At 40.6% G+C, this 1127908-nt stretch overlaps 1 protein-coding gene and 1 pseudogene across 4 annotated transcripts; both read right to left on the reverse strand.

Moving 5' to 3' along the window:
- Nucleotides 1-111194: 111194 nt before the first annotated feature.
- On the reverse strand, nucleotides 111195-111312 carry LOC136883619 (5S ribosomal RNA; annotated as a pseudogene).
- Nucleotides 111313-161876: 50564 nt separating this feature from the next.
- mnb (minibrain) lies at nucleotides 161877-819415 on the reverse strand. Of its 4 annotated transcripts, none has more exons than XM_067155253.2 (9): nucleotides 818668-819415; nucleotides 686067-686273; nucleotides 291186-291400; nucleotides 221881-222069; nucleotides 219034-219181; nucleotides 216455-216741; nucleotides 214009-214155; nucleotides 205946-206408; nucleotides 161877-162620 (listed from the first exon to the last, which is right to left on the reverse strand). In XM_067155253.2, exons 1-9 carry the CDS (start codon nucleotides 818801-818803, stop codon nucleotides 162160-162162), a joined length of 2253 nt encoding a protein of 750 aa, XP_067011354.2. In that variant the 5' UTR covers nucleotides 818804-819415; the 3' UTR covers nucleotides 161877-162159. The 4 variants fall into 4 exon arrangements, with proteins under 4 accessions (XP_067011354.2, XP_067011352.2, XP_067011355.2 ...); XM_067155251.2 differs by having other exon boundaries at nucleotides 161877-162635; XM_067155256.2 differs by lacking the exon at nucleotides 161877-162620 and adding an exon at nucleotides 192673-192720.
- Nucleotides 819416-1127908: the final 308493 nt, after the last annotated feature.

Here is a 1127908-nt window from a genome sequence, read left to right on the forward strand (position 1 = left end):
ACGTTTCAAGTTGGGAGCGATTGACGCTAGTGACGATTGACAAGACGTCATCCAGAATCCTCGACACCATCGGTTCAACTAGTCAGGAACACTCATGGTCAATGAGTATGTCTGCAGGCTGTCGCAATAGTCGATAATAAGGTGAATCGTCACCATCTCATTCTCAATGGAGTAAGAATTGTAAAAATATTGACATTAAATTATAGTCGAACTAAAACAGTCTTACGCATCTTGCTTGTAATGGTAATTACTCGCGTCTTAATAAATGCCATTATAGGCTTGTTGCATAATATGCTATTAGTTTATCTATTTAAAAATAATTAGACAAAGCCCCCCTCTCCCTAAACAGCGGTATCGTTTGCCATCACCACAAAACGGCCTTGGCTGTGAATGACTTCAGCTGCCTGACCATATTACGTGGCTGGTTTATTCCTCAACTGCAAGCTGGAGGAATTCTCAGGCAAGTCTGGTTCCAACAGGATAAAGCATCAGCTCATTATGCAATTGCCGTCAGGGAATATGTTGATGAGTTGCCGCATTTCGAGATAAATAGATTTGCACGATGGGACAGCGGATAATGGTAAGATGGGAAATGGGATGAAGAGTCAGGTTGTATGTTTCACCAAGAGAACAAGTCCTCTCTGTTTTAATTACCGTGTTGATGTTGTACCGCATGGGGAACACTGCAAGTACCTAGGTGTTAATACAAGGAATGATCATCAGATCAACGAGGTTGTTAAGAAAGGTTACAGGTCTCTTCACATGGTTATGAGAGTATTTAGGGTTTGTAGTAAGGATGTGAAGGAGAGGGCGTATAACTCTCTGGTAAGACCCCGCCCAATTAGAGTATGGTTCCAGTGTATAGCACCCACATCAGGACTTCGTCATACGAGATCTGGAAATGATACAAAGGACACCAGCACGATTTGTTCTGGACGATTTACGACAAACGAGTAGTGTTACGAAATTTTGGCTGGGGAGATTTGGGAATAAGGAGACGAGATGCTCAACTATGTGGAATGTTTCGAGCTTTCAGTGGAGAGATGGCGTAGAATGGCGTTAGTAGACGAAAAAGCTTGAGCGGAGCTTTTTAAAAATAGGAAAGATCATAATATGAAGATAGAGTTGGAATTCAAGAGGACACATTGGGGTGAATATTAATTTATAGGACAAGGAGTAAAGGATTGGAATGCATTATCGAGGGGAGTGTTGGATAAATTTTCAAGTTTTTGGAAACGTTTTTAAGGAAAAACTAGGTAAACAATTCATGGGGAATCGACCACCACGGCGATAGCCCTAAATGCAGACCATTGATGAATGACTGATTGATTCTGTATAGTTACCCGCACCTGTGATGGCATATCCAACAGACGATCGCTAGCCATCGCTGTTTGTACACACACGCAACATTTGACGAAACTTTTGCAAAAAAAAAAAAAAAAAAAAAAAAAGTTAAATTTATTTTTGCGAAAATGTGAAACTGGTCTTGCTTGCTACGGTACGACTCTCTGAAGTAAAATTACCCCATTCCTTATCTTTTTGTCCGTCTACATAGCTCAACTGTGAGCGTACTGACATTTGGTCTAAGAGGTCCCGGGTTCGATTCCCAGCTGGGTAAGGATTTTAACATTCATTGGTTAATTCCTATGGTTTCGGAACTGAGTGTATATTTCGTCTTCAGTATCATAGGTAGAGCCCCATTCTCACCGATGCGCAGGTCACCCACCAGGTGTCTACTCGAAAGACTTGCACCATGCCCCTTCTGAAGCCACACGACATTTTTTTTTCTACTTGCTTAACGTGGCACTAACACATCGAATCTTTTCGGCGACGGAAGGTTAGAAAAGGGCTAGGAATGGGAAGGAAGCGGCCGATGCCGTAATCAAGGTACAGCCCCAGTATTTGCATGGTATGAAAATGGGAAACCACTGAAAAACATCTTCAGGGCTGCGCAACCCTAACTGCACGGTCATATTCTTTTCACAGTTTCCGAGGTCAGATAAAAAACAAATACTGCCCACTTTTGTGTTTGTGCTGCCATTTGGTTACTTTGTTTCACATATATTTTAAAACGTGAAAATCCTACTTTTACTTAGGATTTTCTCAAGCTCTTAGTTATAGGAAGAAAGCGCACAGTGAGAAGATGGCGCTACTGACCTAGTATGCATAGACCAACACTGGTTGCCATGGTTACAATGGTGTGGGGGAAATCGATGACAATTCCAGATAGACCTCCAGTCCAAAAACATTATTGTTGTTTGAGTCATCAGTCCATAGACTGGTTTGATGCAGCTCTCCGTGCCACCCTATCCGGTACCAACCTTTTAATTTATACGTAACTACTACATCATACATCTGCTCTAATCTGTCATATTCATACCTTGGTCTGCACCTTCCATCCCGACCTCACTTGGTCAACTCTTGTTCTTTTCTGACCCTGCCGATTTTAGAGCATTCCAGGTCTAAGGAGTCTTTCGTTTTCACGCCCTCCGTAGCACTTGTATTTCTTCACACGATACCCTCATTTTCTGAAGTATGGGATCTCTTCCGTTTACCCTCTGATTAGTGCCAATAGACGATGTTAGCCAATATGTACTTCCTCTTAAAACTTCGATAGAAACATTCTACCTGCGAATCATATTCCTGAACACACGTTCACAAATACCCGGTAGATAAACATCCGCTGCCATAATCCGAGCAAGCAGATCCTCCGACTCGCAAGTCTGACAATTAATGTGGTCCGACAGGCGTCATATCTGGTGAACGTGTGGGCCAGTCAATTGGGCTACCACCTTTCCTATCCCATCGTCGCCATAAGACCTATCTGTGTCGGTGCGACGTAAAGCAAATTGTAAAAAAATTAGGCCATCACGGTCTATCCACGTTGCTTGTTTTGCTTGTAACGGAGAAACTGTACGTTTCCGGACATGGATCAATGCTCAAACTATTATCAACTCGGTCGCTTTGTCAAGCCCTTGGAGTATGTAATAGGAACGTAGGTATATCCTGTATATTATCGTCGATCCAAATATGTCTGGTCAACCTGTTAGGGCCGGTTTCATCAACGTGGGTTAAACCTTAACCCCGAGTTACACAGTTTTAACTCTGAGTTTGACTGTTCATTCCGTTTCATCAAGGAGGGTTATTTTAAATTCTAGGTTAAGAACGGAGTTAAGTTAACCCCTCCTTTCACCTGGGTTAAACTGTTTATTCGAGGTTAAAAACAACATGGCCGCAGTAAATCATGCATTTGATGCAGAGTTGCTTTATTTAGATTTGTTAAACGGTGTTCCTAACAGAAATAGGCCTATAATAAGAAGGAAAGACTTTGAAAATCTATCTGAGGAACAATTTCTGAAGGGATAGACTTCAAAAACCGTCGTCAGTAAATTCGTCGATGAAGTTCGCCAGAGGTTAGAATACACAGCTGATCGAAACAAACTTGGGCTTGCGAACTAAACTAGAAACTACATTGACCGTAATATAGCAACAGCGGTATTACACAATATTGCTGTGGAGACTCGAGATTAACTTCCCCCACAGGACTTGACTCTGCATCAGTATCTCACAGGAAGGAGAAGGAACAGGAATGTTGGAATTGAGAATGACATCATTCTTCACACTGATAACGACAGCACTGCAGTGGCATATAGGAATGCAACTGCACACCACCACTTCAATAGTACAACACTTATGAACATTATACTGTGTATTGTAGTGGTTATACAGAAATGCGTTACTTTCGTGTGTGTTATTGCTGTGAAGGTGTGCCAACTTTCAAAACAACTCTTGGCACAGAGAAGCTAAAATTTTTATAGAACTGTTTTAGTTGTTTCGTAGATCTCACTGTAACGTGGGCAATATTATTAAATGCCCCTGTTATTCTTTCCCATGTATCCTCCTTTTCTTTTAATTGTATACCGTCAATCTTCTTGCATTCTATAATACTTCGGTACTCGGTGGCTAATTCAATAAGTAATGATTTTTCTAAAGCAGAAAAATTCGTGCCACTATTTCTCTTCTGCACTTCTTCCATTTTTCGTTAAAGATCACGAAAGAATAATATCTACCACGGACCTGAGGAAGAAACCGAAATACAGCGCAAGAAATAAACAAAAGAACCACGCAAGAAGTGTGTTCATGATCTCTGATTTTTAGTCACTGCCTCCTTGATTATTAGGACAGCTGTTTCCTGCGAGGGTTAGCGCGGTGTTAGTTAACCCTCTGCCGAAATAGCTTGGTGAAACGCGTGACTTGTAAGAATGAGTTAAAATATTAACCCTAAGTTAACAAACCCAGGTTAGAGAATATTTAACCCACGTTGATGAAACCGGGCCCTAATAAGATATGCAAACTTAAATATAATTCTATATGCCACGTTACAGAAGAGGAAGTGATTGTATTACGTCTGAATGAAGCCATGTCATGATACTATGTTCGATGACGATGATATGGTGCTAACATATCCTAAAACCAAGGTATAGGAAACGGAAGTATCAGATGACAAGCCGCTGTAATGTTGATATCGAGACAATTCACATACCTGATCGATGTGTCTCTACCACGTAAGAATGTGTAGTACCAGTACATCAACCATTAAGCGATCTTCATCATAACCCAAATATCCGTTTCATACGCGATTGTTTAAAAGACGCATTAATGTAACTAGCTTAATATCAGTGTTGCCCACCAGTAAGCATCATTTCCCACTAAATGCGATTCCTAATATTAAGTACCCCATTCGCACTAAAATATCACTAGATGTTTAATGAAAGGATGTCCAAATTCTGGATACAAATGTTGATATTCCAGTATTTTTAACCAGGGTCAAAACTGTTCGGTTGGCAGGTTCGATCCTGGTTCAGTCCGGTGGTATTTGAAGGTGCTCAAATACGTCAGCCTCGTGTCGGTAGATTTACTGGCACGTAAAAGAACTCCCGCGGGACTAAATTCCGGCACCTCGGTGTCTCCGAAAACCGTAAAAGAGTAGTTAGTGGGACGTAAAGCAAATGACATTATTATCATTATTATTAAAACCTTCGGTTACCTTTTTAAATTTTATTTTATTCGGGAAACCAAAACAGCTAGATGCCGAATTACAGAGTTCCGAAATGAAAAATATGTTTACATTGGAGTAGCGGAATGCAAACTTTAAAAAAATAAGTGAAAGAGAAACGAAGAAAAATCATCTAATAACAAAAGTAAGGGAAGAAAATGAAAAAAACTAACAAGATAACTGCAAGCAGCTGTGAGCTTGCATTCATGAGATAGTAGGTTCGAAACCCACTGTCGACAGCCCTGAAGATGGTTGTCCGTGGTTTACCATTTTTCACACCTGGTAAATACTGGGGCTGTACCTGAATTAAGGCAATGGCCGCTTCCTTCCCACTCCTGGCCCTTTCCTATCACATCGTCGCCATAAGACCTATCTGTGTCAGCGCGACGTAAAGCAAAATGTAAACAAAAAGATAACTGTAGGGAAACAACAATTTACAATAAAACATAAAGGAAAATGAAAAGAACGAGGAAAATTAAAGACTGAAAGTAAAACGAAGAGAAGAACTTATAGGTAGGCACAGGAAGATAAGTACAGACATGACACATATGTAACGGTATAGTAAGTACACATTAAAAAATAAATATTGCATTACGTACAATAGAGGGGACAGCAATGAGAAGAGAAAAAAGGAATATGTAGGAAAGGAGCTAGATTAAGAGGAAGAATCTATTAAAGGAGGCATACGAAGAAAAATCGTCCAAGTTCCTATCAGAAGATAAAGAGTTAAAGCGGGTTGGAATATGGATTAATGAATTTCTTTAAACAAGAAAGAGGCGGGAATATGAAATATGAAGGGGTGAATTTAGCCTGGCTTTGCGAGTTGGGATATGTAGGGAAAACAAATATGTAGTGTAGTTTACTGCCATCCTGCTTTCTTCATCCGGCTGACCATTGGTAGAGATTCGTGTTCGGTTCTTCAGTGGGTTAAATATAAACTTAATAACTATACTACTGAAATCAAAGCAGGACAGAATTAACATTATTAAATGTTAAACATTAATTTCATGAAACCACCTATTCAATACTGGTTGAGTCTTTGTGACTATAACAATGTCATTACATTAAGTTTGATTATGGTACATGTTTCGCCTGGCATTGCAGGCATCATCAGTCATTAATTCTATCTCCAAGTCAGAGCTCTGAGTGGATGCTATTTTAGGATTAATCATCATAGTCAATATTATTTATATAACAGTGCAAAGGAGTGATCAAGCCGTCCATGTTTTAAAGTTCTAATGCGACATTCTAATCTTGTTCACATTTAATGGAAATATATTGACTGTTAACTTTCATAATGTCGGTAATGAGAGCGGCTTGATGCAATTGGGATTAATCATCTGTACATTTTTACAACTTATTGGAGATTAACATGTGCTATAACTATTCTTAAAAACTATTTTTACGCAATTTGCATAATATATTCAAACTTATGGTACATTTTGGAACTGAACTGGTTGAACTTGTCTTGAAGTTTCAATGGGATGACTTACTCATATCCTGTTAAATGGAGAAAATGCTGATACTGGGATGGCATTGTAGTCTATTGAAGTCATAGCATTTAAATATTCTTTTTATATTTGTAGGACATTGAAAGATGTTCAGCTTATATGGTTTTATGGGGAGGTCTAAATATTCTATAGATCAGCATCACTTCTTAGAAAAACGAATATATTATGTAAATTGTGTAAAAATAGTTTTTAAGAATAGTTATAGCACAGGTTAATCTCCAATAAGTTGTAAAAATGTACAGATGATTAATCCCAATTGCATCAAGCCGTTCTCATTACCGACATTATGAAAGTTAACAGTCAATATATTTCCAATAAATGTGAACAAGAGTAGAATGTCACATTAGAACTTTAAAACATGGACGGCTTGATCACTCCTTTGCACTGTTATATAAATAATATTGACTATGATGATTAATCCTAAAATAGCATCCACTCAGAGCTCTGACTTGGAGATAGAATTAATGACTGATGATGCCTGCAATGCCAGGCGAAACATGTACCATAACCAAACTTAATGTAAAGACATCGTTATAGTTATAAAGACTCAACCAGTATTGAATAGGTGGTTTCATTAAATTAATGTTTAGCATTTAATAATTGAACTTCAATACGGTCAATTATGAAAATAATCACTTGTAACGGAATTAACATAACAACTTGTGAATAATAAATCTACATGTTACAGTCGGACAGAAATGTATTACAAAAAACATACAATCTCCTCTTTTTAAGATTCATAAACACGATATCGAAATAATCACCGCAAAAATTTATTAAATGATTGGTCTGTTACTCGCACAAAGATGGTTCAATACCAGTTTTCGGTGACGCGACGTGAGATACCTTATTTCTCTTGTGGAATTGTGAACTTCTTAGTATGAACAGATATGAAAACGTTCGTTCCCAAACGTTCATTAAACATGGGCAAAGATAAGCAAGGTTCGCGCTACAAAACTCCCTTAGGATTAAAGATACATATTTATAAACACTCGCGAAACTAGCGTGTGAAACGTTGAATAGTAGATTTGAAGGTTGTAAAACGAATATAATGTCTAGAGCAAAGTATCATTTTCGTACGTTTATTCCGTACGTTTATTTTCTATATTTGTTGTTTCTCAAAGTTAAGACATTAATTTATCATAAAATTCTGTTCAGTGTTAAGATGAAATTCCTACAAGTGTAATCCGTGGTTTACCATTTAGAGCGAGTTTGCGATAATGATGGAATGTCAGCTGTTGCGGAAGGCACACCGTCGTGTGTTCGGCGCTGTAAATTTTGTCAAGGGAAGTTACGAGACGAGACCGATGTGATTTGTGAAAGGGGATCGCTATTCCAAAAGTCTGTTAAAATCTATGTAGAATTGATGAGAGGAAAATAACGGTAAACATTTTGTAAGTCAAGTTGTGAGTTTCGGTTTTGGAAATAATGTGTTGTCAATCTCAGATATGCGAGGAGAGATGGTTAGTTTGTCACAGAGTGTTTTATGTAACAAGAGATATACTTCATATTATTATTATTGTGTAGAGAATTTGTGATAGCAAGTGAGAATCGCGTTGTTGAAATCCTGTAATGTTGAAGAAACATTATGCCGGAATTTTCATTGTAGGGAACCCGAGAATTTATTTTGTGTAATTTAATAATAAGGGAATAGGGTCATTCCATAGTTAGAATTCCACGTGAAACCGTAGGACCGTGATGGATAAGAATATTTCAAGTGACGTTTTAAATTAAATCTCTTCGCATAATCTTTGTGGGTCAAGAATTATATTTCATGCGAATTGTCAGCGAGGCGAGGTTTTCATTTGATACAGTTCAAGATAACGTGTGCTTTGTTTTTTTAGAGATAGCGGGGAGGGGTCTTCTTTCCAGGTAAAAAGCCACATATGTTTGTCGGCGGTCGAGTCAGTTCATTGTCAGAACGGGATTGTAACTGAGATTTTGTCATTTATAATAAATATTTGGAATTAGATTTCATTATTTTAGAAAAGAGTTGTTAGTAGAGACTTGAGATTCATTATCGAAGCGACAGAAATGACACGATGGTATGTTATGTTGGAAATAACCATTTTCAGGGATGTCAAAATTTGAGAATCTGTAGTGATGTTGTTTGTGTTGTTAAGGGTTGTCCAAAGTTTTGCGATTATTTTATTTGAGCGTCACGATAGCTGTCAATCCATAGAGTTCATGATGGATGATTATGTTGTGTTGTTGTTGGTTTCTACGCCACAAATGTAGGTTCATGTAATATGAGGTCATGCTTGTGGAGCACATGGGGTGCAGTAGTCCGTCCACCCTAGAGTTGGGTGAGGTGCTTTACGACACTTGAGTCTCATCGACCTGAAATCATATCGAAGGAGGTGCCGGAATAAGTCCGAGGGATAACTGTGGGCGTTATAAGCGATTTGAAATAGATTGTTTTATTTTGCGTTGTGTATAAATGTATGCAGATTTTATGATGTAAGGTTAGAGTTATCCAAGCTAGTTTCTTAATAATTATTAGTGTTATAATGTAAACTTGTTATGTGACGTTATGAAATAAATAAATGGTACCGGTAGTTATGACAATGTATTTTGCTTTCCAGCTGAAGAAAACGTTGAGCATAAACAATACCAGATCAATAACAAAAATGTAATTAAACAGTTAGGGAGTTTAAAGAAACAATTTCGTCCGAGATAGATAAAATTTGTTGTTAATTAGGATTATGAGATTACTTCATTTATTAATTTATTAAATTCAGTGGAACCGTATTTTGAGAATTAGCTTAAAACCAAGTGACTAACTTGAAAATGTATTCTGGAAATCTTAGTTTTATTTGCTGGGAAATTTCAACTTATTAACTTAACAATTAAGGGGACATGTCCGATGGCAAGGAACTTTACTGCCACAAGTGTTGCGAGCGTTTGTTGTTGTTTTTATTATTTTGATTTGTTGAGCATCAGATGTGCTGGGGATTTATTAATGTGGAAATTTTGGTCATCAACTACTGTAACTTAATTGTCTTCAGCCTTTAGCTTAGAAGTCTGGATGGTCATGGGGTCATCAACCTCAGGGCCGTCTGCCAGTATAGCATCATTTTTCTTGCGGTCATCACCCACAATGACTTTAACGTAAATCACCAAGTTAGATGTCGGTCCATGACATAGTCGCAGGTCACGTCGATTCAAATAAGGGTCCATGCCGTACAACCACTGTGTGGTAGTCCGACTCTTTGGCTGAATGGTCAGCGTACTGGCCTTCGGTTCAGAGGGTCCCGGGTTCGATTCCCGGCCGGGTAGGGGGTTTTTACCTTCATTGGTTAATTCCAGTGACCCTGGGGCTGGGTGTTTGTGCTGTCCCCAACATCCCTGCAACGCACACACCACACATAACAATATCCTCCACCACAATAACACGCAGTTGCCTACACATGGCAGATGCTGCCCACCCTCATCGGAGGGTCTGCCTTACAAGGGCTGCACTCGGTTAGTAATAGCCACACGAAATAATTATATTGTATTACTGTGTGGCACATACCGATTGGACTGCCTTAATTATACCAAGAGTCCAGAGCTCGTGTTACGGGGGCTGGATCATCACGAATCATTATGGTGGTACATGCAGTCACATGGAAACCGATCTTAGGGATATCCAGATTTTCTTTATTTCATTCTTAAATTAAAACGGTGGTTTCTAGTAAGGATGCCCCTCAGGCAATTGGATTAATGTCTCCAAAGCCAGCGTCTCTCATCATCGTAATGTTATTATATAATTATTTCTTTTAAATGGACAAGACTCAGTTCGTGTAGTTGAGGTAGTGTAATATCACAACTTTCTTCAACTTTATCGCATATAATCAATAAACATCCTTTACTTTTGACTCTCATTGTAGACATTAGTTTAAATTACTGAAACCCGCCTTTTACCTAAGCAAGTGATGAAAAACCCGTCAACGACCCAAGAGAAAGGTCTCATGCTTATTTGCTGATAGTTAAAGAAGGTAGGTATCCTTCGAAGGACCTTAAAGCGTTCAGTATATTACAGAAACAAATTACTCCTTAATGGAAATTAGTCATTAGATCAGTCACATGTCAGTTCGTAATATTCACAAGAGTGCCGGGCTGAATGGCTCAGACGGTTAAGGTGCTGGCTCTCTGAGCACAAGTTGGCAGGGTCGATCCTGGCTCAGTCCGGTGGTATTCGAAGGTGCTCAGATATGTCAGCCGTCGACTTACTAACATGTAAAAGAACTCATGTGGCACAAAATTTCGGCACCTCGGCATCTGCGAAAATCGTAAAAAGTGGTTATTGGGACGTAAAACCAACAACATTGGTTATTGTCCGGCCCCGCGGTATAGGGGGCAACGCGTTCGCCTGTCACATCACTGAATGAGGTGGGTGAATCAGTGGACCTTTTTTTCACTCACCACCGGGCGAGTTGGCCGTGCGCGTAGAGGCGCGCGGCTGTGAGCTTGCATCCGGGAGATAGTAGGTTCGAATCCCACTATCGGCAGCCCTGAAGATGGTTTTCCGAGGTTTCCCATTTTCACACCAGGCAAATGCTGGGGCTGTACCTTAATTAAGGCCACGGCCACTTCCTTCCAACTCCTGGGCCTTTCCTATCCCATCGTCGCCATAAGACCTATCTGTGTCGGTGCGACGTCAATCCCCTAGCAAAAAAAAAAAATCACTCACCCCCGTCTAAAATCAGACATGCCCTAATGACCTCATGAATGTAAGGCCCTATATGTAAGGTATGTAAATATGTAAATGTTACTAGATGTAGTTTAATAATGTCAGTTATTTAAGGAGATTGAGTTTTATTTATTTATTTATTTATTTATTTATTTATTTATTTATTTATTTATTTATTTATTTATTTATTTATTTATTTATTTATTTATTTATTTATTTATTTATTTATTTATTTATTTATTTATTTATTTATTTATTTATTTATTTATTTATTTATTTATTTATTTATTTATTTATTTAAGGTTTTGTAAATATGCATATAAAAAGGTCTCTAGATTTAGTTTGAACTTGGTTATTATTTTAGGAAATTAGTGTTATTTACTTAAGGTATATATTGTGTTTTATTGAATCATCTTTAATTGGGAAAATAACCTGTTGATGATAAATAAATCTATTCTATTCTATTCTATTCTACCCGACGGCCCCGGGTTCGATTCCCGGCCGGGCCCGGGGTTTTTAATTGTAAATGGCTGATATCCCTGGCCTGGGTGTTTGTGCCGTCTTTAACTTTCCTTTCCTCACATTCAACACTTTACACTTCCGCCATTTACAAAATACACGCAGGTTCCTCAAATAAGGTGCAAGTAGGGGCAAAAGATCTTTCTAGGTCGACGCCCCGAACAAATAGCATTTTAAAAAATACAGAACTTTCTGACAGACGTAATACGAATGCAAGAATAAAGTACCGTACGCACACCTTTTAGCGATACATGGACACCCTACTGCTGAATAGGTCGACCTCGGGCGTCTTCGAGATTCGTATTAGCAACCTTTGAAACACAAACTATGAATCGCTTATGCATCGCTGTGTGACATCTGGCGTACACTTTACGTACTAGCACTGTTGTTGTTTACACAGCAAACTATAGAATTCATGCTGGGAACAAGATTCGCATCGAGAAATGTATAACAAGGGCACCCATACCCGGGGCAAGGTGGGGTCGCGGCCCCCCTCTAGCTCTCAGGGAAAGGCAAAAGTCTAGTGTAGTCACGTGTCTTCCTTTCAAGAAAATGATTTAAAAGTCAGTATTACGTAAAAGTTGTAGTACCGTCCACCACCAACAGGCAGGGAATACCGTGGGTTACTCTACCGCAGAATAAAAATCGCCATTTATCTTCCAATATATTAAAATTACTACGTACCCCCAGGTCTGGGCCCCCGTCTAGAAACTGTCATATGGGCGCCCATGTTGTATAATGTTATATAAAGTGTGTATCACATAGTTGTTGGCTTAAGATAATTAAGGTTTAGAAAATTCATATCGATTGATCATATTAGCGATTCAATTCAGATTTCATTTTCATTCAGTTGGCAGTATTACCGTGAGAGGTCCCTCCTTACTCCACCACCCCGTACAAAGAAATATCGCTAAAAGGTGCGCGGACTATACAATAAGTCTTCTCTCTAACATTTGAGTTAGCTGAAGTTTGTAACAGCCCTTATTACCCAGCTTTCTTCCTCGACTCATAATTTTTGAAGACTCATTTATCAGTAACTGCAAATGGAGAACGTTTCGCACGCGACTTAAGTCAAATACTAACGCCTGAAGTTTTCCTCTCGACTTGAACGTAATACCAACGCCTAGAGGCGGAAAACTATCGATAGTGCTATCGATAGTTATCGATAGCGACCACTATCGTCTGACATCGATAGTCAGTTGCCTACTATCGATAGTCAACGATGGTTTTCTTTTTTCGTTATTGGCTTATTTTTCGCACTAACAGAAATTGTACAGATGTTTCACTGTTTGGTAGTAACTTTAATATCCCGGTTTAAAATTTTGAACTTCATATATATATGCCCAAAAGGAATATACCTGACGTTTGGAAGTGGTTTAGGTGTAGTGAGAATGAAAAGTTGGCTAAGTGCAATGAGTGTGGAATACTGTAATAGAACCCCTACACCAGAATATCCGCAAATGGAATTATATTAGATCGTTCAGTATTTACAGGATTACATTTTTTCCACACGAATGTATGTGCTACATCTACTATCACCATTGTTTCCGACGAAATATCTTCCTCACGTTCATTAGAAATACCAGTTCTTCATGCGAAAAATCATTATTACTACTATCAGAACTACCAATATCATTTAGAGATTCATCTTTGATGTAGGCGAGTTCCTTATTTTGTCATCAGACAAACATTTCATCCTTTTCGCGCTCGCCATTTCTGTTTACCTTGTCAGCTTGTGAGTCAGAGATTGTATAACTTACAGGCGAGAGAAGATAAGGCAAATTTTAGGCCAAAGGCTTCACAAAAGCAACTGTAAACTCTCCTGCCATCCGTTCAGAACGCTGTAAAACATTTTTCCAAAGATATTACTATAGCCGAGAAGATGTCGGGCGATCGCAAATGAACACTGCAGCTGAACGAAAATTTCTCGGGCGGTCAAGTTATGGGCAAGCGCGTGCAGCTCGAGAATGTCTCGAGCGGTCAAGTTATGGGCAAGCGCGTGCAGCTCGAGAATGTCTCGGACGTGCCTCTGAAGAGATTTATGAGTGATTCCGATTTGAATTTCAGAAATTACATGGCATGAAATAGTTGTAATTTCTACTGAATTTTTGTGTGGATTGTGTTCAGTGAAGGGCCTATTTTCATGCATAATGGTATGATTCGTTCTACTTTTTGAAAACTATTGATTACTATCGATAGTAGAGCTCATAATATCGGAAAATATCGATGGCGATTACTATCGATAGTTTGCCGCCTCTACCAACGCCACTGGCCGCCATCTCTCACACAGGGCGCACGAACTCATACGAATCTTTGTTCCGACCAGGGGGGTGACACTTCATAGGGAGCGTCCGAAGCAGTTCTGAGATGGGCCAATCGATCTCCGCCAACTAATGAAAACTAAAATTCTCTAAAACTAAAATTCAAAACACAACACCGTTATCGTTGCGCGCGAAGGGACCTTGGTCGTACGGTATGTAATAGTACTTGTTAGACAAAAATTTGTTGAGATTCTTTCGCGTTGAACGAGATTTTTGATCCAGTGTTTTGAGAGTATGGTGTGAAATTATAATTATGCGCGTTCTTAGTGTGAAGAAATAGTATTATGATCATGAACGTACTTCACATTGAACTACCTAGCTACTGCGCGTAAACGTCTGTGTGATTGTGCTTCTTACCTGCTGTTTGGAATAAATAAATTCAAAATATAAACTGTGTGCATTATGCTGTGTTTTACTTTCATCCTTTCCTTCTCGTGTTTTCCATTCCCATATATAAAAGTCGTGGGAAGCGTTCAACGAACGAATGAAAGAATGAGGTTATGTTAGATCGTGATTTAGGCAAGTATGGGCGTTTTGGGGTTTCATATGAATTGCATTAACATTTTCAGTAATCAATGTTGCATTTATCACTTAATAGATGTAAATTTACATTAAAATGCGAACGGTGAAACAACGATACAAGGTAGCGTTATAACAGTATTGCCAACATACAAATACGGTAATTACAATTTACTTTTCAAGTAAAAGATACGAGAGAAGCTTTAGATACAACTCTCCTACCGAAATACAATCATTATCTCTATCACAATTAAAATTTTAACAAAGTAACAACTATTATCATCGTGTTTACTACGAGGTACTATCGTGGGATTTATTTCCTTATGTTGGCAGAGAGAAAGTGGCCAGTGTAGCTTCCATGACCTGTTTTCTCAGCCAACTTTATTATACAGGAGTGACGGATCTATTTCTCTTATATGATCCTTTGTTCCGACTAGGAGAGGGGCCAGTCACCTCCCTTGCATTACTGAGAAGTAAACTCACAATACAAAATAATGTGAGAGATAATCTCATATAGCGACCACTCGGGGGTTAAGATGTGTTCTATAATTCTGTCTCTTCTTCTCGTCAAATTTAGCTAAATCGCCCTCCTCTCACCAATTCGATTCAGTATCTCTTCATTCGTGATTCGATCTACCTTTCTTACCTTCAGCATTCTTCCGTAACACCACATTTCAAAAGCTTCTAATCTCTTTCTTTCTAATTCCTATATCAATGTTCGAAGTAAGCAAGTTTCTTTTCTTTAAGGAAGGCCTTCTTTGCTTGTGGCAGTCTGCATTTGATGTCCGCCTTACTTCTGCCATCGTTAGTTATTTTGCTTCCCAAGTAACAATATCCGTCTACTTCCTTTACGACTTCATTTCCTAACCTAATATTTCGTGCATCACCTGACTTCTTTCGACTGCACTCCATTACTTTTGTTTTGTGTTGGATTTATTTTCACCAAGCGAGTTGGCCGTGCGTGCGGTTAGGGAAGCGCACCGGAGAGCTTACATTCGGGAGATAGTGGGTTCGAACCCCACTCAATCAATCAATCAATCAATCAATCAATCAATCAATCAATCAATCAATCAATCAATCAATCAATCAATCAATCAATCAATCAATCAATCAATCAATCAATACTGATCTGCATTTAGGGCAGTCGCCCAGGTGGCAGATTCCCTATCTGTTGTTTTCCTAGCCTTTTCCTAAATAATTTCAAAGAAATTGGAAATTTATTGAACATCTCCCTTGGTAAGTTATTCCAATCCCTAACTCCCCTTCCTATAAATGAATATTTGCCCCAATTTGTCCTCTTGAATTCCAACTTTATCTTCATATTGTGATCTTTCCTACTTTTATAAACGCCACTCAGACATTCGTCTACTAATGTTATCCCACGCCATCTCTCCGCTGACAGCTCGGAACATACCATATAGTCGAGCAGCTCTCCTTCTTTCTCTCAATTCTACCCAGCCCAAACTTTGCAACATTTTTGTAACGCTACTCTTTTGTCGGAAATCACTCAGAACAAATCGAGCTTATTTTCTTTGAATTTTTTCCAGTTCTTGAATCAGGTAATCCTGGTGAGGGTCCCATTAACTGGAACCATACTCTAGTTGGGGTCTTACCAGAGACTTATATGCCCTCTCCTTTACATCCTTACTACAACCCCTAAACACCCTCATAACCAATGTGCAGAGATCTGTACCCTTTATTTACAATCCCACTTATGTGATTACCCCAATGAAGATCTTTCCTTATGTTAACACCTAGATACCCAAAAGGAACTTTCACCCCATCAACGCAGTAATTAAAACTGAGAGGTCTTTTACTATTTGTGAAACTCACAACCTGACTTTTAACCCCATTTATCAACATACCATTGCCTGCTGTCCATCTCACAACATTTTCGAGGTCATGTTGCAGTTGCTTAGAATCTTGTAACTTATTTATTACTCTATACAGAATAACATCATCCGCAAAAAGCCTTACCTCTGATTCCATTCCTTTACTCATATCATTTATATATATATATATATATATAAGAAAACATAAAGGTCCGATAATACTGCCTTGAGGAATTCCCCTCTTAATGATTACAGGGTCAGATAAAGCTTCACCTACTCTAATTCTCTGAGATCTATTTTCTAGAAATATAGCAACCCATTCAGTCACTCTTTTGTCTAGTCCAATTGCACTCATTTTTGCCAGTAGTCTCCCGTGATCCACCCTATCAAATGCTTTAGACAGGTCAATCGCGATACAGTCCATTTGACCTCCTGAATCCTTCTATTGAACCAGTTATTAGTTTCACAAACATGTCTAATGTAATCAGAAAGAATCAGAAAGAATACTCTCGGCAACCCTGAAGATTATTTTTCGTGGTTTCTCATTTTCACTGTCTTATCGTCACCATAACCCTATGTGTGTTAGTGCGACGTAAAGCAACTTGTAGAAGAAAAAAAAACACTTGTTTGCATATTGTATTCCGTCTCCAATTGATCATACGAAATTAAAATCCTCATCCCGCTCAGGAATAGAACGCAGGGTCCAGGACGGTGAGCATTCAGCCGAACGAAGATCAGTTGTAGAAAAACTAAGCCGTTAACATCGGGCACAAGAATTAGTTGACAGGCAATAAGCACCACACCCCAAGTGCTGTCTATTTCGGAGTTGAATGGACCCTGCAGTATTTCATCATTTATTTCGTAACGAACTAAACCACTAAATCCGGTGGTCAGTTAATGATCCGGTTTCCTTTAGTTTAAAGATTCTCATTTCTCCACTCACAAAAATGTGCTTGTACTGTAAATGTTTAGACAATCTGTGTCGGTACACAACTCCCTATCTACATCAGCGCAAAGGGAACAGGAAAACCCAAACTAATGATTCACTTGAATCGCTAAGGAAGTGCACTCAACCATTTCCGCGGCATTTTTTTATACAGCATTTCTACCTGGCCAAAGGATTTACTACCCACAACAGGAGAATGATGTTCCGTTAGACTTAATAATGTGCGCCGTGTACAAAGCTGCTGCACCAAGCCTGGGTACAGAACTCTTCTTATTTAGAAGAAAAACCGAGCTCGATAGCTGCAGTCGCTTAAGTGCGGCCAGTATCCAGTAATCGGGAGATAGTGAGTTCGAATCCCACTGTCGGCAGCCCTGAAGATGGTTTTTCGTGGTTTCCCCATTTTCACACCAGGCAAATGCTGGGGCCGTACCTTGATTAAGGCCACGGCCGCATCCTTCCCATTCCTAGGCATTCTCTATCCCATCGTCGCCATAAGACCTATCTGTGTCGGTGCGACGTAAAGCAAATAAGAAAAAAAAAATTAGAAGAAAAAGAACTAAACAGCTTTCACGAAAACATAATGTGTAAAATATGGTTTTTGTTACCATGAAACGACACAAAATGTAAAACATTTGCGTTTAAATATTTTATTATCTGACTAAACTCACTCCTTTTTAGACCCGTTTAAAACTAGGAAAACGGATATAACAGTTAAATGAGAACTCACCAACAAACTTGTCTCGAATAATGGGTTTAAAATTTTACTGGAGAAAGGTTGGCCCATAAAATAGGAAATTTAAGATCTTGCCTATCAAGATGGCAGCTCGTAGATGACTACAATATTTAACTGAAAGAGAAAATCACAGTGACGAGGAATATGATCAGAATTATGCAATAAAATGTCTTACGTGGATAGAAAGAAAGCGCTACATACTTTGAGGACTATGCTGACGCACGTTTTAGGTTATCTAAAGTAAAGTTTCGACACAGCCATTGTTATCCATGATCGAACATAACCTGAAATTCCCAACAGCGAGGTAGGGCTAAGAAGAATTCTCGATTATAGCTTATATCTTGTATGGTACACAACTAGGTGTGATTTTTTAATAAACAACTAAGGAATATTATGTTTTTTAAATGAAATATGCTATAATTTGACTTTCTGTCATGAAATTCAATAGCAATTTCCTAGGTTCTGTATGTTCCATCTTTCTTTCTCGTAGAGATAGGTGGTATATTACGTACCGATACCGGTGCTCCCATCGGAGCTCCTCTGCCGGTCTGTAGTGAGTGTAGTCAGTTGAGTGATTCATCATTCTGAATAAGATATTGTATGTGAGTTTTTAAAACAGTTTCGGTAGTGATTCATTAGTTATTTGTGAAGAGTATGTGTGCGGAAGCTTGGCCACCCACCCAGTAGGTGACCACTCCCGATGTTGCTTAACTTCGTATGTGTATTTATGTGGCTGTGTGTGTGTACTTTGAGTGTTTGTGTGTGTTGTGCTTTAGCATGTGTGTGCCCGAGGAAACTATTGACATTCAGTGAAGATCACTGGCACAGCTGTTTTCATGTGTCGGTAAGTTGTAGTACTGGGTATGAAAAAAATTAAGGTTAACATTCAGATTGAAATGAAAATTTTGGTAAACCGAGATAATGAATTCTGTGGTGAATACGGAAATGAGCTTCATTCGAGATAATGACGTTATTCGAGTGTTGAAAATTTAAGATAACAGCAGAAGTAACTGATGTTCGTGGATACATCCCAAGTACCAATTGCCAAGGAATTAAGCTCGGATGTTATACAAACAAACAAACCTCATGGTGTTACAGCCCTGATGGGCCTTGGCTTACTAAGCGACCACTGCTCAGCCCGAATGCCTGCACATGACGCGTAGTTAGAGCGACGAATCCGTTATTATTTGCTTTCTAGAACGGGGCCACTATATTACCGTACCGACTCGTTGGCTGAATGGTCAGCGTACTGGCCTTCGGTTCAGAGGGTCCCGGGTTCGATTCCCGGCCGGGTCGGGGATTTTAACCTTGATTGGTTAATTCCAATGTCTCCAACATTCCTACAACTCACACACCACACATAACACTATCCCCCACCACAAGAACACGCAGTTACCTACAGTACATATGGCAGATGCCGCCCACCCTCATCGGAGGGTCTGCCTCACAAGGGCTGCACTCGGCTAGAAATAGCCACACGGAAATATTATTATTATTATTATTATTATTATTATTATTATTATTATTATTATTATTATTATTATTATTATTATTATTATTATACTATCTCACCGTCAGATAGCTCCTCAGTTACTCTCAATTAGGCTGAACCAGTGCCTCAGGGGATCCAAACTTGGGAGCGAGGTTTGCTTCCACTTACTTGTGCCAGGCTCCTCACTTTCATCTATCCTATCCGACCTCCCTTCGACAACTCTTGTTATTTTCCGACCCCAACAATATTATAGCATTCGAGGACTAGAGAGTCTTTCACTTTCACGCCCTTCGCGGCCCTTGTCTTTCTTTGGCTGATACCTTCATTTTTCGAAATGTCGGAACTTCTATTGTTTTCCCTCTGATGAGTGTTAATAGAGGATAGTTGCCCAGTTCTGCTTCCTATAACATAATAATAACAGCCACCACCACCATCTCGAACGGCTAGACAGCGGGCTCGGCGATGTAAAGCAACGTACAGTGCATATTATGTATTTACGACATACATACACTGTAGAAGAAGAAATCTCGAATAAACAATATTCATTTGAGAAGACTGAAATATAACTTTCAACTTCAACAACAACAACAACAACAACAACAACAATAATAATAGGGGAAAGTCGGGAGGTATCGGACAGTTTAACTTTTCAGCCATAATTTGTTTATGGGATAGGAAAAAATTCATGTAATGCATTTTATAAGCATCTATATTCTTGTATCAACGTACTCACTAGAATATATTTAATCACAATTAAAAATACGGACAGTATTAACAAATTAAGGAGGTCATTAGACTTTCGTAGGTTTAAAAAATGGAGGGTGGTATCGGACGGTCAATCTTTTTTAACAAAAATTAATTTTTTTCACATTCAAAATAAAACAAATTAACGTTTAGCCATTCTGCAAATATCACACTCATTAGCGTTGAAGATTCTTGATGGACTAAACAAATATTTAGTCACATGCTCATTTAATTTATCAAAAATTTATAATAATAATAATAATAATAATAATAATAATAATAATAATAATAATAATAATAATAATAATAATAATAATAATAATAATAATAATAATAATAATAATAATAATAATAATATGATACTGAAGAACAGATTCCCAAAGCGGGAAGATAAGAAGTTGTTTAGCGATATCATCTGTGAATGTTTATTGTATAAATGTATATGTTGTAATTATTTATGTTGGAAATATTTGTAGATATATGTACCTATAGTTTCATAAAGGGACTCCTTGCTTAGGCCGAGTCAGGCCAGTGTGTTACCGGCACAAGCCGAGCCTTCCTAAATTGATGTAATAATAATAATAATAATAATAATAATAATAATAATAATAATAATAATAATAATAATAATAATAATAATAATGTCGGCCCCGTGGTGTAGGCTTAGCATGCCTGCCTATTACCCGGATTTTTACTTGCAACTGAGGGCTGGTTCGTCGTTTACTAAACCTACCTGATTACAACTGATGAGTTATCTGACGGTGAGATGGGGATGGTTTTGAATGCCAAAAATAACAGCCGAGAGCGTTCGTCCTGACGACCACACGACACCTCGTAATCTACAGGCTTTCGAGCTCAGCAGCGATCGCTTGGTAGGCCATAGAACTTCGGGACCGATACCGCTAGGAGATTGTAATAATAATAATAATAATAATAATAATAATAATAATAATAATAATAATAATAATAATAATAATAATAATAATAATAATAATAATAATAATACCGTGCCCAGCCAGCTTTCGTGGGGGTCTGGCACCGAATTGAGTAAGCGCTAGACATAACTCCTCGGAAGACACTGGGGTGGGGGGCCTCAACCCCGACACGGCGCGTCCCATATGGCTGATAGGGGATGCTCCTGTAGATATGCAGGACAGGTGTGAATAAGGCCAAGCCAAATAAGCACCCGCGGATCAACTGAGGCAAAAAGGACTGCAGTCAACGGTCTCGACGGCGGAAGAGGATATTTCCCAACGGCTGAGAGAGCGGAAGAACTGGCTCTTCGGCTTACAACCGAAGTTCTAACTACGGACTCCTAAGTAATCGTAAATGATAATTTAGCCGGAAGACACCAAGAGGCACCTCTCGGTCTTAACCATCGAGTTGTAACCTTGTGATCATACCAGTATGATCACCCCCTGCATGTATCTTCAACTTGCAACATTGGCATGATGGATAACACGTTATCACAGCAACTACCCCAGGCTCTGGACACACCTAGTCCGGTTTCTCCCGATCATCGGATTCTGGGGGATCGGGAGCATCATGCAGAGAAGAGTCGGAGCTTCTCAAAATCTCTTCGTCCCAAGAAAAAGACCTTCTTAGGTACAATTAATGTCAACACCCTACTGAAAACAGGCAAGCTTAAACAGCTAACGGACACCCTGGATAAGTTCAATATTCAAATCATAGCACTCCAGGAAACGCGCTACCAGGATGAAAACCATTTTGACTCTGAAGAGTACAGGATATTTAAGGGTAAACCTGCCATAAGAATCCATGGGAACTTAACACAACTTGGAACAGCTTTTGCGGTACGAAAAACTATCATCAGTTCTGTACTTGACTTTACATCCCCATCTGAAAGAATCTCAGTACTTACTGTGAAATCTGGCAATAAAGCTTACTCCTTGGTCAATGCCCACGCTCCCACAAACACTGACAATAAGAAAAATCCAGAGAAAGTGGAAGCCTTCTGGGAACTCTTAGAAGAAACCACTAGCAAGATTCCAAAGCACCACGTGAAAATCTTAGTAGGTGATTTTAATGCACAGGTTGGCAGAGAGAGGAAACACAAATGGATTGTTGGTCATCACTCGGCACATTGGAGAACGAACAAGAATGGAGAACGTCTTATAGACTTCTGTAAAACATTTGTCTTAAAACTAATGTCTACGCATTTTGCGAGACCCCCACATAAGAAGAAAACGTGGAAATCACCAAACCCGTTATTGGGCGAATTCCAGATCAATCACGTCGCAATCTCCAGAAAGAATATGTGTGAGATCCAAAATGTTAGAGTACGGAAGGGATTTGTCGACTCGGACCACTACCTAACACAAATCAAAGTGAGATTCCAACCCAACAGATGCAGACCTAAACACAAAAGATCTCTAAGAGTTGATCCAGAATGTCTTCGACAGAACGCCACGACCTTTCTACAAGACATACGAGAGCAGGACCCCAAGGACTGGCCAGGCCTTCGTAAAACACTTCAGACATCAGCCATGAAATTAGGGCAGCCTCCAAGGAAACGCAAACATAGGTGGTGGAACACGACCTGTGATAAAGCCATTGATGAACGGATGAAAGCATGGAATCAGTGGAATGGACATCAAACAACTAAGAGATGGGAGACCTTCCTAAAAGTTCAGAAAATCTCCTCAAAAATAATCCGCAGGGAGAAACGAGCCTATGACAAAAATAGACTCATGGAAATCGAACAAGATTTCCTTAGAAACAACTCCAGGAATTTCTACAAGACCTTCCGTGAGAATTTATCTAGCTATCAACCACCATCTTTATGTTTCCGTCGAGCAAATGGAACATTAGAAACGAACACCAAAGAGAACTGCACTATTCTAGCTGACTACTTCCGAGACCTCCTCAATTGTGATCCTCCAAAGGAAAGACTGAACTTTGAAAAGCCCATGCCCAACCCCGATTCACAGCCACCGACAATACAGGAAACAGCAGAGATTATACGATCGCTTAAAAATAATAAAGCTCCTGGAGAGGACGGCATCACTGCGGAGATGTGTAAACTTGGAGATGATCTTGTAAGCAAAATTCATGCAATCCTAGTAGAAATATGGGAAACGGAAATGATTCCACAGGATTGGAAGTGTGCATTAATACACCCATTGCACAAGAAAGGTGACAAGGCAGATCCAAACAACTATAGAGGCATATCTCTACTGCCAATCGCATACAAAATCCTTTCCAAAGCTCTCTTGAACCGGTTAGAAAAACAGACAGATCATCTGATTGGCGAGTACCAAGCGGGTTTTAGGAAAGGTCGATCATGTGCAGAACAAATATGGAACTTGAAGACGATATTAAGGATTCGCCGAAGTGCCAGCACGATCGTCACCTTTGTGGATTTTAAGAAGGCGTATGACTCTGTGGACAGACAGACAGTATTTGATACCCTAGAAGAACTCAGAGTGGACAAGAAGACCAGAGCACTTATCCAGCAGACCCTCACAAGTACGACCTCTAAAGTGAAATTCCTTGGAGAAATCTCTGAGCCTTTTGAAATATGTACGGGCGTTCGTCAAGGTGACAGCATCTCCCCTATTCTGTTTAACTTAGTTCTAGACAAAGTTATTAGAGAGTGGGAAAAGGATATCAAGGGTGTGAACATCGGAAATTTGGGAAGCAAGGTCAATGTGAAATGTTTAGCATTTGCTGATGATCTCGCAATCATTACTAAGACCAAGGATGAAACAAGGTATGCCATACAGAGACTACACAATATAGCATCAAAGGCAGGCCTCCAGATATCCTACGAGAAAACCAAGTACATGGAAAATCTACGTCAAAATAGCAAAAGAACTCCGCTAGAGATGGAAAACGGCACAATTTCACAGGTGCCCTCCTTCAAATACCTTGGAGAAATTATACTACCATCAGGATTAGACAGTAGTGTCAATGTAGAAAGAAACACCAAACTACATAAGGCATACAGACTGACGTGGAATTACTACAACAAAAGAGTCATATCGCGTAATGCAAAATTACGACACTACAAGACAGTTGTATTGCCCGAAGCTTTATATGCCTCAGAAACCATATGCTTAGGTGGTCACTCTAAAATTACAGAAATTGAAAAGCAGGAGCGGAAAATTCTCAGGAAAATTTATGGTCCTACGAGAGAAAATGGAATGTGGATTAAGAGGAAAACAGCGGACCTCTACTCCTTCACCGACAGGTTTACTGATGCTGTACGGAAAAGGCGCCTTAATTTCTATGGCCATATCTACAGAATGAACAGCGACAGACTAACTAAAAGATTATTCAAAGTAATCAACTCAAAGAAGGTCAAAATAAAATGGCTAGAAGAAACTAAGGCGGACCTCCAAGAAATAAATATTACAGATGACATCATGGAAAATCGTGGAGCTTTTAGAACCAAAGTAGCTAATCATAAATTTAGGGAAAAACCAAAAAAGACAACTGGTAGGAAGTGGTCGACAGAACGCAAGATGCAACACAGTGCATTCATGAAGAGATTTTGGGAGGATAAGAAGGCACAAACCATCAAACCAACTATCAAGTTCAAACGCGCTCTATGAATGGGCATAACGAAGGAATAATAATAATAATAATAATAATAATAATAATAATAATAATAATAATAATAATAATAATAATACCGAGGAGTTGGCCGTGTGGTTAGGGAAGCGCAGCTGTGAGCTTGCATCCGGGAGATAGTGGGTTCGAGCCCCACTGTCGGCAGCCCTGAAGATGGTTTTCCGTGGTTTCCCATTTTCACACCAGGCAAATGGCCTTATTTAAGGCCACGGCCGCTTCTTTCACTCTTCTAAGCCTTTCCTATCCCATCGTCGCCATAAGAGCTATCTTTGTCGGTGCGACGTAAAACAAACTGTAAAAAGAAATCATAATAATAACTTTGTTGGTTTTACATCCTACTAACAAATTTTACGATTTTTGAATTCGCTAAAGTGCCGGAATTTTGTACCACAGCAGATTCTCTATGATTCACTAAATCCACGAACTCGAGGCTGGCTATTTTGACAAGAAAGAATTGTTTTTATTGCCCAAGTTATTAATTTAGTTCTACGAGTGCAATGAAATGAAATGGCGTATGGCTTTTAGTGCCGGGAGTGTCCGAGGACAAGTGCGGCTCGCCAAGTGCAGGTCTTTCGATTCGACACCCGTAGGCGACCTGCGAGTCGTGATGAGGATGAAATGATGATGAAGACGACACATACACCCAGCCCCCGTGCCAGAGAAATTAACCAATGATGGTTAAAATTCCAGACCCTGCCGGGAATCGAACCCGGGACCGCTGTGACCAAATGCCAGCACGCTAACCATTTAGCCATGGAGCCGGACGTTACGAGTGCAAATACAACGTGTTTGGAGTTTCGTGTTCAGGCAAAGGATTTGTGGCTGTTTTTCCGGAACCACATCCCTGTGGTGGGGATGAGTTCAATGTACTGAATTACCACACTTCCTGTTGTCTGTCAGGAGACTGTTCTCTAAAGAATTCAGCAAGGATGTAAATTTCCTTAACAGGTATATCAACAGATATCTTCTTAAGATTGGATGTAGCTTGAGGAATTAATTTACTGGATGCGAGGCCTTTTCGGACTGGCTTATTTTTGGATTATCAGAAAATATTTTTTTCCGTTGCACCACAAGGACGAAGTTTGGCGTGTAATAACCAAACAAAAATAACTGACTTTGTATAAAGTAATAAATAGAGACTGATATTTTTGGAGCGTAGTGTTTTATTAATTTCTGTGTAACCAAACACTATGAAAACCAATGTTGTATACCAATATTTTTACTTGGATTCCAGCCTCATAATACTAAGCCAACACAGACAGAGTGCAGTATTATTTTATATCGATTTCATACATGAATGACCGGGCTAGTTGGCCGTGCGGTTAGGGCTGCGCAGCTGTGAGCTTGCTTCGGGGAGATACTGGGTTTGAACCCCACTGTCGACAGCCCTTAAGATGGTTTCCCGTGGTTTCCCATTTTCACACCAGGCAAATGCTGGAGCTGTATGTGTTAGTACAACGGTAAATCGTTAGCAAAATAATAAGCCTTCAGAAGATGAGGAAGAAATCATCATATAATATCTTAGCAGAGAAACAAATGTAAAAATGGATGACATACACCGCTTATTTTTGCAATCTACTGGCATGAAACTGATTCGAGGCCTACGAAACTACTACAAATGAAATAACAATACCTCTAGAGTATGATGGGATGAGGCCTCTATGATATATGTCTCTCAACCATGGCCATCCACCAGTATTTCACATCACAGTTGGACTGGTGCACGGTAATCTCGCATCACAGATTTTGCATCGCTAATTTCGTGCCCATGAGAACCAAGATGACTCTGTATAAGTCGTACTTTGTGTCCATTCTCACATACAGTCTAGACACATGCACACTGAAAGAGAGAGAAAAGTTGATAAATTGCAAGCAAGTGAAATTAAGTTTCTACGAACTACCCTCCAAAAATCACGGAAGGAACATGTTAGGAACGATGACATCAGAATGGAGCTGGAAGTGGACTCAATAAAAAAGAAGCCAGGGACTTCGAGACGGTATGGATATGTAAAGCGATTGCTTGACACAAGAACAGCACGCCTAGAAAGAACGTTTGAGAGAAAGAAGGCCAATGATAAGACATAGGAAGAGATGGACACCAGCTGAGAGAAGAGGAGGGAATTGGGAGTCAGTGGTGAGAGAAGAGGCATTTCTGGACAAACAACGATGGTGAAGACTCGTTCAACACCACGCTACCCGGCACGCTGAAGGGGTTCTATGATGATGATGATGATGATGATGATGAAATGGCGTATGGCTTTTAGTGCCGGGATGTGTTCGAGGATTTCGGCTCGCCAGGTGCAGGTCTTTTGATTCGACACCCGTAGGCGACCTGAACGTCGTTATGAGGATGAATTGATGATGAAGACGACACATACACCCAGCCCCCTTGTCAGGGGAATTAACCAATTATGGTTATAAGTCCAGGCCCTGTCGGGAATCGAACCCGGGACCCCTGCGACCAAAGGCCAGCACGCTAGCCATTTAGCCATGGAGCCGGACATGATGATGATTTTCTTGACGCAAATTTTCAGATGGTTCCCAGCCATCAGACATATCTATGTCAAACTCAATGCTCCACTGAAATATGTGTTGTTTTTTGACATAAATAGGCTACTCGTATGTCTTGTGCCTAGGGATCACCGAAAATTTGTGTAACCTGACGCGACAAAATGTGTGACGGAAGTGTAACCATAGCAACCGTGCAGGAGGTGATGTAAGGTATGGATAGATGGTCAGACAATGTTACCTAGCAACCGTGCAGGCGGTGATGTAAGGTATGGATAGATGGTCAGACAATGTTACCTAGCAACCGTGCAGGCTGTGATGTAAGGTATGGATAGATGGTCAGACAATGTTACCTAACAACCGTGCAGGCGGTGATGTAAGGTATGGATGGATGGTTAGACAATTTTTCCTAGCAACCGTCCAGGCTATGACTTATGGCTGCTTGCCATTGAAATTAGCAGGTAATGATGGATGGCCAAGACCAGGAGACATATTTGTGATAATTTGATTTTCGGAAAGGGAAAAGTGGACCCCTTTTTCATGTAATTTTTACGTAATTTAAAAGACGCGGGCTAAGCTTTGAGGAGAAAGCGCGCGTTTTATGAGTCGCATTATGATACAACACTGCCATTCATTCTGTCTGTAATAGAGCTACATTTTTTACTTTGTTGCGATGTTTTCTATTGTAGAGATGAACTGATTAGCTAATATTGGTAATATTCTTGTCAACATTCAGAAATTATTACGTTTCACTGTTCGCAGAAGATCGCGGCTGACCGCAATAACAGTAGTAGTCTAGACTGTATGACAAGACGAACAGCTTACGTTAGTAGTAGTGACTCTGGTCTAAAAGTGAAAAACAACAAGATCATCAGTTCTATAGCCTACTTCGCGTCGGTCAACAAAGGAAAACGTAAATATTTCAATTTTTATACAGTATTTAATCTGTTGTTAAGATCGGCAGTTTCATGTGTGGTATGTTTGAAATAATGCAATATGGAATAGTGTACGTCAAAAATAGGTCTATTTTGTTGCAAATCTGTTCTTCCTTGATTTTTCTAAGTTATTTGGTGGCAAAGAAATGTCCTATAGATTAATGAGTCAAACACTAGTCATCGTGTATTTTCCAAGGATGGTAGTACAGTAAGTGCATAGGCGAAGACTTCGCGGCTGCTTTGCATTTTGAACACTCCCAAAATAATGGCTGGTGGTGGTCAGGTTCTGTGTGCTGTGTATCTTAAAGTGTCAATCCTCTTCCCACAGCTACGCAAAGTTGTTAAGTTCTTACAATACCAGTGTCTACCTCCACTGCTGAGCGTTCATTCTCCTCTCTCCGCAGACTTAAATCCTACACTAAGTCTATCATTATTGTTATTATTATTAATATTTCTTCCTTAATCCGTTTACCCTCCAGGGTTGGTTCTTCCCTCGGACTCAGCGAGGGATCCCACCTCTACCGCCTCAAGGACAGTGTCCTAGAGCGTGGGACTTTGGGTCGGTAGGATACAACTAGGCAGGAGAACCAGTATCTCGCCGCGGCGTCCTCACCTGCTATGCTGATCAGGGGCCTTGTAGGGGGATGGGAAGATTGGAAGACATAGACAAGGAAGAGAGAAGAAAGCGGCCGTGGCCTTTTAGGTACCATCCCGGCATTTGGCTGAAGAAGTGGGAAACCACGGAAAACTACTTCGAGGATGGCTGAGGTGGGGATCGAACCTCCCTCTACTCAGTTCACCTCGTACCACTTTTCAAATTTCGTGGCAGAGACGGGAATCGAACCCGGGCCTCCGGGGGAGACAGCTAATCACACTAACCACTACATAACAGAGGCGGGCCTATTATTATTATTATTATTATTATTATTATTATTATTATTATTATTATTATTATTATTATTTCAGTCATCAATCCATAGACTGACTTGATGCAGCTCTCCATGCCACCCTATCCGGTGCTAACCTTTTCATTTCTATGTAACTACTACATCTGCTATAATCTACACTTCCTTCAAAACCGAACTGAACTAGTCCTGGGTGGCTTAATATGTGTCTTTTCTTCTCATCAAATTTAGCCAAATCGATCTCCTCTCACCAATTTGATTCAGTATCTCTTCATTCGTGGTTCGATCTATCCAACTCACCTTTAGCACTTTTCCATAACACCACATTTCAAAAGCTTCTGTCTTTCTTTCTGAGATAGTATCGTCCATGGTTCAATTTCACTCAATGCCACGCTCCACACGGAAGTCTTCAAAAACATCTTTCTAATTCCTATATCATTGTTCGAAGTGAGCAAATTTCTTTTCTTAAGAAAGGCTTTCCTTGATTGTGCTAGTCTGCATGTTATATCCTCCCTTACTTATGGCATCCTTAGTTATTTTACTACCCAAATAACAATATCATCTACTTCCTTTAAGACTTCATTCCCTGATCTAATATTTCCTTCATTACCTGACTTATTTCGACTGCACTCCATTACTTTTATTCTGGCCTTATTTATTTTCATCTCGTACTCTTTCTCCAAGACTCTGCCCATACCATTCATCAATTTCTCTATATCTTCTCCAGACTCAGATAAAATAACAATATCATCGGCAGTTCTTAGGGTTTTGATTTCCTCTCCTGGGTTTGTGATTCCTTTTCCAAATTTATCTTTGATATCCTAACCACCTGTTCTATATAAACATTGTTAAGGAGGGGGTCAAACTGCAGCCTTGCATCACTCCTTTCTGGACTGCTACTTGTGATGATTCCGATGATGATGATGATGATGATGCTTGTTGTTTAAAGGGGCCTAACATCTAAGGTCATCGACCCCATTATTATTATTATTATTATTATTATTATTATTATTATTATTATTATTATTATTATTATTATTATTCATTTTCATTGTACATGTTAGCTGAGGCCATGCGATTATTTAGATTATTATTATTATTATTATTATTATTATTATTATTATTATTATTATTATTATTATTATTATTATTATTATTATTATTATTATATATAAATCGTTGGGGCCATCAAGGACCACGTTAAGTCTTGTTGCATTTGACACTGAACTTGGCCTTCTTTAGAGCCCAAATTTCCCTCATTCTTTGTGAGTGGGCCTGCTTACGCTCCTCTGTCCAAGGGGCACCGATCGTCAATATTTTCTTGCGGAAGAGATCTCTGTTAAGGGCGTCTTCAGCTGAGATATGTAGCATTTGCAGGTCTTCTTTGGTATTTCTAAACCAGGGAATTGTGGTTTTGGAGTTTGAATAAAAAAAGTGAAAGATTTCTTTAATTAACTTTCTTCCGTCCATTCTTCTCAGATGACCGTAAAATCGTGCTCGTCTTTTTCTGATTGTGTCTGTAATTTTCTCTATTTTGGTGTAGACTTCCTTGTTGGATCTCTTTTGATGGATTCCATTTCTGTACTTTGATCTCAAGATTCCTCTCACAATTTTGCGTTCTCTTTTCTCCAGTTCTTCAAGGAGTCCTTTGTTGGCATTTAGAGACAGGGTTTCGGCTGCATATAGAACTACTGGCTTTAGAACTGTTTCATAGTGACGTAGCTTGGTGTTTTGGGAAAGGCATTTTTTGTTGTAGATTGTGCGGGATGTTTGGTAGGCTATTTCCAGTTTGCGTACTCGCTCCTGAAGTGCTTCTTTGTCCAGTCCATTTTTCATGATGATCTCGCCCAGGTATTTGAATTTGTCTACTCGGGTGATGTCCCCGTATTTTGGAGCCTCTTTGATGTTAGTCATTACTTCTGTTTTCTCAAACGATATCTGCAAACCAGTTTGTTCGGCAATTTCCTTTAAAATTTCAACTTGAGCTCTAGCGGTTTCTATGTCGTTTGAGAGAACAGCAATATCATCGGCAAATGCTAAGCAGTCTGTTGCGATCCCCTTGGGTTTGGTTCCTATTCTCAATGGACTGTAGTTGGTTTCCTGTAATTTCACCCGCCAGGTTCTGATGATCTTTTCAAGAACACAGTTGAAGAGTATAGGGGATAGCCCATCACCTTGTCGGACTCCTGTTTTGATGTCAAAGGAATGCGACAGACATCTGTGGAACTTCACCTTGGATTTTGTATCGGTCAGGGTGGCTCTAATTAATGCCAGCAGTTTCAAATCAACTCCAAATTCATTTAAGATGTTTAGCAGGACTTCCCGGTCAATGGAGTCGTGCGCTTTCTTAAAGTCCACAAAGACAGACACATACTGCTTGGACCTTAGTGTACAATATCTGATGATCGTTTTGAGATTTTGGATCTGTTCAGCTGTTGAGCGACCTTTTCTGAACCCTCCTTTGTATTTACCTATTTGATGTTCGACTTGTGCTTCCAAGCGCTCCAGGATGGCAAGTGATAGAATTTTGTAAGTCACGGGTAGCAAAGATATTCCTCTGTAGTTGGTGATGTTCTTCATGCTGCCTTTTTTGTGTAATGGATGGATCAAAGCTATTTTCCAATCTTCGGGTAGGGTCTCCTTGTTCCAAATTTCTTCTATTTGCTTTTGCAAGATATCAAGTGATATTTCCATAATTCTGCTACTACTGAGTCTTCCCCCGGCGCTTTGTTATTTTTGAGACGGGCAATGTGGCGCTTGATTTCATCTCTGTCGGGTGGTCTGGAATCTGGGTACCTGAGTAAGGGTTCCTTGGTCTCAATGGCGCTTTGCGGTTCAGAGCAATTAAGTAAATCCTTGAAGTAATCTGCCAGAATGCTGCAATTTTCTTCATTTGACGTCGCCAGTGTGCCGTCCTTTCGCTCAAAGCATAGAGATGGTGGTTTATAGCCAGTGAGTTTGCGTTTGAAGGCTCTGTAGTACTCTCTGCTTTCATCCTTCCTAATGTTTTGTTCTATCTTTTCAATGAGAGATTTTTCGTATTTACGTTTCTCAGTTCTGAACACCCTAGCTGCTTGGGCACGTTGGGTTTTGTAGGTTTCCCAATCATTTTCTGATTTCGTAGAGTAGTACTGTTTCCACGCATTGAGTCTTTCTTGGAGGACTGATTCGCAGGTACCATTCCACCAGGCATGCTTTTTGCTTCTCTTGATTTCTGCAACGTCTTTGGCGGCCTCAACAAGGAGACTTTTGGCGTTGTTAAAGTCACAGTCATTTGGTCTAGCCTTCTCCTGGAACTCCTCGACCCTTTGCCGAAGTTTATCATTGTCGAAGCGTGTGATCTGTTTGGTTGTCTTCCTTGTGTTTGCGGGAATTGGTTTGAATTTGATAAGAGACATATAATGATCTGAGGCCACATTGATGCCTTTCTTTACCTTGACATTCATAATCTCAGGGCTGTTTCTCCTGGAGATTGCAACATGATCAATTTGGAACTCTCCGAGAGCTTGGACGGGAGAACGCCAAGTCATTTGCTTTCTGGGTAGATGGCGAAAATGGGTCGACTTGACCTGCAGGTTGTGATTTTCGCAAATGGACACCAGTCTTTTGCCGTTGGGATTGGTTCTTTTGTGAGCAGGATATTATTATTATTATTATTATTATTATTATTGTACATCATGCACAGTACAATGCAGTGGTTGTAGATGGAGAAAGGTCCAGCTACAGATACACGGAACTGCCTCCATCCCCACATATGTATAAGTATTAAAAAAACTAACCCCATGGCACTACAGCCCTTGAATGGCCTTGGGCTACCAAACGACCGCTGCTCAGCCCGAAGGCCTCCAGATTACGAGGTGTCGTGCGGTCAGCACGACGAATCCTCTCGACCGTTATTCTTGGTTTTCTAGACCGGGTATATATTATCGGCACACTTTATCTTGGTGCATTTACACCCTAGTGCTGAATCGGTCGACTTCGGCAATCTTCGATATTCGTACTGGCAACCTTTGAAACACAAACTATGAATCGCTTAAGCGTCGTTGTTGTTTACACAGCAAAGCCAAACTATAGAATTCATGCTAGGAACAAGATTCGCATCGAGAAATGTTATAGAATGTGTATGTGACATAGTTGTTGGCTTAAGATAATAACGGTTTAGAAACTTCATATCGATCGATCATATTCTCGATTCAATTCAGATTTAATTTTCATTCAGTTGGCAGCACTATCGGAATCGGACAGCTCCCTCCTTACTCCTCACCCCCGTACACAAATGCACCAAGATAAAGTGTGCCGATAATATATGTTTACATAAACTCTACTGAATAGTTACAGATTTATAGAATATTTTAAATTTACATATTTATACTCCAAACACTGTTGGCTTAGAATAATAATTTTGGATAACTATAGATCAATAACGAGAAAATCAATCACCAAACACCGTTGAACTGTATTTAGGGCAGTCGTCCAGGTGGCAGATTCCTCATCAGATCGTTACTTAGTCTGTTCTAAAATTATTTCAAAGAAGTTGTACATGTATCAAACACTCCCTTGATAAATTATTCCAATCCCCAATAAACTAATATTTGCCGCAATTTGTCCTCTTGATTTGCAACTTTTTTTTAAAGTGATATTTTTTCGTGGCGACGACCTCTAGAGATCCTTTGCCACCAGCGTGTAATTGGAATTGCGGAAGTGTAGAGTGTTGAATGTGTGGAAAGGAACGTTAAGGGCGACACAAACACCCAGTCTCCAGGCCACGGATATTAATCATTTACAATTAAAACCCCCTGATCCGACCGGGAATAGAACCCGGGGCTGCCGGGTGTCAGGCGGACGCGGACTGATTTGGAACTTTATCTTCATTGCATGATCTTCTACTTTAAAAAGAAAATTCCACTCAAATTTATTTGTCTTCTAATGTACAGTAATTCCTACCAAGTTATTCGACCGGGTCAGGAATGGAATGAATGAAGCCCCACCTAGCGGCAAAGATAGGAACTGTGCCGCCTGTCACACTCCTCTGGGGCAATGATCAACGACTGATGGAATAAATGAAAACAAATATTGGAGAGTGTTGCTGGAATGAAAGATGACATGGAAAACCGGAGTACCCAGAGAAAAACCTGTCTTGCCTCCGCTTTGTCCAGCAAAAGTCTGGCATGAAGTGACCGGGCTTGAACCACAGAACTCAGCGGTGAGAGGCCGGCACGCTACCGCCTGAGCCACTCGTGCCGAAATAAGGAATGGAAATATGTTTCTCTACCTAGCGGCTCAAGTTGCTAAATTTGCATTTGCAATAGAGCCATTGGAAGTCCGCCTCTGTGGTGTAGTGGTTAGCGTGATTAGCTGCAACCCCCGGAGGCCCGGGTTCGATTCCCGGGTCTGCCACGACATTTGAAAAATGGTACGAGGGCTGGAACGGGGTCCACTCAGCCTCGGGAGGTGAACTGAGTAGAGGTGGGTTCGATTCCCACCTCAGCCGTTCTCGAAGTGTTTTTCCATCGTTTCCCTACTTCTCCAGGCAAATGCTGGGATGGTACCTAACGTAAGGCCGCGGCCGCTTTCTTCCCTCTTCCTTGCCTGTCCCTTCCAATCTCCCATCCCTCCACAAGGCCCCTGTTCAGCATAGCAGGTGAGGCCGCCTGGGCGAGGTACTGGTCCTCTGACCAACTGACACTGCCCTTGAGGCAGTGGACGTGGGGTCCCTCGCTGAGCCCGAGGGAAAAACCGACCCTGGAGGATAAACAGATTAAGAAAGGGAGAATAGAGTCATTGATCCGTGGTGTAATAATTATGATTGTATGAATCTGCATTGAACATAATAACTTGTGCAATCTCCTCCTCCTTAATCTGTTTACCCTCCAGGGTCGGCTTTTCCCTCGGACTCAGAGAGGGATCCCACCTCTACCGCCTCAAGGGCAGTGTCCTGGAGCTTCAGACTCTGGGTCGGGGGTTACAACTGGGGAGGATGACCAGTACCTATGCTGAACAGGGGCCTTGTGGAGGGAAGATTGGATGGGACAGACAAGGAAGAGGGAAGGAAGCGGCCGTGGCCTTAACGTAGGTACCATCCCGGCATTTGCCTGGAGGAGAAGTGGGAAACCACGTAAGAACCACTTCCAGGATGGCTGAGGTGGGAATCGAACCCACCTCTACTCATTTGACCTCCCGAGGCTGACTGGACCCCGTTCCAGCCCTCGTGCCACTTTTCAAATTTCGTGGGAGAGCCGGGAATCGAACCCGGACCTCCGGTGGTGGCAGCTAATCACGCTAACCACTACACCACAGAGCTTGTGCAATCTCTGCTCATTAAATTGATTTAACAGCTTTTATATTCATCACTGTCAGCAGTATTCTTTGCCATAATAAGAAGTGAGTTCTCGGACGAAATTAGACGGACTTCCCTACACGCGACTGGAAGTTGGGTGGACTCAGAATATGATATTCATAGCTTGGAAGTATCAGATATGAAAGTAGCGAGAATGAATGCTGGCACAAGCATAGCGAACAATGGCAGGAGGGTACTCGGAATGAGGAGATGAAGGTAGAATCTGTGTATTTAAACAGGCTTCGGTGATGGGGATGGTGTGAGGCGAATAGAGGAGAGTTCATTTCATAGAAGAATAATGGATTCAGTCATGGAGGGTAAGAGAACCAGAGGGAAACCAAGACGAGTCAGCGATAGTTTTAGAAATAATTAGTCTAAACTTAAAAGAACTAAACGAGACAACAGAAACCGAGTAAGTTAGCTTAGCAGATAATGTACGAAAAGAAAAAAACAGGTAAAAATTATGCAAAATCCTCAATTGTGCCGAAGTTGAAGGGCTAAAGGTCCCGGAAAGGTTTTAAACTGTGAGCTTGCATTCGGGAGAAAGGGGTTCAAACCTCACTGTCAGCAGCCCTGAAGATGGGCTTCCGTGGTTTCCTATTTTCACATCATGCAAATGCTGCGGCTGTACCTACATTAAGACCATGGCCGCTTCCTTCACACTCCTACCCCTTTTATATCACATCGTCGCCATAAGACCCATCTGTGTCGGTGCGACATAAAACCAATTGTATTATTCTTTCTCTTCTTAATCGGTTTACCCTCCAGGGTTGGCTTTTCCCTCGGACTCAGAGAGGGATCCCACCCCTACCGCCTCAAGGGCAGTGTCCTGGAGCTTCAGACTATGGGTCGAGATACAATGGGGAGGATGACCAGTACCTCGCCCAGACGGCCTCACCTGCTATGTTGAATAGGAGCCTTGTGGGGGGGATGGGAAGATTGGAAGGGATAGACAAGGAAGAGGGAAGGAAGCGGCCGTGGCCTTAAGTTAGGTACCATTCCGGCATTTGCCTGGAGGAGAAGTGGGAAACCACGGAAAACCACTTCGATAATGGCTGAGGTGGGAATCGAATCCACCTCTACTCATTTGACCTCCCGAGGCTGAGTGGACTCCGTTCCAGCCCTTGTGCCACTTTTCAAATTTCGTGGCAGAGCCGGGAATCGAACCCGGACCTCCGGGGGTGGCAGTTAATCACACTAACCACTAAACCACAGAGACGGACCTACGCTTTTCTTATTTTTTTAAATGTTGAAAACATTTCTTAGCGGATAACGTAGGAGTCCCCGTACTAAGAAAAAAAAAAAAGGGTAAAAATTAACACAAATTTCGGAAATCACTTCCGGGCTAAATGCAGTTCTGAGAAAACAGCATAAAATCGCTTGTTTCTTTACTCGTTTTCTTTTTTATTCGAATCCTAGCCAAATTAACTTATTCACATAATTATTTCTGCAATGTGTTCCTTGGTTCGATACCCTCAGGCGGTTTTGTTTTTGAAAAATGTCCACACTAAATGTAGTTATAAGGACTTAAATTAAACTCTGCATTGACTCACATTAGCGCTCGTAGTAGTAGGAAAAGGCAAACTGCTAATCTAATGGACCGGATTACGATGATTAAGAAAGGGGTTGTAATATTTAGGAATATATTCTTATACTTTATTATATTTTATTTACCTAAAATTCGTAGCTCATATCCCTAGGATGTTTTCAACATTGAGTTGCTTACTTGAAGGCTTGAGCTGTGTATTTTTTTTGGGGGGGGGGGGGGGGTGGAGGGAGTATTTTGCAACGTTCATTGCTTGAATAATCTACTTTCCAGTCACGGCAGAAACAATAGATTAACTTGACCGCATGGACAATTGGTTTAGGAAGTGAAATAACGTTTTTCTGGTGGCTATTGTGGTTGCAGGTGATGAAGCTGAGTCAGCGTGATCAAAGAATGACATGATCTTGGTGGCATACTCGGAAGTGAGAAATGAGTTTCGTTCCATGTGTTGCTTAGTGAATGAAAACCTGCCACTCTGAAAATATTTTTACACTCTTTCTGCCCATAACGCAAATGCTGAGTGGGTTTTTTCAATGACTTCTTTTCAGTGGACAAGTAGCAAGAAACAGACTATCGGTAGACTCTGTGAAGTGTACAAATCTTTTGGCCTACAAAGCGACCGCTGCTCAGCTTGAAGACCTGGAGATTAGAGGTAACGTATGGTCATCGCGACAAATCTTCTCGGCCTTTATTCTTGGCTTTCTAGACCGGGGCTGCCATCTCACCCTCAGATTCCCAATTGCTCTCACGAAGGCTGAGTTGACCTCGAAGAAGCCGTCAAATCCAGGTAAATGTCCCTGACCTAGCTGGGAATCGAACCCGAGGCCTTCTGTGAAGGTGTACATTTAGTTAAATGCAATTTCAAATACTTTAAAGTGCTGAAAGTGTTATGACTTCTTTAAACAGGCCAGATATTTTGCAATAAATCGGCATGTCTCTTAAATAAGGATGTTTTACAACAAAAATAGGAATGATTTCTTTTTTATATATTTCATGTGTCCGCCTCTGTGGTGTAGTGGTTAGAGTGATTAGCTGCTACCCCCGCAGGCCGGGGTTCGATTCCCTGCTCTGTCACGAAATTTGAAAAGTGGTGCGAGGGCTGGAACGGCGTACACTCATCCTCGGGAGGTCAACTGAGTAGAGGTGGGTTCGATTCCCACCTCATCCATCCTCGAAATGGTTTTCTGTGGTCTCCCACATCTCCAGGCAAATGCCGGGATGGTACCTAACCTAAGGCCACGGCCGCTTCTTTCCCTCTTCCTTGTCTATCCCTTCCAATCTTCCCAACCCCAACAAGATCCCTGTTCAGAATAGCAGGTGATGTCGCCTGGGCGAGTTCTGGTCCTCCTTCCCACTTGCATCACCCGACCATGTGTCTCACGCTCCAGGACACAGCCCTTGAGGCGGTAGAGGTGGGATCCCTCGAAGAGTCCGCGGGAACAACCAACCCTGGAGAGCAAACGGGTTTAATAATAATAATAATAATAATAATAATAATAATAATAATAATAATAATGAAATGTCGAATGGCTTTTAGTGCCGGGATATCCCAGCGCGGGTTCGGCTCGCCAGGTGCAGGTCTTTCTATTTGACTCCCGTAGGCGACCTGTGCGTCATCATGAGGATGAAATGATGATGAAGACAACACATACACCCAGCCCCATGCCTTAGGAATTAACCAATTAAGGTTAAAATCCCCAGGCCAGCCGGGAATCCAACCCGGGACCCTCTGAACCGAAGGCCAGTACGCTGACCGTTCAGCCAACGAGTCGGACAATAATAATAATAATAATAATAATAATAATAATAATAATAATAATAATATATTTCATATGAGAATAAAATACATTACATGTTGCTTATTGATTTTTTGCTACGTACATGCATACATACATTTTCATTATAGACTATTATGCCTTTCAGCGTTCAGTCTGCAAGCCTCTGTCAATTTACTATTTGTGACTAGCCCTGTGACCTCGTTTAGTTCCATACCTCTTATCTTTAAATCATTAGCAGGGCTCGGATATTGATGACGTCATATTTTAACTGGTGCACCTTCATACACATTGCTAACTTACATATTATAAACTCTGATCATGACTCCATGATTATAGAAATGCATAGTTATTCGGTCATATTTCGTCATTCTTGCCGTTTTTATTTTTACGTAATTATTATTTATTTAGTCATTTTATGCATTTAATATTGGGTTATCAACGTATCCGTATATCATCCGAGCTTTCAATAAATGAATGGTCACCCCGAATAAAGATCTAACCCGTAAATAGAAAATTATTAGGAAATGAAGTATCACTTTTATTTTAGTTTTGAGTTAAACTCAAAAGTAAATCATTCGTATTTTCAATCTTCTATTCAACATAAAACATATGTACGTCACATTTGAGGAGAAATAATATATTTTTCATAGATACATAGACATAAATGCAAAATTTAGTAAAAATAGTGGTCTATCTGGAAAAAAATGAAATGGCGTATGGCTTTTAGTGCCGGGAGTGTCCGAGGACAAGTTCGGCTCGCCAGGTGCAGGTCTTTTGATTCGAACCCCGTGGGCGACCTGCGCTTCGTGATGAAGATGCAATGATGATGAAGACGACACATACACCCAGCCCCCGTACCAGCGATGATGGTTAAAATTCCCAACTCTGCCGGGAATCGAACTCAGGACCCCTGTGACCAAAGGCGAGCACAGTAGCCATTTAGCCATGGAGCCGGACGGTCTATCTGGAAACAGTGGAAAAATAACCTAACCTATAATATTACATGTAAATGTTGCAGCAAAATGAAAAATGCATATTCAGCATCAAACAGTGCTTGCTTACACTCATTGTGTGTTTTACCATTCACACAAAGTTTGTATTTATAGGTTTCCTGTCTCCTTGATGTGTCTTCCTCAACTTGTCTACGTTTTACTTCCTCCAAGTTATACACTAGAGTTAAGCTATGGCTTTTCTGTGACCGCATGTGCCTGTGCCATAGATGGATAATTCTTCTTCTTCTTATGACGCCGTCTCCCTCCGAAGTTTGGCGATCCAATTGATTATGATTACACGCGAAACGGCAGCACGGAAGATTTCTATCGACTTATGTCCATACCACCACCGAAAGTCTTTCAGCCAGGAATTTCTCCGTCTTCCCACAGATCTTTTCCCATCAATCTTCCCTTGAATGATCAGTCGGAGAAGTTCGTATCGTTCACCTCTCATGATGTGCCCGAGGTAGCTGAGCTTACGCTCCTTGATGGTTATGAGAAGCTCTTTCTTCTTGTTCAAGATGTTGAGAACTTCTTTATTTGTCTTCTTTTCTACCCAAGATATTCGGAGTATTCTTCTGTATAAGCACATTTCAAAAGATTCAATCCGCTTCTCCAATAAAGGGCTAAGCGTCCACCCTTCGAAACCATACAGAAGGACAGGAAAGACATAACAACGTAGCATTCGAACTCTGAGCTGGAGGTTGAGTTCTCGGCTGGTGAATAAGGTCCTCATGGTATTGAACATATTTTTTGCTCGTGCAATCCTGGATAAGATTTCACATTTTGAATCACAATGCTGGTTCACTAGAGTTCCAAGATATTTGATGGAAGATACTTGTTGAATGATGTTGTTGTTGATGTAAAAGGAGGCCTGTTTTGGTGTTTTCGAGAATACAATCAGCTTGGTCTTGTTAATATTCAAGGATAAACCGTAGGTTTCACTGGTCCTCACGATGTTGTTTATAATGATTTGAAGATCACTAGGGTTGCTGGCTAACACAATCGTGTCATCAGCAAACCGGATGTTATTAATGACATAGCCATTGATCTTGATACCTAGATTAAAATCTTCCATAGCCTCTCTGAACACAGCTTCAGAGTAGATGTTGAAAAGGAGTGGGGACAGGACACATCCCTGGCGGACACCTCTTCGTATAGCTATGTCCTCAATAGTAGTTCCTTCTATTTTGACCTCTGCCGTTTGATTCCAGTACAGATGGGTAATGATACGAAGATCACCAACTTCTACACCAGTAGATTTTAAAATATCAACAAGTTTTGCTTGAGATACGCAAGCAAAAGCTTTTCGGTAGTCGATGGAACAAGCGTGCACATCTACATTCATATCTAGGCATCTCTGGGTCAAAACATTCGAGGAGAAAAGAGCCTCACGAGTACCCAGTCCATTCCTAGAGCCAAACTGAGTATGTCCAACTTGGCGTTCGCATTTGAGGTAGATTTGAGTGTGGATGATACGCAGAAATACCTTTAGCACATGGGATATTAGGCTGATCATACGATAATCATCACAATGTGATGCACTAGCCTTTTTAGGTATGGTGACAAAAGTAGATCTTCGCCGGTCAGATGGAATTCTACCAGATTTATATATTGCGTTGAATAATGTAGTTAGCAGCTCTACTCCTCTGCCATGGCCTTCAGCAATGAGTTTGAGAGTTTCTGCATGAATCTTGTCCGGACCTACAGCTTTTCCATTCTTCTGGAGTTTGATTGCATGCAGTACTTCCTCTTGGGTTACATTTGGACTTGTTTCGCTGCCTTCGCCAATAAAAGGTGGTTTGTCTGGCCTTACATCGCTAAATAGTTTTTCAACATATTCTTTCCAACACTTCAACTTGTCTTCGACTCCTACCAAAAAGGTGCCATTGGCATCCCTCAGTATAGCTTTACATGGCCTGTGATATTTCCCTACAAGTTCCTTGATCTTCTTGTGGAGATTAAACAAGTCATGTTTCTAGATGGATAATTGTTTGCTCAGAAGTAAACAAACATACATTATTTCTAATTAATTTCTGAAAAAAGTCAACCCCCAAATACAGATACACGTATACGGTAAGACAATCATATTAATTTATTTAGCATTGATATATTTAAACTGAAATGAAATGGCGTATGGCTTTAGTGCTGGGAGTGTCCGAGGACAGGTTCGGCTCGCCAGATGCAGGCCTTTTGATTTGACACCCTTAGGCGACCTGTGCTTCGTGATGAGGATGAAATGATGATGAAGACGACACATACACTCAGCCCCCGTGCCAGCGAAATTAACCAATGATGGTTAAAATCCCCGACCCTACTGGGAATCGAACCCGGAACCCCTATAACCAAAGACCATTTATCCATGGAGCCGGACATATTTAAATTATAATGATATAATGATATAACATGTAGTTTTGAAGCAATTGACAATTTATTGCTATAGAATAACAATAATTAGAAAGAATCACAAAACCACAAACTTACATATCGATTCTACAAGTATCAATAGTTGTATTGAGCTGTAATAGCTGAAAGTGAGTATTTAGCAAAATAATAGGATACTGTGAAATCATTATTATTATTATTATTATTATTATTATTATTATTATTATTATTATTATTATTATTATTATTATTATTATTATTATTATTATTATTATTATTATTTAACAGATGTTATAAAGATTTTGAAGGCTCTTGACTGCCCGTTCTGCACACTGATTTAATCTACGAATTTCCAATTTTGAAGGTTATTGATTCCAGTACCTTTTCACACTATTTAATGCTTCTTCATGACCCTGCAGGGAGCTGCATAGCTTTTGATAAGCATCTGCATTGTACATTTGGTCAGTAAACCAATGATTTACCCAACTGCAAGAGATAAATTACACATTTTGAGTAGTGAGGTTCTTCTTTCTGGTAAAAGAATAAACAACAGAAGAACTAGTATTGCTCGGGAGTTCCATCTGGCATTACGTAAGTTAGGTAATAAAATGACTTTTTCAGTTATTCAAGTGATTTACTACATTATACACAATTATTCAAAAACGCACAAGGGTATATAGTTATATACTTTTAAAATAGTGACTGTTCTAGAAATTTCTGGACACTTCTATCAAATTATAGAAAGTTTTCAATACTGTCCTAGATGGCTCCAGAGAGTTTTACAAACATCCAGAATACTCTATAAAGTTCCAAAACGTTTAAGGTGTTTGAAGAACGTTTGATGAGACACAAAAAAGTAACAGGGATGTAGGTATCTTGTATATACTATGACTGAAATACCATTTTAGAAATTTCATATTGGGGGTGACTTATTTGAAAAGTTAAAGAGAATGACGACCTTCTTCATTACTTCTGAGCAAAAATTCATCATTTTACAACTCAAGAAATCAATTTTATTACAAAAAGTCAAAAAGACATAACCCTATTTTACACCTTACTAAAATTATGGCCTGTACATCTTATGTTAGTTGATAAACGTTCCGAAACAACAGTTTCTTCATATCTGGCGAAATCTGTCCACATTGATATTAGCAGTGGCATAGCCTACATTAAGATAAAAAAAATATATATAAATTACATCGATTTTACAAATCGTCATTACTGTACACTGAGCATAACTTGAATTTACTGAAACATGTCAGTGAGCATTGCTAATGATTCTGAACATAGATATAAATAGTTAAACAACTTACAGTATACCGGTATCTTAAGGTTAAGGTCACTATTCCACTCCCCTATTGCGATGCATATTTTCCTGGCACGAAAAGTCCCTTTCTGCTCTTATAGGGCTCCCCAGCATTCCCCGGTGCTTTATTTCTAATATCCTTCCATTAAAATATGTTAATTCTACGTTTTCTACTCCTGCTGAATTGTTTTTCAGCACTGTTGCTAAGAACTTGCTTGTGTTGATCCACCATTTTCCTGAAGATAGATCAGTATTTGCCGGAATGTTAACATTAAAAAATTAAATAACTCTTACTTTGAAAGGCATTTATGTTATTTTCTAATTATGAAGTCGTGAGTGGGTTCAGATAGATCATGATTCCACAGAAAACTCAATTTTCGATTTCTTGTGACTTAGATATGCCTTTGCTGGCGAGATATAGTGTTTACAGTGCACTATGTCTTCTGGTATAGGCTATAATAAATTTCGGTCTCATCCTTGGCCTTGACAATATGAAGGTGACCGAGGTATGAGCTATGCTGGTAATACCATTCCTTATGCAGCCAGTCCCTATTATGGATGGTGTGAAAATATAACTCACAGGGTCGGTTGGAGCATGCATTTCAGTGGGCTTGGCAGAATAATATGTAATAGCAACTTCTGGCTCAGTGAGGAGGAAAACTACCTCACTCCTCATTTCCCCTAGTATGCCTCTTCAGTGACGCCTAGGGTATCTATGACAGCTGTTGGCGGAACTGTGGAGGATCAAACCAGCCTTCGGGCTGAATACCCAACATACAATAATATACGTGAGTGGTGGTGGTGGTGATTATTGTTTTAAGAGGAAGTACAACTAGGCAACCATCCTCTATATAACACTAATCAGAGAGGAAAGATGGAAGGGGTCCGACACTTCGAAAAATAAAGGTATCGGCCAAAGGAAGACAAGGGCCACGAAAGGCATGAAAATGAAAGACTCCCTAGCCCTCGCAAACCTAAGAGCGTCGGGGTCGGAAAAGAACAAGAGTTGACCAAGAATGGTCGGACAGGATAGATGAAAGTGAGGAGCCTGGCACAAGTAAGTGGAAGCAATGCCAGGACTCAGCTAAGGGCCCCGTGGTCGCCAACCCACGCTCCTAATTTCAGAGCCCCTGAGGCCCCTTTTAGTCGCCTCTTACGACAGGCAGGGGATACCGTGAGTGTTATTCTACCCGCCCCCACCCACGGGGGGATAATATACGTGACTTAGATATTTATGTAGGGTAACCATTCAAATGAGAATACTCGAACTTCAACATGTTCGGTACTCATTTCGAATTCTGTGAAATAAAGTAACCTCCTAGAACCTGTTCGAACTCTTTGGAAACCCACATCCTTAAAGAGCGACGATATAGTGCTTCTATGTGCTTGCGATGAGGTTGGGAGGTACAAATTCACATTTCTGACAGGTTGTTGAAGCGCCGTGCTTGTTAGTTTCCATTTTCACTGAGCGGCTTTTATTTATTCGTGTGTGATTCAGTTCAAGGGTTAGAATGCCAAGATAAAGCTTTAGCTGTTCTTTGAAGGAACATTATTTCACAATTCGGCAAGTTCTACAGATGGTTAGATACCTTTCCAAGAAATATGTGAGCTGAAAGGGGCACAGATACAATATTTACCATTCAGCAACATGCCTGTCGCGACATACACGCTGTATCCAGAATATAAGCCGATCGCAGGGGTTGTATAATCTAATATCTTAATAACGACGACATATAATCGCTCAGTTATTTTGTTTGTAAGAAATGCTTTTGAAGAAAGAACTGAAATATTATTCTTTGTGGTGTTTCTGTATTTATTATTATTACTATTAATGTTCTTTCTTTCTTTCTTTCTTTCTTTCTTTCTTTCTTTCTTTCTTTCTTTCTTAATCCGTTTACCCTACAGGATTGGTTTTTCCCTCGAACTCAGCGAGAGATCCCACCTCTACCTCAAGGGCAGTGCCATAAAGCGTGAGACCTCGGGTCGGGGGATACAACTGGGAAGGTGTCCGGCTCCATGGCTAAATGGTTAGCGTGCTGGCATTTGGTTACAGGGGTCCCGGGTTCAATTCCCGGCAGAATTGATTAATATCGCTGACACGAAGGCTGGGTGTATGTGTCGTCTTCATCATCATATCATCCTCATCACGACGCACAGGTCACCGGGCGTCAAATCAAAAGACCTGCATCTGGCGAGCCGAACTTGTCCTCGGACACTCCCGGCACTAAACCCATACGCCATTTCATTTACTGGGAAGGAGGACCAGTACCTCGCCCAGGTGGCCTCACCTGCTATGCTGAACAGGGGCCTTGTGGGGTATTGGAAAGATTGGAAGGGATAGACAAGGAAGAGAGAAGGAAGAGGCCTTGGCCTAAAGTTAGGTACCATCCCGGCATTTGTCTGGAGGAGAATTGGGAAACCACGGAAAACCACTTCGAGGATGACTGAGGTGGGAAACGAATCTACCGCTACTCAGTTGACCTCCCGTACAACTTTTCAAATTTTGTGGCAGAGCCGGGAATCAAATCCAGGCCTCCGGGGGTGGCAGCCAATCACGCTAACCACTACACCACAGCGGCGGCCTATTATTATTATTATTATTATTATTATTATTATTATTATTTGATGACACTCATTAAGTTAATTCTATTCACTCCTTTACGAGTTAAAGGTAATGTGGACAATGCATATCTTTATTAATTTGGGTAAATATATTCATTCTTTCACATTTTCTGGTCATTTTACGCTCATTTTAAGTCATTTTTGAGGAGTTGTAGATCATTTTATAGGCATTTTTTCTAATTTATTAGGTCATCAAAATCCGGGCTCTGATTATTAGAAACTCGGCCTATCGTCGTTTTATTATCCCTCTACTTCTCTACGAACCTACCGCTACTCAGTTGACTTCCCGAGGCCGAGTGGACCCCGTGCCAGCCCTCATACCACGGGAATCGAACCCGGGTCTCCGGGGTTTGCAGGCCATTATTCTTCTGGGTAACCTATCCTCCTCCATTCGCCTCCACCGAAGCCGATTTATATGTACAGGTACATCAATCGAGTTCATTCCTAACTTACAGTATTCGGCACGATAGGCTGTACACTAAAATGCAAATATCGCCACCCTATTCCCTTTTTTTAATAGCTCATCACTGTGCCATCTTAACCACTGCAGTTACATATTTAGTACGTTTACATGCAGGATTCAGATCGATCTGAGTACGCTTTCCGTATTGAAAACGCCATGTAAACGGGGACTCAGTTCGGATTGAGTCTCAAGGTCGAAACGGTAAAATCTGGGATTGTATCGTAGTCGGTTCGAATTGAGTTCCATGTAAACGCGGATCGCACTGAGATCGTATTGAAAACGACTGCGCACACACACTCCATTTCTGGTACACACGATTGGAATACTGGGTAATACAAAAAAAAGTGAAAAGCATGTAAGAAAAAAAAAACACTTGTTTCCAAATAAACTATTTCACTTCTTATGTATTATTTTGAATAATAATAATAATAATAATAATAATAATAATAATAATAATAATAATAATAATCAATATTCTAAAGGCCAATGCCTTGTCGATGCAATCACTCACTTCTTTCATTGGCATAATAATAATAATAATAATAATAATAATAATAATAATAATAATAATAATAATAATAATAATAATAATAATAATACCGGGCGAGTTGGCCGTGCGGTTAGGGGCGCGCGGCTGTGAGCTTGCATCCGGGAGATAGTGGGTTCGAATCCCACTGTCGGCAGCCCTGAAGATGGTTTTCCGTGGTTTTCCATTTTCATACCAGGCAAATGCTGGGGCTGTACCTTCATTAAGGACACGGCTGCTTCCTTCCAACTCCTAGGCCTTTCCTATCCCATTATCGCCATAACTAAATGGCGTATGGCTTTCAGTGCCGGGAGTGTCCGAGGACATGTTCGGCTCGCCAGGTGCAGTCTTTTGATTTGACTGCCGTAGGCGACCTGCGCGTCGTGATGAGGATGCAATGATGATGAAGACGACACATAAACCCAGCCCTCGAGCCAGCGAAATTAACCAATGATGGTTAAAATTCCCGACCCTACCGGAAATCGAACCTGGGACCCCTCTGACCAAAGGCCAGCACGCTAACCATATAGCCGGACATCGTCGCCATGAGACCTATCTGTGTCGGTTGCAACGTAAAGCCACTAGCAAAAAAAGAAATAATAATAATAATAACCTAATAATAATACAACTCTCCCTAATCCACCATAAACAACTACTCCTCTAGTTATGTTATACAATAAAAAGATAATCTTCTAAATGGTAAGATTACCTCAAACTAAATTATTAAACATTTTCAATAAGAAAGCTATTTTTAAAAATATGATCGGGTTATCTAAAACATCCCAGTGTACCAGTTAATGTTAATACTACTAGAACAACAATTACATATGAGACTGTTTTGAAAATTGTATCTGTTTTATGAATCTCACGTCAACACTAATCTCTGTTCGCAATCTGGACAGGGTATATTTAGTAGTTCGGAATCTGGACGGTTTTTGCCTCGTTCGCAATCAAGACACAACCGAATTACTGAACTACCATCCTGGGAGAACACACATCCTGATTACTTGAAATGATCTACCAGTTCCACTCGTATATATTTGCTTTCTGAGTATAACTCCCCGAAGTTATATTTTTTTCTAATTTTAGAGCATATCCAGGGGCGTTAGCGCAAAAACTTCTGTTACATATATTGTCTTTTATTAGGTTTGTGGTTACGAGAAGGCAGGCAGCATGGAGGGAACTTACGCAAATGGTTGTGTTGTTTTCTAGATAGAGACGTAATCGAGGAAGAAATGCTCACGAAATGCGTCATCGTCTCAGAGCGTACATGTTTCTTGCGTGGTCTGTATAGGGAGTGGGATGGACATGACCACGTGCCTTGCCTTGGGGTTGGTCATGGTGATACTAGGGGAGGGGGTGGGTGGTGCCTGGTGGGGGGAGTGAAGTGCTGGAAGGGTTGCGTAGTGGCCAACGGTCTGCCTGGTAGACCAGTCTAGTCGCGTGTGTCACTCAAGGAGCAGAGGGCTTTGGAACCTATTGTACCTGTCAGCGCTCGGGTTGGTGACATAGAGCCAACAGGTAAGATTACATAGAACCTGATCATGCATAATATTACGTAGCAATAAGGTATAATTCTTTTAAAGTGATTATTGTGAAAGTTCTGACTGATTTCTTATTAATATCCTTGACCAAACGTGAATTGTTGAGTGACTGCTAACGTGCTATAACGTGTGTTTGATTTAGTTTTAAAACTCATTTTCTCACCTGAGTCTTCTCTCACTACCGTACACTTCGTACCTCGAAAAATCATTCTTATTCTTAGAGAGATGTTACTAAATTATATTTTGTTCTGAACCGTGGTGATAATGATTTCTACACTGCATTTCTCTGTTTAAAAAATAATAATATTGCGATTAACTGATATTTACACACGTTATTATTATTGTAAAACTTCCTAACCTATAAGTCATTTGAGGGATTCTTTTTCGAAAGCCTTGAAATTTCTTTTATACGCTAATATTACGATAATTATTTTAGAGGTTGGAGGTTGTTGGAGACATGCTAGCACTATCCAGAATTTGTCTGGTGTTTTAAGGCTGGAACTTGATACTTTCTGAGATTCTGGGAATTTTTTTTTCTTTTTTCAGGTTTCCTCAGGTTTTCCCGGTATTCAGTTATATTCGGCGGGATTAGTCATTCAAGTCTGGTGAAACATTATCGATCTTCTGTTTTCCTTTTTCTTCATTTATATGTCCTTCAAATCCCTATTCGGCTCTTCCCTCATAATACGGCAGGTTTCTAAAACCACGATCATTTGCACCTGATGTGATATTTTTATTGAGGTTTACCTGTCGAAGTGAATCATATAGCTGATGGGGAATTTGTCCTAGTGTTCCCACCACTATAGGAATAATCTCTCTCAGAGGCAAGTACTTCTGGACATTACTCCTAATCTCCTACGTTATTATTATTATTATTATTATTATTATTATTATTATTATTATTATTATTATTATTATTATAGCTGCCTCTGCTCAATGATAGAGTGTCGGCCTCCAAATCCCAAGACAGCGGGTTCAAACCCGGCAGAGGTAGTCGGATTTTTAAAGACCAGAAAAATGTTCATTCGACACTCCATGTCGTAGAATGTCGGCATATAAAATGTCTTTGGTGGCACATTTGGTGTTTTCACGTCACAATTAATTAAAACTAAGGCATAGACGCCCCAGAGAGATTCCGTTTACTCTGCTATCTAGTAGGCCTAAAGTAAAACGGTACGTCGAAATTGACGAGCAGACAACCAGATGGCGTCAAATTATAATGTATGCATGTGGTAGCTGAGGCCATACTGTTATTATTATTATTATTATTATTATTATTATTATTATTATTATTATTATTATTATTATTATTATTGCAATTTGCTTTCGTCGCACCAACAGATAGGTCTTATGGTGACAATGGGATAGGAAAGGGCTAGGAGTGGGAAGGAAACGGCCTTGGCCTTAATTAAAGCACAGCCCCAGCTCACAGTTGTGCGGCCCTAACCGCCAGGTATTATTATTATTCTGCCCTACAGTCTAAGGCTAGCGAGCGTGCCTCCTACCAGGAGAAACCGGGTTCGATTTCCGGCCAGGTCAGGGAGTTCTATCTTGATATGGGGGCTGGATTGAGGTCCACTCACCCTACGAAAGAAAAAAATAAGGAGCTGTCTAACGATCACATAACATTCCCGTTCTAGAAAGCCAAGAATAACGGTCGAGAGAATTCGTCATGCTGACCAAGCGTTAACTCTTAATCTGCAGGGCTTCGGGCTGAGTAGGGATCGCTTGGAAGACCAAAGCCCATTGGGGCTCTAGGGCTATGGGGATTCTTCTTCTTATTGTTATTATTCTTAATTTCTTAATACGTTTACCCTCCAGGGTTGGTCTTTCCCTATGATTCAGCTATGACCCTACCGCCTCAAGGACAGTGTCCTGGAAAGTGAGAGTTTCGATCGGGGGATACAACTGGGGAAGAGGACCAGTACCTCGCTCAGGCGTCCTCACCTGCTATGCTGAACAGGGGCCTTGTGGGAGGATGTGAAAGGATATCGGAAGGGATAGGCAAGGAAGAGGGAAGGAAGCGTCCGTGGCCTCAAGTTAGGTACCATCCCGACATTTGCTTGAAGGAGAAGTGGGAAACCACGGAAAACCACTTAGAGGATGGGTGAGGTGGGAATCTTCCCCCCCCCCCCCCTACTCAGTTGACCTCCCGAGGCTGAATGGCCCCGTTCCAGTCGTCGTACCACTTTCAAATTTTGTGGCAGAGCACCCGGGCCTCCGGAGGTGGCAGCTAATCACACTAACCACTACACTTCTTCTGATTATTAAGCGTTTGTTTTTATTTACTGATTGAAACCTGTGGAAAGACGATATTGTTGGGTTTCCCACCATAGATTTTATTAGATTGCTAGTTTGAAGAGAGAGGAAAGCAGAAGAATTCTGTAGTGTTCCAAGAATTCCCAGTGAGTGGAGTATTTGCGCAATCTAGTGAGAAAATATTGGAGAACTTAAGTGCATTGAACACTCAAGTTTACGTCGTTCCTCCTCCTGGAGGATCTCTGTACATTGGGCATTTACTGTAGGGGGACGGGGATCCGTAATTATTTAATGTTTCCAAATCTTTGTTCTCATGTGATCCGACTGGCCTTTACGAAGGCTTGGATGCGTAGACCATTGCCCCTAAATTTACTTCTTGTTATATTATATTTACATGCAGGATTCAGATCGATCTGAGTACACTTCCCGTATTGAAAACGCCATGTAAACGGGGACTCAGTTCGGATTGAGTCTCAGGGTCGATACGGTAAAATCTGGGATCGTATCGTACTCGGTTCGAATTGAGTTCCATGTTTGTTCTGACAAAATCATCATCATCATTAAAGTTCTGTCGAAATGACAAATATAATAAGCCAGTAAGCCTGTATAAATGATCAGTAACTGCAATCATATTATAAGACGGCCAGCCCTGGCGATTAAGTAAATCACGATAACCTTCTGTTGGGGGTAAAATTGGAATGTGTGTTCTATCTATTGCACCAATTACATTTGGAATACCATACATACTTTCAAAACTGAAAGTTATCTCCTGGGCTTCTACTTCATTTCGCGTTTTTAAATTCTCAGAGGTGATATCGATTTTACTACAATTCTGCATCGTCTGTATACGTCGATGTTGCCTGGCGGATTCAATACGATACTCAAGTACTACATGTAAACGGGGATCGTATTCAATACGGTAGGTGTACTCAAAATCGATCTCAATCCCCATGTAAACGTACTAAATGTTTATTGGAAGGCGTGGTTGAACAGCTGCGTTTTCGTCCAGAATCGAATCCTGGCGATGCTGGGTTGAAATTTTCAACTTCAACGATTGACGTAAGGAAGGGCACCCGACTCCAGCGACTCCAGAAATAATGCGGATATGCTGAAGAACGTTTATTATTATTATTATTATTATTATTATTATTATTATTATTATTATTATTTTCTTGGACGTCCAAATTCGCTTCTCCCTTTTGGCTTGTACTCTAACACAATTCTGAGTAATTTTGAAGAATCCGTCCGCAGAAGTCCTCCCAGTTTCTCTCTATCTCTTTCAATGTATTCAAAGATGGGTGATTCCTAGATCGTGTCTGATATCATTGCAAGATTATTATTGTTGTGTTTGATTCATCAGTTCATAGTCCGACTCGTTGGCTGAATGGTCAGCGTACTGGCCTTCGGTTCAGAGTGTCCCGGGTTCGATTCCCAGCCGGGTCGGGGATTTTAACCTTAATTGGTTAATTCCAATGGCTCGGGGGCTGGGTCTTTGTGCTGTCCCCAACATCCCTGCAACTCACACACCACACATAACACTATCCTCCACTACAATAACACGCAGTTACCTACAAATGGCAGATGCCGCCCACCCTCAACGGAGGGTCTGCCGTACAAGGGCTGCACCCGGCTAGAGATAGCCACACGAGATTATTGTTATTATTATGAAATGAAATGTCGTATGGCTTTTAGTGCCGGGATATCCCAGGACGGGTTCGGCTCGCCAGGTGCAGGTCTTTCTATTATTATTATTATTATTATTATTATTATTATTATTATTATTATTATTATTATTATTATTATTATTATAAGTCCATAGACTGGTTTGATGCAGTTCTTCCTGGCACCCTATCCTGTACTAACCTTTTCATCTCCACGTAACTACTGCGTCCTACATCAGCTCTGATCTGCTTGTCATATTCATACCTTTGTCTACCCCTACCGTTCTTACACGTCCTTCAAAACCCTACTGAAGATGTCCGGGCGTCTTAAGACGTGTTCTATCATGTTTTCTCTTCTTCTCGTCAAATTTAGCCAAATCGTCCTCTCACGAATTCGAGCCAATATCTCTTCATTCGTGATTCGACCTATCCTCTCACCTTCAACATTTTTCTATAACACCGCATTTCTCTCCTTCTTCCTAGTTATCGTCCATTTTCACTTCCATACAATGCCATTTTCACACATAAGTCTTTTATTCATGTTCGAAGTGAGCAAATTTCTTTTCTTAAGAAAGGCCTACCTTGCTTGCGCTAGTCTGCATTTTATGTCCTTCTGCCATCGTTAATCTACTTTCTTTAAGACTTCATTTTTAAATCGACTATTTCCTGCACCATCTGGCTTTGTTCGAGTGAATTCTTTTTCTGGACTTATTTATTTTCATCTTTGACTCCTACACCAAGACTCTGTCCATACCATTGAGCAATTCCTCTAGATCTTCTGCGGACCCAGATAAAATAACAATAGCATCGGCAAATCTCAGGGTTTTGATTTCCTCTCCTTGGATTGTAAGATTTATTTTCACTATTTTCATTTGCCGGACTGAGCGACCCATACGGTAGACCGCTAACCTTCAGAGTCCAGGTTAGCGAGTTCGGCCCCGTAAATTTACAGGCACAGAAAATAACTCTTATGGAACAAAGTACCGGCATAATGGGACGTAAAACCATGTTTTTCACAATGTTGTGCCCAACTAAGGAGCACGCTTGTCCGGTCCCGCGGTGTAGGGGGCAACGCGTCCGCCTGTCGCCCGGCGGCCCCGGGTTCGATTCCCGGCCGGGTCAGGGGTTTTTAATTGTAAATGATTAATATCCCTGGCCTGGGGACTGGGTGTTTGTGTCGTCCTTAATGTTCTTTCCTCACATTCAACACTTTACACTTCCGCCATTTCCAAATACACGCAAATTCATAACATATGGTGCGACTGAACTTATTTAGCAGATGAATTTGCTTTCTTCTATTCCCACAATTTCTTCATCCTCTCGTTGTGTGTTTTTTTTTTTTTTTTCCTTTCGTTCTTCCTTCCGTGTAGTGTTGGTTTTCATCTTGGGTTTTTTCAGCAAAATGATGTTTGTTCACCAGCGTTCTAAAGCTAGGCCTGTCACGTGTTAATTTCACTTGTTATGCTGATTTCATGAAGTTCTTTTTCAATTATCGAGTTATTCTTGACTTTTAGTGAGGAGACATAATTAAATAAAATATGTATTTTACTAAGTCTTTCATGGTCCATTTTCTGAATGTGGCCATAAAATTTCAATTGTCTATTTTCTAATAGTGTCTGATATTTTCTCAGAACTGTGCTATAAATCAGAAGACCTCCTTTTCATCCATACTCTTTGTATAGACTACATACTGGGCAAAAGTTATTATTTTTTTTTTTTTTTTTGCTAGTTGCTTTAGGCCGCTTCCTTCCCATTCCTAGGCCTTTCTTTTCCCATCGTCGCCATGAAACCTATCTGTGTTGTTGCGACATAAAGCAAATTCTTAAATCTTAATTAAGGTACAGCCATGGCATTTGCCTGGTGTGAAAATGGGAAAGCACGGAAACCCATCTTCAGAGCTGCCGGCAGTGGGGTTCGAACCCACTATCTCCCGAAGGCAAGTTGATAACTACGCCAATCCTCGCAGCCACTTGCTCAGGTTTTGGGATTATAGCAAGGATATAAACAATAGGGCTTATAAATATACCACTGAGTACAGTGCCAGTGTATGGACCCACATCAGGACTCTACTTCACTCGAGAATGTGAAAAGGACAGTACGATTTGTTCTGGGCGATTTCCGACAAAAGAGTAGTGTTGCGAAAACGTTGAAAACGGAATAAGGAGACGAGCTGCTCGACTAAGTGGTATGTTCCGAGCTGTTAATGAAGAGATAGCAAGGAATGACTTTAGCAGACGAATAAGTATGAATTGAGTTTTCAGAAGTACAGTAGGAGGAATCATAATATGGAGGTAAAGATGGCATTGAAGAGGACAAATTGGGTCAAATATTCGTTTCTAGGAAGAGTAATTAGGGATGAGAATAATTTACCAAGGAAGATTTCTGATAAATTTCCAAACCAATCCCCAATGGCGCAAGAGTCCCGAAGAGCCATGACCTACAAGACGACCGCTGCTCAGCCCAAAGGACTGCAGATTATCAGTAGGGCCGAGATTCATATGCATTAAACACTCCAAAAGTATGCACTAAAATGTTGAAAATATGCACTAAAATACGCTTACCAAACGCATTATTTAATTTTAACTCAGTGTTAAATTGATAAACATGTTTCATTCCTTGCAAAATTATGCATGACAGCAGGTTATTAACAGCTTTTCAATGTTTTCAGGGGTCAGCCACTTTCTATTGTCAGACAGAATTAGTTTATACGTTGAAAATGATCGTTCTACGTCAATAGACGTAACTGGCACAGACTGCCTGATTCCACTTATGTAGTTGCTTATGGATTGAATGTCAGAAAGAAGGAAATACCTGTTGTGAAAAGGGTCATTATCCTCCTGTTGATCAGGGAAGGCTTCTCTTGTTGCCAAGGGATGCACAACATATTATGGAGTTCATTCGATTTTTTTCATTTCGTTCAGAAATCTTAGATAATCGATCACACATAAGAGAAAAATATATCTATATATGCACTAACATTCGAAATATGCAGTTGCATATGCGCATATGCATTTTTAAAAATCCGGGTCTTAAGAATCAGGTGTTGTGTGGTCGGTACGACGAATCCTCTTGGTCTTTATTCTTGGCTTTATAGACCAGGACCACTTTCTCAGCGTCATATAGCTCCTCAATTGTAATCACGTAGGCTGAGTCGACCTCGAACCAGCCCTAAGATCCAGGTAAAAATGCCTGGCCTGGAATCGAATTCGGGACCTCGGGATACGAGGCAGGCACGCTGCCCCTACACTGTGGGGCCGGCCTCGATAAATAATTTACCGAGCTCGATAGCTGCAGTCGCTTAAGTGCGGCCAGTATCCAGTATTCGGGAGATAGTAGGTTCGAACCCCACTGTCCGCAGCCCTGGAAATGGTTTTCCGTGGTTTCCCATTTTCACACCAGGCAAATGCTGAGGCTGTACCTTAATTAAGGCCACGGCCGCTTCCTTCCCACTCATAGTCCTTCCCTGTCCCATCGTCGCCATAAGACCTATCTGTGTCGGTGCGACATAAAGCAACTAGAAAAAAAAGATAAATAATTTCCAAGTTCTTTGGAATTATTTACGAAAATACTAGGTAAACAACTGATACGGAATCTGCCATCTGAACGTGATTGGTTGAGTTGATTAATGAAATGACAACTGTTGTTCCTGTCCCCGGAAAGAAGCAACGACAGTAAAAGTAATACATACTTAAGAAACGCCTTAATCATCATCATCATCTTCTTCTTCTTCTTCTTCTTTGCATTTCATCATCATCTGTTTACCCTCCAGGGTCGGCTTTTCCCTCGGACTCAGCGAGGGATCCCACCTCTAACGCCTCAAGGGCAGTGTCCTGGAGCTTCAGACTCTTGGTCGGGGATACAACTGGGGAGAATTACCAGTACCTCGCCCAGGCGGCCTCACCTGCTATGCTGAACAGGGGCCTTGTGGAGGGATGGGAAGATAGGAAGGGATAGGCAAGGAAGAGGGAAGGAAGCGGCCGTGGCCTTATGTAAGGTACCATCTCGGCATTCGTCTGGAGGAGAAGTGGGAAACCACGGAAAACCACTTCGAGGATGGCTGAGGTGGGAATCGAACCCACCTCTACTCAGTTGACCTCCCGAGGCTGAGTGGACCCCGTTCCAGCCCTCATACCACTTTTCAAATTTCGTGGAAGAGCCGGGAATCGAACCCGGGCCTCCGGGGGTGGCAGCTAATCACGCTAACCACTACACCACAGAGGCGGACTTCTTTGCAATTTCTCATTAATATGGAGCCTGCCTTTTCGCAGTATTTCCTCCACTTCATTCGATCCATAGCGCCCCGAGGGCTGAGTTTGGAGAGCCTTAATGATTGAGGATATAGATTATGATGAATCACAGGTTACTACGAGATATTATTTTAAGAAAATTATTACTTATATACCTTTTTCTAGCAGCTGCTGACATTCCGACACAACGGTACATTTCTGAGAAATGTCGTGTATTCTTGTTGGAATATAGTTTCATCGATTACGTCTCTCCATATGTTACTCAGTTGTCGGTTTAACAGTACACCTGTCATCGGGAATGATTTATTCATTCTCAGAAACCTGCGACATTTGAGAAGTTCCTCAACACTGATGACGACAACAGGTGTGTAAGGAACTTCTGTAACACTGGACATATCAGCTGTTAATAATCGAATTGTGAAATCTATGCCACTAAATATGAATACGAAACCTGCACAATCTGTATAAATGAAATAAGAGTTTTGTTTGTACATTGCTCAGAATTTAAAAAGAATGGTATCCATGCATCGGTCGTGTCCACAGTAACAAGGATATGCACTTTTAAAATTTCCTTTATCTCTGTCTGCATGTATGTGTGTATGTACGGGCATCGCGAGAAAATGGCTGAAGAGAATTTAATGAACATCGGTATGTAAAGCCACCTATACCAAACTACGCATCTTCAATACAAATGTCAAGTCAGTACTGCTCTATGGGTGTGAAACATGGAAGACTAACAAGCAACTGATTAGCAGACTTCAAACATTTGTGAACAGAAGTTTGAGGAATATCTTGAGAATATGGAGGCCACAAGTAATCTTCAATGAAGTGCTGTGGAGAAGAACCCATCAAACACCCATTGATATTGAGATGCGTCGTAGGAAATGGAAGTGGATCGGGCATACATTACGCCTAGATAAATACAACATAGCAAGACAAGCCCTGGAATGGAATCCACAAGGCAGCAGGAGAAGAGGAACACATGGAGGAGGAGTGTAATGGCAGAAGGGGTGGAGAAAGGAGGGAAGACCTGGATCGAGATCAGGACGATGGCGCAGAGCTGAGTCCGGTGGCGGAAGTTCATTGATGCCCTATGCCAGGGCCTCTCAAACGCCCAAAATCTCACGCGTGCAGATAGAGGCGCAAGAGCTCCGTGCACTGTGCATCGCTGCCGCTCGGCATGGCTCGGATCAACGCTTCGTCTCTGGGCTACTCGGCTAAGCTCGGCTCAACTCGCCTATACTCGGCTCAAGTCAGCCCGGATTTGGAGCGCTACGGCGCAAGTGGGGCAGAGGGAGACAGGCGGAGCGAGCGAGACAGGCGTGAGGAAAGAGAGAGTAAGCGCTATTGCTCCAAATCGAGGAGTGGGGGGTCTGCACTCTGGTCAACCAAGCCAAGTCGTCTTTTGCACCGTGCACAGTGCATGCACCACGCGCATGCACCCTGAGAGGCCCTGCCCTATGCTCTACTTAGGAGATACAGGAAATAAGTCAAGTAAGTCAATGTATGTAAAGCCGGGGAATGAGGCACTATAATCTAGGCTATAAATAATTTTATTCACGCTGTGTGAAGTGGTAGTTTAGGGGAAGGCCTAAAAGGTACTGCTCAAATATTTATGTTATTAATAGTCGTAGCGGTAACTACGGCTATGATAACAGGGATATTCCTGAATTTCGATTTTTGTTTTTAAGTCCATATCACAGCCAAACCATGAGAAAATGGAGTCAACAGAATTTAATGAAAATCGGTATGTAACGTCTGGGAATAAGCTGCAACAGCGCAAGTTATAGATAATTTTTATTCACACTGGATGAAATGGTAGTTTCGAGGAACGTGCGTAATTGTTGTTTGTAAATTACGCATGTTATTGGTCCTGTCGAAGTCCGACTCGTTGGCTGAATGGTCAGCGTACTGGCCGTCGGTTCAGAGGGTCCTGGGTTCGATTCCCGGCCGGGTAAGGGATTTTAATCGCTTCTGATTAATTCTTCTGGCTCGGGGACTGGGTGTATGTGTCCGTCCCAACACTCTCCTCATCACATTCAGATAACATACCACACTACAAACCACCACAGAAACACGCAATAGTGATTACATCCCTCCATATGGGGTTGCGGTCAGGAAGGGCATCCGCATCCGTAAAACAGGGTCAAATCCACATGTGCGACGCAGTTCGCAACCGCGACCCCACAGGTGTGAGAAAAAGCGGTAGCAAAAGAAGAAGAAGATTGGTCCTGTCAAAAAGTATTACATTACCGTAACAAAAGTTCCAATCGTTTATGTCCTATACAGTTTTATCATACCGACTATGATAAGAGAATTAATGAATTTAAACTTTTGTTGCTTATTCCATAACAATCGCGTTAACTGTCGATGATTTTGTCCGATTGTCTCAAGTTGTAAAACCGCGTGGTCATCGGTCCATGTCGACGAAGAAAATTGTGAAGATGAATATTTAAAAAATGAGGAAAATCGTAAAGAAACGATCGCCTGAAGAATAAGACACGAGGGATTCATGAAAGAAGGAAGGATTGCCTTTATATTAGATGCTCTAATATCCCAGCCTCGGAAGAATACTACATATGAAGGCCTACGATATCGAAAGCTCATAAAACTGATGAATAAGAACATTACATTGACCATTGTTGTGATGAGATTTGTCTGTTCTGCTGCCACTCATCTCCGATAGATGAGATTACTGCTGCGTCCCGAGTGAAACAGTCCGCCTGAAATGAAATGTAGTATGGCTTTTAGTGCCGGGATATCCCCCAGGACGGGTTCGGCTCGCCAGGTGCAGGTCTTTCTACTTGACTCCCGTAGGCGACCTGCGCGTCGTGATGAGGATGAAATGATGATGAAGACAACACATACACCCAGCCCCCGTGCCATTGGAATTAACCAATTAAGGTTAACATCCTGACCCGACCGGGAATCGATCCTGGGACCCTCTGAACCGAAGGCCAGTACGCTGACCGTTCAGCCAACGAGTCGGACAGTCCTCCTGAATATTGGCGGAAAGTAACCGGGGAGTTAGATTACTTGGCACATTTTATGTGACTGTCCCATCAACGTCGGATACTGCAGATAGAAACATGGAATGCAGTCGAACATCGATATCTCGAAATGACTGCGGAGGCTGAAAATATTTCGAGTTATCGAAAATTCGAAGTGCAGAAAAGCGTACATACTTCCAAATATTGTATTTGATGATACTACTACGGTTTCATAAGAAATTTAGCTCTACTGTTATTTACTTCATAAATTTTGACACTGTTCTTGTTTTCAGTCGTGGTGTAGGGGTAGCGTGCCTGCCTCTCGCCCGGAGGCCCCGGGTTCGATTCCCGGCCAGGTCAGGGATTTTTCTCCCGACCTGAGGGCTGGCTTGAGGTCAACTCAACCTACGTGATTAGAATTGAGGAGCTGAAATGAAATGTCGTATGGCTTTTAGTGCCGGGATATCCCCCAGGACGGGTTCGGCTCGCCAGGTGCAGGTCTTTCTACTTGACTCCCGTAGGCGACCTGCGCGTCGTGATGAGGATGAAATGATGATGAAGACAACACATACACCCAGCCCCAATGCCATTGGAATTAACCAATTAAGGTTAAAATCCCCGACCCGGCCGGGAATCGAACCCGGGACCCTCTGAATCGAAGGCCAGTACGCTGACCGTTCAGCCAACGAGTCGGGCATTGAGGAGCTATCTGACGGTGAGATGGCGGCCTCGGTTTCGAAAGCCCAGAATAACGGCCGAGAGGATGCGTCGTGCTGACCACACGGCTCATCGTAATCTGCAGGCCTTCGGGCTGAGCAGCGGTCACTGGGCAGGCCAAGGCCCTTTCAAGGGCGTTAAGTGCCCAGGGGTTTTCTTGTTTTCAACTTTTAGAATGTTCGATATCGTATATCGTATTAACAGTTTTATTTTGTCATAAAAAGCAACATTCTCATTTTAGAATACTACTAATTCATATTTTTGAAACTAAACATGTAATTTTCCTCCGTTGTTTTCTCTGTAACCGTGTGCTTTCTTAACGACGGATTAACAGCACCACATTCTTCCAAGCCAACGCAGAACTGTCACCAACTGCTCGCTGGGGGTTGTGAAATGGCCTAAGAAAGTGCTTTAATCTATTGTGGTTCCTCAACCTCTCAAAGTTCATGCGGCATGTCAAACAATACGCTCTCATTAAAATTTAGAGAGTATGTAATTTTGTATAAGGAGAGGGTTTAAGTTTAGGTTTTTCCGACAGGAACTACTTTTATCTGTGATAATCAAGTATACACAAGCATAATCGTCTGCATATATTTCGGGTTACAGACACAAATTTCACACCTGGCCTTGAAGTATCCTTCGATATATCGAAATGAAATGGCGTATGGCTTTTAGTGCCGGGAGTGTCCGAGGACATGTTCGGCTCACCAGGTCTTTTGATTTGACTCCCGTAGGCGACCTGCGCGTCGTGATGAAAAAGAAATTATGAAGACGACACATACACCCAGTCCCCGTGCCAGCGAAATTAACCAGTGATGGTTAAAATTCCCCCACCCTGCCGAGAATCGAACCCTGGACCCCTGTGACCAAAGGCCAGCACGCTAACCATTTATCGATGGAGCCGGACGATATACCGAAGAATTCGAGTAATGTAAAACATTAATTATATAGGATTTCGTCGGCGACCGAAAATTCCTTCGGGTAATTATGGGCGGGGGTGGTGGTGTTTATTAAGAGGAATTACAGCTAGGCAACCATCCTCTATATAACACTAAACACAGAGAGAAAATGGAAGGGATCTGACACTTCGAAAATGAAGGTATCGGCCAAAAGAAGACAAGGGCCACGTAGGGCGTGAAAATGAGAGACTCCCTAGGCCCCGAGTACTCTAATACCGTCGGGGTCGGAAAAGAAGAAGAGTTGCCCAAGGGAGGCCGGGCAGGATAGATGAAAGTGAGGAGCGTGGCACAAGTAAGTGGAAGCAATGCCAGGACTCAACTAAGGACCCCGTGGTTGCCAACCCACGCTCCCAAGTCGAGAGCCCCTGGAACCCTTTTTGTCGCCTCTTACGACAGGCAGGGGATACGGTGGGTGTTATTCTACCGCCTCCACCCACAGGGGGGCGGGCGACATGATTAACATGAACACAGGCATGTGAAATGGGGAACAACTATTAACGTAAGTACACCTGCTGGCGGCATCTAGTGTTTACAGTGGCTGGAGCAATTTTGACCTGTCTCAGTCTCTTTCTTGGCTTTGACAATATGAAAGTGACTTGAGGTATGAGCGATGCTAGTAATGTCATTCCTTATGCAGCCAGTCCCTACTATGAATGGTGTGAACATGTTGCTCATACGGTCGGTTGATGCATGCATTTCAGTGGACTTGGCAGACTGATATGTAGTAGCAACTTCTGGCTCAGTGAGAAAAGCAACGGGAACTACCTCACTCTTTTCCCTAGTACACCTCTTCAGTGATGCCTGGACCATCTACGACAGCTGACGGCGGAGCTGTTGAGGATCCAACCAGCCTTAGGGCTGAAGACTGAACATACATACGCCTATATAATAACAATATTCACAAACAAACAGAACAATAATAGAGCTTGTTTCTCAAATACATTCTTGAACGAATCTTATGTACAGAGTTTTCACAAGTAAACAGAAAAATAGTACTTGATTCATAAATACAGTAAATATTTTGAAGGAATGATTTAGGTACGAAGCTATCAACAACTGATTACAAGTAGAACAATTAGATTCCGCCTCTGTGGTGTAGTGGTTAGCGTGATTAGCTGCCACCCTCGGGAGGCCCGATTTCGATTTCAGGCTCCACCACGTAATTTAAAAAGTGGTACGAGGGCTGGAACGGGGTCCACTCAGCCTCGGGAGGTCAACTGAGATAAGGTGGGTTCGATTCCCACCTCAGCCATCCTGGAAGAGGTTTTCCGTGGTTTCCCACTTCTCCAGGCAAATACCGGGATGGTACCTAACTTAAGGCCAAGGCCGCTTCCTTCCCTTTTCCTTGTCTATCCCATCCAATCTTCCCATCCCCCCGCAAGGCCCTGTTCAGCATAGCAGGTGTGGCCGCCTGGGCGAGGTACTGGTCATCCTCCCCAGTTGTATCCCCCGACCCAGAGTCTGAAGCACCAGGACACTGCCCTTGAGGCGGTAGAGGTGTGATCCCTCGCTGAGTACGAGGGAAAAACCGACCCTTGTCGGACTTGTAGAATTCCAGCAATTTATAGCAGATATCCTGGATTCAGGAGGTCAATTGGACTGTATCGCGATTGACCTCTCTAAGGCTTTTGATAGGGTAGATCATGGGAGACTACTGGCAAAAATGAGTGCAATTGGACTTGACAAAAGAGTGACTGAATGGGTTGCTCTGTTTCTAGAAAATATAACTCAGAGAATTAGAGTAGGTGAAGCTTTATCTGTCCCTGTAAAAATTAAGAGGGGAATTCCTCAAGGCAGTATTATTGGACCTTTATGTTTTCTTGTATGTATCAATGATATGTGTAAAGTTGAATCAGAGATAAGGCTTTTCGCAGATGATGTTATTCTGTACAGAGTAATAAATAAGTTACAAGTTTGTGTGAGCAACTGCAAAATGACCTCGATAATGTGAGATGGACAGCAGGCAATGGTATGATGATAAACGGGGATAAAAGTCAGGTGGTGAGTTTCACAAATAGGAAAAGTCCTCTCAGTTTTAATTACTGCGTTGATGGGGTGAAAGTTCCCTTTGGGGATCATTGTAAATACCTAGGCATTAATATAAGGAAAGATCTTCATTGGGATAAACACATAAATGGAATTGAAAAAGGGTACAGATCTCCGCACATGGTTATGAGGGTATTTAGGGGTTGTAGTAAGGATGTAAAGGAGAGAGCATATTTGTCTCTGGTGAGACCGCAACTAGAGTATGGTTCCAGTGTATGGGACACTTACCAGGATTACTTGATTCAGGAACTGGAAAAAATCCAAAGAAAAGCAGCTCGATTTGTTCTGGGTGATGTCCGACAAAAGAGTAGCGTATCAAAAATGTTGCAAAGTTTGGGCTGGGGAGACTTGGGAGAAAGGAGACGAACTGCTCGATTAAGTGCTATGTTCCGAGCTGTCAGTGGAGAGATGGCGTGGGAGGACATCAGTAGACAAATAAGTTTGGATGGTGTCTTTAAAAGTAAGAAAGATCACAATATGAAGATAAAGTTGGAATTCAAGAGGACAAATTGTGGCAAATATTCGTTTATAGGAAGGGGAGTTAGGGATTAGAATAACTTGCCAAGGAAGAAGTTCAATGAATTTCCAATTTATTTGCAATCATTTAAGAAAAGGATAGGAAAACAACAGAGAGGGAATCTGCCACCTGGGCGACTGCCCTAAATGCAGATCAGTAGTGATTGATAGACTGATTGATTAAACAATTAGGGTTATAGATGAACAAATCAAAATATACACTATTTACACACACAGAATATTGTGATGAAAGCTTACTGATGATGTGATGATTGAATGTGTGAAAATGAGAATAACAACACTGTCTTTTAAATATAGCGTACAGAGGTTGAGCCAGTTCATTATTGCACGAGTTTAAATGGCATTCTAGATTGAATCCTGCTCTTCCAAAAACAGGAGAGTCAAATAGAAAATGATGTACAGTTTGAGGTGATCCACCATTTGCAATCTTAATCTTAATGACTTAAATTTGCCGTTTGGTTGTGTATTTTTAAGCTGGCTCATATTATAAGGGTTTATAACACGTCGAACTTGATAAAATAGACCCGCTGGTATGTCACCTCAGCATGTGTTTCAAAGAAGAATATTTGGAGAGCTTGATAAACAATGTTACATTCCTGTGGGAAAGCTGTGCCATTGTCATATGGTAAATGTGATCTCAAATCTGCTATATTGGTCGTAATAGTTGGAGATTTATCAGGGAAATAAACTTGTGGTTTTAGTAAAGAACTTTGTCATAACACTTATCAGAACAGCTGGGCTGCCCAGTCATGAGTTACGTATCTCCAGGTGGTATCAAATTCTGACTACAAGACTGTGGTCTGGCTCTGTTCTGAAATTCAGCAAATCATTGTTCGTATGGTCGTGGTGATGGTGGGCTGACGTCAGAAAGTGCCCTGTTTCCGTGAGTTGAAAGTCTGGAAGAAGAGAGCTTGACGTGAGTATTTGTAGGAAGTCGGGCTGAGTAGCTCAGACGGTAGAGCTGTAGCCTTCTGTGCTCAACTTTGTAGGTTCGATCCTGGCTCAGTCCGCTAGATTGACTGGCACGTTAGAAAACTGTGGAAAAAATGTTCCGGCAGCTTAGCGTCTCCGAAAACCGTAAAAGTAGATAGTTGGACATAAAGTCAGGAACATTACTTTGATCAAACGTGCCAACTCCCCCCGATTTAAACGAGAGAGTCCCTATTTTTGGTCCTTACTCCATCTCTCCTGTTCGCAGAGACACATCTCCCGATTTTGAGAACAGATTTAGCATTCCTGTATTTTTTGGAAATCCACGTTTTTCCTTGTTCTTTAAGTAGCTGGAGAGAATTGACGTTCAGTGGGCACTGGTAAAACAGATGCAATCAGCTGGTGGTGTTCTTAAATATGACAAAATGCCTAACGTAATGCTTTTTATTTGACCATTTCCACATAGCAATGCCGACTGTGAGACTATTTGTTAGCATATTTACAAGGACAAAAACTCAATTCAGATCATAGCTTCCCGAAAAGGAATTGGAGGGGAAAAAACCTTAAAACCCGTTCAACAAGGCAAGTGCTTTGAGCATAAATATAGTTCAGAAATTTATGAAGAGACCTAAGGCAGTTACAATGAAGAGTCATGTGTTCTAAAGCTCAAATACGTGCAAATTTCAGTATTTATGTAGTATTTCAGTATTTATAAATAAGTATTTGTACATTAATTGATGAATAAGAGAAATTAAATAAAAGAGTAGCACAATGTGTTATATATTCTTCAAAGTTACGTCATCAGGGATGTGTCGTAACATCTCGGGATGTATGTGTATGTTCAGTTCAGTCTTCAGCCCTAAGGCTGGTTGGATCCTCAATAGCTCTGCCATCAGCTGTCACAGATGGCCTAGGCATCACTGAAGAGGCGTACTAGGGAAATGAGGTGTGAGGTAGTTTCCCGTTGCTTTCCTCACCGAGCCAGAAGTTGCTATTACATATCAGTCTGCCAAGCCCACTGAAATGCATGCACCAACCGACCCTATGAGCAACGTTTTCACACCATTCATAGCAGGGACTGGCTGCACAAGGAATGGCATTACTAGCATTGCTCATACCTCAGTCACTTTCATATTGTCAAAGCCAAGGATAAGACAGAGACAGATCAATGAAAGTAACAAAATTGCTCTAGCCCATACCAGAAGACATAGTGCACTGTAAACACTAGGTCCCGCCAGCCAAGGCAGACATCTCGGGATATGCCGCAAAAAGTATCCTGATTTTTGACTTTTAAAAGTTGGCACAGCTGCTTTTAGAAAACCGAGCTTAAGTATTGGTCACACTGACGGTTGGATATCTGTAACGTTAAGTCTTTCGTGTATGTGACTCCTGTTCCTGATGAAGCAGCTTTACGTGAGCGCATTGTGACGCATTGTGACGCATTGATCGCGTGTATAACTCCATGCGACGACGAGTGGAGGCTTGTATTCGATCTAAAGGTCGTCACTTTGAAAATTTCCTCTGATACATGCTCAGAGTGTTCCATCTGCCGTTACAGACGTACGGTCTAAATGTACACAAGTTTGAATAAATCTGTAAGTATACGTTTTCGGACCCATATTGTCATAAACTTTTTTTTCTTCTGTCTATGTGAGGAATCCATTCCTAAATTATTGTCGTCGAGTTTTGGTACGAAAGATCTTTGACAAATTTCTTTGATCGTATAATACCAGCCTTAGAATCATTCCCGGTCGGTCCTTAATCGGTACTCGGTGCAGACTTGGCTGCCGGGATACTGAAACCCTGGCTCACTTCTTGTGGCAGTGTGACCGTGGAATGCTCATTCGGAACTCACGTCACCACATTGTAAGATCGAAGATAGCTGACGCCTTGAGGAAGAAAGGATGGACAGTAGGTGAGGAAATTTCCTGTCTTGCTGTGAATGGATCAGTTCGGACGATTGACACCATAAACACAAAGCGAGGTGTAATTATTGTGGAACCCACAATAAGAAATGAACAGGATATAGAGGTACATCAAGATGAAAATGAAATGGCGTATGTCTTTTAGTGCCGGGAGTGTCCGAAGACAAGTTCGGCTCGCCAGATGCAGGTCTTTTGATTTGACTCCCGTAGGCGACCTGCGCGTCGTGGTGAGGATGAAAAATGATGATGGAGACGTCACATACACCCAGCCCCCATGCCAGAGAAATTAACCAATTATGATTAAAATTCCCGACCCTGCCGGGAATCGAACTTGGGACCCCTGTGACCAAAGGCCAGCACGCTAACCATTTAGCCATGGAGCCGTACACATCAAGATAAGAAGGGTACTTATAAACCCACAGTAAATTTATTCAAAGATAAATCATCATCATCATCTGTTTACCCTCCAGGTTCGGTTTTTCCCTCGGACTTAGCGAGGGATCCCACCTCTACCGCCTCAAGGGCAGTGTCCTGGAGCTTCAGACTCTTGGTCGGGGGATACAACTGGGGAGTATGACCAGTACCTCGCCCAGGCGGCCTCGCCTGCTATGCTGAACAGGGGCCTTGTGGAGGGATGGGAAGATTGGAAGGGATAGGCAAGGAAGCGGCCGTGGCCTTAAGTTAGGTACCATCCCGGCATTCGCCTGGAGGAGAAGTGGGAAACCACGGAAAACCACTTCCAGGATGGCTGAGGTGGGAATCGAACCCACCTCTACTCAGTTGACCTCCCGAGGCTGAGTGTACCCCGTTCCAGCCCTCGTACCACTTTTCAAATTTCGTGGCAGAGCCGGGAATCGAACCCGCGCCCCCGGGGGTGGCAGCTAATCACGCTAACCTCGACACCACAGAGGCGGACTTCAAAGATAAATATCACTTGAAATCAGTCGAGGTTTACGGTCTCGTAACGGGAGCTCGAGATGCCATACCAAGTGTTTTTGAAGATTATAGGAAGCGATTCGGATTACCATCCTGTCCTAGACATGCGATATTAGTAACGGTGCTGAACAAATCGTGCCAAATACTAAATCGCCATCTCACTTCAAATATTTGAGTTCGATTTGCTATAGTTGTTAAATAAAAATTTCTGTTATTGAGTATACTGAGTCCTATGCGGCTACCTTCTTTGGGAGGCAGTTTTGTAAAGTAAAAATGTAAAATATGAAGTAAATGGAATAAGTAGGGTTAACTTTATAATTATTCTTTCACTGACTGGTAAATAGCCACACGTCTCTGCAGTAATGCTTGCAAACTTGAATAATATTCCCCGTTGCTAGAAAACGTAGTATAACCAAAAGGTGATAAGATGATCTTAAACATTATACAATTCTAGTTTTGTTTAGCGATAAATGGCTTTTCATTCTACAAACTTCATCATTTTCAAATCATTTAGTTGTACGTGACATTTTATGTCAGTACGGTATGTTTTGAAGAACACCTTTCTTGTTATGTACTGGAATCCATGTAAAAACCATAGGCATTCTCTTTCCTCTTCTTGTTTTTTTTTAATAGTACATATATTAAAACTATTGAACTCATAGTAGCCAAACAAGTAAGTTTATAGAACCGCCCTTCATCTATTTTTGCTGAACTGTGATAGCATTTTATATAGCGTAGTGGTGCAATGAGTGTGCATGGTATAATTATGATAGTCCTATGGATAATCTGCTGCAGAAAAAAGGTTACATAACATCGAACGAACGTATGGCATCACTAAAATGTTTCACAAGAAATGCTTATCTAAAAATCTTAAAGTAAGACACTACAATAGAGTGGTGAAACCAGAAGGTATTTACGCAAGTTAATGTCTAGTTTTCAACTATAGTTTAGATAAGCTTGAAGTGGGTCTTACTAGAAAGGAGAGTCATGGGAACAATCTTGGGTCCAATCAATGAAAACAACAGAACAGTGGAAATTAAGAAGTAATAAGGAAATTTGTCCGCCTCTGTGGTGTAGTGGTTAGCGTGATTAGCTGCCACCCCCGGAGGCCCGGATTCGATTCCCGGCTCTGCCACGAAATTTGAAAAGTGGTATGAGGGCTGGAATGGGGTCCACTCAGCCTCGGGAGGTCAACTGAGTAGAGGTGAGTTCGACTCCCACCTCAGCCATCTTCGAAGCGTTTTTCCGTGATTTCCCACTTCCCCAGGCAAATACCGGGATGGTACCTAACTTAAGACCACGGCTACTTTCTTCCCTCTTCCTTGCCTGTCCTTTCCAATCTTCTCAATGCCTCCACAAGACCACTGTTCAGCATATCAGGTGAGGCCGCCTGGGCGAGGTAGTGGTCCTCCTCCCCTGTTGTATCCCCCGACCCAAAGTCTGGCGCTCTAGGACACTGCCCTTGAGGCGGTAGAGGTGGGATCTCTCGCTGAGTCAGAGGGGAAAACCGAATCTGCAGTCCGCCTCATATTCACTTCTACCTCGTTTTATTGAAGGAAAATCTTTGGTGTATTCATCTTTAAATTTCGTTTTCCGTTTCGATGCTGTGCTTAAAAATGTTAAATATTCACTCACTCAGAATATCACACTTCATTTAATCGATTCCTACAGATTCTTCTTCTTCGAACATAGAATAGAACAAGATTCTTTCCAGTATTCTAATTGAAAACAATCTGTAACACCGGAAATACGTACAAAGAAGCGATAATTCGATAGTTTACTTTGACTATTTCACATGGATAAGATCGATAAGGTAAAATTTAATGGATACATCTTGGGTCTCGACCATTCAATTTACTCGAAGTTTTAAGAGATTGGACGGGCGTTTAAATTGTATTTCCTTTAGGAGTAAAGGGATTACTTTTTAAAAATCCGGAACTTTTAGTCAGCCGGACGGGACATTATTTATACCACTCTAATCCGGGACAATCCCGGTTTTCCGGGACGTATGGCAACCCTACTTAAGAATCACTACTGATCTGCATTTAGGGCTTTCGCCTACCTGGCAGATTCCGTATCGTTTGTTTACCAGGTCTTTTTTTTTAAACTGTATAAAATAATTTGGAAATTTACCAAACTTCCCCTTGGTAAATATTATTCCATTCCCTAACTCCTCCTCCTATAAACGGGTATTTTCTCCTATTTGTTCTCTTGAATTCCAACTTGATCTTCATATTATGATCTTTCCTACTTTCAAAAATTCCGCTCAAGCTTATTCCTCTACTAATGTCATTCCACGACACCTTGGAACATTCCGCTTAGTCGAACTGTTCGTCTTCTTACTCCCAAGTCTTCCCAGCTCAAAGTTTGCAGCATTTTCGTAGCAGTACTCGTTTGTCGGAAATCACCCAGATTAAATCGTGCTGTTTTCCTTTGGATACTTTCCAGTTCTCGAATCAAATAATCCTCGTGAGGGTCCCATGCACCTCTTTATGACGTCTTACCTCTCCTTTAGATCGTTACCCTAAGTACCCTCCTAACCATATGAAGAACCAACCAAACCCCATGGCGCAACAGCCCCCAAGGGCCTTGGCCTACCAAGCGACCGCTGCTCACCCCGAAGGCCTGCAGATTACGAGGTGTCGTGTGGTCAGCACGACGAATCCTCTCGGCCATTATTCTTGGCTTTCTAGACCAGGGCCGATATCTCACCGCCAGATAGCTCCTCAATTGTAATCACGTATGCTGAGTGGACCTCGAACCAGCCCTCAGATCAAGGTAATAACCCCTGACCTGACAGGGAATCGAACCCGAGGTCTCCAGGTAAGAGGCACGTACGCCACCCCTACACTACGGGACCAGCAGCCATATGCACAGATGTGTCTTTATTGAACATCCCGTTTATATGATTACGCAATTCAAATCTTTTCTTGTATTAACACCTAATTACAGTGATCCGCGTCAAGTAATTTCACCCCATCAACACATTAATAATTAAAAATGAGAGGACTTTTCCGCTTGGTGAAACGTACAGCCTCACTTTTCACCCTCGTTTACCATCCTACTATTGTTTGCTGTCCATCTCGGAATTGTGTCAAGGTCTTTTTGCAGTCACTCACATTCCTATAAGGTATTTATTCCTCTATACAGCATACCATCATCCACAAAAAAAGTCTTATCTGTGATTCCAGTTCATTTATATATAAGACAGCCATTATTGGATCAGATTCATAATTTGATCAGATTCAGGATGCTTAAAATAACAATTCTTTGACAGGACCAAGTTCGCATGGTAAAAGTATGGGTGTCTTGGCGTCTCTTAAGGACATTTTCAGTTTAGGGGACGGTAGACGTTTTTATTTATTTAAAACTGTAATGATCTCAAGGGTTGAATGTTTCGTGTCTGCTTATCTCATTCTGGAAGCATTTGATACGACAGAGCTTGGATAAACTAACTACAGTAGATGCGTCATCAGCAAACATATCTGTGCAATATCGTCCTCGTTTGAAGGGTTATGCAAACAAAGTACGGGGTACTGTACAAGGAACCATTCTATTCTGGATTCACTATCGTCGTTGGAGGAGAAATTTGTGATGAAATGTCATATCCGCAGGTCAGCTTTCTCCAACTAGTCCCATGTTTCCTCTTTAAATTCATGGCACTCTTCGTCTGTTGTGAAGTTACAAATTTCGTACTTTCTATCGTCCAGTGCTGTTTCGTGGCGGATGAGGTATTTTTGCATCTTTCTTTTGAACTACAGTTCATAGCAGTTTCAGTCTCATTTGTGGCTATGAAGAGGCCTGGTGCAGGTCTTTCGAGTTGACGCCGTATAGGCGACCTGCACGTCTGTCAGGATGAATTCTAATGATAAAGACGGAACACACATCCAGCCCCCAAGTCATTGGAATTAATTAATGAAGGATAAAATCCCCGTTTCGGCTGGAAACCGAACCCGGGATCCAAAGGCCGGCATGCTAACCATTTAGTCATGGACGTTAGTGATGTATGGTTGACGCTGAGTAATGCCATTCAGTCATCATGTCCTGTACTCTTCTTAGCACCGCCATCGGCATAATCTACACTGATGTTATTTCACGGGCCAACCAGCCTCCAGACTAAAAAAACATACATACATACATACATACATACATACATACATACATACATACATACATACATACATACATACGTACATTGTAGGATCGACTGTCATTTAAGATTCCTCCTTTCAGGGCGAAATCCTGGCTCTGCGGTGTCTCGTAAGACCAATAATATCCCTAGGGACTTACGGGCCTATATTATTATTTTCACATCGTTATGCGCAACTGACGAGCACGCTTGAACTTATTTAGCTGATGATTTTGCCTTTTTCTCCTCCCAAGATCTCTTCATCCTCTCACTGAAATTCTTCTTACGTTCTTCTGTCCAGGTTTTATTAGTTCTAGCTTTTGGCTCCACGAAACAATGGTTATTAATCAGTTTTCTGAAAGCAGATCGGTTCTTCACAGTTTCCTGGTTGATGTTGATTTCATGAAGACCTGATTCTATTTCCTTTAGTCAGTTGTTCTTGACTTTCCGTGTGAGGGCAAGATTTAGAATTCTTTTGGTCAGTCTATCGTTGTTCATTCTGAGAGTGTGACCATAGAATTTCAACCTCCTTTTCCTGATAGTGTCAGAGATTTTTTCAGTATGACTATACATTTCATGAGATTTCCTTGTCATCCATACTTCCGAAAATTTTCCGTAAAATTGTTCTTTCTTGCTTTTCTATATCTTTTATGAGTGATCTACCACCAATGATTAAGGTTTCCAATGCGTATGATGCTTCAGGTTTTATTACTGTATTATAATGAGTTTTGCTTACCGAGTTAATAATTTTTTGTTATATGTGTTCCAAGTGATTCGATATGCTTTCTGTAATTTAGTAAATCTCTCCTAATTTGCTTCACGATTTAATCCAGAAGGTATTTGAATTTATTTACTTTGGAAATTTGTCCAAATTTAGTCATCATAGCTTGCCCGTCTAGAAACCGAGAGGCTCCTTCCATGTACTGGTTATTTTTCATATGACATCTTAAGTCCTGTTTTGGCTGCAATTTCACGTAGGTTTTCGAGGGAGTGGATTGCTTCTTGCCTATTATTAAAAAGAATTGCCAGGTCGTCGGCAAAAGCTAGACACCGCACGTGAATTGTGTTTTTTTTAGTTGTCTACCAAGAGTTATTCCTTTAACTTATTTTTTCCAAGTTCTGATTACTTTTTCTAGAACAAGATTGAACAAGAGATGCGACAGTCCATCTCCTTGTCGAACCCCTGTGTATTGCATCGGGGAGGTGTAATACAAAGAGTATAAACGTGCCAACAGCTGGGTAAAACATCACGAAGGCCCTTTCCTGTAGTGAAAGGCCGGAAGCTATCAAAATGACAACCAACGTTATTGCAGTCAGAACTGTTCCAGAAGGCGATCTCTGCCGGCGATTATATAGCTCATGTCCTTGGATCTTGCCACTCCTGCCACCATAAAATCAGGTCCTTCAGTGCTGAAAAACTTCGTGGGAAATATTTCAACGTGCACATCATATAATAGCAGTTGCAGACGAATAGACATGATTGCCTTCAAGAACAAGCAAGGCTACATAACAGACCCGACTATCAGGTATGAACATCATTCAGGCCAGCCTGAAGAAGTAAACACCGAGAAAGGGGACATACACAACCCAATGATACTTACTTCAAAGGAAAATACCACCTTGATGAGTTCGAGGTAATAGGACTAATGCTTGGAGTTCGTGGTACTCTGCCAGCCTTCTTCAACAAGTTCCGAAAACGGCTCAGTTTATCAAACGACAGAATTTTGGACCTCGTCAGTCTATCTGTACACTTTGTCTTTTGTTGGCAGCCTGCACTTACAGGAAGTTGATAGTTTAATAAGTACAGTAATATGTCTTTCTTTTATTATTATTATTATTATTATTATTATTATTATTATTATTATTATTGAAAGAACTTTGTTTTTGATATTGAAACATCTTTCATGTAGCCGTGACCTGACAAGGGCCCGAATGTTTATGACCTAAAAATGTTAGAAATATGTAAGCATTTATGATCTAAAAAAGTATTAAAGTATGACAATAAATATGACTTAAATTTTTGTAACAATTTCGAAATCTTCAAAATCTTGCCGCTTTTCTTATTAACATCATATTGAAAATTTACTTGTAAAATCTAGCACTTTCAATAATAATAAATAGGCCTAAATAATAATATTAATTTTTATTATTGTACGGTATTTTAAATTTATTTAATTACTCAGTTCAGAGGTAACTCTCGACTCTGCACAGTATGAAATAAATGTCACGTTTTGATGGAAGATCAGAAAGAATTGCAATAGCAAATTGCATACATTTTAAAGTTTTCAAATAGGAACGATCTTATATTTTCACGCCACATTGACTTGTAACGGGAAAAAGACCGCTGAACATCGCAGGATGTTATTGGGGCATATTTGAAGTATGTCAAATCATTAGACTTCAATGAGTCTCATCTTTATGTCGCTTTCAACGCATCTGTCTCTTAATTCATATACATTTATATATTTCTAAGAAAGATAATTGTAAGAAATTACAGACAACAATTAGGGGATGTGAAAAATCCGTCTCAACTGAAAGTAGGTATGCGGAAATGGAATACAAAATATGGCAAAAATACGAAAATTCACGGGGGAAAATCTGACCGTAATTTGAAAAATTACCGGGGAATGACAAAAAACCAAAATATGACTTTATATCTTCTTCTTTTTCTACCGCTCTTCGCACATTTGTGGGGTCGCAGGCGCGAACTGCGTTGAACATGTGGATTTGGCCCTGTTTTACGTCCGGATGCCCTTCATGACGCCAATCCTATATGGAGGGATGTAATCAAATCACTATTGTGTGTTTCTGCGGTGGTTGGTAATGTGGTGTGTTGTCTGAATATGAAGGGGAGGGTGTTGGGACATACACAAATACCCAGTCCCCGAGTCAGAAGAATTAATCAGAAGCTATTAAAATCCCCAATCCGTCCGGAAATCGAACCCGGGACCATCTGAACCGAAGGCCAGTACGCTGAACATTCAGCCAACGACTCGGACCAAAATATGACTTTATATGGCCCATAAAAATTGCATAGTTTCAGTCACCGTGGATAAAATCATAATAATGGAGACGCGGATGTGTCGGAATTTTGTCCCGCGGGAGTCATTTAACGTGCCAGTAAATATACCGACACGAGGCTGGCGTATTTGAGCACCTTCAAATACCACCGGACTGAGCTGCCAATTTGAGCTCAGAAGGCCTCGGCTCTACCGTGTGAGCGACCATCGCATACACACGTAATAGTAACTACATCCCTTATAATAGAATTAGCGTAAGATAACTAGGAAAAAAAGACCTGCAAGTTAAAGAACATAATGAAATGAAATGGCGTATGGCTTTTAGTGCCGGGAGTGTCCAAGGACATTTTCGGCTCGCCCGGTGCAATGATGATGAAGACGACACATACACCCAGCCGCTATGACAGCGGAATTGACCAATGATGGTTAAAATTCCCGAATTTGCCGGAAATCGAACCCGGGACCCCCGTGACCAAAGGCCAGCACGCTAACCATTTAGCCAAGGGGCCGGACAAGGATACAGTTACATACAATATCAAAGAATAGTGCTGGTTTATCTACATATTTTGTGCATAAATTTTTGTAAAGAAGATGCCAGCTGAACGAAACATCTAAATCGCTAGATTTTTACCAGCTTCAAAAAGAAAAGAGAACGAAAGAATTAGCTATTAGATATACAGCTCCAGAATTGGGAAACTCTACAATGGCAACCATGGGGGACTCCGCTGGGCCTTTGAGACAGAGGTGTTATATTGTAAGCAGGTTATGCAAGAGTATTGAAAATGGTTACGTGACAAGGAAATACGCCAGATCGTCAGAAATATGACTTGGTTCTTGCATAAGAAGTGACGCATTTGTGCGGACAATCGACGCCTCTATACCTGAAGACAAGGCAATGGCTGCGTCAGCTGTGATAAGACTGATTGGGAAATTAGGTAGAGTACAACTGCTACTGGCAGATGGGTCATGAATCATCCAGGCGGGGCTTTACAACTCCCTGTAAATCAAAGGAGAAGGAAGACAGCAAGGCTGGCTATTATCCACATTTCTGATATAGTCCATGAATGTCAAAATCTATTCTATAAGATAGAATTACCAGTGTGCTATACAGCACGTAAGAAGCGCTCGCCACTGACTAATAATAATAATAGTTATTATATAGAACAGGCAGGAAAGGAAAGCAAAGAGGAATTTGGAAAAGGATTCACAATCCAAGGAGAGGAAATCAAAACCCTGAGATTTGCCGATGATATTGTTATTTTATCTGATACTGCAGAAGATCGCGAGAAATTACAGAGTGGCGTGGATGGAGTCTTGAGTAAGGAGTGCAAGGTGAAAATAAATAAGTCCAAAACACAAGTAATGGAGTGCAGTCGTACGAAGTCATGTGATGCAAGTAATATCAGATTAACCGGGCGCGTAGCTGTGAGCGTGCATCCGGGAGATAGTGAGTTCGAGCCCCACTGTCGGCACCCCTGAAAATGGTTTTCCGTGGTTTCCCATTGTCACACCAGGCAAATGCCGGGGCTGTACCTTAAGGCCACGGCCGCTTCCTTCCCACTCCTAGGCCTTTCCTATTCCATCGTCGCCATAAGACCTATCTGTGTCGGTGCGGCGTTATGCCAATTGTAAATATATATATCAGCTTAGGAAGTCAAGTCTTACAGGAAGTAGATGGATAATGTTACTTGGGTAGTAAAATAACTAACGATGGCAGAAGTAAGGAGGTTGGCACATGCAAGGAAGGCCTTTTGTAAGAAGAGAAATCTGCTCACTTCGAACATTGATATAGGGATTAGAAAGATGCATTTGAAGACTTTCGTCTGGAGCGTGGCATTGTATGAAAGTGAAACATGGACGATAACTAGATCAGGAAGAAAGGGAGTAGAAGCTTTTGAAATGTGGTGTTGCAGAAGAATGCTGAAGGTGAGGTGGATAGATCAAATCACGAATAACGAGATGCTGAATGGAATTAGTGAGAGGAGATCGATTTGGCTGAATTTGTTTGACAAGAAGAAGAGATAGAATGATAGAACACATCTTAAGACACCCAGGACTTGTTCAGTTGGTTTTTGAGGGAAGTGTAGGGGGTAAGAACGGTAGGGGTAGACTAAGGTATGAATATTATGTCAGGTAAATTAGAGCAGATGTAGGAATACAGCAGTTACGTAGAAATGAAAAGGTTAGCACAGGATAGGGTGGTGTGCACAGCTGCACCAAGCCAATCTATGGACTGATGACTCAATAATAATAGTCCGGCTCCATGGCTAAATGGTTAGCGTGCTGGCCTTTGGTCACAGCGGTCCCGGGTTCGATTCCCGGCAGGGTCGGGAATTTTAACCATCATTGGTTAATTTCTCTGGCTCGGGGGCTGGGTGTATGTGTCATCTTTATCATCAATCATCCCCCCATTACGACGCGCAGGTCGCCTACGGGTGTCAACTTAAAAGACCTGCATCTGGTGAGCCGAACATGTGCTCGGACACTCCCAGCACGAAAGCCATACGCCCTTTTCTTTTCATAATACTAATATAATAATAACAACAATAATAATCGTCGTTGTCGCATGACGTCAGCTACTGTGTGCAGATATTTTGATTTGACACCAGCTAGGCTGCTTGCGTGTCAATTTCGACGTTCCGTTTTACCGAACCAGATAGCAGAGATATAGATCTCTCTTCAGCGATCTATTGGTTTAGTTTTAATTCATTTTGGTACCAAAATTTGTAGGTACCCAGATACCTTTACTTGTCTACATTGTACGACATCGCGTGCCGAATGGGCTTTCTTTCGCCCTTCAAAAATCCGCCTACCTCTGCCGGGTTTGAACCCACAATGCTGGGATCCGGAGGCCGACACTCTACAACTGATCCACAGAGGGAACTTTAAGTGAACGATAGCATTCGCCAAAATTAATTAAAACTCAAGCAGTATGTATGTATGTATGTATGTATGTATGTATGCATGTATGTATGTATGTATGTATGTATGTATGTATGTATGTATGTATGTATGTATGTATGTATGTATGTATGTACACTGAGTGACAGAGCAAATGCAACACCAAGAAGGAGTGGTCAGAACTTTATGCCAATTGCAGGGTAGACTGACGTCACTGAGGTATGCTCATGATGTGAAATGCGCCGCTGTGCTGCGCACGTAGCGAACGATAAATGGGACACAGCGTTGGCGAATGGCCCACTTCGTACCGTGATTTCTCAGCCGACAATCATTGTAGAACGTGTTGTCGTGTGCCACAGGACACGTGTATAGCTAAGAATGCCAGGCCGCCGTCAACTGAGGCATTTCCAGCAGACAGACGACTTTACGAGGGGTATGGTGATCGGGCTGAGAAGGGCAGGTTGGTCGCTTCGTCAAATCGCAGCCGATACCCATAGGGATGTGTCCACGGTGCAGCGCCTGTGGCGAAGATGGTTGGCGCAGGGACATGTGGCACGTGCGAGGGGTCCAGGCGCAGCCCGAGTGACGTCAGCACGCGAGGATCGGCGCATCCGCCGCCAAGCGGTGGCAGCCCCGCACGCCACGTCAACCGCCATTCTTCAGCATGTGCAAGACACCCTGGCTGTTCCAATATCGACCAGAACAATTTCCCGTTGATTGGTTGAAGGAGGCCTGCACTCCCGGCGTCCGCTCAGAAGACTACCATTGACTCCACAGCATAGACGTGCACGCCTGGCATGGTGCCGGGCTAGAGCGACTTGGATGAGGGAATGGCGGAACGTCGTGTTCTCCGATGAGTCACGCTTCTGTTCTGTCAGTGATAGTCACCGCAGACGAGTGTGGCGTCGGCGTGGAGAAAGGTCAAATCCGGCAGTAACTGTGGAGCGCCCTACCGCTAGACAACGCGGCATCATGGTTTGGGGCGCTATTGCGTATGATTCCACGTCACCTCTAGTGCGTATTCAAGGCACGTTAAATGCCCACCGCTACGTGCAGCATGTGCTGCGGCCGGTGGCACTCCCGTACCTTCAGGGGCTGCCCAATGCTCTGTTTCAGCAGGATAATGCCCGCCCACACACTGCTCGCATCTCCCAACAGGCTCTACGAGGTGTACAGATGCTTCCGTGGCCAGCGTACTCTCCAGATCTCTCACCAATCGAACACGTGTGGGATCTCATTAGACGCCGTTTGCAAACTCTGCCCCAGCCTCGTACGGACGACCAACTGTGGCAAATGGTTGACAGAGAATGGAGAACCATCCCTCAGGACACCATCCGCACTCTTATTGACTCTGTACCTCGACGTGTTTCTGCGTGCATCGCCGCTCGCGGTGGTCCTACATCCTACTGAGTCGATGCCGTGCGCATTGTGTAACCTGCATATCGGTTTGAAATAAACATCAATTATTCTTCCGTGCCGACTCTGTTTTTTCCCCAACTTTCATCCCTTTCGAACCACTCCTTCTTGGTGTTGCATTTGCTCTGTCAGTCAGTGTATGTATGTATGTATGTATGTATGTATGTATGTATGTATGTATGTATGTATGTATGTATGTATGTATGTATGTCCTCCTCTGCGAACCATGTGACCTTGCCGCGGTGGGGAGGCTTGCGTGTCCCAATGATGCAGATAGCCGAGCCGCAGGTGCAACCATATCGGATGGGTATCTGTTGAGAGACCAGACTAGCGAATGGTTCATCGAAAGGGGGGTAGCAGCCTTTCGGTAGTTGCAATGGCGGCAGTCTAGATGATTGACTGATACGGCCTTGTAATAATACTCAACATGGCTTAGCTGTGTTGATATTGCTACACGGCTGAAAGCAACGGGAAACTACAGCCGTAACCACCTCCCGAGGACATGCAGCTCTCTCTGTATGAATGATGTACTGATGATGGCTTCCTCCCGGGTAAAATATTCCGGAGGTAAACTAGTCCCCCATTCGGATCTCCGGGTGGGGACTACACGAGAGGGGGCGATCATCAGGAAGATGGATACTGACATTCTGCGAGTCGGAGCGTGGAATGTTAGAAGTTTGAATCGTTGTGGTAGGTTAGAGAATCTGAAAAGGGAGATGGATAGGCTAAAGTTAGATGTAGTTGGTATAAGTGAAGTACGTTGGCAGGAAGAACAGGATTTTTGGTCAGGCGACTACCGAATTATCAACACGAAATCAAACAGGGGTAATGCAGGAGTTGGTTTAATAATGAATAAGAAAATAGGGCAGCAGATAAGCTACTACGACCAGCATAGTGAAAGAATTATTGTCGCCAAGATAGACACCAAACCAATGCCCACCACAATAGTGCAGGTCTATATGCCTACTAGTTCAGCGGATGATGAAGAAATTGAAAGAATATATGAGGAGATAGAAGATTTAATACAATATGTCAAAGGTGACGAGAATCTAATTGTGATGGGAGACTGGAACGCAGTGGTAGGCCAAGGAAGAGAAGGTAGCACAGTAGGAGAATTTGGATTGGGACAAAGGAACGAAAGAGGAAGTCGGCTGGTTGAATTCTGCACTGACCATAATTTAGTCCTCGCCAATACTTGGTTCAAACACCACAAACGACGGCTGTATACGTGGACGAGACCTGGAGACACTGGAAGGTATCAAATAGACTTCATTATGATTAGGCAGAGATTCAGAAACCAGGTGTTGGATTGCAAAACTTTCCCAGGAGCAGACGTGGACTCTGACCACAACTTGTTGGTCATGGAATGCCATCTGAAATTGAAGAAATTGAAGAAAGGAAAGAATGCAAAAAGATGGGATCTAGACAAGTTGAAAGAAAAGAGTGTGATGGATTGTTTCAAGGAACATGTTGCACAAGGACTAAATGAAAAGGCCGAAGGAAACACAGTAGAGGAAGAGTGGAGAGTCATGAAAAATGAAGTCAGTAGGGCTGCTGAAGAAATGTTAGGAAGGAAGAAAAGATAACTAAGAATCAGTGGATAACTCAGGAGATACTAGACCTGATTGATGAACGACGAAAATACAAGAATGCTAGAAATGAAGAGGGCAGAAAAGAATACAGGCGATTAAAGAATGAAGTGGATAGAAAGTGCAAGGTAGCACAGGATAGGGTGGCATGGAGGGCTGCATCAAAACAGTCTATGGACTGATGACTCAAACAACAACAACATGTATGTATGTATGTATGTATGTATGTATGTATGTATGTATGTATGTATGTATGTACAGTCCGTCAGCGATGCCGCTGGTGGGATCCTCAACATCTCTGCCATCAGCTGTCATAGATGGCCTAGGCATCACTGAAGAGGCGTACTAGGGAAATGAGGGGTGGGGTAGTTTCCCGTTGCTTTCCTCACCGAGCCAGAGTTGCTATTACATATCAGACTGCCAAGCCCACTGAAATGCATACACCAACTGACTCTATGAGCAACACTTTCACACCATTCATAGCAGGGACTGGCTGCATAAGGATTGGCATTACTAGCATCGCTCATACCTCAGTCAGTTTCATATTGTCACAGCCAAGGATAAGACAGAGACAGATCTATGAAAGTAACAAAATTGCTCTAGCCTATACCAGAAGACATAGTGCACTGTAAACACTAGGTCCTGCCAGTAAAGGCAATAGGTAGCTCAGTTGAATTCCTTGTCTGGCTCGTTGGCTGAATGGTCGGTTCAGAGGGTCCCAGGTTCGATTCCCGGCTGGTTTGGGGATTTTAACTTTCATTGGTTAATTCCAGTGGCTCGGGGAATGGGTGTTTGTGCTGCCCCAACATCCCTGCATCTCACACACCACACATAACACTATCATACACCACATTAACACGCAGTTACCTACACATGGCAGATGCCGCCCACCCTCATGGGAGGGTCTGCCTTACAAGGGCTGCACTCGGCTAGAAATGCCACACGAAATTAAAATTTAAGTTGAATTCCGTGTGCTAGATTGAAATGGAATGTCGATATTGACAAGCAGACAGTCTAAATGTCGTTAAATCAAAGACGCCAACCTCATGTCATGGCGAGTAAAAGAACTCCTACGGGGAAAATTCTGGCACTTTGGCGTGAACGAATGGAGCGTAACACGAATAACATTAATATCTTATTAATCCGGGCTAGCACACAATCATTGAAGGTAGTTTAATCATCCAGTCAATTCCTTTAACTCCTCATCATTCGTTTTCGGATTATCCGGTTTGCGGGTTATTGGTGCAAGTTAAAAACATTTACTGTAGTGTACATTATTCTCTTCTTTCGAACTAGGCTGTCTGTAAGCTGAGTTGCTTTTATGACAGCAGAAATCCTTTCACTGTGTGACTAGAGCATCGCATCCATTGTAAAACCTTCCCTAAAGTTATTCCATTGTTATCGGTTTAGCCGTCTTTGTAAACATTTGGCATTCTTGTTGCTAATCAGTACGGTCTTCATATTTTTATCTGGTTGTGGCAGGAAAACATAGCAAAACTATTTTAACAATAAAATAAACATTGGCAACAATAAAATAAACATTGGAAGTTATAGAAACATTCGAGAAGAGGGCAACAGTGACCGCGTTGTGACTGAGCAAATAGCATCGCGATGGAGTGTTGTGACGTGTTGCTAGAGTATATCAGTCAATGTGATTTTGATTTCACTGACATTTTTGCGACAAGGCTACCGTACTGTCGTGAAGAAATGTTAAACTCCCTTCGGACACAAACATCGCCCAGCATTTTTCAGTATACATGTTTTCTTGCTATGTTTTAAAATATCCTACTATGCTGCCAGTACATTTTTCATTGGATTGGATTATCCATGTTTTTCGATTTCTCCTGCATGTTCTCTCTTTCAGTAGCCTTAGTAAGGAGAGTTTACTGTAGTTCTGTATTGTGTGTGTTTTTCTTCAGGAATGATGATGTCTTCACTGCAGACAGAGGCTGCGATTTATCCGCTGGACTTCTCAGCTAGCAGCGAGGACGAATGCGGAGGAGCCATATTGGACCTGTGTGTCCGCAAGAATGCTGACAATGTGGAGCACAGTAAGGGGAATCCCTCTCCGCCAACTGGAGGAATTACCATTCTGCAGCAGCAGCTGTTGAGGCCTGTGCAGACAGAAGATCTCACATTACCTCTAGCCTCACAGGTTAGCTCAGTTGTATTTCTTTATTAGCTGAGCGTAGTGACTCACTTCTCACGTAAAGCTGCAACTTTCGCAGATCCATTCCTGTCAATGAGAGCGACTGCCATGAGAGTGGTTTTCCCAAATTATTTTTGTTTCTCTGTCCAGCAAATGCTAGTTGAATGCTTACTAAACTTTCTAGCAAATCCATTGACACAGGTTTCTTGGCATTTTAGCCGTCTTAAAAAGCCAATTGGTTAGTTATCTCGGTTTTGATCTTGAGCACTCGAGTCGAGTTCGAAATCACTTCCATACTACACCTGGCCCCTTAAAATTGTGGATTGTTTGGCTATGTTATGGAAAATCTAATGAACTTGAGACATTGGCACAATGTTACTATTTTCTTTTTTTTTTTTTCGTACGTTCGAGTGTAATCTTCTTCCGACATAGTTAAAAGAAGGGTTCATAGAGACAGCGGGAAGGAGGCATTCTTCCATGTTTCGTCTCGTAACCCTGCATTAACTGGCAATAGGAATGTCTTTCTGCATTATATCAGGTGTCTTTTCCTCCTATCGACAATTATGTTAAAAACATTGGAGTAAGTTTGGTATTTACTTACACAGGCTTAAAGAAATTCAATAGGCTGAGAATTGGCAAAGTAGGCATTTGTACGCCGGGATGAGTAGCTCAGACAGTAAAGCGCTGGTCCTTTCGAACTCAAGTTGGTGGGATCGATTCCGGGTCAGTACGGTAGTATCTGAAGGCGCCTCGTTAGCCTCGTTTCGGTAGATTTACCGACATGTAGAACTCCCGCCGAACAATTCTGGCACCTCCACGCCTCCAAAAACCAGTTAAGAAGTTAGTGGAACATAAAACCAATATTCTTCTTCCTTTTGATTTTGGCCATCCAAGGACCACGGAAAGTAATCTTGAGCATTTATCTTGACCCTTCTTCTCTTGACGTACAATATATAGTTCTTCATCCTTTCAGTTTACTGTTTCCTACTGTCTTCTGTCCAGATGGCATTGCCTTTCCTCTTCTACTTCTCTTGAAGTTCTTTCCTTTTAACTAATCTGAATAGGATATTTAACTCAGTCATTATGCACAAGTGGGTACTGATAAGGAGAGACTGAACAAGTGGCTGTGCGGTTTGGATCACGCAGCTATCAGCTTGCATTCGGGAGATAGTGAGTTCGAACTCCACTGTCGGCAGCCCTGAAGATGGTTTTCCGTGGTTTCCCATTTTACACCAGGCAAATGCTGGGGCTGTACCTTAAGGCCACGGTCGCTTCCTTCCCATTCCTAGCCCTGTCCTATCCCATCGTCGCCGTAGGACCTATATTATTATTATTATTATTATTATTATTATTATTATTATTATTATATTTGCCTTTATTTGTAGTGGCGGAGTTAGGACTCATGGTCCTCTCTTTCACTTAACCACACTTCTTTAACCGTGTACATCTGAGAAAAATAGTCTCTCTGCTGATGGCAAGACAGTTTAAAGGAATTTAAGCTTTTTATGTCTCTAAATGTTTTGGGGGGTGTGTTCCATATTTTAGCTCCATTTGCAACAAAGGAACGGCTATATGCTGCTGATCTGCTGGGAGGGATAGCAAGTCGGTGCGACGTTAAGTAAATGGAAACAAAAAGAATAAACAAATAAGTCCACACCAAACCAAACCCAATGGCGCAACCGCCCCGAAGAGCCATGGACAACCAAGCAATCGGTACTCAGCCCGAAGGCCTCCAGCTTATGAGGTGTCGTCTGGTCAGCACGACGAATCCTCTCGGACGTTGTTCTTGACTTCCTAGACCGGGGCCGCCATCTCATCGTCAGATAGCACCTCAACTGTAAATAGGTAGGCTAAGTAAACGTCGAACCAGCCCACAGATTCAGGTAAAAATTCCTGACTTGGCCGGGAATCGACCCCGGGGCCTCCGGGTAAGAGGCAGGCACGCTATCGCTACACCGCGGGACCGGGAAATAAATAAATACAAAGGAGAGACCGTTTTTACTGCATATGTTTCTTCCAAGTGTCAAAGTTCTTTCTTTGTTAGGGGCTTTACGTCGCACCGACACAGATAGGCCTTATGGCGACGATGGGATAGAATAGGCCTGGGAGTTGGAAGGAAGCGGCCGTGGCCTTAATTAAGGTACAGCCCCAGCATTTGCCTGGCGTGAAAATGGGAAACCACGGAAAACCATCTTCAGGGCTGCCGACAGCGGGATTCCGTGTTCTTTTCACGCAGCCCACACTTGGGATGAGTACCCGGTTAGCTCCTGAAGTCAAATACGGCTTAGTGCTTCCCATTCTCTTTCATTTAGTGTTGAGGTTACGGATAATGGAAGCCTTTAGCTTCCACTCCTCCAGCTTCCAGAGGCCTCCATTGTCTGATTTTCTTCTTACTTTCTTTTTGTCCAGTTGTAAGGGAAATAAATAGCAATACTGAGTATGTATTTTTCTTCTGTTGCAGGTGTTCAGCACCAATGCAAGAGGAAGCAAGCCAACCCGTCCATTCAAGGCATATCCAAAGGATCCACTCAGTTTGGCTGCAAATGTCGCTACTGCCGAAGCACTTCTAGGCCAGACTTCCGCCGAAGCTTACGCGGAATTTCGTCGCCGTATGTTGGAACAAGTACAAGCCGCTGGAGGTAAGATCCGAACCACGACCTCTACGACAAAGCGTCCCATAAGTCCGCAACAACCCAGCAGCACAGACAGTAACCAAAGCGACGGGAGTCGAGATGCTGCGTATTGGGAGCGACGCCGAAGAAATAACGAGGCAGCTAAACGGTCGCGTGACGCTAGGAGAGCCAAGGAGGATGAAATTGCGATAAGAGCTGCGTTCCTCGAACAGGAGAACCTCAAGTTAAAGTACGAAGTCGCCGCACTTCGAAACGAACTCACCAAACTGCGCTGCTTGATCTACAACAGCTGAACCTAACGTTCGTCCGCCATGTTCGCGAAACTCATGGCCAGTATTTTTGTGTATAACATCCGCGGAAAGATGTTATTCACTCGATTCTTAATGTCAGTTTCCAAAATACGACCAACTTTTAATCATACAAGCCAGTATGGATGATCTATATGGCTTCAAATTTAAGTACAAACAATATAATGCTGCCATTTGAAGTGAAGCAAGCTCTCATTTGGGAACTTTTTGTACCTCTGCAATCGCAGATTGCAGACATATTCTATATGAAATATTATATTTTACTTCACATTCTATGACATTGTGGACACTTCCGGACACAAAAAATAATCGATAGGAAAGTGGGGACATATTCATTACCTAAAATATACAGTACTTGAAAGTATTAAACTGATTTATTTCAGGATATAATATTGAAACCAGAGACGTGCACTGAATGGTGGCAGAGGTGGTACTAGACTAAGGCCTAAATGGATCTAAAACTTTTAGTGATTAGGAGTCTCTAATGTATAAAAGTGGATGTTGGAACTCCCGTTACAAATATTTGCACTCTCATTCTCATAATTAACTGTTACATAATTATTTTATATTTATGTAAACGATGTTATAATTAAAGATCACAAATTCAAAAATTCTGTGGTATCATCTGGAGTTTTGCGGAGCACATTTTAAGGACCACTTTCCAAGGGATACCTTTTACTCTCGAATATATTTTTTTAATTTACTGAACTTTGTTTTCAGTTTCCCAAATTGATGGTACAGTACCATGAAATTGACAACCTTTGTGTACATTTGGAGACCAATACTTTTTTGTGTCCGAAGGTGTTCGTTTCACAAGTATGGAGGTGAATTTCCTCCTCCATTATTTTTTAAAGTGTATTTTCTCATACTTTCAGAGCTATGGTACATCATTCTGGTTGTTCATAATCCACAAGTTGGTTGCATTTTCAAAACGCGAAGAGAGGGAGGATAGACTGGTTTTATCGTTATCGGTTATTAGAGAAAATGAACTGAATAGTAAATTTGTTGCGCTTTACATTGTAAGAAGTTCTAGACAATTATTTTGTGGATATTTCTACATGGATTGCATTTTTACATTGAAGAATAAGTGTTTCATAACAATCTACAAGATCAAGTTTCTAGGTCAATGGAATAAATAGCCTGCCACTATTAGCAACATTTGAACAACTTCTCACTCAGAAAATGAGCTTGAAATCTTTACATACTTCATAAATCTCTAAAAGCAGATTTTCCTGTAAAGAAAAATTGTTTGTACAGTTTATTAATCTATAAAGTATGTTCTAATACAGAAAAAATTAAACATTAAAATTACCTGGTCAATTATAATAATGTAAAAACATATTCCAGTAAAGAAATGGTAAAAAAATTAGCATTAAAATGTCTTAAAAGGCATCACTTTGTTTCAAAATCAGAGAGCCAATGTTATTTTAAACATGTATAATTTTTTTCCCTTCAAAATTAAGTAAAAGTCGCTTACACATTCAATAACATCTCTAAGGCCCCATTCACAATGCAAACGTAACGTAACGTAAACTTAAAATTAACGTTAACTTAGAAGTTAGCGGCCATCTTATCTAATGGATCCATTCACAATGCGCCGACGTAAACTTAACTGCGAGTCCGTAAAATTAAGGGATTGCAAACTCCAAGCTCTTGCGGTTAATTTTACGTTAACTTTAAGAACCAGCCAATCAGAGCAGAGGTAAACACTGTGTGTTGTGCACGGTATAGTGACTTCTTTCAACGAAACACTTGTAATTCTCTTTCAAAATAATCTTTGTGTATAGGCTATGTATGATAGAAGGAAAAAGAATTACAAATACGCTGTACCTAAAAATAATTGGTGGAAATTAATATCCTGTAGTAATGAAATCTGACAATAAATGGCGGGAGACAAGCTCGCAGCGCTGGCAAACGGACGAGAGAGAATCCCTGTAATAAATAAAACAGTGTCCCTGTATATTTCTTAACATTATGACGGACTACTATTTTACGAAAACGATATCATCCAAACAAATAGATCCAAACATCTCATCGGGGTGTGGTAGATAGGGTCATAGATGTCGGTAAAGGAGACCTTACATTTCTTTTTATTAGAAAAGGGGAAGCAAATCGTAAGAAAGGCAAACAGTTCAGGTTTCATCTGCATGTCCAAAACGAACTGATGAGGGTCATTTCTTACAGTAGATTACCGAAATCGCCCTGAGATAACCTTCTTTGATTCAAGGGATGAACCCATTTTCTGCACCGTTGTTTACATTGCCTTTTTCAGGTACCGTAGGCCTACACAGCTCCCAGGAGCAAAGCAATAGATGTTTGAAGTAATATGAATTCCGCTACCACGTTGTTTGATTCCATCTAAGTTAGGTATTGAAATATAAAACTGCGAGATAGCCCAAAACCTGACTTCCGTACTAAATAACATGGCAGTGTTTTGATTGGCTGCTGTGTACTCTTTACGTTAATGTTACGTTCCTCCATTGTGAACACCACAAATTTTACGTTAATTTTACGATTACGTTACGTCGTTAAGTTTACGGTTACGTTTGCATTGTGAATGGGGCCTAAGTCTATTAACATGAACCTGTACAGCAAAAAAACTATTATTTTTCTTTGGAATGGTCTATAAACAGGAAATACTTTTGATTGGACAGTTTTGTTGGTTAAGTAGATATCTCTTTATTATTACCATTGAGTTTATTTATTTGCTCAGTTTGTGTTACCAGAACATTTTGAGCATAAGGTAAGCCCACTCTTTTCCCCAGTTTCATTCTTCTCTTTCTTTCAGCTTTTATGTAATTTCCAACACATTTGTGGATGATTGGTTGGTTAATGTACATATTACTCTACATCCATTACTTCTTTATAAGGCTAGATTCTTTCTTTCATTCTTCAGTCTGAAGATATCTACCTGATCGAACAAAATGCTGTTCCCATTTTTATGATAACATTCTGTGAAAATTGTGCATCTTTATTATTTGCTGTCCAGCTGAATATCAATTCATCTAGACTGTGGCATATCAGAACCAGTATTCATTCAGTCAGTCATACCATTTCTTCTGTTCATTTACTATTTAAATTTCACTTTAATACTTAATGCATACATTTTATGTTTCCATTTCTTGGAACATATGGACAGTTCAGAGGTTGAATCCAAGCAAGTTATCAAAAGATGAAACTGAGAAACTGAAGATGTTATTAAAATTGTCAAAGAATTTTCCAATGGCACAGTAAAAAAATATAAAAGTACATTTCATGTATAAATTTGACTGTAGGATGAGATGCGAATTCACTCATTACCCTAATTTTTTTAACAAATTAAAATGTAAGTGTAAACCAGTTTTACTGTTTGATTCTGAATCTTTAAATCACAGTCCTTGGTCAATTTCTTCTACACTTTTATATTGGATTTTATGGGCTACAGGTACATTTTGTTGTTGGTAGCGAGTCCGGTTATTTATCAGTAACAGGAAGAGAACGATAGTATCTGTGTCTGGGTTTTTTTTTCTGAGTTTTTCCTGGGCCTTTTTCTTAATTGTAGCATGTTTGCTTCCCTCTGAGACAAGGGCTAAGTAAATACGTGTTTGGTTGAAGATTTAAGTATAATAATCATGGAGGAGGCAATATCATTAAACTTTATAACTTACCGGTACCTGAATTATTATTGTCACTTTTTTCATCTGAGTCAGCAGCACTATCCATTCCATCACCACAAAATCAGTCACCAATCATTAATTTGGACATTATTAAACAAAAATTAATTAGTGAACATGAAATCAAACTCTTATATATGAAAAATAAGTACAAACAGTTCAGAGTCATTTGTTTCATTGTGTACCTTCCTTTATTTTTTATTTAACACAGATTTACAGAATTTAATAATATACGATGACCCAAAACTCCATTAAAATTTGACGAGGCAATACTTCACAGAATATTGGAGGTAGAGAGGTAATAATTGACACACATGATTGACATGACATGGGGTTTTATTGATACCAACAACAATTGCACAAACAGGCCAACAGATGGTGCTGGATAGCAACAGGTCAGGTACAAATGGCAACTGCCTCTGTGGATCCGTGGTAGAGTGTCGGCCTCCGGATCCCAAGATAGCGGGTTCAAACCCGGCAGAGGTAGTCGGATTTTTGAAGGGCAGAAAAAAGTCCATTCGACACTCCATGTCGTACGATGTCGGCATGTAAAAGATCTCTGGTGATACATTTGGTCAGCCATAGACGCCCAAGAGAGATCCGGTTTACTCTAGGTCCGCTAGATGGCAGACAGAGTAAACCGGAACATCGAAATTGACGAGCAGACAGCCAGATGGCGTCAATTCGAAATGTCTGCAAACAGTAGCCGAGGCCATACGATTATTATTATTATTATTATTATTATTGGGTACAAATGGCCACACATGCTTGACACGACATGTGGTTTTATTGACAGCAACAATGAGTGCATAAACAGGCCGACAGATGGCACTGGACAACAAGATATTAGTGATGCCGCATGAGACTTGTGTATGGTATAAAACGAGCTGGACATTATAAATTTTCCAGCTAACTCATTCCTGGTTGCCAGTGTTTCGCCCCCGTGTGCTAGGTTGGGCTCGTCAGTTGGTACCTAGCACACCTACCAAGACACATGGCTATTTCAGTTTCCCTATGGGAATCAACATCTATATCATAAAAGGAGCTCCAATTAATTAATTGAAGGAACAAGAATCCACCTGATCAATACTTTCACTGAAGATTTAAGTATAATAATCATGGAGGAGGCAATATCATTAAACTTTATAACTTACTGGTACCTGAATTATTATTGTCGCTTTTTTCATCTGAGGCAGCAGAAAAGAAAATTGTGAGACTGTTCTTAACTAATTTAACTTTTGCCAAATGTAAGCAGCTGATAATGAATGCAATGCATTCGAAACATGTTCTGAACTTTTAATTTAATGTCTATTGAAATAGCCTAAGGCTAAATAAAAGTGAAAGTATCGATCAGGTGGAAAAAAATATAGTGAAAGTATCGATCAGGTGGATTCTTGTTCCTTCAATTAATTAATTGGATCACATAGTCGATACGGATATGAAGTGGATAGTATGTAACATAAAAGGAGCTGTCGGGAGAGAGGGCATCAGATGTGCCTGCAGTCGCGGCATGTTGACATTACCAGAAAAGGCACTGTTAGTGAAGGTTTCTTTATTTTTGTGTCAATAAAACCCCATGTCATGTTAATAATGTGTGACAATTATTACATCTCTTCCTCCAATATTCCATGAAGTATTGCCTCGTCAAATTTAAATGGACTTTTGGGTCACCCTGTGTAACATGACAATCCCTCTTAGTTGAATTTGTCTCTGAATATTCTGAATGCTTTATTAGTGCTTGTCTGTTGTGGGCACTGGAGTAAATTCTAACTTGTATGATTATACCTATGAAAAAATAACATTATGGTGACCCCTCAAGCATCGTGTAAGTCAAAAGTAACTTATATGGGTTGACCGCTGAAGCATCTGTATATCTATGAACACAACATCCATTGACAATTTGCTTCTGACCCTCTTCTTTCATAAACTGATATGGAAAGTTACATAATTATCCTACATTGAATGTTTAAGAAAAGCTAATTTACGGATAATCTGCCTTCAAACCAAAGAACATGACTATTGAAAGAAGTACAGCAACAACACATTTCCATTTATATGTTGAGACTAAACACTTGTAGTCTCACTGGACTAACCACAAATTTTACTTACCATTCTCTTGGTGAAATATTTCTTACATGGTACCAGCCTACTCAGTGATTTGTGGCAGTGGAGGTAAACTCTTGCAACAGGTGACCAGACTTCCACATCCTTTAGAATGGCTGTCATGTAATGCTGTGCTGATTGCAACTGCTAATATAGGATTCAGGTTATCAGTCTTCTTGGATTAACTGTCTGCCGTGTCCTGTCCATTAATACATTCAAGCTGCACAGTAACACTAATGCAACAGATGTACAATATTGCGTAGAAATCTTAGTACTTTTTTTGTTTACTTAATGTATTTACAGAGACTTTCAGAGACTTTTTCTGCTGTAAATTGTTATCTTATTTACACATGCTGGCTCAGACTCTTGTGAGAATCAAAATAATGTATGTAAAAGAAAAATATAACTCAAATTTTCTTCTTATTCAGAACTATCTATAAATGAAATTTTTTTAAAAACTCCAGAGTGCTTTTGAGAAGTTACCAATACTAGAACAATTTTACAAATGTATATATTTTGTGTAATTATATGTGTATGTAATATTTGTACAAATAATATAAAAAAATTATTACTGTTATTAATATTATTATGTAATGTAATACAGAGAAAGAGTTGGGTGAGAGAGATATGGGCAGAGGCAAAGTTCTCTACAGAATGTGATAATTTTCCTTTTCTTTTATTGTACCATTATATTTCTTATATAGAGTTCATTCAAACAGAAGTCTGATAGTTATTGCCATGTTAAAATTGTTTTTCAGAGTTGTTTCCTTTTTTATATTTAGAATTTGCTTTACATTGCACCGACACAGAGAGTTCTTATGGCAATGATGGGATAGGAAAGGGCTAGGAGTGGGAAGGAAGCGGCTCTGGCCTTAATTAAGGTACAGCCCCAGTCTGGTGTGAAAATGGAAGTTGTTTCCTTGCATAATATTAGGGATGGTCTATATATACAGTAACTTGCATTAAAATATTTCTCTACATGTTTGAGACACTAAACAAGGACGTTAGGATAGAAATATTGTCAAGTTTTCAATGTAAATGATTCCTTACGTCGTAACATACTCTTTATGTCCGCCTCCATAGCATAACAGTTAGTGCTAATAGCTGCCGTCCTTGGAGGCCCAGGTTTGATTCCCAGTACTGCCAGAGACTGCATAAATGGTATATGCAGCTCACATCCCTTGGGGGGGATGCACCACCTCGGGACGAGGATATAAATTTTTGGTTATCTTAGTAAATGAGACCTTTCTCCTTCCTGTTAACTTATTAATTACATGTTATAATTCTCATATTTTGGTCCGTATTAAAGTGTACAATGAAGTCAAATAAATAACAAAGTTTAATTAAATTTTGTTATTTATTTAACTTATTAATTGCCGTACATTGTTTTCCACTTAATATCTAAATTTTTCCTCTTTTATTTTGTTTTGTTCAGTTTCTTCATCCATCATTTTCTCTGATTCTCTCATAACTCTCCTGAATTCAATTTTCATCATTCTAAAACAGGGTGACCAGATGTCCTGTTTTTAACAGGATTGTCTCTTCTTTTAGTGCCTGTCCCATTGTTCCAATAAAAAATTAACAGGACGTATAACTGTCTCGTTTATTGTCTTCTGTCTGCATTGGCTGGAGATAAAAATAATTTAAAACATGTAAAATCCAGAAAGCAGTGGTACATTGCTCTGTTGGCAGTTTACCATAACTATTAAAATTTATTCTTTTAGTGATCAGGCAAATATTTTGTCAAGATTAACTCATTTTCAACATATTCCTTATAATGAATTCCATGAAGTTCTGTTGTCAAACGGTGAGAACATCTGGCAGTACTTCGGCTACATAAGCATGAAAAATCGGTCCAAGAGCAGTTTTTGTAACTGAGGTGTCACTGCTGCAAAGGACATACCCATACCACTGAATTTTCTATGCAATAGGGGCAACCTTTATTGTCTTATGGAAACAAAATTTAATAAGCAATCGCACCATGAAAAAAATATCTTTTCAACCCTTTACAAAACACTCAGGAATAATGTACAAATGGGCCAAATTGAAATAAAATCCCTCAAATATTGAGTATTTTTTGAAAATTATGTTTCCTAGTGTATCCTCCTAAATCAACAATGCAAAAAAATGTAAGACCTTCTTATAGTCAACATTCTGTAAATATTTTCTGACTTTTCTTTGAATGAACTATGCAGTAGAAATTACTTACTAAAAGCAGGCTTGCCAAAACCAACCGGTACAACCTACGAGAAGGTTCCTGACAACATAACATTGTGAAACTCTGCTCAAGGTGTCTCTTTCAAGTTAATGTTTTAGTACAACAAAGAATACGGGTATTTTACCAACTTCAGCAGTAAAAAGACTGAAACACAGGGTCTATTATGTAGATATATAAGTGTTGATGTTTTGAACATGAGAAAAGGCTGTATGCTGCTCAGGGAATATCAGATCTCTAAAATCTTGTACAGTGAGTGTGCTGTTTTATTTATGAGTAATAATAATAAAGAGTATGTAATATATAACTATGCTTGCTTGTTTTCTTTCTTTTGTTCCTATAGAAGCAAACCTGTAATTTAACTGATAAACTTATACATGATTGCATAGGTTTCTTTTATTTATCATAAGATATTTAAAACAATCAACAAAATAATATATATCTAAATGTTCAGTTGCCAAAAAAAAAAAATATTTGACAGATGAAGTTTTTCTCTAAACAAGGTTTTTTTTTCTTTTTCTTGCCTCCTTACTTCCATTCGTAGTGGGTGTGGAGAATGGGATGGCATTTACAAGGGCTGATTTTAAACCTGGATGCCCTTTCCCCAACTTTGATGAGATTTTGAGATTTATGTATGCAGTTCAACAAAAAGATGTTGATCTGTCTCTATTCCAACAAAAGGTCATTTTGGATATAATAATAGTCTATAGAGTTTTACTGCACCTTTTGTTTGTCATAGTTTTTAATGTCATACAGTATATCATTAGCAAAAAGGGGATGTATTGAATACATAAACTGAAGTCTGAGAAGTCGTTATTGCAGTGTTAAAATTGTTTTTCAAAGTTGTTTCCTTTTTTATTTTTAGAATTTGCTTTACATCGCACTGACACAGAGAGATCTTATGGCGATGATGGGATAAGAAAGGGCTAGGAGTGGGAAGGAAGCGGCCATGGCCTTAATTAAGGTACAGCCCCAGCCTGGTATGAAAATGGAAGTTGTTTCCTTGCATAGTATTGTGTGTTACTTATATATATTTATACATGACTTGAAAGGAATTTTTTTTTTTTTTGTAAGAAGTGTTGATAATTTCACGAAGAATATTATTAGGCAGATCTTGAAGGTACTCAAGGTTTCAAAAATAGTTTTTTTTTTTTCCTTATAAATAATTTTCCACGATCATAATTAAACTTTAACATATTTGTCACAACGTATAAATAGATACGAAAATTAGTTCCCTAATAAACCCTATTCTCATCACAAAGTAGGTGATACTGCCATAAATTTGAGTTCCTTATTAGCAAAATTACCTAAAGTCTGTGTTCAGTTAAGTTTTTCAATACAAACTCTGTCATTAGTTAATACAGTAAGATATTTTACAACCACAATTATGTCAATTCATGTGATAGCATTGTCAGTCATGAACTTTGGATGTTTTGTGAGACTATGTTTTCAGGAAGGGAGATATTGATAGGTTGCTACCAAACAGGCAGATACCATGTACCTTGTGAGCACATTCCTTAGTCTGGCAAACAAGTCAGCTACGGACAGTAAGCATCATTTTGCTCTTCTTTATAGTAAAATTCACACTATATCCTTGTACTATTTCATCCCTCATATCCAACTGCTTGTGAATTTCCTCCTCCCTATTTCCCTACACCATCAAATCTTCTGCAAACACCATTGCTTTCACCTTTTCTTTCCCAATTTCCTCTGCCACTCTCGCCACTGTATCATCCATTACCGCAATGAATAGTAATGGTGAGAGCGCACTTCCTTGTTTCAAACCAGTCTTCTATTCTAGCCAATCTGTTCCCTCTCATCCTACTTTCACAAAATTCACTCTTACTTCATATATCTCCTTTACCCTCCATATGTCCGACTCGTTTGCTGAACGGTCAGTGTACTGGCCTTCGGTTCAGAGGGTCCCGGGTTCAATTCCCGGCCGGGTCGGGGATTTTAACCTTAATTGGTTAATTCCAATGGCATGGGGGCTGGGTGTATGTGTCGTCTTCATCATTTCATCCTCATCACGACGCGCAGGTCGCCTACGGGAGTCAACTCGAAAGACCTGCACCTGGCGAGCCGAACATGTCTTCGGACATTCCCGGCACTAAAAGCCATACACCATTTCATTTACCCTCCATATAGTCTTGTTTTCCAACTTTTTTTTCCCCCAGAGCTTCCATATCTTGCTTCGGCAATTCAAGGTCTTTTCAATATCCAAGAAGGCCATGAGAAGATCTATTCCATATTCATAATATTGTACATGTAGCCGTCTTACAGCAAAGATGAGATTTACCGTGGACCTTCCTGGTCTGAAACCTCCTCCTACTTTAGTTCAAATCTGTCTTACCAGAAAATTTTCAAAAATCTTAACACAAAGACACATTATATTGACTACCTGACAGTTTTTACATTTCCCTCTACTTCCTTTCTTGAAGACAGGTAAAATTATTTCCTTCTTCCAGTCTTCTAGTGTCTTCTTTCGTATCGTAAATCGGGGTTACTTTGTGACTGCATGGGTTACTTTGTGACAGGTGTGTACCAAATAATACTTTCACATTTCGCAGGATACGCATCGATCGTCCGACAATGAACAGTATTTTTCACTCGTCAATAATGCTGCTACCTGTGTGTACAATGATAATGATTTACGTGTTGGATTATTGGCTACAGAGAGCCTTTTGGTGTATTGTACTGAGCACGTGATTTTGTGAAAAGCGGGAAACTTTTGTCGGCAACAGAAAACGTTAATGAGATATACACATCAAAGTTATTGGAAATCTTAATTTAATGTTTCCTGATAAACATGCACATGTTGCTTTGAGCTTTCTTTCAGTTGTTTATGTTAAAATAAGATAAAGAGGAGACGTTTAAGGGATAACTATGTGACAACAATGGCACTGCCACAAAGTAACCCCAGTGTTTTAAAATTGCTTTTTTTATTAGTAATCTGGATTCAGAAAATGATGTTCCACTATACTGAAGCAAGAATGTCCATCTCTTGTTAAGATCTAATTGAGAACAAGTTGAAAATGATATGAATTATGTACGTTCTTGATGCAGGAAATGTGATATTTGCCCTCTAAGCCAGGAAGAAGTGCTGAAGCACATGTACCACAGGGCAATTGATGTAGAAGGTGATGTAACAAATAATGGCTGAAGAAAGGGGAGATGTATAGATGTGCCACCCGGAAGAGGTATGGCAGCTTCAGATTTTGACACTGTAGATGAGATTTCTAGCTATAGTGGCATCAATGGGAACTGTCGCTCAAAGAACATCGAAGACAACCGAAAAGAGGATTCAACTAAAAATGACAATGATGACATATGTACTGAGTCAAAAGACAATTCATTGCATGAAGAAGAATTTAATTCCAACTCTGAAGTACTTCCTATTCGTGAAAATCGTATCTTCAAATCCGATGGTAAGATTGTTGGAACATACATAACTGTAATAGTCGAAGGCAAGTACTATCCAGGAATCATAACAAAAGTATATAAGCAAGGTGCAGTTGTCAGTGCTATGGATAGCACCGTGAAGTGGCTGGACATCAAGGAAGAAATATAGTACGCAGATGACAAAATATGGTGCAAAATTAATCCGACCATACTAAGGAGAAAACTTGAAATCTATGAAATTCCAGAACTCACAACACAGCGCAAAGTAAACAGTTCGTAAACTATTCTCTCTTCGATGGTGTTGTATTATCACGGTTGTGAAAGAAATTCTCCTTTTGTATTTAGCCGAAGTCTTAAGTAACTACTTAATGGGGGTAACTTTCTGACATACACACCAAAAATGGAAATGCAATGGTAAAAAGATAGTGTCACAACGTAACCCCACCTAACGGGTTAAAATTTTGATAAGTTCTTCTTGAAATATTAAGTGATTAAATGCAAATACACGCATAAAAATTGTTGCAAAACATGAATAAAGGATGTAAGCATAGGATAATATAGGAAAAATCATGACACATAATGATATTATTCTGATTATATTGAAGAAATCATCAAAACTGTCACAAAGTAACGCCAGTTTACGGTACAACACTCATCACCCATTATAGCCATTGTTTCTCCACCTTTCCTTCTGCTCTCACAATGTCCACACTCACCTCATCCAGACTGGGTACCTTCCCTCCCTTTATCTTCCTCGATACTACTTCCACTCTCAACCATATTAAGTTTGTTTCAGTATCCAGTCTTCTTCATCTTAGTGATTTCTCACCAGTGCAAGGTCCACTGTCCAGATTTTTGACTGCCACTTTGTCAGATCCACCACATTCTCAGGGAGAAGGACAATAACAGTCATGTCCTTACTGACCATGTCCAACCATCTCTGCTTCGGCCGTCCACATGGCAGTTTACCACTGATGTCCAGGAGATGGACAGTTTTGTCAAGCAAAGTAGGTGCTGCTCCGAGTACAAGACTATACCAGTACATCCGACACTCACATTTTCGGTGATAGTTTATACACCAGATTGATGTTGGAGGTTGTCAAATGTGATGTGGTTAAACTAAGTACCACCCATGAGCCAATGAACATGAGCATTTCCATGGTATGAAGAAGTCTTTCGGTGTCCATTGTTACTGCTCAACACTCAGTGCCATACAGTGCAACAGGGAGTATAACTGTCTTGTAGATCTTGGATTTGGGGTAGACTGCCATTTTTCTATCACAGCATATCAGTAATTTTCTGCCAGTGCTTCTAGGCTGCATTTACCTTTGCTCTCATGTTGCTAATACCACCTTGCCTTGCAGGTTGGAGCCAAGATACCATAAATAGTGCACCTTATTTAAATTCTGTCCATTGTTCTGAAGCATTCCTGGAGTGTCAACAGTCTCCCAGTACTCAGTTTTCTTGATGTTAAGGCTGATTCCAGACTGATTTAGGAAGTCATTCCATGCTTCGACCTGTTGCTGGAGTTTCTCTCTAGATGCAGCAGGAAGCATGATGTCATTGGCATAAAGCAAGGTCCAGGGTGTTTTCTGCGGCAGGTCCTGTGTAATGCTGTCCATGACTGAAATGAATATCCAATATCTTTCATTATTTGAGGTGTGTACAGATGTTATTGGTTATGAATGTTTTAATGGCAGTTTGGACTCCAAAATCACCTATAGGATTAATGCTGGATTGATGAACTGGAAAAGATGTCGCAAGTGCTTTGCAATAGAAGGACGAAAGTGATATTGAAAGGAAAGTTGTGATATCTGTAATGTTGTATGGTGCAGATGCAAGGGCAATTAAGAGAGTGCAGGAGAAGAAGAAGAAGAAGGTGGGAGCATCAGAGATGAAAATGCTGAGATGAATGTTGGTGTCACCGGGACAGACAAGATCAGAAACGAAAGGATATAGGCGATACCAGTAGTATAAATTTCCAAAAAAATCCAAGAGAGAAGACTAATGGTCTGACCATTTGTTGAAAAGGGATGTGTAGGTAAAAGGATTGGCATTATGAATCTTGAGGGCATTAGAGGATGAGAAAGACCTAGAAGAAAATGGCTTTAAGAGAGAAAGAACTAAAGGAAGATGATATGTAGGACTGAGCTAAGCTACATGGAAGTGACTCCAGAAACATTGACATTGTACGAGCAGGAAAGGACAAAGAAGAAGAATGCTCTAATTATCACATTCAGCGAGGACAACTGGAGATTCTTCTAGGAGCATCTAAGCTAAGCCTTATGGCTGTATTACTTCATAACAATCAACAACCTGCCATTCCAAGTGCATATTTTGTCCACTTTAAGAACATGAAACTGTCTTATCTGGAGTACCATAATAAACCACATGTAAATGGAACATGTGGCAATTTGGAAGTGGTTGGCATGTTAGTTGGTCTCCAGATGGGTTATACATAGCGCTGCAGTTTCACTTGTGCATGACACACTATGCAAAAGGTACAGCAGTTAATTTACCTGAATTCAGCAACAGTTGATATTGACACAATTATTTTCAGTTATTTTGGCAAAATTCCATGGTATTTGTAGGCAAGCAACATGAACACAATTTACACGGTCATCCTAGACTTTTACCTTTACACAAACACCTATTTATTTACAACATTTTATACCATAGATCTACACTATAGCATGGGCGCCCATATGACAGTTTGTAGGTGGGGGGGGACTAGACTTTTAAATCATTTTCTTGAAAGAAAAATACCTGACTACATTGGATTTGGCTTTCCCTGAGGGCTAAGGGGGAGCCACAGCGCCCCCTTCCCCCCAGGTATGGGCGCCCTTGCACTATAATAGGAGGTGATTATCTGAAATTTGTTTTTAAAAAAAGTCACTGTAATATACTGTAGTTACAAAATTCAATAGAGGTTAATATATTCTTAAGTATGGCAAACGTAACAGACATTACAGATTCTTTCTTGATAAAAGTTGTCTATAAGGAATATTTGTGTACTAAACTGTGTTTAAAAAACACAAATAGCGAAAGCAAACGATTCTTTTCCAGCCTTGGAGTGGATTCACTCGTTTTGTTGGCACTTGAATTGATCTTAAAACTGTAAGTCAATACGGAACAAAAAACGAAATTCATTTGTTGTAATTCCGATTTTAGAACTCCAGATTCTCTCCAGATAAATTCTGGAGCTCTCATTATATTACCCCTGATAATCCACTCACCATGTAATTTAATGCATCTCTTAGTTGGTCAATGACAGCTTTACAGATTTCAGTACAATGAAAATATGCCAGTGGCCTTTGGCACTTGTGAAGTGTTAATAACAAATGAGGGTTTCAGAAGTCTGGGTAACTGTGAGAAATCCACACTGTGTGTGCATCTCAATGCTGGCATCAAATGGGGTTGGAAAAAATGGCAGCAGGTAATCAAAATATACAGGGAGTATAATTTAAGACTTCATAACAGAGTACCGAGCCTTTGGCTGTAGCATGATATACAACCGTTAACCTGATTTAAGGGAGACAGGGCCACCTTCCCTGTCCTCCAGTTCAGTAATTCTTGCCTGGCGTGTCCATGTCACGGGGGTGGACATCCTACACTCCAGTGATAGGATGGCTGAGTTCAGACAGGGACCCAGTCCCATGAAGACCTCAATGGCAGCGAAGGTGGAGATGATGATTCGGTAAGGCAGAGATGGCGGAAGAGGCAACCCTTCCCCTGCGGTAGTACAGATGGAACCCACTGCCTTGTGGGATGAGGAGGGATTCTCAAAGGCTAAGGGAGTAAACCCTGAAAGAAAATCCTTCTTTCTGTTAGGCCCAGCGAGCCAGTAAAGAAGTAATTGTTTGATTGCTTTCAACGTACGGACAAGCCTAGGATCGAACATACCAGAAAAAGACTCCACTTCTGGCACTTCAGGAACTAATGATGACCCTAAGAAGGCTGATGCTTATCCTGAAAATGCAAGAAGATATACTGATCAAAGACATGACCACAACCGGAATAGACCTTACCAAGAAACCAAACAGAGTAGGAACTCTGAAGATAATTACACTGACCAACAAGTGTGAAGAGATAGTCGACCTGATGGAAAGGAGGAAGATTCATATATTAGGAATGAGCGAGACAAACTGGAAGGGGATGAAATCAAAGAAACTGAGGGAAGATTACAAGCTATACTGGCATGATAACAAGAAGGAAACAAAAAATGGAGTTGGATTTGTGCTACATAAAGATACTGATAAATGAAAGAATGATCAAAGCCAGAGTAAAACTTGGCAGTAACAGTCTCACTATAATCCAAGTATATGCTTCACAGACAGGACGTAATGATGACGAAAAGCAAGAGTTCCTTGGGAAATTGAGGACCATGTACAAGAGGATAATATTATGATAATAGGAGATCTAAATGCCCAAGTTGGAGTAGATAGAACAGGCTTTGAAGAGATAATGGGGCCCTTTGGATATGGGGGAAGGAATGCTGAAGGCGAGAATGTCCTAGATTTCTGTGCCAGAAATAAAATGATAATAACAAACACCTTCTTCAAGAAACAAGGCAACCATAAAATAACCAGATAGAAAAAGTGGAAAAGGCACAAGGTATGTAAAAGTTATTCCCAGTGAATGTTTAGACAGCGATCACAGGCTACTAATAGCTGACTTCAACTATACGGTTGTGTGAACACCAAGTACATAGAAAATACCAAGAATAAAAGATCGGAAATTGAAAGATGAGGCAAATAAAAAAGTTTTTCAAGAGTTAGTAATGAAAAAGGTACCAAAGAATGAAACACAAACTGCACAGGAGGAATGGAACCTGTTTAAAGCAACATTAGTGAGTTGTGCAGCAGAAGTATGTGGCAAAAGAAAAGGAGAAAGAAAGAAAAAAGAGACTAGTTGGTGGAGTGAAAAAGTAAGAGAAGCTATTAAAGACCAAAATATGGCAAAGAAACGTAAAGATGTTGAGAAGCAAAAACAAATGCAAGGTGTCTTACCACAAGATAACAAAAAAATAGCCGACCTCAAACAAATATATAGAGATAAGAAATTATTAGTGAAGAGAATTATGAAAGAAGAAAAGGATAAGAGTTGGGAGATGTTCGCATAAAAACTAGAGGACTCAAAAGGGAATCAAAAGAGTGAAGAGTGGGAGATCAGACAAAGAGGATATTAAAGCAATTGAAATAGAGGATGGAATCCTAATCCGTAATATAAAAAACATCAGAGAAGAAATGGGAAACTATTTTGACAAGTTGTTAAATGACAATGAAGAAGAAAAGCACAAAAACAATTAACCTATCAAAACATGGAGAAGAAGAAAGACCAATTATGTGGTCAGAAACAGAAAATGCCCTGAAGCTTATGAAAGGAGGAAAATCACCACTACATGGATTATCTGCAGATATAATCAAAGCGGCAGGCATACAAGGTCTTCAGTGGCTACATCAAACACTAGGAGTAATCTGGAGAGAAAATAAGATACCAGATGAATGGAAAAAAGCAATGATCATACCAGTATTCAAGAAAGGAAGCAGAAGAAAGTGTACAAACTACAGAGGAATTACCCTGCTACCACACTGTCTCAAGATACTGGAAAAGACCCGAGCGAAGAGATTAAGAACAAGGAAAGAACAACACGGCTTCAGAGGCAACAGAGGAACAATAGACCTAATTTTTGCCATTAGACAACTAATGGAAAAGTACTGGGAAAAAGGGAAAGATCTGATAGTAGTGTTCCTAGATATAGAAAAAGCCTATGGCAGTGTTCCAAGGAGCAAAATATGGGAATGTCTGCATAAACTATATGAAAACTGTGAAAGTACTGTACAAATAGATCTTAATGGTTTCAAACAAAGAAAGGTGTAAAACAAGGCAGTGCACTATCTCCACTACTTTTCCTTGCACTCATTGATATAATCATAAAAGAAATTAAAGCTGCAGAACCTGGAGATTTGAATGCATTAGTGTTTGCAGATGATGTTGCCATTTGGAAAGAAACAGAGCAAGAAGTCCAAAGGAAATTAGATTGCTGGGTCAACAAATTTAAGGAATATAAGTTAACTGTGAGTAAGAAGAAAACAGTAATACCAATATAAATGGTCCGTCATTGGATATTATAAATTTTCCAGCTAACTCATTCTTGGTTGCCAGCGTTTCGCCCTCGTGTGCTAGGGTGGGCTCATCAGTTGGTACCTAGCACACCTACCAATACGCTGGCTAGTGCATACCGTGGAGGCCACTGCGTAGGCTAACTGGAGCCACCGGCAGTGCCAATGCACTAAGAGACTTTGTCTCATTATCAAAAATTGATGCCTGCTTGGCCATCAGATGACATAGATGTTGATTTCCATAGGGAATCTGAAATATTTGTCCTGAATGAGTAAATTTATAATATAATATATTATATTAAAGCTGATATAGAAATAGCTTTAATATAATATATTATATTATAAATTTACTCATTCAGGACAAATATTTCAGATTCCCTATGGGAATCAACATCTATGTCATCTGATGGCCAAGCAGGCATCAATTTTTGATAATGAGACAAAGTCTCTTAGTGCATTGGCACTGCCGGTGGCTCCAGTTAGCCTACGCAGTGGCCTCCACGGTATGCACTAGCCAGCGTATTGGTAGGTGTGCTAGGTACCAACTGATGAGCCCACCCTAGCACACGAGGGCGAAACGCTGGCAACCAAGAATGAGTTAGCTGGAAAATTTATAATATATTATAAATTTACTCATTCAGGACAAATATTTCAGATTCCCTATGGGAATCAACATCTATGTCAAGAAAACAGTAGCAATGAAATTGAGTAGAACACCCAGAGAATGTGACCTTAAACTTCATGGAGAGAGAATTGAATGTGTAGAAAGCTTCAGCTATCTTGGAAGTACTGCATCGAACCAGGGGAGTGCTAAATTGGAAATCCAGAACAGAGTGATGAAAGGTTCCACATTCTCCTATCAGGTACGAAATCTAGTGTGGGACAAAGCAGTTCCCGTAAAAGCCAAACAAACAATGTTCAAATCTTACCGCCTGCCAATTATGACATATGGGTTGGAGACCTGTGTGTTATTGAAAAGAGACATCAGCAAACTGCAAGCATGTAAAATGACATTTTTACGATCTGCTATGCAAAAAACAAGAAGAGAGAGAATTAGAAATGACATGCAAGTGACCTGTACGATTGAAGAAAGACTACACATTGCTCGGTTGAAGTGGTTTGGGCATGTGAAAAGGATGGAAGAGACTAGAACCCCCAGACAATACTTGGAAATGGCAGTACCTGGAAGGAGACCTATTGGACGTCTCAGAAGAAGGTGGCTGGACCAAATAAATGCAGACCTTATCGAGAAAGGAACACCACTGCAGGATGTGAAAGGAGAGGAACTCTATAATGACAGGAACCGATGGAGGCGTGTTGTCCACTAAAGTCCTACCCGGCCAGCTGCAAGAATACCCAGATGATGATGATGATGATGATGATGATGATGATGATGAGCAGAGTACCAAGGCACAAGAGCACAGAGAAGCAGTGACAGCGAGTGCAATGCCTGCAATGGCAAGCGGACGCAATCGTCTCAAAGAAGTAGCACGATTATCCTTACAGAAACTAAATGAAACTGAACCCATCAGCTATATACGTGCTCTGGACAAATAAATAAACAAACAAACTAGTAAATGAAACTGAACTCACCACTGAACGAGTCCAGTAAGATCGTGAATAAAACATTCTGTTGCATTACGTGCTAACGAATGTGAAATATCAGTTTCCTGAGCTACCCTCCGAAGCGACTTATGTGAACTGACTTGCAGTCTAACTTCTCCTGTGTGAGAGCTGTCTCCTTCACTGATTTTTCTTATTAATTACGAAACAAGTACTACGCCAAGTTCTTGCGAGTAATGTTTTGATGGTACTGCAGAACCGGGAAACTGTCTACAGAATTTTCAAAGGCACCTTTTGACTGGTTTCTTCTTTTTGTGCAAGTAACAGTTGACCAAAAAAGTTCTTTGTGCTGTACTTTACCATCGCAATAATTACCTCCTCACAACAAACCTTTAATGTACAATGGTTACTAGCGAACTGCTGCATCAGCTGTCAAAACTTCTTATCACGCCAAGCTTGACACAAGCCGTATGGCGCTCACTTGGGGATTCCCGTGTCCTCTGAGCAGAAGTGCGAAGTCTTAAATAATACTCTCTGTACATAAACAGAGTGCAGTGTTGTAGTATTTTAGTATGCACAAATTGAACAAAAACAAGCATTACAAACAGCTAACATCCTTCAAAATAGTCCACTTGGGTATCAACTCATCACTGCTAATGACGGGGAGGGGTGTTATTGGTCGCATCAATGTGTACCACCTATTGCTGATATGCTGTCAGAATTGCTCCCCTGTCTGCAAAGTGCTTCCCATACAGTGGCTTTGTCAGTTTTCAAACAAGATCAAAGTCGGACAGGCTGACATCTGGTAAATAAGAGGGGGTGTCCTAAGACTTCCCACCCACAGTGCTGTACAAGTGCTGAGTGGGCTGTAGCAATATTACGATGGTATATGGTACTGTCCAGCAGTGCTGGAATTTCCGTTGAAGTGTACAATGCAGATGTAACTAAAGAAATGTTCACTAGTATGGGGCATTGGCGACGTGGCCCTTCCAAACAGGATAACACTCGAGAACACCTTGGAACACGACCATCGTGAGCGATGTATGTCTCATCTTACGTTGCTGTGGTGATGCTTAATATTGCAACTCAGCTGACTGACACATTGGTTCTGGTTTGTACGCTTGCACCCACATTTTGACAAATGCAATAATGCAGACAAGCATATTGTTTCCTTTGCACTGAGACCCAGTCTGAATACTTCTTGTGCACTTGCAAGTCCTGCCACAAAATGCAGAACACTGTCAACCAAGACATACCTGTAAGTGTGGATAATTCCTGCACAGCCCAATGTCGGTCTTCTGTTAAGCACTGTTTGATCTGTACAGACGGACACAAGATGTCCACTGCATACCGGTTCACAGTTGCAACCAGCACCCAACGTGCATGTTCAATATGGCATCGTCCTATCAACTGCAGCTGCACTTAGCTTTGCAGGACACTGACAGGCATTTTTGTCAAAAAGAACTCTAATTTTCATGTGTTACTGTTCTTTCTCTTTTCTTACATCCAACTTGGAGAAGGCTGTCGGTTGCTGGTACCCAGACAACCATGCCGATAAACCCGATCCGTTGGTGGCCTTCAGTAGCGATTGCCACAGGGATTCCAATTTAATACTAGCCTTATCGTGCTGTCTGATATTTAGACAACATAACACGACTTATGAAACAAACTACACAATTTAATATTTGTTAAATCTGATGATCTGTTGCTTATAGCCTGTGTCAAAATGGGAAACTATTTCCGTTGTGGTCATTTATGAGGTAAAAATATTTTGGACTGGTAGAAGTGACATTTAAAGCGGTAAAGTTTTCCATAGAGTGCAGTGCATTGAGTGGGTGTGATACCGCAACAGCATAGCAGCCACTTTGTTGGACAATTCTGAGTAGTATCTCGAGGACAAACTGCTTCCCATTTGAGAAAGACTATAGTTAAGAATATATAAGTAGAACTTGTTTACATTTTGACAGGTGGAATTTAAGGTACATCCGAGTATTATCAAGGTATAGGAGTGTAGGAAAAAGAAAGGATTATTCTATTTAAAGAAAAGATACTGATGCAACAAATTCTTGCTCATTTTATTTAACAAAAAGCCAGGAAAAGATTTTTTTTGGTGAACTGATTTTTCCACCCATTGTTGACCACTTTACAGGGCTCCAGTATCAAGGCTACAGGAAACTAAACTACAATATGAGCTACCAAGAGTATTATCTACACAACTGTTCTCTAAATTAGGTGTCACATCAGAGCAAGAATAAAGTATAAAATATGCAATTAATAAAATTGGTGAACAATATTTTATTACCACTTATATTTACATAATAAATAACTTTCATTCTTTAAAAAATTATTATTATTATTAATATTATCATTATTTATTTATTATTATTATTTATCATCATTATTTTTATTACTTAGGTCTCCTGTAGGCTTGACATGGGTCTTAAGAGCTGATTTAGATTTTTCTTCTTTCCAAAGCAAATATCCTATAAGCATTATTTCATCATTAGGGGGCTATGATCTAAGGACTACAGTTTTTCTCATATAAATAGTCTAAAATCACAAGTTTTCATTTTCTGACAAAGGGCAGAGATAGAGAAATGGCACGGCAGCAATGAACTGATGACTACACGTGACAAACTCGAGGGAAAGGTTAGGATTGGGTTTGGAAGGGAGGGAATAATGGGAGCGAAGCATTAGTGTGTATTACGTAATGTTTATAACATTATTTTCTTTGCTAGGAACTGTCTACAAATGCCTCCTGGACAACAAATACTTGAGGAAAAACATCACCGTCAGGAAAGATGAGGAAGGGAGAAGAAGGTTATCATCGCGTGATCCTTTGTTTTAAACTTGGCTAGTACATCATTTTCTCCAATACAGGGAACATTATATTTACAAACTCTTTACTGTTAACAACATCCTTTCTTTAGAACTAGAATGTAATAAGTATAATTAATCTAAAACAAAATGGCATCTGTATACAAATATTAAGAAAACTGCCAATACCCTTACGTACAGCAAATATTTCACACTCCAATCTATTCTTTTTTCTTTCTGCTCATGAAATAATGGATGCTTAAACACTTTGTGTAATGGATATATAGTAATCTATGGTCCATACTGTGAGGTATTTCTATGGGAGGAAAAGGTACGCAATAAGCTAAATATTATGGATTCAAATCAAATATATAAATAGGTTATAAACATAAATTATGGCTCTGAAAAGAATTACAATTTACTAACAAAAATTATTTTATTGAATTAATAATTTAAAGGGGATTTTATGAGAAATGACCTTATGACCTTCACTAGTTTTTCAAAAACACCTCTTGGTAAATAACAGAACTTTGGATCTCAATAACAACATATTGCTATCTTAATTCAAGTTTGAAATGCCTATCTCATTCTTTACGAAAAGAAGAAGTGTACCAATCATAATTCTATCTTATGGTGAAACATATTAAACTACATTCCTGAAACCAAAATTAGAAAACTTGTACAGTCAAAACTTGAGGATGAGTGGCATGGTTTCAAACCAAGAAGATAACCACAGACCTTAACTTTTCAACCAAAATGCTGCTTGAAGCAATCATAAAAATTAGTCATTGTGGTCTTCCTGGATATAGAAAAAGCTTATGACCAGATACCATGAAAATATATGGGGAATTATGAGAGAAAAAGAAGTGCCAAACAGGATTATTGCTCACATCAGAAAACTCTACCAAGAGACAAGGAGCTATGTTTAAATCCAGGCTGACAGGTCATAAAAAACATGCAATTGTCATTGCTGATGAAGTTATGTTATGAGGAAAGATAGAATCTGAGGAATACACCAAGTTAGATCTATGGAAGATAGACCTTGAAAAGACAGGCTTAAGAATTGGCAAATATAAGTTAGTTGGCTTACCGAAGCAGAGTAGCTGCAAGTGTCACCACGCAACAGCTATAGAGCCAAACTCTGCATTTGGGAACTCCACTGTCGACTGTCCTGAGAATAGTTTTCTGTGGTTTCCATCTTCAGTTCCAGGCAAATTCATTTCATCTCATCTCATCCCTGACCCTGTATCAGGAAATGTGACTAAGGGTGGACATACAAGACAGTTGGCTTAATGATAAGCAGGAAAACTGAAAAAGTCCACCTTAAAATTGGTCAGGATGCTAAAACTTTAGCTAGGCAGCTACAGAAGGTTTGGTTTATAGCTGACCAATTGCATAACACTACTGCCATCTGGTGACCAATTGTTGGAACTATGGGCTTGCCGTTGTGTCTGACGTAGGTGTGTAAGTGTTCTGAAATAGCACCAAAAATCAACGATTACTGGGAAGAGGTAAGTTATGGCCTTTTTCCATGTTCGTTTTTTGTACACATGTACTGTATAGTGAAAGAGCGTCGGAAGAATGGGTTAACATTCGAGGTGACAACAACAAAAGCTACTGTGGCCCATTACATACAACGGGAGCCCTTGGTGAATCATGAAAAGCACCAGGAAGAGGGCTCCAAAGAAAGTCTCACCAGTAGTGTTTCGGAGGATTCACTGACTGGCATGACAGGAAAATCCACCGACCCAATGCAGTAAGTTGATGATATACAAGGTTGAAAGCCCATGAAAGTGAATGCAAGATACATCCAAGAATCCATAAGTATGCCTATCTATTGGACAGAGATCCCACAATTGTATGGAGTGGACTCAAACCAGGCCGGATCTATTTGGGTGGCCTCTAGTCATACCATCAGAACATCTCTGCATTTTTATTAGGAAACTGAACAGGAATAGGGAATTCATATAATTCAATTTCAAGACATTCCATTAAAGAACCCTGATACCAGTTCAATGGATTTCTGCACATTTGGACTAGAAAAGACATTGCTATCCATGCACCATGGATGGTCTATGAAAAACTTGCAGTGAGGATTGGCACAGAATTCCCATACTTGTGCTCTGCGGGAGTTTGCTTCCATGGAAACTTCGATGCCAGATAATAGTCAACAGTGCTGGGGTCCAGCAGAACATTGACTCGTGGTGGTAGCAAGGTATCTTGTAAGGTATGTACCCTTGTACATTGGTCGGACATAAAAGGAATAACCCCTCCTGTGTGTTTCATTCGATAACACCATCCAACAAAAAATGAGCAATAGATTGCAAACTGCTTCACAATTCTAACCACTCTATATGTCACCTTCGCAGGGAAGGATCTTATCCCCAATAATCAAACGTAAAACAGTATCAAAATATGCTGCTAATCATGACCTACGGACTTCAACAGGACTTGTTGGCTTCAATTCTTAGAAATGAAGATCTTCCTTACTGTCTCCAGAAGACAAGGAGAGACAAAGTAAGAAATGAGGAACTTGGCTGACAGCTTTGGTTGGAAAGGAGTTTGCCAGCAACTGGCCAAGATCCAGAATGGCAACAAAAACAAATTATGGTCAGACAGATCAAATTGAAAAAGGCAAATTTATAACCATACCTGGAGTGCTGGAGTGGATAAATTATGATGACTTATCATTTAACTTTTAGATAAGCAAAAGTTATGTTTGGAATGGTTTATAAGGAAGAACAATAGTAAACTTAAAAGTTATTCAGAATAAATCTTTGTAAACACATCATGAAGGAAGAAAATAAATGGATACAGATAGAAACTATTACCTTTGTGCCTGAATAATAATAATAATAATAATAATAATAATAATAATAATAATAATAATAATAATAACAACAACAACAACAACAACAACAACAACAACAGCATGTGCCTGGTGCAGGTCTTTTGAGTTGACGCCATTTAGGCGACCTGAGTGTCTGTGAGGATGGGACCCCTACCCAACACGAATTCCAGTAATGAAAATGGTGCAAACACCCAGATCCCGAGCCACAGGAATTAACTAATGTAAGTTAAAAATCCCTGACCCAGTAGGAAATCAAACCCAGGATCCCTCAAACCAAATGTCAGCATGTTAACCACTTAGCCATGGAGTTGGGCAAAGGGAACAGAGCTAATGGGACAGGGTGGTCTCAAGCAGTCACCCATCCAAGTACTGACCATGCCCAATGTTGCTTAACTGCTGTGATTAGATGAAACCTGTGTATTCAACATGGTATGGCCATTGGCTCTGCCTGCATAAATGTAAGAATATAGAGTGGCTAAGGGTTCCTGATGAGAAGCTGTTTTACTATTCCAATAAAATTCAAGTAAAATTCTCTTCAAACTACTTGGGAAAAATGGTTTGTAACACCAACAGTATCAAAAGTTAAAATACACTTTTCAGGCTACAATGATTTATGTATAACTCAATATGGTGTCTTTAAGTAAATTCATTAAATAACAGAGAAAAAATAATGGATGAAATGTGCTGCCTTGCTAAATAAATCGAAAGCTCACAAAATAAGAATGGACCATTAGTACAAAGCTTCCATACACAAAGTATTAAAAACAAATATACTAACACCTTCAGTTGTACCTGTAACTTTAATTTTCAATGTTGATATATCATTCACCAACCACATATAATCTTGAAGTTATTTTCCTGTTGAACAACATGAAAAACTTGTCATGCAAACAAGAAGAAATCTGAAAGGATTGAATATTTGCTGTATGGTTATCAAAAAATGACCACTGTTTTAGATTTGATAATAGTAATTCACAGATTACACCACAATTTCTTTCTTAGAAAATGATAAGATATACAAATGTGTGTTCTTTTTTTAAATACATCATAGCCAATCTTATGAACTGGTGGCATTGAGATATATAAATTCTGAAAACGAACATGAAGTAGATACGGGCAGTTCCAGATGTGGGAGGCCTGTTCAGCCTACACTCAAAGATTAGTACCATAATTTCTGGCAAATGTCTTGAACATAACTGTTAATGGTGCAAATTTCACTCTCATTTTACAATGCATGTTTACAAAAATTAACATCAATGGAAATAATTAATATCTTTCATTTAATAATAGATATTCTGTATGATGCTTTGAACTATGGACATCTAATTTATGGCTCATGGTAACATTTCACTCATTCAATGTTTCTGTTTGTAGTGGTAAAATTTAAAAGGCAAGTTATGGAAAAATAGGGGATTATTGTCTAACAGCAATTTTAAATTTATGTCTGGCCAGGATACCTGCTATAGGATGGAGTAACCATATAGCCAGTGACTCAACGTTGAGTGTTGGTAAATAATCGCTTCGGGCGGAAGACCCCTTTTTGTTGGGTGCTGGTTCCCCTGTGGAGGAAATGCTACTGAATTCAGCAGGCAGTGCCTGTTCTCCAGGATAGGGGTGGCCTCACTGAAACCCAGCAGTTATATATAAAATACCTTTGGGTGTGGCGACTCCTCCGAAATAATAGCTAATGAAGCATCAAAGTGGATCAGAAGAGTACCTCAGAAGCGATGCGCACCTCATGTCTCCAGGGAGGTGTGAGAAATGGATGGAGGTCAATGATTCCAGAACCTAAACCAGGAGCTCCATGGATAAGGATGATGGAAGAAAAATTTAGAAGATTATCTTGTAGACAACCTTATAATAATGTTTTTCCTCCTAATGTATGAACATAGCTCAGAACAGCATTTTTTTTCCAGGGCCCTTCTGATCTGTTAGCTCACTTTCTCACCACGCAACCATACATGTAAGTTATATACTATGGAAGGTATTTTTATCTGATTAAGAATACTGATGTGAGTAAATGATTTATTTCGACATGGATTACTAGATTCATCTCAAAATATTATTTTTAAGGTTGATTTTTTATTGCAAACTGTAACATAAAAACGCTCTTTGAGGGCTATCTTTTACAGATAGGAATATACCATGGTGGACATTTAGTAGAACATTTATTCCCAACAATTCTCGTACATATATCGTTAATGGTTTGGGCAGTGTAAGTCAAGAAAGTGCTCAGATAGCCCATTTTTCTACAATTTCCTTCCCTAAATTTGCTACTAATCTGCTCCTTATGTCAGAAATTCATATTTTGTAAATTTTCTTGATAACTGCTCCATTCAAAGGTAAAATTCACATCAAAATCTGTTTGTGTGTGCGAGCTAATCTCAGGAACCACTAAACACCTACTGGAAAATTTTTAAATATGTATAGACATTTATAACCCATTAAACCGGTTTTTGTATAAAAGAAAATTCTCCTTTCTTTACTTTCGTCTTCATTTAAATTCATTTTGCATTTCAAGTGATCAAACAATCAATATTTCAGATAGATCATTATGTATGTACAATGGTACAGTAATATAATGAAGGGAGTCTTCTGTCCCAGAAACCTGGTAATCTTTTTATTCATCTTGACCGAAATCAAATAACTGATTGTTTAAGAGACATACCTCACCTACGTAGATATGTCTTATTCAGTTAAATAAATGGATAAATATTTTCTAAAGTGCAAATTCCATAATCATGATAGTGCTCGAGCTTGCAGGATGATCATCACTAAGATCTGTTGCGTCTCAACATCATGGGTGGAAACCAAACCTTAATCATTTGTTTTAATAAAAAAAACTCTCATTAAAAAACATATTCTAATGGAACTCTGAATATTTCTGTAGTACAGAAAGTATTAATTTCCCTAATTTTCTTTAAAATCCATTCTAGAAATGTGTTTAAACATATCCTAATGAGTGGTTTATAAATTTAGTAATGGTCTCATCCATAATGCATTTATTTTCATCCATGATTAATTTAAATAGAATTTGAGCAGCCCTCTTCTCCAAGAAGAAAGTATCAATATGAGGACTTCAATATAAAATTTTCTCCTGAAATTAAAACAAAAGGAGTATATAAAATTCCTCTAGTATACTTCTCTATCTGATCCGCAACTGTTCAAGACTGACAAACCTCCAACGAGGAGATGTTACAAGATGCCTCCCATAATCCTTCCTTTATTTTCTCTTCCTTCCAAAATCATCCCAAACCTACAGTTGAAAGGACCTGACATTTCTAAAATCTATACACACTTTCAAGTATTTTTATTTTTAACTTTAATGGAAAAATTAGCTTACAAATCTTCATGAATTTCCACTATTTTTCCATCTTAATTGAATACTTCTCTGTCCCTGGTCATCACATTTGATAACAATCGCTGATCTTCCCTTTTCTAGTGCAATATACCATCATCAATTCCATTTTTCCGCGATGAAAGTTGGCGACCTAACGTTAAACATGTTTGATCAAGTGTCCAGTACGGCTTGATTGACCTAGCATTCTGGTAGTTTTCCTGTTCACCTAGTCTATCAATTGTACTGCGCATCTTCCTCAAGCTCTTTGTCCTTCAACTTTTCCCTGACCAATGGTTTACTTCAGGTTATCTTTTTTACCAACTTGCTACATTATCAAAGAACTGCAAAATTCTCTGATAATGTATGAAGGATAACGTTTTCTTCACATTGAGTTCAATGAGAATTGATTCATTAGTTCTTTCCTCACCCCACAATAACTGTAGCATCGTTTCATATGACAACAATTTTATAGTTTTGATCTTCTGCTTTGATTATTTAAGTTTCCGCACTATGAAGAAAAATTGGAAAAACTAGGGTCTTCAGCACCCTTAGTTTGGTGCATCTGCTTATCACACAATCATTCAAGATGACTGTCAGCTTTCATTTGGCACCTCTTGCTATTGTAATTCTCTGCCATGTCCTATCTGTTGAGCTAAGTTTTCAACAACAGTGCCATAATAAATACATTCATCCACTCGCTCGTACTCACACAATAAATTTGTTTCTGGAGTTGACTTGGCTCAATCAATAATACTGATCTTTGTCTCTTCTTCTTTGTGAATGACTCACGTAAGGCCACTGAGAATCAACACTTTTTCAGCCATCTAATCTTTGCTGATCATCAAATCATGTTTTTCACCTTCACATTTGACTCTGTCTATGAGTTCTTTGATTTCTGGATCAGACTGTGCACTTAGGTTGCTGCAATGGATGGCCTGCCCAGACCTTATTACTTAGTTTTATGAAACCTAACCAACAATAAATTTCTCCTGAAGGTCGATATTGCTCTGCATCCTACCTGTGTGTCAGCAATGTAAATGAGCCATGAAACAAGCAAAGGAAAAATGACTATGCACAATTTCTCCATCCAATCTTACAGACCGTTGTACAAACATACAATTTAATGCTCCCTGAAAAAACACATGTACCCGTAATATGATCGAATGAGGTTATATCATGTGACCTGCAATGGTAGAAAGTTAGGTGAACGCCGTAAACTATAATCGTAAACTCTGACTTTTGACATAGAAGGGCCATATTTTTTACCACACTTCTAGCAAGTAGGTTGGCTTGTGGCTGAGTTGGTAATGTGCCGGTTGCCGGGGGTATCCGAGTAGGTTTCGAATCCAAACTTATGCAATTTTTTTAAAATGACAGTCATGCCCTACTGTAACGGGGACACAATGTTTATCCACACCTACCAAGTCGCATCACAGCACTTATTCATTCACTCACGATGTATTCCACAGAGACGAGTATGTTGATATGTTGCTAATTATAGAGAAACAAGGTAGAATGCATTTAATTTGCAGCACCTCTATCACGAGCAGTTTCCTGACAGTAGCTATGTGGCCATATCACATCCACTGTAAACGGCATAAAGCAAAAGTATACCAGCCTGGGAATTGAATGTTTCTTGGCAGCTTGGCTCCGCAACAGCAGCGTTGCATGATTTAGCCAACTCAGCTACGGATAGCCGTGGTGTACGACTGGCACGTAAGTAATCTGTTCGTAGTCCTAATGTAAGTTAGTGTTATTCGGAGCTGTGATCAATTTATACATTCATTATAGTTTACATCATTGAAATAACATTGGTACTAATGATTTCATCTATATTCTTGAGCATGACCTCAATGGTATAATTGTACTAAGGCAATATAGGATCAGGTACCAATGTTTATAGGTTGGCTATGATGTAAGAGTTCACATTGTGGATGAAGTCCACCTTCCTCCAAGTGCTTATTACTCCCCCTTCCAAACTCTAATAATTCATCAACAACATTTCAAAACACTGTTAGGTGCTTACCACATTACCATATAGAAATTGGAAGACTTTGATTTGTGTTCTATGGGTGTTTAATGTATTCAGTTCAATTCTATTCGGAAGATTCTGCTTTGAAGTCAAATAAATATTAAAGTTTATTTATTACACCTGTTCAATACATAAAAAAAGATAATGAATTAAATAAAATTATAGGGACATGTTTCGCCCTTTAATTATGGGCATCTTCAGCCTTAATCTCGAACTGAAAGTTGATTAATCAGGTACCTGATTGTAATCAACTTACATATGGATGTGAAGGAAAAGTTGGAAAAATGCGAAATGGTTAACAGTAGTTATGAAATTCTTAATATCAGGCCTTAATAAAGTCTAAAATACAAATATTCGTAAAATTATACACTTTCTTGAATGTAGTTAAGAAATTCTTGAAATGAGGCCTTAATGAAGTTTAAAATACAAGTAGTCGTGAGTTTATACACTAGATGAAACTTTTGGATCTTAAACAGATTGAATTCTCTCCGAATCTTCATTACGTCAACCAATTTCAACGTTAATAAAGAGACTTCAATCCAAACTTCCCTTACGACTGTACACAAGAGACTACAGCCGTTCCTTCCTGCTAACATTTAACACAACAACTTACCTTCAAGCACTCTTCTTTTCTCATGCTTCTAGAAAACTACAGTTTTATCACTTCACATTTATTATAAACCCCACTTGATGTGATTATTATAGTGACATTCAATCTGTTTAAGATCCAAAAGTTTCCTCTAGTGTACAAACTCATGACTACTTGTATTTTAAACTTCATTAAGGGCTCATTTCAAGAATTTCTTAACTACATTCAAGAAAGTGTATAATTTTACGAATATTTGTATTTTAGACTTTATTAAGACCTGATATTAAGAATTTCTTAACTACTGTCAACCATTTTGCACTTTTCCAACTTTTCCTTCACATCCATATGTAAGTTAATTACAATCAGGTACCTGATTATTTAACTTTCAGTTTGAGATTAAGGCTGAAGATGCCCATAATTAAAGGGCGAAACATGTCCCTATAATTTTATTTAATTCATTATCTTTTTTATGGATTGAACAGGTGGAATAAATAAACTTTAATATTTATTTGACTTATTGTACATTTCAATACGGACCTAAATATGAGAATTATAACATGTAATAGATTCTGCTTTCCATTATATCAGACTCAGGATTAGTGATATTTAGCGATATACACAGTCAAAGAATTCTCTGTATGTAAAACAAGATTTCAAATCAAGTTCCAAAGTAGCTTTAATCAATTACATTATCTCCCCATGTTAGTTCTGTTATAGTTGGGTGTATTGAGAAAATTTCTTGAAAATTCAATAGATATTCCATTTTTAATCAATACAGTAGATAATATCTTGATTATTTTAATTGTACTGCATCATTTATACCTATGTTACCTCCCCTCAAGCGGTCATGAGAACTAATGTACACAGAAGCAAAATTTCTTCTTTTTACATAAATTTGCCTATATTTAAATAATGTTTTATATATATTAGCCAGCCCCGTGGTGTATGGGTAGCTTGCCTGCCTCTTGCCCGGAGGCCTCGGGATTGATTCCGGGCCAGGTCAGGGATTTTTACCTGGACCTGAGGGCTGGTTCGAGGTCTACTCAGCCTATGTGATTAGAATTGAGGAGCTACCTGATGGTGAGATAGCGGCCCCGATCTAGAAAGTCAAGAATAATGGCTGAGAGGATTTGTCATGCTGACCACATGACACCTCGTAATCTGCAGACCTTTGGGCTGAGCAGCGGTCACTTGGCAGGCTAAGGCCCTTCAAGGGTTGTAGTGCCATGGGGTTTGGTTTGGTTTATATATATTAATTTACTAGTAATTTATCTCAACTTGCTGTCACCAATACACTCTGTAACTTGATTGATGGGCTATCAATTTCTTCATGCAACAACAGACATTTTTTCCCTTCGAGGCAAACTATCATTGTTAGCAAAATAGTTTTTTTTTTTTTTTTAAAATCCTGCAGTCAGTTTGACTTCAGCACAATGTATAACTGGACATGATAATACCTGCTATAGATCTAAGCAGAACGCTAGTTTTATCATAGAACAATATCCCCGAAATTTCCAAATTTCTATTCAAAATTACCAATTCAAACTTTATTATGTACCTTGAATTTTTCATATTCAATCCCCTACTTTATACACAAGCTGAAAAATACTTGTGCTCACTTTTGATCTATAAATTAACTATAGGAAATCTTTCAAAAATCATTTCCTAAATAAAACAATATTTGCATCATTAACAGTTAAAAATCAATATTATTTTGCACACTGAAGTAAGGATTTAGTATATACTGTAGTTTTCATCTATAAGAATGTTCCCTTTACACAAAACTTGTCCTTCAATAAGCTGGGACTGTCCATAACTATATACTTTCATTAATTCAGCCTAATGCACTATTGTATGCTAAATCCTTGAGAAGAAAGACATGAATTCAAACAGAATAACTGTCAAGTACATCATTTCCTATTTTCATTCTTAACGAACATTATATTAAAATACAAAACCTTTTCATTACTTTCATTAATAATAGAAAATGTACTAATCAAATTCTACAAAAAATGAATAATGATAATGGGAACATTTGGAGGAAAAGAGAGAGAAAGAGCTAAAACCTAACAGTGAAGTGAGACTGGCAAGAGCAGAGAGTCGAGTCACAAGACACAACAGGCCTACTTGGAGACAAGGACAAAGAAGCAACATGAATAACGAACACACAGGGAAGAAGGTTCATGACTCCTGCGAGCCAAGTCTCACTTCAAATATTCTCGCATACATGGGTTGAGAGAACGATGAGTGTCACTAATTTCTTGGTAGTTAATTTACAGTTCAACAAAACTGTTTAAAAATTTCCACTGAACTTCACATTATGTCTTCATCTCTTGCTGTAGGCTGACAATCAAGATCAAGATCCTCTGCAGTTAATTAAAAAACATAAAATTTCCCATATTATTTTTGTTTCAGTTGGTCAAATAAAGGCAAAATTCAGGCAGCTTCTTCAAGGTAGGAAAGAAACAACTGGAAGAAAGATCAATTTACCAAGGCAAGGAAGAGACAGAAAAATATATTGCAGAATAGTACATTCCAAGAAAACTTATTGTTTTGACAGAAATCTTCACCTGTGAAGTAGAAGAGAAAAGCCTCTTTTTTGCTAATAAAGAAACTTCTGGATATCACGATAGCAAAATGGACAAGAGGCCGGCCTATTCACCTCTGATGAACAATAAAAATAAAAATATTTGATTTCTTGTAATGTACTGTTTTACAAAATACATTTCTTTAGCAACTTTCTTGATAAGCCGCTCTTTCCATAAATTTTTCTCGTTTCCTTCTCTCCTTGAGTTTTGCTGAAGGAATTTAGGTTGGATGTATGCATAATTGACAATTATCACACTCCAATCTGTTACAAATCCTAAAAGTTTTGACAAGCACAACTCTTTGTATTGTAATGAGTTTTGTAAACTATTACAACCAGTTGCTAAATTAAGTTCAATAAATACTTTTTTTTCAGCCCTATTTCCTAACTCATTAACTAGAAGCAAAAGCATAAAATTCATCGCTTACCAAACAGATAGCGATTGCACTAAACCACGACAAACTCAAGGGAGAATAAAAACATTTTCTATGAATTTAACAATATATCCCCTGAAGTCAGGAATTCAACAAAATGACAAATCTTCATAAGTCAGTATTATGCTAAGATACACTAACTAATTTTCAATGTACAGCCAAACAGATGGGAAGTAATGACTTACCAGATAACAGCACAATTGAGAACATGCACAGAGAGAAAGCACCACTTGTCCAAAACTCTCTCTAAAATAACAAAGGATCTACTAAAAATTTTGAACCACTGATGCTTAGTTCTTGTGCAATTTCAGATGTACTCTTTCCTCATAAGTTGCTTGTTTCTTTCTCATCATACTCTAGTAAGAGCTCCACGATAGATTTCTAATCAAGTACTTGCAGACAAATTTATGAGGTGACTAGTTATCGTAGTTTCAGCCCATTTTCTTAACTATTTCCAATACTTCCATCGGTTTACCATTTTACCAATGCTAAAGAAAAAGTTTACTGCAAGGGCTTGTTCCATAATTGTTAACTTAGTCTGTTATTTTCTCAACTGCATACACATAGGTAAGGCATATTTAATCTGAAGAATATTTCTTATAGAAATTACATTTTTACTTTATCTTCTACTGAGAACAGTATACAGTGTGTTTCAAAATTATAGGTACAATCTGCAGGACTAAGCAGAGGCCAATGAAACAAAGAGAAGTCCTAACAAACATGGGTCGGAAGAGCAACCGTTTCTGAGATATGAAGTAATCACATTTGCAAATGTTAAAAGTGTCAGACCTGGCGACTCTCAGAGAAGCAAAAGAGTGATACACAGGATGTATTATGTACCTATTCTGCCGTATGCAGCAGAAACTTGGGTACTGAGGAAGAGAGCTGTGATTAGGATATAGGAAAGTGAAATGAAATTTCTGAGAAGCAGGATAGGAATGACAAGAATGGATGAGATGAGAAATGAAAAGGTTAGAGATATAGTAAAAGAAGAGCCACTAAAGAACAGGATAGACACATCTAGATTTAGATGGTATGGACACAAGGAAGGAATGTCAAAGGAAAGGATACCCAAGAGAATGCACGAAATGGAGATAACAGGAAAATGACCAAGAAGAAGACTAAGACATAGGTGGATAAAAAGAGTGGAAGAGTGTGTACAGAGAAGAAGAGAGGACTGGGCAAGAGTGAAGAGGGAGAAATGGTGGGAAGACAAGAGGAGATGGAGAGGCTTATGTTCGAAACAGCTGGAAACTGCATATGATGATGGACCCTTACCAGTCCAGCACTGAGGTACATTCGAGGCATTACTAGATTATTCATCGAGTTACTGCCATCTGTTTTTGACTGAGTGAAATTCGTACAGTTCCCAGAGCAACATTTGATTGTGCGTTGGCACATTTTTGCCACACATGTTTATATCTTGGTTTAGCATCTATAAAGGGATCTGCAAATGTTATATTTTGTTCCCGGCAGTGTGCCTTGAAATTAGCGATTCAGTATGAATGAAGACGATATAAATATGGAAATATACTGTGCTTAGCAGTAATTATGATGATTAGATGACAAATTTCATCAACTTTCAAGTGAAGGTATAGATTGTAGTATTATGAGTAAATCTTTGACTGGAATAGTAAACTGTTTGATGTTATCGCCAGACATCTCAAACTAAATAATATTTAATATCATTGTTCAGTCCATGTCCAGCATCTTGGCTAAAGGGTGAGCATACTAGGCCAGGGATTTTAAACGTGTATGGTAATTCCTCTGGCTCGAGGACTGGGTGTTTGTGTTTGTCTTAATGCATACAACACATCACACTACCAACTACCACAATGGAGATTACCTAGGGTTGGTGTTAGGGAGGACATCTGGCTGTAGGACTGGGCCAAAATGACCCGAAGTGCTGAATGCAATACATTTTAAAAAGGACCAGGAAGAAAATACATTATTCAATCCAAATATTTCTTGAAAATTTAGGTCAATTATCCCTCCTCTTAACTTTCATAATAATGCAGAATAAGTATGGACCAGACTGCAGGAACCTGTGATATAGAATGGACCAAGAAGGGTTAAAACATTGTTAGTGCTCTACGTTCCCGATACCAAGCTCCACACTGGATGTCAACAGCGTCTTGCATTTGCAGTGGAATTTGAAGCAGTTGCCATCCAATGTGAAGTCGTACCTGGAACATATAGCATGAACAATGCTTTATTAGTCGCAAATGTGAATACTACATATCTCAGAAAATGTTTATTTCCAGACGTATGTTTCATTGCCCTGCAGTTTGTACGTATAATTTTGAAAAACCCACTATTCCAACTTTGTCAGTCTGAACTTCAGAAGACAAGTTATGTTAAGCTACTTTTAATGATCTCAATAATTATAATAAGCAAGGCTATTATCAAGATACAATCTAGTTACACTATTTGAATGATATTAAATACTGAACCACTTAGAGACAAAATGCAACATGTTCCCATACTGTAAAATTTATCTTCAACATTTTCTGAATAAAAAGTAACTGACGAGATGCAAGACTCTTTCATTCCTTCTTTCTTTCTTTGATTAGTTTTCAACACTCAGCTTTCTCAGTTTCAATCCATACATGAGTAGGTTTTTAACTGGTTACAGTTCTGTCTTGGATTTACAGGTTTCTAACTTAATAAATAACAGCTTTCTCCTTGAAAGTTCCTATGCACACTCTCTTCTTTACACTGGGTGGATTCTTCCAATGCTTAGTAAACTACAAGAATAACACAAGACAGCTCTTGCCGCAGAGCAGATTTTGTTGGACTGAGTGAATAAACTCCACTTACTTTCTCAACAGTAATATACATTTGAGCATTTAAAACAGCAGTTTTGTCAACTATAAAGTTAAATACATTTTCAGTGTAATATTCCAATACTGTACAGAAATAAAACCAAAAGGATGTCACGTGCTTAGAGAAATTGATGGGTAAGGTATTACTACTATGTTCTGAAGTCAATTATTGAAGAAAAAAAAAAGACAATTTGAACAAAAATTTGCACTGTTATCTGTCCTGTTTCAAAATAGCAAACATATTAGTCATTATAGTCTTTGGGAAAATGTCTGAAAAACATCAAGAATTTAGGTAGTTTGTCATGTTCACGAAGCATTACCCCTGGCAGACTATCATTATTTATTTTGAAGGCTTTATTCAAAATACCAGAAATTAAGAAATTAGGCAGGCTTATAGCATTAGAGGAGTTTAATAAATGAATAAAGAGTAAAAATACTGTAACAAAGAACTGAATACTGATCTTTTATCTTCACACAATGCAAATTACAATTTTGTCAGTCTTTCACAGCCTCTAAGTTATCCCACTAGGAATATTTTAGGAATATTTTAGGTAAGGAAAAGGCAAAAATAAAATGTAAAATTTCAAAAAAAAAAAAAAAGAATAGTTAATAACATATTCATAATTTATTACAACAGCAAATCATAAAAATTACATATTTTCTAAATAAGAGGCATAAATATATCAAAATAAAAATAAGATATATTACATAAAAGTAGTTGTCACATTAAAACAGGGACCATGAACATAGTAATATGCATTATTAAAATTCCAACTGAGAAATGTTGGTTCAATTATTATCAGTATGTGGGAAGTATTTTATAATTTTCAGTTTGGATCATCCTATCTCCCCTTGTAGTAGCCAATCTGCAATGTCTCATTAGGAAATATTCATGCAATCCATTTACAAAGCGTAACTTTGGTATCTTAAAGTAAGAAAAAAAGGGAAGTTAAAATAAAATAAAACAATGTCCAGCATAAAAGTAGATTATAAACTAAACCAGACTGCCAACTTTTGAAAGAAAAAATGACATCAGGTGTTTACAATATATAATATCCCAGGCTAAAGAAAGTTTCGATCAAAGTATACTTACATTAATATTTGATCAAATAATACAACACCCGACACACACACAACCAAAAAAAATCAACTGAGTTCCGATTTTAACACCCACATTAAGAATATGTTCGTTACTAGGTCTGAATATGTGAAAATTTGAATAAGTTCATTATATTTTAGTGACAACTTCAAACACAGGACTTGTACATAAATAGAAACTATTTATTTGATATACATTTTTAGAATGGAAGGGAGGGAAGGATGACTAAACAATTTGTTTATAAGGAAAACAACATCATTTCAAAAACCTAGGTCGAGATATGTTCTAGAAAGCCTTCTTGTTCTTCTGCTGCTGCTGCTACTACTACTACTACTACTACAGCTACAGCTTTTCCTAAACCTGTGGGGTTACAGTTGCACTGTCACATGTGGATTTGGCCGTGTCCTTTCTAATGCCAACCATATGTGGAGGCATGTAATCACTATTGTTTCTGTGATGGTTGGTAGTGTGTGTGTTGTGTGAATATGAAGAGGAGAGTGTTGGGACAAACACAAACACCCCATTCCCGAGCCTGAGGAATTAATCAGGCTCGATTAAAATCCCCGACCCGGCCGGGAAGCAAACTTGGAACCCTCTGACCATTCAGCCAAGGAGATGTTCTAGAAAGCCTTCATTAATCTTTAGCAGGCAACACAGGTAATTACGTTTGTAGAACAGAAATTGATTCCATGAGAGCATTATGTATGCGGAGATGAGGATGTTGCAATAGTTGGACCATTTCAGAACGTGTGACCCCAATCGTAGAGAAAGCAAGAGAGGTTCAACTTCGGTGGTATGGCCTCGTCATGTGAAGAAACGATAATTCAGTAATAAAAATGGCCCTCTAGCTTGACCCTGGTGGGTGCCGGCCACGAGCGAGACCACCGAAGCGGTGGATGGGCAACATTATGAAAGAAAGAGAAAGAGAGATAGATATGAAGGTGATAGCGATACTCTGCCTGAACCAGAACATGCTGAATCAGAGGATGAATTGCTTTGATCTGGAGCAATATTTATAGTTTAGTGTTTAAAAGACTAAAATTAAAATGCTAAAGTCACAAACAGATCAAAACTCTAAGGAATGGGAAAGTAGTGACATTTAAAGAGTAATATTTGTGTTTTTTATAGTAATACTCTTTTTTGATGTTTTAAACCATTTAATGTCCTGTTCCTACACAAAAAGGTAACCAATTAAAAAATATCCTTAATGGCATGTGTACTGAAGAAAAATATAACCCCAGTGCTGTTATAAGCCAAAAATATGAACATGACAAAAACCATCTATTGTGGAGGAAACTGAGATTATTAAGTGAATTAACTTCCACAGCTATTAATTTAAATTTACTTGAAATCTTATCATTTATTTTTTTAAACTAGTAAGATGCACATTTGTAGTTCTGGCATGAGGGGAATGATGTAAAAGATGACAAAAACTTGAACCATGAGAGATTTGTAGTTATTATAAGAGAAAATTATAGCAATGAGAAAAGGTAGGAGAAAGTACAAATGGTATTTTGTCATTGAGAAACAATCAGCATGGGATACCTAATGTATTTTATATACAGTAAGACAAGTGGTAACTTAGCATACCAATGATTTTATTAATACTGGATTAGATTATTTCCCAGCCAAGAAAGCCAAGAATAACGGCCGAGGGGACTTGTCGTGCTGACCACACGACACCTCATAATCTGCAGGCCTTCAGGCTGAGCAGCGGTCACATGGTAGGCCAAGGCCCTTCGGGGCTGTTGCACTAGGGGTTTGGGTTTTGGATTAGATTATTTATACTAAGCATTCCCATTCAATGTTGAACCATGTCTTGATGCTGTTGCACTGAGATATCTTTACCATGAACGTCCGACTCGTTGGCTGAACGGTCAGCGTACTGGCCTTCGGTTCAGAGGGACCCGGGTTCAATTCCCGGCGGGGTTGGAGATTTTAACCTTAACTGGTTAATTCCAATGGCACGGGGGCTGGGTGTGTGTGTTGTCTTCATCATCATTTCATCCTCATCACGACGCGCAGGTCGCCTACGGGCGTCAAATAGAAAGACCTGCACCTGGCAAGCCGAACCAGTCCTGGGATTTCCTAGCACTAAAAGTCATACAGCATTTCATTTCATTACCATGAATAGCCTAAGCAAGTTTCTGTAAATGTACAAAGACATTTGAGGATTCAATGAATACTATTGTGCTATATTTAAAATCACAAGGTATTCAGAAAGGACGAAAAAATAAAAGTTAAATTATTTGATTAGTTCAAATATTCTGGGTTTTTTACCTAAAGTAAAATAGTTGATTGGCATGTCTGTATAAGGTATAGTAAGGTACAGTAAGCTTAGTTTTCAAACAGGAAATGGGAAAAGAACTCTTCAATAAAACAAAACTGAATGGTGGACAAATTCTATATTATAAAAAATGCTTAACTCAGAGTAAATCTGCAGACATGAGAAGTTTGTTCTGAAATATATTTAATCTTTTTGGTAGGCTTCAGGTAATAATATGTTTACAAAGTTCCCTAGTTTATGAATTGGACAATTCTCTGCTCATTCTATGATAAAAGTTATAAATGGTAATGAGAAATTACCCACTCCTTGAACTGACCCCAGTCAGAGAGATGAATATTGGATAATCAGCAGAATGAAATACATTTTGACCCACAGGGAAACCCTGCCAGCGATCTGATCCATGCTCAATATACAACCAGGCCAGGAAGAGAATTTTCCCTGGTTCCAATCGCAAGGCATAACTCTCACCCAATTCTGAGAAAATAGAAGTTGAATAGTTTGAAAGTGTTTTACAAGACCACCAAGCAACATATATTCCCACAACAAATGTGTTTAGCACAACAATTAAGCAAGCTCTCCGGTTCACAAGCTAGTGATCCACAGATCAAAGCACGCCTCCATAGTGTTTGTGGAGTAGTTTCAACATTTAGTTTGTTTGTCATTTGAATAACAACCACATTCAAGATATGTGCAGTATTATGTTTTCAACAAAATTGAATAATGTTCACATTGCCATCTCCTCCTCTGTGAGAAATCAAATGTTATGTATTAAAAATATCAGTACCTTATTGCTAAACGTTCACTGTTCCAAGAATTACATAGATACAGTTACAACTGATGGCCACAAGTTTGGGTAAAGGATTGTGACCAAAAGCATTCACAAAATCTTGTTCAAACATCTTTGTTGATAAGAGTTTTGTTGTCTGTTATTTATAGCACAGTAGACTCCCTCTAGTTAGGCTTTGGTTAGTTCGGCTGTCGGAAGATCGGGTTGGCACCTGTCCACGAGTCACGCTTCCCTCACGAAGAATTTGTGCAAGCTGTTATTTGCCAGGACAAAAGTAGAAGAAGTCGATGATGATGATGAAAGTGCAGCTTTACAATCGACAGCGACTTACATCGAGCAGCAGACAGAAGCAAAAGTTGATGTAATATTTATAAAGAAGCGGCGCTGTTTTGCTTCTTAAAAAGCAACTGACACAAAAGAAACAACAGAAAAAGATAACCAAATTCTTTTAATTTTTGCATTCTGCCAAGTACTGCTCTACTGCCAGTACTATACTGTAATGCAAGTTACGTTTATTTACAACAGTCTGTGATGTTTGTATAAAGTGTTAGTGTACCTTTACAAATTCAATTCTGAATTTCTGTAATATGTTTTTCTGCATTTAATTTACCACCTTGAGAGTTTATGTCTCATCGGGAGTGAAACTTCAATAGAGTTTGGATACACCATGAAGACAACATTAACTCATTTTGGGTGAGTACACTTTGTAAAGACACATTAATAGGCTATTGGTTCTTTATTTATGTACTGTATTCCACTTAAGCTAAATATTGGTATGTATAGCATATTGTCTGGCCTAGGGACCGGTCCCGAGGTGCCCGAACTAGGGGAGTCTACAGTATAGCATACATTGCATTGTCTCATCGGGAGTGAAACTTCAATAGAGTTTGGATACACCATGAAGACAACATTAACTCATTTTGGGTGAGTACACTTTGTAAAGACACATTAATAGGCTATTGGTTCTTTATTTATGTACTGTATTCCACTTAAGCTAAATATTGGTATGTATAGCATATTGTCTGGCCTAGGGACCGGTCCCGAGGTGCCCGAACTAGGGGAGTCTACAGTATAGCATACATTGCTGTACGAGTTGCGTTTCCAGCTACAGATTGGAACATGAACTAGGATCATAAAACAAGAGAAGCTATGATTTATACAAAAACATTATAGAGGTGAAATTCAATCCATGAATCATGAGCTTGCCAAGCAGAAAACTTGCTTGTTGTGCAAAATGTTCATTGTGTGAATGTGTCGTATGCTGGTCTTGTGAAGCATTCCCAGAAAACTCACATTTCATTTTCTCGGAATTGAACCAGTGAAAAATGTCGCTACAACCTTCATAAAGATTGAAAATGGTGCAAATCAGTGCAAACATGAAGACAAGGTCTCCTTGTCAGTATATGCATCACAAATCCTTAATTACAAAGATTAATGATCAAATGTTGTGCAGTGATTAAATCCAAAAGATTATCAAGCTTTATGCCTAATTTACATGATTCCAGTGACTGCTATTGCAGCTGGACAAGCTGGCCTTTCACTGAACCTTACCAAAATATTTAAGGAGAGAAGAGGCAGCAAAAACCTTTTACTTTGGTGTTGTCTGATAAGTTACTGGAATGGTTGGTCATGACAGAAGATGAAAAAAGATTAAGAATACAGGTATAAGACTGAAAAAATTAAAATAAACTCTGGGAGCTTCTGTAGGTATTATGTAAGAGCTGTATTATCAGCATACTCAAGAGAATAAAGCTGTGATGAGGCTTACAACAGTCGAATTTGAGCAACTATTACATTTAAAGATGCCAATTATTACAAGTTCTGACACTGTGATGCTATAATAATGTTACTGTCTTTATGTCCCACCAACTACTTTTTTGGTTCTCGGAGACGCAGAGGTGACGGAATTTTGTCTTGCAAGAGTTCTTTTACGTGTCAGTAAATCTACCGACACGAGGCTGACGTATTTGAACACCTTCAAACACCACTGGACTAAGCCAGGATCGAACCTGCCAAGATGGGCTCAGAAGGCTTTACCGTCTGAACTACTCAGTCCGGCGGTGTTGCTATGCTCTGCTAGCAAGAGTGAAGTCAGAGATTACACTAGCTTTTCTAGCTTCAGGAACCAATTTTCATACCATATCCGTGTTTTTTTTTATATCGCCAAATCCTTCCTATTGAGTGTAATTTCTTCTGTGTATGACCCCGTCTACGACATCTTGAAGGATATCATTAAAGTAAAGGAGTGTTTATATGGGGTCAGTCATTGGTGTGTGCTTTGGGGTCAGTGATAAGAGAAGGCCAGTTGCCAGTCAATTTAAATATGTTTGATTTCAGTGGCACCTGCTAGCACACTGGCTTAGACATTTGCTGAACCCAGTTATTTATATGTTACCAGTCATCACTGGCTTCCAGTGACTGCCAACGATAACTCAGTAAAAACTTGCCAAGACATTTCTGTAGTGGAAAAAGAAAGAGAAAGCATTAAACGAGAAAAGGTAGTATTGAATATGCAACTATAAAACTATCCAATATGGATATGGAAACACGTGATACTTTTTTTCAGACATGTGGGTATTTTACGAGTACATCATGCATTATATGGGTACAGTGGTTGCTGTATCTACCGTTTCTGAAGATGAGAGGAGAGTATTAAAAGGCGTGAAAACACGAGATAGCAAATATGAAAATCTTTTCCACTGTGGCTTTTAAAAAAAAGCTGTGTATTTAAAGATGTGAATAACATGAAACAACAAAATATGAAAACATTTGCACTAGGGACCATAAAAGTACCAATATTATTTCAGGCCACACTCTTTCTAAGACAAATGTAATGTGTAACTCTTCGTTGAAGCCTTATATTTTTGCGCAGGGGGTGAATAAACATTGTTTTCTGGCTACAGTCTTCGACCATGAATTACTCTGAAGTTGTACTCATCCACGTGTGAGAGTATGACTCTGGTCACCATACTGAATGCAACAACACTTCAACAGTACGCAGTACTGGTTTGGACAGGCTCAAGTTGAAGGAGAGGGATCCTGAGATTTAACATTTGTGCCCATCTCTGCCTGATTAAGATACGTTTGCTGGACCACTTCTTGAAGCATTTTAATTTTGTCTTACTACATTTTCCATGTCCATAACTAGGCTATCACAAGCCATATATGCACCACGCTACTTAATTTCTAACAATTACGTTGTTAATCTGTATCATGACTATCACATGACAAATATTCACAACCCTTCACTGTACAATTCAACAGAGAATACATTTCTGATTGGAATGTGAATTACAAGTACAAGCAGGTTCACTGGGTTATTCAGCAATCTAACTGCTAACCAGCAAACAAAACTGAACCTCTCCGAGGCTAACAGCTTGCTCTCCAAAGGTGCAATTTATCCTGTGAAGTTTAGGAATTCAAGGCCTTTCCCTGTTATCATCCAACTTTTCCTGACCTGAGGGCATACGCAGGTATATGCTGTATGCCTCTGGTTAACTCCACTCACTAGAGTATGCCTTCTGATTTCTTGTGTATACCTTCTATTTAGGCTTCTTTCATTGTTAATTTTGCCATTCTGCCAGTGGGTATTAACTCTCCAGCTATGCTTGTAATCGTGAACATCAAAGGTTCAGCTTGATGAATTATATTATCAGCCATCACTTATTTAAGGTCACCACTGTCCATTGCTTATGTCTCCAGCCTTATGTTCATAAATTCAAATACCTCACCAGTTGACCGACTGATGCCTAAGAAATATATGAAGACATGGCTGAAAAACCACTGTACTACAACATACACCAATTCAAGTGCCTGTTCCAGTGAAAAATGTGATTGCTAATGAAAAGAAGCACCTTGGATTGTTTTTTAATAAATAGCTGGAAGTAGGTCCCGTAGAAAACTACTGTGTAAGCAAATTAAGATTTTCAAACTCATCATCATCATCATCATCATCATCATCATCAAACTAATGCATTAAAATATGGATTTATTCTTATTCTTCATCATCATAAAATATCTTCTATAGGCCTGATTTATGCCAAACTGAGAGAAGTTTTCTGCAAGTAGCTGTAACCCACTTATTTTAAATGTCAGGGTGGTCTTGGATCTAGGATATGCCATGCCGTCTTGGAGAGTTTTAGACTACGGTGCTGCCGACCTGCCTCCTGTAGCGAGGACTCTCTTCTGTTGGAAATCACTTTCCATTCACAAGAGATAATATGGAACATTTTCAGGGCTGGGGAAAATGTGATCATACTACGCAGTAATAGTGAAAATTCGTGACACGATTTGCGAGGTATTTTGTATTTTTGTATAGATTTAATATGGTGGTAACTGGATCTTTGAATTTACAATGCGCTAAGTGAGAAAACTTCTTAATGAGGAATGCACTAATTAGGTTTCACTGTAGTATGCCAAATGGAATCATGTACATTAGGCTTCAGTCTCTTTACAACACTTCGACATGATGAAGGAAAGCAGATTTTCGTTGATAATTCATAAGCTAGTATGGGCAATATACAAAGAATAAACAGATTAAAATACACCACTATACTGCAATTTAACAAATACTTTCACAACATGATATAATAGTAAGGTTTGTTCCTGAAATCTCTCTTATTCTTCTCTGTGCAGACCAATTCATACTTTATGTTTCTCTCTTTCCATAAACTGGGCAACTTTCTGCAGTGGAATGGGCAAAATTAAAAGGAAATATTTTACTTCATTGATGGGATGAAATATATAAAATGATAGCCTAACTATACGGAATTGTAAAGGAATGCAACACGTCAGTAAGTTGAATTAATTCGCTAAGTCCAAACAAATCTGCCAGATAACAATTATCATTGTTGCAGCTGCCATTTCTATACCAGTGCCTCACACTTCACAACAGCACTATGTACATCCACAAGATGCATGACAGAAATTAAAAGACATTTTGAACAATGTGGTATACACAAGAAAGTTTTCATTTTATACTCAACAACACTAGCAGCACCTCCAAGAGATTAGTTTATATTAATTTTTTATCACCATCAGTTCTCTTTTTATACAAACTCAAGACTTCATAATAAACTTTCAAAACGTTTTCCCTTTTTTAATATTTATTTACTTCCCTATTTGCAAATATTTAGCAGTGTTCACAAAACAAAACAAAAACTATAAAAATTACAAATGTACATGTAAAATGAGCCTGCATTTTTTATAAAATTATTTTTATTACTGATAATTATCATAACTAATTATACTGTATCTCTCGCATTCTAACATGTCTGCCGTAATTTTGGTTAATGCTGATTTTTATTTATCATTGTTCAAAATGTCAGCAAAACTGACTGACTCACACAAAAACAAATGATAATACTTTCCTGATTTTTACTTAAATATTTTAACTTTTCAGATTTTCTGTTTTTTTTTTTTTTTTTTTTTTTACATATATATAATCAGCCATGGGGGTATGTACAAGTCTTACCAGACTAAAACGTCAAGGAAGATTAGAGTATAACTACTTTCGGTTTTTTGTTGCTTACGAACTTTAAACTTTTTTTTTTTAAAAATAATCACACTAAATCATGAGCAGTTGATGACAAGAAAAAAGAATCATTTACAGCAGACTTTTATGAGATGGTTAGGATACACGTATACAGAAATTTAAAATGTTTTAATTCACTATAGAGGAAAAAAATTGAAACTCAAGAATACTTTTAATAGAATATGTTGCAAATTTCACCAATCTAATTTGCATCATATTCAAAACAAAAGGTAACAAATATAATAAAATATTATATTACAGATAAAAGCAAATTAAAAATGCAATCCAGTTGATCATAACTTTTTCCTTTAAATAACAATATCATAAAGAATAACTATGGTTACAAATTACAATAAGAGAAGAAGAATTGAATTTCATCCAAGATGTACAGGAATTTTCCAATAAGACAAAGAGCATGAGCTTTCTTCTTGATAAAAACTGATTTAATAATAACAATGGTAGATACTTACAAGACCAGAACAATATTTATTTTCAGATAAATACAGTACATCAGATTCAAGTTTACTATTTAGCTTGGAGACGATTCCTTCATATTTCTATAAGAACGCCAAATGTTTTGCGATATTTGTGATAGAACTGCAGTAAAACCCTGGTAAAACATTCTTCAAGGGAGCATGTGTTAAACACGTATCAACCAGAAGACAACCAACTGTATGCACTGTATAACAGATATATAAAAAGTTCCAGTACAGATGAAGGCGTTCATCTAAAAACCTTCTCCAAATCTTTGTGTTTCCCACATTTTACTTTCCTCTGCCTGTATTCTCCCCAATAATGCAGTTGTAGTTATTGAATCATGATTCTTTATCATTGTTCTTAATGTGGATGATGGAATACCTAATGAATTTTAGAGATGATCATGACTGAGAACAGTGTTTTCATCATGCTCCCTACAGATTTCTAATTTATCCAACAAAGAAAATGGTTTTCTTTAACACTCATTTTAATCACACACACTTCAATACACCAAGACCAAGGTCAACATAAAACTGTACAAGGGTGTAGTCTTAAAAGAGCGCAGGTATCAGAACCAACACTTTGCAAAGCCAGCAAGTGAAGGGTGGAATACTTCAGAGATTAATGATCTTAGCAGAACAAATGATGAACATTTAACTTTTCTTCCAATTATTGCTGAAAATATTCCATGAATGAAGTGTAATAGGTAGGATTTGAGCAAAATATACAGAGTAAATTTTAAAGGCTTTATATTATATGAGATGTGCAGGCGCTGAGAAAATATTCATATTATGTGGGACACTGTATTAAGGGGGAACATATTATTGGGGTTTCACTGTATATTAGACTGGCCATATCTAGGCAAAAGAGTGTGACATTCTCCTCTAGTCAACATCCTTATCTTTGACAGAATCTTCATATGAAATTCATATACCAGAAGTAGTTTTCTTTACTTTTCCAAACAAAATGGGGTTTAAACTGAATTACGAAAACTTGTCACTGGAATATGTTCTTTATCGAACATAGAGCCAAATCACTGGTCCCCTCTAATTTACACTTGTTTGAGGGAAAAAAAATTCCACCTGCCATCATAGGCGATTAGAAGAGGAAGATCGGTTTCTATGACTGCAAAATGGAAAACCTAATATTCTTCTCTGTATTAAATACTCAGTAAATTTGGTGACTTTTGAAAGAAAGAAAAAAATAAAAAACCTGCTTTAATTCATCTTAAAGTGTTCATATTCTCTTAAAAATAAAGAGAAAAATCATCTCTGGACTTGTCCTCTCAACTGTAAAAGTAAAATTATAAAGTAATCATAAAAATATATGTTTCAATGCCATCTTCTATACCCTTACTTCAGTTCTCAAAGAAAAACATATTACACATCCAAGCCATATTTTAAATTAAATAAAGAGAAAGATCTTTTCTGTCAATAACTTTGCTAATTACAACAGACATTCTGGAAGTAAGCAATGGCTATAGAAAGGTTTATAGGTATGTACAGTTTTGAGGAAGAATTCATAACATAAAAAGTCTTGCGACGAGTAAACATAGCTCACATCTTAAATAACACTGAAAATTGCATTGGTATCCTGATGAACACTTGGTTTTTGGAGCATGTTTCCTACTCGCCAAATAATAGCTGCAGATGCTCCATTTATTTGCACTATTCACTGGGAATATATTCAGAAGTATTGTTAAAATTTAAAATTATGTTTGTTCTATGAAATAAGTACCTAACAAATGCTTCTTTTATGTTATGTACTTAATACATTCAGAATTGCAAGTTGATATTTTGTGATATTCATTCTCTATGCTACATTCTCTGGAAGAGGTATGAAGGTATTTATTCTGGAAGCACTTTCCTCTATTGTAATCAGGCTTGCAGCTAGTTCAGACTATAAAATTTATTTGAGGTACACTGTGCGGGACTGGAGAATTATTTGGCTGACAGCATTTTTTGACACCATATCCAACATGATGCTTGTATGATACGGCACTATCAAAAAACCAAGACACATTTTTTCCACTCTAGTGCTGTACATGCTCTCTATCAAGTTAAAATGATGGAGAAGACCAGGTGTGTTATGTGTCTGGGGTTTGGTGAGTGAACAGGAGTTTTCTCCAAATACTTTGTATTCAGGTCAATAACAGCTATCAATATTTTATTTATTATTTATTTATGTTTGAAGCCTCCGTGGCTCAGACGGCAGCACGTCGGCCTCTCACCGCTGGGTACCGTGATTCAAATCCCGGTCACTCCATGTGAGATTTGTGCTGGACAAAGCGGACGCGGGACAGGTTTTTCTCCGGGTACTCTGGTTTTTCCTGTCATCTTTCATTCCAGCAACACTCTCCATTCTCATTTCATAGCATTTATCAGTCATTAATAAATCACTTTGGGAGTGGCGACCCCATTGTACTAATAGCCTATATCTGCTTCATTCATCACATCCCTGACCCGGTCACTGACTGGAAAACAGGTTGTAGGTTTTCATTTTTCATTTTCATTTATTTATGTTTCCATGAAGGAAGCATGAACAGTTAGGACCAACTGGTTAGCATTGCTAGCCCTTGGTCCAAGGAGTCTCGTGTTTGATTTCTGGCCGGGTCAGGAATTTAAACCTTCATTGGTTAATTCCTCTGGCACAGGGACTGGGTATTTGTACCATTTTCAACATTAGATTTCATTCTAGGTAGGGCTCCATCCTCACAGACGCGCAGGTAACCCGTGGGTGTCAACTCGAAAGACTTACACCAGTTCTCTCAAGAGGCCACACACCATCAACAACAGCTGACTGAGGAAGGGAGAGAGATCTGACCAATGGAAGAATGAGGGTAACGAAAGAGAAAAGATGTGAAATATGAGAAAATGGACAGGTAAACCAAAATTCTCGACACTTGGGAAAAGAATACAAGACTCAGATCAATACTCTACGATCTGTGAGCTCCGGAGGTTTTGCTGAGGAAACTGTCTATATGGAGTGGTTCATGTTTGGTTTGTTCACCTGGAAGGACACGAGTTTGATTCCCCACAAGCAAGTAAATCAATTTAGAAATTTAACTTCTGCTCTAGAAATACTGGGTAGGGGTAAAGATGACAAACATACAGTTAACTACTCCATCCCACCTAGTGCTAACGTTACTTATGATGGAAGCCCTTACCTCATAGGCCTACTCTTCCAAGGGCCTCCACAGTTGTGAGTCCGCCTGAGGATTTTCACAAACTTCCTGATGAGTTAGAAAGTTCAAATTTTGCATACCTATTCCTTCTAGATTATAGTTTTGCTCAAAAATCATAAAAGAGCTGAAAGTTTGATAGATATGTTTTTTAAATAATAAGAAAATATTCCCTTATATCTCTGTCTCACGTATACGTAAGCGCTTTGGTCAGTCTTCTTACCTATTCCCCGAAACTACAGCTATATGTGAGCACTTTTCTCTATCAGGCAGCCCAAGGGTTTGAGGCTGTAATTCTTATTCTTTGCAGGTCTGGTTACATATATACAGAATTGAAAGTTGACAGTGATATTCATTCTCAAGATCTGATTACATACTTAATACGCCCGGCATTGCAAGTTGACATTTTGTGGTATTCATTCTTTAAGCTACATTTTCTTACGGAGGTATGAAGGTATTTATTCTGGAAGCACTTTCCTTTGTTGTAGACAGGCTCGTAGCTAGTTCATACTGTAACATTTCTTTGAGGTACATGGTGTTATTTAAGCAATATTTTTCACTGAAGATAATAACTTTCACCAATTTATCTAAAATCCTTCATGGGCACTCAAACTCTTAGGCATCATTTGGTACTGCATTCATAATATTCATGGTTGAATACAGAGTCCAACCTTTGCTTCAACAAATACATTCTTACATCTCTTACCGTCCACAGCCAAATTGATTTATTTTTGGTGTGATGAAATGAAATGTCGTGTGGCCTCCGGAGAGGCCTGGGGCAGGTCTTTTGATTTAACTCCCATAGGCGACCTGCGCATCGTAATGAGGATGAAATGATGATGAAGACGGCACATACACCCAGTCCCCGTGCCAGGGGAATTAACCAATTATGGTTAAAATTCCCGTCCCTGCTGGGAATCGAACCCGGGACCCCTGTGACCAACGGCCAGCATGCTAACCATTTAGCCATGGAGCCAGAATTTGGTTCGATGATCTGCCCTGATAAAGTTTGGCAGGTGGTGTGCAAAAGATGTGATCCAGCTTCATAAGGGTATACGAGAAGCTTCATAATGTAAGATGCAACACAACAGCAGCTGAGGAATCTGCTGCACTGGCTATTCACCTCTGTAATCAGTGTTGCTAGAGATGCTGAACTGCAGATCTAATTTTTAAACCATTTACTAATGCATTTAAAAAAAAAGAAAAAGATAAATCTCTTACTTTTCGATAAATATTAAAACCTGATTCCATCAAAACCTTTATGAAACTGTGAAGTAAGTTGAAATCAGCTCATATTTTGACCGAAACAATAAGTGAAAGATCATCTTCTTCAGCAAAATGAAACCTCAGAAGCCTTCTTAAACCAACCCTCAGAATCAGGTAGAAACCTCCAACCTAGCTAGGAATTGAACCCAAGGTCTTCTGGTAAGAAGCAGGCTCGCTACCCCTAGACCACAGGGCCAGCAGAAATGTTGATACCAAAACAAAACAAAAAAGAGAGAGAGAGAATTTGCAATGACATTGGAATCACCCTTACATCTGGGCTCTATTCCTGTAATGAAATGAAATGGCGTATGGCTTTTAATGCTGGGATTGTCCGAGGACAAGTTCAGATTGCCAGATGCAGGTCTTTTGATTTGATGCCCATAGGCTGCCTGCACGTCGTGATGAGGATGAAATATTGATGAAGATGAAACATACATCCAACCCCCATGCCAGGGGAATTAATCAATTATGGTTAAAATTCTTGACTCTGCCGGGAATTGAACCCAGGACCCCTGTGACCAAAGGCTAGCATGCTAACCATTTGGCCATGGAGCCGGTCTATTCCTGTAAAGCAGCTACAATTAGTCTGATGCTTTACAAGGTAAAAATGACATGTGTCTACTAAGTGTTAATAAATTAGTTTTTAATTAGATTTTGGAAAGGAAAATGGATATATTGTGTTCAGAAACATCTGGTCCTAGGTATAAACCTACATGTCAACATCAAACATGTAGTTGAATTTGCAAATGCAGTATTAACTTCAGGAAATTAAAATGTTATTTAAATCTACAACCTTCCTTTGTGCTGGCAACACTACGTAAAAGGCAAATAATTCATTCATCACTAACCAAGCATAGGGCTACATGGCACGGATCAAGTAGCTGTGAGCTTGGATGCGAGAAATAGTGGGATCAGACTCCTCAGTCGGCAGCCCTGAAGTTGGTTTTCCGTGGTTTCCCATGTCTACATCTGGAAAATGCTAGGGGTGTACCTTAATTAAGGCCAAGGTCTCTCTCTCTCTCTCTCTCTCTTTCTCTCTTTCTTTCTAGACCTGTCCTATCCTGTCATCATCATAAGACCAATCTGAATTGGTGTGACGTAAAACAATAATAGCAAATGAGTAGTAGTAGTAGTAATAATAATAATAATAATAATAATAATAACAACAACAACAACAACTCCCATGTGTTTATAAAGTAAAGTGTCCTTTCTATCCTAGCGGACAGTCATTAGTAAGGAATTTAGAAGTATGGCTCTAAACAGGGAGTGAAGTTAGTACTACAGTAAGGTCTCATCTGGGCAGCTGGATGAGCCCACCACAAGCTGCCTAGCAAGTGGCGTACATTTCCAAATTCCTACCATGACCAGGGATCAAACCTTTGGCTTTCTAGAACAAAAGTACCTTACCCACTGAGGCACTACAATTCTATTTTTTCTCTAAAATACAACTGCAATGGCCAGTGACAAATCATTACAAAATAGCACTTGGGTGTGACAGCTCAGATTTGGTCATGAGTGAGATCAATGGATTTGTGAACACAAGGAGTCCACAGCTTCTAAGTTCATCATCTCAGTATGTTAATGAATGTTGTTTCAGACACCTACTCAGCAAAATTATTTCTCAATTATTTATCCACACATAGTTCAATGTTTCACAACCACAAGTGCTGATCATAATAATGATTTGAATGTGCAGCATCAGCAGAGAGAAGGGAACATCAAAATTGATTCAACAAGTTCTTCACGTGGCATTAATTTAGAAAATAAGGTAGTGGTGGTGATTATTGTTTTCAGAAGTACAACTGGACAAACATCCTCTATTAAAAATGAGAGGAAAGTGGAAGAGGTCCACCGCTTCAAAGAAAAAAGGTATCAGCAAAGGAAAAATTAATGGCCACAAAGGGTGTAAAAATTAGACTTCCTAGCCTCGCAAACCAAATATCACCAGAGTTCAAGAGTTGACCAAACGAGGTACCAACAGCAAAGATGAAAGTGAGGAGCCTGGCACAAGTAAGTAGAAGCAATGCTAAATTCAGCTAGGGGAACCATGTTCACCAACCCATACTCCCAAGTTGGAGGAGAAATGTGAAAAATGTCAAATGTTTCAATAGGTCAAACACAATTTATAAATACAAACTAAGACAAAAGAACAAAAATTAACTCGGGGAATGAAATCAGTCATTTGGTGATTAATGATGTTTTCTTATTCAGATTTTATGTCATTACTTGCTTTCATAAATTGTGCCTGAACTTGCAAGAAATTCTAGATTTAATTAAACCTTCATTGGTTGCAATGTCATAATTGTTCAGTCTTGTACTTTTCTGTGTTATAGCAAATACACTATAGAGAATACATGTAACTTTGCGAGATATTGCAAGATGTTGATTGCCAGCGCATCTAGTGGTTCGGCCTTGAACACGGAGTGTAGCAGTGATACCGATCAGCTGATGTAGTGTGAAATTTTGTTCTTGGATTAGCGTCAAGAAAAAAATTTTAGTAAAAATTTAATTTATCCGGGGACGAAAAGGTTTTGGAATTACAATCGGACAAGCATTGAACCAATTCTGGTAAGGTTTGTACTGTTTTTGGCTGCAGTAACTTTGACTTGGTGAACCTACTGAAATATTTATTCCGCTTTCCTTGAGACAAAACAGTTGTAAGTCCAATATTTTAAAATATCAGTGTACACATTTAGTAGTCAACAAGTATTCTCGTTAGATTAATTATATAAATTGAAATTAGGCAATGGCCTACAAGTTGCACTCACAGGTTAGATTTTAATATTTTTTTTGTTTTCTTTCATTGTAGGTGTGATCAATGGGTTAAGAAATGTAGAAGTGATTTAGATGACATTTACATTTTAGCACCTAAAAATCCGAGGTCCAGTAATTACTATTACAAGTTTCTGTGGTGGTTGGGAGTGTAGTGTCTTGTCTGAATATGAAGAGAAAAGTGTTGGAACAAACACAAACACACGGTCCCCAAGCCAGAAGAATTAATTAGACACAAATGAAATCTGCAATCCACCCAGGAATAGAATCCAGGACCCTCTGAACTGAAGGTATCAACACTAATCATTCAAACAAAACAAAAATCATTACTGAGTTTCATTATTTCTATCAGCATTAACATTCAATTTTTGTAATCAAATAAAGCCAAAAAAAAAAAAAAAAAAGTTTGTAGTTTCAAATTTACCGACTGATTTATAAGGTCGGACCGCAAGGCGCGCCGCTGTCAACACGTCTCTCAGTTTAGTACAGGAGGATATGGAGGTGTCCAATATTGTCTATAGTGTATTTGGTTATAGCTTCCAATAAATTCTCCAAGTTTAACATTTAACTAAAAGGCCCATAATTTGTATTGATGGGAAGTTAACCATTTTCTTTTGGTCGTGTTGGTAAAAAGTAGTATATACAGAACTGCAGTGTGTTGTACCTGAATTTAACGATCTTAATGAACAATTACAAGGAGAGAACTTGAGCTTCTAATGCTTATCAAACATAGAAATAATTTCAGTTGAATCCACATCTTGAGCAAAGAAAATGTTATTTATGTTTCACATACATCCCCATTATATCATACAATTTTTGTGTAGATGATTTTGTAAGACATGAAAAACCTGATTTCTTGATAAGGAACTTTTTTGAAATCCAAAGATATGTCTCGGTGGTTCAGATTCTTAGGGAGAAGGACAAACATGTACTGTAAATAGAAAAGGACTCTCATATTTTCATAGAGTACATTCTTCTCGATCTACTGTAGATCCACTTTTCTCAGTCCCTCCAAGAGCTAATTTCTGTTTACTAGAGAGTGAGCATTCATTATTAGTGTGGCAAACTTTCTTGACAGAGCTTCATTCTAGGTATCATAATGAGCCACTTAATGCAAGAAGACAGCTTTAGAACATAAACAGAGACTGGAGGATGGAAAACAAAACATCGTGCAACAGGAGTGACAGTCCATCATTAGTCTGATTTAGGATTGGATCATCAACTCTCATCCAATGAAGTGAGATTTTCTCAAACTGGTACGTGTAGTTTGGATCGGTGATAGTGTATTTCCTCCAGATCCCAAGATGGGCCAAACCTGGCAGATGTAGCGAGATGTTTGAAGGATTGGAAAAAGTTCACTTGACTCTCCACGACGGTGGATGCTGGAATGCGAAAGACCTCCAGTGACACATCTGGTGTCCACCCAACAAAAACTCGGCTACAGATCGCCCAAAAGAGACCCTTTCTTTCCATCTGGTAGAATAAAATGGAACATTGAAAAGGCATCAAATCAAAATAACTGCACACAGCAGCCAAGGCTATAGTAGTAGTGCCATGCAGATAGGAGCGGATGGATGTGAGCTTGCATTTGGGAGATAGTGGGTTCGAACCCCACTATCAGCATCCCTGAAGACTGTTTTCTGTGGTTAACCATTTTCACACCAGACGAATGCTGGGGCTGTACCTTCATTAATGCCACGGTTGCTTCCTTCCCACTCCTAGCCCTTTCCTATCACATTGTTACCATAAGTAGGTGCGACATAAAGCAACTTCTAAAAAAAAAAAAAAAAAAAAATAGTAGTAGTAGTAGTAGCAGCAGCAACATCAGCAGCAGTAGTAGTAGTAGTAGTAGTAGTAGTCCTTCAAACACATCCCAACCTTTATATTTTGTACTTAATTTAGTACTAAAAATATAAATTTAATTAGTGGTAGAACTGTCCGGTGCTTTGGCGGAATGGTCAGCTTACTGGCCTTCAGTTCAGAAAGTCCAAGGAGTTCAAATACTGGCTGGACCAGGGATTTTAAAAAAAGTCTGATTAATTTCCCTGGCTCGGGCACTGGGTGTTTGTGTTCATCTTCATACACACCTTCAAATACGTACAGCACATGACACGACAAACCAGCTCAAAAACACCATCTCCTCAACCTAATACACTTGACAGGTGGCATCATCATCCTCATAAGTCAAAAGGCCGTCTCCATTCAGGCCATGAAGGCCTTGGAGGGGAGGAAGATAAAGGCTTCCACTATCAGTAACCTCGGCACTTCGTGGGGTAAAGTGGTTAGCTCTAGGCCTGGCCATCTTTGCCCCCAGGAATTAACCTGGTACTCATTTTAGGTGTAGGCTGTGTGAACCTCAGGGCCATGTGCACCTCCAGAAGTGGAAATCTTGTTTCTTATATTTTTCAACTTCCTGACGGGGAATCGAACCCAAGGCCTTCCGGGTGAACCAAGCATGTCTTTAATGGCTTGGCCAGGCAGCCCCTATCATCTTCATGATGAAAGTATTCTATCTATAGTTAAGTTCTTTACTGTTGCATATGGTCGGCCATTCTTGATGTCACTCATAAATTCCTTTTCTTGGGCTTCCTCTTCTCCTTTTAGCCTCTACCCTTCTCTCCATCAGATAGGTGTACAAGTTTGAATGTCTTAGCAGGTGACTCAAAAACATGCAATAGTGAATATCTTTCTCCCAGGATTGGCACAAAGAAGGCATCCGGCTTTAAAACTATGCTGAATCCATTCAAAATGCCAACCCCAGGTAATTGAAAAAGGGCCAGGAAGAAGAAGATTGGTAGTAGAATTGTGCGTTTGCTTCTAAGCATGAAAGCCGAATTATATAAGTCTGCATATAGGGATTCATTGTCATGCAGATGTGTGTTCTTTCTTCAGGTGAATGGTGATTGTTTTCGGACTTGAGAGATGTGCTTTCACAGCAAAATGCCTAACCTATCCCGAACATGATCCGTATTACAAGATGATATCTTTTTGGGGTTTTGCGAAGTGAAAGAGGCAATATGGGAAGAGTCGGATAATGACCAAGTCATGTGAAAATGAAAATCCACAGCCTGTTTCCAGTCATTCGACCGGGTCAGGAATGGAATGAATGAAGCCGCCATCTAGTGGCGAGGATAGGAATTATCCCAGCTGTTGAAGCCTGTTGCACTCCTCTGGAGCGATGATTAATGAATGACAGATGAAATGAAATGATATTGGAGAGTGTTGCTGGAATGAAGTATGACAGGGAAAACCGGAGTACCCGGAGAAAAACCTGTCCCGCCTCCGCTCTGTCCAGCACAAATCTCAGATGGAGTGACCGGGATTTGAACCATGGAACCCAGTGGTGAGAGGCAGCTGTGCTCCTGCCTGAGCCATGGAGGCTCTAACAACAAAGTCATGTATATATATGAAAAGGGCAGGAAAAAAAAAAAAAAAAGAAGACAAGATTTATACAGGGGTTTGAAAACAAGGAACTCGGATCAACCTAGGAGAAAAGTAACCCAACAAGTTAACATACCTCAAGAATAGCTTCCTCAAAGAGTGTGAATGTCCGGGCTCATGATAAAGCACTGAAGTAGAAACACGTCTAGAAGAACAGGGATTAACAAGGCGAGAGCCTATTTATGTGTAGGCAGTTACGTATGAAGTTGTGGAGTTGACCTTATACTTTTGTATTGTTGGTTTTTTCTTGTCTCTTATTTCTATTGCTCCCTCTTTCAACACTGATTGGGGCTGATCACCCAATAGTTTAGCCCCTTGAAATGACAATCACCAGCACTGATCATTCTCATACTAACCTGTCAATGTGTTCATCCTTTGCGTTTCTATCTTTCATTTTCATTGGACAACAATGATTTGTCTTAGGCTGCGATGCACAAGCTCAAAAGACCTGACACACACACACACACACACACACACACGCACGCACGCACGCACGCACGCACGCACGCACGCACGCACAGTGACCAAAAGTTAGCATCATTTTATCTGTATGTCTATCCTTTAGCGGGCCGATGACCTTCGATGTTAGGCCCCTTAAAACAACAAGCATCATCATCATCAGTATCCTTTAGCCTCGTTTCCTAATATGGGGTCAAGGATGATGTGAAATTAAATTATATGGCATGCGTTTTTGGCTTGATGTCCTTTCTGATGCCAACTTCAGTTGAGAAGCCAATGAAGAAGAAATGAATGATGATGAATTTAATTGGGAGATGGAAGGAAATCAGCTGGGGCTTACGAATAGGAACTGTCCCGGCATTTACCCGAAAGTGAAAAGGGGAAACAACAGAAAACTCTTCTCAGGATAGCTGACGGTGGGATTTAAACCCACTAACCTCTCAAATGTAGAGCTTGGCACCATAGCTGTAGCACATTTAACATGCAGCCACTCTGCAAAAATGCCTTTGCTGGTAGGACCTAGTGTTTATAGTGCACTATGTCTTCTATTATGGGCTAGAGCAATTTTGTTACTTTCATAGATCTGTCTCTGTCTTATCCTTGGCTTTGACAATATGAAAGTGACTCGAGGTATGAGCGATGCTAGTAATGCCAATCCTTATGCAGCCAGTCCCTGCTATGAATGGTGTGAAAATGTTGCTCATACGGTCGGTTGGTATCAGTGGGCTTGGCAGACTGATATGTAATAGTATCTCTGGCTCGGTGAGGAAAGCAACGGGAAACTACCTCACTCCTCATTTCCCTAGTACGCCTCTTCAGTAATGCCTAAGCCATCTATGACAGCTGATGGCAGAGCTGTTGAGGATCCCACCAGGGGAATCGCTGACAGACTGAACATACATACATACTCTGCAAAAATGAATTTTGCAGGAAGCTGTTAAAGTAATTAAATTATTTTAATTCCTAAAATTAGAATTGAAATGTCTAAACAGCTGTATTTAGACAGTTATACAAGTGGGAAAAAGAAGGAATTTGAAGACTGTGTAAGGGAACATCACTCCAGAGTGAGACTTTTCAGTCATTCCAGAAAATGCACGAACTGAACCAGTGTGTTACACTATCATTCTATGAGGACAGAAGGTGGGCTATCATTATAATTATTATAATAACAACAAATGTTTAACAGACCTTTATCTGGAAGTAGAATTAAGCACTGGAGTACCAGAGTCTTGCCCTGAAGGCAGTTCTTTTATATGCCACCAGCCAATCTACTGATATGGGTCTTGGATAATTAAACACTCCTGACTGCCAACTGATTTTACAAAAATTTTAACTTGCATCCTTGGGCTCAGGAAGAGAATCATACAAACCTTAAATCCAAAAGCATATATCATATATAATTCTGAAAATGTATAAATCATATTAAACAATATATATCTATTACCCAATCTTACCCAACAGAAGCTCAAATTTCATCAAATGTTGAAGAAATATCAAACTTACTGAAGTTTAAAACAGGATTCACATTGTGCTTTTCTTTCTTAAAGAATTGAAAGTCTACAAGCACTAAACAGCAAAAGCTTGTTTCTCTATTTGATGAAGTAGTTAGCATTCTGGCCTCAAGGTTATCAGTTGACATTTATGAGTGCTGAAGTATGCAGGACTCCTGTTGGCAGAATTTCTAGCTCTTTTAGTGTATTACTATTGTTATCGTAACTGAAGTGGCTGAATGGTCAGTGTTCAGGCCTTTGAATGAGAGAGTCTCAGGTTCAATTCCCGGCCGGGTAGGGGATTTTAATTGTGTATGATTAATTCTTCTGGACTGGTTGTTTGTTGATGACTTCAAGAAATGTATTCTTTATCCAAATCTTGTTTCAATAACACTTACAGTATATTCACACAACACACCGCACTACCAACCAATACAGAAACATGCGATTCCTCCAGATAAGGCTGGAGTCAGGAACGGCATGCGGCCGTAAAACAGGGCTAAATCCACATGTGCAGCGCAGGTCACATCCATGAACCCACAAGGTGTGGAAAAAGCGATAGAAGAAGGGATGTTATTATTATTATTATTATTATTATTATTATTATTATTATTATGTCCAGCTCCATGGCTAAATGGTTAGCGTGCTGGCCTTTAGTTACAGGGGTCCCGGGTATAATTGGTTAATTCACCTGGCAAGGGGACTGGGTTTATGTGTTGTCTTCATCATCATTTCATCCTCATCACGACACGCAGGTTGCCTACGGGCGTAAAATCAAAAGACCTGCACCAGGCCTCTCCGGAGGTCACACACCATTTCATTTCATTATTATTAGTGGTGAATAAGACCATTTAGGATTTCATCATGTACCTACTTGGAGAGTAATTTGCTTGCCTTCCTTTGTGCCCTATTTCTTTCATTCCCGTTATTTTCTTTGGTTTATCATCTTGGTCAAATTACCACTTGTTCGATTTAAAGATCTCCCTGTTCTGGATGAATATGAAAATCCATAGCCTGTTTCCAGTCATTCGACTGGGTCAGGAATGGAATGAATGAAGCGCTCATCCAGCGGTGAGGATAGGAATTGTGCCAGCTGCCGAAGCCAGTCACATTCTTCTGGGGCAATGATTAATGACTGACAGATGAAATTATATTGGAAAATGAAATTATATTGGAGAGTGTTGCTGGCATGGAAGATGACAGGGAAAACTGGTGTACCTGGAGAAAAACCTGTCTTGCCCCTGCTTTATCCAGCACAAATCTCACATGGAGTGATGAGGATTTGAACCATCGGACCCAGCGGCGAGAGGCTGGCATGCTGCTGCCTGAGTCACAGAGGCTCTTTCCTGTTCTGGATATCCTAGTATAATTTCTGTAATTTGAGGTACTTTTTTTTTTTCACCACTCCATTTCCTAGTGCCTGGTTTGGTTTTACGCCTGTTTTCATAGAATTTGAATAGGCCTACTTGTTTTGCGAGTCTGTCAGAGTAAATTCTTTTGATGTGCCCCTAAATTTCTAATCTGCATCTTCTAACATAACTGTGAGCAATGGTAGTGGTGATTGTTCTTTTTTTTAAGAGGAAGTACAACTAGGCTAATATAACTATGAATGAATGGGTGTTATTATTATTATTTTTGTGTGGTAGAACGATAGAAGAAAACAGAGAGGAACCTTATTTGCCCCTATCTGGCTGTAACTGAAAAATAGGAATGGGTGCTGATAATTGTGATGATGATGATGATTTATTATTAGTTCCATGGCTAAATGGTTAGCGTACTGCCCTTTCATGTTCAATTCCCAACCAGGTTGGGGATTTTAACCTTCATAGTTTATTTCCAATGGCTCGGGGACTGGATGCGTGTGCCGTCCTCATCATTAGAATTCATCATAGCTACGGCCCCGTCTTCATAGACGCGCAGGCCGCCTATAAAGCACCAACTTGAAAGACCTGTACCAGGCCTCTTTGGAGGCCACACACCATTATTATTATTATTATTATTATTATTATCATGAGTAAACAACACTGTTTACTCATATGTTATTCTCAGTTCAATACGGACCAACAACATGAAATTTATAACCCTTAATAATACAGTTATAATGAACATTCAGCAATAGAGAACCTATACCATTGGTCCCGATTCCTTTACACTAAAGTTTTACTGATAATAAACCCTCAAATTCGATTGTAGAGGACCTATTTTTATAACCATAATGCCCAAGGAACAACTTCATTGTAACTGCAAAAGAACAATGTTTCTTAGCAGACTTTCTTGTATAAACCTGATGACTTCAAGAAATGTATTCTCTATCCAAATCTTGTTTCAACAGCACTTACAGTAGCCTTTATCTCCAAGATGAGCGAACAAGATAAAGAAGAAAGTGTTCAGACAGTGAAAGGGATGTTTTCTTGGAGGATGTCAATACTGTTCTGAGTTTTCTAAGAATGTACGAAGAATGTGGAAAGGCAGAGCACAATTTCTACAGAAGGATATGTAAAAGACATTAATGAAAACAGCATGCAGCAAGTAGTAACTCATAACTAACAACTATATTTGAATATCAAATTAAGTGGTGTAAAATTGATTCTGTTTGTTGTATATTCTGTTTAAGTAATAAATACTCAATGGAACTGGTTTTGATTTGGATCTTTTCTTTTTTTTCTTTTCTGTCAGTGTTCTAAGTTTAAATCAGGACATTCCGGTTTCGCTAATGGCTGTAAGCCGTGCTGAAACACCGGATCCCACGAGATCTCTGAAGTTAAGCAACAATGGGCTTGGTCAAGATTTGGATGGGTTGCCACGTGTTGTTGGTGGGGGTAAGGGAATGGAGGAGCGGAAAGGAACTGGCCACCCTACCGCATGTAAATTCCGGCTCAGGCACACCCCTGCGGAGGTTCGGATCTGCCTTTGGTTTTCCAATTTTCAAATCAAGTAAATAATAATAATGTTATTTGCTTTATGTCCTACTAACTACTTTTTTAAGGTCTTCGGAGACACCAAAGTGCCAGAATTTAGTCCCACAGGAGTTCTTTTACGTGCCAGTAAATCTATCGACACGGGACTGTCGTATTTGAGGACCTTCAAATACCACCGGACTGAGCCAGGATCGAACCTGCCAAGTTGGGGTTAGAAGGCCAGGGCCTTAACCGTCTGAGCCACTCAGCCCGGCAAAACCAAGTAAATACTGGAGCTGTATGTTAATAAGGGCCATGGCTACTCCGGTCCCAATCCTAGCCTTTTCGTATCTGTTTTTGAAAACCTGAGTTAAACCTTAATTTCAAAAACACCCACATGCAATGGCTGGGATTCAAACTACAGTCCCCTAGGTGAGAAGCCAGTGATGTCACCCAGCTATCCCATCCTTCTGCTGCTTATAGCAAACTGAATGTCCAAGTCTGTAGAAGTTCATTATAACCAGAGAGGAAAGCTGCCTCTGTGGATCCGTGGTAGAGTGTCGGCCTCCGGATCCCAAGATAGCGGGTTCAAACCCGGCAGAGGTCGTCGGAGTTTTAAAGGGCGGAAAAAAGTCCGTTCGACACTCCATGTCGTACGATGTCGGCATGTAAAAGATCTCTGGTGATACATTTGGTATTTACCCGACAAAATTAATTAAATCTCAGCCATAGACGCCCAAGAGAGATCCGGTTTACTCTAGGTCCGCTAGATGGCAGACAGAGTAAGCCGGAACGTCGAAATTGACGAGCAGACAGCCAGATGGCGTCAAATCGAAATGTCTGCAAACGGTAGCTGAGGCCATACGATTATTATTATTATTATTATTACCAGAGAGGACAGTAAAAAACTTCATCAGTCTCTCATTAGTACATAATACCCTTTATCACATGATAAAACAATATAAAACAACATGAAAATAACAAGAGGTAGCAGTCAGAAACCTTCCTATTCCATGCTAAGTTTCAAGCATGTAGTATGTAGGGTAACACAATAGTCAGAACGTTGTGGAAAGCCACGGCTACCTGCAAAAAATGTCCATCGCACAGAGGCAACAGTATGCTATTGTGGGCAGGAAAGCTCATACTGCATTCGCGGCATCTGTATCTGTAGGAAATAAATATATTTCTGATGAGGAGGAAGTGCTTTAACAATTCACACTTATGAAACAATGTAGAAAAGAGAATGGATTCACAATATCAACAAGAAACAACATTAACTCGGCAAATATCACGGACTGTGCCGAGAACTGGAGTCTTTTGAGGATAGATTCTTTGCTTATTTTTGAATGCCTGGCGAATGTTTTGAAACCTTATATGACTTAACTGAACCGAAGGTTGTGGAATTTGCAATAAACTGGAGGAGGCCAATATCTCTTCTATAATTTTCTGTGTGTCCATATCGTTATCAAACCACAGTGGACAACAGAGTCTACATACCAACTGAAACTAGCCCACAGCAACAGGACAGCACATGTGTGACAATAGTGCAGTACTATAGATTACAGATTTGCACATTTCCCACTGCGGGCTAGGATCTCAGACCACTGTGGTAGTCCGCACTGTGTGCCCGAGCTTTAAAGAACACACACTGGTAGCTGGTTTTACTACCTAGAGTTCCATATTCTCTGTAAATTATCCTTCCTGCAGATCTATCAAGTCGGAGTCACCTTTGTTATTAATATGGATAATGTTGTTTAATGTAATTACATCAACATTATCTTACTTTACAATTCATTTATGCCAACAACCAGTTGCCATAGTTAAGTTATATAACAGCTACCCAGGTCAAGGAGACATAACACTAAGCTGCTGATGTCTAATAACACCTACTGTTCATGTCATACATATGACTGGACACTTCCTACTTCAATTAATTTTATAATGTTTTCCAAAGAACTACATGGAAAGAGGAAAAGGGTAAAAAAGAATATCATGGCAACACAAAATAAAGCAATGGGCAGGGCTACTTACTGTTGAAAGTCTGCTTCTCATAGCAACCAGTCAGACAGAAATGCAACGACATCGAAGAAGAAGAAGGAGAATAATAATAATAATAATAATAATAATAATAATGCTTCCCATGAACAGTGTTTAGTTTACTCAACAAAAACACAGTAGATGCTTCAATAAATATCTTCTTGCAGTCTGTGGTATGATACTACATACGGTTTGCTCAACAGCCTTTTTCTCCAAGGTAGGGCTGATGACCTAGATGTTAGGCCACTTTAAACAACAAGCATCATCATCTCCAAGGTAATCAAAAGTGAGAGCGAAATATTCACTACAGAACATATTAGTTCCAGTTTCATGAGGCTGGTTAGGCAGAGTTATATGGTCCCAAGTCCTGAATATCTAGCTGGTAACCGAGTCTCAGTACAGTCATCAGTATTGTGCTGGTGTCTATTTAATTTACTTTCATATTTATGTTGCTGTTTATGCAATTATCTATTCCTTGGGAGTTTTCTAGATGGATGATCATCATTCTTCCTTAATTTATATTTTAGGTACTGTGAATGTCTTTCTTATCTTCAACATCAAATATATATTTATATAAGAAATAAGTACATTTACTTGGTTAATAATTATTTGATTTACATATAGGTACTTATGATTATTTCTTGTTCACTTTCAAAGAAGGAAATTATGGTCAGGTACATGAACGAAGTGAAGGAAAATGCTTCCAATCACTATGTTCAGGGCCCAACATTTCTTACTTTTAAGATCAATGTAAAACAAGAATAAAATAGTAGACTACCATTTGAATAGCATTAGGAAACTGAACCTTCCTAAGCAGATGCATCAGAAAAGACATTGGTGACCTGTGTGATTGAAATTCTCTGCTTAAATAGTTTATATTGAATTCTGAGCTATATCAAAAGTCAAGTACTTTTCCTTATTAATGGTTCCCATTGAAAAGAAAAGTCATGAATATGTGCAACCTTCCAGTTCTTCTGTACAGAGCCGGGCTAAGTGGCTCAGACAGTTAAGGCGCTGGCCTTCTGACCCCAACTTGGCATGTTCGATCCTGTCTCTGTCCAGTGGTATTTGAAGGTGCTCAAATACGTCAGCCTCATGTACAACTCACAGGTATGGTCAGTATCCAGTATTTGGGAGATAGTGGGTTCGAACCCCACTGTCGGCAGCCCTGAAGAGGGTTTTCCGTGGTTTCACATTTTCACACCAGGCAAATGCTGGGACTGTACTTTAATTAAGGCCATGGCTGCTTCCTTCCCACTCCTAGCCCTTTCCTGTCGTATCGTCGCCATAAGACCTATATGTGTCGGTGCGACGTAAAGAACCTTACATTAAAAAAACAAAAAACAAAAACAGACATGGTCCATAATTCAAAGAGATAGGAACATAATGGAGATCTGCCAAAGGAAAATTTTAGGCGTTTCCTCTGAGGAACATGGATGTGAAAAAAAAGGACGTGGTGATTTCAGCAAGTTGTCTTAAATGAAGATAGGCCAGACAGTGAGAAGGGACTTCAATAGGTGGGCACATGACTCTTCTCCCAGGGCCGACAGATCAGGCGAAGGAAAGTAAGAAGACAGAGGACACCGTGGTCAGATGATTGAAGAAGAGTTTTGGAAAATGGTGGCAGAGATAGGTCTACTGAGAGAGGGGAGAAAAAGATCTCCTAGAGGGGAATACATTTTATTTCTGTCAGCTCGAAATTGCAGGGGGACCATGAGGATCCACAATATCAAATTATGTGCTACACAGGGTTAATATGATGAAAAATGGTGGATATTGGAAATAAGGTAATTTTGAAGTTTCAAAACCTATTACACAGTCGAAACTGATGGGCTGAGTGAGAGCTAGAGAGATGAAGAAAAAGATCTTTTATCATATCCAAGATCACACTGCTGAGCTGAGTGGCTCAGTCAGTTGAGATGCTGGCCTTCTGACCACAACTTGGGGAGGTTGGATCCTGGCTCAGTCCGGTGGAATTTGAAGGTGCTCAAATTTATCAGCCTTGTGTTGGTAATTTACGGGCATGTAAAAGAACTCTGGAGGGACAAAGTTTCGGCACCATGACGTCTCCAAAAACCAGCAAAAGTATTTAGTGCGATGTAAAACCAATAGCATTATTAATAAGAACACACTGCTGAGGATCTTGACATGTAAACCTAGTTCCATCAGTATCTTGGAGATGAACTTACTTCTGTTACCACTCATAGTACCGCACAGACACAGAGCTATTGACCAAATATGTATGTACAAACTGCTTAAATCTTGCTGTATGAAACCTTTGTTCATTTAGGATTACCTTTTATACTGATATAGAAGGCAAGAAAAAATGAACTCCTTTGCTTGCATTGTACATGCTGTATGGTGGCACATTCAGCTTATACCATTTCTTGGTCATTATGTTCCTAAAAAGTAACAAGTAAATAGGAGTCAGAGAATTATTTCTTCACTTCATGATATTAAAAATGCAATGTACTAAATGAGAGATTGAAATTCAGTATTGTAGGAACTGTAACAAGTTTAACATTATGATTGTTTATATCATTAATATCATACGCCATATCTCAAAATCAGCTAAGGGTAGTTCTTCTAAAATTGTACCAATGTTAACTTTTGAAAGAATTTATTTGCAATTTATTTTACTCCAACATTAAGAATATAATTTAATATATCTACATGTAAAACAGAAGAATCAACTTGTTGAAGAATATTCTGAAATCAGTTGTGTCAAATCTACACAGCAAAATCTGGTTGTCACTTGAAGAGACTTGATTCTATCTAGTTTCAAGACTAATTTTGAAATGTCAACCTTCATCATTTGGGTATTTCCCATTTCCTTAGTGTGTAAGTGATACCTCCTTTAAGCAATACTATATTTTCCAAGTTGTCTAAATATGAGGAAAAGATATTAATTTCTTCTTTATTTTACTTACTAGGCTTGACAGATTATTGTGTTTTAGTTGTCCACAATGAAGAAACACATTTGATACAGTTGCAAGAAAGTTAATAAAATTAGGTTAAGGCTCATAATTTTTATAGTACTTCCTGAATGAACAGCACATTATGTCATATGGTACTTAATTTGATGGTTTAATACATAGTATTTTCAACCTTCTTTTACAGATCTGGACATTTTAGCAGAATATCAGTCAAAGTTGCTGGTTATTTTAGAACAGTTATATCAGTTGTATTTTACTAATTTAATATAAATTTTTGTGGCAGGTATATTACTATTTTTCATGAAATAAATTAGTTAAATTTTGAAGGAAGTATATCTGATTGCAATAAACCTACCCAAGAGAGCTCAGAATGAGAACACTATCTCTATATGACAAAATGTCGAGTTTTATGACTTTTTAAATATTTAAATTTAAATGCATATAGAAATGTCACGTAATTAAAGAAAGATAGTTAACAAATGAAACCAAAATATATGTGAGAGAAAAGGCATAACATTTAAAAAATAATATTACTGATGTGGTGTTCTTAATCTTTTGAATGCTAAGTATTTTGAGATGTGAATTATTTTCACAACATTCTACCTCATCATGGCTTTAAGCCAATTGAACCTGTACACCCTTTAACCACTGTATTATGTACATCCATATTACACATGAAGTTACCTTGGTCACACATATTCACTTGTTTTTATTATATAACCGTTTCCTTGCTTGTTAATAATTTTGAAGTAACAGTTTCAAAACAGGTTTAGAAAATCAACAAGATGGCATAAAAGTAAATGGTGTCATAACTAATAACATTGGATATGCAGATGATACAGTCACCTTCTGTGACAATCTGGATGTAGCAATTGAGGCTTTCATGGCCGGCGCTACGAATCACGTCAGTGTATTCCGGGCTTGTACGCTGTGGTCCAGGAGCATGTGAAGCCAAGAGATTTGCTGCTATTGAAGTCAGTCGGAATCCTTGACAATTGTTACAATTTACGAACATCATCATATAGATCCATATTAATACAGTATAAATGAAGAAAGTAAGAAAGTGAAGTGTATTGAACCTAACACTAGTTCTTAATTTAACCCTCGACAATGTCGAGCACAGTCTTTGGTGTAACCTCAGGACCATCACATGCTCCTGGACCACGGCCTAAAAGCCGGGAATACAATGAGACAATCTGGATGGTTTACAATTCCTGCTCAATAATATTAGTTACAATAACTGAGGAAATGGGACTAAAAATAAATGCAAACAAGAACAAATTCATGACTTTACAACTAGTTTGACAGAGAAACAGTAACCAGCTGGGTTTGATAATCAATGCACAACTTGATCCTGAGAAAGAAGTGAAACATAGGACAGCAATGGCATGAAAAACATTTACAAAAATGAAGTCTTTCATTTGTAATGACTACCTAAACTCAAAACTTAGGCAAAGGATGGTCAAGGGCTATATAGGATCAGTCTTAGAAATAAAAAAGCTATGGATTTTGTAAGTTAATTACTAACTGATTCACTATAACCTTGATAGATTATTCATCATCATCATCATCATCATCATCATCAATTCTCCACTCCAGCAGGCCAAGTATGGGACTGAACAAGTCTCTTCCATAAACCTCTAACTTGTCACCATTCCTCTTCCAGTACCTTCTCCTACTTTGGGCTTCACCTGCTTCATCCAACACAGGTTCATCTTGTGGTCTTTATCCATTAAACTTTCTTTCAAAGTAGGCCTTGGGTGTTATTTATTCCACCTTCATAATGAGTCCAGATCTAAGAAACTTCATTTCTGTAGTTACTAGTTGATTGTTGTCCCTAATGGCCCATGTTGCAGCTTTCGATCCATAGGTCAGAATAGTTAGCAAGGTTTTATCAGGTGACAAATGCCAACCCACATGAAGTACAAGATTTATTGGACAGTGTTAAGTTCAGTTGCATTTTACGGCACCGTGTGCTAGGCCACCTCAAAAAAAAAAAAAAAAAAAAAAAAACAACCAGATAGGCATTTTCTCCTACTATGGAAAAATGAGTATGTTTTGCAGGATAATGAGAATCTCCCAATGCAATCATGTCTGCAACACAACCATCACACACCAGATCAGGGTGGCACCAATTCATGAAAAGATACACAAAGGCAGACTGTTGATATGGGACATGTCGTACAGCAGCACATGAAACAGTCATCAACACTGCATACCACCTTAATGCTGATGGACAAAGACCATGTGGACAACCACAGTACTGTGGTGGTTGGACACTGTCAACAGTGACCTGAAGTTCTTAAATATATGCCCATGAGATGCGAAAAATAGAAGAAAGTGACATTCACTGATCCGTACAGTAGACCCCGTATCAACAGTATAATGCTTAGAAGAAGAATCTTTTGTTCTTTATCTCGTTATACTATGACTGCATTTATTGAATAAACACTTTTGGCAATTCCTAGGCATCTGGAGAATGGTTCCTGTTGCATAACCACATACTGTTCTGTCAATCTTGATGGCTATTCCAAATTCTTCTTATTCTCCAAGCATATATCACTGTGCAATTCTTCCTCTTTATCAGAGTTCTGAACGGAAGGTGGCATGAGGATATTGCATGGATCCTTATGGCTGTGGTGGGTGAGTTGAAAAGCAGATTTCTCATATTACTTCCAAAACATTGGCAACTCTGATTCAGTATCAGAGGGCTCTGATCTTACAGGAACAAGGTCCATTGGTTATTAAGAAGAATACATTATTCCTTTGATGACAAAGATAATCTCTGAAAGAATTTTCAAAAAAGGGCGTAAGCAGAATTTTCACAGATTATTAAAGTCTCCCAAAATCCTAGAAAAGAATTCCATTTTAGGAGAAAAATCTACGAGGTGCATGAATGAAGGTAAAATGTAACATAACTGATAAGAAAACAAAGACATATTTATAAATTTAATTACTAAATTCACCATGCATAGAATAGCTACTGCATTTTTAAAGATGGCAAAATTAACTTTATATAAGCTATGAAGGCCTATGGAGTAGCAGAAAGCAAGCTTTTACTATGGGTATGAAGCTTGAAAAGGTAGTTTCAGTTACACAAATCCAACTGTCTGACAAAGGACAACATCCATATTATTTCACTACTTGAAATGCACGTGAGCCTGGTCAAAAACAACTAGTTCCCCTATTTCCTGCTGTAACAATCCGTTGCTTATTGCAGGCATTTGCTAGGATGGAATCTTGGGCAAAGCCTACTTTCCTCATTTCTAAATCGATGAAGATACACCCCCAGGGACAATAACTAACTCATCCAACACATTGCTGACTTAGCTCACCCTCAGAGATGAACTGTCCATAGGTTATATGGCAAAGAAAACTCTCATAGAAGACTTTTTCATTAGACACAAATACATTCTTGAATTAGTGCTGGAGACTCTATTTTATGGTGTAAATTATATTGACAGCTGAATCTCTGCAGAAAAGCTGTGACTAAATGAAAACAAGAACAATGGCAAAAGCACTAATTTAAATAAAAATCATCTGTTAATGACAATGAACCATTAAAACGTTGGATTACATCTAGATCCGTAGCCGAGCCGAAATCCTCCTATTCATTTACAGGACAGATGTTTTTAATGGTAACGATGCATTCTCTTGCTGTAGCTTTCAGGAATTCTGTTTTGAGACAACTTTAGAAGAATTTCAAAAGTTTTGATTCTACTGGAAACTTCATTAAGCACTACAATGAACTGTCTGCCAGGATTTATACTGAACTATTTAAGGTTTAGAAACAACGTTACTAGTTTTTTGTTCCACTAACTACTTTTATGATTTTCAGAGATGCTGAGAAGCCAGAATGTTGTCCTGCAGGAGTTCTTTTATGTGTCAGTAAATCTACCGACAGAAGACTGATGTATCAGAGTACCTTCAAATACCGTTGGACTGAGTCAGGATTGAACTCACCAACATGTGCTCAGATAGCCAGTGCTTCTACTGTCTGGGGCTGATGACCTATATATTAGGCCCTTTAAAAAACAAGCATCATCATCATCATCATCATCATCATCATCTACTGTCTGAGGCACTCAGCTTGTTGGTTTACAGACATGATGATAAACTTAGAAGCGATGTCCACAAATATAATATCAGGTCTCTCATCAAAGTTGATGAACCCTGGTATCGAGTACAAAAGACAAAAATTAGAATAAAACTATTTAAAATTTGCCCTCAGATCTGAAAGAATTTTTCTTTAAACCTAAAACATGGCTTTTTACTTTACATCTATTTTACTTGTTTAGTAAGTGTGTAATGAAATTCACGAGTTATTTTGTACATCGAAATTAATTTCTGTTTCGAGTACATATTAAATCTTACACTATTCATATAACCTTCGTTGATGTTAATATTGGAACTGAAGTGAAGATTCTGCATGATAGACGAAAAACAAAACTCTTTGGTTACTATTTATTTATTTGTGTGATTAGTGCAGTGGTATATGGACTTACAGCATTCCAACTTGAATCCACACTAACCATAACAAATAATAGATTTAAAGTGCTGTAGCAGACAAATGAGGTGGATGGCTTCAAACTACAGACAGATGAAGCAGAAAATATTAAGCATGAAACTGAGTTTAGATCAGTTATTAAAAAAACATAATTATGATGAATCTTTAAATTCAGAAGTTCAATTATTGCACAGTTTATTGGAACTGATGAGAAAATTCTTTCTTGAAGTGCTCCTAATGTGTTATCCTCCAATGAAATAAATTCAGATGTTAATTGAAAGAATACAGGCAACTAAAAGTAATGAGGATAATGTACCTGTTGTCAGTGGAACTAGAATTCAGTCTGGCTTGATGTCAAGCCACAATTTAATACTCAGGTAGATTTTGATGTAAATACGCAGACGAAGTGAGTTAAGGCTCCCAAAACATGTACTATAAATTATTCAAATACTAATAATATACTGACAGGGCGGACCAAACAAACACCCGTTGTACATTATTATTACTCGGGGAATATGACGAAGTCTTGAACAACCATCTTCAAAATAATAAATCTGTTAGTGTAAGTGACAATGTTACCAGTTTTCAAAATGTTTTTAATCAGTCAGAACTGCAAAGTGGAGTGCCTTTCGTGGATAACATAATCAGTTTAGATACTTTCAGTTATTATGAAAGTGTACCCATTGAAGATTTTGATCAAGACAGCATGGAGCAGCCAAGTCAAGTGAAGAGATCAAACAGGAGAGGTAAAAACTCAGGGGGGAAGTCATCCAATAAAGCTGGAATATTTAGCACAATACCTTCTACATGAAGTTCAAAATTTATGTTGAAGGTAAATGTAACTCCTACATCCTGCACTTTGTATAGTGGATTTAAAAAGAAAAATACTTGGGAATCTTATCATAAATACTTAATAACTTTACATCACTCAAAGTTGTATCTGTTAATATAAAAGTGATTTAACCGTCTACACATTTCTGCGGTACCACTATTTTTTTCTGTGCATTCATTTCATTAATCTTGTGTATATCACTGTTTGTAATTGTAACTGGCAATATACTATCAACATGACAACAAATATTGCTTTATGAAACATTCCACCCATACAAGATTCAGCAAATGGAACATCCAGCTAGGGCAATATAAATAAACAATACATTGCAGCCTTTCCTCCACAGAAAACTTTCAAATTTTATAAAACCGAGGCCCAGCAACACTTTAACAATACTTGTGACTATCGTTTACCTGACACTTGAATTTTTCTGAAAACAAAATTGACTAGAAATTGTTATCACATATCTGTTGTTTTAATCCACAAGTCACATGATCTACACTGAACTAATTATCATAATAAGAGAATGGCCCAGTGCAAAAGGTTACTACTAACTGCAAAGAATTGCAGATATAGTTTGTTAAAAATCTGGAATTCCTCTCAGATACTCCCAGAGGTAAGATGGACGCTGGTTAAGGTTGGCAATGAAAAAATTAACAAGACTGTAGGAAGACCAACAGATTTCCAAGACCCTGATTATAAGACTGGTAAACTGTTTAGCATTTCTCAGGCTTATGTATGAATGTGAGTCATGGACATGGAGAAAGAAGTAGACAAATAGGATCGATGCAATCAAAATGTTTTGCCAGTAAGGATGTTAAAATTTCCATGGACTAATCACTGCACAAGTAACTTCATCCTAAAAGAGGATAAAATTAAAAGGAGACTCAGGCCAAATTTGGCCATGAAGAGACTCAAATATTTAAAACCTTTTGTTGAAGACAAGAAAAATATTTCCAAGAAACACATTAATTTACAATAACAATTACCATGTTTCATTATTCACAGTGAGTGAAGTCAGTAATTCAATAACAACAACATACACACCATTTATTCAAAATACAAAAATCCTGTGACATTACGTTTGTATTAGGGCCTTGGCCGACTAATCAAAAGTCATCTTTTATTGGGCAAGTGACGGAAATCCTATGCAATACCTTTAATTGCCGTTCTAGTCAGTTTACATGACTAGGGATGCTATTCTTTTGTATCAGTCAGCTCTTCAAATGTTCTTTTGATGATGAATGATATTAGTTTCAGATCTCAGAAATATTCGAGAGAATGCTAGGAAAAAAAACCCCTGAACTGTAGTGGCAGTCAAACTGCTCATTTTTGCGTAACTATTTTCAGCTCATTATATTGGGACGCCTGAGCAATAACAACTTGCCAGTTATAAAAGAGAATTTCATAATATGCTAAGTTTGAAATATACATTTCAAACCGGAATAATTTTTTAAAATAACAAAGGAATGGTGTTCTAAACTAAGACTGCAGAAAAGGAAGAAAATAATCTTGTCTTTTTCCAGATAAAGTTCAAGCTCTGAATAGGATGGAATGGTAGTAAGAAGCAAGAGGCAAAGTATACATTTGCCCTTGAGCAAAAACCAGCAGTGGTAGTCCTAAACTAACAACTCCCACTACAACAAAATCAAAAGCATAAATTTGACATAAAAAACATGATAGTAGTCAATGAAGGAAATTATACAATGATAAACAGAAACCTATTACAGAGCTATCAAAAAAGAGTTTTCTGACACTAACAAGAGTTATTTTAAAAACAAGACAACGTGTCTATGTATCACACAGATATAAGTTATACTTGGAATTCATTCAATAAAATAGCAATGACTCCGTTCCAAGGTTCTCTGTTCTTTTCAAGAATTGCTGCCTATCAACGTCTCTGCCAAAAGTTAACTCAACATACATAAATCAAAAGGCTCCTGATCTTGAAGCTGGATCTCAAAACCTGCACATCAGATTAATAAATGGCATATGCATATCTTAGAACATTGAAATATTTGAAGTCATTTCACCATAAAATAGGGGTCTCTTTCGATAACCTAAGGGAGGATAAAAATTTCATTACAACAGAACATAAACTTTCGACTGCCATGCCTAGCCCCAAGCATACTTACACAATTAGTTTTGGAATCGAAAAATGTAGACCTTCATTTCCAGTAAATTTTTAAACTTTTCCAGTAAATTTTAAACTTTCATGAAATAAAACAACATATACCAAAAGGTACACATTATTTCATTAAAAAGTACAATACAAATCTAAAAACAAACCTTAGTTCAAAAGACAACTTTAAAAAAAATTCTTTCTATCACCAGTAATTTCAAACTGATAATCAGGTCTTGTGACCGAGCAGTTTCTCGTTCAATAAAAGGCAGAATTTTGAACTATAAATACAAAAGCTTTGCCCTTTGTCTTACAACAGTACATAAATGTACCAATGAATCACCAGTTTTACAATGATTTAGAAGTGCAGGCTCATTTTTGCTTATTAATGAGTGAACAGACTTACTTCCTCAAAAACATCAAGCAGTAAGATACAGTCACTGAAATGTGAATGCAGAATATAGAGTTCAAGTGACATTTCAATTTCAACAATGAAATTATAGATCAGTGTAAAGAGTTCGATTTATTATACAAGTTCATTTCCTATTGTTTAAATAACATTTTTTTGATGGCATGAGGAAGTAAGTTTCTCCAAAACATTAACACCATAAAATATAATAAAAATTAATATTTTACCCCCTCCCCCTCAATATCTATCACTGATTTTTCAAACATAAATAGAACTGTAGCCCACCTGATCTCTACATTGACTTAGGTAATACTTGACAAAATGTCAATGGAGGACTGGAGGAGAAAAGAACAAATGACAAATCAGGTTTGAATTTACTAAAAATAAAAAAATAAAAACCCTTTGATCACGTCATTCATTGTACATGAGGAGTGAGGGCAATCGTCATGAGCCACATTTTAGAATGAAACGGCAACACTTCTATTGGCAGATCCTGTAGCAATGTGTAGTAATAGGAGCAGTAGAAGTTTGGTTTCTTCCCTTATTACAAGAGGCAACATGTTTGTTTTTATACACCCCCCTAAAATAATCTTCATATAACAATTACTTTACTTAAAACCATTCTGAGCACGTAACATTTTTAAAAAGTTAGGCTACAAATAAAAGACTACAAAGAAATTCAATTCTTTTCCTCAGGGACTTACATTTCATTTCAATTAAACTTTTACTAAAACAAGTCAATAGATGTGTCAGAAATATTCAGATAAAGAGAAGTAAGAAAGGAAAGAGGGGAGAGAAACAACACAAAAAAAAAAAAAAAGTATTCGGGTAGAAAAACTGATTAAGTCAATAATTCACATGACACTCGCTTCGACACGTCACACAAACACCGTCATTTCCCTAAAAAACACTTTAGTGGCTCAGCGGCGCTCCCTAGCCGTCCAGTCACTGTTAATGACTGGCGACCGGACTCTGCTGCACGCAGACGCCCACCATGGGACTGTCCTCCCGGTCGCTTCCCCCCGCCCCTCCTCCCCCGCCACCCGCCGCCGCCGTCGGTCCACCACCGGATGAGTCCGCTGCCGATTGCTGCCCGAACGCATGGAAGAAGCGTCCCACGGCGGGCGCCAGCGGGGCTTCGCAGTCGAGGCAGGGTGCCCGCTGGAGGTAATAGTCCACCAGCTCAGGGGGCAAGGACGATGGCGGCCGTTGTTGTTGCTGCTGCTGCTGCTGGTGGTGGCGAGGGGCAGCCCGGTGGTGCGGGTGATGCCCATGGTGGAAGTGGGCCGGACGGGGGAACGGGCCCGCATCGCACTCCATGGCCGTCTGCGTGGCGGCACTCTGCGTGTAGCCCATGCTGTGGTGATGCGCAGCCGTCGTCGTCGGATCCGACCGCGCACGTCCTCCCACCACTGTGCACCACAAAACTTAAATTACAAAAGAAAAGACAACAATGGCAGACGGATAAAATACACTTCACCAAAAATATAAAGACAAATCTGCCAATACACAAGTGTTTCAAATACTTCTGAAGGTGTTATTCACCATTACAAGAGACTTGTGGGTTTCATACCAGGTAGAGGAACAGAAGATGCTCTCTCTGCTTTACAACAACTAGTAGAAATGTGTTTATAGATCTTAAGAAAGCATATGACAGGGTGCCAGGCAAGAGATATGGAGATGTATGAAGGCAAAAGAAGTTCCAGAAAAATATGTGAGGAATGTAATGGAAATCTATGAAACAGCAACAGCCCAAATTAAGAGGAGTGTAGGTATGACTGAATGATTCAAGATGGAAGTGGAGTTATATAAAGGATCAGCTCTCAGCCCATACCTATTTTACCTGGTAATGGATGATACCATGAGAGATGAGAAGAGAGAAGCACCACAAAGTATGATTTGCAAATGATGCTGTCCAGTGCAAAGAATGCTGGGATAAGGTGGAAGAATGGAGGGAAGTATTCAAAGAACACATTTTGGGATTTGGGGAAAGGTGTGCATTCCACATTCCACACAGTGCACAGATTGACACACATTGTCAAACACAGTACAAAACGTGTAGGCTCTGTAATAAAGTAGGAGGTTTTGTGATTTAATACATGATATGATGCTCTTGTTGGGCTGTGGAGGTTTCTTATCAAAATGCTGAACACTGGCGCCCTAAGGTGTCCCATTTCCAGACATGGGCTCTCTCTTGAAAAATGTGTAAGTTTTGTCATCCTGCACAACATACTAAGTGTTGTTAGTGTTGTTTTGGATTTTCCTGTATAAAGCAGTGGTTAGACTACCAATGTTGTATAGTGCAGAGACATGGGCGATTAAAAAGGGCTCAGGAAAGGAAATGACAAGTTGAAAAAATGAGGATGCTAAGATGGATGAGAGGAACCAAATGCATCTCAGAGAAACACTACTGAGCAAGAAGATCTAGGAATGGAGACTAAGAATTTTGGACCAGAAGAACGATGGAGTGACACTGGAAGAATGAAAATGAGAAGGAAAAAAAGTGAAAGAGGACAGCAGAAAAAAAAGGTTGGAAAAAAGTAGGATGCCCAAGATAGCAAGGAATGGCAAAGAAGTAAATGCCAAACCTATGTAGAAATGAAAAAAGAAGGAGAAGAAGAAGGCTGGTGGGTTTCTGTACATAAACAGGACAAACAAAGATCACATTAGAAGCTAAAGATCCAATGTGAGTAGGCTGTACCCCAAATACAATACTTGGAAATTTTCATGCCCTTTCGAGCAAAGATGTGTGCAATAATGCCCCAGCACTTGTATAGAATTCCACTAGTCGTAAGATGAGAGGTTTGTGATTTTCATTTATTTGCATGCACAGTCAATGAGTTAGTTACTCTTCGCTTCAGAAGTGAAGATCATTACGTGAATGTTCATGTTTCTGTATCCAATGTTATGTTGTGTCGTGTAGGGTGTGTGTGTGTGTGTGTGTGTGTGTGTGTGTGTGTGTGTGTGTGACGATAACGAGTTATAGTTCAGTTCTTATGAGTTTCGACTTGACATTTGAGCGCTGCCTTTTGGCGAGACTTAGTGAATTAAGAAACAGCCAATCATAGGCAGCCGATCTCTCCGACATAGCACGTTAGACTAGTGTAACAGACAAGAAAAATGTTCCACCGATCAATACTATTTATTGTGAATGAATTATTGCACTAGTACCGGTTTCGGCCTCTCTTGGCCATCATCAGCTAGCACACAATATTTACAGTCATTAGACAAAATTACAAGGTGTTACGTTAGAGCATCCGGATGTCTAATGAAAAATGGAAGTAAAATATATTGCAGTATGTTGCGTTAAAATATCTCTGATTAAAAGTGGTGATGGTTATAATAAACTAAAACCTATTAAGTGTGCAAGGACATGAGTACATAAACACATTAAAATATATAGGCCACATCATAAGACACTAAAAAATATAGCACATTAAACACATTAAAACATAGTATATTTTAAAAATGTCTATTAAAATTTGAGTTCATGTTGCGAAGTATTCATTCTTCAATCCTCTTGTAGTTCTTGTGTTGATTAAGTTGTATTAGGTGATCATCGAGAATGTTCTATGGCTGATATACTTTGTATTGGTATGTTATAAGAACTCTTGTCATTAAAATTTGAAAAATTGAGTACTGTGCAATTCAACTGTTGATGTAGTTAATGTGTTTAATGTGCTATATTTTTTTAGTGTCTTATGATGTGACCTATATATTTTAATGTGTTTATGTACTCACGTCCATGCACACTTAATAGGTTTTAGTTTATTATAACCATCACCACCTTTAATCAGAGATATTTTAACGCAACATACTGCAATATATTTTACTTCCATTTTTCATTAGACATCCAGATGCTCTAACGTAACACCTTTGTAATTTTGTTTAATGACTGTAAATATTGTGTGCTAGCTGATGATGGCCAAGAGAGGCCAAAACCTGTACTAGTGCAATAATTCATTCACAATAAATAGTATTGATCGGTGGAACATTTTTCTTGTCTATTACATCGAATCCAATCAATACGGAATATGAAACGTATAAATAATAATACGTTAGACTAGTTCCGGTTACCAGTGTTGTCGATCTGTTGTTTTCTGTAACAACATGCTATCAGCTGTGTATTGTATTGTGCTCAGTTCTTTCTGCAGTCGTCAGTTCACTTGGTTATTCTTGATAAAACACCAACAATAGTGGCTAGAAACAATGAGCTGATTGAATGGTTGAAAGAGCACAATATTTTGGTTTGTGATAACATGAGGAAGAGAGGATCTCATGCATCATATGAAACAAAACAAGCCCTTCTACCCAGTTTATGTGGTGGATGAAATAGCCAGGAGGCATGGGCATAAAGTTGTTTGCCTTCCACCATATCATTGCCATTTTAACGTCATAGAACTGATTTGTGACTCTTCACAGTTTCAGAAGTTGAAAGACTTCTTTGGGAAGCCACAGGCCATGTTAGTGCGGAAGACTGGAGCAAGGTTGTGAGACAATCCAAGATAGGTGAAATTTGGGAGAAGGAAAGTATCACAGATGATTATGTTGAAGACTTTATTATCTCGTTAGGGTCAAGCGAGAGTGAAAACTCAAAAAACGATGACAATGCCGATAGTGACTCAGAAATGAGTGGTGTATTCCCTTTGTAGGATTTTATTCTTCCTCAGGAGAAGTTGAATCTATCAGCAACGCGAGCACTTCTAGATGGAGAATAGAAATTTTATTTCATTTTCTTGCATTTTATCTGTTCGAGCATTCATCTATTTTTATCTTACAGCCTTATCCTAAATATGTTGTGTGTTATTGTTCATCTTATGCGAGTTTTGCATGTTGCTACAAAGAATAATTGATTCTGGACTTATATTTGAGTATATACATTTCCGTTCGTGTCGTGTGTCAGCTGTTTGTACTCGTAACAATCTGGCACCAATGTCTGACTTCCAGTTAACTGTCAAGTCGAAACTCATAGAAACGGAATTATAGGGAGAGGATGAGAACCTGTGCAGACACATAACCAACTTCATTCAAATGGGGTCAGCTCGAGGCTTAATAAACATCCCCATACATCAGATGAATCACCATTGACAGCGTCATATGCCTTCACTCCCTATGAGCACTGTAGTGAGGTTTGTAATGGAACCCAGGCTTTTGAAATACATTCAAATAATAAAGAATTTCATATCACCCCCCCCCCCCCCCCCCTCCTGCCCAGCCAGCCAACATTCTGAAGATGGAAAGTTTGTCTATCAATGGAAATCAAACCGGTTAGCCATGGAGTTATGATTATTCATGTTGTTATGATTATGGAAAGTTTCATCCAACAGCTGACTTCTTTTTTTACAGAATACTGTTGACTGCAACTGCAAGCTCGCTGCATTAGTTCTGCTGCACTTTGACTCAGTTTCACTTGTTGTTGTTGTTGTTGTTTGGGTCATCAGTCCATATACAGGATTGATGCAGCCCTCCATGCCATCCTATCCTGAGCTAAGCTTTTCATTTCTATGTAACTACTACATCCTGCCTACATTTCCCTCAAAAACTAAATGAACAAGTCCTGGGTGTCTTAACATGAGGGCTATCATTCTATCTCTTCTTCAGGCCGAATTCAGCCTAATTGTTCTCCTTTCACCAATTCGATTCAGTATCTCTTCATTTGTGATTCAGTCTCTCCATCTCATCTTCAGCATTCTTCTGTAATACCACATTTCAAAACCTTCTATTCTCTCCCTTTCTGAGCTAGTTATTGTCCATGTTTCACTTCTATTCAAAGCCATGCTCCAAACAAAAGTCTTCAAAAACATGTTTCTAATTCCTTTATCATTATTCAAAGTGAGCAAATTTCCTTTCTTAAGAAAGGCCTACCTTGCTTGTGCTAGTCTGCATTTTATGTCCTCCTTACTTCTGCCATTAGTTATTCTATTTACCAAGCAACAATATTAGTCTACTTCCTTTACGACTTCATTTCCTAATCTAATATTTCCTGCATCATCTGACTTCGTTCGACTGCACTTCATTACTTTTATTTTAGATTTATTTATTTTAATCTTGAACTCCTTCTCCGAGACTATGTTCATAGCATTCAGCAATTTTTTTGGCCTTTTAAATTTAATATGGCAAAAGAATACACTGTTACAATAGTTCCAATACATGAAAAATAGTAGTAAATTTAAATATTTATAAATTAGGACTGATCAATGACTAATTGCAGTACAATTAAAGTTGAATATCCAATGTTCTTAACCAGTTCATAGCTTCATCGCTGCCTTCGTGGATATCCTTCATTGTGTCATTAAATTTACGGAGTGGGCACTCCATGACAATGTGATGGGATGGTCTGAGGCATATCTGAACAGTTACAGTGAGGGTCCTAGACGATCTCCCATTTGTGTTTCCATAACTTACATCTGCCATATTGGGTTCTGATTCTGTTAAATGATGTCCAGACTTTCCTTGGTAAGTTGAAACCAGGAGGCTGCTCAACTGGATCCAAGATTAGACCTAATCTATCCAGGTTAGAAGCTTTCCACCTGTTGCATCATGCTGCATTTACATTAAATTTATCTTGAACCAGTCTCTTGCCTAGTAGCCAAGGATAGATTTTAGCCTAAGATTGTCATATGAGCAGTCTTGATGTAGTGGTAGGAGAGGATTGTTGCAACACTTAAGCCATTCTTTCTTCAATGCCTTTTGTCTTTGGAGATGTGGAGGAAAGATGTTTGAAAGAACTCGTAACATTCTAGAGGTGTGTTTTGATAGTTCCTGATATGATCCTCATTGTTTCATTTAGCTGGGTGCGTATCATTGCATGGGCACTGTTAAGCTATACTGAACTACAGTATTCAGCTACTGGATACACTAAGGCAATTGCTGTAGTTTGAAGGGTAGATGAAGTTGGACTCCAGCCTGTTTCTGATATTTAGTGCAAGATGTTATTGCGGATTTTGATCTTGGCAGATGTTTTACGTAGATATTCACTATAAGTCAAGGAATGATCCAGTAAGATACCTAAATATTTTGCGTGTGGACTGAACTTTATTATATGATCATTGAAATGAACTTGAGGAATATAGCTGGCTAGCCTATTGCTCAGATGAAAGCAAATGACCTCTGTTTTGGCTAAGTTCAGTTTTAGTTGCCAAATTTTGAAGAATTTATCGATTCTGGAGAGATCTTCAGCGAGTACACTTTCAGCTGTAACAAAATCATCAGAGTGGACTTTCAAGGCAAGGTTGTCAGCATATATAAATTTCCTAGCATTAGTGGGAGGAAGATCTGCTGTGTATATGTTGAAGAGCAACAGAGCTAGTACCGATTCCTGAGGTAGTCTATCATTCAATTTGTAAGTCCTACTTACGTTACCATGTAGGTGCACTTCAATCATTCTGTTGACTAACATGTTTTTCATCAGAGTTGTATTTCACAAATTTGAGGATCATTCCTTTCTGCCAAACTGTGTCTTATGCAGATTTCATTTGCTAGATCTGCTCCAGACTCAGATAAAATATCAATATCATCGGCAAATCTCCATGTTTTTATTTCCTCTTCCTGGACTGTGATTCCTTAGCAAATTATTCTTGATTTCCTGTACTGCCTGTTTTATATATACATTGAAAAGGAGATAGGACAAACTCCAGCCTTGCCTCAATCCTTCATGACTTGCTACTTCTTTTTCATAAGTCCTCGATTCTTATCACTGCAGACTTATTTTTGTACAGACTGTAGGTAATCCTTCTTTCTCAGTACCTGATTGTGATCACCTTCAGACTCTCAAATAACTTGGTCCTATCATATTATTGAATGAATTTTCTAGATCTATGGATGTCATCGTCAAGGGCTTGTCCTTCTTAATTCAATCCTTTAAGATCAGAAGTAAAGTATTGCTTCACGTGTTCCTATATTTCTTCTGAAGCCAACCCGGCTTCAACTTGTCTTTCCATTCTTCTGTAAATAATGTGTGTCACGATTTTGGAATCACAAGATACTAAACTAATGGCTCGGTAGTTATCACATTTGTCAGTATCTGTTTTTTTTATGAATCGTTATAACAAACCTTCTGTCTAAAACCACATGATACATCTCTGTCAGACATCTTACACTAAATGAAATAACCCTGCCATGCTGGTTTCTTTTAAGGCTGTCAGTAATTCTGAGGGTATGTCATCTATTCCAGGTGCCTTGTTCCTATTCAGGTCTCCAATTTTATCAACATCAACGGCCTCTTCTTGTTCTAGAACCATATCACATTATTATTTACTTAACTGGTCACAGTGGACCACTTGAGTCATTGCACATTCACTTTCTCTTTGAAGGTTGTACTGCTTGGTTATTGTGATCTGCCTCTAATCGTAATTTACTCAATTAGTCTGAAATTGCTATAGCCTTCTATTGTGTCATTTCTTCTGAAAATTTGTGAATCTTAAAAAGGATGTTTATTTTTCTTCTGTGCATCCATTTTGAGTCCAACTGGTTTCAGATCTCGCTGAATTTCAGGGATCCATTGGCCTCCTGTCTTCTTTCCAAGATTTCTCATCATTAGTTGTCATACAAGCTGATTTCCTGGCAGTCACAAGATGTGAAAGTAATAGGAGATTTTCTTCTTCATTGCGTTGGGGTTTGGGTCAATCTCTCGATAGTTTCATTAGAAAGTATTCTCCAGACAAGCATTTCTTATTGCATGTTGACCAGGTTAGAAATTGGAATTTTTTCATTTTGCTAGTTCTATTTATCCATGTTTCATTCTCATTTAAGCTGTGTGTGATGATTTCTCCAATATATTTAAAATTGTAAACTATGTTAGTTTTTGGACCATTTATGAAGACTTTATTTATGCTCAGGGATTTCATGGGTATGATCTCAGTTTTCTCCAAGGATATAATACTATTTTTAGGGTAATTTGTTCAACATTGGTGATCTACTTGATAGAATTGTTGAATATATTTCTGTCATTTTTCTGCCTTGTCTTCTTTCCCTGTCAAAGGAGACTAACATCCCATACTACAAAACTGTAACTCTTCCAGAAGCCATTTAAGCTTGTGAAAACCTGTTCCAAATTAAAAATGAAAGAGCTGATCAGCTCCTCAAAATTTCATCAGAACTTGCACAAATCTTGTGAAAATATTCAACAGAAAATAGCATGATTTTTTCAGAATGATTTCCGACAAATAAGCTGCGTCATGAAGATGGTTTTCTGTGGTTTCCCATTTTCATGCCAGGCAAATGCTGGGGTTGTACCTCAATTAAGGCCACGGCCGCTTCTTTCCCAATCCTAGGCCTTTCCTATCCCATCGTTGCCATAAGACTTATCTGTGTTGGTCCGACATAAAGCAAATTATTAAAAAAAAGAGACCACTATGTGGTATGTTCCAAGCTGTCAGTGGAGGGATGAATAAAACATGAATTCAAGAGGATAAATTTCTAGTTTTCATTTATAGGAGGAATTAGGGATTGGAATAGTTTACCAAGGGAGATTTTCAACTTTTTTTGGAAATTGTTTAAGAAAAAGACTATGTAAACAACTGGGCGACAGCCTTAAATGCAGATCAGTGGTAATAAGTGAATAACAACAACAACAACAACAACAACAACAATAATAATAATAATAATAATAATAATAATAATAATAATAATAATAATAATAATAATAATAATAATAATAATAATTGTACAGCCTCAGCTACAGTGTTGCAGACATTTTGATTTGGTGCCATTTAGGCTGCCAGCGTGACAACTTTAATGTTCTGCTTCACCCTATCAGACGGCAGAAAGACCAAAACAATGTTGGGTGTACTATGGCTGAATTTTAATTATTTTGTTGGGTAAACACAAATGTGTCAAAGATCTTTTACATGTTGACATTGTACTACAAGGCTGCAAGGAGTTATCCTGGTATTAAGGAGCATTTAAGTTGCTCTAAATGACCAACAATGGTATATGCAGTTACCCCACGTTATGCCATCCTAAAACATCACAAGTGTGCTTGCTATTAACAGTGTCCAAGATAAACGGTACTCCAGATTATTTCCAAACAAAAATGTTGCTGATGATTGCGGACTTTGATCTACCGTTCAAAAAACCGACTACCTAAGTTTTTGAAGGAGGAGCGTAATTTTTTTTTTCCCCCCAGCACAAGATCCTAAAAGAACAATGTAATCCCAGGGAATCTTCAGTTGTAATAACTGAATGAAGCATCAGCATAATCCAATTCCACTAAATGGTAAAGAAACCCACAAATGACAGTAACAGTGATATACTACACTTACCTCACATAAATTATTAACCAACTCTGTAAAAGACGAGAGCATATTTACAATCAGAGAAATTCTTTTTTGGTTGTTCAGGTGGGACGATCGGGGTTGTATATATTCCACAATTGCAAGAGGGAATTACCTTTGTATCACACAATAGAATCTTGCATTTCTGAAACACTGCGTGGTTAGGAAAAAAAAAAACTACTATGCAATATGGTCAGAAGAGGACACCTGAATTTTCATCCAAGTTCTAAATATTATGCACCACTATGCAACTGGCAACTATTTATGAATTTGTCTCTTTTTTTTGTGACTCATGAGTTTGTAGCCCTATGGGAAATTCAATTTACGTGAGAATTTTTGCAAGAATTTTAACAGGTTGTTTTAATAGATGACAAGAATATTTAATACTATTCCATCTGACAATCAAGGAGGCCTCTTAGATGGACATAGAAGAAGAATGAAGAATGTATGGGTTATTATCCATGAAGATGAATTCTTCTCTGACAAACTGGTAATAGTTTCACAAAAGGCTCCAAGGAGTTATCCTGGTATTAAGGAGCATTTAAGTTGCTTTAAATGACCAACTGTGGTAGATGCAGTTACCCCACGTAATGCCATCCCAAAACATCACAAGTGTGCTTGCTATTTACAGTGTCCAAGATAAGCAGTACTCCAGATTATTTCCAAACAAAAATGTTGCCAATCATTGTCCAGGAACAAGTCAAATGTAATATTTAAAGTTAAACAATAACTTGTCAAAGTCGAACAGTTCATCCTATATTGTATTGTGCCCATGTACAAGTACTCAATGATGATGATGATGATAATGATGATTATTTGCCTTGGCATGACCACCATGAGTGAAGATGCATCATGTAACCTGTTTGCGTAAACAGACATCATCATATGGACATCAATAGAACTCCTTATTCAGAATTATAGCATTGGTATTAGGGTTCCTCTTCCGAGTCAAAAGTTGCAGATAACAGTCATCAGTAGTAGTTGTAGCCCGGAGAAAATTGTACACTGTAAATCCTCAACACAACATACATTTATGCAATGATTTCATGTTTGACTTCATTAATATAAATCACTGTTTCATGTCCAGCAAAGACAGTCTTCTCTAGTATAAAACGACTAAGAAGACATAATGAAACTTAAACAAGGGCCTTCTCACCATAGCCTAATTTCCATACAGCACTCACTAGAGGAAGTAGATGCTTCCTTCTGGATGGTACAATTTCAGAAGGTGTGCACGGTTTCTCATTCTTTTGAGGTAGGGCTCTGTGGAGGTTTGATTTAATTTACAGCCAGTTTAAGAGACTACTCAACTTACATAACATACCCATAAAACATCAGATGCTACTGAGAAGACTTACTTATTCAAAGTCTGTTGCTCAATTTGAGTATCATGATCTTGTGGACTATTTTTCAATGGCACCTGTTATTTCTTACCACATAGTCCTCTTTTCTGCCATCCTCGTGCATCACAGGAAAGGAATGATGTGTTTAATCTGATCCATGTAACTTGTTAGAGCACTATCCAACTTCTTTGGCCTTCAACTATCCTCTGAATTATAATTTTGGCTAAACCATCTTCACCTTATTACATGCCTGAAGTACTTCGGCAATGTACTACTGTAGTTACGAAGTCATCAATCTTTTCGAGGGTTCAGTATTCTGATGAACAGAGGAATACGGAGAACAGTACAGGCTCTTGAACAAATGTACTAGAATTCTATTTGAAATTCAAGGAGGGGATATTCCACCTGATCAATACAATATTATTTTAAAATTCAATTATATTTTATATTGAAACACAGCCCTAGTTTCGGCCCTATGAATGGGCCATCCTCAACTGAATACATACATAGTCTTGAATATTAAAATAGCACTCTTCAATAATTCAAAGATTGTATCACTGTTGTTTTTAAAATGTTCACTTAATTATAAAACTGGGGTTTTAAAACTTGCTTTGCACTAAATATTTCTTCACAAATTGTGCACATGCTCATCTTAAGTAAGTATGTAGAATATTGCTATACCACTCAGCTGAGTATAGCCTATTCATAGGGCCAAAACTAGTCCTGTGTTTGAATATAAAATATAATAAAATTTTAAAAGAATATTGTATTGATTAGATGGAACAAATCCCCTCTTGAATTTTAAATAGAATTAAGGAATCATCAATACGGACAACATGAAGTTAATATATGATACAAATGTACTACGGTTGGAACTTTCATAGTGACAACTATTTACTTACTACTAAGACAAAAGGGATGCCTGTGTGAAACGTCTACAGTCCTTAATGTGGTCACCAACACCATCTACAACTCACTGCCAGCGAAGTGGAAGTTGTAGAATCCCTGTAGTAGTGCTGTTTTGTTCATGTGGAGCAATCTACTACCCGCAGAATATCTTGAACAGCCTGGAAGCGAATACCACTAAGTGGTTCCTTCATCTCTGGGATAAAGTCATAACCACAGGGGCTTGAATCTCGTAACTATGGCGAGTGGAAAAGCACTTCCCAACCCAAGTGACCATACAAATTAGCTACAGGATGTGCCACATGTTCTGGGATTTATTCTGTAACACGATGGGAGGGTTCCGCAGAAAGTGTTGAAGCTTTCTTCACAACACTGGTCTCAGGTTATGCTCCGAAAAATTACGTAAATACTGTGCGTTAACACATGGGTGACGGGCAGCGAGAAATCTCATAGTACGCTCGCCAGTGGTAGGTGACGGGGCCCGAGAAATCTTGGTTTTATTCACAACATTGTTTTCGGTCTTCCTGTGACATCTCTTGAACATATCTTGAACTATTTTGGACATGCACATTGAGTAGAATAAATCGTAGATGTATATCTGCCACGTTTCTTTTATTTACGGCCTCTTTTATTCTTTGATTTAGTTTCAAAATGTCGACTTTCTTTCTGCCGGTTCAGTCAATGACAAGATGGAGCGCCCGCGGAATACAGTGTTAGCTGACAACGATATTTTAGAAGAATTATATGCCGATGATCGTTCAAATGGAAATAGTCTAATGAATTAGTGGAAACCGAATGTAAGAGTGATAGTGGAAGTGATATTCAAGCCTCTACAGGCCATAATTTACCTAATGTACTTATTTATTCAAGTGATTTTGACGACGACAACGATGTAAACATTAATGATGTGTTAGGGATTGACGCTGAATATGGTTTTGTAAAGGCAGATCCACTACTACTAGGGGCATTGGAGAGTACCCATACCAACTTTTAAGATAAAATATTGAGTGGTTTAATATTTATGTACATTTTTATAATCAAGTGCACCCTAGTATGCTTAGTAGAAAAATGTCCAGTCCACAGGGTATGTGACAAGCTCAAGCATCCGGTTAACATTCGTCCTTGTGGTACATCATGAGTTAGGATGGCACCATTGCAGTCGTAGACAAGAATCTCCATAACTTCCACATCAGCAGGGTTTTGACGAAATTTTGTTTTGCACAGTGACCCATAATGATGCTACTCACTGGATTGGTGCTTAAGTTCAGGTTCATACAATCTAGCTCACGTCTCACCAAGTGCAATAATACTGCATAAGGCAGTATCTTCTTTGAAAACATTGCGCTCCAAGCAAGTTCGGGCGTTGTTGTACCATAACCATCGCTGCGCTTTCATAAACTCATGGGGAACCTGTCATGATGCAGTTTTTTGCATAATCAAGGGCTTCTTTAGAACATGCAGCTCAGTCACATGGAATAATTCTGCCTTGTGACAGAACTCATTTATCATCTGACGTTTATCAGTGTATAGTGGCATCAGCCTGTACTTCCTCTTCACCAATAACAGATCAATTATATTGGAATTTGTCACAGGTGTAAAAAAGGTATTGAAAGTGGAAAGTGTTTATTAAAGACTTTATTTGTAAACTTTCCGTAGGACTTACTGTATGATCTGAAGTGTGTCAATATGGTTTTTTTTTTTTTTTTTTTTTTTTTTTTTTTTTTTTTTTTTTTTTTTTGGTAACGACCTAACCTGTACAGTGTAATATTTCATAACATATGGTATTTGTAAATAGTAGATTTCAGTTCTGTACTTACTGGAAGTATCCAGAAATGTTACATGAATTTTTGAACAGGGTGTGTTGCATTTTGTTGGTTATGTCTTATAGAATATATTTTCTGACTGTTCTGGAACTGGAAGGTTCGCGAGCGTGTGTATTCGAGAATGTTATTTAAAGTTTGCGACTGAAAGTAGGAGTTGTGATTGGTGAGCCTGGGTGACAATAGGCGGGCTCATGCGTTCTGATTGGCTACTCCAAGGCCAGGGTTTACCTTTATAAAGAGAGCGAGGCAGCATTTCTGTCTGTCTTGGTCTGTCTGTGGTCTGTCAGCAGTCTATCTGGTTGTCTGAAGTTTTGACGTCATCTCGCTACCGAGATGGACCTCCTTGTGGGTAAGCACTCTTGATTTCCGTTCCAGCTTAAATTTCCTGTAATGTTTGCTTGCCTTTTCATATAGGAGTCTACTCTAACCTCACCTAGATTCGCCACTTAATTATTTATGATGCCTTAGCTTTTCAGCTGGGCTTGCCTGTTTGTTTTCGAGGCATTCCCCGTTCCTTGTTTCGCTAAATATGTAAATTGTAGTTTAATATATTTACCTTGGGGTTTAGCCTCTGGTAGTTCCGTGTCACTTGATGTACGCCAGAGTTTTTGAAAAATACGTTTAACTTCACTGTAAATTATAATAGCGTATTACGTTTCTTCTTACTTACTAAATTGCATTGTACAACTGGATTTGTCACTAGATGTATAGTTTGTTTGAATCTTTGAACTTGTAGGAAGCTATTGTCGAAGAACATGTATTAATAATTGGTGTGTGTCAGCCGAACATGTAGGTTGTATTTTATTATCGTTATGTGTCGGTACCTTCCGCATGGCGGAATTTGTCCGGAATTTACTTGTAAAATCCATTTGTAAATAATATTTTAAAAATTAAGGATCACGGTTGATTATTTCTGAATCTACGACCTAAGCCATATCAATGCCTTTGGTAGGTTCCCAGCCTCTTCCCACCTTCCTAGTTTATTGTCATCTAGTTGGCCCTACTGATATTTACTAAAGTTGTTATCGGTGGAGATCCGCGTAGTTTCAGCCGATGTTTCACTAAGTGTGTAGTGGTTTTTGGTACTGTGCAGTTGCTCTTACTTTCCTCCCTATATTGTGTTTAGTGTTTTGTTTCGTGTAACCACTGTAGAAGCAGTTACAGAATTCATGAATATGGTGAATACACAACAGTTTAGAGTGCCAACTCACACTAGACTGACTTCTTCTCGCCACAAGTGCATGTGCACTGCACCAGAAGCGAGTGTCCACTTACTGTGAGATATGTTAAACATAGACAAACATGTGGTAGAAGTGACAATAATTAATTCCATTTCAGTCTGCAGCCACAGTGGTGTTGCCACTTTCCTACGCAAGCTTTTTGATGTCTATGGTGATACTATAACTTTTTAAAATCTTGGTCAGCTGTGCAACTGCAGTTTTAGCTAATCCAGCTCTTCTTTTTTCTCTCTTCAGGACATCCACCCACACTTGTTTATGATCCCAGGTATACTATGTGATCAAGAGTCTGCAAGCTGTTTATGTTTCTTGTGGTTTGACTGGTGTTTTGTCTGTCAATGACCATTGTTATGGGTTTATCCTTACTTAATTTTAGTCCCACCAACATGACTTAAAACATTTCTAAAGCAGTTATGTATGATGCACTATGGAACACAGCCAAATAATTTCAGCCACCAGTAAAATTATAAAATTCCAGTGACTATGTATGTAGGTTTTCTGTAACTGATGTGTTGAATTTTATGTTATCTATCTCAGTACAGCTGACAAAACAAGTGAACATGATAAAAACTAGGATCTGAAAAAAAAAGGACAACTCCTCTGATATCCAATCATAACTTTGGCAAGTGCAAATCATGAGATTGACACACCAGATTGACGGGAAATATTTCTGATGATACCAAAGCACAACTTCCAGACAATGTGATCACAAAATAGAGACAATATTTCTATACAGCAAGAGAACAAAATCAAATGCATAAGAAAACATACATTTTCAGGTTACCAAGGTTGCTTGTGAAATGCAATTGATCATTCTTTGCATTTCCCACTCTTTTATGGTTAAAAAATGGAAAAAATAAACTACCACCTTAATAATGGTTAAATAAAAATAATTACTTCTATTTTATCTGATGATTCAACAGTTGAAAATATTTTGGTTCCAAGGATCTACGATAATTTAACCTTACAGACAGACGGCTATATTTTTACAAGGGATCACAAGTAATAACAGTTAAACAAACCAAAGCACATGCAGGAATGATAGTAGAAAAGTGGATATTTTAAACATTTTGATCATCGAGTCTTAAGAGGAAATCATTTGAACTTGACTGGAACTACAACATTTTAAAGTGAAAATTTAGCAATTCTTGCTTCATGGACTACTTCTAGGTCGATGTGTTGACCTGCAAGTCACAATATTACTAATATATTATAATGATGTAGCTACTAATAGAAATACAGCAATTTTCAAATGAAAGGATGATCTTCACTCTCCTTCAAACAAAAGTCTAAACTGTGAATATTATACAGTGACCAACAGGCAAGAGTTTATGGCACACTCCAGGGATGAACAAGGAGTTACCATGCATGCGACAAAAGTTTCTTTGTTCCATCTTCTCTCACGGTCATTAGGTGATAGTGAAACATGTGATTTACTTGATGCGTTCAGCGATTGTGAGTATAAAGCGCATAGTAACAATTATCCATCACAGTTACAGTACGAGGATGGTTTGAAAAGTTCTCAGGATCACCGCTAGATGTCAGTGCTAGAGCAACAAGGTTCCCGCGCAATAATTACACATCCTTTGTGAGTGAACACGTGGCGCGTCAGTGCTCTAGTTGCAGTAGTGTGGTAGTGACAACTCTTTGTTGTTGTTCCCGTGTAGTGATTTGTGACAATGGAAAAAACTGAGATTTGAGTAGTGATTAAATACTTTGTAAAGAAAGATATGAAAGCAAAGGAAATTCATGCCGACTTTCAGAACACACTGGGGGACTCTGCTCCTTAATTTTCAACTGTTGCCAAGTGGACCAACGAGTTTAAATTTGGTAGTGGACGGCCAAAAAGTATTACGACCCCAGAATTTATTACAAGTTGTCCAATTCATGATCGTATCGATGAGTATAATCAAGAAGTCAGTATAAATAACCACCTAATCGATAATAATAAAGTATCGATTACGTGGTTATTTATACCAACTTCATGACCCCAGAATTTATCGCAAAAGTGCATAAAATGGTCATGGAGGATCGTCGACTGAAAGTGCGGGAGATTGCTGAAGCTGTAGGGATGTCTTCTGAACGGGTATATTATATTTTAACCGAAGAATTGGGTATGAAAAAGTTATCCGCAAAATGGGTGCAGCGGCTCTTGACATTGAACGATAAACGCACCAGATTGGAAATGTCCGAACAATGTTTGGACCGTTTTCAGTGCAACCAACAAGATTTTTTGCGCCGGTTTGTGACTACAGATGAAACTTGGGTCCACTACTATACCCCAGAGACAAAACAGCCGTCAAAGCAGTGGAAACATGCTGATTCACCACCACCAAAGAAAGCAAAGGCAGTGCGTTCGGCCAGAAAGGTCATGGCCTCAGTTTTCTGGGATGCAAAAGGCATTCTGCTGATAGATTATCTTCCTACTGGCCAAACAATTACGAGGCAATACTATGCAAACCTCCTAGACCAACTACAGGAAAAGATATGCGAAACAAGGCCTGGTTTGGCAAGGTAAAAGGTCATCTTTCATCAGGACAATGCTCCGCCTCACACAAGTGTTATTGCCATGGCAAAACTTCATGAACTGGGGTACGAATTGTTGCCACATCCACCTTATTCACCTGATTTGGCACCATCAGACTTTCATAAATTCCCCAAGCTGAAAATTTTCCTTGGTGGACGGAGGTTTTCTACAAGGGAAGAACTGACAGCCGAATTGGAGAGGTATTTTGCAGGCCTGGAGGAATCTCATTTTCGAGATGGGATCAAGGCATTGGAACATCGCTGGACCAAATGCATTAGTCTACAGGGAGACTATGTTGAAAAATAAAAGCAGTTCCACCGAGGTAAGATACTTAATTCTAGTACATTCCGAGAACTTTTCAAACCACCTACGTACACCACTGAGCAACAAGTGTTTTTGGTAGAACTTCACAGATTTTTAAAATTATTATTATTAACAACTCCATAGTTCCCATTATGCTCACCACTGTAAGAAGAAGAAGGACGACATTTCATTCTTTCGTTCTTCCCTGTTTTGTACCTCTCATTCTTCCTGTTCTTTTATTATTTCCATTACTAATCATTATTATTAGTAATTATTTAATATGAATAATATTATTACTATGAAGGATATTAAAAATACAGAGTTTGATAGCTGCAGCCGCTTAAGTGTGGCCAGTATCCAGTATTCGGGAGATAGTGGGTTCGAAACCACTGTCGGCAGCCCTGAAGATGGTTTTCCATGGTTTCCCATTTTCACACCAGGCAAATGCTGGGGCTCTTAATTAAGGCCACGCCCGCTTCCTTCCCACTCCTAGTCTCATCGTCGCCATAAGACCTATCTGTGTCGGTGCGACGTAAAGCAAACTGTAAAAAAATACATTAAAAATAACAGTGGTAGACATTACCAACTTTTAGATAACTGGTGTCGGCTGCCTGCGAAAATCATATGCTAGCAAATCCATATACCAGTAATGGACTTCTTATCTCCCTACCAGCTTGGAGTGTGCGTTCCCAATGGAGCTGATCTGCTTTACATGCTGCACCTATTTATTATTTGCTTCCTCATTAGTGCCTGAATCTTTCATTAAATTAGATTTTTTGCAATGCTTTTAATGAGTTTAATCATGCTGCTATGTTGTTAGCTGTGAAGAACAAGTTTTCTTCCATCTATCCTTATGTCCATCAGTGTTATTCCCAGCCTAGTGACCCTTTTTCTGGGTGAAGAATTTATACTTTCTCAATGTGGAGTTCAGTAAAGTGATCCACTACGGATGGCTCTTTCCACAATTACTATTCAGTCAATTATTTAACTCCATTAACACTGAGTTAAACATGCGGTATTTGGATAATGGTTATTGATGAACCTGACCTCATCCTTTCATCTCTAGAAAACATTCGCATACAAGCTTCACACATTGGACTCCAACTTAAATTTTCTAGGCACGAATTGGGTTTTCTTGGTGGTCATCCGGAATGAGTTAAACCACTATACAAGAAGTTTAATGCTTCTGCCTCTGGAATTAGTCTTTTAACAACATCCAATACTTGTCTACTTGGTGCAGCGTTATCCCCTAAAGCTCTGTGCAGGATACTGTCTGAAAATATGTCGAAACTGAAGTTGTTTATTTCACAACTTTGCATGACTTCGACACATTCAGCTTTCTCCTTGCTCCATGCTTTGTTTTCAATCTCATGACTAATGTAGTCTACTTCTTGTGAGACCTCACAGGATTTTTTTAAAAGTTGCTTTACATCGTACTGACACAGATAGGCAATGATGGGATAGAAAAGAGCTAAGAGTTGGAACAAAGCAGCTGTGGCCTTATTTAAGATACAGCTCCAGCATCTACCTGGTGTGAAAATGGGAAACCACGGAAAACCATCTTCAGGGCTGCCGACAGTGGGGCTTGAACCCACTACCTCCCGGATACAAGCTCACAGCTACGCGCTCCTAACTGCATGGCCAACCCCACAGTTGGAAGAATCCAATTGTGTTTTAAAAACTGACCTCTAAATCATCTCAGTCGTTCCAAATGAAAATGTCTGGTCACAGGCTTTTCCTCCCAGTGGTTCTGGTAGCCTCGGCATTTGTCATGCTGTGATTTGACAATTTCCGTTATTTTTAGTGTCCTTCCATAATTCTCTTAGTCTCTTTGAGGCTTTCCTTCCACCTGGTGGATGCCTAGACCCTGATGGTGCCCTACAAGACAGCACATCTCAGTGGTCAAGATGCTTGGGATACTCCTCTTATCAATCTCCAATCACTTCTGCAGCAGTCAACTAGCAATCTTCAAGATAAAGTCCAACTCCTCGCTACTTCCTCTCCGATATCTGGTTCATGGATCCAAGCATTACGTTCCCCTTCTCTTGATCTTCATCTTTCCAATGAGTGTGTCTGTATTGGGGTGGGTTTACGTTTGGGAGCAGCCATCAATTCTCAGGTCGTGGAGTCTATGGTGATCAACATGGCCTCCATGGTCTTTGCTGCATAAAACGTAAAGGCAGACACATCCGCCACTCCACTATCAATATGTCATCTTGTGAGCTGTTATTTCTGCAGAAGTTCCTTCTATACGAGAGCCAACTAGCTACACAAGTATGAAGGATGAGTTGTCCACCTAATCAATACTTTATTTTACAAAGTGTCTAGAATATTTACATTTACTAGCTGTTGCCATTTGGATGGCAAAAGGCCAGATGGAATGACACTTGTGCAAAGTAACTTGTAAATAGTAAAAATCGAATGTTATGTGGATCAGCGGTAGTGGATCCTCTGGATCCCAAGACAGCAGGTTCAAACCCGATAGAGGTAGTCGGATTTTTGAAGGGAGGAAAGAAGTCCATTCGAACATTCCATGTCGTACAATGTCGGCATGTAAAAGATCTTTGGTGATACATTTGATGTCCACCCAACAAAATTCATTAAACCTTAGCCATAGATACCCAAGAGAGATTCGGTTTACTCTGCCATCTAGTAGGCCTAAAGTAAAACGGAATATTGAAATTGATGAGCAAGCAGCCAGATGGCTTGCACATGGTAGCTGAGGCCATACGTTTTTTATTATTATTATTTGTGGGAAAATTTGAAACAGAAAGTCTACTAGAACAACCCATGAACAGCTGAGGCCCAGGAAAACAAAATTAGAAGAAACAGAAGACAAATGGTGACATATCTCAGAATTTCCTTCAAACATGCCAGTTTTCCGTAAGTGAAAATGGAAATAATTTTCAACAGCTGTCATCACATTAAGATGAGAAAAGGAAAATTACTGCCTGCTTTTAATTTTCTTGCTGTTTTTTTTTTTAACGAGGCTGTTTCCTAATTCCTTCTTGCTGAAGAAAACAACAGTTGTCTCTAGGAGGAAGGACAAATAGCGTTCTGTGGGAATACAGGCTGTCCTTTCCGTCAACTAGTTATCCATACCTCGCCTGAGTTTGCTGTAAGCTCTTGTTTGGTGGTCACTGTATATAATATTGCAGTATGAAACATAATTTCTCCAGACTATTCTCTGATTCCCATGTTGAAATTACAAACCTTTTCTAGTTTTCCATTTTTCTGTGCTTACATTACCAGTGTGGAGAGAACAATAAAGACATTGGACAGGGGATAAGCAACATTAACTATCCATTTTCATTCCCACTACAATACACAAGATTTCTCATCACAAAGAATGCTAATTCTGTGGCTTAGGATAGTCATCATTGTTGTCCTAATCATCATTTCACCATTCTAATTGTCTATCTTCGTTTTTAATTAATAAGATGCTTTGGAAATGTTTTGTGTATGAATTGCACAGAGATATCAAGAAGAAATTTTGAGGTTTTAAGGGCACTATACTGACACTGATATTTATCAACGTCTACTATTTTAAATTTGGAAGTACAGTGGCTGCCCTGGTAACTGGTTAAACTGTCAATGATAAAATAAAGAACCTAACCATCAATTTACTGTATTTTAATTTAAGACATTTCACCCTGTTTTAAACAATATTTGCAAGTATACTAGGCCTATGACATTTGCGGCTTTTCTTAAGGTGTGTCCAGGACAAAGGATTTCTTTCAGACTCCACCCGATTGCAATCATCCTGCACACATTTTCCATTGTATTGCCAATCATCTACAGTACTATGCCCGACTCCTAATTAATTAAAAATCGACTGAATATATTCGACTTTATTTAAAAAGTTTTAACATAATAAATTTCTGCTGGATTGTTAATACGAAACATGACATGAACGGGGTGAAATGAGAGGCACTGCAGGCCCTCAATACCATGAGAAATAAGAAGTATCATTATTCACTGAGTTGGCCAGTTAACCGAGGCCACATAAGAGAGCGTCCACTGTATGTTGAATTATCTTTTTAACTGCTGAATGATTACCACTTCCTCGCAAAGACTTAAGAGAAGGGGGCTAAGAATACAGCAGATTATTTTGAGCTGTATGATATCTATGAAGTAAAATACATGAAAAAGTATACAATATACAAGGGTTGTATTTAACCTTTAACAATCATGAGTTGGGCACTGCCTGACATCATCCTTCCCCATACAGCCCGCATGAACTTTTACATATATCCGACATTGAGGGTTGTTGGTATTTGTGTAAACTATTTGATTTGGTATTTAAGACCATCTACAAGGAATACACATAATTACATTTCACTGCTGCAGAATCAGAGAACTTCAATTGCTTTTATAATTTCTGAGACAACTCGTCAAGTCATGTTTTTGGGGTGTATCTACAAAATGGCCGTGAGGGTGAATTGAAGTATGAAAAGTATCAATATTTTAGAGCTATTGGAATAGTGTGATGATACAGGTGATGAATATGATGTTTTAAGAGAATGAGGCTTCATCTGAATCCAGAAAGGACAAGAGACTTGACTTAAATGGTGCTGGAGACGCAAATGAAAATCTGATTGGTGTCATGCTTGATGGATGGCACAGCTTTGTGCATAATGACAATCTTCATAAAATTATATTTGCCACTGTATCTGGCTGCACAGTGCCTCACAATAAACAGGAAAGTGCATTAGATCCCCTTTTTTTTTCAAGCAGGAGTTGCCCACAGATTAGCTAAATTTTTTTTGCTATTTGATTCACGTTGCACCGACACATATAAGTCTTATGGCGACGATGGGATAGGAAAGGCCTAGGAATTGGAAGGAAGCGGCCGTGGCCTTAATCAAGGTACAGCCCCAGCATTTACATTGTGTGAAAATGGGAAACCATGGAAAAACATCTTCAGGGCTGCCGACAGTGGGGCTCGAACCCACTATCTCCCGATTACTGGATACTGGCCGCACCTAAGCGACTGCAGCTATCGAGCTCGGTGCTAAATTTTACTAATAAATAAAAAGTACCACATTGTGAAAAAGTACAAGTAAATTTTATTCAGCGATTTGAGAGAAAAGTGTGGTGTCATGTTTATACAATACAGCACCGGGCGAGTTGGCCGTGCGGTTAGGGTCGCACAGCTGTGAGCTTGCATGTAAGAGATAGTGGGTTCGAACCCCACTGTTGGCAGCCCTGAAGATGGTTTTCCATTTTCACACCAGGCAAATGCTGGGGCTGTACCTTAATTAAGGCCACAGCTGCTTCCTCCCCACTCCTAGGCTTTTCCTGTCCCATTGTCGCCATAAGACCTATCTGTGTCGGTGCAATGTAAAGCAAATAGAGAGAAAAAAAATACAGCTGCCAGGGGACACATCTAATTTCATGATATATTCACCACCACATAAATACAAACGACTTGCAATTATAAAAGCCACATAGGAGATATTTCTGCAACAGTTAAACATACAATAATAAACTATAAAATACAAATAACTAACATGTTAAAATTGTTGGAGATTTTAAGGGCACTGAGACAGCATGCCTGGCGGAGTTACGGTTTACTTACGAGGGCTAGACAGATCTGAGAGTTAGAAACCTAAGGCAAAAGCTGAGAGACAATGAAGGAAAAGAGTAGTGCTTGTTTCAGAAATTCCATTAGCCAATTTCTGGACAATAAACAAAAGAAATCCAACAACATGAATGGTAAGAGACAGATGATTAAAATGCAGGCTATGGTAGCTGCCTGGTCACTCTTCCAGCACAAACCACTGCAGAGAGTATGAAACATGTATAAAGCGATATAATATTGTCTGCTCAATAACTGCTGCCTCCCTGTGCATCAAAATTTAAAAGTCCATGAAAAGGTTCCCAGTCTGGCATTGAATGGTAGCAATAGATGCACAAACATTACCATCATCAATAAAGAAAAACAGCAGCAGAAATTATTGATCCAACCATTTGCTTTGGGAAATCACTAACTCAGCCCCAACAAGTGGACAATGAAAAGAAAACTATGTACCAACGATACCATAGTTTCTTCAATCCTATGATCTTAAACAGACAGCTGTGATTGGTTTATTTCTAGGAGCTTGTGGTACTAGTAACAAGACTCTTTAAAATCTGGTGTGGGACAGACAATAATAGAGAAGAGCATTCAATATAAAAATAACAACACTGGTAATAGAACACTCCAGTGGCTATTCAGAAGAACCGGCTATATGAAAATGATGTTACCTATTCCAGACTTACATGCAATACTTTCTTTTTTAATATCTGAGGATATTTGTTTGTAGTTTGTGCGTGCACTTTCCTTAGAAATTCTAAGTCTATGGCAAAGCCAGATGTGGATCAGATAAATCTGTGTAAATATGGACAGAACTGTTCCATTCGCATAGCGTTCAAGTAAATGGTAAGAAGAAGCCGGTTAATTCTTTTTTGAAGTATTAATAGACACAATCAGCAATAAAATGGTAACTGAACAACAGTGAACTCTCTGTTAAGTCCTAACCAGCTGTATAATGTATGATGTTGACTGAGATAATTTACCATTGCTTTCCTTAATCTTATTTCTAATGTCTTCAAAGAAGACTTTTGAATGAGAGACTGACAGCAGGGCTCTGTATACTATATGAGGGCCATTCGAAAAGAAACAAGCCGGAGGATATAAATTAAAACTTGTACCGTTATTTCAAAAGTATTGCCCAGCATGTTGAGGCACTTGTCAAACTGCGGTACAAGACGGTGAATGGCTGTCTCGTAAAATTCCTGGGGCTGCGTTATGAACCAGTTCCGAACGTACTGCTTGACATCATCATCCGAGGTGAATCGTTTGCCTCTCAGGGCCTTCTTTAGCTCAACAAAAATGGTATTATCACAGGGAGACAGGTCCGGACCGTATGGAGGGTGACTGAGGACCTCCCATTTGAATGTCTGCAAGAGCTCCTCGACTGCGTTTGCTGTACAGAGCCTTGCATCGTCGAGGAGCAGAATGATCCCGCGGGTGAGCTGTCCTGGTCGTTTAGATCTGATTGCTTTGCGAAGGGTGGTCAAGGTTTCCGAGTATCGCTGCGCAGTCACCGTTGTCCCATGTAGCAGGAAGTCCATAAGAAAGGGGCCCTATTAGTCAAAGAAGAAGCTGAGCATAACCTTTCCTGACTTGGAATCTTTGTGGGGCAAGGCAGGGAACCTGCATGCTTCCACTGGAGACTGTCATTTCGACTCAGGTTCGAAGTGATGGCATCATGTCTCGTCTCCAGCAACTACTCATGACAGGAAGTCATTCCCTTCTTTGGTATAGCACAGCAGATGTTCAAGAGAGTCCCATTCAATATGCTTCCTGTGCTGGTCAAAGACTGTGAGGCACCCATTGGTCACACTTTTCTTCGCAAAATTTCAATCTGTCCTTAATGATAGCGTGAACACTTCCGATGCTTACTCCAACCTCTGTGGCAATGGCTGCTACCGTATCTTGCTGATCTTGCATAATGAGGGCATCCATCTGCTGGACAATGGCATTGGTAATGCGGTGTGGCATTCCAAACCATGCATCATCGGCCACGCCTTGACACTTGCAACGCACTTGCAGTGCTCTCCATACACTTGTGCCATTCTTTGATGAATTTCCGTTCCCCACATTCCTTCCACTGTTTTCAGCACGAGTGTAATGGACGCCAACACATGTGCGTGCTCGCTCTGTCGTCATGTAGGTGTGTGCCTGTGTTCCTCTAGCGGAGAGTTTGGAACCTCAGCACTTTTGTAGGGGCCGCACCTTATTACGCAGGCAATGGTATTACGATCCTTTCAGCGTTTTTTTCATTTTATAGCCTCCAGCTCGTTTCATTTTGAACCAACCTCATAACATCTCCTAAATTCTGGCATATGGGCTATAGGACACTCAAATCTAATCCTGCATGATTTTCATTTTCAAATATTTGAGAAGGAATCCTGTTAACATACAAAGCAGCCATTGTTATGATCCAATTTTAAAAACATAATTAAATAGTAACTCCAAGGTAAATAAAATCTTGACAGTGTTTTATAGGAGAAACGACAGGGAAACAGGCAGGTTGTAACTCAGTTACTGCTTCATATTAAGTACAAAAGTCTACGGACATTACTGGCATCCTTCTGTCCAATTTCTTTTGGATACAAAAAATTTACAATAAGCTAGAGTGAACTCTTTGGACTGCCTTAAACAATATATAGCAGTCCATTATAAAAAGCATATCTTAATCAAATATACAGACAGAATCTAACAATAACTAAATAATTTTGCTCAGTCAAACATCAATACAATCAATTTCTCCAGTGTTTTATTTATATAAAAGTTACTGTTAAATTGAGCAGGTATGTCATTCATTACCTCTACTTATGTTTAATTAAGGAAACAGTTTCAATGAAGAATAGGGTTATCAAAGGTTGTGTACTCTTCTTTTGTCAAGTGACTGTGGGAAAACGCTGGTTTTATACAAGAACAGTAGAAGTCCGCTATAGCGAGCACGGTATATAACGATCCATATTATAACGACAATTTGGTCCGTCTCTTCAAAAATCATATATTAAACTGTGTAATGTCCTTCGGTTACAGCGAGAGCCCTATCACTGACGCATCCGTTATTACGAGCGATTAAGCGCGCACGAATGTTTCCGTTACCGATATTTATGCACCCAGTCACTATTCTGCATGTGATCGATCATCTTCGGTATAGTTTTCTCGCTATATCTACTAGCGAGCTCTCTCGTCGATATTCGAAGGCAATGTCGGAGTCGATTGTCGATTAGTAATACCCGTCGACTGCTGCTCCATAAAGAAAAATGACAATGAAAGAACAGAACATGTTTTCGTAATAAATGCGTAAATAACGTGTCCGATAACAGTTGTTAACTCGTTAAAAATAAAGGCTGAAGTAAATATTCTCCTAATTTTAATGTTATATACTGAAATGAAATAAAAATGTGATACACCTCAAGATATGGTAGAGTACATCACTGATTTCAGAGGATAGTTTATATTTTCTCGCGTCTAGTTAAATTTCGAGAAGGCTATTCTCATGTAAATTTTTAGCGAGGAGGTTATCATTACTCTACATGCATTCGAAATTTGTTTTTCATGATACATATACGGTTAGGTTAGGTGACGTCGTTTGAAGAAGAAACCTGAAATGTTTGCCACAGAAGCCTCTGGAGTGATACCGTGTTTCTCCGAATCCAAGACGTCGTTTTTCTTTTCTCAGAATCTCATGTGAAAAATCAAGGGTCGTTTTGCATTCGACAGTAATGAACACCACTGGCAAATACCGCAGTAACCACGCTGTTTTATTTTCACCCAAGCGCGCGCGCACACACAAAACTCGTTGACAATAAACGACCGCCTCTTTATCATACATCACTAATCGCGGCGACCGGTTGTACAGTGTCCATGTGTAACGTCTCTGGATCTCGAGAAATAGTGAAGAGAGAATGACATTTTATTATCCTCTACGAAAACGTTTCTCAATTCTGCAGAATGGCATCAAAACATGCCAGCCTTCGAATTCTTAAAAAAGGCCACGGTTAGTCAGCAGCAGAGTTATAACGCGTCTACAGTACCTGACGCTTAGTAAAATTAAGTTTTATAGACAGCAGGAATGTTTTTGTGATGGATCGTCGTATTGTAAAGATACATGGAACAGGTGTTGCCGACAAATTTTCAACGGGTTCCCGTCGATGTTATGATGCCAATTTTAAGTTAATGGCTATTAAACACTCTGAAATGTATAATAATTGTGCAGCCGCAAGAAAATACGGAAGAAGGCCTGACTAAAGCCAATATTCGGCGTTATCGTGAAGACAAAGGTAGGTAGCTTAAAAATGCGTATGGTACTGTACAAAAAATGCATTCAGTGGCACGTCAACAAGGATGCTTTGAAGAAGTCGAAGATGAAATTGTGAGGCATGTGCACAAAAAATGCAAGGGTGGAATTGCCATACCGCGGCGCAATAAACTTGTTCGTTGACCTTCAAAGTCCGCGATTAGGCCTAAACTGTACATCGCTAGCCGCTGAAGTTGGCCGAACCCGGCAAGCGCGACGTGCGTGTAGCGGCAGCCGGTTAGGCTATATATGACGCTGAGTGAAAATTACAGTTACATAATAAGCAAGAATATTTTCCTGATGGATCGTCGTACTGTAGAGACGCGTGAAATAGGTGTTGCCGGCAAATTTTCAACGGGTTCTCTTTGACATTATGATGCCAATTTTAAGTTAATGGTTATTAAACCCGCTGAAATAAAGCCGCAAAAAAATACGGCATAACTAAAGCAATGTTCGGCGTCAACAAATAGTCTAAAAATGCGTACTGTAGAAGAAAGGCATTCATAGAATTTTACAAAGCACTTTTTAAGCCTGATTTAAATTTTTTGGAGAAAAAAGTCAAAGTGGGGGTCGTCTTGGATTCGGAGAAATACGGTAATATAGTTTTTTTCAGGATGAAATTAAACACACACTTTCACGTAGTAACGGATTTCGAAAAATAAACAAGTAAGCCGTAGTGTAGATATTATCCATGAAAACGCAAGTTTTGAACAAACTTATTGCCATTTCTTACTGATTTTAATGTGTATGGGGGTTTTCCCAACTTTTACAAACATTCGGATATAACAACAATCCGCTACAGCAAGTAAATTTTTCGCTGTTGTGAATTCTCCCTATACCGGACTTCTACTGTAGATTAAAACAGCCACTATCATGCTCAACGTTTCTCTTCTGAGAAAGCAGAGCCAAGTCTTTGCAAATAATGGTATTTCCCTGTGGCTTGTCACTTTCACATGGCATAAACCGAAATGATATAACAAAATTCCACTTTTCAATTCTTTACTCTTCTCACTTGTGATACTGCAATCTATGTCTCATCCTTTTTTTTTTTTGTTTAATAGGTTCTGCTAGATTTGATAGCCTTTTGCTGTTTCTTGATGGATGTAATATTTTTGCATCTGTCTCTTGGCACAAGCCAGAATAAAATGTAGCTTCCACTCAAGCCTCAGTGTTATTTATGGTTGAAACAGTATAGAAACTGCACAGGTATGGATTGTGCTGAGTAATGGCATCTGGAAAACAACTAGTGCATCTAGATGTTAGGAAAGGTGCTACATAGGACACCTGTAACAGCACGTTCTGGTCCAGTGAGGAAAGCAATGGCAAATTACCTTGCCTTACGTGCAACATTATGGTGCCACCATTGGTTATTAAAAAGCCTCAATTGAGGAAAAAGCAAAAGCTATAACACCTTCCACTTACTCTTTGCAATTTAAGAATTTTGTAATTGTTCCGTATTGACTTTACAGTAAATACATTAAATATGCTGACCAAGGCGAACTACTGAAATTGTATATCTTCTACCTAGTTACTCTGCGGCTGATGTAAATGTGTTCAGCAATTTATTTATTTCTGGTTTAGTTGGGTATAGTATTTCAGTTTGTCCAATATTAATTCTCAAGTGGATTGTCAGGTGGTCAACTAAATGCCCGGTAGCTTTAGAGAGACAATATATATTTTTTAAGAGTGCTGGCAAATGATATACTGCACATAGGTTTGCTTGCTAAAAGCACCACAAGCTATGTACCACACCTCATGATGTCCTTTTCTTAGTGGCTAATAGTTCAGTTGTGGCCATTATCAGCGATTGCAGAACCACGATACTTGAATCACTTGTGGCATGTTCCACCTAAATGGCCCCAACTGCTTGTGGATCTGATGTCATACTCAGTGCATTACTTCCTCAATGTGTACCTGGTCACAATTTTGGTCTTTTTACTTGCTACATAAAAGGAGCATTCATTTGCTGACTTCTTCTTATGTGACGCTACAGTCCAGGGTGAACCTTGGCCTTTCCAACGAGCTTCTTTCATCCATCACGGTCACATGCTGCCCTCCTTCAATTTCTGCATCCCAGCTCCCTTAGATCATCTTCCAATCCATCTAACTATCTTGTTCGAGGTCTACCTCATCCTCTCTTTACCCTTCTGGGTTTCCAAAGAGAATTTTCTTTGTCACCTCACACTCATCCATTCTTGCCGCATAACCTGCCCATCTTATCCTTCCTGATCGTACGATTTTTGTTTACTGGCGCATCGGTGTATGTAGTTTACTATTCTGCTTTGTTCCTTGTTCTCCATCGTTCTTTATCATACACATGACCAATTACCCTCCTCAGAACTTCATCATTTTTACCATTCTCAACAGCTTTCCATGGATCCCCATCTCCTGTGGAGCATTGATGCTCTATTGATGCTATCATACGTAGCCTTGACAATCTGGTAAAAATGTTCCAGGAAATAGCTTAAAAATTAAGATGGTTCTACTTGCTTCTCTCCACCTCGGTATACTGGGCTGTCTTCTACAGGCGTTCTTAGAACAACAAAGGGTTATTGGCAGGCAGAAACAAAGAAGGTAATATACTAAATGCTGAAGTGACAAACTTTCAGTCAGTTTATTACTAGAGCAATACCGATTGACTGATTGAGGTTTGATTGAACATGCTAGCCACAGCAGAAAAGCAGTTTTGTAAAGAGTGAACGTTCTCCCCCTCACTTTTGCACATTCTACTATGTACATTAGGTCCTGTTAAGACCCAATAATCAGAGCAGGGCTGGTAGCCCACAAATACCGATCTTGTTTCAGTGCAGTGGGAATTGAAAATGGACTTCTTTACTTCTATCATAGAAGAAAGAAGGCAAAATATATACAAAAAAACTAAGAAGGGGAAGCTAAATTGGACACGTCTGTCTGTACACAAAGAATATGTATTACTAATAGGGTAAGGAACTGTTGGTGCATTACGCTAGATACAGGGCGATGGAACACTGAATTCAAGGAAAGCTACTTTTTTTAAGGGTGCAGCAGCAATGAATGCGAACTGTTCTACAGATGTATAAGGGCCATCAGAACCTGTCAGGGGGTCTACTACATGCTGGCCAGGGTTAGAGAGATACAGACAGAGAACTGGCAACTTACTTAACGCACTAAGATGAGTTTGGAGCTCCGGGACTGTTAGCAGGAGCCCCACTCAGAGTTAGTCATCGCGTCACAAATTGTGCTGGGTTTATATCTGCATACACGAAAAAACACCAAGACCCAGGTTAGGTTAGAGTTAGCCAAGGCGAGAGGGATGGTGGAACACAATCTAGCATCAAACAGGGACACTTAAGGACAGGGTTTAAAATAACAGTTGGTCTCACCAATTAGAGTATGTATCACAATATCAGGGGGTGAAAAACAAAATTACTAAATAACAAATAAGAACAACACAATGTATCATACATATATACGTGGATATATTTTAAAACTGAAACTTACATCAAGTCATAAAAAGTTTAGACACAGCATATAAAATCAAATATGTCATCATCATCATCATCATCATCATCATCATCATCTCACATAAAAATTGAGCAAATACAAATCATTCCATAAATTCTCAACAGTAGAAAGAAATTTCAGTAATTACAGGGCAAACACATCTGAGTAACTTCAAGATCCAGAAATATAAATGTATTTAGTATATGCCATCACATCTGTCTTATCCTTTGATTATCAAAAATATAAAGAAGTAAATCAAAAACCCCAATTGATTCTCAAAAGTTAACACTAATACATATAATATCAATACACCTGTACACTCGCACAGTTTATACTCAGTAGATATTAGTAGACCTATCAAACAAACAAACACAGTATGGCAAGGAAAAATATATGATGAGTAACTTGTATAGGCAAGGATTTGAAAGATGTACTTGAAAGATTGGAAAGTTACACAAAAATATATGTGTATATTTTGACACTATGTCTTCATACACCACAGAGTAAGGTATGCGTAATACTTCTGCTCTCTTCGAAGGATGTTAAAAGAATGGGAAGAAGTTGTCTCCTTTTTGAAAGTGGAAAGAAGTGGTCCGGATAGAGGTTACCAAGGGCTAAGCGCTTACTGAAGCGATGTGGCGAATCACATGGTGTGTAACCTGGCAAGTAGTAAGTATCGATCAAGCTAGCGGTTTTGGTCATGTAGCTGTTACCTTTTCTATCCCACAGTTGCTCTAAGACCTGTTTGTGTGATGTAGAAACAAATAAGAATAGAAATATCGAGTATGTAGCATACAATTTCAGATTACACCTTCCTCTACTTACTGTAAATGCAGCTCTTCTAGGATACTTTGTTTCTTGAGCAGGTCTTTTAAGATCTTGGTCTTCCCTTACAAGATGGCAGTTGTTCAAGGCTCAATGGACCAGATGGTTTTTATTTCTACGGACATGACCATACCATTTTATTCCGTCAGTATCCAGTTTCTCAACGATATCAGTGACACCTACTGACCCTTGTACATGTTAATTTATAACCCAAACCTACTGACCAATGCAGCATCCACATTTCAGTAACATGCATTTACTGACGATGCCTGGCTACCTTTGCCTACGTCTTGGCACTGTATGTCATTATGGGTCTGACCAGTGACTTATAAATCTTTATTTCAGTTTAGCTAGCATTTTTTTCTTTCTTTTGTCATGGACTTACACTTTATCCAATGCTGATTCAGTGTTTCACATCTGTATATGCTATCACTTTGATCTTCTTCTTCTTCTTGTGAGCTCCTGGGTCGGTCTGTGGATCCCTGATCTCCATTCACTTATCTTCCAGGAGAGACAAGAGATGCACGTCGCTTCCTTACTCCTTAGATCTTTGTTCTGATCCACTTTGACGCTTATTATAGGCTGTTGTTACGGTGAACAAAACAGACGGCTGCTTTAGAGAGTTGGGTTATTTAGTGCTGCCAAACACTTGGCGTTGAGTCGTTGGCTGTGTGGTCCACTCAATCCTGTAGCAGGAAACCCTGGCCTCATTCTATCAAATGTCAAAAACCTCTCAAGATGAGTATTCAACTTAATAAACAAGCTGAAAGCACCTAGTTTACACGCATACCACAAACAAGAAACTTACGACCCAACAGCCCATTCAGACCCCTGCCCAGTCAGATAGCCTTCAGATATTGGAGTGCACAAGCTCTATAAGAAGACACATTGCTCGGCTTTTGTAAGCATGCTAAAACTGACTTTTACTGTGCGTATCCTCTTCTTCTTTACAATTAGGCCTGCTAGGGACCATGTGTCAATTTCAATTCATCCTTTCTTGTTGTTTCATCTTTTGTTCTTTCCTCTATGCCTTCATCATTGCACTATACTTTATCCTTCTCTCCTCAGACCACTTTGGACTGGGCTTCCTTTTCATTCTTCCTTGTAATCCATTCTTAAAACCTTGTAAATATGTATGATGAATGAATTCCTTCTATTTCTCGGCCTTGTAAACAGCAAAGCAACACTTTGGTATTATTCACAAACATTATCATGGTAAGAGTATGGAAATGTGAATCCAGTTATCACAGGAGTATCTCGGCAGAATAATGCTGTCTATGAGTTTTGAAATATTTTTGGTGCTATTCACAATCATTATGCTGATAAGAGTATGGAAATGCGGTTCAAGAAGCAAGAAGTACATTGGCATATTAATGCTAGCTATGAATTCAAAAAGTTTGAACAGAATCTCTTCTTGACATTACCTACACTCATGCACGTGCCTACTTCAAACGCCAGGCCTGTATTCTACTGTGAAATCCTTGAGCTGACGTTGCCATGGTTACAGCTGGTCATTTATTCATCCGACTCCTACAGCGAGGGTAGTATGGTGCCAATGTCTTGAAAAAAATAGTTTTTGAGCCTTAAAATATGTGTTTTGGTGTCCCACAGGAACAAACCGTGTTTTGTTCTTTGAATCTTGAGGCTTAAAATGAGCTTTGAATTGTCCTTGTATGACAAATTTGATGTTTTGCCTATATTAGCCTATGCTATTAAGCCAAAGGACCTAATCTAGGGAATGGAGAGAGTTGTTTAAATTTCTTGTAGACAGGGTTACCCACAGAGTCCTAAAAGGTAAGTATACAAAATTTGGTTCAAATTAGTGGAACGGTATAGATTTATATAAGGAATGGAGAGATTTTCTGCTTAAATATAAATTATTGTCACTTAGACGAGCATGTATTGTGGAAATACTTGTAGTAATAAGGTGATAATGGCTTGGAATAAACCCAGTACGAGTGTCACAAGTGAAGGAGAGGTGAAAAAATGCGAATGTCTCCATGGACACACAAGGAAGGTTATTTTTGATGTCTACACAATCTTTAACCCATTCCATTATGTGCGACAAATCATTGTCAAGCAGAAATTGCCTTCTATATGTTATAGACATAGATTTATCGCAAATTATTTTGATCAAATATGTCTAGCATTTTACTGAATGTTTCAAAAAAAGTACTTTTCTTGAAATACTAATAAAATGTATTTGTATCTTACCTTTACACATTGAGTTTAATATGGTATACCTTGAAATGGGTTGAAACACAAGAGCACATTTACACAAGCAACACACATTGTTCTTACATCTTTCCTAACACCTACTTTCTGAGACAACACAAATCGCTGGGAGATAAAATCTCTCTTTAGCCTAAATGGAGAGGGTTTTGTTGATTTTTTACCCCATGTGGACAGGGTGTAGCACATGGTGGTGCTCTGTCAGGCCGCGCGCTCCTATTGAGACGGAAATCGAGACGTGTCAATCTCTTCCCAACATTTAAGGCTCTCCAAGTGATCAGGCTGTTGTAAATAGCTATGTCCAACATGTGAAGGAACAATTTCTTATACCACTTCACAGTTTTACTCATAGATGGATATGCACGTGTCGCTTGATCTATTAAATCTACACCTACACCCCCCATATTTTGATTGTAATCATCAACTACGCTGGGTTTGAAAATTGCATGATAGGATGGGTTTTCTACGGATCCACAATTCCCACCCTAGTCTTCTATTGCTCCATTACACACATGCGAGAGAAGGTAGTTGCCAGACTTACATTTATCCTTTCCGTAGATTTTTTGGCATTACCAATTCTTGGTAGGCTAGCCCTGTTAGTCTGGACAGTTCCAACTGCATTCGTGTTATAAACAGTTTTAGAGAACTGTACCAACTGTCCAGATATACTGTTCTGTCCAGGTTTAGTAGTGGGTCCATTAGATGCATTATAACTGAACCTGAAAGTCCTTCCTGATCTCCACTGTTGTCTGTACCTTTCACATGTAAATACTGCAATCGTAAAGATATCCAGCCCCACTCTCGTGTAAATCAAAACTTTTGATTCTAAACCTGGCCCTTTTCGTCCATTTCAACATTTCATTATTACATTATCACAGAAAAAAAAAGAAAAAGTGACAAACAGGCTAAACCGAGACTAATAACCGAAAAGAAGATACAGTGTCCCTTGGACAGAGGAATGCAAGCAAGCCCACTCAAAAAGAATGAGGGAATTCTGGGCTCAAAAGAAAGTAAAATTTGCTGCCAAATGTAACAAGACTTAACATAAGTGCCTTAACCGCCTGAGCCATTACAATACCATCAAGTAGCAAGAAATGAAAATGTCTATGGAATGAAGGGGGAAACAAGATATCGATATTGCAGCAGAGGAAAAGATAAAAGAAATTGACAAGATGTTTTCTGGGACGGAAAACATGAAAAGCGGCTGAACAGATTTCAATGAGTGATCCATCATTAACCCATTCACAGTTGCCCATTAAAATCTCCTGCTGGTGCATTTTGCCTAATAGGCGTTATGATTTCACTCTGAGTATTTAATTGGAAAACAATTCATATCTTCAGTCATTTTTAGGATATTTTTATAAAACTACTGTGATTTTGAATCTTTCCTCTACGTACTTATAAAGTTCAGAGTTATTATGTCAATATTTGAGATACAGTAGAACCTTGATTATATGTTCCCGGAAACTACGTTTTCCCGTATTATTCGTTCAAATTACGTGGTCCCATGAGCATCCTAATTAAATGACTTTGTAAAAATTCTGCATTATCCGCTCCTCGAAGAAACGATTTCCCGAATCAACTGTCCAGAAATTTCAGTCCCATCAATGCTAAATCCTCGATCACGCGTTTTTCACAAAACTGTATCTTACGAAAGGATGGCTACGGCACACTTACTGATCTTGGTGTTGACGTTCCGTCATTGTGGTAATTTGAAGAAGTACTGTACTGGAAAAACGATTAACAGTGAACTTGCATAAGGGATCATCTTAGCATCGCATTTAGGTAGTATTGTTTAGAGAATCCTCGGAAATCATAAAGCAGTGTATGCCCACGATAATAAAAGAAATAAAAGATAAAAGAAATTGACAAGATGTTTTTTTTTTCGAGTGTGTAGCCGAACAGGTTTTCGGCATTTCCCTCACTGGGCTTTCAGGCAGGAATCAAAACTGCTCCTTCTTAAGTAACACAAATTTAGTATTTTAATATTATCATATACGATTATGTTATCGAGACCAGAACAGATGTTGCACCTTACATACATACATACATACATACATACATACATACATACATACATACATACATACATACATACATACATACATACATACATACATACAGCCATGGAAGGTTTTGGGATTGCCTATTACTGTTTTCGTCCTAATATAAGACTGGGAATTTCACGTTTTTGAGTTAAAATATTATAAAAGCCGCAGTTGTTTTATTTGCGCATGTTACATTTAAAAACTTTGTATCATTTCGCACTTGTACCGACTTGTACAGCGAGAAAAAAATCAGATCAAAATTAAATGTATGGCTTTTCAGGCGTTTGCTCTATTAACCAGCATTTCTTCTTAGGTCTGACACTAGACTCGTCAGAGTGGGATGTGTCAGACCCTACCCACAGATGCTGGGGTGTATGCAGGTGAACTTATCAGAAGCCTATTTATGAGGCACAGTCTGATAACTGCATACGGGAGATAAAACTCCACAATGGAATTAATGCCCGCCTAACAATTCCAAATGGAAATTCTAAATTCCCATACACCCCAGCATCAGTGCGTAGGGTCCGACACATCCCACTCTGACGAGTCTAGTGTCAGACCTAAGACGAAATGCTGGTTAATAGAGCAAACGCCTGAAAAGCCATACATCTAATTTTGATCTGATTTTTGATATGCTCTATTGGTGGAAAAATATCTAATTCCCTCCATGGGAATTTAGAATTTCCAATTGTACAGCGAGCGCGCTTTCCAGCTGAGCTCAAGGTCGCGAATAATCGTAATTTCGGAAGTGTTAATGATATTTTTTCTTTTTCCAATTTGATTGTGATTAGTGATGGGCAGAACTAAATATAATGCATTCAAGAACTTAAGATTGAAAAACTACTTGTGATCGAGGTAGATTTTTCGAAGAGTTTGGCTGATCAAAGTTGCAGAACTGAAAGAAGTTTTCAAAGGAATATGATGAAGTTCCCCCAGTAAAACTGAATGTAAAGTTGAGATTTTTAAGTCGCGTACCGGTAATCAACGTTTGAAACCAACCCCGCGGTCTAACCTGCCTGCCTCTCACCAGGAGGGCCCGGGTTCGATTACTGGCCAGGTCAGGAATTTTTACCTGGATATGAGGGCTGGTTCCAGGTTCAGTCATTCTACTATTACCTTTAATTGAGGAGCTATTTAATGGTGATATTGTGACCCCGGTCTAGAGAACCAGGATTAACGGCTGAGAGGATTTGTCACACTGACCATGCATCACCTCGTAATCTGCAGGACTTCGGATCGAGGGCGGTCGCTTGGTAGGTGAAAGGCCCATTGGGGCTGTAGTTTGGTTTGGTTTGGTTTAGGAGCGTTTGTAAGATTATAAGTATACATATTTCATTTTTGTGATGTTTAGCCAAATTGTTGATGGTTCATTCATTCCCGGATTATCCGTTTTCCCGTGTTGTATATTTCTTTTCCGCGGTACCTCCAAAAACGGAGAATCAAGGTTCTACTGTATTATATTTATCAGAAGTTTTCTTCTGCTTTTAGATTAGTTGCAAGAAAATGCCAATAGTAATAAAAGAATTTGTGTTCGGACTGTACAATTTATAATATGCTTACAATATTGTGATTTTTTCCCCCCACCTTTTCAATACAATTGGTTTTATGTTGTTAGATCATAATGCTACAACACTGTTTTATAGGGACATGTTTTGCTTGAATTTCAAGCATCGTCAGCCTATATAATCATCTCAAGGTTAAGACCTGTCGTATTTGATTAGTTTTGACAAATTTGTGCTTAATTATAATTCTAACAATAAAGTAATAAAATATATAAACATAGGAATTTATGAACACATTAATAGTTTAACAATATGAATGACTATACTAAAATTGGAATAACCGTTAATTCTAAAGATATTGACATGATGTAGATGTAGGATGTAGGAACCTGCAAAAGTGTGCCCTTGTGCTACAACACCTGTTTTGAGGCAGACCATACTGAACTCAACATGTAAAGGTAAGATACAAATACATTTTATTAGTATTTCAAGAAAAGTATTTTTTCCAAAACATTCAGTAAGATAATGTATGTTTGATCAAAATAATTTGTGATAAATGTACGTCCATAAAGAGCCTCTGTGGCTCAGGCAGCAGAGCGCCGGCCTCTCACTGCTGGGTTCCATGGTTCAAATGCTGGTGACTCCATGTGAGATTTGTGCTGGACAAAGAGGAGGCGGGACAGGATTTTCTCTGGGTACTCTAATTTTCCATGTCACCTTTCATTACAGCAATACACTCCAATATAATAACATTTCATCTCTCAGTTATTAATTGCCCCAGAAGAATGCGACAGGCTTCGGCAGCTGGGACAATTCCTATCCTTGCTGCTAGACGGCGGCTTCATTCATTCCATTCCTGACCTGGTCAAGTGACTGGAAACAGGCTGGAGATTTTTTTCTACGTTCATAACGTGCAGCAGGCATTTTCTGCTCAATTACAATTTCAATATAGTTGGTCTGTTATTGGACACTATAAATTTTCCAGCTTTCCTGGTTGCCAGCATTTCACCCCAGTGTGCTAAATTGGGCTCATCAGTTGATAAATAGCACACCTACCAAGACGCAAGGCTAATGCATACTGAGGACTCCATTGCGTAGGCTACTTGGAGCCACCGGCAGTGTCAATGAACTATGAGAGACTGTCTCATCTTCAAAAATTGATGCCTACCTGGCCATCAATGATATAGATGTTGATTCCCATAGGGAACCTGAAATATTTGTCCTGAGTACATTTACTCATTGAGCCTAGAGAGTTTCAGCTGTAACAACCAGATCACAAAAATCAACTGGAGATTCACCCACATACCTTAGAATCACGATTTCTTTGCAGCAGTTGCTGCTTAAGCCACCAGTATATTTATCTAATAAAAGCTGAAGAAAGAAAAATTAAGATAAAGCAGCAATATTTTTTGGCAGATGTCCAACATATTACCCATTCAAGGTCATCAGACTTTATTATTTTGAATTAACTGGACCTTTCTTCAATTATCATAACTTTAGTCAAACTGGAATGTGGTTTCACTACATTCCATGTTTATAATTCTACCAAAATTACAAAATTGCAGGATTATATGAGGGCTGGAAAGAAAGTAGAACCACCATACCTCTACAGGCTTTCAATGTAATTCCCTGCAACATGCAACATACCAGTATGACCTTTGTTGATGTATGCAATGAAACGTTCTACCTCTTTAAGTATGGAATCTCCTGGATGGAAACACTTGCATCAATGTGGTACCTATAATTTGGGGAACAGACTGAGATCACAGGGACTCGTGCAGTGAATAGGGCGAATGCTCCAGGACCTCCCACCTGCACTGCACCAACAATTTCCTCGCAGAAGCAGCATAGTGACAGTGGGCCATTTCTTCCTCCCCTTTTCCAAATGTATTCACCCACTGTCCTGAGCAACTATACCCAAGGAAACAGCCACATTTCCAAATGTACTAGACCATTGTCCTGCACAACAATGTCTGCTGTCACAACGCTGATCCTCTCAGGGAACTGTTGGCACAGTGCAGGTGGGAAGTCCTGGAGCACCCACCCTATTCATCAGACACAAGTCCTTGCAACTTCAATTTGTTCCCCAAAATAAAGGAACCACTCTGAGGAAAGCATTTTCATACATGACATGCCATACTTCAAGCAGTAAGGCCCTACAGTGTAAAAAAAAAAAAAAAAAAAAAACAAAAAAAAAAAAAAAACACACACACACAAATTATTTTCTCAGCCCTCATAAATGTGAAATCTTACTGAATACATTTATACATTTCTGAATCGTACAAAATGGCAACTAAAATCCCTGAACGAACAGCACAAAAGGACATTCATTTTATAAACAGTCAATATAAGAACAACTGACTCTCAGTCACTTAATTAAAAATCATAGTACTGGACAGAGTTGTTCCTTTTCAATAAAACAAATCATATGTACTTTACATCAGATAACTTGGGAAGTGGTAGAAAAACCCGTGTCCGCATCACTCTACTTAAACTTAAAAATTGTCTTGATTTACATGCATGCTTAAGTGTAAGAAATTGTTATAATATGACAACTAATCTTATGCCTGATGCAAACACGTTGCCAGTTGCAGCCTTTGCTGTTCTGCATTAAGAATTAATGAATTAGTGGTTACTTTAAATATGAACATCACTGGCAACTGGAAGGTGGAGGATCTTCTCAAAATACACTAGGAAAGATGAAAATGATCAAGTTTCTTTCTGTTATCATTAAACACCAGCTTACACATCTCAGTATTATTCTACATATAATTTTATATACCATAATTCTAACTTTCATATTCCTAAACTATATTCAAAACAACATTTTAATTTATTTACTCTATTAAATGAGGTATTTGTAGCCCAAAGAACAAGATTAAGGTTGCAGAAATGCAGTAAGATAGGGGAAAGTAAAAAGTGGAAGGGGGAGGAGATTTGACAGACAAAAATAAGAACACCATTACCATAAGTATGAGGAAAGCAATGGCAAAATATATTATTCCTCACCTTGCCTAGTACACCTCATTTTGGTGCTGCCATCAATATTTGTGGTTTTCCTATAGCCGCATAACCTTTGTGGTGCTATCTACTATTTGCTTTATGTCGCACCGACACAGATAGGTCTTATGGCGACGATGGGACAGGAACGGCCTAGGAATGGGAAGGAAGCGGCCGAGGCCTTAATTAAGGTACAGCCCCAGCATTTGCCTGGTGTGAAAATGGGAAACCATGGAAAACCATCTTCAGGGCTGCCGACAGTGGGATTCGAACCCACTATCTCCCAGATGCAAGCTTACAGCTGTGCGCCCCTAACCGCATGGCCAACTTGCCTGGTGGTGCTATCTGAGGACCCAACCAGCCTCTGGGCTGCTGATGACCTAACCGACATACAATAAGTATTAATATGGTAAGATACACCCTGTGGCATGCTATGCCAGCTCTCAGCACAGGCCAAACTGTCTCCCAAAATCGTCCCCTTATCTTAGTAGCAACAGCTCTCTACCCTTGTTTGGTGAAAGACAGGTAGGTAATTCTTTCAGATCCTAGCATATTCCCTGGCCTAATGAACTAGATGGAATGTGAGACTGTTGAACTGGCAGAAATTTCAGCATACCAGTATAGAGTATGTGCGAGACGATAGGTATAAGATCGAGTCTAATGTGATGAAATACCATAATTTGCTTTTGAGCGCAACTTTGATTACAAGGGAGAAATGGAGAGGAGTTAAAAGTTTACAGCAAGTTTTAAAATTTGAGCGATTCAATTTGAGGAGAAACACAATAATAACAGAAAACAGTTCTTGAAAACAGCAACAAATCAAGAAAAGTTTTTTTGGAGGCTGAAAAGTGGAAAGATTTCTGAGATCGAAAATGAACTGCTACAATTTAAAACATAGGGTGTTAGCCATATAGAACTGATGGTGAGCTGTGGCTGGATAGCCCGCTCTATGAAGAGGAAGCAGAAACGGCAAGGGAGTGTTCTGAGCTATGAATGAAATTCTACAAACTTTAATACTTCTGTTAATGTTCAATAACATGTTATAACACACAATAAAATTCAGTCTATTATGCAAAATCATGAGGCTTTATTACTTTTAAAGAGTATTTTAATCCTAATGAAGTTTGATTTACTAATAACCTGAATATCCTTCACACCATGATTTTTGAGCTCAAGAAAAGTGTAAGATATACACGAGCAAATACAATAATTGAAGGACATTATCAACACAGATATGAGTTTTGCTGAAAGCATGAGGCACAGCTCCATGATGCTTCTTTGTGCTATTTATTTTACTCGAGACAGACAATGGTTACAATGATTATTATTGCTCAACTATTTAAGCATCAAATTACTGGTCATGACAGGAGAGAAGAACTAAAATAAATCAAGAGATAAGGATTATAAATATAATTTAGAAATCGAATGAAGGCAAATTTTAATTTTTAAAAAAGTTGGAGGGTATTATTTAGGATTATTTTCAAACACAAAGAGTTCTGAAGCTTCTCTGAAACAGGGATGTAAAAGCTAAGGGAATAAGGTACTAGACATGTTACATCAGAGTGAACTGATTATTTATGAAATGTGTGCATGCTGAGGAGTTCACACGGATTACCCAGTGTATTAATGTAACTTAAGCAATTTAAATTTGATACAGAGCCCGTTTGCACTACAACACTGACCAAACAATCCCCCTCATCTCAAGCTCATGAGGAGTAAACTACTTGTTAAAAGAAAGGAGGTACATGTTAAAAATTTTAACAATTTCTGAAGAATAGATCATGGCAATATTTTCAAAAGAGGTGACATTGTGACTGAAAATATGATGAGCTGCCATATATCATATCAAGAAGGATTTTTAAAATTAAGTAAAATTCTGTCAAGTAAAATCATCGTCATCATCATGAATTTCCCTTGTCCAGTTCCCGTTGGGAGTACAATATTCAATAAAAATGTACCTTATTTAAGTTAATATTCCTTTACCGAGGATGTAATATGGTGAACAATGTTCCTTTTCAGGAATGAATTTGTAACATTGAAAACATACAGTACACAGAGGACAGAAGAAGAAAAGAAGAAAAGACTTGGGAGTATAAAAATCCAATGTTCAAGGTGGTATTAAACAATGGGACAAAACAAATACTGATACAAGCAGGAGACAGAGAGGAGCCTGTCAGATGTACTGTAAGTAATATAACAGCAACTGCTTGCTTTGCATGAGGTACAATGCTCAATATTTTAATTTCACAAATGATAAGCTTCACTGAAAGGGTTCAGAAAGAAAGAAAGAAAGAAAGAAAGAAAGAAAGAAAGAAAGAAAGAAAGAAATAAAGAAAGGGGAAAAAAAGAAAAAAAAAAGGAAGAGAGTATTTTCAAAATAGGGAAATACGGACTAAATCTTTCACCTGTCATTATTCATACTTGACAGGTAGTGGATAGGGTGCTCAGCCATTTACACCAAGAATCTGTTCTGGGGCTCTGCTTTTCAGTGGGAGAACATGCAGAGCTTGTGTGGAATGAAATAGATACTGCCCTCAACGAAACAGCCAGACTAGTAACTGGATGTCTGCAACCAACTCCTGCCAGCAACCTCCACCTACTTTAGGCAGTATTAGCCTCACATTTGTAGGAGTGTGCCTCCCAATATAGAGAGAAGGAAACAATACAATGATGTATGTCAGCCACTTTATGGACACCAACCCGCTCCTTGGAGACTTTGGTCACTTAAACAGCTTTCGAAGAAGAACAACTCCATAGACTTGCTATCCAGACAGAGCAAGACTTACAAGGTGGACCAACTGAGGTAAAGGAAGAGCTGCAAACTGGAAGGAGACTTGTCATATACAATTTGGAAGCATCTCAACAGTTTACGTGTTAATGTATCCAGATGTAAGGATAATTTAATGAAGTGGATTCCTTTGTGCACTGGGTAACATCCTTTGGGAGTGTAATGACACTCAAAATCAGAAAAATCTGCCAGTCTGCCCAAGCATAAGTCAGTCATGCTCCCAAGATCATCTATGGGCTGCCAGTACCAGAGGTGACCTTGCTGCCGAGTTCTGGAAGAACTGTTTTTGATCCAGACACAGATATGAAATGAACAAATGATCTGCCAGAGCCCTATCTTGTCCTTAATACACTTGTTAAAGAAAGGATGTGGTCAACCTTGCTGAGTGGACAGTGAGACACCGATTTTACCACCGAAGATATCTGATATACAGTACATATTATGCCGAGTTCACTGATGAGAACAACTCGTTTCAGACTTGCAACAGAAACATCACAACAATTGTAACACAAATAAATATTGAGGAACTATACATCTTTTTAATTTTTAACTATGGAAGAGAAACCAGAGGCTGCTCACCTGTCTGTACCGTCGCACTCCCACCAGGACTGCCCGTATCCACGAGAGTGGCAACCGCTGGGCTAGTACTGGCGCTACCCGCCGCACCACTGCTCGTGTTGGTACCCTCGTCCGCCGTCCGCTTGAAGAAGTTGTGCTGCAGCGCGTAATAGGGAGTGACCCTTGTCTTAGGATCATAGTCCAACATTCGCAGGATAAGGTCTTTGAACTTGAGGTAGTCGGAGAACGAATGGCCGGGCTCACCCAGCCGCCGACCGCCTGGCCCACCACTCTCTACACCCAAGATGTCGTGCAGCCTCCGCGTACCCGGTAGACGATATTTCTTACCGTCCTTAGGTTTCTTCAGCACGTATGACCCGTCCCCAGGAAGCTTGTCGAAATACTTGCGCGCCTTGTGGGCCTGATCTAAAATGTGCTTAGGAGGCATTCCCAGCACCTCTACGATCTTGTTCATCTGGTCCACCTGAAAATACAACCAGCATCAACAACTCAACATCACAGGCTAATCATACATTAATAAGTTGAAAGGTAAAATTAATAACAAAAATAATCCACTATAAATACAATGCAGGAATAAATTAGTCTTATTTATGACACTGATAAATATCTGTACAAATGCCACATTGTGCCATTGCCATTAATGATAAGACACCACCTGAAGGGAAAGCAGACCGATCCCATACATCAGTCAAGCATGCTGTGAGCCAATATAAAGCTGTGAGTGCTCAGTAGAAATGTTTACAAACTACAGTGGTCAGAACAGACAAACAACCAGAGCTCAGCGAGGAAAAAAGGGGCATGATTATTGGTGCCCACCGATTCAGTACTTCCACCCGTGAATTTTCAGATAAAGAAGAACCTCATTAATCCGGAACTTCGGTTTAACCGGATCAAAAAATATAAAAATTTATTTTTACTTGTACAGTATTTCTTTTATGGGGTCGACTCTTCTTGAATGTCTTTTCCAAAAAGGATAGTTAAGGACAGGAATTGGAAGTAATTCGGCCACAGTCTATCAAAGGTACCGTCCCAGCATTCGTCTGGAATTGAGAATGAGAAATCGTGGAAAACCATTCCTAGGACAGCCGAGGTGGGATTCAAACCCACGCTCTTCCGAATGCAACACACTACTAACGTGCCTCAGCAAGCAGAACTATGCTGCTCAGTAAACAATGTTTAGTCATTTCATCGATCACTTTTTTAAAGACGATCCTGCTGAATGGAGTCCACGACACTCATCTGCTACTACAGACGTTATCTCAGATTCACATCGTTGCTCAATAATGATCCACTGTGTGATTGCTTAAGACAATGAAAAAGGAAGGGAATGAGTCATCATATCCAGTAGTCTGTGAAAGACCACATCAGTAGCTGAAGGTTAACACCATGTTGTACATTTATAGTATTTTCCTGTGCAGCATTGTATTGTTTGAGTGAGCGTGAAATGGTCTCATAACGGAAGAAAGTGGTTGTTTCCATGGACAAAAAGTTAGAAGCAGGCTGGACAAAGGAGAACTTTTGAAAAATATTGCTGTAGACTAAGGTGTACGGACTTCAACACTGTCTGATTGGAAGAAAAACTGAATAGAAATTGAAATTATGACAAAGCTCTGCGTGCTGAAGCACGTTAGTAATGTGTTCAGAAGAATGTGGGTTTGAATCCCAGCTTGGCCGTCCTGGGTATGGTTTTTCACGATTTCCCATTCTCAATTCCAGGTGAATGCCGAGATGGTACCTTTAATAGATCGTGGCCAAATTACTTCCAATTCCTGTCCTTAACCCATTAGTGCACAGTGTCTGAAAAATCGGACGTCGTAAAAAAAGAAATTGTGTGATATTTATGCAGGGTTTTAAGCCCACGATACTTTCCTGTACTTTATAACGACTGTAGCTAACAAGAACCAAGAAGAAATCATTCTTTATCCTTATCATTCATTGTTGAATCTCACTTATTACGAGCATGGCGACAAGATAGTACAGAATTTTGTGCAACAGTCGAGATTTTTATTTATGAATTAACAAATATTTCCGAAACTTTGGTGTGGACCATATTGTTGACACTCCTATGAAAAAGATGTCAATTATGCCTTATTATTGACGTGACAGAGGCTTGTAAATACAGCTGTCCTGAAAATCGGATGCTATGCACAGGGAGTTCTACTGTCTCAGACACTTCTATTCCCTTACTAGTTTGATGGTAAGTGAAATACTGGAAGTTTTGGAGGAAGAACCGACGTTTGGAGAGGAGCAGCGCATCAACCCTCCTGATGACGGGTATGAAACGGTTGATGATGATAATAGATGACTATGAGGGTAATCTAAATTACCTTGGTAGAAACCTACTTCTGAGTAAATATGAAGGGAAAATTGCTTCAACAAAATATGAAAAAGTGAAGACTAGGTCCAGTGGTAGTCAAAATGTTACTGAAAGTTTACAGATAGAACTGAAAAACCAGAAAACCATGCAAAAGGAAGCTGTCATACGAAAATAAAGAGAGTCATACGTAACACTGGGCCAGTGCTCCTGTTTCCGATATCCCTGATAGAAAAAAACATTAGTAGGTCAAATTGTAACACAAAAGAAGCAACCCCGTAGAGGACAAGATCACAATCTACATCTCAAATAGTAACTGACTGTTTTCCTGTCTCCTCCTCCTCCTACCCCCCCCCCCCCCCCCCCCCACCAGTTGATGCACCAAAATTGTGAAATTCCGCTAGACTTCTTTCTCCACCTTTTCAAGTGTATACAGCAATGTAAAATGAAAGGCTGGAAGAATTTGGACTTGGAGTAAGTGTAGTCAGACCCCTCCTTGATGCAAGTGGAACTGAAACAGGGGGCATACAATATTCGTTGACGGCTGCTTTACATTTCTGAAATTGGTAAGACATCTGGCTTCAAAGGGAATAAGTGCAACAGGGACATTTCAAAAAAACCAGGCAGAGAAGTGCCCCGTTCAAAGAAAGGTGGACAGGAAAAAGAAGGGGATCATATGACTGCAGGAGTTTTGGTGGTGCGTTGCTGGTGCACTGGAATGGCAACAGTGTTGTCACTGATGGTACGAACTACAAACAGATGGAGATAAGCAGTGCACCAAAGCGGTCCAGCTTAACAGAATATGCAAAATATCTGTACAGTGATGAAAGCTGTTCAAGTCTATAGTGGTATCCGAAGAGTGGGTCTGCTCGACCAGTTTGGACTTCACCTGGAATGCTTCCGTGGATATCATAATCAGTAAATACATAACCATAAATAGAGTGTACAGTATTGTGATAAGTCTTTAGTGGAAATTGAAGATCTACTATACAGTGTAAATTGGATAACGTAATCAAACTCTCTAACACTACCTAAAAACCAAACTCCATGGCGCAACAGCCCCGAAGGGCCATGGCCTACCAAGCGACCGCTGCTCAGCCTGAAGGCCTGCAGATTACAAGGTGTCATGTGGTCAGCACGATGCATCCTCTCGGCCAATATTCTTGGCTTTCTAGACCGGGGGCGCAATCTCACCGTCAGATAGCTTCTCAATTGTAATCACGTAGGCTGAGTGGACCTCGAACCAGCCCTCAGATGTAGGTAAATATCCCTGGCCTGGCCGGGAATCGAACTCGGGGCCTACGGGTAAGAGGCACGCACGCTACCCCTACCATACGGGGCCGGCCTAACACTACCTACGTTGCAACATTATCGTACAATATAATGCTGAGTAACTAGTGTTGTTGTACTGACCTGAGTGCATAGCGCCCGATATATCGGACAGCCTGTGTAAATAAAACTACCACTTGTATGAACTTTCTGAATGTTGGAACGTGTTTCTGCTATTATTAAGAGTAGAAATATGTAAATAAATTGAAAGAAAACACAACAAATTAATTTTATGCACTAATGGGTTAATGACGGTCCTGCTGACATGGAGTCTACGACACTCATCTGCTACTGCAGACGTTATCTCGGGTTCACATCATTGTTCAATAATGATCCACTGTGCGATTGGTTAAGACGATGAAAAAGGAAGGGAATGAGTCATCATATCCAGTAGTCTGCGAGAGACCACATTAGTAGCTGCATATGGATTATCCGGATTTTCAATAATCCGGATCAGTTTCAGTCCCACTAATAATCTGGATAAACGTAGTTCTTGCGTACCATATTCAGGACGTAGCCAGAGAGTCACGCTCAATTTGACCAGGAAAGCCAAAACAGTTAACAGATGGGGACCATCAATCTCTTTGAAGCATGGCGAAGTCAAACCAGCAAGCTTTGTTAGAAACTGTGGCCGCACATATTACATTGGCGCCTGGAAGCGATGTCAATACTCGTAACATTAACATTCGTCAGGAGGTATTTTCGCTAGGATTCCACGGTCAAGCTGTGGCACAAAACACATTGCATGTGGACTCTAATGTAGTACCAATATAAATGGTCCGCTATTGAACATTATAAATTTTCCAGCTAACTCATTCTTGGTTGCCAGCGTTTCGCCCCCGTGTGCTAAGTTGGGCTCATCAGTTGGTACTTAGCACACCCACCAAGACACATGGCTAGTGCATACCGTGGAGGCCACTGCGTAGGCTACTTGAAGCCACCGGCAGCGCTAATCCTCTGTGAGAGACTTTGTCTCTTTACCAAAAATTGATGCCTGCTTGGCCATCAGATGATACAGATGTTGATTCCCATAGGGAATCTGAAATATTTGTCTCAAATGAGTAAATTTATAATACCAATATATATGGTCCGCTATTGGACATTATACATTTTCCAGCTAACCTAAGGAAATCAACATCTATATCATCTGATGGCCAAGCAGGGATCAATTTTTGGTAAAGAGACAAAGTCTCTCACAGTGCATTGGCGCTGCTGGTGGCTTGAAGTAGCCTACGCAGTGGCCTCCACAGTATGCATTAGCCATGCGTCTTGGTGGGTGCGCTAAGTACCAACTGATAAGCCCAACTTAGCACACGGGGGCGAAACACTGGCAACCAAGAATGAGGTAGCTGGAAAATTTATAATGTTCAATAGCGGACCATTTATATTGGTATTATAAATTTACTCATTCGGGACAAATATTTCAGATTTCCTATGGGAATCAACATCTATATCATGTGGACTCTAGAACAATGGAAGAGCATCACGTGGTGTGGCGAGTCATGCTGAACACGGTGGCAATGTAATGACTGTGGTTGGACCTAACAAATGTCAGGTACGTGTTACTTTCCCGAATGCACTTTTCCCACTGTCAAATCTGGCATAGGAGCCATTATGGTGAGGGCCTGATTTTTGGTTTGGTCTTAGTCCACTGATTTTAGTTCCTCAAACTATTAATGCTAAAGCCTATTGGGCAATACTGGACCATTCTATGCCACCCACTCTGTGGCAACATTTTGGAATCAGCCCTTTTCGTTTTGAACATGACAACGAACCTGCTCATAAAGAGAAGGCCATAACCGAGAGGTTTGTCGGAATGGAAGTGAATTGAATGGCCAGCCTAAGCCCTGAACTAAACCCAAGTGAGCATCTCAGGGATAAGTTACTGCGCCAGTTGACAGCCAGACCAGATTGCCTCAAAATGGCTACAGAACTGTTTGCTATGTTTCAGGAGGAATGGAAGAAAATACGTGCAGAAACTTTGTGGAAAGACTTCCTAGAATGGCAGAGACTGTGATAGCGCTGAAGGGAGGATCTATGTCATATTGGCAACAGAGCAGCTCCAGGTAAGCCAGTACCTACGGGTGTCTGGTCATTAATGCAGGTTTCTTAAAATCTTGTACTTACTAACCTTAAAAGTGTATATACTAACAATTCTGGTATAAGCTAACAGTATATTAGTTGGCAAAAAATTAGATTTTAACAGTAGGGTACATTAAGGAAGAATTACCATATTTACTAATGGGTATCTCACACGTTTTTCCTGAAAATTTGAGCTTAACCCTTGTAGAGCAGATTACATTTTTGGTTGTGAGCGTAATTATTTTCGTGATTTTATTTCTATTGTCAACACAAGTGAACATTCCGAAAACATAAGTAGATAACAATAGCGTTATTAGCTTTACGTCCCACGAACTACTTTCACGGTTTTCAGAGATGCTGAGGTGACTGAATTTAATCCCGCAGGAGTTCCTTTATGTGCCAGTAAATCTACTGACATGAGGCTGACATATTTGAGCACCTTCAAATACCAGTGGGCTGAGGCAGGATCAAACCTGCCAAGTTGGGGTCAGAAGGCCAGCATCTCAACTGTCTGAGAGACTCAGCTCGGCAGACGCAAGTAGTTGAGCATACATAAGTCATTCATACCTAATTTCATCAGAATAGATTGTAGATTTTAATTTATTCTTGAAGAAATAAATACTCAGTTGCCTGTTTTCGTGCAAAAGTGGCACAAGGTGCACCACACGGTAGTTTTGACTAACGTTTTCATGAGTAACTTTCTGTTATGCTCAGTAGCATACATTACACTCAGTCATATTAAAATCTCGGCCCGCAGAAGGATAACCTCCGTCTCTTGACAAATTGAATCACTTGAATTTTAAAACTTTCTGTAAGACTTGAACTCTTCTCCACAACTTGCCTGTAAGCAAAGTCATGATGGAAAACAAATTACAGTATGATAATACATTGGATTCTATCTTATACCTTATGTATTACACATACTGTCATACTGTATACTGAAATTTCAGCCAGTTCAACAATGTTGCATTCCATTTAGCTCATTAAGTCAGGATCCAGAATTACCTGTCTGCCTTTCACCAAATAAGGGATGAGAGCTGCTGCAACTAAGATAAACGGAGGATTTCCAGAGACAGTTCAACCTTGAGCTAAAAACAAGCATGCATGTGTACCTCATCATACTTATACCGAGACACGGAGAAAAATCAATGCAAGATATAAGTGGGGATTATTTTACTCCCTCCATTCCATATTAAAAAATTAGGACGTGTAATATACCTGAGTAAATACATCATGCAATCCTCTTCATACCCTACGTATACATATGTGCACCTACACTTCTTAAATATTTGGTCAATGGCTACTTATGGTATGAGAATTGTGACTATAAGAACATATTTGCAAACTCCACCATTCATGAAATTTACACCAGAGCAAGACCATGTTGGGTTGAAACATTCAATATCAAGACAGCAGACCTACCAGGTGGGCTGTTTATGCCAATAACGTAAATGTGATGGCTCCACACAAAACTCATGTGCTCAGCATGAATGCCTTTATTTTCTACGGACATGATTATGGTTTTCCTCACTCTCTGTTAACCACTATTCTCATGTATGTAAAAATAATTAGCACAGAAACCATTATATGTTACAGATCAATGATGAGTGTAAGTATCGTAAGTTATGATCTTCATTTCCGTGTTGACGTTTAACAAATAATATAGAGTTTGAGGGATGTTCCACCATTCAACACATTGCAAAAATATATTAAATTATAAGAAGACCAGTTTCGACTCACTTGGAGTCCTTATCAGTTCTTGGTGAAAATGGTAACACATCAATGAGTTGCTAGACATTACCATGCAATCACCTATAGGTACATGGTTTTTCGTTATGATGATTGTTATCAGATTCCCCTTGATTTAATTTTCACCAAGAACTGATGATGACTTCAAGGGAGTTGAAACCGGTCTTCTTATAATTTAATATATTTTTGCAATGTGTTGAATGGTGGAACATCCCTCAAACTCTATATTATTTGAGTGTAAGTATGGTAATTCAATATAAATACTGGGGTAAAACGTATGTACATCTATCACTATGGTCCTGTGGAATCAATGTACCTTTCTAATACTATATCTAAATTATTTGGAACATGATGATTTGAGAAAAGCATTAATAGAATTTTTGTTTCTCTTCGTTTGGTCCCAGGTCTGAAAAGATTAAATTTAAAATTTAAAAAAGTTGCATGAAAAGCCATCTGCAAAATCTTCACAGAATGCTTATTGATCCAACAACAGACTGAATATACAGATTGATTATTTAAAACAAGATGACTGAAAAGAGAAGCAAAAGATAATTGAGAATAATAGATAGTAAAATAGAAGAAGGCTAACCTCATTAGCACCACTGAAGAGTGGCTCCCCTGTGTGCATTTCCACCAAGATGCAACCTAGGCTCCACATGTCAATGGCCAGATCATATGGGATGCCTAGGAGAACCTCAGGTGAGCGGTAGAACCGAGACTGGATGTACTGGTAGATCTGAAATATGCGAAGTAATGAGATATTTAAATAAACTAAATTTTCATCAGAAGACAACAAACAAATATCATCATCATCATCATCTAGCACAGTTTCCAGCCACTTGCTGGGTCTGTTACCTGTCATTCCATTCCATTCATTGACATTCTGTTCCAATCTTTTCCTCTCTTCTCAATACAACCTTTCATTCCCTTCAGCTATCTGTCTCTACGTCGTCCCTTCCCACTTCCTTCTCATGCATTCTTATGTGCATCCTTGAGCCCTCCATTCATTTCACATACTCATACCATCTATCTCTATTCTCTCCAGTAAAGATTCCACTTTCAGTACTTCCCTCAACTTCTGAATTTCTTGCACTGTCTCTTCTTTTCTGTTTCTCAAGAAATTCATTTCATTCACCTACACTCTAAATATAACCTCCAAGCATGAAATATAACATAAGTGTAAATGACACAATTACAGAATCGACTTGAATCATAGGCTGTCAACTATATTAGGCCAGGAAATACAAGCAGTTCTGCGCTAAAAATGATACTCCATGTAGTTCCACCAGTTACCGCTAAGATCACTTTGTACCACTGTAGCTTCACAATTTGCACCAGTTTAACTCATTAGCAACATCATATGATATAAAATTCATGTTGATCTGTGTTGACAGTTGTACACTTAATGAAGTGAAATACAAGGCTAATGCTAATGTGACTATATTCTCACAATAGTCTGTTACATTATCATTACAATATTAACATTAGTCAGTTACATCATCATTACAATATTAACATAGTTACATCATCATTACAGTATTTAACTGACTACTGTGAGAATATAGTCACATTAGCATTAGCCTTGTATTGAACGAGTGGACCCATTTTACTCTATTAAGTCATTAGTGACATAGCAAATAGTGTTTTAATGATATTTTCGTGAAAATGGTTTACTTCTGTGTTCAGTTTTGTATATCTCATGAGGGCAAGTGTAAACTCATTACGTTTCATATGTTTTCTGTTAATCAAGAAATAAGTGGATTTCAGCCGTTTCTTGACAAGGCAATAAACCAGGTACTGTGTGCACTCATTCGGAAAAGTCGATGGTTTGTTGTAGGCATTTCAGAGAAAAAATTACAGAGCAAGCACAACTAGAAGGGTTTTCTTTTTTTGCATAAATGTGTACCTTCAGTATTCACACACTTTTCTCAGCTTTTCTGGGCTGGACAGTCCATTTCCACGTCCGCAAACTACTCATAAACAGACCCTGATTTATGACGGAGAGCATGATCATGTTGATCATCTCCAAACTGATGACCTACTGCTGTAGACAATATGCAGCTAGTGAAAATATCTTCATATCCTTCTGCCTTAATGTGCTCTATATTACTATGAGAGGATCAAATCCTTTATATGAAAAGCACCTCCACATTGTCACACCACCTTCACCAAATTGCATTGTGAGTGCTGTACAAGCTGCCATGCATCATTTGCCAGTGTTCTTCATACTCAGGCCCTCCTATCTGACAGCCACAGGGTAGACAGTGATTCACCACTCCAAATCACGCGGCTCCAGTTGATGTTCTTTACACCAGCAAATGTGATGCTTAACATTCGCCAATGAAATATGCAGTTTATGGGTGGGTGACATAGTCTTGAATCCAGCTCCTCACATCTCTCAGTGCACGGTCACGGTGCTAGCTGCATTTCCACTTCACGATGATTTCCTAGACGGTTGACCAAGGCAACTTTAGCAGGATGGAAATGGCCCTCACCGACTGCTTACTGATGTGACAACCAAAAACTATTCAAATTGTCCGGCTCCATGGCTAAATGGTTAACCTGCTTGCCTTTGGTCACAGGGGTCCCGGGTTCGATTTCCGGCATCGTCGGGAATTTTAACCATAATTGGTTAATTTTGCTGGCACGGAGGCTGGGTGTATTTGTTGTCTTCATTATCATCACGACACGCAGGACAAATCAAAAGACCTGCATCTGGCGAGCCGAACTTGTCCCAGGACACTCCCAGCACTAAAAGCCATACGCCATTTCATTACTAATCAAATTGAAAGTTACTAAGCTCCTTTGCTCATAGCACTGAACAACACTGAGCTCTCAGTTGCCTTTTATTGTAAGCAATGACTTTCATTTTATAACAGAGTAGCAGTCAAAGTGATATCTGGGCTTTAGTTTACATGAACAGATGGGTGTCCAGATACTTTTGATCAGATAGTGTATATTTACACCAATAATTTTCTGCAAGTGGAAAAACCCAGAAACAGCAAATAATATGAGAATTATACGAATAAACTTACCCTCTGTCCAAGCTGACATGAACTGCCAAAGTCCACAATCTTAATGGCAGAGCGTTTAGGGTTGCACAGGAGGATATTCTCAGGCTTGAGGTCACAGTGGATGATATTGAGCTCTGGCGTGGACAGGAACAACAGTGCCGTGCACAACTGTTGGGCAAATTTGCGAGTTAAGTTGAGTGACACCCCGCGGAAGTTGGTGTTTCGCAGCAAGTCATAGAGGTTGTATGACAGCAGCTCGAAGACTAGACAGAGGTGGTTACGCCACATGAAGTGACGCTTCAATTTCACTGCAAAAGAAACAGTCATAGCTATCAATACTAATCACATTAAGAACAAGACATTTTGTACATACAAATATCAGCTTGAAATTCGACAGGGAAATAAGAAAAATTTGGTATAAAAAGAGATGATCTGAACAGATCAAAACAGAAGGCATACTTGGAGAACTGATGGTCAAATTATCCAGTATCCAGGAATGGTCTCCAATCAAACTGTTGTATAAACACATTACATCATATGTCACAGGTGCGCATAAAAGAAAAATATACAAAATTCTGCTAGACCTTTTGTTTACATCTTACAATTCATCATTTCATCATACAGTAAAAACTCGATTATCTGCCAGGGGTCAGGACCGAGGTCATGATGGATATGAGAATAACATCAACAGCTTTAGCAATTATTATTGCTACCGAAAGGGGAATCCGCTGGCTGTGAGATCGGACAAACCATAGATATATATTGCAGCGTCCAACTGATAGTATTTCACCAGTTTCATAGTTTTGTGAGCTTACACATTACCATCGGTAGTTTGCATTTTCGAAAACATGGCTCTCTATTTTGCCCACATTACACCTGATTTCACTAACAGTTGTTCAACAGATACCATAAATTGTTGTGATACTTGAAGTACTTTCACATTTCCTTAGATGTTTAACAATTAATATTTACATTTTTTTCTTTGCCTAGTGTCAAAATGGGAAACCACGGAAAATCATCTTCAGGGCTGCCAACAGTGCGGTTCGAACCAAATATAGCAATATAGCACAGTGGAAAAATAGCATTATTTTAAGCAGTAACGAGATACAAAACCAGAAGTTATACCGCAAACAATCACACTCACTGCGCTAGTCGTAAACAATGACTGAATCCAAGACTGCGCTGCACCTGCCGCATTGCTGGCTGTAGGAAGGAGGAAAGGAAGTGATGTGGTTATAACAATGTGACGGTTAACAAAAACTGATAGTTAAAAGGGCGACGGACCATCGAGGTTATACTGGGTAACTAAACAGTATGAAACAATGTGTGTATATAAAATCCAAACAATACATCATGTGAGTTCTTGAAAAGTCCAGGGATTGTGTGATATTTCATTTTCAACTAACTAGTTCATGAATTATACTTGATTTCTAACAGCAAATGCCTTTCAGCTTCATATAACAAGTATACCCAGAAGACAAAGCATTCCAAGCATACCGATGGCTGAGAACGAAAGGGTTACAACTTTAAAAAAATGCATTTTTGAGATTTTACCATCAAAGTATATTTTGACCTCTACAACCTCCAAAAATGTTACAATATAAAATCTAACGTATTCATGCTAGGAAGCACTTCTAACGGTTTTCAATGTTCTGACATTAGTCGCTTTGCTTAATTCGAAAGGGTTACTTTTTGAGTTGTAACTCTTCTAGATTTATAATAAATGATGTAAGAATTATGTACACAGCAATTTTCATAAAAATTGTGTAAGAAGTGTATTTTTGAGAGGCCATGATGTAAACTGCGAAGACTTTAAAACTCTTCTCAAAAATCATAAAACTACGAAAAATTTAAACTCTTCTCAAAAATCATGGATTTTGAATTGTACACTCTTCTATTCTTGGTGATCAATGAATGAAAATCCACAGCCTGTTTCCAGTCATTTGACCGGGTCAGGAATGAAATGAATGAGGCCCCATCTAGCGGCGAGGATAGGAATTGTGCCGGCTGCCGAAGCCTGTTGCAGTCCTCTGGGGCAATAATTTTGGCAGATGAAATGAAATTATACTGAAGAGCACTGCTGGAATGAAAGATGACAGGGAAGAACGGATTACGCGGAGAAAAACCTGTCCTGCCTCCGCTTTGTCCAGCACAAATCTCACATGGAGTGACCGGGATTTGAACCACGGAACGCAGCGGTGAGAGGCCGGAGCGCCTAAGCCATGAATTGGCCATCAATATGTATCTTTATATTCAAAATGGTGAGAATTATAGAAGAAAAAAAGGTAGCTGTTACAACTGTTACTCATATATTGTTATACAAATAGGTCCTCAAAAGTGCAACTGAACCAAGGCCACAATGTTCATACATTTGTTACTGAATTTGTACAGCTTACAGAACTCTACACATTTACTGGTTATTGTGTTTCTACTTTACAGATGTTAACTTCTATTTTTCTTTATGAATGTCTGATGATTGGGATCTTTAACTAACAAATGTTGATTTGTAAGAATGATTAGTTTTTGCGATCTGACAGCATTGTAGCTTTGATAACAGCTAATGTAAGAAACTGATATGGAAAAACAATTGCATGTCTTACCTATATAATACTTGTTGTCCGCGTCAGCTTTGTTCATCATCTCCAGGAGCTTCACCTCAATTTGCGCCTGGTTCAGGAACGGCTTCTTATTTTTGATGATTTTTATCGCCACTTGGCACTGCTCTTCGTGGTCAAAAGCTTTCACCACCTATGAACACAAGATGTACAGTTTTTAACTAATGTACTGATGATGGAAGTATGAGGGATATGGCTGAAGTTTTGGAAATCAAGGGTGTTCTCAATTGTGTTTATAGTTTATAGTACATCCTGTAATTGAACTAAGTTCAGCAAGTCACTTGAAGTCATTCTTGTCTAAAAATAATTCTAACTCTACAACAGGGCTTCTCAAACACCCAAAATCTCATGCATGCAAACCGAGGCACAGAGGTTCTGTGCACAGTTATCGGTCCGACTCGGCTTGGTTTGGACCAGAGTTTGTCTCAGGATGACTTTGATAGCTTGGCTCAGCTCTGTTCGGACGGTGGAGAGCTGCGGAGCAAGTGAGGAAGGGGGAGACAGGTGCAGGAGCGGGAGCACTATTGCTGCAAGATCAAGGAGATCTAAAAGAAGATTTTGCACCATTCAATGAGGGTAAAATGGAAAATGTTCCTTAACGTTGTAATAAACATTTTAAAGACCACACTAGGGGCAAATTTCATACACAGAAAGACAGGAATACGAAAACAACACTCAAGAGGATAAACACAATGCAGTCAGCATGTGCAACAGAAAGAGGAGACAAAGACAAACATGAAAACACGAAAGGTCAAGGATAATCTGCATCTTCATACAGTGCAGTTTCTAAAGAGATGGGGTTCTTTCCTCATCAATTCCAGAATGTGTACATCCATTTCTTCTCAGCCCTCGATAAGCCTGTTTCTATTTCCCATCTTCAACAGGGTTCGCATCAATTCTCACTGACAGGGTGGGGATCCTGAGATATCTTCAGTCTTGATGAGAAAAGAGTAGGATGAAAAGAAATCTGAATACAGAAAAGAAAAGGGAAGAGGGCAAAGGATTAAGTAGCATACAATCCTGTACTTCAATCATATCATTCAAGGAACTAAACAGCACCTGTTACAATTGATTGTAAGGGGAAAATTGTAAGTTGATGTAGGGTTGGACACACAAGGTCGTTGTCGGCAGTTACTTGTTTCTGAGTTTACAGATTTCCTGGATAATAGCTCACTTCAATTCACAGCAGGGTTACGTGAACGATGTTGATCCACGAAATATCACTGCAATAATTATCACAAACGAAAGGTAATCATTGATTTACTCAAATAAAGTCTCAAATTCCAGGTTGATTAAGAAATACGTCGTTACTAGCAAGAAATATGTATACGTATTTACTGGCTGTAAATAGGAGTCCATGGTGTTGCATTCCGCTGCTTGCGCCGTCTTTTGTTTCTTTCTTGAGGTCCAGGGCCTACACCGATGAATGACAGTGCTATGTCTGCAATTTTTATTATCTTTGGCCGTATGTCTTGCATTCCGCTGCTCGCGCCGTCTTTTTTTTTTTTCCTTGAGGTCCAGGACTGGCACCAACTAGCTCTCTTTCTAGCAAATTGGAGTGCGGGTATTTTGTTGAAAAATAGCATGATCCCTGGACCAATAAATCGTTTAATGAATCAGTTAAAGCACATGAAGTGACAGCCCATCAAATTACAATGAATGAGAAAAATCAATAAAACGACACCAAAGAACTTCAGTGAGCAAAGACATCGCAGACGACAGTTTTGGACGAACAAAAAACATACGGAAGCGCTGCGACATAACAGAAATAGTTGTTGTAAAGCAGTAAAGTATGTATTCTCTAAATTAAATATTTCGTATTATTTCTTAATCAACCTGGGATTTGAGACTTTATTTGAGTAAAAGCAATTACTATCTCCCATTTGTGACAAATATTACAGTGATATTTCGTGGATCACATTTGTTCACATAACCCACAGCAGTTTGTGTTTAAACTTCCGGTGAGGGTACAGGCCAATTCTTGCGTTGAACATACGTCCACACATTGTGCAGCTGAGGGACGGGGGAGATCATGGCTGGGGTTGGCGAAGTTCGCTTTCCTGTCGCTTAATAGGCCTATCTTCATGTCTGCAGCTTTCTTGAACTGAGGTACAGACACTTTGCCGCCAGAGTAAACGGTCCTTGGCAAGTGTTTCCCAAGTTTTTGGTTTATTTCTGTCATCGTCAAGGTTTGTTTCAGTTGGTCTTTGAGACGTCTTGGAGGGCACCCCGTGGTCTTGAACCGGAGCCAAGTTCACCATAAGAGGATCTAGTGTGGTAGTCTGGTGCCCTTCATACAGCGCACATGTCCTGCCCATCTGAGGCGATGGCCAACGACCAATGCTTCTACAATCTTAGCACATGCTTTTTCGAGAACTTCAACATTAGAGACGTAGTTTTCCCACTTGATGTTCATGATGGAGGATAGTTTTTGCTGATGAAAGCGCTCCAACTTTTTGATGTCATGGCGGTATAAGGTCCACATACAAACAAGGGTATCCAGGTTAAATGACACTAAAGAATGGGCAGAGGTTTGCAGTACCAAGCAACTGTTTTTTCAGGATAGGGAAGCTATGGTGATCAACAACTATAGGATTGGATAAGGTACATGAAGGACAATATTTATAATTTACAGGAATTGAAGACACTTACAGTATCATCAATATTTTACGAGAAAAATATAGATCTCAGTGCAATTATAATGAAGCACCCTGTTTGAAAATAATATTTAATGAAGTACAGGCCTACTTGTATGTGTTTGTAACTATTGTATCAGTCTCATTATGACCCATGGTAACATATACCAGGCACAAGTACATGAAATCTACTTACTTGTCCAAACGAACCCTTGCCGATAAGGGAGTCTATCTCATAACGGTCAAGGAACTTCTCGCCATTTTTGATAATATAATCGTGATTATCATCATCAAATCCGTCGTTGTAAAGCTTGCGTTCCTTCTTGTGCGAGCTATCCTCGCCCTGCGTCTGCTGCGCCCGTCGTTTCTTTTTTGCGTAATATACCTGTAACACACAAACACAATTTCTGTTAAAAAACTCTGCTTAAAAGGCAAGTCAAGGATAATTTGAGATACAGTATACCATGATGTGCAAAAAGGAGAAAACTGCAAATTTTACATTTATTTTCAGAGAATTCAAGGAATGAATTTCCCAATATCACTATATTTTATTCTCTATATCCAACATTATGTTGTAAAAAACAAGTACCTTACAAGTAGTGATGTGTTAATTTTTCCCATTATTATTTATCATGTTTATGTAGGATTGGTGTACCAGATAGTCTAAACCTGGACTTAGTCAAGTTTTAAGGCCAGATGCAATACAAAAACTAATGTACGATAGTATATAAATACATACTCCATAACCGAGGGAGTGTTTTCATAATTGATTAATAAGAAAGTTTATACAGTCAAACCCCCAATTAATGGAGGCTGACTTAGGTGCGGCCAGTATCCAGTATTCGGGAGATAGTAGGTTCGAACCCCACTGTCAGCAGCCCTGAAAATGGTTTTCCGTGGTTTCCCATTTTCACACCAGGCAAATGCTGGGGGCTGTACCTTAATTAAGGCCACGGCCGCTTCCTTCCCACTCCTAGCCCTTTCCTGTCCCATCGTCACCGTAAGACCTAGCTGTGTCGGTGCAACGTAAAACAACTAGCAAAAAATAAATAAATAAATAAAATAAATAAATAAAAATAAAAATGGAGGCTGATAAAACAATAAACCAGATATGGTGATAATCTGATATAGTTGCAATGTATTTAATATTACAGATATGTGAACCACCACATGTTACAAAGATAAAATAATTTGTAACACTCTGTTATAACAATAAAATGGGAAAGCAAAAACAAACTTGTAGATTTATGTGACTTTAAAATCATTGTCTTACAAGTAAAGTGCATGAAGTTCCTGCTTAGAATTTTGATGAAGCTCTCACAATTGAAAGAGATATGTACTAGAAATAGAAACTAGGATGAAGTCTTACATTTCATAATCATTTCTGAGGGTAAGCAGAAAACAAAGAAATATGTTACGAGTAGGTAGGCAACAAGGCAAATATATCTGTCTATTGCCATGAGAATGTAAATTTATGATCCTAATGCCTTCAAATCTAAGTACAAACCGTTTATTTCTAGAAGATGATGGCAGTGCATTAATTGTGTATTTCTTGTACAAGAAACAGCTGTTTCCAGCACTGCGTTGTGAAAGTACATTATCACGATCTGGAGTGAACATATAGTACAGTATTATTTTTAATTATGCCTTTGAAGTTATCTGTTTGTTTTGTTTATCATCAGATCCATGTTTAAAATATACAGAGGTCTACAAGGCAAGAGATCAATTTTGATTAAAATTAGAGGTACAGTAAGGTAATACTGTAAAAACCTGTGCCTTCTGTATTATTGTAATTTATACACACAATAACAACATCAAATATTTATTTGTTCAAATAATATAAGTAAATATTTAGTTACCTCTTTCTTTACCTATGTTATATCAAAATGATTTTACCATTTTTGAATATCTACTTCTGTGTCAAAAACCCAAAGAGGAATAGAATAAATACAGTTGTAACTCTACAATATGGCATAAAAATTAACTAAAATTGTCTAGTTAGCTACTCAAAACATAAAATTTTATCTATTATCTACATCTCATGCTAGAAGAGGAAGCGCAATCCAACATTTCTCAAATTACTCATCTTGACTATCTCTTTCATTATGTGAAAGTTTCAACAAAATCCTAAGCACGAGTTTCATGCTCCTTCCTTGTTTATCATGAGGATAATCTGATATAGTTGTAATGTAGTTCACGTGACTTGACATCATCATCATCATCATCGTCGCAGGACCTTCAGTTTTACATCTAATCTAAATGACAGGAACATGATGCTCCGTTTCAAAAGTCCCAATACAAATGGCATCATTCTTCGTATTATGAGGTTGATATTTCCAGAGTATATATCCTACCATCTTTAAAATCACTGATTAGGAAGGACAAAGCAACTGCATTGTTTAATTACAGTAATTAAATAATACATCTATAAAAAATATTTATCTTACAAATTAACCTCAGTGATTTTGCTTGGTACATTTATGTTCATTCTGTCCATCCTGAAACTACAAACATATAATTATTTATTATTTTTAGTGTATAGGTTTAAGAGCCTAAAGTTCAAGGTTCAAGAACAGGGGCTGATGGACTTACAAATAGACAGATTGTGAGACAGATCCTCAAAATTTTAAGAAAAAAACCTTTGAAGAAGAAAGGTATTCTCTGATCAGAGGAAGGGAGCTACACCAGGAGAAGATGCAACAATATTGGAGAAAGATCAAATTCCAATGGTTGAACAAGCGCAGTACCAGGTAGGCCCCATTCGCAAGTAGTAGTAGTAGTAGTAGTAGTAGTAGTAGTAGTAGTAGTAGTAGTAGAAGAAGCAGCAATGTAGCTCGTATAAAGAGAGAACAATATCAAATGTTTCAGTTCCCACATTAATTTATTCCTGAATAAAAATAGCAAACATTCATGCCTTAGTAAGAAATTTTTTGTTACAGCAAGTATGAGTTTGGTGATCAAGGACTGATTAGTTCCGGAATTTTTTTCCACCGACTTGTGTCATCTTCTGTTGGCGATTTCTCTGTTCGACTTTTCTTGTAAGATTGTGAACTGGAAATTCATATTCAAGTTGGACACGTCTCTATTCTGGAACTGTACTTTTTCATACTGACTACCATATATTCCGGAAGGTTGGGAGATGTAGTACATCGTGAACAGCAAAACTATATGCTTAGTAAAGAGAGTTCATTAAAGAAGATCAGACAGGAAAGATGCAAAGAGAGTTCATTAAAGAGGATCAGATAGGAAAAATGAAAGTGAGGAATCAGGCACAAATGGAAGCAATGCCAGATTCAGCCAGGGACCCGGGGTTGTCACCTCACGCTCCAAACCCTGGTAGCCTATGTGACGATGCACCGATGATTACACTTCGAATCACCACGGACTAAAGACTGCGAACAACCAATCACTACTTCCAAGGAAAGAATGCTATTGAGAATTAACATCAGGTTCATGTTCGACTGTGATTCTTTGAAAATGGGGATAAATTAGACTTGGATAAGCAATGCTGATAATGATTGCTGTTGTTTAAAGGGGCCTAACATCTAGGTCATCGGTCTGCCAGGGTCAGACTAGGCTTTGATTTGTAGCTTTTTTTTTTTTTTTTTTTTTTTTTTTTTTGCCATTTGCTTTACATCACACCGACACAGATAGGTCTTATGGCGACGATGGGACAGGAAAGGCCTAGGAGTGGGAAGGAAGCGGGCGTGGTCTTAAGGTACAGCCCCAGCATTGCCTGGTGTGAAAATGGGAAACCACGGAAAACCATCTTCAGGGCTGCCGACAGTGGGGTTCGAACCCACTATCTCCCGGATGCAAGCTCACAGCTGCGCGACGCTAACCGCACGGCCAACTCGCCCGGTTTGTAGTAAATTAATGTCAAGGACACGAGAAACTGCCATTTATAGAAATCTGACGCCAGAATAGCTGGCGATCTACCGAAAATGACTGCCAGGATCAGGTTAGGTTGTTACCAACTGAAGACTACAATCGGGGCAGGTAAAGTTGATATCAACCAAAAACTATGACTAGGAACAGGTTAGCTTCTTGTCCTCTGGGAACTATTGCTACGAACATATTTTACCGCTATAACTGAAAACTATTGTCACAATCTGGTTATGAGGCAATTCACTGAGAAATCTAATGTCAGGGTCAGAAACAATCGAAAACGACAATCGGGAACAGGAGACTGCAATCCTCCAAATAAATTTTCATCAGAGTCACGCCCAGTTGTGATAAATCGGTAACTACTACCGATCAGGAGTAAAAGTTGTGATCCACTGAAGGCCAGCGGCGCTGGCAATCTATACCGGGCGATTCCACAGGTTGCGCAAAAAAATGTAGTTCATAGAGGGGTTAAAGTAAAACAGCTTTCAAATACGAACGTATAGTCTAGAACGAAACCGTGCATCAGGACAACGCTGGGAATGTAAAGAATGACAATGGGCAGTTTATTTTATTTATTTTTCCTAACTCTTCATGCAGGATAAAACTGATGGACGTAGGGGTTGTGATGAAGGACTTGGTTCAGCAATTTACGGGATTGGACAGGACTAGATTCTAGCAGACTGATGAGGACAACCGAACATCGAACAGACTTCACTGTGATTGTGGTCAACCTTCAGTAATGGAGAAGGCACTATAAGAAGAACTATTCTACATTCCTAATTACTTTTTTTTTTTGCTAGGGGCTTTGCGTCGCACCGACACAGATAGGTCTTATGGCGACGATGGGATAGGAAAGGCCTAGGAGTTGGAAGGAAGCGGCCGTGGCCTTAATTAAGGTACAGCCCCAGCATTTGCCTGGTGTGAAAATGGGAAACCACGGAAAACCATTTTCAGGGCTGCCGATAGTGGGATTCGAACCTACTATCTCCCGGATGCAAGCTCACAGCCGCGCGCCTCTACGCTCCTAATTACTAACAATCAATGAAGTGATACTCGTTTGTGTACATTGCGAAGTTAGATACTGGACACTTGTTTACTACGCCGATGTGATGCCCGCATTGGATGTGGTGGGCGACAGTTTGAAATGCTTTTTGTAAACAACATGCAGTGTCCAGCGTCTAACTTCATTGTGAGCACAAAGACTACCGCTTTACTGATTGTCAGTTCTGAATAATTTATTATTATTATTATTATTATTATTATTATTATTATTATTATTATTATTATTATAACATCTCAGAAGACATACAGGACAGATGTAAATTCAGAACCAAAAATCGACAATCGCCAGTTTGAAGACAAACCCCAACACCAGAAGAACGAAGGAAGAAGCTCAGTGAGAACATGAAGAGATTTTGGGAGGAGAAGACGGCCATCACATCAGCGAAGGTGGTTCAATCGAGCTCCTAAGTAGGGCATAACCATGTAAAATAATAATATTACGGTCATCTCAAACGAATGGACGGAAACAGGCTGACTAAATAGGTCTTTCACTGTTTTGACTCCAAACCCAAAACCACAATGCCCTGGTTTATAAACACCAAGGAAGACCTCCAAATGCTTCATATAAAACCCGAAGACTCCTTCAATAGAGATCTCATCCGCAAAAAAGATACTGACGAATGGGATAAACAAACAGAGACAAGCGACCGAAAAGAAGACAGGGTAACACCTGGACAGAGGAATGAGGGAATTCTGGGCTCAAAAGAAAGTGAAGCAAACTGCCAAATGTTAATAATGTTATTTGCTTTACGTCCCCCTAACTACTTTTTCGGTCTTCGGAGACGCCGAGGTGCCGGAATTTAGTCCCGCGGGAGTTCTTTTACGTGCCAGTAAATCTACCGACACGAGGCTGACGTATTTGAGCACCTTCAAATACCACCGGACTGAGCCAGGATCGAACCTGCCACGTTGGGGTCACAAGGCCAGCGCCTTAACCGTCTGAGCCACTCAGCCCGGCAACTGCCAAATGTAGCAAGACTTAACGTGGTCCTAGATGGCCACAACGAATAACAACAACAACAACAACAACAATAATAATAATAATAATAATAATAATAATAATAGTAGTTTCACGCCCTACTAGCCTAACCACTTGATTTTCAGAGATGCCGAGGTGCTGGAATTTTGTCGCGCAGTTCTTTTACGTGCCAGAAATCAACCGATGCGAGGATGAAGTATTTGAGCATATTCTAATATCACCGCACTGAGCCGGGACTTGAGATCAGAACGCCAGCGTTCTACCGTCTGAGCTACTCGGTCCGACTGTGGACAAATAAGTAAGTAAAATAAATTGTCCATTGACATTCCCAGGCTTGCCCTAACGCAGGGTTTGTTCCTATACTATACGTTCCTACTCGAAAGGTGTTGTATTTTGATCCCTCTATACGCTACTTCCGATTTTCCCTCTATTGCAATTTATTCGTTGCTATTACTATGTCAGTATTCTTTTCTCTGGTATATAATCTCAAGGACCAAGAGTGCATTTGCCTACAAGGATCAAACAGCCGGACTTACAGACCCATGTCTCTGAAATACTCTCTAATTGAATATATTGTATAACCTTCGTCTTTATTATATGAAGTGTCGTTTCTTCTAGCATTTATTACATACAACAGGGCTTATAACATAGAGAGGTGATCTTATTGTGGAAGTATCATTTAATAATTTCTCTCCCCATTTAGAAACCGTGGGTACGTCAAATGGGTGGATTTTGTTCAGATTTTTCCTTCTTTATCGAGATCTGAATTTTGTAGCCCCTTAAGCAATGATTCAGTACAATACAAATAAAATAAGTTGGAAGTGGTTTACGAGCAGTGCACGAAGAATAGAACTCGGCATGACTCAGAGGCCTCCTCCACGTGGAGCGACCCATTCCCATGACGTCTCAACCTCCCACGCCACAAGTCTCTTCTTCGCCGTGGCTCCGGCCGGGGACATGCTCTGCCGTTTCCCTGACCACGCAAACATAGCGAATATCGTAGCGACAAACCGGCTCATTGTTGGAAATGGTATAGATCAACGTTTTCTTTAACACGGTACTCCAGAAGATGAGATCAAGTCAATGTCACGTTTGTCTTGGCAGAAAATGATAATGCAATCCACCCACCTTCTTAGTCGAACGAGTTAATTCATGCTCCGCGGTAACACTGGGAAGCTGCACCGACACGCGCAGTGCTATGACGAAATACGGGAAGTTTGCTACATCCTCGTTACTATCTCACAGTAAACTGTATAAAAATTAAAGTGTTCTGTTTCTTTGCCCCCCTGGGAGATCTACAGTATATTACAGTTCATGTATATTGTATGTACGTAGCCTTTTCCGCAGCGAAAAATTTAGATGTAAGTAGGTTGAGGATTCCCATATTCATACTGCAATCTACTGATAACTTAGCATGATACTATAAAGCAGATGCAGGAAGTGCTACCAAGCCTAAGCCTCCCAAGTATAAATGTGTGCATCTGCCCAGAGTCGAGATAAGTTCGAGTTGTGGTGGTTTTAAACATAATACCATCGGCGTCAGGAGGGAACACAGTTAACCAAGGAAGGTCGGGTGGGTAAGATGAAAGTGATAAGCATGACGTAAGTAAGTGGACCTAGGAAAGGTTTTCATTCCCCTTCTCGAAGGGGAGGGGTGGGCCAACAAGAATGTAACGCCTTCTCTCTGGCCAGGAGATTCAGCGGGTTTGGATATTTGAAGGAGTTGGGAGAGGAGGTTTGAATCGGCGGAGGAACTGGGTGGGGGGGGGGGTCGGCCTCTTGGCTAAGTGCTTTATTGATTTTATAAATTCTACAATTTGTCATTACATGGTTGTACAATTTATTTTCAGTAGCTGTGCTGTTGCGATTCATATTTACAATTTTCCAGTTTACAATTTGTTCTTCCATTTGTTTTACAATATAGTTACAATTTTGCTCCGTTACAATATGTGGTTATATTTTCCCTATACTCAGCTAGGGGTCCCGTAGTCACCAACCGAAGCTCCCGAGTCGAGACGAGTCGAGAGCCCCTGAGTTTTACTCCTTTTAGTCGCCTTTTAAGAAAGGCAAAGGATACCGAGGATGTATTGTACTCCCCACCCACTCACAGGGGCGAAATCAGAATCACTGCTGTTGGGAAGAGATTCATGAGACGTTCAACAGGATACCCACGATAGAACATAAATAGGAAAGAGGTCGTGATGAAAGAAATGAAGAGAAACAATCCCAAAGCAAATCTTACGATACCAAATCAGAGAAAGTAGCTCTATTGGACGCCCAGCAAAGAGATGGCCTTAATTAAGGTACATTCCCAGCATATGCCTGGTGTGAAAATGCGAGACCACGGAAAAACATCTTCAGGGCTGCCGGCAGTGCGGTTCGAACCCTCTATCCCCCGAATGCAAGCTGATAGCTACGTGACCCAAACCGCGCAGCCACTTGCTCGGTCTTTTGAATGTTGGCCCGCAACAGTCGGTACTTATAATCCTTACCAGACGCTGACTCAGCCCAAAAGGTCTGCAGATTCAAAAGCGACGCGTGGTCAGTGTGGTGAATCCTCTCGGCCATTATTCATGACTCTCTAGACCAGGGCCGCAATCTCACCATCAGATAACTCCTCTATTGTTGCTGAGTAGACTTAAAACCAGCAGTCAGATTCAGATTAAAATCCCAGACCTGGCCGTCAATCGAACCCGGGTCCTCCGGGTAAGATGCAGGCTCGCTACCCCTAGACTATGGGGCCGTCTCGGATTAATCACACATGTATGTGTATGTATGGGGTATTCAGCCCGATGGCTGGTTTGATCCTCCACAGCTCTGCCAGCAGCTGTCACAGATAGTCTAGGCGTCACTAAAGAGGCGTACTAGGGAAATGAGGAGTGAAATAGTTTCCCGTTGCTTTCCTTACCGGGCCAGAAATTGCTGTCACATATCAATCTGCCAAGCCCACTGAAATACATGCACCAACATACCCTATGAGCAACATTTTCACACCATTCATAACAGAGACTGGCTGCACAAGGAATGGCATTACTGGCATCGTTCATATCCTGAATCACACACGTAATTTTTCAAATCATTCGCGAATAGTTCTCACATCAGCTGCATCTTAGAAAGCGCGTCGATCTGCATTTGGAGCACAAAGTGTTCCTAACGACGAAATATTATTTCATCACGTTATCGAATTCAACGCTTGCTTCAAGCATATTGCAACATTTATTGAAACCACGGTGCCTTGTCTACTTACCACCGTTGGAGGCTCCGCAAACATGTCTACAGACACCAGATTACGTAACTGTGCTATATGGGCGGGCGGTATTTACCTTCTTTCGTTAGTCGCACATCATCTTCGCCCATAGCGAATTGGTGTTATTAAAAGTAGTGAGATTTATACACTTATTTTTTCTTCTTCTTTCTTACTGGTCTATTTTTTTTCAATTATCAGGGGTCGGCACTTGATATGGATTTAATCTTGTTTTACGGCCGGGTGCCTTTCATGACCTCGTCCCGTATGCGGAGGCATGTATTCACTATTGTGTTTCTATGGAGGTTTGTAGTGTGATGTGTTGAATGTAAATTAAGATGCATATTAAGATAAACACCCAGCCCCCGAATTAGAGGAATTAAAACCCTCGACCCAACCGGGAATCGAATCCGGGGCCCTCTTAACTGAACGCTGGCCATTCAGTAAAGGAGCTGATACGATTTTCACACTTGCGTAAATGTAATAATCTTTTCCCAAATTTTGTTACAAATATCAATACACAAGAAAAGTACGTCTTGATGACGCAAGTTGCTTTACATCGCACCGACACAAATAGTCTTATGGCGACGATGGGACAAGGAAGGGCTGGGAATAGGAAGGAAGCGGCTGTGGCCTTAATTAAGGTACAACCCCAGCATTTGCCTGGTGTGAAAATGGGAAACCACGGAAAACCATCTTCAGGGCTGCTGACAGTGGGGTTCGAACCTCCTATCTCCCGAATACTGGATACTGGCCGCACTTGAGCGACTGCAGCTATCGAGCTCGGTTCTTGATGATGATGCTTGTTGTTTAAAGGGGCCTAACATCTACGTCATCGGCCCCTAAAAACCCAGAGCATTACACCCCTTGAAGGGCCTTGGCCTACCAAGCGACCGCTGCTCAGCCCGAAGGCCTGCAGATTACGAGGTGCCGTATGGTCAGCACGACGAATCCTCTCGGCCGTTATTCTTGGTTCTCGAGACCGGGGCCGCTATCTCACCGTCAGACAGCTCCTCAATTCTAATCAGGTAGGCTGAGTGGACCTCGAACCAGCCCTCAGGTCCAGGTAAAAATCCCTGACCTGGCCGGGTATCGAACCCGGGACCTCCGGGTAAGAGGCAGGCACGCTACCCCTACACCACGGAGCCGGCCATCGGCCCCTAATGGTACGAAATGCAATGACAAATTAAAAGTTCAAAATCATCCACTGACCAAAATAAAAAATGTCATGAAGAATGAATGGATGGAAATGAATTTAAAACTATCAGTGGATCCGACCCAAAAACTATCATAAAAATAATATTACTATCCAAGGGACACATCTATAGCACAATCCTGAATCGAGGATGCTTGCTGTCTAAAGGGGTCCAAAATCCAGGTCAACGGCCCCTCATAATGGCACTGATCGCTAGTAAAGTAGAACCATGGTATTTGTCATGTTGGGGTACTGTGATAGTACATATATCACACCCCCGAATTATATGTAGAAGTTAGAGATATTATTGTCGGTATTCGATTTATTATTATTATTATTCGTTATTATTAGTATTTCATTTGTATATTTTGCCATTTATATTTGTAAGCTGAAAGATATCCACATATGTAGGTATGAGTAATTTGTTTTGCACGAGTGGGAAAACATTGCTTTAATAACTCTGGTAATTTGGATGCGTCATGTGGCTACCCGAGTGTCTTATGAGATGTATTTGTTGTTGTCGTCGGGAAGTTCTATTAGTCATGTATATATCCCAGTCTGAGGAGATGAGCTTGTTGTGGTACTAGGAAAATTTGTATGACTCATGTGATATACCCGAGCGTTTGTTATTGTCTTGAGACCACGTATGAGTTCAGGGCTTGGTCTTGACTAGAGATCACTCATGATTGGCGGGCAAGCACCAATCCAGACGTATCATCTGAGAGGAGGGGGATGTTGATGTCTATAAAGGTTGATCATACAGCGGCAACCAGGGACATTGTAAAGGAACGAGAAGGGAGACAACTACAACCAGTGACACTGTATGAGAGAACGACAACTGACACACTGTACGAGAAGGAAGTAGTGCTGGATATACGGTATTCGAGTGACACGGCTGCAATGGACTGGACTTCAAACGTTCATGGAACGTAGTCTTGTTATGTTCGTGGAAAGTGGCTGATCAACAAATTTTGGAGGGCGTACGCATTAAGTGGTGTTGTACTTGTGGAGGTCTAGCAATATATGTTGGTGAAAGCTATCTCAGACTTTGCATAAATTATGTTGAGGATCGACAAGCGTGTTACTAAAATGTATATATCTTTACAGTGTTAAAATATGTGAACGCAGTATTACAAGGTACAGTATCTGTGTGATGTGATAACCGCCGATTACGAGAATCGGTAAGTCGAATTGATATAGAGACAGTGAAGGGTATTTATCCTCATCCATGTACATTGTTCATCGGACTATCTACAAATGGTAGCTTAGTTCTCGCTTTCGTTTTCCCACGGTTTTCATTATTGTTGTTGTTGTAAATATGGAGTCTTCCAGCAATGTTTTTTGTGTGTATTATACGTATAATGTTGTATGTTGATGAGGTGCTCATGCATGGATTTTGTTAAGAATATAGTTAGGTAGCTATTTTAGAATCAGTGGAGTTATTGATGAACCTAGGTGCAGTTCCTACCTATTTAGTCGTTTTCAGGAGGTTAGGTAAGGCCTGCAGCAGATGTACCAGTACGCAGCATTATGTACACGCCCTGGGATATAAAGTTTATCATGCTCTATCAAAATTCGAGGGATCCATTCTGGTGAACTCTGGCGCCCATACTACGGACATTTCGATTAAATATTTTTATTAATTTATTTCGATACATTATATTCATGAAGTTTTTGAGTATTTTATTTATTTATTTATTTATATATTTTTATTCATGATATTTATCAGTAGTCATCAAATTGTTACAGTACTAATCAAAAGTAGCGTAGACTCACGGTATTCCACACATGATGGTACTACTCACAAGTATTGCATGTCGCACAGGTAACGCACACCTATGGTGTTTCTCACATAATGGCGCCAATCACAGGCAACGCAAATCAATGGCCTCACCTACGTGTACTAATCACGGACGCCGGTATTCCCGTGGCGTTCCTCATATAGTGGGTAATAATCACAGGCAACGCAGACCCACGGTGTCGCTCATATAGTGGTATATACTAATCACAGGTAACGCCCAGACCCGTGGTGTTTCTCACAATGGTACTAATCACGGCTTCTGGAAATCCACAGTGAACCACTCTCTGCTGCTACTAATCACAAACCTATTGTGCACCTATTACAGTGGTACTAATCGCTAGTAAAGGCGACCCATGGTGTTCCCCGCGTGATGGTACTAATCAAAAGTAGTGTCATGGTTCTAATACAAGCATCCCTTGGTCACCCCTTTTAGTCGCCTCTCGCGACAGGCAGGGGCAATACCGTGGGTGTATTTTTCGTCTGACCGGGCGAGTTGGCCGTGTGCGTAGAGTCGCGCGACTGTGAGCTTGCATCCGGGAGATAGTAGGTTCGAATCCCACTATCGGCAGCCCTGAAGATGGTTTTCCGTGGTTTCCCATTTTCACACCAGGCAAATGCTGGGGCTGTACCTTAATTAAGGCCACGGCCGCTTCCTTCAAACTCCTAGGCCTTTCCTATCCCATCGTCGCCATAAGACCAATCTGTGTCGCTGCGACGTAAAGCCCCTAGCACCGGGCGAGTTGGCCGTGCGCGTGGAGGCGCGCGGCTGTGAACTTGCATCCGGGAGATAGTAGGTTCGAATCCCACTATCGGCAGCCCTGAAGATGGTTTTCCGTAGTTTCCCATTTTCACACCAGGCAAATGCTGGGGCTGTACCTTAATAATGGCCACGGCCGCTTCCTTCCAACTCCTAGGCCTTTCCTATCCCATCGTCGCCATAAGACCTATCTGTGTCGTGTGACGTAAAGCCCCTAGCAAAAAAAAATTCGTCTGCATCCCCCCCACACAGGTGGTAGACGGAGAGAAAAAGAAGGGATCGGTCGCTTCGAAAAATGAAGTAACGGACGAAGAAAGGCAAGGGCCACGATGGGCGTGAAAACTAAAGACTCCCTAGGCCTCGAATGCTCTAATACCGTCGGAGTCGGAAAAGAACAAAAGTTGACCAAGGGAGATCGGGCAGGATAGACGAAAGTGAAGGGCCTGGCACAAATAAGTGGAAGCAATGCCAGGACTCATAAAGTACGTCTTTTTAGCTGCCAATTTATTAGGTGTTCTGCCACCGAATACGCGATTATACGAACATCACCGCCGTATCAATTGAAAGAGATATGTACTAGAAATAGAAACTAGGATGAAGTCTTACATTTCATAATCATTTCTGAGGGTAAGCAGAAAAAGAAATATGTTATGAGTAGGTAGGCAGCAAGGCAAATATATCTGTCTATTGCCATGAGAATGTAAATTTATGATCCTAATGCCTTCAAAGCTAAGTACAAACCGTTTATTTCTAGAAGATGATGGCAGTGCATTAATTGTGTATTTCTGGTACAAGAAACAGCTGTTTCCAGCACTGCGTTGTGAAAGTACATTATCACGATCTGGAGTGAACATATAGTACAGTATTATTTTTAATTATGCCTTTGAAGTTATCTGTTTGTTTTGTTTATCATCAGATCCATGTTTAAAATATACAGAGGTCTACAAGGCAAGAGATCAATTCTGATTAAAATTAGAGGTACAGTAAGGTAATACTACTCCTTGGCTCGTTTGTCTCGGTTGGTCTTTAACCACGCACTTCACCAGGAGCAGCTGGTACAAAGTGAGGGCATCGCTTATAGCGCGCCAATATTCAAAAGCTTCGTATCTATGCTAAATGAGGAGGTTAAGTCATCTTTTGAACCTAAAACGATGCCGGTCACCTTGTTTCGTCACAATCGGAGAGGTCGAGTTGGAAAGCGTGCCTTGTTAGATAAATGGGAGTCAGGTTTATCGACTTCTACAATACTGCTGGTGGAGGTTATCGTGATTATTTTACGAGGAAGCACATCAAGGCACCTCCCACTTTTAACAATATTCAAAGGAGAAAATATGAAGAGGTTCGACTCCTCGAAGAATGAGGGTATCGGAAAAAAGAAAATAAAGGGCGGCTCAGGGCGTGAAAATGCAAGATTCCCTCGGCTTTGCAAACCTAATGGCATCGGGTTCGGAAGAGAATAGGACAAGTAGCTGACCAACAGAAGCCGGAGGTAAAAGTCGAAAATGAGGAGCCTGGCACAAGTGGAAACAATGCCAGACACAGCAACGGGACCCGCGGCTGCCAAACCATGTTTCCAAGTTGCGAGCCTCCAGTGGTTACCCCTTTCAGACGCCTTTTATAACAGGCAGGATGCACCGTGGATGTATTCTTTCGCCCCACTCATAGGGGATTTCTACAACATTAATTGATACAATAATACCAGGCGGGCAAAATAAAAATGGCCCGGAAAATATGTATAAGACTGATGTGGGATTGACCCTTGTTAATCAACAGGAGAACTGCCCGTCACAGGAAATGCTGGAAACTGCCATTTCGATGCACCAATCGGTTGCTGTTGTGCGCGTGTACGCATCTCCCGTATATTCAACACACGAAGGTTCATCTGGACGCTTTAACGCATGCACAACAGTAAATTTGTACGGATACAGATGCAAGGTCCTTTTCGATAATGTTTCGACACGACGATGTTTTAATTCCCACTTGCACAGATAATGGCGCTGAGATTTCGTCGGACTTCGTCCCAGGCTTTCCTTCACTCGAGCAATGTTTTCTGGTGTTCGAACTCTTTTAGGATACTTACGGTTTTTCTTCGCTACAGAGCCCGTTTCGCGCCATTTTGCCACTACGTTTTGCATTGCAGTCTTCGCTGGAGGGTTTGCCAAAACTCTTGGGCAAACAGTTCTGCACAGGTTTTCCACAAATCGTCCTTCGCGTAACACTCGACAATGAACACGCGCTGTTTTATCGCGAGCACCATTTTGTGTTGCATTCAACTGGTCACTAAACAAGCCTGCTCCTCTCACTCTCTCTCTCTCTCTCTCACTCACTCTTATGTAATAGAACAGTGACGTACTTGGGAGATGAGCACGCGCAGACATGTGACAGCACCGATCGGTGTATCGAAATCACGGTTTCCAGCATTTCCTGTGATGGGCAGTTCGCCTGTTCATTAACAAGGGTCAATTCCGCGTCATTAATTTCCGAGCCCACCATGTATAAACAGCTGCAGTCGCTAAAGATAGGCTACCAAGACTTTTATATAACACAAAACATATTTTCAACCTCGCTGTGCAAAATGAACGGTTTTGATATTATGACGGTTTTTCCCTACCTGTTTTTGGTCGCACCGACACAGACGGGTCTTTAAGAAAGAACTAGGGCACGGAAGGAAGCGACCGTTGCCTTAATTAAGGTAAGTCCCTGGCTGGTGTGAAAATCGGAAAGCGCAGGAAACTATCTTCAGGGCTGCCGATAGTAGGGTTTGAACACACTTACTGAATCTCCCGAATGCAACTTCACAACTACGCCAACCAAACCGCGTAGCCAACTCGCTCGGTATATTATGATATTGCCAAGGAAATACCAATATGCTATTTTCCATTTTAATCAACAAGGTGAAGAATCGCAGCAGCAGCAACAACAACAACAACAACAAACCGAGTCTACAAACTTCTATGTGTGAATGGCAGACCTTATCATAAATGTGATTTACGGGGTGGCGCACGAATAGTTGACACATTTGAAAAGCAAATATAAAATGCAACTTACGTACTATGTTGTTAAAATTTCGCGCACAGCTTCCCTGTTTCATGGAAATATCTGTAGAGGTGACACTGCTGCTTTGTCTCCAAATGCATTCCACTGAGCTTTCTGCCATGGCCGAGCACGGCCGACCCTCCGTTCAGCGCGCCAAGAAAATGTTACGGCGGCACAAAAGAAATTTCGAGCTGTATTTCAGACTAGGTGGGCACCGGCAAGGAACACCACCCTTCGCTTATACAGAAACTTTGAAGGACAAGGCAGAGTGAAGGAAGAAATGTGACCACGTGCACCAGCAGTTCAATCTCCTGAAAACATCGCTGTGCTGTCCGGCTCGATGGCTAAGTGGTTAGCGTGCCGGCCTTTGGCCACAGGGGTCCTGGGTTCGATTCGCGGCAGGGTCGGGAATTTAACCTTAATTGGTTAATTTCGCTGGCACTGGGGCTGGGTGTATGTGTCGTCTTCATCATCATCATCATCATCATCATCATCATCATCATCATCATCATCATCATCATCATCATTTCACCCTCATCACGACGCGCAGGTCACCAACGGGAGTCAAATCAAAAGACCTGCACCTGGCAAGGAACTTGTCTTCGGACACTCCCGGCACTAAAAGTCATACGCCACTTCATTTCATCGCTGCGCTGAGGGTCGCCATGCAGCGCAGCCCAACAAGACAACACGGGGGGCTTCAAGAGAAAAAGGAATATCGCGCCATTCAGTTCGAAGAATGTTAAACGGTGACCTTCAATTGTACCCGTACAAAATGTCTGTGGTACAGAAGCTAACAGATCTTCATAGGCAGAAGAGTTTGGAGTAGCTACGCCTTGTGGACTCAAGATAAAGATGAAGTACTGTTTAACACTTCGTTCTCTGATGAAACCCATTTTCATCTTAAAGGGGCAGTTAATAAACAAAATGTGCGATTTTGAGATACAGAAAACCAGACATTATTCACCAAAAAAAACACGTTTGGGGAAAAAGTGAGTCTGTGGGTAGCTCTGTTAAGTCATGGGTTAATTGGACCATTTTTCTTCAGTCAGACAGCGATACAAGGACATGTTGGAGAATGAATTCATGCCTCAAATTCTCGCTGTACCTAATCATACGCAGTGGTTTATGCAAGATTGTGCAACACCTCACACAGCTAACGATGTTCTTGAGTTTTTGAGGAGAGTATTTGTTGATCGTGTAATGTCTCATCGTTACCCACAGTACAACAATTATGGCGAATTCTTCTGGCCTCCTTAAAGCCCAGATTTAAATGCTTGTGATTTCTTTTCATGGGGCTATTTGAAAGAAAAACTCTTCGCTTCAAGACCTCAAGGCCGCATGGAAATGAGTGCTCGGTTTGTGCAGCTCTCCAGTGAAATTCATGAAGACCTGTGCCGCATAAACCGTCAGAAACATGCGTACTCGTCTCGAACAGGTTATCCACCGAAGTGGAGGCCACATTGAACATGTGATATAGTGAAATGCATTTCCAGGGTCCAAGCTGCCTGTGTCTAAAATTTCATTAGTGTTCTGTGAAAAATAAAGTTGTTACTCTAAAATTAAATGTGTCAACTATTCGTGCGCCACCTTGTATCTGAAAACACTTAATCGGAAGAATATTACCTTGTTTTTTTTACAATGAAATTTAAAATAATTATACCACCAATAATGTTAGAGCAGCACATATTCCTACGATTACAACAAAAAGGCAAGAAACCGTTCTGTGAAGATAAATTTCTAAATTATGTACAATATCTTCGTACAGTTCAGATTCTCGGCTGTTGTGAATTGGGTTGCCCGTAAAAACATACACGCGAGTGTCATAGAAAAGGTTTAATTAAAATATAATTACTCTCCCGTACCTGCTTTTGTGTTGAAGTATTTGTACTCAAATTAAATGTCTTTCCAAGAAACAAATTACAACAAACATACCGCAAGAAAATCATCTGCTTTTTAACATGCATATTTACAACTGCACCAGACGAGTGTATTACTCGTTAGTTAAGAGGTGTTGTTGTTGTTGTTGTTGTTGATTATTCTGTCAGAACGTTATACTGCATACGAAAAAAGAATCGGCTCAAGTTTTCCGCATGCTCGTCGCTAGACTGAAGGAATTACCAATATAGTGTTACCAGGGCCTCCATACATTATGTGCTTTTAGTCATCTCCCACAACAAGCTAGGTACTGCACAACAACAATAACAATAACAACAACAACAATAATAATAATAATAATAATAATAATAATACATACATACATACATACTGAAAAAAGAGAATCTTCAACATCACGAAGATAAAAGCGACCATAAAATGGGTTGAGGAAACAAGAAAGGACAAGGAGGAAGTTTGGTTCGACCTGAAAGTGATTTCGAATGGTGTTTCGAATTAAAACAGACATGTTCAAAGTTTTCCAGGAAAGAGAGGAGGAATCTCAGCGAAAAAATGAAGACATTCAGGGAGGAGAAGAAAGACTAACCAGCAAACCAGCTGTTTTCCCCGGCCCACAGTAGACCAAACTCGATGATAATAATAATAATAATAATAATAATAATAATAATAATAATAATTGTTACCGTGTTTTAGCGGTAGGTAGAGGCGTAAGAAGGTGCGGGCGTGAATGGGTTTCAAAACTACGGAATCAAAGTTAATGTAAAAGTAATTTAAAATTTAACTAGGTTATATTTTCTTTTCAAAAACAAAACAGACATGGCAGGTACAATGTAGCAAAACAAGGGGAGATACAATATTTACAGGTTTTGGGCTTCACGCCCTGACTTCTGCGATCAGCTCAGTTTTACCACAAACACAAGTTTTAACAGAGGGGCAGAAAACCCCATTCATCCCTAGGAGCCCCTGGCTCCGAATTACACAGAAAAGCCTCCACGAGGCATATGACACTCCATTTTCAAAAGAGCGATCCGCTCTTAAAATTTAAGCCTCTCAAAGGCCAAACCAAACTCTACCTTCAAGCTGTCCTCTAAGGACGTATTTACAGGGGTAAAATACCCAACCTACAGAGGTCTATTACACGAAAAGAAGGTTGATTACATGACCTCTAAAATAACAATTTGAGAGGAGGCGATCTTGCACTCCTAATACACTTTGTTTTTTTTTTAAAACCTAATCTGGCTCTGGGCCGCTAACGCAAGGGCTAATCCCATACTACAGAGGTGACTTAGAGAAGAACACTTTACATTACATAAACGAAGAATAGTTTGAGAAAATAAGTTCACCTCAAAACAAATGTGAGTGGGAGCTCGAGAGGGTTAGCACTCTCTATCCCAATATGTAGCTTTACAAGAAAAAGATGAAAAGAGTAATTACATTTTAGGAAAAGGTTACATGATGGAAACGCTTCGAACCCGCCGCGAGTGTTAAACTGCCGACCTAGCAAGAAAAGAAGTTATTAATAGGCCATTACCTGGTGTTGAACGGCTGAAGAAGAAAGAGGCGCTTCCCGCCTCCTGCTATGTACTTAATACACTGAAAGATGGAACAGAAGTGGCCCGGAGACCCCAAAATCAGCAGTTTATATCCTCTCGCGGAAGATTCTAGGCGTTAGGGGAAAGAAAACACCCTCCCACAAAATCTTTATTGGTTCGGGAAAAGAAACCCCTACATAGAGGAAAAAGAAACACATTATTGGTGGAAAATTAATTAAAGAAATTCGGGATTGGCTAGATCCAAACTAAGGGGAAAAAGAGGGGTATACAGCCAACTTAAACAATGACAGAAGGAAATTTAACAAAGAACAAACTCTTGAAATAAAAATTTCTCCAACAAAATAGTTCTTTAACTCCGCACTAGGTCGCACTATTGTTGATCTTCAGTAGTGTCCTCTAGAAGAGAAAGTTCACACTTCTTACTTCAAGCGAAACAAAAACACATCAAAAGTGACACAGTTCAAAAACTCAAAATTTTTCCACGTGGTGACATCTTCTGAGAAAGTAGAGAATTAATAGAATAGATAAAGTTCAACCTTCCTCCAGAAGAGGAGTTTCAACTGGCGCAACTTTTAAATAAACAGAGTAGAGGTGTACCGCCCGGTACAATAATAATAATAATAATAATAGGTTTCACTTCCCACGAATTATTTTTACACTATTCTACACTTATTAGAACACACCTACTGTAAATGATGATGATGATGATGATTGTTGTTTTAAGGGGCCTAACATCGAAGGTTATCGGCCCACCTACTGTAAAATACAGAAGGTACAGAAGACGGTATCGTGATTTTTACCCTAAAATGATTATTTTGGTACTATAGCAGTTTTTTATTTGTACTTCCTACAATGATAGGCTGCCTAAATCTGGCAAAGTCTACTATAACATTTGAATAATGAATGCATGTGTAACCAAAGTTTTCTGGAGTTATCCTTCTCATATGCATTGCAATAGAGGTTATTTCTAATAATTTGGGCGGAGCCTTTATTGGCCACGACGGCTACATCACAGTACAGATTCTTGGGAATTTTGATATGGTTACTCTTGCTCCGATGAAAAGTCCTACAGCCCTCATACAGGAGATGATGTATGATTCTTTGAAGTAGCTGATGGTTGGTTCATAGTTGGCTCGCTTCTCCGCGTCTACCTCTGCTGGCTGACTTGATTCGACTTCACATCTAACCTATGCAGAAACTTCATAAAGTACATATGCTTAAATACAGACAGACTGAATATGGATTCGGTTCTGCATCCATTGGCAAATGAAGTGAGCGTCTAATTAACTGCGTCGCACAGGTGGTTACACAATCATAATTTATATTTACTGCTATCACAACAATCGCCGACTTTTTCGAATGTTCATTGCTTGTAAACAGGCTTTCACTGCGATTCGACCCCTCGCAGGGAAATTAACATCAAAATTAATTCTCCGTGATATACAAATATCCAACTGTGCGTGGGGGCGGTAGAATGACATCCACGGTATCCCCTGCCTGTCGTAAGGGGCGACTAAAAGGAACCCCAGGGGCTCTCAACTGGGAGAGTGGGACGGCGACCACGGGGCCCTAAGCTGAGTCCCGGCATTACTTCCACTCACTTATGCCAGGCTACTCACTTTCATCTGTGCTATCGACCTCCCTTGGTAAACTCTTTTTCTTTTCCGACCCCGACGCTATTAGAGCATTCGAGGGTTAGGGATTTTCATTCTCACGCCCTTCGTGGTCCTTGTCTTTCTTTGACAGATACCTTCAATTCTCGAAGTGTCGGACCCCTTCAATTTTTGCTCACTGATTAGTATTAAAAGAGGATGGTTATTTAGTTGTAACTCTTCTTAAAACAATATTCACTACCACCACCTTCGCTTATTGATAATAGAAGCTGATAATATCGTTATTTTCCTCCTAAAAATAAAAAACATTATCGAATAACCACCGCCGCCGCCGCCGCAAAGATACTTCGCGGTGTCAGATTATTAAAATAAGGGCACAAGTAACTTTTACAGCTGTATTAATATCAAACAAGAGTCATTTAACACAGCCACTCTGTGTCTTGCACGACTACAATGTGTATGGTCAATTTAACATTGCTTTTCAAGCAGGAAATTTGCTGTCCAACATAATACTTTTTTTATTTGCTTTACGTCACACCGACACAGATAGGTCTTATGGCGACGATGGGATAGGAAAGGCCTAGGAAGTGTAAGGAAGCGGCCGTGGCCTTAATTAAGGTACAGCACCGGCATTTGCTGGTGTGAAACTGGGAAACCACAGAAAACCATCTTCAGGGCTGCCTACAGTGGGGCTCGAACCCACTATCTCCCGATTACTGGATACTGGCCGCACTTAAGCGACTGCAGCTATCGAGCTCGGTCGTTTTTTTATTAGCTATACCGAATTCATTTCTTGAACTGCAGTAAATAAATTGTAAACAATGTCCATCTTCACTGCTGAAAGACTCAAACTTATCTATTCCAAGAACATAAAAGCCGAACAAAAAGCTGTTCCTTAACGTGCCATAAAACGCATTTGAGCAATGTGGAATTCGATCCAATAATCTCGAGCACAGGACGTGAGCGCCTTGTTAACTTCTCTATTCTATCAACCAGAACTGAAAGGGCTGATATTTGTTGAATAGATTTTGCTCCCTAAAATGAGAAGACTTCTGACTGAATGATTCAGTTAAAGTAGGGTATTTTTTCTTCTATGCATTCGATATCTCAATAACAGGCATTCATTCGCTGGCGAATATAATGATGTTTTCCAAGTGCATCCGAGTTGCCGATTATGGGTTCTTAGATGGCTGAAGAGGCCAAGTTTAGAACAACAAGCTATGAAAGCTTCTTGGTGTTTTAGAACACGGTCAGTTCTGATTTTCTCGTTCTTTTCTACGATCCCTTTTTATCAGACTTGAGCTTCCGTCGCTGTTCGAAATGTCCCTACATCGGTCGATCAGATGCAAAATCTGAACAGTTGCTGTTGTTCTTGTGAGGATGAAGATCGGTCATGATTCTCTGTTATCGACAGGTCATCCAAACCGCAATAACATGAACGGTATGGTTCGCGGGCCTGACACGAGCATGTATGATGCCAATCTTCTTACAGTAGTGAGCGTTTCCTGAGATCATTTACAGTCCTGTCGAGAGAGATATCACTAAGCAGTGTGGATGGATGACAGCGTAACACACTGTCCCACTCCCCAAGAAGAGAGGGCTGTCATTGGGCCTCTGTGCCAATGATCATATGAATGACACAATAACTACTAGTGAACACAGCAAGTTCTTCACTTGGGAGGGGGAGAAGGTGGCGCAATTACAGGGAAGAATAAATCTCACTCTTTCCTTCCCTTCTGATCAGTGATCACCCTTGATGGTTAAGTGCAATGGTGACAAGCCAGCGAGCCAGCCAGCCAGCCAAAAGGGGAACAGAGAGAAGAGGCGGAGGAGGAGGAGGAGGAGGATGAGGAGGAAGAAGAGGAGGCGGCACACAAGAGTTGTGACGAAAATCGATAGTGGCGCCACGGCTTTAGTACGAGGCGTCTACCACAAGAGGGCAGACTAATACATTGACGTTTCTATCTTCTTCATCACCATCTCCTCTATTCGTTTTCCTCACCACCTTTCTCTTTCTCCATGTATTTGTATCCGTGTTTCTCCTCGAACCTCTCACACGCACACATCTTTTGCTTTTTTTTTTTTTAATAGTTCATCTACTGCACCCTTCTTCTATCGTGCAGCATCCCCCCTTTCAGGTCTCCAACACACACATCTGTCTATAACCCTTCGGACTGTACTGCACATTACGACACGTGAATACAGTAATGATAGGAAGGAAGACAAGGGTTAAGAAACGACCCCCACAATGCCTCTCTACCCCACCCCACCACGCCCAAAACTGCCACGCCTACTTCTCACCCTGCTCTCATTCTCTCTCTTCGCCGTCCGAAGTGTGTCCTCTATTCATATTCTCTCTCTCTCTCTCTCTCTCTCTCTCTCTCTCTCTCTCTCTCTCTCTCTCTCTCTCACACACACATACCTACTCTTTTTTCCAAAAACTTATTTACAGAACAAGATCAATTGTTTTATTTTATATGCTGTTATTGATGGAGGTTTTCTTCTTGATAATAACAACACACACGCGGAGAGAGTTAGTTTTGTTGTTGGGAAGTGGTGTTTAGTAAATCACGTTACGAAATAGGCTCTCCGCACAGTGCACTCGATTAGTTCCGATAAATGTGCCCTTGTTCTAAAAAAAATAGAAAAGGTGATTACAAAAGGACCAACTGGCTTCAAAAAATACAAAAAGTGGATAAAGTACTAGTGCTATAACATTTAAGACGGAAATAATTAAGGTGAAGCATCGACCTTCGGACCCTAAACTCGCGGTTCAAACCCAGCAGAGGTAGTCGGATTTTTGAAGGGCGGAAAGAAGTTCATTCGACACTCCATATAGTATGACGCTGGTATGTAAAATATATCTGGTGATACATTTGGTGTTAATCCGACAAAATTAATTAAAATTCAGTCATAGATCTCCCAAGAGAGATGCACATAGCGAGTTAACAGTATAACGTTATTAATAATAATAATAATATTATAATATAATATATTATTATAATTATATAATTAATTGATCATATTATTATTATTATTATTATTATTATTATGATTATTATTATTATTATTATTATTATTATTATTATTATTATTGCATTGCTGTGTGGTTTTGGTGGTGGTAGCGGTGTCATCAGTCCATAGACTGGACTTTTGAAAGTCTCCACGATATAGTCACGAAGTCATCGGCAGCCTTCGAGTTATAGCGGGGCAGCCTTTGTCCCTTAATAACTTTACAAGCCACAAATGGTGCGTGCCTGGGCTTCTACTGTAGTAGCACGTTGTTGTCAAGCTGATCCTCGATGTTCACTTTCCGCGTATTTGTTTTCAAAATAATCCACAATAAGCTTAGCCAATAAGCTTAGACAGAGTTACTTAAAAACCTGACAGTATAGAAGAAAACTAAAACACGGGCGTGCCCTACTGATTTAGATACAAGCATACAATTAAGTCATTATGGAGGAGTTAAGATATTTGGCAAAACACTTGTTTCGAAGTAGCCCACCTACATCATTTCGAGAAGCCAATCAGAATTCCTTCCGAAGAATCTGCCATTGACATTTTGTCCATCGCAGGAGAAATGTTCCCGAAAACACCCTAACTGTTTACTTTAAGTTTCTGCTCCAGGTCACCTGAAATACCTTGTATTATTAAATTATGTAATAAATATCTAAAATGTCATATTTCCTAGACTCCACGCTGCTCCGGTACCATACTTAAAAAAAAATGCCACCCGGATAGCCTGTGCGGCGCCACTGAAAACAACTCCTTTAACTTATTGGAGTAAATAAGCGCAAACCATTAATGCATATTTCAAAAGTTCAGAAGTTTACGGACACAGTCATATATGATTTCAATAAGGTCTCATGCAGGCAGCTATCTGGTTATAACATTATCTGAAGTTGGCGTTGCGGAAAGAATAATCTTAGGTTTACACCATAAAATATAATCTTCTTCACAGGGGCCGAACTACTGTCGACAATGATTTTCATCTCAAGCAAAACTATATACCTGTCTAATTTATTTAAATGCCTTCTATCACAAAGATCATTCATTTAGTATCACTTGCAGGACTGTAAACAAGGCCGACTTCACTGCGACTGAAGAACGACAGTGAGCGAGTGGAGCAATCGGGGTTTGTTTATGCTGTCTAGCCATGTAGAATAGCTGGCGAAGACTTAAAAGTCATGTATCCCAACATTCCTTGTGTAGTCAAGGGTACACATTTCGGCCAGTTAGATTGGGAAACTTGTACACTGTGCGGCCGAGCGAGCAGCGGGCACATCAGTGGACCGAGTAGTCATAACACGAGTCTCACATTACCGACAGGAAAGATGGATTTCAGAGAAAAATCTGTGAGTGCTACAAATGCAAAAACAATAGCGCGAATTGAAAATGGATTGTGTGTTGATCGATCAGGAACTAGCGACGCCAGAGCGATAGGAACCACTGTATCACCAAGGACTGAACGAGTGACTAACTGAGGGCGCGCAAGTATACCTGGCGGCAAAGCCGGATGATAAGAGCACTGGACATAAACAAGCAGTAGCTTCTGGCATGGCCGAATACAATAAATTGTATTTTAAACAACACATAATATACTACGTTTAATGCTGATTCTTCCGTAAGAGAGTCCGTTCAGCGTTTTGGATCAGCGAACGATCTGAGTCCTATTAACTGCTCCTGATTATACGGACGCCTGCAAACTCACAAAGCAAGTACAGTATAGCCTTATTATAACGACGTCCAAGGGACCTGACAAATAGCGTCGTTATAAACGAGTATCGCTGTAACCGAGATGTATGCTATCAGTCGAGTAAGTTTCAAAATGGTATACAACAGATCTTAATTAGGCTTGTTTTAGATTGTACACATTTACTTTCAAGCTGACATGCAAAACTGAAGCGCGTACAACAACAAAAAATACGGTATTACATTTCAAGGAAGACTGATAAGGGGAGGGACCGGGATTTGCTTGCAACAATTTCCGTAAAGTCGACAGAAGGAGAAAGTAAGGAATATGTCTGGACGCCAGCCCCGAACCAGTTTTACTCATGTTCAAGTGACAATAGAGATCTTAAAATATTTCATTCTTAGAAATTCGTCAAACAAACGCAGGTTTAAAATGACGTTTGTTCATTCTGAGCTGTATACCAAACGCTGAAGAACTTCAGGAATGTCCGTCAGGATGAGTGCTACTTGAGTACTTCATATTATTAATCAACCCGCAGTTAATGTTTACTCCACCTTCCGCTTCTTGAAGAACAATTCGGAAAATCTCATCAGAATACAGATTGAACAGCAGGGGAGACAATACGCATCCTTGCCATACCCCTGTCTTACCTGCGTACTTCGAATCTCGGAGTTTCCAATTCTCACGGAAGATTCTTGATGATCATACAGCTTCTTGATTAATGTAAAATCTTTACTGTGTCCAAAGTCACGGGAGTTCTGAATGTTTGACAAAATCGAATGCATGTGCATAATTAATGACACACACACACACACACACACACACACACAGATATATATATATATTTCTAGACTGGTCTCTACAATTTTGTAAAAGTGTCATTAGGCAGAACAAGGTCCCGCATGTCTCAAAACCCTTACGGAAATCAAATCGTTCATTGCCTAAATTCAGTTCACATTTTTTAGAAACATCTTCAAAACTTGACTAATGAGCCGGTCCTGACTACATTTGTTGGCATTTGACTTCTTAGGAATGGGGATTGGTACATGACAAGTTCCCTATTGTGAGGCGGACGGGGTAGTAGGAAGTGTTATGGGGTACTCCATATTAGGAAACTCGCGTTGTTTTAGATATTGGTGTCATTAGAATGCTTTCTGCTTGTTCAATGCGTAAAACAACTGATAGTTAGCTGAATAATAATGCAGTAATAATAATATCCTTTACTGTTTTAATTTATATTTTAATACCGACGACGAAGGAGCAAGTTCGTCCAGAGCTGGAAAATCTTGTGAGATTACAAGCTCGCCATATAACAAATAACGCATGCCTCAGCAAACAAAGTGCCGAGCAAATTGACTGAGTGGTTCGGAACACATAGCTATCAGCTTGCATTCGAGAGATAGTAGGTTCGAACCCCGCTGTCAGCAGCCCTGAAGATGGCTTTCCGGGTTTTTCTTGCTCGCGCCGCAGTTTAACCTGAGGGATAGGTCCGAAACTTTAATATGTAACCTACTTCTCTAAAATGTAAGTTTCTGCCGGCTAATGTGAAAATTTCCTAAAATCTGCAACAGTAATTTGGGGATAGAGAGTGATTTACCCTCTCGAGCTCCCCTTCATATTGGTTTGAGGTGACTACGTTTTGTAACTGGTTTTCTTCCTTTCCGTAATGTCTTCAATTATTCTGATACGAGTCACCTCCATAGTCTGGGAATAGCCCCTGTTTCATCGGCCTAGTGCCTTTTAGGTTTTAGAATGCATATCTAGGAGTGCAAGTACACGCCTCCATTCAATTTGGTGTTTCGAGCAAATTTACTTAACCTGTTCTTTTTCTGCTAAGGCCCACTAGGTTGGGTACAAGATACCCCCGTTTCATTTCTGTAAGTTATGCCTTCATGGCAAGTAATTGTAAGGTTCTGATATTGCCTTGAATAAGCTTGAAAAACTGAGAGCGGGTCAGCTCTTTTCTAGTGTTGTAAAAGTGCCTCTGGGAGGCTCAATATTGTAATTAGGAGCAAGTGCTCCATGTTTTAGGGGATTTCTGCCCTTTGAACAAATTAATGTGTTGTAATGTCGAGCTAGGAGCTCAAAAGTGTAAAACTAGGGGTTTGTAGGCCAAGAGTGTTAAAATTCTGAAATCTTGGATCCTTCTAAGTCTTGTTTCCAAGTTGTTATTTCACTCAGTGAAACGTTGTTATAACTTTGTTGTTTCTACTGAAAATATAACCTTTGTAAAAAAATTTAAATTAACTTTGACCTTGTAGTTAGACCCATTCATTCCGGCACCTTCTTTCACCTCTGCGTTCCACATATAACCCCGGAACAGTGTCAGATCATATATACTTGACGCCACCGATTTCAACACATCAACAAACTCGAGTTATAATAAAAAAAATGTGTATTTGATGAATATATATATTACACTCTAAAATGTAGAGGAACAGTTGCAGAACCAATCTATACAATTCCCAGATACGAATCTGTTATATTCTTGAAAGTATTAGGTCTAATAAACAAAAATATACCCCATTTTGGAGTACTTTCCTCTACATGCATGATGGAAATGTAAAAAATGAATTTCATTCTTATTCTGGACATGGTCGACATTCAAATATTAAGTTTTAAACATCTGGCCGAAGTACAAGCAAAACTATTATATTTATTCTTTATAATAAATTATAAAAACATACTTCCACACATCAACATGGGACTCAAATATAAGACCACGGGGTTTCCGCTTTGACTATCTAATTCACCAAACTATATTTCAGTTAATTGTCGGAGAACTACTAATGATGGCAAACCGAATTCCTCATTCCCTTTATGCCACGTGCTAGTATGGATTACTCACAACCCCACCACCACCCTCAAAGATCACGTTAGTAGTCTGTCAACGTTTAAATTATTGGGGTGTAAGCAAAGAGGACACAACAACAAATCGTGATACACAATAAACACGCGAACAAATATGACTGTACTGTACTGCTCAATTGTTGGGTTGTGGCGAGTCCCATCTTTTTCGGGAAGGAGAGAATGAAATATTAAGAAGCAGGGTTGTTATCAGGTGATGTCAGTCAGCGACCCTGATGGCACGCGAGGGGAGGAGAGGGGTTGGTAGCCGCCGTCTGGCGCTGTATTTACGAGGCCGCCGTCGGGACGCGCGCGCGGTACACGGGTCAGGAGAGAGGGAGAGGGAGGAGGCGCTCCACTGAGACAGCACGGCGAAATCTAAAACGGAGCCGCCTGACAGGAGGGCAAGATGATGTGACACACATCTCACGGCTCGCACACATCATCCCGACTTGGCCGGAAGGGTTAGATAGACTCTTAGTTCAAAACCCTATCAAATAGGGTGGTAAAACCTACAGTAGCAAACTCTTTTCACACCCTAACAGAAAGCAGTGAAATGTTCGTACGATACATTTAGCCTTACAAAGAAAATTGTATCCAAGTCTGAGGAGAAGATTTAAATGGGTTCAATGATATTATTTGGATTAAAACAGGAAAGACCGAAGTTCAATGTTAACGCTGCTGTATAATAATAATAATAATAATAATAATAATAATTATTATTATTATTATTATTATTATTTGCGAGGGGTGTGGCAGAGACAGCAGCTCCGCAGCAATTATTATTATATAATTTCCCTAAAGCCGATAAAGAAGCTAGCAACCGAGCAAGTAGCCGCGCGGTTTGGGTTACGTAACTATCAGTTTGCGCTAGGGAGATAGTGAGTTCGAACGTCACTGCCGGCAGCCTTAAACATAGTTTTCCCGTGGTTTCCCATTTTCACACCAAGCAAATGTTGGGGCTGTAAGGTCATGATCGCTCCCTTCCCACTCCTAGCCGTTTCCTGTCCCATCGTCGCCATACAACCTATCTGTGTCGGTGCGACGTAAAGCAACTCGTAAACAAGGAATAATAATAATAATAATAATAATAATAATAATAATCATACGGCATGAGAACCGAATGGTCTTTTTACCACCCGTCAAAAATCTTATTACTTCTGCCGGGTTTGACAAGTGATCTTGGGATCCGGAGACCGACAATCGACCACGGATACACGAATGAAGCTATGAAACGCGGTGTATCGGTTGCAATGAAATTTGGTACGATAAATGAAATGGCGTATGGCTTTTAGTGCCGGGAGTGTCCGAGGACAAGTTCGGCTCACCAGATGCAGGTCTTTTGATTTGACGCTCGTAGACAACCTGCGCGTCGTGATGAGGATGAAATGATGCTGAAGACGACACATACACCCAGCTCTCGTGCCAGCGAAATTAACCAATCATGGTTAAAATTCCCGACCCTGGCGGGAATCGAATCCGGGACCCCTGTGACCAAAGGCCAGCACGCTAACCATTTAGCCATTGAGCCGGACAATTTGGTACGATGATCAATTAAGACACCCGAACGTCGCTGCAGGCCTGCCGTTGTTACAGGCTGAAAGAATAAATGATTCTGTACAGGAATCCAGCAGATTCCTCGTTGGTGCTAATACAAATGAAATATCAATAGCATGCACGTTTATACACAGATAAGTTGTCCAAGATTTCTTACTACATAACATTTTAGCTTTCATTATGAACGATAGAGAAGTATTAAAACCCTATTATTGTATATATATTCATGTAACGTTATTGTAAGTAAAATATGTTTGTAGAGTGTGATTGCAAATCGATATAAAGTGTTTGATATAACTTTAGAATACAACTATCGGAACATTTCTTATGTGCATACTCAAGGTCGTTATCATCAACTAACTGTTCCGAATCGCCCAGCAAACTTGCAGCAACGTTTCACCGTTGTTTTCGCCATTATATAGAGTGAGAAAGAAGGTAAGTGTGATAGAGAAGGGAAGTATATGAACCATGAATTTCCATGGAGATTCCAGCATTTCTTTTAAGCACGGTTTCCCTACACCCCGTAACACTTGTATCCCACCTAGGACCATTTTAGAAACTTTTGCCGATTCGTTCGCCAGAATGAACCATCCGGCTGGGTTGGCTGGAAACCACGGAAAACCATCCTCACGGTTGCGGACAGTGGGGTTCGAACCAGGAAGATAATAACTACGAAAAGTGACTTGTTAGTGACAAGGGTTCCAGTGAATCACTGAACCTAATGAGAAGCCGCACCTGGGGGATAACGATTCGTGAAAGAAATGAAGAACTCCTGAAAAAAAAAAAAAAAAATGAAAAAAAACCAGCAATTGTAATACGCGGAGGAAGCAAGGAAAGCAGAAAGTGTTCTCAGATAGCATGGCCGATATTTATGACACAGAATATCCGCTTTTACGGATGATCTACAGTCACATTAACTTCGGTACCTGCAACTAACTGCAGAGCCAAATGGTAGCTGGAAAGTTAAAACTAGCTTCTTACCAGTGGTGTCGTGTCTAGGACACACTCCTCCTTGAGGGAGGGGGGAGAGGGGACCCACCACGATATTCGTTGAACTAGGAAGGGATTAAACAACTCAATTTTGAACACTTCTGGATGTTTATTTTCTGTACTTACTGGAAGCGAATTCTTATACAATCATCATTTAAGATAATCAGACTAAAACACAGCCACGCTACACTACTCAATTTTACGAAGATATTGGCCATTTACTGTAGGACAGCGTTTTCAAGAAACGGCCATTAGCAGCTTTCACTGTGTTATTGGTTTTACATTCCACTAACTACTTTTATGGTTTTCGGAGACGCACAGGTGCCCCGATGTTGTCCGGCAGTTCTTTTACGTGCCAGTAAATCTACCGATACGGACCTGACGTATGAGGACCTTTAGATTGTTCCGGGATCGAACCCGCCAACTTGAGTTGGGAAGGCCACAGCCCTATCGTCTAGGCTACTCAGCCCGACAGGAAGATAGAAGGGTAAGGGATTCTTCCAACAACGTACAGTAGGACATATTCGTCCGGCTCCATGGCTAAATGGTTAGCGTGCTGGCGTTTGGTCAAAGGGGTCCCGGGTTCGATTCCCGGCAGGGTCGGGAATTTTAACCATTATTGGTTAATTTCACTGGCACAGGGGCTGGGTGTATGTGTTGTCTTCATCATCATTTCGTCCTCATCACGACGCGCAAGTCGAATACGGGAGTCAAATCAAAAGACCTGCACCTGGCGAGCCGAACATGTCCTCGGACACTCCCGGCACTAAAAGCCATACGTCATTTCATTTCAGGTCATATCCAAGCCCTTGTAAGTTTCCCTGACTTATAAGAGTTTGAGGATCAAAATTAGCTACAGGTTTGGCGGTCTTAGACAAACACAGGTGTTGGCGGCTCGCTCTAGACACCCGCCAGCCAAATAGGCAGGCAGGCAGCTTTAAAACTTTGCGGAAGTGAGTGAAGCTTGTTTAAATAACTTGAGTTCTAAATTTAAACTAGTTCGCTCCCCCGTCGGGAATACGTCATAGCGCCGCTGTCCTCTCTAGAAGCTACTGGTATTTGGGTGCCGTCTGGGGCACCTCACAGTTACTTGCGCTTACTTTACAACAAGGATTCCTAAACTGATGTCCATGAATAGACAAGAACGAAATTCATAACTTGGACCGTGATTCTAATGACTCTTGAATACATCATATATACATACATATCTTCGAAAGTCTGTCAACATATGGCACAAATTTTAACTAAATAAATCTTAAATTGAAAATATTTCCGGCTTTCTAACGCTCAAAATTTCTATCGTAAAAAACAATATGTTCTTTGAGCATATAAGGGTTGTCCAAATGAAACAGACTGGTGTCAAGAAATGTACACTATATGTGACAAACAACATACAGCATAGGCCAGGCATCGTCAACCCTGAGCGAAATGCCTTCGGAGCCGATCTGCTCAGTTTTTGGGAGGGGTGGGAGCAGCTGAGTTGAGGAACGGAGGGAAGTTCGTGAAGTCAAGCGTACAGAAGCTACAGCTGTTTGAACGACAGTGCGATAGTTAAGTAAGTAAAAATGGATGGAAAAAGAAAAACTTCGCCCCGGAGAGCTTCAAACACGGATCTCCGAGCTGATACGATCCATACGATGACACCGGCTAAAACCCAGTGTGTTTGTGTTTGATGCTAACTTCTTGGCACGATTCTCAAGCCAGTCTTAAGTCGCGTGCAGATTTAGCAACATTACCTCGCAAAACCCATTTGAATTCACCCGCGAAAACATCTGATTGGCTAACTTAAGCTGATAAAATGATAACGGAACGAAATATCGATTTTTTTCAAATTATTTATCAGTATGACCATCTCTCTAATGTTCATACACTGTATTTGCCACTTAAGTGGATTTCTTCATGTGCTTTCGCATTCCATCGTATTGATTGATGTCACCGGAGCGACAGTTTTGTGTGAGAATAAGCCTCAGGTAGACCCTAAGGCACCGGTATGCAGGAAAAGAACCAGTGACTGAGTACAGTAATGGGACCTAATTATAATATCTTAATATCACCAACTGCTGTATAAAGAATTTCCCTGTATTAATGTATTAAATGCAATAAAATTTCATTAATGCTCATACACTCAGCTCACATTGTTTCCATCCAACCACCCTGTATAGATTCGCGAACCACCCGAAAAACCCTGGACTTAAAAACCGAGTTTTGAGAAGTTCTGCTATACCATGCTCCCGTGATGTAATCCCCGGGTGGATGGGGGTGGGGTGGGGGTAGAATAACACCCATGCTATACCCCTTCCTGTCGTAAGAGGCGATTAAATGAGCCCTAGGAGCTCACAACATTGGGAGCGTGGGTTGGCGACCACGGGGCCCTTAGCTAAGTCCTGGCATTACTTCCACTTACTTGTAACAGGTTCCTCACTTTCATCTATCCTTTCTGACCTGCCTGGGTCAACTCTTGTTCTTTTAGACCCCGACGGAATTAGATTGCGAATCAGGGAGTCTTTCATTTTCTCGCTCTTCGTGGCCCTTGTCTTCCTTTCATCCATATCTTCATTTTTCGGAGTGTCGGACCCGTTCCACTTTTTTCCTCTGATGAGTGTTAATAGAGGACGTTTGCCCAGTTGGACTCACTCTTAAAACAATATTCACCATCACTACCACCACACCGTGATGTAATAAACAAAAAACGAAGTTGAAAATGTAATGAATCTACTTTCGACTTCTGTATACCTAGGGGAAAAAAACAGTATGAGGATAATATTTGAAGTGTAGACACAATTATGATTATATCAAAACTATTCCCTTACTTGAGTATACAATAGAACTGAAGGTTCTTACTTTATCAACTGACTAGCGGATGTACCCGTGCTTCGCTACGAAATTCTACATTGTATACAGTGTAGGTAGTGTACACGTTGTAAGATTGTATAAAATGCATAATTCTTAACGTTACCCTAGAAAAGCGACAGGAAAGTCACCATACGTCTTTTCTCATGTGGAGACTGATTTAGGGAACTTTCATGGTAATGGTAGGCCCTCTTGTCTACCATCAGTCACAATCAAGTTGGGGAGTTTACATTATAATGACAGACACTCACTCTCCACCTGCCTTTTTACATCCTCAGAAAGACTGTCTCAGTGGTTTTCCCAAGTAAAATCAACATGTCATTACAATGTCAGTAGGAATGTCGCGATTAAATCAATGCCAACACAATAAAATACCCGATCAAATGAAAAACCGCACATTTTCTCACTTTTAACGAATAGTACTACGCTGCCGATACTAAATGTTTTCATTCCTCCCTACCATTATTTCATTAAGTGTGCAAACTGCTCATTTCAATCTGTGCCTCAGAGTAAGGATCGAACAGCTGGAATATTATGATGAACCTGTGTGTTACGTACCAGCAATATCAGAAAATGTAGCAAACAGTGGAATGGCATGCTATATAATAAAGTTATATAATTCCCCAGCTACTTCCCGCCAATATTTAGGCAAGCTATTATACTCGATACGCTGCAGTAATCCTATCTATTGGAGATGAGTGTCACCATAAGAGACAAAGAATATCACAACAAACCATGGTCAATGTAATGTTATTGTTGATCAATTTTATGAGCTTTTGATATTGTAGCGAACGGCCGTAGCCGTGTTGAAACACCGGATCCCGTGACATCTCCAAAGTTAAGCAACATTGGGCGTGGTCAAGGTTTGGAAGGGTTACCACGCGTTGTTGGCGGGGGTTAAGGGAATGGAGGAGCGGAAAGGAACTGGCCACCCTACCGCACGTAAACTCCGGCTCAGGCACACCTCTGCGGAGGTTCGGACCTGCCTTTGGGCAGAATACACCCTTACCTTACCTTACCTTGTCGATAATTGATAGACCTTTACATTTAGTTTTCTTCAGACTCTGAAATACCACTCTTCTCATAGTCGGTACGGTAAAACTGAATAAAACATAAATGATCGGAAATTGTATTCAACTTTCGTTATGTAGTACTTTTCGATAGGACCAATAACATAGGTATTTAGGTATTACATTTTAGGCGCCTTCCCCTAAACTATCATTTCATCCAGGATGATACCGATTTTCATTAAATTCTGTTTACCCATTACCTCGTGGCTCAGTGTTGATATGGACTTAGCAACAAAAATACAAATTTATGAATAGGGTTCGGATGTTTAGGAAAAGTCATATTTTTTCTTTGTCTCTATTTTCTTGCTTGACTGGATTTTGATGCAAATCAGGTGACTATGGTCACAACTAAGTGATCTTTATTTGGTATATAAATGCATATGTTGGCAATTTCTTGTCCTAAGGTCATATTTTGAGCTATTTTCGTAGAAATGTCATATTTCGGCGGTTTGACGACAGCTGTAGCTGTGCAAAATCATCTTCAACTTACCGAATGCGAACGAGTGTTCATAGAACATGAATCTTGCCATACACTTCAATTCCTGCCGCGGAGAAGAATGAAAAACGTATGTGAGTTTGCATTATAGGCCCTGCCGCCCTACCGTAATGTACTGAAGTACATCAACTTAATTGGTTTCGTGGTACTCAATTTCAACTTGCATCTGAATAATATTAATGAAATCTGGGCTCAAACTGTCCAAAGTAGATTGATTTATAGTTTTCTCACATTTCAAACCATCAATGCAGGTTGCAAACATGTTCTGACTTTCAAACATATAATCTTAGCAAACATATAGGAATGTATTCACAAATGTTTGATACGTGAATCAAGGACAATTGACAATGATCAACTGCTAAACATGCATATTCAGAAAAGCAATATGAAAATAAGAATAAATACAAATGTGTATCAAAGACATTGCCGTTTCGATTAATCATTTCTTTTAAAATGGCCATATTTAGAGTGATCATTTTCGGATCATATTTTGTAATTTTTGCGTCATATTTCGTCACTTTTGAGATCATATTTCGCCACATCTGCTTGCTTATTTGGGCTAGTTTTAGGTCTTAAACACCCGAGCCCTATTTATGAATATCTCTTATCATAGTAGCCGGTACGGTAAAAATGTATAAGACATAAATGATCGGAAATTTAATTCAATATAACTTTAGTTATGTAGTATTTATCGATAGGACCACTAATAACATAAATATTTGAGAATTAACCTTTAGGCCTTTCCCTAACCTACCATTTCACTCAGCGCGAATAAAATGATTTATAGCCAAGATTGTAGAGGCTCATTCCCCGACTTTACGTACCGATTTTCATTAAATTCTCTTACGCCATTTTCTCGTAATGCACGTACGTACATACATACCGTCAGGCAGAAATGACGGAAAATTAAAAATTGGATATCCTTGTTACTGTGGACACGTCCGATACAAAAAACCATTCTTTTAAAATTCTCAACAATGTACACGCAAAACTCTTATTTTATATGTACCTTTTCATTTAACGTAAATTACGCACTGGTCATTACTGACTTGCTTCCAATTCACAATTATATTAGAGAATCGTCACCCATTACATCCTTTTAGAGCTGACACCACCGTATTACGAGTAAGAAGCCTCATGTGACGTTACGATGGGTAAAACGGGCAGCAAGGAGGTACAAAGCTGTTACGCTTTCTTCCTGTCTCCCAAGCCGGCCACTACAGGCTAATCGGAATGTTTTTATTCTAGATTAAAATCTGGCCGTGTACTATGGCAAGGGAGGGATGGAACGAGGCAAGTAGCAGTGGAGTTGATTTCCCAGAGGATCAACCAACATATAAGTAACAATGTTCTTCGAAACATTTCACATACAATGCCAGTGAATAAATAAATGATGCCTCATCAACCGGCCTTGAATAATCGAACTGAATAATAACTACTTGTCTTCGATGCGAATGCTAAAACAGAAATGTTTTAAAATTACCTTACTCGATACATCTTGGGATCAGATTAATTGTATTTAATCCATTATCAAACAATTAGGCCTTGGTTATAGGTTGTACCATATTATTGCTTCCACTTCATTTAGGGACCAAAAGCATAGCAATTATTAACCCAACAGAACTTCCCCCTGTAATAAGTAGGACGTCTGTACAGCGTCTCTCAAATAAACTAAGACCGAACGCACGGCGTTTGTACTCTGCACTCTGCACCGCCCTGCTTTAAGCGTGTATACAATATTATATTAAATCTTATCTTATAAAAGATGCTGGTAGTGTCGTCCTTCCTGGATTATACAGGCATTGTATCTGGTAACTACATTCTGACTGACTCGAATGAGTTCTGCCACTGTAATGTTTCTGATTTCATTCATAATGTTTTCTTTCAGTTCCTCCAGTGTGTGAGAATTTGTTCAATACACTTTTTCTTTCAGTTTACCCCACAAGTAAAGATTACACAAAGTTAGATCTGGAGAACGAGAGGGAAATAGACCAGCAATGATCACTCTGCCTGTAAACACTTCGGAGTTTGTAAGAAGGGAATTTTCTACTGTATGAGCAGGGGCTGAATCTTGTTGAAACCACCCACACGATTTTTCTTCTTCCATTAACTGATGGAAAAACGGCGTCAAAATGTCATCTTGGTACCTCCCTGCATTTACTGTCGTCTCCAAAAAAATTAGGCCCAATTGTTCGTCTTGCACTAACAGCACACCAAACATCAATCTTCCAATTTCTTTCACATCCTGTCACAAATTTTCACTGATTTTGACTGCGCTGCCCCAAACCCTTTTCGGTAACTCATTTCGAATACGCTGTGGTGCTATTTTCTGCTGATCTTAAAGAGTCCATGTGTAATGTCATATGGAATAATGGTTACAAGGTTCATTTAATCACAGGCTAAATGAACCTGATGTCGAAATTACAGTTTTACTATCAAAACAAACCACCTGTTTTCAGAGACTCCCGCTGAACACTAGGACATAACAACAAAATTCAATTCCCTTATGAATCTATGCAAGTAATAAACGGAAGAGCAAACGAAAGTCGAACCTTCAAAGCAATGGGTTATACAGGATGGCCGGAAACAAGGTGAACCGGGGATAGAGCGATAGAGGGTTGATAATACTGATAAATAGTTTTAAACATATCGATTTCCGTTTCATTTTATCGGTTGCTGAAGTTAGACAATCAGATCGCTTCGCGGGCGAATTCCAATGTGCTTTGACAGACGGTGTTACTAAATCTGCACGTGGCTTTACGACCGGCTTGAGAGCCATGCCGAGAAATCAGCATCAAAGATAAACACACCGTACGTTTCAGCCCGTGTCATCGTAGCGTACTTGCCATGGCGCAATCCATGTTCAAATCCTTCTCCTGGCGAAGTTTCTTCTTCGATTAGTGGAGCCAGTATAACGTTTAATAATCACTATGAATCCCAGAAATAACTGAATTTTTGTCTACGAACTTGAATCTCAGTTTCAAATAACCCGTGAGTCTAGCTTTTACGAGTCAGTGGAACTGCAAAATATGAAACTATGGTGACCTTGTCACAAAGATTACTTTATAAATAAACAAGTCATTCACAAATAATTCGAAGAAAAAATTCATTTCGTTTAAATAACGATACCTTTAGAATTGTGTGTGGCTCTTAAACATATGATCAAATGTCATGGAAACCAAGAGTTTCATGTGGAATCTGAAACAGAGAAGTGATTTTTCCAGTTTTGAAAACTCACATGCTCTGACTGGAACTCTCAACAGTAACCATCTCGGCAATAAACCAGCGAAAGTATCGCTCAGATATCACCCGCTATCACGCCGTTATCATTTTATCAGCTGCAGAAGTTAGCCAATCAGATCGAAAGGATAACGAGAAAAGGACAATAATATTTATTCCTGAACTATTACCAAAATCATAATCGTTGTGGTGCTGTTCTTTAGAAACCTTTATACTTTCCCTCGCATTTATGCAAAACTCAAGTTTGTACAGAAGCCTGCCCGACTCTAAATAACGATACTATCTGGAAACATTTGTTCAGAATCTTACTTATGGTCACCTTTAGACCAATCACCGATAGTAGAAAATGAGGCTGTAATACAGGAATACTACTGTACTCTCCAAACACTCACCACAAACAAACACTTCAGTAAAAGGTCATTCAACCCTGATTAGAGATCTCGCCAATAAATCGCTCGAAAGCCAATGAATCAAGCTCTGAATTTCACATTTTAAACGGACGCTCCAAAAAATGACCACAAAATGTAACACGACAATATCTTGCACGATCCGCTGCAGGGTGTTTCGACTAATTCCCGTGGCTGCTTCCATTTCCGTAAATGTGATGCATTTGTTTCCTTGGATGGCCTGTTCGACCCGGGCAATGTTGGCAGGTGTTGACACTGTCACATTCCTTCCCGAACTGGTTCCCTTGTATACCGATGTGCGCCCTGTTTTCCAACCTTCCACCAAGTTGTAAACTATTTTCCGTGACAGCGCATATTCTCCACGGACTGCCACCAAGCGCTGATGAATTTCTGCAGTGGTCACGCCTTCTTTCCATACGAAACAAGTCGTATAGCGCTGTCTCTGACGGTTGCTTTCCATGTTGTCTGCTCCTACGCTGACAGTGTTGTTATGAAATGGCTATGAAGAGTGCATTCGTTGGCCCCTGTGCGTGTGCTGCTACCAAACGGTGGAACAAGACACTAGTTACACGTCACCACCCTCTAAAGTGAAAAGTGAACCATACCCGGACGTACAAAAAATAAACTGTAAAACAATGTAGTACGCCCTTCGTACACAATTCTATTAAAGTTATTAGAAGCCGTCGAAAACTGGAAATTCAGATGTGATGGCTAGTATAAAAGTGAAATTTTTGGAATTTTTGAGCAAAGAAATATTTCACATCAATTTAATAGGAATGTTTCTTACACTAGTAGTATACGGCTTGCAAAATTCATTTTGGTATCAATGTATGACAATAATAATTTGCATGTTTTGCTCCATTCAATCATTAGCCTGTTTCTAATATGTTTCTCTCTCACCTACAAACGACGTCTTGTTCTTCGACAAATATCCTAATGTTGTGTTTTCTATCTTTTCATCTGATAACCACGCAATATCCCCCTTAGGATTAATTCACGACGTGTCGTTAGGACGATAGCAGCGATGACAAAAATTTGCAATCAAAATTCGAAATCAGAATCGGCACCGCAAGAGCTGTGTTTCTGAAATTAAAACATTTAGCGTACAAGCGTGGCTCCCGATTCCACACTCGTTGACATGTCGTAACTGCAGTGTAATCGGTGCTGTTTTATACTGTCCAAGAGTGGACACTAAATACTTCAATTAAACGACCACAAGCTTTTGATGTGTGGACGTATTGCAGTACGTTGAAGATCCTACGGGAAGATAGCGTCACCAATGCGGAGGTACTCCACCGAGCCAGGAAATCTTTTTACAAGCTACTTTACGTCGCATGGACACAGATAGGTCTTACGGCGACGATGGGATAGGAAAGGACTAGGAGTGGGAAGGAAGCGGCCGTTGCTTAATTAAGGTACATCCCCAATATTTGTTTGGTGTGATAATGTGAATCCGCGGTAAACCATCTTCACGGCTGCCGACAGTGGGGTTTGAACCTACTATCTTCCGAATGTAAGCTCACAGCTGCGCGTCCCTAGCCGGGAAATCATGTGCAGTCTTAACCCTCGCAAAACTCAGGAAAGCAGCCCATTACAGTCACATCTTCCTAACTGACAAAAAGGCTACAACCTGATACAACTGATTAAAGAAGGCAAGATAGAAGGAAAACGTGACCTTGGGCAGAGATGATTATCCTGGGCGCAGAACCTCCGACGATACGGCAACTGTGATACGGAAAACACAAAACAGGAAAAATTTCAACTGTGAGAAGAAGGGTTGAAAGGAATAGGACAGACTCACCACCACCTTATTATCACAGCCAATTGCATCTCGATTTATGTGAAGTGCATAGTTCCGTTTTTCTTTGTGTGTGTGTAACACCTATTTCAAAAAGTTTTAAGATATTGAACGACAAACGACAATGCCATTATATCGCAACATCATATAGTGCAAAGGAAGAAAAAAATATGTAGATTAAGCATACTTCGCCGATAGAGCCTATGTTTTCAGTTTTAAATTTAAAAAATATATACATATTTTTAAATGCAAGTAACTTTCAGTTTATCCACCATTCGTCACTAAGTGAACTTAAAAAAATTCCCAGCGGACTTTAAGAAGTTACAGTTGCAGATTCAACCCCAGTGGAAACCCCAACGGTTCACGATTTGTTTCATACTCACTCCATGGCGAAAGTGGAAGAAATATTTCAAGTCCTGGACAACTTATCCTAATCTTAGACCAAACATAAAGGCAAGTCGTCTAGCACGGTCACTAGAAATATTTTTCACATTTATAAGTAACAAACCTGTGAATCTACTTCGCTTGTCTTAACATAGGCTATTGCACAACTTTCTGATTAAATTCAGCTATGTTAAGATGTACTAATTTGTAAATATTCCTGGGCTTCCAATTTACATTATTACTTTTGTTGCTAGTGGTTTAATGTCGCACTAACACATCAAAGGTTTTCAGCGACGCTTCACCGTTAAAAACCATAAAATAGCGTCGGAAGCTACTACCTTGCCATTCAACAGACACATTCTTTCACAAGCCGTAAAACTACCGGCACCAGCCTAAACACCGTTGAATACAAGCAAAAACAACGCCGGAAGACGTAATCTCGAGTTTACGCTACACAGCTTCCGCAATTCAATTCCGTTATACAGTTATATGAAGTAATCTTCTATTGCTTTTCTTACACTCTGATAGGGTCGCGGGTGCGAACTGAGTCGCACATGTGAACTTGGCCCTGTTTCACGTGCGGATGCACTTCCTGACGCCAAACCTATGCGGAGGGATGTACTCACTATTAGGTGTTTCTGTGGTGGTTGGTAGTGTGGTGTGGGTGTATGAAGAGGCGCTTCTTGGGAAAACACGAACATCCAGACCGAGTCAGAGAAATTAACCAGACACGCTTAAAATTGAAGGAGTCAGACGTATATAGAGGTGCAATAACAGATGGAAGTGGTAATGACTACTATTTCAAGGGGCAAGACGACGATAATAATAATAATAATAATAATAATAATAATAATAATAATAATAATGATAATAATAATAATAACAATAATAATATGTGTCTGGCAGACATCGTAATTGCGGGCCCAAAATATAGATTCTTCGTCTTAGCATGGTCGATAAGTTATTGTCCTAACGGAGCATGCAATACATCTTTGAACTGTAACAGTTTCGGACAATAACAGTGACAAGAAGACATTCCTGCCGTCAATGCTGGCTTGGTCTACTTGTATCGGAATGTAGCTGGAATGCCGCAACTGTCAAGCTACCCCGCTAAATTAAAGATTCTCTCCCATCACTTAATGTCCAGATAAAAATACCACAAAGACAAGGCGAGTTTCTTATTGAAAGCTGTGTTATGGACCACTAGACCAACTGCCGACATTTACTTGGATTTCCAAAAGAAGAAAAGAAACGCACAATATATACAGCATGCTACGAATACTTTGAACGAATGGCTGAACTGGCGCCGCTAGCCGTTAGTTTTTCTTTCCATTGTAATAACGTTCCATCATTTCTTCTTTTGCAGTCTTACATAACTGGTTAGGAGTTATCCTCATGAAGAGTTCTGCGAAGTCATGCAATTTACAAGACAAGAATGTATTTCGACGCAATTTAGTCCAGGTATATACGTTGAAAAATATAGCCATCACGTTAAAGACCTGGTCCATTATAGAAGGGGAGTAATCAGCTTACAGAATGCAGCCTACCGAATCCGACTTGACATGACAGCCAAATGACACTGTCACCAGTTTCTCATCGGAGTGCTTGCTGTTCGAATGTGAGATTTTTGAAATGGAAAATCACGTCCTTGTAGTTCAGTGGAGGTCTTGTGGCTATGATCAAAATATCAACAGCCACGTAAAACTGCAAGTTTGTATGTTTGTTTTCAATTTGGGATATAGTACCTGGAAGTAATTTAACCCTTAAATGTTGGTCTGGCGTCTGCAGGGAATCTGCAACACTGAGAAATACTCAAACAGATAGCAATTACAACAGCCATTCAAACAATTTCCATACAAAAGTAACCAGTCGTTATGAATTCTGTGACCTTGGCCTCTAAAAGGGGCAAAAATTAAGAAAAATATTTTTTCGCAGGTATACCTTAAATTTTTCAGAGTAGCAGATAATAATCATGATGGATCTCGAATTATTGTTCAATGTATGGCGACTATCAAACCACTGTCTTCAAGCTGGTCTCGATGACATAATTAATAAAAAAAGTGCCCTAATTAATCTACCAGATGGATTCAGGTTCAAGTTCCGCATCATCAACGCTACGAATACGTGAAGTCAAAATCAATGAATGCCAGACTTTAATATACCCCCCCCCCCCGACTTTAGTAGAATGAAAGGAATTGCGAATGCAAATAATACTTCGATCCCTACGAAACGTGGGATGTGCAGCATGGAAGAGAAATATCGATACTGTACCGCAAAGCTGAAATGTTGTGATGGTTGCAGCCTTCAGTTAACTCACGGCGTACAGTGGTCCTCCAATATCTGCTCACCGCACAAAATACAGTATACAAATTTGGCAATCACTGGTTTAATTATTTATGATGATTTTTAGATAACTTTTATTTTCAAGATCTAATTTTACTTATTTGTACAGTCACTGCGTTGCATTCCCGAGCGGAAGCGGAGCGCATCATTTGGTTTGATAATCATGCATGAAAGAACGTGTTTTCGACACTTCGAATCGGATTCTAAAGGATATAGCAGTGTAAAGTGCTTTGCTTGTGGCATTTCAAAAGTCTTAAGGAATTTGCCATTTCTTAATGAAAATGGCTTGAAAATTAATTTTCTCCCATTTAACATTCTAGTTTTAAGTGCTTTTAGACACGCGAATTCAGAGACCACACTGACAGGTTTTACCTTTTTCTTTTTTTTTTTTTCTTTTTTTTTCCCCCAGTAGAGTGAAGCCCATATATCAAGTATTCCCCCTATGTGAAAACTAGCTGCAACATTTCGCAACCTTGCAAGTTTTTTTTCTTGTTCTAGTGCTGTGTGAAGAAATATTGCGGAACTCGATTTTTGAGGTTTGGAGCCATGCATATGTCTTGTTGAAAATAAGAGATCTAGTATTTAATTATCAAAAAACAGTGCTTTGAAAAATATTATAGAAAACCATTATCCGTATGTGAGAAATAATGTTCAACCCAGGTTGAGCGCCATTCATGTCAATAAGAATACAAGATATGTTTCATTCAAACCTAATTTTTCTAAGTTTCTATATCATTTTACATAGCAATATAATATTGCGTGGCCATATAACGTGAATAAACACTACGCGGTGGTCCAATATATCGCCTGTGCTACTAAAGCAGGCTACTCACAGTTATTAATTTATATCGTAACACCTATGGCAATCAGGCCTGTACATTTGTAAATGAAGAAAACTGTTACGTCGCACCGAGACAGATAGGTCTTATGACGACGATGGGATAGGAAAGGACTATGAGGGGGAAGGTAGCGGCCGTGGCCTTAATTGAGGTACCCCCGACATTTGCTTCGTGTGAAAATGGGAAACCACGGAAAACCATCTTCAAGACTGCAGACAGTGGGGTTCGAACCAACTATCTCCCGAATTCAAGCCCACAGCTGCGCGACCCTAACCGCAGGGCCAACTTGCTTGGTGCAAAAGCTTAGAAAACCGGGTAATTTATCACATTTTAATTTCTAATGTGACAATCTGTAATTTTACATTTTAAAATAGCATAACAGAAGTGAAAGGAGAATTAAAAATACTGAAATCACGTGTGAGTCTAAAGTAGAGGATACATATCCCCCACCCTTAGCTAATCCGAGGCAAGTGTTGGTAGCTCTTCCCACGGGTTGTATGGTGCCATTAAGACTGGCGCCGTCACTTACGACTACGACATACGTGGGCGAGTGATGCGAATCCCAATGGGCGCAGAGAATCTTCAATACACGTAGTCTATTTTATAATCATTTCGGATAAATAAATGTTTCTTACTAGCATGGAAGCCTGTCTTCGACAGTTGAAATTGCTATTTGAATAGTAATTGAGAATTTGAAAATGAACATGTTAATGCATCTTATGAAATGAAAAGCCTCTGTGAATTTACTAACTGCCTCCACAATCCTCCTCTTGCAACTAGCTCTGAAGACTCATTTAGTTCCATAATCTTTAAATCATTATAAATTGAGCCTAACTATCGTCGTCTGGTCTCCCTCCACTTCACTTACCCCACTCTATGACTAAGTATATTATTCTCCTAAGGTAGCCTGTCTTCCTCAGTTCACCTCACAGGGTCCCGTTTATGCGTACCGCTTCATACATCGAGTTCATTACTAACTTAACCTTTATATCTTCATTCCGAGTAGTCTTCTGCCGTTGTTCCCACCTGTTTGTATCAGATCGCATTCTCGCTATTTACATGTCTTACGTATACCTAGAGGCATGATTGTTTGGCATTAATTTATGTACGATTTCGCGAAAAGGAACCAATTTTCGCGTTATTTCGCGGAACAGGTCTTCCCCGTCACTTGAATCATTTTCCAAAATTCTTCACAAAATGCTTCATTCGCGATGTTTGTGAATTATTTATGTCGACGATAGGTATATAAATAGAAACAATATTGATAATCATTCATTATTCCTTATGTAATCTTGGTTACGGCTAAATTACAGTCCTAATCAAGATTGCATAATAAATTACCCTTTCTCCCTATTTCTCCCCATTAAGGGATATCCTAGGAAATGATAACGAATAGATATTTCTGTCGAGCTGAGAAATCCTTATTCTGTCTTCCGTTTCTCTTCACACACGTAATATTGGAATATAATTTCAAGTTCGTTATTTCTGACGATTTTCGCTCCAGTTTCGAACAAATCGCACAATAAAAAAAATTACTTTTAACTGGTCTTATCGATTTAAATCTCTGTAATTTGCAAAAAGGAAATGACCGTTTTCTTAACTTGAATCATATGATTCGTAAAGATATCTCAAAATCGCTTCAAAATATTTTTTGTCGCGCTTATCTGTAATGGGAAAAAATCATGCCTCTACTTCTAGCTTATGCATTAGATATGAGTCCACCCAGCTTTTACTCTCGTACAACAACTGTGTCTGAAAATACACCGGCGTATATACAGTTTCGTCCTGGAGCTGATTTCTTTCTTACAGAATACTGTTAATCACAACTGTGACCTCACTTCATTAGCTTTGCTGCACCTTGATTCAATCTCAATTATTCTACCATTCTGAGAGAATACACAGCCTAACTACCTGTTCCAGTTCTGTATTCCCAACTTGACATTCAATTCACTAACGTTTTTTCCCCCTACTGACATAAGTTTAGCCTTGGAAAGGCTAATTTTCATATAATATTCATTGCACCTATTTTCAAGTTCCCAAGATATTAGATTGCATAGGCCAAACTGCTAACTACATTTCCTCCCTGTCACTTTATAACTTTCAGTAGCTGATGCATGTAAACTATGACAATAAAGGTGAAAGATTACAGCCCTGACTAACGCCCGTAAGGACCCTGAAGTAAGAACTCAGTCTACTATTAAATCATTTAGAGTATAATCGTAGATATATTTTTCTCTGACGTCTTTCCTAAGAGTACGCAGATAGATAGAATTTCTGCATGAACAATATTTCTTGTCTAGCTTCAGCACAGACAGCCTCGCTGCACAAACCAACATTTGAATAGCAAAGAAGAATTACGACATATCCAAGTTAATTTGTGCGGAGATAGTCCTGAAGAGTGATGCAAGTTACAAAATTCAACAGGATACTGTACTACTTCATTAACTTCATCGTATTCTTTGTTACATTTGCTACCTTTCTAAATGTTCATAATTTAATTGGGCATATAATTGCTACAATCGAAACATTCGATTTTGTGGAATCTTGATAATATTTTTGCCCAAATTCTCCACTTTCGAGTTTAAAAGCCAGTCACTGTAGTTAGAATCTACAGCTCTTTCATCCTTCTTTGGTTTAATGATACTATGGCCCGATAAATAGAATATTTGGAACTTGACTTGAACAGAACTCGGGAACAGCGTCGATACAAAATTATGCTGGCTTTGATATTTAAACTCGTTTGAAGTGGTTCAAAACTCGTGCAGCTAATTTGACTTTCAGTTTCGTAAGTGCATCCCTTCGTTTGAGTTTTAACTCACTTCAACATTTCAACAAACTCAAATCGTTTTTACTTCAAACTTCACACAATTACATAGACAGCAGCCGGTCTTTTAACGTTCTAGTCCAAACAATATGGCGGCTGCGCGTGTCCGTTGGTTTCAATTCTGGCAGCACATTGGCGACTTCAACCTCAAAGCAAGCGGTTGGAGAGTTCACAAATATGTCAGTAGATGATGTTATCGTTGCCATGTGGAACAAAATTACAATTTCACCTCACTGAATGAGAGACAATTTATGGAAAATAATATCTCTAAAATGGAAATTTCTACAACGAAGTATTCACGATCAAAACTTGTTAAACGTCACTCCTGAATCTCAGCGGTAAGAGCTCCATCTCATGTTTATAGGTGGAAGAAATACTGTTGCATACGCCAGGATGGTGACGGCATTTTTCTATAAAAAGTACGAAAATCTTGGCTCTGAGAGATTCGTGAAATTTTTTATATTAAGAGATGACAAGGTATATCTGGTGCCAGTTTGAGCAATAGTAACGCTCTCATTTTCTCAATATCGCCATGAAAGACACAAAGAATACGAATTATATATCATGTAATCTTTCCTCCACCCCGTTAGGAGGCAGGTTACCGTAAAGAAAAATAGACGTCATGAATTCTATGACAAAATACACACACCAAGCAGTACTCTAATAATGCCATTTTTCTTTGTTTTTACTAGTTAAACACTCTTCAGCAGCATATTTTTGTGTGAGAGCAAAAAGTGCTGGGTAAGAGTGCAATTAATATATAATGAGTGGTCTTGAAAGCGCTCGATAAACTATCGACAAGAACTTCCAGGAAGCGGTGAATTATTTCTGCAGAAAACCACTTGCCGAAGAACTGCGACAGTCATTTGAACTTTAAGAAGGCCCAGGGAAAAAGAGAAAGGAACGGCCATTGGGTTTGCTCACTCTATAAAACAGGAACTCCGAATGTTCATTGCTAAGAAACGAGAGATTTCAGTCTATTTTTTTACTTGTCTCTCCGCCGTGTTCACATGGAGTGAGAGCATGTGACGCTGTTGATGGTGATTCGTCCGTCGGATGGAGACGTTAAGGGTGGTATTGATAAAAAGAAATCGTGTTCAGTTTTTATGGAAAAGTATTAGAATATCTTTAATTTGATGCATATTTAATTGATTTTTCGAAGACTGCAAGTATTTATAAATTTAAACAAATATGTTACTGCAGAAGCCATTACTCCAGATTTTGTGAACATTTGTTCATTATATCCAGGGAACTATGTGCTTTACAAGCGGTAATTTATGTTGATTTATTGTAAACATCCTGCTGAATAAGTTGGCTTGTTTTTGTATGGAACTACAATCACATAGATTAATCATAAATACTTTTAAAAATAAACACTATTAAACATGTAAGCACTCGATTTCTAATGAAGGTAAAACCAATAAAGTAGACCAGTGAATGTATTAGATATGAATCTATAACCTATCAATATTTCATTTTATTATCTTAGATAGTTCCAGAGAAACCGGGATTTAAATGTTAAATTTAACATTACCAGGATAGGCCTTTGATAATCCCCTCAAGCAATGAGCAGACCCCTTGGTGTTATTCGAAAGGAGTAGGCTATGTGTCCACAGCGGTTTTCACCCTCTCCCTGCTTCATCACCACCACTACAACCACACATCCGGACGTTTAGGTAGCTCATGGGAGTCAAACTGAAAGGCCTGCACTAGGTCTATTCGGAGGCCACATGGCATCATCATTATCATCATGCCATGAGTCAGTTTCTCTCACTTTTCACTTCAGGTATAGTTGTTTCAAGTTCAGCCGAGTGATACGTAGTTCGAAGGAAAAAAAAAAAAAAAAAGAATGAGAGGGAGGGAAAAGAACTCAGCGAAAAGGTTTGATAGTAACGAATTACCGCGCTTAGTAGCTCAAATGACAGCGTGCTGGTTTTCTGAACCCAAGTTTGCGAGTTCGAACCGGCTCGGTTCTGTGGTATTTGGAGGTGCTCAAATACGCCAACCTCGGGTAGGTCGATTTACTAGCACGGGGAAAATAAATTTAGCCCCACGGCGTCTCCGAAAATCGTTAACGTAGTTAGCGGGACGCAAAAAGAATAACATTATTATCAAATCACTACTAAAATTATTTCGTATTAGGTTCTTCGAGTGTACAATGTCTACACGATATCATACCGGATGTAACAAAATCCAATACTCGCACTTCTACTAGAGATGATAAAACAGACCAAAACAAAATATGTTTTGCTAAATAACCATGCGTTGGAAATTGATAACCGAGGTATTTTTTGACGTGGCTGAGAATAATACTATTACAATGTTTTACAAAAACAATGTTCAAAAGTACAAGCTCTGCAACGATGAGCCACTGCCTGTCGTACACGTTCAAAGACTCCAGGCACGTGCTGTAGAGAGTAAGCAACCGCAAGCACCCGAGCGACGAGCACTTTCTTCAATTCAATTGGAGTCTCATACACCAGTCTGTTCAAGTGCGCCTGCAGTCCAGAGGGTCGAGGATAGGTGAACGAACTTTTATTGCTGCATGATGGCACATTCGGAATAGTTTTTGTAACGGATTAAATTGAAATGTAATACTTTCATTCTTTTTTACATCCAAAAGTACCTCAAATGACCAATATTTTTGAGACATATTGTTATTTAATAAAATATAAATTTGTATATATCTGCAATAGCTACGACACGCCCACTGTTGACAACTGCAAAAAAATAATATGCAGCTGATGTGGTTAAAAAAATATCTTCGGTTTATCCATTAAAAGAAGCATCACATAGGAAAACTTATTATTATTATTATTATTATTATTATTATTATTATTTTAATGATAATTACCATCAGCCATGATCTTTATCTCAAATGTGCTTCGTTTCTCCGGCTAGCAGCCTTAAGATGGCAATGGTGGGTGCGCAATCTGCTAAATGGAGCTCTCCACTCTACTTCCAATCTACGTGATGGCCAGTTCAGTCTCCTCCCGTTTGTCGTAATACTTAAAATCAGTGGAGTGCAAACTCTGTTAATTGGTGAAGCGTACAGATAATGTCCCTCGCCCTTTTCAGACCGATCTTTGGAGTCGGCAGGTAGAATTCACACTACAGCTTCGTCACAGCTCTTGGGTTGCGATTCATAAGATTGGCCTGTGTAGTATCAGTGAGATGTTATACGTTATATGTTATGTTATGTGGACCTGCGCCGCTCAACTACTTCATCACTATAATTATGCACATCGATTCTGAAGTTTGTACCTGGTTGTAAAAATCATTTAGAGACCCCAAGACATGTTGTGCAAAAATCTGTATAGACTATCAGATGGACCAAATTTTCGAAAGATCAATGTGGAAATGGGCAAAAAACTGGTGACAAAGAGGAAAGGAAGAAGGGAAAGCTCATACTGAATTTGGGGCAAAGATCTGGAATTGATGGAGACTTTCGAGTAAGACCGGATGTTGAGATTAGTAAAATGATTCAAGCTGGAGGTGTTTCTACCACAGTGAACGAAACTTATTATGGGATAAAGAAGTGCAAAATAAACTGTACATAAGATGTATTATATGCCCAAAATAATACGTATACGGAGCAGAAATCTGGCCGATGACAAGAAGAGATGAGAGTCGAATACAGGCGGCAGAAGTGAAATTCTTGGGAAGTACTGTGTAGAAATCGAGAGAATGAGGAAATCAAAAAGTTAAGTGATAAAACAGACAAAAGCAGAACTAGCTGGTTTCGACATGTTAAAGGATAAGTGATGAAATAATGCCAAAACAAACGATGGAAAGGTAAAAGATGGGAAAGAGGCCGAGGGCAACCAAGACTAAGATGGACGGAATTAGTCCAAAGCAGCCGAAGACAGCGGAACTTGGATTAGAACACAGTGTTCGAAGGGGAGTGGTGGAATTATAGAAGAAAATGGATAGCAACTATGTTTGCGCTACAACTCGCCGTAGATGGAAATTAGGAATTGATGGTGACGACGACGACGACGACGATGATGATGATGATGATGATGATGAAGAACCGATCTAGAGCGTATAATACGAAACTACAACACGTTGAAGAAAACATGGCTGGCCATCATTCAGTTCGACGAGGTAAGGCACAAATTTTGTTTATAACATATAAAACCGTATAATTATGAATTACTACTTCTAATTGTTAATAAAAAGTTGTATCTGCTGTGTATATCTGCAATATCACATGCTATTATACACATCAACATTTGGAATTTTCAATGTAACTTTTCAGAAAACAATTCTTTTTTTAGCAATCGGTACAATTTTATGATATAAATAATATCTTCTACTTTACACAAACATTCTGGTCTAAAGAGGTTAAAAGTGTATCTTCTTTTACTAACTTCGTTTATTTCCAAGAACTTTCATCACAAGTTGTTTGTTGATCTTTACTGCTGCTACCACCTGTAGGGAACAGCACCTGACAAATGTCAGGAACATGTTTGATTTTCTTCGTAAGCTAATGCGTTAAGGCCTCTTTCACACTAGGAGCAGAGTCTATGCTCGAAGTGGCGGGTGTCGGGGAAGTCAGGTCTGGACATTCAAACGAGAGCCTCCTCGACTCCTTCGGACTAGGCTTCCCATGATTCGGGCTACATGGCCTAGAGACAACATGCGCCGCTCACAGACTCTCTCCTCTTCGTGACACGCCAAGGAGTCTGGCAAAAATAAGTTAGTAGCGTCTGGATGTTCTCACTAGTCACTTCTACCCTCGGTACAATGACAAGTAATGCATATTTTGGATGTTGATTTACTTATTTATGCTGTTCGAGATCATCCTGCATCGTGGAAAGTGTGCGAAGCAGGTTCCATCACTGTACTGAGAGAAAAGGCAATGTCCTCTCAACCTCCACTCCCACTCAAGAGTAATCAAAGAGGGAATTTCTTGTAGTTCCAAAGACATGATTCCAACAATTGTCATGTTTGAAAGGTTGGTAATCAAGGCCACGGAGTCGGTTGAGTCACCGAGAGACACGAGTCACAGACTCCGCTCCCGGTGTCTAGAGTGGAAGGGGTCAAGTCTCGCTGCGCTGTAAAATAGGGAAACTGCACCAATCACAGAATCGACTTTCAAATCCTGGCGTTGACACCGCTATGCTTTATTTGGACGTTGGGGGCGGGGAAATTCCTTTAATGTTAGAGTAGCCTAACTGACATGGTACAGTACGTATCAAAATGCGCTCTAACTTCGCTGCTACCGAGTGACCACGATAACGAAGTTAGCAAAATCATGCCACTACTTCACAACATGGGCCCAAATCGTTATGACCCACATCAAGGAATATATTTAGACGAGATCTCAAAACCGTGGAAATTTCATGTGCCCGTGTGACAGACTCGGTAACCCAGCCGACCCCTCATATTCCTAATCTCAGGCTCCACTCTCGTCTAGCTTGTCCAACTTCTGGTCGTTTAGGTATGGAAGGTCCAAATAGTCTCTCTTTTGCATGTTTCATTGCCTTTTATTTTTCCAAATTGAATACCCACATCCTCAGATGGGATGAAACTTTACATGAGGGCGTGATAGCCGAATGACGTCACTCTGGCTTCTCACAAAGGCGACCTGAGGCCCGTGGCTATGATTACGATATCTTCTGGAGAGGCACACGTCCCTGAGGTTCACTCAACCTACACCACAAATGAGTATCAGTTTAATTTCTGGGGACATAGAGCTAATCTCTCTGTTTCACTTACTGCAGAGATTACGGAAATCTTCCACTCTTCCAAGGGCCTTTGGAGGTCTGTACGAAGATGCTTGGCTTTGCTTACCGATGGTAGAGTTTCGAAATATCTAATCTACTCCAAATGGACATCCACTCGTGATTCAAAAAATATATGATTCGCTGTTAGTGGTGGAAAAACAGCAGACCCATATAATATATAGCGACAGACAATAGTGATAAATAGGGCTCGGATTTCTATGACATGCCTCTTCCTCCCGACTTCAGTTAAACACATTTCCAGCTTTTATGAACATGATGACAGGTTTTATGTTTTTATTGGCCACATAAATGCACATCCTATTATACCTTATCATCAAGTTTCACAAAAAGTTATACAAGTTCTTTGTAATATTATAATAATTTTAGCCGTTCTACAAATAGCATTCACATGTTTTGTGCCGATAATGCCAAGTGATCTTGTTTGTGGTTGATTATTTATTTATTTTTTTCCTTTCGTTATAAATATTATGTGGTTAAATGAAATTTGAAGGTAACCGGTTTCGAACGCAGTAAGTTATCAACATGGGAAGGAGAAAACAATGTTAGGAAGAATATAACCTCTTCGCTGCTGATAGATTTATTTTGAGTCACATTTCCATAATTTAAAAAAAAACATTTTTTTCCATAATTGATTTCATATTTAGCTATTTCTTAGGGCATAAGTGCATGCATACTTCCAGAGATTTTAGGTTATAAAAATACAAGCCCTTGCGATAAATGTGTACGGATCATGTAGATACCATCTTTTTCTTCTTTTTGTTTCTCTTTCTTCTGATTGTAAGGGAACATAATATCGCGTTTATGAACCAAGACTTTGCGACGGTACGACCTTATTCGAAGTTCTCTCTCCCTTCTCGACAGCATACATTCCTAGGAAACAGTGTATTGCTTATTGAATTTGGTGAGATTATTCGCGTGTAGACTGGCCTGACGCACTCGTTAAAGTAAGGGCGGGCGGCAGTAATGTGTCCACTTTATCGCACCTAGCTTACTTAAAGATGTCAACTTTATGATTTTTAATAAACGTTTACTATAAAAATGGCAACCTCTCTTCCCTCCCATAGCCCTGTGACGCAGTGCGCCACCTCTCTCGGCAGAGAGACAGGTGACTCGGAGAGCAGTAGTGTTGATGCACTGCGGACTACTGTCGGATTTTTTATTATGGACACTCGAGTTTAGGCTTTAATTACAAACGAACCAATGGGCCTATTGAAATTCGAGTTATACCAATATTTTCCTTGTTTAATTATACGTTAGCGTATATGAGACGCATTGTTTTCGACGTTCATTAAATATTTTTAATTTGTGGTTGTAATAAATATTGCCCGGGTTTTTGGCTTCTTCTCTAGGAAGCGCTCACTTAGGAATATATACAAGGAAAACGACTTGTCTGATTCTAATGAAAGTTTTATATGTTATAACCACATGTATTTGTAGTGTAATACTCAAGTTACAATTTTTTTCAACCAACCTGAAAAAAGTTCTTATCATTTTTCTAAAGCAACTCTTTCTCAGCCCAGGATAAACGTACAGCAGCAAACTCGGGCTTGTTTTGAAGCACTCAGTCATGGTTATCAGAAACTACAACAACTGTAACCGTACAGTGTGGTACCGAATTTATGAAGAGTAATATTGAAGGGAGGTTTTGTGTACGCCGGACCGTGCTATTAACAGCAGGCCGGGTGGTGAAATTGGGCGCAGTGTTGCCGCGTTCAGTAGTACTTACGCGCGCAACGAACGCAGCTTTTCGTTTACTTTCATTCGTTTACTTTCAACCTTTAAATTTATTTCCTCTTATAAATTCCACTTCCCATCACCTTTTCTCATAAGGGCTTTGGACCTTCAACGGCAGGTTTAAAAATGGTTAACTTCCTAATTTAGAAATATTACACTGTACAATTTTTACAAGAGTTATTTGTATTATTATTTACATATACTGTATTTACATACATACATACATACATTATCATTATAGACTGTTATGCCTTTCAGCGTTCAGTCTGCAAGCCTCTGAGAATTTACTAAACGTCGCCAGAATCCTCGATTTGCAACTAGTGTTGTGGCCTCATTTAGTTCTATACCTCTTATCTTTAAATCGTTAGAAACAGAGTCTAACCATCGTCGTCTTGGTCTCCCTCTACTTCTCTTACCCTCCATAACTGAGTCCATTATTCTCCTAGGTAACCTATCCTCCTCCATTCGCCTCACATGACCCCACCACCGAAGCCGGTTTATGCGTACAGCTTCATCCATCGAGTTCATTCCTAAATTAGCCTTTATCTCCTCATTCCGAGTTCCCTCCTGCCATTGTTCCCACCTGTTTGTACCAGCAATCATTCTTGCTACTTTCATGTCTGTTACTTCTAACTTATGAATAAGATATCCTGAGTCCACCCAGCTTTCGCTCCCATAAAGCAAAGTTGGTCTGAAAACAGACCGATGTAAAGATAGTTTCGTCTGGGAGCTGACTTCCTTCTTACAGAATACTGCTGATCGCAACTGCGAGCTCACTGCATTAGCTTTACTACACCTTGATTCAATCTCACTTACTATATTACCATCCTGGGAAAACACACAACCTAAATACTTGAAATTATCGACCTGTTCTAGCTTTGTATCACCAATCTGACATTCTATTCTGTTGAATTTCTTACCTACTGACATCAATTTAGTCTTCGAGAGGCTAATTTTCATACCATACTCATTGCACCTATTTTCAAGTTCCAAGATGTTAGATTGCAGGCTTTCGGCACAGTCTGCCATTAAGACCAAGTCGTCAGCATAGGCCAGGCTGCTTACTACATTTCCACCTAACTGAATCCCTCCCTGCCATTTTATACCTTTCAGCATATGATCCATGTAAACTACAAACAGCAAAGGTGAAAGATTACAGCCTTGTCTAACTCCTGTAAGTACCCTGAACCAAGAACTCATTCTGCCATCAATTCTCACTGAAGCCCAATTGTCAACATAAATGCCTTTGATTGATTTTAATAATCTACCTTTAATTCCATAGTCCCCCAGTATAGCGAACATCTTTTCCCTCGGTACCCTGTCATATGCTTTCTCTAGATCTACGAAACATAAACACAACTGCCTATTCCTCTCGTAGCATTTTTCAATTACCTGGCGCATACTGAAAATCTGATCCTGACAGCCTCTCTGTGGTCTGAAACCACACTGGTTTTCATCCAACTTCCTCTCAACGACTGATCGCACCCTCCCTTCCAAGATGCCTGTGAATACTTTGCCTGGTATACTAATCAATGAGATACCTCGATAGTTGTTGCAATCCTTCCTGTTCCCTTGCTTATAGATAGGTGCAATTACTGCTTTTGTCCAATCTGAAGGTACCTTACCAACACTCCACGCTAATTTTACTACTCTATGAAGCCATTTCATCCCTGCCTTCCCACTATACTTCACCATTTCAGGTCTAATTTCATCTATTCCTGCTGCCTTATGACAATGGAGTTTATTTACCATCCTTTCCACTTCCTCAAGCATAATTTCACCAACATCATTTTCCTCCTCCCCATGAGCTTGGCTGTTTGCAACACCACCAGGATGATTTCCTTTTACATTGAGAAGATGTTCAAAATATTCCCTCCACCTCTCCAGTGATTCCCTGGGATCTATGAGTTCACCTGAATTACTCAAAACACTGTTCATTTCCTTTTTCCCTCCCTTCCTAAGATTCTTTATTACTGTCCAGAAAGGTTTCCCTGCTGCTTGACCTAGAATTTCCAGGTTATTACCAAAATCTTCCCATGACTTCTTTTTGGATTCAACAACTATTTGTTTCGCTCTGTTTCTTTCATCTACGTACCAATCCCTGTCTGCCTCGGCCCTTGTTTGGAGCCATTTCTGATAAGCCTTCTTTTTACGTTTACAGGCTGCTCTCACTTCATCATTCCACCAAGATGTTCGCCTTTTCCCATCTTTACACACAGTTGTTCCTAGGCATTCCCTTGCTGTTTCTACTACAGCATCCCTGTATGCCACCCATTCACTTTCTATATCCTGAACCTGCTTACTGTCTACTGTTCTAAACTTCTCACTAATCATATCCATGTACTTCTGTCTAATTTCCTCGTCCTGGAGATTTTCTACCCTTATTCGTTTGCAGACAGATTTCACTTTCTCTACCCTAGGCCTAGAGATACTTAGTTCACTACAGATCAGATAATGGTCTGTATCATCGAAAAATCCCCGAAAAACTCGTACATTCCTAAAAGATTTCCTGAATTCAAAGTCTGTTAAGATATAGTCTATTATGGATCTGGTACCCCTAGCCTCCCATGTGTAGCGGTGAATAGCCTTATGCTTGAAGAATGTATTCGTAACAGCTAAACCCATACTAGCACAGAAGTCCAGCAAACGCTTCCCATTCCCATTAGCTTCCATATCTTCCCCACATTTACCAATCACCCTTTCGTATCCTTCAGTTCTATTCCCAACTCTCGCATTGAAATCGCCCATTAGCACTATTCTATCCTTGCTGTTGACCCTGACCACGATGTCACTCAATGCTTCATAAAACTTGTCAACTTCATCCCCATCTGCACCCTCACATGGTGAATACACGGACACAATTCTTGTCCTAATTCCTCCCACAGACAAATCTACCCACATCATTCGCTCACTTACGTGCCTAACAGAAACTATGTTGCGTGCAATGGTATTCCTGATAAAGAGCCCTACCCCAGACTCTGCCCTTCCCTTTCTAACACCCGTCAAGTACACTTTATAATCTCCTATCTCTTCCTCCTTATCTCCCCTTACCCGAATATCACTTACTCCTAGCACATCCAGATGCATCCTCTTTGCTGACTCAGCAAGTTCTACCTTCTTTCTTCTATAAGCCCCATTAATATTGATAGCTCCCCATCGAATTCCATTTCGTTCGCCAAGTTGTTTCCAAGGAGTCCCTCGCCTGTCAAATGGGAGTGGGACTCCATTACTCCCATAGGTCCGAGGCTTGCTTAAAGTGTTCTGAGCTCGGTAAATTCATGAAGCAGGATGCTGCCCTACTTGCACATAGTCCAAGTGAGGATCTCTCCTCTAACGGGTTATGGACCACCGGTGAATTGTGTAGTCCTAGCCGCCTGAGCACAAGGAGGGCCACGACTCAGAATATGTCCGAGATGCCCACTCCCATTCCATAGCAACTGGTATCCCGACTCTCAGGACCACTTACTAGGCCACTCAGCCGTTGCCCATGGTTCACGAACTAGGACGTGACTACAGTAACCCACAAACATTACGGTATTTTATTCTATTAATTTTCTTCGTCTGAAAAATCACTGTGTTCCGAAGAATCGGTGCTGCTGTCATTCATGTTGATTATGACTGACTCGAAATAAGGGACATTTGCAGACAGTCCATCTTTTTTCCAGTAGTGGTCTTCAATTTTCTTAGCGTGTTTAATACATTGTTTCCAGAGTTCAGGGGTCACGGTACGTAAGGCTTCTCGGCATAAAGCGTAAATTGTTTCCATACCTCTACCATTTTCTAATGTGTTAGCCATATTTGTTTTTGCTATTTTCCCTTTTACGTAAGCCCAAATGAGCTCGATTGGATTAAGCTCGCAATGGGCCACTGGTAACCAAATAATCTGTACATCTGGTCGAAGTCGTTTAGTCAGTTGTTCCAGCTTCTTTACCGGCATTTGAAACTAAGGCCTGGCAAGAACAATCAGCTCTGATTTAGTTAATTTATTATAATCGTCAACTCCAGGTGGTAGTGAAATATTCTTTGACGTTATGCAATGTATAATTTCACGTTTCAGCCATGACATGTTCGGCTTTTTAGATGAAGGATCGACCCTCATATGATATGGAGCTTGATTCTATAACGACAGCAGAACTTTGAGGCAATAAACTCAGGACTTTCATGAACCATTCCTCATAATGAGTCGAGTTCATCTCATTCTGGTAATCGCCACTACTTTTCCTGCCATTAAAACAAAGTTCTGCACCGTCAAGAAATCGTTCTTCACTTCCGATGTGTAAAAATTGACCTGGACGACTTATTTCCATCATTCTCCTTTGAAGCGGCTCCTACTCTCTTCACTGACGACAGCGATAATCCAAGACAATCTGCCACCTTCTTGTACACAGGAAACCTCTTGTCCCCTACTTTTTCCCCCTCACATTGAAAGAAAAAATAGAACTCAAAATCATTGCAAACCAGGCGAGTTGGCCATGCGATTACGAACGCGCAGCTGTGAGCTCGCATCCTGGAGATAGTGGGTTCGAACCCCACTGAGGACAGCGCTGAAGATCTTTTTCCGTGGTTCCGATTTTCACACCAGGCAAAGGCTGTACCTTAATTAAGGCTACGGCTGCTTCCTTCCCATTCCTCGGCCTTTCCTCTCCCATCCTCGCCATAAGACCTGTCTATGTCGGTGCGACGTAAAGCAAATAACAAAAAAACAAAAAAAAAAATCATTGCAAGTTCACCCTCTGATAACGGCGGTCTCGGAGGCATCTTGAAGTGTCGTGGTCAACATGCAGAACATAGGAAAACTGAAAATAGCTTCCGGACAAACCAAGGTCACGGGCATTCCGTTTCACAACTGCCCGGGGCGAGTGTACTGTGTTGGTTGCGCGCGTGAGTACTACTGAACGCGGCAACACTGCGCCCAATTTCACCACCCGGCCTGCTGTTAATAGCACGGTCCGGCGTACACAAAACCTCCCTTCAATATTACTCTTCATAAATTCGGTACCACACTGTACGGTTACAGTTGTTGTAGTTTCTGATAACTATGACTGAGTGCTTCAAAACAAGCCCGAGTTTGCTGCTGTACGTTTATCCTGGGCTGAGAAAGAGTTGCTTTAGAAAAATGATAAGAACTTTTTTCAGGTTGGTTGAAAAACATTGTAACTTGAGTATTACACTACAAATACATGTGGTTATAACATATAAAACTTTCATTAGAATCAGACAAGTCGTTTTGCTTGTATATATTCCTAAGTGAGCGCTTCCTAGAGAAGAAGCCAAAAACCCGGGCAATATTTATTACAACCACAAATTAAAAATATTTATGAACGTCGAAAACAATGCGTCTTATATACGCTAATGTAGAATTAAACAAGGAAAATATTGGTATAACTCGAATTCCCATAGGCCTATTGGTTCGTTTGTAATTAAAGCCTAAACTCGAGTGTCCATAATAAAAAATCCGACAGTAGGTCTTCTCGGAGTCTTAACCTCTTAACATAAAGAAAAAATCTAAAACTTTCCAATTATTTGATTGATTATACTTAATATCTAAACAGGGGCTATACAAAATCGTCTTTGCACTTGTTTAACATTAACCGGACACCTGAAACTGGATAGTTTAATGTTTGTCTGTATCTCGGTTTGTCTATTTGTTTCAGCTTCATGGGGAAGTAGATTGGTGGATTTTCATGAAACTAGGCATTTAGGTTTAGGATAAAGACGTTTAGGATAAAGACGAGTAGGATCTTGGCTATACGTTGTTCAAAAAATTCAACACGAGGGGGTGGGGGTCTCCTGAAAGGGCCTAAAACTTTAAAACTCGATGTATCTATTTGAAAACTGCTCATGACAGAATTTACTCAGAATATTATTTACTAACTTTTTTGGTTCAATAACTTTTCCGATAGTAAAAAGTACGGGAAACATCAGTGGCGGTAGAGTGAAAGTTCATCAAGAGCCGAAAATTAAATCTACCGAGCAAGAGGCTGCGCGGTTTGAGTCACGTAGCTATTAGCTTGCATTCGGGAAATAGTGGGTTCGAACCTCACTGTCGGCATCCCTGAAGATGGTTTTCCGTGGTTTCCCATTTTTCACACCGGGAAAATGCTGGGGCTTTGACTTAATTAAAGCCATGGCTGCTCCTTCCCGCTCATAGTCCTTTCTTATGCCATCGTCGACATGCACTTTTTGAAACATTATCCTGATACTTGGTTTTTATACCGGACGGAAGAGATCATATCAAAAGCTCGCCTATGTACTTCAGAATCTCAGGAACAACACGAGGGATCGAAAAAATGTACTCATGCACATGCCAAGTGACCGTCCCGTCAACGACGGGTACAACAGCTAGTTTATTATAAATATAGTCTATGGAAAATTATAACTTTCAAAATTATTCACAAGAATGTTTAAGATATTTTTTCAAAGAACCTACTTACAAGCTGCTAAAAATGAAGGTAAATTCTGTGAAATGCTTTCAATAGCGATTATTTTGTGAAGTAATTGCCATTAATCATTGTTAATGACTGATTTTAAAAGTCTTACATTCACGTGTATTTCCCGTCACACCCCAAGACTCAAACTAAGGGCGGAAGAGTCTGAATCGTTTTCGTCAACATTTCCACTGTCTTCAACATCTCCCTCGGATCCATTATACTCTAAATCAAATTCTTCGTCAATATCCTCCTGCAAGCAAAAAAAGAAAAATATTCGGTATCTCAAAGCAAGTGTCCCTCTTTCCTTCTTGTCAGCTGGTTTAATGTCACATAACGGCGGCTGCTGTCCTCGCATTTTACAGAAATTTGAGAATCCAGAAAGTGAAACAAGCTGTAGTAAGCCATTTTGTTGCTACTCAAGTAATTAGGTGCAACACACGTTTATATTCGGGGTTTTACGTTTATTTACCTTTAGATTGCCCGAAGGTTCTCGGAACATTTTAAAGTTATTAAATATTGATAATCCACTCGCATACCTTCCACAGGATTAAAAATGCTCTAGACTAAGGATTGCTTTTTCCAATAAAATTCTTGAACAGTTAACTCTTATAAACGAGAATTTAAACACTATTAAGATAAAGGAAAGAGGATATATAATGGGGCAATTGCAAGATAAAGAGAAAACAATTCTCCAAGTCAAGTGGACTGACAATACCGATAGTAATAAAACATTTCTTCAGTTTATCCTAGATATTTCAAGAGTCTCTGGAGCCACCAAGGTTCATTTTGGTTTTGGTCGGGGATTTAAGGCTCGATGCACTTCCTGACATCATGTAATTTTTCAGTTGAAAATTCCTACCCAAGATCAACAAGGATAAGAGCCTCGGCCGTTCGTGAGGAAAGCCAGCTGCTAAGCCACTTCGCTAATCCCCCCCCCTCAATAATAATAATAATAATAATAATAATAATAATAATAATAATAATAATATCGATATTGACTGCCTTGCTATTGTAGATGACCTCACTCTCCTTACTTCCTCTCCTGAACTAGCTACACAACAAATCAATTACCTGTATGAATGCGCAGTTAAGATTGGCCTCAAAATTTCCTACATCAAAACCCACTTCATTTCTAACATCATATGTGCTCCACCACATCTTCTGACCACCCACGGTAGAATCTTATAAGTGGAAAGATTCAAATACCTTGGTGAATGGGTTGAATCCAACAATTCTGAGAAGTTCGCCGTCTTAACACGTGTCAACAAGTTTGAAACAGTCTTCCGACTCACTCAAAACATATATAAAAGAAGTCTATCTCTCGATATGCAACAATTAGACTACTGTAATTAGACCTGAAGCATTATATACAGCAAAATGTTTTAACACTTCGAACACAGCCTGCTTGAAAAACTGGCAAATAAGGAAAGAAGGATTATCCGAAAAATTCTTGGTCCCAATATCAAAGATGTTGTTTACAGACTTCGTAGCAACTTAAAAAGTACACCCACACCAAAAAGATATTACGCGTAATACGGAAAAGAAGGATACATCTTTCCGATCACCTCTTCAAATTGCCAGCTGAAAGAATCTGTACACATTTGTTATCCTACTTTAGAATTTCAAAACGATTCCTCCTTGGTTGGTGGAGATCGATAAGGATCTTTTAAAGAATGGAATCTCACCACCAGACATTCAACTCCGAGCACCATTCAAACACAAACTTAGACACGTTCATCAAGAAGTCCCAACTCGACTGAAGCAAGTCCATTCTGATGCATGGAAGAAAGCACACTCCGAAAAGATGAAAACGTGATGGGCCCGCAAGAAGACAAACAGTTGAGATCTCGCAGTCCTTAGTGGCCCTAACGGCGACGACGGATCGAACAGATAAGTCTTATGGCGACGATAGGACAAGAAAGGGCTAAGAGTGGGAAGGAAGCGGCCTTAATTAAGGTACAGCCCCAGCATTTGCCTGGTGTGCAAATGGGGAAACCAAGGAAAACTATTTTCAGGGCTGCCGACAGTGGGATTCGAACCCACTATCTCCCGAATGCAAGCTCGCCCCTAACCGTACGGCAAACTTGCTCGATTGTTAACATTTAGTCGCTTTCAAAAGTTCATCTGAGTGAACGTGATCAGGTCAGAAGACAATCCTATTTCATATAGCAGTAATCAGCCTCGTGTGCTTATTGCGAGAGTTAAATGTACTTTATAACGTGTGTTTCTAATGTCTGGTGTATACAGGCCACGAAATTGAGAAAACACAACGGTTATGACCTCTAATACAACTCGCCCTCTCTCTTTTTCTTTTTGTTGTTGTTGTTGTTGTTGTTGTAAAAACTGTATCCTTGTGTCTGAGAGGGATGGAGAACTCCGCAGAAACTACTCCAAGGATAGCTGCCGATGAGTTTAAAAGCTACCTAACTCCCGAGTCCATGTGTACTCGTCACACTGACTCTATATTAGAACAGTCTGAACCACTTCTAGAATAAACAGTCAGTCCACGTTCCAAAAAGTCGAGTAAACATCATCCCGCTATCTTAACATTTACTTGACCCCAACATAAACTTCGATCCTGAGCTGAACAGTGTATGGTATTTCAAGTTTTGTACTTGTGTGGCGATGGAAGATCAGTCGCCCTTGACCTTTTCATGGACGCACGTTTATAATGAGTGACCTTTAGCCTTCGAGTCACAGCACAGAGAGAGTCAAAAGTCCACCCACAATGCGCTTTCGATTTAACTCAATGAAACAGCCAATCCACGTGCGTGCGGAGAGATAGGGTGGGGAGTGCTGTCATCATCACTGTCAGTTTCGGAATTCATTCACTGTAACACGTTCTACTTCGAAGTTCATCATAAGTTTGTTGTGTGCCGCTTTTCCCACACATTGGCGGGGTCGAGAGTGCGAATTAAACAATACATGTAGACTTGGCCCAATTTTACGACCGGATGGCCTTCCTGATGCCAGCCCAACATGGAGAGGTGTATTCATTACTGCGTTGTTTCTTTTTACGTCGCATCGATACAAGACAGATCTTACAACGACGACGAGATATGGCAAGACAAAGACTGAGAAGGAAGCAACTGTGGCTTTAACTGAATCATAACCCCAGAATTTGCATGGTGTGAAAATTGGAAATCACGGAAAACCTTCCTCAAGGTTTCGGCCAGTTGCGTTCGAACGCTCTCTCTCATAGCTACGTAATACAAATCGTGTAGCGAACTCGCTCGGTGCGTGTTTCTGGGGTGATTAGTAGCGTGACAAAGAGGCGTGTATTGAGACGAACACAAACGGCCTAGCCACCGAGCCAGATGACAACCAGACGGGGTTAAAATCCTCCACCCAACCAGGAATCCAACCAGTGACCCTCTGAACAGAAGGCCACTACGCTGACCCTTTAGCCAAGGAGCAGGACGAACGCTATCATAAGTTGTTTTTAAGAAATTTATGAATGACGGGGCATAGACTTTGCATACACAGTTCAAAAAATGAGGGGAACATGTTTTGTAACGTCTGGTATGTGAACGTTAATTTGGTAGATGGGGTTACAATGGTCGTATAGCATACCTTGAGACCTTAGCTACTCAGAGTGTTTCAAATCGAAGTTATACTCCATCTGTAGGCGTAGAGACCCCCCCCCCCCCCAAATAAAAGTGAATAGCGGTGCGTCCGTGTGTCATTGTGAGGTACACAGACTAATGCGGACATTTGAGCACGTTGTGCGTATACCAGCACTTCCCATGGGACATCTTAACGAAGTTTACGTCGCAAGGGCCATCACTTTGATCCAGGAAGGATGGACTTTTCGTCGTGTTGCTGTGGATCTCAATGTCACTCCGTCAGTTATTCACCGCTTGTGGGATCGCTACAATGAGACAGGCCAGTTCACAACGAGGGTTGGACAAGGTCGTGGACGCATGCCAACTCCACAGGATGACCCATATCCGACCATCTGTGCGTTGCAGCGTCGTTCAGCAACTGCCAGGGAACTGCAACAAGACCTCAAAGGGGTCACTGGAGTCACGGTGTCTGACCAGACAGTAAGGAACAAGTTAAGAAAAGTGTCCTTACGACCCAGACGTCCTGTTCGGGTGCCCGGTTTAACGCAGCAACATCGCGCAGCTTGCCCGTACCCACGTTAACTGGCACGTTAACCTGTGTTGTTCACAGACGAGTCCAGATTTCCCCTGACAGCGTGATGAACGTCAATGTATATGGAGACGCCGTGGTGAGCAGTACATGCTAAATGTTGTCCAGGAGGGCAACCGATTCGGACAAGGTTCTGTGCTGGTGTGGTGTGGCATCAGTATTGATGGCGGTAGGGATCTTGTCGTCGTCCGTGGTACCGTGATACGGCTACGGCATGTGTTGGTTGCTGCATACGGTGTTGGCCCTGAATTCGTACTCATGCACGACAACGCCAGGCCTCATGTAGCGCGCATCGCCAGCGCTGTCTTGCGAGAACTGAACATTCAAGAGATGGAATGGCCAGCAGTGAGTCCCGACCTTAATTCCATTGAGCATGTGTGGGATAGGCTTTTCAGAAGTGTTCGTGGGCATCCTGTTCCACCACAGACTTCAAGACCTCGAACAGACTCTCATTGAAGAATGGAACCTGATACCGCAACGAGACCTGCGTCGATTTATACGGAGCATGCCACGTAGGTGCCAAGCTGTGATAAATGTTCGTGGAGGACATACACCACACTGAAGTTCTTCATGTGTGATAAAAATCCACCCTGGAGGATTCCCCCTGCTCCACAGGTTCACAATGTTAGTGATACGTGTTTGGTAATGCGGAATAGTGATAACTGTTAAGAGGCAAAACAATATTACCTCTTAATGTTAAATGCAGGGGTTCCTGCATTACTTTGTTTTCGCCCCTGTTTGGACATTTTCGTTTTGTGTTCTGAAAATGAACGCGAATCAATTGATGTTCTTTTGTGTACTTCAACGGTAAAGAATAAAGGTTTAGCTGGTAATATACCTGGGTGTGAGGTATTGTTTTGTGGAGCATGGCATACGTTCAAGAACACGTTTCCCTAATTTTTTTGATCTATGTATTTGCAATTCCCCCTGACCCACAGGTTCACAATATTAGTGATGTGTGTTTGGTAATGCGGAATAGTGATAACTTATTTTAAGAGGCAAAACAATATTACCTCTTAATGTTAAATGCAGGGGTTCCTGCATTCTGAAGATCGAATATCGAAGGACAACTAAGGGTGGAATTCTTAATTAGTCCCTAGGCCTCGCAAAAGTAATACTCCCGAGGTCGCAAGAAAATAAGAGAGTAAACCAAAGAATGGCCGATATTAACAATGAAATGGAGAATTTTAGCACAAGCAGACAATTTCTCATTGATTTCAGGAGACAAGTAACGACGAATTCACGAATCTCTATACTTGCTAAGCACTTATGTGCCTGACAACTCAAGTGTGTAATCTCTTGCGGTAATTGATCCAATCGGATACATAAAATAATGCAACATTCTTACGTGCTTTTCAAGTGTTTAAGGGGAAATAATAAAAGGAAACAACATTATTGTTAAGGCGCCAAGTCTATAGGCCTATGGTCTAACAACGGGTTAGCCGGTTCGAGTCCCGTTGGTCGAAAAAAAATTTCACCAACAGTATGTTGGCCGATAGGGCAGGAGAGGTTGTGATATGCTATTTACGATCACTACACTGCGTGCTAAATGGCTGAATTCAATTCCAAACTTCTCCGCAGTGTTCCTATGGAGTGAAATGAAATGATGTACCTTTTTTTTTTAGTGCCAGGAGTGTCGAAGGACAAGTTCGACTCGCCAGGTGCAGGTCTTTCGATCTGACGTCCGTGCGAGACCTGCGCGTCGTGATGAGGATGAAATGATGATAAGGCATAAACCCAGCCCTCCGTGCCAGCGAAATTTACCAATGATGGTTAAAATTTCAGACCCTGCCAGGAATCGAACACGGGACTCCTGTGTCCAAAGGCCAGCACGCTAACCATTTAGCCACGGAGCCGGACTTCCTATGGAGTGAAGGCATATGACGCTGTTGATGGTTATTCGTCCGTGGACTGGGACGTTAAGCTTTGAGGAAACTCCTTGGTGCTATTTGACAGGAGTAGACTATGTGCCGGCACCGGGTTTCACCCTCTCCCTACCTACTATCATATCACACCATTCACTTCGCCTGATGGGGCTGTCATCAAGAAGGGCAACCGGTCGTAATAACTCGCTACGAAGATTCATCTCACTTCACACCCGATCCCGTAGGAAAAAAAGACAAGGGTTTATTTTATTCGTATCAGAAGCAATACATCATATAAATTATTAATTAAGAACGAGAGATAGACCTAACTGGTGAAAACATACTAGAGGTACATTCAAGTAACAATTATATCATATCGGACCAGAATTTGGCGAGATCTCGACCATTTGGTGTGGCCTTCACCAAATCTTGCATGGTGCAAACGGGAGGGCAGGAGTTTGCAATTAAGTAGGTGCGCCATGGTTTGCTCTTCTCCGCAGGCACAGAGGGTTGACTCTTCAGATAGACCACACTTCTTCATATTGTTTTCAGATCGACCGACCCCAGACCGCAGCCTGTTCAGCCTCTTCTATGTAGACCACGATTCTTCCTAACCGGCTGGAAGAGTTTCAGATGGATTCACCCATCCACTGAGATTGAGGTTTCTGGATCTCCAGAAAATTAGTCTTGATGATTGGGGTGACTCCGAAAGGCACTCAGTAGAATGAAGATAACTTCTCGATTTCAATCGTTGTTGAGCAGGTTGATAATGATGTAACGGATGTGTTATATCTTTCGTGTTCGGCAGCTACTTCACGTCTGATATCTGGGGGAGCAATGCCAGCCCAGCAATATACCTTGTCACAAGGTGTAGATCTTAGGCAACCAGTTATAAGCCGGCAAGTTTCATTTAAAGCAATATCTAACTGTTTGGCATGACACGATCTATACCAAACAGGGCATGCGTATTCTGCTGCTGAGTAGCTCAGTGCTAAAGCAGTAGTTCTCATTGTTTGAGCTTCCATTCCTCAGCTGGTACCGCATAACTTGCGAAGAATGGAATTTCGCGTAGATACTTTGTGTTTCGTGTTAACACAATGTTGTTCATACGCGAGTGCACGATTCAGAGTTACTCCTAGATATTTAGGTGTTGAGCAATGATCCAAAAGAGCACCTTCTTTTTCTTCTTGCCTGCATATTCTTTAAGTGAAAAAGCGCAAACTTGCGTCTTTGATGGCCACTGAAAACAGAAGCAGCATAGAATCAAATATTGGCACGAGTTGGTTTACACATATCGCTGTGGAAGCCAGTTCGTACTAAGCTTGATCATGGAACTACCAAAGGAGCAGCGAGTCATCATTACGCAAAGCTTAGTCAACGAAAACATGGAAGCGAAAAACGACGCCGTGATAGGCAAATAAAGATGGACGAGGGCAAGTAAAATGAACACTTAAAAGTGTAATACAAATGTAAAATGTCATGTCACGGTTTTGTTCGTCGGACGTACTGCTAGTAAAGCTTCAACGAATATTCCATCGGAGACAGCACCGTGCACCGAACGCCATGAAAGTACCAGTGAAACGACCGCCACACCATCTCTGACTTGCACGGAAGAACGGACGTCTAGTATTCGGTTAAACCTATTGAAATTTATCGACGAATGAGGATTCACTATAGTGATGAGTTTGTCACAGCAGCAACATGACTATGTTCAGCTCCATAATGCCTGTGCAACAGTTACGACTATCCGAGATCTGCACTTTGAGTGTCTTCCACCAGATCTCGGCTCTAGTGATTACCACATGTTTAGGGCCACTCAAGGGGATACTGATAGGAAAGATGTTCCGTTCGGATGATGAATGAACAAAGACAAGCAAAGTATTTACTCCTACAGCAATTCATGCACTTGGCAAGCACTGGAGGATGCGAAGAAGACTACGTAGAAAAATGATACAGTCGTCCACCACTTTCGCTCAATAAAACAAACTGAAAAATATATTTAATGTTTTCGTTTGACTCACCCTCGTGTTTACAGCTATCTATATACTGTACATAAGCACGTCTGAACTTACGCGAAATACGGCGAGTGTAGAGGGATAGGATTCTTCCTTAGTGCGTTAGACTGTAAGTAACCACAAATGACACCAACCAAGTTTTCCTGAACCTAGTCGGAATAAAAAGGATGGTAAAACACTACTTACCTCGTTAATGTGCTTGTAAGTCTTGATGAGGTCCACGCTGAGCTTGCGGAGGGGCGCCGTGGCCGGGTCCCGAAAGTTGTGCGGGATTCGCGCCTGCATGGCCTGGATGTCGGACGGCGTCCCGGCGGCGGTTGAGGCCATGGAGGCGGCGAGCTGTTCTTCGGCCACAAGGCGGCCGTAGAGGGGCGCGTGGCGCTGCCGCCCCGGCTCGCCGGCTGTAAACACACACAAAAAAATATTGTAACGTACAAAAAAAATAATGAAGATTATAAACAAACTCTACCCAAAATATTAACTGTTTTATATAATGCACTAAGTAACAGTTTTCCAGTTGGAGAACAACAGAATACCAGTTTAAAATGTTCTTTTATTCTGTTAACTGAAATACTGGTTGCATCCCGAATGTCTCCCATTTTCACATTCGGCTGCTGTGTATAAGGTTTTACAGGATCCTAAACGGCTCCCGTTCATTACCTACGTAAACTCTTCCCAATTTTTACAGATTTAGGTATGGTTAAACAATGCTGATGTATGGTTCATCACTTGCATGAGGAAGTCATACTTTAACTTAAAACAGGATTCTCTTACACCGTTCGTCAAGAAACTGCTAAACAGGCAGGCAAATGTATTTTACGAAGTTGAGTCACATAATGCCTGTGTTCAACTGACCGATAAGATCCTCAACGAACTTCTGTTTATTTTCTCGTTTGAACCTGAACGGTCTTCCTCTAGCTGCAAGCTTTTATTTGTTTCCATTAGTATTTCTTTTAATACATACACAACATGGAAAATATTGGCATAGGTAGCACTGAACTCTTACTGAACTTGCTATGAAACGCTTCACAGCTGTTCGTGGTAAAAGAGGGGCCACATCTGGGGAGGGAAGCAGACAACCATCAACTATATAATTTTCATCAATAACAAACAAACAAACAAACAAAAAAAGTCAAAAGTTTGATAACCGTAAAATCTTCAATGAAACAGTCACGATGCTTTCCGGCTGTAAATAGGGCAGTCCGAATAAATGCTCTACCTATTTCAGACAATCTGTTCCTGAACTCAGTAACTAAACCCACAAACTGAATTGTCCTCCATCTTCGGCCTAAACGGAACCTACATCCCTTTATTTGTTTGTTTATAATCGGCACATCAGTTGTTTGGCCTTGAGTGCGCAGGAGCCATTTGGGAGGGGAGATACGAGAACCGTCTTGCATGTGAAAATTAATGAGCGGGAGTCGAGTAAGTAACAGTGGCAATATTCTCCAGAAATCCTAGGTATAAAACTAATTCCAAGTTGTCACGTTCTATCATGAGATACGATGCTCCAAATAATTGTGAGGTCATTTGTTTCAGAGTGTGTGTGGCCAAATTACTAAATTATGCATGATTTTACACACTGAACTTCGAAAGAAATACTCATAAAAGATGGTGTTTTATACGCTCTTAATAAATTCAATGCATTTGCAACACGGATAATAAGACTGCAAAAGAAATCTAAGAAAAGATAAGTGTGTTTTGAAGGTTCCTCGGGAAGTAATCAATAACGGTTGGATGTCACAATTCCTTGAGCATAATTGTACATTTTCGAGAAGAACTACGTGCATTTAGCTAATAAGAATACCAATCATTTACAGTGTATTACGTGTTTTCATAACGTTCCTAAAACTAGTGTATTAGTCCCCTATCTGATAAACAATATGTCGAAAAGGTTAGTCAACTTTTCCTCGCCTAAACGTTTTCATAACAAATACCTTCTTTGCTGAAAAACGCTGTCAAAAAGAAAAAGAAAAAAGCTCTAGAACTGAAAGTGTTGAGGGTACCGGTCATCGACCATAAGATTGAACATCTTTTAAATATGAATTGTGATGTAAAAGCAAAGCAAAAGCAGTCATCTCATGCAGACCATGAAGGGGTGGATGCTAAAGACTTCGACCAGTATCCGTAACCTCGGCACTTGGCGGGGTAGAGTGGTTAGTTCTACGCCCGGCCGCCTTTGCCCCCAGGAATTAACCTGGTACTCATTTTTGGTGTAGGCTGATTATTATTTATTTTTCCTCAAATGATTTGAGGTTGCCAAACAGACAAAGAATACCTACAATATAAATTTAGTACCTAATATAATTACAATACAGAATAAAACAAACAATAATTCAAATGATAACGTAAAGAAAACAATTCTTAGTGACAAAGAAGCAAATGAAATACTTCAACTGATTTAATTGAGTGGATGGAGCGTAGAGGTGATGCCTCAAGATCGATATCGAGGCTTTCAATGTATGTATTCCCCAACTCACAATGGTCTCATTCGGCACACCAAAGCGTCGTACGTGTATGAGAAACCACGGTAAACCTTCTTCAGGGCTGCCGACAGTGAGGCTCGAATCCACTATCTCCCGGATGCAAGCTCACAGCTGCGCGCCCCTAACCGCACGGCCAACTCACCCGGTAACCATCGTAAGTAGGTGACCAGTTTAGGAATAGCGCCCCTTGTACCCAGCATGAACCCTATGACCTCGACGTCCACGTGCAGCTCCGAAAGTGGAAATCTCGTTTCTTAATTTTTTTTCGACTTCCTGACAGGGAATCGAACAATGCAGCAGTGTTCACTTTCTACATTTTCGAACAGTCTCTCTGACAAACAATGTCAAACATTCACTTTGAATTGTAAAACATGGCTAAATATATAGTTGCACAAACTAAATAGTATACCAATCAATCCTATGTCTAAACCTTTAATTCTACTGCATTTTAAAATTTCCTTTATCATTACTTTTTTTTTTTCTAGTTACTTTACGTCGCACCGACACAGATATGTCTTATGGCGACGATGGGACAGGGAAGGGCTAGGAGTGGGAAGGAAGCGGCCGTGGCCTTAATTAAGGCACAGCCCCAGCATTTGCCTGGTGTGAAAATGGGAAACCACGGAAAACCATTTTCAGGACTGCCGACAGTGGGGTTTGAACCTACTATCTCCCGAATACTGGATACTGGCCGCACTTAAGCGACTGCAGCTATCGAGCTCGGTCCTTTATCATTACTACAAGTTATAATAATTTCTGAACAAACTAAGAGACCACATTTTATTTTGCAATAGTCTATAACGGAATAGTAAGAGAAGAACGTGAAAGGCAGAATATAAATCATTATATTTTGGCGAAAGAGAAATTTGACCGGTAGACCAAACGTTACGCTTGCACTTCACATAGTTTTCTGTTTCTCAGCGTCAGTCTGTGAAGGCTAATTGACATGGGATCCAAATCTCCCTTTTCGATTAAGCTTACTTTAATTGCTCCGAATGTGATGATACCGGGAGTCCGTTCCAAGTCACTGATAAAATCCAAAACCAGCCCAGCTGAGGAAACCATCCAGGTCACTAATATTCCAACCAATCAAATGTGAACCAATGTGAGAACAATGATGTTAAGGAACAATGAACATGTCTTCTGGCAAAATTCAGTCAAAACTTCGAACTTTTTCTTTTTGTCATGGAGACCACGTGATCTAGGATCAAAGTAACTGAAGCTGCTACGAAAAATCAGGATGGGAAGACTTACAAAACAGAAGAATAGTAAGGCAAAGAAGTATAAGCGCGTAATAAAACCGGTCCGGAGAGGTCGTTCTCAGACCGTACCGTGACCAGAACATTTAGGCGTTCACGAGCACCGCAACTAAGACCCGAAGAGCATTTGCCACACGGTTTGGACCTCCACTGAACTCAGCTCAGAAGACTTCGCCGTTTTCTATGCATGCAAACAGAAAAGTAAATGGAGGTAGAAAATAGTAGGACCCCGGTGGAGAGAATGGGAAAATAATAACCTTTAGAACAAAACTATTTTTATTGATTGTGGAAGGATCGTTTGTTTTTCGAGGCTTTTATTTCATTTTCGCAATAACACATTGTGGCCCCAAGGAAAACAAGGTTTGATTAGTGTAGAAATCAATGTCTTTAAGGAAAACAAGGTAAATGTCCGTGGCCGTACTGCTGAAAGCGGTAGCATTTCACTCTAACTTGTCCGTTTCATTTGATTTTGGAATACAAGCCTTTACAGGAGGCTAGAGCTCGACCAAACGACCATGGTATCATTGACAAATGAAGGATTCAAGTCTAGATTTTACACTGGGAACAATAAATCCCCGCCCTGAAAAAAGACGTCAACGCTCACTTTTTGCCGGAAGTGCATGCACCGCGGATGCTAAGTGAAAGAGTTCCCTCATTGCACGTGCGTGTCTTTTCTGTAGCTATAATGTTTTCATCTGGAGGATCTCTTGATTTATCTTGATAGCTGTCTGTTAAATGTCCCACCTGTGCAGCTGCTAGGTTATTTTTGCCAGTGTGTAATAATCTCATCGAGGCTTCCGGGCCGCGTAAAAGCTTTTCTAATGATGTATCGCAAATTTCTGACTAGCAGTTGAAGATGAATAGCCATATCTGCAATTAACTGAAGTGACCTTGTTTGGGCTTGCTTGACAACTGTATTAAATGTGCTTGTCCACACTCCCTGTCCTGAGGTGTAGGCAGAAACTGATCAAGACAGAGAAGCAACGAATGCATCACACGCCAAGTTCTATTGCTCACGTTTATTTATATAGTGAATAAGGAATTTTGACATTTGAACAGTCTCCGTTCACTTGCTACCAGTTTGCACTCTCCTTGCAATGTTACTGACTTCCTGAGCCGGCCGATTCCTTATAGCATCATTAACAGCAAGCTGTAATGTATTCGCCATGCACGGCATTCCATGAAGTACACTGGTAGCAAGCTGTTGAAAGTCGTGGTTGTAAACATAAGGAGCATGTCCTGCGACAATTTCATTTCCTGTACCCGACGGATACTCTTCCTCTGTGCAAGTTACAGGAAGCTCGGCCTCATCTCTCAAAAGTGTGATGCATTTCGTCGTACTGGATGCCTTATCAACAGTTACAGAATAAATCGGTTCTGTAATGGAATATACAGAGATGTACTTCTAGGGGAAGAGAGAGAGAGAGAGAGAGAGAGAGAGAGAAAATGAGAATGAGCAGTGAACACTGTCGATCTTCAGATAAAACATTTTTCCATTCATATGTTTTCGCAATTCGGATCCTATTTTTGCTACGTGTTCATGCATGTGGGGCTTCATGTTCTCTGCGTTTAGTAAAGGGTCCAAGATTCTCTGAATACCGAATTTTCTAAAGCAGATAAGGACCTGTCGTTTTTAGCAACGATTTTCACGCAGCCCTCGATCACAAAGATTTCTGGAATATCAATTACGTGTGTGGATGGTGAAATACGTCTTTGCTTTGGGAGAAAAGAAGTAGGCCTATGAGCAGCGCCTTTCAGTCTTTTCCTCAAATCTACTTTGAGATCCTGTCAGGTGATTAATTCGGCATCATTAAATCGTCTAATATGCCTTTCCAAATTAGCTGCATGACGCCCCTGTACAATATTTAATGTAAATACCGATGTACAGATTTTTTGTTTAAGGAACTATGCAGTCGCCGACGAAAGTTTGGGTATAATTTATAATAAATTCATCCCCCGCCTTTCTAGATACTGGTAGCAAATAAAAGCACAAACAGAAATACTGTAGTCAATACCATCCACAAAGTAATACTCTGTAATGGGCGTTTCGGGACTTATCGTAAGTACTGCTTTACATGTATGCACATTGCAGTTCGATTCTCCTGTGCTTCCAACCCAGGTAAATTTTCGTAACCTCCCATATTTGGAACTTCACTAAACTCCGTACGGCTCTACTTCTAAATAGACGTTTTAGCACATTTTGGCTCTGTCTGGTGGTTATGCGCTGAAGCATAGACATCCAAGCAATCCCACGCTGCCATTCATATCGATTTATATCGGCAGAGCACGATCTCGAAACCCAGTTGCCAACTCTAATATTTACATTCGCCACGTGGTTAACCTGTCTCGCTCAGCGTGTATGGTATTCGGTACGATTCGCGTTCTTTTGCATTTTCCTTCAATATTTAGTGTGTTTTTCATATTGTTGGAGGGTTCCAGTGACTCTGAGATCAGTAGTGTGTTCCCTTTGTAGGTCATAACCTCCTTTCTGTGCCAGCCATTAGCCGTTAGTGATGTATTATTTCCTCATTCTCTTTTATTGTTAATAATATATTCTCTTTTAGTGCCAGATATTGTTAGAAAGTGTAGTTCTTGTGAATTTGTTTTCAATCCATATTCATTCGTTTTTCTGAGTACGGTATTACAATTTAAAAGGGCTGTTTACCGCGGTCATATTGCATCAGCTGTTCTCGCAGGCGTAGCGCGCTGGCAACAGAGGGAAGGCGATGCTCATTTGTTTTGCGAAACTTCAATTTAGAAGTAAGGCCGTGCGGAGTATAGTATGCGTGCACACAAGTCGCCTTCTTTTCAGACTGCCCTCGGGCTGTGTAACAGACTGTGTGTAAACACGTCGTTCTTCTGACGTCATTCCCACAACATTCAACTGCAGGTTGGGCCGAGCAGTGCTCCAAGGATTGGTCTTATCGTTTGCGGAAGGTCTCTCCAGACTGAACCGTTTGTGGATAGCGGCGGTCCTGTTTGGACCACAACTGGATGGAATCAATGCAGAGATTTGGATCCCTGAGTCTAACAAAGCATATCTCACTGAAAATAATATTTTAATATATTCCAAATCTTTACCATGCATCAAATTTCATCTAAATTCAATGAGCGAAATGTCAGCTATCAATCTGCCGAGACAAGAACTGTTTGCTCCTAGAATAGGTGAAAACGAAAATCCACAACCTGTTTCCAGTCATTCGACCGGGTCAGGAATGGAATGAATGAAGCCCCACCTAGCGGCCGGAGAAAAACCTGTCTTCCCTCCGCTTTGTCCACCACAAATCGCACATGGGGTGACCGGGATTTGAACCACGATATCCTAGAATAGGTACCATATAAAAATAAACTATGCCATTTAAACATTAAAAATGATTATAGCTAAATTTTTGAAGCTATCTGAAACATCCCTCAGTAAAGTTCTTGAGCGTAGTCTTCGGTACGAAATATATAAAGAATAAATTTTCAAACTGATATTCTAATGCACGTGGAAGTTTTTGATTATAGGGTATTTGTAATAATAATAATAATAATAATAATAATAATAATAATAATAATAATAATAATAATAATAATAATAATAATAATAATAATTTATGGGCGAAGTCTCAAATCCATTTGAGATAAAAACGGGTTTGAGGCAAGGAGACAGCCTTTCTCCACTACTCTAATTGCATTTTAGAAAAAGTTATTAGGGAATAGAGGCTGAGATTGACTGAAAATGGAATGAAGAATGGGGTAAAGATAGGTTGTGGAAAAAATGCGATGATGTTGGATTGCCTTGCCTTCGCAGACGATGTCGTTCTTATTACAGACAACCGTCAAACAGCCAAGAAACAAGTCGAAGAACTACAAAATGTTGCAGTCAAAACAGGGTTAAGAATCTCTTTCGAAAACACAGCATTCATGGATTCTATAAAAAAAAAAAAAAAAAAAAAAGGCGACACGGACAGACTTGTTACATTGTATGGGGATATCCAGCGTGTGCAAAAATTTAAATACCTGGGAGAAATATTCACCCCCAATGAAGATGAGAAGGAGGGATTAAAGGAGAGGGTGAGAAGGATGGAGTTGGCATTCAGACTATGTCATGACACCTATAAGTCCAAGTCTCTCTCAATTCAGGCCAAGTTAAAACATTACTGCACAGTGGTTAGAACAGAGTGCCTTTATGGAGCAAAAACCTTGACGAAGATGGCTGACCCAGTCCTTGAAAAAAGAGAAAGAAGATTCTTGCGAAAAATCTTAGGCCCTAGAAAGTCGACGAGTGACCCAAACACATTCTGGTTAAGATCGAATTTGGAGCTCTACAAGACAGTAGAAAGAATCACGACTGTGATGAAAAAAAGGAGACTGACGTTTTATGGACATATCAAAAGAATGAACCCTGAGAGATTGGCCAACAGGATACTTCTTCTGCAGGAAAGGTGGAGAAAACAACCGGGATGGCTTACACACGTGCACAATGACTTGGCAGAAATAGGTATCAAGAAGGATATAAAAGAAAGGACATCATTTAGGAAGAAGGTTGCGGGATTGAGGGATGCGTCTGAAGAGCAACATGCGAAGCCACGGAACATCTCGGTGGAAGAACGAGCAAGAAGAAGTCAAAGACTCAAGAATCTTTGGCGAGAGTGTAAAGAGAAGGGTATCAGTTGCGTGACAGAAGGAAGATTGTGTAAACGTGGCCCACAGGTGGCCGTATCGATTAATAATAATAATAATAATAATAATAATAATAATAATAATGCTACTTATTTTAGGTCCCACTAACTACTCTAACGATTTTCGGAGACGCCGAGGTGTCGGAATTATCCCGGCGTTTAGTTAGCAGTGAAAGATTTAGAAAATTCTGTTACGAAATGTGGAAGTTTGAAAGTTCATTTCAAACGTCTCTTAACGTTACTGTGATGAGGTACAATCCAATCACTCTTAATGTCTAGTGATCTGTTACAACGGGAGGGGGATCGTAGATGTATATTATACTGTAATCGTGCACACAGGTGGTTTGACCAAATTAGGTGGAACACGAAAGATAACAGAAACCTGCCGCAAAAAAATCTATCTTCTGAAGCTACTCAACTTAAATCGCCGGTTACTACATGAATTAAATTTCACACACAAATTCGCCTTTCTTGAAAGTTCATATCAAACGTCTCTTAACGTTACTGTGATGAGGTATAATCCAATCACTCTTCTCGTCTAGTGATATGCTTGATGTATATTATACTGTAATCTTGCACTTCTGTTACAGCGTCGCGGGCGGCCGTGGCCTTAATTAAGGTACAGCCCCAGATTTGCCTCGTGTGAAAATGGGAAACCACGGAAAACCATCTTCAGGGCTGCCGACAGTGGGATTCGAACCCTATCTCCCGAATACTGGATACTGGGCGCACTTAAGCGACTGCAGCTATCGAGCTCGGTAAAGAACGTTTAACCCAGTGGATTTTATGTCGAGAAGCTTGTTGCCGTCATCAGATGCAAAGGCATCGCGAGCTAACTAGTTCGGCTAATTATAAATAAATCATAAGTAATATAAGCTAAGTAGATAAATATTATCTATAGATTATTTTTGTTGGAATCTGATTTAACTGCGTTTTAAGCAGAATGCTTGGTCGACCAAATTGTAATGTTAAGTGAATGTTCCGTCAACGATGGGTACAAGAGCTAATTTATTATTTACTTCAGTAAATAAGCTCATAGTAAATAGCTTCATGATAACAAAAACCTCTCTTGTTCTGGACAATTCTGCACAGAGCGTTGTTTTAGACTTCATAAGAAAGAAAGAAAGAAAGAAAGAAAGAAAATCAGTCTTGAGGGGGAAGAAAGAGAACGCTCCCGAATCTAGTGGTATTTTGTGCCTTAAATCACTATATATAGTCCCGCAGTCCTTAAATCTTCACACATGCAACAATTCTTAGAGGTATAGAGAGCAAGGAGCAGAAAATACATCAACAAAATTAAAAAAGAGCTCTTCTCCTCCGGCAAAGAAGATGACATCATAAACAATATGAATTGAACCGTAAATAGTACCGAACGGGGACAGTTTTATGTACTCGTAGACACCTTTAACAAAAGTTACACTTGTCTATAATATGAATTGTGTGTGTTTTAACCCAGGAGAACTGCGTTATTACGCCACTTTCGGAGACCGTTTATCACACTTCAAATATACGTTATGGCACAAAAGATTTGGAGGTGTGTGTGTGTGTGTAAATATGCGAGTGATTCGCGATAACATGCAGTAAAATGGGGCACTCATAAGTCTTGTCACTGCGAATAAATAGCTTCATGATTACAAGAACCACTCTTGTCATTTTCACAAATTTGTGCGTAGGTCGTGAGGACATCTTGCACCACATGCAAATATTTCCTTAGCCGCGTGCGAGAGAGAAGGATGAAAGTTCTTGTAAAATGTGATTTTCGGTTTTTATACTTGAAAATGATAAATGGGCGAACATACGAGTGAACCACGACCATAGCTGCAATCCTATGTGTGGTTGGTAGCGTGTGTATCGTGAGTAAATGAACATACAAACACAGTCCCCGAACTAGAGAAATTAACCAGACACGGTTAAAATCCCGGGATACTCTGAGCCTCACTACACTGATCACATAGCTAAGGAATCGGACTTTCTCCTGTATACATTTATTATTTTACATAAATAATATGTTAGCTCGCCTGGTGACCATGATTGTTAAGGCGTTGAGGTCTAAACGGTCTGACACGTGGTTAGCCGGTTCGAGTCCCGTTGGTCTAAAAAAATTCCACCATCAGAATACTGGCCGGCAGGGTAGGGAAGGTGGTGGTGTACAATTTCTGATCACTAGATTGCGTGCCAAAAGCCTGGATTAAATTCCAAACCGCTTCGCAGTGCTCATATGGAGTGAGGGCGCACGACGCTGTTGATGCTGATTCGTCCGTCGGAAGGGGACATTAAGCCTTGTGCAGACCCCTTGGCGCAATTCGACAGGAGTAGGCAATGTGCCGCCACCTAGTATCACCCTCTCCTTTCCTACTATCATATATCACATCATTGATTTCATCTCATTAACTACTCTGATGAGATTGACGGCAGGAAGGGCATCCAGTCATAAAAACCCGCCACGACAGATTCATCTCTCCTTATACCCGATCCCGCAGAGAAACGAGACAAGTGTTGGACAAACACATACATAATAATGCTACTGGCTTTACGTCCCACTATTACTTTTAAGGTTTTCGGAGACGCCGATGTGCTGCAATTTAGTCCCACAGGAGTTCCTTAACGTGCCAATAAATCTACCGACACGAGGCTGACGTATTTAAGCACCTTCAAACCAATATCGAACTTGCCAAGTTGGAGTCAGAAGACCAGGGCCTCAATCATCTGCGCCACTCAGCCCGGCACATTATTTAACTTTATTTGTCCTGAAGATCTGTAGTCCTTTTGAAAGTGGAATTAAAAGAAAGCAACGTACAGTCATTTTGTAAACTCCTTCAAGCCCCCGAGAAATAGGGGTTCCGAGAATACACAACCGAAGGAACGAAAAGTTATAATGCATTCGAACAAAGTATTTAGTACAACTCTTGTTGCTCTTTATATATATACAGTATATATATATATTTGCTATTTGCTTTACATCGCACCGACACAGATAGGTCCTATGGCGACGAAGGGACAGAAAAGGCGTAGGAATGGGAAGGAAGCGGCCGTGGCCTTAATTAAGGCACAGCCCCAGCATTTGCCTGGTGTGAAAATGGGAAACCACGGAAAACCATCTTCAGGGCTGCCGACAGTGGGGTTCGAACCCACTATCTCCCGGATGCGAGCTCACAGCTGCGCGCTCCTAACCGCACGGCCAACTCGCCCGGTTTGGTCATATATTCATACCTTGGTCTATTCCTACATTTTCAACCCCCGTCAAAATAACTACTGAACAAGTCCTAGGTGTCTTAAGATGTGCCCTATCATTCCATCTCTTCTCGTCAAATTTCGCCAAATTGTTCGCTTCTCACCAATTCCATTTAGTAATTCGATCTATCCAACTCCCCTTCAGTATTCATCTGTAATACCACATTTCAAAAGCTTCTATTCTCTTTCTTTCTGAGCTAGTTATCGTCCATATTCCACTTCCATACAATGCCACGCTCTAGACAAAAGTCTTCAAACACATCTTTCTCATATGTTCGAAATGAGCAAATTTGTTATCTTAAGAAAGGGCTTCCTTGCTTGTGCTAGGCTGCATTTTATGTCATCCTTACTTCTGACAACATTAGTTATTCTACTATCCAAGTAACAATAGTCATCTACTTCCTTTTAGACTCCATTTCCCAATCTAATATTTCCTGTATAACCTGACATCCTTCGAATGCATTCCATTGCTTTCATTTGGATTTGTTTATTCTCATTTTTTACTCTTTCTCCAAGACTGTGCCCATACCATTCAGCAATTTCTCCAGACCTTCTGCAGACTCAGATAAAATAACAATATCATCGACAAATCCAGAGTTTTTATTTCCTCTTTTTCAACCCTTATGGTTACACAATCCCGCGATTGCGAATTTCTATACTCAACTGACTAATTTGTTTTATCTTGAATAGATGGAACTATATTTCATTCCATAGTATGGTATGTTAGAATAGGTGTCCGGCTCTTTGGCTTAATAGTCAAGGCCTTTGGTTCAGAGGGTCCCAAGTTCGATTCCCGGCCGGATCGAGAATTTTAGCGGTGATTGGTTACTTCCGCACTGGGTGTTTGCCCCAATACACACCTCACACACACACCACTAACCACCACAAAAATGACAATGGTGAATACATCCCTCCACATTTGGTTGGCATCAAGAAGGGCGAGCGGCCGTTAAACTAGATCAAATCAATATCTGGAACACACTTTGGACCTACGATTCAACCACAGTGAGGAAAAAGCTGCGGACGAAGAAATGTGTAAGCATAGTCCATTTTGCTCAGAAAATGAACTAAATTCGCTCATGCTGAGTGGGTCAACAAATGTTCCATAGAGAGAAAGACACGGGTTTGAAGCAATGGAAATGGAAAGTGGGCCTAAGAAGAGATTATGCCGCCCGTAAAAGTTTTTCTTCCATTCAGTCGCCTACGATTGAATGTGAATGTTCGCTATAGCAAATCGTATAATGAAAGTGTCAGTTTCACACTTTGCATTACATCAATAGTTAAACAATGAAACTATTATACTCACGATACTCAAACGAAGTTTTTGAATTTCCAGCAACTGTATTTCTATCATATGAAGTCTCGTCAGGACATCTTCACTTCAAGATTAGGAAAGGTCTACAACGAATAATTGTTACAATTAATAAAGGTCTTCTCGATGTAACCAGGACCAGGATGTGGCAATTACGTGAAACTGAAAAAGACAGCAAATGCCAGACGAGAGTGGCTGCATCGACAAGGCGTTGGTTGTCTTTGGGATATGAATGCAATGAAACCGACTTACTTTATTTTTTCCTGGTGTCAGCTATTCATTTTACCGGCGTTATGCCTGCGTACCGTCTTCATCATCATTTCATTCTCATCACGACGCGCAGGTCGCCTAAGGGAGTCTACTCGAAAGACCTGCACCTGGCGAGCCGAACCCGTCCTGGGATCTCCCGGCACTAAAAGCCATACGCCATTTCATTTCATTTCAGCTAGTGATATTATTATAAATGATGTCATTTCTTCTTTCTGGCCTTAATCCAAATTTATTGAGGTCGGCGGCAATGCATGTGAATTTTGTCCAGTGTTAGGGCCGAATGCCCTTCCTGACGCCAACCTTACGTGGAGGAAGTATTCGCTACTGCATATTTCTGCGATGGTTGATAGTGTGGTGTATTGTATATAGGTGAAAAAAAGGGTACTGCGATGAAGGCAAAACAACGAGTCCCGAAGCCAGTGGAATTAAGTATACGCAGTTCAAAGCCCCGATCCAGTTGGGAATGAAACCAAGGCACGTCTAATTAGCTGATATCAAGTCATTGTGATCTCTGAATATATGTGTGCAGCTAGAATTACTTGCTCCGCAATTGGCACAGAAGATGTGCCAGAATTTCAAAATGTAGTAATACACTGACATTACTGGGAGTGACCTGCAAAAATAAAAGCTTAAGTAGAAACCGAAGCAAACATTACCTTACCAAGCTTATCAATAGTATTTAAATATTTATTATTAAGGTCCACTTTTTCAATACAAACTGTACAATGTTTTATATTACATTTACGTTCAGGGACTAGTTTCGACCTAACTATAGGTCATCATCAGCCTTAAAGCAAATCAACACGAATACATGGAAGAAAATAAACAATGTATAGAAACAAAGGTCTTAAAAATGTATGCGCAACTCATAGAATTGAAGTTAAGACTGGTTACATAAAATAAAATTCCGTTGAAAGCTCAAGCAAGACACAGTGGAGTGTTAATGACATAAAAAATGAAATATACATACCATGTAAGAAATTAAGGTAAGGTACAAGAGATGCGCTGCACTACGTTAAAAAGTTGCTCTTTTGATAAAGATTCATAAAAATTCGGTGCGCAGCACTAAATAAAAAGTAGTTTACGATAGAGATCCTTAAATTGTAATCACAGTTCAATATGGACCTATCATAATGAAATGTATAAGCTTATCAAGGAACGCGTCGTAAAGTATTACTCCTAGAAGATTGCAACTTACCTGGTAATTCAAACGGTCAAAGTCACTCTTTAGCCATTTCTGCGCATTGTCGACCTTACTAACGCCACAGGGTAAACCAGGCATGGCTCCTGTAAGCCGCACAATGCGGTAAACAGAGCTCTTCTGTTAAGAAGAGGCTGTACAATTAAACTAGGTGCAAGCGTTAATGGCATGTGGAGGAGGTGTAAAAAATTCAAGAATTATCAACAAGCTTAGATTATCTGCGTGGTTTTAACAATATTCGTATGCGCTGGACTCACAAATGCACACGCCCACCTAGCTCTTTGGGCAACGCTGCACCGCGCACACAACTAGCACTGACTACTGCTCACATGCCATTAACTCTTGCACCCAGTATAATATCTACCCAGAAAACTTCACTGACAACAATTTAAGGAGTCTTAGAGGTTAGGTCTCTTTAAACAACCGTCGTCGTCATCATCATCATCATCTCCAAAACAAAATCCCTACCCGTCTTCGTTTGGTGGGTGTACTAAGATTGCGGAAGAACAAAGTGCAGTGTCATTCAGTAACACATAAATCGAACGTTTACCTGTTTGAAAATACAAAACCTCGGGAAAACTATTTCGAGGAAGGGATTCAGACACACACTTTTCTGGATACCAGACTTTGAATGAAAGTATCTCAATCTGTTTAGGAGTAACGTGCAAGGTAAAAGTAGCTTCCTTACCTTCCGTAGTGTACGAGGAATGTCGAGCTGCTACATAGTTTAAGCGTGCACGTGATATGAGCAATAAGAGAAGCGGTAGTACCATTAAATAGAGGATTGTGATTCATGGAAATACCTAAGACAAGGGAAGGAAACAGGGAGGGCCGGTAAGTCATCATGCACGCTAACCCCCCCCCCCCCCGCAGTTTAGTCAATATGCAGGATCACATCATCTAGTTATTAGTCAATATGAAAGGGAAGAAAGAATAACAGTTCAGAAGCAAATCATTATAATTATTTTGTTTCGCAGAAGACGTGCTTACGTGATGACGTTATAGAGAGAAAAAAAAACAAGAAGAATAGATAGGCAAGCTAGTTTGGGTTATTCATGACTTTTTAACGTACAAATAATGATAGGGATATGCTAATCCGACCAGAAACTACATTCAAATGGTGTAACTAGAAGCCACGGAGTTCAACATTCTGCTATCTATTTAACGTCGCACTAACTCGCATGTGTTAGCGAATGGTTGAATGGTCAGAGTATTCACAGAGCCCCGAGCTCAATTCCCGACCGAGCCGGAGATTTGAGCGGCGTCTGGTTAATTTTTCTAGCTCCGGGACTGGGTGTCTACGATTGTCTTAATTTACCGTCTCTATTTACTGTTAATACACAGAGTTGGCGTCAGGAAAGGCATCCGGCCGTAAAAATAAGCTTAATCCACATTAGTGTCTACCCCAGATAAAAAAAAGGGAAAAAAAGGCATGGAAGAACAAAATAAGAAGCGCTAAAGCACATGGGTTTTGGGCGACGATGAGATAGGAGAAAATTAGGACTAGGAAAGAAATGACAACGGTCTTATTTCAGGTACAGTCCTGGTAATCGCCAGCAGCGTAAGTAGGGAAGTGAAAACGACTTTTCACGAATGTGGCTTTAAAACCGCCATCTCTCCAATGCAAAGTTTACAGCTTACATCGTGTAACGAATCCTCCCCGTGGAATCCATATTAATAAGGAATCCGAAAATGAGATTTCTGATTGGGAGAAGCAATACACGACGATTTCACACTAAATAATCACATCTCCACGAGACAGAACACCTAGCACATACAGGATAATCATAAACAGTCTCAGACAGACAGGTGCTGACGTGTAACCAAGAACTGGATAGTGAGATCGAATATCCAAGTACGCGATTCTTAAAACTCATTTCCCCCCGTATTTACTCGATCTCTATTCCACGAAAATGCTGCGATAGTAGGCTACTTTCACTGTGGTCTACAGTGTGAAAGACTCCCGCCTAGCTGGCCCATACTCGGCTATGGTCGCTATCTTCCCAGACCTATCCAATCTTCGCCAAAAACCTGACAGTCTGTGCGATGTTACTTGTTACTTTTAAGAATATAAGACTGATTTAAAGGACTCTGAAGTGAATGCATTCTGTCTCAGGTAACATGTGTTACAATTCTGCTCTTGACCAGCCCAGAGGCTGATTCGTAGTATTTCTCCCTTCAATTACAGACGAATGTCGGAATTGTACAGAAGATGCAGCCGCTTCCTTCCTACTCCCTACTCGTGGTAAATAACATACGCAAAAAACACGCTCGCTACTATCGACAGACTCCGATGTACTTAGTACACAAGCTGATAAGAGAACGACAAAAGCTGTCGCGAAATACTTCATGAAGCAGCAGCAGCAGCAGCAACAACAACAACAACAACAACAACAACAACAAAAACACCCGTCATAGAGCAGGTTACAAAAACATTACTGCGTTCGAAGGATCTAAATGAAAATACTACACTACCACCATAGGGATTGAAGGGATATGAAAAGAGAATTTCGGAAACGTGGAAGTGTACAATACATAAGCATGCGTGTGGAAATAGAAATGTTCAATCCAAACTGAACTCCATGACGCTAAAACCATCGCGGGCCTTGGCCTTCCAAGCGACCGGTGCTCAGCCCAAATACCTGCGATTACGAGGTGAACGTGACGCACAGAGAGCACGACGAACCCTCTCGGCCGTTATTCTTGGCTTTCTAGATCAGGGTCGTTATCTTACCGTCAGAAAGCTACTCAACTGTTCTCACGCAGGTTGAATGAACCTCTAACCAGTCTTCAGATCCTTGACCTGGACGTTAATCAAACCCGAGGTTTCCAGGTAAAAGGCCGGCTCGCTAGCCCCTAGACGGCAGGACCGGTAGAAATTAGTTCCCATCCGCCAATTACCTAGTGGAATATTTAGACAAGCCAGGCTGAGTAGCTCAGACGGTAGAGCACTGGCCTTCTCAGCTCACGTTGGCGGGTTCGATCCCGGTTCCGTCCGGTGGTATTTGAAGGTGCTCAAATACGCCGTCTTACGTTGCTTGATTTACTGACACGTTAAAATAACTCCTGCGGGACAAAATTCCGACATCTCAACGTCTCCGAAAACCGTAAAAAGTAGTTAGTGGGTAATAATAATAATAATAATAATAATAATAATAATAATAATAATAATAATAATAATAATAGTAATAATAGTTTTAAGTATCAGAGCACTCATTCTGTATCCCCAAGACTCGTACATTTAGTTACAGGCTACTACTATAGTGGTGGTGGTTTTGGATACGAGGAAGAGGATTACTGCTTTATGCATCGAGGAATGAAGGTACAAGTATATGGTTAGGAAAGAGAAAGGTCGTGGAAGGCGTAAAAATGAATACCTACCTACGTCTCTAAAATCTAACAGTGAAGAGGCTGGAAGAGAACAGGAATCAACGAAGAGAGATGGGATTGGAAATTTGAAGAAGAGGAAGAAGAAGAAGAAGAAGAAGAAGAAGAAGAAGAAGAAGAAGAAGCCGCGCTTGACACAGGAGGGGACAATCCCAGAGTCTGCTAGTCCGGCCAGCTCCTTGGCTAAATGGTCAGCATAGTAGCCTTCGCTTCACATGGCCTCGGGTTCGATTTCCGGTCGGACCGGGAGTTTTAACCACGTCTGGTGAATTCCTCTAGTTCGGGGCTGGAGTTCATCTTAGTACATACACACACACACACACACACACACATCACATCACACCACACTACAAACCACCACAGAAATACGCAGTAATGAATACATCACTCCACATAACGTTTGCGCTAGGAAAGCCATCTGGCCGTAAAACTAGGCTAAATTCATTTTCAGTACCGACCCTAGGTAACTGAGAAAAGGCCGCGAAGAAGAAATCCCCGAGTCTGCAGGGGTTCCACGGACTCCACGCCACACTGATAAAGTATGAGAACCTGGGGGCTATAGAGCGCAAAACGCGTGTTGCCTAATAGAATAAACATCACACAAGTGAAACTGACAGCAGAAAAATCCTAGCCGCTAAATTACGTAACAATACGAAAACTAGTGTCCCCATTCTCATCTGCGTCGCCGAAGCAGTAAGCGAAGGACAAGATATACAAACCCGCCGTACTTCTGCATTGTGGTGGTTGCCGAGCTGTATTTCGATACGGCGTTACAGGCAGCTATAGAAGACGAGACATTAACATTAATTTCAGTAAGAAATTATAAAATAGCCTACGGAAACGAAGAGCAACACAGGGGCCAGCAGCGGCGATGTTGGGGGTCTGAGTTCACTAAGTCTCCGCTGTTATTTAACCTTACCACGAACCATCCCACACCAGACACACAGAAGCCAACACTTGCAGATGACATTTTGCTGGTGACTGAGAAACTCAAAGACCTACAAGAGACCCTGGACGAATGGTAAAACATATACGGCCTATGTATCGAAGCCACAGCAGATCCTTTGGGACGGGAGGGTTCGGCCAACGTTATAAATAAGTGAATTGGCAAAGTTTAGGGTTAGCTTGCTCCTCATCTTGCGAATGTTGTGGAATCACATAGTTTCCAATCTTCATCGACTAGACAACGTACATGATCTTCAGTGTTTCCAGGATATCAATTTCCATAGGCCACATAGGAGCAGTAGAAGCACTCGGCTGTGGTTCGCAGCGCTCAGCCGCCTCGGCTCAGCCTGGAACGTTTTGGGCTTGTTCGATTCTCTTGAACTCATTTTTTCCTGCTTGTTTTCGTATGCGGTAGGCTTGGAACTTCGCATACGTCGAGAGAAGTCAGAATATAAGCACTGCAAATTCAACTCTGATGAACCTGCATCTCATAAACCAACCACACAGCCAAAGAACGCAACTCACAGGAGCTGAAAGTTTCAAATACCTTGGCTCAATATTATCAAGCAACAGTGACAATAAAGAGGATATAAACAACGGCATAAAGGTAAGATGGACAAAGTGGAGACAATTGATAGGTGTGCTCTGTGATCGATATCTAACCGCCTGGATCAAAGGTAAAATCTGAAATCAATAATGCAGATGTGAGACTGAGATGGCAAGAGTGCTTCAGTATTTGTCGATACGCAAGAGTATTGGTTAGGTTGAGGTGAATAATGTTTTCAGAGTCATGATGGAAAACGCTTTATGGTAATTAAAAGTAACACAATATGGAATTATGAGTATTTCTAATACTGAAATTAACGAAGACAATAATATAGGCATATACTCATTATGTAATAGGCTGACTAAGTCGATTGGTTTGCATTTTTAAGACATCATAGTTTCATAAACGTCATTAGGATGTCGTGGTTATCAGCATACGCAATAAGGCGTGTTGATGTTCAACATTAGAAGTTTGTGTTTTGACGTCATCGGCTTCGATACTTATAAAAGGGTTTGAACCGTAGGACAACCAGTGTTATTGTGAGGGTTTGCGTATAGAATTGAACTTCGTATTAGATGCTCAATAACTCAAAATATGGCATGATAATCCCACTTACCAAGGTAAACATGTTTATTAAGGGGAATTGGAAAAAGTGCTCATGATAGCCTAAATCAGCGGGCTTCGACTCCAACCTCAAACGAAATAACTGGTCCATCCATTCGTGAAGAATGAGTTAATGCGCTAGGCCACGAAATGAGGTATTACTTATTCAAAATACGATTGGATTTGGGCGATGAGGCGCTAGTGTTTGTTTACTGCTGTGGATACAGGACAGTGGGGCGAGCAGCAGGCACGTCAATGGACCGAATACAGTCTTCACACGTGTCTCACATAAGCGATAGGACATTTTAGAAAATAATTTGAGTGTGTTTCAAATACAAAAACGAAGTGAATACATCATAATGGGATAAAACGAACAATGCAATAAAAATGATAAATTCAAGGGGTTCCAGGAAAAACAAAATAAAAAGTCTAAGAACATGTGGTCAGAGGAGAGGAAGAGGAACCACAGTGAAATGAAGAAGTTCTGGGAGAAGAAAAAAAGGACTAACCAGCAAGTCAATTGTTTACCTTGGTCCAAAGTAGGCCAAATTCGAAGGAAGAAGAAGAAGAAACATAAATCCATGAAGGTGTTAGAGGGGAAGGAGCCACTGTATCACCTGGATGACCGAGCATGGACGAAAACAAGCAGCAATTCCTGGCACGGCCGAAAGCAATCATATTTTAACACGTTATATAATATGTATGTGTAACAAATCTGCTCTAAAGTGAATTACGACGGCTAGGATAGGACTTAAGATAGAATCCCAAGCCAATACATTTAAAACTGGAAGTCCCACGACTATATTACTAGTTATGTGAACTATGAGCTTGCTGCTGCTGCTTTCTTTCTTTCTTTCTTTCTTTCTTTCTTTCTTTCTTTGAATCCGGAACCACACGAACAGCTGTCAAATACCAGTTTCAAGAGTGGGATAGCGGTGAAAACTTGATTATAGGTTTCACGGTAACTTAATATAATTTCAGTCGTGGTCCATGAAATATTCAAAATTGGCTTCGAACACATTCTCTTTCTGATGTGGAATGGTCTGTACCGTTCGTCTTCGCGGTTCTACCTTCCAAGTGAAAGAATACAAGTACTTTAACTTACAGGGCATGATACTCTGTCTGCCACTACTTTCTCGCCAAAGTAGGCGTGGTTGAATCTCGGCCAATGTAAGTGGGGTGTTTGAAATTAAGGCCACATTTCTGTGTTCCGGGTTCCACGTAAAATTGTACCTCTCGTGCATTATGATATTCAAAACTGAAAGCCTTCTCAATCTAACAATATTTACATAATAATAGTACTTAAGCCGAAACCTCCCAAGCGATGGCGATAGTGGCGGTGGTGGTAGTCATTCTTTTCAAGAGAAATAAAACGCTATTACAAGGCTAGCCTAACCCTCTGAAGAATGGCAACCTTCTGTAAGGAAATATTACCTATAGCCTGAAAGTATAAAATCATGGCAGTCAATAATAATAATAATAATAATAATAATAATAATAATAATAATAATAATAATAATAATAATAATAATAATTCCACAAATTCTTATAATTAAATCATCAAAAGCAAGTCAAACCACCGTTGCCTTGGTCTGCCGCTTCTCTTACCCTCCATGGTAGAGGCTATTATTCTCCCAGGTAACCTATCCCCTCCATTCGCCTCACATGACCCCAACACCGAAGCCGGTTTATGCGTACTGCTTCATTCGTCAAATCAATTACTAACTTGTCCACCCGTAGCGTAACGGTTAGCACTATTAGCTGCCGTCCTCGGAGGCGCGGGTTCGATTCCCGGTACTGCCAGAAATATAAAAATGGCAGGAGTAAAAATGGCAGGAGGGCTAGTATGTACTTAAAATGGCACACGCAGCTCACCTACACTGGGAGAGCTCCTGAAAAGAGCTGCACCACCTCGCGGGACGAGGACACAAGAGTTTATTCCTAACTTAGCCTTTATTTCCTCATTCTGCATACCTTCATGTCTATGTCCACACATGTTTGCGCTATTAATAATAATAATATCTGTAAGTAAAGTTGATACTTCTGACACGAATAAAGAAAGATGGAAAGAACGGAAAACACCACAGCGAATTCATGGAGATTTTGGGGGGACGAGGAGGAGGAGGAGGAGACGGGGAAGCTGTCAGACCAAGCTAACAAGTTCAAACGCGCTCTTTAAATTGGGCATAACGAAGAGAATAACGACCATGGATTCATCATGAATGCTTCCAAACACCAGACTAGATACAAAATCCTTGGACGACCCGAGAATCGAACCCGGAGCTTCCAAGAAATAAGTAGAAACGCAACCCCTGGCAAGCGACATTATAGTATCAAAAACTATCAAATAGAACACATGGCAATGACCACGCCATTCCTTGCCATAAAATTAAGCATGATCACCCTTAACTTCTCTTCGTAGACCATAACTATTATTGCTACATTCCAAAGGTACAGAAAGTTGTGGTTGCTTCGTGTGTACCAACAATTCTGACAACTTGCGTTATTAAGGCGTCTCTTTTAGGGGTTGTATCTAGAATTTCAACTTGACCTTGCACATCTGGTAGGCCTATTCGGAAGGAACGCCATGTTAAGCTTGAAAAATGGCTGAAAAGGGGGAAAATCAGCGAGAGAACCAAATTCAGACTTGTTCCCTATAGCCACCTATGGTTGTCAAATATAGACCCTAAAGAAGGCTAACATGAGAAGGATCAATGCATTTGAGCTTTAGTGTTGGCGATGTCTGCTGAAAACACCGCGGACAGCCACATCAGTAACGAGAAAATCTAGGACCAAGGTCAAGCCAAATATCTGCTTGGAAAGGAGTAAAATGAGGGTTTCATGCTTGGAATGGAGGAACTGCAAGACCAAGAACACGTTAGTTATACTACGTCAAAGGAGATACTGAGAGAAGCTGTCCGGAATAGAGCTGAATGGAGAAACATGATCCCTAGGATGAAGAGAAGCCGTACTCGACTGAAAGGATGAAGAGAGAGATTTATAATTACTCTCCAAACTTAATCTAAATTAAAAAGCGATATTTCCAGAACGGCAATCTAGAGATGAAATAGGCAAACTATGCAAACTATTTCAAGGGCGGGTGGCAGTGTGATATGAACTGTCTGTGTAAGCTGCCAACCCACGATCGATTTATTTGAAGAACAAGATTCATTTTGGGACAAAAAGCACATTGAAGGTTTGTGGCAGGAGCAACTACTGTAGAATATTATTTTGTTTTCTTATGAAATAATGTAGGCCTATTTCTTTGTAATATGCATTCTGAAAATTCAGTATACAATGTTACAGTAGTAGTAGTAGTATATCGTTGGGATATAGATGCTCCATTTCTCATGAGGATAGAGGGCGTGACAAACATCTGCGTACCACCGCAGGAGGAGAGCGGGTGGAATTGTTACGATCTCCATGTCGTCTCGACTCCGCTGAGTCAGACTAGCTGCCGAAACAGGTGACTGGCCTGTCTAGCATTGTTTGCATGAGGGGGAGAGAGAGACGGAGACAACAGCAAGGCCACGCCAATGAATGGATCCCCTTTGTAGTTTAAAACAGAACACAGCCCACGTGTGCCGCCACAGTTCTTTACAGTACTTTCAAATTCTTTACAGTTTATCACGAGGAAAAATATTCACCATCAGAATCAACTGCCAGGAGCGTCCATTGGTTACTATAGTATTATGTACTATCATTAACTGCGCCTTTGATATGTATGAACGGTACAACTAACACCTATTAGAGAGGGCACCGCTTGGAAGCAGATCCTGTGTATATCTAATAAGAGAGAGAGAGAGAGAGAGAGAGAGAGAGAGAGAGGAGGTACAAACGCTGATTCCGGATTCATTAATATTCAGGGTCTCATGGACGAAAGAGGACTTATCCTAAGCTAAATTCGGTTTGATAATACGTAAAGCTCGTAACAGAAGATCTGTCAATTCCCCGATATATTAAGCTGCACAGCAGAAAAAGCACAAAATAGATAACAAACAAGGATGCACATTCCTCCGTTCGATGGGATAGGAAAGGCCTAGGAGAGGGAAGGAATCGGCCGTGGTCTTAAGGTGCAGCCCTAGCATTTGTCTGGCGTGAAAATGGGAAGCCACGGAAATTATTATTATTATTATTATTATTATTATTAATAATATTATTATTAATATTGGTTTTACGTCGCATTGACTCGGATATTTTGGCGACGATCGGAAAAGACAGAGTTGGACTGGGAAGAAAACGACCGTGGCCGTAATTCAGGCACAGCTTAGTGTGAAAATGGAGAAACCGCGGAAAACCCTCTTCCGGGCTATCGACAGTGGGGTTCCAACCCACCATCTCCGGAATGCAAGCTAACAGCTACATGGCCCAAATCGCACAACCAACTCGTTCGGTACGAGTTAATTAATAACAGAAGTGTTAAGGCCACTCTAAAAGACGATGTGGAAACCAGTTGGACGGACACTGTGCATGGTGAGGGCTGCTTCCTTTGCGTTCCGTAGACTTATTTTGCTCGACTCAGTTTCGAATTTGGGCGATGACATCTGCATGCATTCTTAAGATTAAATAATGGAACGGTGGTGAAACAAAAACATGCCTTTAAATGACTAAAAACAGATAGATTGAATATCTGACGCAATATTCATCATTCATCATCAACTTAGTGTTGTCCCGCTGGAGCAGGGTTCTCTTTTTGAGTCTTTGATCGCCACTTCGCTCGCCCTCGGCATCAATTGGACGAATGCCACAGATTTTCACGTCATTGTTGATAGCGTCCTGCCATCGTTGCTTTTTATCACGAGGTCGATGGCCGCCGACGGCAAAGTAGTAAGATCGTAAGATGTACTGGCAACTCTTCCAGGTGCTGCCCGTTAAGACATGGCCAAACCATCGCAGTCGCCCTTCTTGCAATCCTTTTCAAGCTCATGTTCCGAACTCACAGAGAGCTAATCAATCCTACTATCATGAACTAAAAGAAAAGTTGTAATTGGCTAGCACCCCTGAATTACCTTACTTATTAGTCTTCTGTGTTTGAGATCAAGAGCTGAATCCTGGCTCAAAGCACTGCATGAATATTTAACACCCAGATAAAGGAGCAAGTTTCCTTCTACAGAATCAAATGAGATGAAAGGACAAGTTTGAGTATCCAATAGCATCGTTCACACAGTAACATAGGCTGGACTTGCGTACTGCTGTTGTTCCGAAAAAATGATGTATCAATCCTGGTGCCGACATTTGCCCTAAATACCTCTTATGTTTAGCAATATTCTGCACTTACTCGAACCAACTGTAGGGATGGCACTTAATTTTCACTTCATAATCAAACATCTTTCCTAAACCTATCTACAATTAAGTACAGCTAACCGCAAGAGGCATCACATCAGAGATAATGCACACGAAGCAATTTATCATAATATCTCGTCAGATTATAAATACAAAACAAAAACAAGAGAATTGACATTATTCATGTAAGTTATTTTTAATCTAAGGGATAGGGCGTAGTAGTCATCCTTAAGCTAGTATTTTCTTTATTTGATTACACTGTAAAGGACAATATTTCAAACTATTTCCAAACTACACAGTTAAAAAAAATAGAGGAACATGTTTTAGAACGTATGCCATGCTCTACAAAACAATACCTCACACAAGGTATAATATCAACTAAACTTTTATTCTTTACTGTTGAAGTATACATAAGAACATCGATGGATTCACGTTCATTTTCAGAACGCAAACGGAAACGTCCAAACAGGGGCGAAAACAAAGTGATAACAGTCCTCCAGGGTGGGTTTTTATCACAGTTGGAGAGCTTCAGTTTGGTGTATGTCCTCCACGAGCATTTATCACAGTTTGGTACCTACGTGGCAAGCTCCGTATAAATCGACGGAGGTCACGTTGCGGTATCAGGCATCATTCTAAATGAGAGCCTGTTCGAGGTCTTGGAGAGTCTGTGGTGGAACTGGACGCCCATGAACACTTCTGTCATGCCTATCCCACATAGGCTCGATGGGATTAAGGCCGGGACTCATTGGTGGCCATTCCATCTCTTGAATGTCCATTTCTCGCAAGACAGCTCTGGTGATGCGCGCTACATGAGGCCTGGCATTGTCGTGCATGAATACGAATTCAGGGCCAACACCGTATGCAACAACCAACATATGCTGTAGCAGTACCTGCTCGATGTACCCCCGCAGTGGTCTGTGTACTTCACAACGACACACAGACGCACCGCTATTCAGTTTGTTTTGAGGGGTCACCTAATAGTTCAATGCATGGCTACACCTAAAGATGTGGAGTATAACTTCGATTTGACATACCCTGAGTAGCTATGGTCTTAAGGTATGCTGTAAGACCGCTGGAACCCCACCTACCAAATTAACGTTCACATACCAGACATTACAAAACATGTTCCCTAATTTTTTGAACTGTGTATTATTCAGTACTAGCTGATGTACCCGTGCTTCGCTACGGAATTCTACATTGTATACAGAATTCTAGGCTAGGTAGTGCACACATTGTGAGCAAGATTGTATTAAATTGCATAGCTCTTAACGTTACCCTAGAAACGCGACGGGGAAGTCACCAAACGTCTTTTCTCATATGAAGGCTGTGTTAGGGAATTTTCATTGTAATGATAGGCCCGCTTGGGGAGTTTTCATTATAATGGCAGACACTCACTCTCCACCAGCCATTTTACATCCTCAGAAAGACTGTCTTGGTGGTTTTTCCAACTGCAATGACGTCAGTAGGAATGGCGCGATTAAAAGCAATACTTTCATATGAAATACTCCATCAAATGAAAGATCACACACTTTCTCACTTTTAACGAACAGTACTATGCTGGAATTCCAGAGCTGGAATGACCAAGTCGCAGACAGTTCTGATCCGTGAACACTCTTCGTCTTTTTTCTGCGGTGCGAGGGGGAGTGGGGGTAGGCGAACAGTGGAGAGCCCCAGGGCAAAAACTATGCCTTTTTACTAATCTGTTTCCGAGGAGTCGGAAAATCTCAATTCACTACAATGGCAATGGAAAAACCTATCTGATTTGGAGGCAAATTTTCCCTCCAAGCCAGAGGAGAAGCCCCCTCTTCACTGCTAATTTGGAATTAAATGAATGTGGAATTTAATAAAAGTGAAGAGGAAGAAGCTTTTCTTAAGAAACTGCTCTTTTTAGGGTTGACTTTTGAGTTATTTAGTGAATTGTGGCGCTATAATTTGAAATAGGCTTAAATAGTAATTCTAGACCAGGTCATGCTACTACTACTACTACTACTACTACTACTACTAAGTGAGCCTCTGCCGTAAGGGTGCATGCAGCTCATTCAAAACAGCGTGTCAGAGTAGGGATCGAATAACGGGAATACTATGATGAACCAGTGTGTTACGTACCTGCATTATCAGAAAATGTATGAACCAGAGGAAAATGAAAATGAAAACCTACAACCTGTTTTCCAGTCATTGGCCGGGTCAGGGATGTAATAAATGAATCATATATATAGGCTGTTAGTACGATGGGGTCGCCACTCCCAGTGATACATTAATGACTGATAGATGCTATGAAATGATATTGGAGAGTGTTGCTGGAATGAAAGATGACAGGGAAAACCGGAGTACCTGGAGAAAAACATGTCCCGCCTCCGCTTTGTCCAGCACAAATCTCACATGGAGTGACCAGGATTTGAACCACGGTTACCAGCGGTGAGAGGCCGACGCGCTGCCGTCTGAGCCAGGAGGCTACATGAACCAGAGGAATGGCATGCTAAAGAAGAAAGTTTTCTAACTCCCCAGCTATTTCCCGCCAATGTTCAGTCGGGCTGTTATACTCGGTACGCAGTAGTAATCCTATCTATCGGAGTTGAGCGGGACCATAAGAAACGAAGAACATCACAACAAACAATGGTCAATGTAAAGTTATTGTTGATCAGTAACAAACAATGGTCAATGTAAAGTTATTGTTGATCAGTGTTATGCGCTTTCGATATTGTAGGCCTTCTGAAATACCACTCTTATCATAGTCGGTACAGTAAAACTGAATGAAACATAAATGATCGGAAATTGTATTGTCTATAACTTTTGTTATGTAGTACTTTTCGATAGCACCAGTAACATAGGTACCGGTATTTAAAAATTACATTTTAGGCGCCTTCTCCTCAACTACCATTTCAACTTGGGCGAATAAAATTATTTACAGCCTAGACTGTAGCTTCTTATTCCCCGGCTCTATATAGCGGTATTCATTAAATTCTGTTGACCCATTTTCTCGTGGCTAGGCGTTGATATGGACTTAGCAACAAAACTACAAATTCATTAATATCTGTGTTATCAGAGCTGGTACGGTAAAAATGTAAAAATGTATAAGACATAATTGATTGGAAATTTAATTCTATATAACTTTAGTTATATAGTATTTATCGATAGGACCGCTAATAATATAAATATTCGAGAATTAAATTTAAGGCCTTCCCCTAAACTACCATTTTACTCAGCGTGAATAAAATTATTTATAGCCTAGATTGTAGCCGCTCGTCCCCCGACATTACATACCGATTTTCATTAAATTCTCTTCAGCCGTTTTCTCGTGATGCGTGTACATACATACATACATACATACATACATACATACATACATACAGACAGACAGACATTACGGAAAAGTAAAAAGTACATTTTCTTGATACTATGGACATGACCGATACAGAAATACCATTCTTTTCAAATTCTGAGCAATGTACAGACAAAACTCTTATTTTATATATATAGATTTTGAATTCTTCTATGATAATTCATACATGCGCGTGCAAGAAGCTGTGAAACAAGTTCGTTCCCCCATGTATACAAGGATATAATTATTTTTTTTCCCCTCTGTGGATGCATCAGAACTAACCGATTCATTAAAATGAAATTGCGATTCACCGAACAAATATGTTGAATTCGAAAGCACCAATCTAGAAAAAAAACGGATATCTTCTTATGAGGCTGACCACATGCCCTTCCCCTTAAAACAGTACTACCCTCTTGAGATATTAATATTCATTTTCTCTTTCAATTCATAATCAAGTACGCAATTAAGAAACCTAACTTGTAATGTGTTGAGCCATAAAAAACAGGTCCGCAACGAACTCTCACAGGAAGTATATTCGTCACCTCGGTGACAATATTCATTGTACATAAAGGTTATTTGATTGTATTCCTTACTTGTTGCTTTTACCGTTAATGAGAAAATCTATTAACTCTTAACACCCAAATGAAAGAGTACTACTTTCAACATCAAACGCGATAAACACAACAGAAGCCCTTCGCTAACAAAATTTGATGCCAGCTAATTTTACAACTACACCCTTGAATATAAAGTAGGAACAGCTCTAACACTATTGCTATTCTAGGATACTGCCTTAATTGGTAACCAAAGATTGCTGTTGAGGAAAATACAGTACATAAGAGGGGCAGGGCACTCTGGTGATACATGGACAAAGGTAGAGGTTAGATACAAAGGTTATTGTCGAGCTATTGCCGAAGATGGCTCCAATTAATAACGGACAGTATTAAATTTTATCATCATTATAATTGCTAGGAGATATTAGAATTTGGGAAACATGAGAGCGTTTGATAAGCTTTTCCTTGATGACTTTTCTCTCTAATTGCACGAGTATTAATCAACTTTGAACCAGAAAATACATCGACAAAGTGCCTATCACAAATTATATAGGCTACGTTGTGGGCACCATGTCGATAGAAAATCGTGACTTCGTAGCATTCAGAGTCAAATAACAAAATGATCGAAGAATAGGGAATATTTTGTCTCTGAATATGCGATCGTTTTAAAGAAATTAAACAACATGTAAGTCAACCCACAGCAACGATCCCCCACCCCATTCCTATTGATATTATTAAACTATTTATCTGTTACACGGATAATTCTTCTATGCAAATGGCTCGCAACAGATGATCTGTAAATACCCCGACATGTTAACCTACACAGTCTTGCGTATGAGAAAATGCATATAATATTCTTGAAAAAATGAGCAAAATCAAGCACGGCACGGTATCAAGACCATTGCTAGAGCCCTGCACGGATATCCGCGAAGTTAGTCTTGGCGGATGCAAAATGTACGGCAGTGCGGATAATTTTGCTGATAATTTCTGAATAATGAGGTTTATTGATTTTCACTCAGGTATAGTCTTTTTTTTTCTTGTGGTTAGGCGTCCCTTGACATTGGTATGGGAGAATAGTGATATATGAAGAGCCTTGAAACCATAAAGCCGTAAATCTGACCTAAGCCTAACTGGCCCCTGTCCGCAATTAATGGAAGGAAGGAACAAATGTAAATACGTCGGTAGTTGTCGCAAGAGAAAATCCTTCATAAACCTGCGACTGTAGGGATTCTGGTGCCAGGTGTCAGACGTATTGTATTATGTTAACAGATCTATCCATTTCAATACCTTAGGTATAATATACTGTAGTTACATATTTAAATTATCCGCGGATAACCATTTTGCGGATGAAGAAAGTGCGGATGTGGATATTAGTTTGTATATCCGCGCAGGGCTCTAACCATTGCCACGCCGCGATCGGCACATTCTTAGAACTAGTTAAAGACCGATTTGGGTAGTCTTAGATTAGCCTTCTTTCATGGACTACAAGACCGGTATCAGCCAATAAGTACTTATTTGTTATAAGCTGAGTTATACCAGACACTGCAGTAGGTTTTGTAACTGTTAAACTACAGCTATGGCAAGTCCAAGTGCCCCAGGTCTAAAGTGGATAATGACTGTCTCCTATAACTATACAGGAACCAGGAGATGTTTGATCTTGTACGGAAGTAGGAAATCAGTGTCCCACTACTGAAGATATGAGCAGTCAAATGTAAATATATTTTCCACCAGTAAATGCCAGTCAGCCTCCTTTAACTACAGACTGTCCGTAGACAAAGGATTGCAAACGTAAGTCTTATACCACAACCAAGATGGTAACAGGGAGATTCTATAACAGAGTCAGCCAGTTCCACATGCCAGTCAGTTATACAAATGATTACTCAGAATAGCAATTGGACTATTTACAGTCACCATCTTCGTAAATCTGTTGCCCAACCTGGAAAGCTTACAGAGCTGTAAAAATCTGCCTGTTATTGTGCCTCTAGCTAAAACCACAAGACCACCGAGCTCGATAGCTGCAGTCGCTTCGGTGCGGCCAGTATCCAGTAATCGGGAGATAGTGGGTTCGAGTCCCACTGTCGGCAGCCTTGAAGATGGTTTTCGGTGGTTTCCCATTTTCACACCAGGCAAATGCCGGGGCTGTACCATAATTAAGGCCACGGCCGCTTCCTTCCAACTCCTAGGCCTTTCCTATCCCATCGTCGCCATAAGACCTATCTGTGTCAGTGCGACGTAAAGAAAAAAAAAACACAAGACCCAATACTTCTATATATCTTTAAAGATGGAATTGTAGGTTCGTAGGTTTCGCACTTTTCTTTGTGGACCGGGCAAGTTGGCCGTGGGGTTAGAGTCGCGCAGCTGTGAGCTTGCATCCGGGAGACAGTGGGTTCGAATCCCACTGTCGGCAGCCCTGAAGATGGTTTTCCGTGGTTTCCCATTTTCACACCAGGCAAATACTGGGGCTGTACCTTAATTAAGACCAAGGCCGCTTCCTTACCACTCCTAGGCCTTCCCTATCCCATCGTCGCCGTAAGACCTATCTGTCGGTGCGACGTAAAGCAAGTAGCAAATATATATATTTGTGGACATCCGCTGGAATCCTTCCACCTGCAGAGTATGTTCGTCCTATTTCAAACAAAAGAATTTGAAAATAATATTCTGCGACGGCGTTCTATACTTTATACTGACGTTCTCTCAAAGGTATCAGCGATAATAATAATAATAATAATAATAATTAAATAAGTAATTAAAGTTATGTTAGTTCTACATCTAAAAAACAGTAGCTCAATGAATCGAAATTCCCAAGAGATCATAAGGGAAAAATTATAATTATCGTAAAAGACTTATAAACACTTCGTCATCATAATTCGCAGTAGTGGAGGCAACAACGGTCTCTTCCGATACGTCATGTGCTTATAATTACTCTGAATGCTCTATCGAAAAATCAAATTCATTATATTGTCATGTCACGGTTTCCTTAACTTCAGGAATACTTGTTTAATAATTTACACGAAAAATGGAGGTAAAGAAGCCCTATTAACATTCTAGACTTTTCCTGAAGGTGACCTGAAAAAACTACGCAGTCATGTTGAAGACGGCCTATAGTGGCATTCGAATACTTCAGTCTTCTATCGATAATAGCACTGTACCTAGAGCTTTTAAAAACTGAGGTATCCTAGTGAGTTGCCAGAATATTCTTGTCTTAATCATTCTTTGGAATAATATATTCTGCCAGGTAAGAAACAACCTTCAGTTAATGAGGTCATTCACACACTGAAATACTCCAGAATCTTGGCGGACTGTTCGACGCATTCCAAGGTCCTTCTGGGACTGTACCTACGAACAGTTGGCAGCCAACCACTTCTGGCACACATACTTCACTTCCTATATTTATTTAAGGTCCTTCATCGCACTCGTACAGCCACTACATTCAACATTGTCCATGGGTTATTATTGCTTACAGATGTTATCTTCAACCCATCAACACGTTAGGAATCAATTAATGATACAACTTAGTGAGTTTTAAAGTGCAATCGCATACAATTCCAAATCCATTAAAAATACGTTGGTCATGGAGCGTTTAACAAAATAATGAAAATATTTATAAAATACTGCCCCCTTATCGTTTGAAAAACTCTGACGTCCATATACTATAACTGGAGCAAAATTGATCTTGACGCTTTTCAGGAAATGCAGTGCATTAATATTTCCCCGTGTATGTTGAGAAATCAATATTTTATCGTAGTTTGCCTTATTTATATTTTGGATCGACTCTAATAGTATTTTCTACGTCATTCAGTTTAAATTATATGTACTCGGTTGTGTTTGACAGAGTCTGCAAAATTGTAATTATCTAGATGTGCACTGTTAAAATTAAGCGAGAAGCTCATCACATGCATTTGTAGTTCTTTCAGAAGTAACTGTATTTGAAGCCAACTGTCACTGGCTAGTGCTGCCACTTATTGGGGATAAATATGCTTCCATCGCAACTGATGTTTTGTCTTCAACAGAGATCGAGCACAACTGATTACTACTTAATTATTTTGAATGCAAGTGACGTACATCCAACTTCAAGTAGGAAGAATACGAGGAAGTGCATTGTCTTTCTACCAATGGATCTATCACAGTTGCTATCCAACAACAACCACCAAGAACAGCAGTGATACGCGATTCAACGATCCGCTTTGAAAGTAACATAACTCAGACCATGCAAATATATGAGTTTTGTATCATATTTGCACCTGTTGTCTTTTCTTGACGAATGCAATATTTTTGCACCTATTATTTGGCACAAGTTCGATTAAAATGTAGCTTACACAGAAGTCTCAGCAATGTCATGATTTGTACGCTTTATTAAGTCACTAACATGGGTTTTTGTGGCTTTCCTGTAACCTCACAACCTTTCGTGATGCTATTTAAGAATTCGTCCAACGTCAGGGCTGATGACTTACCAGACATTTCACATTTTATAATATCTGCCCTAAGAACCGATCCTTGCGGGGTGTGCTATTTGGAAGTAGTAGTAGTGTACCGAGCTCGGTAGCTGAAGTCGCTTAAGTGCGGCCATTATCCAGTATTCGGGAGATAGTGGGTTCGAACCCCTTAATTAAGGCCACGGGCGGTTCCTTTCCACTCCCAGCCCTTTCCTGTTCCAACGTCGCCATAAGACCTACATGTGTGGGTACAACGTAAAGCAACTTGTAAAAGGAGTAGTGTGACGAAATGCAGGATGTTCCCAAACATGAGGGTAACAATCGGGGGGTGGACAGTACATCTCAAAAACAACGCAAAGTAGTCCCCATGAACATAACCATGGCCCTACGGTCGATCGTTTACGAGCTACGCCTGTTTAAGTAATAAATGGAATAGGGGATAGTTCGCATTTAGGATTAAGTTTGGAGTCAGACATGCCGTTACGGACACTGCGTGTGGAAGTGCATGTGGAACAAGGGTGCCTTCAAATACGTGCATTGCCTGAAGTGTTCGAACGTGTCCAACTATCAATGAGGTAGCGTGTTCAGAGGTGCATTCAGGTGCACGGTGGGCATTTTGAGCACTTCTTGAATTAAAATGCAGTATCCCTGTTGGAACACCAACACGGCGACAGCTACTCGACAAGGGATGTGCGACGTAAGCACCAATACTCCTCGTACAAAGTGGGAAAGTCTGTAACTCGTAAACGATGGTCCGTAAGGCAGATGTTCATAGGGATTTTTTTGGTTTTGGGCCGTACTGTCCATCCTGATTACTTTCCATACGGCCCGGAACACCCTGTATTTGCGGGGTATCCTCAAAATATGTAAGATCCGGCATAATGATACTGGACAAAATTACAAGCATAATCAAGTCCTCACTCAGCATCTTCCACAATCACCACTACTCCCTTAGCCAGTGAAAACATAACTGAACCGATGTCTCTCAAGTGTCTTCATTTCATACTAAGTACCATATGTAAATTTAAGATTCCATATTCTTGTGGTCAGTCGCTGCTGACTGCTTTTTAACTAAACACACATACTACTGTTCATTTAGTTCAATATACCATAACAGTTAACTGGTATTTCAAATATGAATACGAAAATACATTATTTTTACCAAGAACATAACCATATACCGTATACTTAAACGTATACAATACAAACAGAAAAGTTATATTTTGCCTTCATCCAAATATCCTCACAAACTCGATGCATGCAGTTCTTGTAGGTATTTCGGATCTATATGATTTCACATATCCTTAACGAAGTTCCGAAGATGCACCTTGCTTGACGTATGACCTTCCTGGATAAGTCTCTCCACTTCATCCCAGACCATTTCAATAGGATTATAGTCAAAGCTTTGGGACGGCCAGTCCCATATCCTTCATAACCTCATATTTTTCCTTGGATACAATATATATCATGCAATACGCTGACAGATGTTTCGGGTCATCATCCCGTTGCAAGGTAAACCCCTTTTCGCTGTTAGGTTCAACCATTACTGAAGTATGCGGTGCAGGGCCGGATTAAGAGGGGGGCTAAAGAGGCTGCAGCCCCGGGCACCGCGTGCCAAGGGGCCCCGGCCCCGCACTCTTCCTTCCTTCTTATCAGTTGTTTGCTTTAGTATTTCATCACTGCTAGAATCAAGTCTACGAATCCTCGCTACTTACGCATTGTAATTATTGTAAAGGTTATTGTTGACGAAAATTTAAATCTGGCAGGTTGCAAGTACAGGCAGAGGGGGAAGATGGTGAAGAGGTCTAGGATGTGAGCGAGAGGGGACAGGGGAAGCACGGTGTAATGCGCATGCTATACTATATCTTTGCATCAGGAAGATAACTTCCAGTTCACCTTTCATTATTGAACCATTCATAAGTTACAACTGTAATGTTTTTGTAAAATGGATAGAAAATATCCTAGTGGTGCCAAAAAATGTAAGTTCTGTTTTGTATGTCGATTTGATAGTGATGATGAGACAAATGTAAAATATGTTTTACCATTATGAAATATTAACATTAAAAATAGAGAAAAATTGTAGTCTATTTCAATACTTCCCTATTCATTAATTTAAGTGCAAGTAGTTCTATAACGACTTCAGTATGCTAGTCTTACGTGATGTTACGAAGAAGGGGTCCCACATTTTTAAACAGCCCAGGGCCCCCAAACACCTTCATCCAGCACTGATGCGGTGGTATGACTTCTGGTCCATACGTCGTTCTATTTTCACAATATTTCCAACTCTATCTCCTGCAAAGCATCCCTAAATCATAATAGAACCTTCGCCAAGTTCGAATTACGATTCATCCCCGAATAGGATTTTCTTCAAATTTTAGGCGTTGAGTTACATAATTCGAGTTTCTTCGGCTTCAGAAAGGGTTTCCTTGCTGCCACACGCTCTTTCAAACCAGCTTCAGACTGTCTCCACTTCACTGTTGCAACTGATATTTTGTTCCTGTCATTTCTACTAATTCTGTGCTTATTATTGGCGCAGTTTTGAACCTATTTATTTTAATAGTAATTGTGATGAATTTATGATCATTTTTAGCAGTTTTACGAGGTTGTCCTAGCCGTAGTAAGTCTTCATTACTGCCTGTTATCTTCTGGCGGCGGAGAGTGTTATTACACTCCCCCTACAAACACACCGCATTGTTTCGCAATTTGACGAATTGATAAACCTGCTTCTCGGCGATTTCGTCTTACACTGATTTTTTCTTACTAATATATGCTTTACAGAAACTCTTATCGATATATTTAGTTTTAACACTGTTCTCTGCTACCCACATCTGCAGCCCTTTCAGGCTGATGGCGAGCAGCAGCCACTGTTGCGTACATTGACCATCACACAACAGTATGCCGTTTTCCTTCAGAGAATCCCTCCCAATTCTAACACTAAGTGGAACTAATTTCTCGGCTAAGAAGGCGTGAAAGAAGTTTAAAATTGCAACGATACAATGATGCCAAAACCTATCCCAATAGCACTTCGAAGGAGCAGAAATTCCCAACACGCTACTTCTCAAATAAGACCAATTAAATTTCCAGCATGTCATTAGAATACAAATCTTGCGGTGACGGGTATTTTCTTCTTATAACAGGTCTGTCTTTAATTACAAGGTTTGGCACCGACATGAAATTGCGGCGCCAAAACTTCTCCAAAAAGTAGTAAGAGAAGTGTAAAAAAATATAACATTATTATCAACTAGCTGATGTACCCGTGCTTCGCTACGGAATTCTACATGGTATAGAGAATTCTAGGTTAGATAGTGTACACGTTGTGAGCAAGATTTATGAAATTGCATAGCTCTTAGCGTTACCCTAGAAACGCAACGGGGAAGTCACCAAACATCTTTTCTCACATGAAGACTGAGTTACGGAATTTTCACTGTAATAGTAGACCCGCTTGCATACCATCAGTCACAATCAGGTTGTTGAGCTTTCATTATAATGGCAGACACTCACTCTCCACCTGCCTTTTTACGTCCTCAGAAAGACTGCCTTAAAGGTTTTCCTAAATGAAATATGAACATACATTTCAATGACGTCAGTAGGAATGACGCGATAAAAAACAATGCTTTCATATTAAATTCTCGATCAAATGAAAAACCACAAATTTTCTCATTTTTAACGAACAGGACTGCGCTGCCGTTCTAACAGTCTAAAATTCCAGAGCTGGAATGACCAAGGCGCAGAATGCCGTGGGCCGTGAACACTCTTCGTCCCTTTTCGGTGGGGAGAGGGTCGAATAGAGGCGACTCCCAGGGCAAAAACTATGCCGTTTTACTAAACTGTTTCCTAGGAGTACGCGATGAGTCGGAAAATCTCAATTCACTACACTGGCGGCGGAAAAATTTATCTGACTTGGAGACAAGTTTTTCCTCCAAGCCAGAGGAGAAACCGCCTCTTCACTGCTAATTTGGAGTAAAATGAATGTAGAATTTAATAAAAATGAAGAGGAAGAAGCTTTTCTTAAGAAAAGGCTCTTTTCAGGGTTGAATTTTGAGTTATTTAGTGAACTGTGCTGCTATAATTTGGAATAGCCCTAACTGTTATTCTAGACCATGCCATGCCCCAAGTCTCACACAGAAACCAAAGATTAGGTTCTGTTGAGGATTGTAGCCCTCCGACCGATTATGTCTTGGGTGCTATCTCCTTCACAGAGTGATTTTGGACTGAATGATGATATGTGGAAGGGGAGTCCTGTTTCACGAGTCTTAGCTGGTCAGAATATGACCTGCGCCCCGTAGAGGGGCGACGCACGTAGGAGGCCCTGGGTTTGAACCAGGGATTCTGAATGCATTACTGGTGGTAGTTTGCTCGTGCGTTGTGATGGGGTAGTAAGATGATGTGACGTGGGTCACCCATCCAGGTGGACGCCACGCCCAATGTTGCTTAACTATCAATGACATAGTGCTAGAAGAAGAAGGGGAGGAAGTGAGTGTATGACTAAATCAGGGGGGGGGGGTTAACTGATAGGGGCTGCTTGGCAGGGGATAACGAATGGAACTTGGTGGGAGGTGGTTGTCTTGGACTAATATACAATTAGCTGTCTACTGGGCATGGAGGGGAGTACTGGAGTGGCTTGGGGGGACAGTAGACTGATTAGTAGGCGGAGGAGGTGGTTGGTTTCTTGGTTGGGCTGGGGGATGGTACCATGGTAGGAGGCAGGGATGGTACCATGGTAGGAGGGATGTAAGTTAGAGTGAGGTGGGGGTTTGGTAGTGTGTAAGTGTCTGGAATGCTTGTAGTGTGCTTCAACTGCTTGCTTGATGTAGGGGCAGCCAGGATATGAGGCAGCGTGACTGCCTACACAGTTAGCGCACCTCGCCTGGTCCCTTGGTATTGTGCAATCGGTGTGGCGGTGAGGGCCTCCGCACCTATTGCAGCGAGTGCCTTCCGTGCATGAAGCAGCGGTGTGGTTGAGCTTTAGGCAGTTAAAGCATTGTGTGACAAGGGTTGAGGGAGGAGTGTTGGGTGTCGTGGGGAGAGTAGGAGTGTTGGTGTGTGAAGTGAGCCTGGGAGCAGGTTTTCTGCGCCTCCTCCCAGTCTGCGTGTTTTTGTTGAGTGTGGATGGGATAGGGTCACTAGGCCCTGATCCCGTGTCTGTTAGTGTAGGTGGAGGGTTGGTTTGGGCTTCAGTGGACTGGGTAGATGGGGGAGTAAGAGACTGGGCGATGGTTTCAGAGAGTGTGCAGGATTCACAGGTAAGCTGAGCTGGAGAGTGTGGTTGAGATGAGGAGTTGTCGGTTGGGTTGATGATGATAGGTGGTGGGATATTGGCGTGCTTGAGTTTGTTGAGGATGGTTTGAATGGATTTATTGTACAAGGGGGTGATGATTAGGTGGTTATTGTGGGTTTCCTCAATGACAGCAATATGGTGAGAAATGATAGGTTCTATGGATTGGATAACAGATTGGCGAGTAATGGGTACTGGTCCTGGGGCCATACTACTACTACTACTACTACTATATTAAGTGAGCCTCTGCCTTTAAGTGTGCACACTGCTCATTCAAAACAGCGCGTCAGAGTAGGTATCGAATAGCTGGAATACTATGATGAACCAGTGTGTTACGTACCAGGTGTATCAGAAAATGTATGAACCAGAGGAATGGCATGCTAAAGAATAAAGTTTTCTAACTCCCTGGCTATTTCCCGCCAATATTCAGTCAGGCTACAATGCTCGGTATGCAGCATTAATCCCATCTATCGGAGTTGAGAGGCAGCATAAGAGACAAAGAACATCACAACAAACAATGGTCAATGTAATGTTATTGTTGATCAATGTTGTGCGCTTTCGATATTGTAGGCCTTCACATTTAGTTTTCTTCCGACTCTGAAATACCACTCTTATCATAGTCGGTACGTTAAAACTGAATAAAACATAAATGACCGAAAATTGTATTCTCTATAACTTTTGTTATGTAGTACTTTTCGAAAGGACCAATGACATAGGTATTTCAAAATTACATTTTAGGCGCCTTCCCCTAAAGTACAGTTTCATCCAGAGTGAATACAATTGTTTATAGTGTATACTGTAGTTTCTTATTCCCCGACTCTATATACCGATTTTCATTAAATTCTCTTTACCTATTTTCTCGTGGCTCGGCGTTGATACGGACTTAGCAACAAAAATACATATTCAAGAATATCTGTGTTATCATAGCCAGTACGGTAAAAATGTGTAAGACATAAATGGTCGAAATTTAATTTTATATAACTTCGGTTATGTAGTATTTATCGATACGACCGCTAATAATATAAATATTTGAGAATTAAATTTTAGGCCTCCCACTAAACTGCCATTTCACTCAGCGTTAATTACATGATTTATAGCCTATATTGTAGCGACTCATTCTCCGACATCGCATATCAATTTTCAATGAGATAGGACCACTAATAATGCAAATATTTAATAATTAAGTTTTAGACCTTCCCCTAAACTACCATTTTACTCAGCGTGAATAAAATTATTTATAGCCTAGATTGTAGCGACTTATTCCCCGACTTTGCATACTGATTTTCATTAAATTCTCTTTAGCCGTTTTCTAGTGATGCGTGTACAGACAGACAGACAGACAGACAGACAGACAGACAGACAGACAGACAGACAGACAGACAGACAGAAATTACGGAAAAGTAAAAAGTGCATTTTCTTGTTACTGTGGATATGACCGATACAGAAATACCATTCTTTTCAAATTCTGAGCAATGTACAGACAAAACTCTTATTATATATATATCAACATTAATATCAACAAGTGAGAACAAATTCGAGCTAAAGTGTGAAGTTATCAAATAAAGAAAGGCAAGGACCAAACACGGCTGGAAAATTAAGAACACAGCAAAGCTTCGGGGTCGGAAGAGTACAAGAGCTGACCAAAGGATGCCAGGCAGGGAAGTGAAATAGGAGCCTGCCATGTAAATCTCAAATTAAGACGACTGGAAGTTGGAGGGGGGAAAGCAATAATAATAATAATAATAATAATAATAATAATAATAATAATAATAATAATAATAATAATAATAATAATAATAATTGTACCAGGCGATACACCTCCACGCCGCTAATTCAAACATTGCGCCAAGTGAAACTCCCCTACTGGAGGAATCCTGAACTTTAACTACCATGTTAATTCTCAAGTTTCTCAGAAGATGTCCCTACTTGTAAATTTTGAAGTTTTCTGAACTGTGTTGTTTTCGATGTATTTTTGTTTTGCCTGTAGTAAGAAGTGTGGACATTCTCGTCTAGATGGCACTAACTGAAGGACTACAATTATGCACCCTAGTGCGAAGTGAACGAACTGTGTTTTTGGAAAAATTTGGGTTCATAAGTTTGTTCTTTGTTAAATTTCTTTCAGTCATTGTTTAAGTTGGCAATATTAACCCTTTCTTTCCGCCAGTTTTGAATTTGACCAATAAGGAATTTCTGTAATTAATTTTCCACCAATAAGGTGTTTCTTCTTCGTCTAGTGTAGTAGTTTTTGCCATTATCCAATAAAAGGCTTGTGGGCGGGTGTTCTCATTCCTGAAAGGTCTCGAATGTTCCGCGAGGGTATATAAACTGCTGATTTTCGGGTCTCTGCTCCACTTCAGTAACATCTATCATTGTGTAAATTATGTAGCAGGGGGCGGGAAACGCCTCGTTCTTCGGGCAGCAGTTCAACCACCAGGTAATGGCCTTTTAATAACTTATTTTCTTGCTAGCTCAGCAGTTTAACTCTCGGGGCAGGTCCGAAGCCTTTTACCATGTAACTTTCCTCTAAAATGTAAAGACACTTGGTATCTATTCTATCTTTTTAAACTACAAATTGGGATAGAGAGTGCTTAACCCTCTCGAGCTCCCACTCATATTGCTTTGAGGTGAACTTATTTTCACAACCGTTTCTTCCCTTCTAATGTAATGTAAATCGTTTTCTTATATAAGTCACCTCTTTAGGATGGGATTAGCCCTTGCATTAACGGCCTAGTGCCAAGTAGGTTTTAAATAAAGTATATTAGGAGTGCAAGGACGCCTCCTCTCAAGTTGGTATTTTGGAGGCCATGTAATTGACCTATTTCTTTACTTAATAGGCCTCAGTAGGTTGGGTATTTTTACCCCTGTTTTCATGTACTTGGAGGACAGCTTGAAAGTAGAATTTGGTGTGGCCTTTGATAGGCTTGAACTTTGAGAGCGTGTTGCTCTTTCTTAAAATTTGGTTTCTGTGTGCCTCGAGCAGGCTTTTCTGAGTAATAAGGAGCGAGTGCTCCTGGGCATGATTGGGGTTTTCGGCCCCTTTGTTAAACCTTATGTATAAGTAAAGTTGGGCTCATTGCTCAAGAATTGTGTGTCTGGCTCTCGGAGCCCAAATCCTGTAACACTGTAATTGTACATTCTCGATTGGTTGCTTTGCTACTATGTACCTGCCATTCTCGTTATTTCTTGATTTTGCAAAGAAAATATAACCTTGTTAAATTTTATCTTAACTTTAATTTCGTAAGTTGAGACCCGTTCACCCCAGCACCTTCTTTCACCTCTGCTAATCCACCAAACCACGGTAATAATAATAATAATAATAATAATAATAATAATAATAATAATAATTTTAGGTTCCTAACCAATTTTACGGTCTTCAGAGAAGCAGAAGGTGCCGGAATTTTGCCTCGCAGCTCTTTATGTGCCCGTAAATCTACCGACAGGACGATGACGCATTGCTCTTTCAAATACCACCAGACTGACTCGGACAGAATCCGTCAACGTAAGCTTAGAAAGCCAGGACTCTACCGTCTGGGCCGCTCAGCCCTAACCGATTAATATTCACCCCAGGACAGAAAACCTGTCAACCAAGGAATGTCTAATAATATCACCTCCCCGCTAACGAAGGTTGATTCCGATCATTGAAATGAAATTAATGACCGCGCTTGTTATGAAAATGAGCACTCTTACCTGCACTTATATTCTATATATGGAATAGGAAAAATGCAGTCTAGTATTTTTTTAAAAGAAATGGCTTTACATAGCACCGACACATACAGTGCGGATCGAACCCACTATCTCCCGTCTACTACTACTACTACTACTACTACTACTACTACTACTAATAATAATAATAATAATAATCGGGACAACTGAAATGAGGATAGGAGGACTAACCCTCTCTAACTACCTATTTTCATCCAAAATAATAAACTAGTCTTGACTCGATGAGGGCACATGAATAGCATGTTATCTACAATTACATGTACCTATAGCTGAAGCCATGGCTTGGTTTAACAACAGATTTATGCAAATATCTCCGGTATATTCGCCCGTTACTCTGCTGCAAGATACTGGAGAGGGAGAAAAAAAGCATTCTGTAGGTATACGGAAATGGCGCAAACCAGCCAGGTTTTAGTGGAGAATTATACTATTTACATGTTAATGCTCATAATTTAAGGGAACAATTAGGACTAGTATTTATAATGTTCTTGTAAGAAGAGTGTGAACTCGGTAATGGTCGAGGAGGCTGGCTCTCTCCTCGCTACTTGTTGCAAAGCTTGATGCCAGCCAGACGCATACATTATAACAAGAACTAAGAAAAATAATAATAATGATGATAATCATAATCAGGGTAATAACGCAGGCGACGTTCTTATGTAGGGTTGTAATAAAACAATATAACGCCTCTTAGAAACCGAGACAGTGGAGCAGCAACTTCAACACATTACTTTGAAGAAAGAGAAAGAATTGTACTGAATAAGTGGGGAAACTCATCTTTCTACCCTCCCAGGGAGTTCGTATTTCGTAATATGTGATTTCCACAGACAAGCACAGCACGATTTTTTTTAAAAAAAAATATGAAGTACATATTTTAATGCATATATAATATTGCTCTTAGCAGTTTAGAGAAAGGTTACATCATTATTTACCAAAAAAATTATGCCTTAATATATTAAGTTTTGTTTATATTTTATAATATGATACAAAATGAAATACAATAATTGTATAGTCTTTCAGCGCCCGGAAACACACTGAGAAAGAAAAGAAATCACTGGTTACTTTAGCTGGACTGAACAGTGGCCGCAGTTCGCAACAAGTAGCTTCTCAATACTTTCTGGCAAAAGGTGGTATCTTCTGTCAGTTAATATTGCTTTGTAATGATGCAGCAGACGTCGCAGGTGCTCTGGAATGCTTGAATTGGGTAAAATCAGGTTAGTCAGTGTTACCAGTCTGCTGTTGGAGGGGCTGATTTTTTCCCACATGTACTTTCTGGACAATTTGTCTCATACAGTGTATGGAAGGCCCGGTTCCTTTTTAATGAAAATGATAACGAATGGAGCATAAACTATGCTAAATACGAAAAAGTTTTTTAAAGCGATATATTATAAATTTACAAAATATGAATATGAAGACATTCATAAAATAACGTTTTTCCGAATTACTGTGAATGCCCGAAATTATTTCTGTGGTAAAGCAGAACCGATACATCCAAAGAATTGAATTTTCGGTTGTCATACCAATATGGTAGATTTTGCGACGTTACGTTGTTCCCCAAAATAAAAATCCCGATATGTTCATTACATAAATACTGAGATAACCGAGTGATTAGTTTCCTGAACTTGCTGAATAAATATGAATAAAAATTATTTCTTTTATAACCTTCTCAAATGTATGCCACTTCAATTTAGAGGTCATTTAAAAATATGTATTTCAGTTCTTTGGCACTAACAAAGGGTCTCCGACCCGAGACCGACACCACTTGTACCAGATTTCTTCTCTTCATCCTTCCTGTTCAATCTCCAAAGGTCACGTCTTCCCTTTTCAACCTGGATGTCATCAGCTCTGCATATGTTTTTTTTTCTTTCAATTTCTGACTTTCATTTTGTTTCAGGCAAGACATATTCATTTCCTTTATCTGGCAATCAATCATTAACGATATCCAATTCTTCGAGGGATCGAACTTCTTAACATTACATTTCTTGTAATAAATGGGGACTCCGAAGGAAAATAAAGAAGACCAAGTTCATGTCAGTCGACAAACAAAAAGTAGTTCAGGCCGAGCTCAAACTGGGAAACGAAGAGACAGAACGTCTTCGACAGTATCTTACGTCCTTTTGAATGAAAACAGAGCCAAGAGATCAAGATGAGGACCAAGCATGCTAGAAACGTATTGTTTAAAATAAAGAACTTTTTCGATAATCGCAACTTAAAACGGGACATTAGGATGTAAATGGGAAGGGGATATGCATTTCCCACGCTGTTATGGAATGGAAGGGTGAACACTTTTACCCAGGTCTTGGTCAAGAAACAGGAAGCCATTGAATTGTGCTCTTACCGCCAATGCTACCTATCTCGTGGACGGAAACTATGAGCAATACTGAAGTGGCAGACAGGCTACATAAAAAGACAGAGGTATTGCTATATATATTTAAAAAACGACGGAAGCTTGAATATTTCGGATTCGTGATGCAACGAAAAGTATAGGATCGTACAACTTGTGATGCAAGAGAACATTGACGGACATTAGGGACCCGGTCGACGAAGAAATGTGTGGTACTTGAACATATAACTTTTCCGGGCGGCAATATCCAGAGTACACATCGCTATGATTGTCGTCAACCTTCGATAGAAGACGATAAGACAACAATCACAACACTGAAAAAAAAGTACAATAACAATGTACAGGAGCAACGTACTGTGAGATAAAACTCGTATTCTTTCCATCACAGTGCAATCTACGATCCACACGACATATGGCAATTGAAACATTTGTATGCTTTTTCCGCTACAATAAACAGTGCATCACTTTGATAGGGACAACACACCCCAGTGAGAGCCGTTCAAACGCAGACAGATGGTTAAAAAAAAAAAAAAAAAAAAAGGCACGTGTAGAGTGAAGGGTTACGCAACCCCATGTTACATTCTCCCCACTCCCTGTCACCACACGTGGCCGGTTCACCGGTTGGTAACACTGCAATACAATACGGACTCGTAGCTGAACTAAATGCACTTTAGGTTAAAGGTCGGCCAAGTCTCCTTGTTGCCGTGGGAAAGCACCTTGCAATTTGAAATGCACTGAGGCGCCAGAAGCACGCTGACGTCTGCAGGCCGTGACTAACAACGTAGTCCAACATCTGATTCATACTATAGATAATTCCTGCAGAGTAATTATTAAAATCGCCTTACTGCTAAGGAAGAAACCTATTTAGTCATTTATATGGAAAACTATTGCACTGTCTTAAAAAAGAGGGGGGGAGGGGGAGCCTGTATTGAGCCGCTGCTATTTCTGATCAATCACTTACAAGGGAACTTTTTGGGTTGGATAAGATAGATGTCAATTATCAACCGACACATATTAACTTTAATGTCAATACAACGACAGTGTTCTAATTCATCGTTGAAAAATAGTTGGGCGGCTCGGAGAAGGCACCTGGTGGAAGATCTTACATACTCACTGCAGAAATATACCTACAGTTCTATTTTAGCATAAAGCACCGAAAAATTGTATTTTAATAACATGAACAGAATTTCGTACAGTGTACGAACATAGTCGAAACCGTTTATTGCGACATAGCTTTTAACGGCGTATTGGATGTAATGACGAAATCTAACGGTCCCGTCTAAATCCTATATAAACAGTGTATTTAAAAAGTCGCTTATTTTCAGTACATTATAGATTTCAAAACAGTCTGTTAAATAGTCGAGGCAAACATTGCGGTGAAGAAGCCGCAAAAGAGAGATAAAGTGTTTAATACTGAAGGAAGGGTGCAAATAATATATGGATTACAAAACGGGGAAACAAACGTTAGTGTCGCCAAAGAATTGAGTGTATTACACTCAACGATTTCTACAATTCAGAAGGACAGACAGAACATCTCATTTATTAGCTAAGACCATGTGCGACATTACTGATCAATTTACATCGTTGCTACTTCTTTCATTTATTATTTTATACTAGCTGATGTACCCGTGCTTCGCTACGGAATTCTACGTTGTATACATAATTCTAGGTTACGTAGTGTACACGTTGTGAGCAAGATTATATTAAATTGCATAGCTCTTAACGTTACCCTAGAAACGCGATGGGGAAGTCACCAAACTTCTTTTCTTTTGTGAAGACTGGGTTAAGGAATCTTTATTGTAATGGTAGGCCCTCTTGCCTACCATCAATCACAATCAAGTCGGGAAGTTTTCATTATACTTACTCTCCACCGCCTTTATACATCCTCAGAAAGGCTGTCTTAGTAGTTTTCCCAACTGAAATCAACATAGATAGGTACAACGACGCCTGTAGGTATGTCGCGATTAAAAGCAACGCTAGCATATGAAATACTCGATCAAATTAAAAACCACACATTTTCTCACTTTTAACGAACAGTACTACGCTGCCGATCCAACAGTCCAAAGTTCCAGAGCTGGAATAGGAGTTCCCGAGGAGTCGAAAAATCTCAATTCACTACACCGGCGGCGGGAAAATCTATCTGACTTGGAGGCAATTTTTTCCAAGCCAGAGGAATAATTTGGAATAAAATCAATGGAGAGTTTAATACCATGAAGAGGAAGAAGCTCTTCTTAAGAAACGGCTCTTTTCAGGGTTGAATTTTGAGTTATTTAGTGAACTGTGGTGCTATAATTTAGAATAGGCCGAAATTGTAATTCTAGACCAGGTTATTCTTCTACTACTACTACTACTACTACTACTAAGTGAGCCTGTGTCTTAAGTGTGCACACGGCCAGTGACACGGCTCATTCTAACGGCGCGTCAGAGAAGGGATCGAACAGCTTGAATACTATGATGAACCAATGTGTTACGTGACAGTAGTATAAGAAAATGTATGAACCAGAGGAATGGCATGCTAAAGAAGAAAGTTACCTAACTCCCCACCAATATTCAGGCAGGCTGTTATACTCGGTACACAGCAGTAATCCCATCTATAGGAGATGATGGCACCATAAGAGGCAAAGAACTTCACAACAAACAATGGTCAATGTAATGCTATTGTTGATCAATTTTATGCGCTTTCGATATTGTAGGCCTTCACATTTAGTTTTCTTCCGACTCTGAAATAGGTCCCTACCACTCTTATCACAGACGGTGCGGCAAAACTGTATAAAACATAAATGACGGAAATTTCATTCTCTATAACTTTTGTTATGTAGTACTTTTCGATAGAACCAATAACATAAGGTATTTAAAAATTAAATTGTAGGCACCTTCCCCTAAACTACAATCTCATACAGGGTTAATAAAATTGTTTATAGCTTAGACTGTAGTTTCTTAGTCCCCGACTCTATATGCCGATTTCCATTAAATTCTGTTAACCCATTTTCTCGTGGCTCAGCACTGATATGGAATTAGCAAAAAAAAGAATATCTGTGTTATCATATCCGGTACGGTAAAAATGTATGACATAAATGATCGGAAATGCCATTCTTTTCAAATTCTGAACAATGTACAGACAAAACTCTTATATATATATTGCTTATATATATATTGCTGCCATATTATTACTGCTGTACGTACTGTGTAAACATTAGAAGAAAAAATTCCTCTGCACTCCACAAAATACTGTATTCCCAATACAGTACCGGTACTCATTTCGCTTATGTTTTTGAAGTTTTGGCTTTATTCCGTTAATTTACCATGCGCGTGTGCAGCCTAACACTTACAGACATGACACTGTTAGGAACAACAAAAAACCGATTAGTGCGACTATCGCCTACAACGACTGTTAACTGGCAGTCCCTTCGGGGTCGTTATACAGGTTTCGACTGCATATCTAAATATTAGGATTTTAATACTTCTCCATCGTTTATAAGGGAAGTTACAATATTATGTGGTATGAAATTTTAGTCGTCTCTCATTGGTTGAATTGTCAGCGTTGAGGCTTTCGATTCAGAGGGTCCCGGGTTAGATCCCCGGCCGGGTTGGGGATTTTAATCGCCTATGATTAATTCGTCTGGCCCGGGGACTGGGTGTTTGTGTTTGTCCTAACACTTTCCTTCCTCTTCATATTTACACAACGCACTACACTACCAACCACCACAGAAACACGCAATAGTGATTACATCTCTCCATAGAGGGTTGGCGTCAGGAAGGGCATTCGGCCATAAAACAGGGCCAAATCCACATGTGCTATACAGTTTGCACCCGCGACCCTACAGGTGTGGGAAGAGCGGTAGAAGAAGAAGAAATCTTAGTTGTCTGTAGGCTATATAAATGAGCACGTAATTAATATAATATTTAATTAGCATATGCGAGGAAATCGCCTGATTATTGTTCAGAATGGGAGCCTCCGTGGCTCAGGCGGCAGCGCACCGGCCTCTCACCGCTGGGTTCCGTGGTTCAAATCCCGGTCACTCTATGTGAGATTTGTGCTGGACAAAGCGGAGGCGTGACAGGTTTTCTCCTGGTACTTCGGTTTTCTGTCATATTTCATTCCAGCGACACACTCCAGTATAATTTCATTTCATCTGTCATTCATTAATCATTGCCCCAGAGGAGTGCGACAGGCTTCGGCAGCCGGCACAATTCCTATCCTCGCCGCTAAGGATAGGGGCTTCATTCATTCCATTCCTGACCCGCTCGAATGACTGGAAACAGGCTGTGGATTTTCATTGTTCAAAACACCCCATTTTGTTATACTGTGGACAGCCTATGAAACAACGACAGGCGTTGAACGATGTTCTGATGTCTTCATTCAGTAGCGGCGTTAAGAAGCTCACCCCCTCATCCCGCCAATAATTCAAAATGGGGCCCCTCTTTTCCTGATAATGAAAGTTACAAAATTATTTCGTAGTGCAAAGTTGTATATTATTACAATGAACAGCAACGACGATTACTGAACAGCAACGGCGATAATAATAATAAGAAGAAGAAGAAGAAGAAGGAGGAGAAGAAGAAGGAATTAAAATAATACACCTAATAATAGCTAGTGTCTTAAAATTTACTTATTAATTTGTTTTTTATTACTGCTCTTCGATTTGTTAGTGTTCGCATAATTAGCATTTGGTTTGGTTGGTATCTGGAAGAATTAATATATCATAAACTTAATGGTTAAGAGAAAACACACACACGCGCGCGTGCGCGCAATGCATATTCCAATTATAATAACCAAAATACGCTGACAGTCACAATTTAAAGAAATAATCTCGTTCCTAGGACCAAATAATTTACTACTATTTACAACTCAACCGTCCACCGCAGGCCTACTTAGCTACACTGACTGCCGAGAGCTATAAACCGGCTCGGAACTTCAGTATTTAGAGTTTAGAAAAGGGGGCTGCTTTTGCTGTCGCATATTCTCTGACTAGTAGGTTCTCAAAACTGTCTAATTACGTCAAAAGCCTTGTTGATTGTTGTGAGTGGCAGTAAGGGATGGTTATTATTGGAACAGGCTGGGAAAACCACATTCTTTCAGAAATAACTACCGAAGCTCTATACTATCACGGCTGAACTTTGAAATAACTCTCTGTAATACAAATGTGTTGTGTGCTGTAGCATTATAAATAAGTAAAACCATTCTTCAGCTACTGAAGTAAGAAACAGCCATGGGCCTCTCAAAAGCCCCCCCCCCCCAGACTCTGCGGGGTCCTTATCGTTGCCACTGTCTTTATTGACCATACTACCAAGTTTCATCTTCGATACATTCCGTTCCATTGAAATCTGCAGCAACAAGTTACTAATTATGCGAACACTAACAAATCGAAGAGCAGTAATAAATAAACAAATAAGTAAATATATTTTTTTTTTTTTTTTGCTATTTGCTTTACGTCGCACCGACACAGATAGGTCTTATGGCGACGATGGAATAGGAAAGGCCTAGGAATGGGAAGGAAGCGGCCGTGGCCTCAAGGTACAGCCCCAGCATTTGCCTGGTGTGAAAATGGGAAACCGCGGAAAACCATCTTCAGGGCTGCCGACAGTGAGGTTCGAACCCACATCTCCCGATTACTGGATACTGGCCGCACTTAAGCGACTGCAGCTATCGAGCTCGGTAAAATAAATTTTAAGACACTAGTTAATGAGATCCTTGAACTAGGAAGTTACTCAGATTTTAAATGATGTCCAGGGAGTAGTCACTTGCAGCTGCACGTAAACAGTCCTGCAGATGAGAAACAGCTGATCGTTTATGTACTTCGTTCTTGATGTTTCTTCAAGTGAAAAAGCTTTCTTGCACCGGTGGATCGTCCTTAACATACCGTAGACAAATATTTAAGAACAATACTCCGCAGTATTTGAAACCTTTTGATATCACCTGTTCCTCAAAAGGTTACGATTTTTGTCTTTACGAACAAATATCTCAGCGCTAAGGATGACTGAAGATCAATCAGTTCAAATTCCACCAGTTAAGGTTACTCAAAGGCGCTCGTTACTTTAAATAATCGTGTTTTTTCTTATCAAGTCCACACTGAACTGAGAGGGGTACCATGGTGAAAACCTGTTCGTTTTCTTCTAAGATATAAAAATGCCTCTCAAAGTCATTCAAAAGATTTTTAATTGCAAGAGAAAATTATTATAATGGATGGATAACAATATTATTTCGGTTCGTACAACGAAGTCTGAACAGCAGATCTCGGAGCAATTTTTTTTTTTCTCGAATGTCAAGGGCACCAAATGTAATTTAATGAGCACCACGGTGCTGCGAGCACCAGGTTGAGGACATTTTCCTTAGATACATTTCAGCGATTCTTAAACTATTGAACAGCCCATGTATGGGTCATGGATCACGAAGTTCTCATTTCGGCTGCGATAAGAAATCGAGGGTCTTAAAAAAATGTATGCTCGAACGAATACGTTTTATTAAACGAATTAGCTAATACTTCATTTCCTTTGAATACGAATGTAACTTAGCTTTATTCACAGGCAATCGTTTTCGATATATTTTGACATTAACTTTCTTTACGTGCTCACTTTGGACTATTTTATTTCCACTTCATATTTATGTCTAAACATAAAGCAAATATATTTGATGCACGTTCATATTTACAAACAATTATATTTAACTAGCATCGAGCTCAATCTATATCTTGCTGATAGCATCAGCCCACCTGGTGGCCACTATTATCAAAGCGTCAAATCTTTATGGTCTGACACCGTGGTTAGTTGCTTCGAGTCCCGTTGGTGAAAAAAAAAAAAAAAAAAAAAAAAAAACCATCCGAATGTTGGCCGGCAGATAGGAGAGATGGTGGGATACAATTTCAAATCACTACATTGAGTGCCAAAAGACTAGGTTCAATTCTAAACCTCACCGAAGTGTTCACAAGTGAAGTGAGGGCATTTATGACGCTGTTAATAGTGAATCGTGCCTCGAATGGGGATGTTAAGACTTCAGCAGACCCCTTTGTGTTATTTGACAAGAATCGGCCATGTGCTGTTACGCCCGACTCCTTGGCTGAATGGTCAGTGTTTCGGCCTTCGGTTCAAAGGGCCCCGGGTTCGATTCCCAGCCGGGTGGGGATTAATCCTTCTGGCTTGGGGACTTCGTGTTTGTCCTGATACTCTCGTCTTCATAGTCATACACTACATACACTACATCACACAACCGACCACCATAGAAACACTCAATAGTGATTACAACCCTGCACATAGGGTTGGCGTCACGAAGAGCATCCGGCCGTAAAATTGGGTCAAATCCACATGTGCGATACATTTCGCATCCGCGACCCCACAGGTGTGGGTAAAGAAGGAAAAGAAGAAGAAAGCGATGTGCTATCACCAGGTTTCAACTTCTTCCTACCTAAAAAGGCGAAATCCATGGGCGTCACCGAGAAAGAACTGCGCCAGCCCTCTCCGGAGGCCACACATCACAACACATTGATGGTTTTAGCTCTACAGTATTTTGTTTTAATGCCATTGTTTGGTATAGACTGATATTCAAAGAATATTTTTAATAACTTACAGTACGTGCAGATGGTTCAATAAGCAACCTAACAAGGTCTCAAAATCAATCTCCCTCTGTTCGCTGCGGTTTGCCTGGCCACTCAACGATCACCTTTCTGTCATTCGGTCAGCTATGAAGCTCAATTTCACCTTTTATTCGAATTCGATCCATTCAGTAATGTTAACTGATGTTCTAGAAGGAGACTATTAAGAGTTCACAACGGGTGAAATACTCTGCGTGTCTCAGATGAAAATCGTCCACTGGAACCGAGGTCCTCATTATAGGCCCCACCTGAGTACCAAACAGGTTGTTTCAAGCTGTCGGTTTTAGATCGTCCTTTAGATCACTTCCTTTCGACGCCATCTTCACGTAATTAGTGTATCGTGTTCTTAAAATTACAAGCGGAAATCCCGTACGGGATGGCCGAGTCGTCCACTAATTTATGATGATGATGATGCTTGTTGTTTTAAGGGGCCTAACATCGAGGTCATCGGCCCCACCCCACTAATTTAAGAGCACACAAAACCATTCCGTACAGACTACTACTTCTCCCGACAGCTCCATATGAAAATCTGCTCCTTGTCTGAATGCTCGGCGTACAGGCCTTCGATTCAATTCTCGGGCGAGTCGGGATTTCAACTGCGTCTGGTTAATTCCTCTGACTCTGGGACAGGATGTGTGCTAGTCTTCGCACACACTCTTCAACTACACATGGCAAAAACACGCTGTAATGAATACATCCCTCCACATGGGGTTGGCGTCAGGAAGAACGCCCGGCCGTAAAACCGTGCCATTCCATACGAAGTACCAAATCCAAGAAATTCAGAAAAAGCCACGAAGAAACAGAAAAAGAAGCTCATGAATAATGCCTGCATTAGATTCATTCTAAAAATGTCCCACTTCTTCCCCACATCAGCCCATTCGTCCATCAACTGTCTGGTTAAGATGTGATAGAAGTATCATGCTGTTTTTCTTCTGCACAAAATAATGCAAACCGGTAAACCAGATTACCTCAGAATAGATCTCAACTGCCTTTCACCCTCAGGTAGAGCACCCTCAAGGTCATCAAATACGATCCCAAATGTCCACCCCCATGCATTACAGCAGTACATGTAATAACTCATTTGTACCGGGTACCATACGTTCCTGCAATTCCATCCCGGTTGAAATTAGGGACATAAATAACCTAAAGCTATTCCGAAGAATATGCTGGAAATTTTACCTACATTGAGATTAGTTACTCTAAGAAGCACCCTGAAATGTTAGATTATTAAATAAATCACGTACATGTAAGGTTGGTAACATTCTATTTTAAATTGTTCGAGATTTAGTTTTAATAATGGTAAATACTGCACATTCATTTAATAATTTTAAAATTATTTTTTATGATAATTTAATTTCAAATAAATTACATTTTACGTTTACTTTACTTCTAAGTAGTTATAATGCTCAGTATATTTTATGTTTATGCAGGTGTATAATTATAGGGTTTGGCATAATAGCAGGCTTCGCAGCCTCAGCCCCGCCATGTACAGAAATCATTAATAAATAAATCAAAATATAAAAATTTACCTTATTAGGACTGGTCGGTGGGAGGACGACAACGGTCTGTGTGCCCCAGTGAATGAAATAAACGAAGGAACAATTTCAAAATTAAAAATTATGCTATTTCGTTACTAATCTGTAACTTATCTCACAAATACATGTACCAGGTGATTCAAAAAGTAAGTGTAGAAAGTAGCCTACTTATTTGACCGAGCGAGTTGGTCGTGCGGTTAGGGGCGCGCAGCTGTGAGCTTTCATTTGGGAGACAGTGGGTTCGAACCCCATCTTACTGGTACTGGTGGCGAAGGATTAAGTGAACTACGGTACCGACGAGTAATTATTGTTGCATTTAATAAAGCTTTATGTGATCGTGATGATAGCATCAGGAGATATCTCAAGAAAGTATATTAAAGCTCATAGTACGGCAATAATGGAGATAAAAGTTGACGGGAAATTAGAAGAGGGCAGAGACTTGAACCATCAGTTCATGGAAGTCTTAAGGACTACGTCTCCAACCATTTTCCGGTGACTGCTTCGATTCTCCGGGTATAAAGCTTAGGGTTCAACGATATGGTTGTCGATCCTTTGTGAATGACAAGCAAGGAAGGCCCAAAGGTGGATAAGACAGTGTGCTAGTGGTACCTGCGGTCTGACGTCTGCTCCGGGCTGCAGCCGCACAATGCAGGCAGGAGCCCGGAGCTTGCATGGACCCGGATCGATTGCAGCACAAAATGTCACGGGGTCGGCCGGCAGGCAGGCTACATGCATGGGCGCCGAATGCAGCGTCCGTAAAGCTAAACACATACAAACCGGACTATTTATATAGCAAACAATATCACTAACCACACTTCCCCACATTTAATAAGGAGTAGTACAAGAAGTAACGGAATTCGCAACTACCGGTAGGGAAGTCTGTAATATTTCCCTTATTTATCTCCACCCAGCGGCTTACAATACCTGACATATGACATTTCCATGTAAAAATCCACAACCTACGCATTCTATTACGCAAAGTTGCATGGTACAGATGTGAAGGGCAAACCATCATGTTTAGAGCATTCTAAGTGATAGTTTCCAATATCTGAAACAAAGTTGGAGAGGATGTAACTCAAGACACGCTCACACGTGCATAGCTTGATCCAGACCCATAACAGTCATTCCAAGAGAGAATTTCTACTGACAGTGATAAGGTTTAACCTCTTCAGTCAACATGTAAGGACGGGTACATTTTATTCGAAAATAGATTTAATTCGAATTTACAAATAATTGTATTCATGATGTGTTTTCATGCTTGTTTCACTGACCAACAACATTCTGTAGCCTTTTTGGTGGCATCTGGCGGTGGTTTAACGTCGCATTAACACATCGACGGTTTTCGGCAACGCAAGGATGGAAAAGGGCTAGGATTGGGAAGGCAGCGGCCGTGGCTTTATTTAACCCTCTGCTGCATACTGTTGCCGTTAGGCAACATATAACTTTTCACTTGTATCAATGGCTACAGATTGTGGACGAAGATAGTTTTACGGCACACCTTCAACTGTACAGTCAATGAAACACACATACTTACTAGTGATGCCTTGTGGGTTTTTTTTTTTAACATATGACAAAGCAGCCCTACAACCAAAGGTACTCCTTCCGCCGCGTCAACATCCACGCGTACCAACCACCGTTTATTTTACGTGGGTCCTTCCCGTCACATTACCACAGGTTTCAGGAGTACCTCTGGCTCAACCTCAAAGACATTACCGAAATGTCCAGGCATTTGCCTGGAAGTGAAAATGGGAACCCATTCTCAGGACAGCAGACGGTGGAGTTCGAACCCACGCGCGGCCAGTCCGCTCAATTTATGGTAATAATAATAATAATAATAATAATAATAATAATAATAATAATAATTGTACCGGCTGGTACACCTCTACGCCGCACATTTGAATTTTCCGCCGTAAAGTACTCCTCTACAGGAGAAACTCTGAACTTTAACAACTGTATCAATTTATGAGTTTTCTCAGAAGATGTCACTACCGGAAAGTTTGTGATTACGAAGTTGTCAATTCTGTGTGGAGTTCAACTTGTTTTGTTTCCCATTAATCAAGAAGTGTGGACTTTCTCTTATAGATGTCTCTACTAAAAAACTATGATCATGCACCCTGGTGCGAAGTGAAGGAACTTTTCTTGAAGATATTTTGTACTAATAAGTTTTCCTATAACTAAATTTCGTTCTTTCATTTGTGGGTTGGCAATATAAATCTTTCCTTTCCGCCAGTTTTGAACTTAGCCAATCCAGAATTTCTGTAATTAATTTTTGACCAATCGTGTCGTTCTTCTTCAATTTTGATATGTAACTTTTAGCCAGCCAATAAAGTTGAGAGGGTGTGTCTTAATTATTCATGAAAGGTCTCGAACTTTCCCCGAGGGTTTAAAAAAATGCTGATTTTCACGGTTCGTCGCCACTTCTTCAACCTCTAGCTTAGTGTATGGACGTGTAGCAGCAGGCGGGTAGCGCCGCTGCCTTCGGGCAGCAGCTCTTCAACAAGGTAATGGCCGTTTAACATATTTATTTCTTGCTAGCTCAGCAGGTTAACCCTCGGGGAAGGTCCGAAACATTTTCAATGTAACCTACCTGTCTAAAAATGTAACTTAGTGCCGGCTTATGTAAAATTTTCTTATTACTTTAACTGTAAATCGGGGATATAGAGTGCTTTACCCTCTCGAGCTTCCCTTCATTTTTGATTTGAGGTGACTACGTTTTCATAACCGATTTTCTTCTCTTCTTAATGTGTTAAATTTTTTTCTTATACGAGTCACTTCCCTAGTTTGGTAATAGCCCCTGTGTCATCGGCCTAGTGCCTCTTAGGTTTTAATATGTGTATTTAGGAGTGCAAAGTCTCGCCTCCTTTCATTTTGTTGCCGGGCCATTTATTTAACCTATTATTGTTCGGCTAAGGCCCTGTAGGCTGGGTACGAGATACCCCTGTTTAATTCTCGTAAGTTGCGCCTGGATGGCAAGTGATTGCGATGTATGGTATTGCCTTTGATAGGCTTGAAAACTGAGAGCGGGTCAGCTATTTCTTGTATTTGGATATGTGCCTCTAGGAGGCCTGACAGTGCTAGGTGTGAGCAAGTACTCCAGGTTATTAGGGGTTTTCTGCCCTTTGATAAATATGTGGTTGTGAGCTGAGAGCTCAGGAATTGTAAAAGTGGGGCATGAAGCCCAGATCTTTAAAGTGTCTCTAAATCTTGGCTTTCCTGGTCGTGTACCTGATTTGTTAACTTGTTATTTGTTGAATGTTCAAATTCTATGTCAAAATTGTTATATTTTGCTAATTTCGAAAATATAACCTTTAATGCAATTTTAATCAATATCCAGCCCGCACCTTCTTTCACCTCTGCATTCCACGGGTAACCCCGTAACATTAATAATAATAATAATAATAATAATAATAATAATAATAATAATAATAATAATCCATTACCTAAAGGCTAAGCCTTGTCGCTGCAGCCACATCTCACGGTATTCAGCAGTCCTTTTCATCGTGACATAGGAAGCAAAACCCAGCTGAGTGATTATGTTCCTACGGTATGAGAGACGTGGTCTTCCTCTCTACTTCTTCCCTAGGACCTTTCCTTCGAAGACATTCTGGAGAAAGGTGTCATGTCGTAGGACGTGTTCAAGAAATTGAATAATAATAATAATAATAATAATAATAATAATAATAATAATAATCGTAAGGCCTCACCTACCAAGTGTATGCATGCTACATGGACGCCATTTTAATAGTATGTGCGTCAATTTCGATGTTCTGTTGTATTCTACCAGATAGCTCAGTAAACAAGGTCCCGCTACTTGGCTGAGTGGTCGGTTCAGATGGCTCTGGCTTATATTCCCGGCCGAGTTAGGGATTTAAACTTCGTCTCAGTAATACCGCTTACTCGGGGAAAGGGTGTTAGTGTTCGTTTTAATACTCGTCTTCATATACATATAATACACCACACTACTAGCCACTGCAGAATCTCGTAATAGTGAATAAATCCCCCGCCACATTGAGTACGAGTCAGTAAAGACACCCGGCCGTACAACTGGGCTAAATTCATATAAAGTGCCGACCCCAGGTAAATGGGAAAAGGGCTAGAAGAAGAAGAAGAAGAAGACGACGAAGAAGAAGAAGAGTACACGAGATCACTGGTGGGCGGTCCATCGCTGAGTTTTAATTAATCTTGTCGGATAAACAACAAACGCGTCGCAAAAGATCTTCAACATACCGACATTGTACCGATATGGAGTGCCAAATTGACATCTACTGTCCTTCAAAATTCCAACTAACTCTTCCAGGTATGGATCTGAGATCTTAGGATCTAGAGGAAGACACTTATCATTGATTCACAGCTGCTCTTGTAGGTGGCCGGGCTGAGTGGCTTAGACGGTTGAGGCGCTGGCATTCTGACTCCAACTTGCCAGGTTCGATCATGCCTCAGTCAGGTGGTGTTTTTTTTTTTTTTTTTTTTTACGTCGCACCGACACATATAGGTCTTATGGCGACGATAGGATAGAAAGGCATAGGAATGGGAAGGAAGCGGCCGTGGGCTTAATTAAGACAGAGCCTCAGCAATTGCCTGGTGTGAAAATGGGAAACCACGGAAAACCATCTTGAGGGCTGCCGACATTGGGGTTCGAACCCACTATCTCCCAGATGCAAGCTCACAGCTACGCGCCCCTAACCGCACGACTAACACGCCCGGTAGTCCGGTGGTATTTGAAGGTGTTCAAATACGCCAGCCTCGTGTCAACAGATTTACTGGCACGTAAAAGGACTCCTGCGGGACAAAATTCATGCACCTCGGTGTCTCCGAAAGCCGAAAAAATAGTTAGTGGGACGTAAAGCAAATAACATTATTATTATTATTATTATTATTATTATTATTATTATTATTATTATTATTATTATTATTTCTTGTAGGTTATGTTGTATAATGTCATTAAGTATTAGTTGCGATACAGTAATGATTAGGAAGATGGGAGAGGGATGGACGTGGTAAAGGAATGCTCGGTTCATCCGAAAGGAAGTAGACTCTATTCCCCGCCAGGAAGTAGAAAAATGTCCGGCTCCATGGCTAAATGGTTAGCGTGCTGGCCTTTGGTCACAGGAGTCCCACGTTCGATTTCCGGCAGAGTCGGGAATTTTAACTATAATTGGTTAATTCCGCTGGCTCGGGGGCTGGGGGCGTCAAATCGAAAGATCTGCACCTGGTGAGCCGAACTTGTCATCGGACACTCCCGGCACTAAAAGTCATACGCCATTTCTTTTTTTTTAGTAAAAAAATGTATGAAATGAGATTTTTCACTCCTGGAGGTGCACACGGTCCTGAGATTCACTCAGTCTACATGAAAAATGAGTACCAGGATAATTCCTGGGGCAGTAGCGTAGCCAGGATCGGCCGATTGGGGGCGGTTATAGTCTGATGATAGAACACAATGAAGGTGCTTGTTCGTGTGTGGTGCGTGTATGCAAGATTTGTCATAAGGACACTGATGCATGTGCATTATGTTGATACTACAAAATCTTACATCAAAATAACAAGAACAATACGATCAAGGTCAACAGTTTTACAGCGAATGGTATGTTCAGTTTACAAACTAAAATCCAACTTTCGAGGCTTCTTAGAAAATATATTCAACAGACCTGCTGGTTCTACAATTATGTCTCTGAATGTCTATTTATTAGAGCTAACTATTCTATCCCACCAAGAGGTTATGGACAGTGGAAGCCTTTACTTTCCACCTCTCCCAGGCCCTTTATAGCCTGTACGGAGATCGCATACTTGAATCGTAAATAATAATAATAATAATAATAATAATAATAATAATAATAATAATAATAATAATAATAATAATAATAATAATAATAATAATAATAACAATAATAATAAAACTCGTGTCCTCATCCCGAGGTGGTGCAGCTCTTTTCAGGCAGACCCCCATTGGAAGTGAGTTGCGTGTACCATTTGAACCACATACCAGCCCTCCTAACATTCTTAAATTTCTGGCAATACCGGGAATCGAACCCGGGCCCTCGAGGACTGCAGCTAATAACACTTACCGTTACGCTACGGAGGCGGACCAATAATAATAATATTGTTTAGTTCACGTCCCACTAGCTACTTTTTACGGTTTTCGTTAACGCCGAGGTGCCGGAATTTAATCCCGCAGGAGTTCTTTTACGTGCCAGTAAATCTACCGACACGAGGCTAACATATCTGAGCACCTTCAAGTACGACCGGATTGCGCCAGGATCAAACCTGCCAAGTTGGGGTCAGAAGGCCAGCGCCTCAACCGTCTGAGCCAGTCAGCCCGGCAGTTGAAGCGTTTATGCCTTTGCTGGTGAGACATACTGTTTACAGTGAACTATTTCTTCTGCTATGGGCTAATTTCAATGACCTTGTTTCATCCTTAGCACTGACAATATGAAAGTGCCTGAGGTATGGGCGATACTCTTAACACCATTCCCTATGCAGCCAGTGCCCGTAATGAAAAATGTGAAAGTGACGCTCATAGGGTCGACTGGCGTGTGAATTTTTAGTGGGCTTGGCAGACCGATACGCATATGAATTTCTGCCTCCATGAAACAAAAAACCCCACATGAAACTACCTCGCTCCTCTTTTCCCTTGTACGCCTTTTCCGTGTTGTTTAGGCCATCTATGACAACTGATGGCGGAGCTTTTGAGGATCCAACCAGCCTTCGGGCTGAGTACTGAACATCTCTCTAAATCGTTTTGCTCACGACTGACCATCGGGAAGGAGAATACATGTGTCACTTTGTTCTGGACATGAACCGCTGCTTCCATTGTTGTCGATTTTCTGGCTTTCGTATGATGGTCTCAAAGGCATCGGGGTGACCTCCGTCACCTGATCAACTCATTTGGTTGGTGCTCTTCCTCTTGACCTTTTACTGCTGACTCTTCGCTCAACGACAGATTTCTCTAAGCTGTTCCCTTGTCGTCTCGTGATATTGCCGCGTGATATCGCAGCAGAACTGCAAAATATTCTGGTAGCACAGTTTTTTTTTTTTTTAAAAGGTCTTCTCATGCCCAGCTCGTTCCTGAATTACACATTCTTAGTGTATGTGGTATTCTCAGCATTCTTCGCCAGCACCACATTTCAAAGGCGACAATACGCTAATGATTTCTAGCTCTCTGATAGTCCAGGTTTTACAACCGTACAAGAAGATAGAAAACACGAAAGTCTGCACCACTTGGATTTTGGTAGCCTACTTCTAGATATTCATTTGTCACACCAGACGATTTTCAACTCTTCCATTGCACACCGTCCAATTTCCTATTCACAGCCACCCTTAACAGTCAGAACTGAGCCTAGATAAATATATGCATCTACAACTTCAAGATCCGTCAAGAGACCAGTGAACTGAATGTATTTGCCACGATCAACTTCTATCAGCTTGTCTTGTCGGGGTTTTAACTTGAAACACGTTACAACATAGCAAGCTTTTCCTCACTGACTCAACATACATACATACATACATACATACATACATACATACATACATACATACATACATACATACATACATACATACATACATACATACATACATACATATATTTTAAGCGTAGCATCAACTGGAAACTGCCTGGTGGTGATTATTATTAGAGTTCGGAGGGTTATGATCTAAAAAAGTACAAAATATGCTTAAACGTGTCAAAGTGATAACAGAGCAGACACATATAATCATACAAACCGACAGAGCTACAGAAGGTAAATTAAAACGACATACATTAATTCAGTATCATAGCCTTAAGGCGCAGTTTACATTCTGTTTTCCTAAAAAATAATGTTTTTGGTATATATCGGCTTATGTTCGTACAGCATCTCTTTATCTTCTAAACCTGCTACCTATCTCTTTCGAGAAAATAAAGGAAAATATATGACTACAGTATTTTTAAATCTTGTGTTTGAAAATCGAAGTGGATAACATGTACCTTGTTAAAAGCGACGCCTCAATTTTTAACATTCTCAAAATATAACCAAAAGCAAAATATGGCCAATATATGCAACATAAAATTGCTTTAAACGGGGTCAGGGACCCATCATTCACAGTTATTTCTCCGAGTTTGGGTAAAGTGATCTCGGAAATTAAATATGACTTTTCCTTAACATCCGAACCTTAATAATGATAACAGAGATGAGAAGCGGAAAGAACAAGGTTATCCATGACACGATAACACCGGGTCATTAACGCCAGACACAATACAGTGTTTAAAACACACATCTTTCACTAGCAGAAGGAGCTGGTAACCAAACGTGCCTCTAGATTATAAAATAAATCATCATCAACAATGGCAAACATTCCTAAACGGCAAACTTTCTTAAATCCCTGCCAACAACAGGAATGGAATGTGTGACCTCTGGACCACACTTCTACCCGGCTGGCATGCTATAATACGAACTTTCACACAGTCTATTTCGTCCAGGAGCGCCGGAATGTCTTAATGACAGAAAAACGAGACGGAGGGAACACTGAGGAAGTAGTGAAATCCTTTAGGAGTTTTTTAATTGCACTGTTTTAGCGAACTATGCTCTCTGCTGTGGTGCTTTATCGATAATATGGTGGTAAGTGCATAACATTACTTGTAAGAAGTCCGTACATAAAAACACACATTACGTCTCAAATTTATAAGTCGAGTTTAATTAAAGTAAAAATGTATTTAACGTTACTTCTACGGTTGCTTTCAAAGTGCCGAACTAACTAACTAACTAACTAACTAACTAACTAACTAACTAACTAAATAAATAAATAAATAAATAAATAAATAAATAAATAAATAAAATCTTACGACTACTGTTAGCCTGGTGCAGCCCTTGTAAGGCAGAACATCCGACGAGGGTGGGCGGCGTCTGCTGTATACAGGAAACTAAGTGCAGTTATTTGATGCCAAATAGGATGCCTGCGTACAAATATCGACGTTCCGTTTCACTCTACCAGACGGTATAGGAACGTATATCTGTTTTGCTATCTATCGCAGAGTTTTAATTACTTTTGTCGAGTTAACACGAAATGTTTCACCGGAGATCTTTTACATGTCGTCATCGTGCAACATGGACAGCCAAAGGGACTATTTTCCTCCCTTCAAACATGTGGGTACCTCTCCCGACTTCGAACCCGCGATCTTGGGATCCAGAGCGCGACACTCTACCACTGATTCGTATTTTCTGGGAGGGTAATAGGGAGATAAAAATAATCTTTTTTAAACTTTGACCTTATAGAAATACAGTTCTTTTCACTTTGATTTGTGTGCATATGTGGTGCATGAGTGCATATGATCTCTCTTTTTTTTTCTATTTGCTTTGCGTCGCACCGACACATATGTCTTACGGCGACGATGTCCGACTCGTTGGCTGAATGGTCAGCGTACTGGCCTTCGGTTCAGAGGGTCCTGGGTTCGATTCCCGGCCGGGTCGGGGATTTTAACCTTCATTGGTTAATTCCAATGGCCCGGGGGCTGGGTGTTTGTGCTGTCCCCAACATTCCTGCAACTCACACACCACACATAACACTATCCTCCACCACAATAACACGCAGTTACCTACACATGGCAGATGCCGCCCACCCTCATCGGAGGGTCTGCCTTACAAGGGCTGCACTCGGCTAGATATAGCCACACGAAATTATTATTACGGCGACGATGGGATGGGAAAGGCTCGGTATGCATATGATCAGTTTCATAAGCTACGTTACTGTTGTTTCTGTAGAAGCGGATGTATTAATAATTCGTTTCGAGCCCCCTATCCATAGTTACCGATATGTTTTTAAGGTGACAAGATTGTAGAGTCTGCTTCCAAAGAACAGGCGAGTTAAGAAACGCGTAAGTGATTAAAGATTGAACCGTTTAAGGGCTTGCGGGGCTACTTTACATTTCCCATACTTCATCACCCCAAGTATCCTGTTGTCACGTGTGCAAATATAGTTCAGAGTTGACCTGGTAGTTTCAGGAGTGCACAAATTCGATATCTAAATCGAAGATACCATGTTATTTCGTTTTATTTATTCACAATTTATGGCATGACTGGGATTATAGAAAACGCAATACAAACATGTTACCATAATTGGGAAAAGGCACATACTTACGAATGCTATGCATACGGAATTGAGAATATTTTCAAAGAATCCCATAGTAGGTTTTCAGATTGGATAAAAGAAATGAGGCTGTTTACTGGTCCTCTGTCATTCAGCGCTTTCTTGAAGCTCCCTAGAATTCCCCGTTAGAGCTAGTTAAGTTTGCGTACTAGTACTCCTATTAAAATGTCGGGTGAAATTGGCAGGGAATAGCACGAATCATCATTTAATGAACACACTCCTATGTTATGTAATTTCGCAGCAAAGATTATGGTTAATTTTGTCTCTATTTGCGTTTGCAAACTTTTTTTTTTAACTGAACCAGGTTAAAAGAATACACGTACATGAGCAACAGACGGCCATCTTACATGTGTGTGCGAGTTCTTCCTAATATACAGTCGGCCCATAAAGGATTGGCTCACCTAAATTTTAGGGGCTGCAGGGTACAAAAAAATCAGATATCGCACCTTGGGAAGAAGGCCGCAAGTGCAAATAATACTGAAATAATTGTAATGTAAAAATTGTGAGCTTGCATCCGGGAGATAGTAGGTTCGAATCCCACTATCGGCAGCCCTGAAGATGGTTTTCCGTGGTTTCCCATTTTCACACCAGGCAAATGCTGGGGCTGTACCTTAATTAAGGCCACGGCCGCTTCCTTCCAACTCCTAGGCCATTCCTATCCCATCGTCGCCATAAGACCTATCTGTGTCGGTGCGACGTAAAGCCCCTAGCAAAAAAAAAGTAAAACTTTAAAGTCTGGTAAATTCAGTTTTTAATATATTTGAATACATTTACATATTTATATAATTCTACATTCTTACATTGCACTTGTGGTCTTCTTCCCAAGGTGCGATATGTCCATAAACAACACCCGTAATTAATACATGGCAGAATATACATTACCAGGCAGTCCGAAGTCCTGCCCGTACCATCAACATACAGTGCTACAAACATAAATGTCTCTCTTCTGTAGACAAACATGTACTGGCACACGTATGACACTCATTGGAGTTTTCTCTTCTTTCGCAATAAAGCAGTCTAACGGCTAGTAAAAAATTAAATGGCGTATGGCTTTTAGTGTCGGGAGTGTCCGAGGACATGTTCGGCTCGCCAGGTGGAGGTCATTTCATTTGACGCACCGTGACGAGGATGAAATGATGATGAAGACGAGACATAAACCCAGCCCCCCTGCCAGCGGAATTAACCAATGATGGTTAAAATTCCCGATCCTGCCGGCAATCAAACCCGGGACCCCTTGTGACCAAAGGCCAGCACGGTCAAACATTTACCCATGGAGCGGGACAGTCTAATAGCTAGTGAACATCCAGTTCGTTTAGATAACAGCCCGTAAACGCCTAGGTATGCTGTTTATTAAATTTCGGGTCACGCCAGGGGTAATTTTTGACCATTCCTGCAGTAGTACTTTCTCAAAGTGCTGTTTTCCGGACGAACGCCGTTGTCTGACTTGTTTGTCGAGATGAGCCCACAGGGTCTCAATTGACTGAGATCGGGACTCTGCGGCGGGTTAATCATCCTTCGTGGAGAGTTACACAGTAACCATTCCTGGGTTTTCATGGCAGTATGTTTTAGGGTCATTGTCTTTCTGGAAATAAAACACCTCAACCAGCCCCATTTTTTGCACACCAGCGAGTAAATTACCTCGGCAACGCGTCGATGTATTTCATATGATCCATTGTACCGCGGATTACAGCTCGATTTATTTTCCAGCGCCTGACGCCGCCATACATCCCCATACCATGACACCTCAGCCATGTTTGACGCTGGGAAGCATGTTTAACTTGTAGGTCTGTATTGGGTTTGCGCCACACTTTCTTCCTTTCAACGGATCCAATCACATTGATCTTCAATTCGTCCGAAAATATAACCGTGTCCCAAAATTCGATCGGACTGCTGCCGTATTCCTTTGCAAACTTCAGGCGTTTCTTACGGTTAATTTCCAAATGTATACGATTCCCCCCACCCCCCGGGTGATCGGCCAAGATCGACCACATTCAAAACATTGCGTGCAATTTGAAGATTCACTCGCTTGTTGGACGTTGTCTGGATATCCGCAGCAACAGTTCTTGCACTTGTAAACGGTTCTATCTGAGAGGGGCTGATGATTCGTCTACGCTCCCGGGTTGTAAGCACTTTCGGACGTCCAGATCAACGCTTATTTACTGTTGTAGCCGTCTCCTCGTATCTATTAATGATGACCCTTACTGTGGTGTAGCTAACAGAAAATTCCTCACCAATCTGTCGACAGATTTTCCCTTTTGAATGGAGCAGTACTGTCTATCAGGTAACGACACTGTTTGTTCCCTCGTCCTCGGACTCATAGTGACAACTGTCGCATAATACCGCAGCAGACTAGCGAGTGGTCTGTCAACAACACACGGTGTGTATCACATTAGCAGATGTCCGCCTCCGTAGCGTAACGGTTAGTGTTGTTAGCTGCCGTCCTCGGAGGCCCAGGTTCGATTACCGGTACCGCCAGAAATTTAAGAATGGCAGGAGGGCTGGTACGTGGTTGAAATGGCACATGCAGCTCACCGGGGGTGTGCCTTAAAAGAGTTGCACCACCTCGGTATAAGGATACGAGTTTACTTTTACGTTAGTAGATAGCGTTGCGCCTGTACCTCACAAGCACCATTATTCCCAGATGCCCTTCTCTATGCCAATATTTTTTTGTCTACAGGAGATTCAAATTTACTCTTGTAGCACTGTAATTTGATGGTATGGACAAGTTATTTGGAGAGCATGGTACGTTATGTTATGTTATGGAAGGCAGCATTCACATGTGGTGTAAAGAAAATATATAGGTCGTATACCCAATAGCCACGAATTTGCCGGTGCACCAATACTTTATGGGCCGACTGTAGATAAGCTTAGCCGTAGCAAGCAATTTAAGCGATCTACATTACGTAAATAACTATAATATGCGCCTCACTGTCAAAATCCAATACTCCATTGTTGTATTATGAATAAGTGTGTATAAAGTATTCGTTATTAAAGCAAATACACACCTCATGTTTGATATTGATTACTAAAAGCAGACTAATGACATACATGTTCGGTACAATGGCATGCCAACATAAGTTTTGCACACCCCCAGACGCACGAGAAGGCAGGCATGACATCGTCCTCTTGAAATAAACAACTTCAGCTACGGCCGACATTAGTGGACTGAGGAAATCCTGTCAACTACACCTCCCCATCCAGGCCATAGATAGCTCTAGTGCACTATCTTTACGAATGAAACCAGTTTGATGACCAGTGCTGCAGCCATAGTGTATGCGAAAAACCCTAATCCAACATTTACAAGAGGCTGAAATGATAAAGAACAACAAATAATACCGGCGGTGGCGTGTCATCCAAATCCTTGAATAGCTGTCATTGTAGCCAGTAAGAAGACTTGTGTAGGTCTATATACAGTAGCTGTGCTAGTGGGCGAGTAAAAAATTGTAGGCCTTTCCTATCCCATTGTCGCTATAAGACCTATCTGTGTCGGTGCGACGTACAGCCACTAGCAAAAAAAGAAAAAATTACAAACTTAGAGTGAGCCGCACAGTAATCTTTTCGTATTTCCTGCGAGAGCAGCTGTAGGACTACAGTTGAAAGGTTATTGAATATGTTTATTTTCCATGGTTCCTAAATAGTGTTTCATGGGACTAGCAAAAGCAAGACTGACATTCACCCACTCTCTCTTTCTCCCTGCCTAGTCACCGGCTGAACTTCAACACATCATGTAGCCGACTGAGGATACAATTCCCCGCGAGACTGCATAGTGCACCGTTTCCTCAACTTTTACAAGGGGTTCGCCAAAATGTTTCCCTACTGGAATATTTTGAGGTTACTTTTTATTACGATGTTATTATTATTATTATTATTATTATTATTATTATTATTATTATTATTATTATTATAAGTTACACCTGGAATATCAAAATGCGTAACAACTATAACTCCATGTGGAGTAGAAGCGTCTGTTCAGATACATAGCTTCCCCAGTCTGTTGGAAAGAGAACACTTTCGACTGTGGGCACGGTAATGTTTTCCAAGCGACGGAAGAGAGGAACAGACGTGCGGTTAGAAATTCACACGCCGCTATGCCATAGCATTATTCGACTGAGTAGTGCCGAAGGGTTGAATCTACAGTATGTCATAAAGATCAGACTTATTTATCTAATAATGTAAAGGAAAATGTACTAATGTATAAGTATCATCTACCAAATATCGGTTTTTTATGTTTTAAAAAAAACATTTGCTTTACGTCGCACTGACACAGATACTGTAGGTCTTATCCAACGATGGGATAGGAAAGGGCTAGGACTGGGAAGGGGGCGGCCGTGGCATTAATTACGGCACAGCCACAGCATTTGCCTGGTGTGAAAATGGGAAACCGCGGAAAACCATCTTCAGGGCTGCCGACAGTGGGCCTCGAACCTACTATGTCACGGATGCAAGCTCACAGCTACGCGCCCCCAACCGCACGGCCAACTCGCCCGTGTTTTTATGTTTTAAAAGTAATATAAATATCAAATCATTTGAATACCGTTTCAAAATTTTTAGCGTTGTTGCGTCATTTTTCGGGGGAAGGGGTTGGAATCCTAAGGAAAGTCTATTTACTGTAACCACAACAAGTTTAGGTTTTTAAATATCATGTTTAGTGAGTGATAAGGTATTCGCTCAATTCAGATATTTGAGAAAGAGTCTCGCGAGCCACGTACAGTTTGGGAACCAGTGGCATAGTGCATTTTATCTCAGGGGCCTAGTCTAATCATTATTTCATGTTGACCATAAGCACACACCCCTCAACTGTAGAACCAACCCCAGAGACCCCTTTCCTTTAACAGCTTACCCTCAACAAAATACAAACAATATATATTATGATTTTTCCAAGTCAAGGTATAAAGCAACGCCAGGTCCGTGATGTGTGGTTACGTGGCTGACTCCAACGTAGAGGCTCTAGGTTCAATTCCCAACCAGCCTAGGGATGGAAAGCTCAGAACCAAGATGATAAATGAGGAGCTAAAACAACAACCGCCCACTCACTCAATAGTCAATGCAGTGTCTTTCCTTCCTATCGACATAGTCGGGTTCTCGTAATCAATAAATACACATTAACGTAATATTAACTAATCGAAATTGGAGTCGCTATGCTAGCGCAGTGACCCACTTCGAACCCGGCGAATTCGGCAGTAAATTTCTAAGATCAACGGGTGGAGATAAGAAGGACATTGGATATAATCAATCTTCCGGGCTATTCTGCCGTGGTCTACTCCTCTCATTCTACCGGACGTTTCGACTACTACTACTACTACTACTACTACTACTACTACTACTACTACTACTACTACTACTACGTTCATGTTCTGTGGCGTCGTCTGAAGTATTCTCTCCTGTATCCCACCGGCGACTACGTTGGTTGCTGGGGAGGCAGCTGTAGTATCTGAGCGTGCTACCGAAGCAGTTCAGTCGAAAGGTCTGGTAGGAATGAGAGGAGTGGACCACGGCAGAATAGCCCGGAAGATTTTGATTATATTAACTCCGGCCGTGAAAGCCTTCATACTTTGGAGGACATTCGATCTTAAACCCCAGCTCAGTTCCAAATTGAGCCAAGGAGAAGAAGAAGAAGAATTGGTAAGTGCCGATATTTCACCTACTTTCGGTAGGCATGTTCAAAACTATACGGTGGTCATTACAAGGACTGACTACAAGATTTAAACCAAGTGCCTCCCAAATCAAAGGAAAGTAGCTACGGTAGCTACCAACACTTAAAAAACACTGGGCTATCCTGGTCGAAATTAGGCAGTAAAACTATCACTACAGTTCAAGAAAAGTCTTGAAAACTGAAATGAGAAGTTTCTAATGAAGGTCGACATACATAGTATACATTCAATTCCTAAAAGCAATGTTGTATTTTATATGTAATATCAGTAGGGCTCGGATTTCTAACTCCAGAAATATGCGTGCACTAATTATGCCCTTGTTATATTTGATTTATTTATTTATGCGTTTATTTATTTAGCATATGATATCAAACATGAAATAAAGATAAAATGTTGAAAGTACAGGTTAATAAAAACTATTGGAAATTAAATGACAACAAAATTTGGAAATACGGCGCAAAAGAAATTAAACATTGTAACTGTTGCTTGGAAAGACCAGCAGCAAACCGGCCAGATTCTCAACATTCTTTTCTCCTTTCTATTTTGACAACTTAATGCTCGCGATACCCGCGTAATCTTCAAACTTCATTCAACCACAAAATATTTCTAAGCAAGGACAACCCAAAATAAGCAAACAAAAACAAAATCACTTGACATTACTAGCACAGTACATGTTAATGATTCTTAGAGTGTGGCTAAAACTATTATACGACATAAAATAAGCTTTCACATCAAATATGCATTTACAGAACCAATAAAAACTGTCTTCTCGTAATCATAAAGGCAAAGTTTATTGTAATTTAACTTCAGTTAGAAAAAAAAAAAAAGAGGCCAGGATAAAATATGTAACACACCACAGAAATCCGAGTCCGTGTACTAAGTAAATGATAAAACCGCGACGTGGGTTACCGAAGAGAAAGAAAGAAAAGAGCCAACAAACTTAATGAAGAGGATAGAGGATAGTGTTATGGATGAAACCATCTTTATGTGGTTGGTATATTTTACATTCATGGGCATACCTATTATTTATAAGCAATTTCTCTTAATCGAAATGAAGCGAACCTGATATCTAGACACGTCCATCAAAGTAATACATTTTAGAGAACAAATTCATGGAATCTAATTCAGCATGCATTGAGATTCGTTTCCACTAACAGGCATCGCTACTGATCATACGATATGTATTCGGTGTGTGAACTGAAACTGGGGAGGAAATGTGCAAATAAAAGCTTTTTCTGTCTGTTGAATATCATTTCTAAGATTTGCAAATGAAGTTTTTGTAACAACAAAAAAACAGGAGTGGGGCAAACATCCTTAAATGTCTTCTATCACGGCAGTTCGAGCAGTCCCTGGAAGGTGTAAAAGTACTACCTCTTGCCGTATTCCAGACTGTGGTGAGACAGAAACGTTTGAACACGTGCTTGGTATTTGTCCCAAAGGAGCACTGCAAAGGAATAACCGCCATCACAGGATCAGATCAGCAGAGAAATGAAGCGGCAAGATTACGAAGAAGTTCCCTCCCTCGTGTCTTCTATGGAACCTAATAGTAATTCTACAGGTGTCTTCTACTGGTCGGGCGCCAATTCATGTTAATAAATAACGATGGATTCTTGGGATCAAAACAGAATTGTATTAAGAAGGCACACGGCTTTAGTGTAAGATCGAACTATACGTTTTGAAACAGACATTGAACAGGCAATTGAAACTGACTCAGAAAAGAAAGAACTGAAATGAAAACCTACAACCTGTTTTCCAGTCCGTGCCCGGGTCAGGGATGGAATGAATAAAGCCCCCAACTTGCGGCGAGGATAGGGATTGTGCCGGCTGCCGAAGCCTGTCGCACTCTTCTGGGGCAATGATTAATGATACTGGAATGAAAGATGAAGGGAAAACCGGAGTACCCGGAGAAATACCTGTCCCGCCTCCGCTTTGTCCAACACAAATCTCACAAGGAGTGCCCGGGATTTGAACCACGGAATCCAGAGGCCGACGCGCTGCCGTCTGAGCCACGGAAGCTTCAGAAAAGAAAAACTGTGCCTCCCATATCTAGGCGAATATTAAAACATTCAGACTTTTTTAAAATGGTCATTTAAAGGACTGTTACTTGGTAGCAGAGGAGACATTACAAAACCCAACTGGTATATTTTGAAAGGATTAGCTATCCATCGTGATATATCTATGGGATCAACAATATCTTAAGAGGCATTATCAAGTACTCGTTTAAGCATTGTGCACCACCACCTATAATTTTCAGGATTGTCAATCTACTCCTTTTGTATAATAATCACCGCATGAAGCAGTTGCATTTTCCTCACATGAAGTGAGAGTTTTAATCATGACCAGCCAGATCTTTATTTGTGTATACAAATACCCTTTCCTTCCAAATTGTAACATTACGTCTACGGACATTTCTGTAAAATTCAGGATCTTTGTGGTCACACACAATACGTGTGCCGATGTTCTCATGAAAAAAAAAAAAATGTATTCCGCTCAAACAATACTTTTCATACAATCTGACTGAACACAGATGCTAAATTAACATGATGCTATACTGATCCGACATCTTCGTAATTTCATCGATAATGTTTGTTAATTTGATTGAAATATTCACAACATGCTACACCCGTCACAATAAAATGCTAGTGTATATGCCGGGAAGATAGCTTCAAGAATGAAATAAAGAGATCTCGAGCCCAATTTTAATAGTAAATAGGCTTAAAGTGGAACAGAACAGCGCCCACCCGCTGCGTGGGCATAGTCCTCTTCAGTAACGGCTGGATCCTGGAAGAGCTTCCTGAAGACTACTGAGGTGCTTACTGTCTCACCAAAGAAGGCAAGGTTGGAGCTGTGGAAGAAGAGGAACCCTCACCTTCGTGGATGGATGCCAGCTGCTGAGCAGTTACCACCTGGACATAATGAAAGCTGGCTGGTGTGGAAGTCCCTGAACAGGCTACGATCAGGTGTTGGAAGGTCCGGGGATAACTTAAAGAAATGGGGGTTCAGCACAAGTGATACAAGATGTGAATGTGAACAAGAACAAACCACGAGCCACATGCTTCAGTACCCTGTGCGACAGTATTACGGATTTAAAACTGCTTTCCCAAGGAACGGTCTTGATTTGGCCAATTAGCCGTAGAAAACAGTGTCACGTTTATATTCTCAACTTGGATTTCTCCTACTTGTAAACCATCATATTTCTTAAGTAATTAATTTATTCTCTGGGACTTGCTCTCGATACTTAACTCTCATTCTGCTGTGTGCTGCCATCTGTTATGGTGTGGTCGAAACGTGACCTCGCCTCCGACCAATCAGGGAGCTCCTCGCCATCTTGTTGAACTGCTCTCTTCCAGCGGGAGTAATCGGCCATTATGAAATGAGAAGCAGCTTGACCATGATGGAGGAAGGACATGCTACTCACTCGCTCCGGCTTTTGGCCTTAGCGCACATTATGGATCCGACATAATATATTAGTGCGATGGCTTTCTGCCATTCTTAAAGGTTTAATTTTTAAATTTTGAAGTCCGTCCTCCTTTCTTCAGTAAATGCAATATTTTGTGATATCATTACGTGAGTATGGAGCAACTGACGCTTTGATGTTACTACAAGCCTGATTCTGCAACTGTAAGTTTCTTCTTCATTTAAATTGAACTTAGTCTCCGGAGACCGGAATGATGTTTTGGAAAACATGCCCTCTTCTAGAACTTTCGTGTGTTCAAGGCCTTTGAAAAAGCCATAATGCTAATTGTTGGTTCAAAAATTTAAAAGGCAGTAACTGTTCAAGTTTTCGGGTTTCCTCTGTAAACATTTATCTATATATATAATATACATATCCTAATGATCTGGATATGTGTGGTATGAAGGTGTATTACGTTTCATCTAGTTTGGGAAATTATGAAAAGTTATGATTATTATTATTAATGTGGAGTTTTGGGAGATAAGCTGTATCTCCTCTATATGTACTTCAAAGGAACTCTACCTCTTGGAAAGGTTTTAGGACCATGTGAGTTTTCTCCAGGGTATCAGAAATTAAGTTTGGGTCTCTTTTAATTTTATTCCTGCTTTTCCTTTTATTTTTTCTTGTAAAATGTAAATGAGTTTTGGAATTTCCGGGTTCCTTATGTTTCGACCATTGTTATGCTTATGCTTTGTGATGGCGTATATTGGTTACCATGGCTACTCTGTAGTGATGGTAGTGGTTGTTTTTGGGATACTGACGCTTTAGTAAATATTTTATTTTGGTATCTGTGTGACTTTAACACTTTATCCAAACTTTCATGACTTGATATTTTCCCAGTTTGTGTTTGTTCGGCTGTCTTGTCTGTTTATTCTACTTGTGTTTATGTCACTCAAGACGTAATTAACCTGATCCCCTTGCGAAAGCTCCATGATCACACTATCCGGACGAATATAATAAGTTAAATGAAAGTAAGAGTAAATGAAGAGAAAACTTGTACTTTGAATGTCACCCTTTGAAAAGCACCCCAAAGGCACTACTCACTTAAAGTAATTATCATGTAGTCATGTACCTTTTACACTTATTTTTGGTTGGCCGACCTCAGTTTTTCAGGAGTTTTCCTCAGTTGTTAATTACCTTGTATTATTGTTTGTTTTTCTCTTCTATGGACGGTTTTATTTAATTTTATTTTTATATTAAAAAAAAAGGTTGTTCTACTTTGGGTATCAAGATTAAATTATTTTACCCTCTTAAAGGTATGTTGTTGTTCTTTCTTTCACTTTTTGGTGTTCTGATGTCCAGTACAGTGGTTAATTAAAATTATCCACGGTTTGTTGTGACACTTCTCCACTTGTTAAGGTAAGTTTTTCTTGTTCTCTTGTTGTTGTAAGGAGTATATAGTGTCTGATTGAGCTTCCACTTATTTCTTACGAACTGGTGCAGTTGTGTAACTGCTAGTTCATACCTTGGGCTGGCCGTTATGGTTGTTGTTGTGGTGTTTGGCAATGTAACAGCACACCCTGTGTGCTCGACATCTTGCACAAAGGATGATTTCCTACAAGCCACTCAAGAGTGCATTGGACATTGCAAAATACTGCGCATGTGTGATATGATCTCACATGTCATGTTTTGTGTGCTTCAAAATTACTTTAACGTTAACTGTAAATTAATATGTTTTCAACTCAAGTATAATAATAATAATAATAATAATAATAATAATAATAATAATAATAATTGTTCCTGGGTTAGACGTGGAACGCAGAGGTGAAAGAAGGTGCCGGGGTGAATGGGTCTAACTACAATGTCAAGAATTGAATTTAAAACGTAAACTGAAGGTTATATTTTTGAAAAACAACAAACTTAACAAATTTTCACTTAGTGAGAACAATGACATTTCAGGGACAAAATAGAAAAATCCAAGATTTCAGAACTTTAACACTCTTGGGATTCAAGCCCCTAGTTCTTGAGCTCCCAACTCAAATTTACAAACGAGCACAAATTAGTTCCAAGGGCAGAAATCCCCTAATTCACGGAGCACTTGCTCCCAAAATACAACATCTAGCCTTTAAGAGGCATTCATTAATCCTACAAAAACTTTGAATAAGAGCTAACAGGCTCTCAGTTTGCCAAGCCTACTCAAGGCAACATCAACTTACAAATTCTGGCCTCTGAAGGCACAACTTACAATAGAAAAATTATTATACAAGGGTATTTAATACCCAACCAACTGGGCCTTCACGTCGAAGGAAAAAACGGTTAAATAAATGGACCGAACACAAAATGGATGGAGGCGGATGCCTTGCACTCCTAGATAAGAACCCTTAAAACCTGAAGGGCACTAGGCCAAGGAAACGGGGGCTATTCCCAAACTATGGAGGTGATTCGTGTACGAATAGATTAGAACATTACGGAAAGGAAGAAAACCAGTTACCAAATGTAGTCACCTCAAACCAATATGAAGGGGAACTCGAGAGGACATCTCTCTCTATCCCCGATTTACAGTTAAAGATTTTATGTTTTTACATTAGCCAACAGAAAGTTACATTTTTAGCAAAACTAGGTTACATAGATTATGATTCGGACCTTTTCCTCAGGTTAAACTGCGAAGTTAGCAAGAAATAAAGATGTTATGTGGCCATTACCTTGTCGCTGTACTGCTGCTTGATGAAAGAGGCGCCGCCTGCCTCCTGCTTGACACACACACACTTAGTTAGATGGCGATCAAATGGTCAAGAGACGTGAAAAGCCGCAGTTTATAAACCCTCGGGGAAAGTTCGATATCATTCATAAAAGATCAAGACACACCCACAGAATTTTATTGGTTGAGTTCAAAAGTGACACTCAGAATCGGAGAAGCAGCCTGTGATAGATGGAAAATTAATTACAGAATTTGGGATTAGCTGGATTCAAAACTGGCGGAAGGAAAAGATAAATATTGCCAACCCAAAAATAAATGAACATCAATTAGTAAAAAAAAAAAAAAAACTTATGAATACAAAACTTCGTTAAATCAAAAGTTCTTTCACTTCACACCAGAGTGCATGATCTTATTTTTTTAGTGACATCTATGGAAGAAAGTCCAAACTTCTTGATGAATGGTGAACAAAACAAGTAGAAATACAGTCAGTGCCGGAAACTTCACAATAACAAAATAATATCATATTTTAGTGGTGACATCTTCTGAGTAAATGTATAAGTTGGTCTAGTTTCAATTTCACGGTTTCTCCAATAGAGGAGTTATTTGGCGCTAGATTTAAATGCGCGGCATTGGGGTGTACCTCCCGGTACAATAATAATAATAATAATAAAATATTATAATAATGTATGTTCAGTATTCAGCCCTAAGGCTGGTTGGATCCTCAACAGCTCCGCCATCAGCTGTCATAGATGGCCTAAGGCATCACTGAAGAGGCGTACTAAGGAAATGAGGAGCGAAGTATTTTTTCCATTGCTTTCCTCACCGAGCCAGAAGTTGCTATTACATATCAATCTGCCAAGCCCAATGAAATGTATGCACCAACCGACCGTATGAGCAACATTTTCACACCATTCATAGCAGGGACTAGCTGCAGAAGGAATGGCATTACTAGTATTGCTGATACCTCAGTCACGTTCATATTGTCAAAGCCAAGGATGAGACAGAGACAGATCAATGAAAGTAACAAAATTGCTCTAGCCCATAACAGAAGACATAGTGCACTGTAAACACTAGGTCCTGCCAGCAAAGGCATAGAAAGAAAGTATGGCGACTGAATGTTTATTAGAGAAAAAGTAATTATAAAATATTGAATGTGGTTCAGTTGACTGAAATCTAGACAGATCTCAAGAAAAAGGCGCGAATTGCCAATACGAGTTATGAGACTCCTCCAGCTATTTGGTTCGTTCACCAACTTTTCTGAGTGTTAATTTTCCAGTGCTCCCGATACGAAAGAAGAGCGCTGTACGCTCTCGTTTTGTTCCCTCCCCCTAGAGCGGATATAAATGGAGCCAGTTCCTCAATATGCAATAGTACGGTACGCGCACACAGACAGTTTTAATACACAATGTAGTAGTATTGATTACTACGTGCAAATAGGGCAGAGCAGAGCAGAGAACACTGAATTGGGGTAGTGCGAGGAGAGACGAGTGAGGTGTGGCCACTGCTAGCTCACAGCAGCCAGGTGTGGCAACACTCCATACCACAAGAAAATGATAAGACACACTTAATTTGTAGTTGACCTGACATCAAAAAGTGTCCGTTACATATAACATACTGGATACTATTCTTCACAGTGGAAGTTATTTCATTTCAGGCACCGATGGTAACAGATTTTGAAAACCTTGAGTGCCTTCTATTTCCTCTCATATTCAGGGCACTTCCCATTTTTTCAGGCCACACCCTCATTCTTAAAGTGAATGAATTCCTCTTTCCCATTGTGGGCTCATATTTTGCGATATGCATGCAGCAATCACGAGGCCTCGGCTGATTCTTCTATTCTTCCCATGTAGCCATGCAGCTCCACGCCTTTGCCCCCAGGAATTAACCTGTTGCTCGTTTTTGGTGCAGTTTGAGTGAACCCCTCAATCATGTGTCCCTTCAGATGTGGAAAACTCATTCCTAATTTATCTGACGAGGAATCGAACCAATTTCAGTCGCCAGCGGGATACAGGAGAGCGTATCTACACGACGCCACAGAAGATGACTACCGCAGCAGTAGTCGAAACGTCTGGGAGAAGCGAGAGGAGTGGACCACGGCATAATAGTCCGGAAGATTTTTATTATATTGACACCGGCCGTGAAAGCCTTCATACTTTAACGAACCAATTTCCTTTGGAACAAACTTCCATCTACCTATGACAGATTTCTACCTCACATTTTGCCTTTTCCTTTCCTTGTTTTTTTTTAGCCACCTTCTCTTTTTTTCCTCTGTCACTGCCATTCTTACCTCTTCTGTTTCGTTATTGTTGTGAACAGATAAAATGTACTTTTGCCATGAAACAAAAAGTGACGTCCTCCTGAGTGTTGCGGCGGTAGAATACTGTACATGCATGGTATCCTCTGCATGTCGTAAGGCAACTAAGGTAGGATCCCAAGGGCCTTCAAACTGGGAGCATGGTTTGACGACCACAGGTCCCCTAAATGAGTCGAGCACAGCTTCCACTTGTCATGCTCCTAATTTTGATCTTTCTTATCTGACCTCGCCTAGTCCACCCTCGATCTCTGCAGACCCCGACGGTGTTAGGTGTGTGTCATTTTCATGTCCTTCCTGCCGATCCTTTTCCTTTTGCCGATATCATCAATTCTTCGAAGGATCGGACTACTTCTATTATTTGTGTTCTCCCTGATTAGTGTTAAGAGAGTACGGCAAACCAATTGCCTTTCTTCTTAAATAATACTCGCCATCATTTCCTCCTTCTTGATAATAATTTACTTTCCAGAAAATGAACAACATATAGCAATGCGTACGCCAAACAACATGGTATGTAAATGAATTTGTCGGTCAAAGAGGATCCTCCAGAAACAGTCACAGTTTGTGGGCAGGTTTCTCCATTTACTTAATGCTACCAGAGTTCCATTCCAATCTCTTCCCCCCGAAGAGAATTCACAGACTTTCTCTGACACTAGAGGACTTCATAACTGCACAGGGCGCTAGATCACGTGAAAATTAAACGTAGAAAATGGGTAGCAAATATCTACCATCTGATCAATCCGAATGAGAAAGTCTTACGGCTCCAGTGAGACGAACAAACTATTTTGATAACAACGTCGTCCATTGGCATCGATGTCTCGAAATCTACATTAGCTCAACGCATCGCTCTGTAGTGTGAAATGGAAACAGGTTGTACGAAACAATACAAATGACTAGAGCAGAGTTGTACACAGCGTTTACTGAGCTGGCTCACAGCTCGCGAACGGGAAAGAGAGTGTCGGACACAGGACACATCTACTTATGCAGAATCGATTAGTTTGGTAACGCACCTGGGCTGGAAGGATGGCATAATCGAGCGGTGAAGGGGGGGTCAATCTCAGGTCTCCAATGCCGTGAACGTTCAATCTAGCGGGGTACAAACACACGCATTCTCCATGACCAATTCAGCTGGTAGGTCAATGGAGATGGGGGATACATGCGTACACAGAAGGAAACTAATTTCACTGAAACACTGTAACCGTACAACAGGGTTACAGATTCCACTCAGTATTTATTATTATTATTATTATTATTATTATTATTATTATTATTATTATTAACCAGATTAATTAGATTTTATATATTCTGTTTCTCATCATTTAGACTGTATTAATTAGGTATCACGTATATTATTGTATTTAATCATAGGTTAAGTGAAATTTGTTTGTAATTATTCTGTATTGTAGTAAGTGAGATTTGTTGGTTTCATATTGTCATGCTGTGGCTTGTAACTCTGGCTGGATGAGCTGGCATAGTATTTTGCAATCGAGGCTATGTTTAAATGTGCAAGTAGATTTCCCGGTGACGCATTCAGCCTAGTCATTCTCAATCCGCTTGGGTACGCTTAGACAACACATGACTGATGACATCAGTGCGTGGGCACGTGATTGCGACCAAGTGTCAGTATTCGCCAGCTACTATATGTTGAAGTGGAAGGGATGAACAGTGAGTAGGGAGATGAGTCGTCATCGCGAGGTTATATATAAGTTGATGCAACGGTGGGGAGAGGTATTCAGATCGAATTCTGTTCATATTCAGTTCATAATATTCAGTTCATATTATTCGAATCATATCTATCAGATAATATGTAACAGTCAGATGTATCAAATGGAAGAAGTGGTCTTCGTGTGATGGTCAGAGCTGAGAGTTGTGTTTGAAGAAGTAATAATCGAGGAGGTCTACAAGTGGTGGTTGTATCCGAGCAGAGGCGGGTACTATGCTGATAAAGAAACATCATCTTCTTGTGAGGATGGACTTCACAAGATGTTTCAATAATATTTTCCAATTACTTATAATATATTGAATGGACGTAATTACATTGGAGCTCCCTACACGCGTACATGGTATGTAGGCCAACTCCTTGTTATATAAGAAGATAACAGCAGACGGCTCCCGACTTCAGCTCAGAGGTTTTCCCAAGAATTTCAAGTTCAACAGCGGTGTATGCCGACATCAGGTAATTAAAGCATCAGACATGGTATGCATTCATAACATCAAGAAGAATGTAATCAGCGGCGATATCACATCTCACTTCAAGTTCATGCCAATAGCTTTTTTTGTTTAAATTAAATTTTCCTTTTATTAGCACCGCAAATCTCACGATATATTTCTTTTGTTAAATTAAAAGACGTCAATGATTGTTCATTGTGACGTAAATTATAGTCATAAACTCAGTTTTATTTTAATTATAATAAGTGATTCCAGTTCCATGTACAATCCTCAATTGTGGAAATGCAACAGTAATTTAATATTTTCCTGATCCATATCCCTGTATATTGCCAGATATGTGAGTTTATCACCTCACGCCTTGAGATAATTGATATAAGAGGTATGCTCTACCGGATTTTGTTGTTTTTCTTAAAAAAGCAACTGGCGCTCAAACAAATGTTATTTATATTGTGCGGAAGATATGAAGGTATAAGAGTAGTGGTTGGAGTAGCCACAACGTGTCGCCAGCAACGTGGGACTCGAAAGGTTCAGAAAAAGTGTTTCTGAATGGCAATATACATGGATCAGTTCTTTTAATGAGTACGCACATGTTAAATTCACCGAGTAATGTTAGGAAGGTCATTTTGTTGAAGTTTGTATTTAAGGGGTAATGTCAGAGGAAGTGCAAGGGGAAATAGCTTTGAGATCGCGAAAAATTAGTAGGAAACCGAAAATGGACAAGGATGGCAATATGCAGTCAGGTGATGAGGCTGAGGTTATTGTGTCCAAGGAAATCCAAGGTGGTAAAATAAATAGGAAGTTGGTGACTAAGGTGGGACCTACTGAAAGTCAGAAAATAGTAGAAACTGAGGAAAACGCTGTCACGCAAGATCAAAGTAAAGGGGTGATTGACCTGGGTTTATTTAATTTGCTGATGTCCAAAATGACTGAGCAGAATAATATCATTAGTGAGAAAATTGAATCTCAGAATAATATTATGAGTGAGAAAATTGAAACGGTCATTAGTGAGAAAATTGAATCTCAGAATAATATTATGAGTGAGAAAATTGAAGCGGTCATTAGTGAAAAAATTGAAGCTCAGAGTAATGCCATAAATAGTATTAATAAGAAGATTGATGATGTTAGTAATAAGATAGATCATAAGGTGTTAGAAATAAGTACGCAAATTAATAATTTAGAAAGTAAGGTAAATAGGGAGTGTAGTGACATCAGAGCTGAGATGGAATTGGGTCGGAGCAATCTCCATACGGAAATAGAGCAAATTAGTGAGACATGCATCAAACAGATTGATGAATTAGGCGCCAAGATCGAGTCTAATAAAGGAGAAATCCATGAGTTAGTAGAAGAAAGGTTTGAAAAGATAACCAATACAGTGGGACAAGAAACTAGGAAATGTATTAGTAGGGTAGAACATGTGGAAAGAAAACTTGGAGAAGTAGGTGATCTAGAGAGTGAACAAAAATCATTATCACAGAAGGTGAGAGAATCGGAAGAAAAATTGCAGGAGGAATTAAGAAAAATTCAAGAGAAGGCTGAGGAAACAGTGGAAGAAAAATTTCTGAGTTGCCAGAGAGTACTCCAGAAAGAAGTGCGTGACAGTAGAAATGTACGTGAAATAATTGTAAATAATGGTTTAATCACCAGAGATCATGATATACCTAAGTTTTCTGGGAAAGAATTTCACCCGATGGAATTTATGAGAGTAGTAGAGAAGAAATTTGCTGTTCAATTAAGAGACAATATTATTAGCTGGGAAACTGTATTGGAGATCTTATCTAATGCTTTCGTAGGAGAGACTAAGTCTTGGTTTCAAGTATATAAAAGCTCGATGTCTAGTCTAACTGAATTTAAGAAAAAATTCATAGCTAAATTTTGGAGTGAAGGTTTTCAGAGTAGAGAGAGAGAGAGAGAGAGAGAGAGTAATGTTTGGCAGGTATAATTCTAAAGAGGGTGTAAGAATGACAGAATATTTTTTAGCTCATGTTTTGGTGTGGAGAAATTTAGAATGTATTGGACCTGAGGCTGATATAGTTAAACTTATGGCTAAGCACTATCCCGATAGAATAAGAGAAGCTGTTTGTATGCAAAGAGTGGAGACTATTAAGGAAATGGAGATTTTGTTGGAAAGTTTTGATGCTTTAGGTAGTAGCTTGAATAATAGTAGGACACTAAATGGGAATGTAGAAGGAAGGGGTAACCAATCTAATAATCAGGACAGGCCTATGAATAATCGTAACTACAGAAGAGAATATCAGGGGAGACCTAATAATAATTTCCACAGGGAGAGAAATTATCAAAATAGTTCGGAAAATTTCAGGACTGGGAGGCGTGATTATGGTAATCAACCAGAAGCTGGGAGGCGGGAGAATACAGGCCATAATAATAATTGTACCGGGCGGTACACCTCCACTCCGCTAATTTAAAATGTGCGCCTGTTGAAACTCCTCTGCTGGAGGAAGTCTGAACTTTATCTACGCTGTTACTTCTTTACCTTCTCAGAAGATGTCACCACGTGGAAAATTTTGAGTTTTTGAACTGTGTCATTTTTGATGTGTTTTTGTTTCGCTTGAAGTAAGAAGTGTGAACTTTCTCTTCTAGAGGACACTACTGAAGATCTACAATAGTGCAACCTAGTGCGGAGTCAAAGAACTATTTTTTTGGAGAAAATTTAATTTCAAGAGTTTGTTCTTTGTTAAATTTCTTTCTGTCATTGTTTAAGTTGGCAATATTTACCCCTTTCTTCCCCTTGTTATGAATGTATCCTATCCCGAATTTCTTCAATTAATTTCTATCCAATCAGATGTATCTTCCCCCAACTTTAATCTGTTGCGGGGTCCTATCCAATAAAGAGTTTGTGGGAGGGTGTTTTCTTTCCCCTAACGCCTAGAAACTTCCGCGAGAGTATTTAAACTGCTGATTTTTGGGTCTCCAGGCCACTTCTGTTCCATCTTTCAGTGTGTTAAGTACATAGCAGGGGGCGGGAAGCGCCTCTTTCTTCTCCAGCCGTTCAACACAAGGTAATGGCCGATTAATAACTTCTTTCTTTGCTAGCTCAGCAGTTTAACTTTCGGGGCGGGTTCTAAGCGTTCAACCATGTAACCTTTTCCTAAAATGTAACTTCCCTTTTCATCTATTCTCTTGTAAAACGACATATTGGGATAGAGAGTGCTAACCCTCTCGAGCTCCCACTCACATTGTCTTGAGGTGAACTTATTTTCTCAACCTATTCTTCGTTAATGTAAAACAAATTGTTCTTTTCTTAAGTCACCTCTTTAGCATGGGATTAGCCCTTGTATTAACGGCCTAGTGCCAAGTAGGTCTTAATCAAAGTGTATTAGGAGTGCAAGTTCGCCTCCTCTCAAATTGTTATTTTAGAGGTCATTTAATTAACCTGCTTTTCTTTTAATAGACCTCAGTAGATTGGGTATTTTACCCCTGTGTTTATGTCCGTGGAGGACAACTTGAAGGTGGAGTTTGGTGTGGCCTGGGAGAGGCTTAAATTTTGAGAGCGAGTGGCTCTTTTGAAAATTCCGGGTTGTATGCCTCATGGAGGTTTTTCAGTGTAATTTGGAGCAAGGGCTCCTAGGTATAAATGGGGTTTTCTCCCCCTCTGTTAAACTTGTGTTTGAGGTAAAACTGAGCTGATTGCCCAAGCATTGTGAAGTCAGGGCGCGAAGCCCAAATTCTGTAAATATTGTAACTAACCCCTTTTGAATTGCTACTTTGTACCTGCCATGCTTGTTATTTCTTTGTTTTCGAAAAGAAAATATAACCTTGTTAACTTTTAAATTAATTTCACATTGCACTATAATTTCGTAGCTTGAAACCCATTCACACCCGCACCTTCTTTCACCTCTACCTACCACGGAAAAGTCCGTAACAATAATAATAATCATGAAGCTAGAGGAAATAGGCAACAGGGGAGGCCGACTGAGGTGTGTAACCAACAAGTCGTAACCGAACCAAGTACTTTAAACGCGCAACGGACTGTATAAACAGGTCACTGAGACAGTCCGTAAATGGTGAGTTCACGTATAAGGTAGATAAGTATGTCAATGTCGACCAGCCTATAGTTGTAAGTGAACATGATTGTGACCTAAGTAGCAATAATTCAAATGTTTTAAGTGACGACTTAATCGTAAACAATAAATTTTATAAGTGTAATTTAAATTTAGATATAAGGCAAGATTTGTTAAGTGATCTTATATTATGTAATGAGGATAATTTAAGTAGTGTTACTGTTACACCGACGATTGAACTGCTGATATGGGGCAGAAAAGTTAACATTTTATTGGACTCTGGTAGTGAGAAGTCATGTGTAAATTCCAAGCTGTATGAGGAAGTTTTGAGAGAGAAGTATGAGGTAGCGGAAATTCCAGTGAGGAATACGTTCATTGTAACAGCTGTTGGAAACAAGTCTCACAGAGTGAATAAACAAATAGCTGTCCCCATTATCATAAGTGGAGAATGTATTTTCCAACCATGCTTAGTGGTGCCTAATTTAGTTTATGCCGTTATTTTAGGTACTGACTGGTTAACGTGTCACAAGGCTAAATTAAATTTTGATCTGTGTAATGTCAATCTTATTTGGGGAAAGAATAGCAGGGAAGTCAGTTTACCATATGATGTTTTGTCAGAAATTAGTGCGAATAAAGTGTGTTCTAGTACGGAAGGGCCTTGTGAAATTCCTAATATTAGGAAAAATATTGATGTATGCCATATGTCTATACAGAGAGATTCTAGAGATGAATTGTATGAGACAGTGGAGAAATGTAATTTAGCGGAGAGTCAGGGGGACGTATTGTGTGAATTATTGATATCACAGAGTGATGTTTTTAGTGACCGGCCTGGTAGAACACATCTTTACGAACACAAATTTAATGTTCTTGATAACTCAACTTTTGTAGGACCCAAATATCCCATTCTGTTAAAATACGCTAGCGCTGTTGAAGAGCAGATTGACATTATGCTAGATTATAATATAATTGAACCATCATGTAGTCGTAATTTGAATCCACTTGTTACTATACCTAAGAAGGATAACACGGTAAGATTGTGCATGATAATTTTTGGAAGACTATATTGGATGAATTTGAGCTTGGTGACAAGGTTTTACTCAGAGTGCCACTCCCATCATCAGCAGAAGCTGGTCAATTTTCTAAGTTTTTCTTGTTATATCAGGGATACTTCACCGTAGTGAAACGGATTGGGAAATGTGCTTATTCATTAGAAGACAAGGAAGGAAATATCGTAGGCACATACAATATAAGAAATCTTCAGAAATATATCATGTGAGTTTGTTGATTAATTTTCATTATTATGTTAATTCACCATATTTTATGAAGCTGGCATTGCGAACAGGACTTCAGTGAAATTAGCGTGTGTTGTGATAATAAGTGAAGCACGGCAGTGCAATAAACTCCAGTGCTTGGAGAAAGTGTATATAATGAAATGTCTTCGAGAATTACTTTTGGACACTAAATGAACGTTTGAAACGACAGAAGTGAGAAAGAAATGTAATCTGTATGTAAATAATACTGTATAATCAAAGTGAAAATGATAATTGATCAATGTTTTATATGTGTAACAACGAACATCCAGATGGATGATACTATGTACCCAATTTGTAAAGGGCATTTTTATACATGTATCTATGGTGTACTCGATTTCAGGTGATTATATATTTCATGAATCAATCGATTCATTTAATCGATTATTTCATGAGGGAGGCGTTCTGTAACCGTACAACAGGGTTACAGATTCCACTCAGTATTTATTATTATTATTATTATTATTATTATTATTATTATTATTATTATTATTAACCAGATTAATTAGATTTTATATATTCTGTTTCTCATCATTTAGACTAATAATTAGGTATCACGTATATTATTGTATTTAATCATAGGTTAAGTGAAATTTGTTTGTAATTATTCTGTATTGTAGTAAGTGAGATTTGTTGGTTTCATATTGTCATGCTGTGGCTTGTAACTCTGGCTGGATAAGCTGGCATAGTATTTTGCAATCGAGGCTATGTTTAAATGTGCAAGTAGATTTCCCGGTGACGCATTCAGCCTAGTCATTCTCAATCCGCTTGGGTACGCTTAGACAACACATGACTGACGACATCAGTGCGTGGGCACGTGATTGCGACCAAGTGTCAGTATTCGCCAGCTACTATATGTTGAAGTGGAAGGGATGAACAGTGAGTAGGGAGATGAGTCGTCATCGCGAGGTTATATATAAGTTGATGCAACGGTGGGGAGAGGTATTCAGATCGAATTCTGTTCATATTCAGTTCATAATATTCAGTTCATATTATTCGAATCATATCTATCAGATAATATGTAACAGTCAGATGTATCAAATGGAAGAAGTGGTCTTCGTGTGATGGTCAGAGCTAAGAGTTGTGTTTGAAGAAGTAATAATCGAGGAGGTCTACAAGTGGTGGTTGTATCCGAGCAGAGGCGGGTACTATGCTGATAAAGAAACATCATCTTCTTGTGAGGATGGACTTCACAAGATGTTTCAATAATATTTTCCAATTACTTATAATATATTGAATGGACGTAATTACATTGGAGCTCCCTACACGCGTACATGGTATGTAGGCCAACTCCTTGTTATATAAGAAGATAACAGCAGACGGCTCCCGACTTCAGCTCAGAGGTTTTCCCAAGAATTTCAAGTTCAACAGCGGTGTATGCCGACATCAGGTAATTAAAGCATCAGACATGGTATGCATTCATAACATCAAGAAGAATGTAATCAGCAGCGATATCACATCTCACTTCAAGTTCATGCCAATAGCTTTTTTTGTTTAAATTAAATTTTCCTTTTATTAGCACCGCAAATCTCACGATATATTTCTTTTGTTAAATTAAAAGACGTCAATGATTGTTCATTGTGACGTAAATTATAGTCATAAACTCAGTTTCATTTTAATTATAATAAGTGATTCCAGTTCCATGTACAATCCTCAATTGTGGAAATGCAACAGTAATTTAATATTTTCCTGATCCATATCCCTGTATATTGCCAGATATGTGAGTTTATCACCTCACGCCTTGAGATAATTGATATAAGAGGTATGCTCAACCGAATTTTGTTGTTGTTCTTAAAAAAGCAACTGGCGCTCAAACAAATGTTATTTATATTGTGTGGAAGATATGAAGGTATAAGAGTAGTGGTTGGAGTAGCCACAACACATTAAACGAATTCCAGGTCTGTATTACAGAAATAACATTGGGAACAATAAATAAATAAAAGTCTAACTTGCGGCGATCCAGATCAATTGTCTCAGAGGGCAAGAGGCCAAAATAGATTCCAACGGGTTCGGACCCGGCGACTTCGGTGGCAAATTTCTAAGAGCAACGGGTGACTATAAGAAGGACATTCGATATAATCAAAATCTTCCGGGCTATTCTGCCGTGGTCCACTTTTCTCACTCCTGCCAGACGTTATGAACACAGCATTTCTCTTGAAAAAAAAATACGAATTTTCTTGCTGTGCCCGCCAGATGTATAAATGTCATTGGTTTATACCAGTGTAGTCCGGCTCCATAGCTAAATGGTCAGCACACTGGCCTTTGGTCAGTTCAGTTCCAGGGGTTCCAGATTTTAATTTTTAACTTTCAACAGTTAATTCCTCTGGTTCGGGGACTGGGTATTTGTGCCGTCTTCAGCATTAAAATTAGTCTTAGGTAGAGCCCCATCCTCACAGAGTCGCAGGTCGCCTATACGGTGTCTATTGGAAAGACCCGCACTAGGCCTCTCCGGAGACTACACGCCGTTTTTATTATTATTATTATTATTATTTGGTTTACGCCATACCGACACAGATAAGTCTCATGATGAAGATGGGACATGAAATGTCTAGGAGTGGGAAGGAAGCGACCATGGCCGTAATTAAGGAACAGCTCCGGCATTATGATTATTATTTTAACAGTGCAGGTAAATAATTTACTGATCATGTTAAAATCATTTTATTTTCCCTTAATTACAAAATCTATAGCAACCTGATAGTACTCTATAGCAGGAATGGTATGATAAAATCTCTCATAACAATGTCGCAAATTTATCGTTTATAATGAACAATAATATTTCGTGAATATAAATACTGCAACATTTCAGAGAAACAAAGCAGGAGACACAAAATTGGATCAAAAATCTAAGAGACACGAGGAGCACTATAGTGAGACTGTGTGAGAGAAACGTATATAACTCCCTGAAATACAACCAGCAGCGAGCTATAAAGCGGGTAAAATTTCGGGCTATGCCTATTTTTATGAGTCAAGCATGCTATACATACCTTGCGGGGTGTAGACGATGCGGTTTCCAATGCTGCGGTAACGACTATGGGCCCCACTGCTACACAAGGAGCATACTTGTGAAGCCCGCAAGGGGTATATTCACGTTCACTCTACAATGGATCCTTAACCTTCAAATACAAAATATTGTCAATCCGGCTCTAAATGAGAACTTATGGAAATTTTACGCCGCAAACCACTTCATTAAAACAAAACCCGCAGAGGACTTAAAGCTTCACCACAGAATGCGTTTTTCAAATATATTGTTACGTGCTGTAGGCCAGCTCGGGGAAGTTCCCAGCCCGCCCGAGGACATGTCACGGCCCTTCCTCTAGTTTCTCCATGCGACTTCTGGAAGATACGACAGGAAAGTTCGATCTCCAGCCGAACCCTGAATGTTCTAGTGGCCCAACATCGAGGTATAAAAAACAAGGCCCCTGCGAGCGAGCTGTTGTGGTGTCGGAGAGACCAGTGAGTCGGTGGGCTGGATACGATAGAACGGAAGACTGCAATGTGTGTTCGTGTATTTCTGAGCACAGAGGCTCCGCGAGGGTAGCCACTATCGCGATTAAGAAGGTAAATGAACATGTGTTAATGTTCGCTGCTGATCATCTTGCTGTTAAATACTGTTGAGCTGTTTAGCTGTTGACTGCATGTGACTGTGTGAATTGCTGGACTGTCTGTGAAATCGAACCAACGAACAGTCATCGTGTGTCGAATGGCCCGTAGCCCTACGTTCAGATCCAGCTGTCTACACACACCAGCTGTATGAGATGATGATGCTTGTTGTTTAAAGGGGCAAACATCTAAGGTCATCGGCCTGTAATGGTACGAGATGGACGACATGATATAATTAAAACTTTAAAATGTATCCACTGACTGGAGTTTAAAAGAAATGGTGATGGAAAATGATTATGAGATTAAAACAATCAGTGAATCTAATCCGCAATGCCTTATTTTCTAATAAAATTATAGAAAATACAGGGGACAATGGAATAAGGCATTGCCTGAAAGTACAGATATATATAAATCAAGTTAATAGTTAAAGTAACACAATAAAATACGCAGACATGAACTAAAATAGAGTCAATAGCATAAAAACGCAGATAACACAAATACACCAAGACAAAGGCCATTACTACACACGATAAAAAAGACCACTATCCCTCACAAAAACGGATGACGAGGTCTGCTGCCCGCTCGTCATCTCGGAGGATGAGAGAGATGGTACTCGGGAGTTTTACCCTACGACGCAGATCGACCAGGTCCACGCACTCCGTAAGGACGTGACTTGTACCACGGTGAGATAGTCGCCGCAAGTACACACCGGAGGAGGTTCTCCTTTCAGTAAACAGGAGTGCGTGACTATACCGTGGTCGATCCGAAGACATAATACCACTGCTTCCCTCCGAGAAAGCCGAAGGGAAGTCCTCCGTACTTTCGTTGTACCTTTAACCGCTCTCAGCTTATTTGGAAGTGGAGTGGCTGCCACTCCATCTTCCAATGGGACATAACCAAATGTTTCAGCTGAGAACGAATATCACTTGCTGGAACCTTGTAAGGCAACGGGTGCAGTGTAAATGCCTCCTTGGGAGCCCTAACTCGTTTCCCTCTACACCCATGTGACTTGGGAGCCATATAAACGTGATTCTGGTGCCGGCATCCGAACACCCGGCCAGCAGATCCTGGATCCGCTGCACCAGAGGGTGCCGAGGGAAAGAGATATCAATAGACTGTAGCGAGCTCTAGGAGTCAGTAGGCCTTCACAGAGTCGGCGCTCATCGGACAGTGCATACCGCAGAGCTTCACAGCATAGAGCTCTGCTGTGTACACACTGCAGGTTTTCGGGAGAGCAAAAAGAAACCTATCATTGTCGGCAACGAACGCACAGCCCACCTTCGTTTCTGTCCTCGAACCATCCATGTAAACGACGACTGAACCTGGATACCGGCCAACAACTGACACGAAGAGCCTCCGATAAATCGAAGGGTCCGTGATTTCCTTCGGGCCCGTGTGCAGATTCAGGATTGTTTCAGATCGTCATATTATCCACGGAGGTACCCCACTTGATTGTCTAACAAGGCAGGGAACCGAAGGTATATCAAATAATCTGTGACTGCTATGCAAGCGTATCTCAACCGGCCGCGTTGCTCGAGGATAAGCATCGTGCAGCTGACGGTTTCCATTGTGGAATACGCATGGATAGCTTGGGTGAAGTGGCATCTGTCGCAAATTTGCAGAATAGGACAGAAGCATTTGCTGGTGCCTAAAGGCGGCACACTAGATTCAGCGAGCTGGCTAGCAATGGGGCTTGTACGAAAAGCTCCCGTCGCCAACCTAACCCCGCTGTGGTGGATGCTATTCAGTTTCGCAAGGACGCTTTGCCTTGCTGATCCATATGCTGCACAGCACAGTCTAACCTGGATAATGTGTGTTCCCTATACAATCGTAGAAGCACCGTGCGGTCAGCCCCCTATTAGTGCTACTAAGAAACTTCAAGATATTCAACTTCTTGGTGCATTGCACTTTTAACTGCCGCACATATGGCCCCCACAACAATTTTCTATCGAAAGCGAGCCCAAGATATCAGTAAGTGTCAACTACAGGAAGAGCAACATTCCCTAACAAAAGCTCAGGATCCGCATGACGACTGCGCTTCCGGCAAAAGTGTACAACATAGGTCTTTGCGATTGAAACCGAAAGCCGAAAGTCCAGTGTTCCACGCTCCCAATAGCTTGCTGTAATTGTCGCTCTGCGACTGCCATATCAGGCGAGGTATAATGCAGAGCAAAATCGTCCGCATATAGCGACGATATTACTGGTGAACCAGCAGCAGCGACAATGCCGTTTATGGCAATCGCGAACAAAGTGACACTAAGAACCGATCCCTGTGGGACTCCATTTTCTTGAACGTGGTACTGCGAATATGCCCTCCCAACTCGGACACGGAATAGACGGAGGGACAAAAATTCGCAATAAATACCGGCAAGTTACCTCGAAATCTCCATTGGTGCAGGACTGAAAGGATACCATATCGCCGTGTGGGGTCACAGGCCTTTTCCAGGTCGAAGAAAACAGCCACCAAATGCTGTTTGCGGAGAAATGCATCCTGCATAGAACTCTCCAGCCGTACCAGATGGTCAGTGATCGAGCGAGCGGCTCGAAAACCACACTGGTACTCGGACAAAAGTCCTTGTTTCTTGAGACACCAAACAAGTCGGCAATTTACCATCCTCTCAAATAGCTTACACAAATAGTAAGACAAATAAGGTCTATAGCTTCCTGCATACTTGAGGATTTTTGTCATGCTTTAGGACAGGAATGACTATGCCCTGTCGCCACTGAGACGGAAACTCACCCTCTATCCAGATTCTGTTTAAGGGAACACTACGGTGAAATTTCTAACTTCTATATTTGTCAATTAATTTTTACCATTTTTTTTCTGAGGTGTAACTCCTCAGATATAGTAATGCAGCCAACTTTCAATATTGTACCTATACAACTTTTTGAGGAGGAATTTTTTTACTTTCCTTTTATCAACATTGTAAAAAAAGAGTCCCTTGCATCACAATATTTCTCCATTTGGCACCAAATGTTGCACAAATATGCTGTATAGTTATGCCAACAAACATCAGTATCACAATTTGTTGTTTAATAAATATATTGGCCTGTAGAATTTTTTAAAATGTAATGTTTAATTTTTTTAAATATGTGTACACACAATTGGTAGGTCAAAAAAAAGAACTTAATCACCTTAAACATCAAAATGCATAATGATATTTATACATCAACTATCTGACTACTACTAGGAAAAATTTCACCTACATCAGACAAAAATTGCATGATAAGGGATTATTATTCTTAAAGAAATCATGAAGATTTTGCTAAGCCATAAAATGAAAAAAAAATTTATGCAACTTCACTCACTTTAGGACTATCCAGCACAAAGTAAGCCCTTCAGACTTTTTTCTTCTCTCCTCCAGTGATATTTTCATCACCTTATTCTTTTTCCTTAGTTCTTTGCTTTCACCTGAGCTCCTTTTCCTGCTTTGCTGTATGCGCCTTTGGTCTCGCTGGTGACATGCCCACAACAGAAGTTGGTACTGGCTTCCTTCTGATGGACCAAAGGACTTAAAAGTGTTCTAACGCACCCAATATTGAACTCACTTACAGCACTCACAATACCAAGCTGAAGTTTATTCCTAGAAACAAATACTTCTTTTGATAATTTATTCCAAAGAACACTATGAAGGCTCTCATTTGGATTTTGTGTCTTCCCTTTTGTGCACCTTTGCATAAGTGCATCTGATGAAAGTCTCTGATATGTTGCCATAGTTATTTCTAAAACTACATCATACAAAATACCACATCTGCTACTCAATTCTTAGATTACATTTGAAATCCAAAAGAGAGAGAGAGAGACGTAAGAAAGGGAAAGCAGCAACTGGAGGGGCCTGTCCAGTAGAGCATGTGACAGTTAAATGCTAGCGCAGCGCCATTTAAAGGAGGCGCTGTGGGCTTTAAAAATGGCGGCATTTAGAAAATAAAAGCATGTTTCGAAAGAACACACATCAAGGTGTTTTTTAGAGTTCTAAACCCAATTTTGGCGTTTTCCTCGAAATTCATGAAATTCTACCATAGTGTCCCCTTAACACGAAGGAGATATAATAGACTATCGTCACTAAGGTGTTTCAACATCTGATTATGGACGTTTTCTGGCCCAGAAGACGTGTCCCTGCAAAGCGCCAAGGCGCTGCGGAGTTCTCACTCCGTAAAGGGCACGTTATAGTCCTCTGAAGCTTGAGTGCAAAACTAAGGCGATGACGTTCTGCCTCCCGCTTCAGAGCGAGAAAATCACGATAGTAATTTCCGGAGCAACACACATCCGCAAAATGACTAGCTAGATGGTTAGCAATCGAGAGTGGTTCAGTGACGATACTGCCTGCAATGGAAATTCCCGGTACAAAAGATGATTCTTGGATACCTGAAATACGTCAAGTTTAGTCCACACTTGAGATGATAGAGTATGTGACTTCAAACACGACACACATTTCTCCCACGAAGATTTCCTACTTTGGCGTATAAGTACTCGCGCCTTAGCGCGAGGTTTTTTAAATGTTACCAAGTTGGCCACAGCAGGCTGCCAACGGTAGCGTTAATAAGCGCGACTGCCTTCTTTGATTGCTGCTGCAATTTCTTCGTTCCACCAAGGAACGAGTTTTCAGCGAGGAGTCCCCGAGAAGGAGAAAATGGACTCCACAGCAGCAGCAAGAATAACTTTTGTTATGTAAGTTATTTCGCCGTCTACGGTCTGCTTTGTCTCGTCGTTAAAGACAGCTAGTGATGTGAACTTTGGACACTGAAATGAGTTGGTTCTCCTGTATTCAAAATACATAAATCCAGCTCTTTTACTATGTTTCCAACTCCCTTCCTCTTGGGCAAGGCGTTTCAGAGCCCCATGTAGGGTGATGGGCGTTGACATATCCCAATAAGAGGAAAGGAGGTGGAAGCTGATCCATAAGATCAGTGACAAACAATTACACACTGTTGCTATGGCACGGAGCGGAACGCGACCTGCTACAGCCTCCCAGTGGGGTTCTTAGTGTAATCTCTTCGCTGTAGGTACCAGAACGGACAAAAATGCCAACGCCACCGGAAGCTCGGTCAGCACAATGTCGTTCTATCGAGTATAGTCGAAACATTTCTAAAGACCGTATGATAACATGGTCTGAAATTTGTTTCCTGAATGCAGACTATACTCGCCGAATACTCGCTAATGAGCTGGCGACGCTCAGCAAGATGCCTATCATAACCGTTACAATTCTATTGTAACAGTGGCACAGAGTGGGTGTGGACTTCTGAGGTTTTGATTAGAAGCAGCGAGATGCTACCTCATCTACACTCACATCCCCATCCGAAGATGGAGATAAATGCTCCATGTGCATCACCTTCAACGTAGTCCGGGGGAGAGGTTTTTCCTACGAGAGGAGCGCGCAGGTTTTCCAGGAGGAAAACCCACTGGCGCAGATTCAGACCCTTCGGATGGAGGGCGTGAGACCACATTCGTAGGAGAGGTGGAAGAACGCCTCGTAAGGGCGTTCTTCATTCCTGCCGACGGTTCTTGTTTAGACGGACTGGGAGGTTATTTCCCAGCCCTGGTCGACGATGCCGCCTCCGCTGGCTTAGGCGCAGCTTTCGCCGACCTTGTGAGGGGAGAACGGAGATGTTGTTTTCTTCCCCTGCTGTGCCGGCGTAGGTTTCTAAGCCGGCACAGGCTTGTTTGTGGTCGATGGTTGGGATGAAACCGCCTTCGAGCTCTTTCTGTTTGCGGCGTTGCTCACAGGAGTAACTGCCGCCTTGGGCGCAGCGATCTTCTAGGAAGGTGTTCCAGTTGTAAATGACGAATCTGGGAGAGACTGTGCTATCATGCTGAAGTCTAGTGTCTTGGCCGGTGCATTCAGAGAATTAAACTAACGGTGCGCTTCCTGGTAAGAAAGTCCATCCAGGCTCTTAATCTACTGGATCATCTTCTCATTCAGGTATACCGGACAGTTCCGATCTCGAGGAGAATGAAGACCAGAGCAGTTAGCGCACCTGCATGCAGTTCTGCACTCCTCCGCGCCATGAGTTTCTCTTCCACACGTACCACACATAGATGGTTTCGAACAACGAGATATCATGTGTCCGAATCTCTGGCATTGATAGCATCGCGTAGGAGGCGGAATGTACGGCCTCACATCGCAACCTTGACTTTTTCTGGTAACACTGACAAGTTGAAGGAGTCTATGGACACACCCTTGGCAACGTCTTCACTGTTGACTTTGCACGTAATGCGCCGGACGTGTGTCACGCCACGGTGCTTCATGTCTTCCAACAATTCATCGTCAGTGTTCAGAATGAGATAACTCCACGAACCAGATTTAAGGTTTTGTGCTCTTCCACTTTGACGGGGGTTTCGCCATTTTACAGATCTGCTTGGAACGCAGTGCTCGTCTTAAGAAGCAAACCACCTTTGCGCATTTTCTTAAGAACCTCAAGTTCACCTTATACACCTTCGATGTGTCGACTGAAAAGAATCGATTTCACCACCTTGAAATCTTACCCATCGGTTCTGGTAGCAACCAGGAACCTAGCGAAGCTGGAAGCCGGACTAATACGCTGCGCTTGTTCCCAGGGGTTTGCCCCCCTTAGGGGATCAAATGTTGAAGACTTTGGTAGCGAACTACCCAAGGAGGCAGGCGGAAGTGGTTTCGACACCATGCCCAAAATCCTCCTCCCCGAACGCCACCCACCCCGATCAGGGGTCTCTGTAGCCAAACCAAGGCAATACCCACCGAGTCGTGGCCGGTATGGCCCGGGGTCCGATGTTGGACGATGCCTAATACGGGATGACTGAGGCAATGAGCACTGGGACTCCCTTCCTCCAATCACCCGCAATAGCATGTACCCAACAGCGTGTACAGAGCACTAAATATAGAGAAAAAATAAAAAACAATAATATGTCCTTCTGGCATACGGCTGTGCGGGGACCTGTGTTGTCAGGCGGATACTACTGCCAGGGTACATGACGCTTCCACCCATCGATCCCTGGGTGGTCACGGCACGGGCTTTCGAGCGTAATCAAACACGTAGAGAAGGCCCATCTCCGAGCAGCACGCACATCAAGAATTTTGAATCGGTCTACAACTAAGCCTCATAAAAAAAAAAGCTACATGACCCTTTTAGTCGCCTTCTACGACAGGCAAGGATTACCTGTGAATGTATTCAGCCCCTCTCATCCACAGGAGGTAACACACATTATACCAAACCGCAATCCATGTCCGCGCCTAGATCACCCCTCTTAGTTGCCTCTTACGACAAGCAGTAGCGGGTGTATTCTACATGTGCGTCCCCTACTGGCAGGGAGTCTGCTGTATGAGGTGGCTGGACTTGGGGGAGGTGAAAGTAAGGAATGAGCGTCCGCAGGTATAGCAACGGGCTGGACCTCCTGCTGTGCCGTAAAGAAAAGGGACTTGTGAATAGACTTGTAATTAGTAAGTGTGGCCATTCATAACTGGTTAGAATTGTGTGTGTTTATACATGTGTGTGTGTATTTATTACGTCATCCTGAAATAAATTAGAGTAATGAAACAGATAAGAATTTTATTCGTAACAATATCATAGAAGTCCGATAGTCCGGCACGCTCGGGACCGGCCCGGTGCCGGATTACCGAAAATGCCGCACTATCGGGCAGTACCTCTTACTACGATATAGGTTAAGGCGTACAGCGAAAACATCTGTAACACGGCGTTTTGCAGTAACATGTTGATCAGCAGAATCATTAGTTTAATAACTTTAGCTCATAATTAGGGGAGCACCAAATTTTCCTTCAACACATTCAGTTTACAATATTTTAGTGTTACTTAAAAAAAATCTCGAATATCTTTTTATTTTCGAGATCATTGTGGCTTGGCATAAAAGTTATTTCTGACTATATGTAAATCAACAAGTACAGTGGCATTATAATTAGTATTACACTCGGCAAAAGTGATGAATTTATTTAGGGACTCTGCGGCTAGATCGCAAACTGTAGCGAAAAGTGCTTGCAATCAAAACAAGGAACTGAGTGTGTGGTGACAGTCAACAATGCCGATTGTGTCTAACAGTAGCAGACGCGTTGTGGGCACTTCCGGGTGGTTTCGAACAACGCCGTGCGCTTTAACTGTCGTAAAAAATAAAAAGAATAAAATAAAAAAATAAAAAATCTGGAATGGTGCCGGACCATCGGGTGTTCCGGACTGTTGGATGCCGGACTAATGGAATTCTACTGTATTGACCTTTCTATCGACTCTAGAATATTCACATACCGTCTTACCTCCATTATTACAAATATCAATACTGTGATTCATTCATAAGGGAGAGGAAAAAAGAAACAAGTAGATGACTATTTACCTCGCAGAAACTTTTGTTTAAGAACCTCGTCAATGAGAACCACAATGCGCATCACTAACAGTGAGAATCCTTCCAACTCCTTTCTTCGACTGAAATCTTTAGTAAATATGAAATTGACCTAATGTTATTGTTTATGACATTTTCTGAAAAAAGAGAGCGGCAAAAATTGTTACTGTTATACATCTTAATGAGGATAATCGATGCTGATTAAGGGGAAGAGAAAATACATTACTCTTCCTATTTGTACTATTGACCCAATATGTCCCGTGCAGACCTGTTGATTCTGCGTAAGCGCTTATCAAAGACTTGGGAAATTACTTTTCTGGAAATACAATACCAGTAGAAGAAAAACAGGCTAAAAATTTACAAAGAGTAAGGTGCTGAAGAATAGTTCAAAGTTCAGTAGAATAAACCGACATGTAAAACTAAAACGCCTGCACAAGGTAGGTGAGGCGAACCGTATTATTATTATTATTATTATTATTAATTTCTCTTGTAATAATTCAACTTTGCTGTCTCAGAAATGCAATTTTTTTTACTAGTGGCTTTACGTCGCACCGACACAGATAGGTCTTATGGAGACGATGGGATAGGAAAGGCTTAGGAGTTGGAAGGAAGCGGCCGTGGCCTTAAGGTACAGCCCCAGCATTTGCCTGGTGTGAAAATGGGAAACCACGGAAAACCATCTTCAGGGCTGCCGACAGTGGGATTCGACCCACTATCTCCCGGATGTAAAATCACAGCCACGCGCCCTTAACCGCACGGCCAACTCGCCCAGTGCAGTGTAAATTTTGACTGTCAGAGTGGCAAATACGTTATCATGCGTAAATCCTCTCGCCCACGCCGCCAACCTTCTCTGATGAGTATCTTCTGACGAAAGTTCTCTGCCACATTAAATAATGTAACATCTTTCATTACAAGTCCGCCTCGCGGTGCGGGCGTAGCGTGTCTGCCTTTTACCCACAGTCCCTGGGTCCAATTCCACGCTTGTCCAAGGATTTCATGACCAGGTCCACTACCTCTCGTATGAGAAAGCTCCTCAGCTGGTCTCTTCAGACCGAGTAACAGGAGTCCCAGCGCTCAGTCCAGCAGCCTAACACTCACTACTAAGCACCCATAAAAGCCAACGAATGTGTTATGTTCCGATCTCGGCAACTTTAACAAAGGCAACGAGTGTCTGTAACTAAACGGCTCTACGCAAACGGTCGGTAATAATAAGTATTCTTGGAATATGTAGATTAGCAACATATAAAACGTATCGTGTAGTCTAGAACATATAAAATAGATGACGCGATAGGAAATACCACCACCACCACCACCATTACCTTGTTCTTGTGGTCAGTTCCGACATGATATTTTTACACGAGAGAGCGCTGAGAAGACGTCAGCGCCGCCCACCCGCGAGCGCCCACCGCCACACAGCACGAGGCATTCCTTACACCAGATGATAAGCATACATTCTGTTCCCATCCTGCTGTTACTGCCACAACACAAGAGTATTCAATATCATCTGAAATGCGTTATTTATCCCTTTACGTAATGAAACGGTTTAATGACTGTAAAGGTACAAGGGGCTGTTCAAGAAAGAATCGAATGAACAAGTATAGATTAGAGACCTGCGTGACCAAGTAAGAAGACCATAGATTAAATGAAAATAATACTCTGACACCCTGCTATATTTGCAAACACCCAGACGAAAAACTGTGAAGCAGTACTGCATACTACAAATGAGAAAAAAAGGTCCGGTAGAGTCTGCTTAGGTTCATACCTCCCTGTCTGAGACGACGTTTTGGTTGTTCATGATAATTACAGAAGCATGGCAGCAAATGAGACAACAAATTGAAGAAAGTTATTAATCAGTTGTTCTTTCTGCTTTACATTCTATTATGCACGATAAATTATTATACAATGGTAATTAATTAATATAATTGTCCGATTCATTGGCTAAATTGTCAGCGTTGAGGCCTCTGGCTCAGGGGATCCCGGGTTCGATTTCCGGCCGGGTCGGTGATTTTAAACACGTCTGATTAATTATTCTGGCTCGGGGACTGGGTGTTTGCGTTTGTCACAACACTCTCCTCTGTCCACTTTTAAGAAATGAGTCGCTGGAATACGGCCCAAAAGACTCAAATATAAGACAACCATCAAAGGAGATAGTCTTGTAAATTGCGTACTGTTTAAGCGAGTTCTTGTTTGTGACAACAAACTAGCTCTAAAGACCGCATCGGATCTTTTTCCAATACCTTTTATTGTCTTCCAATATGATATAAAAGTATAAGATAAGTCAATGCGGCTCTCTTCACTGTTGAAGGTCCGCCTGCCTCCACACGCATTACAGATTAGCGCAGCCAAGCAAGTGCCCGCGCTCGCCGATGACAGAAGGCTTCTAAATGCACCTGTGAACCGACAGTATCTGTTTGTAGCAGCTTTCTTAAGAACAGCTTAATTCTTCAACCAAGCAAAAAATTAATGTTTGTGAACTAGCACTCGACGGAACAACTTAAATCAAATAACTGTTTGAATAATCGGACAAAATCCTTGAATGCCATCGGACGCTTGCAAATGCCATTTCTCTGAGCTGGCGTATGGGGAAGAGTCTCCACTCTTAAATACTGTCACTTCTATGTAACATTATTTTCTGCGGTTAGGAAAAAATCTAATCTATAACCGACATGTTACGCAGTTACGCAAAATGTGTCCGTTTTGTTGTGTTTAAGTCACGTCACCAACGAGGAGGTACTCCTTAGTAACAAACTCGAAAAAGACAAATATGGCAATGGACCGACATCCACGACAGTGTTACCAGATCCTCCAAACTTTCTGGTGATCTTCCGATTTTTAAAAATATTCCACAAAATATCAATTAAGACGGTAAGCTTCCGATTTTTGCACAGCTGCACACCAGTACAATATTATATATTTTCTCCCCTTCAACTGCTATGATTTTAAGAGCATTTAGGGTACAATTGCCTCTTGAGATTTTTTTAACGTGCCAACGGTTTGACAGTCAACCGAGCAGGGACATCAACACACGTAATTCCCAGAGGCAATCGAAGATATTTCGAACTTGGCAAGATATTTCTAAGTCTGATGTAGAACCACATCTATGACGGCAAGGACAAAGGGGAAAGGGAACAGAGTGGTGACCTATGTTAGGTCCCTTTAAACAACAATCATCGTCATCATAAGAAAGAGGAAGATTTTCAGATGAATGACTGAAAGTTATTCAGTTCTATCACTCAAAGATAATTGTATGATCATTTAATTTCCAGTAAAATAATAAAAACTGGCATATTTCTAAACAATGACTAAATCTTCCGCATTTTTCGAGTACTATCTTCCGAAAAAAATATTTTTAGATCTGGCAACAGTGATCTACGATAGGCACCTCTATAAAGGAAACACGAAATAGGTAAATCCATCATTGTCGCCAGCCATCTGTAATCAGAGGGCACAAGAAAAAGAAGCATATTTTTTACACCAATTACTTAACATTAGTTCAATTGGGGGGCGGGGAAGGGGAGTTATTTGCAAGGTACCTGGAAGTGTCTCGTAACAAGTTGTGTCCAAATGGCAGATTATTTTGTTGTCAATGGACGTGGGCGTTGAGCAGATAAATGTTGAATCCTCTCACCACAGAAACTTTGACAGTTTTGCTTACGATGCAGTCTTAGGAAGAGCATGATTCATCATGAACTATTCTTTTAGTAAAACAAACATTAAAATTTCATTGCACTTTGTCAACCGAAAAAAAAAGCTTTTACTGACTGATTCCAAAACTTGCAGACATGCTGGTAGGCGAGCTGATTGTCCTGGAGACTACATCAAGGGCGAAAAGACTATCAGTTGTAAATTCAATAGTTTATTTCCTACAGCAAGAGTTCTAGAAGTTTCTAACATACGTTTTATTAACTTTTTAACACTTAAAGGAGCCAACTTTATACCTTGAAATTCAACGTTATCTGAAATACTATATTCAATACTCGATACTTTGGAAGAGTCAAGAGATTTCTCCAATATATAACACTCGGATGAAACAAAATACCGAGTGAACTTTTATATAACTTACTGCACAGTCACGAATTCCCTATGGTAGATCCATTATTATTTCAGCAATAATGTTTAACGTTTAAACTCCTTTAACATAATCAATTCAGGATACAATTTCGTTTTTATTCAATATGTATGGAATACGAGAAAGCATGCAAGGTAAATAAATGGATATGCACATATGTGTTCACTCCCTGCATTGTTTACACATTTACAAGACTCTTTCATATATACATATTTCCTCCAACAGCATTAATACAATAATTAATACTTCGAAGAAATTTAACCCATAAATGCCTCTTACATATATTTATATTAATATACCTAAACAGATCATACCAGTCTTAACAGAATCCAGTCGGGATATTAGTAATACTATAACAGTTAAGTTAAATCTTGCGTGTGGTAATACAGGATTTTAATTATAAAGAAAATGGCATATGCCATGCATGATGCCTGGAGTACAAGTAGGTATATGATAAGTATGATAAACAGTATATGGTGGAGCATAGACTGGAAAATAGAGATTTGATTTTCTCTTTAATTATTTCTTCAGAAACAGTCTTATTGTCCATGCTAATAATAACAATAATATCAATAGAAACCGTGTGGATGGACAGGAGGTCTCCTCAGTTATAACATGCATTCTGAGAAAATCGGAGACAAAATGATATTCAGTCATGCCTCCTCACCAAAAGTCATCTTCTGTGTTGTGTTTAACTGGTACCTCTGATACGAATAAATAAATAAATAAATAAATAAATAAATAAATAAATAAATAAATAAATAAATAAATAGGCCTAGCTTTAGAACGTTGGTGAACTAACATCATTCTGCTGAAAACCCAAGATGATAACCAACACTGCATGAACGGAAGAAAAATCATATCGGGAGGATGAAGAGATTCTGGGATAAGAAAACAAATTCATCTGTTAAGTGAGTTCCTTAGTTAGGGACAACGCCGTGGGGGGGATCTAAACCTTGTCTCCGAGACACTGGTTCAAGAAAGACGTAAATCATGACCTGGGTACATAGGGTAAAATATATTCCGGAAAGAGTGAAAAGAACAGGTGCTCAGACGCCCGAAGAATGATGAGATGGATTCTCCACCAAGATGGAGAGCAACTGAAATCCAGGAAGTCTGACAAGTGTTAACCGTGGTAGCAAGTGACCGAAACGGTATATTAATAATAATAATAATAATAATAATAATAATAATATATGGAAACCTACAACCTGTTTTCCAGTCATTGACCGGGTCAGGGATGGAATGAATGAGGATATGAATTGCGGCGAGGATATGAATTGTGCCGGCTGGAAAGAAAGATAACAGGGAAAACCGGATTACCCGGAGAAAAACCTGTCCCCCTCCGCTTTGTCCAGCACAAATCTAACATGAAATGATCGGGATTTGAAACACGGAACCCAGCGGTGAGAGGCCGACGCGCTGCCACCTGAGCCACGGAGGCTTATAATAATAATAATAATAATAATAATAATAATAATAATAATAATAATAATATGCATTAACCCATCCATTACATAAAAACGGTGATAAGTCGATCCAAATAATTACAGAGGTATTTCGCTAGTACCAGTTACGTACAAAATCTTCTCTAAGGTGCTATTAAACAGGCTAGAACCACAAGCAGATCCACAAATAGGGAATACCAGGTAGGCTTCAGAAAAGGGAGATCATGCATCGAACAGATCTGTAACTTGAGAACACTTTTGAAAGTCAAACAAACAAGAAACACTGCAGTTACCCCTGTGGATTTTACAAAAGCGTACGACTCCCCATAGACAGACAGGCGCTCTATGACGTACTGGAAGAATATGGCACTGACAGAAAAACCAGAGCACTAATACAACAGACGCTTACAGACACCACCTTCAATATAAAGTTCATTGGAGAAATTTCGGAACCCTTCCAGATACACCAATCTTGTTCAACATGGTGTTAGACAAAATTATCAAGCAGTGGGAGGAACAAGTTATAGGAATACAGCTGGGAAGAACACGTGAAACAAAAACAATCATAAAATGTCTGGCATTTACAGATGACATAGCCGTACTCAGCAATAATACACAGCAGGCAAAGGAAGCACTGGGACGCTTGCATGAAATAGCTGCCAAAACAGGTCTACAGATATCTTACGAGAAGATTCAATACCTGAAACGACAGAACAACAGTGTGCACACCATGCATACAGTATATGGATCCGTTAAAAAGAGTCGAAAAATTTAAATATTTAGGGGAATACATACAAACAGGAGGATCAAACAAGGCGTCTAACATAGAAGGAACGGAAAAACTCCAGAAAGCATACAAACTCACAGGGTCACATTATAACAAGAAAAGCATATCAAGACAGGCCAAACGTAGACACTATATAACAGTCGTATTACCAGAAGCATTGCATAGTCAGAAACGACCACAATTGGAGCATCAGGCTTCATAGAGACAGAAAAAATAGAACGTAAAAATCCTCAGAAAAATATTTAGACCAATACACAGGGAAGGCATATGGATGAAACGACCTATATCAGCACACTGCCAGACTCACAGGCATGATCAGGAAAAGCAGACAAACTTTCTATGGGCACATACAAAGAAAGGACAACAATGGACTTTAAAAAAAGTAAACAGTTCAAGCAAGAAAACAAATTGGTATCATGAAACAAAGGAAGACTTAAGGCAGGTAGGGATCAACAGGCAAATGATAGGAGACATAAAAGAATTCAGAAACAAAATTAGGAATACAAAATTTATAATAAACGAGAAGAAGAAGAAACATTGTGGATAGAACAAAGGAAACAGGAGCACAGCCACAGGATGAAGAGATTTTGGGAAGAGAAGAGGAAGAAGGGAAAGAATAGAAGTGAAAATTGTGTCCTCGTGAGATATTCGAGTTCAAACACTGTCCATAAGGGCAAAAATTATACGAATGAATGATTTTCAAAGACAACGGCGAGTTTAGGAGACGACACAACCAGGAGTTGTACTCGCATGTGGAGAAAATAACTGACGTGAAGCGGAAAAGGAGGATTACTTTTTATGGACACATGGCCCGAATGAAGTCAACACGGTTAACCAACCACATTTTCACTTTCCTCCAAGAGAAAAAGGCAAAGGGGGCATGGTTCAGTGAAGTACAGAAAGATCTTCAGGAGACTGGGATCTCATTTGAAGATATCCAGGAGCGTGTCCCACTTAAGAAAAAAACTCTAAGAACATCAGAGTTTCCAACCAGAGCCGAATATGAAAACTGGAAATGCATGGACGGAAGAGCGAAAGGAGCAACACAGTATACGAATGAAGGAATACCGGACCAACATTAAAGCTCAAGGAACACAGTTGAAATGACGTGGCCCTTAGTTGGCCGAAACGAACTAATAATAATAATAATAATAATAATAATAATAATAATAATAATAATAATAATAACAGCTATACAGAGCACGACCTTGGTCTTTTACCAATTAATTAGGGTCGGCATTACATGTGGATTCGTAAGATGAGGGTAGATGAGAATATAAAGATTAAAAATAGTCAATTTATAAGTATAAAGAAATAGGAATAAAGAAATATTAAATTTTTAATTATTTTAGTATGACATACTAATGATTAACTAATTTCTTCATCAGTAGTAGCTATTAATTACTATAAAATGGTTTAAGAGACCAGAACTTACTTTCAGTCATCTGATGATGAGTTTATCATATTATTGTTTCATTTAATAAATGAGTTGATATTAATTCTTTCGATTACAATAGGTATGAATCTATGTCCTCGCTCCAAGGTGGTGTAGCTCCTTTCGGGCACAACCTCAAGAGGTGAGCTGCACGTACCCTTTAAACCACACAAATCTCTGGCAGTACTGGGAATCGAACCCGGGCCACCGAGGACGGCAGCTAATAGTGCTAACCGTTACGCTACGGAAGATGGTAATAATAATAATAATAATAATAATAATAATAATAATAATAATAATAATGTTATTGGCTTTACGTTCCATTGACTACTTTTACGGTTTTTGGAGACGCCGAGGTGCCGCAATTTAGTCTCGCAGTTCTTTTAGGTGCCAGTAAATCTACCTACACGAGGCTGACATATTTGAGCACCTTCAAATACCACCGGACTGAGCCATGATCGAACCTGCCAAGTTGGGGTCAGAAGGTCAGCGCATCAACCGTCTGAGGCACTCAGCCCGGCTACGCTACGGAAGTGGTTACCGGTAACCACAAGTTGAAAGTAACAGACATAAAGTAGCAAGAACGAACGATGGTATTAAAAAGACGGGAAGAATGGCAGGAGATTACTCGGAATGAGGAAATAAAGTCGGAGTTAGGAATGAACTCGATGGGTGAAGCTGCACTTATACTGTAGACCGGCTTCGGTAGTGGGGTCATGTGAGGCCAATGGAGGAAGATAGGTTACCTAAGAGAAAAATACTCGTCCATAGAGTAAAAAGAGCAGAGGAAGACGATGCTTTTACTGATTTCAAGTATGTATGAAGAAGCATGTATATACAGCTTGTAATTTTTATATTACCCTAGCCCTGTTTCTGTACGGGGTCGGGTACGGAGTGAGATGAATCTTCGTAGCCCTTCTTGACGTCAACCTCAGAGGAGTTAATGAATGAAATGCATGACGTGATATAGTAGGAAGGGAGAGGGTGAAAGTCGGTGCCGGCACGTAGCCTACTCCTGACGAATAGCACCAGGGGATCTGCTCAAGGCTTAACGTCTCCATCCAACGGACGAATCACCAACCCACATGCCCTTACTCCATATGAACTCTGGGGAGAGGTTTGGAACTGAATCCAGGCTTCTGGCTCGCAATCTAGTAAATGGAAATTGTATACCACCGCCTCTCCCACCTCGCCGGCCAACATTCTGAGGGTGGAACTTTCTCGACCAACGGAACTCGAACCGGCTAACCACGGTGTCAGACCGTATAGACTTAAAGCCTTAATAATCATGGCCACCAGACGAGCTATATAGGCATGTAATTATTATTATTATTATTATTATTATTATTATTATTATTATTATTATCTCCCTTAAAACTCAGAGCTCTTGTTAGTTGCAGTGTTCGCTCGAGTTAAAATAGCACTCACTGTAAATGCAGTGTGTTTTGTAAAGTGGTCACTGAAAGAATGAATGCAGGCCACTTTTTTAAAGCTAAATGACTAAGTTGGCTGCTGATAACCCTCATTCATACAAGATGCAGGCGATTCTCAAAATCACAGCATGAGCTTTTTGTCCCGCCTTTAATGGCAGATAGTAACAGTGTGTCTGTTACGTAAGTGTGTTTATCAACACTCACTTCTATACGAGACGCAGGCCGTCTTTTATTAAATAATCCATGCAGGTTATTAATAGTCTCTTGATGATATGCGTGGGTAGTCAGTCGATAGAACGGGCGATGCTCTCTGCAGGATAGAGAAGTGTGCCGCAACACGCGACGCGAATAAATTACCACGCACACTTACTCCAGTTCAGTCCGTCACGTCGCCTAGCCTGGACACTTGGTGTTCAGGTAACCGAAAGAGTTCTCATACTATCTCCCAGCACTTGCCTCTTATTGCATCCTCCAAGCCTCAAAATAATACTCCTAGCTATCTTAATCCTTGTCTGTTTAAATCCAATATATATGCACAACGACCACCAAACAAGAGTTTACGGCAAACTCAAGCGAGGAGCGCAGAGCGACCTGACGGGAAGAACAGACTGTATTCCCCGAGAACCATACCGATCCTTCCCTCTTGAGATATCTGATAGTTTCTTCAACAAGAAAGAATTAGGTAACAGCCTCATTACCATAAAAAAGAAAGAAATGAAAACCAAGCAATGATTTTCCTTTTCTGACCTTAACGTCATTTATAACTCATAGCAGCTGCTGAAAATGATTTCAATATTCATTTATGCAGACCTGGCATCTCCGAAGGAATTCTGTAACCCGCGTCATATTTTGACCTGTTATTTCACTTATCTCTCTCTCCAAATGTCCACTTCCGTAGCGTAACGGTTAGCACTATTAGTTGCCGTCCTCGGGTCTCCGGGTTCGATTCCCGGTACTGTCAGGAATTTAATGTTATGTGCTTTACGTCCTACCAACTACTATTACGGTTTTCGGAGACGCCGACGTGCCGGAATTTAGTCCCGCATGAGTTCTTTTACGTACCAGAAAATCTACTGACACGAGGCAGACGTATTTGAGCAGCTTCAAATACCACCGGACTGAGCCAGGACCGAACCTGCAAAGTTGGGGTCAGAAGGCCAGCGCCTCAACCACTCAGCCCGGCACAGGAATTCAAGAACGGCAGCTCACCTCCATTGGGGGAGTGCCTGAAAAGAGCTGCACCACCTCAGGATGAGGAACAAGTTTACTTTTACTGTCCGAATTTCGTTCCTCAGTGTTTCAGCTGAACGTAGATTGTTCCGATATAAATTTCAGCATAAATGGTACACAACTCACCGGAAATCGTTTGCAATACTTCCGTACGTACCATCATACGATTTGTTTTAAAAGATATATTTCAACAATAAACATTCGCTGCTCAATGGTGTACTTAACCATGATGTTAATACTGTAACAATCACTTAGCGTGTTACGTAAATTACGCGTTCCACTGTTATAGTACAGAGCTCAACAAACGACCGAGCCTTACAGGCCAGACGATAGGACAAACAATCTATTGCCCTCCCCTTGAGCGTGCCGTGAACTCTTGTTAGGTGGTCACTGTATATTACTCAATCTCCGTTAAAGAAGTGGCAGCTTCTCGCAAAAAATCAAACGATATTGTGGAGGAAAGATTATTTATATGAACACTTACAGCTGTCTTCCAAGAATAAACTGTTTCATCAATAAAGTTCTGTTTAACAGTAGCCCTAACAGAGTAATATGAATAAATAGCGTAGGGGACACATTTACAGTCCAGTGAAACAAATTCTAGTTTAAAATGAAAAGGCATTCAGACATGCCAACTTTCATGTCTGAAATTTCAGGAGAAATTTCGCAGCGAATCGCGACGTATTACGACACATCACTGATGGCAAAACATGTACAAATTCATTATAATTCAATACATTAACAATTATATTTGCCCATATATTTTTTTTTCACCATTTACATGTGAATACTAAATACTGGACATACCTGAACTGTAGAAACATGTGACTTCTCATCCTTCAACATGGTGATCACTCACATTATGACTAATTGTTGTTCAACACGCCAGTAGCTGACTTAGCCCTCTTCAGAAACTCTGAACTAAATTTTTGCTCAGAGCACTTGCCTTGCTGAACTGATTTCAAGGTTAAAAGTTTCTCCAAAGTTTGTTCAGACAGCAAGGATCTGAACTGTGTTTTTGTCGTTGTGACTCTACTAAAAATCCTTTCACATTCTGCATTGCTATGTGGAATTGATAAAATAGCAAGCATCACCTTAGAGAGTCTGCCATATTTAAGTACACCATCAGCTGATTTCATCTGACCTACCAATGCCCATTGAGCATCAATTCTTCCTTTTGCCAGGTCTGTTTCTTCGAGCTGAAAGTTACAGAACTGGGAGTGCAGAATATCAGTTTCTTTATCCAAATGTTCCGTTTCACTAGTCAAAATGTTCGGACCCTTGTTAATGCAAATCTAAGGCTAGAAAATGATGCCTTACTTATAGCAGAAATATTTGCAACTTCCGCATTAATTAAAACATCTTTGAATGGAAATTTGTGTACCATGTACGGTAGTCACACGATGAAGAGAAACACTTTCTAACAGACTTAAAGAATACGCACTTTTCCTCAGACTTCAAGGTGTTCACTAAAACAAACGCAGAGTTCCCTATCATCAAATCACAATCATCCTTTTGATTTGCTGGAGTATGATAATCTACATCAAGGAGAGAGGAGGATCTTTTAATAACGTCTGGTTTCACAAACTTTGCCATCACATTCTTCAACAGTTCCTCCAAAACTGACCTCAATAAGTGGATGTGCGGCATACTTGACTGAAGAGCTACGTTTGGATTCTCAAAGATATCCATAAAACTTGAGAGAAAATGGCAAAAAGATTTATGTAAATTTGATTAAAGGAACATGAAAAGTCGTTCTTCACGTGACAATGCATGGCTCTTAGTGTGATCAGTAGTTTCATTTTTTTTTTTTTTTTAGTGAAACTGATGACTGGGTTTTCCTTTTAACTGAGGAGTGAGGTGAAATGTTATGACATTCCTTAATGTTTTCAGACAAACAAGACACATCTGCACTTAAACTGCGCTTAGGAATTTTGTAAGCCTTCAAAGTTCCCACCTGAGAATCTTTACTCACAATTTTGCTCCTGAATAATATAACCAAAGGGTCCTACTGAAGCAAAATCCTATCTAAACACCTTCTTAGTGACAATCATCGAGTAGGCACATGCTTCAGAATTTTCCTGATCTCAGTGTTGTGTAAAGTCTGAAATTCTCTGGACTTTTCTTTCCTCTTTGCACTCCTTTCCAGATAATAAAATATATCAATTATACTTTCATCTACATTTACGGGCAAGCACGCCGCACCCTTCTCGGCAGCAAGATTGATTAGGTGACAAGAGCAGCCTACGATGATTATGTAATTTTCCCGCTTCAAACATCCTGCCACACCATTCTTTAATCCTACCATTACTGGAGCATTATCAGCACCAGGACCTAGGCAGTTTTTTTAATGGAATGCAGAATTCCCGAAAAGTTGAGAGCAAAAGATTGGCAATGTTAGCTCCAGTAGCATCCCCTTCTAAATTAGGCACAGAGAGTAGACAACTCTGAATTTCATTGAGTTCAGGCCTAACAAAATGTTACAACAATGGGATATATCTTCAAGTCGCTTTTATTGCTACCATCAGTAGCAATAGAAAATGCATTCACCTGCAAATGTGATACAATTTTCTTCCTTTCTTCCATGCACATTTCTGTAATGATAGCCGCTGTTTTCGTTCTAGCACACCCATATCGTTTAGCGATTTCCGAATCAGGAAACATTTTGCGAAACAAAGGCCCGGCGTGATCGGCACAATTTACAGGCAGGTTATGTTCTACTATAAATGACGTAAATAACGCCTCGGCATTCGTCACAGGATTTACATCTTGGTTTTTACATGAAAAGTTCAGTTTCTGGTTTCTTTCTACACACTGGACACTCTCCTTATGTTTTTTCGTTTGCATATGCTTGAGTATATCGCATTTCCCGCCATGTGCAACTGAAAATTCACACCTACATATAGTACAGAATGTGAACGTTGGTCCCTTTCTGGATTCACTCAAACACGGAAACTCTTCCCTATAAGCACTTTTAAACACTGCATCATATTTCTTTTTTCACATTTTAGCCAAACCAAATATTAAGGCACAACACGAGCACTTCTACGGGTAAAACAACTATGGTGTGCTACTTCTGAGGTTAGGTTACTCCAAAGAGAATGTTACTCGCTTGACTCGCTTGCAAAGAGAATGACTGTATTATAGATCAAAGAGCAGCACATAACTAGCCACCGTGCCCCGTACTGCCATCTGGTATCATTATTAGAACTACTATCGACCAGCCATACTCAGCTATATATCGATAGAACGAGGAAATACGCGGGAGTTTAAAATAATACGAAAATTACGGATATTGCTCTGAAAATCGGGAGATCGGACCCGGCGATCGGGAGATCGGGAGGAACGATGAAAAATCGGGAGTCTACCGCTCAAATCGGGAGACTTGGCACGTCTGGGCATTGTATTACATTTTCTCGTTACTTTTAAAGAAATCTGATATAAAAGTTTGTGTTGCGGAAGAAATTTGAAGTTTATTTTGTAGGTGCATTTCTACTTCTGCAATAATGTTAAACCCCTCTGTATCTGCGCTATGGATGAAGTAATTTTTCACTTGTCTCACCTTTATAACCGTCAGAAAGTAGTGGGACGTAAAAGCATTATTAAAAAGCTATTGCCTGTCTCTGTAATAGTTGGTACTATGAAGTGTTGTGTGTATATGAAGAGCTTTGAATTAAGACGAACACGAGCATCGAGTCTGCGAGCTAGAGGAATAATCAGATGCTAGAAAAATCCCCGTAATTTCCGTTCTAACTCATTCCTCATTATGTTCTATGGGATTCAGATCAGATTCCTATCCTGATCCGAAACCTTACCACCTTAAAAAAAAAAAAAAAAAAACCATTTCCACACACCTGTGACTCTGCTGGAGATATTTTATAGCGTGTATCTCAACATTCGGAGTATGCATTGGCATTTACTGTACTCGTTTACGAATCACAAGTAGTTCCTGATATTCGCGCAACTACACCAGATTGCTGGCCTTTGGTCATAGGGGCCCCGGGTTCGATTCCCGGCAGGATCGGGAATTTTAACCATAATTGGATAATTCCGCTGGCACGGGGGCTAGGTGTATGTGCTGTCTTCATCATCATTTCACCCTCATCACGACGCGCAGGTCGCCTACGGGCGTGTAGTCGAAAGACCTGCATCTGGCGAGCCGAACTTGTCTTCGACACTCCCAGCACTAAAAGCCATACGCCATTTCATTTTTTACTGCAAATGTAAAAGACATGGAATTAGAAATAACACTTTGTAATGCATTATTTATTGTAGTGTGAGGTACTATAACCGTAATCAGTATTTGAAAGAATCAGCAACATTTAAAAAAAAATCAATTTACTTCTTTTTTGTTTTGTTTTAAATTGTTGATGTTTTCTTATTTCTTCCTCGTTTTTCCTTGTTATTTATTTCTCTTTAAGGATGACACACACACCCAGTTCCCGAGCCAGTGGAAATAACCAATTATGGTTAAAATCCCCAACCCGGCCGGGAATCGAACCCGGGATCCCTTGAACCAAAGGCTAGCATGCTAACCATTTAGCCATGGGGCCGGCCACCATTCGGGCCTTCATCTACCCATCCGTTCTGAACTACGTGATGTTTGCTGTGGTCCGGCGCTCACCCGAACATTTTTCCGCCCTTCAAAAATTCGACTACCTCTGCCGGGTTTGAACCCTCTATCTTGGGATCCGGAGGCCGACACTCTACCACTGATCCACAGAGGCAGCAAATAATAATAATAATAATAATAATAATAATAATAATAATAATAATAATAATAATAATAATAATTGTACCGGGCGGTACACCTCCGCGCCGCTAATTCAAACATTGCGCCAGTTGAAACTCCTCTACTGGAGGAAGCCTGAACTTTAACAACCATGTTAATTCTAAAGTTTCTCAGAAGATGTCGCTATTGTAAATTTTGTGGAGTTCTGAACTGTGTCTTTTTCGATTTATATTTGTTTTCTCTGTAGTGAGAAGTGTGAACATTCTCTTCTAGATGGCACTACTGAAGAATTACAATTGTGCACCCTGGTGCGAAGTGAAGGAACTTTTTTTTTGAAGAAATTTTGTAGTCATAAGTTTGTTCTTTGTTAAATTTCTTTCTGTTATTGTTTGAGTTGGCAATGTTAATCCGTTCGTTCCGCCAGTTTTGAAATTAGCCAATCCCGAATTTCTTAAATTCATTTTCGACCAATCGGGGCTTTCTTCCCCAACCTGGTCTGTAACTGTGTTCGGTAACCAATAAAATTTTGTGGGCGGGTTGTAATCATTCATGAAACGTCTCGAATCTTCCACGAGGATATATAAACTGCTGTTTTTCTGGTCTCGGTGCCACTTCAGTAACATCTTTCCTTGTGTGATTATATAGCAGCGGGCGGGAAGCGCCCCTTTCTTCAGGCGGCAGTTCATCCATCAGGTAATGGCCTTTTAATAACTTCTTTGTTTGCTAGCTCAGCAGTTTAACCCTCGGGACAGGTTCGAAACTTTTATCTTGTAACCTTTCTTTAAAATGTAATAGACTCTTGGTAAAACTTCGTCTCTTTAACTATAAATTGGGATAGAGAGTGCCTAACCCTCTCGAACTCCCACTCATATTGTTTTGAGGTGACTACATTTTTATAACAGTTTCCCTTCTCTTCGTAATGTAATAAAGTTTTATTTCGTGTCACCTCCGTAGTATGGGATTAGCCCTTGCATAAGCGGCCTAGGGCCAAATTAGGTTTTAATAAAGTGTATTAGGAGTGCTGAGTACGCCTCCACTCAAGTTGGTATTTTGGGGCCATGTCATTGTCCTGTTTCTTTACTGAATAGGCCTCAGTAGGTTGGGTATTTTTACCCCTGTTTTTGTGTGTCCGGAGGACAGCTTGAAGGTGGAGTTTGGTGTGGCCGTTGATGGGCTTGAACTTTGAGAGCGGGTTGTTCTTTCTTAAATTTAGGTTCTGTGTGCCTCGAGGAGGCTTTACTGGGTAATTGGGAGCTAGTGCTCCTTGGTATGATTGGGGTTTTCTGCCCCTTTGTTGAACCTTATACATAAGTAAAGTTGGGCTCTTTGCTCAAGGATTGTGTGTCCGGGGGCTCGAAGCCCAAAACCATTAACAAATTGTAATTGTACATTCTTAATTTGTTGATATACAACTGAGTTCCTGTTATACTTGTTATTTCTTGATCTCGAAAAGAAAATATAACCTTTGTTAAATTTTTAATTAATTTTAATTTCGTTGTTGAGACCTATTCCACCCAGCACCTTCTTTAACCTCTGCTGTTCCACAGATACCTAATAATAATAATAATAAATAACTCCGCTATGCCGATCGCAAGCCCCAGGCTTCGCCGAGCAAGAGGTAAAGGAGAAGCGGAAGGAGTAACACTACGTAAAATAAACCTGGTCCACTTAGTAGTAGTACCTAGTAAGAGCCCGTTCCTAGGGTTACAGAAGAAGACCGTCAACGGTTCTGAAGCCGGAGGAGGATCCCTTCCCCCACCGGCGGATGAAGCGGAGGAATTATCTTCTACTAGCAATGTCTGTAATACAGCGAAGCGGATGCAAAAGGAGCCTGTACTACAGAGAAGCGGTCCGTACCAAGCTCCGAGGTTTACAACCTCAGTTCTATTACCGGGAAGGAATGATCCCACCCACACTTGTATAAACAACGAATCATCATCGTAAGTCATCACAAGAAAGCACCACTCCAGGTGGTAACTGTTCACAGGAATTCAGCGTGTTTTTTTTTTTTTTTCTAGTGGCTTTACGTCGCACCGACACAGACAGGTCTTATGGTGAAGAAAAATATGCCACAGTTTGGCACGGCTTTTCCAGTAAGAAAGAACATTATCACCTCGGTAGCAGATTTTCTAGTCTTCCTGAGATAATTTTTCTTGTAACTCTTAGCTGCGGCGAGATATAAGTCTGTGCTTTAGAGATGAAAATGAAAGCTGGGACTCACCAACAAAGAAAACTGCACTATTATGGCTCGGGTGACGAACCAAACTAAAATAGTGCCAGCAGACCCATCGACCACCCAACTGAAGCCCACCCAGTAACTGGAAATAGTAGAGAGATTGCAATCACCTTGAGAAACAATAAAGAAGCCGAAGATGACTAAATTGTGGCAGAACTACTTCAACTGGCAAACGAGAAAACTCGGACAAACTAGCCATGGTCTCGGAGGACATCTGGAGAACTGGCATAATACCATCGGCATAGAATTCAGCACTAATCCTTCCTTTACTTAAGAAAGGTGAAAAGAAGGATGTCAATAACTATAGGGGCATTTCACCAGTTGTCGCTGCGTACAAGATTCTCTCCAAAGAGCTCCAGAGCAGAGTTGAAGATCAGCTGGATAGACGAAGAGTGCAGAATACCAAGCTGGCTCCAGAAAAGGTCATTCCCTCCCAGAACAGATTTTCAACCAGAAGAACGTCCACAGATAGAAGACGATACGAGGGTACAAAAACGTGGTCGTGTTGATTGATTTCAATAAGGCGTATGACTGGGGTGGATGATACGTCCAGAAACCCGATCAAAAAGACGCTCGTCAACACTGTGTCGAAAATTATATTCATGGGTGAAATCTAGGAACTGTTTAAGATCAAAATAGGCCTCAGACAAGATGATGACCAAGCTCGATAGCTGTAGTAGCTTAAGTGCGGCCAATATCCAGTATTCGGGAGATACTGGGTTCGAACCCCACTGTCGGCAGCCCTAAAGATGGTTTTACAATTTTCACACCAGGCAAATGCATCCCACGGACGCTTCTTTCCCACTCCTAGCCCTTCCCTGTCTCATCGTCGCCATAAGACCTATCTGTGTCGGTGCGACGTAAAGCTAATTGTAAAGACAAGGTGAAGGACTAACCCCACTCCTCTTCAATTGTATGCTGGAAAATGTCATTTCAGAGTGGAGGAAAATGTTCAGCCACGAAGAAACAAACTAAGATTGGTTCAGAGCAGGTCCCAAACTTAAAGGATGCATTGAATGCCTGGCCTTTATGGATGGCTCGATCATTTTTGTTAACGACATTGATCCAGCAGTCAATAACATAAACAGGCTGCCAGAAATAGCCGAGAAAGTAGGAACACAGATTTCCTTTGAGACAATTAAGTATATGACGGACATCAGTGATGGACCAGGCTGGATGATCACTAATTAGGCTATAGTAAGATTACTTGAGTCAAAATGTCCAGTTACCAGGACGAGGAGTTTGGCGGACATACGCGAAGAATATGTACAACGTAAGGACAATGACTATACGAGCCAAGTTCAGGTAATACAACAAAGTTTGTTAAAATAAAGGGATGATATGCATCAGAAACCTTGATCATGAGTAGACAGGGACAAGTCAGTCAACTGGAAAAAGGAACACAGGATATTAAAGAAGATCCTAGGTAACAGATGAGTCTATGGGCAGGTGCGATTGACATCTAATGAAGAGATGCACAGCAAGATTGAACCAATTACAGCACCGTAAATACTGCTATTCTACGGACACATTGTCAGGATGTCAGATGACCGACTAACAAAAAGAATATAGAATGTAATCAAACCGAAGTCAACAAGGCCGAGGTGGTTCCAAGAATGTGAAAAGGATGAGACAGATCGGTATTCCAGGACGCAAAATTAATGACAGGGTCAAATTTGACAGGTAGTGAAGAGCTATGGAGAATTTAAGACGGAATCGTGACCCAAAAAATCGAGATGACCTCTATGCGAAGAGCAAAAGGAGGAGCCGACTGATGGACTCAAGAAATGCTGACAGGATTTTAAAGCTTGAGAAACAATATCTAGATGCTGGAATGAAACAGGTTGTTATTACACAATCCATAGAGGCTCAACTTGAAAATAAATAAATAATGTTACGTATCAATAACTACTTTTTAAGGTTTTCGGTGAGGCTAAGGGGCCAGAATTTTATCCGGCGTAAATACTTACACGTGCCAGTAAGTCTACCGTCAAGAGACTGGCGTATTTCAGCACCTTCAATTATCACCGGATTGAGCCGAGATCGAAACCACCAACTTGAGTTCAGAAAGCCATCACTGTACCGTCTGAGCTACTCAATCCGACAGCGTGAATGAAGTACGGGCCCGCGTAGTCGACTACTCGCAACAAGCACTGCAGCTTCATCTGCTAATGTTCTCTTTTATTATCCAGCACCAAGGCTGAGTGGTCAGTGTCTTGGTCTTGGGTTCGATTCATGCGATTTTGATCATAAACAGTCAATTCCTTTGGCTCGGAGACTGGGTATATGTGTTGTCCCCAACCTTCCTGTAACTCACACACAACACTATCCTCCACCACAATAACATGCAGCTGTCCACACACAGCAAACGCCGTTCACCATCATTCGCGGGTCTACCTTACAAGCGCTGCATCTGGCTGTGATAACCACAGGAAATTAATAATTACAAAAATCTTTCGGAGCGTAAAATATGTATTATTCATTATATCATTATATTTATACGCAAGCAGAATGGGCGTCCGGTTCACTGGCTTGGGATGGAGACGAGAACTTCGGTTCAGAGAGTCGCCGGTTCGATTTCCGGCATGATCGGTGATTTTAACCGCGTCTGCTTTATTCGTTTGATTCGGAGACTGAGTATTAGTTTGTCCCTATACATTCCTCTCCATACTCAACATACCACACTGCCGACCACCACAGAAACATGCAATGGTGAAGGATTAGTGTCAGGAATGTCATTAGGCCGTAAAACAGGACCATATCCACTTATGCTACACCACCAGGGAGTGAGAAAAGCGGCAGAGGAAGTAGAAGATTTATAAGCAGAATGCGAGACTTCCCTTAGGTTACCTTACAGCACTACAAATTCACGATCAAACTTTTGCAACGTAAGGATGGACAAACGTATGTCTCGTAAAGTAAGTTGAGAGACAGTCTTCATAACCAGAGAGCTTCCGAATGTATTCCTCACAACACTGGAATACACACGGGTGCCTCATATCTTATTGAACATTCATATGGAAACACACTGTATACGGCTCTTCAATCAGGTACTGTATTATCATTACAGAGGGGAGGGGCGAGGTTGCGGGTGTTACTAACTTGTCTCCCTGAAGTTCACTGAATATTACATTGACAGTCTTCAAGGATCATCTCGTCATGATTAAGCATCGTGATGGAGTAATGAATACTTTATCACCCGCAGGTAGTAGACGACCGAGAGGGGAAGACCTAACTAAACTGTTTACGGAGATTAGTAATACGATAAGCTACGAGTTCCAGTAGTATGGTGTATGTAAAAATTATTATGACAATCTGCCAACAATGTTCCGCACTCGCACAATCAAGAACAAAGTAAGCTGTGTTTTACACCTTCAAGAAGTTTGGCAAAAGCAGTATTTCTTCTTCATCTCCGACATCACTACAATTATATAGCCCTTCAAAAAATATTTATAGGACTTTCTCCACGGTAAGATCTTCAGTTAAATTTTGCCTATTGATTTCAGTTCAATTCCGTTCAAGTAGGCCTGCCTCGCGGTCGCGGAGTAGCGAGCCTGTCTCTTACCCGGAGGCCTCAGGTTCAATTCCTGGCCAGGTCAGGGATACTTACCTAAATCTGAAGACTGGTTCGAGGTCCACTCAGCCAACGTGAGAACAACCGAGGAGCTATCTGCCGATGAGATAGCGGTCCCAGCTCATTACGCGTCACCTCGTAATCAGAAAGCATTCGAGCTGAGCAGCGGTTGCTTGATAAGCCAAGGCACATCAGGGCTGTCGTGCCACGACGTTGATTAGGATTACATTGCATGTAGGTACTTCATACTGGAAGAACGGATCCGAAGTTCAAGTTGGCGGGTTCGATCCCACCCCAATCCCGTGGTACTTGAATGCAAGCCTCGTGACAGTAGATTTCCCGGCACGCAAAAGGACTTCTGGATGACAAAAATTCGGGCGTCTCAGTCTCCGAAAACCGTAAAAATAGTGGGACATAAAACTATTAATATCGTTATTTATTTATTTATTTATTTACACTGATAAGAGTCCACTGCGGGATATGAATACTCGAGATGGATGGCATTTTTTGTTCCTTACCTTTATCTTGATGCCTTCGTTGGCGAGATGTAGTGTTTACAGTGCACTATGTCTTCTGGCATGGGTCAGAATCAATTTGTTGCGTTCACTGACCTCACTCTCATCCTTGGCTTTGACAATATGAAAGTGACCGAGCTATGAGTGATGCTAGTATTGCCATGCAATTGCCTTATGCAGCCAGTCCCTGTTATGAATGGTGTGAAAATATTGTTCATAGGCTCGGTTGGTGCATGCATTTCAGTGGGCGTGCAATGGCAACTCCTGACTCGATGAGAAAAGCAACGGGAAACTACCTCACTCGTCATTTCCCTAGTATGCCTCTTCAGTGACGCCTAGGCTATCTGTGAAAACTGTTGGCGGAACTGTGGAGGATCAAACCAGCCTTCGGGCTGACACCCACCATACACAACATATACCTTTACCTTTTTACTTTATACAAAGGGCTCTAGGAAAGTTTCGCAATGTGAGTGAACGCTTCGGACTTTTTCAAAATAATTTCCACCACACTCAATACACTTCTCCATACGTCGAAACCAGTCACTGAACCAACTCTGCCACTTTTCTTCGGTTACATTTTCACACTCTTGATTCCATGCTGCCATAAGCTCCTCGTTGGATGCAAAACGCCGCTCTTTCAGCTTCAGCTTCACTTCTGGGAAGAATGCGAAGTCACATGGGGCAAGATCAGGACTGTATGGAGGGTGATCAAGCACAGTCAACCCTGATCTGGCATGAAAATCCATTGTTACATTAGCACGTAACTTGTAGCTTGCATTTGGGAGATAGTGGGTTCGAACCCCACCGTCAGCAGCTCTGAAGATGATTTTCTATGTTTTCCCATTTTCACACCAAGCAAATGCAGTCCTCGAGCAAATTATGCCACAAAATGTATGCTTTTCACCGTCCCTTGATCATTCCAGAGAAAAAAACAGCTTCGCTAGTTTGGTGATCGTACAGTTGTCTCAGATGAAAAAAAAATTCAGATTCTAATATTGCACGGTGGGAAGTAATGTTAATGAAACTAGACCTTGTCTTAGAGAGATTCATAAAGTGCACTGAAGTGAAATTAATCAAGGCCATGGTCGATTCTTTCTCACTCCTAGCCTTTTCCTGGCCCATCGTCACCATAAGACGTATCTGTACCGGTGAGAAGTAAAAATCCTGTTATATTTATAATATGCATTACCGTCCGACTCCATGGTTAAATGGTTAGGGTGCTGGCCTCTGGTCTGAGGGGTCGCGGGTTCGATTCCCGGCAGGGTCGGGAATTTTAACCATCAGTGGTTAATTTCGCTGGCACGGGGACTGGGTGTATGTGTCGTCTTCATCATCATTTCATCCTAGTCATGACGCGCAGGTCGCCTACGGGAGTCAAATAAAAAGACCTGCACTTGGCGAGCCGAACATCTCCTAGGACACTCCCGGCACTAAACGCCATTTCATTCCATATACATTACCGCACATATAAAAAATGTAAAAAAAAAAGTCTGAAGTAGGCCTACAGCGAACTGCAGTTATTACATATTCTCTGGCAAGACCAGGTGCCTAATGTACACAATATTATCCGCATCCGCACTTCATCCGCATCCGCGAATGGTTATCCGCACCCGCAAATGGTTATCCAAGGATAATGTAAATATTTAACTGCAGTATATTACACCAAAGGTATTGAAACGGATAGATCTGTTAACATAATACCTGGCACCGGAACCCCTAGTCACAAGTTTATGAGGGATTTTCTTTGCGACAACTACCGACGTATTTACCTTTGTTCCTTCCATTAATTGCGGGCAGGAGCCAGTTAGTCACAGGTAAGATTTACGGCTTTATAGTCTCAAGGCTCTTTATATATCACTATTCTCCCATACCACTGCCAAGGGTCGCCTAACCATAAACAAAAAATAATAGTAGGCTATACCTGAGTGAAAATCAATAGACGTTATTCATTATTTATAAATTATGAGCAAAATTACCCGCACTGCCATTCAGTTTCCACCCGCCAAGACACTAACAGCGGATATCCGTGGATATCCGCATCCGTGCAGGGCTCTACCCATTGTAACTGATTAGACACTAGCCCTTTATGCTCAATTTTGGGGGATCGAATCCTGGACCAATCCGTTGGCTTCGAAGATATCTCAGATTTAATGGCGCGGTAACAAACATATTTCCAGGAGAAAATTTCGCCAATCTGGCGCCTATTAATGTTACTGGTTTTACGTTCCAGTAACTATTTTTACGGTTTTTCGTAGATGCCGGAATTTTGTCCCGCAGGTGTTTCTTTACATGCCGATAAATTTCTGCTGACCGAGCTCGATAGCTGCAGTCGCTTAAGTGCGGCCAGTATCCAGTAATCGGGAGATAGTGGGTTCGAACCCCACTGTCGGCAGCCCTGAAGATGGTTTTCCGTGATTTCCCCATTTTCACACCAGGCTAATGCTGGGGCTGTACCTTAATTAAGGCCACGGCCGCTTCCTTCCCATCCTAGGCCTCTCCTATCCCATCGTCGCCATAAGACATATCTGTGTCGGTGCGACGTAAAGCAAAATAGCAAAAAAAAATTCTGCTGAGCACCTTCAAATACCATCGGGATGAGCCAGAATCGAACCTGCCAACTTGGAGTCAAAAGGCCAGCGCTCGACCGTCTAAGCTACTCATCCTTGTTCTGGCGCCTTAAAATTTAGAGTAAATGGAGGAACATTAAGCATATATTATTTTTATTTACAACTTTATGGCGACGATGGGATAGGAAAGGCCTAGGAGTGGGAAGGAAGCGGCCGTGGCCTTAAGGTACAGAACCAAGATTTGCCTGGTGTGAAAATGGGAAACCACGGAAAACCTACTTCAGGGCTGCCGAAGTGGGGCTCGAACCCACTATCTCCCAGATGCAAGCTCACAGCTGCGCGACCCTAACCACATGGCCAACTCGCCCGGTATTATTATTATCTTGTTTTGGCTAACTAGGTACCACGTCATTTCCGTCGTCTTCAACTTTTACCTAATAATCTCGCATATGTACTCTATGTTCTCTCTCTCTCTTTCGTCCACGCCTTCTCTGTCTTTTCATTGTTTTGTTTTTCAAGAATTAATTAATTTATTTATTTACTTACTGATACTACCAACAGAATGTGACTCAAATAATAGGTGGCTTAAAAAAGATACACTCCACAAGTCCTTTATGAAAAATAGATTGGAATAATACAGTGCAGAAGAGTAAAATTGCAACCGTGGAAAGTTTCTTACTGCTATTATTTCCTGGCCGTATCTGCACCCTTCAATTAGGCACTTTCAAATTAACTTGAGACCGGGACGTCTAGTCCTGAAATTGCATTTTTCTACAGCCAAGTCTTTTTGGTAACCTTTCTTTCTTGTTGGTTGGATTCAACAGACCTTTCGCAAGTCGTCTTTGACCTGCCTCTTGCACGGCTCGGTTCGATTATTATTATACAGTGGCTATCTGTACAGCAATTACAGACCCACTTCGTCACTTAGCGTCATATTTCACACTTCTACGCTGTGGCGAAGAAATACAAAGCCCGAGAACAATTTAATATTAATACCTTATTTTCCTTGGAGAATGGTACTTACTTGAACCGTAGACCTTCCGCTTGGGACAAACTTCTGGCAGTGTGCCCAGCAAGACAGCAATAGCACCATAACAGCCAGTGAGCCAATACATGGCTTTTATCTCGCAAATTAACTTTTGAATGCGAGCAAGCGAGCGACTATATGATGTTAGCATATGTAGGGCACAGCCCTCGTTCTAAGTGGAACACTGCCACCATTAGCTTCCGGCAGAACCCCTGCAACTCACTAGAATTACAGCACACGGACAGCAGAAAATGCATATTTATCATTTACCACATACTTTGCAAGATCAACCACACAGGCACGCATGAAGGGTAAGGAATTAACTGGCGGGGCTGCAGTCTACTTCCTTTGAAATGTTCAAGAAATCTTGAGACAGATATGAAGAATTTGAAACAGTAGTTTTTCCTTTACAAATTGTTGTAATAATTCGATTACCACAGCAAATATGTATAATAGTAGATCTAAATCAATCCTTCAAACACAATTGAAGATGCCCAAATACGCCAGCCTCGTGTCTATAGATTTGCTGCCACGTAAAACCAATATTATCATGGTACGGGCACCACGTCAGAATTATGGCTTGTGTGGTTTGTACTTTCAGTCTGTTCACAGAGACACTACAATCACAGACGATGTGACAATTAATAAAATGGTTTCGCAGCTGAAAAGCCAGAAGATTAAATACAAATATTATCTAGATTTACATATTTGCATCATTCAATAAAATACCTGCGTCAGTTGAACGTAAGTATCTCACTGCCTACGTAGATTTATTTCTGGAAAAGTTAATAAAATCTCCCTTAGAGTATCAGTTTCTCAACAGTTCATAAATTGAAATAACCATTCTCAAGTAATTTTGTTCCCGGTTGAAATTAAAAACTTACACAGGTTGAAGGACACATTGACAAATTTTCAACAGTTGAGGTTTCATTCTCCGTAGCATGCATTTCCACGTTCCTTTCAAATGAAGTAAAATCATTGAATTCCAATATAAGATAATTATTTTGTGAGATTTAAACATTCACCCCAAATCAGGATTCTATAGACGTTGCGCTACGTTCCATTTGTGTATTATGTCCCCACCCCGAGTAAAATTCCTAGATATGTTCCTGAATTATATCGCACATTTGACCAGTGATGTCTGCATGTCTGATGTCGCATTTAACGACTTTTATGTCGTAAAATTGGAAGCATTAAGTTCATTTAATGGGTACAATCTAAATGAGAAACTTTTTTGTTTAAATTACACACGAATCAATCAAGAACATTAGAGATGGTTTACTTAAGACTGAGATAAACAATGTAAATTAACTGTATCACGTATTGATCGTCTGGTTCATAAGTGTGATAACTCAAAAATTGTCAATTTTGAGTTATTTATATCATTCTCCTCCTCCATTTTTCAAGCTCTCGCGTCGAATATTACAATAAGTTATATCCCTAATCAAAACCGAACTAAACCGAAAAAAAAAACAACTATAGAAATGTCTACAATTGTCGTGCTTAACTTTTCACAACTGCACCTTTTCGAAATACAGTAGTTTTGAACAGCATTCAGTCCGCAAGCCTCTTTGAGTTTATTAAATGCCTCCACAATTCTCTTATTGTAACTTCTCTGTGGCCTCGTTTAGTTTTATAACTGAAAAAAGCATAAACTAAAACATATACACGTAAATATTACCTTAATTTACATGTAAAATAAGTTAGTACTGAGAGAAAAGACACGAGACAGTAAAGCAATAACAGCATTGCTCTAGATAATCGCCCACAGCGCTGGAATAAAAGAACTCTGATCTTCGAACACTGGAGCACACTATTCTGCCACTCACTGTGCCAGTGGATTTTAAGTCAGTAACCACAAAAACAACACTGTAAATACAACAAATTATGTGTGTTTGTGGCTATGGGTCATAAGATTTCAACCGAAGAAAAGAAAAATATGGCAAGCAAATGCAGTGACAAAACTGTCGTAACCGTTCATGAACAGAAAACTCTAAAGAAAAATCTGAGTTAATCAGTCGAAAAGTTAGGAAACTTTTACGATGAAAACTGATAAAAGTTTAGTTCAATTTCATACTTCCTATGATACGTCAGAGATCTATATCTCACACCGGTAATAACTCTACAATAACCATCCATAAGGGCCAAGTATACTCTCAGCTCTCGTGTCACGTCGCATCCTGCAATATGCAACACTCCTTACACATCAGTCCAGCGGGTAGCAAACATGCGCGATTTTATTTGAAGATTCCAAAATTATTTTGACTAGCATTTTTATTAAATTTGAACCAGTTAACAGAGAGCATAAGAACTTCATAGACTTCTTTTCATCAAAATAACGTGGTAATTTAGGCGATTCAAACAGAGCGATATAAAAAATGAAAAGTCTTGAATGTGATAGCCTCCATATTACTTCGTCCGTGTGAGGGACATACAATCCTGGTATTTCTTTCTTCACAGTTATTAAAGTATGCAATTTACTTTCTGTCCCACTGAATAATAATTTAACTGATTTAACGTTTAGATTATAGAATCATTACGGCCGTTTAGAAGGTATTTCAACTGCAGTTTAAGATATTAATTAACTATCTCTTAATAAATAGAGTTTTTTGAGAAACTAAAGTAGAACAATATTCAAGTAACTCAGAGCCTTTGAACCACTCTGGTTTATGATATGCGGAAGAAGATAATTTGTTTTAGTAAAAATGCCATTGGTTTTACGTCCCACCAACTACTTTTACGGTTTTCAGAGACGCTGAGGTGCCGGAATGATGTCACGCAGGAGTTCTTTAAGGCGCCAGTAAATCTACCGAAACGAGACTGACGTATTTGAGCACCTTCAAATACGACCAGACTGAGCCCGGATCGAACTCGCTAACTTGAGCTCAGAAGGCCTGCGCTCTACCGCCTGAGCTACTCAGCCAATGTTGTTGTCAAAGGCTTTACGTACATCAAGAAATACGACTGTTACATCGGATCTGGTGTCTTTGGCATTCTTTAAAATGGATTGTAACAATGCCATGTTTAGGCGAGTGCTTGGAGTGTTGGTGAAACATTTTAGGTGTTCATGGAATGAGACTAATTCACGCAATTTACGATCAAGTACTAGTTCGATAATCCTTCTAATGACCGAACAGATGGTGACAAATCGCCCTCTCGTCTTTTGATATGTGTATGAGGATGGTCCGTGCTTTCATGAGGCATCGCGGAACGAAGGGTGTTTTCAACACACTTGTAGTAATTAAAGCTATAACGTCCGTTACTGAGTCCTCTTCCACGACTCGCATTAAAACGTGGTCATGCCCGGACATGTATCAACTGCAATCTTTTTAATAGCTGAACGTATTTATTGTTTGGTTATGAGGGCTGGATAAGTTTCATCTCGGGCATTTTTTGGAGGATCGGTGATTGGGAAAGGATAATTATCTCGAATGCAGTCATTATTCGATGGAATTAAACATTGCGGTTGGTCGTTACGTAAGACAGTGCAAATTTTTTTCTCCTTTGGTTATAGTAAAATAACTGACAAGTTCACACAAGTATTAGCTTTCCTTTGTTGACTGTCCCTCTTTGTTTGCCGTTCGAGATTTGTGGACTGTGAGAACGTTCGCTGGATATTAAAGTTCTATTAGTTTTTCTTTAGCTTGTAGAACCTCCTGGCAGGATGCTTTGGTGCGGGATAGGAAACTATTGCGTTCGCCAAATATCTTCCAAAACCGTGAACTCAGTCTGAGGAAGAGGCTAGATTTTTGTACGGATGTAGAGGGCTGTATATTGTTATACCGAAGGGAGGAACGGAAGGAGCCATACCATACGGTTCCGCTGATTGCCGTCCGTCTCCTACAGTTCCAATGTGCTTCTGTCGTGCTACGATGATTTCTCTATGAATTTGGGTACGGGCTTTACTTATGTGAATATTTATTGATCTCTGTTCATAAATGTATCTGTCACAGTGAGGGCACTGCGTCGATTCGGGTCTACGATCTGACTGGCTGGTGGAAGACATTGAGGTTGAAGTGTTGTAAGCCTACTATATTTCGTAAATGGAAAGTTTAATTCTTCGGATAATAATACCATTTATTTTGCCAAAGAGTGAATAAAAAAGGCAAACTTTTCTAAAATACAGCATAAACGGGTTCCAAATTAATAGGCTGTGAAATAAAATCATGCATTTAAAATTAATTCGTCATTGTAAAAAGTATAAACAAGAGGTTACGAATCGCACTTCTAAATAAATATAGAAAGAAACCATACATTCCCGCAACGTACGGTATATGTACAAAATCAGTCACTCACCGAAGATCAAATGAAGTTAAAATATCACTTACACAAAAATAGGCTAAAAAGTGACAGTAGGACAAGATATGTTCATATAAAAAATTAGGAAACTTCTGAACGATTGATCTGCAAGTAGTTTATTGCACCACCAATGCTGGTAGATTTTCGGGGTTCTGTATGAGTTGCGCCGAGTAAAATTTGCGCCGTGGAGATTCCCCGCCGGGAGAAGTGGTTTGACAGCTGTCTTAAGAATCTGCTACCTGCGCTACACCGCAGGGGTTATTTCCAAGTTCAAGGAATGTCTGTGAATATCTGTAGTACTGAGATTTTGAAATTAATATATAAAAAATATTATTCACTCTATCTTTTTTTTTTGCTAGTTGTTTTACGTCGCACCGACACAGATAGGTCTTACGGCGACGATGGGACAGGAAAGGGCTAGGAGAGGGAAGGAAGTGGCCGTGGCCTTAATTAAGGTACATCCCCAGCATTTGCCTGGTGTGAAAATGGGAAACCACGGAAAACCATTTTCAGGGCTGCCGACAGTAGGGTTCGAAACTACTATCTCCCGAATGCTGGATACTGGCCGCACTTAAGCGACTGCGGCTACCGAGCTCAGTATTCACTCTGTCAAGTTTGGTTTCTTGCACATTTAGAAAACCTGCATCGTATTTATATCAGTGGGTGAAATGTGTATAACTACGTAGTTTGACTTAATTTACAAACCAAGTGTGGAAATACGGAATCAGTCTTTCAGTCTTATGAAGAATAACCACAGCCTGTTTGTAGCTAACTGATAGGGTCAGGAATAGAATGAATGAAGGATGAAATACCGCTAAAGGAAGAAAATACTGCCGAATGAGAGATCTGACGTGCTTTAGCGGACGAAGATTAATGGATGGCAAATGAAATGTAGCGAATTTGTTGAATAAAGAATGACCAGTGAAAACAGAAAAACACTGTCTCATCCTACGTTTCCCCGATATGCATCCCTTATGAAGTGATAGGGCTCAAGAATGAACCACAGCTACTGCCAAAGAAAGAAAATTGTGTGCCCTGGCGAGGCCTGTCGCATTCCCCTGGGTATAAAAGATTAATAAATGACAAATGAAATTGTTTCAAACAGTGATGCGGATATACAGTAAATATGAAGAAATCAGAAATAATATTTTGAACGCCAGCTTTGTCCAGCATAAACGCTATCTAAAGTGATCGTAGATTTAACCCCCGGAGCAGTGATGGGAAGCCTACGTTCCATCAGCGTCATGAAGAAGCTTTTTTAATCTTAACAAGAACTGAAATTTACAGTTTTCCGTCGCAAATGTTCATTCTATCAGCGTTGTTTCATTCCCTGTGGAATTCCCAAACAAGACCTCTAGTTCCTAGAATGATTAATGACTACGGCGCAAGTTTTACTGATTTTAACACGGCGCAACTTTTACTCGGCGCAACTCATACGACATCGATTTTCGGTGTCCACGGGATGGGAAAGGGCTAGGATTGCGGCAGCGTTTAGTGAATTCACAGAAGCTTGCTGAATGAGTGCTGAAAAGCATAACAGTGTATAATGATGTATGTATCGATGCTTTCAGTTTCGAGAGCTGAATAAATCTGCGTTGTCAAATTTAGTTTAATAAAGAAATGATATTGAGAGAAAGTTTATATTAATTTAGTTCACTCACTCGAAAAGGTTTGGATTTTCTGGGAACAACAGTGTTTATTATATTGCAGTGTTTACTATGGTGAAATTGAACTTGCACAAGAAGAACGTAGCTACTCAACAAGCAAGCAGCAACGTAGCGTGAGTTCTACTGAAGTGCGCCGGGTTGCGGTTGCAGTTCGTGTAGGTTTGCATTAAGTCAACATTCAATATGATGAAAAGTGTGGAATAGAGGAAGCTGAACACCCCCCCCCCCCCCACCCCACGGTACTACAGCCTTTGAAGGGCCTTAGCCTACTAAGCGTCCGCTGTTCAGCCCAAAGGCCTGCAGATTACGAGGTGTTGTGTGGTCAGCATACGAATCCTTTCGACCGTTATTCTTGGCTTTCTAGACCGGGCTGCTATCACTCCGTCAGATAGCTCCTCGATTCTAATCACGTAGGCTGAGTGGACCTCGAACCAGCCCTTAGGTCCAGGCAAAAATCCCTGGACTGGCCGGGAATCGAAAATCTTTATCTCGGATTTCACACGGAACGCCCCATGTATGCTACGATGGTGGTTATAAATACTTATATTCGACAATACATAAATTATACTTGCATCCAGGTAATGGAGTTGTTTTTAACGAGTTTCAACTGAATAGCAATTACCTGTTTGCAAAACTGGTGAATGTTAGGTTCTAGTCATGCCTCACCTGAGCGTACTTCCCGGAGCGACCAGACCAGGTAGTGTGAGTGAGTCAGTGGGCTAGTTGGCTGGCGGGGTCACCCACGCATTCTCACACCCGCTGTCACGTCTAGCCTTGCTGGGTCGCTCCAGATAACCAGACGGAACAAAAACACACAAAGGGGAAAGACCCAAACGGTCCGGTATAATCGATACCTTTTCCAACAAGTCTCTACTCTAGAAAACCCATAATCTTTAGGCCGTTATTTAGTGCAGTTCCTGTGGGATTCTGATTGTACCCGTCATCTGTTGCGCTTCAAGTTATCACTTCCTGACGGAGAGCGAATTTACATGTGCTATAATAATAATAATAATAATAATAATAATAATAATAATAATAATAATAATAATAATAATAATAATAATAATAATAATAATAATAACCCGGTCAGCTCACGTGGGGGTTTACCTCTGAATTTAGTAAGAGCTAGGCATAACCCTTCGTAAGACACTGGGGTGGGGGCCCTCAACCCCGACACGGCGCGTCCCAATGGCTGATAGGGGAAGCTCCTGTAGATATGCAGGACAGGTGCGAATAAGGCTTCGCCAAATAAGCACCCGCGGATCAACTGAGGTGTCAGAAAAAATGGTCAACGGCTTCAACGGCAGAAGAGGACATATCCCAATGGCAGAGAGGGCGGAAGAACCGACCCAAATCCACTTTGCGTCTGACTTGCAGCAAGCGGCAAAGTGGTCAGCGTCTGTCTCCAATGGAGCGGCTGAACATCACATCACCTGGCTGTAGGTTATAAAAAGCAAAAATCAACTATGAAGAGTTCTAAAACTGTGCCTCGGAAAATGCCGCTGCCTGGGGTACGCCAGGGCATCTCTGGAGCCACCGCTAGAGATGACAGCATGCGAGCCGGTGGTGGTGGGAGCGTAAGCTGCTGGCCTCCCATCGGGTCACCCGAACAAGCTACAGTAGCTCAAGACGATCATGGCGGAACACAAGAACCTGATTATCATACCGCACCTGGTGCGAGTGCTTTTGTGCCAAGTACGACCTCTCGTATCAGTAAGCCCAAAAAACGCATTAAATGGAACAATGATATGAATGAATTTATCATGCGGGCATATCTTCGAATAACTCGTCTTGAAACTGAAATTGCAGGATATAGGCAACAACTACACGCAGCCTTTACAAATCAGTACCCAACAATGAAAGTTACTGAACAGCGCGTTGCAGATCAACGAAGATCAATCATCAAGAACAATTTGATCCCGGGTCCTGTTCTTAGTAGAATCAGACAAGAAGTAACACAAGAACTCTTTCCACATCTTGAAAGTACCGAGTCTGACTCAACGGTTAACAGTCCACCTGATACTGATATAACAGTACATACAAGTACTCCCGAAGTGATACTTTCAGATAACTCTGACCTCCATGACAAGACACATGTTGAATTCTACAAGGCCCTTCTAGAATATTCTGGTACCGATCCCACACAAAGACCCATACTGCCAAGGCAGCAATCATCCAAAAAGTTTGCAAAAATCATTGAAGATCTTAATTCGAAAGTCTTGCCAGAATATCTGAAAGAACATCAGACGTTCCCTGAAGTACATACTGCAATATACTGTGCAGCACTTGTCGCAGTACGACTGAACAATGGAAAGCCATTTTTGTCTAACAATAAGTCTGTCAAGAAAAAATTGAGAGAACCACCTTGGGCAAAACGCCTGAAAGAACGCATCATCCAAATCCGCCAGGACGTAAATCGCCTGCAGCAATATAAGAATGGAGTCAGAGGGAAACGCCTAAATAACAAAATTATTCGAATTCTGAAAATCAGTTCAAGGCAGAGTCTGGAGGAACCTGGAAGCACAGTACTACAAGAAACCCTCGAAACCATGAAGCAAAAGTTGGCCGCATTATCCAAGCGCCTCAAAAGATACCAAAACACCACAGAGAGAAAATCACAGAATGCAATGTTCGAAAGAAATGAGAAACAGTTCTACAACAATCTGAACGAGAGAACACAAGATGCAGCACAAGATGGAAATACGCCCAGCGAAGAAAAAATTCACAGCTACTGGTCGGGAGTATGGTCGAACCCAATAGAGCACAATGCGGAAGCCCATTGGATCAGTGAACTGAAAGATAGAAGTAATGAAGTGAAGCATATGGCAACCAAGGCTGTTGAGATCGGAGAAATACAACAGAGCATCAAGAAACTGCAGAACTGGAAGGCCCCAGGCATTGATCGTATACACAATTATTACTACAAGAAATTTACATGTACTCATTTCCTTCTGACTCAACATTTCCAGAAATTCTTAGACAACCCGGCAACATTCCCAGCTTTCCTGTGCACTGGCATCACATATCTGAAACCAAAGGATGAAAATCTGCAAAATCCAGCGAAGTATCGGCCTATAACATGTCTATCTACTCTATATAAGATATTTACATCTATAATAGCCAACAGAATTCTGAAACACTGCGAGGAAAACCACATCATTGCCGAGGAGCAAAAGGGTTGCAAGAAGAATACCAAGGGGTGCAAGGAGCAACTGATTATCGACACTGTGGTCCTGGAACAAGCACACCATAAATCCAGGAACCTATACACATGCTTCATTGACGACCAAAAGGCCTTTGATTCAGTACCACACACTTGGCTCATACATGTTCTGGAACTATATAAAGTTGACCCCTCAATCATTCACTTCCTTAAGACGGTAATGGCAGACTGGAACACCTCACTTCACGTTTCTCTAAGAAACTACAGTGTTGCAACAAGACCCATACCAATACGACGAGGGATCTTCCAAGGGGACTCACTGAGTCCATTATGGTTCTGCATGGCATTAAATCCACTATCCTACCTACTGAACACAAGTGGGTATGGATTTAGCATTAAGAATAAGCGAGAAGAGCTATTCAAAATCAGCCACCTACTCTATATGGATGACATTAAACTGTATGCCTCTACCAAACCCCATCTCCAACATCTCTTCTCAATTACCAAGACGTTTTCTTCAGATATAGGCATGCGGTTTGGATTGGACAAATGCAGAACCCAAACTGTCATCAGAGGATCCTACTCAGCACAAGGGACACCTTTGAGTCTAAGAGACGAATCCATACAACAGCTGGAGGAAGAAGAAATGTACAAATACCTTGGTTTTCATCAGAGCACTCGTATGAAACACCCTGACATCAAGAGAAATGTCACGCAGCAATATATAACGCGTCTCAACAAGGTACTATCATCAAAACTGACAGCTAAACATCTTACCAAAGCAGTCAATACGTACGCCGTACCACTGCTCACATACTCCTTTGGTATCATAAAATGGACCCAAACAGAACTTCAGCAGTTACAAACGAAAACAGCAGTTTCACTCACCCGGTACCATATGCACCATCCTAAATCTGCAACCGAACGTCTTACACTCCCGAGATCAGAAGGTGGTAGGGGCTTCTTATCCATTGTCAATTTACATAGCAATCTGATATCAAGTCTAAGAGAATATTTCCACTCGAGATCTGATACATCGTGTCTTCATCATGCTGTTTGCAGAGCCGATATAAACTATACACCTCTCAATCTGTCGTCGCCAGAAATGCCTGTTTCTACCCCACCTACAAAAGAGATGAATATGGCCATGTGGAAGCAAAAACCTCTTCACGGGAAATACCCCCATGAACTGGATCAACCTCATATCGACAAATCTGCGTCGCACGCTTGGTTGACCTACTCCGGTTTTTTCCCAGAAACAGAAGGATTTGCTCTGGCCATCCAAGATCAAGTAATTGCTACACGGAACTACCGTAGATTTATCATGAAGGATCCAACAGTTGTCTCAGACAACTGCCGCCGCTGTTCCAGAACTACAGAGAGCATACAGCACGTCATCTCTGGTTGCCCACACTTGGCCAACACCGATTATAAGCACCGACATGATCAGGTAGCAAAAATCATTCACCTGAAACTTTCTGTAAAATGTGGATTTCTTCAGTCATCAACTGCATATTGGAAATATACACCTCCACCCATTCTCGAAAACTCTTCATATAAACTACTATGGGACCGAGAAGTCATAACCGATGTCACGCTCAGCAACAATAGGCCAGATATTATTCTAATCGATAAATCAAAAAGATCCGCATCCCTTATAGAAATTGCTTGTCCAAATACCTCCAATCTGCAAACAACAATAGCCACAAAGATATCAAAATACACAGAACTGGCAATAGAAATACAACGCCTGTGGAAACTAGAATCAGTCACCACAGTTCCAATAGTAATATCATGTACCGGTGTTATTCCAAAATGCTTGCACAGCTCTCTGGCCGCATTAAACCTGCATCATCACACATACGTAGAACTACAGAAAGCCACCCTCCTGAGCACCTGCCACATTGTGAGAAAGTTCCTAGGAACGACTTTTCCTCTGACTCACGCCAAACAGCATGAAGTTCCAGGTCGCAGTTCCAGTAATACTGAAGAACAGATTCCCAAAACGGGGACATAAGAAGTCTGAAGTTGTTTGTATTTACTGTATAAATGTATATGTTGTAAATATTTGTACATATATGTACCTGTAGTTTCATAATCAAGAGGGTGACTCCTTGCTTAGGCCGAGTCAGCCCATTATGTTACCGGCACAAGCCGAGCCTTCCTAAATTGATACAAATAATAATAATAATAATAATAATAATAATAATAATAATAATAATGGCATGTGGCCTCCGGAGAGACCTGACGCCGTATAGGTAACCCGCGCGTCTGTGAGGATGAGGCCCTATCTAAGACGAAATCAAATGCCGAGAACGTCACAAACAACCAGTCCTCGAGCCATAGGAAGTAACTAATGAAGGTTAAAATCCCCGGCCCGATCGGGAATAGAGCCCGAGACCCCTTGAACCAAAGGCAAGCATGCTAACCATTTTGCCATGGAGCCGGACTACATGTGCTGAAATTAGTAGATGCATATAGGATGCTTCGAAAATGTGATTAAGCAATCGGGGCGTGGATTCTATACCCCAAAACACGAAACTTCCCTGAGAACATACGCCCTGCAGTCGATCGCTTACTAGATATGGCTGTGTTTTTGGCTGGAATAGAGGGGATACTCCGTATTAATTTTGCCGTCAGAAATTCCGTCTTGAGGCTTTGTATCGCTTCATTAACCTAAGCTCCCTCTGAATCAGTGGCAGAGTGTCTGGATGATCCAGTATGACGACCACAGGTTAAATGAAATAGCTTGACGCCCGGCTATATAGTAAAACCACCAGAAGTTTCTGTGAAGCACTATTCCATACTACAACCAAGTGTGAAAGATTCGACCGGTTCTGTTTATGCTGGGTATTTTACATCTGCCCTTCACGTAATTCCTTTGTTTGCCATATAATCGCATCACCACCATATGCTATGGTTGGTTTTTGTTTTAATTCCTACAATGAGTGAGAAAAAATAGTTTTGTTTCAATTATAATGCACTAGCAATTATTTTGTTAACACACTAAGAATACAAAAAGTGCATTCATATCTTTCCTCTGCTTTTCCCATTTATCTCTGGGGTCGCTGAAACCATCCATGCTCATTTTGGTTCTGCCCCGAATGCCCTTTCTGACGCCATGTGATTCTTGATATTAAAATCCCGACCCAGAATCGACTGGGATTCGAACCTCGGCAGCTAAGCCACTGAGCTTATCATTATCACCCCCCCCCCCCCCCAATATCATTTAGAACAAGAAAATATCCTTCCTCCCCGGTTTTACTCTTAGTGTACCGAGTTAGGATTGACAAATTTATATGGACACAATCTACGTCATCCCTTCCTAAGAACGTTATTGGTTTTTACGTCCCACTAATCCCACTAACTACTTTTACGGCTTTCGGAGACGCTGAAGTGCCGGAATTTTGTCCCGCAGGATTCCTTTGCGCGCCAGTAACTTTTCCGACAAGAGGCTGACGTATATGAACACCTTTAAATACCACCGGACTGACAATGAGCCAGGATCGAACCTGCCAAATTAGACTCAGAATGTCAGCGCTCTACCGTCCGAGCTACTCAGCCCGGGCCATCACTTACTTAAGAACCACCACCACCACGTTAAGGACAATTCTAACTTTACACCATATGGATTGAAATTGGTCAAACTGTATTCAAAAAATGAAAAGTCTTAGGAATTGTTCTCTCATAATGAAACAGCTTAACTAATTTAAAAGTAATAGAAAAAAAGAAACATTATTTTGTACATGTGTGTCCAAGTTAGTTGCGCGATATTGAAGCGTTCGCTACATTTGCCTATATTGTGTTACTTTTGCGGTGTTCTTTTTTTTACGCCATGGTATCGTCAGGGGCAAGACCGGTCCGCCAGGAAATGTTCGACCGAGTAAAACTGTCACATTGTGTTCGCTAACCGGTCAACGTCAAACAGAGTCTAAACCAGTTCATGCAGGCCTCTAATTCAAACCCAGCAGAGGCAATAGGATTTTTGAAGGTTGGAAGAAAGTCCATTCAGCACTTTTAAGTCGTTCAGTATCGGCATGTAAAAGGTCTCGGGTTGCACATTTGCCGTTTAACCGACAAAATTACTTAATTAATTAAGTAATTAAAGCTCAGTCATATTTCGCCTAGCATGCCCAGTTTACTCTGCCATCTGATAGAACATAACAGAACGTCGACTTTTTCTGTTCAATTTGCTTTACATCGCACCGAAACATGTAGGTCTTACGGCGACGATGGGATAGGCAAGGTCTAGGAGCGGGAAGAAAGCGGCCGTGGCCTGATGTGAAAATGGGAAACACGGAAAACAACCTTCAGGGCTGCCGACAGTGAGGTTCGAACCCATTATCTCCCGGATGTAAGCTCACAGATGCGCGCCCCTAATCGCCTTAATGGCGTAAAATTAAAATGCCTCCACATGGCAAACGAGGCTACACGATTTTTTTTTTATTCGTTTCGGCTTACTAGGGACCACGGGGTTCGTCTTAACTCTTAGCTATGGTCTTTGCGTTTTCTTGGCCCAGTACGCTTTTATTTTCTGGCTGTGTGTCTGATTATTATTATTATTATTATTATTATTATTATTATTATTATTATTCGAATAACCCTTCTGAGGGTACGATAAATCAACTTTGGTTACTTTTCTTTGCATTTAACTTTCTTCGTTTCCAAACTTCCTTCATTTTCTGAGAATGTTGCTCCTTTTCCTCTTGAGTCCATTTTCTTCCAGTTGTTAATTTCTTTCTCTCCTGAAATCCTGCCTTTCGTGTTGATTCTCTGAAACGTGTTCTGTTTTCTACCGCATCTATTCTAATTCCGGCGTTTTTTATATCCTTTTCAATTTCAATGAACCACGTTGGTTTGGATTTGTAACTGTTCAATAGTTGAAGATTTGTTTACTTAGTCTATTGTTATTCATTCTATATAAGTGTCCCAAAAACCTTTTCCTCATTACAGTTGTCAGTTTTTCAAGTTTTAAATGTAGCTCTCTGTTTGATCGTAGTCTAAATTCGGCATTGTTGATTCTTATAGGTCCCAGTATTTTTCTCAAAATCCTTCTCTCAACCTTTTCAAATTTTTCAAGACCCCCCAATTCTTGTAAGTTTAAGAGTTTCTGTTACATATAAAATTTCTGGTCGGGCCACTGATAATGTCTTGATTTCAAGTTCCAGGATAGAGATTTCTTATTTTTTGTCGTATGAAACATCCTTTAAATTTTGTTTACTCATATCTATAGCTACCTTTTCTTTTGCGTTGTTTGTTATCCATTCTCCCAGGTATTTAAAGTAATTTTAAAACAAGTTTAATAATGGATGTTCTTCCTCCACAGCCAAAATAACTGGTAATAAAATTCTCTCATTGATAATGTCCTGCACCATTCTCAACACCACTCAAAAATACACCGTTCAGTACGGTAACAGAAATTTTGAGCCCTCTTTGTAGATTGACGTATCACTGCTTGCACACAAACAATGCTATAGCTACTCGAAGAGAGAGATGCCAGGTAAGGCTATTACCATTATTTCCCGTACGGCTTGGGAATGTCTGTAACCAATAATATTTCCCATATTTATTTGAAACATGCAATATGTACTAAACAGAGTTGAAAATCTGCTCCAAGATTGATAAACATGAAGCAAAATACGTGGGAAAATGTAATAAGCATAGGCCTAATATTAAACAACATAGTGATTTCTGAATTTTATTACCAGTGCCTGCTCATATCTAATATATTAGGTCATTCTTGACGACTGTCTACTTTATTCTCAACTGATTTAGTTACAGTCAAGAATTGAAAATATGCTTCGATTTCATTCTAAGAGAGAGTTTTTTCCTTCAAGGTTGCCTCTTTTTCGAAAAGCATGGCATTTAAATAGGCATAAGCCTGCGTCTCTCCCTTTAGAATGAATGCGTTTTCTTAATTGATCACAGAGGAAGCACTAGACCTATACTTTAAGGATCATTATGGGAAGATTACTCACACTTCACACCAAGGCTCGGAGGTTACCGTTTTAAGAGGAAGTACAACTGGGCAACCACACCCTTTATTAGCATTAATCAGAGGGGAAAATGGAAGGGACAGTTCGAAAAAAATAATACAAATATCGACTAAAGACAAGGGCCACGAAGAGCGTGAACCTAAACGATTCCCTGGACCTAATACCGTCGGGGTCGGAAAAGAACAAGAGTCGACCAAGAGAGGTCGGATAGGATAGATGAAAGTGAGAAGCCTGACACATGTAAGTCCACGGCTGGGATGCTGGAACGTCCAGAGATGACTTTTCGAATAGCGGCGCTGTCAAGTACTAGCCTACATCATACAGTATGTCCATACTCAATCCCTGTAGATTATGATATTAGTAACGGATATCACATTTCTACGGACCTATTTCAGTTCAAATGTGTACAGCTGGCAAACAATATTCGTAGAATGACTGGTAATAACATTCAGAAATCAATACAAGTTGTTAATATTATGCCTATATAATATACATTTACATTTATTTCGGTTAATTGTAATAATTCATGGAGCAGATTTTCAACTCTTTAGTACATACTGCTTAATTAAGCTACATCCCCAATTTGCCTGATGTGAAAGCGGAAAATCTACTTTATATCTGCTGTGTTGTGCTACAAAAATAAGATTTATTATTATTATTATTATTATTATTATTATTATTATTATTATTTACATCATATGTGTAGCGTTTAGGGACATGGTCATGGATACCTTTATTTTTTGTAGATTTAACGAAGAAAAATAAGAAGTTTATAATAATTCCAGAACGGCCTGGTTGAGAGGATTTATTGTGGTCACGACTCCTCAATGGGGAGTCGACGAAAATAGAGAGATAAGCGGGGACTGATTTAGTCCGACATCCGTGAGTGGGTTACCGTGTAAGTGCAAAAGTAATAGCCAGTGGTTTATTTAGGCTACGTCCGCAGCAACAGGACACGTCGTCTCTTATCGGTCACGTACAGAAGCCAAGTCAACTGCTCGGTCGCTATCTCAATCCCAAAACTTCTAAAGAAACATAATAAAGCAAACGGTCAGTAGCGACCATTGCATGAATAAATGTGTAATAAATAACTCCTACTTGTCCGCCAATGAAATGGTACCAAGACTAACCTTTTTAACGTACAAAACTTTCCAAACAATTCTTTGGCGGAAGAGGGAGGGGGGAGAAGATTAAGACGACCCAGACATATCATAATTCACTTTCAAACTTTAAACATTAATAAGAGAGTCTAGACGGAATACAAGTCTACAGGTCATCCTTGCAACGTGAACAATATTCTGAGTTATGTTCTATATCGACGTGTTTCGTGGGGACCATGGACACTTGGAAGTATGTTACTTTCATCATGTAAGAACTAACCCCTCACTACGATGACGATCTCATGGTTAGATATTGCAGCTCGTCAACCCAGCCCAATAGAATAACAAGGGGACTATTCGGGTTGGAGCAGACCGATTGCAATGAAACTTGGCGACAGCCATTCTGCCGTACATTTGAATGGAACGTCGTGTATCGCCGGCATCGACTGTACTGAAACTTGGTATGATGAGAGATACCAGAACATCGCTGACCGCCTTCCATTGCCACGTTCGCCTTTGATAGGAAGGAAACTTCATTTTCCAAATATCTCTCGAGAGATGAGCTCCATTAAATACTAGACACCACGGCAATTTAAGTTTGTTTATCAACAAGTTTCAATTGACGTAAAACTAAACCAGGCATCACATGTCCCCTTTAATAAACATCCACATGGACTGATACTTCGACAGATGATTTAGACATGATTCCTGCGACGAGTGTGAGCCGTATCTTACACAGAGCACAGACATTTTCCCCATAACTGACAAAACAAGAATGACTTTCAATATGAATGAGAAAATATTCATTGTACGGATGACTAAAAATAGCACAGTTATCAAGTTACTGAGTAATACACTACTTTAACTTAATAATAATAATAATAATAATAATAATAATAATAATAATAATAATAATAATAATAATAATAATAATAAGCATATGTCTTCTATCAAGGCCCGTAAAAACCTGAGGGGTCACCTCGACGAATGAAGTCATCAAAAAAATTATATACTGGATTTTCTCTTATTTGAACAGAGTAAGCTTTCCTGAACCCAAATACATATATGTGTGTGTATGTTCGTGCAATAAGTGTATGTTCGTGCAATAAAGGAGTATTTTAAATAGCTATGTCAATATGGCAGCCCCTCGGCTGTCAGCTAACATTTCGTTCCCGAAAATGACATGTTCTGATTTTGTAATTAGGTACATTTATCTCAGGAACCATACGAGCTAGGGCAATCAAACTCAATACACCTCTAACTGCCCAAAAGCTATGAGAAAGACTTGCAAAAAGTATGTCTCCTCTATAGCACCAAACCCCTCCAAATGTTTTAGGGAAAAATCTGTTTAAGAGCCTATCTGAATAGGATAAAATATTATTGCATACATTTTAAAGTCTTTATTGTAGGTACCAGTGTTTATTAACTTGCACAAGAATTATGGCTCATAAATTATTATCTTCCGTGAAAATTGTAATTGAAGTCGTGGCAGAAATGTCAGCGTTTACATTAGATCTGTTGCTGTTGATAAACAAAGGAAGTTGGATAGTTGATATTATGCACGTATTTTACCTCAGTTGGTGTATAAAGGCGAGCAAAGTTTGACAGTAGGCCTTAAAACATATAGCTTTCCGCCCAGGTACCGTTAATCAAACAAGTACTTAATACATCAATGCCATTAATCTCTACTTCTTTTCGAAATAAAATAAAATGTTAAATTTCTTACTATTCGCATAACTAGTCATTCCCTCTGATTGGGGCCTTACACGGCACCACTAGACGAAGACTGCCGGAAGCACTTTTCTGACGGGGTTATGAAGATGGGTTTTCTGAAACTGTATGACGTGAAGTACTCTGGCTGGGTTACAGGATGTCATTTATGCAGACAAAAACAGGAGTAAGTTATACACCACTGCAATACACAGTTGCCATATTGGTAGCCGTACCCAGTTCTGTTAGGCGAAACGAATGATTTACGATCTGGCTAGTACAGTACAGAAATACTTACTACGTTGACTAGATCCTGTAAAATTACTGGAAAACTGTAGAGTGGCGGGGGAAGGAGTCTAACAATCACTATTGCGTCACAAAGGCCGAAAGTGAAGTTTTCTATAAGAGCTGAGATGTTGCAGCCTTGTCATGCGAAATAAATAAATAAATAAATAAATAAATAAATAAATAAATAAATAAATAAATAAATAAATAAACTATTCCATACTACGCTGAATTTATTTTTCTTTAAATAATATTAAGATGAACACATGATACTCAGTACACGGCCCACCATTCAAGCAATCGACGCCATGGAAGAGGATCAATATCAGTCACGATCCAGTCGATAGAAGTGTTGACTCGCCCAAATGACGCATTGTAGCCCATCTGGTAACCGTTTTACATAAACCGAAAAATACTTCTGATGATATGTTTCTATGATGGTACAAGTCGAATGTCGTAAGCAATTACAGTATCGTAAAGTACTGCTATCTACATTATTTTGAAGAACGTAAACAGATAAAATACGACGTTGTATGAAATGAAAGCATACATGTGGACGGCTTTGTTAGTCGATTGCGTAATACCATTCAATTCGCGCATACGGTGTTGTGCGAGAATCATCGGTAACTTGGATAGGGTCGGATTTAGGTAATGCAGGAAGTTAAAAAAACACACACACACAAACGTTTCTAGCCAGTCCAATTATAAAATGAGGAATATCGATCTCCACCATGAATTATTAATTACGATATTTCAACACAGCAATAACTTCTCCAGTCGTATACTAAGTTTAAAATGTTTCTACTGTCCATATGCTGTGTTCAAGGACGAAATGTCATTGCTCAAAATTGGTTGTTTAACACAGAGCGCTCTGTAGTATATTAAGGGGCTAATGAAAAGTAGCTTGTATTGGTGTACAACTGTGACAAGTCGACAGTAATTAAGTGTGCGTGTTCGTTATGTTCTATCAGTGGGGAAACCAATATGTGCCTGAAAGAAAGGAGAGTCGGGGAAAAGGATCAAGTAATGGGTACTTCGTGTGAGTCAGTGAATACTAGCCTCTATTAATGTTATGAGCCTGAATGCATGGAGTTTCCCCAATTTCACTGCATCCGGATGCGGTGACGAGTTAAGGTCCGTCACCAACTTGCGAAGGGCGGAGCCACGGATTTGAACAGCTTACCTAGACGGCATGAGAAGACACCCACAATTCAATTTTGAATTTGACAATCTTTATAATACGTAGAGAAGACGCTTGTAGATACGTCAACAGTAAATTTAGACAGTACAACTTCCCATCCTTCTTACTAAATCCAGACTGCGAACTGGCAGTTTAACACAGTACATAACGTCATTGCAGTAACTCCACAGCTGCCAAAAATATTGACAAGGATTTTAACATGTCTGTCGCATTAGACAAATCAACGAATTCTCTTTTTTGTTAGCGATATTAATTTAATTAAGAAATAATAAAAGTTGTTAATATAATATTATTTTCGCTGTACTCCGAAGCATTATTCGTATGCTTTGCGGCTATACTGCCAAGTGATTTGTTTATGTTAGGTTATTTTGGATTTCCTTTACTTTCCTGGGAACTAGTTACTGGTTGAATTAAGTTTGAAGGTAACGGGTTTCATGCACAGTACGCTGTCAAAATAAAAAGGAAAAAAAATGTTAGAAGTGTAGCCAATTTCCTGCTAGTCCACTGCCTGCATAAAAAATAAGTTTTCCAGGGAATTTTTGGATAATATTTAATTTCTTTTCAGTCGTATTTCAAAGTTATTCGATCACATTTTAGTATTTTTACGGCCTAAGTGCATGCATAGTTCCAGAGTTCACGTATTAGGGCATAATTTGAGCCCTATAGCCTAGTATTTAAGTTAGAAATGCACCTAAACGTACACCGAATTTCACCGGAAGATCTGTCGTTTTTAAGTTACGTCGGAACTATCCCAAAAACATCTCTCCCACTTACAGCACTGCATATACAGATAATGCAATTTTAGTTCGACGCCTTGGTTAAATAGCCTGCGCTAATGTCTTCGGTTCAGAGGGGTCCCGGGCTCGATTCCCGTCCGTACTTGGTTCACTCGGAAGGACTTGGGTTCGATTCCCCGTCAGTAAATCGAAAAATTGAGAAAAACAAGATCTTGGCCTTTTAATAAGCACATGGTCCTGAAGTGTTCACTAAGCCTACCCTAAAAATGATTACGAAGTTAATTTCTGGAGGACCCCCCCCCCACAAAAAACAACACACACACAAAAATACTTGGATAGCAGAAAGAAGAGCCTGTAACATGGGCATTCCAATAAGCAAAATGCCTTATTAGCACTCGTAACAGAACTCGTCTAATGACTTTCCTCTCGCACATGAAAGTTTCTCATTACAACGTGCCAGAAAAATCAATTGAACACGTGTGCCTTGCCGAGGCAGACGCTTCCAGGAAGAACGTGAAAGTTAAAAAAACAAGCCGAGAATGGAATTAAGGTATTGCGCCATCAATACGAACACAACTGCACACAAAGATGTGTCGATCAGGCAAGATTAGCAATTACGTATCGATCAACAGGTAGTAAGTGCAAACATATACTGTATATAGGGTTGAATGTGTGTCGAGTGTTGATGAAAATATGGTTCAAAGCAAAAACATTATTTTTATAATTGAAGCTCTCTGACGGGAAAATGTAATATTCTGATACACGATCAATTTACAATAACGATAATCGACTACTTAATCTCACCACTTTCAGCCATTAGCCACTGAGGAATTTTGTCTTGAAAGGAGAGTTCTTTAACGTGCCATAAAAATCAACTGATACGAGTCTTTTGCATTTAAACAATCTTAAGCATACAAGCCATATCCGCACACGAGCATCTAACGACGTTACTCAGTCAGTCAAGGTCTGAATCCAATACGTTGCCATACACACACATTCCTTCCGCTGTAAAATCGCGGCATGTTGAAACGGCACGGTTAGCACGCGCGAAAGGACGCGTGAAAAAAAAAAACAGTCTTCTCGTATACACAGTAAATACCTCACTAACGAATTTAGCACGTGATACCACGCGATCCGTTTCCGAGGGAAAGACCGTGAGTGTATGGACGAAAATTGTCATTTGGCATATCAACTACACCGACACGTTGTCATGTACAAATTTTCAACGTGACTAAGTCGTTCCTCTGGCGACTTTAGCTAACTAACTAAAATCGCGTACTGAATAACTAACGATATGGAAAAGAGAAAAACAAAAATATGTATCGTTGCCTGTGCCGTAATCGGAACCTTCGAGGGACTTCCCATCAGACTCAACACTGTCTGAAAGCGTTTCATGCTCTCGACTAAACAATAATAGATCGAAATACCACAGGCTTGATACATACTGGACTTCACTAGAAGAATAACTTTTCTTAAACTTTTCGCATTTTTTAAGATCTTTCTTGAAAGAACCGCTCTTGGACAGAATTTTCTTGGACAGTCACGATCAACGTTTAGTCAACTTACGGTAAAATTCAACCAAAATTATTATATGCGACATTCTTTAGATTTCTGTTCACATATTCTTCGATTTTATCTTCCACAAAGCCGGATAAGACAAATCTCAATGAATTCAGTCAGAAATCTCCTGTTAGTATGAGGAATATGCAAATTCTTCAACTTCATACCACACGTTAACATAAACACTACTCAGCAAGTGGTGTGGAATGATGTGTGGCTACTCAGCGCCTGCACTCGCATCACGCGCCATACCAGGGGATTGTTTGTTAAAATATCCCTCCGCGTGCTATCTTGGCACGAAGCGATGCCCACTAACGGGCACGTGATTCGAGACACGCCACAATTTTACAGAGGAAAGAATGTGTGTGTATGGACACTTGAACGTCAGTCATACCCGAAGGGTCTTTCGGTAGTTTCCCAATTCAACTGCAGCCAAATGCTGGAATGATAAATTTCCTCAAGGGCAGAAACGCGTCCAAATGTACTCTATTACAAATTAACAATAATTACACAAAAATACAGACCAGAGTAACGCAGGCTGAGACAAAATGAACGCAATGAATTCACAAGGTTATTAAAAAGTTCATTCTAAAGTAAATAACCATCACTAATTAATTTAGTCCTTAAGTGCTTCTACGCAACACAAGAAGGGTTAAATTAATCACTGGGACTACTTACTATATCTGAACAACATTCAGAAAAGAGTAACTAATTTTTTTTCAAAATACCCAACGAGACCTGCGACATATTACAAGTGTAACTATATGTCATCATCATGGAAACATACTCACCTTACTGGATTACAATTATAACTGATACTATGATTAGAACAAAACCATCGCGAACTGCACTTGAACCTAAAGGTTAACCGACTTACCGCACTGTATAGTGGTGGGCGAATCCAAGAGCATACTCGATGTAGTACTTACCTGAAAACAAGAAGAAACAAAATGACTAAAAATCATAGATAAAATCTACAAGGTATAATAACAATAATAATTTTAAAACTTTGAAGATATTACAGAGTCTCTCTACTAAACTTATAATTTTAAAAAGCTTAAATCGACAACGGTATAAAAAAGGTCCAAAAATAATATCGTCAGATCAGCAAAGGAATGAAATACGACAAATGGGGTTTGGATAGGCAAGATCACATAAACAGCTTGAAACAATGTCTGGTTGAGGAGGAATCCTGTATTCCACAGGCAAGTAGTAGAGTCCATGGAATTTTATTTTAAAGAATAAAGGTTATACTTCTACAAATGAAGTTTATTACATGACAAATATGCTTGGCAGCGCTGAAGGTGGTTTTCCGTAGTTTCCCATTTGACACCAGGTACATGAAATGAAATGTCGTATGGCTTTTTTAATGCCGGGATATCCCAGGAAGGGTTCGGCTCGCCAGGTGCAGATCTTTCTATTTGACACCCGTAGGTGACCTGCGCGTCGTGATGAGGATGAAATGATGATGAAGACAACACATACACCCAACCCCCGTGCCACTGGAATTAACCAATTAAGGTTAAAATCCCCGACCCGGCCGGGAATCGAACCCGGGATCCTCTGAACCGAAGGGCAGTACGCTGACCGTTCAGCCAACGAGTCGGACACCAGGTACATGCTGGGGCTGTACCTTAATCAAGGCCACGGTCGATTCCTTCCCGCTTCTTGCCCGTTCTTGTACCATCGTCGCTATAAGACCTATATTTGCCGGTGCAACGTAAGAAAACTGTTATTTTACGAACTACCAGTACATGGACTGACAAAATAAATACATACATTATCATAATAGACCGTTATGCCTTTCAGTGTTTAGTCTGCAAGCCTCTGAGAATTTACTAAACGTCGCAACAATCCTCGATTTGCAACTAGTGTTGTGGCCTCATTTAGTTCTATACCTCTTATCTTTAAATCGTTAGAAACCGAGTCTAACCATCGTCGTTTTCGTCTCCCTCTACTTCTCTTACCCTCCATAACAGAGTCCATTATTCTCCTAGGTAACCTATCCTCCTCCATTCGCCTCACATGACCTCACCATCGAAGCCGGTTTATGCGTACAGCTTCATCCATCGAGTTCATTCCTAAATTAGCCATCATCTCCTCATTCCGACTACCCTCCTGCCATTGTTCCCACCTATTTGTACCAGCACTCATTCTTGCTACTTTCATGTCTGTTACTTCTAACTTATGAATAAGATATCCTGAGTCCACCCAGCTTTCGCTCCCGTAAAGCAAAGTTGGTCTGAAAACAGACCGATGTAAAGATAGTTTCGTCTGGGAGCTGACTTCCTTCTTACAGAATACTACTGATCGCAACTGCGAGCTCACTGCATTAGCTTCCCTACACCTTGATTCAATCTCACTTACTATATTACCATACTGGGAGAACACACAACCTAAATACTTGAAATTATCGACCTGTTCTACCTTTGTATCACCAATGTGACATTCAATTCTGTTGAATTTCTCACCTACTGACATCAATTTAGTCTTCGAGAGGCTAATTTTCATACCATACTCATTGCACCTATTTTCAAGTTCCAAGATATTAGACTGCAGGCTTTCGGCATAGTCTGCCATTAAGACCAAGTCGTCAGCATAGGCCAAACTGCTTACTACATTTCCACCTAACTGAATCCCTCCCTGCCATTTTATACCTTTCAGCAGATGATCCATGTAAACTACGAACAGCAAAGGTAAAAGATTACAGCCTTGTCTAACCCCTGTAAGTACCCTGAACCAAGAACTCATTCTACCATCAATTCTCACTGAAGCCCAGTTGTCAACACAAATGCCTTTGATTGATTTTAATAATATACCTTTAATTCCGTAGTCCCCCAGTATAGCGAACATCTTTTCCCTCGGTACCCTGTCATATGCTTTCTGTAGATCTACGGAACATAAACACAACTGCCTATTCCTCTCGTAGCATTTTTCAATTACCTAACGCATACTAAAAATCTGATCCTGACAGCCTCTCTGTGGTCTGAAACCACACTGGTTTTCATCCAACTTCCTCTCAACGACTGATCGCAACCTCCCTTCCAAGATGCCAGTGAATACTTTGCCTGGTATACTAATCAACGAGATACCCCGATAGTTGTTGCAATCCTTCCCGTTCCCCTGCTTATAGATAGGTGCAATTACTGCTTTTGTCCAATCTGAAGGTACCTTACCAACACTCCACGCTAATTTTACTACTCTATGAAGCCATTTCATCCCTGCCTTCCCACTATACTTCACCATTTCAGGTCTAATTTCATCTATTCCTGCTGCCTTATGACAATGGATTTTATTTACCATCCTTTCCACTTTCTCAAGCATAATTTCACCAACATCATTTTCCTCGTTCCCATGAGCTTGGCTGTTTGCAACACCACCAGGATGATTTCCTTTTACACTGAGAAGATGTACAAAATATTCCCTCCACCTCTCCAGTGATTCCCTAGGATCTATTATTCACCTGAATTACTCAAAACACTGTTCATTTCCTTTTTCCCTCCCTTCCTAAGATTATTTATTACTGTCCAGAAAGGTTTCCCTGCTGCTTGGCCTAGCCTTTCCAGGTTATTACCAAAAATCTTCCCATGACTTCTTTTTGGATTCAACAACTATTTGTTTCGCTCAGTTTCTTTCATCTACGTACAAATCACAGTATGCATCGGCCCTTGTTTGGGGCCATTTCTGATAAGCCTTCTTTTTAAGTTTACAGGCTGCTCTCACTTCATCATTCCACCAAGATGTTCGCCTTTTCCCATCTTTACACACAGTTGTTCCTAGGCATTCCCTTGCTGTTTCTACTACAGCATCCCTGTATGCCACCCATTCACTTTCTATATCCTGAACCTGCTTACTGTCTACTGTTCGAAACTTCTCACTAATCATATCCATGTACTTCTGTCTAATTTCCTCGTCCTGGAGATCTTCTACCCTTATTCGTTTGCAGACAGATTTCACTTTCTCTACCCTAGGCCTAGAGATACTTAGTTCACTACAGATCAGATAGTGGTCTGTATCATCGAAAAATCCGCGGAAAACTCGTACATTCCTAACAGATTTCCTGAATTCGAAGTCTTAAGATATAGTCCATTATGGATCTGGCACCCCTAGCCTCCCACGTGTAGCGGTGAATAGCCTTATGCTTGAAGAATGTATTCGTAACAGCTAAACCCATACTAGCACAGAAGTCCAGCAAACGCGTCCCACTCCCATTAGCTTCCATATCTTCCCCACATTTACCAATCACCCTTTCGTATCCTTCAGTTCTATTCCCAACTCTTGCATTGAAATCGCCCATTAGCACTATTCTATCGTTGCTGTTGACCCTGACCACGATGTCACTAAATGCTTCATAAAACTTGTCAACTTCATCCTCATCTGCACCCTCACATGGTGAATACACGGACACAATTATTGCCCTAATTCCTCCAACTGACAAATCTACCCACATTATTCGCTCATGTACGTGCCTAACAGAAACTATGTTGCGTGCAAGTCTGTATGGGTTGGCACTGTGGTTAGCTGGTTCGAGTCCCATTGGTCGGAAAAAAATACCATCGGAATGTAGGAGAGGGGTTGGTATACAATTTGTAACCACTAGATTGAGTGCCAAAAGCCTGGGCTCAATTCCAAACTTCTCCGCAGTGTTCATATGGAATGAGGGCATATGCCATTGTTGATGGTGATCGGCCCGTCGGGTGGTGACGTTAAGCCTTGAGCAGACTCCTTGGTGTTATTAGACAGGAGTAGGTTACGTCCCGACCCCAGGTTTCACCCTCTCCTTACATCATCAGGTCACACCCCGACGCACAGGTCCCCGATGGAGGTCATAACGGGATCCGAACACGTCCTAGGGCATTCCCGGCCCTAAAAGCCACATACTAAATTGTTAAGGTGTGAACACATGATGCGCGGCTGTAATTTGAAGAGTTCATGAAATACAATAGATCTCTTCCTCTGAAACTCAACACCACAATGCTGGTGGAATTCCTGATCCTGTACATTGTTTTCGAAAGAAATTCCCATGAGTCTTCTAGTCTACTTCAACCATAGGAGGGGCACACCTCTGTGGTAGATCACCACCAGTAAATGGAAACTAATAATACTAGTAATGGTATGGCCTCAGCTACCGTGTGCGAAGTGTTGAGTTGACGCCAATTAAGCAGCCAGCGTGACGATTTCGACGTTACATTTTACTCTTATCAGATGGCAGAAAAGCTGGAACTATGTTGGGCAATCTATAGCTAAGTTGATTGCGCCCTGCTTACTTCGTTGGTGCTGGTCTAAAGGAACTGAAATTGAAGGCAGCTTTATCCATAGAGTTTTTTTTCTAACTCAGCCTTTATCTCCTCATTCCGCGTACCCTCGTGCCACAGTACCCACCTTCTCCGTACCAGTAACCATTCTGGCTACTTTCGTAATTGTTACGTCCAACGTACGAATACGAAATCATGCGATCATCCAGCTTTCACTCCTGAACGGCGAAGTTATTGAAAATTATTTCAGAAAAGACTAGGTAAACAATTCATACAGAATCTGCCACCTGGGTGACAGCTCTAAATGCACATCAGTGGTAAATAAATAAATAAATAAATAAATAAATAAATAAATAAATAAATAAATAAATAAATAAATAAATAAGTTAATTAATTAAAATCAGTATGAAAACAGACCAATATAGAGTCAATATCATCCAAGAAATCAATTCAATCTTACACAAAGCCGTTGATCGCAACTGCATGTTGTCGACATTAGCTGTGTTACAACTTGATTCCATTTCACTTACTATATTACAATCCTGGGAGAATACACATCATAAATATTCTTAATGACACCCCCACCCCTTTCCTCTGTTATATACAGTTTAGTATTTCCTAACGGACATTCAACCTTCCTACGTTTCTTCAAGCCTGACTTTCTAAAATATTCCAGTTTTTGTGTCCAATTCCGGTATAGAATGCGAATGAGTAAAAGCAGGCATCAGTCCTCCGTTCAATTATTAGCAGACAATGTCCAGAGGCACAGTATTTATTTTAATAAACATCGCTAGACAAGAGTTACGTATCTCTCCGGGGAACATGCCTGTGCACATGTATGTGTGTTCCACTCCATTTATCTTCTCAACAGGTGTCCGACTCATCTTGCAGGACGGAGTTCTAGCCTCAGGCAAGCCAAGTGATTTCCCTCCGGAGCTATGACCAGCCGTCGTCCTTGATACGTGCTGCGATATGGCTCACATCTTCCTGCCAGTCACAATACGGTGCACACCACACGCCAAGGGACTCCAAGCTCTTACAACCACGACAAGCATGGCCAGAATTACACACAATAATCTACCCCATCTCTCATCTCAGTTCCATTCTCATTCGTGTAATTCGTAGCAGAATTCTCTTCTAACTTCTAGGTCGTATGCAATCATTAACAGCATGAAAACGAATACAGATTGTTTTGATAACATTCGTATACAAACAAAAAAATAGGTTGATCATTAATATTGGCCAACATAATAATAATAATAATAATAAATTAAGACAGTAGGTGAACTCAAATATTTGGAATCAATATTGTGGCCGACGACATAAGCTCGTCTGAAATTAAGACAGTGTGATGGCAGAATAATTAGGTTTCTAAATTCAGTACTATGGAATAGAAATATTATTCAACTTAACACAGAAATTCATCTACAATTCCGTAGAAGAGTGTGTTGATGCATGGGGTATTAAAATAGGTCAATAAACACACAAATGAACGAATTATTAGCCACATAGGCACATTTCTACAGGAGAGCAGCTAAAAAAAGGCAAAGCTAGATAAAGTAAGGAATACTTAAATCACAGACATTAAGAAGGTATGGAAGAATGTGGTGACAGATGACAGAATTTTCACGATGATGCTAAACTGGAAAGTTCAGGGCAACAGAAAACAAAGATAACCGAGGGAACAGTGGATGGTGTTCGAAGGAGTATGGCTAGAAGAGGTTTAAGTGAGGAAGTTGTAGAAGATAGAGAGTTGTGGGCAAGCAAAGCTACAGACCTATGGATTGTAGGATAACTACCATATTGTAGAACACCCCTAATAATAGGCCTATCAAAGTCTCGACGTTGACGACCTATTCACGGCCGCAAGCTACGTCAAAGGTCACTCATCACTAGTCCTCAGCACGAGTTTCTATGCGGCAAGGTGGCCAGTCCTCTTTCTACTTCTCTAGCCTACAGCATGTGAACTGCCCATCCAAGGTGTAACCGGGATCAAGGTTGCTTAGCTTCTGAGACCTCATGGGATCCGATGTTCACCATGGCTACACTGCTTAAAACTAGGTATTTTTTAAAAATATGGTATATCCTGAATTTGTTAAGGATTCGTGTACGCTTCTAGGAAAGAATGTTTGCAATATTGCAATATTCCCCAAAAAGCAACCAAGGCCTATGCTCGTAATTCCATTGTAAAATCAGATGAAGAATTATTCTGATAACTTTAATATGGGCGGGTAAACTTTTAAACTTATAACAGTCGAAAAGAAGCAAAACTACCTGTGCATATATACACACGCACATACATACATACATACATACATACATACATACATACATACATCTTCATTATACACTGCAATGTCTTACAGAGTCGTCGAATTAGCCAAACGCCTCCACAATTTTCTTTTTGCTAATAACTCTGCGGCCTGTTTAGTTCCAAATGTGTTATCATTATGTCATTAAAATATGGGCCTAACCATCGTCGCTTTGGCGTCCCTCCATGACCAAGTCCATCTTCAAACTTAGCCTTTATCTTCTCGTTCAGCGTTCCCTCCTGCCACTGTTCCCACCCATTTGTACCACCAATCATTCTTGCTGATTTCATACCTCTTACTACAAACCTATGAATAAGATATCAGAGTGTACCCAACTTTCGCTTCTGTACAGCCAAGACAGTCTGAAAACAGGTATTTGTAATTTAGTCCAATAACTCTCTTATTTCTTACAAAATACCGTTTACTGCAACTTCTAGCTCACTAAATTCGCTTTCCTTCACCTTGATACTATTTCAATTACTATCATATCTTCCTGGGAGAGTAAATATTATTATTATTATTTCACGTCTCTCTTAACTACTTGCAGGCCTACGGTTTCTGGAGACGCCGGCGTGCCGAAATGTCCTGCTGTTCTTTTACGTGCTAATAAATCTTCCGACATGAGCCTGGTGTACTTGAACACGGTTAAACACAAACGGAGTGAGTGGGATCGAATACGCCAACTAGGGCTCAAGAGACCTTCAACAAACGTTTTGATACACAGCACTCATCATTACTGAGTTGCTAATGTTTAGGCCTATTGAAGAATCAAATGACATGCACGTGTAAGTAATGCTCTATGTTGTTATTAAATGTCAGTTAAAAAGTAATTTGTTTCAAACAACAGACCAATTAAATACCTGTGCTTTTTTCGTACGAGAAGCATTTTATTCAGCATAGGTCATACGCCCACAAACCAGTCAAAGGTCAAAAATGTGGAGATAAAAGCGATGATTCCGAGTAAGAGTACATATGTGCAAACGAGCTTTGAAAATACTGTATTCGGTTCTAGCTTCTTCCTGGGACTGCCACCGCGTGGTCATATTTTCCAACATCTAACAAGAAAAATCAAGCATCCTGGATAACAAACAAATGTATGACATTCGACGCATAGACGATGCGTGGACAGATATATTTTGTGGAAGACGTAAGAACTAGTTTGAATAGGAAGACAATATTGCGGGCATTATACACTGATGGTAGTGGTAAAGCTACTTGTAAGAGACTGAAATGTAAGAGAGAATTAGAAGAAAATAAAAATTATAACCGAGCAAGTTGTTGCGCGATTTGTCACATAGCTGGCTGTATTTTTAATAGGTCTACCCGTTTAGGCAGCGTATCAACTGTTAAGTGTCCAGGCGTACATCTTCCTCTGCCTTGGTTCACTTTTTCTTTCGTTGTGATAGTAAGTAGCCTTGTGTTATCATAGGTCATATACCCTAATAGTGTGAGAAATTAAATCCAGATGCATCAAGTTGTTCAAATGTGATAGTTTCACAAACGCCAAACACTACTTTCACATTTATTATATAAGTAGGGAAGAAGGGATTGACGGAACAATGAACCAATCGTTATGCATGGATCGAAGGAAGAATGCTCAATACCTAGAAAATGTTTTTACCTAATCCACTCTCGTAGTAAGTTGCGTTTCATGATTTTAGATGCATTTGCAGCGTAAGTGAAACATTTGTGCAAAACATATCATGGAAATTCTAATAAGACTTAGCCTACGTAAAATCTGCCGTAAAGGTTTTTTGCTATTTGCTTTACGTCGCACCGACACGGATAGGTCTTATGGCGACGATGGGACAGGAAAGGCGTAGGAATGGGAAGGAAGCGGCCATGGCGTGAATTAAGGTACAGTCCCAGCATTTGCGTGGTGTGAAAATGGCAAACCACGGAAAACCTTCAGGGCTACCGACAGTGAGATTCGAACCCACTATCTCCCGGATGCGAGCTCACAGCTGCGCGCCTACTAACCGCACGGCCAACTCGCCCAGTCTGCCGTAAAGGGACGGAGATGAGAGAGAAAATAGCCGCAATGCCTGAGCGTAAAGTGACGACGAAGCCAATATTAAGCCTAGATCGGGACAAGCAATTCCAAGCCGACAGACGGCGTCACTGTCAATGAACATGATGAAGAGGTTGAGCACCGCGATTTTAACAGCAACAACAGCAAGGAGAAATTTTAGATTGCAACCATGTAAAAGCCAGTCTACGGACTTGATCTTTATCTTTGTTGATGCACAACATCAAAAGGAAGAAACTAGAGTAGTTTGACCATATCATTCGAAATGATAAGTACATATTCTTTCAGCTTATCTTACAAGAAAGAGGGAAGGAGAATATCCTGCTACGAAATCTACGAGAATGGTATGGATTCAGTGCTCCCACATTTTTTCAACTTGCTGAGAACAAAAAACACATCGCCCTTATGACTGCCAACATCTGGTAAGAATGTGGTACACGAAGAAGAAGAAGAATTCAAGGTTAACTAATCCAAATGTGATTTAAAACTGTTTTATACAACGTATAATGGAAATGGAAGTGTTCTGTACAGTACAACTTAAAGAGGACGTAACATTGGACATTCGCGACGAAGTGTGGTAAGACTGTGGAACTTTTCTCCTGATTCTCTACCATAATATTTTAAAAGAAAGTACCTAGGCCGCATATAGTGCAGTGAAATATCATTTTCCTTCATTTTCCTTCTTTTAAATATGAAGTTCCTTTTCTAAGCGGTTAGAAAATGTTAACGTTATCCTGCTTTGGACAGGGAGCTAAAAACAATTCGATGCTGAGAAACGAGTTTTTCTACAAAATAGCACGAGCAATTCATCTGAACCTCTTCAAATCAGTTAACTAGTAATTTATCTACACATTCTTACGATATATCTTTTCCCTGGAATTTAAACTATACTAGCACGTCGAATAACAAACAACAAAAAATTAAACCTCGAGATAAAAGATGTATGTGTGTGTACAGTATATATCACACTGGTCACTCAAAAAGCTATAACAAGAAAAATTTGCTTTGCGATTTCGAATAAGTTTTACTACAGGATGAACACAATTTAAATACAGGTGGAACACATCCTCTCGAATATGAATAAAAATACATCTATCACAGTTACGCGAATGCACTCATTCAACATGTTTACAAATATTAACTGCTATTCGCACGAAGTATAGTGAGTGTGCGGCGAGGGGCGTGATTAACGCAATGGTTTACCAGTTTGTTTTCCGCCTGGTTGGCCAAGGTTTGAATCCCGAACACTCCTGGTTACAATTTTCATGTGTAAAATCGTGCGGCGTCAGGACGGGCATCCGGCTTTAAACCTCCGGTCAAACAAAAAATGAACGTAGGTAGCTCTAGCGACCCTAGAAATATCTGGGTTAAGCTGAACTACGGTTAGTACGAAATATGATGTGACAATGTTCTATTAATTATCACACACGTATGAAGATACCGAGAAATATCGTGACCATGATCGCAATACTATTGGCATTCAAATATCAATACGCAAAATAGCCCAACAAAATTCAACGCATTCCTCTATTCAACAGAGAAACCAGAGATTGGCTCTTGAAAAACTACCCTTCAAAATCGATACCACCCATTTAAATAAACTCCCAAAGTTCCTGCCGACTGAGCTGGTGAGATTGCTACGCGTGCCGGCCGGTCTGCTCTGCGAGGGCGGCAGATGTCTAGCAGGTGTTAGTTGGTGCCTTTGTTACATGTAGAAAGCCAGACAGATGGACACAGTACACCAGCTGCCTCCCTCTCGCCCCTCCGTGCATTAAGCTTAACCACCAGCTCACGACCTCAGGTGAATGAACCAAATAAACCAATCAAAGACTATCGTAATTACCCAAAATATTCTTGTAAAATGTAAATTAAATTGTTTCTTTCTTCTTTTTTTCATACGTGAAGCTCAAGAATATTTCCATGACAGAATACGTAGATTTTTATTGTTTTGAGAAGCACGATGGCCTGCTAACATTTGCCCACCACAGTTCAAATATGATTCGGGACTTAGTATAAGTAAATCCTAAAAAGAAGTATACTTATCCCTACCCTAGGCAACGGGCCCGATATACATACAAGCATCGGTCTCTCATGTAACACCAGGGTCGTATTCTTTCCCCAACCAGGATGCTCTATAAAGAAGATGAAAGTGGCTGCAAGCTTTCGAAATGTAGTGTAGGAAGCAAGCTTGGCAAAGAGGATGACTGTCATGCCGAAGCCTGTGGTCACGTGAGCTGCTTGTTTCTGATCTGACTCAGCAGGTGTCTCCTCTCTTGTACATTACCGAACGCCTGAGCTTTGGTTCACCAAAAATCCCATTAGCACCTATACAGCGACACCGATGACAAGTCGCTGGGCGGTATCTTAGGGAAAATACTATAAGCGAACTAATTCTGAAGAATGATATCGATCAGCATATTGTGCACATATCCACCGCAATCACACAAGCCACACGTCGGCAGAGCTTCCAAGAGACATTTTCCAGCAGGATAATGCTCGGCCACACACATCAAGGGTTTCACGGGAATGCCTCCGCAATATTGCCCCCCCCCCACACACACACACGTGGCCTGTTCCGCCAACTTCAGAAGCCTAGGAGTTTACATGATCTAGACTGAGAGGACCAGCTGCAGCAATTACACACAGACAGGAGAAAAGATACCATCCGAAACCTGTATGCCTCCATGCTTGTTCGTATCACATCTTGTATTCACGTTAAATGTGGACCTACATACTACTAAACTTCAAATGTTCAAGTTTTCGCAATACATTTTTCTTTTGCTTTGATATTGTAATCACTTGTTTATATCAAAATTACAAACACTTGTCGGCATTGCATGAAACTTCATACAACTCCTCCTCCTTGGTGCGTGATTTTCCTTCTTGACATCGAGTGTATTAATGCAATGTCTGCAATAAATATAATGAACTAAAGAAAACATAACAAAGAAGTAGGAGATGACATCTACTTATTAAGATTCACCGTTGAGGAGAAATACTCCGTATTCAATGTGCCATTGTTTTGCTCGTTCATTTTAAGGGCTATGAACATCTATCAGCCCCAGATAAACGACGGTGTACTGGTGGAAACTTCTCATAATCTGTAACGCGCGTCCGTAGAAGTACATAAAACTGTACGTGTTGGGCTGGGGGACTGGGATTACGAAAGGTGTCCTGGGACTATGAATAATGTACTATCCCACCATTCGTCTGAAGTGGAGAAATCTAGAGGAAAATCCCTCTCGGAACAGGCACTGATCGTCGTCTTGGATGAAAAAACGAACTAGTTGACTGACTTCCCAGTTTTCTTGCGGAGTAGGCTACGTTGAAAGTTGTGTCTGTTCTTCGTACAATTTAGTTCAGTGACAAACGAAATCAAATTCGTTTCTACGCACAAAGAATACGCTGCTGGCGGTGTCGTAGATTCATATTAGAGCCTTAAATGTTGAAAGTCATCAGCACCGTTTATTCATGTGTGATGAAAAGTTGTTTGTATCCAGGATTCGAAAGGGGCCCCGGACAATTAAACAAAAGTATTATTCTGTACGTGAGCATGTACCTTCAGTGGGATGAAAAATAAAGCATACTCAGGATAGTAATGTAATAGTACCGTGTTTTTTTTTTTTTTTTTTTTGCTAGTTGCTTTACGTCGCACCGACAAAGATAGGTCTTATGGCGACGATAGGACAGGAATGGGCTAGGAGTGGGCAGGAAGCGGCCGTGGCCTTAATTAAGGTACAGCCCCAGCATTTGCCTGGTGTGAAAATGGGAAAGCACGGAAAAACATTTTCAGGGCTGCCGACAGTGGGGTTCGAACCTACTATCTCCCGAATACTGGATACTGGCTGCACTTAAGCGACTGCAGCTATCGAGCTCGGTGTACCGTGATTCAAATACTGGGTATCCAACAGTACAACTCCCAATCCAATCGTGGATACCTATTTGAAATGTGCTCATCTGCCAAGTTAGATAATAAGAATGCAAAATAAGACATCATAAGGGTGAGATTCTTCACTTCAAGCATCTTACATGTATCCTAATAGGCAATATTTTAAGTGCAAAAGGCCATACAAAGAATGGTCATAAACAACCTGGCGATAAGGAGCTTGAGATGAACTTGTAAACAATGTTTTCGGGTGAGACCGGAAGCGTCGTCTTTCCGATGAACATATAAAACAAACAAACAAACAAAACAAACCCCAAGGTGCTACAGCCCTGATGGGCCTTGGTCCACCATGCGACCGCTGCTTAGCTGAAGGCCGGTAGATTACGAACTGACGCGTGCTCAACGCGACGAAAGCACTCGGCCGCTATCCTTGGTTTTTAAATAGAGCCTCCTGGCTCATCCTATGATCTCCCCATTTGTCCTCACGTATGCCGAGTGGAACCAGTTCTTAGATCCACGTAAAAATTATCTGACCAGGCCGGGAATCGAACCCAGGGCCTCCGGATAACAGGCAGCCTCGCTACCCCTGGGGCTGGCTGATGAACAAATAACGGTGCTAATTTAAAAAAAAATTAATAGCATGTGACCTCCGGAGAGGCCTGGTGCAGGTCTTTTATATTTGACTCTCGTAGGCGACCTGCGCGTCGTGATGAGGATGAAATGATGATGAAGACGGCACATATACCCAGTCTCCGTGCCAAGGGAATTAACCAATTATGGTAAAAATTCCAGACCATGCCAGGAATCGTACCCCGGACCCCTGGGACCAAAGGCCAGCACGCTAACCATTTAACCATGGAGGCAGACAAGGGTGCTGATATTTCGTGTTTGTTATTATTTATGCGTATCCCAGATAAACAAGTTGTCTCCTGAGCTGCTCCAAGATCACATGATGGTGAATTTGACTATTCTCATTATGATTATTATATATTTAGTCTAACTATAACGATTTACGAGAATCCATTCATGACCTCTTAAATTGTTGCCAGGTGGTTGAGCACATGGATCTTTTAGACATGCTGACCATTTTCAGATAGCGAAGCATTCTACCTTTCCCTTTGTCTCTGATTCGGAAAGGAACACCAAACATTGATGTATAAACCACGGCGGTGTTGAGGATAACGAAAGACGGCAAAAATAATGGCTGCACGTCCAAATCGCGAGGGTATGAAAAGAACCACGTATAAATCAATGGAGACGGGGCAGAAAATACAAAGGAGCTTAATGCACATACGTAGACGGTATATAAAAAACCCAACTGGGATCCCATGTTTGTCTCACACTTTGTAGTACAACTATTTGGTGTTATAATGCTGTGATTTGATCTCTGAAAAGAGTTTTCCAATGAATCATCTTCCCTGCATTATCCCACTTATGTGGAGTCTACATTCTTGCATAGTTTTCTGCACCTCAGGTAATCCACACCATCCCGAGGATCGACTTGTGCGAGACACGTGTCGTCTCACACCTTGTCAAGAAAATGTGTTTGTGATAGTCCTGGAGGCCGGGGAAATCTTATATTTCCTCCGTGCATCATCCCTTGCATATCCTAGTCGAGTCAAGCCAATGGGCCAGGACATCATCTTCATTTCCATCACATAATATGCCTGTTCCTGTTTTGATGTAGGCCAGCATTCGGCCACTGATCTGATTATTGTTTGGCAAACTTTAGATATAATGGGAGTTTCTTATCGTACATATAAAATTAAAAGTTTAACAGTTTTACCTTTTCAACACAATTTTTTGAAATGCGTGTTACATTACAAATGAAACATTTATTTGAAACCAGTTCCGACCTAAGGTCAAGGTCATCAGCCAACAACACGAATTGCACAACATATTAAATAGTCCATAAACAATGCACATATATCGCAGAAATATTGTGGAATGACGCTATAAAGTTATTTTAAAAGTGTTGTGAAATTCGTGTTGTTGGCTGATGATGACCTTGACCTTAGGTCGAAACTACTGTAGTTCCAAATGAATGTTTTAATTGTAATGCAACCCGCATTACAAAAATTTTGTATTGAAAAAGTGGAACTGTTGAACGAAACTTTTAATTTTATATGTAATCACATTTCAATACGGACCATTCAACATGAAGTTTATATCTGCTATCGCACAGCACTCCAGTGACTAGGCGCCATTTAATCTATAACCCAATGACTCGTGCCTTGACATCGGCATTGGTAGTGCAGTCAGGTGAGGTATGAACCCAGATATTTGAAAGGTATGACTATTTTTAATCCCGCACACAGCAATCGTGTTATCGGTTTGGTCGCGGCATTCCGAGTATTTCTTCTTCAAATGTAATTTCATCCCAAATACCAGACAATTATTACCGTATCCAGTTACTTGCATGAGATTATGATCCGGATATGATTACTGCTGCGGAGGAACGATAGTTCAATTCCCCACCAGGAAGTCCAAAAATTTTAAAACGAGATTTCCACTTCCGGAGAGGCACATGATCCTGAGGTTTACTGAGTCTGCTCCAAAAACGAGTAACAGGTTAATTCATCAGGGGCAAAGGCGGACCGCATAGAGCTAATCGTTCTATCCCACATAGTGTTGAGGTTACCAGAACGAACAGTGAAAGACTAACCTCCATTCCTCCACGGGCCTTCAGAGGCCTGTACGGAGATGTCCTTCTTAAAGTAATTAATTGTTAATAATCAATTCGAATTCCGGGTTTATTTACTTCCTTCTTATTCTAAGCCGAAATTTCACCCTTTCTTTTGTTTAGTTATTTATGTACCAAGTAAGGCAATAACCTGACATGGAAATCAAATAAAAGCTGAAGTAGAAGGGGGTAGGTATGAGATCAGATCAGCAACCAGTACTGCGGTGCGCTGGTGGCGCATGCGCAAGTTGGTACTACAGCAGCTGCTGCTGCTCCAGTGGTCGTCATGGTAACAAGTGCTGACGTCACTGACTGACAATATCCCCGTTACCCAATTCCTACAGCACGGCCATAAAGTGAACTACCTAATACAAATCTTGAGATTCAAAATATGATTCCATTTTCTTGTAGTTTATCAGGTAATAAATGTATTTTGGGATAATTACCATAATTTAGAATTTCAGTCTCTTTTTTCTCTCAGCTGTGAGATTAGAAGGAAAGTTTGTCAGAAAGAATGTATTTCCGAGGATACATTTTTATAATGCTATGAGCTCATCTTTTCAATTGCTATAGGTTTTAAGAGAATCTACTGTGCTGGAACATGTCAAAGTCTGGTCAAGAGTTTTTCACATTTAAGCACTCGTAAAATGACAGTCAGGATTTCAACCCCCAGCCTTGAGCACAGAATGTCCGACTCCTTGACTGAATGGTTAACGTCAAGACATTCTGATCTCCGAGTGTCCCGGAATCGATTCCCGCCCGGGTCAGGAATTTTAGCTGCGTTTAGTTAATTCCTCTGGCACGGGGATAGGATGTTTGTGCTTGTCTCAAAACATACCTTCTCATTTACACAGAATACTTATATTACGAATACAATAACACGCATACAACAGTAGTGGTTAGAGCAAACGGAGAAGGAGAAATGGAAGAGATTGGAACTACGAGAGGTGTTCGTCAAGGATGCTGCATGTCACCCTGACTCTTCAGCTAGTACCTGGAAGCAAACAGTAGTGGTAAGGTAAGGGTGTATTCTACCCGAAGGCAGATCCGAACCTCCGCAGAGGTGTGCATGAGCCGGAGTTTACGTACGGTAGGGTGGCCAGTTCCTTTCCCATCCAAATGTTGCTTAACTTCGGAGATCTCACGGGCTCCAGTGTTTCAACACGGCTACGGCCGTTGACAACAGTAGTAGGAAGACCACAAAATATACTGATGGCATAGCGATGCTGACAGAACCAGAAAAAGAGCTGCAGAGGATACTGCGGGATGTTGTGAGAGTCCGAAAGGATTTTGTAATGACAATAAATGCAGGCAGACAAAAGTGATGGAAATCGGACCATAAGAAGGACCTGTGAATATATCGGGAGAAGCGAAAGTAATGGAATAATCTGAGTTATTCAGACAAATGTGAAGTCAGGGGATGTGGAACGGCAGCTGTGGAAAAGTGAGGAGCAGGATAGTTATGGGAAGAAAAGCTTTTGGAAAAGTTAAAGGACTTCTGACCAGTCAACCTAAGAAATACGTTAGCAAAATTTTCTGACTGAAATGTAGTGATGTACGAACGTAAAACATGGACGGTTAAAACAAAATATGTGCAGTATCTTGAGGCTATATATGTTCGAAAAAGGATGGGGAAGGTGAAATGGATAGTCAAGAGTGAAAAATGAATACTGAGGAGGTGCAACAATTTTTGGTTCATTTTTGAAACTAGTTTTATAGGACAGAGAAGTTAAAATAACAAATTGATCATTTCTAGTCTCAGTGAATTACTTTCGACTAATTTTCCCTGAGAGAAGACTCCTGCATTAACATTAATTTCTGAACTAAGATTACTGAAGATAGGTGCCTCATTTAATCACTTCTCAACACCTACACAAGTAGGTCCTCTCTTTTGATTTTCTGTCCTTGGGCCTCAGCGATTATGACTAGAACGCATTTTACTTAGATATTAGACTTAATCGTACACGCACATACACACACAAAAACACGCGCGCGGACGCACGAACTCACTCACTCTTTCGTTTTCTTTCAAAGCCATGGGTGTGTTTTAATGTCTCCTCAGGACCTTTGAAAATAGCCGCACATGAAAAACAAAAATATCACCATGTCTCCCAAGTTTTGGAACAACCTATTCACTAGAATTAAAACTCCGCTTTCGGTACTTGGACCCTTACTGAGCCAATATTTCAGTACGATCCGCTCTTAACTCGTGAGAGGTGGCGTGGGGTCGTTTGTGAACCGTCACAATTTTATTCAGTTCAAGCTTCCGCATTTTTCGACAAACAGACTGCACCCATCATATACTTCCCTCACATTCCATGAGGACAGTAGTCTACTATATTAGCAGAAGGAAGAAGTTCCGAGAAAAAGGTATACAAATCAAGTGGTGATGTAATGTGTTTTGTTAAACCCTGTGCATCCAGTTCCATCTGCAGACGAACAGCTGTTCCAGTCCAACGAGTACTACTTTTAACTACCCTATTCGAATGTTTCCTCTTCTGAAGAGTGCCGATTCGTTTCCGGATTTTGGCGGTAAACGTGGTAATTTTGTATTTGTTGAATGAAGTTTAGAAAGTAGTTCTGTGGATGAAGTACTGAACCAAATCTCTGAACTTTTCAGCCAGGTCATCCGGGGTCTTCCACGCCCAAGACTGCCAGTACTAACTGAAAGAATCTAAACCTTTCAAAATATCTCATTATTTGTCCCAAATATTAAATTTTCGCTTTCTTAACAGTTTTAATAATTTCTACATTCTTCCAGAATCGCTGTAACAACTACTTCATGGTTTGTTATGGAGTCTGTCCATGAAATTCTCATATCTCTTTTTTTTTATTGTATTTGTACTTTATTTTTGCAGTCAGTGTCCATGTTTCTACTCTTAAAGCAAGACTGCGAAGACGTAGCACTTCACCAATCAAAGCTTAGTCTGGATGTTCAAAATTTGACTTTTCTGTACAAAGGTTTTTAGTATCTGTTCAATTCGGAATTACATTTCTACTGATTGGTCCCAACCTGAACACGCCCCTTTTCCGTAGGTATTTAAATTTCTTAATCTATACCATTTCGAAATAATATTCCTGGAATATTTTGTTGTTTACGAATAACCATAAACTTACCTTTTATCAAATTTATTTTCAAACCATGCAATTCGAAAGTTAATTGAACATAAGATTATGAATATAGCGAGAGTGAAGATGAACTAGAAGTAGAGAATTAAACAGCGATACACACGACAATGTAGAAAAGGGAAAAATGAATATATTAGCGACGGTGATATACCTCTTTCAAAACGAATTTGAAGTCTTGCTAGAAGAGATGCTAATACTAAGTAGAGAACAATACAGCCTTCTCAGAAATCACGTACGCGACCCTACATCATTGTATTTCATTTGCTGGGTGTATATAATCTGCAGCAAGAAGAGAATCATTTCTCACAGAAACTCGGAATCTCCCTTTTACGATTGTTATGTTGCAACATGTCTTAAAATACACAAATTTTCAGATCTAGAGTATAAGAAAAAACTGACAGTTATACAATGCTTGTTAATTTTCGTTAATAACAATGATACAATGTTATTTGACCGGCTCCATGGCTAAAAAGTGCTGGTCCTGGGTTCGATTCCCGGCAGGGTCGGGAATTTTAACCATAATCTGGCGAGCCGAACTTGTCCTCGGACACTTCCGGCACTAAAGCCATACGCCATTTCATTTCATTGCATTTCATTTCAATGTTTGTTGATTCTCTATTATTTCTGCGTCATTTATAGACAGTAAATGCGTATCTTTGATATGTGCTGTTTCAATAAATGTAAGTGCTTATTAATCGAAACGATTGTTTCACACATGCAAATGCATAAAAGAAATTACCAAGGTCAGACATGAAACTGCGTCACATCTAACGTTAATAATAAAAAAGCCACCTTTCCAGGGTTAAACCGAATCATTACCATCCGATCGTAATCCTCTAGGATCAAGCTCAAGCTGCCGAACTACTGAACTCTGATGTCTCAATCCCCTAATGCCTTGGCTCCGAAGGTTAATTTATTTCAAAACAGCGATATAGTATAAAACAACCTACACTTAGAAAATAGCGGCATATAAGAAATTCGCTTCACACGATGAAACCAAATTTAGAATGCTGCGGTCAACAGCATTTTATTTCACAGGGCAGGGTCTGAATTAAATGCTTTGGATAATAGAGTAAACAATGTTGTATAAAAACAGAAGAAACTTAATTACGCAGGAAACATAAGAAACTAGCCCGCAGGGACCAGTAGTCTTGTTTACATACGCTTCCACTTTGAATAGAGAGTGAAGGGGGCAGCCGAGAATTAGGGAGGAAGGGGGTGTAGCCAGCCTGGTGCGCACTCTCGCGGCCCGTGACCTCTGAACTTCCACCCACACCCTTTCAAGGTCGCCACATCGATCCTAACGCTACCAGAAGGTACGAGTTCCAAAATTCTTCAAACTCATCCAAACCAAATTAGAAGCACAATTACCAATTTTCATTTGTTTCTTGAGGCAAGTAAATGATTAACAACATACATTCTTTAAAAGTACTGATACCGAGAGAGTAAATCAGAACCTCCTCTACCAAACCAACTAATGCCTTCCTAAAGCGATTAATGTTACTATGTTTTATACTGAATGTAAACAATTCAATGATTCAGTTAATATGGCATCAAAATCAAATAATAATAATAATAATAATAATAATAATAATAATAATAATAATAATAATAATAATAATAATAATAATAATAATAAGTCTATATAATTATATTTTTTTCACATCGTTATGCCCAGCTGAGGAGCAGGTTTGAACTTATTTAGCTGATGATTCTGCTTCCTTATTTTCCCAAAATATCTTCATCCACTTAATGAAATTCATCCTACGTTCTTCTGTCCAGGTTTTATTAGTTCTGGCTTTTGGCTCCGCGAAACAATGATTATTAATCAGTGTTGTGAAAGCAGATCGGTTCTTCACAGTTTCCTAGTCGATAATGATTTCCTGAAGATTGATTCTATTTCATTTAGCCAGTTGTTCTTAACTTTCAGTGTGAGGGCAAGATTTAGAATGCTTTTGGTCAGTCTATCATTGTTCATTCTGAGAATGTTATCATAGAATTTCAACCTCCTTTTCCTGATAGTGTGAGTTTTTTCAATATGGCAATACATTTAATGAGATTTCCTTTTCATCCATACCCTCTCTATGCAGACTGGGCCGAAAATTTTCCGCATTTTTTCATTCTTTCTTTCTTTCTTTCTTTCTTTTCTCTCTTCTTCTTCTTCTTATTATTATTATTTCCAACCCTTGTCCCGTTCATCAACGGGGTCGGATATGAAGGTGGATTAATCTTCGTAGCGAGTTTTTACGATCAGGTGGCCTTCCTGACGTCAACCTCATCAGAGGAGTTAATGCGATTAAATGAATGGCGTGATATATGATAGTAGGACGGGCGGAGGGTGAAATGTGGTGCCAGCACATCGTTTACTCCTAGCGAATAGCACCAAGGGGTTTATTCAAGGCTTCAACGTCTCCATCCGACGGAAGAATCACCATCAACAGTGTCATATACCCTCACTTCAAATAAACACTGAAGAGAGGTTTGGATCTGAATCTTGGCTTTTGGTACGCAATCTAGTAATTATACAAGGTATAGAGGTCACGGCTGCACGATGCTGTAGCTGGCACGGGGTGTTGGAGCTTATGAGACTCAAGGACACAAGGCAGGAATGCAAAATGCGTCAGTCTGGCGGAGTACGTGATTCGTACATTTCGTGTTACAGTGCATAGTCACCGCAGGGGCCGCTAAAAGTTTTACAGGTAAGAGTGAAACACTCCTTCGCTTGTCATTCATCGTAATAAGAAATATCTTTTTTTTTCTTTACGTCGCACGGACACAGATAGGTCTTATGAAGACGATGGGATGGGAAAGGCCTAGAAGTAGGAAGGAAGCGGCCGTGGCCTTAAGGTACAGCCCCAGCATTTGCCTGGTGTGAAAATGGGAAACCACGCAAAACCTCCTTCAGGGCTGCCGACAGTGGGGTTCGAACCCACTATCTCCCGGATGCAAGCTCACAGATGCTCGACCCTAACCGCACGGCCAACTCGCCCGGTATATAAGATATCGAGGTATGTGATACGCGCTCTTAAATATCAGAGCTTTTATTTCGAGGAACACATGAGTTTATTTTTAATAACTGTAGACCACCACAATTGTCCAAAAATCACTTATGTATTGGTCTAAATGTGTGCTACCATGCGTGGTTCGGTAGCCCATATCCGGAACGTATTTCACACTAGGGAGGGAAGTGGTTTAAGGAGGCTATTTTTGTTACAGGATGCCTAGAGCAAGGTCCATGTATGTTCTTCCAAAGGACATCAGAAAGGTGTGGAATGAAGAAATCTCGACTGGTCCAAGTCAAGAGGGAAGCTGATAGCCGAACCTCAGAGCAGCAGGACGTTAGAGTTCGATCTAGGAGCAGAAGTTTTTTTTTTTTTTCACAGATAGGTCTTATGGCGACGATTGGATAGGAAAGGCCCAGGAGTCTTCAGGGCTGCCGACAGTGGGATGCGAACCCACTATCTCCCGGATGCAAGCTCACCGCCGCGTGCCCCTGACCGCACGGCCAACTCGTCCGGTGGGGGGAACAGAAGATGAAGGACGAAAATTGAGGGTCAAAACGACAACAAGAAGGAAGGTAGGGAAAAAACATACCTGGAAAAGGCGGAGATACATTCCAAGGAAAAGTAAAACAGAAACTTACGTGAACGGAGTTCAGATTCTGATTCCGAAGAGTCTGCAGGGACGTCGATGAAACTGGATAATGATGGAAATAGTGATATGGATTATTCTCTTGGAGATGCAAGGCAGCGAGATGATGATACACTATGCATGTTTTGCGAGGAAAAATTTTCCTAATTCTTCGGGTGAATTGTGGATAATGTGTTTTATGTGCTCTATGTGGGCACACAGCAACTGTGTGGGTGCAGAAAAGGAACAATACATTTGTGACTTTTGTAAATAGTGTACGCAGTATTACTCTTAGGTTTTATGCTTATTTATTTGTCTTCAGTATCACTACTGTGATTCTTTTGCTGCCTTGATTTCATGTTTTTAAATATATTTAAAGGTAGCCCATATTTGGACCACTGAATGAAAAACTAACAAAATGACACATTTTATTAAATGTTTGTATGTTCTGGCTAGTAGATCCAGTTAAAATTTGCAGTTATTTCTTCATTTCTGTCTACAATGGTTTTCCTTTAGCCCATATTTGGACCTTCTCCTTGTACGAAATCGGGAGGTTGTGGATCCCACTGGTGTCTGGTTGGCCGTTTTTGTTCTGTACTTAACATCTCTTCAATACGCACTAAATGTACGTAACACGACCTAATAGGTTGAAAGTAGGTTTCGATTACTAATAATTATACACTGTATACCTTGACGGCCAACATTCTGACGGTGAAAATTGTTTTGACCAACGGGACTCGAACCAGTTAACCATGGCGTCAGACCACATAGACTTGGCGCCTTAACGATCACGGCCTGGAGGTGGACAATAAGAAGAAGTCAAGAGGGATGCAGAAGAAGTTGGAATTACACTACAGATGATCCACAATAAGAAGAGTCGACAGTCTAAAATCATTTAAAGAGAAACCACTAAAACGGAGGCCCGAATGGATCATTTCCGAAGAGGAAAGAAAGGTTAGAAGCGAAAGAATGAAGAGGTTTCGGGAGAAAAGAAAGGCCAAGAAGCTTTAAGTTCTATGCAGTCCATAGATGCCCAAATTCGAAAAAGAAGAAGACAATATTATTTGTTGTGGAACCATCAACTTTCTGAATTTACATGTTGCCGTTGCGGACAAAGTGAAGCTATACAATATAGAACAGACCTACATTGCTGAAAATTTTCTAGACTGCAAGTACATTGTCTAGTTATATGTATTTTACAGTTCCAAATGGACTGTATTGCATTTCGTTATGCCACGGTCTGGCTGCAATCTATTTAGAACAGAAATTTCTGCACGGAAATATACTGTTTAATTTTGCCATGTAAACTCTTTGGGTCGCGGCATGCCAATCCGTCGGTTGTCGGCTTCATCACAATGACAGTCACATCCAGTTGACTGTAGGCTCTATGTTCAAATGTATTATTGAAGACAATTGTAATGTAGGACGAAGAAGCAACAGAAATGTTCTAGTGCTCTATTTTAATGAATTTACATAAAAACAAATGCACGTTGGTGCGATAAAATGAAGGTGATACAACGAATATGATAAAATTGTGGCGATGTGCAGCTGTGATTTGGTGAAATTGCTGATATTCTTATTCCGGGCTGATCACTGATTCGCGAGCTAATCAGTCATTAAATAATGTTTCCAGTATAGAAACGCCCGCCTGGTGGCCATGATCGGTAAGGCGTCAAGTCTATATGGTCTGATACCGTGGTTAGCCAGTTCGAGTCCCGTTGGTCGAAAGAAATTTCATCATTAGAACGTCAGCCGGTAGGATAGGAGAGGTGGTGTTATACACTTTCTAATCACTAGACTGGGTGCCAAAACCTGGATTCAATTCCAAATCTCTCCACAGTGTTCATATGGAGTGAGGACTTATGACGCTGTTGATGGTGATTCGTCCGTCGGATGGAGACGTAAAGCTTTGAGCAGACTCCTTGGTGTTATTCGAGAGGAGTAGGCTACGTGCCGACACAGGGTTTCACCCTCTCCCCACTTCATCATCATCCCACATCAAGACGCGTAGGTCACCCATGGGCGTCAAACAAAGATCTGTACCGGGCGAGCCGAACATGTACTCGGACACTCCCGACACTAATAGGCATACGATAAGTATGGAAATTCAGAGAAGATCCACGCCACTTGTGGTGTGATGGTTTCACCAGCAGCGCTTGTATAAGAAAGGCGCATGGGATGTTGACCTACTCGGCGAAGTGACAATACTTAAGGAAGTACCTGTCAGACAGTTTGGGGATGCCGCATCCTCCCTCCAGACACCAAAGAGAGACAGACGGGCTTTGCTTGTCCCATTCGATCGATAACAGTCTCTCTACTCTGTCTCACACCCCATCCTTCACCTTATTGGGGGCGGAATATTGAAAATTGGTAGTAGTAACAGTAACGGATCTCAGGATCGATGCCTGTCTCGGGCCTGACAACTCTGAAAGTGGTTTTTCATGTGCAGTTCGCTTCACCGAGAAGACATTTTCTTTCGTTCTATTTTATCTCATAGGTGACTTGACTTCGCCTGTGCAACCATTACTGGCGAGGTTATAGGAGCGAGTCGTGAGGTAAGGTGGTCGCTATGGTCTACCATCCTCAAAACGATAAACTGCAAGTACTGTATATCACAATAACACTGCAAGTAAAACGATGAGTACAGAACACTCATTATTTTCCAAAAAAGGGGAAGTCTGGATGGAAAAGCTACTGGACGTGTGTCACAATTCAATTACATAGGATGCCGGTTAACAAAGGAATGGGATCTAGATGCAGAAATCGAAACTAGAATCGGCACTGCAACGGGGTTGTTTCAGAAATCAAAACACCTCGTGTGCAACCGAGACCTCCATCCGATTAAAAGCTCGTAGGTGTATCGTGAAGGGTTTACGTGTTACCAGTGCTGTTTTACGGTGTTGAAAGAAGGACACTAAAGCTTGTTTAATGAACTGATAACAGGCCTTTGAAATGTGGGCGTATCGCAGAACGCTCAGAATCTCATGGGTAAAACGCGTCACCAATGAGGAGGCACTGCGTCAAGCCGGAAAATGATGCGAAGGCTTACACCTCGCAAAATGCAGGAAAACAGCCCATTTCGGTCGCATCTTCGGAAATGACAAATGCAGCCTGATATAACTGGTTAAATATGGCAAGAGAGAAAGAAAAAAAAAGTGGTGGAGCAGATTATCCTGAAGGCGGAATCTCCGACAGTGGTTCGATATTCACGATTCGATATTCAGATTATCCTGAAGGCGGAATCTCCGACAGTGGTTCGATATTCACGATACCGCAGCTTTGATACGTGCAACATAAAATAGGTAAATTTACTACATGATGATCGCCAATCTTCTGTGAAGAGAAAGCACCAGAAGAACTGACGACTAAAACCACATCGCTAACATGGAAGAGACTGATAAAAAGAACCCATATGGAGCGTAACTACATTCGCCTCGGAGACACGGGCCGTCAGAAGGCTGAGGATGGACTAAAAGAATTTAGAAATGGTGCTAGAGTAGCGATATCTAGGACAGAAAGGAAAAGGACTATAAGAAAAGTACAGCTTAGATGATGCTAATGAGAAAGGGAAAGTTCCAACTGGTGCACCACGCTTGGAACGATGTGCCGAAGGCAGAATAGCCACAATAAGACCTCGAGCAATTCAACGATAGTAGCACTTGAGGACGAACGTTATCATGAAATCAAAGAACTGACTGAAAGACGGCAGCCAGTACACTACCTACACGTTGTCCACGAACCTTAGGGCAAAGGAGAGTGGTGGTGCAAATTATTGTTTTAGGAGGAAGTACAACTCGGTAACCATCCTCTATATACTATTCAGAGGGAAAACGGGAAAAGTTCCAATCCTTCGAAGAATTAAGGTATCGGCAAAAGAAAGGGAAGGGCCATCAAGGGCGTGAAAATTAATGGCACCAAACTCTGGATGTTACAGGGACAAGTACTGTTATTTGGTCACGACAACTAAACTCATGATCAAGGACAACTTGCCAAGAGGGTTGCAGTTTTCTACAACCCCCAGATATTTTTTTGAATTCCCGATTCTGCCTTCATTCATGACTGTAGCCAATGCCAGGTTGCAATCCTACGGAAGGTAGTTCGTAGATTATTTCGGCTAGTGTGGTGAAAGTGAGGTTACAGGCGTGGCTTGTTTCTCTAAAACGAAGGTCTGTCACATTCCCTGACGTGGGTACCAACATATTTGCAGAAGAAACATCGGAAGAGTTTCTTTTTCAAGTAAGCTTTCGTTCGAAGTGGCGCGAACATTTTATTTATTCAGGTAGTGCAATGAACCGCCGCATGTTTTGCATAAAAAAACATGCACACACGGCACAGTAATTTAAAATATTGACTTCAGCATTAAAGTACTAAAGCGTTATCGTTATGAAACTCATTTTTGTAAGCTGCCAGGGGATAGCAGCACTCGTCATGCTACTAAATCTATGTCTCGTTGACAGATCAGGAACGTTGCCTTGTCATTCGAACTGTTGAACGATAACAATCCCGAACACATTTTTGTTGTAGAGTGACTGCAATATTTATTCGCTATTCCATTTGAAATTATTTGTGCACAACTTAAATAAGTATTCTTACGGTCAGTCTCATTACTTACTAAATCGTGTTTCAGTTAGCTCTATGTAGGCTAAGTCCTCAGACACAAAGCTTTTAAGTTTTAAGTATGCTGACCCCCCACCCTTAATATCCACTGTGCACCACCACATTTTCGAATTACTGCTCAAGACGTTATAGTGAAATGTACAGCTATCTGCACAGTCGAACGGCAGCGATAAGAAACAGGTGGTAGCCACTACTGTTCTCTATTAACCTTGGTAGCCACCATCGGTGGCTCTCTTCAAGATTACCAAACTTCAGTTGTTTTTACAGGGAAGCGGCGGAGAGAGAGAGTTGCAGAGAGATATGGAGAACAGGAGGTAGCCGTGGGTGTCCTCAAGATTACAACACAAAGAGTTTTTATGGTGAAGCTACTAGGTAGTGATCACAGCAGAACAGTGAAAGAAAAGATGCGTGGCATGAAAGATACACTGAAGGAGTGAGGATAAGCGATATCTAGCAAGGAATTTGTAACAAATGGCCACCATACCCACTCAATAAAAATGCTCACTGATTATAGTGTAGAATTTTTAACTAGTTTCAGACTAATTTATTTCGAGTAACGGGACGAAAAGTTTGCAGCTAGAATGTCATGCTATAAACATTTATTATACTGTATTTGGTCTTTCCTACGATGAAGTATCAGTTATACCATACGGCATCACCAAGCCAACTCAACAGAGGTCCCTATGATAATTCATCAACTGTGTGATCGGGAATGTAATTTAAATGGATTAATAGAAACAATCATCTTTCTTCTTCTTCTTCTTCTTCTTCTTCTTCTTCTTCTTCTTCTTCTTCTTCTTCTTCTTCTTCTTCTTCGTGGCCTTTACCCAGTTGCTACGTACGTACGTATGTATGTAGTCCAGTTTAAAAGCAGACAACTTTCCTGGCGCCAACTCTATGTGGAGGGAAATCTATTAATCGAAATGTCCTGTGAATAGGCTAACAGTTATTCTCGGTTATAGAAAAGAGGCAGATGGAATTGCTGAGATAAGGAATAAAACAGAACAACACGAAACCAAACAAGACAAAACACGAGATCTATTTATTTACTTATTTCTTCTTTTTGCAGATTACCACAAGACAAAAAATTAAAAGCACAGAAATGTGTGTGTGTGTATACATATAGCAAAGATATCTTAATGAAGATTAGTAATGATGAACGTAATAATAGGAACACCTATTAGACTATAGTTCTGTCTCCAAATTTATAATTAGCCAGATTATGGATATGTCCTTTATTCATAGACCATACAGATTGTTTCGCAAGATCCGTATGGACCTCTTCGAAGCAACTGCCTAGTTCCTTAGTTATGATGAAAAAAAAAAAACCTACAAAAATTTAGACATTTTGGAATTATTCCACGGCTGCCAATCGGTACAAGTAACTTTCTACAAATAGAACTTCCTCTTAAAGTATTCCAATGTACTGTACGTGGTCGACGAGCTGAGCCTGTTTTGATCGAACTTCAAAATGTATAGCCGGATCAATGATGAAACTTGACTTCTTGTTCATGTCAACTGCAAAAATGTCAACTCGCCTTGTACTCCTGTTGTCGGCGATGCAGTGAACGTCCTCGAAGACATTCTTTTCAACGAAGCTGATGAACTGCTCCTAATTATGTGATACAGGCATTCAGTAGAAGTTCTCCACATGAACAAGAGCCTAGAACGTGTGCTAATGTTTCCGTCTCACTGCAGATCCAGAGAAGGTAAGCAGAAATTGTCCTCCAGCTACTCTAAAATGATTCCTGTCCTTAGTTAAGAAAAAACAAACATAATATTTATTCTCTATGTTGACAAAAAATTTGGAATAAAAATGTCATATGGCACCACTGGGTTGAAAAGGGTTCAAAGCTCCCCAGAACCAAGCAATCTCAGCTGGAAAGATGGGTAAGAAAGCTATGGAGTTCGAATTTGTGGCCGACGAGTCTCCATTTCCGTTCGATCTTTTTCGTTTACCTCATGTTGTTTATATCGACGTTGATGCTACCAAATTCACAAATACTAAAGGCGCCTTATAGAAACCTATTTGTAATGTCACATCGTAGGCTTGTAATATCGCTTTTTCTTCCAGACATCTCTTTGCGATAGCCCTAAAGATCAAATAAATATACTCACAAAAATTTACATCCCCACTGTAAGTTGTTTCATTATCAAACGTATGGTACGTTTTGGAGAACGGAGCAATACACACAGCTACGGTGCAGTCTTCACACACATATAATAATCGATTCCCTTTTCGTTTTATTTTTCTTTGCACTGTGACGGTAATTTGTGTAAAAATCGAAAAGTGAAAATGGTGCTATATGCCAACTTGCGGCTACTTAAACTTGGTGCATGAAACATTTTTTTATACTCAGGGTTGTTAGTGTATTTACTGCATACTGTTACGTTGTCCGAATATTCGCCGTGTTTTAATTTTTGTCAAAATTTAAAAACCGAAATATCTCGGGTTGGAACTCGAGATTAGGCTAAGTTTGTTTTAATAAAATTAGTGTTTGAATGCACTGCGTTCCCTTATATTAAAACATAATAGGTCTCGATATGTGTGTGTTTGTAATGCCTTTCATGTCGTCAAAGGTACATGTGTTGAAATAAGAATTGTATGCATGTCTAGAAAATGTTTCAATTCATTTTCTACCAACATTACACTCTATTCTCTTTGCTCTCAGGCGTTCCTAGAAGTGATGTGTTTCTGCTAATTACTTATTAGATCCATTTTGGCAGCCAGCAGTATCAATGTTTTGCCAGCTCATGCTGTTTACGGGGGGAGACAGATTGGAGTAATCGGATTGTGGGAACATTTTTTCCCCTGTTCTATCACAAGTATCCAGGGAGGGGAAGGGAACAGCAAGCCCATTTTGTGCTGAAAGTACACAACAGCGACAATGTTTATCGGATACCGGGGTTTAAGGTGATATTCATAGTGCATTACTACACCGAAAGGATTTTCGTTCACTACAATCACACAAAGACCTCACAAAGACCTGCACCTAGTCGAAAGCAAGTCCCAACAAAAAGAATGGAAGTGTTCGTTTGTGTTGGCAATGCCGGTATACTGTGTTCGGTTCATAATTATACACTGCCTGACAAATAAATAAACTGAAGCACCCAGAAGTCAGACTCATTGCCTAAATAGTCAGCGCTGAGGCCTTCGGAGGGTCCCGGGTTCGAACCGGCTGGGTCGGGGATTTAAATCGCGTCTGATTAATTCTGCTGGCCCGCGGACTGGGTGTTTGTGTTTGTTCCAACACTTTCCTCTTCATATTCAGACAAAACACTACACTACCAACCATCACAGAAACACGCAATAGTAATTACATCCTTCCACATTCAGTTGGCGTCAGGAAGGACACCCGACCGAAAACAGGGCCAAATCCACATGTGCGACTCAGTTCTCACCGGCGACCCACAGATGTGGGAAAAGCTGTGGAAGGAGAAGAAGAAGAAGCACACAGAAGAAATGGTCTAATGTCAATGTAACTTCGTACACGTACACACCATTGGCGGAAATGTAAATTATTTGAGAAGCAAATCTCTGTGACAGGTAGAACGGCCACCAGAGTACATTAGTGTTGTTACCAGGCCAGGTAGGGTATATAAGGAGTGTGAACATAGTCAGATGTCGACTCTCCACCAGTCACAGTAATGAAATGGGATCAGTAATGATTGACATGGCACTCCCGACCAGTAAGGTCGATGGGCCAAAAAGTTCGGGCATTGACCTCTACGGTCATAGCAGTGAACATGGGGATGGCATGGCAGATGTCGAGTGATCACGGTGAAGGACACAGATGCCGCATACTCGTGTGAGACAGCGTTATCAGCACCTGAAAGAGTTTATGATAATGATGATGATTATTCTTATGCTTGTTGTTTAAAGGGGAATAACATTTCGGTCATCGGCCCTTACCTGACAGAGTTTCAAAGGGGCCTCATTGTGGGTCTCCATTTGGCTGGTCGAATCGTGTAATATCCAGATTTGTGGGGCATTCGGATGTGACAGTGGCCCGATGTTGGACTGCAAGGGAACGTGAGAGCAGGCATATTCGTCAAGTTTCCGGTCGACCATCTGATCACCACAATGGAAGGCCGCGCTGTATTGTGCACCAAGCACATCGTAACCCCTTCACATCTGCGCCTGCCATCCGAGAACAAGCAATGGACTCCCTGCGACATTCTGTGTCATCCCGCACCATTGGTCGGAGACTAGCAGCAGCCGGACTAGGGAATTACCGTCCCATGCGCAGGCTGACGTTAACATCACTACACAAACGGCTGCGTTTGGAGTGGTGCCGTCATCGGGAAGCATGGACTGCTAATGAATTCAGCGATGAATCGCGGTTCTGCACTTACCGCGGATGGCCATCGTCTGAGGGTATGGCGGCGACCTGGAAAGGGATCCCATTCTTCCAATGTTTTCGAGAGGCTCAGCGGTGTTACTGCTGGTGTCATGATGTGAGAGCCATCGAGTATGACTTCAGATCACAGCTGGTAGTGATTGAGGGAACTCTTGACAGCACAACGGTACGTCACGGACATCCTGCGTCCTCATGTGGTATCTCTCACGCGACAGTATCGTGGTGACATTTTTCAACAGGACAATGTTCATCTACACACGGCACGTGTCTCTATGAACTGTCTGCGTGATGTTGAGGACTCCCATGGTTAGCAAGATCCTCAGATCTGCCTTCGATACAACATGTGTGGGGCCAGCCTGGGCGTCAACTCAGTGTCAGTATCCAGGATATCAACGACCAGTTACAACAGTTGTGGGCCAGCTTGCCTCAGGAAAGGATACAACGGCTTTATGACACCCTTCCCAACCGAATCAATGCATGCATCCAGGCCAGAGCGGGTGCAACGTCAGACCGATAAAAGGGCTCGCATTGCCAAGTTGTTTATAAACTTGACTCGATTTTGTAATCACTGAAATAACATCACATACTCTCTCAACAATTACAGTTTCATTTCCTTTCTCCCTCCCCTTCTGGGTGCATCAATTTTTTTTCAGGCAGTGTAAATAGTAAATGACTCTCAGAGTTGCATGTAAAACACTACATACAGTAAAACTCGCAATAATGTATCCTTATGATGGCGTACATAGTCGTTTCCTTACGAATAGAAATGATATCGAAATTTTAGACTCCAACGTGTCGGAATTGTATGCTGCAAGAGTTCTTCAACGTGCCGGAAGCCGACAATATGGAGTCGTAATTTTATCCCCAAATGCCACTGACCTCAATCAGAATCAAGCAGAAGGGCAATGGATAACCGACCGCAACAATACTAAGCAGGAAGAGCGAAGCATGTTTACATAATAATGTAACAACAACAAAAAAGACAAATTTGGCATATCTCATAATGTCCACGAGAATACAAAATTTTCTGATACCCTAAAGGGAATAATACCTACGAACTGAATGATATGAACGAGCAGCTTTGAAAACTATCATCCAGGAAGAGTCTAAAGTCAATCCTACGAAGGAATAGAATCAACTGCAACTAGATGAACTCTGTATATTAGAAAGTAGAGGTGCAGTGAATCTCTGCGGTATGGGTGATAACTAACATAATAACTTTACAAATACTACATACAGTTTCACGATGAATTACCAGCAATGTACTGTAGTGGAGTTACTCGCAGGGGCATCAGCGTTGTCAAAAACGGCGTCTGCTGACTTTTACCCTATTTTTGCCACGAGCGTGTGTCTATAGTTCGTCGTGCCCAGAGCTCGAAGGTACGTCCTCTCGCCACGCCAGCTTAGACGGCAGTGAGTGGAAGAAGACACTATGTGAATGACGTGTTTCAGTTTCACGCACTAATGAGAATATTATTTGATTTCAATTACTTAAGCCTGATAAGAAGAAGAAATAATGTCAGTTCCGTAGGTTATAATTTCACGCACAGCAAAAGATGGGATTTACATCTGTTCTCGTTATAAAAATGCAGTTTACTGTATATCAAAATATAGGCACTAGCTTTTGTCTTTCAACTATCCTATGAAGACATTTACTGAACAAAATAATTTGGAACAGAGTAAAGTTGAACATTCGGACTGAGCTACCTACACTGTTGTGCTCTGTCTGTACTCGCCAAACCTGCTGTTGCTGCACGCTTGTACTGTATGCGTTCTGGTGGCATTTGGGCTTGCTATAACAGGAGTATATGACGAACCTGCCTCACACCTCTGATACTGCAAATATATGCAACTCACAATTTGTCGTTCGTTCACTTCTGTCAACCTACAATACACGATTCTCGATGTTCTGTTCATGGTTACCCCATGACCAGTATTCGACTGCAAAACGTAAAAACGAACAGATAATCTGGTATGCGTTTTGTCGTAGAGGTAGCCTATACTGCTCGAAGCTCACGATGTCCGGCGACGAGTATGGAACACTGTTCCGTTCATGAAGTGGAAAACATATAAGTTGTACAAGAAGAGAATGCCTTGATCTGAGTAATTTAATTAAATAATCATACTGGCGCTCAGTTCGATACTATTTTCACTCTTTCTGGTCGTGTTATCTTCCTTGCAGAGGAAACATTAAAGAGTCTGCCCCAGTTCTTTATGCCGCCCCATGTATAATCATTGTTATTAGCAGCTTTCCAGTAGCGATATAGCGATATAATAATAATATATACGGCAGTCAGTTCCGGTCTGCCCCTCTCAGATAGACGCTGTATCTCTGCCGTTACACGAACGGCGACGTAGCATGCGCTGTAGTCCCACAATAAAAATGTTTAATAAAAATTAAATTATCGATCCTTGTTAGGTTTCCAGCATAGTAAGGTAAAGTCTTATTCTATTCATGTCACCAATACAAGTAAACCACACACAACAAAATTACAAACATATTCTTGAGATCAGCAACGATACACGTATACTTCAGTAGACTGTTATGCCTTTCAGCGTTCAGTCTGCAAGCCTCTGTAAAATTAACTAAGCGTCTCCACAATCCTACATTTGCAACTACCTGTGGTATCGTTTTGTTCTACACCATTTATCCATTAAATAATAAAAAACTGAGTACAACTTTCGTCGCCTTGGTTTGCCTCTACTTCTCTTGCCCTCCGTGACCGAGTTCATTATTCTCCTAGGTAACATATTATCCTCCAATCGCCTCACATGACCCCACCACCGAAGCCGGCTTATACGTACGGTTTCATCCACCGAGTCTGTTCCTAACTTAAGTCTTTATCTCCTCATCCCGAGTACCCTCCTGCCATTGTTCTCACTCGCTTGCATCAGGAATTATTCTTGTTGTTTTCATGACTGTTACTTCTAATTTAGGTATAAGATATACTGAATCTACACAGCTTTTACTACCGTACAGTAAAGTTGATCGTAAAAAACCGGTGTAAAGATAGTTTCGTCCAGCAGCTGACTCCTTTCTTACAGAATACTGTTGATGTTAACCGTGATCTCACTGCATCAGCTTTGCTGCATCTTGATTCGATCTCACTTACTACACTGGAAAATTGCACATCGTAAATACCTGAAATTATTGCCTGTTCCAGTTTTGTATTTCTAACCTGGCATTCAATTTTCTTCGGTTTCTCCCGTACTGATGCAACTTTAGTCTCAGACAGGCTGATTTTCATAATATACTCATTGCACCTATTTTCGAGTTCCAAAATATTAGACTGCAGGCTGTCAGCATAATCTGCCATTAAGACCAACTAATCGGCATAGGTCAACCTACTCACATTTCCACCTACCTGAATCCCTCCATGCCACTTCATATCTTTCAGCAGATGACCCATGTAAGCTATGAACAACAAAGGTGAAATGACTTGTCTAATCCCTGTAAGTACCTTGAACAAAAAACTCATTCTACCACCAATTCTCACTGTAGCCCCATTGTGAACATAAATACAGTTGATTGCTTTGAATAATATACTCTTAATCCCATAATCTCTCAATAGGACTTGATATCTTAAAATGAAATGATTTGAAATAAATAAATAAATAAATAAATAAATAAATAAATAAATAAATAAATAAATAAATAAATAAATAAATAAATAAATAAATAAAAGGGCAACCTTAATGTGCCATCATCTGAAACTGTATATAGCTGAAGAGTTGTATAAATCTTGCAGCAAGTGTTCGCAAACGAGACAGACCGCCATGGTTCGTTTTCTATTCAACAACTGGCGCGCTTCTTTTATTCCAATCGAAGCAAATAACAAAATATAAGAAGTTTTTAACAAAAGAAAGCTTTGAATGAATCATAATATGCAGCAGAAGAGGGGGCGGGCTGCCATTTAAAATAGAAAAAACCAGCACAATGCCGGAGGAGGCTCGGATCGCATTACTCGGCGCCATTAATCAAAGTTCTCAACCCAGCACCACCATCATCACGATATTATGTAACAAACAAACAAAAACAAACAGTCACTAGTAGACTACTACCATGTAGCACTAGCACGTGATTAATGAGGAAGAAGAAACGGTACCACTGTATGAGACCAAGTCTGACATAATGAGACCACCACTTGGTCCATCCCAATCAGTGCAAAATATTGAGGGCACGCAGAGGTTCTTTGTAGAGAGAGTGTGCAGCTAATTTCTGTGGACCAACACCGGTAAAAGAATTCCGAGACTTCATGTATGTTACGATATTAGGATTTTCTATATAGATATGTGGAAGAACTTGAGGTAACCTGGACATACAATCTGCATATTTTAAGGTCCATTCTGTAGGTTCCTACACGCATAATATCAACTATCTCTGGATTCCCGGCACTAAACGCCATGCGTTAATAAATTATCCATAAAAACAGATACAAATCACATTTAAATTGAAATTTCTGCCAAAAATTATAGTAGGTACAATTTTGAATGAGATATATGATTTGGGATTACTTCTGTGCATCAAAAAGTAGTTCAACTTATTAAAATAGGCTCTCAAAAAGAAAATGTTTTTTTCCCATCAACATTTTGGAGGTGGATAGTGCCATACTAAGCGTACTAACATTTTTAGGAAATAGCTTTTCCTTTTTTCCTATCTTCCTTGTAGTTCTTAGGCGATTATTATTATTATTATTATATAATAATAATAATAATAATAATAATAATAATAATAATAATAATAATAACTTTACGTCCTACTAACTACTTTTACGGTTTTCTGAGAAGCCGGGGTGCCGAAATTTAGTCACACAGTAGTTCTTTTATGTGCCAGTAAATCTACCGACACGAGGCTGGCGTATTTGAGCACCTTCAAATACCACCGGACTGAGCCAGGATCGAACCTGCCAAGTTGGGGTCAGAAGGCCAGCGCCTCAAAAGTCTGAGCCACTCAGCCCGGCTCTTAGACAATTAAAGAACTATACTGAGTGCTCTAGAACCTATAATTCTTGAGAAAAGTGCAATTAAAGATTTTTAAAAGTTGCTTTCGGAAATTTAATATTAGCTGACTGCAAAGGGGGTAGCGGCAGTGCTGTCGCCGTATTTAAATAGTCATTCAGAATACACTTCTGTTGCAGCAAGACACGTATTTTATAGTGGTTTAACGTCGCACAAAAACATCGAAAGTTTTCAGCGACGCAAGGATGGGAGAGAGCTAGAAATGGAAAGAAAGCGCTCAAGGCCATAAGGCACAGTCCCAGCATTTGCCTGGTGTGAAAATCGGAAACCACGGAAAACCATCCTCAGGGCTGCCAACGGGGAAATTCGAGTACACCATCTTTCGAATGCAAGTTCACAGCTATATAGCCCGTTTCTGGAATAAGGAAATCTCACTCTATTCAGGTGAAAATCCAAAATATGTGTTATTTATTACTTTTCTGGCCCAGAAATAATAGGAGCAGAAACTCCATGCCATGGAGTTGAAGGCGTAACAGGGACCGATAATAAAAAATATGCACATATTAGAGGGAGCTGTGATGGTGGTGGTGGTGGTGGTGGTAGCGGCGGCGACGGTTATTGTTGTAAGAAATAGTACAACTGGGCAAACATCCTCTATTAACACTAATCAGAAGGAAAATGGGAGAGGGTCAACACTTCGAAGAATGAAGGAATCTGCAAAAGAAGGGCCACGAAGGGCGTGGAAAATAGAAGACTCCTCAGGACTCGCAAACCTAACACCGTCGGAATCGGAAAAGAACAAACGTTGACCAAGAAATGTCATACAGGAAAGATGGGGGCGAGGAGTCTTGACAAGTACGTGGAAGCAATACCAGAGTCAGCTAGGAGAACTGTGGTTGTCAACCCACGCTCCCAAACCCCTGGGTTCCCTTTTAAGACAGGCAGGGAATACCGTACATGTATTCTACCGCCTCCACCCACAGGGAATACGGGAGCTTTCCAGTGAAACCTATCTCTAAGGTGATCGAAGATCGCCCACGCTGGTTTGCTCATGTCATGAAAAGATCTAAAAACCATAAAACCGTTTGACACGACGAATCTACGCTATCTCTACAATAACCAGTAAATATGGAGGATGATCTACTTCGTGGTAGTCCTTATTTAACAAAGAACAAAAATAATCACGCCATACTACACAGTTGATGCCAAATTCGGGTGCAGTTTGTAAGAAGTTATTATTCCATTCGAAAAATGTGATTTTGTCGTTAAAATTGTAAACATTTCTGTACGAAGCAAGTAAGGAATTCAAAACACATTTTAGGCTTCAAAACACGAGGCGTGATGAGTTCATTTTATTTTTATTCTTCAAACTATAGGAACTAAAGACACATATGTTTTACATACAACTTTCTAATCATTGTAAATTTGTCAGTATTGAGATTATAACACAGGTTCATATGAGAAATTTTGCTTAACATATCTTCAGAAGTCAGCTGAGTAAATAGCGGTAACTCCTCATGAATCATCCTGTATAAAGTTTCTTCTGACTTGGTAATATATCTGATGCCCAGTAAAATGCATGTCAAGTCCCAATCCGTCAGAAAACATGCTAAAATCCTGAAGAGATTCAATAATGGCTGTGAACGGGCAGGACACCTTAGTCACTTCACATCCCCAGAAATGATCAGGGGAGCCGTCTGGCAACGCAAGCACATGGTAGTAGACCCTCCCGCTCGACTCCCATGTGGAGCCTCCCACACCACTACGTCTTGAACCTGGCGAGGTCAATCGCTCACTTGGGTCAACAGCCCAAGCGAGCCGCACTGACCACCGCCAATGCCACAGCTCAACGTCTTCTCTTCTATCTCCCTGCCAGCCTGCCTGCCTGCCTGCCTGCCTGCCTGTCAAGGTTCAAGGCGACAATTGCAAAACACTGCCCGGTCATACGCAGCAAGCGACAGTGTCAAACGGCCTCCTAGCTTAAAACGTGACTAGGTATCAAAACTTCCACACATTCTCGTAGTACCGGCCCATTTTCATAGCGAAGGACAGTCTAGCCTGGGATGACCTCCGATGACTAATCGAAATTGTTTTCAAAATAACTAGCTGTCCTAACCATCGTTGACGGGATACTGAACAACTTCCAAACAATGGGGGATAGAAGGGGATAGTACTCGTGCGGAATCTGACGACCAAGCGATTTTGCACGTTCTAAAAGCAACCATAGAAACCATCATCGCCAGTTAACCCGTTACCGTGACGAATGAATTATATTTCTGTCCGCGAAGTTCACCACTGATGAGCTCAAGAATTTTTTTTTTTTAACAAAATGGTAAATAAGTACCTCTCTTATATTAGTTCCAACATAACGACTGGAAAGTGCAATTTTGTACAGCATTCCTTCTATCCGAAAAAAAAAAAAGAAGAAAAAACGGGAATTCATATTTTGCATAACTCTTGCTATGAGCAGTTTCGATAACGTCAACGGAGAAATCCGACATTTCGTGTGGTGGTTCCCTTAATATTGCCACAACACTGCATGTTAATGAAATAACGTACAACTTAGAGCGTCCAGCACTTCGGCTGAAAGGTCTCAGCCGGAAAGCGTTCTGGTCTTCGGTTCAGAGGGCCCCAGGTTCGGCTCCCGGTCGAGCCGAGGATTTCCACTGTGTACGGTAAATTCCTCTGGTTCGGGGACTGGCTGTTTGTATTAGTCGCAATACACTTTTCTTCTTATGTGCACAACAATACTATCCACAACAGAAACCGCAACAGAGATACCTACATTCCTCGACATACTGTAGGGTTGGCGTCAGGAAGGGCATGTGGCCATAAAATTGGGCCAAATCAGTATCAAGTGTCGATCCCACACACCCTATTAAGATCAGGAAGAAGAAGAAGAAGAAGAATACAGCCTAATGCACAATGCAGTTATCCATGAGAGCTTACACTAAATACAGAATTTCGAGAAATTCTAAGCCAATTTCCCGTGATGTCGCAACAAACAAACAAACAAACAAACAAACAAACAAACTGACTGGCAAAAAATGAACAGAATGTATTTTGACTTTTTATACCTAATTCGATTTTAAAACGAAGAATGAGGCAACAATTCGAGGCTTCTTGTTTAAAGAGGCCTAACATCTAGGTCATCAGCCCAGCAAGAATTAAGTGAACTGGCAAAATTATAGTTTTTATAATATATATTATACAGATCCAATATGGTTTTACGTCCAACTGCCTACATACACGGTTTTCAGAGACGGCAAGGTGTCGGAATTTTGTTCCGAAGGAGCTCATTTATGTGTCGGTTATCTACAGACACGAAGCTGGCTCAATTGGGACCCATAAATATTATCAGATCGAACCCGTTAACTTTGTCTCAAACAACCAGCGCTCAATCCGTATAAGGAAGATGCAGCTCAGGACCAAAAATAATCACTGTTTGTATCTTAAGAAGGAACTTATTATTAACACTATTTCGTTGGGGTAATAATACCTTGTCCGACATTAATGGCCCTTTACAGTTGTACAGATGAGCACATCGATCTCTGTGGCCAGGTGACCTACGAAAGTAACACGAAACATCGCAGAACTAAAGAATTAAAGTTCAGTGGTCAGATCCTGAACCATGACCACTAAAATCAGATATCCTCAGGGCGACGTGCCGCTCTCCAGCTCACTCCAATCAAATGTACCGTAATTCAAGTCGTAGGGCAGCTGTTAAGCTGTAAAGAATTGTTATTATTAATACGTGCGTAATGTCCTTTCAACGTTCATCAGTCGTGTAAAAGAGGTTTCCCATTTTCACACCATGCAAATACTGGGATTGTACCTTAATTAAGGCCACGGGCGCTTCCTTCCCAGTCCTAGCCCTTTCCTGTCCCATCGTCGCCATAAGACCTATCTGTGTCGGTGCGACGTAAAGCCAATGACACAAAAAGACGCAGTGCCAGCCACAATCAAAGAATGTTACCCCGAAACTCACCTCCATTGGGCGTGTGCCTGAGGAGAGTTGCACCACCTCGGGACGAGGACACGGATTTACTGTTGTCCTGTTCAATGGCTGAATGGTCAGCGTCTTAACCTTCGGTTCTTGGAGCACCGGGTTCGATTTCCGGCCGAGTCAAAGAAAGTTTCATCTTCAACAGTTAATATCCTTGGCTCGGAAACTGGGTGTTTGTGCTGTCCCCAACATTACTCCAACTCTTATTCTAACGCGCCATTTCCCACACACGTCAGATGACCACCCCCCTCCCTCGTTGGAGGGTCTGCCTTACAATGGCTGCACCAGGCTAGCAACAGCCACATGGAATAATAATAATAATAATAATAATTATTATTATTATTATTATTATTATTATTATTATTATTATTATATCCTGAAAAACGGATTCATGTGTCAATTAACCTATTAACACAGGACTATAGCTAGCATTTACGCTATACGCAAGGATCCGATCTCCCGATCGTCGGCGCACTGGCCTTCGGTTGAGGGCTCCGAATTCGATTTCCGGCCTTTCATTTTAATTGCATTCGGTTAATCCCCCTGACTTACGAACTGGGCGGCTGTGTTGGTCTTAATACGCATCCTTTCAACTACACACAATACATCATACTAACAACCGCCATAAAAGCACGCAATGGTGAATACATTCCTCTACATACGGATGGCGTCAAGAAGGACATCCGACCGTAAAATTAGGCCAAATCATCATGAAGTGCCGATCTCAAAAACACTGGGGGGGGGGGGGACCAAAAGAAACGGTACGGTTCCTATAAGGGCCGAAGGTGGAGTTTAACGTATGCATAGAGATGTTTCGATCGAAATTCGTGCAACACTTTCGCCCTTGTAACGCACAATATTTTGTACTATGTTTAATTGATCTGTGTTTATTTCAATAATATTAAGATGAACACATGCTCAGTTCAGCGCCCACCCTTCAAACAGTCGACGAAAGAATCTATAGGCCTAGATGCATTTACTCCCCCAATAATGCAGTGTAGTGATCAGGGAAATATTTAAGTAACTCTTTTACATGTATTTTAAAAAAGTATCCGATAGTATGTTTTATGTTGGCTGTAAGTGCCGTGAGTAACTACGGCATGTACCAAGAGGGGGAAATATTTAAGTAACTCATTTACATGCATTAAGAAAAAAAGGATCGGATGATATGTTTTTATGTTGGCTGTAAGTGCCGTAAGTAACTACGGCATATACCAAGAGAAAAAGTCCACTCAGTTTCAATTACTGTGTCGATGGAGTGAATGGGTGTTAATATAACGAAGTGCCGTCAATGAGGAAACCGTAATAACGAGGTGGTAAATAAGGGTTACAGATTTTTGCATACGGTTATTACGGTATTTAGATGTTGTAGTTAAGGATGTACAGGAAAGGGCGTGTAAGTCGCTGGTAAGACCCCAATTAGAATATGGTACCAGCGTATAGGACCCTCACCAGGAGTACTTGATTTGAGAACTGGCGAAGAACCACACCAAAACAGCGCGATCTGTTCTGGGTTTATTTCCCAAAAACGAGTAGTGTTACGAAAAAGTTGCAATATTTAGGCTGAGAATACTTGCAAGTAAGGAGATGAGCCGCTCGACTAAGCGGTATGCTCCGGGCTGTCAGCGGAGGGATGGCGTGGAATGACATTAGTAGATGAATAAGCTTGAGTGGAATTAAAAAGTATGAAAGATATTAATACGAAGATAAAGCTGAAATTCAGGAGGGCAAACTGGGAGGCAAATATTTGGTTAAAAGAAGAGTAATTTAGGGATTGGAATAATTTTCCAGGGAGTTATTCGATAAATTTCCTACTTCTTTGAAACAATTGAAGAAAAGGGCGTTAGTAAACAAGTGATAGGGAATCTGCCACCCAGTAGACAGCCTCAAGTGCAGAATGGTGGCAAATGACGATGCACTGTAAAATCCCATTCTCCACATTATTTTGAAGAAGATTAACATACGAAATTCAACACTGTATGAAACAAAATATATTTCTGTAGGTCTCGATGTATCAGAACGAAGTCTGCCATCAGAATAGTAACGCGACCCCTCCTCCAGGCAAATTATTTTGTGTTGTTCGAGAAATCGCCGTAACAAAACGCAACTAGATAATATAAGCTACTATAAATGTCAATAGTGTTCAAGGAACGTTCAAAAAAAAAAAAAAAAAAAATAAAAAAAAAAAAATAAAAATGTAAAAGTAAAACATTAATAATATTAAGCGATGTATGGTATGTGTTTACAATTCGCGCGTTCGCCGTGTAAGCTGCTGTGGAGCAACCGTCCGTATGGACAGTACCTCTCGTTGGCAAGTACACAATAATATTGCCACTTTGTGTAATGAATGGACTCGTTAACACTTGCTGTGCTGCCAACGGCTTTTATATTAATTATGCAATGTGTGTTTATCCTCGATCTCATCTATCCTGAGCAACAAGAATATAGCGGAGAAACGGCTAATTAGATCAATCCTAACCAAAAGTATGGATTAGTTATAGGTGGAGGTTGACATTGCGAAAATAATGGCTGAGAATCAACTTGTGAATAATAATAATAATAATAATAATAATAATAATAATAATAATAATAATAATAATAATAATAATAATAATTTTACTGTTTCAATTTCACACAAACAGGAGGATCACATTTTATATTTCATTCTTCCTCTTGGCATTTTCCGAATTACTGTAAGCGGGGTCGGCATTTTGTATGGATTTGGCCAGTTTTTCGTCGGGATGCCCCTTCTGACACCACCCTACGTAGAGGGATTCACCGTTGTGTGTCCTGTATTGCATCGGGTGGGCAAAATTGAACTGGTGCGGAAAATATTTATAACACCGACGCGGAATTGACCCTTGTTAATGAAGAGCCCAGCATAGCCAGCATAGGAAATCCTGGAAAATGTAATTTTAATGCACCAATCGCTTGCTGCGACATGTCTGAACGTGAGCATCTCCCGCACGATCTGTCCCGAGTACGTCACATTTATGTATCAGATAATCACAATCAGTACGCCGAAAAGTCGCTGCATAATCTCAAGATTGGTGTGTGGTGCAATGCCTGGTGTCCGCATCGTAACACAATTCCTTCACCAAAATGTTAATGCTAACCGGTATGTCCAGAAACTGTCTAAACAAGACGGAGCAACAGCACGCATCGCCTTGACAACCTCGTCACGAGTGCAATCAACTGGTACGACTCGGCCGAGAATCAAACCCAGGGCCCTCTGAATCGAAGGCCACTACGCTGACTATTCAACCAATGAGCCGGACGGTTCTTTCTTTCTTTCTTTCTTTCTTTCTTTCTTTCTTTCGTTTTGGCCAAATGTGGACCACGTTAATTCGATTTCAGCTGCTTCTGGGCTTTGATCTGCGCCCAGTAACCCTCATTATTTCACTCTGCAGCCTTCTCTCTTCCGTCCATGGTGTTTGGATCCACAAACTAACTTTTTCTTGGAAACTCTCTGAGTTTTTTATTTTCGACTTGTAAGTTTCCCTGTTGCTTATTTTCGATCCTTGTATTCCCATTTCTGTCAGGTCCTTCTTCACTTCCTGATGCCAGCATACCACAGTTTTCCTGGTCTAAAAAAACCTTACCATCAGGTTGGTCAGTCTTCCAGGGTCCATTCTGTAGATGTGTCCAAAGAACATGGCTCTCCTCTTCCGGATGGTGTCCGAGATCTTTTTTACCTTGCGGTACAGTTCTTGGTGTGCTTTCTTTCTGCATGATCCATCCTCTGTTCTTTGGGCTCCCATTATCTTCCTTAGAATTTTTCGCTCCACCAGTTCTAACTTCTTGACCAATCCTACCTTTATCAGGTTCAAACATTCAGCTGCAAATAAGGCTTCTGGACGGATCACTGTCTGGTAATGTCTGAGTTTTGCACCACGGCTGTAGGCTCTGTAATTAAGTTGGAGGTCGACAATTTGAATCCCTTTTGTAATTTAATCCACGATGCGATGATCTTGTTGGAATGGTGGAGGTACCTTGACAAACTATGGAACGCACGTCCGTAACCATATCCGAAGCGTTGTCAAACGTTGACACCCCACAATGCCTGAGCATTGCCGGCCATTGGGTCCCCTTTTTAGAAATGATTAGCTTGTTGTCCTACACAGCATACTAAGTGTTGTCGGTGATTTTGGATAACTTTTTAGTGTTAATTTATTGAATGCTTCCAGAATTAATCCTGAATAAATATAATGCTTTCTAAGAATATCTCAGCCATATGATTATACTCTGACAACGTCGGTGAAATATCCCCCCCCCCCCCCACATACCTTGTAAATCCACTGAAAAAATCTACAGATATTATCGTTCAGTTATGTATAATTATTGAAAACGAAAAGTCTCCCATAATCCCTGGACAGATACCAGTAACTGAATGCGAACTACCGACTACAAAAAGAGCTGGACAATGTAGAAATCATTGAACAGGTTGCTATCAAGTGTGGGCAGATCCAGAGTGACCGTAGCAGGATGGGATTACATCGATGCTAGCAAGATCAAGTGTGAATGATGCGGGAAGACTATACTCTAAAGCACGCGCTCCAAGACGCACAGAATGCACATGATGTAGCAACGTTTTGGTCGAAATACGTAATGTGATCCCTCTAGTGTGTAATTTTAAGTGTATATTCCAGATGTTTCTTACCCAAGAATAACAATTGAAAATGATACATTGGCAAAATTCGTGCAATACCTAGTTTCTAGTAAAGTTCATGTTGGAAACTAATACGAGATGATGATTATCTAGTTATATCTGCGGGACTGAGAAATGAAAAAGTAAGAGTTCTTTACGTAGACTTGAACTATACTAGGTTTGGTAGAAACACATCCAGCCGTAAGGAAGTTTATCAGTGCAAACATCGTAATTTTCATAAACGAAGCAAAGACAGCTTGACTTCGATTTTCCTGAATAAGGCCATAACACATGATTGGTCCCTGTTACATCACGGCTGACATCCATACATGCGGGCACTTATCATTAAAGGCAGGTGGCTTCTTATCCCAGCCTACAGCGGATGTCTGTACTCACTGTGTACATCTAACGAGAATTTGAGAGGTCACCCTTAATCGTTTGTGTACAAAAGATGTAAATAATAAACTAGGCTGTTGTCAACTTTTTTAAAAATATAACAATTTGCTTTACGTCGCACAGACATAGATAGGTCTTATGGAGACGGTGGGATAGGAAAGTTCCAGGAGTGGGAAGGAAGCGGCCGTGGCTTTATGTAAAGTACAGCCCCAACATTTGTCTGGTGTGAAAATGGGAAACCACGGAAAACCATTTCCAGGGCTGCCGACAGTGAGGTTCGAACCCACTACCTCCCGAATGCAAGCTCACAGCTGCCCGCCCCTAACCGCATGACCAACTCCCTTGGTGTGTCAACTGTGTGGTGTTGAAACAAAAGCTTAAGACATTTGAAATGTATTGGTTAAAAAATGAGAGCCTCCGTCTGAAGTGGAAGGGCTGACAAAAAATATATTCAGGTAAAATTTCTCAGGAAATACACATGACACCATCTATGACTGTATTCCGAATTATTTAGTATACACAACTTCCGATTCAGCTATTAAGTTTATTATTAAACCTAATAAGAATATTAACGATATCGACACAAAACATGCGAATCATACTTGGAGAAATCTAAAACAATTTTAATGACCAAAAGTATGTTTTCATAGAACTCTTTTAGACAGATATTTCAGTAATAAAATAGAGTAAAATATTTATTTATATGACCAATAAAAACCGTGAAATCATATTCATAAAACGCTAGAAATGTAACTTAACGCAAGTTTATAAACAGAGACCTGGATAAAAATATAACAGGTCATAGTAATCCGAGCCCAAATGAAGAGCACTAATAACAAGCGATCTCGAGCGTTGAAGGCGAGAAACCGTCATTTTCTACCCTGCCGACTGAAGCGCTAATACTGTATTCTTCTTTACTTTTAACCCCGGGGGAATAAATGTGTACTGCATTAGACTAAGACCCGTAAGTAAGAGAATTTTAATTATTTGTCGAGGTCTCAGTGACGGACCTCCAGGTGAGAGAGTCGATATTGGATAAACCAAGTGGAGCAATAATTCCATACAGTTTATGAGCATTTCCCATTTCTTTTTAAAAAAATTTCATTAGCTTATATCGTAGGCAAGGCACTTTGGTGGAGACATGTATACAACATCGTTACTTTCCGAAGTGGAGTGGGATCGATCCTAGAAACTGTGTTTGGGTGTGATATCATAAACAAGGCAAGGACCGAGCGAAACTTTATTCATAAATACACCTAATGAAAATGGCCGAGCCCAGAGTTGTAAGTAAGCTGCTTAGCAGCTCCTGGCTGGCTGGCGTGTTTGTTTCCTCCCAAGGCGCACTTTTTTTAATTCTCGCTGTGGACAAACACAACTCGCACAACTGGATAGCGCACTTATATCTCTAGACCATGGACAGTAAATTTCTAGGCGTTGGATGTTGTGTGTTGTCTAGTAGAAAACATTGTTATAACTTATCTTACTCATAATTTCGTTATAGAAACTTTCATCTGATACACCTCATACAATCTTTAGAACTATCTTCTCAAGGGGGCTAGATTTTGAAAACTTCCGCTGCAGTTCATTTCTCCATATAGACCTATCGCCAATTGTTGTGATTTGCGTTGTAGGAAAGAAATGATAGCTAATGAATGATTCAAAAGGTTGCGCAGAAACTGAAATAGTCTACAGAGGGATCGAAATGCTGTACAGAACTTTCGAATATAAATGCACTGTCTCGGACGAAACCCTGCGTCAGAATATCAGGATCGACATAACGGACAGTTTATTTTATTTATTTTTCCAAAACGATAACAGGCTTCCCGTCTTCCACCGCGTGCCCCATCACAGCGCATTATCTCCGCCAGAGGTTACCATGCCGATGGGGACATGGTGGGTGACAGAAAAGCACCTTCATTCTGTACACAAATGACATCACTTTATTGCAGTTCTTCAGTGTTTTGGAAACATTAGGAAAATAAATCATCTGTTATGCCGTTCCTGACATTCCCAGGCTTATTCTGGTTCCCACGCAGAGCTGTCTTTATTTTTCTTTGTTGTTTTGTTTTGTTTTTGTTTTTTTTTTTTGCTAGGGGCTTTACGTCGCACCGACACAGATAGGTCTTATGGCGACAATGGGATAGGAAAGGCCTAGGAGTTGGAAGGAAGCGGCCGTGGCCTTAATTAAGGTACAGCCCCAGCATTTGCCTGGTGTGAAAATGGGAAACCACGGAAAACCATCTTCAGGGCTGCCGATAGTGGGATTCGAACCTACTATCTCCCGGATGCAAGCTCACAGCCGCGCGCCTCTACGCGCACGGCCAACTTGCCCGGTCTCTTTGTTGTTTACTTATTACATAATTACTTATTAAAAAGTAAAATATGTTATTATATGTACTCATTAGACACACATCAGGCGCACTAACCAGTCGACGGCAATGTGTCATGGCACAAAAATGAAGCAAAGGCAGCAGCATTCCGAGGAGTTTCAATCGGAAGTCAATGAAAATAATTTCGAGGGATGACTGCTGATGAGTCGGTCAATTGGTACTTCCTCACCCTTCACTAACAAGCGCTTTCTCGAACTCAACCTATGTAATTGGTCAGCTATGAGTGATGTATAACTTGAAAAGGAGTCAAATGTTATAATGTTATGGTGACACTTTCCCTTTCTTCGTCTCCAGAAAATCCTTCAACGTCTAATAGTTAGGTACGGTTTCTTGAACCATTCTGCAGTTATTTTCCACTCTTTACACTTTTATTCGTAGTTTTTATTCATTACAAAATTGTTTCATCATCGATGATACCAAACTTTGAAGCTTGAAAAACAAAATGAAACTGGCTTGGAATGAGGTCTGGAGTATTACTAGTATAGTAGTGGTGGTGGTAGTATTACGAGTCAGTTGAGACCGTTACAAATGTGTAAATGAAAGAAAGAAGAGAGATCTCTCCTCCCTCAACTCCCCCACCTCGTTACTCCCGCACTGGAGTGAAGTGGAGTGGAGTACAAACGAACGAAAAAGCTCGACGTGCCGTACCGTGCATTTCAAAAAGCAAAAGCCCGAGTTCCAAGTAGCAAGCTGTGTTAGCAGCTATCGAGCGGGCGGACGAGCTCTGTGCTACAGCAGCCCCCATTGCGAAATGTTAATTAATATTGTACGATGTGCTGACGTCACAAGGCTGGTGACATGACGTCACTGAGTCTCGCTCGCAGAGACAGGTAAATATGTTTGTGCAGTTCGCTATTATATGATACGAAATGACGTACGTATATGTCACCATCTGGTTGAGCAAATACGTCTAGAGATTTAATACAGCATATTTTATCTGGTAACAGTTTCTCCTCATTTATGAATTAAGCAGCAGGTGTTTCCTGTTGTACCGAGTCAAGGACGGATTTAATGCCGTGCCTTCACGTCTTAGACAATGTACTGTCCGCACTAAATGATCTGCCCAACTTCGGGCAGAGGGGTGACAGGTCAGTTACTTCGTCATTGGCTTCTCACCACCAAGGCGGCAGCAGTTCGAATACTGACCAGCGATGCTTATGATTTAATAACACGTTCGTGACGGCGTGTACCGCCAATGGTAAGCCTACACGACACGCTGTCATACCGATTCGCTTCTCTCTGCCTTCTCAGCAGATTTAACAAGGAATTCAATGGCAAAACTAATCGAGTATATGTTTTATAACCGAACGAGTGTGTGTATTTCTGTAAGTTTCCATTTGGGAGATGGTGGGTTCGATACCCCACCATCGGCACCCTTGAAAATGTTTTTCCGTGGTTTCCCATTTTCACACCAGGCTAATGCTGGGGCTGTAACTTTATTAAGGCCACGACCGTTTCCTTACAAATCCTAGCTAGCCTTTTCCTATCCATACGTCCATTTTTTTTCTTTTTTTTTTTTCCTAGGGGTTTTACGTCGCACCGACACAGATAGGTCTTACGGCGACGATGGGATAGGCAAGGCCTAGGAGTTGGAAGGAAGCGGCCGTGGCCTTAATTATGGTACAGCCCCAGCATTTGCCTGGTGTGAAAATGGTAAACCACGGAAAACAATCTTCAGGGCTGCCGATAGTGGGATTCGAACCTACTATCTCCCGGATGCAAACTCACAGCCGCGCGCCTCTACGCGCACGGCCAACTCGCCCGGTTATGTAGTATTACAACGTGTAAAGAAGGAAAACAACTTTTGGTACAACCACAGTCTATACCGGTACCATATTTTTGGACCATTAGCTCCCAAGCTTTTACAGCTGGCGCCGCTCTTTCTCTTTGTAAGCTTTCTTAATCCCTTGCCCCCACACCCATATAGTTATTACAATAATATATTTTTACTTATAATACGTCCATACTTTCAGAATCATACTTGGGCCGGTGAACGTAATAAACATGAAAGTTTTCAAATCAACATAATTGTCAAACAACACCTGCGACGACGCTATCCCGTATCTCATTGTAAAGGCGAAGGACTAAACTCGCCGTGCCGTGCGACTAACAGTCGCAACTCGTACCCCGGCGTGATAACAGGTCGTATGAGGTGTCGTTTGATTCGTCTCAGTGGATCACACTCCTGTACGGCAAAATGTAACCAAATGGAGAACATTTAATAAAACTGGGGTGCGAGGAAGTGCGGAAGATTTCCTTTCATAAAATATCGCGATAAATGGACAATAAAATTATAAAAGTAGGTTCACAATTATGTTAAAACACGCATTCGAGAGAATAGAGCGGCTTACCAGAGTTCCACAAAGTCCAAAATCACCAAGGTCGAGCGTCAGAAGGCTTATCGGCAGTGCCCCGACCGTTAAGGCAGCCGATCGTCGTGAGGAGAGTTTCTTACTGCCGGAGCTCAAGCCTAGCACGTAAACTGTCCCAGTGGTGGAAGATAATTCAAAACTCAACGTCTTGGAGATGTGCAAATTTGTTTAATGAAATTTCAAAAGTAAAAATTCAAGCCCTATTATTTTACGCAGAACTTGTGGCGTGACTACAACACACCTCTGTTCGGTCTTTTTCTTCTCAGAAACACTTGTATGCGAGAGTAGTATCGAATAAACGGTAGGATTTCAAAATTCACAATTGGCTAGTACAGTAATTTTAACAAAGGGCGAGTGTGAAACTAGAATGTAAATTGAAATATGTATACAGTGTATAATTGATCGTAAATACATTCGAAGAATAATTTTATATAAATTCCAAGTGTTGGTCTGAAGGAAATTTAAATAAACATGCAATTCAATTTTCACTCACATTAATTTACCGGACCATTTAAAAAAAAAACAATTTTCCTTTAAGAATTGAACCTGTGCTTCATCATGTAGACACACGCTTCATTATATAGACACGCAGAAACAAAAATAGAAAGGATAAGTCAAGGCAGCCGTTACCAACTTCACAACTAATATCGCAAGTATACAGCACATTTTAAAATGTATTTATCAGATCACATGTTCCTGTTTTCTTCTGAGTAAGTTGTCTCTTGTCACCCTTGTAAACCTCTGACAATTCGCGACAAGGGGGACTAAAACTAACTGGAGCATTCCACTGTTCGGCGACCCCATGTTCGTATCTCAGGACCAACAACGACTGAAGCTATTGTTACAGAGGGTTATGTATTGGACACGTGCATTAATAGATGGGACTAATAAACAGTATGTTCGTAGGTAATACTACTACTACTACTACTACTACTTAGTCGTGTCTTTTATATATATTTTGTAAATCACGACCCAGTGCTCGTGGAATAAACACAAAGTAAAAATGCAAGTTGTGAGGTCACTCGTCTACTAATTAATAGGCTATTGGTGAAAGAACTTCAGTACATTTTACTGTGCTAAGTCCCTTCACCTGCTGATGCCTGTTAACTTGAGAACACTGCTTAGTCGCCGTGTGGCGTTCTTGGTGATGGATGAGCAAATAATGGTTGTTATGCCTTTCTCAGCAGGATCCGGGTTCGATACCCGCGGCCTGTCTAGCAAGCAAGGACACTTCTCACCATCTGGCTCTCGTTTATTTGCTCATATATAACGTAAAGTAATGTGTACTCTGGGAGCCTCCGTGGCTCAGACGGCAGCGCGTCGGCCTCTCACCGCTGGATACCGTGTTTCAAATCCCGGTCACTCCATGTGAGATTTGTGCTGGACAAAGCGGAGGCGAGACAGGTTTTTCTCCGGGTACTCCGTTTTTCCCTGTCATCTTTCATTCCAGCAACACACTCCATTATCATTTCATAGCACCTATCAGTCATCAATAAATCACTTTGGGAGTGGCGACCCCATCGTAGTAATAGCCTATATATATGATTCATTCATTACATCGCTGACCCAGTCAAAGACTGGATAACAGGTTGTAGGTTTTCATTTTCAATGTGTACTCTGTTCATGTTACCCTAAGTCTGAAATGCCATGCAGTGGTTTTCTCTACTTAAACACCACTTATTCCGAGCATTGATATATCTGTTTGATCGGGGGTGTTGATAATGGACTCCCTCGGTTAGTACCTTTCACAGAATCTGTAAAACCACGCCTTATATAAGCCCATGTGAAGGAGAAATTCAAGAATAGCAATAATTTGTTTTCTCGTCTACGGTACGAATGACTACGCGGTATGCCCTGTAATTGTCAGCTTGCGTTCGGGGAGTAGTGGGTTTGAACCCCGCTGTCAGCAGCCCTGGTTTCCGTAGTGTCTCATTCATGCAAGACAAACACTGGGGCTGTACCTTAATTAAGACCACGCTTTCTTCCCATTTCTAGCTCTTTACTGTCCCATCGTTGCCATAATATATGTCTGTATTGGTGCCACGTAAAGTAGATATATACGTAGCATCTTCTCAACTGATACAGACGAGTTGGTCGGAAATAGGTCTACGCACCTCCGTCAGGCATGTGTTCATCTGTACGAAGTGATATCCGACTCCCGGCCAGTTTAGTTTTTGCATGAAATACAGAGTGATTCAAAAGTCCGGCACCACAGGACAATCCTGCCACTAGTGTAGATAGCCAAAACTGCAGTGGAAGTGGGGAGGGGATTACAGAGATATGGTTATTCATTCCATCAAAGTGCTAAAAAAATGCTCAAATAAAAATCTGACTACGTTTCCACCCCTCCTTCTACCCACCAAAAAGAAACATTCAAAAGAAAATTGGCTACATTCCTTAGCCTAACCTACTCTGTGCCACGGCGGGCGTGGATACATCTGGGATGGGTGATGCACATAAATTCACGGTGATTACACTGCTAGACGTGTGGAATTCTGCGAGTAGTTTGAAGAAGAACGTCAACACCAGCAGGAGCGTCCGTGTGATATTTTGTTAAGTGACGGGTTCTCTTTCCATTCGAAGGGGGCGGTGGATAGACATAACGCTCTGTATTGGGCAGATGAAAACCGCCATCTAACTGCAGAGCTTCTTCCTCAGACGGACCCCCCACTCTTCCATGCTCGTAGTGTCAAGTGACACTGTTACACGGTGTCCTTTGCCTTTTTCTTCAGCTTGCATTCGTGAGACAGTGGGTTCGGACCCCACTGTCGACAGCCCTGAACATGATTTTCCATGGTTCCCCCATTTTCACACATACAAATGCTGGGATTGTACCTTAATTATGGCCACGGCCGCTTCGTTCCCACTCCTAGCCGTTTCCTCTCCCATCGTGGCCATAAGACCTATCTGTGTCGGTGCGACGTAAAGCAGATTGAAAGAATAAAAGCCCTTTTCTGCGATTCAATTTCCAATCACCACTGATCTACATTTAGGGATTTCGCCCTGGTGGCTGTTTCCCTACTCCTGCGATGGATGCCAGTGATCTGGGCGGGGTCTCATTTGAGATTTTCAAGCACAATAACCACACACACTCAACAACTATCCCTTTTCCTGTATCTGCACTAATAATGGAGATGTGGCTATGGTGCTGGACTTTCGAATCAGCGTGACCTTTTTCTTTATTACTTAGGATTGACGCTACATGTGGATTAAGCCCAGTTGTACCGCCATTCCTGACAACAACACTTTGTGGATGGATGTACTCATATTATAAATTTATTTTACGTCGCACCGACACAAATAGAACTTATGACGACGATGGGCTAGGAGTGGGAAGGAAACGACCGTGGCCTTAATCAAGGTACAGCCGTACCATTTGTCTGGTGTGAAAATGGGAAATGGGAAGCCATATTTAGAACTCCCGAATTCAAGCTGATAGGTACGTAACGCGCACAGTGTGGCCACTTGCTGGGTGTGTACTATTACGGGGTTCTGTGATGGTCGGTAGTATCATGTGCTGTGCATAAAATTTTTCAGTAGGCCTCGAGCCGGGGGAACTAACCAGACACTGCGAAAATTCCCGGCACTGTCGGAAATCGAACCCAGGCTCATTTGCGCCGAAGGCCATCACGCTGACCATTCAGCCAAGGAGCCACATCTCAGTCAATGAGATATGCCAGACTCAAGAACTGTAATTGTGTCTGTCATACGCATACATTGCATATCCTCTGTATACCCATTATGTGAAAAATTGGTATAACTTATTTTTTAATGGCCTCGCTGGTATGTCCCTTAAACTGAATTATCAATCGATCAATCAGTTAACGTCGTTATCGCTGAGGTACGTGACTGGTAAATCTGTGGAAAGATGTTTGTTTGTATGCCTGAAAGCCATGGGTAGTCGAAATTCTCAGTCACGAAGGATGTGGGACGGTAGCCACAGTAGAACTTGGTCGATCTTGTTTCGTACCGTACTGCCCGCCGACCCGCCTTATCAGGTCATCTCGTCCGCATTCATCTAGCTAGGCCTTGATGCGTGTGACCTTCGGTGCCGCCGTCCCATTGAGTAACATGGGTTTGCTCCATTCATTGCTCTGTTTACTGCGCCTTGTGATAACAAGTCTTCTGTTTTCATTACCGGCAGGAAGACGTCTGGCTTTAATGAAGGATTCGGTAATTACTGTTGGCTACGATGTGTGTTACTTCCCTCGAGTTTTATGTGGATTGCAGTTCGTTTAACATCTCTGGTTTTGTAATGACGACAAAGCAAGACGCACCCAATGATCCTCTTGATTTTCTTAACGCTTTGGGGTTCCCTATCGGACTCAATCCGATATTGCTAATACGCAGTTCAGATCCTATGTCGAACCTAGTCCGACATAACTTCAAGGTTAAATTTCCCGTACATTCACGGGAAAATTGCGGACATGCTTTAACTTGGATATAGGGTGCATCAGAATAACTATTCCTTTGATGTGATGGAGGACATGAAACTAAATATAATAAATAATAATAAACAAAATAAATATAATGTCCGGAAATGCTCAGCTCACCCACATATTATGTTTGCATTATTTGTGTAATCTGTTCTTGTTACTAAGGACAAAATAAACAATTATAGGCTAATTAGTTTGTTGCTGTTTGTCACGAAGTAACTTCCGTGAGATCTGCTTACTTAATGTAAGGTATTGAAATGCATCGGTATACGAGTAATGAATTACCAGACATGCGTAAGGCATATGAAACGGCTTACGGCATTGCTAATAACTTTGGCAAAGCGAATCTATCTGGAGCAACACCTCAACACCATTATCTCTTGCCATACATTTTCAAGATGGATGAACGTTTTAGAGACGGTAGCCAATTGCAGGTAAATAAAGTAGCGAATCGAACTGTGAAAACAGTGGACTTTAAAGGCGAGGTTTCGCAGAGGCTTGAAAATAATCACAAACTCGCACTCGAGCTATTGCCCATTTGAAGGATACCAGTCACATGTCCGCATGGAGATTCTTAGTGAACACGAACAGCATCCATTTCGTATCCTTAACATGCAGACAGTAACCCCAGATTGTTATCTTAAGAAACAACAATTTGCTGAATGTTAATTACACACTGTTAACAGTAAACCTGATTTTTCAAGACGCATATTATGGACACACGATGCATGTTTTTTCAGGAGATGACTATTACAATATAAACAACAGTCACATCAATTTGGAGTGACACGAATCCTAAAGCTGTGGAGAATATCCGAAATCAGTGGATATATTATGTGAATTTTTGGATTGGATTTGTTGATAAGTATATAGTGAGGCCATATTTTATACCTGAGCGATTGAATGAACATGTTTATATTATTTTTTCTTGAGCAAGTGTAGTTACTTAAAATAATTCGAAGAAACATGATGTTTCAGCACGGCGTTGCATCTGCACATTTTGGCTTAAATTGTCGAAATGATTTAATTATTCTTTTTCTAAATTGTTGTATACGCAGAGCAAGTCCAGTTGCTTGGTCGGCACGTTCTCCAGATATGACTCCAGTTGATTAAATCGGTTGTTTATGAAACACCCATCGACACAGCGGAATAATTAGTTGCTACAGTTATTCTCGTTTTTTACGATCTTCTGAACCGACCACAAATATTTCCGAGGATTCATCATTGACTCATACGACGTTATACTTTGTGTCAACAATGATGATCGCAGTTTTGATCATTTCCTATACTTTGTCAGTATCATTTCCTTAATATCTAGTACTAGATGAAAACAGTTTGTAGGTAAACCTAGAGGGGAAAAACTTTCTCAAGCTGAGATTCATTCGTTTTTCCTTCATACCATTATAACTTGAGAACGAAGCATTTCCGGACATGTCCTTTATCACATCGTGGGGATTAGGAATAGTTATTCTGATACACCCTATATAGCAGAACTACTACTTTATACCCTGCCGACATTTGCGATTCATTTGTTTCGTTCCAGAAGTGTTATCTGTAGAAATGTATGGGATAATGTTTGCGTTCTACAGTGGTGTCTGTTAGCCGCGTGATGCATACCGACGATATGAAACAGTGATTCTGGTGTTGATGTTCGTCTCAGCGGGAAGTTATACGTCAAAGGGGACAAGAATTGAAACTATCGCGCTGTGTGTTGAGACGAGAGAGTGAAGAATGGTAGAAGCGAACGTCGAGGAACCCAGGCCCTCCGCAAGTACTACAGTGAGAAAAATGCCGTTGACTGATTGACGGTATAAAGTTGCATACAGATTTACTTTCAAAGTGTTAATCGTATAAAATGTCTGTTTATTCAACTGATTGGAACATTGGACCTACAGGGGATGCTAATGAAAATGTAACTGAACTCCAGTGGGTTAATGAAGGATCAAGCAATGTGGGTGGGATACAGTTAATCTCTTGAGTTCTTCCCCCATGCCGTAGGGGAGGATATTGGAAGCCTTCCCAAGCAGCATTTTATAGTACAGTGCGATCTCGTTATACTCTAGAAATAAGTTCTGCAAAATCATCATGTGTACCGATGGAAAACAACTTCTTGGATGACCGAGTGTGGATTATTAACCCTCTACTCTACTTCAGATTGAGCGCTCCAAATCTATCTTACTTTCTTGTCAGAGCCAGAAATGAAAGATTGGTGGGGGGGGGGGCTACTTTGCTAACCACTGCACGACACCAGTGGTTTATTTTATAATCCTAAAAATCTAATGAAACAAACTTAAGCGTTATTTAACTGATGAAGTCTCCTATTGTAATTTATTGTTAAGTGATGGCATTCACCTTTTGGCGTATGGAGTATTTTAATGAACTTTTAAGGGAGATGGGATCGTGCGGCTGAGTGGCTTGTCACTGGCTTCTCGGCAAGGTGACCGTGGTTCCTATCCCGGTGTAAGAACGTGGAAGTTTTGAAATTAAAATACACGTCCCAATGGCTTGGATTTCACATGACATTGGAGGTAGCGTGGCTATGATCACGATACCGACTCTTGCTCTAAGGAAGATAGCAGGCTAGCACCTGACAGATGTCAAGGACCCAATCATCCCCCTCTTCGGGAAAATGGCTCCAGAACACAGCTTGCCAGATGGAATGTGGAAATCGTTGAACAGGCTGAGGACTGGAGTTTCACGCAGCAAGACCAACCTGGAGAAGTGGAACAGCGATGAGAGCTCTGCGACAAGAGCCAGATCACTTGCTGGTCTGCCCCTTGGTGAGCGACAGATCTTCAAAAGAAGACGTAATGGCTTCAAATCTAAAGCCATGACTGTTGATACTCACTGGCAAAATGTTATTTGATTCGGTCACGAAGATGAATGAAAGATCTGTCTATGGCAAATTTCCCTAAAAATGGCCATGAAAGAAGTGTTGTGGACGATAAGTTTGACAGAAGATGTGAAGGAACATTGACGTTTGTAATGACTAGAGCCCTGCGCGGATATACAAAATATTATCCGCATCCACATTCCTATCGTTCGCGCCCACATCCGTGAATGGTTATCCGCGGATATATTACCTATTTAACTACATACATTACACCGAAGGCACTGAAAACAAATAGATCTGTTCATAATACAATAGGCATGATACCTGGCACCAGACCCGCTGCAGTCACAGGTTTATGAGGGATTTCCTCTCGCAACAACTACCTACATAATTGAGCGGTTGTCTTCCGGAAAGTTTGTTCCTTCCTTGCACTAATTGTGGGCAGGAGCTAGTTACGCTTAGGTCAGGTTTATGGCTTTATGGTCGCAAGGTTCTTTATATATCACCATTCTCCTCGTATCATTGTCAGGGGGCGCTTAAGCACAAGCAAAAATAAGAGCATACCGGAGTGAAAATCAATGAACTTCATTATTTAGAAATTATCAGCAAAATTATCCACACTGCCATACAGTCTGCATCCGCCAAGACACTAACTTCGCGGATCCTCATCTCTGTAGGAATCTATCAATGACCTATGGCAATTGTGGCAAGTTGTCCGGCTCCTTGGCCGAATGGTCAACATGGTGGCCTTCGGTTCAGACGGCCGGGTCGGGGAGTGGTTAATTTCCTTGGTTCTGGTACTGGGTATTTTTGCTGTCCTTAACATCGCTGCAGCTCATATACCACATACACAACACTATCCTCCACCACAATATCACGCAGTTTCCTAAACACGGAAGATGCCGCCCACCCTTATCGGAGGGTCTACCTTACAAAGGTTGCACCAGGCTAACAATAACCATACGGTGGTATTATGGCAAGCTCAAAAGCCACTATACCGTATACAGTACAAGGATGAAAATTCAGAGCACGTGACGTAATAACAGCAGGTTCGGCGAGTAGAGTCAACGCACAGCAGTACAGCAGGTACGGTTCATGGTGGCGACCACATTATGTACAATATTGTTAAATGTTACAATCTTTTAAATGCTGTCATAGGGTAGCGAGGTCGATATAATCTATTTAAGCATATTATGCTTTACTTAAATATTAATAATAACACACAGTTCAAAAAATTAGGAGAACGGGTTTTGTAACGTCTGGTATGTGAACGGTAATTTGGTAGATGGGGTTCCAATCGTCGTATAGCATACCTTGAGACCTTAGCTACTCAGGGTATTTAAAGTTAAAAACTTCATAATTGATCCATATTGAACTTAGCATCACAATGCTAAAGAGAGAGATGTTGCACCTAATCAATACAATGATAAACTGTTGCACAAATTAATGTCACAACATGTTTAATTTAGTTTGGGCCCGGTTTCGACAAATAGATGTCATCATCAGGCGACAGAAAAAAAATATGACAATAAGTATACAATTATCAACACACACAAAAAATAACATACTAAACCATAACTGTAACACACATGACACTTTCTTGAAGAAGAGAACAATCTAAGTTCATGTAGCACTTTTCCTTGAAGATACATTTTTGTAGGGATGTTCTTGAACACTCTTGTTGCAGATCTTTGTTTGGTGTGGATATCAAACGTATGACATAAGAGATTGTCAAGCGTCTCTGACCATGTGTTCCAAAGTCTGCACTACTGAAACTGGAATACTAAACCGCTGTAAATAAGATAACTGCACACCTCATACAGATCTCTCCAGTGTTCTGTATCATCTAACACTTCAAATCATTGTCATTGTCACACTGAATTATGAGGAAACAAGATTACCTACAATTTCACGAGACAAATCTCCAATTCATAAGCCATGGAACCTTTTACGTGAATACGAGCCACAATTACGTGTGTAAATAAGTTACTGCAAATAATAGGGCCAACAGTCAATGTATAGGTACATCAGTATTGTGAAAATATATACGCTGAAATTATCAAATATTGGTGAAGGTGATTATTGTTTTAAGTGGAAGGGCAACTAGGTAACCATCATCTTTTTAACAATAATCGGAGGGAATAGACAAGGTTCATTTTTTTTTTTTTTTACCATTGGCTTTACGTCGCACCGATACAGATATGTCTTATGGCGACGATGGAATAGGAAAGACCTAGGAGTGGGAAGGAAGCGACCGTGGCCTCATTTAAGGTACAGCTCCAGAATTTACCTGGTGTGAAAATGGGAAACCATGGAAAACCATCTTCAGGGCTGCCGACAGTGGGGTTCGAACCCGCTATCTCTAGGATGTAAGGTCACAGCTGCGCGCCCCTTACCGCACGGCCAACTCACCCAGTGTTCGAACCTTTGAAAAGGGTATCGGTATAATAATTACGTGGAGCTATTACAGCCGGATGTAGCCATTGTAAGGCAGACCCTCTGATGGTGTGTGGGCAACGTCTGCCGTATATGGATAACTGTATGTTAGTGTGGTGGACAGCGTTGCATGTCGTGTGTGGGGTGCAAGGAGGTTGAAGACATCACAAACATTCAGTCTCCGAACCAGGGAATTAATCGTTCACGATTAAAATCCAGCCAAGAATTGAACCCGAGGCTCCGAGGACCGAAGACAAAGAACTCACCACTCAACCATAGAGTCGGATCGGGAAATCGTTAAAAGGAACGGAAGGCCCATGAAGGGTGTGAAAATAAAAGACTTCCTAAGACTCGTAAACCTAAAGCAGTCAGGGTCGGAAGGGAATAAGAGTTGACCAAAAGAGGCCGGATAGGAAAGACGAAAGTGAGAAGCCTAGGTCAAGTAAGTGAAGCAATACCGGACTCAACCAGCGTTCTCCAAGTTTACCAACTGTCAATGTACGCTTCCAAGATCCAGAGCCCTAGGGGGTCACCAACTTTCATTCTTCCTTTATGACACGAAGGGGATACCGTGGATGTATTCCACCGCCTCCACGCGGGGGTGGGAGTGTCAAATGTAGTGAAGCCGTCTCATTCTCCTCATGATCAAATGTCAAGGAGTTCTAAAAATAAAATGCAAATAAGATTTCTTCAGTGCTGTGTACTCAGGAAGATTTATGGAAGTGCAGCATATTCTGCTTCGCCCTAAGTGACTGTCCTTGGCCAGCTGCCTAGCGACATCGTGTGCACGCCCCTATGAAGGAGAGAGTTCTCGTTGTATGGTTATACGTGTATATAATCTCGCACAATGGAAATCAATCCGTTCCGCAACGAGTAACAAAAATCTACAGACACAGAAAATAATAATAATAATAATAATAATAATAATAATAATAATAATAATAATAATAATAATAATACGAGATCAAAATGGTATAAGTAGACAAAGACCTCGCTGAATTAGGATCACCAAATCTGCAGGATAAAAAGGTAATCAGGAAGATTGTCCACACAAGGGGATTTGTGGAAGATGAGAAGAAACCAATACGACGTACTTGGTCGGAAAAACAGAATTTACAACAATAGATAAAAATTAAGAACTACTGAGCAAGGAGGAATGCTCAACAAATGTCGATTCCGCGTGGTCCTAAGTGACCCATTCGCGCATAATAATAATAATAATAATAATAATAATAATAATAATCATAATAATAATAATAATAATAATAATAATAATAATAATAATAATCATTGTCTAGAGCAGGATGCACTCAGCCTTGGGAACTCAGTTGAAAGAAATGTAACTTGAATTATATCCCTTGGTCATCCAAAACGAGGTTTTCCTGCATTTCCTTCCTTCTATTGCACGAGACACTGGAAACATGCTTTAGTAGGGGTGGTGATTCTTCGCAATAGAGATATTACGCGAAATGATTGTAAAGGCATGTACGGTATTTTTCCATTTTCCAAGCCACACAAGGCATTATTTGTTTGTTTTGAAAACTATATAAAATGCGGAATTTACTCAAAGCGCAAATTTACTAAAATGTGGTATAAATGCGAAACCAACGAATTCTTTCAAACAGATTATTTGCGGGGAGGTGGTCTTTCTGAAAACACAAAACGATGATTTTATGTACCTTCGGTGTGCCTGAAAATGGTGGGCTCTAACACCTAGAGTTAGCCCGAACAGCTCTGCAATATATTTGGGGCAATATCAAAATTGCAGATATTATAATAATTTCGTGTGGCTATTTCTAGCCTAGTGCAGCCCTTGTAAGGCAGACCCTCCGATGAGGGTGGGCGGCATCTGCCATGTGTAGGTAACTGCGTGTTATTGTGGTGGAGGATAGTGTTATGTGTGGTGTGCGAGTTGCAGGGATGTTGGGGACAGAACAAACACCCAGCCCCCAGGCCACTGGAATTAACCAATGAAGGTTAAAAGCCCCGAACCCGGGACCCTCTGAATCGAAGGCCAGTACGCTGACCATTCAGCCAACGAGTCGGACATTGCAGATACTGAAAACTATTTCAGTACATACAGGAGGACACGAATGAAAGAACAAAATATCCCTGAGTGGCTCAGGCGGTTGAGGCGTGGGCTTTTTGACCCCAACTTGGCAGGTTCGATCCTAGCTCAGACCGGTGCTATTTGAAGATGCTCAAATACGTCAGCCTCGTGTCGGTAGATTTACAAGTAAAAGGACTCTTGTGGAACTAAATTCCAGCACCTCGGCGTCTCCGAAAAAAAAGAGTAGTTAGTGGGACGTAAAGCCAATAACATATAGTACAAAATATGCCGGTATGTTCTATTATTTCCTTCAACACCATCACTGATTTATGTTCATGACGTAAGACAGTTTTGCATATTGTCTTCGTATATGAAGGATGCGAAGGATCGTTTAAATGTGCAGTGAAGTGGACTAAGAGTGTGGAGTTCACGTCTGTCCTCTAGGCGCAGCCAGTTCATCGTACGATTTAGACACGTGATCCGTCTATTTCAAGCTACAGATAAACCTAACAGGCATTTTGTGCGCACTGTATCTTTTACTTCATTTCCATACTGTTGCCTTGGTAAACAACGTCACAATAATCAACGTAAGTGTAAGCAGGAATACGCTTTTCTTCCTCAAACAACATTCAAAGAAATGGCTGCAGTATGTTTTACTTATATAACGTTTCGTGTTAACTGTACCATAAAAGAAAACAGGGCCAATTATTCTGGGTGCACTAATGTCACACCAAATGCCGAAATTCTGACCGACCAATACTATGTGTCACCATACCGATACCTAACACGAATAACATTCAACAACCACCGTAGGATTGCAAGACTAATAACCCTAATACCGTGCAATCAACAAGAACTCCACTCGTAAACTTAACAATTCCGTACACTTACTGCTAACCATGCTCACTACGCTGCTTGAACGCGCCACTCTGAAACAAAGCAGGCATTTCTTCAGTCCATCTGCGCGGCAGCCGGTGACTTTTCGCTGCCCTATAGTTGATAACTTTCAGAAATATGTTGTATGGAAGCATGGAAAAATACTATTTTTATGATAACATACCACATATTAATTAAAATGTCAAAATATAAAGACTGCACTGAATCCAGAAATAATACTAAAACGTATTTCTTCACTTTCTCTAAACTATCTATATGAGTTTCAAAATAATGAACTAGTTGGTTTTGGAACATTTTTAAAAACCACTATTTTTTTAAATACATTACTTTCAGAAATATGGGTTAGACAATTTTTTAACGTTTTCTTAATATTACAGTTATAGTGATGAATTTGAAGACGTCCACCAACTTCAATGCTTTGGAGGAGTGGAAAGGCCGCTGGAATAACTCTCCCGACGTGCCCTGCATAACATCTTCAGAGGGGAAAATATTGCAAATGGATCCCAACTACCACGTGCAACTTCGTCCAGACTGAACAGGATCAGGACAGGTCATGGAAGGTGCAGGGATTCTCTCTACAAGTGGAACTTTGTACCATCTCCAGAATGTGACTGTGGAGCCCCTCGCCAGACTATTCCCCACATTGTAAGCGGGTGTCAACTACGGACTTATCCAGGTAGTTTGGAAGACTTCCTATCTCCAACAACGGAAGCACTACAGTGGATTGAAAAGTTGGACATTCAGATATAAGAGAACACTAATGCCTGAAGTGAATCAATGTTTTTTTTGTTATTGTGTATATATTGTATATTATGTATATAATTTCCTTGCCATATGCTAATAATAATAATAATAATAATAATAATAATAATAATAATAATAATAATAATTATTATTATTATTATTGGTTTTCTATGACATGTCCTTTTTTATTCTGATCACGTTTTGCAAACAAATTAAACGCATTTTTAGCTTTTATGAACATGATAACACGCTCTTTACTGATCATATAAATGTCATTAAGTCATACGAGACAAAAAAAAATATTTTTGTCACATTATTGTTTTCACCATTCAAGTATTGTTCACATATACTGTACCTATAATGCCAAAAGATTTTGTTTATGTCAAATTATTTTGGATTTCCTTTCCTAAGAACTATTTTGCGATTAAACAAATTTTCACGAGCAGTAAGTTGTGAGAAAGAAAATAAATTAAAAGAATGTTAGGAATGTGGCCAGTTTGCTGCCGGTCTGCTGTCTGAAAAAAAGTTTTCTAAGCAATTTCTTGATAATGTTTAAATATGTTGAGTCAAGTTAGTGACATTTCGGTATTTCTAGGGCACAATCGCATGCATATTTCCAGAGTAATTAGGTCGTAGAAATCTCAGTCCTAGTACTGAGCTACTACAAGTTCGTGTAGATAGGACAAACATTACAATAAATGTAAATTTCAGCAGGGTTCCCCCTTAAGAAGATGCTGTGTTACGTAACAACTTTCTACATCTTACAGAAACTCTCAATGTCACGCGCAGTACCGACTATCTTCTCGCCAACTTAGACGAAGTTTGGTGTCATAATCCAAGACAATGGTGAGACAATGGCTTTCTGGCCTACAGTTGGTTCCCAAGGCAACGAGACTGTGTGGGAGTGGAGTCCTAAGAAGTTGGCCAGAGTTGCAGTTGCAATGCTCTTGGCTATTAATAGTGGTCTCGTGGAGGCAGAAGCATCCGCACGAAAGCACGCACATGGGAACAAGACGGCCGACCGGTTTATTATAATAGCAAGTCTATAGCAAGCGAAGTGTTACGTAACTAGTAGGGGACTCGAGAACCTAGCAGCACAGCACATCTCAAGGTAAACCCGGCCTACGTTTAGCAACACCAACTGGCAAGTAGGTATTTCCGCTTTGCAGCGCCAAACGGAACATACGAAATTAACGACGACTTCACTCCATCCCTCAATAATAAACTCCGTTTAAGAAAAGAGCAGAAAAATCTCACTTTACATGAAATGAAGGGCAAATACAAGAAAATGTAGGCGATAGGATACTGGAGGGGAAGCGGTCGTGGCCTAAAGGTATATCCCTAGAATTTGTCCGGTGTGAAAACGGGCATCCATGGAAAACTATCCTCAGAACTGGCGACGGTGGGGTTTGAATCCACTTTTCCAGAATGAAAGCTCACAGCTACACGAATTGCACCGTGCAGTCAACTCGCTCGGTAACGTAAATACGTGTCCTCGTCCTGGGCTGGTGCAGCTTTTATCAGACACATCCCCACCTGAGGTGAACTGCGGATACCCATTTAACAACAAATTTCTGGCACTACCGGGAATCGAACCCGGGCCCTGATGACTGCTACTAACAGCACTAAAGAGTGGCCAGCTCGCTCGGTCCACCAGAATTTACTAGAGTTCTGCAACCTTCATGTCTATGTGTTACAATGGACCATACAGCAATACGTCAACGGGCCTTAACGATGGCATGTAGAGAAAAGAAAATGAAAAGTAATGAGCAGGAGGTTTTATTCCTTTTCTCTCGATGGTCAAACTTTAGTCTATCAAATAATACGCACATTTTGACGGAGAAGTAAAACATAGCATTTGAATATTGCAATAACCTTTTTCTCCCGATCTCTGACCTTAGAAACTCAAAAGTACATATGTACTGCGTGTAGTGATGCGACAGAAATAGACGTGTCTAGTCAGGCTGCTGTGGCCTCTTAGGAATGTACTGAGCTATTCCGGCCAACAGTTGCTACGTACAGTACATATACCTCACTGAGTCTACACTCCGTACCATCAGATATCACAAGCTATGATTACTGGGTATGCGTTTAAAGTACCTTAAAAAATATGAAAGTTCTGTGAAAATGCGTCTTCTCCTGAATGCCAAAATATCATCTCAGTGGAGTGTTTGCTTATATTAGTAATGCTTTATTTTACTGGGTAGCAAAATGACAGAGTTGGGTGGAACTGAGATATTTAGTTTTGTGTTTGCTCTAATAATGGGAAAAACATTCCTATTAACATATAATTTATTGTTTACCATTTCAAAACATACATTTCAAACTCTTCAGGAACATTATTTACAGGGTGTAATTCCATCATTTAACCGGCTTCTTAGGCCCTTTCCACCTCCAAACAACCAAACGAAATAACCTTGCATTATTACCTATAGGTTAGCTAACAGCACCTACCCAAGAATTGCCTTCATTACCTGGTTGCTATAAAACATTTAGTCCTTTATAACAGTCCGGCTCCATGGCTAAATGGTTAGCGTGCTGGCCTTTGGTCACAGGGGTCCCAGGTTCGATTCCCGGAAGGGTCGGGAATTTTAACCATAATTGGTTAATTCCCCTGGCACGGGGATTGGGTGTATGTGTCGTCTTCATCATCATTTCATCCTCATCATGACACGCAGGGCGCCTACGGACGTCAAATCAAAAGACCTGCACCTGGCGAGCCGAAGTCTTCGGACACATCCCGGCACTAAAAGCCATACGCTATTTCATTTCATTTTCCTTTATAACAAATGTTTGGAACTTCAGTTGATTAAAAAAATTGAACTAATTCCAGAGAAAACAAAACATTTCAGTACCTTCAGATACTCGAGTCTTCCTCCACATCCTCAGCTGTGCTAGAGTCATCCGGCTGGAGTGCATGGTATATAGTATGGTGATTCTGCGGTATGTACGGCAGAAGAGACATCAAGTCCTTGTATTTAGCTTTATTAATTCTTCTTCCTACAGGATATAGACTTTCCAGTTCTGAAGGAATTAATATTCTGTTCAGTGCTTCCAGTAGTGGTTGTGTTTTCTCTCTGCGAGGCCTCCCAATATATTGTATATACTACTTGCACTTCCTCCCACGGACAAAGTTCAGAATAGCTGGTTTTGTACTGTAATATACCGGGTTTATTACAGTCTATCCTGAGAATGGCAATCTCCCGGAGTGGCATTTTAACACCTGACCTACTTCTCTTGTTTCTAACGAAGCACGATGTGGCACTGTGGAAGATTTTGAAGTCTTCACTTTTCATTTCTATCACATGAAAAGGGTTCTTCACACTTGAACGTTCCACGAGACGAAACCAATCTTCTGGTGTGAATACATAGGCCGTTTTCCTGATCATCTTTTCGATGACACCGAATAATGGTCTATGCAGTCAAACTTTCCTGTCCTCACAAGAGCATAATAAATCATATACTATATAGGACGTTATTTTTATTCTGTGCAGACCAGGAGTCAGAAAAGAATCTTAACTTCCGTTTTCCCAAAGTATTTTCAGTTTCACTTAACACTTTAAATAGATGCGATGCAATCTCTGAAGCACCTCGCGAAGCAACGTTTTCAGCCCACGTACACATGAAGGCAATTTTCTGGTTGCATATACGAATACCGAAATTGTACACCCAGAGTTGCATTAGATAAAATACCACTCCTGTTGGTATTTTTTGGGGTTGCTAAAGCTTTCTAAAGATCATACGTTATCAAGAAGTAGTCCGGCTCCATGGCTAAATGGTGCCCTTACTTGATGTAGCCGTATCCCTAGAGGTATGATATCTTCTTCTTTAGCTTGCCATTCGTAACACACTTTGCATGTATCTGTGTGAGGCATTTTGAAGCCGATATTATATTTCGTATTAAATATAGTCCTGTATGTGCCACAACTAACATTTTTCATGCCAGTATCATCTCTTTCTTCTTTGTATATCGTACATCTCTGCAACTGATTTCACAACTCGAATGAATTTTTTTTTTTGAACCTTATTACTTAGTGACTTACATACATACATACATACATACATACATACATACATTACTGATTTCTCATCTTCATCACTTAACTTATGCTTCTAATTACCGTGCTTACCTCTGAGATCCACATGAGGTGATACTATCGAGCTGGTACATGATGATCCTTCGCGTTCAGATTCGCCTCCTTCCGGCACATTAACGTGTACTCTAATCCGAAGTTTCTACACACTTTAGCCCTTTTGCACTTATCATCATTTCTAACTCGTTTTTAGGTTTTTCACAGCTACTCACTATTACTTCTCCTTCACCGTCCGCCATTTTGTACACAACTAACACGTGTTTGAGAATAAGCGCAGTGATTGGCCATCTCGCATAGCCGACAGACAGCGCACACATTGAATGCTTCTAGCTGCTTGGCATAGCTCACTCTCTCGCAGCATAAACGTGAGATCAGTAATTCACAGAAAATATGTTCTTTAAAAAAGACAGGAAGGAGCCTGCGGAAGTCTTTGATATTTTTCACACTGAAAGATGAATGTAAGCCCTACACAAGGGTGCCAATAACTCAATTTTGACAAAATCTCGGCATAGCCCACTCTCGCTCACAGCCTCAATTCTACAGGTCATTTTTATCCCGATCTCTCTCCTTACAAAATTGAAGTGAAATGAAACACATTTCTATATCATTTAAACACGATGATACATCTTTTACTGGCCATATACATGCACACATTATACCTATATTTTATCTTGATGTCATATTTGACCAAAAAAATATGAGTTATATTTTTGGTAGCATGATTGTTTTAGCCGTTCTCCAAGATCATATTTTGTGCCGATAATGCCAAGTGATTTCGTTTGTGCTTTTTTTTTAATTTTGGATTTCCTTCCCTCAGAAATAGTTTGCATTTGAATGAAGTTTGAAAGTAACGGGTTTCAAGAGCAATAAGTTGTACAAAAAGAAACGACAAAAGAATGTCAGGATTGTGGCCAGTTTGCTACATGTCGGCCACGCCTGAAAACCCCTTCACCCCTCCCAAACAGTTTCTAAAAGTACACGACTATAGTTTCTCTGACAATCGAAAGTCCTTCAAGTTTCAGAATGCGTGTCGAGTGCAATTCTGCTGAAAAGGAACACTAACGAACGATTACTATGGAGTGGTTTTATTTGAATACACATTCTTGTTTCCGTGGGGAAAAATTAGTTCAGTTTATTCTAATATTCATGATTAGAACAGTCCGCTATTTGACATTCATCAAAGAAAATTTCACAGAATGGTGACTAAAAAGTTTTATGAGCAATTTTAATTTCATTAGCGAATATTTTCTGTTTTTAATTCATGGAAACCCGAGCACGAATTATTATTATTATTATTATTATTATTATTATTATTATTATTATAACTGTACTCAGCACCATACTGGTTTTATAATAATTAATCCAATGTCGTTTCCTAGATGCCCCTGGCCTGTAAAATGGAAGTGGGATTCCGTTACTGCCATAGATCAGAGACTCGCTTAAAATATTCTGAGCTCGGTACATTCTGTGAAGCAGGATACTACCTTACTTACACATAGTCCCAGTGAGAATCTTTCCTCCAACGGGTTAGGGATCATCGGCGGATTGTAGCCCTAGCCGCCTGAGAACAATGAACTCAGAATATGTCCGAGATGCCCACTCCTATTCCATAGCAATTTGTATCCCGACTCTCTCAGGACCACTTACTAGGCCACTCAGCCGTTGCACGCGATTCATGAACTAGGACGTGACTAAAGTAACCCACATCACGAACCCTTGAATGTGGCGAGAATAATAGCTGGTACACAACAGATGGGAACAATGGCAAGAGGGTACTCAGAATGAGGAGATAAAAAGATAAGTTAGGAATGAACTCGATGGATGGCGCGGTACGCATAAATCGGCTTTGGTGGTAGGGTCAAGTGAGGAGAATGGAGGAGGACAGGGTACCTAGGAGAAAATGGACTCGGTCATGGAGGGTAAGAGAAGAGGAGGAAGACTAAGACGACGATGGTTAGACTACGTTTCTAATGACTTACGAATAAGAGGTACAGAACTAAACGGAGCCACAGAGCTAGTAAAAAACAGAATTTTAAAGGCGTTTAGTAAATTCAGAGAGGCTTGCAGACTGAACGCTGCAGTTTATAAAGACGCATGTAATTAATGTCCAGCGTAATTCACACAGAACAATAACAATGTTATTGGTTTTACGTCCCACTAACTACTTTTGGCGGATATCGGAGACGCCGAGATGCCGGAAGTTTGTCCCTCAAGGGTTTTACGCGCCAGTAAATCTACCGACACAAGACTGGCGTATTTGAGCACCTTCAAATACCATCGCACCGAGTCAGAATCGAATCTGCCACAAGCTGGGGCCATAAGGTCAGCGCCCCAACCGTCTGAGCCACTTAGTCCGGCTAATTCACACAGGGACAAGAGGATTCAGTTTCGAAGGAGACGTATGGGATAAAAAGGGCCACGGGAAACCAAGATATCAGATTAGGAAGGATGTAGGAGGCGTCAGTTATGTAGCGATGAAGAGATTAGCCCAGGATAAACTCGTGTCCTTGAATTCCTCGAGGTGGTGCAGCTCTTTCCAACACACTCTCAATGAAGGTGATGTGTATGTACCTTTCTCACCACATACTAGTACTCATGTCATTCTTTAATCTCTGGCAGTACCGGGAATCGAGCCCGGGTCTAACTAAGAACTGCATCAAACGAGGCCAACCAGGCAATACCTTAACGTTCGTGGTATCTTTCCAAAAGTCCGACAGCGACATACCCAAGTCATAGGGAGATGTGTGTGATGAGGTAGGTGAGCACGGAGAGGTGGCCTTGTTCGTTGTGAGAGACTGGCAGAGTGCAATGGGATAAAGTATTTGAGATCTGCACCAGAAGAATCCAACTGAGAGCACAAAGAAAAAAAGTATACCACGTCTTGGGAAGAAAACATGCGCAAATGAAATTAAATAGTGCCAAAAATTGCTCGGAAGACTTTCTGCTCACTATTCTGCGAAATTTTCTTTGATTAATATAAACTGCGGGCTGTTCTAATTATGAATATTAGAATAAACTGAACTATCTTTTCCCACGGAAACAAGAATTTGTATCCGAATAAAACCACTGCATAGTAATCGTACGTTAGTGTTCCTTTTTAGCAGAATCGCACTCTACATACATTCTGAAACTTGAAGGACTGTGCTAGTGCGATATTAAAACCCTAGAGCGGGGGTGGGAGTGGGGGTTGTATTGCATAAATTGTACCTAAAGTACCGAAGACATCCTTTTTTCCACTTTCTTGACTAATAATATGTGAAACTATCCAAAATCCTGGGAACATTAAAATATATACTTTTGGGTGCCCAAAATAATAATAATAATAATAATAATAATAATAAATCAGAAAAGGTGTTGATAAAGAATTGGATCCCCACCACCAGCAGGATCAAAGAATGAAATGTTGAAGTCTCACTGTTGAATAAACCAATCTCAATCTGCTGTATCAAATGTTCACGATGCAACCCGCTCGGCTGAACTGTGCAGCACATTGCATAACAGTCTTTCCCGGCGAACACAATTGAGAAATGACAGCGACGCACTGTTTCAGGAAATGGAATGGTGATTTCCCTAGAATAACCTTTAGTCAAGCTCTCCAGTATTTTGCACTACAGCAGTGGTTATTCCCACGTGTGTTAATAAAAATGGAGTTTTTTAAATATATAGGTGTGTGGCTACTTGAAACAACGCGTTGTTCCAACATACCGTATTTGGATATTTTGGCGAAGAAAACTCTCGTACGATACAGTTAAAATCACAGCTGTCACCAATGTGATTCTAGTGTTCATTGCTTCGCATGAGAGAGAACTCATGAGCAGAGCCCAGATATTCGGGGAAAATGTCTCTTTTTTGCTGAGTTGATACATCAATGAAAAAAGGTACAAAGAGATAAACATGTTTTGGCATATTTGGGAATTGGAGGGCTAATTTTTATTTTGCCTATTACTGCCCTTATTTCATTTTATTTCATTTTATAAGAATACAATACTGACTACTTGTCACTGCCGGTAATATGAGAGATCAGTAACCATAAATTGCTCAACCCTTGTAAAAACATCGCCGAGATTCCCTACTAATACCTCGTAATACAGCATGGGGCAGTCGCTTATCTTTTACCAAGCATCGCCCGTCCCTTCTGAGTCTGTTCTAGAAAAGCCTGCCTGTCATAGACTACTTTAGAGTTTGATCTTCAGAGTTTTATCTTTTACCAAGCATCGCCCGTCCCTTCTGAGTCTCTGTTCTAGAAAAGCCTGCCTATCATAGACTACTTTAGAGTTTGATTTTCTGTAGAAATGAATTGCTAATAAATGCCGAATTAGAGACTGAAGCAGTGTGTCGACCTTAAGTAGATCACTGCGCGGCGTACTGATGTATTTTAAAATAGTGAAACCCATTTTTTACAGTACCTTTTAACACAACATAAATGAGCATAAATTTATGTATGTAAGTACTGTATATACAAATAATGATATTCTTTAAAATGGCCAGTTTTTCTAATCTGATATTCCCATTTTACATGTTTTGCCCGCCTATTTTGACAACTCAGTGTCTAAACATCCGGGCTCTAATCAAGGGTCAACAAATTTCACTGCCCACTAAAATCATCGGTCAAATTTGTTAGGAATCGTCTCAAGATATTCATGGGTTACTTACCAGCAATGAAAGTGGAAGAACACTGAGGAAAAATAGTAGAGATGTATACGGACTTTTTTTTTTTTTTTTTTTTTTTTTTACAGCATATGGAACGAAACCGTATGGTGGACAGTAGCCAATGTAGACGATCAGGTGACGCTCATTGTCAATAATGAACTAAGTGTTCATTCGCGTTCCACACGCCTGTGATTCTTCACATTAAAAAATACAATGGCAATACCAAGATCTCTGTTTGAAGGAACAGTAAGTCTCATTAACACAGTAACAGGTGCTAGGTTCACTTCAACACAAGGTAAATCCAAGGCAGTTCTTTCAGAGCCTACTCTCTCCCATAAAACGATAACTTGACGATTATGTGTATTTACCCGGATTCAAATACATGAAAACCGTTACTGATATCCTATCGTCAATAATATTCACTCCCAGATGGACAAGGGTAAGTATATAAATACAATATAAATAGTAAAAAAACAAGTAGCGTGGTGCCAAGGTGCAGCGTGTTGAAAAATGTTGTATCAGAGATTAATATTTGGTACATTTACCATAGCATCAAGTGAAAATGAAAACCTACAACCTGTTTTCCAGTCATTAGCCAGGTCAGGAATGGAATGAATGAAGCAGATGTAGGTTATTAGTACGATGGGGTTGCCACTCCCCAAGTGATTTATATTAATGACTGATAGATGCTATGAAATGAGAATGGAGAGTATTGCTGGAATGAAAGACGACAGGGAAAACCGGAGTACCCGGAGATAAACCTGTCCCGCCTCCGCTTTGTCCAGCACAAATCTCACATGGAGTGACCGGGATCTGAACCAAGGTATCCAGCGGTGAGAGGCCGTCGCGCTGTCGTCTGAGCCACGGAGTACCATAGCATCAAGTATCAGTGCAAAATAAATTAAACCTTATAATATATTCACCTCATCAAACTTATGCAAGAAGAAATTATATATAACTCGTTTGTAGAGTACCGAACAAGTGGCTGCGCAGCCTGGGTCACGTTGCGATCAGCTTGCATTCGGGAGATAGTGGATTAGAACCCCACTATCGGCAGCTCTGTAGATGGTTTTCCGTGGTTTCCCATTTTCACATCAGGCATATGCTGAGTCTGTACCTTAATTAAGGCCACGGTCGCTTCCTTCCTACCGCTAGCCCTTTCCTGTCCCATCGTCGCCATAAGACCTATCTGTGTCTGTGTGACGTCGAGCAAACAGTAAAAATTTTCAAAAATGAAACAGAATGAAAGCTTACTGATTATCGCTGTTTAGAGAAAAGACATATAAAGGTTACCAAATTCTAAAATTAATCAGATCTATCGTAAGTTACATAAATCTTAATATTTTCGAAATGTGAATAAGAGGAATATTATTATAATTAAACCGGCCCCGCAGTGTAGGGGTAGCATGCTTGTCTCTTACCTGGAGATGCCGGGTTCGATTTCCGGCCGGTCGGGGATTTTTACCTAAATCTAAGGGCTGGTTCGAGGTCCACTAAGCTGACAGTGAGATAGCGGCCACGTTCTAGAACGCCAAGAACAGCCGACAGGATTCATCATGCAGACCATACGACACCGCGTAATCTGCAGGCCTTCAGGCTGAGCGGCGGTCGCTTGGTAGGCCATAGCCTTTCGGGACTGCTTCTTTTCAGTCTATTCTCTCACAAAGCGAATAATAAACTTGCATTTATAATTGGAAGTTTCGTGTCACACAAACTTCTACTACAAAGAGGACCGCGAGAAAGCAGGCTGCATTATGTACAGATTAAGAATCTTTCGAATCTTTATAAATGTTTGGACTTTAAACGACCGATCAATGATCAGCATAATCTGTCATGGTATACAAAGAAAAGGACTCATTATATGCTATCACTTTGTCTTCAGCCAGTACAATCCGGCCAGTCTGCCAGCTGATTCCCGGAGGGACATGTCGTTACTCAAACCCAAACTGATGAATAAGGTTAAAGAGGAAAATACGGAATGAATTGAACATCATAAATAGCAAGTTACTCTCGACAGCTTTTATGCTGAAAACGCAATGGTATAGCATGGCAGTACAAGTAAGTATTTGAAAACAATCTTACAAACACTGCTAAACTGCTACACGTAAGAAAGACCACCTCAGATAATACTGATCGTGTTCACAAAACTGATGTTCTAACGGTTGTATGTACTAAAATGTCACGATTCTTAACACAGATGGCGACAGATTCGTATGTGGAGCCAAACATACACACAGTCTCTCGTCATAGTGCAGAAGTTCCTAAAACAGATAATAAGGATGAGGAAATTGGACTTGATGAGGAAGTTACTTTACCGCGAGAACAACAAAAGTCCTTTTGTACCAAGTGTTCGACGGAAGAACTGACATACCGAACACTGTAGTGTTAATGACTCATGGTTACCTACAGTTGACCACCTTGTGCGAACACACTGTGTGAACATTTCAAATGTCATAACATATTTTCGAAGAAAATATTTATTATTAATTCAGCTGTCGGAGAAGAGAGATATGAATGGCTCTGGTCACATATTTAACACGGCATCTATGAGCAATATACATGAAATCAAATGCTGGTCTAATTAAGCTAGGTATACTCCAAGTATCGGAAACGAAACAATATTTCCAGTTCTGCAAGAGAAAAGAATGCGTAAATGAAGGAAACTCCTGAGTATGTATGGAAACAAAAAAGGTAGGAAATAACTGTACTGTGTACAACGTTTCATTAATTCATTTTGCGACTTAAAATATAGTTAGTTCATAAGTCTACAAGAGTAAAAAGGGATAATCGGTGTCGAGATGTCAAAAGTTATATTATTTTAATTATAGGGTCCCGTTCTGCTGTACATCTAAATTTTCAGTATATGCAGTATTTAGTTCCATACTGTAAATGCACATTATGCACAAATAAAACTAAACAGATTTTTCAAAGATAGCTCAGTAACACAGCAGCATCAAATACTCACGTAAACTAGCATAATATGACATTTCTCTCATCCTTGGCGATATTCTGGATTAGGCAGGTTTTACTGGAATTGCATCACCTTACAGATACAGTATTTAACAATAATGTTTAAAAATCGATGTCAGGTCATACACAAAATAATATCGAGGTGCGTTTTAACTATCCTCGTTCGTCCCACTTATTTGATTACGCCAATGAGAAATCCAATTAACATATAAAAAAACCTAACTGCATGATTATCGCTGACAATTTACTTCGAAACTCATGGATATATTCGATTATCATCAGGCACTGTTCGCAGCAAGAGGTCAACTAGGAAATAACGGAAATTATTTCAAGCAGACGAGGTATTTGAACCTACACGTTTCCAGAGTCCATGAAAACAAGACAGCTTGCCAGTGCCCTAAGCTAAAATGAATCGGTTCCCATGAATACGGAAACACACTCATGAGATGTTCCAAGCTTTGTTGGTGTGCTTTAAATAGTATGTCCTTGCAAGAAAAGAGACAAAGTCAATACTGATACTGGGAAATAATAATAATAATAATAATAATAATAATAATAATAATAATAATAATAATAATAATAATAATAATAATACCGGGAGGTACACCTCTAAGCCGCACATTTAAATCTTGCGCCCAAAAGAACTCCTCTTCTGGACGAACAGTGAACTTGAAAGTATATCTAGTTAAACCGTTACTCAGAAGATGTCACTATAGAGGTAAGGGTTATTCTGCCCGAAGGCAGGTCCGAACCTCCGCAGAGGTGTTCCTGAGCCGGAGTTTACGTGCGGTATGGTGGCCAGTTCCTTTCCGCTCCTCCATTACCTTACCCCCAACCAACAGCGCGTGGCAACCCACCCAACTCCTGTCCACGCCCAATGTTGCTTAACTTCGGAGATCTCACGGGATCCGGTGTTTCAACACGGCTACGGCCGTTGGCTCACTACAGAAATCTAATGAAATATTGTTATTTTGAAGTTTAATGTACTGTATGAAATTCTACGTGTTTTGTTTACCATTTATCAAGAAGTTTGGACCTTCTGCAACAGATGTCACTACAAAAACTATGATCATGCACCCTGGTGCGAAGTGGCTGAACTTTGATTTAAAGAAGTTTTGTATTTTGTAACTAAATTATGTTCATTCATTTTTGGGTTGGCAAGATTGATCCTTTCCTTCCGCCAGTTTTGAATTTAGCCAATCCCTAATTTCTGTAATTAATTTTCAGCCTATCACAGGCTGCTTCTTCGATTTTGTGTGTAACTTTAAGGTAACCAATAAAGTGAGAGGGTGGGGCTTGATTATTCATGAAAGGTCTCGAACCTTCCCCGAGGGTTTACAAACTGCGGATTTTCACGTCTCTTGGCCATTTGATCGTCATCTAAGTGTGTGTGTCAAGCAGGAAGCGGGAGGCGCCTCTTCCATCAGGCAGCAGTTCTTCAGCAAGGTAATGGCCGTGTAACATCTTTACTTCTTGCTAGCTCCGCAGTTTAACACGAGGGATAGGTCCGAAACTTTAACGATGTAACCTACTTTTGTGTAAATGTAACTTCTGCCGGCTTATGTAATAACTTCATACATCTTTAACTGTGAATGGGGGATAGAGAGTGATATACCCTCTAGAGATCCCCTTCATATTGGTTTGAGGTGACTACGTTTTGTAACTGGTTTTGTTGCTTTTCGTAATGTCTTTAATTTCTTCTTATACGAGTCACCTCCATAGTTTGGAAATAGCCCCTGTTTCATCGGCCTAGTGCCCTTTAAGTTTTAAGTGTTCATATCTAGGAGCGCAAGCATTCGCCTCCTTTCATTTGAGTTTCGGGCCATTTACTTAACCTGTTCTTTTCCGCTACGGCCCAATACGTTGGGTACTAGATACCCCTGTTTCAAATTGTAAGTTGTGCCTTGATAGCAAGTGATTGTATTTTCTGATATCGCCTTGGAGAGGCTTGGAAAACAGAGAGCACGTTAGCTCTTTTTCAAGTGTTGTAAAAGTCCCTCTAGGAGGCTTGATTTTGTAAACTACGGAGGTAGTGCTCCATTGTATTGAGGGATTTCTGCCCTTGTATAATTTTGTGTCTTCGTAAATTTTGAGCTGAGTGTTTAATAATTGTGAAGCGAGGGGCTGGAAGCCCTGATTACTAAACAGTCACTAAATTTTGGATTTTCTTGCTTTATCTAAACTTTGTCATAGTACCTGATATGTCATTGTTATCTCACTAAGTGAAAAGTTCTGTTGTTTATTTCTGAAATCCTAAAGAAATATAACCTTGTTGAAGTTTTAATCAATTCATGAATTTGTAGTTACACCCATTCACCCCGGCACTTTCTTTCACCTCTGCTGGTCCACGGGTAACCCCGTAACAATTATTATTATTATTATTATTATTATTATTATTATTATCGCATGAATATTTTCTTGGCAGGAAATGGCAACAATAATGATGCTACCGTGTCAATGGGGGCATAGATTAGGTTACAACCAAGGTACTCCTAGCAGTCGTACGAGGCAACTGAGGAGCAACCCTCGAGGATTACCAACTTGAAAAACATGGGTGAACGACCGCAGCCTGCCATGGATTCCACTTACTTGTGCCAGGCTCCTCACGGTCATCTTTCCTGCCTGGCCAACCTTGGTCAACTTTCGTTTCCTTCCGAGTCCGACGAACTGAGTTTGCAAGGCCGATAGAATCTTTCGCCGACCCAGCGGTCAGGGGGTAGCGAGCCTGCCTCTTAACCGGTAGGCCCCGGATTCGATTCCCGCTCAGGTCAGAGTTTTTTTATCTGAATCTGATGGCTGGTTCGAGGGCCACTCAGTCTGCGTGGGGAAAAAATAAGGAGCCGATGGTGAGATAGAGGCCCGGGTATAAACAGCCAAGGATAACTGCTAAGAGGATTCGTTGCACTGACCACGCGCACTTCGTAGTCTGCATGACTTCGGGCTCAAGATCCATCAGGGGTGTCGCACCGTAGGGTCTTACGCTTACGCTTTCCTATGGAGTCTTGCAATTTCACGCATTTCTTGGCTCTTCTCTTTTGACGATTTCGTTTTTACACGGGCAGAGCTTCTTCCTGTTCTGATTAGTGTTACGGGGGGATGTCTTTTTTTTTTTGCTAGGGGCTTTACGTCGCACCGACACAGATAGGTCTTATGGCGACGATGGGATAGGCAAGGCCTAGGAGCTGGAAGGAAGCGGCCGTGGCTTTAATTAAGGTACAGCCCCAGCATTTGCCTGGTGTGAAAATGGGAAACCACGAAAAACCATCTTCAGGGCTGCCGATAGTGGGGCTCGAACCCACTACAGCATTCTTGTCAATCTTAAATGTATGGTAGCACTGAGAATCAAAACCCGATCCTCCGATGATTGAAGCTACACTACCGAAGCTATAATGATAGTAAAACAAAACAAAAAACATACAATCATTAGTTTAAGCAGTTGATAGACCTAATAAGGTTAAATGTTCTCGGCATGATGAGTATTTGTACTTAGTAGAGATACATCGCCGAGGCCTTCAGTTCAAAAGGTCCCGGGTTCGATTCCCAGTTGGGTCGGGTAATTTAATTGCGTATAGTTAATTCCACTGACTTGTGGATTGGGTGCTTGTATTGTCCCAATACACATATCTTCATATAGATACAGCACGTTACACCACCATCAAGAAACACGCTGTAGTGAATACATTCCTCCAAGTAGGACTGGCGTCAGGAAGGACATCCGACGGTAAAACAGGACCACGTCCATTTGCGTTATAAAGTTCGCCCCTGTGCCCCACAAGGGCGTGGGAAAAGCGGTGGAATAATAAGAAGTAGTTCAACAGAGTTTACTGCATATTTGTGAGTCAGTTACTTGATCCTAAAAGTCCAAAGTCCGGTGATGGGATTGTGCACGGAACCAGCAGAACCAAACAAGGTGCGAGCACGGCCTGTTGTCTTATATGGACGGCGGCGGGAGCTCGTCGACCTTCGCGGCATCCCGCAACTAATCACCAATCTGATTTTATTTGCAGTTCAACATCATAACACTCGAAAAACAAACTAAACGGCTCAAAGTGATGAAGAAGAGTACTTGAGGTCTCATTTAGGGACTTTAGTAGTAGTAGTAGTAGTAGTAGTAGTAGTAGTAGTAGTAGTAGTAGTAGTAGTAGTAGTAGTAGTAGAGAAATAAAGTAATGCTAACACTGCCCTGGCCTCTTTCCCCCTGAACGAAAACGGTAGCCCAGAGCCTTCGCCAATTTTAATCTTTTGAGCAGCAAAAAGCACTGAGAGAACGATAAATTGATTAACTCTATCTAGTTCTATACAGGTTTTGATATATCCAACCTGTGGTCATTGCCAGAGGGAACGGTCTGCAAAAAACACCTATGCTTGAGAGCATTCCTTGGTGGCAACAGTGGCGGATTCTCCTATTGATAATGTCCATTCTTGCATCCGGGAGATAGTAGGTTCGAATCCCACTATCGGCAGCCCTGAAAATGGTTTTCCGTGGTTTCCCATTTTCACACCAGGCAAATGCTGAGGCTGTACCTTAATTAAGGCCATGGCCGCTTCCTTCCAACTCCTAGGCCTTTCCTATCCCATCGTCGCAATTAGACCTATCTGTGTCGGCGCGACGTAAAGCCCCTAGCAAAAATAATAATAATAATAATAATAATAATAATAATAATAATAATAATAATAATAATAATAATAATGTTGAGTCATCAGTCCATAGACTGGTTTGATGCAGCTCTCCATGCCACCCTATCCTGTGCTAACCTTTTCATTTCTACGTAACTATCGCATCTTACATCTGCTCTAATCTGTTTGTCATATTCATACCTTGGTCTACCCCTACCGTTCTTGCCACCTACACTTCCTTCAAAAACCAACTGAACAAGTCCTGGGTGTCTTAAGATGTGTCCTATCATTCTATCTCTTCTTCTCGTCAAATGTAGCCAAATCGATCTCCTCTCACCAATTCGATTCAGTATCTCTTCATTCGTGATTCGATCTATCCATCTCACCTTCAGCATTCTTCTGTAACACCACATTTCAAAAGCTTCTATTCTCTTTCTTTCTGAGCTAGTTATCGTCCATGTTTCACTTCCATACAATGCCACGCTCCACACAAAAGTCTTCAAAAACATCTTTCTAATTCCGATATCAATGTTTGAAGTGAGCAAATTTCTTTTCTTAAGAAAGCTCTTCCTTGCTTGTGCTAGTCTGCATTTAATGTCCTCCTTACTTCTGCCATCGTTGGTTATTTTACTACCCAAGTAACAATATTCATCTACTTCCTTTAAGACTTCGTTTCCTAATCTAATATTTCCTACATCACCTGCCTTCGTTCGACTGCACTCCATTACTTTTGTTTTGGACTTATTTATTTTCATCTTGTACTCCTTACCTAAGACTTCATCCATACCATTGAGCAACTTCTCGAGATCTTCTGCAGTCTCAGATAAAATAACAATATCATCGGCAAATCTCAAGGTTTTGATTTCCTCTCCTTGGACTGTGATTCCCTTTCCAAATTTCTCTTTGATTTCCTTTACTGCCTGTTCTATGTAAACAATGAAAAGCAGAGGGGACAAACTGCAGCCTTGCCTCACTCCTTTCTGGATTGCTGCTTCTTTTTCAAAGCCCTCGATTCTTATCACTGCAGACTGATTTTTATACAGGTTGTAGATAATTCTTCGTTCTCGGTATCTGATCCCTATCATGTTCAGAATCATAAATAGCTTGGTCCAATCAACATTATCGAATGCCTTTTCTAGATCTACGAATGCCATGTACGTGGGCTTGTCCTTCTTGATTCGATCCTCTAAGATCAGACGTAAAGTCAGGATTGCTTCACGTGTTCCTACATTTCTTCTGAAGCCAAATTGATCTTCCCCCAACTCAGCTTCAACTTGTTTTTCCATTCTTCTGTAAATAATACGTGTTAAAATTTTGCAGGCATGAGATACTAAACTAATAGTGCGGTAGTTTTCACACCTGTCAGCACCGGCTTTCTTCGGAATAGGTATAACAACATTCTGCCGAAAATCGGATGGGACTTCTCCTGTCTCATACATCTTGCACACTAAATGAAATAACCTTACCATGCTGGTTTCTCCTAAGGCAGTCAGTAATTCAGAGGGAATATCATCAATTCCAGATGCCTTGTTCCTATTTAGGTCACTCACAGCTCTGTCAAACTCTGACCTCAAAATTGGGTCTCCCATTTCATCAGCATCAACAGCCTCTTCATGTTCCAGAACGAAATTATCTACATCGTTACCTTGATACAACTGTTGGATATGCTCCTGCCATCTTTCTGCTTTGTCTTCTTTCCCTAGAAGTGGCTTTCCATCTGAGCTCTTAATATTCATGCACCTAGATTTCCTTTCTCCAAAGGTTTCCTTGATTTTCCTGTATGCAGCATCTACCTTTCCCAGGACCATACAGCCTTCGACATCCTTGCACTTCTCCTTCAGCCATTCTTCCTTAGCTACCTTGCACTTTCTATCCACTTCATTCTTTAATCGCCTGTATTCTTTTCTGCCCTCTTCATTTCTAGCATTCTTGTATTTTCGTCGTTCATCAATCAGGTCTAGTATCTCCTGAGTTATCCACTGATTCTTAGTTGATCTTTTCTTCCTTCCTAACATTTCTTCAGCAGCCCTACTGACTTCATTTTTCATGACTCTCCACTCTTCCTCTACTGTGTTTCCTTCGGCCTTTTCATATAGTCCTTGTGCAACATGTTCCTTGAAACAATCCATCACACTCTTTTCTTTCAACTTGTCTAGATACCATCTTTTTGCATTCTTTCCTTTGTTCAATTTCTTCAATAATAATAATAATAATAATAATAATAATAATAATAATAATAATAATAATAATAATAATAATAATAATAATAATGTCAATTCTGCGATAGTTGACTGGCCAAAGAGACTCCAAGCCTTTACGTGTGCCGTGAAGAATGATTGGTGTGCAATGTGTGAATATATAGCATATTAAAAAGAAATTTTAAAATCTCAAACCATATTTCAGTTATTTTAAAAAAATGTTGTGGCAGTATTTAATGGCTAGACAATGTATATTACGGATGCCAATGTAAAAGAAACTAGTCCTATATACACTAGAGTGCTATACTGCCACACTATCAATATAAATAGATTTAGAGAGTCCTTCAAAAAGTGCGCCGGTTTCGAATCGCGCGATATATTATTTCTCAGCTGTCGTATCGATTCGTAAACATTCCGACTGTTGCTTCAGTCTGAATTTCTCGTATGTCTTCATTATGTGTGTCTAGCCACGGAGCAGTTTACTATTGTGCAATGTGTGCTAATTGCGAACACGTTTTATCAAAACAGTTATGCAGCAACTGTCAGACGTCTTCGCGCGATTCTAGGGAGCACCGAATAAACCAACAGTACGTAGACTCGTGGTAAAGTTCAATGGAATGGTATCAACAGTAAACTTTACTCCTTGCTCCGTGAGCGGTTTCCGGATCGCCTCATCTCGCGTAATGGTGACCAACAATGGCCACCAATGCGACTTAACCCCCGAAACGAACAGCAATTTAAAGGAGTGAATTTCATGGAGAGTTCTTGCTTGGAACTAACAGAATTAGAGTAGGTGAAGCTTTATCTGTCCCTGTAATAATTAAGAGGGAAATTCCTCAAGGCAGTATTACTGGACCTTTATGTTTTCTTATATATATCAACGATATGTGTAAAGAAGTGGAATCAGAGAAGGCTTTTTGCAGATGATGTTATTCTGTACATAGTAATAAATAAGTTACATGATTGTGAGCAACTGCAAAATGACCTCAATAATGTTGTGAGATGGACAGTAGTGAATGGTATGATGATAAACGGGGATAAAAGTCAGGTTGTGAGTTTCACAAATCAGAAAAGTCCTCTCAGTTTTAATTACTGCGTTGATGGGGTGAAAGTTCCCTTTGGGGATCATTATAAATACCTAGGTATTAATATAAGGAAAGATCTTCATTGGGGTAATCACATAAATATGATTGTAAATAAAGGGTACAGATCTCTGCACATGGTTATGCGAGTATTTAGGGGTTGTAGTAAGGATGTAAAGGAGTGAGCATATTTGTCTCTGGGGAGACCCCAACTAGAGTATGGTTCCAGTGTACGAGACCCTTACCAGGATTACTTGATTCAGGAACTGGAAAAAAATCCAAAGAAAAGCAGCTCGATTTGTTCTGGGCGATTTCCGACAAAAGAGTAGCGTTACAAAAATGTTGCAAAGTTTGGGCTGGAAAGACTTGGGAGAAAGACGAGCTGCTCGACTAAGTCGTATGTTCCGAGCTGTCAGTGGAGAGATGAGATGGGAGGACATCAGTAGTCTAATAAGTTTGAGTGGTGTCTTTAAAAGTAGGAAAGATCACAATATGAAGATAATGTTGGAATTCAAGACGACAAATTGGGGCAAATATTCGTTTATAGGAAAGGGAGTTAGGGATTGGAATAACTTACCAGGGAGATGTTCAATAAATTTCCAATTTCTTTGCAATCATTTAAGAAAAGGCTAGGAAAAAACAGATAGGGAATGTGCCACCTGGGCGACTGCCCTAAATGCAGATCAGTAGTGATTGAATTGAATGTTTATGTATTTTGTTAACGTGTTTTGAAAAAATTAAGTTCAAAATGTGATATATAACGGCCGGTGCGCTTTTTGAAGGATCCTATCTAATTGCTTATGTTCTTTCCTAATTTTCGCCTCATACTTTGTTTTAATCTCGGGGTCAGTACACGAAAGTAAAAATAAATAATTTAAAAAAAAGGTCCATTTCCTACCACTCATCATTGCTGCAATAACGAAAACTAGCCTATCAACGACGAGCATACAGCGGCTAGTCCTAAATAAAACATAGCAGTCGTCAATTGTTTGTAGACACGCTGTACACCGCACCAGATTCCATGAAGTAATGTAAGACTTACCATTCGTATATTAGTGGTGATTATGAATGTTTTAAGAAGAATCACTAAGAAATTACCATTCTCCTTACATTAATTCCGTATCAGATGTAGAAATAACAATTAAATTATCACAAGTCACAAAGTGATATATCTATACACACTTCAATGTATATTTAACGCTATTTGTACCGTGAAACAGTCACGACATCGGCGGCAGCACTTTATGAAAGCAAGTCGTAAAGGAAAGGAGAGAAACAATGGCGGGAAGAACAACAGCCTATAAAGCTAGAGTGAGGAAAGAGATACAAGCATAAAGATAAGTCGAGCGTCATTTTGTCACACAGTTCACAAGAGAAAACCACTAAATGTACCCAAGAGTATTCCAGGAAACTATAAAGATCTCACGATCGATAAGGTCCAGTTGAGAGAAAAGAATCAGGTCAGTCTCCATTCCACAGCCTAACACTCTTACTCCTACCACACTCGGCTGAAGAGTTACATTCTCGTACGTTATCTGTATCGCTCATTTCAGTGTAATGTTATTGTAGAAAAGTTTTAGGAGCATACAAAATTGTAGGCAAACAAATTTTGTTTTCTTCCGTCTCGCCGATATTACATCATTCTGAGGCCTAGGCTTACCCTCACCCCACCCCTCCCAGCCAATGATTCCTCCTTTCGCTCATTGATCGAATCATTCGTTTCTCTTTCTTCACGTTTTTCCCCGCATTCCACAGTCGTCATCATCACCTCTTCCTCGTCACTAAGGGATACTGACTGCTCTGTTTTCCATGTTTCCCATTATCAGTGACTGCTTGTCAACAGACTGGGAGGGCTTAAGTTACGGTAACCGAGAATAGCGTTGAAACTAAATACATCAACAGGTGGTTCCTCAAGGCACAGATTAAAAAAACACCAATGTGCGTCTTCGGAATCGTAAACATCCACCATGCACTTTCCCCGCCCCTTTCAGACCGGCGCCGCTGTGCATCTTATAAAAACAATCACAACCACCCTCCACTATCGACAGTTGGTTCGTTACCAACAATATTCCCCTGTCGGCGATGCTCGCCGTCGACGAACTTTGCAATAAATATCTAAATTCGTAGATATATATAAGTTATCCTAAATCATGACGTGAAAATGTAATACATATCAAAGATTGCAAGTGCTGTTTCTACAAAGTCAATCACGTGCAAATTTTCGATAGAACCATTACTAGCCGAAATAGTCGGAAGTTTGTGAAGACGAAAAAATCGCCAATAACTCCGTTATTATTCCTTATACGGTAAAAACGTATGGAACATAAAATATCAGAAATTATATTTACCACATTTGTATAGTGTGCAGTTTTCGTCACGGCTAATATTAATGGAGTAAACTGACATTTCCTGTTTTAGTCCCGTTAATATTGATACGCCACAGTATATTAGCCATATAATATACAGCCTAGCACAAACCGGCTATCCTTGAATGAAATTCCAAATTTCGAAAAATGCTGTTGTTTCTGTGTGATGTAACAAAAGAAGCCAGACAACCAGACAGAAACTGAACCGAATCTATTTTAAACTTTTGCGTACCAAATCCACGATAAAAATGAAGTACAGTAGTGTACGTGTAAGACAAACATTTGCAGTGCAACCTCTATTAACCGGCTCAGAAGGGCTTCGACACGATCAGGATGACCAAAAAATCCGTTAAACTGGAAGAGTTCATTATCGGATAAAACTATATAACTTCAGATTACGTGTGACACACACTGAAACCAGAGTGTATAGGATGAAACTAAGAGCTCACAATAATAATAGAACAGAGAACAATTCAACTCTCCTGTGTCTAATGAGGTCTCCTGACATTGCTGGGAGTGGCAATATCTTAGCCCTCTAAACTGTTCATTGTCGGTACACACAATGCTTACTACCCAGACCTGTATGCCAGACTACAAAACATACTGAAATTAAGAGGCCATGTGAACGCATGATAGATGCATTTTCCACAACAAAGTGCAACAAAACGTACTTTCAAAACTCACACAATGTCTGGATAAACCGAAAATTCAGATCAACGGGAACCTGATATACGAAGTCGTAATGTTACTTGTTTTAAATCTCATCTAACCTCTAGCGATTCACTATATATTTACAACTCAATTAGTGAGGCACCCAGCCAACAAAGTTTATCATTTAAACTTTGGGTAACATTCAAATCAGGTACACATACCTACCGGCATAAGACAGAGTAAAACCAGTAACACACAGTTGGACTAAGTTGAATTTTGAACACGTTCAACTGAACAATGTGTGATTTAAGAGCGTCCATTTCATAGACCTGTTTATGGATGTCTGTGTCTGTTAGGTCATCAGCCCAGAGGCTGGTTGGATCCTCAAATAGCACTACCAAAGGTTATGCGGTTATAAGGAAATCCCTAAAACCAATGGCAGCACCAAAATGAGCCGTACTAGGCAAGATGAGGTTTATGGATAAGAAGACGAAAATGCTGCTGCAGATTATTATTATTATTATTATTATTATTATTATTATTATTATTATTATTATTATTATTATTATTATTATTCTTGTTTCGTATAGGCCAGCTAAGGACCACGACATTCAACTATTGCATTTTGGAATGGGCTTTGATGTTTGCCCAGTAGTTGCGCATCTTCAGGCTGTGTTGCTCCTTCCTCTCCTTTGTCCAAAGGGCGCCAGTCTTCTTTGTTGATAATCTGTCCTGGAACTTCTTATGTTTAAGCATCTTCCTGAGTGCTGTACGATCCTTTAAGATTCCTTCTGTTATTCCCAGTTCCTGTAGATCTTTATTCACTTCCATCAACCATGGTGACTTGGTCTTCCTATTTTGCCAGTAGCTGAGAATCTGGTTGGTCAACCTGGTAGGATGCATCCTGTAGACGTGCCCATATTATTATTATTATTATTATAGAATTAACCTTGTGGTCATCATTCATGACTCGAGAGGGAAGAAGTCATGACTCTCTGAAAAATGAGGGTCGGATAAAAGAGGGCAAGTGCAATTACTGGCAGGAACATAACCTTGGGACACTTCACCGTAATTCCGCGTGGTTCAGAAAGTGTGTATTTAAACGTTGTTCAAACGCAGATAGCCCTATGCCTTTCTGACATTGCTCCTCACATTTTTTCCATTTTATCTTGAAAACATGTTCGTGCAAAACGAATTATTTATTGTTACTAGTTTTCGAAGCTGCACAGAAAATACGACACAATGCATACTGCAAGTAATGGGTATTAGCAGTTAGTGTTCTTAGTGTAGTTGATCAGATCTTAGGGGAAGCAATGCAAAATGACCCATACCCTACACTCTTCTCCTGAGATCCGTGAGCTTCGTCCAGTGCAGCGCGATGCGGTGCTCCCGTCTCGTGCGGTCCGTTACAGAGAGGCCGACATTCTCCGCATAGTGGAGCGGTGCTTCACCTCACGGTCTAGGAGCACTCTTCGCGAAGACTCCGGACATACCAGAAGATTTACAATACCGGGCGTACCACCACCCGATTACTCAGATCCAATAGATAAGAATGCGATTTTTCGAATATTAACGACATGCCTGAAATTCACTAAAAGATCTGTAAAGAATGTGGTTAGAATAGTCTCCGTAAAACCGCATGGAAGTAAAGAGAAGCATTTCAACCCAACTCCCTCACAGGTGAGAAACAAAAACAGATCCTTGGAACAGAAACTTTCAAAGATGAAATATAATAATAATAATAATAATAATAATAATAATAATAATAATAATAATAATAATAATAATAATAATAATAATAATAATAACGGCTATTTTAACAGCAGAGGAAAAGCCGCGATTTATCCCTAAAGAAGAAAAAGGAAATTCCCGCGATTCCTTCCTAAAAAAGAAAGCCCCAGTAAGTGATCGGAACAGGAAAGGATATGAGCTAAGGTTTGACACTAGGCTATATTGCCAGCACAAGTGTGGAATGTCCACCGCGGGCGATAAGCGTGCACTTTCCAGCAAAGCAAGTATGACCCAGGCCACCAAAGCTTAATCGGTCCAGCACGACGCCAAATCGGAAAGTTGTCGGTTCGGTTCCCACTGACGTCCAGTTGGCCATTTTTGTTCTGTATGTAACATCTCTTCGCCCTGTACTCAACACGACCTAATAAGCTGAACATTTATTTAAAGTGCAATGTGGTCGTGAAAAATAAACATTCACTAATATGTAATTTTATTTAGTAATGAACTGCATGGCTTTAGGTAATGTTTGCCATGACGGCAAACTCAGACCACTGCGGGATGAGTTTTAAACACAAACAAAAATAAAACATCCGAAGGGGAAGGAAAGGCCACGGTCACATAGCCGTTGTGTGTCACAGAGCCCTGCATGATCGAGTATGACGATCATAGGTTAAATGAAACGGCCTGGCGCCCAACTATATTTGGCAACCCACCAAACGTTTCTGTGACGTACTATTGTATCCAATTATGAAGGATTTGACCGAGTGTGTTTTATGTTCAGTCCTTTCTGTCTCCATAAAATATATCCCTTTAGGTAATTCCTTCGTTTGTCGTACAATCGTACTACCACCAACAACACAATCAAGGAGTACGGTATATTTGTCTGTTATGAATGAGAAGATAATTTTGTTTCCAATTGTCACGCAATAGTTAACACAGTGAGAATACACGAAGTTATTTAAAACATTTAGAACAAGAATAGATACCCTTGGCTACAGCATTAATTTTAGAGTAATGAGTTAGGAATGGGACATTCCTATGCACAAAATCTGTACCGACGCTTAAGAAGCAGTACCACAAAAGAACAACATTCTAACTTTACACCAGAAGGTGATGATGATGATGATGATGCTTGTTGTTTAAAGGGGCCTAACATCGAGGTCATCGGCCCCTAATGGTACGAAATGAGACGAAATGGAATGACAAATTAAAAGCCCAAAATTCTCCACTGACCAGAATTCAAAACATGAGGACGAAGAATGAATGGATGGATATGAATTTAAAACAATCAGTGGATGCCACCCGCAATACCTTACATTCATAGAAACTGACGGAAAAACAATAGGATTACTGAGCAAGGGACTGCTGCTAGAGTGTAATACTGAATCGAGGATGCTTGCAGTCTAAAAGGGGGTCCAAAATCCAAGTTATCGGCCCCTCATAACGGTACTTATCGCTAGGAAAGTAGAACCATGGTATTTGTCATGTTGCGGTACTAATCAAAAGTAGCATAGACTCGCGGTATTCCACACATTATGGTACTACTCACAGGTTATGAAATTCGACATATAATACAGACCTATGGTTTTTCTCACATTGCGGCGCCATTTACAGGCAACGCAACCCTATGGTGTTCATCACATAAGAGTACTAACCACAGGGACCTTCCGCTATCCCGTGGTGTTCCTCATATAGTGGGTACTAATCATAGGCAAGGCAGAACCATGGTAGCTATCATCCCATGGTCCTGCTCATATGGTGGTACTAATCACGGGTACTGCAAAAGCCGACCGCACGATGCTCCTGTTTCGTACCCAATATTAGTGGTACTAGGCGCAAGTAAAAGCGACCCTTGGTGTTCTCCGCGTGGTGGTACTGATCACAAGTAGTTTCATAGTTCTAATACAATCATCCCTTTGGTCGCCCCTTTTAGTCGCCTCTCACGACAGGCAGGGTGTATTATTCGTCTGCCGCCCCCACCCACAAGGGGTAGTGTGTTTGGTCCGCGAGAGGTATTTTATTTCCCTCAAGTCCGCCGGCAAGCCGGTTAGGACCCCCCTATCCGCCACCTGGGATGCGCCACGTGGGAGTATCACGTGGACACCAGAAGGAAAGAGCACATAAAACTGTAAAAATGATCCAAAGTTTTAGGAATTGGTCTCTTAAAATGAAATATAAGGTGTGTGTGTGTGTGTGTGTGTGTGTGTGTGTGTGTGTGTGTGTGTGTAAATTATGGTGAATGGACCGATATCGCAATGACAACGTACGGCAACACTGCGTGCATGCGCATGTGAATAAAGAGACATCTCGAGAAGCACCACGTACCGATGAACATAGAGAGCTGAAGCAGATTAGTGTGCTGCGCCCAGTCGAACATACTGCAACGCTTAGTGGTGGTAATTATTGTTTTAAGAGGAAGTACAACGAGGTAACCATTCTCTATATAACACTAATTAGAGGGGGGGTGGGTGGGATAGAAGGGATCCGACACTTCGAAAACTGAAGACATAGGCCAAAGAAAGACGAGGGCTGCGAAGGGCGTCGGGATCGGAAAAGAGCACGAGTTGACCAAGGGAGGTCGGATAGGATAGATGAAAGTGAGGAGCCTGGCACAAGTAAGTGGAAGCAATGCCAGGACTCAGATACGGGGCCCGTGGTCACCAACCCACGCTCCTAAGTAGAGAACTCCTGTGGCCCCTTTTAGTCGCCTCTTACAACAGGCAGGGAATAATACCATGGTTGTTATTCTACTGCCCCCACCCACAGGGGGTCAAATCTTGTTACAAATTGAAAAAAAAAAAGGCGGAAACTCATACATTGTTGTGTTTACGACTGGATCAAACGCTTTCAGGATGGACAGAAAAACCCTGATGATGCACCACGTCCGAATCAATCGACAAAAAAAAACAGAATTGCAGAAAACATCGAACAAGTGCGACAGATGCTGGCACAAAATCGGCGACTGTCTCTGACAAGAATATCAGAGGAATGAGGGATTAGCAAGGACAGTGTGAACACCACCATTCGCAACAATCTGGTTAAGCAGATCTGTTCTGCATTTGTGCCGCGAACATTGACTGACGAACAAAAAGCAACAAGGATGGAAACTGCTGGAGATTACGTTGACACGTGTGACCGAGATCCATCTTTCCTGAAAACTATCACCAGTTCGATTCGGAGGCCATGTCCCGAAAAGAGTCGCCTCCTGAAGTCCAGGATCAAGACACTGTTGATCGCCTTCTGCGAAACCATGGTCCAGCAGGAAATCGTACCGGAGGGTCAAACTGCCAACGCCGCATTCTATGAGATCGTTTTGAAGCGGTTAGGTTTACTGCTATGCATCAGGCGTGTTCGGCTAGAGTTGTATGGGACTTGAAAGTGGAGTATCCTCCACTATAACGCTCGCCCACACACGTCGATCCATGTGCCCAAATTCTTGGCTATGCGGCGCGTAACTGTTCTCGAGAAGCCACCGTACACCCCAGACAGGCGCATGCAAACTTTGTTTTGTTTCCCTGCCTCACGCGAATGCTGAAAAGCAAACACTGTAATGACATGCCGGACATCGAAGGACGTGTCAAATCAGTGCTTCGATCGATTACAAAGTACGCCTTCGCCGCCAGTTTCCAGCAGCTGTACTGTATATACGCTGCTAAAAGTGTACTATGTCAAAATGGACAGTACTCTGAAGACGACTGAATGCATTTTGTTTGCAACTTCTGCTTTCTTGGTATTATGTTTTCATTCATCCAACTTTTTAGACACACCTTGTAGATAAACTGATTTGTAAGCAAGGAAAAAACATCCCTTCTGTAATTATTCCAGTAGGTACGCGCTGTTGATTTTTTAGATGGCTGAATACTCAGTCTGCTTTGCAATGTTTGGCCGAGTACAACCGTCGTACTATGTTCGCTGACATGTCGAAGTCAAACCGAGTCAAAACCAGTTTATGCAGTCCTCTAACCTGTCACTGTACATGTCTTCAACCAAGAACTCTCCAACACTCCACCCTTGCATGAATTCTGCGACAGCAATTGGCAAACCTAGTCACGCCTTATTTGTGAGAACTGCCATTCTACATGTAGATCCACTCAAGAAGACGCCGACAATTTGACGGCGGCACTAGCGCTCGTAAAGCAGAGCAGCTTCCTCCACCCACACTCGGCACGCGTCCAGTCTCCTCTCCCACAGGCCGACATTTATATTGAGCACAACACGAGAGATAGATCCAATCAGACGACAGACCATCTTACATCAACCACATTCCACATCGATCTCCTCCCTCTGGTCGTAGCTATCACTATACGTAGAGGCTCCTTCTGTGGATTAGTGGTAGAGTATGCCTCCGGATCCCAAGATCGCGGGTTTAAATGCCACAGAGGTAGTCAGAATTTTTAAGGGCGGAAAACAGATCACTCGGCACTCCATGCCAGATCTCTGGTAATACATTGGGTGTTTACCCTGCAAAAGTTACTAAAACTCGGCCGTAGATCGTCCTCGATGGATTCGGTTTATGGCAGAGTAAAAAACGGAACGTACAAACTGATGCACAGGCAGCCTGGATGGCGTCAAATCAAAATGCCTGCAAAAAGTATTATTATTAAGAGCCTCCGTGGCTCAGGCGGCAGCGCGCCGGCCTCTCAGCGCTGGATTCCGTGCTTCAAATCCCGATTACTCCATGTAAGATTTGTGCTGGACAAAGCTGAGGCGGGGCAGGTTTTTCTCCGAGTACTCTGGTTTTCCTTGTCATAATTCAATCCAACAACACTCTCCAATGTCATTTCATTTCATCGTCATTCATTAATCATTGCCCCAGGGGGCTGCGACAGGCTTCGGCAGCCGGCACATTTCCTATCCTCGCCGCTAGATGGGGCTTCATTCAATCCATTCTTGACGCGGTCGAATGACTGGAAACAGGCTGTGGATTTTCATTATTATTATTATTATTATTATTATTATTATTATTATTATTATTATTATTATTATTATTATTATTATTATTATGTAGGAAAGATTCCGGCCAAGTTGTGCCTGTTTCATATGTCCAAGGTAGAAGGTTTGAGTTTCAACGTAGTCGGATAGCTTCTAAGAGGACTAAAATACGAGAACTATATCCGTTTGTATATTACAGAATCTGGCACTTCCGAGCCTCGTAGTTGAGGGAACACTGAAGGAATAGTAAAACAATAAAATAAGAAAATAAAAAGTATCATTAACACTGATCTCAAATAATTTAACTCCACCTGATGTTCTACTCCGCAAATGACTGGCCAGGATCGTCACCTTCGGGCCTAGGAGCACCGAGTTCGATTCCCGGCCGGATCAAGGAATTTTAATCGTGCAATATTAATTTCTAAGACTCGGGGACTGGTTCTTTTTGCTAACCCCAACATTCCTGCAACTCCTATACCATACACTACACTATCCTCCACCACATTAACACCCACAGATGCCGCCCTCCCTCGTCGAAGTGTCAGCTTTACAAGGGTTGACCAGACTAATAACAACCCTCTCTCTTATCGTTCCCTCAATTCTGAGGATCGTGATCTCCGAGGAGGCTATTGGTCAGTTTTCTCTCTCTCTCTTGCGGTCCTCGGCGAGACGTGCTGCAGGGAAGATGTACAACCCGATATTCCTGATAATGTTCGACAATAGAAAGTATTATTATTATTATTATTATTATTATTATTATTATTATTATTATTATTATTATTATTATTATTATTATTATTATTGTACCGGGAGGTACACCTCAACGCCGCGCATTCATAGTAAGCGCCTTAATGAACTCCTCTATCGGTCAAAAAGTGAAACTAATAACACAACTAGTTGGAAATTTAATCAGAAGATGTCACCACTGAAATATTAAATTGTTTTGTTGTGAAGTTTCCTAAACTGACTGAATTTTTCCTTGTTTTGTTTTGATATACATCAAGAAGTTTGGATATTTTTCTACAGATGACACTACTAAAAATTATGATCATACACTCTGGTTCAAGGTGGAAGAACTTATAATTTAAAGAAGTTTCACATTCCTAGGTTTTCCATAACTGAATCTATGTTCATTTATTTGTGGATTGGCAACACTTCATTTTCTTTCCGCCAGTTTTGAATCTAGCCAATCACTAATTTTTGTAATTAATTTTCAACCAATCCCGCATTTCTTGTTCACTTTGAATTGGCCAATAAAACTTAAGAAGGTGTATCCTGATTAGTCTTGAATGATCTCGAACCTTCCCTGAGGGTTTATAAACTGCGGCTTTTCACGTTTCCTGGCCAAGTGATCGTCGTCTTTTTGAGTGTGTGTGTTTAAGCAGGAAGCGGGCGGCCTCTTTCTTCGGTCAGCAGAACATCTATAAGGTAATGGCCACATAACTTCATTCTTTCTTGCTACCTCCGTAAATTATTCCGAGGGGAAACTTTTCTTTTCTAAAATGCAAATCTTCTTTCGGCTAATGTAAAAACTTCATAAAAATCTTTAACTGTAAATCGGGGATAGAGAGTGAGTTACCCTCTCGAGCTCCCCTTCATCTTGGTTTGAGATGGCTACGTTTTCGCAACCTTTCGTGTCTGTAATGTACTAACGTTACTTCCATACGAGCCACCTCAATAGTATGGGAATAGCCCCAGTTTCATCGGCCAAGAGCCCTGCAGGGTTTTATATTTCATTATCTGGAGTGCAGGGTACGCCTCTATTCATTTTGTGTTTGGGTCAGTTATCTAACCTGTTCTTTTTTTTTTGCAAAGGCCCTGTAGGTTGGGTACGAGATACCCCTGTGTAGAAAACAGTTCAATTTGTAAAATTGTGGCTTGAGAGGCCAGAGATTGTATATCTTGATGTAATGTTGCCTTTTGTAGGCTTGGAAAACCGAGAGCCTGTTAGCTCTTTTTCAAATTTTTGTAACAGTAAAGTGTGCTTTTGGGAGGCTAGATATTGTGATTTAGGGAGCAAGTGTTCTTGAACTAGGGGATTTCTGCCCTTAACTAAATAATACGACTTCCATTTGTAAAATTGTAAAACTAGGGGCTTGAAGTCCAGAACCTGTAAAAATCACTAATCTTGGATTTTCCAAGTCTTGTTTCAAGATTGGTATTTGCACCTGTCATGTTGTTATGTTCACTCAGTGAATAGATTGTTAAGTTTGTTTTCGGAAAAGAAATAAAACCTTTTAAAGTTTTAATTCAATTTTGATGTAGTTAGACCCATTCACCCCGGCACCTTCTTTAACCTCTTTCTGCTCCACGGCAGTGGCGTATTCTGAGGACTAGCAAGGCTATCGGTGAAGCTCAAACCTCAATTGAGAATGATGGAAGTCTAAAGCACATTTTATTGTAAGCATCTGACACATTGTTCTATTTACAAAACCTGAAAGCAGTGAGAAAGAACATCGCACGTATTTCTAAGAGCAAGGCATCGGAGACTGATATCGCAGCCCAGACTCTAGTCCCTCTCCCCTCGACTCACCTCGCGCGACTTGCTGCTGTATGCCTGATAAGCACGGGGGAGATAGGTGTGCTAGGCTTCGGTCCGTCAGATCGCCACTGCTATCAACCATGCGTTACTCATCGTATATACTTCCTCATCTCATACTTCACCTAGATAACAGAGTACTGCTATATTACTTCCGTTTACTTCAACTTCCTTGTAGGAAGACACTTCAGGGCTGCTGTTATAGGAGTAATATAGTTTTCTTTTCAGTGGTAAACCTGTTAAAATGAAATGCATTCTTTCAGGTTCTCTTTGGTTGGTTGGAATCGAACCCGTGATCATGGGTCGGACACCACCACTGATCTCCCGAGGAAGGTAATTAACAAGTGAATGATGGGTCCGCTCGCTGTAAAATTGAACATTTGTATTTAATAATAATAATAATAATAATAATAATAATAATAATAATAATAATAATAATAATAATAATATAATAATAATAATAATAATAATAATAATAATAATAATAATAGTGCATGGCATCTGTATAGGCTTCGTGGTGACCTAATGAGGATAAAATGAATGGCGAAGACGTCATGAATACCCAGTCCCCAAGCCAGGGGAATTAACAGTATGACGGGGTAGATTATGATAATTGATCCGGGGCCATCGGACCAAAGGAAAGCATTCTATCCATTTAGCCACAAAGCCGGACTTTAATTTGCTAAACCTTAGGCTACCATTTCCACTGATCAGGTGTTGATTATTGACAGTGGCAGAGGCCAGGGCAGTAGCTTGTGAAACAGCACTGACAGCACAGCAGGTTACTCCGTTGGCTATTGGCTGCAGCTCAAAACGCATAAGGCTTAACGTTCACTAAACCAACTATCGAAAAGGGCTAACCTAAGTTTAGTGGTAGCTCACGTCTTGATACCAGCATACGCCACTGCTCCACGGGTAACCCCGGAACAATTATTATTAGCCCGGCTGGTGGCCATGATCGTTAAGGCGCCAACTCTGTATGGTCTGACACCGTGGTTAGCCGGTTTGAGTACCGCTGATCGAAAACGTTTTCGCTGTCAGAATGTTGGCCAGCATGGCAGGAGAGGTAGTGGCATACAATTTCTAATCACTAGATTGCGTGCTTGGATTCAATTACAAACCTCTATGCAGTGTATATATGGAGTGAGGTCATATGACGCTGTCGATTGTGATTCGTCCGCCCGATGAGGACGTTAAGCCTTGAGCAGATCCCTTGGTGCTATTCGACAGGAGTAGGCTTTGTGCAGGCACCGTGTTTTACCATCTCCTTTCCTACTGTCATACATTATACGTCATTCACTTCATTTACACCTCTGATTAGGTTCAAGTTAAGAAGGGCGTTCTATTGTAAAAATTCGCTAAGAAGATTCATCTCACTTTATATCCTACCTCGTACATAAAATGCGACAAGTACTGAACATTATTATTATTATTATTATTATTATTATTATTATTATTATTATTATTATTATTATCATCATCATCATCATCATCCTGTCAAAATGCCTGACCTTTCGAGCAACTCTTTCCTAGGTCCTGGCAATGAGCTTTCACCGATCAAAAACGAGTCTTCGAAAGCCAGCCTGCTATTATTCTCGATGTCAGGGACACTGCATCAACGTCAATCCAACCCTCATATATTGTCTACAACCATTCTCGAAAAATTTACTTCTACACTACTTTCAGGAAATTCTAATCCTCACAAGGTAATATAATTTAACTGGTATTGCATAACTACGTGAAAATAGGATTTAATAGGTATTTGTGAAGACACAATGAGTGGATTTAAATGGAGGTTATTAATGAAACTGACTTTAATTAAAACTGCTGCTACAATAAAATTGGGAAAAATTCAAGAAAGTTGAAAACCAATGATCACTTTTTAATAACGATTTCTCGCGACTCCAGTGGTTGAAATGGAGCACAAAGACATAAGGGGACTTACTTCTCAAGAAAAACCCGCTGCAGAAATGAATCGTTGTGATCTCACGACTAGACGTATATTTGGAGCAGGCTGAAGTGGAGGGCCATGTCTGCAATTAAGGCTGAGTTATACCGCGCCAAAGCGACGCCACTGGTCGTAAGGTAGGCAGGAAGGAAGCTTTCATTGGGCGGATGTAGGGACACGGTCGAGCAGAGAGTGAGCGTGTTTGCCGGCCATTCACAAACCACGTGGAGCCGCGCGGGCTGCAAACTCCAGCCAACGAGCGGAACACGCTTATATCGCGAGGAATTACACAAAAATGTTAAAAGAAATTCAACATATTGCGTATGAAACCTATTACTTTCTGCAAAATGGCGAGCAAGAAACCTTTTAGAGAGTGTAGGTTGTACAACTACCTTTCAAAAAATTGAAGTCCCGTGATGCAATATGTTGGACATGTTAGGGTCGCTGCGCTGGCCGCTGAGAGAGGGGCTACCGCGGGAATGGCAGTCAAGGAAAACGGCTGCTGGTGACGTACTTTGTTGTACGTCTTTAGAGTACAAAAAACATTACAGCCATGGGATTCTTAGCCAGTAAATGTTCTTATGTTGAATAATAATAATACTACTTTATGTCCCACTAACTACTTTTAAGGTTTCCGGAGACGCCGAGGTGCCGGAGCTCTTTTACGTGCCGGCAAATCTACCGACACGTGGCTGACGTATTTGTGCTAGCGTGCACATGAGCTACTCAGGCCGGCTCTTGCGTTGAATTCGCGTTGTATGTAAAACTGATCATCATAAGATCGTTCGTATAACTGGATTACGGTAGCATCCTTATTGCATAAATGGTATTCCCTTCAAAATAACTACAAATCCATATGAACACTACGCAATTTTTATTATCCTATGGTAAGAGAAACGTGGAGCAGGAACTTTTTTTTTTTACAAATTGTTTTACATCGCACATACAGTACACAGATAGGACTTATGGCAACGGTGGGATAGGAAAGGCTTAGGAGTGGGAAGGAAGCAGCTGTGGCCAGCATTTGCCTGGTGTGAAAATGGGAAAGCACGGGAAACCATCTTCAGGGCTGGCGATAATGGGACTCAAACTCACTATCTCCCGGATGCAAGCTCACAGCTGCGCGACCATAACCGCACGGCCAACTCGCCCGATGGAGGGGAGAACTTTTGTATAAAGATAATATATGTTTAATAACTAAAATTACATTAATCATGTAACAATAACATAAGTACCGTGTTTCATTTAACGTACGTTCATAAGGAAATATTACATAACGTTTATCTTATGAAATTAATAAATTAACATAAAAACAAACACAAAACTAACTTTTTGGTTGCCTGTACTGTGATTGTACTCCCTTTGTTTAGATTTTTCTGACTCCTCATTGAATACTTGGTTTTAAACCAAGCCATTGTGACTTTCTTGTCGCACATGTCACTGCACTGTGTGGGTTACAGGAGAGCTGCCAATCAAACTAACCACGGTAGAACAGTCTGGCCAATACCACCTATGGCTCGGTTTCACATGCCAGCAATATGTCAATTGAAATACTTAACAGTGAACTGGTACATGGCGTTGATCAGATCGCTGATGCGCTCGTGTACAGAATCATCTTTTTTGTTGCATTTTTTACATCAAGGGCACCCACTCACCAATAACTGCCTCCTACCGCATCCCCTTCACAAATGAGTGTTCACAGCTGTCAAAACATCCAGTTACGAAGAACGTTCTTCAACTCTCATCGAATATTTTTTGTGTTACTGGAACCACCCAGACTCATTTCAGTCTTGGACAGGGTTTAAGGCAAGATGCCGGTCCTGATTTTAGGTGAAAATTCCAACTCGGGGTCTGCATTGGATTTAAACCTCGGTCGTCCAAGAGGAATGGCAATAGCTAAATCATAGCACAAATCATGCAACCCCCCCCCGCCCCCCGCCCCCCGGTCAAAATCTTTATTTGATATCTGTAAAGGGGAAATCCACCTGTAGGTGTTACCGTAACATCCAATCACGTTGGTAATCCAATAATTTTACAAGAAGACTCGTATTTTATGCTAAATGTTGAGGTTATCAATCAATTAATATGAAAATCGCGCATAAATAAATGAAACATATCAAAATGGGATTTACCCTGACACCCAAACATATTCACTATTTAAAGAGTGTACAGTTGTACATATATTCACGTGGTATAAGAAACAGGAAGGTGACAGGACAATGGGGACGTACAGGAAGTGTTAACGGAACCGGGAAGAACTGGAGTTGAATACAAATAAGAACTATACACAAGAGGTAGTACCAGCTCGACAAAGCGGTCTTACGGATCACAGGGGACAGCGGGGCAGCACGGCTATTAATCATAAACTTAAGGCATCGTATGCTCATAACTGACAAACGTGCAGTAGCAAGGTACGACCACCACGTACCAAACGTATCAACTGCCAACGTCAATGGTGATTCAGAATGCATAGTAGTACGCATTATAGGGTGACCTAAAAGTCCGTTAACATTTGACGAGGCAATACTTCACGGAATATTGGAGGAAAAGAGGTAATAATTGACACACATGATTGGCATGACATGGGGTGTTAGTGATACCAAACTAAAGAAAGCGACGGACCACGAAAGGAGGTAGTTGTAAACCTATCGTTATCACGTCCATTAGAACTCCGGCCGGCATCAAAGCGAGTGGAAGGTCTTTGAAGCACTGTCTTTCCCAACCTCTTCAGTAAGTGTCGAAGGCGAACTTTCTCGAAACAAGCGTTGCTAGTGTTGCTACCCAATATCTTTCCTCCTACTAGTATCTAAAGCAGTATGTGCTTGTTTTAGTTCTCTTTAGTGCTTTTAGGATTTTTCGTAACGTTTTCAAAGAAATTAGTGGAAGCTGAATTTTTTAATGTGGAAGTGAGCAGTCAAGCCCCAGCTTGGCAACAACATGCTATTAAAAGCCCAGACATGCGCCTTTAACAGCTTTCAAGAGTGCGTTAAGGGGCATAAGCAAGTGTTCCACTACAGCTCAAAGGCTTATCGGTTGGGGATCCAATGGCCATGTGACAATACCGTTCGGGTCGGAAAAGAACAACGGCAAGGGCCGTCTGACAGGAGATAAGTATAACAGAGGACTCAGGAAGTAACGTGAAACTTAGCTTATATTCCTTGGTCGCCAACACAATATTCTCAATTTCTGAACCGGTACTGGTAAAATTCGTCAAATAGTATTTGTTTTAAAATACGTTACTGCTCTTGCTGTTTCATATATAGCATTTAAGATATTTTGGTACAATCTTGTGTTACAACTCCGAAGTTATGTCTGTTAATCTGTGGCACAATATGACGCCCATAGTTAAGACTCTGTAACTAACCGGAGTAAGAACGGGAAGGAAGCGGCCAGGCCTCTACAAGAGAGAGCATCCGAGTATTCACCTAGATTGAAATGGGAAACAATGGGAAAAACACTTCTGGAGCAAATGGAGGGTTTTTAACCCAATATATCCTGAATTAAAGTAAAGAGGCAGTCAATATTACTTGGCCCTTGTGAGGAAGAATCCTCCTACTGTATCCTAACAGTAATTTCTTATTGGTCAAGTCGATTTTCCCCATCATCAATAAGCAGAATCTAACATACACAGTATATGGAAAACAGGTGTTTCCCGGCCCAACTCAGTAACATTTTCTCTGCCGTTTCCAAAGGCTTAACTTTTTCTGAAACAATTGAATAATAATAATAATAATAATAATAATAATAATAATAATAATAATAATAATAATAATAATAATAATAATAATAGGGGTCTAATAATATTGATTTAAGGAACCTGGTTAATTGAGGTGGAAAAGAACGTACAAAAAATGGCCATTACACGTAATTACATCCTGAAACGTGTTCCTATACGCCTACGAAAGAAACTTTGGAGGATACCGGGGTTTCCAAAAAAAGCTCAACCTGAAAAGAGGAAAGAAGTGGATTGAAGAGATGAGGAAGCTCACAGAATACGAATACAAGAATACTGGGCAAAGGTTAAAGACCAGAGAAGAAAACAGTTGAAATGACATGGACCATGGCTGGCCGAATCGAAAAAAGTAGTTTTACGTCACATTAAATAGTTTTACGCTTTCGGGAAACTGCAAAGGGCCGGAATTTTCTTCCACAGAGGTTCATTTGAGCACTTTCTAACACCACCGGACTGAACCGGAATCGAACCTGTCAACTTGAGCTCAGAAGGTCAGCACACTACCTTCTAAGCTGGTCAGCCCAGCAGAAACAACAATCTATCCACCGGGAATTACACCGTTCTGAGGTATGTTTAAGCAGTCAGCAACGCATTACTTCCAAAAAGTTGCTGCATCATTCAATAATCACAAGTTAAGGTGATATAACTGTTCCAGGAAATTTTGTCCACGGACATGGAGACAGAAAATCTCGAAGTAGTAACATTTATCTACTGATAATCGAAAGACGTCAGATCTTGAACACGCAGCTCTTAAACTCTGGCATTACGTTCGACCTTGAAAAGAGCATGAAGACCGGAAAGAAAAAAGCACATGGAAGAGTATAGACTACTTCCTGAAATGCTTGTTTATATTTGCGGTTCATCCCGTCGAACACGATTACGAAATTGCACAACCTAAGAAACTGGCTAGAAAAGATGTGTCGATGTGTTTGAGGAAATCACTGGTTAAGTCATATCAGCCGGAGACGACTGTGATACGAGATGGCGCCTGTTCAAAGGTCGTGTCTTAGCACCAAGAGAGTGCGAAGGACCCGCGTATTCCGAGCTGTGTACTGCCAAATACCTTTCCATTCTCTATTATTATTATTATTATTATTATTATTATTATTATTATTATTATTATTATTATTATTATTATTATTATTATTATTATTATTATTATTATTATTAAGAGTTGCGAGGCAAATATGCTTGAGATCTCATGAGGAATTCTACGGCAAGACAGAACCAATAACATCTTCATTAAACAAATAAAAAGTGCTGTTCTACGGACATATCATCCGTATGCACGCTGACCGACTGTCGAAGATGATCTTAACTTTTGTAAGACTAAATGTGAACACGACGAGATGGTTAGAAGAATGCCCCGAGACAGATCGGCATCCCAGAAAATAAGATAACAAAAGGGATGAATTTAGACATTTGGTCAAAATCTATCTGGTGTTTAAAGCGGATTCAGAGTCCAAAAAGACGAAGAGGGACTCTGACATGAAATATGGGAAGTCGTCCCAAACAATGTAATACCCCCAGTGTCGGAAACTAACGAGTGATCAAGTAAGATAGGTCAAGAAAGAAAGAAAGAAACGGAGCCTAGCAAAAGTGGAACAATGTCACGCTCATCTGCTCACCGTTCTTGCCACAGACAATTTACAAAGCGAGTCCTTGGAGGTGAACCCCAATGGGTAGAGATGGGAGAACTTCCACGGTATCCCCTGGCTGACGTGAAGAGCGACTTAAAGCCCCGAACTCCCCACCCCCAGGTACTGTCGAGGTGGGAGTTTGGGTTGGCGATGGTAGAGCGCTGGTCCTATGAACTCAAGGTAGCAGTCACGATACCGGCTCAGTACGGTGGTTTTTGAACGTGCTCGAAGATATCGGTACGTAAAAGAACAAAATTCAGACACCCTGGCGTCTCCGAAAATCGCAAAAGTAGTTACAGGTACACAAAACAAACGCATTATTATTATTATTATTATTATTATTATTATTATTATTATTATTATTATTATTATTATTATTATTATTATTATTATTACTGGGTTGGCAACGACGGGATCTCCAGTTGAGTCTGGTATTTCTTCCACTAGTGTCACCTTTTTTATCCGATCACCCCTGGTCAACACTGGTTTTCTTCTGACTTCATACTCCTCGTGTCCTTTTACATTATTTTGTTGATTCCGTAATATTCTTCCAACGATCGCATCTCATCCATTTTCATTGATGATCATTGTAAAGAGTCTGGTTGCGCGCTGTACTTCCTCAAAAACGACAATAATAATAATAATAATAATAATAATAATAATAATAATAATAATAATAATAATTGTACCGGGCGGTACACCCCTACGCCGCAATTTTAAATCTTGCGCCAATAAATCCTCCTCTACAGGAGAAACTCTGAACTTTAAAAACTGGATCAACTCATAAGTTTCTCAGAGGATGTCACTACCGTAAATTTTGTGATTACGAAGTTATCAATACTGTGTGGATTTCAACTTGTTTTGTTTTCCACTGATCAAGAAGTGTGGACATTCTCTTATAGATGTCTCTACTAAAAAACTATGATCATGCACCCTGGTGCGAAGTGAAGGAACTTTTTTGAAGAAATTTTGTATTCATAAGTTTTCTCTTTACTAAATTTCGTTCATTCATTTGTGGGTTGGCAATATTAATCTTTTCTTTCCGCCAGTTTTAAATTGAGCCAATCCAGATTTTCTGGAATTAATTTTTGACCAATCATGTCTTTCTTCTTCTTCTTCGATATTCAGTGTACTGTCTACAATGACCAATAAAATTGAGTGAGTGTGGCTGTTTTATTCATGAAAGGTCTCGAATTTTCCCCGAGGGTATAAAAACTGCTGATTTTCTTGTCTCTCGGCCACTTCATCAACTTATAACCTAGTGTATGGACATGTAGCAGGAGGCGGGAAGCGCCTCTTTCATCAGACAGCAGCTCTTCAATAAGGCAATGGCCATTTAACGTCTTTATTTCTTGCTAGCTCAGCAGTTTAACCCTCGGGAAAGGTCCGAATCCCCTTTACAATGTAAACTATCTTTCCGACATGTAATTTTTCTTTGCCGTTCGATGTAAAAACTTCATTAAAATCTGTAACTGCAATTAGGGGATAGTGAGCACTCGAGCTCCCCTTCATATTGATTGGAGGTGACTACGTTTTGTAACTGGTTTTCTTCCTTTCTGTAATGTCTTAAAATCTTCTTATACGAGTCACCTCCATAGTTTGGAAATAGCCCCTGTTTCATCGGCCTAGTGCCTCGTAGGTTTTAAAAAGTTTCATGTAGGAGTGCAAGTACACGCCTCCATTCTATTTGGTGTTGCGGGACATTTACTTAACCTGTTCTTTTCTGCTAAGGCCCAGTAGGTTGGGTACAAGATACCCCCGTTTCCTTGTAAGTTGTGCCTTGAGGGCAATTAATGCTAAGGTCTGTTATGGCCTTTAATAGGCTCAGAAAAGTGAGAGCGGGTCAGCTCTTTAGTGTATTGTAAACGTGTCTCTGGGAGGCCGGATAGTGTAATGAGGAGCAAGGGCTCCGTGTATTAGGGTATTTCTGCTCTTGAAACAAATTTTGGTTTTTCAGCTACCCCTAAATTGTAAAACTAAGGTCTTGTAACCGAAATATGTTAAAGATTTAAAATCTTGAATTCCTTTCTTTGCCGAACCTTGTATTTTTTTAATTGCTATGTTATTGTTATCTCACTAAGTGATAATTTGTTAAATTTTGAAATTATATGTGAAAATTGTTAAGTTTTGCTATTTTCGAAAATATAACCTTTAATGCAATTTTAATTAATATCTCGGCCTTATAGTTAGACCCATTCACCCCGGCACCTTCTCTCACCTCTGCTGTTCCACAGTAATTTCCGGAACAATAATAATAATATCACATGGAGGCGAAGTCATTTAAGAACCCACCCATTTAAAAACTCACTCAATGACCAGTCATCTTGAAATAGTAATTATAAGTAGCGTCTACAGTCCAAGGGGTGGATAGGGCAATACAAGCTGACTAGAATTCAGGCTTCTTTACAACTCAAGTATAAGAATTGAGGATGAATATGCAATACATTTGTAGAGCACGTGGTATCGTTATCGGAGGTTAGTAGGTGCGTCCAGCTCAAGCGTATCAAGCAAACACTGACCACATGGCTTGCACTGCCTGGTACAGCGAGGGTGGCTCTGCTATCCAACTGGCCCACCTTGTACCGTACTTCCTTGGCAACAGGGAATCGAAAAGGTCGCCTGTTTTCCCTACTGTAGCAGTTCAAACACAAAATAGACATTGTATACTGTAGTTCCAATATACTGAATTTCGAAATCCAGCTCAAATGGACTGTCCAAGATTCCTAAAATTTATTCCTATCCCTATCTCTTTTTCTATCAAAAATGCACCAAACAGATCCCGACGCTATAAAATGAAGCAACGCCAGCATGCCGACACATACGACATGGGCAACCTTCGACTTTTCCTCTCAGCAATAATAATAATATCACAGCTTGACAAAAACATCTACAATGAGAAGTGCTTATCGTGGAATTCCAAATTAAAACATTACAACACAGTGGTCAAAACAGAATGCCTGTATGTAAGTGAATGTCTGTCCATGACCTACAAGCTGGAGAAGCTAGAGGGCTGGAAAGAAGAATCGTCAGAAAAATTATAGGAGCTGTCCAAACTGAAAGCGGATGGAAACTTCGGAGCAACAAAGAAGTTTACCAGAAGGTGGAAAGAATCTCCGAGACCATGAAGAAAAGGACTCTGGAGTTTCTCGGACATCTGTACAGAATGACAGACTTACCAAACAGATATTGATTACTTCTGGAGGAAAAAATAAACCACTACAGCATGGATTAAGGAAACGAAGAAGGATATGGAAGGGTTAAGCATCTCGGAAGTCCAGCCGTTAGAAAGGAATACAATTAGGAACACACTGAAGAATCTGAAAAGGGTTTAAGCCGCAGAATGAACGAAGAAGGCCGGAAGAGCCTGGACAGATGAACAACGGAAGCAGGCCAGCGAACGCATGAAGGAGTATTAAACACAGAGAAAACTCCACACGAAGAGAAAGAAATAAAGTTGTAGCGTCACCCTTAGTGGTCCATTCGCTCGTAAAAAACAACAATAATAATAATAATAATAATAATAATAATAATAATAATAATAATAATAATAATAATAATAATAATAATAATAATCACTAACCATCAACATCAAGGATATCGAGAAAATGGAACGACAGATACTGGGAAAAACATTCGGACCCAAGTTTCAACACTGTGTTTGGATGCGAAAAAGCTCGGAAGAACTCTATTCATCAACTAAGCGACTCATTTCAGTCACACGCAAAATACGGACAAAATTCTAGTTATTTAACACGATGGATAACTCACAACTGACCGAAGAAAATCTTCGTATCAATGGAACACGACAAACAAAAGTACGCTGGCTAGTAGATTCACAGAAAGATATCTAAGAAGTCGATACCGGCCCACTGACAACAACAAGGACTACATACAGACCCATAAGTTTGCACCCAAGAATCAAACTGTAAGAAACTTAAAACTCAAGAACGCATGGACACAAAAAAGACGACTGGCCCATAGTGAAAGGATGAGGAAGTTTTGGGGAAAATAACAAAGAGGTCAAGATGAAGAATACCAATACTATATAGCGTGATCCTTAGAAGGCTAAACGTGTATATAATAATAATAATAATAATAATAATAATAATAATAATAATAATAATAATAATAATAATAATAATAATAATAATAATATGCCGGGTCCGTGGTGTAGGGGTACCATGCCTGCCTCTTAAACGGATTTTCACCTGCATCTGAGGCCTATGCAATAACGATTGAGGAGCTACCTGGCTGAGATAGCTGTCCCGGTCTCGAATGCGAAGTATAACCAGTGTTGCCAACTTAGCGGATTTTCCGCTAAATTTGGCGGAATTACAAGACTGCCGGCGGAGAAATATATCATTTAGCGGACAGCGGATTTTTTTGGCGGAATTCTAGATTTACTGTAGCGGAATTTAGTGGTTTATCCATTTTATGCTTTTTCTAAATTTTGTACTCCAGTCTGTCTCTAAGTTATTCCGTATTTCTTGTCAGGAGATAGCAGTCACATGAGGAAAACATGTTATTTGGATTTGATGTTATGAGATCATGTTGTCATAAATCTGTAAAGCGTGGGGAAAGGGTACTTATCTCTTAGTTGACGAATGACGACAGATAATGAAACTGTGAGAGAGTAGCATTTATATTTATGCTATGAAGGAAGGCGTTTAATGAACTGGTCTCTTTTGTGTGTGGCCGTTGAGATACGGGATTCACCTAATTTGCACCCGGCACTAAAACGCCTACAAGCTTTAGCTCGCCGGCTCGCAGGCAGGGGGGTTAATCCCAGTAAAACTCACAGATCAGGTGAGTGCAGACATTTTATTATTATTATTATTATTATTGCTCTTTATTTGCTAGTGGCTTTACGTCGCACCGACACAGATACGTCTTACGGCGACGATAGGATACGAAAGGCCTAGGAGTTGGAAGGGAAGCGGCCATGGCGATAAGGTACAGCCCCAGCATTTGCCCGGTGTGAAAATGGGGAAACCACAGAAAACCATCTTCAGGGCTGCCGACAGTGGGATTCGAACCCACTATCTCCCGGATGCAAGCTCACAGCCGCGCGCCTCTAACCGTACGGCCAACTCGCCCGGTTTGCTCATTTTTATTGCTCATTATTTGAGATCGGATTTCTTGGCGGAATTTTAGCGGATTTTTAGTAGTATTTAGCGGATCTTGAAAATATAGGTTGGCAACACTGAGTATAACGACAGAGGATTCGTCGAGCTGACAGCATGGCACCTCGTTGAACAGCGGACGCTTGGTAGGCCTATGACCCCTTTCTTAAATATGTATAAATAGGTCCAGGAATTAACTCGATGGATGAAGCCGTATGCATTAACCGACTTCAGTGGTGGGATCATACGAAGTGAATGGGGGAGGATAGATTACCAATGAGAATAATGGTCTCGGTTATGGAGGGTAAGAGGAGTAGAGAGAGACGAAGTTGAAGATGATTAGACTCGGTTTTTAACGATTTAATGATAAGAGGTGAAACGAGGCCAAAGAGCAAATTGAGGATTGTGGCGACGGTTAGTTAATTCACAGAACCTTGCAGACTGAACGCTGAAAGGCAAGCCAGTATATAATGAAGTTGTATACATCAGCGCACACTAATAATAATAATGATATAAAAGATCCGGATATAGAAATCAAAACCAGAATCGGCATAGCAAGAAGTGTGCTTCTGATACTGAAATGTACTGTAACAGAACCTCCTACAGTATCCGAAACAAGTAGGTGTGCCATGAAGTGGTATTTGTTACCAATGCTGCTTTACAGTGTCAAAGGATGGACACTTAAGACTCCGTCAATGAACCGATTTCAAGCCTTTGAAATGCGGATGTACTACAGAAAGTTGGAGATCCCAGACGTAGATCACATCACCAACGATGAGATACTCCACCGTGCCGGAAAATAATGCAAAGTCTTCACTCTCGTAAAACGCAGGGAAGCAGCTTATTTCGGTGACACCTTCCTAAATGACAAATACAGCCTGATACAACTTACCACAGAAGGTAAGATAACGTGGACGTAGACGGAGACGCGGAACCTTCGACAGTGGTTCGACATGGCAACTCTGTTACGGGAAACAAAATATGGAACATTTACTCCAGGATGGTCGCCATCCTTCGACGCGGAGCCGGCTCAGAAAACGACTTGCTGTCCGCTTCATAATTATGAACTAGCACTAGCTGATACCGATTCACAAGCTCGCGAGTATCGAATATAAAACATCTGTAAGACTGGCCGGTACGAGAAGTTCTCGGACCATCAAAATCCTTCGACTAGTCAAGGTATGTTTTGTTTCCGATATAGCTGCATTATCGCTGTATAACCAAAGTAGGTGTATTCTCTCGCAATGCAGTACCACACTAATAAGTAGTGTATTTTAACGGACGAACCTGCCCGCCAGCACGAGACTACTTTGCATATATGGTAATTCAATAGATTAATTCGTCACGACACCCTTCCATCCCTTGCTAGTCAGTATAAATACAATACTGCTTTCTTTTTAAACACATTCATTTTCGGAACTAAGAGAAAGCATTTTTAGCATCAACTGGCGATGTACGTCAGAAGAAAAAAACATCAAATGTGAAAGTTTGCATTATATTGTGAAATTTTAGAAACACTATTCATACTGAAAACTCATAATGAAATAACCTACGTCATGAAAAACTTGCCCATGCCTTGAAATGATAGCAAATGCCGTAACAATTTCTTACAATCCTGACTAATTTCTAGATAATGAATTAGGTCCCACGCTGTGCTCTTTTAAAAGATATATTGGTTTAAAATTATTGTAATAATAATAATAATAATAATAATAATAATAATAATAATAATAATAATAATATAAATTGTTTACGCCCTACTACTTTTTGCGATTTTCGGAGAAGCCATGTTACCGGAATTTTGTTCTACGAGTTAGTATATCTAATGACACGAGGCTGGCGTATTTGAGCAACTTCAAATACCACCGGACAAAGCCGGAATCGAACCCACCAACTTGGCCTCGGAGAGTCAACACTCTACTGCCTGAGCCATTCGGTGTTGCAGTTTATTATTTATTTTTTTCTTCTACGTTGCTTACCATGACAATGCATTGTTCCTGACTCTATACTTCACAAGTAGACTTCGGATGTTGTTTGCCAATAGACACGTACAGTAAATATAAAATGAATAATACAAATTGTTGCCTATAGCACTATTTTACTTCAAATATCTACCTCAGTAGATCACAGAGTTCCGCCTCTTGTATCTTCATCTCAATCCACGATTAATGCGATTTGTTTAGTGGTTCAGAGGCCGGCCCCGTGTACAGGGGAAACGAGTCCGCCCTTCACCGCGTGGCCCCAGGATAGACTCCCGGCCAGGTCAGGGATTTTTACCGGGATTTGAGAGCTGGTACGAGGTCTACTCAGCCTACGTATCAACATTTGAGGAGCTATCTGACGGGAGAGAGCGGCCACGGTCTCAAAAACCAAGAATAATTGCCTAGGGGATTCGTCGCACTGACCACGCTTCACCTCGTAATCTACACGCCTTGCAGCGGTCGTTTGGTAGGTCAAAGCCCATCAAGGCTGTAGCATCATGGAGTTTGGTTTTGATCATTTTTGAGAAGGAAATCGGTTGTAGTAGCTGTGTTGTGAGTGATAGCGTAGTTTTAATAATTATAATCAGGAACGCTTACATTCCAGTGACTTTTCTGAAATTACAATGGAACTTGAGACAGCTGTTTTGGTACAGTTTACTTACCAGCACGATTGTTTTTTTTAAAGCACAGTACGCGCGAAGGAAATTTGCGTGTAAATTCTTAAGTCGTCAACTTCCACACGAAAATAATGTTTATAAACTGGTAAAGAAAGTATAAAGAAAACCAGTAATTTTCGACAAAGAACCGCAGTAAAAACGCCGCATTCTGACAGAGGAGAAATTAGACAAAATCTGTGTAAACTTTGAAGGTTTAACTCCGAAATTTAGCCAGTGTACGGCTCGGTAGACTGGAGTAGGTTAACTGTTCGAATCGCTACAAAATCGTTAACGCTGAAACCCTATAAGAATACGTCAGTGCATGAACTGAAACGTGTTATCTAGTAGAAATTGTACATATTTATAACTGGATTTTGCAGTCGATTCATGACTGTGAGACAGACCCACGATGAAGCCTGGTCAATCTTCGTAGGGAAAGTCGGTGTATGGTGTGGTATTTGCTTAAAATCATATTGCAAGGCTGATGATCTTCTCAGAAGCATAACGACACCATACGTATACCAACAAACAGCGTTTTTCTTCAAGCAGTTAACTGACGAAGGAGAGAGCTTATGCGTGGTTTCAACAAGATTCTGCGAGGCAAACACACACGTTACAAAAATCTACTGTAGTTTTGTATGAAGCTTATGAAGGCAGAGTTATTACAGATGAGTGGCCACTCCGAAGTAACTTTAGCACAGGAATCATACTTTTTTTAAACTTTCACTATTTCTTTGTTTCAATCTCTCATCCTCAAGACGTTACAATCATATATGTGAGTCAATTGAAACCCGCTCCTCACAACAAGTCATTTCTACTCACAAATGGACATGCTCCGTACCATATTGATCAACATCTCCTGCGGCCGAGTTTCCAATTTTTGCCCGTCTAGCTCTAAGCTGTTGGATGGAGAGTTTGGATGGTTCGCAAACAATAAAATATTGGTTTGTACATCTGTTGTTCTGCGTGGGCAATCTGCCACAGATCCTGTTGTTTTTTTATGAAACTTTCCCAGAGATATTAGAAGACGACCATTCTGATCCTCGTTTTCAACGGAGACATATCCTCCCATGTGATACTTGGTGGCACCAAATGTGCACGTTGAAGCGAAACTACTAATATTTTTCAATATTTTTCAAAATGCAGCTGTTTCTGTGCGTCTAATTTTCCTACAAGTTTAGCTGTATAAGCGGTTATTCTCCTTATATTCAAATCGGAAACAAGCACAATTTTATTGTTCAAACCCTCCCAGAATTCGTTAATCCCATTTATATGAGCGCATACAAATATAACATGGTATATAAATAATAAATTGAATAGTCAATCAGTACAGAAAGTTGTCTTACCAATCAATAGTTTTAAACTACAATCACGATTCAAATTTGAGTATTTCATTGACTATTACGAGAACTTTGCCAAGTGAATGAACAGAATAGTAAGCGTGTTCATTCTTCTACGTTTGTTAGGAATTTTGATATTTTTAGATAACAAATATTACATTATTTCACGAAATGTGTAACACACCCTATAATTTTTAACGTAAAGACAGTTCGGATTTCCATTGTTCTCCACATCGGAATGTATGAGTCAGTGTGTTCATTAAGAACGCGTCATAAATACATATAGTGTACATTTTAATTAATTTATATGCTGTATAAAAAATATAACGGAAACAGTGAATGAGAAGAAACAGTGATCGCTTTACTCTTCAATAAAGGAATGATGGCGATTTTGGTCGACTATGAGGTATAAATCCTTTACAGAGTTAACAAGTTAGGTTTGTCACAATCAAGGAGGAAAGAGAGAGTGCTGGCCGCATGGTCTTAAGCGAGGTCGAAAGCCATTAGTTATTAATTAAAAAAACAGAGTTTTACCTGCAGTGCTGCATAATTCAATAACTCTGTACACAACAGTTAAACGTGACTTCCTGCGTTTTCTTTAAATATACACGTACTGATGGGTTTTCTCTTCAGTGAAGGATTAGCAACATTACTTTCAGAATTTTGTTTTCCTGAATATCTGGAGAACACGAATAGGATTAAATAAAACCAATATACTAACACAAACCTGAAGACACGAAACAACCAACACCCCCAACAAATTAATTTTCGGATTTCCACTTTCCTATCCAGTCGTCATTTAACTATCGGTTAGCGTGCGTTCCGTTCTTTGACTGAATTATGAACAAACTCCGCTACATCTCTATCATTTCAGTAAGAACTTGGCGCCACACTGAATGTTATTAATAACCCGTTAATAAAACATCCCATGGCAGGGCAACAAAGAACCAAACAAAATTTCCTACCCTTCTACAATCTCAAGGAGAGGGAAACAAATTTGTGATCCATACGGTTGTCAGTACTGGGGTTGTGCCATCGGCACGTTTCGCTCTTTCAACATTCCTAGCAGCACACTGAATGTCAACATTAAGAAAATCAACAATTGCATGGTGGGCGGGAGACAGAAGATTGAAAACTACATCACAAGAGTAATCTATCATTGCGGGTAAATAATGCAGCTCCCTTTTGACCTTCATACGCATGCTAAAACACTGTCACTTTCAGATATTAATGAAAAAATGGATTTCCATCGATCTTATTGACGATCAGTCCCCTTGTGGCATACTTTCGCTAAAGCGTAGACTAGACTTGTAGGAATTCTATTCACAACGCCACTACACAGGTAATAAACAAAAAGGAAAAATAATTGTAGTTCCTAGATTTTATCTCGGAAGGTAGGGTTTAATTCTCAAATACACCATAGGGCATCTAGCAGTGGCTTGCACCAGACAGTTAATTTCGTGCTAGTTAGAACCAACTTCACATTGACGGCGTGCGTGCTGTCACGTTCCGTTTCCCTTCAGTTTGCCGTAGACAGTGTGGGTGACTAAGCCATCTGCTAAGGCGAACAAATCTATGTCAGCCGAATAGATAGGATTCAACAGAAACATTGATATACCAGAATTTTCCCTGTGAAAGATGTTTAGTTTTGATTATTCTGACTGATATTTTATGAATTTCTGGAACTTTTTAAAGAACACTTCGAGATATGGATTATCTGTCTCCCCTTTAGGGAGAATATTAATGTTTTAAAAATTGTTTGTCGTATCGAGAAGTGTAGAGGGAATTAAATATTAAGATAGATACTCTCAAAAGATCTTTGGATGACGCCAAAATGTTCCGAAATTGGTGAAAAATTTCATTCTGTTAAAATAGCGACCGTACCCTCAAAAGTAATTTGTGGGGGCACAACAAACTGAACAAAAACAGACTGTATCACTTCTTCAATTTAAATTGCCTGGAAAGGTCATAATCGAGGTAAAGCCTCAGCATGTGTCTGGTGTGTAAATGGTAAACATTGAAAAAACATCTTCAAGCCTGCCGAATGAGTAGTTCAAGCCAAACTGTCTCTCGAATGCAAGCTTAAAGGTGCGCGACTAGTACCACGAAACCAACACACTCTGTTTAAATTATTTTACTTAGATTTTGTTCCTCTTAAATAATGTAACAAAGGCGGGCAATTAAGATTTCTCCTGTTAGTCCGATTCGTCACCAGGATTTTAGCCGTGAGAGATCTCTTGCAAATGTTCGGCGCCTGGTGCCGTGTATGTCGAGCCTTCAATAGATCCTAAGCAGATCCACCATCAGTTGTCATAGATGGTCTTGGCATCTCTGCAGATACGTACTAGGGAAATAAGGAGTGAGGTAGTTCCTCATAGCATTCCTCACCCAGACAAAAGATGCTGTTACATCAGCACACTCACACATCTGATATACACCCCACCCTCACCAAAAATAAGTTTGGAATATTTGATGTGTACGAACTAAATGACAATTTGTATTTACATGTTAGGAAGTTAACGACGCTGCTCTCAACCCCTTTAATAATAATAATAATAATAATAATAATAATAATACCGGGAGGTACACCTCAACCCCGTAATTTTAAAAGAAGCGCCTTAAGGAACGCTATCTATCTAACAAAACGTGAAACAACTACGACAGGAAGTTGGGACATTGACCAGAAGATGTCACCAGTGAATGATTGAGTAATGTTTTATTTTGAAGTTGCCTGAACTGACTGGATTTATTTGTTTTGGTTTACGTCAAGAAGTTTGAACTTTTCTCCATAGATGTCATTACAAAAAACTGAGGTAATGCACTTTGGTGCAAGCATAACGAGTAGAAGAGAAAGTGTGAGCTCTTAAGTTGTTCCATGTTGGCTACTATAGGGACTGTGATGAATCGTCCGCTAGGGGCAGCACCGTTGCTATTTGAGGGTTGATCTCTGTAGTTGGAATATGGTTGTGTTAGGTAGTGTTGTTTTGTGAAGGCAAAAACTTAATTGTCGTGCATTATTGTTAAGTGAAAGTGAAGAGCGTGTGATTTGGTGATGTTATTCTTTTATTTAGTGTAAATATAGTGCTGAGTTTATAAAACTTACAAAAATACCGACGAGGAAAAAATGCCTACTTGCTTCGTTCCAGGATGTAAGTCTGGCTACAAAACTACGAAAGGTAAACACTTCTTCAAACCACCCAAAAATGAAGCAGAATTTTCACATTGGGAAAAGGCGATCCCCAGAAAAAAAACAAAAAGCTTTCTGATAAGTAATGTGTGTGCGATTCACATTTTTCTGAAAATTTATTGTTAAATCAGATTAATTTGTAATACAAGGCGAACAGGTAGAAATTCCTAGAGATAGATGGAAACTGAAAACTGGTGCTGTCCCTCATATATTCCCCAATTTGCCATAATATCTCACGAAACAAACGAAAATCACCCCGTATAAGACAGCCTCCGAAGACGGATGAAAGTTCAAGAAACAAATCACACAGGCCTCACCACGAATTAAATTTCGATGCTTTTTTTTTCCTGGGAGTGATAAAAGAAATGAAATAGATTCATACACAGCTAAAAAGACAATATGTTCACTTAGAAACAAACTAAAGAGACAGGGACATAATATAATGACTGTCCGTAATAATTTGAAAATATCTAATGCTAAGATTTTGTTGCTAGAGAAACAACTAACAGATTCCAAATTATAGCCAAATTATTCAAGTGAGTCGACATTAAGCAGAAAGCAAAAGGTGATTATTGATACCGTGCTAAAAAAAAATCAGCTAAGAAATAAGAAAGGAATGAGATATGATGATGAATTCCTTTTAGATAGTCTTTTATTTTAAATCACCTAAGGGCTATAGACACTGTTTAAGGCATAACATGCTTCCCCTTCCTTCGGAGTCTCGCCTGCGAAATTACAAGTTGATGGATTCGTATATTTAGAACACACCCAAGAACACGGGAAAAATAAACTCTCAAATCATGCGTTAGTGTTCATGTTTGTGCCCCTAGTGAATAATTGGGTTCAACCGGTTGCTGTGTATGCAAGCCGAAATTCCACACCTGGTGATGTTTTGTCACGAATTTTAATCCAGGTGGTCTTAAAACTAGAGCAAATATGGCGCCAGAATTATAGGTTTCAGTCAGTCTAATAAAAAGGTGTGGAAATGTTTAGGAATAAATGGAAAAGAAGGGAAGGTCGTGTGCTCTATTTCTAATCCCTTTGATTCTAGTAGGAGACCCTGGGCCTTTTCAGACGCTGTATTATAATTAAGTGCATCTGAAATAATTTTCACGACAAAAGGCAAGTCTCTTACAATAATGAAGTTGTGGATTTTAAATTCTATCGACAAGTTTTTGAAACGGATAACTGCCATAAATTTGCAGGTTTGAAAGTTTGCCACAAGCTAACGTCTGCACATATAGACCCCACTTCATTTCAGCGCATGGACGTGAGACTTGCTTTTCAGTTATTTAGTAATTCTGTTGCAAATGACAAAGTTCTTTAGACAGATAAACTTGAAGGGACTTGAAGACAGCGAACCGACAGAAACGTTCACAAGGGAATTAAACATCCTAATAGATGCATTAAGTACTTCTACACCGGCAGGGGCTCTTTATAAAGATTCAATAGGGCAACCTTAATAAAATGGAGAGATAACCTCAGTGGGAATAATAATTTTGCTTCAGAAAGAACTCTTGAATCCCTAAGAGTAACAATTGAGAGCACCATACAGGTGCCGGAGTATTTATGGAATAATGGATACCGATATGTGCTCACAGCCAAATTTAATCAAGATCCACTAGAACGGCATTTTGGTTACTACGCTCATTAAGTTGTGACGAACACCCTTCAACAATAGATTTTCTGAATTTACACATGTTGCAATCTATTTATATCCCAGCCAAACTTGCCCTGTCATCGGGTAGTAATTGTGAGCCCAAATTTGAACTGGCATTGACATCATTATTCGTCAATCAAATGAGAACACTGGCTAAGAAGACAGGAGAGACAAATAAGGCTGTAGTAGAAAATGCACAAAAGAAAATAAGACAAGCACTAGACTTCACTGAGAATATAGATGACCTCTGACCGGACTGGGAGAACAATTTAGGTCTAATTAACAGTGATAGCCGCAGTCTTGCAAAGGAGTGTTTGATTTATTATCTAGGAGGATATATAGTACGTAATATATCCAATGTCACAAAATGCCAAATGTGTCAGCCTGCTTCACGGAAATCCTACAGAAGAAATACTTGCCGCAGCCCTCACATTTATTAGGGACTATAGCAATAAATACAGCACTGACAGCACTTTCCTCACCCATCCTTCAAGAACAGTTTATAATGTGTTCGTGCAAGTTGAAAGTGTAGTGGAACAAAAACTCTCCTGTGAACATAGTCTATGGGGCGATGTATTTTACGAGTGTTTGGACAGTTTGCACAGTATCACTATTCATCCGAAAGAATTAGGATGCTGCGATGACCATGTTGCGGACATTATCCCCAAACTTGTGTTACATTATATGAAATTCCGATTTTATTTTGTAACAAGACAGATGATAAAGGAACTGAAATCCTCAAAAAGACCACAAAGTCTACCCGGAAGCTATCTAAACTATCTGACAACTGACTTCTGGAATGGTAAGCAAAAGCAAAATATTTTGCATGTAATAATTGTCTTTTATTCGTATGCTGACTTGTAAGCTCAAGCTCAAATACTGCTGGGGGAGCGGCCTAGCGGAGGAACCGATGAACTAGGGGAGTGATCACACTTCTTACTTCTACTCGCTATGCTGCAAGGTAAAAGAATTACTGATATAAAGAAGTTTCTAGTTATTATGTTTTCTCAACTAAATTAACTTTAATTTATTATTTCCAGGTTTGCAACACTTCTTTCTCCTTCCGCCAGCTTTTGAATCCGGCCAATCACGAATTTTCTGGAATTATTTTTCAGCCAATAATAGGTTTCTTGTACCTTTTGAATTCGGCCAATAAAAGGAGCGGGTGTGTCCGGATTTAGTCCAGAGCCCTCTCGAACCGTCCTCTCGGGTATGTAAGCTGAGGCTTTTCTGGCTACCCTGTCTTTTGATCGCCGTATTTCAGAGAGTGTGTGTGTTAAGACAGGAGGCGCGGCGCCTGATCTTTCGCCAGGCAGTTAAACAGCCAAGGTAATGGCCACCAGTCATATCTCGCTGTAGCTACCTCCGCAGACTTACACGAGGGGAAGGTTCTAATTTCTAACTATGTAACCTCCTGTTTTCTAAAATGTAAACCTTCTTTCGGCTAATGTAAAAATTACATAGACTTTAATAATTGTAAATCGGGGATAGAGAGTGCTTTACCCTCTCGAGTTCCCCTTCAATTTATCATGAGGTGACTACGGTTTTATAACCGTTTTTCTCCTGTAAATTTCCAAGTAACTTGTTCATTCTAGTCACCTCAGTAGTTTGGGATTAGCCTCTGTATCACCGGGCAGCGAGCCCAATTAGGTTTTTATACTAAATTTTCTAGGAGCGCAAGTGTACGCTTCCAGACATTTTGTGTTTGAGCCAGTAATTTAACCTGTTCTTCTTTCCACGATGGCCCAGTAATTTGGGTAATAGATACCCCTGTGTACAAATTGTAAATGTTAGGTTGGGCCTAGAGAGGCCGGAAAGTGTTAGATTTTGTGTAATGTTGCCTTGAGTAGGCTGTAAGAAATTGGGAGCGCAGTCTCCTTGGTAAAGGTTGGAGAGCATGTAAGGTCTTTTCCGAAATTGTTAAATTTTCTGTAACATTGAGAGTTGCCTCCGGGAGGCTGTAAAATTTGTATCGATTGGAGCAAGGTGCTCTGTTTTGGGAGATTTCTCTCCTTGTCTATGTAAATGCTAATTGGTGATATTGTAAAGTTGGAAAATTGGGGCTTAAAGCTTGAAACTGTTAAATTCCCTATTCTTAGGTTTTCAAATTCTTGTATCAAGATTGTTAAATATTGTACCTGACCTTTCTTTTCTTCACCCAGTGAAGAAACTTGTTAAGTTTGCGATTTGAAAAGAAATATAACCATTTTTTAAGTTTTAAGTTAATCTTTGATATAGTAGACAGACCCATTCCACCCAGCACCTTCTTTCACCTCTTTCTGCTCCACGAAAACACGGTAATAATAATAATAATAATAATAATAATAATAATAATAATAATAATAATAATAATAATAATAATAGCAATTTAACTGATGCCTGATCTCCAAAATAAGAGGTTAATTAGAAGAAAGGAGTAATGACTCATAAAATTGCGATGTTTTCCGGTTGTCCTTTAATTAGCGTCAATCTGTCTTATGGCCTAACAGAACGTTACCTCACCCTGTAGATTTACACACAGCATTTCCCGCCTGGTTTCTCTTTATGAAGCACCGGGCATTAGATTGACTTTTATTCTGTTTCATTAAGTATTCCCTTTGCTATGCCATTAAAAATAAAGTCGTCAAAACACAACTGAATCACGTGCAAGCATGAAGCATGTAATGGTTTCCGCTGGCCGGTGGCAGATATATTTAGCGTGGTGTCAGTTAACAATAATAGCCGTGCAACACTTCTTTATTTACTACATCATTAACCAGCTGACCCACTATCGTACCTCAGCTGGTACACACGAGATGAATGAGGTCCATAACACGAATTTCGAGTTGGCCAACTGAAAGCAGTCATACTGACTACGAGTTTTTCACCGTGTGCTTACAAACTGGTAAAACTACCAACTCAAGGCTGACGTGCTTCGGCAATCTCAAATATCACCGGTCTAAGCCGGGATCGAACCTGCCAACTTCGGCTCAGAATACCAGCGTTTTCCGCCTAAGCCACTCAGCCCGGGCATCGGAACTGAATTCCGCCGGCAGACGAAATAAAACCTAGGCCTGTTATGTAATCGATCATTAGTCCCCCTCCTTGGACGAATGGTCAGCGTCGAGGCTTTCGGTTCGAGGGACCGGACGTCAATTCCTGGCCGGGTCGGGGATTTTAATCGTGTCTGGTCAATTCCTCTAATTCGGCGACTGGGTGTTTGGTTTTGCCGTAACACACACACACATATACACAATAGCGAACACAGCCCCTCACTTAGGGTTAGCGTCAGGAAGGACATTCGACCGTAAAACAGGGTTAAAGTCGGCATATACTCCACAGGACAGACCCGCGACCCCAGCAGGGTGTGGGAAAATATTAATCGATTATTAAGATTATTAGTCATTCAAATGTTCCTGGATTCTGGTTTCTTGAATCACACGGAATAGGAATGAGGAATTGCAAAACCATCTGTGTATAAGACTGAAAACCCTTCGGAGGAGTGGAAGGTAAAGACTTCCAATTCGTAACCTCGGCACTAAGTGGGAGAGAGCAGTCAGCTCCATGTCTGGCCACCTTTGTTCCCTGACACTAACCCATTCACCCAGCAACACTCTCCAATATTATTTCATTTCATCTGTCAGTCATTTTTTTGCGTAGGCTGAGTGAATCTCAGGACCACGCACTTCTCCATACATGGAAATCGCATTTCTAATTTTTTCACCCTCTTACAGAGCTCACATCTTCCATGACGAAGTACACCTTTACCGCATCGGCTAAGCAGCTCCTAATGAGGAAACCGGTGAAAGCAACATCCTGGATAGCCGACGGTAGATATCAAACACATTTGTCTCTTAAGCCCATGGCTTGTGTGTTGAGTCTTTGCAGACAGAGCAAACAAAGGACAGTTAAGGGAAATACAATTCAGTATATCTGAAACCCGAGTCCATCTGTCAATTATAGGGAAACAGTAAAAACCGATGGCGCACAAGACACGATAAGAAGTAGTTTGCCATTGCTTTCCTCACAAAACCCAAGTAGCCACATGCAAAATTATTTTAGTAAAAGTCTTCGTATTTGTTCCTTCTTTCCAGTAGCGTTTAGTTAATGCGTCGAATTATACTACTGCTCCTTCTTTTATATTCTTGGACATCTTCTCAATAACCACGTATGCTTATTATCCATTATTATTAAATACTAATAATAATAATAATAATAATAATAATAATAATAATAATAATAGGCTCCGTGGCTCAGGCGGCAGCGCGCCGGCCTCTCACCGCTGGGTTCCGTGGTTCAAATCCCGGTCAATCCATGTAAGATTTGTGCTGGACAACGCGGAGGCGGGACAGCTTTTTCTCCGGGTACTCCGGTTTTCCCTGTCATAATTCATTCCAGCAACACTCTCCAATATCATTTCATTTCATCAGTCAGTCATTAATCATCGCCCCAGAGGAGTGCAACAGGCTTTGTCAGCCAGCACAATTCCTGTTCTCGCCGTTAGATGGGGGTTTCATTCACTCCATCCCTGACCCAGACAAATGGCTGGAAACAGGCTGTGGCTTTTCATTAAATAATAATAATAATAATAATAATAATAATAATATCTTTGTTGGTTTTACGTCCTAGTAACTACTTCCAAGGTTTCAGGAGACTCCAAGGTGCCAGAATTTGTACCGCAGGAGTTCTTTCAATTTACTGACACGAGGCTGATGTACTTGAAGACCTTCAAACACCAACGGACTGAAGCGGGATCGAACCCGCTAACTTGAGCTCAGAAAAGGCCAGTCGGTTCTCTACAATGAGTTACTCATCCCCTGGCATGTGTTAAATCTATTCGATAACCCGTGTTTTGTGCCAGAACTGCGAGGGAAGCGACCGCAATTTAACAAAGGTGCTTCCTCATCATTTCCCAATAAATGAAATAACATTCACGTACGACCAATGGTAGATATGAGGTTTCGATACAATGTACACACGTAAGCGTACTGGGCTATATAGGTCTGTTGTAAATGTAAGGAAATTGCGTTTCTTATCTCCACAAACGTAAATGTCTTGAATGTGAACTACGTCACTGAAAAATAAAATATGGATTTTGAGAAATAGTTTCCCTGGTTTCAAATCCAACTCAGTTGTGGATAATTAGTGAGGGAGAAGTCATTGATGAAGAAGGCCGATCAGGTGGACGTAACGCGGTTAGCTTTGATTAACGTGGCGTGACGCAGGAGAGCTGTCATCTGATCTGATGTCACGTGACGGCTTTTAAACGTCCGGCCAACCACTAACCGTCTAACGCGTTAAGTGGCGGGTTGAGCCTTCGAACTTCCGCTACGACAATTAGAATACAATTCCAGTGAAATAAATAAATAAACTTAAAAAGTAAATGAGACAATTCTAGAACATTTTTTAATAACTGACTAGGTGAACGCCCTGCCAAGGAGTTCAATAGACAAATCGTACATAGCCTACTAAAACGGACACTTTTAAATATGCCAAAGAAAACTAGAATAAAAAGAACCACCGAGATAATTAGCCGTGAGGTTAGGGGAGCGCAGCTGCGAGCTTGTATTCGGGAGATAGTGGGTTCGAACCGCACTGTCGGCAGCCCTAAAGATGGTTTCCCGTGGTTTCCCATTAACGCACCAGGCAAACGCTGGGATTGTACCTTAATTAAGGTCACGGTCGCTTCCTTCCCACTCCTAGCCCCTTCATATCCCATCGTCGCCATAAAGCCAATTGTAAAATAATAAACGGAATAATGTGTTTTTCAGACTATCCAAGTTACCATTTATCTTAAAAGCCGCTGGAATACCATCATTTTAAACAAAAACAAAAAAAAGTCCCTTAAAGGTAGCCGAAAATCAAGTGACAAATGTACACATACACCCTTAAATATTAACTGATACAGTAGTTCTGGGATTCGAACCTGCAGCTTTGATATGCAATGTTTACCACCTGGGCCACAAAGTCAACTAGTCGTTGACGAAGAAGAAGAAGAAGAAGAAGAAGAAGAAGAAGAAGAAGAAGAAGATTGATATGAAAGATGTCAACAACTACAGAGGAAATCTCCCTTGTATCAGTCACATATAAGAACTTATTTAGAGCTCTCCAAAACAGGACTGAGCCCATAGTGGATGAATAAACAGGGGAATATCAAAGAGGGTTCAGAAAAGGCAGGTCGTACACGGAGCAGATATTTGATCTGAGAACAATAATACGGGACAATGATCAGGAGCAAGAACTACTTCCCAATCTTCGTGTATTTCCGGGAAAGTAACAATTCAATAGATATAACTTCCTTATTTCACGTTCTGGAGTAATTCGGAATAGATTCGAAGTCAATCAACATAATAAGAGGTACTCTCACGTACACAACGCTGAAAGCGTCCGACTCGTTGGCTGAATAGTCAGCGTCCTGGCCTTAGGTTCAGAGGGTCCCGGGTTCGATTCCCGGCCGGGTCGGGGATTTTAACCTTCATTGGTTAATTCAAATGGCCCGGGGGCTGGGTATTTGTGTTGTCCCCAACATCCCTGCAACTCACACACCACATATAACACTATCCTCCACCACAATAACACGCAGTTACCTACAACTGGCAGATGCCGCCCACCCTCATCGGAGGGTGTGCCTTACAAGGGCTGCACCCGGCTAGACATAGCCACACGAAATTACTATTATTAACGCTGAAAGTGAAATTCATGGGAGAGCTCTCAGGGGAATTTACAGGTAATGCTGGTGTGAGGCACGGGGATGGATTGCACCCAATTCTTTTTAACCGTGTATTGGAAAAGGTAATGATGAGAAAAGCTCAAAGAAAGAGGAATCAACCATGAGATAAACCTAGGTCGAAATTTAAAGGGGTAGGTATAAATTGCTTTTTCTTCGCTGACGATATTGCAATCCTTTCTGAGAATATACAAATAAAACTTATACAGAAAAAACCTTTTGAAAAAAAAACTGGTGAAAAAGTTGGGACTTCAGATATTTTAGAAGACCAAATGTATGACTAACATTAGAAATTCGACCTACAATGTTAACAGATTATGGGGGAAGTAACTCAAATTAATGGTCTAGGTCTAGACAAAGAAGCAAATAAATCAAGAGCAAGGACATTGGAACAAACTTACCAACTGACCAAGGATATCTATACTAAGTCTGTCCATTAAAACTAAAAACAGACACTACAACACGGTAATTAAACCAGAATGTCTCTATGTTACAGAGAGTATGTTCTCCATGAAAACAGAAGAAGAGCTAGAGAAAAAGGAAAGAAAATTCCAAGAAAAATCTGGGGCCCATTAAAGACTGAAAATGGAAAGTTCAGACACAGGAAGAATTAAGATTTGTACAAAAATAAATAAACTGAAATAATGTCTGATACGATCAGGAAAAGGAGAGTTAAGTTCTTTGGTCACATAATGAGGATGGATAATGCCAGACTCACAAAACAAATATTGAATCATATGTATAAGAGTAAGAATGACAATCATTGAATGCAAAATATAAAGAGGGATATGGCAGAGATTGGAATAAAAGGCAGATATAATATAGGACAGAAAAACTTTCAGGAGGGATTCCAGGAGAAAAAGGAAGGAATAGAATAACATCTTGACAGAAAAGAGGAGGAAAAAGCACAGTGAAATAATGAATTTTTGGAAAGCAAAAAAGGAAACAGGAAAGAAACAAATGAATGTAGGGGGTTATTTTAAGAGGTCCCAAGTTGGTCAAAATCGAGAAAAGAATGTATTATTGTTATTGTTGTTATTATCATCATCATCATCATCATCATCATATCATCTTGGAATATTTCCGGTTTTCAGCATTCAGCTACTCAGCGTAGCTTGAGACAATACCTTATGAATGTGCACGCGACAAAATGTCTGTACGTATCGGTATGTTAAAGGATGTGTTAGAATTGTTCAAACTATTCAAGCAATAATCACCACCACCACCAGAGAAGAAGAGACACACGGGATCTTCCATACAGGCGTCCGTCCGTCTCCCCCCCCCCCCCGGCGTGGTTTCGATACAACAGTGTAGTAAATGAGATTATTTGACAGGATCGACGGGTGACATTGGGGACAATATGTGACGCATTGCCGATAAGCCTAGAATGAGTTCAACATGCATTGATAGAATATTTCAAATATCGGAAAAAATTCTCTCATGGGGTGCCGAGACATTTGATGAAGGAGCAGATGCATGGAATTATGTTTACAGAATCCATTTGCGGGAGAAAAAAAAACTTCTTATTGCAAAGGCAATGCCTTGAGTCAATAGCACGGATGGAATCCAATTCACCATATTGATGTATGATTAGGTATGTCTGTCATAACAACTTGTGATTGATATTACTGGTGTAATGTCCTTTAGAGGCTAGGAATAGGAAGGTACCCTGAAACCTGAAATCAGATAATCATCTCAGGAGAGTAAACAACCACGAAGTGACGAATACTGTGGCAAAATAACAGTAATATGGTTAAGAAATGCCTTTGCTGGCAAGATGTAGTGTTTACAGTGCGCTATGTCTTCTGGTATGGGCTAGAATAAAATTGTTACTTTCATTGACTTGTCTCAGTTTCTTCCGTGGCTTTGACAATATGAAAGTGGCTGAGGTATGAGTGACGCTAGTAATGCCATTCCTTATGCAGCCAGGCCCTGCTATGAATGGTGTGAAAATGTCGCTCATAGGGTCGGTTGGTGCGGGCATTTCAGTGGGCTTGGCAGACTGATGTGCAATAGCAACTTCTCGCTCGGTGAAGAAAGCAACGGTAAACTACCTCACTCCTCATTTCCCTAGTACGCCTCTTCAGTGACACCTAGGCCATCTATGACAGCTAACGGTGAACCTGTCGAGGATCCAACCAGCCTTCGAGCTGAATACCCAACATACATACATACATACATGGTTAAGAAAAAACCAACCCCATGGTGCTACAGCGCTGATAGTCCTTGGCCTACTGCGACTAGTGCTTAGCCCGAAGACCTAGAGACTGCAATGTTATGCGTCGTCATCGCAACAAATCGTCTCGGCTGTTATTTTTGGCGTTTTAAACTGGAATCGCTATCTCACCGTCGGATAGTTCCTCAACTGTTCTCACGTAGGCAGGGTGGACCTCGAACCAGCCCTCAGATCCAGGTAAAATTCCCTGATCTGATGTAAATCGAACCCGGGGTCTCCCGGTAAGAGGCAGGCTCGAGATCCCTAGACCGTAAGGCTGGCCATAAAGTAAAGAAGGGCATAAACAAATCTATGTAGCTTAGATTTCTTTCCCGCACTGTCATGGAGACGGGAAGAATTGGACTTCAGAAGCTGCAAATATATACAATCCTGCCTGGCACTTGTCAGAAGTCAAGAGTAGAAAATCGTGAAATATAAGTGTTGGTAGTTCCTATAGTGTTATACTCACTTTTACAGAGGGGTAGGAGAATGGGTATCAATGAAAAAACGAAAACATCTGTCAGTCAGAAGTGTAATACCGAGTTGTGATTCTGAATCGTTTCGCCCGGAAGCTACAGAAGAGGACACCTGTTAAAGGAAGCGAGCGCAAGACAGACACGTGGTGGATGACCTAGGCAAGGTCATTACAGAAGCGAGGCCAACGCCCCTCTCCGCCCATCACTCAAAGAGCCACTTGCAGGTGAACCATCTTCACAACACAGCACCCGGAAGAAGCACGCCAAGAGAGAACTCTCTTCGCATGAGCAATGACATTGCTAATGTGGAAAGATCACTCAAGATATTATTATTATTATTATTATTATTATTATTTAGATCTTATGACTAAGGGTATCTGAGGGTACGTGGTTTTTGCTCCAAATTCAATAATAATAATAATAATAATAATAATAATAATAATAATAATTTTACGTCTCGCTAAAGCAGGCATCGTCAACTCCCTTAAGTTCTGTTTCGTGCATCGTGCCGACGGCTGAGCAGCTGTGTTTCTGCATACGGGTGGAGACAGATCATTCATTCACTGCAGTGCACAGAGGTGGGTTGGTTGACAGAACTAAAATTATACTGTGCCATGGAGGAAAACAAACAGTTTGTTGCAATATGTAAATCATAATTAGGTCGTTTGACTGCGACAATAATAACGACGAGTTATGATAAACAGTTTATTCATTTTTATTATACCGAGCTCGATAGCTGCAGTCGCTTAAGTGCGGCCAGTATCCACTATTCGGGAGATAGTGGGTTCGAACCCCACTGTCGGCAGCCCTGAAGATGGTTTTCCGTGGTTTTCCATTTTCACACCAGGAAAATGATGGGGCTATACCCTAATTAAGGCCACGGCAGCTTCCTTACCATTCCTAGCCCTTTCCTGTCCCATCGTCGCCATGAGATCTATCTGTGTCGATGCGACATAAAGCAACTTGCAAAAAAAAGTCGATTTTTAAAATATTATGCTACAGAAAACGTTAGTGACAAAACAAAAACAGCTTTTTCTAAACAATTTTAATAAGGGAAAAGTTTTATTATTTCTGTCCCAACATGGAATACCATTTATTATAATTTTCCTTTAAAATAAAAAACACTTGCTGTTATCGAATCTATTAAACTTACGACAGCGGTTCGGTGTGTTGACTGTCCGGCAGGATGCCACTGTTATGACCTGATTTCATACCCCACTTCCCCTTCCCCTGTTGTACATACACCGCTTGAAGGACAGACCCCTGCAGGCGTGCACGACGTTGATGGTTTCTGAACTAAAGTGTCACAAATTTACAATTTCAAATATTTTAGGAAATGCCCATTATTTACAAGCATAGAACGAAACGTGCAATGATTCATTGATTCATCTCATAAAATAATCTGGGTGCCGATCTTGCTCACTGTCTCGTGTTTTATGAATTTCACCGTATCAGCGAGAAATGGTGAAAGACGAAAACAAACTTTATAACACATTCTAGCTAGCATGGAGCTCAACACACATTCACCGTTCCAATTATGAAAAAGTAGGCTTCCTTAAGACACAGACGGAAATAGGTTACGTCTCAAAACTCAGGGGCTGAAATTAGTGACAAATAGTATCAAAACACACGACTACAAACTGGTAGCCTATCTAAAGTAAACATGCTAATGAGTCTCAAAATTCACGACTCCGGACAGCAGGCGCTTTGGATGACCGCAGGAGGGATGAGGTGCGCGATGACTCACGCTTCCATTTTTAGTCGCCCCTTACGACAGGTAGGGGATAAAGACTTGGACGTTATTCTGCCACACCAACCCACAGGGGAAAATAATGGCTGCTGAATGAAAGAGACCGAGGTGTATTATTATTATTGTTTAAATATTTTGCTCTTGTCTTAAAGCTAATATAATGCATGTTTTACCTTTCACATACATTTAATGGCATGTGGCCTCCGGGGAGGTCTGGTGCAGGTCTTCAGAGTTGACGCCGTATAGGTGACCTGCACGTCTGTGAGGATGAAGCCCTACCTAAGATGAAGTCTAAAGCTGAATACGGCACGAACACCCAGTCCCCAAGCCATATAAATTAACTAATGAAAGTTAAAATCTCCGATCCGACCGGAAATCGAACCCGGGACTCCCTTGACCCCTTGGATCAACAATTTATGCATGCAGCCGGACGACATAAAATTAAAGTACTGTAGGTATATTGCCCGCTGCTAGTTAAAAGAAACTGCCAATTGGTGGTGCTGGGGCTTAGTTCCATTATGCGGCCAGAAGGCGGCATTTACTTAAATAAGGATTTATTTTTTATTTTTATTTTATTTTTTATTTTTTGCTAGTGACTTTACGTCTCACCGACACAGATAGGTCTTATGGCGATTCTTACGAATCGTATACTGAAACTCATTTACTTATATGTACCGTTTGGGACTGATGCGTTAATATCGGGAATAGCAGAGAATACACAGGTGGGATAGGAAAGGCCTCGGAGTTTGAATGAAGGAGCCGTGGCCTTGATTCAGGAAAATTTGCCTGGTGTGAAAATGGGAAACCACGGAAAACCATCTTCAGGGCTGCCGACAGTGGGATTCGAAGCCACTATCTCCCGGATGCAAGCTAACCGCACGGCCAACTCGTCCGGTGGATTTTATTTAGAGATACAGTATTAAAGATCAAGTCAGTTAATTCACTCATTTAGTTTCAACACTCAGAGATTCATTTTTTTTAAAAAGGCGTACTTCTATTTTTCGTAAGAGTTCATCTATTCGCTTATTTCAATAGATTGTCTACCCGACACACTTAAACCGAAAAAAATATTCATGACACATCCGATTATTCGGTGCGATATAACTTAATGGTATTTGAAACTCATTCGATTATTTAAATTGATTATTCATTCGATTATTTAAATAATCGGATGGAAGTGATTCGATTATTAAAAGTATTCCATTATCCCATCACTAATAGGGTGGAATTTATCCATTCAAAGAAGAACTCGCCTTGCTCGCGAGTTTTGAGACTGGCCCAGGTACAGAAACCTGTTCTTACTAATCCTCTTCCTGGAATTCGTGAGTTTTGAGACTCGTGAGTTTTGAGACGACACGTTACTAGAGAGGTTAAGGCGCAATGGAGTGCTGGAATTTTTCACCTCCAGGATTTGATCTCACCTTGAACTTGAAACGGTGACGCTTAACCTACGTCGCCGATTAAATAACCACATGGCTCGCTCATTAATAATAATAATAATAATAATAATAATAATGCAAAATGGATTATTACTAAATACTAAATAATCAGAATGGACTAGAACAAGAAGCGATCAGTGTCATCAGGAAACTGGACCGGTCATATCAGCTAACGAAAACCACCCATATAGCAGCCAAGCTTAGACACTTCAGCACAGTCGTTAAACCAGAAGGATTGTATGCTTTAGAGACCCTGGCTATGAGTAGACAGGGACAACTTGGTCAGTTAGGAAAACGGGAACGAATTATATTACGGAAAATTCTGGGCAACAGAGGGATTGATGGGCAGATACTACTGAGGACCAATGAAGAACTTTACAGCAAGGTACGACCAATAATATAGTCAATTAAAAGAAGGAAAGTTATTGTTCTATGGGCAAATCTTCAGCATGACTAACGACCGTCAAGAAAATTTGGAATTTCTTAATACCAAGAGCAACAAAACTGTAGTGGTGCCGAGAATGCGAGAAAAACCTGAGACAGATCGGTATTCCAGGAAACAAAACCAGCAGGGCTGAATTCAGACGAATGATTATTATTTATTCATTGAAGGCTTTTAGTGCCGGGTGTACCCGAGGACATATTCGGCTCGCCTGGTGCTGATCTTTCTACTGACCCCAATGGGCGATCTGCGAGTCTGGATGTGGAATGACGATAGCGGTGATGATGATGATGATGATGATGATGAGGAGGAGGAGGAGGAGGAGGAGGAGTAGGAAGAGGGTGAAACCCCGTTTTGGCATACAGCCAGCTCCTGTCGAAAAACGCTACGGGGTCTGCTCTCAAGGCATAATGTCCCCATCCGATGGACGAATCACCATCCACAGCATCTTATGTCCTCACTCCAAATGAACACTGCGAAGAGATTTAGAATTTAATCCATGCTTTTGGCACGCAATCTAAATATATATTTTTTTACAACCAACTCTTCTAACCTGCCGACCAACTTTCTGAAGCTGAAAAAGTCTTGCACCAATGAGACTCGAACCACCTAACCACGGTGTCAGACTATACAGACTTGATGCCTTAACGATCACGGCCACGAGGCGAGTTTAGACGATTAGTTTTTTTTTAATTTGCTGTTTTGAAAATACGAAAACATGGAAAACCATCTACAGGGCTGCCGACAGTGGGGTTCGTACACAATGTCTCCCAATGCAAGCCGATAGCTGCGTGACCCAAACCGCTCAGCCACTTGCTCGGTGAATGGTAAAAATCTACCGGGGTTACAAAGTGGAATCAGAGTCCAGAAGACGAAGGACACCTTTGGATGAAGAAGGAATCAAACAGAAGGGCTCAAATGATATACTACCAAGATGTCAAGGCCGATTGACGAACAAGATCTAAACGATGAATATGAGATTGGTGGTTAACACGCAGCCCGTAGAGGTTCCATTCGAATAATAATAATAATAATAATAATAATAATAATAATAATAATAATAATAATAATAATAATAATAATAATAATAGTCATATCTAGAGAGAAAACAAGCCAATATCTCCCTGAATTCCACTTATTCCTTAGAAAGAGAACCAGCAAAAATTCGAATTGAACTAGTTATACACGATATAACATACAGGCACGCTATGTGAGGGGATACACGCACGAACAGGGATTGATCATTATCCTACGGGGTGTTATTTCCCAGAATGTAGTCTAGACATACCGTGTGCGGTTAGAACAACGAGGGGTTACTGAACTCAATGCATGTACTCTGTGTCAAAAACGATGAGAATGGCAAGGAAGGATATGTCCCAAAACAAACATTGGGAAAGTGACATTTACGTCATGTTCAACAAAGTCCGGAATAAAGGATGGAAAATTGATGCAGAGGCTGAGGGGAGAGACGAAGCGTGACAGAGAAGCTGATCAGAAGTGAGCTGTTATTGGATCGTTCACTATTGTTACCAACAGTGTTCAAATCCGATTTCTAAGTCTGACTTCAATGCGGGTGGAGCTGTGAACGCTGCTAGTATTAAAACGAACTTACCAAGAAATCATTAACAGAGGTCGAGGTATACTTGAACAAAATTTAAGAAATCTTAAACGAAATGAAATATAGGTAGTAAATCACAGTAGGCCTGTTAGATCATATACCCCTTAAAGGGAAGTTTTAATTTCAAGGTAGAAATTCCTCTTAATTCAAAATGTTGATCTCTTATTCAAATACGCATTACCTGGGCCTACTTTGCTTTTCTCCTCCGCGCTTCTTATATATCACAACACCGTAAAACGATATAACAAACAGCAGGAATAAAATTAAGAAAGTTTTACAACCGTTGCATTACAAAGAAATATAAAATGAAAAATAAATAGACAGAGAATGAAATACGTCTTAGAGATTAATCAGAAGCTCCAACTCCAAGGTATGTATGGTTGGCTAATCTGCAGCAGATGTTGGCAGATTAACTGCGCGAGGGCGGCATTCAATATGAAACCTTGTATAACAATAGAACAACTCGCTACTTCTGCACGACTGATCTATGGAATAGCAGAGCTACCTAAATAGCTGGACGGTCAATATTCCACGGCAGCCAGATTGATGAAAGTGATCTTAAAAATCAGAAATACCAGACGACTCCATCTCGTACACTCTGCCCAACCACATCGTCACTAGTTCGATAGATCATGCTACTACGCCATTGTGTTACAGGTGGTGGCGATTATTAGTTTAGGAGGGACTACAGCATAACAACCACTCTCTCTCAGCTGTAATCTTAACGGGAAAAATAATCTTAACGGGAAAAAGAAGTCCAACTGTTCGAAGAATGAAGGTATTGGATAATGAGAAGGTCCACAAAGGGCGTGGAAATGAAGGACGCCCTAGGCCTCGCACCTAATACCGTCGTGATCTGAAGAGAACAAGAGTTGACCAACGAAGGTCAGGCAGAAAAAGTAACAGTAAGGACCTGGCACGAACAAGTGGAAGTAATGTCAGAAGGAGGAAGGAGCCCCGAGGTCGTCAACCCACATTTCTTACTTGAGGGGTCCCCTTTAGCCGCCCCTTACAAGCAGAGTTTACCATGTGTGTATTTTACCGTCCCATCCAAAGCGTAACGATTATTGTGTACGGGCCTTCATAACATGCACTATAAACACAAGTTGACAATCAATACGCAGCATCTGTGAATCTCCCAGTTTACTACCAATCAGTGTAGAAATTCCTTCCTCAATTTACGGAAGCCTACTTTACTCGTCACTGTTTATCTGGTCTGAGCTGGTATGACAAAAAAGAGGCAATGGTCGAGTCGGAATCCCCTACTCGTGTTTTCCACAACTTAGTAAACTAAACACTTCAAATGTTTCACAATCTGAGCCACTTAACTCAGATTATTATTATTATTATTATTATTATTATTATTATTATTATTATTGCCCGGCTCCTTGGCTGGAATGGTCAGCGTCGACGCCTTAGGTTCAAAACGACGCGGGTTTAAATTTCCAGCTGTGACGGGGATTTTATTCGTTGACTCGGCGACTGGTTCTATCCCAATACACACAACACATTACATTACCTTACCAATCACAACAGAAGTACGAAATAGTGAATACATCCCTCCTCGTAAGTTTGGTGTCAGGAAGGGCATCCGACCGTAAAACAGGACAACGTTCACATGTGCCACACAGTTCACACCCGCCACCTCATCAGGGAGTGTGAGGAGCGGTAGAATAATAATAATAATAATAATAATATATTATTATACTTTTCTTTCAAAGAACGCCGCCTATGCTGCAGTTTATGCTGCAATGAACACCAATACTATTTTAGCGAATTCCACGGTTAATTTAAAATAAAATAAATATGCATACGTAAAATACAACTAATTAGGTATAGATTCTAACAAACAGAATATGTGATTTCTAAGTCCTATAGAAACTTGCATATTTTGTACGTTGGTTGGGCCTACATAAAACGAAAAAGAAAAGATGGTATTTCGAGTGCAGCGGCATAGCAACAGAATAGGTTCGATCCTAAGAACCCAAAGCTTGGATATTTGCGATGGACTTCCCTGTAAGCGACTGTCTGTCTTTCCCAGTGCGCGCGTTACAGTGACCACAAGGTCAAACAGCGCGCAGTCAACAAATGAGCAGAACGTCAACGGTTTTCACTTATAACAGGTGCCGAGTGCCAAGTGAGTCTATTCATTATGGTAAGAGCTTTCTTCTGTCCACCATTACTTTCTTAGCGTCGATTACAAGTGTACTTATAAGTGGATCTTATTGATCCACAGGAGCTTAACTTAATCAAAACATGCCGCGCGTAGTTAAAAAATAACGATCAATCATTAACGTACTACGTATAATACTCGTATGGCGTTAGCAGCAACATCGCAGCCAGCAAATCTGCTGCAACCAATGCAGATTCTGGAACCGATCTGATCGCGCTCCTATCATGTTATTTTAATTAATTGATCGGCAAATTCAATAAACTTACCTACAGTATTAAAATAGCTCCTACTGTAGATCAGTGGTACGAGTATCAGCCTCCGAATCCGAAGATCGCGCGTTCAAACCCAGCAAAGGTAGTTAGTTGGATCTCTGAGAGAGGAGGGGAGAGGGAAATCCATTCCGACACTCCATGTCGTATGATAACGTCCTGCAAAAGATTTCTGGTGATATTCAGTGTGCACCCACAAAGTTAATTAAATCTCAGCCAGAGATCGTCCACCATACATTCAGTTTACTCTGCCTTCTGGTAGAGGAAACTGAAACGTCCAAACTGAAGCACAGACAGTCTAGATGCTATAAATTAAAAGGCCTGCACACGATAGCCGAGACCATGTTATTATGTAGAGAAATTCACTGCTGTTATCGATGTTCTTGGCGGGATCTTGTTTTCTAAAATGCCATTGTTTCGCCTAAGTAAAGTTAGATTGTTCAAACAAGCAGCCGTTAAACAAACACAACTACGACTGCTAAGACTTGAGGAAGGTTTTGACAGTCTGGTAGAATAATACTCTTATACTGTTTCGAAGTTTGGATTCCTTTGTATTCCCGATGTTTTTTTCTTTCTTTCTCTCTCTCTCTCTCTCTCTCTCTCTCTCTCTCTCTCTATCTATCTATCTCTTAGGTGGGTTGTCGGTGACAGTGGGATAGGAGAAGGCTAGAACTAGGAAGTAAGCAGCCATGGCCTTAATTAATGTAAGGCCTGAACATTTACCAGGTGTGAAAATGGAAGACCAAGGAATCCATTTCAGGGCTGCCGATGGTGGGTTCAACTCATCTCTCGAAATATATTTATCTATCATTTACCCAATATATACAATATACAACAAATACAGCTTAAATAAATAAAAACTAATCTACTAAAAGCGTACAGCTCCACGCCCCATACTACACAGCCAACTCGCTCGGTGCTCCACGAATAAACAGGCTATGTACGTTTCACGTATGTTTATTTGAAAGGGAAAAAAACCAAATGAATCGGAGTAGACACATTTAAAAAGTAACAAATGGAACCTTATTTTTGAAAATATGATTATGTGAAAATCAAATGATTCAAAATCCTCATGGATAAGCAGATCAGGATTAGCACTTATCTTCTTACACTCCCTCGCTAGAGAGCGGGGGGCGATTACCTCAGTGCCTTAGTAACCGACTTCCCACCCAGAAGACTGAGGTTCGAATACCGTCGATTCTGCGTTGAAATTTACATTTCAAAAATCACGTGGCTTCAGGAAAGGCAACTAACAACTGGCCAAAACCAAAATGACTCTGGGTAGCGCTCCAAACTAGAGTCCGACACCTTGGATAGATGGTCAGCATTCTGGCCCCCGGTTCAGAGGGCCCCATGTTGAATCCCAGGTCGGGCCGAGATTTAAACTGCATATGGTTAACTCCTTCGGCTTGGGGACTGGGTGTTCGTCCTAATACCCTTCATCTACATACACTACCAATCACCACAGCAACACGTAATAGTGAACACATTCCACTACGTAAAGCTGGAGTCAGGAAAGGCATCCGACCGTAACACTGGGTCAAATCCACAACCTTGCCGACTCCAATAAATTGACAAAAATGTCACAAAGAAGAAAATAAGACTCTCAGACTAAAACATGTATTATTCTCAAATGAGGTGGAGGAATATGATTCTGAGGTGGCAGCGACGAACTAGGGGCAGATTTCATTGTGCCTCTTACGATGCGAATGGTTTTATTTAGTTGAACGTCGATCAATCCAAGTAATAACCCTCCGTTCATTTTACATTATGGTTCCAGAACGTACTCAATGCACGCTAGATGTTTATTCAAAACTTTGAAATACGTTACTTACTAAACCGACCTATTCGACAGCGCAGAATAAGAAGAGTATAATGGAGCCTTGGAAACCATAGTGACGCAGGAATTCAAGAGACGCCACCCCCGCCCAGTACCACCATCATCATACCATTCATAAGGGCATGGAAACTCATAGATGATAAGTTCAAGACCTGGATCACGCAGGTAGAATCCGAAACATATACAAATCCCTAGTGTTTGTGAAATCTCTCTCTATTGCAGTGCTATAGCACTACTGACGACATCGTAACCCAATTTTTAAATTGACGTGCCCGCCAATGTTTACTTTCCTCGTTATCACTCTGGAAAGTACTTGACCCACTACACAAAAGGAAACAGAGCATCTCTCTCCCTCTCATCCTAACCGAAATCATCACAACACTTAAGAGTTTAAATGCAGCGTATATAACTTCACCATATCATACATAAAACAAACACCAGCCAAACAAAATCTCAAAGAAACACGGTGAATAGAGAACGCCACTAAGAAGTATTTGTAATAAAACACGTTTTGGAAATGGTGAGTTAAAAATAATACTGTAAACAGGCTCGTGTAAATAATGTCGTCTAGTGTTTGGATTAATATGATGTTAGGAGTAATGTGTTTAGCGGTATTATTTGAGGCTTGGATTAGGAAAACATCCGAGATCTGAATTAGGAAATATCTCAGCGTTTTGCGTTTTCCTGGAGAGAGAGAGAGAGAGAGAGAGAGAGAGAGAGGGGGGGAGAGAGGAGAGAGAGATGGGGAGGAGCTTGAGGGCGCGAACTGAAGACGAATACCAAATTTCACTATAGCCTGGATTCGACCCGTTGAACGTCAATCACCCAATCTTGGCATAGAATTTGTCGAAGCTAGTACGGCTGTGAAGACAAACGAACTAACGATACGAATGAGAGGTAGCATTCGTGGCCTACAATGTCTACAATGTTGAACTATTGTATGCACAGAATATGACAGAAAGTAAATATAGTTCTAAAATACAGTTCAACATTTATACGTTCGACTCCCTGGCTGATTGGTCAGCGTCGTGATCTTCAGTTCCAAGTCTCCCGGGCCAGATCGAAGATTTTAACCGCATCTTGTATCCTCCGACTCGGGGACGAGGTCGATACACAACTCTTTCATACACAGAATATCAAAGTAGGCCTACCAAACACCAGAGAAACACAATAGTGATGAACACACAGGGCTGGCGTTAGGAAAAGTATTCGGCCGTAAAACGGCCAAATCTACCTGTGTTACAAAGTTAGCCTCTGTAACCCACCAGGGTATGGGAAAAGAGGCAGAAGAACAAGATATACAAGACGATGCTTTAAGCATTCTTTCGAATCATCTTATTTATGGATTTACAGCTGCATGTTCCTTCCATCTTAGGCCTAAGTAGTGCCGAAAATTATAACGTAAACGTTTTTTTCTTCTACTTCCTCGTTTGTCTTAACTTCCAGCATGCCACAATATTTTAACTGATTGCATGTCTATTGTATAATTTCCATTATAATGCTATGATTTAAATGTTTCTTCTGTAGCTATAGAATTTAATTAACGCTATAGTTCTAGACTTTAGACGTGATAAGGGGTACTTCACAAAACGGATCTTCTATATTAAAATGTTCTTAAAATTTCAACCGAGTGAGCCAGGATTAAATTATTATTACTAATATTAGTATTCCCTTGGTTATACGTCCCACTAAGTACGTTTACGGTTTTCGAAGGCGCCGAGAAGCCTGAATTCTTTTCCCGCAGGTATTATTTTACGTACCGGTAAATCTGACAAGGCTAGCGTATATGAACATACCACCTGACTGAGAAAGGATCGAACCCACCAACCTGAGCTTAAACCGAGATATAAAATAATATACGTCAAGAGAAAAGTACAATTCGCAGTACGCCGATTCAGTCTAGAGTCATTCACACGGAGGTCATTGGATTCATGACTGATGAAGACTCGACACCTCAAGAAATTAGGGTACTGGACGCGGAAGAGTCATTAAGTCATTAAGGGGGATATGCCAATGAGAATGGTTGAAAATTTCGATTTTTTGAAAATGGTGTTTTTTGAATATTTGGGATGTTTTCATCTTGTGAAATTTTCATGGTAATATCTTTTCTAGAAGTGGCTGAAAAAATTAATGTTTATGTGGGTGCGCGAATGTATCGCACCAAGTTTCAACCTACTCTGCTGCTTCTGGATGTCACAAGGATGACTGGTGTAAGTACAATATTTATAGAACTACTTACAAACAAACATTCACTCCCTGAGGCAGTTATGAATGAAATAAAGCCAACATTCAGAGTTCTGCCTGACCCAGAATTACAAAAAAAAAAAAAAAAAAAAAAAAAAATGTATACATGGGAAGACACAAAATAATAATAAAAGTTTTGACAACCTAGTGTGGGGTCGGTGTCCAAAAACTACATTCTGTGGACTGAAAGTGTTGTCTATTGCTGTTTATGATGCTGTGTTGTGGTTTAATAAGGGAAATAAAGGCAGAACTGAAGTTCTAAGGCAGGTAGGAATGGAACCAGGAGTACATACTATCCGGATATTGAATGAAATAGATCAGAAGAGGATTGCAAAAGCTGAAGCCAGTCTACCAAAATTACAGCAGACTGCAAGACACCACAGAAGATCAGAGAAGAGAAGGCAAGAGGATGATGAAGAACACTATTCTTATGGAGGACGTTAATTCTCTGGCTTAAAAAAAAAATGAGTATTTTCATACTGAATGCAAATAAAAAATGTTAAACCTTAATTTCTCACAATCACATTTTTCAAACTATTTTCTACCTTTTCTCAGCAGCTATTAGAGCCACAGTAATGTAATTTTCAGTACTTGTTTATAGCAACACAAAATCCCTTAGGAACTAGAATAAAGAGACTACAGTTATTAGAAACCAAATTATGGGGTTATTATGAACTGAAAAATGGGTTGAACAAATTTTGGAAAATAAAAATTTAATTTCTACACAATCTTTTCAATCAATTACAAACTTTTAGTTCCCAAAACTAACATATGTTTGTAAATTATGCACAACAAATTTCATAGTGATATGTCAATTGGTCTTGGGAGAAAGGTGCACTTTTGTTACAATGGATTTTCTAAAAATGGTATCAACTTTTTGATCACACTGTATAATATTTCTTACTGTAATACAGCATTGAGACTCACTAATATCATTTTATTACATGTGCAAAATATGAAAATCCTATCTTGAGAAACAAGCCCACAGTGATTTTTTTAAACAAACACTGAATTATTGTTGACATCCCCCCTTAAGTCAGAAAACCGGAGATGGTTTCCTACGTCTGTCGAGTCATCGGGGTCGAAAAGAGGATAAAGAATGACACATGCTACAACGAATATTGCACAGCTGGAGGCAATGTTAGTCTAAGCTGAGGCACTGTGATTGTCACGCACAATTCACAATTTGTATCCATCATCTCTCCCACGATTTCATCACCCTATTCTGCACGGACGGGTCAAATGAAAACGTTAAAGAAGTAATAAAAATAGAAATATCGCGCTACAGTTCTGTCCATTCGCAGTACTGTTACAAAGGCTTCAACGAATATCCAACAGGCGGCAGCACCGTTCAAGAGAAACTGGGACAAATATTCGATTATAGGAAGAGTAATTAGGGACTGCATAATTTACGAAGGACGATGTTCGAAAAATGTCCAACTTCTTAAAAATAATTCAAGAAAAGACTACGTAAACAATTAATAAGGAATCTGTCACCTAGGCGACAGCCCTAAATGCAGATCAGCGGTGAATGGTAACATGCAAATAACATCATAGTACCCCTCTAACAATAGCAGGCTCACTTCAGACATGCACGAAAGGTCTGCTATTCGCTTTCTTTTTAGTAGTGAAAGTCTGAAACCTATTGAAATTCATCATCGAACGTCGATTCAGTGTCCTGATGCATGCCTGTCATAACAGCACTTGGCCCCATACTGTCCATGCAAGAATTGCGACCATCCAAAATCTACACTCTGAATGTCCATCACATTCACCACACGTCACCCTTACTGATTACCACATATTTATCTGTATTTGATTAATCCATTCTCATACAGAAAGCGAATGACGAGATCAGTAATATTCTCGTCACTAGTTAATATACGATCGAGAGTTGCCAGTGGCTCATCATGAACTCTAGGTGGAGGTCCCCTCTTTACGAGATAGAAGTATGTAGATCTTTCATGGCCTATTCTCAACCCGCACAAAACTACAGTCTCTTTCCGTTAAGATCGGAAAGAGGACCTCATAAAACGGCTGTCTTCTTAATTGCTTTCAGTTTGTCGGAAGTTCAGCTAAGAGCCACTCCGATTCCACGGACGCCAAGACAGCTCGGCGTAGTTGACAGGCACTGAGAGGAAAGACGTTCCGTTCGGATGAAGATGAAGGCGGTGTAGCAGTGGACGACCAAAGATTTTTCCTAGAGAAACCCATGAACTTTGAGAGCGCGGGAGGACTCACATTGAACGTAAACATTTTCTGAAACGGTGATCATCTTATTTCCTGGAATAACTACAAACTTTTATTCCTTGAAGTCAGATAGTTTATCAAGTGAGGTATTTTTTCCTATACAGTCAGCTTGCTACCTACTGTAATCTATGGCATGTCCACAGGCGAGGGTTGTCCTCATATTATAAATATGCGATGTGCTGACTCATTGAGAGCGCCAGTTGAATGGAGAGGCTCTGCCCTTATCGCTCGCTGCCGGCTGCACGCACAGGTCATGTGTCGTGACCCACATCCACACTTTGCATACTCACGGTAACAGCACCACTGTGGGGACAAAATCCGGAGATTCGATTTATCTCCACGTTGGTCATCATCTATCATTTTGTCTGTCCCCAAGGACGAGATTCATATTAACATTTAAGATCCTGATTCGTTGCTGGCTCCTATTCATGTTGTTCTAGGTTTGCTTTCCAGTTAAGCATATGAGAAAGGACAAGCAAAATAAGACATTTATGTTGCTGAGAGATGAAAATATAAAAATAATTCAAAATATGGAATAAATCATTTACTGCTAAAAAATCAATGTCCCTACATCGTTTAAGAGCAGGTTTACATCATTATACACACAATGAACGGAATGCTGAATGTAATGCAAATGAATGAAATATTAAAACTTAATTTTTAAGTAAAAGCAGTACAGTTAGTCGAAATAGACAATACCGCACCTGAACAAGTTAAACGTTTTTCCTACCCGGGGAGCGTGATCGCAGAGGATAAAGAACTAGCTTAGACGAAACATACTTTCCCGATAAGAAATATCTTTTAACAAGAAAACATATCAGCTTAGATACCAAGAAAAAATTTCAAAAAAGAATTCGTGTGGAAAACTCTTCTGCATGGAAGAGAAATTTGAACGCTAGGAACAGAGCCGAATAGTTACGAAACGGCAGAAATTTGGATATGGAGGAAGTTAAAAGAAAAATGGAAGTGAGGAAAATTACATTTATAAGACATATCCTGAAACATACCAAGATCATGTCGAAGAGGGCAAGGTACTGGGGAAGAAGGGAATAGGCTCCTACCACACCGACATACAAAGAAAAATGAGATGTACAAACCACGCCACGTTTAAAAGGACAGTTGATGGACAGGAATGATTGTATGGACAAGGCCTTTAGATCATCACAAGACTAAGTTTTGTCATATTGTAATAATATGAAAGCAAATGAAATACAGTAAGTCACAGTAATTTTATAGTCTTTCAGCCTTTCCAATGAGACAAAATAAATCAAAGGTTCCTTTAACTGGACTTAACATTACTTACAATACGCCATAAGAAACAACTGACATTCGAACCTACTTTTATATTTACACAGTTTATGACTTGGACATCGTTAATTTTGAAGTTATTTCCAACGATTTAAAATTCCATTGCCAGAAAGATACCTTTGTAGGTGGCAATCAGAACAGTTGCTCGTTTAATTTTCTACTGTCCACTTCTCGGTATCAAAAGGAACAATTTGTTAGGACACCTCAGTTATTGTAACGTAAATTTTCTCCTGCCAGTTTCTGATATATTTCTGAAAAGGAGTTCCACGTCAGCTTTTTCTCCTTTCTTAGACAGGGTTTGTAACTCTTTGTAAAATTCTTTCCAATATCTTGTTCACCTTTAAAACTATATTGTTATAAACGACAGCAAACATACTTTTAGGTAAACTAGGTTTACCTTCCTCGGAAAATAAATAAATAAATAAATAAATAAATAAATAAATAAATAAATAAATAAATAAATAAATAAATAAATAAATAAATAAATAAATAAATAAATAAATAAATAATAATGCGGTATTCTCTGACAAAAGGCTGCATCTCCTGTCAGTATTGTTTTGACTGGGCAACTTTGAGAAAGCCGGTGGGGGGTGGGGGCAAACAGAGGCAATCAATGTTACCAGACTGCTGTTGGAAAGAGTGGCTTTGGTCTATCAGACACGTTTCCCGAAAAACTGCCTCAATACAATATCCGGAAAGCCCGGTACACTGCTAACGGGAATATTAACGGAGGAGGAGTGAGGGTGGGGTAGGATGGGGTGGGAAATCGTGGTAAATAGGAAAAAAAATATACCTTTAAAAGGGAAAAACAGTAAAACTTATAAAATATGAAATGATACGAAGATTTTCATGAAGTATGAAAATGTTACCAAATATTATGAAAAATGAAAGAATGGAAATAACTCTACACTGTTAACTATAAAATTCCTTGTTCCCACAGCACTAGCGGCCACGTTTTAAACATATACATACATTATCATTATAGACTGTTATGCCTTTCAGCGTTCAGTCTGCAAGTCTCTGTGAATTTACTAAACGTCGCCACAATCCTCGATTTGCAACTAGTGTTGTAGCCTCATTTAGTTCTATACCTCTTATCTTTAAATCGTTAGAAACCGAGTCTAAACATCGTCGTCTTGGTCTACCTCTACTTATGACCCTACCACCGAAGCCGGTTTATGCGTACAGCTTCATCCACGAATTCATTCCTCAATTAGCCTTTATCTCCTCATTCCGAGTACCGTCTTGCCATTGTTCCCATCTGTTTGTACCAGCAATCATTCTTGCTACTTTCATGTCTGTTACTTCTAACTTATGAATAAGATATCCTGAGTCCACCCAGCTTTCGCTCCCGTAAAGCAAAGTTGGTCTGAAAACAGACCGATGTAAAGATAGTTTCGTCTGGGAGCTGACTTCTTTCTTACAGAATACTGCTGATCGCAACTGCGGGCTCACTGCATTAGCTTTACTACAACTTGATTCAATCTCACTATATTACCATCCTGGGAGAACACACAACCTAAATACTTGAAATTATCGATCTGTTCTAGCTTTGTATCACCAATCTGACATTCAATTCTGTTGAATTTCTTACCTACTGACATCAATTTAGTCTTCGAGAGGCTAATTTTCACACCATACCCATTGCACCTATTTTCAAGTTCCAGGCTTTCGGCACAGTCTGCCATTAAGACAAGTCGTCAGCATAGCCCAAACTGCTTACTACATTTCCACCTAACTGAATCCCTCCCTGCCATTTTATACCCTTCAGCAGATGATCCATATAAACTACGAACAGCAAAGGTGAAAGATTACAGCCTTGTCTAACCCCTGTAAGTACCCTGAACCAAGAACTCATTCTACCATCAATTCTCACTGAAGCCCAATTGTCAACATAAATGCCTTTGATTGATTTTAATAATCTACTTTAATTCAATAGTCCCCCAGTATAGCGAACATCTTTTCCCTCGGTACCATGTCATATGCTTTCTCTACATCTACGAAACAAACACAACTGCCTATTCCTCTCGTAGCATTTTTCAATTACCTAACGCAAACTGAATATCTGATCCTGACAGCCTCTCTGTGGCCTGAAACCACACTGATTTTCATCCAACTTCCTCTCAACGACTGATCGCACCCTCCCTTCCAAAATGCCAGTGAATACTTTGCCTGGTATACCAACCAATGAGATACTCCGATAGTTGTTGCAATCCTTCCCGTTCCCTTGTTTATAGATAGGTGCAATTACTGCTTTTGTCCAATCTGAAGGTACCTTACCAACACTCCACGCTAATCTTACCACTCTATGAAGCCATTTCATCCCTGCCTTCCCACTATACTTCACCATTTCAGGTCTAATTTCATCTATTCCTGCTGCCATATGACAATGGAGTTCATTTACCATCCTTTTCACTTCCTCAAGCATAATTTCACCAACATCATTTTCCTCCTTCCCATGAGCTAGGCTGTTTGCAACACCACCATGATGATTTCCTTTTACATTGGGAAGATATTCAAAATATTCCCTCCACCTCTCCAGTGATTCCCTGGGATCTATTATGAGTTCACCTGAATTACTCAAAACACTGTTCATTTCCTTTTTCCCTCCCTTCCTAAGATTATTTACTACTGTCCAGAAAGGTTTCCCTACTGGTTGACCTACCCTTTCCAGGTTATTACCAAAATCTTGCCATGACTTCGCTTTGGATTCAACAACTATTTGTTTCGCTCTGTTTCTTTCATCTACGTACAAATCCCTGCCTGCCTCGGCCCTTGTTTGGAGCCATTTCTGATAAGCTTCTTTTTAAGTTTACAGGCTGCTCTCACTTCATCATTCCACCAAGATGTTCGCCTTTTCCCATCTTTACACACAGTTGTTCCTAGGCATTCCCTTGTTGTTTCTACTACAGCATCCCCCTGTATGCCACCCATTCACTCTCTATATCCTGAACGTGCTTACTGTCTACTGTTCGAAACTTCTCACTAATCACATCCATGTACTTCTAATTTCCTCACCCTGGAGATTTTTCTACCCTTATTCGTTTGCAGACAGATTTCACTTTCTCTACCCTAGGTCTAGAGATACTTAGCTCACTACAGATCAGATAGTGGTCTGTATCATCGAAAAATCCGCGAAAAACTCGTACATTCCTAACAGAATTCCTCAATTCAAAGTCTGTTAAGATATAGTCTATTATGGATCTGGTACCCCTAGCCTCCCATGTGTAGCGGTGAATAGCCTTATGCTTGAAGATGGTATTCGTAACAGCTAAACCCATACTAGCACAGAAGTCCAGCAAACGCTTCCCATTCCCATTAGCTTCCATATCTTCCCCACATTTACCAATCACCCTTTCGTATCCTTCAGTTCTATTCCCAACTCTCGCATTGAAATCGCCCATTAGCACTGCTCTATCCTTGCTGTTGACCCTGACCACGATGTCACTCAATGCTTCATAAAACTTGTCAACTTCATCCTCATCTGCACTCTCACATGGTGAATACACGGACACAATTATTGTCCTAATTCCTTCAACTGACAAATCTACCCACATCATTCGCTCATTTACGTGCCTAACAGAAACTATGTTGCGTGCAATGGTATTCCTGATAAAGAGCTCTACCCCAGACTCTGCCCTTCCCTTTCTAACACCCGTCAAGTACACTTTATAATCTCCTATCTCTTCCTCGTTATCTCCCCTTACCAGAATATCACTTACTCCTAGCACATCCAGATGCATCCTCTTTGCTGACTCAGCCAGTTCTACTTTCTTTCTTCCATAAGCCCCATTACTATTGATAGCTCCCCATCGAATTCCATTTCGTTCGCCAAGTTGTTTTCCAAGGAGTCCCTCGCCTGTCAAATGGGAGTGAGACTCCGTTACTCCCATAGGTCCGAGGCTTGCTTAAAATGTTCTGAGCTCGGTAAATTCATGAAGCAGGATGCTACCCTACTTGCACATAGTCCAAGTGAGGATCTTTCCTCTAACGGGTTGTGGACCACCGGTGAATTGTATAGTCCTAGCCGCCTGAGCACAAGGAGGGCCATGACTCAGAATATGTCCGAGATGCCCACTCCCGTTCCTTTGCAACTGGTATCCCGACTCTCAGGACCACTTACTAGGCCACTCAGCCGTTGCCCATGGTTCACGAACTAGGACGCGACTACAGTAACCCACAAACATAAACCATCACGTACCGAGCTCGATAGCTGCAGTCGCTTAAGTGCGGCCAGTGTCCAGTATTCGGGAGATAGTAGGTTCGAACCCCACTGTCGGCAGCCCTGAAAATGGTTTTCCGTGGTTTCCCATTTTCACACCAGGCAAATGCTGGGGCTGTACCTTAATTAAGGCCACGGCTGCTTCCTTCCCACTCCTAGCCCTTCCCTGTCCCATCGTCGCCATAAGACCTATCTGTGTCGGTGCGACGTAAAGCAACTAGCAAAAAAAAAAAAAAAAAAAAAAAACCATCACGTTTTAATATACAAAATTTTGTTTCGCATTTATCTAAATATCGCGCCCCTACTTCAGAAGTGACAACCGAAAATTTGTCGATTTGTTGTTAATGATGGATTCGAAACAGGCAGAGAGATGATCTTATTCGGATAAAACGACATATATCAATCTCCAGTAGTTTTGGACAAGTGGCAGTTGTGTCGCTTCTGAGCAGCTTGTAGAAAATTTGTAGAAAACATTATCAACAGTAACATGACTGTGCATATTTACTTTCTAAAAACCGAAATAATGGGCAAATAGTCGTATCACAAAATAAAGTCCAGTGTGTGTATTTAAATTCAGTTTTCTACAACAAAATGTCATTAAGCATTTTCTTCGTAACTCTCACGGTTCTCCAGGAAATTACGCTTCCACATGTAAAAGTACACGATCCAAAGCGTCTAAAACTAATCAACAAAAACATTACAATGATTGTCTGTTGTTATTAGAATTAGTGTCCGGCTCCATGGCTAAATGGTTAACGTGCTGGCGTTTGGTCACAGCGGTTTCGGGTCAGATTCCCGGCAGGGTCGGGAATTTTAACCATAATTGGTTAATTCCCCTGGCACGGGGACTGGGAGTACTTCATCATCATTTCACCACCACCACCACCACCACCACCACCACCACCACCACCACCACCACCACCACCACCACGACGTGCAGGTCGCCTACGGGAGTCCTATCGAAGACCTGCACCAGGGCTCTCAGGAGGCCACACGACATTTCATTGCTGCCATTCATTTGTACTAGATGACAGTACTGTACTGCTGTAATTGTACAAAATTAACCCGTCAAGGATTGGTACAGCAACTTCTGATAAGTATCGAATTCATTTGCAACAATTTCTAGGATTGGCCCAAGGGACCTGATCGATTCAGTTAGCAGAGGAGAAAGTGCAGGAGGACAGACTATGCGACCTTATAAGGCAGGTGGCGCCACTCCTTCCACGGCATCTGTATTACGGAAGAAACTGATTTAAGGAAACAATTTGGAGACAAAAAACAGGCTATACCCCTTGCAAATGAGTCATCACAAACTGGTTTTGAGCAGTAGTCAGAGCTATCAAATCAATGAAGGACTGTGATGATAACAGGTGTTGCAGATGTGCGGGTGCTGTGACCTACAGCATACCTGACCTACCATGTGGTACATGACTACGTCATTTCTGTATTTAAACGAGGTCTACAATTCTCCTGCCAGGGTATACAAGCGAGTTTCTCCGCGGCATGCAGTAGGAGATAATAGAGCTAACGATTTAGGAATCTAAGGAAGAGCCCCAAACAGTGGTCACAAAATGTGATCTCGCGAGACCTGCCTCTGAACACAAACGTCACAACATACCCTCCTCCTTCACTCACTCCCTCCTACCATTCGCTTAGCTGAAGAGAGGTAATAGCGGACACATTATCTTCCGAAATGTCCACGTCTACGAAAAACAGATATACTGTAGTGCCAATAGGACTAGAATTAAGCAGAAAGGAACCAACCCTATTTATTTAGGAGTCATTGGCCGCCTTTTGTAAGATTTGCCATTGCTTATTTTCAGTAAACGAAATCAGTCTTAAGTCCATTCATTATGAAATAATATTCTTGTTACATTTTTTTTTTTTTTTTCCCCGATATGAAATCAACATTTTCAATTCAAGAGAAATCAGGTAGTCGCCACTTTCAAGTTTACAGAAAATGGAAAGTGTTATATTTAACCACCAGCCAGTGGTTCCTTTATACGAACTATCTGTGCCCATTTGATTTCAGTAAAAAGTGTATATGGTTTAACTTTTACTTCAGTTCTCTCAGAATGTATACTCCTCCACCATAGTCGGTTCGATTCTCATTAATGCTGTCCAACTGGAAGTTGCTCACCTGCAAAAGATACCTTTATAGAAAGTACCTAAGTATACATTACAGTAAGATAATGTTTAAAATACTAGAAGTAGAATAAACTCGTGTCCTCATCCAGAGGTGGTGCAGCTCTTTTCAGGCACACCCCCAATGGAGGTGAGCTGCATGTACCATTTCAACCACATACCAGCCCTCCTGTCATTCTTAAATTTGTAGCTGTAAAAGTTAATGGGACGTAAAATAATATTTGTATTTTTATTATTATTTTTAATAATAATTATTATTATCATCTCACATAGACTGCCGACACCTTTAAAATACGTCTGCACTGAGGTTAAAATGTTTCTATAAATACAATTCCAGGGATCCGCTGTCTGGAATATTTTTATATTTATCTGTTTTAGGTGCCGGCCCCGCGGTGTAGGGGTAGCGTGCCTGCCTCTTACCCGGAGGCCCCGAGTTCGATTCCCGGCCAGATCAGGGGATTTTACCTGGATGATTATGATTTAAAAGTCACTGGGGGTTTATAGGAAGACAAAGAGAGTAATTTAACGTTCCCTTATATTCTATTCATTTTTTGTAAAATATGTAGGCTATATATTTCGTGCCAGGGATAAAGAGCCAAGAGTGAACCTGCCCAGCTGGGTTCAGAAGGCCAGAGATCTACAGTCTGAGATATTTTAAAGGTTCAAATATAATCCAGGGATGGAGGCGAGCTTAACTCAGTGGCTCAGATGCTGCTGGCTTTCCATCCGGACGACCGAGGTCTGAAACCAGGTCAATCCGGTGTTAGAATGTCCACTTGAAAAATCAAATGTCAGGAAGGGCATGCGGCTAAAATTAAAATCGGCCTGGGTGGCTCTAGCGATCCTTAAAAAATCTGGGATAAGCTAAATAAATAAATAAATAAATAAATAAATAAATAAATAAATAAATAAATAAATAAATATAATCCAAGGATATATCTGAAACAAGTCTTAAGAGCACTGTCTCTCTTGAATTAAGAGAAAAGGATACGCTGAATATGGATAATTTAATATTATCGAGATAGAGCTGGCACGATCGCCTTAAAAGCGTAGGCGGATATGTGGACAACGAAAAAGGCAGGTGGTACACACGCAATACGGTGTTGTGGGTGGTCCCCTAGTCCACGAGTCTGACGAGTCAAGCGCGGATGATCTTCAATTCACGCCTCAGCCGTTCAAATGGCGCAGAGCGGTGCGACAAGCCTCTTTAACAACACGCACTGTTACTGTCTCACCTGCACGCTACACACAGTTCACATTCTCAACGGTCTAGACCAGCGCTATAACAGGGAAAAGAAAAAAAAAAAAAAACTTGCATGAATGGCCTTGCGCTCAGCGCGTGTCCACTGCATCCTCGACTTACAATAACACCTTCGAACACAAATACGCACTGCTTTGATTTAAGCTCGCGCGGGCCGCTTTCGCTTGAATACGTATAGCCGCTATGAGAGAGAGAGAGAGAGAGAGAGAGAGAGAGAGAGAGAGAGAGAGAGAGAGGCGGGGGGGGGGGGAATGAGGGAAGGGTGTATGTTCTCGCAATTAATATTTTATCAGAGTTAATTTTAATCTAAATATAATTCACTTTCCTTGTAGACACAAACCAAGTGGAAGCCCACAACGAACATAATATCTAGGCTACAGGTTCAATTGTTTCTGAAAAAGTGTACCCACCAGGAACTTAAAAAAAAAAAAAAAAAAAAAAGCGGCCGAGATAAAGTGGCTGCGTTGAGGAAGCTATGAAGGATTCAACAAAGAAGTATAAGGAAGGATAACGAAATTAAATCGGGGCTGTGTCGATGTCAAGTAGGCATAAAATACGTATCGCGTGATTGGTATTGTTGAAATTAAATTAGACTACCTAGATAGTATGGTTTTGAAATTTCATAGTTGACATTTTATTCATTCTATATAAAGTTACACACCTTCACGACCACGAGTTCCAAATCCCCCATTTTCCCCCACTAGAACAGTAGACTAGATGTGCTCCGGTGGGGTTCCAACAGTGCAGAACTCGCTGCACGACACTCGTCCACCTTAACTTTGAGACGTTTCCGACAAGCATTTTGACGCTCGACATCTCTAATTCAATTCTGACAGGCCTCTGTGCTGTCTTGAATGCTCTTCGATAATTCTGTAGTAATTTATAGTCCACATGCCGCGGCATAGGTAAGAGGTCTCGGGTTCGATTCACGACCAGGTCAGGCATTTTTATCTGGATGTGAGGACTGGTTAGGATGTGCGCCCAGCCTACGTAAGATCAGCTGGGGGAACTGTCTGACAGTGAGAAAGTGGTGCCTGTCTAGAAAGCCAAGAATAATAGCCGAAAAGATTCACGGCGTTGACCACGCGTCGTCACTTCGTAATCTGCAGGCCTTTGGACAAAGCAGCAGCTACTTGGTAGGCCAAGGTCGGTCAGAGCTGTAGTGATATAGATTTCTTTTGTTATAAAATGAACCTAATATTAGAAGCTTTCGATGAATATTAATGAACATACTGTACATGGAATTAATAAGGGGAAAATGCGTAGTATGTTTTACGTCAAATAGAAATTTAGCGTTTTCTAATTCAATGATTAAAAACTCTGATATTGGCGAGAATAAAAAATATTCTTAGGACCACGAAAATACTGTAAAGCCATTCTATTTAAAGTACAATATTTTTAAACAAATACGCCAGCGAAGATTGTAAAACAATCATTTAATTTCAATGAGCGACAATAACGGTCGATTATCTGTCAAGATGTCCGTCTCCGCAGCGGAACGGTTAGTGTTATTAGCTGCCGTCCTCAGCGACCTGGGTTCGATTCCGAGGTTCTTCCATAAATTTAAGAACGGCAGAAGGGCTGGTATGTGATTAAAATTGTATACGCAGCTTACCTCCATTGGGGGGGGGGGGGGGTGTACCACCTCGGGATGAGGACACGAGTTGCGTTCACATATGTGTCAAGATAAGTTACAAAAATGTACATAAAAAATCGAGAAAGAAGCAGAATTCTAAATTACAATATAGTGTCGTGTTAACTTAGACCTCATAAATGGTTGTCGCAAAAATTAATTAGGAAAACTGGAATTTGTTTTGAAATGTGAAAAAATTAGCAACACTAATTTCGTAAAAAAAAAAAAAAAAAATAATGTACGAGAGCATCCATGTGTCTAATGTATTAGAATGGTTTTCTCTTCAAAAATGTACGTATTCTGCAGAAGACATGAAGTCCTCTCAGTTATAATTACTATACTGGTGGAGAGAAAGTACCCATGGAGACTAATGTAAGTACTGTACCTATGTGTTAATATAAGGAAAGATCTTCATTGGAGTAAACACATTAATGGGGCTGTAAATAAAGGTCACAGATCTATTCATATGGTTGTGAGAGCATTTAGAGAATTGCAGTAAGAATGTAAGGGAGAGGGTGTATAAGTCACCGGTAAGACCACAGTGTTCGGGCCCCTCACCAGGATTACTTGAATCGAGAAACAGAATGATCCAAGTGAAAGCAACACGATTTGTTCTGGGTGATTTCCGACAAAAACGTACTGTTACGAAAATGTAGCAAGCTCTAGGTTGGAAAGACTTGGAAGCTGCTCCACTGACTAAGCGGATGTTCCTGGACCGTCAATGGACAGATGTAGTGAGATTTTAAGAAGGAAATATAATCTGACGAAAATACTGGAATTCAAGGGGACAAATTGGGGCAATTATCAGTTTATACGAAGAGAAATTAGGGATTGGAATAATTTTCCAAGGGTGATGTTCGATTTTTAATATAATTTAAAAAACTACTAGGTAAACAACTGATAGGAAATCCCTAAATGCAGATCAGTGAACATTGACTGAATGGCTGATTAAATCGTTAAAGAACGTTCTTAGAAAAGGTTACCTAATTTAAAACCGGCAAACGTTTACAAACATAGCATAACAGTTAACTTAAACTAAGAGGTAAAATCAAAACTTTATTTTCAGGCAAAAAAGCGATCTATTCACGCAAATAGCTCAACGGTGCATCATTTTTTTAAACCAGTGAACTTCGTAATGAAGGAGAGGAGGAGGTGGTGGTGGTGGTGATTTGAGGTGCCAACATTGAGGTCGTGGATGCACTTCCAGATTAAAATAGCATTGTTAGTGATAAGCTTTTTTTAAAAAAACAAGGTTGCTTTATGTAGCACCGACACAGATAAGTCTTATGGCGGCGATGGGATAGGAAAGGGGTAGGAAGCAGCCGCGGCCTTAACTAAGGTACATTCCCACCATATGCCTGATGTGAAAATAGGAAACCATGGAAAACACTCGTCAGGGCTGCCAATAGTGGGGTTCGAACCCACTATCTTCCGAATGCAAGCTCACAACTGCACGCCCCCATTTAGTAAAGTATGCCGATACCCATTAAGAGCACGGACCCTAAGAAACTAGTAATGTCCCGCATTCTATGGGGGAGGTACGCCCGGTGGGTCCTATTTGAAGACATTCTATGATTCCAGGCAATAAAACTACCGCAAAAATGTGGGACAGCGAACGGCACGACGCGATACAGAATACACAGAGAATGCTGATGTCAGCAGAAACACCGTCCCGCTACAAATGTACGAAAGTCCAACAAACCGACAAAGCTGGCCAACCTAATAAATTCTGCAATGCAAAGATTTTGTAGATCAGATAACAAGAGAAGTGAGATAACATTTCCTTTAATTCCCTTTCCAAAGAGCCTCCGCCTCTTCTATCACCCACTACTGATCGATTACGCCTTTCCGGCGATTTCAAACTTAAATCTGTATTCTCCTGATTGCATTGCAATTATGTAAAACAGATATTTTCATAAATGGCTTCACGATTCGTAAGTCAGCAAATCATAAAAACAAATGCATGGCCGAGCAAGTTGGTTACGGGGTTTGAGTCACGTAGCTGTCAGCTTGCATTCGGCAGGTAGTGGGTTCGAACCCTTCTGTCGGCAACCCTGAAAATGGTTTCGCGTGGTTTCCCACTTTCACACCAGGTAAAAACGGGTAAATGCTGGGTCGTTAACTTAATTAAGGGCAGGGTCGCTTCATTCGCAGTCCTAGTCCCGCCCTATCATATCGTCGCCATATGGTGCAGCGTAAAAAAAAAAAAAGAATTTGCTGTATCAAATACCATTAACATGAGAAGCCTGACTGTTTTATTTCAAAATATTGACCTGAAAACATATTTGCGATTCGTTTTAAAAATCGCAGAACAGTTTAAACGGGATGGTGCTTGTTCTTTTCTCACTCAATCACACCTAAACTCCTGGGACCAACCGAGTTGAAATTTGGTTCAGATTCAGTTCAAATACAATCATTCTATTTTTTATAACAATAACTTTTTAAAAAGGTGGCCATTAATATATAGATATTTACTAATCTTGAGCATGATTTATCCGCTAAAAAATAAATAATGGGCAAATGGTTATTTCTTGCCGCAAAATAAAGTACAGGGTTGTACCTAAAATTTATTTCTCTACGAAAAAAGGTCATATGCATTTTCTCTGTAATTCCAATAGTTCTCCACGAAATTACGCTTTTACGTGTTCAAGCACTCATTCCGGAGCCTCTAAAGCTAACCAAGTAACATTACACTATGCTCATCAAATTGCCAAGCGTTACTCCCACTCTACACGAGATATCCTTTACGGACCAGATGAAATCCTCAAAGAAAATATAAATCACCCGAACGACAAGATCAATCAACATAGACTGATCTACACTTTAAATTCCTACTGTCCATACAGACTTCCAGACCATACATGCAAGTAATATTTATTTATTTATTTATTCATTTATTTATTTACAACATAGCCCGGTTCCATGGCTGAGCGATCAGAGTCGCGGCCTTCTGTTCATACGGTTCCGGGTTCGATTTCGCTTGGGTTGGGTGTTTGGTTCATTCCTCTGGTGCGGAAACGGGCAGTTGTGTTTCTCCTAATACATACCTCTTCATATACACATACCACACTAACAACCACCATAGAAAGACAACATTAAATACATCCCTCTACGTAGGGATGGTGCCAAGAAGGTCGTCTGATTATTATTATTATTATTATTATTATTATTATTATTATTATTTTACTATCACAACTATAAGTCATCATCAAACGCAGAATTTATCACTTTATGTTAAGAAAATATCTTTGTAACAGTAAACAAAAGACGACCAAATTCTCGAAGATATTCTCATTATTTTTCTTTCTCAGACCTTTAACATCTAGCAACGTAATTCTCTTTAAGATATGCGCGGTACTAGAGGATGATATTTTCCAGGAAGATGTCTTTATCGTCATAACATCCCGCATTATCAACTTGCGAGCTGTGTTATCAATATTATTCAACCCCGAACGTCAAACTAGAACCATAACATCTGACACACACACACACACACACACACACACACACACACACACACACACACACACACACACACACACACACACACACACACACACACACACACACACACACACACACACACACACACACACACACACACACACACACACACACACACACACACACACACACACACACACACACACACACACACACACACACACACACACACACACACACACACACACACACACACACACACACAAACACACACACACATTCATTTTGCGGAAAATTTAGGCATACGCATTATTTTACACAAGTCACTGCGTATTAACGTTATGCAGTCGGTTATTCTAATATATTTTGAAAGTAATGTCTAAAAGTATGACTACAGACAGAAATAATAGACTATATTCTCCGTAACAAAGAGCATACCATCTACAATTATATTAGGCCTACAGATATTTGGTAAAATACCATTATCATAATTATTTTTATATCACTTAATAACTTACCTTAAATATGTCTAAACAATTGAATTATTTATTTTGCGAAATTCTACAGCAAGAATCGTCATTGTTATGAACAGTGCCAAAAAATTTAAGTTAATCACATTTCCCTTCATAAGTGACAAAAAATTCTTGTAGTTTAAATTGGGACCAAGGGCCTCCTTTTGTAAGAAAACAAGCTGGCTCCGGAATAAATTAAAATACTGTACAAAATGGTCCATAGGAAGTACTATATTCAACTTGCCTAAAATATAGAGAAATCACAATGGGTAAAAGCTAGACCGAACTATACCAGAATACCAATGCCAGCAGTAAAAGTCAAATCAGTCGTAACAGCCCATTTAACCAAGCCATCCCCTAAATATTTGGTTGATGCACAACTAAACGTCTTACTCTGCTGTACCCATTCAGGAAATGGAACTCAAAAGTAATTTGTCAATCCGTTATCTTAACGTGGGTAATTACAACAGACATGCGTGCTTATAACAATTTTAATCTGTACTCCGCCACGTTTACCCTCTAAACTTGCAAGAGACATCGTCGTTCCCCCCACGGAACAATGTTACCTCCACCACGGAATCTCCATATGCTGATAGTGGTACCTCTCTTTCACATACAAACAACCAAGATTTCACTCCTCACTTCCTAGACATTACACAGAGTATGAAATTGTAATTTTAATTTACAAATTCTTTATATTTTATTGTAACGTGTAAAAAGTTGTGATTTACAAATTAAATAAAACTTGAACATTTAAAATTTTGTAGGTGTGGTTAAAATTATTCATTATCCGTAGAAATTAAATGGAACACACATTATAACGTCTATATATATAATCTGAAAGTGTAACACAATACTGTGAGAAAACCGGAATACTGACACCTCTGTATTATACATCAAACGTAAGGTCTCCATCTCAGGATTACTACAAAAATATGATTTATTTAATTACGTCCTTTATTTGCGTAAAACAGTCATTTATTCGAATAACACTATGCTTAGGCCATTGCAGTTCACGGTATTAGACGGTAGATCGCTCTCACTCCGCTGATCTTTCTATGCCAGCCCGAGGAGGGCTCTGTGAAAGCTGTCTATGCAGATCTTTCTATGTTAGTCCGATAGATGGCTATGTTTCAAAAAGTCCTTTATTACTCAGTGTAGGGTTATTACTGCCAAGCGCGACATTTCGCTCAAAATGGTAAATTGACATTTTAATTCGTGTTGCCATAAAGTTTTGTTTTTTTCCCCCACAACCTAAAGTAAACGACGTACTTGAAGGAATGATGCTATATGAGTTCATGAACCATGTACGGCAGTATAATAGTACAATGTCATTTGCATCCTTCTCTGCTAACCGTAGCCAAATTCCAGGATTAGTTCCCTACTGTTTTAAGATTCAGGGGATGATTCATAGGTACATTTCAGATTTGCTGCCGACTGAAAATTGCTGAACTATATTCGGCCAGCTATAACTGATAAGTCTAGCGAATAGAATTCGTTATGAAAATGCTAAAAATGACCAAGATTCAAAAATTCCGTATGTATAGTCACAGTGGAAGTGTAAGTTTAAAGGCAAACAAATGGTCTTCCGAAGTTCAGTATAATTTCCGTTACTTTTCTAATGCTTTCTATACAATCAGTTTTATTTTTAGCCTTTCTTCGCAGCTGTCATTGTGACAGGCCACTAATATAAAAACAATTGGTTATTGGAAGAAAGTAATGGCGAACTATAGTAAAATAATTCCTGTCTAGAATAAGCTTTATATAATTAACATGAAAATTATTGGTTGTAGGCAGAAAATAATGATAAATTATTATTAAATATTTTCTGTCCTAAACATGCATTGTACAGGTTTTTTTCGAGATTTTGCTTTCATATGAAGCGTTCTTTACGAAAATCATTCCGGGTTTGTTGCCGTATAACTGCGCCCATTTCGCAATTGATGAGTACTTGTCATTGAACTTACTTGCTTTTATAATGACTCTTTAGTTCATGGATCAGTGACCGATCCGGTATATGAGCCTATTACCACAATTTTATCGCGTTCGTTTTACCACTTTCATTTTATAACACCTACGTGCACTTGTTTTTATATGAAACCATCGTAACAGCGCACTGAAAGATCTTCATAGCATCTTTGGGCGAAACATAAGGACACAGAGCGGACAATTGATAAGACGTAAGTAACTATTATTCTGATGAAGTCAACACATCGACAGACTACGGGCATGAAGAGTTCAAATGAAAAAATAAAACAGTGTATATCCGTGCCGAAAGTTTTGTTCTCGGAATAGGTTACAGCCAGACCATGATATAACGAAATCAAATATCTGTATATTTGATTTGTTTTATATATATTCACTTTTATTACCATTATTTATTTGTGTAATTATTCACAAAACAGTGAAATACAATCCAGCTCTGAATTGTCTCAAGACAAATTCTGGAGCTTTAGTTAAAATACTACAGATAATTCCCATATGACAATCTTATATCTTGGTTATTTGTATGTGGCGGAACTAACATTATAAAAACCCGATATATCTTGATGCGGATTTGACACAAACTTAGGAACTATTTACAGTGATGGTAGCAGAGATCGACATTTACCCCACTCCACACACACTCCGATTCTGGTAGCTATACTTCGTATCTAGAGAGGACATCTATTCTTGAGGGAGAGAAAATAAACTATCACCTGCGGGACTAACACGTGACACTGTATACAAGCTCAGGATATTTAGAGACACCGCCACGTCAAAGAACTTACCGCATACGATGCAAAGCAGTAAATCATATCGTACTCACCTGAAAAGAAAGAACAATAATCAATTAACGATATATCAGTCATAGGTACAGCAATATAAAGTATGCTATTATTATTATTATCATCATCATCATCATCATCATCAGAAAAGAAGGTAATTAATGAAGAGGGAAAAATAGCACGAAGTAATCCAAGCAAAACCATATTTGCAGAACACACTTGGCTCAGATTACAAACTCAATAATATAATGGCAAACAAGCCAATAAGCACAGGGATCAGTTTTTTTTTACAATTTGTTTTACGTCACAGCGACAAAGATAGGTCTTATGGTGTCGATGGAATGGGAAAGGCCTAGGAGTGAGAAGGAAGCGACCGTGGCCTTAATTAAGGTACAGCCCCAGGATTTACGCGGTGTGAAAATGGGAAAGCACGGAAAATCATATTCAGGGCTGCCGACAACGGGGTTCGCACCCACTATCTCCCAGATGCAAGCTCATAGCTGCGCGCCCCTAACCGCACGGCTAACTCGCCCGGTGACAATCTGACCTAGATGTCTCAAGCTATTACATGTAACAGCAATACATGAGCGGCCACATAAGTAACGCACTTTTTAAGGGTTCACTTCCTCCTGTGCTAAAGCCTACAGGAATCCCGGTACAACTGCGCTTAAATGTGTTTTGACGAGAACCCTTCGTCAGTAGATGCAGAAACACGTTCTATGGCCTCATTTAACGGCAAATTTGCAACCGGTAGTAGATGATGCAACATTAAACACCTGAACTTACCTTACATGTATTTTTAAAGTGTGCACACAGAGAAATGGTACGCTGTGTCTCGTGGTACCAACCAATCATTGGTGGGAACCAAACATGCTTTTTATTCTTTAATAAATACTAATAATAATAATAATAATAATAATAATACATTATCATTGTAGACTTATGCCTTTCAGCGTTCAGTCTGCAAGCCTCTGTGAATTTACTAAACGTCGCCACAATCCTCGATTTGCAACTAGTGTTGTGGCCTCATTTAGTTCTATACCTCTTATCTTTAAATCGTTAGAAACCGAGTCTAACCATCGTCGTCTTGGTCTACCTCTACTTCTCTTACCCTCCATAGCAGTCCATTATTCACCTAGGTAACCTATCCTCCTCCATTTGCCTCACATGACCCCACCACCGAAGCCTGTTTATGCGTACAGCTTCATCCATCGAGTTCATTCCTAAATTAGCCTTTATCTCCTCATTCCGAGTACCCCCTGCCCTTGTTCCCACCTGTTTGTACCAGCACTCATTCTTGCTACTTTCATGTCTGTTACTTCCAACTTATGATTAAGATATCCTGAGTCCACCCAGCTTTCGCTCCCATAAAGCAAAGCTGGTCCGAAAACAGACCGATGTAAAGATAGTTTCGTCTGGGAGCTGACTTCTTTCTTACAGAATACTGTTGATCGCAACTGCGAGCTCATTGCATTAGCTTTACGACACCTTGATTCAATCTCACTTACTATATTACCATCTTGGGAGAACACACAACCTAAATACTTGAAATTATCGACCTGTTCTACCTTTGTATCACCAATCTGACATTCAATTCTGTTGAATTTCTTACCTACTGACATCAATTTAGTCTTCGAGAGGCTAATTTTCACACCATACCCATTGCACCTATTTTCAAGTTCCAAGATATTAGACTGCAGGCTTTCGGCACAGTCTGCCATTAAGACCAAGTCGTCAGCATAGGCCAGACTGCTTACTACATTTCCACCTAACTGAATCCCTCCCTGCCATTTTATACCTTTCAGCAGATTATCCATGTAAACTACGAACAGCACAGGTAAAAGATTACACCCTTGTCTAACCCCTGTTAGTACCCTGAACCAAGAACTCATTCTACCATCAATTCTCACTGAAGCCCAAATGTCAACATTAATAATAATAATAATAATAATAATAATAATAATAATAATAATAATAATAATAATAATAATAATAATAATAATAATACCGCCAAATCCAAACTCAGAACCTCCCAAATTAGAATAAGTCAAACAAATACTTGCTAAATGTCAACAAAAAGGCGTATGACTCAATAGGCAGTCAGGCACTGGTCAACACACTAGAAGAATTCTAAACCAATGGGAAAATAAGGGAATTGATCAAACAAACTCGAAAAGAATGCAATATCGACACAATATAAAAACTTCAACTGATAAAATTTCTGTACCGATCGAAATCGGAACCGGTGTACAACACGAAGAAGGATTGTCCCCACTACTATTCAATCTACTGTAGTTCAGGAACAGGTCATCCGTGAAAGGGAAAAAAAAAATAAAAATAAAAAAAAATAATGGGATAAAATTGACAGGCTTCTTTAGAAAAAGATCTCCTCGATTGCTTAGCTTTTGCAGAAACCTTGCAATCCTTTCCAACAACAGACAAGAAGCAATCCAGTACATACAAAACTTAATTAATTAGCGACAGAACTGGATTAAAAATTACATTTGAAAAGACGTAGCACATGGAAGCAATAAATCAAGATTCGCCAATCAACTATTAATCACCAAATTCGGAAAAATCTTCCAAGTATCTACAACCCACAGGGAAAAATCAGGAAGCAAACAAAGAACTTACAAAATCTCCTGGAACAAACACAATAAATCTATATTTAAAAAAGCAAAATTACGACACTACAACACAGTCATCAAACCAGAGGCAATGCATGCATCCAAAACCCTGATAAATCGCGGAAGGTCACAAATAGAAACATCGAAAAACGGCAGAGGAGTATTTTTTTTTTTTTTTTTTTTTTGCTTTACGTCGCATCGACACAGAGACACAGATAGGTCTTATGGCGACGATGGGACAGGAAAGGGCTAGGAGTGGGAAGGAAGCGGCAGTGGCCTTAATTAAGGTACAGCCCCAGCATTTGCCTGGTGTGAAAATTGGAAACCACGGAAAACCATCTTCAGGGCTGCCGACAGTGGGGTTCGAACCCATTATCTCCCGAATACTGGATACTGGCCGCACTTAAGCGACTGCAGCTATCGAGCTCGGTCGGAAAAATCCTAGGACCAAAATAAGAAAATGGAATTTGGATGAAAATGAAACCACAGGAAATTTATCAAATTAAGGAAATAATCACAGGCACAACCCGCAACAATTGGTTAGTGAAAAATAAATGATTTAAAAGAAATTGGTGTTACCGTAGAAATCATTCAAGATAGAACAAAATTTAGGAGCTTCGTAATCAAACAGAAATTTGGAGAGAAACCTAAAAGTAAATATACAGGCTGGACAAAAGAAAGCAAAAGAGGAACCCAGTGAACGAATGAAGAGATACAGGAAATAAAAGAAGAAACATTGTACTAAGTTCGAACGCGCTCCTTAGTTGGGCATAAATTATTATTATTATTATTATTATTATTATTATTATTATTGGTCTAAAGAAGTTCAGAATGATTTAGAAGAGCTGAATATTACAATGAAGCAAATTGAAAATAGAGAAGAAAAAAGGATTCTCAAGAACAAACAAATAAGATTGTCATTAAAAACTGTACAACACAAACAATATGTCATATCTGATGAAGAAAGAGCAGCCAGGTCAGCCAGAATGAAGAGGTTTTGGAAAAGGAAGAAGATGATGCAAGCTAAATCTTCACTTAATTCTTTGTTAACGTAAATGTATTTGGATTTGATTTAAGTGCTCCAATGTGGGCGTAAACTATGTAAATAATAAATAAATAATCTTCCCATCATGAAATCAATTAAGTGTATAAGGACTGAACATGGAGGGACTCGCAATCCGTTCCGTAGGTCAAATATCCTGAAGTGCATAGCAAATACTAAATCACATTAGCTCGTTAAGTTTTATGAGACTACACAGGAGCTCTCGTTTGACGACACGCGCTTGGTGAACACAGGGGCAGTTTAGCTTTCACTTGATAGAGCTAGGCTACTCACATTTGCCTTTCTTATCTGACTTATCTGATCAAATCTCATTCTCAGACAGTTCCGATGATCTTCAAGAACACTTCTCGCCTTCCTTCCGTTGTTTACAGGTTTGGGGTTAACCCTTTGAACCCCAGGAGTAAAAATAATTTTAATACAATTTGTATTTGTGCTGTTCCATACTATTAGGTCACATTCAAATGCATTTTTGCCATTTTCAAAAAAATTCCCTCCTAGACTTGGATTTTTGAACATGTTGCTTCAGAGCTACATTGGGGCTCAGTGGTAATTCGAAGACAAAATAAACTGAAATTTTAAATATTCTACTCTACTTTATTAAGACATTACACAGTACTAGAAACATTACAATATCATAATTCAGATTAAAGTCTACAAGAAACATTAAAATATAAAAATAACATGTTTTAGAACACTGGATGATGGGAGAAACGTCACATTACTTTAACAACTTTCCTTTACAAGAACTATCATTCCAGAAACAAATACAGTACACAAGAAAGGCCTACTTCGTATGGAACAGAGTGAAGCAATTTTTTGCTGGCTGTTAGGTCATCAGCCCAGAGGCTGGTTGGATCCTCAAACAGCACCACTAAAGGCTATGCAGCTATACGAAAACCACAAAAAACAATGACAGCACCAAAATGAGGCATACTAGGCAAGACGAGGTGTGAGGCAGTTTGCCATTGCTGCAGTTAGGCACAAGTTTACATTAAATTTTGCACATACTACTTGAGTGAATCCACCTGGGCAAAATTTGCGTCTACCTTTACCAGAGTATCCCGGCCAGTGTTCATACCCGTGTACCGAAAGTCATCATCTGGGCGGACTCCAAATGTTCGCCTCTTAGTGGGTTCTTTGAGTGCTTCACTGGAGCGACGTTTTGTACCTTTCCCTTGCCCTGATCTCGTAAGCGCACTTGCAATATTTGCCTGGAATTTTGCCAGCGAATATTGACATTTTTTATGTCGTTGAACCCGATGTCTACGGTACAACAACCATCCATTCACAAAGGCAACACTAATACACCAGCATATAATTCTAGTGTACCACTTCACTGATCTCAAATCAATTCTGTACAATTCCTGAAGCATACCAACCAAATCTACCCTTCCAATGAAGAAGTTATACTCTTTTGTAACATTGGGGCAATCTATTTCCATGGTTACCTTTTGTGATGCATTCCACCTCTTACATTCCCCTACTGGATCAATTGCAGCATTAGCTGATATAAAATTAACTTTTTTTCTCTTATACCATCTTGTAAGTACCACATTACTGTTCTTTTCCATACGCCAGTCGTAGCTGACTCTTCCAGAGCGTTTCAGTTCAGCTTCCGACATCAGGGGACACTTGCCCATCCTGTCATTACGTAGTGTGCCCACACAGAATAATCCCCCTTTCTTTCAGTGCTATGGCAAGTTGAAGAGAAGAAACCAGTTATCGAAGTAAACTTTGAAGTTCTTGTGTTCAGGAAGCTCATTTGTGAGAGCCACAACTATGCTCGAAGAAATACGGCTGTTTCATCTTCCGAGTCCTCAAACTCTGACAATTCATCTATTTCAGAATTAATTCCATCTGATAACTGTTCAAGAATATCAAGAACGTCCTTTTCGTTCCTTATTTGTGTCGGTTTCATGTTGGGTATTGGCATAAAACAGGTATAGAATGGAATTACAATCCGGTTGGTAAAAGTTAGGTTAGAATGATTTGTTTATACTTAACCCCAATGTAGCTTGAGAGCAAAACCATTTTCTAATCAGATATATTCACAAGCTATGATATTTATTTCAGTTTATCGCGGTACATAATCTTACAACAGTACATTAAGTTGACAAATACACTAATATAAAAAGTTAACTCACAATTAATTGTTCTGAAAAGTGATTTTGTAACACTGGCGTAACTAGATCACAGCCAGCTGATTCACTTCACATACTAAACGCACACACTGCCACCTATGTCAGTGCTGTAAGTGGCTTCTGTAGTCATTTTATGAAAACACATACCTGTAGCTTTATGGCAACAATGGGATTGAAGGGACCACTCTAAATAAAAACTGGTGAGGTGTCCTTGAAATACACGTTGCTTAGGAGCAACACTGGTAGCGATAGGGTTAACAAGTCGTCGTCGTCGTCGTCGTCGTGGTTGCTGTTTAAACAAGAAGTAAGCTGGGCAATCACCTTCAATTAACACTAATCCGAAGGAAAATGGAGGAAGTACGACACTTCGAAGAATGAAGGTATCGGTAAAAGAAAGGGAAGGGCTATGAACGTGAAAATAAACCGATTCCCTACGCCTCGGAAACCTAACACCATCGGAATCACAAAAAACAAGCGTCGACCAAGGGAGGTCGGACAGGAAAGATGAAGAGTCTGATACAAGTAAGTGGAAGCAATGTCCGACTCAGCTAGGGAAACCGTGGTCGCCAACCCACACTCTGAAGTTGAGAGCCTCCGATCTCCACAAGTCGCCCCTTACGACAGCAGGCGATACCGTGGATATTGTTCCACCGACCCCATCTACAGGGGGTTAAGGCAACTAAAAGGGCAGGGTACAGAAATGATCTCCCTCGTGTTGCTGTCTCTTGGTCCAGGTAATGATAAAATATTTGCACTTAAAAAATGTAATTATACGAAAAATCTATACTTTGTGAACAGTCCAAAATTCCAAACCTGAAATTAAATTATCAACAGATTAATCTCAAATTCGGGGTCTTCCAGAAGCTTCCTGTTCTCTGACATGTGATTTCCTATTTTCAGATTTCAGAAGAATTTTGACAGGTGATCTGGTTTGCAGCAGACGGCCGATGGACATAATGTTTACTAATTTGATTGGCGTGCTTCGATCCGTGTACTAGTTGGCGTCTAATATTCAGATTGTTTTATGATGTCTGGAAATCGTGTCTTGTGAAACTTTGTGACATAATACTAATTTCACTGAGATTATATTGTAAGTTAGGTAGTATTTTTCTTTTTCTCACAATTGGCTTTACGTCGCACCGACACAGACATGTCTTATGGCGATAATGGGAGAGGAAAGGGCTAGGAGTGGGAAGGAAGAGGCAGTGATCTTAATTAAGGCACAGCCCCAGAATTTGCCTCATGTGAAAACAGGATACTACGGAAAACGATCTTCAGGGGTGCCGACAGTGGGGGTCAAACCCACTATCACCCGAATGCAAGCTCACAGCTGTGCGTCCCTAATCGTATGGCCAAGTTCAGGATGGCAAGGTAGTAGTTTTTTAAGTTTTTTTTTTAACTATAGGGTTCAGAATAACAGATTTGTCTCCGCTGAGAGAAGCAATTATGCCAGCTTGCCAGTTCAAAGTACGTGGGGAGGATAGTCCGAATATCCCCCATAACTGTGCTCTTCCTCTTCTTCATGACTCTCTGGGCTTGTCTAGTTGGACTACCACCTCACTGTTTTTCTATGGTACATGTTTTTTTTCCATTTGAGGGAGAGAAACAACTAATCACGCAAGAGTTCAATGAAAATTTCATGGGAAGATTTCTTTGATGTGGCCATTGTGTTTTCTCATGAAGAGACTTTATGGTTTAAAAAATGATTTTAATCTGTTCAAATTCATCTAATAAAAATATAAGAAACTTTTCCAACTAATGAAGATTCTCATGCCATAAACCATATGTATAAATTATCCAAGCGATATATCTCAATTTCTGAAAAGAAGAAAAATAAATTAGTTCAGCGGTATAATAAGTAAAATGCATGAAAATGGACTCGAAGGTCACAGTGTCAATTGAAAATGTCAAAAGCACACTGTAAATTTCCCTGGTATATCTGAAATATTACAAAAGCTACGGTGATGTCAATATTTCGTAGTATATTCAGTCGTCTCTCCTCAACAAATGGGAACATGGTGAACCCAAAATATTCTAGATATCTGGGTCAGTTTTCCCCTTTTACTGTATTTATCTTGCCTGCCTCTCTTGGTCCTTTCTTCTATCCAAATCCCTAGGTTCTCTTTCTTCCTTTTCGAGGAATAAGTTCATTTTCTACCTGTCACACTTCCTGCTAGATAATTTATTTAGTTTTAAAAACTGGCTCTTATAATCATTTAAAAAACCTAATTAAGAACAGAGAATCAACATGTTAGGACCGTTATATTAACAGTTATCATCCTTACAAAGGCAGGTATGGTGGTTTAATTGCGTAACTAGCGATGCAGTGCGATAATTCTAAAGCACAAGATATAGGTCGCCACTGAATCAGTAATGTTAATTACTTGAATAAGGTGTACCTGTTAGCCCAGTGCAAGCTAAAATACGGGATATTATCAAATGTATAATAAATGGACGTCTGAAATTAATCTACATGAGGATGCATGCATTCCGCAGCAAAGGCTAAAATTACTAACAACCACGGTGAAGTTCGCCCAGAGAAGAATTTTCGAAGATTTGTTCAACAAGGTTTTTCGTATTGTAGTAACCCAAAGTTGGTCTAAGAAACCACCAAGCTCTTAAATCTATTTTACTTACTACCTGCTGCCCAAAACGTTACGCAAATCATAATCAGGGCATTTATTAAGATGCCTCAAACAAATGGCTAATGTTGGATAAAAGAATTGTGATTCCATGTCCGAAATGGATGATTAATATAAACTTTTTCTTCAGTAAAACTTTACTAAACAGACAGGTAGACGAACGGTTCGTGTATTGGAGATGTATTACATCTGAAGGATTAGAAAAAGGTAGCAAAATAGCTTCCCTATAGCCGTCACTAAACAGTAAACAGCGAACGAACAATAACCCTCATTCGATGCCGAAAGTTGTCCGTAAGCGTAGCACAGGCACATTCAAGGCTAAGTTCCGCTCGTGTCCTCTACTCGAATGAGATAGCAAATTGCACAGTTTCTAGGAGGTTATTACTTCACGCTAAGCACATGTGGCAACGCTGTGTGTGTGTGTGTGTGTGTGTGGCCATCGGCGGTTTTATCCATGCTGCGACCACGTGGCCTGTTTAGTCAGGAAGCGCGTCGACCGCCAGACATTCCAAACTCACAAGCAAGGCAGGCAGGCGGTTCCTGTCCAGTTTGGCCCGATACCAGGAAACACACGCCCTCCAGACGCGATTTCCGAGCAGAGGAAGGTACCCGTTGACCTCAGCTTCAACTCGAACACGCTTAAAAGATAGGAAATGTTACAAAAATAACACATCACACTGTTTGTATTACATCTCAAAAAACGTCTTTCTTAATCCGTTTATCCTTTACCCTCCAGGGTTGGTTTTTCCCTCTGACTCGGCGAGGGATCCCACCTCTACCGCCTCAAAGGCAATGTCCCGGAACGTGAGGCTGAGTGGACCCCGTTCCAGCTCTCGTACCACTTTTCAAATTTCGTGGCAGAACCAGGAAATGAACCCGGGTCTCCGGGAGTGGCAGCTAATCACACTAACCACTACACCACAGAGGCGGACTCTAAAAAAAAAAAAAAAAGAGTTCCGTAATTTGAATTATAACTCACCTTATGCAGATACAAACCCTGTGGATAACGACAAACATACAGTAGATTCAACTGTATCTCAGAAAAGCGTATCTGTGAGGAACTTATATAATACGCCCATTCTTTTTAGCGACTGTGCGTTGCTAGTCGTTGAGGCGCCAAGATTTCATACAACGTTATTAATTATTAAAATAATACACAGCGCGGGAGAGTGTATGATTTTTAAATAACTTGATTCTGTCACTTCTAAGGAATCGGCAACGACTGGTCTTACGACGACTATGGGATAGGAAAGGGCTAATATAGGGAAGGAGGCAACCATGGTCTTAATTAAGATACATCCTCCTGTCAGGTGTGAAAATAAGAAACCACGGACTGCCGACAGTGCAGTTCGCACCCACCATCTACCGAATACAAGCTCGCAACTACGTGACTCAAACCGCGTGGTAAACATGCTAGGTGGGATAGGAAAGATCCTGACATTAGAAGCGTAGTACCTAAGGTGTATAAGCTATGTTTTCCTGCCTTTTCCCCAATTGGCTGGGTTCTACGACAGGTTTTACGAAGGTTACGTCTCAAAACTCAAGAGTTTCAAAACTCACGGGCTAAAATTAGTTACAAATAGTTATCAAAACTCACGACTACAAACTGGTAGCTAAAGTAAACATTCTAATGAGTCTCAAAATTCACGACTCCGGACAGCAGGTGCTTGCGATGACCGCAGGAGGGATGAGGTGCGCGGTGACTCACGCTTCCCTTACGATACTGTGGATGTTATTCTGCCACCGTAACACAACAGGGGAAAATAACGGCTGGTGAATGAAAGAAGTAGGTGAATTATCATTAATATTATTATTATTATTATTAAAATATTTTGCTGTTGTCTTAAAGCTAATATAATGCATTTGTTACCTTTCACATAAATTTATAATAATGACGTGTGGCCTCCGGGAGTTCTGGTGCAGGTCTTTAGAGTTGACGCCGTATACGTGCCCTGCACGTGTGTGAGGATGAGGCCCTACCTAAGATGAAGTCTAATGCTGAACACGGCACGGACACCCAGCCCCCGAGCCATAGGAATTAACTAATGAAAAGTTATAATATCCGACCCAAGGCCAGCATGCTAACCATCTATGCATGCAGCCGAACGACATAAAATTAAAGTAGGTATATTCCCCGTTGCTAGTTAAAAGAAACTGTCAGTTGGTGGTGCTGGGGCTTAGTTCCATTTATGCGGCCAGAAGGCGACATTTACTTGAATAAGGAATTGTATTTAGATATATTAAAGATCACAGTTAATTCACTCATTTAGTTTCAACATTTGGAGATTCATTTGAAAAAAAGGATTTATTTCTATTTTTCGTAAGAGTTCATCTATTCCCTTATTTCAATAGATTGTCTACCCGACACACTTAAACCGGAAAAAAAAATCACGACGCATCCGATTATTCTGTGCGATATAACTGAATGATATCTGAAACTCATTCGATTATCTAAACTCATTATTCATTCGATTATTCAAATAATCGGATGAAAGTTATTCGATTATTAAAAGTATTCCCTTATTTCATCACTAATAAGGTGGAGATTTATCCGTTCAAAGAAGAACTGGTCCCGGTCGTGAGTTTTGAGACTGGCCCAGGTAGAGAAAGCTGTTCTTACTAATCCTCTTCCTGGAATTCGTGAGTTTTGAGACGACACGTTTACGACTGAATGACCTTCCTGACGCCAACTCCATGTGTAGGGATACATTCACTCCCGCGTGTTTCTGCGGTCTGTAGTACCCTGATTTGTTGCGTGTATACGACGAAGATGCGCAATAAGACGATCGCAAACACCCAGTCCCTGAGCTAGAGGAATTAATCAAATGCGGCACTATGAACCGAGGGCCACTACGCGGACCATTCAGCCTATAAGAGCTGTACTGTTTTACATCACAGTTTCTGTATCCTTTATACAGAAATACTTTCAAACTCAAGTTTATGAAAAATATTTGCCGAAATACACAACTTAAACTAAAATAATAATAATAATAATAATAATAATAATAATAATAATATGTGTGTGTTCAGACCTTATACCGAAGGCTGGTTGGATCCTCAACAGCTCTGCCATTAGCTGCCATAGATGGCCTAGGCATCTCTGAAGAGGCGTACTAGGAAAATGAGTGAAGTAGTTTCCCGTTGCTTTCCCCACTGAGCCACAAGTTGATATTACATATCAGTCTGCCAAGCCCAATGAAATGCATGCACCAACCGGCCCTATGAGCAACATTTACACACAATTCATAGCAGAGACTGGCTGCATAAGGAATAGCATTACTAGCATAGCTCATACCTCAGTCAAATTCATATTGTCAAAGCCAAGGATAAGACAGACAGATCAATGAAAGTAACAAAATTGTTCTAGCCCATACCAGAAAACAAAGTGCACTGTAAACACTAGGTCTCGTCAGCTGTATGGAAGAAACATGGATGATAATTAGCTCAGAAAGAAAGAGAATAGACGCATTTGAAATGTAGTGTTACAGAAGAATGCGGAAGGTGAGATGGATAGATCGAATCACGAATGAAAAGATACTGAATCGAACTGGGGAGAGGAGATCGATTTAGTTCAATTTGACGAGAAAAAAAAGAGATAGGATGATAGGACATCTTAAGACACCCAGGACTTGTTCAGTTGGGTTGTTTACACGTTGTTTTACGTCGCATCGACACATATAGGTCTTAAGGCGACGATGAGACAGGAAAGGGCTAGGAATGGGAAGGAAGCGGCCGTAGCCTTAAGGTACAGCCCCAGCATTTGCCTGGTATGAAAACAGGAAACCACGGAAAACCATCTTCAGGGCTGCCGACAGTGGGGTTCGAACCCACTATCTCCTGACGGTTTTTGTTATAAAGGGAAGTGCCAAGGGTATGAATATGACAGGCAGATTAGAGCAGATGTAGGATGCAGTAGTTACGTAGAAATGGAAAGATTAGCACAGGATTGGGTGGCATGGAGAGCTGCTTCAAACCAGTCTATGGAACAATGACTCAACAATAAATAATAATAATAATAATAATAATAATAATAATAATAATAATAATAATAATAATAATAATAATAATAATAAAGCAGTGAAATCGGAATGTCTATACGCAAGCGAATGTCTAGTATTAAATTATAGATTAGATAAGCTTGAAATATTAGAAAGAAGAATCAATGAAAAAATCTTGGGTCCAATGAAAAGTACAGAATTTTGGAAGCAATAAGGACATCTGTCAGAATACTGAAAACCTAACGGAAACAATACGCGCTGTTTATAATCACAACGGTCCCAATTATCGACTTTTACATTTTAAAAAATAGAGTACCTTCATTTACCTAAGTGAACCATGCAGCTGTTGCTGGAGCCATCTCATGCTTTCTATCGCACGGCCAACTCCTGAAGGGAGCAAATCCTCCTAACATTCAGCGACTGACTAAACCTCTTCTCCAAGAGTGGGATAATCTGCCCCAAAACAAGTCGGATTCCTTGGGGCTCACAATCAGTATGCCTCATCGTATTCAAGCATGCCTCAGGGCCCGAGGTGGCTATACACGGAACTGATTTCCCACACAATGAACGACAAATTTGAGTTCAAAACCCCAAATTACCAACATCGTGTTTTGTTGCGTTTTTGTTGCTTTTTCATAGCTAACTGCAAGTTGTTTTTCATTGTATATACCCATCGTAATGTACATACTCGTAATGTACATACATACATACATACATACATACATACATACATACAGACAGATAGCAAAATAAATTTAAAAACATACTAAACCAGAAAACGGAGAATATTTCTGACTAGCTTCGCCCGACGGCCATACAGTGGTTTCCAGAAAAGTCAAGCAGGCTGGATAGTATACAAATGAACGACACTCAACGTGTGTGTGACCCATATTCACTGTGCATAGCAATTTTGTTTCTTCGAATATGTGTGTGTTCATGAAGTAGCCGTGGTACAATATCTGCAAAGTCATGAATTTCACTCGTTTTGAAGACTGTTTTCACAGCGTCGTACTGTGGCCAGGCCATACTGAATTCACTCTAATTCTAAGAAAATGCATACGAATTTGTTAATAGGAAATGCATTCTAAGTCATGTACGAATGCTCTTTTATTCTAAAAAAAACTAACATTTTCGTTTAATTGGGTAAAACATGCGGCGAAACGTATTAAAGCACATCTTTCTCGAAAACTGTTTGAGTCAGTAAGAAAATGCATATTATATATTTTGTATGAAAGTGAATGCTAAATACACCAAGCAGGTTCCGTTTGTTAGAACTAATCATTTAGGCAGCGTGGTCACTTTCAAGGGTCCCAGGCATACATTTTCATCGAACTTGGTACACATTTTCTTTCGCGACATGACGCCCGTAAGAGACAACGTAATAGTAAGTGGACTGTAATTTATCCCAGGTCATACCCGAATTGTGTGTGAAATTAATCGAGATGCATCAAAGAGTTCAGACGTGATAGTTCCACAAACATCCCAACATATTTTTACATTTATTACATTAGTAGAGAAGTTCATTCTAAATTCCTGAGCATTCGTAGTTTCCACAGAAGATATTCAGATTTTAAACTCATTATGAATGACAATGATGTAGGCCCTACAACTTGCAGGGTTCCACTGACCAGCTGGGCTACGCTTATCACAGTTCGGAAAACACTGATTATGCATTATTTTCGATACCTTCACATTTTCAATAGGCTACCACGAAGTCTCCACTAGCCAGTTTTTTTACAACATATTCATTTCTTAACAGAGTGGGTGGGAAGGAAGGGATAGTCTCTTCATTCAGGTAGTCCTGTGCTCACATCTAGATCGCTAAAGCCCCATAATTAAGTTTCCCTTACTTCTTACTCATGTTTGCTTGTCTACTCTTCAAAATCCCAAGCAGCGCAAAATCTTTTTCATATCATCATCTACGTCGTCTTGCCTGAGATTACCACACAGAAATAGAGAAAGAAAAAAAAAAGGACTATTCTTTCTGTCTCCATTATTCGGTTCACTCTGTGGGATTTAGTACGTCCTCCGCCATCCCCACCCACCCCCTTCATTCCCGAAACTCCTACTTCTAGCAGGACCTAAGGCAATGAGCAAAAGCAGCACGATCGAACCAATGACTGAAGCTTGAGAACTACAGCATTCGTCTGCTCCCACCAAGACAAGCCTTAAGGGAATCTCGTAAGTTCACAATAACTCCAATAAAAATATATGCACACACACACACAAAAAAAGAACGATGCTAACTTTTATGCATTTCCAAGAAGTAATGCTACACGACGATGTTCACTTTTTTATTTTCAGATTAGTTTTAATGCTTTTCTTTTCTTATAGCTAAGGTACTTCTTGTTGATGTTGCTCTCGGAGTTAGGAACATCGAGGCCGTTATCTCCCCCTAACCCTTTTCTCTTTATTCAGGTAGGTATGAGTCTGGATTTCTATTCATTTATATTCTTTTCATCAGATATGTATGATATAGGCGTGTGGCCATTAGACTTAGCTGGTCAGCATAATTTAAAGAAACCATCTGAATTACAGTAGAAACTCTATTTTCCGCCAGGGATCAGGACCGAGGCCGTGACAGATATGAAAATAGAATGATTATAAAATAAAACGTGGAAATAACTACTGCACTATCCGCACTCAATTTTTCAACAGTTATTATTACCTAATTACGTGATGAAATTTCAACTATACCTATGCTTGCTTTGAAAGGCGAATCTCCACCACGCTTATTGTTCATACAGCTTTCGCTATTATTATCGGTCCCGAAAGGGAAATACTTTGGTTGAAGGAACCACTGATACATTACAGTGTTCAACTAATAGTTTCTCGCGAGTTTCATCGTTTTGCGAGCTTTCACATTACTGTTAGTGGTTTGCATTTTCGAAACATGGCTTTCAATTTTGTCCGCATCGCGTCTGATATCACTGATTGTCATTCACTCTATTCCAGAAATTGGCACGATACTTCCAGCACCTTCACCTTCCCCGAAACGTTTAATAATTTACATGTTCTGGGATAATCTCAACACTTACTCGCTGACGCTTCTCAGCCATGTTTGCAGTTCAAGTCAAACTGGGGATGGCACAGTGAAAACAAATTAGGCCTACATTTAAGCAGTAACGTGATTCAAGAACAGGGGTTAACGAACAATTACACTCACCGTACTAATCAGAAACAATGACTGATGTCCGAGACTGTGGTGCTGCGCCTGCCACATCGCGGGGTGTTATTTTGTTACTGTTGGGTTGCCTTGTACGCTGTCACGCACACAGTGAAGATGCCCTTCTTGTCGACACACATCATCTTGCATTTATCTTTTAACTCCCAAGAAGAAAGTATTCTTTGTAATTTTTGACGAGATGAACTATTACCAACCTACATATTACTATCCTTAAGGTCACAAGTTGTACACTTCGGAGTATAACGGTTTACATTATCTTCCCTTAGGATTGTTAAGGTTATAGTATATCAGGAAAGAAAACAGTGACATGTACGAATAATTTATGTAATTAACAAGTTGGTGTAGGATTAGATCTAAAGTTTCAGGAATAAAATATAATATTCAGGTAAATTACTCTCCTTAAAGATACTTCCTTTCAGATACTGTTTTGGTGATGTTTGGCAGCAATGACGGACCTTACTTGGGTCTCCCATATTTGCTTTTTGGGTGCCAAGTTTACATTTCAGCTATAAGTTACATGGTAAAACCGGAATAATAATAATAATAATAATAATAATAATAATAATAATAATAATAATAATAATAATAATAATAATCGTATGGCCTCAGCTACCGTGTGCAGACATTTCGATTTGACGCCATCTGGCTGTCTGCTCGTCAATTTCGACGTTCCGGTTTACTCTGTCTGCCATCTAGCGGACCTAGAGTAAACCGGATCTCTCTTGGGCGTCTATGGCTGAGATTGAATTAATTTTGTCGGGTAAATACCAAATGTATCACCAGAGATCTTTTACATGCCGACATCGTACGACATGGAGTGTCGAATGGACTTTTTTCCGCCCTTCAAAAATCCGACTACCTCTGCCGGGTTCGAACCCGCTTTCTTGGGATCCGGAGGCCGACACTCTACCACGGATCCACAGAGGCAGCTATAATAATAATAATAATAATAATAATAATAATAATAATAATAATAATAATAATAATAATAATAATAATAATAATAATCGCATGGCCTCAGTAATCGCATCTCAATATGACACCATTTAGGCTGCCTCTATGGCAATTTCGACCTCCCATTTACTCTACCAGATGACAGAGTAAATCAGATCTCCGTTTATCGGTTCATGGCGGAGTTATAATTAATTTTGTCGGGTAGACACCAAATGTGTCATCAGAGGTCTTTTACATGCCGATATCGTACGGCATGGAGTGCCGAATATACTTTCTACCATTCTTCAAAAATGTATCTATCTCTGTCGGGCTTGAATTCACTGATCCACAGAGGAAGCTAATCTGGTAACATGAGTTATCGTTTTGTGACAAGGTCCTTAATACAACAACCGCTCCCACCACCGCTATTTTATGACATGATGATGATGATGATGATGATGATGATGATTATGATGATTAGAGCGCGGAAGTTCAGGCATTTATTCCTGCTAAAATAGGCAACCAAATAAGCTTTAACATGTAGGAAATAGGCAGTAAAATAATTACAATTGGCATTTTTCTTACAATTTGTTTTACGTCGCAACGACGCACGCAAGTCTTATGGCGGCGATGATGGGATTGGACAGGCATAGGAATGGGTTGGAAGTGGCCGTTGCCTTAATTAAGGTACAGCCCCAGCACTTGCCTGGAGTGAAAATGGGAAACCACGGAAAACAATATTCAGGGTTGCCGACAGTGGGGTTCGAACCCACTATCTCCCGGATGCAAGCTCACAGCTGCGCGCCCCTAAACGCACGGCCAACTCGCCCGGTAAAAAAACTGCATCGCATTTTAGTACTTAATCTTACATCCCTCTGTGGGTGGGAATGACAGAATAACACCAACGGTATCCCCGTAAGAGGCGACTATAAGCGAGACCAGAGTCTCTTCAACTTGGGAGTGTGGGTCGGCGACCACGTTTCCCCTTGCCAAGTCTGGAGTTGCTTCCACTTACTTGTGTCAGGTTCCTCGCTCTTACCTTTCCTGTCTGACCTCCCTTGGTCAACTCTTGTTCTTTTCTGACCCCGACGGTAGTAAATTTGCGAGGCCCAGAAAGTCTTTCATTTTCATGCTCTTCGTAGGCCTTTCCTTTCTTTTGCCGACACCTTCATTTTTCAAAATATCGGACCTCTTCCATTTTCCTTCCAATGAGTGTTAGTAGAGGATGGTTAAGAAGTTGTTCTTCCTCTTAAAATTATAATCACTATCAGCACTAAATTTTACGTAGCAAGGACGGGACCTGACAATCCTCACGGCCATTTGGCTTATTGAGTTTTCAGTAGAGATTTGTGTAATATGAAAATATCGTTTGTGTACATTATTTTTTAATCTATTAAGTTAAAATGATTTTACTTTATTATACAGTACGTTGAAATATTCTTTCCATTGATTAATTTTAATACATAAATAACAGCAAAAAATATCCACAACTTAAAAATGTCAAAAAAGGCAATAAACTATCAAATAGGCTACGGAAAATAAAATAGGCAAGAAAAGCAAAATAAAAAATGGTCCCACCGTTACCAACGTACGAAAACATGTCTGTTTCTATGTGACACCCAGACAAAAATGGCATTCTGCCTAACTTCCGGGTTCTAATTATTATTATTATTATTATTATTATTATTATTATTATTATTATTATTATTATTATTATTCAAAATAGCCTTTTGAAAGAAATTAGAATGTGATTAATTTCCTCTACTCTATTCCAAATATGTGCTAAGAGTTTCCCCATTTAACTTGACCGAGAAATACTGCCATGTGGATATATTAGTTCTCTTCCAAGAAGGCAAACGTCGAGTTTCGCCGGCAAGCCAGGCAGCAGGTAGGCCGGTTGACCTCATTACCTGAATACCAACTGCCTGCGAGTGGAAGAGATTCGAACCCGGAGCTAGAGTGAGCGGTCAGTTATGTCCTCATTGCGAACACTTAACGGACTCCATTCATTTACACACAGACAGGTTCAAAATTACAATAGTTACAGGCAGGCAGAGAAAAGCAGGAATACAATCTAACCTTTACAAAGAAGTAGAGATGGTCTGTAGTAGAACTGTTCTTATTGAGTTGTTCTCAATAACTTCGTTCTTAGAGAACATTGGTTCGTATACTTGTCGCCATGTTAGCACCTGAGCACGCTGACTCATCCTCCATAATAGATTTGAGAAAGTACACATACGTTCGGCTTCCGGTGCTGGCAGCAGATTGCAAGAGTGTGATTTTAGTGACCGAACGAGGGCATATGACGCTGTTGATGGTGATTCATCTGTCGGATGGAGATGTTAAGCCTTGAGCAGACGCCTTGGTGTTATTCGACAGGAGTACGTTATCATCATCATCATCATCATCATCATCATCATCATCATCATCATCATCATCATCATCATCTCGCACCTAGACGCGCATGTCTCCCAAAGGAATCAAATCGAAAGACCTGCAGCAGGTGATTCGAACATGTCCTCGAACACTCCTGGCACTAAAAGTCATAAGCCAAATAGAAAAACTACCTCCAAATATGCGAGACGCGAACATATTACTATTTAAAAAAAACAACCCTTACATGAATCAGTAATAGCAAGTCGTTGTCGAACAATTATATCTGCTTCTTAGGTTATCACTGGGAATACTTACGCCAGTTAAGGACAGGGACATGTCTTGTACAAATAGAGAGTTTTATTTCCTGCCACAACAAAAACTACACTGCTTCTAAACAGTTCTGCATTTTTAAAATAAGCTTTCTCTGGACTCTACGAACTACCTACATCACGGATTTGACAATTATTTGTTGTTAAAATCAAAGAGAAGTAACACATTATAATGATAATATTTTTGTACTGCTATAGCATAAATGATCCGGTCTAGAAAGCCAAGAATAACGGCCGAGAGGATTCGTCGTGCTGACCACACGACACCTCGTAATCTGCAGGCCTTCGGGCTGAGCAGCGGTCGCTTGGTAGACCACGGCCCATCAAGGGCTGTAGTGCCATGGGGTTGGGTTTGGTTTGGTTTTACAGCATTAATGAAGATACTCATAGGAGCTGTCGAATTAATCGCGGCATCCGCACTTCGGGATCTTAAAAGTCAGGAAATATTTTACTGTCCTCATTCACTCGCTTTCAATTAACGGTACGTTTCTATACAGTCATCTAAACTATTATTTTGCTGAGTGGCTCAGATGGTTGAAGGGCTGGCCTTCTGATCCCAACTTGGCAGGTTCGATCCTGGCTCAGTCCGGTGGTATTTGAAAGTGCTCAAATACGCCAGCCTCGTGTCGGTAAATTTACTGGGACGTAAAAAAATTCTGCGGGACTAAATTCCGGTACCTCGGCGTCTCCGAAAACCGTAAAAGTAGTTAATGGGACGTAAAGCAAATAACATTATTATTATTAAACTATTATTTCCCACTTCAGTAACACACACTGCAGGATGGTGGTGATTGTTGTTCTTGTTGTTTAAAGGGGGCCTAACAGTCTACATTCTAGAGTGCGTTAGGTTCTGTCCGTAAACATGAGATGAGACGAGCAAGGACTCGGAAACAGCTGTCCGCGTCGGCAGTATCTTAAGTCCACCACCTATCTTTTATTCCTGTAACATCTGTCTAAAAACATCATCATCATCATCATCATCATCATCTGTTTACCCTCCAGGTTCGGTTTTTCCCTCGGACTTAGCGAGGGATCCCACCTCTACCGCCTCAAGGGCAGTGTCCTGGAGCTTCAGACTCTTGGTCGAGGGATACAACTGGGGAGTATGACCGGTACCTCGCCCAGGCGGCCTCACCTGCTATGCTGAACAGGGGCCTTGTGGAGGGATGGGAAGATTGGATGGGATAGGCAAGGAAGAGGGAAGGAAGCGGCCGTGGCCTTAAGTTAGGTACCATCCCGGCATTCGCCTGGAGGAGAAGTGGGAAACCACGGAAAACCACTTCCAGGATGGCTGAGGTGGGAATCGAACCCACCTCTACTCAGTTGACCTCCCGAGGCTGAGTGGACCCCGTTCCAGCCCTCGTACCACTTTTCAAATTTCGTGGCAGAGCCGGGAATCGAACCCGGACCTCCGGGGGTGGCAGCTAATCACACTAACCACTACACCACAGAGGCGGAGTCTAAAAACATACCGATGTAAAGATTATTTCGTCCGGGAGCTCGGAATACGTAGAACTAAGTGAGTTTGTTTTATAATTATTCTTCCAGTTTGGATATAAAAATCTGTCCGTAAGTTTCTTTGTATATACTGTATATACTACCAAACGCAGGTCAATTGCTACCATAACCAAATGAATGAAATAGACGTGGTGGGAAGAGAATAGTTGTTGGCATAGTGTAAAGTGTGTTATTCTCTTTCTAAGAATACGTTATCGAGAACAACTAATGACTTGACAATAATCAGAAGAAACAAGCCGTGATGCTGCAGTATAAAATATTAGGACTCATCTTCATGAAGATAATGATGATTACTATATCGTGCGTCTTGCGAGAAAAGGAACAATTAGCTAGAGACAATAAACTCAACCACACTATTAACCCTCTAGCCATAAATCAAGGCGCACACAAAAATAATTAGGCGTGAAGGCAGTCGGCGCGTCTCCTCCGCGTCGAGGCGCCATCGTCTCTTATGACGCGTGTACTAATGACAGTACGACAGCGCCAGTCTGGACTCGAACAGTTACGAGAACTTGTGCTGACTATCAGCCATAACAATTTCCTTTATCAAGCTGAAAAGTAGAAAAACTTTTTTTTTTGACCTCCAAGACGCAAATATTACGGACATAATTGCACTTTCATTGCATCGATCAAATTACCACGAAAGGCTACGGTTAACAGTGATCTTCAGAAAAAAAAAAAGTCAACATCATCATGGCAGATCTCTGTAGCTTGAATTAGATATTCAAACCCGATTCTGTAACTTGCGAGGTCTAAAGTCGTAATTATCGATTTCTCACTTTTCAACAGAGGACAAAAACTCCCACTGCTCTCTAATTAACGGCTCGTAGTAATTACATTTTTACACAGCTATTCATTCATTTTATTATTTTACATAATTTATTCATTTTAACATACTAACTGTACAATTAGAATATTTCTGTGCCACTAAGTGATATGGGAGATACGGCTTACTTTCTACAACCTACAACGAATATGTCACCAACATATTTCCTTCTAACATTTCTTACGATACTGGAACCTCAAAAATCACTAAAAATGGCGTTACGATTATTGACCCCTGAGGTACAGAATTGCCTCCGGAGTTCACGGGCAATCGATACAGTAGCTAGTATTCTCTTGAGATGATCTATTCTGGGAGTTTCCTTTGTGGATAAGTAGAATAGTGTCGGCATCCGGACCCAACGTAACGGGTTCAAATCCGACATAGCAGTCGGATTTTTGAAAAGCGGAGAAAAGTCCATTCGGTACTCTATGTTGTACGATAACAGCATGTAAAAATAATCTGGCGGTACATATGATGTTTACCCGACAAAATTAATAACGCACCCAGAAATCGCCTAACAGATCTCTGGTTTCTCTACCATCTGGTAGAGGAAAACAAACATCGAAAGTGGCACAGGCTAAATGTTGTCAAATCAAAATTAATGCAAACTAAAGCTGAGGCCATATTATTATTATTATTATTATTATTATTATTATTATTATTATTATTATTAATGGTAGGTAAAATGTCTCCTAAAAACAAAACTTTCAACAGAGACGTCAATCGAATATCGAAGTAAAAAAGTCAAATTCTAATAAAATATTGAAGATGAACTGTGTTATTTAAAAAAAACTCAAGATTGAATTCCAAAGCAGGAAAGAACTTGCCATATTCCGTATGTTCTATTTAAATAATGATCTCCTACAGGCAACAGAGAAGTACGGTAATATATCATACCTGAGTTAGTGACCACGCAATCATCACACTCGGAGCTTTCTGTGCAGGGAAGGGAGGTAACTATTACGAGACCTGTACTGACGTGTGGGGTAATAACATAAGTGCATGTTGAAGGTGCTCTTCGAATAGAAATAGTACCATACCTAGAAGTAGAAGAATAAAGCTTGGAATCTTAATGGGATAAACTTCACTCGGTACACCATCTCGTCAGTAGTAATAATAATAATAATAATAATAATAATAATAATAATAATAATAATAATAATAATAATAATAATAATAATAATAATAATATACTTGGGGACAAAACATGACGGCCTCAGTTCCTGGAAGCAAGCTGGAAGAAAGCAGTCAATCACACCATGCACCCTGCTGAGTTAACTAGCTCCAAGTGATCCTTGTTTGCCGCTGGAGGGTAGTAGTGAGAGGCGAGGTACGAAGAAGGACAAGAAGAATTTAGAGAAACCCTGGACTATGAAGCAACAAGTAGGATGGATTAAGGAAATCAAAGGCGGGCTGAGTGGCTCGGACGGTTTAGATGCTGACCTTGTGACCCGAACTTGTCAGGTTCAATTTAAACCAAAAACAGACAATGAAAAGGGTATTTACAGATGAGAAACGACACAAAAGATCTTTTCTTTTTTGCTAGGAGCTTTACGTCGCACCGACGATGCGATAGGAAAGGCCTAGGAGTTGGAAGGAAGCGGCCGTGGCCTTAATTAAGGTACAGCCCCAGCATTTCCCTGGTGTGAAAATGGGAAACCACGGAAAACCATTTTCAGGGCCGCCGATAGTGGGATTCGAACCTACTATCTCCCGGATGCAAGCTCACAGCCACGCGCCTCTACGCGCACGGCCAACTCGCCCGGTACACAAAAGACCAGAACGAACGAAAAGTTACAGGGCAATTCGGAAAGAAAAGTTATCGAAGAAGATGACCAGAAAACGACTGACTGAAGTGGTCCAACGAGGCGTAAAAGCAGAATAATCAGAATAATAATAATAATAATAATAATAATAATAATAATAATAATAATAATAATAATCGAATGGCCTCAGCTAACGTGCGCAGGCATTTTGATTTAACGCCATCTAGATTGCCTATATGTCAGATTTCGATGTACCGGTTTACTCTACCAAAAGGCAAAGAAACAGATCTCTGTTGGGCGATCTATGACAGTTTTAATGAATTTTGACGGGTGAACACGAAATGTATCACCAGGAATATTTTACATGCTGACATGCTACGACATAGAGTGACTAATGGACTTTATAGGCGACCTCCACGTTTGTGAGAATGGGGCCCTAATTCTAAGTTGAAGACGGCACAATCCCCAGCCCCCGAGCCAGGAGAATTAACCAATGAAGGTTACGAGTTTGATCGAAACCATACAGAATAAAGTTATATGATAACACATAATGAACATCACGAGTTCAAAAATCAATACTTCACAAGGTAAAAAACTGAAATGCATGTCCCTCCCTCAACCTGTCACGTAGAAAAACCCGACGGTATGTCATATTGCGACCAAGAAAATAATTTGAATACTACAACGTTACCTAATCAATGATGAAACCAAACACTAAAGACTGGATTTATATCGTTTTATTTGAGAGCGCTTTGTATTTAAAAACTGATCTTCTAAAAACACAGAAAAAACGCTCTTTATCATGTTGTAATGTCATCTTCAATAGGCTGAGTCACGCAGTACCAAGCAGAAAAACATTTCGCTTCTTCCGGCCAGTACAGGCATAAACATAGCCTGGCAGTAGAGCGGTGCTATTCAGTACTTTCCGGTACCTAGAGTGATTCCCGCTGCGGTGCGGAGGTGGCACGCGCTCTGTTATCGCCCATTTCCAAGAGTCACCCACGTACTCCGCTGCACTGTTTGGTAATCCTGACGAACACGGAAACTAAACCGCACTCCCTGACCTCGCGCGTAACCGCACACAAGTGCAACTAAACCGTAAATAACAAAAGAGATTTGCATTGCAATGAAATACTGTACCTCAGCTGAGAATTCGCAAATCGCAACAGTGGCTGGCGAAAGATTACAGTCGATTTAAAAGGTTTAACATGAACAGCTTAGTACTGGGCTCAGATAACAGAGCAGCTGGGAAGATCGATTGATATTGTACGTTACCCAACCTGACCACACACATCTCAACGTTTCTAGTATCAACTACGTAGACGTAGTAATTTGCTGGAACAAACTTCTGTATATTTCATCAAAAACTGTTTGATATGAGTGAATAATTCCTATGTCATTACATCACCCTTTGCATTATACAAAGTGTAACAACAATAAGGCATGGCCAAACTTTCAAGACACATTCCTCATACGTAGAAGAAAATCTATATAGCCTACATAAAATAAGAGTTTTGTCTGTACATTGCTCAGAATTTAAAAAAGAATGGTATTTCTGTATCGGACGAGCCCACAGTAACAAGGAAATACACCTTTTAATTTTCCGTCAAGTCTGTCTGTATGTATGTATGTATGTATGTATGTATGTATGTATGTATGTATGTATGTATGTATGTATGTATGTATGTATGTATGTATGTATGTATGTATGTATGTATGTATGTATGTATGTATGTATGTATGTATGTACGCGTATCGCGAGAACACGGCTGAAAAGAATATAATGAAAATCGCTATGTAAAGTCAAGGGATGAGCCACTACATTCTAGGCTATAAATCATTTTAATTACGCTGAGTGAAATAGTAGTTTAGGGGAGGGCATGAAATTTAGTTCTCAAATATTTATGTTATTAGTGGTCCTATCAATAAATACTACATAAAAAGAGTTATATAGAATTAAATTTCCGATATTTTATGTCTTATATATATTTTACCGTACCGGCTGTGATAAGAGATATTCATTAATCTGTATATTTGTTGCTAAGCCGATCACAATGCCAAGCCACGAGCAAATGGATACACAGAACTTAATGAAAATCGATATGTAAAGTCGGAAAATAAGAAAGTACATAAGAATCTACTGTACAATCTAGGCTGTATATAATTTTATTCAGCCTGGATGAAATGGTAGTTTAGGGGAAGGCGCTTAAAATTTAATTTTTTAATATCTATGCTATTGTCCCTATCGAAAAGTACCACAGCAAAAGTTATAGAGAATAGGCTACAAATTTCCGATCATTTATGTTTTCTTCAGTTTTACCGTACCGACTATGGTAAGAGTGGTATTTCAGAGTCGGAAGAAAACTAAATGTGAAGGCCTACAATGTCGAAAGCTCATAAAATTGATCACACTTAATATTACATTGACCATTGTTTGTTGTGATGTTCTTTGTCTCTTATGCTGCCACTCATCTCCGACAGATGGGATTACTTCTTCGTATCGAATATAACAGCCTGTCTGAATGTATAGTGGCGGGAAATAGCTGGGGAGTTTGATAACTTTCTTCTTTACCATGCCTTTTCTCTGGTTCATAAATTTTCCGATAGGACTGGTACGTAACACACTGGTTATTTCATAGAATTCCAGCAAATCGATCCCTACTCTGACGCGCTGATTTGAATGGGCAGTATGCAGACTTAATGGAATACGGCAGAGAAATGTTCACAGCTATCTGCGGCCTGGTCATTCCAGCTCTGGAACATTGGGCTGTTAGATCGGCAGCGTAGTACTGTTCGTTAAAAGTGAGAAAATGTGTGATCGCGTATTTCATATCATAGCATTGCTTTTAATCGCGACATTTCTACTGGCGTCATTGTAATGACCTATGTTGATTTCAGTTGGGAAAACCACTCAGTCTTTCGGAGAATGTAAAAAGGCCGGTGGAGAGTGAGTGTGTCACATTATAATGAAAACTCTCCAACTTGATTGTGACAGATGGTAGGCATTTACAATGAAAATTCCCTAACCCAATCTTTACATGAGAAAATACGTTAGGTGACTTCCCCTTCGCGTTTCTGGGGTAACGGTAATAGCTATGCAATTAAATACATTCTTACCCACAACGTGTACACTATCTAACCTAGAATTCTGTAATACAATGTAGAATTCCGAAGCGAAGCACGGGCACATCACCTAATGTTATAGGGACATGAATCCAGAAACGCCTTATTTCCATGTTAGAACTAATTTTCTACAACTCTACACAGTAAATTAATCCTGGGGAACAGATATGTCGTTTTCTACCACAACCCCATGAAGAAGACTTTTTTTTTTTTTTTTTTGCTTTACGTCGCACCGACACAGATAGGTCTTACGGCGACGATGGGACAGGGAAGGGCTAAGATTGGGAAGGAAGCGGTCGTGGCCTTCAGGTACAGCCCCAGCATTTGCCTGGTGTGAAAATGGGAAACCACGGAAAAGCATTTTCAGGGCTGCCGTGCAGAAGATTTTCTTAATCGAAAATGAAGTGTGTGGAAGATATTTAGGTTAGCTCCGACATCAATTTATTAAGTCCGCGGGTGCATTTTTTTAAATTATAAGATAAAAGGTCGCTGCGACGTTCCTATTACGATGGAGCAGTACACAATACTGGGTGATGACTTAATACACGATTCTACCAGAAAAGACATAAATAACTTCGGTGAAACCGAAAGACAAAAATATCGAATAATTTATGTTCAAAAGTGTTACTTAACTACTTTTTAAAAATGATAGCCTTATACCCAAACAGCGAAACAAATATGATTTTGATAAATAAGTAAATAAATAAATAAATAAATAAATAAATTAGCGCTCAGCCTGCAAGCCTCTGAATAACCCAAGCGCCTCTTCAATCTCTTATCTGTAATTAGAGCTGTGGTCTCGTCTGGTTCCATGGCTAAATGGTTAGCATGCTGGCATTTGGTCACAGGGGTCTCGGGTTCGATTCCCGGCAGGATCGGGAATGTTAACCATCATTGGATAATTCCGCTGGCACGGGGCTGGGTGTATATGTCTTCATCATCATTTCATCCTCATCACGATGCGTAGGTCGCTTCCGGGAGTCAAATCAAAAGACCTGCATCTGGCGAGCCGAACATGTCCTCGGACACTCCCGGCACTAAAAGTCATACGCCATTTCATTTCTGTGGTCTCGTTTAGTTCCACACCTCTTATCAATAAATTATTAAAAACTGAGTTTGAACATCGTCGTCTTGTGCCCCACTCTCCATTATTCTCCTCGGTAACCTATCCCCTTCCATTCGCCTCACATAACCCCACCACCAAAGCCGGTGTATTCGTACGGCTTCATCAATCGAATTCGGCGAAGGGAGGATGGGAAAGGACTATAATTGGGAAGTTAACAGCCATGGTCTGCATTAAGGTACAGCCTGACGTGAAAATGGGAAATCGCCTTTATCTCCCCACTCCAAGTACCCTCCTGCCATTGCTCTCATATGTTTGTACCAGCAATTATTCTCGCTACTTTAATATCTGTTACTTCTAACTTATGAATAAGATGCCCTGAATCCGCCCAGCTTTCACTCCTGTAAAGTCAGTGAGGAGCTTCGTCCCTAGGATACTACTGTACTTTCTTAAAGAATACTGGTGATAGCAAATCGCAACAGGGAGCTCACTGCATTAGTTTTGCTGCACCTCGATTCAAATTCACTTACAATACAGTATATACCAGAAACCTGAAAAAACGGAAAATAAATTTCGGAACGGAGGCATTTCCTATATTAAATAATATTTTAAAACGAACAACTACTTGATGCAGAAACGGAACCGTTTTAGGTACCACTTGCGTGAATAACCTCATGAAAACGGATCAATTTAAGCATAACTGGTACTAAACTCGGTCGAATCATGTTTAATTTTGTAGTTATGACAGCAAGCAAGGCATCATATTTGAGAATGATTTCACTCGGACTTCTAGGAACCATTGACCCCCCATTCGGTGAATGCCTTCTTCAAAGATCCTTGAAGATTCTATAGTATCTTGGCGCAGTACCGTCTCTTATGTGCTACAGAGGATAATGAAAGGTTCCTGGCCCTACTGAGCCGTAAATAGCGTGCCTTCTTGCAAAGCGTGTTGTAGGGCAGTTACGGTTCATCCCCAGTTTTGCGATGGTAAGCAATTCGTAAAGTACGAATGGAATACAACTGTGACGTCAATATCGTACTGTAATTTTGCAATATATTAAAATGTCCTATAAACATAAAGCCCTTAATCAGGAGGAGAAAATTAAAGTGACTGAAGAACATGAAAAAAAAACGGTGTTCAATTACCCTCTGGGAAAACCAAATGTTCATAAATATGTATTTCAATAAATGATACTCAAATTGAAAATGATTAATTTATTTACACCATTTCACCAAGACAGGTACACCACCTTCTATTTGTGTCTCCGTTGTGGCAATCCATCAATACGTCAGATCAAAGCCTGCATGGTTCCTAGGTAATATCGCATCACACATTTTGTATAGCTGACTTCGTGACGCAAATTTTCAGATGACACCCAGCCATATGCCATATTTATGTCAAGAAGTGCAACTAAAGAATTAACTGCTGTATTTGCAGTGGGAAAAGCTCAAGATCTTGACATTTTGAAAAATCGAATAAAGATTAAAGATGAGTGGCTGAAAGGAACGCCGGCCCCGCTGTGTAGGGGTAGCGTGCCTGCCTCTTACCCCGAGGCTCCAGGTTCGATTCCCGGCCAGGACAGGGATTTTTACTTGCATCTGAGGGTTGGTTCGAGGTCCACTCAACCTACGTGATTACAACTGAGGAGCTATTGACGGTGAGACAGCGGTTCCGGTCTAGAAAGCGAAATATAACGGCCGAGAGAATCCGTCGTGCTGACCACGCGACACCTCGACCTCGTACTCTATAGGTCTTCGGGCTGAGCAGCGGTCGCTTGGTAGGCCATGGCCCTTCGGGGCTGTTGTGCCATGCGGTTCGGTTTGGTTTTTTGGTTGAAAGGAACAGTGGGACAAGTGAAACGCACCACCATATGTGCGTTTTTTATTTGCATTCTTCTCTCTTTACAGTAACAAAGTGCTATTTTTCAAAACAACCCATCGTAAACCGGAAACCCCTGTTAACGGACGAAAAGATCTGAACGGTCACATTCCAGTTTAGGAAAGTTTTAGTGTACTAGGCCTACCATCCCGAGAGAAAATACTGTACATCCAAAATAACTGAAATGATCCCCCTTTTTCGTACTACATACCGGGCACTCGATCTTCTTAGGTTTCTTCCCTACTGACATCACTTTCTTCTTGAAAATACTAATTTTCATATCACAAGCGCTTGGATATAGACAGGGGGAAATTTTCACGGATAAATAAGTTCTACTGAATGAGCTGCTGGTTAATGGTTGTTCCTGAAAAACTAGTCAAACCACACCAGATCACGCAATGTAGGTCAGTGGACTGCTGAGCAATGGTCAAAGAACAGTAATAATAAATTGGGAGATGTGTTTTATTTCTCTTCTGATACTACAGTAATAGAAATTAACTTTCTACGCATTAACTGAGCAGGAATGATTAAGCTGTAAGTATTGTAAGGATGATCGAAGTAGCAACACGACCAACAGATCGGTAGAGAAAGTAAGTGCCGCCACGCTGTCTACTCCTGGCGCAACACGCCACAACAGGACCGGTGTGCATATGTTTAACTAGGGCCCACCCACTGAATGAGACACATCCCATGTAGAATGTTAGTCAGTCGGTGTCACATAACCCCTACCCCTCCAAAATAGTGGATTATTTTTTACAATTTATTTTACGTCGTACCGACACAGATAGGTCTTAGGCCAATTTCACACTTACCCGGCTGTCGGGTAACCGATGCCGGGTACACGATTGTCAGGAAGAGAAGTGTACGAGACTTTTCATACTTGCCCGATAAAAGTCGTCGCATAAACCATACCCGGCTGCCGTGCTACTGTAGTAGGAAGCCGGCAGTTCCTACTGGGAGGACCGGCTGTCGGTGCCGTCAAACCCAGATTGTGAGGGTAGTTGGAGCTGTGAAATCAGTGGAGGATTACATATCTACCCAGCACGGCAGATGTCTGCAGTCTTCGAGTGCTGTGATTCCTTTATTTGAATAGGCTAGATACATTCTCTGAAGGATGTGTTGCGGCGCTGAATGGAATTTTTTGATTCTTACACGTAGTTCGTCAAACGTTTTGCACGCTCATCCTAAAACAGTTGAAAAACTTGTCCCCTCATTTCTTAAGTCTTCAAAAAGTACGAAGAATGCCCCAACCTCGTCTCTTGTAATACTGATTGGATGAATCCATTGCAATCTATTTCTTCTCCTTTTCTCCAAACGCCTATGCAAGAACATAAACGCTAGTGATTGACTGCGACCCATTCCAAACCGTGACGTGTACACAACTGCTGCCGTGTACTTGTCGGGCATATGCGAAAAGCATTCGCTTTCTTGTCAGAGCCGGCTAAATGTCAGTTACCCGATAGCCGGGCAAGTGTCAAACAGGCCTATTATGCCGACGACAGGCTAAGAACAGAGCTATGCAAGGGAAGGAAGCGACCATGGACTTAAGGTATATCCCCACCATTTGCCTGGTGTGAAGACGGAAAACCACAGAAAACGATATTCAGGGCTCCTGAACAGTGGGGTTGGAAAACATCATCTGAACGCAAGCCGACAGCTACGTGACCCAATTCGCGTAGCTACTCGCTCGATTAAAAATCAAGTCCGGTCTACTCAAACTTTATGGACTGATAAGAGTATACATAGCTGAAGGAGAGGAACTCATTTTTATATTTCATTATTTGGTTATTTCAGAAATAATAATTTCGTGTGGCTATTTCTAGCCGAGTGCAGCCCTTGTAAGGCAGACCCTCCGATGAGGGTGGGCGGCATCTGCCATGTGTAGGTAACTGAGTGTTATTGCGGTGGAGGATAGTGTTATGTGTGGTGCGTGAGTTGCAGGGATGTTGGGGACAGCACAAACACCCAGCCCCCGAGCCACTGGAATTAACCAGTAAAGGTTAAAATCCCCGACCCGGCCGGGAATCGAACCCGGGACCCTCTGAACAGAAGGCCAATACGCTGACCATTCAGCCAACGAGTCGGACAATTCAGAAATAATGTACTAAGAAATTCAGCATAGATGAATTGTCTTCAAAAGTTTCGTTACAAGGGCCCTACACTTCTTCCAATCTGCTTCGATCCGATGTCCTAAACATAGGATGATATATGGAAATCATATATTGTGAAAGACAGTCGTCCTCACATTGGAGACATATCTGTCCACTTTCCTTCCTACAGTAGATCGGGGATTGTGGAGCGTTGTGGATTAGTTCCGACTTCACCATTTGAGTTAATGCCATTTCTCCCGTGCTTGTATCTGCTTTACCTGCTCTGTGTGTTATTAAGTTTCCAAAAACACCTTTCACCCATACTTAACAAACGGAAATCGTCCAATTTCCAAACAACACTTTTCACCCATTCTTAACAAACGGAAATCATCCAAGTACAGTTCTTTCAATAAAACAGCACACGGGGAGTATTTTTCCTAAACCACTTTTTTGGGGGGACGGGCTTTTTGGAGCAACAACGGCGATTTTCTGATTATCGAAAAAAAAAAAAACCAACGGTGCCACAATGAGATGTTAACACGGCGAGAATTTCAACAGTGCTGACGATGTGACAAAATCTAAATAGAAATTGCGCAATGTGTACACCAGTTTTCCTTTCCTAAATCGGAGGCCAGATCGAACTCGATTGAGAGATATGTAGGACCCTACAGAGGGATCATTCTCTACTTTTTCTAGCCTTTGTAAAGTTCTAGTTTTCGGCTAAATTTGACCCTATTTGCTTTCTTTAGATATCCCGGTAATACCCCGAGTTGAGCACTGTTCAAGACAGTAGATATCTACAAAAGATCCCACACAAGCCATGGTACTGTATCAAGAAGTAAGATGGGCCAGAGTCCAAGTAACTACCATCATCCGGATGAGATTCAACCATGCTTCATTCCCCGCTCGCCTTAGTAAGATTGGAGTCCTGCTATAAGCACAATACCCGTATAGCACAAGAAATACAGGAGATGGGAACCACCTCATCTTCGAATGAAGCAGAACTATAAATCTTACCGCACAGAATTGTTCGACACCCTTGCGCACCTCCGTGTTCCCTTGTCAACACATACCCAGTTGTTACTGGCAAACGGAGATTTGCGTGTGTACAGTACAATTGCAAAATAGTTTACGACAACTGGTGTAAATATCTGAAGAAACAAGTGTGTTTATTTCAAGCGTGTGGTTTTTCTCTGTTCTAAACCCTTTCTGTCATTCTACTGCATGTGTTTTGCCTTGTTGTCCAATTGTTTTTCTATTTTCTGCAACATTTTAATCATTGCACATTGTCGATGGCCAAATGTCCTAGGGAGGACGGCCATAACAAAAAAAAAAAAAAAAAGCTATAGGAGAATATTTCAAGGACGCCATTGACATTAAAACATCTTGCGTGCGACCGTTTCATTCGAATCGAAACTCTTTGAAGTGTCGTCAGGTGTTATGTGCTATCGGTGGTCCTTTACAGTGTCGATGGATGGACACTGAAAGTTTAAGACTGAATTGTGGATAAATAGCAGAATGCTGAAGATCCCACGATCAGATCAAGTCACCAGCAACAAAGTACTCCGTCGTGTCGGGAAATTGTACGAAGTCTTAACCCTCCCAAAACGCAAGAAAGCAACCTATTTTAGGAACATCCTCCGAAGTGTCAAAAACAGCCTGATACAACTAATCGTAGAAAACGAGACAGAAGGGAAACGTGGTCCTGGCCGGAGATGATTATCCCAGGAGTAGAATTTCCGACAATAGTTCGACGGCAACTGTGATAAGGAAAATGTAAAATGGGAAATATTACTCCATGATAGTCACCACCCTTGCAGCAGCAAGAGAAAGAGGACGAGGAGAATCGGACAGACGACTTTCATTCTAAGTGCCAGCTGAAAAAACTGCAGAGTGGTTTGCAGGCTAGCTTTTTAGGGTTAGCTTTATTTCTGAAAGAGGATCATCATTACCATCCTATGTCGTACAAGTCATATTAAGGAATCTGGTACATCGATTTTCGACGGTTCTAACTGCTCTACTTCTCCATTACGGTTGCATTTTATTCTAGCCGCAGACCAGACGACTGTATAATCTGGTAATAAGAACACAGCCCGCCTCTGCGGTGTAGTGGTTATTGTGATTAGCTGCACCCCTGGAGGTCCGGGTTCGATTCCCGACTCTGCCACGAAATTTGAAAAGTGGTATGAGGGCTGGAACCGGGTTCACTCAGCCTCGGGAGGTCAACTGAGTAGAGGTGGGTTCGATTCCCACCTTAGCCATCCTGGAAGTGGATTTTCGTGGTTTCCCACTTCTCCTCCAGGCAAATGTCGGGGATGGTACCTCACTTAAGGCCACGGCCGCTTCCTTCCCTCTTCCTTGTCTATCCCTTCCAATCTCCCCATCCCCCTGCAAGGCCCCTGTTCAGCATAGCAGGTGAGGCCGCCTGGGCGAGGTACTGGTCATCCTCTCAGTTGTATCCCCCGACCCAGAGTCTGAAGCTCCAGGACACTGCCTTTGAGGCGGTAGAGGTGGGATCCCTCGCTGAGTCCGAGGGAAAAGCCAACCCTGGAGCGTAAGCAGATTAAGAAAGAAAGAACACAACATTGTATTGACATGGGATTGGGCCGGGTGGTTATAACTCAAAACATTTCCGTTTGGTACTGTATCTTTTCTATGATGTTTGGCAGAAATGAGGAAATTACGGCAAGCTTCAACGGAAAAACTCGTATATTTCTGAGTGCTAACAAGGTTTAAGAAAGAGATAACAAAAACAAACAGAGAGGAAGGCAGGCGCCTATTCATTGTGTACATATCTCTCTGTCGGGGCACAGCGGGTAGGTCTAAGTTTTACTGGCACATACAAGAGGGCCCCGACATCAAGATATCCATCATTCAGTATTTATGGCACCACAACCAGAATTTAAACAACTCAATTCTGTTCGTAAAATATATATATTTTAGAGGACTGGGGGACGAGAAGGAGTGTTCATAACAACGATTTATACATACAAATTCCAGTTAAAAGTCACTGCACTCTTGCAGTTATAAGGTCTCCCGTCGATGTAGTTGATGTAAAAGAATACGGTACTAGTACCGTAGAGTACTTACTATTGTATGCCAATACCAAAATGAACTTAATGCCTGTTACCACAGAAATAGAACTTATCCCAACTCAGCTAAATGATATAATTACATCTTTCTTCCCCCATGATAGCACAAGCATTATACAACTCTCTGTGTGTAATATTATGGCATGATTCCGGAAAGGATACGCTAGCACTAGGGCTGAAAGCCAAACAGGCAGGGATCAAGCATATTCTCAGTCTGAAGTACATAGTTTTCTAAATGGAGTAGAACCCCGGTAACCCGAACCCCGCAAATCTGAAATCTCGGATAATCAGTGACAGAGAAAAGTAAATTAAAATCCGCTTACAGAAAGGATAACCATAACACTGTAGTTAAAAATTATTATTTAAGGTAGCATTCAGCGGAATAAAATCAAAAAAGTACAAAACCTATATTGCTAATTAAATTCTAAAATAAATTCTAAAAGCCAAGTTATAAAATGGAAATAACAAATGCTCTAAATAATTTTATTTTTTTAAATACTGTCGCAGTAGGCTACTTACAAAACACGTGTGTTGCATACAAACTTGATTAATGCATTTTGTAATGCGCTATTTAACAATCCTGTACTTTCCTATTTCAAAGTTAATCCCGCCTGATGAGTCGCGTAAACATCAATTCGGTCAGCGTTACGTTGCCCTGTGACCGCTAAGACTATAGGTGTAACTTGTATACTGTACCAGATATATAGTATTACGTTCGGCTCCATTGCTGATTGGTCAGCGGTTTAGTCCTCGAAGTCCAGACGCGATTCCGGGCTAGTTCGGGAGATTTTAATAACCTTAAGAGGATAAGTACCTTGGCTCGGGGACTAGGTGTTTATGATATCCCCAACATTACCGCAACTCACACCACACACCGCATCAACTTATCCCCCACCACACTGACAACCAGTTTCTCAAACGTGGCAGATGCCACCCATCCTCGTCGGAGGGTCAACCTTATTGGAGCACCACCAGTCTTGAAATGTTCACACGGAATACATTTCCGAACACCAAATGTGTCTCAAGAATTATTATGCATGCCGTCATCGTACGATATGGAATGTCGAATAGACTTATTTCCGCCCTTCAAACTCTGCTGGTTTTGAACCCGCGATCTTAGAATCCCAATGCAGCTCTACAGCTGATTGACATAGCGTGGGGCTCTGTCTATCTATCTATCTTACGGCTCTTAGTGCCGGGAGTGCCCAAGGACATGTTCGGCTCGCCTGGTGCAAGGCTTTCTATTTGACTCCCATGGGCGACCTGCGCGTCTGGATGTGGGGGGGATGATGATGATGAGGTAGGGAGAGGGTGAAACCCGGTGCCGGCACATAGCCTACTCCTGTTGAATAGCACCAAGGGGTCTGTTCAAAGATTTACGTCTCCATCCGACGGACGAATCACCATCAACAGCGTCATATTCCCTCACTCCATATGAACACTGCGGAGAGATTTGGAATTTCATCCAGGCTTCTGGCACCCGATCTATTGATTAGAAATTGTATACTACCACCTCCTCTACCCTGCCGGCCAACATTCTAATGGTGAAATCCTTTTCGACCAACGGGACTCGAACCGACTAACCACGGTGTCAGACCATATAGACTTCAACGGCTTAACGATCTTGGCACCGGGCGGGCATAGGGTGCTGACAAACACTGTCATGATATCTACAGCGAAAATATTTAAGGACCACAAAACTATCGCAAGACGAATTGCATGGTAGAACCGAGCTGAATGCCCATGATCTACAGCATTGGGAAACTATAAAATTAAAAAATACTAGCGGTTCTATGGCATAGCCTTGTAAGTCAAAGAGTTGAGTTCCTACATAGTGTCACGTCTGGAGTGTAGGCGAAGTGACGAGAGCGCCCACTGTGCAGCATACCGCACTCATCAGCTGACTACCCACTGCATCCTGAGCGGCAGCGTGATTGCGACCGCACTTCGCTGCTCTTCTCCAACTAGTTCGACGGCTCGGGAGTAGCGTTATACGGCTCCAGTATATACCAATACAAGGTATCGGGGGAGAAGAGGAGGAAAGAATATTCAGGTCCTTCAAATACCACCAGACTGAGGCGGGATCGAAGCCGCCGACTTAACACTCAGAACACCAGCGCTCTAGCGTATGAGTCACTCAGCTCAGCGCCTCTTCAGCTGTATTTCTGTTTTACGCTCTGCGTAAATTGTAATTAAATGGAAAGAAATCAAATGTGGACTTGAGAGAAAAGTACCAACGTTCAAAGAGGTTTTAAGGCTGTTATCTTCAATCATATGATGATGATGATGATGATGATGATGATGATGCTTGTTGTTTAAAGGGGCCTAACATCGAGGTCATCGGCCCCTAATGGTACGAAATGAAATAGCAAAAAATTCAAATTCATCCACTGACCAAAATAAAATAAAAAGTCATAAAGAATGAATGGATGGACATGAACCCTACAAAAAAAAAAAAAAAAAACAGTGGATTAGACTCAAAAAGAAGGTAGTTAGAGTATTACTGACCAAGGGACCATTTATAAAGCACAATGATGCTTGATGTTTGAAGGGGTGCTAAATTCACGTCTAAGGCCCCACAGAATGGTACATGTCGCGAGTAAAGTAGAACCATGGTATCTGTCATTTTGGGGTACTGATTCAAAGTAGCGAAGACTCACGGTGGTCCACACAAGATGGTACTACTCATAAATATTGCAATTCGTACAGGGAACGCAGACCTATGGTGTTTCTCACACAATGGCGCCACTCATAGCCAACGCAACCGGTAAGGTTCCTCACCTAGGTGTACTAGTCTCGGGCGCCGGTATTACCGTGGTGTTCCTCACATAGTGGGTACCAATCACAGCCAACGCTGACCCACGGTGCCGCTCATATATCGGTACAACTCACAGGCTACGCCCACACCCGCGGTGTTGCTCACATGGGTACAACGCACGGGTACTGGAATCCACAAGGCCAGGCTTTTTACTGCAACTAAAGACAAACCTATTTCGTACCAATTTAGTGATACTACTCGCAAGTACATGCAACCCATGGTGTTCCCCGCATGATGGTACGAATCAAGAGTAGTTTCATGGTTCTAATTCAATCATTCCTTGGTCGCCTCTTACGACAGGCAGGGGATACCGCGGGTGTATTCTACATGTGCGTCCCCCACTAGCAGGGGGTAGTGTGTTTGGTCCGCGAGAGGTTTTTTTTTTTTTTCCTCAAGTCCGCCGGCAAGCAGGTTAGGACCCCCCTATCCACCACCTGGGACGCGCCACGTGGGAGCATCGCCTCACCCCTGCTACGCCTGCGTAGCAGGTTCGTGGTCCTTAATCATAAGCGACATAAATTCCGATTTAGTGGAATCAGAACGACGGGAATGTGACTACAGTCGAAATCGCTTATAACGACCCCGAAGGGACCGCCAATCAAGGACGTTATAGCCAACAGTCGTACAAACAGTTTTTTCTTTCCTTCCTAAAAATGTCATATTTGCAAGTTTTAGGCTTCACACTTACATGGTTAATTAAAAGAATGAAGGTAAGACTTCAAAAACGTAACTAAATTAAGTAATGTATTTACAGCACAGTATTTGTGGAGTAGGATTGCGAAGAATTTCATTTGCTTTCGCTTGAAGAATAGATCCACTGATCGGTACACTATTTGTTCATTGCTGCTTAAATTATCTAAATAAAGATGCTTCAATATCTTCGTGCTCAGATGATCTGGCTTGCTTGAATTTTTAACATGTTTCTTCGAAAAGAGACCAATTTTCTCTCTGACCTTCCAAATTTTAGAAATCGTTTAGTGTGATGCACCCAATTCCTTCGCGGTGCTGACATTTGTATCCCCGTTATGTGCGACTTTTCTTCATTATTAGGCACAGTCCTTTTCTTTTGCGTCACCTTCACAGCGATACAAAAACTGACTATTTAACAGACTTATTTGAAATCTACAATAATAAGCGTTACATTGTTGCCAGCATTCTCCAAATATGTAACAAACAAAAATTAACATTGGACGTTATAACCGATAAATTTCTCCGAAAATGTGATTAAAATACGTCGTTTTATACGATATGTCGTAATAAGCGACCTCGTACTAAGCTATTTTTTATATACAATGTTTATATAGTTTTTGGACGGGGCCGTTACATTTCGCCGTTATATCCAGTGTATCGTTAAAAACGATATCGCTATAAACAGTTTCGACTGTATATACACGAAAAACACACTTTCGATGTCCGACATTGAACAAAGACTGCCTTGGAGAGTAGTTTTCTTCTTCTTCTTCTTCTTCTTCTTCTTCTTCTTCTTCTTCTGTGGGTTAGTGGTACTGCGTCAGCCTCCAGGTCCCAACTTCGCTGGTTCAAACCTAAAATGATTTTTGAAAGGCGGAAAAACACCCCACCGAAACTCCATGTCGTACAATGTCGGCATATTAAATATCTCTGGTGGTCCGGCAAATTAAATTAAAACTTAACCATAGATCACCCAACAGATGTCATGTGTGTCTACTATCTGGTACGGTAAAACGGAAAGTCCCTTTTTTTTTTTTTTTTTCTAGTGGCTTTACGTCGCTCCGACGCAGACAGTTCTTATGGGGACGTGTGATGGGAAAGGGCTAGAAGTGGGAAGGAAGCGGCCGTGGCCTTAATTAAGGTGCAGCCTCAGCATTTGACTGGTGTGAAAATGGTAAACCACAGAAAACCATCTTCAAGGCTGCCGACATTGGGATTCGAACCCGCTAACTGCCGGATGCAAGCTCACAGCTGCGCGCCCCTAACTGCACGGCCAACTCGCCCAGTGAAGTCCATCAAAACGGCTGCAACGCTAGCCTGCAAACACGCGAAAGCTGTTTACCCTCCTTTCGAGCACAAGAACTAATTTAAAACCGACGAAACTCCATCAGTTGACCTGACACCTCTTGACATACACAAGTTGCCGAAAACGCGTCAATGTCATCAATGTTTGATTTGTTTTCGACTTCTCCACACTAAGCCTCTTTCTAAAGAACGAAACTCTCGACTCTAAGATGTTACCAACTGTAACAAGAACAACTTCAAGAGAAACGAGGAAGGGCTGCGAGTTACAAACTCAATACAGAAGGGTAGCACAAAAGAAACAGTAGTAGAAGGGAGATAGAAAACACGACAGGAATTTCATTCAACAATTCATCCTACAAAATGAACAAAATCCTTGCTTCTTCAGTCTTGTTCATCATAGTTGGGCGTATACAGAATCAAAATTTATAGATGGCTCTTGGTTTAATGGCAAAGAGCCACCGCGGATAGTAAGGAAGATCAAGTAAATCGTGCCGCAACCAACTTGCCAGCGTAGCCAAGCGCTTCAAAGCTCGTTTCCCAATACTCCAGGGGAGACCCCACTGAAATGTATATAAGTTAATCTGTCATTTTAGTTCGACGTTCATGAATGTATACATTAATATTACTCTAGTTAGGACAACACGAGGTTTGCCGAAAACGAGCAAAATTTCCAAAATTACGGCATTTAAAAATACAATCTGGTTAATTTTCAAAACAGTTCAGCTCAGATCTGACTGTCAGGTTCAAGCACCATAGCAGTCAGCCATAGGAGGTCAATCTAGGAAAGATTACCAAGTACAAATCTACTATGCCTTACAACAAATCTAAATAGGCCTCACCACCTTCACGAAATTGAAACAACAGGGGTAATGGTCGGAGTTCGTGATTAAGGACATGGCCACTTCCTTCCTACTCCTAGCCCTTTCCTATCCCCATCGTCGCCGACGTATCTCTGTCGGTGCGACGTAAAGCAACTTGTAAAGAAAGGTGAGACCCATCAATCAAGATTAGGAGATCACCCGTTCCAGGTAAATACCAGCAAGCTGAAGACCTGCCATGAAGGCAAGCAACTTTTGAAAATAGCGAAATGGAGTGATGCCATTCTTTGGCAAGTATAATTGTGTGTATGTGCGTGCACTAGATTAATTTAGACCAATAAAACAGTGTTTTGTTTGTAACAATATATTGCCATGTGCCGCAAGGTTTGGAGTAGGCCATCTATTTGCACAACATTCACTTTCGGTTTTCGAAGCATTGCTGGGCCAATGTTATAGTCTGCGATAAAAGTGCGCCTTTTATTTCCTCTGCAACACCAGAACAGCAAGCTATGCCATGCATCACATCTAAGCCACCAGGTTTTGAGCTCGCCAGAAAAATGTGGTGTACTCAAAACCGAATCAGAACTAATTGTGGTAGATGTGCAGACTCCCTTTATAAATGGAAGAAAATTCCATCTCCCAAGTGTAGTTGTGGTGCTGAAAGACAAACTGTTCAGCATATTATCCAAGAATGCCCTCTATCAGCCCTCTCAGGAGATTCAGCCGAGTTCCTGATGGCTACTCAAAACGGTGTTAATTATACACTGACTGACAGAGCAAATGCAACACCAAGGAGGAGTGGTTCGAAAGGGATGAAAGTTGGGGAAAAAAACAGAGACGGCACGGACGAATAATTGATGTTTATTTCAAACCGATATGCAGGTTACACAATGCGCACGGCATCGACTCAGTAGGATGTAGGACCACCGCGAGCGGCGATGCACGCAGAAACACGTCGAGGTACAGAGTCAATAAGAGTGCGGATGGTGTCCTGAGGGATGGTTTTCCATTCTCTGTCAACAATTTACCACAGTTGGTCGTCCGTACGAGGCTGGGGCAGAGTTTGCAAACGGCGTCCAATGAGATCCCACACGTGTTCGATTGGTGAGAGATCCGGAGAGTACGCTGGCCACGGAAGCATCTGTACACCTCGTAGAGCCTGTTGGGAGATGCGAGCAGTGTGTGGGCGGGCATTATCCTGCTGAAACAGAGCATTGGGCAGCCCCTGAAGGTACGGGAGTGCCACCGGCCGCAGCACATGCTGCACGTAGCGGTGGGCATTTAACGTGCCTTGAATACGCACTAGAGATGACGTGGAATCATACGCAATAGCGCCCCAAACCATGATGCCGCGTTGTCTAGCGGTAGGGCGCTCCACAGTTACTGCCGGATTTGACCTTTCTCCACGCCGACGCCACACTCGTCTGCGGTGACTATCAATGACAGAACAGAAGCGTGACTCATCGGAGAACACGACGTTCCGCCATTCCCTCATCCAAGTCGCTCTAGCCCGGCACCATGCCAGGCGTGCACGTCTATGCTGTGGAGTCAATGGTAGTCTTCTGAGCGCCGGGAGTGCAGGCCTCCTTCAACCAATCGACGGGAAATTGTTCTGGTCGATATTGGAACAGCCAGGGTGTCTTGCACATGCTGAAGAATGGCGGCTGACGTGGCGTGCGGGGCTGCCACCGCTTGGCGGCGGATGCGCCGATCCTCGCGTGCTGACGTCACTCGGGCTGCGCCTGGACCCCTCGCACGTGCCACATGTCCCTGCGCCAACCATCTTCGCCACAGGCGCTGCACCGTGGACACATCCCTATGGGTATCGGCTGCGATTTGACGAAGCGACCAACCTGCCCTTCTCAGCCCGATCACCATACCCCTCGTAAAGTCGTCTGCCTGCTGGAAATGCCTCCGTTGACGGCGGCCTGGCATTCTTAGCTATACACGTGTCCTGTGGCACACGACAACACGTTCTACAATGACTGTCGGCTGAGAAATCACGGTACGAAGTGGGCCATTCGCCAACGCCGTGTCCCATTTATCGTTCGCTACGTGCGCAGCACAGCGGCGCATTTCACATCATGAGCATACCTCAGTGACGTCAGTCTACCCTGCAATTGGCATAAAGTTCTGACCACTCCTTCTTGGTGTTTCATTTGCTCTGTCAGTCAGTGTATTAGAGATACCAATCTGACATTTTGACTTAATGTGTTCAGACGTGAAAATAATTTTAAAATACTTTTATTGTGATGTGATTGTAAACCATACGATAAATAAATAAACAAATAAATAAATAAATATTTCCTGTATGGCAGTACACAATAGAAATTCAGAATGTGTTACTGGACAGCTAGAACAGTCTGGTCTTAGGGATATAAAATTCGCCAACAAAGTTAATTAGCCATTAAGATGCGTGGTGCAGCATTTCTGCAACAGATCAAAATAGATTTCTGCACTCTGGAGGGAATTTCGTGAACCAGTGCCTGTTTCATATGCACTAAACGATATATATATATATACTAGCTGATGTACCCGTGCTTCGCTACGGAATTCTACATTGTGTACAGAATTCTAGGCTAGGTAGTGTACACGTTGTGAGCAAGATTGTATTAAATTGCATAGCTCTTAACGTTACCCTACAAACGTGACGGGGAAATCACCAAACGTCTTTTCTCATATGAAGACTGTGTTAGGGAATTTTCATTGTAATGATAGGCCCGCTTGCCTACCATCAGTCACCACCAGGTTGGGGAGTTTCCATTATAATGGCAGACACTCACTCTCCACCAGCCATTGTACATCCTTAGAAAGACTGTCTTAGTGGTTTTTCCAACTGAAATGAACATAGGTCATTGCAATGACGTCAACAGGTATGGCGCGATTAAAAGTAATACTTTCATATGAAATACTCCATCAAATGTGTACCGGGCGGTACACCTCCACGCCGCTAATTCAAACATTGCGCCAGTTGAAACTCCTCTACTGGAGGAAGCCTGAACTTTAACAACCATGTTAATTCAAAAGTTTCTCGGAAGATGTCTCTACTGTAAATTTTGAAGTGTTTTGAACTATGTCTATTTCGATTTGTATTTGTTTGCTCTGTGGCAAGTAGTGTGGACATTCTCTTCTAGATGGCACTGCTTAAGAACGATAATTGTGCACCCCAGTGCGAAGTGAAGGAACTGTTTTTTGAAGAAATTAGGTATTCATAATTTTGTTCTTTGTTAAATTTCTTTCATTCATTTTTTGGGTTGGCAGTATAACCCTTCTCTTTCCGCCAGTTTTGAATTTGACCAATGAGTAATTTCTGTAATTAATTTTCCACCAATCCTAGATGTCTTCTTCAGTTTTGACTTGTAATCTTTAGCCGACCAATAAAAATTAATGGGCGGGTTGTTATCATTCATGAAAGGTCTCGAATGTTCCACGAGGGTATATAAACTGCTGATTTTCTTGTCTCGGGGCCACTTCAGTAACATCTATCCTAGTGTGATTATGTAGCAGGGGGCGGGAAGCGCCTCTTTCTTCGGGCAGCAGTTCATCCATCAGGTAATGGCCTTTTAATAAATTCTTTGCTCGCTAGCTCAGCAGTTTAACCCTCGGGGCAGGTTCGAAACTTTTATCATGTAACTTTCCTTTAAAATGTAAAAGACACTTGGTATAAATTCTGTCTCTAACTACAAATTGGGATCGAGAGTGTCTAACCCTCTCGAGCTCCCACTCATATTGTTTTGAGGTGACTACGTTTTCATAACAATTTCCCTTCTCTTCGTAATGTAATAAGTTTTCCTATCGTGTCACCTCCGTAGTATGGGATTAGCCCTTGCATAAGCGGCCTAGTGCTAAATAGGTTTTAAAAAGGTGTATTAGGAGTCAAGTTACGCCTCCACTCAAGTTGGTATTTTGGGGCCACGTAATTGTCCCGTTTCTTTACTGAATAGGCCTCAGTAGGATGGGTATTTTTACCCCTGTTCTTGTGTGCCTGGAGGGCAGCTTGAAGGTTGAGTTTTGTGTGGCCTTTGAATTGACTTGAACTTTAAGAGCGGGTTGCTCTGTCTTTTGGTTTCTGTGTGCCTCGAGCAGGCTTAACTGGGTAATTGGGAGCTAGTGCTCCTTGGCATGATTGGGGTTTTCTGCCCCTTTGTTGAACTTTGTTCATATAAAAGTTGGGCTCATTGCTCAAGGATTGCGTGTCTGGGGGCTCGAAGCCCAAATCCATTAACAAATTGCAATTGTACATTCTTAATTTGTTGATATGCTACTGAGTACCTGTCATACTTGTTATTTCTTGATCTTGAAAAGAAAATATAACCTTTGTTAAATTTTAAATTAACTTTAATTTCGTAAGTGGAGACCTATTCATCCCAGCACCTTCTTTCACCTCTGCTGTTCCACAGATACCTCGGAACAAAATGAATGACCACACACTTTCTCACTTTTAACGAACAGTAGTGCTGGAATTCCAGACATGGAATGACCAAGTCGCAGACAGTTCAGACCCGTGAACACTCTTCGTCTTTTTTCTGCGGTGCGGGGGGAGGGGAGGGGGGCGGCGAATAGTGGAGAGTCCCAGGGCAAAAACTATGCCTTTTTACTAATCTGTTTCCAAGGAGTACCCGATGAGTCAGAAAATCTCAATTCACTACAATGGCAACGGAAAAGCCTATCTGATTTGGAGGCAATTTTTTCCTCCAAGCCAGAGGAGAAGCCCCCTCTTCACTGCTAATTTGGAATTAAATGAATGTAGAATTTAATAAAAGTGAAGAGGAAGAAGCTAGAAACGGTTCTTTTCAGGTTTGACTTTTGAGTTATTTAGTGAATTGTGGTGCTATAATTTGAAATAGGCTTAAATAGTAATTCTAGACCAGGTCATACTACTACTACTACTACTACTACTACTACTACTACTACTACTACTACTACTACTAAGTGAGTCTCTACCGTAAGTGTGTGTACGGCTCATTCAAAACAGCGCGTAGGAGTAGGGATCGAATAACTGGAATACTAAGATGAACCAGTGTGTTACGTTACCTGCAGTATCAGAAAATGTATGAACCAGAGGGAATTGAAAATGAAAACCTACAACCTGTTTTCCAGTCTTTGACCGCGTCAGGGATGTAATAAATGAAGCATATATATAGGCTGTTAGTACGATGGGGTCGCCACTCTCAGTGATATATTAATGACTGACAGATACTATGAAATTGGAATGGAGAGTGTTGCTGGAATGAAAGATGACAGGGAAAACCGGAGTACCTGGAGAAAAACATGTCCCGCCTCCGCTTTGTCCAGCACAAATCTCACATGGAGTGACCGGGATTTGAACCACGGTTACCAGCGGTGAGAGGCCGACGCGCTGCCATCTGAGCCACGGAGGCTACATGAACCAGAGGAATGGCATGCTAAAGAAGAAAGTTTTCCAACTCCTCAGCTATTTACCACCTATGTTCAGTCGGGCTGTTATACTCGGTACGCAGTAGTAATCCCATCTATCGGAGCTGAGCGGGACCATAACAAACGAAGAACATCGCAACAAACAATGCTCAATGTAAAGTTATTGTTGATCAGTAACAAACAATGGTCAATGTAAAGTTATTGTTGATCAGTGTTATGCGCTTTCGATATTGTAGGCCTGCTGAAATACCACTCTTATCATAGTCGGTACAGTAAAACTGAATGAAACATAAATGATCAGAAATTGTATTGTCTATAACTTTTGTTATGTAGTACTTTTCGATAGCACCAATAACATAGGTACCGGTATTTAAAAATTAAATTTTAGGCGCCTTCCCCTAAACTACCATTTCATTTCGGGCGAATACAATTATTTACAGTCTAGACTGTAGTTTGTTATTCCCCGACTCTATATAGCGGTTTTCATTAAATTCTGTTAACCCACTTTCTCGTGGCTAGGCGTTGATATGGACTTAGCAACAAAACTACAAATTCATTAATATCTGTGTTATCAGAGCCGGTACGGTAAAAATGTATAAGACATAACTGATTGGAAATTTAATTCTATATAACTTTAGTTATATAGTATTTATCGATAGGACCGCTAAAAATATAAATATTCGAGGAAAACTTCATGGCGCTAAAACCCAGCTGGGCTTTAGCCTACCACGGCTGCTCAGCCCGAAGGTCTGCAGATTACAAGGGCACGCGTGGTCAACGCTACGACTCCCCTCGGCTGTTAGTCTCGACTTTCTAGTCCACGATGCTACTTGAGTCTGAGCAAGAACTTTTTAAAAGTTTTCGTGAAAACACCATGAAAAGAATAAGTTGGCATTCTGTTAATAATGAAAGGTCACAAACATGTAAATGAACACTTTTATTAATAATACGTTATAACTACTAATGGATAAGCTCCGACATTGTTTTATTAATATTGCATTATAATGTGTTCAACAACAATAATAATAATAATAATAATAATAATAATAATAATAATAATAATAATAATAATAATGTTACTGGCTTTACGACCCACTAACTACTTTTACGGCTTACGGAGACGCCGAGGTGCCGGAATTTATTCCCGCAGTTATTTTACGTGCCAGTAAATCTACTGGCACGAGGCGGACGTACTTCAGCACCTTCAAATACCACCGGACTGAGCCAGAATCGAACCAGCCAAGTTGGGGTCAGAAGGTCAGCGCCTCAACCGTCTGAGCCACTCAGCCTGGCGCAATGTGTTCATAACAATGGTATATGTTAAATATGACCACAGCATGCGTCTGGGTATCGCTTCTGACCAAGTAGGTCTTCCCAAAATGTTTATTCTACCTCAAAAATAAATATATTTAGTAGGCTGGCACAAATACTCAAAAGAAATGACATCGTAGCCCAGTGATCGTCATCCTCTCCTCACCACTGGTGAACCTCTGGGTGGTAACAAGTAGAAACTCGGCAACAAAAATAGTAAGCCTTCCACGCAGGCGTGGTGAGGATTTCCATAACAGCGTAATATAGCCCAAAACTGGCAGAAGTTGAAAAGAGGACGGAACGCAAGTGATGAGCGGAAAAATCCTGTTCGGTTACGGGAGTTGCCGCAGAATAGCGCAGGGCAAAAGCAGCATGTAGAGCCCATTCGAAATAAGAGAGAAGCAAGCAGACTGAGATAAGTTCGTGACAGGCGGCAGGTTCCAGAACAATAGCTGTTATCAACCTGACTCTTGAACTACGAGCCGTAAACAAGGGGTGGTAACAGTAAACTAGTTCCTCCTAAAAACTTTACTACTGAAGTAGCGTATAACATGCAATACCCTCCTCCCAAAGATTAACAGGGATTATTAATGACGTTCAATAATAATAATAATAATAATAATAATAATAATAATAATAATAATAATAATACTGAAATCGGCAATGAAAATAAATCAGTAGCTTTAAAGAATTTAGAAAATAGAAGTTACTTTTCAACATACAGATAAAGCTTATAACAAAAAATGCTTGTCCTGGAACAGTAAAATTTGTCATTAGTTAACAGTGACCAAACCTGAAGCTCTTTATGCTTCAGAAAGGCTCAATTTACATCATAAAAATTGAAAGGAACAATAATTAGAGATTAAAGAAAGGAAAATCATGAGAAAAATCTTACGGCCAAGAATTAAAAATGGAATACATTAACCCAAACCTAGTGCGGAAATATATTTAAAATTATCTTAACTTGCTTATACAATGAGACTGCGACGAATTCAATTTTTAAGCCGTTTGGAAAGAATGGATAACAACAGACTTGCTTACCGAATACACTTTCTTTTTTTTCAAATCAAACGTGCGAGATCAAAATGTTGCAAGTAAGAGACATTAGGATCACAAAATCTTCAGGATAGAAATGCAATCAGGAAAATTGTTCACACAAGGGGATTTGAGGAAGAAGAGAAGAAACCAACACGGCGTATTTGGTCGGAGAAACAGAAATTACAACAATCGATGAAAAATGAAGAAGGAAAGATCAACAAATGTTGATTCCGCGTGGTCCTAAGTGACCCATTCGCGCAGAATAAGAATAACGATAACAACAACTTAGCAGGCTTTATTATGCACAAGCTACGTAAAATATATTGGGCTAAGGACCCAAACCGCACGGACGACCCATACAGTGTGGAACATGAATCACCCATGCCATACAGCTAAATGTCTCCTTACCGGGCGACTTGGCCGTGCGCGTAGAGGCGCGCGGCTGTGAGCTTGCATCCGGGAGATAGTAGGTTCGAATCCCACTATCGGCAGCCCTGAAGATGGTTTTCCGTGGTTTCCCATTTTCACACCAGGCAAATGCTGGGGCTGTACCTTAATTAAGGCTACGCCGCTTCCTTCCAACTCCTAGGCCTTTCCTATCCCATCGTCGCCATCCATAAGACCTATCTGTGTCGGTGCGACGTAAAGCCCCTAGCAAAAAAAAAAAAAGTCTCCTTAACGCGTTCGATTACGGAAGATGCAACGCAGAACTGAGCATGGGAGTACACAAAGGCTTTTGACGTAATTCAACGGTATTTTTAAATAATTTATAGCAACTGCGCAGCTACTTTGTTGGAAATTTTCTCTGATTACTCACCTATACCTAACTGTCCTGACGAGGCACCCCGTTCTAGCACTCACACGAAATTTTGAATCGCTGACAGCCGAGAATCGAACCCAGGACTTATAGAGAGAGAGAGAGAGTCTCAAATCCTACTTCGGGACCACAATGACAGTAATAAATATATAAAACGGAGGAAAGAGAGTTTAGACCTAGACATAGCCTTAAATTCATTCTGATGTATAATTAAGAAGTAGCACGGGAAACCTGCAATAAATTATGCTGATAGCAACATTACTTACAATATTTCCTTTACTGAAGTAACATCAAACACTAAAATCGAACACTACAACACAGTAATCAAACCAGAGAGTCCCTATGCTAGGAAAATATTGAGGAAAATCCGGGGGACCCTGAAAACGGAGGAAGGAGAGTTTAAATATAAGAGGAATAAACTATACAAAGATGAATAAAATGAAAGCTTGTCAGACACGATCAGAAAGAGGAGAATCACACTTTTTGGTCACATAATGAGGATGGATAACAGCAGATTGACAAAACGAGCGCTCACCCATATTTACAGGAGCAAGAAAGGCAACCAGTGGATCCAAGGAGTAAAAAAAATAAAGATATGACAACAGAGATTAAAAAAAAAGAAAAAAAACCCATAAGATATAAATCAAGACAGAACAACCTTCAGAAGATTGATACAAAATTTCAAAGGTTTCCAGGAGAAGGAGAAAAGGAGAGTTACATCTGAACACAAGAGAGGAGGAAACAGCAAAGTGAAAGGATGGAGTACTATTGGAAGTAAAGAAAAAAGGGTCAATTTCAGTGTTCCTTAAATGGCCAAAATCGAAAATAAATAACTAACTAAATAAATAAATAAATAAATAAATAAATAAATAAATAAATAAACAAATAAATAAATAAATAAAAAGGCTGCTGAACAGCAATCTTTCAAACACGAGAAATATTAGCGTATATGTGGCATTTCAATTTCTATAAAATAATTAGTCTATTGCCAATTATAGTGCGTTTGGTGCTACGAAAAGGTGATATTTATAGGGTCAGTCACGCTGTAATAACTTCCTCTGGCTCAGGCGAGGAAAGCAATGGCAAACTACTTCAACACTCATCCAGACACGTACGCCTCTTGATGGCGCCGCTATCGGTTTACGCGGTTTCCCTATGACCACATAACCACTGGTGGATGCTACTCCGAGGATCATGCCAGCCTTCGGACTGATAACGAACGACAAAATAATGCTGTAGATTGTAAATATGCCAACACCATCGAGTCGAAGTTCCATCGGAAGCGATGGAGACTTCAAGCTTCCGTGACAATGTGGTACTCGAAAACTCGTTACGAAAGTACGGTAGTAGTGTAGCAAAGACATTTTACCGTGTGCTCGTGCAAACCTAAGATAAGAGCCCCCATAACAGCAATTACAGCCGAATTCTTCCCACGATGTTTAAATATCCTGAGCTTGTCTTAGCGCAACGCAAACATTATTAAAACTGCTTGCGCTTTCTACAACTTGATTTGTAAAACTAAATTAAATACCCCCAGGCACTACTATCACAGTGAATAAATCATTACCCATCGAACATAAAAAAGAAAAAAGAACTTCTAGAATCAACAGTTCAACTCAACTATGCGAAGCTAAATTAAATACGGCCTGGCACTACTAATATATTTCATTTTCATATAAAATGTCTGTGACACATCGAATATAACCCGAAAAACGAACTTGTACAATCAACAGTTCGACTCATTCATGCATTAAGAAATATTGTTTAAAAATTGTTGGCCGCCATGTTCATGGTAGTGTCAGTCAAAATTGGGAGACATTTGATAGATTTCATTCTAACAATTTTGACGAGCTTCGGGAAATTATTTTTTAATGAAATGATCCACGGGATCTCAATTTCTTTTTCTTCGACTGGTGAAACATTCGCCACTGGGAATCAATACTGAAAGTTTGGAACTAAAGTTAGCTCGACATGAACATGATAATATCCTCCGTAAGTGTCTGCGTAAAGCCACGAATAACCCCGGATGAAAAATTAATCTGCGACAAAGTATCCAATACATTGCATTTGAAGGATCCAAAGAAAAACGCAGACTACTTATAGCCAGGAAGTCTTTGTCAAGTCAAATACCAAATAAAAGAAAAATATGTTATTCTCCTGCGTAACTTATCATCCTCCATTCAATTCACATGCCCGCACCACTGAGGTTGGCTCATTCTAACAGCTTCATCCAACGAACAGAAATAATTCCTACTTTTATATTTCCACTACGAATGGGCTCCTGCTATAATACCCCTTGTTAGTACTAGCCGTTCTTCAGATTATAAACAGAAGATCACAAGACCAACCAAACTTCCACACCTCTGAAGCAAAGTCGGCCTGAAAACAGCGAAGTACGGAAAATTTAATATACGAACTTACCACGTTATTAAACTAAACATCTAATACCATCAATCGCAAATATTAAGTCATTGCATGAATTTTCCTACACGATCTAACTATACTTTATCATCATCCCGGAAGAAAACACATTCGTTCAAAGTACAGGCATGTAAATTGGTCCACCCATTTCAATTTCGTTCTTTCGGCCGAGTCTGCGATTTTCTTCCATGTTTTCTCTGCAGACATCACATTAACATTAGAAACCGTTTTCTTGGGGGGCAACCTATGGCTAGAGCCCTGCGCGGATATGCAAAATATTATCCGCATCCGCACTGCCTTCATCTGCACCCGCATCCGCGAATGATCATCCGCATCCGCAAATGATTATCCGCGGATATTGTAAATATTTAACTACAGTATACTATACGTAAGGTATTGAAACGGTAACACAATACAATAGGCCTGATACCAGGTACCAGACCCCCACAGTCACAGGTTTATGAGTGATTTTCTCTTGCGACAACTACCGACACATTGACTTTTGTTACTTCCTTCCAATAACTGCGAGCAGGAGCCAGTTAGCCTTAGGTCAGATCTACGGCTTTATGGTCTGAAGTCTCTTTATATATCACCATTCTCCCATTCCACTGTCAAGGGTTGCCTAACCATAAGCAAAAATAAAGGTTCACCTGATGAAAATCAATGAACTTCATTATTTATAAATTATCCCGAAAATTATCCGTACTGTCATCCAGTTTGCATCCGCCAAGACACTAACTTCGCGGATATCCGCATCCGTCCAGGGCTCTACCTATGGCGCGTATCTATCATATTTGACAACTAACCACATTTTAATACGTTTAATATCCTTAGCTTGGATAACAGTCCGACTCCTTGGCTGAATGGTCAGCATTGAGGCCTTCGGTTTAGAGGGTCCCGGGTTCGATTCCCGGCCGAGTCGGGGATTTTAATCTCGTTTGATTCATTCTTCTGGCTCGGTGACTGGATGTTTGTGTTTGTCCCAACACTTTCATTTTCATATTCAGACTGCACACTACACTACCAACCACCAGAAGAACACGCAATAGTTATTACACCCCTCAATATAGGGTTGGTGTCAGTAAGGGCATCCAACCATAAAACCGGGCCAAATCCACATGTGCGACACAGTTCGCACCCGCAACCCCACAGGTGTGGGAAAAGCGGTAGAAGAAGAATAAGAAGATCCGTAGCTTGGATAACACTATTGACGAAATTTTGGCCGAAAATGTGCTAATTAACCTACCTCCCCCCCCCCCATGGCGCAACAGCCCCGAAGGGCCATGGGCTACCCTTAAGCGACCGCCGTTATTCTTGGCTTTCTAGACTGGGGCCGCCATCTCACCGTCAGATATCTCCTCAATTGTAATCAAGTAGGCTGAGTGGACCTCGAACCAGCCCTCAGATGCAGGTAAAACTCCCTGACCTGGCCGGGAATCGAAATTGGGGCCTCCGGGTAAGAGGCAGACACGCTACCCCTACACCGCGGGGCCGGCTAAATGTGCTAATTAACATGCCACGAATTCAGTAAACCGAGGATTTTTCGATTTTAAGCACTCTCATAAGGTGACGGGCTGTGCCAAAATGAAGCAACACAAGACTGCAGACAATTTAAGTGCTAACAAATCATGATTTTTTTTTTTTAACGGTCAAAGTTCATACAGTTACTATCTAGGAGAGATGCCGATCATCTCGTTGCATTCCGTATCCGATTTAAGCGTGATACTGACACAGGTAATCACTAATAATTGGATACTTAGAGCAAAATGCCGCGTAAGTTTGTTAGGGACACTTCATACTGTACTCGATAAAACTTGCTATGCGCAATCGAGAACCGAATATCATGTTCTTCCTAATCCACTCTGCTTTATGCATGAACATTTCTTGCCCCGCTCTACCTCTCCAGCATAAAGTATCAACAAAACCCAGACATGGCATAACCTGACCCAGAATACTTTTTATTCTGCATTTCCGGAGCTAACTGGTCAGAGACACAAGGCCTTGGGAACCCTGCGTTCCGCCGGAAGCAGGAGGAGCTGACAATGAAGCAACGACATGTTCCATAAAAATGCACAACATAGAACCGGTTTGTTTAGCATGATAATCATCTTCTAGTGTGCACTTAAACTGTTTAAAGACAACTTGATTATATACACATTAGCACACGAAACGAAATCTTCAAGAAACAGTGCCATCTTCACAAAGCAGGATTCACACTGGAACAGTTCAAACGGCCGGCCATAGTTTACTGGCATAAAATCGTTTTGATGAGATGATCCACTACAAGAAAATTGCATTACATGAGTTTTCGTTTAAAAAAAGAGCAGAACGGTGGGGTTTTCCCTTTTTTAATCTTAAAATGCTCGACCACGCGTCACCTCGCAATCTGCAGGATAGCAGTCGCTTGACAGGTCATGGCCCATTAACGCTGTAGCACCAAGGGATTGGTTTGTTTCTGTTTTTTTAGTGCTCTGAAAATGGAAAACGAACACATGAAAGAATGATAAAACGTTTTATTGATTTCCTCAGCTGTCACTTATTTCTTAAAATGAAAATTTGACAGGTATGAGTGAGGGTAGTAATGCTATTTCTTGTCCAGCTCCTTGCCTGAATAGTTAGCGTAGTGGTCTTCGGTTCAGAGGATCCTGGGATCAATTCCCGGTCGGCCTAGTTAATTCCTATGGCTCGGGGACTGAATGTTTGTGCTCTTCTAAGCACACAACCCTTCATCTACACGCAACACATCACACTACCAACCACCACAGAGACACGCAGTAATATATACAGCCCTCCACACAGTGTTGGCGTCGGTAAGGGCATCTGGCCTTAAAACTGGAGCCTAATTGTCCACCCCAAATAACTAGGAATACGACAGGAGGAGGAAGAAGAAGATAATACTACGTGGAATGAATGGTTGATCGTACGGCTTGTACGATCGGTTAGTGAAAACTTTTCAGGAAGCTTCATAGTCTGATACGTAATAGCACCTTATGGCTAGTGACGAAAGCAACGGGAACACCTCACGCTACCCGATGGAACCGTTGGAAATTCAACCAGATATCGAGTTGAAAATCAACATACCCCGACATAATGTAGATAACCTAAAACCTATTTCTACATTCTTAGTATGAAGTGTGATTAAAATGCATAGGGTATTTCCCCCCCCCCCCCCCCCCCCCGTTGCACAAAGTAAAACTAACAAGACATTTACATAAATACAGTTGTGAATTTGTCTGTACACTTCATATTTTTACCACATATTTCGCTCTTATCTCTATAAAGGTATATGAAACTCCACCAATGTGTGTCAGACGACTTCACAGGAAAACGACTGAACAAAATATATCGACACTTGGCATTTCAGTTGTGCACTTGGCTATATATATTAATTAGTGTTCAGTGCCGAAGCAATATTAAGAGATGTCAAAACAGGAAATGTCGAATGTCACAGTTAATGTAAGCTGTAACTTACTGAAAGAAAAAAAAACACCCGTTAAAGTTGTGTAAAACATAATTTCCGATAGTTTAGGTTTAATGCGTTTTTACCGTGCTAAGAATAATGACGAGAGATATTAGTGTTCATTACATATTTCACAAACGTCGAATAATCTCCGTAAATATTACTCATTTCTAAAAAGTATTTATAACAAAAAATATAGAAAAATCTAATCGTTTATATCCAATATTTTTTTTTTTACCAAACGAGCTATAATAATGAACATATTCGCGAATTTTTATTACGAAGTCCATCAACGGTGAGCATAGCTGATGAGAGAATATTCTTCAATCGTAGTGGTAACGAAGGAGATCGTTGTAGTGATTATTTTCGAAAGCTTCAAAACCACGCGGTCAGTGACCCCTTTTATTCAACAGAAAAATTCCAATCAGTTTGTCAGTTTTCGGAGTCGATAGAAGCTGGTCATCTTCACTTACTCTGCTCGATATTTCTAATTCGACGATGAAATAAACTACCAATTTTTCGAATAACTCGTCAAATAATGCTAGAGAGAGAGAGAGAGTTTTTTTTTTCTTCTTTCAAGATCCGCAGGTAGCCAGTCCAATAATATCTTGGATAATAACATTTGAGCAGCTATTTCTCTTCCGTCGTTGAGACAGGAAGCTGTCGCACAGAGAAATCTGTAACAGCAAGCGGTTCTATTTGATGGTCTCGCTATCGTTATTAATAAAACAGAGTAAAGTCGCCTGCTTTTGAAGCGGCCGAACTGAACGATAAATAAACATCTCCATATGGGCTGTGTCGTTATCAAAGGCTGCGCACCATCTCGATGCAACTGTCTCTCTCAATGAAAGCACGGCACACTACTACACCACCCATCACATACATGACAATAGCCCCCGTGCAACGTGCTGCTATCAATACCTAAACAGGATAAATGAAGTCTATACATAAGGACGTGGCATGTCACGAGGTGCTCATCCCACTCAATTTAGCTTTCCCTGCCACCAATGTACCTTGCTTCTTGTGTCCTTATAACACAATAAAAGGTAAAATAAATTCACGTGAATCAGACGCCTTTTCAGAGCACATCATCCAACGCCTCCAACAGTATTATGATTATTAATTACAAAAAAAAAAAAAATGGAGGCTGAACGTAAACTACAACAAAACGGAGTATCTATCACTGGGGACAAGTGCTGGCGGAAATTACGAAGTTCAGTAATTTCAAATATTTGGGATCAATAATTCAGGCTGATTGCACAAGTTCGTCTGAAATTGAGAGAAGAGTATACAAGGGCAGGAAAACGAATGAGACATTAAATTCGGTATTAAGGAGTAGAAACATTTTAAACAAAACAAACGCTTCTACAATTCCTTGGTGCAGATTATTTCTGTACGTGGAACACAAACAAGGACAATTAACAGAGTACAAGATAACCACATTAGTCACAGAGATGGATTTTTGGAGTAGAGCAGCTAGAAAGTCAAGGCTGGATAAAGGAACACTAAAATCACATCCCTGCTGTTTAAAGGGCCTAACGGCCTAACATCTAGGGCATCGGCCCGCTAAAATCAGGTAGAAATGAATATGCTGAAAGTGATTCAAGAAAGATTAAACTGTTTCGGACACGTACCAATGACAGAATTCCCAAGATGATACACTGGAATGTTAGGAGTAAGAAGAAACGGGGAAAACCTAGAAAATAGTGGATGGATGGTGTACGAAGAAGCACGGGTGGAAGAAATTTAAATTGAAAGACGCGGAAGATAACAGAGAAGTAGGAGGAGGACCTATGAGAAAAAACTGAAAGCGAGATCTCCACACTTTATCATGAAACGCTATTACCGGTGCCTTGAAATGGTACACAACTAAAACTGAAGTCTCAGGAGAACAAGAGTGGCGCTAGATTTGACGTAAGGAAATACATTTATTTAAAGATCTCAGTAAAGCAACATGCAATAATGATTACATCTCTCCGCATAAGGTTGGCGTCAGGAAAGGCATCCGGCGACACCTGTGACCCCAAAATGTGTGGAAAAAACGATAGAAGAAGAAAGTGAAGCAACAATCAGAAAAGACAAAAATCTGAGTCAGTGCACATGTGAAGTTAAACGAGTTTATTTCGAATGGCTTTGCTTGTTAGCAAGAAAACAACAGTGGACTGGGCGTGGTCTCAATGACAGCAATGGAAGTCGCTGAACTTACTGCTGACTTCTGTCAGGCTGAGAGGCGGTAATCGCAAAGTTAACATTGTCATTTCTCATCTCCAACTAAAAGGATTGAGATAAAACCAAATGCAGGAAAATTCTGGATATTTAATACTGATCAGTTTGGCGAAAAAAATTATTAGCAGTTTTGCGTTTATTAAATCTCAACAGAATGACAGACAAAAATTTCAAAAATAATGGATATATTCTGCGCATTCTGTATACTACCAACCCGATCACAATCGGGACCAAAAATAAAAATTTACTGCCAGACACTATATTCTATATAGATTGCTTTTCCTCTGTGCCCAGCTTGTTCGGGTCACACTTCTCCTAATCTACATCTCTGCTGCTTCCAAATTTAGCCTTTCGCACTTTCCCATTTTCCAACTTTCAAATCCAAATGTAGGCCTACTCTACGTACACTACAGACCTTCCTTGTTTAGGTACCTGTGTACTTACTGGTTAGTTGGCGTTTTTTGTCCTGGAAGGCCATAGATTCTTCATGACAAGATTCTCAAGGACGTTTGTAAAAAAATAAAAAAATAATCTAATCCACGAGATCAAAACTCTGGGCACATCTTCAGACACGGTGTTTTCCTTACCAGCATTTTTGAAGGAAGAGTTGTTGGAACGAGGGGAAGAGGTCGGCCATGGGAGTCCTGGCTACCTGAATGACCTTGCAATAATACAGAGCTAAGAATTATTATTATTATTATTATTATTATTATTATTATTATTATTATTATTATTATTATTATGGTCAGATTGATGGGTAAATAGCTGTCGTACTTGCCACTGATGGATTATGTTGAAATGAGGATCGTTTGTGTCAAATTGTTCAGCCGGAGACAATTACAGGTACCGTTGTAAGAATCAGGTAAATGAAACAAATACCGGTAATAACAAACATAAAATAGTAGTTCTCTCTCCGTCGTATGCAAAATAGAATAAGACATGAAAAATAATAATAATAATAATAATAATAATAATAATAATAACCATAATCATAATCATAATGTTATTAGCTTAACATCCCGCTAACTACTTTTACGATTTTCGGAGATGCCGAGGTGCCGGAATTTTGGATCGAAGTTCCTTTTATGTGCCAGTAAATCTACCAACATGAGGTTGACGTATTTGAGCACCTTCAAATACCACCAGACTGAGCCAGATCAAAACTGCCAAGTTGGGGTCACAAGGCTAACGCCTCAACCGTCTGACGGATTTGTTTGCAGACTGATCGAGTTCTTTCTGTTGCTCCAGAACAGGTGAGGAAAAAATATCTAGCAACCATTATAAACACCACGTCCAATATTTCAACTCCCATTCTCTCACCTCCAAGGGCATATAACACTATCCTATACCACAATAAGACGCAGTTACCTACACATGGCAGATGCCGCCCACCCTCATCGGAGGGTCCGCCTTACAAGGGCTGCACTCGGCTAGAAATAGCCACACGAAATTATTATAACTCCAACGAATTCCTTACATCACAACTTCAGAATCATATGACCTATCTTGGAAATGACGCCAAAGCACAGCGGAGCAAGCTGTTGCGTTATACATTTATTTTCTATCGGAAAATGATTTTGTGGCAACAACACATATTTCTACACCACACCGTATGGCTCGAGACTGGCGCATGGATCTCAGAGAACATCAGCTATTCAGTATTCAGCCGATGCCGTCCGCTAGGCCTATCTACGGCACAAAAGACAAAACTTTGGCTGTCGTAAAAAAAAAAAAGAGGGAAAGACTGACAGAAAAAAAGTTTAAACAAACTTTTACTTCAGAACTACACCTACCTTCGTCTTCCTTTCCGCCAAGGCCATTAATTAATATAGGACTTAAGCCAGTTTTAACACTGATCACGGCCAGCCCATCAGTCAGAAATTAACCGAAGTAGGTGCCGAGAATACTAGTTCTCCGAAAATGATATATTAAAATGGTTTCAATTGGGAAGCTTCAACTCTAACAATGGCAGGTAGCCATCAACAGAGAGGACATGAAAGCGATGATCTTAGATCCCACCATTCGCTTTGAAAGAGACCTTAATCAGGCTCGGGATGTGGACCTAGAAAAGCAAGCTATTTATGTTCCGTGCTTGCCTTACCTTTCATCTAAGTATAAAATACCTATTGATCGGTGGATTGTCACAGGCCTGCTTTTCGGAGCAAGAGGCACCCTCCCTAGTCAGACATCGAACTTCCTACAAAATTTGAAAGTTCCATTCTGCGAGTTAGAAAAAATAGTAATACAGATACTGAGGGACTCGCTGCAAATCATTCATTTCCACCTATACCTGAGAACGTGAGTTACATTCCTCCCCCACTAACCGTGGAAAAAAGAAGATAACAGCATTAACGTTTAAGTGTTCATCTTTTGATATTTTTAAACCATTGAAATTGAAAATGTATTCCGGATCCAAATGGTCACCCTCATTGGAGGACGGATGATTTATTTCTTTAATAAATCTCTCTCCCTAAGTTGTGAACCTTTGAGATGATTCACTATTACTACAAATGACAATCAGATTTAAGTAAGGTTCCTTTGACTGCCTAAAAAGCGACAGGTGTTGGCATGGAAAGCTGGCTTTGACGGCTTCCTTCTATGAGTATTGCTATAAGAATTTGCTGTTCGGTAAACATTTGCAGCATACAGAAAAGAAAAGGAAAAAAAAGAAACATTATAAAGTATTTATTACGTCTAAGTGTAAGGACCGCAATTTGCATGCAAATGATCAGCCAATTAGTGTTAAACAAACATTTAAAAAGATTACAAAATCTAATATCTGTGCGTTCTGCTACTATTATTTATGTGGAGATTCAGCGTAGTTTTGGTTTTTTGGGTATCAAAGTTGTCTTTGCTTTCTTAGTTCAAACATCCATACGAAATCTAGCTTGAATATTCTATATTCGTTAATTTCAGCCCAATCTGCACCAAATTTGGTGAGACAATATTATAGCCCAAAGTAAGCATTTTTTGTAAGTTGCACGTCGCACCGACGCAGATAGGTCTTATGGCGATGACGGGACGAGAAAGGGCTAGGAGTGGGAGGGAAGAGGCCGTAGCCTTAATTAAGGTACAGCCCCAGCATTTGCCTGGCGTGAAAATTAGAAACCACGGAAAACCATCTTCAGGGCTGCCGACAGTGGGGTTCGAACCCACTATCGCCCGAATACTGGATACTGGTCGCACTTAAGCGACTGCAGCTATCGAGCTCGGTGGTCGAAAGTAAGAACAATTTAAAGAAAATTAGTTAAGCAGTATCCATTTTTGAGTTTTCTTTTCTTTCTTTTTTCTTTTTTCAAAATGCTTCTGGCGAATCTTTTCTGGTTTGAAACTGGGTTGTAGAGCTTAGTAAGGGAATAATTTGTATTATCTGTTTGTTACTAATTAAAGACTCATATTTTAACTACATTTCAGTTAGTAAGTGGCATCACATCTCAAAACAATTGATTTGTCTGCATGTTAACTCAAGATATTTCTGAACGTTTTCAACCAATTAAAAAATGTGTACTACAAATTACGACCAACATATATAAGCACATTAGCGCGAAGTTTGAAGCTAACCATTGTTTCGACCATTTTGAATTCTAGAAAAAGTCTTTTGGGAAAAAAATGGTGGAGTAGGCGTACCAAGTGAAAAGGAACACTGAAACTGTTTAAATGTCCCCGCGAATCCTTAAAAATGGTCGCAAAAGAAAAATATGCCCCAACGCTTACAGGGCATCTAGAATAAAAATATTAATAATGTGAAGAGAATACCACTGCATGAACGAAAGAAAAAAAACACAGAGAGAGGAAGAAGAGATTCTTGGAAAAGAAGAAAGCAAATTAATCTGATAAATAATTCAATCGCGCTCCTAAGATTGCTGTTTGAATCGTGCTAGGTCGGTGGCATTTAACCCTTAAGTCCTCGCTTGACAGAGACATACATAAACACTCGCGTAGGGTCTTTTTGACACACAGTTGTAAATGAAAAAGTATGTGTAATATGAGAGAAATATGTTATATGAACTCCTGATCCTTGGCTGTATGAACGCCGTAGTGGCATTCGATTCAAAGGGCCCTGGGTTCGATTCTTGGCCACGCTGAGGATGTTAACTTCGTATTGTTGATTCTTCTCGATCGGTGACTGGAAGTTTGTGTCCGTCTTAATACACACAGTACACACCACTCTACCGATTTTTACAGAACGTTACATATTACAACGGTATGTGACCTGCGGAGAGGCCTGTTGCAGGTACTTACAGTTGACACCCATGGGCGATCTGCCATTTGCGAGAGTCGGGCAATACATGCGATGAAATCTATTGTTGAATGGGGCACACACACCCAGACCCGAGCTGGAAGAAATAACCAATGAAGGTCAAAATCTCCGACCCTGCCGAGAATCGAACCCAGGAACTCGTTGGACTAAAGGCCGACATGCTAACCAGGTAAATCATGGAGCCTCATCATGACATAACACTTACACATAAAATAAGAAATATCTTTAGCCGCTCAATAATTTTCTAGACATCTCTACGTAGTGTATATCTTCTAACAGAACACACACAACCGCGTCGGGTAAAATCTCATAACAATAGCAGATGCGCAAGGAATTTTGCCAACAATGCCCCTATTGCATTGTGATAACTCAACAGAAGATGAAATTTTATAGTGCTGGCGATAATGTATATTCCCATGTATCAAAGAAAATTCACTCGGATCTTTATGACCCGACGCGAGAAAGTAAGGGTTAAGGGTGTTTCAACGCGACATCTAAATGTCCGCTTCCGCCAGTTTACAGAACAGCAGGACAAAGTTACGAAGCCCCCGCAACATTAACAGTTTCTAGATTCTTAGAAGAGAAATCTTACAGCACTTCTTTCCAAACCACAACTTTCCCTATTTACATACTACTGGCTCCCACGCGACATACAGCTGAATATTATAGCTAGCTGTGTGTGACTAAATATTAGCTCATTTAAGGCAATTTAGTCTGCCCCTGACTTCCGCCAATACAGCAAATGCCACACGTACTGGGAACTGCCGCCTGGGCAGGAAAAACGTGAGAAATTAATCAAGTCACCGAGTTGGCCAAAGCAAATACGCTGCTAATCTATCGGCACAAGGTTCGAGTATTTGAACACCTTCAAATACCATCGGACGGAGCCGGCACCAAACCCGCTAACTTGGACTCAGAAGGCCGGCGCTGTACAGGTAGAGCCGCATAGTCAGGCCACTGCTGTGGTGGACACTTCGACTTGACGTGGTGCTGAAGGGAAATAAAAACCGAGTTTTATTATTTTATAATTTAAAGTCAGAAAAATTCGTCCGCCTCCTTAGCTAAATGGTCAGCATCAAGGCCTTCTGTTCAAAAGGTCCTGGGTTCAATTTCCGGCCGGGTCGGGAATTTTAATAGCATCTAGTTAATTCCTCTGATTCGGACACTGAGTGTGCATGTTTATCCCAACACATTCCTCTTCATATACACATACCACATTATACTAACAGGAACACGCAATAGTGAATACATTCCTCCATACAGAATTGGCATTAGGAAGGGCATACGGTCGTAAAACAGCCAGGTTCATCCACTGTGTGTTGGAGCGGTAAAATACATACGGTATCCTTTTCCCGTCATAAAATTCGATTAAAATTGGACCCCAGGGCTCTCCACTTAGGACTGTGGGTTGGCAACCAGAGGGTCCTAGTCGAGTCTTGATATTTCACCACTTAATTGTGCCAGGCTCGTCACTTTCATCTTTCGTACCTGGCCTTCATTGGCCAACTCCTGTTCTCTTCTGACCCCGATGGTATTACGCTAGCGAGGCCTAGGGAGTCTTTCGTTTTAACACCCTTCGTGGTCCTTCTCTTTCTTTTCCCGATACCTTCATTCTTCGCAGGGTAGGTAGGACCTCTTACACGTTTCCTCTGATTAGTGTTGAGAGAGGATGAATGCCTAGTTGTACTTCCTCTTAAAACAGTAAGCAATACCGCCACCACCATGGGCAAGTTCACATGTGCAACACATTTCTCACACGCGACCCCACCATATTTTTTAGAAAAGCGGCACTAGAAGGAGAATAAGAAGTCACACAAATTCCTTCTTTTAAACACATACCGCCGACATTCACAAATTAAGCTTCAATTTGAGACCATGCCTGACACGATAGGTCACCACTGGTCGTCATGATAGCAGAGTGCCATTGCACTCTGTCAATATAATCAGGAAATCAATCCAATCCAAATAAATAAATATCAAATGTTCACAAGATATTCTACTTGGAACTAAAAAAAGACGCCCTGTAATGTAGCTTCTTGCAGTCATTTTTAAAATTGTAAAAACACTAGCGCTCGAAGAGTCGCGATGGACATGCGCTCAATCCAACCGATCTCACTAGCAGTTGTCAATAAATAAGGAGACATAATCTGGCACGTGAAAAATGGAGGTGGTCGGCAGCGAGGGACGGTTTGAATAGGCAACTACAGTTACTGATCCCCACAGTGGAGGGTCGTACCGCAAGGGAAATAGCTACTCCCTGAGATTTAAATCAGAAGCTTAAAGAAAGAAAGAAAGAAAGAAAGAAAGAAAGAAAGAAAGAAAGAAAGAAAGAAAGAAAGAAAGAGAAAGAACCGAGTTAAAACCAAACTCGAGCAGGTTCAACAGGATGAACGTGCCACACTACCGAGGCTAAAACTAGCACCTTCCATCAAGCATAGTATCAGAGACACGGTTTGTGAATTCAATTGGTTTATCTATTCCACCTTTCACAATGGTAAACATTTTCCTATATATAAAGACAAGGAACCTCCATGGCTCAGGCGGCAGCGCGCCGACCTCTCACCGCTGGTTCCGTGGTTCAAATTGTCACTCCATGTGAGATTTGTGCTGGACAAAGCGGAAGCGAGACAGGTTTTTCTCCCCGGGTACTTCGGTTTTCCATGTCATCTTTCATTCTAGTAACACTTTTCAATATCATTTCATCTATCCGTCATTAATCATTGCTCCAAAGGAGTGCGACAGGTTTCGGCAGCCGGCACAATTCCTATCCTCGCCGCTAAATTTTCATTTCAAAAGGACACGGTATAAATCAATGAACGATGTGCTGCGTACGTCACAGAATTACTTTCTGAAATGTTGAAGATGACAGCTTATTATTCTCCCTGTGGTGGGAGGCGGTAGAATACATCAATAGCACCCTCCACCAGTCGTAATTGGCGACTAAAATGGGACGCGAGAGGCCATCAACTTGGGATTGTAGGATGGAAACCACGAGGCCCCCAGCTGAGTCCAACTCTGTTCGTTTCCGACCCCGAAGGTGTTAGATTCGCGAGGAGTAGGTCGAGTTCATTTACACGCCCTTCTTGCCCTAACCGTTCTTTTGCCAATAACTTCATTCTTCGAAAAGTCGGAATTCTTCCATCGTTTCCTCCGATCAGTGTTAAGAGAGGATGTTTGCCCAGTTGTATTTCCCCTTAAAACAATAAACAGCACCAGCAGCACCAACTTATTTATACTGGAATATTGTGAAGTCTCAAGACGGTCATACGCGCGAGCGCGAGTTTCCCCTCATACACCTAACGTTTTTTTTTTTTTTTTTTTTTTTTTTCCACCCGCAAGAAGTTTTGTTAAGCGGAAGTTAACTTGCGGTATGATGGCATGGCAAGATTCATACCACTCCTCCTAGAACAGCCAACAGCACGTGGACTTCCAACTTATCAAAGGCCGAATTGCTAAAGAATAAATCATCAAGTAAAAATGTGCTTATTTTCTCGGTAACAACATACTCCACTAACTAGGCGAGTGTAGTGTGGGAATGTAACCCTAATTATATTACAGAGCACTTGTATTACCCCTCGCTGGCAGGTTATCGAACTACTAACCAACACAGGGCTAGCAGAAGAAACTAGTCAGATACCACCTCTGTTAAATAAAAGCTGATCACCACGTTGTTTTTCACTTTATAAGAACGATCACAACCGTCATCGCTAACTGGCCCTAGGGGGCTGTTAACTTGGGTGGGACCACGGGGCCCTCAGCTTAGTCCTGGCATTGCTTCCACTTACTTGTGCTAGGTTCCTCACTTTTATCTATCCTATCCGACCTCCCTTGGTCAACTCTTGTTCTTTTCCGACATCGACGGTATTACAGCACTCGTGGCCCTTGTCTTTCTACGACCGATATCTTCACTTTTCGAAGTGTTCGGCCCCTTTAAAATGTTTCTCTCTGATTAGTGTTAATAGAGGATGGCTGCCTAGTTGTACTTTCTCTTCAGACAATAATCACCACCACCAGCACCACCACCACCACCACTAATTGTTGGACTTGGTAATCAAAATCTAACCTCATCAATCTCTGCGTTTACCATAGCTAGTACGGTAAAAATGTATGAAAAATAAAAGGACAACTGATTTTTCTTAACTTCTGTTATGAGCTTTTTTTAAGACAGAACTAACTTTTGAGGAGATATTTGGAATTTTGTGAAACAGTTAAGAATTCCAAATATATAAGTTATTATTCGTTGTACGGTAAAAACGTACAAAACACAAAAACTGGAAATTATGTTTTGTTCAAGGGCTCTTAAGACACAATTTTTCAATACAACTAATATTAACGGAGATATTTTACAATTCCTGCGCCGAGACCTCTTCCAATATCCCTACGCCACAACCTGGCTAAACATCACAATTCGAGAAAATCTGTCAAGTAGTTTTTCCCGTCTTTATCACACAGACAATTGGACACCGAATGAATTGGCTGCGCGGTTCGGGTCACGTAGCGTGAACTTGCATTTGGGAGACTGTGGGTTCGAATCCCACCGTTGGCAGCCTTGAAGATGGTATTTTGTGGTTCTCATGTTCACACTATCTAAATGATGGAGCTGTACCTTCCAAGGGCTATCATATTTTGAATAATAAATATCATGTTAATTACATAAACCCATCTTAAACCTTCTGTATTGTGTCAAAAAGCATAAGGATGATTTATATATATATATATTTCAGAAGAGTCGCGAAAATTGCGTTTACGGTACGTACCAACCTACCTTCGAAGCCAAGCATGTTAGCTCGCAGTACACGTAAGCACTGGAAGGAGGTACCGCTCGGAGGTGCTTTAAGTCCCGAATACTTACTGCAATCTTTAGCCATAATAATAGCAATTAGCACTACCACAAATAATGCAATAACACGAGTAGTCTTTAGTCATAATAATAGCAATTAGCACTACCACAGATAATGCAATAACACAGGTAGTTGGACTGTTTATCGCAGTGAGAAGAGGGCAGCGGAGCGAACATCGGGCATGTCAGTGCTAAACTACATAGACATGAACAAATTAACAATGCAGCAAATATACACCCACGGAACGTAAGAGCGAAAAGAACCACTGTACCACCAAGGATTGACAGACGAACTGAGCAACTGTAAATGTAACGCGCTACTGTACCAGGCGACAGAGCCGGATGACAATCACCGATGTACACAAACGGCAGTTTACGACATCGTATTTCATACACGTAATATAAATGTCTTTCGTATGTATACAGTTGTTCACACTACCATCGTTGGTACGCACATCGTAGTTTAAATATAAGTAACCGGAAAGAAAAAAGTTAGGATACGTTTACCTCGTAAACTGTTCGTATACGTCGGCAGACAGACACGGAAGAAAAAAGGGAATTCATACAGCAGAATAGGCGATGTCACTGAACAAGATAACGATGTGTCAGGGGAATAAGTTCTGATAGCAATGCTAAAGCAGAGGGAGATGAGTAATGCTATAAAACAATACACAAGAATAAAGGAAAAAAGCGTCGTTGGAGAGACTCCAAAAACTTCTCGCTAGCTCACTCAACAACACGCGCATTAGCAAGTTCAATGTCGATATGAAGAGAGGGATCTTCAAATCGAAACTGATAATGCACACTCCGCGATGGAAGCTGAATCTACCAAGCAACTCAGTCCAGAAAGCGAGGATAGTTCGCGAGATTCCCTAATAACAGTATTTTTAAACATGTAGCTGATAATTTGTATGAATTTAGGGACTTAACCTGTCCGAAGCATTGTGACGATTTCCCATCCTTTTAGGAAATTACACATCAGTGTTAACACCCATTCCGGTCCATATGGATTAAACTTAGAGATGACAAAGTCTGAAGAAATTGACGAAGTTTGCTTTGAAAATTGTGAGCGCTAAGGCGTATACTTCGAGACAAACTGGACCAAACATTCTACTCGTATTAGGCGAACTTGATAGCTACTTCAAGAGGGATTTTTCGTTCACCCCCTTCCCGCACACTTGAGACGAATACTCAATTAAGTTTCGTCAACGGCCCTCGAACTGAAAAATAAATCCAACAATCGGAAAGGAAGGAAGGAAGGAAGGAAGGAAGGAAGGAAGGAAGGAAGGAAGGAAGGAAGGAAGGAAGGAAGGGATACACGTCATGAAAATGATTTTATGGAGGATGTTAAGCGTTATGTCCGTAGTTGTATGTATTCCGAAAACGACAGGGGTATATACGAGGTGATCAAATGCACCTGTTGACAATGATGCGAGGTTGGACGAATCAAGAAGCGCAAACGCTTCATCGCGAAGAACGAGCACGATACAATGGGACACTATACACTATATAGATACTTAACGGTATGCGGGGCGTCGTAGCCATAGGCCCCCCTGAAGTACTCATGTTAATTTCTGATCATCATCGAACATACGAACTGAACTGTGGAGTAATGGAAACATGGATCCAATTGCTTTTCTTCCTTGCATAGGCTACAATGGATAACAGGGTATATGCATGTCTTTTACCTAAAACTGATGCAGCAGGATGGGATGGCCCAAACTGATGAAAGCAATCTCATAGTTTTGGTTATACGAAGGTCGATCAAATATAAACGGGAGTTTTGTTCCTGAACATCAACAGTTGGTAGGACTGGCCCCGCGCTTCTGCTATACTTAGGCGGGACCGTTAGGAGTGGGGAGAGCGTGCTGTTAGATATTTCCCGCTGTTTTGTCAGTAACACTCACGATGTCGGAGCAACAGGTGCACACCTCCATTGCGCAACGCATAATTATAAAATTTCTTCCTCGTGAAGGAGTTACAGCGGCGGAAATTTCCCACAGATTGACTGCACAGTTCGGTGATCAAACATTGTCAAGAACGCGTGTGTTTGCCTGGCATAAAAAGTTCAAGGAAAGAGAAGAACGTGTGGAAAATCCGCAACAAGATCACCGTCCTCGGACCAGCATTACAGACGAAAACATTCGTGCGGTTAAGACATTACTGAAAACGATCAACGGGCGAGAGTATCAGAAATTGCAGAACAAGTCGGAGTCAGTCATGGGAACTGTCAAGCAATCATAAACGACCTACAGTTCCGTAAAGCGTGTTCCAGATGGGCCCCTCGCATTTTGTCCGAAAATCTGAAGTTGAGATGTTTGGAGGTCCGTCAGAGGCTTACAGCAAGGTTTGCGGAAGAAGGTGATGTATTTTTGAGTCGGATTGTAACCTGCGACGAAACATGCGTCCACCACTACACTCCCGAATCCAAACAAGCCAGTAAGGAGAGGCGGAGTAAAGGGGAGGCAGCACCAGTGAAAGCCAAGACTCGACTGTCAGCTGGCAAGGTTCTTGCAACCGCTTTTTTTTTTTTTCCGATCGGCGAGTCATTTTGCTGATTGATATTTTGCATGAGCGACGCACAATCGATGCTGCTTACTACTGCGAGCAGTTGAACAAGGCGAGATTTGCATATCGCCGCAAAAGACGAGACCAAACGATTCGACAGGTCATCTTTCACCACGACAATGCGCGGCCCCATACTGCAGCTCTAACTATCTCCAAGCTACAGGCAATGCACTGAGCTACACTTGATCGTCCTCCTTACAGCCCGGACTTATCGTTCTGCGATTTCCATTTGTTCAGACAGCTTAAAGAAGCTCTAGGAAGGCAACAATTTGAAGATGACAAGAGTGTGGAAGACTTCGTAACTGGCTGGTGACACGACCCTGTTCTTTTTACGGTGAGGGCATAAAAAGCTGCCCATACGCTAGGACAAATGCATTTCCAAAGCAGGAAACTACGTGGAAAAATAAATTGTAATTGCCTTGTTTTTTGTCAATAAATGACGTTAAATAAAAAATAAAATCCCGTTTATATTTGATCCCCCCTCGTATTTTGCTGGGACCGAGCTCGATAGCTGCAGTCACTTAAGTGAGGCCAGTATCCAGTATTCGGGAGATAGTGGGTTCGAACCCCACTGTCGGCAGCCCTGAAAATGATTTTCCGTGGTTTCCCATTTTCACAACAGGCAAATGCTGGGGCTGTGCCTTAATTAAGGCCACGGCCGCATCCTTCCCACTTCTAGCCCTTTCCTGTCCCATCGTCGCCATAAGCCCTATCTGTGTAGGTGCGACGTAAAACAACTTCTGTGTATATATATATTGCTGGGAAAATCTACATCATATTATCGTCGACGGCACTATTCACACGTTCCACATACCCAAGCATGTTTGAAGATGAGGTATACCTATTATGACAAATTTCAGCAATGTGGGTGATACATTTCACAATAATGAACCATCTCACCCGACAAATATTGTTTGACATTGGTCTGAGGAACACGAAGACTTGCATGTTACCCTGACCACAGAACTCCCCTGATCTTAAATCTGTCACAGGATGAAATGAAATGAAATGGCGTATGGCTTTTAGTGCCGGGAGTGTTCGAGGACAAGTTCGGCTCGCCAGATGCAGGTCTCCTGCTTTGACACCCGTAGGCGACCCGCGCGTCGTGATGAGGATGAAATGATGATGAAGACGACACATACACCCAGCCCCCATGCCAGCGAAATTAACCAAGTACGATTAAAATTCCCAACCCTGCCGGGAATCGAACCCGGTACCCCTGTGACCAAAGACCAGCACGTTAAACATTTAGCCATGGAGCCGGACTCTAACAGGATGTGTTGGACCGACAGAATCGCGTACACCAACCTCAATCTCGTAACGTACAACAGTCAAAGGATCTACTCTTCACGTCTTGATGTCAGATTCTCAAGGAAGTCAATACCACAAGGATATGAGGGGTTTTGACAGCACTTGCAGGATCAAATGAACATTAGGATGTCAATCATGGTTTGGTGCCGGAGTAAATATAACCAGTAGTATTGTTGCAACAGAGAAGTGCAAAAGACGGACGAACGCAATACGTGCTGGACAATACTTTTGCTGAATAGGTTAAGTCATTCAAGGAAGTTGGAATGCTATTTTGTCTACCTTCAAATTATCAAATTTATGTCTCGTGTATCTTTGTCCTCTGTGGCGATAACTCTTATCATTTTAGAGCTTATTTGACACGTAAGTTCGATAACATAGAACCAAGTGACTTCGGTCGTAAGAATAAGATTTACGACTTTCCTTCCATCAAGCAATTTATAAAGGAGGAAAGGGTGGGAGGTAGTGTGGGTACGTATAATTCATTCAGTGAATGATGTTCTGCTCTTAGTTTATCTTCAATAACTTCTCTTACGGCATCTTTGAATACGCGAATATTAGAGATTCGATATTGCGAATACAGGTACGAAGTCCTGATGTTAAATCGACTGACGTATTGACTTTTAGTGTCTTTTGAGCATTTAACTTCTCGTGTGCATTGATGTCAATGATGTGATGGAGGCACGTCGAATGGAGAGTCGGAACGTCACTCTGGTGGTAGTGGATGGAGGGGATGCGCTCGCTCTCCATTATTAACAAGGCTTTATTTGCTTTCTGTGTTCTGCATGACCTTCATCTAGTATGGACAGGTAGAGCAGCAGAGATGCGAACTCTGTCCTTTAGCCTCTCTCTCACTCACTCACCGCGATACCTAGCGAATATATCAGGCGCTTGCTGTATGAATACTACAGTGGTCGTTTTCAAAACCTTAACTCTCTTAAGACGCTTGATACTCCAGATGCCGCCTTGAACTACAAACGGATCTTAATACACGATCACTGCTCTTTACGTCAGCTTATGGATAATAGTTGTATAAGGTGTGTTTTTATTGTGATCGATTGACTTTAGGTTTAGATCAGGGGTTTCCAATTTGTAAGTGCTCGAGGGCCACATTGGAAACCTTAGCCAAGTTCGCGGGCCGCACGTTAATAACAGGCAAATTTTCATAAAATTCCGTAAATAGAACAGATGTATCTGTACGAAATAGTATGCATATTTCAATCGAAAAGAAGGTTTAATAATTTTAATTCCTTAAAACACTACTTTACAATGCTGTATAAAAGAGTGAAATTAAAAATAAACACTATAATACCCAGGACAATTGAATTTTTAAGAAGGGTACCGAACAATGTCGGTTCATTTGAATTAATATTTGACGAATGGCAAAAAGTAAAAAACAAATGACCGAAACACAAACTGAAATTAATAAGGTAGTCAAAATAAAACTTAAAGAAGGACAAGTTAGTGGGATTAGTGTGGAGGGAACAATGATATACAGTTGTAATATCCTAAAATCCCAGCAATGTACTTCCAGCAGTACTCCCCTGAAAATTTCTTCGAGTATGCAGCACTGTGTACCAGCCAGTACTGCCAACGAGAGAAGAACAAAGAAATGAATCCCCTACTTACACCATAGAAAATTGAAATATTTCATGGTATTCATTGCATGCTACGTTGTAAAAAATGTCCACAGTGAGGTTGGAATGGAGTTCAAGAATTGGTATGGATTCCGCAGCCATTTTTATAATGGTTAAGAAGTAGCACTGGCGGTTGTGAGAGCTCATTTTCCGCCGAAGTTTGGATTTTCATTTTAAAAAATAAATAAAAAAATCTACTCATCCCAAGTGAATACTTATAAACAGGAAGTAATATCAGAGAATGAATTAGTTCTGGCTGGGGTCTGTAAAGGATATAAAAATTAATACATTATTGAACGAGCTATGAAATTGTTCATGTACATTTTCTTCACATTTCTTAAAATACATTTTTAAAGCCCTCGCTGGCCACAAAATATGACTTCGGGAGCCGCATGTTACCCTGGGGCCGCCATTTGGAAACCCCTGGTTTAGATTGTTCGAAATAAGAGTTCGCTATTCTACCAGAAGGGACGCAGACATATGGAATGGTGGTGGAGTATAATTCCTTATGACATATTAAAATCCGTATTTATTAACTCCATGTCGCCTCCTTGGCTGAATGATCAGCGTCGAGGCCTTCGGTTCAGAGGGTTCCGGTTTCGATTCCAGCTGGGTCAGGGATTTTAGCCGCGTCTGATTAATTCCTCTGATTCGGGGTCTGGAGTTTGTCCCAATACACGCCTGTTCATATACACAACACTACCAACCACCACATAAACACGTAATAGATAATGCATCCTCATCATAGAGTTGGCTTCGGAAAGGACGTTCGGCGTAAAACAGGAGTCAAGTCTACAGGTGCACCCGCGACCCAACCATAGTATGTGAAAAGCAGCGGAAGAATAATTTGAATTCCTGTCCATATTTTAGCTTGTTATTACTTCATCATGGATGCAGCATTTTGGCACCTGTCTCTTGGCGAACGCCAGAGCAAAAAGCTCACATGAAGTCTCAATCCATTTTATTTCTGAAGTATGGAAACTACTGAGGTATGGGTGATGCTGAGTAATCATATTCGGAGCACAACTTTATTTCTTCTTTACAATTTGCTTTACATCGCACCGACACAAGCAGGCCTCCACTTTGTCCAGTACAAATCTCACATGGAGTGACCGGGATTTGAACCACGGAACCCAGCGGTGAGAGGCCGGCGCGCAGCCGCCTGCGCCACGGAGGCTCATCGGGCTTATTATATAAATAAAAAGTTATTATGGTACAGTCTCAGCATTTGTCTGGTGTGAAAATGGGAAACTACGGAAAATCACATTGGAACTCACTATACCCCGAAAGCAAGCTTACAGCTGCGCGACCCTAACTACACGCCAACTCCCTCGGAGCATTATTAGTGCGTCTTGATGTTATGAAAGGTGCTACTCATACGCTTGGTCGTGTTGCAATAATGCATTTTCTGACCCAGTGAGGAAAGCAATGGCAAAGTACATCAGCTTTCATCATGACTTGTATGCAACGGCATTTTGAGATTTCCCTAAAACAGTATAACCTTTGGTGAGACGTTTTGAGGATCAAACCAAGCTCCGGACTGCAGACTTAACAGACTAGTTCATATATCCTCTTAACAATTTGCATTACGTCGCACCGACACAGATAGATATTAGGGCGACGATGGGATAGGAAAGGCCTAGGAGCGGGAACGAAGCGGCCGTGGCCTTAATTAAGGTACTCACCCAGCATTTGCCCGGTGTGAACATAGGAAACCACGGAAAACCATATTTAGGGCTGCCGGCAGTGGAGTTCCAACCCACTATCTCCCACATGCAAGCTCAAAACCTGCGAGGCCCTAACCGTACGACCAACTCGCCCGGTAGTCCATATATATCATGGTTTCCAGTGGTTAAAAGATATTCCATTTGAAAACTAAAATTAGCCTTCTTTGTAGGTTGAAGTTGGCCAATCCTGCCCGTAACAGTACTTGAAATAAAACTTCTTAAAATGAATCGGGCAAAACAAATAGTTTCCGGAAGAAGACACATAAGTGATGAAGTAATGGATGAGGCTAAGAGAAGTTGATGCATGTAATGTACCGGAATCAAATCAGTTTATACAGTATCAGAGAGATTAACAGAGACGTGTCAGAGAAGAGAATTGCACTTGCGGCACCGTCAGTCACTTCACTTGTCTCAGGGCCAATAGTCTGCTCTATGCCCGTCACGTAGCTTAAACAACACTGCATATTTTATAGACTTGGGGTATCTAAATGAGATGTAGCATTAAACTTCACGCACTTCAAACTGTTCCACTCATCACAAGGAAGTCATCCTCATTACGATTATTTGAATTCTCTATTTTTCTTTATTTCGCCAAATTTCCTTGACGTACTGAATAATACTGGGTGGGTCGTAAGTCGCGTTAGCCCTTTGTTTCATAATAATGAACAACAATTTTAACAATGCGGGAAAGAGCTGAACGTATTAGTTCGAACTTGAACGTCTGTTTTTGATAGCGGTCGACACGAGTTCATATTATGTGGAATAGCGTTTGAATGCCGCAGTGTGGGTAGACTCTACACTAGAGACTCAATACTGGTATGACGATGGTGGACGTTATAATGGCTTCGAAGATAAGTTTGGAGTTCCGTCGCCCCCGAAAATGACATTACGACGATGACAAAAGCGTGTATTTGAAACAGGGAGCGTCAACCATCAAACGCGACGCGGGAGGTCCGTAACGAGACGGGAAACATCCGTCAACGTGCACATCTGTGTAGCACACGCCTCTTAAAAGCACTACGTAAAAGCTCGCTTGAACTCGGCACACCCCGAATTACAAGATTTAGGCCAAAATCCGTCTGTTAGCGAACTGAGTGGTGATGCCGATATGGACGATCGACGCGATCCCCATAACGCCATCTTCATAGATGAGTACGCAAAGTATAGAAGTTCAAGAAATAGCAACGTCATGTTCTGGGTCAAGGAGAATCCCCATTTCTTACAGGAACTGAAGAAGAATCCATCACATGTTATGATCTGCGCCGGCATGACTGTGGATCTCATGTTTTGGACCATATTTATTAATGGTCATGTTAAGAGGCAGATGCTACGACAATGGCTCTATCCGCAGCTCACTGAATCTGGACGAGCAGATACCATATCCTGCAATAAGACTGAGCAATTACGCCTTTTGCTATCAGTGTTAAAGAATGCCTCAATGAATTGTTACTAGACAGGTGAATTAGGTACAGATCGGAGGCAGAACGGGACCCCTGATCTGGCCACCAATGAGGCGTGACTTGTCCACTCCAGACAACGCTTGGCCGGGCTGAGTGGCTCAGATGGTTGAGGCGCTGGCTTTCTGACCCCAACTTGGCAAGTTCGATCCTGACTCAGTCCGGTGGTATTTGAAGGTGCTCAAATACGTCAGCCTCATGTCGATAGATTTACTGACACGTAAAAGAACTCCTGTGGGACAAAATTCCGGCACCTCGGCGTCTCCGAAAACCGTAAAAGAGTAGTTAGTGGGACGTAAGGCAATTATTATTATTATTATTATTATTATTATTATTATTATTATTATTATTATTATTATTATTATTATTATTATTAGGCCTACAACGCTTCTGGGTATTTCATTAAGAAAAAGGTCAGGCAACAACGCTACCGAAAATCAAACGAATTGCGGCTGCTGTGAGATAAGCGCTTTGATTTTCTTTCTTTCTTTTTTTGCTTTATGTCGCACCGACACCAAGTCTTACCGCGACGATGGGATAGGAAAGGCCTAGGAATTGGAAGGAAGCGGCCGTGGCCTTAATTAAGGCACAGCCCCAGCATTTGCCTGGTGTGAAAATGGGAAACCACAGAAAACCATCTTCAGGGCTGTCGACAGTGGGGCTCGAACCCACTATCTCCCGATTAATTGATACTGGCCGCACTTAAGCGATTGCAGCTTTCGAGCTCGGTCTTTGATCTATCAAGAAAGATTCCATCTATATATCTACAAAACCTCGCATATAACATGGCTTCATATTCAGTTGTATTACGATAATGGCCGTCCTCATACTAATATTTTGGACTGGACACATGATGGTGAATACACCTTATGGCATAAATAAAATGTTAATTTTGACTGTGTTTATAAAATAGTGTATCGTGACTTATGGCCTACACTGTATATTCATGACTGTTGCTTCCTTTTCTATTCCTGTTTTCTCCGAAAATCGTAAAAGTACTTAGTGGAGCGTAAAATCATAAACATTATTATTAAAACGTGATGTTCGCATTAGAACACTATGTTTTCGTTTTTTAGTGCTAAGCATAGTACACGTCTGTCAATAATTGTCAGTTCCAACTTCTTCACAAAAAATTCTAGCAGTCAACAGCCCACACACAAAAGAACTACAGGAAAACACTCAGCAAGTTCTATCGAACACCTCATAGGATGAAATTCTCAGTGTGTCCAGAAACCTGTTTCGTAGGAGCTAAGAATGTTTGAGAATTGAGAGACGTCACTTTGAACATCTCTTTTTGCGCTATGTAACTTTTCAGTCCCCGGTTTTTACCAGAAATAGCTTTCTACGACGATTATTTGACGCCGTGTAGCGCGCAGATACGGCGCGCATTTTAGCGGCCAGCGGACAAGCGTCAATGCTGCAACTTACCGCGTGGTTTGAGTGGTGCTACTGCATAACTTGATTCTAAAATGAAAATCCTGTATATTAATAACCAGAGCTCCCGTTTTGTATCATCAGCCCTCCCAGATAAAAGATCTTAAACCCTTCACTATGTGTACGCTTCACATATCGAACCCGAAACACGCTAACAACAAATACATACTGTAAATACAATGATCACAGGCAGTTCAACATACTATGTTCATATTGCTGATAATCACAATTGTATTAATATTTCTTTCAAAATACCAACAAAAGTAGGTTCAGATCTGCGCGGACATCCTGTATATCCACGTAAGGTCCTATCACGACGTCCTACAGCCATAATCCACAAGCAGGAGACAGATAAATGGAATGTTCTCAAACTGTTATACAAATCTGACGGCGTGCATTAACGAGTTCGCAAAGAAAACAACTCACACCGTGCGCGGCAGCGGAGGGCTCCTTTCTTGCGACCCGCTTCTTTTGAAAAGAACGAAGCAATCATCTCATTCAATCTCGAGCGAGGCTATTCAAATACGTAATGTACTAGAACAGAAGCGCTTCCTCTTGGTTATAATAACTAGCCTTTTCAGACACAACTTGTAGAGCCGGTTTGAAAAAAAACTCACAACACCTCGTCTTCTTTAACACGGTGGTGTCTATTAACAGAAAGGATGGCGAGAAAGGGAGGAGCCAATTTAGAAGAGCAGTAGTGGATCTCAGCTCTCGAGTACTGCGAACGAAATGTTAGCTTAATCAATCACGAAGAGTGGGCATATACGAGGCACGCACAAGAGAATCCATTCTGTTCTCAACAAGGTTCATGCTGATGGCACGTGTACTCCCCAATCTTTCCTCGCAACCGAACATGGCGCAGTCCGTTAGTCGTCGTCCTAAAATGGGATCGATCCCGGGAGACGCCACTGGTATTTGAATATGACAATAATAATAATAATAATAATAATAATAATAATAATAATAATAATAATAATAATAATAATAATAATAATAATAATAATAATAATAATAAAACTGAAAAGTTCTCAGATACTATGCGAAAATAATAATAAATTTGTACGGTCATCTTCTCAGACTGAACTCTAATATATTAATCAAACAAATCTTTGACTTCTTCTGTAACCGCAACTGGTTTAAAAGAAACTGAAAAAGACCTAGTAGAATTAAAAATTACAGAAAATTCACTATTCGATCGAACAGCTAAAGTAATAACTAAAGACGAAAATATAAGGTCCCAAGACAAATCTACATTAACAGCCAAACCTATTATTTCGGAAGACGAGAGGAAACGAAGATCAGAAAGAATGAAGAAATACTGGGCACTAAGAAAAGAACAACACACAGAGAAATGACTGATTCAACGTACCCCAAATAGGCTGAAATGAAAGAAGTAATAATAATAATAATAATAATAATAATAATAATAATAATAATAATAATAATAATAATAATAATAATCCTGAAATTCTTTTAACACATTTTTGGATGGATAACAACACACTCACAAGAAGAGTATTCAATGTAATAAATTCCCAAAATAGGAGAATAAACTGGCTCATGAGGACCTCAGTAAATAAACACACATTGATCGTGAAAACTGCAGCAGGACTGGTACAAAGTAGTCGGAAGAACAGAAGAGGCATCACAGTGAGTTCATGAAAAGTTTTTGGAAGAATAGGAAAGTGAAAGTCATCAAGCCAATGAACAAGTTCCAACGCTTCTATGAATGGGCATAACGAAACAAGAAAGAAACAGATTTTCAGCTTATTAGGTCGTGTCGAGGATAGGATGTAGTACATGTAGGAGAGATATTACGAGCAGAATAAAAATGGCCAACCAGATACTGGTGAGAACCGAATCCACAAATCTCCGATTTCAAGTTCGATGCTCTCCCGATCGCGCAATGGCCTCGGCCATTTGTCTGTTGGTAGGGATCTGAGCTACAGCTCTGGCCCTTAGGCCGGCACAGTTGTACAGTGCGCGCTAGTGCCCAGCTTCGGACCATTCCAATGAAATATTTAGCTTTCATGACCTCACTGTACTGGAAATAGACTTTAAGCGTATTAGGTCGTGTCGGGTACATAGTACATGCCAAAATATACACCACCAATGTGTGTTAAGTAAAGAACAAAAATGGCCAAGCAGACACTAGTGAGAACCGCACCCACAACCCTCGGAGTTCGCGTTCGATGATTTCCCGATTGGGCAACGGTAGCCACGGCCATACCTGATAGGGATCTAAGCTACAGCTCTGGACCTACGGCTAGCACAACTGTGGAGCGTGTGCTAGTCGCCCGCTGTGGAAAACAATAATAATAATAATAATAATAATAATAATAATAATAATAGTTTGACGCGCTAGGAACAACCCTTACAGTTTTCGGAGAAGCCGACGAGCCGGAAGTAAATCCCACAGTTCTTTTAAAATGCTCCGTGGTGTAGGGGGCTCAAAAAACGAACTGAAGAGCTGTCTAATACGAGACGCAGCGGACCCGATCAAGAAAGCCAAGCAATACGGCTTAAAATGCCGTTGCGGTGACCACGTGACACTCCAGTATATGCCAGGTCAGCAGTCGTCATGGCAGTCCAAGGCCCCGAAGGGTTGTCACGTCACGGATTTCTCTAAGTCACTTAACGTGCCCTTAAATCTACCACCACGAGGCTGGTGTATTTCGACACCTTCAAATATCACGGTACAAGACGTGCCAACATTCAAAAGTAAAAAATCAGGAGTTTTTGCGGCATATCTCGGCATGTTACGACACATCATTGATGACGTAACTTTGAAGAATATTTAATAGTTGTACTACTCAATTACGCCATTGGCTGAATGGCTAGATTTGAGGCCTTCGGGTCAGAGGGTCTGGGGTTCGATTCCCGGCCGGGCCGGGGATTTTAATCGCCTTTGATTAATTCTTCCGACCCGGGGACTGGGTGTTTTGTGTTTGTACCAACACATTCCTCTTCATATTAAGACAATACACTACACTACCAACCACCACAGAAATATTCAATAATGATTATCTCTCTCCATATAGGGTTGGCGTCAGGAAGGGCATCCGGCCATAAACAGGGCCAAATCCACATAAACGACACAGTTCGCGCCCTCGATCCCAGAGATGTGGGAAAAGCTGTAGAAAAAGAAGACTACATTATAATTTATCTTATTTATTTATCTTATTTATTTATTTATTTATTTATTTATTTATTTATTTATTTATTTATTTATTTATTTATAAATACTGAAATATTGCACGTATCTGAGCTTTAGAACACTTGACTCTTGATTGTAACTGCCTTAGGCCTCTTCATAAATTTCTGAACTACATTTTTGCTCAAAGCAATGGCCTTGTTGATTTTTCAGAATTCTTTTTCGGGAAACTGATGGAAATTGAGTTTTTGTACTCTTAAATATGCTAACAAATAGTTTCACAGTCGACATTGTTATGTGGAAATGATAAAATAAAAAGCATTATGTTAGAGATTCTGTAATATTTAAGAAGACCACCAGCTGATTGCATCCGCCAGGCCAGTGCCCACTGAACATCAATTCTCTCCAGCTACTTAAAGAACGAGGTAAAACCTGGGATTTAAACAATACAAAAATACTAAATATGTTCACAAAATCGGAAGATAAGTATCTGCGATCAGGAGAGAGAGAGAGAGAGAGGGGGGGGGGGAGGGAAGGACCAAAAATTGCTAATCTCCCGCCTAAATCGGGGGAGTTGGCACAGCTGCAGTACTGAGCCGGGATCGAACAAATCGACTGAATTCAGAAGGTCGCACTAAAAAGGACAGGTCTTACGGTGATAGTGGGTTCAAACCCAGTCCTGAGTCAAGCTGATGGCTTCGAGACCCAAATCGCGTAGCCAACTTGTTCTGTATGTATGTATGTATGTATGTATGTATGTATGTATGTATGTATGTATGTACATTCCTGTGGGCTGGGGCGATAGAATACAGCCACGTTATCCGCCGTCAGTCGTTAATCCGTTTTAAGAGGGATGGTTGCCTAGCTGTACTTCCCTTTAAATCATCATCACATGTACGTATGTATAAATACATCATACTAATAGTATTTGCTGTCGTCGTCGTCCATCGGCGTTTCATATACGACGAGCAGGAAGTAAGTCATGAGTCGTCGAAGTCTGTGCTACATACAGTTTGTTGGGTTTGTTGTGTCTGTCGTCTGGCCTGAAGCAGCCATAATACGGCAGGGTGCGAGAGAGGGAGAAGAGGGGGGGAAATGGGGTTACTTGGCGGCCAGGTTTGATCCCATCCTTAATCAGGGCGCAACCCCGTGGAGAGAAGAGAAGTGGAGAAGGCCGCGTGGGAAACACGTTCGTTCTCTGCTGTGTTGCGATCTCTCCTCTATTTCATTCTGCTTCAGTCCCTTCCTGTCCTTTTCCAACGCTTCTGCCTTTCACCTTTCGCATACGGAAAGCAGCTGCATGTATGAGTCCCACATTCGCATGACACTGCTGGTCATGGTTAATCATGCAGTACATGCTAAGAGACAGAAGAATATGTTTCCTCCAAGTCTCACTACATTTATTAAACACAATTACACAAAACAGTCCAAAGAGCGTCTTAAGTAATAACTAACTGTACTATCCGTCGTTGATAAGTTACTGAATAACTCACAACCATACGGTTAGCACGAGAGGCTAATTAGGTACCATTGGCAATTTAATTTCCTTATTTTTGTTATGTACACTTTTTAGGTAGAACTCTCCATGGCTAAGTGGTTAGCTGATGATGATGCTTGTTTTTTAAGGGGCCTAACATCGAAGGTCATCGGCCCCTATAAGTGGTTAGCGTGCTGGCCTTCGGTCACAGGGGTCCCGGGTCCGATTCCCGGAATTTTAACCATAATTGGTTAATTTCCCTGGTACGAGGACTGGGTGTATGTGGACGATTTGGTTTCTATTTCATCCTCATCACGACGCGCAGGTCGCCTGCGGGAGTCAAATCGAAAGACCTGCCCAGGCCTCACCGGACGCCACACGCCATTATTAGGTAGAACTAATATTTCCGAAGGTATTTTGATAGTTTGAGAAATACCGCCGTTATTCTTTCTCGCGCGGTAAAAACACCAGAGATCGGAAATTGTATTTACTATGAAGTGTTACTATGAAAAAGTGTTCTTCACATCGATTGCCTATATACTATCTACCTAGATATCTCACCACAGAAGCTCATACAGAACTACATTCCAGCTCTGATTCGCTCCATGTGGCCCAGTAGTACTTATACCTTCACGGATGGTTCAAAATTCGACGATTCGGTGGGATATGTATATTACTGCCAACAAACGGGAGAATGTGGTATCTTCAATCTACCGCCCGAAACATCTAGTTATAAAGCGGAAATTTTAGCTATATGTGCTGCACTTTGTTCTTGTCCAAACAAGCAATTCGATTCCGCTGTCATCATTACGGACTCCCAAAGTGTTATGAAAAAAATGACAATCTCCAGTGGAATCTCCAAACTTTAATGACATCGCGGAGCGTGCTTTCAACATTTACACTCAGATTGCTCCATCGCATTTCTTTGGGTCGAAGAACATAGTGGAATTTTCGGCAATGAAAAGGTTGACGAACTAGCCAAACGTGGTGCATCGGAAGGTCTACGTACAGCGCTGCAACTCCCAACTATTCGTCAACAAATTCGTCACAAGTGGTCTACGGAATGAGAAACATTTCAACTGCACAAAGGTAGAGGCTTATGCTCTCGTACAACCCAACATCCCTCCCCTAAGCCATGGTATTATAAGTTTCACGAGGTTTAACAGTTTCAGTAATCCGAATGAGGCTAAATCATGGATCATTCCCTTCACATCTACATCGCATAGGAGTTTTGGATTCACCGCGCTGTCGATGTCAGTATGCGGAGGATGGAGATCTCAACCATATTGTGTTTAAGTGTGGCCTTTATGATGCTTTTCGAAGCCGCTTTCTATCTGAACTATGTTATCTACAAGTGCCGTTCCCGACCATCACTGCATTGGTTTTGCAAGGTGAAAATAATTTAGTTCTCAATGCTGTGATGGATTTTGAGAACCGCGGATATAAGAATTTGACTTTGTGCTCATCGCATTGTTGCCAGTATTTTGTTTGTTCTCCCCCTCTTCTCCCGGAAGAGAGATTCAGTGTGGTTTTATTTAGCCTACTAGAAACATGTGGACAATTTGGTTTCTATTTCTTATGGTATGTACTTTGCGCTTACAATTTATATTTTTGTTGTGTGTGCTGTGAGTGTTCTTTGTACTTGGAGGATGACCAAATGTTGTCACACTAATTAATCCTATGGCAATACAGGCCTGAAGGGTCTTGGCCTACCAAGCGACCGCTGCTCAACCCGAAGCCCTGCAGATGACGAGGTGTCGAGTGGTCAACACGACGAATCCTCTAGGCCGTTATTCTTGGCTTTCTAGACCGGGGCCACTATCTCACCGTCAGATAGTTCCTCAATTCTAATCACGTAGGCTGAGTGGACCTCGAACTAGCGCTCAGATCCAGGTAAAAATCCCTGACCTGGCCGGGAGTCGAACCCAGAGCCTCCGGGTAAGAGGCCGACACACTACCCCTACGGGGCCGGCTAAATGTTGTCACAACAAAGCTCAATTAAGTACATAAAATTCAAATAATACTATGAAAAATTGTTCGAAGGAATTCTAGTAGTATAATAGGACAGTTCTGCCGCCGCCTCCGCCTCAGGGCTCCCAGGGGCCCCTCCGCCACCGCCTCACGGGAGGCCCTCCCAGAGGCCTCCTCCGCCTCCGCCTCCCGAGGGGCCTTCCCAGAGGCCTCCTCCGCCTCCCGCGGGAAATTTGAATTTGTAAACAAAGCCACGTGCTTTTTGACAGCTGTCATCGACAACAACGCATCGCTAACCTCACTGCTGCCATCTTGACGGGCCTAAACCTCAGTAGTACCAACTTAACCTCACAAGCGCGAGATTTGAATTTGTAAACAAATCCACGTGTTTTTGACAGCCACGTGCTTTTTGACAGACAAAAACGCATCGCTAACCTCAGTACTGCCATCTTGACGGGCCTAAACCTCAGTAGTACCAACTTAACCTAACTAGCGCGAGATTTGAATAGGTAAACAAATCCACGTGCTTTTTTGACAGCTGTCATCCGCCATCTTTAAACCACAGAGCACTAAAGGTAAACTCGTGTCCTCATCCCGAGGTGGTGCAGCTCTTTTCAGGCACACCCCCATTAGAGGTGAGCTGCATGTACCATTTCAACCATATACCAGCCCTCCTGCCATTCTTAAATTTCTGGCAGTACCGGGAATCGAACCCAGGCCCCCGAGGACGGCAGCTAATAACACTAACCGTTACGCTACAGAGGCGGACTACCACAGAGCACTGTGCTGCCCTCTTTATCGCAGTAGCTGCAAATTCGTCACCTGTCATCCGCAGTGCTGCCATCTTAACGGGCCTAAACCTTAGTGCTACCAACTTAACCTCACTAGCGCGAGATAAACAAATCCACGTGCTTTTTTGACAGCTGTCATCCGCCATTTGTAATCTATAGAGCACAGTGCTGCCCTCTTTAGCTACTTACCTTTGAAATGTATTGGCGGATAATTTGAAAAATGCTTTTTGAGAGCAGCCATCTTTAATCTAGAGAGCACCGTGCTGCCCTCTTTAGCTAGATACCTTTGAAATGTGGTGGCAGGCAATTCCACATGACAGCAGCCATCTTTAATCAAGAGAGCACCGTGCTGCCCTCTATGTGGTGGCGGCAATTTGTTTCCAAACAAGAGCATGTAGAATTTTTCAAACTCACGCGCTTTGACAGCTGTCATCCGCCATCTTTAATGAACAGAGCACAGTGCTGCCCTCTTTAGCTAGATACCTTTGAAATGTGGTGGGAAATGAGAACTGTATGTCTTTTTACTAGACAAGATCAGATCATAATATGGACAATCAGAAAACTTAAGTTAATGCCAGGTACGGTACAATTTTGGCGAATTTACCAGAAAAACTTTAAAGGGTTATTTTTATTTTATATCATCCATTGCACTGATGAGCCAATGAAAGGTATATTGCCACTTTGGCTAAATTAATCAAGAAAAACGGTACCGCATCGGGGCTTGAAAGAACAGAAATTGACCGCAAAAGGACGGATAGGAACAATAAAAATCTGCATAGCCGTCAGAAGTGAACGGCAACGGTGAGATTTATCCGAAAGTTTCCCTTTTTTCTATATTCACTCGAATATTTAGATTTTTGTTGACAGAGCTACACATAAGAATAAGTGTAAATCGTTTTTATTTATTCTGAATTTTGAATCCGTGATCATTTCCCCTTTTAAACTGTATATAAATTATGTTAATCACTCAATTCAGAGTATTTTTCTGTTAACTTTTTTAAACAACATCTATGCTCCATGTCTAAAGCTCATCATCATCATTGGTTTACAGTCCTACGACTGATCAGTTGCCATAAAACATTTCCAGATTATCCGTCACTTGTCACTTCCTTCTTTGAAACACAATTCTGTGCCTGGATGCCAATTAGAATTTGTTTAAGGTATTATTTCTAGGTCTTCCTCGTGTATGTTTTCCTTCAATGAAGCCTTCTGCCACAGTTGTCATTAAATTGGAATGGCGCATTGTGTAATCCCACCATGCAAGCACACGGTTACGGATCGTACGAAGGATTGATCTCAGTTGGTTCACAGCGTCTGGCATTTAGTCCATTCATTCATTCAACAGGTTCTAGAAAATGTTCGTGTGTTCTATGATATAACATTGTAAGCATAGGGGATTCCGTGTTCCCTGAAGGAGTTAAGTTTGTAGGAATTACACAATTGTAGTACGCCGCTGAACAACGCTGTATGGCACATTTTTTGTTAACTTGAGTTTTCAATGGAAAATCGATGTATGGCAGGCCTTACACATGGAAAAGTCACTGGAAGGCCAAATATCCATCTGTTCGTGGGAGTAATAGATATCTGAACCACTTCAGTAGAATAATGCTGTATTGCAAACAAGATGGCGGCCGCTGGAGATATATATGTTTCACCAAGCACCATAAAACGACTTATAAGTCAAGGAAACGAAACATTAACAAGTCTCAGCGCAATGGTATGAAACGGAAGAAGTTAAATTAACATGTCTCAGTGCAATGGTGTGAAACGGAAGAAGTTAAGGGACTCCGGAATGTCATACAAAAGACGAAGAGGCGAAGAGGTGGCTGGAAAGACACCTCCATAAAAGGTGAGTCGAACAACGCTGTATGTGTACTGCAGTACATAACATTTCCTGCCTCCAGATTGTCATATCAATTTATGTTCCTAGAAATTAATGTATGTCCTATTTTTATGTGACCGAGCTCGATAGCTGCAGTATCTTAAGTGCAGCCAGTATCCAGTAATCGGGAGATAGTGGCTTCGAACCCTACTGTCGGCAGCCCTGAAATGGTTTTCTGTGGTTTCCCATTTTCACACCAGGCAAATGCCGGGGCTGTACCTTAATTAAGGCCACGGCCGCTTCCTTCCCGTTCCTAGGCCTTTCCTGTCCCATCGTCGCCATAAGACCTATCTGTGTCGGTGCGACGTAAAATAAATAGCAAAAATATATATATGTGATAATGAATGTAGGTACATTGTGAAAGATTGATTACAACTTTTACACGTTAGCTGCCACGCTATATTTGACGACCTCACATTTAAATACCATTTTGAATGAAAGAGGATTTCTTCTCATTTCCTATTTTATTGTGCATATGTACTGGTAATAAACCATAGACGAGGCAAAAATATTAATATTCAGGGACTGAAGGCGGCGCGACGGGCAACAGACCTTGATTTCCACGGCACGGAACGTCTAGCGAGAACACTTCCATTTGAAATACACAGCGGCTATCTTGACCAAGCACTGCTCTGCACATGTAATACGAATTGGTCCTTACCTGCCAAATGATTTACCAGTTTGCAACATTGAAAAAAAAAAAGTAGTGTGTATCGAAATATGTTAAAACTGTTATATTCGTTTTGAAGTGATATGCTTGTAAAATTTGGTTTTGATTAAGGAGTGTGTGCTAACACAAGGAATTGCAGTACTTACATGAACATAACCTTAAAGTGTTACATCTATTGTGTTATTTTTGAGCCTTTTGTTCTTTTTTTTAATGTTTATAAGATTAGAAATCCATGTCTTATTAGTAAGTTCATCAAGAAATAACATACATCATTGTTCGACCGATATTCCTTTAAAACTACTTTTATTTTGAAGCGTTCAGTTATAGACAGCTGATTAAGAGTTAATATGTATTGTGATGATGTAACGTGCTTGTTTTCTTGATATGAGAACTAAATTATTATTTATTGTTATTATTTTACGTTTATTGCCTCTACTGTAAAAAATGGAAAATGTGCCATACAGCATTGTTCAGCGGCGTACTTCAATTGGTCACTAAAAGTGCTGTTTTGATTAGCATGGTAAGATGCTGTAGTTGACATATGCTCACTTTGGTGTGCCAATTAAGGCATGCTGCTTATAGCCGACAATGCAGAGAGTCTGCATCCATCCTGCCGAAAGTGGTGGAGGTATGTGAAAACTTGGACTTGGCCTCAGCACAAAGAAGACAAAATATATGACTGTCTGTACGGGCCCTGTCGTAGATCCCGGTCTATGGGTGAGCGGTGTGCCGATATACTGTAGAAGGTCAAGAAGATCGTGTACCAAGGCAGCGTCGTCTGCTAGCACTGGGACCATTCTCGACAAGTGCCGCATTGAGATGGCCAAGAGTGCCTTTACAAGCCTCCGTCAAATGTTCTGCAACAGAGAGCTGTCACTGCAGCTGCAGAATCGCACGGCACTACTGTACGTGTTCTCCATCGTGTTTTATGAAATCGAATCCTGACTACAGCTACCATGAAAATACTCGAAGCATTCGAAATTTGGGTCTACCGCCGCACGCTTCGCGTCGGCTTGGCGAACAGAATATGAAATGACCATGCTGTAAACCCAAAAAAAGTGTAGATCGATAAGCTCTTCTACCATGGTCACATCATGAGGCACCGGAAAACCTACAGCCTCCTGTAAATCATAATAAAAATAAAGATCGAAGGGAAGAGAGATTATGGCAGACCCCTAAAGTCCCCGCTGGAGAATCTGAGTCAGTTATTCGGACAAAAGATCATTTCGCTATTCCGCGAGGCCACCAACAATACTATGATGGCCAGAATGATCGCAAACGTCCTATGACGGACACGACAAAAGAAGAAGAAAAATATAATTTGTGGTACGCCTCCTCAGCGATTATCAAATGTTATGTCCTAACGTTCGATGAGTGAGAGAACTTGAGCATCTCAGTCAAAGTATACGGCGACTGAAAAGAACGCTACAGTCCTAAACCACCTTGCCTTGACTAGCAGCATACTGGAAGGTAGTGAACTGTGAAGATGATCTTTTCAAGTGTTAACAGCTGAGAACACATGAAGCATTCCTTGCAGCAGCAGAGAAGTATTTTGGAACGGAGAGAAAAGAGAAGAGGAGAGTCGAGACGGCCTTGTTAAACTAGCCTACTGTAGAGTGGAGGACACCCAGCAGCAGTAGCAGGCAGGTTTGGCGCGATCAATAACATGCAGCCTGCCCCTGCGAGCCCCGCAACCCCTCCGACCAGCCCTAGCCAGTCGGCCGCCCGCCCAGCCTACAAGCAGAGCAGACATAACACAACACACACCCAGCAGCCGTAATGCCACAGTACCAATCCGAACCTCGGTCAGTCTCACTAACCCTTCCATTTCCTCAAGCAAAGATACCAACCTTCAGAATAGTGGTTGTCAATAGTATGGATCTGAGAAAGGCTGTTGCAGGACTGACATCTTGGGCAAACGACAATATGAAATTTCAAGTAATATCAATACGTTTCTTGCCGAGACAACGTCTCTAAAATCAGGTAAGATAATTTCGAACCCAAGTGGAATGAAATATGTGCTTACATTCCGGCTAACAGCTCTGGAACTAAAGATCCGATGCGAATGGTTAAGGTATCGTTTGAGTGGAAGTGGGGAATTTCAGAGAAATATATCTGACATTCATTCGGTGAGCCTGAGTTAAATACACAAAGGGAGATGGACCTTATACAAGTTATACTGCCGTACATACCATACCAATAACTCAGATACGAAAATACAAAACAAATGAAGACGATTATGATGCCTAAAGATAGAACATTTGACTCTTTACACCCGCATAACGAAATAGTCCGAATACCAAAAGAATAACACGGCACAGATGTTCAAGTATGTGCTTATCAATGGAGGTACTATACACCATAATAATCAAAAATCCTCTAAAATCATAAATTGAAATCCACTGAGAATATAGGCGATTAAAAAGGAAACAATTTCAGTCAGACACATCACTGCATCTCGTTAAATAGTCAACACATCTTTATTTTTTATTTTTTTACAAGTTGCTTTACGTCGCACCGACACAGATGCGTCTTATGGCGACGTTGTAATAAAGGGGTAGTAGTGGGAAGGAAGCGGCCGTGGCCTTAATTGAGGAACAGCCCCAACATTTGACTAGTGTGAAAATGGGAAACCACGGAAAACCATCTTCAGAGCTGCCGACAGTGGGGTTCGAACCCACTATCTCCCGAATGCCAGGTCACAGCTGCGCACCCCTAGCCGCACGGCCAACTCGCTCGATACACATCTTTCTATAGGAAGGCTAGTTTCCATTGTTTTTCTTTTTTGCAAGGGTGTAACGTCGCACTTTCAGCTGAGATGGATAGGAAAGAGCTGGGACTGGGCAGGAAGCAGCCGTGGCTTCCTTTAATTAAGCTACATTCCTAACATTTGCCTGATGTGAAAAAGGTAACCACGAAATATCATATTCAGGGCTACCGCCGGTGGCATTCTAACGCACTATCTCTCTCCTCCGTTGTGGAGTCAGGGAACAGTTATAGGAACGAAATGGTACCCGATTTTCAGACGCTTGATATTAAATTACAATCTTGCGTGATTAAGAACTAGAGTTACGCTTTTACAGAAATTATGAGATTAAGAATTTTCTCGTTCGTTATTACAGTCTAATCAGAAAAATGTACACGCTGAAGCGAGTCGCAAGTTTCTTGCTATTCTCACGTCTAAAATTTCAATACGACTTGCTAACGCGAGTTAATGCTAAGGTATTAAGTGTGCAAAGAAGTACGGAAACCACGTGGATCCTGAAAGAGAAAATGGTTCTTTCTTTCGCAGAAATAAAAAAATAATTAAGACATACTGTTTAAATTTTAAAATGGGAACTAGTAAACAAGATATACACAATACAAAACACAAAAGTAGTAATAAAACAAGTACAATAAGGAATACAAAGAAACATTTAACAAAATATATCATAAAGAAATCAGTAGCAACAAAATAATACTCTGTAAATCGAAAGTGTGTAGATAGTACTACGTCTCTTTGATCCATTTTATGTACTCATACCGAAAAAGAAGAACTGAAAATAACGATTATCTTTTACGATAAATCAAGGCATGAATAAATGTACTGGCTACGATACGGAGAGCTATGTAATATCAACATACGCACGATAGGCGTCAGCTCAAAATTTTAACTCGCAATTTATGGCCAATCAACAGCAAAATGATGCAATGTCACAAATCGCAGGTCCGAAAAGAAACTAACGGATACTTCTACATACCAAACCGAGTGATATAACTCTCAGGAGAAATCGTGGGGATATTAAACTTTTCTTTCCCAATAATATATTCTTTTAAAGTTAAAGGTATAACGATAGGTGGAAGCAGGTGTTCAATGGAACCAAATTAACCTGAGTGGCTGTAAGTTTCGTTAGAAACAACCCGGTTAGGTCTTTAACGCAAAATATATGACAAGCGATCGGCTCTCTCTTATTTCCTGTTTATCTGCTAAGAATCTAACTCTGTGGATCAAACGGATCATGATCTCAAGTTCACGACTTCAATCACGGCCGAGGTTGCGGAATTTTGACGGGCGGGCAAAAACCTTAGCACTCCGTATCTGTTGGCATGTTAAAGGCAAAACTCTGCGTCCACTAGACGAAACTGACTCCGTTTCAGAAAGCAGCCAGTCGAGTTTCACTTTCCTACTAGGTGGCAGCGCAATTGGAACGTCGAACTTGGCTTGCAGGCCACCTATAGTTCATTCCATGTTAAGAAAACAGTATTGCTCTTATGGACCATCAAAGAGTGAACACACCCCCTCTGAGAAACCCATAATTCCTCGTGATATTATACTGTACTTTGTAATGTATCATGAAAGATAGACAAAAACCATGATGCATTTTTGACCGTGAGTTATTAAAATAACTACATAACATTTTCTTTTTCATAAATACAACTGTTTTTTTTCTTTACGTCGCACCGACACAGACAGGTTTTATGGCGATGATGGGACAGGGAAGGGCTAGGAGTGGGAAGGAAGCGGCCGTGGCCTTAATTAAGGTACAGCCCCAGCATTTGCCTGGCGTGAAAATGGGAAACCAAAAGAAAACCATTTTCAGGGCTGCCGACAGTGGGGTTCGAACCTACTATCTCCTGAATACTGGATACTGGCCGCACTTAAGCGACTGCAGCTATCGAGCTCGGTAAATACATTTGTAGGGAGGAAGCACAATTTCGCGAACAGTCATCGCTTCGTTGCCTTCATTTTCCTTCTTCTGTGTTGCTCTGGTACAAGCCTCCTGCAGTTCTTCATTCTGTGAACCGCCGGCAGCTCACTTCTGTAATGAAGACATCTACAGTATTTATTTGTTGCGTGTGTGTTTTTAGGCTTTAACTCAGTGTGTAATTGTCTTGTGTTGAGTGAGTTAAGCGATACGCCTACGTGTGTGATTTCTTTCTTTAACATTAATACTGTGGAGTCATCTACAGTATTTATTTGTTGCGTTGGTTTTCTAGCCTTTATTGCCTGGAGAAATGCATTAAATGCAATTAAACGCATCCCCCACCCCTCGATCCCATAAACATTATTTGCCTATCTTCTCCCCCGATTTGTTTTACACTTCAATGCTAAAGTTTTTTTATGTGCCGTAGTTTACCTCTGATTCTGTATAAACCAAAAATAGCCCCTGTAAACCCCCGTCCCCTTTAGTTCATAATAATAATTTGTAGCTTAGTTTCTTCCTCTTTTTGTCTTTAACTTAAATACTGAATTTCACAAATTTATGTGCCGCCGTTTTCCCGTGATGGTGTTGAGCAGAGCCGTTCGATATGGCAACCCTGCTGTCATAAGAGCAATACTGTTTCCTTAACACTGAATAAGCTGTAAACGGCATCACTTTTGAAGATCCTCAACTCGACTGCCGAAGCCATATTATTATTATTATTATTATTATTATTATTATTATTATTATTATTAAGTGTATGTTGTTTTTATCGAATTTCCTTTGACAAATAAACAGGCTAAGAACGTAAGATATGGGGATAAAGATGGTAAAACTTCCATTGGGTGAATCAAAAGATTACCCACATAGGGGTCGAAATACATCACCTTTCTAACAAGAACGTATCGTCTAGGACAAAACTGTGTCAGGGTAAGCGAGGGAATGTCAGGAACAATTCAATGGAGGTAAACATATGGTGTAATGGGGCACTGCTATCATTTTAAAGATTGTCAGCTCTGAATCTTTTAGACATTTATTTTGAAAAATAAAATGAACTGTCCATTAATTCGTTTCTGACATTCCCAGACTTACCCTGAGGCAGGGTTCCGTCTTAGAGCACTTTCCGGCTGCGGCCGTGCCCTCTTTATAAGCTCTGCATATTCCATGCCCACTCTTATCAAACATTTTTTTCTCAGGAACATGTTTTAACAAATTGGAAGTGAAAGAGTGTCAAAAATCAAAATAGTACAGTAATTTTAACAAAAAACAATGTAAACTGAAATGCATAAAAATAACAATTCTGTAAATATTGAATTTTCACGACCGCATTGTAATCGAAACAGCTGGCCATTTTTGTTCTGTACTTAACATCTCTTCAACACGTACTATCTGTACGTAACACGACCTAATACGTTGAAAATCTGTTTCGATAACAATTCTGTACGTTAAAAAGTATCAATTTCAAGCTCTTCCTTTAAACCAAAGTGTTGGCCTTCAGGGAAGTTTATTTAAACAGGTAACTAAATTAAGTAATTAATTAGTTAGTTACTTCTACTAGTAATTCACCCAAAACTGTAATGTTTATAAATAACACTTTGCCTTCAAGAATTGAACCTGTGCTTCAGTATACTGACACTGAGATAAAACTGGAAGAGATGTGTTGGGAGAACGGATAGGAGGACAAACCCAACAGTGTGACCCCAATGGGAAAAATACATCTCATTCACAAATTTTACAGTAATGCCGTATGTATATTAATTAATCAGGCTACACATATGCCTTTTCTTTTTCCTTTTAGTAAGTTGTCAGTGCCACCTTGTAAATATTTCACAACCTCAGTTTGGGAAACACTGTCCAAAACCATACGTTCCAATTTTGAAGTAGTTGTATATCGACCCTTCGATGGGCTACTTCACTTTTTGTGCAATCTTTTGAATCGCCCTCTGCAATTTTTGAGTTATAATTCAAATCGAGTGAGCTTTCGAATCCCCACCCTACAACTTCCTTCAGTGTTTACCTGCAGGAAACTATTTTGAACAACAACAACAACAAAAAACATACCTTGCATACTCATCCCATCCGCGAGGCGACGAAAATCCGCGGAGGAGAGGGGTAGAAGCTGGAACCCCAATGGGGTAGGCCCATGATAATGAGCCTGCTCCGCATTCGGGAGATCGGCTACCATCCTCAGTGAGGCTTTCCCGTGGTTTTCCTCACCCATTCCAGGCACCTTGAAGTGATTGGCCGTCTCTTGACGAACGCCCCTCCCTATAGATAAGAAGCGAAATTAACTCTCAAATTGGTAAATAAATAGAACAAAACAAACAAAATAAGATAAAACTAAACATAAGAAAACGAAAAAATAATGCATAACCAAACAAATGCCGAAAAATCACGGTCCTTGGAGACATTCTTGTCGTGATGGAAAGCAGTAGCAGCAAATAAACCAAAATGCACGCTGCGAGTACGTAGTGAATATGTAGTAGAATAAACGTATCGTGAAAAAGACATCTTACGAGTGTCCAGATACTACAGTGAACCGTTTAACAGGTTAAAATAACATAACGGAAAACAAGAATAACCACTGGCTACAACTATAATTCTGTACCAGTACGATCTCAGTCCTGATCGAAAAAGAAAAAAATGTTCGTCGATTGGGAAGATATTGTACGACTATTACCAATTTCTCAAGGACATTACACATACGAAAGTGGTCACAGCGAAACGTAAGCAATCAAAATCCGAGAAGAACTAGGATTGATTGAAGCACAGCGATCCATACAGAAGAAAACTGCCAACTCTTCTCGAATTCAATGGTTTCCATGATTAAGGCCACGACCGCTACCTTCCCAATCCTAGTCGTTTCCATCCCTGCGTCGCTGAAAAACCTTCCGTGTATTAGTGCGACGTTAAATTGCTAGCAAAAATAACGTTAATGATCGAATTTAACTTCTCTGGAAAGTTTATTTCAACGAATGACTGGACTGACTGTTGCGCAGTGAAAAAATAAACCAACTGAACCATGAACTGGATCTCATATTTTGTATTATGGCAATCACGATGTTACTAAATATTGTTTAAAATGATGAAATATTTAAAATTAAAGTACAGCAGTGTAACTTACTAAATAGGCCCTTTATTTTAACATTGTTCGTTTAACCAGCCATTTCGTTATTCCATCACGCGTCCGGTTCCCAGCCAGGCGTCCACTGTACATCATTGCAACTGGTCCATGCGGCAACGGGTATCGGTGCGAAAAAAGCAAGACAATATTTTCTGCAAAGGCAAGTTACTATTTCAGCACATTACCTTGAAGGCTGCTCGTGTCGTCTACTCTTCTGGAAAATTTATTGTTTTTTATACTACTACTCCCTCTTCCCCCTTCCTCCACGGATATGTAATGCAACTGCACGGTCGATGCCTCACTGTGGTTTGAGTGTCACATTCCCTGAAGTCAGTCAGACAGTCGCTCGCTCTTTGACAAGCGTTGAAACAACAAAAGCATGTCTCCATCACACACAAGGCTGCCATCGATACCCCTCAAGGGTGGCCAATATAAGCTTTCTCGAAACGCACACAGCTACTGTTCAACAATAGTGGCTCCCATATCCCAGCAATGCCCTGTGAAAAAGACCCTTGGAAAACTGTAAATAAAATTATGTCATCTAAAATCATATACACAAATGTTTTGTAAAAAGTGGTCATTTTCATGTCCAAGTAAACAAAATGTATTGAATATTTAACCTTTACGACCAGATTCCTGCCAACAGAAGAAGATGACCAAGGCCACCGTAGTTCAATCGGGAGAGCATCCGATGCGAAATCGCAAGATTATGGTTCCGACAGGCCACCTCTGGTTCTGTACTTGAAATCTTTTCGGCATGTACTGGTATCATTTTTACTCGACACGACCTAATATCTTAAAATCTATTTCAAGCAAAAATTATGTACTGTTCGGATCGTTCGTCAATAACAATTTGAGTTCATCTTGGCTCGTATTTAAAATGTTTACACAAGCAACGAAATATACAGGGTGAAGCGTAATTCGCGCACTCGGGCGTCGCAGCGCGACTCCTCACATGCCAGCAAAAAAAAAAAAAAAAGTCTCTTACAAAATTTCGTCTTGCGAGTATACCCGGTAGAAAACGGACGTTGAAGAGTAGCAATCTGGCAACACTGTAACCATATGTAGGGTAACTACCGCTGTCAGCACGTTCTCGTCGTGCTGTACAGTTGATGCAGTGGGTAGAGTTTTTGGTTGGCATGCAGGAGGTCGATGGTTCGATCCTGGGTTGAGGCGCATTTTTTATTTGCTAATTTCCATCTGACATTACCTACTGTAATACAGTAAGACACCGTTTCTGAGGTGACATGTATCGTACATTTACAACATTTTGTAACGCTTAAACAACAAATACCTGGTTAGACTAATAAGAAATAGACAGCTGAAACAAACAGGTTTCACATCCAATAGATGAAGTGGTGCGAATAAATTCACCCTCACGACGTGGAAAGGGCGCCTTTCAAAGCTGACCAATGAAAACGATTGTTCGTCCATTTCTAGGATCGTAGTATGTAAGTGCAAATGGTTTCTAGAGGACCCACTGCAATCGCTGTTGACGATTAAGATGCCAGATACCATACCACGTGTACTACATTTACGAAAGAAAAAACATACGCCTGAACCCAGGATCGACCACTCGACCTCCTGCATGGTAAACCAAAACTCTATCCACTGCACCAACTGTACAGTACGACTAACTCCTGTTGACAGATGTAGTTACCATACATGTGGTTACAGTGTTGCCAGATTGCTACTCTTCAACGTCGTTTTTCTGTCGGATATACTCGCAAGACGAAATTTTGTAAGAGACATTTTTTTATTGCTGGCATGTGAGGAGTCGCGCTGCGACGCCCGAGTGCGCGAATTACGCTTCACTCTGTATAAGCATTCTTTATTCAGGTTCTACCGACTGCGCAAAATAAAAACTGGCCCGGAAAATATTTAAAAGTGACGCGGAACTGACCCTGCTTAATGAACAGCAGAACTGTCCATCACAGAAAAGGCTGAAAACTGTGATTTCGGTGCACCAATCGATTACTATCACACCTCCCGCATACCCTCTCCCGAGTACGTCACTGTGTCATTTCCTGGTTGAATGAATGACAGGGGAAGACGTGTTTACTTGAATGAAACACAAAATGGTGCTCACGATAAGACAGTGTATGTCCATTGTCGAGTGTAATGAGAAGCACGATTCGAAGTGTTTTGGCAAAACATTCATCAAGATGGAGCAACAGCAAACACCGCTTTACAGCCTTGTCACGAGTGCATGAGGTGTTCGGTGAGGAGAGGACAATCAGCAGAGGCAGTGCTATCATCAACTGGCCACCTCGATCGCCTGATCTCTCTACCTGTGATTTCCTACCTGTGGGGCAAATTGAAGGGTCAGCTGTACTCCAATAATCCTCACACACTGGAAGAGCTAAAGCAGAACATTTAAACGCTATTTCTGCTATACCTCAGGCAGAGCTGCTACGCGTGTCTCATAGTTTGATAAAACAAGTACAACGCTGCATCGACGTCAACGGTGGCCATTTCAAGCATCTTCTGTGATGTTCATTAACAGGAGTCTATCCCGCGTCTATCCTATTGTAAATATTTTTTGAGACAGTTTTATTTTTCGAACCCTCTAGATAACTTACAAACGAGATATTTAGCTCATCAGTAGTTGTCTTAAACTGAACTGTCGATCAACACAGTAAGTCTAAAATTATATTTAGTTCTTGTAAATATCTTCTATCTAGCTTAAAATATTTCGAGTGGGGCTACAAATACAAACCCGTTTTAAATATTCTATTTTTACAGCTACGTACTTGTGAAGAGCCTTCTCAGTAGGTGTAAGGATGAGGTGTGGTGGTGGTGATTGTTTTAAGAGGAAGTACAACTAGGCAACCATCCTCTATATAACACTAATCAGAGGGAAAATATGGAAGGGGTCCGACACTTCGAAAAATGAAGATATCGGCCAAAGGAAGACAAGGGCCACGAAGGGCGTGAGAATGAAAGACTCCCTAGCCCTCGCAAACCTAATAGCGTCGGGGTCGGAAAAGAACAAGAGTTGACCAAGAGAGGTCGGATAGGATAGATAAAAGTGAGGAGCCTGGCACAAGTAAGTGGAAGCAATGCCAGGACTCAGCTGAGGGCCCCGTGGTCGCCAACCCACGCTCAAAAGTTCAGAGCCCCTGAGGCCCCTTTTAGTCGCCTCTTACGACTGGCAGGGGATACCGTGGGTGTTATTCTACCGCCCACAGGGAAGAGTGTCTATGGCAGGCGAACTAATGACAGGACAAGGAGGGTTGATGTTTTTAAACGGAATAAAATAATAACTATTGTATGACTTGAGAATTGAGAAATTGGGCAAGGTGAGCTGTATGTACATTCAGTCTGTTAACTGTTGATAAAATACGTGTAGCGCCATCTATCTGATATCCACCTCCGTAGTGTAACAGTTAGCGATATTAGCTGCCATCCTCGGAGGCCTGGATGCGATTCCTGGTAAACAAAAAATTCAGGAAGGCTGGGGTGAGCCTGAATAGAACTGCATCACCTCCAGAAATACGACGAAAAGGATATTTACATTTAGGCTACATCAATCTCACGCAAGTGTCTCATATTTAAGCAATCTTAATTGCCAATCAACTGTGCCAGGACCCAATTCACATCCTCAAGCATAACCTAACAAACAAAACTATACGCAAACGATCAAATGTAGATAAAAGTTGTCCCTGTTGCAGTTCTGTTGGCTAATGCGATGTGAATAATAGAAATGGTACAGATTCTTTTTTTACAGCGCAGTACAAATAAAGAGTTGTGAATTTCTTTCACAAGCGCGCGGCACACTGTACTTCTTTCATTAGGAATATTTAAAAAATCGTAGTTTACACCTAACAATATTCCTAAGAAGAGACTGGAAAATAAATGAACTGGACTTGTCCGACATTTTTTGTATCAACACATTTAACACTCAAAACTCTCAAGACTCTCAAACTCCGGCAACCGACTTTTTTCGTTATTCTAAATTTTCTCTCCAGTTCCCTTATTATTTTTTCAAATGATTTTAAATAAGCCTGGAAGGATGCTCTTATCTATTATTCGGAAACACGATTCTGAACACTCATTAAATACATCATTAAATGCATATGTTTGTATGTAAGTCTTCTGTAAGGTTTAATGTGCTTGTATAACAAAACTATTACATTAATAACACAGGTGATGAGAACATGCAACGAAACCATATTAATTTGGCCATTTATGGAGAGTAAATTTACGCGAAGTTAACAACTAAGAGAAACGAGTAACACAGCAACAAGCTTACTATCTTGAAGGCTACCAATGTGTTGGTTAGATGTGACTCTTACGGCATTAACCAGGTTTCCTCAGTCTAAAGACTGGCTGGATTCTCGAATGCTTCTAAAAATGAATCATCAATATGCGTCCCGTGAAGTAGAGGGAAACCGTATAAAGAGTAACAGCCACTTGTTTCCCAACTTCTGTCGTGTGTTCTTGAAGAATCGCAAAAGCAACTTCTGAAGACGTAGCCAATTGGAGAGGAAACGGACAATGAAAGCAGTTTAAAATAGAAGAATGAAACTTTACTTATTTTACGTGTCCAGGACAGAAAACTACCAAGTACATACCTACATTTTAAAAAAATTAACAAGCTGAGATAATAATTGCGAAGAGTAACCTTAAAAGGCTCCCACAAATGACCATGAATTACTATACATTTTCATGCGCAATATACCTCCAACGAATGGGGGGAACGCTGGGTAACGTTAAGGGTTATACTAGCGGCAGATCCTTCTGTCACCAGAACACCAACCGAAGAATGAAACTGAAAGAAGACTAACTGAAGAAAATTTGAACAGCTTCTCAGTATTCTTTTTAAAAAGTCCTCCATGAATGTTATGTTGTTCAGTTCTCTCTTAAGAGGCACATGAAACATAGGGTGTAACGAAACCCTTGTGCAAAACTTCAGGAATGCATTAGGCCTACTCATAGAGAGAATAAAAATTTCAGCACAATTATATGGGCCCAGAAACGCATAACTGCTGAGGATCCATTTCTGTTTCTTATGTGGATATTTAAATGTTTTTGGTGTATTCAACTGGTGTGGATGATGCAAAACTCTCCATGTGTAAATTTAGTCTCCCTGTCAGACGGCAACCTACGCACAACACCAGGCACTTTTCCCCTGGTGGTTTAACGTCGCACTAACACACTGACGGGTTTCGGCGACGCAATGATGGGAAAGTGCTAGGAATGGGACGGTAGCGTCCGTGGCCTCAAAGTACAATTCGTGTGAAAATGGGAAACGCATTTCTAGATCAATATTAATAGGAAAACTTACTCCATGATGTCGCCAATCTTCTATGAGAAAATGGCACCAGAAAAGGGATCAACGTTACAATAACATCCCTCTATATAAGGAACCTATTCTTGGCATTTCGCCCAGAAGTTCCGTTACACTCTACGGTATACAGCTAGCAATGATGAAACACTTCAGTTGCATGGCAATCAAATTCGTCGGTTACCACGGAACTTAATTTCAGTCCTGCATTCTTATAATGGAAAATATAATTTCAGCCGAAACCCTATCTCTAAATGCCAGCAAAGGACTCATTGATGAGCTGGACAAAAAAGAGAGCAAAATTGTGAGAGGAATCTTGGGATCAAAGTACAGAAATGGAATCCATCAAAAGAGATCCAACGAGGAAGTCTACAGCAAAATAGAGAAAATTACCGACACAATCCGAAAAAGACGGACACGATTTTACAGTCATCTGAAAAGAATGGACGGAAGAAAGTTAACTAAAGAGATCTTCCACTCAGCTGAAGACGCCCTTAACAGAGAACGCTTCCGCAAAACCGAGACGAGCAACCGAAGAGAAGACACGGTGCCCCTTGGACAGAGGAGCGTAAACAGTCCCCCTCACAAAGAATGAGGGAAATTTCGATCTAAAGAAGGCCAAATTCAGTGCCAAATGCAACAAGACGTAACGTGGTCCTTGATGGCCCCAGCGAATTATATATATATAATAATTGCTTTACGTCCCACTAACTACATTTTACAGTTTTCGGAAACGTCGAGGTGCCGGAATTCAGTCCCGTAGGTCTTTTACGTGTCAGTAAACCTACCGACATGAGGCTGGCGTATTTGAGCACCTTCATATACCACCGGACTGAGCCAGGATTGCCAAGTTGCGGGCAAAAGGCCAGCCCCTCAACCGCCTGAGTCACCCAGCCCAGCGAAAATATAAATTCCTGCCATACGGCCACGCACCAAGATTTGAACAACATAGCTACAAAGAGAAGAACAATTCTTACTCTGTAGCGGTCACAGTATTTGAGGAAGAACAAGCAGGAACCCTTCTGTCTTGTCAAGATCCGCCCTCTGTCAAGACAAATGTTGGAACAGTAGCAGAGTCGAGGATAGCGTGATACTGTCTCCACAAATATTTGAACACAAACATGACAGCAAATCTTACCGCTACACGCTAATGGACAATCCCCTCACCTCGTCCGAGCACGAGCTATAATTACACCAACTACTAAGATTCTTACTGCTACTTGGATGCAGAAATAAGTGCTAATGAGAGTTAAATCACATGAGCGTCATGTATCAATAGTAGAACTGACTGAGAACATGCAAAGTCCTCAGTTGGGTAATAAAGTGTATTGCTAGCTGGCGTTTCTAATCCCAGGAGGCTAACGAGCTCTACTAATATTACCCCCTCCCCCCCCCCCCGCCCACAATCCGATAGGCTTCCAGAACCTCGGGGTTATAATGGCATACCATCACAGCCTAAGTGGCTGTGGTGCGGTGGTGATGCAGGCAGTTGTTTTAAGAGGGAAAAATAACGAAATTATCAGCGTTTTCAATAAAGAAAAATAGAAATGTAAACTATGTTCAATGGCCGAATTTGGTAAGAAGAAAAATAAAGTTCAACTTTCATAACGAAACAGAAAAGGTCAAGGAAACATGTCTTAATCAGTATTTTGCAACTGAGTAAAATTACGATAATAATAATAATATAAACCGACTCCTCGGCTAAAACGTCAACGTCGAGGCCTTCGGTTCAGAGCTGCATCTAGTTGATTTCCCTGACTCGGGGATTGGGCATTTATATATGTCCCAACGCACACTTCTATTCCTATAGTCGACATCAGGAAGGGTATCCGGCCGTAAAGCAGAGCCAAGTCCGCATGTTCGACACAGTCCACAGTAGCAACACCACCTGGGTGTAGGAAGGCGACGAAATAATAATAATAATAATAATAATAATAATAATAATAATAATAATAATAATAATAATAATAATAATAATAATAATAATAATAATAATATTTGCTTCATTCGTAGTGGCGAAGTTAGGATGCATGGTCCTCTCTTGGTACAGCGGCCTAAAAGATCTGTAAGAGGATGGAATGCATGCAGTGAAGACTCCAAGTTTTATTTAAGTCAAATTAAGCTTTCTCTGCACATCAGAGGAAGAGAATCGTCCTCCAGATTCCAAGATCGCGGGCTCATACCGTCGGAAGCAATGTAGCCGGATTTTTCAAGGGCTGAAAAATGATAATTCGACACCCAATGTAGTATAATGTCACTATGTTCAAGATCTCCAGAGATATATTTGGTGTTTGCTCGACAAATCCAACACTCAGTTGTAGGGCTGAGTAGCTAAGACAGTAAAGTGCTGCCCTTCTGAGCCCAATTTGGCAGGCTTGATCCTGGCTCAGTCCGATGGGACCTGAAGGTGCTCAAATACGTCAGCCTCGTGTTCGTATATTCACTCGTACGTAAAAGAACTCCTGCGGGACGAAATTCCTCCGAACGCTAGATGAGCAACTTGGCCTAACCGCGTAGCCAACTCGCTCAGTGGAACGTCGAGACTGACAACCCGTTTACGGCGTCAAATCAAAATGCCCATACACGGTGGTAGTAGTAGTAGTAGTAGTAGTAGTAGTAGTAGTAGTCAGACATCTCCTGAGTTTCCTCCCTAAGGCACAGAAGGCTCAAGAATTTTTGTTAAAACATTCGAAAATATCCTCTGCCGTTCTCTCTGGGTGGGAGCGGTAGAATACATCCACGGCATCACCAGCCTGCTGCAAAAGGCGACGGAAAGGGGGAATTCCCAGGAAGCGAGGGTTGGCGACCATGGGGTCCTGGTATCGCTTCCATTTGTACCAGCCTCCCACCTTTCCTATCCGATCTCACTTGGTCAATCCCTGTTCCTTTCCGACCACGACGGTATTAGGTTTGCAAGGCGCTGGGTTACTGTCCCTTTCTCGCCCTCCACAGCCCTTTCCATTCTTTTGTCGATATCTTCGTTCTTCGAAAGATTGGCCTTCTTGTATTTTCAATTCTGATTACAGTTAAGAGAGAAGATGATTGCCCAGTTGCACTTCCTCTAAAAACAACTATCACCAACACCACCCTTTGCTGAGCAGTACATTAACTTGTCTATTAAAAGCGTAATAACGTGAGCCAGTTGCTTTACACACCTTCGGATTTCATGCAAATCAGTAAGAGCTAATTCATACAAATACACATGTTTATCCATCGTCAATATCACCAACTTGGAGGGAGCGCCTGTGATACAGCACCTAAACTGGATTGGTGTCCAGGATCGATTCTCGTCTGATTAATGTGACAGTATTCTCCAGAGGGTAAGGACGTGACAGATCGCTCTGGGCCGCTAGCCTGCCTGCCTGGTTTCATGAAATATTTCATTAGCACTAATACTTCAACCAGGGAAGAAACACACTCCTCTACCAACACATTGGTTTCCACGATATGATGGAAGGAGGTAGCATTTGTCTTTTGTCATATAAGAAAGGTATGTAACGCGTGCTTCAGATACATACAGATCAGTAACTTGGGTGGCCTATGCGCTTAGGAGAAGTAGAATTTCAGTGCAAACTCCAGATGTGTCCGCAACCTTCTTTACCAGTTCAGCGGTATGGTGTACGCGTAAGAGGCGTATGCTGCACGTCTATATAAGGATCAAACAAGCTTTTCTACAAGTCGCTAGATCGGGGTTGAAGCAATGTGCGCTTTTCTACAAGTCGCTAGATCGGGGTTGAAGCAATGTGCGCTTTTCTACAAATCGCTAGATCGGGGTTGAAGCAATGTGCGCGAGGGTAGGGATATTTGTTGATGTATTGACTGTTCACAGTAGAGCATTAGTACATGTTCCAGCTGCATGTTAGTTGAATGGAGCATTGGCGTTATAGTAAACGACGAGTTAATGGGTATGCTGTTCATGTACCTATAAAGTCGAAGAAAGTAGATCTTTCCGTGATGGTAGATGCGTGTGTGGTATAAATTACGCAACATTACTTTATAACACGGATGATCTTGGGGGAAGGATTAGGGCAACAAACGCAAGTAAAAGTGTCACATAATCACGCTGTCGAGCGTAGAAGAAAGCGTTATGAGGCGTACAGCGCTTTATGCAGAACAAGAGCTGGTACTTTCAAATATATTCTGTAAATAAAGTGGCAATGCACAGAAACGAAACTGCACTTTTGTTTACATTTTTCTTCATGCCATTATTCGTGCCTCTCTCTTTAAGAGTAGAATGCCCCGCTGCACAGATAAAGCAGAAATGTTGCCGACTCATCGGGAGTTTTGGACTGAAAAACTACTTCTGCGAAATACCTGTTACTACAGGCCACTCATTTGCTATTCGGTAGCCTATTTTTTAAAATCGTGATGAATGTCCAAATGCCCAGGACTTGGATACAAGTCCAATGGCGTCGATAATGGGTGATTTGCGATCATCAACTTTGGTCAGGGAGTAAAGTGACGTCATTCCTCAAGGAGAAGATTATCATGCGAGTGTATGCGTTACTGCGCCCAGTGCGATGATTTAATTTTACGTGCTATAGAGAGAAAGAGAGAGAGAGAGAGAGAGAGAGGGGGGGGGGTGGTCGTGATGATAATGACGAAGGAAAGGGTTGAAACTCAGTATCGGGGCGTAACCTACTCTTGTCGAATAAGACCAAGAAGTCCAATCAATGCATGAAGTTTCCATCTGACAGATGAATCATAATCAACAATGTAATATGCCCTCACTTCATGTGAGCACCACGAAGAGGTCTGGAATTGAACCAAGACTTGTTGTACACAAAATAAAAATTGGGAATTGTATACCACTACCTCTCTTATCCTGCTGGCCAACATTTCAAGAGGTGAAAACTTTCTCCGCGAATCGCGACTCGGACTGGCTAACCACTTCACTTCTCGATAAAGGGCACGAGGCGGGATTTTGTATGTATGTATGTATGTTGTTTAATTACGTTCGGATCTTGCTGCCAAGTGTTTGGCTGAATGGTGAGCGTCGAGGCCTTCGTTTCAGAGGATCCGGATTCGATTACTAATAACAATAATAATAATAATAATAATAATAATAATAATAATAATAATAATAATAATAATAATAATAATAATCATAATCTTATTTGCTTTACGTCCCACTAACTACTGTTTCGGTTTTCGGAGACGCCGAGGTGCCGGAATTTAGTCCCGCAGGAGTTCTTTTACGTGCCAGTAAATCTACCGACACGAGGCTGACGTATCTGAGCACCTTCAGATACCACCGGACTGAGTCAGGATCGAACCTGCCAAGTTGGGGCCAGAGGGCTAGCGCCTCAACCGTCTGAGCCACTAAGCCCGGCAAGGATTCGCTTACTGGCCGGGGTCGGAGATTCATGCTTAATTCCTCTGACTGAGGGACTGGGTGTTTGTGTTTATCCCAATACACACCTGTTGATATACACAAAACATTACACTACACTACCAATCACCAGAAAAACATGCAATAGTGAACACATCCCTCCAAGCAGAATTAGCAATTTGCATTACGTTGCATCGACACAGATAGATCTTATGGGGACGATGGGATATGAAAGGGCTAGGAGTGGAAAGGAAGCGGCCGCGGCCTTAATTAAGGTACACACCGGGCGAGTTGGCCGTGCGGTCAGGGGCACGCGGCTATGAGCTTGTATCCGGGAGATAGTGGGTTCGAATACCACTGTCGGCAGCCCTGAAGATGGTTTTACGTGGTTTCCTATTCACACCAGGCAAATGCTGGGGCTGTACCTTAATTAAGGCCAAGACCGCTTCCTAGGCCTTCCTATCCCATCGTCGCCGTAAGACCTATCTGTGTCGGTGCGACTAGCATATATATATAATAATTAAGGTACAGCCTGGTGAAAATGGGAAACCATGGAAAACGATCTTCAGGGCTGCCGACAGTGGGGTTCGAACATACTATCTCCCCATTGCAAGCTCACCGCCGCGCAACCCTAACCGCGCGGCCACTTGCTCGGCCACAGAATTAGCAACCGGAAGTGCATTCGACCGTAAAACAGGGCATAGTATCCATGTGCGACACAGTGTCCAACCACAACGCTACTTGTTTCGCGTAGCATTTGCTAGCATGGTGCAACCCTCATATGGCAGACCCTCTAACGGAGGTGGGCAGCGTCTGCCGTGAATAGGGTACTGCTGAGTGTGGCGTATGAGATGCACGAACGTTCGAAAAAAAAAAACACTTCCCGAGCCAAGGAAGTAAATCATTCAACATTAAAATCTCTCGACCAGCTAAGAATCGAATCCTGGGACCGAAGGCCAAGATGTTGATCACTAAGCCATGGAGCCGGACGGTACAATGAGGGTAATGCAGTAATAAAACAATGACGTCCATTTCTACTTATATACAGTACATACATATGTACGACGTATCGTAGCTCTCCTCTGCGCGTCGAATATTGAATTTCATTCATATGGTGTCGGGATCCAGATTAAACTCTGGAATATCCCATAAAATATGAGGAATTACGACGGAGAGAGATTTACAAGATTAATACCGACGATAAAGTGACCAGTCAAAACAACGCTTGGTAATATTCAGATGTGATGGTTTTCTAGCATGAGCATTAACAACAATTCCAACGTTATTTTGTGTGCGTGCCAAATGAGATGCAAGACAACTTAAGCGAAGGTGAGGAGTCATGCACATCACACACACACACGACATTTTTTTTTTTGACAAATCAAAGGGGAAATAAGATTTATAATTTTTAGAAATTCGTTAAGTACAAGCAGAGAAGTAGTAATATTTTTGTAATTACTGTACCACAACAGCATCATTAAACTATAACGTATCGATTAAATGAAATGAGCTTCCGCACTCTTTGAGGAATATCCGCCCAAGTTTCGGATCCGGTCGGGATATTTATGACTGGATGCCCATTTTGCCGATGTTGTTTCTTTAGAAAACCTTACTCAGTTCTCCAGGATTCGAACATAGGACACTGTAGTTGGGATGTCAGTAGCGAATCTACTCCGTCATTGCACTACCACCACACATATACTTCTCCCACGAAATAAATATCAGAAAAAATACGTTCCGTAGACAATCTCAATAAAATCGAAGTTACAAATATTCAAGATTCGAAAGCTTCATCATAACGCTCGCTGTCGGTGTTTGTGCACATAATCTGAAAGTCATCCTGGATGGCTTTTTCCACTGATTTTCAAAGTAGAAGCAAAATCTCTAACAATACCAATGGGGGACGATAATACTTTACTTAATGATAATTATTTATACTTTACTGTTTGATTTTACTGACCTGAAAACATTAAACTGAAAATAAGCATAAAAAGGATCTATTATAGGTTTCTGTAAGTGTAAGGCTTTGTGGAACAAAATGATATCCATGAACACACACAGTTAAATGAAGGGAAGGATGAGCTTATTAATCGGCTTAGATGGTGAGGTCAGCTAGAAATATATTCCTACCGAGAGAGTTGGCCGTCTGGTTAGGGGCGCGCAAATGTGAGCTTGCATTCGGGAGATAGTGAATTCGAACCCCACTGTCGGCAGTCCAGAAGATGGTTTTGCGTGGTTTCCCATTTTCACATCAGGCAAATGCTGGGGCTGTATCTTAATTAAGGCTATAGCCGCTTCCTTCCCACTCCTAGCCCTTTCCTATCCCATCGACGTCAGAAGACCTATCTGTGTCGGCGCGACGTAAAGCAACTGACGTTGTTCACCCCCCTTATATACCCTACCAGGCCTGGTAAAACACCAGCGCACTCTGGAGGCCGTTCTACCTATTACAGAGAATTACAACTCTAATAATTTACATAACCGCCAATGGTGTGTATGTGTACGAAGTTACATTGGCATGCGACCCTTTCTTCTGGGTGCTTCAGTTTTTTTGTCACGCAATATAAAAATTATTATTATTATTATTATTATTATTATTATCATCATCATCATCATCATTTGCGTGAATGGCCCCTTTCGGAACACACGAAGCTTTATTTATGATTTCTTGTGCGAGGATCCAGGATGCTTTCATCTGTTCAGTAAAGATCCTCTTCCTCTCTTCCGTCCACTTGGTACCTGCTGTTTTTGGTACCTTCATTCCCAGGAGTAACTTCCCACTTGCCAATTTTCTTTCTACATATATTTCGATTCAAAATTTCTTCAGGTTAAATTTGTGCGTTCTTCACGTCCGCTTTTGTTTGTTGTGTCCAAGGGAAATTCTTCAGTTTACTACTACGTATTATTATTATTATTATTATTATTATTATTATTATTATTATTATTATTATTATTATTATTATTATACACGGCAAGACTGGTGGTGGTGGTGGTGGTGGTGGTGGTGGTGGTGGTGGTGGTGATTATTGCTTTAAGAGGAAGTACAACTAGGCAACCATCCTCTACATAACACTAATCAGTGAGTAAAAATTATTATTATTCGTACAATAAATGAGGGAGCACAATACCAGAAGCATGAAGTTTATGACATCGTATTACTGCGTACAGCATTGGCACTGGGGTGGTCCCCACGTAAGTGGGGTAAAGTTCCGAAATGTGAACACTTTCATGTTTCTGCCGCCGCGCCGTCCAGACTACAGTATGCATCACCCAGGTAGGTACTCTCTCCTGAAGTGGTTGTTGAGTTCAACCAGCATAACAGGTGGACAGGGTAAAATCCGACTGATTGAACATCAAATAAGCTAAGATGCTAGGGCGCTGGCTTTCCGACCCAAGGACACGGGTTTAATCCTGTTTCCTGGTACATCTAAAAGTGCTCAGTTACGCCGACCCGTCTGGTTACATTTATCAGCACGTAAATGAAAAACTGCATAATATATTTCGGCGTCTCCGAAACCCGTTAATGGGACATTAAACAATAACATTATTATTAAAAGCTTAACGAGAATGAGCCCCCTGAGAACAGCCAGAATGTGGTTCGAGAAGTACAAGGCAAGACTGGTGGTGGTGGTTATTGTTTTAAGAGGAAGTACAACTAGGCAACCATCCTCTACATAACACTAATCAGTTAGTAAAAATGGAAGATATCGGCCAAAGAAAAACAAGGGCCACGAAGGGCGTGAAAATGAAAGACTCCAGAGGCTTTAATGCCGTCGGGATAGGAAAAGAACAAGAGTTGGCCAAGGAAGGTCGGATAGGATAGATGAAAGTGAGGAGCCCGGCACAAGTAAGTGGAAACAATGCCAGGACTCCGCAGAGGGCCCCGTGGTCGCCAAGCCACTAACCCAAGTTAAAACCCCTGGGGCCCCTTTTTAGTCACCTCTTAAGACAGGCAGGGGATACCTTGGGTGTTATTCTACCGTCCCTACCCACAGGGGGTACAACGCAAGAGACCAAGAGATCGGCCAATGAAGAGATGGTTCGGCCAGACAAAACAAGACCTAGCAAAACGAAGGTTTGGCGTGGCAACATCTTGAAGACGAAGGTGTCTACCTAAACAGGAAGTGGAGAGTGCGCATTCACCACACACGGACAACTGGACCTGGTTTATTATTATTATTATTATTATTATTATTATTATTATTATTATTATTATTATTATTATTCAAGACGGTCATCAAAAGTCTCACGGGTCCAGAATGAAACTACTGGCCTCGTATTCTCAGATTCTCTCATGATTGGGGCCCCGAATATTTTAAAAACGCATATGTGCATATGCAAGTGCATATTTCGAACGTTAGCGCGTATTTTGACCATTTGTGCATATATAGATATATTTGTCTCTTGTGTGTGATCGATTATCTAAGACTTCTGAACGAAATGAAAAATCAAATGAACTATAAATGTTGTACATCCCTTGGCAACAGGAGAAGCCTTCTCTGATGAAGGAAAGTGCTTTCAGTGTCGCAGACGGACAATGACACTTAACAGCTATTTCCTTCTTTCTGACATTCGATCCATAAGCAACTACATAAGTGGAATCAGGCAGTCTTTGCCAGAAGAATGTTCTAAGCATCAGTGCTGCAGTGCAAGAATTGCCCCGTTACGTCCGTCGACGTAGAACGATCAGTATCAGCGTATAAATTAATTCTGTCCGACAACAGAAAGTCATTGACCTCGGAAAACATTGAAAAACTGTTAATAACCTAATGCCATGCATCATTTTACAAGGAATGAAACATGTTTATCAATTTAACACTGAGTTAAAATTAAATAATGCGTTTGGTAAGTATTCTGTTTTATTTTTCGTGCATATTTTCAACATTTTAGTGCATATATGCATGCATATTTTTGGAGATTTTAGTGCATATGAATCCGTGCCCTACTCATGATACACGGTCTCGAATACATGGGTCTGAAGAAAGGTTGTGGATAATAGGAGTACGTAAGTAACAATACAGAAGAGCAATATCAACGTTGCACGCGCAAAAACAAATACGTTAAGCATTTTAGCTTAGAACTTTGGCCGGAAAGGTGTTGTCATTTAAGGCTCAATACTGTGCGAATATTGTCAAGGAATTCTCGCTCTATTATATGTGTTGCGGGTCATTATTTCTCCAAACATTATCACATAGCGGTTTTCGCAGGCGCATCGACCATATACTTTATTAAGTGGACAATACAGTAACAACGTCTGTGATGCAGTCTGCTAGTAGTTGGACTTCTCTTTATAAGATAACGAGTTAGAACACGGCAGAGGGTGGCGGCATTTACGGGTGTTAAAGTATGTGAACTCCGGATCGTTTTCGACTCAAAGAACTTCCGCGGGACACTTCTTCTTCGTCTTCTTCTTCTTCTTCTTCTTCATCATCTTCTTCTTCTTCTTCTTCTTCTTCTTCTTCTTCTTCTTCTAACAACAACAACAATAATAATAATAATAATAATAATAATAATAATAATAATAATAATAATAATAATAATATGGCGTAGGGTTGTGGCGACCCCATCGCCCAGTGGGAAACCACTGCAATCAGCCAGCCGAGTATTGGCGGGAAAACCATAACCTTTTGGGTTAGGCGGAAATGCCTACCCACAGCCACGAACATCCCGAGGCACCTCTCGATCTCAACAATCGAGTTGTATTTTCGTGATCTTTCCCAAAAGATCACCACTAGTTGTATTTTCAACTGACCGACGCCCTGGACATATTCTACCTAGCGATCCAAGAAACCAGATTTCATGATGAGAACCACTTTGACTCTGAAAACTTCAGGATATTTATGAGTAAACCAGCCATAAATATCAAAGGGAATTTATCAATACTTGGGACGGCCTTTGCAGTAAGGAAAACTATCTTAGATTCAGTCATCGACTTTACATCACCATGTGAAAGAATCTCAAGTGCTTACAGTGAAATCAAGCAACAAAGCATATGCCTTGATAAATGCCCATGCCCCCACTAACATAGACAAAAAGAAAACCCCCAGAAAGTAGAAGACTTTTGGAAACTGTTTGAAGAAAACTACTAGCAAGATCCCTAAACATCAAGTTAAAATCTTATTAGGGGATTTCAATGCACAGGTTGGCAGAGAGAAGAAATACAGGTCAATCATAGGACTTCATCCTGCACATCGACGGACTAATAAGAATGGAGAACGTCTAATAAGCTTTTGTATATCATTCAAGCCGAGACTCATGTCCACGCACTTTATGAGACCTTTACATAAAAAGAAAACTTGGAGATCTCCTAACCCATTACTGGGGGAATTCCAGATTGATCATGTCGCTATTTCCGTAAAGAATATGCTTGAGATTCAGAATGTTAAAGTACGGAAGGGAGTTGTCGATTCGGATCACTACCTTACGCAAATCAAGGTTAGGTTCCAACCAAACAGATCCAGACCAAAGGCAACCGATTTCCAAGAGTGGATGCGGAATGTCTGAGGAAGAACGGTGACGTTTTCGTACGTGACATACACGATCAAGATCCTGAAGTGTGGCCAGACATTCGCAACACATTACAGTCATCAGCAATGAAATTCGGCCAGCCACCCAGGAAACGTAAACACAGATGGTGGAACACAACCTGTGATGAAGCTATCAGTGACAGAATCAAAGCATGGAATCACTGGAATGGACACCGAACATTCGACAGATGGCAGAATTCCCTTAAGACTCAAAAACTAACCTCAAAAATAATACGCCGCGAAAAACGTACATACGAGAAAAACAGTTCACCGATACCGTACGCAGGAGACGATTGAAATTCTATGGCCACATCTGTAGAATGGACAACACTAGATATGCAAAAAACTGCTTGGTATAATTAAATCAAAGGAGGTCAAAATAAGCTGGTTAGAGAAAATAAAACAGGACTTAAAAGTTCCAACGCGCTCTGTAAACGGGCATAACGAAGAAGGAATGATGATAATAATAATAATAATAATAATAATAATAATAATAATAATAATAATAATAATAATAATTTTATTATGCCTTTCAATATCCAGTCTGCAAGCCTCTGTGAATTAACTAAGTGCCTAAGTGCCTCTATAATTCTCTTATTTGCAACTAACTCCGTGGCCTCATTTAGTTCCACACTACTTGTCATCAAATAATTAAAAACTAAGTCTAACCATCGTCGTTTGGTTTCCCTCTACTTCTCCTACCCTACTGGGTTCAATTCCCGGCAGGGTCGGGAATTTTAACCATAAATGGTTAATTCCACTGGCACGGGGGCTGGGTGTATGAGTCGTTATCATTATTACGACGAGCGGGTCGCCTACGGGTGTCAAATCAAAAAGACCTGCATCTGGCGAGCCGAACTTGTCCTCGGACACTCCCGGTACGCCATTTTATTTCATTTCATTTCACACATTTCCTCCTCCATTCGTTTCACATGATTTCACCACCGATCCGTTTTACACATATACAGTTTCATCCTTTTCAAGCGAAAGGGTGTGATGGTATGGTGATGAGTCTTGAGTATCGGTCACAAAACTACTTGACGTGCTCTAATGCACAGCGCGGACACATACACGGAGCACTGCTCCCAGCCTGGCCGCGGAGGGAACTGAGGCGTTCAACTGCAACCAAACTTGAATGCTTCGCCGGGGTAACGAACCCACAACTCACACAGGGCTGACCAGCGTTCTTCAGTGATGCTGACCTTTCTCAACACGCGACAAATTGTGGAAAAGGAGACACGAAACTCTACCACGCTGGAAATTCCTCTTATCTTCAATCACGTAAAATATGGCACATTGCACTTCTAGTAAAAAAATACGGTTTGATTTTGAGAACAGCTCCTTTAAAACTTTGGGTTTCCAAGAATTGAGCTGAAACTGTTGGAGTACGCAGGACTCGATCCAAGAGCTGTCAGCATTAGATGAGCGTACTAATTTCTTGCTATCTACGTAAATGCAAGGAACAGCCATTTCTAGTTCAGGTAACAATCCTATGCACTGAAATGGCATTAAAAAGAATGAACTGATGACTGTTTCATCTGCATTTGTGATGACGCGAAGTGAACTGTAGTTAATCACTAACCTCGCATAGACCCTGGGGTCTTGAGTGATTCGAACTCCGTTCAGGTTAAACTTCCCAAGTTTTATCATCTCCATCATGAATACGGCTGTATTAAAGCAGAGACCAAAGGGGCCAGAGCAGCATATATGTGAGGGAAGAAAAAAAAACCATATGCATAAAACATGTGAAGCAAGTTTTGAATTCATTTGCTAAGGGATATCTTACGACGTGAATGAGGAAGTTCCATACTACGGTGAGCCGTGCGCTCTGTTGATCACGATTTTGGTTTCAGGGAAAACGATCAGGATAAATCGGCATCATTCGTTTCCCACGTAGATTATAACGGATTTGAACTCGTAATTGGTTGCAGCATGTTTTGTGTTTACGTCATCACCTGTTTCTCAGTGTAAATAGACTAAAAAAGTTAACACTTTATTCAAAGCAACATTAATACACAGGCCTACTTTACCATATTCTATGCATGAGTAGTTCTAATCTGAACTGACTAGGTATGCGAGGTTAAAAATGGATGGCCGAAAACAGGTGTTTTCCATTTTCACACCAGGCGAATGCTAGAGCTGTACTTTAATAAAGGCCACGGTTGCTACCTTCCCAGTCCTAGTCCTTTCACATACCTGCATCACGGAAACCCTTCGATGTTTTAGTGGGACATTAAACCGCTAGCAAAAGGAGCAAAAAAGTCAGTCTAATAATAAATATAATATAAAAACCGCGTGCTCATCAACCATATCGACAAGGAAAATTGTGAAGATGACTTTCAAAATGAGAAAAAAAAAGTCGTGAAGGAACGATCGCTTAAAGAATACGACAAAAGAGAGTTACGAAAGGAAGGACTTCCTTTATATTAGATGCCCTAATGGGAAAGAAAACTACATATGGAGGCCTACAATATGGAAAGTCCATAAAATTGATCAACTGGTAACATTACATTTTCAGTTGTTTGTTGTGATATGTTTTGTATCTTCTGCTGCCACTGATCTCCGACAGATGACAATAGCGATGCGTGCCGTATTAGTAGGGAGTTCGGTTACTTTCTCTTTTAGCATGGCATTTCTCTGGAGATACAATATAAAATCGTCTTTGTGTCTGTACTTTTTGAATAAGGTTATTATACTTGGCTTTACAACGGACACAACAAATAATAGCCTGTGTTTGGTTCAGCTTAATTTTTAACTGTTACACCATCACAAGGAGAATGGATTGGTGGATTTTCATGAGACTTGTAGTTAAGTTTAGGATAATGGCGAGCAGGATCGAGCTGTGATTCTTTCGAAACAATTTAGCAGGAGGGGGTCCTCAGAGGAGCCCTTAAACATAAAGATGATGTATTTCTCCTACGGTTAGGTTTAAAGGAAAACTGCTCATGACAATACACCGATCAGCCAGAAAATTATGACCACCTACCTAATAGCCGGTACGTCCACCTTTAGCACCCGTAAATTCCGGGGATGGGGCGATGAGCTCTGACGCCACATTGAATCACATCCCAGACGTGTTCGATCCGGTTAAGATCTGGCGAGTTGGGGGACCAGTACATCAATTGCAACTCGCTGCTGTGTTCCTCGAACCACTCCATCACACTCCTGCCCTGGTGACATGGCACATTATCTTATTGAAAAATGCCACTGCCGTTGGGAAACGTGATCGTCAAGACGGGTGCACGTGGTCCGCAACCAGTGTATGATACTTCTCGGCCATTATAGTGCTTTGCACGAGCTCCACTGGACCTATGGATGCCCACGTGAATGTTCCCCAGAGCATAATTGAGCCACCGCCAGCTTGTCTCGGTCCCGCAGTACAGATGTCAAGGAGCTGTTCCCCTGGAAGACGACGGATTCATATCCTCCCATCGGCATGATGAAGAAGATACCGGGATTCATCAGACTATGCAACGCTCTGCCACTGCGCCAACGTCCAGTGACGATGGTCAAATGCCCATTTCAGTCGTAGTTGCCGATGTCGTGGTGTTAACACTGGCACATGCATGGATCGTCGGCTGCGGAGGTTCACCCTTTGGAGTATTCGGTGCACTGTGCGTTCAGACACATTTGTACTCTGTCCAGCATTAAAGTCTGATGTTAGTTCCGCCACAGTTCGCTGCATGTCCTGTTTTACCAGTCTGTCCAGCCTACAGCTTCCGACATCTGTAATGAGGGGTGGCCACCCAACCCCTCGACGTTTGGGCGTGGTTTCACCTTGCTTTCGCCGCTTGTTGAAAATACCACAGCACTCCTCAAACACCCGACAAGTCGTGCAATTTCCGAAATGCTCGTGCCGAGCCTGCGAGCCATCACAATCTGCCCTCGGTCACACTCAGATAGATCGCGCGCCTTCCCCATTCTACACACGGACAGCACACTCACTGATACTACATGCACCGTGCGTTTCTGACAAGCAGTCATTCCTCGTCAGGTGACGCTGCTACCGCCTAGACGGGTTTATATCGATAGTAGGGAGGTGGTCATAGTGTTCTGGCTGATCAGTGTATTTAGAATACAATTTACAAACTTTTTCTTTCTTTACCATTTCCGATAAAGTGAAAATGAAGAGAAATACCAGTGCCGGTCCTGTGAAAGTGTAAATCCAACAGCCGATAACAAGCTATATGGGGAGTTGCTGCGGAAATCATCTCGGCAATGTTGAAAGGCTTTATGCATCGGTCTGTACTCTTCTTTTGTGAATATTACTCTAATACTTGCTTTCTAGGAGATCAAATGAGAACAGCGATAATGCAAAGAAAATTACGAAAATGGGAAGGGCCGCAGAAAGCGAGTAGCTTACGTCACAAGCCCTTGACAGTCGCATATAGATCTACGTGCCCCAGAATCACATGAGCAACTTGGGAGGTCGAAAAAAATTGTAATTGTGCACATACCAAAGACGTGTCCGGTCAACGACGCGTACAACGGCTAGTATAAAAGTCCCATGTAGATAGGGAATTCGATCCCGGCCCTTATTTATAATCCCGGGAATTCGGGATTACACTTTGTCAGTCCCGAGATCCCGGGATTATCCCGGGATCGAAGGTTACAAATAAAAAATAAGAAAATCTTATAGAAATCAGCTGTTTAATCAGCAAATTGAAACTTAGACAAAATCAACATATTTTACGGTATACACACTTAGCTAATGTAATCACTTTAACTAATCAGGCTTAGAGTAAGACTAACCAGATTTAAAATCACTCAGTCTCTAGTAAGACTAACCAGATTTAAAATCACTCAGTCTCTAGTAAGACTAACCAGATTTAAAATCACTCAGTCTCTATGTTAAAATTATTCTTTTCCAAGATTCAGTGAGATCTCTTTAAACTTACATACATTAAAAAAACCTTATGTAATAAACTATGCAAATAAACTTTGGAAATTAACAACAATCTCTCTGAACATGACTAAATAGACGACTTTCATGTAACAATAAGTAGGTAGAAAGTTTCTTAGCAAAAAGTATTCAAAAATAACATTAATCAGTCACATTTCACATTTCTCGAAAATATAAAGAAAAATAATTTAATAGGAACATTCTAATTTGAATTGCGAAAATATGATCTGAGAAATAACAACGCGTCCAGTGTCTCATCACCAAGCCTGCTTCTCAATTTGTTGCACATATATGCAGCTGCCAAGAAAGCGCGTTCAGGTTCGATGGAACTTGGAGGAATCGTTAGTAAATACTTATAAGCCTGCTCTAGGTTATAGCTCCGAGTAGAATTTGAAGACTCGTATAGGTTCATTTCCTTCTTAACAATTCTGGAAAATTCATTTTCACTTAATGCTTCAGGAGACATTACTTTCATGTTATTTTCTATTTCCAGCTGAAGCTTTTATTTGAGCAACAAATCAATTTTTTCTGTATTTGTAGGCTCGACTTGCATATTTTGTTCTTCCTCTTCGTCATTTTTTACCATTTAATTTCCCATTTAAAGAAACAATCTGGCTTTTTATCAGGACTTTGCTCGGACTTGAAAATATACGCTTTATTTCATCATCGAACGCCAACGCCACATTGTCACTATGATGATTTTGTAGGTAGCATAATACGCCACTCAACTCATTTGTTCGGCGATCTTTCATAAGCTTTTGTAAATGTATCTTGAATTTAGAAGGCAACTCGAAGCTATTGTCATTTAACTGCTTAAAAAGAAACTTAAGGGCAGCATCAGCTGTACATAAATTCGCATTAGTGCGACAGAGTGCCTCTACAGTCAACTTGACTGGAGCCAAGACTTTAATGATTTCATCGATGAGCTCGAAATCGGACTCTTCCAACTGCACTGGATTATTTAAACGCACTGAGTGTTTCGCTTCACGCACTCTATTTTGCAAATTTTTAAAAATGATGTCAATCCTGAAACTCCCGGGATCCGGAAAACTTAATCCCGAAAACTACGGGATTGAAAAGATCGAATCCTCTACCTGTCAGTGTTGTGCCGCCTAACCTCGAGGATTACCCAACGGATTTTGAATGTATGAAACAATCTATGTCAAGAGAGCGAACAGTGGCGATTTTCATGCAGGAAGTTTAAGAGAAAACTACCATTCGAGCGTACCCTATAGTAAAACCGCCAAGGATAGACTTGTTGAATATGAAAAGTTGTTAAAGGAAAAACCCACGGGATCTGTAAAATGTAGCCCTCAATAAGAGTTTTTATGTTATACTTTTGATGTAAAAGCTCTCAAGCTAGAAATCAAAAATCATATTTTGAGATTTATCACGCATCCTAAAAAAAAGAAATTGGACTCAATCTTATGAAAATAAAATACTTTACACAATGTAATCTGAATGAATGTTTTAGGAGTTATCGTCGTTTTAGTGAAAGTGCACGGATGGTTTAAATAACGCATGGGTAGAAAGGAGTGAATTAACAGGCCAGCGACCGGTAGGGCCTAGGATAAACGTTGCACTGGGCTTCGTACATACTCTGCATAAGAAATAACACAGACTAACGTATAATAAAGCCTATAACTACAAATTCAAACTGCTCCCGCGCGAAGCTGGTATATAAGAGAGAAATGTTCGAAATACTATCCAGTAAAAGTTACGGTCGCGCGAAGCTCTATCAGGCGAAGTTCTTAATTCGTTGTGGAGAAGATACAAGATACGCTGAAAATAAACGACTAAAATTGCGAATTCAACATTAAACTCTCAGTGCAAAGGATGTCGCGTGATGGAGACTATTTTTTTCCTACTGGGCGAAGTGATTATTTGACGGGAGCCTTAATTTTCAATATGATTCTTAAATTAAAATTAATTAAAAAATGAAATACGTAAATATATATTTTTTCTCGGTTGCTGTCTTCATTTCATACGTAATACTAAACTGACTGCATGAACAAAAAGAAGGCTGAAGGCAGATTTCCACCACCACCACCACCATCATCATCCATGCTCCACTGACGCACGTTTGTAGCAGCCCTGCTTCCTCCCCAGCGGAACGCGAGCGACAAGTGTGTTTTAATTGGTCTCAAATCCCTGCTTCCTTGCCGGCCATTCACCTGCTCACTCAGCTTCACTCCTGCCTGCCATCGATAACAAGGCGCAGTGCAGCGCGACCCACATGTCTCGCTCTCAACTCTATATGATAGATAATTTGTACACTGAAAACTTCACGCAATAGTTGGCTTTTATTGAAAAAGAACATAATGAATCTCATTAAAAAATCTCTACAATTTATATCAAAAATGAAATTAATACACCACATAAAGTTCCACGTATCCGCACAATTAAACAAGACGACGAACCTCCCTCAACCAATACATCCTACAATTAATTTTAAAATTACTGTCCAACTCCATTTGTCACATGACGATGGTATGAAACCGCCAATCAAGTATCGTCTTCGTTCTGGCCCTTTTCCCAACTTACTGGGATCGGTACGTGATTTGGACTAGGCCCAGTTTAACCGCGGATGTCCTTCCTGACGCCAACCGTACGTGAAGAGATGCATTCACTATTGCGTGTTTCTGGGGTAGGTGGTAGTGTGTATTATGAAGAGATGTACATAAAACACAAGTATCCAGTACTCGGCTCGGCCGGGAATCAAACTCGGGACAGCACGCTGGCCATTCAGACAAGTAGACGGATCTATAGAAATACAATTACAGTTTGTCGTAACATTACAAATTGTTGCCTCATAAATTACTTCGTTTTAATTTGCCCATTAAGCACACAAAACGCAAAGTAGATAGTTTATATATTTATTTACTTGCTTTTCATAAAAAGGAGATGCCAAACTTCTCCGTTAGATTAGTTGTTTTGAAAAACTGCAAATAACAAAAGTTGTGTAAATATAACTGCCGATCTTTTGTGTTCCATGCGTTTTTACCATAAGAGGAATAATTAACGGAGAAATTCGCGACGATAATATGTTTAACGAAGTTCCAAACACCACTGGAAATATTAATTCTACCTTTTTAAAAATGAAACAGAGAGAAAATTCCACTTCCAGTCTTTTACAACCGATGCATTTCTACCGTATTAGCTAAAACGATGGAGATGTATTCAAGAACTGATATTTACGATTAAATTCAACGATGGGAATCGCCACCGTGAAAATATTGTTCAGTCGCCATGGTAACGAACTAACTGGCGATGGTGGTGGCGGTTATTTTGGTCGCGGTGATTGATTTACGCGGAAATACAACTGGCCAACCATCATCTTTTTAACATCTATCATAAGAAAATGGAAGATACACGACCCTTTGAAGAATGCAGGTATCAGCAAAGGAAGGAAAAGGGCCACGACAGGCGTGAAAATGAAAGACTCCCTACGCCTCACTAATCTTATACTGTCGGTGTCAGAAGAGAACGTGAGTTGACCAAGGGTGATCGGATACGGCAGATGAAAGTGAGGAGCCTGACAAGAAGAAATACCAGACTCAACTAAGATTCCGTGGTCATCAATCCACATTCCCAAGCTGAGAGCTTCTGAGGCCCTTTTCTAGTCACCTCTAACGACAGGCAGGGCATACCGCGAGGGTATTCTACCGCAGCACCCACAGGAAATAAAGTGGTGATTATTGTGATTATAAGCTGCAAAAGCACGGGGTCATCAGACCCTATCGGTCCAGAAGATGAACAGTAGCGTACAAATGAGAAGAAAAATGGATGGAATGGTCACTCGAAGAATGCGGGAAAAAAGAAATCATAAAGGAGGTAGGGATACACAACAGCTAGCAAGCAATACGTGTGTTTTGAATTAATATTCTGATATGACCGCGTGAGTTCATAACTCCAAATGAAAAATAAATTTAAGAAAAACATACAATTTACAGCAAAGTACATTAGCTCTGCAATGAATCAAAAATACTCGTAATAACAGTCAACGTAACTGTTTGTTTATATTAGGAAAAACTGAGGATGATAACGCAATTTGTTTAACGTACATTCAACAGCAATAGATTTTAAGAGATGTCAGGGTTGATAGTTCTTTAACGTACCAGAAGCTAACGACGTAGAGTCGTAGTACTTCCTTAAATTCCAATGACCTCAATCGGAACCGAATCTACAAATTAAGAACAGAAGGATGACTGACAGTGCTACCGAGATCGGCTAGGGAAAGGTAATGTAGTCATAATAATGAAGGAAGACTACTTATATTATTGTTACTCCAATTAATTAATAATGAAAGAATATTAGAAAATAAAACATAGTAAACTTGTTCTGTTTGAAATTTTAAATCTATTAATCTGTCTGAAATTACAGGTGACTACAACGATCCAGAGTACAACAAGAAATGTATAAATTAATACAGCAGTTATGAACAAAGGAGAGGGAATATAAATAATAATGAAAAAGTAATTTGTGATTTGAGGCGTATTCAGCGAGTTAAAATGGGTATGAATGTAAATGGTTTCTCAATATCCTGATGGATCCCTTTAGTGCTGTGAGCGCAGCGGCACGGGCGACATCTTTGTCGATTTGAAGGATTCAAAATCTGTTCGCGTTAAGTCGACAAAGAAAAGCGTAATAGTGCCTCTAGCCCCGAGCAAAGGAAACAAACAAAATACAAATCTCCAAAAAATTAATTAAAACCTTTAGTAATGCAGTAATAGCAATATATTTCCAACAAATGGATCATTACCGCCATTATAAGTATTGAAGAAAATATTCAATACCCATTTTATCTTCGGAAAAGCTGGGCTGAGTGGCTCAGACGGTTGAGGTGTTGGCCTTCTGACCCCAACTTAGCAGGTTCGATCCTGGCTCAGTCCGGTGTTATTTGGAAGTGCTTAAATACGTCAGCCTCCTGTCGGTAGATTTACTGATACATAAAAAGAAAGACTGCGGGACAACATTCCGGCGCCTCGGCGTCTCCAAAAACCATCAAAAAGTAATTAGTGGAACATGAAAACTTAATTTTAAAAATAATAAAATTATCCTCGGAAGTTTTTTTTCATTCACGTGCCTCAAATGATTATGATATTTAGATTGATGCTTTCACGCCCCGTAGTTGTAAACATGACACAAGCTTTTATACCTCTGCCGTGTCAAGAAAATAAGGTGAAATTCTTTACGTTTCGCAGAGAGCTTTGTTCTGCATCTTCAGAAAAAAATATCGACTGTTCACGAGGAAAACTTTTCCAATAATTGTTATGATATTCTTTTAAAGAGCAGAGAATATATCAAGAAAATATGACCTCGGCACTGATGAGATGCGAAGGACGAATTCAATTTTGGACAACTCAACAAGTATTGTGCGAGTCACGTAATGCCGCTACTACTAAGTTTTAAGAGCCACAGTTTCACTATTGCCAAACTAAAAAAAAAAAAAAAACAATAGTCGATAAACGTCCACTAAACAAAGCCATCACAAAGGAAGAAAGTAGAATAGCACGTGGTGTGGTCGCTAATAAAGCACGGACACTAAAAATAGCCGCAAGTACAGTATCCAGGTGTGGCTTCAGTATTTAGCTTAGTGCAAGCCACACCTCACGCCAGACAATGGCTTTGTACTCGTCACGGCACGACACATGTGAAGTTACTATAAAGGCGTATTCATCATCTGGCCAGTCACTGTTACCGTACTTAACAACTACAGCACACAGACTGTAAGGAAAGTGGTTAGTATTATGTGCTATTACCGTATGACAGAAGAAAGAGATAGCCCACTAAATAATCAGCTAATGGTCACTAATCTAGAAGTGCGCGGTGATGGTGATGGGAAGTCTGAAACTCTTAGTCATTTCAAACCAAGAAGACAAGGAACGCGACTTGCTTAATGGGAAATAACTGGATGAATGAAATCAGGGACGACTGTAAGATAATTATCATAATGGAAGAAAAACTCCCACAGACGACAGTACAGGATACGTCCGGGTGCAGGAGACTGGTGGAAAGTAAACAATGAACAGACGCTAGAATCAAGATTCATACCACGGAAGCAGAAAGATGCCAGAAGAGCGAGATAATAGAGGTAATGGGAAGAACGAAGAAGGGCTAATCAAGTCACTAGTGATCTTGAGGGGTCGTAAAGAAACCAAATAACAACAACAACAACAACAATAATAATAATAATAATAATAATAATAATAATCCTCGACTATCGTGCATAGACATTTTGATTTGAAGTAATTTAGACTGCCTGCATGCCAATTTCGACGTTCCGTATTACTGTACCAGATGGCAGATAAATTAATCTCTACTGGGCAATCTATGGCAGTTTTAATTCCTTTTGTCGGGTGAACACCAACTGTGTCACCAGAGATCTTTCATACGTCGACATCGTACGACAAGGAGTGCCGAATGGCATTTTTTCCACCCTCAAAAAAGTCTGACTACCTCTGCAGGGTCTAGACCCACTATCTTGGGATCCGCAGGCCCACATTCTACCACCGATCCATGTTAAGAAGCGTAAAAGCAGAAGATGTCACATTGTTACAAACAGAGGATTACGTAGTCGCTTATTTCAATCAGAACGGCTTGCAGATAAAACACAGAAGGCCATAACAGCCGGGAACTCAAAAGACACGAACACTACCTTTCGGCTGCCAGTATATACAAAATCGCATATAAGTACAACGCATTTGACACAGTGATTACAAAACGTACCATAAGAACCAAATTAAAAGAGCACACAAGATGCTGCAAACTACAACAGCCGAAAAATAGCATCTGTAGCCGAAAACACCAACCACAAAATGCAGTTCGAAGAAACGAAAGTATGGGCCAGGACCTCGGTCTGGCAGACATACAGAAGCCACCAAGATTTATAAACGCATGATAAATGTCAATGTAAGTAGGAATAACATACCACTTGTACTCTGTTCTTAGTAACATTGGCGACGTAAGCACCACCCCCGCATCCTCGAAGTTACGTGGTGGTGGTGGTGGTGGTGGTGGTGGTGGTGCTGGTGGTATTTATTATTTTAAGAGGAAGTACAACTAGGCAACCATCCTCCATTAACACTAGTCAGAGGGAAAAATGGAACGGGCCCGACACCGAAATGAAGCTATCGGCCACTAAGACAAGGGCCACGAAGGGCGTGAAAATGAGTCTCCCTAGGCCTCAATACCTAATACCATCGGGGTTGGAAAAGAACAAGAGTTGACCAAGGGAGGTCTAATAGGATAAATCAAAGAGAGGAGCCTGACACAAGAGTAAGCAATGCCAGGACTCAACCAACCCACACTCCTAAGACAACCGGGCGAGTTGGCCGTGCGCGTAGAGGCGCGCGGCTGTGAGCTTGCATCCGGGAGATAGTAGGTTCGAATCCCACTATCGGCAGCCCTGAAGATGCTTTTCCGTGGTTTCCCATTCTCACACCAGGCAAATGCTGGAGCTGTACCTTAATTAAGGCCACGGCCGCTTCCTTCCAACTCCTAGGCCTTTCCTATCCCATCGTCGCCATAAGACCTATCTGTGTCGGTGCGACGTAAAGCCCCTAGCAATAAAAAAACTCCTAAGACAAAGAGCTCCTGAGACCCCTTTTAGTCTCCTCTTAAGACAGGTAAGGGACACCGTGGGTGTTATTCTACCACCCCAACCCACAAAGGGGTGCGAAATTACATAAACTAAGTTTTTGTAAACGACATTAACGAATTTTAGCAAGATACTCGTGCGTCGCTACAGAAAAACAAATTTAAAAATAACTGAAAAATCTCTGTTAAAGAGAACTATTTTAAGGAAGCTTGTGATTTGAGAACTTGTAATGACACTTGCTATTTTTATTAATTCTAATCTATAACCATGCGTTCATCAATTTGAAAAAGGAAGATTGGGCCCTTCACCGCTGTGTGTATGGTTCATTAACCAGGCCATTAGCAAAGACTTGCTGATGTGACGCAGGTATGGGCAGATGACCTGGAAGTTGTTCAAGTTAAAACCAGGGACGGAATCACCGAAGGATACCAAGGATACCACTGAGCGGTAAGATATATCTGCTGATTTTCAATGTAGGTAGAAAAGAATCAATGTTCAGCGTCCTCGGTGGTCAATATCAAGTAGAGAAAACAGCCAATGTCAAGCCTATAAAATCACAAGAGGCGAGTTCTACTTCTGGACTGATGTGATTTCAAGGAACACTTCTGTTACATTTTTCGCAACGTTAAAAGTTTAACCGATGATTTTAAGCGAAAGTAATGAAACTAGTCCTGAGGACTAGAATCGCCACATGCCGTAACCAGTAAGAGCCACAGTTACCACCGTTCCCCTGCTACTTCTGTGTTAAAGGAGAGGAATAACAATCAGTGAACGCAAGCGGACGGACGAGCAATTATCGAATAATTCCTTTTCACATCGACAAGTTTACCAGAGACACATCATAGAATGCATGTGTGATCATTCCCTTTTATGACGCCATTCGACGCCACCAAACTTCATCATATTCATCATACACAGGTCACAAATTACATTCATTACTACTCAGATATTCCCTCTCAGAAAGATCACATTTACCGAACTTCAAACGAAGAATTTTCTTCTTCTTCTTCTTATTATTATTATTATTATTATTATTATTATTATTATTATTATTATTATTATTATTATTATTATTATTATTATTATTATTGTGCCATCTCCTTGCAGAAGATTACCGGTCAGCATGGAGTAATTATTCCCATTTTGTGTTTCCCGTATCAGGGATGTCAAACCACTGCCTGAGATTTCACGCCCAGGTTAATCATCTTCGTCCACGTTTCCCTCTTATCCCGCCGTTTACAGAGAGAGGCAGCGAAAAGTTTCCGTACTTTACAGAGGACGCCAGGGGAACAGATTGCCCGCAGTCCACTGCTACTCACCGGAAAGCTGTAGCAGCGCGGGTGGGAGTTCTGTTTTATTACGATAGGCCTAAATAATTAATTAAGAATTAATAATGAATGCCGTAGAAAACTAATGTAGATCTTAATTCCCATCAAAGCAGCTGTTGAAAATGATGTCCATCGATCTCGATACAAATGTATCAGCGTAAGAAAAAGTTCCGAAACACTCGTATCTCCGCCTCTGAAATTTCTCCTACCAGTCGTCTGATTTCATTCTCCAGTGCTTCAAAAGTTCGTGGAATGTTCTTGTACACTTCGTTCCCCACAAATAAAAATCACACACTTTAATCGGGAGAACGACGGGTTTCAAATCTACGAATGATTATTCGCTCATTGAACACGTGTTCTAAGGTATGCATTAACTGACTCAACCAGCCACATTCGCTGTCCAATAATATAAGGCATTACACTGATATCTAACACAAATAACGTTCAACGAAAAGTGTAGGAATGCGACTCTAAAAAAATAAAAATAACGTGCACTCAGCAAGAACTCGGATGACCGCGCACTCCATCCCCGCCACTCGGTCACAAGAAGCATTTTTCCAGTCCGCCTGCGCGGCAGCTACAGCGAAAGTGCCAGTACCTTTTCGCTGCCTGTATGATCAGTTGTATCATGCTGTATTTGACACTTCTGAAGATGTAACCGAAAAAGGCTACTTTTCTGCGTTTTTGCGAGGGTTAACACTATTTTTTTTTTTTTTTGCTAGGGGCTTTACGTCGCGCCGACACAGATAGGTCTTATGGCGACGATGGGATAGGAAAGGCCTAGGAGTTGGAAGGAAGCGGCCGTGGCCTTAATTAAGGTACAGCCCCAGCATTTGCCTGGTGTGAAAATGGGAAACCACGGAAAACCATTTTCAGGGCTGCCGATAGTGGGATTCGAACCTACTATCTCCCGGATGCAAGCTCACAGCCGCGCGCCTCTACGCGCACGGCCAACTCGCCCGGTTAACACTATTTTAAAAACACTGTATTTTATATTCACTTGATTTAACAAAACATGAACAACTTTTAAATGATGTATTCACCATGGATAGGGCATGTGCCAATAGAGTAATTTGTATCCTTGCCACCAAAAATGATTACCACCCACGTGCTCACAGCTTTCTTTCTGTTATTGTTTTACGTCACACAAACACAACACAGATAGGTCTTATGGCGACGATGGCAGAGGAAAGGGCTAGGACTGGAAAGGAAGCAACTGTTGTCGTAATTATGGTACCTAGTGCCTAGTGTGTAAATGGGAAACGCCATAACTGCTAACTTTTTAGAATAAAAAAAATCGGAAGATTTTTTTAAATTCTAGGATTTCTTCGCGTGTATTGCGCCACGGTCTCGATGAAAAATGGACAGCATAAAAGGCATCCATATCTACCGTTACAAGGTGAATTGGCCATTAAATTTTGAATCTTAAAGTAAGAAAACATAATCACATTTACAAGAAAATGTAACAAACACAGAACAAAATGCATAATAGTTTTCCTTATTAGTCGGTAACATGAACGGAAATTCTATTTTATAGATGTCCCTGAACACTTGGAGATAGCGTTTGTTACGTTTTGTGACCATAATGTGAAGAGAAAATACCAGAAATTGTTACCGACACAGCTCTCTGAAATACACTCAACTCATTAAAATTATGGACTAAGAATGAACACAAATACACTTAATACGCGAAACTACTACATGCAAAACAGATCAGTACGTTTCATACATTATTAACGTACAACATCGACAGGGGGAAAATCATAGAACAGCAAGAAAAAGCACACGGCCTACAACCCCAATGAAACTATGCACAGAAGCACGAACCACACAATAAGAAACTATCTTTCATCCTGATTAACGGATTCGCTAGCACGCGCTAGTCTCTCTTGCTTGTAGGACGATTGCCGTCCCGAATTCTCAGGATGTTTTAGTGACCGGGAAACAGGATACACGAAGGCGACGGACGATACACTCGCAAATAAAGCATAACATAAATACGCTTGAAAATGAGGTTGCCTAAATTACACAAGCACACAATAATTTACCCTTGGGGAAGAGTATTGACCGTACTGGAGGTTATATTGTTCAAAAATAGGAAGAAGTAAAAATAAGGCGGAAAATCGGAAGACGAGTTAAAAAAAACGGGAAGTTTCCGGGTAAATCGGGAAGGTTGGCAGATATGAAACCATATTCAGGGCCGCCGACAGTGGGATTCGAACCAGCAATCTCCTGAATGCCAGCTCAGCTAAGTGAATCGAACCGCGTAGCCAACTCCCTCGATAGGTCGTGGCTTGCCTGTGCCAACAGTAGAAGTAATTATGAACGTATCTTACTTCCTTAAAAAATATATAAAAATATGAAAACTGTCAACAGCTTATAGAGCGCACCATCAACCTCATCAAGTGCCAAGGTGGTTTAATACAGTTAAATTTAATGCAGAATGGTTCCTTTTTCTGTAATTCGGGCTTGCATTCCGGAGATGGTGGGTTCGAGCCCCACTGTCGGCAGCCCTGAAGATGGTTTGCCTGGTTTCCCATTTTCACACCAGGCAAATGTTGGTATTGTACCTTAATTAAGGCCACGACCACTTCCCATTCCAAACCCATTCCTATCCCATCGTCGCCGAAAGACTTACCTGTGTCGGTGCAACGTAAAGTCAATTGTAAAATAATAATAATAATAATAATAATAATAATAATAATAATAATAATAATAATAATAATAATAATAATAATAATAATAATCTGTAATTCTATTTTAACGCAAAAGTTAGTGATGTTTCGAATTCGTAATACATTCGCACAGAAAGGAAATAAAACAAAGCATTCTTCAAATGCAGTAAAGATTCCTTTAAATTGTCGAGGGCAGTCACATAAACACGGCGATATACCAGATAGAATAATTCTATCAATTACTGATAACAAAAATCTCCAGCAGGCGTAAATTTCAGTCTCACGGTTATCTTCACTGACCCGGACGGAACATGACGGTAGGCTTGTTGAACCTGCATTTTTTCAGAAGAGGTTAGCCGGCCCCGCGGTGTAGGAATAACATGCCTGCCTCTTAAGCGGAGGCCCCGGATTCGACCCCCGGCCAGATCAGGGATTTTTACCTGGATCTGAGGGCTGGTTCGAGGTCCACTCACCCTACATGATTACAATTGAGGAGCTATCCGACGGTGAGATAGCGGCTCCGTTCTACAAAGCCAAGCATAAAGGCCGAGAGGATGCGTCGTGTCGGCCGTACGACACCTCGTAATCTGCAGGCCTTCGGGCTGAGTAGCGGTCGCTTGGTGGGCCAGGGCCCTTCGGGTCTGTTGCGTCATGAGGATTTGGTTTAGACCTCTTCTGGTTCTTGCAAAAAATTTAGAATCTGTACACACATGCATAACTGTAGGTTGTTTTCTTTTTCGTTCGATGGACTTGACTATACCGAGACGCCACTCAACCGGCAAAAAGCTAATTAAGTAATAATGACAATTAAACGCAGTAATCAGAAGATAGCCTTAATTACCATACCATGATTATATATTAGGGAAACATGGCGGTCATTATGTACGCAACTGTCTTAGGCCTATTTACCACAATTAGAGAAGGTCAATAGTTAGACAAGAATTTGTATTAGTTTACCGCCAGAACTTAGGAAAGGAAATCTCTACATACAACTACATAGAGCTCCTTGGAAACGCTAACAGTTACAAAACTGGCCTTCTCGTGGCCAAGGCTTAAATTTTGATTGGTGGTAGGCCTACAGCAACTCTATCCGTAATTTCCAGTTTCTCTGGTCAACGACAGTCATCATTCCATCTACTATGACAATAATTATTTGTAGGCGAGTTAAAACCTACCATCGAAACCACTTAGTATTAGACACCGACTGTTCAAAACTTTAATCGATTTTCTCGGTAATTTGAAAACTCCGTAATTAAAGAACCGGGATGGCTTGGAAGCAAAGCAGTATATAGCAACAGGGTTAGTTTGAAGCAAATACGAAGTAGACTAAACAAAAAATGTACTGGTAAATGAGTACGAGTTTATTTAATTTTCCATTATATTTTCCATTATATATCTATTGCAAATGTTACGATCAAGTGAGCGCGTACGCATTTTTATTAATACACATTCACATTTCCGGTGTAGGTTACGACAATGGAACTCGCTTTTCGTGTCGCTGAGCTAATTAAAATTATTCCACACACACCCCTCCACTACACCGCAACATGTTAAGCTATACACAAGGGATATATATTAACATAGAAATACGTTTAAATTAATCACCCAGAAAATATTTTAATAGAACAACCAAACACAAAAAGGTGTGCCAGAAACACAAAAGCGGTAGTAACGGTTGTGAAACGTAAAATACTACGGCTTGTATCATGCTTAACAATAAGAATAAAAATCAACATTGCAGTCCTCCTTTCGGTGTTTATCGATTTACTTCCATTTAGCGTAGTAATAATAATAATAATAATAATAATAATAATAATAATAATAATAATAATAATAATAATAATTGCTTTACGTCCCACAAACTACTTTTTAAGGTTTTCGAATACGTCGAGGTGCCGGAAATTTATCCCGCAGGAGTTCTTTTACGAGCCAGTACATCTACCGACACAAGGCTGACGTACTTGAACACTTTCAAATACCACCGGACTGAGCCCGGATCGAACCTATGAAGTTGGGGTCAGAAGGCCAACGCCTCAGCCGTCTGAGCCACTCAGCCCGGCTCCATTTAGTATGCAAATAAAAGAGTTAAGAGGGCATTGCACATGTCTCCCCTACATTTCTTTTTTTTTTTCCTCTTCACAAACAGGCCTTTGGAGACAGAGAGGTATTTTATCTCGTATAAGTCGGATTATAACATAATAACAGAATTACTGCTGATAAGAAATTTATTTTCCAGTTCAACAAGCTAGCGTGCAACTTTCTAACTTTTTCCCAACCTTATGGAGAAGAAAAGGTATGTAAGTTAACCATGATTTGTGGAATCTCCGGATTAAACAGTTTCTTGCAGCAGGAACTGTGCGACCGATAAAGAAAAATTAGAAAGGACGACACAGACTTCAGAACACAGATGTAAATATTCCAGATTCACAAATTTCCAACAAGTTCAGAGTATCAATGGAAGTTTAAAAGTGCACGATTCTATGTTCTTGATCGGCGCCATCTCCTCAACGAAGGGTAGCTGTCATTAAGACGTATGCACTTCGGGTTGTTTTAATACGATTCAGAAAATATTTATCTTTATATTTGAAAACTTTCTCCCATTGAAGATAGTCCCATCGGACTCAGTACACTCGCAATGTATATGTTTTACAACATACAAATTTTCATTTATGTAAGTGATGGACAAAAATTTGGCACAACTTCTTCAGCACCACTGCACAGTGGGCCAATTTCCAAACAACGCGGACAAAAATAAGAAAAGTGAAGTTTGCCATTTTGAACGTAGCACCTCAGTGCAAACCTACAGTCAATTATACCGTCTGTATTACCATGTAAGAGGTCAAACACAGCGAGCTGAGTACCGATCTCGCACGCATGCTCTCGTGGTTCATTAATAACGTTTGTTTCCACGTGTGTTTTTGAAATCTAACGTAATGGAAGGTGAGTAATCATTATGCATATGTAGTAAATGGTAATGTAATATTTCTATAGGGTGTACTTATTACAGAGAAATATTGCGCTGTTAATGTGTTTGTTTATAACAAATAGTTATGAGTTTGATAGAGTTTGATGGTTTGCGGGTTTTTTTTTTGTAACAAAGTATGAAGTACATATGTAGATTATTTTATAAAATAAAATTCTTGCCCAAATGTGCCCATTCGTTTTTCACACAATTTCAGTTTTTGTTGTCTCACTTTAAAACGCGGTATGGTTCCATTTAACTCGATCTGAAATAGAATTATCCTATTTTTGGCTCGATGTTAGTTCCAAATTTCCACGTTTAATGTAATTACATGTTTATTATTATTATCCTATTACACCAAATGACAGTCATTTCATCCTTAACTGGCAGGGAATAGGTGATGCAATTAAAACGCTACTCTCATCAGATTTCGGCGAAAAAGTAAAGCGATTACAAATATACAAGATTATTCACCTAAGATGTTACACGGAAATAACGTCTAAGCCATTAAAGATATCGGCATTCTGTTTTCGTATTCGTAAATGATACTCAGATGCTTGTAAAATGATGTGCTACGTATTCCTATTGGGTGATTAATATCCGAGATATTGATAGTAACTCCATATTTTTAAACGGAACGGCACAAATTCATACAGCTGGCCTAAAAGTTCAACTTCATACAAGTTCAAATATGTAAGTATTTTCAAAATCGGACATTTACCTTTTGAGATACCAATAAGAACAGCATGCGTGGTTTTGCACGCCGCATCAGACAGCGTGAAGTCAGGCAAGGACATATTGGCGCGCAATCAGTTTCCAGGGTGTGATACCAGCCACAGAATGGATACCAGGCATGTAAACATAACATACACATGTGATGGGTTTGGAGAGTGTCTATGGTGGTGGTGGTGGTGGTGGTGATTATTGTTTTAAGAGGAAGTACAACTGGGCAACCATCCTCTACATAACACTAATCAGAGGGAAAAATGGAAGGGATCCGACACTTCGAAAAATGAAGGTATCGGCCAAAGAAAGACAAGGGCCACGAAGGGCGTGAAAATGAAAGACTCCCTAGCCCTCGCAAACCTAATAGCCTCGGGGTCGGAAAAGAACAAGAGTTGACTAAGAGAGGTCGGATAGGATAGATGAAAGTGAGGAGCCAGGCACAAGTAAATGGAAGGAATGCCAGGACTCAGCTGAGGGCCCCGTGGTCGCTAACCCACGCTCCAAAGTTTAGAGCCCTTGGGGCCCCTTTTAGTCGCCTCTTACGACAGGTAGGGGTTACCTTGGGTGTTATTCTACCGCCCCCACCCACAGGGGGAAGAGTGTCTATGGCAGGCGAACTCATGACAGGACAAGGAGGGTTGATGTTTTTAAACGGAATAAAATAATAACTATTGTATGACTTGAGAATTGAGAAATAAACATAACAAAGGACACCTGAATATCTCCTAGAAAAGCAAATGAATAATGTAGTAGCGTGCATTCGGGTTCGAGTCCTGCCTCGCCCGACCTGAAAGTGATTTTCATGGCGTCCCATGTTCAACACCAGGCAAATACGGGATTGTACCTTTGAGATAGGCCACGGTCGATGTCCTTCCTAAATCCTTCCCATTCCTATCCGCGGGGAAAGACGCTAAACCGAGCGCAACCTGTTACACATGGATTTCAAAACAAAACAAAGAAACTTTAGTCTCCCTTCCCCGTTGTATGTTCGTCAGTCATACAATAACGTTGCACACTCAGAGTATGTTACGGTACACACGTGCACACAAATGGTGTCCCCATATAAACAAAGCATGGCATCCGCCCCCCCCCCCCACCTTCTTCCTTAACGCAGTGCTGCAGGTAAACAGCTCGCTACAAGACTTTGTTATGATTGAAATAGGCACAGTGGTGATGTACAGCGCTATACAAACTGTGCCTTCAGCATTACCCCTTCACTCCCTTCCTCTCCTTTTCGGTGATGGACTGGACTTACACTACCCCTTCACTCCCCCCCCTTTTTCAGTTCTGGAGTGGGGCAGTGTTGATTGTTTATGTAGGGACACCATTTCTGTGCGCGCGCGTGTACATCATATTATGTGTACGATAGTTTACAGTACATACCTGGTATCCGCTCTGTGGCTGGAATCAATGCCAAGAAACAGCTTGCATGCCTATACGTCTTTGGCCGACTGCACGCTATCTGATGGGGCATGCAAAAGCTCAAATGCTGTTTTTATAGATCTCAAAAAGTAACTGTCCGATTTTGAAAATACTTACATATTTAAACTTGAACGCGGTTGTAACTTTAGGCAAGCTGTATGTATTCGTGCCGTTCCATTAAAAATTATGGAGTTGGTATCAATATCTCGGTTATTAATCACCCCATGGGAATAAGTAGCGCATTATTTTTCAAGTCCCAGGGTATCATTCACGAATATGAAAACAGAATACCGATACCTGTAATGATTTAGACGTTATTTCCGTGTAACAACTTAGGTGAATAACCCTGTATATCGAAGCAAGCGCAAGAATCGCGAAATAAAGACGTTAAAAAATACAGAGAACACTATTTGCGAAGGAAACATTCCCAAGAAAGCACTATGAGAAACGTGTTTCAGTGGTTACTAGTGTCTTCTAAACCCGGTTATCACAAGTTTGAGAACGATACCTCCGGAAACAAAAAAAAAAAGAAAGTGAAATTCTTTCATATGAGGCCATACAGTTATTAAGCTATTACGTACCCGGAACCGCCGAATCTTCGAACTCTGATGTTAGCTCGAATACAACAGACTATAGCGATTGAATTCTCATGTATGCGTATAATGTTTGAAATATAAATAAAAAAAGAATATCTTCTTCTTCTTCTTGCGTTACGGCCTCTGTAGGACCACGGACAGCTCCTTCACGGATTGCATTTTCTTCTTCTCCTCCCAGAACCTCTTCATCCTTTCTCTTCTTCTCTCACGCTCTTCTTCCGAGATATTCAGTATCCTCTTCTCTTGTCTACTCCACTGGTGACTCTCAATCCTTTTCCTGTATCCATCCCTATCATTGATCTCTGGCATATTAGTCGGTATGTACTTGCTTTTCCAATTTTCCTTTTCTTCCACCTTGATCCCCAATTCTGACCAATCTTTCCGGAGTTCAACTACCCACTTGGTTCCTGTCTTTCCTCGTGTCCTCGCTGTTGTTTCCCATACTCTTTTCGTCATTCTATCCATATTCATCCTGATTACATGTCCCGCAAACCGTGCTCTTTTCAGTCTGATTTCTTCTGAGATTGTCCTCATGTTCCGGTATAATTCTTCCCTGGGTCTCCTCATCCATCTCTCACCTCCTCTCTTAGGGCCTAGTATTTTCAAAAAAAGAATATATTTATCATGTAACCTTTTTTGAATCTGCCATTTTAATTTTCAAAATTATAATATCAAATTCATAATCAGCGCCCTTGAAAACCTTTATAGGCCCTATACCATTTTTGTTTCAATAAAATTATTTTTTATTTTGTCTGCCATTTTGGACCCGCCATTTTATTTTTAAAAAATAATATCAAATTTATAATCAGCGACTTTGAAGAGCTTTATATAGCATTTTTTGTTTCAATAAAAGAAAAATTCCAGAGACTTTTATTAGACCTTCAAGAGAAAACTCAAAGGATACCCAGCGCCAAGTTTGAGCTTCAGAAACGAACAGGGTTAAATCGGACTGAACAACTAAGAAAACTGTGAGATATTAGCTAGATACTTCCACACTCTCTTGAATGGTCTTTCCCCAACCTCTAAACTAGAATTTCCAGACATACCAGAGAACTCAGAAGATGACGAACCACCAACAAAGAAAGAAGTCAAGTAAGCTCTTGAAAACCTCAAAAACAACAGGGCAAATGGAGAGGACTCAATAACGGCAGAAATGTTGAAATGGGCAGAACCGGAAATCTTAGAAGATCTTCACCAAATCATCAAGGAAATCTGGGAGAAGGAGACAATCCCAGAAGAATGAAACACAACACTTATCCATCCGCTGCGTAAGAACGGGGACAAGCAGGATGACAACAACTACAGGGGCGTGTCCCTCCTCCCGATCGCCTATAAAATTCTCTCAAAACTGCTTCTTAATAGAATAGAAGCGAAACTGGACCAACAACTAGGGGAATACCAAGCAGGGTTTAGGAAAGGCCGCTCCTGTATCGAACAAATATTCAACCTGAAGTCAATACTCCGCCACAGAATGTTGAGTGGTAAGAAAATTGTTGTGTCGTTTATAGACTTCAAAAAAGCCTTCGATTCGGTGGACAGAAAGACTTTGGATAAGATCATTAGGAAATTTGGAGTTAAAACCAAACTGGCAAATATAATCAAAGAGACCCTAACAGGCACAACCTCCAAGGTAAAAATCTTCGGGAATCTCTCGCAATCATTTGAAATCAAGACAGGCGTGAGGCAAGGGGATGGACTATCCCCACTCCTATTCAACTGTGTCCTAGAAAAGATAGTGAGAATATGGAATTCAGAACTTGAACATCAAGGGATAATCCTGATCTGTCTAGGGAGAAAATCAGGTGGGATTAAAGTCAACTGCTTGGCTTTCGCTGACGACTTTGCTATACTATCAGAAAGTCCAAAGGTCGCAACCATCCAGATTAACCTCTTGGAAAGAATCGCCAGCCAAACAGGACTGAGGATCTCAGCAGAAAAGACCAAATTCATGACGAACATCAAAGATGGACCAAAATTCTTGGAAACAGATATAGGACGGATAGAAAGGGTCAAGAAGTTCAAGTACCTTGGTGAGACGATACAGGAAAAAATCATCTACAATAAGAAGTGCTTATCTTGGAATTCCAAATTTAAACATTACAACACCGTGGTCAAAACGGAATGCCTGTATGCCAGTGAATGCCTGTCCATGAACTACAAGCTGGAGAAGCTAGAGGTCCTGGAAAGAAGAATCCTCAGAAAAATTATGGGAGATGTCCAGAGTTTACCAGAAGGTGGAAAGAATCTCAGAGACCATAAAGAAAAGGAGGCTGGCGTTTCTTGGACATCTATACAGAATGAACGCAAACAGACTTACCAAACAGATATTTGATTAGTTCTGGAGAAAAAAGACCACTACAGCACAGATCAAGGAAACGAAGAAGGATATGGAAAGGTTAAGCATCTTGGAAGACCAGCTGTTAGAAAGGAATACGTTTAGGAACACACTGAAGAATTTGGAAGGTGTTCAAGCCGCAGGAAGAACTAATAATAAAAAATAATGTTATTGGCTTTACGTCCCACTAACTACTCTTACGGTCTTCGAAGACGCCGAGGTGCCGGAATTTAGTCCCGCAGGAATTATTTTACGTGCCAGTAAATCTACCGACACGAGGCTGTCGTATTTGAGCAACTTCAAATACCACCGGACTGAGCCAGGATCGAACCTGCCAAGTTGGGGTTAGAAGGCAAGCGCCTTAACCGTCTGAGCCACTCAGCCCGGCCAGGAAGAACTAGGAAGACTGCAAGAGCCTGGACAGATGAACAACGGAAGCAGGCCAGCGAACGCATGAAGGAGTATTGGACACAGAGAAAACTCCGCACGAAGAGAAAGAAATGAAGCTGTAGCGTGATCCTTAGTGGTCCATTCGCTTGTAAAAATAAAAAAAAATAAAAAATCTGCCATTTTGAATTTTCAAAATAATACCAAATCCATAGTCAGCTACCTTGAAAACCATTCTATACCATTTTTATTCACTCAAACTATTTTTATTTATGTCCGCGTTTTTCGGGAATTGGTCCACTGTGCACTGTGACCATTTCGTAGCGTAAAGATTGTGGTCATCCAAATTTCTTCCGAAGCGATTCAAAGAATTTCGGAATAACAACGCGAGATCCTATTAGAAATCCTAATACCTCTAAAAGTTTCAGATTATATTTTTGCTTCAAATATACAATTGTTGGCTCGTATATTCTCTCCTTTTCAATATTTACTTCTTCTGGCTGATTTATTCCCGGTTCAAATCTAATTGTTGGGTCTATAATGAATCTATTTCTGATGACCTTTGAATATGCCGTCTAGCGAAGCCATTTGTTGCAATACAGCACGCTTCCTCAACTTCCCATGATTTGTCTTTCAGGCCCGGTTTCTTCAACTCTATGTTAAATTCTGCTTAACAAATGTTATCTAACAATTGTTATTAATTTAACAGTTCGTTTAAAAGTTCCCTGTTTCACGAACACATTTCCATCATTTGTTACGAAACAATTGTTAAAGACAAATTAACACATTTTCGTAAGATTTCTGAACGCGTTTGGCAGTGAGCGTCTTTTGTTTCTTTACATATAGCGCTCCTAGTGGCGTGTTGAAATAGTATTTTGTCACACAGACACATGGTTGACATTATTATAGGTTATGGTTAGCGGAGACCGCTAAGAAGTAAACATGTCAAGTAAGAGGCAACAACAGCGTTAATATGATGAATGCGAGACAAATGTTGTTATAGTTTTAATTTAAAATTATGCGAGTGTGCAAAAAAAAAAAATGAAATAACGGACTGTTATATCACAACATTCGATATAGCCTATTCTTCTAGGAGTGCAATCTAAGGTTCCTACATCACCGGGAAAATGTGATAATTGATATATTTTGAATGATTTTCGGGCATTCTTTTATTGCGGGGAAAATAATGTAGTACCTTGTTAATGCTGCAATGGCAGCAAGAATTCTTTGTAGAATTCTGCACACTCTTTCCTTGCCCTCGTGAACATAGTCGCCTACAATTAGGCCTTTTTATCTTTAAAAAAAAATACTATTTGTTCGGGACGTCGACCTACGAAGATCTTTTGCCCCTACAATTAGGCCTACATGGAAAGTGTCTCGAGGTCAGATGTCGTTACAAACCTCCGCTTCGGACGAAGTGGAGGTGATATAACACTAGAGGCGAACAAATTTTACTTAAACATGTCAGGGGCAACCTAATAACTTCTGAAAAATTGATGAAACCCCGATTCCAATGCAAGGCGTATATATTTAGGAGTTGTGGCATAGTGGTCATCGTACTTGTCTACGAGCGTCGCAGACGTGAGTTCGAGTCTCGTTTCAGGGAACGTTATTTAAAAATGGGAACAAAAATATTACGCAAATTGCAGTACAGGTACACTTTGTTTTCTACCTGAAATTAATATAGGTCTAAACGTTCTCACAGTTACTGCTGGATCTCTTCTTAATCTGTTTATCCTCCAGGGTAGGTTTTTCCCTCGAACTCAGCGAGGGATCCCACCTCTACCGCCTCAAGGGCAGTGTCCTGGAGCTTCAGACTTTGGGTCGGGGGATACAATTGGGGAGAATGATCAGTGCCCCCCCCCCCGGCGGCCTCACCTGCTAGGCTGAACAGGGGCCTTGTGGAGGGATGGGAAGATTGGAAGGGATAGACAAGGAGAGGGAAGGAAGCGGCCGTGGCCTTAAGTTAGGTACCATCTCGGCATTTGCCTGGAGGAGAAGTGGGAACCCACGGAAAACCACTTCGAGGATGGCTGAGGTTGGAATCGAACCCTCCTCTACTCAGTTGACCTCCTGAGGCTGAGTGGACCCCGTTCCAGCCCTCATACCACTTTTCAAATTTCGTGGCAGAGCCAGGAATCGAACCCGGACCTCCGGGGGTACTAACCACTACACCACAGAGACGGACTATATTAATTTGAGGTAGGAAATAAAGTTCCACTGCAATTTGATCATTACTTTTATTCGCATTTTTACCTTCACATTCCCTGAAATAATTAATTAAATTTGTATTTTTAAAAAAAGTAATCTAACGCGGGACTCGAACTCTCATCGTCGTGGTTCGTAGATAAGTACGATGACCACTCAGCCACTGTTACACTTGACTAGTGTGCAACTTTTCAAGTATATACGCGGTGCTTTACAATCGGAAATTCGTATTTTTTTTTCGGAAATTATTATGTTGCGGACCTAACAAGTTCAAGTTAAATGTGTTCGCATTTTAGTGTTCTATCCCCTCCACGTGGTCCGAAGCGGATCCTGCCTCATGACATTTGTCCTCATTTATTTCGAAACCGAAACTGTACGGTATTGACCCAAACCCTTCTACACGAGTTACTGTTGAGTAACCCTCAGCAGGTACATTAAGCTAGTTGAAATCGATTGGACGCAGGGTCTGACCCATCCTTGTAAAATCTATAAGCAACTGCTGCACTGGAGAGATTGGTAAGTAGCAATCTGTTGGAAACTCTAACCTATATCGTCTAGTAGGTACCTTGTTCATTATGGCTTCGGTAATTAGAAATCTTTCTTCTGACAACTCTAAAAGGTCGTTATTTCGTAGTATGGGTCGTCCTTTGCCTTCTTCAGTTTATAAATAGTCCTCATACAGCAGTAAAGCTTCAAACTTACGTCTTCTACATGTCTCCATTTTGAAATTTTAGCAACTGTTAAGAGGTTTAACACAGGGGTGCTGCTAGGTTAATTTAACACAAGATTTAACAATTGTTAGAGTTAACAATTCTTGATGAGACGACCATTTTGTTAAATTTTGTGTTAAGTCTCCTTAACAGCAGTGTTAACACTTAACATTCGTTGAAGAAACCGGGCCTCAGTGCTCCTGTTATTAGTTTCCTTACTTTATGGTGTCGAGGGTTTCATTCTCCGGACATGCATATCTGCACTGGGAATCATCCAAAGGCCGACCGGGAACTACTCTTTAACGTTCTGTATGATTTTACTTAACCATGAAGTTTTAAGCTTGTCGCAACTGCTAATATTTTGTTTAATCACGGAGAAATGGAACACTTCATACGTTCGTCCGGCTCCGTAGATAAATGGGCAGCTTCGCAGCCTTTGATTCAGAGGGTCTCGGGTTCTATTTCCGACCAGACTGGTGATTTTATTGGCGTCTAGGTTAATTCCTCCAGCTCGAGGACTAGGTATTCGTGCTTACCTTCGTATCCATATGTTTCTTTATACAAAAAACTCTACCCAGCCAAACATGTAATAAGGTTGGCTTAGGGAAGGGGACTCGGCTGCAAAACTGTGTTATGTCCACAATTGCTACACAAATAAAACCAACGACCCCACCAGGGTGTGGAGAAAAGTGGGAAAGAAGATGCGTTGTTCAACTCTTCATTCCTAGTTGCTTTCATCCCCAATACAGGGTCTGTCAACCCGATGCGGAAAAGGCGTGCTTGGTTCACCCGGAAGCACGTGGGTTCGATTCCCCACCAGGAAGTCGAAAACTTGAAAAACGAGTTTCCTCTTCTGGAGAGTCAGATAGCCCTGATGTTCAGACAGTCAGCATCAGAACTGAATACCAGGTCAATTCGTGGGGGCAAAGGCGGCAAGGTATGGAGCTAATCATGTTATCCCACCTTGTGCCGAATTACGGATAGTGGAAGCGTTTACATTACATTCCTCCCAGGAGCCTTCATGACATGCACAGAGAGTTTACTGCCTCCTCTAATTTACTACTTACCAAAAGAACATGACCCTTGCTGTTCTTAAAGAACATAAGAAGGGAGAGAGGGATACGGATAAAATTGTTCTCGTTTCCATGGGATTTCTGAATAATTAATTCACTTTCCTCATCTCTTGCGAACCACAGACATCGTCTGCTTAAAAGTCTATGAATCGCATGATATCGACGCACACTTTAAAGTATTCGAAAATCCAGTCCAGAATGCCCAAACCACGAACGTATAAATCCAGCTATGGGAGTAATGGTCGCTTCTACAACCACACTAGTAGTCTTCAAGATAAAAACATGTTACTATGATAACGACGAATCATCACGCAAAAACAGGACGGAAGTACGGTGGAAGACCAAGCAGATGCATTTGCACCTGACCACTTGCCTATCCGTCGCTGCTCTCGTATTTCGAGGGCCACTTAACGTATTACAAACCGCAAGCCAAGCTGGCTCATGGTAGGCCTACATCATCTCTGCTTGCAACTACTTATTTCAACGCTTAATTTTGGAAAAACCGATGAAAGGCAAAATGTATTCGTTACCACATTTAATCGTAGGATGCATTGATCCGTTGATTACCAGATGACTAGCAACGGTTGCTGTTGTTGTTGTTGTTGTTGTTGTTGTTGTTAGCCAATGATGTCCCACAACTGGCCAAAGATTTCCACTGAACTTCGTCTTGCCCTGTTGCAGCTATTTGTCTGTACGCCTTTAACTGGAGGTTTTAGGGCAAAGTACAATTACTGAAAAGGCTGGGATAAGAGAAGCCGAGAAGCGTGAAAGATCCTTCGCAAGATAATGGGACCTAAGATCGTGAATAGGCAGTAGAGGTTAAGAGGAAGCGAATACTTAAGTGTATGAAGAGAACAAGCGACTGATGGAATTCGTGAGAAAAAAGAAGACCGACATTTTATGATGTCCATAACAGACGAAAAGCGGTTTGACTTTTTTAAAAAATACGGGCCAATAGACCCAACGTGTCGGATAAGTAACTTCAATAGGTCAGAAAAGACTTCAAGAGGGATGGACAAAAGCGCGAAGTGACCTGAGATCGAGCACGGTGCACAGTGCAAATTAACAACTTTAAAGGCTTCCATAAAAATATAAACAAAATAGCGGATGGGAGAGGAGTTCCAAATACAGTTCGAACATTGTACCTATGCAATATTTTAGTATACGGTCCGTCGTGTTAAGTATGTACAGTAAGGTAGATAAGCAGTTTCTCTTACATCTTTTTTTCTCAACAGACGTCCCATTATGCGTCGTTTGAGAACAGTAGAGATCAAAGCTTCACTATAACCGTTGCTCTCAAAGATGGTTCCTCTTGTAGAGCAGACACTTCACAAATCCTCCTAGCCCTGGTAGTTAAGAGTTTTAAGGATGCCATGTTTCTGGGCAGGGTGGTGGTGGGAATCTGCGTGGAAGTATCTACTGGTGCTTACGATAGACGTTGTGTCCTACGGATCCATCCTTTTTCTTGGTAACAAGAACATCTAAAAATGGTATTTTGCCGTCAGATTCCATTTCCAGAGTGAAACAAATGGAGGGGCGATTAAGATGATCCAAGAAATGTAATTTATTACATGGCATAATCCCAAAATACTATAAATCATGAATAGTTACATGGGCCGTGAAAATTTAAGTGATAACATTATTTTTATTATTAAACAATAGTGTGATGTTATTTCCGTTACTATCCGGCTCCATGGCTAAATTGTTAGCAAGCTGGTCTTTGGCCCAAGAGTTACCGGGTTCGATTCCCGGCCGGGTCGGAGATTTTAACCTTCATTGATTACTTCCAATGGCTCGGAGGATGGGTGTGTGTGCTGTCTTCAGCATTAGAATTAGGTAGGGCCCCATCCTCATAGACATGCAGGTCGCATATACGGTGTCGACTCGAAATACATGCACCAGGGCTCTTCGGAGGCCACACGCCTTTTATATTTAATTTACGTTACATAGCCAGGCAGAAAAAGTCCGGCTCCTTGGCTAAATGGCCAACGTATCGGCCCTCGGCTGAGAGAGCCCTGAGTTCGATTCCCGGGCAGGCCGAAATTTTAACTGCGTATGGTTAATTCCTACGACTCCAGAACTGGGTGTTTGTGTTTGTCCTAACACACTCCTCTTCATATTTTCATAACACACCACACTATCAACCACCACAAAAACATGCAATAGTGACTACATCCCTCCACATAGGGTTGGCGTCAGGAAGGACATCAGGCCGTAAAACCAGGCCAGATCCACATGTGCGACACAGTTCGCATCCGCGACCCCCCCCCCCCCCGCCCCCAGTGTGGGAAAAGCGGAAGAAGAAGATGATTCAGGTAGAGTAGAATTCTTTCACTTTGAACAACTCTGTTGACTTTCTGTGCTATTGCATGAATTATCATGTGGCCTAATGCATAGTAAATGATGCAGGGGGCACGAAAGTTATTGTCAGACATGCAATGAGGCATGGCTATGACCACGTTTTATCTAGTTCGGCTTATGAAACTTTCCATTTGGGCTGCTTAGAGAGTAACAAAAATGCATATCCACCCACAGGTGATCTACCCAAGTATCATAGTGAAAACAAATTACTACTAAAATAGTTGGGCCATCTCGCTTGTACATGATGATGTTCAGGAATATTATCGGATAAAGACGGGCCATGTGCTGTGGCTGGGAGCAGTGTCCCGAGAGTGGGAGAGAGGGGATAGACCGCCACCTGTGTGTACTTGCTGTGTGCTCTCCATACCGACGGAGTGTCGCCGGCTATTTTCGGCGTCTCCTCACTACAATTCGAAGCGTCTCGCGGATCTCGTCTCGGTATTAATAGCGCAGGGGGCAACCATGCTAGCAATGGAAGGTTAAAAGCAGCCAGTAACGTTACCCTTTCCACTTCACGCTGCACACAACTTCATGCTCAAAATATTTATACTCTGGTATTGGACTCTGTTGGAATTCGCACACTCATACTTTTGCCAGAGGCGCCTCAAATAAAGCGTCCAGAGAGGATTTTGCAACGAGACCTTCAAGTGAGGGATTAAAGCCAGAGAAGGATCGATGATAAACACAAATACCGGAATTGAATAAGACTAAATCACACAATTTACGATTATCATATTTTAAACAGATCAGTACCATGCTGAACAGCAAATCATTTTGTACAGTAAATCCTAATTTTCTCACCTTCAGAAGGTTTCTTGTTTACTTAAAAGAGAACTCCAATAACAAAATGGAAAAACCTGAAAGGAAGCGTTGAGCTAAAATACCGCTTAAAATATAATTGGAAATTTTCTGAGATTAACTGTTTAACAAAGTAGAGTCCAGCTCTTTGTAACAAACTTGGGTCAGCATCTCAGCCTTCCATTCCCGGCATTAGACGCGTTGTTACCTTACAAACTAATGTATTGATTAGTTCAATAATAATATTCTGTGATATATTTTGTGCTAGAAAAGTTATCTCCACTATCCAAATTCAAGTTCTGAAAATCGTAATTGTTCCTAGGCAGTACAATACAGCCCGCACTGTGCAGCGACCATACAAATGTTTCTTCTTAATTTACGCAGTTCAAATGCAATTTCACTTTTCACACCACGATTAGCCTACGTTTCTACAGTCTTCTTTGCTGTGTCTGTTGACGGTTCTGTAATGTGAGGATACAGCCGCTTAGGCCGTGCTTAGGTTCATCGTCGGATGGCACATTCGTAAAGGAGGTTAGTGCTTAGGTTCATCGTCGGATGGCACATTCGTAAAGGGGGTTGAACCACAGTAAAAGGTTTAATTCTAATACTTCACAGGTAGACTTTTTTAAACTAAACGTTTTGAAGACCCGCCATTAACTTTTTTTTATTTGCAATTGGCTTTACGTCGCTCCGACACAGATATATCTTACGACGATAGGATAGGAAAGGTCTAGTAGGAGTGGGAAGGAAGCGGCCGTGGCCTTAATTAAGGTATAGCCCCAGCATTTGCCTGGAGTGAAAATGGGAAACCACGGAAAACCATCTACAGGGCTGCCAACAGTGCGGTTCGAACCCACTGTTTCCCGAATGCAAGCTCACAACTGGGCGCCCCTAACCGCACGGCCAACTCGCTCGGTGCAATTATCACTATCCCGTAGAAAGACCTTAAAGTTCTTAAAATGCTGACAGTTTGTATTCCTATCCCAAAACCCGCAGCCAATTATGCCGCCGACTCCCTATCCCGAATTTGTCTTTTCCGTAACTTCAATTTTTTTCTTTTTGCTTTAATGTTAAAACAAGTTTTCCTGCAACGAGAAGCTAAAACAGACGACGATAAAGACTAATGAATAACAGAAATATTCAATGCTAGACGAGCTAGACCGGGGGCCCGCAAAAATGCAAAAAATATTTTAACAGTTACAACTCAACCGTTGTCTTCTCGTAGTGGATGCTATACACAAACTTTGCTGATGATGTCTGTTGTCTGTTAGGTCATCAGCCCAGAGGCTGGTTGGATGCTCAAATAGCATCACCAAAGGCTATGCAGTTATAGGGAAACCACAAAAACCAATGGCAGTACCAAAATGAGGCGTACTAGGCAAGATGAGGAGTGAGGTAGTTTGCCATTGCTTTCCTCACTGGGCCAGAGTGCTATTGTAGCACAACTAATCCTATGAGCAGCACCTTTCATAACACTCAGATGCACTAGTCGTGCTCTGAATGTCAATCTCCACTATAAAAATTCAAGTTCTGAAAATCGTAATTGTTCCTAAGTAGTACAATACAGCCCGCACTGTGCAGCGACCATACAAATGTTTCTTCTTAATTTACGCAGTTCGAATGAAATTTCACTTCTCACACCACGATTAGCCTACGTTATTACAGTCTTCTTTGCTGTGTCTGTTGACTGTTCTGTAATGTGAGGATACATATTGTCACAGCCATGGATGAGACTGGGACTTCAGGGGAAGCTACACCTTGCTCTGGCCTGTGCCAAGAGATGAATGCAAAAGTACTGTAACCATCAAGAAATGGCAGCAGGCAGTTGCTGATGATAAATGAAGAAAATTATTGTGGTCCAAGACAAGCCCAAATATCACAGTGAACTGTCAAACTCAATATAATTATGCATTTAAACAACTCTTAATCTTTCAATGGAGAGCATATCCTTTTTTTAAAAAAAAAAAAAAAAAAAAGCTTTGCAGAGGCAGTATTCATATAAATTTCTTCATCAGAAATAAATATAAAAGTACTGCTTCTGTTAATAACAGGTTTTGAAAGTCAGAAAATTAAAGTTTATTACATACTGATATAAAATGTTGCTGAAAATATACGAATTGCAATTCGAATAATAATAATAATAATAATAATAATAATAATAATAATAATAATAATAATAATAATAATAATACATACATACATTATCATTATAGACTGTTATGCCTTTCAGCGTTCACTCTGCAAGCCTCTGAGAATTTACTAAACGTCGCCACAATCCTCGATTTGCAACTAGTGTTGTGGCCTCATTTAGTTCTATACCTCTTATCTTTAAATCGTTAGAAACCGAGTCTAACCATCGTCGTCTTGGTCTCCCTCTACTTCTCTTACCCTCCATAACAGAGTTCATTATTCTCCTAGGTAACCTATCCTCCTCCATTCGCCTCACATGACCCCACCACCGAAGCCGGTTTATGCGTACAGCTTCATCCATCGAGTTCATTCCTAAATTAGCCTTTATCTCCTCATTCCGAGTACCCACCTGCCATAGTTCCCACCTGTTTGTACCAGCAATCATTCTTGCTACTTTCATGTCTGTTACTTCAAACTTATGAATAAGATATCCTGAGTCCACCCAGCTTTCGCTCCCGTAAAGCAAAGTTGGTCTGAAAACAGACCGATGTAAAGATAGTTTCGTCTGGGAGCTGACTTCCTTCTTACAGAATACTGCTGATCGCAATTGCGAGCTCACTGCATTAGCTTTACTACAACTTGATTCAATCTCACTTACTATATTACCATACTGGGAGAACACACAACCTAAATACTTGAAATTATTGACCTGTTCTAGCTTTGTATCACCAATCTGACATTCAATTCTGTTGAATTTCTTACCTACTAACATCAATTTAGTCTTCGAGAGGCTAATTTTCATACCATACTCATTGCACCTATTTTCAAGTTCCAAGATATTAGACTGCAGGCTTTCGGCACAGTCTGCCATTAAGACCAAGTCGTCAGCATAGCCCAAACTGCTTACTACATTTCCACCTAACTGAATCCCTCCCTGCCATTTTATACCTTTCAACAGATGATCCATGTAAACTACGAACAGCAAAGGTGAAAGATTACAGCCTTGTCTAACTCCTGTAAGTACCCTGAACCAAGAACTCATTCTACAATCAATTCTCACTGAAGCCCACTTGTCAACATAAATGCCTTTGATTGAATTTAATAATCTACCTTTAATTCCATAGTCCCCCAGTATGGCGAACACCTTTTCCCTCGGTACCCTGTCATATGCTTTCTCTAGATCTACGAAACATAAACACAATTGCCTATTCCTCTCGTAGCATTTTTCACTTACCTGGCGCATACTGAAAATCTGATCCTGACAGCCTCTCTGTGGTCTGAAACCACAGTGGTTTTCATCCAACTTCCTCTCAACGACTGATCGCACCCTCCCTTCCAACATGCCAGTGAATACTTTGCCTGGTATACTAATCAATGAGATACCTCGATAATTGTTCGAATCCTTCCTGTTTCCTTGCTTATAGATAAGTGCAATTACCACTTTTGTCCAATCTGAAGGTACCTTACCAACACTCCACGCTAATTTTACTACTCTATGAAGCCATTTCATCCCTGCCTTCCAACTATACTTCACCATTTCAGGTCTAATTTCATCTATTCCTGCTGCCTTATGACAATGGAGTTTATTTACTATCCTTTCCACTTCCTCAAGCATAATTTCACCAACATCATTTTCCTCCTCCCCATGAGCTTGGCTGTTTGCAACACCACCAGGATGATTTCCTTTTACATTGAGAAGATGTTCAAAATATTCCCTCCACCTCTCCAGTGATTCCCTGGGATCTATTATGAGTTCACCTGAATTACTCAAAACACTGTTCATTTCCTTTTTCCCTCCCTTCCTAAGATTCTTTATTACTGTCCAGAAAGGTTTCCCTGCTGCTTGACCTAGCCTTTCCAGGTTATTACCAAAATCTTCCCATGACTTCTTTTTGGATTCAACAACTATTTGTTTCGCTCTGTTTCTTTCATCTACGTATCAATCCCTGTCTGCCTCGGCCCTTGTTTGGAGCCGTTTCTGATAAGCCTTGTTTTTACGTTTACAAGCTGCTCTCACTTCATCATTCCACCAAGATGTTCGCCTTTTCCCATCTTTACACACAGTTGTTCCTAGGCATTCCCTTGCTGTTTCTACTACAGCATCCCTGTATGCCACCCATTCACTTTCTATATCCTGAACCTGCTTACTGTCTACTGTTTGAAACTTCTCACCAATCATATCCATGTACTTCTGTCTAATTTCCTCATCCTGGAGATTTTCTACCCTTATTCGTTTGCAGACAGATTTCACTTTCTCTACCCTAGGCCCAGAGATACTTAGTTCACTACAGATCAAATAGTGGTCTGTATCATCGAAAAATCCGCGAAAAACTCGTACATTCCTAACAGATTTCCTCAATTCAAAGTCTGTTAAGATATAGTCTATTATGGATCTGGTACCCCTAGCCTCCCATGTGTAGCGGTGAATAGCCTTATGCTTGAAGAATGTATTCGTAACAGCTAAACCCATACTAGCACAGAAGTCCAGCAAACGCTTTCCATTCCCATTAGCTTCCATATCTTCCCCACATTTACCAATCACCCTTTCGTATCCTTCAGTTCTATTCCCAACTCTCGCATTGAAATCGCCCATTAGCACTATTCTATCCTTGCTGTTGACCCTGACCACGATGTCACTCAATGCTTCATAAAACTTGTCCACTTCAGCCTCATCTGCACCCTCACATGGTGAATACACGGACACAATTCTTGTCCTAATTCCTCCCACTGACAAATCTACCCACATCATTCGCTCATTCACAGAAACTATGTTGCGTGCAATGGTATTCCTGATAAAGAGCCCTACCCCAGACTCTGCCCTTCCCTTTCTAACACCTGTTAAGTACACTTAATAATCTATCTCTTCCTCGTTATCACCCCTTACCCGAATATCACTTACTCCTAGCACATCCAGATGCATTCTCTTTGCTGACTCAGCCAGTTCTACCTTCTTTCTTCCATAAGCCCCATTAATATTGATAGCTCCCCATTGAATTCCATTTCGTTCGCCAAGTTGTTTCCAAGGAGTCCCTTGCCTGTCAAATGGGAGTGGGACTCCATTATTCCCATAGGTCCGAGGCTTGCTTAAGGTGTTCTGAGCTCGGTAAATTCATGAAGCAGGATGCTGCCCTACTTGCACATAGTCCAAGTGGAGATCTCTCCTCTAACGGGTTATGGACCACCGGTGAATTTTATAGTCCTAGCCGCCTGAGCACAAGGAGGGCCACGACTCAGAATATGTCCGAGATGCCCACTCCCATTCCATAGCAACTGGTATCCCGACTCTCAGGACCACTTACTAGGCCACTCAGCCGTTGCCCATGGTTCACGAACTAGGACGTGACTACAGTAACCCACAAACATGAACCATTAATAATAATAATAATAATAATAATAATAATTTTCTTTATGCCCCACGAACTACTTTTACGGTTTCGGAGACGCCGAGTTGCCGGAATTTTGTCCCGCAGGAGTTCTTTTACGTGCCAGTAAATCTACAGACACGAGGCTGACGTATTTGAACAACTTCAAATACCACCGGACTGAGCCAGGATCGAACCTGCCAAGTTGTCCCTTGCAAAGACTTCTACAATCGTTTCCAATACTTTCAGAAGAAATTCACTCACCGTCTGAGCCACTCAACCCGGCAATTGCAATTTGACTCGCCAAATGTACAACACTATTTACCAATTTTTTTCTAGGTCAAATATGTGCCACGCAGTTTTTGTTCCCAAGGTTTAGTTAAATAAGGTTTGAAAACACTGAGCTAGACCGATAACACCGGACATGATGTCCAACTATCACGTGGCGCGGGATGTATTGCTGTTACCGGAGCTATCAACTCAACTTAAAGAGAGCACGAAAAGTAATTTACGCTGTAGTACATTTATTTATTTTTACGTTGTATTTTTTATAATTTTTAAGACTGGACAAATAACCCACATACGAATAATTGGGAGTTTACTGTACTTAAGAGTGAGAAGCGATATCTGGTCTGAAGACTGGAATCGAAGTTAGGTCAGGGAGAAGTAGATGTGTGTTGTGGCTGGCGTAAACCGCAAAGTACTTCCGACATGTGAAGACTGGTCAGCTATTATAACGGCTGTAGATGTTGATATTACTGGAGCTCTATCCAGCCAGCCAGTCCCATTCATCTTAACCTGTCGGCCGGGCGGCCCGTACCACATGACTCATAAATAACAATACACGGAGCGGGAAGACTTCCGGTCTGCGTCTAAAACCATTTCTAACGTTCTTAAATGTAGTTAAGCTCCGGATGTTGCTGTAACGCTTAATTTTAGAGGAACAGGACATCGCAGTCAATATCGCTGTGAGGATGTGTGTGTGTGTGTGTGTGTGTGTGTGTGTGTGTGTGTGTGTGTGTGTGTGTGTGTGTGGTAATACTCTATCATATGGTGAGCAGAGATCCCGTTTTTAATGGGACCGTTCTTTTCTTTTCAGCCTCATGTCCCCTGTCCTGGGAAAAGCGTACTCGGGACGCAAAATGTCCCGTTTTCCTATATTATTCCTTTATTTTTTAATCCAACATTATCTTTTCTTTGAAAATATTTTACAATCAATTAAAATATTGAATTATGTATTATTTTCAACAAATGGTACCTTAATCGGTACCATGATTCGAGTTTCGATACTTTAGAGCTTAGATTGACAAATTAAGTTTAGTTGGCCGCCTGAGAGAGGAATAAACTTCCAGTTCAAACTATAAAGGCCATGTTAATTACAAAATTTAATTTCAAACCTGACCCTTTCAAAGACTTCTACAATAAATTTTGTTTTGCTTTATGTCGCACAGTGGTTCATGGTGTTGGTTACTGTAGTCACGTCCTAGTTCGTGAACCATGGGCAACGGCTGAGTGGCCTAGTAAGTGGTCCTGATAGTCGGGATACCAGTTGCTATGGAATGGGAGTGGGCATCTCGGACATATTCTGAGTCATGGCCCTCCTTGTGCTCAGGCGGCTAGGACTATACAATTCACCGGTAGTCCATAACCCGTTAGAGGAGAGATCCTCACTTGGACTCTGTGCAAGTAGGGTAGCATCCTGCTTCATGAATTTACCGAGCTCAGGACATTTTAAGCAAGCCTCGGACCTATGGGAGTAACGGAGTCCCACTCCCATTTGACAGGCAAGGGACTCCTTGGAAACAACTTGGCGAACGAAATGGAATTCGATGGGGCTTATGGAAGAAAGAAAGAAAGAAAGAAAGAAAGAAAGAAAGAAAGAAAGAAAGTAGAACTGGCTGAGTCAGCAAAGAGGATGCATCTGGATTGGCTACGAGTAAGTGATATTCGGGTAAGGGGTGATAACGAGGAAGAGATAGATTATTAAGTGTACTTAACAGGTGTTAGAAAGGGAAGGGCAGAGTCTGGGGTAGGGCTCTTTATCAGGAATACCACTGCACGCAACATAGTTTCTGTTAGGCACGTAAATGAGCGAATGATGTGGGTAGACTTGGCAGGTGGAGGAATTAGGACTAGAATTGTCTCCGTGCATTCGCCATGTGAGGGTGTACATGAGGATGAAATTGACAAGTTTTATGAAGCAATGAATGACATCGTGGTCAGGGTCAACAGCAAAGATAGAATAGTGCTAATGGACGATTTCAATGCGAGAGTTGGGAATAGAACTGAAGGATGCGAAAGGGTGATTGGTAAATGTGGGGAAGATATGGAAGCTAATGGGAATGGGAAGCGTTTGCTGGACTTGTGCTAGTATGGGTTTAGCAGTTACGAATACATTCTTCAAGCATAAGGCTATTCACCGCTACACATGGGAGGCGAGAGGTACCAGTCCGTAACAGACTTTGAATTCAGGAAATCTGTTAGGAATGTACGAGTTTTCCTGCGATTTTTCGATGATACAGACCACTATCTGATCTGTAGTGAACTAAGTATCTCTAGGCCTAGGGTAGAGAAAGTGAAATCTGTCTGCAAACAAATAAGGGTAGAAAATCTCCAGGATGAGGAAATTAGACAGAAGTACATGGATATGATTAATGAGAAATTTCGAACAGTGGACAGTAAGCAGGTTCAGGATGCAGAAAGTGAATGGGTGGCATACAGGGATGCTGTAGTAGAAACAGCAAGGGAATGCCTAGGAACAACTGTGTGTAAAGATGGGAAAAGGCGAACATCTTGGTGGAATGATGAAGTGAGAGCAGCTTGTAAACGTAAAAACAAGGCTTATCAGAAACGGCTCCAAACAAGGGCCGAGGCAGACAGGGATGTGTACGTAGATGAAAGAAACAGAGCGAAACAAATAGTTGTTGAATACAAAAAGAAGTCGTGGGAAGATTTTGGTAATACCCTGGAAAGGCTACGTCAAGCAGCAGGGAAACCCTTCTGGACAGTAATAAAGAATCTTCAGGGGCCCATAGACGTGCAAAATTATTGCGCAAAATGGATTGTATAATATATTGCTAGCTGCCTATAGACGTGCAATATTACTGAACAAAAATTGAGTTTGTGCAATAAATAGAATCGTGTGGAGATAATACTGATATTTGTGCAATATATTGTGCAAAGCGGTCATAGACGTACAATGTACGTTGCAATATATAGTCAGTCCATGCCGAAATTTTATTTGATGATTATACTGAGTGACACTGATCTTTGCTGCGTTTTGATCGCCGTGGGCCTAAGTGCCAAAAAGAAGCAGAAACGGAAAAGAAGCACAAGGGCCAAACAGTGGTTTCTAGACAGAGAAAAGTACACTCATGAAAATTTACTCAATGAACTGAGAAAATGGGAACCAAATGATTTTCGAAACTTTCTGCGCATGAATGGTGAATTGTATGATGAACTCCTCGCTTTGCTCTTAACGTCCCACAGAGCCGGAAGGCCATGGTACACTTCGATAAACTCCAAAATAAACTTTTTCTCCTCCTTTTTGCTTGCCATCACGATACCTTCTCCAACGCTTGTTGATACAAACTGGCGGGAGGACGGGATATTGCACAATATTGCCAACACACAGCACAGTATTTTGCGATTTGCGCAATATATTGCGAACTTTCTTGATTTCGTACAATATATTGCACAACCCTTCAATATTAAATACACATTATCAATTTTATTACACAAACCCCGATATTGCGCAATAATATTGCACAACTATGGGCCCCTTTAGGAAGGGAGGGAAAAAGGGAAATGAACAGTGTTTTGAGTAATTCAGGTGAACTCATAATAGATCCTAGGGAATCACTGGATAGGTGGAGGGAAAATTTTGAACATCTTCTCAATGTAAAAGAAAATCATCATGGTGGTGTTGCGAACAGCCAAGCCCATGGAGAGGAGGAAAATGATGGTGAAATTACGCTTGAGGAAGTGGAAAGGATGGTAAATAAACTCCATTGTCACAAATCAGCAGGAATAGATGAAATTAGACCTGAAATGGTGAAGTATAGTGGGAAGGCAGGGATGACATGGCTTCATAGAGTAATAAAATTAGCATGGAGTGTTGGTAAGGTACCTTCAGATTGGACAAAAGCAGTAATTGCACTTATCTATAAGCAAGGGAACAGGAAGGATTGCAGCAACTATCGAGGTATCTCATTGATTAGTATACCAGGGAAAGTATTCACTGGCATCTTGGAAGGGAGGGTGCGATCAGTCGTTGAGAGGAAGTTGGATGAAAACCACTGTGGTTTCAGACCACAGAGAGGCTGTCAGGATCAGATTTTCAGTATGCGCCAGGTAACTGAAAAATGCTACGAGAGGAATGGGCAGTTGTGTTCATGTTTCGTAGATCTAGAGAAAGCATATGACAGGGTACCGAGGGAAAAGATGTTCGCTATACTGGGGGACTATGGAATTAAAGGTAGGTTATTAAAATCAATCGAAGGCATTTATGTTGACAATTGGGCTTCAGTGAGAATTGATGGTAGAATGAGTTCTTGGTTCAGAGTACTTACAGGGGTTCGACAAGGCTGCAATCTTTCACCTTTGCTGTTCGTAGTTTACATGGATCATCTCCTGAAAGATATAAAATGGCAGGGAGGGATTCAGTTAGGTGGAAATGTAGTAAGCAGTTTGGGCTATGCTGACGACTTGGTCTTAATGGCAGACTGTGCCGAAAGCCTGCAGTCTAATATCTTGGAACTTGAAAATAGGTGCAATGAGTATGGTATGAAAATTAGCCTCTCGAAGACTAAATTGATGTCAGTAGGTATGAAATTCAACAGAATTGAATGTCAGATTGGTGATACAAAGCTAGAACAGGTCGATAATTTCAAGTATTTAGGTTGTGTGTTCTCCCAGTATGGTAATATAGTAAGTGAGATTGAATCAAGTTGTAGTAAAGCTAATGCAGTGAGCTCGCAATTGCGATCAGCAGTATTCTGTAAGAAAGAAGTCAGCTCCCAGACGAAACTATCTTTACATCGGTCTGTTTTCAGACCAACTTTGCTTTACGGGAGCGAAAGCTGGGTGGACTCAGGATATCTTATTCATAAGTTTGAAGTAACAGACATGAAAGTAGCAAGAATGAGTGCTGATACAAACAGGTGGGAACAAGGGCAGGAGGGTACCCGGAATGAGGAGATAAAGGCTAATTTAGGAATGAACTCGATGAATGAAGCTGTACGCATAAACCGCCTTCGGTGGTGGGGTCATGTGAGGCGAATGGAGGATAGGTTACCTAGGAGAATAATGGACTCTTATGGAGGGTAAGATGAGGAGAGGTAGACCAAGACGACGATGGTTAGACTCGGTTTCTAACGATTTAAAGATAAGAGGTATAGAACTAAATGAGGCCACAACACTAGTTGCAAATCGAGGATTGTGGCGACGTTTAGTAAATTCACAGAGGCTTACAGACTGAACGCTGAAAGGCATAACAGTTTATAGTGATGATGTATGTATGTATGTATGTTATGTCGCACAGACACAGGTAGGTCTTATGGCGACGATGGGACAGGAAATGTCTAGGAATAGAAAGAAAGCGGCTGTGGCCTTAATTAAGGTACAGCCCCAGCATTTGCCGGGTGTGAAAATGGGAAACCACGGAAAACCATCTTCAGGGCTGCCGAAGGTGGGGTTCGAACCCAGTATCTCCCGGATGCGACCTCACAGCTGCGTGCTACTAACCGCACGGCCAACTCACCTCGTATACAATAGTTTCCGACACTTTCAGAAGAAATTCACTCATCAATGAAATATGAAGCACACTGCACAGTTGATCTTTCAAGATATCGTCAAAAGATAATATCTTCTTCTTTCTAGCGTTTGTCACGCAAGAGAGCAGGGTCCGCTGTTTTGCAAGCCAATTTCCACTTGGTTCTGTTAAGGGCATCATTTAAAGGAGCATGAACATAGCACATGTCTTCTTGAAAGCGATCAAGCCAGCGTTTCTTGGGCCGACCACGTGGCCTATTTTCAGATGCTGTGATGCGAAGTGCAGTCTGTACAACAGATGAACCTTCTCTACGCTTTACGCGGCCATACCACCGAAGTCGGGGCTCACGCACCTTGTCTACGATGGGGGCAACTCCCATGATTTTCCGGATTTCTAACTTGGTGATATCATGATCTAGCCGGGTCGGTCCAAGTGACCAGCAAAGCATGCGTATCTCCATTACATTAAGTGCTTGCTCGTGCTTGACTGTTGCTGGCCAGCATTCAGAGCCATACAGAGCGACTGGGCGAACAACAGCCCATAACATGACATGAATATGAGATCAACCTAAAAAAAAAAAAATAGCTCTGGGGTGAATTCATGTGTATTACCAATAGCAGTTTAGGAAATATATTTTAAGACAGGCTCGGTTTCAAAACTCCTATCAGTTGTTGGCATTCTGAGAACATTCGCTGTTCAGAAAAGCATTATCTTATCCGGAGGAGTTATGCAAGACAAAATAAAATGACATGCTGTACAATACCTGGAACTCAGAAGTGCTCCAGAATTCTGAACAGAGGACACACGGGATATCATCATCATCATCATCATCATCATCATTATTATTATTATTATTATTATTATTATTATTATTAATTCATTCATTCATTTAACTTCGCTAATCGGTCAACTAGGGACCACGATTTATCGACGGTCTGATACAACTAGGTGAATGAAAGATGCGGCACAGAATGAATCCATGATTTTCACTGATGTAACTTCGTTGAAATCGCAAGTGTTCGGAAATAATACATTCTTTACAGGGGGCGTTTTCAAAACTGTGGTAAGTAATCGGAGCATGGGTTGTAGACCCCAATACAACAAAAAACGTCCCTATGAGCATACGTCTTACGGTGGATAGTTTATGAGCTGGAAAGGAGGGAGTATTTCCTACTAATTTTCGATAAAGGAATTCTGCCTCAAGATTTCGTTATTATTTCATTTACTACCTAACCATTACGAGTTCGATATGCCAGTTTTCTTCTCCGCGGCCAAAATAACGCAATATTCACTCATTGATGGCGCCATGCTCGATTTCGGGATACATTCGAAAATACGCTGTTCAGCAGCCCAACCATAAGGTTTGCGACATATTTTGAGCACTTTTTGTACACAAACAAGGCTACAGCAACTTGAAATGGAAAGGGTTAGTACCAGCAATTTCAGTACAACTTTGAATTGTCTGTAATTCGTAAACAATTGACTGTAGGATGCATTTTCATAGGGGTATTTTGTGTTGTTTTGGGGTGCACGATCCACGCCCCGATTACTTTCCACATTTGGGAAGACCCTGTACTGAAAAATGAAAAAAAAAAAAAAAAAGCAAGGAGCCGAGTCGTCCTACGCAGAACTCATTGCGGAAACTTTCCCGTAAAACATCCAGTGGACCACAGAAATTCTTGAAACAGCAACAACCATGGTACAACTGGAAGATTATATATGTCGACGCATACGTAGGGTCAGTAGAGAAGCAATATAGATAAGATATCCAACCCAACCCTTCGCTCAATATCCAAGGTTGGGGAGATAACGTGCGTGCCGTCTGCTTATACTCCTCAAAACAAAAACCTAGTCGTCCCCTGTTTAGAAGTATGTTTAAGTTATATTTGCCAAACGTTTCAATATCATCTGGCCGTGGAAAGTTTTCTGCCAAGTCGTTTCTGCCGAGAAATGAGCTGTGGCTATAACAGAACATCAGTTGCATGTAGTTGGGTGTGTTGAAACTGTTGTTGGGCTAACTTCTGTACTTATGTATCTGAAGTCTTATCTGCGTTGCTATGGTCTCTGTTTAATAATAATAATAATAATAATAATAATAATAATAATAATAATAATAATAATAATAATAATATCTCCTTATGCAAACAGAGCTATAATTTAGGCAAAAATATTTCCCCTTCATTTTACTCTATAGCTCTCTCTGCGAATCATTGGAAGTGTGTGCCCCCTTGGATCCCAAGATGCGATTTCAAACCCGGGAGAAGTAGTCAAACTTTTGAAGGGCTGAAACACCATGTACGATCTTGGTGTGTAAAAGATCTCTGGTGACACATTTGGTGCTTACACGACAAAATAAATTAAAACTCAACCACAGCTCACCCAACAGAGGTCCGGTGAGTAAAACGGAACGTCAAAATTGTCATGCAGACAGCCTAAATGGGTTAAATCAAAATGCCTGTACGCGGTAGCTGAGACCACACAATCATTAATAATAATAATAATAATAATAATAATAATAATAATAATAATAATAATAACAAAAATAATCCACATCGGATTTTAGTGGAAAGTTTTCTGCTATGTTGCTTATTGCCGATGAGAGAGCTACGGTAATATTTGACCGTACGTTCTATGCACTGGTGTATGAAGAACGTTTAAATGGTGGCGGTCAACTGTTCTTGTACTCTGTTAAATGAAATCTAGAGAGAGAGTTGGCTGTGCAGTACGTGCCGCTTAGCTGTGATCTTACATTCGGGAGATAGCGAATTTGAGCCCCACCACTGCAAACCCAGAGGAGGGTTTTCCGTGCATTCCCATTTACCTGTACCTGGAGTTTTATACCTGTACACTTTAGACAATCGTGAATTTCTTTAAAAATAGGATATAAGAGACAAAACCCGACAATTAATCTCTCATGAGTCATATGAACGACTTGGGAGGGCAAACAGCGGGAGAGATACATAACAATTGCAGCCCTGCAAGTAAATTCTATCACGGAGGGTGGCATTGAGGTTAAGCCGTCATTACAACCTGACCTCATTGATCAGCAATAGTTACTTACCGCGACATGCAAGGGAGAGAGAGAGAGAGAGAGAGAGAGAGAGAGAGAGAGAGAGAGAGAGAGAGAGAGAGAGAGACAGAGAGAGAGAGAGAGAGAGAGAGACCGAGCAGAAATACCAAAACCAAAACAAGCGACACAACAGTACAATGAATCCGAGTGCGAACAATAGCAATACGCAAATACTGTATAATAGAGAAAACAAGTTTTTATTGGGAAGTAAACACTAACTCATAAAGGAACAATCCTGTTTCAAAGGGACACTTAACTGTTGGATGTACAACATTCAAATTAAGAAAACGGCCCCGCGCGATGACACACACACACACACACACACACACACACACACACACACACACACACACACACACACACACACACACACACACACACACACACACACACACACACACACACACACACACACATTCTCAGAATGACATTTCAAATTAAATTTAAAAAATCAATCACGACACGAAATTGAACGAAAGTAGTCATTTCATACAAAAGAAGAGTAAAATAGCACAGATTATGTAAGGCATTAGGAGCAAAGGACAATGACCCACATCCTAGTAGCATTAACGACGAGAAAAACAACCAAATATTATGTCGCTACAACGCTGATGATGCGTGGTCAGAGCAACGAATCTTCTCGAACGTTACTCTTGGCTTTCTAGGCCGGACCTGTTCTCACCGTTAGATAGCTCAATTAGTCTCACGTAGGCGGAATGGAGTTCGAACAAGCCCTAAGATCACGGTAAAATAAATCCTTGTCCTGACCGAGAATCGAACAAGAGGCCTTACAGTCTAATGACTCGAAAATGACCAGGGCTGGGCGTATTTCAGCCCATGCACGTGAGAAAGATGAGGCGGTCGAGTGCACGAGCCGCGATCGAGCATGTTTAAAGATTTGGTTTTTAAAGTCTGACGCATGCGAGGTGCGAGATGCGTAACCTCCTCAAATATAATCAATCTACAGTAGCAATATTGCGTGAATTTTGAAGTTGCGCGGTGCGTGGTCTGCGCAGCTTCGCAGAGATACCTCACTGTGTCGCTTCACACAGATTCGTCCCACGAGATTTGTGCGAAGTGCGAGGCTTCGGCAAGTGCTTTTTATTCTGCCCTAAGCATCAAGTCCTAACACGCCGAGTTAGGTGGTTCTACTATACTTGTTACTTGGCTCTTTGCTATTTATTATCTTAATGCAGAATCCTGTGGAAAAGGTCTCTTGGGACTCGAAAAGTAACTTTTAAATTTTGTTTCACGGTCTTACAACAATACTGTAGGGTTTTCCTATTACTGAAGGCATCAATGTCTTCCCCAGGTGCGGAAACACACGGTATCCCCTGCCTATCGTTGCCTATCGTAAGAGGTGACTAAAAGAGGTAACCCCAAGGGTCAACATAGGAGCGTGGATTGGCGAGCAGAGGTCCCCTGCGTTCTAGGCTTCTCAATTTCATCTTTCCTAGCCGACCTCCGCTGATCGACTCTTGTTCTCTTTCGACCTCGATGGTATTAGGTTTGTGAGCCTTAGGGAATCTTTCATTTTCACGCCCTTCCTGATCCTTCTCCTTCTTTTGCCGATTCCGCCATTCTTCGAAGGGTCGGACCTGTTTCATATATTCCTCTGATTAGTGGTGATAGAGGTTGATTGCACAGTATTACTTCCTCTGTAATCACCACTACTTTCCCAATAAAAAACTGAAGGAGAACTTCCTCATCGTCTGTGTCCTCTTCCAAAAGTAGCAAGCAGGTGGCGAGATCAATTGGACGGAGAATGACTTCGCAGTGTGATAAACCACAAAGCCTCGTAACGTCCTTTTGAAGGAATACGAAGCGCAGGTCTCGCACCTCGCATGCGTCGAGTCTTAAAAACCAAGCCTTAACCCGCTAATAATAATAATAATAATAATAATAATAATAATAATAATAATAATAATAATAATTTGTACGTCCCACTAACTACTCGTACGGTTTTCGGAGACGCCGAGGTGCCGTCATTTTGTATCGCGGGGGTTCTTTTACATGCCGGTAAATCTACCGACACGAGGCTGACGTATTTATGCACCTTTACATACCAGCGGACTGAGTCCGTTTCGAACCTGCCAACTTGGGAGTCAGAAAGCCCGCACTCTCTCGTCTGAGCTATTAAGCCCGGTAAACTCGCTGTTCTCGTCTACCCCAGAGAGACAGATAAGCCCGCAAACATACAAGATAATTTTTTTTTTTTATACAATCTGCTTTACGTCCCACCGACCCAGATAGGTCTTAGGGCAACAAAAGCATAGGAAAAGGCAAAGAGTGGGAAGGAAGGGATCATGGCCTTAATTACGGTACAACTCCCATATTTGCCTGGTGTGAAAATGGGAAATCACGGAAAATAATCTTCAAGGCAGCCGACAGTAGGATTCGAACCCACTATTTCCCGAATGCAAGCTGTTAACTACACGACTCAAACCGTGTGGCCACTTGCTCTGTAACAGGGTCGTGTGATTGGAAATAGTGTGATTTCATACCATTTACAAGCGAAGTCTATAAGAAGAAGAAGAAGAAGAAGATTTACAAGCGAAGTCTAGAAGAAGAAGAAGAAGAAGAAGAAGAAGGAAAAAACTCTCTAAACCTGAACTCTGTGCTTTCACTTCTAAGATAACACCAAAGCGACGTATTCTAATGCCCTTAAAACATGCGGCCATGGCTATGTCATAGCCACCATCCATTTTAAAAAATACCGATTGTGTGTGCGAGGATTCGATACCGCAATCTTGGGTACAGAGATGGAGTGATAAGCAATTTGAACCGCGCAGCCATGTTAGAAGCCGATGGCCGTGTTTGACACTCGTCCTTCAAATAGACTGTAGTTGTATCAGCACCACCAGCATGCAAACTAATAGGCTATGGGCAGATAATTAGTGTCTGACGCTATTCCTATCTGGAATTACTTTTCCCCATCCAAGAGTAAAATAGTAACTATCGAAGTGTTCCAACATCGAGCATGGAAACTTTATTCTCAAACGAAGAATGTCAGGCTAGAAAAAATGAAATAATCTACAAAATAGATGAGGTGCGAACAGAATAATAAGAGATGACAAGAAGACAGGTAGTACATGACCTTAGCACGAACAGAGTGACGAATGTCCGCAGAGCGCTGCAAAGGTCACAGGTCAATTCAGGACACAGAGGGGCGGGCGTGGCTGCAAATTGATATTAACCTATTGACAGGCCTCGACAATTCTCTCACTCCCCATCGCGGCCGCACCACTTCACAAGACAATCACCGATAGAGAAGATCGGAACTTCGAAGGCAACAAGTGGATCACTACTATATTAGGCCTGAAAGAATGTGTGCTTCGCCAGGAAACCACAGATGGCACTGCAATGTTTTTCACCTCTGCAAACCCATTCATCAGTTCAGTTCAGATCGATCTCGTAACAGACCAACACCCCAGTAGTATGTACTGAACCGTTATGTGCCGCTGAATGTTTAGCACTTACTCACCACGTTGAGATACAGGGGACCAAAATGAGAGAGAGGGGGGGGGGGGGAGAGAATTCCTACACATAATCCTCGACCCACGTCAAAATTCTGAGAACGAAAATCGTCTGAAGTTAAATGCAGAGTTGTACTCGAAATTTGAAAAGCTAGGCCCTATTACTTGTTATGAGGAAGCGCCATCCATGTTTTACGACCATATCTCTCGAATGCCTAACCTAACACCAGAATATCACACAGAATTCTTCAACTTCTCAGGATTTGGAAATGTACTTCCCCATGGGCACGTGGAGTGACTTTTTTTTTACCGACACAGATAGGTCTTATGGCGACGATGGGAAAGGAAAGGCCTAGGAGTGGGAAGGAAGAGGCCGTGGCAATATTAAGATGGTGATGTGATGATGATGCTGATGATGCTTGTTATTTAAAGGGGCCTAACATCCAGGTCATCAGCCAACATTGGTACGAAATGAGACGAATTGTAATGACAGTTTGCAAGTCCGAAACTCATCCACTGACCAGAATTCAAAACGTGATGATGAAGAATGAAAGGATGAATATGAATTTAAAATAATCAGCGGATCTAATTTGCAATATTGAAAGCTAAAAATAATTCCAAAACCAAACCACTGACTAGAATTCAAAAAAAGAGACGGTGAACAACGATTACTAATCACGAGTACTGTAAAAATCCATACTCATTAACCCTCTGTTGCTACTCATCACAAACCTATTGAGTGCCTAACATAGTGGCACTACTCGCAAGTAAAGGCGACCCATGGTGTTCCTCGCGTGATGTACTAACTACAAGTAGTCTCATGGTTCTAATTCAATCATCCCTTGGTCGCCCCTTTTAGTCGCATCTCACGACTGGCAGGGGATACCGTAGGTGCATTCTGCGCCCCCCCCCACCCACGGGAGGGTTGTGTGTCTGGTCGCGAGAGCTATTTTATGCCGCTCAAGTCCGCCGGCAAACCAGTTAGGACCCCGCTATCCGCCACCTGGGAGTATCACCTCTTCCCCCCTGCTACGCCGGCGTAGTAGATTCGTGGCTTAAGGTACAGCCCCAGCATTTGCCTGGTGTGAAAATGGGAAATCACGACAAACCACCTTCAGGGCTACCGAGAGTGGGATTCGAACCTACCATCTCCCGGATGCAAGCACACAGCTGCGCGCCCCTAACCGCACGGCTAACTCACCCGGCCACGTGAAGTAAAGAGGATCTGGCCGGTGCCTCAGGCACTGGTTCGAAAAAGAAGTTCCGGACCTGGATAAACGGGATAAAGGATCTTCACGAAAGAGTGAGAAATCGCCTGGAGCAGTGGTCTAAAGAGTGGAGAACTGCATTCATCAAGATGAATGAGTAATGAGTAATGGAAATCCAGAAAGTTTGAGGAGTCTGAAATGCGGGCCTATGTGGCCAAAAAAAAAAATTAATAATATTAATAATAATACGGTAAGAGGTCGTAAATATAAGGCAGCGAAAACTTTCCAAAATCAATCTGAGTTAGTGCAACGTTAAACCATAATAAAAAGTATTGGAAGTACATCCTACGGTTTTCAGAGACGCTGAAGTGCCGGCAAATCTACTGTGACGAGGCTAGCGTATATGAACGGAGACCGAACTCGCCAGCTTGGACTCAGAAAGCCAACGCTCTATTATCTGAGTTACTCAGCCCTGCCTTGGTAAAACTGATCGTTACTCGGAAGTCAAACCATTGCTAATATGATGTGCCATCCGGTACCCAATAGCAACATTGACTTCAACTCAAATTCCGCTGTGTGTGTGGCGACTTACGACAGCTGTCATCAACGTGACAGTTTTTTCCACTTCATGGGATCCTATTCTCAGAAATGACTACACACACACAGAAGTTATCGGAATAAATTGCAACTGTGTTCGTAAGAATAATTTTGCGATACTACATTATGTTTTTGTTAACTCTTCAAAATTGTTGCTGTAGCTGCCATCACAGTCAATAACTCTATGTAGAAAGTCTGGTGGCGGGCGGGTTGATGGTACTGATAGTAGTTGATAGGCAAAATCACAATATAGAGGCCAACGTGTGAAGTTTGCCCAATAACCTTACACTCGTTTCGTACTGCTGGATAGTTCTATAATTAAATCGACATATGTATGTAAAGTGCACCATCCTGGCATTCACCAGCATTTAAAATGGGGAAACCACAGCTAACTCCTGACAATATGGTCAATGATAGAATGTTTACCAAATTCTCTTCTCAATTAGTGTGTACCCCCATTACCACACCCTCTAATTAGTCATAGGCCTACACACAACAAAGCCGGGTTTCGCCCGGTCAACACTTATACTACGGGGTCGGCCTCGCTCTTACACTCTGATCTAATTTACACACCTACTTAAATAATATACAGAAAATAATTGTATTAAATTAAATAACCAGAGCAGACAGAAATACAGAAAGAATGACTCTGGAATTTGAGCCGCTCCCGTAAATCTCGACAATCACTGGCTCGAAGTAGGCTACAGCATACATTATATTGTGCGGGGAGGGGGGCTCTAACCACATTAACATATGATTTTTAGTGCCGGAAGTGTCCGAGGACATGTTCGGCTCATCTAGTGCAGGTTTTTCTACTTGACACCCATGAGCGACCTGCACATCTGGATGTGGGATAATAATAATAATAATAATAATAATAATAATAATAATAATAATAATAATGTAGGGAGAGGCTTAAGGAAAAATGTTGGCCCAGTATGCGTAGGAGTATGGATGAAAACGTGGTCCGAGTTATACCAGCATTCTGAGAAAATATCAGACACTATTAGAAAAATACGATTGAAGTTGCACGTCCATATTCAAAGAATGGACAATGAAAGACGTAAGTGGATATTTAATTAAGCCTCCTCACGACAAGTCAAAAATTAAGTCGAAATTGAAAAAGACCTCCAAGAAATCAGCATAACAGGTGAAATTAATTATAAGGGACAGGTTGGTGAACAACTGTCATTTTGCTGAAAACCCTAAAGTGAGAACCACCACTGCAAGGACGGAAGAACGGAAGAAAAAACAGCGAAAGAATAAAGACAGACTGGGAAAAGAAGAAAGCAAATTCATCTGATAAATAAGTCAATCTCGCTCCTTATTTAAGCACAACGTTGTGGGGGAAAAAAATGTAGGGAACGGATGAAACCTGGTGCCGCCACATAGCCTACTCCTGTCGAATAACTCCCAGGGGTCTGTACAAGAATTTACGTGCCCATCGGACGGACGAAACACGCCTTACTTTTCTTCTTCCTCTTCCAGAGCTTTTCCCACACCCGTGGGGTCACGGGTGCGAGCTGTGTAGCACATGTGGAGTTAGTCCAGTTTTATGGCCCAATGCCCTTCCCGACGTCAGTCCTATATGGAGGGATGTAATCACTCTTGCGTGTTTCTGTGGTGGTTGACAGTGTAGTGTGTTGTCGGAATATGCAGAGGAAAGTGTTGGGACCAACACAAACACCCAGTCCCTGAGCCAGAAGAACTAATCAGACGCGATTAAAATCCCTGACTCGACTGGGAATCGAAACCGGGACTTTCTGAACCGAATGCCTCAACGTTGACAATTCACGGAAGAATCACTAACAGAGTCATGTACCTTCATTCCATACAAACACACTGGAGACGTTTGGAATTTAATCCACGCTTTTGCCACGTAAATTAGTGACTAGAAATGGTATACCACCACCTCTCCTACCCTGCTGGGCAACATTCAGATGGTGATTTCTTTTCTATCAACGGGACTCGAACCGGCTAACCACGGTATCGACTACATAGACTCGCCATAACGATTATGGCCACCAATTATATCCGTCTGTCTGTCAGTCTTCCGAAACAACACAAGTAAACCGCCGGGTGGAATTTCATGAAATTTTACACAAATATTCTAAGAGGGAACTGTCACGTGACTATGTTTTATTTCAAAATATTGCCTTGAAAACATACAATTTGAGAAATGATATGCTAAATAATGAGATGGTGCCACATGGTGTCACAGGACAAATTAGATTAAATTTGATATGGATATATCTCCAACATGCATTGCAAATGCAGGCCTATTCCGATTTTTCAATAATAATCATTTCAAAAAGGCGGACATTAATATGCAGTTATCTACTGAACTAGTTCATATGTTATCCACTAGAAACCAAAATACATTAAGTCAATGGCATCACCATCGGCTCGTCAGCGACGGGTGCGTTCTGCTAGTGAAGGAAAACGTTCTGCCGAATGTTCGTAGTGGCAACAATTGTTTTAGTATATTTGATAGCTAAAAATCTTTAAAAATGTCTTGCCCCAGCGGAAGTCGACGCACAGCTAGTGGCAACATTCTCGCCCGCTTTCCTCTTCCTTAGCAGGAATGTGGATGTTTTCCGGTTTAGCGAACACCAGGAAGTTGAAAGACAATTTCTCTCCCCCCTCCTAAACACTCTGCGAACCGATCAACGAGAGCTCAACGTTCCTTGTCTTGCCAGAATTTTAACAAACGCGAGCTAACCCCAATATTATATTCACGTAGGAATGAAGAATGAAAAACAGCAACAATAACCCAATTAAGCTGCATAGTCATCTCGATGTCCTTGTTAACGACCAACAAGTCAAACGTTAAGCCGTACCACCATTCGACGTAACCAGATTTATGACTGTCAACAGTCACCTCTGCTGGGACAAATAGCAGCGACAGTCCACGTGGAGTACTTCAAAAGTGCGCTGGTCCTAGAGCAGTACTATCCAATCTCGTTGCTCGCTTAGTGGCTATATAGTTGACAATGCTGTGGTTTGAGTGGGGAACTGCTGGTACTCCGCGGACAAGGAATGTAAATTCAGCCCGCCAGCTAGGCTTCGAAAGCGTGCCAGTCATTAACCAGGAAATTGTAAGAACTACATACAGTACATCTCATGCTCTATCCAAAGCCTGTCAATGACGCTGGCTACTACGAAAGAGTTGCGGCAAGCCTGGCAGTCGTGGCGTGCTTTACCCTGGATCAGTGTGCTGTACGCACAGATGTATTTAGGCTACAGAATTAACACTGTAACAATGGAATACTCATAAATGGAGGATCTTTCGTTCAATTCATATTATAGGTAAAATTTAAAACAATAGGTTTGCTCACATCTCACGTAGTGGAATTACGGAGAAAATGTGATAATAAAACATCATTATTACATAAATGATGTCCCCCTCAAATTAGTTTCGAATGCGATAATTAAAAAATATAGATTGGAATGAGAGAACTTGTGTTTAATAACTAATCATAAATCAATAATTTAAATATTTTATTTAATGTATATTCATAAGAAATAATAAAAATAAATAATGCCAATCAGTGATCCCAAATCAACAGTTATTCAGCGTCAGGTTATAAAAAACGTAGGTAAATATAGATTAATAAGCAGGCCTTGTAAGAAAACAAATAAAAGACGAAATTATCTTTTCTCTTGCAGGTATGGAAATTTTACTCACTTCGTTTCGATTGTCACGACTTTACAATCCTTCGAGCATTTGGTATTATAGTAAAGGAAATGCAAGACTGGTTCTTTGGCTGAGCAGTCAGTGTGGCGGTTTTCGGTTCAGAGGAACCGGGTTTGACTCTCGGCCGGGCCGATTTTAACTCTGTCTGGTTAATATCTGGGAACAGAAGTAGGTATTCGTCTTAATACACATCTAATACATCACACTAAAAACGGGCGATAGTGAATATAACCCTCAACATAAGGTTGACGTCAGGGAGGCATCCGGCCGCAAATATGAGCTAAAACTATACAAAATGCCGACCTCAGGTAATTGGGAAAAGGGCAGGAAGAAGGAGGTGGACGAAAATATAAATTCTAAGACTCCTCGGTTAATTGTCATTGAGCTTTTCTCGTCATTGATATTAAGCCTCTTCATAGCCCGCCTGGTACCATGACCGTTAAGGCGCTAAGTCTATATGGTCTGACATTCTGATTAGCTGATTCGAGTCCCATTGGTGGAAATAAATTTCATAATCAGAATGTTAGCCAGCAGGATAGGAAAGGTGTGGATATATATATAATTTATAATCAGTACATTGCGTGCTAACAGCCAGAGTTCAATTCCAAAAATCTACACAGTGTTCATATGGAGTGAAGGCTCATGGCCCTACTTATGGTGAATCATACGTCAGATGGAGACTTACACCTCGAGTAGGCCTCTTACCGTTATTCGACAGGAGTAGGCTGAGAGCCGACACCAGGTTTCATCCTCTCCTTGTCTCATCATACCCAGACCAGCAGGTCGGCCATTAGCGTCAAACAGCATGCATTCGATCAGTCAATCAATCAGTCGGTAAATAAATAAATAAATAAATAAATAAATAAATAAATAAATAAATAAATAAATAAATAAATAAAGGCAGGCCTCTTCAAAACAAAAAATAAATGTTTAATACGTTGTGCGAGTTACAGGAGACCCGAGTATCACACCCGCTGAAGTACACTGACTTAGCAAATGTCATGGGATAGTCACATAATAGCGTGTGGGGCCTCCTCTGGCCCTGCGAACTGCAGTGAGACGCCGTGAAAGTGAGTCGACAAGTCCCTGGTAGTCCTCTGGACGCAGCTGACACCAAATCGTTTGCAGAGCGGCCGCCAATGCTGGTCTGTTCGTGGGTGCAGGATCCATGGCACGGAGTCTGCGTTCCACGACATCCCAGATATGTTCGATAGGGTTCATAGAAGGACTCCTGGGTGGCCATGGAAAGTCGTTGGACCTCCGCTGCATGTTCCTGGAACCATACCCGGGCGACGTGGGAGCGATGTGGCGGCGCGTTATCATCTTGAAATACCGCAGAACCGTCTGGGTGCTGGAAGGCCAAAAATGGGTGGAGATGGTCTCCGAGCAGCTCAACATACCGCGTACCATTCAAGTCTCTTCCAGAACAACTAGGGGGCCCATTCCATACCAGGAAAATGCACTCCAGACCATAACAGATACACCAGCGCCCTGGACCACACCTTCGAGGCAGGCGGGATCCATCGCTTCATGTGGTCTGCGCCATACACGGTGCCTCCCATCGGCATGGTGCAGGTGAAATCGTGATTCGTCCGACCATATCACGTTACGCCATTGTTCCAGTGTCCATCCCTGGTGACTGGCGACAAGTGCGCGTCGTTGTGCCCGATGACGCTGGGTTAACAGTGGCACCCGTGTGCGGCGCCGACTCCCATTCCCCAAAGAATCCATGTGTCTACGGATTGTCCACTGGCAGACGTGTCTAGCACGGCCTGTGTTGAATTGAGCCGTGATCTGTTGCACGGCTGCCCGTCTGTCACTATTGACAATCCGTCGCAGATGTCGCCGGTCACAGTCGAGGGTGGCTGGTTGTTCGTCTGTTTTGGACGGTGACACCGGCATTCAACCATTCACGATACACCCTGGACACGGTTGATCGTGTGAAGCCGAATTCCCGCACTACTTCCGAAATCGCACTCTCCATCCGTCGTGCACCGACCACCATACCCCGTTCGAACGGTGTCAGCTCACGACGACGTTCCATGTTACACGTGTCACATGCACAGCCACTGCTCACAAGCTCTCCTATACAACTGCCGCTGGCACAGGGGGCGTGTGGTGCGCAGACAACACACCTCCGCATCAGTGCTCCGCTATCCCATGACATTTGCTCAGTCAGTGTACAACGGTCTGGCCATGGCCATGGCCAGTGTAATCAACGGTTTAGTTTGCAATGCCTCTTCCTATCCTCACAATTGTCACTTTGATCTACTGGTGGTTAATAAACTATACCGTATTTAAAGCACTTGCTAACCAAGTACCTTAATACTTAGATCCCTTTGTGTTTCAATTTAATCCTTTTAATCTTCCATGTAATTCGTTTCGCGGGAATCACAGGGACAAACCGATAACATAATTCCTAGAACAAATCACCATTCAAGCGTCCTACTTCGCACACTAATAGCAGCTGCATAGTTTTTCAGTTAATTTACCTCCGGCCACGTGCGTCTTCTCTTCATACAACTCTACCAAGTAAATTCGGTATGTTTGCTCAAGGATACAGAGTCATGTTATATCCAGATCTCTATCAATTGCAAGGTATTGTTTTGTGAAAGAGGATGATCATCACTATTTATTCAAGATAGGGTGACATGAAAGCGAACAGGGGAATATAACATATAAATACCAAATTAATAGGTTACCTGCGGTAACCAGACTTTCCAAGTTTGTATGATATGTTTATGTCCCACTATCCCCCAAAATGTTATAGGAGACGCGTGAATGTCTTGCTTCGTTAGATCATATTTTGACATAAATATGTCTTATGGCTGAGGGTCGTCTGAAAATTTGCGTGCCGGAAGTTAGTGTGACGGAAGTGTAACCCCAGCAACCGTGCAGGCTGTGATGTAAAGTACGTATGGATGGCCACATAATGTTACCTAAGCAACCGTGCAGGCCAAGTCTTATCCTCTTCAATCCCTAAGTGAATACTCTGGAAATTTAATTTTTAAATATGTCATTTCTGAGAATATGGGTTACTAGCAGGCCTAAGCAACCCAATCAATAATACTTTTCTTTGTAACGTGTCTTAGATGTGGACCTCAGGTCTTCGTTAAAACATTATGGACTGCACTTTTCTTGATTTAGCAAATTTTTTTTAAAAAAATACGCATTTTCATTACAATTATGTACTTAAATTGCCGGGCTGAGTGCCTCAGACGCTTGAGGTGCTGGCCTTCTGACCCCAAGTTGGCAGGTTCGATTCTGGCTCAGTCCGGTGGTATTTGAAGGTGCTCAAATACGTCAGCCTCGTATCGGTAGATTTACTGGCACGTAAAAGAACTAATGCGGGACTAAATTCCGGCACCTCGATGTCTCCGAAAACCGTAAAAGTATTTAGTGGGACGTAAAGCAAATAATCTCCGTGCATTAAAGGAGGCTGTACAGCGGTCGTGGACGGGAATTGCTTCCCAACGCTTCCAGCATGAAACTTCGCATCGCCGCCGTCATCAAGGCGAAAAGTGCTCCTAAACGCTACCAGTCAGGTATCTCTAATTGAACTGCTCATCAAAGTAAACTATAATATTATATTCAAGGAAAAAACAATCAAATGTGAAAACCGATCACACCATGAAGATGTTAATAAAGATCAATTTCCCCACTTCAATAACCTCACATTTTAATAATAATAATATTGGCTTTACGTCCCCCTAAATTTTACGGTTTTCGGAGACATCACATTTTAATACAATAGAGGATTATCTTCGCAAATCATTTGATTGTGTTGATGACATCGATATTATGTGCTGTAAAATGACTGACAACAAATCAAACCAGAGATTTTTCAATATCACTGAGGTGGTGATTATTGTTTTAAGAGGAAGTACAACTACGCAACCATCCTCTATTAACACTAATCAGAGCGTCCGTTGAAAAATGTTTATGGAAAGAAAGACTATTCCAAATAATTTCCTTAAAACTCTCCGGATAAGGCATTTCCTCACCCCTTTCCATACAACGAGAATTCTTAACGCCAGTCTTGAGGATGGCGGACAGACAAAAAAATCATATTATCAGAAGTACCAAATAAAATGTCCTTAGTCGTCTAGCCGACACATAAGGCAAGCAATAAAAAGCAAATTATTGAAGATTATTTAAAAAATTACCAACATTACAATTCAATTTAAAACAAACCAGAACTAGCTTCTTCATTTTCTATTTTAAAAAATTGCGGTGATTCACTGGAGTTGGCAACCTCCCTGATGACTACACGGGAATTAGCATAGCGAGGTGGTCTTCAAAGAACGGATACGACAGCTTCAGATAAAATACTAACAACCCTCCTCGTTTAACGATAATGAGTAGCGGCATTTTATATGTTCTGCAAAATATAAATATACACCGCGCGAGAAGTACAGTCTTCTAGTCTTCGTTCAAAGTTAATGTTAATGATACTAGTGGAAACGAAATCGCTATCTGTGAAGTAAAGGAAGGAAAGGCTTGGATACGACGGGAAATGCATTTTGCGGCTTTCCTCGCCTATACGATGGGTAAGAAACGATTCAGATAGTACAAGTTTTACTAATAAAAAATTGAAGTTCCCCTACAGTACTATATCAATGAGCAACCTTATATTCTCAACTGAGCAGCAGTTCACTTTCCTTCCAGTTTTTGTGTTTCACCCTTACTTTAAGTGCCGAGGAAGTGATACCAAGTTGCTTAAAAAAAAAAAAAAAAACTATAGGCACTCATTTCTATCGCACACATAGTTGTTCGTACGCAGCCACCTTCAGAGAAGCAATTATTTCCACAGTCGGGCATGTAGCACTGACGAAAAGGAGTAGGCTATTGAATAGGTATAGTTTTATTTAAACCAAATGTGTATCACTGCCTTGGAAGCTGCCTCTATGGATCAGTGGTAGAGTGTCGGCCTCCGGATCCCAAGATAGCGGGTTCAAACCCGGCAGAGGTAGTCGGATTTTTGAAGGGCGGAAAAAAGCCCATTCGGCACTCCATGTCGTACGATGTCGGCATGTAAAAGATCTCTAGTGACACATTTGTTGTTTATCTACAAAATTCATTAAATCTCAGCCACAGACACCCAAGAGAGTTTCGGTTTACTCGGTCTGCCATCTAGTGGGCCTAGAGGAAAACGGAACGTCGAAATTGACGAGCAGACAGCCAGATGGCGTCAAACTGAAATGTTTGCACACGGTAGCTGAGGCATTATTATTATTATTATTATTATTATTATTATTATTACTGCCTTGGAAGTTAAGCACGGGACGCACATTATTTTTATTCGCATAGGTGAAAACCGTCATCACTATCTTTAACTGTTCAGAATATAAACGAAGTGAAAACTTGCGTGGGCCATATTACATATACGTACATTAGGTAGCCAAAAGTCTCCAGACACCCCTTGCTGTTAATTCCAAAGATAGCAGCCATGTAAACAGCGTGTAGGACCTCCATATGCTACAGCGTTTAATCTTCACGGAAGACTTTTCACAAAGGTCTGATACACCGAAGGTGGAATTTGCTTCCATTCTTCCCCATGCATGGTGTCGGGTTGTTGGCAAATTGATCTGGCACACAATCCACGTCTCGTTCATTCCAGAGATGTTCGATGCGGTTCAGGTCGGCGCTTTGAGCAGGCCAATTCAGCACATCCGCCTGTGGATTTTCTTCGAACTACGATGCAATGGTCCTTGCTTTGTGGATAGGAGCATTATAATGCTGATACAGAAAATGTCTGTTTCCAAACTGTTACCACAGTGTGGGAGACATGATATTACGTAAAATGTTTTCATGAACACCTGCGTTCATAATGCCATCTACCAGAACTTACGGTCGGAGCCCAAACTAGGAAAAACAGCTCTAGACCATCACACCACTTCCACCGAATGTGATTTTCGCCACAACACACACAGGTAAAAACCCACCGCCAAGTATCCGCAAAATCCACACACGCCTATCTGAGAACCACAGAATATACCGTGACTCATCACTCCATAAAACCCTTCTTTTGATGTTCCAGTGACCAATGACGGCGTTGTTTGCACGACTCTAAGCCACGTCGCACATTCCTTCGTGTGATCAGTGGCTTCAAGGCAGCAGAACAGCCCTGAAAAAAAGCAGTGGCTTCCGGGCAGCAACACGACCCTGCCGAGTCTAATAGCCTCTCGATGGATCGTTCCGTCACCGAGGCAGTGATACCACTTACACTAACATCCCTAACAGTGGCCCCTTGACACATGTAACTCCCGTGAAATATCTCTAACGGAACACTCAAACTCGTCAGCCCCTACAACAGTGTCCCGTTCGAACTCAATTCTCCACGTTGACTCATTCTGACATTTCTGTCAGACTATGATGTTAACGCATTGAGCATGCACACCCTCGGATGCACAGCCGGACGTGATCGGCAGTTGTAGTGGGATCCGGTCTACAGGTGGCCACGGCTGGTCGGCTCACCACTCCGAGCGACCAAACGAGCAGATGAAGGGTGGCCGCGACTCTGCCGTGGTTCTACGCCTCTGCATTCGGGAGACGGAGAGGGGCTGGTCGCCACCGTCGGCTGTCCTAATAATGGCTTTCCATTCTCCTGCACTAGGGCGAATGCCGAAACAGTTCCTAGTATAGGTCACGGCCGCCAACACACTCACCTTCTCCGTTGCAATTCTCCTTACCTGAGAGACAGCGTCCCCATTTAAGAGGACCGCCTCCCCCTTCAGAGGACGAATGAAAACATTTCAGCAGCAGCAGCAGCAGTAGTAGTAGTAGTAGTAGTAGTAGTAGTAGTAGTAGCTGGACGTTACATGGAGCGCGTTCAAGGGGATGTCAGGATACCTTGTACAAAGGAATTATTGTAAACGAAAGAGAAACTGACGTAGCCCTTCTTTTAAAGGCGACAGACATCCTGAAGTTTGGGAAGTGGCTAAAAAGGAGAAGATGACATTCCTCCTTTCTCTCTATAGAAACTTACTGCAGACAAAATCGGCTGCTTTCCAAGACTCATAAACAGAGTGCAGTCAATCAAGTAGTGTGTTCTCATTCTAGCTCTATACATTTACTACAATTTACAGGCTGTGAAAGCATTATAGGATCACGAAAACTGACCAATCATTTAATGAATATTTGTTGCGCAAGACACGAAAACTCGCGTATCATACACCAACCTTCAATACGTTTCTGTGAATGAGGTACGAACCAACCCCCCCCCCCCTAATTCAAAAAAAGAAAAAAATTAACGTCAAACATTCAAGATGATGACTGCATTAATTTCTGAGAAAGCGGTATCGAATAACTCCGTGGACATTTTCTTTTCGGGGCCGATGAATTACATGGTAGGCCCTTTAAGTAACAAGCACCAACATCATCATCTTTTCGTTCCATCGCTCCTTTTGTCTAGTCCAAAAATTGGTGCGGGATACATTACTGCAATTCTCATGAGACGGTCTATAAACACATACACAGCAACTGTACATGAACCAATATTTTGAAGATCTCTATCCCTCGATAAGTTTTTAATTATGAAACTTGTCATAATGCCTCAAGAATATATTTTTAAAAACATGAAAATTACTGAATATCAATGGTTCTGCATAAATTGTTACAGAACTAGGGGTAAATGAATCAACCCTTGACTTTTCCCAATCGAATACCATACCCTAGCTCTCTCCAAATTTTCGTAATCTCATTGCTGATACCGAAAGTTTTCTGCAGAGCAGTTCGATAACACTGAAGAAATCAGTCCATTCTGTACTGTTTGTGGAGCGGTAAATGTCTGTAATTATTCGCTAAGGTATACTCCATAACTCTATTTTTATTTAGTCCCAACCCTAGCCTATTAAACAAACTATTGTCTTCTCATAAGAACAGGAAACCTTTAAAAAACAGACTGTGTATAATAGGCGTATTCGCTGAGTGGACATCAAAGACGACCCAGTGAGCCAGCGAGTAACGGTATCGTCAACCGTGACAGAGTAGGTTCAATCGAATGTGTAAGGGCGGCATTCAAATACTCTTGTCAATAGCTCCGTTAAATCATTGTCGCATCACATACCAGAGATATATGAATGACTCTTGAAACATTTCAGTTTCTAATATCTCCATCCAAGATCACACTTAACGACAGATGATAATTAGAACATAGGCCCTAGTATTGGCGCGTACTTAAGTCGTGTAGACTTGGGAAGAATACACTGATTATTATTATGATTATTGTTGTTATTAATCGCAGTTGCTTTAAGGGATGTAACGTCGTGGAAGTCGATCAATGGAGATGAAAATGACGGACGGCAATTATCGTACTGATATTATTATTATTATTATTATTATTATTATGATTACTATTACGACAATTATTATTATTATTATTATTATTATTATTATTATTACGACAATTATTATTATTATTCTCCAGTCGAAAACATACAAATGTATAGTTAAAACACAAGTCAGTTTGAAGTATACAAAACGTAACATGTGAAATCATATAACACATTCCCAATAATTTGCAATGTCCAACGCACTCTGTGTGGCTTGTAGATAATCATCTGCTGGGCACCGGGAGCATTGAAGCATGTGACTCGTAGTTTGTTCTTGTCCACATTCACACCTTGTGTCACCTGTACTGAACTTCCATTTCTTCAAGTTATCACTGGAACTTCCCACCCTTGATCGTAGCCTGTTCAGGGACTTCCACATCGCCCAGCTTTCATTATGTCCAGCTGGTAACTGCTCAACTACTGGCATCCATCCGCGGAGGTGAGGAGTCCTCTTCTTCCACAGCTCCAGACTGGTGAGACGGTAAGCACCTCCGATGTTCTCAGGAAGCTCTTCCGCGATCTCGCCGTTGCTGAGGAGGATGCCACGGGCCGGCGCTGCTCTGTTCCACTCTAAGCCTCTCCTTGTTGGCAGCTACCTACTCTACGTACACAGGGTGGCGCTCTTCCAGCCAAGTAATAGAGCTTATCTGTCGGAACAGGCTTCAAGCAACCTGTAATCAATTTGCAGGTGTCATTGAGAGCCGTATTTACCTGTCTGGCACGAGATGAACTATACAAGACTGGGGAAACATATTCAGCAACAGATAACCAGCTCCATTGCTGAAGTTCTGATTGTTTGAGGATGGGAGCCCCTCTGTGACCCTGCCAATTTGCGAATGTGTTTCGTGTGGAAATTATCTTATAACTCTTATAAATGAGTTTTGAACGTAAGAGCTCTGTCAAGGGTCACTCCCAGGTATTTTGGAGTGTGACAGTGCTGCAACCGAATACCTGACCATTCTAGACGTAACTCATGATGAACTTCCCTATTCCTTAAATGGAAGGCACATACTGTTCGCGCACTATTTAGTGATAGATGGACACCCTAGTGCTGAATCGGTAGACCTCGGCAATCTTCGAGATTCGTATTAGCAACCTTTGAACAAAAACTATGAATCGATTACGCATCGCCGTGAGATATCTGGCGTACACTTTTACGTACTAGTACTGTTGTTTGCACAGCAAAGCCAAACTATAGAATTCATGCTAGGAACAAGATTCACATCGAGAAATGTTATATAACAACATTATACAATGTGAGTGTGATACAGTTGTTAGCTTAAGATAATAAAGGTTTAAAAAATTCATATCGATCGATCATATTATCGATTCAATTCAGATTTCATTTCCATTAAGCTGGCAGTATTACCGGAACCGAGAGAGCTCCTCCTTACTCCTCACCCCGGGACAAAAATCTATCACTGAAAGGTGCGCGAGTAGGACTTATGTCTTAGAAGGATTGGGTCTGAGTTGGTTCTGATTGTAGTAACTTGACAGATTTCTAAGGACAGTAGTCAGATTTCTCTCCACGGATTCTAAGCTTGGGTCTTGTGCATTAAGGGCTAGATTTCCTGCATATAAGAAGCTTCTTGTGGATGGGGGTCAACGGCTGGTCGTTGATATAAATGCTGAAGAGAATAATCATCATCATCATCATCATCATCATCACCACCACCATCAGAAATTACAATAAGTAACAAACGAGGTTCCCTGAAATAATTTCGTCCTGCTTTTTTTTAAAAAAACCACTGGTAGTTCTGTTTTAGTACAGGTACCAGTTTAGTCAGTTGCATTCATGAGAAAGGAGAAGCACTCACATAACTGCCCAACCAACATAATGATAGGAAACTGACCGCAGATAATCCGAGCAACCACATACTAATTCTAGTAAGTCTGGAGTGAACGCTTCTGAGAAATAGGAGGATACTCCCGTCACCGAGGAACGCAGTGATGACCAATGGCGGTGGTTTTCAATTTCAGCTAGGGCGGATATGAACCGCGGGAACGTGAATTTACTTTTTTTTAAATCACACCTGGATTGACTTGATTCGAACAGCCGTCGTCTTAGAGAGAACCCAGAAACTGTATCACTCAGATATCACACCCGTACATAACGCTATTAGGCACTACCCTACTTATACATAAGAAGGAAATATTGAAGGTAAAAGAAAGCATGGATATTTATAAAGCTGCTGTTTCATGTATCGGCATTGACCATAACCATGGAAACCACAGAAAAGCACTGTAGGAAGGTAGAGTGAGTATTAAGCTAGTCTAGAGGTAGTGTTTGACTACAAAACTTCGTAGAAGTGCACATTTCGATTACTTAAAAGACATACCATATTTGCAACCGCGTCGATTTGTGCTAGGGCCATCATCTTGGTAAAATGGCGCAAAAAATCGGCTTTATACAAAGTTCTCGGTTTTTCGTGCATTCTATCGCAAAAGTGGTTACTATCAAAAAGGTACAGGACAAAATTTCATAAGGTCATATTCATTTTTTCTTAGAATCAATAATTTCGATGTAATAATAATCCTACGAGTCTGAAATATTTTCTTGCGAACTCAAGAAAGTGTATTTTTTTCGTACTTATAGAATTAATTTTCAATTTTGTAAACGTGGCATTTCTTGTTTTCTACACACAAATGTTAATATGCATTTTATTAACTCCCAACATTTTTCCAGAAAAACGTTTTCCCGTGCTACTGGTCGTGGGCATTTCGATATTAAAAAAAAAAAAAAAAAAAACACGAAATAACTGGCGAAGATTGTGGGGACGATAAATTCCTCTCCCAAATAATATTTATCGCCATAAAGGTGATCGTTGGTGAGCGACTGTTAATAATGGATACGTGTGCGTTTGAGAAGACTTTTCTGTTATAATTTTGTTTGCATTTTGTTCCAGTATTTTGCGCTGCTCCGTCTCTTTACCGAATAGCTGCTATCCTCTGACCTCCATGCTTCTCTCCTTTACGCCCCAGCGTTTCTCTTGCTGCATTACTTAGATATTTTGTAGCCAATAAAATAAAAGGAACTTCTGGTACTTACTATACATTTTCATAAAACTTAAAGAGGCAGGAGGAGGGTAATGGGTGTCGAAATGATCGTAAAAGCGTGGATAATAAAATATGCGAATAAAAATGTGAGGACTGTCGTCTCTCCACGGGAAGTTCTCTGATGGCGCCTTTTATTATCCTGTCAACAGACTATTGTCTTTAAAATACGCGATCCCTTTGGCTTCTTCAAATAGGGACAAGGTCACACGAGACGGCTACGTTATTGTGAGTTTGTTTAGCACAGTTTCAGTTAACGTGTCGCCAAGGACGGGATAGCGGACCAGGTATCTTTGCCATCCTCAGTAACCTACATGTCTAACCAACTTCCATCAAAACTATGAGTTCTCTTTCGGTACTTTTTAATAACAATAATAATATGGCTACTTCTTGAAGTTAATACGATATACGGTAATACAAATCTTCTTCTTCTTTTTTTTTTTTTTGCTAGTGGCTTTACGTCGCACCGACACAGATAGGTCTTATGGCGACAATATGACAATAATAAAAGTTATGAAAACACAAGCTGAAACCCAGACGGTCAAAGATTTCCTACATTTGAAGTCAAGATTTTCACAGCTACGTTTCTTCCAGGAAGCATGCATGGGCTTTATGAGCTTGAAAAAAACCTTGCGGTACCTGAACCACTTATTTTAAATATCATGAGATCACTCATCTAACTTTCCTAATATAACACGTTGAACACATTCATATTAAAATTTAAAAACTACAAATCTGTTATTTGCACAAACTTTAAATATTACCGCACCTACATACAGTGATTCACTGATCAAGAAACTGCCTATAGATAATGAAACAACTCAAAAGAATCAAAACCTTTCATAAGCCGGAAAAAATAAGCTCATAATTTACATAATTAAACATAGTTAATTATAACCTACACGTTTTTAAGATGAATTTGATTTTACATCTTTCATAAACAATTACTGTATATTATTCTGTGTCATTTGGCAAACCTAAAATATCCTAGGTCAGATCAAATAAATAAATAAATAAATAAATAAATAAATAAATAAATAAATAAATAAATAAATAAATAAATAAATAAATAAATAAATAAATAAATAAATAAATGTCAAACCCTTCAGTCCTGTTTCTTGATAAGGGGTCGGAGATGCAGTGAGTGTAATTTACATAGCATGTTTCTACGTCCGGATGCCCTTCCTGACGTCAAATTCAGTCGAGAAATTGACGCAGACGAAATTAATGATGGTGAATGAAAATGGGGTAAGGAGGAAGAAGGAATCGACTGTGACCTATGAATCGGAACCGTCGCGGCATTTACTTCATAAAGAAATAACATCGAAGTGAAGGAAAATAAAGGACGAAAGAGATAAGAAAATGAAAATTTAAAAAAAGGATCCCTATTGCTCAATACTACAATATGCAGGCAGATTTACAAGACGACGTTCTAGTTCGTTCTGCGCGAAATCTAAATAATAATCGTAACCGTAAACCGTAATGGGGAGATACATAAATTACCATACCTAACACCCTCGATACAGTTATCTTTTCTGAGTCCCCACAATACATGCTCACCTTAACATGCACAGGCAGAAAATAATCGGCAATAAAACAGCAGAATCTCCTATATTACATTCTAAAACGGAAGTGTACTCCAGGCGAGTATCCATAGTGTTTCAATGCATAGCCTTCTTTCTGTATTATGTACTGTAATTTATTAATTCCATTCCCCCCCACTCGCAACCTCTCTCTCTAATGTAGCTGCATCAATATTTTCTTTCAGATTATTCATATTTCCTCTCATCGTCTTAAGGGGACACTAACGACCATACTTTCCCTTCACCTACAAACAATACATCACACTACCAACCACCCCAGAAACACGCAAGTGTATGAATCCCTCCACATAGGGTTGGCGTCATGAAGGGCATCCAGCTCCACAACTGGACCAAATCCTTGCCAAGTACCGACCACAATAAACTCGGGGGGAAGCAACGTAGTTCCCTCTGTAATTCAGTGGTGGAGTACCGGCCTCTGGATCCCAAGATAGCGGGTTAAAATCCGGCAGAGGTAGTCAGATTTTTAAAGGGTAGGGGAAAAAGCCGTTTGGACACTCCATGTCGTACGATGTCGGCATGCAAGAGAAATCTGGTGACACATTTGATGTTACCCAACAATATTAATTAAAACTGAGCCACAGGCGCCCAAGAGAGATTCGGTTTACTCTGCCATCTAGTAGGTCTGGAACGTCGGAATTGACTGCTACATTCGGGACCGGTGTTAGGGAACGCCTAGGGTTGTTGAGGGTCTCTGAAAAGAAGTTTACGTGCTGTAGGAAAGCCAAATCATCCCGTCCGACCTAGTTCCGAGCTAAAAGAGTGTGCTGGTTGGCTAGCTCGATGATTCCACGTGAAATACACGCGGGCAAAGCTGAGGCGGAGAAGGTTTTCTCCAGGATCTGTGATTTCCCCTGTCAATGACTGCCAGTGTCATTTTTCATTCTTATTAATTTGTCACTGCTGCGAGGGTGTATTATTATAGTTGGGATGCAAATGATGCGGCTTATTGTACAACGTGTAGCAGTTCATTATGAAACGAACTTAATGGCTTGGTAACGAGGGTAAGTTCGAGACTGTAACCATGTCGCTCTCTCTGCAGCGATTTGGTTCATATGAGCTTTAAAAGTTTGGAGAGAGTTGGGAATGGAACCTAGATCACCCGGGCAACATATCAAGGCAACTGCAGACACATATTTCTTAAGTGTATTAATTGATTATTTTCCGCTTAAACATAACAAAATACTTTTCTAAAACATCAACCATATGTAGAAATTGCCTCGCTGAACTCCAGAATCTTTCGTTATACTGTATTAAGAAAGTATAATCTTGATTAGTTGGATGTATTTCACAATGAAGATAATCTCGCATCTCCAACGTGGGATGAGGTAGAAATACAGATATGTAGCACTAATTAGCTCTGTAGATCTTCGTGTCACGGAAATTACAACATTCTTTTCTCTTAAAACATCTTGAACGTGGTCTTGCCTATCTTTCCTGCCTTGGCTTATCTGTGCATTTTTATGATATTCCGTTCCACAAATTGCATTCACAATAATGCTTTAATTGTAGACTTAGTTGCAAGGTTGAAGAAAATATCATTACGTAAATGACTCACCGTGTTATTTTCTTAATATCCTCTTTGCAAAACTACACTGTTTTAGCGTGAGAAATGTTTTATGCACTCCTTGAACTGAACTAGCTATGAAGACTGACACATTTGACAGTATTGTTATAACTTCTTCATTCATTTCCATCCACTTTCGTTGTGTAGGGAGCAAATTAGTCAAGTATGTAAGTAATGTACATAACATAACCTTTGAAGATCCAACATCGGTCCAGAAACTACAGAAATTAACAAATCATCATATTTTTAAAGCGAATAGATCTCCGTAATCTTTCAATTTATAGTTTTGTACCCAAGTATCGAAATCCATATGGTGCCAAATTTTACACACGTTTATTCTATAAAATCGTACAACTCTGTTCATTTCAATTACAAGATAAATGTATTTAAAATTTGTTACGTTCGGCATGAACATAAAATGGATGTAACGTCGAAAATATAGCATTAGAACACATGGTTAAAAGTATCGGGTTTACTCGGCATCAGGGAACGGCAGATTTCTTCATGGAAGAATGAACAAGAATCCTGTTTTTGTACAATCCATGGCAATTAAACGATGGACTCGTAGATTTTTTGAATTGGAAACCAATCCTATTTGCAAGAGGTCAGTATCTTACGAGATTCCGCTTTAACAAGTAGGCCCTACTGTAATTATACACTTTCACGAAGAAGTGAAAACAAAGATAGAATTCCGTTCTCCGCATTTTGTAAATACAATGTAGTGACATTTCCCCCCAACAGTTAGTTCCATGAACACATCATCTAATCATAAACGATATTCTGAAGTAAGCCTGTTGGCAGTAGTTACATATATTAACTATTCAAAAAGACGATTACTCAATTGATCTTAAGTGGTAAATATGTTCGCCAGAACAACTGCTATCACGCTATTAGACGGTGTGGTCAAGCAGCAGCCGGTGAGGTGATGCTATTTATATGTTTACATATATATATAAACGAAAGGAAAGCAAAGCCCCTTCGACGAATTTGGGAAGGAGAATTCTTCCACTATAAAACCTCCATTGAGGCGATGTGGAACACATCCTAACAAAAGTGTGTTAATATTATTATTATTATTATTACATTTGGCTTAACATCGCACCGACACAGACAGATCTTATGGGACAGGAAAGGGCTAGGAGTGGGAAGGCAGCGGCCGTGGCCTTAATTGAGGTACAGCCCCAGCATTTGCCTGGTGTGGAAATGGGAAAATACGGAAAACCATCTTCAGGGCTGCCGACAGTGGGGTTCGAACCGAGGCCGACGAGAAAGACATCCCGTGGCGCGCACGTCACACATTGGACGTCACGTAACTGTGCCAGTTTGCTTAGAGAATACATCCCGTCAACCTCGGTTCGAACCCACAATAACAAGAGTTTGATGCCACCTCCAAGCTCGATAGTGTTGAACGAAGATCCCTAATGATATTCGGTTGTCTCACAGTCCATTTTTAGAGGCGCTAGACTTATTCAAAAGTTAGCATTTCATAACGAAATGGAACTCTTGAGTTGTAAAAATTTATCGATACAAAGATGATAATAATAATAATAATGTAATAATAATAATATTTGTTTTACGTACCACTAACTACTTTGACGGTTTTCGGAGACGCCGACGTGGCGGAATTTAGTCCCGCAGGAGTTCTTTTACGTGCCAGTAAATCTACCGACACGGTGCTGACGTATTTAGGCACCTTCAAATACCACCGGACTGAGTCAGGATCGAACCTGCCAAGTTGGAGTCAGAAAGCCAGCGCCTCAACCGTCTGAGCCACTCAGCCCGGCTCCATACAAAGAAATATAACAAAAATATGCAAGCAACATACAGATTGCATTCTATAGCGATATTTGTTTAACGAATATATGTACATATTAAACATTTAGGGGGACGCGATTAGCTCAGTAGCTCAGCTGCTGGCTTGCCACCTGGAAAGGCCGTGGTTCGAATCCCGGAAGGCCCCTACATTCTGGGTTGAAATTTTTATTTCAAAAATCACTTGGCGTCAGAAAGGGCATCCGGCCTTAACAACCCCCGGCCAAAACCAAACTGAGCTTGGGAGAATCCAGCGACTCCAGAAATAACTGGGATAAGCCGAGGACAGTTTATGTATTAAACATTTATTTGAAGAAACCAACGAATTCATAATTATAGCAGAAAATAAGAAATTGTAAAAAAAAAAAATGTTGATGCCCTTCCCTTTTACCACGGTGGTTGCTCTAGCTGTAAACTGCCGGTCTCTGCGTAGTAATCATTTGACTCTCCAGACAGCAGGTTAGAAGCCGGTCAAGATCGGTGGTGTGAGATGGCTGTTTCCATGCGACTACTACGTGTAGTTGGCTTCGGGTACGTTAAAGAAAAACCTGCGGGACGAAATTCCGACGCCCTGGCGTCTATTAAAATATACAGCAAAAAGGACATCATATTATCTCACCTCACCAAAATGCAGCCCACTGCACTTAATAAAAAAAAAACAAATCTCGAATTGAAATACGCCACGTAATTTCTCAATCTACACAACAGATTTTTATAAATTTGTGTCATAATTTGCAACTGTTGACAAAAATGTAATTTAGGAAATTATCGCACACGATCATTAAGTAACTCTACGATCAAATGAGAGATGTCCTCGAAAGGAAGGAAGAGTAATGAAATATAAGCTGGCAGCGTGATGAGAATACACCTCATTTAGGGTTAACATAACGGAGATTTAACTCCTCCTGTGGGTGGGAGGAATATCCACTGTCTGTCGTAAGAAGCGACTAAAATGGGTACGCGCCAGGGGCTCTCCATTTGGGAAAGTTGGTTGGTGGTCATGGGCTCACCTTTATCTTTCCTAAACGACCATCGTTGGTCAAATCTCGTTCTCTTCAGATCCCGACGATATTAGGCTTGAGAGGTCTACGGGGTCGCACTTCCATGCCTGTTGTGGCCCTTCCCTTTCTTTTGTAGATAATTTCAAAGTGTCAGACGTCTTCCATCTTTTCCTCTGGTTAGTGTTATTAGAGAATGGATGCTTAGTTATATTTCCTCTTAAAACAATGATCACCACCACAAAAACACGCAATAGTGAATACATCCCTCCACGCCGGGTTGGCATCAGAAAGGGCATCTGACTGTAGAACTGCGCCGACAGCAAGGAGTTGAGAAATGGGCAATGAAGAAGAAGGTTCCTTGAGATTTAATTTATAGCGATAGGATGAGATCATTGTAAATTCTCTTTATGAATATGGACTCATTCGAGCTAGATCCAAGACCATGAGACCTATAACCCCAGAATCCACTAATAATAATAATAATAATAATAATAATAATAATAATCATCCAACTTTTGGTACTAGGAGACTAGATCTCGCAGACAGCCTATTATAATTTCGGTAATAATTAAATTAGAGATAAGTATACACTAAGTGTATACAAGATTTTATTCGTTATAATTAATTCATTAATTGCGGGTAGCCTCCAAAGAGGCCTGGTGCAGGTGTTTCGAATTGACGCCGTATAGGCGACCTGCGCGTCTGTGAGGATGATGAATTATAATGATGAAGACGGCACACGCACCCCGCCCCCGAGCCATCGGAGTTAACCAATGACCCACCTAGGAATGTTCCCGAATTCCTAGAGAAGATGAGTCATTTCTTGTGTTCTTGCAGCAACCTCTGTTTTTGAACATGTTCGACAATCTACAGGCCCGTTATGAACAATGCGTGGCGCGAGGGTGCACAACATTTTGAACACATGCTGTACTGACGCGGTTAGGTACATGTTGCCGTCGTCACCTTACGTGTTATACTGACGTACCTTGATGTTCAGAACATGTTGTTAATTCTATTCCTACTTGTTTTGCCGCATACTGCACGGGCATCATAGAAAACCAAACAATCCCAAAAATACTGTCAAACCAGAAAAACACAATTTTACCCCTACATCGTCACAGAAAGAGATCCGGGTTCATGGGTGCTATAACCCCAAAGTCCTACACATGGTACTAGGAGACTAAATAAAATATAGATCTGGCAGACAAATCTACTATAATTTCATGAATAATTTAAGAAGGCATAACGAGGATAAATTAAGGGTATACGATTTAATACAGAGTGGACCAAAAACAGGTTGCATCGGTAACCTTAGTTTCTTTCTTTTGTTCCTATATTTTTGACATGTTAACGAGAGACGAGCGAGATGAAGTTATTTTTCTAGTAAGTGAATGGGGTTAATAAGGAACTGCTGCGGAATTCAACCGAAAACATAAACGACAATCGGCAGCATCAAATTGAAGCACGTCTTCAAGCAGCTGGCGCTCATATTGGACACATACTAAGACTTTCACTTGCCCCATGTAACCTGACTTCTGGTCCACCCTGTCCAATATTGCCAAACAGAAGGAGAGGGAAAAAAAAAAAAACACAATTTTGCTCCTAAATAGCGAAAGAAGGGAGATACAAATATACAGAAAACCGTTTATAAAGGCGAAAGCCGGATGTCGTCACCAATGATAGTAGCTACAGACGACGAGCGGACAAAAGAGCAAAGATTTGTAGCCGAGTATTTCCAGCCAGGATGCGGACCCGCATGCCAAAGAGAACTAATCACTGTGAGGTGACCGCTACCACATCGAGCGCCTTAGCCTAGCAACGAGACGAAAATATATTTATAAAACCAACCAACACGCTTCAGTTCGATAAATAGATACGAAGTCATGGTCGTGAGACCGACGTGGCCTAGCTAGCATCACTCACTCCAGTAGAACGGAAGATATATATTTCCTACAGAGAAAAACGAAGATATAACACCAATCACAAATGTTTAATATGAAGCATAGATCATCTGCTAAGATTACATATTGAGTACACCACTTGTACTGATTAACTAAAAATAATACGAGTTAAGACAATCTGGTCATCTACACATTAACCAATAACCATGTTGTGGGATAAAAGTGATAAGTGTAACTGAAGACATGGATGGAAGAGGGGCTTAAGTCAGGTTGTGTCGTTATTCGGTAAATTGCATGTATACGTTCCTTGTAGGTTGTTCTAGATACTACCAATTATCTGCGCACTTTTTAGCGATAGATTTACACCCTAGTGTTGAATCGGTCGACCTCGGCAATCTTCGAGATTCGTACTGGCAACCTTTGAAACACAAACTATGAATCGCTTATGCATCGCTGTGCGACATATAGCGTACACTACGTACTAGTACTGTTGTTATTTACACAGCAAAGCCAAACTATAGAATTCACTCTATGAATAAGATTCGCATCGGGAAATATAATTTGTGTGTGACACAGTTGCTGGCTTAAGATAACAAAGGTTTAGAAAATTCATATCGATCGATCATATTATCGATTCAATTCAGATTTCATTTCCATTCAGTTAGCAGTACTAACGGAGGCGGGAGAGCTCCCTCCTTACTCCTCAATTCCGTACACAAATCTATCGCCAAAAAGTGCGCAGATAATAAATGGTCTCTCAGTAGTGTCAATAGATGGCGTGTGATGTGCTATATTGAGTTGCGCCGTTCTTCCAAATATTGCTCATGCCTGACTTAAACACTCCTATGCTGACGTCAACACCTCCTAGATATAAGGCCGCACAACTGTTCCGGATGTCTACCGTGACGTCAGCACCGGGAGGCAAGCTTGAATATTTTCAGTGTTAAGAAAGCAATGAGTGATGCCATGTGTCGGTGCAATTATGTAGAAGTGTTTTAATTCTTTTAATTGTACCAGTTGCGAATCGTCGTGTACAATGGTGCTAAAGTGTTGTGTGCCCAACTGCAAGGGAAATTACGATAATGATAACAAAGTGCATGTGTTAAAGTTCCCGAAAGATGAGGTTATGCAGCCGAGATGGTTACGTGCAATTCCAAGACAAGATTACCTTACTAATTACTCAGTGGTGAGTAGCTGTTACTTTTACATTTTCACATAATCATACTGCACATAGGCCTATGAGGTATTAAACTACACGCAACTGGTGATATGTAGGTATATTTACTGTCGAGGTTATGTTAGCTTACAATCAAGGGATACATCATTATTATTATTACTCAAATTAGATTTATTAGGCCTATACACATTAAACTACATGCCTACATATGTAGGTATATTCACTCTGTAAATGAATGAAGTTGGCTCACAGTGATATCTTATTTTATAGGTATGCCACAGACATTTCAAAGCCAGTGATGTTTTGTGGCAAGTAACTGGTACTGATTCAAAGACAGGAAAAACTTTAACTGCTCCTCTTCCAAGACACCGGCTGTCAGAGAATACAGTCCCCTGCATCTTTCCCAACTGTCCATCATTTATCTTCACATTCTGCCAGTTCAAGAGAAGAACCAGACAAAAAGAGAAGTAGAATAGAGAGAGAATCAATAAACAAAGCGACTGAAGATGGTATCAACAGTCATGCCTCATACACGGACAGAATTTCAGACCACAATCTAACACAGCTGAAAAGTAAAATAAATATGTTGATGTTACCTGATGGTTGGTGTACTGTGGTGAAGGAAATGCAAATAATATTTCTGTACATGCATACAATAAAGCAACCACATTGCATAGCATATATAATAATTGAAGAGGCCATGACCTCAAAAGTATATTCTAAAGGGGTTTTATTGCAGTGTAAATTTTCTAATACACAAAATTACCAACACAAATGAAGTACATTATTTAGTCACAAAATTCCATAGCTATATTACAGGGAACGAGTGTAAAAGTGTGCAGAAAGATACAACAAATAAGTTAATACTAGGCCTAGTGGGTGAATTGAACACTGAGGAAGATGACCCCACGTTTAATTTAATAAAATCACAGTCCAAACTTTCCTTAGTTCCTAGACACAAAAGAGAGTATGATAATGATTAGGTGTTGCTGACGTACGGCAAGCCAGCACTCATCACTCATCAGAAGTGAAAAGGCTGACGCAGGAGTGTAGTCTCGGGAGGAGAAACATCTGATATTTGAGCAGATGACAGTGAATATATACCAAGTGAAACCTCAGATGATTCGGATACCAAATCCTTACTATCCGAATGGTCTGCCGTTCTCAGCCCAGGGTCATTTGCAACACAATAAACAAAATGACTTAAATTTTCAACTGTATCAGGAAGCCACACTTATAATATTACGTTTCATGACAAGTTTCAGTTATTGAAAGATATAAGATCTGTAGATACTTTGTGTAGTATCCCAGTCCCTCATGTAGGTATTAAACCTGGGAAATTAAAAGATGTTAAAGATTTAGTAAGCGTTGTATGCACAGATCCACGTGCATGGTTTGAAAATATTTTCCGGGAAGCTGAATCTGTGGGAGTAGGAAATTCTCGACAGTGACTCCCCTATTGACATGTTGTGACCTGTCAAATGTTCTAACCTGTAAAACTTGTCTACATGCTTCCAACAATGTAAATAACATTAATTTCCAATGAAAATGTTTCTTGAAAATGGAATAAGGGCGTAACTCCAAAATAAAAACTGACAACAAACCACAAAATTTATAAATATTTTTGATGTACATATTATGAAATAATCAATAATGTAGTTAAGTATAATATTCCAAAATTCTGTATTTCTGAGAAAAGTGTTTGATGTTATAATTCTTTAAACTCATTTATCTCAAAGGTGTGTTTTTTGAGTTACGCCCTACCTCCATCCATGTCTTCAACTGCAATGGAAATATCCGGAAATAGCTGTTAACGAATGAATTCGAATCGCTGAACTCCGAACGATGCACCATCCTAGTGTTATCGTTGAGTTTTGCTCGGAAAGTAGGTCAAAGGAGTAAAACATATTACTAATGTATTAACCTAATAATTAATTATTTAAATCATAATGTTCAGTATTCAGCCGGAAGATTGATTTGATCCTCAACAGCTCCGCCATCAGCTGTCATAAATGGTTTAGACGTCACTGAAGACGCATATTTCGAAAATGAGGAGTGAGGTAGTTCCCCGTTACTTTCCTCACCGAGGCAGAAGCTGCTATTATTGCTCACTGACAAGCATACACCAACTGATCCCATGATCGACATTTTCACGGCATGTCCTCAAAGCCAATGATGACAGGTCAATGAAAGTAACATATTTGTTCTAGTCCGTAGTGCACTGTAAACACTAGGCCTCGCCAACAAAGGCACCTTAAAATCATAACCATTCCACTGAAAGGTAATCTCCAGGTTCCACAACCTGTATGACGCATGGTAGTCGGTAGTATCCAAGCTGAGTCTGATACTGCTTACATTTACAAAAGGGCAACCTTGTTCAAGCTAACAATGAACACACTCAAAATATTTGCAGTCGAAGGAAAAATGTTCTTGCAAATAAGTCAATGTGATTGAGGTGGTGGTGGTGATTATTTTTTGAGGAAGTATACAACTAGGCAACCATCCTCTAAATAACACTAATCAGAGAGAGAAAATGGAAGGGATCCAACACCTCGAAAAATGAAGGTATCGGCCAAAGAAAGACAAGGGCCACGAAGGGCGGAAAAGAACAAGAGCTGACCTCGGGAGGTAGAAGAGGATAGATGAAAGTGAGGAGCCTGGCACAAGTAAGTGGAGGCAATGCCAGGACTCGGCTAAGGACCCCGAGGTCGCCAACCCACGCTCCCAAGTTAAGAGCCCCAAGGGCCCCTTTTAGTCACCTCTTCAGACAGGCAGGGGATATCGTAGATGTTATTCTACCAACTCCACCCACAGGGGGAAAAGTTATTGAAGTAACTCTTAACACCATCTTCTTATGGATATGGTCGTGACGATTATTGTTTTGGTTTTTAGGAACCCAACATCAAGGTCGCAGACCCAGCATCTTCTTGTCTCCAGATAATGTACACGGCTATTGTGTCATTCAAAGTAAGATTCTATTTCTTCTCATTTTGTAGGATTGGATTACCTAGTTCAATTCACCCATAGTCATTAACGATCAGCTGGCATTCAGACTATGTACATAAAGCACGAGGATTTGTATGTTTATGGGCTAGTAAATCGCGAAATACTTATCCAAATATGGCCTTAAAAATACCAGTGTATAGCCTAAAATTAACAAATATCGCTGAACATGGGTGTTTTGATTACCTAAAATGAATGCAGTAACTGCATTACGAGAAATGAACAACCTAAAATTACTGCTGATATTTTTACATCACCGATCACCATAAAAGCAAGTCACTAAATAGAACACGATATATTTATAGCGGTGCAGCAAATTAGTAAAATTTAGAATGTTTTCAAAGGGAATAGAGCTCCATACAATAATAAAATATTAAATAAGACGAAACGTTAAACTACTAAAAAAAATCAACCAAAATTTTAGTTTATCGGCATTTTATTATATGTTAGATTTTTCTTGAAATGCTTCGGTCGGCCTTAGCGACGCCTGTAAGGAATGAGATGAATTGCAGTTGTATATTTCAATTTAATTCTACACAAGTCAAAGAAAATAAGTAAACAGGTTACAAGCAATATGGTGGAAAAATATTTACGAAACATGTTTTAGAATTGTTTTTACAATTATTTTGCTTTATGTCGCACCGACACAGATAGGTTTTATGGCGACGATTAGACAGAGAAGGGCTAGGAGTGGGAAGGAAACGGCCGTGGCCTTAATGAAAGTACAGCCCCAACATTTACCTGGTGTGAAAATGAGAAACCACCGAAAACTATCTTTAGGGTTGCCGACAGTGGGGTTCAAACCCACTATATTCCAAATGCAAGCTCACAGCTCCATGATCCTGACCGCACGGCCAACTCGCTCAGTGAACTAAGTAAACCCAATGTGACTGAGTGGGAAATATAGCGCAGTATTGAAAAGTGACCGAAATATATAAATATATGTTTACTGCATTCGGACTCCAGGTGACAAAAAAAGTTTCACTCGAGTCTTACTGATCGCAGGGATTGACAGGCGAGCGACTCCTTCGAAACAAATTGGCGTACGAAATGTAATTCGACGAATTATGGAAGGAAGGAAGAAAGTAGAATTGGCTGATTCAGCAAAAATAATGCATCTAGATGTGTTAGGAATGAAGGTATTCGGGTAAGGGGAGATAACGAGTAAGAGAAGATTATAAAGTGATCTTAACAGGTGTTAGGTACAAAGGGAAAGGGAGGGTGTGGGGTAGGATTATAAGGAACAATTGCAAGGAACACAGTCCCTGTTAGGCACGTAAATGAGACAGGTATCTTCTGATTGGATGAAAGCAGTAATTGCACCTATCTATGAAAAGCAAGGGAACAGGAAGGATTGCAACAACTATCGAGGTACTTTATTGAGAAGTATACCAGGCAACGTGTTCAAATGCATTTGGGAAGGGAGGGTGCGATCTGTGGTTGAGAATAAGTTGTATGAAAACCAATGTGATTTCAGACTACAGAGGGCTGTCAGAATCAGGTTTTCACTATGTGCCAGGTACCTGAAAAATTCTATGAGAGGAATAGACAATTATGTTTCGTAGATCTAGAGAAAGCATATGATAAAGTAGCGAAGGAAAAGATGTTCGCCGTACTGGGGAACTATGGGATTAAGGGTAGATTATTAAAAGCAATCAAAGGCGTTTATATTGACTATTGGGTTGCTGAGTTCTTGCTTTAAGGTCTTTACAGGTGTTCGACAAGGCTGTAATATTTCCCCTTTGTTGTTCATAGTTACATGGATCATATACTGAAAGGTATAAAGTGGCAGGGAGGGATTCAGTTAGGTAGAAATGTAGTAAGTCGTTTGGCCTATGCCGATGAGTTGGTCTCAATGGCAATCTAAAATCTTGGAACTTGCAAACAGGTGCAATGAGTATATTATGATTAGCCTTTCCAAGACTAGAGCGGTGTCGGTAGGGAAGAAACCTAACAGAATGGAGTGTCAAGTTAGGAATACAAAACCGGAACAGGTAAATCATTCCAAGTATTTAAGATGTGTATTCTCCAAGGACGATAAGTATACTTAGTGAGACTGAATCAAGGTAGGCCTACATCAAAACTAAGAGAGTGGGTTCGCAGGCTGCGATCAACAGTGTTCTGTCAGAAAGAAGTCAGCTCCCAGGAAAGAAGAAGAAAAAACTTTTTACACCCGTCTGTTTCGAGACAAACTTTGATGTACAGGAGTGAAAACTGGGTGGACTCAGGATATTTATTTCATAATTTAGAAGTAACAGACATAACAGTAGCGAGAATGCTTGCTGGTATAAGCAGATGGAAACAATGGCAGGAAGGCATACGGAATGAAGAGATAGACTAATTAGGAATGATCTCGACTGATAAAGCTGTACGGATAAACCGGTTTCAGCGGTGGGGTCGTGTGAGGCGAATGGAGGAGGATAGGTTACCTAGGAGAATAACGGACTCTGGAGACAAAGATGGGTTTCTAAAGATTTAATGATACGAGGTATGAAACTAAACGAGGCCAAAGAGCTAGTTACAAATAAGAGGATCGTGGAGGCGTTTATTAAATTCACAGAGTCTTGCAGACAGCACGATGAAAGGCATACGAGTGTGCGATGAAGATGGATAGCGGTATATATATGTCACCAAATCAGAACATGAGCATCAAAAAAGGATGAGTAATACAAGGTGAATAATGCAATGCAGAACGAGGCAACTCAGAAATACTATTATCTTGGATGAAGACACATGTTGAGACTGTACCTACCATAGTCCTAAACGTGAATAACTTGCTGACGTACGATACCATAAAAAGGAAAAGTCATCATAATATAATGTATAACAGGTATTACCCATTACAGAATGAGACTAATGACCAAAATGTAAGTATGGCTTAAAGTATTAACGCCTGATAACAATATTATCAAGCTATAACGGCTACGCTAGATAAAAGTTAGGACATTTCACCTGGTATGATTTCCAAGCACATTTCGAACATCATTACTATATCACTCAGAAGTTGGAGTAAATGTGTAAAAGAGAGAGAGCTGACTGCTTTGAAATAATATACGTGCTGAGATGAGCGATAACAGCTTACACATCCAATTTGTAAAGCAATTTTCGTGCATTAAAATAACATTATCTATGACATGCAATTTAAAATACGTACTATATAAGTTACAATGATATTCACTCTTCTCTAATTGCATTCTCAATACCGTAAGGGAAGTCTGGCGCTTCCTAAGCATACCCTTTTGATTACTTAACATGAAAAAAAGCAACAAAAAAAAACAACAACAACATATTGGATAATTTCTTCTGCAATTTTCTTTTTACCTCCATAAGTTGATTCGCCATAAACTGACGGCGAATGAAGTACTCGCGCTACCTACACCCATAGTTGTCAAGTCGAATGCCAGTGCATCCGAAGTCCAACTTCGAGGTCCGGAAAGCACAATGTTTTGGTAACAACGAAAATGCCGCACAGCGCCTACTTCACATGCTCAATATTGGATGCTAATGGAAAACAACAATTTGGCTTAATGTCACACCAACAGAGATAGGTCGTATGACGACTATGAGACAGGAAAGGGCTAGGAGTAGGAAAGAAGCGACCGTGGCCTTAATTAAGGTACAGCATTTGCCTGGAGTGAAAATGGGAAACCACGGAAAACCAACTTCAGGGCTGCCGACAGTGGGGTTCGAAACAACTATCTCCAGAATGCAAGCTCACCAGCTGCACGCCCCTAATCGCACGGCCAACTCGCTCGACCTAATGGAAAACCTTGACCACATGATAATGATGGTAAGTTTAGCTATCTGTGGGGAGACAAAGAAATTCCTGGCTTAAAGACTTGTGCCGCTTGTATGGACGAATTTCTATTGAAAACCTTCGAACTGCTGTTTTCGTGAGTTATAATCAATTGGCGCTTGTATGGACAAATTTCTATTGAAATCCTTCGAACTGCTGTTTCGTGAGTTATAATCAATTGGCCTTAGGAGGAGGTAACTGAGGACCACAAGGGTAGTCACTCGTTCACAGGACAGGGAGATATTACCGACATACAATGGCTACATGCGGTCACCAAAATATTGTTTTGACATAGCTGTGGAATCATACCGGCAATTTGCCGCATTTTTTCCCCATGGACTTTTAAACTATTCTCTTGAAAGTTTATTTTGGTTGTTTGCTTTTTCTATATTTCTAATTAAATATATATTTGATTATCATATTCAGCATTATTTAAAGCTAGAAGAAAATGGGGAAGGGGAATGAAATCGGCAACAAACACATACGATGCAGAGCCTCTACCTCAAAGGCCTGGGTTCGATTCTCTGATCGTCCAAGAAAATTCTGCTCTGAGGGATGGAATGGAGTTCACGAAACATCGGAGTCAATTGAGGGACTGTGATATAAGAAGTAATCAAGCCAGTCATGAAAGTCATATCAGCCAGACCTAATTGATGATCAAAAGGGAACAGAACATCACGGGTTCCTACTTGTTAACACCTGTTGCCTGTTAAAAAAAAGTCTCTCACAACAGCAAGAATCTCATTTTGTGTCCTCGACGGTGTAACTTACCCCAACCCTTCCTTTTTAAAAATAAATTCAAGATTCACGGGTAAGGAGTCTGGCAATGAAATATTCCAATACTTACAGACGGCTTATGCCGTGTAAAGTCTATAAGTACGGGCCGTGAAAGAATCAATGACAACATTCCAATACTTGTCAACCATATGCATGGACAACAGTTTTCTTGACAGGCCCAACGCCTTAATGTGCTGTATGACTATTCCTCAACTCGCATACTGTATACTGTATGCGACAAACCAAATGATACTGAAATATTATTTTTAACTTGCTTTACGTCGCACCGACACAGATAGGTCTTATGGCGACGACGGGATAAGAAAGGTGTGGGAAGGAATCGACCATGGACTTAAGGTACAACCCCAGCATTTGCCTGGTGTGAAAATGGGAAACCATCTTCAGGGCTGCCAACAGTGGGGTTCGAACCCACCATCTCCCGGATGCAAGCTTACAGCTGCGCGCCCCTAACCGCACGGCCAACTCGCCCGGTACTGAAATGTGATTTAATTACGGTACCTTAGTACAGCACGCGTTCAAAAATATGTGAAGTATCATCACGTGCCACTAATTGTTTGTAATGTTTCTGAAGTTTATTTAACACGCTGATGAATAAAGGCTGCTGTAAAGGCACAAAAATGACGTAATGTTCTCGCGAAATTCGGTAATATCATCTATCTTGAAAACTGATTCCTGCAATATCCCCCATATGTAGCATCTCTGATCGTGAGATCCGGGGAGCAGGAAGGAATCAGGAATGGAGTTCCGAGAACTTAGGCCAAGGGTGTCAAAGCTTCCCTGCCTGTGCTAGAAATACTTGTGTACGGGGGCGCAAGTCGCTTCCCCTCAGTCAGCTTCTACTTCCCCACATTGCTATCTCAGAGCTGTGCACGCCTACCGGTGACAGGCTCCAGTTACCTGTTTTGGTCTACAAGTAGTGGTTGAGACATTCAGCTACATAGGTTGTGGCATAAGGACGGACACAGTAATTTGTTAGTGTGTGTTTGTGTACTTCTGTATCAACAAGGTTCCTGGAAGAGATGTTCCTCTTGTCTGTCTGTCTGTCTGTCAGGTCATCAGCCCAGAGGCTGGTTGGATCCCCAAATAGCACCACCAAAGGCTATGCAGTTATAGGGAAACTGCAAAAACCAATGGCAGAGCCCAAATGAGGCGAACTAGGCAAGATGAGGAGTGAGGTAGTTTGCCATTGCTTTCCTCACTGGACCAGAAGGTGCTACTGCAGCACGACTGATCCTTATGAGCAACACCTTTCGTGCCACTCAAACACTAGTTGTGCTCCAAATGTCATTACTCAGCACCACCCATACCCCAGCAGCTTCCATATTGTCAAAGCCACGGATGAGACTCGGACTTCGGTGGAATCTACACTTTGCTCTGGCCTGTGCCAAGAGATGGATACAAAAATACTACATCCATCAAGAAATGGCAACAAGCGGAATGCTCCTTTTATCATAGCCTATTTTCTTTTGTTTATAAAAATGACGTTTTGCTACAGAAGCGATATGTTAGCGGCATCGTATTCGGTGTTATTGTGTTTCATAATTGTTCACAGTAAAGTGGAGCATGTTAAGAACCTAAAATACAAATGCCTTTTCTTTTTTACTTCATTGCCTATGGCAAAGTTTAAAGTAATTATTTGTTTCCCTGGTACACGGTGATTACAAAACACGTTGTTCGGCACATTTTTAACTACACCGTGCTGAATACATTTAATTATGAACATATCCTTGTATGGAAGAATATATGCATGTATTGTACGGAGTACCCTAGTTATAAAAATGTGATGCACACCCTTCCAGGCTTGCGCTATATGATAATGTCCTGGACTAGCGCTCGTGACAGCTGTTTCTCGCGCACGCAGAGTTGTCAGTCAGCTCGTGACCCTAACATGCTTCACTTAGGCTTTCCCCAAAATATCGTTGCAGAAGGGTGACTCCCCCGCAGTAGCTCCATCTTGCTGCATCTACTGTCATTGGTGGAGTAAGTTTCTGGTGCGCTAAAATACGGCACAAATCCCTCATGAATGGGTAATGAGGAGGTCTCTGAAGACTACCTGGTCCACTATTCTTGGATTCCGTGCAGCACCATCGACGAAATAACGGCCTAACATTCCAAGACCGGACACAACGCACCAAATCGTAACCCGCGCACTGCGCAGTAGTCTTTGGCCCTATAACGGTATCAGGTTGTTCAAACACTAAAAAATAAAACGAGTTGTTTGTCAGTTGATGTAGCCATCAAGGAGAATATGGCTTTCATCTGAAAACGGTAAGTTAAAGAAGAAATCCGGATCCTCACATGTAATCCGGCTCGTACATCCCTTTCCTTTCTGTTAGACAGTGAGCAAGTTTAATGCAGTATGCACATCAGATCTTTAAACATCCGCCGAACAGACCTATCCCTCAGTGTTTCTGCTATGTTCGCCGCAGACTACGTTTGGGGACTGTAACACATGTTGGAGAAGTCCATGATTCTCATTTGTGGCGACGGTTCTTGGGTGCCCGGTTTTCCCCTTTGAAGTAAGACCGATACTGTATTAAGGAACTTGTCAACGACGATTAACATTCTTCTGTTATCTGGTGGCTCCTTACCAAATCGCTTTTCGTACTGTTCTTCAACGTGACATTTCTTTTGTCGCACACTGTACAATACCAGAGTATACGTGGGACAGGTGTAATCGCAGACATGCCAACTTTCAAAAGTGAAAAATCAGGAGAAATTTCGCAGCGAATCGCGACATATTACGACACACCACTGATGGCAGAACATGAACAAATTCATTATAATTCAATACATTAACAATTCTATTTGCCCATATATTTTTTTTCATCATTTACATGTGAATACTAAATACTGGACACACCTGAACTGTAGAAACATGTGACGTCTCATCCTTCAACATGGTGATCACATTACGACTAATTGTTGTTCAATACACCAGTAGCTGACTTAGCCCTCTTCAGAAACTCGGAACTAAATTTTTGCTCAAAGCACTTGCCTTGCTGAACTGATTTCAAGGTTAAAAGTTTCTCCAAAGTTTGTTCAGACAGCAAGGAACTGAACTGTGTTTTTGTCTTTGTTACTCTGCTAAAAATCCTTTCACATTCTGCATTGCTATGTGGAATTGACAAAATAGCAAGCATCACCTTAGAGTGTCTGTCATATTTAAGTACACCATCAGCTGATTTCATCTGACCTTCCAATGCCCATTGAACATCAATTCTTCCTTTTGCCAGGTCTGTTTCTTCGAGCTGAAAGTTACAGAACTGGGAATGCAGAATATCAGTTTCTTTATCCAAATGTTCCGTTTCACTAGTCAAAATGTTCGGACACTTGTTAATGAAAAATCTAAGACTAGAAAATGATGCCTTACTTATAGCAGAAATATTTGCAACTTCCGCATTAATTAAAACATCTTTGAATAGAAATTTGTGTACCATGTACGGTAGTCACACGATGAAGAGAAACACTTTCTAACAGACTTAAAGAATATGCACTTTTCCTCAGACTTCATGTTCACTAAAACTCAGAGTTCCCTAGCATCAAATCACAATCATCCTTTTGATTTGCTGGAGTATGATAATCTACATCAAGGAGAGAGGAGGATCTTTTAATAACGCCTGGTTACACAAACCTTGCCATCACATTCTTCAATAGTTCCTCCAAAACTGACCTCAATAAGTGGTGTGCGGCATACTTGACTGAAGAGCTACGTTTGGATTCTCAAAGATATCCATAAAACTTGAGACAAAAAGGCAAAAAGATTTATGTAAATTTGATGAAAGGAACATGAAAAGCCATTCTTCACGTGACAATGCATGGCTCTTAGTGTGATCAGTAGTATCATTTTTTTTTTTTTTTTTGTGAAACTGATGACTGGGTTTTCCTTTTAACTGAGGAGTGAGGTGAAATGTTATGACATTCCTTAACGTTTTCAGACAAACAAGACACATCTGCACTTAAACTGTGCTTAGGAATTTTGTAAGCCTTCAAAGTTCCCACCTGAGAATCCTTACTCACAATTTTGCTCCTGAATAATATAACCAAAGGGTCCTACTGAAGCAAAATCCTATCTAAACACCTTCTTAGTGACAATCATCGAGTAGGCACATGCTTCAGAATTTTCCTGATCTCTGTGTTGTGTAAAGTCTGAAATTCTCTGAACTTTTCTTTCCTCTTTGCACTCCTTTCCAGATAATAAAATATATCAATTATACTTTCATCTACATTTACGGGCAAGCACGCCGCACCCTTCTCGGCAGCAAGATTGATTAGGTGACAAGAGCAGCCTACGATGATTATGTAATTTTCCCGCTTCAAACATCCTGCCACACCATTCTTTAATCCTACCATTACTGGAGCATTATCAGCACCAGGACCTAGGCAGTTTTTTAATGGAATGCAGAATTCCCGAAAAGTTGAGAGCAAAAGATTGGCAATGTTAGCTCCAGTAGCACCCCCTTCTAAATTAGGTACAGAGAGTAGACAACTCTGAATTTCATTGAGTTCAGGCCTAAAAAATGTTACAACAATGGGATATATCTTCAAGTCGCTTTTATTGCTACCATCAGTAGCAACAGAAAATGCATTCACCTGCAAATGTGATACAATTTTCTTCCTTTCTTCCATGCACATTTCTGTAATGATAGCCGCTGTTTTCGTTCTAGCACACCCATATCGTTTAGCGATTTCCGAATCAGGAAACATTTTGCGAAACAAAGGTCCGGCGGGATCGGCACAATTTACAGGCAGGTTATGTTCTACTAAAAATGACGTAAATAACGCCTCGGCATTCGTCACAGGATTTACATCTTGGTTTTTACATGAAAAGTTCAGTCTCTGGTTTCTTTCTACACACTGGACACTCTCCTTTATGTTTTTTTTTTCGTTTGCATATGCTTGAGTATATCACATTTCCCGCCATGTGCAACTGAAAATTCACACCTACATATAGTACAGAATGTGAACGTTGGTCCCTTTCTTGATTCACTCAAACATGGAAACTCTTCCCTATAAGCACTTTTAAACACTGCATCATATTTCTTTTCTGACATTTTGGCCAAGACAAATATTAAGGCACAACACGAGCACTTCTACGGGTAAAACAACTATGGTGTGCTACTTCTGAGGTTAGGTTACTCCAAAGAGAATGTTACTCGCTTGCAAAGAGAATGACTGTATTATAGACCAAAGAGCAGCACATGACTGGCCACCGTGCCCGTACTGCCATCTGGTATCATTATTAGAACTACTATCGACCAGCCATATATCGATAGAACGAGGAAATCCGCGGGAGTTTAAAATAATACGAAAATTACGGATATTGCTCTGAAAATCGGGAGATCGGACCCGGCGATCGGGAGGAACGATGAAAAATCGGGAGTCTCCCGCTCAAATCGGGAGACTTGGCACGTCTGCTGAAATGTAATTTAAAATAAGGGCATAGCTCAGATTTTTAAAATTTCTTTGGTGAGTTACTGGGTCTGGAAAGCTCCCTCAGCGGATCAGTGATACTACGTTTGCCTCCGGATCAAAAGATAGCGGGTAGAGACCTGGCAGAGATAATAGGATTTTTGAAGGGCCGAAAGAAATCCTCTCGGTACTCCTTGTAGAATAACGTCGGCATGTTAAAGATCTCTGGTGACTGATTTATTTAAAACTAGGCCATAATTCACCCAAGATATCCGGTTTCCCCTCCTATCTGGAAGAGTAAACAGAAACGACGAAACTGATATGCAGGCAGCCTAAAAAACTACACACAGCAGATGAGACAATTTCTTCGTATTTTCTCCGATTTCGGCCATCTATGGGCCATGTAAAATAATTTCATGCATTTTGCCTTCTTTCTTGATTTTCGGTCTCCAGCATTTCTTCGTTCTTTTACTGGGTACCTTCTTTCATCAGATCAGACAGATGCACTTTCAGTTTTTTCCTTGAAATTTCTAATTTTCTTGAGAAATATCGGCCTGTCTAGAAGTTCTGCTTCCGTTATCATTTCTGCTAAATCCCATTTCACTTCGACGAACCAATTTATTTGTGACACGGGACTTTTGTTAAATGAGACCATGTCATTATTATTATATTGTTAGTGAGTCTAAAAGTTCGGTTTCTTGGCTGAATGATAAGCGTAGTGGCCTTAGGTTCAGAGGGCCCCGGGTTCAATTGACGACAGGGCCACAGATTTTAGCCATGTTTGGTTAAGTCGTCTATCTCAGGTGCTGAGCATTTGTAATTGACTTTATGAACATCTTCATTTATGTACAACACATCACACTACCAATCACCCTAGAAACACGCAACAGTGAATACATCGCTCCACACAGGGCAGGGCGTCGCGAAGAGTATCCGGCCGTAAAAACTGGGATTAATCTACATTAGTGCTGATTGCAAATAGTTGGGGAAAGGGCCAAGAAATAAAGTTGAGTCTGAAACAAAAAACAAAAAAACGAGAAAATGCCATGAAAGACCGAAGTTATCAACGTGGGGATTCAAACCTGGGTTCTACGAACAGTGTAGCTTTTCTTACCAATAGAAATACACACGACTACGAAGATGGAAATAAGATTCCATCTACTGAACGACCTTATTTGAAGGGAAACCTTCCCAGCCGGCATGTTTCCGAGCAATATTGATGTCTCGTTCAAACTGGATCCACAGTAGTTATAAGCCTTAAAAATTTGACCTATTTTGCAGTAAAGAGTAGATGGCATAAAAACAGGAGAAGGAACATTCCATACAAATTGAATACACACACGGACGATCCCAGAATGTAACCCAGTGGCAGTAAGGAAGTCAGGCAGGGTGGAGTGGGGGAGAAGAGACGATTGCATCATACACACTCCATCAAGTACAGCTAATGCGTCTAGACGGCTCGAGCCGGCGCGGCGGGCCATGCTTGGCAACAGAGCGCTCCCTCTTACATGCTTTTCGGAAACACAAACAGGTGCAGGCAGCAACACAGTGACAGGCGGCACACGCACATCAACACCACGTGCTGCTCAGTAGGGTATCATTTAACTTGACGATGCTACATCTTTAACCAGCTGAGAACCCGAAGAGACGGTGCAAGCCGAAAGTTCTGTGGTTCGATGTGATCCCAAGGCAATTACCGTTCGGTATAGGGCCTACCATACTTACGCAAATTCTAAGATAGCATCTTATTTTCATGTATCAGTTCACTGATCCCAAAATGTCTCCTCAAATAATTACCCATAGTAAGAGATATGCCTTAACATACTTTCTCCGAAGACATCACAAATAGGCTATGTATTCCCCAACCGCCCCTGAGGGAACTGTTACAATACAAAGAAAATGGTACAATTGTACCAACCACAAAAGATATGTCAGGCTGTCAATGCTCTCTCTTATAATAATATTTTCTCAGTTATCAGTAGGCTAAATATTTGTGAGCGAACGCGTATAATACGTTTTTGTTTCTTCGACCGGGCTTAAATAATGGTGATGATGGCGATGGCAGAGATGGTACTGAGATGGCTGTGGTGGCAACGTTAATTTCGTGGCTTGGAAGACAATTAGAATCCTGAGCCTTCAGTTCATAAAAATACCCCCGAAGAAACAAGGAGCAGCTGTTGGCAGATGGGAAAAATATGTAAGCAAACTATACAGTAGAAAATAAGTTACAGGATAGCGAGCAACTTAAAAACGATCACGCCAGTGCTGTGAGATGAACAGCAGAAAATGGCATGATGGTAAACGGGACGAAAAGTTATGTTTCACCAAGAGGAAAAGTCCTTTCACTGTAAGTGCATAGGTGTTAATATAAGGAATTATCGTCACTGGGGTAATCACATTAACGAGGTTGTAAAGATAGATACAGATCTCTTCACATGGTTATGAGGGCATCTAAGAGTTGTAGGAAGGATGTAAAGGAGAAGGCATATAATTCTCTGGACAGCACCCAATATTAGAGAATGGTTCCAGTGTATGGGACCAAGACCAGAATTACTTGATATGAGAAATGGAAAAGGTATAAAGGAAAGCAACACGAGTGTTCTTTGTAATTTCCGACAAAATAGGGTGTTACGAAAATGTTGCAAACTTTGGGCCGGGAAGATTTAGGAGTAAGGAGGCGAGCAACTCGAGTAAGCGGTATGTTCCGAGGTGTCGATGGAGAAATGCGTGGAATGACATTGGTAGACGAATAAGCTGAGTGGAGCTCTTAAAAGTAGGAAAGATCATAGAGCTTTCAAAAGTAGGAAAATCATAATATGAAGATCAAGTTGAAATTCAAGAGGACAAATTGGAAAAATAATTATTTATATAACCAGGAATACGGGATTGGATTAATTTATCAAGGGAAATGTCCGATAAATTGCCAAGTTCTTTGAAAACTTTTAAGAAAAGACTGGGCAAACAACAGAGAATCTGCCACCTGGGCAACAGTCCTAAATGCAGATCATTGATGACTGATCCGAAACAGAGCGAAACAAGTAATTGTTGAATCCAAGAACTCACGGGAAGATTTCGATAATGTTCTAGAAAGGTTTGGCAGGGAAATCTTTCCGGACAGTCTTCATTATATGTTGTCCAAATCTGTAATTGTTAGCTTATCTTTGATTTTATGATAGAATAGTACATTTCTTTTATATGTGTATTATCTGTAAATTAATTATGTGGTGAAGGGCAAGAGAGGGCCATGAGCTATAATTTCGCCACTGCTAAAGTCAATGAATAAATAAATGGAATGTGGATTAAGAGGAGAACAGCGGGCCTCTACTCCTTCACCGACAGGTTTACTGATGCCGTACGGAAAAGGCGCCTTAATTTCTATGGCCATATCTACAGAATGAACAGCGACAGACTAACTAAAAGATTATTCAAAGTAATCAACTCAAAGAAGGTCAAAATAAAATGGCTAGAAGAAACTAAGGCGGACCTCCAAGAAATAAATATCACAGACGACATCATGGAAAATCGTGGAGCTTTTAGAATAAAAGTAGCCAATCATAAATTTAGGGAGAAACCAAAAAAGACAACTGGTAGGAAGTGGTCGACAGAACGCAAGATGCAACACAGTGCATTCATGAAGAGATTTTGGGAGGATAAGAAAGCACAAGCCATCAAACCAACTAACAAGTTCAAACGCGCTCTATGAATGGGCATAACGAAGAAAGAAAGAAGAAAGAAATAAATAAATAAATAGGAAATGAATAGTATTTGGGGTAAAATAAGTGAACTTATAGTAAATACCACGGAATCACTGGACAGGTGGAGGGAATATTCTGAAAATCCTCATTTATTTAACTGCTTCCCAATTCATGGGTTGCCATTTTGACAAAGCATGACAGACAAATCTTTGCGCCCGCATGTTTTTACATAAATTTGGCTATTTTAAGAAGTGACAAATTGATATTCTCTATACCCTACCAGTAGAACTGTAACCATGAGATTGTTGAGGTCATAGAAGGTTGACTAGTACATATCCTTCCTCTCTCGTCCGACTGCCGTTAGCTCAGATTCAAACCGTACGGTGGGATCAATCATAAATCCCGATCTACTTTTCATGTCGATTTTCTGCAACACAGTGGACTGCCTCATACACGTCGTAGTTCTTCTCAGCCAGGGCTAATCCCAAAGCAGGTGGTGTCTTGTATTCCGCACGAGTTCACCAGTTGGGTAGTAGTCAATGACATGTGCTTAAGTTACAGTCTCTCTGCAATGGGTGCCGTCCCAACTCTTCACAAGGAGAGCTCTCACAGGTACCAACCACATTAACCTGCAATCCCGCCACTCGGAACTACTCAGTCTTGACGAGATTCAAGCCTCTGTTAGGCGATGGACATTCTTCGCAAAGGATTCTGTCACGAGTTCTTAATCGGAATTTTTATATTCCTGTGTTCGTAACGTACCCCTTTGAGATTGGCGATCTGATTGAGGTCCTGTTGACTGCAGATGTCCAGCTCTGAAAGACACATTTCTCTGTCCAGTCTGTCTCGATATCCTGCATTGCATTAATGTAGTCATAATTGGAATTTTCTAGGAAAAGGGAACTTTTCTGTTGACGTAACGAACCACCAACCACATGGGGAGGGCAATGATGATAGAGGCATTACGCTTGAAAAAGTGGTAACGGGTAAGGGTGTATTCTACCCGAAGGCAGGTCCGAACCTCCAGAGAGGTGTGACCACCACCACCACCAACAGCGCGTGGCAACCCATCCAAATCTTGACCACGCCCAATGTTGCTTATCTTCGGAGATCTCACGGGATCCGGTGTTTCAACACGGCTACAGCCGTTGGCTGAGAAAATGGAAAGGATGGTAAATAAACTCCATTTTCATAAAGCAAAAGGAATATAATAAATTAGACCTGAAAGAGCGATATAGTAGGACGGCAGGGCTGAAATGGCTTCATAAAGTACAACGATTAGCACGGAATGTTAGTCAGGTAGCCTACCTTCTGATTGGACGAAAGCAGTAATTGCACCTATCTGTAAGCAAGGGAACAGGAAGGACTGCAACAACTATCGAGGTATTTCACTACCCAGTATACCAGGCGACGTGTTCACTGGCATTATGAAAGGGAGGGCGCGATCTGTGGTTGAGAGTACTTCGTATGAAAACCAATGTGGTTTCAGAGCACAGAGGAGCTATCAGAATCAGATTTTCAGTATGCTCCACGTAACTGAAAAATGCTCCGAGAAGAATAGACAGTCATGCTTACGTTTCGTGCACCTAGAGAAGGCATATGACAGAGTACCGACGGAAAAGGTGTTAGCCATAGGAGGGGATTATGGTATAAGGTAGATTATTAAGAGCGATCAACACTGACGATTGAGCGGCTGAGTTCTTGGTTCAAGGTCCTAACAGGTGTTAGACAAGGCAGTAATCTTTCACATTTATTGTTTGTAGTTTACATGGATCATTTACTGAAAGGTATAAAGTGCCAGGGAAGATAAGACATGTTCTTATAATCTCATTTTCCCCGTGGTCTAGCGGTAGTGATTCTGCGTCTTGCTTGAATGCCCTGGATTAAATTCCCAGACAGGTCTGGGATTTCTACCTGGATCTGAGGAATTGTTCGACATTTACAATAATAGATCAAGAACGTAACAATAGTAACAATATTTTAGAATACCTGAACAGCTTAGATCAAAACATCCAGTTTATTAAAGAAGATGAGGCCAATAAATCTATAATAATAATAATAATAATAATAATAATGCTATTTGTTTTACGTCCCACTGACTACTCTTTTACGGTTTTCGGAGACGCCGAGGTGCCGGAATTTAGTCCCGCAGGAGTTCTTTTACGCGCCAGTAAATCTACCGACACGAGGCTGACGTATTTGAGCACCTTCAAATACCACCGGACTGAGCCAGGATCGAACCTGCCGAGTTGGGTTCAGAAGGCCAGCGCCTAAACCGTCTGAGCCACTCAGCCCGGCAATAAATCTATAAACTTGTTAGATATCACTAATACATGTACGAACAACGAATTCGAATACCGAATCTACAGAAAACCAACTTTTCCCCTAATACAATTAAAAATAATTCATTACACCCTAACTCACACAAACAAGCAGCTTACTATAGCATAATTTATAGAACATTTCAAATACCCCCTCATGCCCAAAGAACGTAATAAAGAAATACATCAAGAGCATAGCTTAGTTTAATGGATTTAATTTAGAAATGGTTAATCTTATAAAAACCAGTAGCCTAAAGTAAAAAATAAACTAAAGTCAAATATTACCACAGGTAAACAAAAAAGTCTACATATGCCACATTTATATACAATAACTAATATATATATATATATATCAGGTATCAAACCAATTTAATAAACAAGATATAAAAATCGCATTTATGTGTCCAAGGAAATCAGCCCCGAGCGGCCATGGCCTACCAAGCGACAGCTACGCAGACCGATGGCCTCAACATTACGAGGTAACGTGTTGTCGACACGAAGAATCATTTAAACCGTTATTCTTGGTTTTCTAGACCGGGGCGGCTTTCTCACCTTCAGATAGCTCCTCAATTGCAATCATGTAAGCTGAGTGGACTTAGAACCAGCCCCCAGATCCAAGTAAAAATCCCTGGCCTGGCTGGGAATCGAATCTGGGGCATCCGGGTAAGAGGCAGACACGCTACCCCAATACTGTGGTGTCGGCACTCCAAGATGTCAAGGTGCCGTAAATTTTATACAATGGGACTCCATTTACATGCCGGTAAACCTACCGACACATGGTTGGCGTATTTGAACATCTTCAAAAATACCACTGGACTGAGCCGGGAATGACCACGTCAACCTGGACTCAGAAAGCCAGCGATCTACCCTCTGAGCCACTCAGCCCGGCGACACTACAATTCTACCACGCCAATTCGATAAAACAAGCTAGGATAGACGGAGTCGAACGTAACTCCCGTCGCCTAAAAAGAAAGGGGTCATCATGTAAAATATGGATATTAATATGTTAAGTTTCTTATCACTCTTGTTATTCAGAGGAGAACAAGTGATGAAGTTCTGTTGATAAACCCTTCTCTAACAGTCTGACGTATATGTTGCAGTCTAGTAGCTTGTGTTCGGCGTGCATCATATCACATGTGTTGATCTTGTTCTGGGTCGTTCGTGTTTTGTTTCACTGTTAATGTGTGTTTATTAATGACCTAGGAGAGGATCGTAAGCATATATTTATGGTGTTAGTTTTGTGGAAACGATCCAGCTTTCTATCATCTTAATCCTTGTCACGAAAGCAGCATTTACCGGAGGAAATGAATTCTTGGCCTTCCTGAAATAAAAACAGCAAATGGCATTTATATAAAGAAGTGGAAGAATTTATCCGTGTGGTGCCGTCACTGACTCCTCGCCAAGGTGGCCGTGATTTGAATCCCAGGCAAAATGAAACGTCACGTCCCCCTCGTAGTTCGCGATTCCACGTAGAAGTCCCGTGGCTACGATCTAGCTGTTAAAGGTGCAAAATGCAGAGCGAGATCAAGGAAACGATTGTTATACGGAACTACAGTATGTGATTACAGTTCACATACAAGGTATTCCCAAACACGTGAGAACTAATTCAGACGTGGACTGTACATCCCAAAAGAACACAAAAATGTCCCCGTGAATATACTAAGTTATCAACTGGAATGGGGATATTTCATAACAATTTTGGAATCAGGAATTGTTATAAGGTATAGTACCATTTAATTTAGAATCTAATCATTACGAGTTCGGTGAAGTCTGTTCTTCCTCTATGTCGAAAATAAAACCCAACAACACTCCAAAATATGCTGCTCAATAAAAGAAAAGCCATCGTCGCCATAAGACCTATCTGTGTCGGTGCGACGTAAAGCCAACAAACTTGCGACGCATCATGAGCACTTGCAGTGACGTATCACTGTTGATACACAAAGATGGCCACAGCTACTCGAAATAATGTGTGCCAGTACCAATAATTCCAGTAGAATTTTGGAATGGCTGTAACCCGTAAACGATTACTACCCAAACTTTCCGGACCACATTGTATATCGGCTTAATCCAGACGGTTAAGACTGTTACAACGATGTTATTCGTTTACGGTAGAGGACATGATAGAGCCGTTCGAGTCTCGGCCAATGCGTGTGGGATTTCTGAAATGAAGTCACGTTCCTGTGTTTCAGATTCCGCGTAAAACTGGAGGTCCCATTGCTACGATTACGATATCCATAGCAACATAAAATTACAAGCTTACTTGCCCTTTCGTTCAACATCTACCAACCGCTACCAGTAAATTATTAGAGAGACATTTGAGTATTGAAGGTACGGAGTTCTTTAATGTTCAATTAAATCTCTCACAGTAGTCACTCGCATTTCAGCACTCATAAAACGCCAATTACCTGTACTGAGATGCGATCCCACAAACTCTGACACAGACGGTGAGAGCTTAAACAAGAATGAAACTCAGCCGGTCTGGAAATAGAGCAGGGCAAGGTACCTCGGAGACTTGTGAATAGGTGAGAATGCGAAATGCAGAGTGAGATCTACGAAACTATGATTAATGTATACTGAGGATTCCATGAATTATGGTAAATTACAAGGAAGCAGAAGAGATCATTGTGTTAGCTGTACATGGAGAATTATGGATGTGTTCAGATCAATGAAGTTTGTAAACTAAACCCTGAATGGCATACAGTTTAAGATGACAATATATGTACGCTGTACACAGAAAGAGTAAGCTTGCTTTAGTATCATACAAACATTTATCCACAAATAATGGTACTAGCACAGAACTAAATAGTAGTTAACCGACACAAACGGATTACACAATTAAGACCAAGAACTAATTGGAATAAAGTACAGTAATCCAGGAAGGAGTGAGACAATGTCGCAGTTTTCCCTCCTTCCTTTTCATTGTTTATACAGAACAGGCGGTAGAAGAACAGAATTTTCTCCTTTCAATTAGACAAAGATGTAAAGCTCACAAAATTTCAAACAATCAAGTACTTCGTAACTTTGACACAGAATACAAATTACTATAATCTCCACTATTCCGAACTATGGAGAATAAATCTAAACAATAATCCAAAATTAACTATGCCTATTTTCAAATTTTAAAAAATTGAGTTGACTTTGGCCAACTATGGGCAATGTAAATAACTTCATGATTCCAGTTTTCTTTGGTGCAAATATTCCTTCACTCCCTTGCCTGTAGCTCTTTCTTTCATCCATTCAATGTAGTTTCTTCTTGGTCGCTGTTTCTGGTTCCTGGAACCCCTCAAATGCCTGTATGTTGGTTCTGAATATGGTTCTGTCATAGATGTCTTCCCATGATGTTCATTTATTGCAGGTCCTTCCTTCTTGGTGTTAATAGACCATTTCTGGTATGAGATCAAGTGAAAATTTCAACCTAGAATTCGAACCTTGGACGCCAGGGTGGACAGCCAGAACAACGAACTAATCATGCAATCCGGGGTATGTCACCGAAGAACTGAATATGATTTTCAAATGTCATAAAATCTAAATGTAGGTGGTTTGTAAGATATTAATATTTCCAGATAGTTCGTGACTAACATTGCAAAGATGAGTTATAACAAGTGCTACTGTACATACCAAACTGAGAATAACATTTATCTATCAAGTAAATAGTGACCGAACATAGGTTTGTATTACTTCAAATATTGAAATTATCCATAACATGTACAGCAAATACACACTAACATATGAAAATCCTGAACACAGGACTACAAAACCACCTTTCATACGAATGAAGGATTTTACCATTCCAAACTTGCACTGATATGATGTCACAACACTTCAACCTCCTTACAAGTAACAGCAGTGAAATAAATCTGACCGAGCTCGATAGCTGCAGTCGCTTAAGTGCGTCCAGTATCCAGTATTCGGGAGATAGGAGGTTCGAACCCCACTGTCGCCAGCCCTGAAGATGGTTTTCCGTAGTTTCCCATTTTCACACCAGGCAAATGCTGGGGCTGTACCATAATTAAGGCCACGGCCGCTTCCTTCCCACTCCTAGCCCTTCCGTGTCACATCGTCGCAATGAGACCTATCTGTGTCGGTGGGACGTAAAGCAAAAAAAAACAAAACAAACCTGTCTCCCACAATGCAATATCTTACTCATATCCAACTACCAAGAAGGTGTTCAAGAGCACCTTATTAACTCTTTTGCTACTACTGTGTCACCAGTTTTGTTTAGCAACAGTATGTCGAACATCTACCTTCAATGAAACAGGCAGGTAAAAACGAATTAAAAAATCCAACATTCGATCATTTTCTAGAAATGTACAAATTTGTAAACAATTTTAAACCATTACATGTGACAGAAACTGGGCTCCCTATTTTATTAGGAACTAGCTGATGTACCCGTGTTTCACTGCGGGATTCTCAGAAAGACTGTCTTTGTGGTTTTCCTACTGAAGTCAACTTAGGCCATTACAAAAACGCCAGTAGGAATGTAGTGATTAAAAGCAATGTTATCATATCGTCCCTGCTCTGGCAAACTAACAAATCTGCAAATTGGCAAAAAATTAGGAGAGTTGAAAAAAGTTGATTACTCATATCAAAACAATTTTTATAGTTAATGATTAGTTTTATGTGTTAGCCATACAAAACGAGCTGCAGATGTGAGACTTTTTTCCGAGGGTTAGACATTACATAAATAATAAAATCTAGACCAAAACTTCACAACTACAGTTTCCCTAGTTTGTCACTTTCACTAGTTTGCCGAAGTGGGGACGATATAAAATACCCGATCAAACGAAGAACCGCACATTTTCTCACTTTTAACGAACAGTACAACGCTGTCGATCTAACACTCCAAAGTTCCAGTGCTGGAATGACCAGGCCACAGACAGCCGTGAACACTCCTCTGTCATTCCGTCAAATATGCACATTGCTCATTCCAATCAGTGCCTCAGAGTAGGGATTGCATAGCTCAAATGCTACGAACAAGTGTGTTACGTACCAGTAGAATCAGAAAATTTATGAACCAGAGGAATGGCATGATAAAGAAGAAAGTTATCTAACTCCCTAGCTACTTCCCGCCAATATTCAAGCAGGCTGTTATACTTGGTACGACCAGGCGAGTTGGCCGTGCCGTTAGGGGTGCACTGCTGTGAGCTTGTATCCGGGAGGTAGTGGGTTCGAACCCCACTGTCGACAGCCCTTAAGGTGGTTTTCCATGGTTTCCAGTTTTCACACCAGGCAAATGCTGGAGCTGTGCCGTAATTAAGACCAGGGCCGCTTCCTTCCCACTCCTAGCCCTTTCCTATCCCATCGTCGCCATAAGACCTATCTGCGTCGGTGCGACGGAAATAAATTCAAAAAATATTCGGTATACAGCAGTAATCCCATCTATCGGAGATGAGTGACAACAGAAGACAAAGCACATCACAACAAACAATGGTCAATGTAATGTTATTGTTGATTAATGTTATAAGCTTTCTGTATTGTAGGCCTTCACATTTAGTTTTCTTTCGACTCTGTGATGTTAGGGCGTCTTACAAAATTATTTATAGCGTAGACTGTAGTTCCTTATTCCACGACTTTACATACCGATTTTCTCCGTTTACCCATTTTCTCGTGACTCGGCGCTGATATCGACTTAGCAACAAAAATCCAAATTCATGAATATCTCTTATCATAGCCGGTATGATAAAAATGTATAAGACATAAATGATCGGACATTTAATACTATATAACTTTAGTTATGTAGTCATGATGTAGGTTTTTGGGGCATATTTATCGATAGGACCACTAATAACACAAAAATTAAAGTTTAGGCCTTTCCCTAAACTATACCGTTTCTCTCAGCGTGAATTAGATTATTTACAGCCTAGATTGTAGCGACTTATTCCCCGACTTTACATATCGATTTTCATTAAATTCTCTTCAGCCGTTTTCTCGTGATGTGTGTACATACACACATACATACAGAAATTATGGAAAATTAAAAAGTGCATTTCCTTGTTATGACAATATTAGCACTTAACATTCTATGGTTTATTAAGTTCACCCTGAAATTCAATGTTAATGCACCACTGTCAGGCCTGAAAAGTGATGACCCTTAACTAATTAGTATAGCCTGTAAGTGTGCAGCATATTTCATACAGGATGCTATAAATATACCATACTGAATGAAACCTCGCTGATAATCAAGTTCTCCTTGCACTAGATACCAAAGAGATAGGATCAAAATAAACGACACCTTTGCTGACATCATTATTGGTTGTTCCAGCCAACAATCTTGATTGGTCACAGGATTTTTGGTAGTGTTCTAAAACATGTCACAATGTGATTTCAGGGATAGTATGTACAGCAAATGACAAATCTTGCATGCAATCAGAAAAATTCAACCATTCATTGATACAAAGTGTACATCTCAAGTGTAAACTATCTGATTATGTAAGTACCTAGTATATTACAGTCAAAGTATGAAATAAACCTCAAATTCAAAAATGTTGAAACAATATTACACCATCAAAATATTCACAGCTCCCTAGAAGATAGTTAATGGACAGCTATCAATCTGAAATCCCACAGGAGTTTTGATATTTTAAAATCCTTAGCACCACCTGACATCGACTAGTTTATATTTACCATGAGGCATAAACAGATACATAAAGAGTTCATTCACCTTAATATTGTGATTACGAGCATGCATTTCCTGTCGGTCAGACAAGTATCATACTTTTAAAGAAACCTATATTCTCTCATCATCATCATCATCAAGGTAGCATAATTAGTCTACGGGACATGAAAGCATTCAAAATGACTTGGACTAAAGAGTTAGCTTCAAATATATAACAACCATCCATCCCAATATAAAAATTTGTTTGTGTCCTCATTCTGAGGTGGTGCAGCTTTTTCAGTTACACCACCAATGGAAGTGAGCGGCATGTGCCTATTTAACCACATACCAGCCATCCTTCCAATACACTACAGAGGAGGACATCTATTCAAATAATTCAACAAGAGCCCAACACTGCTAATTTATAATTATTCTTCTGTGTCCAGATTGCACAAACGAATCTCCACATAGTTGACATAAGCGAGAATATAAACAGGATAAATTATTAGGGTAAAATACAAGTACTCTTCAGTCCCTGAAGACCATGGGCATAACTGGAATTTACAGAAAAATGTACAGAGCATTGTTCGTGAGCAATCTTATTGTTGCACGGGGATGATAATTCAGAAAACAGTGATGTATCCTGGATCACACTGAGATATAACCAGTTTCTCTTTCAGAGAGAAATCGAAACAGGTTTAAATGAGGCCTTGTGCTCTCATGAAAAGAGTGAGCTGAGATTATCAAATACCAAGGCCAAGAAGTCATCTGAAATTAGATGATTAATTTTGACAACATCCCAGAGAAGTCTACTTCTATGATCATACATCTAGTTTCGACTGAATTTCCCTAAAAACGTTAATAACTTAAACATCAATTGACTGTTACTATCACCACCATGGTGTATCGGAGATTCAAAACCGTTAAAATTTTGTTTCACAGGAGTTCTTTTACGTGTCACACAAGGTTGGTGTATATGAGCACCTTCAAATACCACCAGACTGATCAAACTTAAACACTGAAGGCTAGTGCTCTTGTTAGGATGATCAAGTTCTCAATCATGATCTTAGTTCTGAGAAGCACAAATTTAATACGTAAAATGCAAAACAATCTCCACAGAATATCTCCGAGTGAAGTTACCAAGAAAACATATCGCAACTACGTTCTCGTGGTAGCAGCCATGACCTTATTGAAGGTACAATCTCAGCATTTGCCTGGTGTGAAAATGGAAAACCACAGGGCTGCCAATGATGGGGTTCACACCTGCTGTCTTCCAAATGCAAGCTTATAGTAATACACAACTCCAACTTGTTCAGTGATGAGAGCAGAAGATGCATCACATCAAACTGTGCAATGACTGCTATAAATCTGAATTCTGACCAGTCGTTCAAAAAAAACTGCATGATACTGTATGTTCCTCGCATTTAAATTTTATCAGACTTAATTTTAAATATAATTCACCTCTCATGTAAGATACAAACCCTGTGCATACCCACAACAAACATAATATCTATAGGTTCAATTGTTTCTGAGGAAAAGTGTACCTGTAGGGAATTTAAACAATACCATGTGCTCATTCTTTTTGAATGACTGAACATTCATCTGAACATGTTAATGAGATGAATTCAGAGAACTTATACTGTATCAGTGTGCATCTCCAACACATAAAACTAGATAAAAAGCATAGAGCCTAAAAAGGACTAAAAGCTGACTACAGTTTTTAAGATTAATGTGAGCAAGACCTACGAGAAAAAAAAAAAAAATGTTTAAAAATATTTTGAACCTTCAAGGAAGAAAATCATTATTGATAATGAGCATGAAATCCCCTGCTTTAATTAATTTCAATAATAAACGTATCAGAATGAAATAGTACATTATCTAATAAAAAATCTTCTGAAATATACTGATAAACCATTCTCCTGCTCCAGTGTAATTTTTCCAACAAAACAAACTACAATGATAGTTTAAGTTAGCTTGCATTATATTTGCTTATGCGAAAAAGTTAAAAGCACACTCGACTACACATTATACATCTTGATTTATGAATTTCATTTTCCGTATTGACATTTACCAATCGTCATAAAAGGAAAGAAAAATTCCACCTAATCAATACATTTATTTTCTTGTAAAGTATTACAATCTAGGACCGGTTTCGACCCTTCATAGGTCATCCTCAGCTATATCAGAATCACATTTGCATTTCTATCTTATACCTCTGAAAGACCTTCATGATATATTGTTTCATAATTTTCAGTGAAAACTTATCTTAAAAACCATCAGTACGAGGTACATTACTCGTCAAACGGCCAAAAACTCGCATTTCAAACATCCAGCAACTTTACCAGCCTCAAAAAGGGAAAGGAACCACCACATTCTTACAGCATTTGATGGGAGAAAACTCCAGAACAGAAGTTAGGCCAGAACTGAATCACACATATAGTGCACAATTTAACACGTATCAAGCTTATATTGATCCATTTCACAATTATAGGAAAGTGCTGTTATTTACAAATGGAACCTATAAAGACCAACATTCGACATATATAAAAAAGGCAAATTATGGAAATATAACGTAAGAATTAAGGCCAACACGTTTCAATGTCACTAATACATTGACTATATTACTAGACATTCAAGTGTTAAAAACTTCTGTAATAAATGATAGGCATTCTGTTTAATAGACATTTATGTTTTATACAATACATAATCAACATAATATGAAACTTGTAATTTTATGCAAGAAGGAACTGACATTTAATCATTAGACTTAAAAGCCAACCATACACGGCACATTTAAATATTATCAATACCTGATGTTATATAAAGACAAATTGTTACAATATTTTACCACATAACGCAAGATCCAAAGCAATAAGTATTTTAGACTTTAAAGTACAATGATTAGACTTTAAAATATATTAGTGTGTTTATGTAAAAATATTTTATAGAGGTCAACACGCATTTATATTCTACCTAAAATAATATCACTCCAGCAATGTGGTGTAAAGATGTAACATGATATTTTATTGTAATTATCACGCAAGTTTTATTTATCAAATTTTACTGATAGTCTATTCACGATTGTACATAAGTATAAAAAGGGAATCGATTCAACAGAATAAGCAACAATACCTAAGATAGATGCTTAATCAACCCAAGGACGCATTCTGTCAGCCAAAGTGCATGTATATAATAGACAAAGTTTTGTAATTTTAATTTTTAATTTTAACACAACGCTTGTAAATTTGTAAGTTTTTAAGATAAGTTTTCACTGAAAATTATGAAACAATATATCATGAAGGTCTTTCAGAGGTATAAGATAGAAATGCAAATGTGATTCTGATATAGCTGAGAATGACCTATGAAGGGTCGAAACCGGTCCTAGATTGTAATACTGTACAAGAAAATAAATGTATTGATTAGGTGGAATTTTTCTTTCCTTTTATGACGATACACATTATACAAGCAGATACATTTTAATTCAGCCAAATGTTAGTTACAAAACCGCTTTGTACCAAAACTGGATTGAGAACAATGTAACATTCTGCCAAATTTTGAAGGATATTATTATGTACAAAACACATTATGACATGTAACTGTTTGAGAGTAGAATAGAACAATTAAGGAAGAAAAATTACTGATTACGCTAATTCCATCATGATGTAAACACTGAAAGGTTATTTGTTTGAAGGAAGAACCGCTATGGTTTGTCCACTGAGTCATGACCTACACATCTATCGTGTTGATACCCATCAAATATGCTTCTCCTTAAAAGTGGATAACTTAAATTTGCTCCTTTGTAAAGCTGATATGGCTCTTATTCTGAAATAATTTAAGAACCAAACTTTACTTCAAACAATTCCACTTAAGATTTTTACCTTTCAGTCTAAAACTTCCATGAAAAATGTAAGTGCTTATATAATTCCTTATCTGCACTCTTCTAGGCCTACTTCTATGTGTTTTACCATGAAATCAATTAAATGCTGAATCTACAAATTAGACCTTTACACTCTAAAGTGAAGTTTATCATGTGACTAGGAAACCTTTCTTCTTCCAACTGCCTCACATGACCACACTAACAAAACCGATTCAAACGCACCAAAATGTCACTCCTAATTTTCTCTCTTCATTAGAAATAATCTCTTACCATTAGTATTGCAAAGTGGACCAGCAACCATATGTGTTATCTCTACCAAATCAATAATATTTTTCCCAACATGTTTATGCTATGAGCTTTCAGTTCAGTCCTACAAACAAGAGTTTTATACATATGAGACAGTTCTGAGAAGTTAAGTTTATAACTACAGATGTCACCATAAGATATTTCACTGCTATGGCAATGACCACAGAGACTTCGAAAAGATGTCTGGGTTATATTCTTCCACTTGTTAAGCCGTCCACTCTTTAACGGTATCACATCGTGGTTAGCTGTTGATAGAAAATATTTTCACCATCAAAACGTTGGCAAGCAGGGTACGAGAGGTAGCAGTATACAATTTATAATCACTAGACTGTGTGCCAAAAGTCTAGAGTGAGGGATATGACACTGCTGATGGTGATTCGTCTGCTGAATGAAGATGTTAAGCCCTGAGCAGACCCATTGGTGTTATTCGACAAGAATTGCTATGTGCCTACAGCAGGTTTCACCCTCTCCCTAACTCGATACCATCATCTCACAAATGTGCAGGTCACCCATGGGGCATCAAATAAAAAGCCAAACATGTCCTTGATGATTCCCGACACTAAAAGCCATACACTAAATAAATAGGAGTACAGTATACAGAAACTTTAATATACAGTAGACACTCTGCTATCCACCCTAATGTGGCAGAAGGTCAAAGCGGATTTTTTTTTTTCCTGCTAGTCGCTTTACGTCACACCGACACAGATAGGTCTTATGGTGACGATGCGACAGGAAAGGGTTAGGAGTGGGAAGAAAGCGGCCGTGGCCTTAATTAAGGTACAGCCCCAGCATTTGCCTGGTGTGAAAATGGGAAACCACGGAAAACCATTTTCAGAGCTGCCGACAGTGGGGTTCGAACCTACAATCTCCCGAATACTGGACGCACTTAAGCGACTGCAGCTATCGAAAAGCGGATAGTAAAAAAGCCGGATAGGCCAGAGTTCTATAAATACTCTCTTCCAACCCCAGCTGTGCCATTAAAAACACCCATTTTTAAATATCAAAACCCAATTTTATTAATATTTTCTGACTTCTTACGTAGTACCGTACCTTCATGCTAGTTATAAGTATGCACGTACTGTACTGCCCGTAGTTTCTCATGTGGAGTTACTACAACTTTTTTCGTTTTTCACCCATTTTGCCATCTTTAATTAAAAAATTACAGAGCGCACAAAACAACAATTTACCAACATAAGCACTTTAGACATCCAATAAACAACTGACAATACAAAGAACACCGAGTTGCCAACAGAGCTGCTCTCTACGTGTGTTCATTGTTGTTTGTGAGTGCTGAAACAGGTCTTCTATGTCTTGTTTGTCTCTGGGACTGGTGATCACAGAATTTGGACTAGCCTGCTCACTTGGCATCACAGGGAATATATTTTCAATATACAAGCAGTCAATAATACTAGCAGAATATTAGATAGTTAATAAGTGTAAACTCATGCATTCATTCATTCAAAATTAAAGAATTAATAATATAAATGTGGTTAGTTAAGGGGTAAAGGAATTGCAATGGTTAGAGAAAAGATATCGGAGTAAAGTGATACAATACGATCAACCCTCAGGGCCAGATTAGGTTCCAACAGAACATCAGGCCTATGGTGAGTAGTTAAGGTGTATTTCCCTAGATATTAATGACCTTGTTATTCCCCTAAATTTTCTATCAGACATATTATTGGTTTTTGGAGACATTCAGGTGCCGGAATTTTGCTCCGCAGGAGTTAATTTGTGTGCCATAAATTTACCCACATGAGGCTTGTGTATCGGAATACTTTCAAATATTAACCGACTAAGCCAAAACCAGCACTCTACTGACTGAGCCACTCAGCTTGGTATGACCAACAGGTGAGGCCCCTCAAAATGAAACATCATCACAGCTGAAACTTTACAATTCATAGGATATTAATTTGAAAATGATAAATACCATGCCATAGACATGTCATGTTTGCTCGACTATGCCAGCAATGCATATGTTTCCAGTGTTCCGTGTTCCATGAGCACACGACAGTTTAAGTCAGAACTACGTCTTTGTACATTTCATTTCAATGTGTACATATTTCTTCCAGTTTATTCAGATAGAAACAAAACTATCAAGTCCAAGAACACTCTTAAAGCACCATGTGTTTCATATCATTATCAGTGTTCATGTTGTATTTGTACATATTTTCAACCAGTGTTTATGTTTTCAGTGTTCCATGAACACACGACAGTTTAAGCCAGAACTAAGAACTTTTTACGTGTACGTTACATTTCAAGGTAATGTTTTGCAACCCATTGATGTGTTTTCAGGTTGCCTTTAGGTATTATAATTTTTTATTATGATGATTGTTATCAGATTCCCCTCGATTTGATTTTCAACAAGAACTGATGATGACTCCAAGGGAGTCGAAACCAGTCTTCTTATAAATTAATATATTTTACAATGTGCTGAATGGTGGAACATCCCTCAAACTCTATCTTATTATACCAGGACTGAATATACATATCAGTGTTCTCCACAGAAATTTTTGACAACCGGGTGGCAAGAATGAGTAGCCAGGCAGGAAATATTACATAAAAAATGAATATGATAAAATTTGTATTTATTCCCCTCAGGGCATTAACCACAATAATATCCGACGGTAAACTAACTGCAAAACTGAACTATTTAGTGTCATTATCATGAAAAAGACATGATACCATAACAGAATATTTTGAACTTCTAGTGTTCTACCACTCGTTCATAATCATGTAACACTGGGGCTTACCACTCGGTTGCTGTGGAGCACCATACAGGTTTGTGACGTCCTGCGGAATCGAGTGCTAGCATGGGATTCCACGCTAATACAGACACCACTCGCGCATGACACTACGTGATCGTCACGCTAAACATTTAAACTCCAATATAATTGATGCAATTTTGCTGACAATAATGCAGACTTATAATTTAAATAAACAGATTTACAGTATTTACATTTTAACTTGGAGCACCAAATGACTCAAAAATGTATTAATAATATGTTTCTAACTAACAGTTATCTAGGTTATGTTAGCCGGACAATCTGTAAAACCAGCAGGGTGAAGCGCCCATTAGAAAGGTCCTACGGAGAACACTGTGTGTGTGTCTGTATATATATATCCATGTAAGACTATCTATTTGCTTGAATAATCCTCATAAGACCAACCTGGCACCAACACTACATCCATTTATACTGCAAGGAAGTATCAGGTCTAACCCAAAGTTTAAAAAATAATATAAAATTGCACTAGCTAATTTACAAAAATAGTGAACAGTCACATGCAACCAAATATTCCTGTGATAAATATAGTCCATCTATAAAAAACAAGAACAAACCCAAGCACAACAGTTCTTTCAGGCCTTGACCTGCAAAAACAGCTCTTGCCCAGTCGTCAAATGATCTGCAGATACTGGAGTGCCATGAGGGCAGAGCGACAACATCTTCAGTAGGATCACTTAACCCATGTATAAACCTAACATAGTATAACAGTGATGATGGTGACCATTGTTTTACAGGAAAGTACAATTAATCAAGGATCCCCTTACATACAAGTACACTGAGCGAGTTGGCCGTGCGGTTAGGGGCGCACAGCTGTGAGCTTGTATTCGGGAGATAGTGGGCTTGAACCCCACTACCGGCAGCCCCGAAGACGGTTTTCTGTATTTTCCCCACTTTCACAGCAGGCAAATGCTGGGGCTGTATTGTAATTAAGGCCGTGGCCACTTCCTTCCTGCTCCTACCCTTTCCTGCCCCACCGTCACCATAAAATCTACTGTGTCAGTGCGACGTAAAGCCAATTTAAAAAAATAAAATTAAAATTAATTCAATATACAAGTACCAGTAACACTGTCCCACACGTATCACCTGTAAAAGATGAAAACTGAAACGGTAATTATTAAGTTGTGTAAAATCTCAGTAACATATAGGCCTACAGCAAAACAACTGAAAATATTCCAGAAGTTTATTAATGATAGATCATGCACGTTATTCATTTCCGGAAAAATTTACAAACTATGCTGAAAGTCAACACCCTGAGCACAGGATTCCATTTTATACATTACTCTACATACAAGACGCTTAGGTTGCAAATACATTTACAGTTTATTGCAGGATACGAAAGGAAGTATCTCTAGTATATCACCAGTATTAATTCATATTACTTTACCCCTTGTCTTAGTATAACACGAAACAGAGTTTTTAGCGTATCAATAATAAGTTCAAACCTAATCCGTCATCTACTTACAGTAATTCATGAAATATTCTCACAGCTAATCTAAGCAATTCCATCATTAAACATGTTTCACTGGTGACGGACAATTGTGACAGATTATTAACACACATGCTGGCCCTGCGGTCTAGGGGTAGTGAGACTGCCCCTTACTCAGAGGCCCTAGTTTCTATTGCCGGACAGATCAAGGTTTTTTACCAGCATCTGAGAACTGGTTTGAGGTCCACTCAGTCCACTTAGTCTATGTAGGAAAAATCGAGAAGCTATCTGACAGAAAGACAGTGGTTCCAGTCTAAAAGAACCACAAATAACAGCAAGAGGATCTGTCGCATTGGCCACATGTCACCTCGTAACTGACAGGCTTTTGGACTGAACAGTGGTCATTTAAATGGTAGAACAAGGCTCACCACAAATGTAGTGCTATGAGGTTTGTTTGTTTTTATTAACATACATATTTAACAAAACAAAACTTGCAAACTACTGAGAACAAATTTAAACATTACATAATATGAAAACTGTAGCCTCCGTGGTTAAAATCCCAGTCACTGCATGTGAAATTTGTGCTGGACAGTGGTGGCGGGACATATTTTCTCTGGGTACTCTCGTTTTCCTGTCATCTGTCATTCCAGCAACACACACAAATATCATTTCATCTCATCTGTCAGTCATTAATCATGGCCTCTGAGGAGTACGATAAGCTTCGGCAACCAGCGCAGTTCCCATCCTCACCGCTAGATGCGGGTTTCATTCATTCATGACCCGGTTGAGACTAGAAACAGGCTATGCATTTTCATTAATATGAAAATTCACGTGCATTTCTACAGGTAACACAGAATGACCCTATCTGCATCAATATTTTTAATTAAATTTCAAAAGTCATCTTATAATTTACCTTTATGATTTGTAAAGTAGATATAAAATACTCTGAAAAAACTTCCTTTACACCTACACAACTTAGAAAAGTCACATAAAACGCTATTTCCTGCCTTTGAAATTAATGCATGGACCGATAGCTTGCATTTGTGAGATGCTGGGTTTGAACTTCACTGCTGTCTGACCTGAAGATGGCTTTCTGTGACTTCCCATTTCAAATGCCACAGCAAACATGCCTAGCCCTTCCCTATATAGTACGTGTAACTTTTAGTGATATCTGGGCTCCCTAATGCTGAATCAGTAGACCTCGGTTATCTTCGAGATTCATATTGGCAACCTTTGACACACAAATTAGGAATTGCCGTGAGACATCTGGCGCACACTTTACGTAGGCCTACTAGTACCGTTGTTTACACAGCACAGCCAAGCTGATATTTCTGAGAATTTGCATCGAGAAATGTTATATAATGTGTGTGTGACACAGTTGTTGGCGTAATATAATAAAGGTTTAGAAAATTCACATCGATCGATCATACTATCAATTAAATTCAGATTTCATTTCCATTCAGTTGGCAGTATTACCGGAACCGGAAGAGCTCCCTCCTTACTCCTCACCCCCATAAATTCAGGTATCACTAAAAATTGCGCGTACTATACTAATATCATGGCAATTTGCAAGTTATATGTTAGCGCAACATTCATATACATATTACTAACGTAGTTTTTATTTAATACTTCATCAACAATCAATAAACAAACAGACATGTAACAGATTGGATGGATAAGAAATGGATTACATTTGTATGTTTTAAGGGAACTAACCAAATAGGCCTAGGTTGGTAAATACATTACTAAATGTGAAATTCTGAAGCTAATTGCTACAAAACCAAACTAAAATAGTTGCTGTCCACAGTATTTAACGGTTCTTGAGGCAGTTACACGTTAATTTAGAAAAGTATGTCCTAACTGGATTTTCTAAAATTCACTAGATCTTACCACTTCCTGATCGCAAACAGGACAGAAAATTAAAAGGACCTAGCACTAATCAGTAGTATTGATATAAATATACGACCTTCCTGTCAAGTTATTCCTTAAGCTCCTTTCTTTGGCCACGGACATCCTCAACAACCTCGAGATCACTTTCTCCATATAGAAAATTATAGTGTTTTGCTAACACTGCAAAAACGAAAATTGTGAATGTGACTTTGAGTGCCCCATTACATTTCTTAAAACCATGAATGAAATTAAAGCCTCCCATATAAGCGATAGTATGATTATTACATATTCATAAGAATAATGCTTCTCAAGTTACATTCAAATTCTTATAATTTTTCAAACATATCCAATGAACTATGACCTTGTTTATCCTCAAATTCACGAATTGTCTCTTAGTCTTAAAAATGTAATCTGACCAAGGATTGTAAGACAGGACTGTCAGAGCCAGATAATTAAGAATGGGTACCATGTACAATCATAATGTTTATAAAATCTTACTCTTAACAGCCTATTATGCACCTAATGACTGCCGCCTAGAGTACACCTGTATGAATTTTGTTAAAGAAGTACAAGCCTTAATCCTATCTTATGTATGGATTATATAACCTCAAGACAATGACCTGCATTCATTTAACTTTGCTCATTAATGTCATTCATCACACATGACAATACACAGAACAGGAATGAAATCAATTCTGTCTTCAAGGACAATCACAAATGAATATAGGTCTGTAGTTATAATGATTAGATACAAGAAATTAACCCTCCAAGTTCTATCGTCTCACAGTGAGAAGATTCATAAAATCGTTATAACAACTCGTAAAATCGGTATAACAATCGATTTTACGAATATTCTCGCTGCAAAATGAAATTCTCTATCTGGTAGGCAGTGCAAGTAGGTCTTTAATTGGGGAAGGAAAGCAGTAAGCGGCGATCTTGTCAGCTGTGAACTGGTCTTTGTTTACGTCTACTCAAACTGTCTAGTTGCTTCGAGCATTTGAAGATTATTGTTTGCTAGCCAATTTGTGATAATTGTGTGCCTGATTTACTCTATTTTAATTGGTTTATTTTAGTTTAGTGATTATTATTATAATATAAACATGAATGAAATAAGTGGTTCAAGTGCAATTGGAGAAGCTTGGGAGTGATGAAAGTGAAGACAACATTGGTAATGTAGAAGATTTTCCTGATGATTTATCATTAGACGACTTTTCTTCTGGAAGTGGGGAAGAATATTCCCCTAATTTAGGTACCCGTGACTGTAGTGATGTAGACAATCCAAACATGCTAACCCTATCAGGCACATCTAGACCTAATGACCCACCACAACAGACTCTCTCCAATTTTTTTTACCCGTGACTTTTTTTATTATTCATTGAAGTTTTTATTATATATCATTGTACTTGCAATGAAATTTGGCACATTTGGTATATAATTTCAAATAATGTAGTGCTTGTGACCAACCTATCTATCTATATCTATTGATTAGTTTTTTAAAATGTGATTAATCATACATTATACTTTTACTGGATACTTGTTAAGTAAAACATCGTACTATTATCTTATTCTCCAATTCTTCCTGAACAAATTTGTATTTATTATAATTTTTTTTAATGTATCTGCACGCTGCCTTACGAATGCTCAGCACTTGAGAGTGAAACGATCAGCACTTGGAGGGTTAATACCCTTATACATATCATAAATAAACTACAGATTTCCAATTAATTATTGAAGAGTAAGTTAATTGGGCCATATATAAAATTGTGAAGCATGAATATATACTGTAAATAAGAAACTTGGTTTAGCTCTTTTGCAACCTTACATCTCGATCTCCATCCAGACTGCTCATGCATTAGTTTCTCAATGAAAACATATTCAGAATATGCTAGTACGAGGTATACTGTTAAGAAAGGAACAATAACTTCTCTCCTTTATCAGCATATATGTAACAGCAGGAAAGTTTTACTAAATGGAGATTTCATAAGCAAGGTTGTTGAGAGATATAGATCATACCAACCAAGTTATGCAAAGGTCATTTTGAAACAAGAAGTTAACTGTAACATGAGATGTTAGATGGCCAACCCTAACCAAGTCACATAGCATTCATCAACAAACCCTAACCATGTGACATGACATTCACCAACCCTAACCTAGACACAGGACATTCATAAACTATCGTGGCACCAATGAATGTGTATATTTATATGATATAGTCTTCATATCAACTAAATGGAATAACAGCATGCTGCATAGTAGGTTTTCAAGTGGTAAAGTAATAAACAAAATGGAAGATTATGTTACTGACTTGCCAGAAAAGTCTTCATAGAAAAGAAAGTATGACAAGGAAAGGTTCTTACTGAAAGCTCCAAATTAACTAAAACGTAACATTAAGCCAAGCAAAATAATTGCTCCCGAAGAACAACACACTGCATATTTTTCCAGCACGTCATCGCAACTACCTGCTGAACAGTATGTAACAAAACAAATACTGAGCCTTCCGCAAGTTATGCTGTGATCAACGATTTACCTGGTACATTCCCAGAAACAGTTAGGCATGTAACAGCATAATTAACCAAGAGGACTACAAGTTCATGAAGAAATTTACTGTAAATTTAAGGTCAAAATAAATAATATTTCAGCTTACGTTTTGGCTTCTGCTTCTCCATCAGCATCAACTGCTCGTGCTTATGCCAAGCGTCGGGACGTTTGGCTTGCATGACCACCGAGCTGTCCATTGCCCGTGTGGCCACCGGCGACACCTCCGCATTCAAGAGCACCATCGAACCATGAGGAACGCCGCCACCAAACTGCGGGTTCGGCTCCAGAATTACTGTCAACGCGGTTTCAATTCACAATTAAGAACTACAGACACTAAGGCCTTATCTTATAAAAAACTTTCTTGCTTTGATGATGAGTAATATCACTGTAATCAACAGCCCAGTTAGCTGCTGATTTCACAATGGTCACTTTTTTATCACTGGTGAATCTTTTCAACAAACTCCAATTAACTTTAAAAAATATACCCTTAGAGAAAATGTCGAATGGGGATTATTTTGTTTTGAAAAATAGATTCAATAATGAATAACTGCACTAAAGCAACTTCTCATCACTGCATATACAATGTAAACAAACCAACGTGAGTGTAGTCACCTTCACACAAACAAGCACACCAGTGTTTTCTTGGCTAACCTATCAAAAAACGTGTATCACCAGTTGCCAAGGATTGTCTTTCCCATTATTTTTAAACTGTGCGCATGTGGAATCATAACCGAATCCTGTACAAGGACGGTAGCACTTTTTCTACCCGAAGGATCCCAAAGCCCGTGTCGTCACAACAAACAACATCCTCTTGCCCAAGGAAGGTGAAGAATGTAGTCGTTCCTGATGGTCACACACCTGATCAACCACTATCCATCACACTGTTCCTTCATGGATCTTCAAACTTTAAAACTCACTTCGCAAACAGTAATATTTTCCAGGATAAAAATGATTAAAGGTTTCGTCGCCCCAATCCTCAATAACCCATCTGATATGCGCACACCCCCCGAGACAGTCCGACTGCAATGGACTCGCCCACTCGGGTCAAAAGCACGGGAAGCAAAATAATAACAAGAACTCCCGTGTGGGACACATAAATACTCCGTGGTAAGTGATTAAAATGCCTTACTTGTTCTATTGGTTATAATTATCATCCTCACTCAATGAGTATAATATCAATAAAACGAATCAAAACAACAAGCATTCACTTCCCCCTTCATAGGATACTGAAGGTGCGAATCCAGTGATATTTTTCGAAGCATGTATGACACTCTACTTAGCACACGGTAACAGTCGCGATGCTGATATCGATACACCATGATGCAGCAGTCGGAGACGATCTTCTGTGTGACAATTTCATCGCACACCTCATTCACTGATACCAAACACGAACCGTAAAAGAAGAAGCACGCCCCACCGCATTGATATCTTCAAACATGGCAGACACTGCACTGTAAACTGGCGTGGTCGACAGCAGCGGCTTCACGTCCCGTGATTCCCTCGGAGCAGAGCGAAGCGAGCGCCGAGCAGTCGCGCGGAGTTGGACGATTCTGGCAACAGATGGAGGCGACGAAACGTTAGTTTTGTTATCAGAAAATCGGATATTATCCGACCGTCAATACTCAAAAACACATTTTAAAAACACAGATGTTAAACATACACTACTCAATATTCGAAATTTATTGACTAAGCGAGGCGTGGCTTTTAGCAAAATACTGGCGTTGATTGATGTGTCTGATGTGTCTCTACAGTAACCAAAGTTACTTGCCTCCACGTTTTCCATTGGTTTCTTCCGCCTTGTGACATCACGACTTGGCATTCACCGCCAATGAAAATAGAGTTTAGACTTATATTCACAGCAGACTCGTGCTCAAGGGTAAGTGCGTCATGCCCTTCCATTGGGTGAATGAACGCCCAAACGATCCGGTAACTATGCAAGGAAACATTCTCTGTCATTGGCCAATTGAGACTGCTTTGAGCCAATCACGTTGGTGGCGCCATTTAAATTCACATCTTGCCAGATAGTCTTTATAAAATCAAAATATAATTATACAGTGATGTAAAAATTTATTTCATATGTATTAAGATATACTTAAGCTATTCAATAATCTTCTTCAGGTGATTAATGGCCTTAAATACTAGTAAAATTAACTCATTCTTTAGTTTTCTATTGGCGGGAAATGAGTTTTATTTGGGAGGACGAGAACTCAGCAGTACTAACCATGCGCATAGGCCTGGCGATGAATAAATCCACTTCCCCCCCTGCGCGTGGGAACAGGGACAACTAGGTATGACGTCACTACTTGGTGACTGGCGAGATTGAGTAAATAGCTGGACATTTCCAATGAATGTGCATTACTGTATGCATGAAATTAGACTGAAAGTATATCTGTGCTGCTGAAATAGATCGGAAGTTGCAGGACTTGTTACGTGTGATAATATGTGAAGACTGAAATGCTTAGCATCCAGTCTACCTTGGGTTGGCTTAGTGGTTTCGTATTAATGTTTTGTTGCCGCCTCACAGATAGAGTTTGACCTAGTCTCTTCTCAGTTTATCTGTTCACGTTCTTTCTACGCGTTGTTCTTAATAAAGGTCAACAACGAGATGTTACGTAATTAATTACAATGATCGATAACACTGCTTTCTATCACACTTCGCTCAGCAACGATAGAGGAAAAAGTACGCCACGAGTCCGATCAGAGGGACTATTAGTGCCATCTATGAGTAGAAACTGTAATTAATGAATCTATGTGCATGCAAATAAGGTTTCTTTACGATAGCTAAGTTTTTACAGTAAGCATACTTAGTTAACGGATTAGTCTATCGTTTCCTGAACATTGTGAAATGAACTAGGCCTCTACAGCTGATAGTTTTATTTTCTATTGACAGTCCTGCCAAGATAATAGCGACGTTCACAGAATTTCGAATATGTCTGGTACCGCTTGAATGTTGTTTTAAATGTAAGCCATGTGGTGTCCTTGGTTAACCGTACGGCTAATAAGCATTAAATATAAAATATACAGAATATGTTAATAATCATCTGCTATTGGCGTTGTACTTTGTAAGAAGAGAGCGGTGAAGGGGCAACGCCCCAATACCATAACCATCAAAATACTTGATCACTATAAATCTCAGGCACCGGTAGCCAACTCCTTGCACTATTCAGGGATGAAGTTGTCTTGTGACCCCATCCATCGAATGAAAATATTTAGAAGGTCCAGCTCAACACCCCCACCCCGCCACCCTCCCTCCAAATGACATGGTTTCTCTCGCAGTGTGGGCATGCGGAACCAGGACATTTTGAATCAAGTTTTTAATATTCACTTTTCTTCATTTACCTAGCGAGTTCACTGTCGGCAGTTTTACGTGTTTTCCCCATTTTCTAACCAGGGTGTACCATTAGGCCTACCTTAATTACGACCACGTTAACTTCATTCCAGGTCTTAGTTCTGTCCTATCACGTCGCTATAACACCTGTCCGAGTCGGTGCGACATAAAATTAACAATAATCAATCAATCAATACTGATCTGCATTTAGGGCAGTCGCCCAGGTGGCAGATTCCCTATCTGTTGTTTTCCTAGCCTTTCCTTAAATGATTTCAAAGTAATTGGAAATTTATTGAACATCTCCCTTGGTAAGTTATTCCAATCCCTAACTCTCCTTCCTATAAATGAATATTTGCCCCAATTTGTCCTCTTGAATTCCTACTTTATCTTCATATTGTGATCTTTCCTACTTTTAAAGACGCCACTCAAAAATAATAACGGAGGAACAAGTCACCATGGTTAATGGAAGTAAACAAAGGTCTGCAGGAACTGGGAGGAACAGACACTTAAACGACTGGACACAGTAGGGGCGATTAGGGGGAGGGGGGGGGGGGCAGTCGCCACCCTCCCCCATTTTATGGAGGAAAAAATATTCCATTTTAGCCACCTTAATTTGTTTTTAAGTTTCAGCAGACTGAAAAACCTAACAGTTATTTACAAAATCTTTTTTGTTATTTGTTTTACGTCGTACCGACACAGATATGTCTTATGGCGACGATGGGATATGAAAGGCCTAGGGATTGGAAGGAAGCAGCCTTGGCCTTAATTAAGGTACAGCCCCGGCATTTGCCTGGGGAAACCACGGAAAACCATCTTCAAGGCTGCCGACAGTGGGGCTCGAACCCACTATCTCCCGATTTATTTTTAAAAAATCGCTTGAAACTAAGAATTATTTAAAAAAAGCAATTTTATAGTCCCTTTTTCAGCTTATTCCTTCATTTAATTTCTATAATTATTAAGAAAAATACTTAGCGGAAATGCGCACAAAATGTTCGTTGCGGCTAACCGATTCGCACAGCGTCACAGCAACTAGTGGAGACTCGCGCAGCAGTGATTAGCATGTGCTGTGAAGAAGGGTTAGCAGGGGTATATTTTATCTAAGGTCATGGACACTGGGGTATGATTCACTTGCTCACCGCACGCATTCGTCATCTGGCAGTCTTACTCAGTAAATATGTCTGTGCAGTTCTACCTGGTGTCTGTTTCTTTGTTAGTGTGTAGTCAAATGCTAAATGACATTTTAATTGTGTAATCACTCCGAACTTCTATTTAATTGTAATACATGTCTAATTATTGTCCCTTTGGTGAAAGTTCTATTGTATAGAACCATTAAAGAACCGCATCCAAGTTGGTAGACTCAACCTTACGTCTCTATCGACATTCAGTCAAGGAACTTAAACAACTTTACCATTTCGTAGATATCTTTCAGTTTTGATGCCCTGTCCTCGTTACAGCCATGGACCCGGGTACGTTTTGTTGTATACACATTCCCCCCACTTCTAACTCTCAATCGCCGCCACTGACCGGACATCTCTCAAGAGGATGCTTAAACAAATGCGGTTCCAGGACAAACCGCCAAGAAGGAAGACAGGTACACCCTGAACGAAGGAGAGGGATGAACAGCACAGCCAGAGGATGCGCAATAACTGGGCAACGCCAAAACCCACCCCACACGCAATAGTTAAATATCGTGGTCCTTAGTCGACCTACACGAAATAATAATAATAGTAATAATATTAATTTTTAAAATGAGCTCCCATGGCTTAGGCGGCAGCGCGCCAGCCTCTCAGCACAGGGTTCCGCGGTTCAAATCCCGGTCACTCTCGAGATTTGTCCTGGACAAAGCAGAACCGGGACAGGTTTTTGTCCGGGTACTCCGGCTTTCCCTGTCATCTTTCCAGCAACACACTCCAATATCATTTCATTTCATCTGCCAGCCGTTAATCATTGCCCCAGAGCAGTGTGACAGGCTTCGGCAGCCGGCACAGTTCCTATCCTCGCCGCTAGATAAGAGTTTCATTCATTCCATTTCCGACCGGTCAAATGACTGGAAACAGGCTGCGGATTTCCATTTCCAATAATAATAATAATAATAATAATAATAATATAATTTCGTGTGGCTATTTCTAGCCGAGTGCAGCCGTTGTAAGGCAGACCCTCCGATGAGGGTGGGCGGCATCTGCCATTTGTAGGTAACTGCGTGTTATGGTGGTGGAGGATAGTGTTATGTGTGGTGTGTGAGTTGCAGGGATGTTGGGGACAGCACAAACACCCAGCCCCCGGGCCATTGGAATTAACCAATTAAGGTTAAAATCCCCGACCCGGCCGGGAATCGAACCCAGGACCCTCTGAACCGAAGGCCAGTACGCAGACCATTCAGCCAACGAGTCGGACATAATAATAATAATAATAATAATAATAATAATAATAATAATAATAATCAACAGAGGCTTTGAGGAATGCAGCGGAATGCCTTACTATAAACAAGAAAAGCCTGAGAGAAAAATTAGAAATTAAAGAGATAAAGATCTTAAGGAAAATTCTTGGCCCAATTAAAGACAAAGATGAATATAGACGTCGGAATAACAATGAGCTAGCCTATATACTCATGTCCAGAAGATCTCTGATGTCATGCGGAGAAGGAGAATTGCATTTTATGCCCAGCCAACTTGGTTCAAGGAGGTGGAAAGGAGATGGGGACAACTTATGAAGATATACAAGAACGCAGCCCACTCAGGAGTAAACTAAAAGATCACCAGGGTTTTCAAGAATGGCCAAAGTTGAAGACGGGAAAGATGTGGACGGAGGAAAGAAAAAAGCAACACCGGCAACAAATGAAGTAGCACTGCAAAGATCAAAGCCCAGAGAAGACAGCTGAAATAACGTGGTCCTTAGTAGGTCGATATGAACAAAGAAGAATAATAACAGACAACAACTAGGAAGGAAAAATAGAAAAGAAGAAAACAAATGAAGATCCTGTGCTCCAAAGGCGTAACCGAAAACGATTTTACTTTTCGCGTGAGATTATACCAAGAGCTGTAGTGAAAGTTCAAGAAAATCTCAACCACGTTTGAGAAAATAGGAATGACTTTTTATGAACACATCAAAAGAATGGATATAGAAAGGAGAGCAAATAACATCTTCACCTTCCAGAAGATCCGGAAGACGCAAGTTCCATGAGTAAAAGAAGTGGAAGTGTTCAGACTGAAACTAGTGGAAGCAAATAATCTGTCCGAAGAAAAACCAAGGAGATTAAACAAGGAATTTTTGGAGGAAGAACAAGCAAGAGCGAGGTAGAGATTGGAGGAATGCCGGCGAAAGAGAAAGTCGTGTAACTGAAGCCCACAGTTGGTTGAAACAAGACCAACTACAATATCTCAGACCTTAACCGACCTATCGAAACTGTCCATAATGGCGGCAGCTGGAGTGCTAGCATGCGTTTGTTTTGATTTGTGTAAGCCGAATTGTTACCAAATATTTATGGAAATTTGAGTATTATTAATCGTACATGATATTTATTTATGGTCTTAAGAAGATTATAAATCTTCTTTCAGTGCCGTAAGAGGCTGTTTGTTCTCAAAGAGCTTATTTATTCCAACAATGTCGGTGGTGATTAGGTTAATTTTTATTCTGTTTTCTTCTCCGAAAGTATTTTCTTTATTTTTAGTTACCTATGCAATATCTTTATAGTTCAATGTGCTGTGTGCCTGGATGTAAGTAAGAGCTCAGTGTTCCCGTTTCCAATAGACATAGTATTAAGGCAAAATCGGGTTAAGAGCATTCGTAAGGAAAACTTCGAAACGAATCATAGGACTAATAATGTTGTGTGCATTAATGATTTTATCATTTTTGAAAGGGAAGACATATACCTATAGAAGGTGGTGATCTAATTCCAGTGGCGCGCAAACTTTCGAAGTTAAAACTAATGATGTCTATCCTAGCATTTAACCTATCAGCCAACGTACCTTACTACAAAGAAAATTAAATCAGTCCCAGAAAGATCCGGAAAATCATGACCAAGATTTATGATTTAGAGACTAAATTAATCTTAAACGGTGGTGCAAGAATGATGTAACTTAAATAATTTTCAACGTTTTACAGTGAACAGGCGTAAACTAAACCTAACCCCATTTCCCGTGAGTTAACGTGAGGATTATGTTCTTTTTTTTATATAAAATACAATTATGCCATCAATAGGGAACATGCATGATCCGGGGTTTTAATTAAAAATATGCTAATCTGATTCAAAATTTCATGCAGAATTCAAAAATGTGATCAGAATGTACAAATAATAACTCCAAACATGATAAAAATCGACGAAAATGTCACGTCACGCAAGTACGCGATCTCATTGGTCTGACGTCATCGTACAGGTTGACTGAATTAGCAGACGAAATAACACATAGTGTGCTGTGAGAAGCAGGATACACTTCGCGTATTTCTACTTTACATTAGTGTCTAGTATGGTTAAACTCGAGGTCTATACATTGGATAATAAGCTGAGTGGTATATTTTAGACTTAAAATGAATCCTGCGCAGACAGTGAGGCAGAAAACTTATAAATGGTGTAGAGTTCCGATGTGCAATAGCACATCGCATACCGTACCAAACAAATTGTTTATAAATGTTCCAAAGACGCTAAAACTAGGGAGAAATGGATTTTGGCGAGCCGGAGAAATGCTGGTGATATATCGGATAAGTCTACAGTTTATTTTTTTGAAGATTTTAACGTAAGATGAATTTGTTTGAATTTTCAAATCACTTTTCCATGTCAGCTGTTCTAGTGGTAAAACTTTAAATTTTAATGTACGATGCTTTATTTAAATGCTTCAATTACATCTTGGAATATGAAAGTAATAAACAGTGCATTAAATAATGCTGATTATTAAAGTATTCTCCAAACCTAACCTATGTTTTGGGTGATCCATGTCAAGATAATAAATCAAAGGGGTTATGAACCATTTTGACAGCTCTAATTCTATCTTGGCATGGGACAGTTATGTATGTCTTTATTGAAGAGCTTAATTGGTAAAGAAATTTAGGCTATATCTAAATACTCTATAATGTAACAAAGAATAGGCGTGTACATCATGAAAGGAAACAACGTGAATTTAACAAATGTATAACTCTCCACAAAACCAATGCTTGTCTGTTGGGGTCTTATAAGTTAACAATGCTCAATTATAATAATTATCATAATATTAATGAAATAAATAACATACTTGCACACAGGTGAAAATAGTGATGTAGGTGTTTAAAATATTATCCAACTTCACCTAAGTTTTAGGTTATACAAGCCAATTCAATAAACCGAAGGGTAAAAATACTACGCGAGTTGGCCGTGCGGTTAGGAGCGCGCAGCTGTGAGCTCGCATCCGGAAGATAGTGGGTTTTGAACCCCACTGCCGGCAGCCCTGAAGATGGTTTTCCGTGGTTTCCCATTTTCACACCAGGCAAATACTGAGGCTGTACCTAAGGCTACGGCCGCTTTGTTCCCATTCCTAGGCCTTTCCTGTCCCATCGTCGCCATAAGACCTATATGTGACGGTGTGACGTAAAGCAAACAAAAAAAAAAAAGTAAAAGTCACAGCACCCAAAGACATTCCTGTATTGAGCGACTAAAATGTCACCAGGACACTTTTCTTTCTTGATATGCGCACCTTGTTAAAAGCCAAATGTAATTAATGTTATTGGCTTCACGCCCCGCTAACTACTTCTACGATTTTCGGAGACGCCGATGTGCAGGAATTTAGTCCTGCAGGAGTTCTTTTACGTGCCAGTAAATCTACCGACACGAGGCTGACGTATTTGAGCACCTTCAACTACCACCGGACTGAAGCAGGATCGAACCTGCCAAGTTGGGGTCAGAAGGCCAGCACCTCAACAGTCTGAACCACTCAGCCCGACTTGTGAAAACTAGATGAAGTCATATTTATCTTTATCATGTTTAACTTTTGCCCTCCACAAAGATATTTAATTCTCTTTTATGGGCCCCGGAAGTGGGTAGGCCAGTTGTCCCAACCATAAATATATATTTTTTTGGGAATGATAGATTATAGCCCTATAGTACTATGATCTTTCTTTCTTTCCTTCTTTCTTTCTTTCTTAATCAGTTTATCCTGCAGGATTGGTTTTCTCTCGGACTCAACGAGGGATTTCACCTCTACCACTTCAAGGGCAGTGTCCTGGAACGTGAGACTTTGAGTATGGTGATGAAACTGGTGAGGAGGGCCATTACCTCGCCCAGGCGGCCTCACCTGTTATGCTCAACAGGGGCCTTGTTGGAGGATGGGAGGATCGGAAGGGATAGACAAGGAAGAGGGAAGGAAACGGCCGTGGCCTTAGGTACCTGGAGGAGAAGTAGGAAAATACGAAAAACCACTTCGAGGATATCTGAAGTGGGATCCGAAACCCTTCTACTCAGTTGACCTCCCGAGGCTGAGTAGACCCCGTTCCAGCCCTCGTACTATTTGTTTTCAACTTTCATGGCAGAGCCGAGAATCGAAACCGGGCCTCCGGGAGTGGCACACATTAACCACTACACCACAGAAGCGGACTAGTACTATAATGCTACCTATATGTTTATGTTAGTGCTGAAATCCGATTTCTTGTTTTACTAATGCTGAAAGCCCGAAAATGTAATGTTATTCTTTAATATGGGAATCAGTCTAGAAGGAAATTTTGAAAGTGATGTTATTTCTATCCAGGTTTGTTGTTATCCTAATACTATGGGTTACAGTACATTGCACGTACATAAATGACGCCACTTACAAACTTGCTTGTTATCCGCGAATTTCTGCGGCCACAAAAGTCACAGTTTTCAAGAATGATGACATCTACACATGGTAGATTGTCTGACTGTGCTGTTTTGAACCTTTCTTCTGTCATTTCGAAGTTATTCGCGATCATGAATAATAAACAATCGGCTTTTAGCAACGGCTGATGCACAACGGCTGGTAGAGCTCCATGCGGTACTGGATCGTGACGTCACAGCGCGCCGCTTACGTCAGAGGCCGTTTCACTCGCCTTGCGGAAAGGCACTATTAAATATTTCTTTAATGGTAGAAAACAAGGCAACATACCACAATGAAATACGTTTACGTACTATTTCATTGGTGTACTTTTCAAAACAAATATTTTTGAAAATGATGCATGTTCCCAATTCTGATGAGTTTTAAGGTGCTTTAGACGGTCAAGTTTATCATACAAATATCGCTTGTACCTACTCAACAATACAGGTGGATTTTGGAGGGTTGAAATTTTGTTGGGGAAATTTGTTTGCGTGTTTTACATAATGGGCTGTGGTTAATGGTGGTGTTACATAGTATTTCATGTAAGGTTAATAATGTACTTTGTTGACATCTATATATCGTATTTGCTGACCGGAGATTCATCATGTGAAATATTTTTATACTCTGTGTTTCAACCTGACGTTGATACAATAATTCTCCCTTCGTTTTTTCACCTCTGAAATTCATTTAGACATGCAATACGCGATAACGTTACTTATGGTGTTTAATTATTCATATTTTGAGTTAGTGAGTTGCTTTTCATGAGGTTCGACTTCTGATATTTTCTTTAGGTGACTCGGAATAAACATGCATAACCTTTCCCTCAACCTCTCATATCGCACGCCGATGTCCGCCATGTTTTTTCTGCATTAGGGTCTGATGTAATTGTAGTTGGTCTTGGTTGAAACGAATCTAAACAACAATCGTGAGTAGGCATTTCGATTTGACACCATTTAGGCCGTTCGCGTGTCAGTTTTCCAAATGGCAGACAAACCAGGATTTGGGTGACCAATTACTAACTTGTAATAATTTTATTCTATAATCACCAAATGTTTCACCAGAGTTCTTTTACATGACGAATCGCATAACATAGAAGGTCAAACGTACTTTATCCCTGCCCTTAAAAAGTCTGACTACTTCTGCCGGTCTTGAACTCTCACAACAACAACAACAACAACAACAACAATAATATAATCCGTCTCTGTGGTGTAGTGGTTAGTGTGAATAGCTGCCACCCTCGGAGGCTCGGGTTCGATTCCCGAAATTCGAAAAATGGTACGAGGGCTGGAACGGCGTCCACTCAGCCTAGGGAGGTCAACTGAGTAGAAGGGGGTTCGATTCTCATCTCAGCCATGCTGGAAGGGTTTATCTGCGGTTTCCACCTTCTCCTCTAAGCAAATGCCGGGATGGTACTAACGTAAGGTCACGCACGCTTCCTTCCCTGTTCCTTGCCTATCGCTTCCAATCTTCCGATTCCCTCACAAGGCCCCTGTTCAGCATAGCAGATGGTGTCGCCTGGACGAGGTACTGATCCTCCTTCCCAGTTTCAACCCAGACCAAATGTCTCAAATAATAATGTTTTTACTTTCATGGCTTTCGGAGACACCGAGGTGCCAGAACTTTGTCCCGCAAGAGTTCCTTTACTTGCCAGTAAATCTACCAACACGAGGCTGACGTATTTGAGCACCTTCAAATACCACCGGACTGAGCCAGGATCTAATTTGCCAAGTTGGAGTCAGAAGGCCAGCTCCTCAAACATCTGAGCCACTCAGCCCGGCACCAAATGTCTCACGCTCCAGGACACTGCCCTTGAGGCGAGACAGGTGGGATTCCTCACTGAATCCGGGGGGGAAACCAACCACGGAGCGTAAACGGATTAAATAAATAAATAAATAAATAAATAAATAAATAAATAAATAAATAAATAAATAAATAAACACCGCTTCTGTGGTGTAGTGATTAGTGTGATTAGCTGGCACCCCCGGAGTACCGGGTTCGAATCTCGGCTCTGCCACGAAGTTTGAAAAGTGGCACGAGGGCTGGAACGGGGTCCTCTCAGCCTCGGGAGGCCAAATGAGTAGAGGTGGATTCGATTCCCACCTCAGTCATCCTGGAAGTGGTTTTCCGTGGTTTCCCACTTATCCTCCAGTAACCATATGTCAGTTTGGGCACCCCCGATGGGGAGGTACCTAGTGTGGTGCCAGTACCGGTGCGCAATGTTGCGCTCCTCACCTGGCCTGTTGTAGAAAATAAGGTATAAGAATAATAAGTATATAGGTGATGATAATAATAATAATAATAATAAGAAGAAGAAGAAGAAGAAGACAGTGAATTTATGTACTGTATTGTGCTTGCGGTTAAGTGGGAATATGGTTAAGAACGCGACATTATTCGTTGCGTGCCATGGCTGAGTTTGTAAGACGTCTACATTTTTTACGGACCAGCGGCGGGGGCCGAGCCTGGATGCTTACCCATTCAAACTCTGACCACGCCCGATGTTTCTTAACTTTATCGGGCCCTGTCGCTGGATTGCTTGCTAGAATAATATGATATTCTTGTGTGTCAGTTGTTTGTAACACTTTCAAATTTAGAAGACAGCAAGTAAATTGTGTACAGCTTCGGTGTTGTTATTATGCGCCCTGCCTCGGCGTTCCTTGGTTCATAGCAGAGGAAAAACGGTCCTTATCTTTTTGTAGGTGTATAACTGTTTAGGTTTGCGGCTTTGTAATGGCGTTTTGTCTTGGTGTGTGTGTTAATCTGGATTTTGTAAAATGTCCTTAATCAGCAATATGTATTTGGGTAATCTGTGAATTTTGTCGCGTCTGTCTGGCTCATACTGGCCTAAAGATCTGATAAGGGGGTTGTCATGTTGCTGTGTTTTGATGTAGAAATTTGTTGTTTGGTCGAGGGCGAAGTCTAGTATTACACCCTTCCGGGCTTCGAATGGATGACCCACGCATAAGAATGCCTCCACGTAACGGGGTAAACACCCACGGACGAGACTGGATTGAAGAACGGGTCGAATTGCTTCACGAGCTTCGAACCGCTTCCCTTCCTACTTTCTGTGCCGGCCCGGCAGCCTGAGCACTTGGGGAGTGGTACGTTCGAAAGAAAGACAAAAAAAAACAAATACTTAAGATGGAGCCTTATGTCTATAATATGAAAGTAGGATCTCTGGGTTCAAATGCCTAGTGGATACTGCTTAGCACTGCTACAAATGACAAGAATCATAAAATAGGGGTTACGAATACGAATTTATTCAAATATGACATATTAAAGAAGTTTACACAGCTCTATACAATGACATCTCCACATATGGGAGGAAAATAAAATAATGATCACTTTAAAATATGGATCGCCCATGGGCGTCGTCCGCATAACGGTATGATTGAGGTTTTTGCGATTTGCTATCGTTCATCTTTCCTCATTAGTCCAGACCGTTCATGAAATTTTTATATTATTCTGTCGATCACACCGTGAGATGATCTGATGTCCCTATTCACAAATTACTTGTTGTTCTTAGCACGAACATAACCGGGGCCTACGCTACATAATTTTTATATTAAAAGAAACATTTACATGATACACAAACAAACACACATACCATTTTAGCTAAACCCCGGACTCCTCATCTATCACCAAGACCACACAACGTGCACATAGGTTCTGTTTGAACTCAAAAATATATGCACATAATTACGAAACATACACTGATATATGGATATATACACTTCATGCACAAAGGAGAGCCATTCCTAGAAAGAAACAGCATGGTTATCAATGTCTCCGGCCCAAGGCGCACGCCTGGAGCAGCTCGCTCAAGGGCGCCATCATAATCCGGTGTCGAACTGGCCGACTCCCGACCGAGAGGTACTGTGGGTTTCTGTAGATCCCTAGAATAGCTCTAGTCTCATATCACCGGATATCTGGGGGAGATCCCTACTCATTTATTAAATACCTTTAAAAAATCACCGTGACATTATCATTATACAAGTATTCTTATCTAAGCCATTTAAACCAAACAGAAGAGCGCGAGTTTGACCCAGAGCTCCAAGTCTTAACACAAATGGTACAAAGGGATCCCTCTGTCACGAGGGCGAGAGCCAGACACTCACAAAAAAAGGAAGGGCGGCCATTCACTTCGCACGGCCATTTCTCATTCATTGGCCACGCCAGATTCTTCTCTCCCTCACACGTCCACCCTTTTCATCTCGGGGACATATATCCATGGCCCACTTCATTTGCTTATTCATGTTATCGTGGAATTCCCATGAAATACTCTTTTATTCTCTCCCTTCTCATTATTAACGTCACGACGTCGACTGTGGGCACGATCACTTCTAACTCATCTCATCGTAAATTCCTCGGGCATTCGGCCCTCTCACTACGTCTCATATCGCGTATCTTCTTCCCTTGGGCACAGGGCTCTCATGACCCCTTCAGTCCACCTTTTCACACTCCTCGCTCCTACCACAGGAAATATACCTATATTTAAATCTTCTGACCAAAGATTAGAGACTCCTGCCCCTGGGTCCCACCCCGGCTATAGATTAGAAAAAAACCACTCCAAACCATTCTGGCCAATTCCTCAAAAATCACGGGAGACTTGCACATGGTTCCTCACACCTACCTAAATAGCACAACATATACCTCTCTCGGTCGGGATTTCTTCTTTCTTGCTGTACATGCACTGATTATATGTGTAAGCTAGGCATGCATTGTCTGACTGACCCATGAGTTTCCCTGGCATATACGACAGCCACGTGGGACAGTAACTACCAACATTTTGACATGGTTTTCCCTGCTCGCCAGCACTATAGTTCCAACCACCCCTAAGGGAAACTCAAATATTCTCCTAACCTTGTTCCCATATTTGCTAGGACATTCTACATATTACTAGAAATATAACCCTCACGATAAGCTAATCATTAAGAAAAAATGAGTCGTCCGGGAATTTAGCTCCCCTGAATTTACTTCAACTATCTAAAGATCAATAAAATTTCCATATAGGACATGCATTATCTTACAACATTTTGATATTTACAAAGAAAGCTAATCCTATCCCCCGGTTATGTGACATGCTTAGAAATTAGATTTGGACATCACTCATCTGTTTGGTGGCCGTTGTTTCTCCTTCCACGGGAGACCCATGGTGGAGCTTTAGTGCCTCATGGCTCCGCGGTTGGCGGCGGGCGTGCAGTCCTTCATTCCTGGTCCATACAAGTCCGACATCCTGGGGAACTCGTTCACAGCTGAAATCTTACAGTAATCCAAATGGGTGACACTTTACACTCGTCACACGGCCTCTATTTCAGAGTTTACACCACGAATAAGACGGTCTTTCAAATCACAGCAGGGATCGGGTGGCCCACGAGACTCGAGCCCCCTGATTCAAAGTAACACTTTGGGTGATACCAAATTATGAATTTCACTGACTCATTAAGGCCGGCACTGTCTCAGCCGTATTCTGCTACTTGTTTGTAAATTATGCTCGCGGATTAACTAGTTTGACACGCAGCACAGAGACAATTCACCTAGGCTCGTTTGGCCTCCCGTTCACTTCACAAAAGCGATGGACACAATAGCACTTTCAGTAACCGGTCAAGGGTTTCGGACTGTAAACTGGAGCACCGCGGGTCACAGTGTCCGTCTCAACGACCCGCAAAGAACAACTGTCCCTGTGATGGCCAGCCCGGCCTATATTATCTTGCCCGCCGGAAGCCTGGGGGCGTACGCGTTCACGGTTCATTAAGAACAAGAGCTCCTTTCATACCAAGAATTGAAGACATTTAAATAGTGCCTCTTGCAGCCCTCTGTCTCCTCTTTCATTTGAGCAAGGCGTGCTGGACCTACGATCGGCAGTTTTTATGTAATTTGCTTCCCACCTTTGATTATTTCATAGCGTCCTTTGGAGGGTGGAGTCATCTTCTGAGCGCGACTCTTAGCTTGGGTGACGCCGTTGTATTCACATGTGTTAGCGATATATTACATCTGGACAGCTGGTGACCTCATTTCTTCCCTTGAATAAGTTATTACATATTTTCAGTCTGGGAAACGCAGAAAATTCCGCTCTATTCAATGGTGTGTCTCACATAATTTTCCTATGTCTGGATCAAAAATATCATCCCATTTTTACGCGCCAAAATCCGACGTTGGCACCCGTGACACGTGCATAAAAAACCGGAAGTTCCTTATGTTAGTTTGGAACTCTGGGAAGCTAAGCCACACCTCGGGGCGTATCTGACTACTCCAGCATCGCGTCCTCTTCTATCTCTCTCTGCAAGTTGAGAGGGTATTTCCGCGGGGCTTGGCTCTTGCTCTGTCCTCCCTTTGTTTGCAGGCGCTCTATCGCGGGTTCCGTTCTGGCCGGACGCCGCTCGATCCCCTTCGCCCATACTGCTACCAATGACGCGACCTTTACGAGTAATTTTAATGGAGTAGAAAGGCACATATCATTCCCATGAGCTGTACAGGACACTGTACGGTTTCAGTATGTAGGGTGTCTTTGTGATGGTATGTATGTCTGCTATACTAGTGGTGAAGCTTTTAACTGCTAGTTTTAATGCCCAATTTTGTATGTACTGTATTTTTTGGATAGTTGTTTTTGAGAGAAAGCCTATAGCTGGTAGTGCGTATGTCATGATTGGTCTTGTGAATGATGTGTAGATTAAGAGGACGTTTTTCCTGGATAATGAGCTGCGGCTGTGTATGAGTGGATAGAGTGTTAATATTTGTTGTTTGGCTCTTTTAAGTGTCTGATTTACATGTTCTTGTAAGTTCAGTCTGGTATCTAGTGTGACTCCTAAGTATTTATGCTTGGGGACCCATTCAATGTTCTGATTTAGAAGTGTTAGTTGTTGTTGGGGGCGTTGTATTCTGCGTGTAAAATGCACTGCTTTTGTTTTCTGTATTCTGTATTCTCCATTTGGTGAGCCAGGGTTCAAGCTGTTGTAGATGTTGTTGTAGGTGTTCTGTAGCTAGGTTTGGATTTCTGCTTTTGGCAAGTATTGCGGTGTCGTCGGCGTAGATGGCTGTGAGGGTGCGTGTGTTGCGTGGAATGTCATTTATGTATTGTAGAAACAGAGTCGGGCCGACTGCCCTGTGGTACGCCTGCGTGGATGTCTTTGAGCTGTGAGTTAGTTCCGTCTACGTGCACGAAAAATTTCCTGTTTGTGAGGTATTGGTTTATGATCTTAATTTATGTGGGGTGCAAGTTTAGTTTTATTAGTTTGTATATTAGGTATGGGTGATGTACTTTATCAAATGCTTGTGTGTAACCTAGGAATATTGCAGCTGTGCCTTGGTGATGTTGGAAACCTTGTGTTATGTATTCTGTGACTCGTAGTAGCTGTTGTGTGGTTGAGTGCTGGGGTTTGAATCCGAATTGTTCATTAATTAAATTATTATAAATTGTATGCTTGATCCTGTTATGAATTAATTTTTCGAAGATTTTAGAGATTATGCTTAATAGGCATGCTTAATAGTTTGCTGGGTTTTTATGGTCTTTACCTGGTTTGGGGAAACAGATTATTTTAGCTACTTTCCACTGATGTGGAAAGTATTCTAGGTTTAGCATTGCGTTAAATATGTTTGTTAGGGTGTTTATCATGTTATTGTTAAGGTTTTTTTAACAGTAATGATGGTATTTCATCTTCCACTGGAGCTTTATTGTTAGGTATTTTTTAAATAATATTCTTAATTTCAATAGGTTTAAATTGGGGGACTGGTGAGGGGTTTGGTGTGTTTAGATAGCTTATAACTTTGAATTTTACTTTTTCGTCGTGGGTATTGTTTATTAAGTGTGTACCGGGCGAGTTGGCCGTGCGCGTAGAGGCAGGCGGCTGTGAGCTTGCATCCGGGAGATAGTAGGTTCGAATCCCACTATCGGCAGCCCTGAAGATGGTTTTCCGTGGTTTCCCATTTTCACACCAGGCAAATGCTGGGGCTGTACCTTAATTAAGGCCACGGCCGCTTCCTTCCAACTCCTAGGCCTTTCCTATCCCATCGTCGCCATAAGACCTATCTGTGTCGGTGCGACGTAAAGCCCCTAGCAAAAAAAAAATATTAAGTGTGTATTAGGAGTGAAGTTGTTTTTAAGGGTGTTAGCTAACAGCTCTGCTTTTTCTGCGTGTGAGGTTACTTGTGTTCCAGTTGAGTTTATTAGGGGGGGACTGGACGTTCTGTGTGAGTGAAAATTTTAGCCATTCTCCAGAGGTTATTATTATTATTATTATTATTATTATTATTATTATTATTATTATTATTATTATTGTTGGGTTTAAGGTTTTTCAGTTTAGCTGTCCATTGTTCATTACGGAATTTTTTAATTTCTCTTTTGGTTTTAGAGTGCAGTCTGTTAAATTGCAATTTGCTATGTAGTGTTCCTGTTCTTTGAAAAAGTGTACGGGCTTTGTTTTTGTCGTGTATAAGTTGTATTATGTGTTCTGGTAGTTCTTGTTGTTGTCCCTGTTGAGTTTGGGGTTTTGGCCGTGTACTAGCTTTCGCTGCAGTGGTAAGTATGTTTGTGAACTCGGTTATGGCTGTGTCAATTTCTGCTGTAGTGGTAGGGGAGGGTATGGGGTTCGATTCCTGTATATAGTGGAGTTGTTCTTTAAATTTATCCCAGTCTATGCGGTGTGTTTGTATTTTCTTGTGAGTGTTTCTGTAGTATGGGTCTACTCCCAGTTGCATGAGTACGGGTCTGTGGTCTGATCGTAGGGCTTGCATAGTGTCAATTGTGATATTACTTGGTACGTTGCGTAGTAGGGCAATGTCATTAGTGTCGGAGAGTAGTGTATTGTTGTGCCAGTAATAGAATGTTGGTTCTGCTGGGGCTATGATAAAGTAGTCGTTTTGTAAGTTATGGTTGCGTAGTTTGTAGCCAGATATGTTGTTGGTTTTACTGTGCCAATCAGAGTGTTTGCAATTTAGATCGCGGGCTAGTATAACTTGATCGTAGTCTAGTAGAATGTCGATGTCGTTAGTTATGAGTTTTTTCTTGGGTGGAAGGTAGGCTGATGAGAGTTAGTGTGTCTGGTCCATTTTGTATTTGTATGGCTCTTGCTTCTATGTGTTGTGTTTCAGGTAGTAGGAGGTGGTTGTGGGAAATGCGTCTCTTTATAGCAACCATAGTCCCGCCTCCACCTCTGTCCCTGTCCGTCTTGTAAATGTTGTAGTTGCGTATCGTGAATCGTTTAGTGGGTTTTAGTTTGGTTTATTGTATTAGTATGATGTCAATGTCGTGTTGTGTGATGTATTGTGTGAGCTCCGCCTTTTTGGCCGGGTCGTTGAGACCATTAGCGTTCCAGCATGAAACTCTTAATGGTCTCTTACCCATGTTTCAGTGTTTGAGAGTTGGAGCGCTAACTGTAGTAGGGAGTGATTGAGCTGTTGTATGGCTGTGAGTATGTTGTCCATGAATGTTTTCATCTGTATTTGTAGTGTTTCCAGAATGTATTTTACATATGATGGGGTGTTGTCTGGGATGGGAAATTTGGTGAAAAGTTTTTCGTTGGGTGTGTGAGCTGTTTTTGTGAGGGGGCGGTTTTGGCGAGGGGGGGTTGGTGTAGTGTTTTTAGGTAGTGTGCCTGGTGTTGTAGTGTTGTTGTCTGTCTGGGGGAACGTAGTGAGTTTTATTGTTGTGGTCGGTCTTGGGCCCTGGTGTATGTCTGGTAATGAGCGTGTTTTTTGGATAGGTGGGTTTTGTGCCGGTGGTTTTTGTTGCTGCATTTGACTTGTACGTTTCAGGCGTGGGACGTTCTTGTCCAGCCATGTTTTATGTGTTTGTTAAGCTGTTTTGCAGAGTTCTGCGTCGCTGTCCGGGACTTCTGACGCAAAGCCTGGAACGTTCCAGCGGTTTGTAAGGGCGGGTGGGGCTGGTATAAATTGCTGGGGGGGTGTTTTGTTTGTGGTATGTTGTGGTGCTTGTGTAGTGAGTTTCTACCTTTTCTGTATGTAATCTAAGTACGCCTTGCACTTTTTTGAGGAGGCGGGGTGGGCGTCTCCGCAATTTGCGCATTTAAGCCCTTCTGATCCCCGCATTGGGCAGTTTGGTGGTTTGTGTGGTCCTGCACTCTTGACACATTTTGGCTTTAAGTGGCAGTGTGTTCTTAAGTGGCCATAAGCTTGGCAGTTAAAACATTGCTGGGGTTGTTGGATTTCATCAGTTCGTTTGGGTTCTGTCCTTATTGGTATGTTCAGAATTTCCTTTACCTCAGGGAGGTCTTTGTTTGCGGGGGTGGCTTCGTAGTTTACAATCAAGAGTGGCATGGGTGCCTTACGGGTTGTGCGGTCTTCTTGTTCAATGTTTCTATGCATTTTTACTACGGTTATGTATTCATAGCCTTGTTCAATGAGATCGTTAGTTATTTCTTGCGGGGATAAGTCAATTGGTAGTCCTCTGACTACAATTGACTTCCTGTTAGTTTTCTCTAGCGCATGTGTGAAGTAATTCATGTCATGACTGTTTAGTGCACTGGTGAGTTGGGCATGATCTGCTTTATTTTGTACTCGGACATTAGCCCCTATCTTTGTAGGTTGGAGTTGAAACCTTTTGTGTTTCAGAGCTCTTTCTACAAATAAGCATAGGTCCCTCCAGTGTTGGGCTGAGTTTATGTGGATGAGCGGAAGGGATTTTTGCTCCTTGTTGTCCATGATGTTCGGTAGTGAGTTTGCTGTTTAGTATGTATCTTGAGTCGCAACAGCAACGGCGGCAGTGCCGCAGCGCCTCGGGTGGCCCTAAGCCACGAGCTGCGTCGGGCCAGGTAACGTTTTTACAGTGGTGTCCCCACGACAAGACCCGAAACAGTCCACCGCGTGGATGGTAGAATTTGAGTAGTTTAGGCTTGATTGAGCCTGGAGCGAGGAAGATCCTCCCGTGACAATGCAGGTAAGCGCAATCGCTGCCAACAATGCTGGAGTTGTTGGAGCTGGTTGCGGATTTTGCAAGGGCGACGGTCAGCCAGGCTGCTCTCAAAAGCCAATTTGCATGGGATAGAAGAGGCAAGCGACCTCTCAGGGTCTAATCTCCTCTCCCAGTGACTCAGCAGGGCGGACGAACACTCGGGTTCTAGTGCCAAAAGGTATTCCAGGCAACAGCAAAAAGAAAGTGGGCTATTACAATATAAGTTCGCAGCGAACCAGAGACACGTCTGTTCTGCTCCCTTATCATGCATAGAATGTTCCGAGATGGTACCTAACTTAAGGCCACGGCCGCTTCCTTCCCTCTTCCTTTTCTATCCCTTCCAATCTTCCCCTCCCCCCACAAGGCCCCTGTTCAGCATAACAGGTGAGGCCATCTGGGCGACGTACTGGTCATTCTCCCCCGCAAGGGGGTGACACTTCATAGGGAGCGTCCGAAGCAGTTCCGAGATGGGCTCCTCAATCTCCGCCAACTAGTGAAAACTAAAATTCTCTTATAGAGGGTTAATTTAGTAGGCAGTGGTTGGCATTACACATTCAGTTGTGCGGTACAGCAAATTCAAAACACAACACTGCTATCGTTGCGCGTGAAGGGAACTTGGTCATACGGTAAGTAATAGTGCTTGTTAGACGAAAATTTGTTGAGATTCTTTCGCATTGAACGAGATTTTTGATCCAGTTTTTCGAGAGTATGGAGTGAAATTACAATTATACGCGTTCTTAGTGTGAAGAAATAGTATTATGATCATGAACGTATTTCACATTGAACTACCTAGCTGTTGCGAGTAAACGTGTATGTGATTGTGCTTCTTACCTGCTGTTCGGAATAAAATTCAAAATATAAACTGTGTGCATTATGCTGTGTTTTATTCTTCCTTTCTTTTTCCTGATTTCCATTCCCATACATAAAAGTCGTGGGAAGGGTTTAACGAACGAGCGAAAGAATGAGGTTACGTTACATCGTGATTTAGGCAAATATGGGCGTTTTGGGGTTTTATATGAATTGCATTAACATTTTCAGTAATCAATGTTGCATTTATTATTTAATAGATGTAAGTGTACATTAAAATGCGAACGGTGAAACAACGATACAAGCTAGCATTATAGCAGTATTGCCAACATACAAATACGATAATTTCAATTTGCTTTTCAAGTAAAAGACACGAGAGAAGCTTTAGATACAACTTTCCTACCGAAATGCAATCATTATCTCTATCACAATTAAAATTTTAACAAAGTAACAACTGTTATTATCAAGTTTATTACGAGGTATTATCGTGGTATTTATTTCCTTATGTTGGCGGAGATACAGGGGCCACTATAGCTTCCATGACCTGTTTTCTCAGTGAACTATATTATACAGGAGTGACGGATCTATTTCTCTTATATGATCCTTGCTCCCCCGACCCAGTGTCTCACACTCCAGGACATTGCCCTTGAGGCGGTAGAGGTGGGATCCCTCGTTGAGTCCGAGGGAAATACCAACCTTGGAGGGTAAACAGATTAAGAAGAAGAATAGAATAAATAAATAAATAAATAAATAAATAAATAAATAAATAAATAAATAAATACTGTACCGGTAAAAGAGCCCGACTCTCAGATTAAATGTTAAAGTAGCATGACTATAGTTCTCAGGGCGAAAAACTCGATTAATTGTAGCTAGGGCTCGGTACAGGAGGTAGGTCCTATCTACAGAAAAACTTTGACTCTGAATGCACAAGAGTTTATTCAAATAAGTCATGAATTGGCACATCACCTCTAAGTAGAAATGGATTGTCTTCCTCGTATTCCAATAGTATGGCTCGGGTTCTCCAGCTCACCAAGCCAAGCTGGTTGAAGCACGTTCCAGAAGACTCCAGGGATTCCAGGGACTCCAGATACTCCAGACAGAGGCAGCTGGACTGTCTGGATTGACGGCAAGTTGAGATGTCTCGAACTCTGAGGCCCGGGTCGAACCCCGGTGATCCAGGCGATGAGGCAATGAGACTGAGAGGATTGATGTTCCCAAGGTCACTAGTAGCACTGAGTCCATGAAAACCTTGGATGATCAACTTACAAGCAGAGTTCTTGATAATTGTACATCAAGACTTCCAACACTCCTAAAACGATATGAGTGGTATTAATAATTTAGAGTTCATCACTAGGAAAATCCCCTTCCCTGAATAACTTTTGGCAACGAAAAACACAAGTCCCTTCTTGTGAAATTATGGTTAAACTCAAAGTTCATTACTGGCGAAGGTGCAAGTCTTTGCCTAAACTCGAATGAAAACACAAGTCCATTCACTTGGAAGTTTGAATATATTTAAAGTTAATCACTGGTGAAATTCATAAAGTCTTTGAGTGACCACTGACGGAAACACAAGTCCTTCCACATAAATAAATTCGCTGACGAAATTTATAAGTCTTTTAAACCAACACTGGCAAATGTACAAGTCTGCAAGTGAAATCCTAATTTTGTTTAGAGCCGTTGGAAAGTTAAAGTTCATCACTAGCAATGTTAATCAATCGCTATCTATTAGAAGGATGGGATCCTCAACAGTCACAAATATTCCACGTAAATAATACAAGTCCATTTCACGAACACTTAGAAAAATTCCAGCTTCGAAGACACGTAAATAATAAAAGTCCATTCAGTGAACACTTAGAAAAAATGCCAGCTTCGAAGACGCGTAAATAATACAAGTCCATTTAGTGAACACTTAGAAAAGTTCAGTCTCGAAGGCACGTAAATAATACAAGTCCATTCAATGAACACTTAGAAGAATTCTAAGTTCATTTACGAAGACTTAGAAAATTTTCTACAACACTCGAAGTCTTATGAGTCCACTTATAGTACTTGGAAGAATCGTCTTCCCACACTTGTATAATGACAGAGTTCCACGATGATAGTAGCAGCAAGAGTGTCCCCGCTGACTACTCAGCTGAGACTGTGTGAATAGGCTACAGTAGGTCCTCCTTTTATTCAATCCGGGATGTCTACGTCATAATACGGTTTGATTGAATATCTCCAGAATCCCTCGATGGATTTGCTTGAAACTCGAGCATTGGGACGTTTAGGTGATCCCAAACAAGATGACATATCGCTCGATTCGCTAGCATCATTATTATAGAAATTTCAAAATTTTCTCCATCGAACTCTCTAGAACAAGTGACGTGGAATCCAGAAAATACCAGTCAAGGCTGGTAACACGTGTTGAGACGAGCGGGCGGTCTAGCTAGCCCCTGTGGCTACGTCACAGCTCACAGACGTCATACACTCGCTAGCTGGTCCTCGTTGCTGGTAAACAAACCAGGCGCGCTCGGAACATTACGCGTGGTAAATAAACGTAACTTATGCTAAAAAAATACTTATGTACAGGTCGTAACCGGTACAATACATAGATTTATATATACTGTTACCATATGTTTTCTTTTTCAGATAGTATATAAATGTAGACGATTAATCAAAATTAGTTTCGGCAGGCTAACAGTTATATAATAATAATAATAATAATAATAATAATAATAATAATAATAATAATAATAATAATAATAATAATAATAATAATAATAATAATAATAATAATAATAATAATAATAATCTTGGACAGAGGAGCGTAAGCAGGCCCACTCACAAAGAATGAGGGAAATTTGGGCTCTAAAGAAGGCCAAGTTCAGTGCCAAATGCAATAAGACTTAACGTGGTCCTTGATGGCCCAGCGAATTATATGTAATAATGTAATTGGCTTTCGAAACCCGGCCGAGCCAAAGAGTTTAACTACGTGAAGTTAATTCGTCTGGTTCGGGAAGTGGGCATTTGTATTCGTCCTAAGTCATTTCTCTTCATCTACATGCAATATATCGCACGCAATAGTGAATACATCCTTCAACATACTGTAGGGTTGCCGTCAGGAAGGGCGACCTCCATGACACGCTAGGCAGACCAAGATTTCACTAAAGTTATCAAGTAGGGCCGGATTTTCAGGACGGTTTTTTTTTACGTCGCACCGGCACAGATATGTCTTATGGCGACGATGGGATAGGAAAGGCCTAGGAATTGGAAGGAAGCGGCCGTGGCCTTAATTAAGGTACAGCCCCGGCATTTTCCAGGTGTGAAAATGGGGAAAACACGGAAAACCATCTTCAGGGCTGCCGACAGTGGGGCTCGAACCCACTATCTCCCGACTACTGGATACTGGCCGCACTTAAGCGACTGCAGCTATCGAGCTCGGTTTTCAGGACGTCAGCTGAGATGCTGAACAAGCTTGAAATATAAGAATTTAGCAAGCACTTGTAAGCGAGGCTAAAAGGAATCCTAAATTTTCAGTGGCTATTACTGTATTTGCAGTTGTAAATATATATATTATTCATGTTTACCTATATTTAGCGAAACCGGTCTGACGCGGAAACGGATGGAGTTATGTAAATATCCTTCCTAACCCTTTTCACTACATGTGTATTCGAAATGGATCTAAGAACACGGCAGGAAAATAAAACAAATAAGTACACTGAATGAGCAAATGCCATGGAATAGCGGAGCACTGATGCGCAGGTGTGTTGTCTGCGCACCACACGCCCCCTGTGCCAGCGGCAGTTGTATAGGAGACCTTGTGAGCAGTGGCTGTACATGTGACAGGTGTAACATGGAACGTCGTGGTGAGCTGACACCGTTCGAAAGGGGTATGGTGGTCGGTACCCGACGGATGGGAAGTGCGATTTCGGAAGTGGTGCGGGAATTCGATCAACCGTGTCCATGGTGTATCGTGAATGGTTGAATGCGGGTGTCACCGTCCAAAACACACGAACGACCAGCCACCCTCGATGACCGTGACGGGCGACAACTGAGACGGATAGTCAACAGTGACAGACGGGCAACCGTGCAACAAATCACGGCTCAATTCAACACAGGCCGTGCTAGACACGTCTCCCAGTGGACAATCCGTAGACACATGGATTCTATGGGGTATGGGAGTCGGCGCCGCACACTGGTGCCACTGTTAACCCAACGTCATCGGGCACAACGACGCGCACTTGTCGCCAGTCACCAGGGATGGACACTGGAACAATGGCGTAACGTGATATGGTCGGACAAATCACGATTTCAACTGCACCATGCCGATGGTAGGCACCGTGTTTGGCGCAGACCACATGAAGCGATGGATCCCGCCTGCCTCGAAGGTGTGGTCCAGGGCGCTGGTGTCTCTGTTATGGTCTGGAGTGCTTTTTCCTGGTATGGAATGGGCCCCCTAGTTGTTCTGGAAGAGACTTTGAATGGTACGCGGTATGTTGAGCTGCTCGGAGACCATCTCCACCCCTTCCAGCGCCCAGACGTTTCTGCGGTGTTTCAAGATGATAACGCTCCGCCACATCGCTCCCACGTCGCCCGGGAATGGTTCTAGGAACATGCAGCGGAGGTCCAACGACTGCCATGGCCACCCAGGAGCCCCAATATGAACCCTATCGAGCATATCTGGGATGTCCTGGAACGCAGGCTCCGTGCCATGGATCCTGCACCCACGAACAGACCAGCATTGGCAGCCGCTCTGCAAACGATTTGGTGTCAGCTGCGTCTAGAGGACTACTAGGGACTTGTCGACTCACTTCCACGGCGTCTCACTGCAGTTGACAGGGCCAGAGAAGGCCCCACACGCTATTAGGTGACTATCCCATGACATTTGCTAAGTCAGTGTAAAATACTGCAGAAAAGTACAAGAATTTACAAGAAAAAGACTGAAAAGTGCATGAATTTACAGAAAACGGATGAAAAGTACAAACAATTAGTAAAATTGAGTTAAAAAATGCATGAATTTAGAAAACGACTTGAAAAGTACATGAGTGTAGTAGAAAACGGCAGAAAAGTACAAGAAATAAGTAAAATTCTACGGAAAAGTACATGAATTTAGCAGGAGACAGCAGAAAAGTTCATGAAAGCAGTGAAATACTGCTACAATCTACAAGAATTTAGAAGAAAACGGGTGAAAATTACAAGATATTAGTACGGTACTGCGTAAATATTCATGAATTTAGCAGAAAACGGCTGGAAAGTACAAGAAATTAGTAAGATACTGCGGAAAAGTACATGAATTGAGAAGAAAACGACTGATTTTTTCGGACGGGGCTGGGAGCTTCCGAAAACAAAAGCTGTAGTAACAAATAATTTTTACTTTCAAGCAGATTTCACAGAAATAATAATAATAATAATAATAATAATAATAATAATAATAATAATAATAATAATGCTATTTATTTTACGTCCCACTAACTACTTTTTCGGTCTTCGGAGACGCCGACGTGCCGGAATTTAGTCCCGCAGGAGTTCTTTTACGTGCCAGTAAATCTACCGACACGAGGCTGACGTATTTGAACACCTTCAAATACCACCGGACTGAGCCAGGATCGAACCTGCCAAGTTGGGGGTCAGAAGGCCAGCGCCTCAACCGTCTGAGCCATTCAGCTCGGCATTGCAGGATGGCTGAGGTGGGAATCGAACCCACCTCTACTCAGTTGACCTCCCGAGGCTGAGTGGACCCCGTTCCAGCCCTCGTACCACTTTTCAAATTTCGTGGCAGAGCCGGGAATCGAACCCGGGCCTCCACGTTTGGCAGCTAATCACACTAACCACTACACCACAGAGGCGGACAGGACAGGTTTTACTGTGTAGATATTGTAACCGTTCACGACATCGTCAGGTGTGTGTCGTAAATATATATATTTAAGGCCCCATAAGCTTGTGAGACTTACGTAAAGAATACGAGTCTGATAAAGCTTCTACCAGTACTAGGCTCTTCTGTTTCCTACGAAAGATCAGTCTTGAAATACTTTATCTTGTCGTGTCGTTAAAAAACTTAACCAAAAGACACCATATAGAATAACATATTTATGCAAGCACTCAATTCATCCATTAATGATCATGCAACACGGCAATCTGAAAACTTACGTGTCCCTAGAATGAATACAGTGAAATATGGAACTAATAGTGTGTTTTACATAATTCCATTCCAGCCTCGTAGAAGCATGTCAGAATCTATATACATAAAACGCTAATGTGTACGATTCACAAAATTCAAGTTCAAACTTCAATTGCTGAATATTGAAACCCACAAAGAAAATCATTACGTCCTTCAACTCGAATGTAATAATGATTTTTAAATTTATTTTATGAGTTGTAACATGTGAAAATTTGTGTTCAAAATTACGAGACAATCATATTTATATTTGTTTTCAGTCATATGTTAGGCTTTGCTAAATTAAATGTATATACCAAGCTCGATAGCTGCAGTCGCTTAAGTGCGGCCAGTATCCAGTAATTGGGAAATAGTGGGTTCGAGCCCTACTGTCGGCAGCCCTGAAGATGGTTTTCCGTGGTTTCCCATTGTCACACCAGGCAAATGCCGGGGCCACGGCCGCTTCCTTCCAATTCCTAGACCTTTCCTATCCCATCGTCGCCATAAGACCTATCTGTGTCGGTGTGACGTAAAGCAAATAGCAAAAAATTAAACGTATGTTTTTTACGTTGTAGGCATTTGTATTTTCTATTCATATTATATGCATGAAATTCTTAAATTGTCAATAAATACTGAATTTGTGATGTATTAAGCATTATATTTTGACTGTTTGAGTACCTACGAAGAAACATAGCCTATACCGTTCTGCATAATTCGTATTTCGAGTCAATCTTCGTCCGCCTCTGTGGTGTAGTGGTTAGTGTGATTAGCTGCCACACCCGGAGGCCCGGGTTCGATTCCCGGCTCTGCCACGAAATTTGAAAAGTGGTATAACGGCTGAAAAGGGTTCCACTCAGCCTCGGGAGGTCAAATGAGTAAAGGTAGGTTTGATTCCCACCTCAGCCATCCTGGAAGTGGTTTTCCGTGGTTTCCCAATTCTCCTCCAGGTAAATGCCGGTATGGTACCTAACTTAAGGCCACGGCCCCTTCCTTCCCTCTTCCTTGTCTATCCCTTCCAATCTTCCCATCCTCCCACAAGGCCCCTGTTCAACATAGTAGGTGAGGCCGCCTGGGCGAGGTACTGGCCATTCTCCCCAGTTGTATGCCTGACCCAATGTCTCACGCTCCAGGACACTGCCCTTGATGCGGTAGAGGTGGGATCCCTCGCTGAGTCCGAGTGAAAAACCAACACTGGAGGGTAAACAGATTAAGAAGAGGAAGAAGAAGAATTAATCTTCAGTTCCAAAGCGACGTAAATCCAATATCCCCCGTCCATTTTTATGGTTATTCTTTGCACTAAGATTTTAGCCACCATGATAAGCAGATTTTGTTAGAATAATGCTGCTACATAGAAAATATGAAGTCTCTATTTTATTAGGAAATCAAGTAATTAAAAATGGTGTTTCTTGTAAAATTATGTTTCTTGGAGATGAGTCGCTTTGGAAATAAGTCCTCATATGGCGTATACCCGCGTGTACCATCAACTACAGCACTGGATGTGGTGTTTCATATTTTTCAGATAAATTTTATGGAACGAGCTATGATAATGTGTCATTTTATGAGTATAATACGTAAATTATCTAAAACTGCTCCTCCAATTCCCAATAAAACATACGCGACTTAATTTTTAGACTGTTGATAAATTCGTTTATTAGTGATTGTACAACAAGAACTGCTCATCAGTTCACAGTACATCACGTCAGGTTCCGTGGCTAAATGGTCAGCATGTTGGCCTTTCGTTCAAGGCACCCCGGGGTCGGGGATTTTAACTGTCATTGGTTAATTCCTATGGTTTGTGCGCTGGGTGTTTCCGGAGGCCACACGCCATTAATTAATGAATTAATTAATAACATATCACGTTTTCACTTTGTATTTATCATTTATAAACAGTAAACAACCAAAATACGTTTAGAATATTTAAATACAGTGGCAGTTTTATGCCATATAGAAGGGTTAATATTTTCAATTCATGAAATTAAATTAAATCTTCCTAATGGGAACTTCGCTAAATACTAAACTTTCTTCTGTTTATCCCTGGTATTTCTTGGGATTTTTGCTTTTGGCTGCGGGTACCTCATGAGGAACATTGTAAGTACATACGAGTTAATATAAGGAATGATCTTCAATGAGGTAATCACATTAACGAGGTTGTTAAGAAAGGTTATAGATCTCTTCACATGGTTATGAGGGTGTTTAGGGTTTGTAGTAAGGATGTAAAGGAGAGGGTGTATAATTTCTGGTAAGACCCAATTAGAGTATGGCTACAGTGAATGGGACCCTCACCAGGACTACTTGATACGGGAACTGGAAAATATTCAAAGGAAAGCAGCACGATTTGTTATGGGTGATTTCTGACAAAAGAGAACTATTACGAAAATGTTGCAAACTTTGGGCTGGGAAGACCTGGGGGTAAGGAGACGAGATGTTCAGGTATGCGGTATGTTTCGAGCTGTCAATGGTGAGTTGGCGTGGAATGATATTAGTAGAAGAATAAGCTTGAGTGGATCTTTTACAAGTAGGAAAGATAAAGTTGGAATTCAGGAGGACAGATTGGGACAAATATTCATTTATAGGACAAGGAATAAAGGATTGAAATACATCATCAAGGAAAATACTCGATACATTTCCAAGTTCGTTGAAAATGTTTAAGAAAAAGTTAGAAAGACGAAGAAATTACAACATGTGACTTATTTGGTTTTGCCAATGAACGATTCAACTGATTCGATGAATTCGAATCAGCACTCATTTTACAGGAGAGAAACATTGAACGTTTTCAACATACAACAAATATACAGAGGTTTTTTCAAACTCAGATACGTTTACTTAAACAAGATGCCATCAAAGTTTTGAAACAATATTGCTTATCGGCATTTAAAAATTGTTTTACAGTTGGAAAATGTCTTGTTTTTATATAAACTACGGTATATTATTTATGTATTTATTATTTAATCCATTTACCTTCCAGGTTTGGAGAGATCCCACCACTACCGCCTCAAGACATGAGATATTTGGTCGAAGATACAACTGGCGAGGAGGACCAGTACCTCGCCCAGGTGGCCTCACCTGCTATGCTGAACAGGGGCCTTGTGGGAGGATGGGAAGATTGGAAGAGATAGGCAAGGAAGAGGGAAAGAAGCGGCCGTGGCCTTAAGTCAGGTAACAGGCATCTGCCTGGAGGAGACGTGAGGAAACCACGGAAAACCACTGGCTGAATTGACCCCTTTCCAGCCTCGTACCACTTTTCAAATTTCGTGGCAGAGCCGGGAATCGAACGCGGGCCCCTGGGGGTGGCAGCTAATCACACTAACCACTTCTTGTTGAACCTGTCTTTGTGTTTGAGTGGTGTTCGGAATTGAACGTCTGTTTCTGTGACATTCTATATTCTTCTTCTTCTTCTTCTTCTTCTTCTTCTTCTTATTATTATTATTATTATTATTATTATTATTATTATTATTATGATAGGAGTTACGTGACAGTGATTTGAGGTGCGGTGAAGGATGAAAAGGGATCGGCTGTGGCCTATAAAAGGAACCTTCCCAGCATTTGCTTGAAAGTGAGAAAGAGAAACTAAAGAAAAGCACTTTCAGGACAGCCGACGGTATGGCCAGTCCACTCGCACCCCTCCCCCCCCCCCCTCCCTCTTCCGGCAGAACTAGGCTCCCTCTCAAGACACACTGGTCGGTGTTGATTTAACTATATCAAGAATACAGTGTGCTCACCTATACTGTTTGCTGTCCATATGGAAGGAGTTGCATAGATCATCACTAAGAGTCAAAAACACAGATGACTTAAGTCCGGCACCATGGCTAAATGGTTATTAATTAATTCGATCGCAGCCAGATTTGTGATTTCCCTCCTAGGAATGATAATTTTCTAGACTTAATTTTAGTGAACAAATTCAACAAATTAAGTATCCGTCTCACAAATGCCTCAAGACTGTTACACACATTGACTTTTTATTCATGCCACCTAGTGTTATTACAAAACGTTTATCACCATAGACGCTTTTAAATATTTTAAATATGTATATTAGTAAATAAGTCTTTTAAACACAATTGTAGACGCGAATCGTAATTTAAGTATCATTCACACATATTACCTTACCCCCAACCTCCCCCACCCCCGTCCTTTCATTTAGAGCACCTAGAGCAATATTTTTTAGGATCCCATGGGACATAATTTTAAGGTTTAATGTGCTTACTATACAAATGTTTTCATCTAAGCTATTTATATATAGCTGAAGATGACCACTAAGTGGTCGCAACATGTTCTGTGTGTGCTAATGTTTTTTTAAATTTTGCCCAAGGCAAAAAATAAAGTATCGATTGAGTGGTTTTTAAAATTAATTTGTTGATTAATTTGTTGAAGTGGACAGCTTGCGATTAATTTTAGTCTCAAACGAATTACTTGGGAGTGGAGAATACGTCAAAACTGAAAATGTAATTCATTCTGATCACCAAGCCATCGAAATCGTCCTGCCTATGCCAAGGACATTTCGCTTCACACCGCAAAACAAAGTCATATTTGCATGGAAGAAAGCTCATTTTTCTTTAATGAGAGACCTTTTATCCCTGTGGCCCTGGGATATGATTCAAGAATCCCACTCGGTGAATGAAGCTATGAGCACTTTTTATGACTTACTATATGCAGTCATAAAAGACAGTGTACCATTTCGAAAAATTAACGTAAAAAATATCCATCTTGGTACGACTCAGAAATAATCCAGAAACTGAAGGAAAAAGAAAGGGCGAGAAGTAAATACAAAAGATCAGGCCAAGAGTGTGACTATGTGCAGTTTTCCACATTACGAGGTGAATGTAAAAAAAAATTAAAAAAAACTGCAGCGTGCTAAGTACAGGGACTACGTTAGGTCGGTAGAAGATGACGTCATCTTTGGCTTTTGGAATTTCATTAATAATAAAAGAAAATCTTCCCGTCTGCCTCCCACTGTGCTAATAAACGGAACGGAAATCCACGAAAAGATAAAATTCTAAACACATTTGCGCAAACTTTCGCGAAGTACCATTCTCCTTCCGAGCTCTGCAATGCAACTTGTTCTCCCCCTTTTTCAATAGATCCAGTGTTTGTTCAAACTTCTGTGACAGAAGTGACAGGAATCCTGTCATCGGTAGATATCAACAAATCACGTGGGCCTGACGAGATACCTGGCACCGTCCTCCGTGAATGTGCTTCCCAACTGGCAATTCCACTATGTGAAATTAAAAATAAATCATTTACAGTAAGTGTGGGTGTTTTCTAGCCGAGCGAAAAAAGTGTCTCGTAATCCCTATCTTCAAGAAAGGTGATAAGGTGTTTTTCGATAATTATCGACCTGTAGTGCTGCTTTCACTTTTATCGAAGGTGGCGGAGAAAATCATATATAATCGCTTGTACGACTCTTTTAGTCAGTACATAACCCTTCACAGCATGGATTCGTTAAAGACAGATCAACTGTTACCAGTCTGGCAGTTCATTTATCTTCAATTTCAGATGCATTGGACAAAGGTAAACAGGTTAATGTGATATATACTGATTTCTCCAAAGCCTTCGACTCTTTACAACACGAGGCCTTGTTGGAGAAGTTGTCAGCGTATGGAGTGTCCGGGAGTATTTTCGAGTGGCTGAAGAGTTAGTTGATAAAACGAATATGTTTTGTCAAGTTCGAGTGTTTGATCTCTAACGCCTACCAACCTTCATCTGGCGTCCCATGGGGATCACTCTTAGGGCCTCTTCTATTTGTTTTGTTTCTAAATGATATTACTACAGTCGTTCAGAACAGTGAATGTCTCTTGTACGCTGACGACTTGAAACTATACAAAGTCATAGATGAAGACAGTGATGGCGATTATTTACAAGAAGATTCGAAACAAATATGCGAGTGGTGTGATAAGTGGTCGCTCAGAGTAAATGAAGTTAAGTGTGGTGTCATTGCATTTACTCGAAGATTAACACCTGTATTTTACCAATATAAAATCAGTGGAGAATTTTTAAATCGTATGGAGGAGTTTAATGACCTAGGTGTAATTCTTAGTAACAGGAATGCCTTATCCTTTGAAAAACACATCGATAATATTATAAAGAAATCTTTCAGACTACTGGGGTTTGTCAAAAAGAATTGTAAAGTAATATTGCATTTGCCAAAACACTGTTTTGTTCCCTGGTGAGACCCTCTCTCGAGTATGGTTGTGAGGTGTAACTTCCGTATCAGTAAGGCCACATATACCATCTCGAGAGAGTACAGATAAGGTTCATGAAGTGGATTAGTTTTGGATTCCTGGGCACGCTACTCTCTTCAAGCAGGCACGAGAATTTGTAAAATTTCTTGGACTGAATACGCTGGCAACACGCCGAAAATGGCGAACGCAATGTTAGCAACTAAATGCTTGAAGAATAACATGGACTGTCCGGCTATACTGGGGTTGATGCCACTTCATGTTCCAAGCAGGCGAACATGGCAGAAATGCACATTTCACCTGCCCAAATATAGGACGGTTGCACATGAGAATTCTTGGTTCATGCAAGCCCTTAGGACCATAAATCAGCTGAAAGGGTCACTCGACTTTTTTCACCACTGCAATCCGGAAAGCTCTTCTCGAGGGTGGAACGTGGTAATTTTGTAAATTATTATGTGAATGTCCGATTCGTTGACTGAACGGTCAGCGTACTGGTCTTCGGTTCAGAGGGTCCCGGGTTCGATTCCCGGCCGGGTCGGGGATTTTAATCTTAATTGGTTCATTCCTACGGCACGGGGGCTGGGGTATGTGTTGTCTTCATCATCATTTCATCCTCATCACGACGCGCAGGTTGCCTACGGGAGTCAAATAGAAAGACCTGAACCTGGCGAGCCGAACCCGTCCTGGGATATCCCGGCACTAAAAGCCATACGACATTTCATTTCATTATGTGAATAGTCTGTAGAAAACATGTGAACATGTATATCTGTATGTTTATGTATATATGTATATATTATTTATTTTTTAATTTAATTTTCTATCACAACATCTGTAATTGGGATATCCTGAAGGTGATATATTCTATTAGCGTGCTGGTCTTCGGTCACAGGGATCCTGGATTCGATTCAGGGTTGTCAGATACCTGAAATCAAAATACGGGACAGATGCGCGAGCGAGGAAATCAACGGGCTCGTATTCTACAAGTTACAAACCTCGTTTCAAAATGATACACTTATTATTATGTTGACATCATAGTGTAGTTTATTAATGCAAGACTTAACATTTATACACAGACTGAAACTTACAGTACTGAGCAAGTTGGACACGCGGCTTAGGTCCTGTAGTTATGAGCTTCTATTCGGGAGACTATGGGTTCGAACCCCACTCCACCGAGCTCAATAGCTGCAGTCGCTTAAGTGCGGCCAGTATCCAGTATTCGGGAGATAGTAGGTTCGAACCCCACCGTCGGCAGCCCTGAAAATGGTTTTCCGTGGTTTCCCATTTTCACACCAGGCAAATGCTGGGGCTGTACCTTAATTAAGGCCACGGACGCTTCCTTCCCACTCCTAGCCCTTTCCTGTCCCATCGTCGGCATAAGACCTATCTGTGTCGGTGCGACGTAAAGCAACTAGCAAAAAAAAAAAAAAAAGTAGAACCCCACTGTCGGCACCCCTAAAGATGGTTTTCCGTGGTTTCCCATTTTACACCAGGCAAATGCTGGGGCTGTAGCCTGTCTTATGACCACGGTCGATTCCAATCCTAGCCCTTTTTTATCCCTGCCTCAAATAAGAAAAACGCTTAGTTAATTTAATTATTCATACCATTTCTTCCAATGGCAATACATTTTCCTTTCTCTGAAGTACTGTTAACAGTTTCTTCTCATTATTAGCAGTTCAGTAAAAATCTCTGTACGACATTGAAGAAAATATTAAAGAAATGAACAGTTCAGACCTAATCATGTCAACATAGCATAATACTCGTATTTCTCACAGCTGACAATTTCACACAAACATGCGGTGGACTCGGACTACAATAGGTAGCTGTCTGCTATTACGCTTCTTATTCGCCAGGATGGACAACGCGAGACCTGCAAACAATAACATAAAACACAATTTTAAAAATCTACGAACTGCCACCAGATAAAGAAATCAAGGAGTGACGAAATATATCCTCTTTGAGGGAAAGAAGAAAAGCTCTTGGTACTTATCAGCGGTGGAAACACTGGCATATTTCTCTCGAGGTTCAAAGTACGGGGCATTTGCCATCCTGGATAGGAACTGTCCGGGACGCGGGACATTTAACCCGAATACGGTACTGTCTAGTCAAATCCGGGACGTCTGGCAACCATGGTTCGATTCCCGGCAGGGTCGGGAATTTTAACCACCATTGGTTAATTCCGCTGGCACGGGAGCTGGATGTACTGTAAGCGTCGTCTTCATCGTAATTTTATCCTCATCATGACGCGCAGGCCACCTACGGCCGTCAAATCAAATGACCTGCACCTGGCAAGCCGAACATGTCCTCGGACACCCCCAAAATCCATACGCCGTTTCATTTTACACATGACTTAGAATTGAAGGTCGACACCATCCAACATCTGTGCTGCTGACAATGTGAAAAAGTTTGCCCCCAGAGGAGAAGAAAAGACAGTTACACGCTGCAAGCTGGTATTTGTTTGTAAACATAGAGCATTAACGTAAGTCACTGTACGTGAGGCCAATGCTCTGAAGTCACGGCAGCTATTCTGCGTGTGGTGTGGTTTTACGTCACTCACTTCATGAAAACGATATTTAGCGTGAGTTTAAGTTCCGAGGTTCTTCACCCATCAAACTACAATAACTAGGGCCTCGATGTTCATGTCATGGCATCTTTGTATTGAGTGGTCACGTGGAATGTTCTAAAGTATACAAACTCTCTTCATGGCATTTCGATTACAAATATATCCTTCTTAATTTGCATTATTTGCATATTTGCATTTTTGAATTTTTGTATCTTGAAAGCATTTTGTTTTGTTTTGGAGAATGTTTCTGTCATATTTTCGGAGATTTCTTTCTTTAGATCATCTTTTTCGCTTTTGTCGAATTAACATATTATTTTATGAAATTACGTCTGGAAACCTTATCTAGTAGTTATACAAATATTGAAATAAAACATTTCAGTATAACATTAAGTAGTAATATTCTTGTTCTTCGGAGTCTTTGTTTCTGAATCATATATATTTTAAATTTTGTAGAAATTTAATTTCGTCCGCCTTTGTGGTGTAGTGGTTAGTGTGATTAGCTGCCACCCTCGCAGGCCGGGAATGGGTTCGATTCCCGGCTCTGCCACGAAATTTGAAAAATGGTACGAGGTTTGAGATGGGGTCCATTCAACAGGGAGGTCAACTGAGTAGAGGGGTGTTCGATTCCCAGGTCAGCTATCCTCGAAGTGGTTTTCCGTGGTTTCCCCACTTCTCCTCCAGGCCAATGCCGGGATGGTACCTAACTTAAGGCCACGGCCGCTTCCTTCCCTCTTCCTTGTCTATCCCTTCCAATTTTCCCATCCCTCCACATGGCCCTTGTTCAGCACAGCAGGTGAGGCCGCCTGGGCGAGGTATTGGTCCTCTTTTCTAGTTGTATGCCCGACCCAAAGTCTCACGCTCGAGGACACTGCCCTTGAGGCGGTAGAGTTCGGATCCTCCGCTGATTCCGAGGGAAAAACCAATCCTGGAGGGTAAACAGATTATAAAGGAAAGAAAAGAAATTAATTTCTCAAGTTGTTTCTTATAATTTTTAAAATGGTTTTGTAAACTTTATTTTCACAAGTCGTCTTTTATTATTTCGATTTCTTTTCAAACTTTTCAATCTTTTAATCAATATTAATTGTATTGTGCATTCTTTGTCTTCGAATAGCCTCTAAATGAAAGGCCTGTACTATGTACTTTGTAAGTTTTGTGTCTAACCTATTATTTTCTGAAATGTTTTAAAATATTCATTTTTAACATCATTTTTTAACATTGTATAAAGCATTTTTAATGTTTACGCATTTAATAAAGACTTTTTTTCTTTCTTAATCCGTTTACCCTCCAGGGTTGGTTTTTCCCTCGGACTCAGCGAGGGATTCCGCCTCTACCGCCTCAACGGCAGTGTCCTGGAGCGTGAAGCTTTGGGTCGTGGAGATACAACTGGGAGGAGAATCAGTACCTCTCCCAGGCGGCTTCAACTACTACGCTGAACAGGGACCTTGGAGAGGGATGGGAAGATTGGAAGGGATAGACAAGTAAGAGGAAGGAAGCGGCTGTGGCCTTAAGTTAGATACCGTCCCGGCATTTGCCTGGAGGAGAAGTGGGAAACCACGGAAAACCATTTCGAGGATGGCTGAGGTGGAAATCGAACCCCTCTACTCAGATGACCTCACGAGGCTGAGTGGACCCCGTTACAGCCCTCGTACCACTTTTCAAATTTCGTGGCAGAGCCGAGAATCGAACCCATTCCCGGCCTGCGAGGGTGGCAGCTAATCACACGAACCACTACACCACAGAGACGGACGAAAGCATAAATATAAACAATATAATTTATATTAAATAGCACACTGCATTTTCTAATCGCCCGCGATAACTTGCTTCATTAATAATCCTCTTCATTCGTGAAGTCAAATCCCCTCCTCTCCTCCCTCCAGAGCGGTATTCAGGTAGTAGCCTATGTAATAATTGATGATACGTCAGAAATACCCCAGGAAACATCCGAAGGTTTAATGAGACAGCTGATGGTTTATTTTGAGTCCTTTCAGTTCACCGAGTAATTCAAGGAATGCTCATCGTCAATGATATAAGTAGATTTCTATTTTGGGAGGTCATTAAACTGTCTGTCATCTGCTCGTACATCACGTGCTCAACAAGACATCCGAATAACATTTCGTCCGTTTGTATGAACCGTGTGTAACCAGAACATAAATATCGAACGACTATTAGACAGTTTATCCTCTAATAGAACTTTGGAAATTGTGATAAGAAATGTGAAGCCGTTTAAATATATAAAAACGTCTATCAAGTTGTATTGCATGGCCTTAGGCCGAAACTGGAATACGCAAGCGTGGTCTGGAGCAAAATACATGTTTATCAACTTGAAAGGGTCAAAAGAAATACTTGAAATATTTTCTTTCTTTATTCTTAATCCGTTTACCGTCCAGAGATGAGGGATCCTACCTCTACCGCCTCAAGGGCAGTGTCCTGGAGCGTGAAGCTTTGGGTCGGGGATACAACTGGTGAGGAGGACCAGTACCTCGCCCAGGCGGCCTCACCTGCTATGCTGAACAGGGGCCTTGTGTGTGGGGGGGGGCGTGAATAGGAAGATTGGAGGGCATAGGCAAGTGGCCGTAGCCTTAAGTTAGGTACCATCCCGATAATAATAATAATAATAATAATAATAATAATAATAATAATAATAATAATAATAATAATAATAATAATCGTATGGCCTCAGCTACCGTGTGCAGACATTTCGATTTGACGCCATCTGGCTGTCTGCTCGTCAATTTCGATGTTCCGTTTTACTCTAGGTCCGCTAGATGGCAGTTGGGCGTCTATGGCTGAGATTTAATTACTTTTGTCGGGTAAATATCAAATGTATCACCAGAGATCTTTTACATGCCGACCTCGTACGACATGGCGTGTCGAATGGACTTTTTTCCGCCCTTCAGAAATCCGACTACCTCTGCCGGGTTTGAACCCGCTATCTTGGGATTCGGAGGCCGACACTCTACCACGGATCCACAGAGGCAGCTACCATCCCGATATTTGCCTAGAGGAGAAGTGGGAAGCCACGGAAAACCACTTCGAGGATGGCTGAGGTGGGAATCGAACATCCCTCTACTCAGCTGACCTCCCGAGGCTGAGTGGATCCCCTTGCAGTCTTCGTACCACGTTTCAAATTTCGTGGCAGAACCGGGAATCAAACCCGGACCTCCGGGGGTGGCAGCTAATCACACTAACCACTACACCACAGAGGCGGACATATAGTTCATTTACGGATCTAAAGAAGATTTCATTGTAGAAGTGTTAAGTGGGATGAACCGATATTCCCTGATGTTCCACAATAGCTTAGTTTTTTTCTGTTCAGCCGATGCGGCGTTGCTTTGTGTTTTTCCCTTTAGATGCCTTTCATGTTGTTAGTGGTAATAATAGCGTATAATATACGATAGCGTGTAGTTACTGCAGAACTCCATTGTTATTATTATTATTATTTATTTATTATTTATTTATTTATTTATTTATTTAGGATAGTTTCAACCTCCTATGGGTTGCGATTACACAATTTCCTTCACTGTTGATGTTCTTTACTTTTACGCCAATACTTCTTCATTCTCTGGCTCGCTTTTGCTCGTTCCTCATCCGAGAACACCCTTCTTGTTCTCCTGGGTTTCTCTGCGAACAGATCCGTCACCTCCGCAATTTTCCTTCTGAACACTGTTCTGTTTGTAAGATCTCAATGCCATATTTTTTAAGATCCTGATGAACTTCTTTCAGCCATGGTACTTGGGTCTTTCTTCTTTCCTGGAAGATGAGGACCTTATTTGCTGGGCGTCCCGATAGCATTCTTCTCAGGTGTCCATAGAAATTCAGTCACCTTTTTCTTAGAGAGTTTGAAATGTTCTCGCATTTTTTTCATACAGCTCTTGATTTGACCTCAAACGGAAGGTTAACGCATTTCCTATTGACTTCTTGGGTCTAATAATTTTCCTCAGACATTTACGCTCTTTCTTTTCTATTTCGGTAATCCCGTTTCTGGCAATTGTCTCTGCTAACTAGAGGCATCACGGTATTATAGTGTCTGAGGAGAGGGATCTGGACTTACAAGTTTCCTGACATAGTCTGAATGCAATCTCCATCGTCTTTGCACTTTCTTCGATAGCTGGCTTCTCGTTGTTGTTAGGAGTCAGAATCTTCCCTAGATATTTGAATGTGTGGACACTCTTTATGTCACCATACTTGGTCTTCATTGTCCATGTTATTTCTTTGGGATCTATATTCATTTACTCAGTTTTCTCAAAGGATATTTCCAGTCCTGCCTTTTCTGCTGTTTCTTGCAAAATCTCAATCTGTGTAGTGGCAGTCTCTAGATTTTCAGCGAAGAACATTAAGTCGTCTGCAAATGCAAGACATTCAAGTTTAAGTCCAGCCCTTTTGTGCCCTATCTTAATTCAATTCGGGATATTTTGCTGACTCATTTCTTTTCGCTATTCCCGCAACATCTTCTTCAAGATGCAGTTGAAAAGGACTGGGGAGAGGCCATCTGCCTGCCTCACTCCTGTCTTGATTTCAAACGGTTCCGATAGCTCTCTAAGGAATTTTACTTCTGACTGGGTGATTGTTAATATCCGTTGTATTATATTAGTTGTTTTGTCATCAATTCAAAATTCTTTCATCACTTTTATTGACCTGTCCCTGTCGACGAAACAGAAACACTTCTTTCAAACACTCAATGTAAACACTCTTAATATTATTAATTAATTAATTTAATCCGCTTACACTCCAGGCTTGGTTTTCCCTCCAGGACTCAGCGAGGGAATCCACCTCTACCGCCTCAAGGGCAGTGTCCTTTAGCATGAAACTTTGGGTCGGGTATACAACTGGAGGGAAGGACCAGTACATCGCCCAGGCGGACTCACCTGCTATGCTGAACAAGGACCTTGTGGGGATGGGCAGATAGACAAGGAAGAGGGAAGGAAGCGGCCGTGGCCTTAAGTACCACCTCGGCATTCGCCTGGAGAAGAAGTGGGAAACCACGGAAAACCACGTCGAGGATGGCTGAGTTGGGAATCGAACCCCCTCTGCTCAGTTGACCTCCCGAGGCTGAGTGGACCCAGTTAAAGTCCTCGTACCACTTTTAAAATTTCGTGGCAGAGCCGGGAATCGAAGCCTGGCCTCCGGGGGTGGCAGTTAATCACACTAACCACTATATCACGTTTTATTATTATTATTATTATTATTATTATTATTATTATTATTATTATTATTATTATTATTATTATTATTATTATTATTATTATTATTATTATTATTATTATTATTATATTTATCGAGGTCATTTCTCTATCTATGCTTTGGTGTACGATAAATATATCTGCGCTGTATCTATCTGTAACTAGTAGAAGAGTTGTTATCTACTTCAGTGTGATAACACATCACAAAAGATCTGTGAGTGACAGATGAAAGGGAGTAGCTACATCAGACTTAGAGCAAAATCAATATGGCCACTTAAAGCGTCGCACCACCTCTAACCTACTCAACAACTCCATAATTTAATATCTTTAGACTATACATAATTCATGGCCGTGCCAAATGATTAAGATCACCGCCTTCTATAGCGCGAATATTTTATGGCTTGAACGAGGAGGCGGTGGATGGTTAGGAGTGCAGAAAGGGAGATCTAGTGAAGATAATTTGTTTTCCTTCATTTCAACTAGGTTGTTGCAGAGGGTGATTAAGAAGAACCTCAATCTAATAATAATAATAATAATAATAATAATAATAATAATAATAATAATAATAATAATAATAATAATAAAACCGGGCGAGTTGGCCGTGCGCGTAGAGGCGTGCGGCTGTGAATTTGCATCCGGGAGATAGTAGGTTCGAATCCCACTATCGGCAGCCCTGAAGATGGTTTTCCGTGGTTTCCCATTTTCACACCAGGCAAATGCTGGGGCTGTACCTTAATTAAGGCCATGGCCGCTTCCTTCCAACTCCTAGGCCTTTCCTATCCCATCGTCGCCATCCATAAGACCTATCTGTGTCGGTGCGACGTAAAGCCCCTAGCAAAATAATAATAATAATAATAATAATAATAATAATAATAATAATAATAACAATAATAATTGTTACGAAGATATCCGTGGAGCAGAAAGAGGTGAAAGAAGGTGCTGGTGTTGAATGGGTCTAACTACGATAGCAAAAGTTAAATTCAAAACTTTAAAATAAAGGTTATATTTCTTTTCAAACAACAAACTTAACAATCTTTCACTTAGTGAAATAACAATGACAAATTGGGATAGTAAAGTAGAGAACCCCAGAAAAGGGAATTTAACAATTTTGGGCTTCAAGCCCAAGATTTACAAGTATTGAGCTTCAAGCTCCAAATTTACAAATTTCGCAAATATTGAGTTATTCAGAAAAGGAAAGATGTCTCCCAATACACAGTGTTCACGAGCACTTGGCTCCAACAGTAAAAATTTACGGCCTTCCAAAGGCACCTCTCAATATTACAGGAATTTCAGAAAAGAGCTTACATGCTCTCCAACATTAACCAATTTCTAAACAGCCCGCTTAAGGCAACATTACAAAAACCTTACATCTCTGGCCTCTCTAGGCGCAATTTACAATTAACAAAAGTTAGTACACAGGGTTATCTCGTACCCAACCTATTGGGCCTTCGTGGAAAAAGAATAACAGGTTAAATTAATGGCCCGAACACAAAGTGAATGGAGGCGTATATTTGCTCTCCTAGATAATGAAGAATAATATCCTAACGGGGCTCTCGGCCCGATGATACAGGGGCTAATCCCAAGCTACAGAGGTGACTCGAATGAAGGTAAATTTACTGCATTACAAGAAATAAAAACTGTTACAAAATCGTAGTCACCTCAAACCAAGTTGAAAGGGAACCCGAGAGGGTAACGCACTCTCTACCCCCGATTTACACTTTATAAGATTTTATGAAATTTTAGCCGAAAGAAAATTTACATTTCAGAAAACAGGGTACATAGTTAGAAATTAGGACCTTTCCCTCGTGTAAGGCTGCGGAGGTAGCTACAGGAAAATAAGCTTGATAGCCATTACCTTGGCTGTTGAACTGCCTGGCGAAGAATGAGGCGCCCCGCCTCCTAACTTGACACACACACTCAGAAATTCGGTGATCCAAAGACAAGGTAGCCAGAAAAGTCGCAGTTTATATACCCGAAGGGAAGGTTCGAGAGGATTCTGGACTAATCCGGACACACCCTCTCATTTTTATTGGCAGATTCGTAGTTTATACCAAAAAAAAAAACCAACAAGAAGCCTGTGATAGGCTGAAAAATAATTGCAGAAAATTCCTTATTGGCTACAGTCAAAAACTGGAGGAATGAGAAAGAAGTGTTGTAACCCTTGAAATAAAAAATAAAAAATAAATGAAAGTTAATTTACTTGAGACAACCTATAAACACAAAATTTCTTTCAATATCAAATTATTCCACTTTGCACCACAGTGCGTGACTCAGTTTTGTAGAGGCATCTGTGGAGAAAAGTTCAAACTTCTTGAAAACAAACACAAAGCACATAAATCCATTCATTTTAGGAAACTTAGAGATAACAAACTTCTCAGTTATTCACTAGTGACATCTTCTGATGTCCCAACTTCATGTAGTAGCAATTTCATGTTTTGTTAGATAGATATAGTTCTTTAAGGCGCTTCTTTTGAATGTGCGGAATTGAGGCGTACCTCCCGGTACAATAATAATAATAATAATAATAATAATAATAATAATAATAATAATAATAATAATAATAATAATAATAATAATAGATATAGTTCTTTAAGGCGCTTCTTTTGAATGTGCGGAATTGAGGCGTACCTCCCGGTACAATAATAATAATAATAATAATAATAATAATAATAATAATAATAATAATAATAATAATAATAATAATAATAATAATAATAATAATAATAATAATAATAATAATAACAGTATCTGACTCTGTGGTGTAGTAGTTAGTGTGATTAACTGCCACTCCCAGGGACCTGGGTTCGATTCCCGGCTTTGCCACGAAATTTGAAAACGTGGTACGAGGACTGGAACGGGGTCCACTCACCCTCGGGAGGTCAACTGAGGTCAGCCATCCGCGAAGTTGTTTTCCGTGGTGTATCACTTCTCCTCCAGGCAAATACTGGGATGGTATCTACCTTAAGGCCACAGTCGCTTCCTTCCCTCTTGCTTGTCTATCTCTTCCAATTTTCCCAAAAGGTTACAGTTCAGCATAAGAGGTGAGGCCGCCTGGGCGAGGTACTGGTCCTCCTTCCCAGTTCATTCCCAATGGCATTTCCTGTGTTTTGCTAGTGCACTCCCATCAGCAAGAAGTGCACCCACAGGACCTCATACTACCCCTTCGACCCCCATTTCCCGTGCCTAGTTTTGCAAAAAATAACCGTAAATACACAAGGTGAGGCATTGTAAGGAACGTTGACTGTCTTATTTTCTTATATGCTCCAGGGAATGCGAAAAATATTGAAGCGAACCATGTTATTAGTACACATGGATAAAGCACTTTCTTATCAAAGGCTAAGTTTAACTGTTCCTTGCAAAATTCTAATCTATCAGTAATTATACAGTCATCAATTTCATTTTCGATTTCAACGACTATTTTGTTCACAGTTTCTATTTCGTCGCGGACAGTCACTTTAGAATCACAGGCAGGACTAAACAGGAAGTTACAGATAACATTTCAAATTTGACCATGTTAACATTTTTCCCCGGTCACCTAACGCACGTACAGTATATCAGGGTTATCACTGATCAAAATATCATGCGTTATGGCTTTAAAATCAAGAGCCTCGTTTAATGTTTAAGAAAGACCAATTTTTGGAATATTTTCCTCAGTCATATACATTTTGAACATACTGAGACTCTGGCTGTCAAAACTGACAAAACTTTATCAATATCTAATTTAAATTTAATACTGAAATTACTTGTAACGTCGCCGAAGTCCTTGAGCCTATCATTTTCTCCCTCAGCTGTCTTTATTTATTTTTACTTCCCGTTTCGTCCGACTCGGCTGAATGGTCAGCATACTGGCCTTCGGTTCAGAGGGTCGCGGGTTTGATTCCCGGCCGGCTCTGGGATTTTAACCTTTATTGGATAATTCTATTGGCTCGGGAGATGGGTGTTTGTGCTGTCCCCAACATCCCTACAACTCACACACCACACATACTACTATCCTCCACCACAAAAACACGTAGTTACATACACATGGCAGATGCCGCCCACCCTCATCGGAGGGTCTGCCTTACAAGGGCTGTACCCGGCTAGAAATGGCCACATGAAATTATAATTATTATAATTCCAGTTTCTTCTTGTCTTTGAATAGGAGTTTTCCTCGGTCTTGGAATTTTTTTAGATAGATAGGATGGCACATTTTCAATCTTAGTAGCGAGAGCATCGTTTGAGAGTTTAAATGGGTACGTTTTAGAGTTAAAGTAGACCCATCAGGTCTTTTAAGAGAATCCTACCTAATTATGAAACGTTCGTCGAAGTATTTTATCCACACATCTGAACTTGCTGAAGGACAAATTCGATTCGATGGATGTCTAATATCCCATTTTTATTTCCGAACCAAGTCAGTAGGAAATTTAAACACTGAAATATTAGGCTGTTTTGAACTACAGTTGCTTCTACAACCAGGTACACAACACGACGTTAGCATAATTCGCAATGTTCACACACGTATAATTCATTCAAACACCACTGATAGCCGCACTGCTGCGGGGTTCAGCTCAGGGTACATGTCACTGGATAGAATTGAAGCGGCGGCCGGCCACTTGTGTGACGTAGCGCCGAGGTGGAGGGGGAGCCTTATAGCCTGTCTATCTAGTTGGCCTTGATATTACCCACCAACCTTAGGGTTGAAGAAGATAAAACCTGTTGTCGGCACATAGCCTATTCCTATCGAATAGCACCAAGGGGTCTGTTCAAGGCTTTACGTTTCCATCCGACGGACGAATCACCACCATGAACGTCATATTTCCTCACTCGATATGACCACTGCGGAGAGATTTGGAATTGAATCCAGGATTTTAGGACGCAATTGAATGATTAGAAATTGTAAACCACCACCTCTCCTACCCTGCCGGTCAACAATCTGATGGTTAAATTTTTTCCACCAACAGGAATCGAACCGGATGACCACGGTATCATGGCCAATAGGTGGGCTGGATGACTGGTGACTCCAGGGTACAGCCGAGTCAATCCATAAACTGTACCAGTTCAATCCGCGAAAACACATAATTTACCGCTGCTGGACTCCATCATTTCTCAAGATGAGATGTATTTGAGAGAGAGAGAGGTTCCCTCTTTTATTCTCCTCTGACAACATTCAAAATGCAGCTTTCCATGTGTATACATAAGTTTATGCCGGGTTTTATGGTAAAGAAAACACGTAATTTTCAAGGAAAATTAATTTTTTGTTTATTCAAAATATTGGCCATCGGCTTCTACACACTTCTCCCATCTTTCAAGTAAGTTATGAATACCATGCCAGAAAAACGGTTTTGTCTTTTGCGGCAAACCATTCGTCGAGACATTATCCAACTTCCTCGAAATTGTTGAAGTGCTGCTCTGCGAGCGCGTGCTTATCGATGCGAAGAAGTGATAGATTGTGCCAGGTCGGTAGAGTACGGCGGGTGCGGAAGGATGTCCCAGCCAAGCGATTTCAAGATGCCTTTCACTGGTTTTGCTGTGTGAGACGGCGCATTGTCGTGTAACAAAATCACTTTGCCATGTCTTCCGGCCCATTCCGGTCGTCTTTCGATCAATGTGTGATTTAAATTAATCACTTTTTGGCGATAGCGTTGTGCATTAACGGTTTCGCCGGGCTTCAAGAGTCTTCGCTCTTTGTGGTCTACAAGAGCGCGCACTGTCTTTCACATTGAAATCATCACGTTTAAATTTTCGACACCATGTCCCACATGTTCTTATCAATGGGGCGTGTTCACCATATGTTTCTACCAGCAAACGATGACTTTCCACAGCCTTTTCCTTTTGATTAAATAAGAAAAGAAATCCGTGCCGCAAATTTTCTTTTTCAAGCACGAACGTCGACATGATCACTGAACGATGAAAACACAGACGCTAGTGTTTGGCGGACTCAACTTATGTGTGTTGGTAGGTTAACGTCAGACGAACAAACTGACTTATGTGTAAAATTCAAACGCTGCGTGCTGTTTGATGACGCCATCTCTAAATTAAACCTGAAAAGACTTATGCATACACCTGCTATAAATAACTTCCAATCCATCGAAGATATTCTCTTTGCACATTCTTAAATGATATTCAGGGGCTCGTAAAATATTGACTATTAGTCTTATTTGTTATTGATCAGACAAGTATCTCGTCACCATCTGATGTATTTAGAAGGCTATATAAAATTAAGACGTGGTTATACTCCTATGAATAAATTACATCCCTCGAATTTCATTATTATTTCTGTCTTAAACGAAAGATAACTGTTTTAGGATAAATCAAGAATACAATTCGGCGACGTTTAATGAATATTATTATGAAGACAGAAATGTATACACTGCTGGAGAAAAAACATGCAACATCCTCAAGGACTGTTGTCAGTGGCACCATATATGATGGTGATTCATTTGTCACGGACATCGGCGATCAGATGGCGCTCAGGAGATCTGTCCGGTGGCTCTTCAGGCAGTAACTGTGTTTGCAACATTCATTCTAGGTTACAACCACGCCCCATAGACGAGTACGCGTTCCTGCGGGATGCTGGATGGACTGCTGCACATGTTGGGCACAATGTGTCGGTGGCGTGTCTCTGCTTTCAGCAGTGCTCTGTGGAACATTCCAACATCCGTAGATCAGGCTCCGGACGTCCGTGTAGTACAGTCGCACGTCAAGATCGATGCATTGTGCGAGCAGCGGTGGCTGACCGAACATCATCCAGGAAAGAAACCCGGTCACATGTTGTATCTGCTGTGGCACCAAGGGATTACGATCACGTGTGCCTCTGGTCAGGCTATCGTCGACACCACGACACCGCCAAGCTCGGTTACTTTGGTGTCGAGAAAGTGACGACTGGAGAGGGGAATGGCGATCTGTTGTTTTCAGTGACGAGAGTAGGTTCTGTATGTATGCAAGTGATGGATGTATATGTGATGGACGTACACGTGATGGATGTACACGTGATGGACGTACACGTGATGGATGTATACATGATGGACGTACACGTGATGGATGTACACGTGATGGACGTACAAGTGATGGACGTACACGTGATTGACGTACACGTGATGGATGTACAAGTGATGGATGTATACATGATGGACGTACACGTGATGGATGTACACGTGATGGACGTACACGTGATGGATGTACACGTGATTGACGTACACGTGATGGATGTACAAGTGATGGATGTACACGCGATGGATGTACACGCGATGGACGTACACGTGATGGATGTACACGTGATGGACGTACACCTGATGGACGTACACGTGATGGATGTATACATGATGGACGTACACGTGATGGATGTACAAGTGATGGATGTACACGTGATGGACGTACACGTGATGGACGTACACCTGATGGATGTACACCCGATGGACGTACACGTGATGGACGTACACGTGGTGGATGTACACGTGATGGACGTACAAGTGATGGACGTACACGTGATTGACGTACACGTGATGGATGTACAAGTGATGGATGTACACGTGATGGACGTACACGTGATTGACGTACACGTGATGGATGTACACGTGATGGACGTACACGTGATGGATGTACAAGTGATGGATGTACACGTGATGGGCGTACACGTGATGGACGTACACGTGATGGACGTACACCTGATGGATGTACACCCGATGGACGTACACGTGATGGACGTACACGTGGTGGATGTACACGTGATGGACGTACACGTGTACGGCGTAGGCCTGGTGAGCGGCCTATTCCCGAGTGCATTCTCCCCCGACACCCAGGTCCCACCTCAGGCTTCATGGTGTGGGGAAGCCATCAGTTATATAACTCGCGGTCACAGCTGGTGTTTCTTCAGGGTAACGTAACCAGTGCACAGGTAGCAATGATCCCCGTGCTACTGCCGTTTCTTCGACAGAAAGGTGATGTGCCTTTTCCGCAGGACAATGCACGTCCACATACGGCTGCTGCGACGTAACATGCTCTACGTGGTATGCAACAACTGTCCTGGCTAGCAAGATCACCGGATCTCTCGCCATTTGAACATGTATGTGACATTAATAATTAAGTGTGGCTATTTCTAGCAGACTACAGCCCTTGTAAGGCAGACCCTACGATGAGGGTGGGCGGCATCTGCCATTTGTAGGTAACTGCATGTTCTTGTGGTGGAGAATAGTGTTATGTGTGGTGTGTGAGTTGCAGGGATGTTGGGGACAGCACAAACACCCAGCCCCTGAGCCATTGGAATTAACCAATGCAGGTTAAAATCCCCGACCCGGCCAGCAATCGAACTCGCGACCCTCTGAACCGAAGGCCAGTACGCTGACCATTCAGCCAACGAGTCGGACATGTATGTAACATGATGAAGCGGGAATTTACGCGTTCTTCAGAGTCTGCAAGAACCATTTCCGAATTGCATCAAAAGGTGCAAGATGCTTGGGACAGTCTGTCGGAGGATGCCATTCGGCACTTTTATGATCGTTTTCATGCGCGAAAATCACGCCTGCATTACCGTCACACCAAAAGGCAAAATACACTGTGTATTGATGCGTATGTTTGGGCACATTTTACTGTGATATGTATGTTTCTTTGGTCTGAATTTGTAATCATATACTCCTGCAATGATGAACTACCTGTCACATCACTTGTGAATAAAATGTCCTTGTCTTTAAGGATGTTGCGTGGTTTTTCCTGGCAGTGTACGTAAGTAAATGTCATTGTTGAACCTGTGAAAATCGCAATGCGATAATAGTTTTGGAGAAATACTGACCCGCAGCACACATGTTAAGAAGAGCGAGAATTCCTTGACAATATTCGCACCTTAGATGACAGCACCGCTGTCGGCGGTGGATGACAGAACCTTGCCGGCCAAAGTTCTAAGCTAAAACATTTCACATAGTGGTTTTGCAGGCGCAACGACAAAGCACATTAGAGTATCTATTGCAATTTACTCCTCACTGCGATTTAGTATATCTTTTTTCTTTTGTTTGTGAAGTCTTTCCGCAATTGAAGAGCTTTGCTTAATTATTATTTTGTGAAGTTTTCTGATCCTTGCCGATTGCCCATAATTCATTTATTAGTACTATTATTGATCCAGGGCCCTGTTTAATAAACTAATTAATAATATTAGAACTCATAAAAATAATTATTAGTTAAAATTTCAGAAATATTTATCCATTATTAATAAAATGTTTTCACTCATGATGTTAGTTCATTAGTCAACTGATACAAATTGAGGTTAGAATCGGTTTGTTGCATATGGTCTTGGTTTGTGTTTGCTGCTTGCAGTAGACTAGTGTTCGACTACAACCGGCTATTAATCCGTATATGTTCTATAGGTTCATCTGATATTTTCGTTGTTCTGACTTTGATACAAAAGGACAATGGGTAAAAGAAGTGAAAATAGGCCTAGAAGAAAGTTCCTTTGCGGTAAGCGCGCGAGTTAAAGCGTCAACTATTCGCAGCCTACCGCACAGTCTATAACCCTCCTCATTATTTTTACTTTTTATTTTATGTGCTCTTAAAATTTCAGTTGAGATTGACTAGCAATATCTTGGTTTACTGGTGGTTTAAACCAAGATTTTAAAGGATAAATGGAGTTCCGAGCAGAAATGCACTAGGGAAAGTCTCCAACTATCAGCCATCGTATTGTTCAAATCACTTAGCCTTGGAATCCAAGCAGTAGAGTGCAAATTGAAGCTGCCGTTTTGAGGTTAATTCTTCATTCCTTGTAGTGGGATATTCTTAGATATCAGTCCTATCAAACACATACTTATATGTTGTGTAATCTAACCTAAATCTCTCATTGTATTCATATGTTTGTTACATAACAGTACAGGCTTTTGGCCTAAAATGTATTGGACGGTGAATACCTACACTCACTCTTCATCGCTATTTCGCTACTCTTTACCTTATGAAACGTAATACTAATAATATTAGTGAAAATGTTTTATGAAACAGGGTCCAGGGGTCATGCTATTTTTGGTGAAATAAATGATGTAGTCTTAAATCTTGAAATTTTCGTAAAATACGCTCATTGTCCTCGCTAAAGAAGGTTATTATATTATCGACATTTTTCAACTCCATTTTACCCCTTGAACTGCCCTTGTTGGTCATGACGGACAAAGATATTCAGAATTCACTGACATAGCACTCGACATTCGTAGGCGACAGCCTTGGACGTCAAGAGACAGGTAAGAAGGAACGGCACGATCAAGCGCAAGTCGTGTCTGCAGCGAAATAGTCGTCGTATGTACATACACATTTCTGTCTTAATAATATTTATTAAGCGTCACGGAATTTGGCTCTTGATTTACTCTAAGACTTATTATCTTCCACTTAAGATAGAAATAATCATGAAATTCGAGGGATATCATTCATTCACATAACTGGAAAACGTCATACATTTTGACATACTTGGCCATTTCCTTTTTTCTTCTTTTCGTTTTGGCCATCTGAGGATCACGTTAATTCGCATCAGCTTTGTTTCTTCTGGTCTTTCTTCTTATCCATTCTTCGCAACTTTCTTCGCTCTTCTGTACATGATGATTTTGTTCTGGGCCTAGTTCTGTTCTGAAAACCTGTGTAAGCCTGAATTTTTTATTAAAATAACTCTGTTGTATATCTCTGGTTCCTGTATTCCCATTTCTTCTATATCCCATTGTACCTGCTGGGTCCAGCGTACTTTGGTTCTCTTGTTCACAAGAAACTGTATTATTTACAGTATTAACCTCCTCTGGTCCATTCTCAGGATGTGTCCGAAGAACACGTTCCTTCTTTTCCGTATGACGTCCGAGACGTTCTCTATCTTGGTATACTGTTATTGGTTCGCTCGTCTTCTGAATTGACCGTCTTCTGCTCATTGCGATCCCAATATCTTCCTGAGAATCTTTCGTTCCACTCTTTCTAATCTCTTAATTACTCCTGTTCTTACTGGGTTAAGACTTTCTGCTGCGTATAAGGCATCACTGTCTGGTAACGTGTTAATTTTACATTAATCGAAATATTCTTCTTACTGTAGACGTTCATAGTTAGTTTGTATGCTGTATTAATCTTGTTTATTATTATTATTATTATTATTATTATTATTATTATTATTATTATTATTATTATTATTAATCGATACGGCCACCTGTGGGCCACGTTTACACAATCTTCCTTCTGTCACGCAGACTGATACCCTTCTCTTTACACTCTCGCCAAAGATTCTTGAGTCTTTGACTTCTTCTTGCTCGTTCTTCCACCGAGATGTTCCGTGGTTTCGCATGTTGCTCTTCAGACGCATCCCTCAATCCCGCAACCTTCTTCCTAAATGATGTCCTTTCTTTTATATCCTCCTCCTTGATACCTATTTCTGCCAAGTCATTGTGCACGTGTGTAAGCCATCCCGGTTGTTTTTTCCACCTTTCCTGCAGAAGAAGTATCCTGTTGGCCAATCTCTCAGGGTTCATTCTTTTGATATGCCCATAAAACGTCAGTCTCCTTTTTTTCATCACAGTCGTGATTCTTTCTACTGTCTTGTAGAGCTCCAAATTCGATCTTAACCAGAATGTGTTTGGGTCACTCGTCGACTTTCTAGGGCCTAAGATTTTTCGCAAGAATCTTCTTTCTCTTTTTTCAAGGACTGGGCCAGCCATCTTCGTCAAGGTTTCTGCTCCATAAAGGCACTCTGTTCTAACCACTGTGCAGTAATGTTTTAACTTGGCCTGAATTGAGACAGACTTGGACTTATAGGTGTCATGACATAGTCTGAATGCCAGCTCCATCCTTCTCACCCTCTCCTTTAATCCCTCCTTTTCATCTCCATTTGGGGTGAGTATTTCTCCCAGGTATTTAAATTTTTGCACACGCTGGATATCCCCATACAATGTAACAAGTCTGTCCGTGTCGCCTTTTTTTATAGAATCCATGAATGCTGTTTTCTCGAAAGAGATTCTTAACCCTGTTTTGACTGCAACATTTTGTAGTTCTTCGACTTGTTTCTTGGCTGTTTGACGGTTGTCTGTTTATTCGAGCTCCCATTCCTTCTTTTTCTGTCAGCCCAGTTGATGTTTTCAATGCCTTAAGCAGTAAAGAATTCCGCACACATTCAGTAGACAAATACAAGAATGTGAGTTTAAAACCAAAACTCATTGCGCAAAGTCCCGATGGACCTTGGCCTACCAAGCGACCCCTGCTTAGCCCGAAGGCCTGGAGATTACGGTGCGTCCTGTTATCGTCACGATGAATACTCTTGGTCGTTAATTCGTGGCTTTCTAGACCGGGGCAAATACGCTATAGTGAATACGTACCACTTTGGGAGATATCGCAAGACATTTATTGCCAGCACACCTAGCGGGGCGGCCTTGAAACTGAGTGTAGTACTGCACTATACGCTATGAATTATGCCGAAACTGTCAGGTTCCAAGTCGTCTTTAATTAAAAAGTGGTTACAAGAGTTTCCCCGTTTCACATTGGATGGTAAAATTATATTCTCTGACGTTTGCAGCAAAGAGGAGAGTGAAACTTGTTTCATATTTCCCCCCTAACGAGTTATTATCAATTTCGCAAAATGAACACGGTATTTTAATTGATGTCTATGAAAATATATAAAATTGAAGCTGTCTAAGAATATTTTAGAGTCTATTTGAGAGTCTATTTTAGGCAGGTGAAATAACATTTACGCGCCTAAATGTTTCTGTGGTGGCTGGAAGTGTAGTGGGTTGTCTGAATATGAAGAGAAACGTGTTGGAACAAACACAAACACCCAGTCCCCGAGTCAGAAGAATTAATTAGACGTGATTAAAATCTACGATTCAGTCGTAAATCGAATCCGGGACCTTCTGAACCGAAGGCCTCTGCGCTGACCATTCAGCCAAGGATTCGGAAATAACGAAATCATATTGAGTTTCATTATTTATATCATTTTTAACATTCAACTTCCGTAGTAGAACAAAGCAAAAATAATTATTTTTGTCAGTTTGAACACGCAACTTTTGTAGTTTCAATCTTGCCGCCTGGCGTTTAAGGTCGGGCCGCCAGGTGCGCCACTGTTAACATGTCTCTCAGTTTAGTACGGGAGAATACGGAAGTGTCCATATTGTCTATAGTGTATTTGACCGGGGCCGCTATCACCGTCAGATAGCTCCTCAATTATAATCATGAAAGGCTAAGTGGACCTTGAACCAGCCTTCAGATCCAGGCAGGGTGCGAAATCTTGGGGGGTGGGGGAGGAGGAGGGAGGGATCCCCCCCCACCGACGATTTTATCTCAAAGGTTCTCTCCCCCCCCCCCACTAAAATTGCCCGGGGGGGGGATTCTTTCATTATAAGATAATGAGGAAAATGTAGAACACATATAATTTATTACTGCAATTAATGATTTTACTGTCATATTTTCATAAAAACGTCAGCAATAATTCAAATGACTGCCAGATCTTGAGCAATGAAACAACGCAGCAGTGGCAATCCAGACCTGCAGCCTATTGCTCATGTTTCACTCTGACAAGTCCATCTGAAACCCGGGCAAAAGTATAAATTACTTGAAACTCTCCTCCCTAGTCATTGCTCTAAGTAGCTCGAGCTTACACCAGTCCTGTACTTCTTGAAGAGTGTGTGTTTCCGATGGGTAGCCAATAGGACAATATTCCCTTAAGCAGTGTACAAACCGACACATTTGTTCAGTCAACATATAGCAATAAAAGAGGACAAATCGCGCCTCGTCTGGCCATTCTTAAGAAAGCGACAGTCTCTGTGGAATAACGTTCTAATAATTATCATTTCCGTTATAACAACAAAAATCAAACAAAAAGATCTAAAATGTAGATTTTTCTGGGGGGAGGGGGTTATTAAATTACAGGGAATTTTTATACCCCCTCCCCCGCCGGATACTGCCTGAAATAAACACGAGTAGCTAAGCCCTATGTTCGTTCTCCCCCCCCCCCCCACCGCTTCTTTCTGATTTCGCACCCTGGATCCAGGTAAACATCCTTGACCGGTTAGAATGTAAGTATAACAGCCAGGCTACTAGGTTGGTAAAAGAATGTATTAAATTATGTTCTAGTTGACTGACTTTCTTCTTCTTCTTCTTTTCCTACCGCTTTTCCCACACCTGTGGGGTCGCGGGTGCGATCTGTGTCGCACATGTGGATTTGGCCCTGTTTTACGGCCGGATGCCCTTCCTGACGCCAACCCTTTATGGAGGGATGTAATCACTATTGCGTGTTTCTGTGGTGGTTGGTAGTGTAGTGTGTTGTGTGAATATGAAGAGGAGAGTGTTGGGACGGACACAAACACCCAGTCCCCGAGCCAGAAGAATTAATCCGAAGAGATTAAAATCCCCGACCCGGCCGGGAATCGAACCCGGGACCCTCTGAACCGAAGGTCAGTACGCTGACCATTCAGCCAACGAGGCGGACTCTAGTTGACTGACATACCTCTTTATTTTGTGATTGAAATATTGTTTACTTTTTTCTGCATTCACTGACCCCATGAAATCATTTCCTGGACATTTTCGAGAAAACTGTCCCGTTTTTTTCTGATTCTAGGCCTGGTCACCCTACGGTAACATTGCACTCTGTGTTCGGTTCTGGAGACAGGGCAAGTATTGGTATTGCTCATAGTCTTCCTGTTTCGTCCTTCTGTCTTCCCTGTTCCGCGGGCTGTTTGTCTTTTGTTTCTTTGAGATGCGACAGAAACTTCCGCGCTCACATTTTAAGCCGGGAATAATGGAACGCGCCTCTCACTTGCATCTTAGCCAAGGTATATGGCTGTATAATACTGTTCTAATGATAGAACTTAACATTTCATATGAAAAAAAACCCTACATTTATGACAAATATAAAAAATGCTCCATATGAACTTACCATTGATATGAACAAAAATTTCACAAGTAAAGGAATTTAAGTTCTTAGGTGAATAGATTACTGAAAATGGCAATGGAAATAAATCAATAGCTTCAATAATTCAGAAAAATGGAAATTGCTTTTAAACACAAAAATAATGTTAATAACAAAAAAACAGGGCGAGTTGGCCGTGCGTTCAGGGGCACGCGGCTATAAGCTTGCATCCGGGAGATAGTGGGTTCGAATCCCACTGTCGGCAGCCCTGAAGATGGTTTTCCGTAGTTTCCTATTTTAACACCAGGCAAATGGTGGGGCTGTATCCTAATTAAGGCCACGGCCGCTTCCTTCCCAGTCCTAGGCCTTTCCTTTCCCATCGTCGCCCTCGTTTTCCCTCATTTCGACTATCGTGACGCTCGGGGCAAGTTATTGAGCAGATTACAACGTGGTCAAAATGCATGTGTGAGATACGTCTGTAACGTACGGTACTATGACCACGTAACTCCTTCATATAACCACCTATCTTGGCCCCGACTAGAAATCCGTCGCACTGTGCATACCCTATGCCAGGGATGGCAAACCTTTGTCGACTAGCGTGTCAATTAAGGTCTTGGCTATTACTTTTTACTGTCCAGTGTGCCACCAGTTATTTTCCTTTAAAATCATCATTAAACCCATCATCTGACTTAATTTGGGTATTATATTGCATTACGAACCAAATCCATTCAACAGAATGTTTCATGATTTTTGCAAACATCACTTCTTCTTTTTTTGCTACCGCTTCTTCCCACTCCTGTGGGGTCGCGGGTGTGAACTGCGTCGCACATGTGGATTTGGTCCTATTTTACGGCCGGATGCCCTTCCTGGCGCCAACTCTATATGGAGGGATGTAATCACCATTGCGTGTTTGGTTGGTAGTGTATTGTGTTGTCTGAATATGATGAGAAGAATGTTTGGACGGAAACATACATCCAGTCCCCGAGTCAGAAGAATTAATCAGAAGCGATTAAAACCCCCAATCCGGCCGGGAATCGAGCCCGGGACCTTCTGAACCGAAGGCCAGTACGCTGACCATTCAGCCAACGAGTCGGACTTCTGCAAACATCACTGAAAATTACATTTTTTAACCGATAAATTTTAAGAATAAAGTATATTTTTATTGCTTTAACCTAATAAAATGTGTACAAAATATGGCCATAAAATTAATTGTGACATACAGTACTTCTTTATTAAAGCGTTATGCTATGTTGGTAGATTTTAGACCTATTTATTGCATGTTAAAAACATTAAAACATGTTAGTATGTTGTCTGACGTGCCACTGAAGTCGTGTTCGCGTGTCATCTAGTGGCACGCGTGTCATAGGTTCGTCATCCCTGCCCTATGCCATCTCCATGAAATCCTTCATTCTTCACAGTCATTTTACCTTACTTCATATTTCAAATACCTATCCCGTTATCACAGTCTTAACACCAGATCTGCTAATAATTCCATCCTTGCTTTACCTACCCATAGAACTGCCATCTACGATAAATCATTCACAATAATTGCCTGCCGTGAGTGGAACCTCCTTCCAGAAAGTATCAGGGGGTTAAGCGCTATTCGCACTTTCAAGGAAGCACTTTGGAGACATTTTATGCATCAGTAAGGATCATCTGTAAACTTGATGCTGCTACTTACAACCATTCTATTGTTATGGATGTCCTGGTAGAGGAGTCTAAAATTCTTATCCGATTTGTTTTTAAAATAACATTTTATGTACTGCCTCTTTTTTCTTTACATGTAAGATATTAGTTTTAAGAATTTATCCTTTTAGTATATCTGATTTATTTCGTCTTAATTTAATCTTAATTTATTTCATCTTAATGTAATCTCACCATCCTTGTATTATTATTAATTTACTTTGTATTAGATCTAGTTATTGTAAGTAATACAATGTAATATATGTATATTTCAGTTCCTGGTCAGATGGAAGAGAAGGCTTGAATGCCTTAATCTTGCCAGGTAAAATAAAACATTACTAAGCTAAACTAAACTAAACGAAACGAAACGAAACTAAACTAAACTAAACTAAACTAAACTAAACTAAACTAAACTAAACTAAACTAAACTAAACGAAACGAAACGAAACGAAACGAAACGAAACGAAACGAAACGAAACGAAACGAAACGAAACGAAACGAAACGAAATGAAACGAAACGAAACGAAACTAAACTAAACTAAACTAAACTAAACTAAACTAAACTAAACTAAACTTTCTGTGTCAGTGTGATGTAAAGCAATTAGCAAAAAAAAAAAAAAAAAAAAAAAACTTGTCCTGGAAAAGTAACATTTGTCTTTACTTAACAGTGATCAAACCTGAAGCGTTTTATGCTTCAGAAACGTTCAATTTACATCATAAAAACTTAAAGAAACAATTAGAGATTAAAAAAGGAAAATTATGAGAAAAATATTAGAGCCCAGAATGAATTCATTATTGTTAGCCATTGTGTTAAGCGCTGGAAATACTTAAGTTGTGTATGAAATTGTATATAATGATGCTGGATTTAGAACTAGTAGTCTAGTATTTAAACTAGTAGTATTTCTTGCAATAGTTTCTGCCTATGGAATTGCTTGTTGTACTCTTCTTGTTGTTACTATATTATCACTTGTGATGTTAAGCTAGTAGTAAGCTCAACCTATAGTAGTGAAAGCCGTAATGTTAAGCACTGGAAATACTTAATTTGTGTGTGAATCTGGTGAACCGCAAGGAAATAGTTGAATGCGAAACTAAATAATCTTAAACTAAAACATAAAATTGTACACATAACAATATTTATAAATCTACGAAAGAGTTTGTAAATTATCCGTCAATGCCACAATAAAGAAATCTACAAAAATTCAATTCAAACAGGTAATAATAAAGATAAACATTAAAATTTCTACTCGAGCAGAGTCGGGCTCTACAGCTAGTTAGAGATAAAACACAGAACTGGTTGAACATTTATGTGTATATTAAAAATTATATTTGTATTTATATATATTATCAACCCCTCAAATGTCTCTGCTTGACTTTCAGCTCAAGAGAAGGAGAGATTAGTGAGTAAGTACGGCAGCATTGAAGCCGATTTATGCAGGTTTCACCGCACTAGCGAGAAAGAGCAGTGTAGGTAACAAGACGATATGAATCAGATTTGATGAACATGATAACGGCGTGTAATAAAGCCCATGGTGTCGATAAGATGCAGTCAGTCAGGCAGGCAGGATCAAAGCCCCCTGTGTTCTCGTGATCAACACGTTCACGAACATCATTAAGATTCAGGAGCGATAGCAGCCTGCATGGAAGGGAGCTGTGACGGATCGGGGGCAGCAAAGAGTAAGAATTCCAAAGACAATATTCTGAAGACGAGTTAAAACTTTTCAATCCTCTCTTCCAGCTAATGGCGTGACGTAGGAATTTGCTGGGTGTTGGCTGTTCGAAATTGGTACAGTCGAGGTGAGGATGACGTTCTACTAATGTTTTACGGTAAAATAAATGAATCGATTGTTTGAGAAAGCAGATATGTTCACTACTACTAGTTTTGAGAAAAGTGCGAAAAAACCGCCTACAACTTATAATGTTTAGAATTTGTGTCTCGTTTTTTATGCCAATTACTAGCTGTAGTGCCCGACGTTGACGGGACAATATTCAGCTACTTTCCACCAATATTCAGGCATGCTGTTTCACTCGGGACGCAGCAGAAGAGACAAATCATATTGCAACAATGGTCATATAATGTTATTGTTAAACCTTCCTTCTTTCATGTCCCCCTCTTGTCTTTATCTTCAAGCCATCGCTCCTTTACGTTTTTTTTAAAAAACAATTTATCATCTTCACAATTTTGTTTGTCAATACGGACCGATGACCACGCAGTTTTACACCTTAAAACAATTATGACAAAAACCATCGCCAGTCACACGATTAAGCAATATTCGGTGTTGATATGGACTAAGCAACAAAAATCTAAATTCATGAATTCTGATACCATAGTAGGTATAGTAATAAAACTGTTTAAGACATTGCCTAAATGACTGGAAACTGTATTCCCTATAACTTTTGTTATGTAATACTTTTCGATAGGACCAATAACATTGGTATTAAAAAATTAGGCACCTTCCCCTGAACTACCATTTCATCCAGCGTGAATAAAAGTTATTTATAGCCTAGACTGTTGTACCTTACTTCTAGACTTTAATACCTATTTTCATTAAATTCATTAAATTCTGTTCACCCATTTTCTCGTGATAGCCGGTACCGTAAAAATGTATAAGACATAAATGATGGGGAATTTAATTCTATATAACTTTAGTTATGTAGTATTTATCGGTTGGACCACTAATATCATAAATATATCATTAAATATAAATATATCATTAAATATTTGTGAATTAAATTTTAGGCACCTCCCCTAAACTACCATTTCACTCAGCGTGAATGAATAAAATTATTTATAGCCTAGATTACAGTGTCTCATTCCCAGCGACGGACCATGGTAGAGCGCTGGCCTTCTTAGCCCAACTTGGCAGGTTCGATGTCGGTCGGTCGGTCGCTTGCTTTCTTGGCTTACGCTGCCTGAACCGTCAACGATAGACCCCAAGTGTAAACGTACGAATTGTAGAGCATAGAAACCTCTACAAAAAAAAGTCCGCGATGGTATATATCTATTTCGAACCGGTTGCCCTCTAGAAGCGATTTTATGTTATAGTCCGCGATAAAGAAAAATAACACCTTAAGATTAAATAAATATTTCGATATTATCCTCGAACTCCTCATCGAAATAAATTGTTTGACCTCCTCCACTATTTCATAAGGATTACAATAACCTTGTCAGGACATTATTTGCACGAATGGTTCAGAAGTTATGACCATTTTAGACTATAGTGGTAATTCGTTCCCTGTTGTCTGGTAGCAAGTTGCCTCTACCTCGCCGCTTGGAACGCTGTAGTCCCATCGGATGAAAAATATCATCAGAGCTTCGCGACTGTATATATTAGACTGTGTTATTACTTAAGCCTAAAGATACAAGGCAGAAGCGAGAAATTAAAGCAGAAAACAGAAGTAGTATAAATACAGTAAAAATTATAGCAAATGTCAGAAAACACTTTACGGTGTGAAATAATGGGCTACAGCTCAGCGAGGGACCCCACCTCTACCGCCTCAAGGGCAGTGTCCTGGAGCTTCAGACATTAGATCGGTGGATACAACTGGGGAGGATGACCAGTACCTCGCCCAGGCGGCCTCACCTGCTATGCTCAACAGGGGCCTTGTGGAGGGATGGGCAGATCGGATGGGACAGGCAAGGAAGAGGGAAGGAAGCGGCCATGGCCTTAAGTTAGGTACCATCCCGGCATTTGCCTGGAGGGGAAGTGGGAAACCACGGAAAACCACTTCTAGGATGGCTGAGGTGGGAATCGAACCCACCTCTACTCAGTTGACCTCCCGAGGCTGAGTGGACCCCGTTCCAGCCCTCGTACCACTTTTCAAATTTTGTGGCAGAGCCGGGAATCGAACCCAGACCTCTGGGGGTGGCAGCTAATCACGCTAACCACTACACCACAGTGGCGGACCCATTCCATTCCTTGTTGTGGTAAAATTATTGTTCTTGCGGAAGATTTTATAAAGGTTTTGACTGTTTTGCCAAATGCTTATCGTCAAATAATTATTTATTTGTAATTGTATACAATTGACCTTTCTTCAAAACACGTCGCTTATATAATAAATATGCGGGTAAAACCACAAAAAAATGGAATTCGCTGATTCTTTGCAAGAAATCGGTAGTGGCGACTTCCCCTCTCTAGATGGTAACGGCTCAAATATTATTGAACTACTGCCTGCTGTCATTTCTTGATGGATACAATACTTTTGCATCCATCTCTTGGCACAGGCCAGACTAAAGTGTAGCTTCCACCGAAGTCCCAGTCAACATCCATGGCTGTGACAATATGGGAGTTGCTGGGGTATGGGCAGTGCTGAGTAAAGACATTCAGAGAATGACTAGTGCATCTGAGTGTTATGAAAGGTGCTGCTCATAGGGTCAGTCGTGCTGCAATAGCACTTTCTGACCCAGTGAGGAAAGCAATGGCAAACTACCTCACTCCTCGTAGTACGCCTCATTTTGGTGCTGCCATTGGTTTTTGGGGTTTCCTTATAACCGCATAACCTTTGGTGGTGCTATTTGAGGATCCAACCAGCCTCTGGGCTGATGACCTAACAGACAGACACCACCTACAACGTCCGGCCCCGCGGTGTAGGGGGCAACGCGTCCGCTTGTCATCCGGCGGCCCCGGGTTCGATTCCCGGCCGGGTCAGGGTTTTTTAATTGTAATGATTAATATCCCTGGCCTGGGGACTTGGTGTTTCCTTACACACAACATTCCACACCACCGCCATTCCAATTACACGCCAGTAGGGGCAAAAGATCCACATGGGTCGACAACCCGAACAAATAGCATTAAAAAACAGCTAGAATTTTAGCACAGGATGATATCGTGAATGCAATTTATAGTAGAACGTTCACTTCTGCGAAAGATGTCATAATTTTCTCGAAAGTTGCCATTCTTAATATTAATTTGAAGCTCATTGTGCTTGTACCCGGTAGTTCAAAACACTTTTTTTTTTTTTTTTTTTTTTTTTTGCTAGTTGCTTTACGTCGCACCGACACAGATAGGTCTTACGGCGACGATGGGACAGGAAAGGGCTAGGAGTGGGAAGGAAACATCTGTGGCCTTAATTAAGGTACAGCCCCAGCATTTGCCTGGTGTGAAAATGGGAAACCACGGAAAACCATCTTCAGGGCTGCCGACAGTGGGGTTCGAACCTACTATCTCCTGAATACTGGATACTGGCCGCACTTAAGCGACTGCAGCTATCGAGCACGGTAGTTCAAAACACTAGCGTAAATAAATTTATACTGGAGATGAAAGCTAGTTTCTTCAGTTTCCTACACAATTATTGAATTCCTTGGAATTAGTGGTTTGCATCCACGTATTCTTATTCTAAAAAATTGGAGCCATAATCATGCCCCTTTGAAATCGGAACCTTTCCCAACGGCTCCTAAACGCAACTAAATCAGGGCCTAATTCTAAGGCATATGTACGAAAATTGTTTAGATTTGAAAACAATAAGTGGAAATAAAGCTGGAAAGAGAGCTTTAATTCCTCGAACTGAGGCATCAATTTTCAAATCGCTTGGCATTTAGTATTACGATCAATAAACCTCAAGGGACGTGTCGGTCTCTGTTTACCTCAGCCAGTTTTCAGCCATGGCCAGTTCAATGTTGCAATGTTAGAGCGTATTTTAAAGTTGAATTAGCGCCAAAAGGTGATTGTACAAGGAAAGCACCGAGCAAGTGGTTGCTACGCGTATCATCTTGCACTCGGAAGATACAGTAGTGGGTTTGAACCCCACTGTTGGTGACCCTGAAGATGGTTTTCCGTGGTTTCCCATTTTCACACCAGGCAAATGCTTGGGCTGTACCTTAAGGTCACGGGCGCTTCCTTCCCACTTATAGCCATTTCCTATTCCATCGTCGCCGTAAGACCAATCTGTGTCGGTGCGACGTAAAGCAAATTGAAAAACAATAAAGTACAAGTAATGTCGTATATAAGGAAATTCTTCATGCCTTGACGGGTTTCGGCTAGTAATAATAATACTTCCTTATCTCGAGATGAATTATCAGATATTATCAGTGTGGCCTTTTGGAAGGAAATCTCCCAGTCCTCATTCCATTTGATCCGGTAGTGAAATAACTAGCCGTTGCCCAGAGAATGCCTTCAGGAACCATTCTTCAGGGAATCTGCCTTGAAGTACCTACACATACCCTTCCATTTTTCACTAAAATTCATGACTGCCAATCATACTTGCCATTAGGTTATCGTTAACTGACTTCCTCTCTACAGTCAGTTTCCTGATAAGTTACTTTAATTTCTCTTTGCATCTGCAACCATTCCCAACACTTTTTTCCAACCTGCACCTCCTTCTCTGTCTCTTTATTTCTCCGTTGTAACATAGTGGCTCTTCACCATTCCTTAGCAACTTTAAAGATACATATCTGTTTTTACACTTCTTAACATTTGCTTTAAACCTATCCCATGGATTGTTCACGTTTTTACTTACCATTTTCGTCCCATCATAATTACTTTTTAAAATATCTCTCTTGCCTGTCTTTTCAACCATATGATGCCGCCTAATATTCCTAATTTTACAACCTCCCTTTCCAATATATTTATTTTTAACTACGAATAAAATGGGCTCCGTGATCAATAATACAACCTATCACTTCAGTTTCTCTATAGATCTCATCTGGTTTTATCAGTACCACGTCTAGAATATTCTTCTCTCTAATTGGTTCCATCACTTTCTGATTCAGCTGTCCTTCCCAGATTAACTTATTTATCACTTGCTGGTCATGCTTTCTTTCATTCGCATTACCTTCCCACTGAACATTTCGCAAATTCAAATATCGTTTCTTTCTGTGTTGTTTCCCACATAGATGATTATTTTACCGAAAAATTCCGCGTTAGCGTCATCCTTTCCAGGTCTTAACACACCCCAAAAACATCAAGTCGCCTACTATTTTTAGAAGTGACATTTTTACGTTTCATGCTTCTCATCCTTAACTTTTTCATAGCTTACAAATACTTCATTAGTCGGTATGAATACTCCCCTTCCTTTTGAACCTATGTTATCTCTGCGATTATGTGTCTGTTCCGGAAGAAAATTCCCCGTCCATAATATAATTTCTTAGCCATGATTCAGCTCCTATTACAATATCTGGTAAACATACAGTATATGTATCACATTACTTAATGGTATTACAGTACAGTATATGTATCACATTACTTAACTGTATTCTATTCTTACAATACTTCTACGGTTTAACACTAAAATCTTTATATCACCTTCCTTGACTTCCGCCTCCCTGTACTTTCAGCACCGCTTATCCTGTTTCTCTGAATGTACATCCCCAATAACCTCGGAAAATACTGCAACACAGTAAGGAAACTTGAAGCATTATACGCATCGGAATACTTGAATGTTGGAAGCAGACAAAGAAGATCAATAAAGGGAAATCTGAAGGAAAATTTTCTGCCTAGTCTGCACAGGCGGGAATCTGGACGAAAAGAAAATCCCATGAACTATATCGACACTCTGAAAAGATTTCAAAAAACTTCCAGGAAAAGGCGATTTAAAATTATAGGGTTATATTCTCAGAATTAACAATGATAGAGTGACCAAAAGAATTCGAGTATTTCCATAGCATCAATATAAAGGCAAAGCTGAAACCGATCAAAGCCTAAAGAAACAATGATCAAGGAAGCAGTGAAATATTTGGTAAATAAGTAAGTTTCCCTTGATTTTCAACGGCCCGGTAAACGTCACATGTCTTTCCTTATCTCAAGAAGAAACTTTGTTTACTAGTTTTACTTTCTTTTCGATTTTGGCCATTTAAGAACCACGAAATATAACCCTGTCCATTCATCTTGAGCCTTCTTTTCTTGACTTGCGAAGGTTCTTCATCTTCCACTTTCGTGTTTCCTCCTCTCTTGGCATCCAGATGTTATTACCTTTCCTCTTCGCCTTTTTCCTGGAAACCCTTGATATTTTGCATCAGTCTTCTGAATGTTGTCCGTCTTGTATTGTATCTTCTGTTATTCCAGTCTCTGCCATATCATCTTTTGCTCCTTGGATCCGCTGTTTCCATTCTTGCTCCTGTAAATGTGGCTGAACATTCGTTTTCTCAATCTGCTGTTATTCATGCTTGTTATGTGACCAAAAATTTTAATTCTCCTCTTTCTGTTCGCGCCTGACATCCTTTCATTTTCTTCGTCCTTGTACAGATCTTTATTCCTCCTATGTTTAAACTCTCCTTCCTCCGTTTTCAGTGGTCTCCGCATTTTCCTCAATATTTTCCTCTCTCTTCTATTCCATCGGTTTTCATAGAGAACAATCAATCAATCAATCAATCAATCAATCAATCAATCAATCAATCAATCAATCAATCAATCAATCAATCAATCAATCAATCAATCAATCAATCAATCAATCAATCAATCAATCAATCAATCAATCAATCAATCAATCAATCAATCAATCAATCCTGATCTGCAATTAGGGCAGTCGCCCAGGTGGCCGATTCTCTATCTGTTGTTTTCCTACCCTTTTCTTAAATGATTGCAAAGAAATTGGAAATTTATTGAACATCTCCCTTGGTAAGTTGTTCCAATCCCTAACTCGCCTTCCTATAAACGAATATTTTCCCCAATTTGTCATCTTAAATTCCAGCTTTGTCTTCATATTGTGATCTTTCCTACTTTTAAAGACGCCACTCAAACGTATTCGTCTACTGATGTCATTCCACGTTATCTCTCCTCTGACAGCTCGGAACATACCACTTAGTTGAGCAGCTCGTCTCCATTGTCCCAAGTCTTCCCAGCCCAAACTTTGCAACATTTTTGCTATTTGCTTTACGTCACACCGACACAGATAGGTCTTATGGTGACGATGGGACAGGAAAGGCCTAGGAATGGGAAGGAAGCGGCCGTGGCCTTAATTAAGGTACAGCCCCAGCATTTGTCTTGTGTGAAAATGGGAAACCACGGAAAACTATCTTCAGAGCTGCCGACAGTGCGGTTCGAACCCACTATCTCCCGGATGCGAGCTCACAGCTGCGCGCCCCTAATCGCACGGCCAACTCGCCCGGTTACAACATTTTTGTAACGCTACTCTTTTGTCGAAAATCACCCAGAACAAATCGAGCTGCTTTTCTTTGTATTTTTTCCAGTTCTTGAATCGAGTAATCCTGGCGAGAGTCCCATACACTGAAACCATACTCTAGTTGGGGTCTTACCAGAGACTTATACTCCCTCTCCTTTACATCCTTACTACAACCCCTAAAGCCCTCATAACCATGTGCAGAGATCTGTACCCTTTATTTGCAATCATATTTATGTGATTACTCAATGAAGATCTTTCCTTATATTAACACCTAGGTACTTACAATGATCCCCAAAAGGAACGTTCACCCCATCAATGCAGTAATTAAAACAGAGAGGACTTTTGCTATTTGTGAAACACACAACCTTGTTTATCATCATACCATTTCCTACTGTCCATCTCACAACATTCTGTATGTCATGGACTCTCTGGTTTGATTACTGTGTTGTAGTGTTCGATTTTAGTGTTTGGTGTTACTTCATTAAAGGAAATATTGTAAATAATGTTACTATCAGCATAATTTATTGCAGGTTTTCCGTGCTACTTCATAATTATACATCAGAATAAATTTAAAGCTACGGTACTAAGAGTACTAAACTAGAAGACCAATCATTTTTCATGTTAGTCGTGGATTAAAACCCTAACCACATATCTTCAAATTAACCGAGGACTCTGTGCTGCCCTCTGGTGACTGTTGTGCCTCGTAAAGTTTGTCACGAGCTGGAGAGGGACCTAGTACAGATCCCTGAGGGAGTCCTACTCTCATCAGCATGCGTCGCGCTGAGCTCTTGTTGGCTCCAGGCATTAGTTACAACAAAGGTCAGACCCTGCCTCTAATATCTGTATTTCCATGAAAATCAGCGTTAATACCATACATACACAGCTCCGTGTGATATAATTCTACAAATACATTTTTTAAATTGTATTGATATCTACCTTTTACATTTTTCGCGAAATATGTTGAATTCCTTTTTAATTAAGGAAAGTATGATAGATTACAAAGCCTACGCTTTAAATGCTTCAGAATAGAGTTTTCTCTGGCGTCTGTTTTCTTCCACTTGCAATGGATATAAACAATGGAGTTTTGCAATTTTATTTTACCCAAGGTGAATAAGCTTCTTCATGAACTACACTGCGACGACTACAACTGAATGCGTCATATTAGGACGTGTGATAGTCAATAGGTAGAGTAATGGTTACTAATTAGATTAGATTTTATAATTTATTTTCGCTTTGTTATGGTGAACACAGTTGAACATCTAAAAGCACCTAAAATGTTTTAGTCAGGAAAAGAAACAAACAGTATGCTTATTGAATTCATCACTCTTATTTCTCTCTATGACACGGGCGTGGTGGTGGCAATGGTTTTTATTTTAAGGCGAAGTACAACTAGACGGCAATCATCACTTAACTCTAATTTTATTTTAGGCATCTCTGTAAAAGCGATGACCGACCTTGGAGTACTGGAAGATGAAGGTTGCCACTTTTCGGAATCTCAACACTAGGGATAGGTCCAGTTAGTTCATTTTCTTGAACTAGTTCATTCAATACCGTTCGTCACCATGAGTCGTTCAAATGAACCAGTTCAAATTACCGAGGTAGTTCATGAGGTGATGTCGGTTCTCCTTCCACCTGGTGTACGCCTGAACTCTGATGTTGCTGTACAAGACAGCAGATCTCGGTGGTCAAGCTTAGTCAGCGTAGTTTCCCCCGCTATTGGCAAAAGAAGTACCGGTATTCAAGCTGTTTGGCATGCTCCTCTTTTGGCTTCTGCAGCAGCTAACCAGTAGTCTTCAAGACAAAGCCCGGCTCCTCGCTGCTTCTTCTCCTGAATCTGGCGCATTGCTCCAAGCATTACCTTCGCCTTCTCTTGATCTTCATCTTTCCAATGAGAGTTTCTGTATCACTATGGCCTTACGTTTGGCAGCAGCCTTCTTCGAGCCTCAACGATGCTCAGCTTATGGTGCTTGCGTTGATCGACGAGGTCTCGATGGCCTTTCCTGTGAGAAAAGTAAAGGCAGACACATCCGCCACTTCACTACACGATGTCATCTTGCAGGCTCAGTTTTCAGTAGAAGTTCCTTCTATACGAGAGCCCACTGGCTGCCGCCGTTTAGACGGTAAACAGCCAGACGGAATGACACTTGTGGCATGCAAAAGCGATAGATCTCTCCTGTCGGATTTAACCTGTGCCGACACATTCGTCCAGTCCAGCCTTCCCCTTTCATCAATGAGTGCTGGAGGTGCAACCGCGAATAGAAAAAATGCTAAAAAAAGAAAGCACAGCGATTTTTTGGACAAATTCTCTTCGTGCCAGTAGCCATTGAATCGAGTGGTACGTGGGGGAATGATGGCTTCAATTTTATCAACGAGGTTGGCCAACGGATTGCTTGGATTTCCGGCGATACGCGATGAACTGCTTTTCTTATTCAGAGAAATTACATAGCTCTAATGCGTGGAAATGTTACATCCATTCTCGGTACACTACCACCTGGTAAAGAGCTAGACGAAGTTTTCGTCTTTAGACATGAGTTTGTATTTTATAGAAATTGAATTTTAATAATATAATATAATATAATATAATATAATATAATATAATATAATATAATATAATATAATATAATATAATATAATGCAAACCCACAGCCTGTTTCCAGTCATTCGACCGGGTCAGGAATGGAAATGAATGAAGCCCCATCTAGCGGCGAAGATAGGAATTGTGCCGGCTGCCGAAGCCTGTCGCACTCCTCTGGGGCAATGATTAATGAATGAAAGATGAAATGAAATGATATTGGAACGTGTTGCTGGAATGAATTATGACAGGGAAAACCGGAGTACCCGGAGAAAAACCTGTCCCGCCTCCGCGTTGTCCAGCACAAATCTCACATGGAGTGACCGGGATTTGAACCACGGAACCCAGCGGTGAGAGGCCGGCGCGCTGCCGCCTGAGCCGCGGAGGCTCCTAATATAATATATAATATAATATACTTACTTAATCTCTTTACCCTCCAGGGTTGGCTTTTCCCTCGGACTCAGCGAGGGATCCCACCTCTACCGCCTCAAGGGCAGTGTCCTGGAGCGTGAGACGTTGGGTTGGGGGATACAACCGGGGACGAGGACCAGTACCTCGCCCAGGCAGCCTCACCCGCTATGCTGAGCAGGGGCCTTGTGTGTGTGTGGGGGGGGATGAGAATATTGGAAGGAATAGACAAGGAAGAGTGCAGGAAGCGGCAGTGGCCTTAAGTTAGGAACCATCCCGTCATTCGCCTGGAGGAGAAGTGGGAAACCACGGAGAACCACTTCAAGGATGGCTGAGGAGGGAATCGAACCCCCCCCCCCCTCTACTCATTTGACCTCCCGAGGCTGAGTGGACCCCGTTCCAGCCTTCGTACCACTTTTCAAATTTCGTGGCAGAGCCGGGAATCGAACCCGGGTCTCCGGGGGTGGCAGCTAATCGCACTAACCACTACACCACAGAGGCGGAATAATATAATATAATATAATATAATATAATATAATATAATATAATATAATATAATATAATATAATATAATATAATATAATATTGAGAATCTCATTCCCCGTAAACATAGTTGTTTATTTGTTTCCAAGAAGTTGTAAATTTCTCTTCACCATCCCTTGTAAACCTTTATGTCACTTAACAAAGGTCTTTAAGTAGCAAATCCCTCATTAGTGGCAAAATGCAAGTTTACTCAGGTTTAACCTGGAGAAGAGAAGGGATGAGGGAAGTATGTCAAGGCATGTCTCCAATTATAGGTCCCGTTATTGTTGTCCCTTGCACCCACATTCCAGCATTGCTGTTCAAATCTCTTCTCACAAGACTAATTTTGTGACAATGCAAAGCTGGATGTTATCAATGTCCGAAATAAAGAAGGCAGACCAGAGACAGTTCTCTGCAACAGGTCCAATAAGCGGTTTGTCTGATGCTGAAGTTGTCAAACCCATCTTGGGTGTCGGTGTACACCATGGCTGCTCAAACTTTCGTATATGGTGGGGGACAATAGTTTTGAAAAGGGCAGTTCGTGGGTCACAGTCTAGTATACATTATTATTATTATTATTATTATTATTATTATTATTATTATTATTATTATTATTATTATTATTAATGTCCGACTCGTTAGCTGAATGGTCAGCGCACTGGCCTTCGGTTCAGAGTGTCCCGGCTTCGATTCCCGGCCGGGTCGGGGATTGTAATCGCTTCTGATTTATTCTTCTGGCTCGGGGACTGGGTGTATATGTCCACCCCAACACTCTCCTCTTCATGTTCAGACAACAGACCACACTACCAACCACCACAGAAACACGCTAATATACATCCCTACACATAGGTTGGCGTCAGGAAGGGCATCCGGCAGTAAACCATGGCCAAATCCACATGTGCGACGCATTTCGCACCCGCGACCTCACAGGTGTGGGAAATGCGGTACGAAAAGATTATTATTATTATTATTATTATTATTATTATTATTATTATTATTATTATTATTATTATTATTATTATTATTATACCGGGCGGTACACCTCTACACCGTTTATTTAAAAGTTGCGCCAGTTGAAACTCCTCTTCTGGAGGAAGGTTGAACTTTATCTACTCTATTAATTCTCTACTTTCTCAGAAGATGTCACCACGTGGAAAATTTTGAGTTTTTGAACTGTGTCACTTTTGATGTGTTTTTGTTTCGCTTGAAGTAAGAAGTGTGAACTTTCTCTTCTAGAGGACACTACTGAAGATCAACAATAGTGCACCCTAGTGCGGAGTCAAAGAACTATTTTGTTGGAGAAATTTTTATTTCAAAAGTTTGTTTCTTGTTAAATTTCTTTCTGTTATGGTTTAAGTTGGCTGTTTACCCCTCTTTTTCCCCTTGTTTTAGATTTATCCAATCCCGAATTTCTTTTAGTAATTTCTGACCAATCTGGTGTATTTTCCCCCAACTTGTATCTGTTGCGGGGTCCTATCCAATAAAAACATTGTGGGCGGGTGTTTTCTTTCCCCTAACGCCTAGAAACTTCCGCGAGAGTATTTAAACTGCTGATTTTTGGGTCTCTGGGCCACTTCTGTTCCATCTTTCAGTGTGTTAAGTACCTAGCAGGAGGCGGGAGGCGCCTCTTTCTTCGGCAGCGGTCAACAATAAGGTAATGGCCGATTAATAAATTCTTTCTTTTCTTGCTCAGCAGTTTAACTCTCGGGGCGGGTGCGAAGCGTTCCACCATGTAACCTTTTCCTAAAATGTAACTAGTCTTTTCTTCTATTCTCTTGAAAAGCTACATACTGGGATAGAGAGTGCTAACCCTCTCGAGCTCCCACTCATAATGTTTTGAGGTGAACTTATTGTTTCTCAACCTATTCTTCCGTAATGTAATGTAAATTGCTATTAAGTCACCTCTGTAGTATGGGATTAGCCCTTGTAATAACGGCCTAGTGCCAAGGTAGGTTTTAAAATCAAAGTGTATTAGGAGTGCAAGTTCGCCTCCTCTCAAATTGTTTTAGAGGTCATTTAATTAACCTGCTTTTCATTTAATAGACCTCAGTAGATTGGGTATTTTACCCCTGGGTTTGTGTCCGTTGTGGACAACTTGAAGGTGGAGTTTGGTGTGGCCTGGGAGAGGCTTAAATTAAAGAGCGGGTGGCTCTTTTGGAAACGGAGTGTTGTGTGCCTCGAGGAGGCTTAACTGTGTAATTTGGAGCAAGTGCTCCAGGGTTTGATTGGGGTCTTCTGCCCCTTTGTTAAAATTTGTATATCGGAAAGTTGGGCTAGTTGCTCAAGAATTGTGAACTCTGGGCTCGAAGCCCAAACTCTGTAACCCCTGTAATTGTACATTTCAAATTGTGTGGGAGAGAAAGAAATTGACGACTCTCTTTCCACGATCACGGAGAATATTACTGGGCTAGCTTCTGTAGTTAGTTTTTTTGATGAAAATGATCCGTCTCCTAATCAAATTAAGCGTGTGCAAGGCAGGCTATATCATTTTTCGAATAGGGTTAACGATCTGTTGTCTCTAAAACTGAATGACGTTCAGAGGAAGGAAGCTAGTACGCTCCTGGAAAATATTTCTGAATTATCTAGTAAGGTCACTCAATTGTTAACTGGGGAAGTTCCTCCCAAATCTGATCAACCCACCATAGTGAATGCAGGTAGTGAGGAAGCGCCTCCCAAGGGAGAAGTTAATAGGATAACCGTTGCTGCTCAAACTATCCCTGCCCCATTGGACAACGAATCTGAACGTCGTGCATCATTGAGTAACATCCGTTCTGAATTGACTTCCTTGCCATTGAAACCTTTACCTACTATGTCACCCGGATTTAGTAGCTTGCCTCATCCATTGGCAATGTTGCTCAGAGGTATATCCAAGTTTTCTGTTAATACCACCAGTGACGTAATTTCATTTTTAAGATTTCTAGTGGAATTTCAGGATCATGCCCTTGTTTTTTCTCTGTCTCCGTGTCAAATCTTGCAAATTATCTATCCGTATGCTATTGGTATTCTCTCCGACAAAATAGTAAGAGCCATAGCTGAACAGTCATCCATCGAAGATTTTCATGCACATCTACTTGCTAATTTTATTCCTGCCCGCGCAAGGTCATCTCTGATTCAGAAATACTATTATCGAGTACAGAGGTTGGATGAAAACTTGGCTGATTTCATACAAGACATTAAGTTTTATACCAGGGTGTTTGCTCTTCACTTCCCTGAGAACCAAATTGTACAAGCTATTGTGGAAGGCATTTCACCATCTTATAGGTCATACTTGTGTTTTGCGGCGTGCCCGCAAACTTTTTCTGAACTTGAAGCGTTGGCCGTCTCAGCGGAAGGAGTTAGATACGCCGATTCTTTGCGTGTAGCGAAAGAACCCCCGCCTTCCTTTAGTAACACTCGGCCTCCACCTCGCCGACCAGTCACACCCCGTAAATGTTATGTGTTGTATGTCCGGCGCTCCCTTTCTCGCTCCACCAGCCAGCTGCACGCGCGCCTGTGTTTCATTCTGCTAGCTTCGACGCGCAGCCCTCAGTGCGCGTGCCTGACCATCGAGTGTACTATAAATAGGAGCTCCCTGCCTGCTTACTCGCCCACTTGCCCCGGTGTCCAGCTCCAGAATACACCCTACGTCGAGCACGGAGGCTACTCCTCTTGAAAATGTGCTTCGACCAGGTGGACTGAATTTCTGGCAGTACGAGGTTTCACCTCTGGTCACCGCTCCCTTACCTGTTTCCGCTGCCTATGTTCCGTCATTCTTTTACAAGCCATTTTCATTCCCTAATTTATGCAAGCTCCCTTAGTTTCGCTAGGTGGAATTTCTTCAATCAATTGAACTTGCTTTTTAGGAATTCAGGCACTTCAACAAACAAGGACTCTCATGAACATTTATGTTAGTGTGCCAGATAGTTCTCGACTATCAACGTGTCAATTCACAAAGACTATCTTTTCAAGATAGAAGTGTATATAAAGACTGCAAACCTGTACATATTGTATAAAGACAGACTTTTCTCAAGATTCAATATTCCTTTTTGCTTCAAAATAAATTTCAGTTATTTGTGTAAATATCATAAAGTGAAGCAATAAAAGTTGTGTTCTGTAAACTTCAACCTTGGTTACAACACAACTCTATGGCGACGAGGTAACACAGCACCAAAATACAATTCATCGGCCCCAGTCGCCAACTCTATGGCGACGAGGTAAAAAAGCGACACTACAATTCATCGGCCCCAGTCGCCAACTCTATGGCGACGAGGTAAAAACGCAACAAACTACAATTCTTCAGCCCCAGTTGCCAACTATATAGCGACGAGGTACACACGAAACCAACACTACAATTCAACGGGCCCAGTTGTCAACTCTACGGCGACGTGCTACACAACAACGACACTCCAACTAGTTCTGACACACTGCTTACCTTGCTATTTCTTGCACGCATCTCGCAATGGCTACTGCGGAACAACTCGCTACGGTCTTCCAAGCCTTACAACAGCAACAACAACAGTTTATGCAACAACAACAGGCAGCATTAATTCAGGCTATTCAAGCTATTTCTGTCTCTACACAGCCATCAGCTATTCCTCCGTTCTCTGCTTTTGATCCGGCTAAGGAAGAATGGTCAGTTTATTTCGCCCGCTTGCAACAGCATTTCATCTGCCATTCTGTCACGGATGATCAACGCCGCCGCGCACTATTTCTTAGTTCGGTTGGCAATGCTACGTGTGAATTACTACGTAAATTAAGTCCAGAAGAACACTTATCTGAGGTACCCTTCACGCAGCTCTTGGCCCGTCTTACGGAACACTATGCCAAAGCTCCTCACATAGTGGCTGCTCGCTATAAATTTTTTCAGAGCAGAAAGCAACCCCATCAGACACATACTGAATGGATAACTGAATTGCGTGGTCTAGCTAAACCCTGCCAGTTCATCTGCTCCAAGGACGGTTGTGGTTCATCCTACACTGATTCTCTCATTCGGGACATGATAATTTTACATACTCCTGAAGACAAAATACGTTTTGACGCTGTCAAGCAGAGTAACCCTTCTTTAGAAGACGTCCAGCGTATTGCTACGGTTTATGAGCTTACTACCAAGACTGCCGCAGCCATAGCTTCTACACACGAAGTTGCACAAGTCTTGCCTCAGGCCCGCAAGTCCTCTGCTACAGTGAACCGTACGGATAAGGCGCTCTCCACCAAGCATTCTCGCCAGGTTCCCTCTCGTAATGCTACACGGAAGCCCACTTCTACAAGCGCCTCGAAACTCCTGCCTTCCTGCCCAGGTTGTTTCAAGCATCATGAACGTCGTGACTGTCGTTTTTTCAAAGCTACTTGTCAACGATGTAATAAACTTGGACACATTCAGACTGTCTGTCAAAGTTCGCTCCGCCCTGCTAAGACTCCTGCAGCGCGCCGGAAGCATATACAGCCCCGCCAAGACATGGAAGTTGATCAGATCAATCTTATTCTTCCCACAAAGGATTCTCACAAAATCATCATTCCTCTCTCATTCTCTGATCGATCTGTCGATTTTCAATTAGACACTGGATCACCTGTCTCTATTATTAACCTGACTACCTACCACGACTTAGCTTCACCTTCATGTTCTCCAGCTGACATCCAGCTCGTGACATTTAACAAGAAGAAAATTGACATCAAAGGTCAAATTAAGCTTCAGGCTAGTTATAAAGGAATTCAGAAGGCCATTCCTCTTCTCGTAGTTAACAACTACACTGCATCAAACATTATGGGCATGGATCTATTTAACTTATTTGGTTTCCAGATACATGACAACATTAACGTCGTATCTACATTGCATCCTACTTCTGACGTTACCGCTCTCCTAGCGCAGTTTCCTGAAGTCTTCGACTCTCAGCTCGGAACAGCAAAAGACTATACAGCTCACATACAGCTGAAATCAGGAGCTAAGCCTCGCTTCCTCAAAGCACGTCCAGTACCCCTAGCACTTCAAGTCCAGGTCACGAAAGAATTAGAAAGATGGATACAAACTGGAATAGTAATACCAGTTACTTCTAGTCAATGGGCTACTCCACTCGTGGTAATCAAGAAACCTGATGGTAATGTTCGACTTTGTGGCGATTTTCGATCTACAGTCAACGCACAACTCGAAACCGATATCTTTCCTATTCCACGTCCAGAAGACTTATTCCGTCGTCTCTCTGGTGGACAATTCTTCTCTCGAGTTGATCTTAAAGAAGCATATCTCCAGCTACTTTTAGACGAAGAATCTAAGAAATTTCTCACACTCAACACTCCTCTAGGACTGCTCCAGCTCCAGCGGCTCCCATTCGGTGTTTCATCCTCAGCGGCTATTTTTCAGCGCTATTTGGCTCAACTCACCGCCTCAATTCCCGGTTGTGCTAACTACCTGGATGATATTATTGTTACTGGAAAAGATCATCAGGAACATCTCACCAATCTCCGCCTTCTTCTCCAGAAATTGAAAGACAATGGCCTACGAGCGAATCTCGCTAAATGTACTTTCTTTCAGCCTCAAGTTCACTACCTCGGACATATACTTGATAAGAATGGAATTCGTCCTAGTATACAGAATGTCTCCGCGATAGTAAACATGCCAGCACCTCAGAACCTCAAGCAGCTTCAGTCCTTCCTAGGCAAAGCGAACTATTATAATAAGTTCATTCCACGCTTCGCTACAGTGGCAGCTCCATTAAACGCTCTACGTAAAAAAGGTGTTAAATTTCAGTGGACTCCGCAATGCCAACAGGCATGGAAAACAATCAACAACGCCTTAATTCAAGCTGTACAACTCACTCATTTTCAGCCCGGCAAGATCATCACGCTAGCTACTGACGCTTCAGACTACGGTGTCGGTGCCGTTCTCTCCCAGAAGGATCGTCATGGACAAGAACGCCCCATCGCCTTCGCTTCGAAAACACTTAATGACCATCAACGTCGATACTCACAGATAGAGAAAGAAGCTTTAGCCATCATCTTTGGTATTCGCCGTTTCAATGAATATCTTTATGGCAACCATTTCCTGATCATTACCGATCATAAGCCTCTCGTACACTTATTCCATCCTGGTAATAAGATCCCAGAGAATTCCCTCAGAAAGCTTCAAAGATGGTCCATGTTCCTTTCTGATTATTCCTATCAGATTGTATATCGAGCCACATCCCAGCATTGTAATGCTGATGCCCTATCCCGCTTACCCGTTGGTCCTGATACTGCCTTCGATTCTCAAGAATCTGAATGTCTTCAGTTGGACATAGAACTTGAAGATACTGTATCCAGTTTTCCTATTGATGCTACCTGCATAGCTAAAGCTACGGATAAGGACAATACACTTGCTACTGTACGTACTTACATCCGCAACGGTTGGCCTCTTCAGAGCACACTTCCTGCCCACCTGGCACCTTATCATCGTATGCAGCATCGTCTCACGACTCGTGCCGGAGTTGTACTACTAGAAGCAGGCACCATCTTCCGAGTGGTTATCCCACTTAGCCTACAGAAACAAGTTCTCGAGTTATTACACCAAAGCCATTGGGGTATCTCCAGAACAAAGCAACTCGCCCGTCAACACTGCTACTGGCCCGGTATTGATACCGCCATCGAAAAGCTAATACGTCATTGTGAGCAATGTCAAACGAATCAGAACGCCCCGTCTTCTGATCTTGCTTCATGGCCTCCTGCTACTACTCCATGGGAACGAGTTCACATCGATTTCGCAGGTCCTTTCCTCAATTCCATGTGGTTAATAGTCATCGATTCACTGTCAAACTTTCCATATGTCGTGGATATGCATTCGACTACTACCACCGAAGCTACCATTCGTGCTCTCCAGAAAATCTTTACTACAGAAGGTTTACCGCAAGTACTCATTTCAGACAACGGACCTCAATTTACAGCTACTGCTTTTCAGAACTTTTGTACACATAATGGCATTCGTCATATCCTAGCACCACCTTTTCACCCTCAATCTAATGGTGAAGCTGAACGCTTCGTACAGACATTTAAAAGAAGTATGAAGAAAGCTGTCTCTTCAGGCTTAACTAAAGACCAAGCCTTGCTCCAACTCTTAAACAACTACAGAACTCTACCCGGCGCTGATAATATCACTCCTGCACAGAAGCTCCATGGACGACCTCACAGAACTTTACTTTCTCTGTTACAGCCTCTTCCGGCCCAGCATAAGACCTCACCAACGAAGTTCTCCCTCAACGACAAGGTCTACACCAGGACATTCAAATCCAACCCACTCTGGATACCTGGAGTCATCTGCAGATCTTTGGGTCATCGTCTATACGAGATACAGACTACGGAGAAACGTATCTGCCGCCATCAAGATCAGATACGTCTGCGCTACCGCCCCTGTCCTGCTATTGATGCTATTGCTAAACCAGATAAATCTATTGCTGAACGAGCCTTAGATCATTTAATAACAATGGGTTCCTTTCAGGACGAGACAGCGCCACTCCGCCCAGTTCCAGCTCCGGACAATACAACAGTGCCATCAGCAGTTCCGCCCCAGCATCGCAGTCGCCGCCAGCGCCGCAGCCGTTTCACGCCGTACCGGCGTATTTAGGAGGGGAGGGTGTTGTATGTCCGGCGCTCCCTTTCTCGCTCCACCAGCCAGCTGCACGCGCGCCTGTGTTTCATTCTGCTAGCTTCGACGCGCAGCCCTCAGTGCGCGTGCCTGACCATCGAGTGTACTATAAATAGGAGCTCCCTGCCTGCTTACTCGCCCACTTGCCCCGGTGTCCAGCTCCAGAATACACCCTACGTCGAGCACGGAGGCTACTCCTCTTGAAAATGTGCTTCGACCAGGTGGACTGAATTTCTGGCAGTACGAGGTTTCACCTCTGGTCACCGCTCCCTTACCTGTTTCCGCTGCCTATGTTCCGTCATTCTTTTACAAGCCATTTTCATTCCCTAATTTATGCAAGCTCCCTTAGTTTCGCTAGGTGGAATTTCTTCAATCAATTGAACTTGCTTTTTAGGAATTCAGGCACTTCAACAAACAAGGACTCTCATGAACATTTATGTTAGTGTGCCAGATAGTTCTCGACTATCAACGTGTCAATTCACAAAGACTATCTTTTCAAGATAGAAGTGTATATAAAGACTGCAAACCTGTACATATTGTATAAAGACAGACTTTTCTCAAGATTCAATATTCCTTTTTGCTTCAAAATAAATTTCAGTTATTTGTGTAAATATCATAAAGTGAAGCAATAAAAGTTGTGTTCTGTAAACTTCAACCTTGGTTACAACATTATGCTTGCGGGTCGCCTGACCATCTTCGCAATAAATGTCCATTGGTCAAAAGTAGTAGGGCAAATAATGGAGCTGGTTCAGCACAAGGCTGTTTTAAATGTGGGGCCTTCTCACATATCGCCAAGAATTGTCCGAACTCAAATAGCACCCCCTCCTGCTCAACTTCTGGTGCAAATTCCACCTATGCCAATAATAAAAAGTGACTAGTGGCTTCGGTTGAGTCGACTAATCCATCTTCCCGAGACTCAGCCCCTAGTAAACAGATTGTAAATGCAGAGAACGATCAGCCTTCAAATTCATCTTTTGAATGCCCTAAAGAATGTCTTAGGATTGCGGCGGATACCCCCGCACCTGTTCCTTTTCTTAAGATTGAGTTAAATAACGAGCCTATAACAGCTCTCTTAGATTCAGGTAGTGTTTGTTCGATTATTGCGGCTGAATGGTATTCTAAATTGAAATCGGTTTGTAAACTTCCTGACTATGTCTCTTCTCCTGTTCAATACGTTTCGGCTAATTCATCTCCATTAGAAATTCTAGGTTCCTTACTGGTCAAAATTCGTGTTTTTAAGTTTACATGGAAAATTAAATTGTTTGTGGCCAAGCAATTGTCTTGCCCCATTATATTGGGAGCTGACTTTATCTCTCACACTGGTCTTGTGCTTGATCTCATGTCTAGGTCGTGCACATTCAAATTTGCTTCTAGTTGTAAAATACCACTATTAAAGTGTAATTCTGTGTCATGTTCTTCTATTTCGCCTACCCAGGATGAGATGTTGTTAGCCCTTAGACATCTACCTGAGGAGCAGGCTGATAGTATTCGCAAACTGTGTCAGTCGTTTCCCGAGGTGTTCTCTGATACTCTTGGTGTTACTGACCTTATTGAATACAAAATTGAGGTTACGGATTCGATTCCTGTCCGTTTTCCACCGTATAGGCTATCTCCACCTAAAATGAAGGCTCTGAAGGAAATCATCGATCAGATGTTGAAGGACGGTATTATTAGGCCCTCTAAGTCAGCGTATTCTTCGCCTATTTTTCTAGTACCGAAACCCCAAGGAGGCTTCAGGCCTGTCATTGATTACAGGGCTCTCAATCGGAAGGTGGTGTTACAATCTGTGCCCCTTCCCGACCTTCATTCTTGTTTTTCATGGTTTCGTAAGGCCAAGTTCTTCACTATCTTGGACTTGAATCAGGCCTATAATCAAATTCCCCTTGCCGAAGAGTCTAAACACCTTACAGCGTTTGCCACGGACTGGAATTTATACGAATACAACCGCGTGCCTTTCGGGCTCCCCACGGGGGCAGCTGTGCTCACTAGGCTACTAGATAGGGTCTTCTCCGACATCAAATTCGAGTACTTATATCACTACTTAGATGATGTCGTCGTATTTTCAGAGACTTTTGAAGAACATCTAGATCATCTGCGAGAAGTTCTCGATCGCCTTCGTAAGGCTGGGTTAACTGTTAAGTTGTCCAAGGTTGCCTTTGCTAAGCCCTCTATGTCATTCCTAGGGCATATTGTGTCACCCGATGGTGTAGCAGTCGATCATTCTAGAACACAGGCCATCCGTGATTTTAAACCTCCCAAGGACATTAAAGGTATCGCCAGGTTCATTGGTATGGTGAATTTCTTCAGAAAGTTCATTCCTAACTTTGCTAATAGAGCGGCGCCCTTAAACCTTCTTCGTAGGAAAGGCATCAAATTCGAGTGGGGACCTTCTCAACAAGCCGCTTTTGAAGATCTGAAATTAGCTCTCTGTAATGCCCCTGTCCTTGCTATGCCTGATTTCTCGAAGAAATTCATTGTCCAAACCGACGCATCGTCGTCAGCAGTAGCGGCAGTCCTTCTTCAAGAGACTGAACTAGGGAGGTGACCCATCGCCTATGCGTCTAGGACATTGTCGGCTCAAGAAGCCAAGTATTCCATCTATGAGCTCGAAGGTTTGGCAGTCTTATTTGCCTTAGAAAAGTTCCGTCTCTATCTGGAACATGTCAAATTCGACCTGGAGACAGATAATCAAGCCTTAAGCTGGGTCTTAGGTAGGCCGCGTCGTACTGGTCGTATAGCCCGCTGGGCTATTCGTATTTCCGCCTTCCAGTTTGATGTTAGACATATCAGAGGTACCGAAAATGTTGTTGCTGATGGACTCAGCCGTATGTTTCATAACGACGTCGAGACCCACGAACCGGTCGACAGTTCATCACCTTCCGAGTCCATGCTATCTGAGGTTAATGCCATCCTAACAGATGCTCCCATGCTTTTTAGGGATATCGAGAAATACCAACGTGAAGATCCGACGCTGGCTCCGATAATGGAAACCCTTTCTTCTGGGGAACATGTTGTCCCTTATGTTCTGAGGAATGGTGTTTTATGTTGCCCTTCGAGGCATGATAAGATGATGAAAGTTGTTGTTCCAGCAGTTCTTGTACCAATGATCTTCAAGTATTATCATGAGACCCCATTAGGAGGGCATCTGGGTATCTTTAAAACTCGTGAAAAGATTCGTGAAATGTTCATATGGAAAGGTATGGACGGTGAAATTCGGGAACTTGTAAAAGCTTGTAAATCTTGTTTGATCAGTAAACCCACCATGTCCACTAAAGTAGGCCTTTTGTCTTCTCATCAAGCGTCGCGCCCCATGGAACGCCTGTATATTGATTATGTAGGACCCTTCCCCCAGTCGAAGGGAAATGCCAACAAATTCATCTTTGTATGTGTAGATGGTTTTACCAGATTTTCTTGGTTATTTCCGACTAAGCTGGCTACCGCTCAGTCCACCATTACCTGTCTAAATTCTATTTTTGCTTCTTTTGGTCCGTGCCAATATATTGTATCTGATAATGCTAAGGCGTTCACATCAAATCTTTTTCGTAAATTCTGTTTTGACTTGTCCATCTCTCATGTAACCACTTCTGCTTATTACCCTCAACCATCTCTGGCTGAACGGGTTAACCGTAATCTCAGGTCCGCACTTATTGCCTATCATCATGAAGATCATTCTAGGTGGGACACGTCCCTGCATTGGTTAGCTTTTGCTTTGAATTCGGCGGTTCATGAATCACACAAGTTTACTCCAGCTTCCTTGATGTTTAAGTTTGTTCCCAACACGCCGCTCTCTAACCTCTGGTCTCTGAGTGACATTCTGCCCGAGACAATAGATCCGGATAATATTAAAGATCTTTGGAAGAAGGCTAAAGCCAATCTTAAGGTATCTCATGAAAAGGTTAGGGAAAGGTATGATCGTGGACGGAGACCCACCCCTTTAAAGGTAGGTGACCAAGTAATGGTCAAAAATTTTGTTCCCGCGGGCAAGCTTGCCCCCAGATTTCAGGGGCCTTGTATCATTCTCGATTTTCTTACGCCGGTTACCTTATTGTTAAGTAATCCAGCCACCGAGAGGATATTTAGAGTTCACCTGTCCCAGGTGAAGCCGGTGTAATTTCTGTGTTAACTTGCTTTATATTATTTTGAAAGGATATGAAGGTTATATTTTTTTTTTTGAGTTTCATTTTTAAGGCATTCTGCACTACCTATAATATTTTGTTTCAGATGTAAGCATTTTTGTAAAACCTGTCCCGACCCGTTAAACTGCCATTCTGTCCTTTCCACGGCCATTACCACGCTCCCGTCTCCTGCTCCACTACACTCAGTGGCTGGCTTAGATGAAATGCCATGGATATCTGCACGCCGCTGGCCCCTCAATCTCTTTACATGCCTGTGCCCTTAAAAGAAACATGATGGTCCAACACAATTCTGCCACCTAGCTTTAATGTTTCAATGCCCCCGCAGCCGCGCGGCGCCGTGCAGTAACTGGGGAGGGGGATGGGCCCCCTCCTCTCCAGCGAGGACGACATGTGCACGGCGAGCCGGAGCTCTCCTCCCGGCCAAGGCTGATGTGCGGCGCACGACCTGCTACTTGCCCGCAGCCTGTATATGTTCACCGCGGGCGCGGCGTGCTTCAACACCTCTGCTCCCCTCATAGTGCGGGCGAGCGGTATCTCAGGGTACTTAAGGGGTCCGAGCGGCCTCCTTTTGGACGCAAGCTGCAACGGCCGGTCCGGCCATCCAACTTCATCAACATCAACTACATGGACAGTTACTATAAGAGATAACTACACTTGGGAATTCAACAGCAATATTTGGTGGACATTGCAAATTTTTCCTTCACTTTTAAGTATTAAAAGCTTATCTTCAGAAATTCAACTTCTATAAACATAAAGACTTTACTTCACCTGCAACAACAAAATTTTGGAACCGACTTAAGAAATTTCTCAAATACTTCTGCAAGTTATCTTAATCTCAACATCAAAACTTGGAACTTATTTTCAAACAAAAGTTTATGTTCTTCTGTGTTACCCCTTGGAGGAACTTTTGGGGGGGGGAGGTCTGTACCGGGCGGTACACCTCTACACCGTTTATTTAAAAGTTGCGCCAGTTGAAACTCCTCTTCTGGAGGAAGGTTGAACTTTATCTACTCTATTAATTCTCTACTTTCTCAGAAGATGTCACCACGTGGAAAATTTTGAGTTTTTGAACTGTGTCACTTTTGATGTGTTTTTGTTTCGCTTGAAGTAAGAAGTGTGAACTTTCTCTTCTAGAGGACACTACTGAAGATCAACAATAGTGCACCCTAGTGCGGAGTCAAAGAACTATTTTGTTGGAGAAATTTTTATTTCAAAAGTTTGTTTCTTGTTAAATTTCTTTCTGTTATGGTTTAAGTTGGCTGTTTACCCCTCTTTTTCCCCTTGTTTTAGATTTATCCAATCCCGAATTTCTTTTAGTAATTTCTGACCAATCTGGTGTATTTTCCCCCAACTTGTATCTGTTGCGGGGTCCTATCCAATAAAAACATTGTGGGCGGGTGTTTTCTTTCCCCTAACGCCTAGAAACTTCCGCGAGAGTATTTAAACTGCTGATTTTTGGGTCTCTGGGCCACTTCTGTTCCATCTTTCAGTGTGTTAAGTACCTAGCAGGAGGCGGGAGGCGCCTCTTTCTTCGGCAGCGGTCAACAATAAGGTAATGGCCGATTAATAAATTCTTTCTTTTCTTGCTCAGCAGTTTAACTCTCGGGGCGGGTGCGAAGCGTTCCACCATGTAACCTTTTCCTAAAATGTAACTAGTCTTTTCTTCTATTCTCTTGAAAAGCTACATACTGGGATAGAGAGTGCTAACCCTCTCGAGCTCCCACTCATAATGTTTTGAGGTGAACTTATTGTTTCTCAACCTATTCTTCCGTAATGTAATGTAAATTGCTATTAAGTCACCTCTGTAGTATGGGATTAGCCCTTGTAATAACGGCCTAGTGCCAAGGTAGGTTTTAAAATCAAAGTGTATTAGGAGTGCAAGTTCGCCTCCTCTCAAATTGTTTTAGAGGTCATTTAATTAACCTGCTTTTCATTTAATAGACCTCAGTAGATTGGGTATTTTACCCCTGGGTTTGTGTCCGTTGTGGACAACTTGAAGGTGGAGTTTGGTGTGGCCTGGGAGAGGCTTAAATTAAAGAGCGGGTGGCTCTTTTGGAAACGGAGTGTTGTGTGCCTCGAGGAGGCTTAACTGTGTAATTTGGAGCAAGTGCTCCAGGGTTTGATTGGGGTCTTCTGCCCCTTTGTTAAAATTTGTATATCGGAAAGTTGGGCTAGTTGCTCAAGAATTGTGAACTCTGGGCTCGAAGCCCAAACTCTGTAACCCCTGTAATTGTACATTTCAAATTGTGTTTTGGCTACTAAGTACCTGTTCTTTGTTATTACTTAATATTGAAAAGAAAATATAACCTCGTTAAATTTTACATTAACTTTGATTCCGTAGTTTGAAAACCCATTCACGCCCGCACCTTCTTACACCTCTACCTACCGCTAAAACACGGTAACAATTATTATTATTATTATTATTATTATTATTATTATTATTATTATTATTATTATTATTATTATTATTATTATTATTATTATTATTATTATTATTACCCAGATCGATAGCTGCAGTCGCTTAAGCGCGATCAGTATCCGGTATTCGGGAAATGGTGGATTCGAACCCCCACTGCAGCCTTGAAGATGTTTTTCCGTAGTTTCCCATTTTCACACCAGGTAAATGCTGGAATTGTACCTTAGTTAAGGCCACTACCGCTTCCTTCTCATTCCTACCCCTTTCCTCTCCCATCGTCGCCATAAGACTCATCTGTCTCAGTGCGACGTGAAGTCAATTGTAAAAAAATGTTGTAGAAAATGAGTTCTAACATGGAAATACAGTGGAACCTCGATATCTCGAGTCACCTCGGGAACTAAATTTTATTTCGAGTTATCGAAATTTCGAGATAGAGAGAATACCGTTTTTGAGCATGTGTATGTATGTTGGGTATTCAGCCCGAAGACTGGTTGGATCCTCAACAGGTTCACCATTAGCTGTCATAGATGGCCTAGGCGTCACTGAAGAGGCGTACTGGGGAAATGAGGAGTGAGGTAGTTTCCCGTTGCTTTCCTCACCGAGCCAGAAGTTGCTATTGCACATCACCCCCCAAGCCCACTGAAATGCGTGCACCAACCGACCCTATGAGCGACATTTTCACACCATTCATAGCAGGGACTGGCTGCATAAGGAATGACATTACTAGCGTCACTCACACCTCAGCCACTTTCTTATTGTCAAAGCCAAGTATAAGAGTGAGACAGGTCAATGAAAGTAACAATTTTATTCTAGCCCATACCAGAAGACATAGTGCATTGTAAACACTACATTTACCGAGCTCGATAGCTGCAGTCGCTTCAGTGCGGCCAGTATCTAGTATTCGGGAGATAGTAGGTTCGAACCCCACTGTCGGCAACCCTGTGGTTTCCCATTTTCACATCAGGCAAATGCTGGGGCTGTACCTTAATTAAGGCCATGGCCGCTTCCTTCCCAGTCCTAGCCCGTTCCTGCCCCATCGTCGCCATAAGACCTAAAAAAAAAAAAAAAAAAAAACCACTACATCTTGCCAGCAAAGACCTTTTGAGCATGTATAGCACATAATTGAATCTAATGTATCTACGGGCTTATAGTGAATACATTATTTTTAACAGTACTATTTCAAAATAAACAAACAAACTCTATTTTTTTTAACCGTACGAGTTGGAAGTGCGGTTAGGGGCGCGCGGCTGTGAGCTTGCATCCGGGAGATAGTGGGGTCGAATCGCACTGTCGGCAGCCCTGAAGATGGCTTTTCGTAGTTTCCCATTTTCACACCAGGCAAATGCTGGGGCTGTACGTTAATTAAGGCCACGGCCGGTTCCTTCCAACTCCTAGACCTTTCCTATCCCATCGTCGCCATAAGACCTATTTGTGTCGGTGCGACGTAAAGCCCAATATTTTACGGCATCACTTTAATTATAACACTTATTATAGTAACTTTTTAGAAGACATACAGCACTGAAACAAAAAATATACCTTCGTTAACACTTTTGGAAAAAATCCTTTAGTTTCCTGTGTTTGTTACTGTTAATATTTCCTCCCTTCACGTTGAAAATTCTCGTCAGTACCACGCAATCGAGATTCGTAAATGGAGCTTGTCATCCGCGACTTCGGGGGTTGCTTTCGTACGTGACCGGTAATTAATTCACACCCGAGAAACAAGGAGGCTTCGCCGATTTTCCGATCATTAGATGTTTTAGTTTTTCGCTTCCCGTCACATTAGCTCCCGGCATCACTGTAAACATTTCTTTACTTGTTAACTGTTCCTCACAAACCACAAATGCCGTATTGCACAGTTAATGTTGCACAAAATTCGAGTTACAGAGTATTTTTTTGCTTCGAGAAATCGAGAAATTCGTGTAACCGAATTTCGAGTAATAGAGAAATAACTAGGTACACGAGATATCGAGATTCAGCTGTAATTAATTACTATTTCAATAACGTACGTTGTACTAAAGAGACAACCTTAGTTAGTACTAAGCAGTGATGAAAACCAAAATAGTAATTTTAACCAAACCAAACCCCGTGGCGCAAGAGCCCCGAAGGGCCATGGCCTACCAAGCGACCGCTGCTCAGCCCGAAGGCCTGCAGGTTACAAGATGTCGTGTGGTCAGCACAATGAATGCTCTCGGCCGATATTCTTGGTTTTCTAGACCGGGGCCGCCATGCAGCGTCAGATAGCTCCTCAGTTGCAATCACTTAGGCTGAATAGACCTCTGGAATCAGCCCTCAGATCCAGGTAAAAATCTTTGACCTAGCCAGGAATCGATCCCGCGGCCTCCGTATAAGAGGTAGGCACGCTACCCCTAAAATGCAGGGTCGGCAGTATTTCTAACAGTTTCCCATAGTAATGTTTAGTATTAGTATGAAATGTTCATTGCAAATTAAATGCATCGGAAGACAGGTAGGCTACGAAAGAAGTTGTGTACTTATTACAAATGTGACTTAATTGCACACACTTTATACCTTTATACCAGCGATATTTGAAAACCACGTTAGAAGCAGAATACAGTATAAGGCCAAGTTTACACGGGAACAATATGCAGGACAAGACAAGACAATGTTCGTACTTCAGCAAAACAGATCCAAGGAAACTGAAGAAAATCATGGCATATCTTGTATGCAAAAGTAGTGAATTAACCAAGAATAATAAAAGACTGTAGATTGGCACGCAGTTGTTCACTAGGATAATATATTTTATTATTAAAGCAATTAGATGATTTCGAAAGCATTCACTATTCAATTGCCTCATTCATTCGAATCTAGCTCCAAATGAATAATCGAAAACATAATCGAATGGAAAAATTCAACTATTTGATTGCCTCATTCATTCGAATTAAAAATAAGCGAATGGGAAATATAATCGAAAAAATAAAATAATCGAACAAGCTATTATTTTGTATTCGATTATTCCATCACTACCTCGGAGCCCTAGGAACCGATTCTCGCTATTCCAGGCGTCATTCGTGCACGTGTGCCAGTGATGTCAGTACTGTGTATGCGAGAGAGAAGTGATACATGGCCGCTCATTCCTGTCTATGCGGTGCTCAAATGAGCAAACTTTGACACCCCAAACCAGGTGTTAAATATACGACTGGGCATCTAATTTTGATATGGCTGAATATAACATTACCGAGCTTGATAGCTGCAGTCGCTTAAGTGCGGCCAGTATCCAGTAATCCGGAGATAGTGAGTTCGAACCCCACTGTCGGCAGCCCTGAAGATGGTTTTGCGTGGTTTCCCATTTTCACACTAGGCAAATGCTGGGGCTGTACCTTAATAAATCCAAGGTCGATTCCTTCCCATTCCTAGGCCTTTCCTATCCCATCGTCGCCATAAGACATATCTGTGTCGGTGCGACGTAAAGCAAATAGAAAAAAAAAAGAATATAACATTTCTACTGAAGTCGTTGTACCAAATCTCAGTCCGACCGGAGATTAGCGCAGATGGAATGGTTTTCTTGTAAATTCTCTATCTTACTTCTTAGTCTTTCGAGCTGGAGCGAAGCACCAAGGTCAACAGCAGAAAAACTTGTTCGAATTATCGCATTTTCTAAATATTAAATTCTTTTTTTAATAATTCCTAGTTTCAGGGAGCTAAAATGGAATAAAATGTAGTGTTCTCTCCATAAGGTGGGGGGGCGGGGGGAGAGAAACCCCCTCACCCCTCCTACTTGCCGCCACTACCTATGTCCATATAACACATTTTCTTCTTCTACGTGTGAGTAATTGTGCCCTGAAAGTTTAGCCTGCCGTATTATTGCACCCTGTAGAAGAAACGTGTCTCACACAACTTGTTGTATGTATCATGTAGAACAGGGACCCTCAAAGCCCAAAATCTCACACGTGCAAACCGAGACGCAGAGGTTCTGTGCACCGTGCATCGGTCCCACTCGACTTTGTTCGGAGCAGCTCATTCCTGTCTCGGGGCGACTCGGCAATGCTCGGCTCAGTTGTATGAGCGCTGCGGAGCAAGTAAGGGAGGGGGGGGGGGGGAGACAGGCCGTGAGAGCGGGAGAGGCGTAGGGAAAGAGAGATACAGCAATATTGCTCAAAATCCAGGAGTGGGGGGGGGGGGGGTCTGCACTCTGGTCAATCTAGCGAAGTCGTCTTTTGCACCTTGTGCCGCCCAATGCACCAGTGCATGCACCCTGAAAGGCCCTGATGTAGAATAATCTGTACCGTTACTTTGAACGTAGACTTACGATCCTTGACAACTGGTACACGGAAAGAAACATTTTAAGACGCTTTTAGTGTTTGGGCAGAACGCGTATATCACTAAGAGTATTTAACTGACGATTATGTTTAATGTTTCAATTGACAGAAAAAGGATGAGGCTATCTGTTGCAAAAAATAATTGAAAATATGAAACGTAGTTTTCATGAAATCGCGGTTCAAAGTAAGGAGAAATTTGTGCTAAATGTGACGTCACACACATACTCTGTTACAAGATGGCGCTGTGCTGACTCGCGCTCACTTGGAGATTAGCTGTCGTTATGAATCCCCCTGTGGGTGGGGGCTGTAGAATAACACCCACGGTATCCCCTGCCTGTCGTAAGAGGCGACTAAAAGGGGCCTCAGGGGCTCTGAACTTTGGAGCGTGGGTTGGCGACCACGGGGCCCTTAGTTGAGTCCTGGCATTGCTTCCACTTACTTGTGCCAGGCTCCTCACTTTCATCTATCCTTGGTCAATTCTTGTTTTTTTCCCACCCCGACGCTATTAGGTTTACGAGGGCTAGGGAGTCTTTCATTTTCACGCCCTTCATTTTTCGAAGTGTCGGATCCCTTCAATTTTTACCCTCTGATTAGTGTTATATAGAGGATGGTTGCCTAGTTGTACTTCCTCTTAAAACAATAATCACCACCACCACCTGTCGTTATGAATAGATCGTGGTCAGTTGTACAGAATAATAAATTTAATAATGGAAAATAAATATTGACGTCACACACATACTCTGTTATAATGTGGTACTGTTTTGACTCACGCGCTCAGTTGGAGGTTGATTTACTCAAACACCACTTTAATTTGAATGTTGTACCCAGCAACTATCCCAGCACATTGGGCAATTCATTTATTGATCTTACTTTTACTTTGTAATATTACTCCTGAACTCTTAAATGACGTCTCTGATTTCTCATATCACAGACCCATACTACATCGACTTATTACCCACATTCCAAGTATACCACTTTCTACTGAATAAAACTTTGAATAATTGAATAAAATGGAATTGAATGAAATTTCTAAGAAGTATACAAAATCATCAAAGCCCTGCGACTGGGAGTGACAGCCTACCGCGATTTTTTTTAACTCTGTATAGTAAACAGTATCTCAATCGATTCCGCGAGTTTTCGATCCTTTCACATTGAGGTTCGAGTGCATAGCTTCTCATCCAGTGTATTCTTCACGACCAGATAGGTGCCCTAGATGAAGCAGCAGCAACAACAACAAGTTCGTCATTGACATTTGCTGGTAAACAAGCGCCACTTCTGTAGGTGCTAATAAACAAAAGAACTTCAAGTGTAGGTCTGGGCTTCTCTTTAAAGACAGCTCCTCGCTGGAGTGTTTGAACACTTGAAGATGTCTCGCTCCCACTGAGAGAGCGCGCAGAAAAGGATGAAACAGTCTGTGAATAAGGATATACTTACAAATAGTTACTTGTTCTGTCGAGAAAGAAAAGGAATGCTTTCGCTCCCATTGTACGGCCTGCTATTGGGCAATTTACTCTGCCTGCTTGTTCTAACGAAGACAAGGAGCATAATCAGCGCCTCTAATGTCTATTATACGCATTTAATCTCGTCCACAGTCCCATTACACAGGGTAAAAATAAATGTAACACTAGTCTTCGTATATTTTTATTTTTACAGGTTCTTCTCAAATATTAAATAGCCTGTGAGCAATAGTTTAACAGGTTCCTTTAAGCAGCAGGACCGGAGTTCGAGTCTCGACTTGCTCAAGGGTTTAAATCTTAGTCTGAAAATTCTGCTTGTAAACACCGTGCTTCGAAAACCGGTAGCCGCACATGTTCTAGCCGTCAGGTGGCTCACACATTGAATCTATATATTTATAAAAGTTTGCTTAAAATTTGTGGTGCCGAGCTCGATAACTTCAGTCGCTTAAGTGCGGCCAGCATCCGGTATTCGGGAGATAGTAGGTTCGAACCCCACTGTTGGCAGCCCTGAAAATGGTTTTCCGTGGTTTCCCATTTCCACACCAGGCAAATGCTGGGGCTGTACCTTAATTAAGGCCACGGCCGCTTCCTTCCCACTCCTAGCCCTTCCCTGCCCCATTGTCGCCATAAGACCTATCTGTGTCGGTGCGACGTCAAGCAACTAGAAAAAAAAAAATGTGGTAAAATTTGTAACGGCCGCAGTTTTGAGAATTTCGAAGATTTGCTTATTAAATGATTTTCGCTGTTTCAGCTAACCTCCAATTGACGAGCGAGTCAACACAGCGCCATCTTACCCGCTTGCATTCTAACCCGGTGACGGGATAATTGAACACAAAATAATCGCTTATTTCATTTTATTCGGTTATTCAATTATTATTTTTGATTCGATTATTTTTCGATTATTCGTTTGAATTTCTATTCGAATGATTGAGGCAGTTGAATAGTGAATGCTTTCGAAATAATGGAGTGAAAAGTAAACTTAATGTTGTCATCACCTCATCAATCTCATCACAAGGAAATTAAAATTACATATCTCCATTCCCTTACAGGAAGTGTGCGGATAGGACGAACGATCTCTGATTAGCCTTCCGAAAAAAATAAAAATCATTCTCCACACGTATGAATGAGTCATGAATTCAGATGTCATTACTTAAAATTAATTAATATACTGCACAAACGCCCACTTTTGTACAAAGAGCGTATTTCTGTTTTTCGTAAGAGTTTATTTATTCGTTTATTTCAATCGATCTGACCCACTTAAACTGAAAACTGTATTCCTGATGCATCCGATGAAATGAAATGGCGTATGGCTTTTAGTGCCGGGAGTGTCCGAGGACATGTTCGGCTCGCCAGGTGCAGGTCTTTCGATTTGACCCCCTTAGGCGACCTGCGCCTCATGATGAAGATGAAATGATGATGAAGACGTCACATACACCCAGCCTCCATGCCAGAGAAATTAACCAATGATGGTTAAAATTCCCGACCCTGCCGGGAATCGAACCCGGGACCCTTGTGACCAAAGGCCAGCACGCTAACCATTTAGCCATGGAGCCGGACATGCATCCAATTAATTCAGTTGTATCGCAATGCATCCGATTATTCTTTGCGATACAACTGAATAATATTTGAAACGCATTCGATTATTTATTCGAATATTTAAATAATCGGATGGAGGTTACTCGAATATTTAAAGTATTCGATTACCCCATCACTATTCTAACCTATCACTGACTAAAATCTGGACTCAACTGATGTTGAACAGATTTGGTGCGGCCGCTGACTGGCCGACAAGTCGCCACTCCCTCACATCCGACAAGGATTTGTACCTGACACAGAGACACTGATCCAAGATGGGAGCGACCTGCCTGTCTTAACCCTCAACTGGTGACGTGGTGTCTGGCAGACTCCTTGTAGGAGATACATGTACACCCCTAAGCACACAATCGGAAGTGAGACTTTTGGTTTACAGTACCTTTTTATCTCTCTGTCAACAAACGTTTCATCATTAGAAATTCGCCCTCAGTATTATCGTTCTCTCCTCAGAGTGTAGACAGGTTTCCAAGTGGCTTCGTAGACACCACGTCACCAGTTGTGTAACATTTTAATGTGTGGATTCTTAACTTGTACGAAGTGAACTCATAGCTTTTTAATTTTTGTTCGTAATTCAACAATGGCAGACCGTGCTGGTCCATCTCGACCTATAAGGCCTGAAGGTCCTGGGTTCGAAGATCAGGTAGCACAGTGGTCAGATACAGAATTTAGTGATGTTGAAAATGGTGTGAACAGTGACTTTGCTATAGAAAGTGATCATTGTACTGACTCGGAAGAAGAAGGCACAGGTAGTGAAGGTGAAGATCAGGAATGACCGGGCGAGTTGGCCGTGCGCGTAGAGGCGCGCGGCTGTGAGCTTGCATCCGGGAGATACTAGGTTCGAATCCCACTATCGGCAGCCCTGAAAATGGTTTCCTATGGTTTCCCATTCTCACACCAGGCAAATGCTGGGGCTGTACCTTAATTAAGGCCACGGCCGCTTCCTTCCAACTCCTAGGCCTTTCCTATCCCATCGTCGCCATAAGACCTATCTGTGTCGGTGTGACGTAAAGTCCCTAGCAAAGATCAAGAATGCACAGAACAGCATTATTACTATGGTAAAAAAAAACGTTATAAATGGTTCGCCAAAGAACCTACTAGAAATATACGCACCCCAAGTCACAACATAATTCGGTTACCTGCGGTACGTGCTCAAGCAAGAATTGGCAATCAAATAGAACCTAAAACTGCCTGGAATTTTATATTTTCCAAGGAGATGGTGCAACTTATAGTTCAATAGACTAATGTCAAAATGCGGAATATGAGACAGAAATACAAACGCATGGATCGTTCCGAAATTGACGACACTGATGACATGGAATTTGAAGCTCCTTTTGTATTACTTCTCTACACTGCTTCTTTCAAATCAAACAATGAAGATATTTCTGCAATGTAAACCAGTTATCAAAAGTAATATTTCTGTTCGTTTACGAAGTTTCACAAGATATGTATGGCATGTATATTGATCACTTCTTAATTTGAACACTTAGGCCACTTTTGCTCCAAAGGGTTCAGAAAAAGATATACCCTATATGTATTTTCCTGAGATTAGTCAAAACATGCAAACAAATATAATATGTGATTCGGGTGTGTATTGTACGAAAAAGAAATCAAATAAGACAAATTACAAATATTTGTAATATTTTTTAATATTTTGAAAGTGCAAAAATTCGTGCATTGCAGGTTTTTGTAGTTTCAGTGAATGTGTGATAAACTTAAGTTTTCTGAAATGATTATGTTTCAGTCTGTGTAGGAAAGTAGTTTTTGAGCCATTCGGATGCATATGAGAGACTATGATGCAATCTAAGTTGAAACCTAGATTTCTTCTTCATAAAGTGACATACACTAGGATTCAGAACTTTTTTTAGATTTTTGGTGCAATGGAGTTGGTAATAAAATGTGTTAAACCATTCGTCAAGATATGCCTTTTCAATATAAAATGAATAAACCTCGCCTTAATGAAATGTGATCCCATTAAAAATGCTCAAATTATAGACGTCTCTCAGACACCATGTCACCAGTTATGTTCCTTCCGGAATACGTCACCAGTTGAGGGTTAAATCCTCTAACTTCTCCGACACCACGACACAGATTAATGTGAGAGAACATGAACGTACTGCGTTCGATCGAGAGAGCAGATTTCTCACAGCGTCAAGATAAGTGACAAACTCATACAGGAAGCTTAGATGGTGGCATGATTACTGTTGTGTAGTGGTTAATGTGATTAGCTGCCACCCCCAGAGGTCCAGGTTCGATCCCCGGCTCTGCCACGAAATTTGGTTCGATTTCCTCCTCAGTCATCCTCGAAGTGGTTTCCCACTTCTCCTCCAGGCAAATGCCGGAATGGTACCTACCTTAAGGCCACAGCCAATTCCTTCCCTCTTCTTTAACCATCCCTTCCAATTTTCCCATCCCCCACAAGGCCCCTGTTCAGTATAGCAGGTGAAGGCTGCCTGGGCGAAGTACTGATCTTCCTCCTCAGTTGTATCCCCCGACCCAATGTCTCACGCTCAAGGACACTGCCCATGAGGCGGTAGAGGTGGGATCCCTCGCTGAGTCCGTGGGAAAAACCAACCGTGGAGGGTAAACAGATTAAGAAAGAAGAAAGAAAGATGATTAAAGTCGATCAGTGTTCCGCAACCGTAGTCTTCAGTTATTCCATACTGAAAATAAAATAATATCACCGATGTTATAGAAAGAGGAAATAATAATAATAATAATAATAATAATAATAATAATAATAATAATAATAATAACAATGTGGAAACGTAGTAAGCAGTCTGACCTATGCTGACGACTTGGTCTTAATGACAGTTTGTGCCGAAAGCCTGCAGTATAATAACTTGGAACTTGAAAACAGGTGCAATGAGTATGAAATTTAGCGGTAAAACTGTTTATGACCCTCACCAGGATAAGTAACAGAATAATCATGGCTGACGGTGGCGCAAATGGACTTTGCCATTTGTTGAAGATTAAGCCAATGAAACGTCGCTCCCATAATTCAAGATAGCGAGAAGTTATGACCAACTTAGGCGGTATAAAAAGACCTAAAACGATGAGGCAATATTACCGACAAAGTAATGATCATTGTAGTCCGGAGGAAGAATGGAAAGAATAAGCATATAAAATTAATAATAATAACATCTCGCTGTCTTGACTTATGGGAGTGACGTTTCATAGGGCAAATCTTCAGCCAATGGCAGAGTCTATTCGTACCACCGCCAGCAATAGCTGCCTCTGTGGATCCGTGGTAGAGTGTCGGCCTCCGAATCCCAAGATAGCGGGTTCAAACCCGGCAGAGGTAGTCGGATTTTTGAAGGGCGGAAAAAAGTCCAATCGACACTCCATGTCGTACAATGTCGGCATGTAAAAGATCTCTGGTGATACATTTGGTATTTACCCGACAAAATTAATTAAATCTCAGCCATAGACGCCCAAGAGAGATCCGGTTTACTCTGTCTGCCATCTAGCGGACCTAGAGTAAAACGGAACGTCGAAATTGACGAGCAGACAGCCAGATGGCGTCAAATCGAAATGTCTGCACACGGTAGCTGAGGCCATACGATTATTATTATTATTTACCGCCAGCAATGATTAAATATGAATAGAATACCAAAGACAAATAACAACATGTTTAAATAGTTGAGAGGTAGCCATGCAGTAATTACGAATCTTAACACTGTAAAGCATAGATTGCGCCACTTATGACTGTATATTATGACCGTTCGTGGATATGGATGGTTCGAAATTACATGGTTTTCTTCAATTAAACCTCGGCTAGTATCAACGGTTCGCAAGAAATTCCACTCAGATCTCTTCCAACATTAGCTCAAACACAGAGTAATTTCCACGCTCTACCTAACTGTGTATAGGCTCTTAAATTGTAATTTTAAAATGAAAAGATCGCAATAAAATTTTGGAAGGAAATTCCATTTAATTAATTACTCATGAAAGAAAATATAATAATAGTAATAATCATCTGACTAGACAACATGACGGAGAATTACAAGTAACACATTGATCAATCTTTCTTTGTTGGTTCCACAAATACATTATAAACATTATCTGACGTTAACTTCCTAAAATTCTCAAATAATGCATCACAATATCTGAAATTATTCCACAAATAATGAAATTATTAACAGTTTCCGAAAATCTGCCAATCATAAAGTATCATTCACATTGTTCATTCATCTGAGTCAATATCTGCCCATAATCTGCTATCCTATGTTCTATCTGTTTGATCATTTAACTGAACTATCTAACATACAACTTGAATATCCCGACGGTTAGTCTCCCTAACGTTGCATGAGAAAATATAATCATCTGTCAATCATCCGAAGGGACCCAAGTAAATTCAATAAATAAACAATCATGGTGATGTCAACACTCATCTGGAACATTCAGCTTCGCCGTACTTAAAATCAACAACATATAACTACTGGCATGTTCAATGAAACGGTAATATCGGAATGTCCGTACTGCATCTGCTCTCCTCCAAAATTTCTTGAAAATAATACTACTGCCTAAAATTAACTACAGCAAGCAATTACTTTGAACGCTAACGCACTTCAACAGGTGATATTAACCTCTTAAAACAACTTATTTTACTGTTTAGATATGTCATTTACCGAAGATCCTATCAATTCATCCGTTACTACATTCGTTTTACCTTCATGCCATACCGTAATTTCGTATTTTGATGATTTCCACATGCTTAACATTCAATCTCTCCGGGATACCTTTGCAAATACTAACATCACATTATTTCGCTTGCCTATCCAAAATCTTTAAAATCACATGATGAACATCCCACTTAAACATTACAACCCTAGGTTCATTGACATTCTCGAAGATTTACCACGTTACCGTAGTATCAATCTCAACAAACCACATTATTATAATAATCACATTATCTTATCATAATATATTCGACGATCCTAATATTTACCATATCTCATCTCAAAATGTGCACCATGTCTACATCATCATTCAAATATACAAGCGCAGGTATCGAAGAACCTCAACTATACGCGTATAAAATCATCATATCATTTACAGCATACTCGCACTTCATTAAATTATTCTGCGGCACAAGTTATTCTAAAGAATATCTCGACACTGACATTAATTACGTATAATCACTCACTGAACTTACATACGCAGCACTCAATATTATCTCATTGCAAATAGATCCTCACGATTATTCATACAGTATCAGGAAATTAGATGAAATATGATCACTACTTGACATTGACGATAGACCGAATTTCACTCTTACCAATGATCAGATCAACATCCCTCACAGATACATAATGACAGACACGTTAGGTTACTCAAGCCGTATTCTTAAAGTCACCTGCATTATATGATGACAAATTTAACACTACTATAAGCTCTCTACAGATAGAATAAAGGAAGACAACGCTTGGGTACTTATCATCCGACGACTCTGTTGTTCATCCCATCCTTTAGGTTGTGGTTGCTATGGACATCTATTTTCATATCATTGTGGTCATTCCATCAGAACTCGGACCCATCAAGATCCCAGTCTTGACTTAGGCCCACATCTCCGTCTTAGTTGGATCCTTCATCATAATAATAACCAGTTTCGTTGTTCTTCCACCCTTAAACTCGTACAAATCAGATTAGTATAGTGCCAAATAGATTTTAAATTCTCAATTTCGTTTACTACACTCGCCTTCGCATATTGACGTTGTTTAATTGGTTATTGAGATCTTTAAAACCTTGCGATATCTTAAAACTCTTATAATCTCATCAATTCCTTTCAATATGCATCAGATCTATTCTCAGATCAACCTTCTATGACGATCTTTTCCTCATACATTGTCATAAAACAAAATCCCATTTTAATAATATCACAATAATACTTTAGTTCGCATTTTATGATTCATACTAAAATTACTATGCCGTAATCTCCGTTACATCTGTTTTTGACATTTGAGGAACATTTTGCCTAACATAGTCACTCTCTTCATTCACGGAAATGCACAAAGGAACACATTTTGCCATTCATTTATCTTCTCAATGCATACAATCCGTCACTCCACATACGCCTTCTTGATGATAAAGCTTGCACTACTCCAAACTGTTCTATTACCTCCGCCGCGTGACGTTTCTGGACCGAATGTTACATATGAGATTTCTCCTTCACAGCTGTTGATGCGATCTTTTATCTGGTGGTTTCAATTTGTATCCCAACTCATGTTATTAATTTAATCATCCGAATACCACGGGGTTTTGAGCTTGTTAAATTCCTGATTTCACTCCATAAAATTTCCTTCTAATGAGCGAGTTATCTCGGTTTACGTTCGTAGTTGGGCGTATAGATTGGACGTATTCCGGCTGGATGCGTACTTATGCACCGCTTCTGTTGATCTATTTTATTTATAACTTTCAATGGCTCCTTTGTACTTGACCTCCAGACCATTGAAAGGTTATAATATGAATAAGAAATAGAGGCCTAAAGCCGCGAACCTGGGGGCTTACACCCCCAGACCCCCTTTGCTTGATCACAGACTAATGATTTTGTCACTAACCGGACCTAACCTCTCCAGACCAATATTGCTTTGTCATTAGCCGGACCTAACATATCCAGACCAATTGCTTTGTCACTAGTCGGACCTAACCTCTCCAGACCAATATTGCTTTGTCACTAGCCGGACCTAACCTCTCCAGACCAATATTGCTTTGTCATTAGCCGGACCTAACATATCCAGACCAATTGCTTTGTCACTAGCCGGACCTAACATATCCAGACCAATTGCTTTGTCACTAGCCGGACCTAACATATCCAGACCAATTGCTTTGTCACTAGCCGGACCTAACATATCCAGACCAATTGCTTTGTCACTAGCCGGACCTAACCTATCCAGACCAATTGCTTTGTCACTAGCCGGACCTAACATATCCAGACCAATATTGCTTTGTCACTAGCCGGACCTAACATATCCAGACCAATTGCTTTGTCACTAGCCGGACCTAACATATCCAGACCAATTGCTTTGTCACTAGCCGGACCTAACATATTGTGACGGCATCGGGAAGAATGAACTCGCCCCACATACAGAACGCACCCTTGTGCACAATGCAACATTGCGTCAGGGTGTAGCCTCTCCAACTAGCGTCATTCGGCGGCGTCGAGTGCGTATGAGCATCACGTCTCTTTGTGTCTCGGTATAATCAATGTATCGCAATGTATTTTATATGCAGAAGTGTAAAACTGTATGTGGTGTCTGTGTAAATAAACCTGTTATCCACGAGGGCTGATTTATTTATGGAAACGATGTGGAGCCGCCTACAACCAATACCCAGACCAATGGTTTTGTCACTAGCCGGACCTAACATATCCAGTCAAATGATTTTCTGACTAGCCGGGCCTCTGAAAAGTAACACTAATGGTCCAGGGAAGACGAAACCTGAAAAATTATTTCATACAAACACATAAACAAAGTTAAACGAACATAGGAGGAGGGAAGGAAGGAAGATCTATATCAACATTTAGCATGCTTTATTGGAGAATTGTGAGCGGCTGCAGTGTGACCTCGATAGTGTTGTGGGATGGACGGTGGGCAATGGTATGATGATAAACGGGGTTAAAAGTCAGGTTGTGAGTTTCACAAATATGAAAAGTCCTCTCAGTTTTAATTACTGTGTTGATGGGGTGAAAGTTCCTTTTGGGGATCATTGTAAGTACCTAGGTGTTAATATAAGAAAATACCTTCATTGGGGTAATCACATAAATGTTGTTACCGCGTTTTGATGGTAGGTAGAGGTGTAAGAAGGTGCGGGCGTGAATGGGTCTCAAACTACGGAATTAAAGTTAACGTAAAATTTAACAAGGTTATATTTTCTTTTCAAAATTAGGTAACAACAAATAGAACAGGTACTTAGTAGCCGAAACACAATTGAAAAATACATTTACATAGGTACCCCATTTGGGGCTTCAAAAGTCAGAAACATAATTCTTGGGCAATCAGCTCAGTTTTACCCCAAACACAATTTTAACAGAGGGGCAGAAAACCCCATTCATACCTAGGAGCCCTTGCTCCAAATTACACTGAAAAGCCTCCTCGAGGCATACAATATACCATTTTCAAAAGAGCCACTCGCTCTCAATTTTAAGCCTCTCCCAGGCCACACCAAACTCCACCTTTAAGCTGTCCTCAAAGGACATATACACAGGGGTAAAATACCCAACCTACTGAGGTCTATTAAATGACAAGAAGGTTAATTAAATGACCTCTAAAACAATTTGAGAGGAGGCGAACTTGCACTCCTAATACACTTTGATTAAGATCTACTTGGCGCTAGGCCGTTAATACAAGGGCTAATCCCATACTAAAGAGGTGACTTAAGAAGAGAACAATTTGTTTTACATTATCGAAGAATAGGTTGAGAAAAATAAGTTCACCTCAAAACAATATGAGTGGGAGCTCGAGAGGGTTAGCACTCTCTATCCCAGAATGTAGCTTTACAAGAGAATCGAAGAAAAGAGTAGTTACATTTTAGGAAAAGGTTACATGATAGAACGCTTCGCACCCGCCCCGAGAGTTAAACTGCTGAGCAAGAAAAGAAAGAATTTATTAATCGGCCATTACCTTATTGTTGACCGCTGCAGAAGAAAGAGGCGCTACCCGCCTCCTGCGATGTACTTAATACACTGAAAGATGGAACAGAAGTGGCCCGGAGACCCAAAAATCAGCAGTTTATAACCTCTCGTGGAAGGTTCTAGGCGTTAGGGGAATGAAAACACCCGCCCACAATTATTTTATTGGCTAGGACCCCGCAATCGATTCAAGTTGGGGGAAGATACATCTGATTGGATAGAAATTAATTTAAGAAATTCGGGGTTGGCTACATGCAAAACAAGGGGAAAGAGAGGGGTATACAGCCAACTTAAACAATAACAGAAAGAAATTTAGCAAAGAACAAACATTTGAAATAAAAATTTCTTCAACAAAATAGTTCTTTGACTCCGCACTAGGTTGCACTATTGTTGATCTTCAGTAGTGTCCTCTAGAAGAGAAAGTTCACACTTCTTACTTCAAGCTAAACAAAAACACATCAAAAGTGACACAGTTCAAAAACTCAAAATTTTCCACGTGGTGACATCTTCTGAGAAAGTAGAGAATTAATAGAGTAGATAAAGTTCAACCTTCCTCCAGAAGAGGAGTTTCAACAGGCGCAACTTTTAAATAAACGGTGTAGAGGTGTACCGCCCGGTACAAATGTGATTGTTAATAAAGGGTACAGATCTCTGCATATGGTTATGAGGTTATTTAGGGGATGTAGTAAGGATGTAAAGGAGAAGACATATAAGTCTCTGGTAAGACCCCAACTAGAGTATGGTTCCAGTGTATGGGACCCTCACCAGGATTAATTGATTCAAAAACTGGAAAAAATCCAAAGAAAAGCAGCTCGATTTGTTCAGGGTGATTTCCGACAAAAGAGTAGCGTTACAAAATGTTGCAAAGTTTGGGCTGGGGAGACTTGAGAGAAAGGAGACGAGCTGCTCGATTAAGTGGTATGTTCCGAACTGTCAGTGGAGAGATGCCGTGGGAGGACATCAGTAGACGAATAAGTTTGAGTGGTGTCTTTAAGAGTAGGAAAGATCACAATATGCAAATAAAGTTGGAATTCAAGAGGACAAATTGGGGCAAATTTTCGTTTATAGGAAGGGGAGTTAGGGATTGGTATAACTTACCAGGGGAAATGTTCAATAATTTTCCAATTTCTTTGCGATCATTTAAGAAAAGGCTAGGAAAACAACAGATAGGGAATTTGCCACCTAGGCAACTGCCCTAAATGCAGATCAGTAGTGATTGAAGTGATTGAAGAATAATTCGTTCCCTCGAAAATCAGTACTTCTGACATAGCAACCTCCGTACGGAACAACATCTTGTTTTACAATACCTTGTTGATTACCATAGCTACGAAGAATTTATTTATGACCGTAGCAACAAACCACGAATAAAAAACAGCCCGACCAAAGCTGGTACTAGGAACTAGGAACTAAGTGAAGTTGGTACTAGGAACTAATTATGTCACATCAGTTGGTACCAGTCGCCAAGAACTTACTTACATCCCTAATGACAAATGAACATTAAACAGCGGTTCCTGCGCTGGTGAGGGTTAGAAAAAGTTGTACCAAATTAGCCTTTCAAAGCCTTATTTTTTTTATGGCGTATGGCTTTTAGTGCCGGGAATGTCCGAGGATATGTTCGGCTCGCCATGTGCAGGTCTTTTGATTTGATACCCGTAGGCAACCTGCGCTTCGTGATGAGGAAGATGACATATAAATCCAGCCCCCGTGCCAGCGGAATTAACCAATGATGGTTAAAATTCCCGACCTTGCCGGGAATCGAATCCGGGACCCCTGTGACCAAAGCCCAGCACGCTAACCATTTAGCCATGGAGCTGGACTTTCAAAGACTAAATTGATGTCAGTAGGTAAGAAATCCAAGAAAATGGAATGCCATATTGGTGATACAAAGCTGGAACAGGTAGATAATTTTAAGTATTTAGGATGTGTGTTCTCCCAGGATGATAGTATTGTAAGTGACATTGAATCAATGCAGTGAGCTCGCGGTTGCGATCAACAGTATTCAGTAAGAAGGGAGTCAGCTCCCGGACGAAACTATCTTTACATCGGTCCGTTTTCAGACCAACTTTGCTTTAGGGGAGCGAAAGCTGGGTGGACTCAGGATATCTTATTCATAATGTGGCGGTATAATTTAAAGGTGATTAGGGTAACTATTGCCATCTATGACTGTTAGTAGTGTGTAATTTAAAATGTATCATTTAACAATGCCCCATGAACTGCTAGACAGCAATTGACTGTAATTTGTTAAGTGTGGTACATCTAATATCGTGATTGGACGACGTGGAGTAATAGGGAATCTGCCACCTGGGCGACTGCCCCAAATGTACATCAGTAGCGAGTGATTGAAAGGTGGTGGCATACAATTTCCAATCACTATATTGCGTGCCAAAAGCCTGTATTCAGTGCACATATGGAGTGAGGGCGTATGACGCTCTTGACGGTGATTCGTCCGTCAGGTGGAGATGTTAAGCCTTTAGCAGACGCCTTGGTCTTATTCGACAAGAGTAGGCTATGTGCCGGCACCGGCTTCTCACTCCCCCCCTTCCTACTTCATCATCATCATCATCATCATCCCAAATCCGGATGCGTAGGTCGCCTATGGGAGTCAAATACGGCACCTGTAAAAGGCGAGCTAGTATCAGTATTAATAGTTGACCCAAACAGAGATCGAGATTGGGAATCCATTGAACAAGAGAATAACGACTGCAGGACTAAATTCCGGCACTTCGGTGTATCTAAAAAGCTGTTAATAGGACATAAACATATTAGCTTTACGCCCTACTAAATACGTTTTAGAGTCGCCAAAGAGCCGGAATTTAGACCCGCAGTACTTCTATTTTAGTTCAAGGGAGACCCAAACTCGACGACGTGGAATAATAGGGAATCTGCCACCTATTCCTATAAACGAATATTTGTCCCAATTTGTCCTCTTGAATTCCAACTTCATCTTCATTTTGTGATCTTTCCTACTTTTAAAGACATCACTCAAACTTATTAGTCTACTGATATCCTCCCACGCCATCTCTCCACTGACAGCTCGGAACATACCACTTAGTCGAGCAGCTCGTCTCCTTTCTCCCAAGTCTTCCCAGCCCAAACATTGCAACATTTTTGTAACGCTACTCTTTTGTTGGAAATCACCCAGAACAAATCGAGCTGCTTTTTCTTGGATTTTTTTCCAGTTCTTGAATCAAGTAATCTTGGTGAGGGTCCCATACACTGGAACCATACTCTAGTTGGGATCTTACCAGAGACTTATATGCCCTCTCCTTTACATCCTTACTACAACCCCTACAACCCCTAAGTACCCTCCCTACACTGCCGGCCAACATTCTGACGGTGAAAATGTTTTCGACCAACGGGACTCAAACCGGTTAACCGCGGTGACAGATCGTATAGCCGCCTCTGTGGTGTAGTGGTTGGCGTGATTAGCTGCCTCCCCCGGAGGTCCGGGTTCGATTCCCGGCTCTGCCACGAAATTTGAAAAGTGGTACGAGGGCTGGAACGGGGTCCACTCAGCCTCGGGAGGTCAACTGAGTAGAGGTGGGTTCGATTCCCACCTCAGCCATCCTCGAAGTGGTTTTCCGTGGTTTCCCACTTCACCTCCAGGCGAATGCCGGGATGGTACCTCACTTAAGGCCACGGCCGCTTCCTTCCCTCATCCTTGCCTATCCCTTCCAATCTTTCCATCCCCCTACAAGGCCCCTGTTCACCATAGCAGTTGAGGCCGCCTGGGCGAGGTACTGGTCATACTCCCCAGTTGTATCCCCCGACCAAGAGTCTGAAGCTCCAGGACACTGCCCTTGAGGCGGTAGAGGTGGGATCCCTCGCTGAGTCCGAGGGAAAAGCCGAACCTGGAGGGTAAACAGATGATGATGATGATGATGATGATTATGACAGATCGTATAGCCACAAGTAGGAGTACGTTCCTAATGTTGGCAGCGGAGATTGCGAAAGAGCGGCTATAGACAGTAGTGCGGCATTAGCGTACTGTAAAGTAAGAAAGGAACCGGATCGTGTACTTTGATGATGATTTGACGAGATGAACATTAAGTGTTAAAAAAGGTAATTTGGTTTATCTGAAGTGACTATTATATGGAGAAGGTTTAATGAGTGCAGTTTACGACGGTCTTGCACTCGAGCCATCGCAGTTTTCTATAATAAGCTGTTATGTGACTCTCATAAAATAGATTAAAAACAAATCAAATGCAGCTATTTAAAGCGTGGTCTAAGTTATTTTTACTGTCTTGAGTTATGTCCATTTATACAGAGTCACAGCAGACAAACCGGGCGAGTTGGCCGTGCGGTTAGGGACGCGCAGCTGTGAGCTTGCAAGCGGGAGATAGTGGGTTCGACTCCCCACTGTCGGCAGTCCTGAAGATGGTTTTCCGTGGTTTCCCATTTTCACACCAGGCAAATGCTGGGGCTGTACCTTAATTAAGGCCACGGCCGCTTCCTTCCAACTCCTAGGCCTTTCCTATCCCATCGTCGCAATAAGACCTATCTGTGTCGGTGCGACGTAAAACAAATAGCAAAAAAAAAAAAATAAAAAAAATACAGCAGTCAAGGAAACAGCCTCCGCTCATTTTTCGCGTCAAAATCACACTCACCTTTCGAATTATTAATAGACGTAATGCCTAGTCGCTAGTCTGGCCCTATGGCTAAATGGTTAGCGTGCTGGCGTTTGGTTCAAGGGGCCCCGTGTTCGATTACCGGCCAAGTCAGGGATTTTAACCTCAATTGTTTATTTTCATTGGCCCGGGGACTGGGTGTGTGTGTCGTCCTTGAACAGAAAATACAAGGGAAACAAGAAAGAATTAGAAAAATAAGACAAATATCAATTAAAAACATCTAAGCGATGTTTTTAACAGTCGGTTATCCGGCTCTATGGCTAAATGGTTAGTGTGCTGGACTTTGGTCACAAGGGTCCCGCGTAGGGTCGGGAATTTTAACCATCATTGGTTAATCCCAAGCTCATCCACTGTATGGACTCCAACCAGCACCATCACGGTTAAGTTCACGCAAAAGTTTCTTAAAGATCACACAGAAACTTGAAGAAACACAAGACTCACTTCGTAGCGAGCTAGGGTTGAGCATCCTGGACGATAGAAAACACCTTGTGAAGAAGTATTAGCTGGACATATGGAGTACAGGATGATTTGTCCGGCTCCATGGCTAAATGGTTAGCGTGCTGGCCTTTGGCCACACGGATCCCGGGTTCGATTCCCGGCAGGGTCGGGAATTTTAACCATAATTGGTTAATTCCCCTGGCACGGTGACTGGGTGTATGTGTCGTCTTCATCATTTCATCCTCATCCCCACGCGCAGGTCGCCTACGGAGTCAAATCAAAAGACCTGTACCTGACGATCCGAAGTCCTCGGACACATCCCGGCACTAAAAGCCATAGACCATTTCATTTTTCATTCGGTGATTTATAAATGGGCTGCGCTCGGGTGTTACTACAGTAGAACCATGTTATCTCGAACCTCCATTACTTGAATTTTCAGTATCTCGAAGTAACTGAAATTTCCCTTACGTCTGCATTTCGAAATTCGGTTACGCGAATTTCTCGAAGCAAACATTTCCTCCCTTGAAGCAAAAAAATACTCTTTTACTCAAATTTTGTGCAACATTAACTGTGCAATACGGCATTTGTAGTTTGTAAGGAAAAGTTAACAAGTAAAAAAGGGGTAACAGTGATGCTGGGAGCTAATATGACGGTAACCGAAAAACTAAAATTTCTAGTCATCGGAAAATCGGCGAAGCTCGCTGTTTTTTGGGGGTGGATTAATTACCGGTCACGTACGAAAGCAACCCCTGAAGTCGCGGATGACAAGCTCCATTTACAAATCTCGGCTGCGTGGTATTGACGAGAAGTTTCAACATGAAGGGAGGAAAGTTTAACAGTAACAAACAGAAGAGGCTAGCAGATTTTTTTCTACGGGTGTGTCTTGTTTCACTACTGTTTTCTGTCTTCTGAAAAGTTACTATAATAAGGGTTATAATTAAAGTGATGCCGTAAAATAGTTTGTTTGTAAATTTTAAATATTTGGCTGAATGGTCAGCTCAGCGCTTTTCGGCCCTTAAAAGGTTAATTCCCTTGGCTTGGGGACTGGGTGTTTGTGCTGTTCCCAACATCCCTGCAACTGACACACCAAAATAACACGCAGTTACCTACACATTGCAGATTCGTCCGGCTCCATGGCGAAATGGTTAGCGTGCTGGCCTTTGGTTCGTGGGGCCAGTGAGGGAGTTCGATTCCCGGTCGGGTCGGGGATTGTAACCTTAATTAGATTTCAATTGGCTCGGAGCTGGATGTGTTTGTCTTCCTTAAATAATAAAGGAAAACAAGTAAAGAATGACGAATCAGCGAAAAGAGATGAAATAGAGCACAAAAATATATTTTTAAAGCAGATGCCGCCCACCCTTACTAGGGCTGCACCCGACTAGAAATAGCCACATGAAATTATTATTATTATATTATTATTATTATTATTATTATTATTATTATTATTATTATTATTATTATTACGCCCATGTGATCATATGGACGTTTGAAGTATATGATCCGCAAACATTGCCGCTGGCTATGTTTCTTGGGGAAGATGCCTGTTTTAGAGAGCCTCGGTCACAAGCAAACAGTGACCGAAAAGAGTAGCAGGTAGTTCTCTGAAAAAAAAAAAAAATACTATACCTATGAATATTACAACCATACCTTTTAAGGGTACAATCAAAGATTCCACCTTTACAATACTAAAACGTTGTGTTTAATTAGAATCACATTAACAAATTTCGTTCTTCTTTTTGGACATTATCAACCGAATATTATTGTAAGATATGTAAAATAGACACAGTCTGAAACTGATACTGTCCCCTTCTCCGGGGTCGCTCAGTCGGCGGAGCGAGAGTCCCAAAAGGGTGGACCGTTCGCAGGGCCGATTATGCTGTTAAGGGACAACTTCCTAGAATTTACATTTTCAGGACCCTTGGTGACTGGATAGGTGACACAATATAAATGAAAATCAGGGCAAAATAACAACAACGTTTATTAAAAACATAATGGAAACCCAGTCTGGACAAATGCATGAAAGAGGAAAAAAAAAAAAAATTATTAAATACAATGTGATTTTTGCAATAAAAGGAATATCTCAATCTTTAATGGCTTGTGAATAAATGAATACGACTGTAAGTCCTCGCATGCTTCTGGTGTTAGGTTCCATTGCTTCTCCAATGAAACTCCACCTAAGATTTTATTCTGTAACATCGAATAAATCACTAAATTAGCAAAGCTGTCATTTCCCGTTATAACTCATGTTTAGTCATTTACAGGTAAAATAATTTCATACATTTTGAAGAACAATTCCTATTAACTCAGCATTTACTTGTTCAAGAAAATTCCTTGAACATTCATTTCACTCTACCTGTGAAAAATCCTCTAACTCATTTTTGTCATCATAAAATTTCTTTACAATTTCATTTTAGCGTTTGGAAATATTTTTACAATTTCTTTGGCATAACTCCCTCTCTCTCGTAGACTACGCTTGACTGTATTCTTTCCTTACTCTATTTAACCTTTCTAAATTACCTAGCATTTCATGGATGGATAGAGCATCATGTGATCCTACACGGAATCAACAACAACAACAATGCATCACGGTCACACAAACAAAAAAAAATATACAAGATAAGTTTCCTTGGAATGATAAAAATAAATGACACCAAATAACCCAATTCTACCAACTGGTTATAAGTACATTTTTATCTCACAATGAATCTGTAATATTTATTATTATTATTATTATCTAGTCATTTATCTCGTCTTCCTCTTGGGTTTTATTGAAGATCCTTATAATCATCTGATCAGAAATAAACTCGCTCATGACTATAGTTATAATGATACAGAAAGCTAAATTTCTCTCTCGAAAAATAACCACCACCATCATCAGTGATAAGAGCTCAAAAGCCTCGAAAACATCTAATAACGATTAAGCCGTGTATTATTTATATCAGTGGTTGAGCCAGAAATAGACCTATTATAGTCCCTAAATCCGTACATCCTCATAAATCATTATCGCCATAATCATTCATTACAATCACTGTGACTCATAATACCGTTTAGGCCCGACATGCACCCTAGTAGTCCCATGTCGTCCATTAATGGCGAACTCCATTATCACAATGACCATACAAGTTGAATCTCAACAACTCTTACATTATCCGACCTTTACTATTTTGATCATTATTATTATTACTATTATCCTATAATGGCTCCTAGATCGTTCTCTCGAAGAATATTTCTAACATTCGTCGTTCACTTTCCCTTCTACCATCAATCACTACATATGACTAACAGGGTTTTAAAATTACGATTTAATTATAGTTTACTCCTACATTTAATCATATCTTCATTTACTATTTTTATGAGTTTAGTTTACTCTTATTATTATTATTATTATTATGATTGTTAGTAGACCTTACTCCCTTAAATCACTTTCGAAGATCATAATCATTCACTCATGTCAACTCGAGAATAACTGGGATTATTCATCATCACGTCCAAAATAAAATTATCATTATTCCAAGAAAATGCAAAGATAGAACAATATTGAAATTACAAATCAACGAAGTAAGGAATGCTCTCCCATCACCATCACATACAAAATTACTAAGGAAACTACTTTACTCTACGCAAGAATACAATCTAGTCATCTACTAAAAGAGAAGAAATTTTACAAGGGTACTCATATTTCCGGTGAAAATCCTTGGCGTCGGGATGCTGCTGCAGGCGACAACGTCTCTTGCCTCATCTATGGTGGTTTACGGATGTACAAAGTCATCGCGTTGGCGTGCACTCTGGAATTTAGTTCCTCATGACTGTAGCTATATTCAGCGTCTTCTTTTTACTCCAGCAAAGTCTCAGAAAATCTCTCGATTTCCCTCTTGATCGCCGCATGTCGACAACTTGGTTTCCTCGGAGATAGCTGAAACTAAAATATTCTATTAGCACAGGGATCCACACTAGCTATAACTCACTAAGTTATGTACAACACTTAACTTGGCGCAACGATGTACTTTAGGTCCATTATTACTATAAGCTTCGTCTTCTGAACACATTCATTAAGTTACGATACGCCTTAGGCTGACAAATAATAGGGCTGACTATTATGATGATTAAATAAAGGTTAGATTTCCTCTCGCCTATCCACTTGAGATCGTGATTTCCTTTCATAATGTCCAATGGAACATTCCTAAAGCTTCTATGGCAAGAATCGGCTTAAATGAGCACGCTGACTGTCTGCGGTTTAACATTTTCCACCCGGGAGAATGTACAACTGTAATAAGCTCGCTGGATACTGCGTTGAGCTAACAATGAATTACACTGGCATTCAAGTAATGTAATGATCGTGCCCTATAAGGATTACACTAGTATTCACGTCGTCTGAACATATTCTTCTTTCCCGTAAAGAATACACGGTTCGACTTCTCGTAAGAAAAAAAACTGTCCGACGTGCTCTTGAAAAAAAACTGTTCTGGCCGTCGTCTCGTAAAATTTTTCTTGAACTGTTTTGACGTTCTTACCCAAGAACTTCCTTCGACTTAGTTCCAGAACAATCCTAATATTTCCAGCACTTTCCTCAATTTCTATTGGCTGGTAATCGACCTGCGCCATAGCTCGTCCTTGACCGCTACGAGTGGATTTTATGAGAACATTTCTCCTCCCCTTTGTCGTCTGCCGGTGTCATGACGTAACTGCGCTCCGGTCGCCCTCGATCAGCTGTTGACCTAGTTTCGGCCGGCTCGCTCTCGCACAACTGTGTCACAGCTGGTACACGCGCACTCGTAAGCAATGCTCCGTAATAAATATTCCCAGCTTTCTCACATTAACTGAGGTACCATTTAGACGGGTACATAATCCCCCTTGGTTGATTTAGGATTTAATTAGCAGATTAAATCATAACAGCTCAGTTTATTTTCTAAATGTACACGGAAAATGTGCACCATTACAGCTCCTTTTCAAGATTAATTTCTAGGATTTCTCCGGAACTGGTGATAGACGCGTAAATTCCCAGCATTATAAATAGCTCTAAAGTGTCCATCAAAGCTCTCTACCTGGTATGCATTGTTCCCCAAATCTTTAATTACTCTGTAAGGTCCAACATATAAAGGTGCGAACTTCGCGTAGAATTTTTCAACAGGACTTGAAATAGCGGGTTTACGGAGTAATACGTACTCTCCAACATTTAAGGGACGATGAAATCGTTTCTTACGTATTCTCCTCCGTCTTCTGTTGGCGTGATCTACAAGGTTTTCTCTCGCCTGGAGAATTACTTCCGCATGAGTAGGACGTCTATGATCCAGGTGTGGAATTACGTTGTCCCAAGTTCGGACGGGATATTGATTGAAATGAATGACTGAGGGAATTAATTTCGTCGCCTCATGCACTGTGTTATTTACCTCTATTCGGGTTGTTGCCCTGGCGTCTTTCTTCCAATAAATCATGCGGTCGTGTGAGCCATGAATCTACCTGAATTATCTCAAAGCAGTCCCCTTGACCATTCGCCAATATTTCGGGTATTTCTTCATTCAAAAATTGACGTTTTTTTTTTCACCCCTTGACTCCTTCCGGGTTGGCAGACGGTCTCCTCCTCTCCTTTCCGTCTTTTTTTCTCTTCCTGAAATGCGAGGGATTCTGCGCCTGTTACGTCGGGATCTGTATTTTGATTCAAAATAGCTCTTCTCCATATTTCACCTCCGTCTGTTTTCTCCTTGAGTTCCCGGACATGTTCTTTGTTTTCATCAACTGTCCCCCTTGGTTGATAAAACCGATGATAATTTCTTCTTTTCTCGGCAGCATATTTTACTCCTCGAGAAGTTCGGCCAAAATATCGATCTCTTCCTCTTGATCCCATCGAATACGGTCGAAATCCATGGAAGCCCCTCTGTAATCTCTGCTCATCCCTTGTTTCACTCCGTTCGGACCTCTCTTTAGTTTGTACTTCTTTATTTTTCTGTGGAACCACCGTCCTTTCTTTCTCAACATAAGTCGAATTGATTTCCTGACTCAAAGTTCGAGTATTACGGGTATGATCCCTAGACGTCATATCTAGCTGTCTTAATACTCTTTCCAGCTCCATAGCTGTTCGGATGTTCGATGCTATTAATATTCTTTGTACGTCCGGCGGTAACTGTCGAATGATGACTCGGCATAATTCTTCCTCTGGAAGTGGGTCGTCCAATTCTCGGATTTTCCGGATCTGATTTGCGGCGAACTCGGAAAATTTCGTAGGCAGCGTCGAAGCATATCGACGAGCATACCATTCCGTCCTCAAATTGTGCTGAATATCTGTGTTCCAAAATTTGTCGAAAAATGCGACTTTAAATCCTTCGAAATCATCGAAACTGTACCGGAATGCCATAAACCACGTGTGAGCTGACGAATCTAGGTATTTTTCCGTCACTCGTAATTGTCGTTCAGGAGGAATGTCATTATCTTTAAAATATTCTTGTAGGTCCTTAATAAAGGTTTTAGGTGTAGGTCCGTTTTGATTGTTGAACTTTCGGGGTTGATTGTCCTGTAGACGTATAATATTCACAATCTGCGGCCTGTTCCCTTTATCGTCCATTTGATTTAAAGATGCGGTATTATTCTTAGCTCGACCGGAAGTTTTTATCTCCTGTGCTGCATTAGGAGTCGAACAAATAAATCCTGCTTTAAACTGTTGCTCCATTTGTGATTGCCTTTCAATTACGGACGCAGTCACAACTCGTGTGCTGTCACTATGCAATCGCAACGTTTGTAGTTCCGTTGTCATATTTGATATTTCGTCTGACATCCCCTTTATTTTATCCTCCATTTGTCCTACTAACCCACGGGACGCAAGAAGTTCGTGTTCCACCTTGGATACAACTTCTCCGATAGCTTTCTTATTGTCATTTACAGCTGTTTTCAGACCTTCTACTTCATCAGTAATGAGTTCTTTGCTCATCCGAACTTCCTGTCTGACCCCCTTGTCGACCTGAATTATACTATCACATACTTCCTTAAATCGTTTAGTCCACCTCAATTGCGCATCGGTCGTATTTTCTTTATGCGATTGTATTTGGTTGCTAAGTTCAGAAATTTTCCTTTCCAGCTCAGTCTTATGTGTGATCATATTATCCATAATTGATTTCTTGAGCGTGCCTAGTCTCTCAGTAAACTCCTGCGCTACGCTAGCTATCGAGTTTGTAACTGTTCGTTCAATCTCTTGTTTCAACTTCGCCTGACTATCTTTAAAATCACGCGACATCACTTTAATTTCTTGGGTTAACCTAGTCTGGTTGTCTTTGAACTCACGTGACATCTGTGCTTGACTCTCCTTAAACTCAGTCCTAATAGAATCAACACTAGCCTTAGTTTCCGCTCTCATTTCTGATTGATTACGTTCAAGTCTTTCAATACTAGCTTTAGTTTCGGCTTTCATAGAATCAGCACTAGCCCTACACTCGGCCGACATTTGAGATTGCGCAAGTTCAAGTCTTTCAATACTAGCCTTATTCTCAGCTCCCAATTTCTCAGCGCTGGCTCTCATCTCCGCTATCATCCGAGCTAAAGTATCCAAATCCATTATAATTCATAAGCATTGTGCTCGCCAACAACGATGAACCTGTACATCTTTGCCCCATTTGCCTAAATTTCACCGGAAATTGCCAAAGAATTTGTAAAATACAAAGTATGAACTCCACAAGCATGCTCTCCGTACTGTAACAAATAGACCTATACCAAAGCAATGTCCAGCTGTATTATGTCATTACCAACCTTGGTATCTCTACCCATTTAATTGTCACCATTTAACTGAATAAAAATTACCATCTCCTTGCTTCTGCGCCACAATAGTGTTCGCCGAAACAACAAGATCGTACATATAACAACAACAAAAATATGCCCTGGAAATAACTCACCAAAACGATCAATGCCTAAGCAATGAGGGTTTGGGTTGGCCCTGAAAGTTGGGCGCCACAGAAATATGTCCCCTTCTCCGGGGTCGCTCAGTCGGCGGAGCGAGAGTCCCAAAAGGGTGGACCGTTCGCAGGGCCGATTATGCTGTTAAGGGACAACTTCCTAGAATTTACATTTTCAGGACCCTTGGTGACTGGATAGGTGACACAATATAAATGAAAATCAGGGCAAAATAACAACAACGTTTATTAAAAACATAATGGAAACCCAGTCTGGACAAATGCATGAAAGAGGAAAAAAAAAAAAATTATTAAATACAATGTGATTTTTGCAATAAAAGGAATATCTCAATCTTTAATGGCTTGTGAATAAATGAATACGACTGTAAGTCCTCGCATGCTTCTGGTGTTAGGTTCCATTGCTTCTCCAATGAAACTCCACCTAAGATTTTATTCTGTAACATCGAATAAATCACTAAATTAGCAAAGCTGTCATTTCCCGTTATAACTCATGTTTAGTCATTTACAGGTAAAATAATTTCATACATTTTGAAGAACAATTCCTATTAACTCAGCATTTACTTGTTCAAGAAAATTCCTTGAACATTCATTTCACTCTACCTGTGAAAAATCCTCTAACTCATTTTTGTCATCATAAAATTTCTTTACAATTTCATTTTAGCGTTTGGAAATATTTTTACAATTTCTTTGGCATAACTCCCTCTCTCTCGTAGACTACGCTTGACTGTATTCTTTCCTTACTCTATTTAACCTTTCTAAATTACCTAGCATTTCATGGATGGATAGAGCATCATGTGATCCTACACGGAATCAACAACAACAACAATGCATCACGGTCACACAAACAAAAAAAAATATACAAGATAAGTTTCCTTGGAATGATAAAAATAAATGACACCAAATAACCCAATTCTACCAACTGGTTATAAGTACATTTTTATCTCACAATGAATCTGTAATATTTATTATTATTATTATTATCTAGTCATTTATCTCGTCTTCCTCTTGGGTTTTATTGAAGATCCTTATAATCATCTGATCAGAAATAAACTCGCTCATGACTATAGTTATAATGATACAGAAAGCTAAATTTCTCTCTCGAAAAATAACCACCACCATCATCAGTGATAAGAGCTCAAAAGCCTCGAAAACATCTAATAACGATTAAGCCGTGTATTATTTATATCAGTGGTTGAGCCAGAAATAGACCTATTATAGTCCCTAAATCCGTACATCCTCATAAATCATTATCGCCATAATCATTCATTACAATCACTGTGACTCATAATACCGTTTAGGCCCGACATGCACCCTAGTAGTCCCATGTCGTCCATTAATGGCGAACTCCATTATCACAATGACCATACAAGTTGAATCTCAACAACTCTTACATTATCCGACCTTTACTATTTTGATCATTATTATTATTACTATTATCCTATAATGGCTCCTAGATCGTTCTCTCGAAGAATATTTCTAACATTCGTCGTTCACTTTCCCTTCTACCATCAATCACTACATATGACTAACAGGGTTTTAAAATTACGATTTAATTATAGTTTACTCCTACATTTAATCATATCTTCATTTACTATTTTTATGAGTTTAGTTTACTCTTATTATTATTATTATTATTATGATTGTTAGTAGACCTTACTCCCTTAAATCACTTTCGAAGATCATAATCATTCACTCATGTCAACTCGAGAATAACTGGGATTATTCATCATCACGTCCAAAATAAAATTATCATTATTCCAAGAAAATGCAAAGATAGAACAATATTGAAATTACAAATCAACGAAGTAAGGAATGCTCTCCCATCACCATCACATACAAAATTACTAAGGAAACTACTTTACTCTACGCAAGAATACAATCTAGTCATCTACTAAAAGAGAAGAAATTTTACAAGGGTACTCATATTTCCGGTGAAAATCCTTGGCGTCGGGATGCTGCTGCAGGCGACAACGTCTCTTGCCTCATCTATGGTGGTTTACGGATGTACAAAGTCATCGCGTTGGCGTGCACTCTGGAATTTAGTTCCTCATGACTGTAGCTATATTCAGCGTCTTCTTTTTACTCCAGCAAAGTCTCAGAAAATCTCTCGATTTCCCTCTTGATCGCCGCATGTCGACAACTTGGTTTCCTCGGAGATAGCTGAAACTAAAATATTCTATTAGCACAGGGATCCACACTAGCTATAACTCACTAAGTTATGTACAACACTTAACTTGGCGCAACGATGTACTTTAGGTCCATTATTACTATAAGCTTCGTCTTCTGAACACATTCATTAAGTTACGATACGCCTTAGGCTGACAAATAATAGGGCTGACTATTATGATGATTAAATAAAGGTTAGATTTCCTCTCGCCTATCCACTTGAGATCGTGATTTCCTTTCATAATGTCCAATGGAACATTCCTAAAGCTTCTATGGCAAGAATCGGCTTAAATGAGCACGCTGACTGTCTGCGGTTTAACATTTTCCACCCGGGAGAATGTACAACTGTAATAAGCTCGCTGGATACTGCGTTGAGCTAACAATGAATTACACTGGCATTCAAGTAATGTAATGATCGTGCCCTATAAGGATTACACTAGTATTCACGTCGTCTGAACATATTCTTCTTTCCCGTAGAGAATACACGGTTCGACTTCTCGTAAGAAAAAAAACTGTCCGACGTGCTCTTGAAAAAAAACTGTTCTGGCCGTCGTCTCGTAAAATTTTTCTTGAACTGTTTTGACGTTCTTACCCAAGAACTTCCTTCGACTTAGTTCCAGAACAATCCTAATATTTCCAGCACTTTCCTCAATTTCTATTGGCTGGTAATCGACCTGCGCCATAGCTCGTCCTTGACCGCTACGAGTGGATTTTATGAGAACATTTCTCCTCCCCTTTGTCGTCTGCCGGTGTCATGACGTAACTGCGCTCCGGTCGCCCTCGATCAGCTGTTGACCTAGTTTCGGCCGGCTCGCTCTCGCACAACTGTGTCACAGCTGGTACACGCGCACTCGTAAGCAATGCTCCGTAATAAATATTCCCAGCTTTCTCACATTAACTGAGGTACCATTTAGACGGGTACAATACACATTAAAATACGTTTCGGGATGCCCAAAACGTCAAGTTAAAAATACATGATAAAATGTGAGCTCACAGTTGCGATCAACAGTATTCTGTAAGAAGGAAGTCAGCTCCCGGACCAAACTATCCTTACATAGGTCCATTTTCAGACGAAATTTGCTTTACGGGAGCGGGAGTTAGGTGGACTCAGGATATCTTATTTATAACTTATAAGTAACAGACATGAAAGTAGCGAGAATGATTGCTGGTACAAACAGGTGAGAGCAATGGCAGGAGGGTACTCAGAATGAGGAGATAAAGTCTAAATTATGAATGAACTCGATGGATGAAGCTGTACTCATAAACCGGCTTCGGTGGTGGGTCATGTGAGGCGAATGGAGGAGGATAGGTTACCTACGAGAATAATGGACTCTGTTATGGAGGGTAAAAGAAGTAGAGGGAGACTAAGACGGCGATGGTTAGACTCAGTTTCTAACGATTTAAAATAAAGAGGTATAGAACTAAATGAGGCCATAGCGCTAGTTGCAAATAGAGGATTGTGGCGATATTTAGTAAATTTACAGAGGTTTGCAGACTGAACGCTGAAAGGCATAACGGTCTATAGTTATGATGTATGTATTTATGTTTGAAGAATGTTCTTAAAATGTTGGAGCTCAATTGCTTTTTTGTCCTGTTGAATTCAGGAAGATAAAATTATTGAACACGCACAATAATTCCATTAAAAGTTGTGGTCGATGGTCGAGTTCTTTTTGTGTTGACGTGGTGATTGTGATGTATTGTTAAAAATTCTTAGTTTAAAAATTGTAGGGCAGGCGGAATATTTGACCTTAAGCGCACGAAAGGAGAAAGATTGTACCGTAATTGATTAGTCCTAGAACGAAAAATGAGGGCTATTAAAAATGTCAAAAAAAGAAGGACGAAACACACCCCGAAACTTACTAATGTCATTATAAATAAACACAAATTTTTAGTATTGTATAGGTGGAATCTTTGATTGTATCCTTAAAAAGTACAGTATCGACAATGCGGGATTTGCAATTAAATTAATTTTATGCAATACTACAGCCATACCAGTGACTACTATGGAAGGAGAAAGGTGTTTTTCTACATTACAAAGATATTCCTGAGAAGTACAACGAGGACTGACAGATAAAAATGCGCATGGTGTAACGGTTCAAATCCCGTTACAAGGTAATATCTGTATTTTACTATTATTATTGCATCTGTGATATTATTATTATTATTATTATTATTATTATTATTATTATTATTATTATTATTATTATTTTGTCCGTATTATTATTATTTTATCTGTAAGATTACTATTATTTTGTTATAATTATTATTCAATTCCATTATACAATGCTTGTCGCTTGCGTATTTTTAATTGAGTGTATGCATATATACGTATATGTAAATTAACATTAAATACCTGTACAGTGAGAGTTTCGATGTATCAGATGTGGATGTGACGTTGTTATATTGCTATACTGCTGACATTTCTGCCAAGTCATCGCCACGTCATGGCTACGTCATCGTGAGCTTTTAGCAATTCGCTCAGAGACTCAGCCGCCCCAGGGGATTTCACCATTACATGCAACGGTTTGAGGCGTTGTGGGAGTATGTCATTGTTATTTCTGGAGATTACGTAGCTGTGTCAACCAACGTCTATAAAAGGTGGATGCATATTGTTGCGTCAGTCATTAGTTAAACGGAAGCTGAACAGTGAAGAAGTCTACTAGATGAAGAGCCCTCAGTCGGTCAGTCAACGAGTGTGAACGAGAGATGGAGAAGACTCAGTGAGCCATTAATTATTGGTCATTGAGAGAGTGAGGACAAAGTTGGTCGCTCACTTAGTTGAAGACACGGACGCAAGGGCTTATCATGGAGTCAGAGAGAGGGCAACCCTGGACCTGCCATGAGGTAATACCATATTGACTTACAAAGAAGTCAGATGATATGGAGAAGAAGCAGTCACAAGGATGTATCACCAAGTTAGGCGTGACACATCTACAGTAAACACCAGATCAAAGGAATACGTCGTAATTACACTAAAAGTGTTGAAGGTACAGTCAAGTGAATCAGTGAGGGAAATATTTCGTATAAATTGTTAAATGTCCGGTCAAGAAGAATTCAAATTCATGCCTAGTTTCTTTCAGTTGCAATGTCATAATTTCATATTCTCATCTGTTTTATCGCAACAAGACTCACTACTTTTTATATATTATTTAAAGAATATATTTTGTTCTATCAAACGAATTCATAGTTTTATTTCAATGACAGTAAAATATCTTAACCTCAAAATTAATGGGGAAACCGAACGCCAATCTCCTTTTCCCAGAACTTATATGGTATGTTGTCAAAGGTAAGCTTATTACCCCACACCCTAGAGATTGTTAAGATTCTCATTCTATTATTGCTGCACTGAGTGGTAGCTGGCGCCCTTCAAATAACGTATGTGTAAGTAAGCAGGTAAGAAGTAAGTGTGAGTCCAGGGTTCGACGATTGTGTATTTTATTTAATGAATGTTAATTTTCATAATTTCCATTTTAAATGCAGATTAGTATGTTTTCAAGTAAGTAAGAGAGTTAGGAACATCTTACAATGGTATGATCGAGAGATTTGTTACAGCTAAACAAAGAAGGGTGGATCTGACATAGGAATTAATGATAAGGTAAACCTAGGTGTGTTTTTGCATATTATCATTTATTGTTCATATTTTCATGTGTAAACATGTGTATGCGTATTTTAGACTTATATTATCCATCTCTCTATTTAAACCATTACGTGACCATCCTATATGAAATTTCACGAGCCACCACTGTGTGAAGAGGATATTTCTCTAACGTTATAGACCACAAACTTGTACCGAATCAGTGAAGGCTTTAGCCACCTCGTTATCTCCCATACATTGTAAAACGATCTGTCTTCATGTCAGATCTTAATAACCTTGTACCTGACACCACGCAGTTGGCTTGTACTTCTCAATATTTCATTCCTCTATGAATAAACACAATGGACACTGAAATATGACCTGATGTGGTCGATAACACTGTGTGTTATGGAAAACTGATCTGTTGATGTCTTCTTTTTTTATCATTTCAGTAACACGTCAATCTTTTTGTGCGTATAATTAATTGCTCGAGAATTCTTTAGACCAACGAGGGCAAAACACTCTCTTCGATGACCGGAAAGTAAAATTCTCCTCTCCTCAGTTATTTACCTTACAAGCGCCAAAAGTGAATTGAGAAAGTTTTGAAATGAAGACGTAAAACGCTTTCGCCTCTGAAACATGCAATATTTGAATCCACTCATGCTAGAAGGGCCTCACTCTATCAAACCTACATAAACAAAATAAAATCGTCTCTGGTTAAAATGAAACGTCAAAAGAGTGGTCTAGAAGCAAAGCTGGTGATCTTCACTTTTTGATGGAAACGAGTTAATGTATGGATAGCATTGTAGTATATGCATCTATGAAGAAATTGTTGAGTTGCGTAACCGGCACAATCATCCTCAAATATAACGTTAAGTGGGTTAAAGGGCATGAAGATCTATTAGGTAACGAAAGAGCTGATGAGCTTGCTAAACTTGCAGCATTTAGTGACAATGAAACTATATACAAAAGAGCCCCTATATCAAAAGTGAAACGTGGATTATATAAATTCACAGTCAGTGAATGGTCAAAGCTGTGGAACTCAAGTAACAAGGGTGAAGTTACAAGACAATATTTTTTTCCCACGGTACAGGACCGTTTGGACTGCAGTTTATTGAAACCCAACTTCACCAGCACTCAGTTTCTTTCGGGTCACGGAAAATTTAAATTTTATTTACATAAAATCAAAATTAGTAGTAATAACAGTTGTGTTTGTGGAGATGGAGAAACTGCAACTCACCTTATTTTTGATTGTCCATTCTTCAGCAAAGCTAGATATATTTCGTAACAACACATAAACTGTTGTACAGTAATGTTAGTCAAACCTATTTTTAGGATATTTCACAAGATCTGTTGTTTGATTGAATTTTTTAACTTTATGCAATTTATTTTAGAAAAAATTAAAAATAGTTTTCCTATTCTCCCAGTTTAATTAATTTGTATGTGTAATCACTCACTTAAAATTTTTTGTAGTATATGTTTGTACTATTTAAGGTAACTATTTATAACCTACAACCCTAATATGCTAGACAAAGTAGGGCTTTTTCATAGATAATAAATAAATATATAAATAAATAAATAATACAACATTAAACATTGCGGTTATTTGCAAAGTTGGCTGTCTCCATATATACTCCCCACCATGTAAGCGTAGCATTCTTTCTCCCCTATCAATACAGATTATAGTCATTTATGTCCCGCTCCATGGCTAAATGATTACCGTGTTGGCCTTTGGTCACAGGGGTCCCGGGTTCGATTCCCGGCAGGGTAGAGAATTTTAACCATCATTGGTTAATTTCGCTGGCACGGGGGCTGGGTGTATGTGTCGTCTTCATCATAATTTCATCCTCATCACGATGCGCAGGTCGCCTACAGGTGTCAAATCAAAAGATCTGCACCTGGCGAGCCGAACATGTCTTCGCACACTCCCGGCACTAAAAGCCATACAGATTTTTTTTTTGCTAGTGGCTTTACGTCGCACCGACACAGACCCGTCTTATGGTGACGATGGTATAGGAAAGGTCTAGGAGTGGGAAGGAAGCGGCCGTGGCCTTAATTAAGGTACAGTCCCACAATTTTCCTGGTGTGAAAATGGGAAACCACGGCAAAACATCTTCAGGGCTGCCAACAGTGGGATTCGAACCCACTATCTCCCGGATGCAAGCTCACAGCTGCGCGCCTCTAACCGCACGCCCAACTCGTTCGGTACCATACAGTTTAGGGAGCCTACATGCCGATAGGACATCTTATATCTAGGCTACCATTCATATCTCATACCGGTATTGGCACTATTTAGTCAAAATTTTGTCGTGGCTTGTGAGATTATACGCTCTACCACAGACATGTTGTTAATTAATTAATTAATTAATTTCGTGTGGCTATTTCTAGCCGAGTGCAGCTCTAGACATGTTGTGAAAAACCACTACTATTACATTTGGAAGAATAAGTAATGCAAATTTTATTTTTCTGTAGGATTGTAAAGCAGTTTGGGTAATGCCAGGTAAGTGGAATTGTAGCAAGTTCGAATAATGCATTCCATAACGCAGTTGGTATGAAATGACGAACGCAACAAAATATTAATACAGTCTTATTTCGTCCGCTTCTTGGGTATAGAATTCAATTAGGATGTCTAAGAAGCAACAAATATCTGGAAAAAAAAAACTGCTCCGAAAGAAAATGAACGTTACGTCCTTTATTCTGTGATAAGTTTTTGACATAATGAGAAAGTTGAAATTGAAGGAAATATTGTTATCAACCTAACCTAACCTAACCTAAACTAGCATAACCTAACCTAACCTAACCTAACCTAAACTAACTTAACCCAACCTAACCTAACCTAGCCTAACCTAACCTAACCTAACCTAACCTAACTTTGTCTTGTTTCGACTTTGGTACGGTTTGCAGGCTTAGCCTTTGTGTATTCTTATTGACTTACGGAATATGTGTATGCAATATACGAGGGCAAGTCAATAAGTATCTGCAATTTTTTTCTACTTGTCTTCTGGTTGGCTCTGTGGCGTTGTGTGCTCACTAGCTCCAGATGACACCCATTGTCTACGTCTGTTGCAGGTTTCAGCGTTATGAGATCCCTACTGCTTGCGCTGTTACGACGTAAAGATGGCCTCGCCACTCTCTGTTTCCACCAAGGAAGAACAGCGTTCCGCAATCCATTTTTTGTGGTCTGAGGGTGTACCATGTCAGGAAATTCATAGAACAGTCATTCGTCTGTTTTTCAGGATCATATCACGCACTTGTACAATATTGGCATCAGTTACAGCTGCAGATGGACGCTCGGATCTTTCCTCACCCTTCATGCTCGTGGGACCACTTTTGAACTGTTCAATCCACTGGTAAACACCTCGCTGTGGCAAAACATTGTCCCCGTATTGTACTGAAAGTTTTGTATGAATTTACGCTCCCGGTATGGAAGATTATGGAACGCGGAACGCTGGTCTTCCTTGGCGCAAACAGAAAGTGGTGTGGCAATCTTTATGTTGCAACAGCACAAGCTGTACGGATCTGATAACGCTAACCTACCAAAGACATAGACAACGGTGCCATCTAGCGGCTGATGAGCATACGACGCCATAGAGCCAGCCTCAAGACATTTAGAGCAAAATTGCAGATACTTATAGACTTGCCTACGTATTTGCTTGTGTGTATTATTGCGTGTGGTTTCGCTTCATGTCCACAATTAACAGAAAATTTCAAGAAGGGAGCTTAATTATTATTTACGCCAGACAAACACTGGAAGAATACGGCTATAGTAATGCATATATCAACATAACGGCAGAAACACTTTACATTGAGTGAGGCCGGAAGAGTGTGCCTAATTTCTCATTGAGCTTCAAAACCAACTTATTATGTATACCAAGATTTCTAATTTACTTGTGAGGTTATATTTAGTTATGGTTATGTCAGGTGATTTCAATATTTAACTAGTCAAGTTGGTAGCAGTGATGAGCCATGAAAGAAAACGAGACTAGGGGGGCACATATTTGCCTTTTAGTGTATTATTTATTTATTAGTCTATCATTCGCTAGCAAGTAGGATTGTATACCAAAAGTAAAGTACCGAGCTCGATAGCTGCAGTCGCTTAAATGCGGCCAGTATCCAGTATTCGGGAGATAGTAGGTTCGAACCCCACTGTCGGCAGCCCTGAAGATGGTTTTCCGTGGTTTCCCATTTTCACACCAGGCAAATGCTGGGGCTGTACCTTAATTAAGGCCACGGCCGCTTCCTTCCCACTCCCAGCCCTTCCCTGCCCCATCGTCGCCATAAGACCTATCTGTGTCGGTGCGACGTAAAGCAACTAGCAAAAGTAAAGTTCAAATCATGAGTTATTTGATGGTTGTATAATCCAATTCTGGAACCACAGACTCTTTCACAATGTTGGCACACGGTGTCTTTTGTAGCCACTTGTCCTTGACGGTTGATACTTTTGCTGTTCATACGCTCTTTCCTAGCGTTGCGTTTGTCGATCAGGAGTTTCCTCCGCTGTAGTTCAAAGGATAGATGCGCCTAAGGTGGACGAGACGACGCCATTCTGAACAGTGGATGTCACAACCTCCCAATTTTCAGGGTCATTTTGACATTTTTTAAGATTCGCCTTCAGAAAGACTTTATAGCGGTTTTGTTGCCCACCCTGTTTTCTTTGTCCGACCTTCAACTGACAGAACATGGTTTGTTTTGGAAGCCGTGACTCAGGCATGGGAAGTACATGACCTGTCCATCGAAGCTGGTGTTTATTATGAGAGCATCTCGAAGGTATCTCGAAGGACCTAGGCAAGCGGTCATTACTGAGAAACCTGGTGACCTTGTTTGTATAGACTTATTTGAACCCGTAGTTCGTGGTAAATATGGCTATCAATACGTATTTGTGGTGATTGACGCTTTTTCCAAGTTAGTCAGACTATCCGATGAGAAAAGCGACAGGTCTTAGTTGTAGTAAGATAATTAGGGACAAGCATGTTTAGGAATTAGGTACGCCTAGGAGGTTATTATCGGATAGCGGATCTCAATTTACATCCACTTGATACGCATTTATGGAATTGAACGAATCGATATATTCAAGAATCACTCGGCAGATGTATTGATGCAGTGTAGCCATCTGGTAAGTATAAACAGTAACTGTTTTACAAGCAATGAAAAATATTTCAGATGCGTGTTTTTATGTTGGTAAAGATAGTAATGAAGTGGATGTAATCAACTTATCGTAAGTAAAATTCTAGTGTCAATCTAAAATATAATTGGTAAAATAATGATGGGAAGTAATTACTTCTTTATTAAAGCAATGAATTCACACGCAAGATCTGTTCATATGTTTGAGATGGACAGGATAAAGAATGATTACTTACTCCCTGGCAACATGGTGTCCGCCGAATTCCATCATCTTGGACCAACACTGTTGTTAGGGTGATACCATCGTCTTACAAGGGAATTTCCTGCCAAATTTCAGTCACTGACTCAAGTCGGCATCGCCTTTATCACGCCTGTTATGAACAGAGGCAATCCAATTAAATATATTATTTTAAAAAGTTATATTTGGACTTTTCATGAATCACATGCTTTCTCCTCTTTCTCAAACCTCCGTACTATGTGACGTAATAATTGGACCTTGTCAGTAACTTTCCTTCTTCGGGGAGAATTTCCAGTAAAGTGTTTAGCCCTCAGCCGCCAGTCCGCTTTGTACTATCAGTTTCTGACTGTTATGATAATTTTTTAAGTTAAATACTTCAAAAGTGATGCAAAAAAGTAGAATGAAAAAAAATAGAGAAACAGATAGCCTAAATATTTCTTCGTTGGTTAGCCTTAAATCGACTCCACGTGAAACTTTTCAGTGTGATAATTTAAACATTTTAGCAAGCACTTTCACCACACAATATCATCATAGTGTAATCCAGGGCCGGCCAACTCAAGTCATTAGTAAGCAAACAAAAATATAATTTAAGTAGCATGAGCGAAGTAAATTGAAAATTATTCTGCTCAGTGGAAGATTTTAGAACAAAGGTCGCTCTGGGTGAAATGCATCTCTCCCAGAATAATATTTCCAGTTTTCCACGAATGAAACAGATCTCAACTTTTCTCAACCCCATTCTCTGTATCCATGGAGATCATAATTCATTACCATTTTGATTTATACTGTACATTGAAAATTTTTTAAGTTCAAGTAGGTCCTTGGGAACCCATATAACCAAGAATTTGTCCCGTTTTGAAACCGTCTTCCTTCCTTTTGGTTGTCAGCGCTACTGTCGTACGTGTGGGTCAATATACAAAAGTTGAAGAAAATTTGTTATGAGCATGTGAAAATATGTATCTAGATCTTGCCGTCGTCTTCCCGTTTTTGCAATGTTGCAGGTGATAAATGACTCATGATTTTAATCCAGGAAGCTGGAGAAATATTTAACTTTCCAGTATTCATAAAGATACCTGCAGCTTTACAATAATCGTTAAAATTCGTTTACACCATATTTACGACAACATAAGACTGTTTTTGTCAACTTAATATAATTGAAGATTCTATGTCTTTCGGCACAATTATCTTTTTACATTCTAGTATTTTCAACTGAAATCTTTGCAAAGTTATCTGATAGTGAAGAGAGTTGTGTCTAGTGAAAAAAGTTGAATTTTGACACCTTTTAAAAATCACACGTGCCCCTTTTGATATAACTAGCTCCATGTTTAGGTTTATTCTACAACGTGTGACAATAAAGTTCGGTGAATGAAGTCAGAACGGTCGATACGGCAACACTGGCGACACGCAACGCTGCACCTGCGTGGCAGCAGGTTTTGACCACCTACTCCCAACGTTGATTCAGTCGAACATCGTGTGTGTGCCGTGAAAGACCTGTTTGACTCATGCGCGGTTAGTGCGTTGGTTCTGAACTGCGAACAGGAACATGAATGAACAATAGTTCAATGTACAATTTTGTTTTAAGCTTGGCAAGACACCGAAAGAAACGCATGCGAAGCTGGTACGCGTTTATGAAGATCAAGCACTGTCCTTGAAGTGTGTGCAGGAGTGGTTCGCCCGTTTTCGAGGAGGCCGGGAAAGTGTTTCTGACAACCCCGTATCGGAAGACCAGCGACCGCCGTCAGTGACGAAAACATTGAGAAGGTGAGGACATTAATCACGAATGATCGGCGATTAACTGTGCGCATGATAGCGAATGAACTGCAGATTAACCGTGATTAACAGATCGTTACCCAGAAGTTAGGGAAGAGGGAAACGTGTTCTCATCATGTGCGACATCACTTGACTGACGATCAGAAGCAGGCACGTTTAGAGGCTTCACAGGCTGGTGTCTCAGGAACGACCCTGAAACGAAACGGCTAAGCAGATCTCAATCCACCAGAATTCTTCCTATTCCCACGACTCAAACTCGCTTTGAAAGGAAAGAGATTTGACGATATTCCTGACATCCAACGAAACGTGACGAGACTTTTGAACACCATCCCAAAGGAAGCCTTCTTGCAAGTTTCCAGGACATGTATCGCCGATCTCAGCAGTGCATAGTTATGGGAAGGGACTATGTCGAAGGACAGTAAGGTCACTGCCGTGCATTGTTCATTTATGTTGATAGTACAGCACTATTCATCGAACTTTATTGCCACTGGTTGTATAAACTGATTCCACGAAATTTTTGGTTACAAGCCCTTTACACATGTGTTGCGCTTCTTACTTAATTCCTTTTTTTGAGTGAAATCTTGAAATTTTCAGTAGACATAATGTAAGTTTTTGGGCTTATTCTGTGTCAAGAAAACAAGGTGAACGTCTTTACATTTAGCAGAGGACTTCGCTCGCACCTTCAGAACAATGTATTCTCACATTCAAACCCTCATTATTGGAGAAGTCTTCGTCGACATTTTCTTCTGAAGACGCAGAGCAAGATTCTTTGCGAAAAGTAAAGAGTTTCGCCTTGTTTTCTGACATGGCAAAAGCCCAAGGGCTTATATCATGTCTACGATTACGAGCCGTGAAAGCATCAATTTAGACATGGAGATTTCCATGAAAGACTACTGGCAAAAATGAGTGCAATTGGACTTGACAAAAGAGTGACTGAATGCGTGGCTTTGTTCCTAGAAAATAGAACTCCGAGAATTAGAGTAGGCGAAGTTTTATCTGACCCTGTAATAATTAAGAGGGGAATTCCTCGAGGCAGTATTATTGGGCCTTTACGTTTTCTTATATATATCAATGATATGTGTAAAGAAGTGGAATCAGATATAAGGCGTTTTGCAGATGATGTTATACTGTACAGAGTAATAAATGTTACAAGATTGTAACTGCAAAATGACCTCGATAATGTTGTGAGATGGACAGTAGGCAATGGCATGTTGATAAACGGGGTTGAAAGTCAGGTTGTGAGTTTCACAAATAGGAAAAGTCCTCTCAGTTTTAATTACTGCGTTGATGGGGTGAAAGTTCCTTTTGGGGATCATTGTAAGTGCCTAGGTCTCAATATCAAGAAAGATCTTCATTGGGGTAATCATATAAATATGATTGTAAATAAAGGGTACAGATCTCTGCACATGGTTATGAGGGTGTTTAGGGGTAAAGGGTAAGGACCTAAAGGAGAGGGCATATAAGTCTCTGGTAAGACCCCCAACTACAGTATGGTTCCAGTGTATGGGACCCTCACCAGAATGATTTGATTCAAGAACTGGAAAAAAATCCAAAGAAAAGCAGCTCGATTTGTTCTGGATGATTTCCGACAAAATAGTAGTGTTACAAAAATGTTACCAAGTTTGGGCTGGGAAGAGCTGAGAGAAAGGAGACGAGCTTCTCGACTAAGTGGTATGTTCCAAGCTGTCAGTGGAGAGATGGCGTGGTATGACATCAGTAGACGAATATGTTTGAGTGATATCTTTAAAAGTAGGAAAGATCAGAATATGAACATAAAGCTAGAATTCAAGGGGACAAATTGGGGTAAATACTCATTTATAGGAAGGGGAGTTAGGGATTGGAATAACTTACCAAGGGAGATGTTCAATAATTTTCAATTTCTTTGCAATCATTTAAGAAAAGGCTAGGAAAATAACAGGTAGGGAATCTGCCACCTGAGCGACTGCCCTAACTGCAGACCAGTAGTGATTGATTGATTGATTGTTTGATTGATTAATTGATTGATTGATTGATGGATTAATTAATTAATTTATTGATTGATTGATTGATTGATTGATTGATTGATTGATTGATTGATTGATTGATTGATTGATTGATTGATTGATTGATTGATTGATTGATTGATTGATTGATTGATTGATTTCAATTTTGCCACTTACACCCTTTTTAATTTATAGTATTGATATGTTGTCACTACTTTCTTTCCAGCCCCCATATTCGATTAGCGCACTGTACTTTACTATATGATCCACTTTGTCAATTACAACTAGATTTTTTTAACGACAATAAAATTAGCGTATTTATTTTATTAATTAATCAATGTGCCACCTTCTTTGATCTCGGTCTTCATGCCTCCAATGTTGGTTTCTCCCTTCCTCTGTTTCAGACATGGACAGAGCGGTCACAATATTATTTGAAATTTTAAAAAAAGGACATTGCGTTGACGTAACAAAACCAGTATTGTTTAATTGATTTACCTGCTACAGTATCGGTGTACTCTAGTGATCAAAATTGATCTTAACGCAGGGCTAGTTGAGTGAGTTCAGTGAGAGAGCTATAATTGATAGTTTATGATGGTGACAACTGGGGAATGTCATTCAGATGGGCTGCAATGAGATGCAAATGGAAGTGGACGGAGTGCAGGTAAATGTTAAAGGGAGATTTGGAGACAACCAAATGTCAGGGTTTACGTGTGTGGGCCGCGTTATCGCCCCCTACTCGTATTGTATAGACCAGGTCACAGTGTCGGCGTTGCACCATGAGTGACTTGTAAAACGAGAAGTAGCATTGCTTTTCGTTTACTGACACATTCATTTCTCGCAGGATGGGACATCGTTGTTCTCTTCTGATTTGTATGAAGAAGGTATGGTTGCCTAGTTGTACCTGGCCTTTCTTCAAGTGTGGATTAGGCCTAGTTTTACGGACAAGTCCTCCCTGCCACCAAACACACACGGAGGGATTATTATTATTATTATTATTATTATTATTATTATTATTATTATTATTATTATTATTATTATTATTATTATTATTATTATTATTATTATTATTATTATTATTATTAGAGCACGTTGGAACTTTTTCATTGGTTTGATGACTTTCGTCTTCCTATTCTTCCAAAATCTCTTCATGATTTCACTGTGTTGCCTCTTCCGTTCTTATTTTATTTATTGAGGTCCTGAAGACTTGGCGATTTTTCATTATGTCTTCCCCGATGTTCGATTCATTGAGGTCTTCTCTTGTTTCCTCCAGCCAATTTGTTCTCCTCTTTTGAGAATTTATTACATTGTGTTTACAGTGTGCTATGTCTTCTGCTACGGGCTAGAATAAATTTGTTGTTTTCATTGACCTGTCTCGGACTCATCCATGGCTTTGACAATATGAAAGTGACTGAGGTGTGAGCGATGCTAGTAATGCCAATCCTTATGCAGCCAGTCCCTGCTATGAATGTTATGAAACTATCGTTCATAGGTTCGGTTGGTGCATGCATTTCAGTGGGCTTGGCAGACTGATATGTAATAGCAACTTCTGACTCAGTGAGGAAAGCAACGGGAAACTACCTCACTCCTCATTTCCCTAGTACGCCTCTTCAGCGACGCCTAGGCCATCTACGACAGCTGTTGGCGGGGCTCTGGAGGATCCAACTAGCCTTCGGGCTGAATACCCAACATACATTATTATTATTATTATTATTATTATTATTATTATTATTATTATTATTATTATTATTATTATATACAAGTTACTTTACCTCGCACCGCCACAGATAGGTCTTATGGCGACGATGGGATAGAAAACGGCTAGGAGTGGGAAGGAAGCGACCAGACCCTTGAGTAAGAAATAGCTCCAGCATTTGTCTGGTGTGAAAACGGGAAACCACGGAAAACCAAACCGTGCAGCCACTCTCTTGGTGCCGAAATTTGACCAGAATAAGAGGGAATGATAGGACACATCTTAAGACTACCAGGACCTTTTGAGTTTTTGAGGGAATTTCAGGCGGTAAGAACTGTAGGTATAGAACATGGCATGAATGTGACAAACATTAGCTACGTAAAAATGGGAAGATTACCACAGTATAGAGCAGGGAGATTTTTGATTACATCTGCAAATTAAAATACACCGCCGGTTGGCTGGAAGAGATACGATGGGATCTACAAAGAATGAAGATCACAGATGACATAATAAATAACGGGGTTGGAACACTGGCACGGAGTGACATTTGCACGGAGCCCTTCACTCTACAGTGGTTGATCATATTATTAGGGCCACTAGGTAAAAATTGAAGAATTTATGTTTGGATCATTATTATTTTCTAAGTGTTTACTTATTGCTTATTTTTATGGTTGGATATTATTAATTACACATTTCCATAGTTAAATTCAACAATCAGCCCTACATTAAGAAGCCTAATAATGAAAACTCTGGTCAAGAATTGAGAGAGTCGCCAATTATGTTACAGTTGCTTGCTGACTGTTGTTGGAGTAACAAACGTGATTTATTGTAGATTTGTTTCCTTGCATCTCTTGTGCGAATTTTGCTCTTTAAGTGATACAGTGAAGTGACAAGAGTAGAATACAGTTAATTATAGTTCAGTATATACTTAAAAATACGGGTATTTAGAAAACAAACATGGGGAAAGCTAAAGACCTTTCTCCTAGTAAAATTTCGGAAATAAATACACTTTTAAAGAATACTGATTATTCTCATAGAAAAATAGCGTCTATCACTTCTGTTTCAAAGTCAACAGTGGACAGAATTAAGAAAAAACTTGATCAAGGCACGAATTTGTCACCTAAACGGGTGGGTAAATGTGGCCGCAAAAGAATCACTTCTCCGCGAGCAGAGCGCCTGTTAAGAAATATCGTCATTAAACATAGAAAAGCTTCAATGAAAGCCATTACAAGAAAGATTCGACAAGCGGGGATAAATGTATCTTCATTGACAGCTCGTCGGAGGATCAAAGAGCTGGGTTTCGCTTGTCATCGTCCAGCAAAGAAACCATCACTGGACACCAACCATGATGAACAAGCGACTGTTATGGGCAAAACAACATCGAAATTGGACTGCTGATGAATGGAAAAGGGTAAGCTGTTTACAAAAATTGTAATTTGTTTACTTACTCCCTGTTATGCTCAACCGAACTTGGCGTAAACAGGTTTTAATACAAAACTACATTTTTTTCCAGGTTTGCTTCTCGGGAGGTGTTACAAAATATTAGATTTTCCTAGTTTCCTTTATTTTTTCATGATTTTCATGAATATTTCAAATGTAAAATTGTGTAATATATTTGTCAAAAGTCCATTTTAGATTAATGAAATGTATATCAGTGAAGTTTAATTGTGTATGTCTTATCAAGTTTAAAAAATACAACTTTCACCTAGTGGCCCTAATAATATGATCAACCACTGTAACTGTATTTGATGAGTCAGAAGCAGGATAGTGATATTTGCATGGAGTAACACTTGTACAGAGCCACGATTTTCATGTACTTCGGTAGTAGTAGACACATGCAGTACTCCTCGTAGCCTGTTACGCAATAATCAAAAGTTGGATCCACCTTACTCCCGCTAATCTAAGAAGGCTGGAGGCCGCGAAATCAACCTATCTACGGAGAGTCGTTCGGTTATTACAAATGACAAGGACTAGATTCGTTTATCTGCTAGCAGAGACAGACTTCTTCATCAGGGAGGTAGCAATAAAGAACAATCTGCCGCAAACCCCAGCATACAAAACCCATATAAGGGAAAGGGAAGAAAAAGCTAATACAATACATGAGCACAGATGAATGGAGGGCCCCTAACTTCCCAGTGCCACACGTCTATACGAGAATGGCAGCACATGGATTTCATTTCAGAATCTGCATCCAACGAGGATTTTGACAGGCGTCATCTCAATGCTCCTGCACTCTGTGTGGACAACGCTGTGAACAGTATCATCTAGTCGATTGCATAGCAACGACAAACTCGCTGACATTTTGTACAGTTGATAAACATTTTGTGTAATATACAACTCTCATGTACACATAGTGTTTAATAAATGTTATTAATAGCCTCGATTGAAGAGCTGGCCTAACTCTTTGATGCAAATTGTTCAAAGTACATTCTCTGTTTCTCTCGCAAGATTTTCCCCCCCAATTACTACACTTTTTTCACTTCATTCGCCGCTTCATCCATAATGCTAACATTACTTGACTCGCCTAAAACGATATTACTTTTTCCTGTTATTCTTCCTTTACATTTACTTTTTTGAAATGTACGCACCGCCAGTAAATCAGTTGAACTTCACTGGTATAGTCCACAATGTACTGAAGTCCGTTGTAAATCAACAAAGGCTTCCTCTTGATGGTCTTGGTGAACTGTATATCTGTAGAACAATTATGATTAATTCAAGACGTACCACTAGTCGTCACCAGGTATCAACTGAAGCAGTGAACTCTAAAGGCTTCTATCTATCTATCTATCTTTTTACCGGGTGGGCCTTTCCCTCCCCTGTTTCTGTACTCGAACATTCCTTGGGCTTCCGTGCAAGTATCATTCGATTCTTAGTAATTTCCTGCAATGTTTGGTGTTCCGTGCAAATGTCAACACATTCCATCTCCGTACAAGTGTCTCTCCGTGCAAGTGTCACAACTTCATAAATAACAAGGTGGGCTTCCGGCGACAGATCACTTCTGTGGATTATTCACTTTTGTTTCATCGACATCAACCTCGGGGAGTGTTATCGAAGGAACGGAGGCAGGCGATCAGCCGACGTTTGAAAAAATTCTGGGAAGAAAAGAAAAAGAACAATACTGTACCATAGCCTTAAGAGTTAAGTGGTCTATAATTGGCCAAATTCTTTAATACAAAATAGGGTAGCAGTGAGAGCTGCTTCAAACCAAGAAACCATCAAACAACAACCTGTTCTGTGGCGCATTGCCGATCTCCACGTGGGACGTATTCTTCAAGTAAGTGGGGTTGTTAACAGCAATGACAACATAACAGTATCATTGCTGATATATTTCGTCCCTGACACACGACAGCGATAAATTGGGAGATATTCGCCTTGAAACTCTCACTGATGTTCTCATTTCTTATCTTATCGGCTCGAGTTACGTCAGGACTCCACTTCAGTATTTTAGTTTCCTTGACGTGAAGGAGTTTCTCTTGTAGACTTTCTTAACCCCTTGTGGGGTAGCGGCAATTGACAATATTAGAAGCGGGGGGCCAAAAACTTTTACAGACAAAATGTACTGTACCCGAGTTTGTGGGATATAGCGGGTGGGGTAAGCACGGGGTATATAGGCCCACATCAAAACTGAAGAAAAGGGCTTACAAAATGGTAATTTTTTTAATGCTCTCTGAATGAATTTCGACGGAGAGGTGAAGGTTGACAGTTTACCATCTTAAGTGCGGTAATAGTAGTGTTTTGAGATTGTAATTCAATGCTGTACAATACAACTTTCACCAAAGGAACAATATTACACAGGTATTACGATTAAATAGAAGTACCGCGTGATTATACAATTAAAAATGATTTAGTATTTGACTTCGCACTAAGAAACTAACAGACACTGTCAGACTGATGAATGCGCATGGCAAGCGGGTGAATCATACCTCAGTTTCCATGACCTTGGCAAAATAATATACCCCTGCTACCCTTCCTCGCAACACATGCAAGTCTCCACTACTTGCTATGGTGCTATACAAATCGGTCAGCCGCGACGAACGACATTTTGTGCGTATTTCCGCGAATAATTTTGTAAATATAGTCGAACCTCGATATCTCGAACCACCATTACTCGAATTTTCAATTTCTCGAAGTAACCTAAAATTGCCCGTATTGTTCACGTGTATTTATTTCTCTATTATTCGAAATTCGGTTACACGAATTTCTCGATTTCTCGAAGGAAAAAATACTCTGTAACTCGAATTTTGTGCAACATTAAGTGTCGAATATGGCGTTTGTGGTTTGTGAGAAACAGTTAACAAGTAAAGAAAGGTTTACAGTGATGCGGGGAGCTAATGTGACGGGAACCGGAAAACTAAAACTTCTAATGATCGAAAAATCGGTGAAGCGTCGCTGTTTCTCGGGTTTGAATTCATTACCTGTCACGTATGAAAACAACACCGGAAGTCGTAGATGACAAGCTCCATTTATGAATCTCAACTGCGTGAAACTAACGGGTTGTTTCCAAAAGCGTTAACCGAGGTATGTTTCTTGTTTCACTATTGTATGTACTGAACCTTGTCTTCTAAAAAGTTACTATAATAAGGGTTATAATTAAAGTGGTGCCGTAAAATAGAGTTTGTATATTTTTAAATTATTATTACTATTATTATTATTATTATTATTATTATTATTGTGCTTTTACGGCCGCATTGGACCACTGTAGTCAATTTCTGTCCGGCCTTCTATGTTGTTTTATGGTTTTTATTTTTCTGTTCTTCCAGTACGTTCTATCTGACCTTCGTTGACGTTCTTCTTCTGAAAATACCCTTTTAGTTGTTTCTCTTTTATCAATTTTTGGTAGGAATATAATTTTACTATTCTTCAATTTATTTACTTTGTTTGATTTGTTCTTTAAATCCTCCAGTGTTATGTCTAATTCTTTCATGTCTTCTTTTATTCCTTTTATCCAGACAGGTTGTTGTTATTGTTTCCAAAGCTTTTCCAAAATTTTGCGTATTAACCTGTCTGGAGGTGTTCTCAATAGAAGACCAAAGAACGATATTCTCTTCTTTCTTATGGTTCTATTTCCTGATATACTGCTGCATTTCGGATGATACACCATTCTCCTTCTTGTTGGTACTTCTTATTAATGCATGTTCTTACTATTCTTCTTTCTGTTTTTAAAATTTTGTCTATATTATTCTTTTGCCTTAGTTTAAATAAGTGTTCACTTCCATACGATATTTCAGGTTGGACTACAGTCTTATAATGTTTCAATTTTGTATTTATTGACAAACATTTCTTGTTGTATGTATTTCTGGTTATTTTTTAGGCTCTGGATAATTTATTCTTTCTCTCTGTCCAATATTTTTTTTCATTTAAATTGTATGTTATAGTTTCTCCAAGGTATTTAAATTGTTTTAACATTTCTATTTCTTTCCCACATATCAGAACACTGCTTATTAAAAGGGTATCTATTGCCATTATTTTACTTTCTTCAAATGAAATTGTTAATCCTATTTTTCCAGCAATAGTCTGGAGACTTGTGATTTGATTTGATTCGATTTGATTTGATTTGATTTGATTTGATTTGATTTGATTTGATTTGATTTGATTTGATTTGATTTGATTTGATTTGATTTGATTTGATTCGATTCGATTCGATTCGATTCGATTCGATTTGATTTGATTCGATTCGATTCGATTCGATTCGATTCGATTCGATTCGATTCGATTCGATTCGATTCGATTCGATTCGATTTGATTTGATTTGATTTGATTTGATTTGATTTGATTTGATTTGATTTGATTTGATTTGATTTGATTTGATTTGATTTGATTTGATTTGATTTCATTCATTATAAGCCCATAGACACATATGATTCAATTGTGTGCTATACAAGCTCAGAAACGATATTCTCTATATCTCGAAATTTCAATAACTCGAAATAAAATTTAGCTGCCTAGGTGATTCGAGATATCGAGGTTCCACTGTAATTAAAGAAAAATAATTAGCTGATAAGACAACAAGGCTTGTACATATTGCTTGTTTTAATAATTCATATAATAACAAAATAGTTGTAATTTAAGACGCTCGTGTTCCGCTGCTCACTGTTCTTTATACTCTTATTGTTTCAGATGTTAGTTTACTGTCAGTCGTGGTGTAGTACACTTGTTTGAAATGCCTTCGTTGTATAAAATGAGGAAATACAACGAAGAGTGGAAGAACAAATCGGCTCAGGGTACTGAGTGGGTGGCAAAATGTCTTGGAAATAGAATTTGGAGAATTAAAGCATTGTCTCCACTACTTGCTATGGCGCTAGACAAATCCGTTAGCCGCGACGAACGATATTTTGTGCGTATTTACACTAACAATTTTTTAAATGTCAAAAGTAAAGTTCCTAGAAAGAAATCGTTATTTAATTTCACCGATTACAAATGTCCGACTCGTTGGCTGAACGGTCAGCGTACTGAAATTCGGTTCAGAGGGTCCGGGGTTCGATTCCCGACCGGGTCGGGGATTTTAACCTTAATTGGTTAATTCCAATGACACGGGGGCTGGGTGTATGTGTTGTATTCATCACCATTTCATCCTCATCACGACGCGCAGGTCGCCTACGGGAGTCAAATAGAAAGACCTGCACCTGGCGAGCCGAACCCGTCCTGGGATCTCCCAGCACTAAAAGCCATATGACATTTCATTTCATCGATTACAAATGTTAAAAACATTTAAGCTCTTTAGGCTTTTTCAACCGTGAAATTACCAGCGTTTCGCCCCAGTCTAGCAGTGGGCTCAACACCTTGGGCCGATTGCAGAAACGGTATTTAGACAATGTCTAAAGATAAACAAGGCCTAAGTATGGCTGCCGCATTGGAGAGACGTTATTTATCACTTAGACACTGTCTAAAACCGATTTTCAACCGGTCATGTTTAAACACTGCCGAGAGCACTGTTTAACCTCAAATGAGAGGCGTGAATCACAATCAGAGGTTATATACCATCAAACATGTAATTTGTATTATCACGTTGAGACGATTCCGGGAAGAAAGGTTAGTCCGACGGCCTCTCTGTGGGTCGACCGCAGCTAAATCGCTGCAATTCATTTGACATGTACGAAGAGATAGATCTTAAAATAAGGTTTCGCTTTTCGAGAGACTTGTTTCTTGAGATTGACAAAGTGATAGTCCGGTAATTGTCAACTTGAATACAATTCTTGGCAAACGATATATTTCATTATATACATGGGGTAATTTCCATGGAATTATAGGTCACTTCGACTACATACATTTCAGAATTAGGTGTCACAGGGCTTTCACATACATCAACCGGGAGGGATTCGCTTATATTTTTACTGTCAAGTAAACACACATGAAAACTAAAAAGTAGGTTGTATGGTTTTTTTATATATATAATCGTATAAGTTTTCGGCAAATATCAGATAGGAAAAGGCAAGTGGTGGTGATTATTGTTTAAAGAGGACTGACGAAGAAGAGCCGTGGCCATAATAACAGCCCTAGTATTTGCCTGGTGTAAAAATAGGGAAACTACGGAAAACAATCTTCACGGCTGCCGATGATGCGTTTCGAACCTACGATCTTGAGAATGCAAGCAAGATCTATATGGCTCGTACAACACACTCGGTTACACTTACTATTGCTTCATCTTCCCTTCGTCGAAGCTACCGTATTTATGAGTAGATTACACTCACTGTAACAACGCTATAATCAAAGCTACACTTCCCCGTACGGTGGCGTGTCACTTTAGCGTCGATAATATTGTGAGATTTAATTTCCACCGAAAGCGATACTCTTATCTGTAGACAAGTCATGCTCATGCTTAGCTTAGCTTAGCTGACTGGCGTTCGGCGCGCGCACCGACGAATTTCATTGGTTGCGACAAGCAAAGAGTTGCATGAAAGATACTTCTATCTCCATTTTCAAACCAATATTGAAACTTTAAGCGATGTCTAGTTAAACATCGACTGAACATTGTTTTTGCAATGGAAGATCGTACTCGATTTAGACGTTGTTTAGATAGACGTTGTCTAAGGCTTAAAACTAGTCATCGTTTCTGCAATCGGCCCCTTATTTTTGATATAGGCAGGCATTTATACAAGTGGAGGCACATGCTACCCCTAGTGCACCGTCACCACATCGTCCTACATAGGAGGCTTGTAGTGGTGTCTCAACGGCGCACTTGGAAAGGTATAGCATTCCAACGCTGGTAATTTCACGACTGAAAAAGCCTAAAGATCTTAAACGTTTTTAATTTTTTAATTATTAAAGGAAATAAAGGAAAGAATTAGTTGATGAGACAATAGAGTTTGTAGAAATTGTTTTTCAATAATTCCTAGTTTCATATGGCGAAAATAGAATAAAAATGTAATGTTAACACTGTGGGTGGTGACGGTAGTATACATCCACGGTATCCTGTGCCTGTCATAAGAAACGACTAAAAGGGGGACCCGTGGCTAGATAGACAAATAGATAGATAGATATAGACAGATAGAGAGATAGATAGAAGATAGATTAGATAGATAGATAGATAGATAGATAGATAGATAGATAGATAGATAGATAGATAGATAGATAGATAGATAGATAGATAGATAGATAGATAGAGTTATAGAGTTCGGCACGTATGTCTCTACCCGCCTTAAGGCGTTACAGCTTCCACGTATGTACTGTTAACAGATGGCAACATGGCACAATCGCGTATATGCGAAATCGCGGAAAACGAATCCGCGTATAACGGGGTTTACCTTTACGTATATACTGTATAAGACAGGTGGCTATTTGGAGAATCCTGCACATACCGTCCGCGAGCTTCAGCTGCATTCCGACCAGATTCTCCACAGATTAAAATCATATCTATGTGTTCATTGTAGCTGAACACATTGTCAATATGTTAACAACTGTAGTGCTGCTGTACCAAATACCAGTCTACTGCTGCGCGTTAGAAAACGAGGCTCACTAACGCAAGGGGGCGCATTTGACGGGTAGCGCTGAGGAACATGCGACGAGCGGCCATCTAGTTGTTATCTCTTTAAATTCTGGCGTAACTAACCTGAAGGCAGTAATACGCCTGTAAAAATCAGTTATTAGTCATCCCATTAAACATCGGTGCATTCTGGACACTTATAAGTACAACGTACGGCATTGGCGGACGACCTGATATACTGTTACGAATAATACACTGAGCCACACCTCGTAACCTGCTTGTCTTGTTTTCATATTTTTTAGATACCTCATTCTAATGCGATGTCTTGTGTCAGTCTGTCGTGATTGCTTGGCTTCATATACTGCCTGCTCTATGCTATGCGGTTAACATGCCTCTCAGCGTGAGCTCTTAGTGTCACGAACCTCCGCTAGGGGCGCCAGCTAACGCACCCAACTTATCTCCGTACCCACGTTATTGTGTTCCAGTGCGTTTGCATCGAGCATTTATGTCTGTGTCTCTGTAAAATGATTAATTGTTGTGTTTCTCTCTGTATATCAAAGCAGGAAATCCAAATTCTTCAGGTGTGAGGATTCCTGTTATCCCCCCCTCCCCCGAGTAAAGAACTTTGGGACAATTGGCTTAACGCTATATCAAGGCAAGGATCAACCAAGATGGATTCCATCCGATTATTCTCGTGTTTGTAGCCTGAATTTTAGAATTGGAGATAAAAGATTAAAAGAAAAATATATTGAAGCCAGAGAGCGTGTCTAGTCGGTCTTCGATTTATCCCCATCACCTTAAAACCAGAAAATAGCTCCACGAAAGACCAGACAGCGACACGATATTTCTTCGGAAGAAATCTGTGATGAAACAAGCTCTTCAACCGCAGGAAATACATTGGATGACGAGTACGAAATTCATTTGAACAACGATGTATCAATCAAAGTCAATATTCCAGCGAGTAAGGATGACAGCAGTGGTCAGAAAATCAGACATTAGAGGCTCCGATCAAGAATTCTGAGACTGCGATAACAGCTGATTACTAACCATAATGAAGTTAAAAGACTACAGAGACAATTCGAAGACAACCCAGAAACTGATCGTCTGAACAAAGTAAAGGGAGCACCCAAATATAAAGGAAAAACGATCGTTTTTAAAAATAAAATCCATAATTTTTGCAAGGCAAAATCCGGGCAGTCAGAGGAAATGACGCGGTACTATGTGGCGTGGGGAATAGTATCCCAAACGGTTACGAATATGGCAGGACTCCTGGTCTAGTGTCACCTCCGTCACTAAGTACTCTGGACACGTAGCCTAAATGGAAAATGTTGATAGCGTTTGTCGGGATTTCCCGATTAGTGACGGAAATACTTAGAGCTGAATGTAAAACTCTCAGACCAACAGAGAGGAGAGTAGCAGTGACTTCCGATTAAATGGCTAAATAGGTACGGCTCCTCTAATACCGAACCAGTGACAAGTTCGTTTACTTGGTCAATGTTGAAGGTGTATGCGACACAGATATTGTAAAATCTCCTGCTCTCGTGAATAAACTGTTGTGTTTTCTTGTAATCCGACTTTCAAAGAAGCTCTCTAGTCCTGCTGCCTACTTCTTCGTTAAAGGCTTAGGAGACTCTGATCTATCCCTTTTAGTTCAGAAATGATTACTGCAATGCTTTTCGGCAAAACAATCCAGAATGTGTACATTTATATTCACCAGCATATAAAATACTTACAATGGTTGAATGATGATTTCATCGAGTACGTTAAAATAATTCGGTTGGAATCAAAACGTGAAAAACCGAAGTGTCTGACTAATGAGACAGCAGATGCTGTCTCGCTAACAATGAAGTCTATCGTGGAATATGTGTCCTATCTGTTACAAAATCGGTTATTTTATGTTCTCACTAGATGATTTTCTAGAGACGCAACGGAAGCTCTATTTAGTTCAGTGAGACTGGGTGGTGGATTTAATGACATGACGAACGCACGCACTGAATTATGTGCTATAAAACGTATCCTGAAAACTGGTCATGAACAAAGGGTCAGCAAAATAGTGCTAGAAATATTTTTGCGTCCACTGCTGGTAAACAACAGTAAGAAAAGGACTGAAAAGGTGCTCCGTTGCTCGTGACGAGAAAATTCTGAAATTTGTATGTACCATGCAGCGTGGGATGATCGTAATATATCTACTGTAACTGGTAAGATTTTATATATTTTTACGTTTCTATATCTTAAGCCAAGCTCAAATGTGAAATATTTCTGTATGTGGATTATCTTCTCAATTAGTAACATGTTAAGGATTATTTTTCATTTTATATTGGTGTTACGGACCAACTCTCATTTAAGGTAACCCATGAGTGAATTTCAAAAGTCCTAAACTATCAAAGCTATATTTTTCAAATTTATACCAAAGATGTAATATGATATCAGAGGACTGTTTATAAGTTTCAATTCTGTAGCTTTAATGGTTCAGAAGATATGGTCAAATTACTTCATTTTTATGGGATGCCATAGAAAAAGTTCCTCATATTGCAAATTTGATTTTTTCAACTCCATATTTTGTCAACATGTTCATCAAACATGCACTTTTTAAAATTGCTTTTGGTTTTAATGTGCTAATGATAGATAATCCACTAGAATTTTTTTTAAAATTTAGCATTCATAAATTTTTCCTTAAATATCAGCAAAAAAATAGTAATTTGAAAAAGAATAATAGTAATTTTTTTCCAGAAGAAAACTGTTCGCAATTTTAATTCATCATACATCTGTGAACTAATGTAGCAAGTTTGAACTGCCTATCTCAAAAACTGTAACGCAAGGGACATTTTATATGCAGGAAGGTACTGAAAATTTGAAGTATGAGAAAACAGCAATTAAAGATCTGCATGCACTACTCACCCTAAAATCCTCCTGGTACATATGTGGGGCCCTCAAATTTCTTTTTCTCCTGCTCTCCTGATGCTTTAGCAATCTTCTTCTTCTTTCTCTGGTCCTTTCCACTGGTAGAACCTCGCTTCTTGCATTCAAACACAATGCAACGAAAATGTAAATAAAAACTAAGTGATGCATGGACTGAAGAAGTGGGCTCCGCGAGACATTTAAATCGCTGCAGGGACATTAAAAATGGCGGTTGCGGTTCGGCGATGCAATATTTCGATAGAAGAAGGCCTCGGGTATCTTATAACGTCAAAATCAAAATTTCAATTTTTTCATCGATTTTCAGGAAAATTCACTCATGGTTTACCTTAACCAACATGTGCTCTGAGAGCGGTAAATCTTGCCATCTGAAATGTGCTGTAAACACAATTCTCGCGGCACAGAGCATAGAGATTGAGACGGCGGTGGCTTCATGTGCCCGATGTGTAATTGATCCCTATTTAGACAGATGACAGCCCATGCCATGAGGATCGCCAATGCATTTCTTTCTATCTTTTCTGCATATTGTGTGATCTTTGAGAGTCTGACGTTGAGAAAGAATAATAAAATGGAGACGGTGTTTTGTGATGTGGCTTTCGTCTCTTATAGATAGTGTTACGGAGTTTTCCGTGGTAGTTAGAGGTGAAAGAAAGTGCTGGGGTGAACAGGTCTCAAAATACGAAATTAAAGTTAAGATAAAATTTAACAAGGTTATATTTTCTTTCCAAGATCAAGAAATAACAAGAATAACAGGAACACAGTTGAGAATCAACAAGTTAAGAAGGTACAATTACAGTTTTTACAGAATTTGGGCTTCGAGCCCCGGACTCACAATTCTTGGGCAATAAGTCCAAGTTTACCCAAATATACACGATTCAACAAAAGGGGGAGAAAACCCCTATCATGCCCGGGAGCACTTACTCCCAATTACACAGTAAAGCCTCCTAGAGGCACACAGAAACAATTTTTTTTTGGAAGAGCAACCCGCTCTCAAAGTCCCAGCCTATCAAAGGCCACACCAAACTCCACGTTCAAGCTGTCCTCCAAGGACATACACACAGGGGTAAAAAAATACCCAACCTACTGAGGCCTATTCAGTGAAGAAACAGAAATATTACATGGCCTCCACAATACCAACTTGAGAGGAGGCACAACTGCACTCCAAATACACCTTATTAAAACCTACTTGGCACTAGGCCGCTAATGCAAGGGCTAATCCCATACTAAAGAGGTGACTTATATAAGAAAACGATTTACATTACATTAGAAGGGAAGAAACGGTTGTGAAAATAAGTTCACCTCAAAGCAATATGAGTGGGAGCTCGAGAAGGTTAAGCACTCTCTATCCCCATATGTAGTTACAGAGGCAGAATTTAAATCAAAAGTCTTTTACATTTTAGAGGAAAGTTACATGGTAAAGATTTCGAACCCGCCCTGAGGGTTAAACTGCTGAGCTGGCAAGAAAATAAGTTATAAAACGGCCATTACCTGGTGGTTGAACTGCTGCCCGAAGAAAGAGGCGCTTCCCGCCCCCTGCTACATAATTTACACAATGATAGATGTTACTGAAGTGCCGCAGAGACCCTAAAATCAGCAGTTTATAAACCCTCGCGGAAAGTTCGAGACGTTTCATGAATGAGAAGCCACAACCCCCCTCACTTTATTGGCTAGGGTTAAGCAACATATCCAAGTTGAAGAAGATACACCTGATTGGTCAAAAATTAATTAAAGAAATTCGGGATTGGTTAAATTCAAACCTGGCGGAACGAAAGGATTAACATTGCCAACTCAAACAATGACTGAAGGAAATTTAACAAAGAGCAAACTTATACATACTAAATTTCTTCAAAAAAAAGTTCCTTCACTTCGCACTAGGGTGCACAATTGTAGTTCTTAAGTAGTGCCATCTAGAAGAGAATGTTCACACTTCTTGCTACAGAGAAAACAAAAATGAATCGAAACTGACACAGTTCAGAACACTTCAAAATTTACAATAGCGACATCTTCTGATAAATCGTAGAATTAATGTGGAAGTTTAAGTTCAGGCTTCCTCCAGTAGAGGAGTTTCAACTGGCGCAAAGTTTGAATTAGCGGCGTGGAGGTGTACCACCCGGTACAGATAGTATTATGAACGTTTTGAAACGTTATCTTGTACGACTCTCAGAGTTTGGAGTCGGAACTTTGACTACATTTTCTCGAGGTAATGTTCGTTCCTATCATTCTCGGTTTGCCATACGTAGTGATCCTGTATATAAGGAGGTCTCTCGTTTCGTGTATTATTTCTTTTATATCGTGTTGCAATCTTATTTTCCGTTACCTCCCTTCCTTTACATGTCTGCTTCTGTGTGCTCATGTCGGCTAAGAGCGAAAGGTGGCATCGGCCCAACTGTTTATGTGCGTGATGGATTTGCTTGTTGTGTTTGGTTGGAGACCTTTAATTTTCTTCGATGTCTTGGCTCGAGTTCGTGCTCTACATTGTGTTTTGTTGCTGATACTGTATGATTCATGTTCGTCTTTCTGCGTGATATGAATACTTGTTACGCAGCGAGTAAGTTGTTTACGTTGTGTGCTTGGACAGGGTGTGCCATGCTCCTTTTGCGGCAATCCAGTGTTTCTGATCTGTCCTTTCAGATCGAACTCATGAGCCATTGACAGAAGCATTTTATGCTGCACGATCCTTGTCGTCGAGTGTCGTGCCACTGTACTACAGTATTGTACTTTATATTTCGTATGTTGGTTTTTTTTGCTACGGGCTTTACGTCGCACCGACACAGATAGGTCTTATGGCGACGATGGGATAGGAAAGGCCTAGGAGTTGGAAGGAAGCGGCCATGGCCTTAATTAAGGTACAGCCCCAGCATTTGCCTGGTGTGAAAATTGGGAAACCACGGAAAACCATCTTCAAGGCTGCCGACAGTGGGATTCGAACCCACGATCTCCCGGATGCAAGCTCACAGCCGCGCGCCTCTACGCACACGGCCAACTCGCCCGGTGCCATATGTTGGTATCTGAGTGTGTGCGTGAATGTGGTGTGATTACCGGGCCTATGCTACTTTTCAGTACCTAGCTATTATTCTTTATCATCATTATTCCCACTTAGCCTATCTTTCATTTCTGGCCTTCCTAGCCGATTTATCTGTTTGTTTTGGATATTAACCTCATTTTTACTCCTTTCTGCAGCGTGTTTATTTATTCCTTGTTACTATGGGAACCCTTTTATTTACTCTTTTGAGTTCCATGGTTGTTCTTTTCAGCCGGTCTTGATTTCGCTGGCATCTTTGATTTTATTGGAGATTTAATCTCCGTGGGAATTGTTATATAAATAAAAAGGAGGTTAGAGTATAGATTCTGATGATGTGCCTCGGGATGATTATTTTCCCTATTTTGAGAAAGAAATACTTTGGATCTGATCTTAAGCGCTGTGCTCACTGTGTGGCGAGAGAAATATTATATTACATAAGGTGATGATTCAGCTGCCGTGCTTTCTAGAAGTATACAAAAGAATTATGAGATTGTGTAACACTCCCTTTGGATGGACCGTTGTTGAACTTCATGTATGTGAGTAACTGACTTCCTATATCCCTATTTACTTGTTCTTTTATGCCGTCTTGGACTAATTTATTTCCTGTTTGTGATAATAAATGTGTTTCATTTAAATTTAACTCTGATCTGCGTTATTTTGTTATTATTTTTCGGACGTGCCTCTTTCACTCTGTTTATAAGTCTAAGGGCCTGTACTACGACTGTCAGATAAACAGCCAGATACGTAGGCTGCAGTTTTGCAAACTAGAAGTTAAATATTTTCTTGCGTACTACCAACGGATTTTAACGGCGGGATTGTAATGCGGAAGATGTAGTAACATTTTTATTGGGTTGGTAATAAGGTTACTGAAAATATAGTGAAATTTAGCACGGTGGTATACGTGTTCCCTGGTGTTTTCGTTTGTTTAGCTCTATTCCCTTTGAAATCGTATTACTAGAATCCAATATCAGACTCTTATTAAGCTATAATGTGGAAGTCCAGGTCAAAAACAGAATTAGGACTGAAATATACACATACGAAGAAATGTTAAAATTAATTAACTGTATAACGAAACTGAAACTGTTATAGAAAATAAAAAGACTGAAAATGTAACCTGGACGCAAAAGTTAAGATTCAGGTTATGTATCTTTTTTGTCTAGTACTATTTACGAGGTTGCGCGTTACGACGAAAGTAAAGTTTATATTCGTAATTAATGCCACTGATGCAACGTGGCATCATTAATTTTATTATTAATTCAATGTATTGTTTGCTCATTGAATAAGTAGTTAGTTTCTTTCTTTTCAATACAATGTGAGAATAGTAACTGGCAAGCATTTATCTCACTTTAGCGTAAATACTTTTGTAGCAAGTTGTTATGAAGTAAAAGAAATATAATTTCCTTAACATCCTCATTCGACGGACGAATCGTCATCAACAACGTCGTATACCTTTACTCCATATGTGCGTCGCGGATAGATTTGGAATAGAACCCACGCTTTTGACACGCATTTTAATGATTAGGAAATGTGTACTATCACCTCTAGTAACCTACCGACTACCATTTACAATGGTAAAAAAATGTTAGACTATTGGGACTCGAACGCACGAAAAACTACTTAACAGCAAACTTCGATGCCCTTACGACCACGGCTACCGATGAAACTTACGGTTGACTGCTTGTGTACTACTCATACTCTCAGTAGCAACAACTTACTAGCTTGGGAAATTTTTAAGAATTCTGTGATAGCTGGACAGGAAGCATGACATACTTTATAAATATATACATAAATTACATTGTAACAACTTAATTTCGCACAGCATCATGCAGATGTAGATTCATCTTCATGAGTAGCCATCTTGATTCTTTACAGCAGCGTCCCCGATAAGAGCTAAGTCCCAGATAAGAACGTTAACAGCCTCTCCAACTTCGGCATAGCTATACTCGAGAATATTTTCCCAGATTGCACATAAACGAAAGTCGTAGTACGCGGATTCAACCGAACTTCCAGATAAATGTCCAAACTGCCAAATAAATTTATACCGCACTTTTATCTGGCTGTCGTAGTACAGGCCCTTTAAGAGTCCCGGATTCAGCTCCTAGCGATTTCCTTAGCCAGTTTTGACCGATCCAGTGAAAAATAGGTAGTAGTTAGTTTGTTGAACACTCAATGCTTTATTGAACTAATGTAATGTAGGATGACCAATCAGTACACACACACATTCACATCATATTTGAAAATGAATGACAACACTTCACTAATTGAAGACCTCCCCGGAATGTAACCAATTTTTTTTTTGAAAAAGTGTTATTTCATTGGAATTAAGGCATATCAGGCCTCTAAGCTGTGGTGTCATCTTATGAACTTCAAGTTGGTTTACAGCTAACAGAACTTCATCCTCCGTAGTGTAAGGGTGGAACAACATTCAAGATGGTCGACAGTACTTGTGTTGGTTCATCACCAGATGTAATAGATGATTTAAATAAAAACCCATAGCCGATATCATATCTATGTTGTGAAAAATTGTCTTGAACATTTTTATTGTTAATATTGTAATTTTTATTATTATATTATATGAATATTATTTGCACTCATTTGCGTTCCTTGCTGATTATTTTCCATCGTATCATTACCATTGTACAAACCATCGGTATAAGGGAATAAAGAAAATAGTACATGCCAGGTCTAACTACTTAATTACAACTAAATATATAGCTAATTTCATACTAATCCTCCATGTAGCAGCTCACACATGGGCGGATAGCCAGCTCCACATGCAACACGCTACCTCTACATAATAGATCCACTATGTAGCAACTCACACATGGGCGGATAGTCAGCTTCACATGCAACACGCTATCTCTACATAATAGATCCACTATGTAGCAACTCACACATGGGCGGATAGCCAGCTCCACATGAAACACGCTACCTCTACACTTTCTTAACACCTAACTACTTAACTACACTTAAATCTATACTAAATCTGTCTGGTAGCGACATCACCTCCCCCCCCCCCCCCCCCGGTGAGGAACTGCTACCACCCTTCCCTGGGGTGCCGCGTCCAGCCATGTCTCATGAGGCCGGAAACCGAGCCCTCACAGACCCCTTAAGCTATCAATGCAAGCTTCCTCACCATTCCTTTATGTAACAGCCCACATGTGAGCGGATTGCCAGCCCTACATGTAGCCTGCCGCACCTGCATTCTTCTACCGAGACGGGTTTCCATCATATCACAATTCATACATTATTTTTAAAACCTTAAGTTATAACAATAAAATATTGTTTGTAATAGATTAACTCATTTGTACACTTGCATATGCAATACGACGAAATAAACCCCAAAACTGATTTTCCTCCCTCCTGAACAATTACTGATTTGTTGGTTACATCCTTATTCCTGGGAGGTCTTCAATTAGCGGCCATTTACATAAGCACCTTGTCCTCACAGCAAGTTTCAGGTTAGCTGGTATTTACCTGGATAGGGCGATTCTTTCTTAATCTTGATTGACAGGTCTCACCTTTGACTTGGCTTCACACGCACCAGTCATGTCTTTGAGCAGCTCCATGCAGACAGATTCGAATACGCGTCTGTTGACTATGGCCTATGCTGTTCACTTCGCTCGACTCCAAAAAAGGCTTAAAACTCGTAGAATTAACTCACATGCCTGCTCCACGCAGTAAACAACTCAACACTCTTTGCTCGCGACGAGCCTGCTTTTATATGCCTAGTGATGAATTTCTAGTATCACAAGGGTACGTTCAGAAGAGGAAGGATCTAGTTTCGCAGTCCGTAAAATCCATGGAGACACCAGACGAAAAGCACAATAAAAGCAGGGGCCGCCACATGCCCCACGCTGACCCACTCATTCCTTCCAGAAAACACCAGGCGCTGACAGTTGCATGACCACGTAACACTGTGTACGGGCCCAGTTCGACAAACAGGCGAACTGTGAAAACACCCACGCAAATGTGAAGTCTTAGCTGTTTTCGGTAAGTAACACTGTCTACTGGTATCATTCCTAGATAACTGGTCTTTCTCGGGGAATTACTGAAACAAACAATCATCTGTTAGTTTGCGAGTATGTAGAGTATGCATTGCGATTCTCGAGATGTCTGAATATTACCCGCACCGTATCAACGTTCGCTTCTGTTTTAAACTGGGAGAAACCTTTATAGAGGCACACAGTTGAGTTTTTTAATTTTAAATTAACTTTTAGGTCATTTAGTGTGCCTAAACTAAGTTTAAGTAATAAATTCATAAACTACCTGAAAAAAGAAAACATGATAACAGTATTATACTTGATAAAGAAACAACATAATTAAAATAGAATGACAGTTTCGTTCTTGAAAGATCATCATCAGGTTCGGTGAAATCACACTCAAATGTTCAGAAAAGTATAAATATGTATGTTCTTTCCTGTTCGGAAATGAAGAAACATTTATGTTTACTTGCAAATCTGGAACTTACGTTAATGAAGCCCATACTTCCATAGATATTATATATTTAATTACATATTTCACCGATATTTCCTACATTTTTATGTATATATTACGCTGGCTGGGTCACGAGTTTGGAATTCACTCCCAGCTGCTGTCAGGAACTCAAACTCAATATCGAAATTTAAGACTTCATGTAGAAATTACCTGTTGAAGACCACTGATTGTCTCGTGTGTATGATGACGTATGAAAGGTTGTGTGATTGTGATTATTATTATTATTATTATTATTATTATTATTATTATTATTATTATTATTATTATTATTATTATAGTGTAATGTACATAATTTTAGATTCTTACTCATGTACATAGATCACTTTTATGGCCATACTTATATTTCCATTTACTTTATTACTTATTGTGTTCTCTTTTTGCATTGCTTATTTTGTTCAGTTTTTATCTTACTTTTTCATTATGACTTTGTCTCTCATTATCTATACGCTCCAATTTTATTCTTTTTTTTGTTGAACTCTGCTTTCTTTCTTCATTATATGTTGTCCAAATCTGTAATTTTTAGCTTATCTTTGATTTTATGATAGAATAGTACATTTATTTTATATGTGTATTATCTGTAGATTAATTATGTGGTTAAGTGTAAGAGAGGGCCACGAGCCCTAACTTCGCCACTGCTAAAGTCAATAAATAAATAAAGTCAATAAATAATACTTTGATATTACACAAAAATCCGGGCCTTACTGATGACTAAAGCCGAGCACCAAATGAAGGAGTGTTTGCATTGATCACAAAAATACGTTCCATCTCAATAAAAAACGAACTCCTTCTCTGTGGTAAATCATCCACGTTGTCACAATTATGGGAACGGGGTTTATAGGAAATATTGTAATCAAATACCGTTAACGGCTGTGTGTTTCAATATTTCTAATCTCGCGTTGTGTGGAATACCTTTTTTGATAGGTTTTATTCTAAGGATTTAATTTTAGAGATTGCAGTTTCGTTTATTTAAATATTTTTTCTCCATAGGTTCAACAGTGCGTTATTATTTGCGATTAGTCTATTACTAGCAAATGTACCCGTGCTTCGCTACGGTATTCTACATTGTATACGGATATCGACGTAAATACTGTGCGTGCAGCAAATGAGATTGTTTTAAAATTGCATGTCTCTTAGCCTTATCCGAGAAATAGCATGGGGAGGTCCACATACGTTGTTTCCAATGTAAAGTGAGGGTTGCGGAGTTGTGATGATAACGCCAGGCTCACTTGCCTACTGCCATTCACAATCGAGTTGGCAAGTTTACATTATAATTGCAGGCCCCAATGCCTACTGCGCGGTCACAATCGATTTGGGGAGTTTTAGTTACAATGGCAGACCCATTTCCTACTTACAGACAGGTCACAGTTGAGGAGTTTTTATTATAATACCAGGCAACTTCCCTACCACCAGTTAAAATTGAGTTGTGCAGTTATCATTATAATGACAGTCCCTTTTTACTGCTGCTAGCCAGCATACTGCCAGTCACACAGAATTAGTGAGTTTCCATGAAAATAGCAGGCCACTATGCCTAATGCTAGTCAAATTTTAGATTGGAACATTTGTTTATAATGGCGGGCACACTGGCCTAAAGCCAAACTCAATAGAGTAGGGGACTTTCGAACAAAACTGCATGATCCCTTGCCTTCTGCAAGACAAATCGAAGTGCCTCATTAATTCACGTCTTTTTTCATTTTTAAATATTTATATATACATCGCTCCAGCCCGACTTGCTTTTATATATATAGATGACGGATAAGCATGAGCACGTTGAAAAGTGCAGACTTCCACTTTGAGATTCATATCTCCTAAACGGTTTATGATATTAAGAAACGGTTTGCACCATCAGACGCCTCATTTATTGCTCTACATGTTTGTTTCTAAACCATTTCCTCGTATCTCCCATATTAAGGGGGTAAATTGAGATCAAATTTTGAATAGGGTGAAATTTGGGTGCATTTTTAACATTTTACATTACTTTTTGCCTACTTATGTATAAGCTAGAATCATGAAATTTGGTACAAATATGTCCCATAATCGTGCCAATGTGCGCACACAACGTGATGATCCTATCATTCTTATAAGTGTGTCAAACAATGAAATATACTTGTAAAAATCACCAAATTTACGAACAATCCAGAAATACGGCCAAATTTAACGTATAAGGGAGAGAGATACGACAAAATGTCACAGGACCAAAGTTGTAGATCACTCCGAATTGAAGAGACGTTGTGCCATCCGTTTTGTGATACGACTTACCGTTTAGCCAAAAAATAGCTCTAAAGGAATGTCTGCACAGTCATTAAAATTGCCTCCATATTTCGATATCTTTGGGGGGTAAAAAGTGAAAAATTTGAACATCTTGGAATTTTCCCGTCGGTTAGGGACCAAAAGCTATAATTTCACCAAATTTCAAATGTCTACTTCGTTTGGCAGGTTGTGCCGCCATTTTGATTTGGGGGGATAGGGGATAAAAATGAGGAAATTCTCGAAAATTTTTAAGCTCACGAAACCTATAGGTTATCGTTTTGGATATACTATACGACTGTGTTCTTATGCTGAGCCCAAAATTTGAGCCCCCCCAGCGTGCCCCCTTCAGGGAATTTTGAGAATTTCCGATTTTTCTAGGGATCCTGGGGGCATCAGTTTCCTCCGTACCAAGTTTCAAATTTCTGAGATTTCTGGAAGTGCCTCATTAATTCACGTCTTTTTTCATTTTTAAATATTTATATATACATCGCTCCAGCCCGACTTGCTTTTATATATATAGATAGATGACAGATAAGCATGAGCACGTTGAAAAGTGCAGACTTCCACTTCGAGATTCATATCTCCTAAACGGTTTATGATATTAAGAAACGGTTTGCGCCATCAGACGCCTCATTTATCGCTCTACATGTTTGTTTCTAAACCATTTCCTCGTATCTCCCATATTAAGGGGGTAAATTGAGATCAAATTTTGAATAGGGTGAAATTTGGGTGCATTTTTAACATTTTACATTACTTTTTGCCTACTTATGTATAAGCTAGAATCATGAAATTTGGTACACATATGTCCCTTAATCGTGCCAATGTGCGAACACAACGTGATGATCCTATCATTCTTATAAGTGTGTCAAACAATGAAATATACTTGTAAAAATCACCAAATTTACGAACAATCCAGAAATACGGCCAAATTTAACGTATAAGGGAGAGAGATACGACAAAATGTCACTGGACCAAAGTTGTAGATCACTCCGAATCGAAGCGACATTGTGCCATCCGTTTTGTGATACGACTTACCGTTTAGCCAAAAAATAGCTCTAAAGGAATGTCTGCACAGTCATTAAAATTGCCTCCATATTCCGATATCTTTGGGGGGTAAAAAGTGAAAAATTTGAACATCTTGGAATTTTCCCGTCGGTTAGCGACCAAAAGCTATAATTTCACCAAATTTCAATTGTCTACTTCGTCTGGCAGGTTGTGCCGCCATTTTGATTTGGGGGATATGGGATAAAAATGAGGAAATTCTCGAAAATTTTTAAGCCCACGAAACCTATAGGTTATCGTTTTGGATATACTATACGACTGTGTTCTTATGCTGAGCCCAAAATTTGAGCCCCCCCAGCGTGCCCCCTTCAGGGAATTTTGAGAATTTCCGATTTTTCTAGGGATCCTGGGGGCATCAGTTTCCTCCGTACCAAGTTTCAAATTTCTGAGATTTCTGGAAGTGCCTCATTAATTCACGTCTTTTTTCATTTTTAAATATTTATATATACATCGCTCCAGCCCGACTTGCTTTTATATATATAGATGACAGATAAGCATGAGCACGTTGAAAAGTGCAGACTTCCACTTCGAGATTCATATCTCCTAAACGGTTTATGATATTAAGAAACGGTTTGCGCCATCAGACGCCTCATTTATCGCTCTACATGTTTGTTTCTAAACCATTTCCTCGTATCTCCCATATTAAGGGGGTAAATTGAGATCAAATTTTGAATAGGGTGAAATTTGGGTGCATTTTTAACATTTTACATTACTTTTTCCCTACTTATGTATAAGCTAGAATCATGAAATTTGGTACACATATGTCCCTTAATCGTGCCAATGTGCGCACACAACGTAATGATCCTATCATTCTTATAAGTGTGTCAAACAATGAAATATACTTGTAAAAATCACCAAATTTACGAACAATCCAGAAATACGGCCAAATTTAACGTATAAGGGAGAGAGATAGGACAAAATGTCACAGGACCAAAGTTGTAGATCACTCCGAATTGAAGCGACATTGTGCCATCCGTTTTGTGATACGACTTACCGTTTAGCCAAAAAATAGCTCTAAAGGAATGTCTGCACAGTCATTAAAATTGCCTCCATATTTCGATATCTTTGGGGGGTAAAAGTGAAAAATTTGAACATCTTGGAATTTTCCCGTCGGTTAGGGATAAAAAGCTATAATTTCACCAAATTTCAAATGTCTACTTCGTTTGGCAGGTTGTGCCGCCATTTTGATTTGGGGGGATATGGGATAAAAATGAGGAAATTCTCGAAAATTTTTAAGCCCACGAAACCTATAGGTTATCGTTTTGGATATACTATACGACTGTGTTCTTATGCTGAGCCCAAAATTTGAGCCCCCCCAGCGTGCCCCCTTCAGGGAATTTTGAGAATTTCCGATTTTTCTAGGGATCCTGGGGGCATCAGTTTCCTCCGTACCAAGTTTCAAATTTCTGAGATTTCTGGAAGTGCCTCATTAATTCACGTCTTTTTTCATTTTTAAATATTTATATATACATCGCTCCAGCCCGACTTGCTTTTATATATATAGATAGATGACAGATAAGCATGAGCACGTTGAAAAGTGCAGACTTCCACTTCGAGATTCATATCTCCTAAACGGTTTATGATATTAAGAAACGGTTTGCGCCATCAGACGCCTCATTTATCGCTCTACATGTTTGTTTCTAAACCATTTCCTCGTATCTCCCATATTAAGGGGGTAAATTGAGATCAAATTTTGAATAGGGTGAAATTTGGGTGCATTTTTAACATTTTACATTACTTTTTGCCTACTTATGTATAAGCTAGAATCATGAAATTTGGTACACATATGTCCCTTAATCGTGCCAATGTGCGCACACAACGTGATGATCCTATCATTCTTATAAGTGTGTCAAACAATGAAATATACTTGTAAAAATCACCAAATTTACGAACAATCCAGAAATACGGCCAAATTTAACGTATAAGGGAGAGAGATACGACAAAATGTCACAGGACCAAAGTTGTAGATCACTCCGAATTGAAGAGACATTGTGCCATCCGTTTTGTGATACGACTTACCGTTTAGCCAAAAAATAGCTCAAAAGGAATGTCTGCACAGTCATTAAAATTGCCTCCATATTCCGATATCTTTGGGGGGTAAAAAGTGAAAAATTTGAACATCTTGGAATTTTCCCGTCGGTTAGGGACCAAAAGCTATAATTTCACCAAATTTCAATTGTCTACTTCGTCTGGCAGGTTGTGCCGCCATTTTGATTTGGGGGGATATGGGATAAAAATGAGGAAATTCTCGAAAATTTTTAAGCCCACGAAACCTATAGGTTATCGCTTTGGATATACTATACGACTGTGTTCTTATGCTGAGCCCAAAATTTGAGCCCCCCAGCGTGCCCCCTTCAGGGAATTTTGAGAATTTCCGATTTTTCTAGGGATCCTGGGGGCATCAGTTTCCTCCGTACCAAGTTTCAAATATCTGAGATTTCTGGAAGTGCCTCATTAATTCACGTCTTTTTTCATTTTTAAATATTTATATATACATCGCTCCAGCCCGACTTGCTTTTATATATATAGATTCAGTATTCATACTATATCCAGTACAGCATGAAGCCCTATTTCACAAGAGTACGTTAGGGCTGTAGTTTAAAATCTTAGAGAATATTTTAAAACGGAAGATTAAGAGTTCAATTTGTTAACGATGTGCTGAATGAATGTCAACAATTGCTTATAACAACAAGGCTTCTTGAAAATACCACGCTATGGTTTAGAAAATATAAGATCACAACTGTTCAAGTGGTACTCAAATATAAGTCTTTTCATTCCAAATACGGGGCAGGAGAAATGTAGATGATCCACTGTCTCCACAAAAGCATAAATATCCATCTGTAATTTGGATTTTAAATCGCTCAAGGTAAGATTTAAATCTTCCATGTTCCGATAACGATTCAATAACGGGTGAGTTTAATTCTACTTCATTTCAACTTTTAAATGATGAAGATTGAGTTATATTAAAAAGAAAGTTGGTGTTAGTCTCTTTGGTATCCAACAGTTTTTACTGTAATAAGTGGATCCATAGATTCGTCAAGGAGGTAAAGAAGTCGAAGGGATGGGAGAGCAATAAAGATAAGCATAATGGCAGGTAGACTTGTTCAGATTACTACAATTGTTTGTCCTTCAAGAAGGTAACGATGTGTAAATTTATTGAATATTAAACTTCCTATAATATAAGCTACCAATATGGTATTTATCAATAAGATAAAAAGTGTGTGCTCACGGAAGAAAATCAGTTGTTCTATTAACGGAGAGACACTATTCTGTAAATTTAAATGCGATAAAGTTGGCATGTAAAAGGGTGAACTTTATATGTAGAGCTTAAATCTACCGCACTATGCTGCCATATTAGAAGTTAGTTGATATAGGTAATTCAGAGCAAGAGTGTTCAGCTCATGTCTTCAACTGTCTGTCTGACGTATCGAGAAGGATCACATCTCTCCCAATGGATATCTCTAATACCGAAATGTCGTTCATCTCCATTATTCGTGCGCGCGAGACTTGTTAATGTAATTACAGGACACTGTTTATGAGTCTCCCACACAGACATTTGATTCACCCGCAGACTCCCACGTACCTTCCTACATAAAGTTCATACAGCTCTGAACTTCCGTAGTCAAAGTTCAAAGTGTGACATCAGCATTCTAGCGGAACGTGTTTAAGCTGAACAGAGTGCAGTGCTTAATGACTGGGACGGTTGCGGTCTGAGAGGTGGTGATCCTTGTTTCAAGAGGAATTACAATTGGATAACCAACCTCTATTAACATTAATCAGAAGGAAAATGATTAAAAGTTCAGTCCATCTCACGCAGCATTAGTACCATGGTTACCGCTTGCATCGGCAATATCTACGCGCGGTATGACTGTCCTATGTTTATTTCTCGCAGACGACTCGCCGATGACGAAGCACAAAGCTGCCAACCACTGTACTTAGGAACTAGTCCATCTGTTAGCAAAGGGGGTCTGGGGGAGTAAGCCCCCAGTCTGAAGTCGCTAACGGCAAGCAAAGGGGGTCTGGGGGCGTAAGGCCCCTGGTCTGTACTGTTTAGGGTAGGGCATGGATGAGACCATTGGTCTGGATTGGTTATGGTACTGAGCCCTGGACCACAATTACCTTTCTTTTCACATGTTACGGCAATTTGCCCTGGACCACAATCACGTTTCTTTTCACATTACTACACCACGGCATTCTATGTGGGTTACTGGTCAGGAACTGATACGATTGATAGCAGCAAAGCGTACTATGTCTTTCTTCGTACATAGCGCCTCCAGATCTGGGCAGCAGTGCATCTGTCCATTGTTGATACAGAAAACCTAATTCTATTGACATGGCATCGTGTGATGGATGCGTTATTAATGTTACAAGTTTTTCATCTAATTACAAGAACAACTTTAATGATTTAGTTCAATTGTATGTACGTCACAATTTGATTTCAAATAGCAGAGTACGTGAAAGGTGTGGCCGTGACGTTAAATTATTAGTGAATGAGAAGTTCAATCGTGTTGTTTTTTCATGTCGTCGCCGAGTACAAGGGGGTCGGGAATGTGGTTGGTATGCCAGTGCTAGAAAAAAAATACTTTCTTTGTATGGTTTGTAGTGTTTAGAATCGTAATTATATTGTATATATAATCGTGGCTGGCGGTGGCACGAATGGACTCTGCCATCGCCTGAAGATTTGCCCTATGAAATGTCGCTGCCATACTTCAAGATAGGCAGATATTGTTACTCTTATTTGTTTCATATGGTTATTCTTTTACATTGCCTCACTCTTAGGTCTTTCCATCGCGTGAGTTGGTCATAACTTCTGCCTGTATTGAATTATGGGAACGACATTTCATTGGACTAGCCTTCAACCAATGGCAGTGTCCATTCGCCCACCGTCAGCTATGATTACTATGTTATAAACTTGCGTGAGTAAGACTGAACTTTTACCGGAAAATGTTTTTAAATGTTGAAAATATTTCTTCGCGGACAAACTAGGGGTCTCCATACTACGGAAAACGAAAAATTGAGGAATTTCCTCACTTATTCCGAACATTGAAGAGCCAAAGGACCCGGAAGGGTTTCAACTTCATTTAGGCCGGAAGTGTTTTCCGAAACTTTTCTAGTTTGATAGAGCCTAAATTCGCTTGTCTATTTACTCGTTTCTTTCTTTTTAAATTCAAATCCTAGACAAAATAATTTATTTACATAATTCATTCTGTGATGTGTTCCATGGTTCAATACCCTGCCGTAGTGAAACAGGTGTTAACGGACTTGCATTCAGCCATAAAAAGGAAGTTCATCAATGTTGAAAGTGTCCTACCGGTTTCACTGCCTACAATTCTCGATCTGAGATTTAAGATTTTACCTTTTATGAGTGGTGCTCAACGCGATCAAGCAGTGATTATACTAATTAACGAAGCGTGTAGATGATGGCCTACGACCCCGTACAGGCCATTACACCATGGAACACAGCTGGACACGCCACCTCCTTTTGGGAATCATTTGATGCCCGTATAGCAGACGAAAACCTACGCCACAACGTTAGAGCAGAAGCTACGGTCGAGGTACAAAGATACCTGAAAGAACCTTACGAAAGCTGCTCGGTAAATCCACTGGATTATTGGAGACACATTGCGGCAAAATATTTATCTTGTGAACGACTTTTCTCCAAGGCTGGAACACTAGTGAAATCATTTGCATGGATATATGGTGAATATGATTGTATTTCTAAATACAAATTGGAAGAACACGTAATGCACACCACCGGTGCATGAGTACCTGTGTCCTCACGTTCCTTAGTTTACGTTATAATAAGGTTTTGTTGTCTAGGCCTATACATTCATGTAAATGTGGAATAATGTACATTTTTGGCTGTATATCTTGTCGTTCACTCGTACAATGAATGCTCTAGTTCAGCGTAAACAACGTTCTATTGATTGAAAGGATGCTCTGGGCATCTGGTGAGATATCCAATAGAGTAAAATAATTATATTGTTTCCACCTCCGGTATTTTGTCCTTCCGTAGTAATATCGTGCTTATTTGTTCGCTAAAGTCCCGTATGTAAGCTTTGGTATTAACGACTGTTTCAAAGCGTGACTGTGTGCACACTTCTTTAAAGTGATGTTCATTGCCGCATCGCAACATTATGTCGTACATTATATCACTATGCATTATTAGGAAACGGGTACAATACTTGTCCTTGGCCTACCGAATATATTATACATCGTGTTGTTTCCAAATATGGCTCTTAGATAACGCTGACAGCGTCCACGGCCTCGATTCCGGAATCGAGTACCTCGAGTTTTACGGTCCCTTCGCGAGTCCATTCGCAGCCCATCACTAGGAAATACTTTTAGTTTCCATGGAAACATTTCTTATTCTTTGAATAAAATTGTTGTTGATATCGTGTTCATTGTTCGACTATGAAGATTATGGTCTAATTAAATTTTCTTAGCCTTCCGAAGAGATTAACAATGTATGATTATACGAGAAATATACTCTGAGAAATAGTATCATAAGATAAATGACACTTAACAGTAAAATCAAATAAATGCCGAATAGGTTTACATCTAATTTCAATGAAAATCCATCAAATTCTGGATTTATTCATTCATAATATTTACTGTATAGTGGCATACATTTGCTCAGATATAAAAGAAATGTCTGACACGCAGGATAAAGGAACCCCTGAAAGACTTTCTTCTCGGGGAACATTTAACGCCCGAAGTAAATAATAAACTTATTACTGATGTGCGGTGCTGTTCACTGTACGGTTCACACCTTGGCTGCATAAAGATTACGATCATCAACAACGCATTATAATAATATCATACGAAGTAATATACCTCCAATGAGTGCTTAGGGTCATATTTTAGCACTTTTCGCCTTCTCCATGTCGGAAGTTACACTGTTGTTAGGAGAAGAGCCATGTCAGCGAGGTAGTTTCATTTCTATAACCGACCTCCTTTGGTAGCAGGACTGCTGTATCCAGCAAGATGGAAGATTTTGAAGTCGTCAGCTGACCATCAGAAATTGCTGAAATCGCCAGCCGGCCAACAAAAGGTTTTGGAGTCAACAGCTTATCATTAGAAGATTCTGGAGTCGCCAGTTCATCATCAAAATATTCTGGAGTCTCCAGCCGGCCATCAAGAGATTTTGGAGTCGCCAACTTATCATCAGAAGATTTTGGATTCATCACATGATCATCAGAAGATGAGAATTAGGCTAAGATGTGTGTTTGTGTAAGGGTGCGCAGGTAGGTTTGTGTGGGTGGTTGGGTGGTCTGGTGAGTGGGTTATGTGTGTGTGCTGAGTTTGACCGGATGTGATATACATATTTCATACTACATGATATTATTGGATAGGGAGAATTTACACAATAATATCACAACAATTAATCGCTTAGATTGTCTGGCTGTTGTATGGTGGTGCTAAGTTCAATCACGAGCCCTTTACAGGAATCTCCTTTGGCTAAGGTTGTGCCCGCAGCTCAGGACTCACACAGCCTAGAGTGAAATAAGTGAGCTACTACTTGATACAAACAGTATGGAGCTCCAAGGGCGAACAGTATAGAAGGGTCTGCCACCAACCGGAGCCATTAGACTAAATGTATTTTTCCCGGTTGTTTCCGGGATCCATCATCTTTTAATTTTGTGCGGGTAATTAAGTAAAGTTTTAATCAATGCATTTAATTGGGGCTGATGACCTAGTTGTTAAGTTTCTTTAAACAACAATCATCATCATCATCATCATCATCATCATCATAAACATTTCATTTAAATCATCATCTTATATTTAATTTAAAATCAATCCAATCTCTCTCCCCCACCCACCTCCTCAAACCTCATTGCCGTTTTGCTTCTTCGTATGGTATTACAGGCAGGCGGAGGCGATATATTACACGGGTTGGTCACCACGCTTCTGAGGGAGCGGGGTGGGGCTCCCCCAACCACACAAGACTGAAAGGTTTTGTGTGGGCTTTCCTCTCAATTTGTATTTGAAGAAAATCTGTTGCTATTTAAAAAGTAACCCAAACTACTGCTGTACTAAACTATGAGGTGTCACACAGATCTCAGAAGACTTAAACCAAATGTAATATCCTCAATTAATTTAATGTTGAATTTAGAAGTGACAATAAAGCTGATTTTTTAACTTTAACAAAAAGTATTTCTATTTTGTGCGTAACATATTTGTGTGTAATTAATTCTTACTGACACAGAATATAAATGCAAACTAGATACGTTGAAGGAATATCGATGTCCTAGTTCTAATAACACGCATCTAAAAATGCACTTCACCGAGCTCGATAGCTGCAGTCGCTTAAGTGCGGCCAGTATCCAGTAATCGGGAGATAGTGGGTTCGAGCCCCACTGTCGGCAGCCCTGAAGATGGTTTTCCGTGGTTTCTCATTTTCACACCAGGCAAATGCCGGGGCTGTACCTTAATTAAGGCCACGGCCGCTTCCTTCCCCTTCCTAGGCCTTTCCTATCCCATCGTCGCCATAAGACCTATCTGTGTCGGTGCGACGTAAAGCCAATAGCAAGAAAAAAAAAAGAAAAAAACCTTCTCTCTCCATTTTTGGTTTTATCCATATTCTCCCATCTTTCAAGTGCCACATGCTGTCCAAGATCTTCAGTAACAGTACTCTTGGTCCAGAAAAAGATGGAAACTGGCAACGCAATGCTTTTGAAAACGTTAAAATATTTAAAATTAGAACTAAAAATCTATCTGCGCTCCCAACAAAAACATTTGTGGAATGTCCCAATTTTTTTACTGTCTTGTCTCTCACTCCTTCCTTCAATAGTTGATCACGCTATCTCCGACGCATTGCCGTGTAGAGGTATGCATATCAGGTTTATGACTTTTTCCTTTTCTAAATTACGTACATATTTAGTATTTTCAATTTCTGTCTGATCCAGTGTCATGCCCTGAGAAGGTGAACTGTTGTATGTGTTAGTGGGGCAAGGAACCCACGACACGTGTAGCCAGGTGTGTCTCTAGGAGGACACGTATTGATCGGGGTCTGCTCAGACAGCGTGGTGCCTGCCAGCTTCCAGCATCACTGTAGCACGTGCTTCCGCACCTTACCGCTCCCCTGACTCTTACACTTGTTACCTATCACCCACTAACATCGCTATTATCAGTCTTGCACTAATTTTCTACCGCTAATCTAATTTTCTTTTATACTCGAGGCACACAGAATTTGCGCTTCATAAGAACCGATAATAATAATAATAATAATAATAATAATAATAATAATAATAATAATAATAATAATAATAATAATAATAATAATAATAATAATAAATGTCTTTGCTGGCGGGATGTAGTGTTTACAATGCATTATGACTTCTGGCATGGGCTAGAATATTTTTTTTACTTTCATTGCCCTGTCTCAGTCTCATCCTTGACTTTGACAATATGAAAGTGACCGAGGTATGAGCAATTCTAGTAATACAATTCCTTATGCAGCCAGTCCCTGTTATGAATGGTGTGAAAATATCACTCATAGGGTCAGCTGGTGCATGCATTTCAGTAGGCTTGGCAGACTGATATGTAATAGCAACTTCTGGCTTAGTGAGGAAAGCAACGGGAAACTACCTCACTCCTCATTTCTCTAGTATGCCTCTTCAGTGACACCTGGGCTATTTATGACAGCTGTTGGTGGAGCTGTAGAGGATCAAACCGGCCTTTGGACTGAATACCCAACATACATACAATAATAATAATAATAATAATAATAATAATAATAATAATAATAATAATAATAATAATAATAATAATACCGGACGATTTTGCCGTCCGGTTATGGGCGCGCAGCTGTGAGCTTGCGTCCGGGAGATTGTGTGTTCGAATCCCACTGCTGGCAGCTCTGAAGATGGTTTTCCGTGGTTTTCCATTTTCACATCAGGCAAATGCAGGGGACGTACCTTACTTAAGGCCATGGCCAGGCCTTTCGCATCCCATCGTCGCCATAAGACCTATCTGCGTCGGTGCGACGTAAAGCAGGTTGTAAAAAGAAAAATCCCTAATTCCATACCGCTATTTATTTTATCTTGTTTTAAATTCAGGGTACATAAAATTAGCTCTTCATAATAATAATAATAATAATAATAATAATAATAATAATAATAATAATAATAATAATAATAATAATAATAAACCCCAAACAAACCCCTTGAAGGGCCTTGGACTACCAAGCGACCGCTGCTCAGCCCGAAGGCCTGCAGATTACGTGGTGTCGTGTGGTCAGCACGACGAATCCTCTCGGCCGTTATTCTTGGCTTTCTATACCGGGGCGCTATCTCAGCGTCAGATAGCTCCTCAATTCTAATCACGTAGGCTGAGTGGACCTCGAACCAGCCCTCAGGTCCAGGTAAAAATCCCTGTCCTGGCCGGGAATCGAACCCGGGGCCTCCGGGAAAGAGACAGGCACGCTACCCCTACACCACGGGGCCGGCAATAATAATAATAATAATAATAGTAACAATAATAATAATTGTTTGTTAAAAGCAGCTCTCCCCCATTACAGTCATCCTCGAAGTTGTCATAATCGTCTTACTAAGTGTGAGAAAGGGCCAAGAGCTTTAACTTCGCCACTTATAAATAAATAAATAAATAAATAAATAAATAAATAAATAAATAAATAAATAAATAAATAAATAAATAAATAAATAAATAATATTAGTCGGCCTCTGTGGTGTAGTCATTAGTGTGATCAGCTGCCATCCCCAGTGACCCGATTTCGATTTCTGGCTCTGCCATGAAATTTAAAACGTGGTCACGAGGGCTGGAACGGGGTCCACTCAGCCTGCGAGGGTCAACTGAGTAGAGCGAGGATCGATTTCCACCTGACCCATCCTCGAAGTAGTCTTCCGTGGTTTCCCACTTCTTCTCCTAGCAAACGCCGAGATGGTACCTAACATAATCCCACGACCGCTTCCTTCCCTCTCCCTTCCCTCTCCCTTCCCTACCGATCCCAATCTTCCCATCCCCCACACAAGGCACCTGTTCGCCAACTTGACTTCAGGAGACCAGTCCTTTACCGCCTGAGCTTCTCATTCCGGCTTCATATACTGTAAAGCAATGGACATCTGGCCGCCTCACAAAACGGTAAAAGTAATTAGAGGGACGTACGTGGTGGTGCTGATTACTGTTTCAACAGGAAGTACAACTGGTCAGCCATCCTCCATTAATCAGAAGTAAACTGGAAGAAGACCAACACTTCGAAAATTGAAGGTATCGGCAAATAGAAAGGGAAGCGTAATAATGAGACTCCCTTGGCCTTGAATGCTCGTTTCTTACAAGTTGTTTTACGTCGCACCGACACAGATAGATCATATGGCGACGACAGGATAGGAAAGGCCTAGGAGTGGGAAGGAAGCGCCCATGGAAACCATCTTCAGCGCTTCTGACAGTGGGGCTCGAACCCACTATCTCCCAGATGCAAGCTGCGCGCCCTTAACCGCAAGGCCAACTCCCCCGGTCGTATGCTCTAGTACCGTCGGAGTCGGAAAAGAATACGAGTTGACCAAGGGAGGTCGGGGAACCGTGGTCGCGAAACGACGTTTATTTATTTATTTATTTATTTATTTATTTATTTATTTATTTATTTTCTCTGGTTTACAACAGACGAAATCACCCCAATTATAATAATCTACTGTACACTAATTATTTTTAGCATCATGTTAATTTAATTATAATCCAACCTAAAACTATTTCTAATATACATATTTTACAAGAGCTGAGTTTCCGTGGCTCAGGTGGCAATGCGCCGGCCCCTCACCGCTGGGTTCCCTGGTTCAAATTCCGGTAACTCCATGTGGGATTTGTGCTGGATAAAGCGGAGATGGGACAGGTTTTCCTTCGCTGCTAGAGAGGGCTTTCAGTCATTCTATTCCTGACCCGGTTCGAATGACTGGAAACAGGCTGTGGATATTCATTATTATATTGCAAGAGCTCTAATTGTCCGACACATTGGCTGAATGGTCAGCGTTGAGGCCTTCGGTTCAGAGGGTGCCGCGTTCGATTCCCGGCCGGGTCGGCGATTTGAATCCCCTCTGATTAATTCTTCTGGCCTGGGGACTGGGTGTTTGTGTTTGTCCCAAAATTTTCCTCTTCATATTCACACAACACACAACACTACCAACCACCACAGAAACGCGCAATACTAATTATATACCTCAATATAGGGTTGGCGACAGGAAGGGCATCCGGCTGTAAAACAGGGCCAAATCCACATATGCAACACAGTTCGCACCCGTGACCCCATGAGTGTGGTTAAAAGCGGTACAAAAATAAAGAGAGAAAGATTGCAAGAGCTCTAATTGCACTAAGAAAGTAAACTGAAATTAAGGAGTGTCTTCTGTCAGTCATGTTAGTCTTGTGTCAGTGTGGTGAAAATATTTAAGAACAGATTGATAGACAAAGTTAGGTCTTGCGTTTGCTCCTTCAGAACAGCTTTGTTGTACGTAGCTATTACACAATCTGTAAAATGGTGAATTGTGGTGTGAGGTAGTGTGTGCTTTCTCATACTTGAATGTAGTAGTATTTAGCCTTGAAATGACAAGATCATCATTAGGGTTATAAGCAGCAGTTATACTCGACAAAAGTCCAGCCTATAATGTGTGTCCTTTTTGTTCAATTCTAGATTAAGATTGTTCGAAAAAAAATCAACGCTCGATCTATAAAATTCTTTAAATTTGTCATTGTGAGTGGCAAGATTTTTTATACCACTGCAGATCTGTGCTGCACGTTACGGAAGTTGTAAGGATGGATCTAGTATCCCCGTCTCTTTTCTATGACAAAAATACAAAAGCAAAACCCAATAGGATAACGCAACAGCTTTCTCCCTAGAAAGCAATTTCTTATCATTTTGGTTTGCAGCAAAATTATCTTAAAACATATATCTTATCGTTCAAATATTGTATCTGTCTGGTGTACACGCTGGTGCGGTTCGATAGGCGATACGGTGCTCCATGCGATACGAATGTGACATGAATGGCGGGGATATCTATACAATCAAAAGTAAGGTTGTATGCTATACAAATCTACACGCCCCCACTGATCAGTACCAACATTTACACCAAGAATGAGTTGACATCGGTTTTATAGGCTGTATAAATCACCAATATGATCATGCAACTATGCTGCAAAGGGGGTGAAATATGCAGTTAAGTATGCACTTGTTTTCATGCTATTAAATACATTTATGAAATGCAAACGTAACATCCATTTACTAGACTCAAGCGATTCACCGACACCAATACGTACATTCAGTGCCGGGAGTGTCCGATGAAGTAAATGAAGAAGAATATGGCTCCTAGTGCCCGGAGTGTCCGAGAAAGAAGAATAAGAAGCGTATGGCTCTTGGAGCTGGGAGTGTCCGAGGAAGAAGAAGAATCAGAAGAAGCGTATGGCTCTTAATGCCCGGAGTGTCTGAGGAAGAAAAAGAAGCGTATGGCTCTTAGTGCCCGGAGTGTCCGAGAAAGAAGAATAAGAATCGTATGGCTCTTAGAGCTGGGAGTGTCCGAGGAAGAAGAAGAAAAAGAAGAAGAAGCGTATGGCTCTTAGAGCTGGGAGTGTCCGAGGAAGAAGAAGAAAAAGAAGAAGAAGCGTATGGCTCTTAGAGCTGGGAGTGTCCGAGGAAGAAGAAGAAGAAGCGTATGGTTCTTAGTGCCGGGAATGTCCGAGGAAGAAGAAGAAGCGTATGGTTCTTAGTGCCGGGAATGTCCGAGGAAGAAGAAGAAGAAAAAGAAGAAGAAGCGTATGGCTCTTAGAGCTGGGAGTGTCCGAGGAAGAAGAAGAAGAAAAAGAAGAAGAAGCGTATGGCTCTTAGAGCTGGGAGTGTCCGAGGAAGAATAAGAAGCGTATGGTTCTTAGTGCCGGGAATGTCCGAGGAAGAAGAAGAAGAAGAAGAAGCGTATGGTTCTTAGTGCTGGGAATGTCCGAGGAAGAAGAAGAAGCGTATGGCTCTTGGAGTCGGAAATTTCCGAGGAAGAAGAAGAAGAAGAAGAAGAAGAAGCGTATGGCTCTTAGTGCCGGGAATGTCCGAGGAAGAAGAAGAAGAAGAAGCGTATGGCTCTTGGAGTCGGAAATTTCCGAGGAAGAAGAAGAAGAAGAAGAAGAAGAAGAAGCGTATGGCTCTTAGTGCCGGGAATGTCCGAGGAAGAAGAAGAAGAAGAAGAAGCGTATGGCTCTTAGTGCCGGGAATGTCCGAGGAAGAAGAAGAAGCGTATGGTTCTTAGTGCCGGGAATGTCCGAGGAAGAAGAAGAAGCGTATGGTTCTTAGTGCCGGGAATGTCCGAGGAAGAAGAAGAAGCGTATGGTTCTTAGTGCCGGGAATGTCCGATGAAGAAGAAGAAGAAGAAGAAGAAGAAGAAGAAGAAGAAGAAGAAGCGTATGGTTCTTAGTGCCGGGAATGTCCGAGGAAGAAGAAGAAGAAGAAGAAGCGTATGGTTCTTAGTGCCGGGAATGTCCGAGGAAGAAGAAGAAGAAGAAGAAGCGTATGGTTCTTAGTGCCGGGAATGTCCGAGGAAGAAGAAGAAGAAGAAGAAGAAGAAGCGTATGGCTCTTAGTGCCGGGAATGTCCGAGGAAGAAGAAGAAGCGTATGGTTCTTAGTGCCGGGAATGTCCGAGGAAGAAGAAGAAGCGTATGGTTCTTAGTGCCGGGAATGTCCGAGGAAGAAGAAGAAGCGTATGGTTCTTAGTGCCGGGAATGTCCGAGGAAGAAGAAGAAGAAGAATAATAATAATAAGAAGAAGCGTATGGCTCTTAGTGCCGGGAATGTCCGAGGAAGAAGAAGAAGCGTATGGTTCTTAGTGCCGGGAATGTCCGAGGAAGAAGAAGAAGAAGAAGAAGAATAAGAAGAAGAAGCGTATGGCTCTTAGTGCCGGGAATGTCCGAGGAAGAAGAAGAAGCGTATGGTTCTTAGTGCCGAGGATGTCCGAGGAGGAAGAAGAAGAAGAAGCGTATGGTTCTTAGTGCCGGGAATGTCCGAGGAAGAAGAAGAAGAAGAACCGTATGGCTCTTGGAGTCGGAAATTTCCGAGGAAGAAGAAGAAGAAGAAGAAGAAGAAGAAGCGTATGGCTCTTAGTGCCGGGAATGTCCGAGGAAGAAGAAGAAGAAGAAGAAGAAGAAGCGTATGGCTCTTAGTGCCGGGAATGTCCGAGGAAGAAGAAGAAGCGTATGGCTCTTGGAGTCGGGAATGTCCTAGGAAGAAGAAGAAGCGTATGGTTCTTAGTGCCGGGAATGTCCGAGGAATAATAATAATAATAATAATAATAATAATAATAATAATAATAATAATAATAATAATAATAAGAAGAAGAAGAAGAAGAAGAAGAAGAAGAAGAAGAAGCGTATGGCTCTTAGTGCCCGGAGTGTCCGAGGAAGAAGAAGAAGAAGAAGAAGAAGAAGAAGAAGAAGCGTATGGCTCTTAGTGCCGGGAATGTCCGAGTAAGAAGAAGAAGAAGCGTATGGTTATTAAAGCCGGGAGTGTCTGAGGATGACATTAGTATCCGAATGTGAGATGACGATATTGACGTACGGAGAGGGTGAAACCCGGTGCGGCACATAGCTTACTCCCGTCGAATAATACCAAGAGCTCTGCTCAAGGCTTAACTTCTCCATCCGACGGTTGAATCACAATCAGCAGCGTCATATGCCCTCATCCCATTTCAGTACCACGGAGAGGTTTGGCATTGAATGGAGGATTTTGGCGCGCAATCTAGTGATTATAAATTGTATACCGCCACCTCTCCTAACCTACCGGCCAACATTCTGATAGTGAAAATATATTCCCTCCAACGGGACTCGAACCGGCTAACCACGATATCATACGATAGAGACTTCACGCTTTGATGATCATGGCCACCAGGCGCTCTGGAATGTTTGGAACATCAGATCTGCAAACAGTTTATCGCGCAGAGCTGCACAACGCCCCTGGTGGACTTGTAATCTGTTTTAGAGTGTAATGCTGCTCTGATCACTGAACAGTACCGGGATATAAAGGTACGTGTGTGAGTAGGCGGTACATATCATAACATTTTACTGCCCACACATCGCCCACACGTACACACAGAAACACTGCTCACACGCACTTTGTAATGATATAGTGAAAACAAACAAGATTTACACATTGAATTACACGAGCAAAATTACTACATTCATCGACTCTCAAACGAATTGATGTTTATTCGCCACAGGGAATTGTAGATCATATGACATTTTTCACGGTGGTGCATGCTAAATGTCGCTAGACTCATTAGCAACATATCCATAATCTGTTTCCCGGCCACGGTTGGGTTTCCCTCGGACTCAGCGACCGATCCACCTCTACCACCTGAAGGGCAGTGTCCTGGAGCGTGAGATATTTAGTCGTGGGGGATACAACTGAGAGAACGACCAGTACGTCTCCCAGGCTGCTTCACCTGCTACGCTGAACAGGCGTCTTGTGGGAGATGGGAAGATTGCAAGATTGGAAGGGATAGACAGGAAGGAGGGAAGGAAGCGGCCGTGAACTTAGGTTAGGTACCATCCCGGCATTTGCCTGGATACGAAGTGGGAAACCACGGAAAACCACTTCGAGGATGGCTGAGGTGGGAATCGAGTCCCCTCTACTCAGTTGACCCCTTCCGGCTGAGTGGATCCCGTTCCAGCCCTCGCACCACATTTCAAATTTCGTGGCAGAGCTGGGAATTGAACCGGGGTCTCGGGAGTGGCAAATAATCACACCAACCACTACACCACATAGGCGGACATTAATAATAATAATAATAATAATAATAATAATAATAATAATAATAATAATAATAATAATAATAATAATAATAATAATATACATTTTGTCCGTCTTTGTGGTGTAGTGGTTAGTGTAATTAGCTGTCACACCCGGAGGCCCAGATCCGATTCCCGGCTCTGCCACGAAATTTTAAAAGTGGTACGACGACTGGAATGGGGTCCACTCAGCCTCGGGAGGTCAACTGAGTAGAGGCGGATTCGATTCCCACCTCAGTCATCCTCAAAGTGGTTTTCTGTGGTTTCCCAATTCTCCTCCAGGCAAATGCCGGGATGGTACCTATCTTAAGGCCACGGCCGCTTCCTTCCCTTTTCTTTGTTTATCCCTTCCAATCTTCCCATCCCCAGAATAGCAGACGAGGCCGCCTGGGCGAGGTACTGATCCTACTCCCCAGTTGTATCTCCTGACCCGATGTCTGACGCTCCAGGACACTGCACTTGAGGCGGTAGAGGTGGGATCCTTCGCTGAGTCCGAGGGAAAAACCAACCCTGGAGGGTAAACAGATTAAGAAAGAAAGAACATATATTTTAATTATAGATTGTTATGCCTTTCAGTGTCCAGTCTGCAAGCCTCTATGAATTAACTACACAGTCCTCTATTTGCAACAAGCTTTGTGGCTAGGTTTAGTTCATTACAAATTGAATCCATCCGTCGTCGCCTTAGTAACCCCTTCTACGTCCCTTACCCTCTATGCCGGAGTGCATTTTTTCCTTTGTAATCTATTCTCCCCATTCAGCTCACACAACCTATTCATCCATTGAGTTAATTCCTAACTTAGTCTCTATACCATCATTCCAATTACCTTCCTGCCATTGTTCCCACTAGAGTCCTGCAGAAACTGGTTTAGACTCTAGAGAACTTGTTTCATTCTTGGTACAGTGGAACCTCGATATCTCGAATCACATCGAGAGCTAAATTTTATTTCGAGTTATCGAAATTTCAAGATACAGTCGAACCTCCCTTCTGCGGACAACGTCGGTTTCGAGGAAAAATGTCCGTTACGAGAGGTGTCCGCTAAAACAAGTTTGTAAAAATCGGACATTTTAACGGCAAAGAACATCCGCCTTAAATATAAGCATACATGTCTTTATTTGTATTATTCTAAGTCATTTCTGTGTTAGTATTTTATAGAGAGTTATTGTAAGTGATTTTACATCATTTAAAAACATTACAGCTTCGTGAAGTAATCCATTGTTACTCATGTTTAACAGACAACTGAAATGCTACGGTATTTCTCTCTCACTAATTAGCGCCTGTACTGTCTTTTCCTTCTCAAGTTGACTACCTGAGCTCGACCTTATCAGCGACAATCCGAGTTATGAATAGAATGATACAAGAAGGGAAGACAATTCCCAGGTAAGTTGTGAATCAACAGTCTCTGGCAGCATTTCTGGGCAATTAGCATTCTCGGAATGCATCTGTACACCAATAGGCAGAACTGCATTCCGATGTACCTACTCTCCCCTTGCACTTGAAATAGTACAAACATTCAAAAGGGATTTCCTTATGACTGAAGAATGATTTTAAAAGAAAGGATGACATGTGATCCGGCGTAATAAACTGTCCTGCAACGTGTAAAGTGTCCACTTAAGTCAAGTGGACGGGACAAATTACGATGTCCGAAGTTCGAGGTGTCCGCTTAAATGAGGCCATTTTAACACTTGTCTTGTGTAAAATAAAATCGGTTCCGACGAAAATTGTCCGTATAGGGAGGTGTCCGCTGAATAAGGGTGTCCGTTAGGGCAGGTTCGACTGTATAGAGAATACCGTTTTTAGCATGTATAGCACATAATTGAATCATATGTATTTACGGGCTTACAGTGAATACATTATTTTAACACTGTTTAAAAATATACAAAGAACTGCATCACTTTAATATAATCCTTATCATGGTAACGTTTTGAAAGACAGGATACAGTACATACAGTAGTGCAACAAGAAATACACCTCCCTTAACACCTATAAAAAAATCCGTTAGTTTCTTCTGTTTGTTACTGTTAAACCTTCCTACCTTCACGTCAATACCACGCAGCCAATATTCGTAAATGGAGCTTGTCATACGCGACTTCGGGGGTTGCTTTCATACGTGTCCGGTAATGAATTCACACCCGAGAAACAGCGAGGCTTCGCCGATTTTTCAATCACTAGAAGTTTCAGTTTTTCGGTTCCCGTCATATTAGCTCCCAGCATCACTGTAAACATTTCTTTACTTGTTAACTGTTCCTCACAAACCACAAATGCCGTATTGCACAGTTAATGTTGCAATAACATTCGAGTTACAGAGTATGTCTTGCTTCAAGCGAGGAAATGTTTGCTTCGAGAAATCGAGACATTCGTGTAACCGAATTTCGAGTAACGGCCGGGAAATTTAAGTTACTTCGAGATACTGAAAATTCGAGTAATGGAGGTTCGATATATCGAGGTTCGACTGTAGTTTCATAGGCCCTGAGTCAGTTTCCCCCTTTCGATGCACTGACTCCTACACTTGTCCACTCCCCATTTTATAGAGATGTCTCTCGAAAACGGATCGTTAGATGCAAATACATTAATCGTTATTAATCACAGTTTCGTTTATTGAAAGTCATATTTATGATGATTTTATTTTCACAAAGGGATATTTCACACAATTTTTTTTTCTCTTGGCAGGCTGAGTAGCTCATGTGATAGAGCGCTCATCTTTTGACCCCAAATTAGCAGGTTCGATTCTGGCTCAGTCCAGTGTTATTCGAAGGTGCTCAAATACGCCAGCCTCGTGTCGTAGATTTACTGAAACGAAGAAGAACTCCTGCGTATAAATGAAGACATGTGTATTAAAACGAACACAAACACACAGACCACGTAGAGGAATTAATCCCCGCCCCTCGCACGAATCTAACCTGAGAGCCTCTGAACCGAAGACGACTATTCTTCTGACTATTCACTCAAGCGGCCGGACAATGATTAGCCTAATCCCAAGTGATCTAAACCAAACCTCGTGGTGCTACAGCCCTGAAAGGCCATCGCCTACCCCGTGACCGCTGCTCAGCCTGAATTCCCACAGATTGTGAGGTGTCCTGTGGTCAACACGACGACTCATCTCGGCTGTTATTCTTGGCTTTGTAGACCGGGCCCGACATCTCATCGTTAAATAGCTCCTCATTTGTAATCACATGGGCTGAGTAGACATCGAATCATCCCTCAGATCCAGGTAAAAATCCCTGACTTGGTTGGGAATCAAACCAAGGTACGAGGCAAGCATGCTACCCCTACATCGCGGGGTGGCAGTACCAACTGATCACAATAGTAAAATATATTCCGAAACGTGCCCAGATGATAGTCGTGATCTTCGTGACAGAAATTTAACCGATGGTTTCTGAGATTTTGTTTGTGTTATGGGAAGAGATTTTAGCCTCTTAAAGTGATCGTTATTCGATGTTCTACAGACAAAACTTATATTTCACGTACCGGCACTTCATTATAACGGGTTTATTTGATTCCCCTGAAATACTACAGAGTATGTTACACGCATTGCAGTCCAGTCAAAAGAGTGGCCTATACAATGTATCTCACGGCGAATTTGGATGGTTTGAGAGAACAGGAACATAGGAGAAGCCTTAGATCGAAACTGTACTGTATACTAAAATGTGCCACTCACATAAATCATAGTGGTGGATGCTGTTTTAAATGGAAAAATCACTAATCAAAGGAGAAAGACATCTCACCTCTTGGGGAATACTTACCAAAATATTCCGACTCCGCTGTCTGATTGCTGCTTGACAGAAACCGGTTGATGCCAAGAAATAGACAGGATTTGGTTTGAGTCTTCAGCAAGAATTCTGATTTCGGTGTAGTTCGAAAATAGAGCATCCCCCCACCCTCCTATCAGTGGCAGAAATTTCCTTTCTTTGACCATTTTATTTGTGCTGAAAAAAAATTCTGCACTTGCCGCGATCAAAATTAAACAACGTAAAACTGAAGGTGGGAAAATAAGCGCGACAAACCGTTTAAAAAGGAAGGGAATGTAGAGAGGTGGAGATTATTGTTCTAGGCAACAATTCTCTATCAATATTAATCAGAAAAAAGAAGGTATCAGCAAAAAGGGCAAGGGTCACGAAGGCCATGAAAATGAAAGACTCCCTAGACCTCAAAAACCTAATAACGTTGGAGTCGGAAAAGAACAAGGGTTGACCAAGGGAGGTCATATGGTACAGTTGCAAGGTAGGATCAATGCCAGGACTCAGCTCAGGGGCACGTGGTCGCCAACTCACGCTCCCTCGTTAAGAACCCTGGGGGCCCGTCATTGTCGCCTCTTACAAGGATAGGGAATAAATGGATGTAATTATGCCACCCCTACTAATAAGGGGTGATTATAAAGGCTTTGTAAAGATAATAGCATTGCAGTTGGAGGAAAACAACAGCTAAACAAGGAAGGTCGGATAGACAGATCAAAGTAAGGAACCTGGCATAAGAAAGGGCTAGAGCCGGGCTGAGTGGCTCAGACGGTTGAAACGCTGGCTTTCTGACCCCAACTTGGCAGGTTCGATCCTGGCTCAGTCCAATGGTATTTGAAGGTGCTCAAATACGTCAGCCTCGTGTCGGTAGATTTACTGGCACGTAAAAGAACACCTGCGGAACAAAATTTCGACACCTCAGCGTCTCACCGTCAAAGGTAGTTAGTTGGACTTAAAACTAACATTATTATTATTATTATTATTATTATTATTATTATTATTATTATTATTATTATTGCCGGGCTGAGTGGCTCAGACGGTTAAGACGCTAGCCTTCTAACCCCAACTTGGCAGGTTCGATCCTGGCTCAGTCCGGTGGTATTTGAAGGTGCTTAAATACGACAGCCTCGTGTCGGTAGATTTATGGGCACGTAAAAGAACTCCTGCCGGACTAAATTCCGGCACCTCGGCGTCTCCGAAAACCGTAAAAGTAGTTAGTGGGACGTAAAGCAAATAACATTATATTATTATTATTATTATTATTATTATTATTATTATTATTATTATTTCCGCCTCTGTGATGTGGTGGTTAGCGTGATTAGCTGCCACTCCCGGAGGCCCGGATTCGATTCGCGGCTCTGCCATGAAATTTGAAAAGTGGTACGAGTGAGTAGAGGTGGGTTCGATTCCCACCTCAGCTACCCTCGAAGTGGTTTTTCGTGGTTTCCCACTTCTCCTCCAGGCAAATGCCGGGATGGTACCTAACTTAAGGCCACATCCTTCAATCATCCTTGTCTATCCCTTCCAATTTTCCCATCCCCCCACAAGGCCCCCTGTTCCGCATATCAGGCGAGGCCGCCTGGGCGAGGTATTAGTCCTCCTCCCCAGTTGTATCTCACCGATCCATAGTTTCACGTTCCAGGACACTGCCCTTGAGGTGGTAGAGGTGGGATCCCTCACTGAGCCCAAGGGAAAAACCAACCCTGGAGGGTAAACGGATTAAGAAAGAAAGAAAGAAAGAAAGAAAGAAAGAAAGAAAGAAAGAGAGAAACAAAATAATAATAATAATAATAATAATAATAATAATAATAATAATAATAATTGCCTTACGTCCCACTAACTACTTTTACGGGTTTCGGAGACACCGAGGTGCCGGAATTTAGTCGCGCAGGAGTTCTCTTACGTGCCAATAAATCTACCGACACGAGGCTGACGTATTTGAGCACCTTCAAATACCACCGGACGGAGCCAGGATCGAACCTGCCAAGTTGGTGTCAGAAGGCCAGCGCCTCAACTGTTTGAGCCACTCAGCCCGGCAAGAAAGAAAGAAAGAAAGAAAGAAAGAAAGAAAGAAAGAAAGAAAGAAAGAAAGAAAGAAAGAAAGAAAGAAATAATTGAATTATTATTATTATTATTATTATTATTATTATTATTATTATTATTATTATTATTATTAGAACGGGCTAGATTTAGTTAGAAATACCGTGGTCACTGATTCTCGCTTCTAACTTTGAGACCCCCTGGAGGTTACCCTTTTAGTTGCCTTTTACGATTATCAAGGGAAACTGAGGATGAATTCTATCTTCCCCACCCACTGTAGGATGTATGTAAGAATACGTGTACAACGTGGTTAGCACTATCAGAGAACTGATTTTTCAATTCTCTACCTTATCATTGTGAAGATGTATTGTAGATTCACTATCAGCGTCGTAACCAGTAATGCATCTCTCGGGGGTACGTACTGCAGATATTGAACCGCCGTGTAGAGCGTGCAGTAGCCATTGAAGGGGAAAGGAGGGGCGGAGAGGCGGCAGAAGCTGGACCTGCTCTACAACAATAGGTTGCAAAAGTTCGGGAGATTCTTTATCAGTTGTGTACTCCTCTCCTCTCTTCTACCCCTCGCCACACTTCTCGTACTTCTCCACAGCCCGCGACACACACTACTCCTACTAAAATGTGCTCCAGGCTCATCGCTAGACGTCCGATCTCAACTAATTGAGGCACCTACAATGATTAGAAGTTGCTAAGTCACTTTTTAGAAATTTTACAGGAGAACCAGTTATAGTTTTCAGATCAGTTTTGAAATGCTAAGATACTGTGTCACAATAGATGGAAGAAAATATAATTATAGGTTGGCTTAGAAGTATCGTCTTCGCGCCCGCGAATACGGCTTATTAGTAGTTCAGTAGAACCTTGAAATCTCGAATCACCTTGGAAGCTAAATTTTATTTCGAGTTATCGAAGTTTGGAGATATAGAAAATACATTTTTTGAGCATGTATAACATATAATTGAATAATATGTATCTACGGGCTTATGTCTGTTAGGTCATCAGCCCAGAGGCTGGTTGGATACTCAAATAGCATCACCAAAGACTATGCAGTTATAGGGAAACCACAAAAACCAATGGCAGTGCCAAAATGAGGCGTACTAGGCAAGATGAGGAGTGAGGTAGTTTGCCATTGCTTTCCTCACTGGGCCAGTGCTATTGTAGCACATCTAACCCTATGAGCAACACCTTTCATGACACTCAGACACACTGGTTGTGCTCCGAATGTCATTAATCAGCACCACCCGTACTCCAGCAGCTTTCATATTGTCACAGCCATGGATGAGACTGGGACTTCAGTGGAAGCTACACTTTGCTCTAGCCTGCGCCAAGAGATGGATGCAAAAGTACTGTATCCATCAAGAAATGACAGCAGGCAGATGGGCTTATACTGAATACATTATTTTTAACAGTATTTAGAAATATACAAACTCTATTTTACGGCATCACTTTAATTCTAACACTTATTATAGTGACTTTTTTAGAAGACAGGATACAGTAGTGAAACAAGAATCATACCTCGGTTAACACCATTAGTCTTTTCTGTTTGTTACTGTTAACCTTTCCTCCCTTCACGTTGAAACTTCTCGTCAATACCACGCAGCCGAGATTCGTAAATGGAGCTTGTCATACGCGACTTCGGGGGTTGCTTTCGTACGTGACCGGCAATGAATTCAAACCTGAGAAACAGCGAGGTTTCTCCGATTTTTTGATCGCTACAAAGTTTTAGTTTTTCAATTCCCGTCATATTAATTCCCCGCATCACTGTAAACCTTTCTTTACTTGTTAACTGTTCCTCACAAACCACAAATGCTGTATTGCACAGTTAATGTTGCACAAAATTCGAGTTACAGAGTCTTTTTTGCTTCAAGGGAGGAAACATTTGCTTCAAGAAATAGAGAAATTCGTGTAACCGAATTTCCAGTAATAGAGAAATAAATGCACGTGAAGAATAGGACAAACGGACGGGAAATTTAACTTACTTCAAGATACTGAAAATTCGGGTAATGGAAGTTCGAGATGTCGACGTAATATATTTCGAGAAATACTGACCCGCAGCACTTACATTATGAAGAGGGAGAATTCCTTGACAATATTCACACAATATTAACCCTTATATGACAGAACCTTGCGATTGAACTTACTTAGTGGATATCTTTGCCCTTTTTCTTCCCCACCAAATCTCTTCATCTTCTCGCCGTGGCTTTTCTTGCGATCTTCTGACCAGGTTTTGTTGGTGGTAGTGCTTGAATGGCGCGTAGAGCAGTGATTGTTGACTAATTTTTCTGAATTTAGATCTGTCTATTACAATGTAATCTTTGATGCCGATTTCCTGAAGATCTTTTTCAACTTTGAGCAGCCTTTTTTTTTGTTCATTGATAGGGCAAGGTTCAGAATTATTTTGGTCAATCTCCGATTATTTATTCTGAGAATATGTCCGTAAAACTTCAAGCGCTTGAGATTTTCTCTGAGTGTTGGTACAGGTCATGAGATTTCCTTTATCATCCAGATTTCCCTGTACAGACTGATCCAAAAATAATTTTTATTTCTTGCCTTTCTACATCCTTAATCAATGATCTTCCCCCCAATAATCATTGTTTCAGATGCATATAGTGCTTCAGACTCGATTACAGTGCTGTCTGTAATGCCTTAATTTTGCATTTCGGGATATGGATTTTTATTATAAGCTATTGGCTTTACGTCGCACTGACACAGATAAGTCTTATGGCGACGACAGGACTGGAAAGGACACGGCCGTGGCCTTAATTAAGGTACAGCCCCAGCATTTGCCTGGTGTCATCTTTTTCTCGCCGGTGGCGGCAAACATGAGACTCCAACACTCGAGGGCCCTAGTATACACAAAGCTATGTTGTGCTATGTCACGAATAAAAAGCTAAGGTAAACGACTGTAGGCAGCCGTTTACAGATGGCGGAATAATTCAAGAGGAGCTTTTTTTATTGGCCACTGTCGTGGAAAGATGAAGAAATAGGAAAGAAATAAGAAATAGGAGAAGATTCCTTATACGTGAAATAATTCATGATGGAATTCACCATAGGAAAAAATGAATATGAATCACCCAAACTGTACAACGTATGGTAGAAACGTATGTAAAAGCAATAAATTATACGTAAAATAAACTTCCAGAGTTTCATTTATTTCTTGCCAACAGTTATCTTTAATAATTTCACGAGACAAGTGTATTTTTATACCTCTTCAATCAGTATTTCTTCCTTCCGGCTGCCTTCCATGATACTTAACAAGCACAGAAACAATTAAACAATATAATAGCTACTGAACTGAGGTAATTCAGGAAAGCAGCACACGTAAAACGACTGTGTGCTAGATGCCGTATAAAAAGGTCATCGTGTGCATTCGCGAAGCCAGCTACAGCTATGAAAATCGCCTCCTTGGTGATCTGTAAAACTTAGCTTGGCATGGCTTAGGTTAGCGTAGCTTATCGCAGCAGTCTGTGCGTGCCATTGTGATTTTGTTCGTTACGTTGCGTAACATAACACAGCTTAGTTTAGCTTTCTGTGTAATGTTGCCTTTAGAGTTTCTCTAATCAGATTTAACCATCTGGAAGGACGTAGGATTTTAACTTTCCATCAATATTGCCAAAATTCTATAAGTAGGCATAAAATGAATGCTCTGAGATTGGGGAAGTATAGACACGCTTTCAGAAAACGCACCTGAGCCAGATGCAGACTTTAAAACTTGTGAACCCAAATGTCGACTTTACTATTTCTGATAATGTAATAATGTTATTGGGCTTTATGTACCAATAACTATTTTTACGGTTTTCGGAGAAGCTGAGGTACCAGAGTTTAGTCCCGCAGGAGTTCTTTTTCGTGCCAGTAAATCTACCGACACGAGGCTGACGTACTTTAGCACCTTCAAATACCACCGGACTGAGCCGGGATCAAACCTGCCAATTTGGGCTCAGAAGGCCAGCGCCTCAACCGCCTGAGCCGCTCAAACAGTCTTTTTCCTTTTTTACTATTTCTGTTCCGTAAATTTCACTCCGGTCCGTATGACTTAGGCCTAACATTTCCTGATCCGTTCGGTTGGTGGCAGTGATTATTGTTTTAAGAGGATGTACAACTGGGCAACCGTCCTCTTATTAACACTAATACATACAGTACATACATACATACATACATACATACATACTTACATCATCATTATAGACTGTTACGCCTTTCAGCGTTCAGTCTGCAAAACCCTGTGAATTTACTAACAGCCGCTACAATCCCGTATTTGTAACTAGTGCTATTTAGTTCCATACCTGTTATCATCAAATCGTTAGAAAATCCCTTCTCACAGAATTCTGTTTATCGCAACTCTGAGCTCACTGCAGTAGCTTTACTGCACCTTGAATCAATTTCACTTACTATACTATCATCCTGGGAAAACACACAACCTAAATACTTGAAACTATCTGCCTGTTCCAGGTTTGTTTCACAAACCTGACATTCAGTTCTCTTGGATTTCTTACCTACTGACATCAGTTTAGTCTTGGAAAGGCTAATTTTCATACCATACTCATTGCACCAATTTTCAAGTGTCCGACACGTTGGCTGAACTGTCAGCGTACTGGCCTTCGGTTCAGAGGGTCCCGGGTTCTATTCCCGGCCGGGTCGGGGATTTTAACCTTAATTGGTTAATTCCAATGGCACGGGGGCTGGATGTATGTGTTGTCTTCATCATCATTTCATCCTCATCACGACGCGCAGGTCGCCTACGGGGGTCAAATAGAAAGACCTGCATCTGGCGAGCCGAACTCGTTCTGGGATATCCCGGCACTAAAAGCCATACGACACTTCATTTCAATTTTCAAGTTCCAAGATGTTAGATTGCAGGATTTCGATACAATCTGCCATTAAGACCAAGTCGTCAGCATAGGCCAAACTGCTTACCACATTTCCACCTAACTGAATCCCTCCCTGCCACTTTATACCTTTCAGCAGATGATCCATGTAAACTACGAACAACATAGGTCCCTGTAAGTACCCTGAACCAAGAACTTATTCTACCATCAATTCACACTGCAGCCCAATTGTCAACATAAATGCCTTTGACTGATTTTAATAATCTACACTTAATTCCATAGTCCCCCAGCATGACGAACATCTTTTCCCTCGGTACCCTGTCATATGCTTTATATAGATCCACGGAACATAAACATAACTGTTTATTCCTCTCGTAGCATTTTTCAATTACCTGGCGCATACTGAAGATCTGATCCTGACAGCCGCTCTGTGGTCTGAAACCACCCTGGTTTTTATCCAACTTCTTCTCAATCACTGATCGCATCCTTCCTTCCAAAATGCCAGTGAATACTTTGCCTTATATACTAATCAATGAGATACCTCGATAGTTGTTGCAATCCTTCCTGTTTCCTTGGTTATAGATAAGTGCAATTACTGCTTTTGTCCAATCTGAAGGTACCTTACCAACACACCATGCTAATCTTAATATTCTATGAAGCCACTTCATCCCTTCCTTCCCACTATACTTCACCATTTCAGGTCTAATTTCATCTATTCCTGCTGCTTTATGACAATGAAGTTTATTTACCATCCTTCCCACTTCCTCAATCATAATATCACCAACATCATTTTCCTCCTCCCATGAGCTCGGTTTTTCGCGACGTCACCAGAAAGTTTTCCTTTTACGTTGAGAAGATCTTCAAAGTATTCCTTCTACCTGTCCAGTGATTCCCTGGGATCTATTATGAGTTCACCTGAATTACCCAAACACTATTCATTTCCGTTTTCCCTCCCCTCCTACGATTTTTTATTACTGTCCAGAAAGGTTTCCCTGCTGCTTGACCTAACCTTTCCAGGTTATTACCAAAATCTTCCCACGACTCCTTTTTGTATTCAACAACTATTTGTTTCGCTCTGTTTCTTTCATCTACGTACAATCCCCTATTTGCATCGGCCCTTGTTTGGAGCCATTTCTGAGAAGCCTCCTTTTTTGCGTTTACCAAGCTTCTCTCACTTCATCATTCCACCAAGATATTCGCTTTTCCCCATCTTTACACACAGTTGTTCCTAGGCATTCCCTTGCTGTTTCTACTACAGCATCTCTGTATGCCACCCATTACCTTTCTATATCCTAAACCTGCTTACTGTGCACTGTTCGGAACTTCTTACTAATCATATCCATGTACTTCTGTCTAATTTCTTCGTCCTGGATATTTTCTACCCTTATTCGTTTGCAGACAGATTTCACTTTCTATATCCTAGGCCAAGAGATACTTAGTTCACTACAGATCAGGTAGTGGTCTGTATCATCGAAAAATCCCCGGAAAACCCGTACATTCCTAGCAGATTTCCTGAATTCGAAGTCATAACATGTCACAATTTAAAGAGTTTCCTGGAATGATACATCGGGCGGCTAATATTTTGTGTTCTTGTCAACGCAATATCAGTTAATAAGGGTCTTACAATCTTGGTTAGGTTAATTTCACTGATAGTTTGCCGATATTCTTTGACCTCACGCTGTAAAAGAAGACATTCTGAAAGGGAAGAAGTAGCAAGTCGTCGTATTACGCTGTTAAGCTTGAAGAACGTCCGACAGTAGGGCAAAGCAGCTTCAACAAACTCCTGCAGATGCTTCATCAGAGTAGCAAAACAAGGTTTTGTGTATCGAAGTCCTCCTCTGAACTGTTGCATAATCAGTTCCATTTATTGGTGTCGAAGCTCTAGGCAGTGAGACGTTGCTGACGCAAATGTAACACTCCATCCTCTCTTCAACAACACGAACCAAATACCCGCAAATTAGGATTTGATTTTCTGTTTCTAGAGTGATTGGGACATTATCATTTGGATATTTGAGGTTTTCAAAAATGTCTGAACACGAAGACGTTTCTTTTGTGATTGTCCGTCACAATTCTTATCACAAGGTATTCACTATCTTCTACGGCTTTAAACACCTTCTGAAATAAGGTGTAAAGGCTACAGATGCGAGAGTAATCTCAGGATATTCAACTACTTCCTTTATTAGGACCTTACCCAGATACAATCGACAGCTACTTTTCTCTTAATTACCTTCTAGGCAGTAGTTCATGGAATCGCATCTCTTCTGGCTGCGAACCATCTTGTTGAGATTTGCAAAATGGCACACAACAGTTGAATATTTCGTGGGGGGGGGGGGGGAGTATGAAGATTCAGTTCAACAAAAAAAAAAAAAACTTGCACAAACGGAATAAAACAAGTACACTTTAAAATAACTCTTAAAACATAAAGCATAACATGAGTAAATAATTTCACAGTTCGATACAAAATATCACTTATACAAATGGAAGTGAACAGGCACGTTTACTCGTTTTACGAAATAACTCAGCTTTTCACACACATGTATGCATCAAGAACCCACACTGACCACGAAGATTGTGGGTCTACGACTGCACTCTTATGGCGACTTGAAGAAATATTGGTATTCGCGCCTTCCTGCGTTATGCCTGTTGCTCACGGTAAAATTTTCTGTCAAATTTTTGTACAATAATTTAATTTTATGAAATTTCTGTTGCTCACGGTCAAATTCAAGTTTTATAAAACCTTTGATAAAACTTTTCATAAAATAGGACATGTTCTATTCCGTAAAATGAATTTTACGAAACGAACCAATCAGCGAATCTGACATCACGATGATGCTGGCGCTACGTTGTGAGAAGATTGCGAAGCTCTATTGTAAACAAACACTTCTTTGTAAAATGGCAGGATCCGGGTGGACTAAGGAAGCTGTTAGTGTTTTACTGGACGAATACCAGGAATATCCATGTTTGTACGAGGTTAAAACGCCACTTTACCACAACAGAAATGCAAGAAGAGAGGTATAAAACACAATCGCCGAATTCCTATATGAATGCTGGTCTTCTAACCTCAACTAATTTTCGACCAAGGACAGCAATCTTCTACCTTCTTTTCTTCTTTTGATCCAATCCCGAGTCCAGCATTTCCTGGCATTTCTTTTCTTCCTTTTTACCACTGTACAACATATAATTGTAGCTAAAGCAGCAAGTTTTGCTTTGTTTGTTGGAGCCATACTCTCAAACACATTGTAAGTTGAACAGCTGATTCTTGGTTTAAAAGTTTATCGATAGATAGCAGCACATACACATCTTAGTTCAAAAGTAAGTTCATAGATGGCCATCGTGATGTTTCCACGGATTTTATAAAATCATTTTACCGTGAGCAACACAACTTGTTTTCACCAAATTTTTATAAAATTAATTGTACAACAAATTTTACGAAACATTTTACCGTGAGCAATAGGCATTAAACTATTGGCATAGAGCAGGCAGTATAAGAGGATCGAGACAGCTGTGACTGTATGAATGTTATACAACAGTGAAGTCATAGATCCTAAATTTAGTAGAATGGTCTATGAATTGTGTGTCCAACTCATTGGCTGAATGGTCAGCGTTGAGGCCGCTTTCAATTCAGAAGATCCCGGGTTCGATTCCAGGCTGGATAAGAGATTTTAATCGCGTCTGATTAATTGTCCTGACCCGGGGACTGGGTGTTTGTGTTTGTCCCAACACTTTCCTCTTCATATTCAGACAACGCACTACACTACCAGCTGTCAAAGAAACACGCAATAGTAATTACATCCTTCTATATAGAGTTGGCGTCAGGAAGGACATCCGGCCTTAAAACGGGGCCAAATCCACATATGTGGGACAGTTTGCACCCCCGTCCCCACAGAAGTATGAAAAAGTGGAGGAAGATTTTTTTCTAGTTGTTTTACGTCGCACCGTCACAGATAGGTCTTATGGCGACGATGGGACAGGAAAGGGCTAGGAGTGGGAAGGAAGCGGCCGTGGCCTTAATTAAGGTACAGACCCAGCATTTGCCTGGTGTGAAAATGGGAAACCACGGAAAACCATTTTCAGGGCTGCCGACAGTGGGGTTCGAACCTACTATCTCCCGAATACTGGATACTGGCCGCACTTAAGCGACTGCAGCTATCGAGCTCGGTAGTGGAGGAAGAAAAAGAAGGAGGAGGAGAAGAAGAAGAAGAAGAAGAAGGTCTATGAATTGTGTGTGTACAATAAAACGTCGCTTTTCAAATACTTACAATTTACATTATTACAGTAGAAGTCCGATAGTCCGGCACGTTCGGGACCGGCCCGGTGCCGGATTACCGAAAATGCCGGACTATCGGGCAGTACCTCTTACTAAGATATAGGTTAAGGCGTACAGCAAAAACAGCTGGAACACGGCGTTTTGCAGTAAAATGTTGATCATCAGAATCATTAGTTTAATAACACACTCGTCTTTTCAAACGTATTGTTTCTTATTGCCATTCCATAATAATGCCGGAGTTCATCTATGTTTTTATTTGTAAGTCTTCCTTTAATTCCATCTACCACTTCTCTTTCCTTCTGTCTGCTTCAATTTTTGAAGGCATGTTCTCATCTGCTTTTGAACGTGGCCCATACATTCAATTTTTGAAACCTGTTTTTCTTAAATCATATGCTTGGTTTTCCAGTACTCAGTATAGCACACAGCCTTCTAGGCTGAACATTTCCAGAGATAGAGATATTTAAGTAAGTCAATGCATAACAAATGGATTGTATCAGATACATTTGCACTATTAACTTTGAAATAGTAAAAAATACTCTTCGATTGGTTTCCACAAATAATGCATTAAATTGTTCAGGAGGGATCATTATTAAGAGATATTAACATAAAAAATCCTGGAATGGTGCCGGACCATCGGGCGTTCCGGACTGTTGGATGTCGGACTAATGGAATTCTACTGTATTGCGGACCCCTTCGATTATCGTCGCGGATCCCCAGGAGTCCACGGATCACAGTTTGGGAATGGCTGCTATAGGGAAAATATTGAGCTAGAGGCCTCGTGGTCGAAAACTATAAAGTTCTTTAGCTCAGAGCCTCAGGATATTTACCGAGGGAGATCGACGAGAAAAGGAGAGTGACACAGGAAAGTCGCAGCAACGCTGAGTTTAGCTGAGAACTTGGGATAGGACTAATCAAAGCACTGAAGAAGAAGAAGAAAAGCTAATCAATCTGGGATGCAAAATGAATCGATACTGGTGAGAATGTGAATGAAATGTGCAATTCCCAGCTCGAGAGTGTTCGCTAAGCAACAGGCTGCCACCACATCGTCCTGGGGAGAGAGAGACGTCGGCTAGAGGAATGTTTAATCGTTCGTCGCGACGCCACGCGCCGGTATCCATCACGACGGCTGTCGACGTGCATGCATGATGCGTCTGGGGTGAGTACAGCCTGGTTGAATGACAGAAGTCGTCTAGGGTGACATTTCATTGTTTCAACAATCTATTCACTGTATTCGGGCCTGAAACCTTCCGGTTTCTACGAGAGATCTTCGGATTGGGGTATTAATATAACTGTTATTTTTATGTTGTGAATATGATTGCTATTATAATGTTCCTCGAGAACGGGCGCGCGGAAATAAAAATTTCAAGACGCTTTTAGTGTTTGGGTAGAACGCGAATATCGCCAAGAGTATTTGTATAATAATAATAATAATAATAATAATAATAATAATAATAATAATAATAATAATAATAATAATAATAATAATAAGTCCGCCTCAATGGTGTAGTAGTTAGCGTGATTAGCTGCCACCTCCGGAGGCCAGGGTTCGATTCCTGGGACTGCTAATAAATTTGAAAAAGCTGGTACGAGTATTGAAACGGGGTCCAATAAGCCTCGGGAGGTCAACTGAGTATAGGTGGGTTCCATTCTTACCTCAGCCATCCTCGAAGTGATTTTCCGTGGTTTCCCATTTCTCCTCCAGGCAAATGCTAGGGTGGTACCGAACTTAAAGCCACGGCCGCTTCCTTCCCTATTCCTTGCCTGTCCCTTCCAATGTTCCCATCCCCCCACAAGACCCCTGTTCAGCATAGCAGGCGAGGCCGCCTGGGCGAGGTACTGGTCTTCCTGCCGAGTTGTATACCCTGACCGAAAGTCTCACGCTCCAGGACACTGCCCTTGAGACGTTAGAGGAGGGATCCCTCGCTGAGTCCGAGGGAACAACCAAATCTGGAGAGTAAATAGAATAAGAAAGCAACAAAGAAAGAGAAAGAAAGAAAGAAAGAAAGAAAGAAAGAAGAAATAAAGAAATAATAATAATAATAATAATAATAATAATAATAATAATAATAATAATAATAATAAAAAGCAAAGTCACCTCCGTACAGGCCATGAAGGCCCTTGGAAGAGTGGATGGTAAAGGCTTCCACCATTGGTAACCTCGGCACGTGTTGGGGTAGAGTGGTTAGCTCTACGCCCGGCCGCCTTTGCCCCCAGGAATCAACCTGGTACTCATTTTCGGTGTAGGCTGAGTGAACCTCAGGGCCATATGCACCTCCGGAAGTGGAAATCTCGTTTCTTAAATTTTACGACCTCCTGACGGGAATTCGAACCCACGTCCTTCCGAGCGAACCAAGCACGCCTTTACCGCCTCGGCCATTCAGCCCCTAATAATAATAATAATAATAATAATAGAAAATTTGAACGTATTTTTCATGAAATAGCGCTTGAAAGTAGGGCAAAATTTGTGCTCAATATGTGACGTCGCACGAATACTCTGTTATAAGATGGCGCTGTATTGACTCGCGCGCTCAGTTGAAGGTTAGCTGTCGTTGTGAATACATCGTGGTCAGTTGTACAGAATGACAAATTTAATAATGGAAAAGAATGATTTGATGAGGATTCTCATATCACAGACCCATACTACACCGAGTTATTACCATGTTACATTGAACAATATTTCTCTTTTACGAAACCCTTCAAACTTTGCGGCCGTTACAATATCGACAGCCTACCGCCAATTTCTATGGAGAAAACAACTTCAACACTTACAAATTGTTAAGAGGAGCATCAGCGAGCTCGATAGCTGCAGTCGCTTTAGTGCGGCCAATATCCAATATTCGGGAAATAGTGGGTTCGAACCCCACGGTTTTCCGTGCTTTCTCGTTTTCACACTAGGCAAAGGCTGGGGCTGTGCCTTCATTAAGGCCACGGCCACTTCCTTCCCACTCCTAGCCCTTTCCTATTCCATCATCACCATAAGATATATGTGTGTTGGTGCGACGTAAAGTAACTTGTAAAAAAAAAAAAAAAAAAGTATATACCGGGTTAATCAGCTAAAATGTTCATCTCAAAAACTCGTAAACCGTCAAAGATTTCGAAAATCTCCTTATAATTTCTGCAATGTTACCAAGAGGATCCTAATCAAGGGTGTCAATATATGCCGAGATAACAGTTAATAACGTTATGCGCTTCCTAGCAAGAAAGGTACTTCATAAAATATGGTGGCGTGTTCCCATCCTCCTAAGGCAACCTGCAAACGAACCGCTGCGTCTACATTAAGGAAAAGTGAAGTGCCGTTACATCTGGTGCAAGACCGCAAGGCACGCCCTGTGGGAGGGGGACGCAGACGAAGAATACACCCACGGTATCTCCTGCCTGTCGTAAGAGCCAACAAAAAGGAGCAACCAAGGGATGATGAAACTGGAACCATTAGATTACTTGTGATTAGTGCCATTATGTCAGGAATACCATGGGTCGACGTTACTTGCGCTTAGTACCATTAAGTGAGGAACAACATAGGTTTGAGTGTTGCCTGTGATTAGTACCATTAAGTGAGGAACACCATAGGTCTGAGTGTTGCCTGTGATTAGTACCATTAAGTGAGGAACACCATAGGTCTGAGTGTTGCCTGTGATTAGTACCATTAAGTGAGGAACACCATAGGTCTGAGTGTTACCTGTGATTAGTACCATTAAGTGAGGAACACCATAGGTCTGAGTGTTGCCTGTGATTAGTGCCATTAAGTGAGAAACACCATCGGTCTGAGTGTTACCTGTGATTAGTACCATTAAGTGAGGAACACCATAGGTCTGAGTGTTGCCTGTGATTAGTACCATTAAGTGAGGAACACCATCGGTCGACGTTACTTGCAATTCGTGCCATTATGTGAGGAACACCATCGGTCGACGTTACTTGCAATTCGTGCCATTAAGTGAGGAACACCATAGGTCTGAGTGTTGCCTGTGATTAGTACCATTAAGTGAGGAACACCATCGGTCGACGTTACTTGCAATTCGTGCCATTATGTGAGGAACACCATCGGTCGACGTTACTTGCAATTCGTGCCATTAAGTGAGGAACACCATCGGTCGACGTTACTTGCAATTCGTGCCATTATGTGAGGAACACCATCGGTCGACGTTACTTGCAATTCGTGCCATTATGTGAGGAACACCATCGGTCGACGTTACTTGCAATTCGTGCCATTATGTGAGGAACACCACGGGTCTGAGTGTTGCCTGTGATTAGTACGATCGTGTGTATTCCACCGAGCCGGGGGAGCGGGCGCGCGACATCACAGACTCTCGTCCATGCGGGAGGAGCTGCTGTGCGCCGTGCTGAATTGTGTTTGTTCCCCTGCATTCAGAACGGGTCTGCGTTACTTATGAGGAGCACCAGGGATCTCCGTTACCTGTGGTTAGTACTACTACTGTAAGTGAGGAACACCACGGGAATGTGCAATTCCCACGATTAGTAGTACTATGTGTGGATCACCATGTGTCTGTGTTGCCTGTGTGTTGTGCCTTTATGTGAGGAAAACCGTAGGTCTGTGCTACCTCTGGGTGGTACCATCATGTGTGATACACCGTGGGTCCACATTGCCTATGATTAGTATCTCTATATGAGCAACTCCATGAGTATATCTGGCCTGTGATTATTTCCACTACGCCAGGAACACCACGGGAATACCGGAGTCCGTAATTAGTCCCACTAAGTGAGGAATACCAGGGTATGCGTTGCCCTTCTGTGATGAACACCATGGGTCTGTGTTACCTGTGATTAGTACCACTATAGGAGGAACACCATGAGTCTACGTTACCTGTGATTAGTACCACTATAGGAGGAACACCATGAGTCTACGTTACCTGTGATTGATACCACTATGTGAGGAACACCATGAGTCTACGTTACCTGTGATTAGTATCACCATAGGAGGAACACCATGAGTCTACGTTACCTGTGATTGATACCACTATGTGAGGAACACCATGAGTCTACGTTACCTGTGATTAGTACCACTATAGGAGGAACACCATGAGTCTACGTTACCTGTGATTAGTACCACTACAGGAGGAACACCATGAGCCTGCGTTACCTGTGATTAGTACCACTACAGGAGGAGCACCATGAGTCTACGTTACCTGTGATTAGTACCACTTTAGGAGAAACACCATGAGTCTACGTTACCTGTGATTAGTACCACTACAGGAGGAACAACATGAGCCTGCGTTACCTGTGATTAGTACCACTATAGGAGGAGCACCATGAGTCTACGTTACCTGTGATTAGTACCACTACAGGAGGAACACCATGAGTCTACGTTACCTGTGATTAGTACCACTACAGGAGGAACAACATGAGCCTGCGTTACCTGTGATTAGTACCACTACAGGAGGAACACCATGAGTCTACGTTACCTGTGATTAGTACCACTACAGGAGGAACAACATGAGCCTGCGTTACCTGTGATTAGTACCACTATAGGAGGAGCACCATGAGTCTACGTTACCTGTGATTAGTACCACTACAGGAGGAACAACATGAGTCTACGTTACCTGTGATTAGTACCACTATAGGAGGAGCACCATGAGTCTACGTTACCTGTGATTAGTACCACTACAGGAGGAACACCATGAGTCTACGTTACCTGTGATTAGTACCACTACAGGAGGAACAACATGAGCCTGCGTTACCTGTGATTAGTACCACTATAGGAGGAGCACCATGAGTCTACGTTACCTGTGATTAGTACCACTACAGGAGGAACAACATGAGTCTACGTTACCTGTGATTAGTACCACTATAGGAGGAGCACCATGAGTCTACGTTACCTGTGATTAGTACCACTACAGGAGAAACACCATGAGTATGCGTTACCTGTGATTAGTACCACTACAGGAGGAACAACATGAGCCTGCGTTACCTGTGATTAGTACCACTACAGGAGGAACAACATGAGTCTACGTTACCTGTGATTAGTACCACTACAGGAGGAACAACATGAGCCTGCGTTACCTGTGATTAGTACCACTACAGGAGGAACACCATGAGTCTACGTTACCTGTGATTAGTACCACTACAGGAGGAACAACATGAGTCTACGTTACCTGTGATTAGTACCACTACAGGAGGAACACCATGAGTCTACGTTACCTGTGATTAGTACCACTACAGGAGGAGCACCATGAGTCTACGTTACCTGTGATTAGTACCACTACAGGAGAAGCACCATGAGTCTACGTTACCTGTGATTGATACCACTATGTGAGGAACACCATGAGTCTACGTTACCTGTGATTGATACCACTATGTGAGGAACACCATGAGTCTACGTTACCTGTGATTGATACCACTATGTGAGGAGCACCATGAGTCTACGTTACCTGTGATTAGTACCACTACAGGAGGAACAACATGAGCCTGCGTTACCTGTGATTAGTACCACTATGTGAGGAGCACCATGAGTCTACGTTACCTGTGATTAGTACCACTACAGGAGGAGCACCATGAGTCTACGTTACCTGTGATTAGTACCACTACAGGAGAAGCACCATGAGTCTACGTTACCTGTGATTGATACCACTATGTGAGGAACACCATGAGTCTACGTTACCTGTGATTGATACCACTACAGGAGAAACAACATGAGCCTGCGTTACCTGTGATTAGTACCACTACAGGAGGAACACCATGAGTATGCGTTACCTGTGATTAGTACCACTACAGGAGGAACACCATGAGTATGCGTTACCTGTGATTAGTACCACTACAGGAGGAACACCATGAGTATGCGTTACCTGTGATTAGTACCACTACAGGAGGAACAACATGAGCCTGCGTTACCTGTGATTAGTACCACTACAGGAGGAACACCATGAGTATGCGTTACCTGTGATTAGTACCACTATGTGAGGAACACCATGAGTATGCGTTACCTGTGATTAGTACCACTATGTGAGGAACACCATGAGTCTACGTTACCTGTGATTGATACCACTATGTGAGGAGCACCATGAGTCTACGTTACCTGTGATTGATACCACTATGTGAGGAGCACCATGAGTCTACGTTACCTGTGATTGATACCACTATGTGAGGAGCACCATGAGTCTACGTTACCTGTGATTGATACCACTATGTGAGGAGCACCATGAGTCTACGTTACCTGTGATTGATACCACTATGTGAGGAGCACCATGAGTCTACGTTACCTGTGATTGATACCACTATGTGAGGAGCACCATGAGTCTACGTTACCTGTGATTGATACCACTATGTGAGGAGCACCATGAGTCTACGTTACCTGTGATTGATACCACTATGTGAGGAACACCATGAGTCTACGTTACCTGTGATTAGTACCACTATAGGAGGAGCACCATGAGTCTACGTTACCTGTGATTAGTACCACTATAGGAGGAGCACCATGAGTCTACGTTACCTGTGATTAGTACCACTACAGGAGGAACAACATGAGCCTGCGTTACCTGTGATTAGTACCACTATAGGAGGAGCACCATGAGTCTACGTTACCTGTGATTAGTACCACTATAGGAGGAGCACCATGAGTCTACGTTACCTGTGATTGATACCACTATGTGAGGAACACCATGAGTCTACGTTACCTGTGATTAGTACCACTATAGGAGGAGCACCATGAGTCTACGTTACCTGTGATTAGTACCACTACAGGAGGAACACCATGAGTCTACGTTACCTGTGATTAGTACCACTACAGGAGGAACACCATGAGTCTACGTTACCTGTGATTAGTACCACTACAGGAGGAACACCATGAGTCTACGTTACCTGTGATTAGTACCACTACAGGAGGAGCACCATGAGTCTACGTTACCTGTGATTAGTACCACTATAGGAGGAACAACATGAGCCTGCGTTACCTGTGATTAGTACCACTATAGGAGGAGCACCATGAGTCTACGTTACCTGTGATTAGTACCACTACAGGAGGAACACCATGAGTATGCGTTACCTGTGATTAGTACCACTACAGGAGGAACACCATGAGTCTACGTTACCTGTGATTAGTACCACTACAGGAGGAACAACATGAGCCTGCGTTACCTGTGATTAGTACCACTACAGGAGGAGCACCATGAGTCTACGTTACCTGTGATTAGTACCACTACAGGAGGAGCACCATGAGTCTACGTTACCTGTGATTAGTACCACTATAGGAGGAGCACCATGAGTCTACGTTACCTGTGATTGATACCACTATGTGAGGAACACCATGAGTCTACGTTACCTGTGATTAGTACCACTACAGGAGAAACACCATGAGTATGCGTTACCTGTGATTAGTACCACTACAGGAGGAACAACATGAGCCTGCGTTACCTGTGATTAGTACCACTACAGGAGGAACAACATGAGCCTGCGTTACCTGTGATTAGTACCACTATAGGAGGAGCACCATGAGTCTACGTTACCTGTGATTAGTACCACTACAGGAGAAACACCATGAGTATGCGTTACCTGTGATTAGTACCACTACAGGAGGAACAACATGAGCCTGCGTTACCTGTGATTAGTACCACTACAGGAGGAACAACATGAGCCTGCGTTACCTGTGATTAGTACCACTACAGGAGGAACAACATGAGCCTGCGTTACCTGTGATTAGTACCACTATAGGAGGAGCACCATGAGTCTACGTTACCTGTGATTAGTACCACTATAGGAGGAACACCATGAGTCTACGTTACCTGTGATTAGTACCACTACAGGAGGAACAACATGAGCCTGCGTTACCTGTGATTAGTACCACTATAGGAGGAGCACCATGAGTCTACGTTACCTGTGATTGATACCACTATGTGAGGAACACCATGAGTCTACGTTACCTGTGATTAGTACCACTACAGGAGAAGCACCATGAGTCTACGTTACCTGTGATTAGTACCACTACAGGAGGAACAACATGAGCCTGCGTTACCTGTGATTAGTACCACTATAGGAGGAGCACCATGAGTCTACGTTACCTGTGATTAGTACCACTTTAGGAGAAACAACATGAGCCTACGTTACCTGTGATTAGTACCACTACAGGAGGAACAACATGAGCCTGCGTTACCTGTGATTAGTACCACTACAGGAGAAGCACCATGAGTCTACGTTACCTGTGATTAGTACCACTACAGGAGAAGCACCATGAGTCTACGTTACCTGTGATTGATACCACTATGTGAGGAACACCATGAGTCTACGTTACCTGTGATTAGTACCACTACAGGAGAAGCACCATGAGTCTACGTTACCTGTGATTAGTACCACTACAGGAGAAGCACCATGAGTCTACGTTACCTGTGATTAGTACCACTATAGGAGGAACAACATGAGCCTGCGTTACCTGTGATTAGTACCACTATAGGAGGAGCACCATGAGTCTACGTTACCTGTGATTAGTACCACTACAGGAGGAACAACATGAGTCTACGTTACCTGTGATTAGTACCACTATAGGAGGAGCACCATGAGTCTACGTTACCTGTGATTAGTACCACTACAGGAGAAGCACCATGAGTCTACGTTACCTGTGATTAGTACCACTACAGGAGGAACAACATGAGCCTGCGTTACCTGTGATTAGTACCACTATAGGAGGAGCACCATGAGTCTACGTTACCTGTGATTAGTACCACTTTAGGAGAAACAACATGAGCCTACGTTACCTGTGATTAGTACCACTACAGGAGGAACAACATGAGCCTGCGTTACCTGTGATTAGTACCACTACAGGAGAAGCACCATGAGTCTACGTTACCTGTGATTAGTACCACTACAGGAGAAGCACCATGAGTCTACGTTACCTGTGATTGATACCACTATGTGAGGAACACCATGAGTCTACGTTACCTGTGATTAGTACCACTACAGGAGAAGCACCATGAGTCTACGTTACCTGTGATTAGTACCACTACAGGAGAAGCACCATGAGTCTACGTTACCTGTGATTAGTACCACTACAGGAGGAACAACATGAGCCTGCGTTACCTGTGATTAGTACCACTATAGGAGGAGCACCATGAGTCTACGTTACCTGTGATTGATACCACTATGTGAGGAACACCATGAGTCTACGTTACCTGTGATTAGTACCACTACAGGAGAAGCACCATGAGTCTACGTTACCTGTGATTGATACCACTATGTGAGGAACACCATGAGTCTACGTTACCTGTGATTAGTACCACTTTAGGAGAAACACCATGAGTATGCGTTACCTGTGATTAGTACCACTATAGGAGGAACACCATGAGTCTACGTTACCTGTGATTAGTACCACTACAGGAGGAACACCATGAGCCTGCGTTACCTGTGATTAGTACCACTACAGGAGGAGCACCATGAGTCTACGTTACCTGTGATTAGTACCACTTTAGGAGAAACACCATGAGTATGCGTTACCTGTGATTAGTACCACTATAGGAGGAACACCATGAGCCTGCGTTACCTGTGATTAGTACCACTTTAGGAGAAACACCATGAGTCTAAGTTACCTGTGATTAGTACCACTATAGGAGGAACACCATGAGCCTGCGTTACCTGTGATTAGTACCACTTTAGGAGAAACACTATAGTTCCGCTTTACCAGTGATTAGTACAATTATAAGGGGGCGGTGACCTGAATTTTGGCCTTTGGACAACAAGCTTCATCTCAGAACATGAGGCATTGTGAAGTGGATTTACGGATTGTTTTGTATTCATGGTCATTTATTCATTATCGTTCGTTCTAGATTTTAGTCAGTGGATACATTTTGAAGTTTCAATTATCATTTCATTTCGTTGCACTTCGTACCATTAAGGGCCGATGGCCTAGCTGTTAGACCCCTTTAAACAACGAACATCATCATCATCATCATCATCATCATCATCAAGACCGTCGGACATACTCTCTCCGAGACAGACGAGCCGACACTAGGTAAGCTCGGGAGTTTCCGTTTTATGGGTACATATACGGCCAGGAAATGCGAGGGAGAAGAAGGAGAATAATAATAATGTTATTTGCTTTACGTCCCACTAACTACTTTTACGGTTTCCGGAGACGCCGAGGTGCCGGAATTTTGTCCCGCAGGAGTTCTTTTACGTGCCAGTAAATCTACCGACACGGGGCTGACGTATTTGAGCACCTTCAAATACCACCGGACTGAGCCAGGATCGAACCTGCCAAGTTGGAGTCAGAAGGCCAGCGCCTCAACCGTCTGAGCCACTCAGCCCGGCAGGAGAAGAAGAAGGAGAAGAAGAAGAAGGAGAAGAAGAAGGACAATAACAATAAGAAGGGACGAACGAATTTGATAACCTTCATTAGTTTTCTTAAACATTTCAAATCAATATTGAATTTACTTCAGTTAGAGTGAACTTAACATTTGAAAGATCTTAGCTTAATTTTTCAAATGATATGACATTCGAAAGGTGTAACACGCTTCCATCATTGTCCGTGTAAGGTAATCAGAAAATTGCTCTATTTTCCTGGAGCCATAAAAATATGCTCCCCCATCTCGAACTGCGTGGTGAATGTTGCATTCATCAAGTCTGTCTGAGGGCTTACAGGAGGAAGCTACCACTCAGCGTGTGTACTTTTAAGATTCACCGAATTCATCACGTAAGCAAAACAAATAGGTTTGTTTTCTTTTATTTCATGTCGAGACAACAAGAATGTACATATCTGGTGCTAAGAGGAGACGTCGTTGAAAGGGGAGATCGGAGGGTGTGGAAATGCATTAGGACATTGAGGATGGGAGGGAGTCTGGACACAAATCTGGTTTGGTCCGTTTTAAGAAAATGAACCCCTAATGGAATTTGTGTTCTGTTGTGTTGTGCCAGGACCATTCGCTTTCATTTACTAAGTCGTATAAATCGTGTGGTCTAGCATGCTTATCTCCCTTCTCTGTTTTAAAATCTATTCTGCGGTAAGAACTACTACTGTATGTGTCTGTCGTATCTTCTAACTTAAAAGTGTGGCATGCACGAGAATCCTTCACGACCGAGTATGGAGACAAAAGGGGAGACGTTCACGAAACCCTTCAAAACAAGTATCTTTTTGGCAGAAATTTCTCGCTTTTAAATTGGTAATTTAGTTCCAAATGTATCTGGTTGAATTCAGTACCTAAGCGCACTTAAAAATTTAAATTCCTAACACTGTGCGTCATGTGCCACGCCCCTTTTCCATACATTGGTAATTTTCATCTTCGCTAAATTCTTTATGTCTCTTTCGTCAAGCAGTTGACGGTATCACACTTAGGAGTACTGAAGAAGGCTGCGAAGCTCCATTTCCAGTTGGTTAAACATGGCGATTACTGCGGAAAGTTCAATCAATCAATCAATCAATCAATCAATCAATCAATCAATCAATCAATCAATCAATCACTACTGACTGATCTGCATTTAGGGCAGTTGCCCAGGTGGCAGATTCCCTATCTGTTGTTTTCCTCGCCTTTTCTTAAATGATTGCAAAGAAATTTTTTTTTGCTAGTTGTTTAACGTCGCACCGACACAGATAGGTCTTTTGGCGACGATGGGACAGAGAAGGGCTAGGAGTGGGAAGGAGGCGGCCGTGGCCTTAATTAAGGTACAGCCCCAGCATTTGCCTGGTGTGAAAATGGGAAACCACGGAAAACCATTTTCAGGGCTGCCGACAGTGGGGTTCGAACCTGCAAAGAAATTGGAAATGTATTGAACATCTCCCTTGGTAAGTTATTCCAGTCCCTAACTGCCCTTCCTATAAACGAATTCTGCCCCAATTTATCCTCTTGAATTTCAGCTTTATCTTCATATTGTGATCTTTCTTACTTTTAAAAACACCATTCAAAATTATTCGTCTACTGGTATCATTCCACGGCATCTGTCGACTGACAGCTCGGAACATACCAATTAGTCGAGCAGCTAGTCTCCTTTCTCCCAAGTCTTCCTAGCCCAAACCTTGCAACATTTTCGTAACGACACTCTTTTATCGGAAATTACCCAGAACAAATCGAGCTGCTTTTCTTTGGATTTTTCCAGTTGTTGAATCAAGTACCGGTAATCCTGGTGAGGGTCCCACACACTAGAATCACACTCTAGTTGGGATCTTACCAGAGACTTATATGCCCTCTCCTCTACATCCTTACTACAACCCCTAAATACCCTCATAAGCATGTGCAGAGATATGTACCCTTTATTTACAATCTCATTTATGTGATTATCTCAATGAAGATCTTTTCTTATTTTAACACCTAGATACTTACAGTAATCCCCAAACGGAACTTACACCCCATCAACGCAGTAATTAAAACTGAGAGGACTTTTTCTATTAGTGAAACTCACAACCTGACTTTTAACCCCATTTATCATCATACCATTGCCTACTGTACATCTCACAACATTATCGAGGTCATTTTTCAGATGTTCACAATCTTGTAACTTATTAATTCTCTGTACAGAATACCATTATCTGCAAAAAGCCTTATCTCTGATTCCATTTCTTTACTCGTATCATTGATACATATATAAGAAAACATTACGGTCCAATAATACTGCCTTGAGGAATACCCCTCTTAATTATTACGGGGTCAGATAAAGCTTCGCATACTCTAATTCTCTGAGTTCTGTCTTCGAGAAATGTAACCATCCATTTTGTCACTCTTTTGTCTAGTCCAATTGTACTCATTTTTGCCAGTAGTCTCCCAGATCTACCCTGCACTCCATTTGACCTCCAAAATCCAAAATGTCTGCTATATCTTGCTGGAATCCTACAAGTTGAATTTCAGTGGAATAACCTTTCCTAAACCCGTTCTGCTTTCTATCGAACCAGTTATCAATTTTGCAAACATGTCTAATATAATAAGAAAGGATGATTTGAGAGATACAGTGCGAAGTTGCGTGTTGAGAAATTCAGTTGCCATTTCCTGGACTTCCTTTCTCCATAACAAACGTACATTTTACTCTGGAACTACTGAAGATATCAATCTGAAACTTGATATACAGGGAGGATAAACATTGTCACACATTTTCGCGCAAGGGAATTGCTAAATATATAATTTTATACCCTTCAGAGTTTCATATATATGTATTTTTTGAACTTTCCAAATTAAAATGTAAATTTATTTCTTAAAAATCGAAATAGGCATGAAATGGGCACACCTTCAAGCGTTAAATTATCGAGGCATTAGTAATGTCTAAAACAAATTAAAAGGTCCTGCACCTCACGGTTGTTGAGGAAAAGGTACCTTAAAATGACCATAATTCCAATTTGAAAAAAATATTTGTTTCAATTTTTAAAAATCTAAGTTAACTGATTATTGTTTGTATTTTAAATCAGTGTGCAAAGTTTCATGATTCTATACTGAAAGTCAAGTCAAGAGCTTAGGAAAAGATTACTGACGAATAACGAGGCAAGAGAAGCAAGGTTTATTTTAATTTCATAAAGCAATTTGTGTGAGGCGCATGGGGACTTACAACGTAAGCATACGATTCCGCTCTCGTGCTACGACTGTCAGTGGCAGTTTCTCACAGTTCAACAAGCAGAAAAACCCACCCGTGAGTGGGATTGCAAAATGCAATGTTTCCAGGTATGCTGTTTATTGTAGTCCCGCCATTCGGAGGGTAAAAACGAACTCATGATCCCTTCATGACAACATTTCTGCAGGTAGAGGGCGGTTACGAATATAAAGTAAAGTACAAATTATTATTATTATTATTATTATCAGCCAGCGAATATGCCAAGGATCCGATTTCCATTCCGTGTTAAGGCCCTTCCTGTTTTATTTACAGCGAGTGCATAGTTCGAACTGAGCTGACACGTAGGCCTACTGACGAACAGCCAAACGAGCAAACGTTTTCTATCACATAAATGTTGCATGCACCTTAGTTGAGTGACATTTTCTTTATCACTCTGATTATTTGTTTACATACTGAGACACTTCTTAAAACTAAATGTTCAGTGACTTTACAGAAACGTGTCATCGGAAAGACTCGCGACATATATAAACAGCCACAGGAGAGTATACGGTATAGTACCACAAGGAAACATAAGAATTCCCTTTCGACCTTTCGCTGGAGACTTGAATTTTCCGTGAAGTTTAAATTCCACGCGAGCGACGTAAACACTGTACCGGTACACAGAAACGCCGGTCAGCTGCGCAGTTTTTTCACGAACTCTTCCACAGTCCACAGCGGATTCTAATCTCGTAGGCTACTGTAAACGTTTGAAACAATTTGTTTAGATTTCCTACTTATTTTTTCTCCACTTTTGTTAGCTTTAAAGTATTTCACAGGGGACTCAAGCGCCACAGCATCACACACGTGTTACAGCTGGCAGCCATTATGAATACTGGACAATGGACATGCTGTTGCAACCAGTACTGCCAACAGTTTTCTTGGATCCATCTTCAACGTCGCAAATATTATGCGAACTTATCAGCAATTGAATGAACTCGAACAAAGCTTACTAAGCACACAGTGTAATAAGATATCAATATCATATTAAACAATTATTATGTTGCTATATGAACCGCTGAATAACTATTCATAGCCATCTACGTATGACATAGAAGAGTTGGTAACGAACCCGAATAACATACAACCTGTGATATATTTTCCATATTTATACAGGACAAAAATTTTTGATTCGTCAAGTCTGTTCACCAGAATATCTAACCAAACTGAAGGAATCTCCTGACTTCAGGAACAAGTAACAAACCTAGGGATCTATTTGGCGCTGCGGAAGCCTTTTCACCGACCAGAAGTCTGACTAACATCAAAGGGACCGCTAAGGTCTTGAGTTGACTCTCAGTATAACACAAATAGTGTTAGAGTTACAGAGAATTTATAAAATAAATACATTTCCCTGCATGTCTCCCCATGTGTAGTACGATGCCCGGCTACACAGGCATTCCTGTGAAGCGGGCGGTGACTTTTCGCAATAGCAATAATAAGCGAAATGCCTTTAAAGGTTTGTATGTGTCTTTTCGCGAGAGTTTAATCCTGATGTAAACAAACAGGCGGAGCACGTTGCCTTTGCGCGTGGACATGGACGTAGTTGATTGGAGAAGCAACCGTCGCACTCACTCGACTGTATGTGAGCTCGAAGAAAAGTAGTACGTCGCATTAATTTTATTTTATTTTATTTTATTTTATTTTATTACATTTAGAAAGTTTGGAAGAGTACGTAATCAAATTAAAATATGGTTGTCATATATACCGGTATATATATGCTTTTTTAATAAAATAGTGATTAAATAACGAGAAATAAAGGCACAAGGCGTGGTGTAATACTGGAAGTCTTCTCGTAGTAAGGGAAAGTCCCAAGCTGTACAGCGTGGAGATACGGTGTTGCATCTTGCAGCAGCAGTCAGTGAATCAGTATTCATAGTGAGAGAAATGGAGCAAGAGGTAGGACCATCGCGTGTAGTGAAGCACAAAACAGGAAAACCGCTCAGAAGTGACCATAGGCAGTGCATTGTGAATGTGTTCAACAAACTAAGTGAACAGAATCCAGATTTAGTCGTTTATTCAGAAGTTCAGATCTTCGCACTGTTATCGCTTCGCTCGTTTTATAAACATAGTCGTGTCTTAATTATAGGCTTGTTGCATAATGTACTATTTATTATTATTATATTATTATTATTATTATTATTGTTATTATTATTATTATTATTATTATTATTATTATTATTATTATTATTTACATCGATACATCCAACTGTGGACTACGGTTACACAAACTACCTGCGTCTCTGTCAAATCAAATCAAAATCTCTTTATTTGCAAATGAGGTGTCTACCTCGCTGGCAAATGATACACTAAAATACATTATTGTCAAGCACTGAATATTAAATTAACAAGAGAAGAAAATTTTCCTATAATACAATATTATACAATTTACGCTAACAATTTTTTCTATTAAACAGCTCATCCTTAATAAATTTATATTGTTTACAAAATTCTACTTATAATATCTCCTATACTACTTACAAATATAGTCAACTGATATACAGTATGTGGAATTACTCCAAATGACACTGTACAACTGGTATAAGATTAAAATTTACATTGCATTTATTTACTTTTTTTTACCCATTCTGGAACCTAAGTAGCATAACGACCTGCTGCGTCTTAACCAGAGCCCCTTTTGCCACCACTTTTCAGAGTTCCTGAAGGGCCTTCACAGCTACCGTAGCGGTCCCAGGGCCCTCGAAGACCCCACTGTACTTCACCCCTACAGGCAGTCCCCTACTTTGGCTGTCCAAACTCCTTAGACCAGGGGGTGGAATTAATTTATTCACACACATTAATCTGCACTGGTCCAATGCCCTCTAACATTTCATTTCATTTATCCTCTTCTTGAAAATCCGTACAGATTTTGGAAAAGGAAAAGGATCAAACACTACCCCTGGTAAACTGTTCCACTCCTTCACACCCTTCCCAATGAATGAAAATTTACCCCAATCGCTTCTGCTAAAATTCCTTCTAATTTTATATTTGTGGTCAGTCCTACCGATATAATTATTTTCCAACACCTTCCTGCATACTTAGTAACCAACTGTGGCGTATACTGAGGGCTACCAAGGTTATCGGTGAAGCCCAAACCTCAATTGAGAATGATGAAAATCTAAAGCACATTATAATGTAAGCGTCTGACAGATTGTTCCATTTACAAAACTTGAAAGCAGTAAAAAAAAAGAAAAGTCGTACGTATTTCTGAGAGCTGGGCATGGGAGACTAATATCGCAGCCCAGACTGTCGTCTCTCTCTCTCTCTCTCTCTCTCTCTCTCTCTCTCTCTCTCTCTCTCTCTCTCTCTCTCTCTCTCTCTCTCTCTCTCTCCTCTACCAGCCCCATGCGACTTGCTGCTGTATATTGGATAGGAGCGGGGACCGAAGGGGATAGGTGTGCTAGGCTTCGCTCCGTCAGATCGCCATTGCTAACTAGTTTCTCATCGTATATACTTCCTCACCTCATACTTCTAACTTAATCACGTAGATAACAGAGTGCTGGTATTTCACTCCCGTTTACTTCTACATTCTTGTAGGAAGACACTGCAGGACTGCTGTTATAGGAGTAGATCTGCTAAAATGGAATGCTATCTTTCAGGTTCTCTTTTGTTGGTTGGAATCGAACCCGTGATCATGGGTCGGACACCACAACTGATCTCCCGAGGAAGCTAATAAATCAGTGAACGATGGGTACGACCGCTGTAAAATTCAGCATTTGTATTTAATAATAATAATAATAATTATAATAATGGTGCATGACATCTGTATAGGCTTGGTGGTGTCCTAATGAGGATAAAATGAATGGCGAAGACGTCATAAACATAAAGTTCCCCAGCCAGAGGAATTAACAGTATGAGGGGTTTTATTCTGAAAACTGATCCGGGGCCATCGGACCAAAGGCAAGCATTATATCCATTTAACCACAAAACCGGACTTCAGTTTGCTAAACATCAGGCTACCATCTCCACTGATCAGGGGTTGGGCATTGGCAGTGGCAGAGACCAGGGCAGTAGCTTGTGAAGCAGCCTTCACAACACAACAGGCTTCTCCGTTGGCTATTGGCTGCAGCTCAAAACGCTGAAGGCTTGGCGTTCACTAAACCAACCATCGGAAAGGGGTAATTTAAGTCTACTTGTAGCCCACGTCTTGATCCCAGCACACGTCACTGGTAACCAAACATTTTTCAACCTCACGTTCCTTTTCCGCCATTCTTCTGTCGAGATGTTCCGCGGTTTAGCAGGTTCTTTGTCTGGAACATCCCTCAACCCCACACCTTTCTGTTTAAAGATGGTCCTCTCCGTTATGTCCTCCGGTCTTATATCATTTATCCACATGTCAGTGTGCACCTCCTTGAGCCAGCGGGGATGAGATTGCCATTTTTCCTTTAAAGAGAGCAATTTTGTACTCTAATATCTCCGAGTTCAGTCTCTTCAGGTGACCAAAAAAGGTAACCTTCGTTTCTCCATAACGGTGGTGATCATTTCGATTCTCATATACAGTTCCCTGTGAAACCCTGGGTGAAAGAAAAACCGCTAGGGGGCTTTCTTAGGGCCCAAAAGTCTTTATGAGGAACTTCGTTTCCTTTTTCTTAATCTTTTATTATTTTTATTATTATTATTATTATTATTATTATTATTATTATTATTATTATTATTATTATTATTAATACCGGGCGAGTTGGTCGTGCGGTTAGGGGCGCGCAGCTGAGACCGTGCATCTGGCATATAATGGCTTCGAAACTCACTGTCGGCAGCCCTGAAGATGGTTTTCCGTGGTTTCCCAATTTCACACCAGGCAAATGCTGGGAGCTGTAGCTTAATTAAGGTCACGGCCGCTCCCTTCCCAACTCCTAGCCCTTTCCTGTCCCATCGTCGTCATAAGACCTATCTGTGTCGGTGCAACGTAAAGCAAATCGTAAAAGAAAAGTTATTATTATTATTATTATTATTATTATTATTATTATTATTATTATTGTACCGCAGGTACATCTACTTCGTACATTTAAAATGAGCGCCTTTTAGAAGGCCATCTGTAATGTGAACCTTGAGCTGTGTATCAGAAGAAGTTTCGAACTTTATCTTCAGATGTCTCTACTATCGATTTATGTGCCCCCCCCCCGTGGGAGGATGGACAGTTAATTTTCAAAGAAATTTGTAGTTTCTAGGTTCACATAACTGAAATGTTTTTAGATTGTTCTAAGGTTACTAGCACTGCTATCTCTTCCTTCTTCATGGAATTATCAACCAATCAGAAATTTTGGATATTTTTAAAATTAACCAATCAGAAATGAGTGCGTGTACAGGGCTTCGGCCTAGAGAGTTCTGGAACCTTCCCCTTCGCTGTAAAAGCTGGGACCTTTTGGGTCACGTTGTCTTTGCCATCACTCCAGTCAAGATGTTTAGAGTGCGTACGTAGTGGAGGGAGGGGGCAAGCCTTGCCCGCCGTCGGAAGACCCACCAGCTCAAGGTAATGGCAGACATCTTTTAAGTAGTATGTGATAGTTTCAGAAAGCTGACTTGAGGGGAAGGTATCAAAAATTCTTTCTTAATGTAAAGTTCATCATCTTTTAAATGTAAATTCTCAAACAAGTCTAAGGGCTTTATTCAAGATAGAATAGAGTGTGTTCACCCTCTTGTAATTCCCAGTCAACTTGGTATTGGGGTCACTATGATTTTGATAAACTTCAAATTTGAACTCTGTTTTTGGAACTTAAATTTTGTCACCATCTATTCACCTCTGTAATATAGGATTGGCCTCTGTAAGTTAGGGCAATAAGCCCATATAGGGTTTTAAGTGTTTTCTAGTGTATTTCAAAAGGAATCCAAGTGTTTCGCCTCCTAGCATTTTGTTTATGACCGTTTTCTTAAACGTTTCCTTTTGACCACTAAAGAATGGGCACTTATTGCCTCTGTTCAATTGTTTTATTACTCATAGACTATAGTAGATCACACTGTCGAGCAGAAAAGACAGTGAACTCTGTTTTCTAGATTGATCTCGTATTTGATAAGAGAATTGGGCCTTGGAGAGGCTGGAATGTTGTAAATTTTAGAGCTCAGTCTTCTAGAGGGTAATTGTATGGAGCAAAGGTGTTCTTTGGAATAGTGTAACTTTTTAGTACAAAAATTCATTTCTTGGAATTAATTATACCAACAATTTTCTCTACAAGTACCTCACCGTTTTAGAATTTCAAATCATTATTTTTACAAGAGCTGACGAACTCACCTTTTGTCTATCCAACTATTATTTGGTGTTGTTCATCAAAGTTTAAATTTAAAAAAGGGAAATAAATAAAATGTCAAATTTTGGAGTTTTAAATTAGACTTAGATCTTTTCTCTGTCGACGCATTCACACCCGGAAAACAATTATTATCATTGCCGGGCGAGTTGGACGTGCGGTTAAGGGCGCACAGCTGTGAGCTTGCATCCGGGAGATAATGGGTTCGAACCTCACGGTTGGTAGGCTTGAAGATGTCTTTCCGTGGTTTCCCATTTTTACACCAGGCAAATGCTGGGACTGTACCCTAATTAAGACCACGGCAGCTTCCTTCCTATTCCTAGCCCTTTCCTGTTCCATCGTCGCCATGAGACCTATCTGTGTCGGTGCGACGTAAAGCAAATAATAACAAATTATTATTATTATTATTGTCCGCCTCTGCGGTGTAGTGGTTAGCGTGATTAGCTGCCACCCCCGGAGGCCCGGGTTCGATTCCCGGCTCTGCCACGAAAATTTGAAAAGTGGTATGAGGGCTGGAACGGGGTCCACTCAGCCTCGGGAGGTCAACTGAGTAGAGGTGGGTTCGATTCCCACCTCAGCCATCCTGTAAGTGGTTTTCCCACTTCACCTCCAGACGAATGCCGGGATGGTACCTAACATAAGGCCACGGCCGCTTCCTTCCCTCTTCCTTGCCTATCCCTTCCAATCTTCCCATCCCTCCACAAGGCCCCTGTTCAGCATAGCAGGTGAGGCCGCCTGGGCGAGGTACTGGTCATTCTCCCCAGTTGTATCCCCGACCAAGAGTCTGAAGCTCCAGGACACTGCCCTTGAGGCGGTAGAGGTGGGATCCCTCGCTGTGTCCGAGGGAAAAGCCGACCCTGGAGGGTAAACAGATGATGATGATGATGATGATTATTATTATTATTATTATTATTATTATTATTATTATTATTATTATTATTATTATTATTATTATTATTGATTCGTTATGCCAAACTAAGGAGTGCATTTAAACTTATTAGCACTTTTTTTGGTTTTCTTCTTCTCTTCCCAATGTCTCATCATTCTCTCCTTTTTACGTTGTTCAGTTCATCCTGTATTTAGTCGGGTGGGCTTTACAGAAAATTTGTGTTTGTGAATTAAGGTTCTGAATTTTATTCTATCTTGATAGGTTTCCTCATTAATGCCAATTTCATTTAGGTCTTTAGTGATTTCTTTTAGCCAATTATTGCGGTTTTTCATCGACAAGTTAAGTTCAAAATTTTCCTTGTGAGCCTGTTATTATCCATTCTATATGCAATCACCGTCTCCTGATTGTATCTGTGATATTTTCTGTAACTTGATAGATTTCACGTGGTTTTTTTCATCCAAATTCCATTTTCGCATTTTTGTTCTAAGATTTTCCTGAGGGTTTTTCTTTCTTATTTTTCGATAAACTTTATTCCAGATCTGCCACCAATTATAATAGTTCTTCTTCTTAATCTGCTTACCCTCCAGGGTCGGTTTTCCCTCAGACTGAGCGAGAGATCCCACCTCTACCGCCTCAAGGGCAGTGTCCTGAAGCTTCAGATTCTGGGTCGTGGGATACAACTGGGGAGGATGACCAGTACCTCGCCCAGGCGGCCTCACCTGCTATGCTGAACAGGGGCCTTGCGGGGGGATGGTAAGATTGGAAGGGATAGACAAGGAAGAGGGAAGGAAGCGGCCGTGGCCTTAAGTTAGGTACCATCCCGGCATTTGCCTGGAGGAGAAGTGGGAAACCACGGAAAAGCACTTCCAGGATGGCTAAGGTCGGAATCGAACCCACCTCTACTCAGTTGACCTCTAGAGGCTGAGTGGACCCCGTTCCAGCCCTCGTACCACTTTTCAAATTTCGTGGCAGAGCCGGGAATCGAACCCGGGCCTCCGCGGGTGGCAGCTAATCACGCTAACCCCTACACCACAGAGGCGGACAATTATAATAGTTTCCGATGGATAAAGTGCTTCTGTTTTAACTACTGTGTTATGATGTCGTAATTTTGCCTTCTTACTGTTGTTATTATTGTGCCGCCTCCTAACATTTTGATTTTCAGTCAGTCACTTTAACCTTTACCTTTTTTTTAACTAAGGCCACGGAGAATGGGCACTTATTGCCTCTGTTCTCATGTAATTTCGACTGTTGATCAGATATAACAGCGTCTACTGTTGGTTTTGTTAAATGTAGAGTGTACCTTTAAGAGGTCTAAACCTGTAAATTTTGGGAGAAACTTCTCCTAGTGAGTAATTCTGTGAGCAAAGACGCTCTTGTTCTGTCATTGTAAATTATGGAACTCGGTCCCCTTAATGTTGATTGAAGAGAGCAGTAGTGCTCTGGTTAAATTTGTAACTAGGGATCTTCAAGCCCATGTTGTTAAATTGTTGTTATCTGATTATTCTAGTATTGTTACTCAAGCTCACGAACTAGACTTTGCACCTGATGTTGTTATTTGCTTAGCAAAGTGTAAAGTTTGAAAAGAAAAGAAAAAATAAAACTACGGAAAGAAATTTATCACAAATTTTAAAGTTTTTAAAATTAATCTTCCGTCTTTTCTCTATCCACCCTTTCGTGCCCGCACCTTCTTTCACCTCTGAATCCCCGGAACAATTAGTGTAGTACATTTGTCTCATTAAATTACATGTCTGTCTTCTTATTTTAATGTTACTCTTATTTGAGAATAATGCGTAAGATCATAAGAGTGTGCAGAGGAATTTTAAATTACACATTATGTGTGCCGTAGGTTGTAAAAATGTTGATAAACGCTGCTCTAGGAGAATATATAGCGAGAAAGTAAATTCTCCTTTGCACATATGCAATGCAGCGCATATAAGGGTTAAAACAATCTCTACCGCTATCAAAAACGTACCTGCGTTTGTCCGGCGTTAGCCAGTAAAAATATATATAACGGAATCCTGTTTGGATTAAAAGCGGAGGACATAGATTCGAATACATCCACCACCAACACACCGCTGTAAGCGACCGGAACTTCGGACTGTAGCTTCTCCCTGTTAGAGCCCCCTCTCCGTCCTCCTCACGTCTCTCTGATACTTCCAAACTTCCCATTGTAGAACATTTTCGCGTGTAGGAGAAGAAGAAGAAGAAGAGCTTGTTGTTTTTTTCCTTTTTTCGGTAGGACGTTATTGTTGGTGTGCGGCTGGAGGTTGAAGGAGGGGGGCGATGTTTCTACCGCAAAGAAAATAGAATGAAAAACATTGAGCACGAGTTTCCAAGCCAAGGATATAATTTGTTAGAGTTTCCGGGTGTTGCGCGCGGCGCCCCCTTAACATCATCTCTCTCATTCGTTACCCTAATCAATGAGAAAGCTGTTAATTAGTTATGTTCTACGAGTAAATACATAGCGTAATTCCAACCACCAACTGAAAGCTTTCTCTTACACTGTCACCGGGCGAGTTGGCCGTGCGGTTAGGGGCGCGCAGCCGCGAGCTTGCATCCGGGAGATAGTGGGTTCGAATTCCACTGTCGGCAGCCCTGAAGATGGTTTCCCATTTTCACACCAGCCAAATGCTGGGGCTGTACCTTAATTAAGGCCACGGCCGCTTCCTTCCAACTCCTAGACCTTTCCTGTCCCATCGTCACCATAAGACCTATCTGTGTCGGTGCGACGTAAAGCCGCTAGCTTACGCTGTCTGCATCACATTAAATCTGGAGAAAACAGCAGCTCAAAGCTTTCATTTACGTTTTCTTAAGAAGGAATGAGTTGATATTATTGGATCCATTCGGGAGTCAAACATGAATCCGGTTGGTTCGAATGGCTTTCACTCATGGTGATCCTCCTGAAATCTTATGGACTTTTTGCAAAATAATACTTGAAGGAAAGATGCGAACACTTGTATAATAATAATAATAATAATAATAATAATAATAATAATAATAATAATAATAATAATAATAATAATAATAATAATAATAATAAATTGCTCCGCTACACGGATTTGTTCTTGGGCTTAGAAGACATGAGAGGGAATACAGATTCTTTGGTTGTTCCCCTCTTACAAGTAGTAGGCTCTCACGACATGCAGGGGTACAGATAATGTATTCGTTGACTCCATCCATAGGAGAGATAAAAGAGTTCTAATAAATCGAAAGAAAAATGGCTCGTAAATATAATACTAGTCCTCTGGTGTAGAGTGGTGTACCTGTTTGTTATTTCAAGACCCTGGGTTCGTTTTCCAGCCAGTTCAAGTTTTCTTTTTCTTTTTTTCACAATCTGTTTTACGTCGCACCGACGTAGATAGGTCTTATGGCGACGATGGGATAGGAAAGGCCTAGGAGTTGGAAGGAAGCGGCCGTGGCCTTAATTAAGGTACAGCCCCAACAAAGGATTTTGATTCTGGATTGACGGGTAGAACGACGTTCACTTCATGCGATATTTTCTCAAGCTCTTAGTTACAGCAAGAAAGCGCACGGTGAGAAGATGGCGCTATTGTCCTGGTTACAATGTTGTTGGGAAATTAACGATATGCCGGGCTGACTGGCTCAGAGTGTTAAGGCGCTGGCTTTCTGAGCCCAAGTTGGCAAGTTTGATCCTGGCTCAGTCCGTTGGTATTTGAACGTGCCCCAATATATTAAACCCGTGTCGGTTCATATCCTTGTCAATACTGATCACTTCACAACTTTTGTGCCGAAAGAGCTGATCTTCGAGCTGTGGACACAGGCTTGTGCGAGCGAGGGTCGCCAGTAGCCTTTTTTGACAATGCTGTGTTAGGCTGCGGTTACGGAACAACTAGCGGCTACCCGCACGAGATGGCGCTAGCTAGAGCTACATTTTCTAAACCAGGGCCTATCAGGGTGCATGCGCCGATGCACTGCACGGCGCAAGGTGCAGGAGACGACTGCACCAGGTTGACCAGAGTGCAAAACCCACTCCTCTTTCCCTATAACTGTTCAACCGTTCGGCACGTCTTCTCCTTCCTCACCTTCCCCGCTGTTTCTCCCCTCACTGCGAAATGTTTACGCGCGATGAGCGGAGACACTCCGATGTATGGGACAAGGGTACCGGTGTTAAAAAATCTCTTCCTTCAATTTGATTTGAGCAGACAATTCATCCTCTCTAGCTCTTCCTTCCCTTTTTTCTTTGCTATTATACCAGTAATGTTTGGAAAAAGGGATCGGCTGACAATTCTGAGAGCGTTCTTTAAATTACGGTCACAAATATTCGTACGCAATCTAATTTTCGTACAAGTGAAAACAGAAAAAAAAAACCTTTTAAATATGCATATGTAAACAAACAAAGATAGGACTGACCAGGAGGAGAGGGGACCAAATGAGGTGGGCAGCGTTGAGGCTCTGGTCATTGGGGATTCCATTGTTAGACATATTGAGAAAGTGTGTGGAGGAAAGGATAGAGTGTTATCCAGGAATTAGTTAAGGCAGATGTTGAGGAAAGTAGAAGAGGAGGAGGAGGAGGGAAAGGAGAAGGTGGTAGTGTTTCACGTTGGTACTAACAACGTAAGACAGGCAGGTGTAAGTATCAACATAGTTGGGGATGTGTGGGACCTGGTAAATGCAGCACGGGTGGAGTTTAAGGAAGCGGAGATTGTTGTCAGTGGAATACTGTGTAGGAGGGATACTGACTGGGAGGTGATTGGGGATTTAAAAGAGACTATGGAGTGGGTATGTGGGAAACTGGGAGTGAGATTTCTAGATTCTAATGGGTGGGTATGAGATAAGGATCTGCGCTCAGATGGCCTTCACTTAAACCGCAGTGGTACATATAAGTTAGGAAATTTGTTTAGAAGGGTTATAGGCAGGTACATTCATGAAAATGGGGTGGTTTAGGGAGCGGTGTTAAGCGAACAGGGAACTGGAAATCAAGTAGGACATAAAAGTGTTAGTGCTGAACTGTAGAAGTATTGTAAAGAAAGGAATAGAATGAAGTAATTTAATAGATATATACTTACCAGATATTGTAATATGAGTTGAATCATGGCTGAGAAATGATATAATGGATGCAGAAATTTTCTCATGGAACTGGAGTGTGTATCGTAGAGATAGAAATGGTAGGAGGGGGAATAATCATTCTGGTGAAAGAAGAATTTGTAGGCTACGAAAAAGATGACAAACATGAAATTCTAGGTGTAAGGGTCATCTCTAAAGATAATAGCCAACTTGATGTCTTTGGAGTGTACAGACCGGGAAAGGGTAGCGCAGACGCTGATTCAGAATTATTTGATAAGATAATCAGCTATGTGGGAAATGACATGGAAAGGACCGTGATTGTAGCGGGTGATCTCAATTTACCAAATGTCGATTGGGAAGGTGATGCGAACGACAAGAAGCATGACCAACAAATGGCAAATAAGTTAATATGGGAAGGGCATCTGATTCAGAAAGTGATGGAACCAACTAGAGGGAAGAATATCCTGGACATGGTGCTGGTAAAACCCGATGAGCTCTGCAGAGAAACCGAAGTAATAGATGGTATTAGTGATCGCGAAGCTGTTTATGTCGTAGTTAAAAATAAATGTGAAAGAAAGGAAGATATTAAAATTAGGACTATTAGGCAATACCATATGGCTGATAAAACAGACATGAGGGAGTTTAAAAAACGTAGCTATGATCGGTGGAAAAAGGTGAATAAAAATGTAAACGGACTCTGAGATGGGTTTAAAGCAATTGTTGAGGAATGTGAAAATAGGTTTGTGCCTTTAAAGGTGGTAAGGAATGGTGAAGATCCACTATATTTTAACAGAGAAGTAAAGAGACTAAGAAGGAGGTGCAGGTTGGAAAGAAATAGAGTTATAAATGGCTGTGGAAGTAAGGAGAAATTGAAGGAACTTACTAGGAAATTGAATATAGCAAAGAGGTCAGCTAAGGATAATATGATGGCAAGCATGATTGGCGGTCATACAAATTTTAGTGAAAAATGGAAGAGTGTGTATAGGTACTTTATGGCAGAAACAGGTTCCAAGAAGGATATTCCAGGAATCATTACTGAACAAGGAGAGTGTTTATGCGAGGATCTTCAAAAGGCAGAAGTATTCAGTCAGCAGTATGTAAATGAAATATCGTATGGCTTTTAGTGCCGGGATATCCAGGACGGGTTCTGCTCGCCAGGTGCAGGTCTTTCTATGTGACTCCCGTAGGCGACCTGCGCGTCGTGATGAGGATGAAATGATGACGAAGACAACACATACACCCAGCCACCGTGCCATTGGAATTAACCAATTAAGGTTAAAATCCCCGACCCGGCCGGGAATCGAACCCGGGACCCTCTGAACCGAAGGCCAGTACGCCGACCGTTCAGCCAACGAGTCGGACGGCAGTATGTAAAGATTGTTCGTTACAAGGGTAATGTCCAGATAGAGGAGGTGGCTACTACTAAAGAAGTATTAAACTTTACCTATGACAACAATGATATTTACAGTAAGATACAAAAGTTGAAAACTAGAAAAGCAGCTGGAATTGATAAGGTTTCGGGGGATATACTAAGGACAATGGGTTGGGATATACTGTAGTAGCGTATCTGAAATACTTATATGATTATTGTTTGCATGAAGAAGCTATGCCAAATGAATGGAGAGTTGCTATAGTAGCCCCTATGTATAAAGGAAAGGGTGATAGACATAAAGCTGAAAATTACAGGCCAGTCAGTTTGAGATACGTTACATGTAAGCTTTGGGACAGCTTTCTTTCTGATTATATTAGACATGTTTGCGAAATTAATAAGTGGTTTGATAGAAGGCAGTTTGGGTTTAGGAAAGGTTATTCCACTGAAGCTCAACTTGTAGGATTCCAGCAAGATAAAGCAGATATCCTGGATTCAGGAGGCCAAATGGACTGTATCGCGATTGACCAATCTAAGGCATTTGATAGGGTAGATCATGGGAGACGACTGGAAAAAATGAGTGCAATTGGACTTGACAAAAGAGTGACTGAACGGGTGGCTATGTTTCTTGAAAATAGAACTCTGAGAATTAGAGTAATAATTAAAGGGGGGAATTCCTCAAGGCAGTATTATTGGATCTTTATGTTTTCTTATATATATATCAATGATATGTGTAAAGAAGTGGAATCAGAGATAAGGCTGTCTGCAGATGATGTTATTCTGTACAGAGTAATAAATAAGATTGTGAGCAGCTGCAGGGTGACCTCGATAGTGTTGTGAGATGGTCGGTGGGCAATGGTATGATGATAACGGGGTTAAAAGTCAGGTTGTGAGTTTCACAAATAGGAAAAGACCTCTCAGTTTTAATTACTGCGTTGATGGGGTGAAATTCCTTTTGGTGATCATTGTAAGTGCCTAGATCTCAATATCAAGAAAGATCTTCATTGGAGTAATCATATAAATATGATTGTAAATAAAGGGTACAGATCTCTGCACATGGTTGTGAGGGTATTTAGGGGTTGTAGTAAGGATTTATAAGGAGAGGCATATAAGTCTCTGGTAAGACCCCAACTAGAGTATGGTTCCAGTGTATGGGACCAACACCAGGATTACTTGATTCAAGAATTGGAAAAAAATCCAAAGAAAAGCAGCTCGATTTGTTCTGGGTGATTTCCGACAAAAGAGTAGCGTTACAAAAATGTTGCAAAGTTTGGGCTGGGAAGACTTGGAAGAAAGGAGACGAGCTGTTCGACTAAGTTGTATGTTCCGAGCTGTCAGTGGAGAGATGGCGTGGAATGACATCAGTAGACGAATAAGTTTGAGTGGTGTCTTTAAAAGTAGGAAAGATCACATTATGAAGATAAAGTTGGAATTCAAGAGGACAAGTGGGGGGGGGGGGCAAATATTCGTTTATAGGAAGGGGATTTAGAGATTAGAATAACTTACCAAGGGAGATGTTCAATAAGGTTCCAATTTCTTTGCAATCATTTAAGTAAAGGCTAGGAAAACAACAGGTAGCGAATCTGCCACCTGGGCGACTGCCCAAAATGCAGATCAGTAGTGATTGATTGATTGATTGATTGATTGATTGATTGATTGATTGATTGATTGATTGATTGATTGATTGATTGATTGATTGATTGATTGATTGATTGATTGATTGATTGATTGATTGATTGCGAAAACTTAATAAACAAACACAATTTCATTTCATTCCATTCCACTCAGATTTTAACATTTTCAGAGAATGATTTATAATACGAAGGGAAATACTGAAAATATTATTATAGTAGTTTATATTCCAAAATATTTTAATTTAATCAATTACTTTGCCTCAATGTTACTCCAGATTTCTCTTCTGCTGAAATGGAATGTTTTTCTGTGTATTGTATTAAGTTCTTTTATATTATCTAAAATGTAGTAAACTGTGACTGACCTTATTCCATAACTATCGAGAAAATTTTGTTCGTCGTTATTATGCATTGTATGCAAGTTATGGAATTATTCACGGAGGTCACATCGATTTTCATAAATTGGGTGCACTGAATACCTTCGTCTATGTAAATACAGTTAAACTTTAGTATAACGACGTCGGTTTTTGCTACAACTCGTCCATAACGTTATGTTTTTCTATGGTATGTACATATTCCTCATAAGAAACGTTTTTTCAGCTTTGCTTAGTACGACAAATGTACTGTATATGCGTCTCTCAGTTCGGCATACAATTTTCTAAGAACCAAAGTATTTTAAGAAATATTTTGTTAAAATCTTGTAACCTAGGAAGTTCTTTCCTGCCTTCTTTTGTCATAGCCCTCGGGAATGCAGGCAGATTCCCCGCGCCCGCCGAATTCTTGCGGTATTAACGGTACCTGCGTGCGGTCTGTTTCGTCTGGAAATTTCCTCTAAGTGCACGCACTTTAACGCAGTATGACTAATAAAAGAAGAGTTTTAACGTTGGAAGAAAAAGTTAAAATGATTCTCAACATTGAGTATGGAATTTAAAAAAAAGCTGAAGTGTGTCGTGAGTTTGGCCTTGTTAAATCAACAGTACAAATGATTTGGAAGAGCAAGGATAAAATTTTTGATGCATTTAAACAGAATGGTTCGAAAATTAAGCGGCTACGTAAACCTGAACGGAGCGATGTGGATGAAGCCTACTTAAGTTTATGTCACTGTATTTTTCATTCGGTTATTACGACACTGGCTTATAACGACACAAATTTCCAGGTCCCTTGGATAACTTAGTTTCTGCTGTATCCAGATTTCAGAAAACTATTTTCATAAAAATCTCTTCACCTACAGAGAACTTTATCGCATGTAAAGAACTCACTCAGACTGGCATCCTGTCAACTATCGAGAACAAGCGCGTGAGCGTTTACTGGCTACTATGATGTTGAAGTGCTAGTAGAAGCGAGATGTTCCATAACCGCAGCCGTAGAGTTCGTTCGAGCGACTTGGTCCTCCATCAGACTTACAAGAGAACTGTTTCGGTTGGACCCAAAATATTTCAATGCAACTTTTTTACAAGTTGCTTTACGTCTTACCGACACAGATACGTATTATGGCGACGATGGGACAGGAAAGGGATAGGAGCGGGAAGGAATCAGCCGTGGCCTTAATTAAGGTACAGCCCCAGCTCAATGGAACTTAGGTGAATGATTGGTATATCCCAAAATCAACGGTAATACAAATTTGCCGTGAAGTCAACGATAGTGTTATATATAATTTATTTATGAAAAATAGCTAGGCGACTTGGAGCAGTTAGAGCTGATGACCACCTTGCATTTGAGAGAGCTATCACGGGGGCACGTGACTACAGACTCAGGGCATTGTAGTATTAAAGGAAACATCAAAATATTGTACCACGCTGTTCAGTCATTGCAGAGCAACAAACACTCAGTACGGTGTTGGACCACCCTTAGCACAGAGAGAGGCGGCGATCCGGTCGGGATGTTCTCCTGAGAAAGTTTCTGCAATAGATAGCGCAACTGACCTTTCAAATCTGCCGGAGTTGCCGTCTAAACCGGTCCCAAAAGTACTCGAAGAGCGAGACGCCAAGGAAGCATGTTGTCATCACGAAGACAGGCCAGAGATACCAGTCCACAGTGTGAGGTCGGGCATTATCCTGATGGAAAGCGGGTTTGTTACCAGAAAGGAAAGCATACACGGTCGCAGAATTTTCTGGATGTACCGCCGCGCCATTAGAGTTCGCTCAGCTACCGCTAGTGGGGTGTTAGAATCAGAAGATATGGCGCCCCACACCATGACACCTCTCACTGGGTGGTGTGCCCGCTCTAGAATCACTGTGCTGGCCTTGACGCCTTCAGACTCGAATTCGTCGCTGAACACCACTCGTCGCCAGTTTGCACCTGTCATGCTGCCTGTTTTCGGCATATGTACCAATGTGCTGGGTGATGTTCAGGTCGTATTGATAAGACGTCGCAAGAGACGCCATGACGACTGATCCTGCTCTGCTATCCGCCTGGATATGGTACTGGTGGACGCAGGTGACATGTCTGTGGATGGTACACAGCGACACCCATCTCGTGTAGGTCCCTTTCCACCTCCTTGAACCAAGTTGGCTGGGTCTTCATGTCTTTAAAGTAGGAAAAGATCTGGCTCGATAATCGCGTTGGTTTCATTCTTAGCAAGTAGCCATAAAATGCAATTCTCCTTCTCCGCATTACGTCAGAGATCTCCTGGACATGAGTATACAGCTCATGGTCATACCGTCGTCTATATTCATCTTTGTCTTTAATTGGGCCAAATATTTTCCTTTCTTTCTTTAATTTCCAACTTTTCTATCAGGTCTTTCTTGTTCATAGCAAGGCATATTCTTCTTCTTTTCTTTTTCTTCTTCTTCTTATTAATTTGCTAGTTGCTTTACGTCGCACCGACACACATAGGTCTTATGGCGACGATGGGATAGGAAAGGCCTAGGAGTTGGAAGGAAGCGGTCGTGGCCTTAATTAAGGTACAGCCCCAGCATTTGCCTGGTGTGAAAATGGGAAACCACGGAAAACCATTTTCAGGGATGCCGACAGTGGGATTCAAACCCACTATCTCCCAGATGCAAGCTCACAGCCGCGCGCTCCTAACCGCATGGCCAACTCGCCCGGTATTATTATTATTATTATTATTATTATTATTATTATTATTATTATTATTATTATTGTACCGGGCGGTACACCTCCACGCCGCTAATTTAAAAATTGCGCCAGGTGAAACTCCTCTGCTGGAGGAAGTCTGAACTTTATCTACGCTATTAATTCTCTACCTTCTCAGAAGATGTCACCACGTGGAAAATTTTGAGTTTTTGAACTGTGTCATTTTTGATGTGTTTTTGTTTCGCTTGAAGTAAGAAGTGTGAACTTTCTTTTCTAGAGGACACTACTGAAGATCAACAATAGTGCAACCTAGTGCGGAGTCAAAGAACTATTTTGTTGGAGAAATTTTTATTTCAAATGTTTGTTCTTTGCTAAATTTCTTTCAGTCATTGGTTAAGTTGGCAATATTAACCCCTCCTTTCCCCTTGTTTTAAATCTAACCTATCCCGAATTTCTTAAATTAATTTTCCACCAATTATGTGTTTCTTCTTAGTATTGTGTAGGGGGTTTATTGATGAACCAATAAAATCCTCGTGGGAGGGTGTTCTCATTCCCCTAACGCCTAGAACCTTCCGCGAGAGTATTTAAACTGCTGATTTTAGGGTCTCCGGGCCACTTCTGTTCCATCTTTCAGTGTATTAAGTACATAGCAGGAGGCGGGAAGCGCCTCTTTCCTCGGCAGCGGTCAACAACAAGGTAATGGCCGATTAATAACTTCTTTCTTTGCTAGCTCAGCAGTTTAACTCTCGGGGCGGGTTCGAAACGTTCCACCATGTAATCTTTTCCTAAATGTAACTACTCTTTTCATATGTTCTCTTTTAAAGCTACATACTGGGATAGAGAGTGCTAACCCTCTCGAGCTCCCACTCATATTGTTTTGAGGTGAACTTATTTTTCTCAACCTATTCTTCGTTAACGTAAAACAAATTGTTCTCTTCTTAAGTCACCTCTGTAGTATGGGATTAGCCCTTGTATTAACGGCCTAGTGCCAAGTAGGTCTTAATCAAAGTGTATTAGGAGTGCAAGTTCGCCTCCTCTCAAATTGTTATTTTAGAGGTCATTTAATTAACCTTCTTTTCATTTAATAGACCTCAGTAGATTGGGTATTTTACCCCTGTGTTTACGTCCGTTGAGGACAGCTTGAAGGTGGAGTTTGGTGTGGCCTGGGAGAGGCTTAAATTTGAGAGCGAGTGGCTCTTTTGAAAATTGAGTGTTGTATGCCTCGTGGAGGCTTTTCGGTGTAAATTGGAGCAAGGGCTCCTAGGCATGAATGGGGTTTTCTGCCCCTCTGTTGAAACTTGTGTTTGGGGTAAAACTGAGCTGATTGCCCTAGCATTGTGAAGTCAGGGTGCGAAGCCCAAATCCTGTAAATATTGTAACTACCCTTTGGACTTGCTACTTTGTACCTGACATGCTTGTTATTTCTTTGTTTTGAAAAGAAAATATAACCTTGTTAAATTTTAAATTAATTTTACTTTAGTAGCTTGAGACCTGTTCACCACCCCGCACCTTCTTTCACGCATAACTACCACAAAAACCCGGTAACAATTATTATTATTATTATTATTATTATTATTATTATTATTATTATTATTATTATTATTATTATTATTATTATTATTATTTAGTTTCAACCTCTTTGGGGGTACGATGAATCAATCATTTCTCTGCGTGTTGTTATTTTCTTCGTGCCCCGTATTTCGTCATTCTTTCTGACCTTCGTTTCCTTTCATCTTCCGCTTGGCTTTTAATGTAAATTTGTCTTGGAACCTTTTTTCGTCTTTAGTTATTAATTTAGCTATTCGATCGAGTAGTGAATTTACTGTAAACTTAATTCTACTAGGTCTGTTTCAGTTTCTTTAAACCGATTGGGTTTTGTTTTGCGTTTACGGAAGAAGTCGACGATTTGTTTGGTTAATCTATTAGAGTTCATTCTGAGAAGATGACCGTAAAAGTGTATCCTTTTTTGCATAGTATCTGAGAGTTTTTCAATTTTCTTGTAGTGTGTTTCATTCTTGATGTACAGGGTGCATCCGTGATGATGTTACAAGCTTTCAGGGATGAGGGGGGCTCAGTGAATCGTAGTCCGGAAACATTCGAGTCAAAAAAGTTATTAATAATCCAAGGTGTTTAACGTCCGTCCGTTCTTAACAGACGTCGGGGTGTTGGAATTTCGTCTGCAATAGTTCTTTAATGTGCTGGAAGCCAAGGACGGTGGTGGTGGTGGTGATTATTGTTTTAAGAGGAAGTACAACTAGGCAACCTTCCTCTATACCAAGGACATGAGGTTGTCACCTTTGAACACCCTTAAAAACCACCGACCTCAGTCGCGTTTGAACCCGTTAACTAGGGATTAGTAGAGGAGGTCCTGTTTCGTGGCCCACTTATTCACCTGATCTCACCCCCACTTGATTTCTTCTTGTGGGGCCATGTGTAAAGCCTTGTGTATGATACACCTGTCGAGACTGAAGAGGATCTCTGGGAAAGAATTCTCGCTGTTCAAACGACACGGGGGGGGGGGGTATTCGAACGGGTATGACAGAACTTTGTGCGACACAGGGGTACGTCATTTCCAACATTTGTTGTAACTGGAGCAGCTTGTGAAACTTGTGCACGTAAACGGGATTAAAGGAGTGGCATTTTGAATAACTTTTGACTCGATCGTTTCCGAAATATGGTTCCTTATCTCAAATTGATCCATCTGCCGTCCTCAATCATCCCTGAAAGTTAACATCATCACGGATATACCCTGTATATTATCTTATTATCCTGAAATTTTGGTCTAATGATCCTTCTTGAAATTTTCCTTTCTTTTAGCTCGAGTTTCTCCATCTGGCCTGTTTCTGCTGCGTATAGTGCTTTTATTACTGTTGTATAATGTTTAATTTTAGAACCCCTATGAAAGGGATTTCTTGTTGTGTGTATCTTTTGTTAGTTGACAGGCCAGTTCAAGCTTATTTTTCTATTGTGTGTTTCTTCTTCTTCTGCATGTGCCATGTCCTTGCAGAACGTTGGCGATCAGTAGCATGATCTGTTGTTTGTTTATAGCTGTTCTGAACAGAGTAAGCTTTGTCACCCCAAACCACTGGCTCAAGTTGCCGAGCCGTGATGTCCTACTTCTCCCCGGACCACGTTTTCCATTAATTTTCCCTTGGAGAATTACTTGCAGAAGGTGGTATTTAGAGTTCCGCATCATATGACCAAAGTATTCTAGTTTCCTTCTCTTGATGGTAGTGAGAATTTCTGGTTCTTTGTTCATACGGTGCAAAACGTCTATATTGGTCATTTTAGCTGTCCAAGGTATCTTCAGCATCCTTCGGTACGTCCACATTTCAAATGCTTGCAATCTCTTGCACATGGTTTCAACGCCGTATAACAGAATGCTGAAAACGTAACACCGGAATAGTCGTGTCCGTAGTGAAATGGAAAGGTCACGGCTTGTCAAAAGTTTCCTAAGTCTCTGAAAAGAAGTTCTGGCCTGCTCAATTCTGCATCGGATCTCGTGAGTAAAGTCCCAGTCATCATTGATGTGACATCCCAGGTATTTAAATGTTGTTACTCTCGCGATCTGTTCCTTCGCTGTTGTGAGATTACCTCGAATGCCATCTTCTTTCCTGCTTATAACCACCCACTTGGTCTTCTTTACATTAAGCTTCAAGCCCATTGCGCTGCTGGCTTCAGTGACAGCATTAAGCAGTTCCTGTAGATCCTGGAGATTGGTTGCAAGTAGCACAGTGTCATCCTCCCTTATCTCGTTTCCCTACGGCGTCGGGTATGAGGTGAGATGAATCTATCGTGGCGGGTTTTTATGACTGGATGCCCTTTCTGACGTCAACCTCATCAGAGGAGTTAATGAGATGAAATGAATGACGTGATATATAATAGTGGGGATAGGGTGAAACCCGGTGCGGGCACATAGCCTACTTCTGTCGAATAGCACTAAGGGGTCTGCTCAAGACTTAACGTCCCCATCCGACGGACGAATCACCATCAGCAGCGTCATATGCCCTCACTCCATACGAGCACTGCGGAGAGGTTTGGTGGTGATGGTGGTGGTGGTGATTATTGTTTTAAGATGAAGTACAACTAGGCAACCATCCTCTACATAACAACCCCCTGTGGGTGGGGCGGTAGAATAACACCCACGGTATCCCCTGCCTGTCGTAAGAGGCGACTAAAAGGGGCCTCAGGGGCTCTGAACTTTGAAGCGTGGGTTGGCGACCACGGGGCCCTTAGCTGAGTCCTGGCATTGCTTCCACTTACTTGTGCCAGGCTCCTCACTTTCATCTGTCGTATCCGACCTCACTTGGTCAACTCTTGTTCTTTTCAGACCCCGACGGTATTACGTATGGAGGCCTAGGGAGTCTTTCATTTTCACGCCCTTCGTGGCCCTTTTCTTCCTTTGGCCGATACCTTCATTTTTCGAAGTGTCGGACCCCTTCCACTTTTCGCTCTGATTAGTGTTATATAGAGGATGGTTGCCTAGTTGTACTTCCTCTTAAAACAATAATCACCACCACCACCACCTCTATATAACACTAATCAGAGAGAAAAAATGGGAGGGGCCCGACTCTTCGACAAATGAAGGTATCGGCTACAGGAAGGCAAGGGTCACGAAGGGCATGAAAATGGAAGACTCCCTAGGCCTCCATACGTAATACCGTCGGGGTCTGAAAAGAACACGAGTTGACAAAGGGAGATCGGATAGGATAGATGAAAGTGAGGAGCCTCGCACAATGCCAGGACTCAGCTGAGGGCCCCGTGGTCGCCAACCTAGCTCAAAAGTGCGCCCCTTTTAGTCACCTCTTACGACAGACAGGGGCCCGCCCCCACCCGCAGGGGGAGGAAAGGTTTGGAATTTAATCCAGACTTTTGGCACGCAATTTAGTGATTAGTATACCACCCCCTCCCCTACCCTGCCGGCCAACATTCTGATGGTGAAAAATTTTCGACCAACGGAACTCGAACCGGCTAACTACGGTGTCAGACCGTTTAGACTTCAACGCCTTAACGATCACTGCCACCAGGTGTGCTGTTATTTTCCATTATTATTATTATTATTATTATTATTATTATTATTATTATTATTATTATTATTATTATTATTATTATTATTATTATTATTACAGCCTGGCAGTTACTACTACCGTGTATCGTTCCTTCACTTATTGACTAGCAGTGTTGCGTCAAGAAATGATCACTGAGGTTTGTATTGTGCAGCTGTTAATACACAGATGTATGGGATTCATCTCGTGGAGAAGAAGAAGAGAGAGTTTAAGAAAACAGTCAAAAGGTGAAATTAAATTTCTTAGTTAGATTAATTAAATGGAGAAAGAGCTCGGGGTGGCAATGAATCACGAGGGGCAGTGGAGAGATGGGGAGCAGAAATATTACGTACAAAATTAATAAGAAAGTTTGGAAATTAATGGCATTTAACAGCACGGTCTTCGTGTTGTTTGCTGCCGCCAGATTGCGCGGGTGAGCTCTCGTCTCTAGCTTAGCACCGCCACGGGACTAGCACATTAAGAACCGACAATCACTGCTTCAGCAAATCGGGGAATCGGAAGGAAAAAGAGGGAGACTGGAAAAAGAGCAGCGAGAATAGAGAAGAGGAAAGATGAAATGAATCGGGAATAAAGGGGAGAGTTACAACCAGAGCTATGATTTTGATGACATGTCATCTTTTAATTGGCTCACAACAGACATTGCTAACTTGTACAGAAATCCTCATCATAGTTCCCATATTGTAGAAATGCAAATATATTAAGCAATTTTTGTCATTTTTTTTTTCCATTTTGTATTTTTAGTTCATTTTCTAAAATAATGCTTTATTATTTGGTCATTTTATGGAATTTATTAGACTGTTAGCTATGTTACCCGGCGCTGCCCGGCACTCCATTGTTTTCTTTTATCTTTTGCTATTTGTTTTACGTCGCACCGGTACAGATAGGTCTTATGGCGACGATGGGACAGGAAAGGGCTAGAAGTGGGAAGGAAGCCGCCGTGGCCTTATTTAAGGTACAGCCCCAGCATTTGCCTGGTGTGAAAATGGGAAACCACGGAAAACCATCTTCAGGGCTGCCGACAGTTGGGCTCGAACCCAGTATCTCCCGAATACTGGATACTGGCCGCACTTAAGCGACTGCAGCTATCGAGCTCGGTGGGAAGGAAGCGGCCGTGGCCTTAATTAAGGTACAGCCCCAGCATTTGCCTGGTGTTAAAATGGGAAACCACGGAAAACCATCTTCAGGGCTGCCGATAGTGGAGTTCAAACCCACTATCTCCCGGATGCAAGCTGCGCGCTCATAACCGCACGGCCAACTCGCCCGGTCATTGATTGTTTACCTGTTAATTATGTGTTAAGCGAATTTTTGTAATTTCGTTATTGTGACGTTCACGCCCAGAGGGGTGCACAAACATAAATCCATTATATGAGCCATTTGCGACTTCTTTCACCCCTTCTTACCCCCTATGTTGATGGGAGATGAACTTGGACTTCAACAACAAGCGGAGTGTCACTGTTCATCTCAGTGACCCCGAAACCTATGGATTCGACAACATTTTATTTGTATATGCCACGCCCTCCCTACCACCAACCCATAGGGGTGGCTTATCACCACCGTGCTTTTTTTTTCCAGTCATATGTGTAGCAGAATCTCTCCTTGGTCTAGCCTACTTCGAACCGCAGGCCTGTATTTTACTGTAGAATCCTTGAGCTGACGTTGCCTTGGTTACGGCTCGTCATTTGATTCCTAGAGCGGGGTATTGTGATTGCAATACCTCCATAACGATTAGTTTCAGGCCCTTAAAACATTGTTCTTCGCGTCGTGAAGCTTAAAATTATCTTTAGCTCGTCCTTGTGCGTCAAAGGGCCTAAATCTAGGGAATGGAGTGGGCTGTTAAACTTTCTTGTAGATAAGGTTACCCGCAGGGTTCAAAAAGGTAAGTATACAAAATTTGGTTCAGATTCGTGGAACGGTATGAATTTGTATAAGGAACAGACAGACAAACGGACGGACGGACAGACAGACAGACAAACAGACAGACAGACAGACAGACAGACAGACAGACAGACAGACAGACATTCTGCTTGATACGAGCACATTTACACGTGTGGTATTGGATATTATCGCAACTTTAAGTGAGGATGACTACGGAGACTTGAGAATCTTCACAACGCTTTGTCAGTCTGGGAAATAAAGAAACTTTCTTTACCACTTACTTCTTGGAAATGGCCACATTCCAGGAGAAACACCTCCAATTGGAGAAGCCTTCCTCGGGAACAGTCGAGATTATCTTCTGAAGACGCTGAGCAAAGTTCAATGCGAAACGTAAAGAATTTCACCTTGTTTCTTTGACTTCCAAAAGCTTATTCTAATGTCTATAACATAAAATATAGGCTATACCTACTCGATTAATAAATTGATTGTAAAATTTCATTTACAATTTATATAATTTTTTGAAGTTTTCGGATCATTTTACTGGATTTTTGCCGTTATTTTGTAGATTATTTATTAAACATTTTCTTCTTTCTTTCTGTCCGGCTCCATGGCTAAATGGTTAGCGTGCTGGCCTTTGGTCACAGGGGTTCCGGGTTCGATTCCCGGCAGGGTCGGGATTTTTAAGCTTAATTGGTTAATTTCGCTGGCACTGGGGCTGGGTGTATGTGTCGTCTTCATCATCATTTCGTCCTCATCAAATCAAAAGACCTGCATCTGGCGAGCCGAACTTGTCCTCGGACACTCCCAGCACAAAAAGCCATACGCCATTTCATTTTTTTCTTTCTTTCTTTCTTTCTTAATCTGTTTACCCTCCAGGGTTGGTTTTTCCCTCGGACTCAGCGAAAGAGCGCACCTCTACCACCTCAAGGGCAGTGTCCTGGAGCGTGAAACTTTGAGTTGGGGATACAACTGGGGAGAATGACCAGTACCTCGCCCGGGCGGCCGCACCTGCTATGCTGAACAGAGGCCTTATCGGGGGATGGGAAAATTGGAACGGATAGACAAGGAAGAGGCAAGGAAGCAGCCTTGGCCTTAAGTTAGGTACCATCCCGGCATTTGCCTGGAGGATGGCTGAGGAGGGACATGCAGGCAAAGGGATTAGTGTGGCAGTCGTGTCGTGCCGAGGTATGTGTGTTACATGCGGCCACATGAACTATGGCGATGTCATTACCAAATGCGTCCAAACAGGACCAACGTGCTGTTTTCTGTTCTTGGCTCCCGAACGACAAACACCGGTGGACATCCATCGGAGAATGAAGACTGTATACGGCAGCATGTCTGTCGAAAGCCACCGTTGTGGAATGGTGTGCCAAGTTCTGTGCGGCTCGCGTTTCGACAGAAGACACCAGTTGACCTGCGAGACCAGCTTCGTCCATTATGGACAACAGCAAAGGGTGGTGGATGAAGCCTACAGTCGTGATCTCTCCCCATGCGATTGTCACACTTTCGGTGCCCTCAAAAATGCCCTGAAGGGTCGACGCTTTCTGTCGGAGGAGGATGTGCAGCAGGCGGTTACAGACTTCTTCACGCAGCAGGGCACGGTGTTTTACCACACGGGGATCTTCAAGCTGGTGCATCGTTTGGATGAGTACCTCAATGCCCACGGCGATTTTGTCTGATTAGCATCCCGATTCAGGACTGTACGGCCGTCAAAGGGAGACTTTTTGATCGCCCCTTATATATTAGTATAGATATCAGGTAACACTTTGTCTTCCCCCAACAAAATCAGTGATAAAACTTAGCAATAGTTCGCCCCGATTGTGCTCCGGTGAAACGCAAAGTCAACGTCGAATTTGATACAAAGGCATCTTAAATGCCATCAAGTAAAACTTCCTTCTCCTCCCCTTGGAGGTGGGGGTATAGAATAAAAGTCGTATCTTACGACAGGCAAGAGATACAGTGGATGCATTCTACCGCCCCCCGCCCCTAGTTTAAATAATATTTCAGAACAGGAGACTAAAGTGGTCGCAATAATGGCTGGGTTGTACAAACAATCATTCCCTTTAATGTGAGTTGCTCTTAAGCCCTGTCATCAGTGAGATTTGTCCCAGAGGACGGGATTTCAGCTGCCTTGGACTTGGCGCGTTTGGCTGCCACGGCCTGCTCTGTGAACCACCTGAGGCGGTAAATGGTGTCCAAGAAGCCACTGCGAGAACGTTGGGCTTTCACCAGCGAGGGCTGAGATCGGGATGAGGTTGGGCGCAACTGCTGCAGCGATCTATAACAGAACATTAGAGATAAATAGTGGTGATTATTGTTCTCAGGGGAAATACACTCATGTTCATAAAAACCAGAACACCTTGAAAGGCTAGAGGTAGGAAGTTCATATTCACAGGACATGTGCATCAGTATGTTCTGTTGAACCATGTCGGCCCTCAGCTTCAAGGCCCACATCGATATCTCGGCGCACCACCACCGACTGGTAAAATATACCTGCGGCTCTCGTTTTTGCTATAAACCGAAAGATTAGTGTGACTTGAGCAGACGTGCAGGACGCCTCTCAGACGTATGCGAGAGCCGTACTGTCAAATGAGTGACTTTGATACAGCATGAAAGAACGTAATGCATCCACTCGGGAAATTAATGCTCGTGTGGGACGAAGTGTGTCGGCAGTGCAGCGGGTGTGTACAGAATGGTTCACAGAAGGCCGTAGAACACGACGAAATGGGTCTGGTCGCACCACCCAGACCACCCCCGAGAAGACCGACACCTCATCCGAATGGCATTGTAGGACAGATCTTCCTCCTCCTCGGCTCTGGCACAACAGTGGAACAGTGTAACACATCGTACACTATCAGGAGTGACAGTCCGTCGCCCTTTATTACGGTCTGGGTTACCGGCGCGTCGTCCACTTCGCCTACATTTGACTAATGTGCATAAACATGCTAGACTGCAATGGTGTATGGAACGACGTCACTGGGGACAGGAATGGCAGCAGATAGTGTTTTTGAACGAATTCAGGTTCTGTTAGTTAGAAAATGATGGCCACATTTTGGTTTGCCGCAGACAGTTGGCGCATGTCCAGGACATTGTGACCAGTTGACCTTCGTGAATGACATCCTGCGACCCGTAGCCATACAATTTCTCCACGACACCCCAGGCGCCATACTTCAACAGGACAATGCGTGACCACATGTTGCTGCACGAACACGTGCCTTCTTCTTGTCACAGGATGTCCCCCTGTGGGTGGGGGTGGTAGAATAACACCTACGGTAACCCCTGCCTGTCGTAAGAGGCGACTAAAAGGGGATCCAGAGGCTCTGAACTTTGGAGTGCGGGTTGGCGACCACGGGGCCCTCAGCTGAATCCTGGCATTGCTTCCACTTACTTGTGCCAGGCTCCTCACTTTCATCTGTCCTATCCGCCCTCCCTTGGTCAACTCTTGTCCTTTTCCGATCCCGACGGTATTAGCCTACGTATGGAGGCCTAGGGAGTCTTTTATTTTCACGCCCTTCGCGGCCCTTGTCTTCCTTTGGTCGATATCTTCATTTTTCGAAGTGTCGGATCCCTTCCATTTTTTCTCTCTTATTAGTGTTATATAGAGGATGGTTGCCTAGTTGCACTTCCTCTTAAAACAATAATCACCACCACCACCACCACCTGTCATAGGAAGTCAGACTGTTACCCTGGCCGACCCGATCACCGGACTTGTCGCCAATCGAAAATGTATGTGGGGATAGGCGCTGTGACCCAATGCCAACTACCAAAGACGAACTGTGGAACCAGGTGAATGCAGCATCATGGCTATACCCCAGGACGGCATTCGCGCCTTATACGCGTCGATGGCATCACGCATGGAGCCAGTTATCAGTGGCCAATGCCTACTAAGCAGCAGGACACATGCTCAACCTTGGTGACTGAAATGCTAATCGTTCATGCAGAACATACTGATGAACATGTCATGATAATATGAACTTCCTATCTCTAGTCGTTCAAGGTGTTCTGCTGTTTCTTATGAACATGAGTGTACAACTGGTTTACCATTCTCTCTTAACACTATTCAGGATTTAAAATTGAAGAGAACAATAGTTTATCAAGGGAGGTAACAATGATTATTATTTTAGAGGAATTATATTAAACAGTTCCCTTAGTGCTTCAGTTACCATCGTGGCGTCACAATGAAGACGATTTTTGTTTGCTATTAAGGGTTAAGGCCTATCCCACATACATTTTCGATTGGCGACAAGTCCGGTGATCGGGTCGGCCAGGGTAACAGTCTGACATCCTGTGACAGGTGGTGGTGGTGATTGCTATCACTGAAATGTTGCGAGTTTTTACTAAAAATGGAATTATCAATTCTAACCTTAAAAATCCCCCCATTCTTCCCCTGTCAAGTCCCGTTATCATCTGCACTAACGCCGTTTTTAAAGCTGTAAATGCTGGATTTAAAAGGTAGCGGCACAACGTATATAGCGCAAGCATACGCCCTTTCTTTTATGTTGTCAGACATTTTTTTTCCTATTTGTTTCACGGCGCACCGATACAGATAGGTCTTACGGCGACCATGGGACAGGAAAGGCCTAGGAGTAGGAAGGAAACGGCCTTGGCTTTAATTAAGGTACAGCCCCAGCGTTTGTCTGGTGTGGAAAAGGGAAACCATGGAAAACCATATTCAGGGCTGCCGACAGTGCGGTTCGAACCCACTATCTCCCGGATGCAAGCTCACAGCTGCGCGACCCTAACCGCTCAGACATTATTAGCTTCACAGTTCTTTCGGACTACCGCTCCAGTAATCCCGCTACCTTGTAGTAGGCCTACGCTGAAGCCTCCATGGCTCAGGCGGCACCGCATCGGCCTTCTCACCGCTGGGTTCCGTGGTTCAAATCCCGGTCACTCCATGTGAGATTTGTGCTAGACAAAGCGGAGGCGGAACAGATTTTTCTCCGGGTACTCCGGTTTTACCTGCCATCTTTCATTCCAGCAATACTCTCCAATATCATTTCATTTCATCTGTCAGTCATTAGTCATTGCCATAGCGGAGTGCGACAGGCCTCGGCAGCCGATACATTTCCTATGCTCGCCGCTAGATGGGAGCTTCATTCATTTCATCCCTGACCAGGTCACTGACTGTAAAACAGGTTGTAGGCTTTCATTCAGTAGGCCTCGGCTGTGCATCAGAGGAGAAAGAAGTCTGAGCGTGTAACTTACAGTCCAGAACAGTTTTATAGCAAGTATATTTCTTAAAACTATCAATTGCATTATCCTTACTTAAAATATTATCAAATTTTGCCATTTAAAAATGCTCTTTGCGACAGACTTCTTACGAGATTCAACTGAAATTTTCTACTAAAGTTTCGCGTGGCTATTTCTAGCCGGGTGCAGTCCTTCTAGGGCAGACCCTCCGATGAGGGTGGGCGTCATCTGCCATGTGTAGGTAACTGCGTGTTATTGTGGTGGAGGATAGTGTTATGTGTGGTGTGTGAGTTGCAGAGATGTTGGGGACAGCACAAACACCCAGCTCCCGAGCCACTGGAATTAACCCGACCAAGCCGGGAATCGATCCCGGGACCCTTTGAATCGAAGGCCAGTTCGCTGACAGTTCAGCCGAGTCGGACAAGTTTCAATATGTACATGAATGAAAAGTAGTTCTGTACTGCATTAAGGTAAGGGCCCATATTTTGTCTACTTAACAGATATGGACTTGTAGACATTCTGGAATATTATGGACAAGGCTAAAATTGGTGCTTACGGGTAAGTTACAATGAAACTGTTATAACGTAAAGTAGTCAATATTTGACATAAACACTACAAAAATTTAACTACCAAAACCGTGTTCGTAATTTCGTCCCCCACCAAATTTACGAAAAATAGAATTAATTTTAATATATTTTTCCTTTCTAACCTTAACAAACACTTTTCCTATAATAAATTACTCGAAGGCCATTTATGAAAAATCTTTTCTTGATATTATTTTCAACATAGTCTTTCAGTATTGCTCGTGGGATGTTTAACGCTTTTCTTGCACGTCTGTAACCCATTTTCTTGACCCTCACTGCCTTAATAGCCTTTTTCATAGCCTCCTTATCCCACTGCTTGCGTTTTCCCATCTGAAAATAATAACAAACTTCATAAATAATAACTAATATGAAGGGGGGACGAACTTACGAACATTCTCTGATTTATTTTAATGACCGCTACAGTAACTCACACCAACCACCTCACTGTAGCGATTCCACCCCAGGAACTACATCACACGGCTGAAATGCAATCCAGTATTTCATACACATATCAGTGTTCACTCTAGGAATAACAGGCTCTTAATTTGAATGCTGCACTAACTCAGCTCAGCATGAAAAATGAATCCTCCTTGTACACGGAAACTTAACGTGGTACACACAACCAGCTCGCACAAGACGACGGGATGAGGCTACGCGTGTACGCGCGGCTAAATTTTAGATACCAACCGTGCAAACTGGAAATCCCTGGGGGGACGAAATTAGGCAAGGGGAGGGAATTTGGCCTCCTACCTTATCGATTGAATATTACCTTCATATTTTTGTTCCTAAAAATAGTACCAAACTAAAGTTTTTGCCTATTGTATGAATAATGTTAATCTCGAATATACCTCACTGTAAAACCCAGTCCACAAGTTCACCAGTGCTGATTCTGAAGACTCTCATGATAGACAATAACGTCTCTCATCAACCACCATCCTAATGCATGGGACACCGTGAATATAGTCTATTGCCCTCACCCATAGGAAGAAAATAACCATAATGCTGTCGATGTTCTAAATTCAAGGCATCATCGCCTTCATTTCCTTGAATGCTGATATAACAATTTCTATTTGGCTCCTAATTTACACACTGAATCCAAACCATGATGTTATCCAACAACATGTACACCTGTGTCTTCCCCAACTGTAAGACATTCAACACTACTGAACGCTTGTCTTCATGACAACTTACCTGCAGCGAGGACATTCCAGAAGAGTTAGAGCTTCTCCCAGGATCTCCTCCATGATGAAGACCTCCTGCTGCAGCCTTCTAGTCTGGTCATCCTTACGCTCTTTTAGCCACAAGTACTTGGAACAGACTTTATCCACGGCTTCGTTGCGTGCTTCTAGTAGTTCTAGAATACTCTCCAGCTCTTGCCTGAGTCCATAAGCCTCCCTCTTGTATTGTATAAGCTGACGACTCTGGTTTTTCATGTCCTCGATTGTAGCATCCAGATCTGTCCATTTACAAAAATAAACACCTTGTTACAGAAACCTAACAAAGACTTTATTTTACAACATGTACTGTAAAATAGGGTGAGAATGTGACAGCTTTTGTTGTAAATAACGCTGTCCAAGTTTAAGGGGAGTCATGAGTGAAATTTTGAACTTCTACAATTTTCCACTTATTAAAACCAAATTTAAAACACAAGCACATATTAGTAAGATAGAGCCCCGCACATACTTTGGAGTTGATTAGTTAAATGGTTGCAAAGTTATTGAAAATTTGTTTTGTTGCATGGAAAATGCTCCTGCGGCACAGTTTTCATGTTTTGGGGCTATAATTTGGCAGACTTGGGGTTTTGAAGTCAGATGTGAACTATTAGAGTTATATTTTTTCAGTTTTTAATATTAATTTAATAGGGAAAAATCTAGTTTTGTGTTATTTCAGGAGTAAAAACTTGAAGGTAATATTCAATCTTTAATAAAATGCAGAACTAATTTTTATACCTGTAAATATTCAAACATTTTCTGAAAATTTCAGGTGAATCCGAAGACAGTGTGGGACAAATAAAAGACAGCATTATATCTCCATACAAAAAAGAGCTAGAGTAATAGGAGTGTAAAAATGAGACGCAGCATGTTCCTTTAAGTATAATGTGCTGAAAAAATATAATTTTCACCAACAAATGTCAATTTTTACAAGAAGTAAGTAATCGGCTGATGTAATTTAGCCATTAATTTATGACAATTAACAGTTCAAAAAAACATTGAAAACAAACATTGTAGATAACCTACAAACATTATTTTTAAAATACATCAACAGGTTGTGGAAAACAATATTGCTCTACAGTAGTTTCACTAGTACCAATATAGGCCTAGGCTAATTCTGAATATCTGTATTGACTGAACTGTCTTATTTTTCTCTTGATTATTTACTTTTCAAACTGAATGGGAAATGTGGAAACAGTAGCACTCCAAACATAAACCAATATAGATGCCTTTCAGCATGAAAACAGAGCAGCCAACTATGAAAATACACAATAACAAGAGAAGTTTGGTAAACACCTAAGTAAGTTTTCCTGCCAAAATTTTCATACATACAAAATCAATTTGGTACAAATTTTTAAAATCTATTTTATGTGATTTCATTATAAGATATGCTTTTCTGCATATTAAATAGTGCTGTGAATCAAATACATGTTTTTCTCCTAGTAAATGGTGCTCATAATAAGATTGTCTTTTATTTGCCCCACATTCTGTGTCTCATATTTACCCCGCCGTGTTTTCAGTTGTCCGTGCAGATAATCGAGAAAAGAAAGGCAATAGACATGAAGGGCGTGAAGAAAAATAGCTCCCTATTCTTCGTAAACCTCAGAGTCGGAAAAGAATGACAGTAGGTCAAGAGAGGTCGGAAAAGATGGATGACAGTGAGGAGCCTGGCACAAGTAAAAGCAACAACAGGACTCGCTTCAGTAGTCCTGAAAACTATGGATTCCACACTATTATTGGTCGTTCTTAGTTGTATATTTATTTCACCCCCTCCCCTAGGGGTTTTAGAGGTGTTATGCTCCCACAGCATGTTTCACAGATAGTAAGTCATATTTGACCAAATTTAGTTGACAGCTAGGCTTGAAAATACACAAACACATCCATACTACAAATACTGTATAATATGATTTGGATTACTTATACACATAGAATATTGAAAACTGTTTGCAACTTAATATAAATAAATGCTGTTTCCTCCAGATTTCAAATAAGAAAAATACATTGAATTATGAATATCGTCGCTTCACCGGTAAAAGATTGTAATCCACAAAGCTCTTCCTATCGGTTATTCTCCTTAAGACTGGTCACGCCTCCCAGCCACGTATGGATATGTAGCCCATCAGAACAATGTCCATTGTGTTCGTTTTCCTATGTCGACGAGTAACCGAAAATGAACCTAACATGCATTATACAATAGGAGTGCGTAAATACGTAATGCAAGCATACATTCGTATAGTACGGTACAGTAAGGTTAATTTTCCTTTACACATGGGCATAGGAAAATGAACACAACGGAATTTGTTCTGATGGACTGCATAACCATATGTGGCTGGGAGGCGTGACCAGTCTTAAGGAGAATAATCGATAGGAAGAGCTTTGTGGATTACAACCTTTTACCGGTGAAGCGACGCTATAAAATTAATGATGAACTCAAAGTTGTTCACTCTGTTAATGACTTAGGGGTAATTGTTACAAGAAATTTACCTTTCAAGGTACATATTAATACAATGGTCAATGATTCTTATAAGAAATTGGGTTTTATAATTAGATATTCATGATATTTCACTAACAAAATGCATTCACCTTATTGTTCAATAGTACTCTCCGATCAAAACTTGAGTATTCCTGTATAATTTGGTTTCCGTGTTATAAATCTTATCGAAATCAAATTGAAAGAGTGCAGAAACGCTTTTTAAGATATATGTATTATAAAAATGTACACTGACTGAGCAAATGTCATGGGATAGCGGAGCACTGATGCGCAGGTGTGTTGTCTGTGCACCACACGCCCCCTGTGCCAGCGGCAGTTGTATAGGAGAGCTTGTGAGCAGTGGATGTGCATGTAACATGGAACGTCGTCGTGAGCTGACACCGTTCGAACGGGGTATGGTGGTCGGTGCCCGACGGATGGGAAGTGCGATTTCGGAAGTGGTGCGGGAATTCGGCTTCACACGATCAACCGTGTCCAGTGTGTACCGTGAATGGTTGAATGCGGGTGTCACCGTCCACAACAGATGAACGACCGGCCGTCCAGCCACCCTCGATGACCGTGACCGGCGACATCTGAGACGGATTGTCAATAGTGACAGACGGGCAACCGTGCAACAGATCACGGCTCAATTCAACACAGGCCGTGCTAGACACGTCTCCCAGTGGACAATCCGCAGGAACATGGGTTCTATGGGGTATGGGAGCCGGCGCCGCACACGGGTGCCACTGTTAACCCAACGTCATCGGGCACAACGACGCGCATTTGTCGCCAGTCACCAGGGATGGACACCGCAACAATGGCGTAACGTGATAAGGTCGGCCGATGGGAGGCACCGTGTATGGCGCAGACCACATGAAGCGATGGATCCCGCCTGCCTCGAAGGTGTGGTCTAGGGCGCTGGTGTCTCTGTTATGGTCTGGGGTGCATTTTCCTGGTATGGAATGGGCCCCTAGTTGATTTGGAAGAGACTTTGAATGGTACGCGGTATGTTGAGCTGCTCGAAGACCATCTCCACCCATGTTTGGCCTTCCAGCACCCAGACGGTTCTGCGGTGTTTCAAGATGATAACGCGCCGCCACATCGCTCCCACGTCGCCCGGGAATGGTTCCAGGAACATGCAGCGGAGGTCCAACGACTGCCATGGCCACCCAGGAGCCCTGATATGAACCCTATCGAGCATATCTGGGATGTCGTGGAACGCAGACTCCGTGCCATGGATCCTGCACCCACGAACAGACCAGCATTGGCGGCCGCTCTGCAAACGATTTGGTGTCAGTTGCGACCAGAGGACTACTAGGGATTTGTCGACTCACTTCCACGGCGTCTCACTGCAGTTCGCAGGGCCAGAAGAGGCCCCATACGCTATTAGGTGACTATCCCATAACATTTGCTAAGTCAGTGTAAGATATTCCCTTTTAGAAATTATGTTTCATATGGTCTTTTGTTGAATGAATTCAAATATGTACCGCTAGCCAGTAGACGTGTAATAGCTCAACAAATTTATCTCTATAAGATTGTTAATGCATTCATTGACGATAATACTTTGCTTCATGAATTGCTTTAATGTTAAAAAAGGAAATTTAAGACTTCGGCAGTTGTTTATAACTCCAGTCTCCAAAACTGTATTTTTTAAGAACTCTCCGTTTATCAATATGTGTGAAACATACAATAACTTAATTCAAAGTATCATATAGATCTTGAATTTGCTTATGAATATGATACATATGTAAATGTATTAAAAGAATTTTACTCATCGAAGTGATTTGTTTATATGTATAATATTTACATGATTTGGTTACAATTTTTTTTATTTGATGTAATAACAGGCTTCTGTATATGAGATATTGTTTCATCCATTTCATACAAAAATGAAATGAAATGGTGTATGGCTTTTAGTGCCGGGAGTGTCCAAGGACAATTTCGGCCCGCCAGGTGCAGGTCTTTCGATTTGACAACTGTAGGCGACCTGCGCGTCGTGATGAGGATGAAATGATGATGAAGACGACACATACAACCCCCCCCCCGTTCCAGCGAAATTAACCAATTATGGTTAAAATTCCCGACCCTGCCGGGAATCGAACCCGGGGCCCCTGTGACCAAAGACCAGCACGCTAACCATTTAGCCATGGAGCCGGACCATTTCATACAGTGCATTATCATCTCATTTACATAGCATTTTCATATGTTCTTCTTTTTGGTATTTCCATGTTATTTGTGTCAAATAATTTGTAAAACCTATAACTGGAGCGTGTCTCTGTTGGTGACACATTTATTAAATAAAGAAATAAAATAAATAAATAAATAAATAAATAAATAAATAAATAAATAAATAAATAAATAAATAAATAAATAAATATTCTCGGTTATTTTGGTCATTTAATTCTTTTCACCCTTTCTCACCCACGATGCCAAAGGGGGCTGAACTTGGACTTTAAACAATCCGGAGTGTCATTGTTCATTCTAGGGAGCCCGAAAACTATGGCTTCGACACTCCCCCCCATCCCGCAACTAAGTGTGCTAGTGGTGTATTACCCCCAAGCGGTTTGTCATTTGATAACAAGGCATGTGTGTACCAAGTTTGGTTGAAATCGTTCCAGTAGTCCTCAAAACTGTGGATTCGACACCATTTTCTATCATTTTTTATATCTCACCCCCTCCCCCCGCTTCTCACCCAAAAGGGGGCTGAACTTGGACGTTCCAAAAATTTGGAGTGTTACTATTCATCTCAGCGACCCCGAAAACGATAGATTCGACAATATTTTCGATTATTTTCATAACTCACCACGTCTCCTTACCTCACTAAGGGTGCTAGGAGTGTCTTTTACCTCCATGCGGTTAATGCTCTGATAGTAAGTCATATGTGTACCAAGTTTGGTTGATATCGTTCCAGTAGTCCCCAAAACTGTGGATTCGGCACTAACATCGGTCGCTTATGGTTATATTTATATTTCACCCTCTCTCCTGGTGATTCTAGGGGTTTCTTGCCCCAACGGCATTTTTGACAGATAGTAAGTAATATTAGTACCAAATTTAGTTGAAAAAACGCACATATATCCATAATCTCGGTTATTTTGGCAATTTTACTTTTTCACCCTCTCTCACCCCCTATGTTAAAAGAGGCTAAACTTCGACTTTATAAAATCCGAAGTATTACTATTCATCTCAGCAACACCCAGAACTATGGATTTGATACTATTTTCGATTATTTTTATATCTCACTCCCCCCTCGCCCATACCCAAAAGGGACTTGGACTTTTAAAAAATCCGGAGTGTCACAGTTCATCTCAGCGATTCCAAACACTGTGGATTCGACACTATTTTCGATTATTTGTGTACCTACCCCCCTGACCCCCACCCCTAAGAGTGCTAGCGATGGCTTACCCCCAAGGTGTTCCTCTTCAGATAGTAAGTCACAAGTGTACAAAGTTTGGTTGAAATTGCTGCAGTGGTTTAGGACGCGATATGGTATTTACACACACACATCCATTTATATATATATATATAGATTTATCAACGTCAACACTGTGTCCACTTTTCATTCAACTTCTCCTACATCAAAGTCTTCAAGAAAAACTGAAACATTGTTTTTCACCTACTTCAGTGTTCTTCATCACATCCTCATAGAAGGATTTGGCGTGGCATCGTTTTACAAAGTCTTCCTTCTTTTTACTCATTTTATTTGATTCTTTCTGTACATTTGCACCATCCATGAGTTTAAAATTGTTCTTCCCTGTCTTCATGAAACACCTTCTCTCCTTCTCCTACCTCGTTCAACTGTTGACCAAGGGAAGTCGGAGAGGATAGGTGAAACTGAGGAGCCTGGCACAAGTAAGTGGAACCAATGCCAGGACTAAGCTGAGGACCCCGTGGTCGCCAACTCGCGTTCCAAAGTTCAACGCCCCTGGGGCTAGGCTGAGTGAACCTCAGGACCATGTGCAACTCGTTTCTTAAATTTTACGACTTCCTTACGGGGATTCGAACCCACTTCCTTCCGGGCGAACCGAGCACGCCTTTACCGCCTCGGCCAGGCAGCCCCGAACTGTTGATACAGGACATGAATATTTCTCAGACATGTCAAATATAATTAATGACTGGACAACTTCTCGGGCACAAGAATCGCGAAACTTATTTTAGTGACCAAAGAAGATTAACTACTAATAGCTAAGGTTCGGAAATTAATAATAATAATAATAATAATAATAATAATAATAATAATAATAATAATAATAATAATAATAATAATAATAATAATGTTATTTGCTTTAAGTCCAACTAACTACTTTTACGGTTTTCGGAAACACCGAGGTGCCGGAATTTAGTCCCGCAGGAGTTATTTTACGTGCCAGTAAATCTACCGACACGAGGCTGACGTATTTGAGCACCTTCAAGTACCACCGGACTGAGCCAAGATCGAACCTGCCAAGTTGGAGTCAGAAGGCCAGCTCCTCAACCATCTGAGCCACTCAGCCCGGCGGTTCGGAAGTTAAGAAAGGGTAATATTTCTTTCCTTAGCTCACTTTACCGAAAATATGAAAAATAAGAATGAATTACGGGTCGCTGATACCTTTTAAAGCAATTTAGTGTTGCATATAAATGCATATTTCGGCCATTTTTATTGTTTTGGTCATATTTTGCTCATTGTAGTGATATAAGGTCAATGTTTGGTTATAAATTCAGCATTTTTGATTAAACTGAGGAGTCGTTAACACGGCACGTGTTATCTGCGTCGAGTTTCGAGCACAGGATTTCCAAATAGTGTAGTAGATATATTTTTCTTTATTTTTCCCGGAACAGACTGGTAGCAGGTTTAGAAGACCTTATTTCAACAAGGAGCTGCTGTACGGACGTCTTTTAGCCCATGTTTCTGGACAGGTTATATTGCGACACGATACGCATGAGCTCACGGAACGTGACGATAGTGTGTTTTCGCCTTTAGGCGCGCTCACACTTACCGGAAGGGAGACGCGGAGAGAGGAACTTCCCAGAAGAAATTTCTCCTGTGAGCGCTCATACCTATCGGAAGCGCGCCTCGTCATTTGGACAGCTGATCGTCGCACTTGTCTTGCAGTTGCGTGTGAAGCGTTGGTCCAGCCGAACGCAATTATTGGATCACGTGTTAGCTCTCTTGGTAATGAAATGGCGTATGGCTTTTAGTGCCGGGATGTGTCCGAGAACTTCGGCTCGCCAAGAGCAGGTCTTTTGATTTTGACTCCCGTAGGCGACCTGCGCATCGTGATGAGGATGAAATGATGATGAAGATGATGAAGACCACACATACACCCAGCCCCTGTGTCAGCGAAATTAACCAATGGTTAAAATTCCCGACCCTGCCAGGAATCGAACCCGGAACCCCTGTGAACGAAGGCCAGCACGCTAACCATTTAGCCATGGAGCCGAACACTCTCTTGGTTGAAGATGCTGAAAGGGAAGAACAAAGGACGGCATTAATTTATCTAGAAATTTAAATGCTGAATTGTCTAATTTGTTTCAACCGTTGTTACGCCCTCAAGATAAATTCAAAGTGAATTTTTGAATGAGCGTTGTGAAATATCAACTGCTAATTCAATGGTATTGCTATATAACTTACGTCATTTATCATACAGAAAAGTGAATAACTTTTTCCCAGTCCATTTTCAACACAGCCCAGAGGAAGCAGACACTATGTACGGTATGGACTCAACGCGATTGTGAAACACCCGAATACTATACGAACGTTACCGAAATAAAATTCCGGCGGGAGAAGCGGAAGAAATATTTTCGCCAAGCAACTTCCTCTTCTTCCGCGCGGCGCGTTTCCTCTCCAGTAGGTGTAAGTGTGAGCCATCACTTCTATTACGCAGCGAAAGAATATTTTTCTGCCTTCGCGGCGCGTTTCCCTTCCGCTAGGTGTGAGTGGGCCTTCTGAATCACTCCAGTAGATGTAATTAGCAAGCAATTAGCAAACAAGTAAATTCCATGCTATATCTCGCCCAGTTCTCTCTTGAAGGGCCCAGTTACGGATAGTACCGAACTCTTCCGATGGTCAAAACATTCCAAAGGTACTTTTCTTCCATAACGGAAGGTCGCGGTTGAACGACAGCAATACCCGAATGGGTTACTAACCTAATGGCCCACCCCTCAACAACTGCCTCATTTCTCTAGACAATCTAGACTCAGTGTCAGACACAATGGGATCAAAAGTGGAGGTCCTAACCTAACCTACCTAACGAAAAGACCACTACATATATTTACTATATTGTCCTGTGTCATTTTATGGGGACAGTTGGTACAATATTTGAGCTAACGATGAGGCTTTTCGATCCTTCGTTTTGATATTTTAGTAACTTTTTAAAATTTCGTGTGGCTATTTCTAGCCGGGTGCAGCCCTTGTAAGGCAGACCCTTCGATGAGCGTGGGCGGTATCTGCCATGTGTAGATAACTGCGTGTTATTGTGGTGGAGGATAGTGTTATGTGTGGTTTGTGAGTTGCAGGGATGTTGGAAACAGCACAAACACCCAGCCCCCGAGCCACTGAAATTAACCAATGAAGGTTAAATTCCCCGACCCGGCCGGGAATCGAACCCGGGACCCCTCTGAACCGAAGGCCAGTACGTTGAGCAATCAGCCAACGACTCGGACGTGATATTTTTATATCGGACCAGTACGACCTCACTCCTTGTCCTAACCGTCGCACCGGCTGCCGGATATTTGTGATCAAGGAGATTTGCGGTCACAGGATCTTTGCGGTCACTCCAGCTTAATCTCGGGGTATCCCCGCTAACCTGCCTGGGCTCCTCCTCGCTCGCTTCGTGAAGAACATTCTTCTCTCGCGCGCATTATTTAGAGAAAAATGTCTTAAATTTGACGCATCGTTGAAACACGTTTAAAACGGGCATTTTATTGCGTTCCACCAGAGATAACAAATATTAAAATATAAATTACACAGTCCAAATATACATAACGTAACGTGAAATGAAACGAGGAAAATGACTGCGTTATTGAATTTTCTGTAAGTATATTGCTTGTTTCATAAACAACCCCCAACTCCAGTACACATAATATTTTCAAGGGCGCCCATACCCGGGGGCATGGTGGGGCCGCGGCCCCCCTCTAGCTCTCAGGGAAAGGTAAAAATCTAATGTAATAAGGTGTTTTCCTTTCAAGAAAATGATTTAAAAGTCAGTATTACGTAGAAGTGGTAGTACCGTCCCCCACCAACAGGCAGGGGATACCATGGGTTATTCTACCGCAGAATACAAGTCGCCATTTATCTTGCAAAATAATAAAAATACTACATACCCCCCAGGTCTGGGCCCCTCCCTACAAACTGTCATATGGACGTCCATGAATATTTTGGTCGACTAGAGTGATGACCTCACTTCTCCAGAGACAGATACAGTTACTCCCATAAATATTCGGTCACTCTGATTGTTGATACACTTTTACTGGATAATTATTCTTACACTATAATGATAATGTATAATACAACGAAACATGTAGGAAAATATCATACAACGTTATAGACACATTGTGATGTAAGTCAAACTCTTCTGGCCGTCATTAATACGCCATCTGTCGTACATTTAAATGTAAGCAATAATTCCAGTGCCGCCTCAAAAATATTCGGCCACTGTACAATAAAGCAACATAAACTCGCATAATTCACAACTCTGTTACACATTCAGTATTTTGTAGGTCCACCTTCATGTTTTATGACCTCTTCCAGTCGATTCGGCATACTGGCGATAACTTTCTTGATATAATCAGGGCTTAATGCCGCCCATTCTTGTAGCAGTCTCCTCTTCAAGTCTGTGAGGGAACTTGTCGGCCGGAATTGCAGAGCTGCCTTCATTTGACTGCACACATTCTCGATGGCGTTCAGGTCGGGTGATTGTGGTGGAGTCTCCAAAACCTTCGGACAGTTGTACAGCAGCCACTCCCTGACAAGTTACGACTTGTGCTGGGGGTCGTTATCTTGGTAGAATTTGAATGTATGCTGTATACCAAGCTGTTCCGCAGATTATCGCAAATTGTTTTTGAGGATAGCCAAATAGACCTCTTTTGTCAAAATATGTTCAGTGAAACTCAGTGCACCAACCCTGTTCGATGCAACACATCCCCACACCATTGCACTTCCTTCACCATGTTTTACCGTTGCTTGTAAATTGCTTGTTTTCAGTACCTCGTGATGTTTCCGCCACACCAATTGCTTTCCATCGGACCCAAACACGTTGAACTTTGACTCATCAACAAATAACATATCCTTCCACCAAGCACTGGGTTTGGTTACGTAGGTTTTGCGAACTCTAACCGCTTCTTTTCATATACCGCGCTAATGAATGGTTTCCTCCTAGCTCTTCTCCCAAGTAACTCATTCCTTCGCAGTACTCTTCGCACGGTTGCAGTACTCACTCTCTTTCTACACTCCTCTAAGACAGCTGCTACCACTTTCTGAGTACTAATTTTTGTATTTCGTTTTCCATTCCGAAGCACAAACCTCTCCTGTCGTTCTGTCAGCCTTCTTGGTCTGCCTGTGTGAGGATCCGAATCAATTCTGTCTTCATTTTTGAATCGCCTGATTATATCTCGAACTATTATTCTGCTATGTTAAGCATCTGCGATATCTTTCTATGCGATTTACATCGAGCATGATGGAATATCACGAGCTGGCGTTCTTCAAACGTGGTATTGTGTTGTCTTTTGCACCCTATTTGATACCTGTCCGCAACACTGCAGCAAATGACTTCGGCACGATGTGTCTTGCGGCACCGCATTTCTGAACTGAAAGTTTTGCAACGCTGTCTGCCCTGTCTCTGTCAATGAACACAACGGCAATCCTGGCCTTGCCGGGTGACCGAATATTTTTGAGGCGTGTCATTTCACCTATGTGAGCAATATCCTTTCTTTTACAGCATAATGTAAATCAATGCTCCCTGATTCCTCTTCGGCATAAGCAACCACATGTAGTTCCATTACTTAGACACACTTGGTTTCATTTGCTGCTCATGGTTGCGTTATTGTCATCACTTTTTCGCGGATTTTATCAGTGACCGAATATTTATGGGAGTGACTGTACCTATGCATCTCGGCCGACACAACCCGGGCACGAACACAATTTTATTGACCGCAAATGTCCATAATTTTGTGGTGACCGCAAATGTCCGGACACCATCGGACCAATTCGACAACACCCTCAGTTACTGCACAATTCTCTTCCCCTTTCACTACCAACGAATTTCAACAGATTGGCCCCAATGAACTTCTTGTTAAGCAATGTCTTCCAACTTACGCCGACAGATACTTCGTTTTTTTAATTTAATTGGGAAATCCGAGTGAGAACTTCATCTCAAGACTGTGATACTGAATGAAGTTTGAAAGTCTTAACGTACTGTACCTCTCCGTCTGTTTGTATCATTAAATGTGTCTGATGTATTATCGCTGATCACGTTTTGTTACGTAATACTTTAATGTTTATAATACTCTAATATTTGCTTTCTGTGCCTAAAATTCATGTAATATTTGATCGTTTTTAGCTCATATTTAGCTAGTTTTAGGGCATATTTGCTTGTATATTTTGTACTTCTATAGGTCACAAACTATCGAACCATTGCTGCGCTCGCAATCTGCTGTGCTGCGCCATACATCCGATTATAACTACGCAATACTCGCAATGTTGACATCAGAAATCATTCAAACTCCGTGGGCGTATACAGCCATCTCTTTGCAGTAGATAGAAATGTTGTATAATGATTATCCGTTGATTCATTCATGAGTTTTTTCTACAAATATGACACTCTGCTTTATCAGCTGTACGAGTAAGTTATGTCGTCCGCCAGCAAAAAGCGCAATGTTGCCGAATCCGAGGTTATAAGGGTGTTATCCACATTAGAACGACCAAACATTAATGCATACTCAATAGTTCCATTGTCGCATCGATTTTAAACCAAGTCCATGCAATTATAAAGAGTATTAGTTTCAATGATTTCAAACTAAAAAATCATTTCCGTTTTGCTGTAACTCTTGAGGAGTAGAAAAGCTGGTTTTGGAACAATTCTCAAACTCTTGCCGATTATTACTGATGCAGAAAGCGATATGTGCAAAAGCATGTTTCACTATCCTATCCCAGAACGTCCAGCGGCGTTTTTACTCTCCAGCTGTACGGAAGGCGCGCGCATAGTTCTTGGCGTTGTAAGGAGCGTGCACGTGTTCGACCTAGCAGTCACCCACGGTATCCCCTGCCTGTTGTAAAAGTCGACTAAAAAGGGCCCCAGGGGCTCTGAACTTTGGAGCATGGGTGGGCGACCACGGGGCCCTTAGCTGAGTCCTGGCATTGCTTCCACTTACTTGTGCCAGGCTCCTCACTTTCACCTATCCTATCCGAACTCCCTTGGTCAACTCTTGTACTTTTCCGACCCCGACGCTATTAGGTTTGCGAGGGCTAGGGAGTCTTTCATTTTCACGCCCTTCGCGGCCCTTGTCTTCCTTTGGCCGATATCTTCATTTTTCGAAGTGTCGGACCCCTTCCATTTTTTCTCTCTGATTAGTGTTATATAGAGGATGCTTGCCTAGTTGTACTTCCTCTTAAAACAATAATCACCACCACCAACACCACCTGAACCTTAGCTGTTAACATGGTGAAACAGTTAACATTGCAACACCGTATTTTCGTATGTACGCGACGCGATGCATTTGTTCAGCATTTTCCTGGCGAAGTGCAACCTTCATGAGCACAGATTCACGTAATTGAAAATAAATTTGAAACTACTGGCTCAGTACTCAATGCGCGCACACGAACAGTTTTAGATGACATTAGTGTGAATCTTGAACGGTCACTCACAAAATTAGCACAAAAAGTAGGAGTTTCTGTTTCTTCTGCACACAGAGCTACAAAGCTGTTACACATCAAAGCGTACAGGTTTACACGGGCCCATTGTTTAAAACCTGCTGATCCAGACACAAGTGTGAGATATTGTGAGTGGTATCTTGCACCATTGAATGATCAGCTTGTGTTCTTTTCGGATGGTGCCTGGTTTCATCTTAATGGTCGTGTGAACAGTCAGAACTCTCGCTATTGGTGTGCAGAAAGTCCTAATGGTGTTTATGATGTCCCTCATTATGAAGGAGGGCACTTCCAGCATCTTCTATAAGGGAAGATTTCACATAAGATTGTATACACGCTTATTAAAGCAGGGCTGCCACGCGCGACGTAAGTTGGACTGAAACAGCTGCTGTAGCGCAGAGTACGAACACCACGAGCTCGGTCTGGGTTTATAAGGTAGGCCCCGTAGAGGGCTTCAACATGAATGTGCATAAATAAAAATGATAAGTTTTGCAAAAAACGGTCCACAATTACAAATAGGCCCAAGAGCTTGTTGGTCTGATAGAAAATGATGCCAAGGTTAATGAGCGTAGAAGGGATACTTTACACGATATTGATGATAGTGCTTCTCAGAATGAAGGAATCGGCACAAGAAAGAGGAGGTTTTGGAAACAACACCATCGGACTGGGAGGAGAACAAGTGGATGTATTGTCACACGCACAGAAACGATCTCAGGGTACACAGTGTGAAGGACAAAGCAGTACGTTACTTACCTCTACATCCAGGACACCTGGAGGGGAAGCCGGCCTGGCAGCTTCGAGACTTGTACCGCGCAGTCCCACTCTTGTCTTCACGAGAATTTGACTTTGTCCTCGTTCTTCTGTGCCTACTCTTGGATCTTGAAATATTATCATCAATGTTATGTAAAGTATCCCTTATACGCTCATTAATCTTGGCATCCTTTTCTATCAGCCCAACAAGCTCCTGTATTCCATCATTCTCTTCGGCCTCTTTGCAGTTAGAATGGTTCTTTTCTTTCAGCTCATTCGCTGGCACGTTCTTGAACTCGTTAAAAATTGGCTTCCTCATTCTAAGTTCAAAGTTACTCAAAGATCGCTTTAGTCTTCTCTTTCTCGTCGGGTGACTTTTTCGATGTTCCGATCGCCGTCCATTGTCGTTATTCTTCGTCAACCTATCATTTTGAGGACTCTTTTCGCGAAGTTCTCTATCGAAAACTTTGCTATCGTTGTTGCTAGACTCCGTGGTCGCTTGCTTTAATACTACGTTGTGTAATTCTCGACTAAATTCTTCACGAAGTTCTCGATCATGAAGTTTATTGTTATTATTCTTCAGCGAATCATGGGCAACATTCCGCGAATCCAAATCCACTTCCTCAAAATTTTCAGTGGCCTCTTCAAGAAGTGCTAGGTTTTGGTGAGGTTTCTTGTCATAAATGTGTTTCACCTGTGAATAACGAGGTTCCTTTCTGCGAAAACAGTCATCGGAATTATTTGAAATATAGTCTCCATGTTCTTTGGGTAAATAAGACATATTGTTTTCCTGCTTTTGTTTTTCATCAGAAATGTATTCTTCCTCGTGAGATAGGATAATGCTTTTTAAGGAGTTTTTATCGTGTTTACCTTCATGTATTCTAAGTTTCTTCCCATGTTGTGCTTCTAAAGATGCAAAAGTTTGAAGATCGTTTCTTCTTTCACTAGAAATTCCATTGTAATTTAAACTGTCGAAGTGTAGAAGATCAGTGGCTTTCCCATTTATGGCTGATATTTCTATTTCTTTATCAACCAACACTTGTCGCTCCTGATTAACTTTCCCAAGTTCATCAAATATTTCTCTTCTATAATCTGTATCAGAAATGTGCATTGAATCATCGCTTTGTTCAGTAAAACTATCTCTTCCTTCGAATGTGTGCAAAAAGTTATGATTAATGTGCAGCACTTCAAGCTTGTGATCTTCATAAGGACTAGCTGACGGCTGGTGTTGTTTGACTTTAGAATCACAAGAACTATCCTCCTCTTCATTTATTGTAAACGTTTTCCCGATCCCATCCGCACAGTTTTGTTGATATTTCTCCTGAGATTCATGTTCTGACAATCTGCAGCACGTATCACTTATTATTTTCTCTTCATTTCGGGAAGTCAACATATCAAATTCCTCTTCCTTCCTGGTGACATTCCTCCTCATAGACTGAGGACTTCCTTCCAGGTTTCTTAAGGTGGAAAACGTTGCATGGTTCTCATTAATTTCATGTGGTCCGTCGCGACATTGCGCGCTTAGATCGTGGCACCCCTGGTAGCGTTTCAATCTCGGTGACTCACGGCCGGTGCTCGAGAACCTTCTCCTGCGTACATCTCTCCCTGCAATAAGCTCCATCAATACTTCGTGGTCCCTCCTGATGTTTCGTGAAGATCGTTCCACGTTTAGAAGAATCTCAGGACGACACTCTATGTTGCTCATGGTTCGTCGTATGCCATTGTCAGATCGCCATGTTTCCTTCTCCAGCAGCGCTGGAGGCACTTGTAAGCGCTTCCTGCGTGACCTTTCAGCGCTGGAGCAACCATCCTCATATTCCTGCGAGAGATGAAAGTGATATGCATTGAAATCAGCGGGAACATACCGGGTGTATCAAAACTATGCCGACAAAAAGTCAGGGATGGTCTTCGTTTTATAAGAACGATGGCGCAATCGGATTGGCGGATATTTTTTCTTTCCGAGAAAATGAGGCAACTTTGTTTCTTCCGGGTGCGAGATTCAAATTGACGAGCTCGCCATATTTGCTATGCCAGACAGCAAGTCAGGGAAGAGAAGGGGAGGGAGGGGAAGTAGGGTGTATGATGGGAACAGAGACAATGCGCCGCGCGTATGCATGAGTAAATGAAATGAAATGGCGTATAGCTTTTAGTGCCGGGACTGTCCAAGTGCAGGTCTTTTGATTTGACTCCCGTAGGCGACCTGCGTGTCGTGATGAGGATGAAATGATGATGAAGACGACACATACACCCAGCCCCCGTGTCAGCGAAATTAACCTATAATGGCGAAAATTCACGACCCTGCCGGAAATCGAACCCGAGACCCCTGTGATCAAAGGCCAGCACGCTAACCATTTAGCCATGGAGCTGGACTATGCATACATTTTCTCGTTCGATTCACACAGGATTTTTCTTGTCTCTTAAAGACAATATCCACAGATTTTGTTAAGCAGCCGTAACTGCACACGCAGTACAAGAACACACTGTAATTAATACACACTTGTCACTCGAGGAATGCACCAGATTGTAACTTGTCTGTTGTTCGCAGTAACATGCTCGAAGATGCAACGCTGCCCCCCCACGATTCTATATTTCTTCACTCACAATGAGAATGAGATACTGAATTAACCCTTTCCCGCCCACAATTTCAGTCCGCTTATCGCCAGATTTCAACCTATTATTTAGGAAAAATTGAAGCAGAACACACTGTTCAGAAAAAGTTAAATATAATAAAAACTGTTGATCACAATGTATTGAAATTTTTGAATAATATTAGAAAACATACCATCACATCCATTTCCGTATTCATTGAGTCATACGGTTGTTGGTTCAAACCTCCACCCTCCTAATTGTGGTACTCGACACAAAGCTAGGCTCTATTTGTCACATTCTAATGTTGTATGAACCCCTCTAAAGCAATAACCGCGTGATTCTAGAAGTGGAATGTATACTGTATATCGGCTTCTATTTCCCCTGAGCAAGTGTCTTCACATTCTGCATCTATGTTTCTGGAATGTGCCTGTTTGAATGCTGAATTGATATATATACAAGTGGCTATCTCACTGAATAGGTTGTCTCCGCCTAACATACATCAAAAATAATATATTTCTCGTAGTACTCTTTCGAAATTATGGACAGGTTCAACATCATCCATATAATCATTCGGTGTAACGAAACGAAATATTTGTGTTAACTGAAATGCCGCGGCATCGCAATCAGGTCCGAATTCTCGATATCCGTTTTCACTTACACCACTGTTATCACTAAAATTATCTTCCTTGATACGTTATTCCCTCACTAAAAATTCACCTCCACCCCTATTCAACGATTCTGTGTCACTTTCGTCGCCTATAATCAGCTCAGTTTCAATATATATCCGCGGTATTCAATCCCGCCATGTTTACGAACAAAACAGCTGTCCCGCGCTCGCGGAAGTTCAAGACCGTTTCCTAGGCGACGTCAAGACAGATTATCGCTCTTCTTTCATTTCCTAAGCCTTGTAGATCGTACTGCGTGTTCATAAATGCCTCATAACACTTCAACGCCGAAGAAAACAAACAAAAAAACCCTATCGCATAGCTCGCGTAAGTGTGCAGATAATGCAACCGGGCGCTAAGGACCGGAAGGCAAAGTGAAGAGTCGGGCACTAAGGGCGGGAAAGGAAAACAATACGCCCAATGGTTTGATTACAGTACCCCTACTTCGATGCTCAGTTCACAGCGGTGTAGTAGTGACCTTTGAACTCTGTTCAGGATGTGTGGTGTGCCGCAAACGACCTGGAAAGCTGCCTGTATTCTTGGTACAAGTTCATTTTCTCTTTCTACGGGGTTCGCATAGTAGTCTATTGTCGCGGCCACGAAATTAGGCGGGTCAGAGAAATTATGCTGTTGCCAAGGTTATGTAGCAACTGGCGAAGAAATTTCTAACTGAACACATTATTTCGGAGCGCGAAGCAAGTTGTTCTCTCTCAAGCTCCTGATGTTACTTCATATAATGTTTCAAAACAAATTATACTACAACCTTCAGAAAAGACTGCTGATTTCAGTTATATAACTACTTTCCATACAAACCACTTCAAATAATTATTAAAAATAAAATATTGAACGAGTAAATTTAAATCCGTAGAATCATGTATTGAAAATTTCAGTAAGCGGCCAAGTTTTTATTTCTTCAGCCAATAAAATTTTGTCTGCGGGAAAAATGTAAAAAATTGCCTTACTTATATTTTTTATCTGAAACAATTTTCCGTTAGTCTTGTAATTTTCCTGGAAAATGGCCCGGAAAGCGATCATGTAAATGTCGCTGGCTGAGGCAGTTCGGGGCGCGTGCGCCAGCACAGGCTGCAGGACGCCGTAAATACTTTCGGATTACATATTAATCCGTAACAGTTTTATTACATTATAACTTTAAATATTTGAATACTGTATATTGTACTGAGTAATATGGAAAAAGAACTACTTTAAAGAATAGGTTAACATTAATTTACAATGAATTAAGAATCGGTTTCTAGCTTCAAGGCAGTCTAAGATTTCCTAGTCACTGTCATCACACATCTCGCTATCTGTCGAGTCGTCATTTACACTGATGATGAATGACTCCATTCTTTCGTCCCTTACTATTTCCTTGGCCCAATCATCTGTTTGAAGATTTTACGCGCGATTGAAGCACTTTTCCCGATCTGCAGCAGTCACACGGTCGATAGCTTCTGACGTGAGTTTTTCTACGTCCTTTATTTTGAATGTCTTGGTCCTCTCTGCCACTTCTCTCTTGACTTGAGCCCAAATCAATTCACATTCACTATTCATTTTAACTGCACTTACGGTGCGAGCTCAACAGCTGCATGACAGGAAATGACTCGGGTAAGGTGGCCCGGAGCGGATGGGCTTCAACTAGACAGCACTGCACGATCAGCGTTGCCAGTCCGTGTTCGGAGGTAAGCGACTCTCGACCATCTGTCGCTTTGCCGTTCCCACATCTGACGACAGCGCAGTTTTCCTCACCCGCCTAATTTGGTGGCCGCGACACTAGTCAATTTGTGCAGTACAAACTGTACACTGCCTACTGGGTCTGCGAAACGAACGAGAAACTTGTGCATTCGCACTCTGTCTCCCACTTCCCACTTCCCCTCCCTTCCTTTCCCTCCTCTGATGCATAGCAACAGGCAGCGGCTGGTTCTCTGCCAATACGGCGAGTTCATTAATTTGAATCGAGCGCCCGAAAGTAACAAAGTTGCCTCATTTTCTCGAAAAGAGAAAAAAAATCTGTCAATCGTTAACATAACACGAAGAGCATCGCTGATTTTTTTTTTGTCAATATAGTTCTGATACACGCTATAGGGGGAAAACATATTATGCATCAGGTTCAGAGTAATCGCCAGCTGTAGAACTAAACTGAAGTTTCTAGTTCCCGATAATATTTGAAGGTGCTGAAGTACGCGAGCCACTTGTCACCATACGTAGTGGCACGTAAAAATTAACCTGGTGGAGGTGGAGGAGATTTTTTTTACAAGTTGCTTTACGTCACACCGACACAGATAGATTTTATGGCGACGATGGGATAGGAAAGGCCTAGGAGTGGGAAGGAAGCGGCCGTGGCCTTCATTAAGGTACAGCCCTAACATTGGTGTGAAAATGGGAAACCAAGGAAAACCATCTTCAGGGCTGCCAACAGTGGGGTTCGAACCCACTATCTCCCGGATGCAAGCTCACAGATGCGCACCCCTAATCGCATGGCCAACTTGTCCGGTAATTTTTTTAAAGAGGAAGTACAACCGGACAACCATCGTCTGTTAACACACATCAGAGGGAAAAATGGAAGGGGTTGACACTTCGAAAAATGAAAGTATCGGTAAAAGAAAGGAAATGGCCGCGAAATGCTCTAATACCGTCGGGGCCGGGAAAGAACAACAGTTGACCGAGGGAGATCGGATAGCATATGTGAACGTGAGGAGACTGGCACAAGAAAGTGCCCGCCAACTCACGAGCCCTTGGGCCCCCTATGTCGCCCTATACGACAGGCAGGGAATACCGTGGATGTATTCTACCGACCAAGGGAGTCTTTGGTGTTCATGTCCTTCGTGAGCCTTCCCTTTCCTTTGTTCCATTCCGTCAGCTTGCAGAGATTGCTCCACCACACATTCGAAGAGAAGTGGCTGCGAACAAGGGGATGCCACGAGTTGAACAAGATAGTGCTCATGGTCTTGTACCCCCAAATCAGAAACTGACGTTCAGGAATATTTTTTTTTTTACGAACATCGCAGGAACTAATCGGATCAGTCGAAAAAACAAGATTACAACTACAAAAAACAAGGTTTCTCAACATGCCCGGAGAAACAGCAGTAGCTGATTGCTTCCCACCTGGCTACAAAGAGAACTGGACAACGCGGAAAGGTGGTGGTGATTATTATTTTAAGAGGAAGTACAACTAGGCAACCATCCTCTGTATAACACTAATTACAGAAAAAGTGAAAGGGATCCGACATTTCGAAAAATGAAGATATCGGCCAAAGAACGACAAGGGGGCACAAAGGACATGAAAATGAAAGACTCTCTAGGCCTCGCAACCTAATACCGTCGGGGTCGGAAAAGAACAAGAACAAGGGAGGTCGGGTAGGATAGATACGAGGAGTCAGCTGAGGGCCCCATAGTCGCCAACCCACGCTCCCAAGTTAAGAGCCTCTGTGGCCCCTTTTTAGTCACTTTTAACGATAAGCAGGGAATACCGTGGGTGTTATTGTACCGCCACAACCAAAGGAGTGTGGTGGTGGTGGTGGTGGTGGTGGTGAAATAAGGGATGAGATGATGATTGTTTTAAGAGGAAGTACGGTTGGGCAACCATCCTCTGTGTGGAGGAATGTTCCGGTACTGACAATTGCGTGTTTCTGTGGCGTGTTAGCAGTATGATGTGTTGAATGCAGATGAAGAGAACGGTATTAATATGAACACAAATATCCAGTCACCGAAAATCCGTGGTCCGACCTGGAATCGAACACGGAACCCTCTGACCCGCTGACAATTCGGACAGGGAGCCTGGCATAAGGTATATAATGACCATTTCTTTTAATTCCAGGCCTGAAAGCCACCACCACTATTTTCAGAGCGCCCTCTTCCTAACAATCTTCCCGCTAATACGCATTTCTCTACATTATCGGAAGGTAGTGAGTAAAAATATGAATTTAAGGTACATAATTTTGACATACCTGACCACTATGATTTTGTTCATCTTCTGTAGTGATATTAAAATCCTCGGAATTTTTTTCTAGAAGTGAAAGATCTGAACCACTGTTCATGATCGCTCCGTTTTACACGATCAACTTTACATCTCCAAGGAAACCAACTCTGACACGCCAACAATATGCATGTCTTTAAAACTTCTACAGTCATTATCAAACAGTCTTGAGAAATTTGTGCGGGAATAGTTGGAGCTGGCATTTCTCAGCCATACTTGTCGCGGATTACTCTACTTTATCGTTCCTTATCCGCCATTCTAGGTCAGCAAATGGGTGGTGGTAGTGGTGGTTGCTATTTTAAGAGGAAAGAAAAAAGTAGGCTTCGCAATCTAATACCGTAGGGGTCAGAAGAGAACAAAAGTTGACCAAAGTAGGTCGGCACGGATCCAGAGACACCGGCACCAATGCCGGAGCCGGAGCAGGAGGCGGCAGAGATCGAGGTAGAGACGGAGCCGAACAGGGACGGGTGTGAACCCCCTAACCGCTTTTTCTTCTCCGAGGGCTACACGGAGCGCTGCTCGTCTACTACAGGCCAGGACTTCCTGTAACTTCGGAACGGATCCTGGGCAGAAAGCGGCACCCTCTGCACGGAGACAAGAAGATCTCGACGACCGTGTCTGTCGAGAGCTTCCTACCAGTAGGCCTCATCATCAGGCATCACGACCAGGAGCGGATGCGCGACGTGGAGAACGAGCTCTCTACTCTGTTTCAGGTCGTCCGACTACCAGGGAGGGACGACGTGCCAGGGACGAACGCCGGCGCCCTCAGGAGGAGGGCAGAGACGGAGACGGAGACCACAGAGGCCATCACCCAGACGCCGAGGAGGCAAATGTACAAGGCGGTTAATACCGACTTAGTCCAAGCCACTCAGCCGGAGACCAACGACGCCACCACTCAGGTGGTATGCGTCGCCGCAGAGCCACGACTGTGCGATCCAGACCGAGCAGGTCGGCTCTGCCAGGTGGACGCAGACGGAGGCCCCGAAGCCCACTACAGTGAAGTGGACGCAGACCAAGACCGACCAGGAAAGGCCTATTACCCAGGCGCAATACAGGAAAGCGCTCCAGACGGCGGATGGTAGTACAGCAGTGGAGGAGGACGCCCCCTGGAGATCGGAGGTTGCTATCCAGGCCCGGCCTGCCAGCGTGCGTGTCGAGGTGCAGGCATCGATATGCACCCCACAGGACAGGGAACGCAGTCGGTGTCAGCATCGATCGACGCCACCGCCGTCAGCCAGGAGGAGGGAGACGCCGTCTCTACAGTGGGACCACCCGCTACCGCAAGGTCACCAGACCGGAGGAGGGCCGCTAGCACGAGGCCTCTTCCCCTGCCGAGAAGAGACCCCCACCTGCGGAAAGAAGACGCCACCCCTGGACCAGGAGGAAGAAGACGACGCCGGCCCAAAAGGAGAGAGCCACCCAACCGCAACCCAGAACTGCTCCCAGGACAGCAGTCGGCCGAGGAGCCAATCAGGATAGGACCTCAGCGGGTAGCGCCAGTCTGGTGAGATCAAAACGCCCCCACCCCCCCTCGGCAGCTCTTGCAGTGTTGCAGCTGTTGCAGGATAGGTGTGGGCTCTTAGTGAGGTGCAACCGTTGTGGGGGTGAACACCACTACACGGCTTGCGCGGCACTTAAGGAGGCGCCGGTGTGCGCCAACTACGCGGTCATCGCAGTTAGCCTGTTTACCGGGCCATGGCGCGGGCAGAGAGGAATGAGGCCCGGCATCATGTCCAACCCCCATGCAGGAGGCCCCCCGTCTTGGCGGGCTTGGCCTCATTCTCCGCGATCGGAGACTGGGTACTAGGAACTCCAACGGGGAGGAGCGGTGCGGCAGACCCTAGTGGCTATTGGCGCATGGCTCCGCAACCGGCAAGGCCCGCGCTAATCTCGGCAGTGCCCAGATGGACTGATCCCTTGACAACTGGACTGGCGAGATTATGGTTCATGGCTGGTGCATGATACCTTTTCGCAACTAACACGAACACCTGGACCTATCCAGAAACCACATCCTTGCATGTGCTACCAACATATTTCAGGTTTCACATGTACGCTCTTTCTTTTTCCGCCTATGTGGTTTTCCCTGACCCTTAATACCACGCCTCAGCACCACCTACCCAACACAAACTCTAGCCTCGATAGCATGTTTGACATGGAAACAGGCAGATACACCTTGTATAACTTCCCACTCCTCCCTGCTATCTTTCTCCTTAGAAATTAATAGCATATCGGAGGCAATGCAGATTAGTGACGATGACCACGCGGGGGGAGCGAGCTCCGGGGGCCCCCACGACCAAAAAAAAAAAAAAAGGAAACAAATGATTCTTGTCTCACAGTCGAACTTGCACTGTTGACTGCTGGTGGTTGTCAGTGCTACGATACGCCGAAGTTATAGAGTAGAAGTCGTCGTTACTCTGCAAAAATCTTGTACTATTTCTCCGTCTACAGACTTAGGTGTGTAGTTACCGAGTGCGATACTTTGAAAATTTTCAAATGACTAAAATCTGGTGTATCAGATCTTAAAATTCTTACATTGATAAACTGTGCATCGATACTTAGAGTTTTCACGAATAAAACTTTGAAATACTAACTTTCTTAACTTGACAGTGCTAGTCTTCGTGTGAAATATTTTCACATTATTTGAGCACTCAGGACATTGTGTGAACGAAACCGATTTTCACTATTCAGATATCGAGTAAACAATATTATTCCACGTCTTTAAACACAATCTTGCGAGTGAAGGGGACTAATTTCGCTCAGTAGTTCGCATTCTAACAGTGTCATGTATAAATGTACAGGTGTGTGTGAACGGGACTTTCACACGTTAGGCATTTTACTTCTAACACCCAGTTGAAGTGATTGTCATTTAACTCAGTGTGAATAATATTCCTATGGCATCTAGCAGTGCTCATTTCAATGAATAAACGGGTGTTTGCATCCTCAATTCTTCAAACATTTGGAGCACTAATTACCTTTGTTTTTGTGTGCTTAATTTCACAAGTGCAAGTGATATTAGGAAGTGTGCGAATTCGATTCTATTAACATTCGGCTGCAAAAATTTTGGTTGAGTTCTTTAATTTTTCGTCTCAAGTTAGACTAGTGCAGTTCACTTTAAAGAAGTGTCTCGTGTCTGATTCCATTGACATTCAACACGAAATATCAGTATTTCTTTAGTCCCTTCATGGGAACAGTGAATATCTGTTATACATTACACCTCCTTACTCATTCACCCTACAAGTTCAGGGAACTTATACACGTGCTTGCTCCATTATTCCAAGTGAGCGAACCCTGTAACTTGAACTCCGAGACCTTCCAGAACATCTAGAACTTTAGGACCGCCCAAAACAGCCCTCGAGGGATTGGTATGTGATTCCGTGGTGTCGAGAGGTGTTCAATGGTAAGGATGGGAGGAGCAGTGGTTCGACGCGGGACATCGCCAGCAGCAGGACGAAAGCACATCGTGCCTAACTAATATCCAGCTGTACTGAGGCGATATAATCTTGACTTTGTTTAATAAATCAGCAGTTTAAAATAGACATGAACTTCATTCGAAGTAAAACCCTCTCTGTGCCCGCTCCAATTTTATGTACCGTACACGCCTTGCGTTCATCTCATGCTCTTAGAGCTATAAAGTACGGGCATTTCCTAGTACAATATCGATAATATCGCAACATCCCTACAATGACAAGGGGTGGACCAAGGAAGGTGGGATATGAAAGGTGAGATAGAGGAGCCTGAAAGGCGGTGGGGGTAGTGGTGGTGGTAATCGTTGGTTTAAGATGAAGTACCATCTATATAACATTAATCAAAGAGAGAAAAATGGAAGGGATCCGATACTTCGAAAAATGAAGTATTGGCCAAAGAAAGACAAGGGCCACGAAGGGCGTGAAAATGAAAGACTCCCTAGGCCTCGATACCTAAGACCGTCGGGGTCGGAAAAGAACACGAGTTGAGCAAGGGAGGTCAGACACGATATATGAAAGTGAGGAGCCTGGCACAAGTAAGTGGAAGCAATGTTAGGACTCAGATAAGGGCCCCGTGGTCGCCATCCCACGCTCTCAAGTTCAGAGCCCCTCGCGCCCCTTTTAGTCGCCTCTTACGACGGGCAGGTAATACTGTGGGTGTTGTTCTACCGCTGCCACTCACAGGGGAAGAGGAGCCTGACACAAGTAAGTGAAAGCAATGACAGGCTCAGTTGGGAGCCTCGAGGGCGCCTCTCTCACCCACATTCTCTTAACCGAGCTTGATAGCTGTAGTCGCTTAAGTGCGGCAAGTATCCAGTATTCGGGAGACAGTAGGTTCGAACCCCACTGTCGGCAGCCCTGAAAATGGTTTTCCGTGGTTTCCCATTTTCACACCAGGCAAATGCTGGGGCTGTACCTTAATTAAGGCCACGGCCGCTTCCTTCCCACTCCTAGCCCTTCCCTGTTCCATCGTCGCCATAAGACCTATCTGTGTCGGTGCGACGTAAAGCAACTAGCATTCTCTTAAGCCGCGAGATCTCACAGACCGTGAGGCGATGCTAGCACTAACATTTTATTACCGTACTAGTAGCTTAATGTCGCAATATCTCAGAAAGGCTTTCTGGCGAGGATGGATAGAAAAGGGCTAGGACTGGGAAGGAAGTGGTGGCGGTGGCGATTATTGTTTGAAGAGGAAGTACAACTGGGCAACCATCCTCCATATAACGCTAATCAGAGAGAAAAAATGGATGGGATCTGACACTTCGAAAATGAAGGTATCGGCCAAAGAAAGATAAGGGCCACGAAGGGCGTGAAAATGAAAGACTCCCTAGGCTTCGAGCGCTCTTATACCGTCGGGGCCAGAAAAGAACAAGAGTTGATCAAGGGAGGTCGGATAGAAAAGATGAAAGTGAGGAGCCTGGCGCAAGTAACTGGAAGCAATGCCAGGACACAGCTAAGGGCCCCGTGGTTGCCAACCCACGATCCAAAGTTCAGAGTCCCTAGGGCTCCTTTTAGTCGCCTCCTGCGACAGGTAGGAAATATCGTGGGTGTTATTCTACAGGGGGTTGGGAAGGAAGCGACCGTGGCCTTAATGAAGGTACAGACCCAGCATTTGCCAGGTGTAAAAATTGGAAACCTTGGGAAACCATCTTCAGAACTGCCGACAGTGGGGTTCGAACCTACTATCTCCAAAACGCAAGCTGATAGCTACGTTACTCAAACCACGCGGCCACGTCCTCGGTACCGGCAGTGGGATCCGAACTCACTATCTTCCGAATGAAAGCTAACAGCTACATGTCTCAAACCACGTTGTCAGCTCGTTCGATACTACTACTACTACTACTACTGCTGCTGCTGATGCTGCTAATAATAATAATAATAATAATAATAATAATAATAATAATAATAATAATAATAATAATAATAATAATAATACAATCCGCCTCTGTGGTGTAATGATTAGTATGAATAGCTGCCACCCGCGGAGGCTCGTATTCGATTCCAGGCTCAGCCACGAAATTTGAAAAGTGGTACGAGGACTTTAATTTGGTCCACTCAGCCGCCGGAGGTCACGCGAGTAAAGGGGCCTCGATTCAGCCAGGCTCGAAGTAGCTTTCCGTGGTTTCCCGCTTCTCCAGGTAAATACCAGAATGGTGCCTAACTTAATCCCACGGTCACTTCCTTCCCTCTTTCTTGCCTATCTCTCCCAATATTCCCATCCCCCCACAAGGCCCCTGTTCAGCATAGCAGATCAAGCCGTCTCGGTGAGGTACTGGTCTTCCTCCCCAGTTGTATTCTGACCCGAAGTCTCACGCTCCTGGACACTGCCCTTGAGGCGTATAGGTGGGATCCCTCACTGACTACAGGGGAAAACCAACTCTGGAGGGTAAACAGATTAAGTACAAAATAACATATGACATCTACGCCCGATTGTAAGTCTTGAGCGAAACGGCTTCACTTTCCCCATCAGACGCACTCTTATTGACAATGCTACCGCCAGTGTTTCTGGTACTAATCGTTCATGCGGCCAGTTTGTTCGAAATGATGAGCTATGGACAAACAGTGAAAGATACTGAACTGTGATATAGGCAGAAGAAACGTGCAGTATTGGGACCTTCTGGTGTAATCGGTTGGCTTGTCTAACACTTGTAGAGCAGCCTTGACTACTGCGAAAGCGCCTGCCACAACTTTGGGATATGTAACCAGCATCATACTAAAGTAAAATAAGTTGCCTATCGACTCTACCTCACGGCGTTATAAAGAGGTTTTGTTCGCTGTCAATAGCAGTTTTCTCGGGTAACTCCTCTCATTAACACGGCAGAGACTGCGAGTACATCATTTTAGTTCCCTCTGTGCATCAGTGGTAGAGTTTCGGCCTCTGGATCTCCAAGATCGTGAGTTCAAACCCGGCAGAGGTGGTCGGATTTTAGGAAGGGCGGAAACAAGTCCTTTCAACACTCTATGTCGTACGATATCCGGATGTAAAAGATCTCTGGTGATACATTTAGTGTTTATCCGATAACATCAATTAAACATTCAGCCATTGGTCCCCCAAAGAGAGATCCAGTCACCCCCTGTGTGTGGAGACGGTAGAATAACACCCACGGTAACCCCTGTCGTAAGAGGCGACTAAAGGGGGCCCCAGGGGTTTTTAACTTTGAAGTTGGGTTGGCGACCACAGGTCACTTAGCTGAGTCCTGGCATTTCTTCCACTTACTTGTGCCAGCCTCCTCAATTTCATCTATCCTATCCAACCTCCCTTGGTCAACTCTTGTTTTCTCCGACCCCGTCGGTATTAGAGCATTCGAGGCCTAGGGTTTCTTTCATTTCCACGTCCTTCGTGGCCCTTGTCTTTCTTTGGCCGATACCTTCATTTTTCACTCTGGTTAATGTGAATAGAGGATGACCCAGTTATACTTCCTCCACCACCACCAGAGATCCAGTTTACTCTGTCACCTGGTAGAGTGGTGGTGATGATTATTGTTTTAAGAGGAAGTACAACTAGGCAACCATCCTCTATTAACACTAATCAGAGAGAAAACGATGAATGGATCCGACATTTCGAAAAATGAAGGTTTCAGCCAAAGAAAGACAAGGGCTACGAAGGGCGTGAAAATGAGACTCCCTAGGCTTCGAGTACTCTAATACCGTCGGGATCGGAAAATAAGAGTTGACCAAAGGAGGTCGGATAGGATAGATGAAAATGAGGAGCCTGCCACAAGTAAGTGGAAGCAGTGCCAGGACTCAGCTGAGGGCCCCGTAGTCACAACCCCACACTCCCAAGTTGAGCCCCTGGGTGCCCTTTTAGTCGCCTCTTACGACAGGCAGGGAATACCATGGGTGTTATTCTACCGCCCCCTCACACAGAGGGATCGTCTGGTAGAGTAAAAGGGAACGTGCCTCGCATTTTCTCTGTGATTGGGGAAACCTAAAATTCATAGAGCATAAACCGTAAATGAAATGGCGTATGGCTTTTAGTGCCGGGAGTGTCCGAGGATAAGTTCAGCTCGCCAGTGCAGGTCTTTTGATTTGACTCCCGTAGGCGACCTGCGCGTCGTGATGAGGATGAAATGATGATGAAGACGACACATGCACCTAGTCCCCGTGCCAGCGAAATTAACCAATGATGGTTAAAATTCCCGACCCTGCCAGGAATCGAACCCGGGAACCCTGTGACCAAAGGCCAGCACGCTAACCATTTAGCCATAGAGCCGGACAGTATAAACCGTAATCATATGTGTCAGTTTGTGCCTCCATTTCGAACTATGTGGTGATTGCTGCCTTTGTGCGTTGCTTATTAAGTGGTTCGAGATTTGCCCGTATATCTATTCATTTATTTAGCGTGTGGCTTTTAGTATCTCTGCAGCGTAACGGTTAGCATTATTAGCTGCGCACTCTTGGAGGACCGGGTTCCATTCCCGGTAACACCCAGAGATTTAAGGATGGCAGGAGGGTTGATATGTGGTTAAAATGGTACATGTAGCTCACCTCTACTGGGGGTGTGCCGAAAAAGAGCTAAACCACCTCCGGATGAGGACACCGTTTTATTTATGGCTTTTAGTGCCGGGACTGTCAAATGACATGTTCGGGCCGTGCGGTGTAGGTCTTTCTATTTGACGCCCAAAGGCGACCTGCGCATCTGGATATGAGATAACTGGGCAATCCTCTCTTAACACTGCCTAATCAGAAAGAATGTCCGGCTCCATGGCTAAATGGTTAGCGTGCTGGCCTTTGGTCACAGCGGTCCCGGGTTCGATTCCCGGCAGGGTCGTTAATTTAACCACAATTGGTAGCAACCAACCTCTATTAACCCTAATCAGAGGGGAAACCAGAGCAGTCAACAGAGAAGAGTGGGTGGAGATTATCCAGGAGGCCAAGGCCATACAGGGGCTATAGCGCCAAGAAGTAAGTAAGAGGGGAAAGGAAAGAGCTCCGACACTTCCAAAATGAAGGTATCCGCAAAAGAAAGAGAAGGGCCACGAAGGGTGTGAAAATGGAAAGATCCCTAGGCCTCGACAACCTAATACCGTGGAGGAGGTCGGATAGGAGCCTGACACAAGTAAGTGGAAGCAATGCCTGACTCAGCTTGATGACGCACGCTCAGAGGATGAAAGCCCCCGTGTCCCCTTTTAGGACAGGCAGGGGATATCGTGGATGTATTCTACCACCCCGTCTCACGGGTTGGGGAGAGAGTGAGACATAATCTACTCCTGTCAAATAACACTAAGGGAAGGTTTAACATCTCCAACCGACGGAAGAATCACTATCAACAGCGTCATACCCTCACTCCATATGAGCACTGCGGAGAGGTTTGGAACTGAATCCAGGTTTTTGGCACGCAATCTACTGATTAGAAATTGTATATCACTACCTCCCCTACCCTGCCGGCCAACATTCTGATGGTGAAAACTTCTTCCACCAACGAACTGGCTAACTTCAGTGCCAGGCCATAGAAACTCGACGCCATAACGATCATGGCCACCAGGCCATGTTGTAAGCCTTCAGGCTGAGCAGCGGTCACTTGGTTGTCCATCAGAGCTACAGCATCATTGGATAAGGTTTGATGTCTGTTGTTTTAAGAGGAAGTGCAGCTTGACAATTATCATTTTTAATTCAGTTGAGGACTTGACAATTATCATTTCTAATTCAGTTGAGGAGGCAATAGAAAAGAAAGAGTTGGTAAAGGCGTGAAAATGGAAAACATCCCGGACGTCGTAAACGTAATACCGTCGGGGTTGGATGAGAACAAGAGTTGAGCAAGAGAGGTCGCATTCAAAAGATGAAACTAGGGAGCATGGCACAACTAAATGGAAGAAATTTCAGGCTTAACTAGGGCACCGTGATCATCAAACTACGCTGCTAGTTTAGGATACCCTTCCACTTGTCAGGAGATAGGCTACTGTCGACGAAATCTACCGTTCCCACACAAAAATGAATTTAGGGAAGAAATGGGTACAAGGAAATCAAATTAAGCCCTTGGGCAACATCCAATTTCTGTACGATTGATATAAATGGGAAAGATTAATAATGGATACCGTAGATAATAGCAATATAAGCCACGGTATTAATACTGTATGTGATAACATTCGTCAAATAATTATTATTAGCGATGTGCAGTGATTGCAATGCGCGGATATAGGCTAAGAGAAAACAGAGCCAAACACATCATTGTTGCGATCGATAACAAGTTGCAGAAGTCGTCGCTAGATGGTACCTCTTTGCAGGTGCTGGGTTTTCTTTACGTGAGACTACTACATGTATATCTCCGAATTAGTTATGATATTCCTAGTCACGGTATTAAATTGCGAGCTAGTGTTGTTCTATTATCTTCATCAATGATGATGATAATTACGTAGTTATACTATTCACCTATTATTCGACCGTATCTAAAGAAGTAGAATTACACCCAGCTTTATTCAAATTGGTTTATTATTCTAAAATGATTTAACATTCGAAGGTATTAATGGAATGGGGCCCACCAAGAGATGAATGTTGTCATCATTTCTAAAGCGTCATGCTTAAAATTCTAACCTTCTTAGCAGGAATTGGTGGATGTTCCACACCTAGATTACTGAAATAACATGACATATTTATATTATTTCTTTCCTCGCCTTTTCCGCAATTGTCTGGGGTTGACACGGACGTGGATTAAGTCCCGTTTTACGGCGGAGTGACTTTCCTGATGCCAACCCTATGTGAAGAATATTCACTATTATGTGTTTCTGTGGCGATTGGTAGTGTCATGTGCTGTGTGTAAATGATGATGTTTATTAAGAAGATCACAGCCACCAAGCTAAAGGAATTAACCAAACCCAGGCCTAGCCGGGAAATGAACCCAACGTCCTATGAATCGAAGGCCACTATGCAGATCATTCAGCCAAGAAGTAGAACCTATTTCAGTCATAAACCATAGGGTTATAACTTAAAGGTCACAAGCCACTTGAAGCACATTTTATGTCAACTTGGAATTATAAACCTATAGATGTCCCTAAACAAAATGCAATAAAGGACAATCTACAACAGAACGGGAATTACAAGTACAGAAATGTAAGTCAATATAAAGCACAATATTAACCGATTTCATGGAAAGGTACTAGTGTGGTGTATAAAGAATTAATTCTCAAACTGTATGTGAATATCTGGAATTATTAGGTATGTAGCAATGTAGTACAGTGGTTTTGACGACTGTGGACATCTTCATATAAATTTTATTGGTCCGAGAATGTGGTAAAGTGTAGGGGTAATACATTTTGTTTACCCCTTTAAACAACAATAATTACAGTCCCTGCCACCACCATGGTATAGGTTCTCTACGACTTGATACTATCTACGTTCTCCTGAAATGGGTGTCGCCACAAGTTGAAACATTACAGCTATTACAGTGCTTAAAGAATTTTTTTTTTTTTTACATTGCACCGACACAGATAGGTCTTAGGGCGACAAAGGGATAGGGAAGGACTAGGAGTGCGAAGGAAGTGACCGTGGCTTTAATTGAGATACAGCCCCAGCATATGCCTGGTGTGAAAAGGGGAAACCAGGGTTGCCGACAGTGGCATTCGAAGCCACTATCTCCCGAATGCAAGCTTACAGCTGCGCGATCCTTACCTCAAGGCTAACTCACTCGAGTTTAAAGAAGTAAAAGACTAAAATGAAAAATGCAAATACATTTCTCCATTTTTTTTCTGAAATCCTTCAACAACTTTTACTGTTGCATTGTCCGGTTCCATGGCTAAATGGTTAACGTGTTGGCCTTTGGTCACAGGGGTCCCGGGTTCGATTCCCGGCAGGGTCGGGAATTTTAACCATACTTGGTTAATTTCGCTGGCACTGGGTGTATGTGTCGTCTTCATTTCATCCTCATCACGACGCGCAGGTCGCCTACGGATGTCAATTCTAAAGACCTGCACCTGGCGAGCCGAACTTGTCCTCGGACACTCCCGACACTAAAAGCCATACGCCATTTCATTTCATTGTTGCACTGATACTCACTTTTGAAACAAATTGAGCCTCATTCATTTTCAAACCCACCGGGCGAGTTGGCCGTGCGGTTAGGAGCGCACTTGCGGTAGATAGTGGGTTCGAACCCGACTCTCGGCAGCCCTGAAGACGGTTTTCCGTGGTTTCCCATTTTCACACCAGGCAAATGCTGGGGCTGTAAAAAAAATCAAACTTCTTAGTTGCTGTTTTAAAATATGTCCTTAGATCTAGATTTTTCACTTCTAGGATATAAACATTACAATTGACTAACTAAATATATAATCGAGGCAAGCAACATCCAATGTTATGAAAGTAATTGGGATGAAAAGTCAAGTTGTAAGTTTCACTAGGAGCAAAAGTCCTCTTAGTTTTAATAATTGAGTTGATGGGGTGAAAGCACCTCATGGGGAACACTGCAAGTACCTAGGTGTTAATCTAAGGAATGATCTTCATTTGGGTCATATTGAAGAGGTGTTAAGAAAGGTTACAGATATCTTCACGCAGTTATGCGGGTATTGAGGGGTTGTAGTAAGGATGTAAAGGAAAGGGCATATAAGTCTCTGGTAAGACCCCCAACTACAGTATGGTTCCAGTGTATGGGACCCACACCAGACTACTTGAAACGAGAATTGGAAAAGATTCAAAGGAAAGCAGCATGATTTGTTCTGGGTGCTTTCCGATAAAGGAGTAGTGTTACGAAAATGTTACAAACTTTGGGCTGGGAAGACTTGGGGGTAAGGAGATGAGATGTTCAACTGTGCGGTACGTTTCGAGCTGTTGGTGGATGTGTCGTCAAATGACATTAGTAGATGAATAAGCTTGAGCGGAGCTTTTGAAAGTAGGATGAAGATATGATATGAGGATAAAATTAGATTTTTAGAAGACAGATTGGGGCAAATATTCATTTATAAGATGAGGAGTAAGGGATTGGAATACATTATCAAAGGAAATGTTTGATAAATTCCAAAGTTCTTTGGAAATGTTTTAAGAAAAAGCTAAGTAAACAACTGATAGGGAATTTGCCACCTGGGCGACAGCCCTAAATAAATATAATTGATGACTGACTGTGGATGAAGTTACCGAATTTGATAACCAAAATAGTCAAGGTCTGCAACTGTCCAATGGCTTTGACAGAATAATTTTCAGATGTAGGTAATAATTATCGGTCGCCCTGTAACAGGGAAACTTCCAGAATATATTTCATATTATCGCTAGTTGTCAGGTCCTGTCAAATTACAATGACTATTCGGAGAGGTAGCATGGCTTACTATCAACTAAATTTATCAAACTACTATTCACATTTGTCCACAAGTTTGCTTGCGTTCAAGTTTTCCACTTCATACTATTTATACTTACGAACAAACACACAGCTATCGAGCGAGTCGAATTCCTGCTCTCCAACACAACCTCTCACAGTGCAGTGCTGTTCCCAGAACAGTTCATTTCACGTCTTACTCCTCACAGTCGCAATGACTTGCAACCATGTCATAACTCACTCGAGACTAAGATGAACTTTCATCTTTACTCTTTTAGTAGGCCCTCAGAAGATTCTCGTAACATCTTGCAGTTTCTCCTCACAGGTCAATCTGGGCATCTTTCCATTGTTGGCTGCTTCCACAATCTTTTCAGGAGATTCCTTATCGCAAGCCTCAACAATTCGCTGGTGTTATTGCTTTACTCACCGCTGCACTGGCATTACAACTTTCTGTCACTAGTAGCTTGTAGCCACCATCTCCTGAATGCAAGCTCAAAGCTACGTGGCCTATAATATGCAATCCACATGCTATATGGCAGTTTAAACCTCCATAAGGCGTAATGTATCTGAAAAATAACTTACCTGTGTTTTTCAACGTACTAAAGTAACAATTTATGTGAAATGACTCCAACTCACAGTAGCTTCTTAATTCCCATTGCAGCACTTCCTGGTTTATTATTGGGTGGCTCCCTGCTGTTTTTGTTTCATTATCAAGTAAGGTATCTATGCCCTCACATATACCTCATAGAAATATGCTGAAAATGGTAATGATGTTCATGAAAAGTTCAAAATACCTGATATTTATTCTTTACCCAAATATAGTTTAATATAGCAATTTATTTTCCCTTTTCATTGTATGACAGTTTTATGAACTTTCCAGCAATATACACACTTATCACTACATATGCTGTACTAACTTATATTGCTTTCAAAAATAAAATAAGGAATACAAAACTATAAATAATAGATTAAAATATATTGAAATAATGTACTTGACATTTCTCAGATGCATTCGCCCGATCATGTACAATAGGTATTGCGCCTGATGAAGGGGGGTTAACAGTTGTTACTGAAATGTCCCTCATCTTTCAATATTTTTATTGCACAGCTCGTGCAATGTTAAAATAAGTAGAAATGTCATCAGAAATAAGTTCTTGAGGACTAGCGAAAATGGCACAAGGTTCTCATTACTTCTCCAGTGTGGGAAAAAGAACTCACCGAGCATGGCCGCCCAAGCCTGGGGGCAAGGTGGGGACCCGGCCCCCCCTTAGCTCTCAGGGAAAGGAAAAAATATCTAATATAGTCATGTGTTTTTCTTTCAAGAAAATGATTTAAATATCGGTATTACATAGAAGTGGTAGGGGATACCGTGTATGGTATTCTACCATGGAATACAAGTCGCCATTCATCTTCCAAAATATTAAAAATACTACATACTCCAGGTCTACTCCCCCCTCCTACAAACTATCCTAGGGGCACCCATGTCACCGAGGATGGGTACCAACAAGTTGATGAGATCCAGATTCAAGAAATTTAACTTTGGAATGCGAATTCATTTACAAGATCCGTATTCATTTACAAGATCCCCAGAAATTTCATCCACAGACAATTACTTCTCTTTTCATTTTATCCATTACCACTTTTTTGTTAACTTTAAACAAGATTTCTTCGTTCAAAGAAATTACAAGAGTCAGGCAAAGCACATTGATTGTTCCTAGTTCAAATGGACAATGGAAAGGCATAAAATGACAAGAATGGGCCTCAATTCGGTGAAAATGTAATAAAAAAATCTGCTTACGCTCATGACTTGATCTTAAAGGCAGACTATTATCAGAAGCTTGCAATCTTACGACTTAGAAATCTTTGTTATGCCCTTGTATCCCCCGTGAGTTTTCTTTGCAAGGATGAAAAGTAATGTCCTTGCAGTGTTCATCTGAATGTAATAAAAAAATGGTATTGTGTTTGTGCTTTAGTTGAGCCCTATTTGGAATTAAAGCATGGCTATCCAGTCTTGTCATGGGGATCTAGGATAAGTACAAGGTCAGCTAGCAGGGATGTGTGTGCACAAAACAAAGGGTGGGGTCAGGGAGCAAAAACATGTGATGGCATACCGTGCCATCTTCCTCCTGAGTGTGGCCAATGAGTTGGGAGTTCATCCGTAGGTAAAAGCACTGTGCATGCTACAGTAAAGTATATCTGATCACTCTGTACTACATAGCATGTTAAAGACAGAAAGATATAAGGGCATTTTGACTAGTGTGTGTATGGTAAAAGACCAATTCATAGATGATCGCAGTTTTTCAGCGTGATAATGCTTCCTGCAGTCAAGCAGGGTCTGTTCACGAGTAATTTGTGAACATTAAGGTTCAGGAAATGGAGCGACCAGCCCAGAGTCCCGACCTCAATCCTCTTGAACACCTCTGAAATGATCTAGAATGGCAACTTTGTTCCAAGCCCTCATGACCCACCCACTAACTACAATGCAGGAAGAATGGTCTGTCATTGCCTGAAGGGGTAAACCAGCCCCGTATTTACGTTCACTAGTGGGCCATTGCCATTTGGGGAGAAACTGAGAGAGATGGTCAGAGAAGATTGGACTTTTGGAACACCAAATTTAAAGAATATAAGTAAAATGTGAACAAGAGCAAACAGTGGTAATGAAAGGACAGATATACCTTGTAACCTCACCCTCGAGGAAGAGAAGATTGAATGTCTGAACACCTTGAAATATATGGGGAGTACAGTAACAAATGACGGAAGAATGAAGTGTTGAATAGGGTGCAAAAAGATTCCAACTTCTTCCATCAAGTATGGAACAAGGGAGTTCCTCAAAGGGCTAAACAGACCATGTTTAAGACTTATCTCCTGCCCACCATGACATATTATAGTCTGGAGAGTTGCATTATACAATAATAATTTTAAAAAAGTCAACTGCAAACTTGTGAAATGAAGTTCCTTAGATCAGCTATACAGAGAACAAGGAAGGGCAGAATTAGGAATGATCAGATACAGAGACCTGCAGGTCAGCCGGACCATGGAAGAAAGGCTAAAGTGGCTAGGACACGTTAAATAGATGCAGGTGGCTTGAACACCAAGGAAGTATTTTGGAAAGATCGTTCCGGGATGAAGACCAATTTGATGCCCTAGAAAAAGTTGATTAGACCAGATAAGAGAAGACCTAGAGAAGAGAGGAGAAACATGGGATGCCCTAGCGTGAAAAGAAGCATGTCAGGACCATAATAAATGGAGGAACATCATTCTTAAACATCCTGGCCAGCTCGCTGGAAGAATTCATGATGATGATGACTGGGCCGTATATCTGAGAAACATTCAGAAGACAGTTTCAAGCAGGGAGCGGCAGCTTCCATTGATCCTTTACTTCTGCCAAATAGTCTAAGAGCGACTGTTCGGCCTCCGTTGTGCACACTAATGTACCTACATAATCCCACGTGACAAATACTAGAGCTGTTATTGGTTAGAACTCCTAGGAATTGCTATTGATGGAAAATCCTCCTGGGACTTCCCACGTTTTAAAATTGGAATTATTTATCAGTCTTCTTTAAAGCATCTTAAAGGTCTTAGAGCAATCAGGTAACACGTATTATTTGATTGGAAGGAATCCAGCAATCACAGAAAATTCCCATTTTTCTGACCGATCTGAAGCAATTCAGAATTTATGCTTTGCAGTGCATGCATGTTCTCTGGAAGTGTGTGTGTGATGTAGCACTTGGCACTTTGTGTTGCTGAAATCATGTTTTGAATTCATCATACTTTGAAGAATTAAGTTACTTGAGGTAAGAATCCGTATTTGTTCTAGTTCTGGGAAGTGCTAGTTTAAGCTGATGATTGAAAACTGTTCCTAAAAATATTATCTGTTTTATTTTTTCTGCACTCTTCTGTCGTGTAATATATTTATTGCTTTTCTACGTAGTCCATTTTCACGAGTGTTAACATTTGTAGTAAAGGTGATGATGCTTGTTGCTTGAAGGGCCCTAACATCTAGATCATCAGCTCTTTATAGCCAAGGTATGACAGTTTTATAGTTTAAATATATATCATACAAGAAAGTTGCTAGATAATTAAGTATCCCTTTGAGGGTATTATAATTAGCAGTGAAAATGTAAATGAATTAAAATTCTCTGATGATTTTCTATTTCTTTCAATTTGTAGGCCATGCCCAACAGATGCCATACACATGGATAGTGGCAGTGAGGAGGTTCAGCATGAAGTAATCACCTTTCATCACTTTCCTGGTGCCAGACCTGATACCTGCCAGCACTAGCTTGATGTTGTCGGGCAGCTACAGCAGCTTCTTCTTCTGAAGAAAGTTCAGGAGCTGGGCCATATGTTCGAGGCATTTTTCTCACTAGCTATCCAGGACTGTTGTCGAAAGTGTTGTGTATCACGATGCTATCCCGGATAGTAGTGATTGTCATTATCAGTAAAGAAACCCTTTGTATAGTTGACTAGAGTGGTCCAATGTTGGCCTTAAAATGTAAAATAAAAATAAATATTATTATTCCTATCATTTACCTGTGATTATTCCTCCAGAGGTAAATGTCAAATTCCTCTGTGTCCGATGAAGGGCGCTCTTCGTCTCACCTCCTCTCATGCTGAAAGTTACTATAAAGCACATCATGCCTAATCTTGCCTCCTTCAAAGTTTTGAAATAAACCCATAGACCCAAAAGTTACACCACTGTAAGAGGTTTAAAAAGGTGATAACTTTAGACTCGCTGATAATGTTCAGGAAGACAATGGTATCTAGTTTTGATCTGTTTTACTGCTAATAATAGTGGTCAACTACCACCCAATATATGAGATTTTTCAAGTTAAAATTTGTACATCCCTCAGGTAGAGAGTGTAATTAAAATTTCTTACATTTTAAACGTACCATTACGATTTTTGTGTTTCTCTGAGCATGTCTGGAGTCTGTAAATAACATTTTTGCGATGCTATTAAGAATTTCTTCATTAATTTGAGCCACATGAACAGAACGGAAACAGTTCTGTCATTCCTTTCAATACAAGTAATCTTTTTGTACTCAAGGGCTTAAATAGTTTAGGTCGACAATGTGCTAGTTGTAATTATATCACCTGTTTTATGTGCTGTAAGAACTGCTAATATTTATGAATAAAGATGTAATATTTGAAAATGAATACCCTGCATTCACTGTAATAGGAGAGCAAAACATTCATACCATAACTTGTAAAACATTATTTTTTCATCACAGGTGTGTCTCAACATGAATCGGGTCCTCGCCCACGTACTATTTCTACCACTACTGTTGCTCTTAATGTTACTATTACTATTACGAATACCACCACAGCTTACTTCCGTTACTTCTGTGAACTGGGCAAGTTGGCCGTGCGGTTAGGGACGCACAGCTGTGAGCTTGCATCCAGCATTGTCAGCAGCCCTGAAGATGGTTTTCCGTGGTTTCCCATTTTCACACAAGGCAAATGCTGGGGCTGTACCGTAAGTCAGGCCACGGCTGCTTCCTTCCCACTCCTAGCCCTTTCCTATCATATCGTTGCCATAAGACCTATCTGTGTTGGTGCAACGCAAAGCAAATTGTAAAAAAAAAGAGAGACACTTCTTTTACTACTTTTTTTTTTTTTTTTTATAAGCTGCTTTACGTCGTACTGACAGATAGGTCTTATGGCAACTATGGGATAGGAAAGAGATAGGAGAGGGAAGGAAGCGGCCATGGTGTGAAAATGGAAAACCATCTTCAGGGCTGCCGACATTGGGGTTTGAACCCACTATTATCCAAATGCAAGCTCACAACTGTGTACCTAACCACACGTCCAATTCGCTCCGTTTACTTTTCCTTCTACTTCATCTACTTCTTAACGGCAATACAACCCCACAGGCAGTTGAAATTCCCAGATTCCAGATACCTTCAGTAACAAAGCTCTCACCTGGGCCTTCGACATCTCCTGTTAGTATAACTTGGTATCCTCTAAGTATCAGGTGAGTTAGCTGTGTAATTTGGATTATGTAGCTGTATAAGCTTACGTTCATGAGATAGTTGGTTTGAACCCTACTGTTGGCAGCTCAGAATATGGTTTTCTGTGGTTTACAGTTTTCATACCAGGCAAATGCTGGGGCAGTACCTTAAATAAGACCTGTGTTGGAATCTCCTTCCCGAAAGTATCAGGGGGTTAAGCGCTATTCGCACTTTCAAGGAAGCACTTTGGAGACATTTTATGCACCAGTAAGGATCATCTGTAAACTTGATGCTGCTACTTACAACCATTCTATTGTTATGGATGTCCTGGTAGAGAGTCTAAAGTTCTTATCCGATTTGTTTTTAAAATCAAATTTTATATACTGGCTGTTTTTTTTTTTTTTTTTTTTACATCTAGGATATTATTTTTAAGAATTTATCCTTTTATTATATCTGATTTATTTCATCTGAATATAATCTTAATTTATTACATGTTAATGTAATCTCACCATCCTTGTATTATTATTAATTTAATTTGTATTAGATCTAGTTATTGTAAGTAATCCAATGTAACACATGTATATTTCAGTTCCTGGTTAGATGGAAGAGATGGCCTGAAGGCCTTAATCTTGCCAGGTAAAATAAAACATTACTAAAACCAACATCTAAAAGGTACTAAAGTCTCTGTCATTAGACAAGTACGCAAGGCCAGATTCCTGAAACTAGTGAGCGACTGATCGATTTCAAGTTGGAATAAAATACAAAGTTGCTATATACTAATTCTTACTCTGACCACAAGTGGCTATTAAATGATTTTTTACTTTTGTGCTAACGTTGATCTTGCACCACTTAAACCTGTGTCTTTCCTTGCGTGCATGTGCACATTATGTGACCGAGAGAAAGCAAGGGATTGGTTCTCAGGACTTGGGCCATTGTGGCACTACCTCAAACAGCTAGTACAATTTGGTAGGTATTTTGTGATTCTATACCTTTAACACATGTAAACAGGAATACATGGAGGCAACATAGAAGCCCTGAGCCAGATATGAACTGATAAATGGTATTAACACAATTTCAATGGTTGGTGGATTTACCCCACTATGGTTTTCAACCCTTCTATTATTTAGAACAGTGGTAAATAAGATTAGAAAATCACAGTAGAGAAAGTCAATGTAAAGAAATATTTCTTTTCCCAAATATTAGTTGAATGGACCACCTTGATTTTTTAAAAATATTGGTAGTATTATTTATACTCTCCCAGCATCTTTATCATTTTGAAAAACAAGTTCAGTAAGACGACTGAACTGTTAATAAGTTATTGCTTTTCTCTGCCAACAGTGACACGTGTCTTAGAAAGAAATCTGCCCTGTCTGTGTGAATGCTATTCATTGTAAAGAGTTATGAAAAACTAATGAAGTAATGTTTCATTCTCTTCAGCTTGTGGAGTACTTGTTCCTATACTAACTGGGATATATGTGGAAATTGTATTATTTATTGTTCAGTTTACATGTGTATTATTACTATTGTTGAAGGGAGATTAAGTACTGCATTAAGCACATTCCTAAACGAGAAGTCAAAACTGCAATCTGTACTTGTTTACTAATTTTTTCTACAGCACTAACCCTCTCAAATGAGTGGTTCTCTCTCCTCATAATCTGTTTCATTATGTGTGTTCACAATTTCTGTACAGTTGTGATGATGATGATTACAGACTCAAGTGGAAGTGTGGTGTGATACTGTGTGGATGACTTTGTAATGCAGTGCACAGGAACACAGTATTTCAGTAGGCTCATTAGCGTTTGCGACATTCAGAAATTCACTGTTGATAGACTTAATCGTGATAGGTATTTTATTGGCCCTGTATTCACTTGTCTGAATCTATTAAAGAAACTATTTAAAATAGTTTATGTTGAGTCCACCTTGTCAATACACTTTTCATGATTGAAAATGATTACCGTATGTTTCAGGAACAATATCCAGTGAGGTAATGTTTTATTCTCTTCAGCTTGTGAACTACTTGTTCCTACACTAACTGGGATGTATGTGGAAATTGTATTATTTATTGGTCATTTATTTGTATTCCATGGATATTGTTCCTGAAACGTGTATGATAAAATAAATAATTTTCAATCATTAAAAGTGTATTGACAAGGTGGACCCAACAACAGATTTGTGTATTTTAAGAACAATGTCATACTTTACAGACCTGGAAAATCTCTCCCTACTATATGGGTTTCTTCTCATTTTGTTTACTACATATGACATGGTTTCTTTTTTTTACACTTCATGCTACTTGTGTTGATTTCATTGTTTTTCTATTGGTGCTTTTAGTTTCTGTGTACTATTGACTCACAGGTTGGCTTCTAGTGTTTTAAGAGTACAGAGGTTGGAGTTTATGTTAAATCAGGATGAATGTTCACTTTTATTTCTCTCATCCTTGTTAATCTTAAGTAGGTGACTGCCCTTCCCACTTAAATTCTGATCACAATCTTCCTAGATTCCTTCCCACGATACCTTAGGTGACCAACCCTCTTATTTTCCTGGCAGTAATAATAAGAGACTGTTTATGCCTTTCAGCATTCAGTCTACAAAAACTGTGAATTTATTAACCACTGCCACAATCCTCTTATTTGTAACTAGTTCTATACCTCTCATCTTTAAATCTACAAAACGAGACTAACCATCATCGTCTTGGTCTCTCTCTACTTCTCTCACTCTCTATAATATAGTCTTATTCTCCTAGGTAACCTATCCTCCTCCATTTGTCTCATGATCCCACCACCGAAGCTGGTTTATGCATACAGCTTCAGCCATCAAGTTCATCCTTAGCTTAGCCTTAATCTCCTCATTCAAAGTACCCTCCTGCCATTGTCCACACCTACTTGTATCAGCAATAATTCTTGCTACATTCATGTCTGTTACTTCTAACTTATGAATACAATATTCTGAGTCTGCTCAGCTTTCACTCCCATACAGCAAAGTCAGTCTGAAAATAGACTTGTGTAAAGATAGTTTCATCCAGAAGCAGACTTTCTTCTACAAAATAATGTTGATTGCAACTGTGAACTCAATGCATTAACTTTGCTGCAACTTGATTCAATCTGTCTCATTATACTACCACCCTGGAAGACCACACATTCTAAATACTTGAAATACTTGTTCCAGCTTTCTATTCCCAACCTGACATTCAATTCTCGTAGGATTCTTACCTACTGACACCACTTTAGTCTTGGAAAGGCTAATTTTCATATCATACTTATTGCACCTATTTCAAACTGTAGGCCATCACCACAATCAACCATCAAGATCAAGTCGTTAGCATAGGTCAAACTGCTTAGTACATTTTCATCTAACTAAATCCCTCCCTGCTCCTTAATACTTAATAATAAAAATTACAGGGCAACCTTCAAGTGTATCATTGTTCAGAATAAGGTATTTTGGAAAGTTGTAAAACACAGAAACCAAGTAAATCTATCCCATTGTAAAAAAAAAAAAAAAAAAAAAAAAAAAAAAAAAAAAAAAAAAAAAAAAAAAACCAACAACAAATACTGTACAAATATTGTAGGGCATATATTTAAGGGAGTAGGGTGGGGGGATTACAATGGAGAGGGGGGAGGGCATATGTGGAACACTATTCAAATCACCTGCATGTAGTTTTAGTTCATTCATTCATTCTTTCAGTGCTGGTGAGCAGCCAGACTTAGGGAGGAGAAGCAGCCATTGTGTTAGAATTCTACTGTAATGTGGAGTGACACTTCTTACATAATATTCTCTGGTTTCAAGAAGGTGCCTGGATACTTTTTATCATACAGTGTACATTACAAGAATAAAAATATTGACAACACAACACTCTAGCTCACGAAATTCCTTTTATTTATGCCCAAGTTTGCAATGGGCAAACATGCCTGTACACTGCACTCACACCAAGGGAGGGGAAAAAGGAAAACAAAAAGAAAAACTCACAAATTATCTAGAGTCATCTGAGAAGCAACAGAAATATGTTAAAATCACAATATTTATGCATGTACATTATACGTATAGGATTGCACACAAAAATACGATACACTATTTACATACCAACAGTATATACAAGAATTGGAGCAAACAATTGAAACAATATAAATTTGGCCCTATGGATTTCACACGTATATGACCAGTTTGTTCAGCCATTGTAATGGCTGTGTAGATGAAGTGACCTACAGTATGTTCTAAGATATTCTGCTACAATGCAGTGAATGATTTGATTCACTGCGCAACGGTTAACTGGGAGAAGTTTACATACCCCAATTATAATGCAGCAAACCACATCGTCTGTGGTTGCTTCTGATTCTGTTTAGGGCAACCCAAGCTCTTCATGGAAGATCAAAACCAGCAGGAGTGTACTTGGTATACAGTAACATCTGCCACTCTTTCAGAGCTGCGCTGCTCCATTCAAATGACCATTCTGCCGCTTCATTGTAGGTTCTACTGATGAGCATCTGTGCCGTCTCAACAGGTGGTGATCTTGATTTTTTGCGCCTGAATCTTACAGCAAAGTCCTGATCGACAGGAAGATCTGAGTTTAATAATGTTCTTCTGTTCTCTCTTACGAGGTTGGTAAGGCATCTTATTCCTGGAGGCTCGATAGGCTTTAACACAGGCAACCACGTACACTATCAAGTAGGGATGGAAAAAGATAGCGCAAGTCTAGAGAATTCTGAGAACTTCTCGATGCCTTTTTGAAGGGATGCATCTCATGAACCTCTCAAGAAGAAAAAGCATGTCACAGGGAACAGTGATTTGATACACTTTCAATGTACGTTTCAGGCCATGGTGGGAACTTTCAAATTCAGTTCAAACTGCAAGGTGAAATTCTCACCCAATTGTGAGAAAATGAAATTTGAATATTTTGAGAATGATTCACAAGATCAACATACTATAGACTCCTACAAACAAACAAGCTTTCGGCTTTACAACCTCATGACCCAGGGGTCAAATCTTGCCTGTGCAGTGTTTTTGTTTGTTGCTGGTTCAAGTAGTAATCCACAGTCATGACAACACTTAAGTATATTGATGAAGACATGTGAAAGAGACTCTTTGCATTCTTTGATCACAATCCTTCACCCAAAAACACACAAAAAAAAAAAAAAAAATGTCCAAAATACTGGGTATTCCATTATGATCTACATTGGTCTTGAAACATAACACGTAATGAACTTCATAGCTGATTCCATATTGAATTGTAACTTGGGATAACTCTTGGGAAATGTATTAGTCCATGGTTTCAATACTAATTAATTATCCACTAATTTAAATGGAATTCATAGTTATACTATCTATTGGAGGCCATGTTGCGTTCTCCTCCGAGAACATCTTCAGTTACCAAATATCAGCTTATTACTAGTTAAAAATCTTAACTGGATAGGATGTACATTACAGAAATGAAAATAATTATAAACAAGAACAATTAACACTTAAAACTGAAACCCAACATGCGAATGTTTTACGTTGCCTTGTCACGAGAAATCTTCATAAGATCAGCATGCTACATGTTCTTACAATGAACAAGCTCTCCAGTTATTATTTTATCAAGAGTTTATTCATGTCATGTGATTTCCTAAAGAGTTATTGTAATTTTACTGATTACTTATTGGAGTAGTGATTTGTAATTGAGTAAAATATTTCTCAGGTGGGGAACTGTAATTCAGCCCTATTACTTTATCTTGTACTTTTTCCCAACAATGAACATTTGAATAACTTACTCCTGATCATCCTATCTGTCGAATGTCACCGATCTCATCGGACTCTACATCAATTTCTATGTTAATTCTACAGTTTGCACAACCTGTACTTCTAGCAGATTAGTGTCCCAGACATACATTTTTTTTCACTGCTCCAGCCTTCCGGCTCACTCTCGCAAAGCCAAAAAGTGTAACTATTGTTTGACTTGCACCATTAATGGATACAAATAACAGATTTTCATCCAACCACCCAGCTGTACCACGCTTGATGTGAGAGAGCCCTGAGCCACATACTCTACAGTAAAATTGTAATTTTCTGGCAAGCCATTAAGACTATTAAGGTTAATATTTTTATAACACAATTGAATTCTAAATTTTGCATGTTATGTTCCTTTTTTGACAAGACCAACAGTTTATCCTTCAGTTTGATTTCTATCACTTAGAGCATGCGCTGAAACACAGAAAACATTTTAAACCTGGAACAATTTCTTTTGTTGTTGTATAAAATTGAACTCGAAGTACATTCCATGAGCTCTACTTTTAATAGGACTAAAAGTTCACATAACATATTCACTTTTGTGGGTACAACTTGCGCTACTTTTTAACGATCTGCTGCCTACCCAGATTAGCTAACATAATTATATAGTCTATAATAATCTGGAAGAAACAGGTTTCTATTGGTAAAAATATCACTGAAATCAGTTGAGTGGCCTCTACATACAAACTCAAAAACTCTTTATAATAGTAATATTGCTATCACTATTATTATTAAGCAGTCTGACTCGTTAGCTGAACGGTCAGTGTCTTGGCCTTCGGTTCAGAGGGTCCCAGGTTCGATTCCCGGCCGGGTCGGGGATTTTAACCTTAATTGGTTAATTCCAATGCCACGGGGGCTGGGTGTATGTGTTGTCTTCATCATTATTTCATCCTCATCACGACACGCAGGTTGCCTATGGTTGTCAAATAGAAAGACCTGCACCTGGCGAGCCGAACCCGACCTGGGATATCCCAGCACTAAAAGCCATACGACATTTCATTATTAAGCAGAAGTAATACTCTTATTACATCATTTCTTTTATGTCAGGCTAAATGCATTCTGTTCCATATTCCCAGATCAGTCTTAAATCTGGGCCACAGTTGGAATCAAACCTAGATGAATGGGATGAGAAACTACAAAGGGCACTAGGAAAGTTTTGCAATGTGAGCGAATGCTTTAGACTTTTTCAAAATAATTTCCACCACACTCAATACATTTCCCCATACGTCAAAACCAGTCACTGAACCAACTCTGCCACTTTTCTTCGGTTACATTTTCACACTCTTGATCCCATACGGCCAGAAGCTCCTCGTCGGATGCAAAACGCCGCCCTTTCAGCTTTATCTTCACTTTTGGGAAGAGTGCGAAGTCACATGGGGCAAGATCAGGACTGTATGGCGGGTGATCAAGCACAGTCAACCCTGATCTGACAAGCCAATCCATTGTTACATTAGCACGGTGTGCTGGAGCATTGTCGTGATGCAAGAGCCAAGTGTTGAGCCGTGATCTTGGATGGAGTTGCTTGAGACCCTGGATGACCTGAGGCAGACAAGTCTCACTGTACCACTTCGCGGTAACTGTCCTTTGTGTTTCTAGCACAACCTGAGTCAGGATGCCCTGTTTAGTAAAGACTACTTTTCTTTGCTGAGCTTGACTTTCGCAGCACAGTCACAGGAGTACCCTCAACAGCCACACCTTGTTCAGGGATTTCGTTGCCACATCGTAATAATAAAGCCAAGTTTCGTCACCTGTAACGATGCTATTGACGTTACGCGAAGTCCCGTTTTCAAATTGTTTTAGCATTTTTCGGCACCATTTCATTCGATGTGCAAAGTGAATGGGGCACCCAAAGGGAACAAACCTTTCTAATATGGAGATGGTCATGTAGAAATGAATGAAAAGCTGGTGTAGGGATGTGAAGGGCCTCTTCTACATGCTGATATGTCAACTGTCTCTCTTGTTGCAACATTTTTCTCACAGCTTCAATGTTTTCCTCAACTGGTCAACAGTTAATCCACGAGCAAAATGGTGGCTGGATAATTGCGTGATATTCACCTTTAGACCACACTGACATCTTAACTTGCTTTCAGTCACACTGCTTGGAAACAACTGGTGTGAAGGTCGCGTCTTGCTGTCTTCTAGACCGGTTTTCACTCCTCACCATAACAGGGGTATCCAGCCAACTGTTTTTGCATATTGCAAAACTTTCCTAGTGCCTTTTGTATAATGTTAACCTAGTACCAAAAATGATATTCTGATACCTTGTTACATTAATTTGCATTACAAAATGATTAGCTGAATTCACTTCAATAGTTTCTGCACTAATTTTGTTTTGTAGTGTGTCCTGGGGTAGAGTTTTTTTTACTAGGAAGTTCTCTTGAATTGCTGTTCCTTCCAGCTGTGGATAATTAGGAAACAGAAACAACAAGAGATCGATAATATACTAGGTACTGGATTTATATAAAGAACTGCACCATCCAAAAATTTGATGTATATATCAGATAAAGATTTTTTCTTTCTAATATAGTCATAACATATTTATATGAAGAGCCTCCGTGGCTCAGGTGGCAGTGCGCCGGCCTCTCACCGCTGGATACCGTGGTTCAAATCCCGGTCACTCCATGTGGGATTTGTGGACAAAGCGGAGGCGGGACAGGTTTTTCTCCGGGTACTCCGGTTTTTCCTGCCATCTTTCATTCCAGCAACACTCACCACTATCATTTCATTTCATCTGTCAGTCATTAATCATTGCCCCAGAGGAGTGCGACAGGCCTTGGCAGCCGGCACAATTCCTATCCTCACTGCAAGTTGGGGGTCATCCCATTCCTGACCCGGTCATTGACTGGAAAACAGGTTGTAGGTTTTCATTTTCATATTTATATGAAGAAGAAAAGAATATTGTATTTCTTTCACATCTTGATTGCCAGGAAACTAAATTTTACGACAACTAGTAATGAAAAAGCTTGAAAAGAAGACAGGAGGACAATGGATCCACAAAATTCAGCAAGATCTCAAAGCAGTTGGAGTCAAGATATCCGATGCAGAGAACAAAAATAAAGTACTCTTCTTAAGACTCTCAAAATTTCAGCAGAAATGATGTAGAAAAGGGCTATAACATTTTCAGACAGATTGAGAAAATTACAACTGGAACGAATGAAACAGTACGGGCAGGTCACAAGAACCAAACAGTACAACTTTCAAAGAGAAAGTGAACATGGAACGACTCAAGTGGTCCAATGAGGCCAATAAAGTTAATAATAATAGTCGAGCTATAATACACATACTACCGATAATAGCAGGCAAGCTTAGAAGTATTTCCAAGTTTAGGGCCCTTAGAGAGCTGCTGTCCTATAGTTGGACACTGGATCATCAAGGACTAGACCCACTGCTTATAAATGTGGATCGGTGACACACTAGCCGGTTTACTTTTGTCACACCTGTCAGTTTATAAGGAATGGAACAAGGCTAAGGTGTCCCCCGCAGGGAACATGAGTCGACCTGGCCTGATCAACTCTAGAAGGGTGCAAGGGTTACACCAATGGCACTGGAATAATTGTTAGCAAAAAATTTCATGACTAAAACTTTTTGATGAGCGTCTAATGCAACTTGTATTAGCCATGGACATGTGAAAAATTCACATTTTTCTCGTGTTACGCTTGACAAACTGGTTGCTCAAAGACAATGAAAGATGAATTTTGGAAGATGCTGGATGAAAAGGTTTTGGAAGTTATCATCGGATGAAATTATAATTATATCTGGGGTTCTAAATGGCCATGTTGGTCCAAAGAAAGAAGGCCAACGATGCCACAGGAATCATGGTGCTGGGCAGAGGAATGATTATGGGGAAAGAATTTTGAACTTCGTTGACAACGATACATAGGACAGTCCGGAAGAAGTTTGGCTATAAGGTACAAAGAACACGTTAATGCGGTCAAACATAAAAGATATTCGGCAATGGGAGAACATATGGTTGAAATGAATCATAAATTTACAGACATTTCCAATGACATGAAATTATTACATTCGACCAAAAAGGGAAAACTAATGAATGTTTTGGAAAATTTAGAAATTTACCTTACACAAAAATGTAATTCTGAATCAAGTTTAAATGAGAAAAGTACAGAAGATAACCCACTGTTTAGGCTAGCATATAATCATTTAAGGAACAAAAAGAAGAAGAAAAGAAGAAAAACTTGAAGATCATAATTTGTATAGTGTTTCTCATTCAGTTCAACCAAAATTGTATGTATTGATCATTTTTATAATATTTCGTAAGTTCTCTTTACTCTTTGACATGATGTATTGGGACACAATACTCCTTCAAATTGTAAAACAAAAGATTGTGTCATTATGTTATTCTTTGATCTAACCACTGATGAAGGGAATGGTTGAGATTTCCCGAAACATGTATGGTTTAATAAATAATGTTTCTTTCATTTAATGAGTGTATTGATCAAGGCGGATTTAAATAAACTATTATAAATAGTTATATTGTACACCCACAACCTTGTTATCACCAATGCATACAGTATTTCAAGAAGCGAAATTTGCACCTTTGGACATACTACACTGGTAACGGTATGACCTAGATTGATGTCCTACTTGTACGTTAGCGAGATATAAAGATCATTTTGGATGTTAAAGAACCCCCTTATGGAACAGTTGCAACACAACACCGTCTGCTAGTAGCTCGCCTGCGCATCAAACCTCCCACTCTGTTCTGGTCCAGCATGGATAAAATGGTGGCAAATTAAGGAGAGGGAAACTAGCATAATTTCGAACATCACTCGTTTACCTATTGCTGAGGTTGAAACAATGTGAAATGCTCTGAAGAAAGGCACCAATGCAGCTGCTCATGAACATCTCGGCATTACAAATCCCAGGAGTCACAAAATCGACCGTCAAATGTGGCTCTGGACAAATAAAGTCAAGTGCAAGGTACAGACGAAAAAGAAATTATCACCAGTTCCTTGCTTCAAAGACAGCAGAAAATTGGAATGCTTATCAACATGACAGAAGTGAAGCAAAGAAAGCTGCTGCAACAGCAAAATCAGATCACTTCAGTGAAGTCTACAAAAGACTTGACACTATGGATGGCGAGCAAGAAATTTACCACCTTGTTTAGCAGCACCACAGAGAGACAGATGATATGGAGACATTTTGCAGTATTAATGACAAAGCAGACAAATTTGTCACCGACTGAAAGAAACTTGCAAAACGCTGGAGGTAGTACTTTGAAGAAATTAACAATGATGAGTTTCTGCATGCTCCTATTCCACAGCCCACATCAACCCAAGGACCTGTTAACTTGATCACCAAGGCAGAAGTCGTTGAAGCAATAGGCAAGATGAAGCCTGGGAAGGCAACTGGACCAAATGATATATCTGCAGAACTCTTAAAATCAAAGCAATGGAACTCAGCTCAATGGCTCACATTTTCTTCAATAAGATAACTGAAGAGAGACGGTAGTACAACAGTCCCAATTTGTTGGAAGCAGAAGGGTAGTCCAGCTGAATGTTCAATTATCGCCCAGTAACACATCCTGTCTCACAAAATGAAGGTTTTTGAGTGTATTACTGATCAGAGAATAAGACAAATTGTCCATCTCACCATCAACCAGTGCAAATTCATCAAAGAACGCGGTACGATAGATGGCATCCATGCTGCTTGCTCATTGAGAAACACCATGAGAAATCGAGGCACCTACACCTTGCTTTCCTCGACCTCGAAACGGTAGCTGGTCGTGTGCCACATGACTTGATATGGCATTCCCTCCATGCTCATGGTATCTCTGAAGAGCTGACAGATTGTGTCAAACTACTTTACCACAAACGAAAGAGCCAAGTACAATCAGTGGCTCCATTATCTGGTGATTTTTAAGTACAATTAGTGGCTGGGTTATCTGGTGATTTTCCTGTTTCTGGTGGTGTCCATCAAGGATCTGTACTCTCACCTCACCTCTTCAGTATAGTCACGGATATTGTTATAAGAGATCTACAGAAATCTGTATCTTGGACTTTGGCCTCTGAGGATAAGACTGTCCAGGCATGGATCAACCACCTCGTAGAATTTGGACTATGGCTCAATGTTAAGAAAACTGAATATTTGACAACAGATTTAAATGATCTGAATATGATTCAAATTAATGGCATTGACCTTCCAAAGACAAATGTCATTTAAATATCTTGTCTTGACAAGTACTGCAAATAGAACCTTTAATCCTGAAATATCAAATCACGTGAGCAGCGCATGAGTGAACCGATGCTCAGTGGCTGGTGTCCTATATGATAAGAATATTCCAGACTGGCTAAGGTCTAAAGTTTATCACTCTGTGGTATGTCCAGTTGCCCTGTATGGTGCAGAATGCTGGCCTACCACGAAGGAGATGAAACAGAGACTTGGCATGATGTAAACAAAGATGGTCCGATGGACATCTAGCTCGGTACTTCATGATCATGTCAGCAACAATGAAGTTCGCAAGCAATATGGAGTGGCACCAATCACTGAAAAGATGCTGTGGGCATGTACTTTGAGTTGCTGAAATAACAGTTGCAAAGACTGAAAGACTGGATTGAATGTGCTAATTGATGGGAAAAGGCCAGTAGGCCGACCAAGACAGCGTTGGCTTGACACCATACATGAAGATCTAAAAATTGCATGCCTTCATCCTGACTTGGCATACAATCGTGTAAAGTGGCAACAAAAAGGGGGGAAAAAAAGAAAAAAAGAAGCAGACCCCACTAGCATGTGAGACAAATGCTAAGGAAGAAGAAGAGGACCACCAATAATAAAGGCAACATAACTAAACATATCAACTAGATATTGTAGTACATCGATCAACCTATTCTTTTTCTTTCATCCTTCAACATACTGTAATTAGAGGACTGATAAGGCTGAAACCTTTAAGGCCCAATTTGAAATTTGCCCAGGTTTGTTTTCAGTTACTGACCCAGACTCGCCTTATGTCAAGACGATTTTAGTATAAACTCGAACAAGATCCAAATATTAACCAATGATAGGTGGTTTCCGAGTTCTTCATAAAAACAAACACAAAAGCTGAAAAATGTTAAACCTATGCACAATAAAATATTAAACATTACATTATACAATTTTACTTTCCAGACAAGACAGATAATGACTGTCACCTGCTTAGGATCAGACATATGTAACATGTAACATTTGTAGCTTTTGGTAGATACTATCACAGTTTTGACTGGGAAATGCATATCTATCTATGAATCATACTCTATGACATGGAGTATTGCAGGTACATATGCGTTTGTCTGATTCAAAGAAAAATACGCATTTCCTGATCAAAACTTTGGTAGTATCTAGAAAAAGCTAAAAATTAATTTACGTCTGTCTGATTCTAAGCAGTCAAACTGTAGAGAAGCAAGCTCACTAGTCTGGCTGTTGAGCCTTGATTAAGTAAAATTCATTCAATCAGTATCTACCAAAGCTTTTCAAATATATCTTTTTAGTTTAAATTAAGCACTGGTTTGATTAGTCATGGATCTCAAGAATGCTGAGATTTTCTGCAGATTTTTTCTTTTGTGCTACAATCTGTTTGGAGTCATTAAAACTGGAAACAATCAGTGGAGCAGTGTGAGTTCGAGGCCTACCGAGCCATGATTATATTCACTGTTCAACTTGTGTTCAGTATGACTGCTTCCATTCACTCCTTTCTGAATAAACTCCACACATAAAACTCTTCTTTACACTCTTTCCTTCACTTTCTACATCCATAAAATACAAATATACAACAGCTTCTAAAGAACATTACCTTGAAATGATATTAAGACAGTGTTTTATTAATTCTGTAACCAAATAATAATGAATACAACAAGAGTAAGTAAGAGGGGCAATAATTTAATACCTGTTTTTCATTAGCAGTTATGAACTATGATTAAATCATACAAGGTTGTTATGGAGTATTTAAAAACACAGCAGAGTGAATACATCAGAAAAGCGTGATAGAGTAGCTCATGATTCATATGCAGTGTGCCTTGGTCACCTCGTTAGTGATTCATTAAAGAAAAATGGCCCATGGCTGATGAACGAACCCCGTTTGAAGGAATTCCATTTTCCAAAGATGTATTTGTCGAATTTTGAAAATCAATCAATCAATCAATCAATCAATCAATCAATCAATCAATCAATCACTACTGATCTGCATTTAGGGCAGTCACCCAGGTGGCAGACCCCCCATCCATTGTTCTCCCAGCCCCTCTCAAATGATCGTAAAGAAATTGGAAAACTATTGAACACCTCCCTTGGTAAGTTATTCCAATCCCTAACCCCCTTCTTATAAACGAATATTTGCCCCAATTTGTCCTCTTGAATTCCAACTTTATCTTCATATTGTGATCTTTCCTACTTTTAAAGACACTCAAACTTATTCGTCTACTGATGTCCTCCCACACCATCTCTCCACTGACAGCTCAGAAGATACCACTTAGGCATAGATATCAAGGATAATTAAATAAAAAACCACCTATTCAATACTTTTTATTTAATTATCCTTGATATCTATGCCTAACGTCATCTTCAATACGGAACAATAATGAGAGTTGTTACTGGTAAATTGAGATACCACTTAATCGAGCAGCTCATCTCCTTTCTCTGAAGTCTTCCCAGCCCAAACTTTGCAAGATTTTTGTAATGCTACTCTTTTGTTGGAAATCACGCAGAACAAATCGAGCTGCTTTTCTCTGAATTTTGTCCAGTTCTTGAATCAAGTAATCCTGGTAAAATAATAATAATAATAATAATAATAATAATAATAATAATCGTATGGCCTCAGCTACCGTGTGCAGACATTTCAATTTGACGCCATCTGGCTGTCTGCTCGTCAATTTCGATGTTCTGTTTTACTCTAGGCCCACTAGACGACAAACCGAGTAAACCGAAACTCTCTTGGACGTCTATGGCTGAGATTTAATGAATTTTGTCGGGTAAACACCAAATGTGTCACCAGAGATCTTTTACATGCCGACATCGTATGACATGGAGTGTCGAATGGACTCTTTTCCGCCCTTTAAAAATCCGACTACCTCTGCCAGGTTTGAACCCGCTATCTTGGGATCCGGAGGCCGACACTCTACCACTGATCCACAGAGTATGTATGTAGGGTAGTCAGCCCGAAGGCCGGTTTGATCCTCTGCAGTTCTACCAACAGCTGTCATAAATAGCCTAGGTGTCACTGAAGAGGCGTACTAGGGAAATGAGGAGTAAGGTAGTTTCCCGTTGCTTTCCTCACCGAGCCAGCCTTTGCTATTACATATCAGTCTGCCAAGCCCACTGAAATGCATGCACCAACTGACCCTATGAGCGATATTTTCACACCATTCATAACAGGGACTGGCTGCATAAGGAATGGTATTACTAGCATCACTCATACCTCAGTCCGACTCGTTGGCCGAACGGTCAGCGTACTGGCCTTCGGTTCAGAGGGTCCCGGGTTCGATTCCCGGCCGGGTCGGGGATTTTAATCGTCTCTGATTAATTCTTCTAGCCCGGGGACTGGGTGTTTGTGTTTGTCCCAACACTTTCCTCTTCATATTCACACAACACACTACACTAATAACCACCACAGAAACACGCAATAGTGATTACATCCCTTCATATAGGGTTGGCGTCTGGAAGGGCATCCGGCCGTAAAACAGGGCCAAATCCACATGTGCGACACAGTTCGCACCCGCGACCCCCACAGGTGTGGGAAAAGCGGTAGAAAAAGAAGAAGAAAGAAGACTCATACCTCAGTCACCTTCATATTGTCAAAGCCAAGGATGAAACTGAGACAGGTCAATGAAAGTAACAAATTTGATACAGCCCATACCAGAAGACATAGATCCACAGAGGCAGCTAAGTAATCCTGGTGAGGGTCCCATACACTGGAACCATACTCTAGTTGGGGTCTTACTAGAGACTTACATGCACTCTCCTTTACATCCTTACTACACCCCCTACATACCCTCATAACCATGTGCAGAGAACTGTAGCCTTTATTAAAAATCATATTTACATGATTACCCCATTGAAGGTCTTTCCCCAAAAGGAACTTTCACCCCATCAATGCAGTAATTAAAATTGAGAGGACTTTTTCTATTTGTGAAACTCACAACCTGACTTTTAACCCCGTTTATCATCATACCATTGCCCACCGTCCATCTCACAACACTATCCAGGTCACCCTGCAGCAGTTCACAATCTTGTAATTTATTTATTACTTTGTACAAAATAACATCATCTGCAAACAGCCTTATCTCTGATTCCACTTCTTTCCACATATCATTGATACATATAAGAAAACATAAAGGTCCAATTATACTGCCTTGAGGAATTCCCCTCTTAATTATTACAGGGTCTGATAAAGCTTTGCCTACTCTAATTCTCTGAGTTCCATTTTCTAGAAATATAGCCACCCATTCAGTCACCCTTTTTTCTAGTCCAATAGCATTCACTTGTGCCAGTAGTCTTCCATGATCTACCCTATCAAACGCCTTAGATAAGTCAATCGTAATACAGTCAATTTGGCCTCCTGAATCCAGGATATCTGCTATATCTTGCTGAAATCCTACTAGCTGAACTTCAGTGGAATAACCTTTCCTAAATCCAAACTGCCTTCTGTCAAACCAGTTATTTATATCACAAACATGTCTAATATAATCAGAAAGAATGCTTTCCCAAAGCTTACATGCAATGCATACTGACTGGCCTGTCATTTTCAGCTTTATGTCTATCACCCTTTCCTTTATACACAGGGGCTACTATAGAAACTCTCCATTCATTTGGTATAGTTCCTTCAACCAAACAATAATCAAATAAGTGTTTCAGGTATGGTACTATATCCCAACCCATTGCCTTTAGTATATCCCCAGAAATCTCATCAATTCCAGCTGCTTTTCTGGTTTTCAACTTTTTGTATCTTACTGTAAATGTCACTGTTATCATAGGTAAATTTTAATACTTCTTTAGTATTACTCACCTCCCCTATCTGGACATTATTCTTGTAGCCAACAATCTTTACAGACGGCTGACTGAATACCTCTGCCTTTCGAAGATCCTCGCATACACACTCCCCTTGTTCATTAATGATTCCGGGAATGTCCTCCTTTGAACCTGTTTCTGCCTTAAAGTACCTACATACCCTTCCATTTTTCACTAATATTTGTAAGCCCACCAATTATGCTTGCCATCATGTTATCCTTAGCTGACTTCTTGGCTAGATTCAATTTCCTAGTAAGTTCCTTCAATTTCTCCTTACTTCCATAACCTGTTCTAACTCTATTTCGTTCCAACCTGCACCTCCTTCTTAGTCTCTTTACTTCTCTGTTATAATATAGTGGATCTTTACCATTCCTTACCACCCTTTTAAAGGTACAAACCTATTTTCACATTCCTCAACAATTGCTTTAAACCCATCCCAGAGTCTGTTTACATTTTTATTTACCATTTTCCAGCGATCATAGTTACTTTTTAAAAACTCCCTCATGCCTGTTATATCAGCCATATGGTACTGTCTAATAGTCCTAATTTTAATACCGTTCTTTCACAATTATTTTTAACTACGACAAAAACAGCTTCGTGATCACCAATACCATCTATTACTTCGGTTTCTCTATAGAGCTCATCTGGTTTTATCAGCACCACATCCAAAATATTCTTCCCTCTGGTTGGTTCCATCACTTTCTGAATCAGCTGCCCTTCCCATATTAACTTATTTGCAATTTGTTGTACATGCTTCCTGTCGTTCGCATACCTTCCCAATTGACATCTGGTAAATTGAGATCACCTGCTACTATCACATTCCTTTCCATATCATTTCCAACATAGCTGATTATCTTATCAAATAATTCTGAATCAGCATCAGCGCTACCCTTTCCCGGTCTGTACACTCCAAAGACATCAAGTTGCCTATTATCTTTAGAGATGACCCTTACACCCAGAATTTCATGATTTTCATCCTTAACTTTTTCGTAGCTTGCAAATTCTTCTTTCACCAGAATGAATACTCCCCCTCCTACCATTCCTATCCTATCTCTACAATACACACTCCAGTTGCGTGAGAATATTTCTGCATCCATTATATCATTTCTCAGCCATGATTCAACTCCTATTACAATATCTGATAAGTATATATCTATTAAATTACTTAATTCGATTCCTTTGTTTACAATGCTTCTACAGTTGAGCACTAATATTTTTATGTCATCCCTACTTGATTTCCAGTTCCCTGTTCGCTTAACACCGCTCCCTAGGCCACCCCGTTTCCCTGAATGTACCTGCCTATAACCCTTCTAAACAAGTTTCCTAACTTATATGTACCACTGCGGTTTAAGTGAAGGCCTTCTGAGCGCAGATCCCTGTCTCGTACCCACCCATTAGAATCTAGAAATCTCACTCCCAGTTTCCCACATACCCACTTCCATAGTCTCATTTAAATCCCCAACCACCTTCCTACACAGTATTCCACTGATAACAATCTCCGCTTCCTTAAACTTCATCCGTGCTGCATTTACCAGATCCCACACATCCCCAACTATGTTGGTACTTATACCTGCTTGCCTTACGTTGTTAGTACCAACGTGAAACACTACCACCTTCTCCTTTCCCTCTTCCTTCTCTACTACTTTCCTCAACATCTGCCTCAAACTAATTCCTGGATAACATTCTACCCTGGCTCCTTTTCCTCCACACACTTTCCCCACATGTCTAACGATGAAATCCCCCCATGACCAGAGCCTCAACCCTACCCACCTCATTTGATCCCCTCCCCTCCTGGTCAGCCCTATCTTACCTAATAACTGCAGAAGCTTCTTCCTCCTCCCTTTTCTCCCTCCGATGACCCTGTTCCACCTGTCTTTTCCTTTCCACTACACTACATTTCCCTTTCCTCCTACTTCAACACATGTCAGCAACAGTTCCCTGTTCATCTTCCCTCGGTTGTTCTACCTGCAGTGACTCATACCGATTTCTCACAGGCACCTGTCCTGAATTCTGATCCTGAACAGAGCCCTTAGCCTGCAATCTCCTTCCCCTTAAAACATTAGACCACCTGTCTTCTACAGTTCCCCCATTTCCTTCCCATCCCTCCTTTAGATCTACTGTACCCTGTACATTATTTGAGGGAAACCTACTTCCCTTCCTGTCCTCTGAGAGAATCCTAATTATCTCCCTCAAACTCTCCGACTCCCCCCTCATACTCCTTAATGCCTGGCCACACCCACAGTTCCTACACTGGCACTGCGTAGCCATTATTTACGGAATAATGGGAAGAAAAGGAAAAACAAAATAACTTATTCTGTGCAAATAAAAATGAAAGGAAAGAAATATTGCACCTGCACCTAGTCTATACCTTGAATGCTAGGTGGAGAAAACAGTATAGTTCCACGTACAAAAATAGTACTGTTATCACAGCAGATAATGACACTGAAAAATTACTGCAAGTGAAATTATTAGCCTCTTGATAAAATCAATGAAAATTAAAACAGATTTTCGATATCTTTAATGCTTTACGAGTTATTTGAGATTAATATTTTAGCCGACTCATCCTGTATGTCATTGACAAACTGGAATAAGAGCAATGCTACTGAATCATCCAGTAATACCTATTTATTTAAATCAAATAAGACCTACCAATACAATTATGAAATTTATACTGAACTTTGGGTACAAAAGAATAATAATGATACTGGCTTTACGTCCCATCAATACTAATAATATACAACAAGCAATATGTAATGTAAATGCTGACCTTGAGCAAATTAATGGCTATGCAATTAAAAACAACCTTAAATTATACCCCCCATAAAACGCAAGCCATTATCATCGGTACATCAAAGAACCTTCATACTTTAAAACAAAGTTGAATTCCTCCCATAACTTTAAATAATACTGTTATACCTTATTGTGAATCAGTTTCTAACCTTGGAGTTATTATAACGGAAACTTTAAACTGGTCAGCGCAAGTTAAGAATATGTGTAAAAAGATTTATTGCGGCTTGCACCCCTTAAAACGGTTCAGAAATGTATTCCCTTGATCACTAAGAATTCAACTTGTTCAGTCATTATTTCCCATTTTTTGGCTAATGTAATGTAATTTTTACGGATATAACAATTGAATTAAGCTTGAAACTACAATGCACTCAAAATGCTTGTCTTAGATATGCTATGGATTTACGGTATGACGCTCGAGTTTCTCCCTACTATAAACAATTATCTTGGTTACGACTAGACGACAGGCATAAACTACATTCAAATACTCTTGTGTACCAGGTACTTTTGGAAGACATCCCTGCTTATCTCTCCAGCAATTTTCGTCATCTTGGATCTTTACATCTCCACGATACTCGCTCAGTGTCCCCCCTAGAAATACCTGTCCACCGAACAACCACATACCATCGATCATTTACTATCACTGCTTCGGGATGGTGGAAAGCTCTTCCCAAAGACATCAAGAATGCTGCATCAAAAAGCATATTTAAAACCTCTTGCCAGCAGTTCCTCGTTAAGTGCTTCCAGCAAGGTACCTGTATGAGTGGAACGAGTGATTGTGTGTGAAAATGATACGAGATTATTGTACAATAAAATAAAATATCGGGTTAATATAATTTAAATTAAATTAAAAACATCCATACTGTATTTATGAAGTAGTAGCCTAAACATAGCTGGTAGTAACTACAGTATTTAACTTAGATCTAGTATTGCAAGGATACACAAGTTAAATTTCATTTAATCTTTTTATTAAGCTTACTAGTATTTTTACGTTAGTATTTCTTTCATTGTGTATTGAAATGAGTATTTTTTCAAATTTTTATTATCTAGGCAGTTCCTTTTTCTTTCTTTCTTCTTTGCTTGTATATATTCATATTTTGTCTTAAAGATTAGTGTTATTTGTAGTTCTTAGTATTTTAAGTTAATCAGTGTCATCGTTAACAAATAATATGGGTATGGTTAAGTGTAAAGAGGGCCAAGAGCCCTAACTTCGCCACAGAAAATAAAGTCTTTTGACTACCTATCTATATATCTACTTTTACGGTTTTCGAAAATGCCGAAGTGCGGAATATCGCAAAAACCTGGTAGTTATACTCTTTTTTTTTTGACAACATTCCAATCTCACTTCCAGTATTCTAAATACAAATACAGTATATAAAATTGGTGACAAGTAAAGAAAATCCTCTTTTTTTCTCTCTGATCAGTAGTCCAAAAATGGCACTAAATGGAATATTTCAAAACTATACTCTAATTCCGTGAGAAACATTGCTACTGTTATTTTCCATCTTTGTATCAAAGTGCTTATTTCTTGTTCTTTAAGCCAGCATAAGGCTGGACAAAGCTATGCTGTATGTCAGTTAGCAATCACTTCCCCACAAAGAAAATGGGAACGTTAGAGAACTAGTGCAAGTGGAATAACTGTAGGATCAGATAGAAGAATAAAGGCTTAGGTGATATGAACATGTGAAGAGAATGGAAGAGATGATACCAAGGAAGATGGAAGATGCAACAAGATGGAAGTGAAAGGCAGGAGACCAAGAGACAAAAAGCTGGAAGGAGTGGAGAAGTGGCTGAAGAAGGTTAAGAGAGGACTGGAAAAAGGAGACAGACAGAATATGTGAAGACAGAAGACAAATGAAGAGGCTTATGTTCTAAACAGACCTGGCCAGTGGCTGGAAGCTGTGCAAGATGATGATGAAGATGACTAATTAATAATTGAGGGCATTGCCAGAAGAGGGGCATATAACAAAAAAATTAGTTTTGAGATGATCACAGTTGAAAGTTTTGTTATGAAATATCTTTCTTCAATGCAGGTTAATTACCTTCTTATATTTTTGGATTTAAAATGGGTTTGTCTGAAAGTTTTAAAAAAAAACCCCTATCAGTTTGTAATATTTGCTTCACTTCGTTATAGAGAAAAATAAAATGATGTGTTATATGCCTTTTATATGGCAATTGTTAAAAACGCTCAAAATATTTTGCAATCAAGTATATTTTGATGAAGTAAAGTGTAGGTTTTACTAATCATTAAAAGCATAGGCCTACTAGCAGTTTCCCGCTGGCTCCGCTCGCAATGTACAAAGTATGGTGTTGTTCGTTACTATCCTCACGGATGTATTTGCAAAGTTTCGAATTAATGAAATAAATAATAAAATAATGAAATAGTAAATAATGAAATAAATCTGCTGTAGTAATAGAATGTAATATTATGTCAACAAAACACTTGAAAATAATTTGCACAAAGAAATTGAATTAACCGTTCCTTGGAACAACACTACGTGCCAAACTGTTAAAAAGTCCTTCAAAGATCTTCGTCATAGAGATAAATTAAATCAATAAACTTCATTGTTTCTCTGTATTGAACCAAGATTACAACATTTATTATAATTTGGGTCCACCTTATTCAATACATGTTGTAATGGAGACAAATGTACTCCTAACTTTTCTCAGAATCTACCAATTTAAGTAGTTATTACCTCAAAGGAAAGCACTTGATCCACTGAGTGTTTTAGACCAAAACGAACTGCATACCTCAATTAGAATGAAAGATATGATTGCTTCAATGAGAAAAAAAATGTTCAAGAAATGAGACGTCAAATTCAATGTGCACTCATAACTTTCCTCAGAATCAACCAATTTGAATAGTAAAGAGCTAAAATGAAAGAGCTTGATCCACTTAGTGTTCTTAGGCCAAAACGAACTCCGTACCTCAATTATAACCAAAGATATGATTGCTTCAAAATGACAAAAAATTGAAAATAATCAAATAATTTGAGGAAGGCGGAAGTTAAGTGATTTATAGTACCTGATGACAAATTTGTGCATGAATACCTTTCAGTTAAAAAAAGAATAAAGAAAATCAACTGGATAGAATGGCCAGACTGACTGACTTTAGTTTTCATAAATTTTTTTAATATATAGAATTAGAGAAATGTTTTATCCTCTTAAATAGGCCTAATTGATTAAAAATATTTCTAATAACTGGTTACAGACCTAATAATAAGACTCTGGGAAAACAAACTATCATTATTTTAAATGTTGTGTAATGGAATAATGATACCGCATGTTGCAGGTAAGAAAATGAAATATTACTAGTAATAATGAAAATAAGGTAGTAAACCAACCTGACAAGTCGGCAATAGCTGAACACGCTCTATCGTCGGGTCATGATGTCATGTTCCAAGATGCTCGAGCTCTTACCCACACTAGACACTACAGGTCCAGGATTATATGGGAAGTTTTGGAAATATGTAGGAATCCTAACAATTTCAACAGGGACACCGGCTATCAATTAAGTAATACCTGTTTGCCAGCCATTAAGAATTTACGTAGTTAGATCCCTTCCCTGCCCCTTCATTATTGTTATTTCGTCTTTGTGTTTTCCAAATTTGTACGTTCCTCATCACCAGATGTTTCATTCCAGGCTTATGTCTATGCCTTACACCTGTCATATGTTACGCAAACACGTTATGTGAACCGCTTAGTCTGATTGTGATGGTTTGGTCAGCTTCCGCTTCAAACGCTAGTGCTGTGTCGCGTCCTGGGGGCCATCTGGTGGGGAATGAACGTACCATTTCCACTTTTACTTTGATTATAACGTTCCAAATTCAAAAGTGTCATTGTTTAAGAAGCCTTTCTTGTGGACAGTCGAGAATTCTTCTGAGGACGCAGAGCACAGTTTTCTGCGAAACGTTAAGAATTTCATCTTATTTTCTTGACACAGCACAAGCCTAAAAGCCTATACAATATCATGTCTATAAACATAAGCTGGTTTAACATACCCTTTCACTTAAACCTTTTTTTCTCTTAGAAACTGTTCAATCCAGATCTGGTGTTTCTGGTAGTTATTTAAGCAAACTTTTCACATCTTGTATTTTTGCTTCCAACACCTCAGGGTATGGTATGACCTCAGGCTTTACTTGCATTAACATCCTCTTGTCATTCATTGGTTGTTAGGAGTTTGAAAGGTCTGAAAATGGGGATAAAAACCGTTTGATGCCAAAACACTTCCATCCGTTTTGTACTCAGCCAAACGTATTTCATTATTGTAAACTGTTGTTTTTTCATAATTTTTTAGTCCATGAAAAAATGGATCAAGGGCTTTGATCCAGTCTTAAATACACTCTGTATCCATGATGAGCTGAAATGGGCTAGGGTTTCGTCGGGCTTGTACTATACCCTCCATCCAAGGCTTTGCAGTTTTTATTACTTCTACATTTTTTTTTACAGATTTTCTTACCAATCCAAAGTTTCTGTCACACTGCATAAATGAATGACCCCTTACAGGGAATAACTGGATAACTTCAACATCATGTATTTTACTGAACCAAATAAAAAACTTAATAATAATAATGTTATTTGTTTTACGTCCCACTAACTTCTCTTTTACGGTTTTCGGAGACGCCAATAAAAAACTTAGTCATGGTTATATTTAGGTTTTGACCCTCTGCCAAGTCAGATAATAAAACTATAGTTGTTACTTGAGGATATTTCTTCATGTTTTTCAGAAGACAATAATTTAAAAAATGACATAACAGTGTTGGCAATTTGGGTCTCCATGAAGCAATAAAAAAACGTCAAATGTGTACATTAAATGCATACAAACGGTTATTTCTTATAGAACTGCGAGGTAAAATTTAAGCGAGGAACTGGGTAGTTTTGTGCGTAATGAATGAGTTCCAAATGGGCTGCCCGGAGGACGGCACAGGTGTAGAGAACAAACCATACCTTAGAATTACCTCTCAGAATTAATGGTCCTGCCATGTCAATGTCAACCACTTCAAAAACATTGGCATCCTTCACTCGATCATTAGGTAGAGGGACAGACTCTGTTTCAGCATTCTTTAGTTTATGACGTTTACACTGCAGACAACTTGCTATCACTTTCTTTACAGTCCTCCTAGTTTGTACTATCCAATACCTTTTTCTCAAATAAGCCATTAAAAACTGCAAACCGGCATGACAATGAAGTCGATGTTGCTCCATAATCGTTGCTTCAACAATGGGTATCTGAAGTTTATTAGATCCTCTCTCATCACAATCTTGGTTCACTTGGATGAGACCTTCCTCGTTCCTGACGATATCTATCCCACTGATGTTATCACCTTCAGCTGGGAATGAATCTGATTGAATACCTTTGATGACAATCAGCTCTGCTGCCTTTATTTCTGAAAAGTGTAGGGGACCTGCATGGCAGTTAATCTTCCTCGTATTACTACAAAATCTAAGAATCGATCCCACAACCCTAACTCGTTGAGAAAAACTCAAATTTCTTGTCATTTCTATACTTAGCATTGACATAGTGCAGTTCAACTTCTTCCTTTCTCCTAGGATTGTGGTTTCATCCTCAATGTCTTCCAGCTGATTAAATGGCCACTGTTCTTCTGGTCGTTTCAACCATTCCGGACCTTTCCACGACGATTCCTTCAACTGGGTTGGATAACATCCTCTTGATTTGAGATCAGCCAGATTATGTATTCCTGGAATATGTTTCCAGTCCTCAGGACTTGGTAAAATCTACATCTCTTTTACTCTGTTGCCAACAAATGCAGCCCATGGTTTATCCAAGCTAATGCAGTTGAAGAATTGCTCCAGAAATATTTTCTCACATTTTGTAGATGTAGAGCAGACTAAACTGCTGATGCGAGTCTACTTCCAACTAGGCAGCCTAATAATTCCAGCCTGGGAATAGTGATGGTTTTAAGCGAGGCTACTCTGGCTTTAGCTAACAGCAGCTGCACTGAAACTTCCTGGTCACTTTCAGTTCGTAAAAAGATCACAGCAGCATAAGCATGTTGGCTAGCGTCTATGAAGGTATGAAGCGACCATCGATTCCTTTCCTTCACACCACCCGTGATTACGGGTTTATAAGTTCTCCTCCTAACCTGACTATGACATGAGGCCTCTTCATGTGCCTCACTTAAAGAACTGTCTGATCTATGGTGCGTCAAAACATTATTCACCTGTACACGTATAACCTCAAATTCGTCATTATACTTCTCGGAAGTTTCTTTTTCTGATACAATTACAGTCATATTATCACTGCTATCTAAAAGTGCATCCATTATTTTGCTGTCTACTTCACGAAGCTCCGACATTAATGCCTCCAAACGACTGAAATTTGAAGTGTTTTTGGTTGTGTACCATGGCGACTGTTGGACCAGTGAAGTGAATAGTTGTTGACTAAGTCTGTGTTCTATTACAATTATGTGTTATCGAGTTTAAACAGTAAATACATTGAATGTATGGAGTTAGATCGAGTTTATTACAACATAGTGGTGACCCCGACATGATAGATGCTGTGAGTTTATTCCTGTCCTAGAAGAGAAGAAATTTGAAGTAAGTGCATCATTAAAATTGGGAGACGTACCTGTTGCAAGAATTCCATTTCTATCATTTGTCTTCTTTGTGAAGCATTTTTTCACAGTTATCCTACCTTTCTTCATTTTCTCCATATTTATTCCTCCTCGACTTGGAAGAAATAGTAACTCGGGACCACGTGCTATTGTACTTCAAATTCCTTCTCTTCTAGGACAGGAATAAACTCGCAGCATCTATCACATCAGGGTCACCACTATGTTGTAATAAACTCGATCTAACTTCATACATTCAATATATTTACTGTTTAAACTCGATAACAACACATAATCATGATAGAACACAGACTTGGTCAACAACTATTCACTTCACTGGTCCAACAGTCGCCATGATACACAACCAAAAACAAAAGAGTAAAAATACTACATAATTCAAAACAATTTAAATTCTCAACAGGCGGCAAACTACTGGTGTTCTCTGCGATCGTCGGATAACAATCCACCTGAAGTCCAAGGTTTACAGGACTGTTGCTCGCCCAGTCGCTCTATATGGCTCTGAATGTTTGCTAGCAATAGTCGAGCACGAACAAGCACTTCTTGTCATGGAGATGCACATCCTTTGCTGGTCACTTGGCCTCACCAGGCTACACCATGTCACCAAAATGGAAATCTGGAAAATCATGGGAGTTGTCCCGATTGTAGATAAGATGCGCAAGACCCAACTTCAGTGGTATGGCCCTGTAACGCGTAGAGAAGGTACATCTATTGTAAAGATGGCTCTTCACGTTACACCATCTGGAAATCTGTCATGTGGTCAGCCTAAGAAACTCTGGCTTGATTATCTTCAAGAAGACATACGCTATGTTCATCTTGTTCCAAAGGATGCACTCAATAGAACCAGGTGGAGTTTGACTTGCAAAACAGACCCTGCTCCATTGTGGGACGAACGCTAAGATGACAACAATTTATGCCCTGAGATATAGTCTAAATGCAATCCTCCTTTGGCAATGTAAACACACAGTAACAGTCTGTTTCTTGGTTTTGTCACCAGAACAAATCCTACACAGTCTCATTAGTATGCTGAAAGTTTTATTACATCAAATGACAATGAAGGGCTTGCATTTGTTGCACGAGAAACATCCCTACACAATTGTTTTTCCCATTTATACCAACCTGTGTGCATTTCTTGTTCTTCAAGCCAGCAGTAAAGCTAGACCATGTCATGCTGTGTATCAGTTAGCAGTTACTTCCTCTAAAGAAAATGAATCATTTTAAAACAAACTATCTACACAGACATTTTTCAGTGGCCATATTAGGAAACTCGAGGTTCCTACTATTAAAACAACATACCATTAGTGCCATCTAGCAAATCATGGAGGAACATCACCTCTGCCTGTCCAGAGAGTAAGTGATCAACACACCTTGGAGAGAGGCTAAGGGGAGACTGTGCCAAAGGTCAATAGTAAGTCATAATAGGTAATAGAAGTCCGGCTCCATGGCTAAATGGTTAGCGTGCTATTCTTTGGTCACAGGGGTCACGGTTTCGATATCCGGCAGGGTTGGGAATTTTAACCATAACTGGTTAATTTCGCTAACATGGGGGCTGGGTGTGTGTGTCGTCTTCATCATAATTTCATCCTCATCACGACGTCCAGGCTGCCTACGGCCGTTAAATCAAAAGACCTGCATCTGACGAGTCAAACTTGTCCTCGGACACTCCCGGCACTAAAAGCCATATAATAGGAAATAGAAGAAATATATAGGTAAGCTTTTCATAGTGCAATGGTGTTGAGCTGCTACCCCTTATTAAGGATAAGCATTCAAGTTATTTGGCATGTTTTAAATTAATTTTTATTAACTTAGTCAAAAGGAATGGTAATCAAGCTGCATGTTATGAATCCACCTTATTTGAAGTAAACATCTGGTATTTGGCAAAGAAATTAAATCTAGGGAAGAGATTATGTGAAAAGTCTCAAGCTTCTAGAACTGGAAGAAAGACTAGCAGACTATGTGTTAAGTTTGCATAACAATGGCTGTGGGCTTACACATGAAATGCAACATTTCAAAGCATTAGTTAGCAGCAAAACATATGAGCTGTAGTGGGTTCAGGGAGTTGAGATGACAAATCTGAAGTCCAGCTCCTTGGCTGAAGGCCTTGCGGCTTTGATTCAGAGGACCCCGTGTTGAGTTGGGGTTTTGAACCATAACTGGTCAATTCTGTGACTTGGGAACTGGATGTTTTTGTCTCAACAAATTCCTCTTCATAAACACACAACACTACAAACCAGCAAAGAAATACACAATAGTGAATACATTCCACTATATAGGGTTGGTGTCAGGAAGACAAGACCAAGTCCACATGTGCAACACCGTTTACACCCACAACCCCACCAAAGTATGGAAAAAGCAACAAAAGAATAAGATGATACACTGGTTAGAAGATTTGCAAAGAGAAAAGAGTAGCATTACAAAAATGTTGCAAAGTTTGGGCTGAGAAGAATTGGGAGAAATAAGACGAGCTGTTCAACTAAGTGGTATGTTGCAGGTTATAAATTTCATTTTTTGTCCGTATTGAAGATATACTTGTGATAAAAATTATAAGAATTTGTATAGGTGATATTTAACAAAATTATAAGAATTTGTATCATAAGTGGTATGTTCGGAGCTGTCAGCGGAGATGGCGTGGAATGACATTAGTAGACGAATAAGTTTGAGTGACGTCTTTAAAAATAGGAAAGATCACAATATGAAAAAGTTGGAATTCAAGAGGACAAATTGGGGCAAATATTAATTTATAGGAAGAGGAGTTAGGGATTGGAATAACTTACCAAGGGAGATGTTCAATAAATTTCAAATTTCTTTGAAATCATTTACGAAAAGGCTAGGAAAACAACAGATAGGGAATCTGCCACCTGGGCAACTGCCCTAAATGCAGATCAGTATTGATCGATTGATTTTTATTATTAAAACTCTTCCTTTGTAGTAAACATCACCTTTATGATGATGATCATTATGATTATCATTATTAAACACATGCCAAAAATGTAATATACAAGGTCTCTCATATAAATTAAGACCATCCAAGCGGAGTTTTTACTCTCCGACAGTTAAGCAGCAGTATTGGAGGCGCGCAGTATTGCATGCAAGCAGCATGCACATGTTCAACCATGCAAGTATCAATCACCAGTCTGAATCTCAGCTGTTAACCTGGTAAGAGTTATCAATTCAACACCATATTTTCGTACGCAAAAGTTATTTTAAGTAGAAGTCGGCTCGACGGGTACGCAATGCATTTGTTCAGCAACTTCCTGGTGAATTGCCACCTTCATGAGCACAGATTCACGAAACTTAATTGTAAATAAATTTGATACTGACTCAGTGCTCAATAAAAAACATGCACACACACACACACACAAACAGTTTTAATAGAGGAAAAGGTAGATGACATTGGTGGGAATCTTGAATAGTCATTGAATAAATCACTCACAAAATTAGCACAATAAGTAGGGGTTTCTACTAGAGGACCCGCACTGCTTTGCAGCATTAATTATAAATAGTTCAAATAACGTCTTGATATGAAATTACTCCATGCGTTGCTCTGGTACTTTTTTTAAAATTTTCTTTTAGGATTTTCATTACCTGTTAATGTGTCAAGTGAATTTTTGTGGATTTTTTATTGTGACATTGATTGATATTTTACAAACGTTTTGTACTTTTAGAATTATTGATGCGTGTTTAATTTGAAGTTTTATTTCTTTTTTTTAAAAAAGTTTTAGATTGTTTTGGGTAGAAGTTTGTCCTTGTGGCAGCCCATACTGTCTCCGAATTAGATGATCCTTTCAGACAAATAATAAAACTTAAATTATGGCCGTACATGTTTACGCATAGTGCAGGGCCATCCAAACAGCGCTCCCCGAGCGCTAGCGATCTGGCCGCGCTCCAAGCCAGTGCTCCGAGCGCTTTGGGGGAAAGTAGTTTCGGTAGTGGTGGGAGGAGCTTGGCTGGCTGAGCGAGTGGTCCGTCCGACACGCCGAAGAGAGCAGCTGATCCATCAGTCGCTAGTCTAGTCTACAGTGACTATAAATGGTCTACGCACGGGTTTCCTCAGCTATGTAAAATTAAAAATGGCTGAGAGCGGTAGTACCCTAATGACGGCGATCCAGTGCTTGATACACCAGGAGGCAATCTGTGCAAAAGTCGCCAAGCTTAAAGACGTAATGGGAAGAGTTGTGCGAATGGTAAATTTTCTTCGCTCCGTCGCGCACCGTCAATTCAAAGAGTACCGGGCGAGTTCGCCGTGCGGTTAGGGATGCGCACTGTGAGCTCGCAATCGGGAGAGTGTGGATTCGAACCCCACTGTCGGCAGCCCTGAAGATAGTTTTTCGTGGTTTCCCATTTTCACACCAGGCAAATGCTGGGGCTGCACCTGAATTAATACTGTGCGACATAAAGCAAATAGCAAAAAAGGAAAACAAAAGAAATTCAAAGAGTTCTTGGATATCGAAGCGAAGTATCAGAATATCCCGTACCATGTAGAAGTAAGATGGCTGAGCAAGGCGGAATGCGGAATGCAATAGATACCTTTTATGACATCAAAGAGCGCGTGATCCTAAGTGGGTGGCGGACTTAGCCTTTTTAAGTGACTTTACTGCCCATCTGAATACTTTGAACACTTCGCTTCAGGGCGAAGAGCACAATATCTGTGATTTGGTGGAATAAATTCAAGCGTTCAAAAGAAAACTAATTTTCTGGGAAAACAAGTTGCGTGCAAGGGACACAGGACATTTTGCATTGCTTGAAACACTAAAATACGATGTTGACTTTGATGAGTACTTGTAGGTAATTCGCCAATTACAAGAAGAGTTTGAAAAGAGATTTAAGAATTATCAGAACTCCAAGCGGTGTTAAATGTATTTGTTCGACCATTTTATCTTTGTGCAGATAGTGTTCCACAGCTATTTCAATTAGAGTTGCTTGACCTGTAGTGTAATGTTCGTCTTAAAGACCTCTTTCTAATGTCGAGGTTTAGAAGAATTTTACAGCGGCTTTCCGCAAGAAAAGTGCCCCTTTTTGTATAAACACGCATGTAAAGTTCTGTCAATGTTCAGCTCAACGTACATTTGTGAGCGTTTCTTTTCGGTTTTTAAGCTTACCCAAATTAAACATCGTTCAGCGATGAGCGATAGAAACTTGCGCAATTGTTTAAGAATAGCTGTGTCCAGAAATATTGTAGGCCAACTCAATGTGAAAAAGATTGTTTGCTCCAAAAGCAAAAGCTCGTAAAAACGGCTGAGTTAAAGTCATTCAGTGTCTCTACTATGTGTTCATATTGGTAAAATTTTGTTGAATTTTCCTCACAAATATATTCAAATTTCATTTTGAATAAATCACGTTACTGTACTCTTTACTTAACACTTGATTTAGTTTCCTGCATATTCCATACATCGTAGTACATTTCGATATGTATAAGCGGTATATTTGTTATGGTAAAACAGCCCTATCAATATGTCAACAAACGCACAAAAGCCGTCGGCCGCACGACTGTACGTACGTATATAGCCAGCGCGGTCCGAACATCGTGCATCTCAACTCTCCTCGCTGCCACAGTGTAGTGCTGGTAGGGGAAGGAGCGCTAGTCTGACTGCCCATTGCTCCCCGAGCGCGGGCGCGCTCTCAGAGCGCAATGGCTGGATGTCCCTGGCATAGTGCAATAGATATAATGTACATGATTCCACCTGTCATTGGGATTGTCACCAATTAGCCTAGTGAACCCGAAAACAAATCCTCACACATTGGAGGAACTGAAAGGAAACATTACGTATGAAATCAGAAACATTACAGTGGCAGAACTCACTCGTATCAGCCATACTGTGGTTAGCCTGTATAAAGTAGGAAGGACAACACTTCCAGCATCTTTCATGAGGTAAGATTTCATAAAAGATTGTATACATGGTTATAACAGTTTAAAGATAAAAATTTCATTGTTCCGTATTGAAAGTATTAACGTTAAAAATTAAATAATTGAAAAAGAGGTTCAACCTATTCAATATATAAAAGAAAGAAATGTAGTGATTACATTCTTATTTAATAGTAACTATAAATGGGACCGGTTTCGACCCTAGTCCAGGTCATCGTCAGCCGTAAAAACATGTAAAACAATGCATATGAAAAAGAAAAAGATTAAGTGAACTCTGGATCCGGTATAAGATGAAACATAAATTAACGATGGGGGTGGAAATTGTGAGTCACTTAAAAGAAAACAGTACGTAATATTAAGAATGGTAGTATGGCACACGCAATGATAGGCGAAGTCTCACAATGTTTATGAATATTGGAGAACGGTCAAATGGGTCAGTTTCCACACTCTGTCAGGCACAAATTCAAACACCGTCCAAAAACCACTTTATCTAAAGACACAATAAAACCAACTGCTTTTTCCACCTTCACTTTCACTCAGGATGCTTATAAAATAACTAATATTTTTAAAAAACATAACATGAAAATTTCTTTTAGAACTAACAATAGAAATCTTGATATCTTACACAACTCTAAATCTCTAAATAAGTCTAATGCTTTTTCTAAATCTGGTGTATACAGATTCAAATGCAACAACTGCAATTCCTCCTACGTCGGACAAACTGGCTGCAACTTCAATATCAGGTACTCTGAACATGTCAACGCCATTAAATACAACAGATTCTCTGCCATAGGACAGCACATACAAGACACCAAGCATAGTTTCACCAGTATTGACAATGACATGAATATACTTAAAATCATTAACAAAGGCCCCCCTCTTAAACATTACTGAAAATTGCTTTATCCACCTTGACCAGTACTTCAACCCTAATTTCAATTTAAACGACATTTCTGAAAAACCCAATATCCTTTTTGACTTCCTAATTCTTCTTCTCAAAAATTCCAAATTCCAAAACCCCAATTCTATTTTCCATGCCTTACAAAGTTCCCACCCACATTTTCTACCTCCAATAACCCACCCTAAACTACCCCTCCTTCATTTCCCTATCTTATCCTTCCTCAATACCATCTAACTTCAATTTCTTTTATTCTTTCTCTTATTTCACTCTCACTCTTCCTGTTAATTTATTCTACCTTCCCTATTAAAAAAAAAAAAAAAAAAAAAAAAAAACCCATCGACCTTCATTTCGGTTCTCCTCTTTCAAATTTTAACTCTTGTCTTGCGCCAACTTTGACTACTTCAATCATGACCTAAAATTTTTTCAATTTAAAAAATAGCGCACTGTGCATATAAGTTTTCATTTGTTTTCTGATATTGCGCTTTTTACTATATTTTTTTCTCTTTACAATTGTTTTTTCAAGTCAACTGTTTTCCAAGAACTTAGCAGGAGCACAAGTACTCATTCAATTATACTGATTTGCGTTGTATATTTCTATATATACGTACTTAACTTCCCGCAACCGAGACAAATACTGGACCTTCAGGATATTCTCCATTCTACTTTGGTGTTCCGAGACCGCAGCGCATGACCTTGAATGTGCCGCGCTGATCACTGGGAGCTGGCGGTTTACTTCTACAAATCTATTCGTCTGCGTCTTCAAGTTATTTATGATCTTCATATATTATTTGGTAGTGTTGTGACTTTGTGCCTGACAGAGTGTGGAAACTGACCCATTTGACCGTTCTCCAATATTCATAAACATTGTGAGACTTCGCCTATCATTGCGTGTGCCATACTACCATTCTTAATATTACGTACTGTTTTCTTTTAAGTGACTCACAATTTCTACCCCCATCGTTAATTTATGTTTCGTCTTATACCGGATCCAGAGTTCACTTAATCTCTTTCTTTTTCATATGCATTGTTTTACATGTTTTTACGGCTGACGATGACCTGGACTAGGGTCGAAACCGGTCCCATTTATAGTTACTATTAAATAAGAATGTAATCACTACATTTCTTTCTTTTATGTATTGAATAGGTTGAACCTCTTTTTCAATTATTTAATTTTTAACTTTAATGGTTATAACAGGGCGACCGTGCACAACATACATTCGGATGATGTAACTGCCGTAGCTCAGAATACTAACACTGTGCGTAATAATAATAAAATATATACATGAACATGAATCTTGGTGAGTGACAACGCACCATAATTGAAGACTTGAGTTCTTTAAACCATTGTGTTGCTTCCTCTGCTGGTCTGGGGAAGTCACTCCAACTATCTGGATAGACTTGCAAAGTCACAATATGGAGAAATGCAAGTTGTGGAGTGTAACAGTCACATACTGGTGCTGAAAGATGCTTCCACATGTAAAGCGAGTCCTTGCATCTTCCATGGTTTGTCCCGACTCTCTCTTCAGTGTGGTCTTACGTGGTAGATGGCAAAGTGATCATTGGAGAAAATGTGTAGGCTTTCGTGGCAACTCTCAAACGACCTCTCCATTTCTTCAGCTGTCGAAGTAGTTAGTCAACCAGTTCATATTATCACATAAGGGTGGGTTACATGACTTGAACCTCTGCAGTGTGAGAGCAGGGATGTCTTCTAGGGCATTTGTTTTCTAATCAGGTGGAATTATACTCAACAGAACAGAAATCCAACAAAGTGGTGGAGACTGGATGGTACCAGCTATTGATAAAATGGTGTTAGTATCGCATGATACCTGCATGGTATCTGACAAAGCTAATGCTGATCAGATATATCTCACTTTTGACATGTTGCAGAGAACAATGATAGCTGAAAGGTATTTTCTTTAGAGTCAAAATTTACATGAAAGGGAATGAAAAGCAACACAGCATTGTTATGGCCTCAATCAGTGTCAAAATTCAACACACTTAAATGCCACTACTCTCAGCCAGGATTTAACCCATTATCTTGGGAATAGAAGTTCGGCAACAAACTGACTGCACTACCAAGACTGACTCTAATGTGTGTAATCTGTACGTAAATCTCATTTTAGTAAAATGTTTTAATCCAACAATAATTGGAAATTAACAGAACTACCTGAAGATGTACATGTTAGTACTCCAGGAGATATTTTATCCATTGCCTAAACTCGTAAACTACGTTGGGGTCAAATTTGATGTTTAGTCTTTTCGATGATAAAATTACATTTAAGAATTATTATTCAGTACCAAAATTTTTGTTACACAAGTATACAGACGGCTCAACGAAATCTGTAGTGTTTGATGCCTTAATTTAACCAAAATAATGAAAAGCTGTTGGTGGATCAATTATGACCCCAGAGTAAATGTAACTTTCTTAGAATTTTCAAAACATCCACCAATGATCTGCTTCTTAGCAATTTTAGTAAGTGCGAGCTGACAACACAAGAGTACAAAACATGGCTGTTAACGGATACATTATGATATTTTTAAATTGATATTTATCGCATGACTCCAACACAATAATTTTACAATTTATCATTCGGATCATTATGCACTGAACTGATGATATGGTGGCCTTCAGGAAGACCTCAATATCTCCATGGCAAGATTGTCGAGGACATTCTGCAACTACTTGCATGATAGTCTGACGAGACACTCCACAGCTACACTGCAGAGAAGTACCTTACCCATTTAAACAGCAAATCTGCACACACCTCCCATGACAGGTTCTGACCAACAGTCCTGAGCATTTGCCTGGTGTGAAAATGGGAAACCATCTTCACGGCTGCTGATGGCGAGGTTCGAACCCATTTATCTCCCAAACGCAACCTCACAACTACAAGACCCAAACTGTGTCGCCAACTCGCTCAGTTTTCTTTTTCTAATTGTTGGGCTATTGTGATGGGGCATCTTTGAGAATTTAGTCTATGATCTTATACACATTGCTGTGATCAATGCTTACAGACTATTCTGCATAGCCTTGGAGAAAACAGACAGACAACTGTTTTAATAAAGTTGGTTAAAGAAATGGGAAAATCGCAAGTGGAGCAGCGCTTGTGTTTTCTACAAGTAAGAAACAAGGCAATTGTTAGTGTCAGACTTTGTGGACCTGGCGATCCAGAACCAACACACAACAATCAGGGGAAAACAAGAGGAAGATATTCCCTGTCCCTGATCAAAGGACACTGAGTAAGACTCAACCTGCAAATGAAGTTAGGTGTATACTTGTGTGCAAGGAGCATTCTGAAACATTTACACCATGTAATAATTGTGAACATGTCTATGGGCAATTAAAGATAATCAAGAATGAAATTTGACATATTCGACCAAAATGTTCATTTCGTTTTGTGCCTAGAACAGATTCCCCATACCTTGCTCTGCTATGAACATGTTAATTTTGTCACTCTGCATCATTTTTGGAGGCATGAATTCTTTTCTCTCTTTTTTGGGCCCAATTTCATCTGCAACAAACTTTCAAGTACAAAATTTGAGCAAGATGGCAATGATGAGGCAATATTTGTTGTAATTTGTATGGAAAGTTATTTGTTTCTTGTATCACATCATCATCATCATCATCATCATCATCATCATTTCCCGACTCCAGTTTCCCGGGTGTGGTGTACAAGCGCTTGCCATCTCCTTCTATCTTCATACATCTTCTGATCCAGTACATCCTCCCATTTTTGTCTTCTCTCCTCCACATCTGATCTTACAGTCTCTATCCAACGTTTTCTTGGTCTTCCCTGTGGTCTTCTTCCTACGAGATTAAGGTCGAAATATTTTCTGGCAGGTCTTTCCCTGTTCATTCTCATTATGTGCCCATACCACTGAAGTCTGCGTTTCTTTATGACACTGACAATAGGAACCTCAACACCAGCTACTTTCCTATTCACTTCATTTCTGATCTTGTCCTTTCTGGTTGTTTGGTTCATGGTTCTAATGAATCTCATTTCAGTTGCTTGGATTCTACTGAAGTCTTTGTTTAGTAGGATATATGTCTCTAAACCGTACATGAGGATTGGTACGAAGTAAGTGTGGTACATGATTGTTTTC

This window comes from Anabrus simplex, chromosome 11, assembly GCF_040414725.1.
Source record: "Anabrus simplex isolate iqAnaSimp1 chromosome 11, ASM4041472v1, whole genome shotgun sequence".
Taxonomy (NCBI): Eukaryota; Metazoa; Arthropoda; class Insecta; order Orthoptera; family Tettigoniidae; genus Anabrus; species Anabrus simplex.

Coding starts and splice junctions, on each gene's coding strand:
- mnb (XM_067155251.2), bottom strand. CDS start 818,803: ATGGTGCTCTTGAATGCGGAGGTGTCGCCGGTGGCCACACGGGCAATG. Junction 214,156..216,454: donor CATGTCAGCTTGGACAGAGG/GTAAGTTTATTC, acceptor CGCATATTTCAG/ATCTACCAGTACATCCAGTC. Junction 162,636..205,945: donor GAGTGCGACGGTACAGACAG/GTGAGCAGCCTC, acceptor TTGTAATTTAAG/TTTTGTGGTGCACAGTGGTG.